The following is a 1153433-nucleotide window of genomic DNA, read 5'->3' on the forward strand; positions in this document are numbered from 1 at the left end:
ATGTGACTTGACAGGCATTTACTGAGGTAGATTCTTGAGCCCGAATGTGCAAGGGGTTCCTCATATCAGAATGACAGCAAGCTAGGTAAAGATGGTGAGTTAAGGATAACATTCATTCAGTCCTGGGAAATGATCTTAATTTGAAAGATTGAGATGTAGGCTCAGTTGGTTAGGATCAAGAATCTTGGGGGTAGAAATAATGTTGTTAGGGCTAAAGGGGTCAATGGGTATGAGGCAGGAGTGAGAACAATGTACTGAATGATCAGCCATGATCATAGTGAAAGGTGGAGCAGGTTCAAAGTAGTGATTGGTCTAGTCCTATTCTTATTTTCTATTAAGCTGTCAACAGCTTCATCCCCCCAGGACAGTGTCAAGAGTCTCCACCTCATTGGAGGCCTCATCAATTGATTCCTGTGTTCTGCCTGACCAAACTTATTTTTCCTTGAACAATTTCTCCTTTATCAGACCTCACTCACTCCAAGTCAAAGTTGTTCCTTTAGAGGATTTCTAAAATCTCTCTCTGCCAGTCTTTTTTCACGGGATATATAGAATGTTCTTTTCTCCAGTGCCTAGTTCCTAATTCGTCCCCAGTTTCATCTCTGTCTCTTCACTTCCCTTCCTTGAATTCTCTAGCTTCATTTCTAGAGACACCAAATTACTGGTTTGCAGAAGAAATCACGTTGTGAACAAAGAGTGTGTGAGATTATTTTGGAAGAATCACATGTAAAATGCTGCTTCACATCGAAGGAGTGTTTGAGGTCAAAATCATTCTGGAATCTCGGACTACTTCCTTTACTGAACATGGCAGAGGATGGAATGGATATGGCCCAGACATGTTGAAAGCAAAAACCAGCATTTGCATCCAGTCTGGCATAGGTGAAAGAGTCAGACAGCCTGAGTTGCAGTAAAAGGCCCCTTTGTCCCTCCTCTCTGTTGCCTGTGAGCTAACCATCCTTTATCCATAGTAATATGTGAACCCCTACACCAGTTGCAACAACCTTTGATGTAGTACCTTTCAAATAGCTCTTTAAATCCAAATACACCAAATCCCTTCTGTCATCTTGCATATTACTCATTAAAAGCAAGTGCTCATAGAATACTTAGACTTGATTTCCCTTTCACAAAGCCTGGTGACTCTGCCTTTTCTAGGTATCCTGTTGTATCCTCCTTAATAATGGATTCCAGCTCCATCCCTATAATAGGTTTTGGACGAAATGTCTTTAGTTCCTACTGTTCACATTCTTCTTTTCATTAATAGCGGTGTCACATTTGCTATTTTATAGCATGGTGGGACCGTTCCATAATCTTAAATACTTTGGAAGATTTTTTCTAATGGCTCTGCTGTCACTTTATTTAAGGATTTAAGGATCTTGGCCTTAGAATTGAAAGTCTTTAGTCCAACAGTTTTCTGAGCATTTTTTCCCTGGTTTTGGTGACTGTTTTAAATCTATCTCTCTGTATGACCTCTTTCTTTTCAATCATCTTTGGAAACCTTTTTAAGGCTTCTACCATGAAGACAGACACAAAACATCTGTTCAAAGCTTTCAGATTAAGATCATCTCTCAGTACTGACATAATACTGTCCTTAATTCACAAAGCTACCCCATCACCTTTTCCTTCCTCAGACACACAATTTTAAAGACTGCCACTTGCTTTACTTACTTTTTCTTCCCCATTTACAGTGGTTTAGTGGTTAGCACTGTTGCCTTATAGTGCCAGAAACCTGGGTTTGATTCTATCCTCTGTCTGTGTGGCAGTTTGCACATTCTCCCTGCATCTGTGTGGGTTTCTTCCAGGTGCTCTGGTTTCTCTCCATGGTCCAAAGGTGTGTAGGTTGGTGGATTGGCCAGGGTAAATTGCCCATAGTGTTCAGAGACGTGCAGGCTAAGTGGATAGGATATAGGATAGGAGGGATGGGTCTGCATGGGATGCTCTTTGGGGGGTTGGTATGGACTCGATGGGATGAATGGCCAGTTTCCACATTGTAGGAATTCTATGAAATTTTTAGGAAATCTCACTGAGCCAGCCTGTCCTGGTCACCTTGCAGCCTCTGAACATCCTTCTCACAGCACACACTGACACTCAGCTTAGAATCGCCTGCAAATTTGGAGATATTACATTCAATTCCTTCATCCAAATCATGAATATATATTGTAAACAGCTGGGGGTCCCAGCATTAAGCCCTGTTGTATCCCATTTGTCACCGTTTGCCATGTTTATTCCAACTCTCTGCTTCCCATCTGCCAATCAGTTCTCTATCATATCAATGCATTACCTCCAACACATTGCCTCCAAGGGCAACACAGTGAAAGGGCAGCATGGTGGCTCAGTGGTTAGCACTGCTATCTCACAGCACCAGGGTCCCAAGTTCAATTCTGGCCTCAGGCAACTGTCTGTGGGGAGTTTGCACATTCTCCCCGTGTCTGTGTGGGTTTCCTCCCACAGTCACAAAGATGTGCAAGTTAGATGAATTGGCCATGCTAAATTGCCCATAATGTTAGGTGCTTTAGTCAGAGGGAAATGGGACTGGGTGGATTACTCTTCAGTGGACTGGTTGGGCCAAAGGGCCTGTTTCCACACTATAGGGGAACTAATCAATATCATGAGATTAAATTTTGCTTACTAATCTTATGTGTGGAACCTTGTCAAAAGCCTTTTTAAAGACCACTCAACTGCACTCAGGTGGATTGAGTGAAGAAACTTTTAATGGATGGTTTATCCCTGTGTAACCAAGAGAAAAGAGTTTATTGAAATTACAGGAAGGATGATGTCTTAGATAATTCAGGGCTTTATAAACAAGATTACTTTGCACTTAGAGTGCAGCATGATGTATAAATGTGGCTCAGCATTATTGATTATCTTAAGAAACAAATAAGGAATATATTTTCTGTATTTCAGTGTATTATTTGCCAGCAAAGTAACGGTTGATTCACTGCTGATGATTGTTACAGTAAATGTCTTACAACATGAAACCTTGTGCCATTCCTTTAAGTTGATCACTGGGAATTCAATTCTCCTTGTAAACATGATCAGTCTGTACAAGGAATGTTAAACAACAAACTCACTAGGTATTTTACATGTAGATTAATTTAAATCATTTATTTAACTTTCATGATCTATATTTCTAATATTTTAATTTACTTTTAAAAAGAACCATTTAGTGTCACAAATGCTTATTAATTTTTAACTGGAGTCCCCAGAGCTCAGTTAATCTAATTATCATGTGTTTTTTAATATTGGACACAATCTTTCTCTTGAGTTCCACATAAAGTTCAGCAAAAATGCCAGGATATCACAAGCCAGGAGCGATATGCTGCTCCCATCGAAACCTAGAGACGGATTCCTTTATTCTCCACCTAGGAATTATATGACTTTGGGTCGAGTCCAAGGTAATCTCCAACATTAACCCTTTCAGAAGCATCACTTTATGCAACAGTGTGTTCACTGTGCCATCCATTGTCCTTACCTTACTCTCAAGTCTCATCCTCTGAGCTCATCCTGGTCCCAGATCTCACCCTCAACCTCTCTCCCAGTTTCCTTCCCATTTCTTCTCCATTCCAAAAATTACACTCCTTTACTCTACTCCCATTCCCCAAAATCCTTCTCCCATTCCTCATTCCTAGTCCTCTTCAATCTTCTCTATCCTGCCTTGCTCCCTGATTCCCTGTTCCTGTTTTTCTTTCCTATTCTCCACCTCTAATCAAACCCAACCTCACCCTTAAAGCTCTATCACAGTGGCATGTCATTCCAACCTCAGCATTCGGGTTTATGCGGAATTGTCCTTATGGGCATCCTATTCATGGGATTCAATCTCATTCAGTGATAGCTGGAGAAATTGGAGAAGTTAAGGGCTGAACTGCTCAGCTGAGGGAAGGGGTAAAGGTGTTCCAGTTACTCTTGCAGTAAGAGTCAATAGACTTGAAAGAAGTGTACACCGAACTATGGGGTAACCAGTGGGAAATATAGGTCCACTAGCTTGGTTACAGGCTCAACTGTCTGTTGCCAACATCTGTCCACCTACTGTCCTTTCTGAACTAGGTCAGGGAGGGTCTTGTATTTGACATGAAAATGCTCAAGACACACCCAACAGGGAGCTAGAAAATCCAGCCCTAGCTGCTTCAAAACCTTGTCTGCTTCAGATAATGTTGAAACAAGTCAGGAAAGCTGCCAATTTAAAAGCTTTCTATTACATTGAATATACCACACAGTAACAGGCCATTTGGCCCATCCAGTCTATGTTGTCTTTGATAATTCATGCACATGAACATCTCTGAGGAAGTGAGGACTGCAGATGCTGGAGATCGGAGCTGAAAAATATGTTGCTGGAAAAGCGCAGCAGGTCAGGCAGCATCCAAGGAGCAGGAGAATCGACGTTTCGGGCATAAGCCCTTCTTCAGGAATCTGATTCCTGAAGAAGGGCTTATGCCCGAAACGTCGATTCTCCTGCTCCTTGGATGCTGCCTGACCTGCTGCACTTTTCCAGCAACATATTTTTCAGACATGAACATCTCTGTCAACTGAATTACAAATGAAAAAAAATAACATTTCTGGATGTTGTGTTATGTACAATCACAGGAGGCTTCAATAACGTCAGTCTGTTTTATTCTCCAGATGCAGAGCACAGTCCAGTACCTTTGTTGCACAATTCCAATTACATCTCAAACAGAATCAAGATTGCTTCAAAAACTGATTTGAATAAACTGCCAGCATTTGAAGCTTGGCAGTTATCCAGATTTTCAATAAGGACTGGACACAACCTTCCTTTATTGGAAATGAAATTATAATTTTGTTCTCCATCTGCTGCTGCAGACTTGAGCTATTTAAAGAAAGAAACCTTGAAGCATTACAAACGCTGTCCCAGAAACTGACTCAACATTCCTTCACAGTCTGCAGCCTCTGGTACATTTGCACATTTCTGGTGAATTAAAAAGACAGTTAAAAGAAAGCAAGTCTCTTTTGTGTCGATCCGCACCTGGTCAACCAGAGATACAAGCTCCACCTGACTGCGGACAATGCAAGATAATAACTCTGAGAATAACTCAAGGTAAAAACTCAGTGTGGTTGGGGTCAATCAAGATACAAAGTGCAACAGTCCAGGTCAAATCGAGACCCAAACTCTACTGTTTAACATCAGCTGGAAGAAAAACCAGTAAAACTGGTGAAGATAATACACTCGTCCGACTTATAAACTTCAAAATGGAGGTCCAGTATGACTGGTCTGATCTTTTTCAAATTTTACTCTATTTTCTCTCTGGGTGAGACCAGAACTTCCATTGTGGGGTCATTAGACTTATATAAACATAGAAACCAGGAGCAGGAGTAGGCAATATGGCTACTCAAGCCTGCTTTGCCATTCAGTCTGATCATGGCAGATCCTCCAACTCAATGCTATAGTCCTGCTTTCTCACCTTACCCCCGAAGTCTTTAAATTTTAAAATATATTAATTTCTTTGCCAGTGAGGGAGGTGATTTTAGGTGGTGGATGGGAAGGCAGCTAGATCTTTCATACAGAACATTTGGAGAGTGTTGGGCAAGACAGGTTGGAGCGGGAGGAAGTGGGGTTTCACCAGCTGTCTTGCAGGGGCACTCACCGAAGCGGAGGAGTTTGTATCCTCAGTCAGCAAGCCTCATGAAGAATGGCCACTCGCAAAAAACCTCAATCACAGTGGTACCATGGTAACTATTTAAAATTTCTGAAAACGTATTGCTTCAGGAATCCTGAAGAAGGGCTCATGCCCGAAACGTCGATTCTCCTGCTCCTTGGATGCTGCCTGACCTGCTACGCTTTTCCAGCAACACATTTTCAGCTCTGATCTCCAGCATCTGCAGTTCTCACTTTCTCCTAAACTATTTAAAATAGTCTGACCAGCACAGCCGGACTGGAAGCTCTGTGGAGCATCTTTGGAGTGAAGCTGACTCCTAATGTTGGAAAACAGAGACACATGAGAGGTGAACACATAGTTGCTATAAGAATCCACTCGGAAGGGGAGGAAATGGAAATTGGATTTCAACTGATCAGTCAGTCCCAGAGGGTCAGGAAAGTGTGGAGCCTGGACAGGGGCATGAAGCTTTCTCACTTGTCTTGTTTTTCTCCTTGATATCCAAATCCGGCACTAAAGCATGGACAGGCATGAGGAAGTGATGAACATTACTCTCATCCTTCCACAGTGACAACAACTGATGGTTTGCTGCCAAGGGCATTGAAACCCCCTGAGAACTGAGAGGAGTCACCACCTGAGGATGTAGTGTCATATCAGACCACAACAATCCACCCGCGGTGTCACTCTCATTTCAGTTGGCATTGACATAAGGGTTGAAGAGGGTGGCACAAACATCTGGTGATTGATGAGCCAGACACCTCAGGGATAGTATATGAGCACACTATTTTTCCCATCTTGTACGTGCTCACTGTACCATTGCTCACTGTAAGGTAGATCTGTAGCCACCTTCCTCTCCCTGATCAGCATTTACATTTGATCTATGCCCTCAATATCACTGTGGATGAACTGGTCAGGCAGGGCCAGGTTCAGCATTGTTTCTTTCTGGGAGAAGGCACCCATCCTCAGAGTAAAATTAAGACCAAAGTATATGGGATCAGCTCCAGTGCAATTGCTAAGCAGACAGGAACAACCATCACCAACACAATCATTCGGCTGGCCTTTTAAGACCACAGTGTTTAGCTTTGAGGGTGGGGGTCCTGTTGTTTTGGACATGTTTGACTTGTACTGTGTAATAAGAAACCCCATCATTCCATCGTCAATTGAAGACATTTTTGTAAACAGATCTGAAAGCGTTAAAACTTGATGGAGTGCAGTACCATCCACCATGGTATATCACATGGACCAAGCCAGGGTAAAGGAGCGTGGAGGATTTGGACCTGGGGATACTGTTCTGAACACTCTCTGTATCGATGTAAGTCACATTCTCATAATCTGTAAATAGTTACAATAACCTAAATTAAACAAAAACAAAACAGGAGATAAACATTTTGCTAATCCCAGGGGACTGCAAGAGATTATCTGACAAACTTAAAAACCTCAAATCTGTATTTAAGATAAATACAGAACAAGGGGGTAAGAATTTCAGAGCTGAGAGAAGATACACAGGGACAGAAGAAAGCTGCAGCACCAAAGCAGAGATACAGGTCGGATTGTGAGACAGTGACCTGTTGGAGTGATCCAGAGTCTGAACTGAGCTGGTACACCGACTACACATTGAGGATTGCATGAGTCAAAACTGAAAATCCTGAGAACAAAAGGGGAAATCTGAAAAAATATAGAAATTCTGAAAAAAAAGAAACAAGTTATGATCAGGTGTCACCACCATTATATGTGGATAAACAAGACAGGTCTGAGAAAATCAAAATTAAGATAACCATGAGACAGAACTTGTATATTCCAGGAGCAGAAATGTTTGGCTACCAATCCCCTTAAAGCAAACAAGCGTGGACAATTTTAAGAAATATACAATTCTGGTTTAACACAGAATACTTTCTGGAGACAGTGAGAGTCATAGAGAGACTCAGAAAATGTGGAAGGTTCATTATAGCATCAATGTGTGGGAAAATCATCCAGAACAACAGCAAAACGTTGGAGAACTGTCATCACTGCTTGGGATCTGAAATAGTATTGTAAGGAAAATTTAGTTTCAGAAATGGTCCAACTGAAACATTAAACTGGACAACCTGAAGAAAACAATTCCTGAGGTTTGACTAACTTCTAAACGGAATACTATGGGAGAAGCTGAACTACCTCCAAAAAGATAAATGGGATGAACAGTCTCTCGTAAAAGATAAATGGGAAAATTTTCCTCAGGGATATCAGTGACTCAGATAAAACATAGTGGTACACGAACAATTATGTCACTGGGCACCTCACGAACGACAAAATGGACACTGGAGCCTGTGTCACAATATTACCAGATAGCAAGCCTCAGTTGACAAAGCAATACTCTGGGCGGCACGGTAGCACAGTGGTTAGCACTGTTGCCTCACAGCGCCAGGTTCAATTCCCGCCTCAGGCGACTAACTGTGTGGAGTTTGCACATTCTCCCCGTGTCCGCATGGATTTCTTCCGGGTGCTCCAGTTTCCTCCCACAGTCCAAAAATGTGCAGGTTAAGTGAATTGGCCATGCTAAATTGCCTGTAGTTTTAGGTGCAGGGGTCAATGTCGGGGAATGGGTCTGGGTGGGTGTGCTTCGGCAGGTCGGTGTGGACTTGTTGGGCCGAAGGGCTTGTTTCCACACAGTAAGTAAGCTAATCTACTCACAGCTGACAAAAGTTCACTATGTGTTCCAGGTTTTAACATAGAGATAAGCTACAAGCAGCTTTCCAACTTGGGGGCCTCAAAATGCTTGAAACCATTTTTGTATTTCATGTCAAGACTTTTCAGTGCTCCATATAAGGGCATGTATTGAACTCAATCTCATTCAAAAGGTAGAAGCGATTAAGGAACAGAAAACTTAAAAGTTCTTTTGGTAAAGAATATCCTAATTTGATCAGAAGGTTGAGAAGGTTATAAACTGAATACTGCATTACACTGAAGACAGATGCTAAACCCTTACACCTTAATATGTCCAGCAAGGTAACACTCTGCTTAATGAAACAAGCAGTCCCTTCACCAATAAAGCCTAACACACTGTGTGCCTTCTTCACAACCCTATCAACCTGGGTGGCAACTTTCAAGGATCTATGTGCCTGGACACTGATATCTCTCTGCTCATCTACACTACTAAGAATGTTACCATTAGCCCAGTACTCTGCATTCCTATTACTCCTTCCAAAGTGAATCACCTCACTTTTCCACATTATGCTCCATTTGCCACCTCTCAGCCCAACTCCGCAGCTTATCTATGTCCCTCTGTAACCTACAGCATCCTTCCACACTATCCACAGCTCTATCAACCTTAGTGTCACTAGCACATTTACTAACCCATCCTTCTATGCCCTCATCCAAGTCATTTATAAAAATGACAAACAATAGTGGACTGAAAACAGATCCTTGCGGTGCCCCACTAGTAACTGAACTCCAGGATGAATATTTCCCATCAACCACCACCCTCTGACTTCTTTCAGCTAGCCAATTTCTGATCCAAACCGCTAAAGCACCCTCAATCCCATGTCTCTGTATTTTGTGCAAAGCCATCCATGAAGAACCTTATCAAATGCTTTACTGAAATCCATATACACACATCAACTGCTTTACCTTCATCCACCTGTTTGGTCACCTTCTCAAAGAACTCAATGAGGTTTGTGAGGCACAGCCTACCTTTTATAAAACCACGTTGACTACCCGTACCCCGAATTATTCCTTTCTGGATGATTATAAATCCTATCTGTTATAATCCTTTCCAACACTTTGCTCACAATAGAAGTAAGGCTCACTGGTCTATAATTACCAGGGTTGTCTCTACTCCTCTTCTTGAACAAGGGAACAACATTTGCTAGCCTTCTGGCACTATTCCTATAGACAATAATGGCATAAGATCAAAGCGAAAGGCTCGGCAATCTCCGCCGGGGTTTTCTGGAGAATCCGAGGATAAATCTCATCCAGCCCAGGGGACTTATCTATTTTTACACCTTCCAGACTTGCTAGCACCTCTTCCTTATGCACCTCAATCCCATCTAGTCTAATAGCTTCTATCTCAGTATTCTCCTCAACCACATTGTCTTTTTTTAAGTTAAAAATCACACAACACGAGGTTACAGTCCAGCAGGTTTATTTAGAAGCACTAGCTTTCGGAGCACTGCTCTTTCATTAGGTGGTTGTGGAATATAAGATTGTAAAACATAGAATTTATAGCAAAAGTTTACAGTGTGATGTAACTGAAATTACAAATTGAAAAATACCTGGATTGTTTGTTAAGTCTCTCATCTTTTGGAATGACCATGCTGGTTTAGTTCTTTCATATGTAAATTCAAGAATTTTCTTAAAGTTACATTCTCAAGTGAACTTTAACAATAGGTGCCATGTTGGTCCAGATAATGCATTGATGGTGTGAGGTGCCCTGAGTGGGACTGTCTGTGCCCCAATGTTCAGACTGATTCTAATCTAAGAAAGGGAATTCTGTACGTACAAATTAACCTCATAAACTTGTGTGTCCGTGTTTGTGTGTGCATGCCTGTGGTATGTGTGCGCGGGGGGCATGAATGTCTGTGAGAGAGAGTGTATATGTGTGTGAGTGTGAGTGTAAAGGGTTATAGGTCTGTGAGAGGTTGCATGTGGGAGTGCATGTGTGAGCATATGAGAGAGATTGTGCATGAGAGAGGTCTGCGTGAGTGGACTGGTCTGTAAAGTGTGTGAGTGTGTGTATCTGCCTATTGGAGTGTCTGCGTGTGTCTGTGTGTGTGTATGTATATAGTGTACTGGGGTCACCTGTAGTGTGACATGAACCCAAGGTCCCGGTTGAGGCCATCCCCATGGGGCCAAACTTGGCCATCAGCCTCTGCTCGGCCACTTTGCGTTGATGCCTGTCCCGAAGTCTGCCTTGGAGGACAGTCACCCAAAGGTCCAAGGTCAAATGTCCCAGACCTCTGAAGTGTTCTCTAACTGGGAGGGAACACTCTTGCCTGGTGATTGTTGTGTAGTGTTCATTCATCCATTGCCAGAGCCTCTGCTTGGTCTCACCAATGTACTATGCCTCAGGGCATCCTTGCCTGTAGCATATGAGATGGACAACGTATATGGTGGGAGGTTTCCCCATGTGTAATGGTGATATCCATGTCAACAATCTGACAGGTCTTTCAGTGACTACCATGGTGTTGTCCTGAAGGCCGCGCAGTTTGTTGCGAACAATGATCTGTTTAAGGTTTGGTGGTTGTTTAAAGGTGAGAAGTGGAGGTGTGGGGAAGGTCTTGGTGAGGTGCTCATCCTCACTGATAATGTGTTGCCGACTGTGAAGAACATGGTGTAGTGTTTTGGCTCCCGGGAGGTACTGGACAATGAAGGGTATCTTGTCAGTTGACGCTTGTGTTTGTCTCCTGAGGAGGTCGTTACAGTTTCTCGCTGTGACATGTTGGAACTGGCAATCGATGAATTGAGCATTGTACCCCATCTTACGAGAGCAGCATTGAGTACTTCCAGGTGCCCTTCAGATCTGGACTCATCGGTACGGATCCTGTGTATGCATAGGATTTGTCCGGAGGGGATGGCCGTTTTAATATGAATAGGGTGGAAGCTGGAGAAGTGTAGCATTGTGAGATTATCCATGGGTTTGCGGAAGCTTGAGGTGCCCATCCTTGATGTAGATGCATGTGTCCAAGAATAAGACAGATACTAGAGAGTAGTCCATGGTGAGTTTGATGGTGGGATGAAACTCGTTGATATCACTGTAATGTAAAGTCATGTCATGTTATGAACAGACGTGGAATTTGTTCTACATTCTGAGTCAAAATAAAGCCCAGAAATGTCATTGATCAGACTAAACACATACAATATTCAATGTTATTGAAAAAATGTTTTCATGTGTTGGGGTGAGCTGGCAAAATGGAACTATTACATTTGGATTGATTTTGGTATGAGATTCACCTGGAGAGATCAAAGGTATCACAACAGAGTTCAGAAAGCTCTGTTTATTTATAAGAAGATTCAAGGAAATGTCAATTAATGAGCCTGGCTACTGTTACACATTGCAGTTTCAGATTGACAGTTATATTGTTTGATTATGACCCCATTGTGTTAAATTGGTAAATTGCAGCGTTAAATCTTTGGACTAAAGTGTTAGATTGAGAGGCTACAGCATTAAATTGGTAACCAGCAATGTGAGGTTAGTATGCTGTGATATTGTTTGAGTGGCTTGTGGAGTTAAATTGATATTCTCCAGGGATCGAGTAGGAACCATGGTGGAAGTGTTGAGGGTTATTTTGACAGAAAGAGAAGTAAAGAAGTTGAAAGTTTAGGGAGAGAATTTGAGAGATCAGGACCGAGATAGCACTGGTGAGATGAGGGATGTGGTGGGCGAATATAGGATTCTCAGGGAGTTATAGGAGTGGAAGAGTTAAGCTCAAGCCAGAATCCAAGGTGTTTCTTCCAGCAGTATATTGTCATATGGTATACAGTACAACCATATAACAGAGATCTTTATCCTCAGCTACATTAGCTCCAACCTTCCAGCAGAGTCTTGCCCATATAACTCTGATGGTTCTGTGATGACAGTATCTTCCTCATAGGCTCTTCTGAATACTCCTTAAAGGCTGCCTCTACAGAGGTAGTAGCAGGAGAGGTTATAGAGAGAGATGGAGGTAACAGAGAGAGGGAAGTTACAGAGAGAGAGAGATGTTACAGAGACAGGTTAAAGAGAGAGAAGGAGGTTACAGAGAGAAAGGTTACACAGAGAGTAGGAGGTTACACAGAGAGAAGGAGATCACAGAGAAAGAGAGGGAGGTTATAGAGAGACAGAGAGGGAGGTTAAAGGATAGAGGTCACAGAAAGAGATGGAGGTTATAGAGAGAGAGGTTACAGAATAATAGGGAGGTTACAGCATAAGAGATTAGAAAAACAGAGGTTACATTGACAGAGACATTACAGAGAGATAAAAGGAGGTTATAGAGACAGAGATTACAGAGACAGAGGAAGGTCACAGCCACAGAGAGATATAGATTATGGAGAGAGGGTGAGGTTACAGAGACAGCGAGAGAGATGACAGAGAGCGCTGGAGATTATAGAGAGAGAGGAGGTGGTTAAATGAATAAGGTTACATAGAGAGAGAGAGAGAGAGAGATCACAGAGAGAGAAAGGGAGGTTACAGAGACAGAAATTACAATGAGAGAGGGAGGTTACAGAGAGAGGAAGATTATAGAGAGTGAGAGGTTAAGAGAGAGGGAGGTTAGAGTGAGAGAAGGAGATTACGGAGTGAGAGAGGTTTCAGAGACAGATTGCAGAGAGAGATTACACAGAGAGGAAGGTTACAGAGTGGGAAATTAGAGAGAGTGGGAGTTTACAAAGAGAGAGGTTACAGAGAGAGGAAGATTACAGAGTGAGGAGGTTACAGAGATTACAGACAGAGGGAAGTTACAGAGGGAGGGCGGTTAAGGGGGTTACTGAGAAATGAATGTTATGGGATGCGGTAAGTGATGCCATGATATTTAAAATTGAGATGATCACTGATGATCAAGTCTGTTCTTGATCATCAGTGAAGTGATACCAGGATATGTGAATCACACTTAGTAATAACCTGCTCAGTGACACCCAGTTTGGGATCCCCCAGGGCCACTCAGCTCCTGACCTCCTTACAGCCTCGGTTTAAACATGAACAAAAGAACTGAATTCTAGAAGGGAGGGAGAGTGACTGGCCTTGAATCGAAGGCAGCATCTGACCATGTGGTTTCAAGCAGCCTGAGCAAAACTGGAATCAATGGATATTGGGAGCAAACTTTCTACTTGTTGAAGTCATGCCTGGCACATAGGAAAATGGTTGTTGAAGAACAATCATCTCAGCTCCAGAATATCTCTGCAAGAGTTCCTCAAGATAGTTTCCTAAATCCAAACATCTTCAGCTTCTCCATCAATAACCTTCACTCCATCATAAGATCAGAAGTGGGGATCTTCATTGATGATTGCACAATGTTCAGCACCATTCACAATTCCTCAGACACTGAAGCAGTCCATATCCATATGATGAAAGACCTCAGCAAAACTCAGGCTTGGGCTGATAAATGACAAGTTATATTCAAGCCACACAAGTCACAGACAATGCTCATTTCCAACAAGAATCAACCACCCCTTGACAATTCAAGGGCATTACCATCATTGAATCCCCCACTATCAACAGCCTGGAGATTACCATTGACAAGAAACTGAACTGGATTATCCATGTAATACTATGCCTACAAGAATAGGTCAGAGTCTGAGAGTCCTGCTGCAAATAGCACAATCACCACCTGACTCCCCAGTGTTAGGCTGCCATCTATAAAGAGTGTGATGGAATATTTCCAAATTGCTTGGATGAATGTAACTCCAACAGCACTCATGAAGCTCAACACTATCCAAGACAAAGCTAGTGATTAGTGGGCACCCCATCAACGATCTTCAATGTTCACTCCTTTCAATACCAATGCACAGTAGCAGAAATGTGTATTATCTCTCTGATACTCACCAAAGCTCTTTCTGTAAAACCCTTGACCATCTGGAAGGACAATGGAAGTAGATATTATGGAACAGCACCACTTGCAAGCTTCCTTCCAAGCGACACACCACCCTGACTTGGAAATGTATCGCCGGTCCTTCAGTGTCACTGAGTCAATATCCTAGAATTTTTTTTCTAAGTCTTTATCCTGACACTACCAAGATGCTAGCAGTTCAAGAAGGCAGTTCATCACCAATGTCTCCAGAACAATTAGGAATGGGTAATAAATGAGAACAAAGTCAGAAAAACCCACATTCTATGAACGAATCTTTAAAAAGTGACCAATGAGCTGTCCATTCTTCCTGCAAGACCATAATGGATTTATTCATTTCAAAACAGTTACAAATCCAGCTAATTGAGATGATTTCATGTTTTATGCTTCAGATTACTTCTTATTTTACACAAAAATAAAACTCTCAGGACTCTTCATAAAATCATAAATTCAAGGCAATCACAAAATCACAAACCCAAAGCAGGTAAACATTAACAAGTGAGAGTTGAGACCATCCACCTGCAGAAGGCTCGTCTCCCCAGAATCTAGCAAACAAGCACAATATTTTGCGCAGCAATTAGGACTCTGCATTCACTCGACAAAGTAAAATTCATTTTAGAATTGTGCCTTTCTCTCTTTCCTATCTCTGATAGAGACACAAGAACTAATCACTCAGGATCCAGCTGTTCCATTCAATTGTTACAAGAGTAGTTAGCCACACAACATCTTTGTGGGAGGTGAGAGCAGCTCTTAATTGCACAGAAAACAAAAACTTGATTGCTCTTAGCTTTGCTAATTGGGATGTAGGTTTTGCAAGTTTTTTGGAGAGCTGCTTTGTTTTCAGCACAACAAGAAGCCACAGGAGGGTAGTTAGTGAGTGAACTGCCTTTCTTTGCTAATTTCAGGGAATATTTGACATCAAGAGAATGCCTGTATTTTCCACAGTTTGCTCCTTTACATGCAAAATTAATTTGGTTGAAGTTGAGTCATCTTGTACATAACAAAGAGACCACTGTGATTAGACATTGATAAATTAGCCTGTTTTATGGGGATGAACATTGTCCAAGGCTCTGTAATAATTCCAGATTATTTCCAAACCACTGCTGGCTGTTCAAAAATCAGCTCAACAAGCAGATAGGACCTTAGTTCAGTAATAATCAGAAGAACAGCACTATTAACTTAATCATCTCTTATTTTCTCCTGTTCTGAAGCAAAGATTAATCTCCTTTAAGAGTAAGCTGCCAATCTCTTCAAAGAGTAGTTTACAGATCGTGTTGAAGTTTGTGGCTCTGTGTATGGGGTATATGACAGCAACAAGGTTAAATGTGCTATTGACTAGTTATCACGTATTTTACATTACTGTATCACATCTATGGACTCTTAGGGACAATTTCAGATGCCTAAGGCCTTTCTCCTTTCAATACTTTTATAGAAATATTGAGGGTAGGAGCAGAAGTAGGTCAGTCAGCTCCTTCAGCCTGCTCTGTCTTCAATATAATAAGGGCTGATCACTTAAATCAGTGTCCTGTTCATATTTTCTCTCCACAGACTTTGATTGCTTCAGACATAAGAACTGTCATAGAATTCTGATAGTGTGGAAGCAGGCCATTTAGCCTAACAAGTCCACACCAACTCTCTGAAAACCATTCCATCCAGACTCACCTCACCCCTGTAACCCTGCACATCCCTTGACTAATCCACCTAACCTACACATCTGTGGACACTACAGGGATATTTACCATGGCCAAGCTACCTAACCTGCACATCCCTGGACATTATGGGGATATTTATCATGGCCAATCCACCTAAAGTACACATTTTTGGATCATGGGAGGAAACCAGAACACCCGGAAAAAACCCACAGAGACATAGGGAGAATGTGCGAACCCTACATAGGTAGTTGCCTGAGGCTGGAATTGAACTGAGGTTACTGCGCTGTGAGACAACAGTGCTAACCATGGAGCCACTGAGCCACCCTGCCCACCATTATTGAACTCCTTCTTGTATACATTCAATGGTGTGGCCTTGATTACTTTCTTTGGTGAATTTCAACCATGCATCTTGTTGTTAGTGTACACTACTGCTACTGAGTGTCAGTAGTCACAAACAATATTCCTGATGAAGGGCATATGCCCAAAACATTAATTTTCCTGGTCCTCGGATGTTGCCTGACCTGCTGTGCTTTTTCAGTTCCACACTTTGATCTCCAGCATCTGCATTCCTCATGTTCTCCTACTAACATCAGTTTGCAGAAACTACAAGATGTAATGCAGAAATTCACCAAATATCCTGTAATTTTTGGCAGAATGCAGGAAACTTGTGGGAAACACAACAGCCAATTTATGCTCAGCAAGCTCTTACAATACAGCAATATGATAATATCTTTCTGTATTCAAGGAATAAATATTTGCCCCTGCAAGATAGAGGCTGTTTTTCAAAACAGAGACAAACGGCATACTAGGCTCATCCAAAAGATGACAGTTCTGACAGTGCAGCTCTCAGCAACGTGTTTGAAATGATCTCAAGAATGAAGGATATGAACGGATTCACAGATCTACTGAGCTATCCAGAAATGTCAAAGAGCAGCTGCAGATGCTTAAAATCTGCCTCCAGTTTTAGGTGAATTTAATATTGGAAAGATTTGCAATTTTTTCCTATGCTCAGAGCCAACCGTATCTAATTATCAACCGCTGTCAGCTCTCGAAACTAGGACAGCGCAGACCTTGGCAGCTGACCTTTACAGAAGACCTGCTTATAATAATGGTGCACTGTCCTGGAAGGCAAACCCTGCCCAGTTTGTACCTGTCACTCAAATGGACTGAAGCCCAGAAAGTGATGCCTGTGGCAACCTTGTTAGTTCATAATCTGTGGAAAACAGCTTGGAGTATGATACCGGTTTTTAGTTGTAACTCTCTGTAATCACTGTGGCTTGGACTTTCAAACTTAACGATCCAATGAGGAGAAATGTGAAAGAGCACTGGAGGAGAGATTGAACGTATGATAGTCTTTAATGTTCCCATTTCTCTCCAGGATTTGTAAAGGCTCTGGGGTGCAGGCAGACAGAGTTAAATCGCTGTCAGCTTCTCAAATATATCCTAAACTTGTATCCATGAGAATTAATGGAAATGAATATTGGGCAGCTGTAAAATGTCAAAGCAATGAGGTATCCCGCGTTTAACATACTTCTTGTGCCTAATTTCACCATCAATATGTCTATCAAAACATTACAATCAAAACCATTATTTGTTCAAAAGCTTCCACAGTTACTTTGGGAAGCCTGTCATTTAATTTTATGATTGATCTTTCAGTTTCAACCTGTTAAGGAGGCAAGCAGACAATCTGAAAGCTGAATGAATACAATTCAAGGGACAGAACAGTCCAGTTGATTGGGTCACACTAATGTGCTAATGACAATAACTCACTCTGCAAGGACTCCAATCCATCCCAACAGCAGGAAGAGAGAGATGCTGGAGAGCTAGAACAATGAAGCAGAGAGCAGGGAAGAGAGACAAGGTGATGCAGATGTTTATTTTCTTTTGAAACAGTTTAACTAAGACAAACAGAGCTTCACAGACCACAGAAACGTGTTGAATGGAGCAGATTCTCAGTGGATTGACAGGCTAGATGCTGCAAGGTCGTTTCCTCTCATGAAGTGGAGGCACTACCTCAGAGGAAAAGGTTGCTTATTTCAGACAGAGATGAGAGGAAATCTCTTCTTTCAGAGGGGAATGGATCTATGGAATTCATTATAACAGAGGGCTCTCAAGGCTGGCTGATGAACCACGTTGAAATCTGAGATAGAGAGACTTCTAATCAGTAAGGAAATCAAGGGTAATGGAGAAAAGGCAGGAAAGTGGAGTTGAGGATTATCAGATAACAGCCACAATCGCATCTCAACTAGCCTATTCTTATATGAGTGGTGGTAAGTTATTAAATATATCCAAGGCAAAGTTTAGACTGATTTTGATCCTCAAAGACACAATCAAGTCAACCATAATTAATTGAATGGTCGAGCATGCTTGATGGGCTGAATGAACTGCTTTACTCCTATTTTGATCTGTGCCTCAGAAACCTGATGCTACATATGGTTCAGTTTCTAGTGTTCAGACAATTCTGTCTCTGTTAGTACCTCTATGTTAAGGCTGTCACTGGGTTGTCACTGGACTATCTGACTGGCTGTTCAACATGAAGCCTGGATCTGAGCTCCCACGGTTTTCGTTTGCACATTCACAAGACTGCCAGAATTGAGTTGTTCACACAAAACCCTGTCCACTGTTTGATTGTTCTGGTTTGACTTTCACTGTATACAGTTAAAAATCATGACATACATGAGATTTGCAGCATTATTTAAATCAATATTTCCATGCATCCCACACGTAATGGGATGAAATTTACAAAATTTACCCTTTTCCTATTCCTCCATTACCTCTTATGCAAAACACCCACACTCCAAGCATGCTTCCACTCTACATATAATGATAGGCTACAGCAATGCGTGGTAAAATGCAGATTAATGAATATTTCTTTGATATTTCATCATCTTGTATAGCAAACTTAACTTCTCAATGTCCTTTGGAGTTTCACACAGTCCTCCTCACAGTTTAGCATCATCTGTAAACTTGGATATTGTCCACTACACACCAAGATGTGTGTTGAAGTTGCAGAAGATTGTATTATTTCAATGTTAAGAGCTGAAAATGTGTTGCTGGAAAAGCACAGCTGGTCAGGCAGCATCCAAGGAGCAGGAGAATCAACATTTTGGGCATGAGCCCCTCTTCAGGAATGAGGAAGGGCTTATGCCCGAAACGTCGATTCTCCTGCTTCTTAGATGCTGCCTGAACTACTGCGCTTTTCCAGCAACACATTTTCACCTCTGAACTCCAGCATCTGCAGTCCTCACTTTCTCCTCATTTCAATGTTAATCATGGCTAAGTTGGTAGGGTTGTTAACCCTCATTCAGGATGAGTCCAAATTGTAAATCTGAGCAAATAATCAAGTCCTGATGAAGGGCTCATACCCGAAACGTCGATTCTCCTGCTCCTTGGACGCTGCCTGACCTGCTGCGCTTTTCCAGCAACACATTTTCAGCAAATAATCAAGGCCAACATTTGACTGCAGTACTGAGGTATCCTCTGACCGAGGTCCTGCCTGCCCTAACAAGTGGATACAAAGCATCCCGTGGTGTTATTGGAAGTTTGGCTCTAATTGATAGGAGTTTGGAGTTTAAAAAGGAAGACTTATGTGACCAATCTAACATCCAGTAATACACATACCTCATGAAGAAATAAGTCAACAAGAAGCATTGATATTGATATAATGTGTAATTTCACTATCAGTATATCATTCACACACTTGATCATACTTTCCAATTATACCCAAGTATAAGCAGTGCATCAATAGTAAAATATTTTACACCCATCCAAGAGAGCAGGCAAAATGTGAGTTTAATCCTTTATCATAAATACAACAACTACAACACTGCTGCACTCTCTCAGTACTGTTTTTAACTGTCAGTTTAAGTTTGGAGTGACTGGAGTGGGATCCAAACACAGATGGTGCTGACTAATAAGTGAGAGTGCTGTATCTGAAACAAGACTGAGTGTGTGTAGAGGGTACTCTTCCTTTCCATTTAGGAACCAGCAATACTTGCTGTACTTTGGACAAAAGTTGAAATTGCAGGTATTTCCTGAGGGAATAAAATCAAACACTTCCAAAAAAATACTTTATTTTATAAGAGTAAACAAGGCAAACAATCATTAATGTAATATCAAGCACTAACATGGAATACACATGAATTCAGGGAGATGATGGTAAAATGGAAATATCACTAGACTGGTAATTTAGAGCTCCTAACTATTGTTCTAGGGACATGAACTCAAATCCTACAATGGCAGCTGGTGAGATTTAAATTCAGTTTTAAATGCAGAATTAAAATCTAATCTAATTATAAACATGTAATTACTGTTGGTTACCACAAACCCCATCTGGTTCATATGTCCTTTAGGGAAAGCAATCCACCATCATGATCTGATCTGATTTGGTCTGCGGTGACTCCAGACCCACAGCAAGATGGTAGACTCTTACCTGCCCTCTGAAATAACCTTGCAAGTTTGGTTCAAAAGTAATTGGGGTGGACAATAAGTACTGGAGCAATCAGTCATGCCCAAATGAGAAGGAGATTTTGGTCAAACACATTACAAGCTGTAGATTAAATGGGAGATATAACTGAAACAGGTCCCACACATTTTCTCAGGGCACTCAGCCACTAGTGATTCGTGAAAGTTGAAAAGTCTTTTACCTCTATCTTCTTCCTGAGTGATTTCAACTCCGTTTTTTTGGAGGATTTAACTTCTGAATTCCCTCCAACCACAACTCAAACTAAGTTCTCTTGCTTCTTCTGCCTGCAATGAATTCTCAGGCAGTAGGATTCAAGCTCACATTGTGTCACTTCACAGTTGCTCAATCTCTTCTTCTGAGATTGCATTCAATTGGGTTTACAAGGCTGGACACCAGAATCCAATCATCAGAATGATTCCAGTTAACCTGAGCAAATAACAACTGCTCACGGGCTTTTCTTGCCCCAACCCACAGCTTCCTGAGCAGTCAGTCACTATAGTTTAATGGAGAAAACAACTCCTTAATTATACTTCATTGTCCTTGGGCTCCACGTCTGCATAAGGTTAATGAGTGCCACTGCTTTCTCATGGGTTAACTTAAATGGACAAGAACTTAGAGTATCAAACAATTTTCACACCAACTGTACAGGTCCTGTTGTCACTTTCCTTGCACCATCTCCAAGCAACACTCAAAGACGATCCAGGGTTGAGCAGGCACAGCACCTTCACCCCGGCACACTATACATTTATGCTTATTGTTGTGATCCTTGGCTACTTCCCCAAAAATACACAGAACCAATTAGGAAATATACATTCCCTCACAATGGTTATCTGGTTCCATTCTCTAAGAAGCACTACAGCAGTATCCTGAGGTTACCTGAATAAAAGACAATGTGAGCTGAAAATGTTTTGCTGGAAAAGCGCAGCAGGTCAGGCAGCATCCAAAGAGCAGGAGAATCGATGTTTCGGGCTTAAGCCCTTCTTCAGGAATGAGGAAAGTGTGTCCAGCACACATTTTCCTCATTCCTGAAGAAGGGCTTATCCCTGAAACGTCGATTCTCCTGCTCTTTGGATGCTGCCTGACCTACTGCACTTTTCCAGCAACACATTTTCAGCTCTGATCTCCAGCATCTGCAGTCGTCACTTTCTCCTAAAAGACAATGTGACTTCACTCTGAAAATTGGGCAACACTGAACTGAGAAAAGTACACAAATTTGTAATCACCCTCGAACCTTGATCTGTGCAGCAGTTCTTTTTCTTTAGTCCAACAAAAAAGATATATGCCTTGAATGTTAAACTGTTTTCAATATTGTCACTCTTGAGTCCCTCTGCAGCCGCATCACTGCTCCACTATCTGCTCTGTTCACTCATTATCTCACACTCTGTTTCTTTCCTTGGAGGAAGGTGTAGGTTGCCTCATTAGCAAGTTTACAGATGACACTAAGATTGGTGGAGTAGCAGACAGTGAAGGGGACTGTCAGACAATGCAGCAGAATACAGATAGATTGGAGAGTTGGGCATAGCAATGACAGATGGAGTTCAATCCAGATAAATGTGAGGTGATGCATTTTGGAATTCAAGAGTGAACTATAGAGTTAATAGAAAAGTCCTGGGAAAATTGATGTCCAAAGATACCTGGGTGTTCAGGTCCATTGTTCCCTGAAAGTGGCAAAGCAGATCAGTAGAGTGGTCAAGAAGGCAAACAGCTTTCCTTCATTGGACGGGGTTTTGAGTACAAGAGTTGGCAGGTCATGTTACAGTTGTGTAAGACTTTGGCTTGGACATATTCTGAATACTGCATACAGTTCTGGTCGCCACAATGCCAAAAAGATGTGGATGCTTTGGAAAGGGTGCAGAGGAGGTTCACCAGGATGTTGCCTGATATGGAGGGTGCTCATTATGAGGAGAGGTTGAGTAGAGTAGGATTATTTTCATTTGAAAGAAGGAGGTTGAGGGGAGATCTGATTGAGGCCTACAAAATCATGAGAGATGTCGACAGGGTGGCTAGTAAGAAACTTTCTTCCCAAAGTGGAGGATTCAATTACTAGGTTCAAAGTGAAAGGGGAAAAGTCTACAGGAGATATACGTGGAAAGTTCTTCACGCAGAGGGTTGTGGCTGCCTAGAATGTGTTGCCAGTGGAGGTGGTAGGCACAGGAATATTAGCGTCGCTTAAGATGTGTCTAGGCAGATACATGTATGGGCAGGGAGCAAAGGGATAGCAGATCCTTAGAAAATAAGTGACACGTTTATATTGAGGATTTGGATCAGTGCAGGCTTGGATGGCCGAAGGGCCTGTTCCTATGTTATAATTTTCTTTGTTCTTTGTTTTCACTTTGCTGCATTTTCTCAAATGTCCAAGAGAATCTTCAATCCACTGTCTCCAGGAAACCCAGACTGGGGAGGCAAGAGACTTGCTAAGGTTTGTGGAGTGACTTGCTGGAGATCCAAGAAGAATTTCCTGAGGATCCTAACTCCAATTGATCTATTCATTCCTCTGGGAAAATCTGACTCATGTAACGTTGCTTCATACAAAATTGTACTGAAAATTAATGCAACGTGGATATTGAGTGAGGAATAGTTGCCATGTATATACAGCTATAGATATGTCCCACTGCTTTTTAAGAGTTCACACTACTGGCTGTCTGATTGAAATGGGCATCATTACATCTTGGAAAGACCCCCTTCCTCCCATCTCATGTAAGATTTTTTTAATGCCCAGAAATGCTCTTACACACAACCGAATGGCTTTCTCCTCTGTCACCAAATCACCACGGTAATTTTTCCACCTATTAACCACCACCAGTTAATCGCCTGTGTTTCCAATTGAATAATTTATGTTAAAGCCGGTTAAGGCCAGTACAAACCATCAAAAGGTGAGGAGAGAGGGAGGGAGCTAAATCAAAACGGAGTTGGAACTGGAAACAGAACTAGCAGGTTGGACTCCCTTGGAATTCTCTCCAGGTGTAGGAATAATTAATGTTACCTCAGTAATAGTGATTCTTTTGCTTATTCCTTAATGAGATGTGTGTGTCACCGAGAAGGACATTTATTAGCCATTCCTAATAGCCCTTGAACTGAGTGGTTTGTTATGGCCATTTCAGGGGGCAGTTCCCAATTAGTCACATTGTTGTGGATCTGTGGTGCTGTATAGGCCAGACTGGATAATGTTGGACTTAGGCTCAATCTACCAACTTATTTTCTTCTATGTCTGTGCCCAGTCCGGCGTGCTCTTTAAATAAAGCAATAGGAGAAAATATTCTATCTTACACTTTTAGTTTTATTCTAGCAATAAGTGGATAAAGTATACAGAGCTCTGGGTCTAAACCTTTCTGTCCCTGACAAACTACTAAGTAAATCAGTTCACAAGGAAAAAAGACGTATTCCTGCCCCTGACCCAGTCTTTCATATAATACAAAACGTCATGCAATCACTCAGGTGGGATTGTCTTCTAATTGGCTGTTGATCTGACTCCAATCCCCGCCTCCTCGCATTCCCGGATGTCCGATCCCACGTGACCTTCCTTTGTCCCTGAAAAGGAGCACCACGCAGCCTCCTTTCGGGAGCGAAACGGCAGACTCGCACACTTCCGGGGCACAAAACGGCAGACCACGTGATCTCCCCGCACTCTTCCGGGATGCGAAATGGCAGACCACGTGACCTCCCGCCCACGCAACAGAGCATAACGTGATCCCCTTCTGCGCACGCAATGGAGCATCACGTGATCTCCGAACGCCGAGGAGATCCAGACTCGCAGCTAGCCATCTATTTAATAGTAAGCCATATATTTACAATAAGGACAGTAGAAAGTCCTTCCATTAGATGAACAAAATGGGTTTTTACATCAAATGATGATATTATCACTAATACTGAGGCTAGCTTTCGAGTCCTGATTTTATTAATTGAATGTTTACATTCCACCAGCTGCTGTAGTGGGATTTGAATTTGGGTCCTCAGAGAGTTTTTATTTGGTAAAGGCATTCAGAGATCTGAAACCAAGATTAAATATAACAAAGCTAGGCTACACATCATGATCCCTAGAATCTCTAAAGTGTGGAAACAAGCCATTTGGCTCACTGATCCACATTGGCCCTCCGAAGAGTATCCCACCCATACCCGGTTTACCAGAATGCTGCCTGGACTGGAGGGTTTGCCTTATGAAGAAAGGTTGAATAAACTTGGACTTTTGTCTCTGGAGAGGAGGAAGAGAGGAGACCTGATCAAGGTATACAAGATAATGAGTGTAATAGATAAAAATCAATAGCCAGAGACTTTTCCCCAAGGCAGGATTGGCTGGTACGAGGAGTCATAGTTTGAAGATGTTAAGAGGAAGGTATAAAGGAGACATCAGAGGTAGGTTCTTTACGCAGAGAGTTGTGAATGCATGGAAAGTGTGGCCAGCTGTGGTGGTGCAAGCAGAGTCATTGGGGACATTTAAGTGATTGCTGGATGTGCACATGGATAACAGTGAGTTGAGAGTGCATAGGTTAAGTTATTATATTCTACATTAGGATTAGACTTGGGCACAACGTCATGGGCCAAAAGGCCTGTTCTGTGCTGTACTTTTCTATGTTCTATATTCTATACCCCTACCCTATATTAGCTAACCCACCTAACCTGCACATCCCTGAACATTATGGGGCAATTTACAATGGCCAATCCAGATAACCTGCACATCTTTAGGAGGAAACTGGAGTACCAGGCAGAAACACAGTGAGAATGTGCAAAGTCTACACTGACTGTTGCCCAAGGGTGAAATCAAACCGCGGTCTCTGGCACTGTGAGGCAACAGTTCTAATCACTGGGCCACCGTACCACCCATAATTGAAGGGGCTAGCTGAGTCAGACAATTGAATGACTGCCTATTCTTCATTTGATCGTATTTGCCTTTCTTTTTACTCATCTATCGATTCCTATCTGCCTAAATCCAGGAGAATCACTTTGACTTTTTATACTCATTAGTCACATTCAGAGAAAAGAAATATCCCACAGATGCCGAGTCAGGGAAAGCACCAGAGAGAGATGCTGTTTGCGAGAATACCTACTGGACATAAAGCAGCTGGCTCTCACTGTGAATAACTCAATAAGTCAATCATTTCTCCTGCTCTTTCTTCCTCACCATGTGCTTACAGCCAGCAGGTGAGAGCACATTTCATTAAAATGTCTTTTTATATTCGAATGAGATTTGAGAAATGCATCCAATGAATTACTTGCTGGTTTAATCCTATCAGCTCTAAAGGTCTCACAATTCATTTAAAACTCACCTTCTGCTTTAGGTGAATCCTCTTGCTGAGCCCTGGTATCTGTGCTGTTTATAGATTTGTTAATCTCAGTCCTTTCAGTGCATAATTATTTTGTTGTCACAGCTCCTGGGAATATCACAGAGAATCTTCAAGGTTACAAAGCAGGGAAATGATTAATGTCTGAACCGAAACAGTTGCAGATCCTGGAATACTTATTTCTGTTTGCCTCTCCCACACCTCTGACCCTTTTCTGATTCTTATGGTCCACCTTTGAAGCTTTTCTATGTAAGCTGAGAAACAGCATTTGAACACAAACATCCCCCATCACACTCATTAAGAATCCCCACTCCCAATAAATCATGGATCATCAATATGAAGAAACAATTTCATAAAACTGCAACTCACTGCCAACTCTAATGAATTTTAAAAGCTCATTCTATAGACATGGGGATTGCTTGCATTTACTCCCCATCTCTAGTCGCTCTAGCAAATTGGGGATGGCCCTTCATCTTCAACCACTGTGTAATTTCTTAGACAATGTGGACGGAGGTTTTAGTGACAAAGTTACATTGGAAAGGCTGGAGTTGTTCTCCCTGGAGAAAGGAGATTCAGGGAGATTTGATAGAGGTGTGCAGGATTCAGATATACTGTCAGAGATGTACAGCATGAAAACAGACCCTTCGGTCCAACTCGTCCATGCTGACAAGATATCCTAAATTAACCTAGTCCCATTTGCCAGCACTTGGCCCATATCCTTCTAAAGCCTTCCTATTCATATAACCATCCAGATACCTTTAAAATGTTGTAATTGTTCCAGTCTCCACCACTTTGTCTGGCAGCTCATTCTACCCTCTGTATGAAAACTTTCCCCTTTAGGTCTGTTTTAAATCTTTCCCCTCTCACCCTAAACTTATGCCCTCTAGTTCTGGACTCCCCAAACCCAGGAAAAAAACATTATCTATTTATCCTATCCATGCCCCTCATGATTCTATAAACCTCTATAAGGTCACCCCTTAGCCTCCCATGCTCCAGGAAAAACAGCCCCAGCCTGTCCAGCCTTTCCCTGTTGCTCAAACTCTCCAACACTGACAACAAACTTGTAAATCTTTCTGAACTGTTGCAAGTTTCACACCATCCTTCGTATAGGAGGAAGACCAAAGTTGCACACAATATTCCAAAAGTAGCCTAGCCAATGTCCTGTACAGCTCCAACTGATCTCCGAATTCCTATGCTCAATGCTCTGACCAATGAATGAAAGCATACCAAACACCTTCTTTACTATCCTATCCATCTAGGGCTCTACTTTCAAGGAACTATGAACCTGCAGTCCAAGGTCGCTTTGTTCAGCAACACTCCGCAGGACCTTACCATTGGGTGTGTAAGTCCTGTCCTGATTTGCCTTTCTAAAATACAGCACCTCACATTTATCCTCATTAAATTCCATCTGCCACTCCTCTGCCCATTGGCTCATATGTTTGGATAAGGTAGATATGGAGAACCCACTCCATTAACTGACAGTACAGGGACTAAGATACAAATTTAACTATTGGGATCCAGATGCAGGGGAAATATGAAGAACATTTTTACACAGAGACTGCTAAGGATCTGGAATTCATGACCCATGAGGATGATAGAAGTGGAAACAATCAATGATTACAAAAATAACTTTGAGGGAAATCGGCAGGAAATAAAACAATAAGGTTACTAGGATTGAGAAAGGAGTGGGGCAGCCTGGACTGGTCTGCATGGAGCTGACATAAACTCAGGGCTAAATGGGGTCCTTCTGTGTCATAAGTGACTCTAAGGCTCCAGAAGGCCAGCCAGAAGGCAGACACATTCAGTGCCTGCTGTCTACCCTGTTGTACGCTCAGGCTGAAGAGTCAGGATCTCTCAGGTCTGTGTGTCGAGAATGGTGGAGGGAAGCCACTTACTGCTGAAACAAAAGAGGGTCGTGCACCGAGCAATAAGCAACTACTTATGGGGTACATTTAAATGTTCAACTTTCTTCTCAAGACCATGTGAAGGATCTGGATGTTAAACTTTATTCCTTCAAGATTGTGAGCAGTTGTCCTCACAAGTCCACATGACATCATCACTGTGCCATCCCTTCATCTAATCCTACTCCTTGCTGTGTATTTACCAGACTTTCTGACCTTGCCATCACCGATGCTCAGCAAAGGCTCTTATTGCCCCTACCTCAATAAATTTCAGACATGACATGACACTGAACTCTTTTTCCATCATCTTTGCTTCCATGCTCACCTCTCTGGGTAAGATTCTTCTCTGTGCTGTATAGACCATTTCACCTGTCTTCAATACTCCCCCAACAACTGGCCCCCTCTCTCTGGCCTTTTCCGTGTACTCAGTTTCTTCATTAAGAACTGCCAATGTAACATGGTCGCCTTAATTTCTTCGTTTCCTTCCCCCACTTCAATATCTCGCCCTCTGGATTTGCTGCATTCTGTTTCCTTCAGATTCACCCTGATCTTGTTATTAACCCTGCTGATAAAGGCTGTCATTCTGTCCTCTATCTGACAGAGGCTGGGCATCAATTCTCAGATGCTTGTACCTATCTTCCCCTGGATCATGACCCCACTACTAAACATCTAGCTGTAGTTCCCAGGACTGACACTGACATCATCTCCTCTGGAGAACTCCCCTTCCTTCACAGCTTCCCACCTCATAGTCCCCCAACCACACACACAGCTCACTAATACCTCCTTCCCAAAATCCACAAACAGCACTGCCTAGGCAGACCCAACATTTCAGCCTGTTCCTGCCCCACGGAACGTCTTCCTTTCTTCCTAATTTGAATCAGCTATTCTCCCCTTGCTCAGTATTTTTCCACGTGCATGAATGATTCTTCTGACACTTTGTGACTCAGGAATCTCCGCTTCTTCCTTGTAAAGGGGCCTGAAGGGTTTCCATCCACCACAACCGCATTGTTCACCTCCTGGGCTCGTCCTCACTTTGAACAACTCCTTTAACTCCTCTCTTTTTCTCCAAGTCCAAGATGTGGCCATGGGTACCCACATGGGTCCCAGTTATACCTTTCTATTTGTGGAACATTCTTCACTACAGTCCTACTCCTGACCCACCCACAATTCTTTCTCTGATACATCCACGATGTCTTTGATGCTGCATCCTGCTCTTGTCTGGAATTGGACAAATTAATCTGTTTTGTGTCAAGTTTCTATCCTTCTCTCACCTTTATCTGATCCATCTCTGACTCTTCTCTTCCCTTTCTAGACTTCGTTATTTCCATTTCTGAGGATAACCTACCCATTAATATCCATTGCACGTCCACTGACTCCAACAGTTACCTCAATTACATATCCTCACATCCTGTTCCCTGTCAGGATTCCATTCCATTTCATTCCATTCTCCCAGTTTCTCCATCTCCATTGTATCTGTTCTGATGATGTCAACTTCCACTTGACTGCCTCTGGCATGACCTCCTTTCCCCTCAATTAAGGACTCTGCTTCACTGTGGTTAATAGGGCCCTCTATTATGTCCAACTCATCTCCTGCTCTTCTGCCCTCATCCCTTCCCTCCTTATCACAACAAAGGTAGGCTTCCCTTGGCCTCAATTTCCACCCCACTATTGTCCACATTCAAAAGATCATCTTCTGCCAATTTCCCCACCACCAGCAGCACACCACCATCAAACAGATCTTCCCCTCCCTTCCACTCTCAGAATTCCACAGGGATTAGTTCTTCCGTGACACCCTTGTCCACTGCTCCATCACTCCCAACATCTCACCATTCCTCTGTGGCACCTTCCCATACAATGACCGAAGGTGGAACACTTGCCCATTCACCTCCACCCTCCTCACTGTCCAACATCTCAAACACACCTTTTGGCTCAAGCACTTATATTCTTTCAGTCTAGTCTCCTGTATTCACTGTTCACAATGCAGTTCCCTGTATAATGATGAGGCCACGCCAAACATGGACTGGATAACCACTTTCTTGAACCTCTCTGCTCTGCCTGTAGGAATGACCCTGACCTCCCAGTTATTTGCCATTTCTATAATCTACCTTGCCCTCGTGTTGACATTTCTGGCCTGCTACAGTATTCCATTGAAACACCTCACAAGCTCAAGGAACAGCACTTGGTTTTCTGGTTGAGCACTTTACAGTCTCCGAGATCAGACATTAAATTGTGCAACTTCAGAGACTGGCCACACGATGATTGTTCTCCACTTTTCTTACATTTCCTATTCACCATCCACCTCCCACGCACACCTTGTCCTGTTTGTGTCTTGTCACTTTTCTCTCCCACACTTTAACTTACACCGCAATTAACAATCCCTTTGCCTTTCACACTGGGCCTCTACACCATCTGTTCCCTTCATCCCTCCCCAGCCTCTCTCAAAAGTATGTTAAAAACATTCCAGTCTGTTTTAGCTCTGAAGAAGAGTGATACCAGTTGAATGTTAACTCTGTTTATGTCTCTACAGATGCTGTCAGACCTGCTGAGTTTCTCCAGCATTTTCCACAGTATTCTTCTTTGATCAGCATAGATGGTGGTGCTTAGGCACTTTTCAGAATTAACCCTTTAAGACCATTACCTTGATACTACAGTAAGGATGAAGGTTCCCTTCTAAAGGCTATTGATAGAACCAGATGGATGTTAATGATAAGCAAACAGCTTTGTTTTCCTCATCTCAGCTTTATTCATTCCAGATTTGTATTTAATCTGAATTGTTTTAATTTGAATTCAAATTCTCAACTTTTCAATATTTAAATTCAAATTCTCTATATTGTTAGTCTGAGGTTTTGAATTCCCAATTAAGGTAGATAGCCATTACACTAACATGCATCATGTTAGTGAATGGGTACAGGAAATTATTTTAAGAATGGGGATAGTAAACATCATTAAGCAGTAACTGGTATCTCCCTGTTACACTGGAGAACCGTTGTCCACTGAATCATTCTCACAGCTACTTCAGAATGGCTGTATCGTTGGTTGGGGATGGTGGGGGAGGTGTAGCAAGGGGTGTAATATGGATCATTCCTCTGCCTGTAGTGGTGTTGCACGAAAAAAAAATACTTAGGGAGGGTGTTTTTTTTAAAATTCAGTCAGAGTCTGTGGCACATCTCTCACTTGGCCAGTATTGCCCATCCCTAACTGTCTAGGTAAAGGGGATAGTGAACTGCCTCCTTAAATCGATGCAGTCCATCCACAGTGCTGCTAAGGAGGGAATTCCAAGATTTGGATCCAGTGATACTGAAGGAACAGTGGTTTGGTTCTGAATCAGGATGCGGAGTGGCTCCGACCTGCAGGTGGTGGTGTTGCCATGCAACTGCTTGTAAAAAGTCAAACCATTTCCCCAGTTTCTCCACTTTCTCTCTCCAGTGTGGAGTTTTACTGATAGTTCTATGGATATAGATAGTATGCCAATGTTGGCTCTCTCTCACTATTGGCAACATTGGCTCTGAGTAGCTGCTGAAGTTTGAAATCCCAATCCAGCATATTGTGAGGAAGTGTAACAATCTCAGATGTAAGACTTGGTCAGACCAGCTCTCGGGATGTTAGATCCCAGGACATTTTCAGTCTTCCAGGATCATCCTAGAATGCCAAGAGAATGCCTGTTCATATGTTCATCATATCCATCCTCATGAAGTCTTCACTCTTGATTTCTCTAACCTGCCCTCAGAAAAGAAAGACAAAGAATTAATTAACACTTTGTCAACGAGATCAATACCACCAGTCTCCACTAGCCAACAGGCCAGACTTCCATAAAGCTCCCTCCTGTCCTACCTTCTGAGATTCCATCCATCTCCAGTTTCTCTGTGGGCTGCTCTTGTTTCCTCTCTGAGATCAGCCTGTCTCTGAAATCCACTTCCTGCTCCCTTGACCTGCTTGTGCTGAATTACCAATCACCCACCTTCTCTTTCAAATACCCACATTAACCCAAATAGTTAATATCCCTTCTCTTTGGGTACTCAACTTTCCCCTCATTCAAACCTATCGACATCATTCCCTTCTTCAAATAAATAACACTTAACCAGCTTTCCAAATTTCTGTCCTTTTGCAACCTCTCTCTATTAAATTCTAGAATGCTTTGTCATTTCCCAAATTCATGTCCATCTTTCTCAGAATTCCACCTCTGCCAGGGTAAAAAGATCCCAAATGATATATTCTGTGATGACACAGAGGTAATCTTTCTCTCCTTGAGCTCCTTATCAACCTCTCTGCTCTGTTACAATTAGACACAGCATTCCCCAATGCTGTCAGTCGCCCTCAGCACTTCCCCATTCCCAGTCTCAGTTGGAATCAGAGAACTATCAAAAGTGGCCTCTGTTACTGCTCTTACTTCATGATTTTGGGTGTCCGCCAAGGTTTCATCCTTGACCCCCTTGAACCTCTCATCTACCGACTGACCCTCAGTGACAGCACCCAAAAACACAACACAATATCAACTTTTACCCGACACCAATTCTCTCAATCCATCCCTTCTCTTAACTTCTCCAATATGACTAAAAACTTTCCTCCAAATAGATATTGGGAAAGTCATTGGCTTCAACCTCTGTCACTAAGATAGCCTGCTGACATCTCCCTAATCATACCCCCTGCCTTAGTTTATCTACCACTGAATGCCTATCCCTTTGTTATGTCTGGAGTTGACCAATCCATTGCATCTCTGGCTAATTTCACACATTCCATCTTCATGCTTTCCTGAATTCTGCTGATTATAAATCACGTCCTGCTCATTCCTTCCCACTGTGCTCACCGAGAGAGCCTCTCAACTTTAAAATTCTCGTTCATGCTTTCAGGTTTCCCCATAGCCAATACATACTTCTTATCTCTGTCATCTCCTCCAGGTCCAAACCATCTGGGTATCTGCACTCATTTTGAACACCAGCTATTTTAATCAGTCATATTGGTGACTATTAATACAGTAGCCTCGGCCTTAAGCTGTGTAAATTGCTCCCGAAGCCTCCTAACCTTCCTGCCTCTCATTTCAACTTTAAGACAGTCCTTAAAGCCGACCTGTTGGCTATTGGTCTTTTTGTCAACATATGTGGCTCAGTGTCAAATAGTATTTGATTATGCCCATGTGAAACACATTAGAATGATCATCTTCAATTGCTTCATCACCTTCCCTCCTTAAAAAAGTCAGAAATGGGGATGTTTGCTGATGAGTGCACAATGTTTAATTCTACTCACAATTCTGCAAGGGCTGATTCAATCATTGCTTGCCAGCAGCAAGAGGGAAGACAATGGCCTTGTGTTATTATTGCTGGACTGTTACTCCAGAGACCCAGGTAATGTTCTGGTGACCCTGGTTCAAATCCTTCCCCTTCCCTGACCACAGAAGGTGGTAGAATTTGAATGCTAATAAAAATCTGGAATTAAAAGTCTAATGACGACCATGTCAGGGAAAATCCTTCTGATTCACGAATGCCCTTTAGGGAAGGAAACTGCCATCCTTACCTCGTCTGGCCTTATGCTCTGCTCTGCTCTGTCACATATGACTTTAGACCCACAGCAATGTGGTTGACTCAATTGCCCAGTTAGGGATGGGTAATAAATAACAAATAGCCAGTGATACTACCCTCGATCTCTTTATTTCCAACTTCCGTTGGGACATTAACTGCCTCAACCTGTCTACCATCCCCCCCACCCCACTCCAATCTCTCACCCTCACAATGCATAGTCCTCCAATCCCTCTGCTCCAATCCGATCTCTGCTCGCCATCAAACCAGCTGATAAAGGGGGTGCAGTGGTAGTTTGGCGCACTGACCTCTATACTACTGAAGCCAGGCGCCAACTCGAAGACATCTCCTCCTACTGCCCCCTCAACTATGACTTCACGCCCCATCACCAAACCATCATCTCCCAGACCATACACAACTTCATCACCGCAGGAGATCTCCCACCCACAGCTTCCAACCTCATAGTTTGGGAACCCTGCACTGCCCGGTTCTACCTCCTTCCCAAGATCCACAAGCCTGACCACCCTGGCCGACCCATTGTCTCAATGTGCTCCTGCCCCACTGAACTCATCTAAACCTACCTCAAAACTGTCCTATTTCCCCCTAGTCCAGGAACTCCCCACATACATTCGGGACACTACCCACGCTTTCTACCTCCAGCAAGACTTCCGTTTCCCCAGCCCCAATGCTTCAGCTTCACCATGGATATCCAGTCCGTCTACACCTCCATCTGCCATGACCAGAGCCTCCAAGCCCAACAAGAAGAGATACTTGTTAGGAAGGAAGATGTATTGGACATTTTGAACAACTTGAGGATAGACAAGTCCCCCGGGCCTGACGGGATATATCCTACGATTATGTGGGAAGCAAGAGAGGAAATTGCAGTACCGTTGGCAATGATCTTTTCGTCTTCACTGTCAACGGGGGTGGTACCAGGGGACTGGAGAGTAGCGAATGTTGTGCCCCTGTTCAAAAAAGGGAATAGGGATAACCCCGGGAATTACAGGCCAGTTAGTCTTACTTCTGTGGTAGGCAAAGTAATGGAAAGGGTACTGAGGGATAGGATTTATGAGTATCTGGAAAGACACTGCTTAATTAGGGACAGCCAGCACGGATTTGTGAGGGGTATGTCTTGCCTTACAAGTCTTATTGAATTCTTTGAGGAGGTGACCAAGCATGTGGATGAGGGTAGAGCAGTGGATGTAGTGTACATGGATTTTAGTAAGGCATTTGATAAGGTTCCCCATGGTAGGCTTATGCGGAAAGTCAGGAGGCATGGGATAGAGGGAAATTTGGCCAACTGGATAGAAAACCGGCTAACCGGTCGAAGTCAGAGAGTGGTGGTAGATGGTAAATATTCAGCCTGGAGCCCAGTTACAAGTGGAGTTCCGCAGGGATCAGTTCTGGGTCCTCTGCTGTTTGTAATTTTTATTAATGACTTGGATGAGGGAGTCGAAGGGTGGGTCAGTAAATTTGCAGATGGTACGAAGATTGGTGGAGTTGTGGACAGTGAGGAGGGCTGTTGTCGGCTGCAAAGGGACTTAGACATGATGCAGAGCTGGGCTGAGGAGTGGCAGATGGAGTTCAACCCTGCCAAGTGTGAGGTTGTCCATTTTGGAAGAACAAATAAGAATGCGGCATACAGGGTTAACGGTAGGGTTCTTAGTCAGGTGGAGGAACAGAGGGATCTTGGGGTCTATGTACATAGATCTTTGAAAGTTGCCACTCAGGTGGATAGAGCTTGTAAGAAGGCCTATGGTGTATTAGCGTTCATTAGCAGAGGGATTGAATTCAAGAGTCGTGAAGTGATGTTGCAGCTGTACAGGACTTTAGTTAGGCCACATTTGGAGTACTGTGTGCAGTTCTGGTCGCCTCACTTTAGGAAAGATGTGGAAGCTTTGGAGAGGGTGCAGAGAAGATTTACCAGGATGTTGCCTGGAATGGAGAATAGGTCATACGAGGATAGGTTGAGAGTTCTCGGCCTTTTCTCGTTGGAACAGCGAAGGATGAGGGGTAACTTGATAAAGGTTTATAAGATGATCAGAGGAATATATAGAGTAGACAGTCAGAAACTTTTTCCCCGGGTACAACAGAGTGTTACAAGGGGACATAAATTTAAGGTGAAGGGTGGAAGGTATAGGGGAGATGTCAGGGGTGGGTCCTTTACCCAGAGAGTGGTGGGGGCATGGAATGCGCTGCCCATGGGAGTGGTAGAGCCAGAATCATTGGCGACCTTTAAGCGGCAATTGGATAGGTACATGGATAGGTGCTTAATCTAGGATAGATGTTCGGCACAACATCGTGGGCCGAAGGGCCTGTTCTGTGCTGTATTGTTCTATGTTCTATGTTCTATGTTCTAAGCCCTCCGTTTCATCATCTCCCGACATCCTCACCAGTACCCTTCCACAGACACTCTCATTCGTTTGGCTGAACTGGTCCTCAGCCTCAACAATTTCTCCTTCAAATCCTCCCATTTTCTACAGACAAAAGGGGTAGCTATGGACACTGGCATGTCTCTTTGTCAGCTACGTAGAACAGTCCATCTTCCGTAGTTACACCGGCACCACTCTCCACCTTTTCCTCCACTACATTGATGACTGCATTGGCGCCACCTCGTGCTCCCGCGAGGAAGGTGAACTGTTCATCAATTTTACCAACACATTCCACCCCGATATTAAATTCACATGGACCATCTCTGACACCTCCCTTCTCTTCCTAGACCTCTCCATCTCCATCAACAACAACCAACTCAACACAGACACTTTTTAGAAACCAACCGACTCCGACAGCTATCTGGATTACACCTCCTCCCACCCTACCTCTTGCAAAAATACTATCCTGTATTCCCAAATCCTCCACCTCTGTCGTATCTGCTCCCAGGAGGACCAGTTCCACCACAGAACACACCAGATTGCCTCCTTTTTTAAAGACCATAATTTCCCCTCCCACATGGTTGAAGATGCCCTCCATTGCATCATATCCACGTCCCATACCTCTGCCCTCAAAACTCACCCCTCCAACTGCAACAAGGACAGAACCCCCCCCCCTTGTCTTCACCTTCCACCCCACTAATCTCCGCATCATCTGCCGACATTTCCGCCACCTACAAACAGACCCCACCACCAGAGATATATTTCCCTCCCCACCCCTATCCGCTTTCCACAAAGACCGTTCTCTTCATGACTACCTGGTCAGGTCCATGCCCCCCTAACCAACAACCCACCCTCCCCTCCCGGCACCTTTCCCTGCCACCGTAGAACTGTAAAACCTGCGTCCATAGCTCTCCCCTCACCTCCATCCAAGGCCCTAAAGGAGTCTTCCATATCCATCAAAGTTTCACCTGCACTTCCACAGATGTCATTTATTGTATCCATTGCTCCTGAAGTGGTCTCCTTTACATTGGGGAGACTGGATGCCTTCTCACAGAGCGCTTCAGGGAATATCTCCGGAACATCAGCACCAATCATCCCCAGTGCCCTGTGGCCCAACATTTCAACTCCCTCTCCCACTCTGCTGAGGACATGCAGGTCTTGGGCCTCCTCCACTGCCACTCCCTCACCAGCCGATGCCTGGAGGAAGAACGCTTCATCTTCCGCCTCGGAACACTTCAACCCCAGGGCAACAATGTGAACTTCACCAGTTTTCTCATTTCCCCTCCCCCCACCTTACCCCAGTTCCAACCTTCCAGCTCAGCACCATCCTCATGACCTGTCCCACCTGTCAATCTTCCTTCCCACCTACCCGCTCCACCCTCCTCTCTGACCTATCACCTTTACCCTTTCCTCCATCAACCTGTTGCACTCCCAGCTTCCTTCTCCCCAGCCCCACCCCCTCCCATTTGTCTCTCCACCCCCAAGGCTTCCATCCTCATTCCTGACGAAGGGCTCCTGCCGAAATGTTGATTTTCCTGCTTCTTGGATGCTGCCTGACTTGCTTTGTATTTCCAGCACCACTCTAATCTTGACTCTAATCTCCAGTATCTGCAGTCCTCACTCTCGCCTAGCCAGTGATACTCTTATCCAATAAATGAATAAATAGAAAAGAAAATGACCTGGCAGGACAACATTCAGGATTGGACGTTAAACTGCAAATAAGCGATGCACTGTGGCGACCTCCAGTAAAATAGTATCTTGTTTTGCACTTTGACATTTAACGGAATTACTGAATTGCCCAACATCAACATCCTGGGAATATTTCTTCCGAAACTAAACTGGATTAGCCATTTTAATACAAGAGCAGATTAGAGGTTGGGAGTAACTAGCTCACCTCCTGTATCTCTCAAGGCCTGCCCACCATCTACAAAGCATGAATCATGTTTGTGATGGAATACTCTTTTATTTATTTGGATAGTGCAGATCCAACACTCAAGAGGCTTCACACGATCCAGGACCAGGAATACTTTAGCCCGGGATGGTTTAAATGGTGACAAAGTAGAGAGTTGGCAGTTCAGTCACTGGCTAATAATCCCGAGCCTCAGAAGAACACCCTATGATGATTGGGTTACATCCTACATCAGGAAAAGAATTGTCTTCAGCAAGAGGAAGGTTTCAGCAGGCTCTGAGTAACCAAAAGGGTTACAGTCACCTTTCATTTCACTGTTCTTTTTGCACATTCCCTTCAATTTATTCACTTTTTAATTAAATGTTTTTTAGACTTTGCTGGCTTTGAGCATACTGTTGACCCCAGGACTCCCATGGACTCTCCACACAATACTTCAAATCAGTTTCTGTCTATGCTGCAATTAATTCATCTGGGCCAGAGCACATTTCATACATCATTGTCATTCACTTAAATATATCATCCTAAAAAGGCTAAATTGCTTTGCGCAACTCTCATTTTATAAATACTTACTGCATTCCGCAATCTTGCAGCTAAGGATGGAAACTTCTGCAAATGTTCCAAACGCTGTTGGTGAAAGCAGGGTGGTGTGAGAAAACAAAGGGAACACAACATTCCCGCCCATTTTTTCAGGCTCTGGAGTTGCTCAGTAGTTGCTTATCTCCAACATTCTGATGAAATGGTCATCTCACTGCAATGTTACCACACACACTCATACACAGGTATATAAATGCACTCAATTACACACGCGCGCACACACACAGACACATACACAGACATAAAAACGCACACATACACACACACAATCTCACTTCACACACATATACATGTCCACACTCACTCACAGACACTCTCCTCTCTCACATATACTCACTCACAGATACACTCATATACTCACTCTGACTCACACTTTCTCTCACAAGCACACAGGCACTCACTCACACACTCTCACTCACACACGCATAAACACTCATACACTCACTCACACCCTCACGCAGATACACACATACTCTCACACACAAAACATAGCCATATATAAACGCTCACAAACAAAAATACACATATACACACACTTTCACATCCACACACAACACTCCCACACCCTCACATACTCATACACTCAATCTTACTCACACTCTCTTACACATTCCAAAGCACACACAAACACACACTCTTAGGTTCATAAACTCGCTAACACACATTTATACATTCACTCTTGTACTCATACACGTTTATGTTCTCACTTTCACACACATACTCACTCTTACTCAAACACACATGCACACTCATGCACTCACTTTCATTCACACACACATACACAAACTCTCATACATACACATATCACATACAGACAATAATGCATATTTCGGGGAGGTGACAGCCTGGAAGTATTATTGATGAACTGTTAATCCAGAGACCCAGTTCTGGGGACTTGGGTTTGAAACCTTCAAAGTGGGGTGGTGGAATTTGAATGTAATAATAACCTACAATTAAAACTCTAACAATAATCATGAAACCAAGTGTTGATTGTTGGAAAAAGCCATCTGGTTAATTAATGGGAAAGAAATCTGTGACTCCAGACCTATCGCGATGTGGTTGACTCTTAACTGGGAGTAAATGGTGGATTAGCCAGTGGCACCCTCATCTCATGAATGAATAAAAAACACTTTCTCTCACTTCAAACACACACCCCTGAACACACACACACACACACACACACACACACACACACACACACACACACACACACACACACACACACACACCAGAACTCTCCCAACCCAATCTCCAAACTCTTCTCCAATTCTATTTTTGGGATCATATCCGTCCCTTGTCCCACCTCATGGTCTCACCCACAATTAAATTTTCTCATCCTGCCCGAAACCTTCATCTACCTAACTGTCCACTAGCCCCCCCACATCCCCCCCCCCACCCACCCCCCCACCTCCATCCCCCCCCCCCCCCACCCCGCACCCTCCTCACTTACCAACCTGCCATCCTGATCAAATTAGGGTCAGCCCAGTGACTCAGTGGTTAGCACTGCTGCCTTACAGTGCGGGGGAAGGGTTCAATTACACCCTTGGGTGACTGTCCATGTGAAGTTCACGCATTTTCTCCCAGGGTGCATGTGTTTTGCCCAGGTGCTCCAGTTTCCTCCCACAGTCCAAAGATGTGCAGGCTGAGTGGTTACCATGCTAAATAAGACCATAAGACATAGCAGCAGAAATTAGACCATTCAGCCCATTAAGTCTGTTCTGCCATTCAACCACGGCTGATAAGTTTCTCAATCCTATGCTCCCACTTTCTCTCCATAACCCTAGATCCCTTTGATGCTCAAGAACTTAAATACAATCAATGACCTGGCCTCCACAGCCTATTGTGGCAATGAATTCCATAGATCACCACTCTCTGGCAGAAGACGTTCATCCTTATCTCTGTTCTAAAAGGTGACATGGTGGTTCAGTGGTTCACACTGCTCCTCCCAGCGCCAAGGACATTCTCCCAGTGTCTGCATGGGTTTTCTCCGGGTACTCCAGTTTCCTCCCACAGTCCAAAGATATGCAAGTTAGGTGGATTGATCGTGCTAAATTGCCCATAGTGTTCAGGGATGTGTAGGTTAGGTGCATTAGTCAGAGGTAAAGGTAGAGTAATGCATTTGGGTGGGGTCGGTGTGAATGTTTTGGGCCAAATGGCCTGTTTCCATACAGTAGGGATTCAATGATAATTCTGTGATAAAAGGTTTTCCCTTTACTCTAAGGCTATGCCCTCGGGTCCTAGTCTCTCCCACCAATGGAAACATCTTCCCAAAATCTACACTGTCCAGGTCATTCAGTATAAACTCAGAGTCCTCAAACGTTCCTCATATGTTGAACGTTTCCTTCCTGGGAGTATTCTCGTGAGCCTCTTCTGAACACACTCCACGGCCAGTACATCCTTCCTGAGATATGGAGCACAAATCTGTGCACCATACTCCAAATGTGGTCTGACCAGAGCCTTATAGACCCTCAGAAGTATATCCCTGCTTTTATATTCAAGTCCTCTCAAAATAAATGTCATCACAATGATCACAATTCGGTCATGTTTAAAATAGCAATGGGCAGGGATAAGTATATCCCACAGGGAAAGAGGTATAACTGGGGGAAAGGCAATCATGATGCGATTAGGCAAGATTTACAATGCAGAGGGTGGGGAAGGAAACTGCAGGGGATGGACACAGTTGAAATTGTGGGTCCTTGATAAGTATGTACCTATCAGGCAGAGAGATAGTTGTCAAGAGGGGGAGCCATGGTTTACTAAAGCAGTTGAAGCTCTTGTTAAGAGAAAGAAGAAGGCTATGTGAGGATGAGGTGTGAAAACTCAGTTAGTGTCCTTGAAAGTTATAAGTTAGCTAGAAAAGATCTAAAGAGAGTGCTAAGAAGAGCCAGGAGGGGACATGAGAAGTTGTTGGCGGATAGGTTCAAGGAAAATCCTAACACCTTCTATAGGTATATCAGGGATAAAAGAATCAAGAGTGTGTTTCTGGAAAAGCACAGCAGGTCAGGCAGCATCCGAGGAGCAGGAAAAACAACATTTTAGGCCAGAGCTCTTCATTAGAAATAAAAGAATGACTAGAGTAAGATTAGGGCCAATCAAAGACAATAGTGGGAAGTTGTGTGTGGAATCTGAGGACATTAATGAATACTTTTCGTCAGTATTTACATTGGAAAGGGGAAATGTTAGTGAGAATACGGAGATACAGGCTACTAGATTAGATGGGATTGCTGTTGACAAAGAGGAGGTCTTAGCAATTTTGGAAGATCGGAAAATAGATAAGACCCCTAGGTTGGATGGGATTTATCTTCGGATTCTCTGGGAAGCCAGGGAGGAGATTGCAGAGCCTTTAGCTTAGATCTTTATGTCATCATTGTCAACAGGAGTAGTGCCAGAAGACTGGAGGATAGCAAATGTTGTTCCCTTGTTTAAAAAGGGGAGTCGGGGTAACCCTGGTAATTATAGGCCTGTGAGCCTTGGTTTGGTTGTGGGTAAGGTTTTGGAAAAGGTTCTAAGAGATAGGATTTATAATCATCTGGAAAGGAAAAATTTGATTAGGGATAGTCGACATGGTTTTGTGCAGGGTAGGTTGTGCCTAACTAACCTTATTAAGTCCTTTGAGAAGGTGACAAAACAGGTGGATGAGGATAAAGTGATTGATGTGGTGTATATGGATTTCAGTAAGGCATTTGATAAGGTTCCACACAGTAGGCTACTGCATAAATATGGGGTTTCGGGATTGAAGGTGATTTAACGGTTTGGATCAGAAATTGGCTAGGTAAAAGAAGACAGAGGGTGGTGGTTGATGGGAAATGTTCATCCTGGAGCTCAGTCATTTTGGGACCACTGCTGTTTGTCATTTTTATAAATGATCTGGATGTGGGTTAGTAAATTTGCGGATGATACTAAGGTAGGCAGAGTTGTGGATCATGCTGAAGGATGTTATGGGTTACAAAGGGACATAGATAAGAAGCAGAGCTGGGCTGAGAAGTGGCAAATGGAGTTTAATGCAGAAAAGTGTGAAGTTGCTCTCTTCAGAAGAAGTAACAGGAATGCAGAGTACTGGGCTAATGGTAAAATTCTTGGTAGTGTAGATGAACAGAGAGATCTCCGTGTCCAGGTGCATAAATCCCTGAACATTGTCACCAAGTTGATAGGTTTGTTAAGAAGGTATGTGGTGTGTTGGCACTTATTGGTAGGAGGATTGAGTTTTGGAGCCACAAGGTCATGCTTCAGCTGTACAGACCTGGAGTATTGTGTACATTATAGGAAGCATATGGAAGCTTTGGAAAGGGTTCAGAGAGCTTAATTAGGATGTTGTCTGGTATAGAAGGAAAATCTTATGAAGAAAGGCTGAGGGAACTGAGGCTGTTTTCATTGGAGAGAAGAAGGTTGAGAGGTGATTTAATTGAGACATATAAGATAATCAGAGGGTTAGATAAGGTGGACAGTGAGAGCCTTTTTCCTGGGATGGTGAAGGCTAACACGAGGGGACATAGCTTTAAATTGAGGGATGATAGATATAGGACAGAAATCAGAGAGTAGTAGGGGTGTGGAACGGGCCGCCTGCAACAGTAGTAGACTCGCCAATGTTAAGGGCATTTAAATGGGTATTAGACGTATATATGGATAATAATGGAACGGTTAGGTGAACATCAGATTAATTCACAGGTTGGCTCAACATCGAGGGTCGAAGGACCTGTACTGCCCTGTAACTATGTTCTACATTCTATATTCCATGTTCTATGTTCTATCATTGCATTCGCCTTTCTAACTACTGACTCAGCCTGCAAGTTTACCTTCAGAAAATCCTGGACTAGAACTCCCAAGTCTTTTTGCACTTCACATTTCTGAATGTTCCCTCAATTAGAAAATAGCCCATGCCCTTATTCTTCCACCCAAGGTGCATGACCTCACACTTTCTGACATTGTACTCATCTTGCACTTCTTTGCTTACTGTCCCAACCCATCCAAATCCTTCTGCAGCCTTCCCACCTCCTCAAAGCCCATAGTGCCCAGGGATGTGCAGGCTAGGTGTAGGGTATATTTGAGTGGGATGCTATTCAGACTATCAGAGTGAGCTCAATGGGCTGAATAGCCTGCTTCATCATTGTAGGGATTCTACAGTTCTATGATCTACTTCTCTACCCATTGCCTCACTCACCCACACTCATTGTCTAGATTGGAGTGGTGCTGGAAAAGCACAGCAGGTCAGGCAGCAGGTCAGGAATAGAGCTCTATTCCTGATGAAGGGCTTTTGCCCGAAATGTCGATTTTCCTGCTCCTCGGATGCTGCTTGACCTGCTGTGCTTTTCCAGCACCACTCTAAGCTAGACTCTGGTTTCCAGCATCTGTAGGCCTTGTTTTTACCTAGTTGATTTTCACCCACACTTATTCCCTACATATTGTTATATAACTTTGAATATTAAATTAAAATCACATTACTCTTAGAATTATCACTAAATGCTAAACATATGAAATCCTTTTTAAAAATTTGAAAATCATTACATCCATAGCTAATCAATAAAAATAACATTAAAAACATTTTAAAAAGCAATAAATCACTATGCAGTAACTGCAGCCTTTTCATGACACTGAGATAGCAATATTAATCTCAATGCTGTTTACTGCAGCCTTTAATGGCATGTTCCCCAGCCATCCCTACCTGATCAGCAATGCTTTCTTTGTTCAGTAAAAGCAGAGTATTGCAGATGACAGAGATCTGAAATCAAACCAGAGATTGCTGGAGAAATTCGGCAGATCTGGCAGCATCTGTGGAGACCGAAGTGAAGTTAACATTTCAAGTCCAATATGACACTTATCAGCCTTGAACTATTAACTTTTTAAAAATCTAGCCATAGAGCTGCTGAGTTTCCCCAGCACTTTTGGTTTTTATTATTGCTTCCCTTGCTTGTTTGTCATGTTCCGATGATACCTCTGTAAACAAAACTATGTCCTTTACATCCATTCTGGGGTAGCTGGAAGCAGATTGAGGAAGATGCTTTGAAACTATTTGTGGTTGGGCTCCACTGTCACTTTACCTCTCCCTAACAGTCACTGACCAAGGTCCTCACATGTAAAGACAATAGTGTAGGCTGGGTGACCGCTTCGCAGAACACCTATATTCTGCCCACAGAAAAGACCCTGAGCTTCTAATTGCCTGCTGCTTTAACACAGCATCCTGTTCCCTGGCCAACATCTCTGTCTCAGGCCTGCTGTAGTGCTCCAGTGAAGCTCAGTGCAACCTGGAAGAACAACACTTCATTTTCCACTTGGGGACCCTGCAGCCCTCCAGACTCAATATTGAGTTCAATAATTTTAGGGCCTGAATTCTCCATTGCTCTATCCCTCTACCCTACACGCCAGGCCTTGTTATCACATAGTCTGCCAATACACACACAACCTATTGTTAGCCACTAACAGTCTCCATTAACAGCTATTCACCCTGCACTGAATCTGCATTCTCTGAAGTCCTGTGGCTCCATGAGACAAATATGCTTTCTGCCAATTACCACTTACCATTTTCCCTTGGCTGACAAATCAGTACTCTTTGTTCAACATCAGTTGGAGGAAATACAGAGAGTGCAAAGGGTGCAGAATGTACTCTGGGTGGAGATATCAATGTCCACCAGAAGTGAGGCTGGGCAGCAGCATTACTAATTGAGCTGGTTGGGTCCTAAAGGACGTAGCTGCTTGACTGGATCTGCCGCAGGTGGTGAGGGAACCAACAAGAGGGGAAAGCGTAATTGATCTTATCCTTAGCAATCTGCTGGCTGAAGACGCATCTGTCCAGACTTGGCAAGAGTCACCACTGCATGGTCCTTATTGAGGCAATGTGACCATGCTAAATGGCATAGATTTCAAACAGATCAAACAACTCAAGACTGGGCATCCATGAGGCACCATGGAGCACCAACAGCAGCAGAATTGCAGTCCAGCACAATCCGTAACCTCATGGGCTGGCATGTCTCCAATTCGATCATTACCGTCAAGGCAGGGGAGAGTGCAGGAGGGCATGCAGGAGCAGCACCAGGCATACCTGAAAAAGAGGTACCAACCTGGTGGAGCCATCAAATAGGACTATTTGCATGCCAAACTCCCACATAAGCAGCAAGTGATTGACAGAGATGAGTGATCCCATTAACCAATGGATCAGATCTAAGCTCTGTCGTCCTGCCAGCTCTTTGCAGTCAGAGTAATGCTCTTCCCACCCTGAATGTGCTTCCTTTTCTTTACAATGTCCTCTACAATAATTATATCCTGACTTTGGCCTTGATCTTTTTGTCGACTCCACTGTGAATATTTCTTTCTTTCTCTAATTATACAATATCTGAATATTATAGAATGTCTGACTTATTGAAGTATCCAGCAAAGGTTAGAGGAATTAAACTCTGCTCTACCTTACCATTTATGATGACACCCTGCCTTCCCCACTGAGGCCCCACTCACTCCTCAATCTGACACTGAGAATTCACAGGACCTTCTCCCAACACCCAACTTTACTACAAATACCTGGCATCCCCAAAGAACACCTGTACACTTACTCCACTGCAAATAACCTCCCACCTCAGAACTCACATCCACTCAACACCCCACTGTCCTCCCCAATACCTGACCCCCTATGAACCAAATAAATCCCCACTCCCAAACCCTCCCCATACACCAGGCCCTATCACTGACACCCACTGCTCCCCCTATACTGGGACACACCCTACGCCCTCACCCAGCTTTCCATTACCTATCCCTCACCCAGGTACACATTACCTACCCTCTCACCCATTTACTTGTTACTTGCCCATTCACTGACCTTACACTGCGTTCCTTTGCTCAGTCATTGTTACAATCACCTTGAAGCCTTTACACATTTGACTATTTTGGAACACAACAGCTTTGGCATAAAAATGAGGTGTGGATATTGTGAGGATTCGCTTTGATGTTGTCCATGGTGTTTTGCTGGACTGTGTCTGTTTGAATGGATCCTGCATCAAAAGGTAGGAAAGATAAATCAGTAACTATTCTCATGATCTGGATTGTAAATAGAGATTTCTGCCTGATGGGAAGATTTAAGTCCAGGTATGGTTCACCTTGAACTGCTGCCACCATCCTTGTCCTTGGTGACCCACCAGGGTTCAATACTCGATGATACCCACTTTCCTGCTTCTCATGATCGACTTAGCGAGGCATCAGAGGCTGTATTCCATTATGAATTACTTGCCTACTTGCTTATGTAGTGGTTATGTTACTCACTATCACTCCAGAGAATTTGAGTTCATACCTCACCATGGCAACTTGAATCCAATGTTGGAAATGCAAAAGTGACCATAAAGCTGTCACATTGTAATAAAAATCCCACCAACATCACTAATGTAAATGGGGAAAGGAAACCTGAAGTCCTCACTCCATGTGCTGACCTCAATATCATACCAGTTTGCTACGGACTATCCAAATGCTGCTAGGTGCTTGAAAAGGTAGCTCATCACTTCCTGAATCAGTAAAGGATGGTAAAAAAATGTTGGTCCTTGGGTATGCATTGTGGTGATGCCATTAAATGTCAAAGGACAATGGCTAGATTCTCTCCTTTTGGAGATGGATATTGCTGGGCATTTGTGTAGTGTGAAAGTAACTTGCCACTTGTCAGCCCAAGCTGGATTTTGTCCAGGTCTTGCTGTATTTGAACTTGGAGTGCTTCAGTGTTTGAGGAGTTGTGGATGGCGCTGATCATTGTGCAATCATCAGCGGACATCTCTGACTTCTGACCTTCTGATGGAGGGAAGATCATTGATAAAGTATTGGAGGATGGCGATATTTGTGGAGTCTCCTCCTCCAGTGAGTTGTTTAATTATCCACTACCAAATATGACTAGATGTGGCAGGACTGCAGAACCTAGATCTAGGTGGGATTGCTTAGCTCTGTCTATCACTTGCCGTCTACGTTATTTTTCATGCAAGTTTAGAGGAACCTTGATTATTCAAACGGATGGGGAGCATTTTGTTCAGATACTTGAATGTTCGGATAATCGAATACCGGATAATACAGTTTAGCCAAGCATTGGGACCTTGCGATCTTGTCCTGATAATCCGAAATTCTGATAATCGAATGCTGGATAATCGATGTTCCTCTGTAGTCCTGTTTGGTAGCTTCTCCATGTTGATGCCTCATTTTTAGGTATGCCTGGTACTGTTCCTGGTATGCCCTCCATTGAACCAAGATTGATCTCTTCACTTGGTGGTAGTGGTAGACCGAGGGATATGCCAGGCCATAAGGTTGCACATTGTGTTTAGCTGCTGCTGCTGATGGCCATCATGCCTCTTGGATACCCTGTCTTGCGATGCTAAGTCTGTTCCAATGTTCTTCATCTCCACAAGGTCACTCTAACTGATACTATCAAGGACAGATGCACGTACAACAAATCTGTTGGTGAAGATGAAGTCAAATATGATTTTCCCTCTTATTGGTTCCCTCACCTGCTGCTGCAGACCCAGTTTAGCAGCTATGTCTTTTAGGACTCAATGGACTCAGTCATTTCTGTTGCTACCAAACCACTCTTGGTGTCAGACATTGCAATCTATGCCCAGAGTATACTCTTCACTCTTGCTACCTGCAATGCATCCTCCAAGTGGTGTCCAACACAGAGCAGTACTAATTCACCTGTTGAGGGGATGCAGGGGCCTTTATTCCTGCCCCCATCCCCTCACTCATCTGGCACTAGATCACCTCACCTACCCTGTATGCATCACACACCTGCTGCCCTTTTTCCTCACCCATCTTTCCCCTGTACCCTTCACCCTGATAACACACTAATCCTTCATCTGCTTGACATCTGACCCTGTCACCTACCCATGACCTTGCCCCTTCGTTTACTGTAAATGTACCTTCCCTCAATCATTGTCAAAGAGGCTTGTAGCTTCTGAAACACAGAACAGAGCAGCCACTGCTGCTGAGACAGCTTGGTTACTGCACTCATCGTTTTGCCGTGGTTTGTGAGGTTTCCTGGATTTATCTGCATCGCTTTGGCTGGGAAGGCTCCTGCCTCTGAACTTCTTAGAAAAAGCTGCTCCAAAGGTAAATGGGAAAATTACAGTCTGATCTGCGTTGAAAGAGGTTGGAAATAACGATTCCAACCCCGACAAACAGTTTCAGATCAATATCTCCTTTTCTGGCAAAATGCCATCAGTTCTTTTACAATCCTCATCCAAAGCATCTTGAGAGACTTAAAGGTGCTCTGTAAGTAAGTGGTTGTTATAGTACCAGGTAATAATGGCCAATCATCACAATATTGTTCACTTTCCACTTTTCCCTTTACTGCATAGGATATGTTTTAGTTTTCACAGCAGTACATGCTTTAATCAATTTTGCTGTGTGTGGATGTTAAAAAGTATTGTTAAATTCCTCTTGAGTTGAATTCAACTTGACCGTTGTATTTAAAGTAAGAATGAAGATGGAAGCTGTGACATTAGAGAATGCAATGTTAAACTTGTTACAACCTTTTATGCCTAGCTATTGCATTCTTCACAGTCACTCCCCTATCCCCAGCAGTACTATGTCATCTTTATTACCAGATAGAAAAGCTACTGTTGCCTGTGAGTATTTTATTCCAGGCTCTCCCTGTTCATCACTTCCACCCCAGAAAACAAAACAACTGCCAAACAACATTGCAAATTCCAACAACAGCAGTGATTCCTGACCAACAAACTGTCTTGGATCAGGGAAAAAGTTAGGAAAATATTGTGTGCAATTCTGGTCTCCTTCCTATTGGAAAGATGTTGTGAAACTTGAAAGGGTTCAGAAACGATTTACAAGGATGTTGCCAGGGTTGGAGGATTTGAGCTACGGGGAGAGGCTGAATAGCCTGGGGTTGTTTGCCCTGGAGCGTCAGAGGTTGAGGGGTAACTTTATAGAAGTTTACAAAAGTATGAAGGGATAGGATAAGTAGACAAAGTCTTTTCCCTGGGGTCAAGGAGTCCAGAACTAGAGGACATAGGTTTAGGGTGAGAGGGGAAAGATATAAAAGAGACCTGCGGGCAACGTTTTCACACAGAGGGTGGTACGTGTATGGAATGAGCTGCCAGAGGAAGTGGTGGAGGCTGGTACAATTGCAACATTTAAGATGCATTTGGATGGGTATATGAATAGGAAGGGTTTGGAGGGATATGGGCCAGTTGCTGGCAGGTGGGACTAGATTGGGTTGGGATATCTGGTCGGCATGGATGGGTTGGACTGAAGGGTCTGTTTCCATGCTGTACATCTCTATGACTATGACCCTATGACTGTGAGAGAACGTGAGACATAAAAATATCGACAAGTAAGCTTTTCCAAATTCTCTGAGTGAGCTCTCAGTGATGTGCCTGCTCCCAACAGCATCACCTATATAAATAAAGGGATTGCATTTACATAGCATCTTTCCCAAGGTAACGGCAGATGGTGAATTCAGTTAAAAATCTGTTATGAAAAAATAGCCTGACAGTGACCATGTAACAATTATCAATGGTGGTAAAAACTCTACCTAGTTCAATAATACCCTTAAGGGAAGGAAACTGCTGTCTTTACCTGGTCTGGCCTACATGTGACTCCAGACCCACAGCAATTTGTTTGACTCTTAACTGCCCTCTGGGCAATTAGGGATAGGCAATAAATGCCCACATTCCACAAATTGGCTGTTGTGTTTCCTAGGCTACAACTATAACCAAAGTTTGTAAACAATTCAGTAGCTGTGAAGCATGTTGAGATGTCTTTGAGAAGCACATTGATTTTAGGAAAAGAACTATAATTAGAAATACAAATTGATTTTTTCTCTTCTGGCCTTTTGATTAGTCACTGGAATGGAACTGAGCCCACGATAGGGAAATGAAGACTATTTCCTGCTCTGTCAGAATGGGCAGAGATTATCAACAGTACTCACCTCAGCTGCAGTGTCAGTCAGAGTAGGTTTGGGCACATTGAGATGACAGTAGCAGTACGTTTGATTTGCTAACAATAATTACATTTCTGTCAAGCACTCAGATTGTGCCTATTACTGGAGAGATTGAAAGCCCAGAGCAATAAAACAGAGAAAGCAGTAAAAGCCACTGATATCAAATGATCTGAAAGAATAGAACTCCTGACTACAGGGAGAGCACAGCGCAGAGCATGAAATGTTAAGGAAGTATGAAGGAGCAAAGGAGGTAAACAGTTGTAAAAAGGGTGGGGGGGGATGTTTAAACAATGAGAAGAGAGAATGGAAGACAACCTGTCACTTGCAACGTAACTCTAAAATATAGCCAAGTCTACATCCTCCTGCAACGTCTAAAACCTAGATGAAGCAGTTTTCATAGTGTTGTGCATGTTTCTCTAGTTACACCTGTTTGAAATTGCTTCAGGATATAAACTTGTTCAGCTATATTTAGAGATGAAAATTTTCATTTCACCTCCTCCTGGTTGCTCAATGCTTCAGAGTCTGGGTCATTTCCCATGCTGTTGTTCTGGGGCACTTTTAAGGATGTTACTCTGGCACAACAAGACAGAAGTAACCCTTGCAAAGCTATTTGGTATCTCCCAAGGATTGATTCTGCCAATCTCCTCCAAATCATCTTTGTGTTGCTCCATGATGATATCATCTGAAAACATTTCTACACATATACTGACATCTTGGTCAATCTCCCATCCTCTTCACTACTTATTCATTGAACAGGACAAGACTGGATAGGACAGAGCCAGTATGGAATTACAAAAGGGAAATCATATTTGAAAGACCTACTGGAAATTGTTGAGGCTGTAACTAGTAGAGTGAATAAGGGGGAGCCAATGAATGTAGTTTACCTGGAGTTACAGGAGCATTTCCATAAGATCCCAAATAAGAGATTAGTATGTCAACTTATAGCACATGGGACTGAGGGGGGTAGTGTACTAATGTTAATAGAAAGCTAGTTGGCAGACAAGAAACAAAGAGTAGGAATTAATGGCTCTTTTTCTGGGTGGGAGCCAGTGACTAGTGGGGTACTGCAGAAATCAGTGCTTGGACCCAGCTAATCACAAATATATTAATGATTTAGATGAGGGAACTCCGTTTGCAGATGACGCAAAGCTGGGAGGGAGGGTGAGCTGTGAAGAGGATGCAGAGATGCTTCAGTGTGATTTGGACAAACTGAGTGAGTGGGCAAATGCATGATACATTGGTAGTAAAACTAGGAAGGCAGATTTGAATAGTGATAGATTAGGAAAGGAGACAATGCAATGAGACCAGTTGGTGAAAGTAAGTATTGCAGCAGGCAATGGACGGTAAATGGTCCATTGGCTTTTGGAGTAAGAGTGTTCGAATACAGGAACGGGGATGTCTTGCTGCAATTATATAGGACCTTAGTGAGCCCACACCTGGAGTAATATTTGAAGTTTTTCTCTCCTTATCGGAAGAAGGATGTTCTAGCTATAGGGGGAATGCAGCAAAGATTTATCAGAATGATTCCTGGGATGACGCATTAAGAGAGTCTGAATCAGTTAGGATTATGTTCATTGGAGTTTAGAAGAATTGTGGGATCTCATTGAAAGCATAAAATTCTAAACGGAGAAAACCAAAGAGCTGCAGATACTGGAAATCAGAAACAAAATCAGAATTTTCTGGAGAAGCACAGCAGGTCTGGCAGCATCAGTGGAGAGAAAGCAGCGTTATTTTTTTAGGCCCAGTGACCCTTCCTCAATTCTGCCAAGCTTGCTACCAGACCTGCTGAGATTTTCCAGCAGTTTCTGTTTGTGCTTAATTTCTAAAAGGATTTTTTTTATATTCACCCACGGGACGAGGGCCTTGCTGGCTGGCCAATATTTACTGCCTAGCCCTGGTTGTCCTTGAGAAGGTGGTGGTAAGCTGCCTTTTTGAAGAACTTTAGTCCACCTGCTGTAGATTCACCCATAATGCCCCAAGGGAATTGCAGAATTTTGACTCAGCAACAGTGAAGGTATGGCAATTTATTTCCACGTCAGGATGGTGAGAGGCTTGGAAGGAAATCTACAAGTGGTGGTGTTCCCATGTATCTGCTGCTCTTGTCCTTCAAGACAGGATAAATGCAAGAAGGATGTGCCCGATGAGCAGGGAACCCAGAACCAGGGGTCACAGTCTAAGGATATTGAGGTAGGCCATTTAGGACTGAAATTAGGAGAAATTTCTTCACCCAAAGAGTGTTGGAATTCATTGTCACAATAAGCAGTTGAGGCCAAAATATTGAATATTTTCAAGAAGCAGTAAATATTGTTCTTAGGGTTAAAAGGCTCAAAGCTATGGGAGAAAGTGAGAGAGGATACTGAGTAGGATGATCAGTTATGATTATCTTGAATGGGAGAGCAGGATCAAAGGGCCGAATGATCTACGCCTCCTCCTATTTTCTATGTTTCTCAGATTGTTTGTCTGATACCCAGACATAGATGATACAAAACATGTTCCATTTCACAATCAGAAGAATGAACTTTTTTCTGGCCCCATACAGAGTATCCTATTATCTACCTACCAGCCTCTCTACCCTTCACTACCTTACACAGTTACATATCCTCAGTCATTATTAAAATGGGTCTTTGGGATCTTTAACTCCTAAAGTATGTAAGGTGTTATAGAAAATGTGTCTTTGCCTTTAACACTGCTTTTGCATTGCGGATGACTCCCTGATTATCTTTGAGTACACACTGGGTTAAAGCCAGAAGTGGCATTGGAAAAAAGTGCTGAAAGCTAAGTGAGTAGTTTTAAAGAGAGCTATGATGGCTGCAATTTGGGTCACTGTAGAATCAGAGTAAGTTATTGATTGGAAAACCAACTACACTAGGATAAGAACAGGTCTGATCCAGATCAATTACAATCAATGATTAGTGGGAAAACTAAACAGTGGGCTACTTTTAAAGAAGAGATTGCTCAGGCATTTTCCCATGAAGTGGAAAGGTAGGGTAAATGAATGCAGATCATGAATTTGATAAAGATTAAAAGAAGCAAGAAAGGGGTGCTTGTGACAGATGACAGGAGGATAACATAATTGAAAACTAACCTAGTACATAAACTTTCAGAGGGGAAGTGAAAATGCAAATAACTGAAGCAAAGAGTGTGTATGGGAAGAGATCGATAGTTAAAACAAAAGGGGCCACTCACTAGGAATTCACTGCAGAGAGTACAGCAGGGTTTTACAAGAATAGTTCCAGGGATGAGAATTGAGGCTCGGAGAAGTTGGGACTGTCTTCCTTGAAGAAATCTGATAAATGTTTTTCAGATAATGCGGGGCCTGGACAAAATAATAAGGGAGAAATGGTTCATGCTCCTTAAAGGATCAAGAAACAAAGCAACAAACAGGAGGCTGGAAGAACACAGCAAGCCAGGCGGCACCAGGAGGTAGAGAAGTCAAGATTTTGGGTATTAACCCTTCTTCAGGACTACATGTGGCGGAAGGGGGGAGCTACAGATAAAGGGGGGAGGGTGGGGTGGGGATTGAGTTGTGGGATGGTGAGATAGTGTTAGGTGGACACAGATAGTATACACGACCTAGTTGGTTGATACGTAGGATGAATCCGATTGGTAGCTGGAAGGAAGGGTTGGTAAGTGGAATGGAAGGGAAGAGGCAGGGCTGAAAAGGGAGCTGGGGATGGGTGGGAATGTTAAAGTTAAACTCAAAGAACTAGAGGATACAAATTTAAAGCAATTTAGAAAAGAAATGAATGTAAGGTGAAATTAATTCTTTCGCACAGCAGGTAGTTAGCTTCTGGACTACATTGCCTGGGGATATAGTGGAGGTGTATTCAGTCTCAGGGTGTTGGTGCACTGGTAATGTTGCTAGATCAGCAATCCAGAGCTTCCCAGGTTAAGCTTCTGGGGACATGGGTTCAAGTGCCACCATAGCAGATGATTAAGCTTTAGATTGAATTAAAAAAACCTAGGACCTCTTCAAATAGTGACGATCTAACCCTTGTCAATTATCATAAAAATTCATTGTGTTCATGAAAACCCTTTTGGGAAGGAAATCTTTGTAGCTGGTCCAGCCTACAAGTGACACTTAAGTGTCTTCTGAAATGGCCTTGAAAGCCAATTGGTTCGAGGGAAATTAAGGTTGGGAAACAAATGCCATCTTCCAACTAACAATAAAGAAGAAAAATCTTAGTTGAAAACGTTCAGAGGACATTGGATGATTATTCAAATAGAAACAATGAGCAGGCTTATAGGGAGTATGTAGAAGATTGGCACTAAATCAAAATTATAAGGAGACCCATTACAGACAGATGAGCTGAATAACCTTCTGCTACAGTATAACAATTCTGTGATTCTGATTCCAAAATCATCCAGAGACACAAATAATAAGAGGGTTGTAAAAGAGAAGTTGGGACAATTAGTGGCCAAAGTGGAGATTTATAAACAGAGGCAGTATCGTTGCTAGGATAGTAAATAAATGCATTGCATCGGTTTTTATGTAGGAATCATGGTGAAGAATTAGGAGGGATTAGAATTTTAGGGAGGAGGTATTGGAGGAGTTGATGAGGCACCGGATTGGATGAGACATCGTAGCATCATACAGCATGGGAGCAGACTCTTTGGTCCCATGCCGATCATAATCCCAAACTAACCGAGTCCCACCTGCCAGCTCCTGGCCCATTCCCCTCCAAACCTTTCCTATTCATGTACTTATCAAAATATCTTTCAAATGTAACTGAAGGCACATCCATCACTTCCTCTAGCGGATCATTCCACACACAAACTACTCTCTATGTAAACAAATTGCATCTCATGTCTTTTTAAAATATTTCTCCTCTCAGCTTAAAAATATATCCTCTAGTCTTAAAATTCCCCATCCTAGGGAAAAGGCACCCGTCGTTCACCTTATCTGTACCCTTCACTATTTTATAAACTTCTCAACTTCCTATGTTCCAGTGAAAAAACGTCCCAGCCTTCCCATATAGCTCAAAACCTCCATTCCTGGCAAGATCCTGGTAAATCTCTGCTGAACCCTCTCAAGGTTAATAATATCCTCTGTACTACGGGGTGACCAGGACTAGACATAGTACTCCAGAAGAGAGCTCACCAACATCTTGTACTTCCTCTACATAACATCCCAACTAAAAGGTCTGATTATTAAAGGCAAGCATGCTAAATGCCTTTATAATCACCTTGTCTATTAGTGATGCAGATTTCAAAAAATTACATCACTGAACCCCTATGTCTAACTGTTCTACAACCTCACATTTATCCAAATTAAACTCCATTTACTACTCTTTAGATTAGATTAGATTACTTACAGTGTGGAAACAGGCCCTTCGGCCCAACAAGTCCACACCGACCCGCCGAAGCGCAACCCACCCATACCCCTACATTTACCCCTTACCTAACACTACGGGCAATTTAGCATGGCCAATTCACCTGACTGTGGGAGGAAACCGGAGCACCCGGAGGAAACCCACACAGACACGGGGAGAATGTGCAAACTCCACACAGTCAGTCGCCTGAGTCGGGAATTGGACCCGGGTCTCAGGCGCTGTGAGGCAGCAGTGCTAACCACTGTGCCACCGTGCCGCCTCTTCAGCCCATTGACCCAATTGATCAAGATCTCTTTGTAATCTTAGATAACCTTCTTCACTATTCACAATAAACACCAATCTTGGTGTCATCTGCAAACTTACTAACCATGCTTTTTATATTCTCATTTAAATCATTTATATAAATGACAAACAAAAAGTATTGAAGGAAACTGAGGGAAGTGAGAGTGGGAATTGGGCAGGTATTGGCCACCATTTTCCAATCTTCCTTAGACTCAAGGGCATTGCAAAGGATTGAGGAATTGCAAATGTTACGTCCTTGTTCAAAAGGGAACTTAAAGGTAAATCCAGCAATGACAGGCTAGTCATAATGTGGCAATGGAGAAGCTTCTGGAAAACAAATATTGGTACAGCACAGATTTCCTCAAAGCAAATCATACTTAACTAATTTGCTGTGATGTAGTAATGAGGCAGCAGACTGTGTTGATGAGGGCAATGCTGTTGATGTGGCACACACGGATTTCCAAATATCATTTGATAGAATGCATCGACAATAGATGGAAAACCCAGTTGGAGATGTTGAAGTAAGATGGATACAAAATTGGTTGCGTGGCAGGAAACAGGTCATGCTTAACAGAAGTTATTTGGACTGGAGGAAGGTTTACAGTGGAGTTACGCAGAGGTCAGTGTTATGACTTCTGCTCCTCTGAACCTAGACCTTGCTAATACAGGACACAATTTCCAAATTTTGTAATGAAATGAAACTTGGAATTGTGGTGAAATATGAAGAGACTGGTGCTGATCTTCAAAAGGACAGAGAAGGTTGGTGGAATTGGAAGACAGGTGGCAGATGAACTTTAATACAAAAAAGAATCCATTTTAGTAGAAACAGTGGAGTGAGATTACAGAAAGGTTATAATACTAAACGTTGGTGCAAGAATACAGGGAGCTGAGTATAAATATATAAAATTTGTCTGTGTGGAGTTTGCACATTCTCCCCATGTCTGCCTGGATTTCGTCTGGGTGCTCTGGTGTTTTCATACAATCAAAAAATGTGTAGGTTAAATGAATTTCCCATAGAGTCCAGGGATTGCAGGCTCGGTAGGGGTTAACCATGGAAAATGCAGGGTTGCCGGAATAGGATAGGGGGATGGGTTTGATGGGATGCTCTCCAGAGGGTCAGTGCAGACTCGATGGGCTGAATGGCCAGTTTCCATACTATAGGAGTTCTATTATTCTAGAAAAATCAGTGAAGGTGGCAGAACAAGTTGAGAGATTACTGAATAAAATTTACAGCAGCCTGAACTTTATAATAGGGATATAGAGTACAACAAGGTAAAAAAAAAATGACTGCAGATGCTGGAAACCAGATTCTGGATCAGTGGTGCTGGAAGAGCACAGCAGTTCAGGCAGCATCCAATGTGGAATGCTGCCTGAACCGCTGTGCTCTTCCAGCACCACTGATCCAGAATATAGAGTACAACAGCAAGATGCAATGTTAAATCTATATAAAATATAGGCTTAGCTTAAACTGAAGAATTGTGTTCAGTTCTGAGCATTGCACTTTAGGAAGAATGTAAAGGAATTAGAAGTGTGCAGAAAAGGTTCATAAGAAAACATCTGAAGGATGAAGAAGGTATGAGGGTAGATTAGAAAGGTGGGGCTGTTCCCTATTAGAGAAGAGGGGGATTTGGAGCAGATTTGGTGGAGGTGGCCAAAACCAATCCCAATCTCCAGATTTGATGAGAAATGTTGGGGTCTTGAAGAGTGTGTGGAGGAGGTTTGATCGAATAGAGGGAAAGGATGAGGGACACCAATAACATGAAAAGGTTGGAAAAAATGTTTTTCTCTTTTCTAGAGCAGAGAATATTGAGGGGAGATCTGGTACATTAAATAAATAGACACTATTGTCACTAGTAGGTGGATTAGAGGCCAGTGGCCAGAGATTTAAAATAATTGGCAAAAACAATTAATGGGCATTTTTTAAAAATGTAGTGAATTGTGATCTGGAATGCACTGTCACAAAGATTGGAGGAAATAAATTCAGCATTGCATTATGAAAAGGAATGGGATAAACTCTCAAAATAGTCAAATTCTACAGGGCTTTGAGGAAAGAAAGATTTGGAACTAATTAGAGATCCTTCAGAGCATAAAGAATGGAATGACCTCCTTCCGTCCAGAAGTTATTAACCTGATGTGGTAACCTGACTGAGTTCATTAGTGAATCAAATGCCTGTGGAATACCCCCTACTAACATTCCAGTGTGATACTAACTTTCCACCACATTGTAGAAAGATATCCACATGCTGAGAAAAAGCCAACCTCTCCAATCAATTCGATGCAGTCAATGAGAAACTGCCTAACAACACACAATCTCTCTGCACAACTCTCCCCCCCCCCCCACTCTGCTGGGGACCATGCTGGGCAGTTTGTAATAAGGGACTGATTGGTTATGAAGTCCTATTGCAGCTTTGTGTATCCTACACTGAAAGAGGTTCTCAGAAAGGCACTCAGTCAGACTGCTATTAAGCTGAAAGCACTCTGCGACTCTAATTCAGCTTGCAGCTAAAGCTCTTTCACTTCCAATGGGAAAAATATAGTGAAAGGGTAATGGTATTCTTGCAAGCAGAATGGAAGAATTCATTCAGATTGATTCTATTTTGTTTCTCTGCATGATGTGCTCAGTATAACATCTTAACAAACATCTGTGTGATGGCCGGGAGCATGGAGACCGGTCGAGTGGAATGTGCACTCTCTCCACTGAAGGAGATCAACATACAAAATTTCATGCTTCTCCAGTCCTCTTTCCTGCTCCTTGCTCCTATTTAATTCAGAATCCATTTGTTGTGCTTGGCTGGTCACATTTAACCCAGTGTCATATTCTATCTCTTATGTTCTTCACTCTTGCAATCTAAACACTGAAAAGGATAAATTTATAACCTTAGGAACACATTGATCTGCTCACACCATGACAGCTCTTACCTAATGAATCTTTGGGAGAGACAGAAGACTCTCAGCTACTGAAAACAAAATGCAAAAGACCTGTTGCATCTGTCCCTGATTTCCAGTCAGTGTGTCCACACTATGGACATTCTGCTGACTGAGCACTAATTCTCCTTCCATCTGTATGCCATCCTCTTAAAACCAGGCTTCTGTTTACACAGTAGTGATTAAAAGCACAATACTCTGTCAGTGGAGTGCATTTTGACTTCCCTTGGCTGTGTTATCTGGCCAATAATGATCTAGTCATCCACTAACACACTGGGCGTTAATAAGCCCAATGTCATTTTCATTGAGGTCTCCCCAAGATATCATATTGATCTCAGAGGAGTTTCAGGTGTGGAGGGGTTGTCAAGTGTTCCCTCCCATTAATTCCCTCAACCCTCCATGCTGTCTGACCGTCTACCTGATGATGTCGTAGACATGTCACATCTCCCGGCTCATGATCGGAAAAACTATGTTTAAATTCCAGTAAGAAGTAGATCTATCTATCACTGACTACCTCGTTGTAATGTTTCACGGTCAGAGTACACTTGGGAGACATCCGCATGATATTGTCACTGTACCGTAGAATAAGACTAAAGATCTCATGCATTCTTGTGTTACAGTGGTAGTGATCCTACCTCTATACCAGGAGGCTTACGTTCAAGTCTCAATGTAAACGAGGCATGGAATAATATCTCTGAACAGGTTGGTCAAAAATATCTGTAAAATTTGAATTCTCCATCTAACCATACAGTCACGTGAAGTATGACATACTGCTGGAAGCATGCTGCTCAGTTGTAATGCAATAAGACCATAAGAAATGGAACAGGCATAGGTTGCTGTGCCGTTCAATTGGATCATGGCTGATCTGACATTCCTCATGTCCATTTTCCTGGTTTTTTTCCCATAACTATCGGTTTACTACTGATCAAAAATTTATCTATCTGAGCTTTAATTATACGCAAGGACTCCATTCCCCCCAACCGCTCTCTGAAGCAAACAGACTTACAACCCACTGAGTGAAGAAATTCTTCCTCATCTCAATCTCACATTGGTGTCCCTTTATTCTGAGACTGTGCCCTCTGCTCTTAGACTCTCCCATGAGAAGAAACATCATCTCAGCATTTACCCTGTCAAGCCTTTTAACAATCTTCTATGTTTTGATGAGATCACCTTTCATTCTTCTTAACTCCAGGGGGTAGAGTTCCAAACCTTTGTTCATATGACAATCCTCTACACTGGGGATCATTCTAGCAAACAGTTTCTGAACTTACTTCAATTAAATGATATCTTTTGTTAAATAATAGAAGCATAACTGCTCACGTACTCCAGATACGGTCTCAATAGCACCTTGTACAGTTGCAAGAGTATTGTGCTGGAAAAGCACAGCTGGTCAGGCAGCATCTGAGGAGCAGGAGAGTCAATGTTTCGTAGGACAAGTCAAGAAATGCAGTGCTGAGTTGGGAGTTTGGGACAGGGATAAGGTCGGGGAGGGGAAGTGAGGATACAGTACACTATTTTCCTTCTTCCAAGTCATTAATATATATTGTCAACTGATCCAGCACGATCCCTGTGGAACCCTGCTGGTCACAGGCTGCCAACCTGAGAAAGAACCCCTTATCCCCACTCTCTATATCCTGCCCATGAGTCAGTTCTCTATCCATGCCAATATGTTACCTCCAGTAGTGGTATGTTACCCAGACACTGATGTGCCTGTGAATTAAATGCTTGTATATAACCTGAAGCTGTAAGAAATGTGTGTTAGATTCCTCAATACCATGATATCTACATTCATTAAAATTGCCATATCAGATAAAATACCCTGGAGGCAAACTCACACCCTGCTTAAGCCACCCTTTCTGACTAAACCAAACCACTCTTCACCCAGATAAGACCTTTCATCCATATACTTTCCACCACCAAAGCCCTTGTTTTTCACCTCTGCAATATTGCTCATTGCCATTCTTACCAAAGATTCTCTCCTCCTGAGACTCTTACACACATTTTTGTCACTTCCTGACCTTACTAATTCAGATAGGGCTGACTGGGAGAGGAATGGCCTATTTCTGTTTTATTTCTGATGTTCTTAATTCTCAGCTCACTAGATGTTGAAACTCCCACCTTCTCTAACAAGCATCTTTTATCTCTCATTATAATTTGGTATAACCCTGGAGAATAGTGTAAGCAACAAATTAAATCGTTTCACTGGGATTTCTGTCAAACGTGCATTGAAGTTGTATTGAAGTATTGGGGAAATGGGATTGGTGGTACAGTGGTGAGCACTGCTGCCTCATAGCTCCAGAGACCCGGGTTCAATTCCTGCCTCAGGCAACTGTCTGTGGGGAGTTTGCACATTCTCCCCGTGTCTGCGTGGGTTTCCTCCAGGTGCTCCGGTTTCCTCCCACAATCCAAAAATGTGCAGGTTAGGTGAATTGGCCATGCTAAATTGCCTGCAGTGTTAGGTGTAGGGGAATGGGTCTGGGTGGGTTGCTCTCCGGCGGGTCGGTGTTGACTTTTTGGGCCGAAGGGCCTGTTTCCACACTGTAAGTAATCTAATCTAAAAATAATTGGAGTAGGAAGGAGGAGGACTTGGATTCAACCACTAGCATATAAATCAGAGGGAGAGAGAGAGCGAGAGGATCCAGAACCAATCACTGGCAGCTAAAAGTGTCAATGGCAGCCATGATGTGGAGGTGCTGGTGTTGGACAGTTGTGAACAAAGTCGAGAGCGTGTTGCTGGAAAAGGATGATGAAGGACTCTTGCCCGAAATGTTGATTCTCCTGCTCCTCGGATGCTGCCCGACCTACTGTTCTTTTCCAGCACGAAGCTCCCCACTCTGATCTCCAGCATCTGCAGTCCTCACTTTCTCCTAGTTATGGACAGAGTCAGAAGTCACATAACACCACCTGATGAAGGAGTGATGCTCTGAAAGCTTGTGAGTTCAAATAAACCTGTTGGACTATAACCTGGTGTTAAGTGCCTTCTGACTTTAGCTAAAAGTGTGAGTGAATGAGAGAGGGGGAATAGACATCACATTAAAAAAAGACTTGAGAACTGGAGAAACATATCAAAGAGTGATAGTCCAGGAAAATCCGAGAGGAGACGGTCTGAGTACAATCAAGGTATACTCCCTCAAAAGGGTAAGGTAGGACAAGTAAACCCAGAGCATTTCTGGATGATAAAGGAGATAGAAATTAAGTTAAAATGCGTACTTATGACAGGTAAACATTACAGAACATGGAAGATTCAGAAAGCAGGTGAAAAGACAAAAAAGAGGGATTGGGAAAGACTGGCAACCAACGTAAGAGGAAATTCCGAAGCCTTCTATCAGCACATTAACAGTAAAAAGGGTAGTGAGGGGAAGAGTAGGGTTGATTAAGGACCAAAAAAAGAAATTTACACTTACGCATGTCTGAGGTGTTTAATGAAACTTTGCAAAAAGATGTTGCCCAGGCCATGGTGACACTAGAAGGTTCAAAATTGGTAAGGAGGAAGGGTTGAGTAATTTAAAGCTGATAAGACACTTGGTTTGGATGAAATGGATCCAAGAAACTAAAGAAGGAGAGAGTGGAACTCTCAGAGGTATTGAAAAATATCTTTCATTCTTCCCTAGATTTTGGAATGGGCCAGAGGGTTGGAGAACTATAAACATTGAGACATAAGAGAGAAGATAGCTTGACAAGAAATGAAACAAGCATAAATATACACTAAACGGGGAAGCAGAGCATTTGAAAGATTGTACTAAACTAAGGGAAACATTAATCACCAGGAGATCATTAGGGTTATAGAACAGAAGATTAAAATGATGGTTAAAAATAAAGTGACAGAATCTGCTATGAACAATAATCTAAATTATCTGTACAGCAGATAGAAACTATCTGTAGTAAAACAGAGGAACTGGAGGCAATTATATGTTGTAAGAACGATATAGCCGGGATATTAAGACAACAGAAAAATCACAACTGGGAATTAAACATTGCAGTACTTTGAGCAAAGATAGAGAGAGAAAAATCTAAAGTAGGACATCTGTACTTAGTAACAAAGCCATGAAGAAAGAATCACTGAATCCTTCAGTATCAACATCCTTGGGGTTACCATTGATCAGAAACGCAACTAAACCTGCCACGTAAACATAGTGATGACAAGAGCAGCTCAGAGACTAAGAATATTAATGTATCTCCTGACTCCCTGAAGCCCAACCACCATCAATAAAGCAGAAGTCAGGAATGTGATGGAACACTCTCCATTGCCTGGATGGGTGCAGTTGCAACAACACTCAAGAAGCTTGACACCATCCAGGACAAAGCAGCCCGCTTAATTAACACCACATCCGCAAGAATCCATTTCGTCCTCCATTGACACTCAGCAGCAGTATCTAAAAGATGCACTGCAGAAATTTATTCAAAGATTCTCAGACAACACCTTACAAACCCATAACCGTTTCCATCTAGAAGGAAAGGGCAACAGATACATGGGACCATCACCTGAAAATTTCCTTGCAGGCCACTCATATTCTCGATTCGGAAATATATCACCATTCTTTCCCTGCTGCTGAGTTAAAATCCTGGAATTCCCTCTCTAAGGGTATTGTGGGTTTATCCAAAGCATATGGACTGCAGTAGTTCAAGAAGGAAGGTCACCACCATCTTCTCAAGGGCAACTAAGGATGGACAATAAATACTGGTCAGCCAGCAGCTCCCAGGTCAAAGGACTGATTGAGCAAAAAAGGGGGATCTATGTGCATGGAAATGTACAATAAAAAAGGTCTAATTACACTATCAAGGCTTGACCAACTATAATAGGACCAGACAACCAGCATGTTATAATGGTATGATTGATGAGCATTGGATAGATTAACTGCCATTATTCAACAATATTGATATCATGTGGGGAAAGATACCAAATGAAGTCTTCAACAGAGAGTAAGCTCAATCTTGACAAATTGGCAAGGTTTTTGCATTCTACTTACTAGCTAGTTATGTTATATCTATGATACATACATGATTGTCTCCTGTGAGATCTCCAGCTGTGCATATCAGTAAATACAAACAATTGCGACAGAAACCTTTCAGTAAAGACAGTGCATGACAAAGCATTCACAGGTAGAGTAATTGAAAGCCCAAACAGAACTTGAAAATATATGAAGAGCAAGAAAATCACTGGGAAAGTACAAGGCCTCTTCAAAGACCATGGAGGTATTGTGTATGTGGACCCAGAAAACATAGTTATTATCCTCAATTAATGCAATAATGTAAATAATCTGTATAGCAGATAGAAACTGTCTGTAATAAAACAGAGGAACTGTTTGTCTGTAACAATGGAAAAGGATGACACAGGTATGGATGGAGAACAGTGAAATATTAAAATAAATTAACACAGGAAGGGGGAAGGTACCAGCAACCCCAGTGGCCTTAAAAGCTGAGATGTATCCCAAGCTTTTGAGGGAGGCAAGGGAGGAGATCTCAGGGGCTCTGGCAGTCATTTTCAAACCCCCCCGGACACAGGTGAGGTGCCAGACAACTGGAGGACTAGTCGAAGAGTATGATGCTGGAAAAGCGCAGCCGGTCAGGCAGCATCTGAGGAGTGGGAGAATCAACATTCCGAGGAAACGTCCTTTGTCAGGAATGAGGCTTGTGGCCCAAAGGGGCTGAGAGATAAATGGGAGAGGAGTGGGGCCGGGGGTAGCTGGGAATACGATAGGTAGATGAAGATGGGGGTGAAGGTGATAGGTCGGAGAGGAGGGTAGAGCAGCTAGGTGGGAAGGAAGATGGACAGGTAGAACAGTCATGAGGGCAGTGCCACGTTGGAAGGTTGGATCTGGGATAAGGTGGGGGGAGGGGAAATGAGGAAACCGGTGAAATCCAAATTGATCCTGTGTGGTTGGAAGGTCCCAAGGTGGACAGCTAGCCTATAAGCCTGCATTTCCCTTGGCCAATCCACTTAGTCTACACATGATAGGCAATGGCACGGTGGCACAGTGGTTAGCACTGCTGCCTCACAGCACCAGGGACCTGGGTTCAATTCCCGCCTCAGGCGACTGACTGTGTGGAGTTTGCAAATTCTCCCCGTGTCTGCGTGGGTTTCCTCCGGGTGCTCCGGTTTCCTCCCACAGTCCAAAGGTGTGCGGGTCAGGTGAATTGGCCATGCTAAATTGCCCGTAGTGTTAGGTAAGGGGGTATATGTAGGGGTATGGGTGGGTTGCGATTCGGTGGGTCAGTGTGGACTTGTTGGGCCGAAGGGCCTGTTTCCACACTGTAAGTAATCTAAAGTAATCTAATCTAAAACCAATCCACCTAATTTGCAAATCTTTGGACTGTGAGAGGAAACCAGAGCACACCCATTGAGACATGAGGAGAATGTGTAAAAAGTCCACACAAACAGTTACCTGACAATGGAATCAAACCTGAGTCCCTGGTACCGTGAGGCGGCAGTGCTGACCACTGAGTCACTCCACTTGATGTGGCCTATGTGGACCTTAGCAAGGTTTTTCATAAGGTCCCTTTTGACAGACTTGCCAAGAAAGTAAGACCTCATGGGGATCCAAGGAAACGTGGTACATTGGATCCAGAATTGGCTGAGAGGCAGGAAGCAGAGGGTAGTGGTAGAGAGATATTTCTGTATTTAGAAATCTGTTTCCTCTAGGCTACTGCAGGGTCAGTGCTCAAGCCCTTGCTGTTTTTAGTACACATTAATGTAGTGGCTTTAAATGTTAGGCATTTAAAGAACAGTTCAGATTAAATCAGAGAAGGAGAAAGTAAAATTACAAGACTGTTATATAATGATTTTGCCTCAGTATTAAATAGGGTGGTAAATCAAGTGGGCATGATACTGGGAAGGTGTGTTGGGAAGTAATATTATTTAATTTAAAATAAAAGGGTGTATTTCTAAATAACTCAAAACAAACACAAAATGGACAAGACCCTAGCCCGGATGGGCTGAACCCACGTGTTCTGGAAGAATCAGTGACGAGATAACAGAAAGATTGCTCAAATATTTAATAACTAATTAAGTGAAATAGGAGGAGAGGCCTTGGTGGAAATTTAGTAGAGATAGAACACATCCTAGAAACTGCAGACATAACATCAGCTGTACAAAAAAAGTAATGGGATCTCTACCAAAGGGAATTAGAGAGGAGACAAGAATAAAAAGGTGTTAATAATAATATTCAAATTGGATTTCAAAGTTGAAAAATAATTTTTCGAACTCGCTGTGTTGGTAGCAGTTGCCAGCGATGTCATTGGCGTATTGAATATGTTATGGTTGATTGGTTTCTGTGTTACTGACTTGCTGACAAACCTGTATCTGTTGGTGAGGTAGGAAACTAGCAAAAAACAGCATCAGGCTTTAATCCGAATGTGTGCTCCTGCATTCATAAAACTCCCATGAAAGCAGGAGATCTGACATTTCTAATCACACCTTTCAGTATCATGCCCACTTGATTTACTGCCCTGTTAGATGGCCATTCTTTCTAGTTTTAACTCAGGACTCTGCCTTAAACTGAGTGCACACCAGTTTCTTAAACTTCTTGGAACTTTTGAGGTCAAACACAATAGAGGACAATTGCATTGCCAGTGACAATTAGTCCTGAATTGCTTCACTGCTCATTCTTCCAGGGTTGTGCTGGTGATTGCTAGTGAATCTCAGCTAATGGGCACAAGTGCATCTCAGAGGTGATGACTGACAGGCTTGAATCTCATTATCGATGAGACTAGTCAGAAAAAGAGAGCCCTTGAAATTTCTGTTCTGGCTGGATTTCCACAGGTCAAGGACTCATTGATAGTGCAATCAAGCCACTAAGTATATTTAACAACCAAAACTATTCCCACTCCAGCAACATTCAAAGTTCAGCTGTTCATCCCTGAGTGTGCAAGATACCCAATAAGCTGCCAAAGTGCATTCATCCTGCACCAGTCGTGTCTTCTACGAAGAGGCACAACTTGAAGCAGGTCAGCAGATCCTGACATGATCATGGAATTTTCTTGATTTTGGAACAACCATTTTTCCTCTTCCTCCCAGCCTCCTAGCATTACCAGCAATGGTCATCAATTATGGTGTGGCGCACAGCTACTAGTCCTAACCCTAAACCTGTCCCACAATTGAAATCGCAAACACTTGGTTCTAATTTAAAAGGCAGGTGATTTAAATGACTCGACAACCCAACAATACCACAGACCTTATCCATCTTTTACACACTTTATGTCTAGTTTAAACAATTTCAAAGGACACAAGATTCTTCCAAAGAATTCAAACAGGTTTAGATCATTCCTTCCATTTCAAAAATTGCATCAGTCATTTATTTGAGAAGTTCAGGTGACTATTTCTGATTGAAGGCAGTTAGAATTTCAAATGTTCTGCCACAAATGTTGAAAATACTCCTGTTCCCATTCTTCTTCTAGAAAAAATGGTGAGTATATTTCTACATGCAGCACATCCAGACTTAGGGTGATGGAACCATTTTGGCTAAGTGGCAGAGCCCCTGTGTCTCAGCAAAAATATGGGGCGGATCCATTTGCTGCTCTTGTGTCCAAGGTTACTGAGATAAATGCCAAAGCTTCTTTTAAAGTCTGCCTAGATTCAGCTAATTCAGGATGGAACAGGAACCAATCTTTATAAATGAATCTGTAATTATGTAATAACATTCATGATCTTAGATACCCCAAAACAGTTTACAGCCGATGAAATGCTTTTGATGTCTCGTCACTACTAACTTTCCCTTTAAGCATGCTAATTAACATTGGTGCATCAATCATGGTATTGGCTGCTGGTTTTAGAAGGCACTGCTGCCTATTGGCCTCGGAGCCCATACGGCCAGGAAGGTAAGTAGAGGGATTGCTGGTCATGGTGATACAATGGTTGGTGCTGCTGTTTCACAGCACCAGGGACTCCGGTGTGATTCCACCCTCAGGTGACTGTCTGTGTGAAGCTTGCACATTATCCCCCCCGTGTCTGTGTGGGCTTCCACCGGGTTTCTTTCCACAGACCAAAGATGTGCAGGTCAGGTGGATTGGCCATGGTAAAATTGCCCATAGTGTTCAGGGATGTGCAGACTGGGTGGAAGAGCTGTGGTAAATTTAGGTTTATGGGGATAGGATGGCAGCTGGGTCTGGAGGTAATGTTCTTTGGAGGATAGATCTAGACTTGATTCGCCAAATGGCCTCTTTCTGCACTGTAGGGATTCTATCATCCTCAATGTAGATGAGCAATAATCAGCTTGCACGCAGCATATTTGCAGAAGGAGCAACCATATAAATGACCATGGGGATCTAGTTGAGATATAATTATTAGCCAGGACACTGGGGGTAATTTGCATGTTCTTCTTCAAATCCTGCTTTGGAATTCCTTCTATTGCCTGAGAAGAGATCGGCTCTGAGTTTAATGTCTCATTCTCCACAGTGCAGCATTGCCCCATGTGATGTAATATTTGGTCAATTTAGATGATGCTCTTGTCTTTGGAATTGTACCCAAACACACCATCTTCTGACTCAGAGCAGGAGCATTGCCATTGAGTCACAGCTGATACCATGAAGCCTTTAGCACTTTCTAGTTCATACACTCAGGAGCATTTCTGAGCTGAGCTAAAGCTCCTTAAAGGATTTTGTGGGAGGTGACAGCTGCTGATTGCAACTTTCAGATTCCGACTCAAACTAAACCAACAACATCCACATGAATATATAACTCGCATAAATGACTCCTATACGGCACCATCATCCTGATCGTGATAAAACTAGACATCCTCCAAAATTGCACAAGTGACAATTTCATCACTTAGAAAACAGGGGATGAGCTGAATATGTTAAATATCCTGGAGAAGGAGAAAGAGGAATGTCTGTCAGTGACCTTTGAGTTGGTTCCTACTTTAATTGATGAGTCCCACTTTCTCAGGCTCTCTTTGCAGCATTGCTATGGCAACCGTCCCTTATCCCCAAGCATGTTGGTGATGAGTTCACTAACTCTCTTTCTCCACAGGAGCTCAAACAAAAACCCAGGCTTCTCTCGAAAGGCAACAATTACAATTTTTCTTCTACATTTAACCAATTGTTTCCAATGCTGCTCACAGCATTGGGAGTAGACTAGGGATAACCACAGCCTGCAACCTGCATTTAAAAAGCTTTTTCCTCCTCCCACCAATCACAGAATAAAACATGAAAGGGGACGGGAAGTAAGAGGGGATTTGATAGAGACGTACAAATGATCAGAAGATTAGATAAGGTAGACTGTGAAAGTCTTTTTCCTAGGATGATGAAGTTAGCTTGTACGGGGGTGTGGGGGGGTGGGGCATAACTACAAATTGAGGGGTGATAGATTTAAGACAGATGTCAGAGGCAGGTTCTTTACTCAGAGATTAGTAAGGGCATGGAATGAGCTGAGAATAGGTCACACGTCGGTGCAACATCAAGGGCCGAAGGGCTTGTTCTGCGCTGTATTGTTCTATATTCTATGAAACCTAACACGCATCTTGGGTACATCACCCTGTTCTGTATCGTGCTCACATACCCCTGTCATATCAAAAGAGTAATTAAGAAACAATGACAAATCAGGCCTTGTGTCAATCAGCTGTTGCGAACTATACAAAAACTGACTAATTTCTATTCACAATAAAAATAATTAAAACAAATATCAACATAATTCTGTTCTTCATCAATGGCCCATCCCTAATTACCCTTGAGCAGCCTTGCTTGGGAGGGAACTCCAGGAACATTCCAGTGACTGCAATATATTTCCATGTCAGAATCCCAAACATTTCAGAAGGGGACTTGGAGGTGATGGTGTTCCCATATACCTAATGTCCTTGTGCTAATACAGACAAGTGTCTGACTCACTGCTAAATTTATCTGGGCCATTTTCTGATGTTCTGCATGATTGCTTAACACAACAGCATGTCCTTTGGATATTGTAATGAGGACTCTAACCCCTTGGGTGAAGAACCCTTGTGCCAAATTCAGCTACCCTCCATATTACCAAAAAAGCATCCTCCCCCGGTCTGTCCATCCCTGGTGCACAATATCAATCAATTTCAGTCTCCTGTTTGATGTTCTGTCCTGGGAATTAACGGAGAATTATCTCAGGCAGATGACCTGATCGTGTTTACTTGGCAAACAGCCTATAGGGATGGGTGGACACAGCCTGAGAATTAGAGGGGGTCAATTCAGAACAGAAATGCGGAGACATTTCTTCAGCCAGAGAGTGGTGGGCCTGTGGAATTCATTGCCGCAGAGTGCAGTGGAGGCCGGGACGCTAAATGTCTTCAAGGCAGAGATTGATAGATTCTTGTTGTCTCGAGGAATTAAGGACTATGGGGAGAACGCTGGTAAGTGGAGTTGAAATGCCCATCAGCCATGATTGAATGGCGGAGTGGACTCGATGGGCTGAATGGCCTTACTTCCACTCCTATGTCTTATGGTCTTATGGTCAGTTCACCCCAAATGTGAAGGATTAAGATCAAGCCGTGTAAATCCTTGCGCCTTTGTGTTTGGGCTCAAATATTATTCCCTGCACGAGGGTGTCACTTTAAAAGCTGACCTGAAGAATGTTCTATGTTAACATGTCACTGATGCCTTGCTCACGTTATAATAGAATGGTAGGAATTCTGCCCCATCTCCCTACAGAGATCAGGTAGGAGTCTACTCTGTTAACATTCATTTCTTTGTGACAATGCCAAAATTGAGAAATTGCATTGATATAGCTCCTTTAAATTAGTAAAACAACCCAGCACATTTCACAGGAAGGACACTGAGCCACAAATGAATTATCAGGAGACGTGATGTTCGAGTCATAAAGATCTACAGAAAAAGGCAGTTCAGCCCATCGCATCAGCTCCAATCAAAAGCAAGCACCTCATTATTCTCATCCCATTTTGCAGTACTTGGCATCGCAAGTGAACATCTAAATACTCCTTCAATGTTATAAGGGTTTCTGCATCTGCTGCCCTTGCAGGCAGTAAGTTCCAGATTCCCACCACCCTCTGGGTAAAAAGGATTTCCCTCACATTCCTTTTAAATGTCCTGCCCCTTGCCTTCAATCAATGCCATTGGTTATTGATCCCTCTATCAGGGGAAAGTTTCTCCTTGTCTCCCCTATCTATGACCCTCATAATTTTATACATATCAATTATGTCCCCCCTCCATCTCTGTTCTAAGGAAAACAATCCCAGTCTGTCCAATCTCTCTTCCTGACTGAAACTCTCCAGCCCAGGCAACGCCTCCTCTGCAACCTTTCCATTGTTGCTATCACATTCCTCCTGTAATCTTAAAGTTCGGTCAAAGAGGTTGTTTGAAGGTGAGTGTTTATAAGGAGAGAGGGGGAGTGAGATGGAGACCCAGGCCCCACAGCCAATGGAGGAATATTTAAAATGAGCACTAAACACCATGTCTTCAGGTCAATACCATAAGCTGTCTTTAATCACACCAGGGGAAGAAAACTTTATATTGGTCATGCCAGCTAGCTTTCATAGCATGACAGGATTTGTATAGATATTCTAGTTGTGTTACAGTCACAATACCATCCTTATTAGAACTGATACTATCGAGAAGAACTGGAATGTTAGACCACGAAACAGAGATACGGGTAATCACCATGACGTAATCTGACTAAGAAGGAGGCCATGTCACAGCCATGATTTGGAGAAGCCGGTGTTGGACTAGGGTGGACAAAGTTAAAAATCGCACAGCACCAGGTTATCGTCCAACAGGTTTAATTGGAAGCACTAGCTTTCGGAGCATCGCTCCTTCATCAGGTGGTTGTGGAGGACACAATTGTAAGGCACAGAATTTATAGCAAAAGTTTACAGTGTGATGTAACTGAAATTATATGTTGAAAAATACCTCGATTGTTTGTTGAGTCTCTCATCTGTTCGAATACCATGATAGTTTCACTTCTTTCATGTGTAAATCACATAACTTTTTTTTAAAAGTTACATTCTCAGGTTAACTGTAACAATTGGTGTTAGCCAGATAAGGTGTTGAAGGTGTTAGCCCCCTGTGTTCTCTGTCTGTGCCATAACGTTTAGACTGATTCTAGTCTAAAAAGTGAGTTAACGGAGTCTTACATGAATTCATGCAATTTTTGAGCAAAGTACAATGTAACTCTGCAAGTACAAATTCACCCCACAAACGTATATGTATGTGTGTGTGTGTGTGTGTGTGTGTGTGTGTGTGTGTGTGTGTGTGTGTGTGTGTGTGTGTGTGTGAAATAAGTGAAACTATCATGGTATTTGAACAAATGAAAGATGTAACAAACAATCGAGGTATTTTTCAATGTATAATTTCAGTTACATCACAGTGTAAACTTTTGCTATAAATTCTGTGTCTTACAGTTGTGTACTCCACAACCACCTGATAAAGGAGCAGTGCTCTGAAAGCTAGTGCTTCCAATTAAACTTGTTGGACTATAACCTGGTGCTGTGTGATTTTTAATCATATCACAACCAAATAGACATCTCCAATATAGTTGCTTTGTTGTCTTTGTACTTTATAAACTTACCACCTCAGAATCATTTTAACATCATAACAGCAGTACAGCTGAGAAGGCCCATTTCTTGCAATTAAAATTAACAATATACAACAGGCCAGAATTGGAGGAGCACAGCAGGTTTGGAAGGTTGAAGGGCTGGGGGAGGGAGGACACAGAGGGATTTTAAAACAAGGATCCGAAGTTTTAATGTCAGCTTTCCCTAAATCAGTAACCAATGGAGGTCAGTCAGTCAGTCAGCCCAGAGGGAATTGCTAAAGGGGACTGGTGTGAGCCTCAGTGAAGAAGGCAGCGGCAGAAGGTTTGAAAGATTTCTGAAGGAAACAGTTTGGTCGTGACTACAGCCAATCAGCTCTCACAAAGATGTGGCTGCAATGAAACTCCTGTACAGTTTTACAGCTTATTTCAATACAGCAGCTACAGAATGTGAGGTGGCACGCTAGCTCAGTGATTAGCACTGCTACCTCGGTGCTAGGGACCTGGATTCCAATCCAGCCTCGGGCGACTGGCTGTGTGGACTTTGTACATTCTCTGTGTGGGTCTTTGAGTGCTCTGGTTTCTTCCCACAGTCATAAGATGTGCAGGTCAGGTGAATTGGCCCACCTCACCCTAGTTCCAAACTTCCAGCTCAGCACTGTCCCCATGACTTGTCCTACCTGCCTATCTTCTTTTCCACCTATCCACTCCACCCTTCTCCCTGACCTATCACCTTTATCCCCTCCCCCACTCACCCATTGTACTCTATGCTACTTTCTCCCCACCCCCACCCTCCTCTAGCTTATCTCTCCACGCTTCAGGCTCTCTGCCTTTATTCCTGATGAAGGGCTTTTGCCCGAAATGTCGATTTCGCTGCTCCTCGGATGCTGCTTCAACTGCTGTGCTCTTCTAGCACCACTAATCCAAAATCTGGTTTCCAACATCTGCAGCCATTGTTTTTACCATGCTAAATTACCCAGAGTGTTAGATGCATTAGTCAGGGGTAAATATAGGGTAATGGAATGGGTCTGGGTGGTTCCTCTTTGGAGGGTCAGTGTGGCCTTGTTCGGCCAAAGAGCCTGTTTTCACACTGGAGAGAATCTAATCTAATCCAAATGTGTAGGTTAGGTGCATTAGTCAGGGGAAATATAGATACAGGGCAGGGTAATGGGTTTGGGTGTGTTACTCTTCAGAAGATCAGTGTGGACTTGTGGGCCAGAGGGCCTGTTTCTACACTGTAGGGATTCTAAAAACAAAAATATTAGACACCAAAATGGAAATTTGAGAGTTACTATTATTTTATTTGCAAGCTTCCAGAACGTCAGTGTGGTATTACAGTGAGAGACCAGGAAAACACACAGCTGAATCTTCAGGACTATATTTCAAGTCAGGTTATAGGAAGAATATTATTAACTAGAAAGTGTGCACTAAAGGTTTACCATAATGTTACTGGGACTGGAGGGTTTGAGTTATAAAGAGAGGCTGGATAGGCTGGTACTTTTTCCCATGGAGTGCCTGAGGCTGAGGGATGACCTTATAGAGTTTTAGAAAATCATGAGGGGCATGGTAAAGGGTGAATAGCCAAAGTCTTTTTCCCAGGGTAGGAAATACTGAAAGTAGAGGGCGTAGATTTAAAGTGAGAGGGAAAAATTTCTCATGCACAGAGTGGTGTGTATATGGAAGGAGCTGCCAGAGGAAGTGGTAGAAACGGATACAATTACAACACGTAAAAGACATTTGGACGGGTTTGTGGATAGGATATGTTTAGAGGGATATGTATTAAAAGCAGGTAAATTTGACTCGATCTGCTTGGGAAGCCTAGTTGGCACTAGGGTGGGGGAGGGGATGAAGGTGATAGGTCAGGGAGGAGGGTGGAGTGGATAGTGGAAAAGAAGATAGGCAGGTAGGACAAGTCATGGGGACAGTGCTGAGCTGGAAGTTTGGAACTAGGGTGAGGTGGGCCAATTCACCTAACCTGCACATCTTTGGACTGTGGAAAGAAACCAGAGCACCCAAAGGAAACCCACACAAAGAATATACAAAGTCCACACAGCCAGTCGCCCGAGGCTGGATTCGAACCCAGGTCCCTAGCACTGTGAGGTAGCAAGTTTGATGTATCTTGCAAGGAAAAGGCTTGGGGAAAGTAAGGAATTGGGCCCATTTTCATACTGTATGACTCTATGATGCTATATGTTTGAGAATATAATTTGTAGTTTTAGGACAAAAAGTGGTGCTGCAGAAACTCAGCGGATCTGTCAGCATCTGTGGAGAGAAAAACAGAATTAACATTTCAAGTCCAATGACCTTTTGACATTTCTGAAGAAAACATGTTCATGATGATTCCTTGTTCTGACATGCTGAGTTCCTGAAGCAATTTCTGTTTTTATTTCAGCTCCAACGTTTTTGTTTTGTGTTATCGTAGTTTTAAAAATTAGAGTTAGTCTGCAAAGAAAGACAGAATTTTGAAAATAAAATGTGTGAAGTAAATGCAGCTCAAACAAAGCCAAATTAATTAAAATTCAAGCAACGGGTCATATTTGCTTGGGATCTGCCAACTTAGAAAGTCATAGTAGAAGGTTGGGAATCATAAAGCAGCAAAACAGCAATTCATTGCAGTCCAGAGGGAGGTTTGTGTTTGGGAAGTCAGACCGACATTACTTTTAAAAACACCTGAAGGTTTTTAAAATTCATCTTAAAAATAATGGAATCCAAAGCCAGGGTTTGGAGTAAGTAAGAAGCAAGAGCAAAAAGGAAAAGGTACAAATCAAACAATACCTCACTGTCTCAGGCTGAAGAGGGGAAAGCAATCCCAATCTAAGTTTACTCACATGCCCCCTTTGTCTGTGGCTTTCTCCATTTCCTTTTCTCTGGGTGTTTGCTGAGGTGTTTGATTTTGTTCACTGACAGAAGGTTGCCAAAATAAACCCACTTTATTTTAGCCTGCAGAGTGAGCAAAACGAATGCTAACTTCATAATTACCCACACTGACTGTGGGTGAGGCTTAATCATAATTTGGGTTTCCTGGGGAATCAGAAACTTGAAGATTGATTCCAGATTGAAGCTCAGAGAAATTGTACCGTGGCCCTGACAGACTTTTGGCAAAAGGAAACAATTAGCTGATTACCCTGAAGTATTAAAAATGCAACCAATATAAAGCTTGAAGCATTCATGGTGTAGAGGTAGTGAATTGAAGTCTTCCACACTTTTGGATGATCTCAATCTAAGTCAATAACTTTTAGTTTGATGTATCTTGGAAGGAAAAGGCTTGGGGAAAATAAGGAATAAAATTGAAGTTATCACATATGTTATATGCCAAGACTGTTCAGTGTAATTCTTTTTAAATACGATAAAGTTTATTTTTCTTTTTGAAAAATGTGCAATCTCATTGCATGTTGGTGAAATCACTGAGGTTCAGATTCCTCTTGAAAAGTTAATAGTCCCTAACCGGATCATAACACTGTTGTGTGAAAATTGAGCAGTTCTTTTGGAAACATTATGGAGAGTTAGACTCCTTAGATAGTCTGCAATAATATATCACATGAAGGTTTATGTTTAGGATCTTTCTATTTGATCCAGTTTACATTGAAATTTATTGTTGTACATATTAAAGTTTTAGTTTATTCTTCACTAAATTCCCAGAAAATAGTTGGCTTTGCAACTTCTGTAAATCTACAGTATTCTATTAGGAATTTTCATTTACCACTTTACTAACTAATAAATCATTGGTCAAAGCCACACTCCTGTGAATGGCTTATTTTTTGTTGACTTCTGCATTACCACTGGCATAAGGCCGTGGTCAGAGTTGAGAGTGTAATGCTGGAAAAGCACAGCAAGTCAGACAGCCTCAAAGGAGCAGAAGAATCAATGTTTAGGGCATAGGCCCTTCATTAAGTCATGGTCACACTGTCTGCTGTTTGGCTCTGCCTTTTAACCTCATCCAGTGCTTCCAGTTGACTTCTCCCCAGTGCCATCAGGACTGAACACCCTCTCCCTGCTCTACATTTAGACTACTACCAGTGGTTTGCATTGCTGTCTCACAGCATTGGAGAACCGGGTTTGATTCAATCCTCAGGGAGCTGCCTGCGTGGAGTTTGCACATTCTCCCCGTATCTGCGTGGGTGTCCTCCAGGCACTCTGCTTCCCTCCCACAATCCAAAGATATGCAGGTTAGGTGGATTGGTCGTGCTAAATTGCGCATAGTGTCCAGTGAAATGCAAGTTGGGCAGGTTAGCCATGGGAAATGCAGGATTACAGGGCTAAGGTGGAGGACGGGTCTGGGTGGGATGCTTTTCAGAAGGTCAGGCTCGATGGGTCAAATGGCCTGTTACCACACTGTAGGGATTTTATGATTTTAAGCACTCGACAACTCTGTCTTCACTATATGCATTTGAAAGGGGTAGCTGGCAAAATGAGATGCACTCCACTCATCTGGATGTAAAGGACTGTTCACCAAACAGTGTTCAAGTTGTCTCATATCTCCATGTTGGCACACTTACTTGTAAGATGATCCTAATTTTCACAAGAGGCTATCATGTATCACAAGATGAAATGTAACTAACTATTAAATAATATGTACTAAACCTGACAACAAAACAGAAATGAGAGAATCCCTACAGTGTGGAAACAGGCCCTTCGGCCTAACAAATCCTCACCAACCTTCCAAAGAGTAACCCACCCAAACCCATTCCCCTGACTAATGCACCTACCCTACACATCCCTGAATGCAATTTAGTATGGCCAATGGGCTGAGAAGGGGCAGATGGGGTTTAATTCAGATAAATGTGAGGTGCTGATTTTGGGACAGCAAATCTTAGTGGACTTATACACTTAATGGTAAGGCCCTAGGGACTGTTGCTGAACAAAGAGACCTTGGAGTGCAGGTTCATAGCTCCTTGAAAGTGGTAGATAGGATAGTGAATAAGGTATTTGGTATGCTTTCCTTTATTGGTCAGAGTATTGAGTACAGGAGTTGGGAAGTCATGTTGTAGCTGTACAGGACATTGGTTAGGCCACTGTTGGAATATTGCGTGCAATTCTGGTCTCCTTCCTACTGGAAAAATGTTGTGAAACTTGAAAGGGTTCAGAAAAGATTTACAAGGATTTTGGATGGAGGTTTGCTCGCTGAGCTGAAAGGTTCATTTCCAGACATTTCATTACCTTACTAGGTAACATCTTCAGTGGACCGCATGCAAAGGAATGCTGAAACTTCCTGCTTTCTATGTATATGTTTAGATTTCTTTGGGTTGGTGATGTCATTTCCTTTGGTGATGTTATTTCCTGTGGTGAAGTCACTTCCTGTTCCTTTTCTCAGGGTGTGGTAGATGGGGTCTAACTCAAAGTGTTTATTGATAGAGTTCTGGTTGGAATGCCATGCTTCTAGGAATTCTTGTGCATGTCTTTGTTTGGCTTGTTCTAAGATGGATGTATTTTCCCAGTCGAAGTGGTGTCCTTCCTCATCCATATGTGAGGATACTAGAGAGAGAGGGTCATGCCTTTTTGTGGCTAGTTGGTGTACATAAATACCAACTAGCCACAAAAAGACATGACCCCCCCCCCACTAGTATCCTCTCAGGAAATGTTAGAATATTAAATATTATGAACTCCGTACTTAGCTCACAAACCTCCAACTACACCTCCTCCAATTTCCGACTCTGTTGGAACATACCCCTGGAGCTCCAACACACATCTCCAAACTGCCCCTTTGGACTGGACCATATCCATCTGCCACTTCTATCCATCCTCACAACCCCCGAATACGCTGCACCTGACCTGATTCATCTCCCCCCACTCCGAGGCCCTGTCACTGGAGCTAACCCTACAAACACATCATCCTGCTGGACCTGACTCAAACCCTCTTGCTTTCCCATTAGCACCCTTCCCCAACAGCAGTCCCGAAACCCATAGATGTGACACCCACTCCAACTCCCAACAGACCCAACCTCTCCTACTGATCCTAAACTTTACCCTAAACACTGCATCACTGCACTTACCATCTTTACTTTTCTCCCAGTTGTTATCTTACCCATCTGGATGCTTACTTCCCACTTAGCTGGCACCTGAATACCCTGGCACCCTACTCTCTACCCATCTGGGTTGCTACCCTCGCACCCAACTCACTCCTCATCTGACACCCGAATTCCCTGGCACCCTATTCAGTAGGACCCCTACTACCCTGGCATCCTACACACTAGTCACCTGACACATTACCTCTGGAGCCTTGCATTTTTTCTCGGTTGGTATCTTACATACCTGGAACCCTGATACCTTCCTCACTTGACACCCTTATTATCGGGTTCCTTATCCCACCTATCCATCTGATACTTTACCCTCCCAGCATCTAATATCTAACTGACCCCATGTACTTGTGGTTTGACAGTCAGGACCTTTAAATGTCACAGTACAGAATTGTCAGAATGGAAGTACAGCTCTGCATTTCCGAAGGAGTCCTGAGTAGAAACTCTTCTCAAAGATGCAGACCTCCTTTCTTTCATGAAGAGAATTAGCAATCTGCTTGAGATTACCATTCCTTGGAAAACTCAGCACATTTTCTTTAGCAAAAACATAATTTTTACTGTCCAATAAAAAATATTCTTAAAGCCGTGATACTGGCACATTTTTCAACCCAGAATGACATGTATATCATGTAGAAAAAGCAGAATGGACATGAATTGTATGTATTGTTACAATAGGTCAAAGAAATGCACAGAAAAGGAAAAACAGTACAAAAATCTTTGCCATCTTGAGAAAATGAAAAATGTGGTGTTTGTTTTATTGTAAAGGATTTCAATGATATTTCTAACACTTGGAAGTAATCTTTTCAGCAGAAATATGATGTTTATAGTGAAACATCTAGTAGGTTTTCAACTTTAATTTACAGGAAATAAGGAGCATTTTGTGAAGGACCATAAGATGGAAGTGAAAAAAATTAATTGAAACAGAAATGCTTCATAATGATAAAACTTTATAAGCATAAATAAATGCAAAATTCTGGAGATGCTGGAAAACTGAAACAAGCTTAGAGAATACTAGAAACAGTCAATAGGTCTGGCAGCATCTGCAGAGATAGAAACAGAGTTAATGTTTTAAGACTGATATGACTCTTCTTGAGAATTCAATTTCACTCTCCACAGATGCTGTCAGATAAACATAGATGGGCAGCACGGTGGCTCAGTGGTTAGCACTGCTGCCTCAAAGCACCAGGGTCCCAGGTTTCCCCAGCCTTGGGTAACTGTCTGTCTGGAGTTTGCACTTTCTCCCTGTGGTTTCCTCCCATGGTCCAAAGATGTGTAGATCAGGTAAATTGGCCACTCTAAATTGTCCATAGTGCCCAACTAGTACTAGGTGCATTAGTCATAGGGAAATGGGTCTGGGTGGGTTACTCTTCGGAGGGTCGGTGTGGACTTGTTGGGCCAAAGGGCCTGTTTCTGCACTGTGGGAAATCTAATCTAAACTTAATTAGCAATTCATCTTACAAATAAAGAATGTAACTGTAATATTTTAAGCAGTCTCAAAGCCTGCTGAAGAACATATGACATTTACTAACCAAATAATTTTAAAAAGTGAACAGCAAATCAGCTATCTGTCTAAAATAATCCTGCAACAGCTTTCAAGTAAATGATTGCCAACGGGATCAAGGGTCACGGGGAAGAAGTGGGAAAATGGGATTGAAAAACTTATCAGCTGTGATTGAATAGTGGAGCAGACTCGATGGGCTGACTGGCCTAATTTCTGATCCTATGTCTTATGGTCATTCTTTCAGTTTCGCTGTCTCAAATTATTGGATTTCCCTGTCTGACAGCGCTATAGACGTATTTGCACATTTAGCTGCGCTCGTAAATGAACAGATTAACCTGTATTTGTGAAAATTCCAAAAACCCAATTGCATTCAAATGTGTGATGATGTGGAAATGCCAGTGTAGGAACTGGGATGGACAAAATCAAAAGTCAAATGACACCAGTTTATAGCCTAACAGATTTATTTACAATCACAAGCTTTCAGAGCGCTGTTCTTTCATCAGGTTAAGTCATGATTTCAAATAAACCTGTTGGACTATAACCTGGTGTCATGTGACTTTTAACTTAATATATGTGGACATTACTGTTTATACTTTACATTTCCTTACAGTACAACATTGACTACATGCAAGTAATAAACATATTCTTCAGTAAAAAAACAGAACTTCATTTGCAAATATCATCCGTCATTATTAACAGACTCTCATCATGAAGGCAATTGCACTTTAATAAAATACAAAGAGTTGAGTGAACTCCTTGAAAACCTGACAATAGCTGAAATAGGCTTTTCAACTGATAACTCCTTCCTGAAATGCCTGACTTAATCAGCACTTAATATCATGAACACCTTTGTAACCACACCTCATAGTAAAGGAAATTGTTAGTGCCATTGGGGCCTGTACTGAGCATGGATGGTACGATTTTAATGCAAATTGGAGGATCTTGAGCTTCTAAAAGGCACTAAAAGAAGGACTGGAGTTGTAATGAATAGTTATACAAGAACACTTGCTGTGTCCTTAAACAACAGATCAAGCAAACTCAGTGAAAATGTCCCCTCTCCCTCTTCATGCACTTTTCACTGCAAAGCATTTTGTCTATACAAGGGCTAAACAATGCAATGCAAATGTAATTTAGCACTATACTTCATAAACACTTTCTCTGTGAGTCCAGCAATTTCAACACAACACTTTTTGTTTGACTGTTACTCCCTTCATGAGCTTCTCTTTGTGATACAGTATCTTAAGGTTTCATTCTCTTCTCCTCAGAATAAACCAAGGTGTCTTACAGCTCTCAAACCTTAATGATGATTCTTCAATGTGTTCTCTCTATTCTCCATAAAATAGAATGTCTTTAGGCCCATCCACTAACATCCACCTTAGAGCATCTCATGGCTGTGAAAGGCGAGCTCAAGATTGGAAGAAAAGCTTTCTTGTTTAGTAACTGCAAAGTCAAAAGTCAGCCTTTGTTTACTGTTTGTCCATTTTGCTTCTGCTCTCAGTTGCTCCCAAACACCAGCTAGTACCATCTTTCTCTTTCTGAATGTTTCAAAGCTGTTTCAGCTCCAGAGTGAGACCTCCATCTGAAAAATTGCACAGAAAACACAAACCAAAAATAGAACTCCCAATAACCTAACCCCTTAGTGACAAAGATTAATTAGAATGCCCCAGATAACGATTTAAACTAATTAATCTCAATTCCTAAAACTGTTACTTGATCTGAAAAGTATGTGGATACTTTAACAACTTGCTCTGTTTACCAGTTGCTTTCTAACATTTCTTTGATCTGGAGAAAATGCAAGAATACCCTATACCCTTAATGACAATGAGTACAATCTTATCAGAATCATTGCCTTCCAAATCTAATAAAGAATGCAGTCATTGTTTCATGCCTAAATTCTAAATCCGTTTGTGAGTCTTATTTTGAACTTAAAGGATATATCCCAACTTCTCAAACCCAGGTAATTCTCATATTCCACTATCCCCAGAAAAAAACTTTAATTAATCTCAACTTTCTTCAGTGATCTTTCAACGATCTTCAGTGAAGAAAAGAAAGAATCTGCAATGTCTTCATTCCTCACCACTATTCACTAACCTCTGCTGTATTCAGACATTGTGGAAGGGCAGGATTTAACTCAGCAATGATGCCCACTATAATCGGAATTGGCGGAACTCTACAGTTAGTTGAATACGAGTAGGATTTCTTGTCAGCTTAGCTCAATGAGAAGCATGCTTGCTTTTATGCTGCCTGCAATATCCAATACAGAATATTGAACATAAAAGTCTGGACTGAAAATTTAGAGAATTGCTGAACACTGTTGACTTTTAACTATTTAACTATAACCCAACTTCCTGTAAAAGATCCCATGGCATTATTCAAAAGAGATCAGGAGAGTTCTTCTGCCCAGCATTGATCTCTTAAAAGTTTTAGCATCAGGCAAGGCTGAGTTCCATTATGATACCAGTTGATGTTCCGACTGGATAAGTCAGACCCCAAAGCAAAATTTAACTTGATGGACCATTGTAAAAAAAAATGTAGTTAATGTGGTGGGCAATCCCTGATATATATTCATAAAAGGCTGAAGATTTTCATGAACAACAGAATAGAAAATTATATTACAAAAGAAGAAATAAATAAAAACAACTTATTGAGATGTAGAACTCATTTAGAAGAAACTAAGATTTCAAGCTATTTCAAGATACTGCATCAATTTACAGAAATTCGAGTCTGAAGAAATTATACACCTGTATCAAACCTTTAGGTTCTACTTAACTGACCCACCTCAGTTTCCTTTTTGAGAACTGAACTTCTGAACACCTGAAGAAGGTCACTGGACCTGAAACATTACCTCGGTTTTCTCTCCACAGATTCTGGCAGACCTGCTGAGGTCTTCTAGCAATTTCTGTTATTGTTTCGAACCTCCAGCGTGGAAAGTTCTTTGACTTATTTGATCATGCTGTCCTGCAGTAGTCATTTTGGATTGAAATGAGGAGCAGAGTCTTCACTCAGAGGATGGTGAACCTGTAGAATTCTCCACTACAGCAATTCATGGAGGCCAAGTCACTAAATATGTTTATGAAAGAAATAGATTTGTAAAGTCTAATGGCGTTAAGAGTATGGGGAGGTAGCGACAGTATGCCATTAAGATAGAGATGATGTGGGGGTGCCGGTGTTGGACTGAGGTGTATAAAGTTAAAAACCACAAACACAAGGTCATCGTCCAACAGGTTTATTTGGAAGTACTAGCTTTTGGAGCACTGTTCCTTCATCAGGTAGCTATGGAGCAGGATAATAGGACACAGAATGTATTGCAAAAGATCATAGTATCATGCAACTGAAATGATATATTGAACAAACCTAGATTGCTGTTAAGTCTTTCACATTTTAGAATTATCTCTCCACCCCTGAAGCTCCCAGCCTCATTCCTAATGAAGGACTTTTGCCAGAAACGTTGATTTTCCTGCTCCATAGATGCTGCCTGACCTGCTGTGCTTTTCCAGCCCCACTCTAATCTTGACTTAGAATAGATTATCTTAAGAAGGTGACTTGAGAAATGTTCTAGGATTTACACTTTAGTGAATCGAAAACTACAACTATTCTAAAAGTTGAAAGACTTAACAACAATTCAGGTTTGTTCAACATATTGCATCAGATGCTTCACACTCTGACCTTTTGCTATAAATTTTGTGTCTTATGATCCTGCTCCACAGCTACCTGATGAAGGAGAAGGGCTCTGAAAGCTAGTGCTTCCAAATAGACCTGTTGGACTATGACCTGGTGTTGTGTGATTTTTAATTAAGATAGAAGATCAACATAATCATGTTGACTGGGTTCATTGAGCCATTGGTCTATTCCTGTTCTTATTTTGTATGTTTCTACCAGCTGCAGCTGCATACCAGCTGCAGTATGGCCTTTTCCAGACACCATATTCCCCAAGCCTGAAACTACAATTCAAAACTCCTTCTTTGTTTAGAAGCTCAACAGTGAACTCAACAAACGCTGGGAGACATGCAAGTTTTAGAATTCCCCTTGGAAAATTGTGTTCCACAGTAGACTCCAGTGCTGCCCTCTGGGAGATGGTTTTCAAACCACACCCATATTCTTGCTGACCCGACTGGAATGAAAATCCAGTCCCATTCTTCCAAATTATTTCACTGGATGTGATGAAGTTTTGACAGTTCTGAGAATAATAAAGCTACAGTAAAACTTCTTCTTATTTTTCTTCCTGTAACAATTTCCATCAATTATCCACATTCAGGTTTCAGATATAACTCCCACAGCAACAATTGTGAATTTGCTGCTGACGAGAGCGGTTTGTTGAATTTGAGTCCTTTCATATCTGGAGAAGAAACAGCAGCTAAAGCTATGTCCTTGAGCAATCAGGAGCTGTCAGTATGTTTAACTGCCACCTATTATTAATGGGTGAGGGACCAAGTTGAAACACAGATCCCTTTTTATCACTACATGAAAGAAAATATCAAATGCGAGCAGCTGAATAAAGTCAGGGCAACTGTGTCAAAGGGAGTCACCTGGCTCAAACAGCACTTTGTGCATTATGGAACCAAGAACTGAGGCAGCATGTGATGTGATTATTTTGTTTTCCCTTTCTCCATTGCTTTGGAGGTGTGAAGAAGCCTTATACCTAGCGTACTTCCCTCAAGGATACATTACTGAAAAATAAACATCGAGGACAGGCATGGACCACTGAAGGTTATTCAATGAGTACATAACAAGCATTCACTGATATATGAACATCTAACTTACAAATGCTCATACTTGTGAATGCAATCCCATATCAGGATGTAATTTAAAGCCCTGACATCCGAAAATTTTCTGCATTGTATTCTGAATTGCATACAAATTGACTTGTAAAAGACATTCACAATCTGGAGATGCCTGTACACGAAAATCCTCGGCTCAGTCCTGACTCCTGCTAGTCTCTGTCTGGCTCACAGTGGGTACCAAGGTTAGGGAGAGAATTTGTGGGAATCTCAGCTCGGGATCAGTTTGGGTATCAGGATCTGCTGAGAGAAAACCTGTCACACTCAGGCAAATAACTAGTAAGTGAGGCCAAGCATAGATGATGTATTTTGGTAGATTTGGTCAGAAGCAGTGGGGAGATCACTTGCTATTTAGAAACTATGAGCCAAGATGGGGGTAGGGGAATAAAGGAATATTGGATAATACCCCATTTGTTAGAAGTTGCATCACCAGTAAATAAGATCATTAAATAAAAACAAGCCAAGCACACAATTTTATTTCTAAAGGAATAGAATTGAAAAGTAGTGGAGGGAACTGGATCATTGCCCACAAAGGAAATATTTTCAGGGCTACAAACTAAATATAGGTGAGAGGCATCAGGCGAATTCTTCTTGTAATGTGTCAGCATGGATATAGTGGGCTGAATGACTTACTTCATACTGTAAAGGTTGGATGATTTCATTGTCTCTGTAATGCAAGATCTGTTTGAAACCCAGATAGGCTACACTTAGAGCAGTGAGGGAAATTCTAGTAGCTCTGTTACAAAAAGCAGATAGACTAACTAGGGAGAAGAATTACGAGTAAGTTATCAGAAATGTGTGGGAAGGAAAGTTAGAACAAGCCAGACCTCTTTTCTCTTGAAGAAAGAACCTGTGAGGTGATGCAATGGAAATCTTTAAAATTCTGACAGGTTTCAAGAGATTAAGTACAGAGTGAATGTTTACATTTCTGAGGAAGAGTGTAACTAAACACTGTCAATGTAAGACAGTCTGCATGAAATTTAAGTGAATTGAGAAGAATTTTTTTTCCCAAACTTTGATGAGCATGTAGAACTTGTTACCAATGGAGTGGTTGAAGTTAATAGCATCAATACATTTATGTGGAAGTTAGACAAATATTTGAGGGAGAAGGAAATACTGTCTATAGTTATGATAGTAGATACAGATGAGGAAATTTAGGAAGAGGCCCAAGTAGACCATTAACACACAAAAAGACTTATTGAACCAAATGGTTTGATTCTATACAGCATCTCTGATGTAATCAATGATTGTCAAGGCTGAGGGAAAGTGTCAGTCATGTTCACTGAGTTAGACACTGAGTTCCAAGGTCATGAGTTTCTGTCTCAATTCTGGACACAGGCTCCAGTGAGACAGATGTCAGGTAGGCTGATTTTTGGATGAGACATTACATTTAATCACTGTTGCTAATTAGCAGAAAGGCCACATTAGGGAGAAGAAAGAGTTTAGGGTGTAGGTTTGCTCGCTGAGCTGTAGGCTTGATATCCAGACGTTTCATTACCTGGCTAGGTAATATCATCAGTGGCGACCTCCAAGTGAAGCGAAGCTGTTGTCTCCTGCTTTCTATTTATATGTTTGTCCTGGATGGAGTTCTTGGAGTTTGTAGTGATGTCATTTCCTGTTCATTTTCTGAGGGGTTGATAGATGGTATCTAGATCTATGTGTTTGTTTATGGCATTGTGGTTGGAGTGCCAGGCCTCTATGACTTCTCTGGCATGTCTTTGCTTAGCCTGTCCCAGGAGACATCTATCCTGTGACAGGCTAAGCAAAGACATGCCAGAGAATTCCTAGAGGCCTGGCACTCCAAACACAACGCCATAAACAAACACATCGATCTAGATACCAACTATCAACCCCTCAGAAAACAAACAGGAAATGACATCACCACAAACCCCAGGAACCCCATCCAGGACAAACATATAAATAGAAAGCAGGAGACAACAGCTTCGCATCACTTGGAGGTCACCACTGATGATGTTACCTAGCCAGGTGATGGAACGTCTGGATATCAAACCTACAGCTCAGCGAGCAAACCTACACCCTAAACCTCAACCTGAGCTACAAACCTTCACAAGCCTTGCAGAAGAAAGAGTGTATAGCAGCCAGGAAATAACAATGAATGGCTGGTGAACTGGGAGATTAGTGTGGGCCTGGACATAGATTCTTCTTTCTCTCATCAGGCAAAACCATTGGCAGCCATGGGCCTCCATGTACAGGTCCATGGCCACAACTGATAAAGTGCTCCGTTGTTCTCAACAGGTTCTGACTGATCTGGAGTGTCTCCCCCTCTTACCACCTTTCATGGATACATTGAAATGATTTCCAATCTTTGGCCAAACCATGAATGAACATTAGATTAGATTAGATTACTTAGTGTGGAAACAGGCCCTTCGGCCCAACAAGTCCACACCGACCCGCCGAAGCGCAACCCACCCATACCCCAACATATACCCCTTACCTAACACTATGGGCAATTTAGCTTGGCCAATTCACCTGACCCGCACATCTTTGGACTGTGGGAGGAAACCGGAGCACCCGGAGGAAACCCACGCAGACACGGAAAGAACGTGCAAACTCCACACAGTCAGTCGCCTGAACCCAGGTCCCTGGCGCTGTGAGGCAGCAGTGCTAACCACTGTGCCACCGTGCCATCACATTCTGTGGCCATCAAACCTTAATGGAGGATGAAACCCCAAACCTCTGGTTGAAAGAAATGGATATTACCTTCTATGCCACAAGACTGCCTCAATAGATTCTGACTGCTTCCAAAACTCCAATGTCCTACTTCCAGAGCAGGTAAATCATGAGGGGGGCAGATAATGTTAATGGTCAGTGTATTTTCCTTAAGAAGGGAGATTTCAAGACTTAGGGGACATATTTTAAAGGTGAGAGGAGAGAGATTTAAAGACCTGACTGCAATGAAGCTTCTTTACACAGAGGGTAGTTCACGTATGGAATGAACTTCTTGAGGAAGTTACGGATGTGGGTACAATTACAATGTTTAAAAGACATTTGGACAAGTACATGAATAGGAAAAGTTTGGCAAGATATGGGCCAGGAGCAGGCAGGTGGGGCTAGTTTAGCTTTGGATTATATTTGGCATAGACTGATTGGACCAAAGTCTGTTTCCGTGGTGAATGACGGTATAACTCTGACTATGGCTAAGACTGGACGTTATATCTTCTACACTTGGAGAAATTGACACATGCAGGTTTCATTTTTCAATCAGCTGCTTAAACTTTGAGAAGTCTGAATGAAAATTACAGTTAAGGTTCTACTAATGGCATAGAACAACAATTAGCTTATTTAACAGAATCTGGGCAGAAGCATAAACCTCCTTATTGAATGTAGTGTCGAAGCTCATCCCCAGATATTACTCTGTCTGTTTTGCAGGATAGGTGTGTTTGGGCACCCATTGAAGATTGCCTCTAATGAGTCAGAACTGAAGGTGCAACAATAGAGTCAAGCAAGCCAGACCATTACAGACTGAGATGAGAAAACAGACCAAGAGATAAACATAGAAGGGAAGTCCAAGAGGAAAGAGAACAAGATATTTGGAGACTAAAAATGACTGCTGTTTTGAAAAAAAAAGTTCAGAATTGGCAATACTAAAATCTGCCGTTTGAAGTGAACTTTGATCTTCCCAGTTCAAGCAGAATTGTTGCTGTGTTCAGAGCTAAACTAGGAATCTGTTTGTATGTGTTCCTGCTGGTAAACTTATACTCTTTGTGCTCAAGACCTTTCTGTACAACAATAACTCTGATCGATCAAACCTTCCCTATTTATTTCCATTATAAAGAATTCCTGCTCAAACTATCAAATGATTGGCAACACTTTGTGTTATTTTTTTCCGAGCTCAGCAGTGATTTCCGTGAGTGCAGAACAACTCACTCAATGTGACACGAGCAGCTCTTTTCTCTTTGTAAAAGATCCTCTGTTGTTTGACTTTAGATTGAGTGGCAGCTTTAGTGATTAAATAGACTCATCCAGAGACAAATACAAACAGGTCATTTTTCTTTCTTTTTCAAAATAATCTGTGTAAAATGCTGAACCAAGCACAACACTACAAACAATTTAATGGGAAGTGTTCAGCATTGAGTAATAACTTTGAGTAAGAATGCTGTCTCAGTATTGCTGAAAGCTAAATCTTGTGACAACATAGAGATAGGATTAGGCCATTTGGCCCCCAAGTCCAGTCAGCCATAAGATCAATGAGATAGACGCATAGAGTCATAGAGATGTACAGCACGGAAACAGACCCTGCGGTCCAACCTGTCCATGCCGACCAAATATCCCAACCCAATCTAGTCCCACCTGCCAGCACCTGGCCCATATCTCTCCAAACCCCTTCTACTCATATACCCATCCAGATGCCTGTTAAATGTCGCAATTGTACAACCTCCACCACTTCCTCTGGCAGCTCATTCCAGACACGTACCACCCTCTGCATGAAAAAGTTGCCCCTTAGGTCTCTTATATCTTTCCCCTCTCACCTTAAACCTATGCCCTCCAATTCAGGACTCCCCGACCCCAGGGAAAATACTTTGTCCATTTATCCTATCCATACACCTCATGTTGTAAACCTCTATAAAGTCAATCCTCAGCCTCTGATGCTCCAGGGAAAACAGTCCTAGGCTATTCAACCTCTCCCTATAGCTCAACCCATCCAACCCAAGCAAAAGTTTTGTAGATCTTTTCTGAACCCTTTCAAGCTTCACAGCATCTTTCCAACAGGAATGAGACCAGAATTGCACGCAATATTCCAACAGTGGCCTAACCAATGTCCTGTACAGCCGCAACACGACTTCCCAATTCCTGTACTCAATACTCTGACCAATAAAGGAAAGCATACAAACACCTTCTTCACTAGCCTATTTACTACGATTCCACTTTCAAGGAGCTATGAACCTGCACTCCAAGGTCTCTTTGTTCAGCAACACTCCCTAGGACCTTACCATTAAGTGTATAAGTCTTGCTATGATTTGTTTTCCCAAAATGCAGCACCTCACATTCATCTGAATTAAACTCCATCTGCCACTTCTCAGCCCATTGGCCCATCTGGTCAAGATCCCATTGTAATCTGAGGTAACCTTCTTAGCTCTCCACTACACCTCTAATTTTGGTGTCATCAGCAAACTTACTAACTGAAATGTTATGCTCACATCCAAATCATTCATATAAATGATGAAAAGTAGTGGACCCAGCACTGATCCTTGTGGCACACCACTGGGCACAGGCCTCCAGTCTGAAAAACAACCCTTCACCACCACCCTCTTCTGTCTTCTACCTTTGAACCAGTTCTGTATCCAAATGGCTAGTTCTCCCTGTATTCCATGAGATCTAATCTTGCTCGCCATTCTCTCATGGGGTACCTTGTTGAACACCTTACTGAAATGCATATAGATCACATCTACCACTCTGACCTCATTAATCTTCTTTGTTACTTCTTCAAAAAACTCAATCAAGTTTGTGAGACATAATTTCCCATGCACAAAGCCATGTTGACTATCTTTAATCAGTCCTACCATTACCACCCTATTATTCTTACAGATGGCTGAGATCTCCTTACAAGTTTGTTTCTCAATTTCCCTCTGACTATTAGGGGGTCTATAATACAATCCCAATAAGGTTATCATCCCTTTCTTATTTCTCAGTTCTACCCAGATAATTTCTTGGGATGTATTTCCAGGAATATCCTCCCTCAGCACAGCTGTAATGCTATCCCTTATCAAAAATGCCACTCCCCCTCCTCTCTTTTCTCCCTTTCTGTCGTTCCTGGAGCATTTTTATCCTGGAACATGAAGCTGCCTGTCCTGCCCATCCCTGAGCCATGTTTCTGTATTGCTGTGATATCCCAGTCCCATGTTCCTAACCATGCCCTGAGTTCATCTGCCTTCCCTGTTAGACCTCTTGCATTGAAATAAATGCAGTTTAATTTGTCAGTCCTACCTTGTTCTCTGCTTTGTCCCTGCCTGCCCTGACTGTTTGACTCGCCTTTGTTCTCAACTGTACCAGTCTCAGATTGAAATCTCTCCTATCTTCCTGGGTCCCACCAACCTCTCCCCACCCACCACAACCACCGTCCCCCCTCCCACCCCCCCCCAAGACACACACACACACACACCTTACTAGTTTAAATCCTGAGCAGCTCTAGCAAATCTCCTTGCCAGTATGTTAGTCCCCTTCCAATTTAGGTGCAGCCCGTCCTTCTTGTACAGGTCACTTCTATCCCAAAACAGCTTCCAATGATCCAAAAATGTCAATCCTTCTCCCATACACCCTGGGTAATTTAGCATGGCCAATCCACCAAGAGGGATTTTTGTAAAGCACCAGGAGGGATTTGAACTCACCTACAGACAACATAATGGATTAGTAATCTATCAGGTTAGCCATCCTGTCACTCCATCCCCATAATTTAACTCTTTGAGTCCTGTTGATTTCAAACCTAACACAGGCAACTGACAATTTTTGTGTAGTTTTCTGATAGTTTATTGAATTTGTTAAGAAACAATAGTTTAGAGATGATACTTTAGTTAGATAAAGAAATTCTACAACCCTGACCATTTGAGCTGGTTCACTGATCACAGAGGACCAACAGCATGGAATGCTTCCACCCCATTCAACAGAAACAGATCATTTCACCCAAATAGCCCATGCTGCTGTTTATACACAAACATCCTCCTGCTCTCCTTAATTTAACTTGATTATCACATCCTTCCATTCCCCTCTCCATGTATTAATGCAGTTTCTCTTTAAAAGCATCTATTTGATGCTTTTCATTAACTTGGCAGGTTTTCACCGATGCTAATATTTTATTGTTGCTCTCTGGACTCTGGAAAGATGAGGTGAAGAACATTAAGTATGCTAAATATACAGTTGTATTCAGTTTACTCCTTTATATCACCTACAGACTGCAGCCACTTTTAGAATGATTATCAACCGTGTGAATATCTGTGCTCCCCTTCCTTCACCTCTGTTTAAATTGAATGGTTGGGCAATGGTTAAGTGAGCTGTGGGGTATAGATTTACAAAGTGGCTGCTTTTAACTGCAGTGTTTAGCATTTCTGGTACAAGTATGGAAAACTGATTAGTACCAGTAAAGCATTAATTAGAACAGAGTTGCTCCAATTTGAGACTTCATCCACTCAGTAAATGGAAGGGTGTCTAATATTATATTGTCAATTGCTATTTAGTCATGACCTATGTATAATCTCCATCACTCAGCTCTCGGTCTCCTCTCTCTCTTTCTTTGAGCTAGATGAGAGTGTAACCTAGCCTCCATAAATAGGCAATTTAACAGAGTACAACTTCATTAGTGAGATCAGCAGAAAAACAGGGAAGTGATTTGAAACCATCACAGTTGTCCTTATGCTAGCTCATCAGGTTGGAGCTCCTACCTTTATTAAAATCTCAAGATGTCAATGACATTCAATCATACCCAGTTTTCACATTGTACCCATTTACCTGCTACTGATTCTCCTCCTACTGGCTCGATTCTAATTTTGAAGATGACCCCCTGTTATTTTTGATTCCTCTGTATCCCCAGGTTTATCCTTTAATCATCTTTAAAAGCTCAACCAGATTGCTGCTCAATCTCTCAATTCAAAGATTAATTCTCAAATTATGTAATCTCTCCTTTCAATCTACATCAACAAAATAATAGTGGGATTGTTCCCAACTTGTGTTTGGTGCAGAATTCGCAAAGGATGCATTTTCCTAATTGTCATTTTAAACTCCATGATGTGTGGCTCATTACTGCTCATAATGTCACAGAAGAACACAGCCGTGCTCTGTAATGATTGTAACCAGGTCAGCCAGATGGAGATCACAGAATATGAGTTCCCTGATTGGGGCTATTAATCTGGTCTAATCAGGGAGCCCTGGCTGATAAATAAAAACAAGGGGTGTCAGAGGTTCTGCTCAATCTGAGAGCTGTCTCTGAGGGAGCTGGATCAGTGTCAAGGATTCTCCACGTAAATAAATGGTGATTTGGTGAGGGGATACTGGCCTCGATTTCTTTCAGTTATTTCAGGCAGAAGTTTTCAATTGCAGCATTTCTGTGTTTAAAATAATCAACCCCCTGGATGAAATGTGATAAAACCTCTGAAGACTTGTGCTGTGCCTGTCTGTGAAAGTTCAGTTAGAACTAATTGGTGCATCATCAGAAACTGTTTCTCAATGTTATTTCCAGTTGAGATGCAGACTTGGGAGCAATGGCTATCAGGCACTGACTACAACATGAACACTTCGCTGAATTTGTGTAGCTTTTTATAATCCCTACACACGGAGAAAGGTTATGTGTTCATGTGTAGCGGTTCAGAGTAAAGGTGAATGCAAGAGCATAGTTTAAACAGAGCTACAAAGATGTAGGTTTGAAAGAAAAAATTGAAAGACTTACATTTATATAGTGCCTTTTGTGATTGCAGGATATCCCAATGTCCTTTACAGCCCATGACGTATGATTATTATGCAAATGTTAGAAATGTGACTGCCAGTTAGGCAGACTCACTCACCTTATAGATATTGATTGAGGGATAGATATTGGGCAGAGAAAAGGATAACCTCACTGTTCCCCTTTCACTTGTGCTGAGCTTAGCTTCACTTTCGCCATTGCTACTCACCACCCGACCTGATCACAGCTTCGGTGCAAACATGGACTGAAGATAAAAGGTGACACCGGGTTCTGCGCTATCAGCCTGGAATTTTACTTCCGAGGCAAATGACCCAAGCCAGGAATTTCCCAACTCAGTGCACCCATAGCAGGAAGACATGCCCTGAGTAGCAGAAGCTGCAGGCAAGGAGAGGGTACAGGATGGAATCAGATTGGCTGCCTGCAAATCAAGGGAAGCCACAGGGTGGTCAAGGATCCTGGCAGGCTGTTGAAAGACTCGCTGTGGCCCAGTTTCTTTTTTAACCATTAGGTCCTCTCACCCTCTCTCTCCTTATTCAGCTTCTAATGGGAAGATTCTTGATGGTGTGGATGAAGAGAGAGACCTAGGTACCTAGATCCCTGAAAGTTGCCACCCAGGTTGACTGGGTTGTGAAGCAGGCGTATGATGTATTGGCTTTTATTGGTAGAGGGATAGTGTTTCAGAGTCATGAGGTCATGTTGCAGCTGTACAAAACTCTGGTGCAGCTGCAGTTGGAGTATTGCGTACAGATTTGGTCGCTGCATTATAGGAAGGATGTGGAAACATTGGAAAGGGTGCAGAGGAGATTTACCAGGATGTTGCCTAGTTTGGAGGGAACATCTTATGAGGAAAGGCTGAGAGACCTGAGGCTGTTTTTGCTAGAGAGAAGAAGGTTGAGAGGTGACTTAATAGACACATACAAGCTGATCAGAGGATTAGATAGGGTGGACAATGAAAGCTTTTTTCCTTGGATGATGATGGCTAGCATGAGGGGACATAGCTTTAAATCGAGGGATGAAAGATGTAGAACAGATGTCACAGATAGTTTCTTTACTCAGAGAATAGTAAGGGCGTGGAATGCACTGCCTTCAACAGTAGATTCTCCAACTTTAAGGGCATTTAAATGGTCATTGGATAGACGTATGAATAATAATAGAACTGTGTTGGTTAGATGGGCTTCAGATTGGTTTCACAGGCAGGCGCAATATCGAGGGCCGAAGGGCCTGTACTGCGCTGTACTGTTCTATGTTCTATGTTCCCTTGACTAGTTCCCATGTACATGCATGCAAACTCATGTCAACCCATAAGTTTATAAGACTTAAGAGCAGAAATAGGCCATTCAGCCCAATGAGTCTACACCACCATTCAAACATATCGTGGCTGATGTGATAATCCTCAACTCTCCCTTCCTGTCTTTTTGCTAGAACCCTTGACTCCCTCTCTGATTTCCTTAATTTTCATGCCCTCCAACACTTCCCCAATGGCTCCCTCTCCATGCCAACCTGTGGCCTCCATTCATCCCTGTACCCACTGTGTGCGAACTCTTGTAAACCCACGCTGCTCCTTATTATCCTAAGTCCTTGCAGCAAACAAATTGGTCAGATAGGCAGAATAGTGGCAGATGGAATGTATGATGGTGAATGTGAGGTGATGCACTTTGGAGGAAGTAATAAGATAAGGGAGTACTCGATGAATGGCAGGACACTGGGAAGCTCAGAGAAACAGAGGGATGTTGGGGTGCTTATCCATCACTTCCTGAAGGCAGGCGGACAGGTTAATTGGGTAGTTATGAAGGCACACAAGACAATTTCCTTTATCAGTCGAGGCATAGATTAAAAGATCAGGGAGATTAGCTGTACAGAACTTTGGTTAGGCCACAGCTTGATTTCTGGTCACAGCACTGTAGGAAGGGTGTGATTGTAGTAGAGGAGGTGCAGAGGGGATTCACCAGAATGTTGCCTGGGATGGAGCAGTTGATGAAGAGAGGCTGGATAAGTTACGGTTGTTTCCCTTGGAGGCAGATAAGACTGAAAGGGAATCTGATAGATAAGGATACAGTGGGCTTGGACAGAATGAATGGCTTCCTTAGTTGAAAGGATATAATCCAAGGGATATAATTTTAAAATGAAAGGCCAAGAGGATTTGAGGAAAAGCTTTTTCAATCAGTGGGTCATGGGGGTCTGGAATGCACTGCCTGGGAAAGTAGTTGAGAGACGGGAAACCTCACACCTTTAAAAAGTACTTGAGTGAGTATTGAACTGTCATAACATTCAAGGCCTTGGGCCTAATATAGGAAAGTAGGGCTAGTGCAGGGAGTAGTATATTTTAAATGGAATAAAATTAATGGGCCAAACTCATTGCACCCACATCAGGAAGAGATGCACTGAGTACTGTTTGATTCCGTGACCTTCACCCTCTGTGCCAATTTATCAGCTATCTGTGATGAGAAGACCTCAGGAGACTTACTGAGATTAGATAAAATAACATAAAAATGCAGATTTCACTATGTTGAAAAGATCCTGAAACAGTTTTCAATACATTTGTGACAAAAATAGAAATTGCTAAAAAAGCTCAACAGGTCTGGCAGAATCTGTGGGGAGAAATCAGAGTTAACGTTTCAGGTTGAGTGACCCTTTCTCAGAACGAGGAATACATTTGTATTCCTGCAAGTACCTAATCTTCAACAAAAATTGTATTCATTAGCCAACCTTACAGATACATAATTTTAATAATTTCTTTGAGCCAGCAAGCTAAGTGATAGCATCATGGTCATTCTGTGGGTCTAGCGAGCTAGATATGCTCTGGTCATTTTGATTCTAATCCCATGACGGCAGAATTCAAATTTTAAAAATCTGGAATTAAAAGTCTAATGATGACCGCAAATCCACCTTGATTGTCATAAAAACAAATCTGAATCATTAATGTGCTTTAGGGAAGGAAATCAGCCATTCTTGCTTTGTCTGGCCTATATGTGACTCCAGACTCACAGCAATATGGTTATCTCGTAAATTCCTCTGAAATGGCCCAACAAGTAACTTAGCTGTACCAAAATGTATCAAATAAAGGAATGGAACAGGACTGACCGAGTGGCGTCGAAGTTGGCACCAGAAACGGTTAACTCAACCCTGCCAACTCTCAACTGCTTTCCTTTCCAGCCTCCTTACCTGGAGGCTAACACTGAAATGGGGAGAGCTGCCTCACAAGCTAGTCAATCAATAGCCTGACACAGTCATACTCACGGAATCATACCTGACAGACAAAGTCCCAGATGCCACCATTGCCATCATTAGATCCTGTTCCACCAGCAGCCTAGACCCAGCAGAGATGGTGGGACCGTCTGGAGAAAGTTGGGAATCCTCAATATTGACTCTGGACCCCATGAAGTTTCATGGCAACAGGTCAAAAATGAAACTTTTGGCTGGTTACCATGAATTATAGTCTGCCTGCCATATCAGTAGTCCTCCATGTTGAACATTGTTTGGAGGATGACAAAAGCAATATCCATCAGTAAGAATGCTTTGGCAGCACTCATATATGGGAGCAAGCTAAGTCTTCAAGGATAATGCTGCCAGACTGGGTCTGCTGCAGTTGGTGAAAGAACCAACAAAAGGGAAAACATACTTGACGTCATCACCACCAATCAGCCAGCTGCAGATACATCTGTCCATGAGACTGATGGAAGGAATCAGTGCTGCACAACCTTTATGCACATGAATTTTTACCTTCATATTAAGAATACTCTCTATTGTTCTGTGTTCATTGCACTAAATGCAATGTGGGACAGACTTTGAGCAGATCTAGATATATATGAGACACTGTGAGGGCCATCAGCAGCAGCAGTACCATACTCCAGCACAATCTGCAACCTCATGGCTCACCATATCACCCAAACTACCATTCCCACCACGCCAGGGCATCAAACCTGATTCAATAGAGAGTGCAGGAGGGCATGCCAGGAGCAACACCAGGCATATCTGAAAATCAGGCATCAACTTGGTGAAGATACCAAATGGGGTTAACTGAATACCAAACAACATAAGCAGCAAGTGATAGACAGAGCAAAGTAATCCCTCAACCAACAGATCAGATCTAAACTCTGCAGTCCTGCTACATCTAGACATGAATTATGGTGGACAATTCAACAACTTATGGAAGAGGAGGCTCCACAATTATCTGCATCCTCAATGATCCAGGAGCCCAGCACATCAGAGCATAAGATAAGACTGAAGCTTTCGCAACAATCTTCAGCCAGTAAAGCTGAGAGGGTGATCCATCCTGCTTCCTCCAGTGGTGCCCAACATCACAGATACTAGTCTTCAGCCAATTCAGTTCAGTCCATATGGAGGCACTGGATACTGCAAAGGTTATGAGCTCTGAAAAAACTCCGCAATAGGATTGAAGACTTCTGCTCCAGAGTTTGCTGCATCCTTACCCACGCTATTTCAGTGTAGTTAGTGGGCAGCACGGTGGCACAATGGTTAGCACTGCTGCCTCACAGTGCTAGAGACCCGGGTTCAATTCCCGACTCAGGCGACTGACTGTGTGGAGTTTGCACGTTCTCCCCGTGTCTGCGTGGGTTTCCTCCCTCAGTCCAAAGATGTGCAGGTCAGGTGGATTGGCCATGCTAAATTGTCCTAGTGTTAGGTAAAGGGGTAAATGTAGGGGTATGGGTGGGTTGCGCTTCGGCGGGTCGGTGTGGACTTGTTGGGCCGAAGGGCTTGTTTCCACACTGTAAGTAATCTAAAAAAAAAGACTGGCATTAACCCAAAAATGTGGAAAATTACCCAGTTGTGTCCAGTACACAAAAGGCAGGATGAACCCAACCTGGTTAATTTACACCCTCAGTTTGCTTTCAATCACCTTGGAAGGTGTCACTCACAGTGCTATCAAGCATTACGTGTTTTGCAATAACCTGGTCAATATGTTTGCCACCAGTCTTCATCTCCTAACGTCATCACAGCTATAGTTCACACAAGGACAAATGAGATGGCCCACCACAACTGAAATGTTAACTCTGTTTTCTCTTCACCAATGCTGCCAAACCTGCCGAATTTCTCCAGCAATGGCTGTGTTTGTTTCAGATTTCCAACATCTACATTTCTTTATGTTATGTCAAAAGGGAAGTTAGGAAACACTTTTACTCATAAGAAGTTTAGAACTTTCTTTTGCAAATTGCAAATGATGTTACATCAATTGCTAATTTTAAATCTGAAAAAGATAGACTTTTTAAAAAAAAATAAATGTGTAAAGAAATATAAGCCAAAGCAAGATTTATGGAATTAAGTTGTATTGGGAAGAGTGATGTAACTGAATGTCAGGACAGACTTATAGGGATGAATAGCTTTCTTCTGTCCCTGGGTTCATTTAAATTCATTGGCTGTGAAATAAATTGGGAACACATTGTACCCGTGAAAAATACTGGGAATGCACACATTTTCTCTTTCTTCTTTTGAATATATAAATAATTTCAAACCAGTCTGTCCTTGACTGATGGGATTTGCCTCAATTCCATTATAACCTGAACTGAAGCCAAGTCTTTGAAACTGTGGCATTAAAGACAACTTTGATGGCACATGACATTCCTGTCATATCTTTCTGAAGAAAACATTTAACATCTGAACAAAGAATGTGTGATGGAAACTAGATTATATTGAAGCACCAACAATTTTGTAAGCAGGGTTTCAATCGGAATTATGTTGAGTTTTGTGCTTTCATATTTCAGCAGCAGACCTATTTCTGCTTCCAGAATTTCCAAAGATGCTTTCCTTTCTGGGCTTATGCCACTACTTCAGAATTCCAGGTTTACTGGAGGCTGGATCTGGGCTGTTACTAATATAATTATCATTACAACCATTGAATGTGAATCAGATATTGATAAATCCAAAGCTAAAAATCAAAAGTAAAAACAGCAGACAAGTATTTTATTAAGAAATATGATAATGTTGAATATAGCAATTAAATATTCATGGATTATGCAATATTTCAGGATTAATGTTCTGTAATATTCAAATGGTGTTTATTCTTTCTTGGGCCATGGGTGTGGCTGGTATTCATTGTCTATCCCTAATTGCCCCTTGAGAAGATGGTGGTTGTTATTTATGACAGTTAATACCTGAACGGGTTAATTAATGTACTTTTTGAGAAGATTTGTAGCTCAGGTTGAAGTTCAGGTTGGAAGTTTGCTCACTGAGCTGGAAGGTTCGTTTTCAGACGTTTTGTCACTATACTAGGTAACATCATCAGCGAGCCTCCAGTGAAGTGTCGGTGTTATGTCCTGCTATCTATTTGTGTGTCTTGGTCTCTTAAGGTGGGTGATATTATTTCTGGTCCTTTTTCCCAGAGGTTGGTAAATGGTGCCCACATTGATGTGTTTATTGATAGAGTTGTGGTCTGAATGCCAGGCCTCGAGGGATTCCTGTGCATATCTCTGATTAGCCTGTCCTAGGATGGATGTGTTGTCCCAGTCAAAGGGATGTTCTTCTTCTTCTATATGTAAGGATACTAGTGATAGCTGTTCATGTCTTTTGGTGGCTAGTTGGTATTCGTGTATCCTGGTGGCTAGCTCCCTCACTGTCTGTCCAATGTAGTGTTTGTTACAGTCCTTTTTTAATTGACATTCGTTTTGCTGGTTGTAATTTCAGAGATGCCTTTGACATAGTAATGCGGCTAGAGTTTCTGGGTGCATTGTGTCTTCTTGTTTGGGTTTGTTGTTTAGGAATCGGCGGACTGTGTTTATTGGCTACCCGTTCTTTTTGAATATGGTGTATAGATATTTTTCTTCTGCTGCTTATTGTTCCTGGGTGCTGCAGTGTTTTGTGGCCCATTTAAATAATGTCCTGATGCAGCTGCGTTTGTGGGTGTTGGGATGATTGCCCCTGTAGTTGAGTATCTGCTCAGTGTGTGCTGCTTTCCTGTAGACACTGGTCTGCAGCTCTCCATTGACTGTTCATTCCCCTGTGACATCTAGGAAGGGGACTCTGCTGTTGTTCTCCTCCTCTTTTGGGAATTTTATACCGGTAAGGAAATTGTTGATGATGTTGTAGGTTTCCTTTAATTTGATCCATTTTGTGATGACAAAGGTGTCATCCATGTGATGGGCCCAAAGGTTGACCCAAAACAGATTTGAACAGGCCACAACACACTGTAACACCCAGGAACAACGAGCAGCAGAAAAAAAATACAGATACAGCATATTCAAGACCAACGTGTACCCAATAAACACTGATTCCTAAACAACAAACCCAAACTAGCCGACACAACCCACCCAGAGACTCTAGCCACACTACCATACATCAAAGACATCTTGGAGATGACTACCAATGATGACTACTCCAACCCCTTGGCATCATGGTAACCCACAAACCTGCTAACACACTGAAATAGCTACTGATGAAACTAAAGGACCCTGTACCAGCAAAACAAATGTCAATTACAAATACTCTACGAGGACTGGAACAAACACTACATCGGACAGACAGGGAGGAAACAAGCCACCAGGATACACAAACACCAACTAGCCACCAAAAGACATGACGCACTATCACTAGCATCCTTACACATAGACGAAGAAGGACAACACTTTGACTGGGATAGCACATCCATCCTAGGGCAGGTTAAACAGAGACATGCATGGGAATTCCTCAAGGCCTGGTATTCAAACCAAAACTTCATCAACAAACCTATCGATTTGGACTCTATTTACCAAACTCTGAGACAAAGAACCAGAAATGATATCACCTACCTTAACAGAACAAGACACAGAAGTAGAAAGTGGGACATAGCACCAGCGCTCACTGATGATGTTATCTAGCATGGTGATGAAACGTCTGAAAACAAACCTTTCAGCTCAGCAATCAAATGTACAACCTGGATGAATTAATATCACAATACAAGCTGCACGCATCAGGTTATAAAAGATTGTTATTTGGAAGAACTAACTTGAATTGTCTATATATCCCAGCAAGTTGTCTATATGTTCACCAGCATCCCAACCAGGGCTTCAGTAATTGTTCTTGATGTTAAGAATGTAGTGTAAGAATTGAAATGTATTTACTCTTAGGTTCAGCCTAATTTCTCACAAGAGAAAATAATTTGTTTTCAGTGTAATGTACCTGGCTAACAAATATTATACAATAAACCTTTACTGTTTAATCAAGACTGAGCTTATCTTCTAGGTGTTGCTGGGTATGGAAGATTTAAGTTATAAAGAAAGGCTAGATAGGTTGGGACAGGTTGAGACATGACCTTATAAAAGTTTATAAAATCATGAGGGGCATGGATAGAATTAATGGTAGTTGTCTTTTCCCCCAACTGGGGGATTTCAAGATTAGGGGGCATGTTTTTAAGGTGAAAGGCAAAAGATTTTAAAAAGGCATGAAGGCCATCTTTTTTAATTCAGTAGGTGGTTCACGTGTGGGATGAATGCCCTGACGAAGTGGTGAATGTGGACACATTAAAATGTTTAAAAGACATTTGGATGCATACATGAATAGGAAAGGTTTGGAGGAATATGGACCAGGAGCAGACAAGTGAGACTAGCTTAGTTTGGGATATTGTTCAGCATGGACTGGTTGGACCGAAGGGTCTGTTTCTGTGCTGTGTGACTCCATGACTCTCTGGCTTGAACATCCTTCCCCATTTGCTCCCTGGAGTTTGTTTGATACCAGTCAGAAGAATTTGTAGCAGTGAATCCTCTCAGAAAATGTTGGCTGCAGTGGCACCAAACATTTGAAGAGTGCAAGCTATTTTCTTGAACTGGTGCAGTCCATATGAATATGGGAGACACACAGAGTAGATTTGCTGAGGAATGATGATCAGACACAGATGACTACTCAACTTCTTGTTTATGTATTTCAACACCAAGGCCATGCTAACAGATTAAGGATTATTCTAATTACTGTAAACATCCTGAGCTAGAAATTAGACAATGCACAAGATTGGGTGCAGGGGGGGAGTTGGCATTGGGAAGAGGTCAGAGAGAAGTTTGGGTGAGGTGACTCCAAGGAAGGCTGCTTCAACCAAGACTGTGAAATTCTAATTGACAAAAAAACAATATTTTGTAATTTTTCCTCAATATGTAGTGGAATATTTGAAATGATTGCACCTGTAAGGAATTTCTTTGCTTTTAAAACCAATCTTCAACTCCACATTTATGCCATCCCATTTATTTCAATGGTGCTGAAAAAAATGCAACGGCTGTTTTTCACTGGTCCTTTTGGTCCTGGTGAGGAAGCGCCGATGGATAATTGGATTCTAGACTGTAACTTTGAGAAAGGATTTTGTCAGTTGGAAGTGATTATTTGCATACAGTAATTGTCAAATACTTGGTGTTATGATCCCAGCTGCTGCTGTTACCAGACAAATCAGATCCCTGACTCTTATCAGGCTTGATAGATCATATTTTCAATCCTTTTTTTATTTTAACAAGGTGATCTTTCACTGAAACACAAACACGCAATACCGCACATTCAGGTTTAACAATAAAACAGAACTTGATCATACCAAAGAAGCAAAGATAAAATAGAAGATAGCTAACTACTTACATAGAACATAACTCAAAACATTTTGAAACACATGGTAAAAAAGCAGCCTCAGTTACCCCAGCAGCATCCATTATTGTACTCTGGATAGAATGCCCTTCTCTATCCTACATCAAGTAGGCCTTAGCTGTGGCTTCAGTTGTTGAACCTGGCCGTCTCTTGCTTGATTTGTCACATAACTGAGCTGAAACTTCCTTCATTTTAAATAACCCTTTTAGAGTTTTAATCAGATCCAGAAATGTTACTAGAATGGAACTAGAATGTTGCACCGAGGTAAGCTTTTTATGAGCAATTTTGAACAACCTATTTCTGCGTTATACATCCAGTTTCTGATGTAATCTGCAGAATTGACAAAACTGAAACCCAAAAAGCCATCCTTTTCAAGCTATGGGTGTTCCTCCAAAGCAAAAAATAATTCCAGAATCTTCTATTGGAAAGCTTAAGCCACGAAGCTGCTTTCTTTGTTTATTAGTAGTCTCTCTCAAAACTACCATCAACATCAAAAACTGTCTCTCTCACATTGCTTTTTCAAAGATATCACCACAGCTACAGAAATATTTACAAGTTAATCATTAACCCTTCAGACGCATAGAAAACCTTTATACCAATCATTTAAAATCCAAGCCTCAAAATAAATTATATTAAACATATATAAATCACACATCTTGCTTGACAGTCCTTTATGCAGAGAGTTAGACCCCAGCCTGCGTTCTAGGCAGCTTGAAATCAAAATAAAATGGGATTGAAGTATTGCTGTCATGGATTTTGTCAGCTCCTGTGTGAACCTGGTTCTCTCACTCTAGTTTCTCAATCCTATGTCTAAAAAGAGAAATATTAAATTCACTGTCTGTGATAAAAACCACGGCTGCCCTTTTGGAAAATATATTAAAGCAGAATGGTGTCCTCATCAGAGACTGGGGTTGAGCCAATATGGAGGGAACTTTGTTCTGTATCTAACCTGTGCTGTACCTGTCTTGGGAGAATTTAAAAGTTGAATGAAATTGTGTGCCTCAAATGGCGTGTGTTTCATTTTCCAATTATAGAAGCTTTCACATTGATGAGCATAAAATTCACAGAGGGAAAAGTGTCTTTGTTCAGTACCACACACTGATTTTTATCTTACACCCTGTGGAGAAAGATGACGCCCTTTAGACCATGGTAGATTATTCATCAGATTCTTTATTACTAGAGATATCAGGCACAGGGTCAGCTTCGAATTCCCAGTGGCAGGGGGAATGTATTACAGTGAAATTGATATTGGCAGCTCAAGGAAAAACAAAGACTGGTTTAGACAGGAAAATCCTTGATGTACTTATTCAATTGCTGCCATTTTATCTGGCTGACCATTAACAAATCATTCAAAGGTTACTTAATTAAACTTTAGTTTTCCACCTTTTATATTGTCCCCATTACCTTCAACAGCCTATCCCAGACAAGTGATAAATGTATCCCACTGCTATTGGCATTAATGACAAAGTTGTCATTGAATTTTTTTTAACCTTTTCTTAATCAACCTGTCTCAGAGATGTTATTACGCACCTCTGGAACAGGTGGGACTTGAACCCAGCCCTCCTGGTTCAGAGGTAAGGAAACAAATTAAGTCTCAAATTAAGTCACTAAATCACAAGAGCTGCACTAATAGATTCAAACCAGTTGGAAACAATAGACAAGCCTGGTCAAAATCTTGGAGTTGCCTCCCCAACAACATTGCAGACCTACATACACTAAATGGACTGCAATGGTTCAAGAAGGCAGCTCATGAACACCATCTCAAGGGCAACGAGGGACAGGCAATAAATACTGACCCAGTCAGTGATGCCCACGTTCCATGAGTGAACAAAAATAAGTAACATTGAAAATAAGAGCAGGAATGAGCCATTTGGCCCTTCGAGACTGTTCCATCACTCAGTATGACCATGGATAATCATCCAATTCAGTCCCCTATTCCTACTTTCTCCCCATACCCTTTGATCCCTCTAGGTCTAAAAGCTATACCTAACTCCAGATGTTTTAATCACTGTGAAGCTGGGGAAGCTAGGAGAGCAGTTGGGGTAAGAGGTGATCTTACTGTGTCATAGTACATAGGACATAGTGTATAGGCAAAGTAAATGTTTGCATTCTTATAATTTACCGGTAAAATTTGCCCCTCAAATTAGTGGAATCTGCTACATTGGATGGCATATATTAACACAATTTGTTAAGAATACAGGATATCCAACATACTGAACAACAGCAAACTTGTAAACCTAGCTTTAAAGATCAGGGAGGGAGTAACTCTTCAGTGCCAGATATGTACTTGGCAGGAGCAATGGTCACTGCTGGAACTGTAACATGCGAGACAGGTAAGAAGGATTGGGGAACACAGGGGCCAGTCAGGCTGGTCTCAGAGAAGGCTGGGCCAGCAGGGGGTCTAGACCTTCTATTTGGGGTATCTCTTACTACAGAGGAAGGGTAACCTCACGCCTGAATAGGAGTGATCACCTTTCCTCCACCCACAGCAAAGTTACCAGGGTGTATTCAACAGGGAGTAAGTGAGCACTGCAGATGCTGGAGATCAGAGTCGGGAGTGTAGTGCTGGAAACACACAGCCGATAAGGCAGCAGTAGAGGGGCAGGAGAATCGACAGTTTGAGCATAAGTTCTTCATCAGGAATCAGGTGTATTAAACAGTCTTGTCGAACGCTGTGAAACCTGCTCCTCATTAATCAGATCTGCAAGACCTTTCAGTGTTGCAGTATAGCTCAGTGTTGCAGTATAGCTCAGTGTTGCAGTACAGCTCAGTGCTGCAGTATAGAGCAGTGCTGCAGTATAGCACAGTGTTAGAGTATAGCTCAGTGTTGCAATGTAGCTCAGTGCTGCAGTAAAGCTCAGTATCCCGTATAGTTCAGTGCTGCAGTATAGCTCAGTGCTGCAGTAAAGTTCTGTGATGCAATATGGTTCAGTGCTGCAGTATAGATCAATGTTGCAGTATAGCTCAGTGTTGCAGTATAGCTCAGTGTTGCAGTATAGCTCAGTGTTGCAGTATAGCTCTGTGTTGCAGTATAGCTCAGTGCTACAGTATAGCTCAGCGCTGCAGTATTTTTTCAGTGCTGCAGTACAGCTCAGTGCTGCAGTATAGCTCAGTGCTGCAGTATAGCGCAGTGTTGCAGTATTTTTTCAGTGCTGCAGTATAGCTCAGTGCTGCAGTATAGGTCAGTGCTGCAGTATAGCACTATGTTGCAATATAGCTCATTGTTGGCGTATCGTTCAGTGTGGCAGTATAGCTCAGTGTTGCAGTATCGTTCTGTGTTGCAGTATAGCTCAGTGTTGCAGTGTCGTTAAGTCCTGCAGTATTGCTCAATGCTGCAGCATAGGTCAGTGCTGCAGTATCGCATAGTGTTGCAGTAAAGCTCTGTGATGCCGTATGGTTCAGTGTTGCAGTATAGATCAATGTTGCAGTACAGTTCAGTGCTGCAGTATAGTTCAATGTTACAGTATATCACAGTTCTGCAGTATGGTTCGGTGCTGCACTATAATTCAGTGCTGCAGTATAGCTCAGTGATACAGTATAGCTCAGTGCTGCAGTATAGCTCAGTGCTGCAGTATTTTTTCAGTGCTGCAGAATAGTTCAGTTTTGCAGTATACATCAGTGTAACAGCATAGCTCAGTGTTGCAGTATAGCTCAGTGTTGCAGTATAGCTCAGTGATACAGTATAGCTCAGTGCTGCAGTATAGCTCAGTGCTGCGGTATAGCTCAGTGATACAGTATAGCTCAGTGCTGCAGTATAGCTCAGTGCTGCAGTATAGCTCAGTGATACAGTATAGCTCAGTGCTGCAGTATAGCTCAGTGCTGCGGTATAGCTCAGTGATACAGTATAGCTCAGTGCTGCAGTATAGCTCAGTGATACAGTATAGCTCAGTGCTGCAGTATAGCTCAGTGCTGCAGTATTTTTTCAGTGCTGCAGAATAGTTCAGTTTTGCAGTATACATCAGTGTAACAGCATAGCTCAGTGTTGCAGGACAGCTCAATGTTGCAGTATAGCTCAGTGTTGCAGTATAGCTCAGTGTTGCAGTATTAAATTAAATTAGATTAGATTAGATTACTTACAGTGTGGAAACAAGTCATTCAGCCCAACAGGTCCACACCGACCCTCCGAAGAGCAACCCACCCAGACCCATTCCCCTACATGTTCAGTGTTGCAGTGGAGCAGTGTTGCTCAGCGCTGCAGTATAGCTCAGTGTTGCAGCATAGTTCAAAGTTGCAGTGTAGCTCAGTGCTTCGGTATAGTTCAGTGTTTCAGTACAGTTCAGTGTTGCAGCATATTTTAGTGTCGCAGTATAGCTCTGTGCTGCAGTATTTTTTCAGTGCTGCAGTATAGTTCAGTGTTGCATTATTGTTCTGTATTGCAGTATCATTCAGTGTGGCAGTATCGCTCAGTGTTGCAGCATAGGTCAGTGCTGCAGTATCGCACTGTGTTGCAGTAAAGCTCTGTGATGCAGTATGATTCCATGTTGCAGTATAGCTCAGTGTTTCAGTGTAACCCTGTGTTGCAGTATAGTTCAATGCTGCATATATTTCAGTGTTGCAGTATAGTTCAGTGTTGCAGTATAGATCAGTGTTGCAGTATAGTTCAGTGCTGTAGTATAACTCAGTGCTGCAGTACAGCTCAGGGTTGCAGTATAGCTCAGTGTTACAGTATAGTTCAGTGCTGTGGTATAGTTCAGTGATACCATATAGCTCAGTGTTACAGCATAGCTCAGTGTTGCAGCGTGGATCATTGCTGCAGCGTGGATCATTGCTGCAGTAGAGCTCAGTGTTACAGTATAGCTCAGTGTTACAGTATAGCTCAGCACGGCAACATAGTTCAGAGCTGCAGTATAGCACAGTGTTACAGCATAGGTCAGTGCTGCAGCATAGGTCAGTGCTGCAGTGTAGCACAGTGTTGCAGTATAGCTCTGTGTTGCAGTATGGTTCAGTGTTTCAGTATAGTTCAGTGTTGCAGAATAGCTCAGTGCTGCAGTACAGCTCAGTGCTGCAGTATAGCTCAGCGCTGCAGTATTTTCTCAGTGCTGCAGTATAGCTCAGTGCTACAGTATAGCTCAGTGCTGCAGTATAGCTCAGTGCTACAGTATAGGTCAGTGCTGCAGTATAGCACTATGTTGCAATATAGCTCATTGTTGGCGTATCGTTCAGTGTGGTAGTATAGCTCAGTGTTGCAGTATCGTTCTGTGTTGCAGTATAGCTCAGTGTTGCAGTGTCGTTCAGTCCTGCAGTATTGCTCAATGCTGCAGCATAGGTCAGTGCTGCAGTATCGCATAGTGTTGCAGTAAAGCTCTGTGATGCCGTATGGTTCAGTGTTGCAGTATAGATCAATGTTGCAGTACAGTTCAGTGCTGCAGTATAGTTCAACGTTACAGTATATCACAGTTCTGCAGTATGGTTCGGTGCTGCACTATAATTCAGTGCTGCAGTATAGCTCAGTGATACAGTATAGCTCAGTGCTGCAGTACAGCTCAGTGCTGCGGTATAGCTCAGTGATACAGTATAGCTCAGTGCTGCAGTATAGCTCAGTGATACAGTATAGCTCAGTGCTGCAGTATAGCTCAGTGCTGCAGTATTTTTTCAGTGCTGCAGAATAGTTCAGTTTTGCAGTATACATCAGTGTAACAGCATAGCTCAGTGTTGCAGTATAGCTCAGTGTTGCAGTATAGCTCAGTGTTGCAGTATAGCTCAGTGTTGCAGTATTAAATTAGATTAGATTAGATTAGATTACTTACAGTGTGGAAACAAGTCATTCGGCCCAACAGGTCCACACCGACCCTCCGAAGAGCAACCCACCCAGACCCATTCCCCTACATGTTCAGTGTTGCAGTGGAGCAGTGTAGCTCAGCGCTGCAGTATAGCTCAGTGTTGCAGTATAGTTCAAAGTTGCAGTGTAGCTCAGTGCTTCGGTATAGTTCAGTGTTTCAGTACAGTTCAGTGTTGCAGCATATTTTAGTGTCGCAGTATAGCTCTGTGCTGCAGTATTTTTTCAGTGCTGCAGTATAGTTCAGTGTTGCATTATTGTTCTGTATTGCAGTATCATTCAGTGTGGCAGTATCGCTCAGTGTTGCAGCATAGGTCAGTGCTGCAGTATCGCACTGTGTTGCAGTAAAGCTCTGTGATGCAGTATGATTCCATGTTGCAGTATAGCTCAGTGTTTCAGTGTAACCCTGTGTTGCAGTATAGTTCAATGCTGCATATATTTCAGTGTTGCAGTATAGTTCAGTGTTGCAGTATAGATCAGTGTTGCAGTATAGTTCAGTGCTGCAGTATAACTCAGTGCTGCAGTACAGCTCAGGGTTGCAGTATAGCTCAGTGTTACAGTATAGTTCAGTGCTGTGGTATAGTTCAGTGATACCATATAGCTCAGTGTTACAGCATAGCTCAGTGTTGCAGTATAACTCATTGCTGCAGCGTGGATCATTGCTGCAGTAGAGCTCAGTGTTACAGATTAGCTCAGAGTTACAGTATAGCTCAGGACGGCAACATAGTTCAGAGCTGCAGTATAGCACAGCGTTACAGTATAGCTCAGTGCTGCAGTATAGTTCAGTATTGCAGTATAGCTCAGTGTTACAGTCTGGCCCAGTGCTGCAGTATCATTCAGTGTGGCAGTATAGCTCAGTGCTGCAGCATAGGTCAGTGCTGCAGCATCGCACAGTGCTGCAATAAAGCTCTGTAATGCAGTATGGTTCAGTGTTGCGGTATAGAACAATGTTGCAGCATAGCTCAGTGCTGTAGTATAATTCAGTGTTGCAGTATAGCTCAGGGTTGCAGTGTAACCCTGTGTTGCAGTATAGCTCAGTGTTGCAGTATAGTTCAGAGTTGTTGTATTGTTCGGTGTTGCAGTGTAGTTCAATGGTGCAATAAAGCTCAGTATCCCGTATAGTTCAGTGCTGCAGTATAGCTCAGCGCTGCAGTATAATTCAGTGTTACAGTATGCCTCAGTGCTGCAGTATAGTTCAGTGTTGCAGTGTAGCTCAGTGCTGCAGTATTGCTCAGTGTTACAGTATAGTTCAGTATTGGAGTATAGTTCAGCGCTGCAGTGTAGCTCAGTGTTACAGTATAGCTCAGTGTTACAGTATAGTTCAGTGTTGGAGTATAGTTCAGTGTTGCAGTATAACCCAGTGCTACAGTATAGCTCAGTGCTGCAGCATTGCTCAACATTGCAGTATAGCTCAATGCTGCAGTATAGCTCAGTGTTACAATACAGTTCAGTGCTGGAGTATAGTTCAGTGCTGCAGTATAGCTCAGTGTTGCAGCATAGTTAAGTGTTGCAATATGGCTCAGTTCTGCAGTACAGCTCAGTGCTGCAGTATTCTTTCAGTGCTGCAGTATCGCTCAGTGTTGCAGTAGAGCTCAGTGCTGCAGTATAGCACAGTGTTACAGTGTAGCTCAGTGTTGCAGTATTGTTCAATGTCACAATATAGCTCAGTGCTGCAGTATTGCTCAGAGTTGCAGTGTAGTTTAGTATTGCGGTATAGCTCAGTGATTCAGTGTAGCTCATTGTTACAATATAGTTTAGTGTTACAGTATAGTTCAGTGCTGCAGTACACTTCAGTCCTGCAGTATTGTTCAGTGCTGCAGCATAGGTCAGTGCTGCAGTATAGCACTGCGTTGCAGTATAGCTCAGTGTTGCATTATTGTTCTGTGTTGCAGTATAGCTCAGTGTTGCAGTGTAGTTCAGTGTTACAGTATAGCTCAGTCCTGCAGTACACTTCAGTCCTGCAGTATTGCTCAGTGCTGCAGCATAGGTCAGTGCTACAGTATAGCACTGCGTTGCAGTATAGCTCAGTGTTGCAGTGTAGTTCAGTGTTACAATATAGTTCAGTGCTGCAGTATAGCTCAGTGTTGCTGTATAGTTCAGTGTTACAGTATAGTTCAGTTCTGCAGTGTAGTTCAGTATTACAGTATAGCTCAGTGCTGCAGTATAACTCTGTGCTGCAATATAGCTCAGTGTTACAGTATAGTTCAGTGCTGCAGTATAGTTCAGTGTTACGGTATAGCTCAGTGCTGCAGTACACTTCAGTTCTGCAGTATTGCTCAGTGCTGCAGCATAGGTCAGTGCTACAGTATAGCACTGTGTTGCAGTATAGCTCAGTGTTGCATTATTGTTCTGTGTTGCAGTATAGCTCAGTGTTGCAGTAAAGCTCTGTGATTCAGTATGGTTCAGTGTTGCAGTATAGATCAGTGTTACAGTATAGTTCAGTGTTACAGTATATCTCAGTGCTGCAGTATAGTTCAGAGTTGCAGTATAGTTCAGTGTTGCAGTGTAGCTCAGTCCTGCAGTATATCTCAGTGTTACAGTATAATTCTGTGTTGCAGTATAGATCAGTATGGCAGTATAGTTTTGTGTTGCAGTATAGCTCAGTGTTGCATTATTGTTCTGTGTTGCAGTATAGCTCAGTGTTGCAGTGTAGTTCAGTGTTACAATATAGTTCAGTGCTGCAGTATAGCTCAGTGTTACAGTATAGTTCAGTGTTACAGTATAGTTCAGTGTTACAGTATAGTTCAGTGTTACAGTATGGCTCAGTGCTGCAGTACACTTCAGTCCTGCAGTATTGCTCAGTGCTGCAGAATAGGTCAGTGCTACAGTATAGCACCGTGTTGCAGTATAGCTCAGTGTTGCATTATTGTTCTGTGTTGCAATATAGCTCAGTGTTGCAGTAAAGCTCTGTGATTCAGTATGGTTCAGTGTTGCAGTATAGATCAGTGTTGCAGTATAGTTCAGTGTTACAGTATATCTCAGTGCTGCAGTATAGTTCAGAGTTGCAGTATAGTTCAGTGTTGCAGTGTAGCTCAGTCCTGCAGTATATCTCAGTGTTACAGTATAATTCTGTGTTGCAGTATAGATCAGTATGGCAGTATAGTTTTGTGTTGCAGTATAGCTCAGTGTTGCATTATTGTTCTGTGTTGCAGTATAGCTCAGTGTTGCAGTGTAGTTCAGTGTTACAATATAGTTCAGTGCTGCAGTATAGCTCAGTGTTACAGTATAGTTCAGTGTTACAGTATAGTTCAGTGTTACAGTATAGTTCAGTGTTACAGTATGGCTCAGTGCTGCAGTACACTTCAGTCCTGCAGTATTGCTCAGTGCTGCAGAATAGGTCAGTGCTACAGTATAGCACCGTGTTGCAGTATAGCTCAGTGTTGCATTATTGTTCTGTGTTGCAATATAGCTCAGTGTTGCAGTAAAGCTCTGTGATTCAGTATGGTTCAGTGTTGCAGTATAGATCAGTGTTGCAGTATAGTTCAGTGTTACAATATATCTCAGTGCTGCCATACAGTTCAGAGTTGCAGTATAGTTCAGTGTTGCAGTGTAGCTCAGTCCTGCAGTATATCTCAGTGTTACAGTATAATTCTGTGTTGCAGTATAGATCAGTATGGCAGTATAGTTTCGTGTTGCAGTATAGTTCTGCTGCAGCGTAGTTCAATGTTGCAGTAGAGCTCGGTATTACAGTTTAACTGACCATTACAGTATAGCTCAGTGTGGCAGTATAGTTCAGTCCTGCAGTTTAGCTCAGTACTGCAGCATAGGTCAGTGCTGCAGTATAGCTCAGTTTTGCAGTATTGTTCAGTGTGGCAGTATAGATCAGTACTGCACTATAGCTTAGTGCTGCAGTATAGCACAGTGTTGCAGTATAGCTCAGTGTTGCAGTATGGTTCTGTTTGGTAGTATAGCTCAGTGTGGCAGTATAGATCAGTACTGCACTATAGCTCAGTGCTGCAGTATAGCACAGTGTTGCAGTATAGCTCAATGCTGCAGTATAGCAGAGTGTTGCAGTATAGCTCTATGTTGCAGTATGGTTCAGTGTTTCAGTATAAATCAGTGTTGCAGTATAACTCAGTGTTACAGTATAGTTCTGTGTTGCAGTATAGTTCAGTGTTGCAGTATAGCTCAGTGTTACAGTTTCGCTGAGCATTATAGTATAGTTCAGTGTTGCAGTATAGCTCATTGTTGTAGCATAGGTCAGTGCTGCAGTATAGCATAGCGTTGCAGTATACTGCAGCTATAGCTGTGTGGCAACATAGATCAGTGCTGCACTATAGCTCAGTGCTGTAGTATGGCACAGTGTTGCAGTATAGCTCAGTATTGCAGTATGGTTCTGTTTGGTAGTATAGCTCAGTGTTGCAGTATAGTTCAATGTTGCTGTACAGTTCAGTGTGGCAGTATAAATAGGTGCTGCAGTATAGCTCAATGCTGCAGTATAGCACAGTATTGCAGCGTAGCTCGGTGTTGCAGTATGGTTTAGTGTTTCAGTATAAATCAGTGTTACAGTATAGCACAGTGCTGCAGTATAGTTCAATGTTACAGTATATTTCAGTGCTGCAGTATAGTTCAGAGTTGCAGTCTAGATCGGTTCTGCAGTACAGCTCAGTTCTGCAGTATAGTTCAATACTGCAGTATTTTTTCAGTGCTGCAGTATAGCTCAGTGTTGCAATATAGTTCACTGTTGCAGCATAGCTCAGAGTTACAGTATAGTTCCGTGTGGCAGTATAGTTCAGTGTTGTCTTATAATTTAGTGTTGCAGTATACCTCAATGCTGCCGGATAGCTCAGTGCTGCAGTTTTGCTCAGTGTTACAGTGCAGTTCAGTGTTACTGTATAGCTCAGTGCTGCAGTATAACTCAGTGTTACAGTGCAGTTCAGTGTTACAGTATAGTTCAGTGCTGCAGTATAACTCAGTGTTACAGTGCAGTTCAGTGTTACTGTATAGCTCAGTGCTGCAGTATAACTCAGTGTTACAGTGCAGTTCAGTGTTACTGTATAGCTCAGTGCTGCAGTATAACTCAGTGTTACAGTGCAGTTCAGTGTTACTGTATAGCTCAGTGCTGCAGTATAACTCAATGTTACAGTGCAGTTCAGTGTTACAGTATAGCTCAGTGCTGCAGTATAACTCAGTGTTACAGTGCAGTTCAGTGTTACAGTATAGTTCAGTGCTGCAGTATAACTCAGTGTTACAGTGCAGTTCAGTGTTACAGTATAGCTCAGTGCTGCAGTATAACTCAGTGTTACAGTGCAGTTCAGTGTTACTGTATAGTTCAGTGTTGCATTATAGTTCAGTGTTACAGTATAACTCAATGTTACATCATAGTTCTGTGTTGCAGTATAGCTCAGTGTTGCAGTATAGTTCGGAGTTTTGGTACCATTCAGTGTTTCAGTATAGCTTGGTGTTGCAGTATATTTCAGTGCTGCAGAATAGTTCAGTGTTACAGTATAGTTCAGTGATACAGTATAGCTCAGTGTTGCAGTTTATTTTAGTGTGGCAGTACAGTTCAGTGTTACAGTATAGTTCAGTGTTACAGTATAGTTCAGTGTTGCAGTATAGATCAGTGTTGCAGTATAGCACAGTGTTACAGTACAGTTCAGTGTTACAGTATAGTTGAGTACTGCAGTATAGCTCGGTGTTACAGTACAGTTCAGTGTTGCAGTATAACTCAGTGTTACAGCATAGTTCACTGTTACTGTACAGCTCAGTACTGCAGTATAGCTCAGTGTTACAGTCCAGCTCAGTGCTGCAGTATAGTTCAGTGTTACATTACAGCTCAGTATTGCAGAATAGCTCAGTGTTACAGTATAGCAGAGTTTTACAGCATAATTCAGTGTTGCAGTATAGTTCAGTGTTGCAGTATAGCTCAGTGTTGCAGTATTGTTTTTTGTTGCATTATAGCTCAATGCTGCTGTATACCTCATGTTGCAGTATAGTTGAGTGCTGCAGAATAGCTCAGTGTTACAATATAGCAGAGTTTTACAGTATAATTCAGTATTACAGTATAGTTCAGTGTTGCAGTATTGTTCTTTGTTGCAGTATAACTCAATGCTGCAGAATAGTTCAGTGCTCCAGTACAGCTCAGTGCTGCAGTATAATTCAGTGTTACAGTATAGTTCAGTGTTATATTATAGCTCAGTGATGCAGTATAGCTCAGTGTTGCAGTATAGTTTAGTGTGGCAGTATAGCGCAGTGTTGCAGTATTCTTCAGTACTGCAGGATAGTTCAGTGCTGCAAGTTTGCTCAGTGTTGCAGTATAGGTCAGTGTTGCAGTATAGCACAGTGTTGCAGTATGGTATAGTGCTTAGTGTAGCTCAGTGTTGCAGTATAACTCAGTGCTGCAGTATAACTCAGTGTTGCAATACAGCTCAGTGCTGCAGTATAGTTCACTGTTGCAGTACAGTTCAGTATTACAGTATAGTTCAGTACTACAGTATAGTGCTGTTACAGTTTGATTCAGTATTTCAGTATAAATCAATGTTGCAGAATAGCTCAGTGCTGCAGTATCGTTCAGTGCTGCAGTATAGTTCAGAGTTGTAGTATAGATCAGTTCTGCAGTACAGCTCAGTGCTGCAGTATAGCTCAGTACTGCAGCATTTTTTCAGTGCTGCAGTACAGCTCAGTGTTGCAGTATAGTTCAGTGTTGCAGTATAGTTCAGTGTTGAGTATACTTCAGTGTTACAGTATAGCTCAGTGTTGCAGTATAGTTCAGTGTTGCAGTATGATATAGTGCTTACAGTATAGCTCAGTGTTGCAACATAGTTCAGTGTTGCAGTATAGTTCGGTGTTGCAATATACTTCAGTATTACAGTATAGCTCAGTGTTGCCATATAGTTCAGTGTTGCAGTATAGTTCAGTGTTGCAGTATACTTCAGTGTTGCAGTATAGCTCAATGTTGCAGTATAGTTCAGTGTTGCAACATAGCTCAATGTTGCAGTATAGTTCAGTGTTGCAGTATAGTTCAGTCTTGCAGTATACTTCAGTGTTACAGTATAGCTCAATGATGCAGTATACTTCAGTGTTACAGTATAGCTCAGTGTTACAGTGCAGTTCAGTGTTACCATATAGTTTAGTGCTGCAGTACAGCTCAGTGTTGCCACATCGCTCAATGTTGCAGTATAGTTCAGTGTTGCAGTATTTTTCAGTGTTCCAGTGTACTTCAGTGTTACAGTATAGCTCAGTGTTACAGTGCAGTTCAGTGTTACCATATTGTTCAGTGTTGCAGTATAACTCTTTGTTGCAGTATAGTTCAGTGTTACTGTATAGCTCAGTGTTTCAATATAGTTCAGTGATGCAGTATAGCTCAGTTCTGCACCCTATCTCAGTGTTGCAGCATAGCTCAGTGTTACAGTATAGCTCAGTGTTACAGTATAGTTCAGTGTTGCAGAATAATTCAGTGTTACAGTATAGCTCAGTGCTGCAGTATATGTCACTGTTACAGAGTAGTTCAGTGTTATAGTATAGTTTATTGTTGCAGTATACTTCAGTGCTGCAGTATAGCTCAGTGTTACAGTATAGTTCAGTATTACATTATAGCTCAAGTGTTCCAATGTAGCTCAATGTTGCAGTATAGCTCAGTGTTACAGTGCGGTTCAGTGTTACCGTATAGTTCAGTGCTGCAGTATAGTTCGGTGTTCCAGTATAGTTCAGTGTTGCAGTGTAGTTTAGTGTTGCAGTACACCTCAGTGTTGCAGGAAAAGTTCAGTGTGCAGTATAGCTCAGTGCTGCAGTGTAGTTCCGTGTTGCAGCATAGCTCAGTGTTACAGTACCGTTCAGTGTTACAGTTTAGCTCAGTGTTGCAGTATAGTTCAGTGTTGCAGTACAGCTCAGTGTTGCAGTGTAGCTCAGCGTTACAGTACAGTTCAGTGTTACAGTACAGTCCAGTGCTGCAGCATAGCTCAGTGTTACAGTATAGCTCAGTGTTGCAGTATAGTTCAGTGTTGCAGTACAGTTCAGTGTTGCAGTGTAGCTCAGCGTTACAGTACAGTTCAGTGTTACAGTACAGTTCAATGCTGCAGCATAGCTCAGTGTTGCATCACAGTTCAGCGTTGCAGTGTAGCTCAGTGTTCCAGTATAGCTCAGTGTTCCAATATAGCTCAGTGTGGCAGTATAGCTCAGTGTAGGAGTGTAGTTCAGTGCTGATGTATAGCTTTAAGAACTGTGTGCCTGTATATTTTCTTCTAAACAAACCTGCAAGAAGAATAACTGATTTCTCAACTAGGGATTTGTCAGAATCACTGCATTTTTTCACAACAAGGAATACAACACCTGTCGTGTACTCTGCTTTGGTTGCTACGTGTTCCTGCAATGGGCAGATGACCTGGAGCTGAGCTTGTCTATAAGTGAAGTTGATTGGTTCTCAGTTATCTGTGCAAGTTGAAGCTGGAATCAAGTTACAGAGATACAGACATGATGAGCGAGACATACATGGAAATGTGTGCTATTGTTCACCCCCGCAGAAGCTGTCTACTCATTGCAGTAAAAATCAGTTACCGTGCAGCAGTGGCTGTCAATTTTAACTGTTGAATTGCCAAATCCAAGATATATTCAAAGTGAATCAGTTACTCTGTCCCTCTTGAAAACTCGTGGAAACTTCCAGAGAAAGGCGACTGACCACAAAGGGGCTGCCTAGCCAAAAAAGATCACCTCAATATCAGAACTGGAAATCAAAGACTGCTGAATAGACTACCTCCACCATTGATCTATTTTGCCTGTTTCTTCGTCTCTGGGTGTGATAGGTGGAGTTTGTACTGTTAGTATTAGCTTTAATTAGTCGTGTCATATGCCAATGGTTTTTATCTGTTTAATTCTTGCTATTGTCTAAATACTTATAATAAATAAATTAGTACAGATATCTGGCCTTTGCATTCTATAAAACTTATTCATCAGACAGGTAAACTGGGATACCTTCAAAATACCTTTAAATTTGGTACATCTCCAGGAATAGTAGGGTTTGGTTTAGGGAGCACAACCCAAATGGGTTGTAACACTGCAGTAGAGCTCACTACTGTAGTATACCTCTGGGATGTGGTAAAGCCCTGTGCTGTAGTGTAACTATGTGCTGTACAGCTCTGTGCTTCTGTATAATTGTGAGCTGCAGTACAACTCTGTGCTGTCACATAACTGTGCAAGAGCATCATTTGTGGCAATAGCATAGTTTTGTGCAGCATTATAGCTCTGTGTTGTAGACCAGCTATGTGCTATAGACTAGGTCTTGTGCAAAACTCTGTGCTGTCATAGAGTTCTTTGCTGTAGGAGGGTTGAGAGCTTTGACTTAGATCTGGGCTGTATGCTTCAGTACTGCAGTATAGGATGTAATAACTGAGCATTTGGAAAGTGCCCAAGTCAACATGGATTCATGCTTGACAAACCTTCTGAAATTTTTTGAGGAAGTGACCAGTGGAGTAGATAATGGTGAATCAGTAGGTGGTGTGTATCCGGACCTTCAAAAGGCTTTTAGCAAGAGATTAATAAGCAAAATTAAAGCTCATGGTATCGGAGGTAATGCATTGATAGAGAACTGGTGGCAGACAGGTGAGGATACGGGCATCTGGGAGGTAGGACAAAATGGCTGAAGGAGCTGCACAAAATGGCTTCTGCATTGCTAAACTAGATTGTGCAGAACCAGACAGAAACAAGAAACCACAGGCTGATGTAGATCCAATTAAATACTGTAAATGTAGAAGTAACTGTATAACCGTAACCATTAAATGCAGAAGTAATGGTTTAACCCTAACCACAGAGTAAGACAAACAGGATTCTGGGAACAGGTTGTTTACAAGAAATGGTGATAGGCTAAGGCAAAAATGCTCGTGGAGTCTGATTGATTGTTACTATGCAATCATGGTCCATGACTGACTATGAACAATACACATAAACCCTATTCAAATTCTGTCAGTCATTGAATTTAGATTAGATTCCCTACAGTGTGGAAACAGGCCCTTCAGCCCAACAACTCCACACCAACCCTCCGAGGAGTAACCCACCCAGACCCATTTCCCTCTGACTAATGTATCTAACACTATGGGCAAGTTAACATTGCCAATTCACCTGAACTGCACATCTTTGGACTGGGGGAGGAAACCAGAGCACCCGGAGGAAACCCACACAGACACAGGGAAAATGTGCAAACTCCACACAGACAGTCATCCGAGGCTGGAATTGAACCTGGGACCCTGGTCACCCATAATTCTTTTGGTGGTCTAGGAGTACTCATACTTCTGGGCTGATCAGAGTTTACCGACTTGGTCATATTAAGGAATAAATGATTGCATCTGTGATTGACAAAGAGGCGTTTACAGATGTGCTCATTGACCGATCCCATGAATCTGAAGACTTGGACAGCAGTTTGGATCATCACAGGAAACAGAGAGTTGGAATAAATGGGTCCTTTTCAGAGTGGCAGGCAGTGACGAGTGGGGTCCCACAGGGTTCAATGCTGGGTCCCCAGTTGTTCACAATGCATATTAACAATTTGGATGAAGGAATTGAATGCAATATCTCCAAATTTGCCGACGACACTTAGCTGCTTGGCAGTGTGTGCTGTGCGGAGGATGCTAAGAGGCTGCAGGGTGACAGAGTGGGCAAATACTTGGCAAAAGCCATATAATGTGGATTAATGTGAGGTTATCCACTTTGGTGGTGAAAACAGGAAGGACTGGATAAAGACTCCAGACAGGAAGAAATCTCACAGAGTGTCATGTGAATATACTCAAAAGATATTTTGATGGGGAAGGAAAGCAAGAGGAGAAGGTGTTAATGATGACAGCACAGAAGGAAGAACACGTTCAAAGGATTCTGAATTGGACATTCCTCAAATCAAATTGAACAATAAGCAAGTTGTCAAAAATTGGGATAAATTATTGAGGTATCTTCCGCAGCAAATTGAAATGATCTGAAAGGGTTATTACTATCACATGGGGAGATATGCAGAAATAAATTGGGAAGTACTAACCTAATTGTGCACGATGTAGACATTGGAGATGCTGTTCTGATTAAACAACATTCTTATAGGCATAACCCTCTAAAGATGGCTCAGGTTCAGGAGATATAGTACACGTTCCAAAATGGCATAATTGAAGTGAGTTACAGTGACTGGAGCTCACTCATAGTCATGGAGCCAGATGGTACCCGATGGTTAGGTGGGGACTATCGCAAAGTCAACGCCGTTACAAAGACTGATGCATATCCAATTCCACTGTTGGAAGACTGTGTTGAAAAATTGGGACAAACAACTCACATTTCTAAGTTGGACTTGCTCAGAGGCTACTTGCAAGTACCTCTGTCAGAGTGAGCAAAGGCAATTGCAGCTTTCGCAATGTCAAATAGACTATATCAGTTCAAAATCATACCATTTGGCTTGAAAAACACTCCAGCCCACATTTCAGAGAATAACTAATAAAGTCATTGCCAGATTACCCAACTGTATGGTGGATATAGATGACATGATGATTTTTAGTTACTCACGGAAGGAACATTTACAGCATTTATTGGATTTATTCGATCGACTTCGGAAGGCAGTCTTGGTGATAAACCAGGCTAAAAGTGAATTTGGCAAAGCCCAAGGCATCTTCCTGGGACATGGTTTTGGACACAAATGGCCCCATGAGATGCAAAAACAAAAGTAATTGGGGAATTTGCCACATTGTCGATGAAAAAAGCAATACTATGGTTTCTGGGGATGAGTGGATTTTACCGAAAGTTTGTGCTGAAATTTAGCGATGTGGCTGCTCCACTCACAGAATTGTTATAGAAAGGCAAGAAGTTTCAGTGGACAGTGGACTGTCAAAAGGCATTTGACAGCCTAAACACTGTGTTACCCACTGCCCCAGTATTAGCCACACCAGATTACACGAAGCCTTTCAAGTTGACTATCGATGCCAGTGCTGTGGGTGTCAGTGCGGTGCTCCTGCAGGTGGATGACGAGGAGATAGAAAGACCCATTGGGTATTTTTTCCAGGAAATTGAACATTCATCAACAGAAATATTTAACGGTGGGGAAAGAGACTTTAAGCTTGGCGTTGGCATTATAACATTTCAGTGTTTATATTACCAGCAATGCATCTGAGACAATCGTATACACGGATCATGACCCATTGACATTTGTGGAAAACTTTAAGGATTAAAATGTCAGACTGTTTAGATGGAGCTTGTTGTTGCAGCCATTCAGTTTGACAACTGTGCAGGTGACAGGTCATGAAAACATGATTGCTGAGGTGTTATCGAGACTTGAATGAGATACGGAGATGGTCAGTGGTGGGTGTATTGCGGCCTCAATTTGCATGTAGTTGTGCATGTTTGCATGTTTATAGTTAGTATGGTGTGAAATGTGTGTTTAGACCGGTTTTGAAGGGTGAAAGGTGAAGCCATCTTTTCATATTGATGGTTTTTCTTTTAAAGGTTTGGGGGGTGGGGGGGGGGCGGGGTGGAGGGGAGGAGGATGGGTGGTGTCACAAAGCTAGTCCCTTTTTCTTCTAAAAGCTGTTCCTTGGCTCAAGGAGATTCTGTCCTTGATTTTCTTCAGAGGGACAATAAACCGGACTGGTCTCCGATCAGTCTGGTTTGGTACAGAGATGAAAAGGATTTTGAGAGGCCTTTTGATTCAGTCTTGAACTGGTTGGAAGTTCAACAGGGAGCTGTGTGGAAACTCTCTCTTTTCTGCCCTTCAACTTTAACCTGTAAGCATGTGTTCCATTTATACTGGTTTTTAAAGGGAATTTGCTTATTGGGACTGTTGTGTATATTTGCGACAGCATAATTAAGTCTAGTTAGATAGGTTGAGTTCTGTAGGGATTCTAAACTCTGTTTTTTGTGTTTCATTGTGTAATTTTGTGAATAAATTTTTGTCTGTTTTGAAATCTAGTAGTCAACCTATCTATCTTACTCCAGGTAATTTTCACTGCACACTTACCAAATCAAATTGCAAAGTTATGGTCTGGGGCTGCCTGCTTAAGAATATTTTGAGTGGTCTGGTCTAGTCCATAACACCAGAACAACATTTTCTGGAGAGTGTGAAATCATTACAGGTCTGTGGTTTGATCAAAATTCAGATGATATATTGAACTGTTAATGGAGTTGATCCTGATTAATGAGATCTGCAAGGGAGACATACGCTGCAGGAGATAGACACTTAGCCCCTGTCTTCACCATATCTTGAAGAAAACATCAAGACTTCATTTGATATCTTCCCAAAGGAAAGTATAAACAAAATCAGAACACTAACATTACTTAAAGCTGACTTGTACCAAGTTACAAAAATAGAAGTTGTTGGAAAAGCTCAGCAGGTCTGGCAGCATCTGTGAAGAGAAATCAGAGTTAACATTTTGGATCTGTTGATCCTTCCCCAGAACTGGACTAAGTTAACTCCCTGATTTGTAGATGGACAGTTGTACCTGAGCAAGAACATGGCTCTGGTTTTGCATCTGATCTTTATTACTGATAAACAATAAAAAAGTAGAGTTTGAAATGAATAAGTAGACAAAGGTTTATTGGTATCACCCATCATCGTCAATGCTTCAAACGCATTGATGTCCGAGAGTTAAATTTATACATTCACATCAGAATAAAGTATCTGTAGAAATGTAAATGGATGATATTTTTTCTGTGGAGCAGCTAACCTAATTACAGCCATCGGTTCACTGGGGTTGGGCTTTTCTTAAAGAAACACACTGCAGATTCTGGAGATCAGAAATAAAACAAGAAGTGCCAGAGAAACTCAACAGGTCTGACGGCATCTGTGGAAATAGAAATAGAGGAAATGTTTTTAAAGTTCTGTGACTCTTGTTTGGAACCTTTATAACATGCATCCAGTCTACAAACAAAAGATGCTTCAATGTAGTGCATGCTGGCTACTGTGAAATGTGCTGCTTGTATTAACCTTGAATGTGATGTATGGAGGAAGAAATTTGTCTCATTATTTCTTCAGCTCTTCTCCCACTCACCATCAACGGTTAATGCCTTTGTGTTCAGGTTAATGGGCCTTGCTTCTTGCAATGCGTTACCAGTTATACCGAAATGTTGTAGAAATGACTGCATCCATCTCTTTCACTGTTTCATTTGGAACAGGTGAGATTTAAGCAGATACCATGAAAAAAAAGAGTTAGTGCTCGAGAATCTCAGCAGGTCTGGCAGTATCTGGAGAGAGAAAACAGAGTTAATGTTTGAGTCTGATATGGGCTCTTTTTCAGAACTGTGATTGGAGACATGAGTTGAGACATAGAACTGGATATGAATCATGACTCTCAATGCTGCTGTGCCAAGACCCCCCTCAATCATGTGTAATGTTGTAAAATGTGTGATAACAAATTCACTGGGATACTTACTGCCTGATATTCCCTTCTCACAACTTCAAAAGAAATAATAATTCAAAGAGTTGTGAAATGACTGCCAGCTCACTCTCATCTGCCCATTGCTCTTGTACAATGTTATTTTGAACCTTACATTATACTCACACACAGCCTGGGTTTAACGTGAGTGGTCACTGGACCTGTTTACGCTGCTCCCATTTTCTGGTAAATTTAAGCTGAGTTTGGAGAAATGTACTTTCTATGTTTGGAACATTCAACATCCAGCATCATCTTCACACTGACCCCATGCAACTAGAAAGGCTGAAGCAGCAGTGAATATAGGCAAAGGGACTTTCAATAACTGAGCAAGTACAGCACTGACTTGACCAAGGTCATTTTTGAATGGAGAAATACATGAAAGTATGGAAAGAGGTTTAACTCAAAGGCAGCCCATACGGCAACTTAGGACTTGTAGATCAGTTATCACTGTGATCCAATGTTGTGAATACCAACGATCAGAGATATCGCTGCAAACACAAAGATCAATAGGAATGCTCTGTCACCACATTAGATCAGGAAGAGGTGATCTTACAAATTGCACAAAATAAAGAAGGGCCATTAGTTCCAGAATTCTAATGTACCTCAGTAACAGAAATATCTCGGCAATAACAGTTACCATGCACTCGCTGCAGGTTAGCCATTCCTTGTTTTGTAATCATGACGTGGAGGTGCCGGTGTGGCACTGGGGTGGTTAAAGTCAGAAGTCACACAACACTAGGTTATAGTCCAACAGGTTTATTTGAAATCACAAGCTTTCAGAGCGCTGCTCTTTTATCAGGTGACCTCCTTCAGTTCGGCCTCTGATGGCTCACATCTTTCATGGATACCTTGTTTTGAGTTGTTAGATGTACTCAAAATCTGTTCCATTTAGCCACACAACATGATGCAGGTATTCTCAATTTGAAGACAGGATTTTGGCTCCACAAGGACAGTGCAGTGTTCACTCGTACTTTTACTGTCATGGATTGATACATTTACCACAGGTAGATTGGTTAAGTATGTTTCTTCCTTTTGTGAGTTCCCTCACCTCCTGCTGCAGACCCACTCCAGCAGCTACTTCCTTTCGGGCCTGGCCTGTTCAGTCAGTAGTACTGTTGCCAAGCCACTCTTGATATCCCCTACCTTGGGTACATTGTGTGCCCTTGCTATCCTCAGTACTTCCTCCAAATATTATTCAACACAAAGGAATGTTGATTCATCAGCTGAGGGAGGAAAGTACACGGCAATCAGCAGGAAGCTTCCTTGCCAATGTTTAATCTGAAACCATGAGACTTCATGGGGTCTGAAGTGAATGTTGAGGATTCCCTACTGTGTACTACTCTGTCCCCAGCTCTGCTGGGTCTGTCCTGCTGGTGCTTGGGGTGTCTGCGACTTTGTCTGTCAGGTATGATTCCGTGAGGATGACTACGTCAAACTATTGCTTGACTAGTCTGTGAGACAGCTTTCCCAATGTTGGTACTAACCGCCAGACTTTACAGGGTTGACAGGGCTGTTTCTGCCATTGTCAGTTCTGGTGTCAAAGATGATGCTGAGTGGTTGTGTGGTTGCATTTCTTTGGTTGGACCTGTAGCAGTTTACGTAACTGAATGACTCAGCATTTCAGAGGGCAGGGTTAAAAACAATGACTGCAGATGCTGGAAACCAGATTTTGGATTATTTGATTAGATTACAGTGTGGAAACAGGCCCTTCGGCCCAACAAGTCCACACCGACCCGCTGAAGCGCAACCCACCCATACCCCTACATTTACCCCTTACCTAACACTACGGGCAATTTAGCTTGGCCAATTCACCTGACCCGCACATCTTTGTGACTGTGGGAGGAAACCGGAGCACCCGGAGGAAACCCACGCAGACACGGGGAGAACGTGCAAACTCCACACAGTCAGTCGCCTGAGTCGGGAATTGAACCCGGGTCTACAGGCGCTGTGAGGCAGCAGTGCTAACCACTGTGCCACCGTGCCGCCCACAATTAGTGGTGCTGGAAGAGCACAGCAGTTCAGGCAGCATCTGAGGAGCAGCAAAATTGACGTTTTGGGCAAAAGTCCTTCATCAGGAATAAAGGGCAGTTAAGAGACAACCAAATTGCACTGGGTCTGGAGTCACATGGAGTCCAGACCTGGTAAGAATGGCAGAAATGTGTTTTTATGGCAGATAATGGTTAAATGATCACCATTAGACCAGATTTTTTAAAATTTAATTCCAGATATTTATTGTATTGAAATGTTGCTATGATACAATTCAAACCCCTGTCCCCAGAACATTGACCTATGGTTGTGAATTAATCCAGCTACATCATCATTGCTGCTCTCTGCAATGGTGAAAATCTGCTCTTTTTGAGAAGGTTCCAATTCTGCAGCATTATGCAGAGCCCTCAAAAGGCAAAGGGCAGTCTGATTACAGTTATCACGTTGCAGGGAGAAAGCCTTGCTGGGCTGTTGGTGCTGGGAACCAGAGCTCTTAATTCTTTTACCACCAGATCTGTCATTAATCTTCCCCTGCTTTTCCATCATAGGTCAATAGTTGTGGCACCTGCTGTCATATTCTGGCAGATTCCAGATCAGATACGCCTGTGCCTTTCAGACAGTTACATGATATCAAGGCAAGTGAAATTTCATAATAAAGGAGCCCGCATTGCCTTCAGTCACCTATGGCTGAGTCGTGTACAGAACCCTCTGTAAGAACAGAACCCAGATTGTGTGTAATCTGAACTATCAACATCCTTTCTCCCCCAGCACACCAACAGCCCTCTCAAAATTGCATGAATGCTGCCCCCTCCACACTTCACTTCAGCTCTGATGAAGAATTGTCCAGACTGGAAACGTTAGCTTGCTCTCTCTCTGTGGATGCTGCCTGACTCAATGTGATCTCCAGTGTCTTTTGTTATCAGTAGAGATTCCAGCATCTACGGTACTTTGCCCCTCTCTTGGTTGACGTTATGCTGACTAACGCATTGCAAACCACGTCAACTGCTACACTGTACTCATGTCCTCCAGCTTCCATCCAACAAATAATCATTGGGTCCTCTGAGAGCTCACTGCTTTCAGCAGGATTGTTTTGGGAAAATGAAAGAAAAACTTGTGCATGTTCATATTCACATAATGTTTATTTAGTGAAAACTCATTCATAACATTGGCCGCAGCTAGAAGCCCACTCAGGCACTTCAAGCTCATTAATCCTGTGCTGAGCTGCAGCGACAAATGAACAGTCTTGTCTTGATCTGATCCGTACAGTTAAATCACAGGAACAAGAGAAGTTCACATTAAAACAACGCCTACCATTTTCTAGTCCCTTTGAACTCTGAGAGGGGTTAATTTGATTTTTTTTCTATTTTGAATACATATGGAAATAAAAATGGGTTGCAGTGATTGAAAAGTAGGAGAAAGTATACACTAGAAGTTCTTAAACAAATAGATACCAGTGTATAAGATTAAAGGCAGTGAGCACGAGCAGTGGTCCCAGCCTCCCAATATTTACCTCCTGAGCTATCTCACATTGTATACCAAACTAGGGATCATGTTCCATGCATTGAATACACTTTCAGATTCCCCACAGTTACATGGGAGGCGGTTCAGAGAAGGTTACTAAGATGCTCCCTGCTATGGAGGGATAATAAGTCAAGGCTAACCTGGTTGGGACTCTACTCACTGGAGTTTAGAAGAACGAGAGGTGATCTCATTGAAACATATCGGACTCTTAAGGGGTTTGACAGGGTAAATGCTGAGAGGATGTTTCTCCTGTGGGAGAGTCTAGGACCAGAGGGCTCAGTCTCAGAATAAAGGGGCAAGTGAGGACTGCAGATGCTGGAGATCAAAGCTGAAAATGTTTTGCTGGAAAAGCGCAGCAGATCAGGCAGCATCCAAAGAGCAGGAGAATCGACATTTCAGGCACGAGCCCTTCCTGAAGAAGGGCTCATGCCTGAAACATCGATTCTCCTGCTCGAAACATCGATTCTCCTGCTCTTTGGATGCTGCCTGACCTGCTGTGCTTTTCCAGCAACACATTTTCAGCTCAGAATAAAGGGGCACCAATTTAAGATGAGGATGAAGAGGAATTTCTTCTCTCAGACGGTTGTGAGCCTGTGGAACTCCTTGCCACTGAGAGGTGCAGGACAGAGTCCTTGTGTGTATTTAAGGTTAAGATGGATAGATTCTTGATCAGTTGGGAACTGAGGGTTATGGGGAAAATATAGGAAAATGGATGTGAAGAATACCAGATCAACCATTATTCTATTGAATCATGCAGTAGGCTCGAGGGGCTGAATGGCTTACTCATATTTCCCTTATGGTCTGACTATGTCTCTACTACAAACAGATTCAATTAAATTTCAGTGACTGGCTAAATGCAGTCCCATGGATATAAGGAGTACTTTACATATTTAAGGTAGAACAGAAAATATTGGCTTTATTGCACGTTGCAGTCATAGATTTAATACTAAAGGAAACATTTCTCCAGAAGTCAACATTATACACTGTTATCATATCCATTGTTCAAACCATGTGCTATATCTGGTCGAAACATACTATATCACCCGACCATACATATTATACAGTAATACCATACATACTGTTCCGTATTAAGCAACCTGTGGGCTAAATGGTTGAGAGTTTGGAAGACAATATTCATTCAGTCTTGACCAACTGTTGTTGTAATTCTGCTTAATGACATTGATCAGAATTGACTGATATGCAGGAATGAAACCAAGGGCACAACTGTTTGTTTTTTTTTACATAGTGACCATAAGATGTGTTTTGTTAGCGATGTTATGGGAGAGAATAATTTCATGAGTTCACATGAAAACTTGACGATTGGATTGTGCACGTCGCTCAAGCTTTGCGTTGATTTCTTTTCCCTGGATACAGTCACATCAGTTGGGTGAAAGTACTCTGATGAGTGAGGCGATAAGGGGACCCAAAGGGCAGGAGAGCCAGCCTCTGCAATTGTCCTATGGCCTGGATGTTCTCTTTTGGCCTACATGGCTGAGAGCAGGGAAGAAGGATGGCTGAGTGAATTGACCATGGTACGTTGGTACAGGAAGACATTCAGTGGGAGTAGCAACAAGGAATACAGGAATAGTAGTGGGTGATAGAATAAAGAAGGTGTTAGACACTGTTCTCTGCAGCATAGAGTGAGAGTCCAATCGACTGTGTTGCCTGCCCAGGGTCAGAAGTTGGGAGATCTGCTCAGGAATGAAAAGCAACTTGCATTTGTGGGGAGAGGTCATAGTCCTTGTAGATACCTTGTAGACATAGCTGTGTCTAGGAACAGGATCTGAGAAGTTAGGCACAAAACTATAAGAATTAAGGATTATAATCTCTGGACTATTACCTGATCAGCATGCTGATTGGAATAGGGTACATAAAATTTAGAAGATAAATGTGACTCCAAAACTGATGTGGGAGAAGTGAGGTCTACTTTGGGGAACAGTGGCACCATTAATGAGGAAAACGGAAACTGTACCATTGAGACAGTCTACACTTGAACTGTCCTGGGGGCAGTATTTTTACAAACCGCAGAACTACAGAGGTGTTAAACTAAACAGTGGGACAGGGGATTAAGTGTGGAAAGGTGAGTTATATTAAAGAGAAGAGACAAGGTAAGAGACAAAAACAGTAATGGGGAAATTAGGGTCAGAGAATTGTAAGAAGGGACAGAGAGAAAAAGAAAGTGAAAGTGAGGACTGCAGATGCTGGAGATCAGAATCTAGATTAGAGTGGTGCCGAAAAAGCACAGCAGGTCAGGCAGCATCCGAGGAGCAGGAAAATTGACGTTTTGGGCAAAAGCCTTTCAACAAAGGCCTTTTGCCTGAAACGTCGATTTCCTGCTCCTTGGATGCTGCCTGACCTGCTGTGCTTTTCCAGCACCACTCTAATCTAGAGAGAAGAACAAACTGGTTGACAGCTATAATTAAGCCTAGATCTTGCAAAGATAACCAAAAGGAAAATTAAAGGTTTTGTAACTGAATGCATGTGGAATTTGTAACAAAGTAAATGAATTGATAGCGCATTTTGAAGTAAATAAATATAATCTAAAGCCAATCTCGAGAAAAGGCTTCAGGATGAGAGGGGAGTAGGTCCTGAATAGTGAGGATGATGTGAAATTGAAGAAAAATAGGAAGTTAGGTGATGGTGGAGGGTTAGTTTTGTGAATCAAAGGCTGCATGGGTGCAACAATTAAAGAGGACCTTATTTCAGTAGATTATGATGTAGAATCAGTTTAGATGGAGGTGAGAAATGTAGGTGAAAGACGTCATCAGTGGGGATCCCTAACAGTATCTGTACTTAGGTCCCCAAACGAGACCTCACTTCTCCCACATCAGTTTTGAGTCACATTCATCTTTTTAATTTTATGTACCCTATACCAATCAGCATACTGATCAGGTAATAGTCCAGAGATTATAATCCTTAAGGTTCTTCTAAAGTATACAAGAATAAATGTTGGGCGCTTATGATAAAGGGATGACAATAGTCACAGGTCACTCCAATCTACGTATAAACTGCAAAAATCAGATTAGCAATAGTAACCTGATGAGAAATTTAAAGGATATTTTTGAGATGTTTCTTGGAGCAGCACATTTTGGAACCGAATAAAGAGGTTATATTACATTTGCAATGTGACAGTCTTTAGTGATGGCTCAGTTAAGGCAACCACAGTATTACGTCCAATTTGAATGGGAGAAGATTAACTCTAAGCCTAATATTTTAAACCTAAATAAGGGCAACAATGTGGGCATGAAAGCTGAACTAGCTAAAGTGAACTGAGATATTAGGCTAGAGGATAGATCGATAGAAACACAGTGACAGATATTTAAGGACATATTTTAGTAAACTCAGAATGAGATCATCCTTACTATGTAATTTAAAAGGAGGACCCGCTATCCATGATTATCTGGAAAGTTAGGGAAAGCATCAAAATGAAGGGACAAGCAAGTAACTGCACAAAGGCAAGTAGCGACACCAAATGTTTGGTCAGAATGTAAAAAAACAAGAAAATGATTAAAACTTTAATCAGGAAGAAGAAATTAGTGAGAATGGGCCGTTAATTGGAGACAATAAGGAAATGGTAGATGAAATTAAATATTTCGTGACTGTCTTCATGACAAATCTCCAGTAAATCAAGAGGGGGAAAGGGTAGGAGGAGTTTGGTGAAATTACAATCACAAGGAAGAGATGCCAAGAAAACTGCTGGAACTGTGGGCTGGCAAGTCTCTGACTCCAGGTGGATGTTATCCCAAGCTCTTAAAAAGAGGTTGCTAAAGAATTAAAAGATGCATTGGTGCCAATGTTCCAAAATTCTCTAGATTCAGGAAGATTCCATTGGGGACTGGACTGGAAAGTAACAAACATGATCCCTCTCTTCAGGAAGGCAGGACAGAAAACAAATTAGCTTGGCGTGTCATAGAGAAGGGGTAAAAGATGATCATAAATATTATAGCTACATACTTAGACAAGTTTGGAAAGTGTCAGCATGGTTTTATCTAAAGGATTCATGCTTAACCAATTTATTGGAATTCTTTGAAGGAGTAACAAATATTGTGGATAGAGGGGACCCTATAAATGTGTTGTACCTGGATTTCTGGAAAATATTTGAGAAGGCGTCACATCAAAATTTATTGTGGAAAATAAATGCTCATGGTATAAGGCTAACATATTGGTATGGCTAGAAAATTAGTTATCTGGAACTTTGATTGGCAGGATGCAATGAATGTATGCCATGGTGGTTGGTGCTGGGTCCTGGAGATTTTACTTTTTATTTCAGTAATTTAGTTGCGGGGAACAAAGGCATAGTGGCTAAATTGGCAGATAACACAAAGCTAAGTTAGGAGGGATATGTAACGAGCTTACAAAAGGACTCTTGTGAGTGGGCAAAAATCTGGTAGATAGAGTATAATGTAGGAAAATGAAAAGTTATTCACTTTGGTAGAAGGAATAAAAAGAAACAAAAAACAAATGGAGAATGACTGTAGAACTCCAGAGCACAGTGGGATGGCCTGTGCATGAGACACAAAATGCAAACTTGGAATACAGATACAGCACATAATCAAAAAGCCAATGGGATGCTTTCCTCCAGTACAAAAACAATTGAGCAGAAATGTAAGGTTAAAAGCCAAAAGAACTGTGGATTCTTCCCCATGTCCTAGTCCCCACCACACACAGTAAGCCTTGTTTTCAAATAGCCTGCTATTACACAGTACCCATTGTTAACCACTAACAGTCTCCATTAACAGCTATTCACCCTCCCAACCAGATCATTATCCACTCCTTTGTCTGTCCAGTGGTTTTCTCTCTCTTTGGGCTCCATCCCCACCTGTTGTTTACTTCTCCCTCCCTCCCCCACTCTATCCTTTGCATTAAAAAAACACATTTTCCTAGCTACCATCAGTTCTGAGGAAGGTCACTGGACTCTTCATTGATGCTGTCAGACCTGCTGAGCTTTGCAGGGCAACACAGTGGTTAGCACTGCTGCCTCACAGTGCCAGGGTTCGATTCCAGCCTCGGGCGACCGTCTGTGTGGAGTTTGCAATTATCACCGTGTCTGTGTGGGTTTCCTCCAGATGCTCCAGTTTCTATCCACAATCAAAGATGTGCAGGTTAGGTGATTTAGCCATGTTAAATTGTCTACAGTGTTCAGGGGTGTGTAGGTTAAGTGCATTAGTCAAGAGTAAATGTGGAGTAATAGGGTAGGGTCTGGGTGGGTTACTCTTCAAGGAGCCAGTGCAGACTTGTTGGGTCAAATGGCCTGTTTCCACACTGTAGGAATTCTATGATATTTTCCAGCAAATGCTGAGAAATGTAAGGATACTGTGCTTTAGTTATTGGGGGCACCTCAAATATTGTGTGTAGATTTTTTTTGAATCTCTATTTAAGGAAGGATATAAATGCCTTACATACAGGTGCTTCACAGGAGGTTTACTGGACTAATACTTGGAATGAAGATGGGTTGGATAGGCTGGGCTTGTCTCCACTTGAGTTTAGAAGGGGTGAGGTGACTTGTATATTTATATGAGACTGCAGAGTTTAGATTCATTCCATTGATTGTGAGATCAAGTTGCTCAGGTGTTTAGCATGTACATAATCCTGAGTTGTAACTTCACCAGATTTTGTTTTATTCATTTAGCGGATGTTGGTCTCACTGGCTGGGCTAATGTATATTGTCTGTGTGTAGTTACCCTTGAGAAAGTGGTGGTGAGCTGCCTTCTGAACCACTGCAGTCCATGTGCACTTTATCTCTAGGTATGCTTTACGCTGCTCTTGGCGATTTTTCCAAAATCCTGGTTGCTCCCATGGCTCATGAGTAAAGGAAATGCTGGAGCATGAGGTTACGGATTCTAGTGAAATACAGTCCAGCTGCTGCTAATCACAATATCAATTCATGGATACCCAGTTTGGAGCAGCTGGATCAATTTTGAACATATCCCATTTTGCAGGGTGGGAGGAAGGCAAAACACAATACAGGGAGAAAGTGACGACTGCAGATGCTGGAGATCAGAGCTGAAAATGTGTTGCTGGAAAAGCACAGCAGGTCAGGCAGCATCCAAAGAGCAGGAGAATCGACGTTTCGGGAATGAGCCCTTCTTCCTGAAGAAGGGCTCATGCCCGAAACGTCGATTCTCCTGCTCTTTGGATGCTGCCTGACCTGCTACGCTTTTCCAGCAACACATTTACAACACAATACAAGCTGTCCTCAGCAAAAAGATGGGACCTTGTTTCTAAAAGGACATTTTCCTGCTCACACCTACCATTACTGTCATAGACATATAGATCTGTAACAAGTAGATTGGTGCAGATGAGATCAGATGGGTGTTCTTTCACTCTTGTTGCTTCATTCTTCACTTGTTTCAGGGTCAACCTAATATATAAGGTCCTTCATGACTCAGTCAAATTGGTCATTAGGTAGGTATTGAGTAAATCATGGTGGTGAACATTGAAGCCCCAATGCCTCCCCCACTGACACTACAGTCTGTGCTCATCACCTTCAATCCGTCTGACAATCGGTGCTGAATATGTCTGACAGTGTAGCAATCAGCAGGAGATTTCCTTGCTCATGTTTGACCTGATACCTAATGTTGAAACTGCCAGACCATCTCCCTGCCTCTCTTTAGTATGGCACAGTGTCACGGATTTCAGGATTGTGATCAGCTAGTCTGCTAAGTTGGAGAAAAGATATGAATCTGGGTATATGATTACCTCATGTCATAGCTTCACATATCCGTGGGACAGGTCTTCCCAGACGATTGTCTTGTCTGCAGGGTCAACCAGGTTGGATGTGTCTAGATCCTCCTCTAGTCATTGCCAGATACATTGCTTGGTTTCATCCTTGTCTGCCCCTTAACCCTTTGTTCCAGCTGGCCAAAAACATTGGAGAGGTGTGAGCTGGTTAATCCCTCGCACACTGTCGTAGGATGTTTAGAAATCTCTTACCATTTAAATATTATTCTGATTTTCTCTTAGCGTACTCCATCTGCCATTCTGATGCCCAATAACTTTATTCTTCCATATCCTGTGCCCCCACCCCCCCACCTCACAGTTCACTGGCTGACTTAGCATTGCAACATCAGCAAAACTGGATACATTACTCTTGATATCATCACTTAAATGATTAATATAGATTCTCCTACCTCATGCATTATTGTTGGAAAGAGAAGTTCAGAAACGCGACAAAAAGACAGATGAGGTTCTTTGTGATTCGTTGAAAGTTGTACTCAACAAATAAGTATGCCTCTAGGGTCCTCTAGTACATTTAAATTCATAAAGAGATTTTAAATGTTGCAACTTTTAAATAAAACCACAATTCTGGACAAGCTCATTAAGTCTGTCAGTGTCATTATCAGTACACAATTTTATTAGATGTGGTAAACACTATAGCAGCTTATCTGTCTACAGCAGTCATTGAAATCATTCTGGGCCACTTTAAGATAAATAAAAATTGGCAGATTTGCAAATCATGTTTATTGGCTGATTATTACCTGGTTTATACCAAGACATGGTCCATTCAGGGCAAAGAAGCCTCACAGAGGCAATAGAATTAGAATTAAAATATTCTTTATTGTTATGTGTACTCAAGTACAGAAGTACAGGAGTACAGTGAAACATTTTAAGTGTTGCCCCTTATGGTGCCATCTTAGATACAACGTACCTAGGTATAGATCTTAGATACAAAATACAGAAATAAATGGAAAAAAGGAACGAAAACATGTTGGTGATTGGAGGGGAAAAAAAAGGGTTAACAGTGGAAAAGCACAAAAGCAGGAAGTAACCTTCTAGGCATTTTTAATTAAGACATAGTTAAAATGGTGATGTTAATGAGGGAGTTAGAGAAGATTTTTTTTAGATTAGATTCCCGACAGTGTGGAAACAGGCCCTTCAGCCCGACAAGTCCACACTGACCCTCTGGAGAGTAACACACCCAGACCCATTTCCCTCTGACTAATGTACCCAATGCTATAGGCAATTTAGCATGGCCAATTCACCTGGCCTGCACATCTTCAGACTTTGAGGAAACCCACACAGACACAGGGAGAATGTGCAAACTCCACACAGACAGTCGCCCAAGGCTGGAATTGAACCCAGGACCCTGACACTGTGAGGGTAGTGCAAACCACTGAGCCAGGGGGCTGAGAGGTCCAGCAGAAAGATAACAAATGTCAGTGTTAAGCTTTTAGTGTAGGAGGGTAAATGTTTAAGAAGGAAGCAAATCATTTTGCAGATAAAGAAGAGTGACGGATAGAACTGGTGAAAGGGAAATCAGGCTGGGTGTCTTATAGCTATTACCTTTAAGAGCTAATCATTCAGTAGAATTGTTAAATAGCTTGAATTTCATTCTCAGCTTCAAGTTTGTCTTGGACCAGTTCCAATTTTGTTTTGATACCTCTAAGAGGCAGAGATCTGGTTACCTGGTCTGCACCATGTTAGTTTTCTGGGAAAATTATTCTTAAGATTTTGCTAATGCATTGCTGATAGAGACTCCATCAAATTGCATCTCTTTGATGTAACTGGATAGAAATGCAAGTGGAAAATATGTTCCAAATCCCTTGTTACTTCCAAATGACGAGTAAGAATATGGAAGTTAAGTAAGCAGAAATAATTAAGATGAAAGTGGAGAGTCAAAGGGACAATAAGCAGCAGTGGGTGCATAGCCTACTCCCCATTGGGAGGCCTGATACTGGCCTGAAATTGGTCCACAGGTCTCATTTATGTTTTTTTTGTGTGAGCTGGAGGGGGACTGGTATACCTCCACAGGGTACCTGCCAAGTTTAAGAAGCTGTGTCTTGTTTTGCTTATCCTGCTAGCAATACCTTCAAGACAAGTCCCGGGGGGAGCCACTATTGGGTGAGAATAATGATGCTGTGCAAGGGGAAGGGAGAATCTGTTTCACCACAAAGATATCTCAGTTTTATTTTTAAAGATAATCTTACAATTTATTGGTTACTGCAAGGATAATTGAAGAATAAGACCAAATTCTGTTTAACTGTTGCTACAAACAGTGACAAAGTGCATTCAGTTCCTCATTTACATACACATTTGTGAATGCTAGGGCTCCCTAATAAATTTAGCTGCAGTCCGAATCCATGTGAAAGATTGACCGTTCCACCTTTAAATCTGACCCTATTCCACCCCCAAGAAAGAGTTGCACTTTCTTTGTCAAAGTCTTCAGGGAGAAAATTAACCATTAACCAGGGTGATATTGGGTTAAGTAATCCATCAAGCAATCTGATTAATGCATTGATCAAACTAACAACCTCAGAGGATCCAGTGGCATAGCAGTATCCGTGGGTCAGAGAATCAAGGTTCATATTCCACTGGACACCGAGGTTTGTCATGACATGCCTGTTGATTAAAAGTAATTTCAACTTTCAACCTTAACACTGGCATCTCAGGGAAATATCATGGAAAGAGCCTGGTTTAATTTCACATGGATAGAAAAATCAATGGTTGGCCTAACACCTGACAAATACAATATGGTTAGAGGTATGAGCATTTTTGCAGATGTCTATTAGCCAACTTATTTTTGTTACATTTAAAAATATTTTAAACAGCAATAGCAGGGGGTCAAAGAGTACAGATACACACAAGTAGTCAAGAGAGGCTCCACCAGGCATCCAGCAGAAAAAATCCTAATGGTAAGTGACCCCGAACCACATAGAACAGTGTGCAATATGCCAGTTTTTCAAGAAAACTATGGAATGTAGGTATACTGACAACGTCACGTTAAATAGTTGGTTTCCCTTGAGTAGGGATTAATATACCATCAGCTTGAATATAACTGTGAGGCTTGCTACACCACTTCTGAGTGCAATTAAAAGTCAGTCCAATGTTGTTATCTAGGGCCAAGTCTGCAGTAGAACATATTTTTCCTTCTGCAGAATATTAATGAACAAGGTGGCTTTTATGACAATCTATAATTTTTTTTAAGTATGGAGCTTTTCATAAACAGAGGGGTTAGAGTGCTAGAGTTGGGAATTTGATATGTTGGTGGGGGGGGGGGGGTGGGGGGGGGGGAGGAGGAGGTGGAGAAGAGGAGCAGGAAAAGAAATAATTTTACTTCCTCTTTTAGTTTTTAGTTTTCCCTGCAGTAGCCAGTGAATTTGTTTTCTTTTGTTCCAAATTGTGGCTTGCTATAAATTTAGAATCATAAAGTCAGAGTATTTTAGCTCAGAAGGGGTCTATTTGATCCATCCTGTCTATACTGGTCATCAAGTAATTACCTGGAACTAATTTACAGTACTTAGCGCATAGCCTTGTTTACTGTGGAACTTAAAAAAATATTTAGATGGTCACTTTAAGTGTCATGAGGGTTTTTACCTGACTTTTAGGCAGTCAGTTCCAGTTGCCAGGTTACATAGAACATAGAAAAGTGCAGCACAGAACATGCCCTTCGGTCTACGATGTTGTGCTGAGGATTATTCCTAAGCTAAAATAAAATAAGCTAACCTACACACCCCTCAATTCACTGCTGTCCATGTGCATGTCCAACAGTCACTTAAATTTCCCTAATTATATCTATATCGATATAGAGCCATCGAGTCATACAGCACGGAAACAGACTCTTCAGTTCAACCAGTTCATGCTGAACATAATCTTGATTAGAGTGATGCTGGAAAAGCACAGCAGGTCAGGCAGCATCCGAGGAGCAGGAAAATCGACGTTTTGGGCAAAAACCCTTAAATCAGGTCTGAAAGGCAGGGAGCCTCCAGGGTAGAGAGATAAATGGGAGGGAGGTGGGGTGGGGTGGGGAGAAGGTAGCAAAGAGTACAATAGGTGGATGGGGGTGGGGATGAAGGTGATACGTCAGAGAGGAGGGTGGATTTTGGCCCAACAGATTGTAAGAAATCTAACACTAACATTCAGGAAGGAGAGAGGAAACAGAACTATAGATTTGATAGCCTCATACAAATTGCTGGAAAATTCTGCAATCTATTATTGAGGAAGTCTTAATTATGTACTAGAAATCAGCACATGACTAAAGTCAACATGATATCACAAAAGATTTTTAACTAGCTGGGAAGATAAAGGAGAGTTACTAATACTTGCATTTTGAAAAGACATTCAATACAAATCACACAAAGGGTACTATATTAGCATTCTGAAGATGGTGTCATGGACTGGAATGTGAGTAGGATAAATAGGGCCTTTCAAGTTGATAGATTATGAGCAATGGAGTGCCACAAGAATCAGAGCTGGGGCCTCAGCAATTTACAATATGTACAAATGACAGACAAAAAGACACATTGCTGATGAAACAAAACTAGGTGAAACTGTAAACTGAGAGAAGAACACCGTGGCTGCAAAGAGACAGGACAAATGGTAACATCACAAAATGCTAATAATAAAGGAAAATATTTTCATAAATGGGTAACTCTAAAACATTGATACTCAGACAGATTTGAGTGTACCCATCAAAGCAACAGTATGCAGTGTTATGAAGAGATAGCACACAGTGTGGAAACAGATTCTTTAGTCCAAATAGTCCATATTGACCATGTTCTCAAACTTAGCTAGCCCCACCTGCCAATGTTTAGCCCAGTTTCCTCTAAACCATTCTTAGTCATGTACTTATCCAAATACCTTTAAAAGCTTGTGTTTTACTTAGTTTTTGTCTAAAGATATGGATATCACTGGTAAGGCCATGTTGCCCATCCTGAACATGTCTTTGAACTGAATGGTATATCTTGAACTTCTAAACAAAGGACACTTTTGATCAAGAAAAGATATTTAGTACAACAGCAATAGAACAAAGAACAAAGAAAATTTACAGCCCAGGAACAGGCCCTTCGGCCCTCCAAACCAGAGCCAATCCAAATGTACTGTCTAAACCTGTCTGTCAATTCCTAAGCATCTGTATCCCTCTGCTCCCTACCTACTCATGCAACTGTCCAGACGGATCTTAAATAAATCTACCGTGCCTGCTTCTACCACCTCTGCTGGCAACGCGTTCTAAATGCCCACCACCCTCTGTGTGAAGTACTTGCCGCATGTATCCCCCATAAACTTTCCATCTCTCACCTTGAAAGCGTGACCTCTCATTATTGAATCCTTTACCCTGGAAAAAAAGCATGTCTCTATCCACCCTGTCTACACCCTTCATGATTTGGAGATGCCGGTGTTGGACTGGGGTGTACAAAGTTAAAAATCACACAACACCAGGTTATAGACCAACAGGTTTAATTGGAAGCACACGAGCTTTCGGAGCAACACTCCTTCATCAGGTGATAGTGGAGGGCTCAATCCTAACCAGAATTTATAGCAAAAATTGACAGTGTGATGTAACTGAAATTGTTCATTGAATAATTGATTGTCTATTAAGCCTTTCACCTGTTAGAATACAGTGATATTTTCACTTCTTTCATGTGTAAATCACAAAACCTTTTTTTAAAACAAGTTGCATTCACGGGTTAGCTCTTAACAATGGTGATAGCTAGACAATATGTTGAAGGTGTTGGCCCCCTGTGTTCTCTGTCTATGCCATGATCTTTAGATTGGGAATTCTAAACTCTGAGCTCAAAAACTGCATGAATTTATGTAAAACTCCGTTATCTCACTTTTTAGATTAGAATTTGGAAGATGCGGTGGAAGGAGCCTTGGTGAATTTCAGAGTGCATCTTATGAATGGTGTACATCACTGTGATGAAACATTGATGGTGTCAGAAGATAATGTTTGATGCCATCCCAATCAAATAGGTTGTTTTATCATGCTGGATGGTGTGCATGTATGTGTAATAATATTTTTAAAAGGTAGATATATGTACATGTATGTATCTATACGGAACACAGGAAATAAAGCCAGTCATGCTTACATCCCATAAATTAATTTTTCATTAAAAAAATCTGTTGTGACCAGGGGAGGTGAGGGATAGAAAAAGAAACAGTGTCCCCTCCAACCTTGATCATAGTAACAATTAATAAGCAATTTCTAAAGGCAAATGGCATGTTGGCCCATTATTGTAAGGGTCTTACAGTACAAAGGCAACAAATTTTACAACTGTATGGTGCTTCAATGACATTGTAACTGGAGCCTGTGCAGAGTTTTGGTTTGCATTCCTGAGTAATGATATACTTTTGTGGAAGGCCATATGGTAGACATTAACTAGATTGTTGCTGGGAAGCTGAGTAAATTTTACCTAGGAGAGGTTCTAGAGCCATAATATTAGTGTCCCTATCTCTGAGCCAGGAGGCTTGGATTCAAGTCCCACCTGCTCCACAGGTGTGTAATAATATCTCTGAACAAATATATCTGAGTTGTGTCTATGCTTGGAAGTTAGAAGGATGAAAGGTGAGCTGATTAAAGCATAGAAGACCAAAAGGCTTAACATGGTAGTCACTGAAAGTCTGCTTCCCTAGAGGGATGATGGACTACATGGTGACATCACTTTAGTTTGGTTTTGGTAATACAAGTTATTTGTTGCTAACTACAGAAACCTGTTTATAGCATTTAGGATTGTGATAAGAGAAAAATTATTCATGCTGAGATGCGAATCTTTGGAATTCTTAACCAAGATGCTTTTGGATAGTCAATCAATCAATCATTAAATATATTTAAGCTGAGTTGATTCGTTTTTCACTCTCAGTGAATCAAAAGCTATGAGAATTGGATGGGAGAGTACAATTTAGACAAGGAGGTCATTCGTACCCAGAATAATAGGATAGGTTCGAGGACATGTCCTTTCCTGTTGTCATTTCTTATGGTTCATATTTCAATTTTATTTAATTACATTTAAATTCCCCAGCTGTCTTGGACAGATTATTACGTTAAATTTCTGGAAGTTTAGTCATAGCCTGTGGTGCAGTAATATAAACACAGTGCCATTACATCCTCGATGTGTGCAAATGTCAAGTGTATGTAGATTTGACTATTAGAAGGGAGACCAGCATCTGTTTAATCCATATAGGAAGATGCTTTGTTGGTACAAATAGCTTTCTCAAGGGCCTTCACCTTACCTTTTCTTTTTAAAGCAGTCGACACTATTCCTGTAGTGATCCAACTTACTTTATTGCATTAGGAAATCTAAAATACCACACAGTCAATATCCTAATATTTTCCAGTCTTCAAACAATATGTCTGGAGCAATCTAGTTTACTATTTCTTCAAAATTATCAGAAACATACCATAAAAAGTCATTCATTCAACATCAATGTGTTCTTGACATCAAATCTATCTCTTTCTATATGCATATATGAAGTCTTGCATGTTAAAAATAATTTCTCTGTTACACTTTGGGTGTCATGTGTCAGGCGTGTCATCAGCATTTATATAAGTTGTACTTATACCTGATGGGACCAAATTTCAGCTTCATGAAATAACAAAGCGTAACTGAATGGGTAGGAACTGTACTAAACTAATGTAGACAAATCAGTCACAGCATAGACCTCTGTAAAAATTACTCCGAAAACAACCAATTGTGGGCACTCAAGTTATCAAGGATAAAGGAATATTAATGAGTACATCAGAATAATGTTTGATTTTATAAAAATTATATTTTTTGAAATTACTGTCCACCCCTAATTGCCCTTGAGGAAATGAGTTCTCTTGAACTGCCGAGGTCTGTGGTGAATGTCGTTCCACAGTATTGGATGGCAAGGAGTTCCAGGATTGTTACCTGGCATTGTTGAAGGAATGGTGGCATTTTTCCCCAAGTTGTCATGGTGTGACTTAAAGGGGAACTTATAACGTGCTCCAATGCATCTGTTCTCCTGCTACTTTAGATAATAGTGATGGCAGTTTTGTAATCTGTTGCTGAAGAATCATATTCAATTTTCTGAAAGGTATTCCGAGGATAATACATATTGCAGCTGCTGTGTATCAGTGGAGGAAGAACTTGTTTTTTAAGGAGGTTGATAGGCTGTCAATAGATGGGGGTGCTTCAACCTGTCAAGTTGTTGCAGGTGCAGATATCCAGGCAAACAGAGAATTCTGTCACATTGTGACTTGTATTTTGTAGATGTGAAAGGGCTTGAGCATCAGCAGATGACCTACTCGCCACAGAAAATCTACCTTTTGGATATTATCATGGTTTCTGACTAAGTTGAGAAACTTAGCTCTGTGAATAACATTTGTGACATTAAAAAAAGGCAAAAAACATTACCAAATTTACAAGATGACTGTATTTACCTCATTCATTCCAACCTAGAAAACAAGCAAAAAGTGATCAGCTAATAAACAATGATGTGATAACACTTAACAAGATTGACAGCTCAAAAAACAGCATTGAAATAGGCCATTTGACAATATGAAGGCAAAGAATTAGAGAGAATGTGAATCAGGATTGTACCCTGTATACCTTTAGCTGCCTAGGTATATCCAATTATGTGATAAAGTGGAGAGAAGCATGGTGCATAGAGTTCAATGCAAAGAATTTTGAAGGACTAATGTGAAAAGACATGAATCTACAAATGGCAACATTTTGAAAGTTGCAGATGAGCAGAGATCTTAGATGGCAGGTCAAGTTAAAGAGGCTTACTTGAGTTCATAAACTGAAGAATGGAATATAACAGCAAAGCACTAGCATGATATAAATCAATGTCTCATACAGAGCATGTGGACAATTCTGGTGCCACACTTTGAGATGTAAGGTACTTAGTAAAAGTTGAAAGGAGGTTTTCCAAGATATAACCAGGGATGGCAAACTTCACTTCAAAGGGAAGTTGGAAAGCAAAAGGTTAAGAAATTTCAAGATTGAGAATTTTGAGAGAGGAAATTCTCTCTAGCAATTTAGCTAGTACTGGAGGTCATAGATTCAAAATCATTGACAGAAGATCTAGAGGGGTGAATTGTTTACACTGGGAGAATTGGAAAGATCTGCAAAGGCGCTACCTGGAAGGGTGGTAGAAGTTGATTCTATATCTGATTTCCAAAGGGAGTTAACTAGATAGATGAGGGTTGGAAACTGACAGCTAAAAACAAAAAGTGGGGAAGTGGAATCAGATGAGATTGCCCTATAAAAGAGGAATTACTGTCAGTGGAATTACTATCACTGGAATTACTGTTAACTTCATGAATATCAGACTGAGAAAAAACACATCATAGAACAGGCAGCGACCGGAACTGTGCCAATTTGCTTTAGATTTGACGGGTTGGGGGGGGCAACACTGTCTCCACTGTTTTGGGGTGCTCAACTAGAATTTATGCAAATTAAGCAGCTAGTAAGCTGCCATCAGATATTTAAATGATGACAGCCCATCCTATGTGCTTCATTAGGAGGGCTCTTCCTCCAAGATCATAGGATGACATTCTCACTATGTAGTGGATGATATACCAGTCACTAGTAAATTACCCGTGCTAGGGGCAAGAGATCCTTAATGGGCTATGTTTGATACAATTCACCTATGGGCAAAAATATTTTGCCATACTCCCTGCTTCTGGCAAATTGCCATAGTGACTCTTCCTCCAAATTATCAACTAACCCCTCCCTTGCAACCCTGCCTTTTATTTCTCATCAGCAAAGTCTTTGAAATCCCAGCTGGTGAATGTAAAGCTCACCGAAGGGATATTGATATTGAAAGCATTAGATTAATTTTTGGCTGGAAAGGAAGCATTACACTAAACTTCATGATATGGGAAATGTACTGAAAAAAAAACATTCTTTGATTCTGATACGACATATCACAGTTTTCTCATTTGCAGCCTGCACAGTTATGTAATTTGTTTACAAAACAAGTTGATTTTTAAAAATCTGTTGTAATTAATATACTCATAATTTCTCTTAGAAAGGTTAGATATCTTTTAAGTTTGGAAACTAAAATAGGAAACTTAATTGAGGCTCACAGGGTCTAGTTCAATCAATGGCAAATTAGATTGAATTCCCTACACTATGGAAACCAGGCCCTTCAGCCCAACAAGTCCACACCAACCCTCCGAAGAGTAACCCATCCAGACCCATTCCCCTACCCTATATTTACCCTGACTAATGCACCTAATACTATGGGCAATTTAGCATGGCCAATTCACCTGGCCTACACATCTTTGGATTGTGGGAGGAAACCAGAGCACTCAGAGGAAACCTACACAGACATGGGGAGAACGTGCAAACTCCACACAGACAGTCGCCCGAGGTGAGACTTGAACCTGCATCGCTGGCACTGTGAGGCAGCAGTGCTAACCACTGAGCCACTGTGCTACCCACGAAAAATCTGCTCCTTCAGGAATGTAAGGAATGAAAGCTTCTGCTTTGACAAAACCAAATTTGGCTTGCTACAACTACTCAATATTCCAGCCATTCTGAAAACCCCAAAACAGATGTGTTGATGGTTTGCTGATTTAACAAATTTAAATAGATACCTTTTATTTTCATATAGGTTCATGAGGGATAGAATGACAATAGTAAAGGAACAAAAATTTATTGACAAGCTCTGATGAAAGAGATCAAATAGTTATTGATCCTGCTTCCTGTTTATTTGTTGGTATGTTTGCAGCTTGTTCGGTGATGATTTGCCAAAGTCTCATGAAAATTGTGTTTCAATTAATCAGGTACATGTTTGATATTCGTTTTTGGGCCTGACACTTGGAAGTGTGACAGACAAATGTTAGATGCAAGACCTATATAGATATTTATTTATAATATGAACATGTGATGCATTCCTTGTGTGTTAAACATATCTATGAAATGTCTGCACAGAACAAAAATCTAATTGGATCAAGTTTTCTAGGAACAATAATAAAAAAATTACTTCAGCATCTCTGAGCACAACTCTCACAAACTTCATTACAAATCTGTACCCTAGTCTTATGCTTCACACACCCCCATATCCAAACCTTTACAAGTGTCTCCCAATGTTTTCCACTCGGACCCTATTTTGAGGTTTGAAAGATTGTTGTGATCCTTCAATGAGAACAAAAAGAGATCAGAGGTCTGCTAGAGAGGGAGTATATATCAATTATATCTGGAGATCAAGTCTATGGTGGCCATTGCTGCCTCAGAACCTGTGACCCTAGAATGTCAGTTCCACTTGGGGAACTGAACTCCACTTTGGGAAGCCCTGCTCAATTCTTGCTCTTCCACAAACTGAATCTCCCATAAGCTGTGGAGGATTCACCTGCACTTTTAAAAGTGAAGGACTTGTAGAGAAAACAAAAAATGCATTTGCTTTAAGAAAAAAGTGAGAGATTTCTGATGTGAAGCGATATATCAGTTTTTAAGAAAAGGATTTGGTGATTATTACTGAGTTTGTTCCCCAGACAGCTACTTTGACTGGGAATCCTTATAATCTAACCAGCAGGCAGTAAAAGTAAAAGATCAGGTGGAATTCTGACTTTACAGCTGAGTGTTGAAACCAGCAGAGAGCAGCATTAAGCGAGACTGCAACTGATTGTGTTAACTCACTGAGGGCAGGCTAGGTAAAGAACTCATCGATTTTTAGTGATTCTGCACCTACTATCTCAACATAATTGTAGGCAGGAGTAATTATGTGAGACTTCCTTCTCAATTTGAAAACTTCAGGAGTCACGAATATGATCAAAAACTGGCACTCTATCATTAATACTCTCATTGTGGCCTGTGCTTACTTTTAATAAAGCTTCATACTGAGCACAGGGCCTTACACAATCACTCCCTTGGCTCTTTTTCAGAGAATCTTGGACAGAAAAGTATTATTGGATGGGGGAAACAGCAAAAAAAACAAATGAAAGGTTTACAGAAAAGCAGCCATTGCAAAATTCAGGACCAAAAGAGAACAATAAAGTAAATACAAGAGTATTTTGAAATAACTGTTGCCTGATTGTCTTTTCTCAATTAGATGTTGAGACAAAAAAGTAATGAAGTCTTACTGAAAACTAATTTAATCTAAAACTTAGTTGTGTCAACGACAGATGGTGCCTGAATCCTTTTAGTCTTGGTTGTGGGTCCATAGAGCACAGCAAAAGAAAATTGTATAGGAAATAGGGTCTTCAGCACGCAGATCTGGAACTTAGTTTTTCACAGACTCAGTCTTGGTGTCTCACCTATCAGTTGTAGTGAGAACGTTGAAAATAATAACTCCACTTTTCTTCAGGAATATTTGAGAATTCAACACACGAAAATTCTTCTCAAAGTATCAGTGTGAAAATATATATTTCAAGTTTGTTGTTTTGTCAGTTTGTTTTTACCTCTGAACCTTCTTCAAACTTCAGTTTGAAAGTCTCCTTCAGATGTATCCAAAGGGATTGTGGCAGATGTGTCCCACTCTGATGAATGAAGTTCTAAGTTTTCCTGGCTGTCTAAATGAAGTGTGTTGGCAGGTGGGTTTGTGAAGGTGTCCCATGACTGCTCCAAAGGTATAGTTTGTTCCTGAGAATAGAAAAGTTACAAGTCAATCTCTCTATTGGTGCATTCAGTACCCTGTCAACACAGGTATTGCTCAACGTTATCCATTTTCATCTAAAAGTGATCATGCACACTGAAATTCCTGGTCAAAAGTAGCAGATCTGACTGAAGTCTTCCCTCCCTAACCCTTGCTTTAGAGGTACCAAAGTCATTGTATCATTTTCTAATATGTTGCTTTGACCAAACAATTCGCACAGAATGGGGCTGGAGACATGATTCAGAATTACTTTCATAGCAAATGGTGCCATTTTTCCTCGGCCTTGAGTACAACTAGCTTGGTATTTTTCTAGTTTGAAACTTAGAGTCGGCTTGTTTTAATTTGCGAGGATGATTTAGCTGACAAAAATTGGAAGAAGTGTCAACAACTTCTAAAAATAAACCAGTAACCTGACCAGTTTTGTCAATAAAAGACAGCTTTTATACTTGTTCACAAAGGTAAAAAAAAAAGTGCAAAATTAAACTGCATAATCTGTCATTACAGATACTTGGTGTTGTGATTTAGCTGCTAATTTGCGATCTGACAATATTACTCATTGATACCATCATTGATGGAAAATTAGATGTCATGATTCATCTGCATCTGAAAGGCTTGGGGTGACTCAATTAGCTGACTGATATTAGTAAATAGGGTGAAAGATAATTCTGATGGCTGTGCTGTAGTAATTTAATAATGGAAGCAAGACTGATTGTTTTAAGGTGAGACGCCTGCTTATGAAAGCTGTTGGCTATGTGGGTCGGTAGTTGTCGCCGAGATGACAGGCAGTTCCACTATCTGAAGAGCCACAGGCAGATTGGAGGGACAGGGTTTCATCAACAGGGATAAGGTCGATGAGAGAGGTGAACTCATGAAGCCAGGGTAGGGTTCAGGGATGGGGGAAGGCCTTGAGAGGAAGCTGTCCACCTTGCCCAACACCCAACCATTCAGCTATTGCTGGGCTTTCTGCACAGAATGGATCTGCTCCTGCCACAGTTAAAATACCAGTGAGCCTGGGATTAGGCCTTTAAGTTTCCTAATTTTCCCAAGACCAGTTTCATAAAACATTGCTTTTCATGAAGAACTGTTCCTCTAAAATACTTCACAAGCTTCATTTCAAGTCTAATGAAGTCCACAGATCATCCTCCTTTCCCTATTATCCCCCTCAATCATTTATTTTCATTTCTCGACTTTATTGTCCCTTTAATAGCTTATTTTTAATCGCGATTTTTCATTTCTATCAGTGGTTTCTGTAATATTATAGTTTGTAAAAGGTTATGCTTGGGACTGTTTAAATTGCACCTTCTATAGTGATGATATAAGAGAACACAAACTTGAGAGAGAATGATCATAGCTTCAGTGTTGTAAGATCTAGTTGTGTACTGTATATAGTTCTATAATATATAATTAATTAATTGCTGTTTGAGCGTAACAATAACTCAGTTGTCTCTGCAGAGTTAGATTATTTAACATAGATAATGGTGGCAGCTGTGATGGGTCCCCAAACACTGGAAATTTAACTTTAAAAGAACACCAGTCAGATCTGGAGAAGTGGTGCCAAAATTGCAGAAATTGGCAAGAAGAATTCCAAGACCATTCCATAGAACAATTGGAGGGAGGGAAGGTCAGAAATTTCAAAGCAAAGTCATCCAAGGTGGTAAACAGCAACATACTGGACTGTGAAGAAGATTCCAATCTAGCAATCATAAGCTTTGAACCAGAGACCTAGTCAAAATGGTGGATCTGATAAACAACTATTAGAAATTGTCAAAATTGATTATAAATACACACTAGCCAGGGAGCACTGGAAAAACCAGATTCCTTGCAAAGGTGTCAAATAAAAACCCTTCAGTCTGGGTTTCAGATTGATACTATTACATGAGGGAGCAAATAAATAGCAAAATCAAACCTGAAAATACCCAATATACCATAGGAAGGAAGTGGCAAGATTATTGAACTGAGCTAAAGCAAAGTAAGTTTCAATATTTTTGCACCATTTACAAAATGGGATTTGCAAGAGCGAGACAGTAGGAGTTAGTGAGAGGCTGAACGATGTGGGAAAGGTTTGATCCAGGAAGATAAAAAAATAAAATTCCATTAAACTGCTTAAAAGCTTAAAATTCTATTGATCCTAAAATTATACTATCTAGATATTTAGACAGGTGGAAAGACCAAATTAACCCCAAAAATGAAGGCTTCATAGAAAAATAGATTCTCAAGGTAACAAATTGTTACCTCACTTCTTTGAAAAACAACATTATTGTAAGGCATTGATTAGACCACACAGAGAGGTGAAGCAGTGTTAAGCCAATAGCAAGTTTTTTTTAAAAAATCACTCATGGGACATGGGTAGGGCTGGCTGGGCAGCATTTATTGCCTGTCCCTAGCTGCCCCTGAGAAAGGATGGTGAGGTACCTGCTCGAATTGCTGCAGTCCACCTGCTGTATATTGACCCACAAGGCCCTGAAAGAGTATTTCAGGACTTTGACCCCACAACGTGGAAGGAATGATGATTTGTTTCCAAGTCAGGATGATGAATGGTTTGGATGGGAACTTACAGACAGTGGTGTCGCCATGTATCTGCTGCCCTCGTCCTTCTATGTGGAAGTGGTCATGGGTTTGGAAAGTTCTATCTAAAGGATTTTTGGGAACTTCCTACTCCTCCGGAAGAACAACAAGATTCTGGGAAGGACTAAATTCAACAAGAGTCCAGAAGTCAAGCAAACCAAATTTGATGAATGACTTTTACAGGCTGGTTGAAAAATGCAAGTATAGAAACCTAAAAGCAAAACTAAGATAAGACCACATTATAGTGCAATCTAAAGAAGACCACACATTAGAAAATTCACAATGGCCAGTGAGGCAGAAAAAAGTCAGTAAAAAGGGCAGGGCAATAGTGAGAGGTGGAGAAAAGTCTTGGCTCCAGAATCCTTCAGTGACCAGTTCTTTAAGCACATCATTACAAAAGGTGATATTTGAACAGTCCCAAGCATAATCTTTTACAAACTATAATATTACAGAAACCGCTGATAGAAATGAAAAATCATGATTGAAAATAAGCTATTAAAGGGACAATAAAGTTGAGAAATGAAAACAAATAATTGAGGGGGATAATAGGGAAGGAGGATCATCTGTAGACTTGAAATGAAGCTTGTGAAGTGTTTTAGTGGAACAGTTCTTCATGAAGAGCAATGTTTTACTGAAACTGGTCTTGGGAAAATTAGGAAACTTAAAGGCTTAATCCCAGGCTCACTGGTATTTTAACTGTGGCAGGAGCAGATCCATTCTGTGCAGAAAGCCCAGCAAGAAAGAAGCACCAAAGATGTTATTATTGCTTGGAAAAAATGCAAGATATCATAAAACCCTGATTGCACTGTGATGCCAAAAAAAAAATCATGGGCAGTATCCTACAAACATGGCAGAATATTATCACTGCAGAACAACTGTTCATTTAAGCAAAATGTGCTGAAGCAAAATCCCTACTTTTACACATTTCAAAATAAAAGTTTTCACACATATAGCATTAGAACGGATATATATTCAAGTGAATATAGTTTCAAGTTCAAACTAGATACTGGAATGAGTATAATGGTTTTATCCACCAATGAACTATTAGTATCAAGACATGGTCTGATCCAGTGAAAACTCAGTGACATAATCATGGAGGGATTGAATAAAATGTCATGGAATAGTTACAAACAATCCAGTATAATGGAAAACACATGTTAGAAACATTGCATGTTGTACAGAATCAGGAATTCTCTTTTAAAGTAGAAGAACTGCACAATCCTTAATTTGACCTCAAAAATGGATGTTAATCAGCAAAGGATGTATAGAGACATTCACCCAATATATTATTAAGGAAGAAGAAAGATTTTCTGGCTGCATTCTTAAATTACAGGACAATAATGTGGGTTGACACCATCAAAATTGTTGATAGGCAGAAAACTCTAAACATAGCTTCCTAGCTTACCTAAAAACTCACTTTCAGAGCTAGCAGTCTAGGATTATCAAAGAATTCAAGACTGGGAACAATTTTATTGAAAATAACCAGAGGTACCATACAAGGACCCTACCCCTGTTAATGCAAGAAGTGGTATAGATAGGAGGCAAGGGGATAGAAGTAATGATCAGCGAAATGATAATCAGAAATCTTATTTAGTACATACTTCAGAAGATAATAAACATAGAATCAGTAGGTATCTGTGATGTTTTCAGTCATAAATTTGGAAGAACTAGATGTTGAGTTAGAAATTAACATAACCAAATATTACAAATCTCAATGAAGCCCATCCAAGTCAAGAAACAGAAGTTCATTCAGTCATTAGGAATCTTCCAATTCCATCACGGGTGCAATCAGGGTGAGTTGTGAAGCCTCCTGAAAGATTAAATCAATAATTCCAGAGATGGTGGTTACTGGGTGCAGTTGTAGAATGTGTCTATGAATATAAAAAAAAGGTATGGGCAAAAACTTGGGAGAGATGTAGTTTTACAGTTTAAAGGTTTATGTTTGAGACTGTGTAAATAGCCCATCCCATGATGATAGAAGAGAATATGTTCGAGACACCTGAGTGAGAATCACAGTTATCCATATGATTCATTAATGTATAAGAACAGTTGTTGTTTGAACATATAACTCAGCAGTCTTTCTGAAGCTAGACCACTTAACATTAATAGTTTCTATATCCTCCTGAATGTTTGCATTTTATTTCTGTTCACAGAAATGTTCTGCAAAGAGCTTGGAATACCCAATATGATTCTTTTAAAAATCACCAGGTGCCTAATATCCCCACACTGTAGTTGGAATAGGTATAATGTTATACTTACAGCTGGTGTGCTTTTTTCAGCTCCTGCTGGGGAAATGCTACATTTCTTCTCTTGCTGCATAACAAAAAGAAAAATATTGATATCTAGAATCATACTGCAGTTTGAATGCTACATGCCAATTGGAATTGATTATCACACTTACATGTTTCTTTTTTAATTTTTCCCTCTTTGTTCTCAACATGCATTTAGATGTTTATAATCTATGGGATACAATAGACAATAAGTGCAGGAGTAGGCCATTCTGCCCTTCGAGCCTGCACCACCATTCATTATGATCATGGCTGATCATCCTCAATCAGATCCTGTTCCTGCCTTATCTCCATAACCCTTGATTCCACTATCCTTGAAAGCTCTATCCAACTCTTTCTTAAATGAATCCAGAGACTGGGCCTCCACTGCCTTCTGGGGCAGAGCATTCCACACACCCATCACTCTCTGGGTGAAGAAGTTTCTCCTCATCTCTGTCCTAAATGGCCTACCCCTTATTTTTAAACTGTGTCCTCTGGTTTGGGACTCACCCATCAGCGGAAACATGTTTCCTGCTGCCAGAGTGTCCAATCCTTTAATAATCGTATACGTCTCAATCAGATCCCCTCTCAGTCTTCTAAACTCAAGGGTATACAAGCCCAGTCGCTCCAGTCTTTCAACATAAGATAGTCCCGCCATTCCAGGAATTGACCTCTTGAACCTACGCTGCATTCCCTCAATAGACAGAATGTCTTTCCTCAAATTTGGAGACCAGAACTGCACACAATATTCCAGGTGCAGTCTCACCAGGGCCCTGTACAGCTGCAGAAGAACCTCTTTGCTTCTATACTCAATCCCTCTTGTTATGAAGGCCAGCATGCTATTAGCTTTCTTCACTACCTGCTGTACCTGCATGCTTGCCTTCATTGACTGGTGTACAAGAACACCCAGATCTCTCTGTACTGCCCCTTTACCTAATGACTCCATTTAGGTAGTAATCTGTCTTCCTGTTCTTGCCACCAAAGTGGATAACTATACGTTTATCACATTAAACTGCATCTGCCAGGCATCTGTCCACTCACCTAACCTGTCCAGGTCACCCAGTAATCTCCTAACATCCTCCTCACATTTCATCCTGCCACCCAGCTTAGTATCATCAGCAAATTTGCTAATGTTATTATTAATACCATCTTCTATATCATTAATATATATTGTAAAAAGTTGCGGTCCCAGCACTGATCCCTGCGGTACCCCACTGATCACCGCCTGCCATTCTGAAAGGGAGCTGTTTATCACTACTCTTTGTTTCCTATCAGCCAACCAATTTTCAATCCAAGTCAGTACTTTGCCCCCAATACCATGCACCCTAATTTTGCTCACTAACCTCCTATGTGGGACTTTACCAAAGGCTTTCTTAAAGTCCAGGTACACTACATCCACTTGATCTCCCTTGTCTATCTTCAGAGTTACATCCTCAAAAAATTCCAGAAGATTAGTCAAGCATGATTTCCCCTTCATAAATCCATGCTGACTCTGACCTATCCTGTTACTACTATCCAGATGTGTCATAATTTCATCCTTTATAATTGACTCCAGCATCTTTCCCACCACTGAGGTCAGACTAACTGGTCTATAATTTCCTGCTTTCTCTCTCGCTTCTTTCTTTAAAAGTGGTACAACATTAGCCACCCTCCAATCTGCAGAAACTGATCCTCAATCTATCGAACTCTGGAAAATAATCACCAACGTGTCCACAATTTCTAGAGTTACCTCCTTCAGTCCCCTGGGATGTAGACCATCAGGCCCCAGGGACTTATCAGCCTTCAGACCTAACAGTCTCTCCAACACCAATTCCTGGCAAAAATAAATTCCCTTCAGTTCAGGTCCTTCAGCCACTGTTACCTCTGGGAGATTGCTTCTGTCTTTCCCAGTGAACACAGATCTGAAGTACCAATTTAACTTTTCTGCCATTTTTTTGTTCCCTGTAATTTGTTCAATTTTTCATTTTTTCTCTGCGTATTTCCTTCTTAGTAATCCTCTGTTGTTTGTTAAAAGCTTCCCAGTCCTCCGTTTTCCCACTCATCTTTGCTATATTATACTTTTTCTCTTTTGACTTTATATGTTTCTTAACTTCCCTTGTCAGCCACGGCCACCCATGCCTCCTCCTAGGATCCTTCTTCTTTTTGGAATGAAATGATCCTGCATCTTCTGCATTATACCCAGAAATATCTGCCATTGTTCCTCCACTGTCATCCCTGCTAAGGTATTGCACCACTGAACTTTGGCCAGCTCCTCCCTCATAGCTCCATAGTTCCCTTTATTCAACTGAAATATTGTCACTACCAATTGTACCCTCTCCTTTTCAAATTGCAGATTGAAGCTTATTGTATTATAGTCACTACTTCCTCATGGCTCCTTCACTTCAAGGTCCCTGATCAATTCTGGTTCGTTGAACAATACCAGATCCAGAATTGACTTATCCCTAGTAGGCTCCAGCACCAGCTGTTCAAAGAATCCATCTTGGAGGCACTCCACAAAGTCTCTTTCTTGAGGTCAATACCATCCTGATTCTCCCAGTCTACCTGCATGTTGAAATCCCCCATAACAACTGTAGTATCATCTTTGCGACAGGCCAATTTCAGCTCCTTATTCAACTTACATCCGACATCCAGACTACTGTTTGGAGGTCTGTAGATAACTCCTAAGAGGGTCTTTCTACCCTTAGAATTTCTCAGCTCTATCCATACTGACTCTACATTCCCTGATTCTAGGTATCCCCGCGCAAGGGACTGAATATCATCCCTTATCAACAGGATGATGGATATCCAAGTACAATGGATATCACACCCAACATCCGCACATGTGGTCTGCAGCAGTGGTTGCAAAATGATGAATGAGAAGACAAAGCTTGTAGTATTTTAGAGTCATCAAGATGCACAAAAAAAGACCCTTTGGTCCAACTCATTCATGCTGACCAGATATCCTAAATTAATCTAATTTGCTGCAACTGGCCTATATCCCTCTAAACCCTTCCTATTCGTATACCCATCCAGATGCCTTTTAAATGCTGTAATTGTACCAGCCTCCACTACTTCCTCTGGCAACTCATTCTATTCATGCACAACCCTCTGCGTGAAAATGTTGCCCCTCAGGCACCTTTTAAATGTTTCCCCTCTCACGCTAAAACTATGTCCTGTGTTTCTGGACTCCCTCACCCCAGTGAAAAAGACCTTGTCTATTTATCCTGTCCATGCTCCTCATGATTTTATAAACTCCATAAGTTCATCCCTCAGCCTCCCATGCTCCAGGGAAAACAGCTCCAGCCTATTAAGCCTCTCCCTCTAGCTCAAACCCTCCAACTTTGGCAACATCCTTTCTGAACCCTTTCAAATTTCACAACTTCCACTATGGCTGGGAGACCAGAATTGCACATAGTATTCCAAAAGTGGTCTACCAATGTCCTGTACAGCGACAACATGATTTCTACAAAGGACAACAGCAATCCACACCAGATTTCTTCAGAAACATAACAAATTTATTGCAACACACTGAACTAGAACAAGAACTGTAAAAAGGATTTCTAATTTATACAACTTAAATTTCGATACTCCTAAATCTAATTAATTAGAAAGAGCAATAGATTCCTGGCTTTTGTACTATTTTTGGAATATAAACAGTAGATGCAGTAAAACCTCTTCTCTTGGAAGAGCATCAACATACTGGGACAACATCTGGAAAATTGAGACTGTCAACATTTGGAGAGAAATCATAATGCACTTTTGCATGAAGAAGGAATTTAGAACTTTTCCTGCAAAGAGGCTGTAGGAAGTGCATTGATCATAGGGCATGATAGAAAATAACTTTCCTTTGTGAACTAATTTTAACTTAATATAATCCCATTGCAGCAGAAAAAAAATCAGAAATGCGAGAATGAGAGCATATCCATTAGCCAGCTAACATGATTGTATGAGAATGAACTGGGGATTATCCAAAGTTAAATATAATTTCAAAGCATTACAAGTACTCTTACTACTCCATTTTGAAATTGGACTATGTTAAAGTTAAGATTAATTCACAAAGGGTCAAATTCAGAGAATAGAATTGCTGGAAAATATACAAGAATTAACTTCACTTTTTGAACAGTGAAAGGCATTTGGAGCGTCTTGTGGATCATCCAAACTCATGGAGGAGGTTTTCCCTTTTGTGCTGGAGTTCCAGCAGGCTGGACCACTCTATTTATCCTACTGCTCAATGGTTAGGCTTCATTATATATGCATGATGGGCTCCTGCCAGTAAAACAGAACTTAGCAATGCAGACTCTGAATGGTTATGCACTGGTGATTGGCTGGCTATACTTGCTCTGAATCTTTTTTTTTCTGTGCCTTATGAGTATTGTTTATTTTTAAACGCTGGTTCACTACATGTGATATTGTTCACAGGGAAAGACAAAGAGCCTTTCTTCCTGTGAAGCAAACATTAGACCAGGGCATACAGATGTAACTTACTCCCAATTCTAAATGCCATAAATTTGTCCTTGTCTTCATATAATGCTTGATTTTACATTGTTATTTATGTTAAACAGCAAAACCTATATAGATTTGGGAAATGGATAGCTGCAATTGGTCAAAGCAGATAATTTTCTCTGCAATATAAATTGCACTTCAAAGAGACATAAAACTGATTCCAGTTACCACTTGAGAGATGGTTTAATTATATTGTGACAGATTTTTATAGATCACATCTATTATAAATGTAGAGAAAAGACATTTGAAATGGAAAAGGTATGAACAGATTTAAGATCTTTAATATATTGTAGATTTTCACCCTTGCTTTAAAAGAGCACAGAAATTAATTTGTATGAGCAACTGAAGCACTTGTTGAAGAACAGAACTTACTGTAATGTTTAGCCTTACTAAGACTGAAAAGGTTTTGTCATAATTAGCAGTCCAGATAGAAATCACAATGATCACAGTTCATAACCAGAAAATACCATTTTCGAAAACATTGTTGAGTAAAACTTACAAGTAAAGAACAAGAGTACATTGACTTCTAAGGCACATTAATTTAATTCAGAAAAAACAATTAAACTTCACCTTAAATCCTGAGGGTTCGGAATCTCGGAACCTGTCTAAGGTGTGGAATTTCTGGTTTAGTTCATGATAGAGTTCTGAATGACGTTTTCTTGTGTGCATGACTTTCTGTAAACAGAATGTTAGAGAGGAATCAAAATGATAGCTGTAAATCAATGAAACATGGACAGGAACTAAGTTCTTATCTTTGAGTACAGTTTGATTATGATGGATAAATGGCAGCATGAGATCATTTTATCTGAACTCACTGCATAGAGAACCGATAGAATTAGTTGGAATGCTGTTTTATAAACCTTCCAATAGTACTCTCTAATAGCACCCAGAGAGAGTAAACCAAGTATGGTGCAAAATGAGCACTGCACTCAATCTAACTGGTTTCAAAGAGCAGGTTATGTTAAAATTGCAGCCCATAAGTCTGGAGTGAGATCTGATTTACAGGGCTGAGTGAATTACGCAAAATGTACTTATCTCTCACAGCCATCTCTCATTATTGGATATTACTGCTGTGAAGATATTGTTTGTATCCGATATGTAAGGACAATGCTTTAACAAAGTAGTTACAATTTTGTTACAGATATTGCATAGAGTAATACAATTCCATCACATCATTGAACATTTCAATGATCCAGAAATCCACTGATTCTTCAGCAAATGCATGATCTGAAGTGGAGCATTTTTCTATTGCTTTGCCGAGGCAGGTATTCCACTTGTACCTTCAGAACAATGAAATGGGTATTAATCGGAAACCCTTCGTAGACTTTTCTTAAGGCCTTGAATTTAATTCATATCTATGGCTGCCCATGATATTTCATACAGTGCTGCCAGTTGCAATGCTGCAGCTTTACCATCAGACTGGTGTCACAATGCAGTTGTGCCTCAAGATGTCAAAATGACAAAAATGCATTCCTGTACAAAACTGGAAATTTGATACAGCCATATTCCAGAACCTTAACATTTTGTTTCTCAGTTTGTGAGAAGATTTGTAGCTCGGGTGCTCGTTGTTGTGGTTCTGTTCGCCGAGCTGGGAGTTTTTCTTGCAAACGTTTCGTCCCCTTTCTAGGTGACATCCTCAGTGCTTGGGAGCCTCCTGTGAAGCGCTTCTGTGCTGATTCCTCCGGCATTTATACTGGTTTGAATCTGCCACTTCCGGTTGTCAGTAGCTGTCCGCTGCAGTGGCACTCATCCACGAATACGATCAACAGACACATCGACCTAGACCCTATATACCGGCCACTGCAGCGGACAGCTACTGACAACTGTAAGCGGCAGATTCAAACCAGTATAAATGCTGGAGGAATCAGCACAGAAGCGCTTCACAGGAGGCTCCCAAGCACTGAAGATGTCACCTAGAAAGGGGACGAAACGTTTGCAAGAAAAACTCCCAGCTCAGCGAACAGAACCACAACATTTTGTTTCTCAATTATTATTTAAAGAAAATTCAAGGTCTCATTTCACATAATCATGATATGTCTTGACTTAGCTTTCAGATGAAATAAAACAAATTCTGATTCTTGCTGGCCCACTCAGATATACCTCATTTTGTAACCTCTCCCTTTCCCGTCAAGGCATCGCTTTTTTCCAAAACATACACGTCTCTAACTCAAGGAATGGGGAATAGAGACAACAAATATACTGCAAGTCAAAAAAGCAGAAATGCTGGAGAAACTCTGCAGGTTTGATGCACCAATGATCTTTCTTTAGAACTTCAGACTCAAAATATTAACTCTGCTTTTTTAACAGATGCTGACAAACTTAATGAGTTCCTCCAGTAATTTCTGTTTTTATTTGTTTCAGATTGCCAACATCCACCATTCTTTAGTTTATTAAACTTTGGGAAATGAGTCAAGCTGACAGCAGCCTGGGAAGGGATGGTAATAAAAACTTACCAGATGGATTTGGGGCCTACACTTTGGGAGAGGAGCCAAACAGAGCAGCCAAACAGAGCAGCCTGGGAAAGTAAGGTAATACAAACTTACCATGTAGATTTGGGGCCTGCACTGTGAGACCAGAGCTGAGTAGGAGCAAGCAGAGAGCAGCCTGGAAAGGTCGGGGATTCTGATTCTGGGTAGGAACTGAGAGGTGATGTCACAGGAGGGCAGTGATTTGACTGGCTAAATTTGAATCTGTGTTAAATTGAATCGTGTTAAATTATTGGATACAACTTATTTATTGGTTATATCTTCCATAACCAGAGACATAAAATCAGTTAAAATGAAATAAAAAAGTTCAAAACTAATTAAAGAAAATAAGGATGGAGGGTCAGGTGATGTGTTGTTTCTGCATGATGTGGAAGCTGATGGACCCATTGTGGTTTCCAGTGACTTTGTCTGTAGTAAATGTTGGGGGTTGCTGGAAGAACTCCAGCTCAGAGTCAAGTCTGAGCTTCAAACATTGTAACATATCACAGAGGGAAAGAGTTATCTGAACGCTGTGTTTCAGGAGACAGTCACACCCCTTAGACTAATTAACTCTAATTTGGCCAGTGGTCAGGGACAGCAGGGTGCGGCCGTGAGTGAGACAGGTAAAGGGTTCCAGGAGTTAGAATTGCAGGAGCCTCAGCCACTGTCCTTGTTCATCAGGTTCAAGAGTTTTGCTCCCTTTGTGGACGGGAATGGGGACTTTGGAGAGGATGAGCCGAGTGATCACAGGACAGTGGTGCAGGGAGCCATTCAAGTGGGGGGAGAAAAGAGAAATGTTGTTGTAATTGGGGTCAGTATAGTTAGAGGTATAGACACTGTTCTCTGTGACCAGGATTGAGAGTCCTGAAGGTCGTGTTGCCTGCCAGGTGCTTGGTTTAGGATATCTCATCTGGGCTGCAGAGGAACTTGGAGTGGGAGGGTAAAGATCCATTGGTTGTGGTCCACGTAGGTACCAATGACATAGATAAAACTAGGGCAGAGGTTCTGCTGAGGGAATATGGATAGCTAGGAGCTAAATTAAAAAGCTGAATGAAAAAGGTAATAATCTCTGATTGACTGAACCACTAGCTAATTGCCACAAGGCCAATAAGATTAAGCAGGTAAATGAGTGGCTCAAAGATTGGTGTGGGAGAAATGGGTTTGAATTTGTGGGACATTGGCACCAGTACTGGGCAAGAAGGGACCTGTTCCAATGGGAAAGTCTTCGTTTGAACTGTATTGGGACCAGAATACAAACGAATCATAGGCTTTTTGTTATGTTTAAAGCGTGTGGACAAGAAAACTGAAACTAAAAAACCCGAATTAAAAAGGAGGTAAGAACTCAGGAGAGGTTATTAAAACTCCAGCACAGACACAAATAGGACAGTATGTTTGGAAAGGCTTAGCAATAAAACGTCAAGCACACTGGACAAACGGATGACAATGAGAAGAGGACAGTTAATACAGGACCGAAGGTATTACATCTGAATGCACACAGTATAAGGAATACATTAAATATTTAATTAGATCGAAATTGGCAGATATGACGTAGTGCGCATTACAGAGACATGACTGCAAGGGGATCAGGACCGGGAGCTGAAAATTCAAGGATATACAGCCTATCAAAAAGATAGGCAGGTGGGCAGAGGGGTGGGTTGCTTTATAAGTAAGAAATGAAATTAAATCAATACTAAGAGATAGTAGGATTGGGTGTGGTAGAATCTGTTCGGGTAAATTGAGGAACTGAAAAGGTGAAAAAGACATAGTTGGAGTTATTTATAGGCCTCCAAATAGTAGTCAGGAGCTGGGGCACAAGATACACCAGGAGTTAGAAAGGATGTGTAGGAAAGGCCAAGTTATGGTGCTCATTGAGGGATTTCTATATGCAGTTGGACTCGGAAATTCAGGTTGGTAAGGAATTGTAAGAAAAGGATGGCTTTTTGGAGCAGCTTGTGGTAAAGCCTGCTAGGGACTAGGCAATACTGGATTTAGCGATGTACAATGAGGCAAAACTTAATAAGGGAGCTTAAGGTGAAATAATCCTTAGGAGGTAGTGACCATAATGTGATTGAATTTACTCTGCAATTTGAGAGGGAAACATTAGAATCAGAGATAATGGTAGTACAGCTGAATAAAAGCAACTACAGAGGCATGAGGCAGGAGCTGGGTAGAATTGACTGGGAGAGGAGCCTAGCAGGAAAGACAGTGGAACAGCAATGGCATGAGTTTCTGAGAGTAATTCAGGAGACACAGCAGAGATTCATTCTGAGGAAAAAGAAGCATGATAGGGAGGATGAGGCAACCGTGGCTATCCAGGGAATTCAGGGATAGGATAAAAGCAAAATAAAAAGCATATAATATGGTGAAGGTCAGTGGGAAACCAGAGGATTAGGAAGCTTATAAAACAGAGGACAACAGAAAGAGAAATAAGGAGGAAGAAGATTAAATATGAGAGTAAGATAGACAGTAATGTAAAGGAAGACTGTAAGAGTTTCATTAGATACATAAAGGGCAAAAGAGGGACAAAAGTGGACATTGGGCTGCTGAAAAATGACGTTGGAAAGATAGTAGTGGGGGAAAATGAAATGGCTGAGGAGCTGAATAATTACTCCGCGTCAGTTGTCACAGTGGAAGACGAGTAAAATCCCAAAAATTCAAGAGAGTGAGGGGGCACAACTAAGTACGGTGGCCATCGCCAAGGAGAAGATGCTAGAAAAACTGAATGGCCTAAAAGTGGATAAATAACCTGGATCAGATGGACTACACCCCAGAGTTCTAAAGGAGATAGCTGAAGGTATAGTGGAGGCATTAGTGGTGATCTTTCAGGAATCAATAGAAACGAGGAGGGTCCCAGAGCACTGGAAAATCACCAATGTGACACCTTTCATTAAAAAGGGAGTAAGGCAAGAGATGGAAAATTAAGTCCAATTAACCTAACCTCGGTTATGGGTAAGATTCTGGAATCCATTGTGAAAGATGAGATTTCTCAATATTTGGAAGAGTATGGTAAAATAGGGCAAAGTCAGCATGGTTTCATCAAGTGGAGGGCATGCCTGACAGATCTCCTGAAATTTTTTGAAGAAATCAATGAGCAGGTTAGACCAAGGTGAGCCAATGGATGTTATATACCTAGACTTCAAGAAGGCCTTTGAAAAGGTGCTGCACATGACGCTACTGAGTAAGATAAGGGCCCATGGTGTCAGAGGCAAGGTGCTAGCATGTATAGAAGCTTGGCTGTCTGCTCTCTGGCAGGAAGCAGAGAGTGGGGATAAAAGCGTCCTTCTTAGGATGACAGCTGGTGTTCTGCAAGGCTTAGTGTTGGGATCACAAATTTTCACTCTATACGTTAATAATCTAGATGAGGGAACTGAGGGTTTTCTGGCTATGTTTGCAGATGATCCAAAGATAGTAGAGGGACAGCAATGAGGAGGCAAAGAGGTTGCAGAAGGATTTGGACAGGTTAGGAGAGTAGGCAAAAAAGTGGCAGATAGGAAAGTGTAAAGCCATGCACTTTGGGAGGAAGAAGAGAGGCATGGACTATTTTCTAAATGGGGAGAAAATTGAGAAGTCTGAAGTGCAAAGAAACTAGGGAGTTCGAGTTCAGGATTCTCTGAAGGTAAACCTGCAGGTTGAGTCTGTAGTTAGGAAAGCAAATGCAATGATGGCGTTTATTTTGAGAGGACTTGAACATAAAAGTCAGGATGTACATCTGAGGCTTTATCAGGCTCTGGTCAGGCCACATTTGAAATACTGTACGTAGGTTTGGAGCCCATATCACAGGAAGGATGTACTGGCTCTGGAGCGCGTTCAGAGGAGGTTCACAAGAATGGTCCCAGAAATGAAAATCTTAACATATGAGGAAGGTTTGAGTTCTCTGGATCTATACTTGATGGAGTTTAGAAGGATGAGGGGAGGGGGGGATGTAATTGAAACACACAATACTAAATGGCCTGGACAGTGTGGATGTTGGGAAGATGTTTCCATTGGTAGGAGAGACTAGGACCTGAGGGTCTTAGAGTACAGGGAAGACCTTTTAGAATGGAGATAAGGAGAAACCTCTTCAATCAGAGAGTAGTGAATCTATGGAATTCACTGCCACAGAACACTGTGGAGGCCAGGTCATTGAGTGTATTTAAGACTGAGATAGATAGGTTCTTGATTGTCAAAGGGATTAAGGGTTATAGGGAGAAAAGAGGAGAATGGGGATGAGAAACGTATCAGCCATGATTGAATGATTGAGCAGACTCGATGGGCAGAATAGCCTAATTTCTGCTCCTATATCTTCTGGCCTCATAGTCTAAACTGTCAGTATTTGGTGAGATTTTGTTTACTTTTTTCTACGCTCTCTCCAGTTGATATGCCAAGGCAATGAATACTGTTGGGAAGAAGAACATCGGAAATGATTTGAAAAGCTTTTGCAAAGATTAATGTCATCAGAGATATGACTTGGAATTACTTATAATATTAGCAGCAGTCACAGATTTTACAGAATTGGGAGATATTGTTTCAATTATAACGTGATAGAAATTCAGACCTATCTATTACGCATGATGGTCATTAACACACACAGTAACTGAAAAGAAAGCATTAGCTGCTGCATGTGCATTGTAAGAAATTTGCTGACCAGTGTAGTGATTGTAACTAGGTAGACCTCATAGAATATGAGTTTGATGATTGGGACTGTTAACCTGGTCTTATCAGGTAGCCCTGACGGAAAGATAAGAACAGGAGTGTCATAAATCCCATCCACTTTTCAAGCTGGCTCTGAGGGAGTTGGGTAAGTGTCAAGGATTCTCCATCTGTAAATAAAGGGTGACTTGGTGATGGGATACCATCCTCTGTGGAGTTATTTCAGTGGCGATGAAAGAAAAGCATGTTCCTGGAGTAAATCATTCGTGGAAAGTATGTGTAGATTTTTTTTGGGCAGATGAAATTGGGCCAGATGAAAAGCAACAAGTACCTCTTCTGACAGCATGTGGACCCGCAGCTTTTTTGGAGCCTAGCTTTTCCTGAGGCACCAGCTACTAAAACCTTTCAAGAGTTAACAGATTTAGTTAAGGAATATCACAATCTCAAACCTCCTCTAATTCTGAGACACCATCAGTTTTACTTGACAATTCAAGAACCAGGGGAATCTGTACTGGGATTTTTGACTAGGTTAAGATGACTGACAGAGGCATGTGACTTTGGTTAATAAGATGCTGACAGTCCATTTGGTATGTAGGATTAATGGTGTAACCATGTAAAAGCCTCTTCCAGCTGGAGCCCAACTAGATTTCAAACAGGCACTACAACTGGCTTTAACATTGGTAATTGTGGCAAATGGAGCACACCATTTGTGGACACCCTCACCAATCTGACTGAGCTTGGGGAATACCACTTGAGTGAAGGTAACTGCATAGCCCACCTCAGGACATATCCTGATTAGACGGACTCTAGGTCAGACAAAGCAAAACCACAAAACAAAACCAAGCAACAGCCAAATGGTTAAAATTCTCTTCAGGATCTGTGCTAGCAAGCCATTGTAGATATTGTCAATATGCAGACTCAAGACAGCAAAAGAGTCCCATTGGATCAAAATTGAGTAAGATAGGCTGGTATCCAGGAGAGTGCATAACCTGGAAAGTCCACCTACATCTGGTTTGGAATAGTTAAATTGCTTAGCAACATCCAAATCAGTACCAATCAAAATAAATGTCTGGTTAAATGATCACCCAGCTCTAATGGAGGTCAACGCTGGCATGGCTGTTTCAGTGATCACAGAACCACTCTTTAACAAAATTCACTCTGGACTCCAGCCCTCAAGTTTGTGCAAGACCTCAGCTAGACTGAGAACCTATGAGGAAACCTTTACAGATTAAGGATAAAACTTCGGTTCTGGTCTCTTATGAGAAGCAGCTGGTCCAGTTACCACTTATTGTAGTAAAAAGCTCAGGCCCAGGTGTGATGGGGTGCAACTGAATGAGAAAGATCCACCTAGATTGTCTCAACATTTTTCATCCAAGTGAAGGCCTGAGTGAAGTTCTAATTAAATATCCAGAAGTCTTCGAGGAAGGTCTAAGGGCTATCAAAGGAGCCAAGGTCACATTGCATTATTGACTAGAAAGCAATTCCATGATTCTGCTAGGCCCACCTATTATCATTTGCCTTACGGGAAAAAGCAGAGGCAGAAATCAGAAGGCTGGAAAGTGAAGGAATCAGCACACCAGTCCAGTTTACAGAATGGGCAGCACTGGTCATATTGATTGTGAAGCCTAACATGTCAGTTTGCCTTTGTGGGATTTTAAACAAATGGTAAGCCACTTTTGTGCTGGATAAATACCCAAATCCTTGCATAGAGGCTTTATATGTGAAGCTGGCCGGGGGCTGTCCTTCATGAAGCCATGTGCACTTATAATTGTGGTTACATGAAGATTCCCAGAAGTATGCTCCAATTAATACCCACAAGAGTTTGTGCAAATATACAAGATTGCCATTTGGGGTATCATCAGACTGCAATTTTTCAGTGGACAATGGAGAACATTTAACAAGGTCTACACCTGGTTGCCGTTTATCTAGATGACATGCTAATAACAGGGAAGACCAGGAGAAGCCTCCTGTTCCCCATCCAGTACTCTTGCAGAGGCTGCTACTAATCCACTGTCCAGCCTTTTCACCAATGCTTCTGCTCCTTCAGATGTCTATGCCTAGCTATGGACCTGGAGCCTTGGCCCAGCCTGCGAGTCAGTGCAGGACCTGTCTCTTGCTCAACAGGAGATCCCGGACTGGGATGGAGCCACATCTGGCTTATCCTAGCATTGCTGCCACCGCTGCCAGAAGCCTCCTCCTTCACCTGGCGTTAAAGAAAGGAAAACGAATAAAGGTAAAAAAGAAGAGAAAAAAGTAAAAAGAAGTAAAAAAAGACGAAGTGGATAAGCCCTGGCTCAGATCCCCTACACCGCCACCAGCTTAAAAACATATTTAAGGAAAGGTATCATTACACTGGAGAGAGTTCAGAGAAGGTTCACTGGGGTGAACCCTGATATGGAAGGATTGTCTTATGAGCAAAGGCTAAACTGGTTGGAACTCTACTCAAGAGAGTTTAGTAAAATGAGAGGCGATCCCATCGAAAACACAGAGGATTCTTAAGGGTCTTGACAGGGTACATACTGAGAGGACGTTTCAGTCACGGAGAGTCTATACATTTTCTGAATAAAGCGGTACCAATTTCCGACTGAAATGAGCAGGAATTTCTTCTCTAAGGGTGGTGAATCTTTGAAACTCCTTGCCACAGAAGGATGGTGGGGCAGAGACCTTGTGTACATTTAAGGCTGAGGTAGATGGTTTGTTGATCAGACAATGACTCTTCCCAATTTTTATAGGTGCACCATAGAAAGCATCCTATCTGTATGCATCACAGATTAATTTGGGAATTGGTCTGCCCAAGACCACAAGACGTTAGAGAGAGCTGTGAATGCAGCCCAGTCCATCACAAAAACCAGTCTTCTTTTCATTGAATCTGTCTATACTTCCTGCAGACTCGGGAATACAGCCGAAAACAGTGTACAATTAAGGACTCCTCCCACCCTGGTTATACATTCTTCCACGCTCTTCTGTTCGGCAGAAGATACAAAAGTTTGAAAACACGTACCAACAGCTTTAAGAGCAGCCTTTTTCTTGTTGTTATCAGACTTATAAATAGACCTCTCGTATGAACAGTGAAGAAGGTTACCTCAGAGTACACCAGGATCTTGAACAGATGGGCCAATCAGCTGAAGAGTAACAGATAATATTTAATTTAGATAAATGTGAGCTGTTGCATTTTGGAAAGGCAAATCAGGGCAGGACTTATACACTTAATGGCAAGGTCCTGGGGAGTGCCACTGAATAAAGAGACCTTGGAGTGCAGGTTCATAGTTCTTTGAAAGTAGAGTCTCATGTAGATAGGATAGTGAAGAAAGAATTTGGCATGCTTGCCTTTATTGGTCAGTGTATTGGGTATAGGAACTGGAAGGTCATGTTGAGCTGTACAGGACATTGGTTAGGCCAATTTTGGAAAACAGTGTGCAATTCTGGTCTCCCTGTATAGGGAGGATGTTGTGAAATTTGAAAGGGTTCAGAAAAGACTCAAGAATGTTGCCAGGGTTGGAGGGTCTGAGCTATAGAGAGAGGCTGAATAGGCTGGGGCTGTTTTCCCTGGAGCATCGGAGGCTGAGGGGTGACCTTATTGGTTTATAAAATCGTGTGGGGCATGGATAGGATAAATAGGCAAGGTCTTTTCCCCGGGTGAGGGAGTTCAGAACTACAGAGCATAGGTTCAGCGTGAGAGGGAACGATTTAAAAGGAACCTAAAGAGGAACCTTTTCTCGCAGAGCTTGGTGCGTGTATGGAATAAGCTGCCAGAGGAAATGGTGGAAGCGAAGTGCTGGCAAATGAGACTAGATTAATTTAGGATATCTGGTCAGCATGCAAGAGCTGGACCGAACGGTCTGTTTCAGTGCTGTACATCTCTATGACTCTATATTAGAGTTGATCTTTCTCTATAGGTGTAACATTATATTCTGCATTCTGTTCTATAACCCTGATATATTTATGTAAGGTATAATTTTGCTGGTTAGTATGCAAAATGATACTTTTCAATATCCTGGTACACGTGACAATAATAAATAAATGAAATCAAGTTAAATCAAAGATCAATCAAGATTTGGAGAAACAGACAAAAAATTGCCACAAGTGATCTCTTACATTGTCCATAGGAACAGGGCAGAATAAAAATAAACAAAAGTATTTTGATTGCAACTGAGTAACAGAATGATTTAATCAGAGACCAGTGAGGTTGTAATCAAAAGAAACAAAAGAAAACAGTAAAGCAAGTGATTATAAACCACCTACTAGTTTGAATTCTATTCAGCAGTCTCTTGACCACCAATAGCAGAATTATTTCTAAGAAATGAGAAGAGAATTAGCAATAGACTGATAAAGATTCCCAATGTTGATTGATTAGATTAGATTCCCTACAGTGTGGAAACAGGCCCTTCGACCCAACTAGTCCACACCGCCCCTCCGAAGAGTAAGCCACCCAGACCCATTTCCCTCTGACTAATACACCTAACACTATGGGCAATTTAACATGACCAATTTACCTAACCTGCACATCTTTGGACTGTGGGAGGAAACCGGAGCACCTGGAGGAAACCCACGCAGACACGGGGAGAATGTGCAAATGCCACATAGTCGCCCGAGGCTGGAATCGAACCTGGGTCCCTGGTGCTGTGAGGCAGCAGTGCTGACCACTGAGCCACCGTGCCACCGTGGCATAAGGGAAGTGAGAATTACCAAAAAAAAACAGAAAGGAGAGCAAAATAAGGCTGCATTTCCTACAAGGCTTCAAATCATTGAAAGCATTTTGAATGAATAAAATGCTGTGGTGTTGGGATTCCAGGAATGTTAGAGAATACGGATCTCTGAATTGAGACTTGACAGTGGAGTCAGTGTTGGAGAACAAGGGTGGACATGTATTTTAATGCAATACTTTAGACTAAATTTCATAAAGGATTAACTGTTATAATCTGTGATATCACACAAGGAAGTGTCATACGTATAAATGGGCAATCTAAGAATATTCTCATAAATATAAATATGTACTAACATATTAGGGCGGCACGGTGGCACAGTGGTTAGCACTGCTGCCTCACAGCGCCAGAGAACCCCTGGGTTCAATTCCCGCCTCAGGCGACTGACTGTGTGGAGTTTGCACATTCTCCCCGTGTCTGCGTGGGTTTCCTCCGGGTGCTCCGGTTTCCTCCCACAGTCCAAAGATGTGCGGGTCAGGTGAATTGGCCATGCTAAATTGCCTGTAGTGTTAGGTAAGGGGTAAATGTAGGGGTATGGGTGGGTTGCACTTCGGCGGGTCGGTGTGGACTTGTTGGGCCTAAGGGCCTGTTTCCACACTGTAAGTAATCTAATAACAGTAATTTGCATTACTATTGGTCACTCTGCTTCCTTAAGGCAGAAATTTAACTGATGACATTGCCTTTAATAGCGATAAATGGCACATCAATGTTCTTTTTAGCAGCTCAGCACAAATCATATTTCATTTCTAGTTCAATGATTACCTGCATATTTTAAAAAAAACTTGCTATCAGACTTTCCCCTGAAACTTCAACCAAAGGTTATAAAAGACCATGCAAAGAACCAAGTTATTGAACATATGTCCTGACACATGAGGTGTGGGGTCAGGTGGAACATGAATCAGATATTATAAAATATACTGTAGAAACCTATTGTACATGGCTTGAACTGTGAGTATAGAACTAGAGACTTCAGCTATGAAAGAAAACCACAAATGAGGAGATACATTTTGTTCTACCACAGAGAGCAATCAACATAAGACACACATTTCCAATAAAAGCAAATTCAAACAGCTGCTTACAAATGCTTGTCATGTATCATCTAAGAACCCAGAGGAGTGAAATTGAAGACTTTATGGAGATAAATACACATACCAGTAACTAAATTCTTCAAGGGAGGTAATAGGTCTTGTGCCTCTGGAACTATCATTTGTGAAGAGTAACTAGCTGAAGTTAAATGGACAAATGGTGAAATACCTTTGAGGGGTTAGGAGAAAATTTTGTCAAACTTGACTTTAAGCATTTTAGTTGGATGGCAATGGGTAGATTGACTTGTTGTCTGTGTAAAGATAGGGTCTTAATGACTTGAACATAACCTTTTCTTCCTTGTTTTCTTAAGTCCTGACACTTCATGTCATGAAGTGGGCCGGTATATTATTATGTGGTGTTAGAGTCTTTATGTTGTTCAATTCACTAGACAGTATTAGTAAAGATAAAATGGCATCTCAGGACTAGAGTTCAACAAGACTTAACCTCCCTGGATTGCAGTTATTATTCTGATATTGCTTTCAAGCTAATAAAATATTTAGAAATAAACTGTGCAAAAGCATGTAGTATTCATCTATATTTTAAACTGTGATCCAGAATATCATGTAATAAAAATAAAATGTATATTAATTCAGCAATTTTAGTTCAATCATCTAAAAATAGACTTTATTGAATGAATCAAGTTACCAAATGTGTTGAATATATTAATCGTCATTCCCCATATTTGTCCCTTTTTACGGGGCTTTTTGTGCTGAATATATTTCAGGACCACAATCTTTATTATGGTAACTGGGGTGGCACGATGACTCAGTGGTCAGCACTGCTGCCAGACAATGCCAAGGACCACGGTTCAATTCCCACCCTGGGTGACTGCGTGGAGTTTGCACATTCTCCCTTTTTCACACAGGTTTCCTTTGGGTGCTCCGGTTTCCTCCCACAATCCAAAAGATGTGCAGGTTAGGTGAATTGGCCATGCTAAATTGCCTATAGTGTTAGGTGCATTTGTCTAGGGTAAATATAGGGTTGGGGAATGAGTCTCACTGGGTTGGCCTTCATAGGATCAGTGTGAACTTGTTGGGCCGAAAGGCCTGTTTCCATACTGTAGGGAATCTAATCTACATTACTGAATGTACACTGAGAAGCACTAATAGGACCTGGGTGGAATTGAACAATATTTAGATGTTTTTTAGAAAAAAAAACGTTTCCACTTGAAAGCTTGGAAAGGATATGTTTTCTTCATGGTGTACTTTATCACTTTCTCCAAAATTAGTGAGTTTTGAGATTTGTAGCTCAGGTTGAGGTTCTGGATGTGGGTTTGCTCGCTGAGCTGGAAGGTTTGTTTTCAGATGTTTCGTCACCATATGAGGTAACATCTTCAGTGAGCCTCCAAATGAAGCTCCGAAATGTCTGAAAACGAACTTTCCAGCTCAGTGAGCAAACTTACATCCTTCTCCAAAATGTTTCAAATGCCTTGCAGGTCATGTATTCTTCTGAATGCTGACACTTATATAGCATGGTAAAAACAATGACTGCAGATGCTGGAAACCAGATTCTGGATTAGTGGTGCTGGAAGAGCACAGCATTCATAGTGTACATAGTAATATCCACAAATTGGATAAATTTCATGCTACTCTGTTCTTGGGATTACGAAAGAACGACAGTTCAAGACATTGGATTGCACACTGTTCTGTAAGTAGTGTCATAGCATTCTTAACATTCAACCACCAGAATAGCGAGAAGGCATTTACTTTACCAAGCATTGAAAAGGACGACACCTGTGAAAGTACACCAGCACCTTCATACTGCAATAGAGTGTAAATGCTCGAGTGCTGGAATATATAGCCTTTTTTATAGACTACTTTACAAACAATTCAGTACTTTTTAGGTGGATACATACCAGACACTTTAAATACAGTAAACTCTCACAAACGGCACTGCCTTAAAGAACAGATAATCTGCTTTCTGATGCTAATTCAAGAAAGCAGCAGAGGAATCTGAGACACCACCCACCTGGTGTTGCTTCAGAGTTTGGTCTACAAATTACTGGTGTAGCTGTCATTTCCACAGTAGAAAGGATGGCCTCCAATTTATGCTCAATTTACTGTGCTACGTTGGAACTGGATTTCTCCACAGTCTTCAACAGTGGCAAGAGGTTCTACAGCAGCTATGCTGAAAACACTTAACATTTTGGTGCATATATTCGTCAGTCTTCTCCAGGATGCTCCCCTGCCCCACCTTGGAAATCCTCATCTAGATCTTCTACAGTAGAACTCGATTATGATCTTGTCCTCTGGTGATCTGTGACATGATTCACCCCACCTCCCTATGGGGCTGGCTGCTACCCACTTACTCCCAGAAACTCACATATGCAAATGCAAATTCCACACTAGCCTGTAAACTGTACAAAGTTTTCAATTCAACCATCAGCATTTTGGCAATGGTTGTGAGTGTCAGAAACAGTTTTTCATCATAAAGGGGGTGGCTTTTCTTCCTTCTCTTCCTCCTGGAATACTGTGTCTAACCTGGTGAAATTATTTAAGGATTTAAAGTATAAAAGCCGAAATGGAAGTTGGAAGGAAACCGGTAGTTGCACAAATACAAAGTCTGCGCCTCCATATCATGGCAGAACTCAGGATGAGTGTATTGACAGAGTTCGGAAGGTGCTGTCACAAATAATTATATTTACTCCTCTCGGTAATGCTGAATGCCACCAGTTTTGTTGCAACTAGCCCCAAACCTCTTGATTCAGAGTAAAATCTTCTCGAGAGGAGGGACTCAGGAAATCATTCCCCCAATCACCATGCCTTTACTGGTCCCTCTTATGGGAAGCTTGGAAGATAAAGCACAGAATAGCAATGATTGTGTGGTACTGCTTGTCGTGGAATAGCTGGGGACAGTGGGAAGTGGATATCTGAGGGAGGTGGATATCTGAGGCTGGCATCAATATGTGAATATTAGAGGTGATTGCTGTATTGGTCAACACAACGAGCTGGTAGTATGATGGGTAGACACTTTCACGGATCTTGAGCAGAATTGTGAGGTCATTAACCCTTTGCACTGTAGCTGTCAGAACTTCAAAGCTAGACTTGAGGGATTTACCTTGCTTGTCAACTCCTCCAATGCTCTTTGGTGCTCTTCTGGCCTGTCTGTGGAAACCTGGTTTCTCTTCTTGAATTCATGTCCAAAGCCAGTGTCTTCAGCAAGACATCCATGAATTATGAAGCTCTCTCTCTGACCCAGTGTTCATGTTCTCCTACTTTGTCAGTATGAGTTATTTTCACCTGATGAAGGGCTTTTGCCCGAAATGTCGATTTTACTGCTCCTCGGATGCTGCCTGAACTGCTGTGCTCTTCCAGTACCACTAATCCAGAATCAGGTTTTCAGCATCTGCAGTCATTGTTTTCACCTATGAGTTATTGTCAGCCTTTTGTTATTCAGCACAGCTGTCTTTTAAAAGGGACACAATGACTTTAAGAGCTGGAGACTAGTTAGAACTTGTTCCAGCCTCACATATCATTAAGCTCCAGTTGTTCCTACAGCTGACCAGCAGTGTGTGTCATGCTGGGCTGAGAGTGACAATTATTTAAGCGTTTATAGCAAGACAAAAAATCAAAGGGTTTGCTCAATGTTACAAGTTTCCTTTGTCTCCCTCTTGCTATGCTGTTTTTGATGTTGCCAGTCACTAACATATGTTCTTTTTTCTCTCCACAGTTGGTTCCCCTAGAAATTTAGTTACTTTTTAATGATCATTTGTAAAGTTCTTCTTGTGTTCCTTCTTTCCTTAAAATATTCCTTTTAGTTGAGTATTGTGCATAATTGTACATATCAGAAGCTACGGTTTTCTTCAAGTCGGGAGCAACTTGTTGCATTTTCAAGTAGAGTTTGAGGTGTCAAGATAAGATTCACACTTGGAAGTGGCAGGATGCCTTCTAACAAGGATTATGGCTTAATAGCATTGTTAACAAAAAGTCCTACCTATTAATATAATCGTTCCTATACTAGTGCCATCTGCGAGCAAACTGGATATCAATTTCCAACATGAAAGTTGAAGCAGAAATACTGGTAACAACAGCTCAGGGCATGTTCCATGGGCACTGGCTGCATATACTCCATGTCTGTTGGGCTTGGCACTTGACAAATTCCAGCCTCCCAGAATCTCATGGCACCTCTCTGATCCACATGCAGATCACTTTGTGTCATGGACTGGATCAGGTTGCACCTCAAGGCTGCTTGCTCAGTTTATGAATGAATGTTCGTTTCGCACCTTCTGGGATGCCCACGTTTATATGACAAATTTTATTTGACAAAGAAACAGCATGTACTATATGTATATGGCCACATCTCAAGTCTAAGCAGCGTTGTCTTCAATAAAGTCCATGGAAGCACCCATCAGCCAGGGGTTCCCAGCACAAGTTAAGGGCAATCTCTGATACCACAGCAGAGGCTGGGTGAGGTCAAGTGTCAGTCGGTGTGCTGTCAGTCAGGGCGTTCATGTCTCAGCATCCTGGGTAGTGGCTCCTTAGCACCCAGTCTGGAATGTTGGAGGGATGTATGTGTATCAGTCAGGGTTATGGGCATTTCTTGTTCGAAGCTGTCCAGTTAGATCGCTGAGGGAGGTGGGCCAGAAAGTCTATAAGGTTTCAACAATGGCAAGGGATAAGAAGGTTGGGGTAAACAGATATACTGCAGAAAGTAGACTGGGCAACATAATCGTGGGAACTGGGTACTACAGGCTGGGAGACAGGGGAGAATTACAATTGTGAAAGGGGCAACTGTATATATTAGGGAGGGTATGGTAAACCTGGATGAGAAATAAGTCATGTGAGTGGGGAGTTTGTCCACTGTAAGGGTCACTTCAACTTCCAGGGATCATACCTGACATGGTCACCTTATATGCCAGGGAGTGAGAGGAAGGAAGTACATGTGTAGGTTCATATAGACATTCAGAGATGGAAGGACTTTCAACCCTCTGAAATTACCTGAGAGAAGATTTGTGACAAGCTGTGCATAACTCCACTCCAGCTGAGTGCCTACTGTCACCATCCTGTTTCCTTGTGAGGAAGGGGCACCTGGTATAAGGTCAAGGTGGTCCATGAACCCCTCCACCATATATACACACACACAATTGCCATTTCAGCTAAGGACCAATGACTGGAGTGGCAGTGTGTAGGTTCATGTACATATCTAACAGGCCCTGAGACTGCTCAATGTGGCAGCCACCATCTTGAATTTGAAGGCAGCCATGTTTGAAACAGCTGGGGTTCCCACAGAACAGCTACAATCCTGCAAGCTCTGGATTATGAAGGCCATCGCCTCCCACATACTTGCCTGGTGTTTCCCAGTTGATGTGCATGACATCCCTGATTGCAGACATCACAGGATCTTGTTCCTGCTTGAGGCTCAGCAGGTGCCTACTCCCTGGCAGTGCTCCAAGTGCCAGCAGCCTGGGAAGTTTCTACCTTAGCCAGGTGAGGGACTTGACAATGATGTGCTTAACAGCTTCCATGCCTAACTACTTTAGCAACTTACCCCTAGAGTTGACAGCATCTGAGTGGTGGGGGTACCAGTAGATAGCAATGCCAACGCTTCCTCTGAAGCTTTAGAACATTTCTCCTTTCATTGTACAAAAGCATTTCTTGTGGGCGTGCCCTCTTGACTGGCAAGACAGTGGAAATCACACTTGTCCTTTACGAGATGCAAAACAGAGAAGATGACATGGCTAAGGGTTGGAAGTGGTACACAATGAATGACACTGACAGTAGGGTTACTATGAGAGTGAAGAGTTGTATTTACTTGGCTGATGTGACATGGATGTTTTGGCATTCCCAGAGGTCTTCTGTTTTTCTCCTTTGAGGGTTCCTAAGTTCATAAGGTATAGGAGCAGAAATATGCTATTCGGCCCATTGAGTCTGCTCCATCATTTGATCCTGGATGATATGTTCCTCACCCCCATTTTCCTGCCTTCTCCCCATATCCCTTCAACCCATTACCAATTAAAAATCTGTCTAACTCCTCTTTAAATTTACTCACTGTCCCAGCATCCACAGCACTTTGGGGTACTGAATTCCACATATTCACAACCCTTTGGGAGAAGCAGTTTTTCCTCAACTCTGTATTAAATTTGCTACCCTTTATCCGAAGACTATGAGCTCTCACCCTGGAATGCCTCACAAGAGGAACTATTTGCTCCACGTCTATTTTATCTTTACTTTTTATCATCTTGAAAACTTCAATTTGATGTCCCTTCATTCTTCTATATTCCAGAGAGTACAGGCCTAAACTGTTCAATCTCTCCTCATAAACAAACATGTCATCTCTGGGATCAATCTACTGAACCTACTCTGAACTACCTCCAATGCCACTACATCTTTCTGCAAATAATGGGACGAAAACGGTGCACAATACTCCAGATGTGGTCTCACCAAATACTCATGAGGAGGGTGGGGAACGCGATGTCATGTATCCCAACACCATCCATCAAGGCAATTTTTGCTCTACTAAGACCTGTTTTCTTCTGGAATGAGAGAAAAGAAAGGATTAAGTGAGATACTGTGGCTGACATAGCTGTTCGTGCTAGTGCGGCTGGGGCAGGAATAACTAGAGAGAGAATACGGTCTTGAAGAGCTTATGCCTGAAATGTTGCTCCTCGGATGCCGTCTGACTGGTTGTGCTTTTCAAGCACCACACTCTCGACTCTGACCTCTGACATCTGCAGTCCTCACTTGCACCTAGAGAATAGGGCCCCTCAAGGACCATAGTGGATATGTATGTGTAGAACTGCAAGAAATGCACAAAGCTCTCAATGAATATATCTCCTGTGTTTACCATGGAGAAAGACATGACTACTTGGGAATTTGGGGAAGTTTAATGGTAATATCTTGGGGACAGTCCATATCACAGTACAGGAGGTATTGGATGTATTAGAGTGTATGAAAATGGATAAATCTCCTGATCCTGACCAGATATATCGAAGAACACTGCAAGAGGCTAGAGAAGAAATTGTCGGGGTCCCAGGCTGACATTTTTGCATCATTATTAGCCACGGGTGAGGTCCTGGAAGTTGGAGGATAACAAATGTTGTCCCATTATTCAAGAAGAGTTGCACAGAAAAGTTTGGGAACTATAGACCAGTAAGCTTAACATCTGTGGTGGGTAAATTACTTGAGAAGATTTTGAAGGATAAGATATACATGCATTTGGAAAGATAGGGTTTGATTAGGAGCAGTCAGCATACCTTTGTGAGTGGGAAATCATGCCTCACAAATTTGATGAAGTGACTAGGAAGGCTGACGAGAGCAGGGCGGTAGACGTACTCTGTATGGATTTCAGTCAGGGCTTTGATAAGGTTCCACATGGTAGGCTGCTCTGGAAGGTTAGATCGCATGGAATCCAGGGCGAGCTAGCAAACTGGATACAAAATTGACTTGATGGTATGAAGCAGAGCATAATAGTGGAAGGATGCTTGTCAGACTGGAGGCCAGTGATTAATGGAGTGCCTCAGGGATTGGTGCTGCACCCATTACTGTTTGTTATCTATATCAATGATTTGGATGATAATGTACAAGGCCTGATAAGTAAATTTGCTGATAACACTAAAATAGGCAGTATTGTGGACAGTGAGAAAGAATATCAGAATTTGCCACAGGACCTTGGTCAGCTGGAGATGTGGGATGAGAAACGACAAATGGAGTTTAAACAGATAAGTAAAGAGTCTTGCATTTTGGAAAGTCGAATCAAGGTAGGAGTTGCATGGTGAATGATAAGGCCTTAAGGAGTGTAGTGGAACAGAGGGGTCTTGGAGTTCAGGTACATGGTTCTCTGAAAGTGGAGTCACAGGTAGACAGGGCAGTGAAGGAGGCTTTTGGCACACTGGCCTTCATCAGTCAGGGCATTGAGTATAGAAGTTGGGAAGTTATGTTGTAGTTGTACAGGATGTTGGCGGGACCACACTTGGAGAATTGTGTTCAGTTTTGGTCACCTTGTTATAGGAAGGATGTTATTAACTTGGAAAGAGTGCAGAAGTATATTTACAAGAATGGTCTGAGTTATAGGTAGAGCTTAGATTTTTTTTTGTTGGAGTGTAGACGACTGAGGAGGAATCTTATAAAAGTGTAGAAGATCAAGACAGGCATCATCTGAGAGTTTCATCTCCAAGTCACTTTCTTGGAACTATGTTCCTTCACTGTTAATGGGTCAAAATCCTGAAACTTCCACCCTAATAGCACTGGAGTGTACGTACGTCACTTGGACTGTAGTACTACAAGGTAGCTCAACCCATCAAGGATAATTAGGAATGGCCAATATTAAAAATAATTAGCATGAACTGAGGCTTGATCAACTGACAGAAAACAGGAAATAGACAATTTTTTAAAAAAAAGGTATAAACTTTGGCAGGAAAGAACGCTTTAAGGATGCAAAGCAGCTGCAAAACAATATAAACAGGTTAAATAAGTGGTCAAAAACATGGCGAGTAGAATATAATTTGGTGAAATGTGAATTTATCTATTACTGTTGGCTCCCATATTATCCGTGCCAACCCATGTATCCAGCCACTTCGAATGGCCCTTCATAATCACCATACCAAACTTATGACCTTTTTCATTTATGTCAATTGAATGCCAATTCATTGGCAACCTACCGAGACACGCTTTGTCTTAACATCATCCTAGCATCTCACCAAATATCCACCACTGGCAGACCTCAGGAATCATATTCAAAATAATTAATGGAACAAAATTACTTTTGGTTTGAACAGGAAACCGGGAGTGTTGACAAGGGTGAAAACAACAAATGCTGGAAATCACAATGGGTCAGACAGCATCCAAGGAGACACAGCAAGCTAATAGTGAGTTTGAGAGATTTGTAGCTCTGGTTGAGGTTCTGGATGTAGGTTTGTTCGCTGAGCTGGAAGGTTTGTTTTCAGATGTTCATCAATGTTCATCAAGACCATCAATGATACCCTTCCTGGCATAAATTTCAGTGAAGAGGAGGAAAACAACCACGAACTGCCATTCCTAGATGTCGCAGTAGAGCGAACAGTCAATGGGAAACTTCAAACCAGCGTCTACAGGAAAACAACCCATATGGACCAGATATTAAACTACAGAAGCAATCATCCCAACACCCACAAATGAAGCTGCATTTGAACATTTGAATTAGCCACCACACAGCAGCGCAGAGGAAAATCATCTATATAGTGTATTCAAAAAGAACGGGTATCCAATGAACACAGTCCACCGATTTCTCAGCAACAAACCCAAACAAGCAGTGAAAACACATGCAGAAACCCTAGCCACTCTCCCCTACATCAAAGACACCTCAGAAATGACTGCCAGACTACTCAGACCCCTTGGTATCATAGTAGCCCACAAACCCACCAACACACTGAAACAGCATCTAATGAACATGAAAGGCCCTATACAGACAAGAAGCAAAACTAATGTCATTTACAAAATACCTTGCAAGGACTGTAACAAACACTACATTGAACAAACAAGCAGAAAACTAGCCACCAGGATACATGAACATCAAGTAGCCACAAAAAGACAAAACCTATTCTCACTCGTATCCTTAGATATGGATGATGAAGGATACCACTTTGGCTGGGACAACACATCCATCCTAGGACAAGCCAAACAGAGACATGCACGAGAAATCCGAGAAGCATGACATTCCAACCGGAACCCTATCAACAAAGACATTGACTTGAATTCCATTTACCATCCCCTGAGAAAAAGAACAGGAAATTACATCACCACAGGAAATGACATCATCAACCCTAGGAAACCCAAACATATAAATAGAAAGCGGGCTACACCACCAGTGTTTCACCCAGAGGCTCACTGAAGATGTTACCTACTATGGTGATGAAATGTCTGAAAATGAACCTTCCAGCTCAGTGAACAAACCTCCATCCAGCAAGCTAATGTTTTGGGTCTAGATCACCCTTACAAAATTTAATGTGGCCTAAGTGGATTTTGGAAGGCTTAAAGGTTTGGAAGGTTTGTCATAGCTGTGAAAGTAAGAGCCTGCAGGATCCAAGGCAAAGCAGCACATTGGATCCAAAATTGGTTCAGGTGCGGAAAACAGAGGGTCATGAGAGAGGGATGTTTCTGTTACTGGAAATCTATTTCCAGTGGGGCTCCAATGGGCTTGGTGTTGGGTCCCTTAATTACTAATTTAAACTTAAATGTAGGGGGCATGATCAAGATGCTCGTGGATGACATAAACATTGCTCGAACAGTAAGTATTGAGGACGATAGCTATGAACTGCAGAAGGATGCCAACAGACTGAGCAGCTCGGAAGAAACAGTTGACAAATGGAATTTAACCGGGAAAAGTGTGATGCAATGCATCTGCAGAGGCTAACAAGGCAAGGGATTACGATTGGTAGGACTATGCAAAGTACTATAGATTAGAATGCCCTTGGTCTGCATATCTGCAGATTCTTGTAGTTTGCAGAACAAACAAATAAGGTGGATAAGAAGGCTTATGGAATACTTGACTTTCTGAGCTGAGGCATAGAATCAAAGAGAATGGAGATTATCCTAGAACTGTAAAAAGGATTTGTTAGGCCATTATTGGAGTACCACATGCAGTTCTGGGCACCACATTATAGGAACAATATGGCTGCACTGGAGGGGTGAAGAAGGACCAGAATGCTGCCTGGGCCAGGGGTGTGAGGAAATGTTGGAAGGCTAGGATTGTTTTTCTTGTGGTTGAGAGAGGATAAAACACAAACTACTCGGGAAACTCAGCAGAACTGGCAGCTGCTGTGGAGAGAGAAAAACAGAGTCATGTTTCAAATCCAGAATGACTCCTCTTCAGAACTTTCCTAGATGCTGTCAGATCTGTTAAGCTTCGACAGGACATTCTGTTCATATTTTAGATTCTAGCATCCGCAGTATTTTGCTTTTATTTTATTTGAAGATGGAAAGGGGGCATGATAGAGGAGTGTGAGATAATGAGGGCAATATATTGGATGGATAGGAAAGTGCTTTATCCATCAATGAAAGGCTCATAACAGGGGGCATAGATTTAACATAACTGGTAGAAACTGAGGGAGGATTTGAGGTGGGATTTTTCACTGAGAAGGTCTGAAACTTATTTCTTGAAATGCTGGCTGAAGAAAGAACAAAGAAAATTACAGCTCAGGAACAGGCCTTTCGGCCCTCCAAGCCTGCATTGATCCAGATCCTCTATCTAAACCTGCCAACTATTTTCTAAGAAGTGGTATCCCTCTGCTCCCTGCCCATTCATGTGTCTGTCTAGATACATCATAAATGACGATATAGTTCCTGCCTCGACCACTCCACTGGCAACGTGTTCCAGGCATCCACCACCCTCTGCATGAAGAACTTTCCAAGTGTATCTCCCCTAAACTTTTCCCCTCTCACCTTGAACTCATGACCACTAATATTTGAGTCCTCCACTCTGGGAAAAAGTTTGTTGCTATCCACCCTGTCTACACCTCTCATGATTTTATAGGCCTCAATCAGGTCCTCCCTCAACTTTCTCCTTTCCAATGAAAATAATCCTAATCTATTCAACCTCTCCTCATCGCTAGCACACTCCATACCAGGCAACATCCTGGTGAACCTCCTCTGCACTATCTCCAAAATATCTACATCCTTTTGGTAAAGTGATGACCAGAACTGTACGCAGTATTCCAGATATGGCCAAACCAAAGTCTTTTACAACTGTAACATGACCTGCTAAATCTCGTACTCAATACCCCGTCCAATACCATATGCCTTCTTGACTACTCTATCAATCTGCATTGCATCCTTCAGGGAACAATGGACCTGAACACCCATATCTCTCTGTACATAAATTGTCCCCAGGACTTTTCCATTTATTGTATAGTTCGTTCTTGAATTGAATCTTCCAAAATGCATCACCTCGCACTTGTCCGGATTGAACTCCATCTGCCATTGCTCTGCCCAACTCTCTAATCTATCTATATTCTGTTGTATTCTCTGACAGTCCCCTTCATTATCTGCTACTCCACCAATCTTAGTGTCATCTCCAAACTTGCTAATGAGGCAACCTACATCTTCCTCCAAATCATTTATGTATATCACAAGCAATAGTGGTCCAGCATGGATCCCTGTGAAACACCACTGGTCACAGGTCTCCAGTTTGAGGAGCTCCCTTCCACCAGTATTCTGTCTCTTGTTGCGCAACCGGTTCTCTATCCATTGAGCTACAACATCCCGGACCCCATGCAAATTCACCTTCTTCATCAGCCTACCTGGGGAATCTTATCAAACACCTTACTAAAGTCCATGTATATGACATCTACATCTCTTCCCACAATCAACTTTGTTAACTCTTCAAAGAATTCTAATTGGTTTGCTGAATGCTGAATCAGATGCTCTCGTAACATTTAAAATATTTAGATAATTACTTGCATTGCCACAAGCCTCCAGGACCATGGGCCAAGAGCTGAAAAATGGCATTAATGTAGTCAGATCATTGACTGTTGTAGTCACAATGACCTTATTCCCTGTTGTAAATGTCTGTGAGTCACATCTACCCCATCAAAAGACATCAGAATTCTAAAGCTCTCATTAGGTAACCCCTCAGGCTTTTTCTTATCCAAGAAATATATCATAACTTTTACATTATCCTTTGTCTATTCTGGTACCTTTGCAAAAATTCCAACAAGATTGAAATGCAGAATGTATTCTTTTGATCTATTTCATGAACAGTGTGTTGTATCTTGTCTGTACACTGTAGGACATAAAATCACAGTTAGCTTGAGCTAAAAACTGCTATTAAGTAATGTAAATCGAACAGAGGCTCATAACACTGAACTATCCCTGCTGCTACATGAGATCATCTGTGAGTCTCGATATGATCATACATGATACTAAATTAGAGTTCCTAATTCTGTACAGTTTCAGAATAACTCATGCTATTATTGCCAAAAGAGCAGGAACAAGTTACTTTACTAATTACAGAAAATATATGATGATTCATACCTCAAAATCAAGATCGGAGTACCTCAATCTTTTCCTCTGTAAAAACAACAAACAGATGTGATTAGTTAAAATGGAAGTTTTTGGGAAGGAATTTATTGAGTTTATTAATGCCATTCCCCTCCTTTTTTATTAGCTTTCTTTGTGCAATACATCAAATCCATGGCAGCAGAAGGACAAGTTATGATATCTGAGATGTGAATAAATGCAACTCATGGAAGCACTTCATCACCTGCTCCTGATGGTTCAGGTCAGACAAGAAGCTGATTATGTAGCCAATTGCCTCATTTTGGAACACGAATGCGCACCTCCAGATTTTAAAGTATTGGCATGTTGCCTTCATTCTCCTTGTCACACAACTTCACGAAAGGGCCACCCTCACAGGATTTGTTTGCAAAAGCATTTGGAATGAATGTAGCTCCAAATGAGTTCACTAGTCTGTCAGAAAACATCACTTCATCAATGCCTCCATGATAAAACCTGGTGATGTTCTGAACTGTATGACTTACAGCATAGCAGAAACTGTCTGAAAAGGGCTAGAATATAAAGAGGTGGAAACTACGTCAGAGCTGTATAAAGTTCTGGTGACAGCCAATGTGAAGAAACTTTGTTCAAACAGAACATATTACAAAGGTTGGAAGAGACTCACTCCATGGTTACATAGACGACACATGTATTTCCTTGAATATTGAAGGTTAAGAAATGGACAACTCACAGTATTTAATTTGGTAGATGGATTGATAAGTTAAAGAAAACATCCTTATAAATCTTTTCTGAACCCTTTCAAGTTTAACAACATCTTTCCTATAGCATACCCATAAAATAAGTGCCATGCCCGTTAGGAAAAAGTTGATTCAATTCTGGTCTCCGTGCTATAGGAAAGTTGTTGTTAAACTTGAAAGCGTTCAGAAAAGATTTACAAGGATGTTGCCAGGACTGGAGGGTTTGAGCTATAGGGACAAGCCGAGACCTTTTTCAGTGCAGCATCAGAGGCTGAGGGATAACCGTATAGAGGTTTTTAAAATTATGGCGGGCATGGATAAGGTGAATAGCCAACGTCTTTCTCCCTGGGTAGGGGAGTCTCAAACTAGAGGACATAGATTTAAGATGAGAACGTCAAGATTTCAAACGGACCTGAGGAGCAACCTTTTCATGCAAAGGGTGATGTGTGCGCGGAATGAGCTGCCAGAGAAGGTGGTGGAGACTGGTACAAGTACAATTTTTAAAAGGCATCTGGATGGGTACAAGAATAGGAATGGTATCGGGGGATAGGGGCTAAATGCTAGCAAATGGGACTACGTCAGATTGGGATTGTTGGTCGGCATGGATACGTAGGACTGAAGGATATGTTCTGGTGCCGTATAACCTTATGACTCTATACATCTGAACTTCCTCCTGCAAAAATCGTTGAGGCTAGGATTATTTAAAAACTTCAAAGTAGAGATTGTCATAGTGTACACAGGTACAAAGAATTGAATCCTTCTGTGCTAGATTATTCTAGAAACCTAATATTTTTGTAAGGTAAGGTTAATAAAGGTTACAGAATCAAGGCAGTTTGAAGTCCACTCCAGATCTCAAGTTCCAGGATCAAATGACAGAGGATGATACTTCAACTTACCAGAGTTATAGTATTTTACAATCTCATGTGAACTTGAATCAAAGCCTGCAAAACCCCATTGGCTCAATAACCACTACAGCACTCAGTTATAAAGAAATATAAGCCCTTGAGATGACAGTTGCACAGTGGTTAACACTGCTGCCTCACAGCTTCAGGGGTCCAGGTTCAATTCCAGCCTCAGGTCAGTGTTTGTGTGGAGTTTGCATGCTCTTCCCATGTCTAGGTGCTCTGGGTTCCTCCCACAGACCAAAGATGAGCAGATTAGGTGGCTTGACCATGCTAAATTGCCCATTGTGTCCAGGATTTGTAGGCTTGATGAATTAGCCATGGGAAATGTAGAGTTACGGGGATGGGGTAGGGGTTTCAGAGTGGGATGCTGTTCAGATGGTCAGCATGGACTTGATGGGCCAATTGGCATCTTTCCACACAGTAGGGATTCTATGAATATGTAGAGGAGTGTGTGATTTAGGTAAAAACAAGGACTGCAGATGCTGGAAACCAGATTCTAGTTTAGAGTGGTGCTGAAAAAGCACAGCAGATCAGGCAGCATCCGAGGAGTAGGAAAATTGACGTTTCGGGCAAAAGCCCTTCATCAGGAATAGAGGGCTCTATTCCTGATGAAGGGCTTTTGTCTGAAACATTGATTTTCCTACTCCTCGGATGCTGCCTGAACTACTGTGCTTTTCCAGCACCACTCTAAACTAGAGTGTATGATATACATGCTCAAGCCAAGAGCACAATAAACTAAGCCAATAAGGAAGCAAAGAGGAACAGAGAGAAAATAAGGACTTCTAAAGATAGCAATTCACTGAAAGTGAAAACTAGATGCAGAGGAGGAAAGAAGAGCACCTTATAATAAATACTTCAAATTACAGTCCAGGAAGGGATAATGTGTTTAATTTCTGCAGAGTGTGAATTTCCAACATGCAGTATTGAATTAAACAATCACTGTTCAGGTACCATTACTAACTTCATATTGAAGTTCAAAATTTCACACTTAAAATGGACATAGAAAATCTCACACATCAAGTGGAGACCAGTTTCCTAAGAGGAGATGGATGGAAATTATGGAGCAGGTGATGAAGGAGGAATGAAGGGTGAACTATCCAGTGGAAATGCTGGATATAAAAGATTAAAACAACAATAAGCAGAACAATCACTCCTAAAGAGAATTAACATGACTACTTCGTCTACTACTGCCTCTGGGGCAACCTTAAAATTTTCTAGTGCAAAGGTAAGTGACAGACTCAGGGAAGAACAGTAAAACATTGTTTGATTATGTTTTTCCCTGTTGATCGGTGATGCAGCATTGTTCCAAGCAGATTACGAGTTCCACATTATGGAGCCATTTTCCATTTGCATTGCTATGTGTGCTGAAAGTTTATACAGCGATGCTTTGTGAGTGGGAAATCATGTCTCACCAACTTGATTGAGTTTTTTGAAGAAGTAACAACGAAGATTGATGAGGGCAGAGCAGTAGATGTGATCTATATGGACTTCAGTAAGGCATTTGACAAGGTTCCCCATGGGAGACTGATTAGCAAGGTTAGATCTCATGGAATACAGGGAGAAGTAGCCATTTGGATACAGAACTGGCTCAAAGCTAGAAGCAAGAGGGTGGTGGTGGAGGGCTGTTTTTCAGACTGGAGGCCTGTGACCAGTGGAGTGATCGGTGCTGGGTCCTTTACTTTTTGTCATTTACATAAATGATTTGGATGAGAGCACAAGAGGAACAGTTAGTAGTGGACAGCGAAGAGGGTTACCTAGATTACAACAGGATCTGGACCAGATGGACCAATGGGCTGAGAAGTGGCAGATGGAGTTGAATTCAGATAAATACGAGGTGCTGCATTTTGGGAGAGCAAATCTTAGCAGGAACTTATACACTTAATGGTAAGGTCCTAGGGAGTGTTGCTGAACAAAGAGACCTTGGAGTGCAGGTTCATAGCTCCTTGAAAGTGGAGTCGCAGGTAGATAGGATAGTGAAGAAGGCATTTGGTATGCTTTCCTTTTTTGGTCAGAGTACTGAGTACAGGAGTTGGGAGGTCATGTTGCGGCTATACAGGGCATTGGTTAGTCCACTGATGAAATATTGCATGCAATTCTGGTCTCCTTCCTATCAGAAAGATGTTGTGAAACTTGAAAGGGTTCAGAAAAGATTTACAAGGATGTTGCCAGGGTTTGAGGATCTGAGCTACAGGGAGAGGCTGAACAGGCTGGGGCTGTTTTCCCTGGAGCATCGGAGGCTGAGGGGTGACCTTATAAAGGTTTACAAAATTATGAGGGGAATGGATAGGATAAATAGACAAAGTCTTTTCCCTGGAGTCGGGGAGTCCAGAACTAGAGGGCATAGGTTTAGGGTGAGAGGGGGAAGATATAAAAGAGACCTAAGGGGCAACTTTTTCACGCAGAGGGTGGTACGTATATGAAATGAGCTGCCAAAGGATGTGGTGGAGGCTGGTACAATTGTAACATTTAAGAGGCATTTGGATGTGTATATGAATAGGAATGGTTTGGAGGGATATGGGCTGGGTGCTGGCAGGTGGGACTAGTTTGGGTTGGGATATCTGGTCGGCATGGACGGGTTGGACTGAAGGGTATGTTTCCATGCTGTACATCTCTATGACAGTAACAGATATTACAAGACAGCCTGATAACAGGCATTGACCTAAGTTAATTTTCCAGTCTGGATCTTTGAATAATGAACAATACTGCCAACCATGACTAATTTTGTTCCCACTTCACATCACTAACGCTGAGGCTAATTGCAGAATCTTCACTGATATCAAGATTAGCTATTTCAGCATGCATCAGCAATTAAATTTGAGCTTTCACTGATCTGCATAAATTGACATTACATGACAATGTTCATGTCTCTGGACAGCTTCTTAATTACATAGAGGGGTCAATTGTCGAGAATGTTATCTGATAATAACAGCTTGCATTAACAAAGCCTCCAAAATGACTTTACAGGAGTGTAATCTGAGAAAAAAAATGATAACTAGGAAAGGTGACAAAACGATGGGTATTGTACAGGAAGACAGCTGCAGAAACAAACAAGTCTGAAAAGAGAATTCTTGATTTAGGACCCAGACAGCTGAAAGTGCTGCCACCTACTGTGAAGCAAAAAAACGGAGTCTAATCGAGGCAGAAGTTAAAGGAGGGTTTAGATTCATAGGGCTGTGGAACCAGTGGCGAAGAAATCTTAAAGTTGAGATGATTGAGGAATTAAACACCACCTTTAGAATTGCAGTAGTTCAATGATAATGGCCATTAACATCTTCTTAGAGTAACCGCCAATGGATAACACACAGGACTTTATCATTATTACCCAAATCTCAAAAGCAAAAGAAAAGGCCAAGATATATGTGAACTCCTGAAGTTGAGAATGGGAACAATAAAGTTTGGGAGAAGGTCATAATCCTTCACTACAGCAAGATGCAAATTCAGTTTTGATGTAACACAAAACAATGATTCAACAGTATTACAAAAAGTGGAAAAGAGGTGGGTGTATAGTAGCTGCCTATTTTCATTGAAGTTTCAATTTTAATATTTGCAGCAGAAAGGACGATTATTATAAAGAAAATAAACTTTACCTTTTCATGTAAAATTTTCTGCATGACTAAATTTAATGAGTCTGACAAGAACAAAAATCAGTACAGGGTGCAAAATTCAATTCTTCCAATGGCTTTACTCTCAGTTTAAATGAATTATATACAAAATAATTCCTTGGATAATGAGCCACTTAACAGATCTCAGCACAGTATTCTAAAAAGTTTACTCCATCATCTCCTACTCAAACTCATTGGACACAAACTCTCATGTGATTACAATCTTCATCTAAAATCCCAGGGAAGGTGTCATGTGTTTGGTAGAACTGTGAGGGAGGGTGGCCAACCTGTGCAGAGACAGGATCCAGTCGAACCATAGCAAAGTTGTGGCACAGAAAGAGGCCATTTGACCATTGCAGCTGCACTAATGGAGAAAAAGAAGAAAATGAACTAGTTCCTCATTTTATTACCATCATCATGCACCTAGTCCACAGCCTTGAAGATTACAGCCCTTCATGTGCAGACTCGGATACATTTTAAATGAATTGAAGATTTATGTCTTAACCATTAATCCTTGTGGTGAATTATAGACACCCACCACTCTCTGGGTGAAAAGTACCCTCTGATCCTTCTACCAATTATCTTAAATCAGTATCGCCTGGTAACTGATCTTTCAGATAGAGAAAATGGGTCTTTCCTATCGCTGCCACTGAAACTTTCGTAATCTCCATTATGTCAACACTCAGTCTCCTCTGTTCTAAATAAAACACGCCTAGTCTATCCAGGTTTCCCTCATAGCTACAATGATTGAGCCTTAACAACATTCTTAAAAATCTCTTCTGTACTCTATCCAGAGTAATTATGCCTTTTCTAAAGTTGTGACCAGAACTGTACACAAATTCTAGCGGCAGTCTAATCAGCATTTTATATAGTTCAAACACTGCAGTCCTGTTTTCGTATTCTACACCTGGTCCAGTAAAGAAAAGCATTTAATATGCTTTCTTTACAAACATAACCAAATGTCTTGCCACCCCAAGGTACCTGTGGACATGCACTCTGAGATCTCTCACTCCCTTTATTTTGTCCTCCCTAGGTTTGCCTGTCTTCTCTAAATGTATTACCTCATGTTTCTCCAGACTGAATTACTTTTGCCACTTTTCCACCTGTTCAATCAAGCCATTTTGTCATTGTGGAGTTGAAAGCTATCATTTTCACTGTCAACTACACGGCCAATTTTTGTGACATCTGCACATTTTCCAATCATGCCTCCCACATTTAAGTCCAAACCATTAGTGTACACAGATATAAAGGGCACCAACAATGAGCTCAGTAGAATGCACCTGTCAAAACATTTTCCTTTGCAAAAATTTCCATCAACCCAATAACCTTTGTTTCCTGCAAGGGATCTGATTTGCAACATCCTCCTATATCCCTTTTCACTTTTCTGACCAATTTGCCAAGTGGGACCTTGTGAAAGTTGATGTTGATACCATCCACAGCATCCTCCACAATATTTCTAAATCCAATGGAGCTCCAGTACATAACTCACACTGCAAACAACCAATAGTCTGGGCGGCACGGTGGCACAGTGGTTAGCACTGCTGCCTCACAGCGCCTGAGACCCGGGTTCAATTCCCGACTCAGGCGACTGACTATGTGGAGTTTGCACATTCTCCCCGTGTCTGCGTGGGTTTGCTCCGGTTTCCTCCCACAGTCCAAAGATGTGCGGGTTAGGTGAATTAGCCATGCTAAATTGCCCGTAGTGTTAGGTAAGGGGTAAATATAGGGGTATGGGTAGGTTGCGCTTCGGCGAGTCGGTGCGGACTTGTTGGGCCGAAGGGCCTGTTTCCACACTGTAAGTAATCTAATAATCTGCTTTTATCTAAAAAAGTCACTCCAAAATTAACTCAACCTGGAGACTAAAGCAGGGTCATCTAGACTGATTACAACCTCACTCAAAATCGAGGGAAAATCTAAAGTTCAAAGTCAGAAAAACTGTGTCAAGAGAGGTAGGGAAAATTTTCTGTCTGGAGTTATGGAGCACAATTGATTGAGGTAGAGCCTCACAGTTATCCTGAATCACCAGCAGCCTAACTGGGACTATTTCGGGTAAACTAGAAAACTATGTCAGCAGCAATTCAGGCAACCACTTTGCCTTACGATGAGCACGGCATCTCAATTTCTGAAGATTTAAGCTTAATTTTCCATCAAAAATTGCCTATCTGGCTTGTACAGGTCACATCTTAAAATATAGAAAATACTTTGTGTTTCATAAGTTAGGAAATGTGAAAAAGTAATGGAATTCTAGTAAAATAGTGATACTGACCATCAAGGACGAAAGGTCATGCACTCAAATTAATTGGACACATTTATGTCATTCTGAATTAGATCTCAGAGTTGCAAAAGCACAAGAGAGAAACTGTAGCAGAATGGAGAATTTCAGATCAACTCGCATTTATTTAACTCCTGTAATGTAGAAAAAAGCCCTGAGGCACTTCAAGGAAGGGTCATGATACACAAAGAAAAGTTAGGATTGATGATCAAAGTACATTCTTATGTAGGTCTTAAGGAACAGCTTGGAAGAGGAAAGAAACACGAAATATGGAGACGTTTTCAGAAGGGATTCCAGAGTTTAAGGACTTGGGAGACATGGTGCTGGATTAAGTAAGTGGGCGGCACGATGGCACAGTGGTTAGCACTGCTGCCTCACAGCGCCTGAGACCCGGGTTCAGTTCCCACCTCAGGAGTGGAGTTTGCACCTTCTCCCTATGTCTGTGTGGGTTTCCTCCGGGTGCTCCGGTTTCCTCCCACAGTCTAAAAATGTGCAGGTTAGGTGAATTGGCCATGCTAAATTGTCCGAAGTGTTAGGTGAAGGGGTAAATGTAGGTTTGGTTGGGTTGCACTTCGGTGGGTCGGTGTGAACTTGTTGGGCCTGTTTCCACACTGTAAGTAATCTAATCTAATCTTCTGGGTATGTTTCTGTCAGACAAGTAACCTACAGCCTAGGAGAAAGTGAGGACTGCAGATGCTGGAGATCAGAGCTGAAAATGTGTTGCTGGAAAAGCACAGCAAGTCGACGTTTTGGGCTTCCTGGATGCTGCCTGACCTGCTGCGCTTTTCCAGCAACACATTTTCAGCTCTAACCTACAGTCTACCCATGATTTCCTGACCTGGTCCTTATAATACAGGAGGGATTAAGGTGTACAACCTGTCCAGTAGTTCACCTGCTCACACATCAACTGAAGGCCTTAACTGGCCTTCAATTATGGCCCTTAATCTACCTTTAGTGTTATAATACTCTGGACAATGGAGGCAGTTGAGAAAAAGAATGCTGATTTTTTAAAGACATTTGGCGAAAAGGCTGGAAAGAGAGGGATGTATTATTTGGGGGAATACCTTATAAGTCTCACATTTTGGGCCTCCCTGCCTGGTCTTCAAAGCACGTCCCTCCTACCGTTCCCTGGAGTGCCCAATTCTTCGCAAACCCAAAAGCCCAGGATTATCTGGGTCTATTCCCAATCTCTGTGAGTCTATTTGCAGTTCCGGTTATACTACTAATGAGTTCTGGTGTTGTGGAACTGTTAGAGCTGTTGGCGAATCAGATTGGCTGGTCACGCCTTCCTCCCACAACAGTGAAGCTTACTTCGGCTGTCCAGAATGTTTGATCGGTGAAGAGTGGACATATTTAAAGGCCAGTTTGAAACAACAGCATGTTCCTGTACAGCCTAGCCCATACAAACAAACTGAAGCTGCCATGAGGCTAGAATTGAAGGTACGTAGAGATCACAGCAGGTTTTAGGACTGCAGCACATTACAGAGATAGGGAGGGCTGAGGGAATGGAATGAACAAGAATGAGGATTTTAAAATGGAGCTACTGCAAGTCAGGAGCCACAGTAAAGGAGAAAACCTGAATATGGGAATTGATTTAAAAAATGCAAACACATCAGTGTACAGATTGGTTTCTTACAGTCTAAAAATGTAAAGTTAAGGCAGCAAGTTAGGAGTCAGTAAATAAAAGCTCCATAGTAGGAAAGGTAGTAAGAGTTTTCAAAGAAACATTTGGGTTGCACGGTGGCTCAGTGGTTACCACTGCTGCCTCACAGCGTTAAGGGACCTGGGTTGGATTCAGGCCTCAGGTGACTGTCTGTGTGGAGTTTGCACATTCTCTCCGTGTCTGCTTGGATTTCCTCCGGGTGCTCCGGTTTGCTCCCACATTCCAAAAGATGTGCAGGTCAGGTGAATTGGCCAAGCTAGGTTTGGTGCATTAGCTAGTGGTAAATGTAGGGAATTGAGTCTGGGTGAATTACTCTTCAGAGGGTTTGTGTGGACTAGTTGGGCCGAAGGGCTTGTTTCCATGCTGTAGGGAATCTAATCTAATCTAAAATTAGGGAGTTGCTGGACATGACTGAAGGGCAAAGAACTTCAAAGCAAACTTCATTCTGGGTTTTATATAGGGCATAGGCAGGAGATTACCTGGTTCCTGAGAGAAGGAGTGTCTTAAAAGCTTTGGCACACATTGGTTGTCCCCTCATTAATGACAGAAAACTGATTGAATGAATGGAGAAACATCATTAAGTATGGCAAGGGGAGACAGTGGTTAGCACTGTTGCCTCACAGTGCCAGGAACCTGGGTTAAATTCCATCCTTGGGTAACTGTTACCATCGGGTGTTCCAGTTTCCCCCCACAGTCCAAAGATGTGCAGTTTAGGTGTATTGGCCATGCTGCATTGCCTCAGACCACATTTTAAAAATTCATTCATGCGATGAGGGCATCACTGGCTAGGCCAGCATTTAATGCCCATCCCTAATTGCTCAGAGGGCAGTTAAGAGTCAACCACATTACTGCAGATCTACAGTCACATGTAGGCCAGACCAGGTAAGGATGGCAGTTTCCCTCCCTAAAGGAGGTAAGTGAACCATATGGGTTTTTCTGACAAGTGAATTATGGTCATAACATTCTGAGTTCCAGATTTTTAGGAAATATTAAATTCAAATTCTACCATTGCTATGTGGACATTTGAACCTTGGTCTCCAAAACATTACTTTGTTCTCTGGATTAATCCAACGATATTACCACAAGGCCATTGCCTTCCTCTAGTATCCAAGAATGTGTAGGCTAGGTGAATTAGTCATGGTAAATACAGCACAGAGATGGGGGGTTGGGGGGGTTCTGGGTGGATGCTTTTCGGAGCAGATCTGTTGTGCAGAATTGGCTCTATCTGCAACTGTAGGGATTCTATTATAACAGATGAGTTCAGCCTCAGACTCCTACAGAGCTATATGTGTGAATCTGAAGGCATTGGCAAATACCATTCTTTTACTCCAATTAAATATGAAAATTACAGAAGAATTATGTTTTGTGCGTGGCTGATACCATGGAGGGCTCAACTAAGTCTCAATGTGATTATAGCCTCACTGTCAATGTGAGATGGATATGATGCCTCTATCAGTGCTTCCTTCCTCTGTACTATCCCAACAGCAAATACGACCAGCTCAATATCATCGCTTCAACTTACTTCTAAGGAACCTGTGGAGTTTGTTGTACTTGGTTTGCTGCGTGGCATGGTTCTGCTCCTGTCAGCAAGTTCAGATGCTAGAATGTGCCTCACTGAAGGGTGCTGTTTGATGGGTACATTCCGTGGGTGATTAAGCGTACCATAAGGTTGATTTAAGTTAATATTGATTTGATCAAGTGAGGCAAAGTTGGGATAAATCTCTGATTCGACTGGTTGGTTCCCGCCAATACTGTGCCTGTTGTCATCCACATTGATGTTTAACTTGCTGTCCTCTTTAATGAAAGGCTTTAAGCTGACTGTGCGTCTTGGGAGTACCATGTAGTCACCTTCTAGTGGCTGCTCTTGTGCCCGCCTCCATTTCACATCCACTGGTTTCATGGTATTCTCTGTGCACAGATACAGTGTTCCCCTCAATTCATTGTTGGTTTCTTTTTCGGCTGGTTGATCATTCAGTTCATTCATACCAGACATTATATTGCGCAACTGGTGCATGGGAGGCAACTGAACCAAGACATTTCCTGGTGGAATATTTCCAGGAAGGGTTGTGAAGTTCATCCCTTCACTGTTTATGTTCAGCTTTTCATCTTCCTCATCATCCAACGAGATACGAGACAGTGTTCCAGTAATAGTCGCAGGATTGCAAGTGTTAACCTCCTTGAAGAGCACTAAGGATGCAAAGACAATGAAAAACATGTGAGATACTAACAACTGCTACAGTATAACCTGCCTCTACTCTCTCAGCTGTATGAAATCAATGAAAGAGATAATCCCTGTTTTTTGGCCAACATGGACCCCTCAACTAACATCTCTAAATCAGAATATTGAATTATTATCACATTGCTGTTTGTGGGATATGTGTAAACATCATGCTGCAGTTCCTGGTAATCAACTGGCTGTAAAACACTTTGAGACATCCTAATATCATGAAAGGTTCTTAAATTTATTAAGGTCTTTCACTCTTGTGTTATATTGTTGGATTGCCTATACATTCCAATACTAGCAGTGACTGATGCATAATGCAAGCTTTTGATGTATGGATCTTTCAACCTCCACACAATCAGAGACTGGATATCCCTTACAGATGGCCACTCAGAAATCCTGATGCTGTGACTATTTGGTCATTACCGCGAAGCTGAAACTTCCAAAGGGAATTTAACCTATCCTTGTAATCCTCAAAATAAGTCCAAAACTTGGAATTACAGTAAAGAACTTTGTAAGTTTCTGATTTATTTCCTCTAATAGTTAGCCAACAGACGTTATGCAGAAGCAGAAATTAAAACACACACTAACTCCTAATCCTGATCCCACACTCACACTGACTCCCCACCCACTCACTGTGACTCACTCACACCCCAATATGTGACTGCATCTCCCCGATACTTGACCATAATCCCCTGATCTTAATTCCCTGTCACCTGACTGCCCCCAATGACACAGGACTGTCCTAACCCCAGACACCTGAACCAACTGCTACAGACATGTTCTGAAGAAGGGTCATTGGACCCAAAACTTTAATTCTGCTTTCTCTCCACAGATACTGCTAGACCTACAGAGTTTTTCCAGAAAATTCTGATTTTGTTACGACAGATATGCCTTTCTGAACACAGCATAGGGAAAGGAGCAAGCAGGTTTGAAGACAGTGCAGAGAGCAATGAGTGACATCATTCTGAACACAGCACAGACAGAAGAGGCAACAAGTTTTTTGAGAGAATGGAGAGTAGGGAAAGGTTGAGTTGGAAAAACAGAATCCAAAATTGCTGCCACAGGAAATCTGTAAATGTATGGCTTAGTGAGGAGCTGCTGGTAGGGTATCATCTAAATAACTTGAAACTAAAAAAAAAATTATGAAGAAGGAGCAACTCTTTGGTTTTATGGAAGGGAAACTAGCAAAAACGAGGTAAAATTAAATCAAGTCAAAATGAAATAAATTAGAACTAAAGGAAGGTAAAGTTTATAATATAAATGAAGTACACATCAATTTGTACACATTCCTGATGAAGAGCTTATGCCAGAAATCTCGACTCTCCTGCTCCTCAGATGCTGCCTGACAGGCTGTGCTTTTCCAGCACCACACTTTTTGACTTCGTTATGGGGTAGTTGAGAAAATTGTGAGTAGCTAAAAGATCAAAGAATTGAGAGTTTTGGTGAAGGGAGATCAGTTAAGAGACAGAAATGACACATATGGAGTTCTGTGGGTTGTGAATATTTGACAGAATTAGGGTACTTAGAATTGATGTGGAGTTTGTGGCATTATGTGGGCACCAACTGTCCATTGAAGAACCTCAATTAGTGGTGGGACTGGGACTCCTGATTCTTCTGATGAATAGTATCAATTCGAATGAGAGTAGGACAATATATAAATGATTACTGATGACGACAGAATTCACCATTCATGACATTGTAAAGCACTCACCTGACTGGCAGGCCAGGTCCACGTCCTTTTCAAAATCTGTCTATAAAAAGGCAGCAAGAAACAAGGAATAAAAACCAGTAAATTAGAAACAAAAGTTTTCTGCCGAAGGAAATTAGGTTGTTCTTCAATATTCATTTAAAGTTCCCATATAGTAAGAGGGGACACCAAGGTCCTGAATGATTAGCTAGTAATAATCTGTCCACTCATATTTGAAAGATTTGGAAGTGTATCTCCAATCTCTGTCTATGAAATTCACAAACCATCATCTGATTGTGGAATACAGCCCACCTAGCCTTGTGTTGCGCTACTGGTGCTCTGACTCACTGGGCAATTGGTGCTTATAATTCTTATTCTGTGTAGTGTCCATGAATTCTAATATGTCAAACGTGGAATACGTTTTCTAGATAAAAGCAGTAGCATGCTTAAAATGCAATATAGCAGCAATTCTAGTATCTAACCGAAGGATGCCAATTTAAAAGTGCATAGTCTTGTTATATTTCTTTTCATTCATTTTTAGGAAGCAAACGTTGTTTTTATTGGCATTTATTGCAAACTCTGTTTGTTTTGATAAGCTATACCTTTTTGAAATAACAGTCAGTACAATGAAGGTACTCCCACTATACCACCAGGTTGGAGATTCCAGAATTTCCTGTTATCATATCATTCTTTATAGTGGCTACAACTGATTCATTGCTAAGTCACAACTGACCAAAGCTCAGAGTCACAGGTTTGGGACTGGAATCATGCTCTATAGGTCAGAGCAGGTATTCACATTAATGGACAATGTGAGCTTTTACAACAGCCTCTCAGACAGCTTCATATTCACTTTGATTGCTATAACAGTCTTGATATTCTACTCGCCTCCATGCACATTAACAGGTGGAGAAGTTGAGAGTGTAAAGTGAATTGTGTGATTCTTACTCCAACTGGTGGCTTATGCTGCCATATAATATGTCTGCAGATATTGGGGTGCCCTAGTTACCTGCTGTTTCAAGGTCTCAGTCTAAATTTGGGCTTGCAAAGTGCAATGGAAAGTTTTATGCAAAAGTGACAGTTGCTCTGTGGGTTTCCCAGGGTTGGCAGTGACATGAAAGCTGGCTCCAGAAGGTAAGTACCTTTTTAAACACTCCCCTATCCAGGAGTAGCAGAAGAGCAGTAATCTGACCACAAGCAAGCCTTTGATTATCCCTATCCCCAATACTCATCCTCACCATTCTCCCAGCTCCTGGTCACCAAAGCTCTGTCTCTCCAAAGCTGTGATTACCAACACTGACCCCTACCACGAACCTTGTTTGGATTGTGTGAATGTCTCATTTTGTAGCTGATGTTACCTATTTCGTGTTGACCAGGTAGTGTGATTGGCCAGTTGGGAAGTAACAGACAGAGCTACAAGATACAATTGAGTTCATTTGGATTAGATTAGATTACTTACAGTGTGGAAACAGGCCCTTCGGCTCAACAAGTCCACACCGACCCGCCGAAGTGTAACCCACCCAGACCCATTCCCCTACATTTACCCCTTCACCTAACACTATGGGGCAATTTAGCATGGCCAATTCACCTAACCTGCACATTTTTTTGGATTGTGGGAGGAAACCAGAGTACCTGGAGGAAACCCACGCAGACACTGGGAGAATGTGCAAACTCCACACAGAGAGTCGCCTGAGGCGGGAAGTGAACCCGGGTCTCTGGCGCTGTGAGGCAGCAGTGCTAACCACTGTGCACCATCACTTTGTCTGTGGAGAGAGGAGTAGCAGAAATTGTTCTCCATGCCCCGCAAGACAAGGTTATTGGGCTTTACCCAGGCTGGGTATCTCCCTTGCCCTCCTGTGGTACCTCCACAGAATATCTTACTCTTTTACTGACAGCCGCCTGATATTTAAACTGCACTTTGGAATGTGAGCCAGCTGCTGGATCCTGATTATTTCAAACTAAAGTCGCATTATACCAACAGTGTCAGCCATGTTTGCTGTTGACTCAATGATGCATTTCAATGTACAGGTGAAAATCCTCTTGTGTATTATGAAGCTAACAGTTATTCCCCTCTTAATAAGTTATATGAATGCAAATATGATTATATCTGGTCAAAAAACATTCGTAATTTGTTCCTGATTTAAGCAACTGATACAGAAACCATTCTAGTATAACCTTCAACTCTAATAATTACCTCCCTGACCTTAAAAGCTGAAACTGCTGGACATATCTCACAACAGTCAATATATAGATAGAGATTACCCAGTTTCTCTTGAAGCGAAAGCACATTGAGGAATATGACACCTGAAAGCCCCTTGTGTCTATTCTGTTTGTTTAATACAATAATCCCAAAACTATTCTCGGTCTATCCTTCTAACCCAGTATCTTTTTCTGTTTAAATATTTATTTAAGTTTCCTTTGAGAAACAAAATGTTTTTTGTCTCAATCAGTCCTTGTGGAAAAACAATTTGTGCTCCAACAAATCTTTGAATAATGTTAGGTATGACTCAGTTTTCAACCTTTTGCTCTGCAATTGGTCCTTTACTCACCATAATCTGGACTTGACCATTTTTGTAAGAATCAGGTGAGTTTTCATTCTCTTCAGTTTTGCAGCTTCCTGTTCGACATTTTACAACATCCTGAATCTGTAAATAATTTCAGAAAACAGATTTAGAGAAATGTTGATATAAAACAGTGATAAGATAAAGAAAGTGCAGTTGTAAGAACCAACAATACTAGATGCTGATCCTACGTTTCCTGTTGCTCTTCTCTGGCTTTCCTCCAGCATTGTTTTTGTCTCCTTCTCTTGTTAATTTTCCCAGTGTCTGCAATGCTCTTTTCTATTCCCTTTAAATTGTAATAAGGTTTTCTTCTTGAGGTGGGCTGCTATACAAATGCAAATTGTATGTGACTGTCTTATTTATTTTTCTCAAAGTGGCTGTGTCTCTTGTTTCCTGAAAGCCTCCCAATGTCGATCTGATTTTGAGTCTGAAGTATGTGCTCCAGACAGTCAGCACTAACTGGTTATATTTGCTACTGTTCATCTAGATTTGACCAGAAAATGATTGGACCATTTACATTCATAATGTGGTTGCTACAGCAGATCAGAAACCAAGAATTCTCCAGACAGTAACTCACCTCCTGTCTCCCCAAGCCTGTCCACTATCTTCAAGACGCAAGCCCAGAGTAGGCTGGTATACTATTCAATTGCCTGGATAAACATTTCTCCAGCAATAATCAAGAAAATCAGCACTATCCAGAACAAAAGTCTGTTTGATCAGTACCTCATTCACTAAAACCAATATTCAATCTCTACCACTGGGATACAGAATCAGCCGAGTACACCAACTACAAGATGCCCTGCAATAACTCACCAAGGGACCTTCAACAATACCATCCAAACCCACGATCTAGAAGAACATGGGAAGCAATCTCCTCTCCAAGTCACACATTATGATTATTCATTTGCTATCACTGAGTCAAAATCATGAAACTTCTTAAAGTACTGAAGATATCCACATGATAGAGCAGCAGTGGTTCAATGTTCACTGTCATTTACTCAAGAGCAGTAAGGAATGAACAATAAATGCCAGCTTTGCCATTGATGCTCACATCTCAGAAATTAATTGCTTAAAATGTCACCAAATTGAACATTTCTGTACTGGTCCAGCAAAACTCTGGTGGCAATGTTGCCCTCTTAGGCAAACACAATTCAATATTACTTCAATACTCCCAATGTAATTCAACATGGCTACAACAGTCCAAGGGTCTAACAGGGCAATTATCAAATTCTCTATAGAATTACTGTATATGGAATGTCAATGTTTATCAGATACTCCTGAAAGACTGATACAGGACAGCACAGATTAACCAAAATTAAAGCTGACAGTTCAGCAACATTATTATTTAGTGTGCGTGTATATGGAGTGGAGTCATCCAAGAAAGGAGGAAAGATTTAAGAGAGGGATGAATCAACCATGGCGAACCTAAGAGATTAAAGAGAATATTAAGTTGAAAGAAAAGGTATTTAAGGTGGTAAAAGTCAGTGATAGTCCTGAATACTGGGATAAATTCAGAATCGAGTTAACGAGGACTAAAAAGATAATAAAGAGAGAAAAAACAAAATGCAAGGGCAGGCTAGCAAAGAATATAAAAAACTGACAATACTGTTTAGGAAATGGCAGAGGGGTTCTGCATCAGTCTTTATGGTGGAAGATACTTCAAACACCCCATTAATAATAAGGAATATAGGGGTGGAATTAAGTACCATTACAATCACTGGAGGGGTAGTATTAGACAAACTAATGGGGTTAAAGGTAGGCAAGACTTAGGGTGTAGGTTTGCTTGCTGAGCTGTAGGTATGATATCCAGACGTTTCATTACCTGGCTAGGTAACATCATCAGTGGCGACCTCCAAGTGAAGCGAAGCTGTTGTCTCCTGCTTTCTATTTATATCTTTCTCCTGGATGGGGTTCCTGTGGTTTGTGGTGGTCATTTCCTGTTCGTTTTCTGAGGGGTTGATAGATCTATGTGTTTGTTTATGGCGTTGTGGTTGAAGTGCCAGGCCTCTAGGAATTCTCTGGCATGTCTTTGCTTAGCTTGTCCCAGGATAGATGTGTTGTCCCAGTCGAAATGGTGTTTTTTTTCATCCATGTGTAGGGCTACGAGGGAGAGAGGGTCGTGTCTTTTTGTGGCTAGCTGGTGTTCGTGTATCCTGGTGGCTAACTTTCTTCCTGTTTGTCCTGGAAGAAAGTTAGCCACCAGGATACACAAACACCAGCTAGCCACAAAAAGACATGACCCTCTCTCCCTCGTAGCCCTACACATGGATGAAAAAAACCACCATTTCGACTGGGACAACACATCTATCCTGGGACAAGCTAAGCAAAGACATGCCAGAGAATTCCTAGAGGCCTGGCACTTCAACCACAACACAGTTGTGATCTCTTTTCCATAAGGCATATTTTCCTTGAATGCAGACCAAAAAGTTTGACTTGATTGTCCTATAAAGTTAGATTGAGTAGAATAGGTACACATTCATCATGATTTAGAAGAATCAGAGGTTATCTAATTGAAATGCATTAAAGATTTTAAGGGCATGACATTATAGATGTTGAGAAAATGTGGTTGCAGAGTGTGGAACTATGGGTCATTAACATAGGACAAGGGATTGATTCCTTTAGGGCTGAGATGTCGAAAAAATTACTTAGCTCTGAGGATTGCACAATTTTAGAACTGTCTGCCCGCAGGATAATGGATGGTCACTCAATGACAATGGTCATGAAAGGGATAAATACAAATTAGACACCAAGAGCTTCAAGAGATGTGGAAAGTCAGATGGGAAAATGGAACTTGGGAAAATCAGCTATGCTCTAACTAAATAGTGGAAAAGGCTTGAAGGTTTTTATGATCTTTCCCAGCTCCCATTTCTTATGAGCTTATTGTAATGTGATTTTATGTACAGTACAACCTCGATTATCCGAACATCAATTTTCTGAACTTCGGATTATCTGAACAAGATCTCAAGGTCCCGTAAAAATAGCATTAGGCAACTCAGCACTTAGTTATCAGTAAAATGGCATGTTGGCGTGCACTGCTGATAATGGAGAAATATTTGATAACTGGCACTCAAATGACCACTTGTTTATAAGCAGATCAGTATCAGTTAAATGGCATTGTGGCATGTCCTGCTGGATAACTGAGGCAAGCTCGGATAACCAGCATTCATTAATTACTACTTGTTTACAATTAGATCAGTTATCTGAACGATCAGCTATCTGAACAAAATACTCCTTGCCCCTCTTGTTCGGATAATTGAGGTTGTACTATAATACAATTGCAGCGAACCCCAAAGCCTTTATGGAAACCTGACTAAGGTGCGATTACACCATTTGTTCTTAATGGAGCCTCATTGTCTGGCTAAACATTGTACCATTTACCCAATACAAACCACTGGACCAACTCATCTTTTCTATCCCACTCTTCTCTCATTTAAACTTTTGTTCCCTTTCACCCAGCAATGTAGTATATCAAATTACTCTTTGAGATATGTTCACTGTTGACTGCAACTTCCATTTCAATGATCAAGCTCTTATAACTCCGAGTCCTGATTTCCGATCTTAATCTCTCTGTCCAAATAAATCATTCTAGTCAAATTCATGGCTACCCATTCTTCTCACATGTCTATATTTATTGTATTAATTAGAGATAAGGGCACTTATCTTTGATCATTTTGTTAAATCCTTTTTCAATCATATCCCACTTTCTCATTTGACTTGCTTTGTTCCATACTCTGGGGGGAAAAAAAACTTTTCCCCCAAGTTTCTTGCAAAGCATTGTCAAATTCACAACTGTCTCGCTTTTGGTCCTCCATTCACAATATTTCTGCAGCTACAGATTTACCCAGCTATACCCTTACCTTCCTCTTTGTTGTTCCAATCTCCATGAAACAATTATACAATTAATATTCCTCACCTGGCCATTCCCAATGAAACAGATTTAATCTAAGTTTATGGTGGCCAACACATATCGCCATCTACTGCTAGATCATTATGAACAATCAAAAGCATTGTGAAGTCCTAGTCTCTGACCAAACTATTCACTATCCCAGAATCATGCTGGAAGGAAAAGATAACCTTGGATTTCTCTTCTCCAAAACAAACCATCTCTTACTCGATTCTCCTTTGCATTCTCTACCTTCAGATCTGTAGTGTGAGGAGATTGTGGATATCTGTGCCACTAACATTGTGGCCATCCATTCAATTGTTCTGATGCACCAAGGCAAACTGACTCTTAGGTATTCCTTGATCTGAACTCACTGCTCTCTCTATTTTCTGCCGATATTTTATCATACTCTATCTGTGCTCATCCTAATCAAGAATCTCACCCTTTGCTCCCTGGAGGCTTGATCGTTCCAAAGATTTCCTGACCAACGTCTCTCATTTACCACTCGTCATTGGCTTGAGTTTGTATCGTTACTTGCACAGTTCCCATTCTTCATCCCTGTCTTTACTAGTCTAGTTTCATTCTTTAACCAACACTGTCTCAATTTTGACATTCTCATCCTTGTTTGGAAATTGTCAAAGGCCTCACCCATTCCTATCCTGGCAATCTGTACCATCTGTAAAACTTTCTGAGATCTCTGTACTCTTCTAATTCTGATATCTTGTAGATTTCCAAATGCCATCACTCCAGCATTGGTGGCTGTGCCTTCAACTGTAAAGCCTGCCACTTTAGAGTTTCCCCCATAAACTTTGCAATCTTTCTCTCCTTCTAAGACACTTTTTGAAGCCTACCTCTCTGATCAAGCTGTTAATCCTCAGTCCTAATATTCCTTTGTGTAGTTAGACTTTGGCACATTTTACTATGTTAAAGCACTATTTTAATACAAATCATCATTGTTAGTGCTAGTTCCTGGATCTCTTGTTTTTGCCAGACTTCAACCTTTTGTTACAGATATTTCTATTTGCTAATGGCTTACTTTAACTATTGCACAGCTTTATTTATCCTTTTATTGGTTGGGGCTTCATGAGGCAACGTCATGAAGATCCAAGGCATTGCATAAGGATGTTGGAGGAAACAGATCCATATCATCACACAGTGGCCAAAAGTTAACTATGGGGTGCCATTTGCAAATTACATGTCACTTCTGCTCTCTTGTTCTTTTCCATTTGTCACCAATTCTAACCAAAAAACTAAATGCCAATGGCATGCAAGGAAATGTTGAGGACATTTTTTTCATTAGTGAAATCCACCATCAGCTGACAATTCTGCGATTCTTGGTAAGCTATAACAAAGTCAGGAGCTTTGTGGCCCTGGCGAAATCCAAACTGGGTATCAGTGAGCAGAGTGTTGCTAAGTAGATGCTGCTTGATAGCACAGAAAGGTAAAAGGTCACAAGTTCAAACTGGTGTAAAGTGAATTCAAGATGGATGTCAGGGATTTCTTCACAGGTGAATGATCAACACATGAACCCTTGGGTGAGGTAGTGGAGATGTAAATTGTTGAATACTTTAAGAAGGTGTTAATTGCAGTACTGGAATTCTTTCTACTTTTCCTTCATGACTAAACTGGTAAGCAACACAACTATTCTTTGCATATCCATCTTGTGATGGATGGGACTTCAGGATGATATGAATTTTACATCAGTATATATTGAGTTGGTAAAAAGGATTGTTGTAAAATTATGAACATCACAATAGTTTTGACTTCAATCCATCATCACTGTCACTCCCACTGACATCAGACTATAAGATTCACTCACATTTGTTAAGTTATAAATTTTAAATCAGCTTTAGGGGTTAAAAAACAGTTAAAAAATCACACAACACCAGGTTAGAGTCCAACAGGAGTATTTGGAAGCACTAGCTTTTGGAGCGTTGCTCCTTCATCAGATTGTGACAACCACCTGATGAAGAAGCAGCGCTCTGAAAGCTAGTGCTTCCAAATACTACTGTTGGACTATAACCTGGTGTTGTGTGATTTTTAACTTTGTCCACCCCAGTCCAACACCGGCATCTCCAAATAAAGAAACATTAAACTTTTTCATTTATTTCAAAGCCAATTACATGTTCCATTTTTGCAAAATGCAATCCACATCTTTGAAGATAGTTCACTAAGTCTAAAATCAGCTCTGAGGAGACATAGCTTAGAGACAGCTGTTTCCTGATTACTATTTTCCAAAAAGAAATGACAAAAAGCTGCAAATAGATACTGAGAGGAGGGGTTGGGAGTGGTGGTAGTGGGATTTGAGAGGCCTGCAACAGCAGAAAGTGAGATGACTGAATTTGGTGGCAGCCAAAATTTTGATTTTCTCACATCTTGTTCAGTTGTCAAAACGTAGTCAATGTCATGCTCGTGGCATATCGAGCCTCGTGCTGGTTTGTGGTGCGTGCATTTCAAAAATATTTATGTAAAAGTGTTCAGAATTATAACACACTTCTAAGATAAAATCAGTTACACATGAACATTTTAGGATTTGGTTCACACTCATTTAAAGGTGGAATGCATCAGTCACTTTTGCAGTTGTCTCTGAGATCGGTGATTTGCTTTGTTGAACTCTGTGGCGGGGGAGAGCAGGAGAATAGCAATTGCACAGAGCCTTAGGACAAAAGGAGAAAGTCAGGGATGGGGAAGACTATTGTCTGGAGTGGGGTCAGAGGCACTGAGTGGAAAAGTGATGTGCAGTCGGGGTGGTGGTTGGACCAGTGTGAGGATGACAGGAGGAGGATGGACAGATACAAGTTCTATCACAGATTTCATAATGACCATATTTTGCAATCTGTCCAGGAACTGTGCCAGAATTAGAGTTTCAAGTGGGAGAAACCCTGTATGTGGTGAGCATAGACAATGGAAAGTGTGGAAAGATCACTACTTACCAGTTCTGTGATTGAAATCCATGAACACTCATGTTCACATAACACCATCTGCCATGTCTACACAGTTCAACTCTGGAAAATCTGTTCATCTCATATACCCAATGTCATTGGGAGTAGGAGCGGATGTGATAAAGGAGGTCTTTTCTCAGTCAACAATGGCAGTTACAATGCCAATAGCAGGTAGTACCACAAGAGGACCTTCATCAAGATGCAGCCATCTGGGGAAGATATTGTAAGGGACAGGCACCAGGGCTTGGTAGCAAAATTGATGCTACAATGAACAGCTTCCCTTTTAGTCCAGGAGATTCTTTCATAGTCCTTTGACATTCAATCGTATTACCATCTATGGTTCAGTATTGTCCTTCAGAGAAGGAAATCTGCCATTCTTGTCTGGTCTGGCCTACATGTGTGACTCCAGACCCACTGAAATGTGTTGTCTCTCATATCCCCTTTGAAATGGCCTAGCAAGCCATTCAGTTTTATCAATTGCCATAGTCTCAAAGAAATGAAACTGGACAGATCACCTGGCATCAATCTAGGCACTGGAAAAGACAATGGAAGAAACAGCCCTGAAGATCCTGCAAAGTTCTCCTCACTAACATCTTGGGGTTAGTGCCAAAGTTGGGACAACAGTCATACGGACTAGTCAAGCAACACCCTGGCACAGTCATACTCATGAATCATACCTGATAGACAATGTCCCAGACATGACCAACACCATCCCTGGATATGTGCTGTCCCACTGGCAGGACAGACCCCGTCAGAGGTGATGGCAGAGTAGTACACAGTAGGGAGGGAGTTCCCCATGAGTCCTCAAAATTGACTCCAGACCCCATGAAGTTTCATGGTTGCAGATCAAACATAGGCAAGGAAATCTCCTGCACATTATCACTTACTATCATCCCTCCGCTGATGAATTGATACTCCCGTGTTGAACAACACTTGGAGGAAGCACTGAGGGTGGCAAGGACACGAAATGGACTCTGGGTGAGGGTTTTCAATGTCCATCACCAAGAGTGTCTCTGCAAGAGTATGAACTGGTCAGGTCCTAAAGGACACAACTGCCAGACTGGGTCTGCGGCAGGGGTGAGGGAACCAACAAGAGGGAAAAAACATACTTGGTCTCATTCTTACCAGTCTGCCGGCTGCAGATGGATCTGTCTTTGACCGTATTGATAAGAGTGAGCACCACACAGTCCTTGTGGAGATGAAGTCCTGCATTCACATTGAGAATAACTTCCATTGTGCAGTGTGATATTATCACATGGTAATTGGGATAGACTTAGAACAGATGTAGCATCTCAGATTGAGCATTCATAAGGTGCTGTGGGCTATCAGTAGAAGACTTGGACTCCTCATGGTCTGGCATATCCCCACTCAAACATTATCACCAAGCCAGGAGTTCATCCCTGGTTCAATAGAGAGTGCAAGAGGGAATGCTAGGTGCAGCACCAGGTATACCTGAAAATGAGGTGTCAACTTGGTGAAGCTACCAAATGGGACTTGCATGACAAACAGCATAAACAGCAAGTGACAGACAGAGCTTAGTGATCCCACAGCCAATGGATCAGATCTAAGCTCTGTAGTCCTGCCACATCCAGTCAAGAATGGTGGTGGACAATTAAACAAATCACTGAAGGAGGTGACTCCACAAATATCCCCATCCTCAACAATGGAAGAGCCTAGCACATCAACGCAAAAGATAAGGCTGAAGCATTTACAGCAATCTTCAGGCGGAAGTGCTGATTGGATGATCTATTTCAGCCTCCTTCTGTGGTCCCCAGCATGACAGAAACCAGTTTTCAGTAAGTTCGATTCACTCTTAGTGGTATCAAGAAAAGGTTGGAGACACTTGATATTGTAAAAGCTGCAGGCCCTAACAACATTCCAGCAATAGTACTGAAGACTTGTGCCCTATAACTTGCTGCTCTTCTAGCAAAGCTCTCCCAGTACAGTTACAACACCGCCTTCTATTTGATAATATGGAAAATTGCCCAAATATGTCCTGTATGTAAAAAGCAGGACAAATTCAACACCGCCAATTATTGCTCCATCAATCTATTCTTGATCATCAGTAAAGTGATGGAAAGTGTCATCAACAGTGCTTTCAAGCAGCACCAGACCTCATTATACCCTTAGTTCAAACATGGACTAAAGAGCTGAATTCTGCAGTGGGGAGGGGGGTGGTGAGATTGACAGCCCATGACATCAAGGATGCTTTCAACTGATTATGGCATCAAGGAGCCCGAGCAAAACTGGAATCAATAGTATCAGGGGGCAAACTCTCTGCGGGTTGGAGTCATACCTTGCACATAGCGAGACAGTTGTGGTTGTTGAAGATAATTAATCTCAGCTCCAGGACATCTTTGCAGGAGTTCCTCAGGGTAGTGTCGCAGGCCCAATGGTCTCCAGCTGCTTCATCAATGACCATCCCTCCATAATAAGGCCAGAAGTGGGGATGTTCGCCAATGATTCACAATGTTTAGCATCATTCCTGACTTCTCAGAAACTGAAGCAGTCCATGTGCAAATGCAACAAGATTTTGACAATATCTAGGTTTGGGCTGACAAATGGCAAGTAACATTCATGCCACACAAATGTCAGGCTATGACCATCACCAACATGAGACCATCTAACCACTGCCCTTGATATTCAATGGTATTACCATCACAGAGTCCTCCACTATCAATATCCACGACAATTTGGACCTGAACAGGACAACAAAACCTACAACAAATCCAAAGCCTCCAGAAATGGAAAATTCATTCCTGATGAAGGGCTTATGCCTGAAATTTTGATTCTCTGCTCCCTGGATGCTGCCTGACCGGTTGTGCTTTTCTAGCACCACACTCTTCGACTCTGATCTCCAGCATCTGCAGTCCTCACTTTCTCCATAGTGCAGAAAGAGTCAAGATGAGTGGTATGCTACCTGTTATCAAGCTCCAGATCCCTTATGAAGAGAGGATTCTGACTGTGACTGACCCAAGCAGAGCCTGGACTGTAATCAGAGAATATCCTTGATTTATTGTGCTGGGAACCTCTGAGTGAAGGTCTGCTGACAATTATATCAAGCTTTGTGGTTTTGTGTCTGCACTAAATGGCAAGGCATTATGAGGGTGGTGTCTCTGAGGGGCAAAACACAATATGGCAAGACAGTGCAAGGCAGGCATGCTGTTAGCATCTAGGTAGAGTCAAAGTGAGTGAACTTTATGTCAGCAAGCAAAGAGCCCAAAGATGTATCCTGATCCATGAGCTGGGCGCATGTCCTGAGTGCAGTGTCCTTGCTGCAGCATTACAATTATAGTTGCTGATACAGCATTGAAGTGCAGAAGAGTCACTGGACTGGAGATGTGCCATGAGGGTTCTTAAATGCTGGTGCATGTCAGATGACAATGTTTGGGGTACATGTGGCTAGTGTCCTTTAAGCATGCCCTACTTTACTAACACCTTTCACCCCAACCTCAAATTTACCTGGACCGTCTCAGACTCCTCCCTCCCCTTCCTAGACCTCTCCATTTCTATCTCGGACGACTGATTCAACACGGACGTTTATTATAAACCTAGATTATACCTTCTCCCACCCTGCCCCCTGTAAAAACGCCATTCCATATTCCCAATTCCTTTGCCTCCGCCGCATCTGCTCCCAGGAGGACCAATTCCAATACCGAAACAACCCAGATGGCCTCCTTCTTCAAAGACCGCAATTTCCCCCCAAACGTGGTTGACGATCTCCTCCACTTCCTGCTCCTCTGCCCTTGAACCCCGCCCCTCCAATCGCCACCAGGACAGAACCCCACTGGTCCTCACCTACCACCCCACCAACCTCCAGATACATCGTATCATGCTTCGTCATTTCCGCCACCTCCAAACAGACTCCACTACCAAAGATATATTTACCTCCCCTCCCCTATCAGCTTTCCGGAAAGACCATTCCCTCCGCGACTCCCTCGTCAGGTCCACACCCCCCACCAACCTAACCTCCACTCCCAGCACCTTCCCCTGCAACCGCAAGAAATGCAAAACCTGTGCCCACACCTCCCCCCTCACTTCCCTCCAAGGCCGCAAAGGATCCTTCCATATCCGTCACAAATTCACCTGCACCTCCATACGCATCATTTACTGCATCCGCTGCACCCGATATGGCCTCCTCTACATTGGGGAGACAGGCCACCTACTTGCGGAATGTTTCAGAGAACACCTCTGGGACACCCGCACCAACCAACCCAACCGTCCTGTGGCTGAACACTTCAACTCCCCCTCTCACTCCCACTCCGCCAAGGACATGCAGGTCCTTGCCACCTCCATCACCAGACCATGGCAACACAACGTCTGGCGGAAGAGCGCCTCATCTTCCGCCTAGGAACCCTCCAACCACAAGGGATGAATGCAAATTTCTCCACCTTCCTCATTTCCCCTCCCCCCCACCTTTTCTCAGTCCCAACCCTTGGACTCAGCACCACCTTCTTGACCTGCAATCTTCTTCCTGATCTCTCCGCCTCCAACCCCTCTCCGGCCTATCACCCTCACCTTAACCTCCTTCCACCTATCACATTCCCAACGCCCCTCCCATAGTCCCTCCTCCCTACCTTTTATCTTAACCTGCTTGGCACACCCTCCTCATTCCTGAAGAAGGGCTTATGCCCAAAACGTTGATTCTCCTGCTCCTTTGATGCTGCCTGACCTGCTGCGCTTTCCCAGCAATACATTTTTCAGCTCTGATCTCCAGCATCTGCAGCCCTCACTTTCTCCTGAGATGTTGGTGCCTAGTTTTCAATCTGGAAGTCATTTGGAACAAGCGGCGAGCTGCATCTGCCAGGTATTGCTCTGGTTTCTGTATTGAATTTTCTGTTGCCTGTATTGCTTGCTGACTTTGGTAAAATGGGTATACTAATGTTAATTTGGTGGGTAGTGGCATTCACAATATACTCAACAAGCAATAATGACAGTCAATTGGCATCTTGTTGCTGCCTAGTGAGAATCTCGTCATGCTGTTAGTGAAATGCATAAAAGATGGAGCAAGATGATCTTGACGGCAAGATGATCTTGACGGCAAGATGAGCCTGGTCTCGCTTTCAATTCAGCCACATATCTTGTCACAGGCCATGTCACTCAGACCCCTGTGAGATTCTGTCCATAAACTTTTTATTAATATACCATCTTTAGAGGTAGACTTGATATTAGATTAGATTCCCTACAGTGTGAAACAGGCCCTTCGGCCCAATAAGTCCACACCGACCCTCCGAAGAGCAACCCTTCCGACCAATTTCCCTCTGATTGATGCACCTAACACTATGGACAATTTAGCATGGCCAATTCACCTGACCTGCACATCTCTGGACTGCGGGAGGAAACCAGAGCACCCGGAGGAAACCCACGCATTCACAGGGAGAGTGTGCAAACTCCACACAGACAGTCACCCAAGGCTGGAATTGAACCTGGGACCCTGGTGCTGTGAGGCACCAGTGCTAACCACTGAGTCACCGTTACACAGAGAGTCACAGACCCAGGGTCCTACAGTGGGATTTTTAATTTCTAATTGTTGTTAATATACCAACCTCAACCACTTTTGCCAGCAGTTCATTTCATATACATACCACCCTCTGTGTAAAAAGACTCCCTTTTATTCTTTCCTCTCTAATCTTAATCTGATACCCTCTAGTCCTCGATTCCCCAACCTTGGGAAAAAGACTGAGTACATTCACCTTATCCATGTCTCTCATGATCTTATACGCTTCTGATGAAGGCCAGTGTGCCAAGAGCCTTCTTCACTGGCTTGTCTTTCTGTGACTCCATTTTCAGAGAACTGTGCACCTGAACTCCAAGGTCCCTGTGTTCCACTACACTCTTTAAGGCCCTCCCATTCACCATGAAACTCCTATCTTGATTTGACTTTCCAAATGCAAGACCTCACACTTATCTATATTAAATTCCATTTACAATTTCTTGGCCCACATCCCCAGTTGATCTAGGTCCTGCTGCAATTTCTGATAACCTTCCTCACTGTCCTAGATAGTGCCAATTTTATTGTCATCTGCAAGCTTACTAATCATGCTTGTACATTTTCATTCGAATCATTGATATAGATAACAAAAAAGCAATGGACCTCACGCTGACCCGAGGCACCCCACTAGTCACAGGCCTCCAGTCTGACAAGCATCCTTCCATGATTACCCTCTGCTTCGTACCATCAAGCCAACTGTGTATCCAATTTTCCAGCTCACTCTGGATTCTATGCGATCTAACCTTCCAGAGCAGCCTACCACGTGGAGCCTTCTCAAAGGCTTAGCTGAAATCCATCTAGAATACGTCTATCACTGTTCCCTCATCAAAGCTCTTCGTCACTTCATCAAATAACCCGAATAGATTTGTGAGGCATGATCTCCCACAATGCAATGCTGACTGCTCCTGATCAAACCCTGTCTTTCCAAATACATGCATATCTTATCTCTCAGAATCTTCTCAAGAAACGTACCTATCACAGATGTTGAGCTTACTGGTCTACAGATCCCAGATGTTTATTTGCATAAAAATCTTGAATAAGGACACAGCATTCGCTACTCTCCAGTCTTTCAGGACCTCACCCATAGCTAACAATGATGTAAAAATATCAGTCAGAACCCCTACAACTTCTTGCAGTGTTCTTGGATATATCTGGTCAGGACCAGAAGAATTATTCATCTTCATACATTTTAATACATCAAACACCGCCTCTACTGTGACATTGACTGGCCCCAAGATACCATCACTAATTTCCCCAAGTTCCAAAGTCTTCATGTCTTTCTCCACAGTAAACACAGGAGAAATATTCATTGAGAACCTTGCCCATCTCTTGCAGTTCCACATATACATGTCCACTTTGGTCCTTGAGGGGTCCTATTTTCTCTCTAGTTTTTTTAATTTCCTTTAATATACTTAAAGAACCTCTTTGGTTTCACCCTAACCTTCCCTGCCAAGGCTATCTTGTGCCCCCCTTACACCCTCCTGAATTCTTTCTGCAGTAAACTCCTGTATTCTCTGTATACCTCCATGAAATCCCTCCATCCCAGCTGCCTGTACATGAGCCACACCTTTTTTCTGGTCAAAGCTCAATTATCTCTTGTCATCCAGGGTTCCTATTCCTGCCAATCTTGCCTTTCACCTTCACAGGAACACATAGACCTTGAACTTTAGCTACCTCAGTTTTAAAGGCCTCTCATTTGCTGGAAGTCCCTTTCCCTGCAAACAAACGACTCCAATCAACCTCTGCAAGCTCCTGTCTAATTCCATCAAAATTCGTCTTGCCCCAGTGTAGAACTTGAACCTGTGGACCAGTTTTGCCCCTAAATTAATAAAATTATGGTCACTGGTCCCAAAGTGGTCATCCAACATCATCTCCATCACTTGTCCTGCCCTATGTCCCAAGTGTAGGTTGAGTTTTGCCCCTTACTGAGTAGACCTTCTACATACTGCTTGAGAAAACTTTCCTGAAAGCACTTAACAAATTCCACCCTGTCTAAGTCCTTAACGCTCTGTAAGTCCCAGTCTACATCTTTCTTTTGCCAAGTTTTATTTCTGGCTTCTACTTCAGGTTTCAATAGTTTTCATATGTTTCTATTATGGTCTGTGCACTGTACACTCCATCCTGATTTTCCTCCTCTTCTCTTCAGTTTGGACCAAATTGTTGAGGGCTTCACTAAAGTGATCCACAGAGTGTCTAGTAAATGGCTTTGTGAATCTGTTTCTTCAGTCCATCAATATTATACAGACTTTTAAAAGTTGTTATGTAACCATCTCCAATGACTAAAATTTGGCTGTTTTTGGGCAGCTCATGTTTGTTTTTTGTAAATGTTTTTACGGAGAAAAAGATTTTGCAATCTTTAGAAATTAGAAAATTACTACAAAAGCGTTATAAGCTTATAATATAACAATAATAACAGTAAACAAACTGCTACTGTACTCCACAAACAATTCAGAAGTAAAAATAGAATAAAGAGAAAAAAAACCGAAGCAAACTACAAGTCAATAAATAACTAAATCACAATAAAACTAAATTAAACCCAATTGAACCAAGGCAAATTAAACTAAGTTGTGACACTTAGTGCAATCCCACCAAAGCTCCCCATCACCGGGAGCATCAGTTGGCAAACCCATATTTGTTTGGAATTCTTCCTCCCAGGGGCCCCTGGCTCACCAGACACAGCCCTTGCCGCTACCCCAAGGCCCTGACCAACATAGCCAATAAGCCTGCATCTCTCTCACTTAGAGAGAGCCGCCACATCCTATAAAAGAATTCCATTTGCTGGTACACCATAACCGTGAGGAAGTCCGGGGGAATGTGCTCCATAACTGACCTACGCCACCCCAAGAGTCCCAGGGGATTCTCCAACACCCAGCTTATCAGGATGTTCTTCCTCCCACAAAATGAAAGAATATTAAACAGTTTCTTCACATGCACGTCCAAAGAGGGGAGATTTGGCAAACCCAAGAGGAGGGGACACTGGATCTACCTTGACCTCGGTTCCCAAGACCCATTCCAAAACACTCGCTATAGCGCCCCAATACCTACAAAGCTTGTAACATGACCATAAGCAATAAATAAGAATACCAATATCTGTTTTACATTTGGGGCACACACATGGGGATGCTCCTGTCTTCAATTTCACAAGCCACTCCGGTACCAAATGAGCCCTGTGGAGTACCTTCAGTTGCATAGCCTGCGTCCTATTGCAAACTGAAATCTTCCTTATGTTCTCCCAAATATCCTCCCATGCCTCTGACGAGATCTCCACCCCCAATTCCTGAGTCCAGATTCCGCACAGCAGCTCAATGTCCTTCCAAACAATACCTCCTAATAAATGATAGAGGGCGCTGACCGAGAGAGTACCCATGGACCAAAGTACTCTCCTCTCCACTTTCGAATTATAAGGACTAACCGTCAATGTAGTCTTTACCTGTATAAAGTCCCTAATCTAAAATTAACAAGAGTCCCTCCTAGATAGTTCATATTTCTGGCTCAGCTGCTCGAAAGTTGCTGCTCAACTGCTCAACTCCTTCCCCTCAAATAAATCTCTTCGACAGGAAACTCCTCTAGACTCCCAGAACCTGAATCCAGAATCCATCAATCCTGGCCGGAATCCTAACATTCCTACTATGGGAGTAAAAGGGGAAGTTTTTTGTAAATTGCCCTCACTTTCTTCCATCATTCTCCATGCTTTTAACCATGTTAAGGACAATCGGATTTCTGCAATATTCCACAGCAGTCCTCAACTTGTCCATAACCAACAAATTAATGAGGAGGCATTTCGCCGGGGAGGCCTCAATGTCCAGCCAAACTGACCGTGGGTCCTAGCAAGCCCAATCACTTGATATTTCTTAAAATCTGGAAAATCTACACCCCCATCCTCTGCGGAAACCGCAATTTGGCAAGCCTAATATGAGGCTGCCTATGACGCCAGATAAAAGAACTGAGCCAAGTATGAAGCCTCCATAGCACCTGCTTGGGCAGCATCAAAGGGAGTATTTGCATGGGGAATAATAAACAAGGAAGAACATTCATTTTGACCAGAGCTATTCTCCCCAACCAGGATATCGGAAGATTCTTCCATCACTGAGTGTCCTGTCTTATCTTCTCTACCAACTGCACAAAATCAGTTTTATATAACTGATCGAAGGCCAGGCTGATAAAAATGCCTAAATATGGGAAACCTCCCTGTGACCACTGAAAGGGAATCAGATTCCACCCCCATAGACATGGCCTCCAAATTCATAAAATGGATTTTATACCCCAGGGAAAAAACAAACCAAACTTGTATAAATGGGTTAGTTAGAAAGAGAAGAACGTCATCTGCATAAAGGGTGATCTTATGCCCTCCAGATCTTACCTCTGGGGCAGTTATATTGGGGTCCTTCTGGATGGCCTCTGCCAACAGCTCAATCACCAATATAAATAGTAACTGTGAAACGGGGCACCCTTGCCGGCTGTTTCTGCCAAAACTGTCAGACCTCATAGCATTAGTGAAAACTGCTGCTTGAGGATCACTGTATAACACTGCCACCCACTGGGTAAAGACCCCCTCCAAGACCAAACCACTCCAAGACGTAAAGGTACGGCCACTCCATCCTGTCAAACACTTTCTCTATTACCAAACCCGGAACCGACCCTTGCTGCCATACCTGAACCACATTTAGTACTCTTCTAATATTATCAGAAGACCTGCGACTCCAAATAAAACCTGTCTGGCCCTCCTTTACAATGAAGGGCAAAACCCACTCCAACCTCAATGCCAGCATTTTTGACAAAATTTTAAAGTCCATGTTTAATAACGATGTGTACCTGTACGAAGTACAATCCACTGGGGCTTTCCCTCTCTTGAGAATAACAGAAATATTTGCTTCTCTCAGAGAGGATGGGAGGCAGTCCTGACTGTACGAATAATTGTACATATCCAACATTGGCCCGGCCATCATGTTTATAAATTCATTATAAAACTTGCTCTGAAATCCATCTGGACCTGGCGCTTTACCACTCTGGAGCTGCCTCAGAGTAGAACTTCCTGAATGCTGCGTTAATCTTTTTGGAATTGCAAATGAGAGTACCAGCATACTCTCTAATGGGTGTGGTAGATTGGAGGGCATTCCTCTTTCCAGCCAGGTACGCCAGATATCTACCCTGTTTATCATTATACTCGAATAACCTCTACTTTACAAAGGAAATCTCCTTCTTTGTTGTCTGAGTGAATGTAGCATTCAGAGCATCCCTGAGGGCTGTAATCCGTTACAACTTGCTCACAGACGGTCTGTCAAAGTATGCTGTCTCGGCTGCTTTCAGCTGGCCTCGAGCACACACTGTTGCTGTCCCCTCTGCTGCTTCCGAGTCGCCGAGTAAGAAATAATCAAACCCTTGCATAGGCCTTGGCAGTCTCCCACAGCACTGACAGATTACTGGCCGTACCCGAATTAATGTCCCAAAAGATTTTATTTCCTGTGAAAAATACTCAGTAAACTGGGTAGGAAAGGATCCATGCGCCAATGCCCTGACCCTGTCCCATCACCACTGGTCTTGACCTCCATGTCCATTGCCGCATGATCGGAAATGGCTATGTTGCCAATTCTGCAAGACAGCACTGAATTCAAAACAGCCAATGGGACAAAAAAAGTGTCAACCATAGTGTAGCACTTATGTGGGTGAGAGAAAAAGGTAAAGTCCTTACTCTCAGAGTGAAGACATCTCCACACATCCACCAATCCCAGCTCCCTGTTCAGGTCCACCAGCTGCCTGGATTGCGGGAATATACCCGCGAGACCCCTAGGGCATCCTGTCCACCTCGAGGTCCATAACTCAATTAAAGTCTCCCCCTACAATTGTATGATGCGCCTCAAGGACCATCAACCTGGAAAGGGCATCTGTTAAAAATTTGCCTGAATATGCCAGGGGGCAAAATACATTCAAGATTCCATATTCCTTGCCCTGTATTAAAGCTTTACGAATCATAAACTGCCCATATTCATCCTTAATTTGGTCTAACAGGTGAAATGGGAGATTCTTCTGGATGGGTATAGCAATTCCTCTATTTTTCGAATTAAAGGATAAGAAAAGCACCTGTCTGAACCCTCCCTGCTGTAACTTCATGTGCTCCTTATTGGTTAGATGTGTTCTTGCAGCAAGGCTACATCGACCCTCTGTTTTCTAAGGCTTGAGAGGATATTTTTTCTCTTAATTGGTGAATGACTCCCCTTAACATTCCAGGTGTATCATTTAAATGAATGGCTAGCCATAGCTGTCCAAAACATCCCATGACCCATCTGGGAGGAAGAACCCTACTCATAGTACACCAAGTGAAAACAGTAAATAGTTTGCTTAAACTTGAAAATACAACTACAAAAATTACCAAATTACTGAACTAACATATAACACAAAGAAGAGCAGACTTTCCCTCTTGCCCACAGGGAGCACTCATAATACCCATTAATCCCTCCATGGCTCCTTTTAGCTGAAGCCATGCCCCAAACCCAAGCAAAACAAAGTTTAAAAAAAGTTACAAGAAAATTAAAAATGGGCACTCAACGCTAGTCCATACTTTTACCCTAGGCAATCCTGGTAAAATAAAAAAAACCTGCCTCCCCAAACCACCCCCTCCCCTGCACTAAGAGGGAGAAACGAAAAGAGAATGATAACTAATGATAATGGAAGGGGTGAAAGAAGGAAGAAGAGAGAGGAAGAGAAAACAAGGGACCTCCCACATATTAAAAAAATACAAAACCAGGTAAACCAGGCAAACTACAGAAAAAACAAAGTGAACATGATTGTCCATATTATTCCAGCCAGCCAGTCTATTTTAAGTCCAGGAAGTCCTTTGTCTTCTCTGGTGAGTCAAAATTAAACACGGACCCTCCTTGGCTGAAACTTAATATTGCCGGATATTTTACAGAGTACTGAATATCCAAGTCTCTCAGCCTCCTTTTTACCTCATCAAAGGCCTTTCCCTTGTGGATCACAGCCACAGGAAAGTCTTGGAGAAACATAAATCTTGATCCTTTGTATGTCAGACGCTGTAAATCCTTCCCCAGTGCTCTAGACGTTTTCAGAACCATTTGCTTATCTCTGTAATGCTGGAGTCACACTTGGACGGGGTGGAGGCGCTGGTCCAATCCGGGCCTGTGCACTGAGACCCGGTGGGCCCACTCAACCCGCCCCGACTTCCAGCTTCAGAAACTGCCGGAGCCATTGCTCCAAGAAGCTGACCAGCTGGCCTCTTCTTCCAGTTTCGGTAGCCCGACCAGGTGGATATTCTTGATTTTTGTGGTCATTGACCTTCTCTACTAAAGCCCGTACCTGCTGTTCCATGGCCTGGAACCGACCCGCCGAGGATTCCACCGCGGTTTCGGAGGACATGGTCTGCTCCATGACGTGCTGCCCAAGATGCTGGATCTCCTGGTCATACTGCTGCAGCACAGCTAAGATCGGTTCCAACCTGGTCCGGGTCTTCTCCATCACTAAAACGATCTTCTCTCGGAGTTTCATGAGCTCCGAGACCAGGCTGTGCTCCACAGGGAAGTCCCGTGGGGCTTTTGCGGAGGCGTGTCCGTTGCTGCAGGAGAGTGCCCTGCTTGGTGTAATCCTCGCTGTCCTTTTCCTTTAATCACTTTTCGTAACTAATTGAACTGACATCTGGCAATTCTGGGGATCCAAAACTACTGATTTTTACCACAATGGGTGAGAAAGGGAGGGTGAATGTACCACTTTATCTGGGTTCTGGTGCAGAGCTCAGCAGGGCAGACCTACTGAATTGCCGCCATCTTGGATCTCCTCATGTTATTTTTGATCTCAAAGAGGAATGTGCAATGTGCATGCACATCTCCAGCATGAGTTATGTTGAATGCATCGAGGTGAGTTATGATTGACACTTGTGCTATTACTTCTGACTTTGCTGCTTCAGCTCAGGTTTCCCTTAAACTTCTATAACTGCGCAAACATACAGCAACAAGATAGGCCAACTAACCAGAGCTATTGTAAACTAAATATGTTAGGTGCTGATTTCCATGGTTTCCAGCTAAGTTTGCAGAGTTGCTGTGAGTCTTCCACTGATGCAGCTGGCAGAATCAATCTGGGGTGCTGAAGACTTTGATTCTGGCTTCAAAGATTCTTGTCAGATCACTTACCCCAAGATTCCCCCTTGGCCAATAGCATTAAAAGAAGGTCTTTTCTACCTGGGACTTTGAGGAGCATTTCTTTTCTTTCAACGTAAGAAGGAGCTTCTTATTGAAATCTGGCATCTCTTGCAAATCTTCAGGTAGGACCAATACTGTACTACTGGTAACAGGGAAGGTAATTGTGGCTGTGGAAACCTTGTAGTTTACAATAGCTCTGGTTAGTTGGCCCATCTTGTTGCTGAATGTTTGTTCAGGCATAGAAGTTTAAGATAATCTTGACCTGATGACACCACAAGGAGAAAGTGAGGACTGCAAATGCTGGAGATCAGAGCTGAATCACTCACATTGTCCAGGGCACTGGTAGAAGTAAAGTTGCCATAGTCTTATTGGGCTGCTCCCTCATTAGAGAGAGAGAGAAAGAGAGAGAGAGGACAGGTGGTGGTTTCACCTGAGAGTCACCACAGTTCAGGCGAGGGGACAGGGTGACAAACAAGGTCCTTCATTGTCACCTCTGCTGGTATGGGAATTAAATCCACTCTGTTGGCATCATTTTGCATTGCAAACCAACCATTCAGCCAACTAACCAAAGCCAAGAGCATTACACAAATGAGGTGTCGATGTTCTTTATACCAGGAGAGGTGAGTACATTATCTTCCCTCTGACAAGATAGGTGCAGGTGAAATGTGGAAGATGGCCGATTTTCTCATTGTGCATGACCATTTGCTGCACAATCATGGTGCTACATCTAAATACAGAGATTAGATTAGATTCCATACAGTGTGGAAACAGCCCATTTGGTCCAACAAGTCCACATTGACCCTCTGAAGAGTAACCCATCCAGACCCATTCCCCCACATTTACTCCTGACTAATGTACCTAACACCATGGACAATTCACCGAACCTGCACATCTTTGGATTGTGGAAGGAAACCGGACACCCGGAGGAAACCTACACAGACACAGGGAGAATGTGCAAACTCCACACAGACAATTACCTGAGGCGGGAATCGAACCCAGGTCCCTAGCGCTGTGAGGCAGCAGTGCTAACCAGAGCCACCGCGCCACCCTCAATGTACCACAGCTTCTATAGCAGTGTTCCTAAATTTTATCTGTAACTCCATATTGAGCTTTGAAAATTTGTTCAACCTCCCATTGAGGGCTGTGAGAGTGAGACCCTCTTAGAAAGGGAGCATAGCTTTTGTAACTTGGTTCAAGCTCCACTGCAGCCGTTACTTCTTCAGATTTCCCAATCCCAAAGTTATAGATCATAACTCATATCAGGACTCATTTCTGTCCCAGCAACAGTGAAGGAACAGCGATATAATTCCAAGTCAGGATGATGTGTGACTTGGAGGGAAACTTGCTGGTAGCAATGTTCACATGCATCGTCAGATCTTGTTATTCCAGATAGGAGAGATTGTGGGTTTGGAAAGTGCTGTTTCAGGAATTTTTGACCAGCGTTGCAGTGGGTCTCTTTTGTGCTACATGCTAAGGCCACTCTGCAATACTGGTGGAGAAAGTGAATGTTTAAGTTGGTGAATAGTGTCCTGATCCAGCAGGATGCTTTGATCTGCCACAACCTTGTCATGGACAGGCTGGATAATAGACAGACAGTAGCAAGAACATAGTTGTTGTGGCAGTGGTGAAAGAACAAATAATTCCTGATGAAGGGCTTTTGCCCAAAACATCGATTTTGCTGCTCCTTGGATGCTGCTTGAACTGCTGTGCTCTTCCAGCACCACTAATCCAAAGAACAAATAATGTTCTGTAAGTTCAAAGTAGGAACATGTCCTTTTCTTTATTCAGTCATGGGATGTGGGTGCCAATGATTGGACCAGCATTTATTGCCTACCCTCATTGACAGGGCAATTAAGAGTCAACCACATTGCTGTGGGCTTTAGAGTCACATGTAGGCCATATCAATCAGGACAGATGTTTCCTCCCTTAAAGGACATTATGAATTGGATCAGTTTTTCCGATGGTGGTTTCATGGTCATTATTCTAGGATTTTATTGAATGGAACTTTCACCATCTGTTGTGTAGCAAGATTCAAACCTGGGTCCCCAGAACATTATTTGCATACCTGGATTAATAGTCCAGTGATAATATCACTAGGCCATTGCCTTCTCTCTATCAAGTCACTGCACCTTCCTCCAGGCAACACCTTAGCAATCCTGACAATCTGTCACTGCTATAAAATTCTACTTGATCATTTTGGGCAGTGACATCCAAAGCAATACAGAAACAAACACTGATGCCAAACTCTCAGCCTGAACCTCCATTACACACTCAGATTTTGGGTAAATGCTGTTTGTATGACACTGAAAGCTAAAACATCAGGTGCTGCATCATATTTGGACTTGTAAGTCTTCTCATGGAATTGGGCATCACTCATGAGTTAGAAAGTATGGGCTCAGAGTACAAATCTGTAGCTAAGTTAATGCTGGAGTTCTTCATACTCTTTGATAGTAACGGAAGGCTATCTGGAAGGCTTGTTAATTTATCATATCTCTCTGAATCGGTGTCAGTCAGCCCTTTTCTGTGTGCTTTCTCATTTAAGTCTTCTTTTGAGTCCTCTGCAACAGACCTCATATGTAGGGAATTGGCAGTTATGACTCTTTTCCTTCTACTTTGTCTGCTAGTCATTCATATGTTGTGTCTCTTCCTGATGCCACAGACAAATTTTATATGTTCCCTTTTATGTGACCATTGTGTGGGTGGGTGTATTTTCTTATCCTTGAAATGATTAACTCAATGCAAATAATCCAGGAGCAAGCGTTTGGTTGTTTTAAATGAGCAAGATTATATGCTTTCATACCATTTATCCTGCAGGTTAACGAAAATTCATTCAATGTACCCACACTTTCATAATTTTCACAGAAGCATGTCAGTATTGCTACAAATAAGGTATTGAGGGGCCTCATCTACTTCCAGGCCTGGTCCAAAGTAAGCCATGTCCAACGGAGAGTCCTTTTGTCCACTCTGGCAGTAAGATATATTTTTAATCTCAAAAAGATGTCTGATGATCCTTGGAATCTTCACTTTCCGTCTTTGAAAAATGTAGCTTTTAGAAAATGTATGTTTAAAGATTTATGATATTATTGTGTGGGGGCTGATGAGACATCAATCTCTATAGTGTGCATAATGCCTGTATTTGAAAGGCTGAGAGGATGAGATTGAGTCTTAGTGATTTATCATCATCAGTTTCCTAGGATTTTGGCCCCTGCAGCAGTACCTCAGGAGGGGGTGTTTTTAGGTATTTAAAAGGAGAAAATCCATGCGTGGAATTGCAGTGAGAGAAGGTGGAAGGGAAAGCAAGAAGTGTATGTTTACACATAGTACAGATTTAGAATCAGACATGATTGTGGGATAAGGGAAAAAGTGGAATGCAAAACTGTCGCAGTGTCAGCTCCAATATTTTAATCTTGCCACTCACCATGATTGCAGTCATAGCTGGTTCAATAGTGGTCAGTGCTATCCCCTCTATTGGGGCAAGGACACGTGAGTGTGCCTATCTTTGCTATTCAGGCATTGCTAGCTGCAATTATGCAAAACCTCACTGTGTAAAACTTAGAGAACTATGTCATTGGGTATAGTGTATAGAGGAACCTCGATTATCCGAATGACATGGGCGGGTCGTATTTTGTTTAGATAAATGCTCAGATAATCGAATGCTGGATAACACTGTTTGGCCAAGCATCGAGGCCTTGTGATCTTGCTCGGATAATCAAATACCGGATAATCTAGGTTCCTCTGTAATTTGTATGGCTGCCATAGCTGGGCACTTGATAATGTGTGCAAACTGAGAACTACAGTGAGGAGTCTTACAACAGTGGGTGGGTGAGGTCAGGCTGTGAATAGGAAATGTAAAAGGTAAAGGTAAAGTTGCCACAGGGTTGCTCTCTCATTGGACAGAAATGACTGGTGATGGTTTAACCTGAGGGTTACCATACCTCAGGCAAGGAGAGAGACCTTCATGGTAACCTCAGCTATGTGAGAATTAAGTTGACCCTCTGAGTAAGATGATGAAATCAGGCTTGATTGGTCATCTTCATACTGGAGTTAAGGGGGATGTTAAATTGAGCAGTGTATGGAGTTGCTGGTTCATTTCTAAAGAAACAACCCTGGGAAATGCATTCACTGATCATGACCACTCATGTTAAACCTTATCTTGCACTGCCACATGCCTTCAGGCTATATGCCTGTCATTGGCTATTGCGGTTATCTGTTCCCACTGCCTCCACTGTCCTGGTGGGTGGAAAATATCCTCTGCTGAGGCCTCTAGTTTTACAGTATGGAACATTGCATCATGTTCATTCTTCTTGTAGGTTAGTCTTCTCCAGCCATTTCTAGTACCTTAACAGGAAAGAAGATTTCCAGCCTCCTTTTTGTCTGCTTTGGAATCCAGCATCTGCAGTCACTTGTCTCTAATCTATTTCTAGTAGCTTCCCTGGAGAGGAAGTAGGCTGGCTTTAGGTGATGCAGTTAAACTTTAGGTGGTGCTAGCTTCACATACACTTTATCCCTTGCTGAACTAGGCAGGCATTTTGCAACACCTTTTTGGGTTTGTGTTTTTACTGATCACGTCAGGTTACAATGAGAAAAATTCTGCAATCATTCAAAGCAGAAAACCTATATTTCAGTTGTGTTGTTACCTGAACAGAAGGAGGACCTCAAATGACCTTTAACCTGTTTTCTTTGGGTTAAAGAGAGTAAATTCAGATTGGGTTTTTACACCTGATTACTGCTAAATTATGCCTCTGAGCAAAGCATGTGTAAAAATGCCAGATAGGGAAGCGATACCGAGATATTCCAATGTGGTTGAGAAGTATTTTCATAAATATTGATCTCCTTCAGGTTTAAATGTTTGGACAGGATAATGGATGATTCAGAAACTCTCCAACACTGTGCCCAATTGATCTGAGACCAGGTACTCACATGAGACAAACAATCCCAACTCCAATACATATTGACCCACTTTAAGTAGGTGTGTCACAGCAACTTCATGACAGCCAGCTTCAACACAGGTACTTTTCAAGGATATTGCTTGCATTGTTACACTGAAGCACAGACACCCCTGATGAGACAGGGGGTTCAACCTTCAGTGATGTTGATTTGATTTGACTGCACATACCTCTCGTCTCAGGAAGCAGTGGACCGTGATAATAACAAAGCCTTGAACGGAGTCAAAAACTGCAAACAGTATTTGAAACAAAATCGATCGTCTGTCAGTCATCGCCAGAACAGCTGACATCCAGGTCAGTGCCAGCAACGGGAGAACAACGCACGAGCTCCACAGGGACGCCCTGGAGGAACAGAGAAGAATGGCAGTCTTAATTAAAATGATAAGTGTAATCAATTATATTCAGTTACAATCTCATAATTTAGAAGGGTATTTTTCGAATTCTGTGCCTCAATTTGTTTTTTGACATGTAATACTTAATTTTTAGTTCTAACCACAAATCAAACTGGACATTCAAATGGGGGTTCTCAGAGGATAGGGTTCTGCAAGACGATTTAAGAGGCCCAGATTGTTATATTTTTTGACTTCCTAGTTCATTATTTCTGTTGCAGTCTATGTTTTTGAAGAATATTGTCTGCAAAAACATGATTTCCCGTTGTGTAGCTGTTGCAGTATTCAAGAAATTGGTAAAGCTCCCATGCCTACCTCAACAACATGTTGCATTTTTATAGGTTTCCTAAGAGTTTATCAATACAAGTAAGAATCCCTTGAGGAAGCACCATTATTTTCAAGGGCTGCTTCCAGTTTTGTCAATGTTAGCAGAGTGCTTGTAGTGTGACAACATGAACTTGGATCTCTGACAATGTGTGAATAATAGCGGATGATTCCTGCTATTATGTCACAATTAGCATGCAGTTCTGATAATGCTGTTACCAGCAGAGAACTTGAGAGTGATTGCTGAACAACTGTTACAAATTAATGTTGTACATCTTGGAGGGACTGCACTTACCTATTCACTCATGATACTTCCACAAAAAAGCCCACCTCTACTCCTGCTTCACGTCTTATGTTGTTGAAATCCTTTATTATCTCTAGACTTAACAGTTCTAACACAATCCTGGCTGGCCTCCTAGATTTAATTTTCCATTAAGGTGAGGCTATCCAAAATTGTGCTGTTCTGGTCACAATTTATACCAAATACCATTTTCCCTGTGCTCGTTGACCTGTATTAACTCAAGACTAGCCAACAGCTTGACTTTAAAATTCTCATCCATGCTTTCAAATCCTTCCCTCTTCTAGGTTTGCCTATCTCTGAAATCTTCTCCAGCTCCACAACCTAGATTTCTGTTTATCTCTAATTCTGGTCTCTTCTGAAGAAGTTTGATTTAATTGCTCCAACACTGGATGCCATGTTTCCAACTTCATTGGCCCTAAGCCCTGTTATTCCCTTCCTAAACCACTCCACCTCTTTGTCTTGATTTCTTCCTTCAAGATACTTCTTACATCTTTGGGTCATCTCTGTGATATCTCCTTCTTGTGACTTAAAGTTATATCTTTTTTGATGATGTCTATGTGAAGCACTTGGGACCTTTTATGTTAAAGACACAATATAAATCCAATTGTTTTTTGTTTCTAAAGCCTCATGAAGTCAAGACACGAGTCTTACACAGATCAGCTGTCTTAAAATCTGTACTTCAATAATATACCTGCTTCAAACTGTTGAGGAGATCCTGCAGTAATTCTAATGGCTGTGTAACGGGCTCAGGTAAGTTGCCAATATGACAGGCTTCTCTGTGATTTCTTCTGATTAAGTTTCAGAAATCTGTTTTGCTTTTACACTTCTCAAATGCAGGAAATGCACCTTAATTTTTCTGTGATTTCGCTGCTAAACAGCACAGTCTCAAATCAGCAGGAACAGTGTAAATGTGCCAAGTTTCATGGATGAAGGTGTTGTCGAGACTATTGTGGACACTGGGCTAACTTAGGCAAATGCATAATTGTGGGAAGTATCAGCTCAATTCAATAGGTAGAACTCTTGGAGCGAGTTTAGGTGAATAATTAGGCTGGTTCCTCAATCCAATATGATGAGACTGCTGCATTATTGGAGGCACTGTCTTTCAAATGAGCTGTTATTTGAGGACTCCAGACTGTTCCGTGGCAGTAAAGAGAAGGGAGTTATCCCAGTATTTTGGTCAACATCCCTTCCTCAGCCAGTATCACCAAAGTAAATTTAACTAGCAATTTATCTCATTTGTTTTAATCTGACTTAGCTGTGTAGAAATGGCTGGCATGATTACCATATAGTAAAGCTTACAATTCAGAAACAATACATTGGCTGTGGAGTGCATTGGAATACTTTGTGCATGTGTTTTACTGGTATTTGCATTGTGTAACACTGCATGCACAGTGCTGCAAATAGACATTTCAGCAAAACTGTATACACAGTTTCTGCATGTACACATAACTCTTTGAAAATGATAATTCTAAGAATTATGGTAGAATTGCTAGAAATCAAAGTTTGAGGAGAAAGGTGGAAGCTTTGGTGTCTTAATAATAAATTTCTCTCTCTCTATGACCCAACGGAAGACACTTCATATGGGAAATAACAAAAAAACCTGTGTCGATTAGCTGAGGGATATTATTTATGTTACATAGCTCCTTCAGACTGGTTTCCTTCTTGAAGGTGGCATTACAAGCATTTAGCTGAAAATGTGTTGCTGGTTAAAGCACAGCAGGTTAGGCAGCATCTCAGGAATAGGGAATTTGAAGTTTCGGGCTTGATGAAGGGCTTATGCTCGAAACGTCGAATTCCCTATTCCTGAGATGCTGCCTAACCTGCTGTGCTTTAACCAGCAACACATTTTCAGCTGTGATCTCCAGCATCTGCAGACCTCATTTTTTACTCGAAGACTATTACAAGCATTTAGGTCAACCACTGTGTCCAGATTACTTATGTAAGTCTCCCTTTTAGATTTTGATTTCTCAAAAACAAAATGACCTATATTCCAGGGAGGACAAAGAAAATGCTACAAAGACACTCCAAAGTTTTCCTTGAAGCACAGTAGCAGTGACATTGGTGACTTTGGAAGAGCATGCCACAAATAGTTGAAAACGATGACAACTTGACCATCAAGCTGCATATGCTTATACTCCAAAAACCTTCACAATGAAACAGAGAGATGGCAGAGAACAAAAGCAGAAGCAGCAAACTCTGTACTTCAGACATCGCTATCTTGCTCCATTTGCCAGAATTATGGGGAATTTGTCTGTTTGGTCACTAGAAGACCCAAAGCAAAAATTCACAACTCTGAGGAGACTTCATTCTCCAACTGAGAGATAAACAATAACAAGCTCCTTTGGATACAGACCTTCACATATATATTCTTGTGCCTGATAAGACGAAGGTTGTTGTCAGTTTAATGAACCAAGTGTCCTTATCGGAGTTAAGAAATAAAATGATCTCAGGTTTAGAGGAAACTGGATCAAGGGTAGACTTTGGACATTAATCTTCATTGTGGGACATTTGAATAGGAAGATGTGATTAAACGAGTGTTTGGCATGAGAGATTCACCAGTTCCCTCAAAATAAAATACATTTATGGGCAGTCAAGAAGGAAAGATCACTTTAGACAGAGAGGTGTTTCCTGAAATTGAGCTATTCTGGCTGCAGTCTCAAACTTTGGTTTGCTCAAGAAGATGAAAACAGAAGGGATTGACACCATGAACCTGCTTCATTAATCTTTTCATATAACATGAAAGTTGCAAATTGTCTTAGCTGCCACTAGTCTTATTCCTTGTCTGTCCACTTAAAACAGTTGCTTCATAATAAACTACTTTAAAACAGGATGTGTGATTTCAACCTCTTTTAGGTAATCATGACTCCTAGACAAAATCCTACCTGGTTATTTATGTGTGTGCACAAAGCATATAACTGAACAATAGTACACAATGGGTCTCTGCAATGGCCAATAATCTACATAATAAAGTATTGCAGATGAATTGCATTTGATAGCTGGTCAAAAAAATGACCTTCAGAACTCCATTATAATCACCGAGTCTTTGAATAAAACTTTGAGAAATGTATATTTTCTGATTTCGTTTGATAGAGAGGTAACTTTCTTTCTTCACAGAAATAAAATTGCCTAACCCAATCCAGAGAGATGAGGAACAGATTTGCAGAGCCAGGGCGTTGTGAGTGGGCATTGAGTTATCGCTGCATGTTGTTGTAATTCCGATAGCTACAACTGCACAGCACTTTCAATAAAAGGGCATGGTCAAGCTCCTCGGTCTTTGTTCATGTGGGACTATCCTAATTAACAAGCACCTGGTTTTCAGAGTGACTTTATGGCAAATCAATTCTATCCAGACACAACAATGATACAACTAGCTCAGGGCTTCCTAAAGTTGAGTACTAGGTGACATCTTGGGGTCCCAAACTTTGAGGCACCAATGGCTAACATCCCACCCCTGTTCTGATAGGTCACCAGTTCTAATGTTCACCAAGGAACTGAACAACTTCCAAACCACACAATGGATTCACAATGGGAAAGAGTTTAGAAAACATGAAATGAGTTGATCAATAGTTTACAGCACCACGGAAAGGTCCCCTGACCTGCTATCATGGTTATCATATTATCATGTTAATCACAAAGAGTCATTTTGGTTCCAAACTTGCATCAACAAATTAATAATTTTGACACCATGGATACCAAGAGACCCTTTCTTCACCTCCTACTGAATAGGAGTCACTAGTTAATGTTGCAAGATAATGACTGGATTGTAGATTGAAGACAGTCCACACTCTTATCAATGAACACTGATAATCCTCATGAAGTTACTACAGACCAGTGAGCCTGACATCGATGGTGGGGAAGTTGCTGGAGAGGGTACTGAGAGATAGGATATATTTATATTTGGAAAGGAATGAGCTTATCGGTTAAGGGCAACATGGTTTTGTGCGGGGGAGATCGTGCCTTACCAACTTGATAGAGGTCTTCGAGGAAGTGTCCAAGTTGTTAGATGAAGGAGCGGCTGTTGATGTCATATACTTGGACTTTAGTAAAGCGTTTGATAAGGTTCCCCATTGTAGACTAATGGAGAAAGTGAAGTCACACGGTGTGCAGGGTGTTCCAGCTAGGTGGGTAAAGAACTGGTTGCACAACAAGAGACAGCGAGTAGTAGTTGAAGGGAGTTTCTTGAAATTTTTTTTTTAGATTAGACTTACAGTGTGGAAACAGGCCCTTCGGCCCAACAAGTCCACACCGACCCGCCGAAGCGCAACCCACACATACCCCTACATTTACCCCTTTACCTAACACTATGGGCAATTTAGCATAGCCAATTCACCTGACCCGCACATCTTTGTGACTGTGGGAGGAAACCGGAGCACCCGGAGGAAACCCACGCAGACACGGGGAGAACGTGCAAACTCCACACAGTCAGTCGCCTGAGTCGGGAATTGAACCCGGGTCTACAGGCGCTGTGAGGCAGCAGTGCTAACCACTGTGCCACCGTGCCGCCCACAAATGGAGAAAGGTGACCAGTGATATTCCACAGGGGTCAGTATTGGGGCCACTGTTGTTTGTAATATACTTTAATGATCTAGAAGAGGGCATTGTTGGTATGATCAGCAAGTTTGCAGATGACACAAGATTGGTGGAGTAGCAGAAAGCATAAGGGACTGTCAAAGAACACAAGAGAATATAGATAGACTGGAGAGTTGGGCGGAAAAGTGGCAGATGGCTTTCAATCCAGACAAATGTGAGGTGATGCATTTAGGCAAGTCTAATTCTACAGCGAATTATACAATGAAATGGAAGAGCCTTGGGAAAGGTTGATGGGCAGAGAGATCTGGGAGTGTAGGTCTATTGTACCCTGAAGGTTGCTGCACAGGTGGATAGAGTGGTCAAGAAGGCATATAGTATGCTTGCCTTCATTGGCCGGGATATTGAGTATAAGAGTTGGCAAGTCATGTTAAAATTGTACAAGACATTGGTTCGGCCGCATTTAGAATACTGGTACAGTTCTGGTCGCCACATTACCAAAAAGATGTGGATGCTTTGGAGAGGGTGCAGAGAAGGTTTACAAGGCTGTTGCCTGGTATGGAAGATGCTAGCTATGAAGAGAGGTTGAGTTGAGTTGGTTAGGTTTATTTTCACTAGAATAAAGGAGATTGAGGGGAGACCTGATTGAGGTCTACAAAATCTTGAAAGGTATAGACAGGGTAGATAGAGACAAGCTTTTTCCCAGGGTGAAGGATTCAATAACGAGAGGTCATGCTTTCAAAGTGAGAGGTGGAAAGTTTAAGGCGGATACACGCGGCAAGTACTTCACGCAGAGGGTGGTGGGCATTTGGAATGCGTTGCCAGCAGAGGTGGTAGAGGTAGGCACGGTAGATTTATTGAAGATGCGTCTGGACAGATGCATGAGTAGGTGGGGAGCAGAGGGATACAAATGCTTAGGAATTGACCGATAGGTTTAGACAGTACATTTGGATTGGTTCAGGCTTGGCGGGCCGAAGGGCCTGTTCCTGGGCTATAAATTTTCTTTGTTCTTTGTAAGTATACATATGGGACAGAGTAAGAGAAAACATCTTTGGAATCGAACAAACTCCCAATTCCATATGTAATATTCGGCTCCTCATGCAAATGCTTAGAATGAATAATTAGAGTAAAGCTCCAGGTAACCCTTTATTCCATCACTTTCCATTAAGCAACAGCCAAATGTAGATTTGGGCCCTTTATAAGTGGTTTGCAGGTGCCAGAATCTCAGCAGAGCCAACATAAGCAGACAAACCCACTGCTAAATGTAAATCCAATGAAATCATTGACATCAAAATGGAGAATGCACCATTTAATTTGTTATGTGATGGAGAGGTTTGAGGATAGAGAATCAACACAGGCTAACTTTCATTATTCTAGATATAATGGGTTGAGAAGTCTCCTTTTGTGACAAATGATTCTCTTCCCAAATTTATTGATGCTTGCTCTATCCTTATGCCAAGTGAGCCACTGGGGAAAGCCAAAGTTTTTATTCCTGAGGCTTTTGTCAAAGATTTATCACATAGCAGATCTGAACTTTGAAAACAGCCCAGAGGTCCTGTGCAGTTCTGAACTATGACGGAACACTGTCACAAGTTGAATCTGTAAAGAGACTCTGCTATCAGTGAATAAAGACAAGACTGAATTGTCATTGGCTCCTTTTAGTGTGGTCCTGCAAGGTTGTATTTGAATTGCAATTTGAAATCCAGTAAACTCCAAAGGTACAGAAATAAATTAGTAAACAGAACAGATACCTTTTCAGGGCATTTAAAAGCAGTAATGCCACATAATGGACCCTCAACCAGATTCCATGGTTTGGCCAAATATTCCAAAACGTGGGAAGAGTGCATAAAACTCCAACGACATATTCACCTGCACAAAGTGCTTGAAGTCTCAGAAGTATATATATAATAGATGTTCCAAATCAATGTGGCACTGGAAAAGCAAAACAGGTCAGACAGCATCCGAGGAGCAGGAGAGTCGATGTTTTGGGCATAAGCTTTTCATCAGAGGCTTATGCTTGAAATGTCAACTCTTCTATTCCTTGGATGCCAGGATTCCAATGCATTGCTAATGAGGACATTAACATAGGCAAACTTAACTCATATCATTTTAGGATAGGTTTTGTATGAATCCCCTACACCTTCACATAAACATTGGAGTTAGTGCATATTTCCTGAATAAAATCAACAATTTTGCACTGCACATCTAGAGTTTCTAGTTTCTTCAATATGACTGAACATAGTACTATATTAAAAGCCTTGTGAAAATCCATGAAAGCAATGTTTGCCTTCTGCTGCACAATCTTGAAAAAAGCCACAGGAGATGTTACTGAAGGCAAAGGTTTCACACTTATGTTTCAGCAATCTTCAGCTTCTGCATGGCATATAATATTGAAACATTGCAGTCAGTAGCCCTCAGAGTTAGTAAGTGATGTGATGAACCTCTTCCAGCCAGTACTGGAGACATTTTTGTGATCATTGGCCATTCCTGAGAGGAGTTATTATGATCATTGGCTGCAGTATTTCACATTCATGAGGAGTGCTAAGCTTGATGTTATCCACGAGAAATATTGCATGGCATCAAACAGCAACATCATGCTAGCTGAAACAGCCAACACTGGCACATTCACGACAGAAGGTCATTACCTTGCACTTAATTTGAGTATTGTGCTTAGCGTTTAGCAGAAACCCAGATATTAATGGGTACTATTTAAACAACTGTACAAACTATCATTTGACAGGAAATATTCCAGTTGTTGCATTGCTTATCGTCTGAACTTCGTATCTGAGTCACTAATCCTTTCCTGTGTTACAGCTGATTCCTCATTGAGGTTTTCATGCTTTGCTTTTACTGTTTTACTTTAAGTCTGCCCTTCTTAGTTTGGATATACAAAGTTTTCATTTAGAATACTAGCGGTGTGTTAGAGTATGATTTGGCTGAATGACCTTAAACTATGCACCTATTGAATTCAAAGGACAGCAAAATCCAGAGAGCAACAAAAACAGTTTTCTGGTCTGATCCCATCAGTTTTCCACTGAACTAGTTAGATAAAAAAAAACCCTTGAACCGACTTATTGGTACCTACTGTGTGGTTCATGGTTGATACACTGGTATCATGAGTTGTAGCTGCTGAAGGTTGCTCCCTCAGTGTCACACCTCATCATTGGCTGGCTGCTGAGATTTTCCCTAGCTTTGTTTCTCCATACAAGCCAGCCATATCCAGAACTGTAAACTGAAGTAGGCAGTGCCCTACTTTGAAATCTATTTCCTGAAAATTTAGATGTGTAAAAGCATCAGTTCTGTAACTTATCTCAGTGAAGTCTCAGAAGGCTTGCAATTTTCCGGCCTGTAAAGCTGTCTTTCCTTAATTAATAATACACAACTTTGCATCAATTTTAAAAGGAAAGAGAAGGTTTGCATTTCTATACCTTTCACAACCTTATGATATCCCAAAGTGCTTTAGAGCCAGTCAAATACTTTTAAAGTGTAATCACTGTTGTAATATAGGTATTTTGACTGTTTCCTCTTGACAATTTGCAGATCATTCAGAAGATTGAATTTGCTCTAGTTTCAAAGACAAGCTTGGTGTGATAGATGGCTCATATTTAGACTGAACAAACCAGCAGGACCAAACTCTCTCAAAAATAGAGTTTAGTAAACCACAAATAGTATGCCAATAGAAATTTCTAAGTGGCAAAATGGTGCATTATTTTTTGTGAAGGTTGGTGTAGAAATGCTATATATTAGGGTAAATTATTTTAAGATTCAGTTGAGGTTTATTTTGAAAGAATGTGACTTAGTTCTCAAGATTGTTTCCTGGACTGAGACGATTTTCCGATGATGAGAGACTGAGAAAACTGGGCCTATACTCTCTGGAGTACAGTATATTGAAGAATAGGAAGTGGTTGGATCGAAACCCACAGGATTTTGAAGCGGCTTGACAAAGTTGATACTGAAGGGTTTTCCCCCTTGCAGTGGAATCTACAACATGGGACACAGCCTCAGGATAAGGGGTTGATAAGCTAATGCTGAGACGATGAATAATTTTGTGACTTAAAGAATTGAGAGCCTTTGGAATCCTCTTCCACAGAAAGCTGAGACTTTTCAGTCGCTGAGTATGTTTAAGACAGACAGATAGATTGTTATTCTCTCAGATAATCGGGAAAATGGAGAGTGGGTAGAAAGTGCGACTGAGGAAGATTATCAAGCATGTTTGTAATAAATAGTAGAGCAGGCATGAGGGGCCACATTTGCTTGTTATGTTCTGATAATGAGACAGAAGATAGTGGTTCAGATTTGCAGCGATTCTTGTTTTCCAAGCCAGTAGTTAACCTACACACACAGAGATCGCCTGAAGTTCAACGTCTAATTCTGTTTTACTGTTAAAAATATGAACAGAAAATGGTGTGCAACTTATCACCCACATTTTATAGAGTACATAAAAACTGCAACAGAAAGCTCCACAGAACACATTTCATTGCAGCTGAAAATATACAATGATAAATCTTATATTGTTCATATAACTTCACATAGACCTATAAAGATCCAGTATCCCTTTGAAATGGGCCTGCACCAGTCTTTGCATTAGGTAAACTGAGAATTTTGAAATAATACTTATTAAAAAGCCTTAAGCAACCCATTTGCCTGCTTCTCCAAGCAACAGGTTAATTACAGGTACCTTTTCAAGTTAGGTGTATTTGACTTCAAAATTAAAACAAAATAAGAAAAGAAAACATGATTCAAAAGATTTTGAGAATTTTGTCAGAAAAGTTTTACACTAGTGAAAGAGAAATAACTAATTGCATGATAAGATACAAAAATATGGCTAACATAATAACAAGAGAAAGGGATATGATATTCAGGAAAAGTGACTAATTCTTACTGGGAAGAAGGAAAAATAAATGATACATAAATTAGAGAAGGAAGAAAAGGAATGATTCAAAACTGGGAACAAGGAACATGGAAAATCTTTTGCTTAAAAAACCATCTCTGTACAATCATCAACGAACATCTCCGATCATACCTTGGAGGGAAGGACATTGATGAGTCGATGAGAATGTGTGGATGCTGCTCCGAAGGGATCTCTGAAACAATATCTTAAGACAAAGATGATTGATCTACAACAACCACAACCTTCCTTTGTGCCGATTGCCAGTGACTTCACTTTTCCTAGGGACTGTTGATGGTGAACTCAGTCAATTTTTTCCCGTTATGTTCGGCATAGACTGGATGGACTGAAGAGTCTGTTTCCATGCTTTATGTCTCCATAACTGAACTATGACTTTCCTTCTGCTGGGAGTGGTGGCACATAAGCAGTCTGCCTCTCTCCCGGCACTGTCTGTAAACTCCTGACCGGGGTTTTGGCTGATAAGCAGCAAGAAATATTTATGTTACAGTATTGCCGGACAAGGACAATCTGCAACAAGAAAGAATCTGACCAGCTCCCCATTGACATTCAATGGCACGATCATCGCTGAATCAATAAATTCCTGGAGATTACCAGAAATTTAACAAAAACAACCAAATAATATGAGCTGAGAAGCAACTAATTCAATGCCTCAGACAAAGACTATCAACTCTGCTAGGCAAAGGAAACTGGCCAATTCAAGTTAGAATAGATGTTACCAGTCAGTGAACATCATTGTCAACGATGATTGATTCATCATCCAAAGTTCAGGGTAATGATTTATTCAACAACTATAGCAAACAGAAGTAATACAGTTCCTCAGCAAATGGAAATGTATTGATTTGATGCTGAATAAAAAGGAAACTGCTAATCAGTAAGTCACAAAACTTGAATAATTTATGATTTTATATTTTCAAATGTGCTGCAATCCCAAGATATACACCCAAAGCAAAGAAACCTGAAGAAGTAACTTGCCTCTTTAATGGACAGTACCATTGCACACAATAATTTCAACCCTTGCTGCCTGTTGCCACTGAAACAACATCATTATTAATGATGATGTTCCTAGCTAAACCCGATATTTCTTCAACAAAAGTTAAATTACTCTCAGGTGAATAAACACCATAGGTGGATTTTCCACATTTTGGCTAAATGTAATTTTCATTGAATTTCATGGAGGATTTCTCTGTACGAGACCTAATATGTTTCTTATTGGGATCATCCCAAACTCACCTACCACACACCAATGGAGCCTTTCTCCAGATTCTCTCACTCATTGTAGATGGATGTACTCACTGTGGCTGAGACACTCCAGGATTACAGGTACCGGCACCATCTTTTGGAAGGTTGTTGTACTCCTGGTTAAGTGCTGGCAGTCTACAGCTTCTCTGCACGGTTCCTAACATGTTCCCTCAACATGAGGAAATTTGTGACAGGCACCTGGAGGTCCTGGTAGGTGGGATGAGCAGAAGAAGGTTGTCCTCTTCCTGCAGGATCAACAGAAGATGCCATGGCACAAGGTTGCCAGCTGGATCAACACACTTTCAACTGTCTGGAGAATATGCAGCAATGCTGAAGGAAGGTCACTGACTTTCTCTGTTTCACCAAGGTAAGTGCTACCATCTTGTCTCTGCTTCCTCACACTCAATCTCGATTCCTGTTACTGCACAGACCTCCCACCAAGGCTGATGCTCTCCACTCTCACTACTGCCTGCAACATCATCCTCACACACTCTCACCCACACCGTTCCCTCAGACCACTAATTGTATATTTCCTCTGTGCCACTTGCTCACTCACTCTGGACACCTCACCACTTTTCCTCCATCTAAACCAGCACCAGTATCAGCTATGTAAGTCACTTACATCTCATTCAATCTTGACCTTTGTCTAAATTTCAGGAGGAAACAACTCACTGGAGTGCAAAAAGAGCCAAAACAGGTATTGGGGTACCCAAAAATGAGTTACTAATTCTCTGTAATCCTGACTATGATTACTCCGAGTGGCCAACTGACCGTCCCCACCTCCTTGACTGACTATATGGGTCTTCCTGACAGATGTCATCCCCTTGGACTTAACATGGGACTACTCTCCTTAGACCTTAAGACTTAAATAATTTGGTTAATGCACATGCGGTGTGTTTGCTGTGATATTAAGAGTGATTAGTGCTGTATTTCTCACCATCTTGACTGATAACTGCTAACATCCATGACAAGCTGCGTAGCTTTCTGTCAGTGTTGAACAAGACAAGATAGAGACACCTTTAAGCTCTGGCTGAGGGGGCAAAGTGCAAAAAGGTAAGCAAAGGAAATGTTGTCACCATTCAGGTAAGTGTGAAGTGAGTGTGAGCTGAGAGAGTGAGTGAGCAGTCCTGAGATGCTCCCTGATCGAGTCCATGAGCTGGCTGCCTTTCCTGCGTCCAGTGTGTTCTTGCAGCAGCATTGCAAAGGACTCCAAAGTGCAGCATTAAAGTCGAGAAAAAGGTCTTGTCTGACATCTCATTTCATTGTCCCAGGGAGGTATAGCCCTTCTTATTCAAGGCATGGGAAGTTTCCATCCTATGAAATACATATATAGAGAATGAAATGAATCACATGTGTGGAGAGTGAAATGAATGATTAACACAGCTCTGCTTCCAGATAGTGGTAACATCTTGGTTTTATTCCAGTTTTTTTCTCCTTTCCCGAAGATGCTGAATCTTGCTGAATCTACATTTTATACAAATATAGTCAATCACCTGGCTATTCAAACTGCCCTTCTTCATGTGAACAAGTGGGTTTTGACAAGCTACTTGATATTGGGTGGCATCATATGCAAATCTAATGTTGTCATCATCAGATGATCACACATACATACTTTTCAATGAGAGTCACTGAATAGTGATCAGGAACAGGAATGGTGTTTGATTTAAACAAAGAACATTACTTCCTTTGAGTACTCCAAGCAATAGCTGTAAGTGAAAATCAAATCTAGCACCTTGTAACTTGTGTGGCTACAATGCTGTGCTATTGAATACACAACTACGTTAAGAAATAGCCACTAATTTCAACAAGAATCAACAGTGGCTGAAGGATGAAGTGGAGTAAATGTGATGAAGCAGGAATATTTTCCTGACTCCCTTAGACAAATTGTATATTTGAATAAGACTGGGAGGAGACATTACTTAAAAAATGCACATATAGACGCATAGGCAAAGAAGAGGGGATGGGATTAGGACTAACTTAATGACTCTTTCAAAGAACTGACACAGGCACAATGGGCTGTAAGGCTTCCACTGACCTTTAAAATTCTAAACCGTACATCATTACTTTTATATGTACAACATTTAATGTTATTTTAAAAGTCTTGTTTAGGCTGAGAAGAAAGGGATACTTTCTCTTTCAAAGTTACCCATGATGCAAGAGTTAGAGATCAAATGGATGAGACTAACATGGCGTTACTGGTGATGGTGGCAGATAATGCTGTAGTTGAAACAACTCCACACTTGGAACATTTGAGCATCAAACCGCTACGGGCTTCACTTGCCTGACTTGAAACAAATGCAAAGCAAAAATGAGGACAAATAACGACTACAAGTTTAAATGCAGAGAAAAAACAAACAGTTGAGAAAAGCAGCACAGATGTAATTAGCTTGCAATATTGGAATGCAAGACATTGGAGTACAGTGATTAATCGATTTACAATTATAGAAACAGTGAGAAATTTTAGTTCACAGATTCAGACTTTCTTTTGCAAGGTGGAATTTTTGCAGCTTGTCTTTTTGATGATATGCTAATAAATTTAATATATCAAAATCCCTTGAACCTATATTGTATGAGTCCCACCTCTGACCCACATTGCTTTCAATTGCAACTCTGTAGTTTCCTCCTTTGTGTCCTCAGTCTCATGGATGCAAGGTACACTCAACTACTGTTATTACCCACCACTCCTAAGGGTTCGCATTGGGTGAGATTCATTTTGAAATGTCCTCTGCCTCAACTGATTGATAAGTCAACGGGCATAATATGGAAATTCTTTTAATTATAGAACAGATGTTTAATTTTCTAAACATCATTTGGCACAGCACCAGCTAATATTGTGGTAAGCTACACAGCAATCCACTCTATTCTAGTCTTCTCCCTGCAGTCCAAAAGTCACTGTCCCAAACTAAGCCATAATTGACCCATATTTTCAAAGTATTAGATTAGATTAGATTACTTACAGTGTGGAAACAGGCCCTTCGGCCCAACAAGTCCACACCGACCCGCCGAAGCGCAACCCACCCATACCCTTACATTTACCCCTTACCGAACACTACGGGCAATTTAGCATGGCCAATTCACCTGACCCGCACATCTTTGGACTGTGGGAGGAAACCGGAGCACCCGGAGGAAACCCACGCAGACACGGAGAGAACGTGCAAACTCCACACAGTCAGTCGCCTGAGTCGGGAATTGAACTCGGGTCTCAGGCGCTGTGAGGCAGCAATGCTAACCACTGTTAAAATGCACTTGATCTTAGAAAGTGCAAAGGATCAGGAGCAAGGCTGTGGATGGTTGGAAATCTTATCCTATCATAATTCTGATGGAATAAGAGAAAGCCTGGGTGGTCTCAGTGTAACAGTCATGATCAATTGTGAATTACAGCATAAATGTGCCTGATCTTTATCACATGCCCTCCATTTAATTCTTCAATCAGGCGCTAACTGTGAAAGTGAGGATTGCAGATGCTGGAGATCAGAGTCAAGATTAGAGCGGTGCTGGAAAAGCACAGCAGGTAAGGCAGCATCCTAGGAGCAGGAAAATCAACGTTTTGGGCAGAAGCCCTTAATCAGGAATGAGGCAGGGAGCCTCTGGGGTGCATAGATAAATGGGATGAGGCTTGGGCTGGGGAAAAGGTAGCTAAGAGTGCAATAAGTGGATGGAGGTGAGGATGAAGATGATAGGTTGGAGAGGAGGGTGGAATGGATAGGTGGGAAGCAACATTAGCAGGTAGGACAGGTCATGAGGATGGTGCTGAACTGGCAGGTTGGAACTGGAGTAAGGCAGGGGGAGGGTAAACAAGGAAACTGGTGAAGTCCACTCTAACTGGAGGCCACTTATACTAGACAGGCAATGGGAGACACTTGTAGTCTGTGAGAAGATGTCTTTATGAACTTTGTAGTTCTTCGACAGGCATGGGGCAAGAATTGTTGCATGTTACATTCTTTCATAGATTGATGTTTGCTCTATCACCAGATTGAGAAGGGTAATCAGATGAACAATTATTCTAGTGTAGAAGTATCTGCCCACATTGGCATTATATGGCATAAGAGAATCAGTAAATGTTTATATATTCCTCAGTTCATGAGGAATTACAAACCTGTCGAATACAGAGAAAAGTCAAAGGGATTGTAAGGGTAAATTTTTAAAAATAGCTGTACTGAATATTGTTTAATCAAATAAGGACAATATTTCCTTATTCTAAGACAGCATTTACAGATAATTCAGAAATAAAATAGCAAGTTTAGAGACTGCTAGTTTTATTTATTCCATTAATGAGGGGTGAATAAAGCAGTCATAATCAAATTTTCATCTGCTCATCAGTAAAATGACCCAGGTCTCATCCTTCATCTCTGCATACCAGTTTATGTAAAATAATTTAATTTAAATGAGCAATGTTTCTTTTTAAGTTAGATGTTCTTTTAAATTTATATGACAAGAATATACATGGTTCCACATGGGAGACTGATTAAGAAGGTTAGCATGGAATATAGGGAGAACTAGCCATTTGGATACAGAACTAGCTCAAAGGTAGAAGAAAGAGGGTGGTGAAGGAGGGTAGTTTTTCAGACTGGAGGCCTGTGACCAGTGGAGTGCCACAGGGATTGGTGCTGGGTCCTCTACTTCTTGTCATTTACATAAATGATTTGGATGAGAGCATAAGAGGAACAGTTAGTAAGTTTGCAGATGACACCAAAATTGGAGATGTAGTGGACAGCGAAGAAAGTTACCTCAGACTACAACAGGATCTTGATCAGATGGGTCAATGGGCTGAGAAGTGGCAGATGGAGTTTAATTTAGATAAATGCGAGGTGCTGCATTTTGGGAAAGCAAATCTTAGCAGGACTTATATACTTAATGGTAAGGTCCAAGGGAGTGTTGCTGAACAAAGAGACCTTCGAGTGCAGGTTCATAGCTCCTTTAAAGTGGAGTCGCAGGTAGATAGGATAGTGAAGAAGGTGTTTGGTATGCAATCCTTTATTGGTCAGAGTATTGAGTACAGGAGTTGGGAGGTCATGTTGTGGCTGTACAGGACATTGGTCAGGCCACTGTTAGAATATTGTGTGCAATTCTGGTCTCCTTTCGATCGGAAAGATGTTGTAAAACTTGAAAGTGTTCAGAAAAGATTTATAAGGATGTTGCCAGGGTTGGAGGATCTGAGCTGCAGGGAGAGGCTGAACAGGTTGGGGCTGTTTTCCCTGGAGCGTCAGATGCTGAGGGGTGACCTTATAGAGGTTTACAAAATTATGAGGGGCATGGATAGTATAAATAGACCAAGTCTTTTCCCTGGGGTTGGGGAGTCTAGAACTAGAGGGCATAGGTTTAGGGTGAGAGGGGAAAGATATAAAAGAGACGTAAGGGGCAACTTTTTCATGCAGAGGGTGGTACGTGTATGGAATGAGCTGCCAGAGGATGTGGTGGAGGATGGTACAATTGCAACATTTAAGAGGCATTTGGATGGGTATATGAATAGAAAGGGTTTGGAGGGATATGGGCCGGGTGCTAGCAGGTGGGACTAAATTGGGTTGGAATATCTGGTCGGCATGGAAGGGTTGGACTGAAGGGTCTGTTTCCATGCTGTACATCTCTATGACTCTAAGTTGGGTAAGCACTCCACCACAGTATTTTCTGTTCATTGAAATTAACCATGCTGGAATTCCATGAATTAGCACATTCAAATCTCAGAAACACAGAAGAGTTATAGTGTACAAGGAGACAGCTTAGCACATCATGTCTGCACTGGCTCTCCTAATGAGCTTCATGACCTACAGCCAATCTCCTGCCTTTTCCCCATGCCCGAGAATGTTAATTCTATTTAAATAATCATCCAATGCCCTCAAGAATGCCTCAACTGAACCCACCCCTGTCACTCTTCCAGAGAGTGCATTCCAGACCCACCCAACTTGTTGTATGAAACTGTTTTTCTCACATCATATTTATTTCTTGAACAATCACTTTAAATCTGTTCTGACACCTTCTTGATTCTTCTACAAACAGAAGTTGTTTCTCTCAATCTTTTATATCCAGCATCAACCCACCCCCACCCCACCGCCTCATGATTTTGAAAACTTCTACAGATCCCCTCTTAAAGGTCTTTTCTTCAAGGAGAACAGTCCCAATCTATCTTCATAACTGAAGATTCTCATCTCTGGAATCCCCAATCTTGTAAATCTCTTCTTCACTCTCTGTATTTGTTCACATTTTTCCTATAATGGGGAGACCAGAACTGTACACAATATTCTGAGGTCCAACAAGTGTATTCCAGAAATTCAGCATCACTTCCTTGTTCTTGCACTTTATCCCCTGTTAAAGTTAACACTGTAAAGCCCACAAGACTGCATACTTTAGTAAATTACTCTTTCCACTTGTCTTACCACCTTCAATGATCTGCGCACATGTACACCTAAGTGCCTCTGCCCTGCACCCTGGCTTTATACTTGTACCTCTTACTTTATATTGACTGTCCATGTTCTTTGGAGCAAAACGCATCACCTCACACTTCACTGCATCAAACTTCTTCTGCCATCAATCATTCACCAACTTTTGAAATTTTCAAGACTTCAGCCAGTCTCAGCCAAGCTCTTTGATGTAATGTAGTTGCCTCTCTTTAATACAGAGGACTCCAACCCAGCAAGTCACTCTGAAATGTATCACATTCCTTCTTATCCAATCCCCACTGACGTGCTACATTTCTCATGGGGCTACGTATCTTTTACTTGTAATATTCTGTATCAATTAAATCCTGTTGATATTTCAAACAGATACATGGTAATCACTTACACTTGCTTGTGACTGTTATTTCATATGTACTACCATGTATTAGTCACAGAATCACCTTGGTAATCGTTGTTTTTTAACTGGATTTATTGGGCTCTCTGATATCGTAGCTCTTAATTCAGTTTTTAGGCTACGTTGGCTGTAGTTACTAGAATGATCCCTAGTTTGATCCCTGCAGTGATTTGAGTTACAGCCTTACATTAGGCTTCAGTGATTCCCAAGGCAGTAAAGATAAATCTTTAGTCAAAGTTGTTTTGTTTCTTAACACCATTCAGTCAGTCTTAATGGAGGTGCATGTTTGTGTCAAGTCTACAATTTAAAAACGTTTAGTTTCTATGTTGGGACAGAACAATGTTCACTTCAGTGATCAATGAGAATGTGTCCAGTATGCCCAGCATATCTTTATCATGGCAAAAGTACTATCATGACACAAAAGGTGAATATCAGGTGCATACAATGAAAATAACAAAAGGGCAACTTCTGCCTGTAACTGTGTTTGTAATGTGGCAGAGAGGTTAGTTTATTTTGATATGTCAGACTATATTCAGAAATCACAACTTGTCTAAGATGTTGATAGTCACTAGCTTTATGGGTATTACTTTATCAGGATAATCAGTACCTGCTAAGTTCTTGTCCAACAGTTTATCCAATTTTCATAATTTATCCTTTAAAAAAGCCACAGAAGATCTTTCCCACAATTATATGATTACTTACATTCAAACATCTGACAAAGGGAGAGTCAATTAATTAACAGAGCTCTCTGTTTGAAAAATGCATAGTCATTTTAACTGTCAGAGTAGGTCTGAATTGTGAATTTTGCAGATGCGAGGAACACTTTGTATTCAATTAATCACTGCAACTGTTAATAATAATTTAACTAAAAACCAGCTGCCAAAAGCAAAGAACAGCAATCAGACCCTTGCACTTAAACTATCCACATCCCTGATATCCATTTTAAATTTGCTTTCTTTGATTCACAAGGAAATTAAAGTGAAAGGATTTTTAAATTCATTTTACACTTGATGATTACTTCCCAAGCTCAAATAAGTCTGATTCTGCTCCATACTCCGATATTCCAATTGCTGTAAAATATTTTTGTCGTGTTAGTGACCAAATTTAATATCATTTTGAAGAACAGTCATAACAGACTCAGACATTAACTCTGTTTCTCTCTCCACAGATGCTGACAGACTTATTGAGTCTCTCCAGCTTCCTCTGCGTTTGTTCCATATTTCAAGCATCTGCAGCATTTTACTTTTATTAATACTATTATGATGACAGAGATGTGCTAATTCAGCATGTAGCCTTAGTTGGTTTTATGAGATCAGATCAAGGATTTACTCATTCAGAATAAAATACAGTGACTTTGGAGTACTGAAAACCAATAATGGATTAGATATAGTTTTCACATGCCACAAAACAGTCAGAGCTCACTTATTATAGAGACGGTGGCATAGTGATAACGTCACTCCATTAGTAATCAAGAGGCGCAAGCTAATACTGTTACAGTACCAGTTCAAATTCACCACAACAGTTAGTGAAATTTGAATTCAATTAATACAGTGTGGAATTGAAAGTTAGTCTATAATTATCGATATCATATCACATCAACAACCTTTGTAAAAACCCATCTGGTTCACATATGTTCTTTAGGGATTTAAGTCTTCCTCATTATCCAGTCTGGCCTATTTGTGACTCCAGATCCATGGCAGTGTGGTTATCTTTTAACTGACGTCTGGAATGACCTAGCAAGCAACTCAATTCAAGAGCAAATGTGTATGGGCAACTGATGTTGGCCTTGACCATCTAACCCACATCCCAAGAAAAGAATTCCTTTTAAAAACAGAAGCCCAAGGATAAAACATCAGCAATATAAGATCCTATTTGAAAAGTGGTCAATATATTTAGACAATAGACCAGTAATTCTATGCTGGCAAAATGACTACAGTATAAAGTTTTCCCTGTAGCCCTTGCAGCCCCTGCCTACTCCCAAACATCCATTCTGGCTGGCATGGCCCACAGTCATTTAAAGGCAGTGAGGTCAGGGCAGTGGGCGCTATGGTAGACAGAGCAGGGTGGAAGGGAAATGCAAGCATACTTAGGACAAGTCCTCCAATGGACACTGGAGACTTGACAAAAAGGTGCCAACCCCCATCCAGTTATCAAGAAGCCTGGGCATTAGTTGTCGACCTCCCCACTGTGGGTAAAATTCCAGATGCAGAGGAAGGAAACTCGTAAGTGACCATTAGTTTGGAATTTAAAGGCCTGAAGTGGACCACAAATGAGTGGACCAACTATCACCACCCTGACACGATGCACAAACTACAACCCACCATCTCTCCACCCGCAGACTAGTAGGGTCTGTAAAAATTAGGGCATCCTTTCTGAATGAAAAGAGACATAAAACACTGGATAGTTTATAGTACAGAAAGTGGCCTTTTGCCCACTGTACCTGTGCTCACAAATACCAATCTATCCCTAATGCAACAGATGTTTCAAATATCATCCACATAAAACTTCAAGGCTACTTTCATAGTTACTGGAAATGACTGTCTCACTATGCTCTGAAGCTGTAGCTGTGGTTGCAGAATGTGGCATTTTTACATAAGGATATCTGAAAAGAAGCAGAAATGTCTGGCACACTGCTTCTTGTTGAGGTTCAGGTATGAAAAACATTTCCTGAACACCCTGATGAGATGTGACCAACTTCTCAGAGAGTTTTCAAATTCTTCCTCCATCTACTTCTTCCAACAGATTGTCCTGTGCTCACTTTCTCTGACATGCTATAGTCCATTCAGGATGTACTGTTACCAGGTACAAGCACTTTGCACAGGATCCTTGAAGTCAGCATGAAGTCTTTTAGCACTTGCTTTACTAATCCCTGCGGACTTCAGCAACTTTAATTAACCATACAAACCAATGACTTTGACAAATTCAGCAATGGCAAACTGAAATCAATCAACAATAAAGGTGAAAGTAGTTAATAGCTCCTTTCAATGACAGGGTAGTGGGGATCTTCTTGCTACTGAACTTGTTCAGTTCATTTAAGGCAATGTGTAAGCTGCAGTATTGAGTTGCAGTTGGTAGCACTGGCATGAAAGGAACATTGGGCCTGACTGACACAACAGTATGCCGATTGCATATTCCACTGCATGCCTCCTGTGCCCATGCATACATCCTATTCAGAATGTCATCTGTCCTGGCCCACATTATTCAAGAAACAAAATGCCACCTGTAATGCCCAAATTATCGGCAACACAATATGAAATTTTGACATCTTGCTCGAGACTCCAGAGATATGAGGTCATGAAGTTTTTTTTATACCCTGATGCTCTAGTGCTGGGGGGCATGAATTTAAGGGAAGAGGGAGAAAGTTCAAAGGAGTTTGAGGGCGGAACAGTGGTTAGCACTGCTGCCTCACAGCATCAGGGACCTGGGTTCGATTCCTGCCTTGGGTAATTGTCTGTGGAGTTTGCACATTCTCCCTGTGTCTGCATGGGTTTCCTCCAGGTGCTCTGGTTTCCTCCCACAATTCAAAGATGTGCAGGTCAGGTGAATTGGCCGTGGTAAATTTTCCATGGTGTTAGGTGCATTAGTCAGGGGTAAATGTTGGGGTAATGGGTCTGAGTGGGTTACTCTTCGGAGGGTCAGTGCAGACTTATTGGGCCAAATGGCCTGTCTCCACACTGTAGGAATTTAATGAGATGTGAGAGGCAAATATTTTACACAGACAGTGGAAGGAATCTAGAACGCACTGCCGGAGTGATAGTTGAGTCAGATACAATAAAGGCATTTAAGGGACTTCTAGTTCAGCACATGAATATGCAAGGAATGGAGGGATATGGACCAAGGGCAGGCAGGTAGGATTAGTTTCATTTGGCATCGTGTTCAGCACAACCTCATGGGTCAAAGGGCCCATTCCTGTGCTGTACTGTTCCATGTTCTATTTATGGAACAAATATTTGCTGGGACAAAGATCCCTTTGATCACTGTTAGGAGATGTAACCTCAAACTACGCTTATCCAGATCAGTTAGAAGAATGATAGAAAAGAGTCTTGTCGACAAATGTGTAAGTAATGTGAAAGGATTTTTTTGTTCTTTGAAGAGGCACAAAACTGTGCAAGACTGAAATGAACTGGAGAAGGATGGTCAAGAAGAGGTTGTGAAAAATTTACAGGGTATGGTGGAAATATAAACGGGTTTTTGCATCAGTATACACAGTTGAAGATAATGTTCAACCATTAACCATTAATGATGATATTAAGAATAAAACTGGTAATATTACCATAGAAGAGTTATATTTTTTCAACAGAATTAAGAATTTGCAAATTGATTGAACAACTGGGCAATCGATAGTCCAATCTTCAGGAGGATAGGAGGTGCTGAAGAAGATGTTTTGAATAGTTATTGCATTCTGGGTCATTTCCTTAAATTGGAATTAATTTAATGCAGTCATTGTCTTTGAAAAAGTCAAGACAGATTCAGGCTCATTATTTTGATATTATCAGAAGGAAAATGCTTGAGGAAATCACTTGGAATGCACACGGTGTTGGTGTAGGTAGGTGAACATTTTAGGGACATTCAACATCGCTTCAGAAAAATGACATTTAAACCATCATTAAATTCCTCATCATCAACATCATGAAGGTGGTGGGGAGGTTGTCCATGTAAAATCTGGGGCAAAGGATCATGTCAGAATCTGGATATACATCCTGACTCCACTAAATCTTTCCACTATGTACAAAACACAAGTCAGGAGCTGTTGCATATTCCACCTTTCTGGATGGTCACAGCTGCAAAACACTCAAATTATTTAACACTACGGACAAAGCAGGCTGCTGATTACTAACTTATTTATCTTTCTGTAAGTGGTAGCAGTGTGTACCATCTCAGGATGCATTACAGAAACCCACTTTGGTTCTTCAACAGTATCTTCAAAACCTGTGACGTCTACCGTCTATACAAAGAAGAGGAGCAGACAAACATGCAAACTTCTCTCCACATGCCATTCCATCTTGGAACTACATTGCCTTGTTGCTGGGTCAAAAGTTATAAATTCCCTTCCGAATAGCACTGTGGGTGCTAAACCACACCAATTGCAGCAGTTCAAGAAAACGTTCACCTCTTCTAAAATGTAATTAGGGATGGACAAAAAAATGCTATTCCTGCCAATGAAGCACACAATAAATGCATGTATTTTTTAAAAAAGAAGTTGGTAATTTTGAAAGGATGTATTGCAGAGTTAATTCAATTTAAACTGTGAAGAGGTTATGGTTTACCTCTCTACTTCCTCTCAAGCAAGAAAATATTTCTACCAGTATCATTTCAAAAGTTTAAAAAAATTACTAACAGTGAACATATATTTCTTCTATTTTATTTTGTTGCTAAAATATCACTGCCAGATGCCTTCTGCATGAATAATCTACCTGGAGAGTTTAGCTTGCCTGATACTTCCAGTCTCCATAACATGTTCTAAGTCAGTAACATGCATCATTCACAGGGGGTCATATTTTACCATGTCAGTACTCTGCATAGCAGTCTGCATATTAGTCTTGGTTGCAACATTTATCTGCATTATTCTCTGCTGGGTGAAGGTGAGTGGTAACTTCCAGTTACCTTGAGAGTGCAGCCCATTTTTTCTACCATAAAGTTTCAAATGCGAACTCAATTGAGATTGTCATCCTGAAAATGCAGGCCTCCCGAAACAAGTGAACCTTAGAAATGTCAAGCCATTATGAATTATTCTGGAGGACAGTAATAGAAATCTCTTCTAAAATGAATCAGATGTTGCAATTGAATGCTGAGGAATTTTCAACCAGTGTAATTAGAAAGGAGAAAATAAACATTTCAGATATAAAAGGATAACCAACCAATGAAGTAGACATATCAGATATGATATCCAATTAATTGCAGGCTAAACAAAACAAAGTCTGTTTCATTACAGAAGAAGCAAAACGTCGATACCTACCCAGCTCTCTGCTTTTTGGACTTATCTGAAATTCCATCTCGGGACATGAGTTTGTTGAATACTATGATCCCAATGAGCATATTTACCTTGTGCAGGAAAACAGAGAGTTAGCAAGGACTCAATTAATTTTGTAGTCAGTTCTAATTAATCAGCAAACTTTACATCTGTTTCATGAAAGCTACATTTTCTCTGAGGAACCAAACATGCACATTCACGTAGACTATATATATATATATATATATTTAAAAAGCCCTGGTTTGGACTGTTCATAAATTAGAGAAATATTTTAGTGTGTGTCTGAGAATTCTCAGTGTGTAACACATTGTGGAAATTAAGGCTGAGCTTGATAAGTGGCCGTTTGAGAGTTCTCAAAGATGGTGTTTATATGACATTGATGGCTATTGATCAACTACCTATAATTGAATTGACTAGACCAGAATATTTGTCCTCAGATCAATTCTAAAAATCAGCCACTTTTAAAAGATCCTAATGAAAATACAAAGATTTTCTTTGGTTGTTTTACACAGAAACATCCTAAGTAACTGCTAGTCAGTCATTTGCAATTTGTAACCTCTTCTTCTTGAACATGATAATGGTTTTTCTTGGAAATTTGGAGCACAAAAAATATTTTGGCATTTGTTTAAAATTAGCTAGAAATTGTGTTTGAAGTAAAATATAATCAATGATGTATAAATTACAAACAAATTCAGAAAAGCTAACAGCCAATAAAGATAAGGAGATGGAATTGCAAAATTGCCATGGCTTCCAAAATATGGTCGGCATAAATGCAAGTTTCTTTGTCTGATTCCTATGATTTCCTGAATGCATCAAGGTAAAGCTATCAATATACAGTTAGCATTTGTTCTGATTGTACAGTTCATGTTACGTGCTGCATTAAAAAGTAAAATTTACCAATACAATAATTGCTGCAGGTCCAACAAATGCATAAAGGAGGCCTCCTTCCAAAGACAACCAACAGCTGTAAGTGAATGAAAAACAGTTGTTTTCAGAGAGATGTACTTGTCATTGGTAAATAAATACATGGTGTTTCGTTCAACTACCGAGAGAGATACGGCAGATGTGGTATGACTCCAGCTTTCTTTTTTCCCCTCTCTGTTAGACAGTATTGTTTTCTACTTTGTGCATCCGCTCTTCTCCGATCCCCTTGAAATAAAGGCTAACTTGTAATGTACCTACCTCATCTCTTGCTGTAACATCATGATAATTTTCTTGAGTTCCTGACTAAGAACACCCAGATCTCTCTGAACATTCATATTCTGCTTTTCTATTCTCACTATTAAAGGGAATGACCTGACACTTCTCCACTTATCAACTTGCTGTTCACTTCTGTGTGTATATAAGCATTGTTCTTGATATGTCTATATCTCTTTACAGTTCTTTGGATTCTAGATTTGCATAATCAACAGTTTTAGGTACATCACTTTTGGTCTTTTTCTCATTAATATGAAGGTGGTAACTTGGAGCGAATATAGCTGATGCCTCCCATCCCCCTTGCATTGATCCCTGTTTCACTGCAATAGTTGCATCCTGCCAACTTGGAAATGCTTAATTATGTCCCAACTCTCTGTTTTATGTCGATTAAACAATCTTCCAGCCAATTAATGTATTACTCCCATCTCTGTAAGCTTTTATGTTGTATACTAATCTTTTATATGGCACTTATCCAATACCATTTGCAAATCAAAGTGCATTTACAGATACTATTTATCCATCCTACAAGTAACGTTCCCAAGATATTCTAATCAATTAATGAAACATGATTTCCCTTTGGTTAAATCATATTGATTTTGTCTGATTATACATCGATTTTCTAAGTGCATTGTTAACGTTTGCTTAACAATAGCATTATATTGCAGCATTTTATGAACATTTGTTGTCAGGCTCTGAGTGAGCCTTGAAAGTTCTGTCCACAATGTTTGTTCTGAGGGAAGTAACCTTTCTTCAGTCGTGAAGAAGGGTTACACCCGAAGTGTTGACTTCTCTGCCTCCTGATGCTGCCTGGCTTGCTGTGTTCTATTTTGGATTCCAGAATCTGCAAGGTTTTTTTTTTGTCTCTGTTCTGAGGGAAGGCCATTGATCTGGAACTTTAATGGTGTTTCACCTTCGACAGACGTTGCCTGTTCTGATCAGTTTTTTCTAGCATTTTTTGTATTTATTTAAGGTTTTCAGCAACTGCAGCATTTGCTTTTGTATTCCCTATCTTTGTAGATATCTCTTTTAGAACATTAGGCTGCAGAATACTGGACTTCAGTTTCTTTTGTTTCCCAAATACTTTTTCTCTTCTGATGTTAGTTATTTTAAGTTGTTCACTAAAACAACATAGCTGTTCATAGTCTATTTCTTCATTCCTTATGATAACTTATCTTGCCTCAAAGGGATCAATACTGATTTAGCTACTCACTTTTATAAATCTGTAATAGCTCTTACAATCTGTTTTGCATATTCCTGATTACTTTATTTGCATATTATTTTGATCACTTTTGAGCAATGTTTTGGTCACCCTTTCTTCTAAAACTCTGACAAATCTCAGGTTTATGATTATACTTTGCAACATTATATGGCTTAATCTAATTACTATCTTTAATTTCTCTAGTAAGCCACAGATAGACCTTTCTCGTTGAGTTTTTAATTATTTAATTGAGCATTTGGAACTGTTTCTTTAAATGCTCCTCCTGTTAATTTGCTACAATATCCTTTAGTCTACTTTCCAATCAACCCTGGTCAGCCCTACTCTGATACTTAGATAAACTGGCTTAAGTTTTTGATTCACGTGTACAACTGAACAATGTTGCTTTCAAACTCCAATCTTAAATGATATTACACTGTTTTCCTGGAGGATATTTTACTACAAAATTAAGCATGAAGATCTGAAGTAAGTAGTTCCACAACATATTGTGTCAAGAAATGTCACAAAAGCATTCTACAAACTCATCTTTGAGACTGCCTTGCTAATTTGCTTTATCTAGTCTGAATAAGATCAGATTAGATTACTTACAGTGTGGAAACAGGTCCTTCAGCCCAACAAGTCCATAGTGACTCGCTGAAGCGCAACCCACCCATACCCCTACATTTAACCCTTACCTAACACTACAGGCAATTTAGCATGGCCAATTCACCTGACCCGCACATCTTTGGACAGTGGGACGAAACTGGAGCACCCAGAGGAAACCCACGGGGAGAATGTGCAAACTCCACACAGTCAGTCGTCTGAGGCGGGAATTGAACCCGGGTCTCTGGCGCTGTGAGGCAGCAGTGCTAACCACTGTGCCACCGTGCCGCCCACTAAATAAATCATAAAGACAGCCACAGATATCATGCTGTGACTGTTGCAAAAATTATTCACATGATATGGGTGTCACTGACTGAGCCAACATCTATTGAACAAAGCAGTGGTGAGCCATTTCTTAAGCTGCTGCAATCTGCTTAAACTGTAGGTACATCCAAGCGCTGTCTGAGAGCTCCAGGATTTAGTTTCAGTGACGATAAAGGAACAGTGATAAGGTTCCGAGTCAGGATAATATGTGGCTTGGAGAGTAACTTGTAAGTGGTGGTGGTCCGATGCATTTACTGCTTTTATGTTTTTAGTTGGTAGAGGTCGCAGATTTGGAGGTTGCAGTTGAAGAAGCCTGAATATGCTGCTCAGTGCATCTTGCAGATAGTCCACATTGCTATGGCTGTGGCTGTGTAATGTTGGTGAAGGAGTGAATAGTGAAGGTAGTGAACGTAGTTTTGGAAGGCATCCATCAATGAACCATTGCAGTCCTTGGGGTGGAGGGGCATCCTCTGTTAAGAATGGAGTTTGAGGATTTTGACTCAGCAACAATGAAATAATGGTATTGTAGATCTAAGTCAGGATGTGGAGTGGCTTGGAGGGGAACTTGTCAGTGGTAATGTTCCCATGTATCTGCTGCCCTTATTCTACTAGGTGTTGGAGGGCAGAGTTTGGAAAGTGAAGTCAGAATACCCTTAATGAAATACTATGTGCTTCATGTAGATGGTGGACACTGCTCCTGCTATATATCAGAGATGACAGGAGTAAAGACTGAAATTGTGGATGAGGTACCAGTCAAACGGACTGCTTTGTCCTGGATGGTATCAAACCTCTTGAATATGTTGGAGTTGTACTCATCCAAGCAAGTGGAGAGAATCCCATCATGTTCTTGATGCTACTGACTTAAACATTACAGATGGAGAACAGGCAATGGGGAAAAGGAGGTGAATTAGTCTAGCAAAGTTTCGAGCCTCTGATCTACTCTTTTAGCCATTGTATTTATACTACGAGTCCAGTTCAGTTTCTGGTCAATGGTAATACACATCTATAGTGGAGAAGTCAGCAATGGTAATGCCATTGAATGACAAAGGTTCTTTATCAGATTCACTCTTGTTGGAGATGGACATGGTTTAGTGGTATGAATGTTATTTGTTTATTATCCCAAGCATGGATGCCATAAGGTTTTGCTACATTGATCATGGACTATTTTAGTTTCTGAGGTATCACAAAAGGTGCTGAACATTATGCTGTCATCAGCGAACATCCTCACTCTTGATTTTACGATGGAAGATGTTCGCTGATTTCAGCATAATGTTCAGCATTGATGAAGCAGTTGAAAATGTATGCCCAAGGATGTTTCCCTGAGGAACTCATGTTGAGGTGTCCTTGAGGTAATTTGGTGTCCCCCTCCCCCCAGCCATCTTTGCATGTTGGGATATTTGTGGAGTAGCACCATTAGTTAGTAGCTGCCCTGCCAATTGCCTTGGAAATGGCAGACAAGGGAAAATTGTGGGCAGGGACTTGGAGGTCTGGCTGGCCGGACTGATGCAGATGTGAATGTTATCTTTCCTCTGAACCAGCAGAGAAGGTCATTAACCAAACTATCCCAGTCTGGTCTAAGGACTTGTCCAAGCCAATACAATCTTAGCTGTATATGCAAATGCATATTAGATTGCCTTCTCCACTCTGCCAATATAAGTACAACCATTTCTCTCTAGTACCACACACTCACTCTATCTTTGGTACTGTACCTGCCCAGTATGCCCTTGACATATTGGGCTGGCAACCCACAATCTAAAGTTATCCTGTTTGACTAAGGATTCCTGAAAATAATAACAAACTTGCTGGCTTTGTGCCTGTTATAGAACACAGGGCAAGACAGCAGTACTGTGAGCCTGGTATCTCTGGCTGAAGGGGCAGGTATAAAATGATAAGTCCAAGAAGGGGATGCTATGAGCATCTGGATAGGTTCAGATTGAGTGAGTGCTATGACAGCAAGCCAATGAGCTGGAGATGCAGTCTGGTCCACTATTTGAACTGTGTGCATGTCCCTGAACTTTTGGGGCTTCCTTCCTGCAGAATTAAAATGATAGGTACCATTGTGCCCTGAAGTGCAGCACTGAAGTATAGAAGTGCCCTGTAAGTGGATCGAATGTGTACCATGGTGAGTCTTACAGGTTGCTACATGTTGAATGTAAATGTCCATGGATGTGGTGTCTATGTGGTGGTCTGTACTGAAGATGTTGGTGCCTGTATTCAACATGGGGGTCCTTTGAAACAAGTGGTGAGTAGAATACACCAGATACCGACATCGAGAACTATCGACATCTGGTTTGCTTGTGACGGGTGGTAGGATTGGAAGCTGACATTAATAAGATGAGATTTGCAGTTCATTAAGTCCTTTAGTTCATTAAAAAACAATTAATCCCTTTAATTGACAATTTGCCACTGCGTTCTGAGTATCTTGTTTTGACGCATGAAACTTAGTTAAAAGTTACAGTAAGTTGCTCTAAATATTGAGATTGACTTTACCTTCATGTGCAATTCTGTCAAATTCCCTACTGTAGACCACATTGTTCAGACCCCAGTAAGATTCGTTTATGTCAGGTTGCTGCTTGACCAGTCTGTTTACTAATAAGGGGTTGATAAGAAGGATTTAAAGTTTGACAGTTATTTTTTGCTGTTGTTGTTTCTGGTGTCCAGATCAATGCCAGTTGGGAAAGGTGGTAGCATAGCATAATGCCCCTGGAGTAGTAATTCAAACGCCCAGACTAAACTTCTGGGGTCGTGGGTTTGAATCCCACCATGGTAAGTGGCAAAATGTGAATTCAACAAAGTTTAGGAGTAAAAAAGCTAGTCTAAAGGTGACAGTGTAACAAATTGTTAATTGTTGTAAAACCCATCTGGTTCACCAATGTCCTTTAGGAAAAGAAATCTGCTACTTTTACACGATCTGGCCTACACATAGCTCCACATCGACAGCAAGGTGATTGACAACTAACTAACGATACATAGACAATAAATGCTGGCCTAGCCAGCAAAGCCCACATCCCATGAGAAATTTTTAAAAAGTCCTTTCTTTAGATTTTGTAGCAGTTTGATACAACTTGCTAGTTAAGAGTCAACCATATTTCTGTAGTCTGGAGTCCCATGTAGACGAGCCCTGGTATGGATAGCAAGTTGTTTTCTCTGTAACACATTCATTAACCAGATGAGTTGGGGCATTTTTAGGGTGGCAACCTATAAAGACGGTTAAACCACAGTGCTGGGCCACATTATCTTCAATGTAAGTTAATGCCTTGGATAAAGTAAGTGAATATACAATAGTCAAGTTTGTGGATGACTTAAATATAGGTGAGAGGGCAAGCATTGAGGATGACACAAAAGTCTGCAGAACAATATGGACAAGATAAATAAGTGAGCCAAAATTTGGCTGATGGAATGTCATTTGGGGACATTTGAGGTTATACACTTTGGCAGGAAGAGTAGAGGAGCTGAACATTGTTTAAATGATGAAACAAAGCTACAGAACTGAGGGATTTGAGAGTTCTCATCATATTCACAAAAAGCTAGCACCCAATATCGAGACAGAGAAGCAAATCATATAGTGATTTCAATAGGAGTGGAGTGTAAAGTAGTGAGGTATGCTGAAATAGTCAGACCACAACAGTTTTTGAATATTTTGAATAGTTTTTTCCCCCCTTATCTAATGAATGATATGTTCACATTAAAGACAGTCCACAGAAGGTTCATTAGGATGATACCAAATATGGAGGGACTGTCTGATTAGGATAGATTGAGTAGGTTTGGCTTGTACTCTTGGAATATAGACAAATGAGACGCTGCCTTATTGAAATGTTCAAGGTCCAGGACTGGAGGACATAATCGCAGACTAAGGTTTTGCTCATTCTTTAAATGTAAATTTGTGGATTTCTTTTACCTCAGAGGCTGTTGAGGCTGGGTCATTAAGTATATTTTAACTTGAGGTACACAGATTTTTGATTAGTAAGTGAATCAAAGGTAATGGGAAAAAGACAGGAAAATGAGGTTTAGGATTAACAGATCAGCCATGATTCCATTGAGTGTTGGTGCAGACCTGATGGGCTGCTCCTATGTCTTACATTCTTATGGTTTACAACAATTGACAATGGTTACATGGTCACCATTAGGTTGAATTTTTAATTCCAGATTTTTATTTAATTCAAATTCCACTGTTTGTCATGGTGGGATTCATGCGTGCCCATATTTAGAGATTCGCAGGTGTTTACAACAAAGATACCATTCTGACAATCTCATTTTCCAGCGTTTGGCCCATAACCCTGGAGACTATAGCAACACAAGTGAATATCTAAATACTGCTTAAATATTGAGCTTCTGACCCAATCACACTTCCATGCAGTGAGCACCAGACTCCCAGCAGCCTCTGAGTGAAAAGAAATGTTTCCCTCAACTCTCCTCTTAGCCTTCAAAATACTTTTAATTAATTTGTTCAGGCATGCTATGACACATCTCTGGAGCAGATGAGATTTGAATCTGGGCCTCTTGGCTCAGAGGTACACTGCACAACTACAGCCGTTCTTCTTAGATTTCTATCACTTACCGGTAATCTACAGCACCTAGTCACTACTGGAGAAAGTGTCTTTCTATCAATCGATCAATATCCCTCAATCTTTCAAGCACCTTTGGTGAATGGTTCAGAGTCAAATTCCCATTCACCACCAAAAAAAATGATAAAGAAGTATCTTAAAATAGAGCATCTTCCTCAATCTCTTTTCAATCATTTTTCTTGTTCATTGGTTGATCTTAGTGAACAATAGGTTATTCAGCAGTGAAGGTGTCTAAAATTATCAATAATAATAAAGGTTGTTCTTTAAAATGAACCTTTGAAACTACACATAATTAAGTGCTTTTTTTTGTGAACATTGATAAAGTCTCTCTTTGTAATTAAGTCGGAGAATTTTAACAAGATTTGGGAATGATAAATGACCAGCAAGGATATCTGATTGGAGTTCAGCAAAAGTAAGTGAGTGTTTTTATTTCCTAAAATGCACATTTCCTTGTTAAAAAAGGTAATTTGCCACTATTGATCTTTCTTTAAAAAAACTGTAAAGAAATATATCAACTTGTTAGTATCTCTTTGATTTCTTTCTACCCCTGATAATCAGCAACAATGAACATGCTATCATTAACCCAGAGAGCTTCAATGATTTTTCATTTCAGGGCTGTGTGTTAATTGAGGCCCTCGCGCTGTTATACCCAGTAATCACTAAATCAGGTCTTTTTGCCTTGAGAAGACAATACTTCGTTGGAATGCTTCTTTCACAGTGAGTGCAATGAATTGACAGCACATATTTCTAAACCTCAGGAAGGAATAAAATAACTTTAAATGTCTCCAGCTGAAGGTATTTTGTTAAGAGATGCATTGTGCCAAACAATAATGTTGTAAAGTAGATTGGTCACAAATAAATAAGTGCTCTTTCTACAATGGCAACTGATTATTGGAGTAAATGACAATAATTCTTTACAATTAGGATATCTTAATGAAATCCAGGAAAGGCTTCCAAGTAAGCTTCACCTTGAAGCAAAATCTCTCACTGAGCATTTTCTCAGTTTTCCTAAAAAAGATGCCAATGAGAAAACAACCCCCATGAAACATACAACAGAAGGCTGTGTCTCTGGGGGCTTCAACTGGTAAACACTGAACTAAGGAGTTCTACTGGGGAGAAAAGTCACTTTCAAAATGGATGAGTGAGGCACTCGCATTTTCAAAGTGGTAGCAGATGAGGGAACATCACTACAGGTATTCTAAATTACTCAAATCATCAGACACACTGGAGACTTCAATTTTAAAAGGAGTCCCAGTAAGGTTAAACTTTATTCCTGTATTCTATTTTTCACTCTAATTAGTGTGATACTCTATAAACTGCAATGATTGCTCTTCATGCTCATACACTGTTACCTCTGGTGACCCCAAAAGTAAATCCATGGCCCACATCTGTTTCTCATCTTTGTGCTGCCCCTCAGACACATCACTTGAAGGCATAACATTGGTTTTTACACCACCTAGGAAAGTTTCCTTCAACCCCTGCATTGTTGCTAAATTATCAATATGCTTTTCCGACATCCAGTATTGGGAGAGCAGAGACTTTTTTCAATTAAAAATTTGAAAAAGATTGGAAGCCCATTATTTGTGGACCCCACTCCAAATTTCTTTTTCCCAGCTACCTGCTTTGTCTCTCTACCTAGTAATGTTTTGAGATTAAGCCAGTCTGTCTGCAATCTTTTTGTCGTACTTTATTCTGAAATGTCCGTCCAACTTCACACCCACACCATCACGAAAGTCATTTTGATCCAGCTCCACTGCAATCACTTGATTTTGCCAATCTCAGCTAAACTGCTGCTGAATTTTCATTTATCCCTTCAGTACCTATAGACTCAATTATTCTGATACAGTTCTGGATAACTTCTCATTTTCTATCCTGTATAAATTCGAGATCATCCAAAACTCTGCTGCCCACAACTTAATTCAATGTTTTCTTCTTTACCACTCTGTACACCATGACCTGCACTGGCTCTCAGTCAAACAACTTCATAATTAATTCTAAACGTCTCATCATTGATTTCAAATCCCTCTGAGATCCTTCCCATCATTGTAAACTCCTCCACCACACATCACTCTGAGATATCTAGACTTCTCCAAATCTAGTATCTTGTGAAACTCTTTGCTAATTGTTGCACTATTAGTGTGAATGCCTTCAAACAATTAGGTTTAAAAATCTTGAATAGCCTCCCTGCTCTCTGCCACTCTATTTTGCTTTCTTCCTTTAAGACTCTCCTTGAAACATTCCTCTTTGATCAGGGTTTTGGCCATTTAGTCATAATTTCATTTTGTAGTAAGTGTCATATTTACCACAACTTATATCTCTTCCGGGGTAGAAGTGACCTGTACAAGAAGGACGGATTGCACCTAAATTGGAAGGGGACTAATATACTGGCAGGGACATTTGCTAGAGCTGCCCAGGAGGATTTAAACTAGGAAGGTGGGGAGGTGGGACAAAGGGAGATAGTGAGGAAAGAAATCAATCTGAGACTGGCACAGTTGAGAACAAAAGCGTGTTAAACAGTCAGGGCAGGCAGGGACAAAGGAGGACCAATAAATTAAACTGCATTTATTTCAATGCAAGGGGCCTAACAAGGAAGGCAGATGAACTCAGGACATGGTTAGGAATATGGGACTGGGATATCATAGCAATTACAGAAACATGGCTCAGGGATGGGCAGGACTGGCAACTTAATGTTCCAGGGTACAAATGCTAAAGGAAGGATAGAAAGGGAGGCAAGAGAGGAGGAGGAGTGGCATTTTTGATAAGGGATAGCATTGCTGCTGTGCTGAGGGTGGATATTCCCGGAAATACGTCCAGGGAAGTTGTTTGGGTGGAACTGAGAAATAAGAAAGGGATGATCACCTTATTGGGATTGTATTATAGACCCCCTAATAGTCAGAGGAAAATTGAGAAACAAACTTGTAAGGAGATCTCAGCTATCTGTAAGAATAATAGGGTGGTTATGGTAGGGGATTTTAATTTTCCAAACATAGACTGGGACTGCCATAGCATTAAGGGTTTAGATGGAGAGGAATTTGTTAAGTGTGTACAAGACAATTTTCTGTTTCAGTATGTGGATGTACCCACCAGAGAAGGTGCAAAACTTGACCTATTCTTGGGAAATAAGGCAGGGCAGGTGACTGAGGTGTCAGTGGGGGAGCACTTTGGGGCCAGCGACCATAACTCTACTAGACTTTAAATAATGATGGAAAAGGATAGACCAGATCTAAAAGTTGAAGTTCTAAATTGGAGAAAGGCCAATTTTGAAGTCATTAGGCAAGAATGTTCATTGGGGGCAGATGTTTGTAGATAAAAGGACGGCTGGAAAATGGGAAGTCTTCAGAAATGAGATAACAAGAATCCAGAGAAAGTATATTCCTGTCAGGGTGAAAGGGAAGGCTGGTAGGTATAGGGAATGTTGGATGACTAAAGAAATTGAGGGTTTGGTTAAGAAAAAGAAGGAAGCATATGTCAGGTACAGACAGGATAGATCGAGTGAATCCTTAGAAGAGTATAAAGGAAGTAGGAATATACTTAAGAGGGAAATCAGGAGGTCAAAACGGGGACATGACATAGCTTATGAAAATAGAATTAAGGAGAGTCCAAAGAGTTTTTACAAATACATTAAGGCCAAAAGGGTAACTAGGGAGAGAATAGGGCCCCTCAAAGATTAGCAAGGCGGTCTTTCTGTGGAGCCGCAGAAAATGGGGGAGATACTAAATGAGTATTTTGCATCAGTATTTACCATGGAAAAGGATATGGAAGATATAGAATGTAAGGAAATAGATGGTGACATCTTGAAAAATGTGCACATTACTGAGGAATAAGTGCTGGATGTTTTGAAACGGGTAAAGATGGATAAATCCCCAGGACCTGATCAGGTGTACCCTAGAACCCTGTGGGAAGCGGAGAAGTGATTGCTGGGCCTCTTGCTGAGATATTTGTATTATTGATAGTCACAGGTGAGGTGCCGGAAGACTGGAGGTTGCTTAATGTGGTGCCACAGTTTAAGAAGGGTGGTAAGGACAATCCAGGGAACTATAGACCGGTGTGCCTGACGTCGGTGGTGGGGAAGTTATTGGAGGGAATCCTGAAGGACAGGACGTATATGTATTTGGAAAGGCAAGGACTGATTAGGGATAGTCAACATAGCTTTGGGCATGGGAAATCATGTCTCACCAACTTGACTGAGTTTTTTTGAGGAAGTAACAAAGAGGATTGATGAGGGCAGAGTGGTAGATGTAATCTACATGGACTTCAGTAAAGCGTTCGACAAGGTTCCCCATGGGAGGCTGATTGGCAAGGTTAGATCTCATGGAATACAGGGAGAACTCACCATTTGGATACAGAACTGGCTCAAAGGTAGAAGACAGATGGTGGTGGTGGTGGAGGGTTGTTTTTCAGACTGGAGGCCTGTGACCAGTGGAGTACCACAAGGATCAGTCCTCTACTTTTTGTCATTTACACGAATGATTTGGATGCGAGCATAAGAGGTACAGTTAGTAAGTTTGCAGATGACACCAAAATTGGAGGTGTAGTGGACAGCGAAAAGGGTTACCTCAGATTATAACAGGATCTTGACCAGATGGGCCAATGGGCTGAGAAGTGGCAGATGAAGTTTAATTCAGATAAATGCGAGGTGCTGTATTTTGGGAAAGCAAATCTTAGCAGGACTTATACACTGAATGATAAGGTCCTAGGGAGTGTTGCTGAACAAAGAAACCTTGGAGAGCAGGTTCATAGCTTTTTGAAAGTGGAATCGCAGGTAGATAGGATAGTGAAGAAGGTGTTTGATATGCTTTCTTTTATTGGTCAGAGTATTGAGTACAGGAGTTGGGAGGTCATGTTGCAGCCGTATAGGACATTGGTTAGGCCATTGTTGGAATATGACATGTAATTCTGGTCTCTTTCCTATCAGATAGATGTGAAACTTGAAAGGGTTTAGAAAATATTTACAAGATGTTGCCAGGGTTGGAAGACTTGAGCTATGGGGAGAGGCTGAATAGGCTGGGGCTGTTTTCCCTGGAGTGTTGGACGCTGAGGGGTGACCTTACAAATTTATGAGGGGCATGGATAGGGTAAATAGGCAAAGTCTTTTCCCTGGGGTCAGAGAGTCCAGAACTAGAGGGCATAGGCTTAGAGTGAGAGGGGAAAAATATAAAAAAAGACCCACGGGGCAACGTTTTCACACAGAGGGTGGTACGTGTATGGAATGAGCTGCCAGAGGAAGAGGTGGAGACTGGTACAATTGCAACATTTAAGATGCATTTGGATGGGTATATGAATAGGAAGGTTTCGGAGGGATTTGGGCCAGGTGCTGGCAGGTGGGACGAGATTGGGTTGGGATATTTGGTCGGCCTGGGCGGGTTGGACTGAAGGGTCTGTTTCCATGCTGTACATCTCGATGACTCTACTTTGTTTTTTCATACTCCTCTGAAGAGCCTTGAGGTTATTCATTACACAAATGCAAGATGTTGTTGTATATTGGGAACTGAAACATTTTTCTATCTTGCTATGTTTCTTTATTAGTTATTTTGTGCATATTATCATTAAAAAGCATTTTTGAGAAGATCAGGTTAGTCTCTTAGTTGAAACTGTGATCTTGATCACTACAGAATGTGGTAGAAAATCCCTGAAATTAACAAAGGATTTGGTCTGTTGTCCTAAATAGATCTCTTGCATAGTTTAATCCATGACATACTTATGAAGATGTATTTTTTATTTTTGTTTAAAGGATGGTGAATGGTGGTTTATTTGGAGATCTGAACAGAATCCTGGATTTTTTTACACTAAAAGGAATATTTGAAAACAATACTTCTTGGAAATCACATGATTTAAGCTAACTGCTTGGCCTTCTATCAGGAAGTTACACATCTGGGCTTGTGGATTTCTTTAGATATTGTTTGGAATTCAATTGAGTTAGAGAAGCTTCCCAGCTCATCCTTCAATTTTGAGAGAAAACACTTTCAGAGAGTCCATTGTACCACCTCCAAAACTGATGCAGTTGTTCTGAAAAGTCTTTAAAATCTTGACATCTCCTCAATGAACTAAACCGGGAATGACCACCACGCCTCCGTCGCCGCAACCATTTCCGACCCTCCGGTTGCCGTTGGCGCAGCCACTTCCGCCCCCACTGAAAACAGTAAGTACCAAAAACTTTCATGTACTTACCCCCACACTCGTGGCCCCTCAACTATTCCAGAATCTTCCACAGGCCTGTCGGACGCCATTACACATGTGGCCTCCGCGGCACCAAAGGCCGCCGCCGACCGTGACGTCACTTCCGCCCCCACCGACCTCGGAGCCCCCGCGATCGCCGCCCCAACCACTGCCCCGGTGACCACCACACACACAACCGCTTCCACGATCGCCGACGGACCCGTGACCCACGCGGCCACCGGGAATGACCACCACGCCTCCGTCGCCGCAACCATTTCCGCCCCTCCGGTTGCCGTCGGCGCAGCCACTTCCGCCCCCACTGACATCACTAACCTGCAGGAACACAAATCCTCAGGTTTCCCCGCCCCCACGCCGCCTTACGTGACTACGCGTAACCCCGCCCCCACGCAAACCTTCGTCACCACACATAACCCCGCCCCCACAACGTCTTTCGTCACTTCACGTAACCCCGCCCCCGCGCTTATTTCCGTCACGACGCATGACCCCGCCCCCACGTCGAGCAACGTCACCACGTCTAACTCCGCCCCTACTTCGATCTCTGTCCCCGCCCCTAACCCCGCCCCCAGCCCCAGCTCCAGCTCCAGTCCTACACCAGGTCCTAGCTCCCAGCCTTGCCGGATTTTCACCATCCCTCCAGACCTCCCCCTCTCTGAGGATGAAAGATCAGTCCTCAGCAGGGCCTCACCTTCATTCCCCTACGCCCTCGGATTAATGAGTTCAACACGCGCCGAGATATTGAGCAATTCTTCCGCCGCCTTCGCCTCCGTGCCCACTTTCACAACCAAGACTCCCGCCCACCCTCTGACGACCCCTTCTCCCGCCTCCGACACACCCCATCCACCTGGACACCCCGTGCTGGCCTCCTACCCGCCCTCGACCTCTTTATAGCCAACTGCCGCCGTGACATTAACCGACTCAACCTGTCCACCCCTCTTACCCACTCCAACCTCTCACCCTCAGAACGTGCAGCCCTCCACTCCCTCCGCTCCAATCCCAACCTCACCATCAAACCCGCAGACAAGGGAGGCGCGGTGGTAGTTTGGCGCACTGACCTGTATACCGCTGAAGCCAAACGCCAGCTCGCGGACGCCTCCTCTTATCGCCCCCTTGACCACGACCCCACCTCCCACCACCAAACCATCATCTCCCAGACCATCCAGGACCTCATCACCTCGGGGGATCTCCCATCCACCGCCTCCAACCTCATAGTCCCACAACCCCGCACCGCCCATTTCTACCTCCTGCCCAAAATCCACAAACCTGCCTGCCCCGGCCGACCCATTGTCTCAGCCTGCTCCTGCCCCACCGAACTCATCTCCCAATACCTCGACACGGTCCTGTCCCCTTTAGTCCAAGAACTCCCCACCTACGTTCGGGACACCACCCACGCCCTCCACCTCCTCCAGGATTTTCGCTTCCCCGGTCCCCAACGCCTTATTTTCACTATGGACATCCAGTCCCTGTACACCTCCATCCCCCATCACGAAGGACTCAAAGCCCTCCGCTTCTTCCTTTCCTGCCGCACCAACCAGTACCCTTCCACTGACACCCTCCTTCCACTGACTGAACTGGTCCTCACCCTGAATAACTTCTCTTTTCAATCCTCCCACTTCCTCCAAACTAAAGGAGTTGCCATGGGCACCCGCATGGGCCCCAGCTATGCCTGCCTCTTCGTAGGATATGTGGAACAGTCCATCTTCCGCAACTACACTGGCACCACCCCCCACCTTTTCCTCCGCTACATCGATGACTGTATCGGCGCTGCCTCGTGATCCCACGAGGAGGTTGAACAGTTCATCAACTTTACTAACACCTTCCATCCCGACCTGAAATTCACCTGGACCATCTCAGACTCCTCCCTCCCCTTCCTAGACCTCTCCATTTCTATCTCGGGCGACCGACTCAACACAGACATCTATTATAAACCGACTGACTCCCACAGCTACCTGGACTACACCTCCTCCCACCCTGCCCCCTGTAAAAATGCCATCCCATATTCCCAATTCCTTCGTCTCCGCCGCATCTGCTCCCAGGAGGACCAATTCCAACACCGCACAGCCCAGATGGCCTCCTTCTTCAAGGACCGCAGATTACCCCCAGACGTGATCGATGATGCCCTCCACCGCATCTCCTCCACTTCCCGCTCCTCCGCCCTTGAGCCCCGCTCCTCCAACCGCCACCAAGACAGAACCCCACTGGTTCTCACCTACCACCCCACCAACCTCCGCATACAACGTATCATCCGCCGCCATTTCCGCCACCTCCAAACGGACCCCACCACCAAGGATATATTTCCCTCCCCTCCCCTATCAGCGTTCCGCAAGGACCACTCCCTTCGTGACTCCCTCGTCAGATCCACACCCCCCACCAACCCAACCTCCACCCCCGGCACCTTCCCCTGCAACCGCAGGAAATGTAAAACTTGCGCCCACACCTCCACACTCACTTCCCTCCAAGGCCCCAAGGGATCCTTCCATATCCGCCACAAGTTCACCTGTACCTCCACACACATCATCTATTGCATCCGCTGCACCCGATGTGGCCTCCTCTATATTGGTGAAACAGGCCGCTTACTTGCGGAACGCTTCAGAGAACACCTCCGGGCCGCCTGAACCAACTAACCCAATCACCCCGTGGCTCAACACTTTAACTCTCCCTCCCACTCCACCGAGGACATGCAGGTCCTTGGACTCCTCCACCGGCAGAACACAACAACACGACGGCTGGAGGAGGAGCGCCTCATCTTCCGCCTGGGAACCCTCCAACCACAAGGTATGAATTCAGATTTCTCCAGTTTCCTCATTTCCCCTCCCCCCACCTTGTCTCAGTCGGTTCCCTCAACTCAGCACCGCCCTCCTAACCTGCAATCCTCTTCCTGACCTCTCCGCCCCCACCCCACTCCGGCCTATCACCCTCACCTTGACCTCCTTCCACCTATCCCACCTCCATCGCCCCTCCCCCCAGTCCCTCCTCCCTACCCTTTATCTTAGCCTGCTTGGCTCTCTCTCTCTCTTATTCCTGATGAAGGGCTTATGCTCGAAACGTCGAATTCTCTATTCCTGAGATGCTGCCTGGCCTGCTGTGCTTTGACCAGCAACACATTTGCAGCTGTGATCTCCAGCATCTGCAGACCTCACTTTTTACTCGAACTAAAGTTAAAGGCCATATAAGTTACAACTGCATGTTTAATGATACCTATCTACATGTGCCAAGATGCTGACTGAAAACCAGCTTTCATAACTTATGCTTTAGCACATCAAGATCTAACACTTATTGGCCAATTGTGGTTTTCAAAATTAATCCTTGCATAGGAAGTTCTTTTTTTCATTTATGTGTGAATGTGTGTTGAATTAATCAAAAGGGTAACATTTATGCATTCAATTTGTGTCAATCAGTTTTATATCTTGACTAAATAAATTTGGTTTTCACACAAATGGGGTGGAACGGTAGCTCGGTGGTTAGCACTGCTGCCTCACAGCACCAGGGTCCCAGGTTCGATTCCAGCCTCGAGTGACTGTGTGTGTAGTTTGCACATTCTCCCCGTGTCTGCGTGGGTTTCCTCCGGGTGTTCCAGTTTTCTCCCACAGTCCAAAGATGTGCAGGTTAGATGAATTGGCCATGCTTAATAGCCCATAGTGTTAGGTACATTGGTCAGAGGGAAATGGGTCTGGGTGGGTTGCTCTTCGGAGGGTCGGTGTGGACTTGTTGGGCCGAAGGGCCTGTTTAAACACTGTAGGGAATCTAATCTTATAAATTAGTAATTTTCATTATTAACGAGATACGGTTGATGGATTTTCACTCCAAATCTAATAAAGTATGTAACTGTCATTTCAGTAACTGGGTAAAACATTTAAGTTCACATTGCAAGTCGTGACAATACAGGGAGTAAAGAGACAATTCAATTTTTCAACCTCAGTTCTAACAACACATTGCTTCCTTTCACAGAGGGATGTCATTTGCATGTCTGACATTATCATTTTGATGTTATCAGATAACAAACTGGAGTATCTGGTGAGAAAGCTCTCATATCACCACAATCCTGTTAACTAGTAAGTTAGTAAGACCTAAAGAAAGAAAGAATTAAGAAGAGTCAGGAAGAGACATGAGAAATCCTTGGTGGATTTCCACCGTTATATGAGAAATAAAACAATGACGAGAATAAGATTAGGGCCAATCAAAGAAAGTAGTGAGAAGTTGTGTGTGGAGTCAGAGGAGATCAGGGAAGGGCTAAATGAATAATTTTCATCAGTATTAACACTAGAAAAAGACAATGTTGTTGAGGAGAATACTGAGATACAGGCTACTAGACTAGATAGGATTGAGGTTCAGAAGGAGGAGAACACAAGGAATTGTTAGCAATTCTGGAAAGCGTAAAAACAGATAAGTCCCCCGGGCTGGATGGGACTTATCCTAGGATTCTTTGGGAAGGCAGGGACGAAACTGCCAAGCCTTTGGCTTTGATCTTTATGTGGTTATTGTCTACAGGAACAGTGCCAGAAGACTGAAGGATAGCAAATGTTCAAGAAGGGGAGTAGAGACAACCATGGTAATTATAGACCAGTGAGTCTTACTTTGGTGGTGGGTAACGTGTTGGATAAGGTTATAAGAGATAGGATTTATAATCATCTGGAGAGGAATAATTTGATTAGGGATAGTCAACACGGGTTTTGTGAAGCGTAGGTCATGCCTCACAAACCTAATTGAGAAGGTAACTAAAGAGATGGATGATGGTAAAGCGGTTGATGTGGTGTACATAGATTTCAATAAGGTTTTTGATATGGTTCCCCATGGTAGGCTATTGCCCAAAATACAGAAGCATGGGATTGAAGGTGATTTGACAGTTTGGATCTGAAATTGGCTAGCTGACAGAAGATAAGGGGTGGTGGTTGATGGGAAATGTTCATACTGGAGTTCAGTTACTAATGGTGTACTGCAAGGATCTGATTTGGGTCCACTGCTGTTTGCCATTTTTATAAATGACCTGGAGGAGGGCAAAGAAAGATGGGTTAGTAAATTTGTGGATGACACTAAGGTCGAGAGAGTTTTGGATTTTGCAGAAGAATGTTTTGGTTACAGAGGGATATAGATAAGCTGCAGAGCTGGGCTGAGAGGTGGCAAATGGAGTTTAATGTGGGAAAGTGTGAGGCGATTCACTTTGGAAGGAGTAACAGGAATGCAGAGTACTGAGCTAATGGTAAGATTCTTGGTAGTGTAGATGAGCAGAGAGATCTCGGTGTCCATGTACATAGATCCTTGAAAGTTACCACCCAGGTTGATAGGGGTGTTAATAGGCTTACGGTGTGTTAGGTTTTATTGGTAGAGGGATTGAGTTTCAGAAACATGAGGTCATGCTGCAACTGTACAAAACTCTGGTGTGGCTGCAATTGGAGTATTGTGTACAGTTCTGGTCACCACATTACAGGAAGGATGTGGAAGCTTCGGAAGGGGTTCAGAGGAGATTTATTAGGACATTGCCTAGTATGGAGGGAAGGTCTTACAAGGAAAGATTCAGGGACTTGAGGTTGCTTTTGTTGGAGAGAAGAAGGTTGAGAGGTGCCTTAACTGAGACGAATAAGATAATCAGATAAGATAAAGTGGACAGTGAGAGCCTTTTTTCTCGGACGGTGATGGCTAACATGAGGGGGCATATCTTTAAATTGAGGGGTGATAGATATTGGACAGATGTCAGATGTAATTTCTTTACTCAGAGTAGATAAGGTTCCCAAAAATGTGGAAACAGGCCCTTCGGCCCAACAAGTCCACACCGACCCTCCGAAGAGCAACCCACCCAGACCCATTCCCCTAACTAATGCACCTAACACTACGGGCAATTTAGCATGGTCAATTCACCTAAACTGCACATCTTTGAACTGTGGGAGAAAACTGGAGCACCTGGAGGAAACCCACGCAGACACGGGGAGTATGTGTAACTCCACACAGACAGCTGAAAGTAGTAAGGGTGTGGAATGCATTGCCTAACAGTAGTCGACTCACCAACTTTAAGGGCATTTAAATGGTCATTGGCTGGTTATATGGATGAAAATGGAATTGCTAGGTAGATGGGCTTCAGATTGGTTTCATAATGTTCGATGTAATGTTGCATGTTCTATATTCTATGCAGTAAGGACACTAAAGTTAGAGGGAGGGAACACAGACTAATTAAAAGTTGAAGACCACTGGCTTCTTATGCTGCAAATGCTGTTTTTTAAATAGCTTAACTCTCAGCTTCTCGTAACTATGGGAATAACTGGCACAAGTAAGCAAGGTAAAACAACTCCAGTTGAAATAATTACAAAATCAACATTTGAATAGACCCTGTGATAGTAGACTGACAATATTATGTACAGTAGTCATTGCATTGCATCGTTTGTAATTTCAATCATTTTCTTAATAAAACAAATCACTATCGGATTTTGAGATTGTAGCTGGTGTCTCTGAGCTGACTGACCACATTTAGTGGCTTAGAAGACCTAAGCTGTGTGTTATATTTCACTTAACTTGTTCGGAAGAAGTGACCTCAGTGATATGTTGGAATAAATAGTGTAATGGGAAGTCTTGGATTGTGTAGCTGTATCAAAGCAACTTTGCAAGGAGCACTTTTTTCTGCATACTCACTAATTAGCTGTTCCGTATCCTTTAGCTTTTGTAAACCCAACGGAAATGGCCACAATCAGTGCGGGTAAACCTGAGGAGTAATAAAGCAAACATTTTTGAAGGACAGGTCTTCTAGTCCATTTGATTGCATTGTGTTTAAATACCACTGATATCTGAATAACTTGTGCACAATTTTACAGCACCGTTCCAGAACAGAAAAAAAGGATGTTTACTTTTTATTCTGACAAAATGAATTTTAATTCTCCCAAGTGAAAACTAATGAAATTCCTCACAATGACCTGCCATATCCTTGATCAGATATTTTATATACTGTCACATTATTACACGATTAGCAATAAGAAAGCAAGTTAATACAAAAGATCTCATCTTGCAGATCTCATTCATCATCTGAATTCCTTGAGTTAGTAAATCACATTCAATCTCACTGGGCCAATCCGATATATCTGATCCTACTATTTGAAGCAGCTGTATGTAATTCAATTAATGTGTGATTCATCTCCAATTTGATTGGGTGATGGAGTCATATTAGTCCTTTGTAAAAATGGAATGATATACAATAGTAAAGTAAGACAATCATAACATTAGACACCTCACCTATCAACACAGTTAATATTCATTGATTAAAGTAACCCAGAACGTTACATTTGGCATTGTTCAACAAAATAACTGCTGCACAAATATGTCAGCAAGGACAATTTGAAACTAGACAAAGAATAATTATCCAGAACAAGATATGACCCATTCCAAGATAAAGGTCAGTTGCTCAGGCACGATAGTAAAACAAAAACAGCATTAAATAGTTAAAATTAAATAAAGTTTATCAGTAACTTCATTAAACTTGCAGGTATGCTGTTGTACAGATATACAATTAAAACACTGCCAAAAAGACAGAAGTTGAAGCCTTTTTTATCTTGCACTCATCATGAGTAGGTGTCAGGACACAGATTTGAACAAATGGACACAATTTTACACAGCATGAAGGTCAGAGTTAGGGTTTGAGCTGAGATTAGGTTCTGCGGAAGCATCCCTGGAGCTGAAATGTTAACACTGTTTTTTCTCAACGGATGCTGAATTTTTCCGGCAGTTTCTTTCTTTGTTTCAGATTTCCAACATCTACAGTTGTCTGTTTTATTTAAATGAGAAAAATTTGCCAGATGATTGGGGTATCAGTGACTTGGAGATGTAGAAAGAATAGTTACCTATCAATCTTAAGACCAGATAAGTAAACTTTGATTGGTCAGGGTGCTCTCATGGGGATACAGCAGTGGTTGACTGTCTCAACACCCTTTTTTAAATAAAAGGTGCAAAACTTTGGCTCTTTTCTTTTGCCCACAGGGTCCTGCACTATAGTATCTAGCACGCACAAAAGCATCACACTGTGAGCCTGACTATTGATCTTAAATTGGTTTCCAGTGTAACTCTTCGTGCACTCCCACATCAAATGGGGATATATTTTTCTGAGCTTACAGGTACCTGCTGATTGAGCATAATTGGCATTCTGGATGCTGCCACTAGTCAAAGGGAGGTGTTGTTTGATATGGTCCACCAGTCATTGGGACATATGGCCTACATACCTGGCATTACACCAGCACTGAAACTCATACAATGCATTTCTCATTTGTGCGATAGACAAAACGCCTTTGTTGCTTGATGACAGCATCTGTTAGTGGAGAAATCTATTTGAGGATTTACTGCACAGTCATGGCATGAAATAGTTAGCTTCATCTGTTGTCAAAATTCTTGAGATTCCTTCTCATTCTGGGCTAATCTTAGAGAGACTTTGAGTGAAGGATAGTAGGAGAAGTGCTTTCTGGAGTTTTTGTGATTTAAAATAAATTATTATTTGATCTGGATATATGTTATCATGTAAGATTGTTTTGATATGCTGCATCTCAGTTTCAAGTTTGCACAATAGACAAGCAGGAAGCCTCCAAATCAAGGAGGTGGCCATGGGCACCCAGATGAGTCCGAGCTACACCTGCCTCTTTAGTGGCCATATTAAACAGTCCCACTTCAGTACCTATGCAGTTTCTGTGCCCCAACTCTTCCGCTGTTACATCGATGACTGCATTGGTGCAGCATCCTGCAGCCAGGCTGAACTGGAGCAGTTCATTGACTTCATCCACAACTTCCAGCCTGCCCTCAAATTCACTTAGGGTGACAATCTTTGGCCTCCTCCATTGCCACAATGAACCACACTGTAAATTGGAGGAACAACACCTCATCTCGGACACCTCCATCCCCTTCCTTGACCTCACCATTTCCATTTCCGGTGACAGTCCCAGACGAACATTTACGACAAACCTACAGATTCCCATAACTACCTGACTACATCTCCCACCCACTATCCTGCAAAAACTCCATCCCACTCTCCCAATTCTTCCGCCTCCGTCACATCTGCTCAGACGAGGAGATATTCCACTCGTGAGAATCCCAGATATCCACCTTTTTCAAACAATGTGCTTTTCCTCTCTCTGTCATCCAGATAACCCTCTGCTGCACCACCTCCATTCCCCATTCCACTGCTCTAAACCCCCCTCCCAACACAATAAAAACAGAGTCCCCCTCGTCCTCATCTACCACCTCACCAATCCCGCATCCAAAGCCTCATCCTTAATCATTTTCGTCAATTCCAAGTAGACCCCACCACCAAGATCATCTTCCCCTCTCCACCCCCCCTCTGCCTTCTGCAAGGACTGTTCCCTTTGACAGTCTTCGGTTTTCGCTACTCTCCCCACCAACCCCCCGAACCCTCAGTTCACCTTCCCCTGCAACCAGAAAAGATGCAAAACCTGCCAGCACATCACCCCACTCACTTCCATCCAGGGCCCCAAACAGCCCTTCTACATGAGAGAGAGGTTCACCTGCTCTCTTCCAACCTAGTTTACAGCATCAGGTGCTCCCAATGTGGTCTTCTCTACATTGGGAAGATTGAATGCAAACTGAGGGAACAATTCACCAAGCAACTCAACCAGGCCCACAAGGGCCAAATGGACCTTCCAGTCACCACCCATTTTAATTCCCCTTCCCATTCCCTTTCTGAGGACAATCCTTGTCCTCCTCCATTGCCACAATGAACCACACTGCAAATTGGAGGAGCAATACCTCATCTTCCGCCTGGGCACCCTATAGCCGAAGGACTCAACATTGTGTTCTCCAATTTTAAATAACCTCCCTTCCCATCCCCGACTCCCTTCCCAGCCCCTCCTCCTGCCTTTCACCCCTCCCTACCACCAACTGGATTCATTCCTCCCATTGACCAAATGGGTCACACCCTCTAACTGTCTTCACCTATCCTCACTTCATCACCCTGCCCCTACCACCCCCTTTATCTGCAGCTCCCCAACACCCACCCCGAGTCCTGAAGAAGGGTTACACCTGAAACATCGACTTACTGTGTTCTTCCAGGTTCCTGCCTACCTGCTTTGGATTCCAGAATTTGCAGTTTTTGTCTGTAATCAAGTTTGCACAGTGAGCAGACAACTTGGGCTTTATTCACAAGGCTGATAATAAAATTGATCTTGTAGCACATGGGACTGTAGTTATCACAATGCATATATTGACCAGCGAATGTTTTAGTAGATGGTAGTTACGATCTTAGTGTCAGTCTTCTCAGTTAATACATCAAGGATAGAAAGTTTATTTGACTGGTCCATTCCATGGTAAAATTGAGCATAGGCTGGAGTTTATTTTCTGATGCAAAGAAATATACTCAGTCCAAATAACCAAATAGAATAAGAATAGGAAATTCTGAAAGTTCAGTGTCCTCAGAGTGGTCAATGGAATATTTTAAAAGTTTAGAGTGTTCTCAGAATGGTTATAAACCATATGCAAATGACCTAAGTCTGTAGCTGATCTCTCCTGGCCTGGAATTTGAAATGTGTTGACGTTGAGGGATTTGGAGCATTCACACAAGCTAAACTCAAAGACAGGCTAACAGCCTGGACAGCTGAAAGTGATTTCTCTGAGTATGAGACCCAGCTTGGATTATTTACCATGTAATTTGTTAATTTAATAAAATACTGTTGAACAGTCATATACCACCATAAATAAACCATGCTTAAATATCATTTGGGCTAGAATTTGAGAGGAGAAAGTGAGGTCTGCAGATGCTGGAGATCAGAGCTGAAAATGTGTTGCTGGAAAAGCGCAGCAGGTTAGGCAGCATCCAAGGAGCAGGAGAGTCGACGTTAATTCCTGAAGAAGGGCTCATGCCTGAAATGTTCCTTGGATGCTGCCTGACCTGCTGCGCTTTTCCAGCAACACATTTTCAACTAGAATTTGAGAGCACTAACAACTGCTTATGGGACAGTTAGCATGGAAAAATCCACTACCACTGGATCCCCTTATAGTTTCAAGTGAAAGATTTTAAAATTTTAGCTGGATTACAACAATTATATCAAACATAACTGAAAACAAAAAAGTGCTGGAGGCGGCACGGTGGCTCAGTGGTTAACACTGCTGCCTCACAGCACCAGGGTCCCAGGTTCGATTCCAGCCTTGAGTGACTGACTGTGTGGAGTTTGCGCATTCTCCCTGCGTCTGTGTGGGTTTCCTCCGGGTGCTCTGGTTTCCTCCCACAGTCTAAAGATGTGCAGGTCAGGTGAATTGGCCACGCTAAATTGCCCGTAATGTTAGGTGCATTAGTCAGGGGTAAATATAGGAGAATAGTTCTGGGTAGGTTGCTCTTCGGATGGTCGGTGTGGACTTGTTGGGCCGAATGGTCTGTTTTCACACTGTAGGGAATCTTATCTAATCACAGTAGACCAGGCAGCATGCGTGGAGAGAAAGCGAGCTAATGTTTCGAGTCTAGATCAGAGCTCTGATGAAGAGTCATCTCGACTTGAAACGTTAGCTCTCTTTTTCTTCACGTATGCTGCCTGATCTACTGTGATCTCCAGCACTTTTTGTTTTCCGTACAGATTCCAGCATCTGTAGTAATTTGCTCCTATATAAAACATACTACTGGTCAGAAATTAACAATATCAGGCTTGTTGCATGTGAAGCAGCATCACTGAACACCTCACACCAAAGGCTTGTGAGTAAGAATAGATGATAATTCCGTACTGTATCTAGGTAGTAATGCAGGGAGAAACTGAGAATTAAAAGAAATAATAAACAGTTGCATGAAGAAATAGTATGTTTCCAAACCTTTAGTTTTAACAACAGAAGGCTATCATATTTGTGTCAGCTCACAATACTGATCCTCATGATCTACTTGTGTTCTTCAGTATCCAAGATAATTTAAAATGACAGTAATTTTCATAGCAATTAACTCACACATGACAGTAAATATTTTATAGAAACAGCACAGATCAGAAGATTTTGGGCTGTGAATTTCTATCTACTATGTAATAGGTTGTCACAAAATGTCACATTAATATTATCCCAGCCTGATATCTATGAAAGCTCAAAGAATTCAGACAGCAGTGTCAACAATGTTCAAATTAGCACAATGATAATGTCACGTAATATGATTGAGGGTGTTATCAAGATGAAAATGGAATTTCATCTCCACAAGAACTTGGTAATAGTCACTCGTATTAACATTAACATGGACAGACCAGTGAATGAGGCCAAAGAATGCAGACTGGGACAACTGACAGAAAGGATTGTCAGCTTAGTTCAAGACACAAATAGGTTTATGTGGGTAATGGGTAATAATTCAAAGTAGCAGAAGGATATGTGCTGGCATCACTATTATTTGCAATTTACATAATGATATGGATCTTGGGGGTGGAGAGAAACATCAAATTACAGGAAAAAGTTAATAAATTGCAGAATGTGCAAATAATTGGTAAATGAAGTTAAACACAGACTAGTGTCTGCTACTACATTTGGTCAAAAGAAATAGGAGTTCATTACTATTTAGAAGTGCGATGGTGTAGAAGAGTAAGGGAATCTTGGACAACAAGTACACCTTTAATTAAAAATCACAGGTTAATAAGACCATTAAATAAATATTTTATTTCTGGAGGGATAGAATCGAAAAGTAGTGAATAAAACTGGATCATTACCCATAAAGGAAATTTTTTCAGGGCCAAAGGAAAAATACAGGTGAGTAGCATTAAGTAAATTGCTTTTGTAAAGTGCCAGCATGGATATGATGGGCTGAATTACTTACTGTAACAATTGTATGATTCCATTGCCTGTGCAAACCTGGATAACCTGCATTTAAAGCAGTGAGTGCAGTTCTAGTGGCTCTATTATATAAAGTGAATACAGGAACTAGAGAGAAAAATTACAAGGAAGATACCAAAGAATGTGTGCGAAGGAAAGGGTGAACAAGCCTGATCTCTATTCTGTTGAACAAAGAACCTGTGGGGGTGACACTACAGAGATATTTAAAATTCTTTAAGGTTTCAAGAGACTATTTTTAAATTTCTGGTAAAGAGTACAACTAGACACCATGAATGTAAGACAGTAACCAAGAAATCCTACAGTGAATTGAGAAGAATTGTTTCTCACCCAAAAAAGTAAGAAAATGAAATTTTCAAACACATGAAATGGTTGAAGCAAAAATTACCAATGCTTGTAAGGAAGGATATACAGGCATATGACAAAGAAGGAAATAAAGGGTTATCATCATATGTTTAGATGAGGAAAAGTGGATGAAGGCTCATGTGAAGCATAAATGCCAACATGAACTGGACAAATTGAATCATCTGATTTTGTGAACTATATTCTATAACTAGTTTGTGGGACAGTTTACCAATTTTGCCACAAGTTCACAATATTAGTGGATTCAATTTTGATGGTGCTGCCTTTACCATGAATGGTGCTCAAGGTGATACCAGTATTAACCATAAATTAAGGCTAAGTGCATACAACTGTGGATACAGACGGATTATTACTTAATTATATAAAAGAGGACATTGATGGTGTATTATAGAGTGAGAAGCATTTAACGCACTTAAATATGAATATTATTTACAACAGTATTTGTGTTCTCAATATTATTTATAACTTTTAATGTTGTGAATAAATCTTAAACCTGAGTGAAAATTGACTGGTCTCCTTCACCAGCTGGTTGCCAGAAGTTTAACAATCAAGTTGTCTGTCCATGTGTATCTGTAGACAATTTTGTACTGATCTGATACTACTGGCTGGCTCGCTGGGCTATATCATACAGTTGTTCTGAGCCCAACATATTGTTATGGAAATAGAGTCATGTATGAGGCAGGCCAGGTGAGGAAAGCAATTGTTCTTTTCTGAAGGGAATTAGTAACTCAGATCACTTTTAACAACAATCTGGTTATTTCATGGTCTGCATTTTATTCCAAATCTATTTAATTAATTTTTAAAATCCTTTGCCACAGGGAGTGACAAGTGAATTTAAACACAAACAGGGCTATGGACATAGAGTGAGTCAATGGTTTAGGTTTTGCTTGTTTTAAAAAAAACCTGATAGAGACATGTTCGGTTCAATGATCTTATTCTGTTCTGCAAATTTTAATGCTTTTTATTTGCATATGAATGTAATTGGATGAAAGACAGAATGATCACAAATCAATGACAAAAGCATTTGCAATGTTAAATCTCATATTGATGCCAGCATTAATGGCTCTTATTGAAGCATGAGTTCCATTACGGAGTATACTAGAGCATCCCCTTGGGCCAAGAGAAAAATAATGCCGTACTGAGTGATTTTGATGCTTTGGTTACTAACAAGAAACACCCATGCATTTGATCAGAATAAAACCATTTGCTGTAAGTTTAGAATGTTAAAATTCCTGTGAAAATCGAACATGATAAGCATTTTAATAATAAAGACAGTCACATACCCCAGCCAAGGCAGAGAAAGCGTTTCCTTATAAGCCTGGTCCTAATTTTTCCCAGAACAGCAAGATAGGATTGCCAGGCTTCTGTCAACACCCAACAGAAGGATGAGAGGAAAAAGAAATGCAGAAAAGCTGCTGTCATCATGCACACTCCCTGGAGAAAATCAGGAAAAAAAATTTAAGGAACATATTAAGGAGAGTGTGAAATGTCTAACAAAACCAACAAGAGTCTGGTGAATTCTGAACAAAACAGATGGAAATAATCAACATTAATCTTTATCATACTTCACTGTAATACTAACATAAACTAATTTTGTTGGCTGATCACTTTAATCTGCATATTTAGGTCAGTGCTCTGCAAGGTGAATTAGGGTTACTCCCCTTCTAAAATACTTTGTTGTTTTCTTGAACCAGATTGAACTAAATAAAATAGGAATTACTTTGAATGTTATATATTGCACTTAAACAAATTAATGGGGGAAAACCTTCTCTGGTCCATATTATTAATGGAATCTTGACTTCATTTTTCAACGACTTTGTGATTTCAGAAGCAATGTCGAACAAAGCAATTTTCAACACAATTAAGAAATTGCTCGATGTAGTGACCAGACAAATTGCTCTTCTGCGGTTTTTTGGATTAAATTAAAATTTTAAGATAGGTGGATTACATTGTCAATATTGCAAACACAAATTTCTGCAGTAAAAAAAACATGAAAGAAAGCCAAAATTTCTCAAATTCAAAGAAACTGTGCTGCCAAATGAAGCCAAGTTTTATTTTAGGTTCAGCAGTATTTTGCTTTTGCTCTGCCCTCTATTTTGCCTGATAACCTGCCCAAAAACAAATGTAAAGGAACATAGAAACAGGAATAGACTATTTAGATCCTTGAGCCTGACCCAAGCTTCTTGCAAGAGGCTGACCACGAACGTCTTGAACCCGAGCCCCAGCTATATTGATGGAGTTCAGACAGAGGAGCTGTAGATAAAACAATCTATGTGTATGAAGGTTTAATTTGCTTCAAGTACCTTGCAGTTTCAGGCATTGAATCACTAAAGGGATTGGATGACTAACACAATAGTCATACAGTCATAGAGATATACAGCATGGAAACAGACCCTTTGGTCCAACTCGTCCATGCTGACTCGATGTCCTAACCTAATCTAGTCACATTTGCCAGCACTTGGCCCATATCCCTCTAAATCCTTCCTATTCATATGCCCATCCAGATGCCTTTTAAATGTTGCAATCGTACTAGCCTCCACCACTTCCTCTGGCAGCTCATTCCATAGACGCACCACGTTCTGCGTGAAAATGCTGTCCCTTAGGCCCCCTTTATCTCTTTCCCTTCTCACCCTAAACCTATGCCTTCTCGTTCTGGATTCCACCACACAGGGGAACATATCTTGTCTATTTACCCTATCCATACCCCTCATGATGTAATAAACATCAATGAGGTAACCCCTCAGCCTTTGACAGTCCAGGGAAAACAGTCCCAGCCTATTCAGAATCTCCCTATAGCTCAAATCCTCCAACCCTGGCAACATCCTTGTAAATCTTTTCTGAACCCTTTCAAGTTTCACAACATCCTTCCAATAGGAAGGAGACTAGAATTGTACCAATGTCCTGTACAGCCACAGCATGACCTCCCAACCCCTGTATCAATACTCTGACCAATAAAGGAAAGCATACCAAACGCCTTCTTCACTATCCTATCTACCTGCGACTCTACTTTCAAGGAGCTATGAATCTGTACTCCAAAGTCTCTTTGTTCAGCAACACTCCCTAGGACCTGACCATTAGATTAGATAAGATTCCCCACAGCATGGAAACAGGCCTTTCAGCCCAACCTTTCAGCCGACCCTCTGAAGAGCAACCTACCCAGACCCATTTTCCCTCTGACTAATGCACCTAACACTATGGGCAATTTAGCACGGCCAATTCACCTGACCTGCACATCTTTTGCGCTGTGGGAGGAAACCGGAGCACCTGGAGGAAACCCACGCAGACACGGTGAGAATGTACAAACTCCACACAGTCGCCCAAGGCTAGAATTGAATCTGGGACCCTGGTGCTGTGAGGCAGCAGTGTTAAGCACTGAGCCACCGTGCCACCCTTAAGTGTATAGGTCCTGCTAAGATTTACTTTCCCAAAATGCAGCACCTCGCATTTATCTAAATTAAACTCCATCTGCCATTTCTCAGCCGGTTGGCTCATCTGATCAAGATCCTGTTGTAATCTGAGGTAACCTTCTTCGCTGTCCACTACAACTCCAATTTTGGTGTCATCTGCAAACTTACTAACTATACCTTTTAGGCGGCACGGTGGCACAGTGGTTAGCACTGCTGCCTCACAGCGCCAGAGACCTGGGTTCAATTCCCGCCTCAGGCGACTGACTGTGTGGAGTTTGCACATTCTCCCCGTGTCTGCGTGGGTTTCCTCCGGGTGCTCCGGTTTCCTCCCACAGTCCAAAGATGTGCAGGTCAGGTGAATTGGCCATGCTAAATTGCCCGTAGTGTCAGGTTAGGGGTATGGGTGGGTTGCTCTTCGGAGGGTCGGTGTGGACTTGTTGGGCCGAAGGGCCTGTTTCCACACTGTAAGTAATCTAATCTAGACCTCTTATGCTCACATTCAAATCATTTATATAAATGATAAAAAGTAGTGGACCCAGCAGCGATCCTTGTGGCACTCCACTGGTCACAGGCCTCCAGTCTGAAACACAACCCTCCACCACCACCCTGTCTTCTACCTTTGAGCCAGTTTTGTATCCAAATAGCTAGTTCTCCCTGTATTTCATGAGATCTAACCTTGCTAACCAGTCTCCCATGGGGAATCTTGTCGAACGCCTTACTGAAGTCCATATAGATCATGTCCACTGCTCTGGCCTCATCAATCCTCTTTGTTACTTTTTCAAAATACTCAATCAAGTTCGTGAGATTTCCTATGCACAAAGCCATGTTGACTATCCCTGATCAGTCCTTGTCTTTCCAAATATGTGCAAATCCTGTCCGTCAGGATTCCCTTCAACAACTTGCCCACCCACCACGGATGCCAGGCTCACCGGTCTCTTGTTCCTTGGCTTGTCTTTACCATCTATCTTAAATAATGGTACTGTGTTTGTCAGCCTCCTGTCTTCTGACACCTCAACTGTGACTATCGATGCCAATTTGCAGTGAATTAATTTTTTGTTAAACAGTGGTTTGAACATAATCAAAAGTAAGAAATCAATTCTTTTATTAAAAGCTTTCATTTAAATACATCCATCTGTCACAGCAGGGTTCATTGTGTTACGAACTGAGGGCCGACACCCCTCTGATAAGTAAAAGTGAAACATCCAGAGAAGCTCACCTCACCTCGTAATCTGATAAAAACAGTGTGAAAGGTAGTGTAGCCTACTTCTTGTCCCAGGTCTGTTATAAAGGGGTGGGTAATGAAATGGAATCCCTTTACCAACTCGATAATTAACAAGTAACAATTTATTTATCTAACTCCAGCAGTGAACAACTTAGCAGAGTTACTAACAAACCCTCTCTAACTCCCTATTCCCGAGTAAAACAAGATTCTAATAATATGTTGTTCCAATAACACAGATCTCACTGATACACTTCGAAGTAATAAGAAATCAATAATTAAAACTTAGTCTCTCAAAGTTCACACAGAAAGTGTCTTCCTGAACTTTCCGTCATCTTCCTCTGTCGGAAATGCCTTCTCAATCGTCAAGGCCGTGGAGATTTCTTGTGAGACCTCCATATTTATTTCTTAGATAACAGGTTTGCTCTCTTTTGAGAATGACATTAGGCTCGCGCCCCTCTGTTCAATTGCCCCTGTCTTTATATCTATGCTGACTCATTAATTTCTTAACAACCAGGTCGGTTCATGGTGGTCAACATTATCAGATTTAAATTTAATTGGCTTTCAATCTCTAAGTGATTACTTTAAATTAATTCGCTAAATTTGAAAAGACTTGTTGTCATGGTAAAAATGCTGCTGGCTGTTTGATGCAAAATGTTTCAGTCTGTGGACCTGCACTTTGAATACTGCTCAGACATCCTTTTAACTCCAAGAATCCAAAAAATCATCATCTTTAAAAGGGACCACACATTTCTCCCATTTTACAATTTTACCATTTTTACACATTAACTTTGTAACAATTATAATAGGTAAGTGGACATATAAGTGTCATATGTTGGCATGAAGAGGCATAATATGAGAACTTATTTAATACAGAATTCAACAGGCAGACTACGGTTCGTGAAATCTCTGAGGTGGCATGAACATAGTTGTTCAAAAATCTGCCATGATTCTGTGAAAATCACGAAGGAGTTGGCCAAGCCTATCTCTGCAATGGAACCAGCTACGTCGGGAGTGCTGGATGCAGGCTTATGACCCTAACTAGGCTGTAACCGTGCCACCCAAACATGTTTATGAACTTCTTGTAGAACTCACTTGGAAACATGTCTGGGCCAGGTGCTTTGCCACTTTGGAGCTGTCTTACCACCTCTTGCACCTCCTGTATTGTTATAGGGGCGCATTTAAAAGGGAGGCTTTTATGTCTGGAAGAGACTAGAACCCATGGACACAGGGGGTCACAGGGAATTAGTGGGGGTAAATTCAGAACAGAAATGTGGAAACATTTCTTCAGCCAGAGGGCGGTGGGCCTGTGGAATTCATTGCCGCAGAGTGCAGTGGAGACCGGGACGCTAAATGTCTTCAAGGCAAAAATTGATAAATTCTTGATGACACAAGGAATTAAGGGCTACGGGGAGAACGCAGGTAAGTGGAGTTGAAATGCCCATCAGCCATGATTGAATGGCGGAGTGGACTCGATGGGCCGAATGGCCTTACTTCCACTCCTATGTCTTATGGTCTTAATCTTAAAGGGTCCAGTGAAAACCAGAAACTCCAGAAGTGAGGTGATTAATCTGGGAATTGGGTCTCAGCAGTTTTTTTTAAAGGGCTCCCAGGTCAATATAACACTATGAAATTCTGATTCATAATGTCACCATTACACAAACTCTGTTTCCATTTAAATATGTACTGTGCAATTTTATATTTTAAAAAAAACTTGAAATAATTGGCTATTGGTTGAAGAATTTGTGGCAATTGTTTTGAACACGGTAGCTTGTGATGATATGTCTTTAGTACACAGCAAAATTGGAATTAGATACAATGAGGTCACCCAGTGCTTAGTGTTCATTAATAGGAAACACTGGGCTGGATACCCAAAGTGGGATAAGTAACCAACATACTGATGAATCTTGTGCCTGAAAACCTTTGCTCTGGTGTGACTATTTTAAGTGTAACTTATCTAATTGGGTATTAGGTAACATCGGCAGTCAAGCATTGGCATTAGCATGGTGCTAAAGCAGGTGGCAACCTGCTAGCAGTTACTGATGCCTTGCTGAGGACAGCACGCAGCATAAATGGGCAGAGGATAAAGATGGTGCGAATTAGCCATGGAAACTAACTGAAGTACAGCACTCGATGCCGTGCATGTTACCTCTCAAACTACACAACCCACATGGAAATAAACGTCAATTCGAATATCGTTCCTTAATATGTGCCAGACTGTTTGCCTTTGTCTATAAAAAACACTGAAAATCCCATGCTGTTCCAGATATGGAGCTTAGAGAGCCATTAATCTGTGACAAGGGGAATCTCCCTTTTTTTTCTTTACAGCGAGCCCTTTGAAAACTGCCAACTGTTGTTGTGGGTCAATGGGATTCAATATTGTCCTCCAGAAAAGTCATTTTAAAATCAAACCTGAGTCTGTTACATTGCCAATAGCAAGTGAAAATCCAGCCTCATTTGATTAAACACTCAGCATATGAAGCAAGAAATAACAATAATTTAGAACATTAGCTTTCACTGCTTCAGAAAACAAGCACTTTCGAAGCTGCACTTATACATTATAAAAAAGGATACAAGCAATCTGAACCTGAGCAGCTTGTCAATTTAAGAAGATTATGCTATTGTCTATTTTCTAGAGTACTCAGTAACCACAATGTCACATCACATTTATACACCATACTCCAAACATTTTGCAGCAAAACAAACTCATTACTTCCTCACTTTGGCTCTTTAAAGCTTATGGTGAAGAGGGCTATCCGAATGGAATAATTAATTTCAGGTGGCAGTAAAAAGCAGTAATGGAATTACATGAGTTGCGCATGGCACCATGAGCAATACCCACTTACATACAGTTCAAGAGTATTTAGAAATACTGGGCTTCTAGTTTATGATCCAAAACAAAAACAGAAGTTTCTGGAAAAGCTCAGCAGGTCTGGCAGCATCTGTGAAGAGAAATCAGAGTTCACGTTTCAGGTTTGATGACCTTTTCTCAGAACTGTTGAACTTTTCCAGCAACTTCTGTTTTTTGTTTCTGATTTACAGCATCCACAGTTTTATTGTTTTTTTCCAGTTACTGCTATTGGCTGAATGAGTAGAAAGTCTGTTTTAGTCCCAATTCCCAGGAGTTTCCTTAGATTGGAAACAGACTATGTTCTACATTGTATGTCAGCTGCATCTTTATTAGGTTGCAAAAGTAAAGCTGCAGGACCAGCTGCTTGTTTTTAAATGTGAGAAATGAGCCACAGTGTGTAAAAAAGGACTGATATTTGTGGTCTAGTTCTTTAATATTTGAGGTTAAACTCTCTTTTTCTGTAGGTTGAACATGACAAGCCTTTACCAGCAAGTTTATTCTTCAAGGAGGGATGTGAGAGCTACCGACAATAACTCTCCAACCAGTTTTTACTTATTCATGTAGAGAAGCAACTAATCTCCACTTACTGTCACCAAGCAGGTTTGAGTGTGAGGAATTGATGCTGTGCCATTTTACTGCTGTTCTAACATGCTGTGCTAATTCTAGCTCCCAAAGCAAGGCCAAAAAACAATAACTGCAAAAGGTAAGAAAAGGTCATTCCAGACTCTGGTCAAATTATTTTATCTGCAAACTAACAGATAACATTAGTTCTGTGCTTGTCCAGTTGAGTACGACTGCTCTTGCCTAATTTGATTCCTATTTATCCAATCAAAACTGGAGAACCTTCTGCAATAGCTTTTCTTTCTCCTTCTGCACCATCATCTCTGCAGCTTCACAGAAATTTCCATGCCTTCTTCGTTTTTCTCAACTACATGCTGCCATTCAGTTACATCAACTGAACCTCAACTTCAGACTCCATATTTACACTGACAACACCCATCTATGCCTCACGTTATAATTCTGAATAAGACTCTCAAATTTATGTTATGATCATTTTAGGGCCCAAAGAACCCAAGACCAGTGACATGGAATTTCCTATATGGACAATCATACTCATGAGTGAGGGATTGCTGATGACTTTAAATACTATAAAATGACATTTAAGTGTAGTATTTTAACTTCTATGTTTGTTTCTAAACTGAAACATTGCTTCAATTTTTTGGTTTTGTATCGTATTGGCAATACGTAGCTCACGGCTTAATTGGTCTGGAAATTTAAATAGAAAGTGGGCACATCTGTCTGCTGGCTATTAACTTGTTTCTGTTGGTTTTCCAAACTGTTTGAATTCCAGGGCTGTGTAATTTTCAGTGGGGATTCCAAGGGTCTGCAAATAAGATCTTGGAGTCTTTTCTATGCAGGTATCACTGTTTATCTGTAGGCTTCCGCCATGGTGTGATATCTGTGAGTCACTTCTTTGTAAACAGTCACTCCTATTAACTCAGATTTGTTCTGGTCTGTCACAGGTGCAAAGATGGACTTTTTACTGTTAGAAGGGTTCTTATGATATTTAGCTCCCTTAACATAAGAGTGAGACGTGGGTAATGTAGAAGGATTCAGCAGAAATTTATACAGATCTCAGTATCTGCATACATTATAATCACAGGCTTGGGTAGGTCTCAGCTAAAGATAAACAATTTAAAGTAATCTGCAGCTTGTTTTGTTCATGTGCACTATGTTGCAAGTGGACTCAGCATGAAGAAGACTGAATCTTTAAACCATCAGATTACGTGCCATGATACGGTGATGCCACCTTGAGCACATCCCTCAAATGTACACTGTGTACTAACTGTGAGACATAACACAACACATGCAATGAGTATAATTAAACTGCAGAGAATTATGAACCTACTTTTTCTTATGTACCTTTCCTTTAAATGCTGGACAATATATCAACAAAAACATTTTTTTCATAATCTTTTCATAAACTTGAATTAATCAAGTTACGTCAAAGTTTTCTTTAAAAAACATCCTGACAAACTTGTATTTGTTTCTTGTACCGTACGTTTTAAACTTTTCTGGTGCAATTGCAAAATGATTTTTTGAAGGCTTATTCTTAGCTGTTCTTAGATATTCCTAGTAATTCTTAGATGTACTTGGATAGTGATAAATAATACTGAACTCAATTCTATTAGATTCAGTATTATATATTAGGTTTGAGCATAGCTGCACACTCATTCACTTAGAGTACTGCTTGTTAATTTATATTAATAAAATGGTAAAATTAATAAACTGTCTCTTTAAATTTTACTGTTAGAACTGGAATGAATCTTAATATCTTATGTAGTCAAATGGGACAGTGTATTTTCTTAAGGGAAAAATCCCAGGCCCTTAAAATATCTGGAACATTTAAAGCATAGTTAGTGTTCATTAAAATTAAACAAGTCTTTTAGGAGGATGGAAACTTTCTTCTGCTGTGAGCTGTTTATCTCAACCTTGTAAACCCAGAACTAGGTGTTATGGAACTGGCTAACTTGAACTCAGCAGACACAAGTTATCAAGGAAATACTTATTCAGAGCTAACTTAGATCAGAAGAGTTAAAAGCTACAGATCATTTCATTCCTACCCATTTTTATATTTGAAAGACTGCATTGTTAGTATTGGCAGTGCTAGATTGCTTACCAACTACCATATAAACTCATTAGAAGTTTTTCTAGCTATTCTGATTTTGTATGAAAAGTAATACTGGCAGGTTCCTTAAGACTGCAAAGAGCTATGGTCATACTATATAGTCTTTTCTAATGCCAAGTGATCTCATTCATAATGAAAAGTTGTCCCACCAACTTTCAAGAGACTAATGAACCAAGTGAGAACAAGTATTACTAATTGTGTGGTTTACCTTAATGATATGCTGTTACAGTGACACTTGGAAGGATCACTTAGAATAACTAGAAGCCCTGTTTAGAAAATTATAGTTGTCTCAAAGTAAAAAATGACATCAATGCAACAGTGAGAAAGGATAATGGCACAGGAAATCTAGATGTAAAATTAGTCTGGGTGGAGGTAAGAAGCAACAAATTGCAGAAAATATTTTGTGAGGAGTTGTTTATAGGCATGCAAAGAGTAGTGTAAGGTAGCAGATGCCATTAAACAGGAAAAAAGGAATGTATGCAACAAGGGTGCAACAGTAATCATGGCTTATTTAAACAACGTGTGGACAGTGCAAGCTACATTAGCAATGACACTGTCGTAGACGAATTCCTGGAGCTTATGATGGAGTTTTAGACCAGTAACTTGAGGAAACAACTTGGACACAGGCTATCCTAAATTTGTTTTTGTGTAATAAAAAAGTTAAATACTAATATTGTCATGAGAGGTCCTTTGACAATAATATGATAGAATTCACCTTTCGGACAGAAAGTGAAGGAGTCCAATTGAAAACTAGTGACCTAAGACTGAAACAACAAACTGAAGAGTGAATTGGTTGTGTTAGACTGAATAAGTCCAGCATCAGAGTGCATAGTGATGTTTAATATTTATTATGCATTCCTTTGGGTGAAGGAACACAACAGGAAAAGTGGCTCAATCACTGATAATAAAAGAAAATTAGGATAATATTAGATCCAAAAAAAGTCATGTAAAGTTTCCAGAAAGAGGAGCAAGTCTGGGGTCTTGGAGTGGTTTAGAATTCATTAAAGGATCCAAAGGGATAAAATAGAATATGCGAGGAAAATTGCAACGTACACAAAAGCAGACTGGAAGAGCTTCTAGATGAATATAAAAAGTAAAAGATTAATGAAGACAAATTAGGTCCTTACAGTCTGAAATTGATATTGGTGATTAAGGAAATAGTAGAACAATTAAACAACTGTGTATTTTCTGTATTCATAGATGAAGACACAACACATTCTTGAAGTGTGAGGAAAGCAAGGGTATTTTATGAAGGAGGAATTGAAGAAAATTAATGTTAGTAAAACAAAGTGCTATCGAAATTAATAGGACTGAAATCTTATAGATACCCCGGGCCTGATGATATCCATCTCAGGTTTCTAAAGGAGGTGATGATGGAAATAATGATTGCATTCATTGCTATCTTCCAAAACCCAACTGATTGTGGAATACTCCCAACAAATTTGAGGGTGGAAAATGTAACCCCACTGTTTTAAAAAGGAGGGAGGGAGAATGTTGTGAATTACAGATTAGCTAACTTACCATCAGTGGTAGTGAAAATGCTGGACTCTATTATAGAGGGTGTGACAAACACCTAAAGAATTGCCAACAGTATGATAAAAGTCAACATGGATTTATGAAAAGGAAATCATGCTTCATAAACCTCCTGGAGTTTTTTGAAAACCCTAACAAGTGGAATGGATGAAGTGGATGTGGTGTATATCAATACTTTGAAAACTTTTGTAAAGGGTCCCATATAAGAAGTTATTGTGTAATATCGAAACACATGGGATTGGGGTGATGAACTGGTATGGACTGAGAATTGGTCAGTTGACAGGAATCATAAATGAAGGAATAAAAAGTCATTTTCAGCATGGAAGGAAGTGACAAGTGGGGTACTGCAGATATTTATGCATGGGCATCAGATTATCACAATATGTGTCAATCAATCAGAAGGGGGATTGCATGTAACGTTTCCAAGTTTGTTGATGACACAAAATTAGTGAGGAATGTAATTGATAGGGAAGATATAAAGAGGCTGCAGGGTGATTTAGATAAGTTGACTGAATGAGTAAATGCAGTGTAATGTGAATAAATGTGTAGTTCTCCGCTTCAGTGGAAATAAAAGGAGGGCAGAGAACTACTTAAATGGTGATAGGCTGGGAAAGGAACTTGGACATTAGACATTGAAAACAAGCATGCAAATGCTCCAAACAGTTTAGAAGGCAAAAGATATGTTGGTCTTCATTACGAAATAGTTGGAGTACAGGAACAGGGAGGCCTAACCACAGTTTCTATAGGGTCTTGGTAAGACCCTACCTGGTATATTGTGTGAAGTTTTGATCTCTTACTTAAAGAAAACATCTATGTCACAGAGGAAATGCAGCAAATATTCAACAGAATTATTCCCAGGATGGCAGGTTTGCATGAGGAGTGGTTGACTTGACTGGGCCTATATCTGTTAGCGTTCAGAAGCATGACAAGTTCTCTAACTGAAATATATAACATTCTGACAGGCTAGATGGAAGGATGATATTTTCCTTGCCGGGGGTCTAGTATAAGGAATCACAGACTGAGGGTTTTTCCTTAGGCCATTTTCAGACTGAGTTAAGGAGAATGCTTTTTACTGAGGGTGGTGAGTGTGGAATTCTCCACCACAGAGTGCTGTCAAGACAAAGTCATTGAAATTCTTCACATTTAAGAAAGAAATTGATTTCGAGAAGCTAAAGTTGTCATGATATAATGCTGCAGATAATATAAAGATAAAGAACTGCAAATGTTGAAAATATGAAGAAAATAAATTAAGAGCGCTGGAGAAATACAGAATTGTACAGTGAAAGAGTGGAGTTAATGTTTCGACAAAGGATCAAATGACTTTAAATTTTAACTCTGTTTTCTCTCTTTACATGCTGCCAAATCTACTATTTCTCCAGTGCTCCCTCTGCTTTTGTTTCTTATGGCCTTAGTCTTTGCAAACTACTGCCTCATCTTCACTTCCCTTTTCTCTCCAAAGTGCTTGAATGTGTTACAGCATCCCAAATCTATGTCCATTTTTCTTTGAGCTTCGTGTAGTCATCTTTCCAGTCAGACTTACGACTCTGCCATAGTACCAAAATGATTCTCATCAAGGTCACAAATGCCATCCTGTGCGGCTGTGACAATGGAATCTATCTTTCCTTAACTGTATGATATCAGATCAATTTGAATTTACCAATGACCTTGGATCATTATTTTCAATAGGTTTGCTTCATCACAGTTAATTTATTTGTGCTATAAACACTCTCTTTTGCTATTACCTTGCTGTGTATCTGAGTTTGACCAACCAAAATGAGGATGTTTGATGCCATTATAGACAGGCAAAAGTTGAGTAGAATAATGGATCGCTCTGATTTTATGAATCTGTGGAAACATAATTAAAAACAAATCATAAAAATTAGATAATATGTGCAGCATAATTTGATTAGAAACTTTTATGCAATTGAACATTTAATGGAATTACATAGAACTTACAGCAGAGAAAATCAGTCTGCCTAATGGATTCATGCTAGTCCTTATAATCCACATAAGCTTCTTTACATCCTAATTCATTTAACCTCATCAACATATTATTTTCCTCACTTCTCCATTTACTTTGCTAGCTTCACCTGAAATGTATTTCTTTTTCTCAATGACTCCATGTTCTACATATTGGGGATAGAAGGATGATCTATATTGGAGGCACAGCGGCAGGCTAAAGTATTTAATAAGTATTTTGTATCAGTGTTTCCCAAGAAAGCAGACACTGACAAAGTATTGGCTGAAATGGAAATTGAGAGGTAATGGAGGGGACAAAACTAGAGAGAAGATGGTACTGGAATGTTTAATTATGCCTGAAGTGGATATATTGCTTGCATCAGGTTATTTAAAAAAGTGGAAGTGAAGACATCAGAACGGTTTAGCATAATCCTCCAAACTTCCTTTGATATAGGGGATGTGCCAGAGGTTTGTAGAGTAAATGTGACACCCTTATTCAAGAATCAATTGTTACTTTAAGAATTCTTCAGGAGAGCTGTCAGGTGTTACATTTCAGGCAGTGTACTCTGATCATTGTCTACCAGAATGGCTGGAGCAAGTGAAAGAGGTAGTTGCTCATAATGGAGGATGGGAAGATGGGTGGGACTTATTTCGACTGGTCAGGCTATTATATTTATAATATATACATTCTTGCAGCTGGGGAAAGTTTCATTTTAGTGGTTACTGGACAAACATGAAAGTAAACAGAAATAAAATTTGCATAAGGTAACTTCCTGCCACATGCTTCAATAAGCTGCAGAATGGATCATTTTCATTACAATTTCATATGATGGACAGGACTGAATATTTTTCATATTTATAAAATGGATACTTGTACAACAAAAATTAAGATCCCAAATTCAATTCTTTGTCATGTTCCCATGGGATGTGTTATTTTGATATCAATGAACAGTGAATTTCATACTCATTTGATAAGATTGGGTAATCAGCAGATGAGTCCAACTGCTTAATGCCAGTAGCATAAACCTTAATTAGCATAAATAGAGAGAAGGCTGTTAATCCAAATCTCCACCAATCATTTTATTCTCTCTCTGCGTATTATTTCAGTTCTCTCGGCCTGATAAATATGGTCATGCTCATCAGTTGGTTGACTCTGATATTGTAATCTCAGTCACAATTCTGCTCAAAAAAAAACGTTTCAACTAAAAAAAACTGTTAAGATCACTTCATTTCTGACTGTCTAAATGGAATCCTGAATAGTGAACTGCAATACTGCTGATAGCAGTAACCACTCTTTAAATGAGACTGATGGAAAACTTTTAAGTCAAATCCTGATTGTGATGGATGTTAAGAGTTTGGATTTTTAATATCAAAGACCATTATCACAAGTGGACTTTGTGTGCCTTATTAACTAACGCACCCATATCTGTTCATTTTTGATGAACATTATTGTTATTCATAAGAATTTTTGGTTCAACATGACAGAGCAATGAACAACTTTAAGTTTGATTTGTATTTCTATATCATGAGAGATTTAAAAAGGGGAGAGGTAGTTTCAGGTTTAATTCTAAGAATGGTACAAGGTTGGCTGGAAATTTCATAGAATCATACTGAAAAGAAGAGTCCCTTTGGCCAATCAAGTGCATACGATCAAAACTCAAATCTTGGAACAGATAGAGCAAAAGTGTTCTGCAGACTGGGTGACTGCCTTGCAGAACACCTTCACTCTGTCCATAGGAAATAACCCTGACTTTCCAGTTACTTAACATTTCAAATAAATGCTTTTGTTCTTATGCTAACATTTCTGTCCTGGGCATGATGCGTTGTTCCAGCAAAGCACAAGGGACAGCAACTAATTTTCCACTAAGGCACTTTATGGCCTTGTGATCTCAATATTTAATTCCATAACTTTGGAAGCTGACTGCATTATTAGATTACAGTGTGGAAGCAGGCCCTTCAGCCCAACAAGTCTACACCGACCCTGCAAAGAGTAACCCACCTCTATATTTACCCCTGACAAACGCACCTAACACTATGGGCAATTTAGCATGGGAGGAAACCAGAGTACCCAGAGGAAACCCACACAGACACGGGGAGAATGTGTAAACTCCACACAGACAGTCGCCCGAGGCAAGAATCGAACCCGGGTCCCTGGCGCTGTGAGCCACCATGTCTGTTCTCCAAGTCTCTTTTACTTTGTGCCACTGCCACACTCCCAATTTCCCCACAGTTGTCTTTTCTGTTTTGCTCTTGGTAGTGAGGACTCATTTTCTCCCTTTTATGACTTAAATTAAATCTTTTCTCAGGCGACTCAGGCGACTGACTGTGTGGAGTTTGCATGTTCTCCCCGTGTCTGCGTGGGTTTCCTCCGGGTGCTCCGGTTTCGTCCCACAGTCCAAAGATGTGCGGGTCAGGTGAATTGGCCATGCTAAATTGCCCGTAGTGTTAGGTAGGGGTAAAATGTAGGGGTATGGGTGGGTTCCGCTTCGGCGGGTCGGTGTGGACTTGTTGGGCCGAAGGGCCTGTTTCCACACTGTAAGTCTAATCTAATCTTTTTCTCTCTGGCTCCACGGTTAACAATCATTTTGTCTTATGTACTGGCCTTCTGCCTCTGTCAAATGCATATATAAAAACATTTTCCAATATTTTTCAGTCCTGAAGAAGTGATAATAGACTCAAAACATCAACTCTCTTTCACTCTCCATAGATATTACCAGACCCATTGAGATTCTCCAGCATTTGCCAAGATATTTTTCAGATTTCCAGTCTCTGCCGTATTTTGCTTTCATCCGAGTGAATACCAGAGATGGAAGATAGAATCCAGACCTCATATTGTTTTATTGTATTACATTTCTGACTTCAGATGAATAAATTTTCTGTCAAACAGAGGGACAGACTCTAAAGCCACTGACAAATTTGTTTAATGTGCAGATAAGTAACCAGCATCCAGTACAAACAAACAGTCTACCCACTCTAATTATGAATTTAATTATTCTCTTGTAATACCACCGAGTATAGTATTAATTCTTGAAACTTGATCACTCAGTTAAGTGGTTAGAAACTACTATAGTTAGATATAGTTCAATATTTCTGTTGGCTTTAAATTCCCTCAGTGACAGAGATTAGGTCACAATATATAAATATATGTACATAAAGTGGAAAAGTATGAAACAAGAAACTATCTTTCATGAATTACTTAGTCATAATTCATTGCTTGTCAATTGTCTAACATGCTTGTCTCCTTTCACTTTGCAAAATCTATGATGGCTGCAAATTGAGGCAACAACTATCAAAAAATACTATTCAGCAGAATAAAACTAGTGTGTCAGCAGTATGCATCAACATTAGTTACAAAGGAGCCAGACCAGCCTGCCTATGTTGTTTATTCTTGTGGTTTGAAGGAAGTAAACATTTGAATGATGAAATATCAAAGATGCAAATAGTTAACTGTAGTCACAAGCGCTTAAAATGTGTCTTGTTGATAACTAAATCACTATAATCTTTGATAAAAGGGTTAAGTAATACTCCAGCATAAAGTTATAACAAGAACATGGTGAACAGGATCAATCACAAAAAAAATTACTATTGTGCAGTTTTAACATTTGGCATTTTGTATGCCATTACCAGGTTGATAATACAGTACCTCCAAAAAGCAGCATATACAGCAAGCAATGTTAAGAGAGCCATACAGGCAATTCCACATCCGATCATCAGTGGGACAGATGGTACTCCTGTAAATTCCATGGTCTGAAAAGTAAATCAATAAGGGAAATCAGATTTTCTTTGAATGTAATAGGCTTTGCTAAGAGTTGCACAGCTATTAATACAGAATAATATAGATATTAACATTCAGGCCGAAACCTATTACACTACAATATTACTTATTTTTCACACTCCTCAGATTCTCATGTAGGAATATTGGTACAATAAATCTCCAGCAGCAGTAAGATGAAGAAGTAGTTAATCTATTTTTGATTATGTTGATTGAGAGATTAACAATATCAAATCAAACAAAGGAATTCTCTAATTTTCAACTGGGATGAACACCTCACTTAGGAGATAGCATCTCCAATAGCACATACTTTGTTTTTCAAATTGGTGTATGAGCTCAAACATTAAAAAAACAAATACTATAAATGTTAGAAACCTGAAATAAAACTAGAAAATGCTGCAAATACTCAGAAGGTCAAGCAGCATCGGCTTCCATAGCAGTGCTTTTGTTATGTTTTTCTTTCTCTGAACTGAGATTCTCCCCGCTGTCATTGACAGAGTCCTTGACAGTGTCTGTCCCATTTTCTATACTTCTGTTCAAATCAATGCTTTGAGTCTGTTTTCATAAAGAAAGACACAAGATGTCTCTCTGAAGTAATTAAGGTCCAGTAAGATTATGGATATGAAATAAATTAGTAAAAATACAGCATTGAAAAAATTAATGGGAAAGTAAATAAAACGCCAGTAACCCTAGATGATTGACAGAAATATCTCTACAGCGATAGTGGATGCTTTGGTGATCATCATTCAAAATTCTATTAATTCTGCAACAGTGCAGATTGTGAAGATTATGAATGTGCCATTATTTAAGAAAGGAAGAGAGAAAACTTAAAATTACAGACCTATTAGCTTAATGTCAGTGGTGGGGAAAATATTATAATCTATTATACATACTGGGAATTTATAAAATAATTCTCTGACTGGACAGCATAGATTTATGAAGAAGAAATTATTTTTGGTAAATCTGATGTTTTTTCAGGATATTACCAATAGAGTTAATAAGGGGGAAACCAGCAGTTGAGGTCTATTTGGACTTTCAGAAGAGTTTTGATAAAATTCCACACAGGAGGTTGGTAAACAAATTTAACACTTGGTGGGGTTGGGACTATATTGCTGTCATAAACTGACGATTGGTTAACAGCCAAAAAACAGACGATAGGGATAAACGGGCAGGCTGTGACCAGTTGGATATTGCAAGAATCAATGCTTCCTCCCTAGATATTCATAATCTGTATGAATAATTTGGATGCACAGCTAATTGTCATATTTCCAAATTTTCAGATGATACAAAATATGACAGGAATGAGAGTTATGAGGAAGATGCAAAGAGACTGTGAGGGGGTAAGAGATTAACAGATAGAATACAATGAATAAGTCTGAGATTATCCACTTACATAGGAAGAATGAAGATGTAGGGTATTTCTTAAACTGAGAAAGTTTGGAAAGTGTTGATGTTCAAAGGGACCTAGGTGTCCTTGTTCATAAGTCATTAAAAACTGATATACAGCTACAGCAAACAATTTAGAAAGCAACCTGTATATTGTTCATTACAGGAGTATTTAAGTACAGCAGCAAATAAGTCTGACTTCAATTCCAAAGAATATTGGTGAGGCTACATTTTCTGCAGTTCTGGACTGACTTGCCTAAGAGAGGATATACTTGACACAGAAGAGGTACAGCAGAAATTCACCAGACTGACTGCTGGGATGGTGGGACTGCTCTGTGAAGTGGGATTGAAGAAACCAGGCTTGTTCTCTTTGGAGTTTAAAGAATGAGAGGCAATCTCATTGAAATGTATAAAATTCTTATAGGGTTAAACAGAGTTGACACAGAAAGAATGCTCACTCTGGTTGCTGGGTCTAAAACCAGATGTGACACTCTCAAAATAGAAGGTAAGCCACTCAGTAAGGAGGAACCTTCTCACCCAGAGTGGTGAATCTTTGGAATTCTCTATTCCAGAAGTCTGTGGAACCTCAGTCAACGTGTGAGTTCAAGATGGAAATTGATAGATTTCCAGTTGTTAATTATGTCAAGGGATACAGGGATAGTATTGGAACACAACATTGAGAAAGATAATCAGCCAAGATCCAGAAACGTGGGGCAGACTAGAGAAGATAAAGAGCCTATTCTTGATCTGATATTCCTAAACTACCCGCATATATATTCCCCTGTTTACCAACTTAGATAGCTCCTTGAAAACTTCAATCAGTTTTGCTTGAGATGCAAGATCTTTAGAAGTCCATGTTCATTTTCTCTTGTGTTATGACATGGGGTAAAATCTCCTGTTTAATTTAAAACCAGCAACACAGAGAAGATGTATCCCATGCAGTAATCTATAAAAATTCAAGTGGCCACAAACTATGTAAAGTAAAAATTCGTGACTTTATTTCTTAAAGTATAACAGAGAATAATTAACTAACCACTATTTACAATTTCTTTCTTTAACCTATATTTTACCTTCCCTTCTATAATATTAGTCCGGTAAAACTCCCAATCAAGATTTATAAAACATTTCTTATCCCAAAACCAGGCAGCTTTCATTCTTCTATTTGGATCTTCCTGTGTCTTCTTTTTTTTCTTAGGAATTTCTTCATCAAAGGTTACTGATCGAAAAGAGAGCTACTATTCAGGTAATCTGCTTATATGTTGGGCTTGTCAGTTCTCCTCTCAACTGTTCGATTTCCCCCCGATCTTATACCCCAAAGCATCCGATTGTGTCATTGGCTTTTAAGATTGTCAATATACTCAACTTAAACTTGAATGGAAATTGGTATTTTTTATCAGGATATAATTTAAACTGATGGGCCGAATTCAAATTTGTTTGTGTCTCCAGGCAACAAACCAATCGAGTTGTTCAACCTAATACGTTGTTGCCTTATTGAGAACACTTGGTGCTGAGTCCAGTAGTTCTGCTGTTTTAAACTCTATTAAAGGTACACCCACATCTTCATAACACTCGGCAGCTCACGTCTCTAAGGGATCAGTCAGTTTGTCCTTAATTAAAGCATTCAAAGATTTTTCCAAAACAGATAATATGTTAACAATCTACAATCTCCTGCACTTTATCCCTTTTACTTTTAAATAATGGAGTTATATTTGCAATTTTGCAATTTAAAGAGGTATTCCTAAATAGGGACAAGTTTTGAAAACTCTAGCTGAAGCTGCTATTAATCATCTGCTATTTTTAAAATGATAAGATCCAAGGAATTTTAGAGCTTTTAATGCATTACTTTTAAAATATCACTCTCATGCTTAAATTAACTTTACCGAATTCCATTCCTTGATATATTATTAGGTTTGCTTGAACGTCATGTATATGATCCTCTTAGTCCACTGTTAAGACTGAGGGCAAGTAATAATTCAGCAGCTTTGCCATTTGGTTATTTTCAATTGCTATCGTATCCTATCTGCTGCCACCACTGTTGGGTCTATCCTGCCAGACCAACATTACAAACCTAGGGACTGTGATGGTAACACCTCTCGGTATAATTCAGTGAATATGACTATGTAAGGCTGTTGCTCAAATGGGCTGTTCTGGTACAAGAGCCCACATATTACTAGACAGGACTTCACAGTATCAGCAGGGCTGGGTTTGCTGATGGCATTTCCAGCTCCTAGGTTGATACTGTGCTATCTGTCCTTATCTTCTCCTGTCAAGAATATGTCATAATAATGTTATATATTTTGTCAGAAAGCTAATCTGTCTTCCAAATGCATATAAAACATCTTGCAAAATGATTCCCAGAAATCTACTCTTTTGGATTCAGCTGGTACCAGGACCAGGCTGCACTTATCCCAAGAAAAAAACCACAAGAGACCTTTTAAAATTCAATTAACATTTAAAGTATAAATGGAAAAGCCTTGACCATGGTTTCCCTAAAGGTGTAAGTAGCACTTCCAATCTCACTAAAAACCTGACAGGATGAGAACCATCCAAGCTAATGGCTGTGAAAGTTCAAAATTAATTACTGCAATTAAAAGACAATGCCCAGACCTAGGTTAACCCAATACTTAATATGCAAACATGATGCAACAGTTTTGGGAGAGTTTAATTTTTGATCTATATAAAAACCTGGCTGTGAATAACTGTGATCTGCAGAGACCATGAGAAAAACACCCTGAAGCAATCACTCAAGCATTGCAACAGGGAATGGTGTCCAGGACTGCAGTACTGAACTAAGCTAATGAACAGCACATGGATGGCCCTGACAAAAAACGTGGAGGGAAGTTTGAAGTGAATGTAAATATCAGTTTACCTAACCTTTCATGTGGTGTAGTCGGATTAGACGTACAAGATAAAATGGGAAAACATGAAGTTGGCCACATTGAAACCTCCATGAAACAGCCTCTAAATAATGGCGGAGGCTGTAGGTTTAAGGGACAGTTCAATATTAATGTAGTTCCAGGCAATTTCCGCACACAATGCCATCGCCCAATCAGATAATCCAGACATGATTCATGTTATTGTGAAATGATAGAGGCTAGAAATATTCAAAAGTACTTTTAATGCCTTAGCTGGAACGGATAAACTGAGTTGCAATATTTTAGCATCACATACTGAAGATAGTTCTCATGATGTGTGAAGAAAAACAACACTTTTCCTCACAATACACAGCACTGCAAAAAAAAAGTGACACATGCATAGGGCATATTACTTCCCCCATCCAGTTCCACTCTGACCTCAGCCCAATCACTGCCAAATATTTTGAATGGCAACAGCCATTATGTAGGTTTATTACAACAATCTATGCAATAATTGGAGGAACATTTCCAGTTGCTGGATCTTTCACAACATCTGAAGGCTGTAAGAAGATTCTGCTGGGAAAAATACACCAACAATAATTTGACTGAAACAACGCTTGTAAAGGAGATCAAAAATTAACCAAGACTCACAAACTGCTCTGCTGTAAAACCGAATCTAAGTAGACTTCATTCACTCCCAGACCAATTCTGCTTAGACCACCTGTGGGATCTCATTTTCATTTTCACTTATCCTTTCTTACTTCAGATCTTTGTATTAATATCTTAGCTACAAAATTGATCACTTCATACAGATACCATTTTCTGAGCACTCTTGTGGTGCGGTACGAGTGTCCTGATATCTGTACCTGATGGCCTGTGTTGTAGATGCGTACAACAACATCTCTTTAGTAGATTTATTTTCTGCAATAATGGTAACAAACTTTTATCTTGTATAAAGCATGAAGTTTTGCTGCTGATTCTTTTGAAATTGAAATCCTTAAAAACTAAACAGACATGACGCACTGGGTAAGGTGGTACAGTCCAAACTTATGTTTTCTAGACAGTTGGGAATGCATGTTTATATTTAAGGACTATGTGGAAGAAGTGAAAGACATGGAACAGTTGCCAGGAAAAAAACAGCCTGCTTGACTGGGACTACATCCACAAATATTCATTCCCTCCACCACCGACGCTCAGTAGCAACAGTGTGTACTATCTACAAGATGCACTGCAGAATTCACTAAAGATCTTTAGACAGCACCTCCCAAACCCATGACCACTTCCATTTAGAAGGACAAGGGCAGCAGATACATGGGAATGCCACTAACTTCAAGTTCCTCTCCAAGCCACTCACTATCCTGACTTGGAAATATATTGCCTGTTCCTTCAGTGTAACTGGGTCAAAATCTGGAATTTCCTCCATGAGGGATTATGATTCAACCGACAGCACATGGACTGCAGCTGTTGAAGAAGGCAGCTCAACTCCACCTTTTCAAGGACAACTAGGGATAGAGCATAGAACATTGGCTGTACAGGACATTGGTTAGGCCACTGTTGGAATATTGCATGCAATTCTAGTCTCCTTCCTATCGGAAGGATGTTGTGAAACTTGAAGGGGTTCAGAAAAGATTTGCAAGGAAGTTTCCAAGATTGAGCTATAGGGAGAGGCTGAATAGGCTGGGGCTGTTTTCCCTGGAACGTCAGAGGCTGAGGGATGACCTTATAGGGGCTTATAAAATCATGAGGAGCATGGAAATGATAAGTAGACAAAGTTTCTTCCCTGGGTTGGGGGAGTACAGAACTAGAGGACATAGGTTTAGGGTAAGAGGGGAAAGATATAAAAGAGACCTAAGGGGCAACTTTTTCACTCAGAGGGTGGTACGTGTATGGAATGAGTGGCTAGAGGAAGTAGTGGAGGCTGGTACAATTTCAATTTTTAAAAGGCATCTGGATGGGTATATGAATAGGAAGGGTTTGGAGGATATGGGCCAGGTGCTAGTAGGTGGGACTAGATTGGGTTGGGATATCTGGTTAGCGTGAACGGGTTGGACCAAAGGGTCTGTTTCCATGCTGTACATATCAATGACTCTATTACAGCGCAATACAGGCAGTTTGTCCCTCGATGCTGCGCTGACCTGTGAAACCAATCTGTAGCCCATTTAACCTGCACTGTTCCATTAGCATCCATATGTTTATCCAATGACCATTTAAATGCCCCTAAAGTTGGCGAGTATACTATTGCTGCAGGCAGGGCATTCCACGCCCTTACTGCTCTCTGAGTAAAGAACCTACCTCTAACATCGATCTAATATCTATCGCCCCTCATTTTAAAGCTATGTCCTCTCATGCTAGCCACCACCATCAGAGGAAAAAAACACTCTATCTAATCTTTGATCATCTTGAATGCCTCTAATACGTCACCTCTCAATCTTTTTCTCTCTAAACAAAACAGCCTCAAGTCCCTCAGCCTTTCCTCATAAGATCTTCCCTCCATATCAGGCAACATCCTGGTAATTCTCCTCTGTACCCTTTCTGGTGCTTCCATGTCCTTCCTATAATATGGCGACCAGAACGGTACACAATATTACAAATGCGGCTGCACCAGAGTTTTGTACAGCTGCAGCATGACCTCATGGTTCCGAAACTCAATCCCTCCATAAATAAAAGCTAACACACCACACTCCTTCTCAACCACCCTATGAACCTAGGTGGCAACTTTCAGGGATCAATGCACATGGACACAGAGATCTCTCTGCTCATCGACACTACCAAGCATCATACCATCAGTCCAGTACTCTGTATTCCTGTTACTCCTTCCAAAGTGAATCCCCTCACACTTTTCTGTATTAAACTTCATTTGCTACCTCTGGGATAGACAATAAGTGCTGGCCAGCCAGCAATGCCCACATCCCATGAGTGAATAAATAAAAAGCTTGGACACTTGCTGCATTTTGGAAAAGCAAATCAGAGCAGGACTTATACACTTAACGGTAAGGTCCAGGGGAGTGTTGTTGAGCAAAGATTTCGAGGAGTGCAAGTTCGTGATTCCTTGAAAGTAGGGTCACAGGTAGATAGGATAGTGAAGGATAAGATTGTGAAAACAGGATAAGCGTTTGGAATCCTATCTGTGGAAGAATTGACCAAAATTGACACAAAATAGATAAAAGCCATTTTGTCACAAAGCAATTTTCCACCAAGACTTTTAGCCTGCTAGTGTTGTATGAGAACACTTCTGCTCTGATAAGACTGATCTTGCAGCTGCAGGATATCTCGTCCTCCCCAGTGCCATTAGCTCTGTCCTAAAGAATGATGAATTGTTTCTCTTTGTCCCTTATCAGTGACTCTAGCCTAGCTAAACTTGGGAGTATAAGATATCATTCAGTTTTGTAGACATTAAGAAACGTAGGTCTGGAAAATGTATGGGGTAGGTCTGGAAAATGTATGGGAGTTTTATGACTGCCCCTAGGTTGTATAACTAATGGGCAGCAAGCTTGTATCTTCTATCTAATTCGTAACATTCTGTACTTCTTTGGAATACGTTGGACTTTGTTCTGAATGAAGATGTGTTCCCATGGCCATGATAAAGCAAGCTAATTGCTCAAGGTTTTGTCTCCTGACTATTTTATTTTAAACGATTCGGCATAAAGACTTAATTTCCAGATTTAATTAACAGTTGGGCGTAGTTCGGCAGAACCTCTATTTTACGAAGTTTTTTGAATTTCTTGCTGCTATTTTACGAGGTCTTCTCCAATTCTGCTTTAATAAGGCTCCCCATGGGCCTGCTTGGTTCGATTGGCATTAGTTTGATTGGCATTTTGATTTTATTTTCTCAAAAAAGAGAAGAGAGGGGAACTGTGGATTTAAAATTTTGGCAGTCTGCGTGATCTGGTCCTGAGTTAACAAGCTGCTCCCTTTTTGAAGGCGAAAGGGAAGATGATAACAGGAAAGACTGCACTCCTGAGGATTACGGGTGGCATTCGAGACCGACCTGAGTTAACAGGGTGAGCTACGGAAAGACGCTTTGGCAGGAAGGGAATTGCCAAGAAATAATTTCGAAATTTAGGTGGCCTTGAGGTATTGACAGCTATGCCCACACCTGTTTGTGTTTGTGTGGTTTTGTTTGTTCTCTTTAATAGGTTATGGTCTCGCGCCACAGACCGGTGAGGTTCTGATGGGGTCAGTTAATTCCAAATGTCAGGTAGAAGGGCTGCCCTAGGGCAAATTAACCTTGTCCTGCTGTGAAGGGCAGCCCAGGGCCTCTGGCTCTGTCCAGAAAGACCCTGAAGCACCACGGTAAATGCATATTGGTCACCGTCTGACATGTTTTTCCGTTTACTTCTGACATATATGGTTGATCTCATGGGAATTGGCCATACGGTGGCTCCTTTAAATTGGAAAACATTGCCTATTGGAAGACGAACATCAATGGTGTGTATGGGAATCCTAAATGGGACTGGACTTACATGGTATAGTGTCTTGACAAATTTAAGGAGATTGCAAAAAGCCACTAGCCCCCTACAGTTAAGGGACCCAGCCCCACTTCTGCACTTGCCCTCCCAATACCCTAAACTTCCTGATCCTCTCTCTCTCCTGACCTCTGACCCATTATTTGACAAGGTTGCTGCCTATGTCGCTACCCATCCACGCTCAGCTGCGGTCCCACAAACTGAAGGCACTGCAGGCGAGACTATACAGTCCAGTTCACTACATATTCAGGAGGGTGGGGACGTGGTGGGGTGCAATGTGCCTGAGCAAAAAGGAACCTCAAGGGATTCCTCCAGCGTACTTCACCCTGAAGGACACCCCGATACATCTCATGAAATTGTCTCTTCAACAACCCCCACGACATGGCGTTATACATCTCATGCTGTTAACTCCCCTGCTGCTGTTGCCCCTGCTGAGCAACACACCACCCACAGTGTGACTGTTCAGCTCACCTCTCAGCTTGCCTGTGTGATGATAGGAAACCCTCTTCATAAAACCTTGAACTCACGTGGAGGTCCGCGGTATGCTCCAAGATGCTCTGGATCCCCTTAAGCAGTCAGCTCAGTTTTATGAATGGCTCCTTCAATTTTGTGATAGTTACGATTGCCTTCCTCAAGACATTAGCGTTCTGCTGCATCTCGCTTTCAGCTCCCACTGGTCTGCTGTTAAATCTTCCTTTACTTTTCTCCATTACCCATGGGATGCCTTTGAGACCCGTGCCGTGTTTCTTACCAAAACGATCCAGCCTTTTATTTTGAAGACCGCCTGCCAACACTCAGATTTTAGCGTGGTTACTAACTGCCTTCAGCAACCTGATGAGACACTGCCTGATTTCCTGGCTCGATTCAGGGAAGCAAAGGACTCTCATGCTGGGATCCCCCCTTGAGGAAAATGGAAAATTTGCAGTCCAAATTCTCCTTAATTGCCTGCAGCCCCGACGCATCCTGGCTTTTAAATCTCACCACCTCGAATGGCCTACCAAAACTTGAGAGGAGATTGTCTCCTTCCTCTCTAATATGGACCAACTGGGATTGTTTTATTACAAAAAGCCAAAGGAGGTTGGCACAGGGTTGGGATCGAAATCACTGAGGTCACTATACAAAACAAAGAGACAAGAGTAGGGCATACGGGAAGTTAGGACATTGGGTCTGTGACTGTCGGTCTGAACACTCCGGCCCCCTATCGCAATACCAGCCTTGTCCACAGTACTGACTTCAATCTTTGCCACCTCTACCTTCACGACAGCCTCAACAGCCTCCATGCACTGTTCAGGACCCTTTTCCTTTTAATCCTTCTGCCTAGGGTTGCTGTATGAGGCAGGTGCTGCAAGCCACATCGATACGACTCTCCCACTGCCCATCTGAGAACTCTATGTTAAATGTTGAGATGGTTTTGGTGGACTCTGGAGCCACCCGTCCTCTGTAACTCCCTCAGTGGATCTTTCTCTCAGCTTCACTATTGTCGATACTGTGGGTATCTCTGGAGTACCCATGGTTGAATCACTATCCGTCCCTGTGCCCATCCGAGTGGGTTCTTCACGGTCCCAGACAATGCTGTTATTTCCCCTTCCTGTCCAGTGGCCCTTCTTGGTTGTCAAACTCTTTGCAAACTCAATACCTCCATCCATCCCCGATTGGCCTCACCTTGAACTCCCGCACTCCCGTTGCCCACTTTTACAAGCCCTTTTGACCATGAACACTCCTTCCCCTTCCTTCTGCATCTAGTCCATCTCCAACGTCTCCACTCACGATTCGCTTCTCTCCTCCCTCTCCCATTTCTTTCTGGACTGTTCTTCGCCACCCCCTCCCTCCCCCCCCCCACCACCGCCCCGCTCCCCACCTCCACCTTTCTACAATGAACCATTCAGACTGGCCGACCCTCGCACACCCTTCATTGCGCTGCTGCCTTCCTCAACCACCCTGACCCGTCGTGCTCAACACTGATGGATCCCCACCTTAACATGCCCTCTACGCTAACGCTCACGGGGCTCTACTTTGTTGGGGAAGAAGGGCTGGTCATGGAGGTCCACTGGACTCCACTCAGCGCATATTTCTCCGGCCCAACCCCAGTTCTCCACCTCATGTTGCTGTCATCATAAAGGCCCCTTGGAACTTAGAAGACTTAAGTCCCACGGTGCACACGCTTCAGGGTCTGCCAACAGACTTTACACCCCTAGATCCCGCAAATCCTGACTCTATCCATGTCATTTACTTGAATGGGGAGGGTTTTGCCTTAGGCACTACCCTTTGTCTGTGAGTGTCATCTTCACCCTACACACTCTTCCCCCATCTCCCTCCTATGACACCCCTTTTCTGCTTTGGATGCTCCTGATGTTACTATGGGCCCAACATTCCAACCATACAGGCCTAGTGCTCTCTGCACCGCCTCATATGGTCACTCTTAAAACCAGTAGCGTCTTGCAGTGCATTCAATACAATTTGTCATCTACTGCCCGGGAAGGTATTAAACCTGCCTTTGACTCTCTTCTCCAACAAGGCATTCTGGTGCCTACTACCAGCCCTTGTAACACCCCTTTCCTCCCCATTCCCGAACTGTGCAAGCCAGGTCGCTGCCGCTTTGTGCAGGACCTAAGGGCCGTTAATGCCATGGTTATCGCCTGCCCCCCAGTGGTACCCGATATGAACGCTCTCCTTACTAGCCTCCCTTCCTTGGCAAATTGTTTCACCATTGTTAATCTCTGTTCAGCCTTTTTCTCCCTCAAATTGGCCCCCGAAAGCCAGTACCTTTTTGCCTTTACTTATGGCTGTCGCCAATATACATAGAATCGGCTTCCCCAAGGGTACAAGGAGAGCCCCACTGGACACTCAAGGATCTCCTCCTCCCATCTAACAATACCTTGGTCCAATATGCTGATGATTTATTAATGACCTCTGACTCGCCTGCTGCTTGTATGCAAAATACGATTGCCTTGCTCCATTGCCTGACCCCGGATGGCCAGAAGGTTTCTGTTGAAAAGATGCAGCTCTGCCAACAGTCAGTGCAATACTTAGGCTTCAAACTCTCGCCCGGCTTTCGCTCCCTGTCTCTCAACTGTATCGCCACTATTGTCAGTCTCCCTCCCCTACTATGCGGACTGAACTTTTGTCGTTTTTGGGCATGGTTAACTATTGTAGATACTGGATACCCAACTACCATGTTATTGATGCTCCTCTGCACGAAGCCTCCTTGCCTAAACAGCCAACCCAGGTGACTTGGACACCTGAAATGCTATCGGCCTTTAATGAACTGAAGTAGATTTTGGCCTCGGCCCCAGTCCTCAGCATCCCTGATTTCAAGCAGCCGTTCTAGCTATATGTGGAATTTTAACACAGCAGCAAGGTGATCTCCGATGCCCCGTAGCTTTTTACTTTGTACAACAGCCAACTGTTGTAGGGGAAATGCTGACCTATTTGTGAACTGTGGCGGCTGCCGCGATAATGGTAGAAAAGTCCACCGCCATTGTGCCTGAATATCTGTGCACTGTTTTTGTTCCTCACTTTTTGGTCTCCCTGTTGCTAAATTCAGCAGCAACTCAACATTTTACAGCTTCAAGGAGAACTGGCTATGAGATCACTCTGCTGTCCCGTGCGAACCTGACCTCCAGGGTGCCCCCACTTTAAATCCAACTGCCCTTCTCCCTGTCCTACAGAACTCCTCCTTGAACAACCGTGGTTGTGTATGCACGGTTCAAGATGTTGTGACTCCAAAGCCAGACCTTTCTGAAATGCCTTTGACAATCTGGATCTTGTTCCTTTCACAGGTGGCTCCTCCTTCTGCCCCTCAGATCACCACTTGCTAGTGGGCTACCCGATCTGCACCCCTTTTGAGACTCCAGCGGCCGTTGCATTATCAGATGGGACTTCGGCTCAGGAGGCCAAATTCTTCGCCCTCACCAGAGCATGGTATTCTCACCAATAACAGTCTACTAACATTTACACTGACTACCCATATGCGTTTGGTGTTGTCCATGATTTCAGCACCCTTTGGCAACATAGATTTCATTACTTCCTCCGGCAAACCCACCTCGTTCATAGTCTTTTACAGGCTATCCTGCTCCCTTCTGCTTTCACCGTCATCAAATGCACTGCCCACACCACTGGTGATGACCCAAATTCGTAGGGTAACACTAGAGCTGATCACGCCGCTAGGCAAGCTGCAGTGGCCCCCACAATATATGTCCCTCAAGCCCTAAAAATAGTCAAGGAATATAACAGCTTACATTTGGTTGAAGGTACTCGAGACGCACAACAGCATGCTTCACCAGCTGGAAAGGACAGCTGGTCACGCATAGGCGCACGGGAGAGTTGCGTTTTGGGACTCCTGTTGCACCCAGATGGGTGGATCATCTGCGCCAAATCCTTCCTGCATGTCCACACCCTAGCTGCTCATGGCATTGGACATGCAGGAAAAAGAGGGATAATACATGCAGTACAACAACAGTGGTTCACCCCAGGGTTTGCTGCAACAGCTCAGGCCTTTATATCAAAATGTCTAATATGTCTCAAAAATAACAATACCAGGTCAGTGGCCAAGTTCGATCACCTGCTAGCTCCTAATGGCCCGTTTAAACTCGTTCAGATTGATTTCATCCATATGCCACCTAGACAAGGTTTTAAATATGCGTTGGTGCTGATTGACGTGTTTTCCAAATGGATCCAGGCTTTCCTCAAAAGAAAAGTCGATGCTAGAACTGTAATTAATGTCTCATGAAAAATGTGATCCCTAGATTTAGCGTCCCAGACAGAATCAACAGCGATAGGTGTACACTTTTTACCACAGAAGTTACAAAAGGCGTTAGCAAAGTGCTGGGTATTGCCTGGAAATATCACATTCCATATCAACCCCAAACCTCAGGCATCATGGAATGAATGAATGGAACCCTTAAGAACACTCTCACAAAGATCACACAGGACACGGGTCTACTGTGGCCTGAGGCCCTATCCCTAACTTTGTACACTGTGCGGAGCCAGGTCAGCCAAACAACAGGACTGACCCCCGTTTAAGATCCTAATGGGGCAGCCAATGTCAAATGGGATTCCACCTCCTAAATTCCCAGTGGATGTGGCACTCCTTTTGATGCATGAGACCCTGCTAGATTATGTCAAAGCCCGAAGCAGTATGATTGCCCATAACCATGCTCTGGTCAAGGAGGCCATCCCAATCCCAGTAATGACCCGATACAACCCTTTCACCCTGGGACTATGTTACGATCAAATTGTCTGATAAGGCCTCGCTTTCTCCTCAGTGGAAGGACCCATTCCTTGTATTACTAGTGACCCGGACTGTAGTCAAGGTTGAAGGAAGGCCTGAGTGGACACATGCCATATGCTGCAAGAAGGCCTGTCACCAGAGGAACCTGAAGAGACAGCCATGGAAATATCTGCCCGCCTGCTTGCTACAACATGCCAGGAATAGCCACCTGCCATTTCCCTGTGCTCCTTGTCATCCTGCTCACATTAATAGAGAACCAGGGATTTACTTACTTACAGTGTGGAAACAGGCCCTTCGGCCCAACAAGTCCACACCGACCCGCTGAAGCGCAACCCACCCATACCCCTACATTTACCCCTTACCTAACACTACGGGCAATTTAGCATGGCCAATTCACCTGACCTGCACATCTTTGGACTGTGGGAGGAAACCGGAGCACCCGGAGGAAACCCAAGCAGACACAGGGAGAATGTGCAAACTCCACACAGTCAGTCGCCTGAGGCGGGAATTGAACCCAGGTAACAGCCAGGAAACACAGCATTATGTCAACCGGGAGCTGCATACTTACACTTTTCTGCACATAACTCAAGTCTACCCACAGGCCAGATATTCCTGCTGCTGAGTGTGTGCCCGTATTCCTGTCCACTCTAATGGAGGCATTCCCCTGATGACCATCCCACTTAACATCTCAGAGACAGTTGAATGGTGGCTAGCCTGCCGGTCTGATGGTTCAGACTCCCTAAATCCCTCGCCACAACAAAACTGTAAGACATACCTGGGAGTCCACAGGGTACCGTCTACACACATTTAAGGGTTGTTTTCAAGCCACAGGCAATCTTTCACATAAATCCCCTGCCCTGTTCCTTACCAACACCAAGGTCAAAGATCCTCCACAGGGTACTATTTGTCTCAAAAGCAACTTGCGGAGGGGTTGGGAGGTGGGATCCAGCATGTGTTCCTACTCTCTGCGCCTCACCCATTTTGGCAGATATCCCAGCCTTGAGAACATCAAAATGGCCACGGCCACTTGGGATAAATTGCATTGAATTGAATTGAATGCATTGTCACGTGTACTGAGGCACAGTGGAAAGGTTTGTCTTGTGAGCAATACAGGCAAATCATACAGTAAAGTAGCATAGATAATGAATAATATGAAAACAGCGACAAAAACAAAAACACAGGTACAGGTGAATGTTAAGAGTTTGCCAGTCCATTCAGTAGGGTAGATACTGTTACAAAATTGGGTGGGACTGCCCATCAGAGCCCTACTTTCACCTTTTTCTGGACTGGCACTCAAGCTGCTCCATTGAGAGCTTACAATAGTACATACAAAGCCTAGGAGAAAGTGAGGACTGCAGATGCTGGAAATCAGAGCTGAAAATGTGTTGCTGGAAAAGCGCAGCAGGTCAGGCAGCATCTAAGAAGCAGGAGAGTTGATGTTTCGGGCATGAGCTCTTCTTCAGGAATGAGGAAAGTGTGTCCAGCAGGCTAAGATAAAAGGTAGGGAGGAGGGACTTGGGGGGCGTTGGAAATGCGATAGGTGGAAGGAGGTCAAGGTGAGGATGATAGGCCGGAGTGGGGGTGGGGGCAGAGAGTCAGGAAGAAGATTGCAGGTTAGGAAGGCGGTGCTGAGTTCGAGGGATTTGACTGAGACAAGGTGGGGGTTTAGCGTGATTTCGGAGGCCGTTGGAAGATTCCATGACTGCTGAAATTCTGGACAGGCAGCTGCTTTTTGGAGTATGCGATTTCTTTCCTCTATCACTTCCATTCCTCCCCATTTGAACAGTACCAATCTCAGCACGAGATCCATTACCATTTTGAACAGCTTTTAGGATTTTTCTTTTTGAAGTGCTCGATTGGATATTGAAGTAAGGCGCCTGGCCTCACTTCTTGAGGCAGCGGCAAACGACACTGCCACAGCCCTTGCTTAGATAAATGCAGAAATGGTTGCCATTCGCATTGTGGCCCTGCAGAACAGGCTGGCCTTGGACTACCTGTTAGCTGAGAAAGGGGCACATGTACCCTCATTGTCTTCACCTGCTGTACCTACATCACCGATGCCAGTGAGAACATCACCAATCTTGCGAATGACATCCGCAAAATGGACACGGTACTCCATGAAATTACTTCCCAGTGGGATCAGTGGAGCTGGAAGGGCCGATGGTTCGGGTCCTGGGGAAGGCCCTTATACAAGACCTCATAGTCCTCGTCGTGGCCCTTGATATCCTCTCTATGATTATGGTCTGTGTCAAACAGGCCTGTGTACAATTCAGTTCCATGCTGTGGCCCTGCTTCCCAGCAATTTTCCAGATGCCTTAATTCCCCCTTCCTGATGAAACCCCCGATGCTGATTCTCTGCCCCTTTTCTTGCTATACACAAGGACTATCTGTCCAATCTCCAACCACCACCACCCCTCCACACCTCCCCCCCCCCCCCGGCACTGGTTATATTCTCCCTTTTGCTGACATTTCCAATCTGTTTTTTTTTAAAAAGGGCTATGGAAGAATTAACCTAAATTGACACATTACAGGTAGAAGACATTTTGTCACAGTTAGAACCATTTTGTCCCAAAGCAATTTTGCAGTATGATTTTTAGCCTGCTAGTATTGTGTGAGAACACTTCTGCTCTGATAAGACTGATCTTGCAGCTGCAGGATGCCTCATCTCCTCAGTGCTGTTAGCTCTGTCCTAAAGAATGATGAATTGTCCCTTATTGATAATTCTAGCCTAGCTAAACTTGGGAGTATATGATAACATTCAACTTTGAAGACATTAAGAAACGTATGTCTGGAAAATGTATGGGAGCTTTATGACTGCCCCTAGATTGCATAACTAATGGGCAGCGAGCTTGTATTTTCTATATAACTCATAACATTCTGTATTTCTTTAGAATACGTTGGAGTTTGTTCTGAACGAAGATGTGTTCCCTAGGGCCATTATAAAGTGAATTAATTGTTCAAGGTTTCATCTCATGACTATTTTGTTTTAAACGATTCAGCATAAAAATTTAATTTCCCCAACACTTTCCTTTATTGGTCAGAGTATTGAGTTGTCAGAGTATTGGGAGCTGTAGCAGCTCCCAACTCATGTTGCAGCTGTACAGGACACTGGTTAAGCCACTTTTGGAATATTGCATGCAATTCTCGTCTCCCTCCTATTGGAAGGATGTTGTTAAACTTGAAAGGGTTCAGAAAAGATTTACAAGGATGTTGCCAGATTTGGAGGATTTGAGCTACAGGGAGAGGCTGAATAGACTGGGGCTGTTATCCCTGGAGCTTCGGAGGCTGAGGGATACCTTATCAAGGTTTATAAAATCAAGGGAGCATGGAGAGGATAAATAGACAATGTCTTTCCCTGGAATGAGGGAGTCCAGAAGTAGAGGTCATAGGTTCAGGTTGAGAGGAGAAAGATATAAAAGAGACCTAAGGGGTAACTTTTTCACGCAGACGGTCATGCAGGTATAGAATGAGCTGTCAGAGGAAGTGGTGGAAGCTGCTGCAATTACGGCATTTAAAAGGCATCTGGATGGGTATATGAATAGGAAGGGTTTAGAGGGAAAATGGCCAAGTGCTGGCAAACGGGACTAGATTAGGTCAGGATATTTGGTCAGTATGGATGAGTTGGAATGACAGGTCTGTTTCTGTGCTGTGCATCTCTATGATCTAAACAGGGTTTTGGCAAGGAGTGAGACCAACACTGTGTCCTGCCAGCCTGCTGTTTATGGAAAGGTCAAGTGACTTTGGAGAAAACAGCAGACCAAAGCTTTCATAGAAATAAGAAATGCAGTTTAATTACTCAAAGACCTGACTTTGAAAAGACAAAGGGGCCTCTACCTTAGTGGGTGCCTAACAGTGCTTTCTCGATTTAGAATCTGTTTTTCGTAACCAGGAGTAGGTGAAGAAGACTCTCCAGAAGCTGCAAATCTCCCTCCTGAAATTCCGTTCTTGGTAAATTGCCTAGGAATCTAATAGAGTTTTCAAATACTAGTATCTGAAACTGTTGTTGAACACCTGAGAAGCTGGACTGCGATGAAAAGTTCCATTCCAAAACTGGCCATCTATTATCCATTTATGACTCCATTGACAAGAAATTCAGGGCATATGAGAAGTCACCACATTCGATCCTTTATTTTCAGACCATTGCCTTGAGAAGCTGGAAAAGAGTACTACTTCTGTGCCAAACAGTCAGTCATAGATAGAGGTGAGTAACTTCACAACCAGTGCATCAGATAGAAGTTCTGCAGAGCTGTCACATTCAGTTGTGAATAGTGGTGGTATGAATGCTGTATTTTAACATTGTGGTTTCTAAAACTGGGGGAAGAAATGGGAAGGGGCTGTTTTTATTTAAAATTGAAAAAGTTGACGTAGTTTTGCAAAATAAGTAACCTGGCATCCACTTCAGGTTTGAATACTTCGTAATTCTGATGATTGCAGATGATTTGGAACCAAAGGGGTTTTCTGATGTAGGTTTTGCTGACAACAAAAAGTTGATTAGTCAATGAACAATTATCAATGACTGAGACCTTTTTAAAAATCATACAACACCGTTACAGTTATAGTCTAACAGGTTTACTTGGAAGCACTAGCTTTCAGAGCGCTGCTCCTTCATCAGGTGATTGTGGAGAATAAGATTGTAAGACACAGAATTTATAGCAAAAGTTTACAGTGTGATGTAACTGAAATTATATATTGAAAAAGATCTGGATTGTTTGTTATGTCTCTCATCTTTTAGAATGACCATGTTGGTTTCAGTTTTTCATATGAAAATCGCAAAACTTCTTTTTTAAAAGTTACATTCTCAAGTGTACTTTCACAATTGGTGTCATGTTGGCCCAGATAAGCTCCATGTGAGGATGTCTGCGCCATAATGGTCAGACTGAATTTAATCCAAAAAGCAGATTTACAGAATCTTACATGGATTCATGCAGTTTTTGGGCAAAGTAACATATAAATGTGCAAGTACAAATTCACCCCACAAACACGTGTATGTGTCTGTGTGTGTGTATACGTGTGCGCACGGACGCATGCGGTGGTTAAGAGTGTCTGTGAGAGGGTGTGAGTGTGAGTGTGAGTGCAAAGGGGTTTAAGTCTGTGAGGGGTGTGTGTGTGTGTGTGTGTGTGTGTGTGTGTGTGTGTGTGTGTGTGTGTGTGTGTGTGTGTGTGTGTGTGTATGAATGAATGAGAGAGTGTGTTGATGATATCCAGCTCCAACATCTTTCAGCCATTCACTTTTCTAGTTTGTTAGCCTGATTGTCTGATATCCACTTATGGATAAGTAATGCTTTTTCCAGTCAAACACTCAGAAATCCCAGTGATTAATATTTAACATACCACGTTCAATAACTAAATGTGAGTCTTGTTTTGATTAAATAATTAAATCACTCATGTTTATTGACAGATAAACTCCAGCATAGGTCGCCTTACTCTTTTCAGTTAAACTCCATTTAAAGATATATCTTAAATCATGATAATCTTTGTAACCAAAAGAAACCTCCTGAATCATAATTATATACTTCAAATTTGAAGTAGCTCTTGGACTCTTCACTTCCCACCCCCACAATGAATACCAATCCATTCATAACTGCACTGTCGATATCCAGATTTGCATCCATAACTCTTTTACATGTGGAGCTACAGCCATTTCAGATTCCAATAAAAAATTAACATTCTCTGTTGAATCCTTTACTGAGCTCTGCTCCATATCTCTCTGTCTGCCTCAAGTCCTATAACTCAGCATGACAACTCCTGCCTATTGGGCAAATACCAATCTCTTTGTCTCCTTGGCAACTCTAACTTGTACCATCTAGCCCTTAGGCTCTGGAATTCCAAAAACCTCTCTCTTTCTTCACCTCTTTCTCCTCATAACCTATAACTTTGACTAAATCATCATGCATCTAAATAATGTATTTATCTTAGGCTCAGTGTAAAGTTTTGTCTGATTATACTTTTGTGAAGCACCTGTGGATTTTTAAAATGATAAATGCACTATACAAATGCAGTACAATGATGCAGTACCAACCAAAGTGGTATTCTCCACAAGCAGGATGTTTCCATCATGCCAAGAATAAGTTCTGTCTTTCATACGTGTATATCCAGTATGTAGATTGTGCATTTCAATGATCATATCAAACAGAGCTTCCCCTGGCAGTTCCCAACAGGTACAGTACCAACTGAACTTAACCAGCTCATGCTTGTAAAACTCAGAACCGTGGTCCATTTGGACCGGATGTGCCCTGGAAGATACCTGTTTGGATTACATGCATTTCCTGATGCATTAACTATGGTAATTGCAGGAATTTGAAACAGACATTTGAAACCCCCCAAAAAGACCTCCAGTTATGAGTTAGAGTTGGAGACTTCAAAATGTTCTGACGTATTTTTCTGAATAGTTAGCCAGGAAAGGTCAGAGGAATTAAAATGTTCTCTAACGTCTCAGTACCCTTAAACAGATTTCATCATTCCTCCCATCCCCGACCACACCACAGAATTCAACCTTCCTGATCAGGTGCAGACCAACCCCAGAATTTTAGAAGGTGACAAATCTCTGGTGTATTTCCCATGGCAAGGTTTTGATCTATCAATATTCACTTGCCAATCAATCAGCACAACATTTATCTCACAGTATAAACTGTTGTTCTCTTTGTAATTTGGTATTCTTGTATCTATCCTGATAATTACAAGTCAAAAAGCTTTGACAGCAAGTTCCAGCAAATTCAAATTCTGAAACACCAAGTGACTATTCAATATAAAATTCTAGTTATTCTCACTGAACAAAAATCTTTTTATGAGGAAAGACTTGCACAACATACCCTAAGCTACTAACTCTGCCATTCAGCTGATGGAATGCAGAATGCACTGAGCTGCATTAACAATTGTGAAACAATGTGCAGAATATGATTTACATATCTTGGGGTGAAGTGCTTACCAGCCACTAAACCCCTTTTCAGCGTAGCAAGAAAATAACATCATTTTCCAGAATAAAAAGCATTTATTAACTAGATTTTATCCTGAGAAATCCGACTGCTATTTTTCCTGCAGTAATAATTCCAAAATGGCTTTGTCTAAAATTGTTTTCCTTGAATAGACAGAATACACTGCAGTACCTCATCATCACAGCATCCTAATAATGATATCCAGTAGCAGTTAATGAGAAAGAATTAACCTTTGATCTAGCCACTGTGCATGTAATAAGATGTCAGGAGCTAGACTTCCACACACGCACAGTGAACCAATTAGTCAGTTTCTTTTTCGGACTGTTGCTAATATTCACAGATGGAAATCACAAAAAATGAATGCAACAGTTTTGATGAATTTTTGCAAAGTTGTAAATAGCACTGTGGTAAAAAGACAACTTGTTAACTTTAGTGATATTATTCCAATGTATACATTAGTTTGTGACGGTTAATAGATTGACAGGGAAATTTGCTAGAGCTGCTCGGGAGGATTTATACTAGTAGGTGGGTGGGAAACAGGGAGATAGTGAGGAGAGATTAATCTGAGACTGGTAAAGTTGAGAACAGACGTGAGTCAAACAGTTAGGGCAGGCAGGGACAAGGTAGGACTAATAAACGAAACTGCATTTACTTCAATGCAAGGGGCCTAACAGGGCAGACGAACTCAGGGCATGGTTAGGAACATGGGATTGGGATATCATAGCAATTACAGAAACATGGTTCAGGGGTGGACAGGACTGGTGACTTAATGTTCCAAGATATAAATGCTACAGGAAGGATAGAAAGGGAGGCATGAGAGGAGGGGGAGTGGCATTTTTGATTAGGGATAGCATTACAGCTGTGCTGAGAGAGGATATTTCCAGAAATACATGCACGGAAATTATTTGGGTGGAACTGAGAAATAAAAAAAGGATGATCACCTTATTGGGATTGTATTACAGACGCCCTAACAGTCAGAGGGAAATTGAGAAACAAACTTGTAAGGAGATCTCAGCTATCTGTAAGAATAATAAGGTAGTTATGGTCAGGGATTTTAACTTTCCAAACATAGATTGGGACTGCCATCGTGTTAAGGGTTTAGATGGAGAGGAATTTGTTAAGTGGGTATAAGGCAATTTTCTGATTCAGTATGTGGATGTACCTACTAGAGAAGGTGCAAAACTTGACCTACTCTTAGGACATAAGGCAGGGCAGGTGACTGAGGTGTCAGTGTGGGAGCATTTTGAGGTCAGCAACCTTAATTCTATTAGATTTTAAATAATGATGGAAAAGGATGGACCAGATCTAAAAGTTGAAGTTCTACATGGAGAAAGGCCAACTTTGACAGTATTAGGCAAGGTGGCACAGTGGTTAGCACTGCTGCCTCACACCTCCAGAGACCCGGATTCAATTCCCGCCTCAGGTGACTCTGTGTGTGGAGTTTGCACATTCTCCCCGTGTCTGCGTGGGTTTCCTCCGGGTGCTCCGGTTTCCTCCCACAGTCCAAAAATGTGCAGGTCAGGTGAATTGGCCAAGCTAAATTGCCCATAGTGTTAGGTGAAGGAGTAAATATAGGGTAATGGGTCTGGGTGGTTTACGCTTCGGCAGGTCAGTGTGGATTTGTCGGGCTGAAGGGCCTGTTTCCACACTGTAAGTAATCTAAAAAAAACTTTCAAAAATGGGGGCAGATGCTTGCAGGTAAATGGACGGCTGGAAATGGGAAGCCTACAGAAGGGAGATAATGAGAATCCAGAGGAAGTATGTTCCTTTTAGGGTGAAAGGAAAGGCTGGTAGGTTAGGGAATGCTGGACGATGAAAGAAATTGAGGATTTGGTTAAGAAAAAGAAGGAAGCGTGTGTAAGGTATAGACAGGATAGATCGAGAGAATCCTTAGAAGAGGATAAAGGAAGTAGGAGTATACTTAAGAGGGAAATCAGGAGGGTAAAAGGGAAATGAGATAAAAAGAAGTAAAATGAGATAACTTTGGCAAATAGACTTAAAGAGTTTTTACAAATACATTAAAGACAAAAGGGTAACTAGGGAAAGAATAGGGCCCATCAAAGATCAGCAAGACGACTTTTGTGTGGAGCTGCAGAAAATGGGGGGGATACTAAATGAGTATTTTGCATCAGTATTTACTGTGGAAAAGGATATGGAAGATATAGACTGTAGGGAAACAGATGGTGACATCTTGAAAAATGTCCACGTTACTGAGGAATAAGTGCTGGATGTCTTGAAACGGGTAAAGATGGATAAATCCCCAGGACCTGATCAGGTGTACCCTAGAACTCTGTGGGAAGCTAGAGAAGTGATTGCTCGGCCTCTTGCTGAGATATTTGTATCATCGATAGTCACAGGTGAGGTGCCAGAAGACTGGAGGTTGCCTAACATGGTGCCACTGGTTAAGAAGGACAAGCCAGGGAACTATAGACTAGTGAATCTGATGTCGGTGGTGGGCAGGTTGTTGGAGGGAATCCTCAAGGACAGAATGTACTTATTTGGAAAGGCAAGGACTGATTAGGGATAGTCAACATGGCTTTGTGCGTGGGAAATGATGTCTCACAAACTTGATTGAGTTTTTTTGAGGAAGTAACAAAGAGAATTGATGAGGGCAGAGCGGTAGATGTAATCTACATGGACTTCAGTAAAGCATTCGACAAGATTCCCCATGGGAGACTGATAAGCAAGGTTAGATCTCACGGAATACAGGGAGAACTCACCATTTGGATACAGAACTGGCTCAAAGGTAGAAGACAGAGGGTGGTGGTAGAGGGTTGTTTTTCAGACTGGAGGCCTGTGACCAGTGGAGTGCCACAAGGATCGGTGCTGGGTCTTCTACTTTTTGTCATTTACATAAATGATTTGGATGAAAGCATAAGAGGTACAGTTAGTAAGTTTGCAGGTAGACACCAAAATTGGAGGTGTAGTGGACAGCTAAGAAGGTTACCTCAGATTACAACAGGATCTTGACCACATGGGCCAATGGGCTGAGAAGTGGCAGATGGAGTTTAATTCAGATAAATGCGAGGTGCTGCATTTTGGGAAAGCAAATCTTAGCAGGCTTATGCACTTAATGGTAAGGTCCTAGGGAGTGTTGCTGAACAAAGAGACCTTGGAGTGTAGGTTCATAGCTCCTTGAAAGTGGAGTTGCAGGTAGATAGGATAGTGAAGAAGGTGTTTGGTATGCTTTCCTTTATTGGTCAGAGTATTGAGTACAGGAAATGGGAGATCATGTTGCAGCTGTACAGGACATTGGTTAGGCCATTGTTGGAATACTGTGTGCAATTCTGGTCGCCTTCCTATTGGAAAGATGTTGTGAAACTTGAAAGGGTTCAGAAAAGATTTACAAGGATGTTGGAGTGTTGGAGGATTTGAGCTATGGGGAAAAGCTGAACAGGCTAGGCTGAGGGTGAGGGATAACCTTACAGAGGTTTACAAAATTATGACGGGCATGGATAGGGTAAATCAATAGGCAAAGTCTTTTCCCTGGGGTCGGGGAGTCCAGAACTAGAGGGCATAGGTTTAGGGTGAGAGTGGAAAGATATAAAAGAGACCTAAGGGGCAACATTTTCATGCAGAGTGTGGTATGTGTATGGAATGAGCTGCCAGAGGAAGTGGTAGAGGCTGGTATAATTGCAACATTTAAGAGGCATTTGGATGGGTATATGAATAGGAAGTGTTTGAAGGGATATGGGCAGAGTGCTGGCAGGTGGGACTAGATTGGGTTGGGATATGTGGTCGGCATGGACAGGTTGGACTGAAGGGTCTGTTTCCAAGCTGTACATCTCTATGACACTACGAATTGGAAAAAACAACAGCAGAAATTCTGCAAGCATTCCTGATACCCATGAAACCTTGGAACTAATCCAGGAGATACCATTCATTATTAAGTTCTATTTCAGCCTGTTCTTCCTCAAGAAAGTGATTTCTTCCTTTTATTTCCTTGTGTTCAGTCTCTTTCCACCTATATCTGAGATTATTTGTGGCAGTTTTCTTCATCTTAGCAATCTCTAGTTTTTGATCCTAGCCATATCTTTTTTCTTATAGATGTAACCTATAATAATGATAATATGAGGGTTTTCAGCTTTCTCAGAATGGTCCAATCAGTTTCCATGCACCATCATTCTTGTTGGCTTGGTTGAATCCGTTCTTGTATTGACAGCTTTGCTATTTGTTTTGCTCATTTCCTCCACCTAAAATATGCTGCTATTAAGGTGTGTGGCTCCAATATATGCTTGCCCTTCTGTGGGCAATGTGGAGTTCTCTTTACTAGTCCTACACAGGCCGTCTTCCCTCACCACTTTTCTAGATTCATTGATTATTGTAGTTTCTCCTTTTTTCTCAATGCAACGAGATAGCTTCATCAAACTTGCTTCCAATTTCTACCCTTCCCTCATCTTCACATGGTCCATCTCTAACTTATTTTATTCATTCATAGAACATAGAACATTACAGCGCAGTACAGGCCCTTTGGCCCTCGATGTTACGCTGACCTGTAGAACCAATCTGAAGCTCATCTAACCTTCACTATTCCATTATCATCCATATGTTTATCCATTTCCAATTTAAATGCCCTTAACATTGGTGAGTCTACCACTGATGCAGGCAGGGCATTCCGTGCCGCTACCACTCTCCAAGGAAGGATTCATGGGATGAAGGCACCCTGTTTGGCCCAGCATTTATTGACTGGCCCTAGTTGCCCTTGGGAAGGTGGTTGTGCGTTGTCTTCTTGAACTCCTACAGTCCACGTGTCATAGGTAGATCCACAATACTGCTCAGAAGGGAGTTCCAGGATTCTACCTCAACAACACTGAAGGAACAGTCAGGATGGTGGGGTGCTTGAAAGGAGACTTGCAGAGGGTGCTGTTTGATAATACCTGCATTCATTGTCCTTCAAGAGGGTAAGGAGCCTAGATATAGAAGATGCTATGTAAACTTTGGTGGATTTCTGTAAAGCATCTTGAATTTGCCAGTGGTGGTGGGAGTGGAGGCGGTGCCAGTCAAGGGGATATTTTGTCCTGGATAATATCTTTGATTGTTTTGACTTTGCCCTTCTGCAACTTCTCAATCTCCAATCAACTAATCATTCTCCGCCATTTTTGGCAGCTTCAGCACAACGCTACCTTCACAAGCATTCTTTCCTCCATTCTGATTCAACACTGCAAAGGGGCTATCATTATCACTGCCTAGTGATTCAACTTATCTGAGGTTATTTAGTTTAGAATTAGCAAACTCTCCCATGACTACTGTTTTCCCAGGTAACTATGTATGTAAATCTGCTGCATCATTCCACACTTTTCTTTCTCACTATGCTCGTTCTAACCTTCACAGGCTTCAGCATCAAAGTGGAAACAGACCCACTGTTGCTATTGATAACAAAATTAAACCAGAGTTAAGAGGCTCACTTTATGCTTTCCTTATGTTACCTTTGATGGAGTGAAATAATTATCTGTTTCCTTTGATCTAATCTTGCATTACTTCACCCTACAATGCACTAGACTGAAAAGGCATTAATGTTTGGGCATCATTAATTCAGGCATTATTCTTTAGCTAAGATCCACTTCATTTGTGAAAGTTTCTATTTTGGTTATTTATTTTTCCTTGATGTACCCATGGAGAGTTCTCATGTCTCATGACAATCACCCACTGTCATTTGAATAACAGGATAAGAAAAAGGTGGCTTTTAAAGAATTTTTGATGTGTATAACTCATTAACAGACGAAACAAATGATCAATCCCAACTTACAGCTGATGTCAGTAATGCTGAAATAATTCAAGCAATTGAAAAATGATTTTATATGACAATGGTCAACAAAATTAATGGGGGGAATAATTTATAATCCACAAGAGTAGAAAAAATGGTGTATGAAGTGACTTAATAAAAATGGATGTGAAATTTCCTTTGCTCAATGTGGGTTGAAATGCAGTGATAAAGTCAGGGATATGTCTGTAGTGTGTCAAAAATTACAACTGGCTGTGGTGAGTTTATGTTTCTCACATAATTGCATTCCACGAATATTCATGAATGTAAAATAGTTTTCAATAAAATTCTATCTTCAAGATAAAGTCAGTGGTGCATAAACAAATCCTTTCAAAGCTTTGCATTCACCTAAGACTGATTCAGGTCTGAGTGTGTGCAATTGTTGAGTTAAAATAAAGTTTACATTTTTATTTTGTACAAATACAATATAGTTTTTAGTTAGCATTAAACTGAAATATGCCATTTAAATTCTGTAGCTGTCCACATTGAGCAGGGTTTTTTTTCAAGCATTTCAGTGGAAAAACAGCTTAAACAAGAACTACCTGAAACTGGATCCTCATTAAATAATTAGATAAACTTTTACGTCATAGTATATAAAACTAGCCAACTTAATGTAATTGAACACTTTAGTGTGACTCATATAAGAATGCTGGAGTTAAATAATTCAGAGAATCAAGCACAGGAAGGGTAAGAGACGTTCTGATACTTTTGCTTTTGCACAAGTTTTTTCAAACTCCAGGAACGGAATGACTCTGCTCGAGGAAAAGGAATTGTTCAATTGGTGAATATCTTGTGATTCACTTTTATTCCATTCCTAAAATTCAAAATCATATACACAAACACAGTGATAGTCCCTTTGAATATGCTAAGAATGGCTGGGCAGCTGATGTGTCACAGTTGCTGCCTGTGGGAGTCCCTGGATATCAGTGTGGTTCACAGCAAATACATCTGTGGCAAATGACTAAGTATGTGAAAATTAGCAAGTTTGGCTCAGACTTCATGAGCTGGAGGTGAACTGTTGCACATCAAGGATGGCGAAAGTTACCTGGATGTTTCTTCACTGGGAGGCAATCATTCCTCTTAGTGTTACATCATTGATTTGATCAGTGTTTAGGGATAGCAGACAGTGATTATAAATGAGAGAGGTATGGGTACATAGTGGTGGGAAGCATGGGAGTTTCAACTTTTGCAACTCCAATAAATGAGAGACTTTATTCAGCTTGTCTGGATGAATTTGAGCACACCAGGAAGAACAAATTAATTTAACATTGCATCTTGGTACAATAACTTACTTGAGTTGGGTGATTAAGAAAGAATATACTGGCAATAGCGGTATGATAGTGATGGGGATTGACATTGTACTTTGCAACAAAGAGTGTGAATCTAGATACCTATGTTGCCCGCTTATTGCCAGAGTTCAGGGTATCTCTCAGTGACGGAAATAAACTTACAAGTTGAGGGGGAAGATCCAGTCACCATTGTCTATGTAGATATTAACATGGTGCCAGACTCACTTTGTACAGCCTATCAGTATTAGGAGCTGAGAGCTAAACTAGGAACAGAATCTCAAAGGTCATAAACTGTGCATTATTACCTGGACCATGTGCAAGGCGTTTGAAAAGGTTCCCCATGAAAGACTCATTCAGAAAGTAAGGAGGCATGGGATACAGGGAAATCTGGCTGCCTGGAGACAGAATTGGCTGGACCATGGAAGACAGAGGGTGGTGACAAATAGAAAGTATCTGGAGCTCGGTGAATAGTGGTGTTCCGCAGGGATTGGTTCTTGGATAAGGAAGTCGAAGCATGGGTTAGTAAGTTTGCCGATGACACGAAAGTTGTACATAGTGTGGAGGGCTGTTGAAGGTTACAACAAGACATTGAAAGGACATAGAACTGGACTGATAATTGGCAGATGGAGTTCAACCTGGAAAAGTGTGAAGTCATTCACTTTTGAAGGGCAAATTTGAATGCAGAATACAGGGTTGAAGGTAGGATTCTTGGCAGTGTGGAAGAACATAGGGATCTTGAGGTCAATGTCCATGGATCCCTCAAAGTTGCCACCTAAGCTGATAGGGTTGTTAAGAAGGCATATGGGGTGTTGGCTTTCACTCGCAGGGGGACTGAGTTTAAGACGGCAAGATTATGCAGCAGCTCTGTACAGCCCTGGTTAGACCACACTTGTGTTCTGTTCTGGTTACCTCATTATAGGAAGGATGTGGAAGCTTTAGAGAGGGTGCAGAGGAGATTTGCCAGGATGTTAATTCGGCTGGAGGGCCTGTCTTATGAAGAAAGGTTGAGGGAGCTAGGACTTTTTTCATTGGGGTGAAGGAGGAAGAGAGGTGACTTGATAAAGGTGTACAAGATGATGAGATGCATAGATAGAGTGGATAGTCAGAGACCTTTTCCCTTGACGAAAATGTCTAAAACAAAGGGGCATAACTTTAAGGTGACTGGAGGAAGGTTTTGGGGAAATGCCAGATGTAGGTTCTTTACACAGAGTGGTGGGTGCTTGGAATGCATTGCCAGCAGTGGTAGTAGAGTCAGATACATTAGGGACATTTAGGCAACTCTTGGATAGGCGTATAGAAGATAGTACAATAAGTGTGTAAGTTTGCTCATTGAGCTTGAAGGTTTGTTTCCATACATTTTATACAAAGAAGGGTATGGTAGGTTAGTCTGATCTTAGAGTAGGATAAAAGGTCAGCACAAATCAAAGGCTGTACCGTTCTATGTTCTAATATGTGAAATGATAAACTGACCATGACAGAAAAAGATAGAGCATGAATCTAAGAATCAACCAACAGATAAGACTAAAATTGACAAAGTAACAGAATAATTGTAAAGGTTGTGTATCTGAATACATGTTGTAGTGTTATGAAGGTGTAGAGATGTAACAGTATTCAAAACAAAACTGATGAAATGAGAATTCAAGTAGCAGTTAATAAATACGATCTGGTATCCATTGCAGAGTAAAAACTGTTGGATTATACGCAATTGGGACCTGAATCTTGAAGGGTATGGGACATTTACGATTGACATGCACATGTAAAAAGCAGAGGGGTAGCTCAGAAAGCTAATGTTAGAATTAGCAGAAACTGAGATATAGAAACAGCTTGGGCAGAAATAGGTGTAACCGGCTGGCACACCACCCCATTCACCTCCATCCAGGGCCCTAAATAGTCCTTCCAGGTGAAACAGATGTTCACCTGCCTCTTTTTCAACTTCATCATTCCTGATGAAGGGCTTATGCCCGAAACGTCGAATTTCCTATTCCTTGGATGCTGCCTAACCTGCTGTGCTTTAACCAGCAACACATTTTCAGCTCTCTTTCAACTTAGCTTACTATATCTGGTGCTCCCGATGTGGTCTTTTCTACACTGGAGAGACCAAATGTAAACTCAGGGCACATTTCACCGAGTATCTCAGCCAGGCCTACAGAGGTCGACCTGACCTCCCAGTCACCATTCAGTTTAATTCCCCTCCCCACTCCCTTTTTGAGATGACTACCCTCAGCCTCTTTCACTGCCACAGCGAATCAGACTGCAAATTGGAGGACACCTCATCTTTTGCCTGGACAGCCGACAGTCCAGAGGAGTCAACATTAAATTCTTCAATTTCAAATAATCTCCCTTCCTATCGCCCGACTCCATTCCTAGCCCCTCCTCCTCCCTTCCATTCCTCTGATTGACTTTTCGTTCCAGCCAACAACCACATTCAATCCTCCCATCGACCAGCCAGCTCGTACCCTCTACCTTTGTACATCTATCCTTACCTCACCATCCTGCTCTTAATACATACTGGGGTTGTGCAAAAGAGTTCCTATTTCTTTAGAGAATCTCAAGAGAACACTATGGGCAATTGAGCATGGCCAATTCACCTGAACTGCACATCTTTGCGATTGTGGGAGGAAACCGGAGCAACAGAGGAAACCCACGCAGACATGGGGAGAATGTGCAAACTCCATACAGTCAGTCGCCCAAGGCAGGAATTGAACGTGGGTTCCTGGTGCTGTGAGGCTGCAGTGCTAACCACTGAGCCACCGTGCCACCCACTGTATCTGCACAAGAAGCTGGAGAAACCGACACCAACCTCTGAAGGAACAGAAATTGACATGACTTGATTAATCTACTGATATCATGTAAACTCAATTTGTTGCTTTGCCGATTGTGTAAAGATTAGCTGATCTTCATGGGAACATCCATGCCAACACAAATTGTGATCTATTTTAATGCTTGTTTAACAAACAACATAAGTAAACCTTTCACAAAGAGGTACTGGATTATGGATTGCTTTGCCAGAGGTTATGATCAATGCTAAACAAATTGCAGCATTGAATAAACTGATTTATTACTTAAATTCAGAATATAAAATGGCATGCTGAAAATGAGATATGTGAAATCTGCATAATGAATTAAGCACTCACTATGGATGAGGGTGAAAAGCTTCCCATGCTGAGGTATTTGTTTCTTACTATCCTACTTGCACTCAAAATTAATGCAATCTCTTTACTTAGAAAAGTTAACATCTCTCTTTGTAATTTCCCTAAGAACAAACATTTGCAAAGCCTTTGAAGACTTAAACAGTACTGTATCTAAAATAAACCCAAAAAAAACTGCAGCTGCTGGAGATCTGAAAAACACAAAAACAGAAATTGCTGGAGAAATTCAGCAGTTCTGGCAGCATCTGGGAAGAGAAAACAGTGTTAACACACTAGACTTGTTCACAATTCAAGTCCAGTGTGTTAACTCTGTTTTCTCTTTACGGATGCCACCAGAATTGCGGAGTTTCTTCAGCAATTTCTGTTCTTTTTCTGTGTGTGTGTGTGTCTACTACGTTCAAGAAGGTGGCTCACCTTCACTTTTTCAAAAGAAAGTAGGGATGGGAACTAAGTCAATGCTCACACCCCATGAATTGATAAAATGTAAGGGGAAACAAAGTGTTGTGATATTATCGCTGGACTTTTAATCTAAAGACCCAGGTAATGAATCTAGGGACTCAGGTTGAAATCCTGCCAAATCAGATGACTGAATTTAAATTCAATAAAACGCTGGAATTAAGGACCTAATGTTGACCATGAAACCATTACTGATTGTCGGGTAAAACCCATCTGGTTCACTAATGTCCTTTAGGGAAGGAAACTGCCATCCTTACCTGGCCTGGCCCACATGTAACTCCAGAGCCACAGCAATGTGGTTGACTTTTAATTGCTCTCTGAGCAATTAGGGATTTGCAATAAATTAGCTGCTGACATCCTCATTCCATGAATGATTAAAAATAATTACGGCTGACAGGTCCAGTGCTGTTTCTCAGATATTAAATTAAACCGCAAATTTCATTTTCAGGTGGACATAAAATATCTTTTGCCCATTTTGAAAAAGAATAGAGTAATATTGTCTCGTTCCTGGCCTTTAAATATAGAATCACAGAATGGCCATGGCACAGAAAGAGTTCATTCAGCCCACTGTCTCTGGGTAAGCTCTGTGCAATGACAACTCAGCTAGGCACATTCCCCTGTAGCCCTGCAGATGGTGACTGTTCAGGTGCATGGACAATTTCCTTTAGTAAGTCACAATTGAATCTGTTTTCAGAACATTCTAAAGAGAGAATTCCACATCAAATGTATTTGTTACCACAAAACATTTTCCTTACATTGCCTATGGTTCTTTTCCACCCTGACCTCAAATTTACCTGGACCATCCCAGACTCCTCCCTCCCCTTCCTAGACCTCTTCATTTCTATCTCAGGCGACCGAATCAAACGGACATTTACTATAAACCGACCGACTCCCACAGCTACCTCGACTACACCTCCTCCCACCCTGCCCCCTGTAAAAACACCATCCCATATTCCCAATTCCTTCGTCTCTGTCACATCTGCTCCCAGGAGGACCAGCTCCAATACCGTACATCCCAGATGGCCTCCTTCTTCAAGGACCGCAGTTTCCTCCCAGACGTGATTGACGATGCTATCCACTGCATCTCCTCCACTTCCCGCTTCTCTGCCCTTGAGCCCCACCTCTCCAATCGCCACCAGGACAGAACCCCACTGGTCCTCACCTACCACCCCACCAACCTCCATACGCATTGTATCATCCATCATCATTTCCGCCACCTCCAAACAGACCCCACCACCAGGGATATATTTCCCTCCCCTCCCCTATCAGCGTTCTGAAAAGACCACTCCCTCTGTGACTCCCTCGTCAGGTCCACACCCCTCACCAACCCAATTTCCACTCTCGGCACCTTCCCCTGCAACCGCAAGAAATGCAAAACTTGCGCCCACACCTCCCCCCTTACCTCCCTCCAAGGCCCCAAGGGATCCTTCCATATCTGCCACAAATTCATCTGCACCTCCGCACACATCATTTATTGCATCCGCTGCACCCAATGTGGCTTCCTCTATATTGGGGAGACAGGCCGCCTACTGCGGAATGTTTCAGAGAACACCTCTGAGACACCCGGACCAACCAACCCAACCACCCCATGGCTCAACACTTCAGCTCCCCCTCCCACTCCACCAAGGACATGCAGGTCCTTGGACTCCTCCATCGCCAGACCATAGCAACATGATGGCTGGATGAAGAGTGCCTCATCTTCCACCTAGGAACCCTCTCACCACAAGGGATGAACTAATTTCTCCAGTTTTCTTATTTCCCCTCCCCCCACCTTGTCTCAGTCCCAACCCTCGAACTCAGCACCACCTTCCTAACCTGCAATCTTCTTTCTGACCTCTCTGCCCCCATCCCCACTCTGGCCTATCACCCTCACCTTGACCTCCTTCCACCTATCGCATTTCCAATTCTCCTCCCCAAGTCCCTCCTCCCTACCTTTTATCTTAGCCTGCTTGGCACACTCTCCTCATTCCTGAAGAAGGGCTCATGCCCGAAACGTCGATTCTCCTGCTCCTTGAATGCTGCCTGACCTGCTGTGCTTTTCCAGCAACACATTTTCAGCTCTGATCTCCAGCATCTGCAGTCCTCACTTTCTCCTATGGTTCTTTTGCCAATCATCTTGCTAAGAATCTCTAGTTTCCAAATCTTCTGCCAATGGGAATAGTTTCTCTCTGTTAAACCTCATTTCAAACTTCTCTACTTTAAGGAGGATCAGACTCCATTTCTTGGATCTATTCATGTCACTGAAGTCCCTCAGTCTTGGAACTATTGTCACAAATCCTTTTTCCACTCTTTCTAAATGCTTCATAATCTTCCTAAAGTTTGTTATCCAGATATTAGTATTCCAGATAAGATGAATTAATGGTTTATGAAAGCTTTCTTCCTTTTGTACTTAAAGCCTTGATTTATAAGTCCAAGGTTCTCCATACTTTATTCCCACATTTTCAACCTGCTTAGCCATCCTCATTGTTTTAGAAATGTACGTCCAGATGTCTCTGTTTCTTCATCCAATTCAGAATTGTGCTCTTTATTTTGTACTGCCTTTTCTCATTATTCCTACCAAAATGTATTGCTTGACACTTCTGTGCATTAAATTCCATCTGCAATATGTCCATCCGCTGATCCGCAGGAGAAAGTAAACGAAAGGTGGAGATAAAGCCTGAAGAGGGAGAAAAACAGTTGGAAAGACAAAAGAATGAGTAAAGGTCAATCTAGGGGAATGAATAGCTGCTAATGGGCGCTATTACGAGCTGACAATGGATTGTGCGTGGTACCAACTCACATGATGATAAGCCTGGTGTGTGGGTAAGTGTAATGACATGGGAGAAGGTGCCTCAACCTTAAAATTGTTGAACCCGATATTAAGTCCAGAAGGCTCCAGAGTTCCCAAGCGGAAAATGAGGTGCTGTTCTTCCAGCTTGTGCTGAGCTTCTTAGAGCACTGAAGCAAACCTGAGACAGGGATGTTGGCTAGAATACAAAGTGATGTGTTGAAGTGGTAGGTAACTGGAAGCTCAGGGTCCTTTTTGCAGACAGAACACAAGTGTTCTACAAAGCGGACAAAACATTTCCTCAAAGTGGAGGAGACCACACTGGGAGCAGTGAATACAGCAGACTAGATTGTGTGAAATGCAGGTGAAGTGCAGCATCACCTGGAAGATTTGTTTGGTGCTTTGGATGGTGAGCAGGGATGAAGTAACTGGGCAGGTGTTACACCTTCAGCAATTGTAAGGGAAAGTGTATGGGGCTGAAGGGACATGTTGGGAGTGAAGGAGGAGTGGACGATTGTTTCCCTGAGGGAGTGGCCCCTACAGAAGGCTGACAAGGGAGGGCAGGGGAATGTGCGTCTGGTGGTAATGTCCTGCTAGAGATGACAGAAATGGTATCTAATGGTCCCATTAGTATGGATACTAGTGGGATGGTAGATGAGGACAAGAGGACTGTATCGATGTGGGAAGGAAGAAAGGAGGTGAGGGTCAAAGTGCGGGAGATGAGTCGCAACTGGCTGAGGCCCTGTCAACTACAGTGCTGGGAAAGAACTTGGACATTTCAGAGATCCTCTTAGTGAAGTTGGCATCATCAGAACATATGCAACAGAGATGGAGGAACTTGTCAGCCTTTCTAACAGCTCTCTTTCTCAATGTTTATCCCTCAATTGACACTTCTAAAACAGATCATCTGGTGATTATTACATTCTTGTTTGTAGGACCTTGTAGTTAGTAAAGTGTTATTGTTATCAGTGTTTTGAGATGTCCTGAGGTCATGAAGGAATTATACAAAAACAAATTTTTTTTTCTTCAAGGATTATAATACCAAAATTGGTTAAATAAAGTAGTAGTCTTAAAGGTTTGTGTAAAAATTCACAGCTCAGGTGCCAGTCGTTGTAGTTGTGGGTATGTTCGCTGAGCTGGGATGTTGGTTGGAAGATGTTTTGTCTCCATCTAGGTGACATCTTCAGTGTTTTGGAGCCTCCAGTGAAGTAGTGCCCTACTGCGTCTTCTGGAATTTATGTGACTCCATTCCTGCTGTTTCTGGTTATTCATTGTAGTGGCAGGTATATTGGGTCTAGGTCTATGTGCTTGTTCATGGAATACAGACTCACCCCTCTGTGACACAGACGCAGCCCTCTGTGATAGATTCTCATCGCTCTGTGATACAGACAGCCCTCTCTGTAATATTGTCTCACTCTTCTGTGATACAGACTCAACCCTCTCTGTAATACAGTCTCACTCATCTGTGATGCAGTCTCACCCGTCTGTGATACAGTCTCACCCCTCTGTGGTACAGTCTCACCCCTCTGTGGTACAGTCTCACCCCTCTGTGGTACAGTCTCACCCCTCTGTGGTACAGACTCAGCCCTCTGTGGTATAGTCTTACCCCTCTGTAATACAGACTCAGCCCTCTTCGATACAGTCTCACTCCTCTGTGATACAGTCTCACCCCTTTGTGATACGGACTCACCCCTCTGTGACACAGACGCAGCCCTCTGTGATAGATTCTCATCGCTCTGTGATACAGACTCAGTCCTCTCTGTAATATTGTCTCACTCTTCTGTGATACAGACTCAACCCTCTCTGTAATACAGTCTCACTCCTCTGTGATACAGTCTCACCCGTCTGTGGTACAGACTCAGCCCTCTGTGGTACAGTCTCACCCCCTCTGTGGTACAGTCTCACTCCTCTGTAGTACAGTCTCACTCCTCTGTGGTACAGACTCAGCCCTCTGTGGTACAGTCTTACCCCTCTGTAATACAGACTCAGCCCTCTTTGACACAGTCTCACCCCTTTGTGATACGGACTCACCCCTCTGTGATACAGACTCACCCCTCTGTGATACAGACTCACCCCTCTGTGATACAGACTCAGCCCTCTATGATATAGTCTCACTCCTCTATGATACCGACTCACTCCTACGTGATACAGTCTCACCCCTCTGTGATACAGATTCAGTTGTTGTGACGATGCACAAATTTGTTCCTCTGAGACAGATAAGAAGGGGTAAGATTAAGGATCCTTGGATGATGAGAACAGAGGAGCTGCTCATCAAAAGGAAGAAGGCAGCTTACGTAAGGTAGAGGAAGCAAGATCTAGCAGAGCTTTAGAGGATTACAGGCTTGCGAGAAAGGAGCTCAGAAATGGACTGAGGAGAGCCAGGAGGGGGGCACGAAAATTGCTTGGCAGGAAGGATTAGGGAGAATCCAAAGACATTTTACTCATACTTAAGGAATAAGAGAATGATCAGGGAGAAGGTCGGGCCGATCAGGGATAGCGTACGGAACTTGTGCGTGGAGTCTGAGCAGATAGAGGAAGCCCTAAATGAGTTCTTTGCTTCGGTTTTCATTAAGGAAAGGACCTTGTTGTTAATGAAAACTTTGAGGAGCTGCGATGCAGGCTTGAACAGATCAAGATTGATGAAGTTGAGTACTGGCAATTTTGGCAAACATTAAGATTGATAAGTCCCTTAGGCTGCTCCGAGAAGCGAGAAAGGAGGTTGCTAAGCCGCTGGCGAAGATCTTTGCTTCCTAACTCTCCTCAGGAGTCACACCAGAGGATTGGAAGGAGGCGAATGTTGTTCCTCTTTTCAGGAAAGGTAATAGGGAAACCTCTGGCAATTACAGACCAGTCAGTCTTACACCTCTGGTCAGCAGAATTTTGGAAAGAATTCTGAGGGATAGGATTTATGACTATTTGGAAAAGCATAGTGTGACTAAAGGCAGTCAGCATGGCTTTGTGAGGGGCAGGTCACATCTCACAAATCTTATTGAGTTCTTTGAGGAGGTGACAAGACAGGTTGACGAAGGTTGAGCAGTGAATGTGGTGTATGTGGACTTCAGCTAGGCACTTGGTAAGGCTCGTCATGGTAGGCTCATTCATAAAGTCAGGAAGTATGGGATACAGGGAGATTTAGCTATTTGGATTCAGAATTGGTTGGCTCACAGAAGACAGAAAGTAGTTTTAGATGGAAAGTATTCTGCCTGTAGGTCAGTGTTAACTGGGGTCCCGCAGAGGTCTGTTCATGGGCCCTGCTCTTTGTAGTTTTTATAAATGACTTGGATGAGGAGGTTGAGGGGTGGGTTAATATATTTGCAGATAACACAAAGGTTGGAGGTGCCATTGATAGTATTGCAGGCTGTACAGCGACATTGACAGGATGCAGAGCTGGGCTGAGAAATGGCAGATGGAGTTCAACCTGGATAAGTACGAAGTGATGCATTTTGGAAAGTCAAACTCGAGTGCTGAATATAGGATTAAAGACAGGATTCTTGGCAGTGTGGAGGAACAGAAGGATCTTGGTCTTCAAATACACGTTGGCAGAGTGGGCGGCACGTTGGCAGAGTTGGGCGGCACGTTGGCAGAGTGGTTAGCACTGCTGCCTCACAGCGCCAGGGACCTGGGTTCAATTCCCGACTCAGGCGACTGACTGTGTGGAGTTTGCACGTTCTCCCCGTGTCTGCGTGGGTTTCCTCCGGGTGCTCCAGTTTCCTCCCACAGTCCAAAGATGTGCGGGTCAGGTGAATTGGCCATGCTAAATTGCCCGTAGTGTTAGGTAAGGGGTATATGTAGGGGTAGGGGTATGGGTGGGTTGTGCTTCGGCGGGTCGGTGTGGACTTGTTGGGCCGAAGGGCCTGTTTCCACACTGTAAGTAATCTAATCTACATAGATCTCTCAAAGTTGCCACCCAAGTGGATAGGGTTGTTAAGAAAGCACATGGTGTTTTGGCTTTCATTAACCGGGGGATTGAGTTTAAGAGCCGCGAGGTTTTGCTACAGCTCTACAAGTTCCTGGTGAGACCACGCTTGGAATATTGTGTCCAGTTCTGGTCGCCCTACCAAAGGAAAGATACAGAGGCTTTGGAGAGGGTGTAAAGAAGGTTTACTAGGATGCTGCCTGGACTGGAGGGCTTGCCTTATGAAGAGAGGTTGACTAAGCTCGGACTTTTCTCTCTGGAGAGAAGGAGGAAGAGAGGTGACCTGATTGAGGTTTACAAGGAAATGAGAGGCATGGATAGAGTCAAAAGCTGGAGACTTTTCCCCAGGATTGACTGGCATGAAGGGTCATAGTTTTAAGATATTAGGAGAAAGGTATAGAGGGGACGTCAGATGAAGGTTCTTTACGCAGAGAGTTGTGAATGCATGGAATGTGTTGCCAGCTATGGTGGTGAAAGCAGAGTCATTAGGGACATTTAAGTGACTGCTGGACAAGCACATGGATAGCAGTGAATTGAGGGGTGCATAGGTTAAGTTATTTTATTTTACATTAGGATTAATCCTCGGCACAACGTCGTGGGCCAAAGGGCCGGTTCTGTGCTCTATGTTAACAAAATTCACTCTGGACTCCAACCCTTAATTGTGCACAAGACCTTGGCTAGACTGAGAACATATACTGGGGAATCTTTACAGATTAAAGGTACAACTTTGGGTCTGGTTTGCATGAGAAGTAGCTGGCTCAGTTATCACTAATTATGGTAAAAGATTCTGGCCAAGCCTGATGCAGTGGAATTGGTTGAGAAAGGTTCACGTATATTGGCTCAACATGTTTCATTTAGAAAATGGTTGCCTAAGTGAAATACTAATTAAATATCTGGAAAATTCTCAGGAAGGTCTAGGGACTATCAAAGGAGTCAAGGCCACCTTGTGTGTTCACCAGGAAGCAATTCCATGATTCTGCAAGGCCTACCCAATGCCATTTGCCTTATGGGAAAAAGTAAAGGCAGAAATCAAAAAGCTGAAAAGTGAAGGAATCATCAAACCAGTCCAGTTTTCAGAATGGGCAGCACCAGTTGTACCGATTATGAATCCCAATGGGTAGGTTTGACTTTGTGGGGCATTCAAACAAACAATAAACTGCTTGACGCAGTTGGATAAGTAGCTAATCCCTCACTGAGAGGATTTATACGCAAAGCTGGCAGAGGGGCTACCCTTCACAAATCTGGAGATTAGCCAAGCATACTTGCACTTGTGATTAAATGAGGATTCCCAGAAGTATACTACATTTAATACCCAGAAGGGATTGCATCAATATATGAAAATGCCATTTGGGGTATCACCAGCCTGTACAATTTTTCAGAGAACAATGGAGAATATTTTACAAGGCCTACCCCAGGTTGCCATTTATCCAGATGACATGCTAATAACCGGGAAGACTAATAAAGAGAATTGGCGAACTTGGAATAGTCCTCAGATGTTTCCCTCAGGCAGGCTGCATAAGACTGTTTAAAATTGATGATGATATTTGACAACTGCATGACCTTGAATAAGTCCTATGATAGGTGACTCGCATTCCATTACACACCGAGGATGGCACACTCAACTTGTTTTGCTGTACTTGCGTGTTGTTACGCTGTACAAGAGAGAGAGTTTTGTTCTGAATTGTTGGACTTCCTCTTGGACCAGGATCTCAAACTGTGCGACGAATGAATCTAAGCCTCCAGACCAGCTGTCGATCGAGAGGTTAGGGCTTCATGGTAACTCAGTGGTTAGCACTGCCACCTCACAGCGCCAGAGTCCCAGCTTCCATTCCAGCCTCAGGTGACTGTGACTGTGTGGACTGTGCATATTCTCCCTGTGTCTGCGTGGGTTTCCCCCAGGTGCTCCGGATTCCTTCCACAGTCCACAAACATGCGGATTAGGTGGAGTGGTCATGTTAATTTGCCCATGATGTGCAGGGTGGTGAGCTAACCTTGGGAAGTGCAAGGTTACAGGGAGGGGGGGGAAGTAAGTCTGAATGGAATGCTGTTCGGAGTGCCAATGTGGACCTGATGGGCCGAATGGCATGCTTTCACGCTATAGGGATTCCGTGCGAGTCCCAGAGGGACATGAGAATTATTGTCTTTTTCATTTTTTATTTACTTAATAAACATTCATATTTAAGTAAATTTATGCTGCCTAGTCTTCTCCTAACTACGCTTAACTGAGTCTGAAGAACCATTTGGATACACTTTGTGATCCAAGACATTTCTGGCATAGACAGCAGGATTCTAGAAAATGTTTAAGAGAAGGGAAAAGCAACGTGATGTTCTGGAGACATTCTGTATTCCAGGATGGAATATAGCAAACTCTGGATTCGGGTCTGTAGCTAATATGTTGACACAAGTAGGACCCTGAAAAGAATGGCGCATGGTTAAAACCTTAAGAAGAGAGAACAGAGGGTTATTCATTTAGGTTGCTGGATATGAGTGCTTGCAGGAAGCAGACTTCCCCAGAATCAAGGACAGTGTACCATATATGGAATGAATTTTGTTAAAAGCTTTGAATTCTACAGATAGAGAATTAGAAGAATGCCAGGCTAAAAAGAGGCAGCTTGATGCTGCATTGATGTCGGTAGAACAGCGTAACATCACCCTAACTGAAGCAGTAAGACAGTGCAGGAGAGAGCCGAGAAGACGGAGGAGAAACAGAATCAAATAGTATGACCTCTGGCAAAGAAGAAAAAGAAATGAAAACTGCTCAATTGGAAAGTTGACCCAGTTAAAGTGCGCACTTATTAACTCACAATGGGACCCCAACAATTGGGATGGAGACATTTAGCATTCGTCAGATTCAGAGTATGCACGGATGGATGAGAAAGGGGATGATCCACCTCCAGAGCCATCCTCAGAAAAGGAACTAACAGCATGACTCCTAAATATAAGGCAAAACAAATAGGAGGACAAAATGCACAAAATTCAAGGATACTGAGAGATTACTCTATATCTAGATTGCAGGACTTGAAGTTGCGCTTTAAGCACAAATTGGGTCAACTCTTCGCTGACGTGGTCATGGGGTAATTATCATGTTGAGTGCCATGGAGAGAGGGAATCTAGGATCATTAAGTGTTGATCCATATGTGAATAGTGCTTTTAGAAACATAGGGCCAACAGAATCATTGTGGAATGCACTGATACTAGCATTAGGAAACTAGGGAGGAGTGAGACAGTGACCCAGTGATTAGCACTGCTGCCTCATAGCACCAAGGACCCAGGTTCAATTCCAGCCTTGGGTGACTGTCTGTCTGTGTGGAGTTTGTACATTGTTCTTATGTCTGCATGGGTTTCCTCCGGGTACTCTGGTATCCTGCCACAGTTCAAAGATATATGGGTTAGGTGGATTGGCCATATTAAATAGCCTGTAGTGTCCATGGATGTATAAGTTACGTAGATTAGCCAGGGAAATGCAGGGTTACAGGGATGGGGTGTGGGGAGGGGTGAATCTGGGTGGGATACTCTTCAGAGAGTCGGTGTGGAGTTGTTGGGCCGAATGGCTGTTTCCACACTGTAGGGATTCTATGATTGGGTGTGATGTTGAAAAATGGGAAAGCATACCAGAAGGTATAAAAAGTTTGAGGAATTTGGCTACACATGCAGGTATGTATTCTCAACAGTTTCAGGATCCAGACCAGAAAACTTTCACAGGCAAAATGAGGAGCCCACTCATGCAAAGTAGTCCGGGCTGGATGAAAGCTGCTCTACTAGGGACAGGCAATAGGACAGGTATGTTTGCTGTTCGGGCACTTAGAGGATGTGGAGGATGGTAAGCAAAGAAGGAGGAACATCTGAGCAAATGACAAACAGGGACAAGATGGAAATGGGATGGGTCTGAAGGTGAAACAAAAGATAACCAGAAGAGAAATGTTTTCAGCATTATTAAAAGCAAGAATAGGGAAGAGTAAGATAGATGGAACAACTACAAGTACCAAGTATGGTGACGATGCACCACTCTCCAAACAGAGACTAAATCAGGTGTGGAAGAAGAAAAGGAAACGACACTTACTGCATCCACCACAAGGTCACTAGACCCTCGCCTGGAGGAAGTCGGGTGGTTGTGGCAAGCTAGTTAGCTAATTGATTGGGGTGGGGCCAGTCAGCCAATTGATTTTGGGGGGGGGACTAGACTCCCGGGACTTTGTAAGGGCATTTAGTGGGATGACCAGAGACCTGAGACCTCATGTCCCAATCACTGTTTATTGGAGGAAAGGCAATATACAACGAGATATCACATTATTAGGCACTGGTGCAGAAGTGCCATTTCCATATAGACACATAGGGCTCAAAATGACTATGAATGAACTTGGTGGGGTGGTAACACTGGCAATCGGAAGAACTATTGGAATAGCTTGGGGAACGGACCAATACAAGTAATCCCGGTATTGATATCCAAAATACCAAAAAATATTATTGGTATGGACTTGTTAAAAAGCACCACCTTGCAAACCCCACTGAGCAAGTTTTCTTTTGATATACAAGGTGTGACAGTTACTGTTTGCAAGGCAAAATGGGAACCCCTCATTATTCCTCTGCCCACACGAGTGGTTTCAATGAAATAGTTTCATACACTAGGAGGACACAAAAGAATTTGGGAATACCATGCAGGGCCAGTTTGTTGCAGGAATTACGACACTATCTGTATACAATAGCAGTGTATAGCCTGTAAGAAATCTGAAGATGGTGAATGACAGTTGATTATGGCCAACTCAATAAATATGCTCCCTCATTGTCAGCGGCTGTGCACAATGTGGTCACTATTATAGAAAGCTTGTCATGGGCCAGATACCTTGTATGCCGTTACTGATCTAGCAAATACCTTTTTCTCGATATTGATAGCTCCGGAATCACAAGCTTAGCTTGCTTTTGCTTGGGAAGGTCACTAACGTGCCTTCTGTCGGCTACCACAAGGTTTCTACCCAGCCTAACCTATGCCATGGGCTAGTAGCAAGGGACTTCGATATAGCACATTATACTGATGACATCTTGATCTGTGGACCAACGGAAACCTCAGTGGTGGAAGCTCCAGACACACTGGTGCAACATATGTGGGACAGAATCTGGGAAATAAACCCAAAGAAGATACAGGGACCAGCACAAGCTGTGCAGTTTGTAGACATTAAGTGGACAATAGGGGATAGATACATCCCTGAAAACATAAATATACAAGAAATGGCTGCTTCAACTAGAAAGATTGAGGCACTGAAATTTATTGGTACGCTCTGATACTGGTGCAGACATTTACCTTATTTGACCATGTTACTCAGACCTTTATATGCCATTACCTGAAAGAAAGCTCAGTTCAAATGAGGCAATGAAAAGTAGAATGCATTTCTGGCTATCACAGAGGCCATAGCACTAGCCCTTCACTTGGCTCCTTGGATACCTGGCTTACCCATTGAATTCCAAATATCAGTAGTACAAGATATAGCCATCTGGAGTTTGTGGCAGAGGCAAAAGGAGAAACCAAATCTTTGGGTTTCTGGTCCAGAAAAGTGACTGAAGCAGCTACGTGTTACACACATTAAAAAAAAAATCTGGCCTGCTACTAGGCCTTAACAGAGACTGAGGGGCGGATGGGCAAGGACAAAGTGCTCCTCAGACCAGAATTATAAATTCTAATGTAGGTGTTATCTGATATTGTGACCCACGTGGGTGGTTGAGCCCAAAAAAGCTTCAGCTGTTCGAGCCAAGAAGGGAAAGGGAAAGAAAGAGAAAAAAAGTTGCCAAACACCATGAACAAATAGCTGAATACCAACCAGGTGAACAAACTCCAAGCTCTGACCTGGCCATACCTGCACCTACCACTCAATGGGGCGTTCCATTTGAACAACTGCCAAAAGATACTCGACACTGTGCTTGGCTCACTGATGGATCCGTTACCTGGAAGAATGGTCAAAGACAGTGGCGAGCAGTTACATTTAATCCCTCCATGCAGACTATTATCCATTGTGAAGGAGATGGAGGATCAAGACAGTATGCCAAATTAGCAGCTATGGTTGTCGCACTGGAGGAGAAGAGTCAGTATCTGCACACATATTGATTCGAGGGCAGTTACCAATGGGATGGTTGGATAGATGCCAACCTGGCAATCACATGACTGGAAGATTGCTGGAAAGCCCCTGTGGGGAACACAGCTATGGAAACAAATTAAGGGCAAAGGCATGGCACATAACAATTACTGTGTACCATGTGATGACCAAATGAAGGATGGTTCAGAATTTGTTGATCACAGCAATACCGCAGATGGAACAGTAAAAGCCAAAACAGTTGAAGGCGCATCCGAAGAGTATCGTACTGGAAAATGGGTTCATGAAAATTCAGGACACTTAGGGTATCACAGCACTGTGCAATAGACAATACATCAAGGTTTGCACTTATCTGCTAATCTGGTGAAAAAAGTCATTGGCAGGTGTAAAATATGACAATAGGTGAAATATGTTTCACAGCCAAAAAGCCAACAGCACAAGTCAAATGAGGAGATTGGCCTGCTCAAATCTGGCAGATTGACTATGTTGGCTCATTACCATTAAAACACCGATATCAATATCAATTAATTAAGCGGAGGCAATTAATCATGGTGGACACTTACTCTGGGCGAATGCTAGTTTCACTGACAACCAAAGCAAATCAGAGTAGCACTCTTAAGGGCCTAGAGCTATTGATATCCTACTATGGTGAAGCATCAGAAATATAATCAGATAATGGTTCACACTTTACAGGTTAACAGGTGCAGCAATGAGCTGCAGACAATGGGATACATTGGATGTTCCACATTCCTCTGCTGCTGGTCTTATAGAATGAATGAATGGGTTATTAAAACAACAAATGAAATTATTGACCCCAATCATACACTAGATGGATGGCTCAAAGTGTTGCCATAGGCATTGCATAATTTGAATCATCGGCCTCTGAAAGGAGGGATATCCATGAGTAGAATGTTCAAAGAAGGTGGCCATTTACATCCTCCTAGTAAACCTACAACGTCTGACAACCTTTGTACAGGGGGAATGTGTGGGTACACTACCTGTAACACCCCCCTAAACCTGGTGAGATATTTGCCCATAGACAAGATGATACCTATCATATAATGATAATGGGGCAAGAAGTACCAGAATATTAATGAAATTAATGAAAAGGGACTGAGTTGTCAAAGATTGTAAACTGATAAGATATGATTTCTTCACAGAACCATTCAAATTTATTTTGGATGCACATTGCTGTGGATGATTCATCAGTTGACATGGGCAATGATTTACATAGCTGGTGTGCAGATTTGGCATGGACACTGCAAAAGACTGAAAATGTGCAGGGCAACTTTACTTATCAATCAGGAAACCGATGTGTCATTGGACACTACACAGCTATATGTACAGCATATGGAATATGGGTATATTTACCATATCTAAAGGACACGTAGTACAACTGTAAACTGCATTGCAAACAGAAAAGGCTTGTAAGATCTAAAATTCAGTTAAAAAGTTAATGAATAGAACCTGATTGTTGCACTGGGTATAGAACAATGCATATATATTGCAAGAAGTAAGTGAGATGGTAAAAACCACACAATTTACGATCAATGGTATGGTTGTGTGAATGCATCTGACATAGTGGATAGGACATGAATGGTAACCATATGGTCAGTCCGGAAAACCTGTCAAGAACGATTAGGGATGACTCATTTTCAATGCCTCCATTTAACATGCACCTAAGTAGTTGTATCTCCCAATGTACTTAATTTCATGACATGGGTACAATAAGAGTCAAAACCCCTAGGGTGTAAAATCAAATGCTTAGTTATGCAACTGCAAAAGACCAGGCTAAGACAGGGGCTTAGTACGATAACAGGAGGAAACAGGCATTGGATCATTAAATGTCATGGATGTTGAGACCTTGCAAAACAAGATACAAAAGGTGGGTAGACTGACTGGGGATACCATGAGGTTACGAAATGCTTAGAACAGAGGGATAACTGAGAATATATTATAAGACCACAAGATATAGGAGTGGAAGTAAGGCCATTCAGCCGATTGAATTCACTCCGCTATTTAATCATGGCTGATGGGCATTTCAATGCCACTTACCCGCACTCTCCCCGTAGCCCTTAATTCCTTGCGAGATCAAGAATTTATCAATCTCTGTTTGAAGATATTTAACATCCTGGCATCCACTGCGCACCGTGGCAATGAATTCCACAGGCCCACCACTCTCTGGCTGAAGAAATGCTTCCTCATTTCCATTTTAAATTGACCCCCTCTAATTCTAAGGCTGTGCCTACGGGTCCTAGTATCCCAGCCTAACAGAAACAGCTTCCCAGCATCCACCCTTTCTAAGCCATGCATTATCTTGTAAGTTTCTATTAGTTCTCCCCTCAACCTTCTAAACTCTAATGAACACAATCCCAGGATCCTCAGACGTTCATCGTATGTCAGGCCCATCATTTCAGGGATCATCCGTGTGAATGTCCACTGGACACGTTCCAGTACCAGTATGTCCTTCCTGAGCTGTGAGGCCCAGAATTGGACACAGTATTCCAAATGGGGCCTAATTTATAAAATCTCAGTAGCACATTGCTGCTTTTACATTTGAGATAAATGACAACATTACATTTGCTTTCTTAACCACAGACTCAACCTGCAAGTCAGCCTTAAGAGAATCCTTGACTAGCACTCCCAGATCCCTTAGTATACTTTGGCTTGATGAATTTTCTCACCGTCCATGCCTGTATTCTTTTTTCCCAAGTGGAAGACCTCGCGTTTGCTCACATTGAACTTCATCAGCCATTTCCTGGGCCACTCTCCTAAACTGTCTAAACCTTTCCGCAGCCTCCCAACTTCCTCAGAACTACATGCCTGTCTGCCTAACTTCGTACCAAGGGTGATCTTCGCCAGAATGTCCCCAGTCCCGACTCAGGTGACTGACTGCGTGGGGTTTGCACATTCTCCCCGTGTCTGCGTGGGTTTCCTCCGGGTGCTCCGGTTTCCTCCCACAGTCCAAAGATGTGCAGGTCAGGTGAATTGGCCATGCTAAATTGCCCGTAGTGTTAGGTAAAAGGATTAAATGTAGGGGAATGGGTGGGTTTCGCTTCGGTGGGTTGGTGTGGACTTGTTGGGCTGAAGGGCCTGTTTCCACACTGTAAGTAATCTAATCTAATACAGTCCCCTCATCCAGATCACTAACATATAAATTGAAGAAAATATAAAGTAGTTTTAATTTGCTGGTTATGGTCATATACTTTTATTATATGTTCTTGTGCGGCTATTGCTGATTTGCATCTGCATTTGGAATTGCAACAAAAGCTGTCAAATATCACCGGGGTGGATTATAAATGATGGACTAAAATTGATGATGATATTTGACAGCTGCATGACCTTAAATAAATCCTTTGATGAGTGACTCACATTCCTGTACTTGCCAAAGACGGAACAATGAACTTGTTTTCTGTATTTGCGGCTCATTACACTGTACAAGAGAGAGTTTTGTTCTGAATTGTTGGACTTCCCTTTGGACCGAGATCGCAAACAGTGCCAGGAACGAACCTAAGCCTCCAGACCAACCATTGATTGAGAAGTCCCTGACAGGCAGAAGGATGGAGATTTATTGTCTTTTTCCTTATTTTTTCATTTTTTATTTACTTAATAAATATTCATATTTACGTAAATTTATGTTTGTTGATCCTTCTCTTAACTACATTTAATTGAATCCGAAGTACCAAATCCAAGACACAGGCATACACCTTAAGAGGGAAAAATGCATGTTCCAGGTACTCTAAAAAACCTACTTGGGCTACAGAGTCGACAAGACCGGGTTATATCTGTTGGAAGATAAAGTGAGGGTGATCAAAGGTGCCCCGGCTCCCACACATCTGTACCGAAATTTAGGTTTTTCCTTGGGCTGGTGAACTACTACAGAAAGTTCATACATAACCTGGCCTCCATCCTGGAAACTTTGCATCAACTCTTAAGAATGGGTCAGCCTTGGAAATGGTCACCTGCCAAGCCATAGCTTTCAGGCAAGTGAAGAAACAGCTATCATCCTCTAAGGTGTTGGTACACTATGATCCCAAGTGAGATCTGGTACTGACATGCGATGCCTCCCCGTGTGGCTCATAAGTGGCCCAACGAAGATGAACACCCGATTGCATATGCACCTAAGACTTTGGCTATTACAGAGTGAATATATGCCCAGATAGAGGAGGAAGGTGTGGAATCAGGAAGATCCACCAATTCATTTATTGATGCAAATTTGAAATAATAATGAACCACAAACCCCTGCTAGATCTATTTTAAGAGGGCAAGAAAATGCCACCCATAACTTCAGACCGAATTCAGTGTTCGGCTCTAATAGTAATTCATATAATTACAAGTTGGAACATCCTCCAAGAAGCAAGTAGCAAAGGAGGATGCATTGAGCCTCCCTCTCTCTGTCAAATACACTGCCGAGAGTACTACCATTGGAAAAGTAATGGTTTTAGATTTTCTGGACACATTTCCAGTCATAGCTGACAACATCAGACTTTGGACATGGAAAGGTCTGATCCTGGCAAAACTGAAACAGCTTTTTGGAATTGGAGGGGCATCACAATCAGAATTGAAACGTTTTTGGATCCAGAGAGACCAGATCACAGGAGAGGACCATATATGATTATAGGGAGCAAGTATGACTGTCCAGAGCAAAGGTTGCTGCCAAATACTGGCTGAACTCTACCAAGGTTTTCCAGGGGTTTCCAAAATAAAGTAGTTAGGCGTGGTGTCCAGGATTGGATGCAGATACAGCCACAGTGATGGGGCAGCATCCAGAGTACCAAAAGGGACAAAAATTAACACCAGCAGCTCTGCCATATCCGTGAGAAAGACCAGCAAAACCGTGGACTTGGTTACACATTGACTATACAGGTTCTTTCATGGGCTCAAAGATCTTTGACATTGTGGACACCCACTCAGAGTGGCTGGACATTCATGAAGTTCATTCCTCAAATATGGGACTGATGATAGAAAAATTGTGTGTATCTTTTGCAATACGTGGATTCTGGAAGTGGTATTCACAGAAAACTGATCATCATTTACTATAAGGGAATTTGAGTATTTTCAAAGTTGAATGATATTCGTCATGTAAGGATAGCTCCATACCATCCATCATCCAATAGTCTGGCAGAAAGAGCAGTCCAAACTTTGATGGCAGACTTGAAGAAACAGCCTACAGCTTCACTAGGTACCATACTATACTGCATCCTATTTTGTTGAAGGACTATCGCTTATGCAACCACAGGAATAGCACCAGCAGAGTTGCTAATGGGGAGAAGATTCCACACCAGGTTAAATCTGATCTTCCTGGACTGGGGTGAGGAAGGAGTGAAACAGCATCAGGAATATCAATGCTAGATACAACACTCTGCTAAGCGAGAAAGACAATTCACTTCAGGGACGAAGTTTGGCTTAGGAACCACTGGAGGGTAAAAGGCATGGTTGTTGAAAGGTGATGTACAAAGTGTGGGTAGGTGCAACGGTCCTGAACAAGTACCTGGACCATATGAAAGCTTGCTGATGGTCCAGCTGCAAAACTTGCCCAGCTCCTCAACTGCCTATCTGACTGCTGCAGAAATAGTGGGCGCACCCTCTCTGTCAAGCATTGAAGATAGCTCAGACTTTGAGATGCACGCAGCGGATATTGCCGCTTCAAGGGTTTTTCCAATATATTATCACTTCCTTGACATAAATATTATTTTTCTATTGGAATCTGTGTTGTAAAACTCCTGGTATTTTCAACTGAATGGAATTTAATATTATCATTCTGGAGGGGGTAGGAAAGGGAAATTGATCAGATAGGATTTGTTTATGAAAACATAATGTCCAGAAATGCCCAGAATTCCTCCATTTTAATGTTGTATGAACGTGGTTCTTTATACATTCTCGACAGCAAAAGATAATCTCACCAACAGCTTCTTGTGATTAATTCAGAACTTTTCTAATAGCTGAATGGGCAGGAAAAGTTCCCACCCACACTGAGCATTTTGATTAAAAAAAGGGTTGTTTCAAACTCCATAAGTATGAGGAGAAATATTCTGGTCAACAATGGAAATAAAAAAAGAAAAAGAACATAAACGTGTATGCTGAGTAATCTGATTGGTCAGTGAGTGTGTTCTGACCCAAAAATGCTTAATACATCATGGAACTACATGAAGAAAACATCTTATGTGCAGTTTTTATAACTTACTTCAAACACACACCATGGATGGAATTTTACAGAGCTGTTCCCTACCACCCCAAGCCATGCCCATATCCAAAATAATTGTTATGCTGAGCCGAGTTCCACTCGCTTTTGTCATCCAGCCATTCAACAAAAGGCAGGCTATTTGGCTTGAGCCATGATTTCTGCCACCACCTCGTCTACTTCTTTCAGCTGACCAGCAGCTCGCTGATCCCAGCAATGCTACCAGGAGTGGTGACCACAGCTATTTCATCTGAGCCCTGGCAGTGTTTGTCAGGAAGGATGTGTTGTGTGTGCATGGGTGAGTACAGTAAACAGGGTGGATGCTACATGGGAAGGCAAGTAAGAAGAGATACCTCCACTGGGTCTGGGGTCTGATAAAGAAGGTACTACTACTCCCTTGAAAGACACTGACCCAAACTGTGAAAGCTCCAGGCTTCCCACTTCCATCCAATGTAGGAAAAATCACACCTATGGTATTCAACCCCATGAATTATAGTAGGCTTACAGCAAAACACATCTAGTCACACCACTCACAAAAAAATGGCATTTGGCCAAACTAATACATGCAGCATTTCCATTGTACATGCGCCTTCTCCAATGCAGCTTCATCAAATCCTATCAGCAATAATCTTCTATTTCCTTCTCCCCATATACTGAGTTTCCTACCCTTTAAATATATTTATACTATACATGTGAACTATTATAGGTGGCCGAGTGAGTTTGATAATCTTACCAATCCCTCTCAGTGTATAAGTTTCTTGTGGATTCTTTACTGGATTTATCAATATATTATAAATATGAACTGTAGTTTCGAAGTTTTCTACAACTGGAAACTTTATTCCTAACTTCTACTCTATCTAACCCCTTTATTGTTTTAAGTGACATCTTCCTTTTTTTCACCCACCTGCTTTCTGGAGAAAATAAGATTAGCCTATTGTATAAAGAGAGCTACTATGTACAGGTATTACAGAGGAACCTCGATTATCCGAACGAGATGGGTGGGCATTATTTCATTTGGATAATTGATTATTTGGTTAATTGATATCCTCTGGGGCTCAAAGTTTTCTGTTAAGTCTGCTCTCCGTTCAGGAAACTTGGCAGCAGCACACTATGCACGAGCCCCCGCTTCCCTGCCCCCCACTCCCAACCCTGTCCACCCTCCAATCCTGCCCACCCCCACCCTGCCCCCAAATCCTGTCCACCCATGCCACCCCTAAACTGGTCTGCATCCACACCGCCAAAAAACCTGCCTGTCCCCCCGCCCACCCCATAACCCTGTCCAACACCCCTGCCCATCCCCATTCCACCTGCCAAACTCATCTGCTCCCCCCAATGCTGCCCGCCCACCCGCCAGCCCCCAAACCCCATCCGCGCCCCCTATACTGTCCGCCACACCACCCCGCTCCCCAACACCGTCCGCCCCCACCCTGCCCCCCGAGAACATCTCAATCCCGTCTACCCCTACCCCTCTCGCCCGCCCCCAATCCCATCTGACCCCACTTCCTCAGAGAGATTATCTGAGGAAGGTGGTTTTAGGGTACACCCCTATGTAGAACTCCAGGAAAAGTGTGGAGGGGGAGAGACAGCGCGCGGGCAGGTGGTCAGTCATTTGATGACGGTGCCTGGGCTCCCATTGATGTCCAGGACTGTTCTCGACAGCATTTCAATGAGCTGAGTTTGTTTTTACTCATTGTCCCTGTAACAAAAGACGTGATCAGGGTTGAAACTGCACTTTGATGTAATGTTTCTATCGGGACCTTGAGATCTCCATCGGATATTCCGAAATTTGGATAATTGATATTGGGATAATTGAGGTTCTTCTGTATATCTGAACCTTTCACACTTTCTTCAGAATCATTATATCACTTTAATAATATGGAAACCTGAATATGTTTAGTACTCTGAATATAGTTTAAACATCTGGCCAATCACCTGAGTCAGAAAAGCATTGAAACTATGAACTATGTGTTTAGAGCTAAGCACTCAAATGCCCTGCAAACCTCAGACTTAGTCCTGCTGGTTCAAGGAGTTCCATCAGCAGAATACATTTGGCTATCACTAAATGACAGTAATTATCTTTCAGCATGAATTAATTTAAAATTAGATTTGGATTATAAAATATTTTCATGAAGTGGGCTGTACAGCTCCTACCATTCTAGCAACCCCCAATTTAAATTATATACTAGTTTTTACAGCTTGAGTTTCACACACAAATGGAGGCACAATTGTTTGTAGGTGGCAAAGAATTATTTTTGCCTGTGACATTTACGTTTCCCAGTGGATGACAATTTGATATTAGTCAGCAAAAGTGAAACCAATTGATTGCTGCAGAGCAGGTCACAGTATTTATGCCATACAAATAATCAGAGCTAAAAGAAATGGCTGCACTCACAAGAATAATTGGCTATATTTTTGTCCTAAATAGAACTACTGCATACTATATCAGCAAATTCTACGGTTATACACTGAATACCAGAAAGTGGAAAATACATTGTTCCTGCAGTGTATGATGCATCTGAATCTATGAATGAAACATTGTTTTCTAATAGGCTGCAAATCCATTAAGCATCTGTTATTCTCTACGTTATCTTATATGTTTCCACCAATGATTTTTCATGCATAATATGATTTATAACATTTCTGTTCACATTGGATTTAATTATACTACTCCGTGCCCTGCATGATACTGCCGTAGTGGCTATCATATGGTGTCCTACGTATTAGACAGACCGTTATTTATATATTTTTATTACACTACACTAGGGTTCCTCAAAAAAATTTCAAATGCCACAAATGTTAAATATGATTTTTGCTCCTACTGAAAAAAAATCACAACAATGCATTGCTTTACTTTTTTTAAAAAAAAAGTACTAGAAACAGTAGAAAGTTTTAGATTGGTAAATAACTTGGGAGAAATAAATGTTCTTCTGGTCATATTTTTTAGGATCTTAGTGAAATGCAGATGAATCACCTAAAGATATGGCCTTTCTAAATGCCAACTACTATGAATGCCATTTGATTAATGACAGTGAGAGGTATCAGCCAATCATTTTGAATGACAGACACATTTTTCATGGTGACATCAGCTTCCCCACATGTGACCAAGGAATAAACCGTGGCAATATATCACAAGAGGTGTCAGCATAACATAAGATCTAGGACATGAAATAGCAAGTAAAGTTTTCAGTTGAAAATAACATAGTTAGGAAAATTATATCTTTCCTGGAATTCACTACAGTAAGACGAAGCTGTATTTTCTGTCAGTTGAATAAACAATGTCCATATATTCAATAGACAATAGGTGCAGGAGTAGGCCATTCTGCCTTTCGAGCCTGCACCACCATTCAATATGATCATGGCTGATCATCCTTAATCAGTATCCTGTTCCTGCCTTATCTCCATAACCCTTGATTCCACAATCCTTGAGAGCTCTATCCAACTCTGGAGACTGGGCCTCCACTGCCCTCTGGGGCAGAGCATTTCACACAGCCACCACTCTCACAAATATGGTTGAAACCTTACTTCCAACCCTAATTGAAAATTAAATATTACCCTTACCACTGAGATTTTAATGTTTTCAACATTAGAGATTACTCGATGGGAGGGGTTCCTGTTATGAACCTGCCCGGGAGTTCCAAGAGAAAAGAAGACCTTTGTAGAAACCATATCTCTAATGCATAGTCAGTGTCATATTTCTGTCATTGAAATGTTTAGCAGAACAGGCAACCACTTGCTCCTGTGGAAGATTAGTTATATAAGGTAAGTGTGAAGGCTCTTGTAGAGCAGCTTGATTAAAATATATCTGCAAGTATGGGGTTAGGGTGAGTGTTGTTTGAGGTGTTAGACTGCTAGGTAGGCAGTGTGTCAAGTGAATGGGGTGCCAGTTGAATGAGCTGGATATTGCACCAGGTGTGTGAATGAATACTTTAGGTAGATCAAAGGTTAAAGTGCCATGGGTGAATGTAAGTTCAGATCAGGGATTGTCATGTATGACTGTGGTGGTGGGAGAAATATTGGGGTTTAGTTGGGGTGAGGGGATTGGGAGAATAGAGTGTGCAAAACCATAGTCAGGCTGATAATGTAGACGATGTAGAAGTTGGGTCTGGTGGGAGTAAATCCAGCAGCCTGGAGGGGGGGAGGTATATCAGGCTGTGGTGCACAGATGAGGCAGTAAGCTTCCCATCTGCCACATCTAGGGGAACTGTGAGAGTCAGCTCTGGACTGACAGTGCTTGCCTGAGTACATAATGGACTTTTAAAGATTGTGCAGGTGTAAGGCATGCAAGTGAATTCTGGAAAATTAACTGAGTGGTGAGTTGATCTGGGAATGCCAAGTGGGAGGTGAGGGATGCCATAGGAGTGGGATAATTAACAAGGCTAGAGAATGGCAAGAGATTTAAGGGCGGCACGGTGGCACAGTGGTTAGCACTGCTGCCTCACAGCGCCTGTAGACCCGGGTTCAATTCCCGACTCAGGCGACTGACTGTGTGGAGTTTGCACGTTCTCCCCGTGTCTGCGTGGGTTTCCTCCGGGTGCTCCGGTTTCCTCCCACAGTCCAAAGATGTGCGGTCAGGTGAATTGGCCATGCTAAATTGCCCGTAGTGTTAGGTAAGGGGTAAATGTAGGGGTATGGGTGGGTTGCGCTTCGGCGGGTCGGTGTGGACTTGTTGGGCCGAAGGGCCTGTTTCCACACTGTAAGTCTAATCTAATCTAAAAAGATGGCAAGGTAAGATATGACAAGAGAACTTGCTGGTCCTTGTGGCAACAAACACTCCAGAATTCTTGAACTTAGTCAAAAAGCCTTATGAATCAGTGTAAGACCATAAAACCATAAGATATAGGAGCAGAATTAGACCATTCATCCCCCATCAAGTGTACTCTGCCATTCAATCATGGCTGATATGTTTCTCAAAACCTGGCTCCTGCCTTCTCCCCATAACCCATGATACTCTTACCAATCAAAAGCCTATCTATTTCTGTCTTAATCAATGACTTGGCATCCATAGCCTTCTGTGGTAATGAGTTCTACAGATTAACCATTCTCTGAAGAAATTCCTCGTCTCAGTTCTAAAGGGTCGTTCCCTTCATTCTGAGGCTGTGTCCTCAGATCTTAGTCTCTCCTACTAGCGGAAACATCCATTCTATCCAGCCATTTCAGTATTCGGTAAGTTTCAATGAGATTCCCCTTTATCCTTCTAAACTCTATTGCGGATAGGCACAGTGTCCTCAAGCATCCCTCATATGGCAAGCCCTTTGTCCCTGGGATCAAATTTGTGAATGTCCAAGGACTGCCCCCAACTCCAGCACATTTTTCCTTAGACACAGGGCCCAATACTGCTCACAATGTTTCAAATGCGATCTGACCAGAACTTTATACAACCTCAGCATCTCTGCTCTTGTAATCTAGCACTTTTGAAATGAATGTTAATGTTGCATTTGCCTTCTCAACTGTCAAATAAACTGCATGTTAACCTTAAGAAAATCCTAAACTAGGACTTCTAAGTCCCTTTGTGCTTCAAATTTTCAAAGTCATTTATTCTTCCTACCAAAGTGCATTACCTCACACTTTTCCCACATTGTGTTCCATCTGCCACTTCTTTGCCCAATCTTTATCCTGTCCAAGGCCTCTGCAGACTCTCCACTTCATCAACACTACCTGCTCATCTTTGTGCCATCAGCAAACTTAGCAACAATTTCTTCAGTTCCTTTGTCCAAATTGTTAATATATAATGCGAATAGTTGTGATCTTTGCAGAAATCCGCTAGCCCCTCAAACAGAAAAGATACTTAGAGTGAAAGTAAACTCAGTCTGTAAGATTAACACAGGCTTGTCATTCGTGTGACGATTCTCTTTTCAAAATGAGGAAGTTTAGAATTTAGGTTAGAATTCTGCAGCTGCAATTGCCTCTTGTAGTTCTGAGAGCACTATGTGTTTTCTTATGCAGTAAGGAAATCAGCAATTCAAGAAGGCAGCTCACCACCATCATCTTCAGGGTGATTCAGGGGGGCAATAAAAGTTGGCTTAGCCAGTTACTTCCACATCTCACAAATGAATAAAAGTCAGTCAAGTAACAGGAGGTTGCACCCACACATGGACTGCGAAGAACATGTCCTGCGAGTGAGTGAAGTTCTTTAGTTTCACATTAATGGCACTCCAGGTTGTGACATTTCATACCCTTGTTCAGTACAGTTTCCTGGAATCCTTCCTCTACTTTACGGTTGAGAAGCAGTGTCTATTTGAAGATGTCTTTCCCATGGTCTCCATGCAAAATGGTTGATCACAACCAGACTTTTATACAAGCAAAACATAAAATGGCTGCTATCCCAAATCTGTTACATCATGCTTCCATATCATGAGGTACCCAGATGTCTAGGCCACAGTTTCTAGAATGGAACTTTTAACCGTCTTAACCATTAGATGGGATAGTTGTCACCTTTTTAGGCTGTTGGTGAGATAGGAACAGAAATTCACACTTCTACGTGTATTATTTTATCCATGAAAATGTTCATTTAATTTTAAAAGCTTGCTTTTACTTCCTTCATGAAAATAACAGCTAGTACCAGTTGAATTCATGAGAGTAGTTGTGTGACTTCTGGGAGTCATTCTGTAAGATTCCACATTCATTTTAAAGACAGATTAGCTTCTCTTTTAAAAAAAAACAGGTACAAGCTAAGGTACAGAGCATTAGCAGTTAAATGTTACAAATTTGTCTAACTATTATTAAACTAAGCTGAAACAATTGTGCAGTTCAAACAGTATGGAAAATGTGCAATATTCAGAAGCAAAGGAAATCCATCCAGATAGGAAATTATGCCACGTCTAGGTCAACACAAACCAAACTTTGCTAGTAGTAATAATCTCACCAGTAAGAAACCTAGCTCTGTGGAAGAGCATCACTGCTTTGGAACAGAATAATAGAGATATTTACAGATAATATTGCTGACTTCATTGTAATGTACACACCAACTCACTGAAAATTAAGAGTGCAGCAACTGGAGGTATTTATAGTTACTACATCCTCAAGAGGGCTTGATCACAAATGTCTTAAAGTTTTATTTGTACTGAGCTTATAATACCTTTGTTCAGGTCAAACAGTATGGAAAATGTGCAATATTCAGAAGCATATATTACATATTATGTTATAATTTCCAGACATTTCCAAACATTCCAGCTATAATTTTTCTTCTTTATCACGGTTAGTCTTGTAGCATTTTGGAATTCAAGTGTTGCAATATTGGGAATAGAATGAGTTTAGAATTGTGTGGCAGGGTAACTGAATGAGGATTTAAAATTGTGATTTTTATTTTGTTCTAACTCCAAAGCTGCATTGTAGAAGTTGTAAGATGGTTAAAATACCAGGAAGGAAAAAGTTTCATAGATGGCAAATTAGAGAAGACTACACTTGAGGTCAGAGTCAGGAGATCAAACCTAGAGAAAGAGCGGATCTCAAACAAGTTGTTGCTGGGTAAAGAGACTGGAACAATCCTGATGCTCTCAAATAGTTCTTCCTTGTGGAAAGAGATGGTGTGGTTGATTATAGAATGTAAATTGCTGTACAATGTGAATATGGATATTCAAACACCCAGCATGAAGGGGAACTACAAAGAATTATAGACAAATTTTGATACTAGGGGTTTTCAGGTAAATGGTTTGCTGCTGGCAAGTTGAGGATCTATTGCCCTGGGTTGGCAAAATGTAGGGGGACATAGGTGATGAGGCAATTGTTATCATTCACGTAGGGATCATTAATAGAGGTAGAAGTAGATGAGGTACATCATGCTAAATTTATAATAACAGGAAGGAGGCTAATATTGAACTAACATAGCTCTAGTTAGACTTCATTTAGAAAATATGACCAAAAGATGTAGAAGCATTGGAGAAATGTAAACACCCCCCCCCCGCCCCCCCACATACATCAACCTTTTTCTCGCTATAACCAGCTCTGAAGAAGGGTCACTGCAGCCGAAACATTAACTCTCTACAGATGCTGTCATCCTCTTGTGTTTTTCTAGCAGTCTTTGTCATATTTACTGAAGACAGTGGCTGAAAAAAAAAGGCCTTTGGTCCCTGGGCTTGCTTGTTAGCAATGTGAGCCTTCAATATTTCCTCTCCTCTTCCAATGCTTGCTAAACAGTCTGCCTCCAGAGGTCCCAGCAATGGGGGGAACACTGGCTTCACGTTGTTTGGTGCTTTCATATTACACTTGCATGTTACAGAGGTACACACCCCCAACAGGTCATGACCCAGCGGTCATTTCACCAAATAGAAGGTGTTTGGATATACTGCCACCTTACATCCTGTGAACGTGGCCAAGAAAGCCAAGCAATCATTGACTTAGCTGTGAGTGTATGTTGACAGAATTGGCACAGGAAATGTTGTGAATACATGTGAGACAACATGGGTGGAGAAGATTCAGCCATTTCTCCTATCTAGCATACGTTCTCCAAACCTCAGGACTTTCAAATTGTACATTGAGAACACAGGCTTTGTTGAATTGCAGACCACTGTTGTTCCATACTCTATTATTCAACTTCTTACTGCACTATACTGAGAAGAACTGTAACATTGAACTTTTAACTTATTTTCTTTTCTATTTTTTGACTACATTTTTGTATATAAGTGGGTGCTGTGAATTATAACATTGTAAACTTTTCACTGAACTCTTGTATTCCTGTATTTGAGAACACTTGACAATAAAACCTAAATCCAATTCTAACTTGGAAATTTATGAGTCAGTATTTGTCATATGTTTGTTGATTTCAGCATCAAGGGACAGACTGCTGGTGATTGTGGAGTCCAGACACACAAAGTTATCAATTCCTCAGCATCACATTATCAGACTATCATCAATCAGTACTGACAAAATCCTGGACCATGATATTTGTCTTTCTGATCTTGATAGTTAAATGAAATTCTTTGTAGGGATGAGTGGACTGTCCATCCATCCCTATAGTGTAGAAACAGGACGTCTGGCCCAACTATTCCACATCGACCTTCCGAAGATTATTCCATTCCCCTAGCTTATCTCTTTACATGTCCCTTGATTAATGCACCTACACATCTCTGAACATGATGGGCAATTTCTCTAGAAAGGTAACCTGATTGAGATCTTTATGATTGTCTAACAATTTGCTAAACTAGATATAGAGAAGACATTTATATCAAAACTATGACTACATTTTAAAAGGTAATTTGCTGTAAAGCTTTAAGATGTCTTTACGTTGCGAAAGACAAGTATTTCTCTTTTGCATAAGGGAAAGACAGGAATTACAGATTGTCAATAAATCCAATAGTGAATTCAGGAGACCTTTATTTACCCTCCTGAGATTACTTAGAGCATGAAATTTACTAGCAAAAACAATTAGGAATCATATAGTGGTACAGCATAGAAGGTTCATTCAATCTGCATTGGTTCTTTGAATGTCAATCTATCCTCCCTGCTGTTTCTTTATATTACTGTAATTTTGCTTTTTAAAGCATTCATCCAATTCCGTTTTGAAGTTACTATTGAATTTTTATCCATCCAGTCTATTAACCAGCACATTCCAAATCCTAACTAATTGCACAAAAACATATTTCCTGATGAAAAGTCATCATTGAATCAGAAAATCCCCATTAGTGTGGAAACAGGCCATTTGGCCCAACAAGTCCACACTGATCCTCCAAAGTGTATCCCATCCAGACCCATTTCCCTACCCTATCTCTTCACATGTCCCCTGACTAATGCACCTAACCTACACATCTCTGAGCACTATAGGCAATTTAGCAGGGCCAATTCACCTAACCTGCACATCTTTGGACTGTTTGTTTCTGAAGATGTGCCTTGCTATGGAAATGTAACACAGCATCATCAGCATGGAGCAAACTCTCTGATGAGGACTTGTCAAGCTTTTATATTGTATCTCAGTTGGACAAGGTTGGATGGTTTTCTGTTAAGTTTTGTATCTAAGCAGATTGCACCTAATGATGAACTGAACAGACATGATTACACCAAAGATAATACGGGTGTCAGCAGTAGAATGCAATAATGGTTGACCTTACTGGGGATGTCATAAGATACCAGTGTTGTCCCACCATAATTGGTCTTACCCATCCTATTGTCATAGAAAGAGTTGATCACACGGAGCAGAAAGAATGCCACATGGCTGTGCATGTTTCGTATCTCACTGTCCTCCACAATATTAGACATCAGTCAAATTAAACCACAAATAGGAAAGTCCTAGCGAGAAGAATTTCTGAAAAATCCTTCTCATCCAAGCTATTTTTGATTACTTATGATTTACAGACGCTTCTCATGGATTGTTCATTCATCATTATTTTTCGCACTTTACTCAACAGAATTTAAGTTTGTCTTGCTGCAACTGCTACAAGTGACTGGTAAGTGTGATCACAACATTCTTTTGACAGTTTAGCACAGTTCTATACCTGCATGAAGGCATAGGACATTAAGATCTATATGGAAAGCTGTTCCACAATAAAATTTGATACATTAAATAGCTTCCATTCTTCAATTCATAACATTAACTGATGATTTACATTAAACCTCAGCCTGCATATCACTTCCAGGAATCCCTCACTCGAGAGTGAAACTTTCTTTATCCTAGCTGTTTGTCTTGACAGATATTGTACTTTAGACTATCTTTATTAACTCACTCACCAGCTCACTATATTCATTAATATTAGGTTCCCGTTCATTCATTCATTCATAACCCTTAATTAACCCATTATTTACTATAACACAGTTTCATCCATTCATTCAAAAAACCACAGATCTGTAGTATCTAAATTTAAACCATTACTGCATTCAGCATACAGAACAATACCATCCCCATCAAGTCTCCACAAAACATTATATTAATCAGAAATACTTGTTAAATACCTTTTATCTGGGCCATTATCCCTTTAAGAAACTATTAAAACAGCATTTGCTTGAAATAGCAACAATAAATGAAACTCATACTGGTAAATAGAAAATAAATCTCACCACGTAGCTGCAGTAATCAGTTTAATATCCTCAATTCTTTTATTAAGATTTCTAACTTATTTAGAGAAAAAGGCATAGTATTTTTACAAACATTTACTAATTTAAAACACAAAATAACCAACACCTTTAATTATGCAAGCAGACTGGACAGAAATCCCATCAGAAGTAGCAGTCAGCAGTTAGCACATTTTTAACCAATCTCCTGTCTCTCAAGACAGAGCCCTTCAAACCTTTGTGTACCATGCTTGAAAAATGTAATGCTATGATAGAACTGTGTATAAAGGTGTTCTTGTAAGAACTGCATTTCGGAATTCTATTGCCACTTCAAACTTGTGCTGTGGTTGCTGAATAAAGAGGCTATTTTCGCCATTTGCCGATTTCAGTCATTATTTGAACACGATCCCACAATCTGTATGAAGAATAAATCAGCAGAGTGACAGAGCAGGGTGTACTGAGCTCCCAACCCAGAATTAATATATAAAAACCATGCTCTGCTATTTGCATTTCATTATCATCTACTGCTACCCATCATCACATCTGATTGGATAATGATGTTCATTTAACAGGCTGGTGTCGACATGATGGGTAAATGGCCTCTATGGCTCTTTGAAGCAGTTGAAACTTTAAGGCAAATGTTATGCCCTCTTTCATGCTGCGGTTTGATGCTGAGAGGGCATTTAATCAGGTGTTGAGGTGGTGTGTGACCATGTTGTTGCCATCTCACCTTTATCAGAATTAAGTGCAGAACACAAAGGCTCATGGTCAGATTTGCTGCTCAATCGCCAACTGAGGCCTTTAAATGGCCGATGCACAATCATCTAAGATCTCAATTCCAGTATAAACACACCACTGCCCTGCCTTTCCCCATAATTCCCCAACTAGTAAAACTCTTCCTGCCATGATTTACCTCTGCTGAAAATGTGTTGCTGGAAAAGGGCAGCAGGTCAGGCAGCATCCAAGGAACAGGAGATTCGACGTTTCGGGCATAAGCCCTTCTTCAGGAATGATTTACTACTGGCCTGGAAGGGCTTATGCCCGAAACGTCGAATCTCTTGTTCCTTGGATGCTGCCTGACCTGCTGCACTTTTCCAGCAACACATTTTCAGCTTTGCTCTCTGATCCCAAGGCTCTGGTAATTGTTGCTCTGACAGCAACTACAACCTCCCTGGTGATTCTGGTCTCGGAGTTCCATCCCTGGGGAATGATCCCAGAAATGGCTCACCAGAGTCTAAGAGAATTAATAACTGCGGCCCTTTCCAATAGTCTCTCATCGGGTTTTCAGCTGGCGTAACATTCGTGCCATGCAAAGGTCAACTCCAAAAAGAGAAAATTTGACCACTACCATTATCATCACTGAATCCTCTACTACCAACATTCTGGAGGTTACCATTGAGCAGTGGTTACAAGAGAAGGACAGATGCTAGGAATACTATAGCGAACACACTTCCAGACTCTCTTTGTCCATCATCTACAAGGCACAAGTCAGACGTATGATGGAATACTCACCGCTTGCCCAGATGTGCAAGTTGGTGGTTCAGTGGTTAGCAGTACTGCCTCACAGCACCAGGGACCCGGGTTCGATTCCAGCCTCAGATGACCGTGTAAACTCCACACAGACATTATCCCCGTGTTTGCATGAGTTTTCTCTGGGTGCTCCGGTTTCCTCCGACAGTTCAAAGATGTGCAGGTTATGTGAAATGGCTATGCTAAATTGCCCATAGAGTCCAGGAATGTGTAGGTTAGGTACTTTAGTCAGGAGTAAATATAGGGTAGGGGGAATGAGTCTGAGTGGGTTACTCTTCGGATGGTCGGTGTGGACTTGTTGGGCCGAGAGGCCTGTTTCCATGCTGTAGAGATTCTAATTCTTAAAAAAGCTTGACACCATCCAAGACAAGCCTGTTTGATTGGCACTACATCCACTCCCTCCACCACCAATGTACAGCAGCAGCAGTTTGAACAGATCATAAATATCTGTACGGAAGCCACAAAAGTTGACAAGAAAATCCAATGAGTTTTTTTTCAGATTCCGTTGTCATTAGCCAAATTGAGAAACTTGACCTGGTATTACTTTAAAGTTTATTAATTCATATTTTATGCTAATTAAATGTTTTTACTTTGCAAGATAGTCAAATTCTAGCAATTAATTTAGTTACCTCATATAAATTGCTCCGCAATCTGGTGATCATGATGTGTACCTGACTCAAAATAATTAAACATTTAAACTTTAAATGAAAAGATGGTGAATTAGTCACTAAATTTTGATGGTTAGCTGAAGTAGTTCAGTGCGATCTCATTATTTCTGTAAATCTTGGGTTAGAAATGTAAAATCTGTAAGGACTGCCGGAGCCCCTCTGGAATCTGGTAACCTTCAGAGGGCAAGTGATAATAAGATGAGGCAGACTATTGGATGGCTAACGTGGTGCCACTATTTAAGAAAGGTGGGAAGGAAAAGACAAGTGACTAGAGACTGGTGAGACTGACATTGGTAGTGGGCAAGTTATTGGAGGGAATCCTGAGGGACAGAATGTACATGTATTGGAAAGGCAAGGACTGATTAGTAATAGTCAACATGGTTTTGTGCGTGGGAAATCATGTGTCACAAAATTGATAAGTTTTCTTTGAAGAAGTAACAAAGAGGATTGATAAGGGCAGAATGGTGGATGTGATTTATACGGACTTCAGTAAGGCATTCAATAAGGTTCCTCATGGTTTCCAAATGCAAGTTCAGATCTCATAGAATACCGGGAGAATGAGCCATCTGGATACAGAACTGCCTTGAGGGTAGAAGACAGAGGGTGATGATGGAGGGTCGCTTTTGAGACTGGAGGCCTGAGTCCACTACTTTTCATCATTATTTAAATGATTTGGATGCGAACATAGGAGGTTATAGTTAGTATGTTTGCAGATAACACCAAAATTGGAGGCATAGTGGACAGCAAAGAAGGTTGTACCTCAGAGTATAACAAAATCTTGATGAGATGGTCCAATGGGCAGAGGAGTGGCAGATGGAGTTTAATTTAGATAAACACGAGGTGCTGCATTTTCAAAAGGCAAATCAGGACATGACTTATACACTTAATGGTAAGGTCCTGGGGAGAGTTGCTTAACAAGACACCTTGGAGTGCAGGTTCATAGTTCCTTGAAAGTGGAGTTGCAGGTAGATAGGATAGTGAAGGCGGCATTTGGTATGCTTTCCTTTATTGGTCAGAGTATTGAGTACAGGAATTGGGAGGTCATGTTGCAATTGTACATGACATTGGTTAGGCCACTGTTGGAATATTGTGTACAATTCTGGTCTCCTTCCGATCAGAAAGATGTTGTGAAATGCGAAATGGCTCAGAAAAGATTTAAAACATTGTTGCCAGGGTTGGAGGACTTAAGCACCAGGGAAAGGTCGAGTAGTCTGGGCTGTTTTCCCTGCAGTGCTGGAGGCTAAGGTGTGACCTCACAGAGGTTTATAAAATCATGAGGGGCATGGATAGGATAAATAGACAAGGTGTGTTCCCTGAGGTGGAGGAGTCCAGAACTAGAGGGCATAGGTTTAGGCTGAGAGGGGTAAGATTTAAAAGTGGCCTAAGAGGCAATTTTTCATGCAGAGTGTGGTACGTGTATGAAAAGGCATCTGGATGGATATATGAATAGGAAGGGTTTGGAGGGATATAGGCGAAGTGCTGGCAAATGGGACTAGATTAGGTTAGGATATCTGGTCGGCATGGACAGGTTGGACCAAAGAGTCTGTTTCCGTGCTGTAAATTTCTATGACTCTGTTGCTTTGGGCAACTTAAAATCTCAACAATGTCTTGTTTGTCTCCATTTTGGGAAGGATGCTACCCATAATGACATTGTAGTAAATCAGTGAGACCCACCATAATACAATTATAACATTAAAGCTTGGGAACAGTAAGGATGTCATCCAAGATGTGGCTCAAAGGAAAACTGAAAACTTGCCTGAAGCTTATAAAAAATAAAGTGGCTGCACAAAATTTATTAGTAGGATGTCTTACCAAGGGCAAGCGTTTACCATTTCCATGAATAGTACTGTTTATCCTGCACATGGATAGATCAGGAAACATTAAAGGTTCAAAGTTTGTGAGAAGTTTTTTAGCTTGGGTGCTCGTTTTTGTGGTTCTGTTTGCCAAGCTGGGAATTTGTGTTGCAGATGTTTCGTCCCCTGTCTAGGTGACATCCTCAGTGCTTGGGAGCCTCCTGTGAAGCACTTCTATGTTGTTTCCTCCGACATTTATAGTGGTTTGTCTCTGCCGCTTCCGGTTGTCAGTTCTAGCTGTCCGCTGCAGTGGCCGGTATATTGGGTCCAGGTCGATGTGTTTGTTAATAGAATCTGTGGATGAATGCCATGCATCTAGGAATTCCCTGGCTGTTCTCTGTTTGGCTTGTCCTATAATAGTAGTGTTGTCCCAGTCGAACTCATGTTGCTTGTCATCTGTGTGTGTGGCTACTAAGGATAGCTGGTCATGTTGTTTCGTGGCTAGTTGGTGTTCATGGATACGGATCATTAGCTGTCTTCCTGTTTGTCCTATGTAGTGTTTTGTGCAGTCCTTTCATGCAAACAGGAAGACAGCTAACGATCCATATCCATGAACACCAACTAGCTACAAAATGACACGACCAGCTATCCTTAGTAGCCATACACACAAATGACAAGCAACATGAGTTCGACTGGGACACCATTAGATTAGACTTACAGTGTGGAAACAGGCCCTTCGGCCCAACAAGTCCACACCGACCCGCCGAAGCGCAACCCACCCATACCCCTACATTTACCCCTTACCTAACACTACGGGCAATTTAGCATGGCCAATTCACCTGACCCGCACATCTTTAGACTGTGGGAGGAAACCGGAGCACCCGGAGGAAACCTACGCAGACACGGGGAGAACGTGCAAACTCCACACAGTCTGTCGCCTGAGTCGGGAATTGAATCCGGGTCTCAGGCACTGTGAGGCAGCAGTGCTAACCACTGTGCCACCGTGCCGCCCATGTTATTATAGGACAAGCCAAGCAGAGAACAGCCAGGGAATTCCTCGAGGCATGGCACTCATCCACAGATTCTATCAACAAACACATCGCCCTGGACCCAATATACCAGCCACTGCAGCGGACAGCTGGAACTGGCAACTGGAAGCGGTAGAGACAAACCACTATAAATGCCGGAGGAAACATCACAGAAGCGCTTCACAGGAGGCTCCCAAGCACTGAGGATGTCACCTAGACAGGGGACAAAATGTCTGCAACACAAATTCCCAGCTCGGCAAACAGAACCACAACAACAGTAAAGGTTGACAAGTTAATTAACCTTTTAGCTTAAGGGAAGGACTTATGCCTGAAAGTGCCAAAGTGTTAATTAAGTAGAAAGGAAAGAGGTTAAGGACCTTAAAATACAGAGATCAAGTCCAGGAATTACAAATTGAAGTTCAGTTAGCACGTCTAAACAGCCCCTGTTTGACACAGCAGTAGTTTTGATGGTGATTTATATGATCTAACTAAGTATATCAGCACTAACAGCCAGTGGATATGGTGATGGGCAGGATCAGGAGCAGTTTAATACCACGTTGCAGGCCCAATTACAGCCTGCAGCTAGGGTAGTTTTGGGTATCTTAAGCCAATCTATGGATTGCAGGGCACAGTGGGAGACCAATATATGTGAGGAATTGGAGATAGCAAAGGAGTGTAGAAGGTCCTGCATCAAAAAATTAAGCAGCCATCCTGAAATACTCTCAATAAGCAAATCAAATGCCCCACATTTCTGACATAATTGTAGGAATGTATATAACGAAGCAAGGGGAAACTGGCTGAAGAAAAGAAATAAGCTAAAATAGACTCAGAGTCACAGAGACGTTCAGCATGGAAACAGACTCTTCAGTCCAAGTCATCCATGCCGACTAGATATCTTAAATTAATATAGTTCCATTTGCCAGCATTTGGCCCATATCCCTCTAAACCCTAAACCTAAGCCCTCTAGTTCTGGACTCCCCCAACCCAGGAAAAAGACTCGTCTATGTACCCTATCCATGTCCCTCGTGATTTTATAAACATCTATAAGGTCACCCCTCAGTATCCATTGCTCCAGAGAAAACTGCCCCAGCCTATTCAGCTTCTCCCTGTCGCTCAAACCCTGCACCCTGGCAACATCTTGTAAATCTTTTCTGAATTCTTTCATGTTTTACAACATCCTACCTATAGGAGGGAGGCCAGAACACACACAATATTCCATAAGTGGCCCAATCAATGTCCTATACAGCCACAACATGACCTCTCAACATTCAACGCTGTGTTTCTGTGCTGAAGTTGGATTCCTGCCGGACGTCTTCAAGCTAGCTCCTTATCTTAGCCCACTGAGCTTGAAGGTTTGTTTTCAGACGTTTCACTACCATATTAGGTAACATCATCACTGAGAGTCTCTGGTGAAGCGCTGGCGGTATGTCCCGCCTCTCTATTCATCGGTCTTAGTTTCTTAAAGTGGGTGACGTTATTTCTGGTTCTTTTTTTTCAAGGAAAGGTAGGTAAGATCTAAGTCGATGCGTTTATTGATGGAGTTCTGGTTAGAATGCCATGCCTCTAAGATTTGGAGATGCTGGCATTGGACTGGGGTATACGACGTTAAAAATCACACAACACCAGGTTATAGTCCAACAGGTTTATTTGGAAGCACTAGCTTTTGGAGTGCTGCTCCTTCATCAGGTGGTTGTCGAGTGTAAGATTGTAAGACAAATAAACCTGTTGGACTATAACCTGGTGTTGTTAATTGATTTTTAACTTTATGCCTCTAAGAATTCTCGTGAGTGTCTTTGTTTTGCCTGTCCTAGGAGGTGTGTGAGAGACAGGCGAAACAAAGACACGCATGAGAATCCTTACAGGTATGGCATTCTAACCAGAACTCCATCAATAAACACATCTACTTAGATCCTATCTACCTTCCCTTGAAAGAAAGAACCAGAAATGGCATCACCCACTTAAAAAACAAAGACCCATGAAGAGAGAGGCGGGACATACCACCAGCGCTTCACCAGAGGCTCTCACTGATGTTACCTAGCATGGTGACGAAACGTCTGAAAAAAACTTTCAAACTCAGCGAGCTAACTTACAGACTTATCAACCTGAGCTACAAATCTTCTAAAAAATTGCAGACTTCTTCAAGGTTCAGCAATGAAGCTTATCTCAAGACATGCTGGTGCTTTGCAACAATGACGTCTTTGAAAGGCACCACTCATATTTTGACTTACAACAATATCCTTTAGTTTTTTGTTAATTTTTTACTGGTTCAACAATTGAATTCAGTTTCCCACAGATTTATATTTGCGTAGATCCATAGATAGGGCCAGTAACAAATCCACGCTTTAAAAATTAAGAACCAGACATAGGGTAAATAATTTAAAGATTTGAAACCACAAGCACAGGCATACAGAAATACAGACAGATTTCCTCATGGCAATTTTATAGTATTGCTGCCGACATACAGAACTGGCTCAAAGGTAGAAGACAAAGGATGTCTTGAGATAATGTTCAGCACTGAACCTTGAAGAAGTCTGGCAGAAATCCAACTTGAGCTTTTCAAATCATATGTATTCAGGATTAAACAAACTGCTAAAATCAAATTAAGGACATACTTTATTGATTGTTCCATTCAAATGACATTAAACAGCAAAGAATCAGAAATTGAAAGTTGATTTAGATAAAAAGAGATAAGAATATTCCATCTCCTTTTTAACAATTTAAATACTGTGAAGTTGTAATGTTCAATGTCTTTATTCTACTCAAATCAAAATATGTTGGAAAGTGGGACTCCTGCAGTCAAGTTGGCATAGACCAGATGGATTGATGGACCTCTTCTGTGCTATATGACTCTGTATGTATTTTGTATTTTTTTCTCTGACCTCAGAGTTCACACAAGCCATGACAAGCTCTGTTGTTTTAATTTGTTCTGCTGTAAAATGTTGAAGGCTTTGTTTAAGTGTGAAGAATAACTTCCACTTCAGTTTTATTTTCTTTAGCTTGATTGCAGTCATTTGAGAAGTTGCCAGAAGAAACAATGCAAATGATGTAATTTATCTTTTCTTCTTTGATTAAGTGTTTAATATGTTCTGTGTTTAGCTAATAAATTGTTTTTAATTAAATTGAAAGTAGTGTGAAATTAGAATCTCATTGGTTGCCATGGTGACATTCTAGTTATTATATTAAGGTCTTTGATGATGTAATTTAATATGATTTTAAATTATAATATTTGCTCCAGACTCTCTTAGTTAGTCAGAGTTCTTTCTGTGTGAATTTAAACACTACCTAATAATGTAGTTTTGCTCAGAAAGCTAATTTCCTGTTAATTTTAGTAAAGCTCTGATTAGGGGCAGCATGGTGGCTCAGTGGTTAGCACTGCTGCCTCACAGCACCAGAGTCCTAGGTTCGATTCCAGCCTTGGGTGACAGTCTGTGTGGAGTTTGCACATTCTGCCAGTGTCTGGGTGGGTTTCCTGCAGGTGCTCTGGTTTCCTCCCACAGTCCAAAGATGTGCAGGTCAGATGCACAAGCTAAATTGCCCATAGGTTAGTCTGAGGGAAATGGGTCTCGGTGGGTTACTCTTCGGAGGGTTGGTGTGGACACTGTAGGGAATCAAATCTAATTTAATCTTGTTGACCTTTTGCTGGTAGCCAAATAGTAAAAGGCACAGAATCTTAGTTGTTTTCGAGGCTAAATTGCTGCCTGATTTACCAAGAAGTCAAGCAGTTGCAAGGTTCTCAGGTTCAATTCCTGTTTTGATTTAACAAGTCTCAACAGTGTAGTAATTGACTATTATATGTGACACTATTCATTGGACTAAGAAAGAGAAAAATATGTTAGCTCTGGTTCTGAGTCTTTGTAATAGTTAGTTGCTGAATTGTGAAGGTGTTTGTGCATGGTAGATGAGATCAGGATCTGCCTGAGCTGTGATGACCTCCATGGTAAAAGAAATCATTACAAACAGGCTGGCACAATGGTTAGCACTGCTGCCTCACAGTGCCAGGGATCCAGGTTTGATTCCAGCTTTGGGTCACTGTGTAGAGTGTGTGTGCTTTGCCCATGTCTGCATGGGTATCCCCTGGGTATTCCGGTTTCCTCCCAAAGTCCAAAAATGTGCAGATTAGGTGAATTAGCCGTGGGAAATGCAGGGTTATGGAATCTGTTTGGGATGCTCTTCGAAGAGTTAGTGCAGGCTTAATGTAGGAATTCTGCATTGGAGGGACTTCAGTTAATTTCTTTAAGGAGCCCTATTCTCTCTCTAGTTACAGTTTTACACTTAGTGCATTTAGATTAGATTCCCTATAGTGTGGAACCAGGCCATTTGACCTAACAAGTCCACACCCACCCATTTCCCTCTGATTAATGCACCTAACATTATGGCCAATTGAGCAAGGCCAATCCACCTGACCTGCACATCTTTGGATTGTGGGAGGAAACCGGAGCACTCAGAGGAAACCCACACAGACACGGGGAGGACATGCAAACTCCACAGAGTTACCAGAGGCTCGAATCAAACCAGGGTCCCTGGCAATGTGAGGCTGTAGTGCTAACCACTGAGCCACTGTGCCGCTGTTAAACCCAAAATGTAGAATTTATAGAATTCCTTTAAATTCTCCTTAACCCTATCTGACAAAGCTATCTCATGTCTCCTTTTTGCCCTCCTGATTTCCTTCTTAAGTATAATCGTACAGCCCTTATACACTTTTAGGGATTCACTCGATCCCTGCTGTCTATATCTGACATATGTTTCCTTCTTTTTCTTGACCAAAGCCTCAATTTCTTTTGTCATCCAGCATTCCCTACACCTCCAGCCTTGCCCTTTACACCAATAGGAACATATTGTCTCTGGACTCTTTCATTTCATTTTTGAAGGTTTCCACTTTCCAGCCATCCCTTTACCTGCAAATGTCCACCCCAATCAACTTTTGAACGTTCTTGCCTTCTTCCAATTTAGATCAGGTCTATTCTTTTCCATAACTATTTTAAAACTAACAGAATTATGATCATTGGCCCGAAAGTGCTTCCTTGTTGACACCTCAGTCACTTGCTCTGCCTTATTTCCCAAGATAAGGTCAGGTTTTGCTCCTTCTCTAGCAGGTACACATTGAGTAAGAAAGTTTTCTTGTACACACTTCACAAATTCCACTCTGCGCAAGCCCTTAACACTATGGCAATTACAGTCTATGTTTGGTAAGTTAAAATCCCCTACCATTATCTTCTTGCAGAGAATTGAGATCCCCGAACAAATTATTTCTCAGTTTCACCCAAATAACTTCACTGGACATACTCTGCCACACAGGAGGGCAGAAAAAGTGTGCCAGAGCCAAAGGGAAAGAGGATTCAGTTGTAAGTAAAATAGATAAGCATTTCTGCAGCTGCAGAGAGTCCAAGCTGGTACGTTGTCTCCCTGGTGCAAGGGTCAAGGATATCTCAAAGCAGCTAGAGGGTGAGGGTTAAACACAGCCATCGTGGAGAAAATGGGATAAGATTCTACAAACTGAATTTAGGGAATTAAGAGTTAAACTAAAAAGAAGGACCTCAAAGGTAGTAATCTTGGGATTGCTACCAGTGCCAAGTGCTAATCAGAGTGGAATGGCAGGACAGCTAGGATGAATAATTGGCTTGAGGGATGGTGCAAGAGGGAGAGATTCAAAAATCCTGGATCATTGAAATTGGTTCTAGGGGAGGTGGGACCAATACAAATCGGATGGTCTGCACCTGGTCAGGACTGGGACCAATGTCCTGGGAGGACTGTTTGCTTGTGCTGTTTGGAAAGGTTGAAACTAATATGGCAGAGGAGTGGGAACCAATGCAGGAAGTGGGAAAGAACTAAAAAGGGGACGGAAACAAAAGGCAGTCAGGAGAAAAGTGGAAATGGTAAACAGAGAAACCAAAGACAAAAATCAAAAAAGGCCACCTTACATCATAATTCTAAAAAGGCAATAAGTGTCTAAAAAACAAACCTGAAGGGTCAATGTCTCAGTATGAGGAACATTTGTAACGAGGTGGATGAATTAATTGCGCAGACAGTTATTAATATATATGATGTAATTGGGATCACAGACACCTGGCTCCAGAGTGATCAAAGATGGGAATTCACCATTAAGAGTTATTCGATTGTCAGGTAAGATAGAAGGAAGCAAAGGAGGTGGGTTGGCTTTACTGGTTAAGGGGGATATTAACACAATAGAAAGGAAAGACCTTAGCCTGGATGATGTGGAATCTGCATCTGCAGAGCTGCAGAACACAAAGGGATTTTTAAATGAAAAACAAAATTATTTTAAAACGCTTTTTAAACATTCATGGGAGTTGTGTACAGACAATCAAACAGTAGTTTTGAGTTTGGGGCTGGTACCAGAAAAGAACATAGAACATAGAACATAGAAGGATACAGCGCAGTACAGGCCCTTCGGCCCTCGATGTTGCGCCGACCGAATCCTACCTAACCTATACTAGCCCAATAACTTCCAAATGCCTATCCAATGCCTGCTTAAATGACCATAAAGAAGGAGAGTTCACCACTGATACGGGCAGGGCATTCCATGAACTCACAACCCGCTGTGTGAAGAATCTACCCCTAACATCTGTCCTATACCTACCACCCCTTAATTTAAAGCTATGTCCCCTAGTAACACCTGACTCCATTAGCGGTAAAAGGTTCTTAGTATCTACCCTATCTAAACCCCTAATCATCTTATACACTTCTATCAGATCTCCCCTAAACCTTCTCTTCTCCAATGAGAACAGCCCCAAGTGCCTCAGCCTTTCCTCATAAGATTTTCCTACCATTCCAGGCAACATCCTGGTAAACCTCCTCTGCACTCGTTCTAAAGCTTCCACATCCTTCCTATAGTATGGCGACCAAAACTGCACACAATACTCCAGATGAGGCCGCACCAGAGTCTTATACAACTGCAACATGACCTCAGGACTCCGGAACTCAATTCCTCTGCCAATAAAGCCCAGTACACCATATGCCTTCCTCACAGCACTATTTACCTGGGTGGCAACTTTCAGAGATCTGTGTACATGGACACCAAGATCCCTCTGCTCATCCACACTACCAAGTAGCCTACCATTAGCCCAGTAATCCATCATCTTGTTATTCCTACCAAAGTGAACGACTTCGCACTTAGCTACATTGAATTCCATTTGCCACATTTCCGCCCAGCTCTGCAACTTATCTATATCCCGCTGTAACCTACCACTTCCTTCCTCACTATCCACAACTCCACCGACTTTTGTGTCATCCGCAAACTTGCTTACCCAGCTTTCAAGTCCTTCCTCTAGATCATTTATAAAGATAACAAAAAGCAATGGTCCCAAAACAGATCCTTGTGGTACACCGCTAGTAACTGCGCTCCAAGATGAACATAATCCATCAACTACTACCCTCTGTCTCCTTCCAGCCAGCCAATTCCTAATCCAAACCTCTAATGTATCCTCAATGCCATACCTCCGAAGTTTTAGCATTAGCCTACCATGGGGAACCTTATCGAACGCCTTACTAAAATCCATATACACAACATCTACTGCTTTACCCTCATCCACTTCCTTGGTCACCTTCTCAAAGAACTCAATAAGGTTTGTGAGGCACGACCTGCCCTTCACAAAACCATGCTGGCTATCCCTGATCACGTTATTCCTACCCAGATGTTCATAAATCTTATCCCTTACCATTCTCTCTAAGACTTTGCCCACCACTGAAGTCAGACTCACTGGCCTATAGTTGCTAGGGCTATCCCTACTCCCTTTCTTGAACAATGGGACCACATTCGCTATCCTCCAGTCCTCTGGTACTATTCCTGTTGACAACGACGACATAAAAATCCAGGCCAATGGCTCTGCTATCTCCTCCCTAGCTTCCCATAGGATCCTGGGGTAAATGCCATCAGGCCCAGGAGACTTATCTATATTCATCCTTTCCAATATTCCCAAAACCTCTTCCCTGCATATTTCCAGGGCATCCATTCTAATTATTTGTGATTCCATATTCACATCAGCAACAGTGTCCTGTTCCTGAGTGAATACTGATGAAAAGTACTGATTTAATGTCTCTCCAATCTCCTCCGCCTCCACACACAACTTCCCACTACTATCCTTGACTGGACCGATACCTACCCTAGTCATCCTTTTATTCTTGACATACCTATAGAAAGCCTTTGGGTTTTCCCTAATCCTACCAGCTAAAGACTTTTCATGTCCCCTTCTCGCTTCTCTTAGCTCCCTCTTTAGCTCCTTCCTGGCTACCTTATAACACTCAATCGCCCCTACTGAACCTTCACGCCTCATCTTTACATATGCCGCCTTCTTCCCTTTCACAAGGGACTCCAATTCCTTACTAAACCACGGCTGCCTCACAAGGCCCTTTACACCATGCCTGACTGGTACATACCTATCGAGGACACGCAGTAGCTGCTCCTTGAACACTCCCCACATCTCATTAGTGTTCTTCTCTTGAAGCCTGTTTTTCCAATCCACACATCCTAAGTCATGCCTCACTGCATCATAATTTCCCTGCCCCCAGCTATAGCTCTTGCCCTGCGGCACACGATTATCCCTCTCCATCACTAAAGTAAAAGTCACCGAGTTGTGGTCACTGTCCCCGAAGTGCTCACCTACCTCCAAGTCTAACACCTGTTCTGGTTCATTACCTAGAACCAAATCCAATATAGCCTCCCCTCTTGTTGGCCTGTCGACATATTGTGTCAGGAAACCCTCCTGCACACATTGTACAAACACCGACCCATCTAATGAACTCGAGCTATAGCTCTCCCAGTCAATATCTGGGAAGTTAAAGTCCCCCATAACAACCACCCTGCTACCTTCACTCTTTTCCTGAATCATCCTCGCAATATTATCCTCTACTTCTCTAGGACTATTAGGAGGCCTGTAGAAAACACCTAACAGGGTGACCTCACCTTTCCTATTTCTAACCTCAGCCCAAACTACCTCAGATGGCAAGTCCTCTTCCATCGTCCATTCCACTGCTGTGATACTGTCTTTGACAAGTAATGCCACGCCTCCCCCTTTTTTACCCCCATGTCTGATCCTACTAAAACATTTGAACCCTGGAACGTGCAACAGCCATTCTTGTCCCTGTTCTACCCACGTCTCTGTAATGGCCACAACATCGAAGTCCCAGGTACCAACCCACGCTGCAAGTTCACCTACCTTATTCCTTATACTTCTGGCATTGAAGTATACACACTTCAATCCACCTTTCTGGTTACAGGCACCCTCCTTAGAGATCGCTGCATTATTCCTAACCTCCCTACACTCAAGGTCCTGTACCCTAAAGCTACAGTCCTGGTTCCCATGCCCCCGCGGAGTTAGTTTAAACCCTCCCAAAGAGCACTAGCAAACCTCCCCCCAAGGATACTGGTGCCCCTCAGGTTCAAGTGTAGACCATCCTTTTTATAGAGGTCCCACCTTCCCCAGAAAGGACCCCAGTTATCCAGAAACCGGAATCCCTCCCTCCTGCACCATCCCTGTAGCCACGCATTTAACTGCTCTCTCTCCCTGTTCCTCGACTCTTTATCACGTGGCACGGGTAACAAACCAGAGACTACAACTCTGTTTGTTCTAACTCTGAGCTTCCAACCTAGCTCCCTGAAAGCCTGCCTTACATCCTCACCCTTCTTCCTACCTATATCGTTGGTGCCAACGTGGACCACGATCTGGGGCTGCTCCCCCTCCCCCTTAAGGACCCGGAAAACACGATCAGCGACATCACGTACCCTTGCACCTGGGAGGCAACATACCAAACGTGAGTCCCTGTCGCCCCCACAAAACCGTCTGTCTGTACCCCTCACTATCGAGTCCCCAAGAACAATTGCTCTACCTTTCTCCACCCTACCCTTCTGAGCAACGGGGCCAGGCTCCGTGCCAGAGGCCTGAACCTCGTTGCTTACCCCTGGTAAGTCATCCCCCCCACAAGTATCCAAAACGGTATACTTGTTCTTGAGGGGAATGACCGCAGGGGGTCCCTGCACTGGCTTCCTCCTCCCACTCCCCCTCACTGTCACCCATCTATCTTGAACTTTCGGAGTAACTACTTGCCTATAGCTCCGATCTATGACCTCCTCTGCCTCCCGAATGATCCGCAGTTCATCCAACTCCAGCTCCAGTTCCCTAACACGGGTTTGGAGGAGCTGGAGATGGGTGCACTTCTTGCAAGTGTACTCAGCAGGGACGCTGATGGCTTCCCTCACCTCATACATGTTGCAAGAGGAACATTGCCCTCTCTGCACTGCCATCCCTCTAAAAGTAAGCTTTCCTTAAAAAAAAAACAAAAACCAACTAAATCTAAAGAAACAAACAAGGAAAATGCAGCACTTACCCGCTAGTCACAATTGGTCTTATTATTAGGTTAGAGGAGGTGGAAGGGTGGGAGGCACTACTCGTGTAGTGCCTCGGGTGACTCGCCTACGCCTTTAAATAAGGGGAGAGAAAAAAAAAACCTTACCCAGGTAACCTAGCGCGCCTTCCGGGTCTGCTACCGCTTTTTTGAAGGAAAACTTTAAATTTTTAACTATTAAATAAACGACCAAACTTACCCACCAGCCGTCGCGAAGAAATTAGAGATGCAGGCAGTAAGGTCCAGCAGTTATTGTGGTGACTTCAATCTTCCTATTGATTGGACTAGCCAAACTTGTAGCAATGCGATGGAGGAGGATTTCTTAGAACATACGAGGGATTGTTCCCTCCACCAATATATCGAGTAAAACAGGGAAGATGGCTCAACCATGGCGTACAAGGGAAAGCAGGGGTAGTGCTAAAGTTGAAGACGAGGCATATAAATTACCCAGAAAAAGCAGCAAACCTGAGCATTGAGAGAAACATAAAATTCAGCAGAGGACAGAGGATTTAATTCAGAAAGGTGAAAATAGAATATGAAAGTAAGCTTGCATTAAACATAAAAAAAAACTGACTGCAAAAGCTTCTACAGATACAAGAAGAGAAAAAAAGACTGGTGAAGACAAATGTAGCTTCCTTACAGTTAGAATCAGGTGAATTTGTAATGGACAAAGAGACGGCAGATCAGTTAAACAAAGGCTTTGGATCTGTCTTCACTAAGGATACAAATAACCTTCTGCAAACACTGGGGAACAGAGCACAGTGGCTCAGTAGTTAGCACTGCTATGTCACAGTGCCAGGGATTCGGGTTCAATTCCAGCCATGGGTGACTGTCTTTGTGGAGTTTGCACATTCTATCCGCATCTGCATGGGTTTCCTTAGAGTGCTCCAATTTCCTCCCACAGTCCAATGATATTCAAGTGAAGGTGGATTGGCCATGCTAAATTGCCCATAATGTCTAAGGATTTGCAGATTAGGTGGAGTAGCCATGTGAAATGCAGAGTGATTGGAGGTGGGGGGGGGGTGGGGGATTGGGAGGGATGCTCTTCCAAGAGTCTGTATGGACTTGTTGGGCTGAATGGTCTGTTTCCACACTGTACTGATTCTATGATGATTCAGAAGGTCAAGCACGGAGGAGGAACTGAAGGAAATCTTTATTAGTCAAGAAATGATATTGGGGAAATCGATGGGATTAAAACCGGATAAGACCTCACAGCCTGATGCTCTGCAACCCAGAGTACTTTAGGAAGTGGCTCTAGAAACAGTGGATGCATTAATGATTATTTTTCAGCATTCTTTAAACTTTAGAAGAGTGCCAGTGGATTGGCGGGTAGCTACTTTTTTAACACCACTTTTTTAAAAAGGCAGGAGAGAGAAAATGGGGAATTACAGGTGGTTAGTCCGACAGTGGTGGTAGAGAAAATGCTGGATTCAATTATTAAGAATGTAATAACTAAGCATTTGGCAAGTGGTCACAGAATTGCTCCAAGTCAGCATGGATTCTGCAGGATCGAGCAAAAATTCCCATCATCTTGATATTGGACAAGACACGTTTCCAATATCTAAAATACTGGGCAATGCCCTGGACTAAGGAGGCTGCAGCAAACACACAACAGAGGCATCAGAATGGGGATTTCTGTATGGGACTACTGTTCAGCCTGGAATTCTAATTTACACCTCCTCTCTAAAAGAACAATTAACCAAACGTAACAGACTCTAATCCCAGACAATTTTTACACCTAGCGCTACCCAGCAGAGACTGTAAGGAGCCTATAGAGGGACTAGACATTCAACTTCAATCAAAGTTAAAAATCACACACCAGGTTATAGTCCAACAGGTTTAATTGGAAGCACACTAGCTTTCGGAGCGACGCTGCTCACAACCACCTGATGAAGGAGCAGCACTCCAAAAGCTAGTGCTTCTAGTTAAACCTCTTGGACTATAACCTGGTGTTGTGCGATTTTTAACATTGTATTCCCCAGTCCAACACCAGCATCTCCAAATCATGACTACTAACTTCAATCAAAGCCCATTCACACATACTCATAACAATTGGGAAAATAAGTTGACTTCAGAAGGAACAACAGAAACATAAGGGACAACACAGACTTAGGACCCACAATCAGTATAATTGTAGGCCTCAGTCTGACCCGAGACAGCAAATTCCAGCAGCTTTATCCAAGAGCCTATTTCCTGGGAGTGATTCCAAACAGCAATTCTTAGAACAATCCAAGAACGCTCCGAGAGCTTCCGAGCAAGAACTACCAGGAAAACCAACTGCAACTGATCACAACTAGCAGATCCAAGAACCGAAAAACACGGCAAACCCACCAATGTGACTGACACGAGACCTCAGACATATCCTGAATTGAAAACCGGAGCTGCAAAACCAGCAGAAAGTAAAGAAAACCAAGTACTTGCCTGATGGATGCAATACACACCTTACTGCACCTGCGGATTCAACCCAAACTGGAAAGCTGCGCAGTCTGAAGTCTTCAAACAGCCTCCAGATACAGCAAGCTGGAACAGCCAGGCTTATTTCAAAACCACGTTTCCTCAGTGGTGAGCTGAAACTCCTGAGACCTCGAAGTTCTGACGTAGCTAGGCAGGGAGGGGATGTTGACAGTGCATTGGGATGCCAAGTGTAGGAAGCTTGATTAAAAATTCTGTGATTAAAACTGTTTATTTGGGGGGGGTTCTAATAATGTTTAATCTATCTAATAGTGTATTTTATAGTATTTCTATCCTCTGTATAGTTGATTGTGTCAATTTCCCTATTTATTGGCATTTACCTATATTTCTTGTATTATACTTACCATTTGTATTTAAATAAATGTAGAGATAGTTTGCCCTGATACACCTCTCTACTGCCTTCTTTACTTCACATTCCCTGGATCTAGGGCTGATTTGAACCACTTAAAATCAGAAAATAGCTGATTGCAAAGCAGAACCCTACAATTCATTCAAGGGAAATCATGCTTGACAAATCTTCTGAATTTTTTTGAGGATGTGATCAGTAGAGTGAAAAAGATGAATCAATAAATACTGTGTACCTGGACTTGCTAAAGGCTATTGACAAGATTTCACATAAGAGATTAGTAAGCAAAATTAAAGCTCATGGTATTGGAGATAATGCATTGATAAATTATTCTAATTCTTGTATCTTTGTACACTTAATAAGTATACCATAAATGAATTTATGTAAGCTGCAATAATTTTTTTTTCAAAGACTTAATTTTTGAAAACCAGAGGGTACAGATTTAAAGTAATCGGCAAATCAACCAGATTTGAGGTGGCACAGTGGCTAGCGTTGTGGCCTCACAGCGCCACACACCTGGGTTTCATTCCATTCCAGCCTCGTGCGACTGTCTATGTACGTTCTCCCTGTGTCTGCGTGGGTTTCCTCTGGGTGTTCCGGTTTCCTCCCATAACCCAAAGATGTACAGGTTATGTGGATTGGTCAAACTAAATTGCCCATAGTGCTCAGGGATGTGTAGGTTAGGTGCATCAGCCAGGGGAAATATAGAGCAATAGGGAAGGGGAATGGGTCTGGGTGGGATACACTTGGTGTGGATTTGTTGGGCCTGTTTCCACGATTTTATGATGATTTTTCATCAGCAAATAAGTTTGTATGCAATGAGTAGTTAGGATTTGGAATGTGCTGTTTAATAGACTGGGTGGATAAAGATTCAATAGTAACTTCAATATGGAATTGAATGAATGCTTTAAAAAGAAAAATTGCATCAATAAAGAGAAACAGCAGAGAGGATAGATTGACATTCATAAAACCAATGCAGATTCAACGAACCTTCTATGCTGTACCACTGTATGGTTCCTAATTTTTCTTGCTAGTGAACTTCATACTCTAAATAACCTCAGGGGGTAAAGAAGGGTCTCCTGAATGCACTTATGGATTTAATGACAATCTGTAATTCCTGTCTTTCCCGTATGGAAAAGAGAAAAACTTGTCTTCTCTCTTGTCTTTCACAACGTAAAGACATCTCAAAACTTTACAGCAAATGAAAATATTTTGAAATGTAGTTATTGTTATAACATAAATGTTTTCTCTATATCTAGCTTATCAACTTGTTAGATAATCGTAAAGTTTTCAATCAGGTTCCCTTTCAAGAGAAAGTAAAAGATCCTTAGCATGTTCAATCTTTCATGAAAGATTCAGCCTCTTAGTTCTAATATAATTCTGTGATTTTTTTTAGCACTATCTCCTCTCTAAAATGGGGGTGTGGTGGGGATGGGTGAATATTATGGATTTCCATTGGTTTATTTGCATAAGGTAAACTATTGAGGGTGACCAACCCATACCTTTCTTCCTACTCCTGAGATATTATTATTACAGTGAGCAGGTAATCTATCAGGCAGCCTGCCTACCTTTAGGTCAGATGAAGCTCTTAAGTTGCCAGCTGATGGCCACTTCAGACCTCAGTCTATCTCTGTCACAATAATGTGTGTTAATGTAGAAGGTGGAAAGAAGATGTCCAGACGGCTTTAACAGCTTGGGCTATAAAGCGGGCAGGAAAGAGTGAGCACTCTGTTTGATGAGGCTCCCTTTGTTTATCAGGGTCACATTCCCAAGCTGATATCATCTACTTTGTGACTTCTTCTCTGCCTAGAAAAGTGTAAGTATGCAGCTCCCGGTTGACATAATGCTGTGTTTCCTGGCTGTTACCTGGGTTCAATTCCCGCCTCAGGCGACTGACTGTGTGGAGTTTGCACATTCTCCCTGTGTCTGCTTGGGTTTCCTCCGGGTGCTCCGGTTTCCTCCCACAGTCCAAAGATGTGCGGGTCAGGTGAATTGGCCATGCTAAATTGCCCGTAGTGTTAGGTAAGGGTAAATGTAGGGGTATGGGTGGGTTGCGCTTTGGCGGGTCGGTGTGGACTTGTTGGGCTGAAGGGCCTGTTTCCACACTGTAAGTCTAATCTAATCTAATCAAAAACATGCTTCCCATGGTAACCAAGAAAATGTTAGTAAAGGTTGGACCTCGAAGGGGTCCCATGGCCACACATTTAGGTTTATGTGATGTCATTAGAACTGAATTCAACTGCACGAATTGCTCAATTCATTGGTTCTATGAAAACAAAATTGGATACTGATAGCACATTGGTGCAACAATATAGTAACATAGGGCAAATATCAACCGTTTCCTTGAGTAGGATGTTGGTGAAGAGGCTAGCAATGTCAAAACATACTCTTAAATGATCTATGTGAAAGAGAATAAATCTTTTACAGCGTATGCTCAAAATTTAAAACATTTCAATTGATTATCAGTTCTGGCTATAGCTCACAGTGACTCCAAGCACTGAACTGCAGCAATTGTTATCAAACACCATTTTTATATTTTTATCTTAACCTTTACAAAAACAAAGATGAAATTTGATTTGCAATACCAATGGTCTAAATGCATCGCAATAACTTTACTTCTATGTTGAGATTCAATTACAAGGCCTTTGGCTGTGGAAACACACCTTATGATGCAGTATACTCAGACAGAAAACAACTGCATAATCACAGCCCAACTTGTATCTAAATGCATGCCTAATAGTTTCAACAACAGAAGTTATTAAAGTCACTGTCACAAGAATATCAGAGAAACCAAACTGAAATATGAAACCATTACTTAGAAAGTGGCCTCAGGAGCCATAGAGCAAGTCCTTGTGACATCATTTTGTGATAGAATAATTTTAATCGTTGTGGCATGTACCAAATAAGTCTGTTTCAATACTGCTGCTATAACTTCTCAGCATTCAACTTTTGGATGAAAAGTACCTCATAAAAAATGCAATGTTCAAATAAATTTCAATGAACAAAATAATGTTAAAAACCTAAAGCATCACAGTAATCCAATGCCATTTATTTATTTCCTAGTAATGTTTTTATACATCATAGAAAACCCCTAAGGCCACAAACCTGTTTGAAATGCATTATCAGTTCAGGCATTTCCTATTGACTTAATATTCTTTACGGTAAATTTATGTACCTCTTTTAGATTGTTCGAAGTACCTTTGCTTATTTAATTAAGGAACAGGCCCATTGAAAGTCTGCTGAACATTGTAGGGCCCTAGCTTAAATGTGGGACTTTGAAACTAGTTCTAACCAAAAACAAATTATCCGTGAATTCTTCACTACAAAACTACGTTAAGTCATAACACAACAGCATTTATTTTTCAGAACATCACCTTTCAAAAACTAGTTTGAATACTGTTTTCTAATTCTTCACTGAATCGTCGATTTGTTTTAACATTGGAGTAATGACGGATATATCACCCCCGAGCGCGGCAGTTCACGTCACGCCCCCAATGCCACCCCAAAAGTGTGAAAGTTCATGGTCAACAGGGGTGAGTATGTATGATACTACTAGCACAGCGTGTTAACGCTTTTAATTTTCACAACAATCTTTATGATACATGTTGAAATGAAAACCTTCATTTAGTGCAACATTTTGTATAAAAATACCTTGAGCCGTGATTTATTTTTTACGGCAATGTACATAACAAAGACATCCACAGAGTATGCGGTTTGTATAACATAACCTTAGTGATACAATACTGGCCTCTTTTCCAGGAATGCTCAACAGACACATAAGCTAATCTCTGAAATATACGAGAAAATATGAATTCCAAAACAGCTTGGAGGTGTGATATGCAATCAGGCGTTTTATGTTTTGTACAATACTCACCGAATCTCTCGGTTTCTGGGCTAAGATGGCGATAGTGGCCAGTTGATTACAAAGACATTTCGTGTGAGATGCTTGTGTTTGCACGGTTTCACATCCCTGAGGGTCCCAGCTCCCTGGACCAGAATCCCTGTGATAAAACAGACAGGGATGGAGAGATAGATACGAGAGATCAGACTGCAGCCTCCTTTCATTCTGCGTAAATGAGCGACCATCTAAACACTGTTCAGTGATAAAGAGGAAACACTGATATCAAGTGTTAGATCAATCATAACAGACATGACCCTAACATTCGCGCATCACCATAGGGCTCCCACACTCACTACTATTAAAAAACGCTCGTTAGTGAAACTATCCTTTCAGACCATGTTTAGTCTGATGACCGATGTCTTTTTCTCTTCATTTTTCCCAGCCCTTTCACTTCTCGGAACAACTTCTTTCCCAGATTGCCCTTAGTGCGTGTGAACGCACCGCTCGCAATGAGGACATTTTCGCCGGCACTCGCTCAGTGCTCAACCGAGAGCTGCTCAAGCCAGGATCGCTCCCAACTATCATCTGTACCGGCTACGGATCGCGCAGCTCCATCGACCCCCCTTCCCGGCAGCAAATGTTTTTACAAATGGCCTAGATAAGGCACCGTTCATTCTGCTTTCAACCAAGTACTTACGGACTGAAATATCAGCAACAGCGGACAGTTTGGCGATTCAATCGAGCAGGGACTATAATGCAATCTATCACTCGCTTTAATGACGAGTGTCTTCCAGCATCAAACCGGAGTATCTGGCAACTGTTCTCAACTCGACACGGTTTGATTCCGTGGCAATAAAATCTATTTGTTTTTAATGTAGCTCTTTTGGAAAACATAGGACTGCCAAAGATTGAACAATCTCAATTAGTCCTGACAGCTGGAGCAGTATGTGTCAAGAGAAAGACCGACATGAACTTCCAGGTCATAATTTTCTCTGACTTTTTGACAAAAGGAATAAACCTCCCCAAAAGTTAGGAAGGCCAAATATTTAGGGATTGTGCAAACAATGGCTACAATGGTTTCACAGCTCTGCATGTTGAGTATAAAGGAACAAACCAAAATAAACCATATTGGGATGGCAGGGCTGATGAAAGCTACCTTCACATCCTTCCTAATGGTGATACTCATAAGCCAACACAACATTCCAGCTGAGCCACACCAATGTACTATACAAGTTCAATACAACTTCTTTACTTTTGAACTTTATGTATCCAGTAATTATGTTATGATTCTAGACTAGTCAATTAACTTTGTAATATGATCTGGTTTGAGATCAACAATCCATTCCCTTTAAAATGGGCAAAATGTGATATCCAAACAATATACCACCGGTATGAAGCAACTAGATTCCACACAAATGACCATACTTTATCATATATGGTGAAAGTCACTGATAGTCACAGGTGACTATAGAAGCTGGCTCATTACACAGACAAGTGGTGAGTTTAACCTGAGAGTCACCACGCTTCAGAGGAATGGGACAGGTTGAGAAGGTGGGGCCTTGATGGTGACCTAGCACTGTAATACAATCTATATTACACATGCAACTTATTTCTAACACATTAAATTAGCATGCGGTAAATAAAGGTAATATATTGTGACCAAATACCTCTGGATTTCCAAGCAACTTCCCCCAAAACATTAAGAACATATTAACAGTCGGTGTGGACTGGTTGGGCTGAAGGGTCTGTTTCCACATTGTCGGGAATCTAATCTATAAAAATCTAATCTCCAAGAACATTGAGCAGGAGTAGGCAATTCAGCCCCTTAAACTTGTTCCATCATTTAATACAATCACGGCTGATCTCAAAGACTCAGAGACATACAGCACACTCTTTGTTCCAACTTGTCCATGTTGAACCAGACTTCTCAAATCAAACAACTTCCATGTGTCTGTGTTTGGCCCATATCCCTCTAAACGTTTCATCTCAATCTCAATTCCACTTCTGCCCTTTAATAAGTTATCAAATTTCATTAAACCCCAGATGATTGTAAGGTTTAATTTTGCAGAACTGGCCTTGAAATTCCTTCTCAAGAGCTGGACTGTCATGAACTATCTAGATGACTGCTCCTGTTATGCTTGATCGTCTACCTTTCTGGATCCACACTCCCCTAGACTTCAAGTGCACTTGAACACCTATTCACATGTTAAAAAAAAATCCAGCTCTTCATCAAATGGCGTCCTTTACCATCTAAAGATTGCCCTGGCTTTTCTAATTTTGCACAATTGCAACAAGTAAGGCTCAAAGGTAGAAGACAGTGGGTGGTGGTGGAGGGTTGTTTTTCAGACTGGAAGCCTGTGACTAGTGGAGAGCCACAAGGATCGGTGCTGGGTCCTCTATTTTTTGTCATTTACATTAATAATTTGGATGTGAGCATAAGAGGTACTGTTAGTAAGTTTGCAGATGACACCAAAATTGGAGGTGTAGTGGACAGTGAAAAAGGTTACCTCAGATTACAACAGGATCTTGACCAGATGGGCCGAGAAGTGGCAGATGGAGTTTAATTCAGATAAATGCGAGGTGCTGCATTTTGGGAAAGCAAATCTTAGCAGGACTTATACACTTAATGGTAAGGTCCTAGGGAGTGTTGCTGAACAAAGAGACCTTGGAGTGCAGGTTCATAGCTCCTTGAAAGTGGAGTTGCAGGTAGATCGGATAGTGAAGAAAGCACTTGGTTTACTTTCTTTTATTGGTTAGAGTATTGATTAGAGGAGTTGGGACATCATGTTGCAGCTGTACAGGACATTGGTTAGGCCACTGTTGGAATATTGTGTGCAATTCTGGTCTCTTTCCTATCGAAAAGATGTGAAACTTGCAAGGGTTTAGAAAAGATTTACAAGGATGATGCCAGGGTTGGAGGATTTGAGTTATGGAGAAAGGCTTGGGGCTGTTTTCCCTGGAGCATTGGAGGCTGAGGGGTGACCTTATAGAGATTTACAAAATTATGAGGGGCATGGATAGGATAAATAGACAAAGTCTTTTCCCTGGGGCCGGGGAGTCCAGAACTAGAGGGCATAAATTTAGGGTGAGAGGGGAAAGATATAAAAGGGGCAACTTTTTCATGCAGAGGGTGGTACGTGTATGGAATGAGCTGCCAAAAGAAATGGTGGAGGCTGGTACATTTAAGAGGCATTTGGATGGGTATATGAATAGGAAGGGTTTGGAGGGTTATGGGCCGGGTGCTGGCAGGTCGGAGTAGATCGGGTTGGGATATCTGGCTGGCATGGACGGGTTGGAGACGGAAGGGTCTGTTTCCATGCTGTACATCTCTATGACTCTAAGTGCTGCTTATGGCCTTTCAACTCCACTGTCTCAGTTTTATTGCTGATTTCATGCTCTGAGGTTTCTGAGCCACTCATGAGCTAGCTCCACCAAAATAAATCTTTCCATATGCTTTTTCCTGAGCCCCAAGTACACTTAGCTATTTAACTAATCTTGATGTCTCCCAGGGACTGCAGACTCATAGAATAATAAAATCCCAGTGTTGACTCAGTATAACTCGACACAGTGTTACGAAAATCAGCACTTAACATGGAATCTGCACCCGTCCCCTCTTCCAATTATTTGTGATCCTAGTTGCTTTTTAGTGACCTCTGAACTGCCCTGAGTGCCCAGCTAAAATGTCAACAAACTTTGGTTGTATTTGTCCTATTGCAGGGCAAAATTGAATGTTACCACCTAACTACTCTTGACCCTCTCTGTACCTGAATGTTACAACATTGCCACTTTCACAAAGTGTTGGCTTTCAACACATAAAATACTCACAATAAGAAGTAACTATCACAATAAAGCCTAGTTGGATTCTGTATGCTGTATTAACGATTCACTCTGCCTGTCCTATCACCTTCAACATAAACCGGGTGCCTCTGTTCTTGCATCCTCTGTAAGTTCCTTTCAATTTGTATTGTTTCTGCATTCTATCTCCCAAAACGAATAATTTCAAATTTCTATGCATTAAATCTCATCTGCCACTTGTTTGCCCATTCCATCATCGTATCTATACTATTTTGAAATTCCATACTACCATGTCATAACTCAAAACACTTTGATCCACGAGTGTTGAAATTATGCCCTCTACACCAAGGTCTTGGATTTTAGTATATACTTAAAAGGAAGAGTAGAGTACTGACACCAACTCCTGGGAAAATCCATTATAAGCCTTACTTCAGTCTCAAACATAACTCTTGGTTCTCTCACTAAAACAATTTTGAATCCATGTCAGCACTCCTTTTTATTGCACTTTTCTCATAAGCCTGATGTCATCAAATTCCTTTTTAAAGGTGAGATACTGCACATCAACAGGATTATCCTCATCAAAACCTCAAAAGCTCAACATGATTTTCCCAGAAATCTGTCCTGGGTTTCCTTAATTAACACAAATTTATCCAACTGACAATTAGCTTTGCCCCAAGTTACCATTTGTGGAAGTTTCCCACTGCCAAGGTTTACCTGACTGGGTCTGTAGCTGCCAGGCTGAACGTTATGCCCTTTCTTGAGCATAGTTTGCAAGGTCTAGTCCTTTGACATCACTCCGAGTCTAAGGAAGACTGGAAAATTACGGCCACTCTCACTACCCTTTTATGCATCTTATTTGATTCCAGTACAGTACAAACTTTCAGTACAGGATGCCTATCCAATACCTTGTCCTTATCAATTTAAAATCCTTTGAATGTCTTAATTACTTCAACTTTTACAACAACCTTCTTTAAGGATGCAAATTATACATTCGATCCTTGGCCATGCACCAGCCTCCATGTATAAGTCCCCTTTTGAGTACCTAATCAGCCCTCTCCTCCTTTTATCATAATGAGCAAAGTAACAGAAAAAGTTATGAAACTGTGCTTGTATGTACACTTACTCAGCAATAGCTTGTCACTAATGCTCAGGTTGGGTTCCGCCAGTCTCTAAATTTCATTATAACTTTAGTCCAAATGTGGGCAGGAAGGCTGAATGTTAGAAATTAAGGGATGAATGATTGCCCTTGATATTAATGCAGCATTTGACTGAGAGCCCAAATAAGATGGAAATCAATCGGAATTACAGGAAATTCCTATACTGTCTAGAGTCATTGCTAATACAAATAAGACGGTTGTGGTTATTAAAGACCAATCCCCTCATTCCCTGGACACAGTGCTGGAGTTCCTTAGGCAGTGTCCTAGATTCAACCCTCTTCAGCTGCTTTATTAAATACCTTTGCTCCATCACCATGTCAGAAAGTGGCACACTTGCCAGTGTTCAATCCCATTTGTAACTCCTCAGATATTTATGTAGTCCTGATCAGTTTACAGAAAAACAAAGACAATATTGAATTTTGACTGTGATGCGGCAAGTAATATTCATGCCAGTCATGTGCCAGGAAGTGTAGTATCATCTCTCACAAAAAAGATGTAACCATCCATCTGCATTACAATAGTTGGATTCGCCCCTCTGGGGACTGCCACTAACCAGAGGCATAAATGCTGTGGCTACAATAGCAGGTGAGAGCTAGGAATCTTGGGCTAGCAACTATTCCACAAATTTCCCAAAGTTTATACATCAACCAGAGTTAAATATCTGTTATGGAATAACCCACACTTGCCTGGTATGAAAGCTACTCCAACAACATAGAAGGCACCCAACGCATTCAGAATAAAATAGCTTTCTTCAATAACACTCTATTCACCATTTAAATATACCATTCCCTCCACCAATAATGCAAAAATGTAACAGCATATACTATCTGAATGGATCTCTCAAATTTCAAATTTAATGTTGATCTCGCTGTTTGCGCACCTTCTCTGCAGCAATAACTTTGTATTCTTCTCTCTGTTCTGTATCCTAATGCACTTTGTATGGTACCATCTGCTTGTACAGCATGCAAAACTATACTTTTCACAGTATTTAGCTACATGCAACAATAACAAATCTAATCAAATGAAATCTACCAGATGCACTGCAGTGATTCTCCAAAGTACCTTGAATAGTATGCTCCAAACTGTGATCACTACTAGATAGAAACACAAGAATAGGAAGAGATTGGGATCAGAAACTTTTGTGACTCACAGAGAATTCTGTCTTAAAATCATGTCTGTTCCTATACTGTCAACAGGTCAAAGTCCTGGAACTGCCTCCTCAATAACTCCGTGGTTACACCCACAACACAAAGACTGCAGTAGTTCAGGAATCTTCCCATACCAATATTGCCTAATGTTACATTGGCACAGGGTGAAATTTTGTGACATTGTTCTGAATTTTGACGTTACATGGTGCGAAACACATCAGAAAGAACTTAGACATACTAAATGCGAAAACTGGAACGATGCCAATTGGCAGTCTTTTATATATTACATTTTTAAATTTTCCATTGATTGGAAAAACATTATGAAGGTGTTTAATTTCAAATCATGTAAAATGATACAGTGAGGATTAGGAAATAAGACCCTTTAAAAGAGGGTGAACAATCAAACTAAACATCAGTGGGAAAAAGATATGAAAAATTAACCATCAATTTCCTTGGAGTGAATTTCACTCCCCAGGTGTGTCATACATGTTATCAAGCACACCCTGTGAAACCTAAGCATTAAAATGACCACTTGGGAATACTAAATGTTAATTCTGTTACTTATATCTACATGAATCCTCAGTTGTCTCTATGATATTCTGGCATTTGTGGGGTGTGCAATATCAAAACAAGAGTCATAACTTCATACTGTAGTCACAATTCCATCTTTCACAAAAGTTTACTTTATTTATATGTATTTTTAAAAAGAAACAAGACACAATTAACTACCTAAGATTGAAGGAGCAATATGTTATTTTACAGTTTTGACTATTTACCATTGGGACAATATTCATGCACTGTAAAATGATCTTTAATGATATTACACTGAAAATGGCTCAATATTTTGACATTGTTCTGATCAGAATAGCTGTGCTTAGTTGCTATGCCCATGACTGAGCATCCAAAATGCAATAAATTGCAGCTAACTGCCATATAGATTCAGAGTTTCCATTGATTGTAGCCATCTTCATTACTATCGTGCAGTGTCAGTGAATCATAAAATATTGCACCTCACAAGATATGAACATGTCAACACAGATTATGGCATCTAAACAATTCAGCTAGTAGTCTGAGAATGCAGACTACTTTTTCCGTTTAGTTACTAATCACATGAAATGTTTTATGTACAGTGTGCACATTTATCAGGGATTTCCTTACAAGCTAACTTGCAATTAATTCAAAATCTAAAAAACAATCAGTATTATGTTAAAAACTGTAAGGGGCTTTGTATTTTTCTTTTTGGATTATAAACAAAAATGGAAGTTTCCTACACTGGTTGAGAGCTGAAATACCAGGATAGTATTACAACTTTGAAAAAAAAGTCAAATGGTTCACAGTTTTAGCTGTGCAAAACAAAGTTGGTTTTCAAACCAGTGATGGAATACTTTGAAAGAAAGTGGCACCAAGAACCTTTTAGTTAGGCCGTTTGAGTCTGCCAGTTTGGTTGAGCTGCATTTTGTTACAAATCTGTAGATGCAGAGCAGCCAGAGTCATCCAGAACTTCAAACTGAAAACAATGACAATTGCTTTACAGACAACAGCATGTCATCAGTGCAAATTCTGTTCAACAAGGGATTTCGTCATGGGAATTAAAATAAAAATCATCAAGAATGGATACTGAATTTCAGTCCTCTGTTATCTTCAGCGAAAAAGCAATAGGGGAATGGACTGGGATTTTATAAATTTCTGTAAATGATTGCCAATAAGTATTTGAGCAATTATCAGACACAGGCAGAACAGGTTTTAAAAGAGTAAAATGACAATGAAATATCTTGCTAATTTCACTTTCTTACCAGCAAGGTCCATTTGACAGAAAATTAGTTTTAGTTTTAATTCTTGTTGCAATGATTGATTCATCACCATGAAAACAAAAAAAAAAATCTGTCATATACACATATAGTGCAGCTGCAGAAGAATCGCTCATTTTCTGATTCTAGACAATTGGGAAAAATGTGAGTGGAACTGGAAGAGAGAGAGATGGGTCAACCCTACAAGACTTAACTTATCAGCACCTGAAACATATGCCAATACATTTCCTACATTCAACACTAGAATCACATATTTAGTTAAGAAAGGGGTTAGTCAAAGTGATATTAACTTTTAATTGCAATTAAATGGATGCAGATTATTTAAATTCTATTTCATTTGAAACTGCTCATGAATAATTTTGTTTGCAAATCAATTCATTGAAGGAAGCTGATAGTAGCAATGTTTTTCATTTGTTACCCCTTGTCCCATCATTACACAAGCAAGGAAGTAGTGGATCTTCTCTTTAATCTGCTATGGTGGTCTGTCAAAGATGCTACAGCAACCCCTCAGCCAATTTGACTCATTGCATGTGATATAAAGAAATGACTGAAGGCATTAGGTCTGCAAAGGCTATGGGTGAATCAAGATTTACTGATAGAATGGATACATTTTAGAAAGAACACATCAGAAGCCAGCCTGTCATACAACTAGAAGGCACAAGTTAGAAGTGTAATCAAAACCTCTCCACTTGCCTGGATGAGTGCAGCTCCAAAAACACTAAAGTGATTGACAACATTCAAGAGGAAGTAGCCCATGTGATTGGTACCCCACTTATCACCTTCAACATTCATTCTCCCACCACCATTGCACTGTGGCAGCAACGCCTAACATGTCCATGATGCACTACAGTAACCAACACTCTTCTGGCAGCTTTTTCCAAACTCACAACATAGGAAAACCATCACCGGCACATTCTGATCCAGGCACACATCATCATCCTGACTGGAACTACATAACTGACTCCTTCATCATTGCTAGGTCAAAATCCTGGAATTTCCTTCCTAAAACTAATGTGGTGATCTCCTGGTATGGCATGGCCTGGTGATCTTGCTGCTAGGCATGGCGGTATCAGCCTAGCGTGGTGTCATCTCAGATTGGCCTGGTGGTCTCTCAGCTGCTCAGCACGATGGTCTCTCAGCCCAATGTGGCAGTCGTCTGGCCTGACTTGGCCTCATTGTGGACTTCTGGTCTCAAGGTGATTCCAGAGCCGTCACCCAGCCATGACAAACTCGAGATGAAGCCTGGGGTAGTTTAGAGTCAAGACCCAGCATTGACTGGAGGCTAGGTGCCAGTGTGGGTTAGATTGGTAGGAATGTCGAATTGAACTTTTTATTTCTCTATTTTCTAATTTATTCCTATAAGCTGCAATATTGGACTTTTTATTTCTTTATGTTTTCTTTTCCTCAGAACCTATACTGAATAATACTTGGGTACCTTTGTGCCTAAAATGTTGTAAGTGGTGACTTGTAAACTTTTCACTATATTTATTTGAGTACATGCAACAACAATGCTAAATCAAATTCAAAATGTCCATTGACACATCTGCACAAACACCAAATTAGGGAGGGACACAGCATCACTGGGGAATAGTGGAAGTGCCAATGCACAAACCTCTACTGGGGAGAAGAAGATGCTGTTGGTGGAAACCAGAACTAGATGCTTTCATTGTAGAGATGGTAGATATTCACTTCATAGGGCCAGTCTATAGAAAGAAATGTTTTAAAATCCTTTGAGTCTATTTACAAGCTCTTGGAACCACTGACTGACAATGTTGAAGGATATCAGCAATTTGGTGAAGGCTGGTTTAATAGATCCGTAAAGCTAAAACAGTCAAAGTCAGGTACAGAAAGAGATTCCATGGAAAGATATCCTAAGTCTAATGGTACTTGCTGTCATGAAAGCTATTACTGATTCTTTAGTGACAACATATAAGAGACTCAAAGGTAAAAGAGATTGAGTTGGGAAAAGTATGTTGACAGTTATTACACCCCTCACAGTGCTAAGGATCCTCCATATTATTCATCATGTTTTAGTGGCTGCCTCAAGAGAGGAGGGGAGGATTTTGAACACAAAGAAGTGTGTTTGAACTAGGAATGAAAGTAAATTAGGAAGTAAGGGGACAATAGGTTAACAGGACAATGTATAAGTTTTAGAAGCAGAACTAATAGGGCTTCAGATTGGTTCCACAGGCCGGCATCACACTGAGGGCTGAAGGGCATGTACTGCACTGTAATGTTCTATGTTCTAACTTCACAAAAGCTGAATTTTATAGAAGCTGTACATTGGTACACCAACAAGGAGAGTATTTGGAGGTAACAAAAGTATGGATGCGATTTTCTGTCAAAGATATGATTAAGATTGGCTAAATAACAAAAATGGATGTAGACAATCTTGTTGATAAGAGGGAGACAATTTGGTGAGTGTCTGTAAGAGCAACTCAGCTGGTCTCAATTCCCTGAGTTTTCCACACAGCCTTACAAATTTTTACCTTCAGCTGTTTATCAAGTTTTCTTTTAAAAGCCATGAAAGAATCAGCTTCCTCCACACTCAGAGACAGTGCATTTCAGACTCTAACCACTCACTGTATAAAAACAAATTCCTTGCTTCCATGCTTTTTTTTAATCAATTACCTTAAATTTATACCCCTTTGTACTCAATCCTACCACAAATGGGAACAGATTCTTCACATGTGCTCTATCCAAATTCTTCATGATTTTGAATACCTCTGCCAAATCTCTTCTCAACCATTACTACTCAAAAGAAGTTAAAAATCACACAATACCAGGTTACAGGTTTATTCGGAAGCATAAGCTTTCGGAGCACTGCTTCTTCATCAGATGGTTGTGGAGTATAAGATTGTAGGAAACAGAATTTATACCAAAAGTTTACAGTGTGATGTAACTCAAATTATATTTTGAAAAAGACCTGGATTGTATGTTAAGCCTCTCATCTTTTAGAATGGGCATGTTGGTTTCAGTTCTTTCATATGTAAATTCTAGAACTTTCTTAAAGTTACATTCTCAAGTGAACTTTAACAATAGGCCCAGATAATGCATTGAAAGTGTAAGGTGCACTGTGTGAGGGTGCCTGTGCCCCAAATGTTCAAACTGATTCTAATCTAAAAAAAGAGATTTACAGAATCTTACGTGGATTTAAGCAGTTTTTGAGCAAAATGCAATTCTGCAAGTACACATTCATTCCACACACTTGTGTGTGCGTGTGTATATGTGTGCGTGCACATGTGGGGGAGTGTGCGTGTGTGTGTGCATGTGCGTATGCGTGTGTGCGCGCGCGTGCGCATGTGGGGGAGTGTGTGTGTGTGCATGCGGCGGGGGTATGAGTGTCTGTGAGAAAGTGTGTGTATGTGTATGTATGAGAGTGTGAGTGTAAAGGAGTATAAGCCTGTGAGAGGGTTCTTGTGAGAATGTGAGAGTTTATGTGTGAGCGTATGAGAGGGTCTGCTTGAATGTATGGGCCTGTAGGAATGTGTGTGTGCACGCACATGTGTGTCCATGTTTGTGAGAGTGTGTGTGTGTGTGTGTGTGTGTGTGTGTGTGTGTCTGTGTGTCGCAGTGGGGTGACTTTTAACTTTGTACACCCCAATCCAACACTGGCACCTCCAAATCATTACTCTAAGGAAAACAACCTTAGCTATCCACATAATTGAAATCTCCAATCTTGGAAACATTCAAATAGCTAGCATACTTCCAGGAATGTTGCCAAGGAATTTAGAACTATCCCCCGCCAAGTCTCGAGCACCCTTAAGAATCAGCAGTCTTACACCATAATTGTCCCTTTAACTGGCACAATATTTGCAGCAAGTACACTTGCTTGTGATTGGAACTTCTGATCTACTAACTGCATGAAAACTCAATTTTGATTGGATTAGTTTAGAATACAGCTATTATCTCTGAGATCCTGACAGGGTCATAAAAAAATTCCCCAAATAATGGAGTATGTCTGAGCCAATGATATGTTCAACCAACACTCTAAGGAAGGCATGAATATCATTGTGGTATGTGGTGAGATAGTAAAGACATAAAAAGTTGTTCCCATTCATTCAGGCCATATGATCAGTGGTAAGGGTTGATATGGCTGCATGTGACTTGTCTATGATAAATAAAGATTTCACACTAGAAAGGTATGGAGAATAGAAGGGATCCACAGGAGCCCATGCTCAGATTGCCCTTAATTGTTATAGTAATAAACACAATCTTGACTTGAGAATTTAAGAGAAAGAAATCAAGTGATTCCAACTTGTGTTGAAGGGACAGAGTTGGAATTGTAGTGCAGTGACAGATACAGAAGAATATTTACCGGAAGATGGAATTGAAGATAAGAGCGAGGTGAAGTAATACATTGAGTGGATAAGAAAATAAATTACACCTGAAATGGTAAGATCCTAATCAGATGAGAGCATAGGCCACATAGACACAAACAATTTAAGCCACGTTAAGTTGCATAAGATCTTAGAATACTTTGGTCAATTTTGAAAAGAAAAAGCATGTGACTTGTCTATGAAATCATCCATTTTTGGCTTTTTTGTTTTGAGGTAAAATACTATTTCTTTGGTAATCTATTTCCCATTGGTGAAAATGTTATCCCACTAGATACTTCAATGAATTTGATGACACAGAAATTTGATTCCATGGTTATTATGAAGCAGAAGTGGTTCAGATAGAAATGCTCTCATGTGTTCAAGTAGGACTCTTTGGACCCCCTATAAAAAGCTTTGTGCCTAAATTGTATCTACACTGCCTTTCTTGACCCCAAATTAATTTACCATTATTTTTCAAATCCAAGCATTAAGGGAGACCCAGAAGTGATTCTAATTTTGTGCAAGTTATCTGCTTCAATAATAGCATAGTAGCTACTTGAATAGTAGCTAGTAGCAAAACTGTTGTGGGAAAAGGAGCGATACACAAAATACATACAATCCAAAAGATATGGCAATGCAACAGGAACAAAAATAATATTGCAAATACACAGTAAAATTTGGGAGTAATAAAAAATGAAATTTTATAATCAACAGAGTTAACAAGCTTTAACAAACCATGTCAAATAATCACGTCAATGTTTGGGCAGTGAGCTGTGTTATGACAAAAAGAGTCATCTTTAAAATTGTGATACATGAAATAGAGCCATTTATTTTGAATTTCAAGGTGAAAAACCAAGAACAAACCCTGAAAAATGCAAAGCCACAAATTAGTCATGCAAATTTATGCAGATAATTCTGTGACCCAAAGTCTGATTAATGGTACAGTAGCCATGACAATTCTTTAAAATTCATCAAAAGAAGGTTGAAATGAGGTAAGATCAGTTGCAGTTCTATTCAACAATTGCTCATTCGAAGTAAAATTTGGTTTGAGCAGACTGACCCATGTTCTTTCCAATCAGTATAAATAGGGTTTATGCACATTTATCTGGGATTATAGAAAAATGTGTTAAATTAATACATTACCATTCTTTCTGTTATGCAAATCAAGTTTATTATGATTATGTTAAGAGTTTCCTTAAAAAAAGACTGACACATTGACAGCAGCAAGTCTAGTTGTCTGTGTTGCACATGAGCTGAAAATAAAAATCACAGAGCATTTTTCAAAGTATTTTCCAAATAGTTGTCAATCAAGAATGTTAGAATATACAGACTGAATTCACACAGGAATTTCCTTGACTGTCCATTATAACTTTGATGGATGACACATTGAAACATTGGAAAAAAGAATACATGCTGGATCAGATTTTCCAGGGAGTGGCAATCTCACACAAAGATTGCTTTTTTATGAAAGAAGAGAGTTTTACTTTTTTTGAGAGGAAATTCTGACAAGAGCTCGCTAAGAAATGTGGACCCATATGTTCATTCTAACAGTTCTTTCTTAGTGTAGAACTGTCAGAAGGGGGCAAACGATGCCCCATTATCACAGCAGCCAGTTGCTGTTATCGGACATTTAAATGTCCTGAAAGCCACTTTGACGGCGCTGTAAAAGGGTATGTAGAGAAACAATTAGTTTGTTGGTCTAGGGGTATAATTTTTGCTTTAGGATGAGTTGTAGAAAAATACACAAGAGGTTCCTGAATCCGTTGGCAGGTTTGTGGGGGTTAGGTAGCAGGTGTGGTTCAGAGTTACTATTGGGTTCTGGGGTAAGGGTAGGCATTTTCCTACATCATTCCTTTGTTTGGGAAGTTTGACTTGTTTGATCCTGCTGTTGAAGACTGGGCCCAGTACGTAGAAAGAATGTGTTATTTCTTACCAGGCAGATTACATTGTGGTCAATGAAAAACAATGAGTATTTCTTCTGACAGCTTGTGGTGATGCAGTGTTTTCTGTCAGCAGGAGCTAAATTTTCCCTGAGGCACCTGATATTAAAATCTTTCAAGAATTGACTAATATATATATATATATATGTATGTATGTAAAGAATACTACAATCCAAAAGTCTTCTGTAATTTTGAGATGCTATAGCTTTTATTTAGCAATTTGAGAATCTGGGGAATCTGTACTGGGGTTTTTGACTAGGTAAAGATGACTGGCAGAAGCCTGAGAATTTGGTTTAACTCTTCATGAGATGCTTATAGAGGACAGGGCAGTGCCAAATTCAGTGCTGGGCACTAATACGAAATGCTTATAATTTCAAGTTAGAACACTGCTTTGGAGGCCAAAGAGCAAATGTGGATGCATTGAGCTACCTCTCATTAGCAGATACATCACTGGTGGTGATATTAAACTTTGGGAAATGCTGACAATATCAGACTTTGGACATAAAGATCCAGTTCTTTCAAAATTGTACAATTGATATTGATGGGAAAAACCAAAGGATTTTCACAGATTTAAAACCTTTTTGGCCTCGAGAGACCATAGAGGACGGCATATTGTTAAGGGTAGAGAGAATGATTGTCCCAAGCAAAATCTCCATTAAATCCTGGCGAACTCCACTGTAGCAATTTAGCAGTCTCCAAAATGAAGATATTGGCAAGAGTGATATCTAGTGGCCAGGCTTGGATGTAGACATAGCTGTATTGTTGGGAAAAGGCCCAGAGTTTCATCAAGGTCAAAATAGCCACCAGAAATTCCTCCTCATCTGTGGGAATGCCTACATAAACCTTGGACTCTGTTGCATATTGACTATTCATGGGTTTGGTGTTCTTCATCATTGGAGACACCCACTCAACGTTGTTGGATTTTCATAAACATGGGACAATGGAAAAACTTTGCACATCTTTTGCAAAAGAGTCCTGGAGTTGGTTACAGATAAAGGGTCATCGTTTACCAGCATGGAATTTGTTTTTTTAAGAAGTTGAATGGAATTTGACATAAAAGGACAGCTCCATACCACTCATCATCCAATGGCCTGGTAGAAAGAGTGGTTCAAACATTGAAGTCTGGATTGAAGAAAGAGCCTATAGCTTCACTAGTTATGTAACTGTCATGGTTCTCAGCGTTGATAAAGTGTGACGCTGGAAGAAGCACAGCAGGTCAGGCAGCATCTGAAAAGCAAGTTTTGGACATAACCCTTCATCAGGGCATGATACTCCACCAAGTGAGAGAGACAATTTGAAATAGGGCACAAAGATTGGTCTAAGGATCATGGAAATGGCCCGATATGGGTAAGAGTTATGGTCGATGTGCATTAGAACCAGAGACATTTAAAGATCAGATAGGTGCAATGATCCTGAATAAGCCTGTAGACTATTTGAAAGCTGCAAATTTGCAAAAGCGTGAGAGCAAAACATGCCCTGCCCTTCGGAATGTCCAGAAATGCTGCTGGAGCACGTGATTCAGCTCTCTGTCAAGTATTGGTGAGTCCTCTGAATCAGAGATGGACATGACAGTAGCTGTCTCCAGAAGAAGGGAGTGAAACTCTACTGAAATGCTCCTGGTGCAAGAGGTGACCTCCCTTGCAATGCATGCTACCCATGTTGGGTATCTAGGCGGAGGAACCTGAGCTGGTACCAATAATTCCCAGGGGCTCTCAAAGAAAATGGACTGGTCTATGTCTGTGGAATGAGAGGGGGAAGGATGTAGTTACTGTAATGAGGCTAGCCAGCTGGACCTCATAGAATGAATTCCCTGATTGGACCAGATCAACAGCCCCAATCAGGGAGCTCTAGCTGACATAAAAGGGTTGAGTGTCAGGCCTGACTGTGTGCGTGAGGTAGTACTATAGTCAAGGTCTGTTCATGAGTAAGTGAAGGGCAACTTGGTGATGGGATGTTGTCCTGTAGAGTTATTTTATTTTGTAGTGTGCAAATTGGTTGTTGCTTACGCATAAGCAGTGATATGCCTCAAAACTAACTCAGTGGCTGTGAACCACTTTGAAGTATGCTATATTTCTTAGAGCAACTACAAGAACTATAATGTTCTATATTTTTCTAAACCTTGACAAATAAATTATATAATTGTGGACCATGTTCATCTTTTGTGAATTGCTTTAATTTATTCTGGCCTAGAAATTACAACTGGTTTTCTGAATGTATGCTGCCAATGAAGGGTCTTATCAAGCTGCTGTTAAGGTAAATTATAGTAAACTTAGATGAGGAGAAACTTCTTTACCCAGAAAATGAAGAGTCTGTGGACTTTACTACCACAGACATAAGTCGAGGCTGAAACACTGAATGATTGGCGGCACGGTGGCACAGTGGTTAGCACTGCTGCCTCACAGCGCCAGGGACCTGGGTTCAATTCCCACCTCAGGTGACTGACTGTGTGGAGTTTGCACATTCTCCCCGTGTCTGCGTGGGTTTCCTCCGGGTGCTCCGGTTTCCTCCCACAGTCCAAAGATGTGCGGGTCAGGTGAATTGGCCATGCTAAATTGCCCGTAGTGTTAGGTAAGGGGTATATGTAGGGGTATGGGTGGGTTGCGCTTCGGCGGGTCGGTGTGGACTTGTTGGGCCGAAGGGCCTGTTTCCACACTGTAAGTAATCTAATCTAAAAATTTCAAGAAGGAGTTAGTTATTGCACTTAGAGCTAAAGGAATCAAAGGATATGGGAAGAAAAGCAGGTATAAGCTATTGAGGTGGCTGATCTGAATTAATGGTTTCAATCACTTCTTGTTCATCTTGCCTTTGTTTTAAATTATTAATCAAAGCCAGTGAGTAGACTGTGTTCTGAATTTATAACATCATTGACAAAGGGATTTTGAACAAATGTCTTCTCCTCAGTTGTTTTTGACCAATCGACTTAAGCATGCAGCAGAGGTAGAAGAGAGGACTTTGAGAAATGTTTATCTCAATTTATAGCAGCTAAGACAATGTGCTAATAATTCAACAGATTGTAATTTTTTACTCCAAACTTGCTTTCTGCTCTCAAACAGGAAAGATTTATCACTTATTTATGATCCAAGTTGTCTCTCAGAGATACAATTTTGAAAGCTAACAGCTTCCAGTGCTGAAGAATTGAAATTTTAAGCCTGCACTGAACAATTATCAAAGCAATACTGCTTCCTGCTTTTTGATGTGCTTCTTCAATGAAAGCTTTTCATTGCCATGTTGAGAAAAATATGGCTCTAAATTAACACAAAATCATGAGATGAGAAGCATTAAAAATGTAGTAACACAATCAGTAGCAAATACTCACTATAAATCTACCGACTTCTACAGTGACTTGGACTATACATCCTGACACCCTGTTTTCTGTAAAGATTCTATACCTCACTCCCAGTTCCTTCATCTCTGTCACTGACACAGGCTCTGAAAATGTCCATCTTCTTCCTCAACCAAGGATTCCCCAGTTCTGTTGTTGACAGGGCCCATCTTCCGCACTTCTGCTCACCCTCTCTTCCCTTCCACAACAACGATAGGATTCCCCTTGTCCTTACCTACCATCACACCAGCATCCACATCTAGAAGATCATTAGCCACCATTTCTTTTACCTCCAGCTAGATGCCACCACCAGACACGTATTTCCCCCCGCCCCCGTCTGCCTTCCACAAGAAACGTTCCTTCTGGGGCATCCTGGCCCACTCTTACTTCAATCCCAACACAGCCCCATGGCACCTTCCCCTGCAATCGTTGAATGTGTAATACTTGCCCATTTACCTTCACCCTCCTCAGTATCCAAGTCCCCAAAACATCCATTCCAGGTGAAACAGCACCTTATCTGCACTTCACACAATCTAGACTACTGCATTCATTGCTCACAATGTGGTTTCCTCTACACTGGGGAAAGGAAGTGTAGACTGGGTGATTGCTACACAGAACACCAAAATTCTGACCACAAAATGATCTGATCTTCCAGTTGCCTGCCGCTTCAACGCATCACCCTGTTTTCTTGCCAATATTTCTGTCTCAGGCTTGTTGCGTGTGCCAGCGAAGCTCAGCGTAAGTTGAAAAAACAACAGCATATTTTCTGCTTGGAGACCCCGCAATCCTCTGGACTCCATAGCAAGTTCAATAATTTTAGGGCCTGAACTCTCCTATGTCCTAGCTCCCAATGCCACATACTAGGCCTTGTTATCACACAGTCAAAAAGTGTGGTGCTGGAAAAGCACAGCCGGTCAGGCAGCATCCAAGGAGGAGAGTTGATGTTTTGAGCATATACTCTTAATCAGGTATCTGCAATCCTCACTGTCTCCTTGTTATCACACAGTCTGCTATTACATTGCCAGTGGCTAACAGTCTCCGTTAACAGCTATTCGCCCTCCTAGCCAGATTGTTATCCACTCCTTTATAGGCGAGTATTGAGTACAAGAACATGTTGAGGTGAGCAGCATATGATTTGTGTAATTGAACTGTTTTAACTTTCTCACCACTGAACAAACAAAAATGCCATCTCTTATCAAGAAGTGATTTCAACAGCAATTGTTTGCCCTAATAACTATAGATACTGAACAATGAACATATTAAGTTCATATTTTCACATTTAACCTCAAGATTGCTGCTAGTACCACAAGTGGAAGGAACTTGTGCCTGGAGTCAGAGGAAGTCGGGGTAATCCTTAATGAATACTTTGTTTCAGTATTCAGCGCTGAGAGGGACCTTGTCAACTGTGAGGACAGTGTGAAACAGACTGATATGCTTAAATAGGTTGATGTTAAGAAGGTTGATGTTAAGAAGGGAGGATGTGCTGGAAATTTTGAAAAACATGAGGATAAATAAGTCCTCTGGGCCAGATGGGACATACCCAAGGTTTCTATGAGAATTATGGAAGAGATAGGGTTGTTAAGATATATAGTGTGCTGGCTTTCATTAGCAGGAGGATTGGGTTTAAGAACTGTGAGGTTTTGCTGCAGCTCTATAAATTCTGGTTTGACCACATTTGGAATATTGTGTCCAGTTCTGTTCGAAAGGATGTAGATGCTTTAGAGAAGGTGCAGAGGAGATTTACCAGGATGCTGCCTGGACTGTAGGGCATGTCTTATGAAGAAAGGTGGAGGAAGCTAGGGCTTCTCTCATTGGAGCATAGAAGGATGAGAAGTGACTTGTCAGAGGTGTACAAAATAATGAGAGGCATAGATAGTGGATAGCCAGAATTTTTTTCCCAGGGCAGAAATGGCTATCATAAGGGTCATAATTTTAAGGTGATTGGAAGAAGGTTTAGGGGAGATATCAGAGGTAGGCTCTTTACACAGAAATTGGTGGGTGCATGGAATGTACTGGAAGCAGTTGTAGTACCATCAGACACATTTTAGACATTTAAGCGACTCTTGGATAGGCACATGAATGATAGTAAAATGAAAGGTATGTAAGTTAGTTTGATATTAGAGTAAGATAAAAGGTCGACACAACATCGAGGGCCAAAGGGCCTGTACTGTGCTGGACTGTTCTATGTTCTAATATTTAGTACCCAGTCCAGCCCTATTAAACCAGCCATTCCCCAATATATTCCCATGTGGCTACTTGCCAATGAACTCACTACCCTTATTTAACCCCCTTCATACTTCTATGAACATGGAAGGTATGGTTAGTAAGTTTGCAGATGTCATCAAAATTGATAGTATAGTGGGCAGTGAAGAAGTTTACCTTAGAACAACGGGACCTTGATCAGATGGGCCAATGGGCTGAGGAGTGGCAGATGGAATTTAGTTTACATAAAAATGAGGTACTGCATTTTGGAATGGCAAATCAGGACAGGACTTAAACTTGATGGTAAGTCCTGGGGAGTCTGGCTGAACAAAAAGACCTTGGGGTGCAGGTTCATAGTTTCTTGAAAGTGGAGTCGCAGGTAGACAGGATAGTGAAGAAGGCGTTTGGTCTGCTTTTCTTTATTGGTCAGACCATTTAGTATAGGAGTTGGGAGTTGGGAGGTCGTGTTGCAGCTGTACAGGACATTGGTTAGGCCATTTGGAATACTGCATTCAATTCTGGTCTCCCTGCTATAGGAATGATGTTGTGAAACTTGAAAGGGTTCAGAAAAATTCAACAATGATTTACAAGGGTTGGAGGTGTTGAGCTATAGGGAGAGGCTGAATAGGCTGGGGCTTTTTTCCCTGGAGCGTTGAAGGCTGAGGGATGACCTTACAGAGGTTTATAAAATCATGACAGGCATGGATAGGGTGAACAGACAAGGTCTACTCCCCAGGGTGGTGGAGTCTAGAACTAGAGGGCATAAGTTTAAGGGGCAAGGGGAAAGACCTAAAAGGAGCCTAAGGGGCAAGCATGGTGCGTGTATGGAATGAGCTGCCAGAGGAAGTGGTGGAGGCTGGTACAATTACTGTATTTAAAGGCATCTTGATGGGTATATAAATAGGAAGTTTTACAGGGATATGGGCCAAATGCTGGTAAATGGGACTAGATTAATTTAGGACATCTGGTCAGCAAGGACACATTGGACCAAAGGGTCTGCTTCCATCCAGTACAGCTCTGATTCTATATGCAAATACTGTAAAGCTGAATTCCACTTTGCTGTATTCATTATTAGTCTGACCTATTAATTGCCTTGATTGGGCAAAATCCTAAGAATTACAATTTACATAGATGATCTGGAGTTGGGAACGAAGTGCAGTGTGTCAAAGTTTGCAGATGACACTAGGATGAGTAGTAGAGCAAAGTGTCCATAGGGTTTTGAAAGTCTGCAGAGGGATATAGATAGGTTATGTGAGTAGGCAAGGGTCTTGGCAGATGGAGTACCACGTTGGTAAATGTGGGGTCATCCATTTTTGTAGGAATAACAGCAAAATGGACTAGTTAAATGGTGAAAACACGAAGCAAGTTGCTGAGCAGAGGGACCTGGGTGAACTTGTGTATGAATCACAAAAGGTTGGCTTGCAAGTGCAATATGTAATTAAGAAGGCAAATGGAATATTTTCCTTTACTGCTAGAGGATGGAGTTTAAAAACAGGGAGGTTATGCTGCCAGCTGTATAGAGTGCTGGCTGGGCCAGCATTTATTGCCCATTCCCAGTTGCCCTTGAACGTGTGGTGAGCTACCTTTTGGAACCATTGCAATCCATGTGCTGTAAGTAGTCCCAAAATGCTCTGAGGAAGGGAACATCATGATTTTTGACTCAGCGACTGAAGAAATGGTGATAGATTTCCAAGTCCGGATGGTGAGTGGCTTAGAGCGGAAGTTGCAGGTGCTGGTGTTCCCATGTATCTGCTGTCTTCGTTGTTTTAAATGAAAGTGATCATGGTTTGGAAGATACTGTCTAAAGAATTTTGGTGAATTTCTGCAATGCATCTTAGATGGTACACACTACTACTTCTGGGAATTGGTGGTGGAGGGCATGAATGCTTGTGGATATGGTAATAATTCCATCACATTCCTGACTTGTGCTTTGCGGACAGACCTGGGGGAGTCAGAAGAGTATTCCAAAACTCTGACCTGCTTTTGTAGCCACTATATTTCTATGACAAATCTAGTTGAAGCCAATGATATCCCTCAAGATGTTAGTGGGAAGATTCACCAGTGAGTTCCCGGTGTTGTGATGAGTTGTCTAGTGAGGTGGATTATTAGGTTTATCAACCTTATTAACAGCACATCTTGACTCATATGTTATTAATATGTAGCTTCTTTTCTGAATCCCTCCCTCCATCCGAGCAAACTAGATGCCATGAATTCTCAATATGGAAGTTCGAGCTTGCTGCTTACTCCAAGAAGTCCATGTTGGACATTGTGCACTTCAGGCCATCATCCATCTTGATTTTTCCGCTCTACTATGGGCTATTTGTTCTTGGAGTGAGAGGCAGAAGGGAAATGGAAGTGGATGGCACAGCTGTCATTTTTGGCACAAATAGAGAAATTTACCGAGTGAGTAGGCAGTGCAGAGGATTAGCAGAGTTACTGGTGTTGAGTTTGGGGTGGGTAACGGCAAATGAGGTAAAATGTTGTAGGCAACAGTGAGAGTCGGACAGCATTAGGAGATGGGTGCAGTAATGGAACTAGAGCATGTGTAAGCATTGGAGAGATGATAGTAGCACTTACACTGGTCATTGACCTTTTTCCTACATTGCTGCTTGAAACACACACTTGAAAAAACACCCATCTGTCAGAATTCCTTCACACTATTGTTTCCCCAAACGTCCACCTCCCCCCCACTAAGCAATACACAACTGTACGGTATAATTGGTTTGGTTTGTCTGAATTCCACAGAACTAAGTATTTATTGAAGAGTGAGATTATTAAAGGGGCTTCTGCATAACTGACCAGTTCTTCACCCTTATAGTCTATTTCCACAGCCTAAAGCTGCAGTGTAACCACCTCCAGGAACATTGTGTCCATTTATATATCAACCTCAGGGACTGGATTGCAATTCTGATTCCGAGTCAAATAATATGCTGAGATGGCAAACGGCCTGATCCAATTTCAGACAGTGGCCAAGCAGGGGTATATAATTGATGGTTGAAACCAGTAGGCCTCTAGTCCCTTTCTAATATTCAAAGTAAAGTCCTTTTGCTTTTTCATTTGATACTGAGATAAATGTTGAACTATTCCGGCATTTATCATAATTAATAATTTCTGAATGATTTAAAAATGACCTATAAAACAATATATTAATTGTACTTTTGATCAAACCTTTGTAGTGTCTAATCCTTTGTAGTGGTACATTTTGTACTCTCATGTGATTTTCTTTCCTTCTTCATTATTAATTTGTATTTAAATTACATTGTGAAATGTGATTTTTATTTCCATAATTTTATCAGGTTTAATATAATAACAAAGAGTAACAACGAAGCAATTAAAAATGTTTTCTTTATGGGCCAAAAATAAAACAAGATGTAAATTTAAATGAATGTGTTATTTCGACTATGAAACTTTAGCTCATTTTGGAACTTCTTTCTTTCAATATGCTGATCATGTGACTCGATGATTGTAGATTTCAGCTGAACAGAACAAAATTGTTCAGAATTAGCTCTACTAGTCATATTGACAGGCACTCTACAACAATCAAAGAGTGAATTTAACAACACCGTGGTGGTGGGTTGGCACATGGGCAGCGTACCAAATTGATTGCAATGCCTTGGTGCTTTTACCAAAGCTTTTCTATCCACTTCATGACAAATTTTCTGCAATGGAGGAGGCGCTGGAAATTCTCCCCCTCTGCAGGTCTATCGAGACCTTTAAATGACCAATTACAGAATCACAAAAGTGTTATGGTGCAGAAGAAAGCTAGTTAGCCCACTGTGCTTGCACCCAAATTATAACACTTAAGGGCCTCCTTCCCACCTTTGTGCATTTTCCCAAGCGTGGGCAGATGCTGATATCAAGAGGTAGCTTTCACCTGTTAAGCTAGTAATAGGAGAAGGGAAATACGTTTTTTTTATATATCATCTAGGTTCAGCACAGGCCCTTTTTTAAGGTCTCCTCCCACTCCTGATCCCAGCATGTTTTTCACATATCCCCAGTTTACAATTTATGTTAGTGATTTTGGGTAGAGGAACAGACTATTTTGTAGGCAAAACTGTTGATAATTGAAAGATAAATATCTAAACAAGTTATGAGGAGATACAAAGGCCCTGACTTTGTTTCCACAATTGATGTATATGGGTGGGAAAAAAGATCCAGGATCTGACTTTTAAAAATGGTTACCCCCATTGTCCATTCTCAGTCTTGGAGTTGGGGGGCTTAAGAAGAAGAGGGTGAGTGCTGGGATGGATTGGAGGTTGGGTTGGGTGATTTGTGAAGAGCTGAGAAAGCTTCTCGTCATCAAGGAGGACAGCGCAAAGAATCTGCCTCAGGATTCCAGTACTCTGCCAAAAATTAGAAAGTAAAAATATTACTCCAGCCCTCATCTCTTCATAACTCCCTCATCACCACACACTCCACTTATGACCTTAGACCCTACACGCAAGCCCCTTGGGACCCCATAACAACTTGGTGCCAACTCATAGTTCCACTCTTTCTTCCTTCAGCTATCATACTAACATATCTTGTTTCCACTTATATCCAAGCAGGCAGGAGGAAAAATAAAATTCTGTTGCTTAAAATTCTATATTATAGATGATGCTCTTTTAAGAAAACCACTCTCATTCATAAAAAAGAAAATATTTTTGCAGTTTTTGATAGAGTTGACACTTCTTGACATTTCTAGACATGTTTGACAGTTCTTGCCAGGTTTGTTTCTTCTTTGTGGTAACTTTACAGTTCTGAGAGATTAATACATCTTTCAGGTACATTCTTCTCCAGTTTTATACATTCCAAAGCTTATCTCAACAATGTTAAGCAATGTTTTTATCAACCAAGAGCACCTGGGCATCATTCCTCCTCTACTCTCTCAGCTGATTTTAAATGGCCAACTGCTTCAATAAAATGCATATGCACAAAACCTGGCCTGACCTTACTTGTGCCCATGTGAAAATCTTCAAGTGCCATGATCAGGGAGGGACTGCAATTATGGGTCACTTTTCCCAACAGAGTCTTCATCATTGCAAAAATATGAGCCAAGGATTCAACAAAGGGATATATATAGGGTAAAGAGTAGGCCAAAATATTTGGAAGACTGAGTATAGCATTGCAAAATAAGAGGTTGTCCATTTTGATAGGATAATAGAAATGACTGCACAATACTACAGGCTAGATGACTTCTGGTCCCTTAGATATGAATCCTAAATTTGTTAGAAGGTCAGTCAAGTAAATAATTAAGAAGTTAAATTAAAGTGGTCGCCTTTACAGCAATGGTAATACAGTGCATAAGTATTGATACAGCTGAACAGGGTATTGGTGAGACTGCGCCTGGACAACACATATAGTTTGCTCTACTTACTTGATGAGGGATATACATGCAATGAAAGCAGTTCAGACAAAGTTCACTTGATTGATTCTGGGAAAAAGGAGTTCTCAAGATGAGAGGTTGAGCTTTTAGGTCTATACTCAGCAACTCGGGAATAACTTTAATATTAATTTTTATTCTCAATCTTTGTGAACCACAGTTACTCAGCAGCAACATCAAAAATAATCCAGAAGACAATCAGTCACAACAAGTAGTTTTTGATGAACATTTTATACAGAATCTCATTCTTAATAATGCTCAGTAAATAAAATAAACATTTGAATGAAAATTGGTAAAAATTATTGTTCTTGGCACTTACATTTTGGAGTCATCCCAAACAACACAGTGTGCATCAGATGTTCCCTGTAATAATCAGAATTAAAACATATACATTATAAATACATACCATTCTGTAGCATAGTAACATATGTAAAAAAAATGGATGTGGCACAAAACTAAATGCCTGTAATAAAAGTGAGTGATTCTGTTAGATTCATAAGCTGAAACAACACAGTTAGAATAGTTCATAATTATCCGCACAACTGAATATTTAAATGCAATAGTTAACCATTTGTTGTCTCTTTAGCTAATTTAAATGATACTTTTTTTTCTTTTAAGAAAATGTCACTGCTCACAATTGAAATATCTTTCAACATTAGATCTAGCATTGACATCAATTATTCCCATGTTGGATAGAACACAAACTGTGGATGGAGGCCAAACCCATTTAAGAGGGTCTTGACAATGTGGTCCAAATCAACATGCTCAGTGACATAATAGGGTATTTGCACACAGCAATCATCCTTTTTGCCCTCTTGATTGAGATTTAATGCCAAAGTAGGAAAATAGAAACAGGATTAGCCAGTCAGCCCGTCAAGATCCTCTGTCACTAAAATTAGACCATGGCAGATTTGTAACTGTTTTAAATTTGTATTCTGATTCATTAGCCTCATTTAACTTCAGATCCTTGCAACTGTCAGAGAAAGAGGGCTTTGATATCTTAAAAAAAAACAACAAACTGTGGATGCTGGAATTCAAACAAAATCAGAAATTACTGGAAAAGCTCAGCAGGTCTGGCAGCATCTGTGGAGAGAAACAGAATTAATGTTTCGAATCCAGTGCCCTTTCTTTAGAACAGTTCTGAAAAAGGATCAGTGGACCCGAAACATTAACTCTGCTTTCTCTCATCAGATGCTGCTGGACCAAATGAGTTTTTCCAGTAAGTCTGATTTTCTTTCTCTCCTCTAGGGTGGGCTGCATTCAAATCCAGCCCCTGGAGATGAAAGGGAAGAATTTCTACTTGAGATGCATGCATACTGTGATGATGCTGCTCCTTTAACAAGGTTATGCTGTCCTTGGCTTTTTTCCCCCAGAGTGGTCGTAAAAGCAGAGATTTTGAAAAGTCCAGGTTTGAAGGGTTTTAGGGCCTGTTTGGTCATAGCTAACGTATACTGTATCAGGAAAAGGCTTTCAAGTTAAAAAAAAAAAGCAATTGTATGATGAAAGGGGAGTGGCCAGTTCTCCCAGCTTAGCTTTCCTTTGGTTTGGTTTGGGTTGGGTTTCAGCAGTCTGGCTGTTCGCTGAAAACAGTCAGTCAGTCAGTTTTGAAGCTGCTGGTCCAAGAAACAGCTACAGGTAAGGTGTTCCATGCTGAATCCCTCTGTCATCTCCCTCTCCATGTGTGTGCATTTTCCTTTTTTGCCAAGGACTATTTATGATGTTTGTTGCAAATCTGGATGCAGGTTTGCTCATTGAACTGGAAGGTTTGTTTTCATGAAAGTGAACCTTCCAGCTCAATGAGCAAGCCTACATCCAGAACCTCAACTTGAGCTACAAATCTTCTCAAAATTGTTGCAGATATTTGGAACAATCATTTAGTTGAGATAATCTGTTGGGCTTTTGGACAGGTTAGGTTATTCTATATTCTGTTCTCTTTTGTTTGTATTCCATTTGGTAATCTTGTAAATAAATTCTGTTTTGTTTAAAACTAAATGGTTAGACCAGCTACATCACTCATGGGATATCTGCTTTATACCTGCTTAAAGCAACTAGCAAAATTAAAGTCTGGGCAACTTTCTTGAAATGCTGTGAGGGGGGTCTGGCCTGGTCCATAAGAATACTCAAAGGCTGTGGGTTACATCCCAATGTGCAGTATTTGTGTGTGCAAGGAGTGAGAAGTGGAGAATCCTTTCTCGTAGACTCCAATCCATGTCATATTCCAACTAAGCACACAGCGCAAAAGAAACATAAGTATCAAAGAAAATCATTAACTTGAAAATAACCCTGAATCTATCTATGACTGTAGGACTGGATTTTTAGGTCACCCTGTAATCAGAGCAGGACAGGCGGTACAACTAGTCATTGGCCAGAGTGTCAATGCCCTGATTAATGAGACTTCTTTATTCCACAAGGAATTTAATGTAAATATAAGGATTTGATTAGACTTACAGTGTGGAAACAGGCCCTTCGGCCCAACAAGTCCACACCGACCCGCCGAAGCGCAACCCACTCATACCCCTACATTTACCCCTTACCTAACACTACGGGCAATTTAGCTTGGCCAATTCACCTGACCCGCACATCTTTGGACTGTGGGAGGAAACTGGAGCACCCGGAGGAAACCCACGCAGACACGAGGAGAACGTGCAAACTCCACACAGTCAGTTGCCCGAGTCGGGAATTGAACCCGGGTCTACAGGCGCTGTGAGGCAGCAGTGCTAACTACTGTGCCACCGTGCCGCCCTAAGGAAATTAGTGACCCAGATGAGTTTTTCTGACAATTGACAATGGATTCATGGTGTCATTTAGATTCTTAATTCCAGATTTTTACTGAAATCAAATTCCACCAACTGCCATGGCAGGATTTGAACCCAGGTCCCCAGGATGTTCTCTGGATCCGTGGATTAACAGTCCAGCGATAATACCACTAGGACGTTGCCTCCCTCATGTTATGCTTCATAATATAGAGCACTGATGAGACCACATCTAGAATACCATGTATAGTTTTAGTCCCCTTACTTAACAATGTAAATGTGTTAAAGGCAGTTCAGAGGTGCTTTACTGGATTGATACCTGAAATAACTGGTTTGTATTATGAGGATAGGTTGGACAGCCTTGTTTCCAAACAGTTCAGAAGAGTTTGGGGTGTTTTGATTGAAGTGTGTAAGATCTTGAACTGTCTCCAGAAAGTGGATTTGAGATGAATGGGTGAAATCTTGTTTTTTTTAAAATTATGTATCAATTTTGAAGAGTTTCATGGAGTCTTTCTCTCAGTGAGGCCCAGCACGTTTTCTCAGCATATCACTATGGTGCTCTCTTGGAATATTCTTGCCCCATTCTACCACTCACCATTCCCAGAATAATTTGCCACTGTCAGGTTATCACTGGAATCTTCTGCACCAGCGCCATCTACATAAGACCATTGAGCACCTGGACATGCACTATTAGTTTAGAGTTGACTGCAGGGTTCCTAACATCTAGTCACGACACAGAGGGGAAAATTGGTGTCCCACTGTGTGGACAGTGTCATAAAGCTGGTTCTTTTTTCTGAAAGCTGTTCCTTTTATCAAGCTGTTCCTTTTAACCCTTTGTTTTTTTCAGAAGAGTCGTAAAACAGTCCGTGCTCCGACTTGACTGGTTTGGTACAGAGATGAAAAGCCTATTGGGAGACCTTTTTTGTTTATTTGTAAACAGATGAGACTTTAGGCCAAAGCTTTCTTGTTTTAGAAGTAACCTGTGTAATGAATGAGAGTGGTCAGTCCTGAAGGCTGATTTCTTGGTTTTTAGTTCAGTTCAGCAGTGGGCTGTGTATGTACAGGCTGCTAAACTTTCTCTCCTTCTGCCCTTCTAACTTCGACCTGTAAGTCACTGTTTCATTTTTACTGTGTTTAAGGGGTTTGTTTCTTGGGACTGTTGTGTATATTTGGAACAGGATCATTAAGTCTAGTCTGGATAGAGTGAGTTCTGTAGGTATTTTATATTATGTTCTTTGTGTGTTCATCCTATAATTTTGTGAATAAATTTTTGTCTATTTTAAAACCTGGTAGTCAAACTAGCTAACTTACCCCAGGTAATTTTCACTGTACGCTTACCAAAACAAATTGCAAAGTTACAGTCTGGGCTGCCTGTTTAGGAATGTTTTGAGTAGTCTGGCCTAGTCCATAACAACAGTGACCTAGAGATCCTGATGGATGGGTGTCGACACAGGACTTCACTGGTCATCAAGAATAACAGAGGAGGTCACAACATCAGTGAATGCTGATGTGGTTAGAGGACACCACTGGGTCAGCCAAGTTTCAGCTGTTTGCAGGAATGCCCAGCAATTTAGGAAGAGTGTCAATCACCTTTTCCACTCTGCCAGCATAAATGCCATCACCATCTGTCTGGAATCTCACACTCATCCTACCTCTGCTGCTGTAGCCACCTCCCATCATGACTCAAGCTCTACCATTCTCACTACTGCCTGCAACATCTTCATTCACTTGCTATCATCCACCCTCCAACAACACCCTCTGTATGTCCTTTGCATTGTCTACTCATTTGTTTGGCAAATTTCCTCACCTGGAAAAAATGTAACAGCTGTGTCCCCCCTTTTAATGGGCTGGCTTTCTCTCACTCCAAGAGAAAAGCAGCCCATAACAGACAGAAAGAGTGAAGAGAAGGTAGCTGCCTGATATTCAGTTTCTAACTCCTTGTGGAGAGAGGATCATGACTCTGAATGCCCGAATGATGCAAAGCTCCACCTCAGCTGGTTGGCACTCTGAGGCTCTGTGCAGGGAGACTAGCATGATAACACTTTTTGCTGCATTGATGTCCAGTCCCAGAGATTGCGATTCTGAAGGTCCCTCTGAGGTCCCACAGAAGGAAAAAGAGCCGAATGCTGCACTAACAATGTCTAAGGCTCTGCACTGGTATCAGAGGTTGTCCTTGAATTACTGTGCCAAGACCTCTTGACTGAAAGCTAACTTCCTTGGCTTAACACAGACTGCTGACAACTATGACAAGTTTCCTGGCATTGTGTCTGCACTAAACAGCAAGGCAAGACAACAGTACTCTGAACCTGGTATCTCTTGGCTGAATGGTAAGGTGCAAAAAAAGTCAAATCAAGGTAAGGCAGGAATATTGTGAGCATTCAGGTAGACTCAAAGTGAGTGAACACTAAGAGCAAACAAACAGTCTGAGATACAGCCTTTCCAGTCCATAAGGTGTAAACCTTGTACCTACTGTACTTTTGCAATGATGAAGGCCCTGAGTTGCAGCTTTGAAGTACACAAGTTTGCTGTAAGTTGTTTGCAGATGTGCTATGAGGGTTCATATAGGCTAGTACATGTTAGATACCGATATTTATGGACATAGGCAGTGAGCAGCTGTTGCCCATTGAGTGTGCCCTGAGATCCAACATGGAGGCTCTTTGCAGCAAGTGATGAGCTGAAATTGTCAGGTACCTGCTCTGATTTCCATGTCGAGAATTCTCAGTGTCTAGTTTATTTGGTGCATTTGGTAAGATGGAACGCTGCAAATTAATGAGGCGAGATGTGCAAGATAGAGTTATAGAGATGTACAGCATGGAAACAGACTCCTTGGTCCAACCCGTCCATGTCGACCAGATATCCCAACCCAATCTAGTCCCATCTGCCAGCACCCGTCCATATCCCTCCAAACCCTTCCTATTCATATACCCATACAAATGCCTCCACCACTTCCTCTGGCAGCTCATTCCACACACATACCACCCTCTGCGTGAAAACGTTGCCCCTTAGGTCCCTTTCATATCTTTTCCCTCTCACCCTAAACCTATGCCCTCTAGTTCTGGACTCCCCGATCCCAGGGAAAAGACTTTGCATATTTATCCTATCCATGCCCCTCATAATTTTGTAAACCTCTATAAGGTCATCACTCAGCCTCCAACGCTCCAGGGAAAACAGCCCCAGCCTGTTCAGCCTCTCTCTGTAGGTTAGATCCTCCAACCCTGGCAACATCCTTGTAAATCTTTTCTGAACCCTTTCAAGTTTCACAACATCTTTCTGATAGGAAGGAGACCAGAATTGCACACAATATTCCAACAGTGGCCTAACCAATGTCCTGTACAGCCGCAACATGACTTCCCGTCTCCTGTACTCGATACTCTGACCAATAAAGGAAAGCATACCAAATGCCTTCTTCACTATCCTATCTACCTGTGACTCCACTTTCAAGGAGCTAGGAACTTGCACTCCCAGGTCTTTTTGTTCAGCAACACTCCCTAGGACCTTACCATTAAGTGTATAAGTCCTGCAAAGATTTGCTTTCCCAAAATGCAGCACCTCGCATTTATGTGAATTAAACTCCAACTGCCACTTCTTGGCCTATTGGCCCACCTAATCAAGATCCTGTTGTAATCTGAGGTAACCTTCTTCATTTCCACTACACCTCCAATTTTGGTGTCATCTGCAAACTTACTAACTGTACCTCTTATGCTTACATCCAAATCATTTATGTAAAAGGACAACATAGAGGACCCAGCACCGATCTTTGTGGCACTCCACTGGTCACAGGCCTCCAGTCTGAAAAACAACCCTCCACCACCACCCTCTGTCTTCTACCTTTGAGCCAGTTCTGTATCCAAATGGCTAGTTCTCCCTGTATTCCATGAGATCTAACCTTGCTAATCAGTCTCCCATGGGGAACCTTGTCGAACACCTTACTGAAATCCATATAGATCACATCTTCTGCTCTACCCTCATCAATCCTCTTTGTTATTTCTTCAAAAAACTCAAGTCAAATTTGTGAGACATGATTTCCCATGTTGACTATCTCGAATCAGTCCTTGCCTTTCCAAATACTTGTATATCCTATCTTTTTTTTTAAGATTAGATTACTTACAGTGTGGAAACAGGCCCTTCGGCCCAACAAGTCCACATCGACCCGCTGAAGCGCAACCCACCCATACCCCTACATTTACCCCTTACCTAACACTACGGGCAATTTAGCATGGCCAATTCACCTGATCCGCACATCTTTGGACTGTGCGAGGAAACCGGAGCACCCGGAGGAAACCCACGCAGACACAGGGAGAACGTGCAAACTCCACACAGTCAGTCGCCTGAGGCGGGAATTGAACCCAGGTCCCTGGCGCTGTGAGGCAGCAGTGCTAACCACTGTGCCACCGTGCCGCCCACGGGCGCCCTCAGGATTCCCTTCAACAACTTGTCCACCACCAAGGTCAGGCTCACCGGTCTATAGTTCCCTGGCTTGTCCTTACCGCCCTTCTTAAACAGTGCCACCACGTTTGCCAACCTCCAGTCTTCCGGCACCTCACCTGTGACTATCGATGATACAAATATCTCAGCAGAAGGTATTAAGGTAGTCGTTAACAGGTAACTCACCCTTACCTAGCAGGAATGAAACAACTTGATGCTGACAGTTGCATAAAGGCACAGCAAGTTGCTCCTGACAACTTGAGAGAGGCCTTGTTGGACCTCTTGCATGATTTATGTCATGGCTTACATCATTCAGATGTTTATAAGATTCCACTCAATATTTCTTCCTGTTAGTGAGTGTGGAGTAGGAGGCACCGTTCTTATTTTAAAAAAAAGGTGTTATCTTTTAAGGGCAGAAATGAAGAGTTTTTTTTCTCTCGGAAGGTTGTATGACTTTGGAGCTCTCTGCCTCACGTGGTGACAGAAATGGGTTCATTGAGTATTTACAAAGTAGAGATAGATTCTTGTTAGGCAAGGGAATCAAACGTTGTTGGGGGGTGGATGTGTAGGTGGGATCTGCCATATTACTGAATGGTAAGCACACATAGGCTGAATGGCCTACTTCTTTTCCTATTTCTTAATGTTCACGTATGTGTATGTATGTCAGTCCTTTCCTCACCCAACATCTACACAAGTATTTCCTTACAAAGGCAAAAGGATAAAGCTTGGGGTATTTTTCCCCGCTGATGAATGCTTAAGGTGATTATAGCCCTAATTCCTGCTTGCAAAATGTTACTGTAAAGCCTAGTACTTTCTGCTTGAAATGCTAAGACTCCACCAGAATTAGAAACACTTCTCTGCTACTGATGTTTTACAATGGTGCTAGCACAATTATAAATTCATGAAACCATTCAATGTAGAAATAAATTAAGCCTGTCCTGCCTACTAAAGCTAGCTAATAAACAGTTGTATTTATTTATTGAACAATGTTTCTGTGCTTACAATTCACCTTTAGGTCCATAACATTTCATTTGTATATTTTAATAATAGAACTTTTTCAACATACAGTATAATTAAAATAAGCTTACTAATATTACTTTTCTTAATATTTGAAAAGGTTCTTATAAATCACATTTTTTTAATAGGGGCCAAACAGTCTTTGGTTTCATAGGTCAATAATAACGTACACACAAATGTGACTGAATGTAATAATAAAATTACGTACATTAATAAGATGCGATAGCTCTACAACAATTGATTCGGAAGCCTTAGGCTGCGGCCTCACTGTTACTGTCAGTACTTTGGAATTTATTGCCATCGACTTTCTGGAAAAGAGACAGAGATTGACATATATAAATTAACAAGAAGTGGGAAGCAAGCTTGTTGAAATACTGTCAGAATTATGCACAATGCCTGAAATATAACTGTGTGTAGACCATGTTGCAGATCTGCAAGAGTCATGAAATCTAATTCATTCATGATCCAAGCCAAGGGGTAATGATGTATATTTCTTATAGCCATTGAATTTCATTATCTTGCTCATCTTTTACATGGAACAATATTATAACATTATTTAAGGTACATATTTATAAAAACATATGTGGACAAGGTAATAATTTCATTCTGTGGGATTTGCCAATAGAAGCCTGTTGTACATGCTGTCTTCTTTGAGATTTTAAGTGTAAAACAGGATACAAAGGTTATCTAAGCTTCTTTTGGTGTCTATTGGATAGCATGTTCATTCATGCCATAGAAGCCCTTCAGCAGATTCACCACTTCACACAGACACATTCAATTCACTTGCATGCAACCAATTAATGAATACAGTCATGATTACTTAATCTGAATTTATTTAATTCAACCACCAAAGAAATGTTATCTGTAAATTGTTCTTTACAGATAATTGATGTTAGAAGTGCCTGCACAAGAAGGCATGATGCTGGTCACAGACAGGTTCCTGACACAGCAAAAAGATGCATCTTTAACATTAGTCTCAAGAAAATGGAAGCTACATATCACTTAACACAGGGGAAACCTTTTACTTCACCCTTAGGGCTCACTAATAGTACAAGCACAGCAATTCAATTAACTTTTCTTGGAAATGTGCACTTTCGTCCTATACTCATTGATCAGACACTACAAATATATAACAAGAAAATAATCCAATTGTACTGTGATTTACATGAATGTGAAACCTATCATCCAGCATGTGGCAGCATCAGTTTTAACTGTAAAGAAGATATTAATATGCCACAGATAATGCCCCCAGTGTTGTTGGCTAACATTTTAGGATCCAAACTCACACTGAGCTTCAGCTCACTGGGAGAATCATTTCCAATTAGGCAGTGATTGAGAAAACTCAGATATCTGGTGCTAACTGATCTCTATAATACCAGCGAACCTTGTAGGGAGCTGTATTTCAAATGTGATTGACATTGCAGGATCATGCATCAAACAGCTATTTATTGAACTGACAACAGATATCATAAAGTGAGATTTTATTTTGTATTTTCATTTGATGACTGAAAACTGGAATGTAATTATGAAATACCAGGAATGTCTTTCACAACCATTGTTCCAGTATTGTTGAGGAAGTTTTTTGTTTGAATTACTATTTATTTTAATTACACATACGATGATGGAGGATGGATTCATTTTATTTTCAGTTAAAGGGATTTGTCAAGAAGGACTAACTGAAATCCAAATTATTAAAAGTAGTCATTCAGGAAAATGCAGCAGAGTACTGCAAGTTATTGAAGTTGTTCAATTACAGAGGTGACATTTTTTGGCCAGCTGCAGAAGAAAGTCTCCTCTATACTCTTCCAATAATAAGGCTTAGCCAAAAACATTACCCCTGACATTTCCTTTTTTTGAGATTGGCAAACTCCATCAACATAAAATAATACAATAGAGTCAATTCTGTACATCCAGTAAAAGCTGCATTCAGCCTGCTTAAAACCAGTTTTTATTTGAGAAACACTGAAGAATCTATCTTGAATGAGATGAGGTAAAAGGACAGTATCTTGAACAATGTGACTGCCATGCCACCTTATTAATGTGATTAATAAAATAAATACATAATTAATAATTGAGACTAATTGAACCAGAGCCTCATTTATTATTTAAAACTCATTCTGGTGGGTCTTCTACTGTCTCCCTCACCCAAATTATTCATTACCCAAATTAAAATTTGAAAATATTAACATGACCATTGTCCTTTCTGTATGATTTATTTTTCTGATTTGACATTTTATATAAATGTTCTGCCTTCCTCTCTTCCTTTAAACTTTGATTAATTGAAGGACCTAGATCCAGACATACAGAATTTACCTTCTCTTATTGTTCACTTTGTGCAAACAAGAAAATAGTTATCTTGATCTTTGCATATGCATTGTGGTAGTTGACTGAGGAAAAGATCCAGCTAACTATTGATATACCACATACTGAAAGCAGGAGCCTGAACTCTAATTAATTCCTCTCAGTGAGGTAGTTGTAATATCTGTGCTCCAATTGGTCTGAAGGAGCACAGATTGCTAATCAAACCTGTCAGTACTGAACAGTGAGTACCTTAACTAGCTGAATTGGCTGGGAAACCTTGCTTGATTTTTGAATGTTTTGGTAATGAAAAGGCTTTTTTGATATAATTGAGATTTGATTGAACATGTATAACAATAGATTGCAGATGTATTTGCCATTTCTCATGATGTCAGCTATACTGGAAGTTAAATTGGATGAACATCTTGAATTGTCTTTCCATTTTGTTCAGCTCTTGTAATATTCAGAGTCATACAGCACGGAAACAGACCGTTCAGTCCCCTCTTCCACGCTGACCAGTTATCCTAAATTAATCTGGTTCCTTCAGCCAGCATTTGGCTCATATCCCTCTCAGCCCTTCCTATTCATATACCCATCCAGATGCCTTTTAAATGGTCAAATTGTACGTGCTTCCACCACTTCCACAGGCACCATGCTGTGTGGAAAGTCGCCCCTTAGGTCCCTTTTAAATCTTTCCCTTCTCACCTTAAATCTATTTAGTCAAGGTTAAATCTAGATTTGGTACTGGGTAGAGAAACCAGCCAGGTGTTAAATTTGGAGGTAGGTGAGCACTTCGGTGATAGTGACCACAATTCGCTTATGTTTAATTTAGTGATGGAAAGAGAAAGGTATGTACTGCAGGGCAAGAGTTATAGCTGGGGAAAAGGCAATTACGATACGATTGGGCAAGATTTAGGATGCATAGGATGGGAAAGGAAACTGCAAGGGATGGGCACAATTAAAATGTGGAGCTTATTCAAGGAACCAGTTACAGTGGGTCTTTTATAAGTGTGTACCAGTCAGGCAGGGAAGAGGTTGTCCAGTCTGGGAGTCGTGGTTTACTAAGGAAGTTGAATCTCTTGTCAAGAGGAAGAAGGTGGCTTATGTTAGAATGAGATGTGATGGCTCAGTTAGGTCGTTTGAGAGTTCCAAGTTAACCAATAAAGATTTAAAGAGAGAGCTAAGAACAGCCAGGAGGGGACATGAGAAGTCATGGGCAGATAGAATCAAGGAAAACCTTAAAGCTTTCTACAGGTATATCAGGAATAAAAGAATGACAGAGTAAGATTAGGGCCAATCAAGGACAGTAGTGGGAAGTTGTGCGTGGAGTCAAAGGATATAGGGGAAGCGCTAAATGAATACTTTTCATCAGTATTCACACCACAAAAAGACAATGTTGTCGAGGAAAATACTGAGATACAGGCTACTAGACCAGATGGGATTGAGGTGCATAAGGAGCAATTCTGGAAAGTGTAAAAACAGATAAGTTCCCTGGCCCTGATGGGATTTATCCTATGGTTCTTGGGAAGCCAAGGAAGAGATTGCTGAGCCTTTGATTTTGATCTTTATGTCGTCATTGTCTACAGAAATAGTGCCAGAAGACCAGAGGACAGCAGATCTTTCCCTTGTTCGAGAGGGGGAATAGAGACAACCCTGGAAATTATAGACTTGTGAGCCTTACTTTGTTTATGGGTAAAGTGTTAGAAAAGGTTATAAGAAATAGGGTTTATAATCATCCAGAAAGGAGTAAGATGATTTGGGTAGGTCGTGCCTTACAAACCTTATTGAGTTCTTTGAGCAGGTGACCAAATAGATGGATGAGGGTAAACTGGTTCGTGTGGTATATAGGGATTTCAGTAAGGTGTTTGATAAGGTTTCCCCAAGGTAGGCTATTGCACAAAATGTGGAGGCATGGGATTGAGGGTGATTAAGCAGTTTGGATCAGAAATTGGTGAAACTGAAAAAAGACAGGGGGTGGTGGTTGATGTAAAATATTCATCCTGGAGTTCAGTTACCAGTGGTGTACTGTAAGAATTTATTTTGGGTCCACTTTTGTTTGTCATTTTTATATATGACTTGGATGAGGGCATAGAAGGATAGGTTAGTAAGTTTGCGGATGATACTAAGGTCAGTAGAGTTGTGAACAGTGATGAAGGATGTTGTAAGTTACAGAGACAGAGATAAGCTACATAGCTAGACTGAGAGGTGGCAAATTGAGTTTAATGCGGAAAGGTGTGAGGTGATTCACTTTGGAAGGAGTAACAGGAATAAACAGCACTGGACTAAATGGTAACATTCTTGGTAGTGTAGATGAGCAAAGAGATCTCGGTGTCCAGGTACATAGATCCTTGAAAGTTTCCACTCAGGTTGCAAGGGTTGTTAAAGAAGGCGTACAGTATGTTAGTTTTTATTGGTAGAGGGATTGAGTTTCGGAGCCATGGGGACATGTTGCAGCTGTACAAAACTCTGGTGCGGCCACATTTGGAGTATTGTATATAGTTCTGGTCACTGCATTATAGGAAGGATGTGGGGGCTTTGGAAAGGGATCAGAGGAGATTTACCAGGATGTTGCCCAGTATGGAGGAAAGGTTTTAAAAGGACTTGCTGAGAGACTTGAGGCTTTCGTTAGAAAGAAGAAGGTTGAGAGGTGACATAATTGAGACATATTAGATAATCAGAGGGTTAGATAGGCTGGACAGTGAGAGTCTTTTTCCTTGGATGGCGATGGCTTGCAGGAGGTGACATAGCTTTAAATTGAGGGGTGATCGATATGACAGATGTCAGAGGTAGTTTGTTTACTCAGAGAGTAGTAGGGGTGTGGAACACATTGCCTCAACAGTAGTAGACTCACCAACTTTAAGGGCATTTAAATGGTTATTGGATCGGCATATGGACGATAATGGAATAGTGTAGGTTAGATGGGCTTCAGATTGGTTCCACAGGTTGGCGCAGGCCTGGGCCGAAGGGTCTGTACTGCGCTGTAATGTTCTATGTTCTATGCCCTTTAGTTTTGGACTCTCCTACCCTGAGAAAATGAGCTTGCCTATTTACCCTATCTATACCGCTTATGATTTTGTAAACTTCGATAAGGTCACACCTTAGCCTCCGATGTTCCAGTGAAAATAGCCGATTCAGCCTCTCCTTCTACTTCAAAACCTCCAACCCTGACAACATCTTTGTAAATATTTCATGAACCTTTTCAAGTTTAACAACACTTTTCCTATATCAGAGGACTGGAATTGAACGCACTATTCCAAAAGTGGCCTAACCAATGTCCTGGACAGCGCAGCATTACAAGCCAACTCATATATTCACTCACCAATAAAAGCAAAGTGTACTAAATGCCATCTTAACTACTCTGTCTATCTGCAACTCCACTTTCAAGGACCTATGAACCTGCACACCAAAGTCTCTTTGTTTGGCAACACTTCTCAGCACCCTACCATTAAGACAATAGAAACAAGTGCAGGAGTAGGCCATTCTGCCTTTCGAGCCTGCACCACCATTCAATATGATCATGGCTGATCATCCTTAATCAGTATCCTGTTCCTGCCTTAACTCCATAACCCTTGATTCCACAATCCGTGAGAGGCCTATCCAAGTCTTTCTTAAATGAATCCAGAGACTGGGCCTCCACTGCCCTCTGGGGCAGAGCATTCCACACAGCCACCACGCTCTGGGTGAAGAAGTTTCTCCTCATCTCTGTCCCAAATGGTCTACCCCATACTTTAAAGCTGTGTCCTCTGGTTCGGCACTCACCCATCAGCGGAAACATGTTTCCTGCCTCCAGAGTGTCCAATCCTTTAATAATCTTATATGTCTCAATCAGATCCCTTCTCAGTCTTCTAAACTCAAGGGTATACAAGCCCAGTCACTTCAGTCTTTCAGTGTAAGGTAATCCTGCCATTCCAGGAATTGATCTCGTGAACCTACGCTGCACTCCCTCAATAGCCAGAATGTCTTTCCTCAAATTTGGAGACCAGAACTGCACACAGTACTCCAGGTGTGGTCTCACCAGGGCCCTGTACAGCTGCAGAAGAACCTCTTTGCTTCTATACTCAATCCCTCTTGTTGTGAAGGCCAGCATGCTATTAGCCTTCTTCACGACCTGCTGTACCTGCATGCTTACCTTCATTGACTGGTGTTCAAGAACACCCAGATCTCTTTGTACTGCCCCTTTACCTAAATTGATTCCATTTAGGTAGTCATCTGCCTTCCTGTTCTTGCCACCAAAGTGGATAACCATACATTTATCCACATTAAACTGCATCTGCCATGCATCTGACCACTCACCTAACCTGTCCAGGTCACCCTGTAATCTCCTAACATCCTCATCACATTCCACCCTGCCACCTAGGTTAGTATCATCAGCAAATTTGCTAACGTTATTACTAATACCATATCATTAACACTTTTGTTGTAAAAAGCTGCGGTCCCAGTACTGATCCCTGCGGTACCCCACTGGTCACTGCCTGCCATTCCGAAATTGAGCCGTTTATCACTACTTTTTGTTTCCTATCAGCCAACCAACTTTCAATCCAAGTTAGTACTTTGTCTCCAATACCATGCACACTGATTTTGCTCACTAACCTCCTATGTGGGACTTTATCAAAAGCTTTCTGAAAGTCCAGGTACACTACATCTACTGGATCTCCTTCGTCCATTTTCAGAGTTACATCCTCAAAAAATTCCAGAAGATTAGTCAAGCATGATTTCCCCTTCATAAATCCATGCTGACTCTGACCTATCCTGTTACTACTATCCAGATGTGTCGTAATTTCATCCTCTATAATAGAGTCTAGCATCTTTCCCACCACTGAGGTCAGACTAAATGGTCTATAATTTCCTGCTGTCTCTATCCCACTTTTTTTTTTAAAAAGTGGTACAACATTAGCCACCCTCCAATCCACAGGAACTGATCCCGAATCTATCGAACTCTGGAAAATAATCACCAATACATCCACGATTTCTCGAGTCACCTCCTTCAGTACCCTGGGATGTAGACCATAGGCCCCGGGATTTATCAACCTTCAGACCTAACAGTCTCTCCAACACCAATTCCTGCCAAATATAAATTCCCTTAAGTTCAGGCCCTTCAGCCACTGTTACCTCAGGGAGATTGTTTGTGTCTCCGCCAGTGAACTCAGATTTGAAGTACCAATTCAATTCTTCTGCTATTTCTTTGTTCCCTGTAATATATTCCCCTGTTTCTGTCTTCAAGGGCCCAATTTTAGTCTTAACCATTTTTTTGTCTTTCACATACCTAAAAAGGCTTTTACTATCCTCCTTTATATTTTTGGCCAGTTTACCTTCGTACCTTATTTTTTCTCTGCGTATTATCTTCTTAGAAATCCTCTGTTGTTCTTTAAAAGCTTCCCAGCCCTCCGTTTTCCCACTTATCTTTGCTATGTTATACTTTTTCTCTTTTAACTTTATGTGTTTCTTAACTTCCCTCATCAGCCACAGCCGCCCATGCCTCCTCCTGGGATCTTTCTTCCTTTTTGGAATGAACTGATCCTGCAACTTCTGCATTATACACAGAAATATCTGCCATTGTTCCTCCACTGTCATTCCTGCTAAGGTATTGTACCATTGAACTTTGGCCAGCTCCTCCCTCATAGCTCCATAGTTCCCTTTATTCAACAGAAATATTGTCACTTCCGATTGTACCCTCTCCCTCTCAAATTGCAGATTGAAGCTTATTGTAATATGGTCACTACTTCCCAATGGCTCCTTCACTTCGAGGTCTCTGACCAATTCTGGTTCGTTGCACAATACTAGATCCAGAATTGCCTTCTCCCTGGTAGGTTCCAGCACCAGGTGTTCTAATAATCCATCTCGGAGGCACTCCACAAAGTCTCTTTCTTGAGGTCCAATACCATCCTGATTCTCCCAGTCTGTTATGTTGAAATCTCCCACAGGTCCCCACAGGCCAATTTCAGCTCCTGATTCAACTTACATCCTGATTCAACTTACATCCAACATCCAGACTACTGTTTGGGGGCCTGTAGATAACTCACAAGAGTGTCTTTTTACCCTTAGAATTTCTAAGCTCTATCCATACTGACTCTACATCCTCTGATTCTAGGTTCCCCCGCGCAAGGGACTGAATATCGTTCCTTACCAACATGGCCACCCCACCCCCTCTGCCTATCAGTCTGTCCTTACGATAGCACATGTAGCCTTGAATATTCATTTCCCAGACCCTGTCCACTTGAAGCCATGTCTCAGTTATCCCCACAATATCGTATTCAGTGTCTAACTCCTGCTTAATTTGCCTTACCAAAATTCAACACCTCACATTTCTTTAAATTAAACTCCATTTGCCACTCCTTTGTTCATCAACCCATCTGATCAAGGTCTTGTTGTACTCTGAGATAACCTTGTTTATTGTCAGCTACACCACCAATTTTGGTGTCATCTGCAAACTCACTAACAGATCTTTCTGTATTCACATCAACACTTTATATAAATGACAAAGCAATGTACACAGCATTGATCCTTGCAGCACACTGCTGGTCACACATCTCCAGTCTGAAAAAAGACCCTCTATCACTCTCTGTCTTCTCCTTTCAAGGCAATTTTGTATCCAAATGTCTAGCTCTCCCAGTACTCTATGTGATCTAACTTTGCTAACCGTTGTACCATGTGGAACCTTGAGAAATGCCTTGCTGAAAGCTTTATATAGAAAACACTCTGCATTCCTCAAAGTTCTTTGTCACTCATGCCATACATGCTAAATAAGGAGCTTCATTTATAATGATACATGAAACGGAATCCATAAACTTGACTTGCATCCATTGTAATAAATTAAAATATAATTTTCTGATTTTTAAGTCTTTATTTGTATATGAATAGGTCAAGGTAAGATTGAATCAATAATATTTGAGATAAAAAAGTTGAAAAGTTTAGACAGTGATTTCAAAAGTGTTGGTGTTTCTATGTATAGCTGCAAAGCATGTAAAGATAATTAGCTGTAGCTAATTTGTATACAGCAAGTTCCTGAAAATAGCATGATAATGATTATCTAATGTGTTTTACTGGTGCTGTATGAGAGCTACATACATAAATATAAATAGATTTAGAAGGGTGACTAGATTGAGTGCATGGACCCTGAACAGACTTAGTAAGGTGGACACGAAAAGGATGTTTCCTCTCGTAGATGAGTCCAGAACCAGGGGCCAATTTTTAATTATGGGTCACCGTTTTAGGTTAGAGATGATTTTCTTTTCTCGCTCAGAGAATTGTGAGACTTTGAAATCTGGGCCTTAGAATGAGCCTTAGATGATATTGGAAGAAGGGTCATCGGATTTAAAAAAAAGTCAGAGGAAGAAGGATTTGCTTATTTATCAATGTGGTCATTATAACAAGGTCAGCCAGGTAGATTTCTTAGAATGAGTTCCTTGATTGGGGCTAATAATCTGGTCCAATCAGCGATTCGAGTACCAGGGGAATCTGTACTGTGATTTTTGATTAGGTTAAGATGACTGGTAGATGCAACTGTCTTCGGATTAATCCTTAATGAGATGCTGAGAGAGAGTTTGATATATGGAATTAATGATGTAACCATGCAAAAGTGCCTTCAAACAGGCACTACAACTGGCTTTGTCATTGGAAAATGCAGCCAGTGAAGCATATGAGTTACAGGAGATTCAATGAAAGTGGACACCCTCTTCAGTCCGACTGAACTTGGGACCACCACTTGAGTGAAGGAAATTGCATTGCCTCACTCAGGGCCTCTAGGTCAGCCCACTGCAAAATCCCAAAACAAAGCCAAGCTCAGCCAAATGGTTTGACAAATGAGCTGTACCAGTCACACTGATTGTGAGCCCGTTGGGTCAATTTACCTTTGTAGATTTAAACAAATAGTAAACTGCTTTTCCCAGCTGGCAAAGTACCCAATCCCTCACAGAGAGGATTTATACACAAAGCTGGTAGGGGGACAGTCCTTCTTGAAGGTCAGACATGAGCCATATGTATTTAGATGAAGATTCTCAGAGGTATGCTACAGTTAATACCCACAAGGGTTTGTACCAATATACAAGACTGCCATTTGGGGTATCATTAACCTGTGCAATTTTTCAGTGAACAATGGAGGACATTTTCCAAGGACTACCCCAGGATGTGTTAACAAGAGGGAAGACCAATAAGGAGAACTTAAGAACTTGGACATAGCCCTTAAACATTTCTCACAGGCAGAGGGTACACCTTAGAAGGGGATACCTTAGAATGTGTGATCTAGGCACCCCAAGTGATCTACTTGGGCTACAGAGTTGACAAGACCGGGTTACATTGGAAGATAAAGTGAGGGTGATCAAAGATGCTCTGGCTCCCAGGTCAGCACCGGAGCTTAGATCTTTCTTTGGGTTAGTGAACTATTAAGGAACGTTCACACATCCTGGTACCTTTGCATCAACTCCTAAAAAAGGGTCAGCCTTGGAAATGATCACTTAGGCAAGCTGTTATAAGTGAAGTAACTGCAATTGTCCTCTAAGGTGTTCCTTCCTATGATCCCAAGCGAGGTCTAGTATTGACATGTGATGTCTCCCTGCATGGCATTGGGGTAATATTAACTCATGGGTGGATCAATGGTGAGGAACACCCAATAGTTAATGCATTCAGGACTTTGATTAATGCAAAATGTAAATATGCCCAGATAGAGAAGGAAGGTATCGTGGTCATATTTGAAGTCAGAAAATTGCACCAATATAACAACTTACCTCAAACCCCTGCCAGACCTACTTAAAGAGAAGTGCTGTCCATGGCTTCAGGCCGAATTCAGCGGTGGACTTCAATACTGATTGCATATAGTTACAAAGGAGGCCAAGTAGTGAAAGCGGATGCTTTGAGCTGCCTTCCACTGGCAGATACACCACCGGTGGTACCACCACTGGAAAAGTCTGTCATGGTTTTAAATTTTCTGGACATGCTTCGAATCATAGCTGACAATATCAAACATTGGATGCAGTAAGATCCGGTCCTGGCAAAATTGAAACAGCGGGTGGTGATGGGGGAAGCCAAAAGGTCCTCACAACCAGAATTGAATCCGGCGAGACCAGCTCACAGTATAGGCAAATTATTAGAGGCGTGATTCATTGGGTGAAATGCTTTGACATATTTCAATAATGATTCTTATTGAAAGGTTCTGAACATAAATGGTATTTTTCATACTCTCCTTTGTTGTCAACTCATTACATTGCATAACTATTGCTCCTTGAACATTGTTTGTCAAACTTTAAAAATGATCATTTTTAAATGCCTCCTTGGCGACACCTGTCCCAATCTCTACAATCTCTTCTAATCCTCCAATCTTCTGTGCTCTTCTCATTCTGGCTGTTTGACCATTAACTCTAAACTAAATTGCTCTAACACTGCTCCAAATCGGCCTCTACCAATGGTAGACATAATGGTACTAAACTCTGAAATTCTCTCCCTAAACATCACCACTTATCTATCATTCTTCCTTCCTTCATAACAATTTTTAAACAAACTATCTCTTTGACCACATATTTGACCATCCGACTAATGTTGCTTTTGGTGGTACAACATCTAATTTTACTTTGCAAAGCCCCTGAGAAGCAATTTACGTCATGACAATCAGTTAAGACATAAATTCTTGTTGAAAATTAAATTAACAACAAAACATCACACCCTTTCAACCATGATTAAATGAAGTTGGATGACTCTCTGTATTGCCAGGAACAATAATGAAATCAAATAATGTGGTCTTATGTAAGAGTACTTCATTTTTATTTATTGGCTGTAAGTGACATATAGTGCCACTCTCTAGTCTCAGTCACAGTCAACCAACTGCTGTGTGCCTGGAGTCCCATGTAGACTCAGACCAGGTAAGACTGGCAGATTTCCTTTCTTAAAGGACATTGCATGAAGTGAGTATTTTATTACAGATTTTTATTGAATTCAAATTTCACTATCTGTCATCATGGGATTCAAACCTATGTCCTCAGAAAAATTAGCTAGGATTCTTGGTTACTAGTGTCAAGAAGTGTAGTGCTGTAAATCATCTCCTGTTCCTAGGATGCTGTCTGACCTGTTGTGCTTTTCCAGCACCACACTTTTTGACTCTGATCTCCAGCATCTGCAGTCTTCATGTTCTTCTTGGCTACTAGCCTAGTAATAGAAGTGACTTTGTCACTATACTATCTGGATGCAGTTATCTTTGCACCTTTCCACAAATTCAAATATACGACAGATTTTTGAGCTTTGCACTTAGTTCTAAAACAGGCAGCTCTCAATCTTATTTGAGGTGGTGAAACTCTATACTCTCACAGTCACCATTCTTATATTTACACACCAGGGGATCAATGAATGTGCCAGATTTATTGAGGAGTGACAACTGAGGGATTCCTGTTTTTCCCTGTAAGGCACCACACTACATTTCTGGTAGGAGATTCTGATCATGACTCCTTCAGAAATGTGGACTGTACCTTTTAAATCTAACAGGTCTCTTTCGCTGCGGGAGAGCTGGTGGTTGGGAGTCAAACCATAATGCCTTTTTCAGTGGCGATAGTTTCCATGTTCAGTGATTCAAATGAGCAGCAGCACAGATAGGCAGCTTCTGTGAAAGGATAAGTAAGTAAGGCAACTATGGGGATAGGGTGCCAAAGATCTTAGCAGATAGAGTGATGTTACTCTTAGCTAGCACTATCCAATGGCTCATGGAATGTGAACAGCGCCGACCTACTTTGTAACAGGTAAGATGAGACCCAGCGTCCGATATAGCACAGCTCCGATCACATAATAGGTCGAGTCATCTGTTTCTAAAATGCATGGAAAAACAACATTGTGAGGCTCGTTCTATTAAATTTCAAATCGAGGCATTAGGATGTTAAAACAGTCACTTCTATAACAATATTAGAACAAAGGAATAATGTAGAATCACACAATTCAATAAGGATCATCTATATCTATCAAAATATTTTAAATGAGTGTTATTATCATTAGTAAAAGAAGCAAATTAAGATATATGATTAAATATTTCAATTAAAACTAAGGAAACCATAAGATTCCATCCATGAGGTTTATAGCTTGAGGCTGATAGATTCTTGAGCACTTTGTTCAGGAAGGAAGTTTGAGATTTTCAATCTTTGTAAACCTGTACAAACTTTCTTTAGGAGCCTAAACATATTCAGAAAAGCCCAAAATACTAAGTGCAATGTGCTGGAAGTTCAAAATGTATGCACCACCTTAGTCTAAATCCCATTAACATTTAAAATGGCTTCATGAAATTTGGGTTGATTCAAGATTCATTATTAAAGAAATAAAGTAATTTTCAATTTTAATGACCCAAAGGCAGTAGTGAGCACCACAACTGCAGGTACAGATTAGTTGCAGTCCAGTACTCTCTACAGTGACCTAAAACATACCAATAGAAAAAACAACAGCTGGTTGAGCCTGTTTCACAATTGCACGCAGAACCAAAGCAATTCACAGCAATAGCATTCTATTGACGAGACGTTCACTAATGTAATGTTTATAAACATGGCCACCAAATTTAACAAGCAAATACCATGCAAAATGCCATAAAATGAATGGTCATTCATCTGTTTTGACATATTCGATGAGAAGTGAATGTTAAGAAATCACTTGAAGTGGGTTTTTCCTTCCAGAAAGATATTTCACCCGGAGTAGCAACTTTTAATGTTATTTGTCATGACATAATAAAGCATAGCTACCTTTTAAAACTAAATCCAACAAATGCTTATTATCGGTGGCTATTGTATACAAACATTAATGGTAGTGTCTGGGCTAGCATTTAGTTAATACATTACAACTAATAAGTCTACTCTCAGTAACATACAGATGTACAGCACAGAAACAGACCTTTCAGTTTCACATGGTAGGCTGCTCTGGAAGGTTAGATTGCATGAAATCCAGGGGGACCATGCAAATTGGATACAAAATTGGCTTGATAGTAGGAAGAGCTGAAAATGTGTTGCTGGTTAAAGCACAGCAGGTCAGGCAGCATCCAAGGAGCAGGAGAATCGACGTTTCGGGCAAAAGCCCTTACAGGAATGAGGAAAGTGTGTCCAGCAGGCCTGCTGGACACACTTTCCTCATTCCTGATGAAGGGCTTTTGCCCGAAATGTCGATTCTCCTGCTCCTTGGCTGCTGCCTGACCTGCTGCTCTTTAAGCAGCAACACATTTTCAGCTCTGATCTCCAGCATCTGCAGACCTCACTTTTCACTTGATAGTAGGAAGCAAAGAGTATTAGTAGAAGGATGCTTGTCGGACTGGAGGCATGTGACTAGTGGAGTGCCTCAGGGGTCGGTGCTGGACCCATTGCTGTCTGTTATCTATATCAATGATTTGCAAGAGAATGTACGAGTCATAATTAGTAAGTTTGCAGATGACACTAAAATAGGAGGTAACGTGGACAATGAGGAAGGTTATCAGAAATTGTAGCAGGACCTTGATCAGCTGGGGAAATAGGCTGAGAAAGTTTAATGTTGATAAGTGTGAGGTGTTGCATTTTGGAAAGTGAAATCAAGGTAGGAGTTTCATGTTGAATGATAGGGCCTTAAGACCATAAGGAACAGAGGGACCTTGGAGTTCAGGTGCACGATTCTCTAAAAGTGGAATCACAGGTAGACAGGGCAGTGAAGGCGGCCTTTGGCACACTGGCCTTCATCAGTCAAGGCATTGAGTATAGAAGTTAGGAAGTTATGTTGCAGTTGTACGGGATGTTGGTGAGGTGACAGTTGGAGTATTGTGTTTAGTTTTGGTCACCTTGTTATTGGAAAGATGTTATTAAACTGGAAAGAGTGCAGAAGAAATTTCCAAGTATGTTGTCCAGGACTCAAGGGTCTGAGTTATAGGGAGAGGTTGGACAAACTATAACATTTTCTTTTAGAACACAGGAGACTGAGGGGTATCTTACAGAAGTGTATATGATCATGACAAGCATTAGAGGACAAATGTACTCAGTCTTTTTCCCAGAGTTGAGGAATCGAGGACTATAGGGCATCAGTTTATGGTTAGTGGGAAAAGAATAAAAGGGAACCTGAGGGGCAATGTTTTTTTTACAAAGAGGGTAATACAGACATGGAATGAGCTGCTAGCGGAAATGGTTGAAATGGGTACATTAACAATATTTGAATGCAATTGAATAAAACATGGATAGGAAATGATTAGAAAGATATGGGCCAAATGCAGGGAAATGGGGTTAGCGTGGATGGATCTTTTGGTGGGCAATTTGGGTCAAAGGATCTGTCTCCATGTTGTAGGACTCTGTCTCACCTTGGTTTCTTCTTGTTCAGCATGCTATCAGTCTCACAATCCCACTTTTGAATGTACTACTCTTTATGAGGTATGACTGCACAGGATTTACTGAATTTAAATTGAATCACTGAATCTAGCTACCTAGCCTGCACCCCATTGACATTACGGGCAATTTAGCAAGGCCAAACCAGTTAACCTGCACATCTTTAGATTGTGGGGAGATAATAGAGTACCCAGAGGAAACCCATGCAGATACGGGGAAAATATGCAAACTTCATCCAGGCAGTCATCAGAGGGTGGAAACGAACCATTGAACCTGGCACTGCAAAGTTGCAGTGCTAATTAGTGCTAAGTAAATTGGCCTGGTCCTCACCTTCCAGCCCACTAATCGCCAGATACAGCGCATTATCCTCTGCCATACTCACCACTTTGACGCTACTGTTCCTCAGATACTGCCTGATCTGCTGTGCTTTTCCAGCCCACCCTTTTTGACACTAACTAAATTGACTGTCAGCTCTCTAAGGCAGGACGTCCTCCCCAGATTAAACAATTACTGTTGTTTCAAACATAAAATGTCAGGCAGCCAGGTTTTGTGTGGACAAAGTCCTGTCAACTTTTCAGTGTAAGACCCAGGGCATACGGCACTTTGTAAATTACTGCTTAAAGAATTATTCTTCCACAGGAAATTGACAAGTTGATTGGAACATTGTTGTTTTATGCTGAGACTGAAATGTTGAAAGTCTTTCTCTGCAATACCTGCGAGCTAGCTCACGATCCAAAAGTTAGTACTGGTTAAATTCATAGCCTGATTCTTAGTGAATATGAAGTAAAATAATAAAACAATATGAATCCAGACACTACACATGCATATGTAACAGTTACTGGAAAAGTGATCAGCAAGAGGATGATATTAGCTTTGGGTGATAATTTAAAGCTGGCAATAATATTTACTCGCTCATTAAAAACTATATTTAATTATCTTTCCAATTGGAATCATGAGAACAAAAAAAAAGAGCTGGTGGGGGGATGGGGTGGGGGCAAGGTGTCAAATAGATGGTCAATTTGACATCGTAATGCTTATACCACTGCCCTCAGGAGAGAAATTCTAACTGAGTTTCCTCAATACTATCCAGGAAACCAAAGCCAACAATAGTACCCCTAAGATTGCCCTATAAGAGTGACAGTACTGAGTTCGCACATCTAATCTTTAGATTAGATTAGATTACTTACAGTGTGGAAACAGGCCCTTCGGCCCAACAAGACCACACCGACCTGCCGAAGCGCAACCAACCCATTCCCCTACATTTACCCCTTTACCTAAAACTACGGGCAATTTAGCACATCTAGCAAGGGGAGAATGTGCAAACTCCACACAGTCAGTCGCTTGAGTTGGGAAATGAACCTGGGTCTCTGGAACTGTGAGGCAGCAGTGCTAACCACTGTGCCACCGTGCCACCCACAATCTAGTAGAAGAAAGTGAGAACTGCTGATGCTGGAGATCACAGCTGAAAAATGTGTTGCTGGAAAAGCGCAGCAGGTCAGGCAGCATCCAAGGAGAAGGAGAATCGACGTTTCAGGCATGAGCCCTTCTTCAGGAATGAGGAGGGTGTACCAACCAGGCTAAGATAAAAGGTAGGGAGGAGGAACTTGGGGAAGGGGCGTTGGGAATGCGAAAGGTGGAAGGAGGTTAAGGTGAGGGTGATAGGCCGGAGAGAGGGTGGGGGGCGGAGAGGTCGGGAAGAAGATTGCAGGTCAAGAAGGCGGTGCTGAGTCCGATGTTTGGGACTGAGATAATGTGGGGGGAGGGAAAATGACAAAGCTGGAGAAATCTGCATTCATCCCTTGTGGTTGGAGAGTTTCTAGAAGGAAGATGAGGCGCTCTTCCTCCAGGCGTCATGTTGCCATGATCTGGCGATGGAGGAGGCCAAGGACCTGCATGTCCTTGGCGGAGTGGGAGGGGGAGTTAAAGTGTTCAGCCACGGGGCGGTTGGGTTGGTTGGTGCAGGTGTCCCAGAGGTGTTCTCTGAAACGTTTCACAAGTGGAGGAACCACCACCTCCAAATAAACCCCACCACCAAGGATATATTTCCCTCCCCACCCCTATCAGCTTCCGTAAAGACCACTCCTTCAGCAACTCCCTCGTCAGGTCCACAGCCCCCACCAACCTAACCTCCACTCCCGGCACCTTCCCCTGCAACCGCAAGAAATGCAAAACTTGCGCCTACACCTCCCCCCTCACTTCCCTCCAAGGCCCCAAGGGATCCTTCCATATCCGCCACAAATTCACCTGCACCTCCACACACATCATTTACTGCAGCCGCTGCACCCAATGTAGCCTCCTCTATATTGGGGAGACAGGCTGCCTAGTTGCAAAACATTTCAGAGAACACCTCTGGGACACCCGCACCAACCAAACCAACCGCCCCATGGCTGAACAATAGACAATAGACAATAGGTGCAGGAGTAGGGCATTCTGCCCTTCGAGCCTGCAGCACCATTCAATATGATCATGGCTGATCATCCTAAATCAGTATCCTCTTCCTGCCTTATCTCCATAACCCTTGATTCCACAATCCGTGAGAGGCCAATCCAACTCTTTCTTAAATGAATCCAGAGACTGGACCTCCACTGCCCTCTGGGGCAGAGCATTCCACACAGCCACCACGCTCTGGGTGAAGAAGTTTCTCCTCATCTCTGTCCTAAATGGTCTACCCCGTACTTTAAAGCTGTGTCCTCTGGTTCGGCACTCACCCATCAGCAGAAACATGTTTCCTGCCTCCAGAGTGTCCAATCCTTTAATAATCTTATATGTCTCAATCAGATCCCCTCTCAGTCTTCTAAACTCAAGGGTATACAAGCCCAGTCGCTTCAGTCTTTCAGTGTAAGGTAATCCCGCCATTCCAGGAATTGACATCGTGAACCTACGCTGCGATCCCTCTATAGCCAGAATGTCTTTCCTCAAATTTGGAGACCAGAACTGCACACAGTACTCCAGGTGTGGTCTCACCAGGGCCCTGTACAGCTGCAGAAGAACCTCTTTGCTTCTATACTCAATCCCTCTTGTTGTTAGCCTTCTTCACGACCTGCTGTACCTGCATGCTTACCTTCACTGACTGGTGTACAAGAACACCCAGATCTCTCTGTACTGTCCCTTTACCTAAATTGATTCCATTTAGGTAGTAATCTGCCTTTCTGTTCTTGCCACCAAAGTGGATAACCATACATTTATCCACATTAAACTGCATCTGCCATGTATCTGACCACTCACTTAACCTGTCCAGGTCACCCTGTAATCTCCTAACATCCTCATCACATTCCACCCTGCCACCCAGCTTAGTATCATTAGCAAATTTGCTAATGTTATTACTAATACCATCTTCTATATTATTAATATATATTGTAAAAAGCTGCGGTCCCAGCACTGATCCCTGTGGTACCTCACTGGTCACTGCCTGCCATTCTGAAATGGAGCCGTTTATCACTATTCTTTGTTTCCTATCAGCCAACCAACTTGCAATCCAAGTTAGTACTTTGCCCCCAATACCATGCGCCATAGTTTTGCTCACTAACCTCCTTTGTGGGACTTTGTCAAAAGCTTTCTGAAAGCCCAGGTACACTAAATCTACTGGATCTCCCTCGTCCATTTTCAGAGTTACATCCTCAAAAAATTCCAGAAGATTAGTCAAGCATGATTTCCCCTTCATAAATCCAAGCTGACTCTGACCTATTCTGTTACTACTATCCAGATGTATCGTAATTTCATCCTTTATAGTAGACTCCAGCATCTTTTCCAGCACTGTGGTCAGACTAACTGGTCTATAATTTCCTGCTTTCTCTCTCCCACCTTTCTTAACAAGTGGTATAACATTAGCCACCCTCCAATCTGCAGGAACTGATCCCGAATCTATCGAACTCTGGAAAATAATCTCCAACGCATCTACAATTTCTCGAGCCACCTCATTCAGTACCCTGGGATGTAGACCATCAGATCCTGGGGACTTATCAACCTTCAGATCTAACAGTCTCTCCAACACCAATTCCTGGCAAATATAAATTCCCTTAAGTTCAGGTCCTTCAGCCACTGTTACCTCAGGGAGATTGCTTGTGTCTTCCCCAGTGAATACAGATCTGAAGTACCAATTCAATTCTTCTGCTATTTCTTTGTTCCCTGTAATATATTCCCCTGTTTCTGTCTTCAAGGGCCCAATTTTAGTCTTAACCATTTTTTTGCCTTTCACATACCTAAAAAAAAACTTTTCCTATCCTCCTTTATATTATTGTCCGGTTTACCTTCGTACCTCATTTTTTCTCTGCGTATTACCTTCTTAGTAATCCTCTGTTGTTCTTTAAAAGCTTCCCAGTCTTACATTTTCCTATTTATCTTCGCTATGTTATACTTTTTCTCTTGTAACTTCATATGTTTCTTACTTTCCCTCATCAGCCATGGCCACCCATGCCTCCTTCTAGGATCTTTCTTCCTTTTTGGAATGAACTGATCCTGCAACTTCTGCATAATACATAGAAATATCCGCCATTGTTCCTCCACTGTCAACCCTGCACCATTGAACTTTGGCCAGCTCCTCCCTCATAGCTCCATAGTTCCCTTTATTCAACAGAAATATTGTCACTTCCGATTGTACCCTCTCCCTCTCAAATTGCAGATTGAAGCTTATTGTATTATGGTCACTACTTCCCAATGGCTCCTTCACTTCGAGGTCCCTGACCAATTCTGGTTCATTGCACAATACCAGATTCAGAATTGCCTTCTCCCTGGTCGGCTCCAGCACCAGCTGCTCTAAGAATCCATCTCGGAGGCACTCCACAAAGTCTCTTTCTTGAGGTCCAATACCATCCTGATTCTCCCAGTCTACCTGCATGTTGAAATCCCCCATAACAACTGTAGTAACATCTTTGCAACAGGCCAATTTCATATCCTGATTTAACTTACATCTGACATCCAGACTACTGTTTGGGGGCCTGTAGATAACTCCCAAGAGTGTCTTTTTACCCTTTGAATTTCTCAGCTCTATTCACACTGATTCTAGGTCCCCCCGCGCAAGGGACTAAATATCATTCCTTACCAACATGGCCACCCCACCCCCCTCTGCCTTTCAGTCTGTCCTTATGATAGCACGTTTAGCCTTGAATATTCATTTCCCAGGCCCTGTCCACTTGAAGCCACATCTGTTATCCCCACAATATCGTATCTGCTGATTTCCAAAAAAGCCTCAAGCTCATCCATCTTATTTTTAATGCTTCGTGCATTTATGTATAGTATTTTTAATTTGTTACTGCCCTCACCCTTCCCATCAACTCCTATTTCACTCAACCTTACAGCATGAACACTTTAACGCCCCCTCCCACTCCGCCAAGGACATGCAGGTCCTTGGCCTCCTCCATCGCTAGACCATGGCAACATGACACCTGGAGGAAGAGCGCCTCATCTTCCGTTTAGGAACCCTCCAACCACAAGGGATGAATGCAGATTTCTCCAGCTTTCTCATTTCCCCTCCCCCCACATTATCTCAGTCCCAACCCTCAGACTCAGCACCGCCTTCTTGACCTGCAATCTTCTTCCCGACCTCTCCGCCCCCACCCTCTCTCTGGTCTATCACTGTCACCTTAACCTCCTTCTACCTATTGCATTCCCAACGCCCCTCCCCCAAGTCCCTCCTCTCTACCTTTTATCTTAGCCTGCTTGGCACACCCTCCTCATTCCTGAAGAAGGGCTTATGCCCGAAACGTCGATTCTCCTGCTCCTTGGATGCTGCCTGACCTGCTGTGCTTTTCCAGCAACACATTTTTCATCTAATCTGTTGTGCACTTGATTTTACAGAAACCAACAGTCATGCTAACAGGCAGTGGTGTTCTTTCTGCTGACATACTTCAACACGATGTAATCAAATGGCAAGCGCTATTTTAAAATAAATTGATTTATAATCATTTTGAATGGCTGGACTTTGGTGGGCCATAAAATAATTCACCAGCTCCACACAATTAGAATAGGTAATGAGCTACACTCTCCTGAAATATTGGGCAACTGAGTCAGCAGTGAAAAGCTGACTCTGATAGGCCCTTTTAAATCAGGGTGATTAAGTCAATAATTTTCAAAGTATATTTCCAGTATTGGGATCAGTTTTTCTTCTGTCATCATGCGCTTAAACTTTCATCATATTTCTGCATTTTTCCGTACCTGTTCACTCAGCAATATATTTTTCCAGATGACTTGTATTGATTACAAAACATTTTTTGCAATCGCAGTAAAAACATTCCATTACAAATAACCAATGACAGAGCCTTTTGACTTTAGAATTAAGTAATCCAATCAATGTCTGGAATGGATTTTCAAGAAAGCATTTATATGGGGATGAGCCTCCCAGCCACACATTAAACTGGCATAAGGTGACCCAGCAATGATGTAGTCTGATCTGGGGGCAGTTTAAGAATACTGTTTACAGGTACGGGTATGGTACATAAACTACCCTTTCATTTCAAATTTTAAAGTCAGACTGGCAATTAAAATTTTCTGCATATATTTACGCATGCAAAGCAGTTTCTCATATTATCAGTTCAGAAAATAGATTTGTACTGCAATTTTCTGTAGTACCATTGCTGCTTAATCCTGTAAGTTTTCTTCAAGGTCAATTCTGATCACATTATTTCTTAATACATATAATTATTTTCAAAAAAGCTCTCCGACTCTGTGAAAAACTCATATTGAAGGTTTTTAAAATAATTATTATTAAAAGCCTTTCTGAATTCCATCTGTTTTAGTCGTAAAGTGTCTTGTATAAAGATAAAACTTAGTGTTTGAATTAAAAAGAAAACGAAAACTTGCCGTCTAAACCAATCCAAACTGTTTATTTTCATTTTACTATCAACTCAAATGTAATACTCATTATACTTTGTATTATCCAGTCTCCATCACTAATTTCTTTGTCTATCATTGCATTGTTCAGCTTCTTTTGGGTGATGGCCTGCACACGATGAAAAAGGCCTCAAACACAAATGTTTAATGAAAACATTTTCAGAATTGACTCCTACCCATTTGGGAACTGTGCTCTTATTGAGCCCTAGGCTAATGGATTAGTAATTTTCTCTGTCTGCCAATGTGGACAATGAATGCTGAGCCAGCCAGCGATGCCCCCATCCTATGACTGTTTTTTTTAAAAAAATCACTTTGTGTTAACATGGGCACAGGCATCTATGAGTTTTAGTTTGGTTTTAGCTGACACTGACTTGAAGGCATCTAGCCTCTGTGTGGACCATTTCTTTTTGAATGCCCACTGATGTTAGTGCTTACTTGCAAGTCTATGGGCTCTGTGGGTATCTCTTTGGATTCCATCCTGGGACATGTTTGAAAGAGATGAGGTGGTCTTTGAAATTGTTAATAACAGAGATGAATGTGTATAAAAAAGAGTATGCAAAATCATTAGAACTACCAAAGTTGTAAAATAACTGTTAAGATATCAAAGAACTGCCCAAATTTATTTCAAATGCTAGACATATAGTAGAATTTAGGTATGCTTTAAAACTACAGAGGGATTTAGATCTGCTGAGCCTTACATTTAAAAAATAGTGATGATTTTAGAAAACAAAATGGAATTATCTTTCATTCTTTTGACATAAATCTGAGGGTAATTATCAGAGGACTTTTGCTGTATATCTGATTTTACAACCTAACCTTGTTACAGTGGGTTGCTAGATAAATTAATATATTCTTGACAGATCCAAGTGTTTATAGAATAAAAGTGAAAGCAAAATAGATGTAGGTTTGCTCGCTGAGCTTATTTCCAGACGTTTCATCACCCTACTAGGTAACATCTTCAGTGGGCCTCCAGGCAAACCCCTGCTGCTGATTCCTGCTTTCTACTTATACGTTTGGGTTTCTTTGGGTTGGTAATGTCATTTCATCATGCCTTGACATTACCAGCCTAAAGAAACCCAAATATATAAATAGAAAGCAGGAATCAGCAGCAGTGCTTTGCCTGGAGGCCCACTGAAGATGTTACCTAGCATGGTGACAAAATGTCTGGAAATGAACCTTCCAGCTCAGCGAGCAAACCTACATCCAAAACCTCAACCTGAGCTACCAATCTTCTCAAAACTCGTGAAAGCAAAATATTGCAGATGCTGGAAATCTGAAACAAAATGTAGGGAACCTCATCAAAAACAGAAAATGCTGGAGAAACTCAGCAGCTCTAGCAGCATTTGGGAATAAAGAAACAAAGTTACCATTTTGATGTGTGACTCTTTGATAGTGCATACATTTTTGTTTTAATAAGAAATTAAATATTTAAGTGAAATGTCTGAAACCTTGAGAATTTAATGCAAATTAATTAAATGTTCTGTCTTTCATCAAATACTGTGTTTTAAAAATAATTTTGCAAGGGACACATGCTTGTTTCATTTCAGCATGACTATGAAAATGAGTAGAGTGGGCAGGTGGTTGCCTTTATTGGCATGGAGGGGATATTGGAAGTGTGAGGGGGGGGGTGAAGGATGACGAAAGGAGGACACGAGGACTGTTCAATGTTTTAATTAAATAAAAACTTGAACATAATGCCAGACCACTAAGGTGGGCCTTCCATGCAGTCCATCTCCACATCTGGAAGCCTGCATTCTCTTTGTAGAGTTGGCGGAGTCAGATCCATGAGAATCTCATCATTCTAGAATTAAAATGAGCACTGTCTCCCAGGAACGTAGCTAGGAAATGTAACAATTTGCATTCTAAGAATATCAAGTTTTATAAATAATTATACTTTAAGCAGTATATTTAATTCCAAGATACAATGGAATTGGGGATCCAGGGGATAGCTAATTAGCGTTCCTACTTGGATAAAAGGCCTAAACATCTTTAGTTATGGAATGCTTCCACCACCTTCAACAATTACTCCTTTTGTGACCAGTGTATTATAGTAGCAATATGTACCATCTACAGGATGCACTGCTGAAATTTGCTAAGCCTCCTTCAACAATAACTTCTGAACTTACGACCCTACTACCAATAAAACAAAGGCAGAAAATGCAAAGGAAAATCATTATCTGCAAGTTCCACTATAAACCACTCCCCATTCTGATCTGGGACTATATCATTATCCATTTGTTCCACTGGATCAAAATCCTGGACTTTCCTTCCGAACTGTATTCTGGTTGCATCGACACTGTAGGAATGTAATGGTTCAAGAAGGCAGTTTATCACCAGCTGCTCATGATCAATTACCTCTGGATAATAAAAACTGGTCTAGTAAGTAAGGCCCACTTTCTGTGACAAACTTAAAAATAAGTGTCTCCTAAAAGGGCAGAGAGAATTAGAATATGAGGGGGATTTTTGGTCGTGTTAAATGAGAGATTTTTTTCTGTTTTTTTTAGTTTCCTACTCAATGTTGTGTAAAGTGTTGCTTTTCATTAACTTATGACAAAAAAAGTTTTAAAATTTAAAATCAATCAACCAGTGATTGATTCAACCAATCACTGGAAATTCAAATACATTTTAGAAGCTGTCAGACTTCATCAGGATAACATCTATATTTCTTTATTTACACCTTTTTTCAGGCATCTTTCCAACATCCGCAGTTGTTACACAGAAGATGGATTTGCAGATAGCAAATCTCACAAATGCAAATAAATTAATGATGTGATAATCTATTCCGACTGAGAGTTGATTTGAAATAATTTATGTCAGGAACTATATTCTGCTTACATCCACAAGCTATAACAGAGGTATGTGCCATACAAGGAACTTTGCAAAAAAAAGTACACATAGGAGATACATTTCACCAAATTCTAAAATAAGATATATCATTGGCACATGCCTCTGAAGGCTTCTCTACAGGTTAATGGAGAAGAACTTTAATCAAATAGCCAAAAGGATAAAATGTTTCAGAAGATTCAGGTTCTTATGAAGTTCTGAGAAACAGGGATAAGGATAAACTTATCAAATGTGGCAATACAGTTATAGTTGTCCATAAAATGTTAATTGCAGGTACCTGAGGAAGAACGTGTGAACACCTCTTTTGGAATATAAAGTTTGTCTTCTGAATTTTTTGCCCAATCTTTCATTCCTCTTCTGCCTTTCATTGGGAAGCTGATATCAGTTGACACAGCAGATACAGGCTCTCGTTGTATACTAGTCACTGAAAAGATGAGGATAAAGTTATTGCTTTAATCACACTTGGTCTAATCATATTATTTTCCACTGTCGTACAATCTTACCAATCAATAAGTGCCTGGCAAACCTTCTAGTGGCTTAGACTGTAACCATAACAAAACAATGAAGCCCAAGTTTGATTCCTGATTCGTGCCACATTTGCTTATCTCATTAGACTATAAGAAACAGAAGCAGAATTAGGTCATATGACCCATCAAATCTGCTTTACAAGTTGATCATGGCTGATACGTTTCTCAACTCCATTCTCCCGCCTTCTCCTCACAACCCTTGAACCCCCTACAGATCAAAGAACAAGGAACAAGGAACAAAGAAAATTTACAGCTCAGGAACAGGCTCTTCAGCCCTCAAAGCCTGAGCTGATCTAAATCCACTGTCTAAACCTATCACCCAAATTCCTCAGCATCTGTATCCCTCTGCTCCCCACCTACACATGCATCTATCCAGACACGCCTTAAGTGAATCTACTGTGCCTGCCTTTACTACATCTGCTGGCAACGCATTCCAGGCACCTATCACCCTCTGTGCAAAGTACTTGCTGCGTTTATCCCACTTAAAGTTTTCACCTCTCATCTTGAATGCATGACCTCTTGTGATTGAATCCCTCACCCTGGGAAAAAGCACTATCTATCCTGTCTATACCTTTCAAGATTTTGTAGACCTCAAACAAGTTCCCCCCCAACCCCATCTCCTTTTTCCTAATGAAAACAAACCTAACCTACTTAACCTCTCTTCACAACTAGCACCTTCCATATCAGGCAACATTCTCGTTGCCTTCTCTGCACCCTCTCCAAAGCATCTACATCCTTTTGGTAATGTGGCGACCAGAACTGAACACAGTATTCTAAATGCTGCCAAACCAATGTCTTGTACAATTTTAACATGACCTACCAGCTCTTATACTCAATACCCTTTCCGATGAAGTCAAGCATACCATATGTCTTATTGACCACTCAGATATATCTACCTGTGCAGCCACCTTCAGAGTACAGGAGCCTATCTATCTCTGTCCTAAAAACATTCAATGACTTGACCACCACGGCCTTCTGCAACAATTAGTTTGACATGTTCATCACCCTCTGGCTGAAGAAATTCCTACTCATCCCAGTTCTAACTGTCATCCCTTCACTCTGAAACTGTGCCCTTGAATTCTAGTCTCTTCTACTACTGGAGACATCTTCTCCTCATCCACTCTTCCCAGGCCCCTTGGTAAACTTCAATCAGATTTCCCCCTTCTAAGTATCAGCATGGACAAACCCAGTGTCCTCAACTGATCCTTATATGACAAGTCCTTATTTCCCAGGATCATGCTTGTGAACCTCCTGTGGGCACCCCAGCACATCCTTTCTAAGATGGGGCTCAAAACTGCTCACAATATTTCAAATGCAGTCTGACCAGAGCCTTATACAGGAGAAAGTGAGGACTGCAGATGCTGGAGCATCAGAGTCGAAAATTGACGTTGGAGAAAGCACAGCAGGTCAGGCAGCGCCTGAGGAGCAGGAGAGTTGATATTTCAGCATAAGTCCTTTTTCAGCGACTGACAAATTGAGGATATTATTTCTAAATTGCAACCTTTTAAAATGTGTATTGGCTGTAATGTGATTACATCGCCAACAGTTTAAGCGCTGTATTTAAAAGTACTATTTTTCTGTAACACAGGTTTGCACAACATAACCACTACGTTAAAGAACTACCTGTATTTAGACTTCTAAAAGCATTTGATAAAATGACATATACAAGGTTAGTATGCATGCTAAGAGGTAATGGTGTGGGAAGTATTAAGCTGCTTATTGTGAATGCCACCTAACAAGGAACATAATACGGCGGATGTTCCCTGACACAAATGGCAATGCAATGATATTTGGAAAGGGTCAGGCAATGGTTGGTGAGGGCAGACACTCCAACTCCTGACTTCCCTCACCCCTTCCTTACCTGTTCTCCGTTTCATTCCTGTCCATTTCCAGGTATAGACCACTCCATCTCCTATTCCTGGCCTTCGTCCCACTCCCATGCAGGCCCCCGCCTCCACCTCATTGCCACAGTAACATCATTGGCATGTGCATTGTCATTTTCTACGACCTGTTCAGTAATGGTCACTGGCCATGTCTGAGAATGCAGGGTGGCCATGTTGCATTTTAGGCAATCAATCCAAATATATTTGTGTGGAAAGGGGACCAGTTGACTATCAGGATATGTGGACTATTTTTCCCGGTGCTAGAAAATATAACTAGAGGATTCATAGGAAGTGGAATTCACTTGCTGGCCATTTATTATTCTACTTACACCTGAGAAATGGTGGTAAGGTTCCTTCTTCAACTGCTGCAGTCCAATTGGTGCAGTGCACATAGTACTGTTAGAGAGGGAGTTCCAAGATTTTAACTCAGTTAAGGTGGAAGAACAGCATTATATTTCCGAGTCAGGATGGCAAGTGACTTGGAAAGGAACACATAGGTGGTCATGATCCCATGAATCTGTTGCTTTTTTCTTTCTAGATTATAGTTGTCATATGCTTGGAAGATGCCATCTAAAGAAGTCTTAGTAAGTTTCTGCACTGCACCTTGTAGATAGTACTATGCATTGGTGATGGAGGGTTTGTGGATGTGGTGCCAATCAAGTGGCTATTTTTGTCTGGGTGATGTCAAGCCTCTCAAGTATTCTTGGAGTTGCACTCATTCAAGTGAGGTATATTCCATCACAGTCTTGAATTGTGCCTTGTAGATGTTGGACAGGCTATAGAGAATGAGGAGAAGAGTTACTCATCACAGAATTTCTAACCTCTAAACTGGTCTTGCAGCCAGAGTATTTATATGGCTCACCGAGTTCAGTTTCTGGTCAAAATGCTGATACTGGCTGATGCAATGCCAATGAATTTAAGAGGCAATGGACAGACTCTCTCTTGTTGCAAATGGTCATTGCTTGGCACTTGTGTGACATTAGTGTTAGTTGCCACTGTCAGGCCAAGCCTAGATAGTGTCCAGGTCTTGCTGCATTTGGACAAAGTTTATTTTGTTATCCAAGGAACTAAGATGGTTCTGAACATTGTACAAATATCAGAGATCATCCCACTTATGACCATATAACAGAGCAAAGGTCAATGAATAAGATGATTGGGCCTCAGACCCTACCCTGAGAAATTATGGTATAGAATTGTGATGATTGATCTCCAACATCCTGTCATCTTTGTTTGTGTTCAGTAAAAATTCCACCAGCAATGTTTTTCTCTTATTCCAATTGACTAGTTTTGCAAGGGCATTCTGATACTACTTTTGATGTGAAAGGCAGTCACCTTCACCAGCTTTCTGGAGTTCAGTTCTTTTGCCCATGTTTGAACCAAGGCTATGATGAGATCAGAAGCTAAGTGGCCTTGGAGGGTCACAACTGAGAGGTAGTGAAAACATTATTGCGAAGGAAGTGCTGCTTGATAGCACTGCTTATGGCTTCACTGTTGATTATGGGTGAACTAATAAAGCACTAATTGGTTGGTTGCATTCATCCTTTTTTTGTGTACAGCACAAAAGTTCTTCATTGTGTACAAATTCTTCATTCCTGGTTATATGCCAATCTTGTATTGAGATTGATTGGTGAGTAAAGACTTGACAAGTCATTACTATTGGTGGAATATTGTCAGGAACCCTTTAACTTTGCAGTATCCAGTACTTTCAACCATTTCTTGATATCATGTGGAATGAATTGAATTGGTTTAAGACTGGATTTGGATCCTCAGAGGAGGCTAAGATGGATCAATCACTCAGCACTTCTGGATGAAGGTTGCTGGAAATGCCACAATGTTATTTGGGAAGAAGTTCTGGGATTTTGACCCACTGACACTTAAGGATGGGTGAAACATTTTCCAGTCAGGATGGTTAGTGGCTCGGAGGGAATCTTGCAGGTGGCACTGTTCACGTGAATCTGCTGCCCTTCTGGATAGAAGTGGTCATCAATTTGGAAAGTGCTATCTTAAGGAGGCCTGGTGAATTTCTGCAGTGCATTTTGTAGTGGATGGACACTTGTGGATATGGTGCCATTAGGAGACTATATGATCCATCAGTCAAAGTAGGGGCAGTAAATGGTAATCAGGAGTGGTTTTGTTACCTATTTTTGACGTAATGCAATGAAACTTCAATCAGGATGTAATCAATGTTAAGGAAACAACGTGCTCCTGACAGTATATCATGGTCTTACCACCTCTGTTCTGCCTATCCTGTCATTGGGTAATCAAAGTTGACCTGATCTGTAAAGTATAATTCTGTGAGTATGACTATCAGAATCCTTACAGTGTGGAAGCAGGCCATTCATCCCATCGGGTCCACATCGACACTCCAAGGATCATCCCACCCAGATCCACTTTCCCACCCCTCTAACCCTGCATTTGCCATGGTTAACTCCCCTGACCTTCACATCCCTGGACACTATGGGGTATTTTAGCATGGCCAGTCCACCTAACCTGCATACCTTTGGACCGTGGGAGGAAACTGGAGCAGACAAGCAGACACGGGGAGAATGTGCAAACTCCACAAAGACAGTGGCCTGAGGATGGAATGAGGAGAAAGTGAGGACTGCAGATGCTGGAGATCAGAGCTGAAAATGTGTTACTGGAAAAGCGCAGCAGGTCAGGCAGCATCCAAGGAGCAGGAGAATCGACGTTTCGGGCATGAGCCCTTCTTCAGGAATTCCTGCTCCTTGGATGCTGCCTGACCTGCTCCGTTTTTCCAGCAACACATTTTCAGCTGAGGATTGAACGAACCTGGGTCCATGGAACTGCGAGGCAGTAGTGCTAACCACTAAGATATTGTGCCGCCTCTCACTATGTCAGGTTGTTACTTGATTAATCTATGAGACATCCCTCCCAATTTTGGCACAATCCCCTGGATGTTGGCAAGGAAAACATTTCAGCATCAACAGGGCTTGATTTGCTTTGTTGTTTCCTATGTTTAGATCAATGCTGGTGCTTCATCTGGTTTTGTTCCTTTAAGATTTTTTAGCACTGAGAAGTGTTTGAAGCTAGCTAATCAGTGGCTGAGATGGAGTGTGTGCAGTGGTACTATGAAAATGGAGTGGCAGAGAGAAAACTGCAGCACGAACTATTGCAGAGTGCAGAGGTAATTAACCTTCTTCCAGGATTGCAGAATATTTTCACCTTGGAGACAGCCTTGACCCAGGTATCTATTTTCATCCAGGCTCTGATGGCATGGCCTCCTTTGCCAGTCTGGACGAAAGATCACTCCTCTTCCACCAGGAACTCCAAGTACTTGTCAGGAAACAGGGTGCCAGCATCTCTTTTTGAACCATTTTCTCAATTACAGTGTGGAACAGCAGATTGTGATGGTACGTTCCTGGTTTGCAGCATCTTAAGTGTTGCAGAAGTGCTGTTTAAGAATAGCATCAGAGGCCATGACCACAACAAAGCCCCGGCAGTAGCAAGCACTTCCACCTGGCTTGTCATATGATTGCATGATTTGATGCTGTAGAAGTTGATTGTATAATTAATTAATAAGCTGAAGAGCAGGTAGTCATGTGAGAAAAGTTGACATGACATGGGCAATGGGAATGAAAAATTCAGCTCCATGATGTATCGTCTCCGTGTTTAACCAGAGGTCTCTTTTATAGCCTAAGCATTATCAGTTGACTGCACGTGTCATTAGTGAAATGCTGCCCCAATCACTTAATCAAATGGGTTTTGTATGCTCATGGCTATCACTTGAAATTTTAATTTTAATTGTGTGGGAAAGGGCAAAGACAGAGAGCAGAAGTGGTGCTGGTTTGGACATGGAATAATTAGATTACTTAGATTAGATTACTTACAGTGTGGAAACAGGCCCTTCGGCCCAACAAGTCCACACCGACCTGCCGAAGCGCAACCCACCCATACCCCTACATTTACCTCTTACCTAACACTACGGGCAATTTAGCATGGCCAATTCACCCGCACATCTTTGGACTTCGGAATTGAACCCGGGTCTCTGGCGCTGTGAGGCAGCAGTGCTACCCACTGTGCCGCCCACTAATAATGTTGACATAACTTCAGTGCAATCTCAATTCAAGATCAGTATTAGTGGGTGAACTGATTAGAATGTGGATTGGTCCAATCTCATTCCAAGACAATTATTGGTTTGTAAATTGATCAGTATGTGGAGTGTCACAACTTCAGCCAAGAGTTATTGGAGAATACCCATTTTCTCCTAGAAAATCACATTAGCCCAAAAGTTACATTGATGTTCCACTTAATTTCAATACCTCAGAACAAACAAATCACTTGTATTTTCTGAACTTACCAAGGTTATCTGTCACAATAAGGGCACTCTGAAACACCTTTAACCCATGACCCACAATGTGGATAAAATCTTCAACTACCCGCATCAAGTAGATCGATCCAGGTGCAACCTTTGTGAAATGAATCAACATGACTGTATTAACAGTAATACCATGATTAAACTCTGAGAAAATCTTATTATTTCAATTACAACAGTCACTCTAGCATAATTGATTATTCATGGAGTTTGGAAGTATAAGCACTTGTAATCCTGGACTAGAACTTGATTTGAAATGCAAAATTTAGATCAAATATTTAAGTAAATTAATTACTGTTAGTGCATTATGTATTTCATTAAGAACATAAAATTTATGTAAGTGTTGCTTCCCATTCTGGAATTGGATACAACTCCATGGGAATTCAGAAGTTTTATGCCGAAGCTACTGGTTTCATAAATACTAAAATTTAAATTTCTCACCTTATGTTCAAATCACTCCATAATCTTCCCTCTCCTTATCTCTGTCAACTCTTCCAGGCCTATGGACCTCACAGAACTCTGTATTCCTCTAGTTATGACTTCTTGATAATCTAGATTTTCTGTATCCCATTATTAGCAGCCATGGCCTCAGCAGTCTACGCCCATGATCTTCCTCAATACCTTCATCTACACGTCCAGTTTAGAATGTCAAAAGGACAATGACAAGTTGGTGGAGTGGGCAGTTCGGTGGCAGGTAAATACGGAGAAGTGTGAGGTGATACATTTTGGTACAAAGAATGTGAAGAGAATGTACAAAATAAAGAATACTGTGCTAAAGGATGCACAGAAGCAGAAAGATCTTGGTGCATATGTACCTAAGTTATTATAACTGAGGACAGGTACAGAGATTTGTTAAAAACATACACTATTCTAGACTTCACTATTAGGGGCATAGAATTCTGAACTCAAAAATGACACTGGTTAGACTACAGCTAAGTATTTTGTACATTTAAGGATGCCACACTCTAGGAAATATGAGAATGCACTGGAAAGAATATAGAAGAAGTTTAAAAGAGTGTTTTTGAGAGGTAAAATGTTAGTTTTGAGAACAGAATGGAGAAGGAGGACTGCTTTCCTTGGAGAGGAGAAGGCTGAGGAGGGATTTGATACCAGTTTTCAAAATCATGAGACGTCTGGACTGAGTAGATAGGGAGAAATTTTTCTTGCTCATAAGAGGATCACAAAACAGAGGGTAGTTTTAAAGTGTTGCAAAAGAAGGAAATGTGGGATTAGAAAAAAAAACTTTTGCTCTCCCTACAGTGAGCGGCTCAAGTATGGAATTCATTGCCTTGAAATGCAGTGGAAACAGATTCAATTGAGTTATTTGTGAGAATATTGAATAATTATTTAAATAGAAACATTGTATAGATTTGAGTGGAAAAGGTACAAGTTGGCTCAGTGTGCCACTGCAGACATGATGGGCTGAATGGCCTCCTCTTGATATCAAATGGTATATAGATTATAGATCCTATCCTATTCTGGGACTATTTGTTTCAGGACTAAGTTGAAATAAATAGTGGGCAGCACGGTGGCACAGTGGTTAGCACTGCTGCCTCACAGCACAGAGACCCGGGTTCGATTCCAGCCTCGGGTGACTGTGTGGAGTTCGCACATTCTCCCCGTGTCTGCGTGGGTTTCCTCCGGGCGCTCTGGTTTCCTCCCACACTCCAAAAATGTGCAGGTTAGGTGAATTGCCCATGCTAAATTGCCCGTAGTGTTAGGTTAAGGGATAAATGCAGGGCAATGGGTCTGGGTGGGTTACGCTTCCGAGGGTTGGTGTGGACTTGTTGGGCCGAAGGGCCTGTTTCCACACTGTATGTAATCTAATCTAATCTAAATTTAATGTCACCTGGAATTGGATGCAGCTGTACTTCATTAAAAATTAACTTTAATTACTCCAATCAACTTTATTTAATTTTACTACCCAGTGGACTAGTGGAGTGCCTCAGGGTTTGGTGCTGGGTCCATTGCTGTTTGTTATCTATATCATTGATTTGGATGAGAATGTACAAGGCATAATTAGTATGTTTGCAGATGACACTAAAATAGGCAGTATTATGGACAGTGAGGAAGGTTACCAGAAATTGAAGCAGGACCTTGATCAGCTGGGGAAGTGGGCTGAGAAATGGCAAAAGAAGTTTAATATAGATAAGTATGAGGTCTTGCATTTTGGAAAGTCAAATCAAGGTAGGTGTTTCATGGCAAATGGTAGGGCCCAAAGGAATATAGTGGAACGGAGGGACCTTGGAGTTCAGGCACGTGGTTCTCTGAAAATGAAGTGACAGGTGGGCAGGGCAATGAAGGCTGATTTTGGCCTTCATCAATCAGCCATGATGTGGAGATGCTGCTGTTGGACTGGGGTGGACACCAGCAGCACTTCAAAAGATTGTACTTCCAAATAAACATGTTGGACTATAACCTGGTGTTGTGTGATTTTTAACTTTGTCAGTCAGGGCATTGAATATAGAAATTGGGAAGTTATGTTGCAGATGTACAGGACATTAGTAAGGCCTCACTTGGAGTACTGTGTTCAGTTTTGGTCAATTTGCTATATGAAGGATGTTATTAACCTGGAAAGAGTGCAGAAGAAATTTACAAGGATGTTGCCAGGACTCAATGGTCTGAGTTATAGGGAGAGGTTAGACAAGCTAGGACGTTTTACTTTGGAGCATGGGAGACTGAGCATGGATCTTTAGAAGTGTATAAGATCATATGAGGCGTGGATAGGGTGAATGCACTCAGTCTTTTTCCCAGAGTTGGAGAACAGGGGACTTTAGTGTATCAGTTTAAGGTTAGAGGGGAAATAATAAAAGGGAACCTGAGGGACACATTTTTAACACAGACGGTGGTACGCACATGTGATGAGTTGCCAGCAGAAGTGGTTAAAATGGACACATTTCATAGTAATAGAAGCAGGAGTAGGTCATTTGGCCTGTCGATTTTGCACTACCCTTCTTTAAGATCATGACTGATCTATCCATTGTTGCAGCTCCTCCTACCTGCATTATCCACATAATCCTTAAATCCTCCACCATGCAAAAACCCATCCAACCGTGTCTTAAATATATTTAATGAAGATGCTGCTTCCTTGGGCAGAGAATTCCATAGATTCACTACTCTCTGGGAAACGCAGTTCCTCCTCCTCTCTATCCTAAATCTACTCTCCCTATTCTTGAGGCCATGTCCCCTCATCCTGGTCTCACCCACCAGCAGAAACAACTTGCCTGCCGGTACCTTATCCATCCATTTCATAATTTATGTTTCTGTAAGATTCCTTCACACTCCTCTAAATTCCAGTGAGTACAGTCCCTGGTGGCTCAACCTCTCCTCATAAAGTAACCCCCTCAACTCCACAATCAACCTGGTGAACCTCTTCTGCACTGCCTCCAAAGTCTGTATATCCTTCATTATGTAAGGAGATCAGATCTGCGCGCAACACTCCATGTGCAGCCTCACCAACACCTTGTACAATTGCAATAGAAAGTCCCTGCTCTTAAATATAATCCCTTTAGTAGTGGTCAATATTCAATTTGCCTTCCTGGTTACCTATTGCACCTGCAACTCAACTTTCAGCGATTCATGTACAAGCAGTCTTAAGTCCCTCTGCACAACAGCAAGCTGCAATCTTTCACCATTTAAATAATACGCTGACCTACTATTTTTACTTCCAAAATGGATAACCTCACATTTACCAACATTGTACTCCATTTATCAGACCCTTGACCACTCACTTCACCTATCAACATCTGTCTGCAGACCCTCCACATCCTCTGAACAGGTTGCCTTTCCACTAAATTTGTCATTACCTCAAATAACAAATTAATAACTACAGTTAGATGGAATCCTCCTCTCATAAAGTAATATTGTGAGTCGGTTTGATTATGCTCTGAGTCAAAGAATAGGAATTCAGGCTCCACGCTAACAATAACATAATTTAAAAGGCATTTGGACAGACACATGGATAAGAAAGGTTGAGACAGATATGGGTCAAATGCAGGGAAATGGGGTTAGAGTGGATGGACATTTTGGTTGGCACAGACATGTTTCAGCCAAAGGGCCTGTCTCTGTGCTAAAGGATTTGATGACTTTAACTGACCACAACTTGGTTTTGTTTGCTAAAACATTCCTTAGTATCTCTGGTAATACTGCTTCAGTATTGCAGTGAAGTGTAAAGACTTCAGTATGGGCTCAAATACATGGCACATTTATAAATATCATAAGCAGGTTTTGGGAGCCTTAGGCAGATAGAGTCAGAGAGTCATAGAGATGTACAGAATGGAAACAGACCCTTTGGTCCAACTTGTCCATGTCTATTCAACCTCTCCCTATAGTGTACAAGTCCTGCTAAGATTTGCTTTCCCAAAATGCAGCACATCGTATTTATCTGAATTAAACTCCATCTGCCACTTCTCAGCCCATTGGCCCATCTGATCAAGATCCCATTGTCATCTGAGGTAACCTTCTTCGCTGTCCACTACACCCCCAATTTTGATCATCTGCAAACTTACTGACTATACATCTCATGCTCACATCCAAATCATTTATATAAATGATGAAAAGTAGAGGGCCCAGCACCGATCCTTGTGGCACTCCACTGGGCACAGGCCTCCAGTCTGAAAAACAACCCTCCACCGTCACCCTCTGTCTTCTATCTTTGAGCCAGTTCTGGATCCAAATGGCTAGTTCTCCCTATATTCCATGAGATCTAACTTTGCAAACCAGTCTCCCATGAGGAACCTTGTCGAACACGTGACTGAAGTCCATATAGATTAAGTCCACTGCTCTGCCCTCATCAATCCTCCTAGTTACTTCTTCAAAAAACACAAACACGTTTGTGAGAAATGATTTCCCATGCACAAAGCCATGTTGACTATCCCTAATCAGTCCTTGCCTTTCCAAATACATGTACATCCTGTCCATGAGGAGTCCCTCCAACAACTTGCCCACCATCGGCGTCAGGCTCACTGGCTTGTCCTTACCACCCTTCTTAAACAGTGGCACCACGTTAGCCAACCTCCAGTCTTCCAGCATCTCACCTGTGACTATCAATGTTACAAATATCTCAGCAAGGGGCCCAGCAATTACCTCTCTAGCTTCCCACAGAGTTCTCGGGTACACCTGATCAGGTCCTGGGGATTTATCCACTTTTGTGTGTTTCAAGACATCTAGCACTTTCTCCTCTGTAATTTGGACATTTTTCAAGATGTCACCATCTATTTCCCCACATTCTATATCTTCTTTGTCCTTTTCCACAGTAACTGGAATTCATACTAGTCCAAAATGATGAATATTTATTCACAATACACACTTTATACCAATGCAAGTTTAAGCTGGATTTCAGTAGGACCTGCTTACAACAGGCTCATGTGATCTGACATCATCTTCTGTCACTGATAATGCACTTCAGCTATAGTCATTGAATGGAGGTTGTCCAGATGGATCTTATTGGGGCTGTCAACTTAAGCCAATCAGGGAGTCCTGGCTGACAGATATAAACAGAAGTCTTGTCCCTGCCCTCCCCTTCACTGTTTTGATCACACAGCATTGCCCTTTGATGTGAAGGGCACTGCTTGTCACAGGCCACTCGGGTATTTTCCTATTTTCCAGGTGGTGGAAATTGAATAAAGATTCGTAGACTTTGTGTCTTTAACTGTGTCTCACACCTGCACAAACACACACCATGGGTGCTGGGGGAAAAATAAGTACTACCGCAGTTAGGCAGCAGTGTGGGGAAAAGGAAATAAATAAATAAATAAACAGGAGTGTCTCTCACACCTAAGAAAAAAAATTTTAAAAATAAACCAGAGAGAAAAAAAAACAGAAGTCTTTTTCCCCCTCCAACTCTATTTTGATTTAAACCCTGCCCTGCCCTTCAATGTTTGATCACACAGCATTGCCTTTTGTGAAGGGCACTGCTTGTCACTGGCCATTCGGATGTTTCCTTTCTTCCTGGTGGTGGAAATTGAATAAAGATTCGTACACCTTGTGTCTCTCACTGTGTCTCACACCTGCACACACACAACATGGGTACTGGGGAAAAAAATAAGCACTACTGCAGTTAGGCGGTCATACAGGTAAATAGAAATAAAAAAAGGAAAAAAATAAAACAGGAAGCTCAGATATCCTGTTGACTCTGAGAGCTGGCTCTGCGGGAACTGGATCAGTGAATGAAGGACTCTCTACATTTCTGTGTTAAGGGGGAGAGGAGGCTGACCTCTGAACAGCCTGGAAACGCAGTCAGTGTGTCTTATTCACTGCTGTTGGCATCTTCCTACTGAGGAGGAGTTTATTTTAAATTTTTCTTTCTCTTTATTGTTTATTGTGATTGCTTGTTTTCTGGCTTTTCATTCTGCTTAAAAAAAGATATAAAAAATAGAAGTCTCAGGGATTCTCCTCATTCTAGGGCCAGGCTCTAAGCTAGCTGGTCAGAGTCCAAGTACTGTGCATGTGTAAATAACAGGTAACAGGATAGTGCTCTCCATGGAGTTATTTCACTAGTCATTAACATATAGCTATTAACTAGGAGAAAGTGAGGACTGCAGATACTGGAGATCAGAGCTGAAAAATGTGTTGCTGGAAAAGCGCAGCAGGTCAGGCAGCATCCGAGGAGAAGGAGAATCGACGTTTCAGGCATGAGCCCTTCTTCAGGAATGAGGAGGGTGTGCCAAGCACGCTAAGTTAAAAGGTAGGGAGGAGGGACTTGGGGGAGGGGCGTTGGAAATGCAATAGGTGGAAGGAGGTCAAGGTGAGGGTGATAGGCCGGAGAAGGGGTGCGGGCGAAGAGGTTGGGAAGAAGATTGCAGGTCAAGAAGGCGGTGCTGAGTCCCAGGGTTGGGACTGAGATAAGGTGGGGGGAGGGAAAATGAGAAAGCTGGAGAAATCTGCATGCATCCCTTGTGGTTGGAGTGTTCCTAAGCGGAAGATGAGGCGCTCTTCCTCCAGGCGTCGTGTTGCCATGGTCTGGGGATGGAGGAGGCCAAGGATCTGCATGTCCTTGGCAGAGTGGGAGGGGGAGTTGAAGTGTTCAGCCACAGGGCGGTTGGGTTGGTTGGTGCGGGTGTCCCAGACGTGTTCCCAATTCCTTTGCCTCTGCTGCATCTGCTCCCAGGAGGACCAATTCCAATACCAAACAACTCAGATGGCCTCTTTCTTCAAAGACCGCAATTTCCCCATAGACATGGTTGACTACGCTCTCCACTGCATCTCCTCCACTTCCGCTCCTCCGCCCTTGAACCCCGCCCCTCCAATTACCACGAGGACAGAACCCCACTGGTCCTCACCTACCTCCACACCAACCTCCATATACATCATATCATCCTTCGTCATTTCCACCACCAAGGATATATTTCCCTTCTCTCCCCTCCCCTATCAGCGTGCCGAAAAGACCATTCCCTCCGCGACTCCCTTGTCAGGTCCACATCCCCCACCAATCCAACCTCCACTCCTGGCACCTTCACCTGCAACCGCAAGAAGAGCAAAACTTGCGCCCACACCTCCCCCCTCTCTTCTCTCCAAGGCCCCAAGGGATCCTTCCATATCTGTCACAAATTCACCTGCACCTCCACACACATCATTTACTGCATCCGCTGCACCCGATGTGGCCTCCTCTACATTGGGGAGACAGGCCGCCTACTTGCGGAACGTTTCAGAAAACACCTCTGGGACACCCGGACCAACCAACCCAACCGCCCCGTGGCTGAACACTTCAACTCCCCCTCCCACTCCGCCAAGGACATGCAGGTCCTTGGCCTGCTCCATCACCAGACCATGGCAACACAATGCCTGAAGGAAGAGCGCCTCATCTTCCGCCTAGGAACCCTCCAACCACAAGGGATGAATGCAGATTTCTCCAGCTTCCTCATTTCACCTCCCCCCACCTTTTCTCTGTTCCAACCCTCGGACTCAGCACCGCCTTCTTGACCTGACCTCTCTGCCCCCACCCCCTCTCCCGCCTAACACCCTCACCTTAACCTCCTTCCACGTGTCGCATTCCCAACGCCCCTCCCCCAAGTCCCTCCTCTCTACCTTTTATCTTAGCCTGGTTGGCACACCTGCCTCATTCCTGAAGAAAGGCTTATGCCCGAAGCGTCAATTTTCCTGCTCCTTGGATGCTGCCTGACCTGCTGCGCTTTTCCAGCAATACATTTTTCAGCATATAGCTATTAACCCCACATACTACAGCATGGAGACTGAATTCCCATTCTTCTGACTCAGAGCATAATCAAACCGAGTTGCAATAGTACTTTATGAAAGGAAGATTCTATCAAACCGTTCTTACTAATTTTTTTATTTGAGGTATTGACAAACTGAGTTAACTTTAATATAATAATGAGGTGGTGGTGTAGTTATATTGTCACTGGACTAGTAATGCAGAGATCAATGCTAATGTTCTGGGTACATGGATTTGAATTTCACCTTAGCAGGACTTCAATAAAATACGGATTAAAGGCTACCCTAATACAACCACTGATAACTTCCTTTAAAAAAATGTGGCTCAGTAACGTCTTTTTAGAGGAGGAAATCTGCCATTCTTAGCTGGTCTGGACTACATGTGACTCCAGAACATAGCTATCTGGCTCACTTATAATTGCCCTTTGAAATGGGCGAAAGAGTCAGTCGGTTCACGGGTATCTAGGGATGAGCAATAAATGCTGGTCTTGCCAGTGATGCTCCACATACCATTCAAGAATTTTCTAATCTCATGGTTGTACTCTCATTTCGAAGTATAAGGCCATTGCAATCAATGTTCACTTCCAGACTTCAGCTCATAACCCAGCACACAATGCTTAAGTGCAAAATCTAGGAATTGAGAAATACTTAAGATGCTGTTTTAGTTGTTACGTTGGAGTGAAATCCTATCTGCTCCCTTGGATAGATGTAAAGGATCCCAATGTCTTATTTGAACAAGAACAGACATGGTTTCCTGGCCTACATTTATCCAATTTAATTTCTTAAAACAACTGCACTTCTAAATATTTCTTTGGCTGAAGTTTTTTGTGATAGCATGAAAGGGCTATATAATTTCAAGTTCCATCTTTTTACAACGTTGAGAATCTCAATTTTCAAATGACATTTGACAAGTTTTCAGATTAATACGTTGAGAATTGGCTCACATTTAATGAAGCTGTAGCAAAACAAAATCAACATAGATTTTTCATAATTAGTGTGATAATAGCTGAGGAAGTGGAAAGAGACTTAGGAACTATAGTAAACTTGATCCTCAGCATCTCCATTGTTTGCAGAATAATGATAATGAAGTTAACAGCACAAAGCCAACTCAAGTTAGAGTGTGTCTGATTCATTTTGGTCAGACCTACCGTATCATCAAAAAACAAAGCTGAAGGAAATGGAGAGCAGATTCACACCTGCCTAATATTATAAAGGAGGCTAGAAAACCTTGATTTCAATCACCAGACAGTGTCAGAATGTGGCCTCAGATCTTTTGAACTCATGGACCCCACTACCCAATGGAAACACCTAAGAAGCCAACAGGAGGGAGTCTGATCTTACATACAAGGAAGTTGATGTTGAAGATTCAAAGAAACGGTCATTGGTTGTCGATAAGTTGTTGAAGGGGTTCTAATAGATATTTCAGCAAAAACTTGGACAGCTCACAGATACATGATACAAACATATGATTTGATATAGAGGTTTCCAGTATTGTTGAGCTGATCTTGACAATGTTTGACCTCCATTTCACTGTAAACAATAGCAAGTTGATTGTAGTCAGCAGGAAGTTATGAACAAACCTCAAGCACTTACTGTTACATTGAAGGGAGTCACTTACCTGAAGTGCATCATCCCATTTTGCCCTGTTCTCTGCTTCAAGCATGTAGCTGACAATCTGAAAGAACTTCTGGGTAAACAAAAACAAGTAAAAATGATGTAATTCCTTTCTTTCTTCCCATCCAATTTCATAAATTACTTATTTTATCACTTGGTGTTCAAGAATTCAGGTTTTAGAATATGATCCAAAGTAAAGAAGAACTATAATTTCTTTGAAACCTAAAAGGTTTTTCACTATTTAATGTCTAATATCCAGGGTGATAGCTGGTTGTGAGCCACGTGGTGATACATTCAATGTGCAGCTCAACTAGTTTCATAAACTGTGAATGAAGATGTAAGAATGGACTGAATAATTAAATATTGGTGTCAGTTTTAACACACCCAACACCAGAAATTTGCCCAGCAAGAATAGTGTTTTGGAGAAGTAAAGATGAAACTGATTTGGCTAACTGGCTAAAAGTTATTTTCTCATTATTACCTTTTCAAATGCCATTCTACATTTGTTGATCTTCCAATCAGCCAAGGATCCCACTACAGGCAGACAGGAGCCTGTTTTACACACAAAAGTGAGATTCCTAGTGAATCAAGGGGAGATCAGTACTATGAGACCTTGACAGATGAGCCATAGCAGGAGATACTGACTGACTAGAAAATGCCATTGTAAATACAGAGTCCTTGCTTCCTTTGGGCAGCATGGTGACTGAATGATTAGCACTGCTGGCTCTGTGCTGGGGACCCCAGTTTGATTCTAGCCTTGGGCAATTGTGTGGAGTTTGCACATTTTCCCCACGACTGCGTGGGTTTCCTCTGGGTGCTCTGGTTTCCTCCCAAAGTCCAAAGATATGCAATTTAGGTGGATTGGCCATGCTAAATTGTTCAGGGATGTACAGGCTAGGTGGGTTGACCATGACAAATACAGGGTTATAGGCATAGGAGAAGTTGGTCTAGGTGAGCTGCTCTTTGGAGGGTTGGTGTGAACCTGATAGGCTGAATGGCCTGCTTCCACATTGTAGAAATTCTATGATTCCCTCTTCACAATCCCCAAACTTGCCTCTCTTTGAACTGCCAAAGTGTTTTTTCACCCAACGGTGAGGCTTCATATCAATTTCTTGTATCTGCTCATCAGCCCTGCCTGTTTTCTTTGTGAATCAATGCAATGCAAAACCTGAATGTGGCCTGGGATCTAAAAAGACTGAAAAAGATAGCAGCCAGGATACCTTGGACATTCACTTGGTTTACTGATCGACATCTGGAGATCCTGGTGGATACAGTAAATACAATAACAGAGCCCACTTCCTGTCTGATTAGAATGTGTCCCCATTATAACCAGGAGGATGTAGTTGGAGAACATGATGGTGGTTAACAACTTAGAGAGCACACATAAACCTGGATTCGATGCCACAAGTGTTTCAGTGACCTGCCATATTTAGGCAAGTTGAGTAAGCCTTTCATTTACTCAATGTCTTTCCTTGCAACACAAGATGAAACATGCAAAGTATCCGATTGCTGCAATGCACTTGTTACTCATCTGTCTTGGAGGAAGATACATCCAAGTAGCTCATGTAGCAAACTTGCTAATATGTGAGGCTGCCAAAGAGGAGACGCTGTTCCAAACCAAGAGGAGAGATTTCCACCTCTATATCATTTCACTACCTTTGCTTTCTTTTTCATTCTAAAGAAATGGAAAAAATGCCTGAGAAAGGAAGAGGACAGAGCCAGAATCCCAGTATTACATTCCATAACGACACTGGAGGACGGAGTAATGGAAATTTTCAGTTTGCCAACAAGGGAACTAGAGGGTGATGGCAAATTCACTCGTTCAGGTGCACAGGACAGTGGAGAAGCCATCTTCTGGAATAACATGTATTGATGATGGATGTAGAGAAATATTAAAGTTTGGGAAAGTGGCATTTTTCATTGGATGGTGAATGCATGGCACTCAGCATGAAGAAAATCTATTCTGCTGACATGAGTGGTCCATTCAGAAATATGAATGAGAAATAATGAAGATCTCTAAGAATTTCTAAACTAAAATACCTTGCTACTCCCTCAGGTCTCAACAGTGTGGTCATTCCCTTGGACAAAAGAAGGAAGAAAATTCGTCTGAGAAGGATCGTAACATTAGAATAGCGAGGCTTTAGATTTGAGAGTCGAGAATGTGGTGCTGGAAAAGGGCTTATGCCCGAAACATCAATTCTCCTGCTTCTCGGATGCTGCCTGGCCTGCTGTGCTTTTCCACACCACATTCTTGACTCTGATCTCCAGCATCTGCAGTCCTTACTTTCTCCTTTAGATTAACAACACAAGATGTCAAATGGAACATTGAGGAGTGTGTAGGAGGTAGTGGCTGAGGCAGAGGGTTCAGAGGAATGTCCACCTATGAGAGGAGAGGATAATCACAATGATGCTCTATAGGGCAGTGAGTGAAAGCCACAGGAGTCAGTGTTTTTGGACCTACTACTTTTTGTCATTTATACAAATGATTTGGATTGAGCAGAAGAGGTATAATTAGTAAGTTTGCAGATGACACCAAAATTTAGGTTTAGTGGACAGCGAAGAAGGTTACCTCAGATTACAACAGGATCTTGATTAGATAAGAAGTGGCAGATGGAGTTTAATTCAGATAAATGCAAAGTGCTGCATTTTGGGAAAACAAATCTTAGCAGGACTTAGACACTTCATGGTAAGGCCCTAGGGAGTGTTGCTGAACAAAGAGACCTTGGAGTGCAGGTTCATAGCTCCTTGAAAGTGGAGTCGCAGGTAAATAGGATAGTGAAGAAGGCGTTTGGTATGCTTTCCTTTATTGGTCAGAGTATTGGGTACAGGAGTTGGGAGGTATGTTGCGGCTGTACAGGACATTGGTTAGGCCACTGTTGGAATATTGTGTGTAATTCTGGTCTCTTTCCTATCGGAAAGATGTTGTGAAACTTGAAAGGGTTCAGAAACGATTTACAAGGATGTTGCCAGGGTTGGAGGATTTGAGCTAAAGGGAGAGGCTGAACAGGCTGGGGTGTTTTCCCTGATGCGTTCGAGGCTGAGGCGTGACCTTATAGAGGTTTATAAAATCATGAGGGGCATGGATAGGATAAATAGACAAAGTCTTTTCCCTGGGGTCGGGGAGTCCAGAACTAGAGGGCATAGGTTTACGGTGAGAGCGGAGAGATATAAAAGAGACCTAAGGGGCAACTTTTTCATGCTGAGGGTGGTACGGGTATGGAATGAGCTGCCAGAGGAAGTCTTGGAGGCTAGTACAATAGCAACATTTAAGAGACGTTTGGATAGGTATATGAATAGGAAGGGTTTGGAGGGATATTGGCCAGGTGCTGGCATCTGGTTTGGATATCTGGTCGGCATGGACGAGTTGGACCGAAAGATCTGTTTCCATGCTGTCCATCTCCATAATGTGGTGAGTTTTGAGAAGATTTGTAGCTTAGGTTGAGGTTTTGGATGTAGATTTGCTCACTGATCTTGGAGGGTCATTTCCAGGCGTTTCATTACCTTACTAGGTAACAGCTTCAGTGGGCCTCATGTGAAGCAATGCTGAAAATTACTGCTTTCTATTCATATGTTTGGGTTTCTTCGAGTTGGTGATGTTATTTCCTGTGGTGAAGTCATTTCCTGTTCCTTTTCTCAGGGGGTGGTAGATGGGGTCTAATTCAATGTGTTTGTTGATAGAGTTCTGGTTCCAACTGAGCAGTAGGCCTCTTCAAGCTAGCAGACAGTACATCAAAGGGTTGAGGGTGATCCAGAGGGAAATAAGGGTTCAAAGCAGATGTAGGGAATCTCATCATTCTTGGTTTTCTTTGTCAGGGGTCTGTGAATTGTGACCAATGAAGTACTACTGTCCAATGGCACTGATCTCCATAGTTATGAAGTGCTTTGAGAGGTTAGTCATGGCTTAGCATACCAAACTGCCTTGATCCTTTGCTATTCACCTACCAACACAATAGGTCCACAGCAGATCCATCTTCCTGGCCCTACAATCATCCCTGGAACATCTGGATGACAAGGATACCTATGTCAGGCTCCTAATTACCTATGGGTGGCACTGCTGCCTCACAGCATCAGGGTCCTAGGTTCGACTCTAGCCTCGCGCAACTCTCTGTGTGGAGTTTGCACATTCTCCCAGTGTCGGTGTGGGTTTCCTCCCACCGTCCAAAGATGTGCAGGTCAGGTGAAATGGCCATGTTAAATTGCCCACAGCGTTAGTTGCATTAGTCAGAGGGAAATGGGTCTGGGTGGGTTACTCTTCGGAGGGTCAGTGTGAACTGGTTGGGCCGAAGGGCCTGTTTCCACACTGCAGGGAATCTAATCTAATCTAATTTTAACTCTGCCTTCAAATATGATAATTCCAAACAAAATCATCTCTAAACTCTGAGACCTAGACTTGGCTCCCGCCTCTATAACTGGATCCTTGACTTCCTGACCCATAGACTACAATCAAGAAGAAGAAGTGACAACACTTTCTTCACCATAATCCTCAATACAAGTGCCCCTCAAGGCTCTATACTCAGCCCCTACTGTACTCCTTATACACTCAAGACTGTCGTGGCAAGTTTTGCTCCAACTCCATTTATAAGTTTGCTGATAATACCACTGTTGTAGTTGAATCTCAAATAACAATGAGACAGAATACAGGAAAGAGACTGAATGCTTAGCAGCATTGTTTAAAGACAACAACCTCTCCATCAACATCAGAAAAACAAAGGAGCTGGTCATTGACTTCAGGAAGCGAAGTGGAGGTCATGGCCTTGGCTGCAACAATGGCACAGAGTGGAGATGGTCGAAAGCATCAAGTTCCTAGGAGTGATGATCACCAACAATCTGTCCTGGTTCATCCATGTTAATGCGACAGTCAAGAAAGCCAAACAATGTCACTAATTCCTCAGGAGGCTCACGTCATTTGGCATGTCAACAAGGCCTTTTACCAATTTTTATAGAAGCACCATAGAAAGCAGCCTATCTGGATGCATCAGTGTGGAATAGCAACTGCTCTTCCCAAGACTGAAAGAAACTACAGAGTTATGAATACAGCCCAGTCCATCACACAAACCAACTTCCATCCATTGATCCCATCTCTACTTCCCACTGCCCTAGAAAGCAATCAACATAATCAAAGACCCCTCCTACTCTGGTTGTATTCTCTTCCGTTCGGCAGAAAATATACATGTTTGAATACATGTATGAACAGATTCAAGAACAGCTTCTTCCCAGCTGTTATTAGACTCTTGAATGGACCTCTCAAATGTTACTTCCAATCTCACTCTCTGCACCTTCGCTGTGGCTGGAACACTGTATTCTGCACTCTGTCCTGCTACCCTGATACACTTTGTCTGGTATGATCTGCCTGTATAGCTCACAAAACAACATTTTTCAATTCATCTTGATACAGGTAACAAAAATCTATCAATCTACTATGGCTGCTCTAACAAACAATCATTCATACAGTTGGAGGAAAGACCCTAACAATTGTCCACAGAAAACGTTTGACTGCCACAATCTTCACAACTTTATACTCTTAAGACATTAGCTGGCTGCCTTCATTTCTTCCAAACCAACACAGCAATACTTCATGGGAGTGTCCAAGTGCAAATACCCTGCATTGGGTATAGCACTGAGGGGTATGTAGAATATGCAGACATTTTTTAAAAAAATTGTCTGACATAATTCTGTATAAAATAATTAGTTTTTGCAATGATGGCATGCATTTAAATTAATGATTGTCTAAAAGGTACAGAGGTCATCAAGTTCTGCAACAGTACAATTTCAATAAGCAATGAAAAACATGTTAGCTTGGCTGCCATCTATGTATAGACTCCGACTTTGTTCAGTGTTGGCATGTGGTCCGTCACTATGTCCTCACAATGTTTTCAGATGACATGTTGTTTGATTAGTGGGTTCCTTGCAACAATTGCATCCTGCAGAACTCCTCAGCATGTCTCTGGGCACAACTCAACATTTCACACCATTAGCTCAGCATCTCTGGCCTTGGAATCTCCTGACTCTTCTTGAAGCACTTTTCTCTTCTCTCCTCTGAGGGTATGGGACCATGTTTACTCTCTATCTGAGGCCATACTGCCCTACTGCATTATATTTGACTAGAGACTTAAAAAAACCTGCAGATGTCGGATTCCAAAGTAGACAGCTAGGAGGCTGGAAGAACACAGCAAGCCAGGCAGCATCAGGTGGTGGAGAAGTCGACATTTCAGGTGTGACTTGTCTTCAGGACTGGGGGTGTAGGGGGGAGTTGCAGGTAAAGGTGGTGGGGTGGGGCAGGGGAGTGCAGAATGATGAAGTGGGTATAGGTAAAGACTAGTAGAGGGTACGACCTGGTTGGTCACTGGGAGGAATGAATCCAGTTGGTGGCAGGGTGGAATGGAAGGAAGGGGGAGGGGGAGGGGCTGGGAAGGGAGTCGATGGAGGGGAAGGGAGGCATGCAGTGCAAGACAATCATCCCAGATATCTTGACAGGTACTCCGTCAGACTGATAAGGAATTAGGAACTCAATTTTAGTGGTTCTATGGTCTATTCAATCTTTGTCCTGATATGGATGTGGCTCTTGTTATATCTGCATTAAGGTTTTGTCTAAGGAAATCTCAAATTGATTAGAAGCCATAATTTTCAAAGGGCATAAAAACAGGATTTCCTGGAAATACTCGGCACATCTGGCAGCATCTGCAGAGCAGGAAACAGTCAATATTTCAAGTTGAATATGACTCTTCTGAAAATGAGTCTTAGTTGATTCAAAGTCCTGTGAATTCATTTCTAAATATTATGTGTTGTTACATTTTTTTTCTCCTTCTGCCAGACCTGCTGTATCTCTAAGCATGTTCTGCTTTATTTCAGACAGTACTTTAGTTTCCTCAGTGCATTCCTTTTCATCTGGAATTGATCCACATTGCAGAGAGGAGGGTTGAAAAGTTAAGCTAAAAAAGTGTATGCACATTGTAGCAGCTCCAAAGATAGCATGAATATACAAGTTCATCTGTTTTTTGTACTCCAGCTACACATTTTTTGAATGTGGCCTCCTTGTTGATAGTAACCACAGAGATCCAATCCAATACACCACTGATCTGTGGAACAAAATCGGGTATAAATTGAGGCTACAATAGCTGAGCGGCTGATAAAGTAAAGTCATACTTGTAAACACAGCATCTGTGATGGTGTGGATGATCATAGAGTAGCGAACTGGGAAGATCTACATGGATCAGCAACAGAACACTGAAAGGAACATGAGATGAAAACTCAGAGGGTCATGGTGAATATCTGTGCTACCTGCAGCATGTGTGCATGATTAAGTCCAGGGACTAGGTCATCATATGAAACACAGATATTGGTCACTACCTCCCTGGAAAGGTGAAGTCTTCTCCTAAAATGACATTTGACATCTTCAGGAAGATATAACTATTGTATGGCACGGATTGTTCTTGGTAGTCCCTATCTCCTTCTCCTCTTCAGCGATGCCTACTGAGGCTATGCCCCTTCTTTCTTGGAATTCAAGACTGCTGATTGTTGGTGAGGCTGCACTTGGAGTATTGTGTTCAGTACTGGTCACCTTGTTATAGGAAGGATGTTACTACACTGGGAAGAGTACAGAATAAATTTACTAGGATGTTGCCATGTCTCAATGGTCTGAGTTATAGGGAGAGGTTAGACAAGCTAGGACTTTCTTCCTTTAGAGAGTAGGAGACTGCAGGGGTAGCCTTATAGAGGTGGATAAGATCATGACAGGCAGGGATGGGGGTGAATGCACTAAGTCTTTTTCACAGAGTAGGGAATCGAGGACTAGAGGGCATCAGTCTAAGATTAGAGGGCAAAGAATAAAAAGGAACCTGAGGGGCAACTTGTTTTACACAGAGGGTAGTATGCACATGGAATGAGCTGCAGTGGGAGTGATTGAGGCGGGTACATTAAAAACTTGTAAAAGGCATTTGGACAAATACTGCCATTCCTTCACAGCCGTTGGGTCAAAATCCTGGAATTCCCTCCCAACCAGCATTGTGGGTCAACCCACAGCAAATGGACTGCAGAGATTCAAGAAAGCAGCTCACCACCACCTTCTCAAGGGCAAATAGGAATGGGCCAGCAATGCTGGTCAGTCAGTGATGACCAAGTCCCACAAAGAAACGAAAAACAAAACATGGATAGGAAAGGGTTAGAAGAGTATGGGCCAAGTGGAGAGAAATGGGGTTAACATGGGTGGGCATTTTTGGTCGGCATCAACTAGTTTATCCAAACGGCCTGTCTCTGTGCTATAAGACTCTATGACTGCTGCCATGGCTGTTGCTGTGCCTGATTGGACTGCATATGTGAGAGAACTGCATACTAGTCTAGTGTTGGACTTCTTCTTTAAAGAACACCACTTCTAATCTTGTGCCATTCTGAAAAACTAATCTTCACCCTATTATCTTATTTAATTCTTGAATCAAGTTAGCTAACCATTCTGCTTGGTTATCCCATGATGCTACATCCATTGAATATCATCTTAGCACTAATCTCTCACTAATATCTTCATCACAAAGGCTGCAGCAAATAAAAGCAACCCACAATCATTTTTCTCAGGTAAACAAGTAATAAGCATACCAATGGCAGTTATATACCAGACACAGTATTTTTTATGAAGAGAAAATATTTGTAAATGTGATTGATGTATGACTTTGCAAGTTCTACAGGGCATCCTGACAGAGTCATAGAGATGTACAGCATGGGAATAGACCATTCAATCCAACTCATCCAGGCCGACCAGATATCCTAAATTAATCTACTCCCATTTGCCGACCCTTGGCCCATATCCATCTAAACCATTCCTATTCTTATACCCACTCAGATGCCTTTTAAATGTTGTAATTGTACCACCTTCCACTTCTTCCTCTGGCAGCCTGCCTTTGCCGCACCATCCTTTGTGTGAAAATGTTGCCCCTTAGGTCTCCTTTATATCTTTCCCCTCCCATCCTCTGCCCTCTAGTTCAGCACTTCCCCAACCCAGGCTATTTACTCAATTTACTCAATCCATGCCCTTCATGATTTTATAAACCTTTACAAGGTCATCACTCAGCTTCCAATGCTGTAGGGAAAACAACCCCTGCCTATTCAGCCTCTTCCTATAGTTCACGTGCACACAGCCTTAAAATTAGAGGGGGTCAATTCAGAACAGAAATGCGGAGACATTTCTTCAGCCAGAGAGTGGTGGGCCTGTGGAATTCATTGCCGCAGAGTGCAGGGGAGGCCGGGACGCTAAATGTCTTCAAGGCAGAGATTGATAGATTCTTGATGTCATGAGGAATTAAGGGCTACGGAGAGAATGTGGGTATGTGGAGTTGAAATGCCCATCAGCCATGATTGAATGGCGGAGTGGACTCGATGGGCCGAATGGCCTTACTTCCACTCCTATGTCTAATGGTCAAACCCTCCAATCTTTGCAACATCCTTGTAAACCTTTTATGAATCCTTTCAAGTTTCACAACATCTTTCATATAGAAGGGAGAACAGAATTGCACGCAATATTTCAAAAGTGGCTCAACCAATGTCCTGTACAGCCACAATGCCTATTCTCAATGCTCTGATCAATAAAGGAAAGCACATTAAACACCTTCTTCACTATCCTGTCTACCTGAAACTCTATTTTCAAGGAACTACGAACCTGCACTCCAAAGTCTCTTTGTTCAGCAACACTCCAAAGGACCTTACCATTAAGTGTATCATTGCAATCCTGATTTGCCTTCCCAAAATGCAGCTTCTCACATTTATCTAAATTAAACTCCATCTACCACTCCTCGGCCCATTGGCTCATCTGATCAAGATCCCGTTATACTCTGAGGTAACGTTCTTTGTTGTCCACTACACCTCCTATTTTAGTATCATCTGCAAACACCTCCTATGTTCACATCCAAATTATATACATAAATGATGAAAAGCAGTGGAACCAATATTGATCCTTGTGGCACACCACTGGTCACAGGCCTCCAGTTTCAAAAGCAACTCTCCATCTCCACTGTCTGTCTTCTTCCTTCGAGGCAGTTCTGTATCCAAATGGCTAGTTGTCCCTGTAATCCATGTAATCCAGCCTTGCTAACCAGGTTACCATGAAGAACCTAATCGAACACCTTACTGAAGTCAACACAGATCAGGTCCACCCCTCTGCCTTCATCAATCTCTTTATTACTTCTCCAAAAACCTCAATCAAGTTAGTGAGACATGATTTCCCATACACAAAGCCACATAGCTGGAGAAAGAAACTGCAAAACAAAAGCAAAATATCAGTCATTAAATACAATCCTCACTTGTATATCACCAGAAGGAGGAATATAGCTGGCTCTTTTGAATGTATCTGTCACATTCCGTAGTATGTCTGCAGAGAATAAGAGATCTCCACTGTAGAAATTCTTTCTCGCTATTAAACCCAGCATAGTTCTTATGACTTGTATCATGCCCTCTCCTGCCAAGGTCCTTTGTCCTTTAGCGAGGTGCTCTCGGATCTAAATAAAGCAAATAAACACAGATTCACCATATTGTCACTCAGAACAATCAGATTATTCGAACATTTAGATTAGATTAGATTAGATTCCCTACAGTGTGAAAACAAGCCCTTTGGGCCAACCAGTCCACACCGACCCTCCGAAGAGTAACCCACCCAAACCAATTTCACCTCTGACTAATGCACCTAACAATACAGGCAATTTACCATGGCCAAATCACCTGACTTGCACATTTTTGGACTGTGGGAGGAAACCGCAGCACCTGGAGGAAACCCACACAGACATGGGGAGAGTGTGCAAACTCCAGAGAGAGAGCCGCCCAAGGCTGGAATCGAACCTGGGACCCTGGTGCTATAAGGCAGCAGTGCTAATCAGTGAGCCACTATATCGCCTTTTTGCTGAGACAAAATTTACTGTTACTTATTTTAATGATTACTAATCATTGCCTCATTTGTAAATGATCTGCTCCAACACTGTGAGAAAATATCCATATTAATGTATTTGTACGCTGATGAGCGGAGTATTTATCTTTTGTTATTTCATTAATTTAACCCACAACAATTCTCAGGGACTCACATTCAGGCCTGCAGATTCACCACCTACAATATTACATTGTATTGCTATATACAATGCTCAAAATATACTATTCTTCCTAATTCACAAAATAAGTAATCAAATGACCTAAAGAGCCAAATATAATCATTTGGTTACTGTATGCAACCTAAAGAGGAAAATATAATCATTTGGTTACTGTACGCAAAAAATAAATGGAATATTCTGAACATTGCATTCAGGTCAGAGATAATACCTTGAATTCTATGTGCACACCCCTGAGGAATCCACACTGTAGCAGGAAATTCCTGCACACTTGGAATAGTCTGAAAGTCTCCATGACCAGGAGATTTCAACTGGTTCCAGCAAAACTAAGTAAAACAGCTAAGCAGGGAAAGTTAGATTATTAAATAGTGGGTGATATCAAATATATAGTTTAACCCATGAAAAACTATTAAACACACCCCACTCTTATCTCAAAGACCCCCAACACTACCATCTCCAGACTGTGACCTGACACTCCCAGATCTCAAACTGTCTGGGACATGACCCTGGATAAAGTTAGCTAGCGTGAACTTTACTAGGTGAACAGGAAAAAAACGGAAAGTAATCAGTGGCCGTCATTTAAGGAGGAAATTCATGATTCTGAGCAAAAAATATTCCAGTAAAGAGGAAAGATTCTAAGAGAGGAATAAACCAACCATTACCAACCAAGAAAATTAAAGAGTAAAAAGTGAGGTCTGCAGATGCTGGAGATCAGAGCTGAAAATGTGTTGCTGGTTAAAGTGCAGCAGGTCAGGCAGCATCCAAGGAACAGGAAATTTGACGTTTCGGGCATAAGCCCTTCATCAGGAATGGGCTTATGCCCGAAATGTCGAATTTCCTGTTCCTTGGATGCTGCCTGACCTGCTGCGCTTTAACCAGCAACACAAGAAAATTAAAGAGACTAGAAAGAAAAATCATCTAAGGAGACAAAAATTAGTGATAGCCCTGAAAACTGGGATAAATTCAGAATCTAGCAAAGGAGAGCTAAAATGATATTAGATACTGAATTACAAGGGCAAACTAGTATGAAATTTAACAGCTGACAATAAGAGTTTGTTTAAATATATAAAAAGGAAGAGAGGGGTGAAAGTGGTCATAGACCTTTTGGAAAATTATTCTGATGAAATCGAATGTGAAGAAAGATGAGAAGAAGAAAGAGCAGAAGTAGTCTCTATAGTTCCGAGAGATTGCTCCACCATTCAGTGTTAATTTTGTTGCCTCAACTTCACTTTCCTGCTTGCCACCAATACCTGCCCACAGCACTTGATTTTCTGAGAGTTCAAAATTCTATTTCCGCCTTAACTGTACTCAATAATGGAGCATCCATATCTCCAATATAGAATTCCAAACATTAGCAGAACATTGAGTGAAGAAGTTTTTCCCCAACTTAAAAGCTAAATGATTAATCTTTTATTCTCGAATTGTGCCCTGTATTTTAGATTCCCAAATAGGGGAAACAACTTTTCAGTGTCATTTCAGTCAGATCACTCATCTTTCATTACTGTAAACTACAGGGAATTTAGGCCAAGCCACTCAGCCTCTTATCATAGCAATTCACAAGTGCTATGAAGAAGAAAATAATGTAGTCATTATGTTTGATTACAAATGTAAGATAAAGTGATGTACATTCTAGAACCAAGACACTTGTATGATGGGATGTTTGGTTATCAATTCAATTACCTACAGAATTCCTGAGTGGAGATTATGAGGTGCTTCCTGCAACATATATTAGTGAGAGTGTCAATAGGATGTGTTCAGGACAATAGCCTAGATCTCAATATCTACAATCACTCTTCAGGTTATTTCTCCTTTTTCACTTGATTCATTGCTGTCAATGTCTCCAAGAAAGTCAAATGCCAGGGAATTCTTTCATTTAATTTGTAACAAGGTCTTGTTTATTTTTGCTGCATATATCCCACAATTTGTCCTTTTGATTAATGGGTTGATACAAGATGGATGACATTAATTGAGATCCTATAAAGAAAAGAGAGATCCTATAAAATGGCCAAGAGCAATGGGAAATCAGAAGATTGGGAAGGTTACAAAAACAAACAGAGGATAACAAGAGAGAGAAATAAGGAAGGAGAGGATCAAATATGAAGGTAGGCTAGCCAATAATATTAGAAATGATAGTAAAAGTTTCTTTCAATACATAAGAAACAAACGACAGGCAAAAATAGACATTGGGCTACTTCAAACTGATGCTGGAAACCTAGTGATGGGAGATAAGGAAATTGCAGGATAACTTAACAAGTACTTTGCGTCAGTCTTCACAGTGGAAGACATAAGTAATATCCCAACAAGTAAAGGGAGTCAGCGGGCTGAGTTGTGTATGGTTGCCATTACAAAAGAGAAAGTGCTAGAAAAGCTAAAAGGTCTTAAAATTGATAAATCTCCTGGCCCTGATGGGATACACCCTCGAGTTCTGAGAGAGGTGGCTGAGGAAATAGCGGAGGCATTGGTCGAGACCTTTCAAAAGTCACTGGAGTCAGGGAAAGTCCTGGATGATTGGAAGATCGCTGTTGTAGCCCCCTTGTTCAAGAAAGGATCAAGACAAAAGACGGAAAATTATAGGCCAATTAGCCTAACCTCGGTTGTTGGTAAAATTCTAGAATCCATCATTAAGGATGAGGTTTCTAAATTCTTGGAAGAGCAGAGTCTGATTAGAACAAGTCAACATGGATTTAGCAAGGGGAGGTCATGTCTGACAAACCTGTTGGAATTCTTTGAAGAGGTGACAAGTAGGTTAGACCAGGGAAACCCAGTGGATGTGGTCTATCTAGACTTCCAAAAGGCCTTTGATAAGGTGCCACACGGAAGGCTGCTGAGCAAGGTGAGGGCCCATGGTGTTCGAGGTGATCTACTGGCATGAATTGAGGATTGGCTGTTTGACAGAAGGCAGAGAGTTGGGATAAAAGGTTCTTTTTCGGAATGGCAGCCGGTGACAAGTGGTGTCCCGCAGGGTTCAGTGTTGGGGCCGCAGCTGTTCACATTATATATTAATGATCTGGATGAAGGGATTGGGGCATTCTAGCGAAGTTTGCCGATGATACGAAGTTAGATGGACAGGCAGGTAGTACTGAGGAAGTGGGGAGGCTGCAGATGGATCGTGACAATTTGGGAGAGTGGTCCAGGAAATGGCTGATGGAATTCAACGTGAGCAAATGCGAGGTCTTGCACTTTGGAAAAAAGAATAAAAGAATAGACTACTTTCTAAATGCTGAGAAAATTCATAAAGCCAAAGTACAAAGGGATCTGGGAGTGCTAGTCGAGGATTCTCTAAAGGTAAACATGCAGGTTGAGTCCATGATTAAGAAAGCGAATGCAATGTTGTCATTTATCTCAAGAGGGTTGGAATATAAAAGCACCGTTGTGCTACTGAGACTTTATAAAGCTCTGGTTAGGCTTCATTTGGAGTACTGTGTCCAGATTTGGTCCCCACACCTCAGGAAGGACATACTGGCACTGGAACGTGTCCAGCAGAGATTCACATGGATGATCCCTGGAATGATTGGTCTAACATACAAGGAACGGCTGAGGGTCCCGGGATTGTATTCATTGGAGTTCAGAAGATTGAGGGGAGACTTAATAGAAACTTACAAGATAATACATGGCTTGGAAAGGGGACGCTAGGAAATTGTTTCCGTTAGGCAAAGAGACTAGGACCCGTGGACATAGCCTTAGAATTAGAGGGGGTCAATTCAGAACAGAAATGCGGAGACATTTCTTCAGCCAGAGAGTGGTGGGCCTGTGGAATTCATTGCCACAGAGTGCAGTGGAGGCCGGACGCTAAATGTCTTCAAGGCAGAGATTGATAGATTCTTGATGTCACGAGGAATTAAGGGCTACGGGGAGAATGCGGGTAACTGGAGTTGAAATGCCCATCAGCCATGATTGAATGGCAGAGTGAACTCGATGGGCTGAATGGTCTTACTTCCACTCCTATGTCTTATGGTCTTAATTGCAGTTTCTCAAAATCATGGGTACGATTATAAAGGATTTTCCCTTCTTGTCCATGAAATTGAGAAAGTTTTAAAAGCCAAATACAGATGACTAAAAGTAAAAATAAAGAGGGAGAAAATAAAAAAATGAGCAAAAACCAGCACATAATTTTAAAATAGACAGTATGAGTTTATTTAAATATTTTTAAAAAACGAAAAGAGAGACCAAGGTGAACATAGGCCCCTTAGAGAACAAGGTTGGGGAAACAATAATGAGGAAGCAAGAAATGACAGGGAATTTAATAAATACTTGTATTAATCTTCATGATGTAGGACAGTAATATTTGTTGGCCATAATTAATGGGAAAGAGTACTGCCAAAAAAAATGACACATCTTGTCAAATTTTTTTGTTTTGTATTCCTCGCGACAGTTTCTAAAACAGAAACACCATAATGATGGGAAAAGGATGCCGTGGCCTTGGAGGAGGTCCACAGGACATTCATAAGAATGTTCCCAGGAATTAAGGTTTTGTCATATGAGAAGCGGTTGAGGATTCTGGGTCTGTATTCAATGATGTCTAGATGGATGAAGGGATATCTCATTAAAACTAACAGAATACTGAGAAGCCTGGATAGAGTGGATGTAGAGAAGATGTTTCCATTAGTAGGAGAGACCAGGAAACAAGGGCACACCCTCAGAGTGAAGGGACAACAATATAGAACTGAGTTGAGGAGGAATTTCTTTACCCAGAGAGTGGTGAATCTGAGGAAGTCATTGCCGCAGAGGGCTGTGAAGACCTCAATGTGTGTCTTTAAGACAGAGATAAATAGGTTTTATTAAGTAAGGAGATCAAAGATTATTGGAAAAAGGCAGGAGAGTGGGTTGAGAAACATAAGAGCCATGATCGAATGGTGGAGCACTTTCTCTGGGTTGAATGGCCTAATTCTGCTCCTCTTTCTTATGGTTATATGGAAAGCAATATTTTTATGCTGTTAAAATAAGTACCAACTTGTAGTCAAATGGACTCTGATTGGTAAAAGTGCACCAGTTAAATGATTTCTGACATGGAACAGCCAAGTTTTGTTGAAATTTAAACTGGGCAGTTTCACTGATTTTTCAAGACATAGCTTGAGAAATGAATCAGAGAATGGCTGTCACCTGTTTTGTTTTGAAACAAGTGCGACGTGTGCACATTTCCTCTCTGTCTGCAAACAGGGCTGTAAGTATCAATACATGTAGCTTTTAGCACATGCAAATATGACACACTGCAGCTCTGACTAACAATCTTAAATTGGTTGTCAGACTAATTCTTCACACATTGAAGCAGTATTCCCTCTACCTCCAAGGACTGTACAGCGATCACCGCGAGGGAACTCTGCAATGAGGATAATTTAATTAATCTTGAATAATCATTGGATCACATATAATGTCACACAGAAGTGTTTTTGAGTTTCACAAGCACAGACTGGTTAGTTAGGATCATACTTTGATTTTTGTGAACAACTGAAGGGCTGTGTGACTTGACATAATCCACCCATCTTTTGCACCCACATACCTGGCACCCATTGACACTAAATTCATCCACCACATTATTACTTTGTGTGTTAGTTAGGTCATCTTTATGACTTGATGACAGCATCATGTTAGTGGTGAACACCACTTTTGTTGATAATGTATAGTAGAAGCATGAAATCTTATGTTAGGACATCTATCAATTGTAGACAGAGATAATGCGCTAATTTAAGTACAATGGCTCATTTAGCTGTTGTTTGGGTTAAACTGAAAAATCTCACGAGGAGATTATCTGCCACAAAAAGAATAAGAGTTTTAATAAATGCAGCCACCTCTCAGTAGCATTTGAATTTACTTTAAATTATTTGCTGAGCATTATGATGTTCTAATGTAATAGTTTGAGAGCTTGAATTGTATAGTATTCTTCTCCTGGTGGAAGAATTAGATAATATAAGATAACCTATTAAGAATTGTTTCAATATGTATAATAGCTGAACATAGAAATCTACCAAATGGGAATGGCAGTGCAATCGCGTGCAACAGAAAAGATGGAAAAAAATGACTCATTGGAATTATATTGTCTGAGATTGATGACTCATAAAAAGAAGTTGATTTTTTCTGTAGCTTCAAAAAATTAAGCAAAATACAATCTACCTGGCTACAATTATTGAACCAAAATGTAGCAACATTGCAAACTGTTAATCAATGAAATTTGTAAGACTGGAACTGAATTAGCTGTTGTGGTAGCACCTGATCAGATTGGCATAAATAAGGCTGCAGTATTGCCTGACATTGGCATAAATATGGCTTCAGATCAGAATTAGCTTGCCTGCTCCAGCAAGTAAGTGAAGTCATAAGTTAGAACAATGGTAGCATTGAGGAAGGGAGTAATTCAAAGTAACAGGGTCTATTTTGAACAAAGAATCATACAAATCAACATACAGGGAGCTCTGCACAAACAGCAGCTGCAGAGGTCTGTAGGAGACCATTTGATAAGAAATGTCGAAGAACAGACAGCCTAAAATTTGTAGCAAGCATCAAAGAGAGAAGTAGGATCCCACAATAACAGAGACAGTTGATAAGGGTGGGATTATGGCTCGTAAAAGTCTAGGAGATCAGACAAGTTAATTGAACTGTTAAAGTGATTGAGTTTTAGTCTTATCAATCAAAAATTTGGTCAAAACAGTTCGTCAGAGTAGGGACAGGAAATTTCATCACAGAATACAGTATGTGACGATAATGAGTTGTAGCGCAGCTGCAAGATAGAGGGGCAGTGTCTAATTGAACCTCCAAAGTCAGGTGGGACTGAAATTGCTCACAGTTCATTAGCGAAAGAATGTGAACTGGAGATGTAAACATAAGACAACATTAGTACTGTGACTCACTGGAGACATTCTGCTGGATATTACAATTCTATCGAAGGGTCACCAATTAGAAATATTAATTCTGTTTCTCGTCGCATCCACAGATTGCTGTTTCATTGATAATGAATAATATTGAATGATCTGCTGAGTACATCCAGCATTTTTGCTTTTTAAATATCAGCTTCAGTATGATACTGTTTTGTGATAGCGACCATGTGGACGTAGAGTCATAGAGATGGAAACAGACCCTTCGGTCCAACGCGTCCATGCCGACCAGATATCCCAACCCAATTTAGTCCCACCTGCTAGCACTGGGTCCACATCCCTCCAAACCAGCTTCCACCACTTCCTCTGGCAGCTCATTCCATACACGTACCACCTTCTGCGTGAAAAAGTTGCCTCTTAGGTCTCTTTTATATCTTTCCCCTCTCACCCTAAACCTATGCCCTCTAGTTCTGGACTCCCCCATCCCAGGGAAACACTTTGCCTATTTATCCTATCCATGCCCCAGGATGCCATCGCTCTCAGAATTTATCCTATCCATGCCCCTCATAATTTTGTAAACCTCTATAAGGTCACCCCTCAGCCTCCGATGCTCCAGGGGAAACAGACCCAGCCTGTTCAGCCTCTCCCGATAGCTCAATTCCTCCAATCCTGGCAAAATCCTTGTAAATCTTTTCTGAACTCTTTCAGGTTTCACAACAGCATTCTGATAGGCAGGAGACTAGAATTGCACACAATATTCCAAAAATTGCCTAACCAATGTCTAGTAAATCCGCAACATTACCTCCCAACTCCTGTACTCAATATTTTGACCAATAAAGGAAAGCATACCAAACGCCTTCTTCACTATCCTATTTACCTGCTAGTCTACTTTTAAGGAGCTATGAACGTGCACTCCAAGGTCTCTTTGTTCAGCAACACTTCCTAGACCTTACCACTAAATGTGTAAGTCCTGCTAAGATTTGTTTTCCCAAAATGCCGCACCTCGCATTTATCTGAATTAAACTCCATCTGCCACTTCTTAGCCCATTGCCTCAATAGATCAATATCCTGTTGTAATCTGAGGTAACCCTCTTTGCTGTACACCACACCTCCAATTTTGGTGTCATCTGCAAACTTACTAACTAAGCCTCTTATACATCCAAATCATTTATATGAATGACAAAAAATAGGGTATCCAACAATGAACCTTGTGGCACTCCACTGGTCACGGGCCTCCAGTCTGAAAAACAACCTTCCACCACCACCGTCTGACTTCTATCTTTGAGCCAGTTCTGTATCCAAATGGCTAGTTCTCTCTGCATTCCGTGACATCTAACCTTGCTAACCCGTTTCCCATGGGGAACCTTGTCGAACGCCTCTACCGCTCTGCTCTCATCAGTCCTCTTTGTTACTTCTTCAAAAAATTCAATCAATGCGTGTTAGGAAATTTTAACTTATTCTTGTGAAAACTGTTGAAATTGGATTGGCTGCTGTTTTACATCCTACCATTTCTGTGGATTTCTCTGGTGGAGAGGCTTCAGTGTTTTGTTAATCCTGAGAGCGATGGCATCGGGAGTTCTCAACTCATAGCAGGGCTCCCTATATTGGTAAGATCAGTAGGGAGGAACCAGACACAGCATGAATCCAACAAAGTCCTCAATGGCAGTTCAGGCAGAAAATAATAGTGTGCTATCAATGCCCGCAATGGCAGATGAACGCTGTAGCAGTTGGGAAATCCCTAGTCATCAAGGTTTCTTTGCCATTGGAACTGAATCTGTCTTCATTGAGGGAATGTAGATATGTTGATGTGCAATAGCATTCCCATATGAAAATATGTCCCACATAAGACATCTACCTCGAGGTATCCAGCACTCCCACACACAACATAAGCCCTTGCAGAGATCAGCGAGAGGTGATATGGGCAAGATTGAGAGATCTGGAATTTTCTAGCTTCAGAACTGCATGTAGACAGCAGAATTGTGACTCAGTAATTTCATTCCTGGAATAGGAACACAAGAGCATTTTGACAGCTTTCTTCACAACCGAGCAGTCCTCTTCATTATCTACTCTGCTCACCTACATGGTGAAGGGCTAGACAAGGTGCTTTAAAAATAGCCTGTATCGTCACTAATCTGGCTGGAAAACCACATCTGACAGATTAATTACCTGTGGTCTGGAAGTCCAAAATCCAAAGACACCAAATTCAAACTTAATCCCAGAACCTGAAATGTATGAACCCAATTTGGGAGGAACCTCCTGTATGAAAGGGCATAATTGTTTGAGAATACACATTGGCAAGATGAAGCAGAGAAAAGAAACCAAAGAAAGGAATGCCAGTGATCTCAAGGCTCAGGATCAACTAAACCTCCCAGGAGTATCTGCTGAATATGTGGTCAGGGATGCAGCTCGAAGATCAGGCTCATCAGCTACACAAGGACCCATAGACATGCAACATGGAATTTCATAGGTGGCCAATCATACGTGCTGGCAAATGATTGCTGATGATGACACAACACCCAACCCTATTTTAATTTGCATTTGTTCCATTCATAGTGCAAGAACAGAACCAATTTCATCAGATTAGGCTGAAACCATTCTGCTCATATGTATGTCTAAGAGAGGGAGTAGAAAACAGAGACAGAAGGAGATAAAGAGAGACATAAAGTGAAAGGCTAAATGAGGAAGATAGAGAAATTAACATTTAAAAGTAGTGAAACAAAAAAGTATCTTTGGAAAACAATATATTGGATTCCTGCTGGGTGTGAGTGACTTTGTGAAAAGTGGATAGTAGTCTCTGCCCCAAGCAAATTTACACAAATATTAATTGATTCCTGCCCTATTACTCATTAAACTTAAACTCCTGGTATGGCATTCCTTAATCCTGGGTAGCTCAATTACAGTATTGTGGTATTCAGTGTTGTAGAAAACATTTTTATATACTTGTATATATGAATAGAACCATCAGTATTATCTATCATCAATAAAACAATACTCTTCATTTACCTTCCACTTTCAAGTATGATTTACAAGGCTGTTACTGAGACTGAGGTGGGGGGTTGGAGCAATTGGGGGTTGAATTATTAAGGACAGGCTGATACCCTGGAAGTTGTTTCCCTCGGAAGCTTGAGGGGCGATCTTATCGAGTCACAGATGCATTCAGTCATACAACAAGGAAACAGATCCTTTGGTCAAAATGTTTATACCATCATGAGAGACATAGATAAGGTTTTTTCAGCGTACAAGAGTCCAGAACAAGAGGGGATAGGTTTAAGGTGAGAGGGGAAAGATCTAAAAGGGTTTGGGGGAACAACTTTTTCACTTAGTGGATGGTGCTGAAAATGTGTTGCTGGTTAAAGCGCAGCAGGTCAGGCAGCATCCAAGGAACAGGAAATTCGACGTTTCAGGCACAAGCCCTTCATCAGGAAGGGCTTGTGCCCGAAACGTTGAATTTCCTGTTCCTTGGATGCTGCCTGACCTGCTGCGCTTTAACCAGCCACACATTTTCAGCTCTGATCTCCAGCATCTGCAGACCTCACTTTTTACACTTAGTGGATGGCACATACATGGAACAAGCTAGCAGAGTAATTGATAGAGGTGATATAATTACAACATTTAAAAGACATTTGGACAGGTACATGTATAGGCAAGGCCTAGAGGGATATGGGCCATGTGCAGACAAATGGGACTAACTCAGTTCAGGAAATCTGGTTGGCATGAACAAGTTGGACTGAAGGGTCTGTTTCCGTGCTGTATGACTCTATGACTATAGTTAGGATGTACAGCAGAAAATACATTAGAGATAGAAAAAGCACATAAGAAGGGCACGATAAGGACTTCAATATATAGGTGAACTGGGAAAATCAGGTTGGCAGCACATTCCAAGAAACGGAATTTGTGGATTGTCTACAAAATAGGTTTTTTGGAGCAGTTTGTGGTAAAGCCCATGAGTGAAGAGACAATTCTTGATCTGATGATGTGTAATAAAGCAGACTTGATTAGGGAGCTTAATGTGAAGGAACCCAGAGTGAGCAGTGACCATAGTTTGATAGAATTCATCCTGCAGTTTGAGAGGGATGTAACAGTATTATAACTGAGTAAAGGCAACTGCAAAGACACAGGGAAGGAAGTGGCCAGAACTGATTGGAAGGGGAGCTTAGCATGAAGACAGGAGAGTAGCAATGGCAGGGGTTTCTGGGGTAATGCTGGAAGCACAGCAGAAATTCATCCCAAGGATGAAGAAACATATTAAAAGGAGGATGAGGCAATTATGGCTGACAAGGAAAATCAGGGACAGATAAAAACAAATGAAAAAACATATAATGTGGTGAGAGTTAGTGGGAAGCCATACGACTGGCAAACCTTTCAAAACCAGCAGGGGATAACTCCAAAAGCAATAACGTGAAAGAAAGAAAATATAATGGTAAGCTAGCTAGTAAAATAAAAGAAGATTGTAAAAGTTTTTAAAATGTAGAAATAAGTAAGAGAGAGCTGAGAGTGGACATTGGACCACTAGAAAATGAGGCTGAGAAGTAGTAATGGGGAACAAAGAAATAGTGTCAGAATTGAACAGATACTTTGCATTGGTCTTCACCATAAAAGATGCCAGCAGCATTTCAGAACATTAAGAGAGTCAGGAGGCAAGGGTGAGTGTAGTAGCCAACATAAAGGAAAAGGTGCTGAGGAAATTGAAAGATCTGACAGTGGGTAGATCACTTGGATAGATGGACTACAACCCAGAGTTCAGAAGGAGATGGCTAAGGAGATTGTAGAGGCATTAGTGATGATCTTTCAGGAATCACTGGAGTCAGTGTCGGGGGGGGGGGACTGGCTAATGATACATCTCTGATTAAGAAGAGAGAGAGGCAGAAGACAGGCAATGATACGCCAGTGAGCCTGACCTCAGTTGTTGGTCAGATTTGAGTGTCCATTGTTAAGGATGAAATTGTGGCGTACTTGGAAGTAGATGGTAAAATAGTATTGGGTCAGCACAACTTTGTCTCGAGGTTGTCATGCCTGACCAATCGGTTAGAATTCTTTGAGTAGATAATGAGCAAGTTACACAAGGTAAGGCAGTGGACATGATTTATTTGCATTTCCAGAAGGCCTTTGACAAGGTGCTGCTCAGGAGGCTGCTAAATAAGGTAAATGCTCATGGTGTTAGGTACTGGCATGAAAAAAGGATTTACTGACTGGCAGGAAGCAGACTATGGGAATAAAGAGGTCTCTTTCAGGATGGCAGCCTGTGACTAGTGGAGTTCATCAGGTGTCACTGTTGGAAGAAGGAACTGAGTGTATTGTTGTTGAGTTTGCAGATGGCACAATGGTAGGTGGAAGGACAGGTAATGTTGAGGAATTGGAAAGTTGTAGTTAGACTTCAACAGAGTAGGGGAGTAGGCAAAGAATTGATGTAGCAAAGTCTCAGGTTATATACACTTTGGTAGGAAGAATAGAGACATAGATTATTTTCTAAACAGGGAAAGCTTTGCAAATCTGAAGGATAAAGGGACTTTGGAGTCCTATTCAGGATTTTCTTAAAGTGGTGAAAGTGTGTTGCACAATTGGAACAGTCACCAGCTGTATTATGACCTGTACTCTGCCCGTATGATAAAGGCAGCAGAGAAGAATATGAACTAAGTAGTGGGGCAAGCAATTATGAGAGAGATGTGTAAATTCAAGGGAAACAGAGAAATGTTGCAATTTGGGTAATGATAACATCACCATAGCAGGAAGAAACAGTGCAGAAACATACAGATACACCAGAGATAACGCCATAGTTTGCGCAAGCAGAAAAAAACCTCAATATTTAAATGTCTGCAGCATTCAAATTAAATGGATGAATGTAATTTTAAATAGAAATATATGTACAAAACAAAAACAGAAGCTGCTGGAAAAGCTTAGCAGGTCTGGCAGTATCAGTGAATAGACATCAGGGTCAATAATCCGGAGCTAGATCTTGCATTATCTTTTGACAGAGAGCAAGTTATCACAAGGGATTCTCGCCATGAAGTCCAGTGAGATTTCTTGCTGTATCTTGCCAAACATGCCTCATTAATTACATACCCTGCACCTTTGACATCCCTCACATCAATACTAGCCCCATCTCACGCCGCTCTGTTCCCAGAAAATTGGGCTTCTCTCACATCTGTGCCAAATTTGAAAGCCCAATTTTGCCCTATGACCAACATTGTCAGTTTGGAGCTGCCTGCACTATTCCGAACATTTACTCCAGACATGAAGTACAGGGGGAAATTTTTGCCCCACTTTCCAAGTAGGCATTTCAAGGCCCTGCTGGACAGGGTGGTGCAGATGTGGACATGCATTTTCCTCAGGACCAGCAGTGAAGGCCGCAACCAAACCATGTCAGTCTGGTGCGAGGTTGCCATCAGGGTCAGTGCAGACTTACTGTCTGGATTGTCAATGATCTTCTCCACTTCAGCAGCATGAATGCCACAGTCATCTCCGTTACTTACCCACCATCCAGCATGGCTCATCCTCACTGATGCCTGTGACATCTTCCCTTCTCATTGTTACTTAGCTCAACCTTGATAGCATGAACCCTAGATGCCACCTGTGCTTACTTACTCGCTCAGGAATCTCCCCTCATGCAACAAATGTAACAGCTTTGCCATCCCCTTTCATCTATTGTAATACCTGCTTCTTGCTCATTCCAGAGAAAAACAGTAGGGTAGAAAGTTCAAGGCCATTGGTGGATTGCCCTACATTTGGCTCCTCAACCCATAAATGAAGGACATCTTGTCTTTAATCATCCCAAGTGGCAGAATGACCATCTCCCAGCCTTTCAACTGGCATTGGAGGCTACCTTTGATTTATGCTGCAGGGACTTTCATCTGAATGTCACTCCCTTTGACTTGACTGAGGACCAGTGACAACCATGACAAGATTCCTGGTTTTGAGCCTGCGCTTAATGGCAAGGCAAGTCAAGGAAATGCAAGACAGGATACTGTTAGCATAAGGTAGTGAGTGAGTACAATGAGAGCAAGAGATATATTTTAGGCAAGTCCATAATTTGGATATGTGTCCCTGGGCATGCAATGTCCTATTTACAGCATGACTGTGCTAGTTGCCAGTGCAGCCAGAGATGCATTATTGAAGTGCATAGCATATTGTAAGTGGATCGGATATGTGTCATGAGGGTTCTCAGAGACTGGCATGTCAGAGCCAATGTCCAATGGTGTTGGTCAGTGCACATAAAGTTTGCTCTGAGATGTTGGCGCTCAGTGTCAAACACAAGGCCCTTTGGAGTAAACAAAGAGTTGAGGTCAATAGTATGCACTCTAACTTCCAAGTCAAGAATTCTTGTCACCAAGTTTGGTTGTCTCATTTGGTAAAACAGGAAGCTGAATATTAATGAGATGAGTCATACTGTTAATAAGGCATTTAACAGGTTATAATCCTGCTTGAAGAGTTGTTGGAGGAAGATGGGAATATCAAATTCAAAACACAACCAGATTACTTATGCTCTTAAAGAATAACCAAGCATGCTCAAGAGGTTGAATGGTCTACTGGTGAAGAATGATGACCTAGAAAAACTAAGCAGAAGGACAATCAATAATGCAGATTCACAGCCTAAGTAGACCCTGGAACTAGGCCAGCATGCCATTTCAAAAATGTCCATTTTAAAATTATTACTGATTATTTATCTGCTTAGTACTTTTTCCTGTCTTGGTCCTTAATGTAGTGTTTAGATTGCCTTTGTCAGAAGGAGAGACTTCAGTTTTATTCATGTTGTGGAGGAGAAATGTGGTCTCAACCTTCCAAGAGAATCCTCTCCAAGTTTAAGTCATGCTGATCGAAGGTAATGCACACCTTTGGTGGATGGAAGCAGAAGGTTGCTCAGGGACATTGATTGTTTAAAGAAAGTGACATAAACTAGCAGATGGATTTCAATATGAGGAAATGTCAGTGATGAAAAATGTTTGTCATTTATATCAATATCATTTCTTGGAAATTGGATTTCAAAATAGAGGCAGATGAGTGGTTGGTTTCTTCTTTGAAGGGCTTGTTTAAAAAAAAACAAACTAAGATAGTTCTTCCAGAACAGTAACCTAAGTCCAGTGTACATCTCTATGACTATAAATGGGAAGCCTTAAAAACCAGCAGAGGACAAGTAAAAAAAATCAACAAGGGATAGAAGATGAAGCATGAGGGTAAGCTAGCTAGTAATATAAAACAAAATTACAAGAATATTTTTAAAAATATAAACAGTATGAGAGAGGCAAGAGTGTACATTAGATCATCGAAAATCAGATTGAAGAAATTGTAATGGGGGGAGATGAAATGGCTGAGGAACTGAAAAGGTACTTTGCATCAGTCTGCAAGTGGAAGACACCAGTAGTATACCAGAACTTCATGAGTCAGGGGTCGGAAATTTGTGTACTAGCTATCACCAAGGAGAAGATGCTGAAGAAGATCAAAAGGTGGATAATTCATTTACACTGAATGGACTATGCCCCAAGATTCTGAAGGAAATAGCTGAGGAGATCGTGAAGGTATTGGTGATCTTTCAAGAATCACTGGAGTCAAGGGCAGGTCCCAGAGGACTGGAATATGGTTAATGTAACACTCCTGTTTGAGAAGGGAAGAGGCAGAAAGTGGGAAATTAATCACTGGTTTGCCTGACCTCTGTCTTTATTAAGGTTTAGAGTTTATTATTCAGGATGAGCTTGCAGACTACTTTTAAGTCCATAGTAAAATCGGGCTGAGTCAGCATTGTTTTGCCCAGGGAGGTCATGCTTTACAAATCTTAGAATTCTTTGAGGAGGTTGTGAGAAAGTTAAACAAAGGGGAAGCCAGTGCTCATGATCTACTTGGATTTCCAGAAGGCCTGTGACAATGTGCCACACAGGAGGCTGCTCAATAAGATTAGAACCCATGGTGTTCGTGACAAGGTACTGGCACAGATGTTGGATTGGGAGAAAGCAAGGACTGCAGATGCTAGAGATCAGAGTCAAAAGGTGTGGCGCTGGAAAATCACAGCTGGTCAGTCAGCATCCAAGTAGCAGGAGAGTCGACATTTCGAGCATACGCTCTTCATCGGAAATGTGTGAGTGTGAGGTGAGATGGAGTGAGGGGCTGAAATATAAATGTGAGGGGGGTGGGAAGGTAGCTAGGAATGCAATAAGTAGACAAAGGTAATGGGTGGTGTTGATAGGTCAGAGTGGATAGGTGGGAAGGAAGATGGACAGGTACGGCAGTTCAAAAGGGTAGTGCTGAGTTGGAGGGTTTGATCTGGGAGAAGGTGGGGGGAGGGGAGATAAGGAAATTGTTAAATCGACATTGTTACCACATGGGAGGGGAAATTGCAGTCCTTGAAGTAGGAAGCTATCTGAGATGTTCTGGAGTGAAATTGATCCTCCTCGAAGCAGATGTGGCAGAGGTGGGGGAATTGGGGGATGGCACTTTTTACAGTAGGGACAGTGGGAAGAGATGTAGTCCAGGTAGCTGTGGGAGTTGATGGGCTTGAAGTAGATGTCCGTGTTGATTCGGTCACCAGAAATGGAGATGGAGAGATCCAGGAAAGGGAGGGAGGTATCTGAGACAGGTCAGGTGAGCTTGACGTCAAGGTGGAAGGTGTTCATAAGTTCAACCTCCTCATGGGAGCATGAGGTGGTTTTGATACAGTCATCAATGTAGTGGAGGAAAAGGTGGAGAATGGTGCCGGTGTAACTGCAGAGATGGACTGTTTTACGTATCCGCCAAAGAAGCGGGCAAAGCTGAGGTCCATGCGGGTGCCCGTGGCTATCCCTTTGGTCTGAAGGAAGTGGGAGGATTTGAAGAAGAAATTGTTGAGGGTGAGTATCAGTCAGCCAATCAAATGAGTGTGTCGGAGGAAGGGTACTGATTGGGTCAGCGGGACAGGAAGAAATGGAGGATTTGGAGGCCATCATCATGGTGAATGTACATGTACAGGGACTGGATGTCCATGGTGAAGATGACACAATGGAGGAGGTGGAGGGTGTGCGTAGTGCCCCAATGTATGTGGGGAGACTTTGGACCAAAGGGGACAGGACGGTATCAAGGTATGTGGAGACAAGTTCCGTGAGGCAGGAGTGAGCAGAGACAATGGGTAGACAGGGGAAAGTCAGGTTTGTGAACTTTGGGTAAGAGGTAGAACCAGGCAGTGCGGGGTTCCCGGACTATGAGGTTGGATGCTGTGGATGGGCGATCCCCTGAGATGATGAGATTGTGGATAGTCTGGGAGCTAATCATTTGTTAATGGAAGGTGGGGTCGTGGTTGAGGTGGTAATAGGAGGAGGTGTCTGTGAGTTGGCGTCTGGCTTCAGCAATGTACAGCTTGGTGCACCAAACTACCACTGCGCCCAACTCCCCCCTTGTCCAGTGATTTGATGGTAAGGTTGAGGTTGGAGCGGAGGAAGTGGAGGGCTGTGCATTGCGAGGGGGAGAGGTTGGAGTGGGTGAGAGGGGTGGACAGGTTGAGGAGGTCAATGTCGCAGCAGCAGTTGGAGTTGAAGAGATTGAAGACAAGTAACAGATTAGCACGTGGTGTACAAGTGGATAGGGTATGTTGAAGGCGGGTGAAGGGTTGGTGGGAGCCCAGGAGCCACGATGGAAAACGTTAGCATGGAGGTGAAGTCAGCCATAGAAAAAAAATCAATGTTTCAACATGTGTTGAATTCATTGATCTGGGACTGTATTGGGATGAAGGTGACACTTTTACTGAGGACTGATCGTTCATCCTCAGTGAGGGAGAGGTCTGGGGTGATGGTAAAAACATTGCAGGGCTGGAGGCTAGGACATGGTGTATGGCCCGAGTTGGGAATGGGTGCAGAGACCGTGTCTGGAGTCGGTGAGGTTATGGTATCATGGGTGAAATCACCAAATGACATGACATACGTTGTGGGCTTCAGGGGGGACGGATTTGGTGCATGCAGTGACATCCGTGGGAGCGGAAGTGACATTCCATGTGACGTTCGCAATGTCTTCGGCGGTGGCTGTGTGTTTGTCAGTGGTGGTGTTGGCGGCGGAAATTCTCCTCATTGGAATCGTGACCAGCTATCAAACCATCTCCTCAACTGAATTTCCGCTCAGGACGCAAAGGAGGTACAGGAGGCCTGGGGTCTATCACTTTGAATGCAATTTCCTCACAATGAGGGAAGCACATTGCCATCGCAGATGGAGGCTGTTCATGGACACTGTCATCAGCTGGAGTGGGATTTGTCACCTGAAGGGGTGAGTTGCAATCCTATGCTGCAGGTATTCAAAGCAACGGCTGCATTAAATATATATGCAACTGACTGTTGCAGGATCAACAGGGGACATGTGTGAGATCTCTCAATCCTCACCCCACAAATGTATCAAGGCTGTAACCAAGACAATTTATGTCAGATTACATCTCAACTTATTTCTGCATGACAATGCCAGTGGTGCAGCTTGGGTAGTAAGTGTTTGTGACTGCAGATGCTGGAAACCAGAGTCTAGATTAGAGTGGCGCAGGAAAAGCACAGCAGTTCAGGCAGCATCCAAGGAGCAGTAAAATCGACGTTTCGGGCAAAAGCCCTTCATCAGGAATAAACCTGTTGGACTATAACCTGGTGTTGTGTAATTTTTAACTTTGTACACCCATTCCAACACATCACCTCCAAATCATCACTGGACACAAAATGTTAACTGCTTTCATTCGTCAGACACCATCCTGCTGAGTATCTCCAGTACTTTCTGTTCTTGTTTCAGGTTTCCAGCAAGAACAGTTCTTTGTTTTGTTCAATAGATCGGAGTTGGGTGCAGTGATCATTCACACATTATAACTTTGTGGTTGCTCAAAAGCGACACTATTTATGCACAGAGGCAAATGCAGCTTTTTTTGTTTATTTTTATTTGCTTTTCTTGTTCAATAGAAGCTAATGTTTTCAACAGTGTGAATGATTTTCAACATGTGATGCTTTCACACTGAACAATAAAAAGGTACAGTACTATGCTAGCTATTACGGAAACAGTAACATTCTTCAGACAGGGTGAAATGGAAAGGTAGGTTGTGCAACTTCACCCTTGTAGCTGCAGTTAAATGCCAGTTGATTAAACAGGTGATGATGTAAAATAGCAAAATGTTTATGAATATGAAATTCTATTTTCACCCATAACCTCAGAAGCTTTTCCGTTACATATGCATTGAAGTTGGAGTTTGTAGTTGACAGTGATTGATCTAATGCAGAGTTGATGAGCACGTGGTGCTGCAGAGGTGTAATGATTTTCTGGTAGGTGACAGTCTACAGTATAATAAGCCTGCTTACATGCGGTCTATAAATATATTATTGGTTGTATTTGAATTGAGGACCATAAATTAATAGAGGGGGCATTCAGATACTTTACACATGGAATAATATGAAGTTTGGACAATTTAAATTCAAACTTTTTATTCATGTACCAACAGAAAAATTTGCACAATTTGGAATTAATTATTGCAATTTCAATATTCATAATTACAGAGGAGGAATCCAGAATTGTTTTAAGTTCAAATCACAAGCAATTTTTTTCTGCAGTACTCCCAACAGCATCAAAGTTGAAAATTTTCCCTCATACTGATATACTGTGATAGTTTATTATGCAATTTCCTTTGCATGTGATGTTTGATTGTAGTTTGTATCAATTTGTATGATATTAAACATTATACTAACTAATCTTATTTAATGTAGAATATTTACTAAAAATGGCTTATTTCCTGCAATCTGGACAAGATATGGATCAGAATCCTTAGTTAACACTGTTTTGATGCACAACAGCACCCAAAATGCCTGATAGTATCAATATGAAGCCATTATTGACTTGATATATAAGCAAATTTGACTTACCGATACATGTAAGTGTCTATACTCATGAGAGACACATCTGGCAAAACTTGGTGGCCCCCAAAATGCAATTCCATGAGAATTTAATAAACATTTGCGGCTGGCTGAACCTACACATCATGGAAACAAAAAAAAACCTGAAAGTTAATTTGATAAATGTTCTCCCTCTACTGCATATAGTTCTGTCAATCTCAACAGCAATCACAGTGCATAGGAATAGCACCCAGTTCAAGCTACTAATTAAAATCATGGGGGAGCCAGCTTTTTAAACTTGAACACAGAACATTACAGTGCAGATTAGGCTCTTTGGCTCTTGATGTTGCGCTGACTTGTGAAAATAATCTGATGCCCATCTAACCTAAACCGTTCCATTATTATCCATATGTATGTCCAATGCTCATTTAAATGCCCTTAACGTATGCAGTCTATGACTGTTGACTACCAATAAGAAGTTGCAATCAATAGCTAAAGATCCATCTATACTGCTTTTCTGTTAACTCTTAGGACTGTGTCAAGTGATTTAAACAAAAACATGTGAAATACTTGTTAAAATATTGCAGCATATTTAAGTTAACCATTGGATTATTTTCAATTTATTTAAGATGGATTTGCTACAAGCACTCTTTTTGTTCATGTATATAATATAGCTTTGTTTTAATTTGAGGCATGTGGGTATCACAAACTAGACCAAATTTATTGTAAACCCCTCATTTTCCTGAAAAGGTGTTGGTGAACTGCCTTCTTGAACCAGTGCAGTTCACGTGATGTAGGTACATCTATTGTACGATTAGAAAGGCAGCTAGGAGATTTTGATCCAGTTTCAGTGAAGGAATAGCAATGTTGTTCCAAGTCAGAAGGTTGTCTGACTTGAAAGGGGCCCTATCAAGTGTTGGTGTTTCCATGCATCTGTTATCCGTGTACTTCAAGGCTGTAGAGATCACAGACTTGGGAGGTGCTGTTGAAGGGGCCTAGGTGATTTGTTGCAGTGCATCTTATAGATGTACACACTGCTGCCATTGAGTATTGGTGATAGAAGATCTGAGTGTTTAATATGGTAAATAGGATGCTAATCAAGTGGGCCACCTTTTCTGGATGGTGACTCTTAAGTGATGTTTGAACGCATTCATCCAGGTGAGTATTCCGTCACGTTCATGACCATTTAGATGGTGGTCAGGCTTTGTGGAATCAAATGAGTAAATTCATTACAAAAATGTTCAGCTGTTGATCTGTCTTTGTAGCCACAGTATTTCTGTGTTGGTCCTGTTCAGTTTCTGGTCAATTATAATATCTTGGATGTTACACTGGAGGATTCAGCAAAGGGAAGATTCGCCACTGAATTTCATGGGGCGATACCTAAATTATCTCTTCTTAGAGATGCTCATGCTTGGCATTTGTGTGGTGTGAATATCACTTCCCACTTATCAGCCAAACTCTGAATGTTGCCATCACAAATAGTACTGAATGTGGTGCTAACAGCAATGAACATCCCACTCACGAGTTTGTGATAGAGGGAAGGCCCTGATGAAACAGCTGGAAAATAGTTGGGCTGGGGATGCGACCACAAGGATTTCTGGCAGCAATATCCTGCGACTAAGGTGGAGGAACTTCAACAACAACACCCAGATTCTTTTGTGATATATGTGTGGCACCAACAACTGGAGGAGCCCCCCCCTTCCTTCATTTTGCGAAGGATCTTTGATGTCACATTTTAATGCTAGCTTGAAGTCAAGTGCAGTCACTCTCACCGTCACTCTTGTGTTCAGCAAGGTTAGGAGTTAAGTGACAATAGTTGAACTAAAACTGAAATTAGTGAGCATGTTACTTGCAGGCGAGCGAATGTCACTTGACAGAGCTTTTGATGATGCCTTCCATTGCTTTAATTATAATTCTGAGTGGATTTGTGGAGCAGTGACTGGCTGATTTGTCCTGTTTTCTGAAAGTGGCGAGAGCAATTTTGTTATTTGTTTGCTTTTAGTCAAAAGAGTATTATATATGTGTTCCTACATTTCGAAGAAGGCAGTGGAAGCATGGTGAATAAATATGTTTAGAACAAAGAACAAAGAAAATTACAGCATTGGAACAGACCCTTCGGCCCTCCAAGTCTGCACTGATCTAGATCCTCTATCTAAACCTTTACCTATTTTCTAAGGAGCTGTATCCCTCTGCTACCTGCCCAATCATGTATCTGTCTAGATACAACTTAAATGATGCTGTCGTGCCTGACTCTACCACCTCCGCGGCAAGGTGTTCCAGGTACTCACCACCCTTGGCATGCATATTTCACTTAAACCTTTCCTCTCTCACCCTGAACTTGTGACCCCTAAAAGTTGAGACCCCACTCTGGGGAAAAAGCTTCTTGCTATCTATCCTATACCTCTCATGATTTTGTAGACCTCAGTCAGGATCCCCTCAACCTCCTTCTTTCTAATGAAAATAATCTTAACTTACCCAACCTCTTTTCATAGCTAGCACCCTCCATACCAGGCAACATCCTGGTGAACCTCCTCTGCACCCTCTCCAAAGCATCCATATCCTTTTGGTAATGTGGCGACCAGAACAGTACGCAATATTCCAAATGTGGTCAAACCAAAGTCCTATACAACTGTAATATCACCTGCCAACTCTTGTATTCCATACGCCAACCAATGAAGGAAAGTATGCCATATGCCTTCCTGATCACTCAATCGACCTGCATTGCCACGTCAGAGTACAATGGACCTGAACGCCTAGACCTCTCTGTATATCAATCTTCTCCAAGGCTTTTCCATTTACCGTATAGTTCGGTCTTGAATTGGATCTTCCAAAATGCATCACCTTGCATTTGCCCAAATTGAACTCAATCTCCCATTTCTCTTTCCAACTCTCCAATCTATCTATATTCTGCCTGCATTCTCAAACAATCCCTTCACTATCTGCAACTCCACCACTCTTGCTAATCAGACCACTTATAATTTCCTCCAGATCATTTAGGTATATGTTTAAATTAGAGGTAATTAAACTAAATTAGATTCCTGTTAGGCAATACAATCAAAGGTCATGGATATGGGAATGTGCAATTCAAAACACAAACAGATCAGCCATGATCATATTGAATGTTGGAGCAGGTCTAAGGGGCTGAATGGTCTACTTCTATTCCAATATTGTATTTTCTTTCAGTAAGATGACAGCTAATCTAATCATGGCCCTAACTCCACTTTGCTGCCTGACTCACTAAACACTTAACACCCATGTCAATCAAAAAAACTTAACATCTTCGCACATTCTATTCCATTTGTAAACCATTTTCCAATGAAGCTAATCTATCTATACCTCTGTACATTGCTAATAGTGGTTTTTGAGTCTTTTCCAGGGAGGCTTTCTTTCTCCCAACTTGCTTTGGGAAATAAGAATGCTTTAAGATTTTGATGAACAAACTTAGATATTGATCCAATTCTCTGGATTGCTTACTTGAATGTAATTCCTCCTGCCTCAGAGAGGAGAATACTACCACGATGTCAAAACTGACATAAAAATCTCTAGATTTTGATTTGTATTTAATATTATAGAATATACAATGAGAAAAGTTCTCTCCAGTTTAGGAACATTGGCCACCATCGTCTAGAATGTTCAAATTTAATGCATGTAATTAGTATTCAATATTTCACTTCTCAATGCAATTAGAGATCATTTGGTCATTATAATAATCACTTTTCCCAGCATATGACGGACTCTCTGTCAATGTCGAAATGACTGCTTTGTAGCAGAAAGGGGCATCAGATCATTTGTGGAATCAAGTTATGAAGGCCAAATCAATGTTGCAAACAACTTTTTCTAATGGATTAACTAATATTTGCTAAATATTTTCAAGTGAGGTGATGTGGTATGCAACATCAGTTCTGGTGTTCTTCAAATGATGATTAGGAATCAAAAAAGACAAAAGGGCCAAAAAACAAAGCAAGAAACATGGCTGAGTTGTTAAATGAATACTTTTCAGGTGTCCTTAACTACAAAGCAGATGATGCCAGATCATGGTGACAGAGATGAAACTCAATTACAAGAAGAGTTAAAAATTTATAAGATAGCTGTCAATATTCAAAATTAATAACACACCGAGGATCAATGAAGCGTATCTGAGCATACTAAAAGAAAGTGGAAGCTGCAGTGGCACAGACAATTATCTTTCAACTTTCGATGGATTTTGGGTGATGCTAGAGAATTAGGGAATGGCAAATATTGCACTTGTTCAGAAAAAAGCTCAGCAATTACAGATCAATTACAGCATTGTGGCTCAGTGGTTAGCACTGCCACCTCATAGCGCCAGGGACGTGGGTTTGATCCGAGCCTTGGGCAACTATCTGTGTGGAGTTTGTATATTCTCTCCATGTCTGCGTGGGTTTCCTCTGGGTGCTCTGGTTTCTTCCCACAGTCCAAACATATACAGCTTAGGTGAATTGACAATGCTAAATTGCCCGTAGTGTTCAGGGATGTGTAGGCTAGGTGCATTAGTCACGGGAAATGTAGGGCAATAGAGTAGGGAAATGGATCTGTGTGGGATACTCTTCGGAGGGTCGGTGTGGACTTGTTGGGCCAAATGGCCTGTTTCCTCACTGTAGGGATTCTAAGTGATTCTAAGATTGATCAGGTTAAATCTCGTCTAGGGCAAACATCTAGAGACAAGTATTTGGGATAGAATTAACTGTCGCTAGGGAAAATTAATAATGTTTGTCAACTGGGTTTTAAGAGAAAATGATGCCCAACTAACTTGATGGAGTTTTCGCACAATTAAGACGAAATATACTTAAAATGGAAGCAATTTAGAAAGGGTTTTATATGCTGAATCCTAGGATTAATGCGTTGTCTTGGGTGGAAAGATTGAGCAGATGGGAACCATATTCTATGGTGTTTTCACTGGTGGGAGACAATCTAAGTGAAATATATGAATTGAGAAGATTAGATACTGAAAGGAAGTTCTCTTAAGTAGTGTAATCAAGACTGGCATCTATCGGTCAAAACTAAGGGCTCGCCCATTTAAGATGGAAATGAAGAGCAAGTCCTTTTCTCAAAGGGTTGTTAGTTTGTGGAATTCTCTTCTCCAGCAAGCAGGGAGGTGGATTGCTGATGAAATTCAATGCCAATTTAAGTTTTTTTTTATTGACAAGGGAGGCAGGGATTATCACATTCCTGATGAAGGGCTTATGCCCGAAATGTCAACTCTCCTGCTTCTCAGATGCTGCCTGATCTGCTGTGTTTTTCCAGCGCCATCCTTGTTGGCTCTGACTTTTCAGCATCTGCAGTCCTCACTTTTTCAGAATCAGGGGTTATGGGGAGCAAATAAGAAAGTGGAGTTAATAATACAAAGACCCAGCTCTTTGGGCTGAATGTAAACCCTGCCACTATTTCTTCTGATCTGTCAGCTACCAGTGCCTGCATTTGACTCCTGTACTTTGTTTGGATTCTTTCTCTGACTGTTCATTTCATTGCTTAAACAATTGAGAAAAAAGCAATTTGTTCAACAATTAATTACACAAAATTGTTAATTTTGTATGCTACTTCAATTTGTTCCAGCAAATATTTCATAGTATGTGAATACATTTTCCTGCTTTTTATGAATTAGAGTTTTGTGAATGCACATTTCTAGCTTAAAAATCATCCACGATGATTGTATAAAATGGGGAATTGAGAATTTGCTACTGGTGAGGAAAGCTTCAAAATTTACCTGTTGGATGTCGGATTTAAATAATAAAAAAAGTCATAGCTGAGAAATGTTGGGAACAATGGCAAGGAACTGAATGAGGGAGTAATTAATGGTTAAAGATGAATGCATGAGCAAATGTTCATTTGTTACTGAAACTTACAACTTTGTGACTTCCTTGCAAAACAATGTGCATAAAACATATCCCAAAATGATAGTTTTTAAAAAATGCAAAGCTTTACTAAAAATGCATATTCACTGTATGTAACAACTCAAAAATTGCACATTATGATATGTGCTTCAAAGGTTCATCTGAAGTAACATTCCAAACAGCAGAAAACTATTTTAATTTGAATTCGTCACCAATTAAGTTAAGTGATGAAATATGAACATTGAATAATGTAAAAATGTTGTAATTTCAGGTGGAACAATATAGATCCAGTAATTAAATACATTATATCTAACTCACATTCAAAGTATGTACATTTACTCATCTCTATTTTATAATACTATGACAAATTAAATACTATAATTCACAAATACAAGCTCTGATGAATTGAAATTTGTGGATGTAATGTTAAAAATTCTTTGTTATTGCCTTTTGGTGTCTCCATTCTGACATTATCTTCTATTAAGGAAGGATGCAAGCAATATTTTCTGAAATCACTAACTCTGGATGCTTGAAACTTGTTAACAAATAATGAAAATAATAGACATGTAAAACTAATTTATTTCCGTCATCTAAACCCCTATGAAAAAATCATGATAACCTGCTAACCATCTCTAGCATAATGTAAAAATAAAACAAAGAACTGCAGATATTGGAAATCTGAAACATACAAAAATATAAATTGTTGGAGAAACTCATCACGTGTGGCAGCACCTGTTGAGAGAAAACAATGACTGGACTCAAAACATTAACTCTTTTTTTTGATGCTGTCAGACCTGCTGAGTTTCTCCAGAAATTTGTTTTTATGAGTCTCCAACCTACCTCTACTATTCTCACTGTCCAACGGTGGCAGTTGAATGTTCCTCCTGCATGACGTGGGAGGTAAGGGTAACCCACTAGTGTCCCTACTGAATGCATCTGCGGGAAGTGCACCCAACACTAGCTCCTCGAAAACTGCGTGAGGGAACTGGAGCTGGAGCTAAATAAACTTCGGACCATTCGGGAGGCAGAGGGAGTTATTGAGAGGAGTTACAGGGAGGTAGTCACAACTCAGGTACAAGAAGGAGGTCAGTAGGCTGCTGTTAGGGAACAGAAAGGGAACCGGCAGGCAGCGCAGGGATCCCAGTGGCTGTTCCCCCCAACAACAAGTATATTGTTTTGGATACTGTTGAGGGGGTGGGGAGACTTGACAGGGATAAGCAATGGGGTACAGGTCTCTGGCACAGAATCTGTTCCCCTGTTGCTCAGAAGGGAAGAGGGGAGAAGAGCAGAGCATTAGTCATTGGGGACTCCATAGTTAGAGAGACAGACATGAGGTTCTGTGGGAACAAGAGAGTCTCACAGTTGGTGTGTTGCCTCCCACGTGCCAGCGTTCATGATGTCTCTGATCATGTTTTCAGGATCCTTGCGGTGGAGGTGCAGCAGCCCCAAATTGTGGTCCACATAGGCACTAACAACATAGTGAGTGGGGATTTAAGGCAGAAATTCAGGGGTCAAAAGGTGGAAGCTTAGAGCTAGGACAAACAGTTGTTATCTCTGGTTTGTTGCCCATGCAATGTGCTAGTGAGGTGAGAAATAGGGAGACAGATAAGTTGAACGCATGGCTACAGGGATGATGCAGGAGGGAAGGTTTTAAATTCTTGGATAATTGGGGCTTTTTCTGGAATAGCTGGGACCTCTACTAACAGGATGGTCTTGACTTGAACCAGAGAGGTACCAATTTCTTGGGGGAGAAAATTTGCAAATGCTCTTTGGGTGGGTTTAAACTAAATTCAGCAGAGGGATGGGAACCTAAATTGCAATTCAAGCATATATGCGGTTGAGAGTAGGGACATCTGAATAAAGGTTTCAGGGTCGCAAGAGGGCACTGGCAAGCAAAATGTCGGTTTGAAGTGTGTCTATTTCAATGTCAGGAGCATCCAGAATAAGGTTGGTGAATTTGCTGCATGGGTCGGTACCTGGGATGTCGATGTTGTGGCCATTCAGAATCGGATTGAGCAGGGACAGGAATGATTGTTGCATGTTCTGGGATTTAGATATTTTAGTAAGAACAGAGAAGATGGTAAAAGAGGTGGGAGTGTGGCATTGATAGTCAATGGCAGTACTATACTGCAGACAGGATGTTTGAGTACTTGTCTACTGAGGTAGTATGGGCTGAGAGTAGAAACAGAAAAGGAGAGGTCACCCTGTTTGGAGTTTTCTGTAGGCCTCTGAATAGTTCCAAAGATTTAGAGGAAAGGATAACAAAGGTGATTCTCAATAGGAGCGAGTGGCAGGGTAGTTGTTATGGGGGACTTCACCTTCCCAAATATTGACTGGGAATACTACAGTTCAAGTACTTTATGGGTCAATTTTTGTCCATTGTGTGCAGGAGGGTTCTACCACTGTACGTAGACAGGCCAACTCAGGACGAGGCCACATTAGATTTGGTACGGGGTAATGAACCCGGCCAGGAGTTAGATTTGGAGGGAGGTGAACACTTTGGTGATAGTGACCACAATTCAGGGATAGGTATACACCGAAGGGCAAGAGCTACAGCTGGGGGAAAGGTAATTACAAATGTGATTAGATAAGTTTTAGGATGCATAGGATAGAGAAGGAAACTGCAGGGGATGGGCACAATAGAAATGTGAAGCTTATTCAAGGAACAGCTGCTGTTTGTCCTTAATAAGTATGCACCTATCAAGCAGGGAGGAAGTGGGTAAGCAAAGGAGCCGTGATTTACTAAAGAAGTTGAATCTCTTGTCAAGAGGAAGGCGGTGGTTTATGTTAGGATGAGATGCAAAGGTTCAGTTAGGGCAATTGAGAGTTACAAGGTAGCCAAGAAAGACCTAAAGAGAGAGCTAAGACGAGTGAGGAGGGGACATGAGAAGCTGTTGGCGGATAGGATCAGGGAAAACCCTAAGACTTTCCAGAGGTATATAAGGGATAAAAGACTAACCAGAAAAAGATGAGGGCCAATCAAGGGCAGTAGTGGGGAGCTGTGCATGGAGTCAGAGAAGATAGGGGAAGCAGTAAATGAATTTTTTTAAAAATCTGCATTCACACTGGAAAAGGACAATGTTGTCAAGGAGAATACTGAGAAACAGACAACAAACTAGATGGGATTGAGGTTCACAAGGAGACATTAGAAATTCTGGAAAGTGTGAAAATAGATAAATCCCTTGGACTGGATGGGATTGATCCTAGGACTCTTTGCAAAGCTAGTGAGGACATTGCTGAGCCTTTGGCTTTGATCTTTATGTCATCATTGTCTCCAACAATAGTGTCAGAAGACTAGAAGATTGTTCAAAATGGGAGTAGAGACAACCCTGGTAATTATAGTCCTGTGAGTTTTACTTTGGTTACGGGTAAAGTGTTGGAAATAGTTGTAAGAGATAGAATTTATAATCATCTCGATTGGAATAAGTTGATTAGGGATAGTCAGCACGGTTTTGTGAAGGGTAGGTCATGCCTCACAAACCTTATTAAGTTCTTTGAGAAGGTCACCAAACAGGTGGAGGAGGGTAAAGCTGTTGATGTAGTATATACGGATTTCGGTAAGGTATTTAATAAGGTTCCCCACGGTAGGCTACTGCACAAAATACAGAGGCATGGGATTGAGGGTGATTTAGCTGTTTGGATCAGAAATTGGCTAGCTGGAAGAAGACAGAGGGTGGTGGTTGATGGGAAATGTTCATTCTGGAGTTCAGTTACTAACGGTGTACTGCAAGGATCTATATTGTCATTTTTGTAAATGACCTGAATGAGGGCGTAGAAGGATGGGTTAGTAAATTTGCGGATGAGGTCAGTAGAGTTGTGGATAGTGTGGAAGGATGCTGTAGGTTACAGAGGGAGATAGATAAACTGCAGAGCTGGGCTAAAAGGTGGAAGTTGGAGTTTAATGTGGAAAAGTGCGAGGTGATTCACTTTGAAAGGAGCAACAGGAATGCAGAGTACTGGGCAAATGTTAAGATTCTTGGAAGCGTTGATGAGCAGAGAGGTGTCCATGTACATAGATCCCTCAAAGTTGCCACCCAGGTTGATAGTGCTGTTAAGAAGGCATATGGTGTGTTAGCTTTTATTAGTAGAGGGATTGAGTTTCAGAACCATGAATCATGTTGCAGCTGTACAAAATTCTGGTTTGGCGCACTTGGGAGTGTTACGTGCAGTTTTGGTCACCACAGTAGAGGAAGGATTTGAAAGTTTTGAAAAGGGTTCAGAAGAGATTTACTAGGATGTTGTCTGGTATGGAGGGAAAGTCTTATAAGGAAAGGTTGAGGGACTTGAGGCTGTTTTCGTTAGAGAGAAGGAGGTTGAAAGGTGACTTAATTGAGACGTACAAGATAATCAGAGGGTTAGATCGGGTGGACAGTGAGAGCCATTTTCCTTGGATGGTGATGGCTAGCATGAGGGGGCAAAGCTTCAAATTGAGGGGTAATAGATACAGGACAGACTCAGAATTAGTTTCTTTACTCACAGTAGTAAGGGCGTGGAACACACTGCCTGCAATGGTTTTAGGCTTCCAACTTTATGAGCATTTAAGTGGTCATTGGTGAGGGATATGGATGAGAATGGAACAGTGTAGGTTAGACGGGCTTTGGATTGGTTTCACAGAGCAACATAGAGGGCTGAAGGGCCTATACTGGGCTGAAAAGTTCTGTGTTCTAATGTTCCAAATATGGAATTTAAATCGATCAGCTGGGCAAGTCTGGTGCTTGACCGTAATGTTGATGTGCTGTTTCATTGTGATGTTGGATATAGTGCTTAACAATTACAAAAGGCCAGAAAGTTCAAAAATATCATAACGGTTTCTTCACTAAGCAATTGGAGACATACCATTGCCCAGTAATTAAAGGTTTTGTTCACTGAACCTTGGAGAATAAGGACAAACTATGGATTAGTGTCTTTATAATACAAACAATTGGAGAATAAGAATGCATCAATGCCTTTCCCATCTCTACATTCTGCGCAGGCTGAGGAAAACCACTTCACACCATCAATCCTCAGCACAGTCTACAGAGGGTTCATTGAGAGTACCCTGAGCTGTGGCATCACTGGCTGGTTTGGGAATTGCACCGTCTCAGATCCTAAGACCCTATAATGGATAGTGAGGACAGCTGAGAAAATCATCAGGGTTTCTCTTCCCTCCATTAGACATTTGCTCCACACACTGATTCCGAAAGGCTAAGAGCATTGTGGAAGACGACACACACCCCTTACTCAAACGTTTCTCTCTCCTGCCATCTGGCAGAAGATACTCTATCAAATAATAAAGTCAAATTTAGGCCTTTACCAGGTCAACTATTGAAGAATGCATATAATTACCGTCTCTAGCCCTGCAAAAGCTGATCCTGCGTAACAGTGGACCTCGCGATATTTGCTCTAAGTAATTTTTGCATAAACTTTGTGTAAAGATTGTCTGTCATTCTTAAGTAAACAGTGCCCTGATCATTGATTATGAGTCCACAGAGGCATTTGGATGGGTATATGAATAGGAACAGTTCGGAGGGATATGGGCTGGGTGCTGGCAGGTGAGACTAGTTTGGGTTGGGATATACGGTCAGCATGGACAGGTTGGACCGAAGGGTCTGTTTCCATGCTGTACATCTCTATGACTACGACTCTCTCTGCTCCAGCAGCAATTTCAAAACCAATCAACAAGGTTAATGTACATCAAATACACTTTTAAAATACCTTCAAAAAGAAGAACAACAGGTATACAGTTTAGAGTCATACAGCATGTAAACAGACCCTTCGGTCCAACTCGCCCATGCTGATCAGGTTTCCCAAACTGAAGTAGTCCCATCTGCCGGCATTTGGTTCATATTTCACTAAATCTTTCCTATTCATGTACATGTCAAAAATGTCTTTTAAATGTTGTAATTGTTCTAGCTCCACTACTTCCTCTGGCAGTTTGTTCTATATACCCACCACTGTGTGAAAAGGTTCCCTCGCAGGTCCCTTTTAAATCTTTCCCCTCTCACCTTAAACCTATGCCCTCTAGTTTTAGATTCCCCTACCCTGAGGAAAAGACCTTGGATATTCACCCTACTCATGCCTCTCATAATTTTATAAATTTCAATAAGGTCATTCCTCAGTCTCCTCTGTTCCAGGGAAGAAAGTCCCAACCCATCCAGCCTTTCCTTATAACTCAAACTCTCCAGCCTCAGCAGCATCTTTGCAAATGTTTCTAGCACGCTCTCCAGTTTAATAACATACTTCCTATAACAAGGTGAGCAGAGTTGTACACAGTACTCCAAAAGTGGCCTCACCAATGTATTAGGTAAAAACAAGGACTGCAGATGCTAGAAACCAGAGTCTAGATTAGAGTGGTGCTGGAAAAACACAGCAGTGCAGGCAGCATCCAAGGAGCAGGAAAATGGACGTTTCGGGCAAAAACTCTTCATCAGGAATACAGGCATGGTGCCTGCCTCCACTCTGCAGGCACCTTGCCTCTTTTCTTGATGAAGGGCTTTTGCCTGAAACGCCAATTTTCCTGCTCCTCGGATGCTGGCTCACCAATGTATTGGACAGCTGCAACATAGTGTTCCAACTCTTATACTCAGTGCTCTGATCAATGAAGGCAAGGATGCCAAATGCATTTTTCACAGCCCTGTCTAACTGTGACACACTGCCAAGGAATTACGTATCCACACTACTACGTCTCTGTTTGATAATAGTCCGCAAGGTCCTACATGTAAATTCTGCCCTGGTTTGCCTTATCAAAATGTAACACCTCACATTTATCTAAATTAAACTCCATCTGCCACTCCTCGGCCCATTGGCTCAGGTGATCAAGATCCTGCAGTACTCTTAGGTAACATCCTTCATTGTCCTGTATACCACCAATTTTGGGGTCATCTACAAACTTACTAACCATGCCTCCTATATTCTCATCCAAATTGTTCATATAAATGACAAACATTGGATTCAGCAATGCTCCTTGTGACACACGCTGGTCACAGGTCTCCAATCCGAACACAACTCTCTAAAACCAACTTCTGTCTCTCTTACGATCTAGCCAATTTTATATCCAATTGGCCAGTGCGCTCAGCATCCCATGTGATCTAAATTTACTAACCAGCCTACCACGTGGAACTCTGTCGAAGGTCATAGAGAATCATAGAGTCCCACAGCATAGAGACTTGTCCTTTGACCCAAACTGGTCCATGCCGACCAATCTGCATGCACTTAGCCCATATCCTTCTAATACTTTCCTATCCATGTATTTGTCCAAATACCTGTTAAATGTTGTTAATCTACCTGCCTCAACCACATGTAAAAACATAGTCCCTCAGGTTCCCTTTTATTCTTTCCCCCTAACTTTAAATTGACACCCTGTAGTCCTCGATTCCCCAAACTTAGGAGAACAATGGAATGCATTCACCCTATCCATGCCTCCCATGTTCTTATACACCTCTATAACTGCGTCTCCCCCCTTCCTATTCTCTAAAGAGAAAAGTCCTAACTTGCCCATGCTCTCCCTATAACTCAAACCATTGAGTCCAGGCAACATCCTTGTAAATTTCTTCTGCAGTCTTTCTAGTTTAATAACATCCTTTCAAAACTGAACACAATACTTCTGCAATATAACTTCCCCTCTCTATTCTCAGTGCCCTGCCTGATGAAGGCCAGTGTGCCAAAAGCCGCCTTCACTACCCTGTCTACCTGTGACTCCACTTTCAGAGAACTGTGCACCTGAACTCCAAGGTCCTTCTGTTCCACTACACTCCTTAAGACCCTATCATTCACCATGAAACTCTTACCTTGATTGGCCTTTCCAAAATGCAGGAGCTCACACTTATATATAATAAACTCCATTTGCCATTTCTCAGCCCACTTCCCCAGCTGATCAAGGTCCTGCTACAATTTCTGATAACCTTCCTCACGGATCACAATACTGCCTATTTTAGTATCCTGTCACCTAGTCACCCTTTATTTACTAGTGCACAGTACACTGGCTGTGGCTAGCTAGCTCAGAGTCAGTCCTCAACTGAGGAGATTCTAATCTCCTGGTTATATTTTCTTTCCCCCTGAACAGAGGAGATTCAAAATCCCCTGTTTGTTTGTAATTTGTATTGGTTAATAAAACAAACAGTTTACAATGAATAGCAGTTTACAAGAACAGCAATTTACAGGGGAAAGGAGTGGCGTAGCCAGACTCCCAAACCCTACCTTACAATCATTTCACAGGGAAAAAGAGGACGATCCTCAAATCCCACCTGATCATATCAAAAAGGAAAGAGTACGTGCAATCATATACAAACAGTCCGATAAACTGAATAATAAAACAGTGCATATGTCACAGACACCCCAAGAAACCCATCTGCCCCTCCCACCTTCTGACCAAAGGCAGACTGCCCTATGCCACTTCCAGCTCTCGGTCCACTCCATGCCCCTTGCAGCTCTTAGTCCACCCTGACACACCTTCTGATACCTCAAGGACAGCCCATTCTGTTTTCCCAACCCCCAGGATGATAGCGATCAGGACAGCCTACCCACCTTTCAGCTTCTCTAACTATCCGTCCACACTTTCTGGTCACCTTTAGGATAGCCCACCTTGGTACCTGCCTGGGGTGACAGTGCTGAGGACCCTCTACCGACCTTCTGGCTCTCGGTCAACCCGTACATACCGTCTGGCTCTCGCCCAACCTGGCACACCATCCAGTCCATGGACTAAACCTTCCAGCCAAGTCTAGGATAGCCCGATTCTGCCTCTCTGGAACGACAAGCCTTCCAGATCTTGACCTGCCCTTTACATCTTCTGGCTCTCGGCCGCTCCGACACACTTTCTGGCCAAATCTAGGACAACCCAACCAGATTACCCCTTCTCAGATCGACAGAGCTCAGAACAGCCAACCAGCATCAGGGTGACCTACCCACATTCTGGTTCTCAGGACTGCCTACCCACCGTCTGGCATTTGGGGTGACAGCTTTTGAGACGCGCATTTCACAGTAAGGCCTGACAGAACCAGGGACACGCAAGTCGGTGCAGGTGATAAACCCAACGAGAGAGTCAACTAGCAATAAAAACAAAGTCAATTACCAACAAACAGAGTCCCTTCTGGTACACAGAGTCCATTTCCAAAAACAGTTCTCTTCAGAATGCAGAATCCATGCCCAGGAACACAGTCCACTCCAGTATGCAAAGTCCACTCCTGAAGGCAGCAAGCACACACCCCACAGCACATACACACACACACTGTTCAGTCTCCATAGAGGCCTAGTCTATCCACAGAGAACCAGGCCCACTCACCGGACAACAGTTCACTCACAGGGGATGGCCCACTCCAATAGGCAGAATCTACTCCAGGATGCAGCAAATGCTCACCTCCCAGCATACACACAAACACACACCTGATCAGTCTTTACAGAGGCCTAGTCTGCCCACAAAAGGACCAGGCCTACCCACAGAGGAACAGTTCATTTGGAAAGATGCATTATCTCACAGGGCATCAGTCCAAACATCAAAAAGTGAAAATACATACAAAAAGAAGGAACAGAGTGCAAGGGCTAAGCCCTGCCACAAAATTACCATAGTCCTTTTTCTCAAGAAAAAAAAAGCACTGTAACCAGCCAGTGAAATAACAGTTCCCTAATGAGAACTGAAATGCACCTGATACACATTGACTGATCTCCACAGCCAATTTAGAAATCAGTCCTCAAAACAAAGGAATATCAGTTAACAAACTGGCTTTTTAAATCAGCCAGTTCAGGAATCAGGTCTCCCCCAAAAACACAGAAACCAAAAACAGCAGTAAACACTGGCTCAGTTGTCAACTGAGGAAAGTCTCATCTCTTGTTTCTCTTTAAATTTTAATAATCAATACAGTTTACAAAAAATAAACATTAACAGCTGTACACAGGGAAACAGAAATTTATAAGGGAGAGGAGTGGCAAAGCCAGGCCCCAAACCCTACCGTTCAACCAGTTTTGAAGGAAATGAGGACAAACCTCAAATCCCATTTTCAATCATCACAAAAGAAGCAGTAACAAATACATACAAGACAGTCCAATTAGATAAGAAACAGTGCATAGAATACAGACCACCCCAGCAAGTCACCTGACCCTCCCACATTCCGGCCACTCTGAGGTAGCCCACACCTACACCCTTTCTGGCTTTCAGTCCGTCTCATGCCTCTTCTTTTGGTTATATTGGTCAGCCAAGGCTTTCATGATTTCATAACAATCCCAATCTCATAGTCAACGAACATCTTACTGAAGTCCATGTGAAATGCATCTACTGCTCTGTCTTTATCTATATTCTTGGTCGCTGTAGTCGTTGGGACCAGGTGGATCTTGTTGACTATGGTTCTTGATTGGGGATTGTTACCTGAGCCAATCATGAAAGCTTTAGCTGACTAGTTGACAACTGACTCTGAGCTAGATGGCCATAGCCAGTGTGCTGCGCATTAGTAAAGGATGAATTGGTGATGGAATACCGGCCTCTGTGCAAAGAAAAATTATAACTGAAGAGATTCTAATCATCTGGTTGAGGTCAGACTGCAAGCTGTCTGGCCAGAGGTTAGTGTATTGCCTACTAGGAAATAAAGGGTGATCTGATGACAGGACCCAGCCTCTGTGCAGTTATCTTAGTGGCAATGGGAGAAAATGGGATACTTCTAAAGAACACTTGCTTGCAACTATCATCTTGGAGTTGGAGGTAAGCATTTCTGGCATCATGTCTCTATTTGGGAAGCTTGATTCATTTGACCCTGCTATTGAAGACTGGACCCAGTATGTGGAAAGAAACTGGTGTGGTTTCCAAGCAAGTGACATAGTGGCAGATGAAACGTAATGATTAATCCTCTGACTGCATGTGGACCCGCAGCATTTTTAGTTATAAGGGGCTTAACTTTCCCAGAGGCATCCTAAAACTTTCAAAAGTTGACAGAGTTGGTTAAGCATTATTATGAACCAAAACCTCCTCTATTGGTTTTATTTGGCATTTAAAGAACCTGGGAGTCTGTAATGGGATTTTTGATGGGGTTACAATTACTTGCAAAAGCACATGATTTTGGGTTATCCCTGAATGAGGTGCTGAGAAAACATTTGGTATACGGGATCAATGACATAACGGTGCAGAAGTACCTAATAGTGGAAATCCAACTGGACTTCAAACAAGCACTGTAGCTGACTTTGTCATAAGAAAATGCAGCGAGTGGAGCATGGAAACTACAGAGCATCCCAGTGGAAGTGAACACCCTTACCTATCCGGGCTTGAGGCACATCACTTGCGTGTAGGCAATTGCAAAGCCTCACACAAGGTATGTCCTGAGCAAAGGGACCCAAGACAGAACCCCACAACAAAGCCGGGCATTGGCCAAGTGGCTAAAGATTTCTTCAGGATCTGTGCTGGTGAGCCATTGGAGTGGTTGTTGGTATGAGGAGTCGAGACAGCAAAAGAGACCTGCAAGGCTTTATTTGAGCAGGAAAACTCATAGGCCAATAACCAGGAGAGTGTACATCATGGAAACTTCCCCTAAATGTGGGTTGGAACAATTAAATTGGTTAGTGACACCCAAAGCAGAGCCAATTAAAATCAAGGGTTGTTTAAATAGTTACCCAATTCCCATTGAGGTCGGTACTAGCGCTGCTATATCTGTTGTTGCAGAATCTGTCTTTAACAAGATTCACTCGGAACTCCAACCTTGAGGTTTGTGCAAAACCTCAGCCAGACTGAGGAACCGTTTCAAATTAAGGGTACGACTTTGTTTCCGGTCTCGTAAGAGAAGCAGTTGGTGCAGTTACCACTGATGATAGTAAAAGGCCCAGGTCCAAGTGTTTGGCCAGAACTGGTTAAGAAAGATTCACCTAGATTAGCCCAACATTTTTCATTTTGAAAATGGCTGCCTCACTGAAGTCCTAGTGAAATACCCAGGAGTTTTTCAAGAAGGACTTGGGACTATCAAAAGGGCCAAATCCTCTTTAATGTAGACCAGGGCACAATTCCAAGATTTTGTGTGGTCTGCCCAATGCCATTTGCCTTGTGGGCAAAAGTAGAGGTGGAAATAAGTGCGTAGTTTTTAAGTGTAGCCTTGCTGTAAATCTACAATAATGAGTAGAGTGGATTCTTTCTTGATTATATGTTTTATTGAGACCCGTATTTTGATTAAATTTTAAAAATATAAGCCATAAGTATTAAGTTAGCCTGGAGTAGTGTTTATTTAGAGCAATATGACGTGTTATATTCTGGGTCAGTAGATTGTGAAGGAACAAAGACGGCTTTTAATAGAGTGACGTGCTCTTCCTGTCAGTTGTGGGAGTTTAGGGAGAGTTTCCATGTTACTGAGGCAACACACCATTCAGATATTTCACTGCTGGTGGCAGACACATCTGTCTGTGCCTGGACAGTCCCCTATCACAATCAATCACTTGGAACCTGATGTACTCCATGTTACATTAGAGCCATTCTCGGTACCAAAAACTTGGCTGTTCGTGCTTCATTCCTCTGAGAATCCATCACCCCCTACCTTTTCAAAACAGCATACTTGCTTGAGATGGGGATAGTCACAGGATATTCCTGCACTACCTGCCTACCCCTCCTACCTTTCCTAGAGTTAACCCTTTTACGTGACTGTACCTGCTGCTTTTCGCCATTCCTACAACTGCCATCTATCACATCCCCAGCTCCTGTAAATTACTTATTGCCTCTCACTGCCATTCTAACCGATCTATGCAATCTGATCTGATTCGCAACCAAAGACACTTCCTGCACACATAGTGTCATAGAGATGTATAGCATGAAAACAGACCCTTTGGTCCAACTCGTCCAAGCCGACCAGGTATCCTAATCTAATCTTGTCCCATGTGCCAGCACTTCGCGCAAAACCTTCTAAACCCTTCCTATTCATATACCCATCCAGATGCCTTTTAAAGCTACAATTGTACCAGCCCCTATCACTTCCTATGGCAGCTCATTCCATACGCGCACCACCCTCTGCGTGAAAAAGTTATCCCGCTGGTCCCTTTTACATTTCGCAATTCCCACTCTAAATAGTTTTGGAGTCCCCTACCCGAGGGAAAAGACTTTGCCTATTTATTCTAACCTTGCCCCTCATGATTTTATAAACCTCTATAAAAGTCATCTCTCAGCCTCCGATGCTCCAGGGAAAGCAGCTCCAGCGTATTCAGTATCTCCCTAAAGCTCCAATCCTCCAACTCTGGCAACATCCTTGTTAATCTTTTCTGAACCCTTTCAAATTTCACAACATCTTTCCAATAGGAAGGAGACCAGAACTGCATGCAGTATTCCAAAAGTGGCCTAACCAATGTCCTGTACAGCTGCAACATGATCTCCCATTTCCTGTACTCAATACTCTGACCAATAAAGGAGAGCATACCAAACGCCACCTTCAGTATCCTATCTACCTGCAAGTCTACTTCCAAGGAGCTATGAACTTGCACTCCAAGATCTCTTTGTTCAGCAACACTCCCTAGGATCTTACCATTAAGTGTATAAGTCCTGCTCTGATTTGCTTTTCTGAACAAAGAACAAGTTTCTGGTACAGAGAATGGCTCTCTGTAATGAAGGATACATCGGGTTCAAAGCTATTAATTGTGATAGGGGACTCTCCAGTCACAGGCACAGACAGACATTTCTGCAGCTGGCAGCGAAATATCAGAATGGTGTGTTGCCTCCCTGATGCCAGGGTCAAGGATGTCTCTGAGAGCGTGTAGAATGTTCTCAAAGGGGAGAGGAACCAGCAGGAGGTCATTGTACACATTGGACTTACTAACATAAGAAGGGAAAAGGATGAGATTCTGAAGGGAGAATATAGAAAGATCAGCTGGAATTTAAAAAGGAGTTCCTCGTGGGTAGTAACATCTAGATTACTTCCAGTGCTACGAGCTAGTGCAGGTAGGAATAAGAGGATAGAGCAGATGAATACGTGGCTGAGGAGCTGGTGCGGGGGAGAAGGATTCACATTTTTTAGATCATTGGAATGTCTTCTGTGGTAGAATTGACCTGTACAAGGAGTACAGATTGCACCTGAATTGGAGGGATGGCAGGGAGATTTGCTCGAAAGGACTTAAACTACTAAGATGGGGGCTCGGACACAGGGAAATAGGGAGGAAAGAGATCAATCTGAAACTGGTACAGTTGGGAAAAGGAGCAAGTCAAACAGTCAGAGCAGATAAGAACAAAGCAGAAAACAAGCTTGGACTGATAAATTAAACAGCATTTATTTCAAACGCAAGAGGCCGAACAGAGAACGCAGATGAACTCAGGGCATGGTTATGAACATGGGGCTGGGATATCACAGCAATTCCAGAGATGCGGCTTAGGGGTGGACAGGACTGGCAGCTTAGTGCTCCAGGATACAAATGCATTTGGGGAAGATAGAAAGCGGGGGGGTCAAACGAGGAGGGGGAGTAATGTTTTTAATAAGGGATTGCATTACAGCTGTACTCATTCCTGGAAATACATTCAGGGAAGTTATTTGGGTGGAACTGAGAAATAGGAAAGGGATGATCACCTTATTGGGATTGAATTATAGATCCCCCAGTGGTCAGAGGAAAATTGATTAACTAAACTTGTAAGATCTGTTATCTGTAAGAATAATAGAGTGGTTATGGTAGGAGACTTTAACTTAACAAACATAGACTGGGACTGCCAGAGTGTTAAGGGTTCAGATGGAAAGGAATTTGTTAAGTGCTGTTCAAGAACATTTTCTGTTTCAGTATGTGGATGTACCTACTAGAGAAGCTGCAAAACTTGACCAACTCATAGGAAATAAGGCAGGGCAGGTGACTGAGGTGTTAGTGGGGGAGCACTTTGAGGCCAGCAATCAGAGTTCTGTTTTAAAATAGTGATAGAAAAGGATAGACCAGATCTAAAACTTGAAGTTTTATATTGGAGGAAGGCCAATTTTGCCAGTATTAGGCAAGAACATTCAAAAGCTGACTGCGGGCAAATGTTCGCAGGTAAATGGACAGCTGATAAATGGAAAACCTTCAAATATGAGATAACGAGACTCCAGAGACAGTATATTCCTGTTAGAGTGAAAGACAAGGCTGGTATGTGTAGGGAATGCTGGATGAGTAGAGAAATTGAGGTTTTGGTCAAGAAAAAGAATGAAGCATACGTCAGATATAGACAGCAGAGTGTGAGTCAATCCTTAGAGTATAAGGGCAGTAGGAGTACTTTTAAGAGGGAAATCAGGAGGGCAAAAAGTAGATATGAGATGGCTTTGGTAAATAGGGTTAAGGAGAATCCAAAGAGATTGTATAAATATATTAAGGACAAAAAGGTAACGAGGGAGAAAATTGACCCCTACAGAGATCAGCAAGACAGCCTATGTGTGGAACCACAGAAGATGTGTCAGGGGAGATACTAAACGAGTATTTTGCATCAGTGTTTACTGTGGAGAAGGACATGGAAAATGCAAAACGTGGGGAAATAGATAGTGACAAATAGAGGTGGTGCTGGATGTCTTAAAACATATAAAAGTGGATAAATCCCCAGGACTTGATCAAATGTACTGTAGAACTCTGTGGGAAACTAGGCAAGTGATTGCTGGACCCCTTGTCGAGATATTTGTATCATCGATAGTCACAGGTGAGGTGCCGGAAGACTGGACATCGCCCAATGTGGTGTCACTATTTAAGGAAGGTGGTAAGAAAGTGTCAGGGAACTATAAACCAGTGAGCCTGACATTGGTGGTGGGCAAATTGTTGGAGGGAATCCTGAGGGACAGGATTTACATGTAATTGGAAAGGCAAGGACTAATTTGGGATAGTCAACAGGGCTTTGTGTGTGGGAAATCATGTCTTACTTCTTCAAAAAACCCAATCAAGTTTCTAACGAAGATGATTGATGAGGCAAGAGTGGTGGACGGGTTTTATATGGACTTCAATAAGGCGTTCAACAAGGTTCCTCACGATAGACTGGTTAGCAATGTGAGATCTCATGGAATACAGGAAGAACTAGCTATTTGGATACAGAACTGGCTCAAAGGTAGAAGACGGAGCGTGGTGTTGGAGGGTTGTTTTTCAGATTAGAGGCCTGTGACGGGTGGAGTGCCACAAGGATCGGTATTGGGTCTACTCCTTTTTATCATTTATATAAATGATATGGATATGAGTTATGGTTAGTAAGTTTGCACATGACACCAAAATTAGAGGTATAGTAGACAGCAAAGAGGTTCCTCAGAATACAATGGGATCTTGATCAGATGGGCCAATGGGCTGAGGAGTGGCAGATGGAGTTTAAGTTATATAAATGCGAAGTGCTGCATTTTGGAAAAGCAAATTAGATCAGGACTTATACACTTAATGTAAGGTCCTCGGGAGTGTTGCTGAACAAAGAGACCTTGGAGTGCAGGTTCATAGTTCCTTGAAAGTAGACTGCAGGTAGATAGGATAATGAAGAAGGCATTTGGTATGCTTTCACTTATTGGCCAGAGTATCGAGTACAGGAGTTGGGAGGTCATGTTGCAGTTGTACAGGACATCGGTTAGGCCACTTTTGGAATACTGTGTGCAATTCTGGTCTCCGTCATATCAGAAGGATGTTGTGAAACTTGAGAAAGTTCAGAAAAGATTTACAAGGATATTGCCAGGGTTGGAGTATTTGAGCTATAGGGAGACGCTGAATAGGCTGGGGCTGTTTACCCTGGAACGATAGAGGCTGAGGGGTGTCCTTATGGAGGTTTGTAAAATCATGAGTGGCAAGGATAGAATAATTAGACAAGGTATTTTCCCTGCGGTGGGTGAGTCCAGAACTAGAGGGCATTTATTTAGGGTGAGAGGTGAAAGGAACACGGGGCAACTTTTTCACACAGAGGGTGGTGCATGAATGGAATGAGCTGCCAGAGTAAGTGGTGGAGACTGGTACAATTACAGCATTTAAAAGGTATCTGGACGGGTATATGAATAAGAAGGGTTGAGAGGGATATGTGTCAAGTGCTGACAAATAGGGCTCGATTGCGTTAGGATACGTGGTCGGCGTGGACGGGTTAGACAGAAGGGTCTGTTTCCATGCTGTACTACTCTGACTTTATTAGAGGACTGTACAATGAAAACGATTTGTTTGTTTTGACATGTTCAAATCTCATTTTTTTGATAATGTAAATTGTGATGTGTGATCAATCAACATTAACATGTTAGTTATTCCAGGTGGTCTTTCTAGTCTTGTTTAGCTATTGGATAATTCAAGATCATATTGTTTTAACTTTCAGTATTTTTGATTATGGGCTCAAATGGGAAGGGAACAATTTTTTATAAATGAAGGATAGCCAAAACATTACGAGCCCTCCCATTTTTGACCTCCACCCCCAATGCCAACATCCCTTGCCAGTAAAACTTTCCTCTAGTAGCCCTTCATTTCCAAGGTCCTTGTTTTTCAATTCATCACCTTTTATCCCAAAGCTTCCAGTTTTGATTTCTGCCCTGGTAATACCATGAAAAAGATAGCAATCACAGAATGTAATTTATGAGTATAACAGTGTGTCTGTTTTTCTTTCTCAACCTCTCTGCAACTTTCCCATATTGATCCATTGAACCTCCTATGACTCACCTTTGTTGTTAAATTCAGTGAATTACTCTCAGTTAAGTGTCTGTTGCCAGAGTAGTTTCAGCATTAGTTTATGTGGCTGCTCCCACATTGTTACCTCCAGAATACCCCTCATGGTCTGACTCAGCTCTCTCAAATTTCTCATCTAGATTGTGGGGATAATTCTCCATGACGTAGATTAATCCTAACCCAGGGGAGAGTTCTGAGTAGTGGGAAATTGCAATTTTAAAGATCCGTGGAATGTCTACCTTGAAGACAGACAGAACCTCATTGTATGAACTGCATTATTTGCACCTCCAACATACATGAATGAATCTGATGCAGACCAGTGTGAAGTAATTTTATCTTAACTGTTCAAAGTATGAATGGAAAGTGGAACTGAAATAAGTTGGGAACATGTTAATGAAGAGAAAGAGATACCACTGATGGAGGTAGAATAATGAAAAGCTGTGACTCAATTCAATGAATCATCGCTTTATGTACTGTTGGATGAAGATCAGGAAGAGGTGCAGTTTCTAAAAAATAACAAACGAACTGTTGTGACTAATTAGATCTCGCTGAGGTGGTCAGTAACAGTGTAAAGCTGCTCTTTCCTGAATCCAAAACACGAAGCAGTTTAGTTATTTGACGAGGAAAGGAAAAGTGAACGTAATTACAGAGTCATTTGCTTCTAGCTTGGTCTTGTCAAGTGTTCTCCATTATGACATTTCACAATATACAAATCTTCAGCAGCATCATTCATTCTCTTTTCCACTTTATATCACTGCTCACCCAATTGTCATGCAATATTGTTTCACCTAAGTCAGCTCAATCAATTCTCAGCAATATCCACAAATCCATGAAAATGCTTCACTGAGTGTACTGCATCAATCTGATACCTAGATGTATCACAGGCACTCATAGGTCTATCATACAACTTTTCAGGAGGAAAGAATCCAAAATACATATGAAGGGAGAAAACTGGGGTAGTCTATTTGAAAAAAAAACTGAAGTAGGCCATTCAGCCTATTAAGCCTGCCCTATCATTTGATACGATCATAGCTGACAGTACGTTTCAACGTCTATTACTCATCATGCTCCCTTTGCAATATTACTGTTCAGAAATCTATCCACCCCCACCATACTCTACTAACTCTGAGGAGACGAAAGTTGCAAACAGTACTCCAGGTGTGAACTGTACAACTGAGAAAAATCTCACTACTCAAATCTTACTGGAATAAATGCTAACATTCAAATAACTTTCCTTGTAGATAGCTACTACTACTTATTAACCTTCAGTGACTTACTCACAATGACAACCAGGACACATTGTAAATCTGCACTCTAACCGTTTTGATTTAGGAAATACTCTGCAGACCTATTTCTCATACCAAATTAGATAAGGTCCTTTTTTTCCACATCATATTCTATCTGCTATATTCTTGCCCAATCACTAAACCTATCCAAATTTTCTTCATTACCCAAAATTCCAGCTTAAATTTATAACATCTCCAAATTTGGAAGTTCTACATTTGTTCCCCGCATCCACATTATTGATAATATGAACAGACTTATTCCTATTGTCTGTTTTCTGTTAGCCAACCATTAATCCATGCTAATACTTTCTATTCCAAATGCATTGATTATTCCAGCAAGCCTTAGGGTGGTTCCAATCAGGATTTAGTAAAGATTTTTTAAAAACTCCAAAATATTCATCAAACACAATTTCCCATTCGCCAACCCATGCTGACTGCTCATTGAGGTTATTATTATTAGAATGTCTGTATATCACATGCTTTGAAATAGATTCTAGCATTTTCCTTACTACTGATGTAAGACTAACAGATTTGTAGTTCCTTGTTTTAACTCCATTTCCTCTGTAAATAGATGGGTGACAATTACCTCCTTCTAATCTGTAGGTCACAGTGTAAGAACTCGGATTATGAATTTTGGAAGATAATCATCAATGTATCAACTTTCCGCAAGGTAAAGGATGAAGTTGCCATAGGGTTGCACTCTCATGAGAGAGAAAGAGACAACTGGTGGTGGTTTAACCTGAGAGTCATTACACTTCAGTGAAGGGAGTGGTTGAGAAGGAGGCTGAGAATATAACCTCTGCTGATGTGGGAATTGAATACATGGTGTTAGCATTACATTGTATCACAACCCAGCTGTCCAGCCAACTGAGCTAACCAGCTCCAGTGTAGATACTTCCACTATAATATGTGCTAACGTTAGTTGGGATCTGATCTGGTGAATGTCACAAGTTCACATAGCCAGAAGGTGTGAATAAGGACAGTAATGAATAGTCTGTGTTGGTGATTATAGACCTCTCTCGTCCTGCTCAGCTGAAGAAATGCTGAACATATGAAAATGTTGTGAGGTACTGCCAGTCAAAGTCTGTAATCCACTACTGTGGATAATAGGGATCAACTTAAGTATTTATGGTTTCATGAAGTAAATCCTTCATAGAACTGGAGTCAAGACACTGAAATCAGTGCAGCTACTGACAGTAGCCCTGCAAATACTGGCACTGACATTTTAACATTTTCAAGAGCAGCTCTGGACTTCAGGTTGCTCTGCACAATCAGGCAGGAATAATGTGCTGCTGGTCTATAAGGCTCAACAGGGTTGTCGCAGGACTGATGTCTCCTTTGGCTCAAGCATCTAGAAGATACCCCCAACTGGGAAATCATCATAATCTATTGAAATAGCGGACAGGATTGAAGGGCTGGCTGGCCTACTTATGCTCTTTTTTCCTACATTCCTGAGAAGGATGATGGTTAAAGTGGATATGAGAATGTTGACTTGATTTAAAATATTCCCAAGTGTCACACATTGCCCCCATCCTCTCTATTAATGCATGATATCTTGCCTCACACTGCAATAATACAGCCTGCTCCTGTATAGCTGGATGTGGAGCACTTTTTGGTGGGATTCTTACAACCTCTAATTCCCAAAGGTCCTTAGTTGCGAGAATCTTAGAAGGCAGAATAGGGATCAAAGTAACTTTGCTTTACCTTTGTTGAAGCAGTAAAGGTTTTACTGCACAGGATCAATAGGGATAGGGAAAGCAAATCTTTGCAGTTAAAATGTGAGGACATGAACTTCCATTAAAATATATTATTTAGTCCCATTCTTTCTTGTGTTACCAGAAAATGCATTACAATTTGTATCCCATTCCAATTTCTTAATTTCATACTTAGCAGGCAAAGATTAAGTTGTCAATTGCTAGTTGATGAATTTTCAGGAATAATATGATAGGACGAACAGATGGAGGTGCAATGCTTGGATAGAGGATGGTTTTCTGTCAGTGGTGATGGGATGTGATGGAGAAAATGTCATTGGTGATAGAAAATGTGATGACTACTTTGGACCAGTGTGAGTGACTAAATGAACCTTCAAACTATTAGCCTCTGGCATTCTGAGCAGCAAAATAGATAATGTGTCTGGTGCTGTCATCTTCATCTTAGTTCTAGCTCCTTTCCTTGCAAAATTTTATCATGTTAAAAAAGTGTTCACTGCAGTTTTTAAGACCATAATTTAAACTCAATCGTTTGTCCAAGCTTTTAGTTATCTCCATCAAATATCACATTTTTTGACTCACCATTCATTTTTCGTATACTTCTGTCAAGTACCATGGGATTTTATTTTTTGATTTAATGGTGCTACATAAATGAAAACTATTGCTGTAGCTATATGTTGTTTTACACAGCAAATTCATCCTAATGCTCCATTGTATTTCATTCAAGGATGTTAACTAATTGACTATGAAACTGGAATCCATTTAATTTTTAAAATTCCACATAACAATATAATGGTTATATCTCAGAAAAAGGTTTTAAAGCACAAGAGGAGATCATTCAGGCTGTTAAGTTATCAGTTTGTACAGTCAAACCAGAGATTTCTGGTTTTAGATCTTACCCCAAATTATCAACAAACAGATCTTCATTGTTATGCATAGTTTTGTGAATGACAATTAACCTGAATTTGCAGCAGCCTATCTCTCACCTTATTAAAATACTAACATGCACTAACTGAATTACTGTCATTGGAAACAGATTGTTGTGCAATAACGTAATTAAAATTGTTGAACGATTTCTTTGTGAGGTATGTAATATCATTGCTGACATATTACCTGTTGCATTTGGAGGACACTTATTATAAACCAGCTCCCCCGCTACAGTCCTCTTCCAGGTCATTGCCATGATGTAGTCATCCCTACACATTTCATGGGGAGCTACACAAAAAGCAAAATTAGTAACATCAGTTAGTATTAGTGAAAGGATAAGGTATTGCAAAGGATATTAGAGTAAAGTCTCACCTGTTTAACCTCAATCCTTAAAGTGATAAGCATGCATTAATTTCAGAATACCTTGCTTGACTTTAATAATCTAAATTTAGTAATGAAACTGTTACGGACAAGACTAAATCCCCTTAAAATATATGAAGACAGCAGCCTAGAACCTAACCTTTTCATTTTTAGGTAAGTATCAGACTTTACATTCCAGAAGCAATTCGAAAGGTCAAACTACCAGTCTTGAAACAAAACACACTTTATTCATACACTATAATTAAAATAAAACAAAAAGAATTGGAATAACTGAACTCTACTGGAAAACTTAACAGAATAATAGATTATTTAACTACTAAACAGCAGTTGTTCCAATAATGACAACATTCCATATAACACAGCCTTGGTAAAGGCAAATTCAGTAAAACAGATTGCCTTACACTGCAATTCTAGCAGCAGGAAGAGAATCCCTAGCTCTTAGCTGCCACAGAGAGAGCTTCTATAATCAGCTTCAAGACCCCAGCAACAATTGCTACTGAAGGGTAAAACTAAAAAAAACTCCTAGTTCTGTGGGATCTTAACCCCATCCATTCAGACTGCTTCTACTGTTTCAAAGAAAAACAACTGGTTTAAAAAAAGGGCTTCACAAGCTATTTTCCTTGTTAGATTTTGAGCAGACTACTTGCCACTTCTGTCTCAAACTTTCTTCACAGAGAAAAACCTCAAATACAACACTTAAAGCCATAATATTGTCACAAATGAGAGTCGAAGTTCACATCATTATTTTCCTATTCATTCTGTAAACTAATTAACTGTCTGTCTAATGACAACAGTCATGTTTAACACAGTGCTTAATTATTGTGAAAAAGCCTAATGTGCCCTTACACTGGTTAAAAATAAAGGTCTATATATTACAGATGTCAAAATAAGTAGGAATGCACCTAACACATTGGTTAAATACTCCCCTGTTAATTTAGTCAAGAATTAATTTATTTAAATTAACTTGTTTAACACTGACTTTTCAAATGACTGATTCATTTAAATGACCGTTAATTCCAAAAGGTTTTGCCATCAGCAAGGTTAAACTGACTGACTTGTAGTTGTTGAATATATCCTTGCACCATTTTTTTCAAACAGGAGTATGATATTGAACAATGATGCAACATTACATTGCACAGTTTTAAGCCACTCCAAGCAAACAAGATGCTTGACGTCGCTGAAATAACTCATCTTGTACAAACCAAGAGTTTACACTAGCTGGTATGTGATTAAAGGAAAAAAGCCAGTTGCTATCCAGTGAATACTTCTTGACAATGTGCTTGTTAGAAAACCAGATAAGAACAGGATCAAGCTTCACCACATCCATGATTAATCAATTTGCAATCCAGGACATTTTAGGGAAGACATAAAACATAGAAAATAGGAGGAATAGGCCATTTAGCCCTTTAAGCCTGCTCCACCATTCATTATGGTCACTGATAATCAGACAACTCGATAGCTTGTTCTTGCGTTTGCTTGTTATCCTTTGATTCCTCTATCCCCAAGTGCAATATCCAATTCCTTCTCGAAATCGTGCAATGTTTTGGAATCAACTGCTTTTGTAGTAGCGAATTCCACAGGTTGTCCATTCTCTGGGTAAAGAAATTTCTCCTAGACTCAGTCTTGGAACATGGAACACAAACAGTACAGGCCCTCTGGCCCACGGTGTTGTGCCAAGCATTTATCTTGATCTAAGATCAGGAGAAAGTGAGGACTGCAGATGCTGGAGTTCAGAGTCAAATAGTGTGGTGCTGGAAAAGCACAGCCAGCCAGGCAGCATCTGAGGAACAGGAGAGATCCATGCACCCACCACTCTGTGTAAAAAACCTACCTCTGACATCTCCCCTAAACCTTCTTCCAATCACCTTAAAATTATGACCGCTCGTGACAGCTATTTCTGCTTTGGGGACAAGTCTCTGATTACCTACTCTATCTATGCTTCTCATTACCTTGTACACCTGTATCCAGTCACCTCACTTCCGTCTCTCCAGTGTGAAAAGCCCTAACTCACTCAACCTCTCTTCATAAGATAAGCCCTCCAATCCAGGCAGCATTCTGGTACATCTCGTCTGCACCTTCTCGAAAGCATCTACATGCTTCCGAACAGAACTGGACACAATATTCCAAATGTGGTCTAACCAGAATTTATAGAGCTGCAGCAAAACCTCGCGGCTCTTAAATTCAATCCCCCAGAACACCATATGCCTCCTTAACAACCCTATCAACTTTGGCAACTTGGAGTGATCTATGTACGTGGACAGCAAGGTTCTGCTGTTCCTCCACAATGCCAAGAATCATGTACTCAGCATTCAAATTCAACCTTCTAAAATGAATCCAGATTGAACTCCAACTGCCATTTTTCAGCCCAGCTCTGCATCCTGTCAATGTTTTGTTGTAGGCTGCAACAGACCTCAACACTATCTACAACACCAACAACCTTTGTGTCATTGGCAAACTTACCAACCCACCCTTCCACTTCTTCATCCAAGTTATTTATAGAAACTACAAAGAGCACAGGCCCAAGAACAGATCCCGGCAGGACACCACTGGTTACTGACCTCTATGCAGAATAATTCCCATCCACTACCACTCGCTGTCTTCTTTCAGCCAGCCAATTCTGTAACCAGACAGCCAAATTTCTCTGTATACCATATCTCCTAACTTTCTGAATGAGCCTACCACAGGGAACCTTATCAGATACCTTACTGAAATCCATATACACCACACCCATTGCTTGACCTTTGTCAAATTGTTTTGTTACATCCTCAAAGAACTCAAGGCTTGTGAGGCATGACCTACAAAGCCATGCTGACTCTCTTTAATCAAACTATGTTTTTCCAAATAGTCATAAATCCTATCTCTCAGAATCATTTCCAATACCTTGCTCACAAAACGTCTATTCTCCTGCTCTTCTGACTCCCAAAACGTCGATTCTTCTGCTCCTGGGATGCTGCCTGACCTGTTGTGCTTTTCCAGCATCATACTCTCAACTCTGACCTCCAGCATCAGTAGTCCTCACTTTGTCCTAATACCTTGCTTACCACTGATTAAGACTGACTGGTCTGTAATTCCCAGGGATTTCCCTATTCCCTTTCTTGAACAGAGGAATAACATTTGCCTCCCTCCAAGCCCTAAGTTCGAAATTATTAATTCTGTAACCTTAGATAGTGATTGCCGGTTCTGGGATCAACTTAAGGAAAATTTTCCTGCATCCATCTTGTCTAGTCCTGTTAGAATTTTGTAGATTTCTATGTGGGCACGTGGCCAGTAGCTGAAATGGCTGTAAGACTGATTAAGAGCTACAGTCAAGCATACTGAGACTTTGTTAAACTAGTTTAAACTCTGACCTAGATTAAAACTGTAGCCAAAACATGTAGCGACTTGACCTTTAAGCTGTGACACGAGTGTGGTGGTGGAAAAGCACAGCCAGTTAGGTAGCATCTGAGGAGCAGGAGAAACAATGTTTCGGGCATAAGCCCTTCGTCAGGATGAGGATTCCTAACAAAGGGCTTATGCCTGAAACATCAATTCTCCTGCTCTTCGGATGCTGCCTGACCGGCTGAGCTTTTCCAGCACCACACTCTTGACTCTGATCTCCAGCATCTGCAGTCCTCACTTTCTCCTACTTTCTTTAGTCTGTGACCCACTGTTTCCTGTGTTGACCAAATAAGGGAACTGTCATCGTGGTCTGCTGGGCACACTGGCATCAATATTACCTTAAATGGAATGTGTTATATGAATGCTTACAATTTGATTTTTACATGTGAGAGTAAACCAGTAAACTCCATTGGCTGGGATCAAACATTGTGATCAGGTTTGGTCAGTTCTCTGGCTAAATGCCAGAGAAGCTTCTGGAAATTGAGAGCACATTGGAATAAAAGTTACCAGCACAAAGGATTTTGCAGGATTGACCACTCCAGACAAACATTTGCGAAGTACATGCCCTAAAGTTCTATTCAGAGAGACAAAGAACCACAAGGCAAGATCTATACTGAGAGGAAACATTAGTCACTTCACTTGAAACGGACTGATATTTGTTTCAAGCAAAACTTATAAAGTTTCAATTAAATGTGAATTAAAATGAAGTAAGGAATAAATATTGCAACAAATATGTTTTATATTGATACCTAAAGAATTAAATAAAGAAGGGTATGTTTAATTATTCACAATTGACTGCCTGCCACATAAGGGAAGAATACCTGGGAGAAAGTTGAGTATTCCTTTCAGCTAACATATCAACCATCCTGAGTAGTCTTCGATAAGAAATGACTTTGAGTAGCTCCAAGTTGAACTCACTAGCCTTGCATTCTCAAAAATCCAACCGCAGCCTCGTTTAAGATGACACCTGTCCGACATGATGGCCAGGATTCAAGTGAATCTTGCCTTCATAAAACCATGCTTACTATTCCTATTAAGTCCATTCTTTTCCAAATGCAAGTAAACCTTGTCTCCAAGAATCTTCTGCAATAATTTTCCTACCACTACTATAAGGCTCACCCAGCTGCTCTTCTTAAACATAGGAACAACACTGGCTATTCTCCAGTCTTCTAGGACCTCACTTGTGGTCAAAGAGGATACAAAGATCTCTGTTAAGGCCCCAGCAATCTCCTCCCTTGTATGCTTCAGTTTCCTGGGATGGATCCCATCAGGCAGTGCGAACTTATCCACCTTAATGTTTTTCAAGATGTCCAACATGCCCCTCCCTAACATTACCATCACTCATGTCCTCCTCAGTAAATACCGATGTGTAGTACTTATTAAGAACCTCACCCACTTCCTCTGGCTCCATGCATAAATTCCTTCCTTTGACACTGAGTGGACTTATTCTTTCCCTACTTACCCCTTACTCCTAAAATATGTATAAAATGTTTTGGGATTTGCCTTAGTAGTATTTACGAAGACCGTTTCTTGTTTAAGATATTTTTACCTTCTGCACATTCTTCAAAGGCCTTGTTTCATTTCAGTCTCCTAAATCTTACATGCTCTTTCTCTTTTATTTTTAATTTTTTAAAAAGAAATTATTAATACATTTAGTTCACTTAATAAATACAGTTTCTACAGTTCCTCGAATGCACATTTGTGAATTCTGGAAAGCTTACTGTATCCAAGAAAACCACACATGCCAGAAGTATCACCAGCTGGATGAGTTGAAGATCCTTATCCTTGCTGGCAGCTGGCGTCACTATGATACATCTGCTGAGAGCTACATGGTTAGCATACCTTGACAACATAGTTAACTTGCAGTTAAAGGTATGCAGATGGCAAGAAAATGGGTGACTGCCAATTCGTCATAAATGCTTAAGCAAGTAGTGCAAAACTAAAAAATAATAAGGATTGTGGAAATCTGAAATAAAGAAAATGCTAGAAATACATAGTATGTTCAGCGGTACCTGTGGATAGAGAAACAAAGACAATGGCCCAGTCTTTCCAATAAAAAGACAGCGATTGCTGAAGAGTAGTCTAAATTTCTGGGTCAGGACCAGTGGTTAGCACTGCTACCTTATAGTGCCAGGGACCCAGGTTCAATACCAGCCTCAGATGACTTTGCACGTCTGCATGGACCTTGCACATTCTCCGAGTGGCTACGTGGGTTTCCTCCAGGTAGTCTGGTTTCCTCCCAGAGTCCAAGATGTACAGGTTAGGTGAATTGGCCATGGGAAATGCAGAGCTATAGGACTAGGGTAGATGGTTGGGTCTCGATGGGATGCTCATTGGACAGTCAATGTAGACTCAATGGGCCAAACGGTCTGCTTCCATACTGTAGGGATTCTATGATTCTATGCCATGTGTTGGACTCAGTTGACTGTGTGGGAATTGATGGGAAGATGGATCCCATGATGGACAATTATTCAATGCTTGGAACGCTCTCGAAGTGTACACTTCTTTAACAGGCCTCACACCACTTCCGTCTCCCACTCTCAACCCCCCCAAACAAATTATGCCATACCCTGATCATTTACATCCATTAGGTCTTGAAATGACACTCAACTCCCCTTCCCCGGAACCCAACACTCTCACTGGGAACATGACATTCCTCCCACTTTCACAATCTCATCTTCCCTGCATGCTGACACCCACTGTCAAGGGACCTGACACCAAACACCCTCGCCCTGAGGATCATAACTGCCTTTTGCCAACATGCTCTGAGACCAGACATGCTCCAGCCCTGTAACTGATAATCCCTAGCTACCCCAATACCTGTTTCTAGAGACCTGACATCTCCCTGAACTGATACCCACTTTCTGGAGACTTACACCCTCTTCCCTGGACATGCCCCTTGGGACCCAACACTGAGTGTTGGTCTTACGCCATCTTTCCTGCTCCCAGACCAAAACCCCAATGCCCTCTGCCTTTGTTGAAACCAGCATGCCTGGAATACAACCTCCAACTAGCTCCCACCCAAACCAAACCAACACTGAAACCCTCTGAGTCCACTGCCAATGAATTGAATACCCATTCTTTGCGCACTCTCTGCCAATCGTGATTTCTCTCACCACCCCAACCTACCCCGCATGAACACTGCATAACTTACCTGGCCCCCCCTTCCTATCAACTACTTCCCACTTGGCATTGAACCTACCTGACACTATATCCGATACCCATCTGTCACACAACTCCCACCCTGCTCCTATCTACCTGGCATCCTGCCATTCTATTAACATACCCATTTGGGACCTTACATATCTAACATTACATTTATCTCATTTACTTATCTTTTAACAGTAGCTGTCAAAAAGGTTGCCTGAACCTTTTAAATTTCAGAAGACGGTAGCTATTTGCTGTGAGAAGGAGGTATGATTTTGTTGCAAAGTTGGACAGAGTACTGGTAGATTGGGAGACAAGAATTTGGGGAGGGGGAAAGCATTGCATTGTCCCTTTAAAGGACTGTCTGCTTTTTCTATGTTTAGAGATTTAAAATGGATGTCTGTCAGCAGCTTGAAAGTTTGCAAGTACACCGAGCACCTGAATTGAAAGATTTGTATTGAAAGATCATACACATAGCAGGCCAAACAGCAGTTTTTACCAAGATGATTGGCTCAGTTCAAGAGCCTATCAATTTGAGTCAGATACATAGATACATAGTATTAAACTTAAGTCTGATGGTTTTGACAACATAGGACCAATCCTATTGTAAGGAATATTGATTTATGTCATCAAGGGTATAAAAGGAAAGGGGCAGTTGGACAAAGACCCTAGAGGTGACTGCTATCTGATAGAGCTAATAGCCCTCAACACTGGAGAGAGAATTCCTGGCTCTCGCAGTCTCCTCTATGCCTTATAGAAAGCACCGTCTAAATAGTAATGGTACCAAGAACACAACTAGTTAATATTTCTGACAGAAGAAGCGACAGAAAAGGCACAGAACATTCCAGAAGACACATAGCCTGGCTGTAATCCTGAGAGACTAAATTCTACTTTTTTTAATACATGAGTGGGATTTGTATTTATTGGGACAGCATACCATTAGAATCTTGCTTTATTCGGGAATATTTAGTAGTTAGAAGGGATTTATTCAGTTTGTTAATAGTTTAGATAAATTGTTCACTGTTCGGGTTAGATACAAATTGTTATTTGTTGATTTTAAAGTGCGTGCCAGAGATTTATTTTATTTAACCAGGAGAAGTTGCTGAAAAGCAGATTACACCACTTTTCACATTCTTTTTACAGATTATGGCACGAGGTTCTTCCTCTTTAGGTGTTTTGGTTTTAGATCTCAGAGGGTCAACCTATGCTTGATGATAATTTGCTTTGACCCAATAATCCTGCATTATGAAAGCTCTGTCAGAACTGAAGCATGGCTCTATGTTCCTGAGCAGAATCTCGTCTCGGAAATGTGAAGGTCCCCTCTTTCTATAGAAAACGAGGGGAGCAGTGAAATTGCCTCTCCTCAGAAAACATAGCCCATAGCCTATTTTCGACTATTAGAAATGTATTATAGAATTACATGATGCAGAAGAGGCCTTTTGACCTACTGAGTCTGTATCACCAAAAATACACCACTAGAATAGAATAGAATAGCCTTCACTGTCACATATACTTAATGAGTATAGTGAAACATTTATACATTGTCAATTAACAGCAGACTTAGGTAGAAAAGTACCTAGACATAGCTTCTTTTGTTACTCCCCTACACTAGTCCCACTTTCCCACACTAGACCCATAGCCTTGAATGTTCTGACACTTCAAGTGTTCATGCAAGTCTTTTATAAAGATCATGAGGTTACCAGCCTCAATCAACCTTCCAGGCAATGCATTTCAGATCGTCCTCACTCTCTGGTGAAAAAGGTATTTCTCAAATCCTGTTTCGTAGGAAGGGATACTTTTTGAGTTAAGCTTGTTGCAGCCCGCCAAGAAGGAGGTTGAATAAGAAGGGGTTATAACTCATCCCTCCCTACCCAGTTTGGTATGTCTTGAACAAACTGGGGAAGTTTGCCAGATACTTGGTTATAACATGAGGTATAGGTGCACTGTTGTGTGGAATACAAATATAATGATCAAAGTAGAAATGTGGCTCAAACAAGGGCAGTATTGTCTGAATAGCAGAAGGGATAGAATAAAGTAAAGCAGAATAAATGTGCACATGTTGGATAACAGGTTGATAATATAGTGTAAACCAGGCTGTATATAGAAAATTCAGAGTGGAAGTAAAAATAACAACAACCTGAGAGTATGAGTGGAGACTGATGTATGACAGCTCCTGACATTGTGGACAGATGCCAAGGATCAGGTATTTCTTCACAAGGACAAATTAAACAATTCAAAGGGTGAAAAAAATCACGATGTTGCTATAAACATTTAGTCCCATAGGGATACTAACATAGACATAGAGAAAGATTTTCAGCTCTACATATAATCTCTATTTCTTGTAATTAATAATGTCATCTTAAATCGTACAGCACGAGTGCAAGCTGTGCATATGCACAATTTGAATTATGGTGTCCCCAGAGATTGGAGAATGCATGCTATTTACCTATTATGGCATTAACAGAGGTATACTCTTTAATCTGATTATTATGAATTACCATCAGATAGAATGTAAAGTGATATCCTGAACCAAAATGGTTTATGTCGTAAAAAGGAATAAGCAAAGAAATTTAAGTATGCATTTAAATAAGTGATAATAAGGATAATTCTTATACCTGGGCATCTTTTATGATTGCATGTTCTGACCTCTTCCCCTGATCCTTCACATGGGTAGCCTTTGACACTTGTCCCTTTGCACATACGAAGACGTCGTTGCCAGCCACTGTCGCATGTTTTGGAACACAAACTCCAGTGGTTCCATGGACCCCATTTTCCATCACCTTAAAAAGAGTTGAAATCAATTCTACTAGAGCAAGAGAGCATATGATAATTAGTTGGTTTAGTCATACAGAGCTTGAGTATTCTTGCAAAAGGGACAAGCTGTTTGAAACTTTGCCTTGCACTCATCTGGACAGACAGAAAAAAATATATTTCAAAGAGGACAACAATTTATACTGCATGAGAAGAAAGGGGTACCATTTGGTTACAATGTGGACATATGATTGAGATTGTCATGGAGATTATTAGGATCTGGCTATTAGGTTCCCACAACTGAACACAGAACAATACCCAGAAAAGGATTTTTTTGGCACAGAGAACAGAGCCCAATGGATGAAAATGTGTAGCTTCTTGAAAGGCTAATTTCACAGGTTGCTTACACATTGGGATTCCTACAGCTCCATGTGCGATAGGATTAGCCTAATAGGCAAACATGTAAACAGGGCCAGAACCATTAGCTCACCATGTAAGCTTGATGCTGAAATAGGCTGTGGAGTAATGGTTATCTTGATCAGATCAATGTTTGCTACACATTTTGTGAACGCATGAATAGGATTAAGACGTCCTTTGGTTCTTACATGTGCATACTCTACAACTCTACAAGTTACCCAGGAAGGTACAAATCTTCAAGAATTTGAGCAACAGGTGAATCTAGCCATTTTATGATGTGATGAAGTAATTAAGTAAGACACTCATGTTATTAACAGGATAAGTGCTGTAAAGCCAAAAGACATTCTATTTGCCATCAAATGTGTAATATGATAAGCTGACAATCCTTCGTGCATTCAACCTGATTCTTTCACTCCAGTTGTTTTTAACCACCAGAAAACACAGACTAGTTACCTACATTCTGTCATTTCTCTATTGCCAATGCCCACTGTAAACTTGCATCTTGCCATAGTTGAATAGGGCAACATCACATACAGGTAAGCAATCACACAATTCCAAACATGAGCTTTTATTTACAGTCAGCAAAAGGGAACACAAACAAAACAAATAGAAGTTGCAGTTCACCCCCATCATGCAATTGAAATGGGAACATGGAGACTACTGATTACTTTGCATTCCACAATTGCTTGCTGTGACGAGCCCTCATCTTGTGGAAACTAGGTGCCATTCAGGTCCTGTCTGGCTTGAAGCACCTGATGTTGTTGAGTTAGTGCTGCTTGTGGGACTTTGACATTGTTCCAAGCCAAGATGGTATTTGACTTGGAGTAAAATAACTTGCAAGGTGTACATTTCCTGTGCATCTCCTGTTCCTGTTCTTCTTGGTGACAGAGGTTGCATATTTAGAAAATACTATCACAGAAATGTTGATGAGTTGATACAGCACAGCTTTTAAATGGTACACATTGCTGTCACTGAATTGGTGATGGACTGTGTGAATGTAGAAGATGTCATATGGGGTGTCAATCAAGCAAGCTAATTTGCCCAGATGGGTATTGTTGGAGCTGCATACATCTAGGGAAGTGAGTATTCTGTCACACTCCTGACTTGTACCTTGTTAATGATGCCAGACATTGAGGAGTCAGGTGTTGAGCTGCTTGCTGCAGAATTCCCAGCTTCTCATCTGCCCTTGTAACCACAGTATTTGTATGACTGGACTGATTCAGTTTCTCATCTATGGTAATGGCCAAGATGTTAATAATGGAGGATTCAGTGATGCTGATGCTATTGAATGTCACTAGGCAAAAGTTGAATTCTCTTTTGTTGGATGACATTGCCGGGCACTTGTAGGCAGTTATTATGGTAGGGCCCTGGCTCATTGGTATTAATCCAAAGACTCAGGTAATGTTCTGGGGACCTATGTTTGGATCCCACCTTGAAGATGGTAGCATTTAAATGCAACAATAATCTGGCAAGTAAGAAACAAGGCAAGTAGGGTAAGAATCCCCTGACTATTCCATACCACTTTGGAAACTGTGTGGTAATGGCTTCACAGCGGAAAACAGCAACAGCCAAGTTCATGGTACCACAGTTGGCTCTGCTGCATAGAGGTGGAGCATCAAGTGTGGACATGCAATACAACTGGGGGTTCAATTGTAAGGGGAATAAATAGGTGTTTCTCAGACCACAAATGAGGTTCTAGGATGGAATGTTGCATTCCGGATGCTAGGGTCAAGGATGTCTCAGAGCAACTACAGGACATCCTGAACAGGGACCGTGATCATGGTACACAGTGGTACAAAAGACATAGGTGGAAAAAAAGAGATGAGGTCCTAAAGAAGAATATATGAAGTTAGGAAGCAAGCTGAAAAGTATGACCTCAAAGCTATTGATCTCAGGAATACTATCAGTGCCATGCACTTGTCATAGTAGAAATAGCACGATATATCAATAAACAGCCCCAACAAAAGACTATCTAACTATTGCCCTTTGACATTACCATTGCTGAATCTCTCACTAAAAACATCCAGGGCTTAACATAAACAAGAAGCTACACTTGACATATAAATAGTGAACCCACAAGAGCTGGTCAAATTCAAAAAATTCTGTAGTGTATTATTCACCTCTTGCATCCCACTGTCCATCCACAACTGAAAAGCACCAGTCATGAGTGTGATGAATACATTCCAATTGCCTTATGCGTACTGCTCCAATTACATTCAAGAAGTTTGATACCATCCATGACAAAGCAGCCCAATTGAGTAGCCTGTCACCAACTACCTTCAGCACTCACCCCCTTCACCACCCACGCACAGTGGACAGAAGTGTTTGCCAGCTATAAGATGTACTGTGGTAAGTCATCAAGGCTCCTTCAAATGCATCTTCCAAATTTTCAGTCCCTATCGGCTAGAACAGCAAATACAGCAGATGTTTGGGAATATCACCACTGGCAAAGTGCCCTACCAAACCACAAACAATCTTGACTTGGAACTACATTGCTGTCCCTTCACTGTCACTGCCAAGATCCTGGAACTTCTCTTCCAATAGCACTGTGGTTCTCCTTAAATTCCAAAAACTGCAGTTGTTCAAGAAACCAGCTGACAACCACTTTCTCAAGGCCCTTTAGGGATGAGCAGTAAATGCTGGCCTAGCTAGTGATAGTCCATCTTATTGACTAAAGGTTAAAAAAAAGAGCTCGCTGATCTCCAGCTTAACAGCTTGTAGTTTTATTTTCTAATCATTGTACTGTCATAACATGCCTTATTATATATACTACATTTAATGATCAATTATAAAAGATACGAAACGATTTCAGATAACTTTGAAATTCTTCCTGTCTCCAACCCATGGTTTTGTACAGCTGTGTAAAATCCAATGTTATTGATCAAGGCTGGTTTCCAAACCGGAATTAGACAGGAAACATTTTTTTTTTTAAGATGAGATGATCAAGTTTTATTAGATAATGAAGCCATAACTGGTATAAAAGTATACAAATGAATCAGTCCTGATTCAGGAGCTGCATATTGCAAAGTTTGGCTGATTTCTTGTTTATTAGATCCAGTGAATTTACATATGTCCTCACTGTTACAATGGTGGCTTTTAGTCAGAACTGGCTGGAAAGTGATGGGACAATTTTCCAATGGTTCTGGGTCCCAATAGAAGATCTAACTATCGTCCTTTCACATTACCATTGCTGAATCCCTCACTATCAACATAGCTTCCATAGCTGGGTCCACAGAGGCAGAACTAGAGGTTGAGAAACAAGCCAAAACAAGCAGAGGATACATTCAATTCATGAAATGCACAAAGGCTCAATAGTCACAATGTGAAATTGAAAAGGAATACATTAGTTTTTTGCAATCCAAGGGTCTTGGAATGAAAATGCAATAATAAAAGTTTATGCCTGGGCCTGGGCCAGGAAAGGTAGCAATTATTGCCAATGTTTGGAAAAAAAATGTACACAGATTTTCTTTCTGCATGGTTTGATATCACTTAAGTATTTGCCTGAGTTTGCAATGTTCTTTGCTCTACTATAGAAGCTGTTGATGAAAAATGTTAAATGGAAATGCTCTAAAAACAGTAAGATGCTCTCAATGCATTTAAGAGATTCTTGACCAGTGATGAACTACTCATTCATTGAGATAAATCATGACAAGAAGCTAGCGGGTGGCATTTTAAAATATGGAGAGATAACATTAATCAATTAGGTTATGGATTATGCTTAAGAGAAGCATCTATACTGTATATCCTGATAAACAGTAAATATAATCATACACCGAGAGAAACAGAATGCGAAGGATAATTTTTAAAATAGAAAAATTTTGTCAGTTTTTCTTGGGTGGAAATATCATATTAGTTACATAGAATTGACATAGAATGAACTTGTGGTAGTTATTCTGAGCCCAAAATCTGCAACATTTTCATTATCAATGTCAAGTTACATCAGGAGGCTGCACGTCCTTCACAAAGTAATTATAAAATTAAGCATCTCAACATAAAGGAAAAGGCTTTTGATCCATATTGTTGTGACTAGAACAAGGTCAGCCAAGTGGATCTCATAGAATATGAGTTCCCTGATTGGGGCTGTTAAACAGGAGTATCTGCTCACTCTAGGAGCAGCGCTGAGCTATCTGGGTTCATGTCATGTACAATGCATATGTCAATAAAAGGTATACTGGCCTTCATGGAGTTAATGGATGTTGATAGTGAGAGATTCAGCAATGGTAATGTCAAAGGGCAATAGTCAGATCTTCTCTTGTAGTCAATATTCACAATACTAGCTTGACATGAGGACTTTTCAATCACTGAAACCAATACTTTCAAAAACAATCTATGAACAGACTTTGTGTGGTTGGGCTAGTGGATTAATGAGAAACTCAAACAATTTCACAATTGATATGATGAGCTATCGTGAACTGCATTGTGCAATAACATCTCTGAATAAAAAAATGTTAATAAATAAAAATAAACAAATAATGAAAGTATCTAGTTGTTTAAAAACCACATTCAGGGAGGATTTGGTGTGGAATTCATAGCTAACAATGTTGCTCATTGACGTCATCTAAACAGTGATCTCGAATCATTTGTTAAAACTGCAGTCAAGTAAACCACTAAAAATTCTTTATACTCATGACCATGACTAAATGTTGCATTTTAAAATTTGTACATAAACTCCTGTATGAAGGAATACATTTGGACCAAGAGAGGTGGAATAGGTTAAAGAAAACATGAATGTTAAGCATTAAAAGATAAAATGGACATAATATGAGAATATCATATTCTACCAAGGAACTATAAAAGTGAAAGGAAATTCGATAATAGAGCAAACTTAAAAAGCTTTTTACCTTAATGCACAAAACATTTTGAATAAGGTAGATGACCTTATGAGGTCAAAGTATGATCTCATAGCCATTAAGGAAACATGGTTACAAGGAGATCAAAACTGGGAACTTAACATTCAGGGATATTTAACCCTTTGGGGGGAGAAGCTGCATGGGAGAGGAGGTGGGGTAGCACTATTAATAAGAAATGAAATGATGACAATCATCAGGATGATCTGGGCCCAGATGATGTAAAGTCCATTTAGGTGAAGTTTAAAAAAACAGCAAGGAAATTGGTCAAAGTAGTATACAGACACACATGACTCACACTGTGGAAAGTCTGTAAATCAACAAATAATAGTAGCATGTGAAAATAAAGCAATAATTACGGGTAACTTTAATCTTTGTTGATTAGGTTAATTAAATTGGAAAGGTAGCTACAACAATGAATTCATAGAGTGCATGAAGAATAGTTTCCGAGATCAATACATGATAAACCAGCCAGGGAGCAGGCTATCTTGTATCTGGGGATGGGTTATGAGGCAGCTTTTAAAAATGACTTCAGAGTAAAAGACCCTTGAGAAAGTAGTGAATATAACATGATTGATTTTGATAATTAGTCTGAGAGTAAGAAACATGGGTTGTAAACAACTGTGTTTAATAAACAGAAATACAATGAAATGAGAATAGAGTTAGCTAAAGTGAACTGGGCAGTTATATTTGCAGAAATAACAGTAAGCAAGCAGAGGCACAAACTCTTCTCCTTCCTGTCATCTGGCAGAAGATACTGGAATATATTGTCTCTCATGGTCAGACTTTGGAATAGTTTCTTCCCCCAAGCCATCAGGCTCTTTAACACAGTATAACTGAACTCTTTCCCATCTGAAATTCTTTCGTTTGCTAGAAAAATGTCTATCATTCATCATTCTTCTGTTACACTGTAACTTGCGTGTTTTGCACCTCTTACGCACTTTACGCTGTGTATGACTGTGTAGTTTGTGCTCTCAATGTAGCACCCTCAGTGCTGGAGGAATGCTGTCTCATTTTTACTGTATCAGTTGTATATGGTAGAAATGACAAATAAGAGCTATTCTACTCTACACCTAAGAATACAATTCATGACTCTCTGCAAAAACCTGGAATGATTCTAAACCAACCATACCTAACCAAGGAAGTAAAGGTGAATATTAAGTTGAAGGAAAGAATGCGTATTGGAGGTTAGAAGAATAATCTCCGTGAAACCATTAGGATTCTTAAGGCTTGACAGCGTAAATATTAAAAAGATGTTTCCCAATCATGGGAGAGTCGAGGACCAGAGGACATAGTCTTAGAATAAAAGGGGTGCCAATTTAAGCCTAGATGAGGAGGAATTTATCTCAGAGAATTGAGTGTCATTGGAACGCCTTGCCACAGAAAGTTGTGTGTGTGTCGGGTGGGGGAGTCCTTGACTATATTTAAGGTTGAGATACACAGATCCTTAATCAATAGGGGAATCAAGGGTTACAGGGAAAATGCAGGAGTGTGGATGTAAGGAATGTTGGATCAGCCACAAACTTATTAAACAGCTTATTTCTGTTCCTATTTCTTATAGTCTTATTTCCTGTTCATTTGGAGGTGGTGCAATGGCAGGTTGATATGGGGGAATTCCTTGGACAATCTTCCGATTATGCTTCTGGCTGCCCCAAACTCTCCACAACTTTAGATATTTTTATCAACCTGTTTGATTAGTTCATGACACACATCAGTTGGATTTAAACCCAGAACTTACGGCCAAGCGTTACAGACAAAATCATTGCGACACAGGACTTTTAATGGTCCTGGAGGATGAATTCAGTCCACCAGACCAGAGTCATCTTACCATGGTGTTGTAGCAAAATAGTACTTGTTGCGCAGCCCAAACAGTTGTTTCCATGTGTTTCCAAAAATATCTATTTGCATGGTTTAGATATTTTTAAATTCCTGTTTGACACAGAGTCATAGAGTCATAGAGATGTACAACATGGAAAAAGACCCTTCGGTCCAACCCGTCCATGCCGACCAGATATCCCAACCCAATCTAGTCCCACCTGCCAGCACCCGGCCCATATCCTTCCAAACCCTTCCTATTCATATATCCATCTAGATGCCTTTTAAATGTTGCAATTGTACCAGCCTCCACCATTTCCTCTGGCAGCTCGTTCCATACACGTACACCCTCTAAGTGAACAATTTCCCTCTTGGGTCTATTTTATATCTTTCCTCTCTCACCCTAAACCTATGCCCTCTAGTTCTGGACTCCCCATTCTAGGGAAAAGACCTTGTCTAATTATCCTATCCATGCTGCTTATGATTTTATAAACCTCTATAAGGTTAACCCTCAGCCTCCAATTCTCCAGGAAAAACAGTCCTAGCCCATTCAACCTCTCCCAACCCTGGCAACATCCTTGTAAATCTTTTCTGAACTTTTTCAAGTTTCACAACATCTTTCCGGTAGGAAGGAGACCAGAATTGCACACAATACTCCAACAGTGGCCTAACCAATGTCCTGTACAGCCGCAACATGGCCTCCCAACTCCTGTACTCAATACTCTGACCAAGAAAGGAAAGCATACCAAACACCTTCTTCACTATCCTATCTACATGTGATTCCACTTTCGAGGAGCTTTGAACCTGCACCCCAAGGTCTCTTAGTTCAGCAATACTCCCTAGGACCTTACCATTAAGTGGATAATTTGCTTTCGCAAAATGCAGCATCTCTCACTTATCTAGATTAAACTCCATTTGCCACTTCTCAGACCATTGGCTCATCTGGCCAAGATCACGTTGTAATCTAAGGAGACTTTCTTCACTGTCCACTACACCTCCAATTTTGGTATCATCTGCAAACTTACTAACTATACCTCTTATGCTCACATCCAAATCATTTATATAAATGATGAAAAGTAGTGGACCCAGCATTGATCCTTGTGGCACTCCACTGATCACAGGCCTCCAGTCTGAAAAACAACCCTCCACCATCTTGTCTTCTACCTTTGAACCAGTTCTGTATCCAAATGACTAGTTCTCCCTGTATTCCATGAGATCTAACCTTGCTAATCAGTCTCCCTTGGGGAACCTTGTCAAATGCCTTACTGAAGTCCATATAGATCACATCTACCGCTCTGCCCCCATCAATCTTCTTTGTTACTTCTTCAAAAAACTCAATCAAGTTTGTGAGATATGATTTCCCACGCACAAAGTCATGTTGACTGTCCCTAACCAGTCCTTGCCTTTCCAACAACCTGCCTACCACCAACATCAGGCTCACTGGTTTATCGTTCCCTGGCTTGTCCTTACCACTCTTCTTAAACAGTGGCACCATGTTTGCCAACCTCCAGTTTTCCAGCACCTCACCTGTGACTATCGATGATCCAAATATCTCAGGAAGAGGCCCAACAATCACTTCCCTAGCTTCCCACAGCGTTCTGGGGTACACCTGATCAGGTCCTGGGGATTTATGCACTTGTATGCGTTTCAATACATCCAGCACTTCCTCCTCTGTAATATGGACATTTTTTCAAGATGTCACCATATATTTCCCTACATTCAATATCTTCAATGTCCCTTTCCACAGTAAATACCAATGCAAAATACTTGTTTAATATCTGCCCCATCTCCTGCAGCTACACACAAAGGCCACCTTGCTGATCTTTGAGGGGCCCTATTCTCTCCCTAATTATCCTTTTGTCTTTAATGTATTTGTAAAAGCCCTTTGGATTCTCCTTAATTCCATTTGCCAAAGTTATCTCATGTCCCCTTTTTGCCCTCCTGATTTCTCTCTAAAGTGTACTCCTAATGTCTTTATACTGTTCTAAAGTTTCACTCGATCTATCCTGTCTATACCTGACATATGCTTCCTTCTTTTTCTTAACCAAACCCTCAATTTCTTTAGTCATCCAGCATTCCCTATAACTACCAATCTTTCCTTTCACCCTAACAGGAATATACTTTCTCTGGACTCTTGTAATGACATATTTCTGGAGGAGGTGGAACTTGAACTTGTCTCAATTATGGCTGACAGGTGGCATTCTAGGGAAAGTGGATGACCTGAAAGTGTTCAAGACTAGATGTCAGCTGGGAAATGTCTATGTGTACGTGTACATGTTTGTTTGTGGTGGAAAGTGACGGAGTTTGTGATACCTCTACATATACCCTCTTTTCAATATTAACATTCATCTTCCCACAAGTTCTAACCACCTTGGATGTGCCCTCTACATCTCTGAATTCTCTGAGGCCCAATTCTCATCCCAATCAATGGACTCTCATTAGACCCATCCAGTATCAGCTACAATGCATTCATTGCTGAATCTGTGAATAACAAAGAGGAGAAAATGGCTATCATGAATACCTTGCCCACAGTTTAAAGGGAGAGAAAAAAAATTAGTTATAATTTTAGCATATACACTTATTCAAAAGTGAAAAGTCATCTTTCTTGGTGAGAGACATCATATTCATTCTCAATGGGAATGAATATCTAGGAGGTGTACATTTTTTTAAAGAAATGTAATTTCTAAGAAAATTATTGTCAACTAAATGTTTCTTAAACTGCTTTGGTTACTAGGCAAAAGTGAAGACTCCAAATGCTGGAGATTAGAGTCAAGGTTACAGTGGTGTTGGAAAAGCACAGCAGGTCAGGCAGCATCTAAGGAGCAGGAATATCGATGTTTTGGACAGGAGACCTTCATCAGGAATGAGGCTCGAAGCCTCGGGGGTGAAGAGATAAATGGGAGGGGTGGGGCTGGGGAGAAGGTAGCTGGGACTGCAATAGGTGGATGGAGGAAAGGGTAAAGGTGATAGGTTGGAGAGGAAGGTGTAGCGGATAGGTAGGAAGGTAGATTGACAGGTGGGACAGGTCATGAAGATGATGTTGAGCTGGAAGTTTGGAACTGGGAAGCAAATGTGGCTGTGGTAGCGAGTTTGTTTCAGGACATAGTTGAAGAGCTTCAGGGCAGAGGAGATGACCTGGGGGTTGCAGTGAGAGAGAGACAGAGAGACACTCACAGAGATCCTTGTCGAGAAATAAGAACTTCTTCAAGGTAGGCATTCTTGCAAGAGGATTTGCCTAGTTGATTTTAACCTTACTGTGAATCCAGCTATCTGCTCCACCCTCCTCTCCGACCTATCATCTTTACCCCTTTTCCAGCACCACTCTAATCTTGTTTCGGTTACTGCTAGTCTGAAGACTTTTCCTGTTTCAGACTACTGTTTTAAGTATCATCAGTTGTATAGTGTGTCCTGACCTGGATCCATTGTAAACAGTTGAATTCATTTGAAGCAGGTTTGTCCCAATAAATCAGTCCAGGAAATTGAGGTCGAAATTGCACAATGCAGTACCCATTTTTAATATTACACCACCTTAATGAATCAAAAAGGATTTTGAACATTTATGCATACCCCTAATGGAAAGTGTGCCAGTCACAATCTCGATAAAGGGATTGTTGAGTGTCACCTAATAAGAGAGGAAGTAGGTTATCATACTTCTGAATGTTTATTGGATGTGAATGCTGATATTATTAAACCATATTCCAACCAATGCACCGTCTTAACCTTGCTCAACTGGAAATAAAATGGCATGAAGAATTTATCACCAGCGTTACGCTAGCTGATCCATTTTTCATCCCAAATGGCATGACTTTAAATTGGTACAGTCCATTCAGTATTTTGAAAGCTGAACTTATCTTTGCTCTGTCAGATAAAGGGTACCTGCCAATATGTGCTGAATAAGTCCAATTTAGAAATATAAGTTGCTTGTCCCACCTTCTCAATATAGTCTTCCAAACATGGAGTCGAATAACTGCTTCGACTTTGTGATAGTCTATACATAACCATTGGGTACCATCTGGTTTTGGTACTTGAACTTCTGTTTTCACATCATTTTTCCAAAGATAAATGGAGTACCAGCATGGTAACACTATTTTGCTACCAGTCTCGACCACTTTCTTATTATCTTTATTAATGGATTGAAATAATTTTTATTATGTATTAATCGTGCTTCTAAAGTAGAAGTAAACGGGCTTTAGTTTTCAGTTCTGTGAAGATGACTTTTTAAGAATCAGAAACTCATCAGTTTTAAAGCGTTGGATCTAAACAGCATTTCCAAGTGTTTGAACACTCACTCATGTTTCTGTTATTTTTATGTTATTCTTTTATCAATGTCAGATTGGAGCTATGAACTAGGAACTGTGAGCTAAATTTAACTTTTGGGTTGTAGGTAACCGTTTGTGTCCACATCCAATCTATCCAGGTCTCTCAGTATTCTGTAAGTTTCAATGAGATCTCCCTTCATCCTTATACAACTTCAACAGTATATCTCTGCTTTTGTATTTTAGCCCTCTTGAAATAAATGCTAGCATTGCAACTGAAACTGCCAACTGAAACTATACCTTAACCTTAAGAGAATCCTGAACAAGAATTCAGAAGTCCCTTTGTGCTTCAAATTATCAAAGCCTTTCCCCATTTAGAAAATAGATAATTCAAAACCTCACACTTTGCTACATTGTATTCCATCTGCCACATCTTTGCCCACTCTCCTAGCCTGTCCATGTCCTTCTGCAGCCTCACCACTTCCTCAACTCACCTTTGTGTCATCTGCAAACTTAGTAATCATGTCCTTAGTTCCTTCATCTAGATCATTAACGTGTTACATGAATAGTTATGGTCCTGACACTGAGCCCTGCAAATCTCAACTAGTCACGGGCTGCCATACTAAGAAAGACTCCCTTATCCCCAATTCTTGGCCCTCTGCCAGTCAGCCAATCATCAGTCAATGCCAGTACTGATCCCCTAACACAATTGACTTTTCTCTTATGCAGCAGCCTCTGGTGCAGTACCTTGCCAAAGATGTTCTGGAAATCCAAATAGGTCATGTCTACTGGTTCTCCTTTTTCCGACTCCTTGTTACCTTCTCAACATATTACAACAGATCTGTCGTGCATAATTTCCTCTTAATGAAGCTGGGCTGACTCTATTTTACTATACACTTTCAAGAACTCCATTATCTCATTGTTAGCAATGGACTCTAAAATATGAGCAATGACTGAGGTTAGGCTCACCAGCCGATAGGCTCCTATATTCTGCCTCCCTCCCTTCTTAAACAGGAGTGTTACATTAGCCAATTTTCAGTCTTGAGACTCTCCCTGACTCCAGTGATACACATCCTGATTACTGCTGGGGTCATATATACAACTACCATTAGGATATTTTATCCTTTCCAGACTTGAACTTTATTCACACAGATTCCATGTCTTCTGACTGTATCACTTCTTGCTTTCAACTTATTACTAACAAGGCAATCCCATCCACTCTGCCTGTCCTTTTAATAGGACACGTATCCTTGGATATTTAGGTCCCGGCCCTGATCTGCTTAGATCTGCATCTCTAAGATCTCCCAAGAGCAGCTCTTGTGAGAGCGAAGAACAGAAAAATAAATTATAAGAATAACTGTCTTTTTCTAAGTGAGTTTCAAATGTGCCCTTGATTGATATCTTCAGAAAATCAACCAAGAAACCATTATTCATGCATGTGGAACAATGCATCATAATCTGTCTGTCTTATGTGTAATTGTGGCTGAAAATAAAGATTTTTGAGTTTGTATCAGAGACCAGTTAGATTCTTTGTTGTTTAATTTTACTTTACTGAACTAATTGTACTGTTAATAAATTGCTAAGTCTTTTGTGTAAGATACAAAGTGGTGCCTGGAATGAAGTATTCAGAGAGTCTGAGAATTCTTAAGAAGTCTCATCTTGCGGCTAGGGACCCTCCAACCACATGGCATCAAAGTCAATTTCACCAATTTCCTCATCCTGCCTCCCCCACCTTATCCCAGACCAAACCCTCCAACTCACCACCACCTTCTTGAACTTCTCCCACTTGTCCTTCCTATCCACCCACCCCACCACTCCGGCCTCACCATCACCCCCGAACTGCATCCACCTAATGCCTTCCTCGCAACATTCCCCCGCCCCCCCCCGCCCCCCCATCCCCAGCCCCACCCCATCCCCATCCCCAGCCCCACCCCACTCCTAATTATCTCTGTCCCCTTAGGGGATCTCCAAGTTCCTGATGAAGGGCTTACGCCCGAAACGTCAACTCTCCTGCTCCTCTCCTGACCTGCTATGCATTTCCAGCGCCAGACTTATTGACCAGGAATCACTGGAGTTACTTTTGAGAGTCTATGAAGATTTTAATTGTACTGTGCTGCAAATACAGCAGTAGAAAAGCTAAGTTGGCTTGTCTGTCTGTCTGTGTCATAACACAATAAATCTTATGAGTTAAGCTAAATTACTTGACAAGACAGCTCATGCGATAATTGCTTAACTGTTTACTAAGTTGAGCTTTTGAGACTTACAGAAAGAAAGAATAAAGCCACAGCAGATTCAGTTCAGAAGAAAAGATACTTAGTAGCAGTTATGCTATTTAAAAGCCTCAAAGTAGTCAAAGTCAGAGAGAAGTCACTGGATTAGTCAGTCTGCATTGCTCCGAGGTAGATGGAGGGAATCCTATCTGGTGAAAGCGCAGAAATGTGTCCATAGAAAATGTAATTTCACAAGTTGAGTAGGAAATTAGAGTGTAAGGAGTTATTCAAAAAAAGGTAATGTCACCATTGTCCTACTGAACCAGAGGTCTGCTGTCTCATTAAAGAGAGATGACTGGTGATGGTTTAACTTGAGTCACCATACCTCCAGGAAGGGGAGTTGTTGGGAAGGAGAATCCTAACTGATAACCTCAACCAGAGTGGGAACTAATCCACACTGTTGTAATCATTCTACATTGCAAACCAGCTATCCAGTTAACTGAGCTAACTGACCACTAAAAGAAGTGTTACCTTACTGGATTAAGTATCTTCAAAACATATATTGCTGGAGAAAAAGTATCACATTCTTTATTTGTTATGTATCTCATCAAATTTTCAGATAAAATAAACAAAGCTCTCTCATATTGTGAGTGGAACTCAAATCACAAAGTAATCTGTCTTATTTGAAGCTGTTGGGTAACTGTATCTGAAAGACATAAGAAAAGAAAGGTATCTGTTGAAGCCATTTATATGTTTAGCAAAGTAACTTGAAATTTGCCGGCAGAATTTGTCTTTCCTAAGCTAAATGACATCTGTCAAATAAAAAAAGATAAACATTTTAGACTCAACTTTAAAAGAAATGTATAAATCTTGTGAAAGAAAAACTTAGCCTTCCCCAAAAAATGGTTTCTGTTACTGCACCTTCTGCAAACACTGATTTATGACAGCTGGGCAGGTGCGTCACAGATCAGAAATACCACATAATGTGAAGAGGAATGTAGTCGGCATCTGAGACTTTAAATTAATTTAGACATTGTTATTTGTACTGTTGCATGTGTATACTGCACCTGAACCCAGACAAATGCAGCCGTTGAGTGAAAAATAGATTAATCCATTCTACTTCACTATCAACCCCCTTAAACATAAATGCATAATTACACAAAGAAAAAGAAAAGAATAGTCTGAGCTGGCTATGTTACGGTGATGATTCTTCATCCGAGTATTCAGTCATGAACAATATTAGGCTGAGTATTTCATAGTTAGCAGTAAGAGACTGAGTATTTCATAGTAAACATTCTCAGGCAAAACATATCAAGCTGATCAGGTCTAAGTTGAATATATGTCAGAGGATGACTATTTCATAACAAGACAGTCATAAGCTGACTACATGAAAATAGATGCAAGAAGTAATGTTTATTCTTCCAATATCAAAATTTACAAATTTTTCAAATCTGTAGAAGGGTGCACTTTGGGTTTTATTGCATCAATTGAGTAGGCACTGCAGTAGCCAGAGATTATTTGTGTGGGGTGCAAAACTGATTTGACACAATGTGCAAGGTGGGTTCTTTCAACCCCTTTTACTAATCACTCACAAGAAACACTTAAGCAATGCAGTAGGTACCCACTAGTATTATTTAAAGGGCCACTCACCTGACTTGGAAACAAGATGATCTAAACTAAATTATGCTATTGCAAAGTTTGTGGAAGTGCTCAGGAGTATTTTTGGTAGTGTTGTGGTGACATGCTTTTGTGGAAGGAATGTTGTTGCATTGCCACAGAAAATTGGTGACTTGTTCTCAAAACGGTTCAAACAGGTTTGCGTTACAGTTGAAGTTGCTTTGGATCTGCAGTTTGAAAAAAAGATGAAGCTGTAGGTACAGAGAAGATCCTTGCAAAGCCTTTTGCCGATCTTACGACAGATTCATTCATATTCCTTCATACCCTAGCATGTGGAATTGTCTGGTCAGCTAACATTGCAGCATTCTCCTGCATTGTACACCACGGTGGTCCTTATTTGAGTCCCATACAGCAAAAGTCATCGACAACCAGATTTTCCAGTGAAGTAGCACACCATAGTCTGGGCATGGTACATTTGTATCTAGTGACTCAATCTTTGCAACTTAAATGCCCTCTATTTGCCTTTAACTTAAGTGCAGTGTGACTATATGAACTCATGGTTGCATGTGTTCTATTAGATGATCAAGTTTGTTTGTCGGATTATGGAGTTGTTCTTAGTCATTCACCCGGGAGTACTGAGACTGGCCAAGCGGCAGCTCTTGGGTATGTGGAAGTAAAACATCAAGAAGGATAACGTTGAAAAGGCAGTGTATTTGTCTTATAGAAAGCACAAGATGTGTGGTCATAACATCAGCAGCTTGTATTTCAGATATAAGAATGCAAATGAACTAGGAATTAAGATGAAACATAAAGCAGGAACATACTGTTATCATCAATGTTTTCAGTGTTGCTGGATGCCATGGGTTTTGGCACAGCCAGTCTCCATTGTGTGGATACATATATTTTCTGTAGCACACAGAAGAAGCCGACATCCCTGGCGCCTCTTAGTTCTCCCTCACACCAGCTCAGACTCCTGCTATAACTACTGAACTGACAAGATAGCATCAAATTTTGCCTGTACAACAATGGGTGCAGGCAAGATGTAAATCACAACCTTTACATTTAAACAGACAACTTTTTTTTGTGTTAATAGCTATAAAAAGACTTTCAAATTTGACTTGACTTTGTATCAATGGTCGAAAACAAATTTCCATAATTCTTTTCTGCTCAATGAGCTTTACTTATCTAAGTTGACTTGCATGAAAGTTAAGTTATTCTGTGACAACTGAAAATAGATCTGTTCCAGTTACTGATTGCCCCTAGCCCATCCCAAATTTTAAGATAAATTGCTTTCTTTATATAATATCAAGCCAATGAGGAAGTATTACATTTGACATCTATAAATGTCATCAACACATAGTAAGAATATTAAGAAGTACCAGGGTAACAACAAAATGTCGAGCAATGAATACTGCATTCATAATCCTGCCCAAGTCACTGGTAGACAAAAACTGTTAACATCAAAGGCAAGCTGAAAGAGCACATGTTGCCACAGGAGTACTTGAATAAGACTTGGGGGTCCTAACACATTATTTGCTCTGTATGTTCTTGTGCTCTCACATTCTGATGAGTTGGTTACATGTTCATATTTCATTAATCACTGCAAAATGCCAATTATTCAAACCAATTCCAGGAAATGCTTTCCATAAACAGCTTAAAATATAGGAAAATGGAGAGAATAAAATGCTTCTCCAAGGGTTAATATAGTGATGTGTAGCCGTAAGCTAACATACCATTTGGTCATATCTGTAGTATCTATTCTATAGTGTCATTGTCATATGGCTGGCTTGTGGGTAATATGTTTGCAGCATTTAGCTGCTAAACTATCTTTTGCTTTGAAGTCACTCCTCAAAAGAGAAATGACCTGAATGGGCAATCCCTTGTAAGCAGTTAGGACAACACTAACCATACTTGAATTTATTTTTAAAACTATTTTGCATCTGGAACAAAGTTTGACATGCTGCAACATGACAGCTGAGTTCATTGTCTGAAATGTTATGAATTTAAACTATATGAAAAGTTTTCATCTGTATTTAACCAGAGTATTGTTTACGGATATTCTGGCATCTGAAAGTAATGTCTCTAAAAAGCCACTGATCAAGTACATCTGTGGGAATCCACATAGTCCAATTGTGTGTGTTTGTAATTGTAGTTAATCTCAATTATGGGTGAGAACATAGCTTTTGTCCAAAGCCAACATTTATAAGCAATCTTTTAATTGTTTTCAGATTACAGTGTTAAAACAACAGCTAGAAAGAAAGTCCTGCAGTCAGCATTTGTGGTGAAACAGACTGGGAAGAGTGTCCTCCAAACAGCATTGCTGTGCAGCAGTCTAGGAAGAGGAATGTGTGGTGGTTGGGAGGGAGGGGTTAAAGATAAATAGGAGAGAAGGTAGGGCTGGGGAAAGGTAGCCAGGAAGGTGATAGGTGAATGCAGTTGGGGGGTGATGGTGATAAGTCAGAGCAGAGGATGGAGCAGAACGGTGGGAAGGAAGATGGATAGGTGGGAGATGTTCAAGAGGGCGGTGCCTAGTCAGAAGGTTGGATGTGGGATAAGTGGGGGAAGGAGAGTTGAGGAAACAGATGAAATCAACAGTGATGCTGTGTAGTTGGAGGGTCCCTAGGCAGAAGATGAGGCGTTCTTAAGAATGCTCAGATTCTGTGAATACTGAATTCCAGGCACCAGTTTGTATTTTACAAAAAAGACTTAGCAATTTATTGGGAGAAAGTGAGGACTGTAAAGGTGAGGGTGGGACCAACAGGTCTACAGAACCCTGTTAGGAGAAAGGGAGGATTGCAGATGCTGGAGATCAAAGTGGAAAAGTGTGTTGTTGGAAAAGCACAGCAGGTTAGACAGCATTCAAGGAGCAGGAGATTTGATGTTTCGAACATAAGCCCTTTATCTGGAATGGCATGGCGAGGTGGGGTGGGTAGGTAGCTGGGAAGGTAATAGTGGATGCAGGTTGGGAATGATTGTAATTGGCCGTGGGGATGGTGCAGCAGATAGGTGGGACAGGTCAAGAAGGCAGTGCCGAGTTGGAGGATTAGATCTAGGGTAAGTGGAGAGAGGAGATTTGGAAACTAGTAAAGTTGACATTGATGCCGTGTGGTTGAAGGGTCCCAAGGCAGAAGATGAGATCTTCTTCCTCTAGTCGTCCGGTGGCTTGGATTTGGGTTTGGAGAAAGCCTAGGACTTACTTGTCCTTGGAGGAGTGTGAGGGGGAGTTGAAGTGGTTTGCCACAGGGCAGTGGGGATTGTTAGGTGCACGTGTACAAGAGATGTTCCCCTGCAATGCTATGAGAGTTGGCATTCTGTGTCCTCTCCTTGCTTGAGAGTAACAGACATAGTAAATGAGGTGGATGGATGTGCAGAACAATCTCTGCTGGATGTGAAAAGACCCGTTGGGGCCTTGGACGGAGAGGACGGGGTAGGTTTGGATGCAGGTTTTACACTTCTGGCCGCTAGGAAAGATGCCGGGTTTCAAGGGTAGGCGGGTGGGGGCATGGACTTAATGATAGAGTCATGGAGAGAATGGTGTCTGTGGAACGCAAATAGGGTGAGGAGGGAAATATGTCTCTGGAGTCTAATTGTAGGTAGCAGAAATAGTGAAGGATAATGTGCTGTAGCCGGATAATAGTGGGGTGAAAGGTGAGAACCGGGGGGTTCTATCCTTGTTATGGTTGGAGGGGTGGGGTTCAAGGACAGAGGTGTGGGAAGGGGAAGAGATTCGCTGAATAGCATTGTTGATCATGTGAGAGGTGAAACTGAAGTCCTGGAAATAGGAGGCTATCTGGGATGTCGAGGAGTGGAATTGCTCATCGGGGGAGCAGATATGGGAGTAAGGGATCAAATATTTACAGGAGGAGGTTGGGAGAAGGTGTAGTCCAGGTTACTGTGGGAGTTGATAGGTTTGAACAAGATGTTCGTGTTGAGTTAGTCACCAGAAATGGCGACGGAGAGGTCCCGGAAGGGAAGGGAGGTGTCGAGATGGTCCAGATAAACTTAAGGTCAGGGTGGAAGGTGTTAATGAAGTTGATGAACTGTTCAACATCTTTATGGGAACATAATGTGGCACCGATACAGTCATCAATGTGGCGGAGGAACTGGTGGAGGATGGTGCCAGTGTAACTGTGGAAGACTGACTGTTCCACGTATCCTACAAAGAGGCAGCCATAGCTGGGGCACATGCAGGTGCCCATGGATACTCCTTTTGGTCTGAAGGAAGTGGGAGGATTCGAAGGAGAAGTTGTTGAGGGTGAGGACCAGTTCTGCCAAACAAATGGAGTGTTGATGGAGGGAGAGTGGTTGGATCAGCGGGAGATAAAGAAACAGAGGGAATGGAAGGCGTTCGCCATGGTGGATGGACTGTAAAGGGACAGGATGCCAATGGTGAAGATGAGGCATTGGGGACCAGGGAAACAAAACTCATGGAGGAGGTGGAAGACGTGGGTGTTGTCCCGAGTGCATGTAGGGAGTTTCTGAATGAAGGGGGACAGGACAGTGTCAAGATATGAGGAGTTACGTTTGGTGAGCCAGGAGCAGACTGAGACAATAGGTCAACCAGGGCAGTCAAGTTTGTGGATTTTGGTTAAAAGTTACAACCAGGCAGTGTGGGGTTGCAGAACTGTGAGGTTCAAGGCTGTGGATGGTAGATCCCCTGAAGAGATGAGGTTGTGGATGGTCTGGGAGATGATGGTTTGGTGATGGGAGGTGAGGTCATGGTCAAGAGGGCAATAGGAGGAGGTGTCCATGAGCTAGCGCCTGGCTTTAGCGATGTAGAGGTTGGTGAACCAAACTACCACTGCGCATTCGCCACCCCCCCCATCCTCTTTTCCACTGATGTAATAGTGAATTTGAGGTTGGAGCAGTGCGAATGGAGGGCTGAGGTTTGCGAGGGTGAGAGGTTGCAGTGGATGAGAGGGGTGGACGGATTGAGAGGGTCAATGTCATGATGGCAGTTGGAGATGAAGAGGTAGAGGATGGGTAAGAGACCAGGACAGGGTGTCCAAGAGGATGGAGTATAATTGAGATGGGAGAAGGGAGTCCTGATTGAAAAAGTAAGCACAGAGGCAGAGGCGGTGGAAGAAAAGTTTGATGTCGCAATGCGTATGGAATTCGTTGACCTGGCAGCGCAGTGGAATGAGGACTGATCGTTTATCCTCAGAGAGGGGGGAGGTCTGGGGGATGGTAAAAACCCGGCAGGGCTGAGGGTTGGGGCCAGGTGTAGAGCTGGAGTTGGGAGTGGGGATGGAGACTGTCTTTGGTCATGTGATCATAACGTAAGTGCCGATGGTCGGGGGGGATGCAGAAGTGGTGCGTCCAATGGCACCCATGGGGGCAGAAGTGATGTTCTGGGTGGCATTCATGGAAGCGATGTCTTCGGCGGCGATGTTCTTGGTGGCCTCTCTGGAGGTGACATGGTCAGACGTGCTTCGATGAGTTATGTCAGCTGATGTGGCACGTTTGGCAGCAACCGCGGGGGCAGAAGTGGTATCTACAGCAGCAGAAACAGTGCTTTTGGCAGTATGTGCTGGGGCAGCATAATGGTTGGCGGTGTTCTGGTTATGCGACATAATAGAGAACCATGTCGTCAAAGAATGTACAGGTTTGGATAAGGGAAAGAAAGGAAGATTGTCTTAGAGTATAGTAGTTCAAGGGTTGCTTAAAAAGATTAGGAAAACAGAGTGGGGTTATAAAAAATCTGAGAGAGAAACTACTGGAAAAAATTCTGAGTGACAGAATTAAACTGCACTTGGAGAGGCATGGATGAATCAAGGATAGCAAGCATGACTTTATAAGAGAAGATCATGTCTAACAAATTTGGATTTTTCAAGGAGATGACAAGATATGTAGCTAGTGCTGTTGAGGACACGTCACCACTGTGATGTGCAGCTCCAATGAATAGGAATGTATTACAATAGACACAAAATGACAGCCTTGCCACTTTTTTTACATTGTTGCAAAAGAAATAGTTTGTTTTGCAGATGTTTTGTCTTCTTTCTAGGTAATATCCTCAATGTTGTGGAACCTCCTTTGAGGCATTGCTGTAATGTGTCAATTGGAATTTATTCCTGCTGCTTCCAATTGCTGGTTGCAGTTGTTTATGACAACACATAAACCGACAGCCACATTCAGACAATGGCTCAGCAGAACAAAACACCTAAAACCCATCGTGCAGGACAAATGTGGTGTGTAAAATTCCATGCAGAGACTGCATGAAACACAATATAGGACAAACAGGCAATCAACTAGCAAACTACATTCATGAACATCAACTTATCATTTAATGCTCGACCAGCTATCCTTCGTATCGATACACACAGACAACAAGGATCACAAATTCGACTGGGATAACACGACAATAATAGGACAATACAAACAGGACAGCCAGAGCATTCCTTGAAGCTTGGCACTCATCCACAGACTCCATCAATAAGCTGAGGACCAATATACCAACCACTGCAATGAACAACCGGAACCGGCCACTGGAAGCAGCGGGAACAAAACCAAATCAATTCTAACTGATGCAGTACAGCGGCACTTCACAGGAAGCTCCACAGCACTGAAGATGACACCTAGAAAGGGGACAAATGTACAGAAACCAAATTCCCAGCTCAGCAAAACACACCCACAGCAATTGCAACAGGTATCCAAGCTACAAATCCTTACACAAACCTTGAGGCACATAATACCCACTACAGTGCCATTTTTTTTCACCACATTATCCACTGGGAAGAGACAGCCATGGAGGTAGCTAGGATAATAAATGAGAAGAAAGAAGGCCCTTTGAAAGAAACTGGATTTATGATACAGCTTGTGATATACAGAAGAGGAACTGCACCCAATTTTGGACCCAATTAAAGAGAGGGGGAGAATGGCAGATTTCTTGCATCTGAACACAAAGAAACCTGAATAATTCAAGCCCTTAAATGTAAAGCAACCTGTGAGGCCCAGCCAACACACCTCATCATACACCTGTTCCCTCAGCCATTGCTGCAGACATCAAATTGGCTTTTTTGATAGAAGACCCATGGATAGCAACTGGCCTGGATAAAGTCCCCGATCTTGCACACACATCCTCCTTGTACTAACCGGTGAGAGTATTTGCTGATGTCTTAACCTCTCCTCCTTAAAATTTGAAGACCCCCACCTGCTTCAAGAAGACCTCTATCATTTCATGCAACATGCCTCAATAAGCCTGGTGGCTCTGACCTCCGAAATTATGGAGTGTTGCAAAAGCTTAGTCTTGGCTCACATCAACTCTAGTCTCCCAGCCTTCTTTGTTCTTTTGCAATTCACCTACTATCACAACAGCTCCACAGCAGACACCATCTCTCTGGCCTTATACTCATCCCTGAAACAACAGGATACCAATATATCTATGTCAAGTTCCTACTTATTGACTACAGCTCCATCTTCAACACCATAATGCCAACTAAACTAACTCTCAAGACCCAGGTCTCTGCTCCACACTCTGGTATTGGATCCTTGACTTCCTGACCCACAGTCCGCAATCAGTGAGAATAGGCAACAACACTCCTCACAATAATCCTCAAAACTGGCACCCCACAAGACTCTGTACTCAACCACTTACTATACTCCTTATATACTCATGACTATGTGGCCAAATTTCATCCTAACTCAATCTATAAATTCGCAGATGATACCACCGTTGTCAGCCAGATCTCAAACAATGATATGACTGAAAACAGGAAAGCAACAGAGTGCATGGTGTAAAGGTAAGAATCTCTCTTTCAACAGGAGTAAAAGGAAAGGGCTGGTCATTACTTTCAAGAAGCAAGATGGAGGGCATGTCAATGTCTATGCCATTAGTGCTCAGGCAGAGATGGTCAAGAGTGGCAAGTTCCTAGGAGTGATAGTCACCAACAATCTATCCTGGTCCAACATGCTAAGGTCAGGAAAGCACAATGTCTCCACTACCTAAAGAGGGTAAGGACATTTTGGCATGTCCAGAAAGAACATAGCCCAGACCATCACGCAAGCCAAATTTCCATCCATTGTCTCCATCTATACTCCTTGTTGTCATGGTAAGGCAGCCAACATAATCAAATACTCCTTCCACCCCGGTTACAATCTCTTCCAACCACTTCCTTCAGGCACAAGATACAAAGCTCAAGATACAACTTATCAAAAATTGCAAGGACATCATCTTCCCGGCTGTTTTAATGGACCTCTCAAATTTTAAATTTAATGTTCATCTTGCTCTTTGTGCACCTTCTCTGCAGCTATAAAATTGTTTTCTTTGGTCTGTCCTATGACCTTAATGCACTGCACTGCCTGTATTACTTGCAAAACAGAACTTTTCACTGTACCTAGGTGCATGTGACAATAACCAATCAAATCAAATCAAGTGAGAGATCTCGAGCATGAAGTCAAGGAAAGGAAAAGGAATCCCCTATTCGAATTAGAAATGAAAAAGCTGTTGTAATTCATCTTAGAGGGCAAACTTAATACCATAATATCAAATTTAAGAAGGTTTTGAATGTAAAACCTGGTTGTGCAATTTTTTTTTAAAATGGCGGGCCAATGTAGCACCCTCAGAACCTTTGAAGGAGGAACAGAAGGCTGGTGAGCCGACATTGAAAGACTCAGTTGTTATAATATGGCAAATAGAACGATGGTTGAATTTGTAATACCTATGTTCCTCAACACTACGGCAGTAAAGCCTTTATTGAACTACAAAATCTTGTCCAGCCAGACAAACTGGGAAGCAAAACAAATAGCTAGTTGATATTTAGAGGACTATTATATCCCAAATCGCCTACTAATTGCCCAGGGGTTCAGATTTCACTGGGGGAATCAACTGGAAAAGGATCACAGAATTATTATGGTATAGAAGGAGGCCATTTAGTCCAACTGCCTACACAAGTTTTGATTCTGAGTGCCAATCTCCAAAGTTTTCCCCATTTCCATGAACACAATTTCTATCCAAATGATCATCTGATGGCCTCTTGAATGCCTCAATTGAACCTTCTTCCACCACATTTCCAGACAGTCCATTCCACACCCTAATTATTTGCCATTTGAAAAAAATTTCCTTACATCACCCTTGGTCGCTCAATTCACCATAATTCCTCACTGAGCACTGACTTTGGGAATGTTTTAGGTGAAGCTTAATGGACAAATTTGTGTGTAGCCAATGTATTGAACACTACTGAAGAAAAATCTAAATTTTAAAACCATTCTGGACATTGTGGTGTCTATAGGGGCTCAGGCCTCAGTACATAAAACTGCAGCCAGACAAAAGATATTGATTGGAGTAGCAAAAGTGCCAAACGTATGACAGATCTGGACACTGGTAAAAACAATGACTGCAGATGCTGGAAACCAGATTATGGATTAGTGGTGCTGGAAGAGCACAACAATTCAGGCAGCATCCAAGGAGCAGCGAAATTGACGTTTCGGGCAAAAGCCCTTCATCAGGAAGGGCTTTTACCCGAAACGTCGATTTCGCTGCTCCTTGGATGCTGCCTGAACTGTTGTGCTCTTCCAGCACCACCAATCCAGATCTGGACACTGACTGACTATTGGAGCAGGAAGGTCCAGTGCAAGAACTGTAAGCAGGTATACCTGCTGGAGGAAACAGAGCACACTGAAAAAAACCCTGCCAAAGAAGAGTCAGTTAAATTCAAAGAAGATCCATGCTGTGGGCAATAAGACATGGATGCTGCTAGTGAATGAAAAATCTCTGATGAGCAATTTAAGTTAAACATCCTAACATTCCAGGGTGAGAGACATAAATTTTGAGTTTTTTTTAGTAATTGATTGCCACCTATATTTATGGAAATACAGTGAGATGTGTATAAGTCACCATAATCCAGCGTCATTATAATTACAGAAATTATAAAAATAAATAATTAAGACAAAGTTAATCTTTTATTCCATCCACGGCTCCTGGACTTCTGAAGTGGCTATGGGACACCGCTGCCGAGGCCAACAATGGAGCCACTGCATTGCTGGCGTAGCCAGGAGGAACAGACCGAATCCACCAATCGCCAGCACTGAAGCTGTAGCTCAAGCCATTGCGCTATAGTTGCTGAAACTGCCACATTGCTGCCATAGCCACAACGAATGACTGGAACCACCATGCCGCTACTGCTGTACTGGCTGCTGAAACCACCGCACTTCTGTCAAGAGGAATGGACCAGACGCACCACGTCACTGATGATGAAGCCTTTGATCAAGTTGCTGCCAACATGTCCATGAGGAACAGATATCTGGATCATCAGGGCTCGTTTTGATTTAAAAGGTTCCTATTAGGATCACATTGGTCTCTTATTTCAAAGGTCTATTGTCCAAAACCCACGTGGATGAAAGGGGCAAAATATTACCTCAATGATATCTAGATCACCAGCTCTTCAGAGGAAATGTACCTGAGGAATCTGGAGGAGACACTAAAACGACTGCAAGCACATGAGTTTGAGCAAAACAGAAAAAGTATGACTTCTTCCAGGACCTGACTGAATGCTTAGGGAACATCATTGACATTGTCCGCAAAAAAATCCCGAGCATCCAGTTACATGCCACCTCAATACACGTACCGTGGCCAACATCTATCTCAGGCTTGCTGCAAAGCTCAGCGCAAGCTGGAAGAACAGCATTTGTTTTCTGCTTAGGAACTCTACAGCCTTCTTAATATCGATTTCAACAACTTTAGGGCTTTGGCATCTATCCCCCTGCTTTCTACCACCCCCAAACACTGGTCTTGTCATTACATGGGCTCCTACACACACAATCCATTGTCAGCTACTATAGCTCCCATTAGTAGCTATTTATTCCCTTAAACTAACCTTTAACCACTCCTTTGTCTGTCCAATTGTTTTTCTCTCTTTCTTTTTGTTCAGTGCAATACAATATCCTTTTAATGTCACATGTACTCCATCTTATGGTGATATCTTAGGTACAAGTACCTAGGTACAATTCTTGGATATAGCAGACAAATAAAAATAGTTGCAATACCTACAGAGTTGAAAAATAAGTTAAACTAGGACATCATTAAAGGGTTGACATTACTGTAAAGTAGGAAATTTCATAGCCATTACGGTGTAACAGCTCAGCATAAGGCCCCCACATGTGGTGTGACTGCCTGCGTCTGACCCCAGTCCACCAGCCATCCCCGTTTGTTCTGTACTGGCACTCAGCTACTCCAAGGTTAAGTGCCAGGACTTGTTGCCTGCGCAATGCTCCAGGGCTGCTTCCCTATGGGGTGGGTGCGTGTGTGTGTATCTGTCTGTCTGTCTTTTACAGGGTACTGTTCTACACCCAACCACCTATAGATATTCCATTATAAGGATAACGGTAGGGATGTTCTGGTAACTGCAATGTTCAGGACCATTTGCAACTCCACAGATGTAGAAGCAGTCTGTCTTCAAATGCAGCAAGACCAGGACAATATCCAGCCAGGGGCTAATAAATGCCAATAAATGACCATCTCCTACAAGTGACAATCTAATTATGGCCCCTGACAATCAATTACATTTACCATTTTTGAGTCCTTCAATATTAACATCCTGTGAGATCTCAATGACCAAAAACATAATCAGTCTGATCATATAAAGGGAGAGGCATTAAGAGATGGCCATAGTCTAGGAATGTTGCAGTGAGTAACTCACCTTTGTAACTCACCTGAGTAACTCACAGTGAGTAATCCCAAAAGGCTGTCCACCAGCTGCAAGGCGCAAGTCAGAAGTGTGTTAGAATAATTCCCACGTTTTTTTTAAGATGAGTGCAACTCCCACCACAAGCAGGAAGCTTGACACCATCAGGACAAAGAACCCTATTTGGTTGGCATTACATCCTCAAATGTTCGTGTTCTCTATCAATGATCATAGAATTTCTATGGTGTGGAAAGAGGTTATCCAGCTATCGAAGAGCATCTCACTCATCCTCAGTCCCCTACCCTATTCCAGAACCCTACATTTTACCACAGCTAATCCACCTAGCCTACACACCCTGGACACTATGGGGAAATTTTGCATGGCCAATCCACCTTACCTGCACATCTTTGGACTGTGAGAGGAAACTACAGCACACGGTGGAAATTCATGCAGACACAGAGAATGTGCAAACTCTACATAGACAGTCACCCAAGCCTGGAATCGAACTTGGGTCCGTGGTGCTGTGGGGCAGCACTGCTAACCACTGAGTCACCATGCTGCCCTACTGATGCACAGCAGTGGCAGTGTGTACCATCTACGAAATACACTGAAGAAATTTACCAAGGCTCCTTACATGCACTTTTCAAACATTCAATCACTACCATCTAAAAGGACAAGGATAGCAGATACACAGGAATAATACCGACAGCAATTTCCCTCTCAGGCACTCACTATCCTGACTTGGAAATATATCACCATTTCCATAGTATAGCTGTGTCAAAGCCTGAAACTCCCATCATATAAGCTGTGGGAGCACCTACACTAAATGTACTGCGCCACTTCAAGAAGGCAGCTCATCACCACCTTCTCAACAGCAACTAGGGATTGACAATAAATGCTGGCTAGCCAGTGACATCTACATCCTATGAATGAATTTTTAAAAATCTTATTATCATGTAGAGAACTGCATTGGTTTATGATCAGTATTTGTGATGGTGGGAGATCTCAGGAGCTGAGAAAGGTTGGTAGGTGTTCAAAGTCTGGGAGAAGATTTGTAGCTCGGGTGCTCGTTGTTGTGGTCCTGTTCGCCGAGCTGGGAATTTGTGTTGCAGACGTTTCGTCCCCTATCTAGATGGCATCTTCAGTGCTTGGGAGCCTGCTGTGAAGCGCTTCTGTGATGTTTCCTCCGGCATTTATGGTGATTTGTATCTGCCGCTTCTGGTTGTCAGTTCCAGCTGTCCACTGCAGTGGCCGGTATATTGGGTCCAAGTCAATGTGTTTGTTGATTTGAATCTGTGGCTGAGTGCCATGCCTCTAGGAATTCCCTGGCTGTTCTCTGTTTGGCTTGTCCTGTAATAGTAGTGTTGTCCCAGTCGAACTCATGTTGCTTGTCATCTGAGTGTGTGGCGACTAAGGATAGCTGGTCATGTCATTTCGCGGCTAGTTGGTGTTCATGGATGCGGATCATTAGCTGTCTTCCTGTTTGTCCTATGTAGTGTTTTGTGCAGTCCTTGCATGGGATTTTGTACACTACATTGGTTTTGCTCATGCTGGGTATCGGGTCCTTCATCCTGGTGAGTTGTTGTCTGAGCTATCCTTAGCTGTTGTACTAGCTATCCTTAGTAGCCACACACTCAGATGACAAGCAACATGAGTTTGACTGGGACAACACTTCTATTATAGGACAAGCCAAACAAAGAACAGCCAGGGAATTCCTAGAGGCATAGTACTCCTCCACAGATTCAATCAACAAACACATCGACCTGGACCCAATATACTGGCCACTGCAGCGGACAGCTGGAACTGACAACAGAAGCGCAGATACAAATCACTATAAATGCCGGAGGAAACATCACAGAAGCGCTTCACAGGAGGCTCCCAATCACTGAGGACGTCACCTAGACAGGGGATGAAACGTCTGCAACACAAATTCCCAGCTCGGCGAACAGAACCACAACAGGGTTGGTAGGTGACAACCAGTCAGAAACGTCTTAGTCTATAGTATGACCTGGTGCCATGAGACTTCATAAGATCCAGAGTCAATTTGAGGACTCCCAAGGCAAACTGCTTCTTGACATATAAGTTGATCTTCTCTTTGTTACTTCTGACTGAAGATGGTCACAAATGCTTTCTCTTTGTTTTATGTAAGCAAAAACTGATGCCCCAACATTGACACTGGGGATGTCTATGGAACATTGTCCACCAGTCAGTTCTTGATTTATCCAATTCATGACTGGACGTTATGGTTTTTACATACGTCAATGAATTATTTTTAAATTAGATTAGATTCACCACAGTGTGGAAACAGGCCCTTATCTACATTATCTGCTAGACTACTGACTGTTTATACATCTCTAAGGTACTCCCAATAGTACCCCAACAATAAGATACACCCCTTTTCAATCTCCTAAACTCGGTTCATAAAGCCTCATTTGTAGATCCTTTAAAGATACCTTCCCGTTTCACTTCAGTAACCGACTTTCCAACTAATAACGCAACACAACTTCCTCTTTTACACCTTATTTGTCTTGCCTGAAGATTCTTTACCCAGGAGTGTTGTCAGTCCTGCCCCTCCTCAATAATGTCTCCACTGTTGTTAATTTGTTAACTGAGCTTGTAAAAGCTCAATTTACCCAATATTACCTTCCCCATGTCATAATGCAGTTGGTGGAGCATGTGGGTGGGAATTGGCAGTCTGATTCCTTTTTCAAAGTTTATGAAATAGCAGGAAGGAAAGGGGGCTACTAACTTTGCAGGATGCCCTTTGACAATAGGGCCACCTACTAAGAAGGCAACAATTCCCCCTTTTCTTCCTTCTTGTCAATACTTCGAAACCCACCAACCCCAACCTCCAAAGAACCTTTTCCCTCATGTTTGCAAACCCTTTCTTCCAAATACTCCTAACCCGACTCACTGATTGCCAAGGATCAATGGCTGTCATCCTCCTGGGGCTGCTTGTTGTATTGGTTGCACTCACGATCGATCCTTGGCATTGTATAATGTAACAGGGAAACAATGTTTACAATATGTTTACAAATTGCTAATAAAACATAGTGAAGAAATTAATATATTGAGCCACATTTAAGATGTTAAAAGCATGCAAGACTGGAAAGCATTCCCTCTATTTGTTATACAATCTTTAAATTGTGCATAGAGAACACCTTCTCTGTTGATAATATTAACATTGTACGTTATTCAGATATTTGACATTATACTTTGATTAATACCAGTTTAGTTGAAAAGTCTACTTCATATTTCATTCTTTGGCTCAATGTAACCAATGCAGGTTTTTACAAACCATAAAACCCACATTAAGAAATCACTATGGTTCTAGGATAACTTCAGCTGGTTCCATCAACTACGATGAGAGCAGCTCAAAATGAAAGCATTTTCAGGCTTTAAGTGTCACGCTATAGTAACTAATAGAAGTGAGTTATGGGGTTTTATGACACTTAAAAATAGAACAGTACAGCCCATGATGTTGTACCAAACATGACACCAAATTAAACTAATCCTTTCTGCCTGCCCTTTATCCATAACGCCCCATTCCTTGCTTATTCAAGTGCTTATCTAAAAGCCCCTTAAATACCTCTATTGCATCTGCATCCACCACCACTCGAGACACCTGCCACTCTCATTGTAAAAACAACTTGCTGCAACATCTCCTTTGAACCTTCCTCTCACCTTAAATGCATGCCCTCTAGTATTTTAACTCTTGAAAAAGTTTCTGACTGTCAACCCTATACACGCATCTCATAATTTTATTGATTTATATCAAGTCTTCCCTCCATCTCCACTGCTCTAGAGAAAACAACCCGAGTTTTTCTAATCTCTTCTTATAGCTCTTACTCTCTATTCCAGGCAGCATACTGGTAAACCTCTTTTGTACTCTCTCCAAGGCCTCCACATCCTTCCTAATATGTGGCAACCAGAATTGAACACTAAGTGTGGGATAACCAAAGTCTTATAAAAACTGCAACATGACATCTTGACTGTTGCACTTTGTGATGAAGGGCTTATCTCGGATGCTGCCTGACATTCTGTGCTTTTTCAGCAACATACTCTCGACTCTGATCTCCAGCATCTGCAGTCCTCACTTTTTCCCTCTTTTACTCAATATCTCAACCAATAAAGGCAAACGTGTCATATGCCTTCATTACACATAGATTGCCATAAATTGTCAGAACAAAATTGGATTGGTTGCCGAATGTTGCTTGGTCTTAGTGTTCTCCTATTGTAATGATATTTTTGGTTATATTGTTGTTTTATTCATGGTTCTAATTCATTTTGCTGCTTACAGTTCTAATGATTTGGAGATGCCGGTGTTGGACTGGAGTGTACAAAGTTAAAAATCACACAACACCAGATTATTGTCCAACAGATTTATTTGTAAGCGCTAGCTTTTGGAGCGTTGCTCCTTCATTAGGTGGTTTGGAGTATTAGATCGTAAGACACAAAATTTCGAGCAAAATTTTATAGTGTGATATAACTGAAATTCTATATTGAAAAAGATCTGGATTGTTTGTTAAGTCTCTCATGTTTTAGAATAACATGTTGGTTTCAGTTCTTTCATGTGTAAATCGCAGAGCATTTTTAAAAGTTACATTCTCAAGTGAACTTTAATAATTGGTGTCATGTCGGCTCAGATAATGCATTTAAGGTGTGAGCTGTCCTGTGTGAGACTGTCTGTCTGTGCCACAATGGTCAGACTAATCCTAATCTAAAAAAACAAATTTACAGAATCTCCCAGATAATGCATTTAAGGTGCGAGCCAGCTGTGTGAGTCTATCTGTGCCACGATGATCAGACTGATTCTAATCTAAAAAACAGATTCACACAGGGCAGCTCGCACCTTAAATGCATTATCTGGGAGATTCTGTAAATTTGTTTTTTTGCATTTAGGGTGCGAGCTGCCCTGTGTGAATCTGTTTTTTAGATTAGAATCAGTCTGATCATTGTGGCACAGATAGACTCACACAGCTGGCTCACACCTTAAATGCATTATCTGGGGAATTCAATACATTTGGTTTTTAGATTAGAATCAGTCTGACCATCATGGCACAGACAGTCTCATACAGGACAGCTCATATCTTAAGTGTATTATCTGGGCCAGCATGACACCAATTGTTAAAATTCACTTAAGAACGTAACTTTTAAAGATGTTCTGCGATTTAAATATGAAAGAACTGAAACCAACATGTTAATTCTAAAAGATGCAAGACTTACAAACAATCCAGGTAATTTTTAATATATAATTTCAGTTATATCACACGAAACTTTTACTATAAACTTTGCGTCTTATGATCTTCTACTCCAAACCACCTGAGGAAGGAGCAGTGCTCCGAAAGCTAGTGGTTCCAAATAAACCTGTTGGACTATAACCTGTTGTGTGATTTTTAACTTTGTACAGTTCTAATGTGATGAATGCTACATCCAACAATATTATTCATAAATTGTATTATTGCTTAATTAAATGAAATATCTGAGACATATGTTATTAAAATCAGAGCCCATTGTGAATCACGCAGCTTCAGAGCAAGACATTTCTCACTTGGACGGGACCCATAAGCAACTGTACTGTAAAACAAAAATTGTCCAAGTCATAGAACCTTACAGTAAAAGACAGCACTATAGTGTACACATGCAGAGACCCTCACAGTATATAAGTTGTTGTTAATCACTAAGAATTGGAGAGACTATTTTATACAGTTTAAGTAGTTGTATTATAGTCAGTGACTGCTATCAAGTATCAAATTTAGTGTGATAATTTAATTGACTTAAGAATGAAGGAAATTACTTGAGCATTCTTGGTTGAAGCAATCCCGGGCCTCAGCCTGGTGACCTTTACACTCTGTCCAACCATGGGTCGAGATGCACTTGCGAGTTCTCTGCTGTGTTCCATTTGAACATGTTACTGAACATCTGTTCCATGGACCCCAGTGCAGCCACTGTCCTTCAACTGTCAACAGATAAGAGGAAGATAAATTCCATGTTATTGCTTTTCTCGTCACTATCAGCAGGCCTGGTGTCCAATCTTACCACTGTATCCTTTCATGGAAGAGAGTGGATCTTATGAAATGACTAATACTGTAAAGTTTTCACATGTATAAAACAATAAATAAACTGTCCTTTCTCCACTACCCCCGCCCCCACCCCCCACTTCTCCATTTTCAAATTCCCTCATCTCCAAATAAAACAGGATTCAAGGACTAAGATGAGTGAAGATCGTCTGCAATAACTTGTCCTCTCAGTTCGATTTTAACTTTCCTTGGTAGCACTGCCTGGGACACTTTGCTAAGGCCAAGAGATCATGTCTTGGACATAGTTATAAGTGTGAATGAGTTTGCAATCACTCTTCTGTTTTGTTAAACCAAGCCAACCTGTTTCAGCAGTTCTGCTGCTATTTGGAAGTTGTGTCTTAACCTAAAAAATACAAAGTCCATCCTGCTTGAAAAGTGAAAACTGGACAGAAGACCGGTTGATTCCCAGACCTGATGATATGAGCTTCCTGATGAAGGACTTTTGCCTAAAACGTTGATTCTACTGCTCCTTGGATGCTACCTGACCTGTTGTGCTTTTTCAGCACCACACTCGGGACACTGACAATATGAGTATCAATTCAAGAACAACAAAGCAAACATCCTTTACTTATAAACTCTCTTTTAATTTCCATTCAATACAAAAAACTAATGTGCACGCATATTGAGTTCTCACATAAAATCCAAAGTGCTAGACAGGGAATTACAGGTACATTTACCAGATCTTCCATATATTGGATCTCTCATTTGATCAAAGTTTGCTCCTGATGAAGGGCTTATGCCCGAAACGTCGAATTTCCTGTTCCTTGGATGCTGCCTGACCTGCTGTGCTTTAACCAGCAGCACATTTTCAGCTCTGATCTCCAGCATCTGCAGACCTCACATTTTACTCTATATTCTAAAACAGCTAATCAGTCCTGCATGCTTTTGAAGCAAAATAACAGAATAACCTAACAATGCAACTACACAAAAGGCCATGCTATACAAAATGTTTGAGAAATTTTATGTCGGACATGCTTCTATGATGGAGCAGGAGAATTGACATTACGATTTCTGATGAAGCCATTATTGATGAAGGGCTTATGCCCGAAACATCAGTTCTCCTGTTTCTCGGATGCTGCCTAACCTGCTGTGCTTTTCCAGCACCACATTCTCGACCCTGATTTCCAGCATCTGCAGTCCTCACTTTCTCCTTTGCTTCCGTGATTGTACAGCTGAAAATGTGTTGCTGGTTAAAGCACAGCAGGTTAGGCAGCATCTCAGGAATAGGGAATTCGACGTTTCGAGCATAAGCCCTTCATCAGCTTATGCTCGAAACGTCGAATTCCCTATTCCTGAGATGCTGCCTAACCTGCTGTGCTTTAACCAGCAACACATTTTCAGCTGTGATCTCCAGCATCTGCAGATCTCATTTTTTACTCCGTGATTGTACAGTCAGGAACCTCCATGATATGATCGGCAGAATATGAAGCAGATTTGTTTTCAGGGTACTTGATTTCATTGTCAGTTTTAAAGTACTTCATTTAAATATGGAATAGTCTGGACTAATTCACTATTCAGCAGGGTACTCTTTGGATAAATCCAACCATATTTTTAAAAAAATAGAAATTCAACTGATGCCAGTTATATAGTTATAACTGTTCAATTTAATAACCCCAAAATTTGACCAGTTAAAACAAATAAAGAAATAAACTAAATATTTGATAGCTGTGGAACATTTGACATAAAAGGAAAGAAAGAGAAGTGGGTAGACAGTTGCCTTGGTCAGTTGTGCAAAATGGGTTGCATCACTTACAGCTGCCAGTTTCATATTTGACATAAAGTTGGCTTGTGGCCATGGAATCAAATATCAAGTGCTGTACGTGATCAGCTATCATCTGTGTTGTACCAGAGGTGAATTTTTTACACCAAGGTTTGCTTTTATTTCGTGGCAGGCAAATTATGATTGTTTATTTAGTGAATGCAGCAAAATCATTAGATCATGCAGCAGGTGTAATACAGCAATATTTATTACTTTTGTAAAAAAAAATACAAAATCAGTTCCTGGAATCTCAGCCGGGAAATGTATTGCGTTTAATGACTTTTATTCAGTATTATTCAGGTACCAAATTCAACTAATGGTGCTCACTGGAGTGTTCTCTAACAAACAAAATCATATTTTTAAAAACTTAAAGGGAAATTAAAAGTATAATTCTGCACACAACAGCACATGAACTCATATATTCAGGGTCCATATATTGTCACTGTAGACTGGTGAAAACCCAACATTCTCACAGAGTGTGCATGGGACCCATGACAATCTCACAATTGACCTACTAATCCACGAGGTTATGAAATACAGCAAATGGACTCTGGAGAGACAGGTTCTGCAAGGCGTTTTGCTCTTGAAAAATATTGACAGTTAATTTAAACCCATGAACATAGGCCTGAATAATCATTAACATTTCTTATGTTGTTTGTGAGAAAATGACTGAGTATGGATAAATATATTTGACCACAGAGTCGGAGACAAAATGAATAAACAGAACAGATGATATACTGAAGCAGATTCATGCTTGTTTATGGTAAGCTATGCTGGAAATCAAATTAAAAAATGCTTCCTGTAAATTATTCCTGTAAATGCTCATTAGAAAAGAGAACTTATTTTTCTTTATATGTGGTAAGTTGACTGTGAATGACTATCAGGGTTTTGAGATAACATTCACCAGATTAAAATTGATCGGAGTTGTTTATTATAAGCTAAAAATGAAAAACAGTACTTAGGGCAGTAGAGGCAGAGACCATTGTAGATTGAAACTAGTCATGGACATAAAATAATGATCTTGTCCAGCAGAAATCACTGATTCATCACACATCTGGCTAAAATGCTGGGCTTGAGCCTTTTATATGGATCCTGTTAGAAAATGCTTTGCGATACAGATAAAGATAAATTATATGTGTATATCATAATAAATACCTACCACCAAAAAAAGGAAATAAAGTACTGGTCACAATCAAAACACAATTCTCATCTTGTAGTTTTACCCATAAACATTTAAGTAAGTGTGCATTGTCACTAATAAAGTAGCGAAACCATATGTAAACTGTGCACTGTATATTATTCAATTTTTATACAGCAATCAGTAATACAACCTGTATGCCAGAATTTTCCAATTTGTTACATGTAACTCGTAGCTAAACTACTGGACAACTTAATTTGAGTGGTTGGGTAAATGAGCTCCATAGATAACCTATTCCTGGCTCATCTTTTCATTGCTTACGAAAGATACAGAGGTTAAAAAAAATACTAGATCTCAGGGATACAAACACCATTGATCATTTTCTTCCCTTCATTTCTGATTTGTAATATCCATGTCTTTTTTATTCTTTTCAGGGTAGATTTTCTCACATAATGATATTTTTTGCTGCAGATGAAGTCAGTGTCGTATGTTGTTTGAAAGGATTTGGGAGGATTAATACTTTTCTGAGAGCCGCGATTATGTCATGGGGACTTGCTCAGAGTCTAACCAAGCCAAAACTGGAATAAGAGGGATCTGAAGCTAGAGACTGGGGAGATACTAAACAGGTATTTTGCATTAGTATTTACTGTGGAAAAGGACACGGAAGATATCGGAAGTAGGGAAATAGATGATGACATCTTGAAAAATATTCATATTAATGAGGAGAAAGTGCTGGATGTCTTGAAACGCATAAAAGTGGACAAATCCTCAGGACCTAATCAGGTGTACCCAAGAACTCTTTGGGAAGCTAGAGAAGTGATTACTGGGCCTCTTGCTAAGATATTTGGATCATCGATAGTCACAGGTGAGGTGCTGGAAGACTGGAGATTGGCTAACGTGGTGCCATTGTTTAAAAAAGGTGGTAAGGACAAGCCAGAGTACTATAGATCAGTAAGCCTGACATCAGTGGTGGGCAAGTTGTTGGAGGGAATCCTGACGGACAGAATGTACATTTATTTGGAAAGGCAAGGATTAATTAGGGATAGTCAACATGGCTTTGTGCGTGGGAAGTCATGTCTCACAAACTTGATGAGTTGTTCGAAGACGTAACAAAGAAGATTGATGAAGGCAGAGCAGTAGATGTGATCTATATGGACTTCAGTCAGGTGTTCAACAAGGTTCCCCATGGGAGACTGCTTTGCAAGGTTAGATCTCATGGAATAGTGAGAACTAGCCATTTGGATACAGAACAGGCTCAAAAGGTAGAAGATCTTTGGTGGTGGAGGGTTTTTTTTCAGACTGGAGGCCTGTGACCAGTGGAGTGCCACAAGGATCTGTGCTGGGTCCACTGCATTTCGTCATTTATACAAATGATTTGGATGTGAGCATAAGAGATACAGTTAGTAAGTTTTGTTAATGACACCAAAATTGGAGGTGTAGTACCAGCAAAGAAGGTTACCTCAAATTACAAGATCTTGATCAGATGAGCCAATGGGGTGAGAAGTGGCAGATGGAGTTTAATTTAAATAAATGAGAGGTGCTGCATTTTGGGAAACAAATTTTAGCAGGACCTGTACACTTAATGGTAAGGGCTGAGGGAGCATTGCTGAACAAAGAGACCTTGGAGTGCAGATTCATAGCTCATTGAAAATGGAACTGCAGGAAGATAGGATAGAGAAGAAGATATTTGGTATGCTTTCCTTTATTGGTCAGAGTATGGAGCGTAGGAGTTGGGAGGTCATGTTGCGGCTGTAACATTGGTTAGGCCACTGTTGGAATATTGCATGCAAGTCTGGTCTCCTTCCTATCGGAAAGATGTTGTGAAACTTGAAAGTGTTCAGAAAAGATTTACAAGAATGTTACCAGGGTTGGAGGATTTGAGCTATAGAGAGAGGCTGACTAGGCTAGGGTTGTTTTCCCTGGAGTGTTGGAGGCTGAGGTTTATAAAATCATGAGGGGCATGGATAGGATAAATAGACAATGTCTTTTGGCTGGGGTGGGGGCGTCCAGAACTAGAGGGCATAGGTTTAGGGTGAGAGGGGAAAGATATAAAAGAGACCTAAGGGACAGCTTTTTCATGCAGATGGTGGTACATGTATGGAATGAGCTGCGATAGCGGTGGAGACTAGTACATTTAAAAGGCATCTGGGTGGGTATATGAATAGGAAGGGTTTGGAGGGATATGGGACAGGTGTTGGCAATGGGACTAGCTTGGATTGGAATATTTGGTCAGCATGGACAAGTTGGACTGAAGGATCTGTTTCCGTGCTGTATATCTCTATGACTCTATAGCAGTTTCTGTGGTAATTAGGCCATATTCATGTAACCTGTAAATAGTTTCAGTAATGCAATAACTTCCACCTTATCAGTGAACAAGACACTTTCGTTACACCAGAAAGGTTGCTATCCTCATCCATTTTGGGTTTGATCAGACATAAAAGTTAACTCTGTTTCTCTCCCTACAGATCAGCCAGAACTGCTGAGTTTCTTCATCACTTTCTGCTGTTATTCAAGATAAACAGTTACTGTTGATTGCTGATTACAGCAAATTCCACAGACAATGTAGCAACACTGAATACAAAAGAGCACTTCAGATAACGTCACAGAAAGGAGTTTAGACCTGATAAAAGCCGTATAGGGACAAAAGAATTGTGTAAACTCCAAGTGAGAGAAAAAAAAGTGTATTACAAAATAGTCAATGGTCTGTGGGAGCAGTCTGTGTTCAGCCAGCATGCTGATAAAGCATTGAGGATTGCACAAGTCAAAATCAATAAAATCAACCCTTGTACAAAAGGGTAAAATCTTGAATGGCACAGTAATTCAGATTGAAAATGAACACATTACACCTCCAATTGCAAATACAATGAAGCAAGGCTGAGAAAATTAAACTCAGAGTTACAAGAGGCAACCTAATATTCCAGAAACAGAGAGACAAGAAAATCACTCTCAGAGCCATTTAAAGCAAATAAGCATTGGCAATTTAAGGTAATACTTGATTTTGGTCTAACACGGATATATTTGGGAGGCAAGGAGAATGCAGCAGGAGTCTTAGTGAATCTCCAAAGCACAGAAAAATCTTCATTTTGGCTGGGTCCATTGGAGAAAACATTATAGCCATAATGCAAAAAAAGATTCTCTAATGCAGCAGTTAAACATACTAAAACCTTGATTACTGCAGCATAAAAACCTTCAAAGACGATAAAATAACTGATCACATTTGGAACCTATGACATTAGGAATAGTATTGGCAGAAGTCTTAATATTAGAAACAAATCTTGAGGCATATCATATACCTGGACAGTAAGGCAGAAGCTGAACCTTTCTGTACCAAATTGGAAGTAGAGGAGCTGATGATATTGCTTATCAGCGGATAAATAAAACATTAGGAAAGTTCAATGAGATGCTGCAAGCTTGTGACAATAATTTCAAGCTCAGAACAATAAAAATTCTTTGAAGGGCAAGATTCAAAACAAGAGTGCAATATGAATTTATAGATATTTCATTCATAATCTCTACAGGATTGTGAAGAGTTATGATTACAGTGACTTAAAATCAGAGTCCATAAAAGATTGGACTGTTATTGTTTACCTGATAGAATCATAGAATCCCTACAGTGTGGAAACAGGCCATTCAGCCCAACAGGGTCCACACCGACCCTCCGAAGAGTCACCTACCCAAGCACCTAACCTACATAACCCTGGATGCTATGGGCAATTTAGCATGGCCAATTCACCTAACATGCACATCTTTAGGTCGTGGGAGGAAACCGGAGCACCCAGAGAAAACTCGCATGGACATAGGGCAAATGTGCAAACTCCACACAGACAGTCGCCCAAGGATGGAATTATGCTCGTATCACTGGCGCTGTGAGGCAGTAGTAGTAACCATTGAGCCACTGGGTCACCCCATGATGATTGTGTTAGATTTGTTACAGAAGACCTTACTCTAAACAAAACTATTCAGATGGTGAGTGAAGCAGAGTTTCAGAAGCAAATCCTAAGAAGCAATTCTAAGAGGAAAAGATAAAATTTGGCACAGGCAATGAATAAAATCACAAAGGCAATGCAGTGGATTGGCAGACATTGGAAACTATAATTCTTGCTAACTCTGTGGAACAAAGACCCCTCACAGATGCGAACAATGTCCAGGTTTAAAAACTAAATGCTTTTACTGAAGGACACTTTTAGAAAAATGCCAAAGCAGGAGACAGCCAAAGCAAAGTTCCAAAGAACTACACACAATGAAATAAATGAAATTGAATAGTCTCCAACAGAAGATGAACTTAAAGGCATGCAGACATTTATGTCACTGGGAATATTACAAACATCACGTTAGACAAGGGATCAAATTTCATAGTATTATCAGATACTGAGCTTTAGTTGACAAAGTACTGCTGCAGCCAGCAGACGTTAAACGACAGGATCTGAGGTAATTACACAATGTTAAGTCACTCTCCAACATAGGGACAGGAAATATTGAAATACATTAAAAAAACTTTACAGACAAGAAATTTCTTTCCTGAATAGAAGGGTGGGTGTTGACTTCAATCTTTATCCCAATTTGTTCAAAAGGTTAGAAAAGTTAAAAAGCAAAGAGAATATTACCTGAGGAAAAAATGTTCACCCTTTTGTGCACATAGGAAGCTATTGCATCCCTTAATGAAACATGTTGTAAACCAACTTATACAGGGAACATGAATGGAGTCCAGTTCAGGTCACGAAACCAACAGTGTAATTTTCAGCCATGGTCTACATACCAAAGACGAACAATATTATTCCAATTTGCATTGACCTTGCACATGTCTCGAATGCGGTCGTGACGGAAATGTATCCAATGTCTCATTATACTGCTCAAGAATAGTTTTCCTTAAACTAACTGGTTTCACAATTAGTGCAATTGGTGATTGATGAACATTTACTACTTAATTTTGTTTCTTTTTTATTCATTTATAGGATTATGGGCATCACTGACTGGGCCAGCATTCAATGGCTGTCCCTAATTGCCCAGAGAGCAGTTGAGAGTCAACCACATCACTGTAGGTCTGGAGTCGCATGTAGACCAGACCCAGTAAGAACAGCAATTTCCTTTCCTACAGGACATTAGTGAACAAGAAAGTCTTTTCTCCAATAATTGGCAATAATTTTGTGGTCATCAGTAGACCCTTAATTCCAGACTTTTTTTGTTGGTTCCAAATTCCATCATCTGCCTGATGTGATTTGAACTTGGGTGCCCAAAATATCAGGAGGAAGTGAGGACTTCAGATGCTGGAGATCAGAGTCGAGAGTGCAATGCTGGAAAAGCACAGCAGGTCAGGCAACATCTGAGGAACAGGAGAATCAACATTCCTGAAGAAAGTCTTACGCCTGAAATGTCAATTCTCCTGCTCCTCGGATGCTGCCTGACTTGCTGTGCCCAGAATATTATCTAGGCCATCGTTTCCCTGTTCTTCCCCAACTGTTTTAGTAAATTACTATTTGAAATTGCATCTGCCTCAGAAATGTTTCAGAGAAAGTTACCCAACCTAATTGCATCATGGCGGAACCATCACTAAATTCCCAAACTCCAAAGTTAATCTAGGTTCTTCAAAGATTATTGCACATGATGAATTGGCTGGCAGTTTTTTTTGCCGAGCCTAAGAACTTAAAGGATGCGCTCTAAGTTTAAACTGCATAAGTTAAGACATCTTGAAGCTTTATGTATGTCTTTTGCTATGCTGTAACTGATGTGTAAATTGCAATGAAGGTCACCTGACGACTGAGTCCTCACCCGACTCTCACTGAAAATATGAGATCTACAGTGTTCCATGAGCTTTCCTAATTATGAGCTGTACCTGCATAGTAACTTTTTTTTTTATTCAGGGACTGGAACATCTCGATACTTCTGCAGATTAGTCTTTGCCATCATTCTCCATTTAAGTAATACTCTGAACAGGTAGATGGGTAGATTGCTTGGACTTCCACGCACACCCTCCATGATATCCCCCTCGGACCTCCACCCATGCATGTCAGCTTCAGAGAAACTTAATCAGGGATGCCTCAGCAAAATCTTTTGATTTCAAGGGCAAGGTAAAATTCCAATATCAGTGTCCTCCAACAGTTCAACATCTGCAGCATTGAGACACTGGTTACTGTCAATTAATTTCACTGAGTGCATCACATTATCAATAAGGTTGACACAAGACTTTCAAATCAAGTTCTCAATTTCAAAATTCATCATGATCAGAATACACTTCAAAGACATTCCCAAAGCCTTTCTGAGAAAAATGCAATATCCCACCTATTTACAGGAATATATGGCAAAAGAATTCCCAAACTGGGTAAGAGGAATCTGTGAGAGTGCCAGCAAACTTGAGATTCTTTTAAGCAATATGTTTCCAGGAGTAGTCAGGTGAGTGTTGCAAACCAGTCTATTATGTATCATGAGCATTACTTGATGCAGAAACACCTTTTGTTGAGATTGAGAAGAGACCTCTCTTTGCTCTCTCTCTCACACAAGGCCTAATGAGAGATTTTCATGTCTTTGGTCTGAAACTGGTAGTTATCACAGACTTTTAATTTCTCTACTGCATGAGAAGTAAATTGCAAGAATGCTTCGAAGAGTACTAAGATTTCAACTTCACTTCATCATTCACATGCAAATGAGTCTCTATGCAGAAGAAACCATAGATATATTCTCCAGAGTGATGGCTGATAGCCTGAACAGTTGCAGTGTAGACTTCATTGAAGACATAAAGTCATACCCCAGTCCACTGTGCACACTGGCCAGAAAAATAGGCTTAGTCACATTCAATATGTATGTTTTGCAATCTGCCAATAATGTACCAAGAGTATGCCACATCAAAAGTCCAGTAGGTATGGCTATGAAACATTTTCAAACACAAGAATCATGTAACCATTGTTGATATGATGAATGATGAATCATCAGGATTTTCAGCAGACATTATGGGAAGCTGCACTAAAGATACTTGGGAATTACCAAGTGCAGGACCGGCGATCAATCATCAATGATGGCCTGGGGTCTCTAAGGACACTGTCAGAAATGTGCCATCCAAAATCCAGAACAAAGAGAATCTCGAACTCCATCAAATTCTATCCCAGAACATGGATATAGATTTTTATAGATTAGATTCCCTACAGTGTGGAAACAGGCCCTTCGGCCCAATCAGTCCTCACCGACCCTCCGGAGAGTAACCCACCCAGACCCATTTCTCTCTGACTACAGGCAATTTAGCATGGCCAATTCACCTGACCTGCACATCTTGGACAGTGGGAGGAAACCGGAGCGCCCGGAGGAAACCCATGCAGACACAGGGAGAATGTGCAAACTCCACACAGACAGTCACCCAAAGCTGGAATCGAACCTGGGACCCTGGTGCTGTGAGGCAGCAGTGCTAACCATTGAGCCACCGTTTGCTCTTTGTTTGTTTGCTCTTGATGGAAGGCTGACATCACCATCATCAATTAAGTTTCTTAATGGACTAAGGTTATGAAGTAGCACTTGATAATTAATGATCAGTTATTTGAGTCTTTCACAATAGGATTTTCACAATTCAGGACATTCTGCTCTGGTCATTTCGAACATGCCACAATTTGTCACTCAAATCAAGTTCTAGACTGAAGAATGCCACAAGCTCACTGTAATACCCACAAGTTAGTGGAAAGGTCAAATGTGGTATCAGAACAGTTAAATCACACACAGAATAATTATAAAATTTAAATTATATATTTTATATTTAAATTTACACTGGACCACTTTAAATTTGGTCTAATATCATCAGATCTACTGATAGGCAGGAAGCTGAGGTGTCAGAGTGAGCCCAACTATTAAAGATGATGGCACTGGCACAGGAGGCCCATCTGCTCTAGGCTGGTCACTTTCTTTGTTTACTCTCTCCATTTCATCTTTTTTTGTCTCCTTCTTTTCTTAATCTTCCTGACATCGTGGGGAGGTTGAAGCAGTGTGAGAGTGACCAGAACGGGGACTCCTGGAATCGTAGGCCTGATACGTGAACTCCTGGAGTTGGTGATGAGAAGTCAGCTTCAACGGATCAGGAATTCCTGGCTGCACTAAGCCGGGAGCAGGAATCTTGCAGAGACCTTGCATTTAACGCTAGAGTTGTGTTTTGGACCCTAGCTGATGAAGATGAACTCTATTTAAGTACTTTTTATTAATTTGGTCCTCAAAATGGTACTGGATTGTGGTAATAGAACATGTGTCACTGTATCTTCCTAGGTATATGTGATAATAGCTTATACCCTCTCAGTTCCATATCCTGGTGAAGATGTTATTTCCGCACTTCATGATCAACATAGAAACATGGGAAACATAGAACAGTACAGCACAGGAACAGACACTTTGGCCCACAATGTTGTGCCAAACATGATGCCAGATTAAGGTCTTCTTTCTGCCTACTCATTGTCCATATCCCTCCATTTCTCGCTTATTCATGTGCCTATCTAAATGCCCCGTAAATGCACCTATTGTATCTGTCTACACTACTACCACTGGCAGCAAGTTCTATGCACCTACCATTCTCTGTAAAAAACATGTCCTGCACATCTCCTTTGAACTTTCCCCCTCTGACCTTACATGCATGCCCTCTAGCAATTAGACATTTCAAATCTGGGAAAAAGATTCTGATTGTCAATCCTACCCATGCATTTCATAATTTTATAAACTCAGCGTCCATCACTCCAGAGAAAACAACTCTAATTTGTTCAGCCTCTCCTTATACCTCATACCCTCTATTCCAGGCATCAAACTGGTATACTTCCTCTGTACCATCTCCAAAGCCTCCACATCCTTCCTATCATGTGGCAACCAGAATTGAACATACTAGTCTAAGTGTAGCATAACCATTTTGCAGCAGCAGCAGTGAGATCAAGGGTCAGGGGATTGCCAGGAAGGCAAACTTCCCTCTAAAAAGACTTACCTTGAGAGCCAGCTGCCTCCATTTTTAGCAGCAGTGGAAGTACGAGAGCAAAGACCTGGAAGCTGCATCTGGAAGGTACGTCAATCCTTTTAAAAACTTAACTTGTGTATAAGTGGAGCGTTCGCTGAGCAGCATGAGACATGGGACGGCTGAGTAAGTGAGGTAATATGTCTGGGCGGTTGCTTCATCCGAGCCACTACTTAGTCAGCGTGTCCCACCCATCCTCCTCGTCTAACCAAAAGGTTCTGTGAGCAGGATTGGTAAGGTTACTAGTTTTTTTTCAATAGTCTCTTTGGGAATTCAGAACAGTGAGAATGGATGGAAGGGCAGCTGAATACTACTCCTGTAGAATGTGGGAGGTAAGGGTCACCACTAGTGTCCCCACTGACTTCATCTGCGGGAAGTGCACCCAACTCAGCTCCTCCAAAACTGCGTTAGGGAACTGGAGCTGGAGCAGGATGAACTTTGGATTGCGTTGAAGGCTGAGGGGATAATTAAAAGGAGTTACAGGGAAGTAGTCACACCTCAGGTACAGGAAAAAGGCAGATGGAAAGGGAACAAACAGACAGTGCAGGGATCCCCTGTGGCCGTTCCCTTCAATAACAAGTATGCTGTTTTGGATACTGTTGGGGGTCACTTACCGGGGTACGCTATGGGATACAGATCTCTGGCACAGAGTTTGTCATTGTTGCTCAGAAGGGAAGGGGGAAGAGGAGTAGACCAATTGTCATTGGGGTGTCCATAGTGAGAGGGACAGACAGGAGATTCTGTGGGAACAAGAGAGTTGGTGTTGATGTGTTTACTCCCAGGTGCGAGGGTCCATGAGGTCTCACATCATGTTTTCAGGATCCTAAAGTGGGAGGGGAGCAGACCCAAATCGTGATCCACATAGGCGATAGATATAAGACAGACGTTAGTGGTTGGTCATTACTCAGAGAGTAGTAAGGGTGGAGATACACTGCATGCAACAGCAGTAGACCTGGCAACGTTTAGAGCATTTAAATGGTCACTGGATAAACATATAGATAATAACGGAATAGTGTAAGTTAGATGGGCTTCAGATTAGTAACACCGGTCGGCGCAACATCAAGAGCCAAAGTGCTGTAATGTTCTATGTTCTTTAACCAAAGATTTTAAAGCTGCAACATCACTTCCTGACTCTTGTACTCAATGCTCTGATCAATAAAGGCAAGCATGCCACGGCTCCATCACTCGACCACTGCCTCCTTGCCTGACAGGTGTGTACCTATCAAGGACACGTAGTAGCTGTTCCTTGAACAAGCTCCACATTTCAGCTGTGCCCAAACTCTGCAGCTTTCCTCCCCACCCTATGCATCCTAAATCTTGTCTAATCACATCATAATTGCTTTTTCCCCAGCTATAACACTTGCCTTGTAGTACATACCTATCTCTTTCCATTGCTAAAGTAAACGGAACCGAATTGTGATCACTATCACCAAAGTGCTCACCTACCTCCAAATCTAACACCTGGCCTGGTTCATTACCTAGTTACCAAATCCAATGTGGCCTCACCTCTTGTTGGCCTATCTAAATACTGTGTGCTTCTGCACACATTGGACAAAAACTGACCCATCTAAAATACTCGAACTACAGCATTTCCAGCCAATATTTGGAAAGTTAAAGTCACTCAAAACAACTACCCTGTTGCTTTCGCTCCTATCCAAAATCACCTTTGCAACCTTTTCCTCTACATCACTGTAACTATTCAGAGGCCTGTAGCAAATCCCCAACAGGGTGATCTCTCCTTTCCTATTTCTAACCTCAACCCACACTACTTCAGTAGACGTGTCGTCATCAAATGTCCTCTCTGCCACCATAATACTGTCCTTAACTAACTTTGCTACGCCTCTCCTTCTTTTACCATCTACCCTGTTCTTACTGAAACATCTAAACTCCAGTACCTGTAATAACCATTCCTGTCCCTGGTTTGTCAATGTCTCCGAAATGGCTAAAAATCGAAGTCCCAGGTACGAATCATGCTGCAAGTTCACTCACCTTATTCCGGATGCTCCTGGCCTTTCAAATAGACACACTTTCAAACCATTTTGCTGCCTGCTGGTACACTCTTGAGTCCTTTAATCTTTATTTATGTCCTCACTACTCTCGACCTCCTGTACACTGGAACTGCAATTTAGGTTCCCATCCCCCTGATGAATTAGTTTAAGTCTGCCCAAAGAGCATTAGCAAAGTCCTCCCCATGCCCCCCACAGGAGATTGGTACCCTACTGGTTCAGGTGTAGACCACCATGTTTGTAGATGTCCATATACTTTCCCTTAACACATTATCTCTCAAAGTGCAACGCTACACATTTGCCCTAATTAAATTCCATCTGCCATTTCTCCACCCATATCTGCAACAGATCTACATCCTGTTCTATCCTTTAACAACCCTCTACACTATCCACAAGTTCCCCGATCTTTGTGTTGTCCACAAACTTACTAACTCACCCATTTACATTTACATCCAAGTCATTTATAAGTCAGTCACAAACAACAATGAGCCCAGTATAGATCCCTGCGAAACACCACTAATTATGCACTTGCAGCCAAAAAAAAATCACCTTTCCACCATTGCCCTCTGTGGGCAAGCCAATTTTGAATTCAAAAGGTCAAGTCACCAAGGACCCATTACACCTTAATCTTCTCAATGAGCCTACAATGACGGAACTCATCGAAAGCCTGACTAAAATCCATGTAAGCAACATCCTCTTCTCTAATTTCATTGATCACCCTCATCATCTCTACAAAAAAAACTATCAAGTTAGTAAGACATGACCTGCCCTGCACAAAGCGATGTGACTGTCTGTAATGAGGTCATGTTTTTCCAAAAGTGCATAAATCGTAAAACCTAAGAATAGTCTACAAATGCTTCCCAACCACCGATGTGAGACACACTGGTTTATAATTTCCCTTCTTGATCAGATCAACAACATTAACTATTCACCAGCTCTCAGGGACCTCTCCAGTGGCTACAGAGAACACAAAAATCTTGGTCAGGGCCTCAGCATTCTTCTCTTTCATTTCTCTCATCAACCTGGGCAGATCCCATCCGATATTCCACCTTAATGCTCTTCAAGAGACCCAACACCATTTCTTTCTTGACTTCAAATTGCCCCAGCACATAAGTATTTCCAACACTAATCTCACTATCCTCCATGTCCTTCTCCTTGCTGAATACCAATCCAAAGTACTCAATTATGATCTCACCCATATCCTGTGCATCCAAGCACTAATTTCCTCCTCCATCCTTGGGTGATCCTATCCTCGCCCTAGTTATTCCTTTGCTTTTAAATAAAAAAATGCCTTGGGATTCTCTTTAACCCAACTTGCCAGAGACATTTCATGGTCCTTCCTTGCTCTCCTAATTTCCTACTATTTTTATATTCTTCAAGAACCCCGTCTGATTTTAGCTTTCTTTACTTCACATTTCTTCCTTTTTCTTTGATTAAATTCACAACCTGCCTCGTTATCCAACGGTCCCACACCTTGCCATCCATATCCTTCCTCCGTACTGGAACATAGAGTCATAGAGATGTACAGCTTGGAAACAGACCCTTCGGTCCAACCTGTCCGTGCCAATCAGATATCCCAACCCAATCTAATCCCACCTGCCAGCACTCAGCCCATATCCTTCCAAACCCTTCCTATTCATATACTTATCCAGATGCCTTTTAAATGTTGCAATTCTACCAGTCTCTACCACTTCCTCGGGCAGCTCATTCCATTCACGTACCACCCTCTTTGTGAAAAAGACGCCCCATAGGTCTCTTTTACATCTTTCCCTTCTCACCCTAAACCTATGCCTTCCAGTTCTGGACTCCCCATTCTAGGGAGAAGACCTTGTCTATTTATCCTATCCATGCCGCTCATGATTTTATAAACCTCTATAAGGTTAACCCTCAGCCTCCGATTCTCCAGGAAAAACAGCCCTAGCCCATTCAACCTCTCCCATAGCTCAAATACTCCAACCCTGGCAAAATCCTTGTAAATCGTTTCTGAACCCTTTCAAGTTTCACAGCATCTTTCCGATAGAAAGGAGACCAGAATTGCATGCAATATTCCAACAGTGGCCGAACCAATGTCCTGTACAGCTGCAACATTACCTCCCAACAACTGTACTCAATATCTGACCAATAAAAGAAAGTATACCAATGTTTTTTTCACTATCCTATCTACCTGCGACTCCACTTTCAAGGAGCTATGAACCTGCACTCCAAGGTCTCTTTGTTCAGCAACACTCCCGAGGAACTTACCATTAAGTGTAAAAGTCCTGCTAAGATTTGCTTTTGCAAAATGCAGCACCTCGCATTTATCTGAATTAAACTCCATCTGCCACTTCTCAGCCCATTGGCCCATCTGGTCCAGATCCTGTTGTAATCTGAGGTAACCCTCTTCGCTGTCCACTACACCTCCAATTTTGGTGTCATCTGCAAACTTACTAACTGTACCTCATATGCTCACATCCAAATCATTTATATAAATAACAAAAAGTAGAGGACCCAGCACTGATCCTTGTGGCACTCCACTGGTCACAGGCCTCCAGTCTGAAAAACAACCCTCCACCACCACCCTCGGTCTTCTACCTTTGAGCCAGTTCTGTATCCAAATGGCTAGTTCTCCCTGTATTCCATGAGCTCTAACCTTGCTAATCAGTCTCCCATGGAGAACCTTATTGAATGCCTTACTGAAGTCCATATAAATCACATCTACCACTCTGCCCTCATCAACCCACTTTGTTACTTCTTCAAAAAACTCAATCAAGTTTGTGAGACATGATTTCCCAGGCACAAAGCCATGTTGACTATCCCTAATCAGTCCTTGCCTTTCCAAATACATGTACATCCTGTCCCTCAGGATTCCCTCCAACAACTTGCCCACCACCGACGTCAGGCTCACTTGTCTATAATTCCCTGGCTTGTCTTTACCACCCTTCTTAAACAGTGGCACCAGTTACCCTTTTGTCCTTAATGTATTTGTAAAAACCCTTTGGATTCTCCTTAATTGTATTTGCCAAAGCCATCTCATGTCCACGTTTTGCCCTCCTGATTTCCCTCTTAAGTATACTCCTAATTCCTTTATACTCTTCTAAGGATTCACTCGATCTATCCTGTCTATACCTTACATACGCTTCCTTCTTTTTCTTAACCAAACCCTCAATTTCTTTCGTCATCCAACATTCGCTATACCTACCAGCCTTTCCATTCATCCTGCCAGGAATATACTTTCTCTGGATTCTCGTATCTCATTTCTGAAGGCTTCGCACTTTCCAGCCGTCCATTTACCTATCAACATCTGCCCCCAAATCAGCTTTCAAAAGTTCTTGCCTAATACTGTCAAAATTGGCCTTTCTCCAATTTAGAACTTCAACTTTTAGATCTGGTCTATCCTTTTCCATCACTATTTTAAATCTAATGGAATTATGGTCGCTGGCCCCAAAGTGCTCCCCCACTGACATCTCAGTCACCTGCCCTGCCTTATTTCCCAAGAGTAGGTCAAGTTTTGCACCTTCTCTAGTAGGTACCTCAACATACTAAAATTGTCTGGTAGACACTTAACAAATTCCTCTCCATCTAAATCCTTAAAACTATGGCAGTCTCAGTCGATGTTTGGAAAGTTAAAATCCCCTACCATAACCACCCCTATTATTCTTACAGATAGCTGAGATCTCCTTACAAGTTTGTTTCTCAATTTCCCTCTGATGATTAGGGGGTTTATAGTACAATCCAAATAAGGTGATCATCCCTTTCTTATTTCTCAGTTCCACCCAAATAACTTCCCTGGATGTATTTCCGGGAATATCCTCCCTCAGCACAGCTGTAATGCTATCCCTTATCAAAAATGCTGCTCCCCCTCCTGTCTTGCCTCCCTTTCTATCCTTCCTGTAGCATTTATATCCTGGAACATTAAGCTGGCAGTCCTGCCCATCCCTGAGCCATGTTTCTGTAATTGCTATGATATCTCAGTCCCATGTTCCTAACTATGCCCTGAGTTCATCTGCCTTTCCTGTTAGGCCCCTTGCATTGAAATAAAAACAGTTTAATTTATTAGTCCTACCCTGTCCCTGCTTGCCCTTGTGCAAGAAGGACAGAGACTAATATCCTGGCAGGGAAATTTGATAGTGCTGCGCAGGAGGTGTGTGTGTGTGTGTGTGTGTGTGTGTGTGTGTGGTGGGGGAGGGGAGAGCGTGGGACCAAGGGAGATGATGAGGAAAGAGATCAATCTGAGACTGGTATGGTTGAGAACAGAAGTGAGTCAAACAGTCAGGGCAGGCAGGGACAAGGTAGGACTAATAAATTAAACTGTTTTTATTTCAATGCAAGGGGCCTAACAGGAAAGGCAGATGAACTCAGAGCATGGTTAGGAACATGGGACTGGGATATCATAGCAATTACAGAAACATGGCTCAGGGATGGGCAGGACTGGTAGCTTAATGTTCCAGGATACAAATGCGATAGGAAGGGTAGAGAGGGAGGCAAGAGAGGAGGGGAAGTGGCATTTTTGATAAGGGATAGCATTACAGCTGTGCTGAGGGAGGATATTCCTGGAAATAACATCCAGGGAAGTTATTTGGGTGGAACTGAGAAATAAGAAAGGGATGATCACCTTATTGAGATTGTACTATAGAACCCCTAATCATCAGAGGGAAATTGAGAAACAAACTTGTAAGGAGATCTCAGCTATCTGTAAGAATAATAGGGTGGTTATGGTAGGGGATTTTAACTTTCCAAACATAGACTGGAACTGCCATAGTGCTAAAGGTGTAGATGGAGAGGAATTTGTTAAGTGTGTACAAGACAATTTTCTGATTCAGTATGTGTATGTACCTACTAGAGAAGATGCAAAACTTGACCTACTAACATGCCGGTTACAAACTCTGATCAGCAGGCCTTTAAACAACTCCCAAATGCGGACTTGACCAATAACAGCTGCTTCCACTTAACTTTCCTTAGCTCCTGCCTAATACTGACATAATTTGCCTTCCCCCAGTTTAGTACCTTCCTGCAAAGTCCTGAATTATCTTTATTCATAGCTACCTTAAAAGTTTAGGAACTGTGATCACCGTTTCCAAAATGCTTTCCTGTAAGTTCAGTCATCTGGCCAGGCTCATCAACCAGTACAAGGTCCAGTGTAGCCCCTTCTCTCTTTGGACTATCTGCATACTTTTTCAAGAAACCTTCTTGGTTACACCTCACAAATTTTGCCCCATCTAAGCTTCTTGTTCTAAGGAAGTCCCAGTCAACACTGGGGAAGTTAAAATCACCCACTATGTTTTTTTTGCATCTTTCAATAATCTGCTTGCATTATAGGTGGCACAGTGGTTAGCACTGCTGCCTCACAGTGTTGGAGACCCAGGTTCAATTCCCACCTCAGGCAGACTGACTGTGTGGAGTTTGCACATTCTCCCTGTGTCTGTGGGGGTTTCCTCCAGGTGCTCCGGTTTCCTCCCACAGTCCAAAAACGTGCAGGTTAGGTGAATTGGCTATGCTAAATTGTCCATAGGGTTAGGTGAAGGGGTAAATGTAGGGAAATGGTTCTGGGTGGGTTGCGCTTCGATGAGTCGGTGTGGACTTGTTGGGCCAAAGGACCTGTTTCTATATTGTAAGTATTCTAATCTAATCTAATCTAATTTCTGTTCCTCAATGTCTCCGTAGTGGTTGGTGAGGGTGGGCGGGGCTACAGTATAGTCCCATCAGAGTGATTGCACCTTTCTTATTTTGAACTCTACATATTGTCTCAGCAGATGCACCCTTGAGTATGCCTTCTCTGAACGCAGCTGTAACATTCTCCCTGTTTAGTAATGCAAATCCTCCACCTCTTTTACCTTCCTCTCTATTTCACCTAAAACATTAAAACTCTGGAGTATTGAGCAACCAATCCTGTCTCTCCCTCAACCACGTCTCTGCAATGGCGACCACATCATAGTTTATGTACTGATCCAGGTTCTACGCTCATGTGCCTTACCCATAATTCTCCTTGCATTGAAATAAACACAATTCAGCCCAACAGCCCCATCGTGTTCAGTAACCTGTCACTTCGTTTCAGATGTACTGGTCATAACATCTACTTTCCCCTCAATCCATCCACTTTCTGATATGCTGCTCAGGATTTCAGCCCCCTGCCACCCTAGTATAAACTCTCCCAAGTAGTACTAACGAACTTCCCTGAAAAGATATTGGTTCTCCTCCTGTTTAGGTGGAGCCTGTCCCTCCTGTACAAGTCATCCCTGCCCCAGAAGAGGTCACAATAATCCAAGAACCTTAAATCCAGCTACCTGCACCTGCTCCTGAACCAAGCAGACATCTGTCCTATCTTCCATTTCTACACTCGCTACACATGGCACCTGGAGTAATTCAGATATTTACAATCTTTAAGCTCTTGCTCTTTAACCTACTGCTCAGGTTCCTTAAATTCCTGATGCAAGATCTCATTCCTCACTTTGTCGATATCATTGGTTCGAACCTGTAACCTCTAACGCATCATCCTTTGAGTTGCATCCCTGACCTCAGCACCAGGAAGGGAACACACTACCCTGAAGTCACATTTTAAGCTTCAGAAATGCCTGGCTGCTCCCCTGACTAAGGAATCCCTATCACTGTTGCTCTTCCCTTCCTCTGATCCCCACCCGCCTGTAGTCAAGTCACTTGTAGTGCCCGAAGCTTGGCTCTGATTGTACTCCTCTGAGGTCATATTATCCTTACCAGCTTCTAAAATGTAATACCATTTAGTGAGTAGGACTCCACTCCTGGTAACTTACACCTGGTAAGTTTGAGTTTATGCACTTCAGTTGGAAGAAGAGATATAGACTATTTCTAAATGGGGAAAGACTTTGAAAATCTGAAGCACAAGGAGACTTGAGAGTCCAAATTCAGGATTCTCTTAAGGTTAATATGCAGATTCAGTTGGCAGTTAGAAAGGCAAATGCAGTGTCAGCATTTATTTCAAGAGAGCTAGAATACAAGAGCAGAGGTGCACTGCTGAGGCTGTACAAGAATCTGGTCAGACCACATTTGGAACATTGTGAGCACCTTTGGCCCCATGTTTAAGGAAAGATGCACTGGCATTGGAGGAGGTGTACAAAAATGATACTAGGGTTGAAGGGTTTGTTATGTGAACTGAGGACTCTGCGGCAACACTAAATGGAGTTTACAAGGATGAGAGAGGATCTCGTCAAAGCTTACAAAATATCACAAGGCCTGGATAGAGTGGAAGTAGAGAAGATGTTTCCACGAGGAGAGACTAGGACCTGAGGGCACAGACTCAGAATAAAGGGTTGATCCTTTGGAACTGAGATAAGGGGGATTCTCTTTAGCCAGGATAGTGAATCTGTGGAACTCATTGCTGTTGAAGGCTATAGAAGCCAAGTCACAGAGATAGATTCTTGATTAGTAAGAGAATGAAGGGCTGTTGGGAGTGTTATGAAGTTGAAGGCTGTGAATTGGATACCTGTATTGGATACCATTTTGACAACAAGTTGAATTTAACTGATCAGTTTAAATCATGCCCCAGGATACTAAAACTCAATCAAATTTGAAATTATTGTTTTGCCAACATCGAACCAACGAGACGATCTGATGTTGGGGATATAAAAAAAGCAGATAATTTGAAAATTGGAGACACAGCAACTGCTATCAACACAGATCCAAGAAATTAAGAAACAATCTCAATCAAAGATACCTTTTCATATGAAACATAATCGCAGTGAAAAGAAAGAAGATGATCCAGGGAAATCTTCAGCCGGAAGAAGACAGATATGGAAGATAAGCTGCTGTGTGATTTTGAAATTTATTGGAACAGGGAAAAAGTGAGGATTGCAGATGCTGGAGATCAGAATCGAGAGTGTGGTGCTGGAAATGTACAGCAGGCCAGACAGCATCCGAAGAGCAGAAGAATTGATGTTTCGGGCATAAGCCCTTCACCAGGAATATTGGAACAGTATATTGTTATGAACTTGGAAGAAAATAATAAGGCATTAAGAGAAAGGGGAGCTAAGAGTTGTGAATAGTTGTTGTTTAATGTTCATTTTCAGAGTTAAAGAATAAATTGATATTATTTTCTTTAAGTAATAGAATTTGGGAGTTCTCTGTCACACTATATATATATTAATACATATGAGACTAGATGTTTGATTTAATCAACAGAGTGGTTCACTGCCATGTCGTAACAGGAGAAGGTAGAAGAATGGGGTTGAGAAACATATCAGTATGATCGAATGGTGCAGCAGCCTAATTTTGCTCCAATATCAAGTCATAGAGATATACAGCACAGACACAGACCCTTCAATCTAAATCATCCTTGCCAACCAGACACACTAATTAAATCGAGCCCCATTTGTCAGCATTTAGACCATATTTTTGTAAGCCTTTCCTATTCATATACCCATCCAGATGCCTTCTGAATGGTGGAATTGTACCAGCCTTCACCACTTCTTCTGGCAGCTCATTCCACACACACCACCCTCTGCATGAAAACGTAGCCCGTTAAGTGCCTTTTAAATCTTTCCCTTTTCACCTTAAACCTATATCCTCTAGTTTTGGACTCTCTCACCCTGGAGAAAAGATTTTGGCTATTTATCTCCCTCATGATTTTATAAACCTTATAAGGTCACTCCTCAGCCTCCAATGCTCCAGGGAAAATAGCCTGAGTATGTTCACACTCTCCCTATAGCTCAAACCCTCCAATCCTGGCAACATCTTTGTAAATCCTTTCTGAACCCTTTCAAGTTTCATAACATTGTTCCTATTGCAGGGAGATCAGAACTAAATGCAGTATTGCAGAAGTGGCCTAACCAATGTCCTGTACAGCAGCAGTATGACCTCTCAACGCCTATACTCAATGCAGTGACCAATAAAGGAATGCATACCAAACACCTTCTTCACTATGTTATCTACCAGTGACTCCATTTTCAAGGAACTAGGAACTTGCATTCATCAGGACCTGACCATTGTGTGTCTAAGTCCTGCCCTGATTTGCCTTTCCAAAATGCAGACCTCACATTTATCTAAATTAACCTCCATGTGCCACTCCTTGACCCATTAGCCCACCTAATTAAGATCCCATTGTACTCTGAGATAACCTTCTTCACTATCCACTACACCATCAATTTTGGTGTCATCTGCAAACTTACTAATCATATCTTCTACGTTCACATCCAAATGATTTATATAAATGACAAAAAGCAGTGGGCCCAGCACTGGTCCTGTGGCACACAGCTGGTCACAGGTCTCCAGTCTGAAAGGCAACCCTCCACCAGCACCCTCTGTCTTCTACCTTTGAGCCAGTTCTATATCCAAATAGCTAACGCTCCCTCTATTATGGGTGATCCAACCTTGCTAACCATGAGGAACTTTGTTGAATGCCTTACAGAAGTCTATATAGATCACGTCCACCACTCTGCCCTCATCAATCCTCTTCATTACTTCTTCAAAATACTAAATCTAGTCAGTAAGACACACTTTCCCATGCAGAAAGGTATGCTGACTATCCCTAATCAGTACTTGCCTTTCCAAGTATATGTAAATCCTAACCTGAGGATTCATTCCAAAAACTTGACCAACACCAATGTCAGACTCATCGGTCTTTAGTTGCCTGGCTTTTTGTTACCACCTTTCTTTAATAGTGGCATCACATTAGGCAATCTCCAATCTCCTGGCACCTTACCTGTGGCTATCAATGAAACAAATATCTCAGCAAGGGCTCAGCAATTACTTCCCCAGCTTCCCGCAGAGTTCTAGGGCACTTGTGATCATGTCTTGGGGATTTATCTAACTTTTTGCATTTTAAGCCGTCCTCCTCTGTAATACGGATATTTTTCAAGATGCCGCTATTTATTTCCCCACACACACTATCTTTCATACCTTTATCCACAGTAAACATTAATGCTAAATTTTTTATTAGTATCTCCCCCACCTCCTGCTGTACGACACACAGGCAGCCTTGCTGACCCTTTAGGGGCCCTATACTCTCCCTAGTTACCCTTTTGTCCTTAACGTATTTGTAGAATCCCTTTGGATGATCCTTAACGATTTGCCAAAGCTATCTCATGTCCCTTTGGCCCTCCTGATTTCCCTCTTAAGTATACTCCAACTGCCTTTATACCCTTCTTGGGATTTATTCAATCTCTGCTACCTATACTTGACAGATGCTTCCCTCTTAATCTGAACCAAAATCTCAATTTCTCTAGTCATCCAGCATTCCCTACACCCCAGCCTTGCCCTTCACACTAACAGGAACATACTGTCTCTGGGTTCTCGTTATCTCATTTTTGCAGGCTTCCCGTTTTCCAATCATCCCTTTAACTTGAGCATCCACCCCCAATCAACTTTTGATTGTTTGTGCTTAAAACAGTCAAAAATGTCCTTACCCCAAATTTACAACTTTAACTTTTAGATCTGGTCTATCCTCTTCCATCAGTATTTTAAAACTAATAGAATTATGGTCACTGGCTCCAAAGTGCTCTCCCACTGACACTTCAGTCACCTGCCTTGCCTTATTTCCCAAGACTGGGAAATTTTCCACCTTCTCTAGTAGGTATATCCATATACTGAATCAGAAATGTTTCTTGTGCACACTTAACAAATTCCTCTCCATCCAAGCCCTTAACGCTATGGCAAATCTCAGTCTATGTTTGGAAAGTTAAAATCCCCTACCGTAAGTGCTCTATTATTCTCAAAGATAACAGAGATCTCTTCACAAATCTGTTTCTCAATTTCCCATTGGCTTTGTGGAGGGGTCTATAGTACAATCCCAATAAGGTGATCATCCCTTTTCTTTTCAGTTCGACCCAAATAACTTCCGAGGAATATCCTCCCTAAGTAGAGCTGTAATGTTATCTCTATTCAACAATGCCACTCCCCCTCTTACTGGTTCCCCGTCTATCCTTCTTATAGCAGCTATATGCTGGAACATTAAGCAGCCAGTCATGTGCATCCCTGAGCCATGTCTCTGTAATTGCTATGATATCCCAATTCTAACCATGTCCTGAGTTCATCTGCCTTACCTGCTGGGTCTCTTGCATGTTCAGTTTATCAATTCTATTTCATTCTCTGTTTTATTCCTGCCCACCCTGACTGATGACTTAGTCCTTTTCCCAACTGTGCCAATCTCAGATTGATCTCTTTCCTCACTGTCTTTCTGAATTCCTTCCTCCAGCCCCCCTTAATGGCTTAAATCCTCCCAAGCAGCGTAGTCCCCTTCTAATTCAGGTGCATTCTGTCCTTATTATACAGGTCACTTCTACCCCAGAAGACATTCTAATAATCCAAAAATGAGAACCCTTCTTTCCCTGCACCTGCTTGTCATCCACACATTCATCTGCTTTATCCTCTTATTCCTACACTCACCAGTTCATGGCACGGTGAGTAATCTTGTTACACTCGAGGATCTCCTTTGTAAATTTCTGCCTAACTTCGTATGTTCTCTGTTCACAACTTCGTCCTTTTCTCTTTCTATGTCATTAGTTCCAATGTGTACAATGACCCTCCTGTTGGTCCTTCTCCTTTTTGAGAATATTCTGCACCCTTTCCAAGATATCCTTGATCCTGGCTCCAGGGAGGCAACACACCATTCTGAGATCTGGCTGTCAGCTGCAGAAATGTCTGGCTGTCCATCTGACTAGAGAATCCCCTATCTTAATCAATTACCTTGGAATACTCCTCATTATAGCTGTCTTGGTACCAGAAACCTGGCTGTTTGTGCTACACAGGCTATGGACACTGCACCGAGTGCATCACATCCTACATTTTCCAAAACAGCATACTTGTTTGAGACGGGGATAGCCACAGAAGACTATCTGCCTCCCTCTCCTACCTTTCCTAGAGGTCACCTATCCACCTGACCGTACCTTCAGTTTATCTCACTCTCTGCAAATGCCACCAATCACATCCCCTAGCTCCTGTAAATTCCTCATTGTCGCACCGATCAATCCATATAAACCGATAGGATTCACAAACAATCACACTTGCTGCAGACATAATCGTCAGGAATATAGAAACTCTCCTTAATCTCCCAAATTCAAGAGGAAAAACACATTATTCCACTAAAGACTATCTTTGTACCTTAACAATAGACAAACCCTGAAAACAGCACAGTCTTACTGCTCCAGGCTAGTTTAGTACTTATGCCTTTTATATTTTTAAAGTTTAATCAAGAGACAGATCTCAATAAAAAACATATAATCAAAAGAGAACCCACTCTACTCACAACTGTAGATTTAAAAAACACAGAAGGTTATACTTTAAAACTAACCACTTAACTGTTCTCCTGTTTTGAGCTTCTCCAAGGTGGCCTATGAATTTGACTGTTTGCTTATTTTAGAACAAACTTGAAACCAAATAGCAAAGGCAGTTAGCTATGCAGGTAACTGGGTCAGACAGCTGTGCAGGTTTATTGCTCCATTTGAATCACTTCCCATGTGGTCACTGCCTTTGTCTCTCTTTTTAAAGTGTTGTTGCTTTTGATCATTTTTTTTTTCCTCTCTGAAGTTCCAAAACAAAGCACCAGCTTATAATACAGTAATTACTCCACCTGGAATTCAAGGAAATCAGCTCCAACACTGAAAATACCACAAAAAGGGAGCAGCTCTTACAGCCACAATTATTTTCTGTCCTCCATCTTGGATGACCTAGAATCCTATCTTATGGTTCTACTATAAAATTAGGGGGGGGGAATTGATTTGAGGAAACTTAGACTTCATTTGTGCAATCTAAAAACAGTTGCAATAATGGAATCAACTTCAGCTTGTTCTCAAACACAACCTTTCCAGTTGCACCAGAAACGTGGCTATCTTCACACATGCTATGCCACTTCAAGCTTGAAGAAACAATAGTGTGTGTGGGAGTTCCATCAAGCCTGAACAGCCAGAGGTGATGACACCACTGCAGCCAACATTTAGAAAGAAAAACGAATAGCCTACAGCTTTCCGTAAACATAGGCACTTGACTCAAAATCAGAATTCAAAAGAAGGCCACTGTATTTGTGTGTAAAAATAACAGATGGTGAATACTATTTTTAAAAATAAGGATCAAAACCTCATGTTAACTACTTCCATGTGGGCCATTTATAGAAAATATATCCAAGGATTTATAATAAGTTTTAAAACTTCATTCCTTTCATAATATCAATATAAAAGAGTGTTCTGAGTTTTATGATTATTTCACAATACTAGCCCTGATCTTGGTCAAAATGCTATCACAATTCTTCGAAACACAATTTTAAAAAAGATGAATCCCTAATAAAAAGACCCACAAATCATATTTGCAAATACAGTGCCATTCCTTCATCATCATGGGTTTAAACAACTAGAACTATCTACTTAAAAGCATGGGAGGTGAACCATATTGACTGAATTCCACATTCCCAAAGTGGATTTATCACTCACTACGCTTACATTCCAGAAGTGAAAAAGAAAAAGTTTCATTCATGTTTCATAGTATCTGCACTTTTTATACCTGGTAAATTTCTATCGTTAAGGAGAAAGTGAGGACTGCAAATGCTGGAGATCAGAGCTGAAAATGTGTTGCTGGCAAAGCGCAGCAGGTCAGGCAGCATCCAAGGAGCAGGAGAATCGACGTTTCGGGCATGAGCCCTTCTTCAGGAATTCCTGAAGAAGGGCTCATGCCCGAAACGTCGATTCTCCTGCTCTTTGGTTGCTGCTTGACCTGCTGCGCTTTGCCAGCAACACATTTTCAGCTCAAATTTCTATCGTTAAGCAACTTGGAAGGCTCTTCAGCAAATTTGTAAAGAACTGTGAAACAATGTTATTAGTAAAGCATTCAGATCGTCCAATAAATTGTATTTGTAGAGATTATTGAGATTTCAGTAGTAATGTTCCCTTGAAATCCTCAATACATCAATGAAAAAGTCATGCAAATTACTTGGATAATGGTAGACATCAAGTTTCAGTTCTACAGCAGGCTATTTCATGTAATGAAGTCATACAAAAATAAACAGACAACTGGCCAAAACTGTCTGGACTAAACTGACACCTTAAAATAGATGATAAAACATAGGCGTAGAAGGCCATTCAGCTCATCGACTTTGCATCACCATTCAATTACATCATGAATGATTCAATCCCACTTCTCTGCCTTATCCCCATAATGCTTGATTTCGTTACTGATTAGAAACCTGTTCATCACGTCCATAAATATACAATTGTCACAGCCTCAAAGCTTCTGTGGTAACAAATTTCACAAAATCACTACCCTCTGAGAGAAGAAAATCTCATCTCTGTCTTGGTAACAAAAGGAACACTTTTGACGAAATTTGAACTTAATAAAAACAAATCTGTAATTAAGAAAAAAGCTACCCCAAGAGGGCCAATGTAAAAGTTGTTGATAGTCAGTAAAAAAAAATTAGGTTCAAGAATGTCCTTTCGGGAAGAAATTGACCATCCTTACCTGGTCGGGCCTACATGAAACTCCAGTCCTGCAATGTGGTTGACTCGTAATTAGGAATGGGTAATAAATACTGGCCTAACCAGCAATGCTCACATCCCATGAATGAATAAAAATGAACCCTAACTTTGAGATTACGCCCTCTGGACCTATACACTCTCACAAGGGAAAACATTCTCACAGCATCTACTCTTTAAGTCTCCTAAAATTTTTATATATTTCAATATGATTTCCTCTTATTCTTCTAAATTGAAATGAGTACAAGCTCAATCTTTAGATTAGACTTACAGTGTGGAAACAGGCCCTTCGGCCCAACAAGCCCACACCGACCCGCCGAAGCGCAACCCACCCATACCCCTACATTTACCCCTTATCTAACACTACGGGCAATTTAGCTTGACCAATTCACCTGACCCACACATCTTTGTGACTGTGGGAGGAAACCGGAGCACCCGGAGGAAACCCACGCAGACATGGGGAGAACGTGCAAACTCCACACAGTCAGTCGCCTGAGTTGGGAATTGAACCCGGGTCTACAGGCACTACGAGGCAGCAGTGCTAACCACTGTGCCACCGTGCCGCCCGACTAAATCTACTAAACCTCTCTTTATAAGAAAATCCCTTCATACCTTGGATCAACCTAGTGAGTCCTTGCTCGACCACCTTCAGTGGCTGTCTATCTTTCCTTAGATAAGGGATTCAAAACTGTTCACAGTATTTTCGTGTGTTGTGATGAGTACCTTGTACAGTTTTATAAAGTTCTCCCTATTTTTATACCCTATTCCCTTTGAAACAAAGGCAAATAGTCCATTTGCCTTCCTTATTGCCCATCAAATCTTGATGCTGGCTGTTTGTGATTCTTGCATGAGAATTCTCAAATCCTCCTCTGCTACAGCTTTCTCTAGTCTTGGCGTATTAAAAAAAAATTCAGCTCTTCCATACTTCCTGCCAAAATGCATAACCTTGCATTTTCCCACATTGATTCCATCTGCCAAACTTTTGCCCACTCACTCAGCCTTTCTACATCCCTTTGTAGACTTTCCCACCTTCCCCCCGCTCCCCCCCACCCACCCAATCTATTTTTGTGTCAGCCACATGCTTGGCAAAAGTAGATTAACTTCCTTCATCTGTTGTAACCAATTGTGGCTACAGCACCTGTGTCACTCCAGCAGTTACAGGAAATGCCCCATTATCTCAGCGCTCAATTAATTACACAATCCTCTATCCAGGTACTGCCCTCAACACATGGAATCTTAACTTATTAAATAGCTTTAACACATGGTACCTTCGTCAATGCCTTTTGGAAATCCAAAGATTGCCACCCTGCTACTTCAACTTTTAACAAAAAAAAAGGAGCTCCACATTTCTGACAGAAGATTCTGATCAGATCTCCTTCAGAAACATAGAGCTGTAATTCCCTTCTGACAGTCACTGGAGTGAAGACCTTTTAGGGAAGGCAATGCACATCCTCTTTCTTACAGTAGTAAGTTGCCTTATTCCAAAATTTCTGAAATGTCCAGCATTACAGACAGCCAGTTTGACATCAGCTGTGAAAAGTTAAGTACAAGAAATATGTATGAGGTTAGAATGCTGGGGGAGGTGGGATTGGGTACCAAATCAGCAGTGGGTTATAGAGAAAAATTAGTAGAATACCAACTGGCTAGTGTGCCAAATGAGTAGGGAGTAGGGTGTCAAGTAAGTAAGTTCCCAGTATGCAAGATGGGGAGTGGGGTGGAGCTGCACGGTGGAATTGTACTGGTTCAGTGCAGGGGAAAGGTGGGTGATATAAAATCAGTTCCAGATGCTGAGAGCAGGGTTTGGATCTGAAATGAGGGAGGGAGATTAAGTCCAGCAATGGAGAGGTCTGGTTGGATTTGACACCAGGCCAGGGGATGTTCTGTGAGGTTGGGTGGGGCAGAGAAGAAGTGTGGGTCGGGACCAGTGGCAAGGGATGTGTGTGTTGGGCTGGGTGGGGGTGGGGGGTGAAAATATGTGGGGGCAGAAGAGGAGTTTGGGGAAGGTTCAAGTTGAATAAAAGTAAGTAATGATCCAGGGGCAGAGGAGCATATCTTGTCCGGTAGCCAGGAAAGTGTGTCAGAGAAGATTTGATGTCTGCTCAGCATCTGGTAAATGTAAGAGGTGTGAGGGTAGTGTAAATGAAGGTGTTTTGGGGGTGGGAGGGGAGCAGGATCGATTGAATAGTTGCTCCAGAATTACGCTCTGTATCTAACAGTCTAACCTTTCCTCAGTAATGTCTAATCAACTCCATCAAAGCTCTCTTAATTCTCCAATACTTACAGAAGGTTTCGGGCACAGGGAATTGCCAAGTTGAATATTCAATTTCATATAACTGTAGAACCTTTACAGTGCAGAAAGAAACAGTTTGGCTCATCAAATCTGGGATAATGTCCCATCTAAATCCAGACTCCTACCCATTCCCGTCAACCCTATATTTATCATGGCTAATCCACCTAGCTTGCAGATCCCTGGACACTATGGACAATTTAACATGGTCAATCCACCTAATCTGCACCTTTTTGGAATGTAAGAGGAAGCTAGAGCATCCGGCAGAAACCCACACAGACATGGGAACTATGTGCAAACTCCACACATTGAACCCAGGTCCCTAGCACTATGATGCAGCGATGCTAACTACTGTGCCACCATGCCACCCTATTTCCTGGGCAATCCTCTCAGGATTTCACAGGAGCCCCGTGCATAACTCCCAACTTTGTTCCAGAACCAATTATCCGGCTAGCAGAAAGTCTAACTATCGCTTTTACTATTGAATTGAGCGATCAAAGATCAGACAAATTACTTGGAATTGACAGCATAGAAATAGCCATCAGACCCAACTGGTCTATGCCATTGTTAGTGTTCAATGAGTCTCCTCTCATCCAAACCCATCAGGACATTCTTTTCTATCTCATGTACGCTATTCATCTAAAGTATTCCTTGTGTCAGCAAGTACCACTTTCTAACCACTTTCTGGATTAAAATGTTTCTCCTGAATTTCTCACTGCTTTAATGAGCGCCTGTACTGCATTTAATAATCATTAGTTTTGTCTTGTCCAAATGTGAAAACCCTGAAGAAGGGCTCATGCCCGAAATGTCGATTCTCCTGTTCCTTGGATGCTGCCTGACCTGCTGCGCTTTTCCAGCAACACATTTTTCAACTATGAAAACACCTTCTTTATATATGCCCTATAAACTGCTTCATTATTGTAAATAGCTCTAATAGGTCACCCTCAGTGTCATTATTCCACTGAAAATGACCCAGCCTGTTCAGTCTCTCAGTTCTGGCATTTTTCAGCTCCATATGCTTTTTGTATTATGGAGAGCAGAACGGTATACAATAATTTTGGTGTGGCTAGACAAAGACTCTACATGGCATCAATATAACTTCTTGTCTTTTTAATTCTCTTGTGATAGAAATTATCTCGGTAATTTAGATCTTTTTTGTCCTTGACTCATTGATATTCTCCAATTCAAAAATGACCCTGAGTAGGCATCGTTGTCAACTCATGGGAGATCCACCAATGTACCCTGGATCCCTTTTCTGCTTTGCCCCATTTAGATTCCTATTGTCCAAGAAGCTATGACAATGATGTGCTGTTTTATACTATTACATAGACCACTATTATATCAGACCATTCACCAGGAACTGCAGATTACTTTGATCCTATCCTTTGACGGCATTCACGTAAGTGCTGTTGTAATTAGATGTGGAGGTGCTAGTGTTGGACTGGGGTGATTTTTGACATTGGAATTACAAGTTACTAGACACATAATTTAAACATTTTTTGACTAGCATGTCTGGCAGGGATTAAAGCAATATTTATTACTTTATCTAAGACTGATAACTAGCATTGACCATGGGCTGAAACAATTTTTGTCTGATATGTTTCATTCAACAGTGCAACAGACAGTACAATTATCCAACAGTGGAGCTTAGGTCACCATTGACTGGAATCCGAATGAATCACATCAACACTGTGTGACAAGACCAGCAAAGAGACTTAATACTCTACATGAATGACTCATGTGCTGATCCTCTAAAGTTTCGTAATCTACAAGGTTCAATTCAGGATTGCAATACTCACTACTCACCTGGACACAGGCAGACACAAGACTCAAGAAGATCAATACTTATTCAGGTTAGAACTGTCTTCTTCATTGGCACCCTGTCAATGACCTTAACATTCATTTATTCCCTCCAGCACTGTCTGTGTACCATATAACAGGATTAAAGTATCAACTCACCAAACTCAACCTCAGAAACTCAGAAACAGGAGCATAACAGGATCACATTTCTTTCCTTGGAATTATATTGATGCCCGTTCATCATCACTGGCAAAAAAAATGTTGAATTCACTTAACACCATCATGAATGCACAACTAGGCTGCAGTGGGTCAAAAAGACACCCACCACCACGTTCTTCAGACCTAACAATAAGGTAATTAATGTAGCATTGCTACTGTTATATATATGAAATAAACACTCACAAAAAAAAAGCAATAAGGTTGAACCTTGATTGTCCAGTGTAATTGAGAGGAGTGCCTGTGAGTAGAGGAAAACGCCAGATTGTTCAAGCCCCACCCCACCAATGTTAAATTACTAATATCAAAATGTATGCTTCTCTTGGATTCACTCAATTCAGCTGTCTCCAGTAAGATTCCCCTGTTGTTTTCCTGGCAAAGCCAACTTGTACAGTAATAGAACAATGGACATGAATGAAGGAAAAAGTAATGGTAATGTCCTGTTATTCACAAATAATCTCATTTTTAACTAAGAGAAGGTAAAATGGAGCAGAAATTATTGATGTTTGCTATAAACCAAACATGCAGAAAAGGTCACAAATATTCTGTTTACCTTTGATAAAACCAGTTTAAAAAGCAATAAGGCAACAAGAAAATTTATAGCCCTGTTGCCCTGATGTATAGTGTATAATTAGATACCAAATACTGAATTCATACTTCATTTATCATCTTATTCATATATAAAATTATCATTTTTTTATTTTACAAATTATAGACATTTTCTGAGGTCACAATCAATGAAACTTTTCTATTCAAGTATGTTTGTGGCATAAATAAAAATGAATTGCTCAGCTTTAAGTAACAATAATTTACAAAGAAAGAAATCACGAAGTCAAAAAGCACTGAAATACACTACACTTCTAAACAGACACATAGCATCACTTCAATTACAAACAGAATAAATACAATAGAAGTTGCTGTTAATGAGTGGTAGAATGGATTGAAACCAGCTCTCAGGTAAAACATTGTTCAAATAAATCAAAAGTGAAACCTTTCAAATATTGGTGATCAGAAATTAGAACAGTGAATACTGAAAATGCACAACTGACCAGGCAGAACTGAGGTCAGAGGAAGAGATGTTGACATCAGAACTGGAAGAATTTAGAGATGTAACCGTTTTTAAGCAGCTATAGAGGCAAGGAAAGGAATGAGGAGAATGAAGGAAAGAACAAAAGGGAAGCATTGTGATAAAGTGAAAAGAGGAATTATTTAATAACAAGAGGGATAATTGTGCAATTGAAAGGGGATGATAATGAAACAAGCATAGAAGCAAAAAATGGATCTGGAGAAGCAGTAAGCCCTACTAGCAGAAGATTATCAGCATCCTCATTCTCCCCACCTTTGATCACTAGCTCTGCACTTGTTTTAAGGCCTGATGCATCCTTGCTAATTTCATTTCTGATGAAATGTCTCAACGTGAAATGTTAGCATTTTTTATCTTTCCAGGAATGCTGCACAGTCTGTATGCTATTTCTAACAGTCTCTGTATTTTGCTTCCCTTTAATACAAAGAACAAAGAAAATTACAGCACAGGAAAAGGCTCTCCAGCCCTTCAAGCTTGCGCTGATCCAGATCCTTTATCTAAACCTGCCGCCTATTTTCTAAGGGTCTGTATCTCCTTGCTCCTTCCCATTAACGTATCTGTCCAATGATGCTATCGTGCCCGCCTCTACCACCTCTACTGGCAATGCGCGCCAGGCACCCACCACCTTGAGTAAAGAACTTTCCATGTATATCTCCCCTAAACTTTTCCCCTCATTTTGAACTTCTGACCCCCTAGTAATTGAGTCTCCCACTCATGGAAAAGGCTTTGTGCTATCTATCCCATCTATACCTCTCATGATTTTGTAGACCTCAATCAGGTTCCTCGAAAACCTCTGTCTTTCTAATGAAAATAATCCTAATCTACTCAACCTCTCTTCATAGCTAGCGCCCTCCATACCAGGCAACATCCTGGTGAACCTCCTCTGCACCCTCCCCAAAGCATCCACAATCTATTGGTAATGCGGTGGCCAGAACTGTATGCAGTATTCCAAATGTGGCTGAACCAAAGTCTTATACAACTGTAACATAACCTGCCAACTCTTGTATGCAATAGCCCATCCAATGAAAGAAAGCATGCCTTATGCCTTCTTGACCATTCTATCGAAATGCCTTGACACCTTCCTGGTACAATGGACCTGAACACCCAGATCTCTCTGTATATCAATTTTCCCAGGACTTCTCCATTTACTGTATAGTTCACTCTTGAATTGGATCTTACAAAATGCATCACTCGTATTTGCCCAGTTTGAACTCCATCTGCCAATTCTCTGCCCAACTCCTCAAACTATCTAAATTCTGCTGTATTCTATGACAGTCCCCTTTCACTACTCCACCAACCTTAGTGTCATCCGCAAACTTGCTAATCAGACCACCTATACCTTCTTCCAGATCATTTATGTATATCACAAGGGACAGTGGTCCCAGCATAATCCCTGTGAAACACCACTATTCATAGTTCTCCATTTTGAGAAATTCCCTTCCACTGCTACTTTTTGTCTCCTGTTGTCCAGCCAGTTCTTTACCCATCTAATATATTAAGGAGATCCAATATACTAAGTGGAAGAGCTCAAAATTATCTCGCCCATTCAAGATCAGAATTAAGAATGAATAACAATTTTAAAATATTTTAAATGGTTAGGCAAATTTGCCCCTAAAAATGTATTGAAAAAATATTACATCAGACACGTTAATAAAATTGACAAACAATTTGCAGTTCAGAGTTCAAGTCTCTTTTCAAAAGAGATTATAAAGGAAACCACTGTCTAAGGGATGTCAAATGCATTCAATAGTGTCAACTTTGTTCAGATAACAGAAAGTGTTTTTGCAGTTCAACTCGCTATTAGCATAAATTAAGGTTAATGAAACACATCTGAATAAAGTTAAAAATCTCACAACACCAGGTTATAGTCCATCAGATCTAATTGGAAGGACTAGCTTTCGAAACGCTGGTCCTTCATCAGGACAACCACGTGATGAAGGAGCGTCGCTCCGAAAGCTAGCGCTTCCAATTAAACCTGTTGGACTATAACCTGGTGTTATGAGATTTTTAACTTTGTACACCCCAGTCCAACACCAGCTTCTCCAAATCACATCTGAATAAGGTAGGGGATTTAAACTTTCCAAACATAGACTGGGACTGTCATATGTTAAGGGCTTTGTTAAAGTGTGTACAAGAACACATTTTTTAATTCAATATGTGGATATACCTAATATAGAAGAATTAATACTTGATCTTTTAGGAAATAAAACAGGACAAGTGATAATGGGAAGCACTTTGGGTCAAGTAATCATAATTCTATTACTTTTAAAATAGTTATGGAAAAGGGTAGAATTGATCAAAAAGTTAAAGTTCTAAGTTGGAGTAAGGCCAATTTTGACAAGAACTTTCAAAAGTTGGTTGGGAAGGTCATTGGCAGGTAAATGGATAGTTGGGAAATGGAAAGCCTTTAAGGATGAGATCATGAGAGTTCAGAGACAGAATATTCCTGTTAGTGTGAAGGGCAAGGCTGGAAGGTGTAGAATGCTGGATAATTAGAGAAATTGGGGCACTGATCAAGAAAAAAGGAGGTAGATAGACAGCTGGAATCGAGTGAATACCGAGACAAGTATAAGGGCAGTAGAAGTACACTCAAGAGGGAAATTTGTGGGGCAAAAAGGGGACATAAGATAGCTTTGGCAAATCATTTTAAGGATAATCCAAAGAGATTCTATAAATACAGTAAGGGCAAACAGTAATTAGGGAGAGAATAGGGCCCTTAAAGTTCAATGTGGCTGACTATGTGTGGAAACACAGGAGATGAGTGAGATTCTGAACAAATATTTCACATCAGTAAATACTGTGGAGAATGCCATGGAAGCTAGGGAATTTCGGGAAGTAAATAGTGATGTCTTGAAAAGAGTTCATATTACTGAGGAGGAATGTGATGGAGGTCTTAAAACATGGATAAATCACCGGGACCTGATCAGGTGTGCAGTAGAACTCTGGGGGAAGTTAAGGAAGAGATTGCTGGGACCCTTGCTGAGATATTAGTATTATCGACAGCTACAGGTGAGGTGCCAGAAGACTGGAGGTTAGCTAATGTGATGCCATTATTTAAGAAAGGTGATAAGGAAAAGTGAGGGAGCTATAGACTGGTGAGCCTTATGTCAGTGGTGCGTACATTGTTGGAGGGGATTCTGAGGGACAGGATTTACATGCACTTGGAAAGACAAGGACTGATGAGAGATACTTAGCATGTTTTGTGCATGGGAATTCATGTCTCACTAACTTGATTGAGTTTTTTTGAAGAGGTGACAAAGAAGATTAATGAAGGCAAACCAGCTGACTTTGTATATACGGACTTCAGGAAATCAACAAGGTTCTGAATAGCAGGGTCATAAGGTGAGATCACATGAGATCCATGGTGAGATAGCCAGTTGGGTACAAAATTGGCTTGAAAAGAGGAGATAAAGGATAGTGTTGGAGAGTTGCTTTTCAGACTGGAGGCCCATGACCAATGGTGTGCCACAAGGATCAGTGCTGGGACTGCTTTTTGTCATTTATATGAATTATTTGGATTTGAATACAGGACATATGCTTAGCACATTTGCAGATGACCAAAGTAGATGTAGAGGACAGTGAAGAAGTTTATCTCTGGGTCCAATGGAAACTTGATCATATGGGTCAAAGAGCCAAGGAGCCAAGATTGAGTTTATATTAGATAAATGTGATGTGTTGCATTTTGGTACAGTAAATCACAGTAGGACTTACACAGTTAATGTTACGGCTCTGGCGAGTGTTGCTGAACAAAGAGACTTAGGGGTGCAGGTGCATAGTTTCTTGAAAGTGGAGTCGCAGGTAGACAGGGTAGTGAAGAAGAGATTTGGCACACTTCCTCATTGGTTAGAACACCAAGTTATAGGAGCTAGGATGCCATGTTGTGGCTATACTGGACATTGGTGAGGCCACTTTCAGAATACTGTACAATTCTGGTCACCCTTCTATAGGAAGTATGTAGTTAAACTTAAGAGGGTGCAATAAAGATTTACAAGGATGTTGCTGGGACTAGAGGTTTGAGCTATAGAGAGAGGCTGAATAGGCTGGGTTTTTTTTTCCCTGGAGCATCGGAGACTAAGGGGTGACCTTATAGAGGTTTATAAAGTCATGAGGGGCATGGATTGTTTTTTTTTCCCAGGTAGGGGTGTCCTAAACTAGAGGACATAGGTTTAAGGTGAGAGGGGAAAGTTTTTAAAAGGACTTGAGAAGTAATTTTTTCATTAGAGGGTAGGGCATGTAGAGAATGAACTGCCAGAGAAAGTGGTGGAGGTGAGTACAATCATAACATTTAAAAGACATTTGATAGGTACATGAATAGGAAATGATTTGGAGGTGCCGGTGTTGGTCTGGGTGGACAAAGCTAAAAATCACATGACACCAGGTTGTAGTCGAACAGGTTTATTGGCATCACTAGCTTTTGAGGTGCTGCTTCTCAAAAGCTAGTGATTAAAAATAAACCTGTTGGACCGTAGCTTGGTGTTATGTGATTTTTTAACAAATAGGAAAGGTTTAGAAGGATATGGGCCAAATCTGGCAAATGGAACTAGGTCAGATTGGGATGTCTAGTCAGAGTGGCTGAGTCTCTTTGTGCTGTGTAACTCTATGACTCTACATTTTTTTTCGAAATACATAATAAATCAAAATTCTTTCAGGCTTCTTCAATGAAATAGCTTGTTGTAATAATTCAACCTGCATGAAGACTGACTTTAATTTCTTTGTGCTGTCAACCCTGTCCCTAAAAATGCAAGAAATGGTCCTACCCTCAAAAAAAACATTCTGACGAGACACACAATTGAAGTAAATATTTATACCAACCAGGGCAGAGTGCAATGTTGCAGAGCTTGGTTTGGAGCTCTGGACCCTGACACGCTTTCCCTCCATGTTGTGGAGCAACGCACATCCGAGATCTGGTTCTCGATCCTCTCCCACAGGTAACTGAGCACAAACTCCAAGGCGACCATTCCTCCCAAAGACCATGTACTACAACACAGTGTAAATTACATGAGGGATCTGACACTGCAGAATGCTAAAATAACAAGTATAACTCTTTCATCTTGTTGACAAACCCAATATAGTATAAACATGCCTCTTTGGTGATGTTTTACAAAATAGATCATTATTGTCTCAACTGAGCAAAATGTTTTTGGACATTCTTGTTAGTTTAATAATACAAAATTAAAATTCAATATTCCTTACTGATAACTTGCCTGGAACTTTCTCAACTAAAATTTCATTTTTTATGCAATTTCAATTCCCACAGAGGGAAGTCATGCTCCATCAGAATACTAATTCTCCATCCTGCATTCCTTTCAAGCATACCACAGTCATCGAATGGAAGTGCAGGAATACTAAATTTAATTGACTAAATTCATTTTTCAAGACTATCAGAACAAATCCATTATCTTTGAAACTATAATTACCAAACTAAGTTCTTAATGCAATACAATAACTCTGAGACAAATCTAAAAAGATGACAAAGTTTTAAAATCTCAGTGACAACTTTAATACATCTTTAATGATCAATCTTAAAAAATTAGAGTGAAATAGACATTGTTGTCATTCCTACACCATACAATGTTAGCACAGGATTCCAATAATCTATGACCAACATTTAAATCATGCCATTAACTGCAGACAACAAAGCCATGTGTGTCCACAGGGAGCGATAAAACATATAATAGAATATAAACCATTTTCTTTCTCAAGGGATTATCATGGCGCACTTCCTGATTAAGTTACAGAGGCAAAAATGAGCTTCAACTAGTATTTTCTCTATCCCTGATTCAACACAGACAATAAGCTGGGAAAACCTGAAGAAAGGGAAAGAAAGAAAATGAGGACAAGATTTGAAAACGTAGGCTCCAGGGGTGTGCTGAGTATGCTTTCGTCATGTTTGTGAGCTGCTGAGATAAAGCAGCTTTTTGTCAAAATCAGAATGAGTAACTCCTTCCCCAAAAATAACCAGCAAGGTTCTTTTGGGACAATGTATCACTGGGAACTTATGCCTTATTTGCTCTTTTTATTATATTTACCCATATTTCTGATGTACAATGGATTGCAAATAGATTTTAAATTCTGGTGCATAAACAATATTATCATACTCTTTATCGGAATTCCTGATGAACAGATTTGTGCTCAGTGTAACATATGGAGGAGACTGTTCTGTATATTACAAAAAGTGTTAATTTCTTCAGTGATAAAGGGCCAGGAACAACCAATGGGAAATCTTAGAAAAACCTCAGAGCAAAAGCAAGTTTCAAAGAAAAACAAAGAATATATGTGCACAAACCCAAGTTTAGGAATTGGTATCTGTACTGCTTTAGACATTTGAAGTGGTTATACTGCATTATGGAGCTTCAGCAAAATAAGCTGGTAGGGTGGTAAGATCCTAACATGTTGGTTACTGGTTGCAGATTCACAAGTGTGAGATGAAGATATCAGAAAACTAAACAAGTTAGATCACTCAAACTGTGAACAGTTAACAGATTAGAACAGTTGAAAAGCGAAACAAGTTGTGGAGACACATGAATAAAATAAAACAGTGAAAAGTTTTGCAAATGTTTTGCATGAGACTCAACTTTTATGCTAATTCGAACTTCATACAATCTTGAATGTGTGTGATGCAAAGTGTCCATCTTAGCTAAGGGAAATATAATACAAGTAACATCTGAGTAAGAAAGGATGCATCATTCAGCCTGCCCTAAAGCTATGCACAAAGATGACTGTGCACTACACACAAACATTATATCTAAAACCTACCGATCTTCACATTTTTGTTGTTATCTGGAAAGTACCTTTTGGTACATCATTATTTACATTCTGGTTATTTTGGACTTGCATTTTCCTTTTGGTTTCAGCAATTATTTACCTTATTTAACTTGCAGCCACAAAGTATTTGAAGGCAATTTTTATTTAATAAATTGATGATACACACTGAAAGTTGTGGCATACACATTGTACGGTATGGTAAAAATATACATTGTCTTGTAGATGTTTTTACGCTTACATGACAGGAAACTTCCATACATTATTAGAATTTAGCCAAACCTTATTTGTTCTCTGAAATCAAGTACTATGCATGCTATATAATTTAGATTGAGGTCTCATGAGAGATGAGGTTCTCCTTATTAAAAACTGAACCAATAAAAATATTATCAATTAATTTTGACTTGAAGCTGACATAAACAAAAACAAAATAAATCCCTATGCAAACCAAAAATAAATCCAACAGGATTAAAACAAAATCCAACATAATCGGAGCTATAATCCAAGAGGACAAAGGTCCTGGGAAGTTCCTGACTATACATTAATTTCATTGAAACTGCAACTGCCAAATTCAGCTGTAAGATTAGTATTTCCTGTAGCTTTGCAAATATTGATAACTAGGATTTAAGAGATGCTCAAAGAATTAGTTGATGAATTAAATGAATGTCTCTGGTTCTATTTCCAGCTGGTTGTTAGCAGCAAAGAATGTAATTTCAAGCAAGGATCTTAAGTTTAGCAAAGCCTATTACTTTGGTAGGAAGGGAGAGCTGGCGAAGATTGATGGGATAAATGATGTGACGATACTATGGCTTTGAGAGGTGTATTTTGTTTTAGTCTTTTTTGAAGGAAGGCTTTGAGACAGAGGTGCCAAATTATCCCTTCCACGCCAATAAAGTAAACATCTTGTGAGGCTTTAAGTGAGAACAATAGAAGCAGCGTGAATGGATGGAGTCAGGCTCCCAGAGAAACAGAGTTTTAGTTAGGCTTTCAGTAGTTGTTGGAGTTTTGAAGTTGGCTGTGGAAGCCGTTAAACATCTATCTCAGCCACGACAAAAATGTGGATCTCTCTCTCTCTCTGCCACAATTTTCTCTTGGTGTTCATTTCTCCTGGATTGGAGAAACACTGCATGTGAGACAATCTATTTTACTGAACTTATCCTTACCAGGGTTATATTTATGGGATGTCACTATATTGGAACAGTTGCTGTTTAATAGTTAAGGAATCTATTACCCTGTTATTTTTTCCAATAGAGTTAAAGTTATACCAATTCTTCTTTCTTTTGTTTGCATTTTCTTACTGGGTGTAAGAATACAGTGTGTTTTGTATAAAACTGGGTAACATTACCAATCAAATTACATGTGGAACACAGTACCTTACACTTACCTTTAAATAAGATAAAAGCTAAGTCCTAGGCTATCTTCTTGACATATCTGAAGGGGGGGGTGTGGTTTGGTCTGGTAACAGTGGTAAAGAATTAAAAGAAAGCATCAAAAATATATTTTATTAATTAAACTAAAACTCAACAAGAAAAATCCTAAGGATTTAATAGTAAGAATGTTAAGGGTAGTGTTATATTAAATGTGAGGGTCTTTTTTTATTGCAAAGAATATTTGAAAGTCTGTGGATTAAAGCTATTTCATAAATCAGCAAAGGGTCTGCAATAGTTGGCAAATAGTGAATAACTAAAATACAGGAGTAAACTGGCCAGAAATATAAAACCAGAGCATTTGTAAATCCATGAAAAAGAGGACAATAACTTAAGTAAATGTTGGTCCCATACAGGCATAGGCCAGAGAAATTATCATGGAATTATGAAAATAACAAAGATGGTGTTGTTGAGTCTAACTTTATCACTGAAAACAGGAATTACACACAAGAAATGAACAGAAACATAAGGGCTCAAAAGACCAAGGTAATTTAGTACTTAGTCTTGTCATAGAAAAAAAGTGCTGGAGGAGCTCAAGGGACTAAAATTCAACAAATTCGCAGATTGATGATCTACATACTATAGTTGTAAAAGATATAGTTGTGGTGATCATGGTTGTGTGATTATTATTTTCTAAGCTGACTTAATTTCTACAATGATTCCAGAAGATCTATTCAAAATAGGAAGGAGAGGGAAATGGAGAATTTATATGCCAATAAATTTAATATGTCAGTTATCAGAATAATGGTGGAATCTATTATGAAGGAAGTTTTTAACATGTGCATAGAAAATCATCGCATGATTGGACAAAGTCACTATGGTTTCTACAAAATGGAAACTGGGTTTACAAATTAGAGGGTTTTTTTGGGGTGTGGGACATATAAACTGCAACCCGATAATGTAATGTACTTGGAAATCCAAAGGACATTCAATAAATTTCCTCACGAAAGGTTAATATATAAAGTAAAGGCCCATGGAATTGGGAATAAATATTAGCATACTAGAAAAGTGACTATTGGACAAGAACCAAACAGGACACAAATTGGGCATTTTCAAATTTGTAAGCTGTAATGAATGGAGTGCTGCTTGGATCAAGGCTTCAGCAATTTTCGATCTATATAAATGATATATACTAAAGGACTGAGATTGATGTATCCACGTTTGCTGACAGTACTAAGCTAGGTGGAAATGCAAGCAATGAGCATAATAGGAAAAGGTTGCAATGAGACTAACAGGTTAAGTGACTGGGTAAGAAGGTGGCATATGGATTTTCACAGAGAAACACAGAAGATAGGAACAGGATTGGGCCATTTGACACCAACAGGCTGCTTTGCTATTCAATATGATCATGACTGATCATCAAGCTCAATGCCTAACTCCATCCTCCCCCATATCCATTGATCCATTTAGCCACAACAGCTATGTCTAATGCCGTCTTGAAAACATACGTTCAACTTGAATCATTTTCTGTCTTTTGAATTCTACAAGCTTACCACTTTCTGGGTTAATAAATTTCTCCTCATCTCATTATATTACTTACAGTGTAGAAACAGGCCCATCGGCCCAACAAGTCCACACCGACCCGCCGAAGCACAACCCACCCATACCCCTACATTTAGCCATTACCTAACACTACGGGCAATTTAGCATGGCCAATTCACCTGACCCGCACATCTTTGGACTGTGGGAGGAAACCGGAGCACCCGGAGGAAACCCACGCAGACATGTGGAGAACCCGGGTCTCAGGCGCTGTGAGACAGCAGTGCTAACCACTATGCCACCAGATTTACCCCTTATCCATAGACTATAACCCCCAGTTCTGGAGTTCTCACCATCAGGTATATCTTTCCTACATCTAACCTGTCTAGCCCTGTGAGATCCCTCTCGCTTGTCTAAACTCTAATTAATACAATCCTCACCAAATCAACCTCTCCTCATAAGTAAGTCCTGAAATCTCAGGAATCAATTTAGTAAACCTTCACTGCACTCCCTCCATAGCAAGACCATCATTCCTCAACGAAAATAATATGGAGAAGTGTACAGTTCATGACATTGATGAAAAGAATAGAAAAACAGTATGTTTTTGAAGGAGTTAAACTTGAAAATGTTGACATTCAGAACGTATATCCAAAAAAGGATTGTAGATAAAGAGCATGCAAATACAGCAAAGAAATAGGAAACTAAATGGCATACTGACATTTCTTGCAAGGTAATTGAATTACAAGAATTATGGAGTCTTATATAGGGTTATACAGGGCTTTGGTGAGACTACATCTGAACTACTGTCACAGTTTTGTCTCCATTTTTAACAGGATATATACTTGCATTGAAAACAGTTCATAAAGTTTCACTAGATTAGTCATTGGGATTAGAGATGCAAAATAAATTGTGTCTATACAGTGATGAGGAACTCCACCATAAATATGATGGAAAAACTAATAATATTACTTGTTGCAACAGCAACAGAAGTAGACTCGCCAACTTTAAGGGCATTTAAATGGTCATTGGATAAATAAATGGAAGAGTGTAGATTAGATGGGCTTCAGATTGGTTTCACAGGTCGGCGCACCATTGAGAGTCAAAGGGCCTGTACTGCACTGTAATGTAGTATGTTCTATGATCCAAGACCAGGCAGAAATTATGGAAGGATTGGGAATCAGGGGACACAATTTACTGTGATTGGCAACACAGCAAAAGTAACAGGAAGCATCTTTTAAATACAAAGCGTGACTAATGAAATAACTCCACAGATACTGGTTTCCCAGGTCATCCTTTACTTACGCATGAAGGGTCCTTCACACTGATCTAGCTCCCTCAGACTCAGCTCTCAAAGTGAACAGGATGTCTGGCACTCCTGTTCTTATGTATCCACCAGGGCTCTCAGACTGGAACAGAATAATAGCTCCAATCAGAGAACTCATATTCTCTGAGGTCCACCTAGCAGACTTCAGTACAGTCACTAAATCCCTCCCCCTCCGAGTCTGAGGACATAGGCCAGTTCATTTTTTTTGTAACACCAGGTCAGGCTCCTCCAACTCTGTCTCTGATATGGGCAGTGTGTAATGCACATTAACTCACCTCTTGTGTCTGAAGCACCTTAGAAGAAATTCATTTTCTTCTTCAGACTGCAATGGCATCACATCCACTGTGTCCACCTCAGGTACCGAGGTATCTTCAACGCTCGACAGAGATGGAGAACCAGATGTCAGACACCAGATGTCAGAAATGCTATCAAGGAGCTCCCACACTGTTTGCTAGTTTGCAGCTTTCAGTGCTTGTTTAGAACTGTAATTTCTATTCAAATTTTATACCTCATCGGACTTGACCTTGAATCGATCGTGCCTCTTATCCATGCAGGACTATTCCTGTGGTTTCTACACCAAATTTTGGCCCCTGAAGTAAACTGCCTTTCTCGCTGAGCATAGTGTTGTGTCCAGCATTGGCATTCCTGATGCCATTTCACCCCACCCTGTCCCCAGTCCGGGAAAATCAGATTTAACCTAGTGCAGAGTCCCCATTAGCAATTCAGCTATACCTGTACGATGGGTGGTCCTATAAACAAACAGGAATGGGAAGAGTTTGGTATCTACGGAAGCGCTGAGGTTGTTTCTTCGTGATTGTCTTCAAACTTTGGACTGCTCTTTCTGCCAGACCATTGGATGGTGGATAGCATAGAACTGTCCTAATTTGTTGAACAACGCACGTCATCTGTGAACAACACTTCTGGGAGACATGTGTTGCAAAAGAGGTGCATGGTTTTGTATCATCATCCCCATGTTTGTCAAATGGAGTCTATGCACATCCAGACACCTTGATTGGGTGTCCACAATGACTAAGAACCATGAAAGGACCTGCATTGTTGACTTGTAACTGAGCCTATGGTTTAACTAGTTATTTGTATGAATGTAGGTGAGTTGCTGCCAGTAAATTTTGTCCTTGTTGGCCCAACCAATGTGTCAATGCCTCTTCATTTCTCTCATCACCACCAGCTGTTTCACTTTTGCCAAGATCAGATCTTTCTGTGTCCAATGTGTGATATTGTCAGCTATGACTGGATGTGTGTCCAGAAAATGTAAAACCATATGGACTCAGTGAGGGTACCACCAGTGGTATATCCACCAGCAGGAGGTGGCTCAATGCATCTACATTCACTACTTTGCCTCCCGTATAGTGTTCCAACTTGTAACTATATGCACTTAATATTAGAGACTATCACTGAGTTCGGCCTGAAGCCCTGGGCAGTACTGCGTTGTCCTCCTTAAATTGACCTAACAGGGATTTGTGTTCCGTTACTATTACAAATTTACATCCGTAAATGTATTGGTGGAACTTCAAATATGACCACAAAAGCTTGCTTCTCTATCTGGGTACATTTACACTCCACATTAGCCAAAGTCCAGAATACATACTCTATTGGGCCACCCATAAGCTAATACAACCCTGACATTGTCGGGGGGGTCACATTTCAATGCCAGATCTCACTTGGGATCATGGTGTGCTAACACCTTAGAGGATGATAGCTGTTTCTTCACTTCTCTGAAAGTTATGGCTTGGCTATGTAACCATTTCCAAAGCTGTATCTTTTTTTAAAGAGTTGATGCAAAGGTGACAGATGGATGACAGGCTATATATGACCTTTCCGTAATAATGTACCAGCCCAAGAAAAGACATTAAGCTATAGATGTGGGAGCCAGTGCAACTTTGATGGCCCTCATTTTATTGTCCAATGGGTGTAACATGGTCTTGTTGACTCTGTAGCCCAAGTCAGTCACTGGGGTTGCTTGGACACACATTTTTTCCTGGCAGAAACATCTAAGGACTATGTCCAAGTTCTGTAAGTGCTCCTTCTTGGTTTTCCCTGTCATTAGTATGTCATCTGGATAAAGGCAAGTGGGGTAGGCCTTCAAAAATGTTCTCCATTGACTGCTGAAAAATTGCACAGGCTGTTGATGCCTCAAATGGTGGTCTTGTATATTGGTACAAATCCTTATGGGTATTAATTGTAAGATATTTCAGGATATCCTCATCTAACTGCAATTGCAAGTTACATTTCTCATGTCCATCTTTGTGAGGGATAGCCATCTTACTAGCTTGACATAAAAATCTGCTATTGAGGGATTTAGCGGCTATTTATCCAGCTGCAAAAATGATTTACCCTTTGCTTAAAATCTCCACAAATGTTAACTGATCCATTAAACTTCACAATCGGTAAGTCTAGTATTGTTCATTCTGCAAACTGGACCGGTTTGATGATATCTTTGTTTTTAAGCCTTCTAATTTTGTCTCTACGTTTGCCCATGTCACAAATCGCACAGGGCAGAATCATGGAATTGCTTCTGGATTAACATGCAAGGTGGCTTTGGTTCTTTTGATAGTCCTAAGACTTTCCAGAAAACTTTCTGGGTTTTAATTAAACCTTCACTCAGGCAGCCATTTTCCTAGCAAAATGTTGAGCCAATCTAGATAGATCTTTCTCAACCAATTTCACGGTAACAAACTTGGGCCTGAGCCTTTTACTGCAAACAGTGATAACTGAACCAGCTGCTTCTCCTAAGAGATTGGAACAGAAGTTGCACCCTTAATCTATAAAGATCCTGGACATAGGTTCTCAGTCTAGCCAAGGTCTTGTGCAAACTTAGTAGTTGGTGCTGTCTCGAGTCCGTATACCGGCAGCAACTTGCCAGCCCAGATCCTTGAAAAAAAGTTAACTGTTTGACCAAAGCTTGGCTTTCTTTTGGGATTTTGCTGTTGGCCAACCCAAAATCCCTCTGATCAGGGTTATGTCCTGGGTGGGGCTATGCAATTGCCATCAATCAAGTGGTGTTCCCCAATCTCAGTCGGACTGATGAGGGCATCTAATTCTGGAAACTCATATGCTCCACTTGTCACATTTTCAAGTGATAAAGTCAGTTGTCATAACTGTTTGAAGTCTAGTTAAGTTTCAGCTAGTAAACACTTTGGCATGGTTACATAATTAATCCCACATACCAAATGGTTCTCAGCATCTCATTAAGGATTAAACCATGTCACATGTATCTGCCAATCATCTTAACCTAGTCAAACATCCCAACATGGATTCCCCGATTCACAAATTGTCAAGTAAAATCAATAGCACCTCAGAATTAGAGGAGGTTTGGGTTTGCAATATTCCTTAACTAAATCTGTCAACTGTTGAAAGGGTTTAGTACCTGGTGCCTCAGGGAAAGTTAGGCTCCTAATAACCGAAAAAGCTAAGGGTCCACACAAGCTGGGAGAAGATTTGCTCATTGTTTTTCAACTACCTCAATGTCACTTCCTGGAAAAAATAATGCATTCTTTCCAAATACTGGATCCAGTGTTTGACAGCAGGAATGAATGAGTCAAGTTCCTTAAATAACAACAGGATGCCAGAAATGCTTACCCAACTCAGGTCAGTGCAACATCATTGAGGGCCATATCACAGTAGAGCAGGTATTTGAAGTATAGAATGTATGAAGGTGGATAAATCTCCTGCTCCTGACCAGATATATCAAAGAACACTGCAATAGGCGAAAGAAGAAATTGCAGGGGCCCTGGCTGATATTTTTGCATCATCATTAGCCACGGGTGAGGTCCCAGAAGACTGGAGGATTGCGAATGTTATGCCCTTATTCAAGACAGGCTGCAAAGAAAAACCTAGGAACGATAGATAAGTAAGTCTAACATTTTTGGTACGGAGGTTACCTGAGAAGATTCTGAGAGATTACGTATACATGCATTTGCAAAGACAAGGTTTGATTAGGAATAGGAGATCATGCTTCACAAATTTATTAGAGTTCTTTGATGAAGTGACCAGGAAGGTTGACGAGGGCACAGTGGTAGATGGATTTCAGTAAGGCCTTTGATACGATTCCACATGCTAGGCTGCTCTGGAAGGTTAGATCACATGGAAACCGGGGGAACTGGCAAATTAGATACATAATTGGCTTGATGGTAGGAAGCAGAGGGAAATAATGAAAGCATTTTTGTTGGACTGGAGGCCTGTGACTAGTAGAGTGCCTCAGAAGTCAGTGCTGGGCCCATTCCTGTTTGTTATCTATATCAATGCTTTGGATGAGAATGTCCAAGGCATGTTAAGTAAGCTTTCAAGTAAGAATAAAATAGGAGGGATTGTAAACGGTAAGGAAGGTTATCAGAAATTGCTGCAGGAACTTGATCAGAAAGAGGGAGGTTAAGGGGGAACCTGACTGAGGTCTATAAAATCATGAGAGGTAAAGACAGGGTGGATAGCAAGAAGTGTCTTCCTACAGTGGGGGTCTCAATTACTAGGGGTCATGAGTTCAAGGTGAGGGGGGAAAAGTTTAAGGGATATATGCGTGGAGTTACGCAGAGGGTGGTGTGTGCCTGAAATGCGTTGCCAGCGGAGGTGGTAGAGGTGCACACAATAGTGTCATTTAAGATATATCTAGACAGATAAATGAATGGGCAGGGAGCAGAGGGATACCAATCCTTAGAAAATAGGCAACAGGTTTAGATTGAGGATCTGGATCGGTGCAGGCTTGGAGGGCCAGAGGGACCGTTCCTGTGCTGCAATTTTCTTTGATCTTTGTTGGAGCTGGAGAAGTGAGTTAAGAAATGGCAAATGGAGTTTAATACAGATAAGTGTGAAGTCTTGAATTTTGGAAAGTCAAATCAAGGTAGGAGTTTCATGGTGAATGGTAAGGCCTTAACGAGTGTAGGGAAACGCAGGGACCTCGAAGTTCAGATGCACAGTTCTCTGAAAGCTGAGTCCCAGGTAGACAGGGCAGTGAAGAAGGTTTTTAGCACACTGGCCTTCATCAGTCAGGACACAGAGTATAAGGATTGGGAAGTTATGTTGCAGTTGTATAGAGTGTTGGTGATGCCACACTTGGAGTATTATGTTTAGTTTTGGTCACTTTGCTATAGAAAGAATGTTATTAAACTACAAAGAATGTAGAAGAAATTTACAAGGATTTTGCCAGCACTCAACCTTCTGAGATAGGGGGACGAGGTTGGACAAGCTAGGATTTTTCTTTAGAGCAGTCTGAGGGGGGTATCTTAAAGAAGTGTATAAGATCATGAGAGGCATGGATAGGGGTGAATGCACTCAATCTTTTTCCCAGAGTTGGGAATCAAGGATCAGAGGGCATCATAGAGTCATTGAGATGTTTAGCACGTAAGCAGGCCCGTCGGTCCAACACATCCATGCCGACCAGATATTCTAATCTAATATAGTTCCATTTGCCAGCACTTGACCATATCCCTTCCTGTTCATATATCCATCCAGATGCCTTTTAAATAATGCAATTGTACCACCCGCCACCACTTTCTCTGACCTAAAACTATGCCCTCTCGATCTGGACTCCCCCACCCAGGGAAAAGACTTTGTCTATTTATCCTGTCCATGCCCCTCCTGATTTTATAAACCTTGATGAGATCACCCCTCAGCTTTCGACGCTCCAGGGAAAACAGCCCCAGCTTATTCAGCCTGTCCTCCAACGCTGGCAATATCCTTGTAAATCTTTGCTGAACCCTTTCAGATTTCACAACATCTTTCCAATAGGAAGGAGACCAGAATTGCATGAAATATTCCAAAGGTGGCCTAACCATTGTCCTGTACAGCCGCAACATGACCTCCAACTCTTGTACTCAATACTATGACCAATAAAGGAAAGCATACCAAATACCTTCTTCAATATCCTCTCTACCTGTGATTCTACTTTCAAGGAGCTATGAACCTGCACTCCAAGATCTCTTTGTTCAGCACCACTCCCTAGGACCTTACCATTAAATGTATAAGTCCTGCTAAGATTTGCTTTCCCAAAATGCAGCATCTCACATTATCTGAATTCAACTCCAATTGCCACTTCTCAGCACATTGTCCCATCTGGTCAAGGTAATCTGAAATATCATTCTTCACTGTCCACTACACCTCCAATTTTGGTGTCATCAGCAAACTTACTAACTATATCTCTTATGCTCACATCCACAAAATCATTTATATAAATGAAGAAAATTAGTGGATCCAGCACAGATCTTGGTGGCACTCCACTGGTCACAGGCCTCCAGTCTGAAAAATAACCCTCTGTCTTCCATCTTTGAGCCAGTTCAAATGGCTAGTTCTCCCTGTATTCCATGAAATCTAACCTTGCTAACCAGTCTGCCATGGGGAACCTTGTTGTACACCTTAGTGAAGTCCACATGGATCACCACCACCACTCTGCCCTCATCAATCCTCTTTGTTACCTTTTCAAAAAAATTCAATCAAGTTAGTGAGACATGATTTCCCACGCACAAAGCCATGTTAACTATCCCTAATCAGTCCTTTCCTTTCCAAATACATGTAAATTCTATCCCTCAGGATTCCCTCCAACAACTTGCCCACCACTGAGGTCAGGCCCACCGATCTATAGCTCCCTGGCTTGTCCTTACCATCTTTCTCAAATAATGGTTTAAGATTAGAGAGGAAAGAATAAAAAGGAACCTGAGGGGAAACATTTTTACACAGAGGGTGGTACGCATATGAAATCAGCTGCCAGTGAAAGTGATTGAGGTGGTATATTATCAATGTTTGAAAGGTATTTGGACAGATACATGGATATGAAAAGTTTAGAAGGATATGGGCCTAATGCAGGGAAATGGGGTTAGCGTGGATGGACATTTTGGTTGGCATAGACCAGTTTGGGCCAAAGGCCCTGACAACATGCTGTTGAACTCTAAGAATTCAAAGACGACTATTGTGAGCAAATATCTGTGCTTTTCTTGTGTTGCCATGGAGATACCTCCATGGTGACTGGTACCCCGTCACCAAGTTACTCTTTATTTTCATGTGGAAAGTCCATGACACTGAACCAACTCTCTCAGAGACAAATGTCAGAGTGACCAGGAGGCTGACATGCCTGTTCTTATCTGTCAGCCAGGACTCCCTGATTGCAACAGATTAACAGCCCCTATCAGGGAACTCATAGTCTATGAGGACTATCTGGCTGACCTCATTATAATCACTGGAGTTATGACCTGGAATGTTTGATTTGACAGAGTAATGGAGATTCTATGAATATGGAAAAAATGGCTTTGGGAATAGGGCAACGGATTAGGACTATCTGTTCTGTGAGGAGTCAGATACAAGACTGCCAAATGTTGAATGACAAAAAGCTACTCAGTGAAGTTAGCATGTGGCTAGCGTTTAACTGTTAGTCATCCTTGAAAATGTGGTGGGGTGCAGCCTTTGTGAATGACTTTAGTTTGTGAAGTGCAATACACCAAAACTGCTGTCAGAAGGAGAATTTCAAGAACATGATCCATTGATGAATGAAGGCAATTGTAAGGAGGTGTGTGACTTGGAGGTGAACTTTAAGCTGGTGTTACTTCCACATATCTGCTGCCCTTGTTTTCTAGTGATGGAAGAACCAAATGTATGGTTGTAAAATTTACTGATGACAAAGCTAAGTAGGAAAGTACGTTGGGATGACAACATAATCTACCCAGAGTTACAGATAGGTTAGGTTAGTGGCAGATAGAGTAAAATGAGTGGTGGTGGGGGGGGGGGGGGGGTGGTGGTATTGTGAACTTTCTAACTTCAGCAGGAAGCATCGAAAAGCAGTATGTTATTCTAATGAGAGGGTATTGCAGAACTCTGAGGTAGAGACAGATCTGGGTGTCCTGGTGCATGAATCACAAATTCTATTACACAGCTATGAGTGATGAGGAATTCAAATGGAAAAGTGTTCTGTATTACAAGAGGAATGGCATTAATTGTACAGGGTATTGTTGAGACACATGTATAAAGTACTGGACAGAGTCTTTGTTTCCTTTTGAGAAAATGATATCACCGCAATAAAAGCAGTTAATAGAAGGTTCACTTGGCCTATCCCTAAAATGAGAGGGCTACCTATAAGGAAAGGTGGGACACTGTAGTTTAGAGAATGAAAGGTAAACTTACGAAACATAAGATTTTTAGTGGACTTAATGGGGTGGATGCTGAAAGGATGTCTCCCTTTGTGGGAGGCAGTAGAGAGGAGAGATGCTGTTTAAAAAAAAAGGACATCCCATTTAAAACAGAGACGAGGTTGTTTGTTTTTTCTCTGATAATCATGAGTGCAAAGAAATAGAAGCAAATTCATTGATTTATTTAAGGTTGAAAAAAGATTATTGATTGACTGGGAATCAACGTGATTTTGAAGTTGAAGGAACAATTAAATCAGCCATGACCTTATCAAATGGCAGCTTATAGGGGCCTTATGGCCTATTTCTGCTCATGGTCTACGTATGAACATACAAACTATTAGATCTTCTTATTTGTCACTTTATTTTTAGATCGAATTTTCACCCTATGTTGTCTCAATGATATTTCTTGCTGTAATTTTACATCTTTTTTGCTACTCATTGATACGGCGATGGGGAAAAAATGAGGCATTATGTAAAATTAGTTGGCGTTTTGGCACAACTTTGGTCAGTTTAAAACTATCTGCTTAAATTTATGATGTGCTGTCCAGTCAATGAAACTCTCCAGTCAATCAAGTGAAACTGCACATTTGCTTTTGCTCAACTTACTGAGACAAAATGATCCAGAGCAGAAAACTAATTATGGAATCAACAAACAAAGAACAGAAGTAGGTCATGTGGCTCTTTGAGTCTTCCCTGCCATTCAATAAAATCATGGCTGATCTGATTTTAACCTCAATGCTTTTTAAATGGGTAACTCGTTATTTTTAAATTACGTTCCCTGTTGTCCTTAAAAAAGTGGAAGTGAGCTGCCTTCTTGAATCATTGCAGTCCACGTGCTGCAGGAAGATCACAATGTTCTCAGGGAGGGAATTCCAAGATTTTCAGTTGGCAATAATGAAATTACACCAGAGATCCCATTACCAAGTCAGCTTTTATTTACATGAGGAAAGTCCTTGACACTGATCCAGCTCCCTCAAACCTGTTTCTCAGAGAGAACTAGATGTCACTCCTGTTTTAAATCATTTGGTCCAAACTAACAGCTCCAATCAGGGAACTCATATTCTATGAAGTCCACCTGGCTGACCTCGTTACAATTATTACAGAAGGATGAAATATTTCCAAGTCAGATGGTGGGGAGGGGAACTTGCATATGATGGCATTCCATGTTTCTGCTACCCCTCTCCTTCTCGATGGAAGTGGTCATGGGTTTGAAAAATGTTATCTAAGGATCTTTGGTGAAGTTCTGTAGTGCATCTTGTAAATACTGCATACAGCTGCTCATGATCATTGAAGATGGAGTGACTGAATATTTATGGATGTGGTGCTGATCAAACAGACTGCTTTGTCCTGGATGGTGTCAAGCTTCTTGAGTGTTGTTGAAGCTGCACTCATCTAGACAAGTGGGGAGTGTTTCACCACACTTCTGACTTGAGCCTTGTAAATTGTGCACAGGCTTTGGAGAGACAGGAGGTGAGTTATTTTGCTGCAGTATTCCTAATTTCTGACCTGTTCTTGTACCTGTTCCCTGTATTTATTTGGTATGTCCAGTTCAATTTCTGGTCAATGATAACCATTAGGATGTTAACCGAACTTAGAACAGTTCAGCACAGGAACAGGTGCTTTGGCCCACTACATCTGCACCAACCATGATGCTATTCTAAGCAAATCTCATCCACCTGCAAATGGCCTGTATCCCTCTATTCCTTGCCTGTTCATGTGTTTGTCTACATAGAACACAGAACATAAAACAGTCTAGCAAAGTACAGGCCTTTTGACCCTCACTGTTGTGCCGACCTTTTATCCTACTCTAAGATCAAATTAACCTATGCACCCTTTATTTTACTATCATCCAAGTCCCTAACCAAGAATTGCTTAAATGGCACTAATGTATCTGACACCACTACCACTCCCAGTAGTGTATTCCACACACTGACCACTCTCTGTGTAAAGAACCTACCTCTGACATCTCCCCTATTCCTTCCTCCAATCACCTTAAATAATGCCCCTTGTGTTAGCCATTTCTACCCTGGGAAAAAGTCTGACTATTCCCTCTACCTATGCCTCTCATCATCCTGTATACCTTCATCAAGTCACCTCTCATCCTTCTTCACTCCAATGAGAAAAGCTCTACCTACCTTAACCTTTCTTCATAAGGCATGCTGTTCAGTCCAGGCAGCATTCTAGTAAACCTCCACTGCACCCTCTTTCAAGCTTCCACGCCCTTCCAATAATGAGGCAACCAGAACTGCATACACTATTCCAAGTTTGGTCTAACCAGGGCTTTATACAGCTGCAGCATAACCTCTTAAATTCAATTCCCCCTGCTAATGAAAGCCATCACACATTCGCCTTATTAAAAAACCCTATCAACTTGGGTGGCAACTTTGAGGAATCTATGGACGAGGACCCCAAGATCCCTCTGTTTCTCCACACTGCCAAGAATCCTGCCTTTAATCCTGTATTCTGTATTCAAGTCTGACCTTCCAAACTGAATCACTTCATATTTTTCCAGGTTGAACTCCATCTGCCACTTATCAGCCGAGTTCTGCATCCTGTTAATGTCCTGCTGCAACCTGCTCTCCACACTATCCACCACTCCCAAACTTCATGTCATCAGCAAACTTACTAACCTGCCCTTCCACTTTCTCATCCAAATCATTTGTAAAAATCATAAAGGGCAAAGGTCCCAGAACAGAAATGCATTTTAATTGCTGCTATCATTTCTGCTTCCAGGTACCACTGCCTCTGTGTAACAAACTTTGCCTTGCACAGCTCCTTTACACACTTCCTCTCTCACCTTAAACCAATGCCTCCTAACATTTGACATGTCCACCCTGAGAAGAAGATTCCGACTTTCCACTCTGTCTATGCCTCTCATAATTTTACCTCCTTCGATTAGGTTGCACCTCAGTTTCTGATGCTACGGCATAAACAATTCAGGTATGTCCAACCTCTCCTTATAGCAAAGACCTTACATAGGGCAAGCCAGACAGAGGACAGCCAGGGAATTCCTAGAGGCATGGCATTCATCCACAAACTCCATCAACAAACACATCGACCTGGACCCAATATACCAACCACTACAGTGGACAGCTGAAGCGGCAAGGACAGACCACTATAAATACCGGAAGAAACATCAAAGAAGCGCTTCGCAAGAGGCTCCAAAGCACTGATGATGTCGCCTAGCCAGGGGACGAAACATTTGCAGCAAAAACTTCCAGCTCGGCGAACAGAACCACAACAACGAGCACCCGAGCTACAAATCTTCGCACAAACCTTGAAAGACATTACAATCAGGCAACATCCTGGTAAACGTCTTTTGCAACATATCCAAAGTCTCCGCTTTCTTCCTGTTGTGTGGTGACCAGAAGTGACGCAATATTTCAAATGTGGTCTGAATTAAAGATTTGTGCAGATGCAATGTAACTCAATGGCCCAACCAATAAAGCCAAGCTTGCTGTATGCCTTCTTCACCACCTTATCCACTTGTGTTTTCAATTTCATGGAGGTATAGACTTACACTCGAAGGTCCTTATGAATATCAGTGTTCCTAAGGGTCCTGTTATTTACTATATACTTCCTTCTTACATTTGACCTCCCAAAATGCATTACATAACATTACCCAGATTTCACTCTATCTGCCATTTCTTTATCCAACCTGTACACTGAGCTATATCCTGCAACCTTTCCTGCTCTACAACCTTCGTCTCTATCCACAACTCCTCCAAATTTCATGCAGTCTGCAAACTTACTAATCAGACCACCTACATTTCCATCCAAACCATTCATATGTATTAGAAACAACAGAGGTCACTGCACTGACCCTTGGAGAACACCACTGGTCACAGACCTATAGTCAGAAACAACATTTTTTGCCAAAATGGACAAATTCACGCTTTCCCAAATTGTAGATCTTTGTGGATTCACTTTATCTCTCTATATCCTTTGTTTTTCTCTTTATATATGGCTCCACTTCCCTAACTAACTTCCTGTCATGAGCAAATTTTGTTCCAATACCTTTGACCTCTTCATTGAAATTATTTAAATGGTCCTTTCATTCCTCCTAATTCCTTGTTAATATTGGTCCTGCTTCCTTTATATTATAGAGTTACATAGAACATTACAGCGCAGTACAGGCCCTTCAGCCCTCGATGTTGCGCCGACCTGTCATACCAATCTGAAGCTCATCTAACCTACATGTGCCTTGTCTGATTTCATTTTCCTAAACCTTACATATGTTTTATTTATCTTTTTGACTAAATTTTCAATCCCTCTTATCATTCAGAATTCCTGAATCTTTCTATTCTTACCTTTCATCCTCACAGAACATGCTAGTCATGAACTCTGATCAACTGGTCTTTAAAGACTCCGACATGCCAAAATTGGATTTATCCGGAAATAGCCACACTCTATCTAATTTCTCTTATTCTTGCCTAATAGGATTGTAATTATTCATCCCCCAACTTAGCACTTTCACTCAAGGATCAGCTTTATGATTATCAAAAACAACTTTAAAGCATGATAGCTGTTCCCAAAATGCTCCCCCACTGAAACTTTGATCACCTGCCCAAGCTCATTCCCCAATACTAGGTCTACTATGGCCCTTACCCTAGCTGGACTATTTACATTTTGTATCAAGAATCCTTCAGGATGCACCAACAAAATGTGCCCATAAGCCCCTGGCAGTAAGGGAGTCCCAGTCAATATTGGGAAGTTAAAATCACTCACTGCAACAATGCTGTTGCTTTTACATCTTTCCATGATCTGTGTAGATATGTGTAGACATATCTGTTTCTCTAACTCCTGCTGGCTATAGGAAGGCCTATAGTAAAACCCCATCACAGTGCATGCAACTTCTTTATTCCTGTGTTACAGCCAAAGTAGCATTGCTGAATGAGTCCTCTAAGTTTGGATGGAAATGTAGGTGGTCTAATTAGTAAGTTTCCAGACGACATGAAAATTGGAGGAGTTGTGGATATGTTAATGCAGCTGTGGCATCTCCTTAATCATTAATGCAACAGCCAACCCACCCTTTTACATCCCTCTGTACCACCCCTGAAACATCAAAACCCTGGAATGCTGAGTTGTCAGACCTGCTCTTCTCTCAATTTCTGTAATGGCTTCAACATTATAGTTCCATGTACTAATCCATGTTCTAAGCTTACCTGCCTCACCTGTTAAATTCATTAAAATAAATATACTTAAGACCTGTTCATTAACCTGCCCTTGCTGTTCTTCCTAGGAGGCTTACTTGACTTAACCTCTACCTTTTCCTCAATCACTCCACAAGCCAACCTATTAGTTTAAACCTTCCTGAGTGGTACGAGTAAACTTCCTCTGATAGTGGAAAAGTCAGTGATGGTAACCCCACTGAATGTTAAAGAGTGGTAGTTATATTTTCTCATTGCCTGGCATTTGTGTGGTGTGAATGTTAATTGCCACTTTGCATATTTTAATTAAGTTACTACTCACTATTCTAAAATCCAAAGGATACAGGCCTAGCCTATTTAATCATTCCTCAATCTCCTTATGCCAGGTATTAGGCTAGTAAGTTTTCTTTGAATTGCTTCCACATATTAATATCCTTCCGTAAGTATGGTGACCATTATTGGATACAGTACTCCAGACGTAATCTCACCAATGCCCTGTATAACTGAAGCCTACGCATGCAATAGCACATAACATTTCATTAGCCTTCCTGATTCCTTGCTGTTCCTACATACTAACCTTGTGCAAATCATGCACTAGGACACCCAATCCAATTTGCATATCAGAGCTTCACAACCTCTCACCATTTAGACAATATGCTTTATTTTATTCTTTTTGCCAAGATGTACAACTTCACACTTTGCCACATTGTACACCTTTTGTCTGATCTTTGCACACTCACTTAATCTATCTATATCCTTTTTACATCTCTTTAAATAGTGCTCTTTATGTCCACTTCTTGCCATGAGCAAATTGTGTTACAATACCTTTGATCACTTCATCAAAATTATTTAAATAAATTGCAAACGGCTGAGCAAGCCATCTATGACATCTTGCCAGACAGAAACTCTTTGCTTCCTGTGAGTCAGCTAATCTTCTATTCATATTAATATTATCCTAACATTTGATGTGGCATGTTGTTAAATGCCTCTTGGAAATCCATGTGGATAAGGGTAAATTGTTAGAGTGGCAGAACTGAACTTTAGTAATCAAATGAGCATCATCGTGGAAGCTATAACAGTTGTGGACCCTAAGAAATATAACCGAAGAACTGTAACTGAAACTTCAAAAACATCTCTATCAAATAAGTCCTCAATTTTTGAGAGTAGTCTATTTATAATTTAGATATTTTTATAATAATTTTCATATTAATAATACACATTTTAATTACTTAAAATAAGTAGAAACCACAAACAGAATATATAGAGACCATACAAATAAAAAAGACCAATCAAAAATACATTTAAACTACATAAGTAACTGATATAATCACACAGATATGGTTTCTACCATTGCAAATAAACTAACGACACAACATTTGAATTGAACCAGTCCATAATGATTATAATTTCATTGAACATTCACAAACGTAATCCAAGATTTTACATTCCTAACTATCAAATTTCACTGAGACATAAAGTAATGTTAACCATTATAACAGGTATAATGTTAATACCTGTGTATTTAAAAAAAATCAATAAAATCATTGTGTACTATTTATATTTTTAGAATGGCTCTTTATAAAATTATGCTAATCAGACAATTTGTGATACAAAAAAGATGTTACACTGATAGATTTCTTTTTGAGAAATGACTGAATGCAAAATTAAGCAGAAAAAAGTAAAATACTGCAGTAGCTAAAAGACATAAATCTAAAAGATAAACAAAAAAAAAAGTCAACCTGGAGCATTGGTGGAGAAGAAAAAAAGTATCATGTTTCAGGTCAGAACTCCTTCATCAACATTGAAAAATATTACAGCACAAACAGGTTTCAACCCAGTACAGGATCAGGAAAAAAAAGGTGCAGGATTGGGAAGTCAACACAAAAATGGAAGTGAGTTAAATGACCCCTAAAGAGTACCATAACAAATCAAATACAGAAACAAAAGATGGTCAAGAAACAAGGTTAAAAATGGCAACAGCAGAATAGGGAGCAACAGATGGTGTTCAAAATCAACTGGGAACAATCATTACAATCTCAACAGGTTGAACTCAGTGTTGAGTGCAAATAGCTATAAAATGGTCAGTTGAGATGAGGTGCTTCCATTGAACTTCACTGGAATAGTGTCAGAGGCTAAGGATAGAGAAGCCAGAGTAAATTGGATTACAGAAATAAAACTGGAAGCTTGGAGTCACATGTAAAATTAAACTTAGGGATCAACGAGACGATCACCTAAACCGTTTGCTCTCTGCAGCGGACAGCAGACTACATTTTAGAACTACATATAATGGCTCGGGTAGGAAGCACAATCTTCTTGAGCAGAGCTGTGAGACATAAGATTAATACATTCAAGGACACTGTCAGCCAAAATGAAGAGAAATCTTTCAATTGAGAAAAAAGGAAGACATGCTGGATTTGCTCATGTGAAAGGTGACACTGTCAGTATTGATGTCACAGAACCTGAGAAATGGAATGATGGATGTAGTTGGAAGGTTCATTTTCAGGTATTTTGTCACTATACTAGGTAACATCTTCAGTGATCCTCTGAATGAAGTTTCATGGAGCAAATCGATATCCAGAACCTCAACCTGAGCTAGTAATCATCTCAAAACTCGCGAAAATGGAATAATGAAATGGAATCCTGACAAAATGAGGCCCAGAACAACAGCTCATACCATGAAATGCAGATAGAGAATGCAAGAAAAGGTAAGGGAAGAGATGGGGATATATCGTTTATGATGAAAATTTAAAGCAAATTTGATAGTGTTAACAGTTTGGGCTGAGAACAGAAACTGGGACTGATAGAACTGTATCAGCAAAGAAGAGGTGAGAGAGAGGACCTGATGAGGACTGGACAAAGGACAACCCTTCTATCCGAGAAAGAATCCCAGAAGAAAGTCAGACATGGTTAGAAAAGTGAAAGGGATCAAAGAAGATATTGCATAATGCAAGAGCAAGTTCAGCTAGGAAGAGGAAATAGACGAGGGGTGGAGCCACCTGGCCTTGCAAAGAAAATTATGGACCTGCAGAAGATCCTGGCAATTGATAGAGATTATGATGGATTAGTCATCCAGTTTTTGAAACCAATTATAACTAGGAAGCTGACTTGGTATGCATATATCAGAAGAGACAAGACAAAGGGAAAAACAAATCATCAAAACAGTTAGAAATATGTTTCATGCAAGTAAGAACAATAGCAACTATGAGTCTACCATTGCAATTCATGAGAATTCATCACTATACTTGCATGACTTAAGATGCAGCAACGTTCCCTACGTTGTACACACCCTTGGAAATCCCACAAATGACAGGGTGCTTTTCGTCATGATTTGCCTGCTTTTATATTATTGTCTCCAAGATAACAATATTAGTTTGGCTGGTATTAGTAGCACAGTGAAATCCACCTTTGACCAACCTTTGACCCATAAGCTGCTAACTCTACATAGTTCTCCAATAACTTGTGTCTATTAAATTCAATTTGTCTGGGAAGTGATTTGTGAATTGCCAAGCATTTTTTTAATAAAGCAAACTCCTGTTTGCTGTTACGGAATTCTCATCCCTGGCACTAGATGTCACGGAGAACTGCATTCCATGTCGGCATCAGGTGATCAGTCAGCTCATTCATTTTCTCATGAAGAGCTTCGTGAAAGTACTGTGAAGTTATTGTGCTACCTGGAGTTTGAAAATCTATGCTTCATGTATTTACCCCTCAATGTGCCAACATCGTTCATCATCAAAGTGACAGTGCAGAGAGCGGACAGAATCATTGTTCAAGGCACTTTCCAATTGCATTGCGCAAGTAGAGAATGGAAAAGGATAACAAGGATCACAGTTTGTATGGACAGCATCAGCATTGAGCTTTGTCTGGTCATCAGATTTCCCCAAACGTCCTCCTAGAACCTCCATGACCCCTTTACATCCGACAACCACAACTTACAGTTTTCATTCATCACCACAATGTGGACGCCCACCACACTGAATATAGAAAGTTAGAAAGTAGGAGCAAGTAGGTCTTTTAGCCCTTCAAGCCCGCTCTACCATTCAATATGATTAAGGCTGATCATCTATTTCAGAGCCATATTTCCACTTTATCCCCACACTCCTTGACGCCTTTAAAATCTGAAAAAAAACTCTTATTCTTCAATATATTCAGTTACTTAGTGACCACAGTCTGCTGTCGTGGAGTATTTCAGAGGTTCATTTTGAGTGAAAAAATTGGCGATGTTCACTGATGATTGGACAATGCATCTGCAATTCCTCAGATACTCAAGCACTCCATGCACAATGCAGCTAAAAATGGATTATATCTAGGTTTTAGCTGACAAGTACAGGTAACACAAGTGTCAGGCGATGACCATCTCCTAGAGAAGAAGATCTAATCAATTTCCCTTGGCATTCAATGACATTACCATCACTGAATCCCCCACTATCAACATCTTAGGGGTTATCATTGAGCATAAACTAAACCAGAACAGCCATATAAGTACTGTGGCTACAAGACCAGGTCAGAGGCTAGGAATTATGCAGGGTCCTAAATCACCTCCTGACTTCTCAAAGCCCATCCACAATATACACAGCACGTGGAGAACAAGAGTACAATTACCCACTGACCTGCATGATTACAGCTCCAACTACACTCAAGAAACTCAAGACCAGCCAGGTCAAAACAGCACACTTGATTGGCACCACAACTGCAAAAACATCCTCCATCACTGATGCTCAGTAGCAGAAGCGTGTACCATCTACAAAATGCACTTCAGAAATTCACCGATTCCTTAGACAGTACCTTCTAGAAGGACGATGTAGCATGTATACAAAAACATCATCACCTGGAAATTCTCCTTCAAGCCACTTACTACCCTGATTTGGAAATATATCACCATTACCACAATATTGTTAAGCCAAACTTCTGAAACACTCTTAACCACATGTAGATCTACCTAAAACAAAGGACCTGCTTGGGCTCAAGGAGGAAGCTCACCACCACCATTTCAGATGTGTAATAAATGCTGATTGAGCCAGCAATGCCCATATCCATGAATGAATATTAAAAAAAACCTGATATAGCACATAACCATAGTAAGACAGTATATAAAGAAGGATTTGGAAAAGGAGTTTATCTCTCTACAGGGTAGGGTTGTATGGTCAGTCACTGTAAAGATGCACCCAAAGGTCTGTCCACTTGACAAATCCTGACACTGACAGTAGCTCACAGGGCTGCAAAGCAACCAGTTAAATTGAGTATAGGGGTTGGGACGTTATGTTACAGTTGTATAAGTCATTGGTGAGGCTGCACTTGGGAGTATTATGTACAGTTCTGGTCACCCTGTTATGGAGAAGATATCGTTAAACAGGAAAGAGTGCAAAGAAGATTTACGAGCATGTTGCCCGGACTAATAGGCCTGATTTTTAATGGCCAGGGCAGGAATTTATTCCTTGGAATGTTGGAGAATCAGAGGTGTCCTCATTGAAGTGTATAAAATCATGAGGGGCATAGACAGGATGAATGCATATAGTTTTTTCCCCAGGGATGGGGAATTGAAAACTAAAGTGGACAGGTTTAAGGTGAGGGTGAAAGATTTAAGGGCCTGAGGGACAACTTCTTCATGCAGAGAGTGGTGTATATATGGAATAGGCTGACAGAGGAAGTGGTTGAGGCAGGCTGCTTGATTGACATCACATCCACAAAGCAACTTCCCAGCTCAGCGAACATTCTCACAACTATAACGGGCACCTGAGCTACACAAATCTTTACGCAAACCTTGCATATGGTAAGTGAAACTAGCCGAGTGGGCACCTTGATCAGCATGGAGAGTTTGAGCTGAAGAACTTGTTTTCATGCTGTATTACTCTATGACTCTAAGTGTGAGTATGCACTATTGCTAAGTGCTTTACTGAAAAGATACCACAGTTATTGGAATGTTGTGTATGCTGTTGTGTGATATCAATATCAAGGGGCCAACTGGTCTACCCATGCTCATACTCCTTATGCTCCCATGAAGAAATCTGACTATAAGATTAGGTTTGGAAAAACTGGAGCTATTTGCCATATGATCTGTGTAAGGGGAAAATATCTGGTCAAAGTAATGAATATGAAGGCAAAGGCTGCAAAAGAAGAATTCAGCATTGCAATATTCTTGAAATTTAATAAACCAGGACATAAGGGATTGAAGTGCAGGCATTTGCTGAAGACTATGAGGGTCAGAGAGGGGAATATCAAAGGGAGTAGTGAATTATGGCTAGGGTGAGATTAGAAGGAATGATTGTGTCAAAAGAAAGTGAACAGGAAGAGAAATCCAAAGAGGCCTTGGTATCTGAGTTGTTGAAGCTCTTTGAAGTTTGAGTCCCTTAAAACCGGAAAAGAAGAGTAAAGTTTGTTAAACTGCTGCATGATGCAAAGGATGAAACAGATCTACAGCCCAGGATACTGTTGAAAGAGATTGAGTTATAGTGCTGAAGAGAGAAATAGAGAGCTAAATTAAATAGGTTGCAGACATCAGAATGTCTACTAGTCTTATGGTCCAGGTTTAATACGCCATCAAGTATCCTGCTGCAATGAGAAATAAGTAGAAAAAAATCCATCTTGATCCACTTTCCAAATAATAATCATTCATGCAGCAAGTAACAGGATGAACAAGATGAATACTCCCCACTTGCCTGAATAAGTGCAGCTCCAACAAAATGCAAGAAGCTTGACATCATCCAGGACAAAGCAACCTGCTTGATTGACACCACATCCACAAACATTCAAACCCTGCACCATCGATGCACAGTAACAACAGTGCATACTATCTATAAGATGCAGAGCAGAAATTCACCATCTTTATACAGCACCTTCCAAACCCATGACCACTTCCATCTGGAAGGACAATGGTGGCAGATACATGGGAACATCACCACTGCAGGTTCCCTCAAAGCCATTCACCAGACTTGGAATTATATCACCATTCCTTCACTGTACCTGGATCAAAATCCTAGAATATCCTCCTTAATATCATTGTAGATCTATCTAGAGTACATGGATTGCAGCTGTTCACGCAGCTTTTTCTCAAGGGCAACTAGGAATAGAAAATGAATGCTGGCTAGCCTGCCACATCCACGTTCCATTAGGAAATTAAATAAAAGGAGAAGCTTTGGGGAAAAACTGTGTCCTGAAAATTTGTACTTTTATGTAGAATTTGCCATTACAGTAAACATTGGCTTCCCAATCATTTATTTCAAAAATAGAAAGATGCGAAGGCTATTCCATAAATGTTATCCATAGAATCCCTGAAGTGTGGAAACAGGCCATTCTGCCTAACAAGGACACCAACCCTCCAAAAAGCACCTCACACAGACTCATTCTTCTTTCCTATCCCTGTAACCCTGCATTCCCCATATCTATTGCACCTAACCTACACATCCCTGAACACGATGGGTAATGTAGCATGGCCAATCTACCTAATTTGCACATCTTTGGACTGTGGGAGGAAATCAGAGCACCCAGCGGAAACATACACACACAGGGAAGAATGTGCAAACCACACAGACAGTTGCCTGAGAGTGGAACTGAACCCGGGTCCCTGGTGCTGAGAGGCAGCAGTGATAACTTGGTGAACCACAGTGCTACACTTTTTTGGTACATATTTCAATCAGCATTCAGCCTCTCGAACCTGCTTACCATTCTAGATCAAGGATGATCATCTACCTCAGCACCATATTTCTGTGCTATTCCCATATCCATTGATGGCATTAGAAACTACATAATTATATAATCTAGGTATGGCAATGCCTTGATCTAGGATGCCTCCAAACTTTCCATTTGAATTACCAGCAGAAGATGTTTTATTCATGAGTACACATCACACACAGATTTTCAGCTGGAGGACATCATCGCATTGATTTCCCCACCCCTTTTCTCATAAAAGTTCCACTCCAGTTATGAGAATCACAGTCATCCCAGGCATAAAAGCTCCCCAGAAGAATGTTTTCTTTTCAATTAGGAATGGCAGTGAGAATTTAATCAATGTTGGAACTGAACTTTTCCTTAATGATTTCATTGAAGTCAAGGGTCAAAGTACAAGTATTGATGATGACAGCATACTGAACTTGTAAGTGAAATTTGAGACAACTAGAGACTTCTGATAGCAGGATCAAAAATTGTTTTGGATAATCATACAGCTAATACCGTGACTGCTGCTCATACTGGCATTATCACATCTCCACTTATGCTCTCCTTCACTTGCATTCCTTTTAGTTTCACTTCAGATGAAGTCATGCCTGTTGGCTAACCTTGCAACAGTGTGCACTCAATTCATTTCCCATCACCCCAGTTCATTCACTATCCCCAACTGGACAGTGGTCCTGGAGGCAGTATCCTAATAGTCATCTCCTAGAAAATTGACCTGAAAGATACACTGTTTTCATGGCACAATGTCCAGAAACATTCTACTTTGGAAAATTCAGCCCCTGCTTCTCTCTCTCCATTGGTGCTGCCTGCGCTGGTGAAAATTTCCAGCATTTTCAGTTTTTAATTCAGATTTTCATCATTCACAGCATTTCACTTTTATATTGTATTGTATTCAGGCACACAGGTTTAAATGTGATCATAGTTCAAGTAAAATTCTTGTTATGACATTCTAACTTGCGTTTTCTTCTATCCTAACGTATTCAATGCTGGTGATGGCCATCACTGTGTGCAACATGTCAAATTGATAAAAAGAAAATATAAAAATTGTTACCATCAAATTTTTAAAAAGTCTTTTTCTGAGGAATTGGCTGGGATCCAAGATAGAGATGTCTTGTTAGGATCGCGTTTGCTGGGCTCTGTGCTGCAATACCGACCCGACAGAGTCAGAACCCATCCCAAACACTTTGCTGAGAGTAAAAACACAGTAAAAGGAGATAGAAACCTGAAAGAATTTATTTACCTGTGTCCTTGCAGCTGGAAAGTGCCAAAGAAAGGAGAATGCTCGCCTGGGGCCGGGGCCGGTACATCCCTCTGAAGCAGCTGGCTTGCTTACTCACCAGACCCTGGTTGAGGAACCGGTCAAATCTCGTGAGGTCTTGGGAAGCAGATCAGGGAAAAATTGAAGAGAAGTTGGCTTCTGCAAGAGTTGGGAAAAAGGACCGATGAGCTTGAGCGCCGCGATGCAGGGGTAGAGGCAGAGACTGAGTCCTCCAAGAACCAGACTGAAGCCCCGGAAAGACAAGTCCGTCGTCTGTTGGAGCTGTAGCCAATCTTGAAAACGGGGCAGAAGAAAGAACTTGCACATTGCTGGCATACTAGAGGGGAGGGAAGGTAGAGTTCTTCGAGAAGTGATTCCTGGAGTTCCTTGGTTTAGAGGTTAAGAAGGAAAAGATAACAATTGAAAGAGTCCACCGGATTGTGGCATGAAAGCCAGATGGAGATCAGCGCCCATGCCCTGTCTTGGTAAGGTTCCATTATCATAAAGACGAGCAGAAAGTCATGGAAGCCACTAAAGTCCAGGGGAGGGACCCGAGGGTGTTAGTATGTGGCAGTTCCAGAGTCATATTTTTTCAAGACTTCTAGACGGCAGTGGTCTGGAAAAGGAAATCCTATGGTGGCGTCAGGAGGAGATTGAGAGAGCTTGAGATGCAGTATTCTTTAAGATATCCAGCGGTGCTTCAGATCAATCATAATGGATCCATACATTTGTTCAACTTGCCAGAGAAAGCGAAGAACTTTATGGACATGTTGACTTACATCAAATGGCCGAATAAGTGCAGAGGACAGAGCTGTTCTGGTTTGCTTTTCTTTAAAAAGGGCTTGGTGGAATTTCCTTTCTGGTAATAAGTTACATGAAATGATGTCTGGGATGGATAGAGTAGTTATCTTTAATTTCCAAGTTGTGTTAAGGGATGGGTGACATATTTATTTTTAGTTTACTCGTCTATAGTACTAACCTTACTCTTGGGTGTTTTTTTTTTCTCTACCGGGTGGTCAGTGTATGTGGCATGACACTAGCTGATAGGAGTTCAGAAGGTGATTGGGACGGTTAGTAGGATTGTAGGATGTGTAGGTATCCCTTTGAATGGGGGTGGTAAATTCCTCCAATCAGTGCCTTTGGCAATTTTTTTGTTTGATGTGCATAGTTTTTGTAAGTTTTGTAGATTTGTTGACTGTAGTTATTTTAGTCTGAGTAGTTTTTGGGTTTTGTGGATCCTTTTGCAGTGATCTGTAGTTTGGGTTCTTCCTGTTTGGAGGCTGGATGGTGCTATAGAAGGTTATGGCAAAGGATGTGTTTAAGTGGTGTACCTGGAATATTAAGGGGAGTCATTCACTTATCAAGTGGAAGAAGGTACTTTCCGGCCTCAAAAGGGAAAGGGAAAATGTTGTGTTACTATAAGAAACACACTTGGATGATGCAGAGCATTTGGAGCTGCAACAGAATGGGTATGACCGGGTTTATTTTTCATCTTTCATTTCGAGGAGTAAATGGGTGGCCATTTTAGTGAGGAAGAATCTCCCATTTAAGTTATTAGAGTGCATTAAAGACACACAGAAGATTGGTAATCGTAAAAGCTTTGATACATGGGGAGGAATATGGGATCTTAAATGTTTACTGTCTCAACGCACTTTCTAGACTGGTTCACCTTACATCTCAACATATCATCGTAGGAGGGGGTTTCAATTGTCTCGTAGACTCTGCAGTAGACAGACTGCCCAAGGGCCAGCTGATATCTTCTTTGTGATATAAACAATTAAGGGATTTTTGTGCTGAATTGGGATTGGTAGATATTTGGTGGCACCTTCACCCTAGTGGCAGGGACTTCACATTCCTTTCAAATCCACATAAATGCCAAACCAGGATTTATCTTTTTGTGACCCACGCAGTACATCTGGGCTCAGTGGCATCATGTACAACTGTCAATATCATTACTTCCAATCATACTCCAGTGTATGTAATGGTTAAGAGTAAGGATTCGGTGCTAGGCTCAAGGCATGGGCGACTGCACCTCAAGAATAGCAGGTTTCTTGAATTCTTTCCTATTGAGTTCAGGGCTTTTTTTAGATATTAATTCAGGCTTGGCCAGTAGTCCATCCATTCTTTTGGAAACAACTAAAGTCTATGCTAGGGGTTGGTTATTTCCTATTCAGCCAGTAAGAAGCAACAGATGGGTGAGCAGCAACACTTACTCAAGACGCTTCTGAAAGTAGCTGAAAAGGCATATTTTGACAGGCCCTTGCTGGTTAAACTGCACAGCAGCACGGCGCTTCAGTCTACGCTGAACTTCATGCTCACACAGACAGCCAAGAGGGAGCATACATTCGCAAGTCAAAGGCAGTTTGAGCATGGGGCTAAGCCGGACAAGTACCTAGCGTACCTTGCTAGGAAAAGGAGTGCCCCCCCCAGGCCATTACCTCAGAGAGGACACTGGAAATTTGACCTACGATTCTAAAAGGATTAATGCAGCATCCAGAAATTTTACTCTGAATTATACCAATCTGAAAGCTGTGACGGGTTAGGATGGAGTTAGGATTCTTAAAAATCCTTTTTAAGAATTTGGACTTTCCAGTAGTGACCCCTTAACAAGAGTCTGTCCTCAATGCCCCATTGTCAGAGCAAGAGGTGCAGGAGGCTGTAAAGCAGCTCCATAATGGGAAGACGCAAGGTCCTGATGGGCTACCCAGTGAGTTCTTTAAGGAATTTATAAGTATATGGTCAGAGCCGATGCTTAGTATGTTTAATGATTCACAGAGTTGAGACCATCTCCCACCATCTCTAAAAGAGGCGAACATGTGTCTCATCCTTAAAAAAAAAAGGAAAGCCCCAGAGAACTGTGCATCCTATAGACCCACTTTGCTCCTGAATGTCAACTTCAAATTCCTGCCCAAGACTCTGGCATTAAGGCTAGAAACTATACTGCCCTCCATCATTAAGGAGGACAAGACGGGGTTCATAAAAGGTCACAGATCGATGGATAATGTCAGGAGATTACTTAACATGATCCAGGTATGTTAACAGTGATTGGTACAGGGATTGGTGATCTCCTTAGATGTGGAAAAGGCACTTAACAGGGTCAAGCGGCTATATCATTTTCATACTTTGAAGCAGTTTGGCCTGGGACAGACCTTTATCAGGTGCGTGGAGGTTTTGTATATTGATCCACTTGCTGAGGTCCTCACCGATGGTGGACGGTCAAGCAATTTTAATATTTGTAGGGGCAGTTGACAGGGCTGTCCCTTATCACCATTGCTTTTTATATTAGTGATCAAACCACTGGTGGAAGCAATACGCAGGGATCGCAATATAGCCGCTCCACAAGTGGGGACGAAGTCATATAATATCGTACTGTATGCGGATGATAATCTTGTCTTCTTATCAAACCCAACAGTCTCAGTGCCACACAAGATGCAATGCATCAATTTATTTGGTGGTTTCTTGGGTTACAGGATCAATTTTACGAAGTCAGAGGCCATGCACATGGGTGGTCTCCCGAGAGTGCCTGATCCTGAGGGAGGATCTTGGTTCCCCTCTAGATGGTTGCAGGAGGGCTTTCTCTACTTAGATATATTTATTACTCCCATTTTTGATCAGCTATTTAAAGCCAACTTTGCCCATTTATTCGACAGAATCAAGTAGGACCTTCATAGTTGGGAGGTGCTTCCTCCAATCTCTTGGTTAGGTTGGATAGCCCTCATTAAAATGAACATTCTGTCCCGCCTGTTGTATCCTGTGCAAATGCTTCCTCTGCTTTTTACTAAGCAAATATTCAGAAGACTGAACGGCTGGTTTAGTTCTTTTGTCTGGTATCACACACGGCCCCTAATTACATTGACTAAATTGCCTTGCAGACTGAGAGGAGTGGGCCTCCAAGATATCAAAAACTATCAGTTAAGCTCAGTGTTATCTTACGTAAATGATTGGGGCGGGGGGGGGGGGGGGGGGGGGAATCCCTCACTCACTTTGGTTGGACATCGAAGCATCTCAGGCAAGATGCCCCCTTAGTAGCCTTCTGTTCTTAGACAAAGAGAGGACAATTAAGGAGTTTGGTCACAGCCCCAAGCCATCAATACTGTCAATACTGCATGGAGGACAATTCATCAGGGTGAGGGCAATATTGCTAAAGCATCATTTTTGACAACCATAAATGGTATACCAGGCTTTCAGCCAGGGATAATGGAGTCTGGGTTTAAACTATGGGCAGCAGGGGACACATCGTGCTTATTCAAAGGAGACATACTGATGCCTTTTGACCAGTTGGCTCGGAAATATAAATTGCCCACTGGCGACCTCTTTCATTTCTTACAAATTAGAAATTTCATACAAAAAGAGACCGCACTTTTAACTGATCCTTATAGGTCCGACAAGGAGAAGAGGATGTTGAGTGCTAATGATACATTATCAGTTAGCAATGATTATCATCTATTGAGAGAGGGTCCCTCAGATGAGACCAAATGCTCTCTAAGATATGGAGAGGGAGGTGGACATTGAGATCACTTCTGAAATATGGGAGGATACCTGGGAGGTTGCGAGAAGAATCTTGATTTGCAACAGGATCACGACTTGCACCCTTGGACTTCCTTACGAGTATGGTGCACTATAAAACTGAAAATTTCTAAAAGGCATGGTGGCCCTTTTTTGACTATCTGGGTACAGATTTGTCTGTCATACTAATAAAGCCTTTATATAGCCATGGCAATTCTATGTAATAGATTTAGTATCCAGAGGGGAGGGACTATGAACATATGAATGTGTGTAAACTTACCTGCTCGATGATTGAGCGCTATTGCTTTGTTTTGCTGAGCTGTGTTAAGGGTATTATCATTATTATTATTGTTATGATTTTCTTATTTAGTTTAGTTATGAGTTATTATTTATTTATGTAATTAGTGGGTATGTTTTTTAATATTGGTTTGAATTATTTGGTTTTATATTTGTTGTAATATTCAAAAGAAAAAAATTCTTTTTTTAATAAAAATATATTCTTTTTCTGTACCTATTGTACTTTACTATCTATCATAATTTGAGTGTTGCATTTTGCTAAAGTATAAGCTGAAAATGTGTTGCTGGTTAAAGCACAGCAGGTTAGGCAGCATCCAAGGAACAGGAAATTCGACGTTTTGGGCCAGAGCCCTTCGGAAGAGAGCTTCTTCAAGGAAGGCATCCTTGCAAGAGGATTCGCAGTAGGTTAAAATCTTCGAGTAAAAAGTGAGGTCTGCAGATGCTGGAGATCAGAGCTGAAAATGTGTTGCTGGTTAAAGCAACAGAAGGGCTCTGGCCCGAAACATCGAATTTCCTGTTCCTTGGATGCTGCTTAACCTGCTGTGCTTTAACCAGCAACACATTTTCAGCTCTGATCTCCAGCATCTGCAGACCTCACTTTTTACTGCTAAAGTATAAGGTCAGCCTTGAATTGTTAGATGGCTTAAGCATTCAAGTGCCCTGTTCCAACTCCTATTTCTTATGTTTTTTATGTTTTATGAAGTAAGTTGGTTGCATTGCTTTTAAGCCAACTTTTTTATGTCAGCATCATGTCTGCAAGTAATTTTATGCAACAAGCTGTCGACATTTAATCAAAATGCATGACACATAAGACAAAATCGCATGTAAATGGTGATGAAGAACTGTACCCCTAGAAAATCCGTGTTTCTTCAAACAACTACTGTGATGAAAGTAGTATTATATACCTATATTCTTAATTGGACTTTGAAATAGAGGTAGAAGGATTTTCATCACTTCTGTGAAGTTTGATACTAAGAAGTCAGAAAGACAGTCTGGAAAAGTGACCAGTATACTTCATTGTTAGGAAAGTACATGAGAAATCCTGTTGTGTTAATAAAATAGATATTTATAGTGGTGAATTTATGATAGGCAAAGTAATTAGACAAAGTTAGTAATTTTGTTTTGACTTCAAAGCAGGATAATATATATCCTTTTTTAAACTTAATTCAGAAGAATGAGAGTATAGGTCAGTACAAAGGAACCAATCACCTCAGTACATGTTTTCTAATCTGTGAAGTTCCTAAGTCAGGAGAGCTTGTGTAGAAGCCTTCAAGTTATTAGAACTGGAAAAAGGTTAGGTCTCAGAACTGTGAAAGGTTCATGCCCACAGAAATCATAACATTGCCTCTACAGTCCATGCCATGGAAAAGAAGTTCGAAGGAGTCACTTAATTAGAATCTTAAAGAGTTGAGATGCGAGATAACTTCTCTGGATTTGAGAGTCTGCAACAGATAGTATTGGGCAACAAATGGGAATTTTATTTTGATTTTTATGTGAAAATCTTTCTAATTTTTCTTTCTATTATAGATAGTAATCTGGCACGGGCTGGCAGAGGAGTGATAGTTTGGATCCCAGGGAAAGGATAATCATGTCAGGTTGAGGTGGGGGACATGGGACATAGTCATGGGTCCTACCCATATAAGGAGGCATGGCAGGTGTAGTTGAGATGTGTTTAGCAAGTTGGGGGTGCCAGCTTAATAGTCATTTAAGAGTTAGTCTAAGTTTTTAATTATCTAAATTCTAGGGTAACTGTTAACAAAAGCCAAATCCTCTGAATGTGTTATTAAGAATATTTATCAGAGGGTTCCGCTTTTGTTAACAGTTACCATAGAATTAATATTCTTTATTAAGAGTATTTATCAGAGGGTTCCGGATGCAGGGAAATCACCCATCAACATTTTCATTGCCTGGGCAATTCCAATAGTCTGTTACATCTGGTACTCAGCAGAGTCCCAGCACACTACTCAAGATAAATGACTCCATGGCTATCAGAATATCCAGGCCAAAGGTTTATTGAAAGAGCATCTGCAGTTTCAGTGATCAATTACCACAATAACCATATGCATATTAAATATTTGATATTTCAAGTCAGGATTCATTTTAGTATTTGTTCTGTAGTACAATCAGCTAGAATCAGAACACTAAATTTAATTAACCATGCTTATCCATTAACAGAGCTCTCCTTTAGTGACTATAGATTCGAAAAAACTCTTCGCAATGACAAGAAAGAATATTTAATGAAGAGACACTCATTGCATTGCACTACTTCTGGTAATGCTAGGCAGGAAATACCTTGATTCCCCAGGTAAAGACAGGTATATCGGTCTCAGCCTGCACTGTCTATGCTGCATTTTCTGTAATAAAACTGAAAAACACCCTGAGGACACAGGCAGCAAACCCATCGATGCTGACTGTCCTGGGAGGGGTTAATATGAGCACTGCAAGAATTGTGATTTGTGTGCAGATTTCTTCGCCCTCTGTACTTTTGACAATTCTCAGTTCACAAATTTATCTACAATAGTAACAAACATTTACTTCAAGTGAGGTAAGTTTGAAATAATTTTACCATTCATCTGTGCTAAATTAACAGAGGAATGATAATTCAACATATTAAGCTTTCCTTTGCTATTATTTCTAACAGCAGTTACAAGCAAAATCTAATCTTGGTGGTCAGTTAAATTAGCTTCAAAGACTGCATACAATGCTATGAATCAAAATTGTGTTATGTACTAAAGATACCTGGACATGTAGCTGAATTATTACAAACTCGTGTTTCTCTTAGAGGACCGCTGCACAGAGTTCCATAGGGGGATGCTACACAGGATCTTGTTCGAACCTGCGAACCCATACCACATGTGAGTGAGCACACACTCCATTGAGACCACTCTTCAGCAGCAGGATCTCCTGATAAAAGAAAAAGAAATCAAAGTTAGTATTCTAGTAACAGTACCAATCTAGTAAAATAATTCAGAGAGATTATTGTTGATCATCACTCAACAAAACATTCCACCATGTTTATTATTTTTCTTTGTGTGAATTCACTTCCACTAAAAAAAAGTGAAATACAAGGTTACTGTTCCAATCAGGAAACAGAAAAAAATATGAATTTTTTATAATTATTCTCAAAATTTAATATATAAAGGCTTTGAAATTATGCTGAAGCCAGGAACATGTGATATCTTTTTAATGTAGTTGTTTAACATTTTCAATCTTTTACTCTTTCCTGGTGTTGAACCGATTACTGCAGTTCTCAACCACACTATTCAACTGGCTTTCTCAACTCTATAGAACACTGGAGTCAGTTTTGAAGAAGGGTCACTGGACTTCTGCTCCACTTCATAGATGCTGCCAGTCCTGCTAAGTTTCTCCAGCAAGTTCTGCTTTTGTTTCGAGTTTTATCAGGAATAGTTAACATGGCTTTGTGAGGGGGGAGTTATGTGGATTCTTTTTGAGGAGATAACCAAGTGTATAGATGAGTGTAATATGGTTGATGTAGTCTATATGGATTTCTGTAAAGTCTTTGACAGGGTCCCACGTGGGAACCTGATAAATGAACATAAGGGAACAGATAACTTGGCAAGTTGGATCCAAAATTAGCTTAGACAGAGAGGAGTGGTAGAAGGTCATTTGTGAGATTGGAGGCTAGTGTCTAGTGGCATGCCACAAGGATGGATGCTGGGTCCCTAATTGTCGTTGATATAAACAATGTATATGAGAATGTAGGCGGGGTGGGGGAATAGCCGACAGAATTAATGGATGATCTAATAAGTTTTGGTCAGATGGGTGGATCAGTGGCAGATGGAATTGAACCCTGCTAAGCGTGAGGTGATGCACTTTGGAAGAAGTAACAAGACAAGGGAATGCGTAATGAATGGCAGTACATGAAAAGCTCAGAGGTACAGAGGGTACCCCATACTCATCTGGCACCCTACCTATCTGGTGCTCTGCCCCTTACTCATCTTGTATCTTAGCTGTGGCACCCTATTACCTCCCCAGCTGGCACTCTACCTTCTTTCCATCAGGTGTCCAATCCTTGGCACCTTTTCCTCTCCTCAAATAGGACCCTTTAAAATTGGCATCAAATTTAACTGGTACCCTACTTGCCTAGCACCCTTTGATATCACTCCCCATTAGAATGATAAGGACAGTAGATACATGGGAACACCACTACCTGCAAAGCCCCTCTAAGCCACTCACCATCCTGACTAGAAAATACATCACCATTGGTTCAATGTCACTGAGACAGAATTTCCTCCCGAACAGCATTATGGGTCTAACTACATCATATGGACTGCAATAGTTCAAGGTGACAACTCACCATTTCCTCCTTGGGTGCAACTAGAAATGGGCAATACAATATGGCCCAGCTACCAACAAATATGTTCCATGAATGAATAAAAATAAAAACATCCCCCCACCCACCCATCACCCTACCCTGTGAAAAAAGGAGTATTGTTTGCCTTCCTATGATACTTGCATGCTCTGAAAAGAAATCAACAGACTTGTTAAAAAAAACAGAAAGCTAGAATTACAATCCCCATGAGATTGCTGCTACTCAGAAAATCTGATCCATGATCTCCAATCTCTAAGCACATTAACCTTTTTATTGTACTCTACTTAAAATCTTTTGGAAAGACAAAAATACTTTGTTTAATTACTATTCTATCAATTACATCAATGTCTCAAACACAATTTCCTTTTTGTAAAACCCCACATTGACTGTATGACTTTATTGCATTTTTTTAAACTGTTCTCAGATTTACTTAATATATTCCAGCATTTTTCAAATGATTGATATCATGTTATCTAGCTTACGGTTCCCTGTTCTCTCTCTCCCCCTCCATATAAAGACAAAGAAAATATTTGTTCAGCATCTTTGCAATTTCCGTATTCTCCATGATAATTTCTCCTGTATCTGTCTCTAAGGCACTGAGTCTTAAAGTGTGCTGATGAGATTTATTGTGTTGGCAAGTGAAAATAGGTGGGGTGAGACCAGTAGGTAGTCCATGGGATATCTGCTCTACTTACATAGTGCATGCTCTGAAACATTTGAGAAATGTTGCTTTAAGAGACCAGCCTTTAAGTTAGCTAATATCCTCCTTTTATTAATATACATGTAAATCGCCTTAAAGACTGTCTTTACATTCCTGGCTACTTTAATTTCTCATTCTGTTTCTTTTCCTTGGTCACTTTGTAGCCACATCTCTGTAATAATGATTAGATCTAAACAATTTACCTCTTCTTGAGATACTAGTTCATCTATTTCTTTATGATACCCACCCCATTTAGATAAAGAGCCATTAATTTTATTTTTTCCATTTTTATTTCATGGACTATTAACTACTAATGCCTTTTAAGGAAAGAAATCTGTCTACTTGGCCTGATCTAACATACATCTGACTCCAGATCTATACTGTGGTTGACTTGTAAAATAAACTCCAAAATAGCCTGGTAAACTTGCCTTTCTTTAAAATATCATTTTTACTGATTCCCTTTTCCTGGTATGCAAAGTTCTGCCAATCGTAAAGACTTACTATTTGATCAGCTCAGTTCACTGGATGGCTGGTTTGCAATACACAGCAACACCAACAGCATGGGTTCAATTCCTGCACCAGCTGAGGTTATCATGAAGGATACTCCTTCTCAATCTCTCCCCTTGCCTCAGGCATGGTGACCCTCAGGTTGCCTTTTCTCTAATGAGAGAGCAGCCCTATGATCCAGTAGGACTAAGTCAACTTCATGTTTTACCTTTATTCTGGGCAATATTCAGCAAGAAACTTCTTTTAATCTTTATCAATCCTAAACTTCCCTTGTAAGCCATGGATATAAGTTCAAATTGCTCTCAAACTTAATATTGATTTCAATTGTGTTATTATTACTTTTTCCAACAGGATCGCTTACTATGATGTAACTAGTTAAACCTGCCTCACTGAGCCATACTAAAACTAAAACAGCTTCATCTCCAGATGGTCCCAGGAAGCTATCACAAAAGTGTTCAAAAGTTAATCTTGCAGGTTTCTGTAGCCAATTTGACTCATCTAATCTTGATGTAAATTAAGATCTTCCACCATAATTTTATTGCCTTTGTTACAGATATCAATTATTTATTGCTCAGTGCTATGATTAGAGGTAAATTAATTACTTCCACCAGCATTTAAGGCCTTTAATATTCCTTCATATTGTTTTTTACTTCCTGACCTTCTTGATGAGGTTCTTTCTTAATATTATGTGTAATGAAGCTGCTCCTTTAATGAGGTTAGGCTGTCTTGGTTTCTTTTTTAGACTGGGTGTAAAAGACACAGATTCCGAAAAGTTTAAGTTGAAAGGTTTTAGGGCCAATTTGATTATAGCTTACAGGTACTGCCTCAGGCAACATACTTTCTAGTTCTTGAAGAAAAAAAACACCTATACAATGAAAGAGAAGTGGCCAGTCCTCCTAACTCAGCCCTTCTCTGGATTGGTTTTTTAGCAATAGTGTTGGTAAAAGCTGCTGGAACCAAAGAAGCAGCTGATCCTCTCTTTGACTTCTTCTCTGTTAGACCCCGTGTTTGATTTTACCTTTTAAGCCAAAGTGTGTTTATGGAAATTGTTGCAAGTATTGAGAACAGCATCATTAAGTTGGAATAATCTGTTGGGTTTTCCGATAGATTGTTATTTGGTATTTTGTTCTCTTTTGTTTGTGTTTTATTTGGTAATAGAGTCACACCACCCCCCACCTTTTCCTCCGCTCCGCAACTACACTGGCACCACCCCCCACCTTTTCCTCCGCTACATCGATGACTGTATCGGCGCTGCCTCGTGCTCCCACGAGGAGGTTGAACAGTTCATCAACTTTACTAACACCTTCCATCCCGACCTGAAATTCACCTGGACTGTCTCAGACTCCTCCCTCCCCTTCCTAGACCTTTCCATTTCTATCTCGGGCGACCGACTCAACACAGACATCTATTATAAACCGACTGACTCCCACAGCTACCTGGACTACACCTCCTCCCACCCTGCCCCCTGTAAAAACGCCATCCCATATTCCCAATTCCTTCGTCTCCACTGCATCTGCTCCCAGGAGGACCAATTCCAACACCGCACAGCCCAGATGGCCTCCTTCTTCAAGGACCGCAGATTCCCCCCAGACGTGATCGACGATGCCCTCCACCGCATCTCCTCCACTTCCCGCTCCTCCGCCCTTGAGCCCTGCTCCTCCAACCGCCACCAAGACAGAACCCCACTGGTTCTCACCTACCACCCCACCAACCTGTGCATACAACGTATCATCCGCCGCCATTTCCGCCACCTCCAAACGGACCCCACCACCAAGGATATATTTCCCTCCCCTCCCCTATCAGCGTTCCGCAAGGACCACTCCCTTCGTGACTCCCTTGTCAGATCCACACCCCCCACCAACCCAACCTCCACCCCCGGCACCTTCCCCTGCAACCGCAGGAAATGTAAAACTTGCGCCCACACCTCCACACTCACTTCCCTCCAAGGCCCCAAGGGATCCTTCCATATCCGCCACAAGTTCACCTGTACCTCCACACACATCATCTATTGCATCCGCTGCACCCGATGTGGCCTCCTCTATATTGGTGAGACAGGCCGCTTACTTGCGGAACGCTTCAGAGAACACCTCCGGGCCGCCCGAACCAACCAACCCAATCACCCCGTGGCTCAACACTTTAACTCCCCCTCCCACTCCACCGAGGACATGCAGGTCCTTGGACTCCTCCACCAGCAGAACACAACTACACGACGGCTGGAGGAGGAGCGCCTCATCTTCCGCCTGGGAACCCTCCAACCACAAGGTATGAATTCAGATTTCTCCAGCTTCCTCATTTCCCCTCCCCCCACCTTGTCTCAGTCGGTTCCCTCAACTCAGCACCGCCCTCCTAACCTGCAATCCTCTTCCTGACCTCTCCACCCCCACCCCACTCCGGCCTATCACCCTCACCGTGACCTCCTTCCACCTATCCCACCTCCATCGCCCCTCCCCCTAGTCCCTCCTCCCTACCTTTTATCTTAGCCTGCTTGGCTCTCTCTCTCTTATTCCTGATGAAGGGCTTATGCTCGAAACGTCGAATTCTCTATTCCTGAGATGCTGCCTGGCCTGCTGTGCTTTGACCAGCAACACATTTGCAGCTGTGATCTCCAGCATCTGCAGACCTCATTTTTTACTCATACTCTTATAGATAAATTCTAGTTTGTTTAAAACTAAGTGGTTTGACCAGCTGCATCTCTCCTGGAATATCCACTGTACACCTGATTGAAACAACTACTTAGGGTCTGGGCTACTTGAAATATTTTGAGGGGGTCTAGCCTGGTCCATAACACATCCTTATTCCACTGTTTACTATTTGGACTATTCCATCTCATATTTCATTCTACATGTCTTTTTGAAGTGTTGTCTACCCTGGAATCTATATTTTCCATCTTTGGTCACTTTGTAGCCATATCTCTGTAACAATGATTAGATCTAAACAATTTACCTCTTCTTGAGATACTAATTCATCTATTTCTTTATGATACCCATCCCATTTAGATAAAGAGCTATTAACTTTATTTTTCCACTTTTTTTTCATGAACTATTAACTACTGATGCCTTTTAAGGAAAGAAATCTGTCTTCTTGGCCTGATCTAACATACATCTGACTCCAGATCTACAGTATATGGTTGTCTCTTAAAGTAAACTCCAAAATAGCCTGGTAAACTTCCCTGATTAAAGACAACTAGCTTGGATGAGCAACTAGCTTTGTTGGTTACAAAACAATATTCAATGAAAGAAAGGGAAATTAGCTTTTCTCGCACCTCCGCCCTTGAACCCCATCCTTCCAATCACAACAAGGATAGAACCCACAATCCTCACCAAGCTCCTCTGGTCCTCACCTTCCACACCATTAATATCCAGATACAGTGCATTATCCTCCACCATTTCTGCCACCTGCAATCAGACTCCACCACCAGGCACATATTTCCCTCCCCGACCCCTATTTGCGTTCCGCAGAGACCATTCCCTCCGTGACTCCCTTGATAGGCCCACACCAACCCATCCTCCACATCCAGCACCCTCTCATACCCCCGCAAGATGTATAAAACCTGTGCCCACACCTCCCTCCTCACCTCCTTCCAAGGCCCCAAAGGAACTTCTCACATCCAATAGAAATGTTTCTGCACATCTACCCATTTCATTTATTGTATCCTTTGCTTTTGATATGGTCTCCTCTAAATTGGGGACACAGAACACCAACTCACAGAACATTTCAGGGAACATCACTGGCATACATCCACCCAACAACCTCACTGCCCTGTGGCTGGCCATTTCAAAACCCCCTCCCACTTCACCAAGGACATGCAAGTCCTGGGTCTCCTCTGCCCCAAATTCAAGCCATCCAACATCTGGATTAAGAATACCACATCTTCTGCCTTGAGACTCTTCAACTACATAGCATCAATGATGACTTCACTAGTTTCCATATCTCCCCTGCCCCACTTCATCCCAGATCCAACCCTCCATCTCGGCACCACCTTCTTGATCTGAAACACCTGTCCATCTTACTTCCTACCTATCTCCTCCACCCTTCCCACTGAGCCATCACAATCACCCCCCACCTATTGCTTTCCCAGCTACCTTCTCTCCCAGCCCCAGCCCCACCCACACCCCCATTCCTCCTATTTATCTGTCAACCCCTTTCCCTTCCACAATCCTCATGATGGGCTTATGCCAAAAATGTTGACTCTACTGCCTGACTAGTAAACCAGTATGACACTCGTTGACTTTTATTTTACTATTGACTTGGAGATCCTGGATATGCCTGTCGGAGCCCTGGAAGGATCCAGAGAGGTTCATGACATGGAAGTAAATGGTCACTAGGTTTATCAGGCTGATTATCTTCTTATGGAAAACTACCACAATCAGATGTGACAACATGATAGTTCTGAAGGACTACTCTTCAGAATATCATAAACTTAACCATTGCCCACACAAACTATGGCTGTAGAGGTGACATTACACTAATTTCAGTAGGGAAGAGTTCAGGAGCGAGGACACATAGCTTTACTAAGAAAGATGATATGGAGGTATTGCAGTGCACCTACTTGATAATGATACCCACCAGAGCAGAATAGGAAGGGACAGAGTGTAAAAGCACAAAACAACAGCAGCAAATAAGGTCAAATGGGGAATAGTAGTAAAAAGTTAAAAATAGAAGTCTTTTACTTAAATGCTCATAATGTTCTGAACACAATAAATGAGCTAACAGCACAAATATTGGTTAATTGGTATGATCGCATAGCCACTATAGAGATTAAGTTACAAGAGATCAAAAATGGGAACTAGATATTCAAGGAATGTGTATTTTTGAAAGAGCAAGCAAGAGGAGAAGTGTGATGGGGTAGCTTTCAAAGTTGTGGACCAGACCAAACCCCCTTTGAATATATCAAGGAGATAGCCCTGGACCCTAACTTTTCTCATTTAAACACAACTGCAAGATGCTGTGTTCCAGGTTAAAAATCACACAACACCAGGTTATAGTCCAACAGGTTTAATTGGAAGCACACTAGCTTTTGGAGCAAGGAGCGATGCTCCGAAAGCTAGTGTGCTCCCAATTAAACCTATTGGACTATAAACTGGTGTTGTGTGATTTTTACCTTTGTACACCCCAGTCCAACACCGGCATCTCCAAATCGTGTTCCAGGTGGAATTCAACACATTACACTACTCGGCTTTAAGCAAAACACACTTTGTTCTTACCTTATACTTAAAATACAAACAAAAGAAAGATGAAAAAGATACAATTTTAACTCTATTGGAAGACTTAATAGAATATTAGATTACTTAACTAATAAAAAGCAACTGTTTCAACGCCAGAAACATTGCATAACAATCCTTGGCAAGGCAAATTCAGTAAAATAGATTGTCTCACAGGCAAGGTTTCTCCAATCCAGGATGACAGAATATCGGTGAAAAATTCTGGTAGAGGGAGACAACTAAAGCACTGTGCTGTAGAAGGGAGAAATGTACAGCTACTTCAAAACTTCAAGTACTGAAAGCTGAACTAAGACCCTGGTTCTGTGGGAGTCTGGCTCCACCCATTCATGCTGCTCCTATTGTTCCAACTTTAAAAAAAAACCAAGACCTCAAAAACTGTGTACTTTGTTGACTTAGAAGAGACTGCTCACCATCTCCGTCTTAACTTTTCTTTATTAAAAGAACAAAATGCATCCCATAGTATCGTCACAAAGTATAAGGTAGAATAAGTACAATAAGAAGAAATTATTTGGGTTCAAATGATGCATAATTCATTTGGGTGGAGTTATTTAATAACAAGGGAAAGATGACACTGGTGATGTAGTCTATAGATCCCCTACTAATAGCTAATAGTCATAGGACAGAAAATAGACCTTGAGATAATGAGGGCATGTAAAAAAGGCAGTACATTAATCACAGGTGACTTTAATATTCATGTAAAATAGAAAAGTCAAAGCATATTTGAGATAGTTTTCTGGATCAAAACAGGCATCAGGCTATTCTATATCAGGTAATGTATAATGTGACAGATAAAATAAATGATCTCAGAGTAAAAGAACCCTGAGGGAACAGTGGCTATAACATGGTTGAATTTAGGACTCAGTTTGAGTGAAATAAACACATTTACTATTAGCATGGAAAAAGTACAAGGAACATAAATGGAGGTGAAGGGTGATAACTCCCCTGGATCCGATGTGATTTGTCCTGGGATGTTAAAGGAAGTAGTTATGGAGACAGTCAAGATGCAGTCGGTTCTGCAATAACGCGTGTTTATCAATGTGAATTGGCTTTAACACCATTGAAGAATTTAGACTGTTACTTGCAGAACATGAACTTTCTTTATCTGTTTTGGCTATAACCTGATTCCAGTCTCATTAGTTTAAATGGCGCAGCTATTGTGTGATTTTCTTGTTACCATACGATTGCACAAGAACTGAACTATTGTGTTATGTTAGAACCAACTGTACTGATCATAAAGTTTTAAGAATCCTGAGATGCTGGAAAAGACCCAGAGGTTCAATAAAACTGCTAACTTATTTAAAAGTGAAAGGATGCAAAGAGAAAGCTAACTATAGGCTGGTAAGCTTAACATCCGTCATGAGTAAGAATATAGAGTTGACCTTTAAGGATGTAATAGCACAGCATTTAGATATACATCATACAATCACACAGAGTTAACAGGGTTTCATGAAGTGGAAATCGCGCCTGACAAATTTATTAGAAATCTTTGAGGAGGTCATAGGGAGGATAAAGGGGATTCAGTAGGTCTATTATGTTTTAATTTCCAAAAGATATTTGATAAAATATAATATATTAGGCTACTTAATAAGGGCTCATGATGATGGGTTAGTAGATTAACATGAATAGAGGACTGGTTAACTAATTGACAACAGAGAGTTGAAAAGAATGGTGCATCTGGCATTCTGTAACTAATAGAATCACACAGGGGTCGATACTAATGGCACAACTATTCACAATGTGTTTATGGACCTGGATGAGGGAAGGGAGTGTAATCCAGGTTTGCGGATAACACAAGAAAGGTGGGAAGGCAAGAGGTGAAGATGATACAAGGAGATGAATTTTTTGCATTCAGAAGATTGTGTGACTTTAGAACCCTCTGCCTCAGAAGGTGGTGAAGGTAGGCTTATTGTGTATGTTTAAAGCAGGAGTACATAGATTCTTTATAGGGAAGGAATCAAGGTTACTTGGGAAGTGCAGAATTTGAAACACAAACAGATCATCCTTGTCCTTGTTGAATGGCAAAGCAGAACTGAGAGGCAGAATAATCTATTTCCATTCTTAATTTTTATGTTCATTCTTCTGAAAATTCAATGATCTACCAACTCTCATGTTCAGGATCTACAGTGCCTGCTTAAGAAACAACCTGATCTTGAAATTCTCACGCTTGTTTTCAAATCCCTCCATGATCTTGTTCCTTTTTCTCTCCAATCCCACATTCTTAGAGACTACACTCATCTGAGTCTAGCCTTTTATTCATGCTCAATTTTAATGCCGTACCATTGTAGGTTACAACTTCTGTTGCATAGAATGAAAACTCCGGAATTCGCTCCTTCCACTTCTCTATGATATTTCTTTTATTTAAAAGTGAAGCATTTGATATTGGTTTATTATGAGCAGCAGCCTACATTGCTCTATTCAATTCTTTGGCAAGCTTCCTGCCCATTGTGCCAACAAAATCAATAAGTTCAATATCCTTGTCCAACTTGCCCGTCTCACTGCTGACATTATGGATTCTGTCAGCAAATTAGCTCAAACTATCACTCTGCACATCTCCCTCCAACATTCTAGTTCAATTGTGGACAAAAACCAGTTATCCATGAACTTCTTGTGATTGATTACATTATCATGACCTTACAGGAAAACTGGCTGAGAGCCAATGACACTTTCATGTTCACTAATATATCTATGTCTGGCTACATCTTCCACCAAATGCCACATCAAAAGCGTTGCAGAGGCAGCAGGGAATTTATCATCAGATCACACCTTGGACTGAACTCTTCTTGTACTTTCTCCATTTTTAGAACATCTCATCTTATTACTTATCTCTTTTAAAATTATTTTGTCTCTATTGCTATCCCAATTATGATGGAAATTTGAACACCCACATATCATCATTTATTAAATAGCCTCTGTACTGAATGATTTCCATACTTAGTGATTTTAACCACTATATTTGACCAAACCACAAACACCAACAGATATTGCTTTCATCTGCTAAATCTGTATTCTCCATTACATCATGAGACCAAAACTGCATACAGTCCATTCTGCTGTTTCGTCAACACGAATTGGCTGTAATGCAATTGAGGAATAGGTGAATACTAATTGTAAAACACAAACTTTCACATACATTTGTTGGCTATTACGCGATTCCATCCCCAAGTGTCACGGTGTATGGAGGAATACAATATTTACACCAAGGGTCTCTGCATTAACATCACATGTTCAGTTGACTCGCGTGATTTGTCCTGAAGTGCATTTTGAGAAGTACCCGATAATTTTCTTTTTATTTTGCAAATTTTGCTGAGTTACCCATAAATATGGGAGGACAAAGTAACAGGAATGTTTACAAGAGGCATTCTGGTGATAAAATTGCAGGTGGTAAACATAAAAGAAAGGCTAAAACATTTGAAGAGAAGCGAGATGCTATAAAGGGCTTTGTAAGTAACGAAAGAACATGTGATATTGTTCATGCAACAGAAATAAATGAGTCTATGTTATGCACCATTACAGACAATGCAGGAAAAAATTAAAGCAAGCTGCATTGCTGGAACAAGCCTGAGTGATAGCAAATCTGAGAGATCATGGCCAAGGGAACTTGAGGAGATGGAGCAGCTTCTAAGTATGTGGATAGAAGATCAAATGTAAAAGTGATCTGGGACCACTTTCTCACCATAAAAGAGAGAAATTTATGAAGACCTACAGAAAAGAGCTGAAAACTCTGCTGATGTGCCTGCCTTTGCTGCTATTAGCGGCTGTTTGCTGGTTTTAAGGACCGTTACGCTTTTATTTAAACTGTGCTATCATTTGTGCTCGGCTCACACTATATTTGATTCTTTTTTAAGTGATATTTTTGGTGGTCTGTCCCAACTGTATTTTTTCCATAAGCCCTGTTATTTTTATTGTGCTATTTTCTATAACTTGAGGTTGCATAAAAATGTAACTATTGTGTTATAGTGGAAAGGACTGTATGGCACTCCAAGTAAAACTTAATGAAGGTGCATGCAGGAACAAAATTGTATGCTTTATTTTACATTTAGTTATTGACTGAACTGCAATAACGCTATGGCTTTCAAAGGTTTGATTTGTTGTGGGATTTTTAAGTTCAGGTACCAAACTGCCTATTCAAGGACAATAAAGTAAATAGCTTGTGAGGGCTTGGTCTTTTGTTAAAAGTTGGAACAATAGAAGCAGCATGAATGGATGGAGTCAGACTCCCACAGAACTAGGGTTTTAATTTAGCTTTCAGTGATTGTTGGGGCTTTGAAGTTGGATGGGGAAGCTGTCTCTTTCTCTCTCTGTTACAGCTAAAAACCTGGATCTATTTCTGCAGTCAGAATTGCACGTGAGGCAATCTGTTTTACTGACTTTGTCTTTAGCAAGGTTGTGTTTATGGGATGTCACTACAATATTTTGGTAGTTAAATAAACTTTTACTCGCTCCATTTTCCAATTAGATTAAAATTATACAAACATTTCTTTCTTTTGCTTGCGTTTTAACTGTATGGGCAAGAACAAAGTGCGTTTGCTTAAAGTGTGACCAATCTAATTATACCTGAAACAAGGCACATTCCACTTGCCTCAGTATAAAAATTAAGGTCTTGGCCTTTCTTTCATCACTTTTCATAAAGTTGTTTTTTGATGGGGAGATTGGGTTTAGTATTGGCCTTGCCCATAAGCTTAACACGGTATGTTACCATGTTAAAATTAATTTGACACTCATGAACCTGATTTCATATGTAGATCTGCCTAAAACAGCAATGCATCAGTTATGGTCCAAACATTCAAGCAGATCTCATCAGCTGCAGTCTTGTATTTTCTGAGGATTTTCACAAATTGCTACTCCATTTCTTTTTATTTTATGAAAGGAGTGTGCTCCACATTTGAGAAGAGATTACACTCAGGGCTCCTCAGGATTCTCTTGTAGTGGGATTTGGAGCAAGAGAAGGGGAGTTGAGATCGAAGCAGAGAAAGAATGGTCAGAACTAGAAAGTTTGAAGAAGATGCCCCTCAGGGGATGAAGGTCGGTCAGATTCAGAACAGGAGAAAGTGAGGACTGCAGATGCTGGAGATCAGAGCTTAAAAACATGTTGCTGGAAAAGCGCAGCAGGTCAGGCAGCATCAAAGGAGAAGGAGAATAGACGTTTCGGGCATAAGCACTTCTTCAGGAATGAGGAAGGTGTGCCAAGCAGGCTAAGATAAAAGGTAGGGAAGAGGGACTTGGGGGAGGGGCGTTGGGAATGCAATAGGTGGAAGGAGGTTAAGGTGAGGGTGATAGGCAGGAGAGGGGATGGGGGCAGAGACATTGGGAAGAAGATTGCAGGTCAAGAAGGCGGTGCTGAGTCCGAGGGTTGGGACAGAGAAAAGGTGGGGGGAGGGGAAATGAGGAAGCTGGAGAAACCTGCATTCATCTCTTGTGGTTGGAGGGTTCCTAGGCAGAAGATGAGTCACTCTTCTTCCATGCGTCGTGTTGCCATGGTCTGGCGATGGAGGAGGCCAAGGACCTGCATGTCCTTGGCAGAGTGGGAGGGGGAGTTCAAGTGTTCAGACACAGGGCAGTTGGGTTGGTTGGTGCGGGTGTCTCAGAGGTGTTCTCTGAAACGTTCCGCAAGTAGGCGGCCTGTCTCCCCAATGTATAAGAGGCCACATCGGGTGCAGCGGGTGCAGTAAATGATGTGTGTGGAGGTGCAGGTGAATTTCTGATGGATATTGAAGGATCCCTTGGGGCCTTGGAGGGAAGTGAGGGGGGAGGTGTGGATACAAGTTTTGCATTTTTGCGGTTGCAGGGGAAGGTGCCAGGAGTGGAGGTTGGGTTGGTGGGGGAATGTGAACCTGGCGAGGGAGTGACGGAGGGAGTGGTCTTTCCGGAATGCTGATAGGGGTGGGGAGGGAAATATATCCTTGGTGGTGGGGTCCGTTTGGAGATGGCGGAAATAATGAAGGATGATCCGATGTATCTGGAGGTTGGTGGGTGGTATGTGAGGACTAGTGGGGTTCTGTCCTGGTGATGATTGGAGGGGCAGGGCTCAAGGGCGGAGGAGCGGGAAGTGGAGGAAATGCGGTGGAGAGCATCGTCAACCACTTCTGAGGGGAAATTGCGGTCTTTGAAGAACCCAGATGTCCTCCAATCGCACCAGGACAGAACCCCACTAGTCCTCACCTACCACCCCACCAACCTCCAGAAAGACCACTCCCTCCGTGACTCCCTTGTCAGATCCACACCCCCCATCAACCTAACCTCCACTCCCGGCACCTTCCCCTGCAACCGCAAAAAATGCAAAACTTGCACCCACACCTCCCCCCTCACTTCCCTCCAAGGTCCCAAGGGATTCTTCCATATCCATCAGAATTTCACCTGCACCTCCACACACATCATTTACTGCATTCGCTGCACCCGATGTGGCCTCCTATACATTGGGGAGACAGGTTGCCTACTTGCGGAACATTTCAAAGAACACCTCTGGGACACCCGCACCAACCAACCCAACTGCCCTGTGTCTGAACACTTTAATTTCTCCCTCCCACTCCGCCAAGGACAAGCAGATCCTTGGCCTCCTCCATCGCCAGACCATGGCAACATGACGCCTGGAGGAAGAGCGACTCATCTTCCGCCTAGGAACCCTCCAACCACAAGGGACGAATACAGATTTCTCCAGCTTCCTCATTTCCCCTCCCCCCACCTTTTCTCTGTCCCAACCCTCAGACTCAGCACCGCCTTCTTGACCTGCAATCTCTCTCTCGACCTCTCTGCCCCCACTCCCTCTCCTGCTTATCACCCTCAGCTTAACCTCCTTCCACCTATTGCATTCCCAACGCCCCTCCCCCAAGTCCCTCCTCCCTACTTTTTATCATAGCCTGCTTGGCACACCCTCCTCATTCCTGAAGAAGGGTTTATGCCCGAAACATCGATTTTCCTTCTCCTTGGAGGCTGCCTGATCAGATTCAGAACAGATATAGGAATTTGAGGTGTTATGTGGGGGTTGATTCTAGAGTCAGTGAAAAAGGACCAGCTCCCAGAGACTGAAGGGTGCTTTGGTTTCAGAGTGGGGTAAATGGGGTTGGTCTGGAGGCAGAGAAGGATATTTGGGTCTAGAACTAAGGATGGGGTTTCAGGTCTGGTGGGCAGGGTATCCGGGTCAGGTTGAGACAGGGGTGTCAGGCCCAGAATGGGTGAAATGGGGGCTGAGTCTGCATCGGAGAAGCAAGGGCTGAATCTAGCAGCAGGGAAGGATTGGTCAACTCCAGTGCCAGAAAAAGTGTGATTGGGTTTGGAGTGGGAGTGGGGGGGAGCTCGTGGGGTTATATTCCTGGAGGTGAAGAAGGTCAGCTTTCAGTGGGTAAGGAGCAATCAGGTGTGGACTGGGTGAAGTGGCATCAGCTATCAGGGATTAAATGGTGATCAGCTCTCAAGATTGAAGGATGTTGTGTCTATATTGGGTGATGAAGTGGTAGGATCGTCTAGAGCAGGGGAAGGGATTTGGGACCAGAATGAATGAAGCCTGGCTAGGTCCAAAACAATGTCAAAACAAGGACTGCAGATGCTGGAAACCAGCATCAAGTCCAGAACAAACAAAAGGTATTCTAGAATGTCTGGAACAAGGGTGAAATTAGAAATAGAACTAGAACTAGGGACTTACCCTCAAAATAAGGGAGAGATTCAGGACTGACTTGAGGAAGAGCTTCTTCTCCCAAAGGGTTGTGAGTCTGTGCAATTCCCTGCCTATTGAAGCAGTTGAGGCTAACCTGTTATTTGTTTTAAAGGCAAAGACAAGTAGATTTTTGAACAGCAAAGGAATTAAGGGTCATGGTGAGCAGACAGGTCAGTGGAGCTGAGTCCACAAAAAGATTACCCATGATCTTATTTAATGGTGGAGCAGGCTGGAGGGGCCAGGTTTCCTATTCCTGCTCCTATTTATGTTCTTATGTCGTATACCTGAACGGGAGCAGGTCCAGAAAAGTCAGGTTCCTGGGATGTCAGGTCAGAATGTAAGTGGTCTGCAGGGAGGTGTGGTTGAGGTTGTGAGAGCTTAGTCTGGAGTTAATTGAGTACTTACTTAGGAGTTAAACAACACATTTAATCATCAGATTTTTCCTGTGTATCTATTTACTTTATTTAATTGAAAACCTCCAAATTCTACAACTTAAATTGAGACTTTCAGAGAGTTTCATGTGTAGAGGAATACGCTAGTGAAATCTTCAATTCTTTTGAAGTTTGCTGCAATAGCAATTTCATCAGGTCCCCATAAAGAATATGTTGCAATAACGACCATCCAGCCATTGGAAAATCAACAGGAGAAAACTAGAGTTTTAATGTTCACTGGTGATCATCCCCCAAAACAGAGCTCAATCCATTTCTAATGATTTTTTTTTCTCAACCCTGTCAGACTATTCTTAATCTAGATTGACATATTACCACCAAACCAAAGCTTTAATGTCAAGCAGGTAATGTCTACAAGCTTTCCTCCAACACCAACTTCATAACATCTTTTCAAAAACTATAATTAGATTTGTAATAAATTAGTTTTTTTGTTGACTATGTTAGGTGCCCCTTGTTAATAAACTAATCACATAGTGCACTCCTGATAATTCCCTCAAGCATCTTTCCCATGACTGATATCAACCAGCAGGTCTATCATAATTTGAGATCATCTCAATAAGTTTTAATAGATGGGGACTATATTTGCCTACTTTCAGTCAACAGGAACTATCCCAGAAGGAGTGAGTTGTTAAACGTATTGGCTAGATAGGGACTTGCAGAACGATTTTCCCATCTCCCAGATGATCCTCTCATTCAATCATGCTACTTTTAAGTAAGTAATTAATTTTAAAATAACATATATACCTATTTTAATGCTAGTACTGAGATCACTAAACTCACTAAATTCTAACAGAATAATGTTATGTTAATTTGAATTTATGCAGATATTTTCTAATCAACCTGTTCATAGGTAATATGATACAGTTCTGGTGCTGGTGGGACATGAACCCGATTAGATAGGAAAACTGCTTCTCATTATACAATTAACATTGTCATATCTGGATTGAGTTGCTGTATATATTATGTATCTGTTTATCTCAGTGCAGTAGAGACTCTCTCTCTAAACTCAAACAGTTTATTCACAGAACGCGAACAATCTTATAACTTAAATTTGGTTAACGTGTGCATCTTTGCAGACTTTCCGGTTGTCCAGAACATCCTGTGGATTTTGACACATAGGCTTAGGAAATGGAGCACAATTTCCAGAACAGACCAACCTATTCAAATACAGATCAATTACTATACATCATTACAAATGTCACTTTTAATAATTGGTAGTAAAAAAAAGCACAGTTGATTTGGTGATGGGAGGAAAGAAAAAAATTCAGTAGTGTGAAGTGCACTTCTGGATTAAAAGAAAAAAAATAAACAAACATTATATTTTTGAACTCACACAAGGGTTAGCACTTCAAGGCAGATGACAGAATTTTAATGAGTTGTAAGCAAGTGCCCAAAATAGGCATTATTTAAACTGGTTACTTATGTAATGGAAATCCAAGATCATGGAAAATTATCAGCATTGTACAAGATAATGGTTGCAAAACAATTCATGTAGAATACTGTATTAAGCACAACCCAATATGATAGCACACAGACTTAGCTGGAGAAGGTCTAGCTCTAGATTCTGATATAAATAGATGCACAATCATTGTCTTCTGATTGACTAGTTAGATATAGTAACGAAGACAATGTAAATTATACTTATTGCTATCGTGCAGTAAACTACATTTTTAAGGTAGCCATGATGTAGAGGTACCGGTGTTGGACTGGGGTGGACAAAGTCAAAAATCACACAACACCAGGCTATAGTCCAACAGGTTTATTTGGAAGTACTAGCCTTCAGAGCGCTGCTCCTAGAGCAGTGTTATGAAAGCAAGTACTTCCAAATAAACTTGTTAGACTACATCCTGGGGTTGTGTGATATTTAACTACAATTTTAAGATAAGTGCCTTTTCTTTACCTTAAAATTCATTAATGGTTCTTTCTCTGTTAAATCAACCAAATAGAATCTCAGCAGAATTAAGGGCAAGTGAAGTTTTGGCACAAGGTTGGTGCCTGCAAAACCATGATAAAGAGGGTAGAAATATTTTAGGAGGATATTTGGCTCTCCAGGACTAAAAGAAGTCAGCCAGTTATCTCTTGGTATTTTGGGATCTTTAGTATACAGCACATCACATTTGCACCACACAGGTACCAGACAATGAATAATACCAATAGAAGAGAATCTAACCATCGTTTTTTTCACATTCAAATATATTACTATCAATGAATTTGTCTCCATTAACATCCTGGAGTTACCATTCACCAGAAACTGAATTGGACTAGCAATACAAATACTATAGTACAAGTGTAGTTCAGAGGCTAGGAAACCTTAAGTGAGTAACTCATCTCCTGATTCTCTAAATCCTGTTCACTACCTATAAGGCACAAGTCAGGATTGAGGTAGAATATTTCCCACTTGCCTGGACAAGATGCTTATCACTACTCACTGGGATAATGTCCTGGAAATCAAGCATCATTATTCTTGCAGTCATTACAACATGAAAATTTGATTGAACCACTGCATTGTACAATTATTATTTACTGTCTAATTTGAGTTAAAAGAATATGCACACCGGAATTGTTCCACTAAGAAGTAAATATCTATTTATTACAAACAGACTACAGCTATGTACTGAATGCAGAATGGCTTTGTGCTGCTTTATCACTATGTTGCCATTGATAGACAATGCCAAATTGCCCATGCTTGCTTTGTGGCCTTTTAAAGATTATGTGGACGTGGTAAGATGAGGTTAGAATTGATGGGAAAGACACAGTGGCTCAGTGGTTAGCATTAATGCCTCACAGCACCAGGAACCAAGGTTCAAATCCAGCTTCAGGAGACTGTCTGTGTAGAGCTTGCACATTCTCCCTGTGTCTGCGTGGGTTTCCTCTGGGTGCTCCAGTGTCTTCCCACAATCCAAAGATGTACAAGTTAGGTGATCACCCACAGTGTTCAGGAATGTGTAGGTTAGGTGGATTAGCCATGGGAAATGCAGGGTTACAGGGTGGGGTAGGGGAGTGAGTCTGGTTGGGATGCTTTTCAGAGAGTTGGTGTGGAATTGTTATGCTAAATGTTACAGTTGGAAAATAAATGTCAGAAGCTTAGTTCTGGCACCAGCCTTCATCATGGAAGTCAATGAATTCTTTTTAGTTCCTTTTGCCTTTTCATTCCTTTCAGCTCTTTGCTGATGACACAAGGTTGTGGGGACACCAATTCTCAGCCTTTCATTCAATGGGGATGCAGTGGCCTAGTGATATTGTTGCTCAACTACTAATCCAGAAACCCAGAATAATGTTCTGGGGACCTCAGTTTGAATCCTGCCATGGCACACAGGGGAATTTGAGTTCAATAAAAATAAATTTTATAAAGATATCTAGAATCAAGAGTTGACTGGTAACCATGAAACCATTATCAATTGTTGGAAAAATTCATCTGGTTCACTAATGTCCTTTCGGGAAGGAAATTTGCCATCCTTACCTGGTCTGGCCTACATGTGACTCCAGTGCCACAGCAATGTGGTTGACTCTAAACTGCCCTCTGAAATGGCCGAGCAAGCCACTCAGTTGTATCAATCGCTAGAAAGTCACAATAAAGAACTGAAACCGGACAGACCACATGGCACCTTGGGACCAGCCTTCACAGTCGTTGGTTCAAAATCCTGGAATTCCCTCCCTACCAGCATTGTGGGTCAACCCTCAGCAAGTGGACTGCAGAGATTCAAGAAGGCAGCTCACCCCCACATTCTCAAGGGCAAATAGGGATGGACTATCAACGTTGGCTGGCTAGCGACGCCCAAGTCCCAGAAATGAATTTTTAAAAATTCAATGGTTGAGGATTTGACCTTTCATTAACAATGAAGACAGCTTTCTCCCCCCTTTCAACAGAAGTTTGACAGAAGTGAGACAGTAGCTCACAGACAAAAGATGATGGAGAACAGCTAGTTTCATGAGACTTCCAATTTCTCCAGATAAAGAAGAGAGAGGAAAAAAAAAGAGAATGAACGTTTTCTTTTTTTGCAGGCTAGATATTTGTCTGGCATTTCCACACAGAAAGCCAATAGCCCTGCAATCAACCACAAGATTGTAACTCTGCCCTCCTGATCCCACAGCAATAATTGCAGATTTGTCTGGAATTCTCTCTCACTGCTCTCAAAGGCAGCATTGCATATACAACTCACAATATGTTCCATAGCTTGTTTTTACAGCTTGATACCATCCAGGACAAAGCAACCTGCATGATTGGCACCACACCCACAAGCATTCATTTCCTCCACCACTGTCTGTACCATCTAAAAACTGTGTTGCAAAGATTCGCCAAGGCTCCTTCCACATCACCTTGCAAGTCCTTGATCAATATCATCTAGAAGTACAGGTTAACCAGTGGGTTAAAGTAATATTACTCAAGTGTGAAAATCTACAAATTATGCTGCTTTACCTTTCAATAGATCTCATTTATCGGCTGTTTCTGCAAGTCCACCTCCAAGTCATTCAGCATCTTGACTTGGAAATATATCATCATTCCTTCACTGTGATCAGGGCAAAATCTTGTAACTTTATCCTTCAGAGCAGTATTGGTAATATGTACACTAAATGGACTGCAGTAGATCAAGAAGGTAGCTCATCCTACCTCCTCAAGGGCACCTAGAGATGGACAAAAATTCTGGCCTAGACAGAAAAAACCAGTTATTTTGAATTTTTGTTCCAAAAATCACAACACAACATCTTCTGAGCCAGGACATTTCACAGGGAGGATTGTGAACACCAAATAATGATTGGGTTCTGTGCCCGAAATAATGCAAAGATAATGAGCCCCATGGTTTTGCGAGGCCAACTATGTTTTATTAAAACCATCAAAGAAAGAAAAACTTATGTCCAAAAAAACTTAACCTTGTTTGAGAAGATGTAACTTAAGAACCTGAAAGGAGCGTTGATATCCTAAAGATTCAGTAATTTGAGGATCTGTTTCTTGTCTCCAATTCCCTTCTTGAATAAAAGATGAATCCTTGCAAATGCAGGAGCGTTTGATCCATGAAGGGTAAAGTGGATTCACCAACATTTAAAGTACTTCCTCAACCTCAATTATTAGCAGGAAATCAACAACCTGTGAGCTCTATATTAAAGTAATATTACTAAGATGTGAAAATCTGCAGTTTTATTACCAAAATATTGTTGCCTTGCCTCCATCAACAGATGTCATTCATAGCCACTCATCTCAAAATATTTTATTTCAAATAGCACCTACATAGACAAAAGAGTTAAGAGACACAATTTTGTGAATAAAGCATAAGGGTCAAGTTACAATTTTGGAGCTTATAACATCTTTATACAGTAAACTCAGTAAAATTACCAATTTGTGCCATAAATGTTCCAGAGTCATCAGCTGATCTTGGATGCTGCCTTCTAATTTTCCGTTGTTTCTTAATTTCACTTCCTGAAAAAAGAAGATAAACCCATTTAACCCTGTGAACTATGCTGACTTAAAGTCCAAAAATAAGAGATTTAATCTATTTTTAGTCAAATACAGAGTATGTGCAGGACAATTCATGTTAAAACTGAGCATACAATTTTATCTTCATATAAGACCTTATTTAGATCTTAGAATACTTTTTAAAATGTTGTTTCATTATAGGTGGTTGAATTAAGATTTTTGAAAGAACATGGATCAGGGCTGCAAGATTAAATTGCAATTTAAATCATCTCATCCTTACGCACATAAACATTTGGACATATGTTTTAGAAAAACACACTTTAGATTTATTGTTACATGTATACAGAAGAGTGAAAAGTGTTTTTTCACGTGTTATATGCAAAGTGTGGCCCTGCTCCGACACCATCTTGAAACACTAAATATAGAGCAAAACATTACTGCAATAGAGCTAGTTTTTCTCTCTTCTTCTTGTTCCTCTTCCACTGCTCCTCCAGTCACTGCTTAACATTGTCCGGAGTCTCTGAAACTGGCTCTGGGGTCTCAGTAACAGGGCACCACCACTGCACAATTGCAAGTAAAACATTCAAGCTGGAGCAATGGGCCTTGGGATGTGCAGGTTCAATCCTTCCTGTTCCCCATCCAATGCTTCTTCAGAAGCTGCCACCAGTTATCAGTTGTTGGGGTTCTCCACCGTATCTTTCACCAATGCTAACGCTCTTTCAGGTGCCTGAACTTAGCTGCGGACGTGGCGCCTCAGCTTAGCTTGCGAGTCTGGGGCAGGCGAGTCAGCCCGGGACCTGCTCTCACTCGCCGGGACAAACTAGGGTGAAGTGAAGTTGTGTCCGTCTTATCTTGGCATTGCTGCTGCCAGAGGCTTCCTCCTGCACCCACCACTCTCTAAGCTGAATAGCTGGGGTTTTTGTCTGTTCTCACAACAAGGATATTCATCTATGAAATCCAATGCAAGAGACAGGACGGATCACAGTATGCAGCTTTTGGTCAAGTGGTCAAGGCGATGGATTAAAAATCAGTTGGGATTGCCTTTGCGCTGGTTCAATCCTGCTGATTATGATCCTCCCTAATTGAAGCAAGTGCCTACCCAGTTGCTGGCTGAAACAAACATACCCACATTTTATTGTGTCTTTTTCAAGAAAATTTGCAACATTCAAAGACATAGGGAAATGGAAAGCTGCAATGTCATTAAAGTTAATTGGAAAATGAGGGGAATAAGATTGCGTTCATTTAGTGTGATGAAGATTTATCACATATTGTTTTATAATACACCACATATTTTCATTTTTGGGACTAAAAGCTGAAATGGAAGTAGGATTGCTAACTAGCTGAAATTCCAGGAGAACTTTGCAACTTGGCAAAAGTCAAGCACTACATATGTTTAGTTATGCAAGACAATGTTGCTTTGAGAAGCAATACAGAGATAAATTGAGACCGATGGCATTAAGAGTCTTTGAGTTAAGGAAATTCTATCTGATGACAACCTTCTGATTGGTTCAGCTATAAATTGCTATAAAGCTATTAAAAAGTTGTAAATGCAATTGCATCAGAGGTCACCTACAAGCTAAAAACATCCATCTCTTCTTCTCCCTTGCTCTCTATGTATGGATAAATTATAGAAAAAACAAGAAATCTGAAAAGAAGGAATTTTAACAAGAAAAAATTCAAGTCTGTCTGATCAATTGTCAAATTGAAGAAAACTTTTTCAGGCAGAATAAGGGTCATCTTTAAAAAAATTGTTTTAACTATGTGGGACAATTTACTCATGGCTTGAAATCTGAACTGTTGATCTTCAAAATTATATTTTTTTCCACTCAAAACATCTGCATCAAACTGTCTTTTGTCTGTCTTATGAATTAATTCAAGGGCTATTGCAGACTATAGCAAGACATTGACAGGACGCAGAGCTGAGCTGAGAAGTGGCAGATGGAGTTCAATTTCGATAAATGCGAAGAGATTCATTTTGGAAGGTTGAGTTTGAATGCTGAATGCAGGGTTAAAGACACAATTCTTGACAGTGTAGAGGAATAGTGGGATTTTGGGGTCCATGTACAAAAATCCCATGCCACCCAAGCTGAGAGTGTTGTTAAAATGCATGGTGTGTTGGCTTTCATTAACGGGGGAATTGAGTTAAGAGCCGTGAGGTTTTGCTGCACTTCTCAAAACCCTGGTTAGACCACACTTGCAATATTGTGTCCAGTCCTGGTTGCCTCATCATAGAAAGGATGTAGATGCTTTAGAGAGGGTGCAGAAGAGATTTAGCAGGATGCTGGCTGGATTGGAGGGCTGGTCTTATGAAGAGAGGTTGAGTGCGCTTGGGCTTTTCACACTGGAGAGAAGATGGAAGAAAGGTGGCTTGATAGAGGTGTACAAAGTAATGAGAGGCATAGATAGAGTAGATAGTCAGAGACTTTTCCCCAGGGCAGAAATGGCTGTCACAAGGGGTCATAATTTTAAAGTGATTGGAGGAAAGTACAGGTGCGATGTTGGAGGCAGGTTCTTTCCACAGAGAGTGGTGGGTGCATGGAATGTACTGCCAGTGGTGGTAGTAGAGTCAGAGACACTAGGGACATTTAAATGACTGCTGGACAAGCATATGGACAGCCGTAAATTGAGGGGTGTGTCGGTTAGGATGATCCTAGATTGAGATAAATGCTCGATACAACATCATGAGCCAGAGGGCCTGTACTGTTCTATGTTCTATATATGTAGTTACCTATGGTTTTTTTTCAACCATTTGTTAAACTGAGTGTGTTACAATGAATAGCTATTTCCTCTTGCATCAGGTAAATTGATGTGAATTGTTTTTGTCTTAAATGGCAGCCAGTCAGACAAAGTACTTTGATTTGCTTTGATTTATTATTGCCACATTTACCAAGACACAGGAAAAAGCATTGTTTTGTGCACTAACCAACAAATCGTACCTTACAGAAATATGTCAGAGTAATAGAACAGAATGTGTTATGTAGTGTTACAGTAACAGAAAAGTTGCAGAAAAAGATCACCTCTTAAATATGAGGGCTCCGTTCATAAGTCAGTTAACAGCGGGAAGAATATGTTCTTAAATCTGTTGGTGTGCACGAAAACAGAATCTTCGGTCCATTCCGACCATAATCTCAACTAAACTAATTCTACCTGCCTTTTCTTGGCACATATCCCTCCAAACATTTCTTATTCATGTGTTTATCTAAATGTCTTTTAAATATATCCACATTCATTATTTCCTTGGAAGTTCACTCCACACACGAACCATTGTCCAAATTGCCCATATTGTCTTTCTTAAATCTTTCTCCTTTGACTTTAAAAATGTGGGCTCTCATCTTGAAACCTCCCACCCGAGGAAAAAGACACTTGCCACTCATCTTATCTATACCTATCACGATTTTATAAACCTCTATAAGATCACCTTTCAACCTCTTACACTCCAAAGAAAAAAGGCCCCAGCCTTTCCATACAACTTCTATTCCCACAACATCCTAGTAAATCTTTTCTCAACTCTCTCAAGCATAATAACATTCTTTCTACAATAGGGAGACCAGAACTGGACACAGTAATCCAGGAGGCCTCACCAACATCATGTACACCTTCAACATAAAGTCCCAACTCCTATACTCAACTGAACTATAAAGACAAGCATGATAAATACCTTCTTAACCACCCTACCTGTACGCAATGCAATCTTCCAAGAATTACGTACCTGAACCCCCAAGTCTCTCTGTTCTACAACACTACCCAAGGCCCTACTTTTAATTGTTTAAGTCTTGTGTTTGTTTGTTTTACCAATAACTCACATTTATCCAATGGAACTCCATCTGCCACACTTCAGCCCAATGACCTAAATAATCACCATCTCTTTGTATTCTTAGATAGCCTTCTTCACTATCCACTATATTACTAATCTTGACATCATCCACAAACTTACTAACTATGCCTTTATATTCTCATCTAAATCACTTATATAAATGACAAACAAAAGTGGACCCAGCACCGATCCCCGCGGAACACCGCTGGTCACAGGCCTCCAGCCCAAATAAAAACCTTCCGCCATCATTCTCTGCCTCCTGCCATTAAGCTTATTTTGTATCAAACCAGCAAACTCACCCTGAACCACGTGTGATCTAACTTTACTAATTAATCTATTATGTGGAACCTTGTCAAAGGATTTACTAAAGTCCAAGTAAATAATATCTACTGCTCTGCCTCCATCAATTTTCTTCATTACCTCAGAAAATTCAATCAAGTTTGTGAGATATGATTTCTCTCACACAAAACCATGTTGACTATTCCTACTCATTCCTTGCCTTTCTAAATGCACATAAATCTTATCTTTCAGAATCACTTCCAACAACTTAACCACTACCAAAGTCAGTCTATAGTTCCCAGACATCTCTTCCTAAACAAAGGCACATCATCAGCTACGCTCCACTATTTTGGCACCTCGCCTGTATTTATAGATGATACAAATATTTTTGCCACAGATTCTAGAATTTCCTCTCTAACTTTCCAAAACGTCCTAGGATACGCTAGATCAGATCCCAGAGATTTATCCACCTTTTTTTTTTCAACCTCCAGCACTTCCTCTTCCATAATGTGAACTGGTTTCAAAACAATTATTTCTCTGAGTTCTCTAGCCTCCATTTGTAAAAATTGTAATATCTCTCCCAACTCCTAAGGTTCAGCAGAAAGACAATCTCTTTGATCTTTAAGGGAATGTGAATGTTCAGGATGTAAGGAACTTAATTTTACTTTTGTTTTACATTAGTTCAGTTGGTAATGCCACTGAGTTTAAATGCATTCAAGTGAACATTACGAAAATGTTTAAAATCCTTTAATGCTTATTTCTCTCCAAAGTTTGTCTTTCTACACAACTGGCTCTCTTAGAGTATTGGAAGACCTTTAAAAACCAGCTTAATCTAACTAAAAAAGAGAAAAGGGGTGGGAAGATTAAATATGAGAATAAGATGGCTAGTAAAATAAAAGAAGATTGCAAAAATGTATATATATATGTAAGAGAGATGCAAGAATGGATGTTGGACTGCTGGAAAATGAGGCTGGAGAAGGAGCAATGGGGAACAAAGAACTAGCAGAGGGACTAAATAGGTACTTGCTAACAGTTTTCTTGATAGAGTATACCAGCAACATGTCAGAACTTCAAAAGAATCAGGGGCAGAGGTGAGTTTAGCAGCCATTACTAAGGGGAAGGTGCTGGGGAAGCTGAAAATTTGGAAGGTGGATAAATCACTAGGATTGGATGGACTACACTCCAGAGTTCTGAATGAGACAGCTGAGGAGACTTTAGAGGTGCTGATGCTTAAATTTTAGGAATCACAGGAGTCAGGGAAGATCCTGGAAAATAGCTTATGCTACACCTCTATTTAAGAAGGCAGGGAGGCAGAAGACATGAAACTTATAGGGTGGTTAGCCTGACCTTAGTCACTGGTGAGATTTAAAGTCCACTATTAAGAATGAGATTGTAGAGTACTTGGAAATGCATGGTTAAATAGGGCAGAGTCAAAGTTTTGTCAAGAGGAGGTCATGCTTGACAAATCTGTTAAAATTATTTGGGAAATTAATAAACAAGTTAAACATAGAAGTGATATCGTTGGATTTCCAGAAAGCCTTGACAAGGTGCCACACAGGAGATTGCCAAATAAAGTGACAGCCCATGGTGTTAAAGGCAAGGTAGAGGCATGGAAAGAGGATTAGCTGACTGGCAGAAGGCAGAGAGTGGGGATAAAGGGGCCTTTTTCAGGACAGCAGCCAGTGACTAGTGGAGTTTTGCAAAGGTCAGTGTTGGGACCACAACTATTTACATTACACATCAACAATCTGGATAAAGGAACTAGGCGCATTGCCACTATGTTTGAGGAGCGGGGAGGCTGCAGAGTGACTCGGACATGCTGGGCAACTGGCAAAGTGGTAGATGGAATATAATGTGGGAAAGTGTGACGTTATACATTTTGGTGCAAAGGATAGAGTAAGGTAAGAGTTGTAGACTATTTTCTAAACAAGGAAAAGCTTTAGAAACCTGAAGTAAGTCCTAGTTCAGGATTCTTTTAAGGTTAATATGTAGGTTCAGTTAGCAGTGGGGGGGGGGGGGGCAATTGCAATGGTGGCATTCATTTAAACAGGGCAGAAAATCAAGAGCAGAGATGGACTTCTGAAGTTGTAAAAGGCTCTGGTCATACTCCTTTTGGAATATTGTGAGTGGTTCTGGGTTCCATATCATTGGAAGGATGTGCTAGTGTTGGAGGGGGTTCAGAGAGAAAGATTTTGTGGATTAAGGGCCTGTCATATGAGGAGCAGTTCAGGATCTGGGTCTGTACTTGATGAAGTTTAAAAAATGATGCAGAGATCTGATCAAAACTTACATGATACTGAGATGCCTAGATAGAGTGGACAGGGAGATGTTTCTTCTCGGAGGAGAGACCAGAACTGGGATCACAGCCTCTGTAGAACTAGTTGCAGCACAGGGCTGTGGAGGCAAAATCATTAAGTGTATTTAAGACAGAAATATGCCCTTGATTCAGAAATAGATCAAGGGTTAAAGGGACAAGGCAGGAGAATAAAGTTGAGACACTTTTCAGCCATGATCCCATTGCGGAGCAGATTCAATTGGCTGAATGGCCTAATTCTGTTTCCATATCTCATGAGATTTTGTTTTTAACACAGTTTTGAGGATATTTGATCATTAACACAATCTAATCTTGTCTGGAAGTGCAAAAACAGACACCAGTAGGTTTAGCACTCAAGCTTTGATTAGGAGCAATTCTTGTGGAGCAGTACAAGTAGTTTCCAAGCACCTACCTCCTCTTAAGGTAAGGAATGCAGTTGGTGGCACACACCAAAATGTTCCAGAATTCAGGGACTCAAAGGGTGCATAATCTTGGACAAAACATTGGATGTCCTGAATCCACAGTGGAGGAAGAAGTTATTTATCTCCTGAAAAATACAGTGCTGCTCTGCTTGACAATTATATTCCTCCAGCCTAAGGGGAACTCCAAAAATGATGCCCATGAACAATCACTCCTTTCTTCCAGCGTCTCCCATAAGATTTCCAATAAACAACACGCAGAATGAGTGGCATAGATAAAGGTCATCTGCCCATCAAGAATAAATCCATGACAATTTACTCTTTGTTTTCGATGAAGTCAGAGAATTTTGAGAATAAATGGCAATAGAGTATTGGTGAAGTCATGGCAAATTGTCTGAGAGAGTCTACCAAAGTTTCTCAAACATCAACAAATGTATATCAGCAAGTAAAAAGTGCAAGCTGACATATTGAGCACTCAATCCTCAAAAAAGACTTTCTTACTCTTGTACAGCTGGTCACTACGAGGAAAGGTCATTACTTGAAATGCAGTCTCTTGAATGCTAACAGGCAACTTAATTGTCAATCAGACCCATAATATTCTCCAGGAGTTGCTCTGAAGCAGAGCTTCAACCTTTTTTTTAAATAACCAAGATGGGCCTTTTTGAAAATGTTGTTGCAGTTCAAAAACTAACCTTGCCCACCTCAAACATTCATTAGCAAAACACCTTGACAAAACCAGGACACGAGTCTGTTGTATCTTCTAGATGACTTACTGACAGAGCTGAAAATATGTTATCAGTCTTGCAGTGATTTTCACATTTTCCCTTTGCTTGCTGATGACATAATTCTCCATGGTCATCTATTTTGCAAGCAGCACAGATTCTTTTCAATGACCTGTTCAGACATACTGTGGCACATGTCTGGGGCAAGTGGAACTTGAACCTGGACGTTCTGGCCCAAAGGAAGGGACTCTTTCACTGCACCATAAAAGCCTTCTATATTGATTTTTACAACAATCTATTCAGGTTTGTTATGGCACCTCTCTGGAGCATGTGAGATTCAACATACACACAACAGCCCCCTATAGCATGGCAGATGTAGATATGTGTATTGATTGTAATGAGGTCAGTCAGGTGGACCTCATAGAATATAAGTTCCTTGAATGGGGTTGTTAATCTGGTGCATCAGGGAACACTGGCTGACTGATAACGACAGGACTGTCCCTTAAACGAGAAGACCACTGCTTGTCACTGGCCACTTGGGTGTTTCCTTTCTTCCTGGTGGTGGAACATGAATAAAGGTTTCTGCACTCGTTTTTCACTGTGTTCTACACCTGCACAGACACGACATGGGTACGAGGGAAAAATGAGCACTACTGCTGTTTAGTGGTAATGTAAGGGTTAAGGTAGAAAGTGGAAAAAAGAAAAAAATAAGTTGGGATTCAGAATTTCCAAAAAAAGAAAAAAACAACTAGAGTGCCAGACATCCTAGTCACTCTGAGAGCTGGCTCTGAGGGAGCTGGATCAGTGTCAGGGACTCTCCCCAAGTAAATCAAAGATCACTTGATGGCAAACTGGCCTCTGTGGAGTTATTTCACTGGCAACGAGAATGGAATCTGGGCCGGTATGCAGACTCAAGACAGCACAAGAGCCTCCCTATACCTAAACTGAGTAAGAGAACACATAGTTCAGTATCCAGGAGATGCAGCCACACCATGAACAGTTAAATTGCTCAGCATCATCCAAATCAGAAACAATCAAAATAAACATTTGGTTAAATGATCACCCGGTTCTAATGGAGGTCGATGTTGGTGAGGCCATTTCATTGATTGCAGAACCAATCTTGAACAAAATTCGCTCTGGAATCCAACCCTTAAGTTTGCACAAGAACTTGGCTAGACTGAAAACCTATGCCGGGAAATTTTACAGATTAAGGGTATAAAGTCAGTTCCAGTCTCATACAAGAAGCAGCTGGTTGAGATACCACTTCTTTTAGTTAAAGGTTCAGACTCAAGCTCGATGGTGTGAAATTGGTTTAAAAACTGTCACCTAGACTGGCTCAACATTTTTGGATTAAAAAGTGGCTGCCTGAATGAAGTCCTAATTAAATACCCAGAGCTTTATTAGGAAGATCTAGAGACTATCAAAGGAATCAAGGCCACCTTGTATGTTGACCAAGAAGCAATTCCACAATTCTGCAAAGTGTACCTAGTACCATTTGCCTTAAGGGTTGAAATCAGAAGGGTGGAAAGTGAAGGAATCATCAAACCAGTACAGTTTGCAGACAAGGCAACACCAGTAGTACTGATTGCAAAACTAGAATGGTCAGTTCATCTTTGTGGAGAGCTTAAACAACTGGTAAATCGCTTTTCGCAGACTACCCCAATCTCTTGCACAGAGTATGTACACACTAAGCGGGGAGGTGGGGGGGGGGGGGGTGGCCTTCATGCAGCTGGAAATGAGCTATGCATACTTACAATTGTGATTAGATGAAGATTCCCAGAAGCGTTCTGCAATTAATACCCATAAGGGTTTTACCAACATATGAGCCTATTCAATTTTCAGCAGATGATGGAGAACATTTTACAAGGTCTACGTTAGGTTGACATGCTGATAATAGGGAAGACCAATAGAAGCATTCAGAGAATTTGAACATATTCCTTAGATGTTTCTCTCAGATAGGCGTTCACCTTAGAAGGGAAAAACGTGGGTTCTCGTCACCTCAATTGATCTACTTGTGCTACAAAGTCAACAAGATTGGGTTACACCCATTGGAAGATTAAGTAAGGGCAATCAAAGGTGCCCTGACTCCTATGTCTGTACTGGACATTAGATCTTTCCTTGGCCTGGCGAATTATAACGTAACCTGGCCTCCATCCAGGCACCTTTGCATCAACTCTTAAAAAAAGTGTCAGCCTTGGAAATGGTCACGTAGCCAAGACATAGAGAAGTAACGAAACAGCTATTGTCATAGAGTCATAGAACATGGAAACAAACCCTTCAGTCCAATCAGGCCACGCCAAACATAATTTCAAACTAAACTAATCCCACCTGGCTGCTCCTGGCCCATATCCCTCCAAACCTTTCCTATTTATATACTTATCCAAATGATTTTTAACATTGTAATTGCGCCCACATCCACCATTTCCTCAGGAAGTTCATTTCACACATGAACCACCACCTGTGTATAAACTTTTGCTCTCATGCCTTTTTAAATCTTTCTCCTCTCAACTTAAAAAGAGAAAGGAGGAGGAGGGTAAAACAACATCAGGAATGCAACTGCTGGGCCCAAGACTCCACTAAGCAAGAGAGACAGTGTTCTCCAGACAACAAAGTTTGGTGTAGAAGCCACGGGACTGGCCCTACATGGTAACAGGCAAGATTGACACAAGTGACATTTAAAATTCATGTAGGTGCAACAGTCTTGAACAAGCACTGGGATGATACGTAAGCTGCAAACACGCAAAACATGTCTGGCTCATCGACAGTCTTTCTGACTATTCTGGAACCTGTGGTTAACCCTCTCCATCAAGCATTGAAGACACCTTGGAATCTAAGACTAACACGGTAGATGTCGCTACTTCAATGCTTTAGCCACTTGAAGACAACTAATTGCTTCTGAGACATTCTAGGCACAAGAGGTGAGCTACTGTGTGTTACACACTGCCCCTATCAGAGGCAGATGCTAAAACATCCAAGATGAACTACAAAAAGGACTGGCCTATGTCTTCAGAGTCATGAGGGAGAGCTCCGTAGTGGTTGCAACCAGGTGAGCCAAGTAACCTCATTGAATAAGAGTTCCCTGACTGGGGCTGTTAATCTGGTCCAATCAGGGAGCCCTGACTAACAGATATAAACCAGAGTGTCATACATCCTGTTCACTCGGAGGCTGGCTCAGAGGGAGCTGGATCATGTCAAGGACTCACCACATGTAAATAAAGGGTGACTTGGTGACAGGCTACCAGCCTCTGTAGAGTTATTTCAACACGGATAATAACTCTAATGTAAAAATCAATTGAACGTGAAATATATTTTAGTATATTATTTTCGGTACCAATATTCAAATACTGTATCATGTTGATTTTTACTTAAATATAGCATGGTCATGAGGATAAATGATTTGATGCATATTTTTGTTCTACAAATTTATTCCAATCTACTAACAATGCTGAAAATGCCATTAAAGGTGCATAAATAAGGATCTGATACAAGCACAGGTGTCAAAGGGTTGACAATGTAGCAAATATTAAGGCTACCTTCAGTTACCAAAGCATTTCTTATGCTTTCACAAAACATGCACAGTCAAGCGGCATCTTGAAAAAAAAACAATATTGGTAGATTTAAAATACTAGTCAACATTGGCCATATATACATGCACAGTAATGGAAGCATGTCACAACAAGAGTCAAGGCATCAAGCAATTATTTTGAATAAAAACCAAAAGAATTGTGGATACTGTAAATCAGAAACAAAAACAGAAATTGCTGAAATGCTCAGCAAGTCTGAAAGTATCTGTGGAGAGAAATCATAGTTAACTTTTCAGGTTGAGTGACTCTTCCTCAGATTTTCTCCACAAATATTACTAGACGTGATGAGCTTTTGCAGCAATTTCTGGTTTTTGTAAGTAATTATTTTGTTTTTGGTTGGCAGATTATTTTAGGCTTGGCAGTGTAATAGTTATGGCCTGAATTTAACCAACCCTCCAGAGACATACTTGGAGGCTAGACAGGTAGTATAATAGTGGCATGAAGTGCTTCCAAATAAACCTGTTGGACTATAACCTGGTAGTGAGTGATTTCTTTTAACTATGAAGAGGGGAACCCAACTTGTTCTTGCCATAGGATAGTATCTAAACCAGGAATAATACCAACTTGGCCATCTACCAAGTTGAAGCAGGCAGCCAATTAAAGCAATGAATTGACATACTGATAACATATTAAGAAGGGTGTGGGGTGTGCTTGGGTTCCATTCTGAAGGCTCTACGGCCCATAGAGGTGCCCACTGACACCGATATGCACATCTCCGTCCTAAAGCCTGTCAGGGCATGCCTGCCTAACCCTGAAACAGCATTATAGCTTAATGATGCCCATCCTGTTCCTCCAAACTTTGCTACACTCACTTGTCAAGGACTTGGTGTTGGTCACTGCCACGAACACTCCTTCCCATTATCCACCAAGCCTTCCAATGCTGTTCTACACACTCCCCCATATCTTAAGCGTTCCACCTCCCCCCCCCCCACTATATATTTCTGATATGTAATTTTAAACATGACATGTTGATAATGCAAAGAATGACTTGCACATGGTTAGAAGATATAATCTGTATTAATGTATGACAGTGATTCCCATGCATTTTCATATATATGTGTTTTTACAAAACATTTTCCCATTGTGACCCCAGTATGGTGCCATGACTACAGGCCTAAAACAGGAAGAGGGTGGGAGAAGGGTTGAGACACCTATAAGAGCAGAGTTAGATGGAGTGGAAGTTGCTTAATCCACAGAGATTTACATTAAAAATACACCTTTCTTTCGACTGGGCCACAGAAAGGAAAGTCACTAGATTTAAAATTATGACTAAATTGTTAAGCACCCAATCTGATATTGTTGCAAATGTTCTGTTCACAGTTTTTCAGTTATTAAAGTACATGTTCCACTTTTTTCGTGTATTTGAATGCAAGGAGATAAAGTTTCTTCAAGATTGAGGCCTTGAATAAAATTCAGCAAGGTGTCAATGAGGCTTTGCGTAAGAACATTTTATTTTTAAAAAATTCATTTATGGGCTGTGGACATTGTTGGCGAGGTATCATTTATTACGCATGACCAACTTGTCCAAAGTGGGTGAGGGTGCGCTGCTTTTTGGAACCACTACAATCAAAATTGTGCTGCAACATTCAGAGTGATTATGGAAGAAATCCCAGGATTTTTACCCAGCGACAGTGAAAACAAGCCTTGAGATTGCCATCTGAGACATAGTTTAAGTCAGGAGATTTGGTGATAGGGCTGTTGTAAATGGAGACACACTAGCAAGGCAAAAAGGTCATAATGGCAAGACTATACTTGTCAAGCATGACATTTAAACTGTCAAAGTTCATTCATCATATTTAATCAGAGGGAAGATTTTTTTTGTAGATATTTTTATTGAAATTTAACATTTTTGCAAATTTACAAAAATAAACAAAACTCTCAAATACAAACATTGATGTACAATTAAATCATATATACAATAGTCATAATTTAACAAAGAAAAGAGAAAGAAAACAAAAAAAAGAACGAAAAAAGAAAGAAAAAAAAACTCAACTTTCTACTAATCTAACCTATAACTAACCAGAGTGTATACCTAAGTCTCTGACATGCTCGGAATGTATAAACATCAAATATAATAAAACCCGTATTCGCGCAGGATTCCTCTCCCAAGGGGCCCCGGAGCAGCCCGGTCTGAAATCTTCACTAAATAAAAGCCCTTGTTAGGATAGCCGAAATATCTGCATTTATATAATTCAAAAAGGGCTGCCATATTTTATAAAATAATTCAGTCTTTCGGTGCACCATATTTGTGAGGAAGTCAAGGGGGATATATTCCATAATTAATCTGTGCCAATTTGAAAGTCCAGGGGGGCCCTCAGCCACCCAGTTCACCAAAATATTTTTCCTTGCACAGAAAGAGAGAATAGAAAATAGTCTCTTCCCATGCATATCCAGAGATGAGAGGTTCGAAAAGCCCAAAAGGAGAGATACAGGGTCCACCCTAATTTCTGTGGATCAGATGAAATCCAATCAGCTATGTAACTTAGTAGGGAGCTTAACTGATATTTCCTAAAGTCTGGGAAGTCCAGTCCTCCCCTTGCCTGTGGAAGCTGTAGCTTCTTCAGCTTAATAAGGGGCCGTCTATGGTTCCAAATAAAGGAGCCCAACCAGCCATATAATTTACGAAGGGCTAGCCTTGGCAGCATCAGCGGGAGCATTCTCATAGGATATAAGAGACGGGGCAGAACATTCATTTTAATTAATGCTATTCTCCCTAGCCAGGAAATCGGAAGGTCTCTCCATCGCTGGAGGTCCTGCCTTATCCTTTCCATTAATTGTACAAAATTAGCCCTATACAGCTGATCAAATACTGGCGTGATAAAAATACCTAAATATAAGAAGCCCTCCAGGGACCAACGGAAGGGAAAAGGGGATCCATCCATTAAGTGGGGTATCATAGCCAGACCACCCATTGGCATGGCTTCCGATTTTGAAAAATTAATTTTATAGCCTGAGAATGCACTAAATGTATTAATAACTTGAATTAGACGAGGCACTGACATTAAAGGATTACTGAGGAATAAGAGAACGTCATCTGCATAGAGGGTAATTTTGTGTTTACCTGTACCAATCCTCGGGGCCGTTATATTAGGATCAGTCCGGATGGCTTCTGCTAATGGTTCGATTATCAGTGTAAACAACAATGGTGAGAGAGGACATCCTTGACGGCAGCCCCTACCCACACTGAAGCCATCCGATCTTAACCCATTAGTAATAACAGCTGCTTTGGGGTCATTATACAATGTTGAAACCCATTTGGTAAACACCTGTCCAACGCCAAACCTTTCCAATGTGTAAAATAAATATGACCATTCAACCCTATCAAATGCCTTTTCCGCATCCAATGAAATTACTACTCCTGGTATCTTTCCCTGATGACAGGCTTGGATCATATTCAAGACCCTTCTGATATTATTGGATGATCTGCGGCCCTTAATAAATCCTGTCTGGTCCTCCTTTATAATATATGGCAGTACCCTTTCTAGTCTTAGTGCTAACATTTTTGAGAGAATTTTAAACTCTACATTTAGTAAGGATATTGGTCTGTAAGATGCACAATCTTCTGGGTCTTTTCCTTTTTTGAGGATAAGAGAAATATTTGCTTCTTTCAGCGTGGGCGGGAGACAGACCTGACTATGCGCAAAATTATACATATCCATAAGTGGGTCAACCAATATTCCTGTAAATTCTTTATAGAATTCAGCTTGAAAACCATCCGGGCCCGGTGCTTTTCCGCTCTGAAGTTGCCTAATTGCCTCAAGTATTTCTTGGACTGTTAAAGGGGTATTTAGGGCCGACACCTGTTCCGGAGTCAGGCCCGGGAAGGTCAAATTTTTAAAAAATGACTGCATCCTCCTAATCCTATCTTCACAATCCTGCGATCTATATAGTTCAGAATAAAATTCTTTAAAGATCGCATTGATCTTTTTATGATCATGAGTCAGGGTACCTGTACTTTCCTTGATGGTCGGAATAGTTTGAGGGGCTTTCTTTTTCTTTGCAAGAAATGCTAAGTATCTACCCGGTTTGTCGCCATATTCATATAATCTTTGTTTCGCAAATAATATTTCCCTTTTAGCCGTTTGAGTAAGCGCGGTGTTTAAAGCTGTCCTAAGAGCTGTAATCCTCTGCAATTTTGTGATAGAAGGTCTATCAGCGTATGCTGTTTCGGCTGCTTTTAGGCGAGCTTCGAGCAGACGCTGTTGCTCTCCCTTCATTTTCCTCTGGGTCGCTGAATAGGAGGTGATCAAACCTCGTGCACAAGCTTTGATGGTCTCCCACATCATTGACGGATTGCTAGCCGTACCAGTATTAATTTCTAAAAAAGTTTTAAGTTCTTGGGAGAAGTACTTTAAAAATTTGCTATCTTTTATCAGGAAGGGGTCCATACGCCAATGCCGAGCAGATGTCCCATTGTTCTTTACCTTAGTTTCCATGTATACAGCGGCATGGTCAGAGATTACTATAGTACCTATTTTACAGGTTGCTATAGAGTTTAGAAAAATCGATGGGGCAAAAAACATATCAATTCTTGTGTGACATTTATGTGGATTAGAGTAGAAAGAAAAATCTCTACCCTGTGGATGGAGACATCTCCATACATCTACCAATCCTAATTCTATATTCAGGTCCGCCAGTTGTCTAGATCTGGGAGATACTCCAGCGGCACTCTTGGGAATCCTGTCTATTTCCGGATCCATAATACAATTAAAGTCTCCCCCTATAATTGTATGACGGGCACCAAAGGCCATCAGTTTTGAAAAAGCTTCCGTTATGAATTTAAAGGGGTGTGCCGGGGGGCAGTATACATTTAAGATCCCATATTCCTCTCCATTTATGAGGGCTTTAATCAAAATATATCGTCCAGATTCGTCTTTTATCTGATTTAGAATTTTCAAAGGGAAGTTCTTCCGGACAAGGATAACGACTCCCCTGCTTTTTGAACTAAAAGAGGAAAAAAAGGCCTGATCAAATCCGCCCTGTCGTAATTTTAAGTGTTCTTTATCCGACAGGTGTGTCTCCTGTAGGAGAGCTATATCAACTCTCTCCTTCTTAAGATTTGATAATCTTTTCTTCCTTTTAACTGGCGAATTACTCCCCCTGACATTCCAGGTGCACCACTTAACCGACTGTTCAGCCATAATCATCTGGACAGATCCGAGACCCCTCGGGAGGGGAAACCCTATCTAGAACATCCCGAGCATGGAGCATACAAGATTTACAAAAATAAAGATTCTCTGATACACTCAAAACAATATAACAAAAAACTCTTTCTAAGTATAAAAAATATAAAACATTCCGAATTGGAGATTTTCTCCCTTGTTCCCAGGGAGCGTCACTTCCTCTCCCACAGTCCATCTTACCCTCTTCCAACCAGTGCCCCACCCTTGACCCAGGTGTTCCTCAATAAAATGAGGAGAATTCAAATATAATATAAAGCTAGAGTTAACAGTGAACACCCCACCCCCACCCACACCCACATCTAAATATATTTGGGAATATTAATACCATATATAACTATAAGATTACAATCTCAACATGTAATACTTAAATATAATACCACAAAATAACAGGGGAAAGAAAAACAACCCCGCTCCTAAAAACAGAAGTAAAATAGAATAAGGTAACCACCTATCCCCATCAACATTAACCAAACGCCCCAACATATATATATATACATACACACATAGGGGGAAAGATAAGAAAAGATGAAGGGATGTAAACCAAAATAATGGGAAAGGCAGACCAGCGTCCACAATCTCTTACAGTTTATTTAAGAGAGTCCAAGAATTCCTTAGCCTTCTCCGGTGATCCGAAGTTATATATGGATCCTTCGTGGCTAAGGCGTAGCGTCGCTGGATATCGTAAGGAGTACTGGATATTTAAGTCCCTTAAACGCTTCTTCGCCTCATCGAATGCCTTCCTCTTTCGGACCAAAGCTGGGGAGAAGTCCTGGAACAGCATGATCCTGGATCCTTTGTGGGTCATAGCTTGGGGATCTTTTCCCAGATTTCTTGAGGCTTCCAGGAGCATCTGCCTCTCCCTATAGCTCTGCAGCTGGAACAGGACCGGGCGTGGGCGCTGGGTTAAGCCGGGCCCACGTACTGTGACCCGGTAGGCCCATTCCACCCTTACCTGGCCTGATCCATTATGCAGATTTAAAAGTTGTGGCAGCCAATGCTCTAAGAATGCTGTCAGCTGACCTCCCTCTTCCTGTTCGGGCAGGCCCAACAACCGAATATTTTTTCTACGACATCGATTTTCGAGGTCATCAATGTGGTTTTCTAGGTTCTGGACTCAATTCTCGAGAAAACGGATGTGGTTGGCTGTTGATATTATCCCAGTCTCTGAGGCTGCGGCCTTCGACTCCACCTCTCTGACTCGGCACTCCAATTCCTGAATGTCTCTGCCCTGCTTCTGCAGCTCGGCTGATAGTGCTTCTCTGCTCTGCCGAGACTCATCGATAAAAGCATCAATCTTCGCCTCCCACCTGGCAAACATCTCCTCAAAGCTCATCTTCATTGGTAAATCTCCTGAAGTAGCTGAAGACACCTTTGTTGCAGATGAAGAGGGAGAGGGTGGGGGAGGGGTCCCTGCTTTCTTAGAGCCGCCTGTTCCCTTCCCTTTACTCATTTTCCAGCTAGTATTAGACTATTTAAATGTACTAATAGGTAATTTTTTAAGGTTAACAACTATTATAAATGGTTTAGTGAGTGTGGTGGGGGTGGATAGCCCACTTTTCCCAAGTTTTGGGTAGAGCACTGTGGACTCAGTCTTGCTGGGTCGCCGCCATCTTGGATCCCCCCTCGGGAAGATATTTTTTAATCAACATGTTCAGAAATGTATTACACACCTCTGGAGCAGGTGTGGACTTGAACCTGGACCTCCAGGCTTAGAGGTAGGACACTACTATTGTCAGAAGAGGTCCTTAATCAGAGTGAAGATTTTTTTAATGTGCTGAGTCACATTGTGATTTGGCTGGAGCAGATGGGACTTGAGTCCGGATCCTCTGGTCTAGAAGTAGGGACACTACCACTGTACCACTTTAGATTAGACTTACAGTGTGGAAACAGGCCCTTCGGCCCAACAAGTCCACACCGACCCGCCGAAGCGCAACCCACCCATACCCCTAGATTTTACCCCTACCTAACACTATGGGCAATTTAGCATGGCCAATTCACCTAACTTGCACATTTTTGGACTGTGGGAGGAAACCGGAGCACCCGGAGGAAACCCACGCAGACACGGGGAGAACGTGCAAACTCCACACAGTCAGTCGCCTGAGTCGGGAATTGAACCCGGGTCTCAGGCGCTGTGAGGCAGCAGTGCTAACCACTGTGCCACCGTGCCGCCCAAATTTTTTAAATTTTTTTTTCCCAAGGCCTTCTTAATCAGAGTGAACAATAAGATATCAGACTCAGGGTAGCTGATAGGAGTAAACAAAGCACTTTGCATCTTGTGTTGATTTGAGGGTTCCGAGTCATAAGATATGGTGGATCAAGGACTAAGTGATAATAATAATAGGTGGCATGGTGGCCCAGTGGTTAGCACTGCTACCTCACAGCACCAGGGACCCGGGTTCAATTCTACCCTCAGGTGACTGTGTGGAGCTTGCATGTCCTTCCCGTGCCTGCTCCCAGGTGCTTCGGTTTGCTCCCACAGTCAAAAGATGTGCAGGTCAGATGGGTTAGCTATGGGAAATGTAGAGTTACAGGAAGAGGGTGGTTCTGGGTGGGAAGCTCTTTGGTGTGGAATCGATGGACTGAATGGCCTGCTTCCACACTGTAGGGAATCTGTGACAATAATGAGATTACGACCCATACAAGTAACACATTCAAAGACTAATTGCCTCGATCTTATACTCATATGACATATTCCAGAGAGGATTAAATGATTGGAAGGATGTGGCAATTAGGGATATACAGGAAAAGGTATAACAAAATTCAAATATTGCTCAGATGTTCACAATGATGGATAAGATGTTCACAATGTTGTGAAAGAGTAGAAAGTAAAGCAGTACAGTGCAAATAGTGATAACTGACAAATTCTTAGAATTTTCTTGGCTAAGCATCAGTTTTATTGAGTTTCATACAGTGTTTCTCTGCACAAAGTCTTGTGAATTTCCCCTTAGCATTTTACAAACACACCTCATTAACTAAATATCTTGCAATTATTGTGCTCTCCTTTATCAATTCTACCACTTGCTGCACCCAAAATAACTCGCCACTCCTAGATATCCCCAAATTGATTGGCATCTCTAACTAGTGCCATCCTTAAAAAGCCATTTTGCTCCCAGACAAGTACTGTCATTGGCCAGCAGGGTTCCACATATTTGCCCCAGACATGACAGAGAAAGTAGAACTGTCATTCTATTTTGTGAACAGAGAATTGGAGGTCCTAATGGATGGGATGATGCCATGGTGGGCATTTTCTTCCCCCTAAGACCAGAAGAAGAGGCCACAACACTTAGCTGTAGCAGACTGGTCAGAGGTTACCACATGGGGTAGTACAGTCTCATCCACTTGGAAAAATGCACAGCGTTGTAGGAAGGTCAATTTCCTTCTCCTTTCTGCCAGTATAAATGCGAAGAACAGTACAGCACTCTAACACGTCCTTTGACCCACTAAGGCTGCATGAACTAAACTCATAAGATTAATGAATTAGACATTAGTGATGGGTCCAGATCACAATGATACAGTACTCAGTGCAATTGTCCACGATTTCATAGAAGTAATCATGGAATTCCTAAGTATGAAAACAGGCCATTCAGTCTCAAGTCCACACTGACTCTCCAAACAGCATCTCACCAGACTCAATCCCTGCATGTTCCAGGTTAATTCACCTAACCTACACATCCCTGGTCACTTGGGGCAATTCAGCATGGCCAAGCCACGCAACCTGCACATCACTGGAGTGAGGGGAGACCGGAGCACCAGGAGGAAACCCAAGCAGGCACAGGGAGAATGTGTAAACTCCACACACAATCAATCACCCAAAGCTTGGATTGAACCCGGTTCCCTAGCATTGTGAGGCAGCAGTGCTAACGACAGAGTTTCCATGAGTGGTTCATTTCTGAATAGCAATGTCAAATGAGCACATAATCTGTGCTGCAATCAATATGCAATTCCCGTACAGTTTTTGCAAATAGTAGAACGCCCTTTGCTGCTGAAAAGTGATTGTAACAATTCATTCAACAATTTGATTGATTTATGTTGTATAAGACTGATCACATAGAAAGGTCGTAAAGGGACAGCACTTTGTGGCTTGGGCAGCTCATACATAAGTAGACAGAGAGAGGGTGATTTTGCTATATCTATCACCCAGCAGTGATTGCTCTTACATAAGTTCAACCACCAGCATTGTTTTAAGCTTGCTTTTGTAGAAGGTTGTCCAATCACACTAAGCAACAGGTCTAATGGATAAAAATTTGGACTCATCACTAAGAATGGTGTGCATTTGAGGTCTCATTGTATTCACATTGTGTGTTAAAATTGGATATGTCTTTTGGAATTGCATGATATCCATGCATTAGGTCTGCTTAGCATGTTTTCAAGGATACACTGTCTTTATTGGACATCAGTTTGTGGATATATAGATAGATAGGTCACCGGGCATAGAGGAGTTCAAATTTAGCAAATACCTCTTCCTAGTGGATGTAGGATATTGGGGCAACAAAATTGAAACCATGTGCAAGAACAACCTCCTCACTTTCAGAGAACACATAGCTAGAGATTCATTAAATATTTATTGGCATTTTTTATTAATTTGCAAAACTACTTGCATGAGTTTATGGTGAAGGTGTGTCTTAAATAGGTACTGCTTATGGCACAGTCATCTACTGAAGCAACATCGTAGCATAAACAGATTAAATTGAAAAATGAAAGAAATCAATGCATTTCAAAACAAGCACAAAGCATAATTAACCACCCTATTGCAAACCTGTTCAATCTCACCTTGCAGTTAATATCCCTGCAATCATGAGACTAAACCTTTGCGTCAATCAATGTTTGAAATTAAAACTGACACAACCTTGTGTTTAATGCACCTTGAAGAAAATAAATAGACGGCTTACCTACAAGTCAAACTACGTTGTTACTCATCTTTATTGCACCTTTGTCTCAGGTATACAAATAGCCATTTGACAACACAGTACAAAATGTTTCTTTTTCAACAATACTCAAGTCTTATTCCCTGCTGCTAAAAACTTAGTTCTATATGCATGGATTTCCTGTTTTTAAAAAGAGGCTCATTGTTTGACTCATTTCATTCTGAATTCTGAACATGACATTACAATGAATGTAAATTATAGATTTCAGTTGAAACTAACTGTCTCAGTGACAATTTTTCAACTGATTGGTTGAATAGTAACACAGAAACCCATGCAACTCTCAGAGTGCCTTTAGAGGGTGCTACACTACAGAAGATCTCCAGTAATTGTAAGTTGATGCTTATCATCTGCATGCATATGTCATGTTACATGCATACCAAATAGCAGGCGATAAACAAAACCAGAAACTTAAGAATGAGATATAAGCTCTGAAGTCTTGCCAGATGTCGTCATGATTAGTGGTAAGTAATTAAACAACCAATAGGAGAGGGATGTTCAACAATCATCCCCACCCTGGCCGAGATCAGGGAAAGACAAATAATAGAAGACCTCCATGATGCCCTGAGTTGAAGGATAAGCAGCTCTGCATCTAAGTCAAGACTCAGTCAGAGGCTATGGTTGCAGACAGCAATCCTTTTCTCTCATTTATTATCCTGATCTGGTATCCTTTCCTTGAATATAGGCATTATGGCAGCTGCCGAGTACCTGGCCCATGCTACAAAGTGGTATTGATGCTCACAAGTACCTTCTATATCTATAGATGAATCTTCTTTTGGTTATGAAATCAGCTACGTTATGATATGGTGCTTTGAATGTGACATGTGCACAGTCTCTGATGTCATGGCATCTGGGAGCACCAACTATGTTGACAGAGCCTATTACACAGGCTGCAGCATTGACCACATCATGAGGAACTGAGCTGAAGCAGTGCACTCTGGTACAAAATGCTTCAGTAACAACATTGGTACATTGTGAGTTGAAGGTTAAGAGATCCCATGCAGGTCCCCAGTGGATCTCTGGAAGCCTCTAGTTGCGTGAAGGTGTAGCTGTCATCTTGATGACCCAGGAAAGGATGGTCACCCACTCCTTCAGTTTGCAGGTCTCACACAGCAGTTAACGTCATTCTGTGAGAGTTTTCAGAATATCCTTGATCTGCAGTAATATTGCACTCCAATCATCTGTAGGAGAGGGGTTTAGGACAATAGACTGAGTCTCCTGCACTTCTTGCACATCCTGAGGACATCTTCAACTTTGGAGGATGCTGTCCTAAGCTTGTTGGTGCATCTCATCCTCCTCAACTTCTCTGCGCCTTTGTTGCACAATAGCAATGATAACTCATGCTGTAGCTAGACCTGTTGATCATGCTATCAGTGAACCGCAGTGGGTATTATAACAACAGGTCCTTAGTAATGTGTGTTGTCAACATTTGCATTGCTCACATATGACAATTTAGCATACTCCTCCACGCAATAGGAGATGGAGTGCCATGATATGCCTCTCCAAAAAGGTCCTCTGACATAAAAACCTTATTCTGATGAACACACCACAAGCTCTGTTGCACAAATGCAGTAGAAGATTCTAAGTACTCTGATTATTGATACCTTGTTTCCAACAATGCCCCTACATCAGTCAAGAAAATCAACATTACATATAAAAGCATGTTTGCAAATTCATATAGTTCAAGGATTTTGTTAGCTCAGCTGGTTGGATGCCAACAGTGCTGGTTCAATTCCTGCTCTGACTCAAGTTACCATGAAAGTCCTGTCTTCTCAACCTCACCCCTTATCTGAGTGTGGTGTTCTTCTAACGAAAAAACAGTCCTATTGTCTTTTTATAGTTCAACATTAGACAAAAATTAGCTTTGCAGTTTACAAGATCTGGGAATCGTGAATTATCACTCACTGGTTCCACTTTTAGGTACATCTGTGATTACTTCTGCTTCACAAAGCCGATGATGTTCAGTCTGCAACAACATGGTCAAGACAGCTTGGTGACGAAGATTTGTTCCCCACACAGTTGAGCATGTGTGTGTTTCACACAAGGGGGAGTATGATTGCTGATGGCTTCAGCTTTTATCATTATTATGAGCAATTAATACAACTGCCCTTTGAAGGGCTTTACATTGCTTACAAGTAGACCTCACAAGCTCAGGCAGAAAAAAAAACTCACTCGGCCCACTCTGGATGTGGTCACAGTCATTTTCCATTGTTCATTTATGATTCATACACGAATGGAAGGCAATGCAGGTACTAAATTAGCACAGTGAATCACAAACTCAGCCTTAAAACTCCATGTCCCCTTCTTCCTTGCCCTCTGTCAAACCCATCAATACTTAGCTTTCACATATTTGGACATACCTCTTTGAATTATGACTGTGGCCTTTACTCAAGCAACTGATGAATGACTGTATCTTTGTCTGATCCCTATTCAGCTCCCCAACTGACTTACTATGGTTGCACTGGACCTGCAGAACTGATTGTGGCCTTTTCCCTGGACTGCGGTGATATGGATCTCCTGACCTTGAATGTCCCAAATGGCTGACTGACAATGCTCAAGCCCCTGAACTGATAGGTGATAATAGCCTTGACCTCTTATGCCAAGACCTCTGACTGAAGACAGATTATCTTGACCTGACTGAGAAGTACTTCCCTTAGATTTTGAGGTATGCTCACAGCTTTGATTGAAGCACATATCTGTGTTTTTTTTTGTCAGCTGCAGATACATGCAAGTTTAAATTGCTGTAGCATGGCATCATATCACAACATATTCACACATTTAACTGACCATTGCTCACAATCACTACAAACTGAGTGCCTTCGTGTTTGGGCTAAAAGATAAGGCAAGATGGAAATAGTGTAAGCTTTAAAACTCAGACTGAGGGTCAAATATAAATAAAAAGGCAATGGAGAACAGGCATGCTACAAGCATCCAAGCCAGTGTTAAAAAAAAGTGTGCTCAAGGAGAGCAAGCAAGAAATCCTAAAATGGATCCTGGTCAAACCATAAGATGAGTGCCTGCCCATGAGGCTAAACTTTCCTGGCAACAGCACTACAATGAAAAGTGCCAGCATGCTCAAAGAAGCAACATTGAAGTGGACAGCTGGATTCTAAGTAGATCAGAGATGTGCCATGAAGATGTGGTAAGGTGGCATATGTCCAATACCAACTTCCTTGAATGGGATGTATGGGTGGGTGAGACCATGGAGCACAATGTAAGATGTAAGGGACTGTTGTCCATAATGGAGGCCTGGGGGAGTAAGTGGTAAGATGGAGTCATTGAATTGTTGCTGTGAGTTTCTCTCAGGAACAAGGGAAAATAGGAAAATGTTTACCAATGAGGCAAGACTAGGTAATGGTATCATGCAAATTAAGTCTCTTGCCACTCACTAGCAAGATTATTGTTTCACTATTCAAAACCTGGCTGTAAGATCAGACCTGTTTCTCCTACCCCCACCATTGAGATTCTTATTTCTTTCTCACCACATTTTCACAATTGACTCACCATTATTCCACGTCATTCAGGGCTGGGAAGATCCTGCCCAGTCTAATCACCAAAGTAGTGACAGTATCATTGTGAGACTAAGTGGTAACCTACTCAGCAAAAAAACTCAAAAATCAGTTTGGGACCTCAGAGACACTTGCCTCCAAAGTTCAATGCAACTTTGTTCAAACATGAACAGAACAGCTTCATCACAGATGTGAGATGAGATTGACTATCCCTGACATTACAAAAATACTTGAATGAGAGGCATCAAGCTTGAAAAATTTAAACCAAAGGGAAACTTTAGGAAGGCGGGGGAGAAAGCATCTCTCCTGGTTGGTGTCTCATGATACTGCTGCATGAGTTCCCCAGGGTAGTGTCCCGGTATCAACCACTTTCAGCATCTTCATCAAATACTTTACTGCCAGCTCAAGATCAGAGCGGGGAAATGTTCACTGATGATTAATATAGCTCGCAACTCCTCAAATAATGAACCACACATCAAGATTAGGACATCATTCAGACTTGAGCAGAAATGGTATTTAATGAAAAGGTAAAGCCTTTAAACCAACAGGTGAAAGATGGTTTTACAAGAAAGATGAGCAGCTAAAATCTAAACAAAACAGGAAGGAATGTGTAGGGAAGAACACACTAATTTGTGGACCGGTAAATTGAAATCATTATTCCCCTCTTCTGACCATAAGCAGAGGTGTTTTTTTTAATTTAATCTCTTTTCCCCAATGAAATAGGCCCCGGTCTATTTGTCCTCTGTTTGTAAAGTTCCGTTTTAAAATGACAAACAAACAAACACTTTAACGTTCAAAACAAAGTATCATTTATTTATGCTTTCAAATCCAGGGGATGATTGTCTCAACAAATACAGACAGGAGTGAAAGGAAGCAAACAGAGTAGAAGTAGAAAGTTTATAATCAATTACAATGCAAAACTTAATTAACATGAACATTAACTTGTGAGTTTTGACTGAGTCTAGAAAGTCAGTGGCCAGTGAAGGCTCCTTTTGAAGGATCTGGGGTTCAGGTGATTGCAGATGGCTGAACATTTGTGAATTCCTTTTGTAGATTATGAAGGTGCAACACGATGATGTTTGCATGCTGACTAGGTCCACTTTCTCAGCAAGTATGCAATTGTTTTTGGAATTAAGGGTTTGAAAAGGTTGAGAGCCAAAGGAGACTTAGCTCAGGCTGGAGAATATTTCGCTATCAAGAGTTAACTTCAGGGAAACTAGGTTTTAAGAGCAAATAGGAATTTAGCACTTCTTAGATTCTTAGCACACCAATGTTAACAGGGAGTAAATCCTTAAGATTGAAATATGGCTTTTTTTAGAATATTAAATCTTCTTTTCCCCAAAGATCGAATGCTTTGGTCATATAACTGAGTTCCTGATTGAATCAGTTTCAACTTAATGAGATGTTTTCAATGGACTACGTTTTCTAATATTTTATGGAGTTTTGTGCAAGGTTTACTACCATGATGCCTGGTGACTGTTCTCATACATTTCTACATTGTATCCTCCCTTCACAGCATTGCTCGCTTTATCTTGTACTCAAAAGATTCAGAAGTGCTCACTTGTTCAAGCCATGAGTCCAATAAATAAACCTCAGTTGTACACTATTTCAAACACTGTATGCCAGGGACTTCCCACTGTTTGTTGTTGCGCAGTTCCAAATAACGTGGCTGTGATGGGCAAACTTGAAACCCGCTTCACTGTCCAAGATCTGGAATTCCAGAGTGAAAGGACAGCACTGTCCTTTCCCAACACCTTTTAAAATTATTTTTTGGGGAAGGGACATTGCTGGCTAGCCAGCATTTATTGCTCATCTCTAGTTACCCTTGAGGTGATAGTAAATTGCCTTCTTGAATCACTGTAGTTCACGTGCTGTGAGTTGACCCACAATGTCAGTAGGGTGGGAATTCCAGGATTTTGATCCAGTGAAGGAACAGTGAGTGGTAAGGAGGGGAACTTGAAGGTAGTGGTGTTCTCATGTTATCTGCTGTTCTTGCCCTTGGAGATGGAAGTAGATTCATAGAGATATACAGCATGGAAACAGACCCTTCGATCCAACCCGTCCATTCCGACGAGATATCCAAACCCAATCTAGTCCTACCTGCCAACACCTGGCCCATATCCCTCCAAACCCTTCCTATTCATATACCCATCCAAATGTCTTTTAAATGTTACAATTTGGAAGATGCTATCTGAAGATCTTTGCTGAATTTCTGCTGAGGATCTTGCAGATAAGGTCAGAAGTCACATGACATCAGGTTTAGTCCACAAGATTTATCTGAAATCACAAGCTTTCGAAGCGCTGCTTCTTCGTCAGGGGTGAAGTTGCTGTCGTGTGACTTCTGACCTTGTCCAGACCAGCCCAACACTGGCAGCATCACATCATGGCTGATATCTTGCAGAAAGTACACACTGCTGCTACTGAGCATCAATGGTGGAGGGCGTGGAAGCTTGTAGATGTGGTACTAATCAAATGGGCTGCTTTGTTCTGGATGGTGTCAAGTTTCTTAAGTGTTGGAGTTGAAGCTGCACTCTTCCACAAAAGCAAGGACTATCACCCCAGTATTCCTAGCCTCTGACCTGTTTTTGTAGCTACAATGTTTATGTGACAGGTCCAGTTGAGTTTCTGGTAAATGATTACTCCAGGATGTTGATAGTGGAGTATTCAGTAATCGTAATATTGTTGAATGTCAAGAGGCAATGGATAGATTGTCTCTTATTGGTCAGAGCATGGCATTTGTGTGGGACGAATGTTAGTTGCCAGTTGTCAGCCCAAGCCTGTATATTGTCCAGATATTGTTACATTTGAATGTTGACTGCTTCTGTATCTGAAGAGTCATGAATGGTGCCAAACATTGTGCAATCTTTGATGAACATCCCTGTTTCTCTCCTTAAAATAGAGAGGCGCCCATTGATAAAGCAGCTGAAGATGGTCAGGCCTAGGACACAACCCTGAGGAACCCCTGCAGAGGTATGGGTGCATTTGTACGTTTAAACCCTAAATTCACAAGTCATACCATACAGGAACAGGCCCTTTGGCCCACCATGTCAGTGCCAGGCTGTGGGCACCAGACTGCACGAGTTTATTTGCTGTTCTGCTTGGCTATGGTTGTCCGTGGCCTGCCAGACCCTTGGCGTTTTCAGTGTCCATCCCGATGCATCTTTGGTGTTGTGGGAGTGCCTGCCTTCGCCACCCTCTCGGGCAGTACATTCCTGCATCTGCTGGCCTCTGGGTGAAAAAACTTCTTTCTCAGATCTCTGCTAAACCAGAAACATCAATCTAATCAATACATTCTTTTAAGACTCAAGTTTGCTGCTGAAGAGTGAACTGGGTTCGTGAGTTTTGAGAAGATTTATAGCTTAGGTTGAGGTTCTGGATTTAATTCTGCTCGCTGAGCTGGAAGGTTCATTTTCAGATATTTCATCATCATTCAGGGTGGCACGGTGGCTCAGTGGTTAGCACTCCCAGCACCAGGGACCTGGGCTCAATTCCAATCTCAGGTGACTGTGTGTGGAGTTTGCACATTCTCCCTGTATCTGCGTAGGTTTCCTCCGGTTTCCTCCCACAATCTAAAGATGTGCATATTAGGTGAATTGGCCATTCTAAATTGTCCATAGTGTTCAGGAATGTGTAGGTTGGGTGCATTAATCAGGGGTAAATACAGGTTAGGGGAATGGGTCGGATGGGTTACTCTTCGGAGGGTTGGTGTGGACATGTTGGGCCGAAGGACTTGTATCCACATTATAGGAACTCCTTCTAATATCCTGGAGCTCAGATGACTGACTTTTAACAACCATGACCGTCTTACTATGTGGCAGGCGTGACTTCAAACAGCTGACAGCTTGCCCCGATGCTCATTGATTCCAGTTTTGTTCGGATTTGTTGATGAAATACTTGGTTGTAAGTCAAGAGCAGTCACTTTCAACTCACCTCCATTCAGCTCTTTTGTTTCTTTTTGAACCAAAACTGCAGCTGAGTGGTCCTAGTGGAACACAAACAGGGTGTCATTGAGCAGGTTATTGTGCGGCAGAAACCTCTTAATAGCATTGTTGATGCCACCTTGCATCACTTTACTGATGATCGAGAGTGGACTGATAGGGCAGGAATTGGCTGGGTTAGATTGGTCCTGATTTTTTATGTACAGGACATACCTGGGCAATTTTCCACATTGTCACATAGATGCCAGAGATGTAACTGTACTAGAAAAGCTGGGCTAGGGGATTGGCATGTTCTGGAGCACAAGTCTTCAGTACTATTGCCAGATGTTATGAGGGACCATAGCCTTTACAGTATCCAGTATCTCCAACCTTTCAGCGTATCACGTGGAGTGAGTCGAATTGGCTGAAGACTGGTATTTGTAATGCTGGGGACAAATGGAGGAGGCCAGAGGAGACCACTGCAACTGAAGCTGCCAGCTTGGTCTGATGTAGCCATACTGGCCAATGTGTTTTCCACAGTTTGGAGGAATGCTTAACAATAAAATTATTGACCTTGTATGCTTTGTCTGTGTAAGTGCCATCATCTTCTCTCTGTAATCACACCCACCCACCCACACACTGTCACTGTGCCCACATCCCATCCCGGGTCATGGTCTAGCATACTCACTGCTGCATGCAACATCTTCCCTCAATAGATCTCACTCACCCACAATCCCCAAACTAGTAATCTTTTCTACTACCTGTGTTTCTTACTCACTCACTTAGGATATCTCATTATCTTTCTTGACTGAGGATGCAGCAACCCCTCAACTGACTTCTGTATGACTTCCTGTCTGATTTACTAGTAATTCTTGGACTGGTTGTACTCAAACTGTGTGACTTACCATGGTTGAATCCGAAAACTGTAAGGACACAGATCCTCATAACCTGATTGCACTAAGCACTTGGATGACCATGGACTATCCCCATGGACTGAGATCGGACAATGCCCTTTACAAAATGTAGCAGCACCCTCCGACTGACTGACAGCCTTCTTAACCAGACTAAGGACTAATCGTCTTAAATTTCATACATGGCCATTTGATTGAAATGCAAAAAGTACATTTGCCATACAAGCTGATAGTAACAGTGTCATAAAGCAATATGTCAGCCTCTATGACTGGTCAGTGCTGGTAAGCATGACAAACTGCCTCTCTTCCTGTCACAGCAGAGGATCCAGAGTTGCAGCTGCCAAGTTCTGACTTTCAAGTAGGGAACTGGCACCAGCTTGTTTCTCACTAATACCTTAGGGTATGGCAACCTGTATATAATTGAGGTGACATTCGGTAATAATGATATTCATGCTTGCCACTCCCTAATAAGACTACCATTTAGCCTTAATGCCGACAAACTCTTTTCTTCATCTTCGCCAAATTCTCTGCTTTCTTACTGTTGTTCACATGCTGGGAAAACTCCATGCTACACAACTGTTTGGCAGGCACCATTGTTCATTTGTAAGTGATCAATAGTCAGCCGTTAGCTCCACATCAAGCATAATGTGTTTTAATAGCTCTTCCTTGTTAAGAACTGGGTGAGACAGTCATCTCATCTACTGATCTGTTTCCTCTTGTTGACACTGTATGCGGTCAACACAATACAAGGGTGTGGCTTTATAAGATGATGATGTCTGAGTGCTAGAAATTGTAACCAATTTACAACATGATCAGCTTTTTTGTTTACATTTTAAAATCCATGCGCTAAACTAATTATAACTTTTAGGATTGAAGGAGCATAGGAACTGCAGCAGACCATTCAGTCCATTGAAACTGACCTGCCATTAAGTATGATTGTACTTTCCCAATAGTAGAACACCATTGAATCACAGAATCCCTATAGTGTGGAGGCAGGCGATTTAATCCATCAAGTCCACACCGAACTTCTGAAGGCCATCCCATCCAGACCCACCCATCTACCCTATAACTCTGCATTTACCATGGTTCATCCACCAACCTACACACCCCTGGAGACTATGGGCAATTTAGCATGGCCAATCCACCTAACCTGCACCTGAAATGACAGCACCAAGAGAAAACCCACGCAGATACGGGGTGAACGTGCAAACTCTACACAGTCGCTCAAGGTTGGAATCAAACCCGGGACCCTGGTGCTGTGAGGCAGCAGTGCTGACCACTGAGCCACCATAGTAATCATTATTTTCAACCTTAAACATACTCAGTGACAGAGTTTCCGTTTCACTCACTGATACAGAATTCAAAAGGGCTTGCAACCTTTGGGGGAGAAGAAATTCTCTTAATTTCAGACCCAAAAGGCACTCCCCCTGACTTAAAATGGTGCCTGTTAAGTCTGGACTCCCCGCACAAGGCAAATATTCTGCCTCTATTTAACCTGACTATCCATTCAATTATTTTCTTGATTTCAATGAGATCACCTCTCATTTATTGAAACTCAAGAGAAACAGGTTCAGTTTGCCCCATCTTACTTCAAGGACAGTCCTGCCATCCTGGGAATAAAGCTGGTGAACCTTCATTGCATTCCCCCATGTCAAAAGCATCTTTTGAGGTAAAGGAGATCAAAAATCTGCACCCACTACTTTAGGTGTGCTTAAACCATGATCCTATTTGAAACAAAGGTTCGTGACTCCTATGCTCACATCCTCTTGTAATAAAAATGCTAACATTCCATTAGCCTTCCAATTAGCTTGGTGCACCTGCATGCTAGCCTTCAGTTATCTGCAAGGGCACCCAAGTTTCTTTTTACATTTACACTCCCCAATCTTTAAACATTCAAGAAATGTTCTGCAGATCTGATTTTCCAACTAAAGTAGACAACCCCACATTGTTCTACATTGTATTCCAACTAAACTGGTCTTGCCCATTCAGTAGACCTCTCCAATTGTTTTAAAATCATTTATGACCTATCTTCATGTCTTGTGAACATGTCATACTATTGATATTGATGAGTCCAAAAATGGTTAAACAAAAGTGATAGAAAATCCTATTAAAAATGAACTAATATGACTAGAAAGTAATGCACTCTGTGTATAATTAAACAGGAAAGCTGGAGGTAATCATGCATTGAGGGAAAATAAACATAATAGGGATTATTGAGACTTTCTATAGAAAAATTAGGACCGAAAATTAAACATTGTAGGGCATAACAAAGATAGAGATGAAAAACAAGAAATGTGGAACAGCTGTACTTATTTCAAATAAAATGGTAATTTAATAAAACAAAATCCCTACCAACGGGACAGAAATAGAACCATATGGACATACAGATAGTTCTACAACATGATGGTTGGTTCTCATGCAACCCTGCATTATAGAAAAATTGTGCTTTAGAAACAGCATTACAGCCAACGCAGTTTTAGAAGTTTGCACTTTAGAAACAGTATCCCCAATTCATCAATCATGCTACAGCACATTCGTATTAATGAAATGCACGTTAGAGCAGAACAACCTGTGTAAAAAATCTGTTACACTAACAGATAGTGTCTACAAACCAGCAGGTAGTGGAAGGGAGATTTAAGTTATCTTTTTATGGGATGAGCATGTCACTGGGAAAGTTACCATTTATTCTCCATCCCTAACTGATCGAGAAAGCCACCTTCTTGAAAAGCTGTAATTCATCTTGATGTATGAGGGAAGTTCCAGGATTTTGACCCAGCAACAGTAAAAGAATGACGATGGAGTTCAAAGTCAGGATGATATGTGGTTTATAGGAGAAATATAAAAGTAATGGTTTTTTTCATGCTTCTGTGGCCCTATGTCTTCAAATTTATAGAACGTCATGAATATAGAAGATACTGTCAAACAATGATCATTTACAACAATGCACCCCTTATATGGTGGATAATGCCATCACCGTCCATCAGTGTTTTCTCTTTCGTCATTTATGGATAGCAGGACCAGCATTTAGAACAATCCCTAGGTGCCCTTGAGAATGTATGTGTTGGTGTCTTTTTTGTCCTAGTATGGTTCATTTGGTGTCTACACACCCAAAATGCTGTTAGGGAAGAAATTCCAGGATTTTAAACAAGCGACACTGAAAGTGGAGCAAATGAATGTTTAACGTGGTGAATGGGTTGACAATCAAATTGGCTGTTTTCCCCTAGTTTGTGTTCAGCTTTTTGGAGGTGAACTCATCTGAAAAAGTGAATAGTGTTCCACCATAATTGAATCTCAGATAAGTTTTGTATTCCCACACTTTTTACTCCTTCCCTGTGCAGCTGAGCATGATGCATCAAATTTTGCTTTACCCTGAAAGGCTACTTCACTCAAAAATATCCAAACAGGTATCGAAACCAAAAGAACTGCAGATGCTGCAAATCAGAAACAAAAACAAAAATTGCTGGAAAAGCTCAGCAGGTGTGGCAGCATCTATGGAGATAAATCAGAGTTAACGTTTGGGTCCAGTGCTTGCTTGATTTTAATGAGCCTTTGTCCTTTCCAAATAGGAGTGACAGCCATGCCTCAAAAGTACAAACACGAAACTCTGGAATTTCTTCCCTATATCTCTTGGACTTTCTATCTCTTATTCACCTCTCATAGGTGACTCTTTAAAACTTATTTTCCAACAAACTTATAATAGTCACCTATTCAAATAACTTCTTCTATAGTTCTGTCAATATTTGTCTGATTATGTTCTTGTGGATCACCTCAAGATGTTTTACAAAGATAAGAGCACAAATATAAACAAATGCTGTTGCTTTTAAACAATATTCATAGACAGAGTGCAATGATTTGTAGACAATCACTGACGAACATTATTCTAGAAAGTAAAAGACAAATTGAGCCATACAGATTTCCAGAATACTACCCTTGTAGATGACTAACACAGGGGAATGTACCCCTGAAGGAAACAGACAGGCCTGAAGTAAAGTATTGGGCAAGAATGGATGTGGGAAGGAAAAAAAAGGTGTAAAATGACTACTAATTTGTCAGTTTTTATTAACTGAAAGCCCCAGGAAATTTTCTCTTTCATACACTGGATTATCCTGTTCCATGTTCTCTTCTTCTGTCCATCCTTCACATGTCAAAGCATAAGAGGTTCTTCCTGTTTCATCCACCAAATCTTTACTTTCAGTAAGCAATAATTCATAGCATGCAGGAGCCAATGATTCTGGATACACTTGTTGGCCACCAATTCACACATCTTAGAGTAACGTGGCTCTTAATACAACAGTTCTCCTATTCTATCGACGGAAGCCTTACTGAAAACTACACCAGAAAGCCCTAATTACCAATCAGTCACACTGCTGCATGGGGATAACGGAAATGCATGTAACAAGAGAAATTAGGTCAGTTCTCCCTTAGCAAACTACAAATTCTGTATTTCTGATAACCATGAAAAGAGAACATACTTCCACAGCTCAGATTTGAAGATATGTTCCTCAAGAACCTTTCTAGAAATATTTTGATTAGGAGCAGGTGGACATTTGAGCCCATGTCTCCTATTTCATCCTACACTATGCCACAAGAACCCTTGGATAAGATTTCAATTTTGTTATTTTTAAAAAATTAACCTATTTATCTAATCCACCTGTCCAGAAATGCTATGACACACCTTTGGAGCAGGTGGGGCTTGAAGCCGAGCCTCTCTGGTCCAGGGGTAGGAACACTACCACTGGGGCCACAAGAGCCCTGTTAAGATTTGAAATAGCTTGGAGGTGAATGGAAACAGCTGTGCTGCATTATACTTCCAGTTCTGCGAAGAAAATATCAGCAAATCAATCCCCATTAAGTGTGTCCCTGCAACAAAAGCAGGTCTTTTTTTTCTGACACATAAACAATGGAACTAACAGACAAAAGCATCGTGGGTGCAGTGACCATAAGACCATTAGACCATAAGACATCGGACATTTGGCCCATCAAGTTCATTCAGACATTTAATTATGGCTGATGGGCATTTCAACGCCACTTACCCGCACTCTCCCCGTATCAATCTCTGCCTTGAAGACATTTAACGTCCTGGTCTCCACTGCGCTGTGGCAATGAATTCCACAGGCCTACCTCTCTCTGGCTGAAGAAATGTCTCCTCATTTCCATTCTAAATTGCCCCCCTCTAATTCTAAGGCAGTGCCCATGGGTCCTAGTCTCCCCTCCTAACGGAAACAACTTTCCAGCGTCCACTTTTTCTAAGCCATGCATTATCTTGTAAGTTTCTGTTAGATCTCCCCTCAACCTTCTAAACTCTAATGAATACAATCCCAGGATCCTGACCCATTCATCGTATGTCAGGCCTTCAATCCCAGGGATCATCCATGTGAATCTCCGCTGAACATGCTCCAGTGCCAGTATGTCCTTCCTGAGGTGTGGGGCCCAAAATTGGACACGGTATTCTAAATATGGTAGTGTTCTTGCCCCTGTGCCAAGAGGCCCAGGTTCAAGTACCACCCTGAACAGGATGGTATGGAATATATCTGGAACTACTAGAGAACAAATATATAAATTATCAGCACTTGAAACAAAAACAAGTCAGACTTATTAGATTGTTTCTTAAATTAAAATCACAAACAATTGAGAATCAGCAAGTAACCTTTGATTGAAATACTCAGAATTTTTCCAATAAATGATAAAACGGAAGATAATAAATAGAAAATCAACTCTTTCTTTCCAACTCCAAAACCATCATGTTTTTATATGAGAAGAATTACTATTTTCATGAAAAATTCAACTCATACTTTCATCTGTTTGATTATCCTTAACTGATGGAATATAAAAAAATTAGCATATATATTATTGCCACAATCATCAGGCTGTCCATCCAAGAATACATTGCTACTAAGTCCTAAATGTGACACAATGGCCTAGATGATACAAATCATCTTCATACAAACATGAAAATTAAGAGTTTAAGGCAGCCATTTAGGTCCTCATTTCAGTTCTGCCCCTAAGAATATCATGGCTGATTGGTTTGTGAAACAAATTCCATATTCCCAACAATTCTTGACAAGTGCTCATTAGGCATAAGAATCAAAGATTTGATTATTTCCGCATGAAAAACATTTTAATCTTCCTGTATCCACTGTCTTCTGAGGTGCAGAGTTCTAAATTTGAATAAAACCAAAAGAACTGAGGCTGCTGAAAATCAGAAACAAAAACAAAAATTCTGGCAGTATCTGTGCCTGAAGGGTCATTGGACCCAAAACATTAATTCTGATTTCTCTCCATTGATGCTGCCAGACCTGCTGAATTTTCCCAAATTTGCATAATCTTATGTGACAGAAAAAAAAAGTTCTCTTCAATTCTGTCGTTAAAAAACTCCTAATTTTTAAACACTGATTCTGCATTCTAGACACACATTAGAGTAAACATCCTTTCCTTATCCTTCCTGACAAGTCCATTCAGAACCTAATACCTCAAGCAAATCATTTCTCACTCTAAGTTTCAGTCAGAATAAGTCCAATCTGTCCTCAGATGATTGCCTACTTATTTTAAGTATCAGTCTAGTAAACAACCTCTAGACTACCTCCAATGCATTGACATTCTCATCTGGTTTGAAGGTAGAAGACAGAGGGTGGTTGTGGAGGGTTGTTTTTTTAGACTGGAGGCCTGTGACCAATGGAGTGCCACAAGGTTCGGTGCTGAGTCCACTACTTTTCGTCATTCATATAAATGATTTGGATGTGAAAGTCGGAGGTATAGTTAGTAAGTTTGCAGACGATACCAAAACTAGAGGTGTAGAGGACAGCGAAGAAGGTTACCTCAGATTACAACAGAATCTTGATCAGATGGACCAATGGGCTGAGGAGTGGCAGATAGAGTTTAATTTAGATAAATGTGAGGAGTTGCATTTTGGAAAAGCAATCTTAGCAGGACTTATACACTTAATGGTAAGGTCCTAGGAGTGTTGCTGAACAAAGAGACCTTGGAGTGCAGGTTAATACCTCCTTGAAAGTAGAGTCACAGGTGGATAGGATAATGAAGATGGTGTTTGGTATGCTTTCATTTATTGGTCAGAGTATTGACCAAAGGTTGGGAGATCATGCTGCGGCTGTACAGGACATTGGTTAGGCCATTTTTCAAATATTGCATGCAAGTGTGGTCTCCTTCCTATCAGAAGGATGTTGTGAAACTTGAAAGGATTCAGAAAAGATTTACAAGGATGTTGCCAGGATTGGAGGATTTGAGCTATAGGGAGATGATGAATAGGCTGGGGCTATTTCCCCTGGAGCATCAGAGACTGAGGGGTGACCTTAAAGACGTTTATAAAATCATGAGGGGCACGGATAGAGTAAGTCGACAAGTTATTTTCCCTGGGGTGGGGAAGTCCAGAACTAGAGATCATAGGTTTAGGGTGAGAGGAGAAAGATATAAAAGAAACCTAAGGCTCAACTTTTTCACACAGAGGATGGTGCGTGGAATGAGCTGCCAGAGGAAGTGGTGGAGGCTAATACAATTGCAACATTTAAAAGGCATCTGAATGGGTATATGAATAGGAAGGGTTTGGAGGGATATGGGCTGGGTGCTAGCAAGTGGGACTACATTAGGGTTGAGATATCTGGTCGGCATGGACGAGTTGGGCCATAAATCTGTCACCATGCTGTACATCTCTATGATTCTATGACACTGAAACTGTACATAGTACACAAATGTGGTCACACCAATGCCTTATGTAACTAAAGGATAACATTCTTATTTTCACATTCAAATCCTCTTGCAATAATTTCTAGTTTACTCATTCAGGGTTCAGGCTTCTCTAGCTTTGCCAGCATTCAGCAGTCCTTGCATGAGAAGGGGGTAATGAGCTGCTTTCCTGAACCATTACAGCTTATTTGGTGCAGCTGGACCCACAATGCTATTAAAGGAAGAGTTCCATGATTTTGAACTAGAAGTGAAGGAATAGCAACTTATTTACAAGTCAAGATACATAGCTAGAAGGGTTACTTGTAGGTTGTGCTTGAAAGTATTTGCTACTAAGGTGCTTGTTAACACTGATGGTCACAGGTGTGCTGCTGAAGAAGCCTAAATGAATATCTGCAATGCATCCTGTAAGTTGTCCACACTGACTCTGCTGAACATCATTGGTGTCGGGAGTGAAATGCTTGTAGTGCTAATTAAAAGGCTGCTTCATCCTAGGTGCTGTGACATGTTTGGAATGTTGCTACAGCAGCATTCTTCTTGGCAAATGAGGAATATTCCATCCCATGTGTGACTTGTATCTTGTAAATGGTGGTTAGGTCTTGGGTAGTCAGGAAGTGAATTACTAATTGCAGGATTCCTGGTCACTACTGTGTTATTTTAGCCAATGTATTGATATAGCTTACCCCTTCAGTCTCTAGTGGGGTGTTCAACAGTCATAATGCTTTGAATATTAAGGGATGATGGTTAGATTCTTTGTTGAAGATGGTCATCGCCTGGTGCAAAAATTATTTGCCACTGCTCAGCTCAGTCTGGATAATATCTAGGTCTTGGTGCATTTCAAAATGGACTGCTTTAGTTTGAGCAGCTACGAATGTGTAATGTGAAATTCAAATCAATGAATTTCCCTCGTTCTGATCTTATGATGGGGGGAGGAGGGGTAAAAAAGCTCATTGATGAAGCAGCTGAAAATGTTTGAGCCTAGGACACTAAAATACAAGAAGAATCCTCTTGTGGCACAATACTAATGCCCCTACCCAGACCAGGAGGCCTAGGTTCAAGTCCTAACTGCTCTAGAGGTCTGTAATAATATCTGAACATGTTGATTAGAAAAATGGATGAAATATTAAAAAAGACTTGATCACTATATCCTGAAGCATTGATTACTTAACTCCAACAACCACTGTCCATCTGCGTCTGAGCCCGGTCTAACTCCAACCAGGCGTGGAGAAACCAGAGTTTCTCTATTACCCACCCTGCCCCAACTCCCAATAAAAACTAATTCTGCTAGAGCTCCTTTATGCCATGCTTGGACAAATGCAGCCTTATGGTCACAGGCAGTCATTCTCACCTCACCTTTCAAGTTTAGTTATTTTGTCTATGTTTTTGATGAGGTCAGGAGGCGCGTTGTCCTGTGGGAATTACAACTTAGCATCAATGAGCCCGTTATTGTGAAGCAAATACTGCTTGTTACGATTGTCGATGATCCTTTTGTTGCCTGTTTCTGAGAGACAACAGTATATACATAGGCAAAGATACAGCAGAAGCACTTGGAACTCCATTTTCTGAAGTACTTAAGTAAATGACACACACCTGTAACTACAATTGACAGCTACCTGAATTTTGTACCTAGCCCTGAATGTTATTACCCAGGAGAATTGGCATTTGGCCAGGCTGCAACTTTTTCTCAATATTTTCATCATGCATCCTAAAGGTAGGGTACCTCTTTGCAGTAGTGAATCTCTGGAATTTCTCCGCTGCTTTTCATACAGGTCAGACTTGTCAAGTTGGCATTCCAATTTCCTTATTAGGAATTGCAGGTGAAAATTGTCCAATTCCAAATTGTTTTACATGCATAGCTACCAATTGTTGAATTCCTTTAGTTTCTGCATATCTTTCTCCTTTTTATGTTCTTTTAGTAACTTAGCCCCCGATTAGTTTTCACGGCAGCTGAAATGTCAGTCTGTTCATTCTTCCTAATTAGAGCTTGAACTTGGAAGTGGTAATGTATTTACCTTACAGAACCACTTTTCTACAATGTCTTCTGTCAAACTTGCAGTTAACTTGTTCTTGTTCACTGTAAGATCTCATATTGATTCTCATATCTTTGGCCTTATCTAACGCTTCCCATTAATTCACAGTTGACTGAGAGTCAATTGTTGGGGTGGTAATTGGCTGTGCTAGGTTGATCCTCCTTTTATTACAGGGCATACCTGGGCATTTTTCTACATTGTCAGGTAGATGCAAGTGTTGCAGCTGAACTGGAAAGTTTGATTAGGGCTGCAACAACAAATGGGGAACAAATCTTCAGCACCATTGCCAGAATATTGACAGAGCCCACAGCCTTCACAGTAGCCAGCATTTTCAAATGTTTCTGAATGTCAGATACAGTGGATTAAACTTGCTGAAAATTTGCTGGGGACATCCGGAGGAGGCCAAGACAGATTATCTACTCAGCATTTCGGGCTGAAGATTTTTGCGAATGCTTGAGCATTACCTTTTGCACTGATGTGCTGGGCTCCACCATCATTAAGGGTGGGGTATTTGTTCAGTCTCCTCTTCTAGTAAATTGTTTAATTGTCCTCAATTATTCACAATACGTAGGGTAGGATTGCAAAGTTTAGATCTGATCTATTTGTTGTAGAATTGCTTTGATCAGTCTACAAGTTGTTTCTTAATTGCTGTTTAGTATGCAAGTAGTTCAGTTTCGTAGTTTCACCAGGTCAGCAACTCGGTTTAACATATGCCTCATGCTGCTCCTAGCACTACCTCCCGCAGGCTTCACTGAACCAGGTTGATCCGGCAGCTTGACGGTAATGATAGTGGGAATGTGCTGGAGCAAACAGTTGTAATTTATTCTCAGAAAAATTCTGCTGTAGTTTATGGTCCACAGGGCAGCACGGTGGCTCAGTGGTTCGCACTGCTGCCTGACAGCACCCGGGTCCCTGGTTCAATTCCAGCCTCCACTGTGTGCAGAGTTTGCACATTCACCCCGTATCTGCGTGGATTTCTTCCGGGTGCTCCGGTTTCCTCCCACAGTCCAAAGATGTGCAGGTCAGGTGAATTGGCCATTCTAAATTGCCTGTACTGTTAGGTGCATTAGTCAGAGGGAAATGGATCTGGGTAGGTTACTCTCCAGAGGGTCGGTATGGACTTGTTGGGTCAAAGCGCCTGTAGGGAATATAATCTAATCTAATCTCACGAAAGCCCAGACTAAAATCTGTTCAAAAGTCTATCTTATTCAGCACAGCGGTAGTGCCACACAATATGATGCAGCCTATCCTCAGTGTAAAGATGTAACTTTATTTCCACAATTACAATGTGCTGTTACTCCCACTGATACTTTTACAGACAGATGCATCTGCATCTGCATCAGATAGATTTGAGAATATGAGGTAAATTGTGCTGTTGCAACCTTAACTATTCTTTCTAACTTTTGCTTCTATAATTAACTTCAGACATTAAATTTTAAAATTTATCAGAAAAGGCTGGGACTCTATATCAGGTTCACAATTTATATTAGCTCCCACTCCCCTTCCACCCACACAATCACTGGGGAATTGAACGTGGGGACAATAGACAATAAGTGCAGGAGTAGGCCATTCTGCCCTTCGAGCCTGTACCACCATTCAATATGATCATGGCTGACCATCCTTAATCTGTATCCTGTTCCTGCCTTATCTCCATAACCCTTGATTCCACTATCCTTGAGAGCTCTATCTAACTCTTTCTTAAATGAATCCAGAGACTGGGCCTCCACTGCCCTCTGGAGCAGAGCATTCCACACAGCCACCACTCTCTGGGTGAAGAAGTTTTTCCTCATCTCTGTCCTAAATGGTCTACCCCGTATTTTTAAGCTGTGTCCTCTGGTTCGGCACTCAACCATCAGCGGAAACATGTTTCCTGCCTCCAGAGTGTCCAATCCTTTAATAATCTTACATGTCTCAATCAGATCCCCCCTCAGTCTTCTAAACTCAAGGGTATACAAGCCCAGTCGCTCCAGTCTTTCAGTCCTGCCATTCCAGGAATTGACCTCGTGAACCTATGCTGCACTCCCTCAATAGCCAGAATGTCTTTCCTCAAATTTGGAGACCGGAACTGCACACAGTACTCCAGGTGTGGTCTCACCAGGGCCCTGTACAGCTGCAGGAGAACCTCTTTGCTTCTATACTCAATCCCTCTTGTTATGAAGGCCAGCATACTATAGCCTTCTTCACTACCTGCTGTACCTGCATGCTTACCTTCATTGACTGGTGTACAAGAACACCCAGATCTCTTTGTACTGCCCCTTTACCTAAATTGATTACATTTAGGTAGTAATCTGCCTTCCTGTTCTTGCCACCAAAGTGGATAACCATGCATTTATCCACATTAAACTGCATCTGCCATGCATCTGACCACTCACCTAACCTGTCCAGGTCACCCTGTAATCTCTTAACATCCTCATCACATTTCACCCTGCCACCCAGCTAAGTATCATCAGCAAATTTGCTAACGTTATTACTAATACCATCTTCTATATCATTAACACTTTTGTTGTAAAAAACTGCGGTTCCAGCACTGATCCCTGCGGTACCCCACTGGCCACTGCCTGCCATTCCGAAATGGAGCTGTTTATCACTACTCTTTGTTTCCTATCAGCCAACCAATTTTCAATCCAAGTTAGTACTTTGCCCCAATACCATGCACCCTAATTTTGCACACTAACCTCCTATGTGGGACTTTATCAAAAGCTTTCTGAAAGTCCAGGTACACTACATCTACTGGATCTCCTTCGTCCATCTTCAGAGTTACATCCTCAAAAAAATCCAGAAGATTAGTCAAGCATGATTTCCCCTTCATAAATCCATGCTGACTCTGACCTATCCTGTTACTACTATCCAGATGTATCATAATTTTCATCCTTTATAATAGACTCCAGCATCTTTCCCACCACTGAGGTCAGACTAACTGGTCTAAGATCTTTTGCCTGTCACATTTAAATGCTGGCTTGAGGAAAATGGGTAATTTTAGGATGATTGTCTGGGTAGTCAGTTAAGAATTTATACCATTGTTATTCCTAGAATTTTGTAAAGTAATTTTCATTAGCAATAAAAAGTTATTTCCGTTTTACGTGAAACAAATAGTACCAGAAGTCTTTGTGATGAGTATAGCTTGGGAGCAGTAAATTGAGGGACAGGTCATTTGTGAGAAGTTATTGCGGTAACTTTACAAAACTTTCATTAAACGTTATAGAACTACCATTCCCCACTTTGTGTTTAGCAGTATGTTAATTCAAAGCCCATGACATAATTAAGGGCTCATTTCCGGGATATGGAACAGTTAAACATCAAGGGTAGTACAGGAATTACGAAAAGTTAAAACTTCTGGCACAGCATTTTTTGAAGTATAAAACAGCAGCAGAAATGGCAATTGGTCAAGCTACCTTGGACTAACAAGTGTCTGTAGATGTTATGAGGGACAAAACAAAAAAAACACGTCCAAAGCTGCAGGAGTCCTAATACTAACAACCCACCAAAAATAAGTAAGGCACAGCTGGCAGTGCAGGTAGCGTTACAGTTAAACCTTTTCCAGGAACAGACTGAGTCACAGGTAAGCTAACAGTAATGGAACTGAAGTTGGTAGTGTAGGGAACAATAAAGAAATGAGGATGCTAGAATGAGAAACTCAGGAAAGATGAGAAGAAAGAGTGCAACAGTTAGCACGATAAAAAACAGAGCTGGAGGCCAAATCAGAGAGAATGAGAAAGATGGACAGCTGACATAAAAGCTAGCAGAGTTGGGAGAGATTAGCCCAGAAGCCGTGGGAAGTACAGATGTAGAGAATCCTGGCAGAAATATGATGTTGAGTCAGAAAATGTTTGAGGCAGTACAGGTACTGCTGAGGTTCAAGGGTAAAGAAATGGCAATGTTCTTCCTATCTTTTGAGGACGTAGCAATCCAGATGGAATGACCTCCAGTCCTCTGGACATTTTCAGTACCTTTGCTTTGCAGAGGCAAAGTGTAGGATGCATTTGCATATCTTTCAGGGAAGGGCTCAAGGGTTTACTGACCAAGATAACGGCAATTTTCAATACTTTGAAATAGTCCCGGAAGCCAACAGGCAAGGTTTAGGAATCTAAGATAACAGCCAGGGCAGACATAGAGTTCGACGGGACAGGAAGCAGAGCTGTTTTCACAGATTGATCAGGGCATTCAGAATTAAAACAACCTATGAGGAGTTAAGAGAGGAGTTTAAAAACTCTTTACCACCCACAATGGAATCACACAGAGAGTAACAGAAAGCTGCACAATGTCTGATTACTATGAGCTAATCCATAAGCTCTCATTCCATCAACTCCAAAGGTTTGAGAAAAACAGAAAGTGAGAGAGTAAGGGGAAGGCAGTTAGCCAGGGTAAGGAAGGGACACCTTAGAGTGTTCAGAAATTACAACCTCAGGTCAGAAAGGTAATGGTTGAAAGAGAAGGAGAATGCAGGAAACAAAGATGTTTTCACTGCAATAAGGTAGGGCACATTATGGCGATTTGTTGGAAGTAGGGGAAACCAGTTGGGATCGCATGCATCCAAAGGCCCTTTGGACCCTGCAGGCACTGAGTTCCTGATTCACACCACCCACTGGGTGAAAAAAAAAACTCACATGCCTCCTAAACCTCCTGCGCCCTATCTTAAATCTATGTTCCCTGGTCATTAATCCCTACACAAACAAGAAAAGTTCCTTCCTGTATAACCTAGCTATGCCCTCAATTTTATACATGTAAATCACATCACCCTTCAATCTCCTCTGCTCCAAGGAAAACAACCCAAGTTCCAACGATTCATATTGAGGGGAGAGTGTTAGGCCATGAAATCAAGGCTGCATCTGACTGAGTGTGCCATCAAGAGGCCTAAGCAAAACTGGAGCCAATACGCATCAGGGATAGGACTCTCTACTGGATGGAGTCATATCTGACAGATAGGACGATGGCATTGATTATTGGACATGTGTCCTGGAGAGAGAGAGAGAGCGAGCGAGCGAGCGAGCGTGCGTGCATGTGTCTCTCTCTCTCTCTCCTCGGTCACTTTGCATTGTCGCCTGTCCCGAAGCCCACCTAGTAGGATGGATACCCGAAGGTCCGAGGTCAAATGTCCCAGACTGCTGAAGTGTTCTCTGACTGTGAGGGAACACTCCTGTCTGCTGATTGTTGTGCAGTGCTCATTCATCCATTGCTGTAGCCTATGCTCGGTCTTGCCAATATACCATGCCTCAGGGCATCCTTGCCTGCAGCATATGAGTTAAAGTCTGGTTGAAGATTTGTAGCTCGGGTGTCCGTTGTTGTGGTTCTGTTCGCCGAGCTGGAAGTTTTTGCTGCAAACGTTTCGTTCCCTGGCTGGGGAACATCATCAAGTGCTATTGGAGCCTCCTGTGAAGCGCTGCTTTGATGTTTCTTCCGGTATTTATAGTGGTTTGTTCTTGCCGCTTCCGGGTGTCAGTTTCAGCTGTAGTAGTTTGTATGTGGGGTCCAGGTCGATGTGTCTGTTGATGGATGTTCTTGCCGTTTCCGGGTGTCAGTTTCAGCTGTAGTGGTTTGTATATGGGGTCCAGGTCTATGTGTCTGTTAATGGAGTTTGTGGATGAATGCCATGCCTCTAGGACTTCCCTGGCTGTTCTCTGTCTGGCTTGTCCTATGATGGTAGTGTTTTCCCAGTCAAATTCATGTTCCTGGTTGTCTGAGTGTATGGCTACTAGGGATAGCTGGTCGTGTCGTTTTGTGGCTAGCTGATGTTCATGGATGCGGATTGTTAGCTGTCTTCCTGTTTGTCCTATATAGTGTTTTGTGCATGGTATTTTGTAAACTACGTTAGTTTGGCTCGTGCTGGCTATTGGGTCCTTTGTTCTAGTGAGTTGTTGTCTGAGTGTGGAAGTTGGCTTGTGTGCTGTTATGAGTCCTAAGGGTCGCAGTAGTCTGGCTGTCAGTTCTGAGACGCTCCTGATGTATGGTAGTGTGGCTAGTCCTTTTGGTTGTGGCATGTCCTCGTTCCGTGGTCTATCTCTTAGGTATCTGGTGATAAAGTTGCGTGGGTATCCGTTTTTGGCACCACACTCACAGGAATACGATTCACGAGAGAAGAAGAAAAGGATAGCCAACTCCCATTCCTAGACGTGTTAGTAGAGAGAACACCCAACGGAGAATTCACCACAAGGGTACACAGGAAACCAACACACACAGACCAAGTCCTAAACTATGAAAGTAACCACCCCAACACACACAAACGAAGCTGCATCAGGACACTATTCAAAAGAGCCACAACACACTGCAGTACACCAGAACTGCGAAAAGAGGAAGAGGAACACCTATACAAGGTATTCGCCAAAAACGGATACCCACGCAACTTTATCACCAGATGCCTAAGAGATAGACCACGGAACGAGGACATACCACAACCAAAAGGACTAGCCACACTACCATATGTCAGGAGCGTCTCAGAACTGACAGCCAGACCACTGCGACCCTTAGGACTCATAACAGCACACAAGCCAACTTCCACACTCAGACAACAACTCACTAGAACAAAGGACCCAATAGCCAGCACGAGCCAAACTAACGTTGTTTACAAAATACCATGCAAGGACTGCACAAAACACTATATAGGACAAACAGGAAGACAGCTAACAATCCGCATCCATGAACATCAGCTAGCCACAAAACGACACGACCAGCTATCCCTAGTAGCCATACACTCAGACAACCAGGAACATGAATTTGACTGGGAAAACACTACCATCATAGGACAAGCCAGACAGAGAACAGCCAGGGAAGTCCTAGAGACATGGCATTCATCCACAAACTCCATTAACAGACACATAGACCTGGACCCCATATACAAACCACTACAGCTGAAACTGACACCCGGAAACGGCAAGAACATCCATCAACAGACACATCGACCTGGACCCCACATACAAACTACTACAGCTGAAACTGACACCCGGAAGCGGCAAGAACAAACCACTATAAATACCGGAAGAAACATCAAAGCAGCACTTCACAGGAGGCTCCAATAGCACTGATGATGTTCCCTAGCCAGGGAACGAAACGTTTGCAGCAAAAACTTCCAGCTCGGCGAACAGAACCACAACAGCATATGAGTTAGACAACGCTGGCTGAGTCACATGAGTATCTGCTACAAACATGGTCAGACCATCCTCCAAAGCGGGTTTCAGGACAGGCAACAACAAAAAGTGAGGTCAAACTTCCAGCTCAGCACTGTCCCCATGACTTGTCCGGACTTGTCCGACCTGCCTAGCTCCTTTTCACCTATTCACTCCACCCTCTCCTCCCTGACCTATCACCTTCATCTCCTCCCCCACTCACCCATTGTACTCTATGCTGCTCTCTCCCCACCCCCACCCTCCCCTAGTTTATCTCTCCATGCTTCCAGCTCACTGCCTTTATTCCTGATGAAGGGCTTTTGGCCGAAACGTCGATTTCGCTGCTCGTTGGATGCTGCCTGAACTGCTGTGCTCTTCCAGCACCACTGATCCAGAACAACAAAAAGTGACAGAGCAGAGGCTGATAGTCAAGTTTGATACCCATGGCGGTGGCCTCAACCAGAACCTTGGGTTCATGTCACACTACAGGTGACCCCACTGCACTACACAGAGACACAGACACACCTACACACACATACACCTAAAGACCCATACACTCATGCAGACCCTCTCTAAACACAGGCTCTCCTTCACACATACACTGCCACACTTGCACGCAAACACACACACTCTCACAGACTTAAAATCCCTGTATGCTCACACAGATACACACACACTCTCACAGACACTCATAACCCCCCCCCCCACCCACAAATACACACATACACACACACACACACGTTTGTGGGATGAATTAGTACTTGCAGAATTACATTTTACTTTGCTCAAAAACTGCGAGAATCCATGTAAGATTCTGTAAATCCATTTTTTAGATTAGTGAGGCACCAGCAGTCTCACACAGGGCAGCTCACACCTTAAATGCAACATCTGGGCCAACATGACACCAATTGTTCAAGTTCACTTGAGAATGTAATTTTGAGAAAGTTCTGTGACTTACATATGAAAGAACTGGAACCAACATGTTCATTCTAAAAGATGAGAGACTTAACAATCAATCCAGGTCTTTTCAATATATAATTTCAGTTGCATCACACTGTAAACTTTTACTATAAATTCTGTACGATCTTATATTGCACAACTACCTGATGAAGGAGCATTGCTCTGAAAGCTAGTGCTTGCAAATAAACCTGTTGGACTATAACCTGGTGTTGTGTGATTTTTAACTTTGTGCACCCCAGTCCAACACCAGCATCTCCAAATCGTAAAAATCGAGTGGTTACAAGAGCATGTCAGACGCTAGGAATACTGCAGCAAGTAACTTGCCTCCTAACTCCCCAAAGCCTGACCACCAGCTACAAGGTCAGAGAGTGCAGCTCCAATAATACTCAAGAACCTTGACACAATTCAGGACAAAACTTATGTGTAAGATGACGTTGCTGTCACTGAGACATGGTTCAGAGCATTTCAATTAGCAATTCAACCTTCCAAATTACAGGACCTTCAGTGAAACAGGGAAGAAGGGAAAAAGGAGATGTCGTAATTTTGATAAGGGAATCTACTACAGGAGTAAGGAGTGATGTAATCTTAAAAGACTCCTTAAATGAAGCCGTATGGGTAGAGCTTAAAAACCAAAAAGGAGCAATCGAATTGCTGGAAGTGTACGAGGCCCCTTAACAGTGTGAGATAAATAGAAAAGCAGATATGTAGGCAAATTTCAGACAAGTGTAAAAGTATTAGATAATTATAGTGCGCTTCAACCTCATACTTTTCCACATTAAACTCCAATTCCAACCTCTCAGCCCAGCTGTGCAACATATCTATGTCCATCTGTAACCCGCAACATCATTCTACACTGTCCACAACTCCACCGACTTTAGGGTTATCCGCAAATTTACTAACCCATCCTTCTGCACCTCATCGAGGCAATTTATAAAAATTACAAGCAGCAGTGGCCCCAAAACAGATCCTTGCAGTACACCGCTAGTAACTGAACTCCAGGACGAACATTTCCTATCAACCACTACCCTCTATCTTCTTTCAGTTAGCCAATTTCAGATCCAAACCGCTAAATTACCCTCAATCCCATGTCTACATATTTTCTGCAATAGCCTACCATGAGGAATCTTATCAAATGCTTGACTGAAATCCATATACACCACATCAAATGCTTTACCCTCATCCAACTGTCTGGTAATCGTCTGGTAATCAATTTTGTGAGACATGACCTACCCTTCAAAAAACCATGTTGACTATCCCTAATCAAATTATTCCTTTCTAGAAGATTATAGATCCTATCTCTTACAATCCTCTCTAACACTTCAGCCACAACCAAAGTAAGGCTCACTAGTCTATAATTTCCAGAGGTGTCTCTATTCCCCTTCTTGAACAAAGGAACAACATTTGCTAAACTCCAGTGTTCTGGCACTATTCCTGTAGACAATGACGACATAAAAATCAAAGACATAGGCTGTACAATTCTCCTCCCTATCTTCCCAGAGAATCCTTGAATAAATCCCGTCCTTCCAGGGAGATTTACCTATTTTCACACTTTCCAGAATTGCTAATACCTCCTCCTTATGGACCTCAATCCCATCTAGTCTAATAGCCTGTATTTCAGTATTCCCCTCTATAACACTGTCTTTTTCTGGCAATGCTGACAAAAAATATTCACTTAGCTTCTCTCCTATCTCTTCAGACTCCACACACAACTTCCCACTACTGTCCTTGACTGGCCCTAATCTTACTACTTTTATTCCTGACATACTTACAGAAAGCTTTAGGGCTTTCCTTGATCCTTCCTGCCAAAGACTTCTCATGTCCCCTCTTGGTTCTTCTTAGCTCTCTCTTTCGGTCCTTCCTGGCTAATGTGTGACACTCAAGTGCCCTAACTGAGTCTTCAACTTTCATCTTTACATAAGCCTCCTTCTTCCTCTTGACAAGAAATTCAACTTCTTTAGTAAAGCACACTTCCCTTGCTCGACCATTTCCTCCCTGTTTGACAGGTACATACTTATCAAGGACCCACAGTAGCTGTTCCTTGAACAAGTTCCACATTTCAATTGTGCTCATCCCTTGCAGTTTTCTTTCCCATCCTGAGAAAGTTTATAGCCTTAAATGTTGTCCTTAAACATTTAGACTAAATGCAATTTTGAATTATAGAATACGTTTGCTGCATACTAGAAAATGGTATGGCAGGAAAGAACATAGAACATAGAAAAATACAGCGCAGTACAGGCCCTTCGGCCCTCGATGTTGCGCCGACCAAAGTCTACCTAACCTACACTAGCCCAATAACCTCCATATGCTTATCCAATGCCCGCTTAAATGACCATAAAGAGGGAGAGTTCACCACTGCTACTGGCAGGGCATTCCATGAACTCACAACCCGCTGAGTAAAGAATCTACCCCTAACATCTGCCCTATACCTACCACCCCTTAATTTAAAGCTGTGTCCCCTAGTAACAGCTGACTCCATTAACAGAAAAAGGTTCTTAGTATCTACCCTATCTAAACCTCTAATCATCTTGTACACCTCTATCAAATCTCCCCTAAACCTTCTTTTCTCCAATGAGAACAGCCCCAAGTGCCTCAGCCTTTCCTCATACGATCTTCAAAAGATAAAGATAAAAGAGAAAGATAAAATAAATAAGAATATTTGCCTTAACATCAGTGAATCTGTATCAACAAGACACCGAGTGATAACATTCACGGCTGTTCCTTTGTGAAATTAATAAACAATGTTTAATTCTGACCGTGGAACAAAACTCTGTATCAATTAACTTCCCTCCCGAATTATTGTCCTTCACTATTATCTGTCTAGTTCAAAACATGCAGTGCTTTTGCTAACTTTTTGCGTTTGTGACAAGACAGCCTTTGTAAAGTGGTATATAAAGCTAGTTTGTTTGTGATTGTACAACAGAGTAGCTGGCCAGGGCTCTTGAAAGAAGAGCAATTTCTACTCTTCTGGGTTAATAGAATCCAGTTAGCTTGACTCATAGGTATCAATGTTATGTTGTAACAATAATGCTATTAGTAAGTGAAGGGGATGATTAAAATTAACTAAACTGTCTTTAAGAAATTTTTTATTCCAAACCACTAAAGAGCACAATCTCCGGGACGAACCCTAAGAAAGGCTTACAGGTTGAGTTCATAGGGAACTCCCTGGGCCGTCTCAGATCTGTACTTTAAACAATTTGGCACTACGAGCAGGGTTCCAACAAAGGATATGTTTGAGTGAAACTGGAAAAGAGGAGCCTCACTTAAGGGTCGGACTTGAGACAAATGGGCCTACAAGGTACCTTGATTGCTCTCGGTCTGCATCTTTATGTGGCTTCCCCCATTTCACTCTCTCAGTACCCTGATGGAACCTTAAATGAGATTGTTTAAATAGGTATTAAAAACAGAATCTGTCAGGGTTTTAGAATGCCGAGAATGCTTTGCAGAAATAATTAGTCTTGTTGTTCATTGTTAGGTTGTTATCTTCTAAAATGTTTATGTGTGAGTGAGTGAGTGAGTGAGTGAGTGAGAGAGAGAGAGAGAGAGAGAGAGAGAGATTATTCTCATACAGCTTGCAAAACGTTTAACCCTTTCAGATTCAGCTTGAATGCACTTTGTTCATTGGTGACTAAATGTTGTGTTTTATGTCGGTGCTGTGTGTTTAATTTTGGAGTTGGAGCCGCTGTAAATCAGTAGTTTTGTGACAGTCTAAAGTAGGTAGGATATATATGGGTGTAATTCTACATACGGCAAGGCGAAAATACTAAAAACAAAAATTTGCCTGAACTCCCTTCCCTACTCTGATGACGAACATGACAAGGCCCATGCCCTTCCTCCAAGTGTTCAGCTAAATAAGGATTCAGCTTACCACGAACCCGTAGCGCACCTCACTAGGAGCCAATTAAAATTAAAACATAGAGGGAACACTGAAGGGACTCCATTGATTTCCACTGCCCATATACTAATAAATCCCAAAGACATTGAAGAATTGCAATCAAAGTTTCGGGACATAATCTCAGTCCCTGCACTCACCCTGATGTGGGAGGGCCAAAGAGAAATTTCCCGAAAAGAAGAGTTCCTAACCACAGGCCCTGAATCTGGGACAAGCCCAATTTGTGGATCTTTATCAACCATGGAAACCTCATGAACTCTCAAGCATTATCAATAAGGCTCCAGATTATGGAAAGAAATCTGAGGGATTTGTTAATTACATTAAGAGGACTAGGACCATTTATAATGCAGCCTCCCAAGACCTACCTCACCTCATAAAATACACCCTTTTGCCTGAAAATCGGGCTGAGGTTCTTAGAAATTTGTCAATGTAATAAGCATACCCAGCTTGTAGTCTGGCACCAGGCTGAACCTAACAGATCAAATTGGATTATTACTTGTCTCCATCAAGCAATGCGTCATGCAGTTGATACGGATGAATTCTTAACATGTAAACCCAGCTTGGGTGAAGGAGCTGAAGCGTTCCTTACCCATTTTAAGGAATGCTGTGGCACCAACTGTAGTAATGATAACTACCCACTAAGGCGATCACCCCAATTTAATGCCCTTTGTATGACTGCCTTACCTGATCATGTACAGAAAGCTATTAAAACTCTCACCATCACTGGCAAGATGCCAAGGTTGCACAATTCAGCCGAGAGATTTGTTACTTATAGGAATTAAAGGATCACACCAGTTAGGCTACCATCGGCAAGGTTAAGACAGAACTTGCCCAAACTGCAGGGGCTAAACCTAAATCCAGGATTCAAAACAGACCTTTCCATCTGCAAGGTCAGCCAGGCTATCAAATGGCACCCTCATACTATCATCCAGTATTGCAGGACAGTAGGACTGGTACTGTGTATTCACAACATCCCAATGAACCTTGGGGGGTCCTCCTATATATATTCCCCAACAGTCCATGATGCCCCTTACTCCCTGTACATCTTCTCACTACTCTTCATCGCCTCCTCCACCCTCGAGCATCCCACAAAAACCACGTTTGTTTCAATTGTAATCAACCAGGACATTGATCAAAGAACTGCCCTTTCCCAAAGCAGCCCCTGGTTGATTGCCAGAGAGGAAGCAACTGGCAGCCTCTTGGTCGCCCTCTCCACAGATCTCAGCAGGTTGCCCCTTTTACAGCACAAAATCCTTTCTCATCCTTGACACCTGTGCTGTAGCTGTTCTCGCCCAGCAATATGATTACTCTTGATACCCTGTTGCATTTTATTCAACTAAGCTTGACCCGTTGCTCAGAGTATGCTTTCCTGCACCCATATTCTCTCAGCCATCCATACTGTGGTAGTGGCTGCCTCTAATATAACTTGACATCAAAATGTAGAAGTCTGTAACTCCTATCCTGCAACATCCTTGATTATCTCTAAACGTACTCAACACCTCAGTAGGGCTTGTCTCAATCGTTATGAGATTTCATTACTTCAGAATCGGCTTCTCTCTTATAAATACTGCTCCAACATTAATCTTGCCATATCTCTGCAGGGAGAACCTCGTGATTTGCCTGATCCTCCCCATGATTGTGTTCTGAAAAATGAGCTTGTTACAAAACCACGTCCTGATCTTACGGATTGGGCTCGTTAACCCTGACCTTACACTTTATGTCGATAGTTCTTCTATTTCTCCAGAGGACAAATGCATGTCAGGATATGCAATTATCACTTTGCCCATACAATAGAATCTTATTCTGTCGACCCTCCCTGTTCCGCCCAGCAAGCTCCTTGCTCTTACCTGTGCTTGTATACTTGCTAAAGGTAAGTCAGCAAATATCTATACTGATTCTCACTACACTTTTGGATGTGCCCATGATTTTGGTCAACTCTGACAGCAGGGCAGCTTCCTTACCTTATCAGGATCCCTTCTCCTCAATGCTGCCTATGTTGTTAATCTCCTCAGTGCTATTCAACTTCTCTCTCAATTGGCAATTATCAAATGTTCTGCTCACTGCTCTGATGCTTTCGATGTCACTAAAGGCAACAACGCCACTGATGCGGCTGCTAAGAAAGCAGCTTTTGAGCAAAAAGACATTGTTTCTCAAATGACAAATACAAAATGAAACGGAGACTCTCTTATTTCTTCTTCTGACAACCCAACAATGCCTGACCAAGAGCAAATACGGACCAATCGGTGGGACGCCTCTGATGAGGAAAAACAAAAATGGATGAACCATGGTTGTTATGTAAATAGTTACAATAAGCTTTGAGTTATGCCAGTAGGACAGACATGTCTACCCAACTCACTTTGCCTATTCTAGTTGATTATGTTCATACCCACACGCATGTAGGTAAGGAGGGAATGGTGGACAGAATTCTCCAAACTTGGTGGAATCCCCACCTGCAAGAAAGAGCAAAACAAACAGTTGCAAATTGCCTAATTTGTCAAATGCATAATCCTGGGAAAGGAGTAAAGTGTCCACCGGGTGAAACTCTCTTGTCAAGTGCATCTTTTGACACTGTCCAGTTAGATTTTATAGAGTTACGTCAATGTCATTATTACAAGTATTGCTTAGTGATAATCGAAGTATTTAGAAAATGAATTGAAGCTTATTCCTGTACTGACTGCACATCAACAACTACTTGTAAAATTCTACTAAGGGAAATCATACCCATATTTGGAATACCAGTAATGGTCTCTTCTGATAATGGCCCCCACTTCTGCGCGGAACTAAACAAGGCACTATGTAAGAGTTTGGATATGAATCAAAAATTCCATTGTGCCAACCATCCCTGAACAGGAGGAAATGTAGAAAGTGCCAATGTGCCTTAAAAGATTAACTAAGCAAGTTGGTAGAAGATACAGGCCTTAATTGGCTGCAAGGATTTCCAACTGCCATTTTTAATATGAGAACCATGACACAGAAAAAGACGGCATTCTTGGTGGCTGAACTGATCTATGGAAAGCCCCTGAGGACTCCCTGGTCTGCACCATGAACTGCCCAACACCCTGTTGACCTGTATGTCATGGCAGAAGAAATACACAGATATCTGGTTAAGCTAACCAAAGCATTGCAGTCTTATCATCAACAGGTCAACCCTGGTGACTACGTACTATTGAAGACTTTAACCATGAAAAATTGGGCACCTGCTGGAAAAGTCCTTATCAAGTTCTTTTGACAACTGAAGCTGCAGTAAAGGTAGGATGTTCAACATGGTCTACAAAGGACATTGCAAGCTTGTATCCCCCTCACAGTCTTAGTGTTAGTACTGATACAGGCATCCGATGAAAACCCAACCAAAGTACATGCTCCCAGATGTAACCAACTCATCTGAGATATCTCAGACCGGCAAAAATTCCAATGTGACTGTATAACTGAAACTTGTACTAATGCCATTGGAAGTCATGAGTGCAGCTGCCCAGCTGAAACTCATTCAAACTACTCACATTGTGTCAGCACTTCTATGCCAGTCACAATTCTATAACTTCATCTGCTCCCCTCTGAAAATGAACCATACAGATTGCAGTATTGAGCACATAATACCAAAATCACCAAACCCTGTCACCTATTATCATGAGACTGACCACCTATACTTTCTCAAAGGAATCCTCTCCTATCCAAACTATCTCCACTGATAGAAATACCTTCACACGTTTCCTGTATTCAGTTGCTACTATAATCAACAAGACAAGCTGGAAAAATGAAGAAAGACCAAAAATACTTTACACTCCCAATCCTCCTTCTGTCATTAATGGTTTATTTATTCAAACTAAACCCCCGATTCATGTCGTTATCTGCTCACTCTTCCGTCATTCTGATGTACAGTGTGTAAATAGGACACACCCACTTATGCAATCCCTCATTCGTGATGGAAAAACCCATTTGGTAGAAGAAGCTCGTTGCTGTATGAAGTGGACTAACAAACCTAAAGGATTCAACGTTAACGTTGTTCCACTGTTAGAATGATATGTTGAAAGACTTTCCAGTACCCACGATGTGAGGCAAGTAAAACAAAAACTATGTAAAAATATTACCAAAGACACTGCTTGTACTCCTACTCTCCATCCGTTAATACAATTGGACAACCGAATGTTTGATAGCACACACTGTTTACAAGATTCAGCTCTTGCTCTGAGTGGACTAATCATTCACTCACAGAAGTGCACTCTTGAAACTCCTTTTAACCTTCATTGGCTATGCGAAAACAAAGCCTACCCATACAGTGGTAGGGACGTCGTGCCCTAGTACACACCTTACCACTTTTTACCCTCCACCATGAAATAGCTGAAGTAGATGATGAATGGAGCGCCCACCAACATGTGAATCAATATGGAACTAAAAAAAGAGAAAAAATAAAACGGAACTTACATAACTTCTTCCATCAACAAACCTGGAGTTCCAGGTTGCTGGGAAATCGTATTCCTGGCTGTGGTGTTAAGATGGCCCTAAATCAGATAAGTGACCTTGCACTTGACATTGAAAAATTTGCCAACTGAACTGCCCACACTGAGGCTAGTGAACAAAGTGTTACAGGAGACCCAGATGATGACGCTTCAAAATCGGCTAGTGCTAGATTTCTCCCTTGCTAAAGAAGGAGGCACTTGCTCAGTATTTGGCCCACAATATTGCACCTACAACTATGATTTCTCAAAGGACATTTTGGATGACATAGATGTTAGCAACAAAGTAGGTCAAGATGCAGGAAAGATACCTGCCCCACCGTCGTCTGATTCATGTGGATGGAATGTTATTTGCTGGCTATGGTCACTGTACGGATGGATCGGGGGACTTACTGATAGTCCTTGGTCTCATTCTACGAAAATACATTGTTGTCCGTTTATGCATAAAATGGACTGTGCATTGCATTTTGCTTAAGCCAAAAAGAAATCTGGTTAATCGACCCTTGTTTACTCCTGTACCTCCATGCCCGAATGCCCATGCTGAAATCCAGTATCTTTCAGACTCTGCTCCTTTGGATAATGACTCACGAGAGGAGGCACTTGACTCGACTAAATGGACTAATTATACTTGTATAAGCTATGTAGTTGTCATGAAATGACAAAAGGAGGGAATGAGAAAGTTTACAGCATTAAATGTTGTCCTTAAACATTTAGACTAAAATATGATTTTGAATTATAGAACACGTTTGCTGCATACTAGAAAATGGTATGGCAGGAAAGATAAGATAGATAAGATCATTTGCCTTAACATCAGTGAATCTGTATGAACAAGGCAACGAGTGATAACATTCACGGCTGTTACTTGGTGAAATTAATAAAGGATATTTAATTCTGACCGCGGAATAAAACGCAGTATCAATTAACTTCTCTCCTGAATTATTGTCCTTCGCAATTATCTGTATAGTTCAGAACATGCAGTGCTTTCGTTAACTTTTTGTGTTTGTGACAACACAGCCTTTGTAAAGTGGTATATGAAGATAGTTTGTTTGTGATAGTATAACAGAGTAGCTGGCCAGGGCTCTTGAAAGAACAGCAATTTCTACGCTCCTGGATTAATAGAATCCAGATAGCTTTACTTATAGGTGTCAATGTTATGTTGTAAAAATGATGCTATTAGTAAATGAAGGGGATGATTAAAGTTAAACTAAACTGTAAGAGTTTTTTTAATTCCACACCACTAAAGACTGCGATCTCGGGATGAACCGGCTTACAGGTTGAGTTCATAAGGAATTAGCTGGGCCATCTCAATCTGTACTTTAGCAATTCTATGCATGTTAAATCTTGCCTCATCGCATCATAATTGCCTTTATCCCAGCTATAACTGTTGGCCTACAGTATATGGGGAAATATGTGGAGAACTTACAAACTACACACAGACAGTCGCCCGAAGATGGAATTGAACCCAGGTCCTTGGTACTGTGAAGCAGCATTTCTAACCACTGAAACACCATGCCAAATGAATTTTTCGTAAAAGGAAGATGAGAAAGCCAGAAACACTGAGCATAATTAATTATTTGCATTCAGAAGCAAGTATTTACTATCCAGAACAATTTTGAGTAGTAAAGCTAAGGTTCACTGGCAGTGAAAGACTACTCATTTAAGTAAAACAAATGATCAGCCAAGCTAGCTACATTGTTCCAATGTATCAAATAGTCATACTTTCAATTATACAGAATTGCAAGGAATATGGAAACACCCCAGGGTCAGAATGTGTTTTAGAATTGATAGGGCCATTTTTATCACCATGACAGATGAACTTCACACACTAAAACCTTCTCTTAGGAAGCATGAAAGACTATTGCTGCTAAGAGTGAGTTGGAAAGAACTGTTAAAAGGGTCAATCAATGAATTTCTTTGGTAATTGATGTTATGAAGTTCAAGGCGTGAACTGTACGTTTAAGAGTGTGTGAATGCTGTTCTGAACTGGGAGATTACAAACAACTATGTAAATGACAAGATGGCAGTCCCAGAGAGTACAGGAAAATTGAAAATATGTAACATTTGGCTGTGAAATGGATACCTGAGTTTTGGTTAAATTTGATTTGTTGTCAAAACAACCAGTTTAAATTATGCCCCAGAATACTGAAACCCAGTTGAGTTTGGATTTATTGCTTTGCCAACATTGAATCAATGAGGCAATCTGATGTTGGGAGGAGTATAAAATGCTGACGTTTTTGACAATTGATTAGAAAGCAACTACCATCAAGACAGAAACACATGGGGGGCTAACATCTTGCTCTCCAAGAAATTAGAAAATTCTGTCAAAAGTGCCTTTTCATATGAAACTTACTCGCAATAAAAAGAAAGATCACCGCCCAGGGAGATCTTCAGCCGAAAGAAAAAAGACGTAGAAGATGAAACCGGCTATTTTGTTATGAAATTAAGTTTATGTGATTTTAGTAATTATCTTACTGGAACAGCATATTGTTATAGAATTGCAGGCAGGAAATAAGCAGTTAAGAGAAAGGAGTAGGGGCTCAGAATTGTGAATAGTTGGTTAACGTTCACCATTACAGTTAAAACAAATTGCCATTATCTTAAGTAGTGCAATTTTGGAATTCTCTGTCATTCATATTTTAATAGATTATGAAGCAAGGTGAGCTTTTCTGTATGTTTAATTTAATTAACAGAGGGGTTTACCTCCGGCTTGTAACAGTTTGGGTGGTGGGGGGGCTCATCCAAGATTTGCACAGATTTGAATTGATTTGGGGTGTGAAAGAGGTAAGCAGATTTAAACACTTGCTGATTAGTGTCCTAAATTTTTAAATAAAACTTAGATGAGAAGATTTGTTTAATTTTGGTTACCTGCGGTTAATTAAATTAAAAGTGAGAGAAATGGCTCTTAAGATTGCTAAAGAGGTTCTGGAGTTTGAAGATGCTACCCAAATTTGCCAAGAAAGTTTACAAAGAGGTTAGAACTGGGTTTAATCAGGGACAAAAGGAAAGCTGAAATTGTACCAGAGTTGGTCAAACACTTTGGTGTATTAGAGAAACAGGCAAATGCAGTAGAGTTAGAAAAATGCAAATTGCAAATGAGGCAACTGGAGTTAGAAGATAAAGAACGAGGGAAAAGATTCTTAGCTGAGCAAAAAGAGAGAGAAAGAGAAAAAGGAAAAAGAAAGGGGGAGAAGGTTCTCAGCTGAGCAAAGACAGAAAGAGCGAAGAGAAAGAGAACGAGAAAGAGAAAGGGAGAGAGAATTTGAACTTCAGAAGTTGTGAATTAATCGGTAAAGTCAAGTTAACAGGATGTAGTGTTTACAAATGTTAAAATATTGCCACAGTTTGATGAGAAAGATGTCGAAGCCCTCTTTATTTCATTTGAAATATTGGCTAAGCAGATGGAGTAGCCAGAGAACTTGTGGGTAATGTTAGTTCAGACTAAGCTGGTAGGCAGAGCTCGTGAGGTATTTACAGCACTGTCAGATGAGGGATCATGAGATTATGCAGATGTAAAAAAAGATTAATTTTGAGTGCTTATGAATTGGTACCAGAAGCGCATAGACAGCGGTCAGTCTTATGTTGAGCTTGAAAGAATTAAACATAGAAATTCTGATAGATGGGTGCAGGTCTTAAAAATACTAAGGACATATGAGGCTGTAAGAGATTATTCTGTTGGAGGAGTTTAAAACTCACTTCCACAGATGATAAGATGGATGAACAGAACATTCAAGAAGTGAGAGGAACGGCAGAGATGACAGATGAATATGCATCAGTTGGTAAGGTAAAAGTTAGCTTCCAGCAGGAATTTCATCCTGAGAGGGATAGAAATTTGGAGAAGGAGAGATCCTTCATTACAAAACAAAGAATAGAGCACACTGGAAATAGTTTAGCACAGGTGAAAAAAGAAACTCGAGTGGGTGAAAAGCCTCAGGTGGGACACAAAAGATTACTGTGCAGGTGGTTTAAGAAGGGCACTGGGAAAAGGTGTTTTCACTGCCACTAGGTGGGACACATAGGATCACAGTGCTGGTTGTTGAAGAAAGGTACAAGGGGAAAACTTGTGGTAAAAGAGGCTAAGCCAGTGGGGATTTGTGGAAGTACAGGTACACGATCTTTTATCCAAAATCGTCGGGGACCAGCTGCTTTTCGGAATTTGGAATTTTTTGGTTTTCAGAACTAATGTAGCGCCCCCTGTAGGGTGCAGGGCAGCACCCCATAATCAAATATGAATACCCTATTGCAGCAAAAACATATTTGAGTACTCACACTAAGCTGGATAAATAAAGGCTGGAAATACTACTACACTTTATTTATAGAGTAAGGTACTGATAAATTGATTGACCACATCATTGACCATAAATATTCAATAATATTTTGTTTCCAGAACAAACATTCCAACAAAAACATTTGATAAAACTTAGAATTGCACAGCTTCAGCACTATGGCAGCAATGTTTTTAAAGACTTCTTCAAGTGTCATCTGTCTCATTAACATCGGTTTCTGTCTTAGCAAACTCTTTCGAGTTGAGTAAATTTCCATAATCTCTTGCTCACTGATAAATGAATGTTGTTCAAGACCAGCAATTAACTGATCACACATTTTCACCATATCATCAATGGGGACTTTTTCAACTGTATTCACTAACTCATCATCATCATACTACTATTCTCAGACTTATCTGTACCTGTATTTAAAACCATTTCAGCAATGTTCCCATCGCTCAAGGAATGCACGACTGGCACATCATTGCTAATGTTCAGCATTTCTTCAATGTCAGCTTGATGTAATTTATTTACACTTTTGTCCAATAAACTTTGTGCATAAGTAACATTCAATGACATTAAATCCTTCAAACTCTTCATGTAGAGGTTCATTTACAAGAAACATCGTTGTAGGCCAGAGTCTGTGCCAAGCATTTGTTAATGTTGCTTTATCAACATCATTTCAAGCATTGGCAACAGCGTAAATGGCATCCTTAACACTTAACTCCTTCAGGAAGTCTTGAATTCCTACTTCTCTTTTGACTGCAGCAAGCATACAGTTTAAAAAATAGTCTTTATACTTGCTCTTCAAGGAGCACAAAATTCCTTGGTCACAAGGCTGTAATACAGATGTCACATTAGGGGGCAAGTAAATGCCAAAAACATTACTTTTCCCAAGATGTTTGGCAGGGGGATATGCAGAGCAGTTGTTCAGGAACAATAAAATTTTACACTTTTCTTCCAGTCCAACTTGCCTGCAATGAGCTCATGCCACTAGTCTGAAGTGTTTACTGAACCAGTCGGATTACCCATGCTTTCTTGTTTGCACAATAATGCACAGGCAAATTGTGTACACCTTTAAATCATCTCGGTTGTTTGCTTTTCCTAATCACTGCCAATTTCACCTTGTGTGTGCCTGCAGCATTGGCACACCCAAGAATAGTTCATCTGTCCTTAAAACCTGTTGGTGCTCTCTCATCAGCCGTTGCTAATTTTTTTTTCTCAGGACAGAGCGCTAGTGGAGAGCTGTTTCATCAGCACTGTAAATTTCTTCAGGCCTGAAGGTGCTGGGTATTTGGTTCAGGGGGGGCTGGGGCATGCGCCAACTCTTGGGGGGAGCGTATCAGTAAAGTGAGGCAGAAACTGGGCAGATGAAAGCTACGGTCGCTCTCCATCGCAGGAAAAAACCTGGTCATCAGGTGTGAGGCACTGTCATTGCTGTTATACATGGCACAGGTCTGGCCTATTCCCAGAACCTGTGCCACTGCAGTCACACGGGCCATCTTCCAATTTATATGGAGATCAAAGAAGGACCGGGTCCAAAGGGACCCGATGTATAAAGATCTGGGCAACGGAGGAAAGAATACACCCAATGCCACCCTCACCCTGATTCCCACCTTTGTGTGTGGCTGCATCAAGCTGTGCGTGGATCGCAAATACCAAGTGTCACTACGTACTGAGGTTCTACCTGTCCCCGGTGTTGCGAAGGATGGGCCTGGCCTCGCTGCCGCGGAACGCTCCAAGTAGTTGGACCATTCCGTATCACTTGTCCTTCGTGGAGAAGTTTATGAAGAAAAACACCTTTGACCACAAGTCCATCAGGAAGTGGTCAGCACATAGTGTCCTTGAGACCCTTCGGGAAAAGGAGAGGGCGGATCCTATCGAGCGGTTCCCTGTGCAGACTGTCAAAGTCATTTGGCAGAATACCTCATCGTCAGAACTTTCCAACAAGCACCAAGACATGGCTTGGCTGGTGATGAGAAGGGCTCTGCCTGTGAGATCCTTTATGCATGCCTGGACTCTCAGCTGCACCGCACGCTGCCCTCAAAGCAGCTGCGGGGGGGACGAGGCTGTCACACACTGCCTTCTGGAATCTGCCTACACAGAAGTAGTCTAGGGAGGAATGCAGTGGTGTTTGTCAAGGTTCGTCCTGAGTAGCGCCGTGGCGTGAAACTCCGTGCTCTATAGTCTGTTCCCCGGGACGCACATCAAGATGAAAATCAACTGTGCCTGGAGGATCATTAACTCGGTGAAAGACGCTCTCTGGGATGTCCGAAGCCTGTTGATCTTCCAGCTGAAAGAGTTGACCCCAACTGAGTGTTGCAGTATGGCACATTCCAAGGCCCAGGACTACATGTTGAGGGACGCGCTGAAGCTTGGGGCAGCTGCCGCCAAGGCTGGGTGGGGAAAGACCACGTGTGACATCTGCCTGCCTAAGAACAGGGGGCCCACGCAATCATTTGGGCTCTGCTGATGCCTCAGCTAAATATATGGATATATGATTGATAAACGTACAGAACTGTATATGACAAATGATAAATTCTGATCTCTGTATGCAAATGTTTACGTATGTATGGCATGACCAACTGTACAGACCATCAAATTATTTTATGAATAAAGTATATTTTTGAAATAAAAAAAAGTAAATTTGTGCAGGATTAAGGCTTTCATCAGATATCAGCTTGGCAAATTCATCATTAAAATTTTCAATTGCTTCACGGTTAGCAAAAGCCTTTTCACCAAAGATTTTCAGGTATTTCACACCATTACACTTCTTGAATTTCTGCAGCCAACCTTCTGAGCATTGATATTCACCTTTAATGTTCAGTTCTTTATGATATTTTCGAGCTTGTTTCATGACTATCAAATCAGTCAGTGGCATAGGTTTACTTCTTCATTGTCAAATACATTCCATCAACACACGGTTAAGATCTTCATTTTTGGAGAAAGTGAGGACTGCAGATGCTGGAAATCAGAGTCAAGATTAGAGTGGTGCTGGAAAAGCCCAGCAGGTCAGGCAGCATCCGAGGAGCAAGAAAATCGACGTTTCGGGCAAAGGTCCTTCATCATTCCTGAAACACCGATTTTCCTGCTCATCGGATGCTGCCTGACCGACTGTGTTTTTCCAGCACCATTCTAATCTTCACTTTTTGCCCTATGCAGTATTTTCCTATTTTTCATTAGCTTATCGTCATCACTGGTATCACAAGACTTCAGTAACTTGTCTTTCTGCTTCTTCAAATCATAGAGTGGTAGTTCCGACCTATATTCTTCAGTAAAACGTCGCACAGCCACACCACATTCAAGCTTCTGTAATAACTCTACTTTTTGCATTATTGATATCAGATGCTTCCCTTTCTTCATATTTTTGTTTGCCATAAGTGTACCTGCACCTCCTTTTGACTTTTTCACTCTAAAATTAAACAATTAGACAGAGTGAAAACAATACACAACTGCTACCTGCGAGTGCAGGGCCATGCCGCCACATGGGTTGAGTCGGTGTGGCCTTCACACACCAAGAAAACCGTGTTGTGTTATGCAGACAAGACTGATGCTCCATGCTCCATGAAAACCTTCGGTTTTCAGAGCTTTTCAGCTTTTGGATGTGTGGATAAAGGATCTTCTACCTGTAGTAAAGGAAACCCTAAGCAAAGTCAAGGAGCTGCTGGAGAGTGCAAAGCCTAGGCAGGAGCTGGGTATTGAGTTAGTGCCCAATCTATATAAAGGCTTCGCCTCTGTTGGTAAAGTTTAGATTAGTTTAGATTCCCTACAGTATGAAAACAGGCCCTTCAGCCCAACAAGTCCACACCCACCCTCTGAATGATAAACCACACAGACCCATTCCCCAACCCTATATTTACCTCTGACTAATGCATCCAACACTATGAGCAATTCACCTGACCCACACATTTTTGGATTGTGGGAGGAAACCAGAGCACCCGGAAGAAACCCATGCAGACACAGGGAGAATATGCAAACTCCACACAGACATTTGCCCGAGGCCGGAATCGAACCCGGTTCCTGGCACTGTGAGGCAGCAGTGTTAATCACTGAGCCACCATGCTGCCCTTTACTCAGGAAGAACAGGGGAAGAATGGAAAGAAGTCACAATTTTGAGAGATACGGGAGCTAGTCAGTCTCCAATAGTAAGAGATGAACATATTTGCACTCTTTCTGACATGTAACCTGAGATAGTGGTAATTTGCAGAATAGGCAGACAGATGTTCCCCTGTGTAAGATCAGGTTGGGGAGCCAAATCAAGACTGAGGAAGTAACAGTGGGAATGATTGACAGTGTCAGTTCCAGGAATACACTTTGTTCTTGGGAACAATTTAGCAGGATCCAATATGGGAGTGACACTCCTTATTGTGGAGAAGTCAAAGGAAAACCAGGGAACTGAGGAGTTAATAGAAAAAAACCCTGGAATTTTTCCAGATTGTGTAGTAATAAGATCCCACAATCATAAGTCACAGTAAGAATCACAATTTAAAGAGAAAGGAGTTGAGTTTCAGTAAGCAGACATCTTGTTTTGATATAATGGTGCATGAAAAACCTGAACAGATAAAGGTTCAGGCAGAACTGTTTAGTCCTGAAAGGCGAATGGACTTACAACAGAAAGACGAGATACCTACTCACAAAAGGAATCAGAATGCATTCCTGTGGGTTATTATTTTAAAGATAGAATCTTAAGACAATGGAGACCTTGGCAAATTAGTACAGAGGAGAAGTGGGAGGAAGTGCACCAGATTGTGTTGCCAGTAGCATACAATCAGGAAGTATTATGGGTAGAACATGAATTACCAGGAGGTCATCACCTAGGTGTGAGGAAGACTCAGGCTAAGGTACAAAAGCCCTTTTGCTGGCCTGGACAACACAAGGATGTGGTTAAATTTTGCCATATATATGTCATACGTGCCAGGTGGAGGCAAGTCACTGGCAGTAATAAAACCAGCACCTTTGTTGCCAATTTCCACATTCTAAGAATGTTTCAAGCAGGTTATGATTGACTGTGTAGGTCCTCTCCCAAAAATTAAAGGTGGGAACCCAGTACTTGCTAACCATAATGGATGTGTCTACCAGATTTCCGGAGTCAATTCCGTTATGGAGCATTAAGGCAAAAAGGTGGGTGGAGGAATTGATAGCTTTCTTTACCTGGTATGGGCTACCCAGGGAGATTGAGTCAGACCAAGGGTCTAATTTTATTGCTAAGCTGTTCAAGGAAGTCATGGAAAGCTTAGGTATACAGCACTTTAAACGAAGTGCATACCATCCTGAAACCCAGGGAGCTTTGGAAAGATGGCATCAGACCCTGAAGACACTGTTAATAGTGTACTGTCGGGATTACCCGAATTATTGTGATAAACGTGTCCCATTTGTATTGTTTGCTATTTGTATTGTTAGAGATGCCCCAAATGAATCTACTCAGTTTACTCCCTTTGAGTTAATATTCGGACATGAAGTGAGAGGGCCTTTGAAATTAATTAAAGAAAAATGGTAGAACTGAAGCCAGATATCTCACACTTGGATTATGCATTTGAGGTGAGGGAGAGATTAAATTGGGTAGATGAGTTAGCTAAACAGCTTCTGAAGAGGGCATAGAATAAAGAAGGTGGCAGATTAAAAACTCTAAATTTCACACGTTTTCCCATGGGGATGACATATTAGTATTGTGACAAAGTGATGCCCTTTGGAATGAAGAATGTACCAGCCACATTCCAAAGTCTCAAACAGAGCTGTGGCAAGATTAACAAATTGCGCAGTTTATCTGAATGATGTAGTGATCTTTAGCAAGTCATGGAAAAATCGCATGGTACAATTGGCAGTTCTTTGAACAATTACAAGAAGCAAAACTGGTAATAAGCTCAAAGAAAACAGAATTCACAAAGGCAGGTAGACCCCAAAGAATGCAAAGACAAAGGCCAGCAAGGAATTTCCATGACCAACCTCGAAGAGGTGCTTTGAACTTTGGGACTAAGGAGATTCTACCTAAAGTTTGTTCCAACCTTCAGCATTATGGTGGCACTGCCAAGAGAGATACAAAAGATGGACACAAAATATTGATGGATAGAACAATGCCAGGAGGCATTTGAGAATTTACAAGCAGTATTAACCACAGCTCCACCAAATTTTTTGAAACCCTTAAAGTTGCAATTGATGCTAGCGAGAGTGGAATTGGAGCTGACTGCTACAGGAAGATGATGATGAAATTGAATGGCAAACTGGCTACTTTTCAAAAAAAAACTTAATACCCCCCAGAGAAAATACTCTACCATCGAAACTGAATTATTGAGCTTGGTCCTGGCCTGAGAACATTTTAATGTTTATGTGACGAACAACATGATGAAGACAGTTGTGTTCAGGGACCACAATCCTCTTACATTCTTAGAAAGATTTAAAAACAGAAAATAAAACTATTTCATTGCTGTCTTATGTTACAGACTTTTAATTTACAAATTGCATATGTTGCGGGTCGTAAAAATGAAATAGCATTTGTATTATCGCGGATTCAAAGTAAAAAGCATAGATAAGATTTGATAGATTCCAATGTGTGCAGAAATTAATATCGAAAGTATAAGTTAGATTGATGACCTTTGTATTTCATCGCAATGGGATTAAGAATTTTAAAAAAGGAAGCCATCCTTTCATTTTGATGGTGGGGGGGTTGGTATTATGAAGTTGAATGTGTGTACAGTACCTTTAAGAGAGAGTGAATGCTGTTCTGAACTGAGAGATTACAAATACCTGTATATATGACCAGATGACAGTCCCAAATTATACTGAAAAATTGAAAACATGTAGCATTTGGCTGTGAAATGGATACCTGAGTTTTGATAACCATTCAAATTTAACCAATCACTTTAAATTATACCCCAGGATATTGAAACCCAATTGAGTTTGAATTTATTGTTTTGTCAACATCAAACCAGTGAGACTATCCAATGTTGGGGGGTACATAAACTACAGACCCTTTGAAAATAGGTCAGACAGTAACTGCCGTTGAGACAGAAATGTAAGAGGGGCTAACATCTCGCTCTCCAAGAAATTTGGAAACACTCTCTATCAACGTACTCACAGCAAAAAGAAAGAAGACAAACCCAGGAATTCAGCAGCTGGAAGAGTAAAGTCACAGAAGGCAAAAATGACTGTGGTTTTGAAATTAAGTTGATGTAATTTTAATAAGCATCTTATTGGAAGCGCATATTGTTATAGAGTTGGAGGCAGATAATAAGCAGTTAAGAGAAAGGGGGACTTAAGAGTTGTAAATTGTTGCTGTTCAATGTTCACTTTTAGAGTTAAAGAATAAACTGATATTATTTTCTTTAAATAGTGCAATTTTGGAGTTCTCGGTCACTCCTATTTTAACAGGTTATGAGGCGAATAAGCTTTTATTGGGTGTTTGGTTTAATTAACAGAGGAGCTCACCCCCATGTCATAACAGCAGAAAACATGATTTTTTTTTGTTTAATATCTCAAAAGAGCAATAATTTCAGAACGTTCCAAAATGTGATCATTTATGATACCTTACCATCAATTTTACAGTTGACATTATTAACATGGTTATCATGAAAGTCTCACTCTGCTTTAAAAAACATGGCTAGAGGAAATGTAAAAACAATTGATATGCTGGGGAGAAGATATGAACACAGGAACAGGAGTAGACCATGTCACTTATGAAGGATGCACTGCTATTTAATATAATCATTCTTGCCTCAACATCACTTTGATATCCCTTGATTTTCTGAGATTAAATATTTGTTTAGCCCTGTCTTAAATATACATAACAATAGAGCTTGTTTCTTAGAACAAGGAGGCACAGCTTCCTGATAAGGGATCAATCCACAAGAACTGAAGTGAGGAGGCATTTCTTGTCTCAGAGGACTGTAAGTCTGGAAAAATGTGGATGCTCCACTATTCAATTCTACTTAAGACATAACTGAAGAACAAATGCAGAACTTTGAAAGACTGTATGAGCAAAAGTAATCGCATAGTTTTCGTACATGAAACAGTACCATATCAGTTAGGTGAAATAGCATACAGAAACCATTTTATATCGGGATATTGTTCTATGTTCAATGCATTTCTGTTGATTTAACTTCTTGCTTGTAGTTTGGACTCAAAATAACAGTCTGCAAATCTCTAAAGTTTGTATGAAATTAGAACTTTCTTTCTAAAAAGATCTGATCTAAACTGAAAGAACAGATGCTGCAAGTTTTCAGCCAGTTTAAATAAAACAATCCTTGGTTTGTAGGAGTACAGATAGATGTACAGGAGGAATATATTCATTCACTCTCAAGAGCACCTTAGAGAAGTATCAGATGGCAGATCATTGTCTTGCTCCAGAGCAGAAGACCCAGCCTCATATGTGGATAAGAGTGAAAAATTTGAGGAAAAATACCAATCTGTAGAAGATATTCCTTTTGTGGATGTTGGTTCGCTCGCTGAGCTGGAAGGCTCATTTCAAGATGTTTTGTCACTCTACCAGGTAACATCTTCAGTTGCCCTCCAGGTGAAGCACTGTTGATAATTCCTGCTTTCTATTTATACTTTTTTTGATGTAATTTCCTGTGATGATGTCATTACCTCTTTTTTTCTCAGGGGGTGGTTGATGGGGTCTACTCAATGAGTTAGACATTGAGATATTAACTCAACACATTTGTCTGGAGGCCCACTGAAGATGTTACCTAGTTGGGTGACGAAATGTCTGGAAATGAACCTTCCAGCTCAGCGAGCAAACCTACATCGAGCCTCAACCTGAGCTACAAATCTTCTCAAAACTTGCTAAGTTCCTTTTGTAACATCTGCTCCAAAGCATGCCAAATAAATCCACAGAATACTGCGTTCTTTTAAATTTCAGTTAGAAACCAGTCATGCAAGTTTAACACATTTCAACAACTTAGCAGATCATGCCAGCCCAGCTGAAAAGCATACAGAGGCTAAAAACATTCAGTAATGTTGTGCTACAGAAATACCATCTAATGCCAATGCAGCAAACCTGTTCAACACACATTATGCAGTTAATTAATAACACAAACCAGCTTCAGACTAGCTACATGGATGACACAGTGATTCTGCACTTTGGCTGTGCACTCTAAATACCATGTTATTAAAAAAAATCTGTTTAACTTCCTTCTTTACTTATTACAATAATGGCTGGTCTTGGGCTTCTACTCTAGTTTCATGCTTGCTCTACAACTCTTTATTTCTCCAAGAAACAAATAAATTACCTATTTTAGCCTTAAACATGTCCAGTTATGAAGCATCTATGATCCTCTGATCTACAACTCCAAAGGTTCACAACTCTGTGAGTGACACAGTTTTCCTCCGTCCGAAATGAGCAACCCCTTTCTGTGGGACTGCACAATTTTTCTAGAGTCCCCAGTCCGGGGAAAGAACCTTTCAGTAACTATCCCATCAAGCCCTTTATAATTTATTTTTGCTTAGTAGGTCATGAGTCTATGACTTCGTTTTAACCAACACTCTATGAATCGGCAAAAATTATATACCTCAAATACCAGAGATTTACAGTATTATCATGACCTCTGTGTTGTCCGAGTAGTCAGTTGAGGGTACTGATGAGAAGATTCACTGCCAATAAGTTTTATTTAAGGAAAAGTGGTATTCGTATTTAAGCGATTTACGTTGTAAATACAATCTAACAGTGATGCGTTTACCCCCTGCATTATGTTTCTATTGCTTAGCATGTGTTAGTAATCAAACAGGAAGAAAGTTAGCCACCAGGATACACGAACACCAGCTGGCCACAAAAAGGCACGACCCTCTCTCCCTCATAGCCCTACAAACGGACGAAAAAAAGACCAATTCCACCGGGACAACACATCAATCCTGGGACAGACTAAGCAAAGACATGCCAGAGAATTCCTAGAGGCCTGGCACTCCAACCACAACACCATAAACAAGCACATAGATCTAGATACCATCTATCAACCCCACAGAAAATGAACAGGAAATGACATCACCACAAACCCCAGGAACCCTATCCAGGACAAACATATAAATAGAAAGCAGGAGACAACAGCTTCGCCACTGATGATGTTACCTAGCCAGGAAATTAAACGTCTGGATATCAAACCTACTGCTCAGCGAGCAAACCTACACCCTAAAGAGTTATCAGTTTTGATTAAAGACTTTTCAGCAAATGAAGGTCATTGGTCTAAAATATAAGTTATAAAGAAATTCCTGGAATCTTGAGCAACAGTGTATGCCGTTGAAGCTGTTCAGTGTCTGCTATCTTCTACCAGCTATTCCTCCATGCCATCATTATCCTTTTTCCTCCTTGGATTTAACTTCAGATAGTGTGTTGAACATCTTATTTCCCTGCTGTTCCAGTCAATTATATTGCATGATGTTATGCAGAGCTGAGCTCATTGCAGTTATTATGGAATTCCTCGTACAGAAGAGTACCTTCACATATGTCTTGACACCTGAAGCACATCTTCAGCATGTAGATTGCTTGTTCAATGACACGTCTGGTTGTTGTATAGCTTTCATTATACTAATCTTAAGCTTTATGTTTTGTGTTGCTCCTGGCCTTCATCAGCCGACCTTGAAGGATATATTCTTTGTCTCCTAATAGCCACATGTTTAGTTTGCTTGCAGGTCCAAAGAAGGTTGCAGAGCTTGGACTGCTGCAGAATGAAAACATCATGGAAACTTCTTGATATTCTTTTTTGCATTATTTTGTTCTGTGGTTGCACAAGCAGCAATATGTACCAACTGAACATCAATGGTGTGGAATATTTTGTGAGCTGCTAATTTTTCTGGTTGGTCTATAGATGTATGGATTTCTAGACATGTGCTTGATGGTGCCCTGCTTCTGTACAAAGTCAGCCAACTACACTTAATGCTCACTTATTTTAACCAGCATCTTTACAGAAAGATTTTGTGTAACTATCAGTCCTGGAAAACATTTGATGATTGACCTGCATTATGAATTTACATGCAGCCAGCAGGAGGATGCTAGAGATGTATCCTACAATGGGCTTGAAGGGGAAAAAAAACTTCTGAGGTTACTTTCACAGTTAATGGTAATGTCTAGGCTATCCGTTCAAAATGACTTGTCCTGGGAGACTGCAGATGTCTACCAACCCTTGAGGTGACATATTCCAGAATCTCTACATTTTCATTAAGTCAGAAATTCTGAGGCTATGCCTGCTCATGTTTTCACCTGAGTGAATGTCCTCTAAACTTGATTAATATGCAGTTCCTTTTCTTTGCGGACCACTGACACACTACTTTCCAGTGCAGTCTGTTATATAGCCAGTTTTGCTATACACAAATACTTAAGCATGCACAAATCAACACAAACGCTCAAACATGCGCACACTCACACACACACACTCCAAACACACACACACACATACATACACACACACACACACACACACAACTGCTTGTGCACACAAACGCTCATGGTCTTGCACTCCCTCACTCTCACTCTCCTATTTTCCTCTGATCTTGCTTCATTGACTAAATTAAGAAAGTCAGTGGAGACTGTAGATGCATCCTCATATCTATATACTAGTTCAAAGTTCTCTATAATGCATGATTTGCACATTCAAATTGCTAACACGCCATTCCAGAGGCGGTAGGCACCTGCAGCAACAGATAGTTAGCATGTTGGAGAATACTTCCAGTTCAATCACATATTAATCCACTTTTACTTTCCACCCACACCTAAACATCTGTGCTCTTCAACGTTAACGTTTCTCCATTGGGTCACTTTCCCGATGCAAGGTCATCTACTTTTACCTCTCCAGCACCTCTTTCCATTGCATGTATTTTGTCATTTAGCTTGCTTGATATCTTGCCCTGGAGATGCCACAGTTTCCTCTCTAGCTGATCGTTGGTAAGACTGAAGATATCATCTTCTGACTCCATCTCAAGTTTTCTACACATGCTACTAATTCCAAACCCTTCTCTGGTCTCTGACTCATGCTGAGTGTTGAAGGGGACTGCTGGAAACCAGATCTGCTAATTACTTTGAGTGGATTCTCAGGAGCCGTTACTTTGCCATTATAAATAAATTTATTTATAGAGCTAAATTTCTGTATTGGTTCATGAACCAATTTTCAGCTTACGTTTTTAATGCAATATATTTTCCTTGACTCCTTCTCACTACACATTTTGCTCTGGTGGTCACCAAAGGTCTGGAATGGCTTTTGCCACTGCCTAGCCCTCTGTATCGGGACCAACCCTCCAGGTTCACCCGCCCTGCCTTTCCCTAAATCTCCCCCTCAGTGTCGATGCTCTGGGTTCACATTCTCCATTCTCTAACCCTCTCTTTTGCCAATCCTTTGACAACTATCTTGCTCTGAGACTCTCAATTTGTCCCTTCTCTTTTCTGAGAGCTGTGAGAGTCAGGAGGGCAAACTTCAACCTACAGGAGGTAAATCATAAACCAGAGGGTCGATAGACCATAAGGTTAGCAATGATGGGAAAGAGCTAGAAGCCACAGAACCCACGAGCTGGAGGGCCAACAGTGAGAGGGAGAATCAGGGCATAGTGGAGGCTAATGATGAGAGGATTGGGATAGTTTGCTCCAAAATGGTCACATGCCCTACTCCAGTCCTGGCACAAAACAACTTTAAAAAACAGACCTGTACAACTACTCAAGAATATATTTCTGTTCACAACAAATTCAAGCAAGCACATTAAAATGAACGATTTAAATTGAAGACTTATTGTATAGTGCAGTTATCCCTCGCTATATATGTTATCTCCTACCGAACTGGAACACTTCAGTATGTTGTCTGAAGTCCAGGCCGCACTGGCTGGAATTCCTTCCTGAACCCTCCTATCTCTCCATCACTTTCTTCTATCAGACCTTCTTGGAACCTGGTCTTGGACCAAGCTTTTGTTTTCCTCTGTTAGATGAGACAGTTTGTCATAAAGGGTTAACTTAGAGAGGAAACTGTTCTGGGAGGAGCTTTGCAAATTTGAATTAGCCATGATTTCGGTCTAGCCTAATATATACTAGGAGATAACACTGAAAGAATCTGGAGAGAAAAGTGAAAATGTTTCACTTCAAATTTGAGCGCATCTTTAAGAAATCACTAGCTTTTAAGTAAACTCAGTCAGCTGTTGCAGTAGCAGCTAAACCAACACTCAAGTCAGTCTAACTAAAAACCAAAACAACTGCAGATGCTGGAAATCCAAAACAGAAACAGAAAATGCTGAAAAGCTCAACAGATCTGGCAGTATCTATGGAGAGAAATCAGTGTTTACGTTTTGTGTCCAGTGACACCTCCTCAGTTCTGGAACCCAAAACATTGACTCTGATTTCTCTCCACAGATGCTGCCAAACCTGCTGAACTTTTCCAGCAATTTCTGATTGTGTGTTGACTCAGTCAGTCTAGACTGGAAGAACTGGATCAGCCAGCAGCTAGGACCAAGGGAAGAATCAAGTATGAAAAAGCTTGTGATGACCAGAAAGAGTCTCACTAAAGCTGGAAGCAAGAAGAGTCTGATTTGTGACTCGGGGTGGGGGGAGAAAAAGAGGGCTCGATTGGTTTTGAGAAATAAGAGCAACCCGTAAAGGTGGAGTGAAAATATTTACGTACATGGCAAAAGTCTGGATTGGAAAGCTGAAAGAAAGCTTAAATGATTATATTTAACAAACAAACATTTGTTTTCTTTGCTAAACTTTGCAATTATATGCTACAAAAATACTTAATATATAGGTTCATTCTTTAAACTAAACCTCAAAGTAGCAACGTACTTTGAGATTTGAGAATCTAAAAATTGAAGGCAGAAGAAGCTTTGAGTAAAAGTAATAATTTTGAAGCTGAAATGAATGTTAGACAACCTAAACATTTTAAATGTATAAAAATGCTTCAATGCTGTTTTTCAGTCAGAACAGGTATGAATGAATTTAGGAAGAAACAGAACTAATGCAAATCATTTATGTGGTTGCAAAAGATGGTTAACCAACCAAAAAGAAGGACGCTAAAAACAAAATCGCTGAAAATCACAGCAGATCAGGCAGCACCCATGGAGAAACAGCAAGCTAATGTTTCAGTCTAGATGACTCTTCATTAGAGCTGACTTGCTGTGATTTCCAGCATTTTCTGTGTTCAGTACAGATTCCAGCATCTGCAGTAATTTCTCCTACAAGAAGGAGAACAAATTGGTACAAACCTCCACTTGTATTCTTCTGGTTAAAAATGTGCATTTTTAGGTATGAAAAATCTGCTGGCAAAACTCTTGCCACATTTGGCAGGCATGGCTGAACCCTTGAAACAGTTACTAAAAAGTCACAAGGAAAGTGATGAGATACCACTTAAGAAGGTTTTGATACAGATATCCTTGATCACTACAGTTCATTCCTAGCTATTTTTTGCTATTGCTGCTTCAGCCATGGGCATAGGCACAGTTCTCCTGCAGGAACAACCAGAGAAATACAAGCAGGAAACCAGTATATTGCACCTCCAGAGCACTATCTGACAATAAAGCATGTTACAAAGTTAGTGATGAAGAGGCAATTAATTACATGGAGGCTGAAAGAGATTTTTAGGTTACGTATTTGGCCTCAAAGATCTCACAGATACCAATCTGAAACCATTTGGCTGCTTGGATGAGCAATAGTTAGTAAAGATGCCTGCATCTATGCAGTGATTTCATCTTTGCCTTATGAGGTTTACCTATGATACCAAATACTTAGTAGGCAAGCTGCAAAAAGCAGTAAAGGCCTTTTCCAAAGCAACTGTAGACATCCTTACAATAGTTGATGAAACTTTGCTGATAAGTGTAATTTACATACTCAACCTACAGTAGCCAGCAACACAACACAGATCAATCAGAGAGGAGTAAAGCAACTGAGCCAGAATAAATCACCATCCATTGATATTATGTTAATAGTTGTCATATTAGAAAAAATAATGACTGGACTGTGAAGAGTTACTTAAAATGTTGGCAACATTTTAAGTATTACAGGTAACTGGCATTCAATGACAGACTGATCATTCCAAATGCAGAACTTGTTATTTATGATGCCACTGGGGATCTCAAACCAAATAAAAGATCTCATAACTGATTGTGAAACATGTGCTGTACCCAGAACTGATCACATTAACAGATAAACATTAATTCCAACCACCTTCCTGAATAAATCATATGAATGAGTTCTATTTATGTTTAACTGATAGCCTTATCTTATTATTGTTGATTGTTTCTTATGATAGATTGATTTTAAAATAAATCACAAATCACCACTACTAATGCTGTTGTCTGAGTCCTATACAAATTATTCTCCATTATGTCTAGTACTGGACCGGTTTGCAGCCAGTTCTGGATTTCAACACACAATTCAGCAAGATACTTATAGCATGATGAATTAAACAATGAACAAAAAAAGAAGCTGTTGATGTTTTAGCGTGGATTCCAGTGCTGCTAGGTAGTCCTTTTTGCTCGCGTCCATGTGGTTGTCATTCATCCCTCATGCTAGCTTGGCTTTTTCAGTATCGGTGAATGTTCTTTATCCAGGTCTTTGGTCTATCTGTGTCATTACTGTGTGAGAGTTTGGTTGGTTTTTCTTGTAGGGCCACTCGTTTTTGTCCAGGTCTGTGCAATTGTTTAATGCTGATGCCTCGTTCTAGCATAGTTGTCCATTCATGGTCGATCACGTGAGTGTATACAACTTTTTGGCACAAAATTCCTCGTTCGTATTCATGAAGTTGGTTGTGCATGCCATCAGATAGATGATAGCACCATCACTAAGCAGAAGGAAAGAAGGGAACACCCTCAACACACTTGAAAGGAAATCTCTCGAAGGAGTTAGAAAAGATAGAAATATTACAATCCTCCCTGTGTACAATGGGGGCATGACTGTCATCCTGAACAGAACACAGTATATTGAAAATGTGAGCACACGACTAACCGAGACCGACGCCTACCAATAGGGGGTGATAGACCTGATTCCACAGCTAGAAAACTGCATCACGGGGGATCCAAGATGGTGCGATCTAAGAAGATCGCATTACAGAGCTCTGCATCGCAGCACTAACGGGACGAACCTTCAATCTGCCCAATCCAGACCATCACGATATCATGGGACTCCGGAAAGATAGTGGAGTCCCAAGAAACTTCTAAAAGTTAACTTACCTGCATTTCCAGCCATTCTGAAATGCCGAAAAACGGAAGAGGAGTATCCGAAGCCGGGCCTGTGGTCCAGTCTGCAGGTTCCTCGGAGCAGTTACTTTCCAAGCCCTTGTGAACAAGCTCACGAGATGCTGGGGAAACAAATTGAGGAGAAGCTGGCTCCAATCGCTCTCATACTGCAGAAGCATGAGCAGTAGCTGGGAGATCTGGAGAAGAGGACAGATGAGGTGGAGCACAGGGTCACAGTGGTAGGAGCTGATGCCAGTTCATCCAAGGATAGGATCCAAGCCCTGTAGACACAGGTGTATACTTTGCGCAACTAAGTAGATGATCTTGAGAACAAGGGCAGGAGAAAAAACATTCAGATCCATCAGTCTGCCTGACAGTAAGGAAGGTTAACGGCCTGCGGAATTTGTTGAGGATTGGCTGCCGAAATTCGTTGACTTGGAGGCTGGCATGAGAAGATTAAAGATAGAGAGGGCTCACTAGGTTGCAGAGCAGAGATCAATTCTGGGTTAACATCCTCTTCCTCTTCTGGTGCGGTTCTATCATTACCAGGATAAGGAGGGAGTCATGGATGCTTCCAGAGACCATGGGATAGATCTGAAGGCCCTAATTTACGAGGGCTCTAAGATCGTGTTCTTTCAGGACTTCTCAGTGGCAGTGATCCAGAAATGAAAATCTTATGACGGTGTCAAGAGAAGACTGTGAGAATTTGGGATTCAGTACTCCCTGAGATATCCGGCAGTGCTCCAGTTCACCTTAAATGAAACCATACATCTCTCTGACACATCAGAGAAGGCAAGAGACTTTGTGGACAAATTAACCTAATTTGAACAATTTTAGTATGTAAAAATAGTGTTGTTTGGGTATGTCTTTATCGTTTTGTAAAAGAAATGGAGGAAGGCCAGCAGAGCTTTATTTTTCTATTTTTGTCACTTGATAATAATTTGATTCAAACTATGTTTGGCGGCAGTTGAGATGTACATTTTCAATTTCTAAGTTAGGATATACCGAAGGATGGGTGGGGTATTCATTCCTTTTTTTTGAAAAGGTTTTTTCTATTCATATTGGTATTCAATGGTGTGTTTACTTTTTTCTGCTTGTGTTTGCAGTGCCTCTCTAGCTGGGAGAAGTGAAGGTGGCTGGGAAGGTTAGATGCCTACTTCTGAGCAGTTTGGGGTGGTTAGTTGCCGCCTCTTGGCAGGGAGAGAGTTCCCCTACTCGGCACTGTTGGCACTTTAAATGTTGGTTTGTTTTTTGGTTTTCGTTGTTTTTAATTTTTAATAGTTTTGTAGATTTGTTAAATGTAGTGGTTTTAGTTTATGTATGATTTGGAGACATCGGTGTTGGACTGGGGTGTACAAAGTTAAAAATCACACAACACCAGACTATAGTCCAACAGGTTTATTTAGAAGCACTAGCTTTCGAAGCACTGCTCCTTCAACAGGCAATTGTGGAGAATAAGATTGTAAGAATCAGAATTTATAGCAAAAGTTTACAGTGTGATGTTAATGAAATTATATATTGAAAAAGACCTGGATTATTTGTTAAGTCTCTCGTCTTTTAGAATGACCATGTTGGTTTCAGTTCTTTCATATGTAAATCACAAAACATTTTTTAAAAGTTACATTCTCAAGTGCACTTTAACAATTGGTGTCAGGTCGGCCCAGATAAGGTATTGAACGTGTTACCTCCCTATGAGGCTGTCTGTGCCATAATGGTCAGACTGATTCTAATCTAAAAAATGGATTTACAGAATCTTACATGGATTCATGTAGTTTTTGAGCAAAGTAAAATGTAATTCTGCAAGTACAAATTCACCCCACAAACATGTGTGTGCATGGGGGTGTGTGGGTCTGTGTCTGTGTGTCTGTCTGTCTGTGTGTGTATCGTGCATTGAGGTCACTTGTAGTATGACATGAACCCAAGGTCCCGGTTGAGGCCATCCCCAAGGGTACCAAACTTGGCTCTCGGTCTCTGCTCGGCCACTTTTCATTGTTGCCTGTCCTGAAGTCCACCTTGAAGGTTGGTAACCAGAAGGTCCAAGGTTGAATGTCCTGGACTTAACAAATAATCTGGGTCTTTTTCAATATATAATTTCAGTTACATCACACTGTAAACTTTTGCTATAAATTCTGTGTCTTACAATCTTATTCTCTACAATCACCTGATGAAGGAGCAGCGCTCTGAAAGCTAGTGCTCCCAAATAAATATGTTGGACTATAGCCTGGTGTTGTGTGATTTTTTAACATAGTTTATGTAGTTTTATATTTGGTGGATAATGTGACACTAAGGCCCAGCAATTTGCGGTTCGGGTTTCTCCTCTCTGGAATTTAAATGTTATTGCAGAAGGTTATGGCTAATGACTTGATTAAATGGTGTATCTGCAATATCAAGGGAAGTCACTCACCAATTAAGAGGAAGAAGGTACTCTTGAATCTTAGAAAGGAGAAGCTGAATATTGTTTTGTTACAGGAGATACACTTGGATGACAAGAAACATCTGAAATTACAGCAGACTGGCTTTGACCGAGTTTATTTTTTATCATTTACTATCAGAAATAGGGGTTATATTGGTTAGGAAGAATCTCCCAAATAAGTTGTTAGAGTGTGTTAAAGACACACATGGGAGGTTTATAATTCTTAAAGCCTTGATAAATGGGGAAAAATATGGTGTTTTAAATGTTTATTGCCCTCCAGATCATCCCCTTAAATTTTTCGTAGATGCTTTTTCTAAACTGATAAGTCTCGACTCCCGGCACATTATAGAGGGAGATTTTAACTGTCTCACAGATCTCACAGTAGACAAGTTGCCCAAAGGTCCCTCGATACCCTTTGTACAAACTAAACAGTTAGTGGGTCTGTGTGGGGAGTTAGGGTTGGTGGACGTCTGGAGACTTCTTCATCCTACAGGCAGGGATTTTACGTTTTTCTTCAATCCACACAGATGTCACACTACAATTGAATTTTTTTTTCTGACCTCTGTAGTAACCCTGGACTTGGTGGTATACTGCACGATTGGTAATATTGCCATCTCTGATCATGCTGCAGTGTACCTTATGATTAAGATTAAGGACGTTACAGTGGGTTCGAGGCACTGGCGAATGGATCCCTTTATCCTCAAGGATAATAAGTTTGTGGAGTATTTCTCTTGGGGATTTTGGGAGTTCCTAGACATCAACTTAGGCTCAATTGGTAGTTCATCTATCCTCGGGGAAACTGCCAAAACTTATGTTCAGGAGTTAGTTATTTCCTACTCCGCCAGTAGGAAGAGGCAGAAGGGTGAGCAACAGCGTCTCCTTGAAGCGCGGTTGAAGGCAGCCAAGACCTATTTTAACAGACCCTTGTTGGTCAAACTATAGAGGATTGTGGCGCTGCGGTCTGCATTAAATTCATGCAGACAGCAAGAAGGAGCTGGCTTTTGCAAAGGAAAGGTCATATGAGCATGGTGACAGGTCAGGCAAATACTTAGCATACCTTGCCAGAAAGAGGAGTGCCCCAAAAGCCATTACAGCGATTAGGGAAGGGTCTGCGAACCTAACATGTGATTCTAAGAAGAATAATGTGGCATTCCAGGATTTTACTCTAAGTTATACCAATCCGAGGATTGTGAGGAGGGTCAGGCCAAAATGGAATTTTTTTTTACTGATTTGAAGCTCCCAGACATGACTCCCGAACAAGAGTCCTTTCTCAATGTCCCCTTATCAGAGTAAGAAGTGCAGGAAGCTGTGGGGCAGCTTCAGAATGGAAAGGCGCCTGATCCTGACGGACTTCCCAGTGAATTCTATAAGGAATTTATAAGTATACTGTCAGGCCCGATGCTCAATATATTTAATGTTTCATACGGTCATGATTGTCTCCCAATATCTCTGAGAGAGGCCAATATTTCACTTATTCTTAAAAAAGGGGAGGACCCGGAAGACTGTGCTTCATACAGGCCCATCTCATTCCTAAACGTGGACTTTAAAATCCTCTCTAAGACTCTCGTGTTAAGGTTGGAGACTGTGTTACCTTTATTATTAAAGAGGATCAGACTGGCTTTATAAAAGGTTGCAGATCCTCCAATAATATTAGGAGGCTACTTGATGTAATTCAAGCATGTCAGCAACAGTCAATACAGGGATTGGTGATTTATCTAGCTGCAGAGAAGGCATTTAAACAAGTTGAGTGGCCGTACCTTTTCTATACTCTGGAGTGGTTTTGTTTGGGTGAAGTCTTTATAAGATGGGTAAAGGTTCTCTAAGGTGGCCCTCACACATTAGTCATCACCAACAGGGTACAATCAAGTAATTTTAATATATTTAGGGGCAGCCAGCAGGGCTGTCTCCTTTCACTATTGCTTTTTACATTGGTGATTGAACCATTGGCTGAAACCATTTGTGGGGATCCCAAAATATCAGCTCCAGGAGTGGGGTCAAAATTACATAAGATTTTATGGTCTGCAGACAATGTCCTAATTTTTTGACAAATCCAGCAGTTCCAGTGCCTCGCCTGATACAATGCATTTGCATGTTTGATACCTTTTTGGGGGGTATAATATTAATTTTGCGAAATCAGAGGCTATGCCTACGGGTGGTCTTATGAAGGAGCTCGGTCTTGAGGGCAACTATAGATTCCCATTTTGATGGTCACAGAGAGGTTTTGTGCATTTGGGCGTATTCATTACTCCAGTTTTGGATCGGCTGTTCAAAGCCAATTTTATCCAATTATTTGATAAAATTAAACAAGACCTTCAATGATGGGAGGCTCTTCCAGCCTTGTGGTTGGGTCGGATAGCGCTTTTTAAGATGAATATTCTCCCCCGTTTGATATACCGTATATGGATGCTCCCTCAATTTTCCATAAGCAAACATTCAGGAGGCTGAACAACTGGTTCAGCTCCTTTATTTATCACTGTAGGCGGCTCTCATTAAATTAGCTAAACTGCAACTGCCTCACAGATTGGGGGATGCGGGCCTTCTGGATATTAAAAATTTGCCAACTAAGCTTACTTTTGTCCTATGTGAATAATTGGGCTTGTGGGGATCTTCTTTCAATATGGCTAAATATCGAAGCCTCCCAGTCAAGGTGGCCCCTTACCAGTTTGCTGTTTTTGGACAGAATGAAGACAGTTAGGGAATATTGCCATAACCCAAGAGTCATCAATACTGTTAAAGCATGGAGGGCAATTCAGCAGAGGGAAGGCAATATTGGCATAACATCTTCGTTTACACCTTTAGTGGGTATGCCGTGCTTTCAACCAGGAATGATAGATTTAGGATTTAAACGTTGTGCAGCTGGGGTGCATCTTGCATGGGTGATTTATTTGAGGGAGACGTTCTGATGCCCTTCGATCAGTTAGTATGGAAGTATGGGTTATCCAATAGAGACCTCTTTCATTTTTTTTCATGTTAGGGATTTTATTCAAAAAAAGACTACACTTTTGACTGATCCTTACAAATCCGACATCTAGAGGGGGGTGCTAAGTGCTAAGAGTACACTTTCTGTCAGTGCTTTATATCACCAATTGGGGCTGCCCCCTCAGATGAATTTGATCTGCAGGGTCTGGGAGACAGAGCTGGGTGTTGAAGTTTCCTCAGAGGCATGGGAGGATATTTGGGAGAAAGCAAGGAAGATATCAATTTGCAATAGGACCCATGTTTTACAGTTGAAGATTCTCCACAGGGTCAACTTAAATCCAGATCGTTTGTCAAAATTAAAACCAGAGGTATCTTCAGCATGTCCCAAGTGCAAGGTCTGTACGGGTACTCTTACCCATTGTCTCTGGTCTTGCAATAGGCTTCAAACATATTGGAGTGCTGTGGCAGGTGCAATGGAGAAGATTTTGGGTGTAGGGGTGGAGAAGGACCCTATCTGTCTCCTTCTGGACCTGCCCACTGTGTTCCCTTCAGACACGCATAACAAAAAAACTTTTTAATATTCTCACATTCTGTGCAAGAAAGAATATCTTGCAAGGTTGGATATCCGAACCCCCCCCCCCCCCCCCACACCGCCGCATCTGTTGGTCTGGCGGAAGATTGTTATGGAGCATATTCCCTTGGATTTTCTCACAAATATGGTACACCACAAACCTGAGAATTTTTATAAGACATGACAGCCTTTTTTGAAATACTGGGACACAGATTTATCTGCCACACTAACAAGGTCTTTTAGATAGTCGTAACAATTGTCTTTTACGAGTCTAATGTACAGGGAGGAGGAACTGTGAACGTATGAGCTTTTTGTTTGGCTGGGCTAAGTTATTACTATTTATTAATTTGTTATTAGTTATTATTTATTTAGTTAAATAGCCAGTTTGGGGTTTTTTTTTATTCTAACAGGGCGGTGGCACAGTGATCAGCACTGCTGCCTCACGGCGCCAGAAACCTGGGTTCAATTCCTGCCTCAGGCGACTGACTGTGTGGAGTTCGCACATTCGCCCCGTGTCTGCGTGGGTTTCCTCTGGGTGCTCCAGTTTCCTCCCACAATCCAAAAATGTGCAGGTTAGGTGAATTGGCCATGCTAAAATTGCCCGTAGTGTTAGGTGAAGGGGTAAATGTAGGGGAATGGGTCTGGATGGGTTGGTTTCCACACTGTAAGTAATCTAAGTAATATATACTTTTCTGTATATATTTATACATTTGTACATGAGGGGGAGTTGGAGTTTTTTTTTACTTATGTTGTTTTGAATTGTATTGTTTTGTACTTGTTAAAATATTTTAAAATCTATTTTCCCAATAAAAATACATTTTAAAAAACTGCATTACAGCATCACTGAGGAAACTACGTAAGAGAGGTGAGATTAACAAGACAGATTTCCAGACAATGAAACCAGAAAGATCCAACATAACCCCGTTTCTAAGGATTACCAAAGGTACACAAACAAAAGGCTTCCCTCACACCCATAATCTCACTTTCTGGCATACCGATATACAGGCTAGCAAGGGAACTGCAACAAAACTAAAATAGCTCATAGAAGACTCCATCCACTCCATCGATTCCACCCACGAATTTCTTAACATCATCAAAGATATCAAGATAGAGAACGATGAGGTCATGGTTTCCTTCGACATGATGGCCCAATTCACAACAATTAACATTACCCTAGCCAGGAAACACTGACCTCACTGCTACACAAACCAGGGATACAAACACCGAACAATTCCAACTCCAAGGAAAGCATCCTCAAACTACTGGACCTGTGCCTCACAACCCACTTCACAATCGACGATAAGATATATAAGCGAATCAACAGGACATCTGTTGGATCACCTATAACAGGGCTTATATTACAGTTATGTGGAGGTTAGAATGAACGACCCTTCCCATGATCCATCCTAAGTTTTGGGTCCACTGTGCTGATGACACTTTTATCATCACGAGAGGCGATAAACTAGAAGAAACCCACAAACATACGGACAATATCCTTACTGGTATAAAGTTCACTGAAGAGGAAGAGAACAATAACCGACTCCCCTTCTTGGACACCATGGTAGAATGAAAAACCAATGGAGAACTGCGGACCAGTGTTTACAGCAAAGTCACAAACACTGACCATATACTCAACTATAGAAACAACCATCCCAACACCCACAAACAGAGCTGCATCAGGACACTATTCAAACAAGCCGCAACACCCTGCAGCACCCTGGAACTACGAGAAGTCGAGGAGAAACATCTAGACAACGTATTCAGGAATGACAGTTACCTGATAAGCGTAGTCCGCTGACTCCTGCACAACAGACCTAAACAGGAAGATACAATACACCCAGAGATTCTCATCACACTACTATACATGAAAGACATTTCAAAGATGACCACCAGACTACCCCAGACACTAGGCATCATGGTAGCCCACAAACCCACTACCTCACTGAAACAACTACTGATAATTTAAAGGACCCCGTTACCCCAGCCAGCAGAACAAACGTAATACACAAAATACCCTGCAAGGACTACAACAAACATTATATTGGACAAACCAGCAGGAAACTAGCCACCAGGCTACATGAGCACCAACTAGCTACTGAAAGACATGACCAACTATCACTGGTATCCATAGACACAGATAAAGAGGGACACCAGTTCGACTGGGGCAATGCATCCATCCTGGGACAGGCCTACCAAAGACACGATGGGAATTCCTAGAAATCTGGCATTTAAACCAGATCTGGCATTAACAAATATATAGATTTGGACCCCATTTACCAACCTCTCAGAAACAGAGCCAGAAATGGTATCACACACCACAACAAACCAAGACACAAATAGAAAACAGGACAGAACACCAATACTTCACTGAAGCCACTCTAATGATGTTATCTAGCATGGTGACAAAACATCTGAAAACAAACCCAGCTTAGCAAGCAAACTGACAACCTGATAATACAGCCATTTGTGTCTATTTGCACAACTGATTCATCCAATGAGTATAGGCCCAACCTGGTCAATCTCTCCCTGCATGACAATCCTTCATACCCAATATCAGCCCAATGAATTTATCTGGATTGCCTGTGTCAGTGTATGTTTTGTAAGTGGCCTAAAAGAACTCTACAGAGGCCAGTATCATGTCATGAAGTCACCTTTAATTTATATGAGCCCTTGACACTGATCCAGTTTCCATAGAGCTCTCAGAGTGACAGGATGTCTGACATTCTGTTTTTAATCTGTTGGACCAGATTAACAGCTCCACTCAGGGAACTTATTCTCTGATGTCCACCTGGTTGACCTCATTATAATCACTACAGGGGCCAAAACTGTTAACTGTATTTGAGCTGTGACTGACGAGAGCTTGTTATAGTTTTAGCAAATTGTCCATACTTTTATACTTCATTCCATTTTGAAATAAAGTCCGATATTTTATTTGCTTTGTCTATTTCATGTTGAATTTGGATACTAATGTTCAGTGACTTATCACACCATGAACCTCCCGCATCCCTCTGTTCTGTAAATATCTGCAGTTTTTCTTGATGTAAGTAATACTCAGCTCCTCTGTGCTTCCTACCAAAATGCATAATCATATTTTCCCACATTATATTCCATCTATGTTTTTGTCCACTAGCCTAACCTGTCCATATTTCTGTAGGCTCCTTGTCATCCTCACCACTTGCCTTTCCACCTAATTTTGTGTTGTATGCAAACCTGACTACATTAGATTCACTTTACTCATTCAAGTCATTAATATGTATTGCATAATGAGTGCCTCAACATTAATCCCTGTAACACACCACTAGCCACAAATTGCCATCCTGAAAATGCTCCCTTATCCCAAATCCTTATCTTCTATTAATTAGTCCTCTATCGATGCTAGTTTTCTACCTTCCACCCCTTGGGCTGTTAAATAGTCGAACATGTGGCACCTTATCAATTGCCTTCTGAAAATCCAAAGATATTACTTCACTGATTCTTCTTTATCTATTTTGTTTGTTATTTCCTCAAAGAATTACAGCAAATTTGTCAGGTATAATTTCCCCTTCATGCAGCCACGCTGACTGGGACTATATTATGTATTTCTAAATGCATATCCTTTATAATAGATTTTTACATGGTCTCAATGCCAGATGTTAAGCTAACCAGCCTATAGTTACCTATTTTTCATCTTTCCTTTATGAATAAAGGTAATACATTGGCTGCTTTCCAAACCTCTGGGACTTGTCCAGAATCTAAGGATTCTTGTAAAATTATTAATGCATCCACTAACTCTGTAGCTATTTTCTTTTTTTATCCTAGGATGCATCCTCTCACATCTAGAGGAACTAATGTCCTTTTGCTCGATTAGTATACTTTGCAAATTTCTTTATCAATAGTTATTACATTTACTACTCCTCTTTTCATCCCTTAATTATTTAATAATTTTGGAACTTGTTAGTGTCTTCTACTGTGCAGGCTGATGCAAAGTATTTATGCAGCTTCTCCGCCATTTCCTGGATCCCCATACCCATGTAGGTTTAAAATCTCTCCTTGCTACCTTCTTATTCAAACCTCTATTATACTTAGCAAGCTGTTGTACCTGTCCTATCGCACACATACACGTACACATCCTCACAACTCCCACACAAAATCTCACGTACACATCTTCAAAACCTTAAAAGAATTTCTGAACCCTCATGTATCAGTTTATAATGTTCTTGTCCCTGAGCTAGTTGCTTCATGCTGCCTCTGTGAGCTTCTCCTATACCTCCATCTTTTTCAATCCTGTTTAACTTCTTACTTGCACTTTACTTCTTTGCCATGATGCTGGCACCATGTGAAATGGTTTCTCAATGTCTTCAACTTTGACATTGCCCCTCTGACGCCAAATACTTCTGTAATCTTATGTTTGTCCTTATTTACATGCAGAGATTGTTTCTCCTTGTGGCAGAGTCTGGGACTATAGGCCATAATCTCTGAATAAGCAACAGCCCATTCAAGACAGTTGAGTAGAATTGTTTTCTGAGGGTGGTGAATCTTTGGAATTATTTACTGCATATACCTGTCAAGACTGCATCATTAAGCATATTCAAGACTGGACAAATACATTTCTTATTATGAAGGCAATAAAGGGTTATGAGGATAAGGATTATCAAATCAGCTGTGACCTCATTAAATGAACGAATGGACTTGATGGGCCAAATGCCCTATTTTGGCTCCTATACCTTATGTCTTACATTGTTTCTCTGTCTTTGCTGCTCTTTTTTGTGTCCATTATTTATGCAATGATCTCTAAGGCAAACTTAATGTGAACGGTCTGGAATTGTTTTCTTCATTTGGACCAGTTTATTGGTTTTAGGTTATGTATCTGGTAGCCATTTGCTAATTTATAAAAGATCGGTGTTATGGTTGCAGATATTGCATTTTCTGTGTTGTGGTCATAAAAATCCACATAACTTTATGACTTGTGCATTGAATGTTACAGCATTCTGTCATTTTTATTTTACTATTAGTTTGTACAATGTGAGATCACTCATGCCGAGTGGAGTTTCATTAGAATTTTGATTTCAGAATGCTTTTCTTGTCAGCTTCTTCCTGCCAACTTAATTGAATACTGTCCAAACTAATTTCTTGCTTCAGTTGACAAAATCAACGATTGAAAGACACTAGCCAATTGAAAGTGAAAATCATCTTTAGAATATCTTTACAGAGCAGTTTTAAATATCTCTCCTGAGGATATTGAAAACTCAAAAATTAGAGAACAAGCACAAAACTGACATAAACATGTTGCCTTTGCAATGCCAATATTTCTATGCATTTAGAACTCTGTACATTTTCAGGGTTATACTTCATTGGCTGATCTGTTATTAAATGCCATTTTCTGCCCTTTGGAGTTAAGCATTTGTGATTTTCAGATTGAACCAATGTATCAGGCAATTGAAACATTTAGCTACAGTATTTTGGTTTGTGAAATAATGAAATTTTTGAATAGGTTAGTTTTAGTAATGAAAATTGAAAAGTACACTGCAAGTTTGAGGAACATTTTTAAAACTAGAGGTGAGTATTGAACAAATGAACTGAAAAGTTGACATAGAACTGAATCGCACATAAAGTTTCAGTAAGAATTCAGTTCATATATTTGGGCTTTAAGAACTAAAACAGTTCTTGTCTATCAGAGGGTCACCCATCAGTCTATGATATCATATCTGTTGTGGTTCTGTTCGCCAAGCTGGGAATTTGTGCTGCAGATGTTTCGTCTCCTGTCTAGGTGACATCCTCACGTGCTTGGGAGCCTCCTGTGAAGCGCTTCTGTGATGTTTCCTCCGGCATTTATAGTGATTTGTATCTGCCGCTTCCAGTTGTCAGTTCCAGCCGTCCGCTACAGTGGCCGGTATATTGGGTCTAGGTTGATGTGTTTGTTGATGCAAAGGTATACAGGAAAGCCACACACACAGACCAAGTCCTGAACTACGAAAGCAACCACCCCAACATACACAAAAGTTGCATCAAGACACTGTTCAAAAGGGCCACAACACACTGCAGCACACCAGAACTGCAAAAAGAGGAAGAACACCTTTACAATGTATTTGCCAAAAATGGATACCCCCACAATTTCATCAACAGATGTCTATGGGAAAGACATGCCACAACCCAAAGGACTAGCCACACTACCATAAATGAAGAACATTTCTGAACTGACAGCCAGACTACTACGACCACTAGGACTCATAACAGCACACAAACCAACAGCCACTCTCAGACAACAACTCACCAGGTCAAAGGACCCGATACCCAGCATGAGCAAAACTAACGTAATGTACAAAATCCATGCAACGACTACACAAAACACTACATAGGACAAACAGGAAGATAGCTTAACGATCCGTATCCATGAACACCAACTAGCCGCAAAATGACATGACCAGCTATCCTTAGTAGCCACACACTCAGATGACAAGTAACATGAATTCGACTGGGACAACACTACTATTACAGGACAAGCCAAACAGAGAACAACCAGGGAATTCCTAGAGGCGTGGCACTCATCCACAGATTCTATCAACAAACACATCGACCTGGACCCAATATACCGGCCACTGCAGCAGACAGCTGGAACTGACAACCGGAAGTGGCAGATACAAACCACTATAAATGCCGGAGAAAACATCACAGAAGCGCTTCACAGGAGGCTCCTAAGCACTGAGGATGTCACCTCGACAGGGGACGAAATGTCTGCAACACAAATTCCCGGCTCGGCGAACAGAACCACAACAACGAGCACCCGAGCTACAAATCTTCTCACAAACTTTGATATCATATCTGTGACGGTTTGATTTTATTAATGAATACTATGGCTCTGATCAATTTAACACATGTAAAGTATTTTTCTTTCTTCCTTCCTTCCTACCTACATTCAGTTTTAGTAATTGACACACAAAAAAACAATTTTGAAGAATAATGTTTTTCAGATAGGATAGCAGCAAAAGACACTGCAATTGGCTATTGAGGTTGTGGCTTGATGTTTGGATTTGGGGAAATTCGAAACTCACTGTGGATGTTTGTCATAAACATTATCATAACTGATGATGTAGGGTTTGTCAATAATAATTTTGAAGTGAAATTTTCTGGGTTGTGGTCATTGATCATTTTTCAACGAATATGGGATATTATTGCAGATATCTTGCTGAAACATGAGGAATAAAAGCTAAGTTCATAATTAGGTTCGACTATTTTTGCAGTATGCTAAAAACAAAAATTCATAAATTTCTGGTTAATCTGGACAAATGTTACCTCTTTTTGTGACACATTCAAACCTGCCGAATATGTAGTTTTAGAGCAACAGCAAGCGATGTACAGACTTCAGTTGACACAAAAATCTACTAATAACCAGTAAAAGTTTTTTTTAAAACCTGGTACTGTACTTTGTACACAGGATGCTTATTTCTCAGTACTTATAGTTCAATGGTGATGTCTAGATATTAATTACAAAATTTGCTTATTTTCTGATACTGACAATACTGCATTGTTATTTCCTGATACAGAAAAAAACTCACTTCTGTTGTACACATGAAATTATTTTAAGATTGGTAACATAAGACAGTTCCTCTGTTCATATGAATATCCTTCCATAATGTGCATCAAACTAGTGCACTGTCTGGGCTCTCTGGACTGCCTTTCATCCTGGTATTTCTTCCCTTCGTGAATTCCAGGCTCCTTTGTCGCCATGCCATCAGTCACGAGGAACAGTAGTTCGGGTGATGAATGCAGGTCAGTGCATGTATCCAACAGACCCTGAGAGTGCTGGACTTGGTTTTCAATGGCAGTTGTCAACCATTGTGTAGTTACAAACCAGCCTTTGGGCTGTAAAGTTCATTGCCTTGCAGATTCATGTTTGCTCTTCCTGTGCTGCTTCGGATATTCAGACAAAGTCCTAACTGGCAACAGCATAATGTCCTCTCCTGCCTGGACTTGTGCAATGCCTAGCTTATAAAAGCTCTCCGAATATTGATACTTCCTCCGGTGATTCAGAACTTTCTTCTTCTGCAGTTGTGAAGGTGCCTTCTGGCAGAGCACAATTTCTGCCCTGGGGCCATTGCCAACCCACTTAGAAGACATGGGGGAGATATAGTGAGGTTAATATGAGAGTTGCAGGGCAGAACACACTCTGTTTTTGGGGTGTTTTGCAAGAGCTGTCATGGTTTGATCCTGCAAAGGACAGGATTTTTTTCCTTGTAGTGGATGAGTTTGATATTGGGCAACCCTCCACCCATCCTCGCACTTATCACTGTTGTGGGCAGTTTTCTCCTATAATTGAAAGATGGAGGGATTGAGAGAGATGAAAGTGGCTGGCACAGCTGTCCACGCTGATGCAGGTGGGTGAAAGGTGATGAGAATTTCCAACCCAGTGAGTATGCAGTACAGGTGCCATGTAGGTTTAATAGGCTTAGTGTAGAGAGGTAGGCAATAATTAAAGTGAGTGAGAGAGAATGCAGAAGACAGAAGAAAAATTGAGCTTTCTCACCAAAAGACCTTTAATACTGTGGCAGTTGGTAATTTTGAAGTTGAGAAGATAGATTTTTATTAGATAAAGATAGCAAAATTTAAGAGAACAGATGGTTAAGTGGAAGTGGATATATTTATGTGCAGACAGGAATATATTACATTATTTTAGTTATCTGTCAGTACTTCAAATTGTGGCTCTCCTTTCCCAGTTTCTCTCTTTTCCCCATGCTGTGGTAATGTTAAAGCGCAGTCTTCTTAGTATATGGACGAGAGAAAAAGAAACGTCTTGATATAGCATTTTTCACGATCAATAAACATCTCAAAGAATTTCAAATGTCATTACTGTTATCATCATCAAGCAAATGCCACATTTAATAAACAACACATGCAAATTTCAATGTAATAATAGCCAGATAATCTCTTTAATTGGTGATTTCGATTCAGGGATTGAAAGATAGTGGATGCATTGGTAATAATCTTCAGAATCCTTAGGTCCTGGAAAAGTCATCAAGGATTGGAGAATTTCAAATGTTAAAATTTTTTTAAAAAGGAAGACAAAAGACAGAAACCTGTAGTACACTTAGCTTAACAGCTTTCTGCAGAATCATAGAGTCATGAGGAAAATATTAGAATGTAAAGAATGTAAGAGTAACACATTCAGAAAAACATGATGTAAGCATGCAGAATTCACATAACTTCAGGAAGGGCAAATCATGTCTGACGACTTTATTAGATTTCTTTAAGAAGGTAACAAGTAGGATAGATAAAAGGGAACCAGTCCATGTGACCAATTTGGATTTCCAAAAGGCTGTTGATAAGGTTCCACATACAAGGCTACTTAATAAGAGAAGAGCTCATGGCACTAAGGGTAGTATATTAGCATAGATAGAGTATCGGCTAATTTATGTGACAAAGAGTTGGCACAACAGGGGCATTTTCAGGATAGCAACTTGTAACTCATGAAATATGGCCGTGATCAATGAACGTACTAATACCAAGTTTGCAAAAATTGCAAAACTAAGTAGGAGGGCAAGTGGTGATGATAACGAAGAGTCTACAGAACAATATAGACAGCCTAAGTGAGTGAGCGAAAACTCGACAGATGAAATGCGTTCTGGGAAAATGTGAAATGAGGCATATTGACAGGAAGGTTAGAGGAGCTAAATATTGTTTAAATGGGTAAATATTTCAGACAACTGCAAAGAGAGAAATTTGGGTGCTCTCGTGCATGAATCAGAAGAAGCTATCATCCAAGTTCATTGAGTAATGTGGAAGTCAAATGAAATATCAGCCTTTATTTCAAAGAGCATTGAGTATTAAAACTGGTTAATCTTGTTAAAACTAAGCAAGATACTAACATCTCAGGTCACGCTGGAATACGGTTAAGTGTTTGGTCCCCTTATCTAAGGAAAGATGTACTAGAACTGAAACAGCCCCGAGAAGGCTCATTCAGTTGATTCTGGTATATGGAAGGATTTTCATTTGAAGAGAGGTTAAGTAGGTTGAGCTTGTACTCACTGGAGTCAAGAAGAATGAGAGGCAACCTTATTGAAACCTAAGATTTTTGAGAGTGTAAGGGCTTAGTAGATGTAATGGGGTTGTTTCACCTTTGAGACAGTTTAAAGCCAGAGAGATAGTCTCAGAGTAGTGACTGCCATTTAAAAGAGAGATGAAAAGGAATTTCTTACCACCGAAGGCAGTGGAATCTGTGTAATTCTTTACCACAAAGGGTAGCACTGTCCCTAGCTTTGAGAATAGTCAAAACTGAGTTTTTTTGGCAAATGTTTTGTCAGTAAGGGAATCCATGATTATGGGGAAATAGCAGGAATGGCTATTCGGGGATTATATCAACCACCACCTAATTGAATGGTGAAGAAAACTCAACAGGGCAAATGGGCTACATCGGCTCCTACATTGTTTAGTCTTATGGATAAATATTGACTAGACACTTAGCTAACTGGCTTGCCATTCTTTTAAGTAAAAAGTGAAGTCTGCAGATGCTAGAGATCAGAGCTGAAAATGTGTTGCTGGTTAAAGCACAGCAGGTCAGGTAGCATCCAAGGAACAGGAAATTCGACGTTTCGGGCCAGAGCCCTTCATCACTCTCCTCATTCCTGATGAATGTCGAATTTCCTGTTCCTTGGATGCTGCCTGACCTGCTGTGCTTTAACCAGCAACACATTTTCAGCTGCCATTCTTTTAAATCTATTGATGTGGGGTATTTCGCATCTATCCAAGCAAACACATCGAGCCTTAATTTATAGTTTTGTCAGAAAGATGGCATTTCCAATTGTGCACTGCTGAATCAATATCTAGTATTTTTGTGCTCAAGACTTGCCTTGAGTCTTGAATACAGACCTGGTGATTCAGAGATTAAAGTGAGGCAAACTTACCCATAGCTGACACAATAAGGTAGACTTTCATAGAGTTGGACTCAAAAATGGTGAGCAAGACCCAACTCCTGCCCCACTCCTGTTACCAGCAATTTTTACTGGTGATGGATAATAATGCATTGAGCCAGTCTGTATGCACCTCCCACATTTCCAGCTCCAATGTTGGGAGTGGGCATTTCAAAGCCTCTGTCCACCTACAAATGATGTTGAAATTGGGCTTGCTTTGTTACCATTTGCGATTCATGATTCTTTAGAGGAAGAACCCTAGTCCTGAGTCAGGAACTGAAAAGTAACTGCAAATCAATATATTGCTCTTGTTACTGTCTCAGAAAGCTGTCAATCAGTCACAATGACATTCCCATTGATGAAACCTTCAATCCACTTCACACCCCTGAATCTTGAATAAGCAACGGATTGACAGTGAAAACTACAAGTTAATGAAGATGTCAGTTAAAACCAGTTAGCTTGCCAGCTATGCCAACAGCATCTGAAGGACTGAGTTTGTTTGCTATTGTTGATTCTCAGCCAGTCAACCAGATCATCTGTCTACCATAACAAGACTAGATTGAAAAAAATGAGCTTCTAGATTTGTCAGGTTTTAGTCCCAAAGTTTCTCTTATAAATATTCACAGCTGATATAAATTACCTTAAGTTGTTCACACTTATTTAATCCTTCAGTATCCCCATTTAAGTATGTAATTTGTTTGTTAAATACAGACAAAATATTTGGTCCTATTTGGCGACCCTGCCATTTCCTTAAGTCCATCTCATAAATTTTGCGATGACCTTGAAGATCTTATAAACACCTCCAGGTTTTTTAAGTGGCACCTAACGTTGACACCACAAATGTACCATTAGGCTAAGAGAGACATGAAGCACGACCTCCAAATTTTAAGAGGATTAGCATTAATGAATCCTGCATCATCAACAACTGAAGTGGTTACCTCTGGCAAAATTTAGCTGGCTTAGCTGCAAAGTGCTGTGGCTTCAAGAGACTAGGAATTCCACACTGAACAAGTCACCTCCTTGTTCACCAAAACTTTTCCCAATTTGCAAGCACAAGCCAGGAGTGTGATGGAGTACTTTCCACTTGTCTGGATGAGTGCCTTGCCAATAACAGTCGAGAAAGCTTCCATGATACAGAACAAATCGGCCCCCATGTCTACCAACACAGACATTCTCTCCCTGCATCACTATCTCACTGTGGGTGCAGTATGTACCATTGACAAGATGCATTTCAGCAGCTCGCCAAGATATAGTGTATGATCATAGAAATTGAAGCTACGGCAGTCATATAGCCTCTTGAACCTGCTCTGCCATTATAGATTATAGCTGATTATCGATCTCAATCCCATTTTCCTATTTTTCTCAATGTCATTATCCAACACTATCCTCGTTTCCAATGATGTCACAAGTGCTTAGAAATGTATTAATCTCTGTCTTGAAGATACTCAGTGATTTAGTTTTCACAGCCCTCCAGAGTAAAGAATTCCAAAGATTTTGAGCCTTGTGAGTGAAAACATTTCTCCACATCTCCATTCTAAATAGGTTGCCCCTTATTTTGAGACTGTGTTGCCTGATTGTAGACACACCAATAATGACTTTGATATATCAATGGGGCTTGTTATTGTGTGCTGCCAGCAATACTGAATCTTACAGATTCCATTAATAACTTGTATAGCCTTGATCACCAAGGTACTACAAAAAGACTTCCTTTTCTTTTAAAGAATGCTGGAAAGGTTACCTGTTTTAGGCACAGTTATAGAGGTATACATTTCAGTAAAATGCCCTCTGGCTCATCCAGTCTGTGTCAATCAAAAACAGCCTCCTATCTATTACACTCCCATTTTACAACACTTGGGCCATAGTCACAAATGCACATATAAATGCTCTGAAATGTAACAAGGGTTTCTGCCTCTGCCACCCTTACTCACAGTAAGTTCCAGATTCCTCATCAATTTCTAGGTGAAACAAAATTTCCTCATATTGCCCTAAACCTCCTGCCCCTCACCTTAAATCTCTAACCCCCTGGTCATTGATTCCTCCAAAAGGGTGAAAAGTTGCTTCAGGTCTACCCTGTCAATTCCCTCATAAGTTGCAACATCTCAAATATGTCCCCCACTTAATCTCTCCTGCTCAAAACAAAACAACCTTAGTCTTTTCGATTTCTCTTCACAAATACAACTCTCCAGGCCAGGTAACATTCTTTGCACCATCTCCGATGCAATGACAAACCTCTTATAATGTGGACTCCAGGACTGCATACAATATTCTAGCTGTGTTTCTAAAATAAATACATTGGACCAAAATGTAAGGGAGTATTTTATTTCCAAAAAAATCACTAACTTTCCAATTTCAAATTTAATGTTAGTGACCATTCTGTTGTTAGACGATAGTTTATTTTCATACTTTTTAAAGCTTGTCTATTTTTAATTTCAGCACAGTCTTCTTGACCTTAGGAAAACACTCATGTAAATGTAGGCATGAGGGATTGGAGTCACAAGCTAAGTGTATTTACAGTACTGTTTGAGGGCAAGAGGAACAGGAGTGTTTGCTCCTAGTCTTTTAAAGGAAGGTATCCATGATCTTTGACCCTCCAACCTCTAACCATTACTAATCTGAAGAGAACAATTTCATTTCCAATCTTCATAATCCCTACCCAATTTCCCTTCCAAAGCAATCCCATGCTCACCATCTAATCTCACCCTTCCATTCACTGGACAAAAACATTCCAAAACCTTAGCCTTGACAATGTATCATCGATAGTCACAGGTGAGGCGTCAGAGGACTGGAGGTTGGCTGACGTGGTGCCCCTGTTTAAGAAGAGTGGTAAGGACAAGCCAGGGAATTATAGACCAGTGAGCCTGATGTCTGTGGTGGGCAAGTTGTTGGAGGGAATCCTGAGGGATAGGATGTACATGTATTTGGAAAGCCAAGGACTGATTAGGGATAGTCAATATGGCTTAATGCGTGGGAACTCATGTCTCACAAACTTGATTGAGTTTTTTGAAGAAGTAACAAAGAGGATTGATGAGGGCAGAGCAGTAGATGCGATCAATATGGACTTCAGTAAGCATTTGATAAGGTTTCCCATGGAGACTGCTGAGCAAGTTAAATCTCACGGAATACAGGGAGAACTAGCCAATTGGATACACAACTGACTCAAAGATACAAGACAGAGGGTGGAGGTTGAGGGTTGTTTTTCAGACTGGAGGCCTGTGACCAGTGGAGTGCCACAAGGATCGGTGCTGTGTCCTCTACTTTTCGTCATTTATATAAATGATTTGGATGCGAGCATTAGAGGTATCATTAATAAGTTTGAAGATGACACCAAAATTGGAGGTGTAGTGGACAGTGAAGGAGGTTACCTCAGATTGCAACAGGATCTTGACCAGATGGGCCAATGGGCTGAAAAGTGGCAGATGGAGTTTAATTCAGATAAATGTGAGGTGCTGCATTTTAGGAAAGTAAATCTTAGCAGGACTTACACACTTAATGGTAAGGTCCTAGGGAGTGTTGCTGAACAAAGAAACCTTGGAATGCAGGTTCATAGCTCCTTGAAAGTGGAGTCGCAGGTAGATAGGATAGTGAAGATGGCGTTTGATATGCTTTCCTTTATTGGTCAGAGTATTGAGTACAGGAGTTGGGAGGTCATGTTGTGGCTGTATAGGATATTGATTCGGCCATTGTTGGAATATTGCGTGCAATTCTGGTCTCCTTCCTATTGGAAAGATGTTGTGAAACTTGAAAGGATCCACAAAAGATTTACAAGGATGTAGCCAGAATTGGAGGATTTGAGCTATAGGGAGAGGCTGAACAGGCTGGGGCTGTTTCCCCTAGAGCATCAGAGGCTGAGGAGTGACCTTACAGAGGTTTACAAAATTATGAGGGGCATGGATAAGTTAAATAGACAAAGTCCTTTCCCTGGGTTGGGGGTAGTCCAGAACTAGAGGGCATAGGTTTAGGGTGAGAGGGGAAAGATATAAAAGGGACCTAAGAGGCAACATTTTCATGCAGAGGGTGGCACGTGTATGGAATGAGCTGCCAGAGGAAGAGGTGGAGTCTGGTACAATTGCAACATTTAAAAGGCATTTGGAGGGTATATAGTAGGAAGGGTTTAGAGGGATATGGGCCAGGTGCTGGAAGATGGGACTAGATTGGGTTGGGATAACTGATCGGCATATACAGGTTGGACTGAAGGGTCTGTTTCCGTGCTGTACATCTCTATGATTCTTTGACTCTAATTCAGATTGACAGAGAAAAAACGAAAATTCTGGTTTCCCAACTGGTATGACATGTCAGTGTATTACCTTACACAGTGGCCAAACTAAATTACCCATAGTGTTAGGTGTAGGGGAATGGGTACTGGTGGGTTGCTCTTCGGAGGGTCGGTGTGGACTTGGCCGAAGGGCCTGTTTCCACACTGTAATTAATCTAATCTAATTATGTGATGAAAGGTTTGTGATTTATATATGGATTGCAGATCAGTGGCATCTGGGTCAAAAGCAGAAATTGCTGGAGTAAGTTAGCAGGTCTGGCAGCATCTGTGGGAAGAAAGCAGAGTTAACGTGTTGAGTCTAGTGATACTTCATCAGAACAGTTTGCAGCTAAGAAGAGGTAGCGTTTATGCCAATGCTGATGGTGAAGTCAAAATGGGTGAGGTGGGAATAGGTGGAACTGGAGCCTACAAAGAGAGAGAGAGAGAGAGAGAGAGAGAGGAAAGAGTTAGGTAAATGAAATTATGGATGGCAGAAAATGACCGAAAAACAGCTGAATAAGTGAAAAAAAGAGCTACGTGTAGAAAATAGATGAGCTGTACTGAATGCAACTGGTATAATGTGAGAATGGACCTAGGAGTATGTGGGAATGTGTGACGATGCTAAAAAGCAATCCATGTCATAACAGGACTAGATGTAGAGTGGGTAAAAAAGAATAGAAGGATGGAATCAGGCTGTAAGGTTATTGAATTCAATGCTGAGTCCTACAGGCTGCAAAGTCTCCAAGTGCAAAATGAGATGTTGTTCTTTGAGCTTGCACGGAGGCTCGTGGAAACAGTGCAGCATGCCTGTGATAGAAATGTTGGCCAAGAACGTGATGATTTGTTGAAGTGGCAGGCAGCTCAAAGTTTGGGCTCATTTTTGTAGACAGAATATCGTATCTCCCCCAGTGTAGAGGAGACTACAGTGTGATTAGCAAATACAATAGACTAGACTGAATGAAGTACAAGTAAATTGCTGCTTCACTAAAAAGGTATGTCCGTGGTGAGAAGGGAGGAGGTAACCCGGCAGGTATTACACCTCAGCAGTTCCTTGGAATGTACCATGCGGGTATGAGATGTTGGAAAGGAGAAGTGGACCAGTGTGTCCCAGAGAGAATGGTCCTTGTGGAATGCTGACAAGAGAGGAGAGGGGACTATGTATCTGGTCATGACATCCTGCTACAGGTGATGGAAATACTGGCCTACAATCCTTTATGTGTGTTAAAGGTAGCAAGGAACTCGCCGCTAAGGAAAAAGGTGGACATTTCTGAGGACCCCCCCAAAAACAAAAGATGTATATTCAGAAAAGCTGCAGTGGAGACAGAGAAAATGGGACAAAGTCCTTATAGGAAACTGAATGTGGGGATGTATAGTGAAGATAACTGTGGGAGTTGATGGATTTGTATTGTATTTTGGTAACCAGCCTAACCTCAGAAATGGAAACAGAGATGTAGAGGAAGGGAAAGGAAGAGTCAGAGATAGACCAGATGAAAATGAGGGCTGGTTTGAAACTGGAAGCAAATTTGATACCTTTTTCCAGTTCAGAACCAGAGAAGGAAGCAGCATCAATGTTGTTATTGACGTAGTGGAGAAAGATTTGTGGTAAGGGAACTGAATAGGACTGGAGCAAGGAATGTTTCATATATCCCACAAAGAGATAAGCATAACTAGGGCACAAGTGGGTACTCATGGCCACACCTTTGATCTAAAGAAAATAAGAAGTGTTAAAGGAGAAGTTGTTCAGTGATGACAATTTTGGAGGACGGTAGTGGTGAATGGAAATAGTTTAGGTCTACTTCCCAGGAAGAAGTGGAGGACCCAAAGACTGTCTTAATGGGGGATGGATGAGCAAAGAGATCGCACGTCCATGGGGGACAGGAGATGGCTGCTGTCTGTGAACTTTAAGAATGCAACTCACCATATTAATGCCTGCGCAGAAATATTATGGTGTGGAGGTTAGTTTAGCATGTGATTAGAATGTGGCCCTGATGCACATCATGGACCAGACAAACTCCCTTAAAAAATATCAAGGACATGGCCTAGACCCTAACTGTTATCTTATTTAAAGAATACTGTAAGGTATCATGTTCCAAGTATAATTTGATTGGTCACACTTTATTTTTACATCTAGTTGAAACACAAACAAAAGAAAGAAGAACTGGTCTAAATATGGAAATATTCCATAGGCACCAGTGGCAAAGGCAGCATCAGTAAAACAGATAGTCTCACATGTGATTCTGGCAGCAAAAAGAGGAAATTCTGGTAGGGAGGGAGGGAGGGAGGGAGGGGGGGGGGGGGGGGGGGGGAGAGAGAGAGAGAGAGAGAGAGAGAGAGAGAGAGAAAACAAGTTTGTTGCTGTAGCATAGATGTATGACAGCTTCAAAACTCCAACATACACTGAAAGATAAACTAAAACCCTGGGTCTCTGGCGGCCTGACTCGACCCATTTGTGCTACTTGTGTTGTTCCAACGCTTTTAAAAGAAAATTCCCAAGTCCTCACAAGCTGTTTACTTTATTGGTTTCAAATAGCCAGCTTGGTGCCTTTGTCTTAAAACATCTTTTCAAAATAAACACATACACCTCTTAAAACCATAGTACTGGCGCATGTAGCCTCACCAATGTTTTGTCTTTTCATCACTTCCCCTCTTATTTCAAGAATTAAAAATGGAGTACCATTGGCCATACTGTTGTTGTCTGAAAAGGAAGCTCAGCATTTACACGCTACCTCTTTGGAAATTGAAGGAGTTTCTATCCTTTCTGGATCACTGCAAATTTACTCATAACTGCTCTCTGACCTTGCACACAGAGTCATAGAGATGTACAGCATGGAAACAGACCCTTCGGTCCAACCCATCCACGCCGACCAGATATCCCAAACCAATCTAGTCCCACCTGCCAGCACCCGGCCCATATCCCTCCAAACCCTTCCTATTCATATACCCATCCAAATGCCTCTTAAATGTTGCAATTGTACCAGCCTCCACCACATCCTCTGGTAGCTCATTCCATACACATACCACCCTCTGCGTGAAAAAATTGCTCCTTCGGTCTCTTTTATATCTTTCCCCTCTCACCCTCAACCTATGCCCTCTAGTTCTGGACTCCCCCACCCCAGGGAAAAGACTTTGTCTATTTATCCTATCCATGCACCTCTTAATTTTGTAAAACTCTATAAGGTCACCCCTACTCATTAACAAAATACTTACACAGTAATGGACTAATTAAGGTTGAAAGTAGACATCTTCTGGCTGAGAGAACTCCTTGAGTATTTTGCTTCACTACCTTAATTTGAGAAGATATTATTGTCCATATAGCAATGGAAGAAGATTGCAGTAGAGATTTTGGAAAGAGTAAAAATAAATTATTAATAGATAGTTACAAGATTGGGACTAGTCAAAGGAGACATGGCACCTGGTTAGGATTGGATGCCTTAGGTTACTGAGTAAAATAAGGACTAAAGTTGAAGACCCCCAGTTTTTAAATCTAGGTGGTGCCAGAAGATTGGAGAATTAGAACTGTTACATTCATGTTCAAGAACGGGAAGAAATCTAGTAATTGCAAATGAATGCATGTGGCAGAAAACTTCAAGTGATAATAATCTGAGACAAAATTAATTGGTACCTTAAAATGTGGTCTAGTAAAGGCACATTGGGTTGAATCTTCATTTATGTTTTGGCTAAGTCAACTTGAAATAAATTTTTTGAATGGATTCTCACCACAAGACTCAAATAGATTTCTTGCTGTTATCTTATGAAAGAAGACTCATAAGTACCAACTGCTTCTCACTCCATGTGATTCCCTCACATCCATTTCTAGCCCTATCTTATCACAAATCAATTGGTATAACTTGCACTTGCCAGATATCTGCTGAAAGACCGGTTTTCCTTGAGTTTGTTCCATTTATAAAAACTTGTTCAGTAGCTGAACAAGTGCTGTTTCTCAGATGCTACGCTGCATGATCCCTGAAATTTGTCCCCTACATGGCAGGTAGGAAGAAATCTTTGCCCCATTTTGTAGGCAGGGACCGGGAGGTTATCCTGGATGGTGTGGGGTAGATGTGGATGTGCCACATTCCTCAGGATCAGCAGCAGAGGCTGCAACACCAGACTCTGCCAGCCTGGTCTATGGTTGCCACCTCAGTTAAAGCAATCTCAGCCGTCTGGAGAAATGTCAGGCACTGTAGGAAGATGATGAATGTCTTTCCACTCCACCAGCATATTTCTTTCTGATACCTCACACTCATTCTGTCTCTGCTACTAAACCCACCTCTCATGTTATACTACTCTCATTATTGTCTGTAACATCCTCCCCCACACTCTCTCACCCACTCAACCCCCAACAGCACTAACCTTTGCATGCCAGCTGCGTTGCTTATGCATTTGCGCGTGACACCTCCCACCTGCACCAAAGTAACTGCTGTGCCACTGTCTTTCATTGTCCTAATACCTGACTCTTTCTCATTGCGGGGGTAAAGTAGCTCTATTAGGATAGAAAGAGCCAAGACAGGTAATGGGCTGCCCAACATTTGGCTTCTCACCTCTTGTGTGGAGAGGATCCTGCCTGAGCCATCTCTGTTTGTGCCCCTGAACTGGAATTGGAGGCTGCCTTTGATTTTCTGCTCTGGAACTCTTTGAGTGAATGCTACCCTTGATATGTCTGAGGCCTGCTGACAACCATGTTAAGCTTTTTGCCTTTGTGTATGTCATAAATAGCAAGGCAAGACATCACTAATATGTGCTGATGTCCCTGGTTGAGGGGAAAAGCACAGAAAGGCAAGGAGTTACATAAGAACATAAGATCTAGGAGCAGGCTGTCCGGCCCTTCGGGTCTGCACCAGCATTCAAAGAAGATCATGACTGATCTTTTCCTGAACTCAGATTAATTTACCTGCATTCTCACCATAACCCTTACTTCCTTTATTGTTTAAAAAAAATCTACCTTAGCTATAAAAACGTTTACTGAAGTAATGTTAAATACTTCACTGGTCAGCGAATTCCATAGATTAACAATCCTCTGGGTGAAGAAGTTCCTTCTCAACTGAGTACTAAATTAGCTCCTTGTAATCTTGAGGCTATGATATCTTGTCTTAGCTTTACCTGCCAGTGGAAACATCCTCACTACTTCTATCTTATCTATTCACTTCATAATTTTGCATGTCTCTATAAGTACCCCCCCACCCCCCCAACCCATTTTTCTGAATTCCAATGAATATAATCCCAATCCAGTCCAAAGATGTGCAGGTCAAGTGAATTGGCCATACTAATTGCCCATAGTGTGCATTAGTCAGAGGGAAATGGTTCTGGTTGGGTTGCTGTTCGGAGGGTTGGTCTGGACTTGTTGGGCCGAAGGGCCTGTTTCCATACTGTAGGGGAATCTAATCTAAAAAATCTAAAATCTAATCTACTCAGTCTCTCCTCATAAGCCATTCTCCTCAATTTTGGAATTAACCTAGTGAACCTCCTTTGCACCCCCTCCAGTGCCAGCACATCCCTTCTCAAGTAAGTAGACCAAAACTGCACACAGTATTCCAGAGTGGCCCCACCAGCACCCTGTACAGGTGCAACACAACCTCTCTGCTTTTAAACTCAATCCTATTAGCAATGAAGGAAAAAATTCTATTTGCCTTCCTAATTACCTGTTGTACCTACAGAGCAACCTTCTGTGATTCATGTACAAGGACACCTAAATCCTTCTACACAACAACATGCTGCAATATTTTACCATTTACTGTTACTCCTGCCAAAATATATGACTTCACATTTATTAACATTGTATTCCATCTGCCAGATGGACTTACTCAATGTATCTATGTTCCTCTGCAAAGTTTCACAGTCCTCTACACACTTTGCTCTGCCGCTCACCTCAGTGTCATCTGCAAATGTTGACAAATCATAGATTCTGTGTGCATCCAAGTAGGCTCAGAATGAGCACTATAAGTCTATAAGAATGAGTCTACAAAGAATCCAGAGATGCATTCTTGTTCAGTCGTGAGCTGGGTGTGTGTCCATGTGACCACAGAATCCTTACACAACGATTGCAATGATAGTTGTCACTGAAGCCTGAGGTATAGCTTTGAAATGCAAACACATCCTATTAGTAGATTGGAAATGTGAAATGTGGGTTCTTAAAGTTCGGCGCATGTCAAGTGCTAATATCTGTCAGCATGTGGTGTGCGTGGTTGATATCCATAGGAGTGCGCCCCGTAATGTTAGTGCCTCCTGCCCAACATAGAGGCCCTTTGGAGCAAAGAGTGACCTGACATTTCCAGGCATCTTCTCTGATTTCCACATCAAGATTTCTCAGCCTTGCTTATTTGTTATTAATAAGATAGCTGAATATTAATGAGTCAAGTTGTGCTGTTCATAAGATATTTAATGACCTGTAATTCCTCCTTGATTGACAAGTCAACACTTGTCCTCTTACCTTTCATTTATCGAAAAAAAACTCCTGCAATCTTCTTTTATGTTGCTAGCTATCTTACCCTCATTTTCTATCTTCTTCCTCCTTATTGCTTTTTCTGGTTGCCTTCTGCCAACTTCTAAAATCTTCCCAATCCTCTGGCTTCCCACTAATCTTCACTATCATTGTTTGCCTTTTGTTTTGCTTTTATGCTTCCCTGTCTTCCCTTTTCAGTCATGATTGTCTCATTTTCACCTTAGTTTATTTGTTCTTCATCCTTGGGAAGAATTTCTGCTGTGCCTCCTGAATTACCCCTAGAAATTCCTGCTAATGTTGTCCACTGTATTCCCAGCCAGGTTCCCCTTCTAATCAACTCTAGCCAACCTCTCTCTCCTTTGGAGCAGGTTGGCCAACCCCTGCTCCTATTTCTTATGTTCTTATATTCGTGTCTTTGTAGTTACCTGAACACCAACTATAATACAGTTGTATCTGATTTCAGCTTCTCCTTCTCAAACTGTTGGGTGAATTTGACCATATTATGGTCATTGTCCCCCATTAGATATCTTCACCTTACCCTCCTTCTCCTATTTATTATTTACCATATTTTTGTGATTGAACAGTAGCTCTTCAAGGAATTGTAAACCACAACTCTAGGCCTGAGGACTGTAAAAACACATTGTAATGGGTACAGTTAGAAGAGATGGACTCACCCCTGACTTTCTGGCCAGTGGATGAACCACTACTTTCATGTTAAATCTTAGCCTTTGGGTACACAGACCTTTAAAGGTGGCAGACCAAGTTGAAAAGACTTCCTGGGTTTCTTTATTTTATTATAAGAGGAATAGAGTACAAAGGTAAGAAAGTTATGATAATTCCCTGCATTTTTGCATAATGCTTGCAGTCTGCTGAAATACCACGTTCAAATCTGAGCATCTCAGAGGAATTTGTATAATAATGTATGGGATTATGTGAGAATTTGCAGAGGAATGACACTAATTGCATAGGTCGATCAAAGTAGTGGTCCAGGTGTGATGGGTCAAGGAGCCTCCTTCTGGACTACTTCATTCTATTATTCAGTGATTTTCCCACTACTTTAGTTGAATTTGGAAAATAAAATTTTGCAAATGAGAGCAAAACATAGATAATACATTCATTGTAATATACTGAGTAAGTACCACCTTAGTCATAGTGAACTTAATTAATTTTTAAATTTTCCTTTGTGTATAGCGGCAGGATGCAGCATGCTATTCCTGTTTTTGTTATTTAAGAAAAAGAAATAAATTAACTTTGGATTTCAGTAATGTTCCAGAATTCCACCTTATGTTTGCCAAAAATGTATTCGCTTTCACTGAAGTTGAACATGAAAACTTCTTGTACTGTTCCATAAATAATATAGCCTGCAGTCTAGGCATTGATCCAACAGTCAGCTTTTACTGCTAATGCATTCTATTGCTTAAAGGTTTGGTCACTGCATATTCGTCTACTTTCAACCAGCAGCCAAATTGCTAGCTTTCTGGTACAGTAAAGTGAAAGTAGGAAGGAATCAGAAAGAATCTGAAACTATCAGTGAGTTGAGAGACCAGTAAGACAATTCTGGTCTGGCCTGATGAACAACACCACCACCTGAATGTATTCAGTGCCTACACCAAGACCAGAGCATGTGAAGCAAAATTTAAAGGAGGTTAAACAAGAGTCTCACCCATCAGTTGTAGAGGGGACTGGAGAGTCCTTTGTTGCCACCTTTTGGAAAAGACCACCAAATTAAGTGCCTCTGTCCCTTCGTGCCACCCCCTCTTCCTGATGAAAGATTGTTTCATTATTTCATTGTGAGTGCTTTGAAGGGAGAAATTGTTCCCAGCTCCGGGAGTCCACAAGCAAACTCAGGAGGGTTTGCTTGTCAGACTTCTGCATGGTGAGCTCTCTGCCAGCTCCAGGTGAATTACCATCATTCTTTAAAAAGTGATATTAGACTTGAAACATTAACTCTGTTTCTTTATCCACAGATGTTAATAGACCTGCTGAATTTCTCCAGCACACTGCATTTATTTTAGATTTCCACTATCCATTTTGCTGTTATTTGAGGTCTGAGGTTGTCCCTTCAAGTAACTCTCAGCTACTTTTCTTCAAGCTCAGTGTGAACCTCAGGTCTGTGTTTACTTAAAATGGAGTGTTAACTCAAAATGGAAATCTCAGTCAGTGTTGTGTTAACACTACCAAAGATCTAGTTTTCTTACTTCCTCTTCCCAAGCAATGCTTTTTTTTTGCTCATTAATTTTTCTGCAAGAAAAAAAGCTCTAAAGGATGTAGCAAGAAGAAAAATGTCCTTACTCAATACTAACTCTGTCTTGGTAATCATTGTGTGTTGTTCAAAGCCTTAAAACTAAATTAAAATGATGGTCATTGCAACAGTTGCTCAATGCTTATGTCTCAAATATTCTGTCTTTTTTTTGGAAGTTATTTTTCATTTAATATGAAGTTTTCTTTTAAGCTATCTAAACAATTATTAGTGCTTGAAATGAGAGATCAAAGATGTCGTGGAGATCAGCTAGCACAAAAAAAAGTATGTCTGTAGCTATATCTGCAGGCCCTAACACATCTATTTAGAATCAATCAAAAGGAACTGCTGCTGTATGCAGTGGATGAGCATAGAGGTAATTGAAGAATTGTGTAAGACCACTTGTAATTGAATTCTGACAATGGATTAATATGCTTGCCACCAATCAAGATCACCATTTTCTTGAATTGTACCTCCTTGAGATAGGTTTATCTCTAATCTTGCATTGTCAATTCACTTGTATCAGGTTAATTACTAATTAATTGTTCTGAGTGGCCATATTTATGTCAGGTTAATTCTGGAGATTAGAATGGAAGTTGTGTATGTTATAAATTACCATAATACTTTAATTTTGTCTTGTAAAGATTATTTTTATTTGTTCAAAACAGTGGAATATTGTGGCACTATTATCTCAGCAAGTATTGGACATTGTCTACTTTTTAAACAAGTTTAGATTAGATTAGATTAGATTACTTACAGTATGGAAACAGGCCCTTCGGCCCAACAAGTCCACACCAACCCGCTGAAGCGCAACCCGCCCATACATATACCCCTTACCTAACACTACGGGCAATTTAGCATGGCCAATTCACCTGACCTGCACATCTTTGGACTGTGGGAGGAAACCGGAGCACCCGGAGGAAACCCACGCAGTTACTAATCCCTATCTTACCATAAATTCACTGGTATGGTCCAAGTTTATAAGCATAGGGTACATAAAATCAGAGTTGAATGTATGGTTCCAATGTTTGCGTGAGATAAATTAGTTTTGATTCATTAGTATCAATACTGGAAAAAGTGGGAGCTATTTTGTTCAGATGGTCCTCACTTGAACCATGCTGGTACCACAGTCCCAGTAAATCCAAAAGCTTGGGTTGAAGAAAGAATTTTTGTGTAAAAAGAGATTCAGAACATTAAAGGGAAATGGCAAGGGAGTAACAGCGGGTAGCAATTTGAGTCATAGTGAGCAAATTATGACAGTAGGGGACAGAGCATATAATAATTGGTTCAGAGTAGGGAAAAATGGCGTTAAGCCAGCAGAAGAGATGCAGGCTTTGGCTGAAAGGAGATTTAGAAATCTGAGGATAAAAAGTAAGCAAAGTATTGTTAAAAACAAGCAGAGTGGGCAGGAATGGTCAGGTAATTTAGTAGTAATAGAGTAACCATGAGATCATTGTAGTAGAAAGAAAATTGGAATCATCTGAATGTTCAAAGCTATGCAATATGACTTGCCTAAAAAAAATCCTTCATGGGATGTAGGTATCACTGACCAGGCCAAAATTTATTGCCCATCCCTAGTTGCCCAGGGAGCAGTTAAAAGTCAACTACATCGCTGTGGACTGCAGTCACATGTCAGCCAGACCAGGTAAGGACAGCAGTTTCTTTCTCTAAAGGGCATGTGTGAACCAGATTTTTTTTTTCTCTGACAATCGGCAATGTTTTGAGGTCTCTTAGACTTTTAATTTCCAGATTTTTGAAAAAATTCAAATTCTACTTTTGGCCATGCAGAATACAAACCCAGATGCCCAGAATAATATCCGGGTCTCTGAATTAATAATCTAGTGATGAAACCACTTGGCGACTGCCTCCCCTACAATATGATAGAGGATATGGTGGTACAAATAGAGATAGACGTTTTTGATTGTATTACTGAGACGTGAGTACAAGTTGACCAAATTTGGGAAATAAATATCTTAGGATACACAATATTTCAAACAGATGGACCAAATGAAAAAGAAGGTGTCATTATCCTGATAACAGTGTAACATAAGGAAGTTACATTCGTAAGTACAGATCTTGGATCAGAAAATTTGGAATCAAAATTAGTATGGGTGGAGATTAGAAATAATAAAGAACAGAAAATGTTGGTAAGCATGATGCTATGACTCCAGCTAATTGTAATAATTGACAATTAAGATATCAAAGTGAAACATAGCTTGCTAGACCATTGCAAATTGCATTTTTTTCGCAGTTTGTCACTGGGATGGCATCACTGCCCCATTCAAAATAAGCTGCCAAGTGACAATTTGACTCAGTCTAATCAGGGCATTACCCTGAATAATAAAATAACCTATTTTGCTGCGTTGAAATAGATGTAGCCTCTATTATCCAAATATCAATTATCCGAATTTCGGATTATCCAAAGAAGATCTCAAAGTCCTGATAGAAACATTACACCAAAGACGTGTTTTGAACACTGATCGTGTCTTTTGATTACAATGATTAAACTGAAATGCTGCCGAGAACAGTCCTGGACATCGATGGGAGCACAGGCACCGTCACCAAATGACTGGGCACCCGCCCTTTCTTTCCCCCCACAATTTCCCTGGAGTTCTACACAGGAGTGTACCCTAAACCCCACTTCCCCAGATAATCTCCCCAACATTGTCCTGTACAGGGCAAAGGTGGAACATGTCAAAACATTGCAGTAAAATGTTGTGTCCACGTGTGCGTGTCCGCGAGTGTGTCCGCGAGTGTGTGGAGACACACCCCCAAAGGCAGCAGCAGTTTTACTGTTGGTGTCCAGCCCGGTTGCCCAAAGACGTGGGGGGAGAGGTGTGCGGATGGGGGCAGAGGCAGGGATGGGGATTAGATGGTGGGTGGGGGTGGACGTGGGTGGTGCGATGTTGGACGGGGTTGGAGGAATGGGCGAGGGGAAGAAGGGGGTTAGTGTTGGATGAAGTTTGGGGGGGTAGATGGGAGTGCGGTGTTATATGGGGTTGGGGCAAATGGGGTGGATGGGCAACAGTGTTGGACTGGGTTGGGAGTGAGGCGGATGAGTTTGGGGCAGGGGTGAGGTGGCCAAGGGTGCGGATGGGGGCACGGTGTTGGACAGGGTTGGGGGGTCAGGCAGAGGTGGACCAGCAGTGGTGTTGGGTTGGGTTGGGTTGGGGGAAGGCGGATGGGGTTGGAGGTCGGGTGGGGGATCAATGTTGGAAGTGGTTGGAGGGTGGGTGGGGTCAGACAGGGTTGCGGGGTGGTTGAAGGGGGCAGGTAGAGGGCGGGGTTAGGGGGGCTCGCATGCAGTGAACTGCTGCCTCATTTCCTGAATGGGGAGCAGATTTAACAGAAAACCCCGAGCCCCAGAGGAAAGACATTGAATCAATTAACCAAATAGTCAATTATCCAAACAAAATGGTGCCCGCCCATCTCGTTTTGATAATCGAGGTTCCTCTCATGTTCTTCTATCGGCAAATAATAAGACCATGGGTATTAATGTATGTAGTTTCTAGTATACACTAGCACACTGGCAGACATGACTATCTAGCATTTGTTGTCAATGTAATTCTTCATGCACTCAGGATTATTTAGTAAATGTCCACTTGCAGGAAAGCTTTTAATATTGGATGCTGTTTTGAGAGTTTTACGAATGCTGCTATGCCCAGTACGTTGCTTTTTGTGAGCAGCTGAAACATTATGCTGTTTGATATAATCTGCCTGTCTTTGGGATATATGACCTACATAACTGGCATTGCATTTGCACTGAAATTCGTAAAAATCATTGATTTATGTAAAAGATAGAACTGCTTTTGGCTAGATTTTATGAGTTCCAGACAGGACATTAATATCTACGTGTGTTCTTTTTCTCAGTAGTACTCGTTCTGTGCTATTAAGTGACTCATTATGTAAGAATACTGTAAGAACTGGAGTCACAGAGCTTGGACACAGGCCCTTCAGCCCAATTCGTTCATGTTGTCCAGGTTTCGTAAATTGAACTAGACCCATTTGCCTGTGTTTGGCTCATCTCTCTCGAAAACTTTCCTATCCATGTACCTGTTTAAATGTCTTTTAAATGTTGCAATTGTACACACCTCTACACATCTTCTGGAAGTTTTATCATAGGGGTAACACCTTCTGCATGAAAACGTTGCCCATTAGGTCCCGTATAAATCTTTGCCCTGTCACCTTAAACCTATACCTTCCAGTTTTGGATATCCCTACCCTGGGAAAAGACCTTGACATTTCTCCTTATCTATACCCTCCATGATTTTACAAACATCTAAAAGGTCACCCCCTCCGCCTCCTACATTCAAAGGAAAAAAAGTCCCAACCCATCCAGCCTCTCCATATAACCCAAACCCTCCAGTCTCAGTAACATCTTTGTAAGTCTTTTTTTGCACCCTTTCCAGTTTAATAACATCCTTCCTATAACAGGATGACCAGAATTGTATACAGTACTCCAAATGTGGCCTCACCAATGTCTTGTACAGCTGTAATGTGACTTCCTAACTCCTGTACTCAATACTCAGAGATGAAGAGAAGCATGCAAAACGCAGCCCTCACCACCCTGTATACCTGTGATGCCACTTTCAAGGGACTGTGTATCTGTACCCCTGATCAACAACACTTCCCAGGGCCCTACCATTAACTTTGCAAATCCTGTCCTAGTTTGCCTTTCCAAAATGCAACACCTTCCTGGTTTATTAAAGGTTAGATCATATGGGATCTAGGGAGAGCTAGCAAATTGGGTATAAAGTTGATTCAATGATAGGAGACAGAGGGTGGTGGAAGAGGTTTGTTGTTCAGACTGAAGACCTGTGACCAACAGTGTGCTGCAAGAATCAGTGCTGGGTCTACTGTTATTTGTCTTTCATATAAACAATTTCGATGAGAATATAGGAGGAATGGTTACTAAGTTTGTGAATGGAATCTAATGTGGGAGTGTAGTGGACAGTGAACAGGATTTTGATTAACTGGGCCAGTGGGCGGAGGAGCGACAGATGAAGGTTAATTTCAAAAATCAGAAATAAAGGTACCCTTAACGACCATCTTCCAAATACTCAAACGACAGCAAAATATGTATATATACCTTATTATATACCTTATATATGTACCTTAAGTTGGCTTGATACTTCCTTTCATTCTGCAAACTCTTTCATTCTCTCAATGCTATCTTTTTTAGTTAGTCTCTTCATGAGCACTTAAATTTCAACGTCTTTTCTTGCGTTCTGTAAAGTCATGCATTCAATAGCTTTGTGAGATGTTTCCCTCTCAAAACCTGTTGCTTGAGCTTTTCTCTGACTAAATTGTAACGCACTCAAAACTTGTTTTCTTCTACCTTGAATATTTTTAGGACTTTTAAACTGGACTGCTTATGATGCAGGCCTTTTCTCTCTGAATGACATGCTTTTCTCTGAAAAAGTAAAACTTGCCCACTTACTGACTTTCTGCACTATGTTTTCTAAAAGAAACTACATTTTTCTCACTGTTTCGATGTTCCATCAGATGGATAGGCAACAGATCAATTTTCCTTCCTGTCTTCTACTCCATGTTTTATAAAGCATTGACCTATTCACCTCTTCTAATTTAGCAGTATGGAGATGCTGTGTTAATCTTCTGCTGAAAAGATTTGATCATTATATACTGCTCAGTGATGTCCAGTTTGAGTTTCGCCAGGGTCACTCAGTTCCTGATCTCAGTACAACCTTGGTTCAAACATGGACAAAAGAGTTGAATTCCAGAGGTGAGGTGAGAGTGACAGACCTTGACATCAAGGCCACATTTGACTGAGCAATTCAAGTAGGCAGCACAGTGGCTGGGGACTGTGCCAGGAACCCGGGTTCGATTCCAGCCTCAGGCGATTGTCTGTGTGGAGTTTACATATTCTCCCTCTGTCTGTGTGGGTTTCCCCCGGTGTTCTGCTTTCCTTCCATAGTCCAAAGATGTGCAGGTCAGGGAAATTGGCTATGTTAAATTGTCCATAGTGTTAGGCGCATTAGTCAGACGGAAATAGGTCTGGGTGGGCTACTCTTCGGAGGGTTGGTGTAGACTTGTTGGGCCAAAGGGCTGGTTCCACACTGCAGGGAATCTAATCTAATCAAATCATCACCACCGTCTGTTGAACAAAGAGGGATGGGCTATCAATGCTGGTCAGCCAGCAATGCCCAAATTACAGAAATGAATTAAAATTAAAAAAAACTGTTGTGCTGCTGTCTTCTTGCCCTTGTTATTAAATAAATGCATACTATATTAATTAGGACTTGCAGCAGATGACATTATAAATCATGAAAATGTAAAAGAAGGGACAGATATTTTGATGAAAATAAACAAAACTGATTTAACAGAAGAGATCAGCATCCGGGGTAGTTGATTTCACTTAGGATTATTGTAGCTCAGTAGAAAACCATGACTAGGCAAGTATACAAATTCAAAGTAGGTTACTTAGCCCTTCCAGTGCCTTTTTATTCAATAATAATCTGATTATTCCATATTCCTGATTTAATATTTAAATATTAAATATTTTTAAGTATTTAAATACAGCAAACCTTTTATTAGCTGGCACCTATGGGACCAGGAGTATGTTGGTTGATCAAGAAATCCACATAATCAATAAAATTCTTCCAATTTTGTAGATGACGTTGGCTTTGTCCATGGGTTGTACTGGGTCTTTTAAGTTTGTTAGCTTTTATTTGAGAGTGTTGGTGGGTTTGTGTGCTACTAGGATTCTGAGGGGTGTTAGTAGTCTGGCTGTCATTTCTGAAACTACTTTGATGTATGGTAAGGTGGTTAGGGTTTCTGGCTGTGTTTGGTCTGCTTGTCGTGGTTTGTTCTTGAGGAATCTGCGGACTGTATTTTTTGAAAATCTGTTCTTCTTGAATACGTTGTATAGGTGGTTCTCCTCTGTTTTCCGAAGTTCATCTGTGCTGCAGTGTGTGGTGGCCCGTTGGAATAGTGTTCTGATACAGCTTCGTTTGTGTGTGTTGGGATGGTTGCTGGTGTAATTAAGTATTTGGTCAGTGTTTGTTGGTTTTCCGTAAACGCAGGTTTGTAGTTCTCCGTTGTCCTTTCTTTCAACTGTGACGTCCAGGAATGCGAGTGTGTCATCGGTTTCTTGGTGAACATTATGCCTGTGAGGGTGTTTTTGATGATGTTAAATGTCTCTTCTATCTTGTTTCGTTTTGTGATGACAAAGGTGTTATCTACGTAGCGGACCCAGATTTTTGGTTTGATGGTTGGTAGGGCTGTTTGTTCTAGTCATTGCATTCTGCTATGAATTCTGATAGCGGAGATCCCATGGGTGTGCCGTTGGTTTGTTTTTAGATTATGTTGTTGAAGGTGAAGTGGGTGGTGAGGCATAGGTCCACTAGCTTCATGATGTTTTCGTTGGTAATGTGATTGATGGTGGTTGGGGTGTCTCTTCTAAAAGTGTGGTAAGTGTTTCCTTACTTGATAACGCTTATTTGAGTCTACACAGAAGCTACCAGATCTGCTAAGCATTTCTAGCATTTTCTGTTTTTATTCCAGATTTTCAGTATCTGCAGTACTTCGCTTTTGTATCTTCTCATTGTTATGAAGTTCAGCAAATTATTGTTATATTTTCAGATATCAACATGCAATTTGTGTAGATTTACCCATCAGAACCATCTGGGATGACTTTGGTAGATTACCTATAATAAATCCTTTTTCTTGGTATTAGTCTACGTTACTGATAGTAAATGGAGAGGATGAACACACAAAGTCTTCACAGAAGATTTAGTTTTGATAAACAGAATACCTTTATTACAGAGTACTTAATAGCTAATATATTACGGCTGAGATACTTGACAGTCTTCAATAGGACCTCATTTATACTTGAATAAGCATATATTACTGCTACCAAAAGAATTCTGGGACAGAACTTAGAGGTATGAACAATTTGAATGCACATTCCTGAATAGTGCTTCCCTCCTCCAGGAACAAGTCTTTATGTCCTGATGCACAGAACTCATTTTGTATTGTCAACCAATCCTTTCAGATACCAATTGCCTTACATGATTGTTATGTTGGTCCTGTAGTAAAAACTATCACATCCAGTGTCCATTCTACTGCTCACCTCCTTTGGAACAGAAACATGCTATTTGGCAAAAGTTGTCTATGCTAGGGTTCTCACTTGATATGAACATCTTCCCATTCAAACCTTTGTATGCTCCTCCTCTTAACCCATTCCTTTGGTCATTCCTCCCAGAACTTTTTGTTGATTAGCAATTGCTGTATCCAAGGCTTCTAAGGATCTCATGTCTTAAATTTTGTTTATTTTGAGTAAGTAATACAAATGTGACTGGCTTGTTTTTCTGCTGTTTAGTATGCATGAGGTGTGAGAGGCGAGAAATTAAATACAAAGTCCAAGCAATTTTATGAAAATTTAGCAAAAGTTGTTCCTTTGAGTATTTAATTCATGAAAGCCTGCAAATGACTGAACAAAAGCAGGTATAAGCTAGACCCACAATTCTTCATCCTACTGATAGCTATCCTTTTTACATGCCACTATGGTGGGTCCAAAGTACACAAAATTGTGTTGAACTATTTTTTTCTAGAAGTTTTAGAAAGAAAGTCATACTAAACCAATAGTGACTATTCTATTCTGTCCATATGTATCGCTCTAATATGACAGAGTATGATTTCTATTGTTTTTTCCGTTATCTTTAAAATTCTGCATAACCATAACGTGGATATAATGCACTGTCATTCCAGTTCTTGTGATGTGAAAGTCACAAATTCCTTTAACATCCACTCCTCATTCCTCAGCTTTTCCACGGTAAACGTTGGATCTTTACTTGATTATTTACTGTGTTTTTCAAATGTCTGAATGTCAGAACTCAAAGGAAAATAGCATAAATTTTGGTGCTAAGCTCGGCAAGTTTTGCTTTCATTTTTTGCTTATATAATGCAAAATATCTCTGACAATTCATCCATAGTTTTTAAAATTACACTCCATACTAATATTGTACTAGCGTTGAATGCATAAAAGTCAAGGTTACTTGATATCAAATGCAAGAGAGCCTACAATGTAGCCAGTTAGCCCATGATAAGCACAACTCATTACTTTGGTAAAGAAGTTGAAACTTGTGCTACAAATACATGGCAAAGATGGTTGTGCTTAAATTTCCTGCTATCACTCATACAAACATAAGAACTAGGAGCAGGAATAGGCAATTTAACCCCTTGAGCCTGTTCCGTCATTTGATATCATCACGGTTGACCTCATCTCATCCTCAACTTGACTTTGCTGCCTGCTCTGCATAATCATCATCTCACATTGCCAATGAAAAATCTGTCCATCTCCACCTTAAATTTACTCAATGTACCAGTATCCATCACACCCTGGGGTAATGAATTCCACAGATTCATGACCCTTTGAGAAAACTAATTTCTCTTCATCTCTTCTTTAAATCTGCTAGCCCTTATTCCAAAACTTTCATTTGGAAGGCATTTTGATTGCTGGAACTTGACCAAAAATGCAATCCTATAAACTGCTAGTTGACTGGGAATAAACAAACTGCTCCAAGAAAAGTTGCATTTACTTAAAGGTACATTACATTCTACTGTTCACGTGTACAGGATTTTTGAAACACATCTGAAGACTCTCTGTGAAGGGAGACAGTTTATCGAGACTCCATCAATGTTCTTCTGCAAATACCTGAGTTCATCAACATTATCTGCCTCTTCCCCCATTTGGGCATCTTACAGAATTCACCAAGATAACTTCAGTGCTTGAACGTTGCTATACGGGGATTTCTGTTCTGTCAGAAAGAACGAGAAGCTGCTCCAGAAGACAGGGGTAGAAGAGCAAGTCAGGCTACTCATCTGTTCTGGTTACAAGGTATTATTTCTCCTATGTACCACTTTCACTAGGATTTCCAGTCCTCTAATCAAAAGCTTCTGCACTCTCTAACTTAGTCCCCTAAGTCATCAAGAAACATACCATAGTATCTTAGTCAATACACTTCATATCTTCAATGGGACTGCATGTAGACTACATGCTGTCAACTGACCCACAAAAACTGCATCCAGATATTGTCACTTTAGACCTTGCAAGCACATTTAAATGCAAATATGATAATCAAAAATAGCTGCTAAATCTACTTTCAAATGTATTTATTATTAATGTAGCATGCATTTAGTGCATGTTTTAATCTTTTGGCTAAAATACTTTTATATATTTCACAATGTAAACATTTTTAAGTCTTCGAAATATTGCTCCTTTGAAAGAATTTGTCCACAAAACACTTGTTCTAAGACATGTTTACGCCATATTAGTGATTCGTATAACAACATTCTCTGTAACTAGAAACATTGTCTGTTTTCAGTTTATAATGTTAGAAGAGCCACAAGAGGGAGGTTTACAACTGTCAGACACTTGCTTCTTACCTGAAAAACAGGTGCCCACCAATTGAAAATCAGGGAAGCAGATTAGCTGTTCCATTAAGCCCCAAGAGCCACCAGCCTGTAAATGGGTGAGCAGCACAACTGCCTGGAATAGACAGAAAGCTGCATAAATATACAAATTGGGCTCATACCTATTCTACAATGTTGATTGCAGTTCATTAGTATAAATGGGCAAGAGTATGAACTACCAGTATAGCAATCCACCTGACTGTACTAGCCTAATTAGCATTCATTATGGATGGAGGCCATTCATAACAGACTTAGAGAAATTCACAAATTATTTTAATTGATCTCAAAACATCTCATTTTAGTTTTATCCTATCAATTTTTTAATAATTCATTCATAGGATGAGGATGTCACTAACTATGCCAGCAATTTATTGGGCATCCCTAACTACTCTATAGGAAGAGGTGATATGCTGCCTTTTTGAACTGCTGCAGCCTTTGAGGTGTAAGGACACCCACAGTGCTTTTAGGTATGGTGTACCAGGATTTTGACACAGCAGCAATGACATAACAGAAATAAAGGTCCAAGTAAGGATGATGTGCTCCTTGCCAAAGAGAATTTGCAAATGAAAATGCTTCCATACCTCTATGGTCTCTATCATTCTAGATGTTATAGATGATGAAGGAGTTTATGAGAGTTACTGAAGTGTATCTTGTAAATGATAAATATTGCTGCTGCTATGCATGGTAGGCGAAGGGAGTGAATGAGGATAATGTGCCAATCAAAATGGAGTGCCGAACTTTTTGGCTTCTTTAAATTTAAAAAAAATGACAGGAGATGTTAAAGGGAACATAGGCCATTTAGAAAATGAACCTGGGGAGATAATTATGGGGAACAAGGAAGTGGCAGAGGAGTTAAGCAGATATTTACATCAGTCTTTACAATGGAAGATATTTTGAACATCCCATTAATACTATAGAATACAAGGTGGGAATTAAAGTAACATCATCACTAGAGAAGTAGTATTAAAAAAAACTAATGGGATAAAGATAGATAAGTCCTCCGGTTTTGATGGCTTGTATATTAGGATCCTAAAAGAGGCAGTGATAGAGATCGTGGATGCATTGGTGGCAATCTTCCAAAAATTCCAGGATTTTGCAGAACTACCAGTTGATTGGAAGACTGCCAAAGTGACCACCACCCTATTCAAAACGGGAGGAAGGCAAAAAGAGGTAAATATATGACTATGATTCTATATGTCAATTAGCCTAACATCTATTGTTGGAAAAATGTTGGAATCAATTATTAAGGAAGTAATATCATAAACTAATCACAGAATCAACAGGGCTTCAGGAAAGGAAAATCATGTCTGATTAATTTATTAGAGATTTTCAAGGAAATCTCAACCAGAGAGGATATGGGGGATCAGTTGATGTGATGGATTTGGACTTCCAGAAGACATTCAACCAGGAACCTCATAAGAAGTTATTTCATACAGTAAGAGCCCAGTGTTGGACCTAGGTTATTGGCATTGATAGGGAATCAGCTAATGGACAGCAAACAGCAAATGGGAATAAAGGACACTTTTTCAAGATGACAACCTATAATCAGTGGGGTTCCACAGGGATCAGTGCTGGGACCATAAATGTTACAAGATCTATGAATGACTTGGAGAAATAATGTAAATGCATTATAGCCAAATGTGTAGATGACACAAGAGTAGGTGGAAAGGAAAGGTGTGAGAGGGATACAAACAGTTTACAAAGGAATACCGATAGGTTAAGTATTAAGTCTTAGTCATAAGTCATACAATACAGAAACAGACCCTTCATGTCAACTCATCCATGCCAATCAGGTTTCCTAAACTGAATTCACCAATACCTACACCTCTGGGTCTTTCTGGACAGTTGTCAAACAGAGATCTCGTCGAATTTCCTGTTCCTTGGATGCTGCCTGACCTGCTGTGCTTTAACCAGCAACACATTTTCAGCTCAAACAGAGACCCGGGGCTACTTGTACATAATTCCTTGAAACTGGTGTCACAGGAAGACAGAGTGGCAAAAAAGGTGTTTGGCTTACTTACCTACACTGGTCAGAGCATTAAGCATAGGAGTTGGGCTATCATGTTGTACAAGTACAAGACACTGGTGAGACCACAAGTAGGTAAAAAGTCGGCAATTGGAGCACAATGTCAGAAAGTATGAAGTTGTTCATTTTGGAAGGCAGAATTTTTAAGAAAAGTATAATTTACATGGAGAAAAATTGCAGAAAGCTGCTAAACAAAATGACCTGGATGTACTTATGCTTGAAACAAAAAGATGCAGCAGGTAAACAGGAAGGCTAATGGAATGTTGTGGTTCTGTTCGCCGAGCTGGGAATTTGAGTTGCAGACGTTTCGTCCCCTGTCTGGGTGACATCCTCAGTGCTTGGGACCCTCCTGTGAAGTGCTTCTGTGATGTTTCCTCTGGCATTTATAGTGGTTTGTCTCTGTCATTTCCGGTTGTCAGTTCCAGTTGTCCGCTGCAATGGACAGGCTAATGGAATGTTGGTCCTTATTTCAAGGAGGTTAGAATGTAAGAGTAGGGAAGTCTTATTGCAACTGTACTCATGCTGGTGAAACCACACCTGGAATACTGAGAGTAGTTTTGGTCCCCTTATTTAAAAAAAGATGTAATTTAATTGGAAGCAGTTTAGAGATGGCTCACTGGGCTGATCCCAGCATTGAGGGATTGTCTTGTTAACAAAAGTTAAAGTGGTTTGGACACTGAAGTTTATAAAAAAGAGAGGTGATCCCACGGAGACATACATGATTCTTAAGAGGCTTGATAGGGTAAATGCCGAGAGGATACTCCCCATCATGATAGAGTCTAGGACAAGAGGACATAGTCTCAGAATAAAGGGACACCAATTTATGACTGAAGTGAGGAGGAATTTCTTCTCTCAGAGGAGTATGAATGTTTTTGGAACTTCTTGCCACAGAAGGGTGTCCTTGTGTATATTTAGGGCTTAGGTAGATAGATCCTTGATCAGTGGAAGAGTCAAGGGTGACAGAAAAAGGGCAAAAAGTGGATCAGAGGCATGTCACATCAGCCAAGATCCTATTGAATGGCAAAGCAGGCTCAAGGAATCAAATATCATAATCGCATTATTTCTTGTGTCTTATGGTCAAGCTTTTGGCTGTTATTGGAGCTGCAACAATCAAAGCCACTATAGACCATGCTATCACCCTCCTGACTTGTAACTTGTAGATATTAGGGAGGTATTGGGGAGTCAGGAAGGGAGCCACACGCTTTAGAATTCCAACATTGTGTATGCTTTTGTAGTCACAGTATTTATACAGCTAGTCAATAGTAACCCTCAGAAAGTTGACAATGAGGATTCAGCAATAGTAATGTCATTGAACATCAAGCAGCAATGGTTATATATTGCATTGTCAAAAATAGTCACTGCCTGGCACATATGGTGCAGAGACCAAAATGATCATGAAATTGGCACATTCAGCGACCATCCTCACTTCTGACCTGAAGCAGCTGGAGATGGCTGGAGATTGAGAAACTCCTACAGTGATGTCCTGGGATTGGGATGATTGCACTAAGATTGCACTTGAACCAGCTGAAGGTTTTCCACTACATTTCCCGTAATTCATCCTGATGACAAATCTGAAATAATTGTCACCCTCAATTCACCTCTGCAATTCAGCTCTTTGTCCATGTTTGGCCCAAGACTACCCGAGCTCAGGAGTCAATATATTACAACAAAGAAAAGAGGTAGGACCATCAAATTCTCTGGATGTTGGATAATGAAGGGATATACAGAATTAGAGTAACAGAAAAAGGGAAGCTTATGGCAGATTCCAAGGAATTAAAAAAGAATGAAGGGCATAGAATGTGCAAGAAGAAATTTGAAGATGAGATTCAAGAGTTAACAGGAGACATTAACGGATACTAGCAGGTAAAATAATCTTTGGCTGTTTTACAGGTACATTGCAGGACAACAAAGTAAAGTTTAGAGCCCTCTAAGGACCACAGGAGTAATTTGTGCATTGATCCAGAGGAAGTAGGGAGAGTTCTAAGTGAAACTTTGGTGGCGTTCACTAGTGAAAGGGACAGTACGGGCCTAGAAACCAAAGAGAAGGTCTGTGATACAATTAAACAAATTAACATTGACTGAAAAGAGGTCCACCAGGTTTAAAAGTTGATAAATCTCCAAGGCTGGATGAGGTGTATCCCAGCTTGTTGACTGAGTCAAGGAAGGAAATGGCAAGGACGCATGCAATAATGTTCAGTTCCTCTGTGGCCACAGGAGAGGTGCTGGAGGACTGGATGACTGCCAATGTGTACCATTATTCAAGAACGGAGCAAAGGATAAACCAGGAAACTACAGGTCAGTCAGTTTACCTTCAGTGGTGGGGTAACTATTTGAAGCAATTCTGAGGTACAAATTAAATCTGCATTTGGAATGGCAGAGTTTAACCAAGAACAGTCAGCATGCTTTGCAGGGGTGATCATGTCTGACCAACTTGATTGATTATTTCAAAGAAGTGATAGGTGTGTAGATAACGGCAATGCTTTTGATGTGGTATAAAAGGTTGAATCATTTCATTGATACAATCAATAACTTGCATTTGTTGAAATAATAAGACACTCCAATTCACAACAATGTTATCCAACAAAATTTGACATCAAGTAATGCAGACTGAATGAGGACAGATGGCTAGGTCAAAAAGGTAGGTCTTAAGGAGTACCTTAAGGAGAACAAGGAAGTACTGAAGACAAGATTTTCAGGGAGAGAATTTGAGATTAGGATCTCAGCAGCTGAATGCGCAGCTACAAATGGTGAAACAATTAAAATCTGATCTGTTGGCCTGCAGGAAGTTAGAGTTGTGAATGCTGACTAGGAAAAATTAAGTCTGGAAGTAACAAAAGAAGTCGGTAATGACTTAATCACAAAAACTGAAATTGGTGAAGTTGGACGAAGTTACAGATATGGTCCGCATGATGACCGCGATGTGATCTTCACTCATTTTAAAATCAAGTATGACCCCAAAATCTCAATAAATCAGATTCAGCCTGTTGCTCGGGAAAGAGATAGTATTAGTAGTTAGGAATGCAAGTTGTGGTTGGAACCAAAAAGGTCTGGGAGATGGTGGAATCTAATAAATAACATATGGAAGACTGGGGTTGACAAGTTAAGAGTCCTTCTTTGCCTCTGAAAGGCATTTATCAGTGGTGAAGAGTTGAATTTTCCACATGGGAATATCACTAAGTAAGCACTGTTATCATTCTAAAAGAACCCAATAAAGGAGCAGCTAGGGGAGAAATCTCCTTTACCAGTGCTCTTTGTCCCAACGAGGCAGATATGCAACAGTATTGGCCATCCCTGCCCATAATGGTACTGTTGCCCTCATTAACATCACACCATTAACATCCTTCAAAAGAGCCTACCTGGCCTTGGTACCCAAGCCTCAACTACTGACTGAGGGAGAGTATACCCACCTTCAAGGTGAAGTTACAGCAATGGCTACTAATCTGGTGACAATGATCTCTCTGTGATTGACCAGAAGCATGTCAGGGAAGCAGCCATCGTTCATAGGGATAGCAACACTCTACCAGCCAACTTATAACAGGATATAGCACTACTTCCCACTTCCTGCAAAAATGGGGTCATCCCCCAATTTCAGGTCTGTCCACCGACAAAATTTCTGGCCAGTGTGGTGGTCTTTCTAATAATTATTTTGAGAAAATTCTGCTGATAGAGCAATGATTTGTGAATAAACAATCTGTGAAATAAGAGGAGATTAGAGGCTGAGAGGAACTGTGTATGTATTTGTACCCTGTTATGTTTTAAGATATGATTTTTACCACTTTCAATTGGCTGGAACTGTTGCCCAATTAACTGAGATAAATCCCAAAGGTGGAGGTGTAAGAATGAAATAAACCACCCTTTCGTGGTTGGGGGAAAGGTGGTGCAAGTGAGTGGGGTTGTGGGTGAAACAATCTATACCATCCAAACCCTTCAAAGCATAATACATTCTCAGGAAGACATCAACAAATGCTTAGTCCTGGACATTGACATTAGGGATGTCAATCCACAAATATATTCAAAGATTGAATTCAGACGGGAAAATCTCATTTGAAGTGTCTTTGTACTGGATGATCACATTTCACTTTGTACATTAATAATCTGGATGAAGGAACTGAGGACATTCTGGCTAAGTTTGCAGATGATACGATGATAGGTGGAGGGGCAGATAGTATTATGGAGATGGGAAGGCTGCAGAAAGATTTAGACAGTTCAGGAAAGTAGGCAAAGAAGTGGCAGATAAAACACAATGAGGGAAAGTGTGAGGTCATGCATTTTGGTACAAGTAATAGAGGCATGGACAATTTTATAAGTGGGAAGAAACGTCAGAAATCTGAAGTGCAAAGGGACTTGGGATTCTCTTAAGGTAAACTTGCAGATTGAGTGGATAGTTAGGAAGGCAAATACAATATTGTCATTCATCTACTTCTGAGGCTTCAGACCATATTTAAAGTATTGTGAGCAATTTTGGGCCCCCCCTCAGGAAAGCAATAGTGGTCCTGAAGCAGGTCCAGAGGAAGTTCACGAGAATGATCCCAGGAATGGAAGGCTTAATGTATGAGAAATGTTTGAGGACTCTGGGACTATACTTGATGGAGTTTAGAAGGATGAGGGAGGATCTGATTGAAACTTTCAGAATGCTGAATGGCCTGAACAAAGTGGACATTGGGAAGATGTTTCCACTAGCCGGAGAGATGAGGACCCAAGGGCACAGCCTTACAGTAAAGAGAATATATTTTCGAATGAGATGGGAGAAATGTCTTTAGCCAGAGAGTGGTGAACCTGTGAAATTCATTGCCACAGAAAAGCTGTGGAGGCCAGGTTATTGAGTATATTTAAAACATAGATAAATAAGTTCTTGATTGCCAAAGGGATCAAAGATTATAGGGAGAAAGTGGAAAATTAAGTTGAAAAACCTACAAGCCATGATTGAATGGCAAAGCAGACTCGATGGACCAAGTGGCCTAATTTCTGTCCTATGTCTTATGGTCTTATATTCGAAGGAAGGAATCATCAACAATTAAGGTATTCTGTAAACACTCTCAACTAAACCAATGTTTGCAATTGCTGATCCACTGCACATTTGAAATCCCAAATGTCACCTATTGAAGAAAATATATGATTCAGACCAGCAAGGAAGATACAGTCAGGGCTGATAGTAACATGCAGTTTTCACTTAGTCATGTTGGATTTGCTAGAAAATGGCCCAGGGGAATTGTGTCATGCCCTTATGCCATGCCATCTGCAGCATCACAATAGTGTAAGACAATATGACAATGAAAGTAACAGGTGGCAGCTACTTCCACCAGATTTGTGTGTTCAAAAGACTTTTCTCAAGTTTGCTCATGCTTCAGTAGCCCTCCCAGGATCCACCTGACAAATTATCATCAACTTCATTTGCAAACATCAAAATTTCAACACAGAACGGAAGAGCGTTGATTTGTTATACCTGACTAAACAGGAGCTTGAATTGACAATATCTAGCTGCATTTTGCTACAATGTATCAACTCCTGTTAGGGGGCCATCTAGTGTTCAGTTAACAATATCCACATGAACTACTGCTACAATCATGCATGATTGAGTTCTATGAAATGCAACAACTGCCCAAGTCAACAAAAACAAAGTAGTAAAGGGTTCTGGTCTAACAACTGGCATGGAGATCGTGAAAGCACATTTCTGAAAGCAGGAAATTATTTTCCTTAGTCAAGGCACAGCCTTCTTTATATTTTTTATTGATGGGACAATTGGTAATACATCAAGTAGTACAGATGGAGGCATAAAAATTACAAAAAAAATGGATTAAATGAATTGGAAAACTGTGGAAAGAGGATTTCATCACAGTTAAAGAGAAAGTCATCCACTTTTACACAAAGGAAAGTTAGATGTGGGTAGTACTTAAATGGTAAAAAGCCTGAAATAATGAAAGCCAGAGATTTAGAGGTAAATTTACACAGATCAACAAAAATAAAAATGCAAGAGCTAGAGTTAATCTCTAAACAGACCATTAAATTTATATTAAAATCTGCTTAAGGAGTAGTAACTTTTATTTTTCTTAAAGTAAACAAAGTAAGAGACTTGTGTTTCTATATTGTATGAGTGAAGTTGGGAGTGACTTAGAGCTCAAAAATGAAACTAAGAGTGGTATTGGTGTGACTGGAAATGTGTTTACATGTATTTAAATTGTGTTTCAAGAAAATGTTTGAGGGAATACTCAGCGCTTTAAAAAATAGAGTATAGAGAGAGGAAAAAAGGACTGTTGTCTAGGACCAGACAGTGCCATGTCAAAAGAGATAGGAAGAGAATTTTTTTTTGACAAGGTCATACAGAAGGTCTGCAACAATCCATACAAAGTAGGTTTCTATAAGGACTCAATAGTTAGCGCTCCTACCTCACAGCACTATGTTCAATTGCAGCCTCAGGCGACTGATTATGTGGAGTTTGCACATTCTCTCAGTGTCTGCATGAGTTTCCTCTCTGTGCTCTGGTTTCCTCCCACAATCCACAGATGTGCAGGTCAAGTGGGTTGGCTATGCTAAATTGCCTATGGTGTGCAAGGATGTGCAGCTTAAATAGATTAGTCATGGGAAATGCAGGGTTACAGGTAATTGGGTAGGGACTTACACCTGGGTGGGATACTCTTCAAGTCAGTGTACACACCAATGGGCCGAATGGCTTGCTTCCACACTGTAGGAATGCTATTATTATTATAGTGTGCACCATTAGCTTTTTTTTCCCAAAACGGTCAGGAGAATAGAAGCCCTAAGTGGTTCCAGAACAAGAGAAGTTTAAAGAATCCATGTTAACTAATAAATCAGCTGTATCAGTAATTTGTTTAATGAAGACAAAATAACTAAAGTAGCAGAATCGAGTAAATGTGTAGGTTTGCCAGAAATTTAACAAATACAGCTGTGCTTACTGAGCAAGGAACTTAAAGATTGGAAACAAGATGACCTTTGAGTATCTACAAGCTTTTTGTTGATTATAAAAGGTAAAAATTCAGGTTAAGTTCTGATATTTGTAATAAGACCATTTCCACTAGTTCTTGTATAATATAAAATAATGTGTTGTACTTTTGAGTGCAAATTTGATGTTTCTTTGTTAACTGTAAATGGGCAGCTTCTTGTGAATATGTGTAGTGACAGGCCACCAGAATAACCAAACTTAGTCTATCAGGACAGGTTTCACTCTGTGATCTGACTTCTCCAATTTCCTGAAGAAGGGCTCATGCCCGAAACGTCGATTCTCCTGCTCCTTGGATGCTGCCTGACCTACTGCGCTTTTCCAGCAACACATTTTCAGCTCTGATCTCCAGCATCTGCAGTCCTCACTTTCTTCATCTCCAATGTACCATCAGCCAGGATCATGACAATTAGAACAATAATAAAATTACAGTACATAGAGTCATAGAATCATAGAAATGTACATGTTCAACTTATTTCTAATACCCATAATTAACATGTATGAAATCATATGGTGAACAACGAGAACCGCTATAAAGCATCATTGGAAAAGAAACCACCCTCACTAAATACCAGTCTGCTGTGAAAAAAAGTAGTAGAACCAGACTGTGTCAGTCAATCTTTGTGGATGCAAAGGTGGCTAAATTAAGGACTAATTAGAGTACAATGAAGCAGATGTGTCTAAATTACATGATTCTTGGATGGATGATCTCAGAATCATAAGGATCTTGTGCAGGGGTACATCATCAAACATTCTGGAAGATCATCATGAAAGGAAAACTGAGTTTGGAACACAGAGAAGCATGTGACCCAAAAGAATGAGCCTAGCTAATTCACCTTGCAGAATAATATCTAAGTCCAAGCCATGAGTCTTGAGATTAACTGTGATAAGTGACAAGCAAGAATAATGATCTAAATGCAAAGTTATCAAGAATTAATTTAACGCCTGTATATTTTAAATACTAGCAAGTACCAAGTTGTGCTAACCTTAAGTATGAGTGTTTGTTTGCCAAGTCAGTTGACATTCTTTGGAGGTAAGGGGGTCAACATTTTGGCATCATTGGGTAGCAAGGTTGTCTGGATGTGCTGAACAAAGCCACATATATAGAGTAAGCAGGCAAGGGAAAACTCGAGAAATCAGCCTTGAAGGATGTTAAGCATATCTTCTATGTATTGACACAGAGGGATCTAACGCAAATTTAGTGAGGAGAGACTATTGTGGAGGGTTTAAAGAGGTTTTAACAATACATCTCCATGCTGCAAATTGGAACCACCAGACCACAGTCCCAGTCACCTTCTGACTAAATTTAAAATAGTAGCTGCAAATATTGAAAACTGAGTGTCCAGAGTGGGAGAAGGTACACCGGGAGTACTTAAATCATATATGGCCCAAGTGAGTCAAATATACTGATAAAGTATTCAACGATCTGGGACCAATTGGATAAATGTATTGGGAGAAGGCTAGAAAAGAATAGGTGAAATGCACTTCTGAACTCAATAAAGCCAAGGCAATTCGAAGGAATTTAGAGAGAAGGAAAAAGAAAATGCAAGATTAAAACATGAGCTCGAAGTTGCTAAAGAGTAAGTAACTAAGTTACGTAGACAAACATCAGATGAGGAACAAAATAAATGAATCTGTTGCACATTAATCAGTTTCAAGCACAGATTGAACAGGCCCGTCAAGAATATGAAAAGACTATCACGAGTGCGAACATAGAACACAGAACATTATGGCGCAATGCAGGCCCTTCGGTCCCTGGTGTTCTGTCGACTTGTGACACCAATCTGAAGCTTATCTAACCTACATTATTCTATTATCATTCATACGTTTATCCAATGACCATTTAAATGCTCTTAAAGTTGGCGAGTCTACTACTGTTGCAGGCAAAGCGTTCCACGCCCTTACTACTCTGAGTGAAGAATACACACCTCTGATATCTGTCCTGTATCTATCACCCCAAAACTTAAAGCTATCGCCTCATGCTAACCGTCACCATCACAGGAAAAAGGCTCTCACTGTCCACCCTATCTAACCTTCTGATTATCCTGTATGTCTCTATTAAGTAAACTCTCAACCATCTTCTCCCTAACAAAAACTGCCTCAAGTCCCTCAGCCTTTCCTCATAAGACCTGCCCTCCATACCAGGTGACATCCTGATAAATCTCGTCTGCCCTCTTTCCAATATTTCCACATCTTTAATATAATGCTGCAATCAGAACTGTGCACAAGATTCCAAGTGCAGCCAAACCAGAGTTTTGCACAGCTGCAACATGGCCTCCTGGCTCTGAAACTCAATCCCTCTATCAATAAAAGCTAACACACTGTACGCCTTCTTAACAAACCTATCAACCTGTGTGGCAACTTTCAGGGATGCACATGGACACCCGAGACCTCTCTGCTCCTCCACACTACCAATAATTTTACCATTAGCCCAATGCTCTGTTGTTCCTGTTACCCCTTCCAAAGTGAATTACCTCACACTTTTCCACATTAAACTCTGCTTGCCACCCCTCAGCCCCACTCCGCAGCTTATCTACGTTCCTTTGTAATCTGCAACATCCTTCCACACTGTCCACAACTCCACCAACCTTAGGGTCATCCGCAAATTTACTAACCCATCCTTCTACGCCCTCATCCAGATCATTTATAAAAATGACAAAGAGCAGTGGTCCCAAGACAGCTCCTTGCGGTACACCATTAGTAACTGAACTTCAGGATGAACATTTCCCATCCCCTTTGTCTTCTTTCAGCTAGCCAATTTCTGATCCAAAGCACTACAGTCCCATGCCTCTGTATTTTCTGAAATGACCTACCATAGGGAACCTTATCAAATGCTTTACTGAAATCCACATACACCACATCAACCCACTTTACCCTCATCCACCTGTTTGGTCACCTTCTCAAAGAACTCAATAAGGTTTGTGAGGCACAACCTACCCTTCCCAAAATATGTTGACTATCCCTAATCAACTTATTCCTTTCTGGATGATTATAAATTCTATCTCTTGTAGCACTTTCCAAAACCTTGCCCACTAGTCTAAAATTACCAGGGTTTTCTCTATTCCCCTTGTTGAACAAGGGGACAACATTTGCTATCTTCCAATCTTCTGGCACTATTCCTGAACACAATGACAACATAAATACTCAAAGCCAAAGGCTGTGCAATTTCCTCCCTAGCTTCCCAGAGAATCCTAGGATAAATCCCATTTGGCCCAGGAGACTAATCTATTTTCACACTTCCCAGCAATTAAGAAATTGCAGCAGTAACAATGAATATGCTAATTTACAAGCAGCAGTAAAGAGTCTCCACAATGTAGGCAAAGAAGACTGATCACACAAAGCACGAGCATGAAATAGACAAATTTAAATTGCACTATCAACCTGGAATGGTACGATATGCACATTCGGAACTATAGAAACAGACAACAATAAGGTGAGTGGGGTGGTGATGATTTTGATAGCAGAGATTTGGATGAGGCAAATCGGGGACCCCCACCCCCAGAATGAGATTTGAGTGCTTTTGGCATCTCCAGAATCTGCCCGTCTGAAACCAGTCACCATGGAGCGAAGGAATCCCATGGCATAGGCAGGGCAAGGACCAGTAATATATAGCACACCATTCAAGGTGACACAGTTATTCAAGATATGCAAAAAATTGATTAGATTAGACTTAGTGTGGAAACAGGCCCTTCGGCCCAACAAGTCCACACCGACCCGCCGAAGCGCAACCCACCCATACCCCTACATTTACCCCTACCTAACACTACAGGCAATTTAGCATGGCCAATTCACCTGCCCCACACATCTTTGGACTGTGGGAGGAAACCGGAGCACCCGGAGAAAACCCACGCAGACACGGGGAGAACGTGCAAACTCCACACAGTCAGCCGCCTGAGTCGGGAATTGAACCCGGGTCTCAGGCGCTGTGAGGCAGCATGCTAACCACTGTGCCACTGTGCCGCCCTAAATATCCCAATCTTCAAAACCGCAGTGATCCCCATGATCTCTTTGAATGCACGTGGTAATAAAGGGTCTTGGCTGTGCTCAATGACAAAGAGGAGAACCTTCTGTTAATGAGTCTGAGTCTTCGCTATTCATTCAGCTCCACCTGATCCTCAGAATACTGGGGAGGGAATGTATGAGAAATGACAGATGCTATATTGACTGTGGTAATAAGTAACAAATGGAACTCAGTGGATAGTATGAGCAAGCATGGGCGAAAGCAAGTGGAGCACCCAATGGTCTTCGCTAGTTGCTTATGGATACAGTTCAACAGCATGTACAGGCCAAATTAGATTGACATATCTTACAGGCATCTAACACTACTCAATCAACTAAGACTTTAATATTACAATTGACTGACAGTAATAAGTGAGGGTGAGGCTTTTGATCCAAATGATTGCACACATATAGAAGACCAGGTACTGAGGTGTATGGTGTGGGCCTGGAGAAAGAGTTCCAAGAGATTGAGATGTTAAAAGTAAAAAAAAAGCGCAAATTCAAAACGAAGGTCTGGAATAGAGAAGTAAAGCATGGGTCAGGGAATGAGAAACCAATTAAGTTTGGGAGACCCTCCTTCATAAATGTCCACTGTAGTAGAGCGCGGAATCAAATTCAAGATGCTGGTGGAAATGGAAACATCGGACAGCAAGGCCAGTGTTACACTGCAGCAATCTGTGCCATCAAGCCACAGAATTTTGAGCACCTCCCAGCATTTGAAGAACAGGAGCCAGGCTTGATGTATAGACCTTTATTACTGCAAGGAATTTGAGAATAAGGACAAACATATATTCCTAAGGCTCCAGACATAGAGATGGACAATCTCAACTTTCTATACTCCCAGTTCCCAGACCCAGGTCCAAGTGCATGATAATGTCAGGCCTTTCTGATATGGGAAGTTAGCACTAAGTGGGATGGTGTGAAATTACCTCTGTGGAAGATGAGGTAGGAGGCTGCCCTGTCAAATTTTTATAGAATACCAGAGGTTCCTAAACCACCCTTAACACATCCAAAGGGATATAGGTTTATCATGGCATATTAGAAACAGGCTATCATTTTGAATGGTTTCACAGACCACTACGAGAGGATTCAAGCTTACCCCTTAGAATTTAGATTGGGTGATTTGGTTTGTTATCACTCAGCTATATATTTGTATATTTAAACAAGAGCACATTCTTGGCTCTGGCATGATGATTCACAGTAATCTGATCAAATGAATTGCTGTATTTGGCAAATGGATGAAGTAGCAGATTCACTGATTAAAGTCTCCATTGTGGCATACACCAAATGAATCTAGGGAAATGTGTGTTAAGCCAATGGAAATGTCTGATGACCCAGGGTACAAGAAATTATTAGCAAGCATATATCTGCCTTTGCCACAAATAAGAACAACTGTGATAGGTGAAATGGTCACAAATAGCCCTGATCCAAAGCCAAAGGAATTATACAGGTTTGCCAAACAAGCAGAAAGTGAAATTTGGAAGGTAATAACAAGCTTGTCATAACAGGAAGCATTGTGCTTGATGATATCAATAAGTAACTCACTAATTTGGCCAGTTAGGAAACTCAATGGCTCCTGCAACTGACAATCAAATACCAGGAGTTATAGGAGACCACGTCATTTATCACTCCTGCGCTAGCAATTACCCCTGAAACCATGATTAAACTAGCTCCACAGACCCAATAGACCAAACCATCTTGTTATCAGTAATAGGTTTTCATCAATTTCTTTAAAACAGCAATGTCAACACAAATTTGCTGTTACATTTCAAGGCCAATAAGATTGGACCCATTTCCTCAACGGTTTCACAACTTTTTTATTAAACTTTCCTCCAGAGATTAGTGCAGGGGCTTGACGGTTTTTCATGACGCGAGTTGATAATTTTCTCTTTCAAACAAACGCTTGGGAGGTGAACATCTCTAGCGCCTCAGTGAATTGTTAGGCTTCCTCACTTCAATAGGACTCAAAGTTAACCAAAAGAATGACCAGATCATGAAACTGCAACTTACCTATTTAGGAACTATAGTAACTTACAGGAGTGAATAGAGGAAAAAAGAACATACTGAAGCAATATTTCAATGACCCTCCCAAAGTGATACAAAAACCCTTCAATCCTGTTTAAGGATAAGTGGGATGTTGATGGAATCATTTTGGTATTTTTACTACTAAAGTCTCCCCACTGTCAGGCCTTCTGAAGAAAGATGCCCAAGGCTGTAGACTGAGCAACACACACAGACCATTTTGGAACTAAAGTAAGCCTTGGCCAAGACTCCAACTTTGCAGGTATCAGATCCAGCACTCCCCTTTGCTCTGGAAGTTGCTACAATGGATTCGACCATCTCAGCATTCCTCATATAGGAGCGCCAAGGAAGAATCTGACCAGTTATATATGCATTGTGGCTCCACATATGTAGCTGCCTGGAAGGAGCATCCAATAAATCAGGCTTCAAGCATTCAGTGAATTGGGTTAAGTTCTCATTGCCACATCCTCAAAGTCCAAATTCAGCTTGAAGCCACAATCAGCAGCTCGATGGCTGGCACTACTTTGTCATCATTTCTATACTTTACCCTGATCCTGTAAATTTGAATTGAGTAGGGCCATCTGCACATGCACAGTCAGAGTAATGTATTAATATACAAAAAATTTAATGGTATCATCTGTATAAAAGAACAAAGAAAATTGCAGCACAGCAACAGGCCTTTAAGCCCTCCAAGCCTGCACTGATCCAGATCCTGTATCTAAACATGTCATCTATTTTCTAAGGGTCTGTAACTCTCTGCACCCTGCCCATTCATGTATCTTAAATTACGCTATTGTGCTCGCCTCTACCACATCCAGTGGCAACTCATTCCAGGCACTCAGCACCCTCTGTGTAAAGAACTTTTCATGCATATCTCCCCAAAACAGTTTCTCTCTCACTTTGAATTCGTGAGCCTCAGTAATTGAGTTCCCCCATTCTGGGAAAAAGCTTCTTGCTATCTATCATGTCTACACGTCCCATGATTTTGTAGACCTCAATCAGGTCGCCCCTCAACTTCTGCCTTTCTAATGAAAATAATCCTAATCTACTCAACCTCTCTTTATAGCTAGCACCATCCAAACCAGGCAACATCCTGGTGAACCTCCTCTGCAACTCTCTCCAAAGCATCCACATTCTTTTGGTAATGTGGGGACCAGAACTGTGTGCAGTATTCCAAATGTGGCCGAACCAAAGCCTTACACAATTCTTGTACTCAATACCCGGTCCGATGAAGGAAAGCATGCCTTATGCCTTCTTAACCACTCTATTGACCTGCGTTGTCAGCTTCAAAACGAAGGGAACAATGGACCTGAACACTCCAATCTCTGTCCATCAATTTTCACCAGGACATTTCCAATTACTGTACAGTTCATTCTTGAATTGGATCATCAAAATGCACCACCTCGCATTTGCCCAGATTGAACTCCATCTGCCATTTCTCTGCCCAACTCTCCAATCTATAATCTGCTGTATTCTATGACAGTTTCCTTTCACTATCTGCTACTCTACCAATTTTAGTGTCATCTGCAAACTTGCTAATCAGACCACCTATACCTTCTTCCAAGTCATTTATGTATATCACAAACAACAGTGGTCCCAGCACAGATCCCTGTGGAACACCACTGGTCAGAGTTCTCCATTTTGAGAAACTCCCTTCCACTGCTACTCTCTGTCTCCTGTTGCCTAGCCACCTAGCTAGAACACCCAGGACCCCATGTAACTTCACTTTTTCCATTAGCCTACCACGGGGAACCTTATTAACACCTTACTAAAGTCCATGCCCGTCCCTCATCAAGCAACTTTGTCACCTGTTCAAAGAATTCTATTAGGTTTGTAAGACATGACCTTTTCTGCACAAAAACATGTTGCCTATCACTGATAAGTCCACTTTCTTCCAAATGGGAATAGATCCTATGCCTCAGTATCTTCTCCAACAGTTCCCTACCACTGATGTCAGGCTCACCGGTCTATAATTATCTGGATTATCTCTGCTACCTATCTTAAAGAAGGGGACAACATTAGCAATTCTCCAGTCCTTTGTGCCCTCACCCATGTTCAAGGATGCTGCAAAGATATTGTTAAGTCCCCAGCTATTTCCTCTCGCTTCTCTCAGTAATCCGGACTTTTCAACCTTAATGCCTTTCAGAATACACAGCACTTGCTCCCTCCTTATGCCAATTTGACCTAGAGTAATCAATATCTATCCCTCACCTCAACATGCATCATGTCCCTCTCCTCAGTGAATACCAATGCAAAGTATTCGTTAAGAATCTCACCCATTTTCTCTGACTCTGGGCCAACCGTACCTCTAGTTACCCTCTTGATCCTTATATATAAATAAAAGGTATCCTTAACCCTGTTTGGTAAAGATATCTCATGACCCCTTTTAGCCCTCTTAATTCCTCATTTCAGAGTGGTCCTACATTCCCAATATTCTTCCAAAACTTTGTGTGTCTTCAGTCACCTAAACCTTATAATGCTTCCTTTTTCCTCTTAGCTAATCTCACAATTTCATCTGTCATTCATGGTTTCCTAATCTTGCCATTTCTATCCCTCATTTTCACAGGAATATGTCCCTCCTGCATTCTAATTAACCTCTCTTTAAAAACTTCCCACATATCAAATATGGATTTACCTTCAAATGGCTGCACCCAATCTACATTCCCCAGCTCCTGCCGAATTTTGCTATAGTTGGCCTTCCTCCAGTTCAGTACTCTTCCTTTAGGACCACTCTCGTCTTCATCCATGAATATAAAAATTACAGAAGCCTGATCACTATTCTCAAAGTAATCCCTGACTGAAACTTCAACCACCTCAGCAGGCTCATTCCCCAACACCAGGTCCAGTATGGCTCCCTCCAAAGTTGGACTATTCACATATTGCTCTAGAAAATCCTCCTGGATGCTCCTTACAAATTCTGCCCCATCGAGATCTCCAACACTAAGTGAATCCCAGTCAATGTTAGGAAAATTAAAATTTTCTATCATCACTATCCTGTTGCTCCTACATCTTTCCATAATCTGTTTACATATTTGTACTTCTAGCTCACGCTCACTGTTGGGATGCCTGTAGTACAGCCCCAACATTGTTACCGCACCCTTCCTATTTCGGAGCTCTGTCCATATTGCCTCACTGCTCGAGTCCTCCATAGTGCCCTCCTTCAGCACAGCTGTGCTATCCTCTCTAGCCAGTAATGCAACTCCTCCACCCCTTTTACCTCCTTCTCCATTTCGCCTGAAGCATCAATATCCTGGGATATTTAGTTGCTAATCATGCCCTTCCCTCAACCAAGTCTCAGTAATAGCAATAACATCATAATCCCAGGTACTAATCCAAGCCCTAGGTTCATCGGCCTTACCTACTACACTTCTTGCATCGAAACAAATGCACTTCAGACCACCAGTCCCTTTGCATTCATCATCTGCTCCCTTCCTACTCTTCTCCTTAGTCACGCTAACTTTACTATCTAGCTCGTTACAGGCTTTAGTTACTACCTCCTTACTGCCCACTAATCTTCTCATTTGGTTCCCATCCCTCTGCCACATTACTTTAAACCCTCCCTAACAGTGTTAGCAAAAGCACCCCAAGGACATTGGTTCCAGTCGACCCAGATGCAGACCGTCCAAAAAGTAATAGCCCCATCTCCCCCAAAACCAGTCCCAATATCCCAGAAGTCTGAAACTCTCCCTCCTGCACCATCTTTTAAGCCATGCATTCATCCTGCTTATTCTTTCATTTCTACTCTGACTCGTATGTGACAATGGTAGCAATCCTGAGGTCCTACTTTTTAACTTGGCTCCTAACTCCCTAAATACTTCTTGTAGGACCTCATCCCGTTTTTTTGCCTACATTATTGGTCTATATGCACCGCGACAACTGGCTGTTCACCCTCCCCCTTCAGAATGTTCTGCAACTGATCTGAGACATCCCCGACCCGCGTACCTGGAAGGCAACATACCATATGATTAATTGGTAAAATTAATTCTGGCTTATCTGTCAGTAAGTGATGTTAGTGGGCAGATTTGCACACATGCAGGTTGCCATTTTGACGGCCATCTTCACATTCATGCTAATTACTCTGTTGCCCGAAACTGAGAATAGAATGATGTCCCAAATCCATTTAATAGTGATGGAGAATCAAACTACAAACAGAAAGAGGAGGCTCCACAAATGTCCTCATCCTCAATAATGGGTTCATCACATTAGTGCAAGGGACAAAACTGAAGCATTTGGTAGCATCTACAGCCAGAAGTGCTAAGTGCATGAAACATTGAAGCAGCTGAAGATGGTTGGGCCAAGGTTATTACTCAGGAGGACCTTCTGCAGAAATATCCTTGAACTGAGATGACTGACTTCCGGCAACCACAGGTATAATTCCACCCAGTGAAGAGCTTTCCCATATTCCCACTGACTCCAGTTTTTGCAAAGGTTTCTGGATGCCATACTATCAAATGTAGCCTTGTTGTTCAGGGCTCACCTGTGGAACTCAGCTCTTTTGTCCATGTTTGAACCAAGGCTGTAATGAGGTAATGAACTGACTGACCCTAGCAGAATAGTGAGCAGGTTATTGGTAAGCAACTGCTGTTTGATAGCACTGTTGATAACACCTTCCATCACTCCATTAAAGATAGGAGGGTCAACTGATCGGATAGAAACCGACCAGTTGGATTTGTCCTCCTATTTCCCATTTTTATGCAGTCCTAAATATTAGAAAGAATAAAACCATTACCTTTGCTCCTGAACATATAATTCATTTCCAAGTTATTGATTTAATCTCTCAGATTGGCAACCATCAAAGTCTGAACTAGAATGTTCCAACCATAGTCTCATATTTGACAAGCAAAATCAGGTTTCAAGAATATATTCATGCCATCACTAAGAATGTCTGTTTTCACAAATATAACATTGTCCAAATTCACCCCTAACTCTATTCAACAGCTAAAATCCTCACCTTCCACCTCTAAACTTGGCTGGCCTGTTCAATTAAGACCATAAGAAATAGGTACAGGAGTAGGCTGTTTGGCCCCTCGAGCCTGCTAAACCATTCAAAGAAATCATGATTGATTTGACACTCCTCAAGCCACTCTCCTGCCCTTTCTCCTGTAAACATGGATTTCCCTACTGACCAAGAATCTAACTCAGCCTTCAATATGCCCAAGGATTCTGCCCTCACAGCTCTCTGTAACAAGGAGTTCCAAAAATTCGCAAACATCAGAGAAGAAACCCTTCTGCATCTCAGTCTTAAATTGGTGTCCCTTTGATCTAAGACTATGGTCTCTGGTCCTGGACCCATGGTGCCATGAAGGGAAACATCTTCTCAGTATTAATGCATTTACTTTGCATCAGTGTTCACTTAGGAGAGGCACATGATGAATGTTGAGATTAGAGATAGAAGTTTGATAACTCTGAATCACATTGACATAAATATGGAAGATGTGTTGGGTAAGCTAGAGGTTACTAAGGTAGACAAATCCCCAGGACCGGATGGGATCTATCCCGGGTTGCTGAGGGAGGAGAGCGCGGAAATAGCTGTGGCCCCGGACAGATATCTTTGTCACATGCTGGAACACAGGCGAGGTGCTGGAGGACTGGAGGGTTGCACATGTTGTCCCCTTGTACAAGAAGAGTAGTAGGGATATTCTGGGTAACGACAGACCAATGAGCCTGATGTCAGTGGTGGGAAAGTTGCTGAGGGATAAAATCAATTTATATTTTAAAAAAAGAATGGGCTTATCAGTGATAGGCAACATGGTTTTGTGTGGGGGAGGTTGTGCCTTACCAAATTAATAGAGTTTTTTAAGGAAGTGGCCAAGTTGATAGATGAAGGAAAGGCTGTAGATGTCATGTACATGGACTTTAGTAAGGCTTTTGATAAGGTTCCCCATTGGTAAACTAATAGAGAAAGTGAAGTCACATGGTATGCAGGGTGTTCTAGCTAGGTGGATAAAGAACTGGTTGAGCAACAGGAGACAGAGTGTAGTAGTTGAAGGGAGTTTCTCGAAATGGAGAAAGGTGACCAGGGGCCACTGTTGTTTGTGATATACGTAAATGATCTGGAAGAGGGCACTGTTGGTATGTTCCCTTCATGAACTCTCCCTTTACTATAACTGCATTATCCAGTCCCACAAAATTCATTGTGTTTCTCTAATAGTATCCCTTTGAGGATCTGCTCTTAATTGCTTCACCAGTGGGACTGTACCTTCAGCTGATTCGCTCCCAAGCTCGGGGATTTTGTTCCCATACCTTTTGGTTCCCTACATCTCTTACTTCCTTTAAAAGATTTTTCTTCTAACCTACCTTTTGCCAAGCTGTTTGTTATCTATTCTAATATTGCCTTATGTACCTTAGTGTCAAATACTGCCTCATGATGCTCCTGTAAAAAATCTTGGGATATTTTCTTATGTTGAAGGCTATTTAAATTCAAATTATTATTGTTATTGTTTATAATATACACAATCCAGTGTTGTAGCTTCATCACTCTCATTTTTAGATATGCCTGGGGCTACTTCTGACATGCTCTCCTTTTTTCTTTATTGCACCAATTTTGGACCCCGGCTTGATGGTAATGCTAGAGCAAAGGATAATCTGGGCTTAAGGGTTATCAATTGTAGTAAACAACATTCCCCTTCTGGGTAGTAATTTCCAAAAATGAAAGACAATGTATTGATACACAAAATGCCACACAGAGAACCTCAGCCAAGCAGCTTCGAGGGAACATTACGACGGAAGTACAATTCTGCTGCCAATGATGGCCATTGTGCCCCATTTGAGCTGTTGGGTCTGTGTTGAATCTATTCCATTGATTGCCTTAAAGCACAATGGAATTGCCCTCATTGTTAAACCAAGACTCTGTCTCCACAAAAAAGTATGAAATAAATGCTCCTACTAATAGTGTCATGGATATGTACATCAGCAGCAAGTAGATTGGCCAAGGCTGATTCTGTTTCTTTTTGATATGTTAGTTGTCTCACCACCTGCCATAGGCCCATTTGTGCAGATTTAACCTTCAGAATTCAGCTACTTCAGTCAGTAACAATATTACCAAATTACTCTTGACAACCCAGGGTGTTTCTTCCAAGGGATGTTTAATATGGAGAGGCATTGATTCATTCATTGATGACAACCATCAGTATACAGAGCCTTATTCATCCTTTAGGATGAGCATGTCGTGGGACAAGACTACTCTTTGCTGCCCATCCCCAATTATAAACTCGCAATGGGGTGAACTAATCCTACAGCAGGTTAACTACCTTCTTGAGCAACCGCAGTCCATCTAGTGTATGCACAGCACTGTTGGGTGACAAAGTTACAGGTTTCTGAACCATAGCGATATAACAACAAAGGTATAGTTCAAAGTCAGGATGGTGCAAGGGAATTTGAAAATGATGGCATTCTCTTACATCTGCAGTGTTTGTCTTTTGTATCGAAAGAAGTTGAAAAAACTCCAAGTTATCAAGTTATTTAAATAGTCATCCTTTAAATATTGGAAGAAACTGTCAGATTGAGTTTATAAGAATGGAACAAAAGTCAGGGGTAAATGTAGAGTAATAGGTTAGGAGAATTGGTCTGGCTGGATTAATCTTTGGAGGGTCAGTGTGGACTCGAATAGCCTCATGGCCTGATTCCACACTGTTGGGATTCTATGAATTCTAACATTTTTTTTAAAAAAAACAGGACCTAGGTACTTGAGGAGATTTAAAAGTGTTGAATGGTTCTTCATGAATGGAGAATATCTTTTAATATAGTGAAGTCTGTAACAGATATTTACAACCTTATTTAATCTCAAAACAAGACATGAAGTATGTCCAAGGCAGACACTGGGCGAATTGGCATGGAGGGTTTAAGGGCAAAGGTTAGTTGATGGGGTTGGTGAATTGGTACTAAGTTCCCATAGGTGCAATGAAAGGCCATGGAGGGTGCAAAATGCCATCGGAGAGGGGAAATCGTTAGAATAAGTTGACATGTGGAGTGGTTAGGAACTGAGAGTTGCAGAGTATACTTTAAGAAAACACTGGAACAAAGTCTGGGTATGTTGAACTGCTTCCTGGTCAACATGCAAAGTTGTCTTGGGTCCGATGATAGTCGCTAGATCTTCCTGGAATACTTTTAGTTATTTAATTAAAACTTCACTCAAGCAGCCATTTTCTGATTGAAAAACATTGAGCCAATGAGGGTGAATCTCTCACAACCAATTTTGCCCCACTCAGCCTGGGTCTGTGCATTTTACTGCAATCACTGGTAACTGAAACAACTGCCTTTCACCAGAGATCTGAACCAAAGTTGTATCCTCAGTCTGTGAAGGTTCCCTGGTATAGGTTCTCAGCCTAGCTGAAGTCTTATACAAATTTAAGGAATGGAGCCCAGAGTGAACTTTATTAAAACTTTTTCAGCAATCGCTGATGCAGCCAAGCTGGTGCTGACCTCCATTAGAACTGTATGACAATTTCACCAGATGTTTATCTTGATTGGTTCTGATTTAGATGTTGCTAAGCAACTTAACTGTTTCAAATCAGATGTAGATAGATTTTCCAGAATATGGACTCTCCTGGATACTGGTCTATGAGTTATCATACTAAATTTAGGTCTAATAGGATTATTTTGCTGTCTTGAGTTTGCATACCAGCAACATCTACAATGCTTTGCTGGACAGGATCTCAAAGAAGGTTTTAACTCTTCTGGTGAGGCTTGGCTTTATTTAGGGGTTTTGCTTTGGACTGAAGTCGAGTTACTCTGATCATAATATGTCCTGAGGTGAAGCTATGTAATTGCCTGCTCTCTGGTAATATTGAGGGTGTCCACTCACGATGGAAAACCTTACAACTTGTGTGCACCACTTGCTGCTTTTCCCAATGATAAAGCCAGTTGCAGTGCCTGTTTGTTCAAAGTCCAGTTGATCTTCAACTTTGCATAGTTACATCATTAACTCCCCCCCACTGCCCCCCGTTGGTACTGAAATAACTCTTCAGAGGTTGATATCCTGCCACCAAGTCACACTTTATTGAGAACATGAACAGTCATTAACTATAACACTGCCTCATACAGCATCCCTGACACTGAACCTTTTTATGTTAGCCAGGGTTCCCTGATTAGGCCAGATTATAGCCCAAATTAGGGAACTCGTTCTTTGAGGTCCAGGTGACTGATCTTGTTACAATCACTTTAAATAACCATAAGCATCAAAGATGAAAATCCAAAGTTTTGAATTCCTCTTTCAAAAAATAGATGTCAGGCATGGATTTTTTTTTAACTGCCTAGTCAGGTAGCTGGAGACAGGAATTTTTCCAGCTTATTAACTCCACTGCAAGTAAAAAAAAAATCCCCTGAATGACAGAATTTTCTTTATGGGGAGGAATGGTGATTGCAGTGATTCTGCAAGGCCCGCGCAGTACCATTTGTCTTATGGCTAAAAGTAGAAGCAGAAATCACAAGGCTGGAAAGTGAAGGAATCATCAGACCAGTGGAAGAACATTTTGCAAGGTCTACCTCAGGTTGCCATTTACCTAGACAACACCCTGAATACTAACAAGGAACACTTCAAGAAATTGGATATAGTCCTAAAGTGTTTTTTCAAAGCAGGCTATGCCTTTAAAGTGAAACACTTGTTCCAGACTTGCCAAGTGACCTACTTGGGTTACAAAGTTGACAAGACCAGATTATTTTAATTGGAAGATAAAGTGACAGCAGTCAAAGGTGCACCAGCTCCCACATCTGTCCAGGAGCTTAGTTCATTTCTTGGGCAGGTAAATTATTATGGAAAGTTCATACATAATTGGGCATCCATCCTGGCATTTTGCATCAGTTCCAAAAGAAAAGGTCAGACTTGGAAATGGTCTCATAGATAAGCCCTCGCTTTCTGTGAAGTAAAGTAACAGATATTATCCTCTGAGGTATTGGCACTCTATGATATCGAGAAAGATCTGGTATTGACATGCAGTGCCTCCTCGCATGGCATCAGGGTGGTATTAGCTCATAGATGGCCCAAAGAGAGGAAAGTCCAGGACTTTGGCAAATGCAAAACATAGATGTGCACACATAGAAAAAAGTTGGATTGGCAGTCATACTTGGAATTAGAAAGAGCCATCAATACCTTTATGGACGAAAATTTGAGACAACTATGGACTACAAATACCTACTTGGTCTGTTTACAGTACAAGGCAATGCCGCCCATAGCATTGAGCCACATTCAGCAGTGGGCTCTAATGCTAAGTGCTGATATTATATGTTAGAACACTATCCAGCAGGCTGATTAGCAAATGTGGATAATCAAGTCACCTCCCATTAACTGGTAACTACTGAGCCACTGTGCCAGGTTGTGATGTAAGGGTGGCTCAGTGGTTTGTATGACTGCCTCAGTGCCAGGGACCCAGGTTCAACTCTATCCTTGGGCAACTGTCTGTGTGGAGTTTGCACATTCCCTTTGTGTTTAAGTGGGTTTCCTCCATGTGCTCCTGTTTGCTCCCACAGTCCAAACATGTGAAGGTTAGGTGGATTGGCCATGCTAAATAGCCCATAGTATCCAAGGATGTGCAAACTAGGTTGGTTAACCATGGGAAATGAACGGTTATGGAGAAAAGGCAAGGGGAAGTGGATCTAGGTGGAATGCTGTTCAGATGTTCGGTGTGGACTTGGATGAGCCAAATGGCCTGCTTCCACACTATATGGATTCTATGATTCTATGACCAGTGGTATCCCCAGGAGTGTCTTCAATGATATTAAACTTTCTGGAAGCACTCCCAGCCACAGTTATCAATATCAGACTTGGACACAAAGATCGAATCCTTTCCAAACTAAACATTGTGTATTAAATGGGGTAACCAAAGGGTCATCACAACTAGAATTCAAACCATTTTTTGGACCCAGGGAGACCAGCTCACTGGAGAGGATGACATACTGTTATGGGGAGCAAGAGTGATTGTCCTGACCAAAGGTCGCTGTCAGATGCTCGCTGAACTGCACCAGGGCCATCTAGTGGTCTCCAAACTGAAGAAGTTGGTGAGAACTTATGGCTATTGGTCAGGCTTGGATGCGGACATAGTCTTATTGGTGGGGCAGTGCCCAGTTTGCCAACAAGGATAAAAATTACAGCCAGCAGCTGCCCCACATCCATGGGAACGGCCAGGTAAACCTTGGACTAAGTTGCATATCAACTGTGCAGGTCCCTTCCTCGGTTCAATGTTCTTAGTCATTGTAATTGCCCACTCAAAATTATTGGACATGTATAGTGTCCATTTGTCAAAATGGGGACAATGATGGAAAAAAATGCATGCGTTATTTGCAACACACAGAGTCCCGGAAGTGTTGGTCACAGATAATGAATCTTTATTTACCACCAGAGAATTTGGTTATTTCTTAAAGTTTAATGAGATTCAATATATAAGGATAGCTCCATACCATCCATCATCCAATGGCCTGGCAGAAAGAGTGGTCCAAACTTTGAAGACTGGACTGAAGAAGCAGCTACAGCCTTGCTAGATACCAAGTTGTCACAGTTCTTGTTTGATGGAACTGCAGGGAAAGCACCAGAGTTGCTAATGGGTAGAAGACTCTGCACCAGGTTAAGTCTGATCTTCCCAGACTTGGGAAGAACAGGGTGAAATGGCATCAGCAACTCCAATGCCAGAAGAGAGAAAAGTTAAGTACAAAGGCAAAGTTTATTGTAAGAATCACTGAAATAGCCCAGCATGCATAAGAGGCATGGTTGATGCAAGGCCAGGTCCATTGACATATAAATATCGGGTAGATGTGACAGTCCTGAATAAGCATCTGAACCATGAAAACTGAAAATTCACAAACGGTACAGGACCAAACACACCCTGCCCCTCGGATCCTTGAGTTACTTGCCAACTGTGTTGGAGACCATGTCAGAGGAAACTGACCCAGTGCTAAAACACCTCAGGACACCCTCAAGGGAGAAGGACCAGCTTATGTCAGAGCACTCAAAGGAGGGGGTGGGCAGATGTAGTGATTGTCATGAGGTCAGCCAGCTAGACCTCATGGAATGAGTTCCCTGATTGGACCAGATTAACAGCCCCAATCATGGAGCCTTGGCTGACATAAACATGTTCAATGTCAGGGATAATGATACTCTGGTATCTAACTCTGAATGAGGCAGTTCTATAATACAACATAGAACATTACAGCGCAGTACAGGCCCTTCGGCCCTCGATGTTGCATCAACCAGTCATACCAACCTGAAGCCCATCTAACCTACACTATTCCATAAATGTCCATATGTTTGTCCAATGACGACTTAAATGCACTTAAAGTCGGCGAATCTACTACCGTTGCAGGCAAAGCATTCCATACCCTTACTACTGAGTAAAGAAACTGCCTCTGACATCTGTACTATATCTATCACCCCTCAATTTAAAGCTATGCCCCCTCATGCTCGCCATCAACATATTTGGAAAAAGGCTCTCCCTATCTAACCCTCTGGTTATCTTATATGTCTCTATTAAGTCACCTCGTAACCTTCTTCTCTCCAACGAAAACAGCCTCAAGTCCCTCAGCCTTTCCTCGTACGACCTTCTTTCCATACCAGGCAACATCCTAGTAAATCTCCTCTGAACCCTTTCCAAAGCTTCCACATCCTTCTTATAATGTGGTGACCAGAACTGTACACAATACTCCAAGTGCGGCCGCACCAGGGTTTTGTACAGCTGTAGCATAACCTCATGGTTCTGGAACTCGATCCCTCTATGAATAAAAGCTAAAACACTGTATGCCTTCTTAACAACTCTGTCAACCTGGGTGGCAACTTTCAAGGATCTGTGTACCTGGACACCGAGATCTCTACGCTCATCAACACTACCAAGAATCTTACCATAAGCCCAGTACTTTGCATTCCAGTTACTCCAACCAAACTGAATCACCTCACACTTGACCGCATTAAACTCCATTTGCCACCTCTCAACCCAGCTCTGTTTATGTGTAAACAAAGGATGATTTGATGACAGGATACAGGGCTCTGTAGAGTTATTTCATTATTAATTTAGTATGTAAACATAACCGTTAAAGGCCAGCATTTACTGCTGATTTGCAGCATCTCCAGGCTAAATCTACCACACATCAGAACAATGCTGCAGTGTAAACTTGTAAATTTACTGCAATTTTCTGGCCCGGTGACATATTATTATTGTCGATTATTCAGGAGACATTAGAATTTTTTGAAATTGATTGCCTATCAATTTTAGCAGAATATTTAATTGTCTTGCCCTGATCTAATGAAGTGCTTTTGAGTCTAATGGAATTTCCTCAGGAATTTTCAGAGAGATCAGCAGAACCCTGAAGGAAACCTCAATAAACAGCTAAGTCATTGACTTGATTTCTCAATCAAGAAAACATCTCAAGAAAAGATGCCGTGAGGAAGTGGGGTTGCATTAAGAGTGGAGCAGAAGTGGACCAACATGTGCCAGAGGGAATAGTCTCTGCAGAAGGCTGACAAGGGAGAGTGAGGATTGTGTTTCTGATGGTGGCATCCTGCAAGAGATGGTGGAAATGGCAGCTAATGATCCTTTGGACGTGGATACTATTGGAGTGATAATTGAGGACCAAGGGGACCCTATCGCTGCTGTAGGAGGGAAGAGAAGGGATGAGAACTTGTTCCAGTCCGACTTGGGCCCCCACCCACAACTCTTTCTCCAGTGCAATGATGACATCACTAGTGCTGTATCCTCCCTCATCCGGAATTGGAAAAATTTATCAATTTTGTTTCAGATTTCCACCCTGCTCTCAACTTCACTTGATCCACTTCTAACTCCTCCCTTCCCTCCCCTTCCTCACTGTGTTTCCATTTCTGGAGATAAGCTGACCACCAATATCCACTTCAAACCCACTGTCTCTCGTAGTTAACTTGCTTATACATCCTCACATCCTGCTTCCTGTAAATACTCCATTCTCCCAGTTCCTCAGTCTTTGCTTAATCTGTTCCAGTGATGCCACCTTCTAAAAAGGGGCTTCCAAAATGTTCACCTTCTTCCTCAACTGAGGATTCCCAGTCACCATAGTTGACATGTCCTTCCCATCTCCCACATTTCTGCCATCATCCTTTCTCTGTAACCATTTTCGAGACATAAAACACGTATAACAGGCTATAACTGCCCTATCTAGTACACACAATGGTGTAAAGGTGTTTATCTTTCCCACAAAGCAGTTCTTCCGTCCACTTAGCTGCCAGGTTTCCTTCCAGATTAAATGTGGAAGATAGATTAAGTCAAAATTCCATGGCTCTTAGCAACACTTAAAAAATAAACTTGCTTTCTGGGATCAGATTGGTTGCCCATTCCTGTTCCAATCTGATGAAAACTAAAAGCTGGCAGGTTAGCAACAAGTTTAAAAATCCCAGCTTTACAGTTCATCTATACTAAATCAGTTTGAGATAAAATTCCCATTGAGTTAAGAGCTTCACAACTCAACTACAGATTTATAAAGTAATTTCTTTGTTGTATTGTCTCAGTATCAAAACATATTCAACAAACAATATAATAATGCTGAAATCACTATTAATTGTGTTAAGATTGAAATTAACTAAAAGAACCTGAGGCCAAACAACTCAAAGGTAATTCATTCACTTAATTCTAAGCAACTGGGCAAAACAAATTTGAGGCAAGCTAGTTCAAAAAACAGTCAAATTAATTTAAGATCAATATGTTGAAGAACCAACTTGTGAACATATTAGTTTGTCTCTGCCATTCTAGAATGAGAAAGGGTTGATTGATAATCTCATAGAAAAACTGCCTCGGGTAAGTGATCATATTGTGATGGAATTTTACTTTGTGTTTAACTGTTGGTATGGACCAGGCCAGACCCCTTAAAACATTTCAAGAAGGTAGCCCAGACATTAACTTTGTAAGTTGTAAGTAGAGTGGATGTTCCAGGACAGATGCTGCTGGCCAAACCACTTAGTTTTAAACAAAACAGAATTTATTTACAACATTACCGAATGAGACACAAACAAAAGAGAACAGAGAGCAGAAAAACTTAACCTATCTGGAAACCCAACAAATTATCCCAACTTAATGATGCTGCTCCCAATATTTGCAACAATCCTCATAAGCACCCCTTGACACAAAAGGCAAAATCAAACATAGGTTCTTACAGGAGAGACGTCAAAGAGAGATCAGCATGGACCTGCTTCTTTGGGTCCAGCAGGTATTTTTTCAACTCTACTCTGCTAAAACCAAACCAAACCAAACCCGAGAAAAGCTGAACTGGGGGAACTGGCCATTCCCCTTTCATTATATAGGTGTTTCTTTTTTAAACAAAAAGCATATTTTCTCAGCAATACCTGTTAGCTATAATCAAATTGCCCTAAATCCTTTCAACTTAAGACTATTTGGAGTCTGTGTCTTTTATAACCTCTCTGAAAAGAAACAAGGACAACATAACCTTGTTAAAGGAACAATATCGTCAGACAACTACCTAGGATTAGGGCAAATCGCCCCAGGTAGATTGGGGACTAAATAAGATGATGAGATATATAAATAAAACTAAAAACAATTTGCCTCAATTACTAATTCCCCTAAAAAGAAACCACAGGCAAAAAAGGGAGGGAGGCATAAATGGTAACTATAAATCAATTAGTCTGACATCAATTATTGGAAATTATGGAAATCAATTATTAAAAAAGTATTTTAGCAGGACATTTGGAAAATCAAAATCTAATAAAACAGTCAGCATGGCTTAATGTAAGGAAAAAAGCATCTAACTAATTTATTATAGTTTTAAGGAAGTCTCAACCAGAGTGGATAGAGGGGAAATCAGTTGATGTCTTGCATTTAGACTTTCAGAATGCAGTTGACGAGATACCTCAAGTCATAAGTTAAGAGCCCGTGGTGTTGGAGGTACTACATTTGCATGGATAGAGAATTGGGTATTACGCAGGAAACAGCAAGGGAGGAATAAGGGATTCTTTTTCAGGTTGGTGACATGTGATCAGTAGGGTTCCACAAGGATCAGTGCCGGGACTGCAACCGTTTACGGTATATATTAATGATTGAGAGGAAGGAAATAAATTCCTATTACAGATTGGTTGATAACATAAAAATAGATGGAAAGACAATTGTGAAAGGGATACATAAAATTTAGTGAGAAATATTGATAGGTTAAGTAAGTGGACTTTTGTTTTAAGTTGATAAATGAAGTACAACGTGGGAAAATGTGAAGTTGTTCATTTTGGAAGAGAAAAACTAAGGAACAGATTTTTTTAAATGGAGAAAAACTGTAGAAAGCTGCAACACAGAAAGACTTGAGGGTACAGTGATTTCTTTTATAGCGCAATAGTCATGTTCCTGTGCAACCATACGTTACACAAGAATCACTCAACACAAACAGCAATTAAATTGTTGGCTATGTGATCACGGTATAGCCAACACATTTTAAAAGTTCGCACTTTATAAATAGCGTCACCTATTCGCCAATCACATTAAAGCGAATTCATTTGCCAAAACACATGTTGTAGCATAACAATCTGTACTTGTGCATGAAGCACAAGGCTAGCATACTGGTGCAGGAGGTAGTCAGGAAGGCTAAAGGAATGTTGGCCTTTATTTCAAAAGGGTTAGAGTACAAGAGTAAGGAAGTCTTACTGCAATTGTACAAGGTGCTGGTGAGAGCACATCTGAAATACTGACAGTAATTTTGGTCTCTTTTATTTAAGGAAAGATATTGTCTCATTGGAGATAGCTTAGGGAAGGTTCACTAGGATGATCCCTGGTATGGGAGGAATTGTCTTATGAGCAAACGTTAAACTGGTTGGAATTCTACTCAATGGAGTTTAGACAAATGACAGATGATCTTATTGAAACATAGGATTTTTAAGGGGATTGACAAGTCAAATGATGAGGGGATATCTTTCCTCATTAGACAGTTTAGGACTAGAGGGCATGGACTCAGAATAAAGGGGTGCCGATTTAAGGCTGAAATGAGGAGACATTTCTTCTCTGAGGGTTGAGTGTCTTTGGAAATCATTGCAACAGAGCTGTGGAGACAGAGTCCTTATATAAATTTAAGGTTAAGGTAGATCGAATCTTAATTAGTTGGCGGGGGGGGGGGGGGGGGAAATCAAGGATATCAGGGGACAGGCGGACAAGTGGACATGAGGAATGTAAGGTCAGGCATGATCCTTTTGAATGGCAGGGCAGACTCAAAGGGCTGAATGGCCTACACCTGTCTGTATTTCTTACCGTCTTATGAAAAAGTGGCTCAACCGTGAGAGTTCAGAGCTTGCGTTCTACACATATTAGATCAAGGATTGCAACTTAAAAGGGATAGTGAAAATTGTGACAGTTTTATAATTTTGAAGGATAATGAAAGAAAATTAATCATTGGATAAATTATCAAAATATATAAAACATTCCAGATGCTTCAGTACATATATAAAAAGAGAGAGAGATAAGAGAAAGTAAACATGGCTTTTATTAATCATGGTCACTAATTCAAATTCAAAAATCCAAATTTAAATATGATATTAAAATATAATACTTAAAAAATCTCATACCCTTTTTCCCATACATTCTATGACTTTAAAAGAGGTGGTGAAACAGAAAATGCACTGATCTTAATTTTCCATAATTCCCTAGATTCTGTTATAGTGACCTATGGATTAGAAGCCAAAACATGTAACCTTACTGTAAGAAAACAGAGGGAGGGAGACAAAATGGGGAAGGGGTGGGGGGAGTGAGTTCGGGACATTGACTCTGACGTTAGTGGCATGGAAAATGTTAGAACCTGCTGTTACTGACATAACAACATGGCACTTAGAAAATGGTTTCTCTTTTGGACAGAATCAAAACAGATTATATGTGGCACCAAGGAGACTAGCATAACTGGAGGTAACGAGAATTAGGGTAGGCCAGGAGAAGAACTTCTGCAATAGTTGGGAGCCACATCTAATACAAAGGCTGTGGCTGTTGGAGGTCAATTATCTCAGTCACTAGATATCACTGAAGGAATTCCTCAGTGTACTGTCCAAGACACAACCATCTCCAACTGCTTCATCAATTACCGTGTCTCCATCTTAGGGGGCAGTGGTGGGGATGTTCCCTAATGATTGCACAATGTTCAAAATAATTCGCCACTCATCAGATATTGAAACAGCCTGTGTAAATGCAGCAAGACTTGGCAAATTCAAGCTTGGATGAATAAATGGCAAGTACATTCATGTCACACAGGTAGTAGGTGATGACCATCTCCAACAAGTGAATCCAGCCGCTTTAACATTCAATGGCATTACCATCGATATCAACATCAATATCAATATTCTAGGGGCTCCACTGATCTGAACCCGAACTATTCATTTAAATACTATAGCTACAAGATTAAGTGAAAGGCAAAGAACTCTACAGTAAATAACTCTTCACCGATTCCTAAAGCCTGTCCACCATCTGCAAGACATAAGTCAGAAGTGTGATAGAATACTTTTCACTGCTAGAACAAGTACACCTCCAACAACAATCAAGCAACTCAAAACCACCAAGGACAAAGCAGACTGCTTGATTAGAACTCTAACAGCAGTAACATTAACTACCGATGCAGACTGATAGTAGCATGAACCATCTACAAGATGCACTCCAACAACTCATCAAGATTCCTTAAAATTCACACTATAAAACCATAGCCTGTATCTCTTAGAAGGAGAAGGCAGCAGATATACCACCTGCAAGTTCTCCTTCATACTATGTACCATCATGACTTGACAGTTTCTTCACAGTCACTTGTCAAAAGTATGAAGCTCCTTTCTCAACTACTATGATTCAAAGTAATAGCTTACCACTAGCTTCTGAAGACCAATTAGGAATGAGCAATAAATTCTGGCCGAGCCAGCAATGCACATATCCCTTGAATGAATGAGGAAGGATATTGTGTTTGACACATCTGCTAATTTTTAAGTAATGATCAACAAGGGTAGCTAGAGAGAAATCACTGGATGCAGGGCATCTGGATTTTCAAAAAGGATTTGATGAGGTGTCATACAAGAGATAAATACACTGAATTTGGACTCATGATATTGCATTTTCAGATCCTCTAGGGTTATGTCTCAAAAGCTGGAAAATGGATAAGTGTAGTCAGATCTTTGTTTACAGGTGCAGACTCAATAGGTAAAATGGCCTCCTTCCGTCAATATTGGCAGTAACATAGAACATAGAACATAGAAAAGTAGAGCACTGCACAGGCTCTTTGGCCCATGATGTTGTGCCGAGGTTTAATCCTAATGTAAAATATAGTAACTTAACCTACGCACCTTTCAATTCACTGCTATTTATGTGCATGTCTAGCAGTCACTTAAAGGTCCCCAATGACACTGTTTCCACCACACTAGCAACGAATTCCATGCATTCACTACTCTTTGCGTAAAGAACCTACCTCTGATTTCTCCTTTATACCTTCCACCTAATATTTTCAAACTATGACTCCTCGTACCAGTCAATCCTGCCCTGGGAAAAGTCTCTAGCTATTGACTCTATCTATTCCACTCATTACCTTGTATACCTCGATCAGGTCTCTCTTCCTCCTTCTCTCTAGAGAGAAAACTCCGAGCTTATTCAACCTTTCTTCATAAGGCAAGCCCTTCGATCCAGGCAGCATCCTGGTAAACCTTCTTTGCACCCTCTCCAAAGCCTCTGTATCTTTCCTATAGTGGGGTGACCAGAACTGGACACAATATTCCAAGTGCGGTCTCACCAGGGACTTGTTGAGCTGTAGCAAAACTTTGTGGCTCTTAAATTCGATCCCTGTTAATGAAAGCCAAAACACCATATGCTTTCTTAACAACCCTATCCACTTGGGTGGCAACTTTAAGGGACCTATGTACTTGCAAACCCAGACCCCTCTGTTCCTCCACACTGCCAAGAACCCTGTCTTTAATCCTATATTCAGCATTCAAGTTCAACCTTCCAAAATGCATCATTTCAGATTTATCCAGGTTGAACTCCATTTGCCATTTCTCAGTCCAGTTCTGCATCCTGTCTATGCCCCACTGCAGCCTGCAACAGCTTTCGATGCTATCAACGACACCTCCAACCTTTGTGTCATCTGCAAATTTACGAACCCAACCCTCAACCTTCTCATCCAAGTCATTTATAAAAACTACAAAGAGCAGAAGCCCAAGAACAGAGCCCTGCAGGACCCCACTCAACACTGCTCTCCAGGCAGAATATTTTCTATCTACAGCCATTCTCTACCTTAGCATAGATTGAGAATTGTTTGGCAGAGAGATAAGTAGTAGTAAACAGGCAATTTTTGGTTGATAAGCCATAACTAGTGAGCTACCTCAAGAATGAGTGCTTGGACTCAATTCTTTTACAATCAATATCAACAACTTAAATGACTGAGTGTTATGCATCCAAGTTTACTGATTACACAAATAAAGTTGGAGACAGATGCAAATAAATTACAAAGGGATGAAGAAAGGTTAAATGAGTCATCAATGGTAACGAATATTTCAGAAAAGTACAGTATTACCCACTGTAGTAGTAAAAAGATTTTTTTTAAATCATAAGACTTGGAAATAGCCTGGGTATACTTGTACGTAAGCCACAAATTTAAAATGCAAATACAACAAGTTAGAAAAGCAATGGTATATTAGCCTTTGTCACAAAGATATTGGAGTTAAGAGCAAGGAGTACTGTGATTCTTTTTTCATTTATTCTTTTACAGTCCCTCAGGGTTAGGATCACTTAATTCTACTCCAAAGGATAGGTTCTGTGGTGGTTAAATATCCCAATCCTGGAGCCACAGACTCTGCCACAGGAGAGGCAGGTAAAGTTTGATGGTATGGGTGGATGTCATGCTCTGGATTCTGCATGTTCTTTCTGCTACATCCTGGTAAATCTCCTCTGTATGCTTTCCAGTTATACTGTATCCTTCCTATAATATGGGTTCTATCACTGTGCACAATACGCTGTTTGTGGCCTAACCAACATTTTATACAGTTCCAACATAACCTCCCTACTGTTAAACTCTATGTCGCAGCTAATAAAGGTAAATATCCCATATAAGAGAAAATCGCCACAACAGAAGTACTTCAGTCTGGAACAGTTAAAAAGACAACACTTAATACAAGAAGAAAAGGGTTCCAGATTTTTGTAAATTTGTTAGAGAAGCCAGATAAGGATAATCTATTTTTTCTAATTTAAGAAAGTATAGCACATCTCTAACCCAGTGTGTATGAGTAGACGGAATTAGGGATTTCCATTTTAACAATAGCAATATTCTGACCAATAGGAGAGAGAATACTATCATGACTTTTTTGGAGGAGGAAAGATTAGGTAAAGAGGGTGATGCCTCAAACAAATCAGTAATAACATTAGGAGTGAGATTTTCATCAGATACCTTAGATACGCTGTCAAAGATATCAGTCCAATATCTACTTAAAGAAGAGAAAAGCCAGGACATGTGCACATAATTTGCTGGGGTCTGTTCACACCAATCACAGGATGGAGACACCTCCTCAAATATGTTTGCAAGTTAGGCTTTGTACAGTGGGCACAGTGCAGAATCTTGCATTGAATAAAACAATGTTTTGCACAGATAGACGATCTATGTACCCTTTGTAAAATCTCATCCTACGTATCACCCAGAATTACCTCTTCCAGATCTTCCTCCCAGATAGCTTTAATAGAATCACGAGAATCTCAACATACTTTATGCATGTTTGAATAAATAGCTGAAGTAGCCCCCTTTAATAAAGAAAGCAGTTCTACAAAGATGTCAAAATCAGAATCATTAGGAAGGCTGGGGAAAACCTGAAATGAAGTAAGAACAAAACTGCAAACTTGGAGGTATCTAACGAAGTGGCTTTTAGGAAGTGAAAACCTATCAACTAATTATTGAAAAGATGCAAAAATGCCATCAACATATAAATCTTCACAGTTTTTTATTCCTGATTTACCCCAACCAGAAAAGGCACTGTCCACTAAAGATGGACGAAAAACATGATTTGCCACTAATGGTGCCTTAGTAGAAAACGATTGAAAACCAAAGTGGTGTCTAAATTGAAACCAAATTTTAAGACAGAGTAAAACAATTACATTGTTCGTACAAATAGAGGTTGAAGAAAGGAGGTGAATGCAATAAAGCCTTCAATGCTACTGGATGGGTGGAATTTGCCTCAATAGTCAACCAAATTGGGAGAGCATCAAAGTTCTCATATTGGAGGCAATAGTTAAAATTTCTAATTTTTGCTGCCCAAAAATCAAACAAAATATTCAGCAGCACCATTCCACCTGGATTCTTAGGACTCTGTAACACCTGTTTTTGTAACCTTGGAGTTTTTTTTATTCCAAATAAATTCAAGGATGAGATTATCCACTTTACAGAAAAAGAGGGAGAAAAATTGGTATGCATTGAAATAAATAAGAAAATCTTGCAAAATTATTAATGTTAATGGAATTAATTCTAGCAGTAACAGACAAATGAAGGAGAGACGATCGTTCAAAGTCTTGTACCAGTTACGGTTAAAAAGTTTTCTTGTACAAATTGCCTCATGTACACCAAAATAATCAAAACCAGAGTTGACAATTTGAAATAATAAATTATCTAATGGGTATTCCCTGGCAAGCTTATTGATAGCAAATATCTCATTTTTGCTAAAATTCAATTTATACCCAGAAATCTTACTGATAGAGTCTAAAACTGGAAGTGCAGTGGGAATGAAGAGAGATAAGTTTGAGACAAATAGCAAAAGGTCATTTGTAAAGTGGGCAGCCTTCAACTCAACACCATTTATAAAAATGCCAGAGAAATCAGGATGATAAGTCCGTGGAGCAATGGACAAAGGTTCAATTACAATGGCAAACAACACTGGACTCAAAGGACAACCTTATCTAGTGAACGATAAAAGGTAGAAATAATCAGAATTCATGTCATTGGTCCGAAGAGTCCTGTGGTGATGCATAGAGTAGTTTGATCCAAGAAATAATTTTTTTCCCCAAAGCTAAATTTCTCCAAAGTAAATAAAAGATAAATCCATTCCACTCTATCAAAAGCTTTTTCAACAGTTAAAGATATGAAAGTCTCAGGGAGTGTGGATGGGGAAGAATTGTAAACAACATTAAATACCTAAGATTAAAAAAAGGAGTGCCTGCTGCAAATAAATCCAGTTTGATCCAAGGATATGAAACTAGGTAGTTTTCAAACGTCGGACCAATAGCTTTGACAATAATTTAAAGTCAACACTTAGCAGACTTATAGAACGATATGAAGCACACAGTAAGGGATCTTTGCTTTTCTTTAAAAGTAAAGACATCAATGCTTGAGGAAGTAGGCAGAATTAAACACTTCAACAAGCAGGTCTACCAAAAGCTTTTTCCAAAATGTGTTATAAAACTTGGCCAGAAAATCATCAGGTCCGGGACTTTTACCATTTTGTAATGATCTAGCCGCAGCTTCAAGTTATTTTGCTGTGATTGGTTGTTCCAATTCTTTTGCCACATTTTGATCAATAGTAGGAATGTTAATCTGATCAAAAAAATCTCAAAATCTGCTGTAGCAGAAGAACATCCAAATGAATAAAATTCCTTAAAAGTCTTGTTGATTTCTAATGGGTCTGATGTGACACCTAAATTAGCCTTAATTGAAATGAGGACATTTGGCGCAACTGATGTGCCAACAATTTACTAGTTCTAACACCTTGTTCAAAAAATTTAAACATAGACTGAAATTAAAGCTCAGTGGTATATATTTGGTCTGTTGGGATATGCGTTCTTTATATACTTCTGAAGACTTCAAGATTGCATAAAGAGAGTCTAATTGAGACAGACATTATGTTAATCATTTCAACGTCTTTTTCCTAAGTCTATTCTTATGTGCTGCACAAGAAATTATTTCACCCCTAATGAATGCCTTCAGGGCTTCCCACAGCAAGGAAGCTGTAATGTCTTGGGTTTTGTTAAATTTTTAAAATTTAAAATTAACAAAATCTTCCTCTAAGGCTAAGCATGTCGTGAGTCACTAATGTGGGCGTGTATTAAGAAACTTCTGAAAGCAAACATTCATAGAGACCGATGCATGGTCTGATGTGAGAAGTGGATGTGAGCAGTCTGTTATCCACCAAACAGGGATCACTGCGTGCAAAAGTATGGTGGACATGCAAAAAAAAAATCCTTTTTAGTGGGAATTAAAAACCGCCAGTGATCAACAACATTAAACTCCTCTATAAAAGTCTTAATTATTTTAGCAGATTTGGACTGGGCACTTGGAACAGAGAAAAAACAGTTGAGGTGAGGATTCAAACTACATTTAAAATCTCCTCCCAAGATTAATTGGTATGACGATAAATCCGGTAATATTGAAAGGAACCATTTGAAAAAAGTCTCACCATCCCAGTTGGGAGCATAAATACTAGCCAAAATTACATCAATATCAAAAATTTGTCCAGTAATAATTATAAATCTGCCAGTAGAGTCAGAAATAGATTTAGCATGGACAAAAGGAATAGAGTCATAGAGATGTACAGCATGGAAACAGACCCTTCGGTCCAACCCATCCATGCCGACCAGATATCCCAACCCAATCTAGTCCCACCTGCCAGCAGTAAAAGAAAGCAACTTTTCCAGATCTGCTAGAAAAGGAGGAAAAATACACTTGTCCAATCCAACCTTGTTTCAACTTAGGACTGTCTATATTTTTTCAAATGTGTTTCTTGTAAATAAATTATATGGGCTAACAATTTTTGAGAAGCTTTGTAGCTTAGGTTGATAATAAGTCTGTAAGTTAGCTCGCTGAGCTTGAGGGTTTGTTTTCAAACATCTCAACACCATACTAAGTACCATCATCAGTGAGACCCGTTTTTCTTGAAAACATTGTATAGATATTTTTCTTCTGATTTTTGTAGTTCTTTGGTGCTACAGTGTGATGTAGCTCATTGAAACAGTGTCTTAATGCAGCTCCGTTTGTGGGTGTTAAGATGGCATAAATAATGTAAAATTTTACTGTGTTTAATTGGGTTTTGCAGGCCTTTGCAATTCAGACTAACAAATTTAATGTCCCCACTTACCAAAGGTGGTGAAGCAGTAAGCTGTGTCATATGTAATAAACACATGCAATATCCCAAAGATGCAATAATAGGAAAACAAATGTAAACCTTGAAGTGAGGTATGTGCCGCCACCAAAAGCCACCCATCCCCATCAGAACAATAAACTCCACCATCCCCATAGCAGTATCCCCCCCAAATGAAATACCTCCCCCTCCCAACAGAAGCACCCCCTAGATGAGTGTGTACTCTCTTCTCCCATAATAAAAAAAACCTGTTGCCTTTTGTAGCTCAAGTAAATTACACGGTGACCTCGGAAATGTAAAAGTTAACTGTACAAAAACTACGAAGCAAAAATGAGTAAAAATATAAATGTAATTAAAATATACACTATATATAGTCAAACAATTAAACTTCACATTCTTTGGTACCAACAGAGCAACCTTTCGACAAAATAGAGTTTTGAATAAGAAAACATATACTTCTTGGCGAATGAAGTCAAATATAAGAATACAAAATCTGAATCCGTAAATGCAGCATTCCGTCCATCTTCATCTCCACAGAGGGAAATGTAGTCTTTGTCCATGGTAGCATAAAGCTAACGTCTAATCAGCCTAGTTAGGCCCAATCATCAATCCAGCTCTGGAACCACTATCTTCTTAAAATGTTTGTTCACAAGGTCCAGAGCCTGACCTGGGTAATCAAATGCATGAATTAGGCTGCTTGACAAGATGATATGTAATATCGCTGGATAACAAAGGCCAAATTTAACGTTAGGACACGAGTACAGCTCATTCTTTACCTTGGCAAAAGCCGCTGCTGCTTACGCACAGTCGGGGTGAAATCCAGAAAAATGTATACTCTCTTTCTATTCTATACAAGGGGAGAAGCAATTCCAGTATGGCTTAGAATGTGATTTCTCACTTGCAACTGGTTCATCCTGACGACAGTCGGGCGAGATGACTCACCTTCTTTTGGTTTAGCACGCAGTGTACAATCAGCCCTATCCAACATGGGTTTAGCCTCATGTCTGAGCAAGTCCTATAAAAGTTGGGTCATAAATTCTGTGAAGTGAGGATTCTCCAATCCCTTGCGTAAACCCACAAGTCGAATATTATTCCACCTGGAGCAGGGCTCCAAGTCTTCACATTTCTTCGTCAGAGTCTCAACTATAGCAGGTCACACACTAACATTAACTTGGAGGTTATCATGTCTATCTGGTTATCATGCTCATTAGCCGAACGTTCCAGGTCCAAAACAGTCCTGCATTGCGAGAAAACGTTTTCCTCCAATGGCTTCAGAGCAGTTGGTACCTCCTTTTTAACCACCTCTGAAATTATAGATTCAATCTTGGTAATGATTTCAGCCCGCATATCGCCCATCATGTCCTTAATGCTATGTAGCATGGCTTCACTAGTATCCAGCTTCTCCAGAGACTCGGGCTTAAGCCACGGCCTAGCATGACTGGACTTGGCTGACTCAAGTTTTGTTCAAGAAGTCGCCATTTGAAAGGGAACAGGTGAAAATGGGTTGCATTTTGAAAAAATAGCCAAACGGAGTTTAGAGGGCATGTAACGATCAAATTTAAGAAACCAAAATATGTAAATTTCCTACATTCCCAAGAAGCAATCCCAAACTATGATCTACATCTTCCGTGCTGCCAGTTACAAGGTCTTGATGGAAATCCCATCTCCTACAATTTCCGGTTTCTGAATGGAGCTTGGAGGAATTTCTCCCTCTCCCAAATATGTCCACTGATCTACCTAGAGATATTTTTTCCTGCTATTTCTCCTCAGTCTCTCTGGGCCTTCCCTTCATCTCTCCAACCCCGCCCCTGGCTCCACGAGGCAAATTGAGTGGACCACGCCCACGGTACTTTTTCACCCTCAGCCTAAGGGGGCTGCAGCCTCGACAGAGGCAAGCGCTGTGCCGCTCCTCTCACCGAATGATGCGAAAGGCAGACATTTACCTGGAGGCAGTGCCAAGCCACAGCCTCGTGTCCTCAGGTTTGGTCCAGAACCCTGACCTGGAAACACAGCAACCACTTCTGCCATTTCTGCCCTGGGAAAATTAAGAAGGCATATGGGACGGGGTGGCAGAAGTGGTTGCTGGAATTCCAGGTCAAGGTTCTGGACCGATCCTTAACAATTTTATCCACCTGACCTGATAACTGGGCCCAGCACTGAGTTTGAGTCCAGTTTGGGACCCAGTGGCTTCAGTTTCATGGCAGCAATGAGGTTGATGGAGGCATGATGGTGCTGAAGAATGATGACACGGTTCCAGCAGTGGTGGCGTGCCTGGGTATAGATACATCACAGTGAAGATGGTGGCATTGTGGCTACTGTGGCATTTGGGAACTCAGAGCACCTGAGTGTTCGGAGTGAGAGATGGACTTTGTGGCTTTATTTTTCTGGCAACGAGGGCTCATGGCAGAGGCAAGGGAGTGACCCGGATGTTTTCCGTTCTTTTGCCACTTCCTTGAATTTCTGCCTCGGTGTTTAATCCTTAATTTTGGAAATAGGATGGCACTGGAGAACTTTGCACACTTTTCACTTTACTCCTGCATTCTTGTACTCGAGTATACGAGACAATAAAATCTAAATTTAATGATACAGTAACAGACCACTTACATGCGCAGCAAGGTCCCTCTGATCTTTGGCGCTTTCCTACTATTCATCATGTGTTTCCTTACCTTGCGTATCCCTGCCATGTATATCGGCTCACATTTATCTGGACTGAATTTCATTTGCCAGTGATCAGATCATCTGTTTCCTCCTGTTATCAAGAGCTATCCTCACTGTTCACTGTGCCACCATTTTTTGTACCATAGAACACAGAACAGTACAGCACAATATAGGCCCTCGATGTTGTGCCGACCTTTCATCCTACTCTAAGCTCAAACTAACCTGCGTATACTACAATCATCCAATGTGCCGATCCAAGAGTCACTTAAATGTCTAAAACATATCTAACTCTACTACAACTGCTGATAGTGCATTCCACACACCCACTACTCTTTGTATAAAGAACCTACCCCTGACATCTCCCCTAAACCTTCCTCCACTCACCTTAAAATTATGTTCCCTTGTGACAGCCATTTCCACCCTAGGAAAGTCTCTGACTATCCACTCAATGTCTCTCATGACATTGTATACCTCTATCAAATCATCTCTCATGCTTCTTCACTCCAATGAGAAAAGCCCTAGCTCCTCAAACTTTCTTCATAGGACATGTCTTCCACTCCAGGCAGCATCCTGGTAAATCTCCTCTGCACCCTCTCTAAAGCTTCCACATCCTTTCTATAACGAGGTGACCAGAGCTGAACACAATATTCCAAGTGTGGTCTAACCAGGACACTATAGAGCTGAAGCATAACCTCGTGGTTCTTAAACTCAATTGCCCTGCTAATAGAATCCAACACACTACATGTCTCCTTAACAACTTGGGTGGCAACTTCACGGGATCTATGGATGTGGACCCCAAGATCACTCCATTCCTCCACGCTGACAAGAATCCTGCCTTTAACCCTGTATTTTGAATTCAGATTTGACCTCCCAAAGTGAACGACTTTACACTTTTCCAGGTTTCCATCTGCCACGTGTCACCCCAGCTCTGCATCCTGTCAACGTCCCTTTGCAACCTAAAACAGACCTTCACACTATCCACAACTCCAACAACCTTCAGCAAACTTCCTAATCTACCTTTCCACTTCCTTATCCAAGTCATTTATGAAAATCACAAAAAACAGAGGTGCCAGAACAGATCCCTGCAGAACACCACTAGTCACCAAACTACGGGCTGAATATTTTCCATCTACTAACACACTCTGCCTTCTAAGGACCACCCAATTCTGTATCCATCCAGCCAAAGTTCCCTATATCCCATGCCTCCTTACTTTCTGAATCAACCCACCCACGGGGAACCTTATCAAATGCCTTGCTGAAATCCATATTACCATATCCATTGCTCTACCTTCAATGTGTTTTGTCACATGCTCAAACAATTCAATAAGGCTAGTGAAGCATGACCTGCCCCTCACAAAGCATTGCTGACTGTCTCTAATCAAACTATTCTTTTTCAAATAATCATAAAACCTGTGTCTCAGAATCCTCTCCAATAATTTGCCTACTACCGACGTAAGACTGGCTGGTCTGTATTTCCCAGGGTTATCCCTATTCCCTTTCTTGAACAAAGGAATACCATTTGCCACACTCCAATCATTTGGTACTATTCTAGTGGACAGTGAGGACGCAAAGATCATCGCCAAAGGCACAGCAATCTCTTCCCTCACTTCCCGTCGCAACCTTGGGAATGTCCGCTCTGGCTTGTGGAACTTATTATCTGAACTTTTTTCAAAATCTCCAGCAATTCATGTTCCTAACACCAGCCTGTTCAAACCCATCAGGCTGTTTCAAACTGTCCTCACAAATAACAAGATCCCTCTCACCAGCGAATACTGAAGCATTTATTAAGGACCTCCCCTACCTCCTCCGACTCCAGGCACAAGGTCCCTTCACTATCCCTGATCGGCCCTCCTCTCACTTTGGCCATTCTTTTGTTCCTCACATAAGCGTAAAATGCCTTAGGGTTTTCCTTAATCCTACCACCAATATATTTTCATGCCCCTTTCTAGCTCTCTTCAGTCCATTCTTCAGTTCCTTCCTGGCTACTTTGTAACCATCTAGAGGCCTATCTGATCCTTGCTTCCTCAAGTAGGCTTCCTTCCTCCTCTTGACTAGATGTTCTCCATCTCTTGTCATCCAAGGTTCCTTCACTCTACCATGCTGTTCTTGTCTCACTGGGACAAATCTATCCAGCACTCGCAGCAAGTGCTTCCACAGTTCTGTTGTGCATTTCCATGAGGATATCTTTTCACAATTTATGCTTCACAGTTCCTGCCTAATAGCATTGCAATTCCTCCTCCCCAAGTAAATACTTTCCAATACCGTCTGCTCCTATTCCTCTCTATGACTATATCAAAGGTCAGGGAGTGTGACCACTATCACCAAAATGTTCTCCCGCTGAGAGATCTGACACCTGACCTGGTTGGTTCCCAAGCATCAAATCCAGTATGGCCTCCCCTGTAGCCAGCCTACCTACATACTGAGTCAGGAATCCTTCATGGACACATCTACAAATTCTGCTCCATCCAAACTATTTGCACTAAGGAGGTTCTAATCAATATTAGGGAAGTTGAAGTCACCCATTACAACAACCCTGTTACTTCTGCACCTTTCCAAAACTGCCTCCCAATCTGCTCCTCCATGTCTCTGTTGCTACTGGAGGTCTTTAGAAAACTCCCAATAAGGTGACTGCTCCTTTCCTGTTTCTAACTTCCACCTATACTGATTCAGTAGACCAACCCTTCTTGACGACCTCCCTTTCTGCAGCTGTGATACTATCCCTGATAAACAATGTCACACTCCCACCTCTTTTTCCTCCCTCTCTATTCCTTTTGGAACATCAAAACCCCAAACCTGCCCCTGTGATATCCAATTCTCTGTAATGACCAAAACATTGTAGCTCCAAGTACTGATAAATACTCTCAGTTCATCACCTTTATTCCTGACACATTTTGCATTAAAACAGACACACGCCAATCCATCACACTGACTGTAACTTTGCCCTAAAAACTGTTTATTCTTCCTCTGTATGCTGCATCTGTCTGTTCACCAGCTACCCCACCCTCCGATCCGTAGCTCCAGTTCCCATCCCCCTGCCAAACTAGTTTAAACACTGCAAACTTACTTTCAACATTTCTTCACACCAATCTAGATAATTTACATAAACCACAAATAGCAAGAGGCCCAACACTGACTCCTGTGAGACACCACTACTCACATTGTGCTGGTGATGATGGCATTCTGTGGTATTAATTCTTTCACCTCCATATACATCAGTCACTGTTTTAAACTTTCAATAGTAAGCTCTTCCCTTTAGAAACATGCAATTTATTTTGGAGAATTTGAGTTAGGGCTAGGATTAAGACCACTTTACAAATATTTAGACTGCAGCCAGGTATTTGTCAACAATATTTAACCAGAATTATACATCACTTGATTTTACAAAAAATTCCATTTTGCATATGGAGTAACTGGAACGAGGTCAGACAGCTAGACATCATAGAATGAGTTCGCTGATTGGACCAAATTAACAGCCATAATCACTGAGCCCGAGCTGACAGTCTGACACTCTTAGTGCTGACTCTGATGAGGCTGCACCAGAGTTAAGGAGTTTCTATGTATAAATAAGGGTGACTCAGTGACAGGATATGGGTGGCGATGTAAGTAAAGCACGTTCCTGAAGAAACTCACTCCGAACAGTTTGCTTTGAATTGGGGTAAACATCTCTTGCATTATGCCATTGATTTGGAGGCTTGACTCGTTCAATCTTACCAAACTGTGCCCAGTACATGGAAAGAATGCAATATTTTTACCAGGCAAAAGACACTGTTTTTCATCTGCCCCAACAAGTAAATTTTCTGACAGCTTATGGACACATGGATTTTTCTGTTCTTAGAGCCAACTTTGCCTGAGGCATCAAACACTGAAATCTTTCAAGGTTTGACAGATTTGGTTAAGGAATATTACAACTCCAAGTCTACTTTAATTCTGACATGGAATCATTCTGACTATGCAATTGGAGAACCAAGGAAATCCATGTCGGGATTTTTGACTCTATCAAGACGATTGGCAGAGGCAAATGCCTTTGGTTTAGCCCCTCACAAGATGCTTAGATCTAGACCAGTTGGTATGTGATATTAATGATGCAACTGTGCAAAAACATTTACTCGCTGAAGCCCAACTGGACTTAAAACAGGCACTACAACTGGCCTTATCATTTGAAAATGCGGCAAATGGAGCCCATGAGTTGCAGAGTATTCTGATAGAAGTGGACACCCTCACCTGTCCAACTGAGCTTGGGGAACATCACTTGAGTGAAGTTAATTGCACAGCTTCATGACATATCCTGATTGCAGGGACTCTATGACGGCCCACAGTAAAACACCAAAACGAAGCCACGCCTCAGCCAAATGGTTAAAAGTTTCTTCAGGATCCGAGCAGACAAACCATTGTAGTTGCTACCAGTATGTGGATTTGAGACCGCAGATGAGTCCTACTGGACCTAAACCGAGTAAGGCAACTCATAAGCCAGTATCCAGCAGAGTGCATGCCCAGAAAATCCACCTACATTTAGGTCGGAACAGTTAAATTGCTTAGCAACATCCAAATCAGAACTAATCAAGATAAACGTCTGGTTGAACGGTCATCCGGTTCTAATGGAGGTTGATACCGGCACAAACCAGTGATTGCAGAACCAGTTTTTAACAACATTTGGTCTGGACCCCAATCCTCAAATTCAAGCAAGACTATGGCTAGACTGAGAAGCTACGCTGAAGAACCTTTACAGATTAAGGGTACAACTTCAGTTCCATCTCTTATAAAAACAGCTGGTTCAGTTATCAGTGATTGTCACAAAAGGCTTCGGCCCAAGCTTGATGGGCCAAAATTGATTGAGCAACATTGAATAATGTTGAGTCAATTAGAAAATGTCTGTTTGAGTGAAGTCCTAATTAAATACCTAGAAGTCTTACAAGAAGATCTAGGGACTAGCAGAGGAGCCAAAGCCACCTTGCATGTTGATCAGGAAGCAATTCTGCAAGGCCCACCCGATGCCATTTACCCTACAGACGAATGTAGAGGTAGAAATCAGAAGGCTAGAAAGTAAAGGGATTATCAAACCAGTCCAATTTGCAAAATGGGCAGCACTGGCCATACCAATTTTTAAGCCTGACAGATCAGTTTGCCTTTGTGTGAATTTTAAACAAACGAGAAGCTGCTTTTCACAGCTGGAAAAATATCCAATCCCTCAGATAGTAGATTTATATGCAAAACTGACAGGGGGTTCTATCTTTCATGAACCTGCATTATAGCTTACTTGCAAATGTATTTAGATGAAGATTTCCAGAAATAAGCTATAATTCAATACCCACAAGGGCTTGTACCAATATACAAAACTGCCATCGGAAGCATAACCTGATCAATTTTTCTGAGGATGTCCAGATAGAAAAAGATGCATTGGAAGTTGTATCTGGAGTCAGGAAGTTCCAGCAGTATCTTTATGGATGAAAAGTTGTGATAATAATGGACCATAAACCCCCTACTAGGTCTGCTTGAGGAGGATAAAGCACTGGATTCTGGATCAGTGGTGCTGGAAGAGCACAGCAGTTCAGGCAGCATCCAACGAGCTCTTTGGATGCTGCCTGAACTACTGTACTCTTCCAGCGCCACAATCTGGTTTCCAGCATCTGCAGTCATTGTTTTTACCTCGAGGATAAAGCCTCCTAACATCAGACCAAATTCAATGATGGGCTCTAATACTGAATTCCTATCATTACATCCAGGTGGCCAAGAGGCAAATGCGGATGCATTTAGCCAGCTTCAGCTGGCAAATACATAGTCAGTGGTTGAACCAATAGAAAAGTCTGTAATGATTTCAAATTTTCTGGATACATTTGCAATTACAGACTTTGAGCACAGAAAGATTGATCCTGGCAAACTGAAGTAGCTGGTGATGAAGGAGAAATTAAAGGGCAGTCAGAACCAGAATTGAAAACTTTTCGGACCCAGAGAGACCAGATTACAGTACAGGATGTCATATTGTTATGAGGAGCAAGAGTGATTGTCCTAAGCAAAGGCTGTTCAGATTCTGGCTGAACTCCACCAGGATCATCCTGAGGTCTCCAAAATTGAAGATGGTGGTAAGAAATTATATCTGATGGCCAGCCTTGGATGCAGACATAGCCACATTGGTGGGGCAATGCCCAGAGTGCCAACAAAGATAAAAATTACCACCAGCAGCTCCCTCACTTTGGAAATGGCTGGGTCAACCTTGGACTTGATTACATGTCGACTATGCAAGTCCATTCCTTGGTTCAATGTTCTTAGCCATTGTAGACACCCACTCAAACTGGTTGGACATGCACAGAAGCCAAACACAAGGAGACCAATAGAAAAACTGTACATATCTTTTTCAATACACTGACTCCCAGAAGTGTTAGTCACAGATATAGGCCATTATTTTTCAGCAGGAAATTTGGGTATTTCCAAAAGTTGAATGGGATTCGACATACAAGGATATATCATTCAATGGCCTGGCAGAAAGAGCAGTCTAAACTTTGAAGGCAGGCTTGAAGAAACAGCATAAAGCCTCACTAAATACTAAGCTATCACAGTTTCTGTTTGAATATAGACAACTACAGAGATAGCAACAGCAAAGTTGCTAACAGGTAGAAAACTCCACTCCAGGATAAATCTGATCTTCCTGGAACTGAGGCTGAGGGGGAGGAAACAGCATCAGGAACACCAGTGTAACTCTCAAGATTCTGCAAAGTGAGAGAGTTAGTTTACTATAGGGGATGAAGTTTAGTATAAAATCTACAGAATTGGCTCTGCAGGGAAAGAGGCATGATCGACATGAAAGTCAGGGCCAGCAGTGTATAAAATTTGGGCCAATGCAACCCTCCTGAACAAGTGAACAACAACCCTCCTCATGTGGACCGCATGAAAGCCACAAACGGTGCAGCAGCAAAACATGCCATGCACTTCCAAACTGTCAGAAAGGCTCCCAGAACCTGTGGGTTCACCTGCTCCATCAAGTGTCAACAAGACTTCTGAATCTGAGATGGATATGACAGATTCAACCACCTTTGCTGCCAGAAGAAGTGATTTTCCACCAAGGCTCTCCTTGTGCAAGAGGTAAGCTCCAGTGCATTATACGCTGTCAGTATCGCACGTCGAGTCAGAGAAACCCTATCTGGTGCTAAAATGCCCCAGGAAGCTCTTCAAGAAAGTGGACCAGCCTATGTCCTTGGACTCAGAGGAAGAGGGATGAAATGATTGTAATGACGTCAGCCAGCTGGACACCATAGAATGAGTTCCCTGATGTTGTTATGATCCAATCAGGGAGATGTGGATGACCAATAAGAGTAGGAGTGCTGAAGACCTGCTTGTGGGTCTGCTCCTGGGCCTGGCCAAAGTGGCCATAAACAGGTCCAGGCAGCGGTTGTTCGGGTCAACTGCCTGCCCTCTTCCGCGGTTATGTTAGAGCCCGGGTGTCTGTGGAGAAGCTTAGCCAATCTGGGCTTTTCCAGCAATTACTGTCAGTCCATAGTAGCCCTGCATGGTTCCTGACATTTGCCCTGTTAGTGGAAGACAGGGGAAAATTAGTGAGTGCCCCACTTTATGGGCGTGATCTTGGAACTCCTACCAGATAATGCGCTGCACAAACCTGATTTTCTCTTTCTTCCAGGACCAGTGCAGATGGCCATAACATCAAACCACAAGAGGAAAATGAGGACTGGAGATATTGGAGATCAGAGTTGAAAAGTGTTGCACTGGAAAAGCACAGGTCAGCATCCAAACAGCAGGAGAGCCAACGTTTCAGGCATAAGGCCTTCATCAGGAATGTTGAGGGAGGTAAAAGTTGAGAGGGGGAGGGGGGGGGGGGTGAGACTATGGGGGTGACAGTACTGAGAAGAATGTAGCTTGGAAGCCCCCCACGCATCACCCCCCACCTGCAATCACCTATCATCTACCAAACTACCTTCCCCGCTCACCCAGGTTGGAATAGTCTTAACCATCTAGAGCAATGAGAAAAAAAACAACCATGCCCTTTGCCTCTCTTCACCAGTGTAAAGTCCACCATCTTCTGGACACCTCATACTTCTTAAGAATTTTTAAAATTAGAATTAGTATTATTATCACATGTACTCAAGTACAGGGATACAAGAGTACAGTGAAAAGTGCACAAAGTCGTCATTCGTGGCGCCAAGTTAGGTACAAAAAAAAGAAATAAGTTAAAAGTTCAACATTATAGTCCTTCATTGGCCATGGGCCTGCAGACGCTCCATGCTGGATTTTCCCCACTGAGTTCACATTCTCCACCAAGGCTAGAACTCTGAGAGGTTAAGGGGTGACCATACAGAGGTTTAGAAAATCCTGAGGGGCATAGACAAGGGTCTTATTCCTGGAGTGGGTGAGTTCAAAACTAGAGGAGACATTTTTAAGATGAGACGAGAAGAGAAAAGGAATTCGGGACAATGTTTTTACACACAGAGTGGTTCATATCTGGAATGAGCTGCCAGAGAAAGTAGTGGATGCAGGTACAGTTACATTTAAAAGACACTTGGACAGGTACATGAATAGGAAAGGTTTAGAAGGATTTGAGCCAGGCAAGTGGGACTAGTTTGGTTGGGGAACATGGTCGGCGTGGACTATTTGGACTGAAGGGTCTGTTTCCATGCTGAAGGAGTCTATAACTCTTCTCTGCACTGGGCTCCATCTCTTCACAACCACCAGAGTCCCACCTCGCCACCAACCACTATCTGGGCTCACCAACCACCTCGCTGTAGAGAGCCAGAGTCCCTTTCTGGTACTACTGCAGACCCACAGCTACTTCAATAGTCCAAGACCTCAAAGAAGCCACGATGCCACTGACTTCTAGAGTCCTACTCAGGCTCACTAGTTACCTCTTGGCCAGCTGCCAAATCCCGCTCTGGGCACCTCGCCACTGCCTCAAGGTCCAAGCTCCCTCCCGAAGGTAAATAGAAAAGAAATGGGAAAAACAATGCGAAAAGAAGTTCAAAAAATGAAAAGCAGTTGGAGGAGACGGGTTCCAGCTCAGAAGCCCTCTTCTGCCGACTCTCAGAATCACAGACTCATTCTCTGTGTGATACTGCAGCTAACTCCAACCAAGGCTCATGTTCTCCCGCTCTCCCAATGCATGAAATATCTTCCACATTTACACTCACCCACCTGATACCATTAACCCGAAATGTCCTTCTCACTTGCTCAGGACACCTTCCCAGCCACAGCACGAGTAATAGCTGTGCCACCTACTTTCATCTTCCATAACAGGTACCTCCATTTCAGAACAAAACTGTCACAATTGGACAGCAAGAGTTAAGATGGGTGGTGTGCTGTCCATCATTAGGTTGCTTATCCCTTATGAGTCGAGAACCCTGACTCTTGACTACTCTGAGCAGGGTCTGGATTCAGAGGCTGCCATCAACTCACTCTGCAGGATTCCCTGAGCAAATCCATAGCAAGTTTTGAGGTCTGTTTTGTACTAAATGGCATGGCAAGACAGTAATGATATGAGCATAGTATCATTGCTACAGGAATAATGGTGCAAAAAGGAAAGGCAAAGCAATGCAAGATAGGGTATTACAGGCATTCAGGTCAACTCAGATTGAGTGAAAGTTGTGACATATGTACCTAAATACAGCGAAAAGATGTGTGTTATGAGCAGCGCAGGCAGATCATAGCAATCAATGATGTACAGATCATAGGATGCTTAGATAGCAAGGTGTACAAGTTTACAATTGCACAGGGGTCTGAAGTTAGACCATTCAGCAGTCTAATGATTCCAGAGAAGCAGCTGTTCTTGAACCTGCTGAAGCATGTGTTAAGAGCCCAGAGATGCATTCTGGCCTGCTCCATGAGCTGAATGCAAAATGTCCTTGCTGGTGGGTTGGGCTGTTGACCAGGTGTTTATTGTGTTTAACTGAGTATCTATCAATTACAGACTCACTGCTGCCAAACAAGAATCTCACCATGCCTCTCGAGGAAAGTGGACATGATGTAAAGACACGCTCGCACGATCAAGATGGGCCTTGGTAAACATTTCTCCTGATTCTGCCATAAATCTTGCCATAATTCACATCATTCAGTGTCTAATAAGACTCTACCCGTGGAAATAAAAGTCTAATAATGACCAGGAAACCATTGTCAATTGTTGTAAAGACCAGTTTGGTTTCCAAGTGTCCTTTAGGGAAAGGAATTGTCATTCTTACGAGGTCTGGCCTACATGAGACTCCAGCCTTCTGGAACTCTTAATTGCCTTTTGAAAGACGCAATAAGCCATCCCGTTGTATCAACCATTAAGAAGGAATAAAACTGTATGGACCATCTAACACAAACTAAAAGGTACCAGAAACAACAACATTAAACATGCGCAGTTCAACCTAAATATTCCTCACTAAATTTTAATGCTCATCACAGCCTAATCAAGGAACAGCCAGACATAGTCATACTCCCAAAATCTCTCACACAATTCCCTGGTTATATCTTGTTCCACCATTAGGGCAAACTCAGCAGAGGTAGTGGCAAAGTGGTATACAGTAGGGAGGGAGTTACCCGAGCGGTCCTCAACATGAAAGCCATGGATGCTCATGACATTAAGTAAAATTGATGACCAATTATCACTGCCCCTTGGCAGATGAATCAGTACCCACCCCGAGTCTGAACACCATTTGGAGGAAGTATTGAGGGTAGCAACAACACAATGTACTCTAGGTTAGAAATTCCAATTACACCATCAAGTGTGGTTCAGCAGCCTCATTATGGACCAAAATGGTTGAGTTTAAAATGAAATTGCTGTTAGACTGGGTTGCAGCAAGTGATGAGGAAACCACCAAGATGAAACAGTGTATTTGTTCTTATCCTCACAATCTGCCTGTCACAGATGCATCTGTCCATGACAGTATTGGTAAGAACAGCCACCACACAGTCCTTGTGGAGAAGGAGGCCCAGGTAGATGCATTAGTCAGCGTAAATGTAGAGTAATAGGGTAGGGGAATGGGTTGGTATGGACTTGTTGAGCCGAAGGGCCTGTTTCCACATCATAGGGATTCTATGATTCGGTGATCTTCCCACCAAGTGTGGTGTGGAGTACTATCAATGTATTAAATGGGACGGACTTTGAACAAATATAGGAAATCAAGACTGGGTATTCATGAGACACTGTGGGTCATCAGCAGCAGCAGAATCACTTTCCAACAGAATCTTCAAACTCATGACCTGGCATTTCCCCACTTACCATGACCATCAAGCGAGGGATCAATGCTGGTTCAATAAAGTATGCAGACGTATGTCAAAAGCAGCACAAAGGCATACCTAAGAATGAGATATCAACTTGTTAAGAACTAAGTGATGGACAGAACTAGGCAATTCTAAAACCAACAGATCAGATCTAAGCTTTGCAACCCTGCCATATTTAGTCATAACTGATGGTGAACAATTAACAGCTTATTGGAGGAAGATGGTACTCCAAGATCTCCTGACTCAATAATGGGGGAACCAAACATATTGGTGCAAAAGCGAACATAGAACATGGAACATACAACAATACAGCGCAGAACAGGCCCTTCGGCCCTCAATGTTGCACCGACCTGTGAACTATTCTCAGCTCGTCCCCCTACACTATCCCAAAATCTATGTGCTTATCTAAGGATTGTTTAAATCTCCCTTATGTGGCTGAGTTGACTACATTAGCAGGTAGGGCATTCCACGACCTTACCACTCTCTGAGTAAAGAACCTGCCTCTGACATCTGTCTTAAATCTATCTCCCCTCAATTTGTAGTTATGCCCTCTCGTACAAGCTGACGTCATCATCCTAATGTCTCAAGCTTTTGCAAAAATCTTAGCCATAAGTACCAAGTGAATGATCCAATTGGTCTTCATCAGAGATCAGAAACAAATGTCAGTCTTCAGCCAACACATTCAGTCCATGTAATATCAAGAAACAGCTGAGGAACTGGATACTGCAATGGCACGGGCCCTTGACAACATTCCAGCAACAGAATGGAGGCACGTGCACTGAACTTGCTGCGCTTCGAACCAACCTGATCCAGTATAGCTACAACACTAATATCTACTCAACATAGCCCAGTTTTCTCTTGTATTGTAATAAGCAGAACAAATCCTACCTAACCATTTACCAACCCAGCCATCTATTCTTGATCAACAAAGTGACGGAAGGTGTCATCAACACTGCTATCAAGCAGCACTGCTTAGCAATAGCCTGCTCACTCAGTTTGTGTTCCACCAGGGCCATTCAGCTCAGGTTCCACCAGGGCCATTCAGCTCCTGGCCACATTACAGCTTTGGCTCAAGCCTAGACAAAAGGATTGAATGCTTTAAAGGAGGCAATCTCCTGGTGATATTATAGCTAGAATATTAATCGAGAGACCCAGGAGATATTCTGGGGACCTGGGTTCAAAAGCCTGCCATAGCAGGTTGCGAAATTTGCATTCAGTGAACATATCTGGATTTAAGAGTTCAACGATGACCATGAGTCCACTGTTGCTGCAAGAAAAACTCATCTGGTTCACTAATTTCCTTTAGGGAAGGTAATTGCCACCCTTATCTGGTCTGGCCTGCATGTGATTCTAGACCCATAGCAATGTGGTTAACTCAAAACTGCTGACTTGCACAATGTTCAGCAGTGTTATAATAAGAGAGATAGATAATGTTTGCGCAGTCAAGAGCAGGAATCCTGCAGGTTGTTTTGCTTCCTCGGTGCTCAGGCTAAGAACCCCTCCTCAGGACTGGAGATGATGTTGTGGAGAGAGGGAAGGATCCACCCGTTGTCATCCATCTTGGTACCAAAGACACTGATGGGTCTAGAAAGAAAACCTTGCTGAAAGATTTTGAACAGTTAGGAGCTAAATTAGAAAAGAGAACTTCCAAGGTAATAATAACTCCCTAAGCCATGAGCAAACTGGCAGATGATAAGTAAAAGCAAGGAGCTAAATGCACGGCTCAAAGATTGCTACGGGTGAAATGGGTTTAGTTCATGGGTCACTGGCATCAGTTCTGGGATAGAAGGGAACTGTTCTGGTGGAATGGGCTTCATTTGGTAGATATTGGGACCAGTATCCTGGCAAATCAAATAACCAGGAACGTAGAGAGGGCTTTAAATTAATGGAGAATTAGGAGAGGTTTGGGAGAGATTTATTTGCATATTTCGAACCTCATTTACTGCCATGTGTTGCTCTCAATGTAGTCTCCTCTACATCAGAGACTGAGCACAAACTCGAGGAAAAGTTCAGGGAACGTCTCTGGTCCGTATGCATTAATCAACCCCAACTTCCTACAATCATCCATTTCAACTCCTCTCCCACTCTATTCTGAGCCTCCTCCACTGCCTAAACAAGACCAATTGCAAACCAGAGGAGAAACACCTTCTCTTCATTTTGGATGGGGTGATATGTAATAAGGCAGATTTAATAAATTATGTCAGAGTAAGAGATCCCCAAGGAAAAAGTGACCACAACACGGTAGAATTTCATATTCAGTTCAAGTGGGAAAAAGGAGATCAGAAACAACTGTGCTTTTCTTTTAATCCACACAGCTTTTTTAATCCATCACTGGCATTTATTGCCTGGCCCCAGTTGTCCTTGAATAGGTGATGGTGAACTGTCTCCTTGAGCTACTACAGCCATATGCTGTAAGAAGACCCACAATGCCATTAGGGAGGTATTTCTTTGACCCAGTATTTCCAAGTTGAGATGACAAATGACTTGGAAGGGAATTTGCAAGGAATGAGGGTAGAATTCGTTGGAATATGGCAGACATTTAAGAAAATAGTTCATGGCTCACAGCAAAGATATATTCCAGTGAGGAAGAAGGATTCTAGGAATGGGATAGGCCAACTACAGTTAATAAGGGAAATTAAGGATAACATCAAATTGAAGGGAAAAAAAAACTATGTGGCAAACATTACTGGTAAGCCAGATGGTTTGGATAGTTTTAAAAACCAACAACAAAAAAAGCCAAAGGAAGAAAACAAACTTTGAGGATAAACATCTAAGTTATATCAATACAGACACCAAAAATTTCTTTAAATATACAAAAAGACAGAAGACAAAAAGTGAACATTGGCCCCTTTGAGATTGATGCAGGGAAAAATAATGGGGAAGCAGAAATGGAGAGGAGTTAAATAAATACTTTGCATATCCTTCACAGAAGGCAGTAGCACAGCATAGCTTTCCAAAATTACTAAATAATCAAATAGGTAAAAGTAGAAGAAATAAATATGAGAAAAACTGCCAGGGAACTGACCCATTCCCCTACCCTATTACTCTACATTTACCCTGACTAATGCACCTAACCTACACATCCCTGAACACTATGGGCAATTTAGCTTGGCCAATTCATCTACCTGCACATCTTTGGACTGTGGGAGGAAACCAGAGCACCTGATGGAAACCTACGCAGACACAGAAGAATGTGCAAACACATAGTCACCCAAGGCTCTTTGGGCTACACTTTCCAAACCCACTACCAATACCAGCTAGAATGATAAGGGCAGTAGGTACAAGGAAATGCACCATCAGCAAGAATTCCACCAAGCCATTAACCATGGTGAATTCGAAATATATTGTTGTTTCTGCAGAGTTGCTGGGTCAAAATCCTAGAACTCCCTCACTACCACATGAAGTACTGCTCCTCCTATTTGACTGGCCACTTGTACCATAGTGCCACAGTCAGTTAGCTTGTCCACCTTACAGCCCTCATTCTTCTGCAAACAAGATCAAAGCACACAAATTGGAAAACTGCCAAGGCAGAGTCTCCTGCTGTCACCCTCTGGGCCCTCTTACCTATCTCACAAAGTGTTAAACCTTCTTCCCCTGATCAGTGATCAAATCAGAAGACCTAATCCAAGAAGATATAACTGCTGTCAGGAATAAAGTGTCCAGGTAATTTTCCTCTGCCTGATACAGTGGCGGAGCAGGGTCCTTGGCCAGGGCTCATCAGTTCTTCTTTATCTTTTTGTTTTTACTTTTTATTTACCTCTTGTCCCGAGCTCGGATGGCATCAGCAACAGGAAAGAATCCCAGCACAGACCTCGAGGTAGCGGCGAAGGAGCGTAGCATGGACCTTTAGGCAGTGAGCGGACCCAGCACAGACCTTGAGGTGAGAGGCCCAGCGAACACCAGAAGCTGGTGGTGAGGGTGCCCAGCGTGGACTTCAAGGCTGAAGCGGGTGAGCCCAGCATGGACTCAAATTAGCCCTCACAGAACCTTCCCTCGGTTGAGCATGGGACCTAGCGTTGGAATTGGCAGCTACTCATCAGCAGAGGCGTGGTAAGCCCAGTGGTGAAAGATGGCACCTAAGGATTGGTAACATTATCATTGGTTCGGTGCAGCACTGATGGCAGCAGGGCATCACATCGACATTGATGAAGTGGGTCTAACAGTGAGAGATGCGACTGGGTCCAGGCAGGTGGCAGTGAGTCAAAGAGGAGAATCTGCCCAACAGTGAAAGATGACACCTAAAGAGGGGTAAACTTCAATGTCGGTTGAGTCCGGTGTAGATGATGGAGGAGGGATGTTGACAAAGGCGTCATTGATGAGCTGGAACAGGAATGATGGGCTTTCAAAGCTATATCTTTTTTATTCTTAAAGCTATTCAAAATGGCGCCAGATTGTGGTGACAGTGGAAAAACTGTTCACTGTATTTTACTATTTTTCCTCACTGCAAAATACATGTGACGATAAAATCATTCATTCATATCTCAAAGGGGCAGTGATTTGGCTCACAGCTCATAATATCTGAGCTGAAGCTGCTTGAACTGCGAACACTTAATATATATGTATTTGCCCTGGATCAAACTTATGTCAACATTCCACAATCCTAGCGCATCACCTGCACTGCCATCTGTCCTGTGTACTAATTAATTATATGGTTAATTAATTATTCAATAAACGAATGTCTCTTTTCACTATGATATATTTTACAATACTTAAATCTTAACTTAAACGATGCAATCCAATAACCTTGACTACATAAGAGCAAGAATGCATAACTTATTTTCCTTGTAATTTATAATTAAGTTAACACTTACTCTCAATGCTTTAAAATTGCTCCTAAACCTTATTTTATATTCCAACCACTAACAACTTGCAAGAATTTTATAGATCAAGAAAAATATCCACTAGCCAACCATTTTGTTTATTTCAAAATATACTTTATTCATAAATTATCTGTCAGTAAACACAGATACAGTACAAGTCCATACAGACTTTGCAACAGTACAGCAGAATTTTGGTGTTCCTCATGCCTTTAAACCAATTGCAACAAAAAGGCATTTTCTAATTATGGAATGAAACTATTTACATTCCCATTAAGGTTGTGTGTTTCTCAAAGAGGAACAGTTCTTCATTATGCTCTACCAGAAGCACAATGCTCTTTCCAGATAGCACCATGGTGATAGCTGCCCCAAGCTTCAGTGCATTGCTCAGCATCCTGGACCTTGGAACGTGCTAACCTGCAACTGACTACTTCTCTGCAGTGTCACATTTCGATTTCTCTCAAAAGACAATTGCTTTGTACAGGGAGACACAAACACAAAAGGTCTGCTAACTGATACTGACTGTCTCTGGGCCTTCCTTCTATTCATTGTTCCAACAATGTCAACTGCCTCCTTTAATTCACTCTACTAACCAATGCTGACAGTATGAGAGTCTTCCTTTCATCTCTCATGCCACAGATTTAAGCAAAGAAAACAGCTGACCTTTCAGCAATTGAATTTCACCAATTTGAATTTCTACACTTGACTTTCTACCAAAATCTTACATTTTGGTTTTGTCTTTTTTATTGTCTCTGATGTGACAGTCAGAGAATAAGGCTATAAGTTCTAGATATCTATCACCAACTATTACTTCCATCTAGCAAAGTTGCTTTGGGATTTAGCCTAAGTATTTGGTTTTTCATATGCAACTTTCCAGAAATTTTTCAATTATTCAGAATGCACTGGCATGAGTCAAAGAAAAATGTTACAACAACTCTTGCTTTCCAAGGTATACATTGAAATAAAATAAAAAATAAACTGGAATAACCATAAGATATCGACAGAGGCTAAAAATCCATTCAACTCTTCAACTCTGGTCAAATGCGTTACCATGACCTCTGGATTATAGGTCTTGCTCTTTACCCACTATGTTACATGAATCAACCTCTAATATTATTACAATTCTGCTTTATCATTTTCAAAAATAAATAAATAAATATCATAGCTTCTAGTATACCACCAGAAAAATATGTACCTTATCATAAACTTAAGTTTAAATGGTGATTACAGGTTGGTCCTTAACTGTCATTAAAGTATATTAGATTATCTTAATTTTCATTTCAGTGAAGTCATAATGTAGATTGTAGGAAAAAGTAACAAATAGTAGAAAATTATTTTGGAATGTTGACAAACATACAGCACTCAATTGATATTGTTCATCTTCATTCAATGTATTGATCAACCATCAGTGATTCATATCACATATAGCACAACCGAACCATACGATAAAGCTGCACAAAACAGCGATCCACACTTACCAGCTTTTGCTGCAACCTTTTCAACATTAAAATCATTTACATTTCTGGAATGTAATTTTGATGCCACAAACTCATTCTCGATGAAAGGCAGTGTCGTGGATGAGTCAGACTCATTTTCATGTATGTCCGGGCATGGACACCCTGAGTAATTAATTCCACATGGTTCATAACGATTTCTCTTGCTCAGGCAGCTTTCAAACCAATGGCACAATATTCCACAGCCAAACTGGCTAGAATTCTCATTATTGAGTAAAATAACCTCCAAGATTTGAAATTCCATTGCATTTTTGCCAAGATGTTCAGTCAAAACTGATTCAGAAGTTAGACAAAATTGTACAAAATCTTTATCAAACTGTAAAAACGTAAACAAATTCCTTGTTTCACACAAGTTAACAGCATCATAATCGATGTAGTCCAACGTGCTACAGGTCTGGTTCGGAATGTAGTGATCCAACTGCAGTACCATCAGAGATGTATAGGAGCAAATCTGTTTCTCTTTATGAAATTTTAAGTAAAGTGAATATTTTGTGGGATCTGGGTTTTCAATAGTCCAAGAGCAGCCAGAAAAGACTTTAGGAAATATGTCCCGTAGTGAGAATGACCTGTGCAGAACTCCAGAAACCAATGTGGAACATATGTTCTCACTGACATCAAACCCAAAAGTAAGCAGAACAAGGGACAACAACACAGGTGATATCAGGTGATGAGCAGTGTTCATCCTATGTCATATGTCCTGAAATGAGAGGAAATGAAAATTATGATACAATAACAAAAATAATTCAATTACCTTCATTGCACATCAAAAAATACATAAATGAGGGCAACCACGTGATAAAACAGCTGACCTCAATGCAGTTTCTGAAAAAAGACAAATCTGATAACTCCAACACATCTGACAGCAATACTACTCCTTAGTATCAGGTACTTTACCTACCTTGTTCCAGCGGCACAGGAGACACCCTGAGATAAGCTGATTGCAGACTTCAAATGTGAAAATAGCAAGTAAACCAAAATCATATGAAATTCAAGACAGAGTGGGATGAAGAGAAACTGTATCAGAGGACTTTCATACAAGGTGCTTGACAAAAGAACTAATTGCTACAGAAGGGAAAATGTTTTATTTCGAAAGTAGTTAGGATTTGGAATACACTACCTGACAGTATGATGGAGGCAAATAAAATTGGAGTTTGATAAACACAAAAAATATTGCAAGGCCATGGGGAAAGAATGGGGAATTAGGAATAGCTGAGTTTCCACTTGCAGAATATTGCGAGAAACATTGTGGGCTGAATAGCATCTATTCAGTGCTGTTATTGTTGTGATTCTACATATTATAAGAACATAACATCTACATCATTCAGCAAGGCAAAATGTAAAAGCATCTTAAAGAGTCTGGAAGTTTAGCTTAAATGGACCGAAAGTGTTTTCTTTCTCTGACCATATCACTTTTCATGCTGACATCTGCTATTGTGTTCCTGATGAAGGGTTTATGCCCAAAACGTCGACTCTCCTGCTCCTCGGATGCTGCCTGAGCTGTTGTGCCTTTTCCAGCACCACACTTTGACTCTGATTCTTCACCTTCTTCCTACTTATGAGCATACGTATCTCCATATCACGTGGCAGAAATTGAAAGCAGGAGGATGAAAAGAAAGGCTGTAACAAAGGTCATTACTACTAATTCATATCTACACAGCAAGATATATCAATACAGAAATAGAACATTCACCCCAACCAGTCAATACAAGACTTTATACTTCAAGTGAGTTTCTACCTATTTACCACATGTAAATCTATCATAAGCTTTTGTTGCCAAATGCTCACTTTAGCTGTCTCTTAAATGTATCTATACTGTTTGCTTCAATCACAGCTAAAGCAGCAGTTCCATTTCTTTCCAACAATGATTGGGCAAAGAAGTTCCTTTGAATTTGTTTTGAATGTGAGGTTTGATAATATTGTTTTTAAACTACTTTGTACGATTCAAGATAAAATTGAGTTTGAGATTTCCTGATAATTCTGTCTAGTTTACACTAGTTTCCATTGAAACTAAGGGTCCAAGTCAAGTATTAGTGAAATGCAATTCTACAGAAGCAGAAACAGCTGTCTGACTTAATGCAGACTCTCAGATCTACTGACTCAGAAATCTTAGACAAAAAATAACTGAAACCGCTGTGGATAGTAATGGAAAAGGCTGTTTGCTGTTCACTATCACAAAATGCTGGTGGAAAATTCATCCTTTGGTCATAAAGATGTACAGCATGGAAAGGGACTCTTCAGTCCATGCCAACCATATATCCTAAATTAATCTAGTCCCATTTGCCAGCATTTGGCCCATATCCCTCTCAACCGTTACTATTCAAATACTCATCCGCATGCCTTTAAGTGGTATAATACCAGCCTCTGGCAGCTCATTCCATAAATTCACTCCTCTCTATTATCCCCTCTCATCTTCAGCCTTTACCGTCTAGTTTTGGACTCCCCTAATCTGGGAAAAAGACCTTAACTAATCGCACTATCATGTCTCTCATGATTTTAAAAAGGTCTATTGGAATTTGCAAAGGTTTAAAATTTGCCCTGACATGGCCAAATGAAGTAATGGATCTTGGCCTGGGAGTCAATTTGAACACAAGACATAGGAAAATGAATAGACTGTTCCGCACCTTGACCCTGCTCTGCCATTCAATAGAATCATAGCTGATCCAATACTCTTCATATTCACTTTCCTGCATTTTCTCTACTGATCACAGCTCTATCTCAATCTTAAATATACACAAGGACTCTGCCCTCAAAGCGCTCTGTGGCAAGGAATTCCTCAACCCTTACCTCACAGAAGTGGTAGCTGAGCTCTGTCTATGCTCCGCAAATAAACTGTTTTCCAATCCATAGAAACTGTTTTGAGTGCAATACACTCTGGAGCTTTCCAGACTACCTGTCCGCCTCCCTTCTTCAGACTGGTCGTCACCCAACCCCTCCCCCCTTTCACTGACTTCACTTACTTAAGCTGGGGGGGTGACCCCATCTAAAAACATGCCATGCACATAACATTCAGCATCATGGAAGCATTTCTGTGCCTCTAGTTAATGTCTATGCTCCAAATACGGCGCACTTCCTGTAGATGTGGTCATCCAGACTTCCAGGAGCACCTACAACTTCCCACATACTGCAGATTGTGCAAGGTCAACACTGAGCTCCCCTACCATACCTTCAGTTAAAATACTGTTATCCTAAATTTAAGTCATGTAGAAAATTATTTAAGTCCTTAAAAAGAGACTGATCTCATCTTTTCTTTATGCAACTTTAAAATGGGGGGGCAGCCTGGTGGCGCAGTGGCGAGCACTGCTGCCTCACAACGCCAGAGACTCGTGGTCAATTCCAACCTCAGGCAACTGTCTGTGTGGAGTTTGTACAAACTCCCTGTATCTGCATGGGTTTCCTCCGGGTATTCGGGTTTCCTCCCACAATCAAAAAGATGTGCAGGTTAGGTGAATTAGCCAGAGGTAAATATAGGATAACAGGGGAGGAGAATGGGTCTGGGTGGGTTACTCTTCGTAGGGTCAGTGTGGACTTGTTGGGCCAAAGGGCCTGTTTCCACACTGTTAGGATTCTAGAATTCTATAAAATTTACCAATTACCTACCAATCAGCATTCTGCTTTCCACGGAGGGCAGTTTTGTCAGCCTTTTGAAATAATGGCAGGGTTCCTCTGTTGGAGTTAGCTCTAACTCTGACTCCTACTGGTTTTATGGTCCTGAACGCCTCCAAAATTTCACTCTTCCGCATGCTCATTTTATGGTCACAAACTCCAAATGAATACAATTCTGACAACACTCAAGAAGCTTGACACCATCCAAGACACAGGAGCCTGCTTGACCAATCTGTTTCTCCACATCTTTGCTGCTATGGGGGGGCCTATAGTAAACACCCAACAAGGTGACTGCTCCTTTTCTATTTCTGACTTCAGCCCATACTACCTCCAAAGGCAGATCCCCCTCAAACTGCCTTTCTGCAGCCATTATACCATTTCTAATGAGCAACGCCACCCCCCCCCTCCTTTTTTACCACCCCCCTCCCAATCTTACTGAAACATCTGGAACCAGGAATCTCCAACAACCATTCCTGTCCTTCTTCTATGCACGTTTCTGTGATGGCCACAATATCGTAGTCTCAAGTACTGATCCACGCCTTAAGTTCACCCACCTTATTTCTGATACTCCTTGCATTGAAGTATACACACTTGAGCCCATCTCTGTGTCCGCAAGTATTCCCTGTCAGTGCTACCTTCTCCACAGCCTCCCTACATTCTTGGACATCCTGAAAAACAGCTAACCTACTTGCTGGACTACAAGTCCGGATCCCATTCCCCTGCTGGTGTAGGAGGGAGGGCTTCAGTCATGTGGGTCATTGAGGGAGATAGGACCTGTACAAGAAGGACAGGTTGCACCTGAACTGGAGGGGAGTCAATATCCTGGGTGGGAGGTTTGCTAGAGCTCTTCAGGAGGGTTTAAACTAGATTGGCAGGGTGTGGGAACCTGAGCTATGGATCAGATGATGGAGTAGGTTGTAAAAATCCAGATACACTGTGCAGAGTGTGTGTGAGGAGGGAAAAGGTGCTGTACGAGGGACGGGTTGAAGTGTGTCTATTTTATTGCAAGATGTATCAGGAATGAGAGTGACAGACTCAGACCATGGATCAGCATTTGGAACTATGATATTGTGGCTATTATGGAGATTTGGATATTACAGGGGTAGGAATGCTTGTTGGATGTTCCAGGGTTTAGATCTTTTAAAAGGAATGGGGTGGGGGGGGGGGGGGGGGGGGGGAGGGGGAGGGGGAGAAGGTAAAAGAGGTGGAAGATTGGCATTGCTAATCAGGGATAATATCACAGCTGAAGAAAGGGAGATCGTTGAGGAGGGTTTACCTACAGAGTCAGTATGGGGGCGGGGGGACGTCAGAAACAGGAAAGGAGCAGTCACTTTACTCGGAGTTTTCTACAGGCCCCCCCCCAATAGCAACAGAGACACAGAAGTGCAGATTGGGAGGCAGATTAACAGGGTTGTTGCCAGGGGTGACTTTAACTTCCCTAATATTCATTTGAACCTCCTTAGTTCAAATAGTTTGGGTGTGTCCAGGAAGGGTTCCTGATGCAATATGTGGATAGGCCAACTAGCGGGAAAGCCATATTGATTTGATGCTTGACAATGAATTATGCCACGTGTCAGATCTCTTGGTGGGAAAGCATTTCAGTGGTACTGATCACAATTTCATGTCACGTTTGTCCCACTGAGGCAAGGAAGGGATGGTAGATTGAAATAACCATGGGTGACATGGGATGTGAAACATCCAGTCAAGAGGACGAAGGAAGCTTATGGTGTGTTGAGGAGGCATGGATGAGACAGAGCTTTAGAGGGTTTGAAGGTAGTCAGGAAGGAACTGAAGAATGGGTTTAGGAGAGATCGGGGGATGAAAACGCTTTGGTGGGTCGGATTAAGGAAAACCCCAAGGCGTTCTACACTTCTGTGAGGAACAAAAGGATGACCAGAGTAAGGATTGGGCTGATCAAGGAAGAAGTAGAGGAGACATTCACTTCTGAGAGGAATCCTGACACTTCTGAAGAAAGTATGAAACAGACTGATATGCTAAAACAGGTTAGTGTTAGGAAGGAGACAGTGCTGAAAATTTTGAAAACATAAGGATAGGAAAATCCCCTGGGCCGAGATAGAATATCCCCTTGGTTACTACAGGAAGCAAGGGAAGAGATTTAGTGATGATCTTTGCATCCTCATAGCCACTGGAATACTACCAAATGATTGGAAAGTGGCAAATGTTATTCCCTTGTTTAAGAAAGGGAATAAGGAGAACCCTGGGAATTACAGATTAGTCAGTCTTATGTCAGTGGTGAGCAAAATATTGGAGAGGATTCTGAGAGACAAGATTTATGTTTACTTGGAAACCCATAGTTTGATTAGAAGTAGTCAGCTTAGCTTTGTGAGGGGTAGGTCATGCCTCACAAGCCTTATTGAATTATTTGAGGATCTGAAAAACACATTGATAAAGGTAGAGCAGTGGATAGTGTACAGAGAAACCTTGATTATCCAAAGGATACAGGCGGACAGTATTTCATTCGGTTAATCAAATGCTGGATAATCGAATGCCGGATAACATAGTTTACCCATGCATACGGACCTTGCGATCTTCAATAATCCGAAATTTACATAATCAAATGCTAGATAATCGAGGTTCCACTGTACATGGATTTTAGCAAGGCATTTGATAAGGTTCCCCATGGTAGGCTTATTCAGAAAGTCAGAAAGCATGGGATACAAGGAAATCTGTCTGACTGGATGCAGAGTTGGCTGGCCCGTAAAAGACAGAGGATGGTATAGATGAAAAGTATTCAGCCTGGAGCTCGGTGACCAGTTGTGTTCCGCAGGGATCAGCTCTGGGACCTCTGCTCTTTGTGATTTTTATAGATGACTTGGGTGAGAAGGTGGAAGGGCGGGTTAGTAAGTTTGCCAATGACATGAAGGTTTGTGGAGTTATGAATGGTGTGAAGGGCTGTTGTTGGTTGCAACAAGATGTTGACAGAATGCAGAACCAGGGTGATAAGTGGCAAATGGAGTTCAACGTGGAAAAGTGTGAAGTTATTCACTTTTAAAAATCACACAATACCAGGTTATAATCCAACTGGTTTATTAGGAAGCATTAGCATTCGAAATGCTGCTCTTTCATCAAATAGCTGTGGAGCAGGGCCATAAGACACAGAATTTAGTTCAAAAGGTTACAGTGTCTTGCCACTGAAATAATGTATTGAACAAACCTAGATTGCTGTTAAGTCTTTCATCTTTTAGAATAAGTTGCAGGTTTCGGTTCAGTAAGAAATTCGACCACTTCTTTTAAGGGGCGGCACAGTGGTTAGCACTGCTGCCTGACAGCACTAGGGACCCGGGTTCAATTCCAGCCTTGGGCGAGTGTTGGAGTGGAGTTTTCACGTTCTCCCTGTGTCTGCGTGGGTTTCCTCCGGGTGCTCTGGTTTCTAACCACAGTCCAAAGATGTGCTGGTCAGGTGAATTGGCCATGCTAAATTGCCCATAGTGATTGGTGCATTAGTAGGGAGCAGGTGAATGGGTCTGGGTGGGCTACTCTTCGGAGTGTCGGTGTGGACTTGTTGGGCCGAAGGGCCTATTTTCACACCGTAGTGAATCTAATCTAATCTAAATCACATTGCAAAGTAAGATTAGATCTAATGGACCTTGGAATGTGATTTAGATTAGATTAGATTAGATTCCCTACAGTATGGAAACAGGCCCTTCGGCCCAATAAGTCCACACTGACCCTCTGAAAGTAACCCACTTCCCTCTGACTAATGCACCTAACACTATGAGTAATTTAGCATGGCCATCCACCTGACCTGCACACATTTGAACTGTGGGAGGAAACCCACACAGACACGAGGAGAATGTGCAAACTCCACACAGTCACCCAAGGCTGGAATTGAATCCGAGTCCAATTTAAGGTTTTATAAAAATAGGTGTTATCTCAGTTCAGACAATACATTGGAGGAGTGAGGTAAGAGTCTGTCTGTATCTCAGTCTTGAGTCAGCTGGTTCTATTTCCAATGAGGAATTTATAAAATATTATATAGATTGACTGCATCAACTGCCCGCAGATTGTGTGTTTTTTGAGCAAAATAGAATGTATCTGCAAATATAATTCTGCAAATACAAATTCACCCCAGAAACCTGAAGTTATCTCTAGAATGTGACTTAAAGCAGTTCTGGGATTTACAAATGAATGAACCAAAACCTGCAATCCATTCTAAAAAATGAATGGCTTAACAGCAATCTAGGTTTGTTCAATATGTCTTTTCAGTCACATGACTGAATCGTGCTATAATCTTTTGCTATAAATTCTGTGTCTCATGGTCCTGCTCCACAACTCCCTGATGAAGGAGCAGTGCTCTGAAAGCTAGTGCTTCCAAATAAACCTGTTGGAGTATAACCTGGTGTTGTGTGGTGTTAAACTTTGTCCACCTCAGTCCAACACTGGCTCCTTCACATCATGCCATTCACTTTGGAAGATTGAATTTAAATGCAGAATACAAGGTTAAAGACAGGATTCTTGGCAGTGAGGAGAAACAGAGGAATCTTGAGGGTTATGTCCATCGATCCATCAAAGTTACCACCCAAGTTAATAGGGTTGTGAAGAAGACATATGGTGTGTTGGCTTACTTTAGCAGGGGATTGTGTTTAAGAGCCATGAGGTTATGTTGCAATTCTACAGAGTTCGACCACACTTGGAATATTGTGTTCAGTTCTAGTTGCCTCATTATAGGAAAGATGTGGAAGCTTTAGAGATGCAGAGGAGATTTACTAGGATGCTGCCTGGACTGGAGGGTGTGTCCTATGAAGGAAGGTTGAGGGAGCTAGGGCTTTTCTCATTGGAGTGAAGAAAGATGAGAGGTGACTAGATAAAAGTGTACAAGATGTTGAAAAGCATAGATAGAGTGGATAGACAGAGATATTTTCTCATTGTGGAAAGGACTATCACGATAGGGCATAATTTTAAGGTGACTGGAGGAACGTTTAAGGGAGATGTCAGAGATAGGTTCGTGACACAGAGTGATGGGTGCGTGGAATACACTGCCAGCAGTAGTAGTGGTATCAGATACATTAGGGACATTGAAGGGATCTTGGATAGGCACATGGAAGTTAGTACAATGAAGGGTATGTAGGTTCGTCTGATCTTAAAGTAGGATAGAAGGCTGACACAACATAAAGGGATGAAAAGTCCGTACTGTGCTTTATTGTTCTATGTTCTATCTTCTATGACTGTTGCTGAGCTCATACAAGTGCTTGGAGCTTAGCATACATATTTAAAATGAACAGGGAGTGATGAAGGATTTATTTCTCATTTCAAGGAGTCAATTTCTTTGTTTCCAGTCTAGTTTCCATGCCTTTGGCATCAGATTCTAGGTAGCATGACAGTAGAATGAGTAGAAACTACACAAAGGATAAGCTGCTCAAACAGAGAAAGGTAGACAGTCAGGAGGCTAGAAGAACGCAGCAAGCCAGGCACATCAGGAGGTGGAGAAGCCGAGTCCTGAAAAAGGTTTACACCTGAAATGTCGACTTTTCCACCTCCTGATGTGCCTGGCTTGCTGTGTACTTCCAGCCTCCTGCCTGTCTACTTTGATTCCAGTATCTGCAGTTTTTTTTTGTCTGTAACAAAGAGAGAAAGTAACAGGGGGTGAAAAGTTTTCCATACAAGACCAAATCCATCTAAGTTATTCAGGAAGCTGTTATCTCACTTGGTGTAATTTAGAATGTGTAACATTTTTGTTTTACTGACATATTTCACTGGTTGCAGATGGATCTGAAACTTCAGAGCAGGACAAGTATGACATTTTCAGTGGTTGCAGGCATCTTTCCCCACATGGTATCATTAGCCTTGACTGATGGCAAGAAGAATTGGTGGCAGCAAATCTAACGAAGATATCTCGGACAATTCTGACAGAAACCAACATATAAAGGTATTGAATGTTGCTTTGTGGACTGTACAAGTAAATTGAGAGATGTACAGCAAAGCATTCCACACCTTCAAAGTCCAGTTGGTCTGCAACCACACTCAATGTCCCATGCCTGTCAATGCCACATGTCTTGGTGCCAGTAATGATGCATTTATTCTGTGCCAGTCATTTGTACCACCTAGATTTGAGTTTCCAGAGAATGGGTACTGAGTGAATGTCTTATTTTATATATCCAGAAGTGTGCTTACACACAACTAACATTTGCTTCCCATCATCAAATCACCTGTGGTATTTTATTTCACCTTTTCCTCCATCACCAGCAAATCACCTGTGTTTCCAAATGATTGTCTGATTTAGGTGCAAGCCAGATCCTTGCGGTACACCACTAGCAACTGAATTCCAGGATGAACATTTCCCATCAACCACCACCCTCTGTCTTCTTTCAGCTAGCCAATTTCTGATCCAAATTGTTAAATCACGCTCAATCCCATGCCCTGTATTTTGTGCAATAACCTACCATGGGAAACCTTATCAAATGCCTTACTGAAATCCATACACACCACATCAACTGCTTTACCCTCATCTACCTGTTTGGTCACCATCTCCAAGAACTCAATAAGGTTAGTGAGGCACGACTTACCCTTCACAAAACTAGAGAAACTTGGCATTCTCACCAGTAATAGCAAAGCCCACCCTGGCACCACAGTAGATAACATTATCACTACAGAGAAATCTATTATCTACTTATCGGACCACACCTTTTGACCGGAAGAGATTGAAGTCCTGAGCAGGGGTCTCAACTTCTGCCCCACTACCAAAATGAACCCGTTGGTTCTTGCAGCAGACATGGAGGCGTTCATCAGACGAACGAGACTCCGGTATTTCTTTCAAGGTGCCAGCAGTGATCCCAATGAGCCCATTAATGAACTGGAACAGTCATCACAGAGATCTGTCGAGGAGCGACCAAAGAAGGTGTCAACTTGGACCCCATCAGAGGGCCGCTGCCCTGGGCTTTACATATATGCTCATACCGTCAGGAAATATATAAATGCCAGATTCGTCAGCCGTACCCACAAGGTAGAGCAAAACATCATCCATTCACGATGCAATGCCATCCATGTTCTCAAAACCAATCACAACATTGTCATCAAACCAGCAGATGAAGGAGGAGCCATTGTCATTCAGTATAGAACAGACTACTGCAAGAAAGTGTACCGACAACTGAACAACCAGGAACACTAGAGGTAACTACCAGCTGATCTGACCAAAGAACTCATGTATAAATTAAACACATTAATCAGGACTTTGGGTCCAGTCCTTCAGAGTTCCCTACGCACCCTTATCCCATGTACTTCTCGTGTAGGCGACTTCTTCTGCCTTCCAAAGGAACACAAAGCCAACACACCAGGAGGCCCCATCATATCAGGCAATGGAACCCTGTGTGAGAATCTCTACATTCACATACACACACATATACACTCTCTCTCACATGTTGAAGGCCTTTTGAAACCTATTGTCCAGGGGAAGAAGGGCTTATGCCCGAAACGTCGAATCTCCTGTTCCTTGGATGCTGCCTGACCTGCTGCACTTTTCCAGCAACACATTTTCAGCTCCATGTATACCACGTCAACTGCCCTACCCTCATCAACAAGCTTGGGCACCTTCTCAAAAAACTCAATGAGATTTGTGAGACATGACCTGCCCTTGACGAAACCATGTTGACTATCTAAAATCAAATTGTTGCTTGCTAGATGATTATAAATCTTATCTCTTATAAGCCTTTCCAAAGCCTTTCCTACAACAGAAATAAGAAGCAATACGCATTGTGAAAATTCACTAAGGTTCCTTAGACAGCATCTTTCAAATCCATAATCTCTAGAAAGACGAAGGGGGCAAATATGTGGGAGCACCACCACCTGCAAGTTTCAGTCCAAGCTATCTACATCCTGACTTGGAAATATATTATTCCATTAGTGCCGCTGGGTCAAACTCTTCGAACTCTATTCCTAACGCTAGTGTGGGGATACCTGCCCCACATGGATTGCAGCTGTTCTAGAGGACAGCTCAACATCAAATTCTCAAGAGCAACTAGGGGAGGAAAATAAATGATGCTCCATGCAGTGATGCCTGCATTCCATTAATGGAGAAAAGTATCACGCAAATGGGTGATAAGCTGGGTAACAAGAAACAAAATCTTTAGATACGATTCATGAATGCTGACAAGAGCCTGGGCACAGCTGCAGCATTGACCTACAACAGGATCCATGTTGCTGCAGGAGGAGACAATTGCCATAATGAAGGAATATATCTATAATTACCAGCAAATTTTGCAGTATTGCCCTTCGGGAGATCCAAATTTAAGGCCATCAGCTACAAGCCCAACAATTTTGTCATCAGGATGCATCAGCCTTAACAACATGTTTCAAATGTATACATGGGACGTGGATGTCACTGACAAAGAAAGCAAATATTTTCCCTAATTAGGGGAGAAAGTGAGGTCTGCAGATGCTGGAGATCAGAGCTGAAAATGTGTTGCTGGAAAAGCGCAGCAGGTCAGGCAGCATCCAAGGAACAGGAAATTCGACGTTTCGGGCATAAGCCCTTCATCAGGAATGAGGAAAGTGTGTCCAGCAGGATAAGATAAAAGGTAGGGAGGAAGGACTTGGGGGAGGGGCGATGGAGATGTGATAGGTGGAAGGAGGTCAAGGTGAGGGTGATAGGCCAGAGTGGGGTGGGGGCGGAGAGGTCAGGAAGAAGATTGCAGGTTAGGAAGGAGGTAATTACCCTGAATTATAGTGACCAGCCTCCTCCTTGAGCCACCACAGGACCACGAGGGAGAGAGTTCTAGAACTTTATCACAATGACAGTAATGAACAATGAAAAAGTTTCAAATTAGGATGACTGTAGCTTGGAGAACTCAAAGGTAATGGTGTTTCCATGTGCCCTTGATCTTCTAGGTGATAGAAGTTCCACATTTCAAAAGATATGCTCAAGGTGCTTTGGAAAATTGTTACTGAAAATCTTGAAAATGGTGCACACTAAAACCATAGTGCAGTTGTGGTAGTGAATAAGCTGCCAATCAAACATGCTGTTTTGTTTTGGATGGTGTCAAGCTTCTTAAGGATTGTTGGAGCTTCATATACTCATGCAAGTGGGAAGGCGATGGCCTAGTGCTATAATTACTGGACTGTAGTCTAGAAACCCAGGTAATATTCTGGGAACCCAGGTTCAAATCCCACCATGATAGATGGTGAAATCTGAATTCACTTAAAAGAAAATCTGCAAATAAGGTCTGATGATGACTATGGTTCCATTGTCGATTGTTAGAAAAAATGATTTGGTTCACTAATACCCTTTAGACAAGGAAACTGCCATCCTTACTTGGTCTTGCCTACGTGTAACTCCAGACCTACAGTATTGTGGTTGACTCTCGATTGCCCTCTAGGCAAATACAAATGGGTAATAAATGCTGGCCTAGCCGGTGTTGCCCTCAACCCATGAATTACTTTTTAAAAAGTGGGAGTATTTTATCATACTCCCATGGCTTGCTCATGGTGGACAGATTTTGGAAGTTGTTTGGCAAGTTACTCACAACTAAATTCCCCGGTTCTGACGGACTCTTGTACACAATATAACCAATCACTTAAGTATTGTATGTTCTGGTCAACTGAAACCCCTAGGATAATAACAGGGCTTCAGTAATGATAATGCCACTGAATATCAAAGAGAGATGCTCATTGCCTGAGCATGGCATGAAAGTCAAAGTCTGAATGCTGACCAGATCATGCTATATGCAATACTGGAGCTGTTGTGAAAGGTTATGTATGACTATGCAATAATCAGCAAACACTTCCATTTCAGGCCAGTCATTCTCAGTCCACCTAACATATATAGGTCTTTTTACCCATAGAGTCACAGAATGGTTACAACAGTACAGAAGCATGTTACTTCTATGCCAGATTTCTGGAAGGACATTGATGCTAATAGAAACACCTTTCCCCACAGTCGTGTTTTTTTAATTACAATGCCATGCTCTCTGTCACTCCATTCGAGGCATATTCAGACTAAGGATTGAGTGATCTCTGAATAGTGGTCCTAGCAGAACCAAACTGAGCTTCAGTGAGTAGGTTCCTGGTGAACAAATGCTATTTGCAGAGAGATTAAAGTCCATTTCAAGACTGTTAATCTGAAGTAATCTACTAAAGCATTTAGTAGCCTATGATGACTTTTGAGCAAGAAGCATTGGCCAATTTTCAATCCACGCCATTTTACTACCCCCAACACATGGGCTCTTATTTAATGACGTAATCTTTTCTGAGGAATTTTAAATGTCTTCTGGAAGTCCAAATACAATGCATCGACTATGTCTCCTCAATTTGCTCTAGTCAAGTCTGCTTCAAAACTCTGATGATTTAGGAAGATTTTTTTTTCATGAAGCCATGCAGACTCTGTGACGAGGGTATGACTTTTCAAAGGTGCTGCTACTACTTCCTCACTAATTATTTTCAGCTTTTTGCCAACAATAAATGTTAAGCTAATTAGCCACTTTTGCCTCCATCCATTTTTGGACAAGAGTATCACATTGGCTAAAGGATAGTGAAAGGAAGTCTTTAGATTTTTAGATCATTGGGACAACTTCCAATATAAATAGACCTGTAAAAGCTGGCAGGGATGCCTCTGAACCAGAATGACCATAAGAAATAGGAATGGAGTAGGCCAATCAGCACCTCGGCCATTGAAATTTCTCTGCCATTCAAGAGGATCATGTCTGATCCAACATTCCTCATGTCCACCTCTCTGCCCTTTGCCCGTAACACTTGATTCCCTTATTGATCTGTAAGAGTCTTAAATTTACATACAAACTCTGCTCCAACAGCTCTCTATGGCAAGACATTCCAAAGATAATCAGTCCAACATCCTTGCTGGGAGCTTTGCTCATGCTGTTGGGGAGATTTTAAACCAATCTAACAAAGGAATAGGGCACAGAGTAGATGTAAATTTAGAAGCAAGGTCCAATCAAATATAGAAGAAATACAATGCACATGGGAGGTCCAAAATGCCAAACTGTGTATTCACTTTAATGCAAAGAGCTTGACTGGTAAGGTGGATGAACTTACAGAGGTAATAAACATGTGGGAATATGATATTGCTGCAATCACGGAGACATCATTGAAGGAACAACAGGACTGATAGCTGAATGAAGTTGGAGGTGTCAAAACGTGGCGCTGGAAAGCACAGAAGGTCAGGCAGCTACATTTCAGGCATAAGCCTTTCATCAGGAATGTTGGCGGGGGGATGCCATGGGGCTGAGAGATAAATAGGAGGGTTGTGTAGATGATTGAGCCTGGGTGGGTGGGGGCTGGTGGCTGGTGGTAGAAGCAGCTAGAAGGGATAGGTAGATGAAGGTGGAGGTGATAGGTCGGAGCAGGGGGTGAAGCATATATATGTGGGAAGGAAGATGAACAGGAGGACAGTTCAAGAAGGCGGTGTTGAGTTGGAGGGTTGGATCTAGGATAAGGTAGGCGGAGAGAAGATGAGGAAACGGATGAAATCGACATTGATTCTATGTGGTTGAAGGGGCCAAGGCAGAAGATGTGGTATTCTTCCTCCAGGCATCAGATGGCTAGGTTTTGGCAGTGGAGGAGGCTTGTGAGAGTGGAAGGGCGAGTTGAAATGGTCAGCCACAGGGTGGTGGGGTTGTTTAGTGCATGGGTCCCATATATGTTCTCCATAACGTTCCATCAGTTGGCATCCTGTCTCCCCAGTGTAGAGGAGACCATATCGAGAGCAACAGACACAGTAGATGAGGTAGTGATAATGTAAGAAAGTGGGGGCAAAGCATTATTGATGAAGGAAATCATCAATGCAGTAACAAGGGAGGGTGTCATAGAAGGCTCTTCAAATGCGACAGAGCTTAGAAATGAAAAAAAAAGAGCTGAGTGACTTGACTACCAGCCTTCCAGCAGTCAGATGATGATAGCTGGGCAGATATGTAGGCGTTCAAGTAATAGGGTTGTACTTGAAGGGGATTTCAACTTTGTTAACATTAACTGGAGTTGCCTGCCTGTGAAAGGAATAAATGGCAAAAGTGTATTCAGGAGACCTTTTAGTGACAGTACATAGGTAGTCCTACTAGAAATGGAGTAGTAGTGTGCCTAATTCTCAGGAATGAAGCCAGTCAAGTAGCCAAAGTATCAATGGGCAAACATTTTGAAGATACTGACCAGACTGCTAAAGTTTCAAAGTCATTATCAAAAGGGTGCAAAACTGAAGTGTCTAAATTGGGTTAAAGCCAATTTCAATATCATTAGACAGGATCTGTCAAAGATAGATTGAGAGCTGCTGCTTACAGTTAAATCTACATTTGGAAAGTGGGAATCTTTTAAAAGTAGTGCAGTCCATTCCGATATTCTGATATAATGCAATAGTTCCATTCTCATGCGCTCTTGCATCACGCAATAGCCACACCATTTAAACTGAAATAGCTGGAATCACGTTATAGCCAATACAGGTAAAGAAAATATTCTACAAATAATGGGCTAAATTCTTCAAACGCAATAAAGTCAATTCTCATTGAAGAAGCACGTGTTATAGCAGAACTGATTTGAGAATTCATGGTCAGCATTCACTGCAAGAGCTTGATTAAAAAAAACAGAAGCATAAAAAGGTGGTATAGAGCATTAAAAACAGAGGAGATTCTTCAGGAGTATAGCATGCATATGGGGGTGCTTAAAAAGGAAATTAGGATGGCAAAGAGCGGTTTGGGCAGGTAGCATTGAGGAAAACTCCCAAGCATTTTATGACTAAAGAGCAAAAGGATTACCAGGGAAAGCCAGGGGCTTATTAGTACCAGAAAAAGACAACCTGTGCATTGAACCAGAGGACATGGGTGAGGTATTAAATGAATATTTCTAATCTTATTTTACAAAAGAGAAAGATATTGTAGCCAGGGATTTCAGTTGGGATGGTGTATGATGATACTACGGCTTTCAGAGGTGTATTTTGTCCTGCGTTTTTTAAACTGAAGGGAGGTTGAGACAGTGCAGAGCAGTCTGTCCCAAGCCAATAAAGTAAGCAGCTGGAAAGCCCTTGGGGTTTTATTTAAAAAGTTGGAGCAACAGAAACAGCAGAAACAGAAACTCCCTTTGACTCAGGGTTTTAATTTAGCTTTCAGTAGTTGTTGAGGCTTTGAAGCTTCTGTACTTCTCTCCCTGCTATAGGAAAAAGTTGGAGTTCTTTCACTCTGCCAGAATTTGCTCTTGATGTTCTTTCCTCCTGGACTGGAGAAACATGGCATGTGAGACAATTTATTTTACTTGCTTTTACCAAAGGTGTGTTTACGGAATGTTACTGTGTTGGAAATTAGTAGTTAATCTATTATTGCTGTAGTTGTGGGTATGTTTGCTGAGCTGGGAAGGTGATTTGCAGACATTTTGTCACCTATCCAGGTGACATCTTCAGTGCTTTGGAGCCTCCTGTGAAGTGCTGCTGTACTGTCTCTTGAGATTTATTTGGTTCCTTTCCTGCTGCTTCCGATTGCTCATTATAGTGGCCGGTATATTGGATCTAGGTTTGTGTGTTTGTTGAGTCTCTGGATGCTTGCCATCCTTCTAGAAATTCTCTGGCTGCCCTCTGTTTAGCTTGTCCTATGATTGTTGTGTTGTCCCAGTCACATTTGTGGTACTTGTCATCTATGAATGTGGGCGTGGCACTTCGTGGCTGTGTGGGGATTCGGTTTGCTAATTGTCTGCCTTTTGTCATATAGTGTTTCGTGCAGTCCTTGCATGGAATCTTGTAAATTTTGTTCGTCTTGCACATGATGGGTATAGGGTCTTTTATTCTGGTGAGTTGCTGTCTGAGCATGGCTGTCAGTTAATGGGCAGTCATGAATCTGAGTGGTCGGAGAAGTCTGGCTGTTAGTTCTGAGATGAGAGAATGGTGCCGGAAAAACACAGGTCAGGCAGCATCAGAGAATCAACGTTTTGGACAGAAGCCCTTCATCATATGCCCAAAATGTTGATTGTTCTGCTCCTCAGATGCTGCCTGACCTGCTGTGCTTTTCCAGCACCACACTCTCGACTCTGATCTCCAGCATCTGCAGTCCTCACTTTCTTCCTGCTCGTTCTGAGATGTTTATTATACAAGATAGTATAGCTATTGTGTTGGATCGTGGTATGTCCTCATTGCATTTTCTGCTAGGCATCTGCAGATGAAGTTGCAGGGATATCTATTCTTGGTGAAGACTCTGTAGAGGTGTTCTTCCTCTCTTCACAGGTCAGGAGTGCTGCAATGAGTTGTAGCCCATTTGAACAGGGTCGTAATGCAGCTTCTCGTGTGTTCAGGTGGTTGCTATTGTAGTTCAAGATCTGGTCCACGTGTGTGGCCTTTCTTGAGTGCATTCACCATTCTACGTTCTTTTTACCATCACATCCAAGAATAGAAGTTGTTAGTTGGTTTTCTCCTATCTCATAAATTTGATCCCTGTTCTCTTAATAATTCCAAAAGTATCGTCCACATATCTGATCCAGAGTTTGGATCGGATTTGTGGGAGGGCTGTTTGTTCCAGTCTTTGCATCACTGCATCTGCTCTGAACCAGGAAATAGGTGTGCCCATAGGTATCCCATTGATCTGTTCATACATTCGATTGTTGATTGTGAAGTGTGTCGTCAAGCACAGGTCTAGTAGTTCGAGTATGCAGTCCTTTTGGATAGGCTTCCCCCATCGTGTTGTCTATTCTGTTCGTCTAGGAGGTTGGCTATTGTGTCTCTGGCCAGAGTTTTGTCAATTGAAGTGAACAGTGCTGTTACATCGAATGCTTCATCCTTGTCTATGTTCTTGTTATTGATGTTGTCTCGGAATTCCTGTGATGATTGTATGGCATGTTTGGATCCGCTGATATGATGTTTCAGTTTTTGTTGGAGTTCTTTTGCCAGTTTATGTGATGGAGATCCTGGAAGTGCCACAATGGGTCTGGTTTGTGTACCTTGGTTAAGCCATAAAATCTTGGGGTATAGTAGCCTTCTGATTTCATCCTTTGAAGGTCAATCCTGGCTATCAGGATTTTTTTTGTAGGTTCAGTAGTGTGCTGTTCATTCTATTGGTTAGCTGTGGCGTGGGGTCATACTCCCTCTGTGGGTAGGTATCGGAATCTACAAGTTGTTTCTTGTTGTCCGTAATAACCATCATTCTACCTTTAACTGCTGGTACAATGATTATGTTCTTGTCCTTTTTGAGTGTTTTTCGGGCTTCTCTCTCTTGGTGATGAGGTTGTTAATTTGCCTTTTCTTTGTTAGTAAGGGTACAATGGTTTGCCTGACTGCTGCTGTGTCTCTTTGGTTAGCACATTAGTTCTGTGCATACATTCTAGTGCAGGTGGGAAGTCTGTTGGTTTTGCGCCCTATGGTTGTAGTTCAGTCCCTTGGCTAGTATGGTTTTTTCTGTGTCTGGGATCTGTCTGTTGGATCTACTATTCTGTTAATAAGCTCTTCTTCTCTCGTTTTATTTTTAAGTGTGTTTTTTCCTTTAAAGCCAAGAAGCATAACCTATCAAATTACACCTGGAACACGGCTGTCAATAAAATAAAAGTATAGGCTTAGGCTATCTTCTTGATATATTTGAAGGAGGTTTAGTCTCTTCCATAATACGTGAGATTCTGAAATATTAAGGTTAATATGGAGGAAGTATTAGATATTCTAGCAGGCATAAAGGTGCATAAATCCCCAGGGCCTAACGCAATGTACTCCAAGTACATTGGAGGTAAGGGAGGAGATTGCTGGGGCTCTGGCAGGGATATTTAAGTCTTCACTGGCCAGAAATGACTTGCCAGATGATTGGCGGACAGCGAATGTGGTTCCTTTGTTCAGGAAGGGCAGCAGAGATGAGCCAGATAATTACAGGCAAGTTAAGCGATAGGGAAATCATAGGAAAATGTCTAAGGGAAAGGATTAACCAATTCTTGGAACGTCAGGGATTGATCTTTCTCTATAAAATCTAAAAATACAGATTTTCTAGAGAAAGATCCCATCTGACTAAATTAATTGTTTTTTTTAAGAAAAGGTTACTAAATATATTGAGGGTATTGCAATTGATGTGGTTTCATGGACTTCACGAAGGTCTTTGACAAGAGACAAAGAGTGATGGTAAAGGTTTGTTTTTGTGACTGGAAGCATGTGACCAGCTGTGTACCGTAAGTATTAGTGCAGGGACCCTTGTTGTTTGTTATATACATCACAAACCTGGATGCGAATACAAAAAAAGGTCTAATTTGTAAGTCTGCAGAAAACACAAAAATTGGGGCGTTGCTGATGTGAAGAAGAATGGTCTTCGATTACAGTCTGGTATCAATCAGCTGATATATAGGGTAAAACAATAGGAGATGAAATTTAATCTTGACAGGTATGAGGTGATGCATTTTGGGAGGTCTAATTACGGAAAGATATACATAAAGAATGGTGGCATCATACGAAACACTTAGGATCAAAAGGATCTCAGTGTATAAGCTCACAGAATCCTCAAAGATAGAGTGGTGAAGGTGGTATATGGATGCTTGCCTTCATTAGGCAGCGTGTAGAATATAGGAGCGAGAAAGGTTTGTTAAAATGTTATTGATGAGGCAACAGGTAGAATACTATGTGCAGCTCTGGTTGCCACACAATTAGAGGAACATGATTGCACTGGAGAGGGTGCAGAGGAGAAACAGGATGTTGCATGGAATGGAAAGTCTCAGTTGTGTGGAGAGACTAGGTATGAGGGTCCTAAATAGGGTAGAAAGTGAGCATTATTCCCCTATGGCAGACATGTGTAAGACAAAAGGACATAAGTTTAAGGGGAGGAGTAAGCTGTTTAGGGAAGATTGGAGGATTTCCCCCCACCCCCCACAGAGGGTGGAAGAAGCATACAACACATTTAAATGCCAGAACATAGCAGGCTATGGAACAAGTGTAGGTAAGTGCGATTTGTGTAGTTTGGTGTTTATTGTTCAGCAGAGTCACGGTGGACTGAAAGGCCTGATTCTGTGCTGTATGACTACGGTAGTTTTCCAATTCTCCAAAATCCAAGGATTTTTGAACAACAAATGCATCTATTATATTTCAGAAGGAAAGTATGAATTAGTTTGTCAGCCATTTCTTTGTTTCCATTATAAATTCCCCCATTTCTGATTGTCAGGGATATACATTACTTTTCACCAATCATTACTTCCTCTTTATAGAAATGACTCAAAGTTTCTGTAGCTCTCAGCTCCCCACAAGCTCACTCTCATTTTCTACTTTCTACTTCTTCCTGCGCATTTGCTAACTTCTAAACTGTTACCAACCATCAGGTCTATTGTTTCTTCTTGTCAATTTGTATTTTTTTTTGCATCTAATAATATTTCCAACTTCACTTGCAAGCCACGGTTTAACTACTGTTCTCTTTGCACTCTTGCGCCACACAGGAGTAAGCAATTTTTGTAGTCAAGAATGCAATGCCGGAAAAGCAGAGCAGGTCAGGCAGCATCCAAGGAGCTGGAGAATCGATGTTTCAGGCATAAGCCCTTCATCAGGAAGTTTCCTGAAACATCAATTCTTCTGCTCCTTGGATGCTGCCTGACCTGCTGTCCTTTTCCAGGACTACACTCTCGACTCTAATCTCCAGCATCTGCAGTCCTCATTTTTTCTAAACAATTTTTGTAGTTCATCCATTTGTACATGTTTGCCATTGGCTATCCACTGTCATTTCCTTCAGTAACATTTCCCAATCTATTACAGCCAACTCATGCCATCGTACCTTGCTTCATTAAGATTCAGGATCATAATCTCACAATCAACTACCTCACTTAAAAGTCCTTTTAACTTTCCACATTAGTCTTACAGCAGTTGAGATGGCAGTTAGGGCAGTCACATGTTCCTCCTTCAGGATGTGGGAACTTAGGGACACTTCCATCAACCCTGATAACTATACCTGGGGGAAGTGCACCTAGCTGCAGCTCCTGGGAGACCATGTTAGGGAGCTGGAGCTGGATACACTCAGGATCACCTGAGATGCAAAGCACTCCATAGATAAGACTTTTAGTGAGGTGGTCACACCTAAGGTGCAGGTAGAGCGTAGCTTGGTGACCACCAGGAAAGACAAAGCAAATAGGCACAGAGTGCAGGAATCCTCTGTGGCCATTCCCCCCAATTTTGGGAGGGGATGACTGTTCAGGGGAAAGAAGCAGTAGCTAGGTCAGTGGCATTATGACTGGCTCTGGGGCACAGCAGGAAAGAGTAAAGCTAAACAGGACTTAGTGTTAGGAGACTTGATCGTTAGAGGGACAGAGAGGAGATTCAGTGGCAGCAAATGGAAATCCAGGATGATGTGTTGCCTCCCAGACACCTGGGTCCAGGATATCTCAGAGCATTGCAGAACGATCTCAAGGTAGGGAACAGCCAGAAGTCATTGTGCACATTAGCACAAATGACATAGATAGAAATAGAGATGAGGTCCTGCTGAGTAATTATAGAGAGTGAGGAAAAAATTTAAAAACCAGGACGACGTCAGTGGTAATCTGCAGATTACTCCAGTGCCACATGCTAGTGAGGGGAAGAACAAGAGGATACAACACACAAATATGTGGCTACACAATTGGTGCAAATGGCAGGGATTCAGATTTTTAGATCATTGGGATCTTTTCTGGGGCTGAGGTGACCTGTTAAAGAGGGAAGGATTGCATGTGAACTGGAAGAAACCAATATCTTGGTGGCCAAGTGCTACAAGGGAGGGTTTAAACTGGATTGGTGGGGGGTGGGATCCTCAACAGCAAAGAGGGAAATGCGAGGCTGGAAAGAGGTACAGTAATCAGAAATAGTAAAGTGAAGAGACAGGTCAGGCTGGAACTCAACAGGGAGCAAGGAATGCCTGTTGGATTAAATTCCATCTATTTCAATGCCAAAGGGCTGGAGTCAGGACATGGATAGGTATGTGAGACTGGGATATTATAGCCACTACAGAAACATGGCTAAGGGAGACACAGCTTAATATAACCAGGGTACAGGTGCTTCAGGAGGGACAGAGCCAGTGGAAAGAAAGGACAGGAAGTTGCATTTTTGATGAATGCAAGTATCACAACAGTAATCAGAGAGATGAAATAACTGAAAAATCATCCAATGAGGCTTTGTGGGTGGAGCTAAGAAATAAGGAGGGAATGGTAACATTATTGGGCTTGTGCTATAAGGCCTCCAAATAGTCAACAGGAATTAGAGGAACAAATATGTAGGAGATTGAGGAGACTTGAAGGAGCAATTGAGTTGTCATAGTAGGGGATTTTAATTTTACTCACACAAGCTTGGAGTGCCAGAGGGTTGAGGACTCAGATGGGGTGGAATTTGTTAAGTGTATTCAGGCAAATTTCCTCAAGCAGCATATACAGAGTCCTACTCAGGAAGGGGCAAAGCTCGATCTACTCTTGGGAAATAGGACAGGACAGATGACTGAGAGGACAGTGGGGAAGCACTTTGGGACCAGTGACCATAGTTCTATTAATTTTAAAACAGTTATGGAGAGGGACAAAACTGGTCCACAGATTCAAGTTCTAAACTGGGGCAAGGCAAATTTTGATGGGATGAGACAAGAGTTTGCAGGGGTTGATTGGAATAGTTTGTTTGCAGGCAAAGTGACCTCTGGCAAGTGGGAGGCCTTTAGAAGTTAGATAACTAGAGATCTTTATGTTTCTGAGAGGGTGAAAGGCAAGGTTGACACTGGATGACAAGAGATATTGAGGCTTTGACCACAAAAAAAAGAGATATAACTCAGCTACAGGCAGTTGGAATGAAGTGAATCCCTGGTGGTCTAGAGGGGAAATAGGAGTTTACTGAAGAATGAAATCAGGAAGGCAAAAAGGGGGCACAAGATTGCCTTAGCTGAGCAGATTAGGGTAAATTCAAAGAGGTTTTTCAAGTATATTGAAGGAAAAAGAATAATTAGAGAGAAAATAGGACCCCTCAGAGTCCAAAGTGGACATGTAGAACTGCAGGAGATCGGCGAGGTCCTCAATATTTATTCGGTGTTCACTGTGGAGAAAGACATGAATACTTGAGAACTTGGGAAAGTTAGTGATCGTATCTTGGGGACAGTCCATATCACAGTACAAGTGGTGTTGGATGTATTTAAGTGTTTGAAGGTGGATAAATCTCCTGGTCCTGACCAGATATATCGAAGAACACTGCAAGAGGCTACAGAAGAAATTTTGAGGGTCCTGGCTGATATTTGTGCATCATAGTTAGCAGTGAGTGAGGTCCCAGAAGATTGCAGGGTAGCAATTATTGTGCCCTTATTCAAGAAGGCCAGTAAGCTTAGCATCTATGGTATATAAGTTGCTTGAGAAGATTGAGAGATAAGATATTACATGAATTTGGAAAGACATGGTTTGGTTAGGAATAATCAGCATGGCTATGTGCATGGGGGGTCATGCCTTACAAGTATATTTTAGTTCTTTGATGAAGTGACACTAAGTATAGCCATGGATAAGGTTCCACGGGGTAAGCAGCTCTGGAAGATTAGATCATATGGAATCCAGGAGGAACTGGCAAATTGCATACGATTGGTTTGATGGCAAGCAGAGAGTAATAGTGGAAGGATACTTTTCGGATTGGAGGCCTGTGACTCGTGAAGTGCCTCAGGGGTCAGTGCTGGGCCCAGTGTTGTTTGTTATTTCCATCAATGAATTGGATGAGAATGTACGAGGAATGATTAGTAAGTTTGCAGAAGACACTAAAATAGGAGGTATCGTGAACAGTGAGCAAAGTTATCAGAAATTGCAGCAGAAACTTGATCAGCTGGAGAAGTGGGCCGAGATATGGCAAAAGGAGGCTAATATAGATAAGTGTGAGATCTTGCATTTTGAAAAATCAAATCAAGGTTCATGGTGAAAGGTAGGGCATTAAGGAACGGAGGGAACTTGGAGTTCAGGTGCATGTTTTTTTCTGAAAGTGAAGTCACAGATGGACCAATGAAAGCGACTTTTGGCACAATGGCCTTCATTAATCAGAGCATGGAGTATAGAAGTTGGGAAGTTATGTTGCAGTTGTAAAGAACATTGGTGAGGCTGCACTTGGACTACAGTGTTCAGTTTTGGTTGCCTTGCGACAGAAAGGATGTTACTAAACTGGAAATAGTGCAGAAGAAACTTACAAGGATGTTGCCAGGACTCAAGAGTTAGAGGGAGAGACAATAAGACACAGAAGCAGAAATAAAGTGATCCATCCCACCAATTCTGCTCCACCATTCAATAATGGCTGATAAGTTTCTCAACCCATTCTCTCCATAACCATTGATCCCCTTTACAATCTACCTCCATCTTAAATACACAATGACCTGGTCGCCACAGTCTTTGGTGGCAGTGAATTCCATAGATTCACCACTCGCTGGCTGAAGATGTTTCTCCTAATCTCTGTTCTAAAAGGTTTTCCCTTTACTCAGTGAAGTGCACATTAGCTCAGTGGTTAGCACTGCTGCCTCAGTACCAAGGACCCAGGTTCTATTCCAGCCTCGGGCAACTGTCTGTGTGCAGTTTGCACATTCTCCCAGTGTCTGTATGGGTTTCCTCCGGGTGCTCCAGTTTCCTCCCGCAGTCCAAAGATGTGCAGGTCAGGTGAATTGGCCATTCTAAATTGCCCATATAGTGTTAGGCGCATTAGTCAAGGGTATAGTGTAGGGGAATGGTTCTGGGTGGGTTACTCTTCGGAGGGTTAGTGTGGACTTGTTGAGCCACAAGGCCTATTTCCACACTGTAGGGAATCTAATCTAATCTTCTCTAAGATTGTCCCCTCAAGGCCTAGTCTCTCGTACCAATGAAAACATCTTCCCAACATCCACTCTGTCCAGGCCATTCAATATTCTGTAAGTTTGGCCCTCTCATCCTTCTAAACTCCATCCAGTATAGACCCAGAGTCCTCATATGTTAAGCTGTTCATTTCTGGGACCATTCTCATGAATCTCCTCTGAACATGCTCCAGGGCCAGTACATTCTCCCTGAGATATGGGCCCCAAAACACTGTGCACAATACTCAAAATGTGACCTGACTAGAGGCACATGGCTACATCCCTGCTTTTATCTTCAAGTCTTCTCAAAATAAATGCCATCATTGCATTTGCCTTCCTAACTACTGACTCAACCTGCAAGTTTACTGAGAGAGAATTCTGGACCAAAACTCTTAAGTCTCTTTGCACTTCAGACTTCTGAATTTTCTCCTAATTTAGAAAGTAGTCCATGCCTCTTCTTTCTACCAAAGTGCATGACCTCACATTTTCCCGTGTTGTACTCCATCTGCTGCTACTTTGCTTATTCTCCTAACCTTCTGCAGCCTCCCCACTTCCTCAATGCTACCTGTCTCTCTACCTATCTTTGCACCATCTGCAAACTTAGCAAGAATGCCCTCAGTTCCTCCGTCTAGATCAATGTATAAAGTGAAAGCTTCTGGTCCCAACACTGAACCTTGCAGAACACCACTTGTCACTGTCTACTGCCTGAGAAGGACCCTTTTATCCCCACTCCCTGTTTTCTGCCAGACAACTAAACTTCTATCCATCCTAGCACCTTGCCTCTAACACCATAGGCCCTTATCTTACTCTGTAGCCTTGTGTGTGGCACCTTGTCAAAGGCCTTCTCGAAGTCTAGATAGATAACATCCATTGGCTCTCCTTGGTCTAATTTGCTTGTTACTTCCTCAAAAGAATTCTAGTAGATTTGTCAGGCATGACCTATCCTTGATGAAACCATTTGACTCTGCCCTATTTTACCATATACTTCTAAGTGTTCAGAAATCTCATCCCTCACAATGGATTCTAGGATCTTACCCATGACTGAGGTTTGATCAATTGGTCTGTAATTTTCCGTCTTCTGAAAATGTGTTGCTGGTCAAAGCACAGCAGGCCAGGCAGCATCTCGAGATGCTGCCTGGCCTGCTGTGCTTTGACCAGCAACACATTTTCAGCTGTGATCTCCAGCATCTGCAGAGAATTCCCTATTCCTGAGATGCTGCCTGGCCTGCTGTGCTTTGACCAGCAACACATTTTCAGCTGTGATCTCCAGCATCTGCAGAGAATTCCCTATTCCTGAGATGCTGCCTGGCCTGCTGTGCTTTGACCAGCAACACATTTTCAGCTGTGATCTCCAGCATCTGCAGGGAATTCCCTATTCCTGAGATGCTGCCTGGCCTGCTGTGCTTTGACCAGCAACACATTTTCAGCTGTGATCTCCAGCATCTGCAGAGAATTCCCTATTCCTGAGATGCTGCCTGGCCTGCTGTGCTTTGACCAGCAACACATTTTCAGCTGTGATCTCCAGCATCTGCAGGGAATTCCCTATTCCTGAGATGCTGCCTGGCCTGCTGTGCTTTGACCAGCAACACATTTTCAGCTGTGATCTCCAGCATCTGCAGACCTCATTTTTTACTCGAAGATTTTCCGTCTTCTGCCTTATTCCTGTTTTAAACAAGAATGTTACATTCGTGATTTTCCAGTCCCCTAGGACCTTCCCTGATTCTAGTGATTCCTCAAAGATTACCACTAATGCCTCCACTATCTCTTCAGCTATCTCCCTTAGAATTCTAGATGTAGTCCATCTGGTCCAGGTGCTTTATCCACCTTCAGGCCATTCAGTTTTTCTAGCTAGGTTGGACAAGCTTCTTTCTTTAGAGCATAAGAGATTGAAGGGGGATCTTATAGAAGTGTGAGAGATCTTGAGAGGCGTAGATAGAATGAATGTAGGGTTGGGGAATTAAGGACGAGAGCGCATCAGTTTAAAGTTAGAGGAGAAAGAATAAAAGAGAACCAGAGGAGCAACTTTTTTTTATGCATATGGAATGAGCTGCCAGCGGATGTGGTTGAGGCAGGTACGTTTGCAACATTTAAGAGGCATCTAGACAAATATATGGATAGGAAAGGTTTAGAAGGATATGGGCTAAGTGCAGCGAAATGGGATTAGCATTGATGGACATTTTGGGCCAAAGACCTGTTTCCATCGGTAGGACTCGATGACCCTATGATTCTTTAGAACCATCCCAAATATACTCCAGGAATACTTCCTTTAATGTATTGACTACTTTGATTTGGCCAATTTCAATTCAGAAAATCACCCATAATTACAGATGCTCCTTTACTGTATGCATCCCTAATTTCCTGTTTGATGCCATTCCCAACATCACCAATGCCATTTGGTGGTCAATAAAACATCTGCACAAATTATTTTGCCCTTTGGTATTTCTCAACTTTACCCACACAAATTCTACATTGTTTGAGCTAATATCTTTCCTCAATATTATGTTTATATTCTTTTTAACCAGTAATGCAACTCAACTACCTTTTGCTTTTGCCTGTCCTTCATAAATACTGAATACCCCTATATATTCCACTCCCATCCTGGTCACATTACAGCCATGCCTTTGTAATCCAAACTATATCATATCCATTTATATCGATTGCATTAGTTCATTCACTTTATTTTGAATGCGTAGTGCATTCAGGCATAAAGCTTTAAGCCTTGGTTTTCCTTGTTCTATTTCCTTAGACTTTATTGGCCTTCTTCAATTCTGGCCCTTAATCCTCTATTAGTTATCTTATTCCCTTTTCTGCCTTTTGTTCTTTTCCTTAATCACTTTCTTCTAACTCCTCCAGAGGTTCCCATCCCGTTGTCAATTTAGTTTAAACCCCCTCCAACCAGTCTAGCAAATACTTTCCCAGGCATCAGTGCCAGGTGTAACACAGTTTGTACTGATCACCAGCAATCTGTCCTGGACCACCCACATTGATGCCACAGATGAGGCAACACAACAATGCCTCTTCATCCTCAGGAGGCCAAGGAATTTTGGCATGTCCATAAGGATCCTCACCAACTTTTATAGATGCACCATAGAAAGCATTCTATTTGGATGCATCATGGCTTTGTACAGCAACTGCTCTGCCCAGAACTGTTAGAAAGAGGACAAGATAGACAGTGCAAGAATCCCAGTGGATTGTTAACACAGCCCAGACCATCATGCAAGCCAACTTCTATCCATTGACTCCATCTATACTTCTCATTGCCACAGAAAGGCAACCAAAGATCCCTCTTATCTCGGTAATAATCTCTTCCAACCTCTTCAATCAGGCAAAAATACAAAAGCTTACACACATGCACCAGTAGGTTCAAGAACAGCTTCTTCCCAGCTGTTGAGATATCTGAATGGATCAATTTCAAATCTCATGTTGATTTTCCTTTTTGTACACCTTTGCTGCCATAACTTTGAACAGAGTGAAGAGTACAATCACCCTATGATCTTTGCATGTTATGATCTGCTGTACTGCATGCAAGACAAAATTTTCACTGTACTTAGGTACACGTGACAATAATAAATCAAATTACCTCTCCAGAACCAGTATCAGTGTCCCAGGAATCTGAAACTCTCCCTCACACCATCCGTTTTGCCATGTGTTCATCCAATCTCTCCTACTATTTCTACAGACTAGCATGTGGGACCTGTAGTAATCCTGAGATCACCACCTTTGAGGTCCTACTTTTCAGGTCACTTTCCAATTCCTTATTTGGCTTTTAATAGTTACAGGACATTTTGAAATGGCATGGTGAACAGTCAGTTATTGTGCTATGCATTGGTATCAATGACACAGTTTTTTAAAAATAAGGGGCTGAGACATTTTTGATCCTAGCATCAGAGAAGCAACATACCATCCTATGGTCACATTGCAGCAATAGAAACACGAATCTAATTCCCTTATAAATGAATCCCCTGTGACTATCACACGTCCACATTTCTTTGCTCCTCTCCTATACAGCAGCGCCAACTACGGTGACACTATTCCCCTCAATAGGATCTAAAGTGGTGAATCTGTTTACAGATGAATAGCCACTGTTTATCTTGTCCTCTTCCTTACATTCTGGTGGTCACCACTGCTTTTCTTCCTGTAGAATCTTAACCTCTCTAAATGTGCTCTCAGCTGCATGGATGCCACCCCACAGTGTCCCAGATGCTGCTCCAGCTCCAAAACACACGTGTCCAGGAGCTACAACTGAAGAGATTTTCTGCACATATACTGGTCATGGGGACTGGGAATATGCCTAGCATCCCACATAGGTCAAGAAGAGCACACCATAGCTTTGAACTCTCCAGCCATGACTTACCTCTTTAAATTGAATCTTTTCAAAGATGCTTAATGTTGGCCTTTTTACAAGGTTACTATACCCTTGAGTTATTTCCCCCAGAGAAGGGGTAATTGGCTAGGCTCCAACTAGGCTGGGTTTGAAAGGTTTATTGGGGCCATTTTTGTTTACCCCAACAGACAATGCTTCGAGCCTAAGACTTTCATGTCTTTTTTTTTAAAAACTGGTTTAATCAAAGGGATATGGCAGCTAGTTGTGTAGCTAGCTTTCTTTTAGATTTGATGTGAGTTTTGATTCAGTTCAGCATCAATGTGTCTGAAGAAAGGCTGCTGGGGCAGATCCGGCCAGGTAACAAGTAACTCTCTCTAACTTAAAGCCTGTAAGCCCTGGTTTGTTTCATTTTTACTCTTTGTGCTAAGGGATTGCTAACAGTTCATTGGGACAGTTGTAAGTATGTTCAGAACAGCATCATTATATCAGGATAGTCTCTCAGGGTTTTGACTAGGATAAGTTATCCAATATTCTATTTTCTGTTCTTTGTGTTTCATTCCATAATTTTGTAAATAAATTGTTTGTTTAAAACCTGGCAGTCAAATCAGCTAGTTCATTCCAGGAATATCCACTATATGTTTACCTAAACAAATAGCAGGCCTGGGCCACCTGCTTTAAAATGTTTTGAGGTGTCAGGCCTGGTTCATAACATTAATATCAGACAATATCAATTTTTCTCTGGTCTTTTCCTGTTCTTGGTTAGAATACAGCCCTTAGAAACTAAAAGCCACAAAAGACCTTGCAAATTAAATGACAAAGTTGTAGATATTTGCCTGACTTTACCTACTATTTACAATCAGCTCTTTCCCTTGGAGCCTCTACTTCTGCAGTCTTATAAGATCACTTCAGTTTTCCTGTAATGTTACACTTTTTTTTTTAAATTTCAAAAATATACTTTATTCATAAAATTATTTGGATCTCTATAGGGTTGGTCATGCCATTCTTGTGCACACATTACATTGTTTTACATACAGAATCGAAATTTATTTTTCCTATATACAAGTCTGTACATTTACTATCCAACTCTTTTGCTGAGGTGTCAGTGGAGCCCAAATGACTGGGTGGGCCCCCTGTTCTTCTTAGGCAGGCAGATGTTACACGGTGGTCTTTCCCCACTGCGCCTTGACGGCAGCTGCCCCAGGTTTCAGCGCATCCCTCAACATGTAATCCTGGACTTTGGAATGTGCCAGTCTGCAACACTCAGTCAGGGTCAACTCCTTCAGCTGGAAGATCAACAGGTTTCGGGCCATCAAAAGAGCGTCCTTCACCGCGTTGATAATCCTCCAGGCACAGTTGATGTTCGTCTCGGTGTGTGTCCCGGCGAACAGACCATAGAGTACGGAGTCCCAAGTCACGGCGCTGCTTGGGATGAACCGTGACAAACACCACTACATCCCTCTCCAGACTTCTTCTGCATAGGCACATTCCAGAAGGAGGTGTGAGACAGTCTCGTCCCCCCCGCAGCCGCTTCGAGGGCAGCGTGCGGTGCGGCAGAGAGTCTGGGCTTGCAGAAAGGATCTCATAGGCAGAGCCCTTCTCACCACCAGCCAAGCCATGTCTTGGTGCTTGTTGGAAAGTTCTGACAATGAGGCATTCTGCCAAATGACTTTGACAGTCTGCTCAGGAAACCACTCGATAGGATCCGCCCTCTCCTTTTCCCGAAGGGTCTCGAGGACACTACGTGCTGATCACTTCCTGATGGACTTGTGGTCAAAGGTGTTTTTCTTCATAAACTTCTCCACGAAGAACAGGTGATACGGAACGGTCCAACTACTTGGAACGTTCTGCGGCAGCGAGGCCAGGCCCATCCTTCGCAACACCGGGGAAGGTAGAACCTCAGTACGTTGTGACACTTAGGGATCCACGTACAGCTTGATGCAGCCACACACAAAGGTGGGAATCAGGGTGAGGGTGGCATTGGGTGTGTTGTTTCCCCTGTTGCCCCGACCTTTATACATCGAGTCCTTTCGGACCCGATCCATCTTTGATCTCCATATGAAATGGAAGATGGCCCGGGTGACTGCAGCAGCACAGGTTCTGGGAATAGGTCGGACCTGTGCCACATATAACAGCAATGACAGTGCCTCACACTCGATGATCAGGTTTTTTCCTGCGATGGAGAGCAGCCGTAGCTTTCATCTGCCCAGTTTCGGCCTCACTTTGCTGATGTGCTCCTCCCAAGACTTGGCGCACACCCCAGCGCACCCCCCCATCCCCGAATGTTACACTTAATTTCTTCCAATAAGTAGGACCCCCTTCCCAGACTACTTCAAAGCAATACTAACTAAATGGACCCTTTTCCCAGGCTGCTTCACTGTGACGCCAACAAAGAGGACAGACTTCACAGTCTGCTTGAAGACAATACTGACAACGAGAAAACCCTTCCCAAACACTAAAATTACTGGTTGCAAGTTGAACACATTAGAATTCAAATTTCTCACAGCAGACACTTACCATTGAGGAGAAAATATGTAGGATATTACAGATAACAATAAGAATAATAGGGCTGAAATAATAAGAGATTTTTTAACTTTCCAGACATAGACTGGAACTGCCATAGTGTTAAGGGTTTGAATGGAGAGAAACTTAAGCATGTTAAAGAAAAAATTCTGAATTATTACGTAAATGGCTTGACTAGAGAAGGGGCAAAACTCTACCTCTTCTTGGAAAATAAGGCGTTAGTGGGGAAGCATTTTGGGACCAGTGGCTATATATTAGTTTCAAAATAGTTATAGAAAAGAATAGGCCTGGTACACAAGTTAAAGTTCTAAATTGGCACAAGGCCAACTTTGCTAATATTCGAAAGTTCCTGTCCAAGAAAGTTGTTCGCTAAAGGAATGTCTGGCAAATGGGAGGCTTTCAAAAGCAAGACAACAAGAGTTCAGAGCCAGCATGTTCTGTGAAGGGCAAGGCTAACAAGAGTAGGATACACTAGATGAAGAGAGATACTGAGGGTCTACACAAGAGAAAGAAAGAAGGCAACATATGTCAAATATAGACAGCTGGGATCAAATGAATCCTAGAAGAGCATAAAGGGCAGTACACTTAGGAAGGAAATCAGGAAGGCAAAAAAAGGGACATGAAATAGCTTTGGCAGTTAAGGTTAAAGGAGAATCTGAAATGATTCTACAAGTATAGTAAGAGTAAAAGAGTAACTAGGGTGAGAACAGGGCTGCTGAAGTCAGTGAAGGCACCTATGTGTGGAACCACAGGAAATGGGTGAAATCATAAACAATTATTTAATGTCAGTGTTTACTGTAGAGAAAGCCATGGAGGCTAGGAAAACTCTGGAAAATAATGAGTGATGGCTTGAAAAAGAGTCGACATTACAGGAGAGATGGTGCTGGAAGTCCTAAAACACATAAAGGTAGATAAATCCCGAGGGCCTGATGTGGGCGGCACGGTGGCACAGTGGTTAGCACTGCTGCCTCACAGCGCCTGTAGACCTGGGTTCAATTCCCGACTCAGGCGACTGACTGTGTGGAGTTTGCACGTTCTCCCCGTGTCTGCGTGGGTTTCCTCCGGGTGCTCCGGTTTCCTCCCACAGTCACAAAGATGTGCGGGTCAGGTGAATTGGCCATGCTAAATTGCCCGTAGTGTTAGGTAAGGGGTAAATGTAGGGGTATGGGTGGGTTTCGCTTCGGCGGGTCGGTGTGGACTTGTTGGGCCGAAGGGCCTGTTTCCACACTGTAAGTCTAATCTAATCTAATCAAGTGTATTCCAGGATATGAAAATAGGGAAGGAATTGCAGGACCCACAAGCAGATTTATTTAGATTATAGATATTGGATTATGAGTGAGGTGCCATAAGACTGGAGAGTGACTAATATTGTGCTATGATTTAAGAAAGGCTGCAAGGAAAAGTCAGGGAACAAAATCAGTGAGCCTGACGTCAGTGATGGGAAGTTGTTGGAGGGGAGTCTGACAGACAGGCTCTACTTGCATTTGTAAAGGCAAGGAGTGATTAAAGATAGTCAGCATAGCTTCGTGCATGGGAAATCATCTCTCTCAAACTGGATTGAGTTTTGCAAAGAGGTGACCAAGACAACAGATGAAAGCAGAATGATAGACATTGTCTAGAATTAGACTCTCTAAAGTGTGGAAATTGGCGTTTTGGAGGAGAAAGTGAGACTGCAGATGCTGGAGATCAGAGCTGAAAATGTGTGGACCTGCTGCGCTTTTCCAGCAACACAAACTGGCCTTTTGGCCCAACAAGTTCATAGTGACCCTCCAAAGGGTAACCCACCCAGACCCATTCCCTTACATTTACCCCTGACTAATAACCCACACTATGGGCAATTTAGCATGGCCAATTAACCTAACCTGCACATCTTTTGATTGTGGGAGGAAACCAGAGAACTGGGAGGAAACCCACAGAGACACATGGAGAATGTGCAAACTTTACACAGACAGTCACCAGAGGCTGGAATCAAACTGTGAGGCAGCAGTGCTAACCACTGAGCCACCATGCCACCCCATGGGCTTCGACAAGGTTCTGTATGGTAAACTGGTTAGTAAGATTACATCACACTGGATCCAGGAAGAGGTAGCAAATTGGATACAAAATTAGCGACACTAGGAGACAAAGGGCGGTAGTAGAGGATTGTTGTTTAGACTGGAGGCCTATGACAAGTGGTGTGCTATAAGGATCAGTGCTGGATCTGCTATGGTTAGCCATTTATATAAATAATTTGGATTAGAATATAGTGGATAGTAAATTTGTGGATGACATCAAAACTGATGATCTAGTGGACAGTGAAGAAGGCTCAGAGTACAACAGGATGTTGATCAACTGGACTGAAAATGTGTTGCTGGAAAAGCGCAGAAGGCCAAGAGCATCCAAGGAGCAGGAGAATCAACGTTTCGGGCATGAGCCTTTCTTACTGGACCAATGAGTCATGGAATGACAGATGGAGTTCGATTTAGAAAAATGTGAGGTGTTGCATTTTGTAAGACAAACCAGGGCTGGAATTATACAGTTAATAGTAGGCGTCTAGGGAGTGTTGTCAAACACATATGTAGGGTTGCAAATATCCCAGGTAGACAGGATGACAAACGCAGCATTTGGCATGCATGACTTCATCAGTCAGAGCACTAAGAAAGAAGTTGGGACATCATGTTACTGCTGTACAAGACATTGGTGAGGCCATATTTGGAGTGTAGCGCACAATTCTGGTTGTCCTGCTATATAAAGGAATTTATAAAACTGGAAAGGGTACAAAAAAAAAGATTGACAATGATGATACCAAAACTGGAATGCTTGAGAGTTATAAGAGGAGGCTGGATAGGCTGAACCGGGAGCACAGAAGGGCAACCTGACTGAATCTTTATAAAATCATGAGGGGAATAGATAAGCCAGCGTCTTTTCCACTGCTAATCACTATGCTGCCAAAATGGCCCAGCCTACTCATAACTTGAAGACTTATATGCAAAAAAGGTTGAAAGTTCAGTTTGGGAGAAAAGTGTTAAACAGAATTAATTTAGGTGAAGTGTAAGGTAATGTTTTCGAAAGGACAAAAAAAGTTAATGGAATATGTGCTAAATGAAAGGAATGGAGAGTAATGTAGTGGAGCAGTGACCTTGGAGTCCACGTTCACAGTTTCCTGAGGTAGTATGACAGGTACCGTAGGTAATTAAAGAAAGACAGAAATTCCATGACTCAGCAGTAAAGGAAAATAAGAGTTGGGGCAAAAATAAAGATAAAACACTATGAATGCTAGAAAATCAGAAAAGCAGCAAATCAGGGAGCATCTGTGGTGAAAAGCTGTTTTACGATGAACATGATTATTTTTCAATCACAGATTAGGAAGGTGATTCTAGGACTCTATAAAGCCCTCTGGTCACCAATTGTATACGCACATACATCCTGCAACAAGTGAACTTTGTAAGCATTTACAAAGAACATTAGTTTAAAACAATTTCTTTCTGGTAGAGTGGCAGGGGCTGGGAGCCAGAGCAACAGATCAGAAAGTGGAGGGATTGAGGGAAAGGTAGATGTTAGCACTAGTAAGTCTGAAATGAAGGACAGGCAGAGACAAGTAAATGAACACAATTGGACTGATAGGCTGAAACATGTTTATTTCAATGCAAGTAGTATTACGGGTAAGGCAGGTGAGTCTAGTGTCTAGATCAGTACATGGCACCTTGATGTTGTGGCCATTACAGACACTCGATTGAGAGAAGAACCGGATTGGCTGTTCAACATTCCAAGGTTTTGTTGTTTTAAATGAGATAGAGAGGGAGGTAAAAGAGATGGAAGAGTTGCATTACTAATCAGGGAGAATGTCATACCTGACATACTGAAGGGCTCATCCACTGAGGCATAATAAGAAAGGTGTAAGCATACTGATCAGATTATACTCTAGGCCACCCCAACAGCCACCAAGATACTGAGGAACAAATATATAGGCAGATTACGAAAAAGTGCAATAACAGCAGGATTGCCACAAAGGGTCATTTTCACTTTCCACTCTCCTGACTGGGATTTACTTCGAGCAAGAGCTTAGACGGGGCAGAATTTATTAGGTGCTTCCAGGAGGGTTTCTTGAAACATTATGTGGATAATCCAACTGGGGGGGGGGGGGGGGTGGAGAGAGAGAGAGCATTCTGGATCTTATATTGGCTAATGAGTCTGGCCAGGTAATTGACCTTACAGTGGGAGAACATTTTTGAAACAGTTATCTTAAGGAGTTGTGATCACTATGAATAAGGATAAGTGAGGACATTATGGGAAGGTACTAAATTGGGGAATGGCAAATTACGTCAGTATTTGGCAGGAGCTGGGGAGAGTTAGTTGGCACCAGCTGTTATTGGGCAAATCTGCATTTATTATGTTGGAGTTATTTAAAGATTTGCTGATAAGAGTTCAGGAACAGCATGTTCCAGTAAAGAGGAAGGAGAAGGATGGCAAGGAAGGTAAAATCAGACAGGGCCCGTGAGGAGTAAAAAGCAAGCATGAAAGAACTCAAGCAGGAAATTAGGAAAGCAAGGAGGGACCATGAAATTACCTTGGCAAGTAGGATTAAAGAGAATCCCAATGTATTCTATACATACATTAAAAGCAAGAGAATAACTAGGGACAGGTAGGATCACTCAAGGATAAAGAAGGGAACTTGTGCTTGGAGGCAACATTGGCATTCACCCAGGAGTGGGATATGGAGGATAGTGAGATTAGTTTGGTGCATGCTAACATGATCGGGCCTTTTAAAATCAAGAAAGAAGTAGTGTCAGGTCTCTTGAAGAGCATGAAGGTGGACAAGTGACCAGGGCACGATGGTATCTAACCCAGGCTATTGAGAGGCAAGACAGGAGATTGCTGGGGCCTTGAACAAGATCTTTGCTTCCTCGCTAGCCACTGAAAAGGTCTCAGAACTGGCAAGTAGCTAAGGTTGTTCCTCAGTTCAAGAAGGGAAATAGGGATAATCCAGAAAGCTACAGACTACTGAGTCTCACAGCAGTGGTTCAGAAGCTACTGGAGACTATTCATAGGGATAGAATTTACTCACATTTAGAAAAGCATGGCTTAATTAGGGACAGTCTTTGTGCTTTGGGTGAGGCAGATCATGTTTTACTAACTTGATTGAACTTCTCAAGGAGTTGACAAAGGTGATCAATGAGAGTAGTGCAGAAGATGTTCTACATGGATTTTAGTAAGGCTTGCAACAAAGTTCTCATGGTAGGCTCATCCAAAAGATTAAGATGCATGGAATCCACGCGGACTTGGCCACTTAGATTCAGAATTGGCTTGCCCATAGAAGACAGAGCAGTGCTGGAAGGGTGTTTTCCTGGCTAGAGGTCCGTGACTAGAGGTGTTCAATGGGGATCCGTACTTGGACTTCTGCTGTTTGTAAAATATATAAATGACTTGGAAAAAAAAGTAGGTGGGAGGGTTAGTAAGTTTGCAGGTAACAGAAAGATTGGTGAAGTTTGAATTATGTCGATGGCTGTCAAATATACAGTATGATATTGATCATTTGCAGACGTGTGTGGAGAAATGGCAGATGGAGCATAATCCTGGCAAGTGTGAGGTGCTGCACTTTGGGAGACCAAATGTTAAGGTAACAAAATTGGTCTTTACAGTGGGAAATAGAGGATGATGGTAGATGGTTGTTTTTTTTTTCAAACTGAAGGGCTGTGACCAGCTGTGTTCTACAGGTATCAGTTCTGGGTCCAATTTTGTCATTATATAAATGATCTGGATGTGAATTTAGTGGTTATAAAGTTTGCAGATGACACCAAAATTAGTGATAGACTTATCTAATATTACAAGGAGTTCTTGATCAATTGGGTCAATTTGCAACGTGGCAAATGGAGATTAATTTGGATAAATATGAAGTTTTGCATTTTGGTAAAACATAAAAGAGCAGGACTCATACGATTAATGGCAGGGTCCTGGGAAGTATTATAGCACAGAGAGACCTATGGGTTAAGGTATACATATCCTTGAAGTTTGAGTCACCAAGAGATAGGGTAGTTAAGGTGTTTAGCACGCTTGTCTTCGTTGTTCAGATCTTTGAATATAGGAGTTGGGACACAGTGTGGAGGTTTTACAGAAAGTTGATGAGGCCTCTTCTGCTATGTGCAATTCTAGTCATCCTATTATAGGATGGATATTGTTAAACTGGAGGGCTCAGAAAAGATTTAGCAGATGGGAATGGAGGGCTTGAGTTATAAAAATAGACTGAATAAGCTGGGACCTATTTCCCTGGAGTGTAGGAGGTTAAGGGATGACATTATAGAGGTTTAGAACATCATGAGGGGCATAGATAGAATGAATAGAAAGGGTGAGGGAATTCAAAACCCAGGGAGCATATTTTTAATGCAAGAGGAGAAAGATTTAAAGGACATGAGAGGCAATAGTTTGTATAGAGAGTGGTTCGAGTGTGGAACGAACTGTCAGAGGAAGTGATGGATGCAGGTAGTTTCAATGTTTAGAAGACATTTGAAGAAGCACATGAACAGAAAAGGTTTGGAAGAATATGGGCCAAATGCAGTCAGGTGGGGCTCGTTCAGTTTGGGAACTGAGTTGGCATTAACCAGTTGGACCGAAGGGTCTATCTCCATGCTCCATGTCTGTGACCCCATGAGAATATACAGTAAATGACAGTACCATGAACAGCACTGATGTACAGAGGGATCTTGGAGTCCTGGTCCATAGCTCCCTCAAAGTAGCCAAAGTAGATAGGATGATAAAGAGACAAAAACTGCAGATGCTGAAATCAAAGATAGACAAGCAGGAGCCTGGAAGAACGCATATAGACAACAAGCAAAACTAATGTCATTTACAAAATACCATGCATGGACTATAACAAACACTACATTGGACAAACAGGCAGAAAACCAGTCACCAGGATACATCAACACCAACTAGCCACAAAAAGACATGGCCCTCTCTCACTAGTATCCTCACATACTGATGAGGAAGGACACTACTTCGACTGGGACAACACATTCATCCTAGAACAAGCTAAACAAAGGCATGCACGAGAATTCATAGAAGCATGACATTCCAACCAAAACACTAACAACAAACACATCGAGTTAGACCCCATCTACCACCCCCTGAGAAAAGGAACAGGAAGTGACTTCACCACAGATAATGACATCACCACATGAAATGACATCACCAACCCAAAGAAACCCAAACATATAAATAGAAAGCAGGAATTTTCAGCATTGCTTTGCCCGAGGCCCACTGAAGATGTTACTTAGTAGGGTAATGAAATGCCTGGAAATGAACCTTCCAGCTCAGCAAGCAAACCTACATCCAAAACCTCAACCCGAGCTACAAATCTTCTCAAAACTTACTTAATGATAAAGTCCTGGAGAGCATGGCTGAACAAAGAGACCTTGGAGTGCGGGTTCATTGAAAGTGGAGTCAGAGGTATATAGGATAGTGAAGAAAGTGTTTGCCTTTATTGATCAGTGTATTGAGTGGAAGAGTTGGGAGGTCATCTTGGAACTGTAGAGGACATTGGTCCTCTACACTTTTGGTGTATTGCGTGTAAGTCTGGTCTCCCTACTATAGAAATGATGTTGTGAAACATTAAAGGATTCAGAAAAGATTTACAAGGATGTTGCCAGGGTTGGAGAGTTTGAGCTGTAGTGAGAAGCAGAATAGGCTTGAGCTGTTTTTTCTGGAGTGTCGAAGGCTGCGGGGTGATCTTATAGAGGTTTATAAAATCATGAGGGGTATGGATAGGCAAGGTCTTTTCCCTAAGGTGGGAGTGTCAAAACTAAAGGACATAGGTTTAAGGTGAGAGGAAAAGACACTTGAGGGGCAATTTCTTCATGCAGAGGGTGGTGCATATGAGGGAATGAGCTGCTGGAGGAAGAGGAGGCGGCTGGTACGATTACAATATGAAAAAGGTATCTGGATGGATGTGTGATTAGGAAGGGTTTACAGAGATATAGGCCAAATGCTGGAAAATGGGACTAGATTTATAGAGGCTATCTGGTCAGCATGAATGAGTTGAACCGAAGGGTATGTTTCTGTGCTATATATCTCTATGACTCTAATTTTGGTACCATGTTACAGGAAGGATATGGAGGCCTGAATTAAAGGATGAGCTTGAAGGAAAGGCTTGTAAAACTAGGCTTGATCTCTCTGAAACTGCGATGCTGAGAGGAAGCCTGATAGAAGTTATTAAAATTTTGAGATGCATGTTTGGGTTGTAAGTTTGCTCACTGAGCTGGTAGGTTTGTTTTCAGAAGCTTCATCACCATGCTAGGTAACATCATCACTGAGCTTCCGTTGAAGCGCTGGTGTTCTGTCCTGCTCTCTATTTGTGTGTCTTGGTCTATTAAGGTGGGTGATATCATTTCTGACTCTTCTTCTCAGAGGTTTGTAAATGGGGTCCAAATCGATGCGTTTATTGATGGTGTTCCGGTTTGAATGCCAGGCCTCTAGGAATTCCTGTGTGTGTCTCTGTTTAGGGTAAAAAAATGAGGTCTGCAGATGCTGGAGATCACAGTTGAAAATGCGTTGCTGGTTAAAGCACAGCAGGTCAGGCAGATGCTGCATTTTCAACTGTGTCTCTGTTTAGCCTGTCCTAGGTTGGATGTGTTATCCCAGTCGAAGTGGTGTCCTTCTTCGTCAGTGTGTAAGGATTCAAGTGATAACTGGGCATGTCTTCTGGTCGCTAGTTGGAGTTAGTGTATCCTGGTGGCTAGTTTTTGTTGCAGTCTTGCAGGGTATTTTGTAATTGACATTAGTTTTGCTGGTTGTTTATACAGGGTCCTTGGAGGTTCATCAGTGCTATTTCAATGTGTTGGCATGTTTGTGGGCTACTATGATGCCAAGGGTTCAGAATAGTCTCAGATGTCTGTGTGTGGTAATGTGGCTAGATTTTCTGGGAGCGTTGTCTTCTTGTTTGGTTTTGTTGTTTCAGAATCAGCAGTGTGTGTTAGGTACCCGTTGTTCTTGAATACAGTGTATAGGTATTTTTCTTCTGCTGCTCGTAGCTCCTGGGTGCTGCAGTGTGCTGTGGCCTGTTTAAATAATGTCCTGATGCAGCTCAGTTTGTGGGTGTTGGGATGATTGCTCCTGTAGTTGACTATCTGCTCTGTGCACGCTGCTTTCCTGTGGACACAGGTCTGCAGTTCTCCATTCATTCCACTGTGATATCTAGAAAGAAGAGTCTGTTGTTGCTGTTCTCTTATGGGATGCACAGATAGGGTTGACAATCAGAATCTCCCCCCACTGAGTTAAAACATCTAATTCATTTAAGGTGAGAGAGGGAAAGCTCAAAGGAAATGGGAGGGGCAAATCTTTTTTTCTTTACACGAAGTGGTAGGCGTCTGATTGCGCTGCCAGTGGTAGTAGTGGAGGCAGATAAAATAGGGGCATTCAAGAGGCTTTTAGACAAGTACATGAATATACAAGGGATGGAGGGATATGGAGAAAAGGCAGGCAGAAGGAATTGGTTTAATTTGGTGTCATGTTTGATTAGATTACTTACAGTGTGGAAACAGTCCCTTCGGCCCAACAAGTCTACACCGACAGTCAGATACTCGCCTTAATCCAAAAATGCAACTGAATGTAAACATTTCTCATCATCTCTGATCTAAACAGCATTCTACTTAGTTTTATATTGTGACACCTTGGTCCCAAACTCACCAACACCTTAACTGCATCTACCCTGTCTAAACATAACTAACATATAAATTTCAATGAGACTAGCAACCTCCGAAGAGCAACCCACCCACACCCATTCCCCTACATGTACCCCTTCACCTAACACTACGGGCAATTTAGCATGGCCAATTCACCTAACCTGCACATTTTTGGACTGTAGAGGGAAACCGGAGTACCCGGAGGAAGCCCACGCAGACACTGGGAGAATAAGAATCGAGCCCTAGTGTAGACCACACTTGGAGTATTGTGTTGAGTTCTGATTGCCTCATTACAGGAAGGATGTGGAAGCTTAAGAGAGGGTGCAGAAGAGATTTACCAGGATGCTGCTGGATGGGAGGGCACAAAGAAAGGTTTAAAGGGCTAAGGCTTTTCTCATTGGAGAGAAGAACAGTGAGAAGTGGCTTGATAGAGGTGTACCAGATGTGAGGTATAGATAGAATGAAGAGCTAGATGTGATTGGAGGAAGGTTTAAGAGAGAGTCAGATGTACAGCATGGAAACAAATCCTTCGGTCCAACCCATCCATGCCGACCAGATATCCCAACCCAATCTAGTCCCACCTGCCAGCACCTGGCCCATATCCCTCCAAACCTTTCCTGCCAGAGGAACCTCCACCACTTCCTCTGGCAGCTCATTCCATACATGTACCACCCTCTGCGTGAAAAAGTTGCCCCATAGGTCTCTTCTATATCTTTCCCTTCTCACCCTAAACCTATGCCCTCTAGTTCCGCACTCCCCCACCCCAGGGAAAAGACTTTGCCTATTTATCCTATCCATGCCCCTCATAATTTTGTAAACCTCTATAAAGGTCACCCCTCAGCCTCTGACGCTCCAGGGAAAACTGCCCCAGCCTGGTCAACCTCTCCCCATAGCTCACATCGTCCAAACCTGGCAACATCCTTGTAAATCTTTACTGAACCCTTTCGAGTTTCACAACATCTTTCCGATAGGAAGGAGACTAGAATTGCACACAATATTCCAACAATGGCCTAACCAATGTCCTGTACAGCCGCAACATGACCTCCCAACTCCTGTACTCAATATTCTGACCAATAAAGGAAAGCATACCAAACGCCTTCTTCACTATCCTATCTACCTGCGACTCCACTTTCAAGAAGCTATGAACCTGCACTCCAAAGTCCCTCTGTTCAGCAACACTCCCTAGGACTTTATCACCAATGTTGTGGTTCTGTTCGCCGAGCTGGGAATTTGTGTTGCAGTCGTTTCATCCCCTGTCTAGGTGACATCCTCAGAGCTTGGGAGCTTCCTGTGAAACGCTTCTGTGATCTTTCCTCCGGCATTTGGAGTGGTTTGAATCTGCCGCTTCCGGTTGTCAATTCCAGCTGCCCGTTACAGTGGTCGGTGTATTGGGTCCAGGTCGATGTGCTTATTGATTGAATCTGTGGATGAGTGCCATGCCTCTAGGAATTCCCTGGCTGTTCTCTGTTTGGCTTGTCCTATAATAGTTGTGTTGTCCCAGTCAAATTAATGTTGCTTGTCATAAATCTTCTCCCAAACTTTGAACCTTACCATTAAGGTGTATAAGTCCTGCTAAGATTTGGTCAGAGATCATTTCTTTTCGGAGAGCAGTGGTAGTGGAGTCAGGGATATTTAAGCGACTCTTAGATAGGCACATCCTACTCTAAGATCAAATTAATCTACATACCCTATATTTTACTAATCATCCATGTGCCTATTCAAGAGTCACTTAAATATCCCTAACGTATCTGACTCTACTACCATTGTTGGCAATGCATTCTATGCACCCACCACTCTCTGTATAAAGAACTTACCTCTGACATCTCCCTTAAACCTTCTTCCAATCACCTTAAAATTATGCCCCCTCGTGAAAGCCATTTCCGCCCTGGAAAAAGTCTCTGGCTATCAACTTTATCTCTGTCTCTCATTATCCACACATCTATCAAGCCACCTCTTAGGGCTTTCTAATTGGAGCAAAGAAGACTAACTCCCTCAACCTGTCTTCATAAGACGCCTGCCAGTCCAGGCAGCATCCTGGTAAATCTTCTGTGCACCTTCTCTAAAGCTTCCAAATCCTTCTTATAATGATGTGACCAGAACTGAACACTGTTTCAAGTGTGGTCTAACCAGGACTCTACCGAGCTGCAGCTCTTAACCTCAATCCCCTACTAATAAAAGGCAACACACCATACAGCCTTCTTAACAACCCTATCAACTTGGGTGGGAACTTTGAAGGATCTATGGACATGGAACCCACTCCTGGCAAGATCCCGCTATTCCTCCACACTGACAAGAATACTATCTTTAACCGTGTATTCTGCGATCAAATTCAACCTTCAAAAATGAATCACTTCACATTTTTCCAGGTTGAACTCCATCTGCCACTTCTCAGCCCAGCTCTGCATCCTGTCAATGTGCCTTCGCAACTTACAATAGCCCTCCACACTATCCACCACTCTATCAACCTTTGTGTCGTCAGCAAACTTAATAAACCACCTTTCCATTTCCTCATCCAAGTTGTTTATAAAAATCACAAAGTGCAGAGGTCTCAAAACAGATTCCTGCAGAACATCACTGATTACAGCTCCAGACTGAATACTCTCCATCTACTGCCACTCGGTCTTCTATGGACCAGCCAATTCTGTATCCAGACATACAAAGTTCCCTATATCCCACGCTTCCTTACTTTCTGAATCAGCCTACCATGGGGAACCTTATCAAATGCTTTTCTAAAATCCATATACACCACATCCATTGTTCCACCTTAATCAATATGGTCTGTCACATCCTCAAAGAATTCAATAAGGTTTGTGAGGCATGACCTGCGCCTCATGCTGACTATCTGTAAGCATAAATCCTGTCTCTCAGAATCCTTGCCAATAATTTGCCCACCCCCAATATAAGACTGTAATTCCTAGGATTATCACAATTCCCTTTCTTGGACAAGGAAATAACATTTGCCACCCTCCAATCATCTGGTACTATGCCAGAGGACAGCAATAGCACAAAGATCATCGCCAAAGGCACAGGAAACTCTTCCCTCACTTCGCCTAGTAACCTTGGGTATTTCCCATCTGGCTCAGAGGAATAATCTGGCCTCACATCTTTCAAAATTTCCAGCACACCCTCCTTCTTAACATCGACCAGTTCAAGCACATCAACCTTTTTTTTATTCTTTCCTCAAAAAAAATGACAAGGTGCCTCTCACTCGTGAATACTGAGGCAAAGTGTTCAAAGACCTCCCCTACCTCCTCCGACTCCAGGCACAGGTTCCCACCATTATCTCTGATCAACTCTACCCTCACTCTGACCATCCTCTTGTTCCTCACAGTGTAGAACACCTTTGGGTTTTCTTAATCCTACCTGCCAACGCTTTACAATGCACCCTTGTAGCTCTCCTAAGTCCATTCTGCAGTTCCTTCCTGGCTACCTTGTAACCCTCTGGAGCCCTGTCTGATCCTTACCTCCTCAACCTTAAGTAAGCTTCCTTCTTCCTCTTGACTAGGTGTTCCACATCTTTTGTCATCTAATATTCCTTCATTCTATCATCTCTGCCTCGCCTCAGTGCGAAAAACCTATCCAGTACTCGCAGCAAGTTCTCGCTAAACAACCTCCACATTATCTGCTCCCAATTTATGCTCCACAGTTACTGCCTAATAACATTGTAATTCCACCCATTAAATACTTTCCCACACCGTCTACTCCTAACCCTCTCCAAAAGACCTCTACATAGCTGGATTGAATTGCATTTGCCAATCCTCAGCCCACATCCCCATCTGATTAAGATCCTATGTAATTTTTGATAACCTTCCTCACTATGAATTATACCTCCTAATTGTGTATCATCTGCTAACTTATTAATAATGCCTTTTATATTCACATCAAAATTGTTTTGAAGTTGGAAGTGTGTACTGTACCTATAAAAGAGTGAGTGCTGTTCTGCATTGAGCGCTTACAGGAGCAGAGTGTATTGGAGAATTGAAAATATTTAACTGTGGACTTGTTGGGCCAAATGGCCTGTTTCCACACTGTAGGGATTCTATGATTTGGCTGTAAAATAGATACACAAGTTGTTTGCTGTTTTGATAACAATTTGAATTTAACCAGTTTAAATTATGCCCCAGGATATTAAAACCCAATTGAGTTTGAATTTATTGTTTTGCCAACATCAGACCAGCGAGACAATCCGATGTTGGGGGATATAAAAATGGCAGGCATTTTGAAAATCAGACAGAGTAACTGCCATCACGACAGACCCAAAAAATTAGGAACACGTTCTATCAAAGGTCGCTTTTCATATGAAACATCTTCACAGTAAAAGAAAAGATGACAACCCAGGGAGATCTTCAGCCGGAAGACAGATACTGAAGACGACAGCCACTGTATAGTTTTAAAATTAAGTTAATGAAACGTTATGAAGTTTTTTATTGGAACAGCGTACTGTTATAGAGTTGGAGGCAGGTAATAAGCAGTTAAGAAATGGGGGACTTTGAGTTGTGAAATGTTGTTTCTAAATGTTCACTTTTAGAGTTAAAGAATTATATTAATATTATTTTTTTTAGGTAGTGGTATTTGGGAGTTCTCTGTCAACCATATTTTTAAGATTACTCGGTGATGTGAGCTTTTCTGGCTGTTTGGTTTAACTAACTGAAGTTTCACTGCTATGTCGTAACAAGATCATTTATGCAAATAACAAATAACAAAGGTCCCAGCACCAACTCCTGCAGCACACCTCTGGTCACAGGCCTCCAGTCCAAGAAACAACCTTCAACCATCACTCTTTGCTTCTGACCATCAAGCCAATTTTGAATCCAATTAGCTAGCTCTCCCTGGATCCCATACGACCTAATCTTCATGACTATCCAGCCATGCGGGACCTTGTCAAAGAACATAATAAAGTCCATATAGACAACATTCACTGTCCTACCATCATTTATCCTCTTGGTTATCTTTTCAAAAAACTGTAAAAGATTTGTCAGATATGATTTCCAGTGCACAAATCCATACTGACTATCCTGAATCAGATCTTTACTATCCAAATGTGGTTGATCCTGTCTCTCAGTATCGTCTTTAACAACATGCCTACCACTGACTTCAGGTTCACTGATCTGGAGTTCCTTGGCTGGTCTTTACTCCCTTTCTTAAACAATGGACCACACCAATCAGTCTTCTGGATCACCACCACTGAGTAAATTTGAAGCAAAAATCTCTGCAAGGGCTTCTGCAATTTCTTCCCTAGTCTCCCACAGAGGATGGACCTGACCAGGCTTGGGGGATTTATCCACCTTAATGTGCTTTAAGGATGCAAATACCTCCTCTCTGGCAACATGTATGCTGTCCAAAACATCCCCACTTATTTAGCCTTATTTTCTTAGCATCCAGGATTCTCTCCTTAGTAAACATGGAGCAGCAATATTCATTAAAAACCTCCCCATCTCCTATGGCTCCACATAGACAGCCATGCTGATCTTTTAGGGGACCCAATTCTCTCCCTTGCCACCCTTTTACTCTTAATATTGCTAAAGAACCTCTTGGGAATACCTTTAACCTTATCTGCCAGATTCACCTCATACCCTCTGTTTGTTCTTCTCACTTCCCTCTTAAGTTGTGCTCCTACACGTTTTATAGTCATCTAGGGATTCACTCGAGCCCAATAGCTTAACCCCGATGTAAGCCCCATTATTTTTCCTGAACTCGGCCTCAATATCCTAAGCCAGCCAGGCATCCCTAAACCCGTCAGCTTTTCCCTTTACCCTAATCGGAACATACTGTCCCTCAACTCTTCACACTTTTAAAAGTCTCATAGTTGCCTTCAAACAGATTCACCCAATCGACCTCTGCTATATCCTACCAGTTGCCCCAAAATTGGCGTTGCTCCAGTTTAGCACCTTAACCTGTGGTGCTGTCCTACCTTTATTCATAATGATGTTAAAACTAAGGAAGTTATGGTCACCAGACCTAAAGTGCTCTCTGACAGATACTTCAGTCACTTGCCTGACCTAATTTTCTCAGAGGAGGTCCAGTGTTGCACTCTCCCAAGTAGGGTCCTTTACATTTTGACTTAGGAAACTTTCTTCAGCACATTTGACAAATTCCACCCAACCTTGGGTTTTTAGATCAGAGTGGTGCTGAAAAAGCACAACGAGGCAGGAAAAACCGAAATTTCGGGCAAAAGCCCTTCATCAGGAATACAGGCAGGAAGCCTCCACGGTGGAGAGATAAATTTGGGGGGGGGGGGGGGGGGGGGGGGAGCGAGGAGAGAGAAGAGGCAGAAGGTGGCAAAAGAGTACAATAGGTGAATGGGAGTGGGGATGGAGGTGATAGGTCAGAGGAGAAGGTGAAGCAGATAGGTGGGAAGGAGATTGGCAGGTAGGATAGGTTATGAGGACAGTGCTGAGCTGGAAAGTTGGAACTGAGGTAAGGCCGGGGGGGGGGGGGTTGGTGAAATGAGGAAACTGGTGAAGTCCACATTGATGCTCTGGGATTGAAGTGTTCCAAAGTGGAAGAGGAGGTGTTCTTCCTACAGGCGTCGGATGGTGAGGGAGGGGAGGTGGAGGAGGCCCAGGACCTGCATGTCCTCGGCAGAGTGGGAGGGGGAGTTGAAATGTTGGGCCATGGGGCAGTGGGGTTGATTGGTGCGGGTGTCCTGGAGATGTTCCCTGAAGCGCTCTGCGAGGAGGCGTCCAGTCTCCCCAATGTAAAGGAGACCACATCAGGAGCAATGGATACAATAAATATATTGGTGGATGTGCAGCCCGATCAATATAGTGGAAATTAAAATATCCAAGCAATACTACTTTATTATTCATACAGGTACCTGTATCTCTCTACACATCTGCTCGTCTAGTACCCGCTAGCTGCTTGGGGTCTATAATACAGTCCCAACACAGTGACTATCCTCTTTTTGTTTCTAAGTTTAACCAAATGGCCTAATTTGATGACCCCTTAAGAATATCCTCTCAAAGTACTGTTGTTATGTCCTCCTTAGTCAAAAGGGCAGTTCCCCCTCCTCACTTACTTGTACTTCTGTCACACCTGTAGCTTCTGCATCCTGGAACACTGGGCTGTTACTCCTGCTCTTCAGCCATGCTTGTGCTATGACTACGATATCCCAGTACACAGAGCCAATCCATGCTCTGAGCTCATCTGCCTTACCAATTAGGCCTCATGTGTTAAAATAAATGCACTTTAAACCAGAAGTCTTTTCCCTCCCTTTACTGTGCTCCCGGCTATCCTGAAGAGTTAACTTGCTTTCGATGGCTGATGTATATTCCCCAACTTCTTTATGGCCCCCCACTGATTCAACGTCCCAACCCCCCCCTCTCCTCCCCCCCCGGTCAAAACAATTTAAACCCTCTTGGGTAACACAGTAGCAAATCTCCCTGCAAGGATATTGGTTCCCCACCAGTTTAAGTGCAACTTGTCCCTTATCTGCAGGTCATCTCTATCCCAAAAGGGAAACCAATGATCCAAGGACGGAAAACCCTAAGCCCTGCACCAACACCTCAGCCAAGCATTCATCTGGCCTATCTTTCTATTTATTTCTTCACTGGTGCATGGCTCTGGGAGTAATCCAGACATCACTAGCCTGAAGGTCCTGCTTTTTTTTATATAGATATTTTTATTGGGAATTTAACATTTTGACAAATTTACAAAAATAAGCAGAATTTTCAAGCACAAACATTAATATAAAAATAGATCTTAAATATATAATCATCAAAATTCAACTAATCCACAATCATCCAGAGTGTATAGTTGAGTCGCTTACATCCTTCAAATAAAAGAAAATGTTCTCTAATACACTCATAACAGTATGATAAAAAGGAAGTTATTTCCAAACAATAAGAACAAAAAAAAAATTAAACATGTTTGAATGGAGATCTTCCCCCTTGTTCTCAGGGGGCCTTACTACCTTTCCAACGTTCCACCATATCCTCTCCCAAACAGTGTCCCACCCTCAACCCGGGCGCTCCTTAATAGGATTTAGATATAATACCGAGCTAGAGTTAACAGTGAGCGCCGCACACCCACCCCTCCCCACCCATACCTGAGTATATCTGCTAGCATCAATGCCACGTACAAACACACATAACTATAAAATTACAACTCCAACAATTTACAGTTAAGTATAATAACATAGCAAGGAAGACAACCCCGCTCCCAGAGGCAAAAGTAAAGTAGAACAAAATATCCATTTCTCCCCACGGAGTGTGGGAGAGGCAAGCCAACATAAATTGTCTCTTACGATTTATTTAACCGAGTCTAAAAGTTTCTTGGCCTCTTCCGATGATCTAAAATTATACTCGGATCCTTTGTGGGTAAAGCATAACGTCGCTGGGTAGCGTAAGGTGTATTGAATATCTAAGTCCCTTAAACATTTCTTCACCTCATCAAACGCCTTCCTTCTTCGTGCCAAAGCCGGGGAGAAGTCCTGAAATAACATAATCTTGGATCCTTCATGGATCATGGCTTTAGGATCCTTTCCAAGCTTTCTGGAGGCATCCAGGAGTATCTGCCTCTCCCTATAACTCTGCAGCTGGAACAGGACCGGGCGTGGGTGCTGGTTTGGGCCAGATCCGCGTACTGCGACCCGGTAGGCCCACTCCACCCTTACCCGGTCAGTTTCAGCCCCCAGGTTTAAAAGCTGGGGCAGCCATCGCTCCAGAAATGCTGCTAACTGTCCTTTCCCTTCTTGTTCTTGAAGGCCCAGCAACCGAATATTCTTTCTCCGATTTCTGTTGTCAATATCATCCATGTAGATTTCAAAGGCCCTGATTCTCTGCTCCAGAGCTCGCACCTGTTCTGCAGCTGTTTGAGCTGCAGCCTCGGAGGTCGTGGCCTTTAGTTCCGCCCCCTCCACTCGGCCCTGCAATTCTCCGATAGAGTGATTCTGTTTCTGCAGCTTTTCTTCGAATGCATTCCATCTCTGTCGGGATTCTGCGATGAAATTGATGAGTGTCGATTCCAATCTAGCAATCATCTCTATAAGGCCTGTTTTTACATCAGCTGCAGCCGGAGGAGAGGAGGGTGGGGGAGGGGTCTTTGTTTTCTGAGAGCTGCGGGGTCCCTTTGATTTACTCATTATCCACTCAGTATTAGACTGTTTAAATATAATATTCAGCAGCTAATTAAGATTAAAGAAATTTTTTGGGTGGTTTGGCAAGTGTGGTGGGGGCAGGAAACCCACTTTTCCCAGGTTTTGGGAAGGGCTCTGTAGACTCAGACTTGCTGAGTCGCCGCCATCTTGGATCTCCCAGGTCCTGCTTTTTAAACTTATCTAACTCCCTATACACATTTTGCAGGACTTTGTGCACATCAGTACAAATGACATCGGTAGACAATGTCCTCTGGCTGTTCGCCTTCCCCCTTCAGAATGTTCTGCAACTACTCAGACATCCTTGAACCTGGCACCCGGGAGGCAAGGCACAATCTTAGTGTTTCTCCTGCAGCCACAGGTAAAATTTTAGATCGTGGACCAAAATAGAAAAATAATGGCTTTAAACACTTTTATACATGGAAGGCATTTTAAAGTTAGTTATTGGAAATCATAAGTTGTGATTACACTATTGTTTTGTTGAAGCAGTGTGGAAAGATATCTAATATGCCATCACACTATGGGCGTATGCAGAGAAAATTTTACCCAGACACATGCTGCTAATTGATTTATGTAATAAGGGCCAGTTATGGAGATGAGAAATCATCAGTATAGCAACAACTTTCTGACTATGTTGACCTGCCCAGAAATCAGTATGTAAACAATAGAGAGGTGGAAGCCTCCAAGACCACAACAGAGGAAGGGCCTCTCTCTGTGTCTGCAGTGAAGTAACCAAAACCTGGGGGAAAAAAAAAGCTATCTCCTCCCACCAATTGTTAAGATTGTACATAACCCGTTACTGAATGTTTGAACAATTTGTATGCCAATTGATCCATGGCTGTATTAAAGAAGTGAAAGAATTTGGAAATAAGAAGAAGCTTGGAGATCAGGGGGACTTGAGAAGCAATAAAGATGCCTCATCAAATTCTGTAGCTTGGTGCTGTCGACGTGTTTTTCCTTACCACCCATAAAATCTATTTTCTTTTCTCACTGTCTGTTTGTTTATGCATATTGGCATTTAAGGAATGATTTAGAGTCTGATCTAGTAAAAATACTGTATATGTTCATAACTCAGTTTTGTTTGATTGTGGTCACAATAACTTAATTGTAACAAATAGCTATTCCTGTTAAGGCAGAAAATGGTTAATATTTTCTATTAAACAGAGTTCATCACAGAAAAAATTGGGACTTTGAGGAATTTGATTAAATCTTTACCTTTTGTGACAACCACGACCAGTAGGGCTCAAATACCAGCACACTGCCCCAACTAGGTCATGACAGTTTTCACAGGGCATTACACTTTAAAAATTCAAACTGCGAGTCACACAAACGTTGCTTTCTGTTCAATGTTGGAATACAAGCTCAATTAATTGACTGAGTTTATCAGTGATTGGTGAGTTTAACAATAGGTATATTATCTACATAGTGCCAAGGTACAAGATACCTTATGGCCTCTCACGGCCAGGGTCTTGGGAAGGGAGGGGGTAAAGACAATTATCGTGATCAATGTTGCAACAAGCAAGGGAGGAGGTGCAAATGGAAGACAATCAGATTTTAGGTTCTGAAAGAAAAACCTTGATTTTAAGGATAATAATTCAGCCTTTGTCTGAGCCACATGTAAAATAGCATAGCAGCAGCAAATCAGGAGAAATAATGTGGCTAAATGACTAATGTGGAAAGAAGGGTTCCTTTTCAATGGGAAAGGAAGCAGCTGATGCTCTTGGGATGAGTTCCGCTTGATCTGATGAGACCAATAGCCTAGTGGAAAGAGGAATACTGAACTGACAACGGCTTTGAACTACTAAACAGGAGGGAGTAGCCTACAAATCACTTAGTAGCCTATAGGCAAACAAAGCAGGCAGATGAACATCAGAAGAATAAAGTACGGTTGATTATTGATGGTAAGAGAATAAATAGTTACAGAATTCTGCAGAGTCAGGAAAGATAAAATAGTGAAAGGAAATCTTATTTAAAAACATAGTTAAAATATCTATGGGTGGCACGGTGGCACAGTGGTTAGCCCTGCTGCCTCACAGCGCCTGAGACCCGGGTTCAATTCCCACCTCAGGCGACTGACTGTGTGACGTTTGCACGTTCTCCCTGTGTCTGCGTGGGTTTCCTCCGGGTGCTCTGGTTTCCTCCCAAAGTCCAAAGATGTGCGGGTCAGGTGAATTGGCCATGCTAAATTGCCCGTAGTGTTAGGTAAGAGGTAAATGTTGGGTTATGGGTGGGTTGCGCTTCGGCGGGTCGGTGTGGACTTGTTGGGTCGAAGGGCCCGTTTCCACACTGTAAGTAATCTAATCTAATCTACACAGCAGTGTATATAATAAAATAGACAAGTTAGAAGTGATCATGTGTTGGTCAGAACCATTCATGAAAGGGATTACAAAGACATGGCTACAGGAAAAAGAAGTTTGGGTGTTAAACATTGTAGGGCATAACACTAAAGAAAGCAGAGCAGGGTGGGGGCAGCTGGATTAGTTTTACCTATTTGGAATAGCATAATGGCAGAAGAAAAAAAAAGAGCGAGCGCCAAGACAAAATGGAATCTACTATGGACAGAGATTCGCATAACAAGATCGGTCACACCAACAGATACAGTCTACAGAAGGAAGAGGAAAGAAAAATTGGAGTATTGAGTGAAAAATAAAGACTTCAATGACCTCAAAATAATTAGACTATTTGGACAGGTAAAGGGAATCAGGGAATGTAAATCCCAGAAAGCCTACAGGATTCCCATCTAACCTATGTAAAAAGATGAACAAGGGAATACACACAGTATTGAATCTAGTAATACAGAATGACCGAAGTAGGTAAGAGATGAACAAGATAAGAACATTGAGTACAGGAGTTGAGACATTTGTAAGGCTACATTTGGAGTACTGCGTGCAGTTTGGTCACCCCACTATAAAACAAAATACTATTAAACTCAAAATAAAGTACAGAAAAGATTTACTAGGATGCTAACTGGACAGGAAGGTTTGAATTTTAGTGCAAAGCTGGATAGGTTAGGACATTTTTCCCTTGAGGGGTGACATTATAGAGGTCTATAGAATCATAAGAGGCATACATAAGGTACAAAGTTAGAAATCACACAACACCAGGTTATAGTCCAACAGGTTTAATTGGAAGCACACTAGCTTTCGGAGCGACGCTCCTTCATCAGCGTCGCTCCGAAAGCTAGTGTGCTTCCAATTAAACCTGTTGGGCTATAACCTGGTGTTGTGAGATTTTTAACTTTGTACACCTCAGTCCAACACCGGCATCTACAAATACATAAGGTAGATAGCCAATAACTTTTCCCCATGGCATGGGAGTCTAAAACTAAAAGGCATAGATTAAAGTAAGGCGGCAAAGATACAAAAGGGTCGAGAGTAGCAATTTTTCCACACAGAGGATGGTGAGTGTCTGGAAGAGGCTGCTAAAAAGATAAAGGTGGAAGCAACCACAATTTTACCATTTAAGAAACATTTAGACAAGTACATGGTTGGGATAGAAATGGAGGGATATGGACCAAACATAGGCAAACAGGATTAGATTAATTGTGAAAACTGGACAAGTTGGGCCAAAGGGCCTATTTCAATGTTGTAAACCTCTCTGAATTTATGTAGGAGAATATCTAGGCAAGAGTGAGCACAATTTAATATGTTACATGACAAAAACAGAGAAATATAACATAATAAAACCCAAGTTTAAACATTGCAGCCATTTCAGCATTTCCAAACCGTGTGAAAGAAGGCAGAACAATGTCCTTAAATGAAATAAGCAAAGGTGGTCTCGGGAAATTGAAACCTTAATCAAGAGTGGCCCACCATGGACACATATTTCCTGGTAATTGGACAATTGATTGAGTACTGTCGTGATTGCCCTAAGATGTTTAGCATCCTCCAAAACTGAAGTAAATAATCAACACCAAAGATGGGAAAAGCTACTCTGAAAAACAAAAGATTTTGTTTAAAAAAAAATTTCAAGGCATGTGAGGTCAGTTGCAAGGCCAACATTTTGTTGTCCATCCCAAACTACCATTGTGTAGAACTGCCTTCTTGATCCACTGCATTCCTTCTGGCATTGTAAGCGCTATTAGGAAGGGACTTTTTGGACTTTGACCAGTAGCATTAAAGTATCTGTAATATAGTTCCAAGGCAGGATAACTTGAGACCTGGAGGGTTATTGCACACACTGCTGTTGCTGTGCACTGGTCAAGTCAGCTGTTTCATCCTGGATCATGTTGAGTTTGATTGAATTTGCAGCCATGTTTCAGCCAAACACCTAGTTTAGCATAAAGGCATTCAAGAGTGTGTAATGGCAGACAACAGAGACCACATAGTTCCAGGTATCTCATCCAGAACCACTAAACATTCTCACCCATCATCAGCAATATTCTATTACGATTTTTATAATTATATATTGTCATTGCTTTAAAGCAGCTTATTGAGAAGTGACCAATGTGTGATTCTGTGACCCCAATCAAATATATAATTCTGTCAAAAGTGACATACACAGAAATAGTCATAGGGATCTTGATTTGTGGCAGCTGACGTTTAGCCACGTGTCTGCCACAGCCAAATGTTTGCCCACTCACTCAACGTATCTAAATCACCATGAAGTCTCTTTGCATCTGCCTCACAAATAATAATCCTACCCAGTCATCAGCAATCTTGTAAATGTCACAATTGATTCCCCATCCACGTCATGTTTTATATTTTACTACAAGTTACTAAAGTAAAGTTAGCAGAAATAGCATTGCCATCCTCAAAGTTACAAAGGAAACAGGAAGCAAATGACAGTGCACACGGTATATGAAAAAGAATTCAGCATATTTTGGAATAACATATTGAGCTGCAGGCCAAGAACACTTGAAGAGTTAGAAAATATAAGGGGCAACTTGATGAAGTTAATCTTGCATTAAACAATTGCCATTCCCTCATGAAATCCAACAGCATCAGACACAGGTCAGCCAAAATCAGAGTGAGATCCCAGTTCTTGCAGGAAAAGTGAGAACCTCAACCTCTCTCTTCTATACAATGACAGCAAACAGTTAGGAAAATACTGACATGTGATCACCTAGACAAAAACCTAAAAGCCACTCTCAGTCTAAGACTGGAGAGAATATGGGGAGTACCAAACCACCACCCACGTCCACAGATGCTGAGTGAGAGGCAGGGCACTGCACAACCATAAATAAATTTCTTGCTGTCATGGAGGTCAAAAGTTTAATGAGAAAAATAGGAATAGTGATATGAGCATCAGCTCTCAAGTTCATATAAAATTATAAAATAATAAAAACATTCCTTCAGATGAAGGAGAGAACAACGTTAAACAGATGCTCCTGATTGCAAAACCCTCAGAATTAAAATGGAAGATGGATCAGGACATTGTGGTCAATATCTTTAATCGGGCTGCTGAAGATTAAACAGAGGGATGTGGGTCAGAAGCAGACTCTCTCAAAAAGAATGCCGAAAGCCCAAGTATCTTCACAGATAGGATAAATGGTGCCTTCTAGTATAGTATGAATGGTAGGAGGGCAAGAACCTTAATACACCTGACTTCAAAACCCTCTTGCTGAAACGTTTCCAATAATTAGTCCATAATGACCTTATCTATCAGATTTCAAATAATTGCTCAACTCTAACACCAACGGCTCCTCTTAAGATTATTCAGGGTCTATATTTTGACTTTTGGGGGCTCCTTTTTTAGTGTCACTAACTCCTTCACCGTGTGGTCCTGCTTCATAGAATCACAGAATCCCTACAGTGTGGAAACAGGCCATTTGGCCCAACAAGTCCACACTGAGTAACCCTTCCCCTCACCCTATTACTTGACATTTACCCCTAACTAACCCACATATCCCTGGACATTCTGGGCAATTTAGCATGACCAATTCACCTAACCTGCACGTCTTTGGACTGTGGAAGGAAACCAGTGCATCCGGAGCAAACCCATGCAGACACAAGGAGAATGTGCAAACTCTACACAGTTACATGATGTTATCTTTCAATGATGCAGTCATTTACTAACAATACTTCCTGTAAATGAGAAGTTTATTTGCACACAGAAACAGGATTAGAAGAATTCATTAATATCTAAAAAATATGCAAGCCAAAACAAAATAGGAAAGCATTAATTTCCTGGTCGATCATCACAGTATTGAAACTTGCACAAGGCAACCAGCATGAGTTAGCAGTAAATGTTTTGCAAAAAAAAAAGACTTATGCACCAAAAGTATATAATTTTTGCACCGGCAGGATCCTGGAGGTCTTGCTGAGAAGGGTGGGGAAATGGCAGTGGCTTTCTCTTTCCCAAGACCAGCAGTGGATACCACCACACCAGATCTTGCAAAACTTGTCCAAGGTTGCCATTTGGATTAAAGCAGTCTCAGCCATCTGAAGGAATGTCCAACACGATAAAAAGTCAGTCCATGTCCTTCTCCACATTGTTAGAGTTGCCAAAGGGGTGGCCATGGGCACCAGTATGGGCCCCAGCTATGCCTGTCTCTTCGTTGGCTACGTAGAACAGTCTATCTTCCGTAATTACAATGGCACCACTCCCCACCTCTTCCTCCGCTACATTGTTGACTGCATTGGCACCACCTCATGTTCCCGTGAGGAGGTTGAGCAATTCGTTAACATCCACCCTGACCTTAAATTTACCTGGACCATCTCAGACACGTCCCTCCTCTTCCTGGACCTCTCCATCTCCACTAATGACTACCGACTTGACACCGACATTTTTTTACAAACCCACCAACTCCCACAGCTACCTGAATTACACCTCTTGCCATCTTACCTCCTGCAAAAATGCCATCCCTTATTCCCAATTCTGCCGCCTCCGCCGTATCTACTCCCAGGAGGACCAGTTCCATCACAGATGGCCTTCTTCTTTAGAGACCGCAATTTCCCTTCCCACATGGTTAAAGATGCCCTCCAACGCATCTCATCCACATCCCGCACCTCCGCCCTCAGACCCCACCCCTCCAGCTGTAGCAAGGACAGAACTCCCCTGGTGCTCACCTTCCACACTACCAACCTTCGCATAAACCAAATCACCCGCTGACATTTCCGCCACCTCCAAACAGACCCCACCACCAGGGATATATTTTCCCTCCCCACCCCTTTCCGCTTTCCACAAAGACCGTTCCCTCCGTGACTACCTGGTCAGGTCCACACCCCCCTACGACCCACCCTCCCATCCTGGCACCTTCCCTTGCCACCACAGGAATTGCAAAACCTGCGCCCACACCTCCTCCCTCACCTCCATCCAAGGCCCTAAAGGAACCTTCCACATCCAAAGTTTTACCTGCACATCCACCAATATCATTTATTGTATCCATTGCTTCCGATGCGGTCCCCTCTACATTGGGGAGATTGGACGCCTCCTGTCAGAGCGCTTTAGGGAACATCTCTGGGACACCCGCACCAATCAACCACACCACCCTGTGGCCCAATATTTCAACTCTCCCTCTCGCTCTGCCGAGGACATGGAAGTCTTGGGCCTCCTTCACCGCCCCTCCCTCACCTCCAGACGCCTGGAGGAAGAACACCTCATCTTCCGCCTCAGAACACTTCAACCCAGGGCATCAATGTGGACTTCAACAGTTTCCTCATTTCCCCTTCCCCCACCTCATCCCAGTTCCAAACTTCCAGCTCAGCACTGTCCCCATGACTTGTCCTACATGCCTATTCTTTTTCCATCTATCCACTCCACCCTCCCCTCCTAACATATCAACCTTCATCCCCTTCCCCACTCACCTATTATACTCTATGCTACTTTCTCCCCACCCACCTCTCATTTATCTCTCCACCCTTCAGGCACTCTGCCTGTATTCCTGATGAAGGGCTTTTGCCCGAAACGTCAATGTTTCTGTTCCTTGGATGCTGTCTGATGCTTTTCCAGCACCACTCTAATCTAAACTCTAGTGTTAGGTCTACCTTGGTCTACCCGATTCCTCATACTATGACTGCTACTGTACACTTCTCTCACTAAGTATTATATTCTACCACTCATCATATTGCCTGCAACATCCTCCTGATGTGCCTTCACCAACCCCACCCACGATACCATGAACCTTACAGGTCTTCTGCACGGCCGATTCTCTCAGTTAGGACACCTCCCTACTTGCACCAACAGTAATAGCTGTGCCCCACATTGTAATTTCTGCCTTTTTTCTCACTCCAAAGAAACAGCTAAAAATGTGGCATACTCAAAATGGGTAGTGTGCTACACGTCATTCATCTCCTTCTGAGAGAATCCTGACCATGATTGGCCTAAGTGTAGCCTACATATCTAGGCGGCTGTCCTTTACTTACATTGCCAGGCACTTCTATGCACAAACTATGCACTTGACATGACTGAGGCCTACTGATAACTTTGGCAAGCTTACTGGCTTTGAAACAAAAGCAGAAATTGCTGGAAAAATTCAGCAGGTCCAGATGCATCTAAAGACAGAAAGCAGAGTTAACATTTCGGATGCAGAGACTTTTCTTCAGAGGACATAACATGTTGTTACTGTCCCCAAAATGTTAAGTCTGCTTTCTCTCCACAAATGCTGCCAAACCTGATGACCATTCTCAGCAATTTTTGTTTCTGTTTGATTCTCAGCATTCATTGTTTTTTTTTAATTTCAGCAATAATTTGAGCTTGGTAAAGCTGACTGATTGGCAAGTGTTATGGTCCAGGCCAGACCCCCTCAACACATTTCAAGAAAGTAGCCCAGATCCTAACTTTGCTCACTGTTTTAAGCGGATGTAACACTGATATTCTAGGAGTGATGCAGTTGGTCAAACTACATTGTTTAAAACAAAATGGAATTTACTTACAAGATTACTGAATGAAACACAAACAAAAACAAAAAAGATAATAGAATTCTGAATAACTTAACCTATCCAAAAAAAACGGATCATCCCAACTTAATGATACTATTCCAAATATTTGCAGCAAACTCCATAAACACCCGTTGGCCTAAAAGGTAAAAATCAAACACAGGCTCTCACAGGAGAGAAATCAGGGAGTACCAGCATGGACCTGCTTCTTTGGGTTCAGCAGCTTCAGAAGACTATATTAAAATCAAACCAGAGAAAAGGGGAGCTAGGAGAACTGCCCACTCTCTTTTCATTGTACAAGTGTTTTTTTAAACTTGACAGCCTTTTTCCTGAGGCAGTATCTGTTAGCTATAATCAAACTAGCCCTAAAACCCTTCAACTTAGACTTTTCAGAGTCTGCGTTTTCTACGACCTCTCTGAGAAAAAAGGACAACTTAGCCTTCTGAAAAGAACATCATGACATAAAGCACTAAAAAAACAAGGTTAAGCATGGATTCTTTGAGCGTCCAGGTAGGCCAAAGTTATTGAGCATGACTGAAGAGCCTAGAGATGCAACCTGCCGCAGTCCATGAAATAGAAGCAAGCATGCCCAAGTGTGCAGCCTTATAGCAACAATACCATAATAGTTGCCAAAGCAGCCTGAAGAGTAGGAGTAAAGTGCAGAAGTGTCCTGTCAGATGCCATTGTCTGTGGATGTAGGAATCATGTTGCTAATGTCCATGGATCAGGCCCAAGATGTCGGTTCCCAGTTTCTACTATGGAGGTCAGACAATGCAAGTGATTGATTGATTGATACATGAAGTTAATGAAAAGCTTTGTTTACGAACAGTACAGGCAGATCACAGTAAGCAAGTATGCAGAGAACAAAAGATTTAGATATAGGCATACAGGTTACATAGCACAGAACATACAAGTGAGATCGGGTTAGCAAAACAAGCAATACTTGAGGAGAGACAGTCCATTCAATAGTCTAATAACAGCAGGAAGAAAATGTTTCTGAATTTGCTGGTGCATATGTTCGGGCTTCTGTATCTTCTGCCTGACAGAAGAGGTGTAGGAGATCATGACCAAGGCAATGATGTTGGCAGGCTTTCCACAGCAGCGAGCCATGTAAATATAGTCCGTGGATGGAAGTCTGGCTCCAATGATGGTCTGGGTTTTGTACACCACCTTCTGTAGTTTCTTACAGTCCTGGGCAGAGCAGTTGCTATACCAGGTAGTTATGCACCTGCACAGTATGCTCTCATTAAATTCTACAGATGCACCATTGAGAGTCTGTATGGACAATGCTAATTTCCTGAGCCACCTGACAAAGAAGAGGCATTGTTGTATGGGAAGTCCAGACAAATCATCCGTTATTGGCACTCTGAAGAACTGGACACTCTCCACCCTCTCAAACTCAGCTCTGTTGATGTAGCTGGGGGTAGGGTTCTCTCCTTTCTTTCTCAAGGGAATGATCAGTTCTTTAGTTTTACCAACATTAAAAGGCTGATATCATTGCACCACATCACCAGACCCTCTACCCTTCTATATTTTGACCAATTGGTGTTAGATATCCATCCTACTATAGTGGTGTCATCAGTGAACTTGTAGATGTTGTTCATTTGGAATTTGGCAACACAGTCGTGGATGTACAGAGAGTACAGGGAAGGCTGAGGACACATCCTTAAGAGTTGCCAGTGTTGAATGTTATCGTGGAGAGGGTGCAGTAACCTATTTTCACCGATTGTGGTCTGTGGGTCAGAAAGCTGAGGATCCAGATGCAGGGGTCACGGAGTTTTGAGATCAGTCTAATGAACTGAATCTGTCAAGTGCTCATTCCAAGAAAATTCAATAGTAAATCATTGTCAAACTTGTTTGGTGAATTCAGTAAACTGTGTGGCAGTGAATATTACTGAAATATTAGGTCATAAAACAAGGCATTTAATAAGCAATAATCCTCAGCAAGTGGCATTTTGCTGCTGCCCAGCTAGAATCACACCACACAGCTTATGACAAGCATAAATTATGACACGAAATACTCAACGACATTGACATGGGCCTCACAACACTTGTTACCCGTTTGTATCATACACCCACGTTGCTCAAACTTCTAAGATTTCACCCATTGATTTTGATAACAGACAGAACTTGCCTGTCCTCTCTTTCACTGTGACCCCTCTCACTGATTTGAAAGTTGAAAACCTGATGGGAAACCTCATCACTGCAAGTAGAGTGTTCTTAACCTAGATGAATTTGAAGCTAGACCACTGTTTACACAATAGGAGGATTCACCTTGCCATAAACGATACAGAAAGAAATCCCAGTGTCACCAGCTTACATGGAAAGTGACTTCACTTGCAAACCATCATTTGGACAAGCTGTGAATAATAATTTTTTTGTAAATTGAACTGTTACACAGTCAAAGCAAAATAATACTCTGCAGTATTTTAAAAGGTTTCTTTTCGAACTCTGGAAGAGGAACTACGCATGTTCTGTTTTACAAGCAGGGTAGTTGGACAAAGTTCCACACATTAAATCCTGTAAATTTTTGCATGTTAGCTCAAATAAATAGCATACTAAGAGTTTATTTGTTTAACTAATGAACTTAGTCAATTTTTTTCTGATATTAGGATTTATGAAGTCTAATTATAACTGGCAATGTCAGCTCCATTTTGAAGTTGCAGCCAGTGGACAATTGAAATGAGGAAGGAAATTAGTTCAAACTTCCTAACTTGGTCATAATGATGCAAATAAAATATTCAGATACATGTCAGTGAAAATTAGGATGGTCTGAATGAGACTAGAGAACTGATAAGCCTTCTCAGAGTTATTTATCTTTCCTTATTAACACTCCAGATAGGTTGAAGAAGGAGAAAGTGAGGACTGCAGATCAGAGTGTGTGGTGCTGGAAAAGCACAGCAGGTCAGGCAGCATCCGAGAAACAGGAGAATCGATGTTTTGGGCAAAAGCCATTCATCAGGAATGAGGCTTGTGGGCCATGGGGTGCTGAGAAATAAATGGGAGGGAGATGGGTAAGTAGCTGAGAATGCAATAGGTAGATGAAAGTGAGGGAGAAGGTGATACATTGGAGAGAAAGGTGCAGCGGATAGATGGGAAAGGTAATGTACAGGTCAGGAGGGCAGTGCTGAGTTGGAGCATTGCGACAGTGGTGATGTGGGGGGAGGAGAAGTGAGGAAACTGGTGAAATCCACATAGATCCTGTGTGATTGCAAGGTCCCAAGGAGGAACATGAGGTGTTCTTCCTCCAGGCATCAGGTAGTAAGGGTTTGGCGATGAAGGAAGCCCAGGGCCTGTATGTCCATGGCAGAGTGGGAGGGATAATTTAAGTGCTCAGCCACAGGGCAGTAGAGTTGGTTGGTGCGGGTGTCACAGAGATGTTCTCTGAAACGATCCACAAGTAGGTGTCTTCTCTCTCCATTGTCAAGGAGACCACATCAGCTGCAACAGATAAAGCAGATGACATTGGGTTGTAGTCTCTTCTACACCTTAGAGAGTGAGTACTAAACTGAGAGCTTACAAACATCTGTGTATATGACTACATGGCAGTGCCAGAGGGTACTGGAAAATTGAAACTATATAACATTTGGCTGTGAAATGGATACCTCAGTTTTGGTTGCTGTTTTAACAACAATTCAAATTTAACCAGTTTAAATTATGCCCCAAGATACTAAAACCCAATCGTGTTTGAATATATTGTTTTGCCAACATCGAACCAATGAGTCAATCCAATGTTGAGGGGGCATAGCATGCAGACATTTTGGAAGTTGGTCAGAGAGCAACTGCCATCAAAACAAACGCTTGGAGATTTAACATCTTGATCTTCAAGAAATTAGGGAACACATTCTATCAAAGATACCTTTTCAGTTGAAACGTCGTCACAGTAAAAAGAAAGACAACGACTCGGACTTCCTCAGCCGGAAAAAGTCACAGAAAGTGACAGCCGCTGTGTGGTTTTGTAATTAACTTCATGTAATTTTAATATGTGTCTTATTGAAACAGCACGTTGTTTTGGAGTTGGAGGCAGATTAAATTAAGAATAAAGGTGGCTTAGAGTTGCGAATATTTGTTGTTTAATGTTCACTTTTAAAGTTAAAAAATAAATCGATATTATTTTCTTTAAATAATGGAATTTGGGCGTTCTCAGTCACTGTGTTTTAACAGATTACAAAGTGAAGTAATCTTTTCTGGGGGTTTGTGTTTAAGTATCAGAGAGATTCACCTCTATATCATAGCAGTAGGCTCATTTAGAGAGTAAGGAGGCATGAGATGTAGGAAACATTGGCTGTCTGGATGCAGAATTGGCTGGCCCATAGTAGACAGAAGGTGGTTGGAAATGGAAAGTATTTAGCCTGGAGTTCTGTGATGAGTGGTATTCCGCAGGGATCTGTTCTGCGACCTCTGCTCTTTTGTGATTTTTATAAATGTCTTGGTTGAGGAAATGGAAGAGTGGGTTAGTAAGTTTGCCGATGACACAAAGGTTGATGGAGGGGTGTACAGTGTGGAGGGCTGTTGTAGGTTGCAACAGGACATGGACAGGATGCAGAGCTGGGCTAAGTGGCAGATGGAGTTCAACTTGGAAAACTGAAGAGATTCACTTTTGAAGGTCGAACTTTAATGCAGATTATAGGGTTGAAGGAAGGATTCTTGGCAGTGTGGAGGAGCAGAGAGATCTTGGGGCCCACATCCATAGATCCAAAGTTGCCACCCAAGTTGATAGAAGTGTTAGAAAGGCATATGATGTATTGGCTTTCATTAGCAGGGGGACTGAATTCAAGAACCGCGAGGTTATGCTGCAGCTCTGTAGAGCCCTGGTTAGACCACACTTGGAATAGTGTGTTCAGTTCTGGTCGCCTGGCAAAGGAGATTTACCAGGATGCTGACTGGACTGGACTGCATGTCTTATGAAGAAAGGTTGAGTGAGCTAGTGCTTTTCTCATTGGAGCAAAGAAGGATGAGAGGTGATTTGATCAAGGTATTTGAGAATGATGAGAGGCATAGATAGAGTGGATAGACAGACATTTTTCCCAGGGCAGAAATGGCTAAAACAAGGGTGTATACTTTTAAAGATGATTGGAGGAAGGTTATGGGGAGATGTCAGAGGTAGACTCTTTAGACAGAGATGGGGGAGGCATGGAATGCACTGCCAGCAGTGGTGGTAGAGCCAAATATACTCGGGACATTTAAGCGACTTTGGATAGGCACATGGATGATAGTAAAATGGAGGGGAAAGTAGGTTAGTTTGATCTTATAGTAGGATAAAAGACCAGTACAACTTTGAGGGCTGAAGGGCCTGTACCATGCTGTTCTGTTCTATGCTCTACGCTCCGACACACGTGTCTGCCTGACCATAACCCCTGGCATTGAAATCATGTGAGAAATTAGCAAAGAATGAAATAATTCAAGTGATATCAACATGCTACTGGGATAGCAGTGCAAATGTGTAGATATAATAAATTAAGTGTGAAGCAACCATCATGTAGAAATGCATGGAAAACATGCACTGAAGAATGGATTCCAACCAAGCTCATGACTTCACAACAGCACTGTTTGAATTGTTGACTATTGCCAGTAGAGTGAGATAACATCCTTTAAATCAAGGTCTTAGCACATACCCCTTAGAGAAACTAACAGAGGAATATTCACGTTTGAATTAAACACACTAATGTATAGGTAGCATATATGCGTGTGTGCTGCAGTTCATTTATGGAGTTCAAGTACCAATTGTAACATGCTTTTTTAAAATGCATGTTGTTGTCTCGAACTATGGATAGTTATGATTGAGTCTCAACATTTTTTCCATAGCATGGATAGCCAGAAGTCTCTCTGGATCAAGTTGCTTGCCACGGGCATATGTTGGAAGGATTTGCAGGCTGATACTCAGCTTGTTGGCTGCAGTATGAATACACTTTCTTTGGCCATCAAGTCCTGGGGTTCACCTCAAACTTGGAGCTTCTGGCTCTGGGATAGGTATGATGTCCATTGTACCTCAAGATCTCCTCAAGATATCTGTTAAGAGAGAGTAAAGTTGGGAAATGTAATCTAGATCAAGAAAATTGAAAACTGGGGAGAAGTAACCATTAGGAAGAGCAATCCTCCAGGCAGATACATATGAACAGCGACTCAGTGTTTTTTATACCCTCTATAGTATATACTAGTGAAAATAATTTAGAATATCAGCACTTACATAAAATCAAATTTTATGCATTTAGGTAAACTGCAGTGACTGCCAACTGAGGTAGATAGTGATAAGAAGTCACATTTTACTGGTGAAATTTTCTTTGAGCTACGAAGGACAACAGGTATTTTGTATGAACTTCAGAGATTTTCTCAAATGCCTTGGGGTAGTGAAAAGAATATTGTAAAACGATGCTGATGAAATTTGCCATATTGTCACCACCTACCTCCCACAGTAACACTGACATCTGTAGGATGATTAGGTTGAATTAAGTGAGACAAGGTATGAAGCATTAGAGGAGAATAGATTCAGTAATTTGGACAGGAGTAGGAGGCACAGTAGTTACAAACCAAAAGGGTAGTCATGGGCACCCATAAGAGCTTGAGCTATGCCTGCCTCTGTAGGATGTGTGAAACAGACCTTCTTCCACAACTGCACCAGTACCATCCCTCACCTCTCTGTCCACCATACTGGTGACTACATCAACGCTGCCTCGTGCTTCTACAAGGAGCTTGTGCAGTTCATCCATTTTGCCAACACCTTCCACCTGACTCGCTAATTCATCTGGACCATGTTCAACACCTCCATCTCCTTCCTGGACCTTTGTCTCCATCCCCAGAAACTGGGACACCACTGATATCCATTTCAAATCCACTGGCTCCCAAAACTACATCAACTACACCTCCTTTCACCCACCCTCCTGCAAAAATTCTATCCCATACTCCCAATTCCTTCGCTTCAGTCACATCTGCTCCCAGGATGAGGTGTTCCATTCCAGGACATCTCAGACATTCTTCTACTTTAGGGACCATAGTTCCTCCCCTCAGTAATTAAGAATGTCCTCGAACACATCACCTCTATCTCCTACATGTTTGCCCTCAAACCACCTCCGCCCAACAATAAAGATAGAATCCCCTCAGTCCTCACATATGACCCCACTAGCCTCCAAATCCAACACATCATCCTCTGACATTTCTGCTATCTACAATCAGAACCCACCACCAAAAAGATATTTCCTTCCCCACCCTTGTCTGCTTTTTGCAGGAACTGTTCACTCCATGACTCCCTCATCAACTCTACACCTTCAACTTCTCCACCACACCTGGTATTCTTCCTTGCAACCGCTAGAGGTGCAACATCTGTCCCCATACCTCACCTCTCACTTCCATCAAAGGCCCTAAACAATCCTTCCGGATCCAGCAGATTCACCTGCATGTCACCCAATCACATTCCTTCCATCAGTTTCTCCCAATGTGGTCTCTTCTATAAATCCAGGAGACCAAAAGCAGACTCCAAGATTGGTTCATGGAACATCTACGCTCAGCACACATCAACCAACCTGACCTTCCAATTGCCATCCACTTTAATTCCCCCTCTCACCCCCATTTACCTGCATTTGGCCCATATACCTCTAAACTTTTCTTATTCACGTACTTGTCCAAAATGCCTTTTAAATGTTGTAACCTGTACCTGCATCTATGACTTCCTCTTGCAGTTTGTACCATATAAACACTACCCTCTGAAAATGTTGCTCCTCCGCTCCCTTTTAAACTTTTCTCCTCTCACCTTAAACCTTTGCCATCTAATTTTGAACTCCCTTATGTTACAGAAAAGAGCTTGGCTATTTCACCTCATCCATGCCTCTCATGATTTTATAAACCTCTACAAAAGGTCACCTTTCAGCTTCTTATGCTCCAGGGAAAAAAAGTCCCAGCCTCTCTTTATAACACAAACTCTCCAGTCCTGATAACATCCTAGCAATTCTTTTCTGCACCCTTTCCAATTTACTAACATCCTTTTTATAACAAGGTGACCAGAATCGTACGTGGTATTCCGAAAGTGACCCCAATATCCTGTACAGCCTCCTGTACTAATGACGCCCACACTCTTCACAATGCTTTTATGGGCGGCATGGTGGCTCAGCGGTTAGCACTGCTGCCTCACAGCACCAGTGACCTGGATTCATTTTCCATGTTGGGCAACTGTCTGTGCGGAGTTTGCACATTCTCCCAGTGTCTGCGTGGTTTTCCTCTGGGTGCTCAGTTTTCCTCCCACAGTCCAAAAATGTGCAAGTTAGGTGAATTGACCATGCTAAATTGCCTGCAGTGTTGTGTGCATTAGTTAGGGGAATGGGTCTGGGTGGGTTGCTCTTTGGAGGGTCGGCGTAGACTTGTTGGGCCGAAGAGCCTGTTTCCACACTGTAGGGAATCTCGTCTAATCCAAAAAATATCAAGCGTGCCAAACAACTTCTCCACCACTGTCTGTGACACCAATTTTAAGGAACTACTACCTGAACCGCCAGGTCTCTGTTTAACAAGTCTCCAGGGTCTTACATTAACTGTACAAGTCTTGCTCTGGTTTGTCTTACCAAAATGCAACACCTCACATTTATCTAAAATTAAACTCGATCACTCCTCAATCCATTGTACTCTTAGATAACCTTCTCTGTCCCCTACACCACTAAATTTGAAGTTTGTGGGAAAAACACACAAACCATGCTTCCTGTAATCTCTTCCCTGGGAAACATCTTCTCTGGACTTCTGCAGAATGAAGTGGTTTGAGATTGGTAGAAGAAAACTAGACACCAATATTCATTATAAGCTATGTTAGGTCACAGATTGAACAAGTGGAATTCCATTAGATTACCGCACATTTCAGAGTTGGCATGAGATACTGGTAATGGAAGATATGAGTGAATGGCATCCAGGAACAGAAGAAAACCTAAATATTTGTAAAATTCCCATGCTGACTCTGCCTTCTCTTCAAGACAAGGAAAATGTATTCTGCTTTCTTAAATTGCAGTCTCAGTGCTCCCGCTTAAGTAACAGCAGTTAGAAAACAAAGTGTTGAAAATATCACTTGTTGCAGCCTGGAAGCAGCAAGACTCTTAAGCTCATAGCGACTGGCAATATCAACCTCATCCTACGAAGTTCAGGATATCCTCAAAGAAAATGAATATTTGACACATCATCCATTGCCAAGGTTCAGGTGGAGAATTGCTCCCTCAACATCTGGGCAATTCTGGCCGTTGAACAAGAAACACTCTCCCTTCCTTTTCCTCTCTCACTCAGAATTTCAGCCTGCTCAGTGCTCCCTTCCCTCATTCTACTGGTAACAGTATTTTACTGCATAGAAACAGGCCCTTTGGCCTACCAAGTGTCTGCTAACCAAAGACCAAATTACATTCATCCCACATACTGCACTTGGTCCAAAGCCTACTACACCTTCACGTTTTTTAAGTGCTCATCCAGATGCTTCTTCAATGTTGCAAGAATACAAGTCTCCACCACTCTCTCAGACGATGTGTTCCATATTTCCAAATCCTCTGGGAGAAAGCATTTTTCTTTAGATCTCTAAACTATTAACTCCTCACCTAATGCCCTCTGGTCTTAGGCACATTTGCCATGGGGAAAAGTTTATCACGATCCATCCTTTGTATGCCTCTCAATTTTATATACCTCAAATCAGTACCTCAGCCTCCTCTGTTCCAGGGAAAACAAATCCAACCAATCAGTTTCTCCTCTTGACTAAGACATTCCATCCAAGGCAGCATCCTGGTCAATCTCATCTGTTCCTTCTCCATCGCAATCATAGTGTGGCAATCAGAACTGCACAGTACTCCATCTGTGCCCTAACCAACATTTTTAAACTTGGAACAAGACTACCTTGCTCCTCTACTCTGCTTCCCAGCTACTGAAAGCAAGCATTCCACATACTTTATTCACCACCCTATCTACCTGTGCTGACACCTTCAAGGATCTATGGACTTGTACAACAAGGTTCCTCTGTTCTTCCCAGTCAGGACCTACCAGTCATTGTGTATATCCTTCCTTTATTATATTCTCCCAAAATGCATCACCTCACACTTATCAGAATTTGCCATTGCTCTGCCAAATGTACCTGTTGAACAATTTCAGATTGTAGCCCAAGAACATTCTTCTCACCATCAACAACATCCCCAACTTTCATGTCATCTGCAAACATACCATAGGTCCTTCTGTTATAACGCAATAGTTGCATTCCTCTGTGACATCACACTATAAAACACGCTATGAAAAACCGCTATAAAAAATCGTGAAGAAGATCACTATAAAAAAGTCTCGCTGAAGATCGCTACAGAAAAATCACTCTACCCATTCAATAGAAGGTTTGCATGGTCAGAACAGCACCCACAATTCGTCAATCGCGTTGTAGCCAATTTGAATTGATGAACATACATTATACCAGGATGACCAGTAATTGTAACATCTATATTCACAAAAAAGTCATTAAAGGTACATAATAAACAGCAAGGGTTCCAGCACCGATCCCACTGGTTTTAGTGATTGGAAGTCTGTGACAAATCCCCAACATCACCTTTTGTCTCCTATTTGCAAACTAATTCTGGATCCAGCTTGCCAACTTGTCTTAGATGCAATGGCTCCTACCTTATGTGGGACCTTATCAAAAGACCTTACTGAAGTCCATGTAAACCACATCAACTGCATTACCTTCATCAACATATTTAGTCACTTTTTCAAAAAACCCAATTGAAGTAGTCAGACAGGATTTCCTACCAACAAATCCATGCTATCATTGATCAATCACTGCCTTTCCAAGTGTTGATTAGTCCTGTTCCTTGGAAATTTTTCCAATCATTTCCTTCCCGTTGACATCAGACTAACTGGTTTGTAATCACCTTATTCCTGCTGCCTTTCGTGAACAAATAAACTACACTAGCTTTCCTCTAATTATGTGGCCTGTGAAGTATTAAACATCTCTGTCAGGTCCCATGTGTCTCATAGCATCCTGGGATATATCTCATTAGGTCCTGGGGATTTATACATCTAAAACATACAGCTAAAGCATCTAATGCTTCCTCCTTATTAATCTGTGTGTGTTTTGGAATCCCACTACCCCAACAGAAATCTCCAGTGATAATATCTTTCTCCTGTTTAAATCAGATGAGAAATGTTCATTTAAGACCTCACCCATGTCCTCTGGCTCCATGCACATAGCTTCCTTTCCTCAATAAGGAATAATTTTTGAAAGGCCTTATGTTTTTAATGCTCTGCACCTAATGTTTCTTCTTCTTTATCAAACTCACAATACCTCTGACATCTAGAATTCCATCTATTTACTGCCATGCCCTTCAATTTTAGATGTACATAGAGTCATAGAGACGTACAGCATGGGAACAGACCTTTGATCCAATCCGTACATGCCAACCAGATATCCCAACCCAATCTAGTCCCATCCGCCAACACCCGGTCCATATCCCTCCAAATCCTTCCTATTCATATACCCATCCAAATGCCTCTTAAAATGTTGCAATTGTACCAGCCTCCATCACTTCATTCCAAACACATACCACCCTGTGTGAAAAGGTTGCCCCTTAAGTCTCTTTTATATCTTTCCCCTCTCACCTTAAACCTATGCCCTCTAGTTTTGGACTCCCCCACCCCAGGGAAAAGACTTTGTCTATTTATCCTATCCATGTCCCTTATAATTTTGTAAACCTCTATAAGGTCACCTCTCAGCCTCCGATGCTCCAAGGAAAACAGCCCCAGCCTGTTCAGCTCAAATCCTCCAGTCTTGGCAACATCCTTGTAAATCTTTTCTGAACCCTTTCAAGTTTCACAACATCTTTCTGATAGGAAGGGGAACAGAATTGCACACAATATTCCAAGAGTGGTCTAACCAATGTCCTGTACAGCCATAACATGACCTCCCAACTCCTGAACTCTCAATGACACTTTTAAAAGTGTCACACTTTCCAAATTTAAGCTTACCTACAAATAGTTGTTTTTGGCCAAGGTGATGCTGACTCCTCCGTGCACACGTAGAAAGTTTGCACAGAATCTTATAGTATAGAAGGCTTATAGTATATCACACACCATCCCCTTTATACTTCAGCAATTATAAACAAAAGTACAGGAGAAGCCCTGCAGCCCATCAAGTCTATACCACCTGAAAATATACTACTACCTACACTAGTCCCATTTTCCTGCATTGGGCTCATACTCTTGAATATTGTGACAGCAATGACTAGCCAAAAGCATTTGATCATCCCTTTACATAGCTGTGATAGTTAAGGGAATACCTTACTGTTGCTGAGTGCATACTTAAGAGACAATGTTTGCGGCAGCAATGAGTTCCAAAATAAGAGTGCTGCCAACAAATGAATATTATTCATCAACTAACAGGAAATCTGTTCATTCTACATGTCTATCAAGACTTTCCCTGCATGCACTAATTCTTTACCAACATGTCACACAGCAGTAGCTGTGCAAGTGCCAAACATTACTTTCTAAGAGGCAAGATGGCACAGGTAATACCAACAAACAGGTAGTATGACACCAAATAAACTATGTAGTAGCTGAATCATAAGACTCTAAATATTGATATTTGTTTTCATAGCGACAGCAATATCAAAAGTCAAATCAATTATTGTTCGTATGACACTATTTATTATCCATTAAGACTCAAAACGTTTATTTTTAAGTTGCAAGTAAGTCCAGTTTATTTAGTCCTTCCATTGCATGACATTTTCTGGCTTAGCCCCAAGCATTGATAATTCTATACATAAAAGACCTGAAATTGAAAGCAGACTTACACGTGACCACTATTCTATATATAAGCCAACAGAACTGTACCACTGCAATACAACTTCTACTGTAATAAAATATCACAAAGTACTTCACAGAAGTATCCTAAACTAAGATTGGCGTGATGGGCGGCACGGTGGCACAGTGGTTAGCACTGCTACCTCACAGCGCCTGAGACCCGGGTTCAATTCCCGACTCAGGCGACTGACTGTGTGGAGTTTGCACGTTCTCCCAGTGTCTGCGTGGGTTTCCTCCGGGTGCTCCAGTTTCCTCCCACAGTCCAAAGATGTGCGGGTCAGGTGAATTGGCCATGCTAAACTGCCCGTAGTGTTAGGTAAGGGGTAAATGTAGGGTATGGGTGGGTTGCGCTTCGGTGGATCGGTGTGGACTTGTTGGGCCGAAGGGCCTGTTTCCACACTGTAAGTAATCTAATCTAATCCAAGATTTGCTGAGATCCAAAAAATGGAAAAATGACCAAAGGTTTGGCTCAAAGGGTAGATTTAAGGAGTACCTTATAGGAGGAAGGAATGGTAGATATCTGGAGGGGTTTAGGGAGAGCATTTCGGCCACAGAGTGAAGTCACAATCCTTTAGAACCAAGATGAGGAGGAATTTTGTCATTCAGAATCTTTGGACGGTTGTGGAGGCTAAGTCATTAAGTGTATTTAAGACAGAGATAGATAATGTTCTTAATAAGCAAGGGCACCAAGGGTTACAGGGAGAAGGCAGGAGAATGGATTGAGGAATAAAATAGCCATAATAAATGACAGAGCACACTTGATGGACCAAATGGCCTTTTACACCCACAACTTTTAGTTAAATCTGTTCCTGTACATATTGGAACACAGTGAATTACCCAGTTCATGCACACCACGTGAAAAATGGAACAAGTAAAAACATAGTTAACTCTCAGGTGTAGTCATAGTGTCCCTAGCTCTGAGCCAGAAGACCCAGGTTCAACTCCCACCTGCTCCAGCGGTATGTAATAACATTTCTGAACAGGTTGATGAGAAAATATAAAAGAATGTTATTTCTCTCCTTAATTTCTGCCTTTCACTAAGTGCACTTTTAGTCAAAGTATAATTTGATGGCAACCTTCAATCTTCAAGCTCTGCAGTGAAACCTTTACAATGAGCCTACTCCTGGAGAGGGCAGTCTAGTAATGTATTTTTCAACCAAATGCACGATTACCTCAACTATGACAAATAAACTCCTGTTTGTAGACGATGAGGGTCTGCAGGTATCCCTCAGAATTCTGCCTGTCTTCTACAAGGACCAGATCAATGACTGGAACATGGTTGACTCATGCTTGATCTTCCTACCTTCAGGTGTAGTGGCTATCAACAGAGAGGCCTTGTTCAGGAACCCACACCTTGACAATCGTGGATGCAAATCACTGGCAGAAAGGAGGGCCATGGCTGAGGACCAGAAATCAGGTAGTTCTGGGTGGTAGAGGCCAGAGTGGGACATTACAGAAATTGGCAACCATGGCAGCAGTGGATGTCCAGCATAACGCAGCTGCTATTCATCTCCTGAAAGCAGCAATGCTCAGACCTAATATCATGCATAAACTGATGGATGGTCAGGTGTACAGTAGGATCCCATCTGAACATATCCCTGCTCAGATTGAATTTTACATTGGGCCCAGGTTCCTGAACCTCCCTCAGGGAGACACACCCCACAACCTGAGCCCCCTCACAGGAATGTTCTACTTGTCCTTCTACTTGGTGAAAGTTTGTTTTCATGTGCAGACTGCTGCAGACACGTTGCAGCCTGATTTGGACAGGCTGACCAAGGGAGTAAATGCATAGCAGAGGCAGTATGATGCGGATAAATGTACGGTTGCAAGAATAAGACGGCAGATTATTATTTGAATGACTGACTGTAAATTGAGAGAAAGGAATGTTTAGTGATCCTGGGTGTCTTATGCTCGAAACATCGACCCTTCTGTTCCTCAGACGCTCCCTGACTGGCTGTGCTTGTCCAACATCACATTTTTTGCACATTAGTCACTGCAACTAAGCACACAGGTACAACCGGTAGTAAAGAAAGCCAAATATTTGTTGGCCTTCATAGCGAGAGAATGAGTACAGGAACAAGGATGTTTACTGCTATCATGCATGGCATTAGTAAGGCCACACCAGGAATAGTGTGTGCAGTTTTGATTTCCTTATCTGAAGAAGAATGTTCTTCTTCATGGCTGTGAAAGTCAATGCCTAATTCCCCCACATTCATTGTTTTCAAGGAGGTAAATATAACTCGTGCAACTAAAGGAATCAGTGTTTTGACCACAACCATTTTGTGAATGGATCGTACTGCCTGCAATGAGGAGTATGGTTCAAGTGAATCTGAGATGGGAAGTGGATGAGAGTGTAACAGACACTATCCTTGATGTAACATGCCAGCTCGATACTCTCACTAAGTTGATGCATATACTGTAGTCAGAGCTGTGGTGGATTAGTGATAGGGTCACTGGGGATGCAGGTTTATAACTTGATCCAGTCTAGTATAGACCGTACATGATAGCATACCAGAATTCTAAGGGACATGCTCCACAGTACCACTGCAGGCAAGAGGTGACTGACAGATGCTGAGAAACCAAGGAAACGGCAGCAGTTTTCCAAGGAGAGCGATGAGGTCTTTGAACTGGAGGATGACATAGCTTAGCTGATTTGGGTGCTACAGGCACCTGATTTGACACCTAGTTCCAGAAGCAGCAAGCTAGGTACAGAAAACTATCAAACTGTCATAGCTAATCTTGCCAACATTTGGCTTGCTTCATGAGAGTTAACTGCAGCATCTCATTTCATTTGTATTCACTTTTGCTGGTTGACAATTAAAGGTACTGTTTGTTTTTGTCTGATTGCTTGCCTCTATCTGATGCTTCCCAACTGAACAATAACATGTAGATAGAGTGGACAGTGGGGACAGAGTAGCATTGACTTAGAAGTTGTGTAGATGGGTGTGGCCAAGGACAGCTAAATTGTATGGACGGTGGTTAAATAATGGCTACAGTGGGAGTATGGTGGTGTGTGTACAAGAGAACATCAGCAATGGTGGCCATGTACTGTGAGCAATGTGGCTTTGTGGCTATTCTATTACATTGCTGATGAGAGACAACAATGGGTTTCCAATGCTTGTCTCGCCGTGTTTTGAAAGAAGCCTTTTAAAGATGGCACCAACACAAGGGCAAAGGATGCTCATCTTTCAGCAAATATCCAACGAGTATGAGTTATTCTAGGAGCAGGACATAGTAAGGTGAACATGAATCAGGTGCAATCACTATAGGAGTGGGGCTGGTAATTATGGTTTGGTAAGTTACAGCAAGAAATCACACCAAGTCTTGCAGTGAGAATTATTCCAAAATAACGCAACTCAGAACTAGCCAAAAATAAGCAAGATTCCGCCCACACAGTTGTTTATGTGGAGGTGGCTGCCTTGTCTGCATTAATGTCTAAACTTACTCTCCAAACTAATAATTCACCTGATGCCATTCCTTTGCCTTTTCTCCATAACACTTTACATTCTTCCTTTTCATCAACCATCTAGCATCCCTTCAAAAGTCTAATTGGAACCTTGATCATATCCTCAAGCACTACATTCCAGATCCTAACCACTCACTGTATGAAAAAGCAAATTGCATTATTTTCAGTACCAATTACTTCAAATTTATGCATTTTATTCACAATGCTTTTACAAGGGGAAACATTTTCTCCCTATCCAGTCTGTTCAGAAGCTTCAATTTTGAATACCTCTATTAAATCCAATACCTTAATCAAATCTGTTGTCTCTTGAACTGTATTTAAGACAAAAAAAGTTCTATTGGTTATCTTGAACTTAATTAGTCCAAAAATCCTCTAACTCTTTATAACTTATTAATTCCTAATGCTTTACAGCACTACTTCAAGGATAACGCAAGTGAAAACTTGAAATTATATAATCTAATCTGACAGTATTATCTAAAATGGAATGGAATGGAATAATTTTTGAAATTGTTGAGAATATGTTCTAAGCGATACAATGGATGTTCAAAATGTATTTGATGAGGTCCCAAATATTAGATTGTAAACAGCAAGACACATGGTGGTGACATGACAGGCTAGATAAGAGGGCAAAAATGAAAAATAAAAGAGTATGTTGATGTTTTCTTTGGATTATCAACGTGTAGTCCTTGGTATGTTCTATTGATCTAAATTGGGGTTTTTTTCTGGTTTTCCACACATGTAAATAAGCTGGATGTAGGTAGAGAGGGAATTGTATGAAAAGATGTGGATGTACAAAAAAGGATAGGTAATAAAGTGAACTGGGTATAGAAGCAAATACAATTCAGTCATCACAGGAGGTTTTTAGATTAGGTTGGATTAGATTACTTACAGTGTGGAAACAGACCCTTCGGTCCAACAAGTCCACACCGCCTCGCACCCACCCAGACCCATTCCCCTACATTTACCCCTTCACCTAACACTATGGGCAATTTAGCATGGCCAATTCACCTTACCCACATTTTTGGACTGTGGGAGGAAACCGGAGCACCCAGAGGGGCACAGACACGGGGAGAATGTGCAAACTCCACACAGTCAGTCGCCCGAGGCAGGAATTGAACCTGGGTCTCTGGCGCTGTGAGGCTGCAGTGCTAACCACTGTGCCACCGTGCTGCCCATCATTTATTAGATAAATGGAAGTTGGTTGGTAAATGGTAAAATTCTTGATGTATACAACATCCAATTGCACAGATATGTGGCTTGTTAAAAGCAATCCTGCAGATGGAAAAAAAGTTAAAGATTCTGTGTACGTGGAACTTTGAATACAAAAGAAGCAACAGTGGAGGAAACAATCTGCACTAACTTGAATGTCAGCAGGTTGATCAATAAGTTTGAAGACAATACAAAAATTGGTAATAGTGAGGACAGTAACCTTAGTTCACAGGAGGATATAGATGGGATGGTCAAATGAGCTGATCAGTGGTAAATGGAATTCAATCCAATAAAAGTGAGATAATGAGCTGAAGCAGAACTAACAAAGGATGATGAACTGTAGGACCCTAGCAAGCACTGAGAATCTGTGGTACCTTGGTGTGCATGTACACTGGTCCCTTAAGGTGTTAAGACATGCAGGTAGATAGTTAAATAGACATATGGGATACATGCCTTTATGAGCTGAGACAGAGTTCAAGAGCTGGGAAGTTATGCTAGAACTGCATAAAAACTTGGTTAGACCACAGCTACAATATTGTGCGCAGATCTGGAATCCATATTATAAAGGAATGTGTTAGCACTGGAGAGAGTGCAGAGGCGATTTATCAGAACTTTGCCTGGGCTGGAGAGTTTCAGTTACGAACTGTGATTGGACAGACTGGGGTTGTTTTCCTTGGAACAAAGGAGGTCGAGAAGGGACATGACTAAGATGTATAAAATTATGAGGGGCATGGAGAGGGCAGATAGGAAGAAACTCTTCTCTTTTATATAGTGAACAATTACCAGAAGGCATAAACATAAGTTCAGGGCCAGAAAGTTTAGAGAAGATTGGGTGAAAAACTTTTTCACCCAGAGAGCGGTTGGCTCTGGGTGATGGAGGCAGAAGCCCTCAACATTTCGTATGTGCACATCTAAACACTTGGATGCAAAGGCACACAAGTCCATAGGCCAGTGTTGGAAAAGTTAGCTGGTTGTTTAGGACACAATGATTGGAGGAGCATTTTCTGTGCCATTGTCATGTCACCAGTCTTTCCAGACATAGAGCTCTCTCTTGTTAAAGAAAGATGACTGGTGGTGATTAAGCCTGAGAGCCATCATTCCTCAGGCAAGGTGAAAGGTCAAGAAGAAGAGAGTGTTTCATAGTAACCTCAGCTGGTGATGAAGTTAAAAATCACACAACTTTGTACACCCCAGTCCAACACTGGCATCTCCAAATCACAGCAGGTAATGGGAATTGAACCTACACTGTTGGCATCACACTGCTTCACAAAACAACCATTAAGTCAATTGTCAACCCAACTGAGCTAAACCAATCCTCTGTGCTGTTGACCTCTAGGGCTCCATGACTATGATGAACAGTGGGTCCTTGGTGTGCATATCCACCAATGACTTAAATCAGTGGGCAGGTAGATAAAACGGTTAAGAAAGCAGTCGAGTACTAGCCAAGATGTAGAGTCAGCTAGAGTATTGTGTACAGTTCTGGAATCCAAACTTATGGGAGGGGTGTGATTGCACTGGAGTGTATGTAGTGGTGATTTACAAGGATGTTGCTTGGACTGGAAAATTTCAGTTATGAATAAAGATTGGATAGACTGAAGTTGTTTTATTTGAAGTAGAGGAGACTGAGGGGGACATGATTGAGATGTATAAAATTATGAGGGGCAAAGACAGGGTGCATGGGAAAAACCTATCCCCTTCGAGGAGGGATCAGTGACCGGTGCAAATTCAATTGGCAAAAGGGCTTTTTCTGTGCTGTAGATATCTAAGCTTACCTTTTGATCATCAATTCTCATCAGCAGCCTGCAACCTCTCCCACTCCGAGGACTACCCATCCCTTCCTCTCAGCTGTCCAACTGACATTCAGTCACTCCCTCTGTTCAACACACCCACTTACCACCTTTCTTATTTACAGCTTCCCTCCCTGATTGGCCCAGTTCGTGATTACCCCCTGCTTGCCACTTCTCTCTGCCTTGCTGCTTCTGCCCCTAAACACTAGCCGATGATCTGCAATTGGGAGCTGCGGAATGGAAGGATAGGTAAGATAGCGAGAAATGCCATCACCAATAAAGGGATAAAGTCAGGAGGGTTAGCTAGCTGGAGAGTAAGGAAAGAGACAGCAAAGTGGCAGTTTGCTTTTTTTTAAAAAGCAGCTGAGCATGCTCAGTAACCACACAAAGGAAAATGATGGCATCATCACTGAGGAATGTCCCTAACTTAGAAATGGCACGAAAATAATATAGTGCGCTCTAATAGTGTTGAGAAGGATAGATATATTACCAAAGAGCCCAGAATTACAGGCCAGCCAGTCAAACCTCAAAGATGCGAAAGGTTTTAAAAATGATAACACAGGACAACATTAAGCAATTTGTGTTGTATAAATATAGATTAATTAAGGAAATCCAGTTTGGATTTCTTAAAGGAAAATAGTTTTACTAACTTGATTGAGATTTTTAGTGAGGCAAGAGAGGGTTGAAGACAATTCAGTCAATGAGGCACATCAGGACTTTCAAAATGCTCTGATAAGCTGCCAAATAACATGCTTGTCAACAAAGTTAAAAAGTTAATGGGATAAAAAGGATGGTAGCATGGCTACAAAGTTGGCTAGGTAACTGGAAACAGAATAGTGGTGAGCAATTGCTTTTCAGACTGGATGATGCCATATAGAATCTGGACAGAATCATGCAGAGAAAGTTTCCATTGGCAGTGTATTCAAGAAACAAAAAGGGGGCAATTTTCAAGTGACAAAGGGACCTAGGATGGCGCAAGGAAAAATATTTTCACACTGAATGGTTAGGTTGTGGGCTGTGCTACCTGAGAATGTGGAAGTAGATTCAATTGTTGCATCCAAGAGGGAATTGGATGGCTGTTGGTTGCAGTATATATCCACAATACAGCAATTCGTCAAGGTTTCTTCAATAAAACCTGCCAAACATATTACTTTTACTATTCAGAAGAACAAGGTCGACAGGTGCATGGATACGCCAACACCTGTAAAGTCCCTCCAAGTCAAACAACATCCTGACCAGAAAAGTAATTTTTTTTTGTCTATCATTAAAAGAAAGTTCTAGAACTCCCTCCCTCCTTGACAGAATTGGGTTGCACCTATACCATACTGACTGCTGTAGTTCAACAGGCTCACCACTGTGTTCTAGAAGTGTGGCCAAAAGGGTGCCCTGATTTAGTGCACTTTAATTGCCTTAATATCAGTATTGCCAATAATGTCCACAACCAAGTACAAGCAATTTAAGAAAGGTATGCTGCATTTTCATTTCACTGGCTGACAAACCAAACCAGAGGCTCTTAGAATTTTTTGAAAAATATTAGTTTTCCATTTCAGTAATAAAACCATCCCACTTATGTCAACTTGTTAGATAGCACCTCTGATCTACTCTCTCCTTCTCCATCACCAATGAGATTCCTTTTCTTTCCTTAAGTCCCTCTAAGGACAGAAAACAGTAAACCCTTAAGCTTTGTATCCTCTATTATTTAGAGACTTTAAAAATGGCAGAAGACGGGGTTAATATTGCATATTCTTTTCTCAAAACAGAACAAATATAAAATAAATCCAAAAACGCATTAAGTAAAATTGGGAATACACTGGCTGCTGAAACGGCTAGCTTTATAATAAATCCATTCTTATTTTGTTGCAATTCCACAAAATAGCTTACATGTACATATGTAAAATTATCAGATAAAATTTGATACAACCATATATAGGGGTTAGGATAGGTTACCAAAACCTTGGCAAGGCTGAAAGGAGGGAAAAATAAAGTCCATATGACTAATAATAATATTTGAGTGATTCAAGAGTCATTAATTAATTTCTAGGAAAAAGGTCAGATTAGAATCTATTTAAAGGTTTTGCAGATCTATTGAAAAATGTACAAGAAAATGAATCTTTTTTAATATTTTAAATCTTTACTTGCGGTATATGATTGGCTCAGTTATTCCCAACTTTAATCCCAAACTTTTTAAACAGCTTCTGTAGCTTCAGCACTGGTGCTGTTTAATTTGCCTGATATTGTTCTGCAGCATAATTTGGTGTCACTCAGTCAACCGATCAACCTGACAAAAAGGTAAGATTACTTTATGATAATGTAGCACAATGTTTTTAGCTTAGTAAGTATACTGAATGCTTTAGAACAAGTGAAAGATAAATAGGTAAATAAATAACTAAATAGGCTGGTAATAAGTTAAACTTCATATTCTGTAATGCAAAAATACAAACAATGAAAAGGCAACAGATCCATTACCACCAGTGACAAGAAAAAAAGTTAACATTTGGCATATAATCCCACATCAGAACTAAAAATTGAAAAATAACCAAGAAATTTACTATGGTTATAACAATCTAACTATAGATTATAACATGAAAATGAGAGATTGACCAGCAACTTTGACTTACGGATATATTATGCAAGAATATCACATCTGTGTTGGATCAAAACCCTTCATTGATCATTTCCCCTACATTCACAATAACAGCTACAACTTTACAAATTGCTCAATATAATCATTATGGGTAGTTTTTTCCTGTTATGTTTTACCACATTTACAGATTGCTTACAGCATTGATTTCATAAAGCTACAGAAATGTATAAGTTCTCAGCGAAAGTTAAATAAACTACCTATACAGAAATTTTAGTGAAGACAAACTAAATGCGACCTCTAAATAATTCCATTTCATCTTTGAATGCATTGCAGTCATTTTACGCATCTGAACACAGATATTCACAGCATGTGAATATACAAAGGCAAGTTCAGCACTTACAGCACTGAGGGCTTTTCATTCCATTGCAACTCGAACTGTACTGAAGCTGCAAATAAATGATTTACTTTTGTGTTCCAAATTCGAGTTGTCAAACATCATTACTAGTGGTTAGAGATCTTCATGCTCATGATATTTATAGCACAAGCTGTTTATGTTTCCTATTGTTTATATCCAAACTGAAATCCTGGGATAAAATGAAAAAGGACTCACCTCTCTCTGTTCTCCACTATATACCACATTCGTAGCTGATAAACTGATCTGGCATTGGAAATGCAGAAATGTCACTGATAACCTTCAAGCAGTAAATCCGGTAGAATTAAGTACGGGGGAAGGAAGGAAGCAGATTCCGAAACAGCCCGGCAGTATTTGGCCGATTAGTCCAACCACCTCATTTGACAGATGGGGAAGGGAGAGGAAGAGGGGCACAGACACAGGGTGGAGACAGAGAGGGAAGATAGCTTGAAAGAAAACTGAGAAAGTAGGAAAGTGCAGAAGAGACAGAAAGGGGAAAGGAGACGGAGGGAGGAAGAAAACAGCGGAGGAAAGTAGTGGCGGAGGCAAAGAACGATGATATTCCCTGTCTCTTGCTGAGGCATTAGGTCAGTTGTTGAAAGTATACAAACACGAATGTCTGTTCATTTACAATTACACCACTCTGACAAGGAACGTTCTTCCTGATTAAGACAGGCAGCAGCTAGAAAGTATACCGAATAAGACATTCCTACACTTAACCTAGAAACATACCAAGCTGCTACTCGACCTCAACTTCGCCTGTGGATTTAATTCATTTTGTAGATGAAATACTAACAACGAGAGAGAAAAGAAACCTTTAAGGTGGCGGTGCCGTTCTTGAAAACAAATTCACGTGGACTGCGGACTTATCTGGGTAATAATCTGGTCGAATAATTCTATAGATGAAATATAAACGCTACCTGTTTCGCCTATTCCCACACCAACTAACAGAGCACTCCAATGCTACTACATTTACACAGAGGGGAGATCAGTTCAGAAGGACAACCTTGAAAAATTATAACTTTCAACAATATAGTTATTTAGAATTAAATACCAAAATGGTGGGTAATTTATTTTAGAGGTCGGGTGAACATTTCTGTTAGTGTTGGTGGTCAAGTTGACAGAGACCTAGAGGGATTAGACAGGTTTCAGTAAACACATTCTGCAGCAATCACCGTGTCCATCCGTGCCATGGTCAGCGTGTGCCGAAATAGGTTTTTTCCCCGGAGATGTTAGTAAAGGGACGAGATAATGTCCACCTCTGTACGGATCGGCCGGCAATCTCAGATATTCACCATAGTCGGCGCCAGAGACTGATTAAAAGCCGCCAGCACCAGGAACCTCTGACAGCCATTTCACAGCAGCCCCCTCACTCACGCACTTTACAACGCTCCTCCATCGAGGCGAACTGCATTCCGTGAAATTAGATGTTGGTGAAGCACCGGCGATTTCCCAGAAGCTGTGACCGTGGCATATACCCCTCCCTCTCCCGCCCCCCTTGCAGATTCGAGTGCAGGATTCCTGCCCGCCTTACCTTTGCGATGCTAGCAAGAGTTTGATGTTTCTGCCATTGACTTTGTCCGGGTGAAGTTTTCCATCCCTAAGTCTGCAGCTCTCCAGCCTCTTGCTTTTTCTTTATAAACACCCCCAAAAAAAAATGTTCCGGCAAAGTTCTGTCACTATTTCCCCTTTAGCCAGCGAGAAAGCAGTTTAAAGCGCCTGGCGCCAGTTGGGGTGGCCGAGTTGAGCTGCACTCCTTGCTACGGCAGCTGTCCGCTCTCCCCCGCTCTGTTTCTCGCACATACTGCTGTCACCGCCACGCCGCTGCTACTGAGAAGCGACCGGCTCAAACTCTGCAAACTCCCCACAGCGCGCACGCGCACGCCGGCCAATCGCCAATGGCTCGTGCCCGTCAACTGCCGAACGGCCCGCGAGCAGCCCCGGCCGCCAATCACATTGGAGTCTGCTGCTTTCCCGCCCTTTCCCAGCCAGCTTGAGGCAACGGGCTTTGCACCCTCGTTCTCCTGAAGTGACAAATCAATCACACCTCTATGTGGAGGTAACCGACTTATATTCCTATTCGAGCTGTTCGTATACAACCACAGCACTCTATCTAACCGTCAATTTGAAGAATTTCCTATGTATGTTCCTACATTATGCTCTCCATCGTCAGCGAACATGCACTGCAGTAAATCATCAAGGCTCCTCCAACAGCACTTTCAAAACACACCCAGAAAGGCAAGATCAGCAGGTGATTAGGAACACCGCCACGTGTAAGCTTCCTCCAAACCGCGCATCACTCTGGTTTGCATTATATTCCTTCAAATCTCCTGAAAATTCCTGAAACTCCCCAGCAGCAGTGTGCCCCTACAACCCAATGTCTGTAATAGTTCACAGCACCTTGCCTAGGGCATTTAGAGACGAGCAATTCAGTCCTGGCCTCCTCAATGACACCAATACCCCATAACAAATGAAAAAAAAACTTCAGTTAATAGGAACACAGAGCTTTTGTTTTCACTTCTCCTTTTTCTATTCTTTACCTTTTTTCTTTTCAGATCCCAAAAATTGCAAAGTAGTTGGGCAATGTCAGAAGAACTAAAAGTCAAAGGGAAAGAGCATATTGATGTTGAAGAAACACCTTTATCCTCATACTCAGTTTCAACTCAGTGACTTACTCTATACTAAGGATAACTTAGAGGTAGTCTCTGGAGTGATGTGCTGAACATAAGTGACTGCAGCTAGATGAGAGAAGACAGTCTAAGTGCTAGTTTGTCCAAGGATGAAATCACATGTGAGTTCTGTGCAGAGATGCCGATTTGGGACTTGCTGAGCTGATCCACAAAACAATATTGATGCAGATGCATACTAAAATGCCTGCTGCATTGCCACATCTATTTGAAACTCTTCATTTAATGCCACAGCACATGCAGAGGTATAGCACCATTGTGGAACAGGGATTGGAGCCAATCCTGTCCAGGATGGAAGTGGTAACCATCTCTATCCATCATGTAGCATCTGATGGCTGATGGCTCACCTTCCAAACTAAGACAAGCAGAAAACAATCAACAAAAGTCCAGTGCAGTGGAAACTGCAAGCTCAAACTGCTTCAAATGTGTGTGAAGCAGCTTTCAGAATGTTGCAACAGTCTATCCTCCAGTACATTACTAATATTGTTTTTGTGCCATCCATGACCGTGGCGCAGCACCTTGGAGCACAAATCTGTTGTCCTTTTCCATGCTGACAACATTTGCCCTTCTACATCTGCCATTTTGTCAGTGTCCTTACTGCTTCTGTCAGCCAGCCAGTCCAGATATCAATCATTCATTCTGAGACGATACAGTTTGAGGCCAAGCCGTCCAGATCAGAACTCATCATATTTATCGTGCAAAAGCATTTTCATTCTCACTGAAAGTCAGCAATATTCCATCAGTCATGCTTCAGCCACCTTATGTATGAACTATTAAATGACTTAATTTGTAAAATGGAACATTTACTTAATATCTACATATAACACTGTCACCACAAGAGTGTTGTAAGGGAAGGTAAGTTATGGGACTGTTGGTAAATGAGGATTTGGGATTGTGTTCACTGGTACTTTAGTCAGATGGGTTGATCAGTGACAGACTGGCCAAAAAGATACCTGTTGATTTCTTTTTCTCTTCCTCCTTCATTCTTATTCCTTTTACTCCTTCCTCTTTGTCTTCCTGTATCCTCTTCCCTGATCTTGTTGCCAACAGCTACAGATCCATGATGGCACGATTTTATACCATGCAGCAGATCTCACACATCTTGATCCATGTTCTAATGAATATGGAAGGGATTTTCGATAGTACTCTAAAATTTAGAAGTCTTAATTTGGTAATTTGATAGTTTACTCAATCACATTTGATTCATAGCATGGCACTTGTTACTTCTATATTGCCCACATATATATGAATTGTACACTGAATTCTTGAGATCCCTTATTGTCCATCAGGCATCTTATGACTTGCTCTGGTGGCTCAAATGCAAATGCCACGGCAGGCTTCAAGAATGCAGTCATTGTCACTGATCTTCCAATTACAAACATTGACCTGTCTGATACAGTGAATATTGCTACACTCCAGCTCAGGAGTTTGGGAGTGGAACTGCATATGGTTGCAGTACCTCAGATTAACTTGTGTTGTCTAGGCAGCAATCTATCCAGTCAGTGGCATCTGCACCAAGAAGAGCTGTGCTTGCCCTACTGCTGTTATGGCAATAGAGAATGAAATGCATTCATCTTTCTTTGCATACAGAGTATTATCTCTTATATAACAGGAAACAACAAATTAGGTGATGTTGGGGAAAAGACCCAGATGCACAAATGTTCAAGGTCACAGAAACCTTCACTACTTTTGGAAAATTCAACTGCACACTTAACTATGACTGCAAAAATAATCAGATTTCTTTGAGTATTTCCTTTGTGAACCGAAGACGCCTGATGCTATGTCCTTCGGTTAGATTGCAGTTAAGATAATTACTGTTTAAGCCCTGGCAGGATATTACCAGCTGCTGAGAACTCTTTTCCCTGACTTCCTCTCCTTTTCCAGAAGCTTGTCCTCCTCTGCACTGCCTATTCCCATTGTCTTCTTGTGATGTAGGTCAAGAAGGTTGCAAAGTATCACGGGAGATAGTGATCAATGCAGAAGTGAAGTTAGAATCAAGTCCTTCAGTACCTGTCATCCCACTTTCTGTAGACTTCAGAAACTTTAAATAATAGTACAAACCATCACTTATGCAGACTCAGCAACAACCTCTAGAAATCAATTAGCACTAACCTGAAAATGGTTGATGATCCCTATAAATAGCACTGGGGCAGCAGTCCTTCCTACTGCTGAACACATATTCAGTAATGTGAAGTTAAGAGAAGACATTACCTGGAGTGTTGAGCTTCAAAGTGACAATGTTGGGTTCAAATCAACGTTAACCTCTAATTGATATCATAACCTCTCTGTACTGGATGTGTCTAGTGTTCATTCCCTGCATCAAAGGTAACACCTGGAATGACTTACATCAGAAGTGTGCACAACAGGCACAGTTTTAGACTGAAAATACCACCCATGATGCTGAATGTACTGACTTTGCAGCCAAAATAATTGTCTAGTCTTTTTGAGGGAGAATTGTGGGCCATAATTTATGGAGAATCAAACATCTTCAGTTCATTAAGAAGATGCTCAGTTAAATCTTCACCAGCTGTTGCACCCACAGGGAAGGGTGAGGATAGATTTACCAGAGGCTGTAAAGCTGACTGTAACTTTGTTTTTATCTGACTAGGCTGACCAACCATTGGTATAACCCAATGTCTGTCAATGCAATTCATATATTAGACATGGATATGGCTTCAATTATATCAATTTAACCACGTGCACTAATTTTAGTTGACAACACTTGACATATAATGCAGATAAAAGTATTTCCTCTGTACATTTTGTTAACAGATGTCTAATGATATTTATAAATAAGCTAAAGAAATAAATCACTCCCAACAACCAAAACAATTCACAAGTTACAATCAATCATGCCATTTACAAATACGCAAAAATATTGAGTTCACATTCACAAAAAATTGTTGATTATTCACTTTATTTGTTGATCAGAAAAATGATTAAACATATTCGGATTCACAATTAGCCACATAATGAGTAAACATATAGCACAACACTATTTTAACATTTTAGCAGGTTGGCATTTCCCACAGTGCTGCACTCAATTGTCAGCCCAGATTGTGTGCTCAGCGTCCAGTTTGTAGCTTTGTGAATCAGCAGGGTGATGACTGAAACCTGAGAATGCTATCATTGCTGACAAATGTTCTATGGCTCTCCAATTTTCACAAAAACTCATCATAAACTACAGTGATATTGTTCCATGACACCAAAAATGAATAACATATGTAAAAATAATGTAAGCCACTGTTGTTGAATATATACCCTTTCAGATTTGTGTTTCCAAGTACGTGTAGACTTTACAATTTCTCTTCAGTATCAGCTCAATACATTAAAGTGACCACTGGCAGCCTGATTTCTGTCAATCAATATTGGACTAATTTTTTTTACATAATTATAAATACTGTATTTTCCTTTCAATATTATATCAATGTGCTGATATAACAATGGACAACAAAGTTTATTTTTTTATTAGTCCATTATGCTATAAATCATTGTAGACAATCCCATTTGATTTAATATCACATCCATTGTAGAAAGTTAATACTTACAATGTGCTTTTCTCTGAATTTTGGATCAGTGTTTAGATTAGCTTCGGTAGGAGTCTATTTATTAAACATCTTGTCTGATTGAATGCCAGAATATCAGTTGATGAGGGTATTGATACATGGCCCTTTAAGAAACATCAACTTTATGAGTCGTCATTTGTATAAGTGATTTGGATGAGAATTTAGGACATAGTAAGTTTGCAGATGACACTAAAATTGGTGATATAAACGACAGTGAAAAAGGTCATCTAAGATTACCAAGGGATCTTGATCAGTTAGGCCAATGGGCTGAAGAGCGGCAGATCAAGTTTAATTCAGATAAATATGAAATATTGCATTTTAGTAAAATGTAAAAGCGCAGACTTATACAATTAATGGTAGTGCCCTGGGCAATATTGTTGAGAGACCTTGGAGTTTATGTACAGAGTTCTTTGGAAGTTGTATCACAGGTAGACAGGGTAGTTAAGAAGGCGTTTAGCACACTTGCCTTTGTTGTTCAAACCATTGAGTACAGGAGTTAACTCAGTAACTCTGTTCAATTGTGTTCACATTTCATAACTACCCCACAGAAACCTAATCCTTCCAATCCAGTTTGTATTTTATCATTTTAATTACATGACAATTGACCTTTGTAAATGCTGACATACTCTAAACTATCTCCAGTTAAATTCACCCTATGAGTAAAACTTACAATTTCCCTAAAAAAACTGTTACACTCATTGGAGATTCCCTGTAAAAACTGACACACTAATTTGGGACATCCCTTAAATACTGGGCCATAACTTTAAGTTGAGAGGAAAAAGATTTAAAAGGGACCTGTGGAGTATTTTTTTCAGACAGCAGGTAGTTTGTATGTGCAATGAACTGTCAGATGAAATGGAAGATGCAGGTTCAGTTACATTTTTAAAAAAACATTTGGATGGATACATGAATAGGGAAAGGTTGATTGTGATATAGCTCAAAGGCAGTCAAGTGGGAGTAGTTTAGTTTGAGAAACTTGGTTGACATGGACGTGTTGAACCAGAGGATCTGTTTCCAGGCTGTATGAGTCAATGACTCAAAATAGGTGCTGTGAATCCAAAACACAGAAATTCTTCAAGAAACTCAGCAGGTCTGGCAGGGGCAATGTGTGGAATCAAGCCCTAAGTCTACATCATTTAGAAAAGGAATTGAAATCACACTGTTGCTGTTATTCTGAATCATAAATCAGCATCTAGCCAACTGAGCAAACCAGATCTCTCTGAAGAATCCATGACCTCTCACCTTACAAGGTAATTTAATAGAAGGAGAAGGTGTCTATTCCAGCCAGTTGAGTATAAAAGAGGTAAAGAAAGTGTCTAGTTTTTTTTTACAACTACTGCTTGTAAGACGGAGCACACTTCTTGATTGGAGAGAAGGGAAGGGAGGGGAATAATGGAAGCAATTGTGATGGAAGGGACTAGAAGAACAATTAAATAATGTATTCCATTACGTTTTGTCTTACAACATCATCCAATCTTTTTGTCACATGATCATTCCTCCTCCTACCTTATATATATGTTTCTCCCACTCCTTTCCTTACCTCGATATTCACTTTGAAAAATTAACATCTCTGACTAGAGTCATTAATCTGAAACACTAAGTCTGTTTATCCATAGGTGCTGCTTGACCTATGGTGCATTTTCTTTTACCATTTTCAACTTTAATGTCCGTGCTGCACCTGACCTTTCATTTCAGCTTGAATGCAATATGCGTTAATCACCATGGACAGCGTCCTTTGTCTACATGAAATCAACATCTTTATCTCCTGTTGTGAATGTTTTTCTCCATCGGTGTCTATCTATGTCAATCAGCTTGGACATAAATGGTTTGTTGAGTAAAAACTTAACATTGCACTGCAGACATTGGAACCTCTGGTATTGCTGCAATTTTTGTGTTGTTTTTTTCTAGGTTTGACTTGATTTTATGAGTTATAAGTAGTTCTCATTTAATACTACCCTGTTTAATGTTGTTATTTTAGGACCTGTTTGTTCCTTTCAGTTAGGTTGACTTTTTTTCCTCACTCTTGAGATATGAGTGTCGCTGGCTGGCTAGCCTTTATTTCCCATCCCTACACCCTCTTGAAATGGTGGTGGTGAACTGCCTTCATCAACCACTGCAGTCCACATTCTGTAGATTGATCTACAATGCCATTAGGGAGGGAACTGCAGGATTTTGATGCAGCAATTTTGTAGGAATGGTGATATATTTCCAAGTCTTTCCTTTCACCCTAACAGAAATATATTTTCTCTGGACTCTAATTATCTCATTTCTGAAGGCTTCACATTTTCCAGCCGTCCCTTTAGCTGTGAACATCTGTGCCCAATCAGCTTTTGAAAGTTCTTGCTTAATACCGTCAAAATTGGCCTTCCTCCAATTTAGAACCTCATCTTTTCAATGTGGTCTTCCTTTTGCATCACTACTTTAAAACTAATAGAATTGTGATCGCTGGCCCCAAAGTGCTCCCCCACTGACACTTCAGTCACCTGCCCTGCCTTATTTCCCAAGATTAGGTTAAGTTTTGCACCTTCTCTAGTAGGTACATTGACACATACAATTATCAGAAAATGTTCTTGTACACACCTAACAAATTTCTCTCCATCTCCCTTACACTATGGCAATCCCAATCTATGTTTGGAAAGTTAACATCCCCTCCATAACCACCCTATTATTCTTACAAATAACTGAGATCTCCTGACAAATTTGTTTCTCAATTGCCCTCTGACTCTTAGGGGGTCTATAATACAGTCCCAGTAAGGTGATATCCCTTTCTTATTTCCCAGTCCACCCAAATAACTTCCCTGAATGTATTTCCTGGAATATCCTCCCTCAATACAGCTGTATTGCTATCCCTTATCAAAAACGTCACTCCCCCTCCTCTCTTGTCTCCCTTTCAGTCCTTCCTGTAGCGTTTGTATCCTGGAACATTAAGCTGCCAGTCCTGTCCATCCCTGAGCCACATTTCTGTAATTGCACCTCTTGCATTGAAATAAATGCAGTTAAATTTATCAGTCTGACCTTGTTCCCTGTTTTGTCCCTGCCTGCCCTGACTGTTTGACTGACCTTTGTTCTCAACTGTACCAGTCTCAGATTGAAATCTTTCCTCACCATTTCTCTGGACTACCGCCCCCTCCCCAGAGAAGACGTTACAAACATGAGATCATCAAAAATAAATGCTTGCTTTAATGTTGAGTTGAAAGACTGTTGTCCATGGGTATTCTGGGAATTTGATTTAATTATGAATGGAAAGGATGTTGTCCATGGTCATTAAAGCATTGGATTCAAATTAAATGTGAAAGGTGTTCTCCTTGGACATAAGAATTCACACAGCAGATCAGCCAACATCTGTGAAGAAACATTGTTTCAAGTTGATGGTTATGTTGTTAATAAAATTTGGTTGAGAAACAGATTTAGCAACAAGTCAAAGCAAAGTTTAATAAACAAAAGCTTTTGGGAGTTACGAGGTCACCCTAAGCACAGGGTTTCAACCAAGCAGTCTTGCCAATTACAAAATTCAGCACCTTTTTATATCTTTAAGATACAGCAACGACACATTTTTGATGACATACACAGAATGGCCCATGACTGTCATCCAAGCTGTCCCATGACTAGCATCCAAGCACAGCAATCGGTTATTTTGGGTTTATAATTTTACCTGACTTCTGATTTCATCTGCTCCTGCACGCTTTAGCAGCCATCAGCACAGAAACACAACTAGCACAAAAGCTTTGGCAACTATTCGCACAAAATTTTAGTCAACAATCTTAGCATGCTCAGCTTCAGGCTTCTCATCAGAACTGGAAGAAATTTTAGTCTTAAAGTATAATGGCAAGAAAAGGGTTGGAAGAAAGAATAAAAATAAGAAGTGGAAACCAGTATTGATTATAAATTAAATTCTCAATTAAAAAGAAAATTCCTTCTAGGACAGAGGGTTTAGAGTTTCTATGGCCAGTTAATGTAATAGATGCAATTATGGAAATAAAGTTACACCAACATTATATATATTGAATAGCACTGAATCAGGACTGCACCCTTGATAACACATTGAGTATTACTGTGCAATATTTACACACTGGAATCTGGATTGAAACCACATATATATTGGTATCATCAATTATGCCTTGAACTTCTACAGAGAGATCTAACTGGAGAAGTGAAAGAAAAGCACCCTTGCATTTTCTTCAAGTAAATATGAATTAGTACAGTATTTATGTTATAGTTTGAAATTTATTTTGCAAGATATTTCAGCCAGGAGTGCCCAATACTGCATGCATAAGGTGTAGATTTTTAACTCAAACATTGTTTTTTCCAAGCTAGAAAATGTCTGAAGAAAACCAATTCCAAATTTTACATATATTTCTTTAGGAGCCCATGATTCAATTAAAGGCATTTCACTTCAGTAAGTGATTCTCAGGAATGGATCCGCAATGTTATTTCTAGGATCTGAACATGTCCTACGGTAACAAACTGTGTTCCTTGACTATGGTATTGGGATACCTATTCCAAATATTATCAATTCATGACTTCAACCTAGTCTCATCTATTCAGAAATTGTTATGGACATGCACAAATATCCTGCAAGGAATTTGATTTCCTGTATAATTTTATATCTGAAAAATACCACATCCTTTCAATTTTGTGCGCAGCAAGTTCCCACAATCAGCTATGTAGCCAAATTATCAGATAATTAGTTTTAGTTTTGCTAATGTACATCACCAAAGTGGCCTATCAATTGTGAGAATGGGTCAGTAGCATGGTGAGGGAACTAAAATGAGGGAAAGACCCACTTGACTTTTGCCTGTAATTGACCATCTGTCCAAAAAGTTATTGGTACAAGTAATGAGGTCCCATTTTCTGTTTGAGGAAATCCTGCACCGTGTGGTGTTGCACTACCAATATCCTGCATGAAATGAGAACAGATCTAATGGCTCAAAACTGGGAAACTACAAGTCTCAGCATTCAATCAGGAACAACATAAGATTCGGACACAATCTAACCTCAACTGGAATATCCCTCCTTTTAGCACTACCTTCATTTCAGAGCATTCACCCTGGTTAAATGAGTATAAAAGAGCATACCATGAGGAGTGTTTGATGCTATAAAATGGAATGTAAATACAGTGAAGCTATAACATAGAATTACGTGCTTACCAAACAGCAGAAGTCAAAGACTGGGCAAACCAATCTCAATCAATGGATTAGATCAGAGGTCTAAGGCCTTGTTATATCATCATAAATAATGGTGGATAACTAACAGTAAGTGCAAAAGACAAGGCCAAAATATTTAGAAATATATTAATCTGGAAGGATCAAATGCAATCCAACTCAGCTTTCTTCTGAGCCCTCAACATCACATAAGCAAGTCTTGAGTCATTTCAATTCACTCCACATTGAATTTTTTAAAAAATGGTTGGAACGCTCAAGATATTTTTAAAAATGGGTCCTATCAATATGTGGCTCTAGTGTACATGTGGATCCAGTGCTGAAGCCCCTGCATTCTCAAATTTGTTATGCTTTAACCAAGCTGTGCCTGTACATGTTTAATATTGGCATCTAAACAACAAAATGGAAAATTGGCTAGGTGTGACCTATAGAAAAAATAAAGCTAAATGCAATCCAACCAATTACTGCACCATCAACCATTAACATTAGAAGGAGTCCTTAACAATACAATCAAGTGAAATCTACTCAACAATCACTTATACTCAGTTTGGGTTCCACCAAAATCGTTTGAGTACCGACCTCATCATAGCTTTGTTCCAAATATGTCCGGGAGTGCTGCATGCCAGAGGTGAGGTGAGAGTGACTGGCTTTGATACCAAAGCAGCATTTGACTGAGCATGGCATCAAGGAACTTTGAACTTGCACTGTAAATAGCAAATAAATAGTAACTAATCTTCATACTATTCAAGTGACGAGCTTTCTCAACAAGAGAGAATTTAATACCTCCATATTACAATTAATTGAATTTTTATCACCAAATCCCTACCATTAAACATCCAAAAACATAACTGATCCAGTCTCAAAATTACAATAGTTATTCAATGGTTTCAAGCGCTTTTCAGAAGCTGATTATTCTGCAATGGATGTCTTTAGTGATATATTTTTGAAAGTGTATTCTACACATGCAAATGAGGAGTTTAGAAGTGGGAAAGAGCACCTTGTCTTTTCCAGAATGAATGCAGTTCCAACAAAACTGAAAAGTATCAGTCACCTTCTACCACAAAGCCCTGTCCACTGCTTTAAACATTCATGCCCTCCACCACTCAAGCAGTGTGGTAATAGTGTTCACCGTCTACAAAAGCACTGCAGCGACTCACAGAATCCTTGGCAATGCCTTCTAAATTTACAATTTCTACTGCCTAGAAAGAAAAAAGCAGCACATGCACGAGGTCACCATTTCTGAACATCACTGTGAGTGTAACTACACCACACAGACTGCATTAGCTTAAGAAGATAGGTTACCACTGTCTTCTCAAAGGCTGTTAGTTATATACAGTAAGTTCTGACCTTTCCAAGCAATGCCCTCATTTCATGAATGTATATAAGAAAATTTCCATGTAGTCTGTAAGCAATGTTATTTGCAACAGCAACTCAGCTTCACACCAAGCATGCCATTCCATGACTTCTTCTTATATACTCTGTCCCAGCAAGTTTTGAGAAAATTTGTAGCTCAGGTTGAGGTTCTGGATGTAGGTTTGCTGGCTGAGCTGGAAGGTTCATTTCCAGACGTTTCGTCACCCTACCCGATAACATCTCCAGTGGGCCTTCGGGCGTCTAGAAATGAACCTTCCAGCTCAGCGAGCAAACCTACATCCATACCCTGCCCCTTTTCACTGCTGAGCTGGTGTTTTCAGATTGTTTGCCCAATATCCATATTTAGTGTAATCGATAACTTCTTCCAGTTGAACACTGGAAAGGACAGAGTCATTGTCTTTCCATAACCCCCACCAGAAAACGCATATTTTTGCCATCAATGTCATATTGAGCAATGGAAACAACTGAAATAGATTAAAGAACTGATTGATGGCTCAATAAGAAATTGCTTTTTAATTCATGTGGCACTGGCGCTAGTACTGGTGAAAGAGGAAACACACCCAGTAGGCTGGGTTTAGTTTGAACAATGTATGCTTGGACCAGTATCTGATTGAAATGTATAACTAGAGAAATTGAAAGGAATAAGGAAATAATCTCTAATGGGACTACTTTATATGCTCCTAAAAGTTGCTGGACTGTAGGGTAGTCTTTAAATCAAGAAATAATGAAGGCCACAATGTTTATGGGTGATGTTAATCTATTAGATCGTTCAAGTTGCCAAAGCTAGAATACAGTAGAAAGTGAGGACTGGATGCTGGAGATCAGAGCTTTAAGGGCCTATGGCTTTAAGGGCTTATGCCCGAAACGTCGATTCTCCTGCTCCTGCTGCCTGACCTGCTGCACTTTTCCAGCAACACATTTTCAAAGCTAGAATACATTCAAGATAATATCTTAGTACAATACATTCCAGAGCCAACCAGCGAATGGGCTACTTTAGACCTGTTCATGTGTAATGAGGCAGATTTGAGTCGTAGAATCAGAGCTGTACAGCGTGGAAACAGACTCTTCGGTCCAACTCGTCCAGGCGGACAAGATATCCTAAATTAATCCAGTCCCATTTGCCAACGTTTGGCCAATATCCCTTAAACCCATGTTATTCATTAATGCATCCAGATGCCTTTTAACTCTTATAATTGTACCAGCCTCTATCACTTCCTCTGCAGCTCATTCCATATACGAACCACCCTCTGCATGAAGAAGTTGCCCCTTAGGTCGCTTTTAAATCTTTCACCCTCATCTTAAACCTATGCCCTTTAGTTTTGGACTCCCCTACCCTGGGGAAAAGACCTTGGCTATTCAAACTAAACATGCCTCTCACGGTTTTATCACCTCCTATCATGTCACCCCTCAGCCTCCAAAACTCCAGCGAAAATAGCCTCTTCCCACAGCTGAAAACCTCTAACCCTGGCAACATTCTTGTAAATCTTTACTAAACCATTTCAAGTTTCACAACATCTACCCTATAGCAGGGAGACCAGAATTGCACAAGGTGTGCCAAAAGTGGCCTACCCAATGCCCTTTACAGCCACAACATGACTCCCAACTCCTTTACTCAATGCACTGACCAATAAAGGAGAAAGTAAGGACTGCAGCTGCTGGGGATCAGAGTCAAAGAGTGTGGTGCTGCAAAAGCACAGCCGGTCAGGCAGCTTCCAAGGAGCAGCAGAGTCAATGTTTCGATCATAAGCATTCCTGATGAAGAGCTTATGCTCAAAACATCGACTCTCCTGCTCCTCAGATGCTGCCTGACCAGCTGTGCTTTTCCAGCACCACACCACACTGTTCGGCACTGACCAATAAAGGCAAGCATATCCAAATGCCTTTTTTACCACCCTGGTGACTTCACTTTTAAGGAACTGTGAACATACATTTCAAGGTTTCCTTGTTCAGCAACACCCCCCCCGAATTTACCATTAAATGTATAAGTTCTGCCTTGATTTGCTTTTCCAAAATGTAGCACCTCACATTTATTTACATTAAATCTATCTGTCACTCCTTGGCCCATCAGATTAATTAATTATCTTATAGTAAAAGATCTTCTATGCAGGAATGATCATAACCTGATTCACTTTGAGGGTGAGAACCATGCAGCTGAAATTAATATTTTAAATAGAAGCAATTACAAAAATATATCAACAGAGTTGGCGACAACATACTGGGAAAACAAAAGATTAAACTGCAAAATGGTGGATTAACAAGGGTAGGCATTTCAGAACATATTTAATATTGCTCAAAGATATTCCTTTAGAAAGATCCAGAGTGAAACTTACATCTTTAAAGCATTAAATGTTACAATAATCTTCTAGATGAAAAATTACTCTTCCAACTTTCCCTTCTGTCTTCCACTCCATATCATTAGATAGTTAGAGGGAGAAATATTTCAATATTTGTCTCTGAAGATTTTTCTCAATCATGAATTACCTATTGTATCTTCCTTCACATTACATACAAGACATAGATAGGCTGAGTTTCTGATAGTTTCAGCTAATATATAATGCCATCTGGATAAAACCAACAGCTAATTCAAAAGACCAAGGAATATGGATAAAATCAGCCAAACTAATCCAAAAGACCAAGGAATTTTAAATACAATTACTTCATGCTCCAGAATTTCCTACACTTATATTATTCCACAATCATAGAATCCCTAGTGTGAAGGCAAGCCATTCAGCCTATCCAGTCCACACTGACCCTTCAAACAGCAAACCACCTTAGGGTGGCACGGTGGCACAGTGGTTAGCACTGCTGCCTCACAGCGCCTGTAGACCCGGGTTCAATTCCCGACTCAGGCGACTGTGTGTGGAGTTTGCACGTTCTCCCCGTGTCTGCGTGGGTTTCCTCCGGGTGCTCCGGTTTCCTCCCACAGTCCAAAGATGTGTGGGTCAGGTGAATTGGCCAAGCTAAATTGCCCGTAGTGTTAGGTAAGGGGTAAATGTAGGGGTATGGGTGGGTTGCGCTTCGGCGGGTCGGTGTGGACTTGTTGGGCCGAAGGGTCTGTTTCCACACTGTAAATCTAATCTAATCCCTGTAACTCTGTATTTCCTATGGTTAATCCATTTAGCTTGCACACAATGGGCTATTTAGCACAATCAATCCAGCTAACCTGCACAACTTTGGACTGTGGAAGGAAGCCAGAGGAAATCCACGCAAACTCCACTCAGCCAATCACCTGAGGATGGAATCAAACCTGGGATCCTGGCACCATGAGGCCACAGTGCTCCTCACTGAACCACCATGCCACATCTTTTAGATGTTTCAGTGTTCAATCACCTGAATCAAATCCCATCCTTAAAGCTTGTCACATTTCTCTGGCCAAAATTATCAGATTTTGCAAAGTTTACAGTCTCAGGAAAACTCTAAATTGTACCAATTTTCATGGATATGCAAGTGTTCAAGAACGCACATTAAAAAAGGTTTGTGAATTTAAAAAGTGTACACTCTCATAGAAAACTGACTACTGTACACCATTGAACAATTATACTTTACTATATTTTCAGTAATACTGAATTGGGTAGAGGATAAATTAAAATGCTTATCTTGGGCTGTAAACCCAATTTCAGTTGAGGTGATAAAACTACACCAAATTATAATTTTTAAATACATTGGTAGACAATTTTGGAATGCAAAGAGAAGAAAGAAATGTTATGCTTTATTAGTGGAATTAAATTGGAAAATGGAACATTCTGCATTTGTGATTATACGCATTAATTTATTGGAAACCTGAAGTCTAATCTAAGAGGAGAAAGTGAGGTCTGCAGATGCTGGAGATCAGAGCTGAAAATGTGTTGCTGGAAAAGCGCAGCAGGTCAGGCCAAACGCCAGCTCGCGGACACCTCCTCCTACTGCCCCCTTGACCATGACCCCATCTCCCACCACCAAACCATCATCTCCTAGACCATCCATAACCTCATCACCTCAGGGGATCTCCCATCCACCACCTCCAACCTCATAGTCCCACAACCCCGCACCGCCCATTTCTACCTCCTGCCCAAAATCCACAAACCTGACTGCCCAGGCCGACCCATTGTCTCAGCCTGCTCCTGCCTCACCAAACTCATCTCTGCATACCTCGACACGGTCCTGTCCCCCTTAGTCCAAGAACTCCCCACCTACGTTCGGGACACCACCTACGCCCTCCACCTCCTCCATGATTTTCGCTTCCCCGGTCCCTAACACCTTGTCTTCACTATGGACATCCAGTCCCTATACACCTCCATCTCCCATCACGAAGGACTCAAAGCCCTCTGCTTCTTCCTTTCCCGCCGTACCAACCAGTACCCTTCCACTGACACACTCCTTCGACTGACTGAACTGGTCCTCACCCTGAACAACTTCTCTTTCTAATCCTCCCACTTCCTCCAAACTAAAGGAGTTGCCATGGGCACCCGCATGGGCCCCAGCTATGCCTGTCTCATTGTAGGATATGTGGAACAGTCCATCTTCCGCAACTATACTGGCACCACCCCCCACCTTTTCCTCCGCTACATCAATGACTGTATTGGCGCTGCCTCGTGCTCCCACGATGAGGTTGAACAGTTCATCCACTTTACCAATACCTTCCACCCAGACCTCAAATTCACCTGGACCGTCTCAGACTCCTCCCTCCCCTTCCTAGACCTTTCCATTTCTATCTCGGGCGACCGAATCAACACAGACATCTACTATAAAACGACTGACTCCCACAGCTACCTAGACTACACCTCCTCCCACCCTGCCCCCTGTAAAAACACCATCCCATATTCCCAATTCCTTTGTCTCTGCCGCATCTGCTCCCAGGTGGACCAGTTACAGTACCGTACAGTCCAGATGGCCTCCTTCTTCAAGGACCGCAGATTCCCCCCAGACGTGATCGACGATGCCCTCCACCGCATCTCCTCCACTTCCCGCTCCTCCGCCCTTGAGCTCCGCCCCTCCAACCGCCATCAGGACAGAACCCTACTGGTTCTCACCTACCACCCCACCAACCTCCATATACAGCATATCATCCGCCGTCATTTCCGCCACCTCCAAATGGACCCCACCACCAGGGATATATCTCCCTCCCCTTTCAGCGTTCCAAAAAGACCACTCCCTCAGTGACTCCCTCGTCAGGTCCACACCCCCCACCAACCCAACCTCCACTCCCGGCACCTTCCCCTGCAACCGCAAGAAATGCAAAACTTGCGCCCACACTTCCTCCCTTACCTCTCTCCAAGACCCCAAGGGATCCTTCCATATCCGCCACAAATTCACTTGCACCTCCACACACATCATCTATTGCATCCGCTGCACCCGATGTGTCCTCCTCTATATTGGGGAGACAGACCGTCTACTTGCGGAACGTTTCAGAGAACACCTCTGGGACACCCGGACCAACCAACCCAATCACCCCATGGCTCAACACTTTAACTCCCCCTCCCACTCCACCAAGGACATGCAGGTCCTTGGAGTCTTCCATCGCCAGACCATAACAACACGATGGTTGGAGGAAGAGTGCTTCATCTTCCGCCTGGAAACCCTCCAACCACAAGAGATGAACTTAGATTTTTCCAGTTTCCTCCTTTCCCCTCCCCCCCACCTTGTCTCAGTCGAATCCCTCGAACTCAGCACCGCCTTCCTAACCTGCAATCTTCATCCTGACCTCTCCGCCCCCACCCCACTCCGGCCTATCACCCTCACCTTGACCTCCTTCCACCTATCGCATCTCCATCGCCCCTCCCCCAAGTCCCTCCTCCCTACCTTTTATCTTAGCCTGCTGGACACACTTTCCTCATTCCTGAAGAAGGGCTTATGCCCGAAACGTCGAATTTCCTGCTCCTTGGATGCTGCCTGACCTGCTGCACTTTTCCAGCAACACATTTTCAGGTCTAATCTAACCCATGTAACTGCCTGCACAACTTGAACACAATTTCCCAACTGCATTCGAAGCAGAAACTCCACCCAAGATTTTATAAAAAAGATATTTTTACATCGACAGATAATAGAATTAAAAACATGTTAAAAACTGATTATATTTTGCTGAACATTTAATTATGCATATTGTATTAATTATAGAATCCTGATGATTTTAACTAATCCAAGGAAGAATTTATGTCTCATGCAAATTTCTGGTACAGACTGTGTCTACGCAGCAAGCAGTCTCAGAGAGCAAAATAGTCATAGTTTCACAGAGATAATCAGTAGCTCCAAGGAGATTAGCGGGGATGGTCTGTTGAAATATTGTGGAAGCAGCAACATGAGAATACCACTGTATTAGGAAATTCGTAAGAGCTGCTGTCCAGTCTTATTAGCAGCAGTGATATCCCTCATTATTAAATAGCCTTCAAACAATTGAATATGTTCTACTTTATAATCATAAATTGTAACATTCTGCCTGCATCTGCCATCTGGAATGGCTGTTGCATACAAGTAGGCAAGCTGGATTTGATGTTGAAGAAAAACAAAATGTATCATGCTCCAATGACACAGTCCATTAGAGTTGCTGGGAATAATGTTTATTATGCATTTGTATGCCCTGAGACTGAATTACACTGTACAATAATTTTAACTGTGTGATAGTGCAATGCAAAATTGTAATAATCAAGCTAGAGACTTCAACACTTACCATTGATTAACATTGCACTGAGTTTAGAATGACTTGTTCTTCTTCAAATAGGACATGAATAAGTAGTACAATGTGGAAGAATAGATTTACTTCTCTACATTTCATTGGTATTAAATTACTGATTGAAACAGGTTATCTTTCTATATATGGACCTTTTATCTTAAGTATCAATGAGCCGTCAGTGATAATGAGAACACTTCATAGAGGAGAATAGTTCGAAATGAGATCTTAACATCACTACCTGATAGATTTAGCTGTAATTTGAAAATGTTTACACTGATTACATAGATTTCAGCTCTTAGAAATATGATTTAAAAGCAATTTATTTTCATGAATTAGTCTTGACATTCAGAACAATAGTGGAAACAGAAATTACTGATATTAATGTGCTTATTTTGCCTGCCAAATAAGCAACTACTTCTCAAATATGAATGGCCAAACTCACCAAGTCTTACACATTTTGATCTAATACCTTTAATTCTTACGCTAAAGGAGAATGATTTGAGTTGCATAATGATCAGAAAATATTTGCAAGGTTTAATTTTACATTTAATGGCTAAGATAAGAAGTCACAGAAGTAAACTAAAATAATTGCGTTTCAAACACTGTCACCATTTCTGTGTAGGTTTCACTTTCAAATGAGTTTGTATTTTTGTGACAGTTGTTATATTTTAAAATATCTTGGATTGTAAATAATCTGAACAGAAGTTTACAGGTAATTGCCAGAAATTCAACCCAGAGCAGTATTGAAAACAAACATTGTAATGTTTTTAAAAAGTGTCTGTTGTACCTGCATTGTTCATAAAAGTTTTGAAAAGGACATTTAAAAATTTGCATCAGTTATAAAAGGATCAGCTGTAATTCCCTTGAATAATAAGAACTATTAATCCACGTAACAACTCCCTCACTGTCATTAAGTTAAGGTTAAGAAATATGTATCTGTCAGACACAACAGTGAACTGCAGACACAAGCAGAGAATAGGAGGGTGAAGACACAGATACAAAAAGAAAAAATGTAAATTCCTGTGTGGAGAAAAAGCAGGTCACTGTCGAGAAGTGGTCTATTTATCTGTTTAGTAGAAAAGGAGTTAGGACCTCATGGATATACTACAGTAGCTGACCAAAAAGGTCCAAAACCTGGACAGCTGTGTGAATAGTTAAGGGACACTTTCTGCCTCAAAAGGCAGTAGAAGTAGATCTCTGAATATTTTAAACATGGTTTTTGTTAGGCAAGGAATCCAAGATTACTGGGAGCAGATGGAAATTTGGAATTTGTAACAAAACAGATCAGCCATGAGCCTTATTGAATGCAGAGCTGACTCAAAGAGACAAAAGGTCTGCTTCTGCTCCTAATTTGTATGTTCATAAAGCTTAGGTGTTTACCCAGAAGTTGCCAGACCATGGTCAAACTGGTTTGCTGAAAATAAACTTTAGAAAGCTACACTATCAGAACTGACCTGGCCTAAGGAAGAGAGAATTCATAGCAGTGTACTTTGCTGATGATTATTGTATCCATGCTACTTGAATTTGAATATCTGATGTCAAAGCGAAGGTCTAACCTAGCCTGCGAGAATAAAGAACATGAAATTTATTTTGACATATTATTGCCTGTTAATTTATATTTCATTTCAGTGATTTTGATTTGTTTCAAAGTAAAAGTACAAATAGTGACATATTACTGATTGTTTCTGCATTTGGAAGTCATTTAGTGAATTGGTTAATTTGGTTTATAACTCTCACATAGGAACCTTAACAGTGATGCTCAGATAAAAGATTAACCGATAAATAGGGAATATTGTACCAGATTCAGGCAATTTGTATCTTATGCAAATTTAATTTATATCAGATGCCATTTCATGTAGAAAAGTCAAATTAATTATTAAGGAAGCAAATGACTAATACGAAAAATCACATTCCAAACAAAAAGCAAATTGGAAAAATATTTTTATTTATAATTTTAAGAAACTGAGCACAATACATATCATGGGCCAACTAAATTATTCATCAATAATAGAGGTTAAATAACAAATCAACTGCTGCTGTACAAGCCAAAGGGTAGACACCCACCTTCAGTACATTTACTTTTCTCTAGAATTATTTCCTGCTACTTTTCAACTAGTTGAAACAATCTCATCCTTATCACAATATCTTTATGTGCAATTGAAGAAAATATTTAACCATCACACAGCAGAAAATTAGTATTCATATTCAACTCAAAAGGCCAAACTAATAGTTCAAGCACCACAGACTAATTATTTACTTTATATTCATCATAAGCATCACTGGTAAAGCCCACTGCTAATTGTCTTTGTGAAAACAAAGATGTACTGTTTTCTTGAACCACTGGTCTGTCCATATTGTGTGTATGCTCCTTGGAAAAAAGTTCAAGGTTTGGGAGCCAACAATGAAGGCATAGCAATATCAAGTCCAAGCCAAGATGGTAATGATTGAAGAGAACTTTTGCTGGAGATGTCCCCACGCACACAGAATAGAATCAGAAAATTTTAGAATCAAAGAAAATGGCTATTCTACCCATTGTATCTGCACTGGCCCCTGAAACAACCACCCAGCTATTCCCATTTCTCTAGCCCTAGACCTGTAGCCCTGTAAATTTATCACTTTCAAATGTATGCTTAACTCTCCGTTGAAATCTCTAATGAAAACTGAAATACCAGCACAGCGACCGGGTCCTGTCATCAAGTCACCCTTTATTTACAAGTGCACAGTACACTGGCCAGCCAGATTGGAGTCAGTCCTCAAGGGGGAGTACCCGTGGTTTCTGCCAAGCCTTCTGACTTGGTATGGGCCAGGTATGTTTTACTCCTGCCCCGTATGTGAGATAACAGCTTTCAAGTGATCCACAAATTTGTTCAGGACTGTATTACCTACCCAAATTTTGTAAGTCATTTGACCTCACGCGATGGGTATACGTCACATCATACCCATACAGGGCCATTTCCATGGTTCCACAACCAGACTTCATTCATTGAATTAAATTGTCTATCTCACTTAGAGGAGGCATTTGGTCAGCATTGGCATTCCTGCTGCGATTTCACTCTCTTCAGAGCTCTGGAAATATCAAGTTTAACCTGGTGCAGAGTCTTCTCCGCATCAATAAGCCTGTATCAAGAACGATGTTCTCAGCTTCTAAATCGTCATCTATAATTTTGCTGAATTAACGTTATGCATGTCCAACTTCTTTGAATGGGTATCCACAATGACCAGGAATATTGAGCCCATGCAAGGACCAGCATTGTTGACATGCAACTGAGTCTAGGGTTTACCTGGCCATTCACACAATCATGGGGGTGCTGCTGGTAGCAATTTTCGTCCTTGTTGGCAGTCTGGGCGCTTTCCCACCAATGCAGCTATATCAGCAAACAACTCTGGCCACCAGACATAGCTTCTTGCCAGCATCTTCATCTTAGAAACCCCTGGCTGACCCTATTGGAGCTTGGCCAGTATCCGGTGGCAATCTTTACTCAAAACAATCACCCTCACTCCCCACAGTAATATGCTGCCCTTTACAGTGATCTGGACTCACCAGGTCCGAAAAGGTTTTAATCTGGGTCTTCTGTTTCCCCCATTACCACCAGCTGTTTCAGTTTTGCTAGGATAGGATCTTTTTGTGTTAACAGTTAGATGTTGTCCGTAGTGACTAGAAGGATGTCCAGAAAGTTCAAAACCAAAATTGACTTTTCTGAGGGAGGAACCAACAGTGGAAGATTTGCCAGTAGGAGGCGGCTCAAGGCATCCACATTAGCTACTTGGCTTCCTAAACGTTGTTCTAACTTGTGCATGCTGAGAATAAGGGCCCAGCATTGAATTTAACTGAAGCTATGGGTGGCACTGCCTTGTCTTTCTTCAATAATCCCAGCAGGGGTTTGTGATCTTTTACTATGACAAATTCTCATCTGTAAATGTACTAGTGGACCTTCCTCACACCAAAGACAACTGCTGAATCTTCCTTCTCTATCTCAGCATATCTGCATTTAGCATTAGCCAAAGTCCATGAAGCATATGCTATTGAGCGTTCTTCTCCATTGGCCCACTGATGAATTAACACCACCCCAATACCGTATGGAGAGGCATTACATGTCAGCACTACTTCTCACTTCGAATCATAGTGGGTCAACACCTTAGATGATAATAGCTGCTTTTTCACTTCCCTAAAGGCTGCTTCTTGGCCTTATGACAATTTTCAAGGCTGACCCTTTTTCAACAGCTGGTACAAGGGTGCCAAAAGGGTGCCTGATGAAGGGCTTTTGCCCGAAACGTCGAATTTCCTGTTCCTTGGATGCTGCCTGACCTGCTGCGCTTTAACCAGCAACACGTTTTCAGCTCTGATCTCCAGCATCTGCAGTCCTCACTTTTTACTGCCAAAGTGGAGGTCAGGTTACATATGAATCTTCCATAATAGTTCAGTAAGCCAAGGAAAGACCTAAGCTCTGCTACAGACATGGGAGCCGGGCTCCTTCGATTACACTCTCTTCCTCTGCCAAAGGGTATAACCGGGTTTTGTTGACTCTGCAACCCAAGTAGGTCACTTGGGGCATCTGGAATACACATTTTTCTCTTCTAAGGCCAAACCTGGGAGAAACATTTAAACATTATGGTCAAGTTCCCCAAGTGCTCTTTACTGGTCTTCCCTGTTATTACTATGTCCTCCAGATAAATGGCAACCTGGGATAACTCCTATAAAATGTTCTCCATGGTCCATTGGAAAAGAACACACGCTGATAATATTCCAAAAGGCAGACTTGCATATTAATATAAACCCTTATGGGTATTAATTGTAATATACTTCTGGGACTCCTCATCGAGTCACAATTGCACTTAAGTGTAGACCATGTCTAGCTTGTAAAGGCCAGCCACCCTGCCAACTCTATGTACAAGTCCTCAATGCGAGGGATTGGGTTTTAATCCAGTTCCGAGAAGCAGTTTGCCATTTGCTTAAAATCCCCAGAAAGGCAACTGAGCCATCAAGCTTCACGATCAATACGACTGATTCCATCCATTCTGCAAAGTGCAGTGATTTCATGATTTCTTCGCTTTCTACCTCCCGATTTCCACATCTACTTTTGCCTGAAAGACAAATGGCACTGGGCAGGCCTTAAAAAAATCTCAGAATTGTATCCTAGTGTACATGTAAAATAGCTTTGACCCATTTGACATTCCAAAGCCCTTCTTGAAAATCTCTGCAATTTCACTAGGACTTCATTGACGCAGCCATTTACCAACTGAAAAATGTTGAGCCAATCTTGGTGAAACTTTCTCAACCAACTCTGCCCAATAAACTTGGGCCCAAGCCTTTTACTACCATTAGTGGTAGCTGCTTCAATTGTATCTCATAAGAGACCAGCACCGAAGTTGTATCCTTTATTTACTATTGCACAGTACATTGGCTGTGGTCAGCCAGCTCATAGTCAGTCATCAGCTGAAGAGATTCTAATCTCCTGGTTATATTGGTCAGCCAGAGCTTTCCTGATTGGCCCCTTAACAACCCCAATCAAAAACTTCATAGTCAATGAGGTCTACCTGGTCCCAATCACTCCAAAAACTATCTCCACCACTCTTGCAGGCACAGCATTCCAAATCTAAAAACATTCTGAGTAATGAAGTTTCTCCTCATCTCACACCTTGTCTCTTGCTGACAATCTTGATATTGTGCTCCTTGGTTACTGACATATCAATGACTGGAAACAGTTTTTTTTAAAATCCTGTCAAAACTGTTCCTGATTTTGAACACTTCAGTAACATCACCTCTTAATCTTCTGTGCTCCAAGGATAATTAGCCCAATTTCTCTAACCTTTCCTGGTATCTAAAATCCCTAATTCCTGATTTGGGGAGGTGGTTGGTAATGGTTAAGCAATGGCAATCTAATTGAATGTCATGGAGCGATGTTAAATTCTGTGTGTTGGAAATGGTCATTGCTCGGAATGTATTGATCCAAACATTCAGCCACTAGCTACTTACACATCGGAGGAGTTATAGACAGTAGTAGATACTATTCCATCATCAGAGAACATGCTCACTACCCACCTTACATCAAAGAGAAAGTTACTGGAGTATCTGGAGATGGTTAGACCTAGAAGTGTATCTTGAGGACGTCATGCAACTCTGCCCTGGGGCTGAGATGATTAGCTTTCAACAATCACAGCCATTGTCATTTGTCCTAAATGGCACTCCAATCAATGGAGATTTTTCTCCTGATGTCAATTTGTGTTTGGAGTCCTTGGTACCAATAGTGCCAAAAGCAGTTCTTTTTGGAGTTGATTAAATGTACTTAAAAGACTCAGCAATAGCAATTTGCTTCAATATGAACATTTACTGAGTAATAATAAAATATGAAAAAAGAACAAATATAAACACTGAAATATGGCCATCTATTAAGTAATAAGAAAAAAATGAAAAAGGAAGGGAAAGAAAACAATGTGCCTCACACCCTTCTGCCTATTGGACACCCTCGATCAATGACTGGTCTGGAGGCTGAGGTGGTTCCTGGCACTGTTGGCGATCCAGGTTCAAGCTAAGTCCAAAAACCTGGAATGAGTGAAATGCTACAATCTTAAAGCAGTCATTGTGACAGCACCTTGTGAGTTCGTAGCTTTTGTCCATGTTTGTGTCAAGGTTGTAATAAACAGTTGTCATCACCACAGTCAAATACTGTAGTGAGACTCATATTGTGTATCAGTGACACATAGCAGTGATAGAGAAATTCCACCATCAATTCCTCTTCCAAATCCTCTGGATTAAATTGAAGGCAAAAACCAATGCTGTTGCCCTCCCCAAAACCCAGCTGTACAAGCATTCAGACAAAATTCCTGCAAAGTCACTTGTAATGGACTGAACAATATATCCAGATATCTGAAATCTATCTCCCTAGAAGGTCCTGTTTTCTCAACTCTCAAAGGCCAGTGTTACAGGGGAAGATAAATAAAATGATGCACTTTTTATCTCTCCTTGAAGCATGTTAGCATTGTCATTATTGACTGTGTTTATAAGATGGGCTGAAGGACTAAAATTATTGATAATATTCCACAGCTGCATGATCTTGAATTCTGCATGCTGCATGTACACGCTGTAGATGGCACAATCAAAACTTGTTTTCTGTATTTGCTTCTCTGTGCTGGCTGTTTGTTACACTGTATAAGAGAGAGTTTCATTCTGAGTTTTTGGACTTCACCTTGAACCTGGATTGCCAACAGTGCCAGGAACCACCTCAGCCTCCAGACCAGCCATTGTTTGAGAGTGTCTGATAGACAGAAGGGTGTGAGGCACATTGTTTTCTTTCCATTCCTTTTTCATCTTTTTCTTATTATTTAATAGATGGTCATATTTCAGTGTTTATTTTTTGTTCCTTTTTCATCTTTTATTATTACTCAGTAGATGCTTATATTGAAGCAAATTGCTTTTGTTGTCTTTTAACTACATTTAACCAAATCAAAAAAGAACCTTTTGTATACACCCTGTGATCCAAGACACTCTGTGTACCTTGCCATAAGCCATTAAAAACGATGACAACTTGTCTATCAAGCTACTTCAGGCTTTGAATCCAAATGCGTGAATAATGATACATTAACAGTGCAAGCAAATAAAGGAAGCAAGCCCTATGCTCCAGATCTCACTATTTCATGAGGCTTAAGATCTGGAGTTCAAGAAATGGCTTATCCAGTCACATGAAGACCCACAGAAAACAACTCACAACCTTGACTAGATGGTATCTCAGAAGTAGGGGCAGACAACAGTGATGACAAATGAGATTTCAAATCTAGTTTTTTAATGGAACTTACTAAGTATCATGAACAGGTTATTTTTGAGTAAATGTTGCTCAATAGTAATATCTATGACATCTTCCATAATTTTGCTTATGATTAAGAATAGACCAATGAATGGTAATTGGCCAGATTGTGTTGATCCTACATCTGTAGGCAGGACAACCTGGGTAACCTTCTACGTTATTGGGTAAGTATCAGTGTGCAGTTCCACTGGAACAGCTTTTCTAGGATCATGGCTCATGTTGTAGCATAAACCTTCAGGGCTAATAGGTTTTGTTCTATTCTGTGTCATCAGTCATTTCTTTGTATTTTCTATTGTGGAGCACATCTCTCATAGAATCCTGTGTATGCTTTACTTTATAAAGTCAAGATTGATAGACATTTGGACTGACTCCAAATGAGAGACTGCCATTAAAATGCATCAATTCCTGACTATTGATTAAAGTGAGGTTGTTTGATTTTAGAAACTTATTGTGAGTTGTCATTTCTTTGGGAGTCTTTATAATGGGTTTGTTAATTAAATACCACCAGAGTTAATTTTTAATATTCATATTGATTTGACATTTCCATCAATGCATGCTTGGTTTTGTGTCAACACAGATGTATATGTGTACCACACAACTCCAGGAAGCTGTGTTATGCTGAGTTGGATTTGGTTTATAATTGGTACAACTTCAGGCTTGTGATGAATCTGACTGCAGATAGGAACAAAGGATGAGAAGGAGACTTTGAACCTACACCATCATTCTAGATCATGGCTGATCATCTACTTCAGCATGATATTTCTAAGCTATTCCCCATATCCAGTAATGCCAAGTAAGTAGAAATGTATCAATCTCTGACCTGAATTTAGTTAGTGACTGTACTTTTACAGCCTTCCAGGATAGATAATTCCAAAGCTTGACCCTCTAAATAAAGAGGTTCCTCCTCATCTGACTCCTAAATGGTTTGCCCTGGTTCAAGATTCCACAGCCAGGGGAAAAATCTTTTCTACATTTATTCTGCCTATTTCTTTGGGACTTTTCATGTAACTGCCTCATATTCTCCTAAACTTCAGAGATCGCAGGCCAAATCTGCCTAGCTTTTCATCAAGGAAGAATCCCACTATCCCAGGAGTCAATGTGGTGATTCTCGTAACTACTCCCTTAATGGCAAGTATCTCCTTTCTCTGGCAAGGGGACGAGAACCACACACAGAACTGCAAATGCACTCTCCCTGTTTTACACAATTAAAACAATAATGTGTCACTCCTATACTAAATCCTTTTTCAATAAATGCTCACAAGAACAATGAGAGATGGTGGCATTGTGGCAATGTCATGAGACAAGTGATCCAAAGCCTTAGATCATGGGGACACAGATTCAGATTCCACCATGGTAGATGGCAAAAAATTGAATTCAATACAAATCTGGGAAAAAAGCTAGCCTAATGATAATCATATAACCACTGCCAATTGGTGTAAAAACAAATCTGGTTCACAAATGTATTTAAAGAAGGAAATTTGCCATTTCTTCATTCAGGGTCATGTGGAGCAGACAATAGTTCTGCCAATCAAGTGGTTCCAATGCTTGGCTCAGTCTTGGAAGCCTTGTAGTACACTTCATACATGTGACACATGAGTTACATGACAACCATATGTTACAAGTCTGATTGCATCAAAGCTTTCAGTTTTCATCATATGTGCTCTTGGTCAAGTGTCAGCTATAACATTATCTTTTCCAGGGACGTAAATGATTTTAAGCTCCAGCCAAAGAAACAAAATGTTTTGTCCAGAATGTTTCCTAAAGAAATCAAAGCATTGTCATTCATATAAGTTACTGTTTCATCCATGTTATTGGCAATGTGTATTTTACAATGATGTAGAGGTAACACAAGACTCAATATCTCCTTCCCCACCATCAATTTTTTTTTGACATGCAGCCAGCTATTCAATCTCCATTTCGTCATCTTGTAATAAATTTGCACTCATATCAATATCATTGGCAGCAACAACAAATTTGAATGGCTTCTCATAATTTGGAACTGCTAAAACTGGAATGTTTTTAGTGCAACTTTTAAGTAGTAAAATTAGCTATGATATCCTTGCGTAAAAAATGAGGTCTGCAGATGCTGGAGATCACAGCTGCAAATGTGTTGCTGGTCAAAGCACAGCAGGTTAGGCAGCATCTCAGGAATAGAGAATTCGACGTTTCGAGCATAAGCCCTTCATCAGGATTCTGATATCCTTGCATCCATTCTGCTTTTCTTTAACACATTTATTAAAAGAGTTAGAACCATGGTGATGCTCATAATGAACTTCCAATAAAGTCTGCTCAACCAAACGTATTGCAAAATTTCATGTTTAGTTCTAGGTATGGGAAAATATAAAATAGCTCGTACTTTCAATTCACTAAGTGTTAATTGGTCTTGTCCCACAGTGTAGCCTAAACAAGTTGCTTTTCCTTTGACAAATTTAATTTTAACCAGACTTATCAGCAATCTATGTTTTGATCAAATATTCTCCCCAGGTTTGGAGTAGACCAGACCAAGTAAGAATGGCAGAATTTCTTCCCTCAAAAGCAGACAGATTTTTACTGACAATTGATGATAGTTTCATGGTCACTATTCAGACTTTGTTCATTTGAAATTCATTTCCACCAGCTGCCATGGTAAGATTTGAGCATGTGTCCCCAGCAGGATCTCAATGACCTGTTATGCAGTAACATAATGCAAACTGTGAATTGTTGTTTAAATTTCCAGCAACAGCACAGAAGGACACAAACACAGAAATGTTAAAAGTCACAATCACCTAATGGCGAGAAGCAATTTCCTTGATCTGTTTCACAGTCTTAGTTTTGCTGCGCATTTGGCAAATTTCTAACACATTGGAACAAACTTCATATTTGCCAAACATAATCCTGTCTGTGGACTCTGAAGTCGTTGGATGTGCCATTTCAAGTGAAGTTGGCTGGTTGAATGTGCCCCACCATGTTAGATCAGTTAACAAGGTAGTAACAAGAGACCTGTACCTGCGAAGAATAAACAGGAAAGAGGAAATCCCAGCATTAGCTGATGGCAAGACAGGTGCTGTTGATTTTTTTTTAAGTGGCATTCGAACTTGCTTGAAGTGGTTCTAAGACCTCTGACTGTTTTCGTGTCTGCAGCTGAGAGAAGCAGCCATGAAACACCAACTCATAGCTCCAAGCCAGAAATGATTTCACTGAAAAATCTGGATCTATCTTTGGTCAAACAGCATGCTACATCTTCAAGATCTACAACATCAATGAAGGAAATGAGGCAAAAGATCAATGGAAGACAGATGCTATTGGACAAAACCCCACGATTCAGTGATGCTTCAGTGAATAGTGTTCTCCTGCTGGCCACACAATGATGAGAGGTTTTATTGCAAACCAATGGAAAGAAGGAACTATCTCGCCTGATCAAGCAAGGCTAGATGGAGGTAGTAGCGTTGGATAGCTACCATGAGGTGCCACAGTACAACTGGATCCAGTACTGGAAATAGGTCAATCTGAATCAGTCAGAATGTGTCAAGAGGAATGATGTATTTGTTTCACCTGTGTGGTGGGCAATGTGCAATGGATCTCAACATGGAGTCAGATTAGCCAGGCAGATCAGATCAGACCAGACAACATTTGGAGTATTGTATGCAGTTTTAGGCTCCATATCACAGGAAGGATGCATTGGCCTTGAAGTGTGTTCAGAGGAGGTTCACAAGAATGGTCCCAGGAATAAAAAGTTTAACTTGAGGAACGTTTGAGGACTCTGGATCTATACTTGATAGAGTGTAGAAGATTGAGGGGAGATCTAATTGAAACATACAAAATACTGAATGGCCTGGACAGAGTAGATTTTGGAAAGATATTTCCATTGGTAGGAGAGACTAGGACCGGAGGGCACAACGTTAGAGTAAAGGGAAGACATTTTAGGACGGAGATAAGGAAAATGTTCTTCAGCCGAAGAGTGGTGAATCTATGGAACTTATTTTCACAGAAGGCTGCAGAAGTCAGGTCATTAAGTATATTTAATGTTGAGATAGATAGGTTCTTGATTTTCAAAGGGATCAAGGGTTATGGCGAGAAAGCTAGAGAATGGGGTTTAGAAACTTATTGGCAATGATTAAATGGCAGAGCAGACTCAATGGTTGAATGCTCTAATTTCTGCTCCTATGTTTTATGGTCTTATGGTCAGACAGAATCGACTTAAGGACAGATAGCTCCAGGTGAATAACAAGCAACTGTCTTTTGGGATCAGTATCCTTAAAGCCCAATGGCAATGAACATACAAAAAAGATATTGGGAAGATCCAATGTAGACCTGAGAGATGCCAGGCAAAAAGGCGACATTGCCGAGAGGCTGACTTCGCCAATCTACCTGAGAGAACAAAACTGGCTAGTGAGAGGGAAAACATGGGAGAAGGCCCCAAGGTGACAATGGGCCTCTGATGTCAGTCTGTCTGGATCTGCTAGAGCTGCAAAATAGAGCAGTAAGCTGTCTCGTGGAGCTGGCAGAAACTATGCATTAACATTAATAGATTTTGAAAAGCAAATCGTCACTCTTTTGAAGAATTTATTGTGAACTTCAACAGATTCTATAAAAGATTGACAAAGTGCAAACAAGAAATCCCTCAATCAGTACCACTATTTTAGATTACTTACAATGTGGAAACAGGCCCTTCAGCCCAACAAGTCCACACCAACCCGCCACCCACCCATTTCCATACATTTACCCAACACTACAGGCAATTGAGCTTGGCCAATTCACCTGACCTGCACATCTTTGGACTGTGGGAGGAAACCGAAGCGCCCAGACACGGGGAGAATGTGCAAACTCCACACAGTCAATCGCCTGAGTCAGGAATTGAACCTGGGTCTCTGGCACTGTGAGGCAGCAGTGCTAACCACTGTGCCACCGTGCTTTGATGGAATCTGCTACAATGTCTCAAATAAATATGGACAATGGCTGCCTGGTAGACCAATAACACTTGGGGCACCAGAACAGTTTACAACTGACAGTGGACAGGATTTTGCCATTGATGAGTTCATGACATGCATCTCATTATGGTTATGAGTACTTCAGTTGAAAATTTTTTCAGCAGTGAACTTTATCATAGAAATCATGTAGTGATCAATGAAATGGTGTCAAAAAAAATGTCTCATCAGCCAAACTGCAAGTTGACAACTCCCTGACATTGGAGGTTCATTCAAAGAATTCCCTACAGGTGGTTAAAGATTATAATAAATTAGCCTACGGTGAAAATTTCAAATTGTTGTTGGTGCTGTTTGATAGTCTTGCAGCTCTAGCAGGTAGTGCAATTAGTGCCACATTTTCTGGATATTTGAATGCATTACACGCAGAGAAATGGCTTTTATAAAGGTTGAAGTGTCAGATTTTTTTACAAAAATCAGAGAACACAAGCATCCAGTAAGGCCATCTGAGACTGAATTCAGGAGATTTCTTGCATTTTAAAATAAAAGGTCAGAAGGAATAGAAAAGTAACAGATAAGGTAATAGATCAAGATGGTATTTATCAAACATGACAATCAGACCCTTAAGTTTCATTTCTCATGAGTAATCAATATGAATTATAAAACTATTGACTTTGCGCAGTTGATAGAACTAAACAATGCATCTTGCACCTCAAATGTTCATGTATTTTGTGCTGAATGCTGAAAGAAAGAGATAAGTTCAATGAAGGGCTCGATAGTGGGTTATATGAGTGATTATGACACACATGACGAAGTTATCACATCCAAAGGCAAAGTGTCCAGAATGGGTACTCAAGTAACTTACATTCTGGAAAGGTCTAGCAATTGAAGAGAAGTTTCAGTTATAGAGCCATAGAGTCATAGAGATGTACAGCACAGAAACAGACCCTTTGGTCCAACTCGTCCATGCAACCAGATATCCAAACCCAATCTAGTGCCACCTGCCAGCACCTGGCCATATCCCTCCAAACCATTCCTATTCATATACCCATCCAGATGCCTCTTAAAAGTTGCAATTGTACTAGCCTCCACCACTTCCTCTGGCAGCTCATTACATACACGCACCACCCTCTGAGTGAAAAGATTGCCCCTTAGGTCTTTTTTATATCTTTCCTCTCTCACCTTAAACCTATGCCCTCTAGTTCTGGAATCCCCCACCCCAGGAAAAAGACTTGGTCTATTTATCCGATCCATGCACCTCATGATTTTATGAACCTCTGTAAGGTCACCCCATAGCCTTTGATGCTCCAGGGAAAACAGATCCAGCCTGTTCAACCGCTCCCTATAACTCAAATCCTCCAACCCTGGCAACCTCCTTGTAACTCTTTTCTGAACCCTTTCAAGTTTCACAACATCTTTCCGATAGGAGGGAGACCAGAATTGCATGCAATATTCCAACAGTGGCCTAACCAATGTCCTGTACAACCACAACATGATCTCCCAACTCCTGCACTCAATAAGAAAACAAAATCAAATTTAGATAATGGTTCAGTGCTCAGATTGATGTCAGAATGGGGTGAAAGAGTAAAAAGCATGAAGATACATTGGAATTACATATAGGAATATAGGAACTAGGAGCAGGAGTAGACAATTCAGACCCTTGAGCCTGTTCTGTCATTTGATACAATCATAGCTGATCTCGCTTCGGCCTCAACTTCACTTTCTTGCCCACTTTCCATCAACCTTCAACCCACTTCTAATTAAAAATCTGTCTACCTCTTCCTTACATTTATTCAATTTCCCAACATCCACCACACTCTGGGATAGCGAATTCCACAGATTCATGACCCTTTGAGAGGAATAATTTCCCCTCATATCTGTTTTAAATCTGTTACCCCTTACCCAAAAATTATGATTTCTCATTCTAGCATGTCCCACATGAGGACACATCCTTTCCATGTCTACCTTATAAATCCTCTTTTGCATTTAAATCATCTCTCATTTTTCTGAACTCTAGAGAGTATAGGCCTAAACTGCTAAGTTTCTCTTCCTCAGACAAACCCTTCCCCTCTAGAATCAATTTAGCAAACCTCCTCTGAACTGCCACTAATGCAACTATATTCTTCCTCAAATAAGGAGACCAAAATTGTATGCAATATTCCAGGTGCAGTCTCACTAATGCCTCGTATAGTTGCACAACACTCACACACTTTTACACTCTATTCCTTTAGCAATAAATGCCAAAATTCCATTTTTCTTCCTTATTACATGCTGTATCCTGCATACTAGTTTTTTTGTAATTCATGCAGACCCCTTTGCAACAAAGCACTCTGAAGCTTTTCTCTATTTTGTTGAGTTACCTTTCTAATCCTCCAATTAAAATGAATAACCTCCCACTTATCCAGATTGAACTTCATCTGCCAAATTTTAACCCATTCACCTAACCTATCCGTAGCCATTTGTAGGTTTCTTATTTCTTACTTTCCCATCTATTTTAGTGTCATACACAAATTTGACTATAGTATCTTCTATCCCGACATCCAAGTCATTCACATAGATTGCAAATAGTTGGGCTGAACCGTATAGTTACATTTTGCCAAACAGAAAAAGACTTATTTATCGCAACATTATTTTTTCTGTTGGTTAGTCAATCCTCTGTCCAAGTTGATAAATTACCCCCAACCCCATGTTATCTTACCCTGTGTGGCACATTTGTCACATGGTATTAGAATTGATCATTAAAGATATTATTGCTGCATGCTTTGAAAAACATAAAGTAATAGGGAAGAGTCTGATACAGAAATATTGTTGAAGCAATTGGAATTCTTTGAAGATTGCTGCAGATAAAGGGTTATCCTTCATTTATAAAGGACATTGATAAGATTGCATCTCAAATGCTGTGTGCAGTTTTGGTCGTCTTGCAGAAGGTTGCAAGAATGTGAAAGTGTTGGAGGTGATTAAGAAGAGGCTTACCAGGTTGATACTCAGAATAATTGTGGTGACTTATGAGAACAAGTTGAATAAGTCATACTTGTTTCTGTTGGAGATTATAAGAATGTTTAAAAGGGATTTTTAAAGACTTTCTTGCAGTGTACAAGATATTGAATGGTTTTGACAAGGTGATGTTGAAACGATGTTTCCTTTATTGTCTTGGTCCAGAACCAGGAGACACTGCTTTAGAATAAAAAGTAACCCTTTCAGATCAGAAATTAGACTTCTTTCTCTCAGAGGGTTGTGAGATTTTGGAACTCTGTCCCAAAGATGGTGGAGTTGGGGTTATTTAATATTTTTAAGACAGAGGTAGATAAATTCTAGTTTGGCAAGGGAATCAAAGATCATTGAATGTAAATTTCAATGTAGAATTTGATATAAAAACAGATCAGCCATGATCTTATCAAATGGTAGAACAGGCTTGAGGGACAAAATAGCTTGTTTGGCTCTTATTGCGTATGTTTGCATGCAATGTCATTGAAAGTCAAGGGAAGATTGTTAGAATTAGGTTTTATTGCCAGGTTTACTCAAGTACAGGAATACAGGAGTAAAGTGAAAAGCGTACAAAGTTGCCATTCCCAGCTTATTCCATACTTATGTCCAAAAGTACCTAGGCACAAAATCTTAGGCACAAAGTTGAAAAAGCATGAAGTTACAAGTTCAACATTACAGTTCTTCTTAAGTGCTTAGCCATGTTGGCTTCATAATCTCCACAAGGGCTCAATCTTCTCCACTGCAATGACCTCACTCTCCTCGCACTTGATGTTGCCACAGATGCCGGGAGACATCAGGCTGTCTGCTCTTGCCGCCACCTCAGGCTGCTGGGAATCTCTCCTCTGCTCTACACAAACTTGCTCTCCACATAAGGTAAGTACACTAAAGAAAAACAAAATACAAGCAGACAGAGCGGATGAGCTCTGGGCAGGAGTCTGCACACTGCGCTGCTACTCCGCTGCAATATGGAATTTGTTAAATTCTTGTCTGACATTGTGTGGCATGGAAGCTCCTTGTGACTTATGATACCAAGATCGTGCTACATATGCATAAACCGCTTTAGTATCTGATTGCTGAACATTTCCACATCTGATCTTATGCAGGATGAAAGCCTTGATGAAGTAGCTTAGGTGTTTAGACTAGGAGCACTATCTTGAGGGACTCCTGCAGTGATGTCCCAAGAATGAGATGATTCTCCTCCATCAATCACAACCATTTTCCTTTGTGCTATGTATGACTTCAACCATGACTCCAGTTTTGCTAAGACTCCTCTTACTCACATGTTGCCTTGATGTCATAGGCAGTCACTCTTATCTCACACTTGGAGTTCAATTCTTTTGCCCACGTTTGGACCTGACTGCAAAGATGTCAGGAGTGAATGCCAGAACTCAATTTGAGCATCAGTGAGCAGTTAAACTCTCACTTGATGACACTGTCAATAACATATTTCATCACTTTGCAGATGATCAAGAGTAGACAGGTGGGAATATCTTTAGCTGGATTGGATTGGTTCTGCTATTTGTGCACCAGATGTACTTCGGTAATATTGGACTTTGCAGGGTGGTTGCTAGAGTTGTAGCTATACAGGAACAGTCTGGCTAGGGGTGTTTCTAATTGTGGTGCACAAATCTTCAATACTATTGTTGGAATGTTTTCAAGGCTGTAACTCTTCCAGTAATCAATACCTTCAGCCATTTCCTAATATTGCATGGAGTGAATTGAATTGGCTGAACACTGGCATCTGTAATGCCTGGAACCTCCAGAAGAGGAGAAATTGCATAAATTAGGCTAGTTTTCTCCAGAATTTAAAAGGTTAAGGGGTGATCTTATTGAAGACTTCACAGCATTAATAGGAAAAGACAGGGTCGATAAAGGTAAACTATGTTCATTGGTGGGTGTTCTAGAACCAGGAGCATTGTTGAGAAGTAGGGCTAGACCACTCAGGAGAGATCATACAATCATAGAATCCCTACAGTGTGGAAACAGGCATTTTGGCCCAACAAGTCTACACCAACCCTTTGAAGAGTATCCCACCCAGACCCATTCCCCTACCCTATTACTCGACATTTCCCCTGACTAATGCACCTAACCTACACATCCCTGAACCCTATGGGCAATTTAGCTTGGCCAATTCACCTAATCAGCATGCCTTTGGACTATGTGAGGAAACCAGTATACCCGAAGGAAACCCACACAGAGATGTTAGGAAAAGCTTCTATACACAAAGGGTGGTAGATGTTTTGAACTCTCCTCCACAACTGGCAGTGGATGCTGGTTCAGTTATTCTTTTTAAATCTGCGATAAATAATTAAGCAAAAGTATTAAGAGATATTGGTCGAGGCGTGTGCCATAATCTCATTGAATGGTGGAGTAGGCTTGATAGGCAAAATGGCCTACTCCTGATCCTATGTTACTAAGAAGCTGCGAGATCTCATAATAAAGTCCCAAAAGCCACAGCTTGAATAGATTGGGCAAAGAAGTGAAAGTTTTGGTCAGACTTGGAACACATTCAGAAACAGAAGTCCTCATGTTAGTGAGGTTTTTGTTGCTGTGAATAAATTTGACGATACTTTCATAAGATAATAAAACAAAGGGAATTAGATAGTTGAAGAAAGTTACCAGTTTATTTTCAGAATCTCGATGAGTGACACCTAGTTTTGTCGCATAAGTAAGAAAGAAATGCTTGCAGATGATATTGTAAAGCTAAGTCAAGGCTAGTTACAGGAAGTTTTGAAGAGTGACTATGTAATATGTATGTTAATGTGCAATCTCATGCAGATAGAAAGCTTATCTTGAAAATAGTTTTAGTGCTTTTAACCACATATCTATCAGAGTTGATCAACGATATGAAAGTTGTATTCCTGCATGGTAATATGTCTGACAAAGAAGTGTTCTGAGACTGCCCAAAGAAGCAGCAGATGCAAAATGAATTCTATTGAAACCAAACAAATACTTCCAAATACTGAGTAATGTTTTCAAGATAAACATTCTTTTAATGAGATTCATTTTGCTGGAAAAGGTCAAGTGCAACTGAATTAAAATCAGGAAATGCTGGAGAAACTCAGCTGTTCTGGCAACATCTGTGGAGAGAGAAACAGTTAATATTTCACGTCCAATATGATTCTTCTTTGACACTGAAGTTAAGAACTAAATATAAGTATCTTGGATTGTGTAAGTACGATGACCATAAGGCCGAGACTGAAACTGTCACACAAACATTTCACCTCCTGAGTCCCCAAAACCTTTCTAGTGTCTTCACATAACAAATCAGAAATTTAAGGGAGGGCTCCCCTTTGTCTGGATGACTACAGTTCTAACAACACACAAAATATCAACACCATTTGTGGTGGCATGGTGGCTCAGTGGTTAGCACTGCTGCCTCACAGTGCCAGGGACCCAGGTTTAATTCCATCTTCGATGACTGTTTGTGTGGAGTTTGCACATTCTCCCAGTGTCTGCGTGGGTTTCCTCCAGGTGCTCCGGTTTCCTCCCACAGTCCAAAGAGGGCAGGTCAGGTGAATTGGCCATTCTAAATTGCCAATAGTGTTAGGTGCATTAATCAGAGGGAAATGAGTCTGCCTGGATTACTCTTCAGAGGGTCGGTGGACTTGTTGGGCCTAAGGGCCTGTTTGCACACTGTAGGGAATCTAATTTAGGGCAAAAAAATCTTTAATTGATTAGGGTCCTATCCATCTCTGCAAATGTTTACCTCCTCTACCATCTGTGCAGAGTAGCAGTCTCATGTAGTGCAACAACTCAGGGTGGCATAGTAGTTAGTACTGCTGCATCACAGCATCAGGGACCATGATTTGATTCCAGCCTTGGCTGACTGTCTATGTGGAGTTTGTATGTTCCCTTAGCCTGCACTGGTTTCCAACAGATGCTTTGGTTTCCTCCCACAGTCCAAACGTGTACAGATTTGTTGGATTTGCCATGCTAAATTGCCCCATAGTGTCCGCGGATATACAGACTAGGTGGGTTATCATGGTAATACAGGGTTTCAGAAATAGGGTGGGATGTTCTTTGACTCTGACCTCTATTTGTACTGTACGGTTCCATGAACTTGCCAAGGACCCTTTAATTGAGATTTCAAAGAAGAGTCATGGTGAACTTGAAATGTTAACTCTACTTTTTGCCATGCTATCAGAGTGCCATTACCACTCAAAATATTAATTCCTGGAATTGGAAGTTGCGACCCATGAGGAACTGTTCAACTGAACCCTCAACCAACCACATGCATCCCCAACAACACCTCTCAAAAATGTCAAACTGCTCATAGATATAATACACTTTGCTCCCCCAGGACCTGAGCCAGCCCTGCCACCAGTTCTGACCACTCCCACCCTCTCAAGGCCTGACAATCCCTTACCCTGTTGTGGGACCTAACACCTACCCCAGGCCACCAGACTCAACCCCCACCCCCCATCCCCACTGCCCTTTACTGTCAATGGACTCAACTCCCACTTCTCATGTAACTGGACATGAACTGCCTCCCCTCCACTATAGATCTGACATTGCTCTGCACCCTCCAAGACCTGACTTCCTTCCCCGAATTTGGACCTGCCTCACTTCCACTACTCTAGACTTGACCCAATCCACCCAATACCCTGCCACCTGATCTGACTGCCCTGCTCTGGATCTGACCTTCTCACCCAAAAACCCTGCCCAGGACACAAGCTTCCCAGTCACACCAGGCCCCTCCCCACAGGAGCCAACACAACTCCACACCAATCCCTGCTGGAGTCAATATCAGTCATTCACCTGGCCTACCCTAAACAATCCATCACTTACCTGGCCACCTTGTCACCATGTGCCCTGGCATCCTACTTCCTTGCATCCGATATCCTAATGCAATGTGTGTGTGATTGCTGCTCCTCAGAAAATCTGGCCCATCAAGTTTTCTGACCCGGTAACTGCAAGCACTTCCTATTGTTGTTCCTGTCAACACTGAGGCTCCGGTTCATGACTTCTGCCATTCCCTGCTCCTTCGTCTTGCTACGGACCATCTGGCTCATGTCGTCTGGTGTTACATAATAGCCGCTACTGCTGTGCACCCTCTGATCCACAGCATCTGGCCCTCAACCCTCTTCACTGCAGCTGATATTTTCTCTCCTTGAATCTTTTGCCTCTCCTGTTCTATTCTTCCTTTCCCAAATCCTCATCCAAAGGGAGGACACTGGAGATGAATACTGAGAGTCAGGAAGAGTACTTTGCCTGCTAAGAGGTATGCCATAAATCACAGGTCAGCAGTGAGAGAAAGGAACAGTAATCTACAGAGGTTGCTCTAAATTGGCAGTCACAGGGTTATGCTACTATATGTCAGATCAAGCCAAAAATAACATTGAAACATATCTCGTGGTAATAAATGAGAATACAAACTATGTTAATTACTGTCATAAAGTGAAACAGCTTAAAATGGAGAGACTTAAAACCATAAGATGTAAGAACAGAATTAGGCCATTCATCTCATCTGCTCTGCCATTCAATCATGGGTAATATGTTTCTCAACCTCATTATCTTGCCTTTTCTCCATAACCTTTGATCCTCTTAATAATCAAGAACCAATCTATCTCTGTCTTAAATCACTCAATAACTTGGTCTCCATAACCAACTGTGGCATTGAGTTTCACAGAGTCACCACCTTCTGGCTGAAGAAATCCCTCCTCATCTGCATTCTGAAGGATTGTTCCCCTACTTTGAGGCTGTACCCTGTGTTCCCAGTCTCTCTCATGAGTGGAAACACCTTATCCATGTTCGTTTTATCCAGACCTCTTTGAATCTTCTAGGATGCTATCAGATTCCCCCTTCTTCTTCTAACTCCATTGAGTACAGATCGAGAGCCCTCAAATGCTCCTCAAATGAGAGGCCCTTCATCCCTGGTATCACTCTTGTACACCTTGTCTGAACTGCCTCCAAAGCCAGCACATTTTTCTTTAGATAAAGGATCCAAACCTGCTCACAATATTCCAAATGCGCTATGAGCAGAGCCTTATATAGCTTCAGCAGTACAACTCTGTTCTTTTTTTTAGCCCTCTTTAAAGAGGTCTGTAGATTGAAAGAAACAAAAATGGCCCTTAGTAAAGTGACATGCTCTTCTTGTTGAACATAGGAATTTCAGGAGAGTTTGCGAGTTACTGAGGATTATGTCTGCAATAAATGCCATTGGTTGCGAATCCTAGTAGATTGAATGGATCGGTTGGAGAGGCAGTTAGAGGCAATGAGGAATTTACAAGAGTGAGGGGATGTGATGGATGGCAGTTATAAGAAGGGGGAAAGTGTCAGATACAGTCACAGAGATGGGTTAGCTCCAGGAAAGCTAAGGGAGGTAGGCAGGTAGTGCAGGAGTCTTCTGTGGCTATCCCCATTTCAAACAAGTATGCTGTTTTGGAAAATATAGGGGGTGATCGATTTTCAGGGAATATAGCATTAACAACCAAGTTTCTGGCATTGAGACTGGCTCTAATGTAATTAGAGGTACGTCAGGTTCCAAGAGATCAATTGTGTTAGGGGACTGTCTAGTCCGAGGTACAGACAGACGTTTCTGTGGCCAGCAGCAAAAAATCAGAAAGGTGTGTTGTTTCCCTGGTGCCAAGATAAAGGATGTCTCAGAGAGGGTGCAGAATGTTCTCAAGAGGTAGAGGGGCCAATAGGAGGTCATTGTACACATTGGAACCAACAACATAGGGAGAGAACAAGTTGAGATTCTGAACTAGGGAGATTACAGAGTGTAGTAATATCTGGATTACTCCTGGTGCTACAAGCTAGTGAGGGCACGAATAGGAAGATAGAGCAGATGAATGCATGGCTGAGGAGCTGGTGTATGGAAGAAGGATTCACATTTTTGGATCTTTGAAAGCTGTTTTGGGGTAGAAGTGACCTGTACACGAAGGACGGGCTGCACCTAAATTGGAAGGGGACTAATATACTGGCAGGGAGATTTGCTAGAGCTGCCTGGGACGATTTAAACTAGTAAGGGTGCAGGGTGGGTGGGAGGTCCCAGGAAGATAGTGAGGAAAGATTTCAATCTGAGAATGGTACAGTTGAGAATAATGGTGAGTCAAACAGTCAGGGCAGGCAGGGACAAAGCAGAGAACAAGGTAGGACTGACAAAGTAAACTGCATTAATTTCAATGCAGGAGGCCTAACCGGGAAGGTAGATGAACTCAGGGCGTGGTTGGAAATGTGGGACTGAGATATCATAGCAATTACAGAAACATGGCTCAGGGATGGACAGGATTGGTGGCTTAATGTTCCAGGATACAAATGCTACAGGAAGGACAGAAAGGGAGGCAAGAGAGGAGGGGGAGTGGCATTTTTGATAAGGGATAGCATTACAGCTGTGCTGAAGGAGGATATTCCCAGAAATACATCCAGGGAAGTTATTTCCAGGGAAGAACTGAGAAATAAGAAAAGGATGATCACCTTATTGGGATTGTGTTATAGACTCCCTAATAGTCAAAGGGAAATTGAGAAACAAATTTGTAAGGAGATTTCAATTATCTGCAATAATAATAGGATAGTTATGGTAGGGGCTTTTAACTTTCCAAATATAGACTAGGACTGCCATAGTGTTAAGGGTTTAGATGGAGAGGAATTTGTTAAGTGTGTACAAGAACATTTTCTGATTCAGTATGTGGATGTACCTACTAGAGAAAGTGCAAAACTTGACCTACTCTTAGGAAATAAGGCAGGGCACGTGACTGAGGTGTCAGGGGGAGCACTTTAGGGCCAGTGGCCATAACTCTATTAGTTTTAAAACAGTGATGCAAAAGGATAGACCAGATCTAAAAGTTGAAGTTCTAAATTGAAGGAAGGCCAATTTTGATGGTATTAGACAAGAACTTTCAAAAGCTGGTTGGGAGGGCAGATGTTCGCAGGTAAAGGGACGGCTGAAAGATGGGAAGCCTTCAGAAATGAGATGATGATAGTCCAGAGATAGTTTATTCCTGTTAAGGTGAAAGGAAAGGCTGGTAGGTACTAGGAATGCTGGATGACTAAAGAAATTGAGGGTTTGGTTAAGGAAAAGAAAGAAGCCTATGTCAGGTATAGACAGGATAGATCAAGTGAATCCTGAAAGGAGTATAAAGGCAATAGGAGTATAGATTAGATTAGATTACTTACAGTGTGGAAACAGGCCCTTCAGCCCAACACGTCCACACCGACCAGCAACCCACCCAGACCCATTCCCCTACCCCTAACACTACAGGCAATTTAGCATGGCCAATTCACCTAACCTGCACATTTTTGGACTGTGGGAGTAAACCGGAACACCCGAAGGAAACCCACGCAGACACTGGGAGAATGTGCAAACTCCATACAGTCAATCACCTGAGGCAGGAATTGAACCCGGGTCTCTGGTGCTGTGATGCAGCAGTGCTAATCACTGTGCCACCATGCCGCCTATACTTAAGAGAGAAATCAGGAGGACAAAAAGGCTTTGGCAAATAGAGTTAAGGAGAATCCAAATGGTTTTTACAAATACATTAAGGGTAACTAGGGAGAGAATAGCAAAGATCAGCAAGGTGGCCTTTATGTGTAGCCGCAGGAGATGCAGATACTAAAAGAATATTTTGCATCGGTATTTACTGTGGAAAAGGAAATGGATGATATAGAATGTAGGAAAATAGATGGTCACATCTTGCAAAATGTCCATATTACAGAGGAGGAAGTGCTGGATGTCTTGAAACGCATAAAAGTGAATAAAAACCCAGGACCTGATCAGGTGTACCCCAGAACTCTGTGGGAAGATAGGGAAGTGATTGTGAGGCTCCTTGCTGATTCATCGTTAGTCACAGGTGAAGTGCCAGACGACTGGAAGTTGGCTAACGTTGTTTCAGAAAGTTGGTAGTGACAAGCCAGGAAACTATAGATCAATGAGCCTGACATCAGTGGTGGGCAAGTTGTTGGAGGGTATCCTAATGGACAGGATGTACATGTATTTGGAAAGGCAAGGACTGATTATGATAGTCATGGCTTTGTGCGTGGGAAATCATGTCTCTCAAACTTGATTGAGTTTTTTGAAGAAGTAACAAAAAGAATTGATGAGGGCAGAGTGGTAGATGTGATCTATGTGAACTTCAGTAAGACATTCAACAAGGTTCCCCATGGGAAATGGTGAGCAAGGTTAGATCTCATGTAATACAGGGAGAACTCGACATTTGGATACAGAACTGGCTCAAAGGTAGAAGACAGAGGGTGATGGTGGAGCCTGGTTTTTCAGACTGGAGGCCTGTGACCAGTGGAGTGCCACAAGGATTGGTGCTGGGTCCACTACTTTTCATCATTTATATAAATGATTTGGATGTGAGCATAAGAGGTATAGTTAGTAAGTTTGCAGATGACACCAAAATTGGAGGTGTAGTGGACAGTGAAGAAGGTTACCTCAGATTACAACAGGATCTGGACCAGATGGGCCAATGGGCTGAGAAGTGGCAAACGGAGTTTAATTCAAATAAATGCGAGGTGCTGCATTTTGGGAAAGCAAATCTTAGCAGGACTTATACGCTTAATGGTAAGGTCCCAGGGAGTGTTGCTGAACAAAGAGACCTGGGAGTGCAGGTTCATAGCTCCTTGAAAGTGGAATCACAAGAAGATAGGATAGTGAAGAAGGCGTTTGGTATGCTTTCCTTTATTGGTCAGAGTATTGAGTACAGGAGTTGGGTGGTCATTTTGCGGCTATACAGGACATTGGTTAGGCCACTGTTGGAATATTGCATGCAATTCTGGCCTCCTTCCTATTGGAAAGATGTTGTAAAACTTGAAAGGGTTTAGAAAAGATTTACAAGGATGTTGCCAGGGTTGGAGGATGTTGCCAGGGTTGGAGCTATTGGGAGAGGTTGAATAGGTTATGGCTGTTTTCCCTTGAGCATCGGAGGCTGAGGGGTGACCTTGTAGTGATTTATAAAGTCATGAGGGACATGGATAGGATAAATAGACAAAGTCTTTTCCCCGGGGTGGGGGAGTCCAGAACTAGAGGGCATAGGTTTAGGGTGAGAGGGGAAAGATATAAAAGAGACCTAAGGGGCAACTTTTTTCACTCAGAGAGTGGTACATGTATGGAATGAGTTGCCAGAGGAAATGGTGGAGGCTCAGACAATTGCAACATTTAAAAGGCATCTGGATGGGTATATGAATAGGAAGAGTTTGAAGGGATATGAGCCAGGTGCTGGCAGGTGGGACTAGATTGGGTTGGGATATCTGGTCAGCATGGATGGGTTGGTCCAAAGGGTCTGTTTCTGTGCTGTACATCTCTATGACTCTGTGATTATGGCTACCAACATTGCATTTGCCTTCCTAATCATCAACTGAACCTGCATGTTAACCTTAAAAGAATCTTGAACAAGACTTCCCAAGTCCCAGTGTGTTTCAGATTTCTGAAGCCTTTCCCCATTTAGGAAATAATCTTTGCCTCTACCCTTCCTACCGAAATATATAATCTTACACTTCGAATACATTGTGCCATCTGTCACTTCTCCTAGCCTCTCCAAGTCATTCTGCAGCCTCCCTGCTTTCTTGACACTACTTATCCCTCCACTATCTTTGTCCCAGCAGCAAACTTAGCAACAATGCCTTAAGTTGCTTCATCCAGCTTGCTGATGTATAACTTGAATAGTTGTAGTCCCAAAACTGATCCTTGTGTAATTCCACTGGTTATCAGCTGCCATCCTGACAAAGACCCCTTTGTCCTACTACCTGTCAGCCAATCCTATATCCTTGCCAATACCATGCCCCTAACACGATGGGTTCTTATCTTGTTTACCAGGCTCCTGTGTAGCACCTTGTCAAAGATCTTCTAAAAATCCAAACAGATTATGTCTACTGGTTCTCTTTTGTCTAATTTGTTCCCTTCTTCTGCCTCCCTCCCTTCTTCAATAGGGGTATTGCATTAGCTACTGTCCAGTACTCTGGGATGCTCCCTGATTCCAGGGATTGCTAAAAGATCACTATCAGTGTCTCCACAATGTCCTCAGCTGCTTTAATCTGAGACGTAGTCTATGTGGTCCAGGTGATTCATCTGCCTTCAGACTTTTCAACTTCCTCAGCATGTATTCCTTAGTCATGGCGAATACACTCACCTCTGCCCTCAATTCTCCTGAAGTTCTGCTATGTTGCTGTTGTTTTGCATTGTGAAAACTGATGCATATTACCTATTCATTCCTCCACCATTTCTTTTTCACCCATTATTATTTCTCCAGCCTCATTTTTCAGCGTAGACAAACAGAGGGCTGGAAGAACACAGCAAGCCAGGCAGCATCAGGAGGTGGTGAAGTTGATGTTTCAGGTGAAATCATTCTTCAGGACTCGGGTTGGGTGTAAATGGAGCTGTAGTTAAAGGGGGTGATGGGGCAGGGTGGTTAGGAGGGATAGGTGGAGACAGAAGGTATGACTTGGTTGGTTGATGAGAGGGATGAATCCGTTAGGTGGCTGAGAGTAATGGATGGGAGGTGGATGAACTGGGAAGGGAGTCGGGGGATGGGAAGGGAGATTATTTGAAATTGGATAACTCAATGTTGAGTTGTCCGGGCTGCAGGCTGCCCAAGCAAAAGGTGAGGTGTTGTTCCTCCAATTTGCACTTTGTTTCATTGTGGCATTGGAGGAGGCCAAGGATGGTCATATTGGAAAGGGAGTAGGAAAGGGAATTAACATGGACGGTGACTGGGAGGTTTGGGCGGCCCGGCTAAGATGCTCAATGAAACATTCCCTTAGTTTACGTTTGGTCTCCCCGATGTACAGAAGGCCACATCGGGAGCACTGGATAAGTTAACCAAAGTGGAGGAGAGGAAGGTGAACCTCTGTCTCACCTGGAAGGACTGTTTGGGGCCCTGGATGTTGGTGAGGGGGGTGGTGTGCCGGCAGGTTTTGCATCTTTTCAGGTTGCAGGGGAACCTGGAACCTGGTGATTTGGGGAGATTGGTGGGGAGAGTGACACAAACCAAGGATTGGCGAAGGGTACAGTCCTTGTGGAATGCAAAGAGGGGTGGGAAAGGGAAGATGTCCTTGATGGTGGGGTCTAGTTGGAGTTGGGGAAAGTGTTTAAGGATGATGCATCGGATGTGGAGACTGGTGGGGTGGTACGTGAGAACATAGAACATAGAACATAGAAGGATACAGCGCAGTACAGGCCCTTCGGCCCTCGATGTTGCGCCGACCGAATCCTACCTAACCTATACTAGCCCAATAACTTCCAAATGCCTATCCAATGCCCGCTTAAATGACCATAAAGAAGGAGAGTTCACCACTGATACGGGCAGGGCATTCCATGAACTCACAACCCGCTGTGTGAAGAATCTACCCCTAACATCTGTCCTATACCTACCACCCCTAATTTAAAGCTATGTCCCCTAGTAACACCTGACTCCATTAGCGGTAAAAGGTTCTTAGTATCTACCCTATCTAAACCCCTAATCATCTTATACACTTCTATCAGATCTCCCCTAAACCTTCTCTTCTCCAATGAGAACAGCCCCAAGTGCCTCAGCCTTTCCTCATAAGATTTTCCTACCATTCCAGGCAACATCCTGGTAAACCTCCTCTGCACTCGTTCTAAAGCTTCCACATCCTTCCTATAGTATGGCGACCAAAACTGCACACAATACTCCAGATGAGGCCTCACCAGAGTCTTATACAACTGCAACATGACCTCAGGACTCCGGAACTCAATTCCTCTGCCAATAAAGCCCAGTACACCATATGCCTTCCTCACAGCACTATTTACCTGGGTGGCAACTTTCAGAGATCTGTGTACATGGACACCAAGATCCCTTTGCTCATCAAAGGGACTCATCAAAGGAACAAGAGGGACTCTGTCTTTCTTGCTTTTGTGGGGGTGGGGTTTAGAGCAGTGAAATGGGGAATGAAGGTGGTGCAGTAGATAGCTATCTGGATGGCCGAAAGGGAAAACATGTGGTTCGAAATAGGTGGACATTTGAGATGCTTGGGAATGGACTGTCTCCTCATCTGAGTAGATGTTGTGGAGGTGGAGGAATTGGGAGAACATGATAGAGTTCTTGCAGGATACTGGGTGGGAGAAGGCGTAGTCCAGGTAATTGTGAGAGTCTGTGGGTTTACCGTTAATGTCCATCTGGAGACTGTCTGGAGAGATCAAGGAAGGGAAGAGAGATGTCCAAGGTGGACCAAGTGAATTTGAGGGTGGAGTGGAAGTTGTGGGTGAAGTCGATGAACTGTTCCAGTTCAGCCTGGGTGCAGGACGCTGCACCAATGCAGTCATCGATGTAATGTCAGAACAGTTGGGGCACAGTACCTGTGTAGGTACTGAGGAGGGACTATTTGATGTGGCCGACAAAGAGGCAGGCATAGCTGGGACCCATCTTAGTGCCCATGGCCACCTCCTGGATTGGAGGAGATGGGAGGAGTTAAAGGAAAAATTATTAAAGGTGAGATTAGTTTGGTGAGGTGGAGGAAGGTATTGGTGGAGGGGGACTGAATGGGTCTGTAACTCTTGCAATTTTTTAATATCACAAGCTAACTTCCTCTCATATCCCATCTTTTCTCCTATTAATACTTTTTGTAATTATCTTCTGCTGGTTATAGAAGGCTTCCAAATCCCAGTCTCAAAAAACAGAGACTGTGTTATAACACGTCTTAAACCCAAAAAATTAAAGCTGAAGAAAGTCACACTTAAAGTATCCATCGTTGAGTGATTCAGAGAATACTCTAGTGCAGTGATTTCAGAATATTTCATTTGTATGAAAATGGAAATATTGTTGCTTATCTTAGAAAGCTAAGAAAATCAAAAGGACTTTTAAGAGTACTTTGACTACTAAAGCATTAACTGTTATGATTGCGGTAATTGTGGGAATCTATTTGTTGAATATTTGTATTTAAAATTAATACAAGGGGCATATTGAACATATTCAGTGATTATTATCTGCAAAAATGCATATGAGAAAAGAATATAGACCAACCCTGATATTTTTAAAAGAAGTGCTCGCAATAAAGTAAATCGGCACGGTGGCACAGTGGTTAGCACTGCTGCCTCACAGCGCCTGTAGACCCGGGTTCAATTCCCGACTCAGGCGACTGACTGTGTGGAGTTTGCACGTTCTCCCCGTGTCTGCGTGGGTTTCCTCCGGGTGCTCCGGTTTCCTCCCACAGTCCAAAGATGTGCGGGTTAGGTGAATTGGCCAAGCTAAATTGCCCGTAGTGTTAGGTAAGGGGTAAATGTAGGGGTATGAGTGGGTTGCGCTTCGGCGGGTCGGTGTGGACTTGTTGGGCCGAAGGGCCTGTTTCCACACTGTAAGTCTAATCTAAAAAGTCTAATCTAATCTAAAATGGTTGGAAGTGATCAACTGTCACATTGTACAAACATTTATTTTGCTGAAACAAAGAAATTATTTGGAATGCTAAGAAGAATATCTCACAATGTGATGCTTATACAGAATGTGGACAGTGTGGATTTAATTTGTTTTGATGTTTTTTGTTTAAAGACAATCTATTTAATTGTAGGCATTGTAGGCAGGTGGTTGGTATCAATGGCAGGTTCATTTGTGTCCCTAAAAATAGACACTGCCTCAAATTGTGTTTTTTAAGGTATGTAGAATTGATTTTTTTAATCACTCTGTTCAGATATGCTATTACACACTTGTGGAGCAGGTGTGATTTAGACCCAAGCCTTCCAGCTCAGATGTAAGAACATACCATTGCATCACAGGAATTCTAAATTAGGTATCTGTACTTCTAATGTGTAACTCTAAATGACTGTAAAACTGAGCATAGGAAATGCCTGGCACCATCCTTTACTACCTTGCATTTTTATCTTGAATGCTCATTGCAGGATGATGAAGACATGTGTTAATGCGCCTGCTGCCTGGAGCATAGAAAAGTCAGTGAGTGAAGGAGCCTGGAAAGGAGGAACTTTTCAAGTTGCTTTGCTGATGGTTCTCCATATTTCACAGAATTTTTAGATTAGATTACTTAAAGTGTGGAAACAGGCCCTTCGGCCCAACAAGTCCACACCGACCCGCCGAAGCGCAACCCACCCATTCCCCTACATTTACCCCTTTTATCTAACACTACGGGCAATTTAGCATGGCCAATTCACCTGACCAGCACATCTTTGGACTGTGGGAGGAAACCGGAGCACCCGGAGGAAACCCACGCAGACACGGGGAGAATGTGCAAACTCCACGCAGTCAGTCACCTGAGTCGAGAATTGAACCCGGGTCTCTGGCGCTGTGAGGCAGCAGTGCTAACCACTGTGCCACCGTGCCGCCCTCCTTTTGCAATGCAGAAGGAGCCATTCGGCCTATTGTACCTGCACTGGATCTAATATTCAGTCAAATGAACACCAGCTGTATTATTATCTATTATCTAAGGTCTATTATCTTGTGCCAATCTCCTGCCTTTTCCACATATCCATGCAGACTATTACTATCTAAAAACCATTCAATTCCCTTTGAATGCATCATTGAAATGCCTCAATTTGGGAGGAAGCAGGAAAAGACCCAATAGCTAGTATTATCAGTATCTGCTTTAGAGGGGAGGGAGGAAAAGAGAAAGGGAGATGAAATATTACAACAAGATGTAATATGTTTGTGCACTTTTTCCAGTTAAAGGCTTCTGCTTGTTGGAGGGTGGAGGAATAAAGATGGAGCATGGAAGATCATGTGCTTGTGTGGTCCTAAAAATTAGGAGAAAGTGAGGACTGCAGATGCTGGAGATCAGAGCTGAAAAATGTATTGCTGGAAAAGCACAGCAGGTCAGGCAGTATCCAAGGAGCAGGAGAATTGATGTTTCGGGCATAAGCCCTTCTTCAGGAAGCCCTTCCTGAAGAAGGGCTTACGCCCGAAACATCGATTCTCCTGCTTCTTGGATGCTGCCTGACCTGCTGTGCTTTTCCAGCAACACATTTTTCAGCTCTGGTCCTAAACATTGTCCAGGTAGAACCCTTAATAACCTTCTCTCACCCTCCTAAACATTGCCAAACTCAAGAAGCCCAAGCTGCCTATTAATCGGACTTGGTGGAGGATTACATGTGCGTAATTCCAGCTGTCCCAGCTAGGTGAAGCAATCTATTCCATTGCAAGGAAGATCACGAGCAGAGATAATCCTTGGAAAGTGCGTCATTTCAGCATCCACCCATCAAGCCTGATTGTGAGTGACATCCTTCGCCCCACATTACCTTCCTTCTTCCCTCTTTCTTAATTTACTTAATCTGCTGTTTCTACATTATTATTACATTCTAAACTGCATAAAAGGGAGGAGCCACTGTTCCATCCTTATCAAAGAGAGTGCATTTTTCTCCATTTTGTAATGCCCTTCTGTGCAGGTGAAAGCTGTTATTTGGACTGAGTCTTGGGAAGAGTGTGGGTCAAGAAACTTCAAGTGTGACTCTCTCTTGGCTGGTAGATAGTTCTGAGAGGACAGGAATAGCTGCCAATGCTGCTCCCAATCCTCCTGCATTCCTATCACCATTCTCTTTAATTACCAAAAGAAGAGTTCACCCTGACGTGGCAATCTAGGTATGCAAGCAATGCTTGGATTATCGAAGCTCAAGTTACTTAAACGCCTCAAATCAAGAGAAAGACAGTTTTGTTTTGAAGATTTAGTGGGCAGTATACCTGGCTTTAGACAGGATGTTTTGATAGACAGGACCTTCCTACTGGTGGATGCTTATAAGTCCACCATGAAGCAAGCAATCAGCTCAAATACCACACTGTTCCCTAGCTGAACTAATCAGGAGAAGTGCCACTCTTGATCAACTTCAGTAAGACTAGGCATAGGAGTATACAGCGATTGTGTTGTTAATTCAGAACCATGAGCTGGCTACTTGTCTCTTGAATATTGCTGTTGCTGTGCCTGTGATGTCCTGCATAATGGGCTGCCAGAACAAATCAGATAGTCAAGGCTGATGTCATCATCCCTCCCCACATGGGCCAAATCTGAATCCATAGCCGTGGTGTCAACATCAATGGTCAATATTTTAAATTTTCTTCTCAAATCACTCAGACTCTCTGCTTCTTCCCTGATGACACTCCTTAAAACTTTCCTACCTGAACAAGCATTTAACCACTGGTCCTAAAGTCTCCTTTCACTTAGTGTCAATTTCTGTCTGATGAAATTCTTGTGAAACACATTGGGATATCTTACTGTATTAAAGATGATACATATATATCAGTTATTCTTATATTTATTTTTGACTTGCCCTGTTATTTCTATACTTCATGTCCAACAGCCGTAGTTAAGCACAGTATTTCATTAAACAATGAACCCCTATGAATTGGAGATGTGCAGAGGAGCAATACAGGCTACAGAAGTGAAAGCCAAGCTGGCATTCATGGCAGTTTTATTAGAATATTCTTCTGACTTCTGTGTGGTAAGTGATAGAATTTGCAGTGAGGTTAATAAGTGGGAGGATAGGTTAGAGGGACTAAGTTCCATCAAGGGACTCATGAGAATGATCTCCATCACTCACAAGGGACTGACATTTCCAGCCTCGTGTTTGGAGAAAATGTTTGAGGCCGCAATAGTGGACACTTTCAATAAACATGGGCTGTGAAATGACATAGTTCTCTTTCAAGCCTTGTAACATACTGACTTGAAATTATATGGGTATTCCTTCACTGTTGCTGGATTAAACCCTGGAATCACTCCCTAGCAGCACCTTGATAAGGGCAATTAGAGATTAGCAATAAATGCTGCCTCAGCCAACGATCCCCTATAGCCAGTGAAAAATCTTTTCTCTAAAAAACACTCACCTTGGATTTTGTAAATGTCAAATGCCATGACTACAAGAGGTGAGAACTCTTACATAATTGTCTCACCTTCTGACTGTGAAGTTTTTTCATTATCTATGAGGCTCACATCAGGAGTTTAATGGAATATTCCACCTTTGCTTGGATAAGTGCAGTTTCAACTACATTCAAGAATCTGAACACTATCTAGGACAAATCAGCCACTTTTTATTAGCACCCTATCCATCAGTGTAAGGCTTTACTCACTCCATCCTGCATGCACAATGTCAGTATCTTGTATAACTTTATAAGGTGTACCACAACTTGCCAATGGTCTTTCCCTTCAGCAGCACTTTCCAAACCCCATGATTTCAACTATTTAGAAGCATTAGAACAGCAGGCATTTGGGAATTCCACTTCTGGCAAGTTCCCCTCCAAGCATTCACTTGTTGTTGGAACTCCCATCCTATCAGCACTATAGGTTCACCTATATCATATGGACTGCAGCAGTTCAAGAAGACAGTTCACTGCCTCCTTCTGAAAGACATGTCAAAAATACAAATTTTGTCATCAACATTCATATTCCACAAACAACTGAAAGAAAAGCACAGATTATGAGCTCAACTCTCTGGAGAGAACATGAAACTTTGACTCACTAAAAAGATTTGCACTTGCATTGAGATATTCTGAGATCATAAAAGATGCAGAATGCAGATGCAATACTGCCGATGAAGTGCGTTTGCAGTGTAACACTGAAAGCTTGCAAAAACAACAATGTGATCATAACTGAACAATCTAGATTTTTGATATTTATTCAGAAATAAATATTAGCCAGGTTACTGTGTTAATTCTGCATGCATTTCTCAAAATAGTATCTTGGGCAGTTTACATCTAAGGGAAAAAGCAGGTCCTCAGTTTAATGTCTCAATTAAATGATGACACCACCAAATATCCATCACTCTCACTGCTCTGCAGCGCCTGCCTAGATATTTGTTTTCATAGTAAATAATGCAGATGGAATCAGCAAGTGACATAGATTATTTAAGCAGACAAACAATGACAAGCGGAGTTTAATATGAAATATATATTTATGTCCAAATTTGATGATATCTATGGAATAATGAGCTTTATTTACACCTATTTGATAAAAGAAACATCAAAATAATTCCATTTTTACTCACATATAATGAAACTGGCTTGTTATTATAAAATTCTATAGCTAAAGAATAAGTCAGAGGCTAGGACTCTTGCAGCGACTAATTCACCTCCTAACTCCCCAAAGCCTGTCCATCATTAACATGGTATGCATCAGGAATGTGATGGAATACTTTGCACTTGCCTGGATGAGTGCAGCTCCAAAAACACTTACTTCCAAATCCACATTACTATTTGAAAAGATGGATGCATTGAAAAATCACCACATGCATTTTCTCCTCCAAGCCACTTACCATGGTGGCTCAGTGATTAGCACTGCTGCCTCACAATGCCAGGGACCCAGATTCGATTCCAGCCTTGGGCGACTGTCTGTGTGGAGTTTGCACGTTCTCCCTGTGTCTGTGTGGGTTTCTTCTGGGTGCTCCGGTTTCCTCCAGCAGGCCAGGTGAATTGGCTGTTCTAAATTGCCCATAGTGTTTGGCGCATTAGTCAGAGGGAAATGGGTCTGGGTGGATTATTCTTCAGAGGGTTGGTGTGGATTTGATGGGCTGAAAGGTCTGTTTCCACACTGTAGGGAATCAAATCTAATCTTACAGTTTGTTCAGTGTCACTGGGTCAGATTCCTGGAACATCACCCCTTCCCCCTCATGTCATTGTAGGTCGCCTTACTGCAAATAGACTACAGTGTGTTTCAAGAAGACAGCTCACTAACACCTTCTCAAGTGCAACTAGGGTTAGACAATAAATGCTGACCGAGCCAATAAACCAGGCAAGATTATTTTTTTAAAAATACACTCGTATTTGAGGGGAAATAAACGATGCTTTAGTGACAGATTTGAATCAATTTGGTAAGTATTTAATATTCTAAGCAGAAGAATAAGGAACAACTGAAAAGCAGTTTGCATATTTTGATGATGAAAAAAATGTGTCAAGAAGTTTGTGTTCTTTTCTATTTCCTTTCACATTAATAAATCACAGTCTTTTTAGTTTCCATAATGTTGTCTTTGTGTGTAAATGGTAAGGAAACATTTCTTGTAGTTTTATGAAGGAAATAAAAAACACAAAAATTCTAGCAGGAATGAAAGCTATTAAGTCTGAGAGTATAAATTCTTGGCTTTCTAACTTATGATATATTTCCTCTTTTGCATATCACTATAGTTTTGGATTTGTATATATAATCAATAAGCTGATTTACAACTTTCTATCATTTCCTCAAGTTCAAAAAAATATAGAAGACTGGAAGAAATATTTTTAGGATACAAAATGTTATTTGATAGTGCAGAACTTAAGTATTGTTGAAAAAAGACATTATATTAAAGCTTTTCATCTGTCACTCAAAACAATTCAGAAGAATACCAATTTAAGGGGAAACCAACATCTATATTATTTCAAAAGAGTGTGGCATTTGGTTGGCAAGTAGACTCTCGTAGAGATGTTGGCATGGTGAATACACCAGTTAATTAATAGTGAACAGCTAGGCCTTCTTTAACTTTTAAACTAGGTAAATTGACTATGACTGGTCAAGTTATTTCCCTGAGAAATAAACCAGAATATGGCTGTCAGCTATTGTGTTGGGTTAAAACAAGTGCGGTACATGTATCTGTTCAAACAGGACCCTAAGTATTAATATATGTGTTTTCCGGTACATGGAAGTGAGCCAAGCTGTGACCCCGCTGACAATCTTAAATAATTGTTAGTGTAATTCTTTGCACATTCAGGATTATTGAGCAAATGCTGTCGAGTTCCAGAATCACATCTAATATTGGACACTTAATCAAAAACTGCTGAAAAAACATAGCAAACTTGGCAGCATCAGTGGACAGAAGGCAGTGTCAACATTTGGGTCTGGTGATCCTTCTTCAATATTGGTTCTGAAGCCACTGAAAGCTCCTGCTTCCTCCACAATGCATCCATCTTGGACAGGAGTCATCCACATCTCAGATTAGTCTTCATGGGCAATGACAGCATGCAACCTTCATTCATGGGTTTTTGGATATTGATGTCAGGGATATCACAGCCTCACTGCATCATCATTGCATATTACTGACCTACTAACAGTACAGTGCTGCACTTTGGAGTAAACTGGCACCTTTCATTGTCATACTGCTGCCAGGGCACTCCTTTTAAAATCGTTCACTGAATGTAAACGTCACTGGCTCGGCCAGCATTTATTGCTCATCTTTGGTTGCCCTTGAGCAGGCAGTGTTGATCTGCCTTCTTGAACTGCAGTCCATTTGATGTAGGTAGACCCACAATACTGTTAGAAAGGGAGTTACATGGTTTTGACCCAATGACACTAAAGTAACAAATATTTTCAAATTAAGATGTTGAATGGCTTGGAGAGGAGGTTGCAGGAGGTGCAGCATGTATTTGCTCTCCTTATATTTCTAGCTGATTTCTAGCTCTTGGATTTTGAAGGTGCAGCCTAAAGAACCTTGGTGAGTTTTTGCAATTCATCTTGTAGATAGTGCACACTGTGTCAATAGTAGAGAATGAGTACTTGTTCATGGGTGGAGCCAATAAAATGGCCTGTTTTGTCTTGGAGAATGTCAAGCCTCCTGAGTATTGTTGAAACTGTACCCAAACAGGCACATGAGAGTAGTCTATATATGTGAGGGAGGGGGGAAGTGGGAGGGAGTACTCAATAAGTGAAGATGCAGCCCAGAAGGAGAGAAAGTCAAGTTGACAAAGAGATAAATAATGGTAAGTCATAAACAAGAAAAAGCTGATAACAGGGATCAATAAAGGAGAAAATGGGTTATCTATGCTATGGGGCTTTGGGGAATCATGAGGTGAGTTAGCTGCTCTTGTAGCCAAATATCTATATGCATAGTCCAGTTCAATTTCTGGTCAATGGTACCTCACCTCCAGGATGTTGATGGTGGAGTATTCAGTAATGGTAATGCTATTGAATGTCAAGAGGCATTAGTTAGATTCTTTCTTGTGGAGATGGTCATTGTTTGGTACTTGTATGGCAGGAATTTCGCTTGCCAGTTTTCAACCTTGAAATTATCCAGGACTTGCTGCATTTGGACCTGAAGTGCTTAAGTATCTAAGGAATTGTGAATGAGGCTGAACACTGTGTGATCATCAGCGAACATCCCACTTCTGAGTTATGAAGCAGTGAAGGTCATTGATGAAGCAGTTTAAGATGGTTGAGCCTCGAACACTACACTGATGAGCTTTTACAATGATGGAGCTGAGATGGCTGACCTGCAATAACTACAACATATGCCTGGTCTAACTCCAACCAGTGAACAATTTCCTCAAATTCTCATTGACTCCAATTTTGCTAAGGGTCTTAGATGCCACTTTCGGTCAATGTAGCCTTGATGTCAAAAGCAGTCACTCTCACCACAGCTTTGGAATTCAGTTGTTTGATGACAATGCTGATGACATTTTCTATTGGTGTATTAATGATTGAGAGTAGATTAATGGGACAGTAATTGACTAGGTCAGATTTTGTCTTGCTTATTGTGTATAGGACATGGCTGAGCAATTTTTTCACATTGTTAGGTTGATACCAGTGTTGTAGTTGCATTGGAACAGGTTAACTAAAGATTGTGAAAGATTCTGGAGCAAAGTGTCTACCATTCCATTGGTAGGGCCACAGTGTCTCCAGCTATTACTTAACATCACTTGGAATGAACTGAATTTGCTCAAAATTGACATCTGTGAAACTGATACTGTCTGGAGTCGGCATGCAGAAACAAGTGATTAGATTAGATTAGACTTACAGTGTGGAAACAGGCCCTTCGGCCCAACAAGTCCACACCGACCCGCCGAAGCGCAACCCACCCATACCCCTACATTTATCCCTTACCTAACACTACGGGCAATTTAGCATGGCCAATTCACCTGACCCGCACATCTTTGTGACTGTGGGAGGAAACCGGAGCACCCGGAGGAAACCCACGCAGACACGGGGAGAACGTGCAAACTCCACACAGTCAGTCGCCTGAGTCGGGAATTGAACCCGGGTCTACAGGCGCTGTGAGGCAGCAGTGGTGATGACTGGATTAAATCAGGGTGCATCTCAGGAGTCCTCACTTGGTCTTTTTGAGGTAAACCACCTTGTGCATATTTGGATGCTTATAGCAACTCTGCCTTGTGTTCCACTTGCCACCTCATCAGAATTTAAAGACTCACAGCACTGCTGTCATGACTTTCTTTTTAGAGCAGACACAAAGCCAGGCAACATGCCATGATGATCAGCAGTGAACAGTCAAGGTCATATGTGATATCAATATATCACTTTCACCATATGCCAGCAGCTTACACAGCAAACACACAACAAATACACCAAATGGCTATGTGTCAAGGTCAAATCCTCAGGGAGGTCAATGGAGAGTGCCTTCTGTCAAGGGTTACCAGCAGCAAGTCCAGACAGTGTATATCAGCCCAGGGCCCTGGATTGATTGCTTGAAGTGGTCAGTATCAGGGGTTCCATATGACAGTAGGGCCATGCTGCCTGACCTGCTTTGCTTTTCCAGCACCACACTCTCAATTCCGTCTTCTACCCTGCAAGTCCAGGGCAATCAGTCCAGGAATTTGTAGTAAGTGAGTCAGGGAACTATACAGAGATGAGACATGGGATGGGTCATTCCGTAGTCATAGCTGTCTATGCAATACAGTCAGCAGGGTGGCCATGGTCAATTCTGATGGTCAACTCAATGAAAGCCAAGAGAGGTGATCAGGGACGACTGCTGTGGCTGGGTATTTGGGGAAGTCAATTGTGGAAATTAGAGGCAACATGCTGACATGTGAAAGTGACAATGATTGTGAAGGTAAGTTGGGTCATTGATGGTCACAACCAATGTGGCTTTGAGGGAGGGAGCAGTACAGCATGATGGTTCACACAACAAAGCTATAGAGCTATTGTTCAGGGATAACATTGGGAGACAAAGATGTAAGAAAATGTGGTATGTGGGAATGTGTGGAAGTTCAGTACTGATGTGGTTGATGAGGACTGCAAGGAGAAAAGGAGCATGGAGATTCGGGGATTTCATTGATTTTCAGGCTGAGTCTGCGATTTGCTGTGCCAAGCACAACCTACGTTATCTGTCACCATCAGATGATTCATAAATGTGCACTGGCATTGGAAAATGGCTGGCAAATTGGATACGCAATTGGCTGATGGTAGGAAGCAAAGGGTAATAGTGGAAGGATGCTTGTCGGACTAAATGCCTGTGACTAGCGGAGTACATAAGGGGTCTGGGCTGGGCCCATTGCTGGTTGTTATCTACAGAACAACCTAGATTATCCAAATGAGATGGGCAGGAAGTATTTTGTTCGGATAACTGATCTGATCGTAAACCAAGGAAGCCATACTAATCTAATGCTGTACTCCACTGGAGAGTTTGTTTAAATCTATAATTTTGATGAGTTTGCGATTTAAACAATCTAATCTTTGCATTTTGCAAATTGCAGGTTAAACTGAGAAGGACTAAGATTAGAGTGGTGCTGGAAAAGCACAGCAGGTCAGGCAGCATCCGAGGAGCAGGGAAATCGATGTTTCGGGCAAAAGCCCCAGGCCTCATTCCTGATGAAGAGCTTTTGCCCAAAACGTCGATTTTCCTGTTCCTCGGAAGCTGCCTGATCTGTTCTGCTTTTCCAGCACCACTCCAATCTTGACTCTGATCTCCAGCATCTGCAGTCCTCACCTTTCACCCTTACCATCACATAAATATGGAAATCCCAGCATTAAGCAAGGTCCCAAACAGCTTCCACAAGCACAAGAGCATTTGTCAGTTTCCGCTGAACTCAGTGTTGTGATAGAAAGACAGAAGCACAGCCTCGCACATGTGTTTTCTTTCTCTGCCATTTATTTTCATGAACGGCCTGGTAAAGTGAACGGGAATAAAGCACTTGCTTTTGCAACTGGCTGTGTAGCTAACCCTTACTTAAAAAATATCCAATTGTTGTTGCTTGAGGAGCTTGTGTTTCTTTGTTTTTGCCAGCGTATTCACATGTTCTTCAGTATAGGTAAATCGTACACACTTACCTTTTTATGTAACATTTTTTACGGGACGTTGAGATCTCATTTGGATAATCTGAAATTCAGATAATTGAGGTTTGGATAACTGAGGTTGTTCTGTATATCGATGATTTGGATGAGAATGTATAATGCATGATTAATAAGTCTGAAGATGAGACTAAAATAGGCAGTATTGTGGACAGTGAGAAAGCTAATCAGAAATTGCAGCAGGACCTTGTTTAGCTAGGCAAGTGGGTCGAGAAATGGCAAATGGAGTTTAATATAGATAAGTGTGAGGTCTTGGAAAGTCAAATCAATGTAGGAGTCTCATGGTGAGTGGTAGGGTCTTAACCTCTCACTGTAACTCAAACCTTGGAGTCCTGGCAACATCCTTGTAAATTTCTTTCCAGTTTAATAATATCCTCTCTATAGCAAAGTGACCAAAATTGAACACAACACTGCAAGTGTGACCTAACCAATTTCCTGTACAACTGCAACATAAATTCCCAACGTTTATACTCAAACTCCTGATGTAATTAGTGAGTGAATAGGGCACCTCAAAGATCAGCAAGGTGGCTTTTGTGTGGAACCGCAGAAAATGGGGGAGATACTAAATGAGTATTTTGCATCAGTATTTACTGTGGAAAAGGATATGGAAGATATAGAATGTAGGGAAATAGATGGTGACATCTTGTAAAATGTCCAGATTACAGAGGAGGAAACGCTGGATGTCATGAAACAGGTAAAGGTGGATAAATTCCCAGGACCTGATCAGGTGAACCCAGACCTCTGTGGGAAGCTAGAGAAGTGATTGCTGGGCCTCTTGCTGAGATATTTGTATCATCGATAGTCACAGATGAGGTGCCAGAAGATTGGAGGTTGGCTAACGTGGTGCCACTGTTTAAGAAAGGTGGTAAGGACAAGCCAGGGAACTGTAGACCAATGAGTCTGCCATCGGTGGTGGGCAATTTGTTGGAGGGAATCCTGAGGGACAGGATGTACACGTATTTGGAAAGGCAAGGACTGATTAGGGATAGTCATTATGGCTTTGTGCATGGGAAATGGTGTCCCACAAACTTGATTGAGTTTTTTGAGGAAGTAACAAAGAGGATTGATGAGGGCAGAGCAGAAGATGTGATCGATATGGACATCAGTAAGGCGTTTGACAAGGTTTCCCATGGGAGACTGATTAGCAAGGTTAGATCTCATGGAATACAGGGAGAACTAGCCATTTGGATACAAAACTGGCTCAAAGGTATAAGACAGAGGGTGGTGGTGGAGAGTTATTTGTCGGACTGGAGGCCTGTGATCAGTGGAGTGCCACAAGGATCGGTGCTGGGTCCTCTAATTTTTGTTATTTACATAAATGATTTGGATGCGAGTATAAGAGGTACAGTTAGTAAGTTTGCAGATGACACCAAAATTGAAGGTGTAGTGGACAGTGAAGAGGGTTACCTGAGATTACAACAGGATCTGGACCAGATGGGCCAATGGGCTGAGAAGTGGCAGATGAAGTTTAATTTGGATAAATGGGAGATGCTGCATCTTGGGAAAGCAAATCTCAGCAGGACTCATACATCTTAATGGTAAGGTCCTAGGGAGTGTTGCTGAACAAAGAGACCTTGGAGTGCAGGTTCCTAGCTCCTTGAAAGTGGAGTCGCAGGTAGATAGGATAGTGAAGAAGGATTTGGTATGCTTTCCTTTATTGGTCAGAGTATTCAGTACAGGAGTTGGGAGGTCATGTTGTGGCTGTACAGGACTTTACTTTAGCCACTGTTGGAGTATTGCATGCAATTCTGGTCTCCTTCCTATCAGAAAGATGTTGTGAAACTTGAAAGGGTTCTTAAAAAATTTACAAGGATGTTGCCAGTTTTGGAGGATTTGAGCTATAGGTAGAGGCTGAACAGGCTGGGGTTGTTTTCCCTGGAGCATTGGAGGCTGAGGGGTGACCTTATAGAGGTTTACAAACTTATGAGGGGCATGGATAGGGTAAATAGGCAGAACCCTGGGGTCGGGGAGTCCAGAACTAGAGGGCATAGGTTTAAGGTGAGAGGGGAAAGATGGGTTTCGAGGGATATGGGTCGGGTGCTGGCAGGTGGGACTAGATTGGGTCGGGATAGCTGGTCGGCATGTATTGGTTGGACCGAAAGGTCTATTTCTATGCTGTTCATCTTTATGATTCTATGATGAAGGCAAGTGTGCCAAAAACCCTCTTCACTACACTGTCTACCTGTGACTCCACTTTCAGAGAACTGTGCACTTGAACTCCAAGGTCCCTCTGTTCCACTACACTCCTTAAGGCCCTACCATTCATGGTGAAACTCCTAGCCTGATTTGATATCCCAAAATGCAAGACCTCATACTTACTTATATTAAACTCCATTTGTCATATCTCGTCCCACTTCTCATATGATCAAGGTCTTGCTACAATTTCTGATAATCTTTCTCACTGTCCACGATACCACATATTTTAGTGTTATCATTGATATAGATGATAATCTGTAATGGCCCAGCACAGAACCTTAAGGTACACTATTCACAAGCCTCCAGTCTAATATGTATCCTTCCAATATTACCCAATGCTTCCTATCATTAACTGTGTATTGACTTTTGCCAGCTCTCTCTGGATTTCATGTGATCTAACCTTCCAGAGCAGCCTACCATGTGGAACCTTATCAAAGATCTTTCAAAGGCCTTTCTGAAATCCAGATTGACCATGTCTACTGCCCTGCCCTCATCAACACTCCTGGTCACTTCATCAAAGAACAAATTTGTGAAACATAATCTCCCACACACAAAGCCATGCTAACTCCTGTTAATCAAACCCTGTCTTTTCAAATGCGCATATGTCTTATCCCTTAGAATCTTCTCAAGTAACCTACCTACCAGAGATGTTAAGCTTACTAGCCTATAGTTCCATTTTTTTTGCAGCCCTGCTTAAATAAAGGCACAACCCTTGCTACCCTCCAGTCTTCCGGGACCTCACCTGTGGCTTATGATAACGCAAAAATATCAACCAGGGCCTGCGTAGTGTCTTCTCTAGCCACTTGCAGAGTTCTTACATTTATCTGATCAGGGCCATTTCCTTCCTTTAAAGCAAACTTCTTTTTATAGTCCATCTTTAAAAAAAGAGTGGGCTTTGCAGCCTGTGCTTGAGAATGTTGTAGCAGAGCTTCTAGAAATGGAGGATATGATCAAACAGAGTCAACATGGCTTCATGAAGGAGAAATCATGCCTGACAGATTTGACAGGTTTCTTTGGGTATGTAATATGCATGATAGATAAAGAGGAACCAGTAGAAATAACATGTTTGGATTTCTAAAAGATGTTCAGTTCAGAACCAGATTAAAGATTACTTAGTAAGAAAAGAGCCCATGATGTTTTGGGGTAGTATATTCACTTAAATACAAGATTGTTTAACTAATGGAAGACAGAATTGTGATAAAAGGGCATTTTTAGGATGGTAACATCTAACTAATGGAGTACTGTAGGGATCAGTACTGGGGCCATGATTATTCACAGTACATATTAATGATTTGGATGATGGAAGTGAATGTACTATTGCCAAGTTTGCAGCTGACACATATGTTATTGGGAAGACACATAGTGAGGATGACACCAAGAGTCCACAGATAGATATTGGCCACTTAAATGAGTAGGCAAAATCTTAGATAGAATATAATGTGAGAAAATGTGAGGTTATATGCTTTGGCAGGAAGAGGAGTGGAATATTATTTAAAAGGTGAAAGATTGCAGAAAGACACAACACAGGGATTTGACTTCCTATTGTATATATCACAAAACCACATTCATGCTCAGTGGCTAATCAGGAAGGCAAATGGAATGTTGGGCTTTATTTCAAAAGGAATGGAATACAAAACTAACAAAGTCTTGCAAAGGCTATGCAGAGCACCAGCCAGAACAAACCGAGAATAATATGAACAGTTTTGGTTCCCGTACCTAAGGAAAGATATACTGGCTTTGGAGGCAATCCAGAGAAGGTTCATTAAGTTCATTTGAATGGAAGGATTTTTTTAACATGAGAGGTTGAGGAGATTGAGCCAGTACTCATTTGAGTTTGAGTATGAGAGGTGACTTTATTGAAATATAAGATTCTTAAGTAGCTTGACAGGATAATTTTGGAGATGTTGTTTCCTTTGATGGGAGGGCGAAGATCATGGGATATATTCTCAAAGTAAGTGATCGCCCAATAAAGTCACAGATGAGGATGAATTTCCCTTTTCAGAGTGAATCTGTGAAATTCTTACCACAGAGAGCTGTCAAGGCTGAGTTATTAAGCATATTTAAGGCTGAGATAGACTGTTAATCAGTGAGGGAATCAAGTGAAATAGGATAATACAAGAAAGTGGAATTGAGTATTACCAGATCAGCCATGATCTTATTGAATGGATCAGTGGACACAATTTGCTGAATGGTCTACTTCTGCTTTTACATCTCAGGGTCTTATATCATAATGCAGCTGTCTTCATACACATAAGATGATTCTATTCAATTAATGTACAACTCATGTGCATTTACAGGACCACATCTTAAAGATCTGCAGCAGATACCCTGAGGGCTGCCATATTGTATATTCTCTCTTTTCCTGTTTTGCTTTCATGGCTATATGCCTCACAAGCATTGTTATTAAGAGATAAGGGGCTGTCTTCTGCAACCATTGCTGATGTCACTCATGTAAACTCCTGACTAAGGCTAAGTGATAATACAATGCAGCCTATTCTTTGACATTGGGGATCATGCAAAGTTTGATGAAGGAAATGTTCCAATGTTTGGATAGGTCTGAGGCCGCCGTGCAGTACAGTCCAGGCAGAGTATGCAGCATAATCATAGCATGCTGTGGGGTGTATGTCCCAAAGACCAGTGGCTCATATTAAACCCCAAGCTGCTGGCAATAAGCAAGTTGCTGATCATACCCCACCAATCCATCCTTGCAGCACTTGCAACACACTGTTGAACATAAATCCTAGTCTGCAATTAAACAACATTTGCTGGATAACCTTAAGAATGCTAAGAATTATGGTGGCAACCAATTTAGAATTGTCAATTAAGCCTGCAGTGTAACATATATTATGTACTAAAAATTGCATATGTTCGTACATAAATCCTTGTTCTTCACAATAGAAGAAAAACCTTGTACACACACTGTGACTATTCTAGTATAATACAATAGATGTTAAATTTCTCAGGGCAATGCTTTGACCAATCAGAGTCAACCTGCTTAAAATTTAAACGAAGTCTTGTCAATCATCACTGACTGGTGCATCCTCCATGGTACCCCTCTACCAATCGGAATTCACTAGTCAATCAAACAGCACTCTCCATTTAGAGGGTATAAGTGTTAGAAACAAATTCACTAAAATTTTAGACAAGACCAACAAATCTGGAAACAAGACAATTTATTACAGACTTGCAAGTACGGGCTGCAACTGCACAAAGCAATTGAGCGAATTAGACTTGGGTTAGTGTACAGTTATACCCTTTGAGCTGAGTGAGGTCATCTCTCCAGACTCCTAATTACCCAATCTCTCTTACTGTACCAGACCACTGTCCAGCTGCGCTCCACCCTTATTACTTCCCCCTTCCCCAGGTTGGCAACCTTCCTTTCTGTAAATGCTGACACACACATTTATTTTGTCAAGATCTGGTTTAACATTTTGTATCAATTCTGCTGGTACATTCCATCCTCGGACATCTCATTAACTTGTATCATTTTGTATAGCTCAAGCATTTCGGTTATCTCAACTTTTTGCTGAAAGCATAATTTTACAAAAAGAACTTTTAGTGATAGTAATTACACACCAAAGTTAGTATGTAATTAACCATAATTATACACTGAAAAGTCCCTAAATACCTGCAGGGTTAATAGTTCTCTTGCTGTACCCCTTTTCTGTATGATTTTTCTATATCTGCAAAAAAACACTTTACCCCATTTCTAATGTAAGCATTGATTTTCCACTTAAATTATTATTCTTTTGAACTGCCCTAATGAGTGCAAGATGAAAAGCTTCCAACACTTTTTTTTATTCAACCATAATGTACATATACGTTTTCAATAAATTGGACTCGCTTCTGAAGTAAAAATCTTATTTAACTTCCTCTCCTCTTCATTGTGCTCATCTTCTTCACTTGTGTTTCTAATGGAACAAGCATGGCATTCTTAAATTTAGTTCTAATTTCAAGTTGCATACGTTTATTTTCTTAGAATGCATCATCATTGTTGTTACCAAAAAGATTAACTGACTTGGATTGTTTTATGGACAATTGTAATTGTATTAATCACAATGCTTAAGAATGACACCTCATTAAGCAAGTGTGACATTATCATGTGCACTGACTGAGGTACCAAAAGCAATTAGTGATCCATCCTTGCATCTCATTGAATAAGCTGTCAAGTTCTAGAAAGGAAAACAACTTCATTAAATGCCATTGCATTGAAAAACATAAATTATCTGTGAATTTATAGGCCACTCAAGGTAGTACAAAGCTGTCAACACTCATTTATTAACTGCTGCAAACTCTCACATCCTCTTAGAAGTAAGCTATTCTGATCTGTTCATTAAAGTTTCCTGGAATCAGTTTTTACTAGATGTGAGAGTACTATTGTTCCAGATCACGGAGATGCCTCGAAATGTCAAACACTGAAAGGCAATGTTCGAGGAATATGATTAGATTCCCTACAATGTGGAAACAGGCCCTTCGGCCCAACAAGTCCACACCAACCTTCCGAAGAGCAACCCATTCAGACCCATTCTCCTACATTTACCCCTGCACCTAACACTACAGTCAATTCACCTAACCTGCATTTCTTTGGACTGTGGGAGGAAACCGGAGTACCCGGAGGAAACCCACGCAGACACGGGGAGAATGTGCAAACACCACACAGACAGTTGCCCAAGGCAGGAATTGAACCCAAGTCCTGGCGCTGTGAGGCAGCAGTGCCAACCACTGAGCCACCATCCCACTTGTTGTTTTATGAACTGGATAAACTAACAAAAAGATTGGATGAAATTGCATGACCAATTGGCATGTATGGTCAGGTAGAAATATGTCAGAAACAGAATGTATGCAAAGTTATCTGCAACTATCAGCTGTTAAATGAACATGTATGAGATTCTCAAGTTAACTGATTCCATGCTATTTAAACTATATTATGTAATGATTTATTGAAATACGACAGGAATCATGGATTAGAATCATAAGAAAATAAGAAGTATCTGCCAACCTTTTCTGTTGGTAGCAGAAGATATTATCTGCTCAACGCTAGTCGTCTTCATTATAAAACTCTTTAAATGAATATAATCTGAAGATGGTTCTTGATAATTTAACGTGATGGAGCTGTGACTGTTTCTTTTGGCATCTTGTTCCATTGTAGGATTCCTCCTGGAAAGAAAGACTGATTCACTATCTTGGAAACAAATAGTCTTTGTAACTTATGTGGATGATTGCCGTGTACACTGATACTATTTGTATCCAAGAACTTTGTCAAAGAGGGAGCCATGTCTCTGATAGGATATGATATTGCCTTGCCTCATTGTCCTTTTATAGATGGTCAGTCCTTTGGGACCAAGCCAGCTCTCTTGCATTACCGCTGTATGCTTAAAAGGGAAAATAAATTTCTAAGAAGATTTTAAATTGCATTTTAAATGTGTGATGCATTAAACTAATTGTTCTGTAATTTCTGTGGTTTGGACCATGCCATTAGTTTTTAACCTATATTGTAAATACTGTTGTATAGATTGAGAATACATTTATTTATATCAACTTCATGTAAAGCTGAGTATCCTTTAATGATATGTTTTTATGTTATACTTTTAATGAAGTAACCAAAAAGATTGATGAGGGCAGGGCGCCAGCTGTTGTTTACAACTATTACTACTTCTGCTTTTTGCCATGATACATTTGACCTCTAATCTCTCCTCTTCATTGTGCTCATCTTCTTAACTTATGTTTCTAATGGAACAAGCATGGCATTCTTGTTTACTTGGATTTTGGTAAAGCCTTTGACAAGGTTCCACACAGTAGACTAATTAGTAAAGTTGGGTTGCATCGGATTCAGAGTGAGTTTGCCAATTAGATACAAAGTTGGCTTTATGGTTGGAGACAGAGGAAGTGGAGGGTTGTCTTTCAGACTGAAAGTTTTTGACCAGCTATGTTCTGCAGGGATCGGTATAGGGTCCAATTTTGTTTGGCATTTATATATATGATTTAGATGAGAATATAGGAGGCACGGTTAGTAAGTTTGTAGATGATACCAACATTGGTGGTATAATGGACAGTGAAGGAGGTTAACTAAGATTATAAAGAGATCTTGATCAACTGGGTCAATGGGCTGAAGAGTGACAGATGAAGTTTAATTTGTATAAATGTAAGGGTTTGCATTTTGGTAAAGCAAACTTATACAATTAATGGTTGGATCTTGGGTAGCATTGTCGAACAGAGAGTCCTCGGGTTCAGGTACATAATTCTTTGAAATTTGTATCACATGTAGACAGGGTGGTCAAGAAGGCATTAGACTGGTTAGCCTTCTTTGCTCAGACATTTGAGTGGAGGAGTTGAGATGTCATGTTGAAGTTGTACAAGACATTGGTGAGGCCTATTCTAGAATATTGGATGCAGTTCTGGTCACCCTGTTACAGCAAGTATATTATTAAACTGGAGAGGGTTCAGAAAAGATTTACCAGAGTTTGAGATATAAAAAAGGATGGGACTTTTTTTAGTGGAGAGTTGGAGATTGAGGGGTGACCTTATTGAGGTTTATAAAATCATGAGGGGCATTTTAAAATTAGGGCGCATAATCTTAAGGTGAGCGGAGAAAGATTTAGGAAGGACATCAGGAGCAACTTTGTTTTTAGCATAGAGGGTGGTTTTGTGTGTGAGGTGGTGGATGCACTTACAGTTACAACATTTAAAGGATATGTTCATGAATAGGAATGCTGTGGAGGGATTTGGGCCAAGCACTGGCAGGTGGGACTCGTTTAGTTTGGGAACATTGTCAGGATGGACTAATTGGACTGGAAGATTTATTTCCGAGCTGTATGACTATGACTTTAATTGCAGCTAATAAGTTTGCTTTGAGTTTTCTTATGGTTTTTCCTTTCTATCATAAATGCATATCTATCTGAATTATTAATTTCAGATGATTCCCCTTTGTTTTCATGATGTAATTCATTTAAATATTTTTCCTAACCTGTAGTAATTTCTCTTTCATCAAGTGGTATATTCTTATTTTTTTGTCTCCAATGCATTCACTTCTTCCTTGTTGAGCCATTGAACTTATTTTATCATACATCTTTTTCATCCAGTGTTCAGCATTCATCTGGCCTACTACATCAAATTTTCCATTCCACCATTCTCCCTTTGCTATTTTACATTTCACTTCAACATCATCATCAATTTGGTTTCATTTCATTTTTTGTGTTGTTTTCAAATTTTGTTCTTTCTTTGACTCATGATGCCAAAGGTTTCATGAAATATCCATGATTGTTTTGTATGGTTTTACTTTCAGCATACCTTGCAGCTTTAGTCTGCTCTCTTTCAATGTGTTATATTCATTCTCTACTTTAAATTTGTCTTTATTCCTTTATTGCAGATTAGTTCATGCTTAGCAAATGTACTGTACATTTTAATTCTAATGTTTTCCTTAGAATATAGAACATAGAACAGTACAGCGCAGTACAGGCCCTTTGGCCCTCGATGTCGTGCCGGCCTTTTATCCTACTCTAAGATCAGATTAACCTACATACACACTATTGTACTAACTTCGATGTGCCTAACCAAGAGTCGCTTAAATGTTCATAATGTATCTGACATAGACCACTCTCTGCATAAAGAACCTACACCTGATATCTCCCCTAAACCTTCCTCAAATTACCTTAAAATTGTGCCCATCGTGATAGACATTTCTGCTCTGGGAAAAAGTTTCTGGCTATCCACTCTATCTATGTCTTCCAACAGCTTGTACAGTTCTATCAAGTCATCTCTCCTCCTTCTTTGCTCCAATGAGAAAAGCACTAGTTCCCTCAATGTTTCTTCATAAGACATGTCCTCCAATCCAGTCATCCTGATAAATCTCTTAGGCACCATCTCTAAAGCTTCCCCATCTTTCCTATAATGAGGCTACCAGATCTGAACACAATATTCTAAGTGTGGTCTAGCCAGAACTCTGTAGAGCTGTAGCATAGCCACACTGCTCTTAAATTCAACACACTGCGAATGAAAGCCAACACATCATATGCCTTCTTAACAATTCTATCAACCTGGGTGGTAACTTTGAGCGATCTATGGACATGGACCCCAAGATACCTCTGTACTTTCACACTGCTAAGAATCCTGCTTTTAACCCTGTATTCTGCATTCAAGTTCAACCTTCCAAAATGAATCACTTCACACTTTTCCAGGTTGAAATCCATTTGCCACTTAGCCCAGTTCTGCATCCTGACAATGTCCCTGTTGCAACCTAGCACACTATCACAACTCCACCAACTTTCATGTCATCAGCAAAATTATTAACTCACCCTTCCCCTTCCTCACCCGAGTCATTTATAAAAATCATGAAAGGCAGAGGTCCCAGAACAGATCCCTGCGAAACACCACTGGTCACCGAGCTCCAAGCTGAATACTTTCCATCCACCACCATCCTCATCCAGACAAACAGGTTTCCCTGTATCCCATATCTCATTAACTTCTGAATTAGCCTACTATGGGGAATCTTATCAAATGCCTTGCGAAAATCCATGTACACCATATCCATTGCTCTACCTTTTTCAATGTGTTTTGTCACATCCTCAAAGAATTCAGTAAGGCTTGTGAGGCATGACCTGCCCCCAACAAAGTCATGCTGACTATCTCTAATCAAACTATGGTTTTCTGAGTAAACGTAAATCCTATCTCTCAGAATCCTCTCTAATACTTTGCCCGTCACTGATGTAGGACTGACTACTCTGTAATTCCCAGGATTATCCTTATTTCCTTTCTTGAGCAAGGGAATATCATTGCCAACCTTTAATCATCTGGCAGAACTTCTGCAGACAGAGAGGATGCAAAGATCATCGCCAAAGGTATAGCAATCTCTTCAATCGCTTCCTGTAGAAACCTACGGAGTGTCCCATCTGGCCCAGGGGATTTATTCATCCTTATGTTTTTCAAAATTTTCAGCACATCCTCCTTCCTAACATCAACCTATATGAGCATACCAGTCTGTTTCATGGTGTCTTCTCAAACATCAAGGTCCCTCTTTGTGGTGAATACTGAAGTAAAGTATTAGTAAGGACTCCCCTACCTCCTCTGACTCCTGCCGCATGTTCCCTCCACTATCCCTGATCAGCCTTGCCCTCACTCTGGCCATCCTCTTGTTCCTCACTTAAGTGTAGAATGCCTTAGGGTTTTCCTTAATCCTACACATCAACGCTTTCTCGTGCCCCCTTCTAGTTCTCCTAAGTTCATTCTTCAGTTCCTTCCTGGCTACCTTGAAACCCTCTAAAGCCATGTCTGATCCTTGCCTCATCAAACTTGAGTAATTAATTAACAGACTATAACTCTATTTATTGTAACACTCAACTTTAATAAATGACAGGGAAAAGAAAGGATTCATAATTTATGTAACTAAACCCCTTTAAAACCCCATGTACACATGCACTCAATCATGACTAAGATAGATAATCATTAGCAAATCAGCTACCATATCTTCAGACCCTTCATTCAAGTCATTTGTATAATTTGCAAACAGTTGAGGCCACAACACCAACCCCAGGGGCAAACCACTTGTGACATCCTACCAGCCTGAAAAAGACCCATTTAATCCTTGTCTGTTTCCTATTAGCCAGCCAACCTCAAACACTTTTCTCTGTATCTTCATAGACATATGTGATAATAAAATTATTCATTCATCATTTATGGGCGGCACGGTGGCACAGTGGTTAGCACTGTTGCCTCACAGCGCCAGAGACCCGGGTTCAATTCCCGACTCAGGCGACTGACTGTGTGGAGTTTGCACGTTCTCTCCGTGTCTGCGTGGGTTTCCTCCGGGTGCTCCGGTTTCCTCCCACAGTCCAAAGGTGTGCGGGTCAGGTGAATTGGCCATGCTAAATTGCCTGTAGTGTTAGGTAAGGGGTAATGTAGGGGTATGGGTGGGTTTCGCTTCGGCGGGTCGGTGTGGACTTGTTGGGCCGAAGGGCCTGTTTCCACACTGTAAGTCTAATCTAATCACACTATGTTAACCCCTACACATGAGCTTTTATTTTCTGCAATAACCATTGACTGAAAATTGAAGTACAATCCATACATTAGTTCGCTATTTATAAGTTATTTCCTTGAAAAACTTCAATAAATTAAACACGATTTCCTTTAGACAAAACCGTGTTGGCTCTGCCTGATTACCTGAAACTTATCCAAGGGCCCTATTATAACATATTTAATCATAGCTTCTAACATTTTCACCATTACAGATAGTAAGCAAACTGATCTGTAGTTTTCTGCTTTTTGCCTCCCTCCTTTTGAATAAGGGAGTTAACTATTTCCCAATTTAAAGGGACTATCCCCAAAACTAATAAATTCTGGAATCCACTACCTCTCCAGCTATGCCTTTCAATGCCATTGGATGAAATCGATCTGGAACCAGGAACTTGCCAACTTGCAGTTTCAACAAGTTTCTTCCCTGGTAATTAATTCTTTCCAAGTTCCTCTCTCCCTTGCAATTCCTGACTTACAGCTATTTTGAGGGTATTACTTACATACTTTGCAATGCAAAATATCTAGGTAAAAACAATGACTGCAGACGCTGGAAACCAGATTCTGGATTAGTGGTGCTGAAAGAGCACAGCAGTTCAGGCAGCATCCGAGGAGCAGGAAAATTGATGTTTCGGGCAAAAGCCCTTCATCAGGAATAAAGGCAGAGAGCCTGAAGTGTGGAGAGATAAGCTAGAGGAGGGTGGGGGTGGGGAGAAAGTAGCATAGAGTACAATAGGTGAGTGGGGGAAGGGATGAAGGTGATAGGTCGGGGGGAGGGTGGAGTGGATAGGTGGAAAAGAAGATAGGTAGGTAGGACAAGTCATGGGGACAGTGCTGAGCTGGAAGTTTGGAACTAGCGTGAAGTGGGGAAGGGAAAATGAGGAAACTGGCCAAGTCCACATTGATGCCCTGGGGTTGAAGTGTTCCGAGGGGGAAGATGAGGCGTTCTTTCTCCAGGCGTCTGGAGGTGAGGAAGCGGCGGTGAAGGAGGCCCAGGACCTCCATGTCCTTGGCAGAGTGGGAGGGTGAGTTGAAATGTTGGGCCACAGAGCGGTGTGATTGATTGGTGCGGGTGTCCTGGAGGTGTTCCCTAAAGCGCTCTGCTAGGAGGCGTCCAGTCTCCCCAATGTAGAGGAGACCGCATCGGGAGCATCTGTTATAATCATCTGACATCTATTTCTCTGCTTTATAATGTCTTTATGATATGGCTCTTTCATTACAACATGTGTACAATCTATGATGCTAATCACCTAGGGGCTAGTTAATTATCGCTGGCAAAGCCTGCTGCATCGGCCGCAGCACTGACCACTTTATAGGGAAACACATTAAAATAGTGTGATCTGACACAAATTGCATTGATAACTTTGATAGTCTTGGTACATTTACAAGTTGAGGAAATACAGATCCCATATAGGTCCCTGTAGATTCTTGGAAACAGTTGTCACCTTGTTGGCCACCAAGATGGGATGGTCACTTACCCTTTCTTACTGTAGACACCACTCCAGCAGTTGGCATCATTATACGATGGTGCCGTGGGGCATCCACATTCTGCAGCAGTAATTTCCTTGTTCATCTGGAGGAAATGGCATTGAGCATGATAGATTCTGGGCTTCCTGTAGTCTTTCTTCATCCTGAGGGGAACTTCAGCTGTGCCCCCTTCATGTTCAGACTGCTTGGTATTTGCTGGAGGTTGCAGCCAGTCCTGGGTTTGCTGATCCACCTGCTCCATTCCTCTGTGCATGCGTGGTATTGTGGCCTAACAACGATTATCCCTGCAGTAGCAGATATGAAGCTTCACCAAGATAATGTGCTGAAAATCAAGCTCCATTATTCTCTGAGTCATTTCAAAAATTAAAAATTCTGAAACATATGCGAAATTCTCTAATTTATCTGTCTTTTAGACACAGGCTGACAGAAAACATAGATCAAGTTATTGTAATTGACAAAATAATGGTAAAGGCAAAGTTGCCAGTCTTACCAGACCTTACCGCTGCTCTATCATTTGAGAGTGAGAACTGGTGGTGATTTAACCTGAGGGTCACCACATCTCAGCCAAGGGGAGAGATTGAGAAGAAAAGCCCTCATGGTAACTTCAACTGGCGCAGGAATTGCACCCACGTTGTTGACCTCACTATATCACAAACCAGCCGCTCAGCCAACTAAGTTGACCGACCCTCAGTTAATAAGAATTTCTGTTTATTACAAATAACTGTACTCTAGCGACAGGTAAACAAGCATGTCCCATGAACATATAATTCTTTGAATTAAAACTATAACCCCTCCTTTTACGCGCATATATACAGATAGACATGGACAAGAAATAAAAACATTTTATGGGCAGAGCAAAAGTCTAGAAAAGCAATTCAGTGGTTCATGTCCACAGAGTTTATTGAGATTACTTTTACGCTGATCATAATCCCAAAGTAAACTAGTCTCCCCTGCCTGCAATTGGCCCATATCCCTCCAAACATTTCTTGATCATGTACTTAGCTAAATGTCTTTAAATGTTATAACTGAACCCGCATCCATCATTTCTTCTGGAAGTTCATTCAATAAACAGACCACTCTGTGTAAAAAAATTGTCCTCCATGTCTTTTTAAAATATTTCTTCGCTCACATTAAAAATATGCCCCCTAGTCTTGAAATCTCTTTTGAACTATCCTCATTGTTACGTGGAGTTTAAATAGAGCTACTCACAGTGTTATAGTTACCTCTGGGAAAGCACAGCTGTCAGATAGCATCCAAGGAATGAGAGTCAATGTTTCCAGTGTAAGCTGTTCATCAGAAATGAGAGGTGGCCCAAAAGGGGGCTGAGAGACAAATGGGAGGTGGCTTTGCAGCAGTTGGAAGTGGAGAGATCGAGGGTGGATAATAGACCAGCATGAGATATCCAGGTAAATGGGGTGTGCTGGAGATGGGAAAAGGGGTCCTCAAAGGATGGGTGGGAGCTCTGTGTGAAAAAGTAAGCATGAAGATGAAGTGGAAGAAAAGTTTGATGTTGCAATGTGTGTTGAATTTATTGATCTGGAGCATAGGGGGATGAAAGTGAGGCCTTTACTAGCACCTCCCATTTATGTTTCAGTCACCTTGGGCCACCCCCTCACTCCTGATGAAAAACTTATGCTCAAAACATTTACTCTCCTGCTCCTTGCATGCTGCCTGACCAGCTGTGTTTTTCCAGCACCACACTCTTCAACTCTGATCTCCAGCATCTGCAGTCCTCACTTTCTTCTCCCAGTAATTTTGAGAGACTACATTCTACTTTTTGTATACAGGTGGGACTTGCATTTATCAGAACAGCATTCAATTAAAATTTTTCTTTAGTCGGCAATATTTAGTTGTTAGAAGAAGTTTATTTGTATAATTAAGAGTTTAGATAATTTGTTCACCGTTAGAGTTAGATATATAAATTATTACTTGTTTATTTTAAGTGAGTGTGAGGGATTTGTTTTATTTAACCACTAAAAGTTTCGGAAAGGCAGGTTATACCAGTTTTGACACTCCTTTTTATAGATTATGAGGTGAAGTGTTTCTCTTTGGGTTTTGGTTTTAGTTCTCAGAGAGGGGTCAATCTCTGCTTTATAACAAAAGGGATAGCAAATGAGAGTGCTTTGCAAGAAAAAGGAAATGAAAATGAGGAAAAAAAGTCACATGGTTAGTAGTTGGGATCTGGAATGCATGTCTGAAAGTGTGGTGAATGTAGGTTTGGTTGAGATTTTCAAGAGACACAAGATGATTAAATGGACACAATTGCAGAATTACATGGAAAGGAGATTGGTGTTAAGCTAAAATGTTCAGAGTACTTGTAGAGCTATGAGGGCTGGATGACCTCCATTCTACCATAACAGTCCTGTGATTGTATAAAGACCATAAGACATAGGAGCAGAGGTTAGGTCATTCAGCCCATCGAGTCTGCTCCATTCAATCATGGCTAATAAGTGTCTCATCCCAGTTGTCCCACCTTCTCCCTATAACCCTTGATCCCCTTGACAATCAAAAACCTATCTATCTCAGTCTTAAATACACTTCATGACCTGGCCTCCACAGACTTCTTCGGCAGTGAATTCCATAGATTCACCACTCTCTGGCTGAAGGAATTTCTCCTGATTTCTATAGTAAAGGTCTTCCCTCCTATCGAATGGAAACATTTCTCTAACATCAACACTGTCCAAGGCATTCAATATTTTGTAAGTTTTAATTAGATCTCTCCATATCCTTCTAGACTCCATCGAGGATGGACCCAGAGTCCTCAAACATTCCTCATATGTTAAGTTTTTCATTCATGGGACCATTCTCGTGAACCTCCTCTGAATACACTCTAGGACCAATGGATTTTTCCTGAGATATGGGGTCCAAAACTGTACATAATTCTCCAAATATGGCCTAATCAGATCCTTATAGGGAAACAAATGGAACTAATCAAATTATTTTCAAAAGGCACTTGAGAAAATGCTTACAAAAGGTTACTATGAAAAATTATGGAATTGGGTTTAATATGGTGGAATAGATAGAGAAATCATGAATATTCAGGCAGATAGAGGATAAATGGGGCATTTTCAAAATAGCAAGTTATGATTAATATACTGCTTCTCAGACCAATGCTATGGCCTCAGCTTTTTACAATCAATATTAATGAATTTGTTTAAGAAAAAGAGAGTAATGCATCTAAGTTTGTTAATGAAACAAAGTTAGGCAAGCAAGCTGTGAGGATGGGTCACCAGACCTGAAATATTAACTCTGATTTCTCTCCACAGATTCTGACAGACCTGCTGTTTTTATTTTTAATTTGCAGCATCCAAAATTATTTTAATATTTATTTTGTTGAAGCTGTGAGGAAGACACAGAGAGACTGTAAATGAATGGGTGTCAGTATGACAAATGAAGTATAATATTAAAGTACAATGAAAAGGAAAAGCTAAACACTTTGGTCAAAAGAATAGAAAAGTAGATTTTATTTTAAAAATATGAAACTTGTAATGGGTGATGTTCATCGAGTTGGCTATACTCATACAAGGAACATTTAAAATAGCAGCTAGGTACAGCAACTAATTATCAAAGCATATAACATTTTGACCTTTGTTGCAAGGGGATTGAGCACAAGAATACAGAGTCTTCAAACAATTTCAGTGTTTTGATGAGACCACACCTTGACCTCCTTTTTAGGAACTTAAATCTTCAGGGAGTATTTTGTCAACTGGCAGTATATTACGCTGGTGGAATAAAATCATTCAGTTAATGAAGATCTATTCAATAGGCTTCAAGCACTCTGAAAATTCTTAATAGTTACACAGTGTACTTTAATATAGTTGTGTGTCACACTCAGATGAGACATTAATGAGTTCTAGCTACACCAGAATTAATTGAAGTTGTGTTTTCAACATTTAGTATCTTTTTACCAAGTGATGCCTGAAATGACTGATATGTGGGAACACTAATAATGGGGAGTTTAATGAAATTGGGTGTGTGATACAAATGTGAAGAACTAAATGCCCATGTCAGCCTTGGAAGCAAATGCTGCGTGTACATAGATTTACGCTGATTTTGTTAGAGAGGAACCAAATCAAGGCAGTTTCTACATTAAAATATTAATGTATATGGGTCTCAGAATGAAACATTTGACTGTCTATTGAAAATGATTATGCATGTACACCCAACAGCATGAACAAACAATATATTTTTGAATTCCAATCTATTTTTAAACAGTCAAGGTGAAATTATTGATGAGGAGTGGAAAGAAATCATAGGAGACAAAAGTATAAAGACATAGTAATGGTTCTCAACTGGAGAGACAATTTAAGATAATACAAATATAATGGTGTATGTGTACTATTTTATATACACACACACACACACACACACACACACACACACACACACACACACACACACACACACACACACACACACACATATAGATTGTCAAAGCCGAAGGGTTCAGGCAAGACTCATTCTGTGCACATTTTGTCTTCTTTGGAAGGGATATTGAGTATTAGGATAGGCAAGTTATGCTGCACTTTATGGAACTTTAGTTAGGCCACACTTGGCATTTTACATATAATTCTGGTCACCATGCGACCTGAAGGATATGGATGCTTTGGAGATGGTAAAGAAAACAAAATGACCGGGATGTTGCTTGGTATGGGGGATTTTATCTATGAATAAAGGTTGGATAGACTTGGTTTGTTTTCACTGGAACACAGAAGGTTGAGGGGTAAACCTTTATTGTGAATGGCAATACATAGAGTAGACAGTATGAGGCTTTCTCTCTGGTTGGAGGGGTCAATTGCTAGCGAACGCAGGTTCAAGGTGTGTGTGTGTGGAGGGTGGTGGGGGTTTGGGGGAGGCGGACTTTGGGGTGGGGAGTTTAAAAGAGGTGTGCAAGGCAAGTTTTTCCACACAAAGGGTGGTGATGCCTGGAACACATTGCCAGAGGAGATGGTGGAAGCAGACACAATAACAGCATTCAAGAAGCACTTGGAAGAATACATGAATAGGAAGAGAATAGAGGGATACAGATCCTGTAAGTAAAGCCAGTTTTAGAATGGAAGGGCAAAATACGTTGATGTGGGCTGAGAGGGTCGAAGGGCCTATTCCTTGTTGTATTTTTCTTTGTTCAAATCACTGAAATGATGAAAAGACGTTCAAGATTATTGCGAGTATGACAACTGTACGAGGTGAATAGGTTTCATAGAAACTTCGGGCGGTTTTTATTGGAGGTGAATAGGGATTCATTAATTGACTGGATAGCCAGCAAGGCCCTCTGCATCTAAAGCTGCTCAGGCTCTTGATAGGATAGTGGTGGTCCTTCCCCAGGATCAAGGATCCTGAGGGCAAAAGTTCTGTCTGCTATGATCTATCAGTCAATGAGCAGCAGCCTTGGAAGGCATAGTTTCTTCCAGTATGACACCCACATGAGACCTATGATTAGGGATAGGATGCAAGACATAGTTGAGTGATGATAGGTGGGGGTTCACTGGTTGGGGTCATTGGGTACATGCATATCAGGAGAAGGAGATGTTCATGGGTCTTGGCCCTCAAATCAGACACCTAAGATCCGCAAATAGAAGTAGAATATTCTGCATGTTGGAAATCTGAAATAAACAGAAACATGGTGGAGAAACTCAACAGGTTTGGTAGCATCTGTGGAGACAGGAACAAAGTTAACACCAAGTCTGATACGTCACTTCAGAACTGGGTTATTTTACATTTTTATACTATTATCTCTTGCTGCTCCTCTGCATCTGCAAAAAATTTAAAAAAACATCTTTTTCAATCACGTTTCAGTCCTGATGAAAAGTCACACCAGACTCAAAACAATAGCTCCGTTTCTCTCCCCATTGATGCTGCCAAACCAATTGAGTTTCTCTAGGATTCTGTATGTTTGTTTCAGATTACTACTGTCTGTTTTCAAGATGGCAATAGCATTGCAATTAGTAATTGAGATGGACCATCAGCATCTCTTCACCTCACAACAGCCATTTTAATTGGTGTAATTGAAGTAATTAACTTGCCTAAATGACTTAACAGAGACCATGCTGTCACATAAACCAAGCCTAAATGTATGAATTGTTTAAGCAGATAGCTTTGTCTTCAGTTACAGTTTTAACATTATAAGACAAACAAATCCAGGCCTTAACCTCACAAAGGCCTACTCTCCATGTCTCGTTTTCTCTATAATCGCATCTCAAGAAAGAACATCAGACTTTGCCTGCCATACTGGGCTAATTCTCCAAGTACACAAAATACTGCTGCACCTTCAACTATAATCCATCTGCATTAAAATCCCAGACAAAAAAAGTTGCTGCCAGATCAGCCGATGGACAGGCTCCCAATTGAACAGAGACCTACTGAACTATAAAATATTTGATTTTTAAGAAATTCATCATTTACAAGTTTCTTCTTTCTCTTTATACATTGCATGCTTGTGTGAGTGAATAAAGTATTGAAGCAATTCAACCACATCTTAAGTGTTTTTTAAAAATCCTATCTTTAACGTCATCTTCAATTATTTTACTGTTAATTTATTTCCAAGATTGAAACTCAGAAAATCAAATTTTGGAAAACACCCTTTCACCTACTTCAGTAAGATATGGAAATAAAAAGAGGAAAGAGTTAATTGGACAATAGCTCATTGTCTCAGTCTTAAGAGGGTAAAAGCAATCATAAGTTAAATTCACCTGCATTCCCTTTTATTCCAATACTTTACAGCATAGTAGAAAACTGTACAGTTTTACAAAAGTGTATTTACTTTGCAGAAGACCTGATTAAGTACCTTCAAGGCTATTTCTTATGTGTTCTTACAACATCATTGGAGCAGGTGCTATTCCGAACAGGAACCCATTAATACCTTGATACTGCAGGCTGAACGTCATATCACATCATTTCTGACTTCAGTGCCAATCAGCAATTTAATTGAATCAGGCCCCTCTCTCCAAGGATTCTAGCTGTTACATCCCTCTTGCTGTACTTCAATTTCCCAATTCCCATTCCATTGTTACTGCCAGAGCTTAACCACTTCCAAAAGCCTGGCAGGTTCTGTAACACATTTATATTGAGTGTTCTGAGGCTTAAACAATCCAAAAATAAATTTGTTTGGCTGCAGAATTTGGTTACATAGCACTGTATTGTTGAGCGACTTGTGATATTTCAGGTCCAAGATGATGTTTGTGAGACACACAAATGTATGATGTTTTAGATAGGTTCTTAGCGTTGATATAGATAGAACATAGAACAATACAGCACAGAACAGGCTCTTCGGCCCACGATGTTTTGCCGAACGTTTGTCCTAGCTTAAGCACCCATCCATGTACCCATCCAATTGCCGCTTAAAGGTCACCAATGATTCTGACTCTGCCACTCCCACAGGCAGCACATTCCATGCCCCCACCATTCTCTGGGTAAAGAACCTAACCCGACATCCCCCCTATACCTTCCACCCTTCATCTTAAATTTATGTCCCCTTGTAACACTCTGTTGTACCCGGGGAAAAAGTCTCTGACTGTCTACTCTATCTATTCCTCTGAACATCTTATAAACCTCTATCAAGTCACCCCTCATCCTTTGCTGTTCCAATGAGAAAGGCCTAGCACTCTCAACCTATCCTCGTATGACCTATTCTCCATTCCAGGCAACATCCTGGTAAATCTCCTCTGCACCCTCTCCAAAGCTTCCACATCTTTCCTAAAATGAGGCGACCAGAACTGCACACAGTACTCCAAATGTGGCCTTACCAAGGTCCTATACAGCTGCAACATCACCTCACGACTCTTGAATTCAATCCCTCTGCTAATGAACGCTAATACATCATAGGCCTTCTTACAAGCTCTATCTGCCTGAGTGGCAGCTTGAAAGGACTATCACGTTAGGGCATAATTTTAAGGTGACTGGAGGAATGTTTAAGGGAGATGTCAGAGATAGGTTCATGACACAGAGAGTGATGGGTGCATGGAATATATGCCAGCAGTACTAGTGGTATCAGATACATTAGGGACATTGAAGGGATCTTGGATAGGCACATGGAAGTTAGTACAATGAAGGGTATGTAGGTTCGTCTGATCTTAAAGTAGGATAGAAGGCTGACACAGCATAAAGGGATGAAAAATCCATACTGTGCTTTACTGTTCTATGTTCTATCTTCTATGACTGTTGCTGAGCTTGGAGCTTAGCATACATATTTAAAATGAACAGGGAGTGATGAAGGATTTATTTCTCATTTCAAGGAGTCAATTTCTTTGTTTCCAGTCTAGTTTCCATGCCTTTGGCATCAGATTCTAGGTAGCATGACAGTAGAATGAGTAGAAACTACACAAAGGATAAGCTGCTCAAACAGAGAAAGGTAGACAGTCAGGAGGCTAGAAGAACGCAGCAAGCCAGGCACATCAGGAGGTGGAGAAGCCGAGTCCTGAAAAAGGTTTACACCTGAAATGTCGACTTTTCCACCTCCTGATGTGCCTGGCTTGCTGTGTACTTCCAGCCTCCTGCCTGTCTACTTTGATTCCAGTATCTGCAGTTTTTTTTGTCTGTAACAAAGAGAGAAAGTAACAGGGGGTGAAAAGTTTTCCATACAAGACCATATCCATCTAAGTTATTCAGGAAGCTGTTATCTCACTTGGTGTAATTTAGAATGTGTAACATTTTTGTTTTACTGACATATTTCACTGGTTGCAGATGGATCTGAAACTTCAGAGCAGGACAAGTATGACATTTTCAGTGGTTGCAGGCATCTTTCCCCACATGGTATCATTAGCCTTGACTGATGGCAAGAAGAATTGGTGGCAGCAAATCTAACGAAGATATCTCGGACAATTCTGACAGAAACCAACATATAAAGGTATTGAATGTTGCTTTGTGGACTGTACAAGTAAATTGAGAGATGTACAGCAAAGCATTCCACACCTTCAAAGTCCAGTTGGTCTGCAACCACACTCAATGTCCCATGCCTGTCAATGCCACATGTCTTGGTGCCAGTAATGATGCATTTATTCTGTGCCAGTCATTTGTACCACCTAGATTTGAGTTTCCAGAGAATGGGTACTGAGTGAATGTCTTATTTTATATATCCAGAAGTGTGCTTACACACAACTAACATTTGCTTCCCATCATCAAATCACCTGTGGTATTTTATTTCACCTTTTCCTCCATCACCAGCAAATCACCTGTGTTTCCAAATGATTGTCTGATTTAGGTGCAAGCCAGATCCTTGCGGTACACCACTAGCAACTGAATTCCAGGATGAACATTTCCCATCAACCACCACCCTCTGTCTTCTTTCAGCTAGCCAATTTCTGATCCAAATTGTTAAATCACGCTCAATCCCATGCCCTGTATTTTGTGCAATAACCTACCATGGGAAACCTTATCAAATGCCTTACTGAAATCCATACACACCACATCAACTGCTTTACCCTCATCTACCTGTTTGGTCACCATCTCCAAGAACTCAATAAGGTTAGTGAGGCACGACTTACCCTTCACAAAACTAGAGAAACTTGGCATTCTCACCAGTAAAGCCCACCCTGGCACCACAGTAGATAACATTATCACTGCAGAGAAATCTATTATCAACTTATCAGACCACACCTTTTGACCGGAAGAGATTGAAGTCCTGAGCAGGGGTCTCAATTTCTGCCCCACTACCAAAATGGACCCGTTGGTTCTTGCAGCAGACATGGAGGCGTTCATCAGATGAATGAGACTCCGGTATTTCTTTCAAGGTGCCAGCAGTGATCCCAATGAGCCCATTAATGAACTGGAACAGTCATCACAGAGATCTGTCGAGGAGCGACCAAAGAAGGTGTCGACTTGGACCCCATCAGAGGACCGCTGCCCTGGGCTTTACATATATGCTCATACCGTCAGGAAATATATAAATGCCAGATTCATCAGCCGTACCCACAAGGTAGAGCAAAACATCATCCATTCACGATGCAATGCCATCCATGTTCTCAAAACCAATCACAACATTGTCATCAAACCAGCAGATGAAGGAGGAGCCATTGTCATTCAGAATAGAACAGACTACTGCAAGGAAGTGTACCGACAACTGAACAACCAGGAACACTAGAGCAACTACCAGCTGATCCGACCAAAGAACTCATGTATAAATTAAACACATTGATCAGGACTTTGGATCCAGTCCTTCAGAGTTCCCTACGCACCCTCATCCCATGTACTTCTCGTGTAGGCGACTTCTTCTGCCTTCCAAAGGAACACAAAGCCAACACATCAGGACGTCCCATCGTATCAGGCAATGGAAGCCTGTGTGAAAATCTCTACATTCACGTACACACACATATACACTCTCTCTCACATGTTGAAAGCCTTTTGAAACTTATTGTCCAGGGGACCCCCAGCTTCTGTTATGACACTACGGATTTCTTACAGAAACTCAGCACCCACGGACCAGCGAACCAGGAACATTCCTCGTCACAATGGATGTTTCAGCACTCTGCACCAGCATCCCCCACAATGATGGCTTTGTGGCAGCAGCCTCAGTACTCAACCCCAACAACTGCCAATCTCCAAACACCACCCTACAACTCATTCGCTTTATCTTCGATCATAGCGTCTTCACCTTTGACAACCAGTTCTACATCCAAACATATGGAACAGCCATGGGGACCAAATTTGCACCCCAATATGCCAACATCTTCATGCACAGGTTCGAACAAGACTTCTTCTCTACACAGGATCTCCAACCAACATTATGCACCAGGTACATTGACGACATTTTCTTCCTCTGGACCCATGGCGAGGAGTCACTGATAAAACTACACAGTGACATCAACAAGTTTCATCCCACCATCAAACTCACCATGGATTACTCTCAACTATCTGTCTCATTCTTGGACACATGCATCTCCATTAAGGATGGACACCTTAGCACCACACTCTACTGCAAACTCTACAGACAACCTCACAATGCTACACTTCTCCAGCTTCTACCCAAAACATATTAAAACAGCCATCCCCTGTGGTCAAGCCCTACATGTACACCAGATCTGTTCAGATGAGAAGGAACGTGACGGGCACCTAGAAGTACTCAGGGATGCCCTGATAAAAACGGGGTACAATGCTCAACTCCTCGACCGCCAGTTCCGACTTGCCACAGCAAGGAACTGGAATGACCTCCTCAGGAGACAGACATGTGCTGCAACCGACAGAGTTCCCTTCATTGTTCAGTACTTCCCAGGAGCTGAAAAACTATGCCATGGTCTTTGTGACCTGCAACACATTATCAATAAGGATGAGCACCTTGCCAAGACCTTCCCCACACCTCCACTGCTTGCCTTTAATCAACCGCCAAACCTCAAACAGATCATTGTTCGTAGCAAGCTGCCCGGCTTTCAGGACAACTCCATACAATCCTGTCACAGTAGGCGCTGTAAGACGTGTCAGAGTGTGGGAGTGGATACCACCATTACACATGGGGACACCTCCCACCATGTATGTGGAAAGTACTCATGTGACTCAGCCAACGTTGTCTATCTTATATGGCAAGGATGCCCTGAGCCTGGTACATTGGGAAAACCAAGCAAAGCTATGGCAACGGGTGAATGGGCACCGCAGAACAATCAACAGACAGGAGGGTTCTCTCCCAGTTGGGGAACACCTGCAGCGGTCCTGAACATTCGACCTCGGAACTTCGAGTGACCATCCTCCAAGTCGGACTTTGGGACAAGCAGCAGCGAAAAGTGGCCGAGCAGAGGCTGATAGCTAAGTTCCATACCCATAGGGAGGGCCTCAACCAGGACCTTGGGTTCATGTCACACTACAGGTGACCACCATTGCACTATACACACACACAGACACTCCTAAACACACACACACACACACCTATACACACGGGCACACATATACACATACACTCACACATGTATCCTGTAAGAGAATTAAACCACTCTACACTCATGCACACACATATACATTCTCTCATAGACACTCACAACCCCCCATGCCAGACACACACATACACTCCCACACTCACACATGCACCCCCTCACAGACTTAAGATACTCTACGTTCACATACACACACGTACACTTTCTCTCACACTCACAACCCCACAAGCCAGACACACACACACACACACACACACACACATACACACACGCACACATATACAGGTAGGTTTGTGGGATGACTTTGTACTTGCAGAGTTACATTGTACTTTTCTCAAAAACTGCATGAATTCAGGAAAACTCCGTTACCTCACTTTTTAGATTAGAATCAATCTAAACATCATGGCACAGACGGAGAACACATGGGGCTAACACCTTCAACATATTGTCTAGCTGATACCAATTGTTACAGTTAACCTGAGAATGTAACTTTAAAAAAATGTTTTATGATTTACACATGAAAGAAGTGAAACTAAAATGGTTCATTTGTTTCATTTTGAACAAATGAAAGACTCAACAGACAATCAAGGTATTTTTCAATGTATAATTTCAGTTACATCACACTGTAAACTTTTGCTATAAATTTTGTGCCTTACAATTGTATCCTTCACAACTACCTGATGAAGGAGCAGTGTTCTGAAAGCTCGTGCTTCCAATTAAACCTGTTGTACTATAACCTGGTGTTGTGTGATTTTTAACTTCTCAAAACCGTGTTGACTATCCCTAATCAACTTATTCCCCTAGATGGTTATAAATTCTATCTCTTATAACCCTTCCCAACACTTTACCCACAACCAAAGTAAAGCTCACTGGTCTATAATTACCAGGGTTGTCTCTACTCCCCTTCTTGAACAAGGAAACAATATTTGCTATCCACCAGTCTTCTGGCACTATTCCTGTAGACAATGATGACATAAAGATCAAAGCCAAGGCCTCTGCAAACTCCTCCCTAGCTTCCCAGAGAATCCTAGGATAAATCCCATCTGGCCCAGGGAATTTATCTATTTTCACACTTTCCAGAATTGCTAACACCTCCTCCTTGTGAACCGCAATCCTGTCTAGTCCAGTAGTCTATATCTAAGTATTTTCGTTGACAACATTGTCTTTTTCCATTGTAAATACCAACAAAAAAAATTCATTGAGCACTTCCTCTATCTCCTCAGACTCCATGCACAATTTCCCACTACTATCCTTGATTGGCCCTAATCTTTCTCCAGTTATTCTTTTATTCCTGACATACCTATAAAAAGCTTTCGGGTTTTCTTTGATCCTATCTACCAATGACTTCTCATGTCCCCTCCTGGCTCTTCTTAGTGGTCTCTTTCAGTCCTTCTTGGCTAACTTGTCACTGAGCCTTCATGTCTCATCCAAATATAAGCCTTTGTGTTTCTCTTGACAAGCAATTCAACTTCTTTCATGAACCACGGCTGCCTTGTTCAGTCACTTCTTCTCTGCATGAGAGGTGCATACTTATCAAGCTCATGCAGTAGCTGTTCCTTGAATAGGTCCACATTTCAATTGTGCCCTGAAGTTTCCTTCCCCATCTTATGCATCCTAAATCTTGCCTAATCACATCATAATTGCCTTTCCCCCTGCAATAACTCTTGCTCTGCATTATATACCTATCCCTTTCCATCACTAAAGTAAACATAAATGAATTGTGGTCATTATCACCAAAGTGCTCACCTACATCCAAATCTAACACCTGGCCAGCTTTATTACCCAGTATTAAATCCAATGTGGCCTCACTCCTTGTTGGCTTATCTACATACAGTGTCAGGAAGCCATTCTGTACAAATTGGACAAAAACTGATGCATCTAAAGTACTTGAACTATTGTGTTTCCAGTTAGTATTTGGAAAGTTAACATCCCCCATAACAACTATCCTGTTACTCTTGCTCTTATCTAGAATTACGTTTGCTATCCTTTCTTCTACATCTCTGAAGCTATTTAGAGGCCTATCGAAATCTCCCAACTGGATGACCTTTCCTTTTCTGTTTCTAACCTCAGCCCATACTACCTCACTAGACGAGTCTTCAAACATCCTTTCTGCCACCGTAATACTGTCCTTGACTAACAATGACACACCTCCCCCTCTTTTACCATCTTCTCTGTTCTTACCGAAACATCTAAATCTGGGAAGCTGCGACAACCATTCCTACCCCTGCTCTATCCATTTCACAGAAATGGCCACAACATTGAACTCCCAGGTACCATCTCATGCTGCAAGTTCACAGACCTTATTCTGGATGCTCCTGGTGTTGACGTAGCCACACTTCAAACCACTCTCCTGCTCACTGGTGAACTCTTGCGACCTTGAAACCTCATTTCTGACCTCACTACTCTCAACCTCCTGGACACTGCAGCTACAATTTAGTTTCCCATCCCTCTGCTGAATTAGTTTAAACCCTCCTGAAGAGCATTAGCAAATTTCCCCATGAATAATATGTGTAGTACAATCATTTTCAGATTGACTATGATAATGATAAAGTAACCTGGATATAGGACCATGTGACAAGCAGCAAATGCACAGTCTAACTTGCAACATATACTGAACTGCAACCAAAACAAAACAGGAAGGAAGAAAAATCAGCACCAGTATTATTAAATCTTTCCACTGAGTAGCAAGGCTACAAATTCTCTACATATCAGAAATGTTTACAAAAGGCATCAGGAAGATGACCAAATTCCCTCGCATGAATTGGAAGGGCATAGGTGTCTCTCTGAATTTATACTTAAATATTGATGGCTGTGGAGTAGTGCTCCCGAGATGGGTCTTGTCCACTCTGATCACCTTTTTCTTTCTTCTCCTTTCCTTTACTTAACTCTTATCCTCACCTCATTGTCGATGGCAGAAGGACATCACAGTGACATCAAGGTGGATCCAGAGTTGAGACATGTGACTCTGACATTGATGGATCCAATACAGGTGGGAGCAAGGCTGTGGCAGTGGAGAAATTCAATGTCTCAAGATTAAACATGCAACTTTTTCTGTAAACAATTCATGATAGAAACAGACCACAATTTTTTTTGGAAATGACTGGGTACAAGCTACTGATGAGTGTGGACTAGCACTTGGTTAAAAATATAATGTTTGTTACAAAATTGTATTTTTAGACACATTGAGCTGGGTACCAGATTTTAAATAGAGTAGATATTTTGTGAGACTTATGAGTGTATGTTACCATAGTGAGGGAGAAAATGTGCTTCCATACACTTAATTGATCTTTATAGAAGTTTATTAAATCATGAGGGGCATGAACATGGTGAATTTAAAGCCTTTTCCCCAGGGTAGGGGAGTCCAAAACTAGAAGTTTAAAGTGAGACAGGAGTGTTGTCAGACAAAGAGACCTTGGAGTGCAGGTTCATACTTCTTTAAAACTACAGTTGCAAGGTAGACATGGTAGTGAAGAAGGCTGACCTTTATCGGTCAGTGCATTGAGTATAGGAGTTGGGAGTTCATGTTGTGGCTTTACAAGACATTGGTTAGGCTACTTTTGGAATACTGCATTCAGTTCTGGTCTTGCTGTTATAGGAAAGATGTTGTGAATCTTGAAAGAGTTCAATAAAGATTTATAAGCATGTTGCCAGAGTTGGAGGGTTTGAGCTATAGGGAGAGGTTGAATAGGCTGGGGACATTTTCCTGGAGCATCAGAGGCTGAGGGTTGATCTTTAAAGAGGTTTATAAAATCATGAGGGGCATGAATAGGGTGAATAGTCAAGCTCTTGGGGAGTCCAAAACTAGAAGGCATAGGTTTAAGGTGAGAGGGGAAATGTTTAAAAGGGACCTAAGGGGCAGCTTTTTTCAAGCAGAGGGTGGTGCATGTATGGAATGAGCTTCCAAAGGAAGTGGTGGATGTTGGTTCAATTCCAAAATTTAAAAGAAATCTGGATGGATATATGAATAGAAAAGGTTTAGAGAGATATGGACCAAATGCCAGCAAATGTGACTAGATTAATTTAGGATATCTGGTTGTCATGGATGAGGTAGACCGAAGGGTCTGTTTCCATGTTGTATATCTCTATGTACTCAAAATTGATCTGAATTTCGTTCTGCACAAATGCAATGAAATTCAGGAATAAACGACAAACGATCCAGAACTGAAGACATTATGGAAAGTTTATTGTAGAAGACCGGTCGGATGTGATAAGAGGTGCTAGACACATTTGAATGTTTTGGATGTATAAAGACCAACCACATATTTCAAGAGGTGTAATCTTCAAAGGAAAACATTGTTTGTACATGAAGTTCTTTGTCAGGACATAGTGTCACTTACTCCAGGACATGGTGTCAGTTACTCCAGGGGCATATGGACATAGCGGGGAAAAGACAACTGGTGAGATAAACTATTTACAGTATGAGCTAAGAATCAATAATGAGGATATGTAAGACATACCAGAGTCATTGGTCTCATCATTGCAGAGAACATTTACATTCTCATGAGATTTCATTGTACCTTTGATCTAAAATTTCAACAGCACTGTTCATTAACCATGAAGATGATTACTTGCCCAAATTTCTAATCATCAGACATCTGGAGGTTTACCTGCATTGTGCCTATGGCAGATGTAATGAGCATAGTATTCAGTAAACCAGAAGAGATCATATCTGATAATGGGCCACAATATTTTGGAAGATGTTTTCAGATCATGTGTTCTAAGTTGAACGTAATATGGATGTCAGACTTACCAGATTATCCGAGGTCTAAAGGCCTTGCTGAGTGAATGGTTTGCACTGTTAAGGTATTAACTGGGGAGACAAATCTCTTTTTGAAAGTGTTTTAGGAATACAGCACAAATCTTTTGAAAGATAAGTTGTCTTACTGCTGTGATGCTGCTGTGACGTTGATTAACATTTTGTCTTCTGTGCAGATTAGAGTCTTACCTCCTACTCAAGAAGCACTAAATGTGCCCAGTGATCTTAAATTAAGTCTTAGTCTAATGGGGTATTATTAAAGGTGAAACAGAAACCAAATCATTGAACTGTACAACTTTATAACACCCAGAATCCGAATTATGCCTGTAACATGTAAAATGAAAGTGAAATTAAGGCAAGCCGTCATTAAAACAATGATCCCCGACATGTGATTGTAATCAAATAACTGGGAGGACTCTGCAGTTTTAGTGGATGACACGTTTATGCGTTGTATTTCTAACAGGCAGAGTAAATACACTAAGGCAATTTTAGTTTGGCATTGACTTCAGAACAAAAGCTTCAAATTCTTGATTGAGAAGAATCTAAAATTAAACTCCAGAAGGTAGAATGGTTTTCAGAGTTCAGGAAGCAGTTAACCTCACTGAAACAAGATCACATTCCATTTGGCCGTGTGAGTCTGTGTTACTATTCAATGAGATCATGGCTGATATGATAATCCTTAACTTCACCTTCTTGCCTCTTTCCCCAGAAGCTTTGATTCCCTTACTGCTTAAAAATCTGCTTATCTCAGATCTGAATATTCTTAAAATTTGCGACTGAACAATTTTGTGGGAAACCATTTGCACAGATTCACTTAACAGAAGAAATTCATACTATCTCTGTTTTAAATGGGTGACCCATCTGAGGTTATGCCCTTTGGTTCTAGACCCTCCCACAAGAATAAAACAATGTTTCTGCATTTGTCTCATCAAGTCTCATCTAAAATGTTTTAATAGGGTAGTGTGGTCAAGTGAATATGGGGCCAAAATTGGACTTCCTAAATTGACCTGCAGCCACAGAAATTTGGCCTGACAAAAAATTGGCCAAACTGAACTAAACAACAGCCAACAGCCATCGGCTACAGAGAACAAAGGAAACCAAGGCCAAAGAGGTCACAAGGTACAGCTAGGGTTGTGTACTGAAGAAGTTTCAATCAGATTTACAGGCACCTTGACTTCGAGCCATGGAGTCATTGTTGCTATCCTGAAAATACCCACTTTGTTCCAACTTTCTGGCTTCTATTACTTAGCTAATCCTCTCCTCATGCCCAAACATTATCAGGTCCAAGGGATGTATATTGGTCCTTAATCTCATTAGTTTCTCAAGTACTTTTACTTCAGTGATAGATATTGTAATTATTTCCTCCCTGTGTCCCCCAACACACTGTATTGCTGTTTAAATTAATATTTTTGAAAATATCAGTAATGTGTTTTTAGTGTGGGTTTTGTCAGCCAGAGGATTATGGATCAAACTTTTCTAGGTTTTTAATCCAGGAAAATTTAGGCCATCAAAATTGTGAAAGCTTCATGCCAGCAGATCTGGGAAAGAATCGTAAAGGGAAACCGTTTCAACAGTTCAAGAGAATTAGACTGGAAAGCATGAGATAGGAATAATGTTTCTTTGGGAATGAGACTCAGTAATATAATGTTGGAAACAGGTTTATGTGTGTATATGTTATAGCTTTGTTTATTTCTACTTTTGTGGGATAAACTTATTCTGTTTTAAATAACATCAGTAGCCTTGTCTCATGTTAACAGTTGTGAAAATTGAATATATCTTCTAACAAGTAATATTTCATTTTGGGATTTGACTTGTCTGATATGTCAATCATTACAATAGTATTATCAAATTTGACATGTTTCCACTTGATTTTGGTTCATAACCTGGTACTGACGGGTAGGTTTCTCCTCAATGCTGCTCCTTTTCTGATTATGACAGTGGTCTTTTTAACCCTTGCAAAAGGGTGACCAGGAAGAAGAGCCGAAGGAGCTAAGTTAAAATATCAAAATTCTGGAAGCCAATCCCTGAGACATGCACTGCACAAAGGTTCTAACATGTGGTTTCTTTATTCCAGTGGCATCAGATCTTTATAAACTTTGAAGGAAAAACTTAACTTAGGGGAACAAATTTGTTTGTAGAGGCCATTCATGGCCAATGCTCTAAATTCATCAGGAGACTATCAGCGAGGTAAAAGAGTTCAGCAATTGTTGGTGTTCTAATGTTACTGTCTCATGACCGTGTGAAGCAGATTACTATCTTTCTTCTGCATGAGTCAGTAAGTTCCTCTCCTTGGAATTTCTAACACATGTGATGCCTTGACAGTCTTATCCAGTGCACAGCAGCAGAAAACCTTACCCACTTCAAACTCCCAGCTCTGTAGAGAGTATTAGAGGCTTCCAGCCACTCTATCCTTGGCCTTCGCACTTACAACACTGCAACTGAAGTCCTATATTTCCGCTATTTTATTCTCTCGCCTCATGACATCAGGCATCACCCCTCAAATGTCCCAGTGCAAATGATCACACAGAGGCTGACCAATTCCCATGCTCAGTGCTTTCTTTAACCAGTGTTGCTGGAACTCCACTGCACCAAGTTTCTTAACACTGAAGTGAGACAAGAAACACAGGAACTGTCAAGTATGTGTCTTTTCAGCAATTCAGAAGATGTACTTCCCTTGCAATCCCTGAGGTTGCCTGACCCATGCACAAACGACATCCTACAACCCACATTCTTCCTCCAACTTTTAGTGTGTTCTATACCCTGGCTCATAGCATCCCTCCTAGACCACAAATCTTTCCTTCTGATGCATGTTCTTTTCCATTGACTCATGATTTTGTTAAATATGTTAATAAATGTGAGCATTACAGGCAAAGCCAGCATTTTACACCCATGCAAACTGCTCTTGAGAAACTGGTGGAGAAACTTAGCAGCCCATGTAATTAATGTACCTGAGATACTGTTAGAGAAGAAATTCCAACATTTTGATGCAGAGCTGAAGCCAAACCCCATTTACCTATACTTTTATAATCATAGTTCTCAAATATAAACCTTCATCATAACCTGTTCTGCAGATCTCACTGTTTCTGGATTTTGGAATTCTGCGATTAAGTCTGTATTTCATCTTTCCACAGTTTCTACCGGAATGCACAAATTCACACTTTCCTGTTCAAATTCCGTCTGCCATTTGTCTGCCCATTCTATGAGCCTATTTATATCGTGTAAGTCAATCTAAAATATCATTTGTTTCATATATCCTCCAAATTTGGTACCATTGGCAAAATTTGAAATTTTACTTTGTATTCCAATATGTAAGTCATACATGTATATCATGGAAAGCATTGGTCCTAACACTGACCCCTGCGAAATACCACTGTATACAATCCTCCAGTCTGAAATATATCCATTCACAAAACTCACTATTTTCTATCCTTCATGTTTTCTTTGCAAAGCCAGCGCTGAGTCTCCTATTCTTTGAATCATAATTTTGTTATACATTGTTAAATGTTTTGTTTAAATCCATATACACAATATACATGTAAAAACTATTGCATTGCATTCATCAATCTTCTCTGGTGGACATCAACAACATTGAATTCAATTTGGTCAAACACAAACTGCCTTTTACAAATCCTTGGCCCTCTTTAATTGACTCAAACTTCTCTAATTGTTTATTGGCCTGTGTTTTTCCTCATTATATTTCTTAAACATCATAATATTTAACTGGTCTATGGTTACTGGAACAGTCCTTGTACCTTTTGTTGAACATGTTTATCATATTTGCTTCTGTAATCTTTTGATACCTATCCCCATACCAAGGAAAGATTTCAAGATTCTGCCAATCCTTCTGCTATCTCCACCTTCATGTCTTTTCACAAGGACTGCAGATGCTGGAATCCTCTGGTCTAGATTAGAGTGGTGCTGGAAAAGCACAGCAGGTCAGGCAGCATCCGAAGAGCAGGAAAATTGACGTTTCGGGCAAAAACCTTTTATCAGGAGCCTATGGCATCAATGTGGATTTCACCAGTTTCCTCATTTCTCCTTCCCCCACCTCACCCCAGCTCCAGCCTTCCAGCTCAGCACCGCCCTCATGACCTATCCTACCTACCTATCTTCCTTTCCATCTATCCACTCCACCGACCTCTCTGACCATTCACCTCCATCCCCACCCCCATTCACCTAATGTACTCATTGCCACTTTCTCCCCACCCCAACCCCCCTCTCATTTACCTCTCCACTCTGCAGGCACGCTGCCTCTATTCCTGATGAAGGGCTTTTGCCCGAAGCATCAATTTTCCTGTTCCTCGGATGCTGCCTGACCTGCTGTGCTTTTCCAGCACCACTCTAATCTAGACCAGAGGATTTATCCACTCAAAGCATAGTCATCCATTCCAGTATCTCCTACATCCCAATTCTTCCCCATACATTACAATCTATTTATTGAAAAGTAAAAACCACAATATCACCACAACATAATTCCTCCACATTTCTGTGTTTTCCCTGCAGATTTGCTCTTCTATCTTTGTCTCATCATTTGGAGCTCTTTGGAAAATCCCTGCAGCATGATCATGCCCATTTTAGCATGGGGAAAGGATTGATGAACAGACAGGAAATAAATTTAAACGGAAAGTTTCAAGTTAGCAGTTTGTAACTATTTAAGTGTGGCAATGATCAATGCTGGCACCTCAGTTTGTAACTTTATTAACTACCCAGACAAAGAGATAGAGAATGGAATATCTATTTGCAGCTGATACAAAATTAGGTGTGAATATGAGCTGGAAGGGAGACACAAAGAGGTTGCAGAGATACAGGCAAGCAACTGAATGCTCATTAAGGTGGCATATGGAGTATAATGTGGTGAAGTATGAGGTTATACCTGTTGATAGAAAAGCAGGATATTTTTAAAGGCATAACACTTGTAAATGTTGTTGTTCAGAGGCATCTAGGTGGACTTATGCAAGCAACATATAAAATGGTGTAGATATATAGCAAATAGCACATTACCCTTTATTCTTAGGGTTTGGTGTGCAAGAATAAGGAAATCTTGAAACAAATGTATTGGTTTTGGTGAGTCCAGCCCTGGAATACTGTGAACAGTTTTTGTCTCCATATTTGAGGAAATATAGTTTTGAATTTGAAGGCAGTACTACAAAGACTTCCTCAATCGGTTCCTGGCATGAGGGGATTGTTCTATGATGGGGTGCTGGGTATGTTGGGTCTATAATCTGAGGAGTTTAGAAGATGAAAGATAGTTTCATTGTCTTCCCTTCTGAATCTTGAATGTTTCAATGAGATTGTTAACCCCAAATGGGGAAGCATAGAATACAAAGCCACTGTTGAGTATTTAGGATTGATGTGCTGTGAATATCAGAAATTATTTACTCAAGAGGATTGTGGATGCTCCATCCTTGAATATGTTTAAGGCTGAAATAAAGAGAATTCTGTCTGTCAGGGAGTTGATGAAAGTAGTGGTATTGTGGTACTATTACTGAATTTGTAACCTAGAAATCCAGGCTAACATTCTTAGGCTGAAAATGATTCCTGAAGAAGGGCTTATGCCCGAAACGTCGAATCTCCTGTTCCTTGGATGCTGCCTGACCTGCTGCGTTTTCCAGCAACACATTTTCAGCTCTGATCTCCAGCATCTGCAGTCCTCACTTTCTCCTCTAACATTCTTAGGCAAATAATAATCTTGGAGGGCTCATCCAGCAAGGCAATTTGGTAGAATTCAGGAATAAGAGAGTGCAATTACTATGATGGAATTATACTATAGGCCTTCTTTCTAATAACCGTTGGGAATTAGAGGAACAGATATTTAACCAACCATGGAAAGATGAAAAAAACAGAAGGGTTATGGTTGTGGGTGATTTTAATTTTCCCAATATACGGGATACCCTGAGTGCCAGAAGCTTAGATGGGGCAACATTTGGTAGGTGTATCTGTATCATTGAAGCAGATGGATGATCCGGGGGGGGGAGCGAGGAGACAGTAAACTAGACGCCACGTCCAGAGCCCTGATGAACACGGTAAAAGATGCCAAGCTGCACGACGCCTTCAAGCACCCCTGCAAACGGAGCGCAATGTAGATACACCTGGTCACGGGCAGACGGGTCTATCCGCTCAAGGATAGATTACCCGTTTGTGTCCCGAACGCTCTCGGCCAGATCCACTGACGTCAAGCCGGTGTTCTTCTCTGACCACTGCCTCCTGCTGGCCAACTATCACCTACAGGACGAGCAGCGGGCAGGTAAGGGAACGTGGAAACTGAACACAAAGCTGTTGACCCCGGGAAACATTGAGGAGCTCAAGAGGGACTATGCAGGTTGGAGAACTGTGAAGCCCCTCTTTGAGGCCCCAGCGGACTGGTGGGAAACAGTAAAAGGGAACATCAAGAGGTTCTTCATCCTCAACGGTATTCAGGAGGCAAGAGAGAGGCAGGGAAAACTGTCCCAACTCCAAGAAAGTATGCAGAACCTGCTCCTGCAGAAGACGATGGGGGTCGATGTCACGGAGGACCTCAAGGAGGTGAAGGGCCAGCAAGCCTCGCTCTTTGCCTCGAAGGCCTCCAAGATAATCTTCCGGTCCAGGGTCCACTGGGTGGAGCAGGACGAGACGTGCTCACGTTTCTTCTTCCAGAAGGTGCACAAAGAGAGCTCTGTGCTCAGCAGCCTGAAGGAAGAAGACGGCTCGACAACGTCATCTCAGGCTGACGTCATGAGGATCAACAAATCCTTCTATGCCAGTCTGTATGACGTGAAGCCGACCGACAGCACGGCCTCTCAGTCGTTCCTGTCCTCTATCACGGAGGTCTTAGATGACAGAACATGTGAGAGGCTGGACCAGCCGCTATCTCTGGACGAGCTGACCAAGGCCCTCGAGTCCTTCGAAAAGAATAAAACTCCCAGAAGCGACGGCTTACCGGTCGAGCTCTATTCCGCTCTGTGGGACTTGATTGGCCAGGACCTGCTGGACGTGTATGTCAGTATGCTTCGGGCAGGTATTATGAGTGAATCCATGAGGAAAGGCATCATCACTCTCATCTACAAGCAGAAGGGGGAGAGGGAGGAACTCAAAAATTGAAGACCAATCTCACTGTTGAATGCGGATTACAAAATTCTGTCAAAGGTAATCGCCAACCGGGTCAGGTCTGCTCTGGGGTCGGTGATTCACACTGACCAAACTTGTGCTGTGCCAGGCAGGAAGATCACTGAGAGTCTCGCACTCCTCATGGATACGATCGTCTACGTACGGGACACGGGGGTGGACACCTGCCTGATCTGCCTGGATCAGGAGAAAGCCTTTGACAGGATATCACACAGGTATATGAGAGATGTTCTCTTCAAAATGGGCTTTGGGGAGGGAATCTGCAATTGGATCAGACTGCTCTACACCAACATTGTCAGTGCAGTCTCAATCAATGGGTGGGAATCAGATAGCTTCCCAGTCAGATCTGGAATCAGGCAGGGCTGCCCTCTCTCTCCTGCCTTGTTTGTGTGCTGCATAGAGCCATTTGTCGAGTCCATCAGGAAGGATGCGAGCCTGAGAGGGGTGACTATTCCTGGCAGTGGGGGCATGCAAGTTAAAGCCTCCCTGTACATGGATGACGTTGCCGTTTTCTGCTCGGATCCACTGTCCGTGCGCAGACTTATGTGCATATGTGACCAGTTCGAACAGGCCTCGGGGGCCAAGGTAAACCGAGGCAAGAGCGAGGTCATGCTCTTCGGGAACTGGGCTGACCAAACCTCAATCCCCTTCACTGTCAGGACTGACCACCTGAAGGTGCTGGGTATTTGGGTCGGGGTGGGGGGGGACCTGAGACGTGCACCAAGTCTTGAGAGGAGCGTATCAGCAAAGTGAGGCAGAAACTGGGCAGATGTAAGCTACGGTCGCTCTCCATCGCAGGAAAAAACCTGGTCATCAGATGTGAGGCACTGTCATTGCTATTATATGTGGCACAGATCTGGCCTATTCCCAGAACCTGTGCCGCTGCAGTCACCCAGGCCATCTTCCAGTTTATAAGGAGATCAAAGATGGACCGGGTCCGAAGGGACTTGCTGTACAAAGATCTGGGCAACGGGGGAAATAATACACCCAATGCCACCCTCACCCTGATGGCCACCTTTGTGTGTGGCTGCATCAAACTGTGCGTGGGTGCCCGGTACGCAAACACCAAGTATCACTACGTACTGAGGTTCTACCTGTCCCCGGTGTTGCGAAGGATGGGGCTGGCCTCGCTGCCGCGGAACTCCCCAAGTAGTTGGACAGTTCCGTATCACCTGTCCTTCGTGGAGAAGTTTATGAAGAAAAACACCTTTGACCACAAGCCCATCAGGAAATGGTCAGCACGTAGTGTCCTTGAGACCCTTCGGGAAAAGGAGAAGGCAGATCCTATCAATCAGTTCCCTGAGCAGACTGTCAAAGCCATTTGGCAAAATGCCTCATCACCAGAACTTTCCAACAAGCACCAAGACATGGCTTGGCTAGTGGTGAGAAGAGCTCTGCCTGTGTGATCCTTTATGCACGCCCTGACTCTCAGCCACTGCCCTCGAAGCGGCTGCAGGGGGGATGAGACTGTCACACACCCCCTTCTGGAATGTGCCTACGCAGAGGAAGTCTGGAGAGGAATGTAGTGGCGTTTGTCGAGGTTCGTCCTGAGCAGTGCCGTGACGCGGGACTCCGTGCTCTACAGTCTGTTCCCTGGGAAGCACACCGAGACGAACATCAACTGTGCCTGGAGGATCATCAACTCGGTGAAGGACGCTCTCTATGTGGTCCGAAACCTGTTGATCTTCCAGCTGGAGGAGTTGACCCCGACTGAGTGATGCAGACTGGCACATTCCAAGGTCCAGGACTACGTGATGAGGGACGCACTGAAGCTTGGGGCAACTGTTGCCAAGGCACGGTGGGGAAAGACCACCGTGTAACATCTGCCTGCCTAAAGAAGAACAGGGGGCCCATGCAGTCATTTGGGCTCTGCTGGGGCCTCAGCTAGAAAATGTAATTGTACAGACCTGTAAATAGGAATGCTTACTCTGTTTCGGTAGGCAAAGAAATGGAATGTTTACATGTGTATAGCATGTCCATTGTATAGATCATTAAAGTATTTTATGAATAAAGTATATTTTTGAAATAAAAAATAAAATAAAGTATCTATGAGGGATTCTTAAAACAATAGCTCTGGCCAGATGATCAAAATTTCAGTGAGGGCTTTACGTTGGGAACAGGTGATTATAATTTCATTGGTTTTAAGACAGTTATGGATAAGGATAAGATTGTTCTTCAGATGAAAGTGCTAAATTGGAGAAAGGCTAATTACAATGGTATTAGACAGGAATTGGAAAAATTGGTTTGGGGCAACTGTGGGAGTCCTTTCAAAATTCAGTTGAGCAGATTTCAGGACTAGCATGTTCCTTTGAGGATGAAAGAGGATGGTAAGATTCAGGAACCTTGCATATTTTTTGTAAAGGTTTGTTCATAAACTTACTTGAGGGGATTCTGAAAGACAAGATATACATGCATTTGGAAAGACAGGGTTTGATTAGGAGCAGTCAGCATTGCTTTGTGCGTGGGAGATCATGCATCACAAATTTGTTAAGAGTTCTTTGATGAAGAGACAAGAAAGGCTTATGGGGGCAGGGTGGTAACCGTAGTCTACATGATTTCAGTAAAATGTAGGATTATTTTCTTCAGAGCATTGGTGACTGAGTGAGGGGATTCTTATAGACGAGTATAATATCATGAGAGGCATGGATAGGGTGAATGCACTCAGTCTATTTCACAGGGTTGGTGAATTGAGGACTATAGAGAGTATCAGTTTGAGGTTGGGGGCAAGCGCAGGGAAATGGGGTTAGCATTGATGGACATTTTGGTCAGCATGGACTAGTTCGGGCCAAAGGGTCAGTCTCCATGCTGTATGATTCTATGTTTAAATGTTAATTGTTTATTGCAAACATTTAGTTTGTTTTTTTTTCTTTTTTTTTTCTTTTTCAAGCAGTGTCCTTCTGTTTTTTTTTTCTTTTTAAAGGCCTTTTTATATTTTTTTCTTTTTCCCCCTAACCCCACACTATCGCCTAACTGCGGTAGTGCTTATTATTTTTAACCCCAGCACCCATGGTGTGTGTGCGCAGGTGTGAGACACAGTGAGAGACAATGTGTACAAATCTTTATTCAATTTCCACCACCAGGAAAAGTAGGAAAACACCTGAGTGGCCAGTGACAAGCAGTGCCCTTCACATCAAAGGGCAATGCTGTGTGAACAAACAGTGAAGGGGAGGGCAGGGACTAAATCAAAATAGAGTTGGAGGGGGAAATGATGCACTCCACGCCCTGCGGCACCCACCTCTCCCTGAACAACTCCAGGGTGTTGGTGGACACCACGTGCTCCTTCTCCAAGGACACCCGGGCCCTAACGTAACCGCGGAAGAGAGGCAGGCAGTCGGCCCTAACGACCCCCTCCACGGCCCGCTGCCTGGACCTGTTTCTGGCCAGTTTGAACATTTAGTTTGTTCACTGTGAAACTTAATTGAAGGTGAAGGATCATCAGTGCATTTTACTTCCTGTTTATTGAGAATAGTTCAATATGATTGGTTGATTACTCAACTTGATTACATTACTGTTGTTAAAGTTCCCCTTGATTTGACACAAAATTCTAACAAGCATTTAAGAATGCGGAAATCCATCACAAGTAAGTTTGCCTCCAAGCCACTCCACTATCCTGATTCATAACTGCTGTTCCTCACTACTCCTGAATCAAAATACTAAAGTTATTTTGCTTACAGCAGTGGTACTATATCTGCAAAAGATGTAATGCAGTGTTTCAAGAAGGGAATTCACCACTCACTTCTTAATGGTAATTAAGAATGGGGAACAAATACTGGTCTTGTCTACAACTCTCACATCCCATAAAAGAATTAAAATCTCTTGTTTCTGTTTTCTCATAATCCTGTCCCTTATCTCTGAGCTACTTTTGGGGAGTCCTGTTTGAGTCTCCTTACCAATATAGTGTGGGAGAAATCTCAGGAGGCAGTCTCCAAGTAAAGAGCTCTGAACAAAGATCATTATGTGCTGCTGTACATGGGACTGAAGATATAGATGAATTGGAAGGGTTCAGAGGAGTATAGACCAAATGCAGGCAAATAGGACTAGTTTAGTTGAGGAAATCTGGCCAGCATGGATGAATTGGACTGAAGAGGCTTTTCTCTGTGCTGTGTGACTCCATGATTTCTCTTTGACAAGTTTCCCTAGCAGTCACATATGCTCAAACATTGTTGCTGAGTCGACTTCTCTTTTTTAAGTTGGCTGCCTGATGCCAGGTCAAACCCCCAATGCCATGATCTCATAATAGATAGGACAAGGAGGCACTTCCTGAATGTACCCCAACCAGAACTGAGATTGAACCTTGTTAGCACCAATCTGATACTCACCAGCTATCCAGCCAATTGAAACAAAATCTCTGAAGGTTAGTTAATTTTTTTCTACTCTCCTGATTGAACAGAGGATTTTTTCACAGAAACTCTACAGTGTGTCAACAGGCTATTAGGCCCAACAAGTCCACACCACCCCTCCAAAAGTAACCCACCCAGGCCCATTACATCACAATTCTGTTATATTACGTTAGTGTTAGAAAGGGATAGGTGTTATACCACTGGGCAAGAGTTACAGCTGGGGGAAAGGCAATTATGATGTGATTAGGCAAGATTTAGGAAGCATAAGATGGGGAAGGAAACTGCAGGGGATGGGCATGTTAGACGTGTGGAGCTTATTCAAGGAAAAGCCCTGGGTGTCCTAGATAAGTATGTCAGGCAGGTAGGAAGTGGAATCTCTGGTCAAAAGGAAGAAGGAGGCTTATGTTCGGATGAGATGTGAAGGCTCAGTTAGGGCGCTTGAGGGTTACAAGGTAGCCAGGAATGACCTAAAGAGAGAGCTCAGAAGAGCCATGAGACATTTGTAGTCAGATAGGATCAGGGTAAACCCTAAGATATTCTCTAGGTATTTAAGGAATAAAAGAATAATGAGAGTAAGATTAGGGCCAATCAAGGAGTGTAGTGGTAAATTGTGTGTGGAGTCAGAGGAGATAGGGGAAGCACTTAATGAATATTTTTTGACAGTATTCACTCTAGAAAACGCCAATGTTGTTGAGGAGAATACTGAGATACAGGCTACTAGATCAGGTGTGATTGAGGTTCACATGGAAGAGATATTAGAAATCCTGCAGAGTATGAAAATAGATAAGTCCTCTGGGCAGGATGGGATTTATTCTAGGATCCTCTGGGAAGCTAAGGAGAAGATTGCCAAGCCTTTGGCATTGATCTTTAAATCGTCATTGTCTACAAGGATAGTGCCTGAAGACTGGAGGATAGCAAATGTGGTTCCCCTGTTCAAGAAGGGGAATAGAGACAACCCAAGTAATTATAGACCAGTGAGCCTTACTTCAGTTGTTGGTAAAGTGTTGGAAAAGGTTATAAGAGATAGGATTTATAATCATCTAGAAAAGAATAATTTGATTAGGGATAGTCAGCACTGTTTTGTGAAGGGTAGGTCGTGCCTCACAAACCTTATTGAGTTCTTTGAGAAAATAGATGAGAGTAAACCGGTTGATGTGGTGTATATGGATTTGAGCAAGGCATTCGATAAGGTTCCCCACAGTAGGCTATTGTACAAAATGCGGAAGAATGGGATTGTGGGAGATATAGCAGATTGGAGCAGTAATTGGCTTGCTGAAAGAAGACAGAGGGTGGTGGTTGATGGGAAATGTTCATCCTGGAGTCCAGTTACCAGTGGTGTACGGCAAGGGTTGGTATTGGGTCCACCGCTGTTCGTCATTTTTATAAACGACGTGGATGAGGGCGTAGAAGGGTGAGTTAGTAAATTTGCAGACGACACTAAGGTCGATAGAGTTGTGCATAGTGATGAAGGATGTTGCAAGTTACAGAGAGACATAGATAAGCTGCAGAGCTGGGCTGAGAGGTGCAAATGGAGTTTAATGCAGACAAGTGTGAAGTGATTCACTTTGGTTGGAGTAACCAGAATGCAAAGTACTGGGCTAATGGTAAGATTCTTGGTAGTGTAGATGAGCAGAGAGATCTCGGTGTCCAAATACACAGATCCTTGAAAGTTGCCACCCAGGTTGACAAGGTTGTTAAGAAGGCATACAGTGTTTTAGCTTTTATGAATAGAGGGATTGAGTTCCAGAACCATGAGGTTATGCTACAGTTGTACAGATTCTGGTGTGGCCGCACTTGGAGTATTGTGTACAGTTCTGGTCACCACATTATAAGAAGGATGTGGAAGCTTTGGAAAGGGTGCAGAGGAGATTTACTAGGATGTTGCCTGGTATGGAAGGAAAGTCTTACAAGGAAAGGCTGAGGGACATGAGGCTGTTTTCATTGGAGAGAAGAAAGTTGAGAGTTGACTTAATAGAGACATATAAGATAATCAGAGGGTTAGATAAGGTGGATAGGGAGAGCCTTTTCCAAGTATGGTGATGGCGAGCGCGAGGGGACATAGCTTTAAATTGAGGGGTGATAGATATGGGACAGATGTCAGAGGTAGTTTCTTTACTCAGAGAGCAGTAAGGGTATGGAATGCGTTGCCTGCAATGGTAGTAGATTCGCCAACTTTAAGTGCATTTAAGTCGTCATTGGACAGGCATATGGACGTACATTGAAATAGTGTAGGTTAGATGGGCTTCAGATTGGTATGACAGGGCGGTGCAACATTGAGGGCTGAAGGGCCTGTACTGCGCTGTAATGTTCTATGTTCTATGTACTCTATGTTCACCCCTGACTAATGTACCGAACCTACGTATCTCTGAACACAATGGGCAATTTCACATGATCAATTCACCTAACCTGCACACCTTTGGATTGTGGCCGGAAACCAGAGCACCTAGAGGAAACCCACACAGACATGGAGAGAATGTGCAAACTCCACACAGACAGTCGCCTGAAGTGGGAACAAATCCAGATCCCTGGCACTGAGCCACTGTGCCACCCAATATGTGTACATGTACTATTCTCACTTGAATTTTATATGTGTATTTATATGCATTTTATATGTGTATTTGTATGGGTACCTCTGTTCATTTGCTGTCTTTTTTCCGGTCTTCGTTGACTATGTATGGATGTGATCTGTCCAAATGAAAGACTTTATCCTCACCAAGTGCATTTACTTTATCAATTATCTCCCTTTTTCTTTCTCATATGATTTGATATTTATTGATTTTTTTTCTTTATTAGACAAATCATTAATCAAGAAGTAAGAGGAACTTGTCATAAATGTCACACAATAATTGGGGAAATTTTTAAATGATCATATTGACTGGATAAATTGAATTGACAAGAGTTTGGAGAATGAATTTATGGAATATATTCAAGGTAGTTTCCTGAAAAATTTCATCATGAAACCAAACATGTGAGAAGCTCCTTCAGATATTGTTTTGTCAAATGAGACAGAGATAATTACTAACCTCACAGTTCGGAATCCTCTGAGAATATGTTAGAATTTCACATTGAATTTAACAATTACACAATTGAGTTTTGAGAAGATTTGTAGCTTAAATTCAGGTTCTCGGTGTAGGTTTGCTTGTTTCATCATCCTACTAGGTTAAATCTTCAGTGGGCCTCCAGGCGAAGCAGTGTTGAAATCTGCGGACTGTGGAACTACGCGGAGCAGAGGAAAATCACCTATACAGTGTATTCAAAAAGAACGGGTACCCAATGAACACAGTCTGCAGATTTCTCAACAACAAACTCAACAAGCAGACAAAACGCATCCAAAACCCCTAGCCACTCTCCCCTGCATCAAAGACATCTCGGAAATGACTCCCAAACTACTCAGACCCCTTGGCATCATCATAGCCCACAAACGCACCAACACACTAAAAAGCAGCTAATGAACTTGAAAGACCCTATACAGCCGACAAGCAAAACTAATGTTATTTACAAAATATCGTGCAAGGACTGTAACAAACACTACATTGGATAAACAGGCAGAAACTTGCCACCAGGATACATCAACATCAACTAGCCACAAAACGACATGACCCTCTCTCATTAGTATCCTTACATACAGATGAGGAAGGACATCACTTCAACTGGATCAACACATCCATTCTAGGACAAGCCAAACAGAGACACACACGAGAATTCCTAGAAGCATGGCATTCCAACCAGAACTTTATCAACAAACACATTGAGTTAGACCCCATCTACCACCCCCTGAAAAAAAAGGAAATGACATTGCCACAGGAAATGGCATCACCACAGGAAATGACATCGCCAACCTAAGGAAATCCAAACATATAAACAGAAAGCAGGAATTATCAACAGTGCTTCACCTGGAGGCCCACTGAAGATGTTACCTAGTAGGGTAATGAAACGACTGGAGATGACCCTTGCAGTTCTGCGAACAAACCTACATCTAGAATCGGGTTATAATATTGCCAGGATGCACCTGCCACACTGTGTGTTTTAACTCTTATATCTAGCAAAAAAACTAAGTCGGCTCTTAATCGTAATAAATGAAAACATTTATTTATTTAACAATTAATACTATAGTAATAAAATAGACTATAAACTAACAATCTACACAATAAATCTAATCAACTATCTTGTGCTTTATCTTAACTCTGGAGGATCATTTCTCACCACACTAGATCTTGGTCTTGATCCATGTGGCGATGATCGCCTGGTCTTCTCCTGCTGATTCCAGAAGTGTCGTCTCTTCATGGTGGTTGGTCTTGAGTTACCTCTCTGGTGTTGTGGCATTTATTATGCTTAGAGCTCTTTGCGCCATTTTGGGAGGGTCATCAACGTTCACCAATAGATCAATAGGGCTCAATCACTCTGATCGATTGGACCCAACCAGGCGTTGACATGTTGATGGCAGGGTGGTTCTTGGGCATCCATTTCTGGAGGTGTTGCGTACACGCAGGTCAGTAGCCCTCTCCAAATAAGGGTGTGAGGCATCCCTGTGTCTAGTAAACAAATTGATGTTTCCAATTGTCCAGGGGATGGCATTCAGATCAATTTCATTTAGTTCCAAGTCAAGTTTTTATCATATTTCTGCAGCTATTGAGTCAATTGTATATTGTCTATCTGTAGCTGCAGTCTGTCTGGATTGTGCAGCATGTTTGTTCTAGTGTCTTTGAGTACAGTCACTTTTGATCAAGGATTATCTCAATTTCCCAGTAAACCTCATTTATTGTCCATTTTTCATAAATCCATCATTTTGATTGGCCCTACTAGCCACAGATCTCTCTTGTGGATCATATGATCACAGACCAATTTCCATGTGGTGACAACGCGACCATCCAGGCTCAAGCAAAACACTCCGGATACTTAAACAGCTAAACTCTTCCAGGTAGCATATGGGAAAATCACATTTAATTAAAGCAAACATCATTAAACTATATCTAAATGGAATATCAAAATTCTGACTTAATGGCTAATCATGCAAACATGACAGATTATAATAAATAAGACATTGGAGTTTGTCCACTGAGTCAGTATAGGTGGAAGTCAACTAGGAGAAAGTGAGGACTGCAGATGCTGGAGTACCAGAGTTGAAGAATGTGGTGCTGGAAAAACACAGCAGGCCAGGCAGCATCCGAGCAGCAGGAGAATGGGTGGAAGTCAGTAATAGGAAAGGAGCAGTTAATCAGTTGGAGTGTTTGCTATAGATCCCCCAATAGCAGCAGAGAGATGGAAGAACATATTGGACAGCAGATTAGATTAGATTTCCTACAGTGTGGAAACAGGCCCTTCAGCCCAGCAAGTCCACACCGACCCTTCGAAGAGTAACCCACCCAGACCTGACTAACACACCTAACACCATGGGCAATTTAGCATGGTCAATCCACCTGACCTGCACATCTTTGGATTGTGGGAAGAAACCAGCCCACCCAGTGGAAACGCACGCAGACACAGGAAGAATGTGCAAACTCCACAAAGACAGTCGCCCGAGGCTGGAATCGAACCTGGGACCCTGGTGCTGTTTAGGCAGTAGTGCTAACCACTGAGCCACCGTGCCGCCCTCTTGGAAAGGTGCAGATGCAACAGAATTGTTGTTATGGGTGACTTCAACTTCCCCAATATTGACTAGAACGTCCTTAGTGCAGATGGTCTGGATGGAGCTGATTTGGTCAGATGTGTCAAGGAAGGATTCCTGACTCAATATGTAGGTAGGCCAAATAGGGGGTGGCCATATTGGATTTGGTGCTAGGGAACAAGCCAGGGCTGGTGTCCAATATCTTGGTGGGAGAGCATTTCAGTGACAGTCACCACACCATTCCCTTTGAGAGGGATAGGAACAGTCAGTATGAGAAGATATTTAATTGAGGGAGGGGAATTATATTACTATTAGAAAGGAGCTGTGGAGTATAAATTGGGAACAATAGCTCTACGGGAAATGTACAACAGAAATGTGGAGGCTGTTTAAGGAGCATTTGTTGTGAGTGTTGGATAACTTTGTACCACTGAGACAGGCAAGGAATGGTAAGGTGAAGGAGCCTTGGATAATAAGATAAAAGCAGTTCCTCATCAAGAGGAAGAAGGAAGCTTACTTAAGGTTGAGGGAAGAAGTTTGAGGATTACAGGGTAGCTAGGAAAGAACTCAAAAATGGACTGAGGAGAGCTGGGGTTGCGCGAAAAAGTCTTGATGGGAAAGATTAGGGAAAACTTAAAGGTATTCAACACTTACATGAAGAATAAGAGAATGAATAGAGGGAGGGTGGGGCCAATCAGAGAGAGTGGAGGGAACTTGTGCCCAGAGTTTGAAGAGGTAGGGGAGGCCCTAAATGAGTTTTTTGCTTCAGTATTCACTAGAGAGAGGGACTTGCTAATACTGAGAACACCGTGGACCAGGTTAATAGGCTTGAACAGATTGATTTTAAGAAAGTTGGTGTGCTGGAAATTCTGGGAAGCATCAAGATAGATAATTCCCCAGGGCCAGATCAGATATATCCATGGTTACTATGGGAAGCCAGGAATGAGATTGCTGCACCTCTGGCGATGATTTTTGTATCCTCACTATACACGGGAGTAGTACCGGATAAGTGGAGGGAAGCGAATGTTGTTCCTCTGTTCAAGAAAGGGAATAGGGAAATCCCTGGGAATTACAGACCAGTCAGTCTTATGTCTGTGGAAAGCTAGGTACTGGAAAGAATTCTGAGAGATAGGATTTCTCATAGTTTAATTAAATTAGCATGGTTTTGTGAGGGGCAGGTCATGCCTCACAAGCCGTATTGGGTTCTTTGAGGATGTGACAACGGTCGAACAGTGGATGTGGTGTATATGGATTTCAATAAGACATTTGATAAGGTTCCCCATGGTAGGCTCATTCAGAAAATTAAGAGGTAGGGGATACAGGGAAATTTGGCTGTCTGGGTACAGAACTGGCTGGCCAAAAGAAGACAGTGAGTGTTTAGGATGAAAAGTTGCAGGGATCTGATCTTGGGCCTCTGCTCTTTGTAATTTTTATAAGTGACTTAGAGAAGTGGAAGGGTGGGTTAGTAAGTTGGCTGATGACACAAAGGTTGGTGGTGTTGTAGATAGTGTGGAGGGCTGTTGAAGGCTACAACAAGACATTGACAGAATGCAGAGCTGGGCTGAGAAGTGGCACATGGAGTTCAACCTGGATAAATATGAAGTGATTCACTTTGTAAGGTCAAATTTGAATGCTGAATACAGGTTTCTTGGCAGTGTGGAGGAATAGCAGGATCTTGGGGTTCACATACATAGATCCCTCCAAGTTGCCACCCAAGTTGAGAGGGTTGTTAAGAAGGTTTTTATTAACAGGGGGATTGAGTTTGAGAGCCATGAGGTTTGGCTGCAGCTCCATAAAACCCTGGTTTGACCACACTTGCAATATTGTGTCCAGTTCCGGTCGCCTCATTATAGGAAAGATGTAGATGCTTCAGAGAAATCACAGAAGAGATTTACCAGGATCCTGCCTGGATTGGAGGGCTGGTCTTATGAAGAGAGGCTGAGTGAGCTCGGGCTTTTCACACTGGAGAGAAGAAGGAAGAGAGGTGACTTGATAGAGGTGTACAAGGTAATGAGAGGCATAGATAGAGTAGATAGTCAGATACCTTTTCCTGAGGCAGAAATGGCTGTCACAAGGGGTCATAATTTTAAAGTGATTGGAGTAAGGAATGGAGAGATGTTGGAGGTAGGTTCTTTACATAGAGAGTGGCGGGTGCGTGGAATGCACTGTCAGCAGTGGTCGTAAAGTCAGAGACAATAAGGTCATTTAAGGGACTGCTGGACGAGCACATGAATGGCAGGTTAGGTCGATCTTAGATTAAGATAAATGTTCGGCACAACATCGTGGGCTGAAGGGCCTGTATTGTGCTGTACTGTTCTATGTTCTATTCCTAATGAAAAATCAAACATGTTATAAGTACAAATCAACCAATAATCCGAGAACATTGATGCAACCATAGGATGGAAAATTTTATACAAATAACATAATAAACTAATATTTACCAAGCTTAACACACAATTAATAAGCTCATGAAGACCGTGAATTGAGTGAGGCCTCCAGGTTCAGTCTTTGTGATAGTTCACTTTTCCACTGAGCAAGTTTGACAGTGAGCATGGTGATAAATGTGTTGTTGGAAAAGCGCAGCAGGTCAGGCAGCATCCAAGGAGCAGGAGAATCAACGTTTCAGGCATAAGCCCTTCTTCAGAAAGCCCTTCCTGAAGAAGGGCTCATGCCCGAAACGTCGATTCTCCTGTTCCTTGGATGCTGCCTGACCTGCTGCGCTTTTCCAGCAACACATTTTTCAGCTCTGATCTCCAGCATCTGCAGTCCTCACTTTCTCCTAGTGAGCATGGTGACGTATACTAGAGTAACCAGAATTAACAACACAGACAGATGTGACATAAGGCAGTCCCAGGGATGAATTTGTATGTTGGAGCCCCAGTCCCGGAAATTCTCCCATTAAGTTGTAACTATAATTTCTTTTATTTGTTCTTTGACCTCGTTGGCCTGCAGTACTACCTTGGTTAAAGTTCTATGGGCTGTGGTCAATCGAGCCAGAATGAACCTCCCCTCTATGAGTTTCATTCTGAGTTCCATCTGAGTTCCAATCTCTTTTCTGGGGCGTTTGCCAAGTATCCTATCTTGGGACACTGATTGTTTGAGAATCCCCATTAATCACCTATGATTTCTATGGTCAGGTAGCAACCATCTGAGCTCCCTTTGTTGCATCCGAACATTATACTTTTATGAGGGTGTACCCATAACACACCATCCTCACATTTGCCTTCGTTCGGTGGGCCATGCTATAAGTACCCTGGATAACTTCATCCTAGTATGCTCAGTGTTTTTTTGATGATGATGATCCTGATGAAGTAGATCTTCATTATGCTCTGTGCTGTCATGGTTGGTCTGGGGAGAGAGCAAGGTTGTTTCTGTTGTTATCCGTATCCAATATCTGAATAATTTCAAACATGTGTAACACATCCACCCTAACCCTCCCTCTTTTTTTTATTGTTGTTAAGGAATAGGAGCCCCATATGGAATGTTAATTCAGGTTTAGAAGCTTGGTAATTTCCAATCTTGATTTCTACTGACCATGGCCTTGGTCTCTGGTGGCAGGAGTTTGTGGTTTTAAATGGCTTCACTGTGGAGTGATCAGAAAAGACTGAAATGAGGTGATCATCATGACCAATGAATGAACTGTGAAAACAAAATGGTCATTGTGACCTACGAATGAAAAATGATGACAAAGATGAGACAGTTGTTGTGACTATGGGGCAAAATCTGATGTGGAGATTATATCCAAGGAACTAGGGAAACTGAACAATTGTAACCTGGTTAATTCCATCAGCTCATCCAGGAATGAGAGTTGGTCCCACTGAGATGACAGAGACGTGTGAAATGCTTGTGAGTTTGGACCATCAGAAACAGTTGAACTTCACTGTGTGGCTGTCAGGAGCTGGAATAATGAAGTAGTACATTTATTAATAGACACCCAACGGAGACTCATCAGTCTGTCATGAATCCTCACTCTCTGAGGGTGTGGCAATATTGTATCCTCCCAGTTCCCATGTCCGTGTCCTGTCATTTTCTTTTGATGATGCCCTGAAAGTTGGACATTACCATTTAATGGTCCAGCTCAGTCTGATTTTCACTGGTCAATGCTAGCCTCTTACTATTGTCATGCATCCATATTACAGATTCACTGTCTGTGATCTGAGATATAATGAGTTCGAGTCTTTCGATGTCCTCGTCTATCAGAGAGTTATTGGGGAGTTCTGTTGTGCCTAGACTGCGAATGTATAACACATTGTGCTGTCAGTCACTAGCGAGTTGTTCCAATCTGTGAGAGACTCCTCCATTCAGTCAATTAGATCGTCTGGGAGTTCCTTGGGCATTAAAGCTGCAGTCGGTGGTAGTGATGGGAGAGTATAAATTTTATCAGGGGTGCGGTCTGACTGAGAGGGTGTGGTGGGGGTTGTCCTTGGTATCTGGGCTAACCTTGGTCTTGCCATTTGTTCTAGGGCAGCATCTTTCCACCATACGTATATCAAGGTGGTGAAAGTGATTGTGCTGAGTGCCACAGACTTTTAATATGTGTTGGCTAGTGGACTGGAGCCTGCCGAATTGGGTCTTCTAGCTGTAATTGGTGACTCCCTCTCCTACCCCTTGGTCCCGCTGCGGTTGGTGGTCCCTGTGGCTGCGTGTGCGGCCACGCTTGGTCTGAACATTCTCGTGCAGTGTCTTGTGTGCCTGCAGTGGTAGAACCACACTGGCTGCCACTTGTTCTCCTGTTGTGCCCCTCTACTTCTCCCTGTGGCTGTGTACGGTGGAACTGGGTCCCTTTGGTAAGAGCTACTCCTTTTTCCTGCATTCCTCCACACCGGACCCTGGTTGGAGGTTTGGAAAGAAAACATTTTCCCTCCTTTCTCTGTTTTATTCTTGTTTATTTCTCCCATACCTGAGCCATTCTCCTCAGAATCTATGACTCATTGTGGGCTTCACTCTGTGGGATCAAATTTCACACATGTCTTCCTGCTCTCTTCAGTGGGGAACTAGGGTCTGATCCCACTTAGCTGGGTCAGCCTCCGATAACTGACCCATGTTTAAGCCTCTGTAGACTCCAGAAAAGTGCATCCATAAGTGACTGGTAAAGGCACTTGGGTATTCCCCCTTCTTCTCCCTACACTTGTTTAACCCATCTATGGGGTCTCCTTTATTGAACCCAATTGTAGTTGAGATCGCCTTTTGTATATTGGCTAGGATTCCTTCCCCTACATTTAGTGGGGTTGGGGATTGCAGACTACATAGACTGGCTCGATAAGTTTTACCTCGTGCATCTCATCTAACCCATGTAATGCCTTTTGTTAGGCGGAGGTGGGTACTGCGGATGCTGGAAGTTAGAGTCAGATTAGAGTGGTACTGGAAACACACAACAGGTTAGGCAGCATCCTGATAAGGGCAATTGCCTGAAACGTTGATCTTCCTGCTCCTCGGATGCTGTCTGACCTGTTGTGAGTTTCCAGCACCACTCTAATCTTGACTCTAAAACCTTTTGTTTGTCTGACTGTTTCAAAGAATACAAATGGATCGGCCATTGGCTCAAAGTCTGGAACTTCTGTTGCGATTTCCATTAATTGTGCCACTGTAAATGGGGTGGCGTATGTTATCATTGGGGCATTGTTATCCCAATCCATCTTTTGGTGGTAATCAGGTTCATTGTGACAGGGGATGACCCAGGGGCACTGAAGGACTTGATTCCTCTGGGAAGAGTGAGGGCGGACCACAATCCTCCGTGCATATTGAGCTCATCCCAGTCTATCTCCTGTCCCTCTCCTTCCTCTTTAACTTTCTCATATGCACACATTATTCCGTTGCAGATTGAGAATTAGGCTTTTAACTTCTCAATCTCCTGCAGGCAATTAATGTTGTTTGCAGCTGCCTATTTCTTCTCCCTGTCTGCCTGGTGCATTACCTTGACTGCTGTTTGTGGATCTGAATATTTACTTTTTAACTGACTCACTTCCTTCTCAGCGGCCTCTTTACCTGTTACTGCTGGTTCTCCTGGTATGCTCTTTCACACTGGGTTTGCAATTGTCTCATGTGTAATAGGTTTGCCTGATATCTTTGGTCCTGAAGTGCATTTTTCAGCTGAAACTTTGTTATTTCTTTCTTTGTGTCCTCTAATTCATTACAGACCATTTTAAATTCCTGCTCTATCCCTAACAATTGTCCCGGACAGCACATTATTGCTGTGACCTTTTCAAGATTGGAAGCCCACTTCCCTTGAATTTTCCTGAAAACCTTCCAATATTTTTGTCCTAGGGATCTGTCATGGAAATTAAATTGACTCGACTCAACTATTAGCATGAGCAAAAAAAATAACTTTATTATTTTTTAACCTCTGCATGCAGAGGGACCAATACACTTGGCAAAAATGCCTTGTGTAAAGCTACTTGAGCATAATTCAGGTACTCTTCTCATACTATTCTTATCACACTCTCAAGACAAAGACTGGGAAGGCTTGAGTTGTTATTTTTTTCATTCCCTTGTTGTAGACATACTGTTCTTATGTTTTCCCTTAGCTTGAATGTTTACAAAGATCAAACAAAGACAAGCTGTCTCCTCAACTGCAAAGTTTTTGCAAAGTTCAGCACAGTATTAAGATTAGAAAAGCATTCCAGATTTCACAGTAAATGTTAAATTAGTTAGTTTTCCGTTATAGGATCCTTTCCCATTTCATCATTACGGCAAAATTCTGCCTGTATGGGTCACTTTGTCTTACTAATGTATTGCCTTAGCTTCTTTTCCCATATCAGGCAATCTCCTATTCTAGCGCCTTTCTCTGCCATTCTCGATTAACAAAAGAGTACAGGGAGTGGATCTGACTGAGGGTACGGCTTTCGCTATGTTCCAGTTGTAATCCCACTGGGTCTCTACTGACTTTCGGTGTCTTACCTTACCTATCCACATACACACAAAGGAAAAGTCATTTACTTGATCCAGAGTAAGCATCTGTTGACTTTATTCTTTAAAAAAACAGTGCAATTAGACCTTTCTATTCCCTTTGATTTATTTGAAGTCCTGGCCTTCACGCGGGACAGCTATCCTCTTAACAACCGGCTCAGGCAAAATCTCAAGAAATATGACATTCCACTGCATTCAATTTAAGAGCGATAGAGTCAATTTCTTATTGAGGTCCCATCTTGGGTGTCAATTTTTTGCACCTGCCACACAATGTGTTTTAACTCTTATATCCAGCAAAGAAACTGTGAGTTGACTCTTAATAGTAATAAACTATAACATTTATTTATTTAGCACAATTAATATTATAATAACAAAATACACTACAAATTAACAATTTATAGTGTAAGTCTAATCAACTATCCTGTGCTTTGACTTTAATGTTGGATGATCACATCCCACCACATGAAATCTTGACCTTGACCCACATGGCGATGATCATCTGGTCATCTCCATGTGGTCCCGGGGATTTTGTCTCTTCTTGGTGGTTGGTCTTCAGTTACAGTTCCTGAGGGTGGTGTTGCAGTGATTCTTATACTTAGAAGTCTTCTTTTGAGTGGGTCTTCAATGTCCATCAATAGATCAGTCAGGGCTCAATCACCCTGACTGATCGGACCCGACTAGACGTTGACATGTCTTTGGGCATCCTTCCCTGGAGGTGTTGGGAGCATGGAGATTGGGTAGCCCTTTCCAAGTAAGGGTATGAAGCACCCCTCCATCTGGTAAACTAATCAATGCTTCTGAATATCCTGGGGATGGCATTCAGGTCAATTCCATTCAAGTCCAATTCAAGTGTGTATTGTATTGTCTGCCGCTGCTGGTCAGTTCTGTATTATCTGTCTGTAACTGCAGCCTGTATGAACTCTGCTGCATGTTCATTCCAGAATCTTTGAGCATAGTCACTTTTGGTCAAGGCTTATCTCAATTTCCCAGCGTACCTCATTTTTTGTCCATTTCTCATTAGTCCATCATTTTGAGCAGCCCATCCAACCATACCAGGAAGAGTTGTAAACCTGAAGATCAAGAGAATATTATATATCAGCAAAGAATGACCAAAACACTGATATGAAGGCAGAGAACAGAATATGTAAGTCACCTAGTCAAAATATTTAAAGAAAATGTAAATTTGCAAAAAAGAAAGGCAAGCTAATTTCAGGCTCTTAGAGGTTAAGTACAAGCGAAATTAAATGGAAGGTGGCAGGGATTTTTAAGGAAATGCTAAATATCTTCACAATTGGAGATAAAATATGGGGAACCAAGGATTTAGAATCATAGTGTTGCATAGCATGGAAACAGACCCTTCGGTCCAACTCGTCCATGCCAACCAGATATCCTAAATAAATCTAGCCCTATTTGCCAGCATTTGGTCAATATTCTTCTAAACCCTTCCTATTCATGTACTCATCCAGATGTCTTTTAAATCTTGTATTTGTACCAGCCTCCACCACTTCCTGTGGCAGCTCATTCTGCTTGAAAAAGTTGTTCGTTAGGCCACTTTAAAATCTTTCCTCATCTTAAAACTCTGCCTTCTAGTTTTTGACATGCCCAACCCATGGAAAAGACTTTGTCCATTTGCCCTCATGATTATATAAACCTCTATAAGATCACCCCTCAACCTCTGATGCTCCAAGGAAAATAATCCCAACCTAGCTCTTAGAACATAGAACATAGAACATAGAAGGATACAGCGCAGTACAGGCCCTTTGGCCCTCGATGTTGCGCCGACCGAATCCTACCTAACCTATACTAGCCCAATAACTTCCAAATGCCTATCCAATGCCCGCTTAAATGACCATAAAGAAGGAGAGTTCACCACTGATACGGGCAGGGCATTCCATGAACTCACAACCCGCTGTGTGAAGAATCTACCCCTAACATCTGTCCTATACCTACCACCCCTTAATTTAAAGCTATGTCCCCTAGTAACACCTGACTCCATTAGCGGTAAAAGGTTCTTAGTATCTACCCTATCTAAACCCCTAATCATCTTATACACTTCTATCAGATCTCCCCTAAACCTTCTCTTCTCCAATGAGAACAGCCCCAAGTGCCTCAGCCTTTCCTCATAAGATTTTCCTACCATTCCAGGCAACATCCTGGTAAACCTCCTCTGCACTCGTTCTAAAGCTTCCACATCCTTCCTATAGTATGGCGACCAAAACTGCACACAATACTCCAGATGAGGCCTCACCAGAGTCTTATACAACTGCAACATGACCTCAGGACTCCGGAACTCAATTCCTCTGCCAATAAAGCCCAGTACACCATATGCCTTCCTCACAGCACTATTTACCTGGGTGGCAACTTTCAGAGATCTGTGTACATGGACACCAAGATCCCTCTGCTCATCCACACTACCAAGTAGCCTACCATTAGCCCAGTAATCCATCATCTTGTTATTCCTACCAAAGTGAACGACTTCGCACTTAGCTACATTGAATTCCATTTGCCACATTTCCGCCCAGCTCTGCAACTTATCTATATCCTGCTGTAACCTACCACTTCCTTCCTCACTATCCACAACTCCACCGACTTTTGTGTCATCCGCAAACTTGCTTACCCAGCTTTCAAGTCCTTCCTCTAGATCATTTATAAAGATAACAAAAAGCAATGGTCCCAAAACAGATCCTTGTGGTACACCGCTAGTAACTGCGCTCCAAGATGAACATAATCCATCAACTACTACCCTCTGTCTCCTTCCAGCCAGCCAATTCCTGATCCAAACGTCTAATGTATCCTCAATGCCATACCTGCGTAGTTTTAGCATTAGCCTACCATGGGGAACCTTATCGAACGCCTTACTAAAATCCATATACACAACATCTACTGCTTTACCCTCGTCCACTTCCTTAGTCACCTTCTCAAAGAACTCAATAAGGTTTGTGAGGCACGACCTGCCCTTCACAAAACCATGCTGGCTATCCCTGATCACGTTATTCCTACCCAGATGTTCATAAATCTTATCCCTTACCATTCTCTCTAAGACTTTGCCCACCACTGAAGTCAGACACACTGGCCTATAGTTACTAGGGCTATCCCTACTCCCTTTCTTGAACAATGGGACCACATTCGCTATCCTCCAGTCCTCTGGTACTATTCCCGTTGACAATGACGACATAAAAATCCAGGCCAATGGCTCTGCTATCTCCTCCCTAGCTTCCCATAGGATCCTGGGGTAAATGCCATCAGGCCCAGGAGACTTATCTATATTCATCCTTTCCAATATTCCCAAAACCTCTTCCCTGCATATTTCCAGGGCATCCATTCTAATTATTTGTGATTCCATATTCACATCAGCAACAGTGTCCTGTTCCTGAGTGAATACTGATGAAAAGTACTGATTTAATGTCTCTCCAATCTCCTCCGCCTCCACACACAACTTCCCACTACTATCCTTGACTGGACCGATACCTACCCTAGTCATCCTTTTATTCTTGACATACCTATAGAAAGCCTTTGGGTTTTCCCTAATCCTACCAGCTAAAGACTTTTCATGTCCCCTTCTCGCTTCTCTTAGCTCCCTCTTTAGCTCCTTCCTGGCTACCTTATAACTCTCAATTGCCCCTACTGAACCTTCACGCCTCATCTTTACATATGCCGCCTTCTTCCCTTTCACAAGGGACTCCAATTCCTTACTAAACCACGGCTGCCTCACAAGGCCCTTTACGCCATGCCTGACTGGTACATACCTATCGAGGACACGCAGTAGCTGCTCCTTGAACAATCCCCACATCTCATTAGTGTTCTTCTCCTACAGCTTAAACCCTCCAACCTTGGCAACATCCTCCTAGATGTTTTCTGAACCTTTTCTTCCTATAGCAGGGAGACCAGAACTGCACACAATATTCGACAAATGGCCTGACCAATGCTCTGTATTGCCGCAACAGAACCTCCCAACTCCTATACTTAGTGCACTGACCAAGCATACTAAATGCCTTCTTCACTATCCTATCTACTGCGACTCCACTTTCAAGGAACTATGAACCTGCACTCTGAGGTCTCTTTGTTCAGCAACACTCCTCAGAATCTTACCAATAAGTGTATAAGTCCTGCCCTAATTTGCCTTTCCAAAATGCAGCATCTCACATTTATCTAAATTAAACTCCATCTGCACTTCATGTGGAAGTTATTAGGCAGTCATGTAGTTAACTTGGTGTTGCAATGTATGCCTGGCATCATGTTACAGGGCTCCAGTAACAGATAGGTAGTGCATTTTGATAGGTTAGTTAAATCACTAGGAGATGAGCTTATGCTGAAGATGTTGGTGTTGTAATGTGATAGGTTAAGTGTGATGGAGGGAACCAATGTGGCAGACACTGATTAATTTAGAAAGATAAAGCAAGCCAGCATGATTAGCTATGCTAGTGTTATCCGATATGCTCAGGACCAACAAATTTTAAAAACTAGAGGAGAATGAAGAAATTATGCAGGCCAGGAAAGACATTTTGCTGGCTTTCACAGCTTTGATTTTGCAAGATTAAAGTTTAATTTCATGAAGGATTTTCCGTGTCTTCCAGTAATTTTTGAAAGAACGTTGGGTGATTCTTCCACAAAATTCTCAGAGGGCTACTCCTCAGCCCATTGGCCCATCTGATCAAGATCACATCGTTCTCTAAGGTAACCTTCTTCGCTGTCGACTACTCCTCAAATTTTAGTGTCATCTGCAAACTTACGAACCATGTTCACATCCAAACCATTTATATAAATGATGAAAAGTTGTGGACCCAGTACCAATCCTTGTGGCATACCAGAACTTAGAGAGTTTGGGGGCAGAGGTGAGCGTTGTGGCCATCACTGATGAGAAAGTGCTGGGGAAGCTGAGAGCAGTTACCGTAGAATTATTAATATTTGTGAATGAACTGTTAGGGCTTCCCATGACTGTGCAGCATAAAATGGCAGACAGTAGTAAGAAAATTTAATGTAGTTCTGTACTAGTTCTGTAGACTCAAGGTAACAGAATTGAGATAGAATGTGCAGCTGCAGTTAGTTTTGCAAAATATAAAAATACAAACATCTCACACTACATTTAATGAGTCAATCTCTCTTCAATTATTTAAACAATCTGTTACAATACTAATAGTGGGTTTTAGTTAAGATCATTCAAACAATCATACATATGGAGTCTGAAGTAGTTGTAGATTCACCTTTATATGAAAAACAATCATTAAAAGCATTAAAGGAAAAGGTTAAATTAAAACTATGAGAACAAACTCATCTCAAACAGTAAAAGCCATCCATATCATTACAGGGAGAGCTGAATGACAAATACAGAAGCTAGCAGATACTGGAATGTGGTGTGAATGAACATGTTGTAAGACACCCAAAGATAAAAATAGGGGTGTCTAGCAAATACAGTAAGAAAGAAACTGCTCATACTTGTTAGCTAAAGAATTCTAATATTAGATGTAACCATATAAATTTGTTGGAACTGACATCATAACAATTAATAAAAATCAATATTCTTTTGCATTTCACATAATGAAGTTAATAAGGAATTTAAGAAGTCCTTAAGTGAAAGGCAAGTATTCAATTAATTAGCAGATAACACAATGCAACTGGCAATTGTCTGGAAAGGAATACAGTGTCCATTGTGAAAAGCCCCTTGAACAGAAATTAGAGAGTGCGGTAAGCATCATGAGACCATGGAGGACCAGGAGTTGACCACAAGCCTGTTTATCTCTAGCTGTGTAGTCACACAATTAGCTTAATTGCAAGTTAATATAATTAATTAATAATATGATTTGTTTGTAATTGTTAAGGTCAGGATGAAGCAAATGTACAAAATATATGTTTTTGTTTGTTCACAGAAGATCTATTTGGATTTTCAGAGGGTTTCTTCCCACTGATGTCATTACAATAAACTCTTTGATGCTGACGTGAATTCTTGATTGTCAAGTGAATCATTTCGTCATTCCACCTCAACAGAGCAACCCTGGAAAAATGTAATAGTATTGAAAGCTGACATTCCCCAAAACCTAATTTCCAATGACATTGGATCTAAAATATTAATGTGCAGAAATGATTAGATTCCCTACAGTGTGGAAACAGGCCCTTCGGTCCAACAAGCCCATATCGATCCTCCAAAAAGTAATCCACCCAGGCCCATTTCCCTCTGACAAATGCACCTAACACTATGGGCAATTTAGCATTGACCTGCACACCTTTGGACTGTGGGAGGAAACTGGAGCACCCGGAGAAAACCCACGCAGACATGGGGAGAATGTGCAAACTCCACACAGACAGTCACCTGAGGCTAGAATTGAACCTGGGCCCCTGGCGCTGTGAGGCAGCAGTGCTAACCACTGATCCACCGTGCTGTCCAATAATAAAAAATAATGGATACATTTATTGCGATCCTCAAAGATTCTTCAGATTCAATAATGATCAAACTCGTTTGAAAGCTAAAAGATCTTGCAATATGATACAAAATGATTCAATATGTTGCTAGCTGACATTGTTGTTACTGGGTAAGTCAGATCCCAAACTAAACCCTGGCTTGATAGATCATATTTTGCATTTTGGTTTTAACAAAGTGGACTCTCACTGAAACACAACCAGGCAATGTGGCAGGTTTTTTTTTTAACAATAGGACAGTTGTTTATTAACTAAAAGAAATGAAGACATGTTCAAATATGTTTAAACACAGTAAAACTATAAGCTCATTCATTCCAAAATATTTAAAAAATCTCTTGTATACAGCACCCAAAAATACCCCTTATACAGTACTCAAACCAACAGTTTCCTAATATCTTGCGAGGCTTAAGCTAACTGTGACTTTAAATCCTAGATTGGAAACACTGGCAACTTCTACCTGGAACTAATGTACACTTGATCCAAATGTAGTTAGCCTCAAGTAATGTCTTCAAGTTCTATCACAACACTGCTGATTTGGAACTGTCACTAACTTCTTACTCTAAGGTAATCTAGTTTTGCCAAATTCTTCCCCTGACAGAAATGCTGTTGTATAAAATAAAACTTAAAAAAAGACTGTCCCTCTAAGCTCTGGTGTTTCCTCTAAGTTTACAAAAGCCCTAAGTCTCAACATTTCCAACAATTAAAGCATAATGATTGATTGATTGATTGATTTGTTGTCGCTTATACTGAAGTACAATGAAGAGTTTAGTTTATGAGCAGTGCAGGCAGATCATGGTAGGCAAGGATATACAGATTATAGGGTGTAAAAACAACTTAGACAAAGGCATACAAGCTACATTGCCTAGGGCATATGCTAGGCAGGATTAATGTTCGTAAGATTAGCATTATTTGAGGTTAGACAGTCAATTCATCGATTTAGTAATGGCCAGGAAGAAGCTGTTCCTGAAACTGCTGGTGCATGTGTTCAAGCTCCTGTATCTTCTGCCTGATGGAAAAGATTGTAAGAGATCTTTACCGGGGTGTGATGAGTCTTTGATGATGTTAATAGCCTTTCTGCGGCAACGAACTATGTAAATGGAGTCTATGGATGGAAGGCTGGCTTCCATATGGTCTGAGCTGTGCACACCACTTTCTGCAGTTTCTTGATGTCCTGGCCAGAGCAGTTGCCATACCAGGCTGTTGTGCACCTGGACAGTAAGCTTTCAATGGTGCATCTGTAGAGGATTGTGAGGGTTACTTTGCTAATACATAAGACATCCTAAGGTAAACAAAAATCCATTAGATCTGTCAAAATAATGGTTACAATCCATTTAACATAAATCATCTACAGAAATGATTGCAAGTTAATTATTAACTTCAGATACAGAGAAAACCCATATGTCATTAACTCAAACTAAAATAAATAGTATTATAAATGTATATGAATTGCATATCTTGTATAAAAAAGGGAGGGAGTGAAACATGGCGAACTATTAGTTAATCAAACAGGAAAGTGTTGGAATCATTATGAAGGAAATAATAACAAGAACATTTAAAGAATCAAAACAAAACTGGGCAATGTCACCATGGTATTGGAAAAGGTTCATGGTGTATGATAAGTCTATCTGAATTTTTAGATGTAGATATTAAGACTGATAAAGGGGATATGTTATATTTGGATTTTCAAAAAGCATGAGATACATTTACGGTAGTTGTCATAATAAGTTATGGCTATTGGGTTTAGGGGTAATATATTGACATCGATTGAGGAATAATCAATGGATAGTGAGTTGGGTAAACAAGTCATTTTCAGGCTGGCAGGTTGCTATGAGTGGAGTGCTGCATGGATTTAGATGAAGGAACCAAATGCAAATTCAAGTTTGCTGACAACAAAAATTTGGAAGGAAAATTAAGTTGTGAGGAAGCAAATGGGGAAAATTTCCTCTTCAATGTTGGAATATTCTATTACATCCAGGATTGGAAATTCCCAGAAATTAGCCTCATATTAGGAGGACAATGCAATCATGCTTTGTTTTTGCTTCTCCTGGTTTTGTAAAGGGGTGGGGTGGTGAGGGATTGTCCAAGTCCAGCAGGGAACACTTGTGGGTTTGTGGAAATGCAAATGAGATGATTTTAAAAAAGAGCAGCTAAGAGCCTTTTAGGCTCTTCAAATTTTCATCCTGTCATGCACTGTGTCTGCACATCTCCAGAGTCTTAGAGTGAAACAAGCTTCTTCAGCGAAACTGACAAGTTGGCAAGGCTCCATCCACAGACGTGAGGAGACTGTTGTTCAAAGTACTTTTTCTTTCACAGCATCCTTCCAATGAAGGATCTTGATGACGGGTGATTGTCAACTACTTGGAAGTAATTTCTCCAGTTTAGGACTTTTTACCTGGAGCTCCATTCCTCTGTTTATATGGCATCTTATGCATCTTCCCCTTCCAGTTCAGTCGTGGGATAAAAGGAGATTCTACACCACTGCCACCAAGCCCAGCAATTGCGTGAACACCAGTAGCTTTCTCCACATTAGCACGGTCACGTAAAAGACACCAAGAGCCAGCTAGAAAAAATTGAGAATGCCCCCACACCCCAACACTGGATCTACAAAGAGAGGATTGATAAGTCAGAGCACCGGTGCTTCAGGAGGCACAGGCTATCATACAGGTCATCACTGAAAAATGCAACATGGCCACATTTCCATTAGAGCTGGTGGACATGAATCACAACTGGTTGTCAGGTATTTGTCATTGGAGGGCAACCTCAACCTCTCCTAGGTCACAGCTTCTAGCCAAATTGTGTGATATTGTTTTGCTGCAGGGGGAAAGCACTGAGAGTTGTGACTGATGTAGTGGCCTGTGTAGAAAGCAGGTGGACTTTATTTGTCGAAGTGGCTGTGAAGCAAGGAAGTGACTTGGGCATAAGCGGAGGGTGAGTGTGAGTATTGGCAACTTACATAAGGATATCATGGTAAGTCCAGGACAACATAAATGCTTGTTAACATTAATACGTTATATTAAATGTACCAATATACCAAGGGATTTGAAAAAGGACATTTTCTAGAATGCAGATCACAATGGTTTAACTTATATACACATGCTCAGTAGCTATTCCAAAGCATACTCCGGACTAGTGGTGCTGGAAGAGCACAGCAGTTCAGGCAATTTCTGGAACTTCATCAAGAAGTAGAAGTGCATTATCTTTAAGGATTTAGACTTCTAGAACAGGATCTATGAGAGGTTCTTGCATGGTATTGTTATCTGATGCCAGTTCTGAAGAAGGGTCACTGGACCCAAAATGTTAAATTTAATTTTTCTCCGTGGATGCTGCCAGACATGCTGTGCTTTTCCAGCGATTTCTGATTTTGTTGTCTGTGGTTTGGATAACAAATTGATTTACTTCCTGGGTGTTTCTAAGCCTTTATTTTCCAAAAGGTCATCCTCATTCTGCAGGTTTTCTCAATAATTAGGATGGGCTTGCTTCCCTTATGATTGTCTTTTGCAAACTTAAACCCACAGTTTTGTTCTTTTCATGAAGAGTTTCTTTGTAAGATACAAGAGCGTCATTCATTAATTTCAGCAGGAAGCTTTATCATGTTAATTGTTTCATGATCTTGGAGTTCTAAGTATTTTGGTTCAGGAGAGATTAACTTTTATATCATGTCTCTCTTTGTTGCATGTATTGAATAAAAACATTGTTTAATCAGAGTGGTGCTGGAAAAGCACAGCAGGTCAGGCAGCTTCCAAGGAGCAGGAAAATCGACATTTCGGGCAAAAGCCCTTCATCAGGAATGAAGGCAGGGTGCCTCCAGAGTGGAGAGATAAATGGGGAGGGGGGGGGAGTGGGTGGGTGTGGGTGGGGCTGGGGAGAAGGTAGCAAAGAGAATAATAGGTGAATGGGGGTGGGGATGGGGGTGATAGGTCAAAGGGGAGGGTGGAGCGGATAGGTTGGCAGTTAGGACAGGTCATGAGGGCTGTGCTGAGCTGGAAGCTTGGAGCTGAGGCAAGGTGGAAGGAGGGGAAATGAGGAAACTGGTGAAGTCCACATTGATGCCCTGGGGTTGAAGTGTCCGAGGCGGAGATGAGGCGTTCTTCCTCCAGGCGTCAGGTGGTGAGGGAGCAGCGGTGGAGGAGGCCCAGGACCTGCATGTCCTTGGCAGAGTTGGAGGTGGGGGGGGGAGAGTTGAAATATTGGGTCATGGGGCGGTGGGGTTGATTGGTGCGGGTGTCCTGGAGATGTTCCCTGAAGTGCTCTGCGAGGAGGCGCCCTCCTCCCCAATTAGAGGAGACCGCATTGAGAGCAACAGATACAATAACTGACATGGGGTTTTACCCAAAATGTCGATTTTCCTACTCCTCAGATGCTGCCTGACGTGCTGTACTTTTCCAGCACCACTCTGATCTAAACTCTGGTTTCCAGCATCTGCAATCCTCACTTTTGCCTGCCTGAATGAAATGATTACCTGTCTTTATACTGGATTTTTGGAAATGTTTGTAAGCTTTCGTTTATTGGTCCCTGAGGCTTGCTTATGTTGTGTAACTGTTAAAAGCTGGAGTTCAAGATCAGCAATAGCTTGAGGATAGCTGGTGAATATCTGTTTGATCCAGACGTCTTCCATCTGATGAGCAGCATGGATGAGTCCAGGAGTCCATGAAAACAGGAATTGGAAGGATCAGCATGGAAACCATGCTTGCCTTTTCAACAGGAAATGCCATTCTCTGAGATTTATACACATGAGCTTATCCATTTTGATCTGAAGAATAAAAAGGCAAATTATTATCTAAATGGATAGAAACTGCTGCTTTGGTGCAGAGGTTTCTGGGTATCCTCATTCTCCCGTAAAGTGTGGAATCTATGAGGCCATTTGATATCTTACCAATGCTGGATATTTTTGTACCAAATTCCTGCCATTCTGAATTCAAGTCATTTACATGTTAATTTTGTACACATTCATTAAACATTGCAATGAAAATAATGCGAATTAGATTTTTGCCCTTAGTGTTATAATTCATCTTACTGTTGTTATGTAGCCTGTGGACACCAATAAACCAAAAAAAACCAAATTAATCGACCACCAATGGATAGAATTTTACTTTTTACAACTAGTTATTTTGATAATCAAACCAAACGAAATATGAAACCAAAAGAGAAAATGCTGGAAAATCTCAGCAGGTCTGGCAGCATCTGTAAGGAGAGAAAAGAGCTGACGTTTCGAGTCTAACTGACCCTTTGTCAAAATAAATACAGCAGGTAATAAAGTGGACAAAAGAAATTTTGGCATATATTGCAAGATGGAGTGGAAAAGTGGGGATGTGTTATTGCAAATATGCAAGGCTTTCATGAGACCACACCTGAAGTACCACTCGAGAAAGGATGCAATTGCATTGGAGGCAGTTCAGAGAAGGTTCACAAGATTAATTCCAGGGATGAAAGACTTTCTTATGAGGAGAGATTGAGCAGATTAGGCTTTTGACTGGCTGGGGGACTGCAATGGGATGAATAAATTGTTACACCCGAAAATACTTTGATGCAGCATATATGTTGCAGGTCTGCATAGTGTCTTGTTTTTAGAGGTCAATCAATCAACATCAAGGTAGTTTCTGAAGAGTTATGTTGTATGGACTGGGAAGATATCATGATCATTTTGAGAAAAGGAAAGCAACAGCTCGATTACAGCAATAATTTGAACTTTGCATATGTGGAATTTAATTTTGTTTTGTCCTGAAATATCATTTACGGGAGACAGTATGTCTGGGATCCTGATCTATGTATTATCTAGGAACCTCAATGACAAACAAGCAGGTGCTTTGCCAGTTCAACTTTAATCCCTGTAAAAATGATTGCAAGAAGAATTGTTATTCATGGACAGTACCTTTATCAACACCTTTTTGAGCTTGCTAACACCCATTAGCAACAGACGCAGGCAAGTTAATTATATATCAGCTTTTCTTAATATAAAAATACAAGATACTCAAGTAAAGTATTGCAATGCTTTTTTTTCTGAGAGGTAAAAATTTGTCTTTTAAGCTTTAGCCTTTCCCCTAACCAATACACTCTTAAATCTTCTTCTCATAATTCATTTTCTCCAGTGTCTGCTATGCATTTATATTAAGGTCTTTTCAGCTCCTCAGTTTACCATTCTTAGGATCCCTTTGAGTATCAGGATGAAACTGGTTTTCTCTTTATGAACCATAAATCTTGGAATTTATTTCAAAATGTATATTTTGTTGTATTATATTTTTGTAACTGAAGAGCACAGATCGCATGGGAACAAGAACTATAAACACAAAATGGTGTTTAAAATGTGCTTGTAAGTTACTCTCAATGCCATGGGTTTGCCTATGAACTGCCAATGAAATAGCATTTTCAAGACTCTGTTGGGATTTTAAAATTTATTCTCTTATTGATGACTTTTTGTTTGAAAGTTTTTTTTATTTTCTTTCTCCCTTAAAGTGTGGAATCTATGAGGCCATTTGATATCTTACCAATGCTGGATATTTTTGTACCAAATTCCTGCCATTCTGAATTCAAGTTATTTACATGTTAATTTTGTACATATTCATTAAACATTGCAATGAAAATAATGCGAATCAGATTTTTTGCCCTTAGTGTTATAATTCATCTTACTGTTGTTATGTAGCCTGTGGACACCAATAAACCAAATTAACCAACCACCAGTGGATAGAATTTTACTTTTTGCAACTAGTTATTTTGATAATCAAACCAAACGAAATATGAAACCAAAGAGAAAATGCTGGGAAAATCTCAGCAGGTCTGGCAGCATCTGTAAGGAGAGAAAAGAGCTGACGTTTCGAGTCCAACGGACCCTTTGTCAAAATAAATATGAATTAAACGTGAGTTAGCAGGCAAATTGTGGCCAAGATAAGCCATAAAGTTCACTTTAAATTGCAGGTACAACAAGGAGAGATCTCACAAATTTGCCGTGCTATCCACTTCACACACATGGCATCAATTCCAGTCACAAACTCCTTCAATGTTCTAAACTTCCTTGAAGATTTCAGTATCCTTATTTTTCAGCCACCAGTTTTTATCTGACAGCAGGTTTTCAGGTGCAATTTTCATCAAAAGGCACAATTTTCCAGATTGTTCTTAGCTCCAGTTCCAGATCCAAAGGTCTCATTCTTCTCTACCAAAGGCACCAAGACTTTCTTCTCCAGAATTTGGTCACATGAATCTGATTTTTGCCCTATATACAATGTCACACGAGAGGTTTTGATTTCATTTAACTATACCAGAAGGAGCCCCAGCAAATCTTGTGATTTTATTCTCTTTTCCTGTAAAGGTTTTCCAGGTCAGACCTTCACACTGAAAACCTGATATAGAGTTTTTGGACTCTGATGGCAAAGTTAAAAATCACACAACATCAGGTTATAGTCCAACAGGTTTATTTGAAAGTGCAAGATTTTGGAACACTGCTCCTTCATCAGGTAATTAGTGGGGCAGGATTATAGGAGACAGAATTTACAGGAAAAGATTAAAGTGTCATACAACTGATGCCAGTCGGGAACATTTCAGCGGTCAAGGACACTCGGCCTCAGATCTTTGGGTGACCATCCTCCAAGGCGGACTTTGGGATATGTAACAACACAGAGTCATTGAGCAGAGGCTGATAGCCAAGTTCGGTACCCAGGAGGATGAACTCAACCGGGATCGTGGGTTCATGTCACACTACAGGTGACCCCATGACTCTATACACTCACACACAAACTCACACATGTATACACACACTCTCTCACACAAACATGCTCATACAGACCCTCTCTCATGCATACTCTCTCTCTCATACATACACACACATTCACACTCACACGCACACCCACTCACAGTCATATACTCTGCCATACTCATGCACATACTCTATCAAGCACACACACACACACACACACACACACACACACACGTCTATGGAGTGAATTTGCATTTGCAGATTTGTATTTGTAGATGCATTCTATTTTGTTCAAAAAGCACATAATTTGTGGCAGTCGGTCAGTGTGACATTTTATAAATTCCTACTTTGGAAGTAGAACCAGTCCAACTCAAGGTTGGGATACAGACAGTTTCTAACCTCACAGCTTCATGCATTGTCTAAGCTGAGATGTTACATTTTCTTAAACCGATAGAAGCTGGAGTATCTTGGGGCAATGACTTGAAAGAAATTTTGGGATGTACATATTAATCAATCAAAACCTACATCCCCATTCTAGGTGACTAAAGACTTAACAGCAATCTAGGTTTGTTCAATACATCACATCAGTTTTATGACACTTTGATCTTTTACTATAAATGCAATGTCCGATGACCCTGCCCCACTGGCTACATGATGAAGGAGCAGCGCTCCAAAAGCTTGCACTTTCAAATAAACCCATTGGACTATAACCTGGTGTTGTGTGATTTTTAACTCAGAATCTGACGGAGGTAGGTGTCAAAACCATCTAAAAATCACATCCTAAATGAACATGGTTACCACACTGAGGTCTCTCATGAAAACTTGACCATTGCTAACTGCATATGTGCTCCAGCTCTTCTTCCCAAGTCCATACTGAAGTACATTGGTTCCAATCTACCAGGCACTAACATTTTACTTACTGGATGCTATCATACCACTAGACAATTATTTAGGGCTGCATTTTGACTATTTGCTAGTGTTAGCCTGTATTTTTCTCTTCCTTTGGGGTTCCCATTAAAGGTTACTCGACATGATAAAAGTGAAAATATTATTATGGGTAGAGTATTGGTTTAAAGAAAACAAAGAATCAGAATAAGTGAATTACTTGTGTGCCTGAACTGCAGCCATGATCTTCTTGGATAGTGGAGCTGCTTTGAGGGACTGAATGATCTACCGCTTCCTATTTGTTTGCAATTGTATGATTATTTTTCTCTTACAAAGAAACACACAGTTCTGTATGGCTGTAAAGCATGTGTGAATGCGTTGGATATGAGTATTTATCAGGTAGATTGGGCACCCAAGTGTCATTGGAATGTACTTAAAAACAAGCTGAGAGTTAGAGTGTGCTGACTGGAGCATATCACAAAGCATGACGATTGGGATGAGTAGCACCGCTCACTAAAGGAAAAGGAATGGAAGAAGTCCACTGAAATTCAACAGTGGTTGTGATTATGAGTAGTTTTGTGAATGGACTATGCTTTTAATAATTGTTAACATGCAATAGACTGTTTAAGACAATAACTTCATTTTATTAGAATAGCAAGTGGCTTCCTCTGCAACATCAGATCAAACAGGTCCTGTTGATCCCATAATCTAAAAGTAGACAGTGGCAGCAAACCTATTATGTAGTGAGCACCAATGCAGGCAGCCTCATATAACATTGTAGTCATTGATGAAGATTGCTGAGACAATATTCTGCCAATGGTTGAAGTCTGAAGATTTCTTCAGACATACCTTTAGGAATCATGGTCATGTGGCCAGTCAGCAACAAGAAGAGCTGCATGTTCAAGAACACTACAGAAGGATATCTTGTGGCACGATTCAACAAGACAGAAACTTTAGTCTATGCTCAAGGTATTTCAGATCTCACAAGAGACTCGTTGCAGCAGAAAGGCATTCAGAACTCGATGAAGCTGGAATATTAGTCAATCTGAGAATTGTATTCAGATCCTGAGGGAGCAGTCTGAAGTGGAGATACAAACAGAGAAGTTTGACATCAGAGGCTGCACATGTAAAATTAAATGTCTGATGGGCAAGGAAAAGCTCTGTAGTTGTAATGCAGAATTACAGGTTGGGAAAGCAGTAGTGAAGAAAAGTATTTGCAGCTCAAACAAAGCGTTGTTGGAAGTGTAAAAAGGAAAAGTGAGGCACAGTTTCAGGGGAAATCAAGTCCACTGAAGCAATTTAAATTTGTTTTGCAGACCTGAACTGTTGAGAAGTTAGAATTAAGGTGAAAAAACATGGCACATTCAAAAGCTAAGCAGGCAAGGTCTAATGAAAGAAGAGAGCTAGAAATTTAGTTCAGATTACAGAAAAGGCAAAAGAGAAAGTGGGTGAGATCCTAAGTGCGTACTTTGGTATTCACCAGGAGAATGATATGGAGGATAGTGAGATTAGTGTGGAGCATGTTAATATGACAGGGCATTTTGAGATCAAGAAAGAAGTGGTGTTGCGTCTCTTAAAGAGCATGAAGGATGGTATCTACCCCAGGTTATTGAGAGAAGCAAGAGAGTTGATTGATGGGGCCTTGACCAAGACTTTTATACCCTCACTAACCACTGGAAAGGTCCTGGAGGATTGGCGAGTAGCTAATGTTGCTCCTCTGTTCAAGAAGGGAAATAGGGACAATCCAGGAAACTATAGACCAGTGAGTCTCACATCAGTTGTTGGGAAGCTATTGGAGAGAATTCTTAGGATTTATGTGAATTTGGAAAAGCTTGGTCTGATTAGGAACAATCAGCATGGCTTTGTGCAGAGTCATGTCTTACAAACTCGATTGACTTTTTCAAGGAGGTGACAAGGTGATCAATGAGAATAGAACAAGAGATGCTGTCTACTTAGATTTTATTAAGGCTTTCGACAAGGTCCCTCATCTTAGGTTCATCCAGAAGTTACTTGGGATCCATGCTGACTTGTTCATGTAGATTCAGAATTGGCTTGCCCATAGAAGGCAGAGGGTAATGGTGGGAGAGTGGTTTTCAGGCCGAAGATCCATGACTAGTGGTGTTTTGCAGGGATCCGCACTGGGACCTCTGCTGTTTGTGATATATATGAATGACTTGGATGAAAATGGAGATGGGTGGGTTAATAATTTGCAAATGATACAAAGATTGATGGAGTTGTGGATAGTGAAGAAGGTTGTCAAAGGGTGCAGTGGGATATAGATCAGTTGCAGATATGGTTGGTGAAATGGCAGATGGGTTTTAACATGGATAAGTGTGAGGTACTACACACACTTAAGGGAAAGTATACAGTTAATGGCAGGACCCTAGACAGCACTGATGTACAGAGGGATCTTGGGGTTTAATTCTACAGTCAGCCCTGCCTCAGCTGAGGGCCACACTCTCTCAGAATTGCAAAGGACCCACTCTGTACTACATACTCAGGAGAATTCATACTCTCAACAAACAGTATTTCAACTCCATCTCAAACATCAAAACTTGTGAGTACAACAAACTTTTATCTTCCCACCTCCATAACCAGTGCTCCTCAAACATTCCAGAAGATTCCCCCGGCCTCTGGAACTGCTCGGACGCCATTAGCCATGCGGCTGGTGCAGCTGCCACGCCTACGCTGATTGATTATGTCACTTCCGCCCCCATTATGGCCACTTCCGCCCCTCACAATTCCTCATGCATCACATGTGACATCACTTCCGCCCCTCACACCATTGCTGATGTCACACGCTCAGTGACTTCCGCCACCCCAACTGCTGTGTCTGCCACCACTTCCGTGCCCACCAACGCCACTCACCTGTATTCTGCTGACATGCTCCCCACAGATCCCACTGCCACCATTCCTGGCCCCCAGAACCCTGAGGGGAACACCACCCCTGCTCATGACTCCACCCCTATTCCCCCCACTATCACACCCACTCCAGTTACCAGCTCCGCCCCCACTCCCAGCTCCACACCCACACCAGATCCTAGCCCCCTTCCCTGTCGGGTTTTCACCATCCCTCCAGACCTTCCCCTCACTGAGGACGAACGATCAGTCCTCAGCAAAGGATTCACCTTCATCCTCCTCCATCCACACATCAATGAATTTAATACACGCCATGACGTCGAACACTTCTTCCACTGCCTCCGCCTCTGAGCTTACTTTCATAATCAGGACTCCCGCCCACCTTCCGAGGACCCCTTCACCCACCTCCAACACACTGCATCCACCTGGACACCCCGCGCTGGCCTATTGCCTGCCCTCGACTTCTTCATTTCCAACTGCCGCCGGGACATTAACTGCCTCAACCTGTCTACCCCTCTCCCCACTCCAACTTCTCATCCTCACAATGTGCAGCCCTCCAATCCCTCTGCTCCAATCCCGACCTAACCATCAAGACAGCAGATAAAGGGGGCGCAGAGGTAGTCTAGCGCACTGACCTCTACACCGCTGAAGCCAAATGCCAACTCGAGGACACCTCTTCCTACCGTCCCCTCGACCATAACCCCAACCCCCCATCACCAAACCATCATCTCCCAGACCATACAGAACCTCATCACCTCAGGAGATCTCCCATCCACAGCTTCCAACCTCATAGTCCGGGAACCCCGCACTGCCCAGTTCTACCTCTTTCTCGAGATCCACAAACCTGACCACTCTGGCCGACCCATTGTCTCACATGCTCCTGCCCCAATGAACTCATTTCTGCCTACCTCAACACTGTCCTATCCCCCCTAGTCCAGGAACTCCCCACATACGTTCGAGACACCACCCACGTCCTCCACCTCTTCCAAGACTTCCGTTTTCCCGGCCCCCAACGCCTCATCTTCACCATGGATATCCAATCCCTCTACACCTCCATCCGCCGCCTCCAAGCCCTCCATTTTTACCTCTCCCGACGTCCCCAACAGTACCCTTCCATTGACACTCTCATTTGTTTGGCCGAACTGGTCCTCACCTTGAACAATTTCTCCTTCGAATCCTCCCACTTCCTCCAGACCAAAGGGGTAGCCATGGACACATGTATGGGCCCCAGCTATGCCTGTCTCTTTGTTGGCTACATAGAACAGTTGATCTTCCGTAATTACACTGGCACCACTCCCCACCTCTTCCTCCACTACATTGATGACTGCATTGGCGCCACCTCGTGCACCCGTGAGGAGGTTGAGCAATTCATCAACTTCACCAACACATTCCACCCTGACCTTAAATTTACCTGGACCATCTCTGACACCTACCTCCCCTTCCTGGACCTCTCCATCTCCATTAATGACGACAGACTTGACACTGACATTTTTGACAAACCCACCGACTCCCACAGCTATCTAGATTACACCTCTTCCCACCCTATCTCTTGCAAAAATGCCATCCCGTGTTCCCAATTCCTCCGCCTCTGCCTTATCTGCTCCCAGGAGGACCACTTCCACCACAGAACACACCAGATGGCCTCCTTCTTTAGAGACCGCAATTTCCCTTCCCACATGGTTAAAGATGCCCTCCAACGCATCTCGTTCACATCCCTCACCTGTGCACTCAGACCTCACCCCTCCAACCATAACAAGGACAGAATGCCCCTGTTACTCACCTTCCACCCTAGGAACCTTCGCATAAACCAAATCATCTGCTGACATTTCCATCACCTCCAAAAAGACCCCACTACCAGGGATACATTTCCCTCTCTACCCTTTTCCGCCTTCCGCAAAGACCGTTCCCTCCGTGACTACCTGATCAGGTCCATGCCCCCCTACAACCCACCCTCCCATCCTGGCACCTTTCCCTGCCATCGCAGGAATTGCAAAACCTGTGTCCATACCTCCTCCCTCACCTCCATCCAAGGCCCGAAAGGAGTCTTCAACATCCCTCAAAGCTTTACCTGCACATCACCAATATAATTTACTGTGTCCGTTACTCCCGATGTGGTCTCCTCTACATTGGGGAGACTGGGTGCCTCCTAGCAGAGCGCTTTAGGGAACATCTCTGGGATACCCGCACCAATCAACCACAACACCCTGTGGCCCAACATTCCAACTCCCCCTCCCACTCTGCTGAGGACATGGAGGTCCTGGGCCTCCTTCACCGTTGCTCCCTCACCACCAGACGCCTGGAGGAAGAACGCCTCATCTTCCGTCTTGGAACACTTCAGCCCCATGGCATCAATGTGGACTTCAACAGTTTCCTCATTTCCCCTTCCCCCACGTCACCCTTGTTCCAAACATCCAGCTCAGCACTGTCCCCATGACTTGTCCTACCTGCCTATCTTCTTTTCCACCTATCCACTCCACCCTCCTCCCTGACCTATCACCTTCATCCCCTCCCCCACTCACCTATTGTACTCTATGCTACTTTCTCCCCACCCCCACCCTCCTCTAACTTATCTCTCCACCCTTCAGGCTCTCTGCCTTTATTCCTGATGAAGGGCTTTTGCCCGAAACGTCGATTTTACTACACCTCCAATGCTGCCTGAACTGCTGTGCTCTTCCAGCACCACTAATCCAGAATCTGGTTTCCAGCAGCTGCAGTCATTGTTTTGACCTATCTTAGGGTTTAAGTACATATCTCTTTGAAAGTGGCCACAAAAACACATAGGGTGGTAAAGAAGACATATGGCATGCTTGCTGTTTTGGTCAGGGAATTGAGTACAAGAGTCAGGATGTCATGTTGCAGCTTTATAAGACTTAGGTAGGCCACGCTTGTGTTGAGTATTGAGCTCAATTCTGGTCACCACATTACAGGAAGGATTTGGAGGCTTTGGAGAGGGTGCAGAAGAGGTTTACCAAAAGGCTGCCTGGATTAGAGAGTATGAGCTATGAGGAGAGGCTATAAAACCTCTGATTGTATTCTCTGGAGCAGTGGAGGCTGAGTGGGGATTTAATAGAAGTCTATAAAATTATGAGGTGCATAGAAAGGGTTGCTGGTCAGAATCTTTTTCCCAGGGTTGAAGTGTCTACAACTAGGGGCATGCATTTAAGGTGAGAGGGGAAGAACTCAAAGGAGATGGATACAGAGAGTGGTAGGAGCCTGGACTGCACTGCCAGGGATGTTTTTTGAGGCAGATACGATGGGGGCATTTAAGGGACTTTTAGATAAGCACACAAATATGCAAGAAATGGAGGGATATGGACCAAAGGCAGGCAGAAGGGATTGTTTAATTTGGAGTCATGTTCAGCACAGCATCATGGGCCGAAGGGCCCGTTCCTGTGCTGTCCTGTTTTATGTTCTATGTTTTATCCATTTGTAAAACCACAGTAAAGGCAGGAAGCATTTATTGAGGCTGCAGTCAATGGGAACCATTTAGAAAAAGTTGTGAAAGGAACTGGGACTATTATTATAGCCACAGACAATGGGGATCAGCCAGAGAAAACCATGATTAAAGGGGGCATTGTTATTAAAGTCATAGGGAATGGAAATGCCGTGAAGGAAACAGGAGCAATTTGTTTCGGCCATAATAATGAGACTTGCCTGGAAAATCCACCATTTTACTCCAAAAACAGGGATCCAATGTTTTACCTGGGGAAGGCAGAATCTTCCATTTTGACCCCAAGAACATGGGACTAGCCTTCAGTTTATCACAGAGCAGCAGCATTACTGCGCCATAAAACTAAAAGCTTTTGTGCAAGAAAAGTAAATTACGATATTAGAAAGGCATGACATCAGAATTAATATTGATTGGAAGATTTAGTTGCAGGGAATGGCCAAATGGAACATAGAATTGGAGACATATTGGAGAAAGCAATTCTTAAGTTACAGAACAACTTACAAATCAGGTACTAAATCAGGAAAAGTTTCACATGGATGTAATCTTTTAATGTCTAAATGACATGGTAAACAGTGAGATTTGTTGCAGAATTGGATGAACACTCTGATCAGATCTTTCGTAATATCAGGAGCATCCTGCTGCATCTTCTGTCCTTTGAGAGTCACAGAGAGAGTCATAGAGATGTACAATATGGAAACAGACCCTTCAGTCTAACTCATCCATGCTGACCAGATATCCTGAATTAATCTAGCCCCATTTGCCAGTATTCAGCCCATATCCCTCTAAACCCTTTCCACTTCATATACCTATCCAGATGACTTTTAAATGTTGTAATTGTATCAGCTCTATCACTTCCTCTGGCAGCTCATTCCATACACGCACCACCCTCTGCATGAAAAGGTTACCCCTTTGGTCCCTTTTAAATCTTTCCCCTCTCACTTTAAACCTGTGCCCTCCAGTTTTGGACTCCCCTACCCTGGGAACAAGACTTTGACTATTCACCATAGCCATGCCCCTGATGATTTTATTAACTTCCATATGGTCACCCCTTAGCCTCTGATGCTCCAGCAAATATAGTCCAAGCCTATTCAGCCTCTTTCTATAGTGCAACCCTTCAACTGTGCCAAATGTTTTCTGAGTCCTTTCAAGTTTCACAACATTCTTCCTGTTGCTGGACAGCATGTCCAATTTATTGCTAGGTACTGACGAATGGGAATTAAAAGCGATTAAAGATTATTAAACACCTTTATGAAAGCCACAGCTCACCTCATAAGTGTTCAGCTTTCCATCTTGGCAAACAATAATTCTTGACATGGAAGTCATGGTGGGTAACTGGTGATGTGGGCTCACCACTGGCTGTGAACAGCCTCCATGTTAGACATCATGGACCATCATTGTCATCGAAAAGTATGGTGCTGGAAAAGTACAGCAAGTCAGTCAACATCCAAGGAAGAGGAGAATCAACATTTTAGGCATAAGCCCTTCATCAAGATCTGATCTTCAGTATCTGCAGTCCTCACTTTCTCCATCATGACGAGCATTGCTAAGCATACTCCATGTGCACATGCCATATTTCACATCTACAAACATTGGTATCCAACATCTCCCAGCCTCTGTGACACCCCGTGGCACATCTCTGGTGCACTTACAGTATATTTCTGCACATTGGGCTGTATCAACACCTATTATTGTAATGCTGCAGCAAGGACACTGTGCAGTCAAGAACAGACTGCATCTCTGGGCATTACGCTCTCACTGAGTCTAACAAACAGAATCTCTGCCTTATCTTGCCTTGCTGATTAGCACAAACACAAAACCGGAAATTTTTATGGCTGTGTGCAGTCCTCAGTAAAATCAACAGAAATGACCTTTGATTAGAAGGTCATGGTATTGTACATTAAGGGCAGCCTTCAACACAGGTCTAGTCTTATTTAGCCATTGGAGGTGGTCAACTTCAGGATCCTCTCCTCAAAAGACTGAATAGCAGGCATTCCACCATCCATTTTGACTCTCTCTGTCCTATTGTGGGCTGTTTTCCTCATGGGATGAGAGAGGCAGATATCCAGGGAGATGAAAGTGGATGACATAGCTGTTAGAATTGGTAGAGATGGGGAGTCGTCCTGAGCGAGTGAGTAGGCAGCACAGATGTAGTGCAGGGTTCATAGTGTGGGATGTTCAGAGGGTGGGATGGATAATAGTGCCACAAAGCTAGTCCCTTTTTTTTTCTACAAGTTGTTCCTTGGCGCAAGATACTCTGTCCTTGATTTTTTTCAAAGGGATAATAAACCAGGCTGTGCTCTGATCAGTCTGGTTTGGTACAGAGATGAAAAGGATTTTGAGAGGCCTTTTGTTTATATGTAAACAAATGATTAAGGCCAAAGTGGTCACATTTTAGAAGTGACCTGTATAAAGAAAGGGGAATGGTCAGCTCTCTAGCTGAGCTGAGCAGTTTAGTTCAGTCTTGAACTGGCGAGGAGTTTAACAGGGAACTGTGTGGAAACTCTCTCCCTCTCTTTCTGCCCTTCAACTTCAACCTGTAAGTATGTGTTCCATTTATACTGGGCTTTAAAGGGAGTTTGCTTATTGGGACTGCTGTATATATTTGGAACAGCATAATTAAGTCTAGTTTGGATAGACTGAGTTCTGTAGGGTTATTTATTCTGTTCTTTGTGTTTCATTGTGTAATTTTGTGAATAAAGTTTTGTCTGTTTTAAAATCTGGCAGTCAACCTAGCTAACTTACACTCGGTAATTTTCACTCTACACTTTCCGAAACAAATTGCAAAGTTATGGTCTGGGGCTGCCTGTTTAAGAATGTTTTGTGTGGTCTGGCCTAATCCATAACAATAGTGTGTCGGGAGTAGATTGCAGGGTATAGTGACGATTGTCAAGCAAAATCCTCAGTGAGAGGTCAATGTAGTAATGGAGATCATGTGAGGTATCAGAAAGAAGATTGTGGAAATTATCCTGACAGAGTTGAGAAGGTCATTGACCTTCTTCCTATTCTACTAGTCTTTCCTCTAGATCATGAGACTGTACGAACCCAGGTGGCAACCTAAGGCCAGGTTTGCAGGGTGTGGTATCATGACCTCCAATGCTGATCCTTGCGGAAAGAGGAGATCCCATGTCTGCACTATTCCAGCCAGCAAGATCTCTGTTCCCTGCCCATGAAGTGGGATACCTATTTCCCCTTCCCATAAAGCAGGACACTGACATTCCTCTTGTCGACCAAGTTTGCAGCAAAAGTCTTGAACCACATTGAGCATCTCCACACTGACCGTGATTGTTCAGGTGAACAATGGCTTTTTAAAGATGGTGTGGATACAAGGGATAACAGTCTTCTGGAAGGGAATAACCAATTTGTTCCAGGAACAGTGTGCTCTAAGATGGGGATAGAATCAGATATGAGGGGCACTGTAAGGGCTGAGTAGGTGATTAATGAAGCATGGTTGTTAAGTCATGGTGAGAGGTCTTGCTGAAATGTGTTTTGCTTGATGCGTATAGGTTATTATTGCCCATGATACTTTTGAAGTACAGAAAGTCTTTGATAGTTTCTTCAACTGCAACACAAATGAAATTCTTGAAAGAACAAGATCTAATAGAAAGGTTCAGTATCCAGGGAAATCCATAGATAATTAATGATCTCTACAGATTTGTGCAGAAATGTGACTATGGTGATTTAAAAAGGCTTCATGAGAAACAGAATTGTTGTTAGAATTACTCATGAGTCTTTGTCAGAGTTATTACAGTAAAACAAACTGTCATGAAAGCCTACAGATGGCGAGCAAAGCTGGGTATCGGAAACAGCGCTAATTAATCCCAAGAGTAGATCTACTTTCAGACTCTGAAGTCAGACTCTGTCAATGAAAAGCAAGTGGTCTAACCCAGACAAAGAGGTTAATATGGTAGTGCAATCTACAATAGAAGAAAGGCCTAAATGAGACTTAGATTATGTAGAGTTAGGATTTTGGCAAGAAGATACTTTTGTCAGTGGGTATTCCATTAATTTCGAATTTCATACTGGAAAGTATGTCACTATACCATCAAGTAGTGAAACTTGATTGAAAATACACTGTCCACAGCTAACAACAGTGCAACATGGTTGGGGCAATATCTCAGCAGTCTCTTGGCTTGTGAGTGGGTCCTGCCTCAGCATGTTCTGGAGATACCAGGGGAAGATGAGGGAGGCAACAGCAATGGCATTACAGTCCAACATGGGAAGCGATGTCCCTGGCATCTGTGGTGGCATCAAGAACAGGCAGTTGAGGTCTTCTGGACAGAGAGCAAAACAGACGATCCATTAAAGATTGCCAAACTTTTAACTTAATTCCTTTACTTATCTCGTTCAAATTAACAAGGACTTTAATGTTACCTTATTTCTTTATTTTTCTACATATTCTATGAAAGTAATGCTTAAAACTTTAACATTGTTTCTCTTATACTTTGTACCCAAGATTTTCATACCTTGGATACCTCAGGTGACACCATGTGAGGCGACATTATACACTTTTCACTGTACTCCTTACGCCTGCACTTGACTACACATGATAATAAAATCAAAACCTAAATCCAGATTTGCATCATATCTGTTCAGCAGCAGCAAAACATAACCCGGAAATAAAATTAAAAAGAGACATCTTTGCTGAAATCAGGCATTTCTGAATGTCTCCCGATCTTTTGCATTGTTGGTGCTGTACATCTCCAAGTACTAGTCTGGCTCTGATCCTGCCTCAAAATGAATAAGAAATCTACAATGTTTCATCTCCTAATATTGCAAAATGTAATTCCTGGAATAATATCAAAACAGAGTTTGTTGATAAAGTCTGTAAATGCATTAGGATGTTGACCATAAACATATGAACTCCACCTGTGACTGTGTGCAGTTTGCACATTCTCCCCATACCTTGCAAGGGTTTCCTCTGGGTGCTCCAGTTTCCTCCCACAGTCCACAGATGTGCAGGTTAGATAGATTGACCATGGTAAATTGCAAATAGTGCCCAGGGATGTGAAGACTAGGTGGGCTAGCCATGGGAAGTGCAATTTTACAGGGATAGGATAGAGCAGAAGGTCTGGGTGGGATGCTCTTCAAAAGGTCAGGGCGGTCTCAATGGGCAAATGGCCTGGTTCCACACTGTAGGGACTCAATGATTCTATGATCTTAGTTCAAAGGGTCATCCCTTCACTCTGAGGCTGGTCCCCAGGTCCGAATCTCTCGTACCAGTGAAAACATTTTCTCCATTCCCATTCTATCTAGGCCTCTCAATCAAAAGCCTGCACATCCTTCGAAACTTCATCAAGCACATTGCCAACGATCCTCCAACACTTCGTAGACGACAAGTCCTTCTCCCAGAATCATTTGTGTCTGGATTCTCTTCAATGCTAGCACATTCTTCCTTAAATACAGAGCCCAAAACTGCTCACAATATTCCAAATGCAGTCTAAACGGAGCCCTGTACAGCCTAAGTAGTACATCCCTGTTCTTGTATTTTTGTCCTCTTGAAATAATGCTAACATTGCTTTTGCCTTCCTAACTGGCAACTGAACCTGCATGTTAACCTGAAGAAAATTCGGAACCAGCACTGCCAAGTCCCTTTGTGTTTCAGATTTCCAAAGCCTTTCCCTGTTTAGAAAACATTCTCTGCCTCCAATCTTCCTATCTAAGTGCATACCTTTCACTTTCCCACATTGCATCCCATCTGCCACTTATTTGCCCACTCTCCTGGCCTGTCCAAATCCATCTGCAGCCTCCCAGCTTCCCTAACATTACTTGCCCTCCACCTATCTTTGTGTCATCTTCAAACTTAGCAACAATGCCTTCAGTTCCTTCATCCAGATTGTTAATGTGTAACATGAACAGTTGTGATCCCAACACTAACATCTGTGGAACTTGACCAGTCACTGGTTGCCACCCTTCTATTCCAACTCTCTGCTTTGTACCATTCAGCCAATCCTTTAATTATGCCAGTACCTTGCCCTTAACACCAAGGGTTCTATCACATTTATTCGGCATGGCCTCTCCTTGACTTAAAATTAACCAGGAGACAGGGAGGACTGCAGATGCTGGAGATTAGAGTCAAGAGTAGGGTGCTGGAAAAGCACAGCAGGTCAGGCAGCATCTGAGAAGCAGGAGAATCGACGTTTCGGGCAATAGCACTTCACCAGGAAGGAGGCTTGTGAGCCGAGGGAGTGCAGACATAAATAGGAGAGGGTGGGGCTGGGGGGAAAGTAGCTGAGAGTATGATAGGTAGAGAAGGTGGGGTAATGATGATAGGTTGGAGAGTAGGGTGGAGTGAATAGATGGGAAGGAAGATGGACAGGTAGAACAGTTCATAAGGGTGTCTCCAACCACACGGCAACAACGTGGATTTCTCCAGTTTCCTCATTACCCCTCCCCCCCCCACCTTATCCCAGTTTCAACACTCCAACTTGGCATCACCCTCATGAACTGTCCTACCTGTCCATCTTCCTTCCCAGCTATCCGCTCCACTCTTCTCTCTTTGACTTAACTCTATTTCACCATGCACTTCCAAGAACTCTGCAATCTCATCCTTCACAATGCACTGTAAAATCTTACCAACAGCCAGGTCAGGCTAACTGACCTCTACTTTCCTGTCCTTTGTCTCTTTCTCTCTCTCTCTGTCTCTCCCCCACCCCCCCACCCCCCACTGTCTTCTTGAACAGAGGTGTTCAATTAGCCATTTTGAAGGCCTCTGAGACCTTGCCTAACTCTAGGATTCCTGAAAAATCACTGCCAATGCCTCTATAACTTCCTGAGCTATCTCCTTCAGAATCCTAGGGCCCTAGGGTGTACTCCATCTGGTCTGGGTGATTTATCTACCTTCAGACCTTTTAACTTCCCCAACACCTTCTTCTCAGTGATGGTCACTACACTCGCCTCTGTCCTCTGACATTCTTGAAGTTCTGGTATGTTGCTGGCGTCTTGCACTATGAAAATTAATGTGAAGTATCTATTCAGTTCCTTTGCCATTTATTTGTTCTCCATTACTATTACTCCAGCCTCATTTTCCAGTGATCCAATATCCACACTTGCCTTTCTTTTATTTTTTTACATATCTTTGAAAACTTTATCGCATACCTGTTTCATATTGCTTACTAGCTTATCCTCATTTTTCATCTTCTCTGCCATCACTGTTATTAAATTATCTCTACTCATTTTTAAAAGCTTCCTAATCCTCTGGCTTCCCACAAATCTTCACCACATTGTATGCTTTTTCTTTTGCTTTGTGCTGTTTCTGACTCCCCTCATCAGCTATGATTTCTACATCCTCCCCTGTGTATGCTTTCTCTTAAGGATGAACTTCTGCTGTGCCTCCCAAATTAACCGGAGAGACTCCTGTCATTGCTGCTCTACTGCCTTCCCTTCTAGGTTCCCCTTCCAATCAACTCTGGCCATCTCCTCCCTCATGTCTTTGTAGTTACCTTTATTCAATTGTGATACTGTTGCATCTGATTCCAGCTCCTCCCTCTCAAGCTGCAGGGTGAATTCTACCATATTACGGTCACTGTCCTAGAGGAGTTCTTCTGCCTTCAGCTCCCTATCATGTTCTCCTGTTCATCACCAAGTCCAGAATTGCCGGTTCCTGAGTGGTCTGTACCATAAGCTGCTCCAGCAAAACCATCTCAAAGACATTTCACAAACACATTCGCTTGATATCTGCTACTTACCTGATTTTCCCAGTCCACCGCATATTGAAGGCCCCAAGATTATTGTAATAGTGCCTTTCTTGCATGCCTTTTTTTATCTTCTGATATATTTTCTTTCCCACATCCTGTCTACTACTGAGGGCCCTTTACCCAACCCCCATTAGCGTCTCTTCTTTTTCCATTGCAGTTCCTCAACTCTACCCATACCGATTCTACAGCTTTCAATCTTATATCACTTCTTGCTATTGATTTAATTTAATTTCTTTCAAACAAGACAACCCTACCCCTTCTTCCCCTTTGCCTGTCCTTTTGCTAGGACAAATATCCTTGGATGTTTAGTCTCCGGCTCTGATCTCTTTGCAGCTATGTACTCTGCTTTCTGTCTGACTCCTTTCTTAAATAAAGTGTTCAATTTGCAGGTTTCAAATCCATTGGGAACCCTTCAGAATCTAAAGGTTTTTAGAAGATTGTAACTAATGCACCTACATTCTGAGCTGGCACTTCTTTTAAGTCTCTATAACGTAGGCCATTTGGTCCTATGGATTTGTTCACCTTTCGGTTCAATAGTTCTCCCAGCACCTTTTTCCTGTGAATGTTGATTGTTTTAAATTCATCCCTCCCAATCACCTCTCTATTTTCAATTATTTTAAGGAAGCTTTCTTAGTCGTTCACCATAAAGACGGATACAAATGCTCTCTTCAAAGCCTTCTCCATTTCTTTATTTTCCACTATCATGTTTCCAGCACTCACTGGAACCAACACTAACCTTAATTATTCTTTTCCTATTCAAATGCTAGCAGAAACCATTTTTATCTGGTCTTGTATTTCTTTATATCCTACTTGCTGCCTCTTTATTTGTGTTTTATCCATGTTTTTCTGATTTTTAATGCCCAAAGCTATATTTGCAGATTTGTGCCATGTGTTTCTTTCAATTTAGTACAATCCTTAACTTCTTTATTTAGCCATCGATGAGGCTGTTTTTTTCAGAGATTTCTTTCTCAATGGGATAAATCTTTACTAAGTGTTATTCAATATCTCCTTAAAAAGCTACCACTGTGACTCCACTACCCTGCATTTAACTCAGCTCCAGTTTACCGTTACCAATTCTGCTTTCCTAATCTCGGTTTATTTAGGTCTAAAGCACCAATTACAGCCTTACACTCTTCCCTCTGAAACTGAAAGCTGTCAGAGTTTTTCGTAGACAAGGGCATCAAGGTTTGTGGGTGGTAGACAGGAAATTGGAGTCACAACCAGATCAGTCATAACCTTATTGAGTGATGGAGCTGGATTGATATTTTCCTCACTGCTGAAACGATTGGCTGTCCAAGCACAAGAGGGGATTGCTGTTGAAATAGTTAAGGAGACAGGAGGATGATTCATTCTTCATCACTGCTCAGAAATCGGGGAATTAAAAAAGGGCAAAAAATATTTTCACCATCAGACAGATGATGGAAACCATCCCTTCACTAATTGGTATTGTTGTCACCATTATTAACATAGAGGCTTCCCATTAAATGAAGCCTCTGGCTCTGTTGGCTACCTGACCTGCTACTGGGTGCTCATGAACATTTCATAAATAGCTTTTGGGTTCAACAAGTATCCCATATGCTAGCTGCAATTGAGGTGGTGTTGGGAGAGTACCCTTAAATTAAAACTCAGGAGGCTTAATTAACTAACCACTGCAACAGGACAGGTAACCAGACCCATTATTGCTCCAGCTCCTGCAAAATCTCTTGGAAGTGGGAATGTACCCATCTGAAAGAATTTCTATCTTATTTCCACTCTCCAATTTGAATCCAACATGAGGTCTTGAGAGTTCTACCCAATGTGCTCTACTCACAATTTGATTGCTCTTTGTATCATCAGTAATTTGGCCATAGTACACTTGGTCTTTCACTCAAGTCATTAATATAGATTGTAAATAATTGAGATCCCAAAGCTGAGACCAGTGGTACTCTACCACTTAGATTTTGCTAACTTGAAAACTATCCATTTATTTTTACTCTGTTATCTGTTAGTTAGTCAATATTCTATTCATACTTAAGTACTACACTCAACTACATGAGGTCTTATCTTGTACAATGATCATTTACAATGTAACGCATGAAATTCCTTAATAGACAAATTCCCTACAGCGTGGAAACAGGCCCTTCGGCCCAACAAGTCCACATCGACCCTCCGGAGAGCAACCCACACAAACCTATCTCCCTCTGACTAGTGCACCTAACACTATCCTCAGTTTAGCATGGCCAATTCACCTAACCTGCACATCTTTGGATTGTAGGAGGAAACCGACGCAGACACGGGAAGAATGTGCAAACTCCACACAGACAGTTGCCCGAAGCTGGAATTGAGCCCAGATCCCTGGTGCTGCGAGGCAGCAGTGCTAACCACTGAGCCACCGTGCCTCCCATATTGCACCAATGCATTCTCAGCTTTGAAACCAATACTGTCTTGAAAAGTAGAGAAGCCTGAATATGACCCTAGTTTCAGAATCTAACCAATCGTAACAATTTTAGTCACTAATGTGGAGGATGTGATTAATTCAAGCCACAAAGGTTCAATTGTCTGTTCGCCACAAACAAATGAGGGATTAATACTTGAACAGGAGATAAACAAACTGTTTTAATATATCTGGTGGTCTGAAAGGAACAGATGCTGTTTATTCAGAGCAGGAGGCTATCACATTGAGTTGATTTTTCTATTCATGAAATGCGAGCTTATTTCTTCCTTGGACAGTTGAAGAAGAGTCTTCCTGTAATCATCTTAAAGGCTGAAATCTGGATCATTCTTGTTCAATAGCTATGTCTTTGGTAATTTCTTTTAGCATTTTATTTAGTTTGCCTGCCTTCAGATTTTATCTGAAAAGAGGGAAATGAATACTCTTTCCATAGCTGCTTTTAATCCACTGTGGAGGGATGTTGTTTGATTGTGACTGTGAAATTTTATATATTTTCATATGAGGTGAAGTGATTAGTTACAAAAACTGAGAAAAAGACCTCAGCGTATGAGGAATTATAACTATATCTTACTGCCATCCATGGCAAAACACTTTGGAGTTTGAGAGGGGAGCCTGTGGACGTGGTGTACCTGTATTTCCAGAAGACATCTGACAAGTTAATATGCCCCATATTCATGGGGGCAATATCTTAGCATGAAGAGAGGGATGGTTAGTTAAGGTGAAGCAAAGAATTATCGTGAATGGATCTTTTGGAGTTCACAAGAGATAATGAGTGGAGTATCACAAGAATAACGGTTGGGGTCTCAATATTTACAATATCCACGACTTGGATAAAGGGATCAGATGAATGATTGCTAAGTGTGTTGATGACACAAAGATAGGTAGAAAACAAAGTTATGAAGAAAACACATGGAGTGAGCAAAGGGATATGAAGTAGAACTCTTTTTACTTAAAGTGTTGTTATTCTTCAGAATTGTCTACACCAGAAGGTTATGCAAACCCTATCACTGAATATGTTGAAAGTAATGATTGACAGATTTCTAAATACAATGATGTAATGACATAGATCCCTCAAAGTTGCCACCCAAGTTGAGAGGGTTGTTAAGAAAATGAATGGTGTGTTGGCTTTCATTAGCAGGGGGATTGAGTTTAAGAGCCACGACGTTATGCTGCAGCTCTATAAAATCCTGATTATGCCACGCATGGAATAATGTATTCAGATCCACTTAATGGTAAGGTCCTAGGGAGTGTTGCTGAACAAAGAGACCTTGGAGTGCAAGTTCATAGCTCCTTGAAAGTGGAGTCACAGGTAGATAGGATAGTGAAGAAGGCGTTTGGTATGCTTTCCTTTATTGGTCAGAATATTGAGTACAGGAATTGGGAGGTCATGTTGCGCCTGTACAGGACCTTGGTTAAGCTACTGTTGGAATATTGCGTGCAATTCTGGTCTCCTTCCTATCAGAAAGATGTTGTGAAACTTGAAAGGTTCAGAAAAGATTTACAAGGATGTTGCCAGGGTTGGAGGATCTGACCTACAGGGAGAGGCTGAACAGACTGGGGCTGTTTTCCCTGGAGCGTCGGAGGCTGAAGGGTGGATTTATAGAGGTTTACAAAATTATGAGGGGCATGGATAGGGTAAATAGGCAAAGTCTTTTCCCGGGGATCGGGGAGTCCAGAACTAGAGGGCATAGGTTTAGGGTGAGAGGGGAAAGATATAAGAGAGAACTACGGGGCAACTTTTTCACACAGAGTAGTACATGTATGGAATGAGCTGCCACAGGAAGTGGTGAAGGCTGGTACAATTGCAACATTTAAGAGGCATTTGGATGGGTATATGAATAAGAAGGGTTTGGAGGGATATGGGCCGGGGACTGGCAGGTGGGACTAGATTGGGTTGGGATATCTGGTTGGCATGTACAAGTTGGACCGAAGGGTCTGTTTCCGTGCTGTACATCTCTATGACTGTATGACTCTATCTGGTCACCTCACTATAGGAAGGATGGGGAAGCTTTAGAGAGGGTGCAGAGGAGATTTACTAGGATGCTGTCTGGACTGGAGGGCATGTCTTATGAAGAAAGGTTGAGAGAGCTAGGGATTTTCTCATTGGAGCAAAGAAGAATAAGAGGTGACTTGATAGAGGTGTACAGGATGATGAGAGGCATAGGTAGTGGATAGCCAGAAACCTTTTCCCAGGGCAGAAATGGCTCTCACGATGGGGCATAATTTTAAGGGTAATTGGAGGAAGGTTTAGGGGAGATGTCAGAGCTTGGTTCTTTACACAGAGTGGGGTGCGTGGAAAGCACTGCCAACAGTGGTAGTAGAGTCAGATATCTTAGGGACATTTAAGCATCTTTGAAGAGGCACATGGATGATAGAAAAATGTAGGGTAAATAGGTTAGTTTGGTTTTAGAGTAGGATCAAAGGTCAGCACAACATTGAGGGCTGAAGGGCCTGCACACTGCTGTACTATTCTATATTCTATGTTTTATGTTCTATGTTCTAAAGGAACATGGGGCCACTGTGGGAAATGGCATTGATGGTCAACTTTCATCTTATTGAATGATGGAACAGGCTTGTAGGATGAATGGCTGACTCCCATTCCTCTGCTGTGGATTAATAAAAGCAGAATGTAATAGAAAAATGGAGCGGCTTTATTGTGGCAGCACAGTGGTTCAGTGGTTAACACTGCAGCCTTGCAGTACCAGAGACCCAGGTTTTTGATTCCATCCTTGGGCTACTGTGTGGACAGTTCTCCCCATGTCTGTGTGGGTTCCTCTAGGTGGTCCAGTTTCCTCTCATAGTCCAAAGGTGTACAGATTAGGTGGATTGGCCATACTAAATTGCCCAAAGTGTCCAGGGATATGCAGGATAGGTGGATTCTGGGAAATGTGGGGTTATAGGCATAGGGTGGGGATTTGGTTTGGATTGGATGCTGTTTGGAAGGTCAGTGTCGACTCAATGGGCTGAGTGACTTGCTTCCACATCCAGCAGGAATATCTGAGTTGTGAGTAGACTGTGGGCCATTCTTCCCCAGAGAAAAGAGGAAGCAGGGGCCTTGAATATATTTAGTATTAGAGAGATTATTGATCAACAGGACATCAAAGTGTATAATTTTTCTTTATTCTTCCATAAGATGAGAACATTTCTGGCTGTGCCATCATTTATTGCAGATGCTTAATTGTTTTGCAGAAGGTAGTGATAAGCAGCCATCTTGAACTGCGGCAATCCTTGGGGTGTAGATACACACAGAATGTTGATAGGAAGGGATTTCTGGGTGTTTGATCCAGTGACAGTAAGGAACAACAATATAATTCCAACTTAGGATAACAGGTGAATGTGCAAATGGTAGTTTCCCTATGCATCTGCTGCTCTCATCCTTCCAGTGGGACAGGTTATGGATTTGGAAGGAGATGTTGAATGAGCTTTCGTGAGTTACTGCAGTTCATCTTATAGATGGCATGCACAGCTCCCACTGTGCATTGGTCATGAAGGTAGTGAATCAGATGCTAATCAATCAGGCTTCTCCGTCCTGGATGGAGGCAAGCTTCCTATGTCCTGTTGGAACTGCAAGTTTGAGAGTATTTCATTGCACAGGACGCTCCTTCACAACCACCTGATGAAGGAGCAGTGCTCTGAAAGCTAGAGCTTCCAATTAAACCTGTTGAACTATAACCTGGTGTTGTGTGATTTTTAAGTTTGTCCATCCTAGTCCAACACCGACGTCTCCAAATCATGATTGTCATAATCGGTGAGGTTGGATCTGTCCTAATCTTTGCTGAAAATGTGTTGCTGGAAAAGTGCAGCAGGTCAGGTAGCATCCAAGGAACAGGAGATTCAACGTTTCGGGAATAAGCCCTTCTTCAGGAATTCCTGTTCCTTGGATGCTGCCTGACCTGCTGCACTTTTCCATCAGCACATTTTCAGCACTGATCTCCAGCATCTGCAGACCTCACTTTCTTCTCTGTCCTAATCTTTGTCAACATGACATATCGAGGTAATCTTTCACCTAATCAGGTAAATTACAGTGTTGTAACAGAACTAGCACAGCTTGGCTAGGTGCATAAACAGTTCTGGAGTGCAGGTATTCAGTTCTTTTGGCAGAGTATTGTTAGGGACCATCACCTTTGCAGTGTCCAGTGCCTTCAGCTAGAATTCCAGATTATTAATGCACAGAGTTCTAGAACAGCAATTAAGGTCGTGCCACCTATATTTGTAATACCTTGAAAATTTCTTTCTCTTTAGATAAAGATCCAAGTGAAATGTGAGGAGCAATGTGGAGGAGGAGTCCAGAGGGAGCGAGAGACATATACAAAAGGGTTTCCACACTGTAAGTAATCTAATCTGAAAAAAGAGGCGATTATTTATAGAGGGCCAGGACAGAAGAGAAGCTGACAAGGGAGGGGAGGGGAGTAATTGTCTGGTTGTGGCATCTCATTGGAGATGGCAGAAATGGCAGCTTTCAATCCTTTATGTGGAGACTAATTAAATGGTAAATGAGGACTGAGGGACCCTATCATTATCGAGGAAGGGGAGGGAGTGGGTAAGGACAGAAGTGTGGGAAATGGGTTAAACATGGAGAAAGCCCAGTTAACCACTGTAGTAGAGAATCCTTGGTTGAGAACAAAGATGGACTTTTCTGATATCCCCCAGTGAAAGGTGCCATCAAATCAGATGTGACAGAGACAGAGAAACTGGGAAAGTGGGTTGGAGTCTTTCCAGGAAGCAGGGTGTGAAGTTGTATAGTTAAGATAACTGTGGGAGTCGGTATGTTTGTAGTGAATATTGTTGGTCAGCATATTCCCAGAAATGGAAACAGTAAAGTCAAGGAAAGGAAGGTAGGAGTCAGAGATGGATCAGGTGAAGCTGAGGACAGGGTGGAGATTGGAAGAGAAATTGATAGTTTTTTTCCAATTCTAAATGAGAGAGGGACTCATTTGCAGCACTGATGTCATTGATGTTCTGGAGAAGGAGTTGATGGTGTGGGCAAGAATAGGGCTCGAACAAAGAATGTTCCACATACTCCACAAAGAGACAGACATCACTGGAGCCCAAGTAAGTACCCACAGCCACACATTTGATCTGAAGAAAATGGGAGGAGTTAAAGGAGAGGTTGTTTGTTCAAAGCGAGGACGAGCTCTGGTGGGCGGTGTGAGGGTAGTGGTGTATAGGGACAGTTCAGGCCTTATTACCAGGAAGAAGCAGAGAACAACTGGTTTGCTGATGCTGATGTCACTTTATTTTATCAGGCATTTAACCAAAATATTTTACTTACCTTTTATTATGAAGATTTTAATTTTCTGAAAAAATGATTAACTCTCAAGCGTTACTATCTCTTCTCATTTAATTATAACTTTATTCTCCAAAGTTGATTAATTGAGTGTGCACTGATTATAATTATATGATAAAGTGTAAAATTGGCTTCACTTCATAGGTTCTGCACTAATTAATCAATCATTTGTGCATTAATTTATATTTAATTAATTTCAGTGAGATTAAAACTTACATGATATCTCACCCTACTTGACTCCTTGTCCTGTCATGTTACTTTGTGTCTTGGACAGTCCAATCTCACACCGCTCTGGCTCTCAAATCCCTCACTTTTAAAAATTTCATTCTGACTTTCAAATGCAGATCAAACATGTGAATGTATGACCTCTCATTTAACTCAATGTCTAGATAACACATAGGAAAGAAGAAATGCCAACGAAGTGATTACTGGTTTTCCTCTGATGTCAGACCATAATTGAAATTGCTCCACAGAGGCTCGTGTCTCCTCACCAAGTCAACCTTTGCTTATACACTCAGAGCCAGTTTTCAGAGTGATGGGATGTCTGACACTCCTGTTCTTGATTTAGAGATGTCGATGTTGGACTGGGATGTACAAAGTTAAAAATCACATAACACCAGTTTATAAACAGGTTTATTTGGAAGCACTAGCTTTCGGAGGAGCAGCGCTCCGAAACCCCTGGATGACCCTGGTTGGGTCCAGCCAGTACCTGATGGTGACCTTTGCTTGGGACTTTCGTTCTTACTCCCCATAATAATATGCCATCCTCCGTCTTGATCTGCTTTCTCTGGGTCCAAAAAGGTTTCAGTTCTGGTTGTGATGGCCCTTTGCTTCCCCATCACCACCAGCTATTTCAGTTTTGCCAGGCCAGATCTTTCTGCATCCAAAGTCTGATTATTTCTGCTGTGACTGTGTCCAGAAAATTTAAAACCATTACGGACTCTTCCAGTGGTGGTACCACTGGTGGGGTATCTGCCGGTGGGAGATGGCTCAATGCATCCGCATTCACTACTTGGTCTCCTGGACAGTGTTGCAACTTGTAACTATATGCAATCGGGTATTAGAGCTCACCGCTGAATTTAGCCTGTAGCTATGGCAGCACTGCCTTCTCCTCTTTAAGTAGACCTAGCAAGGGTTTGTGGTCCATTATAATTACAAATTTATGCCTGTAAAGGTATTGGTGGAACTCCTGACTGCAAATATACCTGCCAAATCTTCCTTCTCTATCTGAGCCAATTTATGCTCTGCATTAGCCAAATTTCTGGTTGCATACAGAAATACTACCCCAATGATGTAAGGGAATGCATCCAATGTCAATATCATATCCTGCTTGGGACCATATGACACCTTAGAGGATGACAGCTGTTTTCTCACTTCCCTGAAAGCTATGACTTGGTTATGTGACCATTTCAAAGGCTGCCCCTTTTGTAAGAGTTAATGCAAAGGTGCTACAAAGCCAGGTTATGCATGAACTTTCCATAACAATACACCAGAGTGGAGAGTGTGGTGCTGGAAAAACACAGCAGGTCAGGCAGCATCTGAGGAGCAGAAGAATCAATGTTTCAGGCATAAACCCTTCATCAGGAATGGGCATTATCCAAAACCTAGGTAATTTCCCATCAGAAATTTCAACTTTCCAGATAAGTGCCAGGGAGTCAGACTTCCACATCGGCCGAACTTGCAACTTCTGTTTACACTGCTGCTGCAACTATCTTCCTGATGGAATATCATGGCTGATGTATTTCCAATACTATTCTCTCCTAGGTTCATTATTCGTTATTACTTGACTGAGAGAACATCAGAGAGGTTGATGGTTTTATTAATGGCACTGGGAGTCTTAAAGCTACCCTGACTCATCACCAATTAAAGTCCTTTCTCGATTTCACGACTGAACAGTTTCAACCATGGCCTTTCCATAATTAAACTGAATAAACCGGGTATACATATAGCGAACTTTCTTACAGTCTGTCAGCACTTGGGTGTACCCATAGTATTCCCAAGATGGCTTCCTCCCAGTTTTAGACCTGCTGTTGATTCCACAGGTGGCTGGTGAAACCTAGGGGTAGCCCATGCTCTTGTCCACACTGGGGCAGTTAAAGTTCATTTTCCTTCAATTTCGAGGCTGTCAGGAGATGCTCTGTGGAAGAGGAAGAAGCTCTGCCCATCACTGTCTGGATCCATTGGGACTTGGAGCAGGAGAGGTATTGGTGCTTTCATATTGGGTTCCCATCCTCAAGGTCTTCTCTTTGCCATATGTTGTCATACCATTACTGGTCGCTCATGACTGGGATAAAGTGCTGCCATGATCGTCTTTCCAATATTATGTCTAGGGTTAAACTCAGATGGTGATGATAGAGAATAAATGCCTAATGACTCTTAGTAAGAAGCAATTGTCTTGTCGACAAGGCGTAATTTGTTGCATGATAGCAACAGGTACAAGTTCATTTGGTATAATCGCTGAGGCTAAAAGGAACCAGAAAGGATACCTCTGATCGCACTGGGATCTAGAGCTGGACTTCTTGATTCTGCACCAAAACTGTGGCAACAGCATATTAGGTGGAGCCAAACACCATTTCCAACATGAATCCTTGAAAAACCATTGCTTCATACAATGGCCTCATGTTACTTTCTCTCTGTCAAGACCTCACCTCTCACTGCCACTCTCTCGGGCCTCCCCTCCAATCTCACTGTGATACCACTGTACTTACATGGTCCTAGATTTAGAATCTGTAGATCCTTTGTCATCCTAGTCCTGGTCACTGCTGCCTCTGGCACTCTCAGTGCTACAATTTGATTGGCTGCTGGATGAGTGCAAGTAATCTTCTGAGGATGAAGTTTACACTGAGGATCAGGAGAAAGTCTAGGATGGCTATTTATGAGAGAATGACAGATAAATCTTTCAGGGAGCCTGAGAAGCAATCCACTTCCAGTATGACTGTGCTGGGTTCAGACCTTTTTTTGATTGTTTACATATCTAAGTTGATTATCTGACAAGCAGCCCCCGTTTAGCATAAAGTTAGAGCTTCATCCTCAGTTGGGAAGATGTTGCTGAGGGCCCCAGGCTGTGGCTTCTTCCTTATGGAGGTTTTCTGGGAGTTACTAATGCCTGCATAACAGAAGTGAGAGTACTAGTTGAGAAGTTAGATCCAAGTTTGTACAGAACAAGAATGCTGGTGATAATTGAGGAGTAACACAGGGTAATGACTCTTAGTGGGCTCATTATCCATTGTTGTCTCCCTGGCCATGTTGATAAGCTTCTCCTCAAAGAGGATGGGAACATAATGTCTGACCTCCCCTCCTATGCCATGGCCAGATTTGGACCAGTAAGCCTGGTTATGGCTAGGTTTTTCCTACGATGAGAGAATGAGAATCACTGAACATGATGGAACAAGATTGAAGAGCACACAGTCATCATGAAAAAGAGGTAGTGAGGCTTCCCCAACAAGTAAGTAGGATGCGCAGGAGATAGAATGTTTGCAGATGTAGAGAGTGAGGTGAGTGAGTTGTTTGGTGGACATGATGCTGAGGGTCATGGTACATCACCCTTAATGCAGTGCATTAGTCAGCATGGACAAATGGGGCTGAAGGGCCTGTTTCCATGCTATATGATTCAATGACCCTATGACTCAACATATAGAGGCGGAATTAGATTTAGTGATGACCCTCTGACTGTAGCAGAAAGAAGATGATGCCACTTCCCATTATGGAGTAAGAGATGATCATGGACATTTTTACTGTGAGTTCCTTTTCATAGTGGAGACAGAACTGATCTGTGCTGCTATCATTCCCCAGATGCTTGGGTGGCTTGGAAAAGGACTGACCTCTTAACTCTTACTTTATCCACTAAAATCTCAAGATCTTTATCGGTAAAGCGGGGAGATCGGTTTTCTTCTGCATCATGCTTCAGGGGCAAACGGCATCACGTGAGGATACTCCCTGGCTTGCAGCATCCAAAGACAATACAAAATAGGCTGTACAATTTGAAAGACAGTGCAGGAACAGAAGCATTTGGATGTATATGTACACAAATCATTGAAAGTGGCAGAACAGGTGGAGAGGGCAGTAACTAAAACAAACAATATCCTCTGCCTTACTAACAGGAGCATAAGGTCCAAGAGCAAGAAGGTGATGTTCATTTTGGATAAGGCACTTGTTAGACCTGAGCTGGAGTATGATGTGCGTTGCTAGAAAAACACAGCAGGTCAGGCAGCAGCTGATAAGCAGGAGAATCGACATTTTAGGCCGGAGCCCTTCATCATTCCTCAGATGCTGCCTGACCTGCTGCGCTTTTCCAGCAACACACTCTCGACTCTTTGATCTCCAGCATCTGCAGACCTCACTTTCTCCTGGAGTATGATGTACAGGAATGGGTGCCACATTGTAGGAAAGACACTTTGGAGAAAGTGCAGAAGTGATTTACAAGAATGATTCCAGGAGTGAGGAATTTCAATTGTTAGGATAGATTGAAGAGGGTTGGACTGTTGCCTTGGAGAGAGACAGGTTTTGATAAATGTTTTCAAATCATAAATGGATAGGATAGAATTATTTAAGAAGAAGTTGTTCCCACTTTTAAAAGGAATAGAATGAGAGGGCATGGATTTAAAGTGATCTGCAAACAAAGCAAGAATGAAATGAGGAAAAACATTTTCACCCAGCGAATAGTTAGGGTCTGGAATGCACTGCTTTGAAGTGTGATGGAGGCAGGTTCAATTGAAGCATTCAAGAGGAGTATTTGGATAAAAACAATGTACAGGCATATGAGAACAAAGCAGGAGACTGGCAGTAAGTAATGATGCTCGTTTAACAAGCTGATGTAGGTATGATGGGCTGAATGGACTCTTTCTATGTTGTAAGAGTTCTGTGATTGTAAAGCAGTATTTAGCTGGTCTTTAAGTATGGTGCCAGAGTCTTGGAAGCTGGACGTTTCCAGTTGGCTCACTGTGATTCACTGCGCAATGTGCCCAGTATTGTATTCGCTTAGGTAATGAGCTGAGAAACACATGATTATGAAAGATAACTCACACAGGGCCCATAGTGAAAATGGTGCATGAAATTCGCTCGCTGTCACATTTTAATTTCAAATAGTTAAATGCAACCTCATGATTTAAACTGAGATTTTGTCAAGTTGCTGATAGTGATTCCTGCAAGACAGTGGTGCTTCCTAAGTTTCTATTTCCATCTCACAGTCAAAAGGAGATAGCAACAAGCTTGCAAATAGGTAAAGCTGACACCATTGCATCTTTCAAGGGATGAAATTTAGTGAAATGGTTGTTCAGAAAAAGTTCACCTATTAAGTACATTGTCTAACTCCTGAGTAACCGTTAAAAGTGACCCCCATATTTATCTCCCACACCCCAAGTGCAGCTCCTCCAGACCAATATAACACCCAGACCCCGAGGTGACACTCCTAGGAGCTGGTATTACCCGTTGACATTCTCCTTCACTGCTGCCATTGAACAGTCACCAGCCCTCACCACTTCCAACATCCACCCAAATTGTCCCTGCTCCCAGTGGAACTGATCCCCTGCCAGCATTCTCTGACTTGACCCCTCTCCGAACCTGATGGGGCCCCAAAACCCTACCCTGCAGTTCCCATCCATCCAACCCCCACCACCTCCCCCTATCAGAGCACAACCAAATCCTCCCCCTACCTGTCAATATACCCAACCCAAAACCTCTGTTGCTGGACCCTATCACCCATTCCTCCCCCACCCCATCAATAAACCAATTTCAACCTGAAATCCGCCCCTGAAGACCTAACCACCCCTTTTCCACACCTCCTCCCCAATCCCCCACTAGACCAGTCAGCATCATCCTCACTCCCATTGGGCTCAATGTCCCCAGCCCACCAAGAGCTACCCTAAACAATTATCTTCCTGACCTTGCCAGCTTGCATCCTGGCACCCACCTTTGTTGGCACCTTACCAGGCTGACACACAACCCTGCTCCAGCTAGTACTCTCACCATATACTAGCTGCCTCCCCACTCAACTTGAATCCTATCACCTGGCATCTTACCCCTCCATATCTGGCGCTCTGATTATTTGGCAACCTGACACCATACTCACCTGGCACCCTACTACCTGATACCCTATCCTCCTATCCACTTGGCATCCTACACTCCATGTACCTTAACAATACACTTACCTTATATTCTTAACCTTTGGCAGCAGCTGTCAAAGTGACTGTCAGAACAATTGCAGTTCAGAATGTGGCAGCTGAATGCTATGAAAAGGAGGGTATTGTTTGATTTCTTCTGAGCTGTCAGCATGAAAGTCTGGCTCTGCATTTCTGAGGAAGCCCTGAGCGAACTTCCCTGTCGGAAATGTGAAGATCACGTCTTTCATAAAGAAAGAAGAGGTGGACTGGCATGAGGTTGGCAGTCCCTGAAAGCTTTTGCTCAGTATAAATCTCTGTAGTGTCTTGGAGTGTATTATAGGTGGCACGGTGGCTCAGTAGTTAGCACTGCCGACTCACAGAGCCAGGAACTGGGTTTGATTCTTGCCTTGCGTCTCTGTCTATGTGGAGTTTGCATGTTCTCCCCATGTCTGGTTTCTATCAGGTACTCCGAATTCCTTTCATAGTCCAAAGCTGTACAGGCTGAGTGGATTAGCCATAGGAAATGTAAGGTTACAGGAATGGGGTGAGATTGGGGTTTGGCTGGGAGCTTTTTGGAGTGTTGGTGTAGATTCAATGGGCTGAATGACCTCCTTCTGCTCTGTAGTGATTATATGATCTTTCCTCCAGTGATATATACTACTTCATAGACAAGAATTTATTAGCATCTTGCTTCTAAGTTGTGAGTTTGATTGTGTCCTATTTGATTAGTAAGTCAAATACTGTACTAACCATGTGCCGAAGAGCGATGAACACTATAACTCAGACTGATTGATTTGCGCAATAGACTGAACTATTCAATATCATGAAATGCCAACAGTTATTTGCCCCTGCATAATTTAAGGTGACCAGTTCTCCACTCCATTTCTGAGGGGGTGATGTCCTACTGGATTGTGCAACTGAGCTCCCATTTGCTTTCTCAGACAGATGTATAAGATTATCTAACATCTTTTTCTTTGGATCATGACTAATATTTTTCCTTCAGGCAACAATACTAAAGCAAAGTCTCTGGTTATTACGATATCTCAATTTATGGGCCCCTGCTATGAGCTGAGTGGATGCCACATTTATTACATTGCAACAGTGACTCAATTTGAGACTACCTCATTGCCTTAAAGAGCCTAGGGTTGGCCTGAAATTATAAAAAATGATTTATAAATTCAGTCCATTGAGTCCACAGCAACCCTCTTTCTTAATCTTTCTTAATAGTCTCCACTTTAATGTAGTCTATTTGATTACAGTTTCCGTCACCTGCCTCACCATTTGGTTATTTGAGTGGGAGCAGTGGCTGAGTAAAAGCGAACCTGGAAGACTACAGCTAAGGTAGGACAGTTTGTTTTAAAATTACTTACCGGTAGCAAGCAGCGGTGATTTTCTTTTCTCTCTCTTCACAGAAAGAGCAGGAGCAGCAGGGGAAGTGACGGCTACCAGAGGGGCAGCCGGGAAGTGAGTATATAACTCAGGAAGGCGAGGAGACTAGGACCCGTGGTGTGGGAAAGAGGGATTCCACTTCATGGGGCATTGGCATCAGTTTTGGAACAGGGGGGATCTGTACTGTTGGGATGGTCTCCACCTGAACCGATCAGGTACCAATGTTCTAGCGAAGAGGATAAATAGGGTGGTCAGTAGGACTTTAAACTTCTGAGTTGGGGGGGAGGGAAAGTGAAAGTGACAGGGAGTATGGCGCTAAATGGAAAGATAAGCAGCAGGAGAGCATGTGTCCAGGTGGATTTAAAATTGAGGCAGACCAGGAATGCAGAAAAAAGCAAGGATAACTTAGGACATCATATGACTTCCAATATCTCTACTGATAAGAAAGTTAGCATTAAGGCACTTTACTTGAATGCTCGTAGCATTCATAACAAAGCAGATGAACTAATGGCACAGATCATAGTGAACGATTATGATGTGGTAGGCATCACAGAGACTTGGTTACAGGGGGGTCAGGACTGGCAGTTTAACCTCCAAGGATTTTCAACTTATCGAAAAGACAGGGAGGTGGGCAGAGGGGTTGGGGCTGCCTTGTTAGTTAAGAACAAAATTAAATCTATGGCACTGAATGACATAGCGTTAGATGATGATGTGGAGTCTGTGGGGGTGGAATTGGGGAACCACAAAGGCAAAAAAAAAACATAATTGGAGTTGTGTACAGACCTCCTAACAGTGGTCAGGACCAGGGACGCAACATGTACCGGGAAATAGAGAAGGCATGTCAGAAAGGCAAGGTCACAGTGATCATGGGAGACTTCAATATGCAGGTGGACTAGGTAAACAATGTTGCCAGTGGATCCAAAGAAAGGGAATTCGTGGAATGCTTACAGGATGGCTTTTTGGAACAGCTTATCATGGAGCCCATAAGGGAGCAGGCTATTCTGGACCTAGTGCTGTGTAATGAACCAGACTTTATAAAAGATCTTAAAGTAAGGGAACCCTTAGGAAGCAGCGATCATAATATGGTAGAGTTCAGTCTGGAGTTTGAAAGAGAGAAGGCAAAATCGGATGTAATGGTGTTGCAGTTAAATAAAGGTAATTATGAGGGAATGAGAGAGGAACTGACAAAAATAGACTGGAAGCAGAGCCTAGCGGGGAAGACAGTAGAGCAAAAATGGCAGGAATTTGTGGGTATAATTGAGGACACTGTACAGAGGTTCAGCCCCAAGAAAAGAAAGATAATCTGGGGAGGGATTAGACAACCATGGCTGACAAAGGAAGTCAGGAAATGTATTAAAGAAAAAGAGAGATCCTATAAAGTGGCCTAGAGCACTGGGAAATCAGAAGATTGGGAAGGCTACAAAAACAAACAGAGGATAACAAAGAGAGTAATAAGAAAGGAGAGGATCAAATATGAAGGTAGGCTAGCCAGTAATATTAGAAATGATAGTAAAAGTTTCTTTCAATACATAAGAAACAAACGACAGGCAAAAGTAGACATTGGGCCACTTCAAACTGATGCAGGAAGCCTGGTGATGGGAGGTAAGGAAATAGCAGGAGAACTTAACAAGTACTTTGCGTCAGTCTTCACAGTGGAAGACATGAGTAATAAGCCAACAATTAAAGGGAGGCAGGGGGCTGAGTTGAGTATGGTTGCCATTACAAAAGAGATAGTGCTAGAAAAGCTAAAAAGTCTTAAAATTGATAAATGTCCTGGCCCCGATGGGATACATCCTAGAGTTCTGAGAGAGGTGGGGCTGAGGAAATAGCGGAGGCATTGGTTGAGATCTTTCAAGAGTCACTGGAGTCAGGGAAAGTCCCGGATGATTGGAAGATCGCTGTAGTAACCCCCTTCTTCAAGAAAGGATCAAGACAAAAGATGGAAAATTATAGGCCAATTAGCCTAACCTCGGTTGTTGGTAAAATTCTAGAATCCATCATTAAGGATGAGGTTTCTAAATTCTTAGAAGAGCAGAGTCTGATTAGAACAAGTCAACATGGATTTAGTAAGGGGAGGTCATGCCTGACAAACCTGTTGGAATTCTTTGAAGAGGTGACAAGTAGGTTATACCAGGGAAACCCAGTGGATGTGGTCTATCTAGACTTCCAAAAGACCTTTGATAAGGTGCCACACGGGAGTCTGCTGAGCAAGATGAGGGCCCATGGTGTTCGAGGTGAACTACTGGTATGGATTAAGGATTGGCTGTCTGACAGAAGGCAGAGAGTTGGGATAAAAGGTTCTTTTTCAGAATGGCAGCCGGTGGCGAGCGGTGTCCCGCAGGATTCAGTGTTGGGGCCACAGCTGTTCGCATTATGTATTAATGATCTGAATGAAGGGACTGGGGGCATTCGAGCGAAGTTTGCCGATGATACGAAGTTAGGTGGACAGGCAGGTAGTACTGAGGAAGTGGGGAGGCTGTAGAGGATCTAGACAATTTGGGAGAGTGGTCCAGGAAATGGCTGATGGAATTCAACTTGAGCAAATGTGAGGTCTTGCACTTTGGAAAAAAGAATAAAAGCATAGACTACTTTCTAAACAGTGAGAAAATTCGTAAAGCCAAAGTACTAAGGGATCTGGGAGTGCTAGTCAAGGATTCTCTAAAGGTAAACATGCAGGTTGAGTCCGTGATTAAGAAAGCGAATGCAATGTTGTCATTTATCTCAAGAGGGTTGGAATATAAAAGCACCGTTGTGCTACTGAGACTTTACAAAGCTCTGGTTAGGCCCCACTTGGAGTACTGTGTCCAGTTTTGGTCCCCACACCTCAGGAAGGTCATACTGGCACTGGAACGTGTCCAGCGGAGAGTCACACGGATGATCCCTGGAATGGTTGGTCTAACATACGAGGAACGGCTGAGGATCCTGGGATTGTATTCATTGGAGTTTAGAAGATTAAGGGGAGACTTAATAGAGACGTACAAGATAATACATGGCTTGGAAAGGGTGGGTAAATTCAGAACAGAAATGCAGAGACATTTCTTTAGCCAGAGAGTGGTGGGCCTGTGGAATTCATTGCCGCAGAGTGCAGTGGAGGCCGGGACGCTAAATGTCTTCAAGGCAGAGATCGATAGATTCTTGTTGTCTTGAGGAATTAAGGGCTACGGGGAGAATGCGGGTAAGTGGAGTTGAAATGCCCATCAGCCATGATTGAATGGCGGAGTGGACTCGATGGGCCGAATGGCCTTACTTCCACTCCTATGTCTTATGGTCTTATTCTTATTCAATTTTCTTCTCTTTTAGTTTCTCACATTTTATTCAGATGACATCACTGCTTGATCATTCTTCCCTATTTCCTTCTGGCAGTCTGCATTCCAATACCTGTGTCTCTCACAAAGAATCCACCTCACTCCTCCAAACAGTAACATAATTTTGTGAAATTAATATTTACACCACACAGTTCCACTTGGCCTTCAAGTTGCAAAAAATCTTCTGGCATTTTTAACTATATAGCAGTATCCAACTTTCATTTCCCAGTTTATAGTCCAAAAAGACAAAATAAATGTGGTTGCTTGCACATGATCAGATTGAACCATCTGAGAAAATGATCATGCTTTATAAATAATAATCATTACCATTATTATTGGGATTGAACTTGATTAAGAAAACATTATTGAATCCCTACAATGTGGAAGCAGACCGTTTGGCCATTGGAGTCTACACTGACCCTCTGAAAAGCATCCCACCCAGACCCATTCCTCCATTTCCCATGGCTAATCCACTCCTCCATTTCCCATGGCTAATCCATTTAATCTATACATCCCTGAACACTATGGGCAATTTAGCATGGTCAATCCACCTAACCTGTACATCTTTGGACTGTGGGAGGAAACCAGAGCACTCAGAGGAAATCCAGGCAAACACAGGTAGAATGTGCAAACTCCACACAGACAATTGCCTGAGGCTGGAATTGAACCTGGGTCCTTGGTACTGTGAGGCAGCAGTACTAATCACTGAGGTACTGATCCATAGTGATCATTCTTTGAAAATCTCAAATTATTTCTACTGTAGTCCGCATTAAGAGAGGAAAAAGGATTACAACTAAATTCTTCAGCTGTTGACCTCTTTATTAAGCTACAGTATTCAGAAGTAATTAATAATCTATAATTTAAATACATTTTTAAAACCCACAGCACTATGTCTTTTCAAAAACAATTTCATTAAGTGCTGTGATGTGCATTATTGAAAGACACGAGTGTCATACAGAAATATCTTGATGTCTACAAGCAAGTAATTTCACTGATAGCTATCATACCTTATAAATACTTGCACGTGAAACTGGTTTAGCTGAATACAGAATAATTTCATGCCTTTTATAATCCAATTTTGTGCTGCCAATAGTTCCGAGAACATTCAAATACCTTGCCATGATTATCATATTAATATTCCACATGTGAACCACTTAGTTTGTAAAATCAGTGATCCTTGCAGAAAAGACCAGTCCAAATGTTGAGGCATTCCTTTAATGGGCTCTGGAACCAATGCTGCACTACAAAGATAGCTGGGTTCAGACACACAAGCTTCTGTCACAGATCTAATCCACTCCTGAGCATCAGTGTCTGTCAAACAGAGAAAAATACAGGCTCCATATGAACATAAGTAATTCTGTGAAATTAAATACAAAGAAAACAAGGAAATGGAAATCTATCAGACTTAATCATCGTATTGATTTATAGAATGAAATAGGAGAAAGTGAGGACTGCAGATGCTGGAGATCAGAGCTGAAAATGTGTTGCTGGAAAAGCGCAGCAGGTCAGGCAGCATCCAAGGAGCAGGAGAATCGACGTTTCGGGCATGAGCCTTTCTTCAGGAATGAGGAAAGTGTGCCAAGCAGGCTAAGATAAAAGGTAGGGAGGAGGGACTTGGGGAAGGGACGTTGGAAATGCGATAGGTGGAAGGAGGTTAAGGTGAGGGTGATAGGCCGGAGTGGGGTGGGGGCGGAGAGGACAGGAAGAAGATTGCAGGTTGGGAAGGTGGTGCTGAGTTCGAGGGTTGGAACGGAGACAAGGTGGGGGGAGGAGAAATGAGAAACTGGAGAAATCTGAGTTCATCCCTTGTGGTTGGAGGGTTCCTATGCAGAAGATGAGGCGCTCTTTCTCCGACCGTCGTGTTGTTATGGTCTGGCGGTGGAGGAGTCCAAGGACCTGCATGTCTTTGATGGGGTGGGAGGGGGAGTTGAAGTGTTGAGCCACGGGGTGGTTGGTTGGTTGGTCCGGGTGTCCCAGAGGTGTTCTCTGAAACATTCTGCAAGTAGGCGGCCTGTCTCCCCAATATAGAGGATGCCACATCAGGTGCAGCAGATGCAGTAAATAGTGTGTGTGGAGATGCAGGTGAATTTGTGGTGGATATGAAAGCCTTCCTTGGGGCCTTGGAGGGAAATAAGGCGGGAGGTGTGAGCGCAAGTTTTGCATTTTTTGCGGTTGCAGGGGAAGGTACCGGGAGTGGAGGTTGGGTTGGTGGGGGGTGTGGACCTGATAAGGGAGTCACGGAGGGAGTGGTCTTTTCAGAATGCTGATAGGGAAGGGGAGGGAAATATATCCCAGGTGGTGGGGTCCGTTTGGAGGTGGCGGAAATGACGACGGATGATACGCTGTATATGGAGGTTGGTGGGGTGGTAGGTGAGGACCACTGGGGTTCTGTCTTGGTGGCGATTGGAGGGGCAGGGCTCAAGGGCGGAGGAGCGGGAAGTGGAGGAGATGCGGTGGAGAGCATGGTCGATCACGTCTGGGGGGAAATTGCGGTCTTTGAAGAAGGAGGCCATCTGGGTTGTTCGGTATTGGAACTGTTCCTCCTGGGAGCAGATGCAGTGGAGATGAAGGAATTGGGAATATGGGATGGCGTTTTTACAGGGGGCAAGGTGGGAGGAGCTGCAGTCTAGGTAGCTGTGGGAGTCAGTAGGTTTATAGTAGATGTCTGTGTTGATTCGGTCGCCCGAGATAGAAATGGGAGGGTCTAGGAAGGGGAGGGAGGAGTCTGAGACAGTCCAGGTAAATTTGAGGTCAGGGCGGAAGGTGTTGGTAAAGTGGATGAACTGTTCAGCACCGATACAGTTATCGATGTAACAGAGGAAAAGGTGGAGGGTGGTGCCAGTGTAGCTGCGGAAGATGGACTGTTCCACATATCCTATGAAGAGGTTTGGTGCACCCACCTTTACACGGCTGAAGGTAAATGCCAGCTCGCGGACACCTCCTCCAACTGCCCCCTTGACCATGACCCCACCTCCCACCACTAAACAATCATCTCCCAAACCATCTATAAGTTCATCACCTCAGGGGATCTCCCATCCACCACCTCCAACCTCATAGTCCCACAACCCTGCACCGCCCATTTCTACCTCCTGCCCAAAATCCACAAACCTGACTGCCCCGGCTGACCCATTGTCCCAGCCTGCTCCTGCCCCACCGAACTCATCTCTGCATACCTCGACACGGTCATGTCCCCCTTAGTCCAAGAACTCCCCACCTACGTTCTGGACACCACCCATGCCCTCCACCTCCTCCATGATTTTCGCTTCCCCGGTCCCCAACGCCTTATCTTCACGATGGACAACCAGTCCCTATACACCTCCATCCTCCATCACGAAGGACTCAAAGTCCTCCGCTTCTTCCTTTCCTGCCGTACCAACCAGTACCCTTCCACTGACACCCTCCTTCAACTGACTGAACTGGTCCTCACTCTGAACAACTTCTCTTTCCAATCCTCCCACTTCCTCCAAACCAAAGGAGTAGCCATGGGCACCCGCATGGGCCCCAGCTATGCCTACCTCTTTGTAGGATATGTGGAAAAGTCCATCTTCCGCAGCTACACTGGCACCACCCCCCACCTTTTCCTCCGCTACATCGATGACTGTATCGGTGCTGCCTCGTGCTCCCATGAGGAGGTTGAACAGTTCATCCACTTTGCCAACACCTTCCACTCCGATCTCAAATTTACCTGGACCGTCTCAGACTCCTCCCTCCCCTTCCTAGACCTCCCTATTTCTATCTCAGGTGAACAATTCAACACGGACATTTACTATAAACTGACCAACTCCCACAGCTACCTAGACTACACCTCCTCCCACCCTGCCCCCTGTAAAGACGCCATCCCATATTCCCAATTCCTTCATCTCCACCACATCTGCTCCCAGGAGGACCAGTTCCAATACCGAACAACCCAGATGGCATCCTTCTTCAAAGACTGCAATTTCCCCCCAGACATGATTGACCATGCTCTCCACCGCATCTCCCCCACTTCCCGCTCTTCCGCCCTTGAGCCCCGTCCCTCCAATCACCACCAGGACAGAACCCCACTGGTCCTCACCTACCACCCCACCAACCTCCATATACATCGTATCATCCATCGTCATTTCGCCACCTCCAAACAGACCCCACCACCAGGGATATATTTCCCTCCCCTTCCCTATCAGTGTTCCAAAAAGACCACTCCCTCCTTGACTCCCTCATCAGGTCCACACTCCCCACCAACCCAACCTCCACTCCCGGCACCTTCCCCTACAAGCACAAGAAATGCAAGACTTGCGCCCACACCTCCCTCCTTACTTCCCTCCAAGGCCCCAAGGGATCCTTCCATATCCACCACAAATTCACCTGCACCACCACTCACATCATTTACTGCATCCGCGGCACCCGATGTGGCCTTCTCTATATTGGGGAGACAGGCCGCCTACTTGCAGAATGTTTCAGAGAACACCTCTGGGACACCCGGACCAACCAACCCAACCACCCCGTGGCTCAACACTTCAACTCCCCCTCCCACTCTGCCAAGGACATGCAGGTCCTTGGACTCCTCCATCGCCAGACCATAGCAACATGACGGCTGGAGGAAAAGCACCTCATCTTCTGCCTAGGAATCCTCCAACAAGGGATGAACTCAGATTTCTCCAGTTTCCTCGTTTCCCCTCCCCCCACCTTGTCTTAGTCCCAACCTTCGAACTCAGCACCACCTTCCTAACCTGCAATATTCTTCCTGACTCTCCGCCCCCACCCCCACTCCGGCCTATCACCCTCACCTTAACCTCCTTCCACCTATCGCATTTCCAACGCCCCTCCCCCAAGTCCCTCCTCCCTATCTGTTATAGAATGAAATAGCCAAAGGAGGCTGTTTGGCCCATTATACTGTGCTGGGTCTATGAAAGAGTTATCCAATTTGATATTAGATCCTTTTGGGTCACAAAGAATCCCTACAGTGTGAAAGGAATCCATTCAGCCCACACCAATCCTCTGAAGATTTTCCCACCCCTGACTCACCCCATAACTCTACAAATCCATCTTACCTGCACATCTTTGGACTGTGGGAAGAAACCTGCACATATACAGGAAAAACTCCACAGAGCCAGTCACCTGAGGGTGGAATTGAACCCAGCTCCCTGATACTATAAGGCAGCAGTGCTAACCACTGAGTCACCATGCCACCCTTGCTTAGCAGTAACCTGCCCACTCATTCTCACTTGAGTTCCATTAGTTTCACTTCACTCCAAGCCTCTTTTTAGCTTTTAGTTGGACAAAAGAGTTGAAGATATAAACAGAGTGTAAATGCCCTTCGCATCGAGACAGCATTTGGCTGGGCACAGCATCCCACAATCCTGGTAAAACTGAAACCACTTTGTGCTGTCTGGTGTCATACTTCGCACAAAGAGGATTGTTCCAATTTATATTGTTCTGGTTTATATTGTTCTGGTTTATATTGTTGTTGCAAGGTTTGTGAAGGTTTGTAGCTCAGATTGAGGTTTAGGATGTAGGTTTGCTCGCTGAGCTATAGGTTTGATATCCAGACGTTTCATTACCTGTCTAGGTAACATCATCAGTGGCGATCTCCACTGATCATCAAAAACACCAAAATAGAGGAAGACGAAGCAATGATCTCATTCGACGTAACAGCACTGTTCACCTCCATCAACATCGACCTGGCAAAGGAAACACTCACCACAGTTTTAGAACAGACCATCACACACACACCAACCACCATCAATCACATTACCAACGAAAACATTATGAAGCTAGTGGACCTGTGCCTCACCACCCACTTCACTTTCAACAACATAATCTACAACAAACCAATGGCACACCCATGGGATCTCCGCTATCAGGATTCATAGCAGAAGCGGTAATGCAAAGGCTAGAACAAACAGCCCTACCAATCACCAAACCAAAAATCTGGGTTCACTACGTAGATTACACCTTTGTCATCACATAACGAAACAAGATAGAAGAGACCTTTAACATCATCAACAACACCCTCACAGGCATAAAGTTCACCAAGGAGGAAGAAACTGACAACAAACTCGCATTCCTGGATGTCACAGTAAAAAGAAAGGACAAGGGAGAACTACAAACCTGCTTATACAGAATACCGACAAACACTGACCAAATACTCAACTACACCAGCAACCATCCCAACGCACACAAACGAAACTGTATCAGAACACTATTCCAATGAGCCACCTCACACTGCAGCACAGACGAACTTCGAAAAACAGAGGAGAACCACCTATATGACGTATTCAAGAAGAACGGATACTCAAAAAACATAGTGCACAGATTCCTCAAGAACAAACCACGACAAGCAGACAAAACACAGCCAGAAACCCGAACCACCTTACCATATATCAAAGAAGTTTCAGAAATGACAGCCAGACTACTGAGACCCCTCGGAATCCTAGTAGCACACAAACCCACCAACACTCTCAAACAAAAGCCAACAAACTTAAAAGACCTGGTACAACCCATGGACAAAACCAACATCATCTATAAAATTCCAGGGAAGGACTGCCACAAACACTACGTAGTACAAACAGGAAGAAAGTTAGCCATCAGGATACATGAATACCAGCGAGCCACTAAAAGACACGACCCTCTCTCCCTCATAGCCCTACACATGGAAGAAAAAAAGACACCATTTTGACTGGGACAACACATCTATCCTGGGACAGGCTAAGCAAAGACATGCCAGAGAATTCCTAGAGGTCTGGCCCTCCAACCACAACTCCATAAACAAACACATAGATCTAGATGCCATCTATCAACCCCTCAGAAAATGAACAGGAAATGACATCACCTTTCCTGATGAAGGGCTTTTGCCTGCAGTTTGGATGCTGCCTGAACTGCTGTGCTCTTCCAGCCACTAATCCACAAACCCCAGGAACCCCATCCAGGAGAAAGATATAAATAGAAAGCAGGAGACAACAGCTTCGCTTCACTTGGAGGTCGCCACTGATGATGTTACCTAGCCAGGTAATGAAACGTCTGGATATCAAACCTACAGCTCAGCGAGCAAACCTACATCCTTATATTGTTGTTTTATATTGTTCTGTTTTACATTGTTCTGCTTTATATTGTTGTGTTTTATATTGTTCTGTTATATATTGTTCTGGTTTATATTGTTGTGTTTTATATTGCTGTGTTTTATATTGTTCTGTTTTATATTGTTCTGGCTCATATTGTTGTGTTTTATTGTTCTGTTTTATATTGTTCTGTTTTATATTGTTCTGTTTATATTGTTCAGTTTTATATTGTTGTGTTTTATATTGTTCTGGCTTATATTGTTGTGTTTTATTGTTTTGTTTCATATTGTTCTGTTTTACATTGTTGTGTTTTATATTGTTGTGTTTTATATTGTTGTGTTTTATATTGTTGTGTTTTATATTGTTCTGTTTTATATTGTTGTGATTTATATTGTTGTGTTTAATATTGTTCTGTTTTATATTGTTCTGTTTTATATTGTGGTGTTTTATATTGTTCTGTTTTATATCGTGTTTATATTGTTCTGTTTTACATTGTTATGTTTTATATTGTTGTGTTTTATATTGTTGTGTTTAATATTGTTCTGTTTTATATTGTTCTGTTTTATATTGTTCTGTTTTATATCGTGTTTATATTGTTTTGTTTTATATTGTTGTGTTTTATATTGTTGTGTTTAATATTGTTCTGTTTTATATTGTTGTGTTTTATAGTGTTGTGTTTTATATTGTTCTGTTTTATATTGTTCTGTTTTATATTGTTCTGTTTTATATCGTGTTTATATTGTTCTGTTTTATATTGTTGTGTTTTATATTGTTGTGTTTAATATTGTTCTGTTTTATATTGTTGTGTTTTATATTGTTGTGTTTTATATTGTTCTGTTTTATATTGTTGTGTTTTATAGTGTTCTGTTTTATATCGTGTTTATATTGTTCTGTTTTATATTGTTGTGTTTTATATTGTTCTGTTTTATATTGTTGTGTTTTATATTGTTCTGTTTTATATCGTGTTTATATTGTTCTGTTTTATATTGTTGTGCTTTATATTGTTCTGTTTTATATTGTTGTGTTTTATAGTGTTCTGTTTTATATCGTGTTTATATTGTTCTGTTTTATATTGTTGTGTTTTATATTGTTCTGTTTTATATTGTTGTGTTTTATATTGTTCTGTTTTATATCGTGTTTATATTGTTCTGTTTTATATTGTTGTGCTTTATATTGTTCTGTTTTATATTGTTGTGTTTTATAGTGTTCTGTTTTATATCGTGTTTATATTGTTCTGTTTTATATTGTTCTGTTTTATATTGTTGTGTTTAATATTGTTCTGTTTTATATTGTTGTGTTTTATATTGTTCTGTTTTATATCGTGTTTATATTGTTCTGTTTTATATTGTTCTGTTTTATATTGTTGTGTTTAATATTGTTCTGTTTTATATTGTTCTGTTTTATATTGTTGTGTTTTATATTGTTCTGTTTTATATCGTGTTTATATTGTTCTGTTTTATATTGTTCTGTTTTATATTGTTGTGTTTAATATTGTTCTGTTTTATATTGTTCTGTTTTATATTGTTGTGTTTTATATTGTTCTGTTTTATATCGTGTTTATATTGTTCTGTTTAAATATTGTTCTGTTTTATATTGTTGTGTTTTATATTGTTCTGTTTTATATTGTTGTGTTTAATATTGTTCTGTTTTATATCGTGTTTATATTGTTCTGTTTTATTTTGTTGTGTTTTATATTGTTGTGTTTTATATCGTGTTTATATTGTTCTGTTTTATTTTGTTCTGGTTTATATTGTTGTGTTTTGTATTGTCGTGTTTTGTATTGTTCTGTTTTATATTGTTCTGTTTTGTATTGTTCTGTTTTGTATTGTTCTGTTTTATATTGTTCTGTTTTATTTTGTTCTGTTTTATTTTGTTCTGTTTTATTTTGTTCTGTTTTATTTTGTTCTGTTTTATTTTGTTCTGGTTTATTTTGTTCTGGTTTATTTTGTTCTGGTTTATTTTGTTCTGGTTTATTTTGTTGTGTTTTGTATTGTCGTGTTTTGTATTGTTCTGTTTTATATTGTTCTGTTTTATATTGTTGTGTTTTGTATTGTTCTGTTTTGTATTGTTCTGGTTTACATTGTTCTGGTTTATTTTGATCTGTTTTATATTGTTCTGGTTTATGGAGATCAACGTCTCAGTCCCAAAACAGTGGTGCAGCAAATTCTCCACAGACTGTCAAAAACCTATCCATTTCCAGCTGCTTCATAAATGACATTTCCTCCATTATAAGATCAGAAGCAGGGATGTTCACTAATGATTACAGGATGTTCAGTTTCATTTACCACTCCTGAGGTACTGAAGCAGTCCAAGTCCAATTAGGCTTGGGCTGATAAGTAATAAGTAACATTGAGGTGGCACAAGTTCCAGGCAATGACAGTTTTCATCAAAAATAAACTTTTACCATTTCCCCTTGACAGTTGATGGCATTATCATAGCTGAATGGCCCCCCCCCCTCCCCCCCGACTCCCGACACACACACACCACTGTCCTCGAGGTCACTATTCACCAGAGGTTTAATAGTACTAGCCAAGTAAATACTGCAACAGCAGACTTTGAAATCTACAGTGAGGAAGCCACCTCTTGACTCCCAAAGCCTGTCCACTAACTAAAAAGACAATGCAGGGAATTGATGGAATATTACACTGGGGTGATGATGACTACAGCTCCAATATTCAAGACACGCTTTGCCATCTAGTACAAAGGCAACTTACTAACTTGACACCCACCAATCTTAAAGAGCATGGCACTGGTGCACCATAGCAGTAGTGCATACGATCCAAGGTACACAGAAGCACGAGGCTCTTTCCAAAGCATCCCCTGGCTTGTGACTCCTGCCTTGCTAACTAAGAAGGACTGAAGTTGTTGGGAACCATGATCTGCAGGTTATGCTTCAAATCATATGCATCATTACATTTGGAGCGATGGGCTGAATCTAATGTCATTTTGGCTTAGTGTAGGTGTGTCCAGTTTTTAGGAAGAATTCTCACTGTGATTTTCTTTCTACATCTGATCAAATGTTCTTCAATAACTACCTACCCCACCCCAATGCCATCCATCATGTCTGATTCTAGCCCAATCTTATCATGCACCACCCTCAGAAAGATTTATCACTCACCAATATCTGCCAAAAGACTGGCATTCCTTGCACCCGCATCATCTTGAAAACCCATTGTGCACCTGTAAGATCCAGTTAGTCTGAAGCCGCCCTGCGTGGTTCCTGACATTTGCCCTGGACATGTCAGACAGGGGCAAATGGTCACCATGCCTCATGGGCATGGACTTGGAGCGCCTGTTGGATAGGGTGGTGCAGATGCATGGTGTCTTCTTCCCCCATGAGACCATAACATCAGACTGAGGTTACCATCTGGCTCTGTGCAGTCTTCGCCATCTGGAGGAATGCACAGCAATGTAGGAAGAAGATCAATGACTTTATCTACTCCGTCAGTGTAATTGGTTATGATCTTGCCATCTTCTCTCGATACCCGTGTTCATTCGCTCTGCTACTGTACCGACCTTTCACCAAGGCTCATGCTCTACTGTTCTCGTTATTGCATGCAGCATTTTTTCCCAGTTGTTCTCAGCAGCCCCAGCTGCCTAGTCCTCACAGCACTAACTCTGCATGCCCTTTGTACTCCCTTGAGAGACCTTCTTACCTGCGCAAAAGTAACAGGTTTCCACCCACTGTCACTACAACCAATACCTGCTACTCTCTCATTGCAGAAAGGAAACATTCCAAATAGGGCAGAAGGAGTCAAGATGGTTTGAGTATACTGCCTGATGTTCAGCTCCTCACCTCTAATGAGGAGAGTATCCTGACTCTGGTAATCCCAAGCCTAGACTATTATCAGAAGCTGCCCTTGACTTACTCTGACAGGACCCTCTGTTTGAAGACTTGACAGAGGACTACTGGCAACCATGACAAACTTCCTGGCTTTTTGTCTGCATGACATAGCAAGGCAAGACAGATGTATATCAGCCGAGCATCTGTGGCTAAGGAGCAAAGTCCAAAACGACAAGGTAAGAGTTCTGTAAGTATTGTGGTCAAGTGACCACAGGCCTAAATTTGGACATTCCAAATTGACCCACAGCTAGAGAAATCAGGCCTGATAGAAAATTGACCAAACTAAAATTAAACAGCACCAAACCACAATCAACAAAAGAGAACAGGCAAAACCAAGGCCAAAGAGGTCACAAAGGTCTTGGAGGAGTCAGTTACAACCAGCTTGAGAGTTATGTTTGGAGGAGTATCAATCGGAATTTCTAGCAACTTGACTGCCTGAGTCTGTACATGTTACATCTCTCAGAGTGGCAACAGTGGAAGGTTTTGACATGACCCTAATGGATGATTAGAACTCAATTCATGTCTCCATTGGGCAAAATTCTGGAAGGTCCAGTGCAAGGGGGAGAATCAAAGCACCACACCTTGAAGCCGGCCCCTCAGTGAAGACTTAGTGAAGACTCAAAGTGGCTAAGCAGCAGAACTCCAACCATCTGGAGAGAGAGAGAGAAGATCTGACATAAGGGCTCTTAGTGCTGTCTGATGCGAATGACTGTGGATGCTGGGTGTGTGTGACCTGTGCCCATGGAACATGCCGTGCGATATTGGTGCCTAGTGTCCAATAGGGAGGCTTCTCATAGCCAGTGGTGAGCTGAAGTCACCACATACTCACTGTAACATTCATGCTGAGAAAAATCCACACCTAACTCATTCAACATGTTTGGAAGACCATAAGACAGAAGAGTGGATGTATGGCCATTCGGCCCATCGAGTTCACTCTGCCATTTAATCATGGCTGATGGTCATTTCAACTCCACTTGCCCACACTCTCCCCATAGCCGTTAATTCCTTGTGAGATCAAGAATTTATCAATCTCTGGCTCGAAGACATTCAATGTCCGGACTCACTGCGCTCCATGGCAATGAATTTCACAGGCCCACCTGTGAATGTCTCCTCATTTCCATTCTAAATTGATCCTCTGGAATTTTAAGGCTGTGCTTGGGGATCTGAAATCTGAATACAGGCCGAAGTAACTAGTTTTTGTCAGGAACTACCATTTAATGTATGCTCTTACTAACATAGGCAGCAACAAAATGGCTTCTTAATGCAAGTAACATGACAAAATGGCTTGTTGGCTACAAATTGACAATTCTGCTTAAAAGCTGCATAAATGACTTTAACCCTGGTAAACGCTGCATGCTTCCTTGACAGCATAGAAATAACTAGACTAGATAAGACATTACTAGCCATCCTAACTGACCTTGCAGGTGAAGGTGGAGAAAATTGTTTCAGGAGATAAAATTGCTTGGATGTGTGAAGCAAGATTGGTTCCCAGGAAATATCATTGGGCTAAGCTGCTGTCAGTAATGTCATTTTATTAAATTTGATTGGTAATTGTTTGAATCTGCTCTGTATCCATGGCTGTACTTCTTTTCAAAAAAGATATAAAAGTGTTTTTTTTCTTAAGCCATGTGCAGCAGTTTCTCCTAGGGACAGAGAGTGTTTAACCTCTGTGTTACTGGATGACTTGTGCCTGGCCATGATAATTAAAGCGTGAAATCTTACAGAACTAGACCGAATTGCTCATGTTTATTGATGGATTTGATATTTTGATAGAAATATATAGCCAATAAACTTTAAACGTATTTTATAAAGCCAATAAAACAATGATAATTCTCATGCAATGTCAGAATCATTCTCAGAATATATGTGGCATCACACATAGTTCCTTAAGGCCCACCTTCTGTACATGGAAACTTTCGGTTTTCCTACTCGCTAGTTTGGAGTTGCTTTTCAATGAAACCATATTCCAACTGTGTTTCTCGGATACAATTAATATCTTCAAGATATGTTTCTGTTCAGACACCTTAACTTGTTCACGGTAGCATCAATACAACGGAAATGTCTTTAGAATCATTGAATTCTACAGTAAAGAAGAAGCCTTTTGGCGAATCGAGTCTGCATGAACAAAAGTCTACTTTAAATCAACCCTTGTCCCATATTACAGCACTTAGCCTGTACCTCTGGCTGCTATGTGATAATGCAGTTACTTTTTAAAAGTTATGAGTTTCTTAGAATTACAAAACCAGAGTCATAGAATTCCTACAATGCAGATAGAGGCCATTCTGCCCAGCGAGTCTGCACCCACCTACCAAAGAACATTCCACCTGGAACCACCCTCCCATCTTATCCATGTTACCTGCCACAACTACCCTCCTCGGCAATGCATTCCAGATTCCCATCACCCTGTATGTGAAAAACAGTTCCTGAAATCTCCTCTGAATCTTCTATCTTTCAACATGAATTATTATTCTTGAACCAAGGGGAACAGTTAATTCCTATCCTCGTTAAAGGGAGTCAGGGGGCTGAGTTGAGTATGGTTGCCGTTACAAAAGAGAAAGTGCTAGAAAAGCTAAAAGGTCTTAAAATTGATAAATCTCCTGGCCCTGATGGGATACATCCTAGAGTTCTGAGAGAGGTGGCTGAGGAAATAGCGGAGGCATTGGTCGAGATCTTTCAAAAGTCACTGGAGTCAGGGAAAGTCCCGGATGATTGGAAGATCGTTGTTGTAACCCCCTTGTTCAAGAAAGGATCAAGACAAAAGATGGAAAATTATAGGCCAATTAGCCTAACCTCGGTTGTTGGTAAAATTCTAGAATCCATCATGAAGGATGAGGTTTCTAAATTCTTGGAAGAGCAGAGTCTGATTAGAACAAGTCAACATGGATTTAGTAAGGGGAGGTCATGTCTGACAAACCTGTTGGAATTCTTTGAAGAGGTGACGAGTAGGTTAGACCAGGGAAACCCAGTGGATGTGGTATATCTGGACTTCCAAAAGGCCTTTGATAAGGTGCCACACGGGAGTCTGCTGAGCAAGGTGAGGGCACATGGTGTTCGGGGTGAGCTACTGGTATGGATTGAGGATTGGCTGTCTGACAGAAGGCAGAGAGTTGGGATAAAAGGTTCTTTTTCGGAATGGCAGCCGGTGACGAGCGGTGTCCCGCAGGGCTCAGTGTTGGGGCCGCAGCTGTTCACATTATATATTAATGATCTGGATGAAGGGACTGGGGGCATTCTAGCGAAGTTTGCCGATGATATGAAGTTAGGTGGACAGGCAGGTATTACTGAGGAAGTGGGGAGGCTACAGAAGAATATAGACAGGTTGGGAGAGTGGTCCAGGAAATGGCTGATGGAATTCAACGTGAGCAAATGCGAGGTCTTGCACTTTGGAAAAAAGAATAAAAAGACTACTTTCTAAACGGTGAGAAAATTCATAAAGCCAAAGTACTAAGGGATCTGGGAGTGCTAGTCGAGGATTCTCTAAAGGTAAACATGCAGGTTGAGTCCGTGATTAAGAAAGCGAATGCAATGTTGTAATTTATCTCAAGAGGGTTAGAATATAAAAGCATCGTTGTGCTACTGAGACTTTATAAAGCTCTGGTTAGGCCCCACTTGGAGTAGTGTGTCCAGTTTTGGTCCCCACACCTCAGGAAGGACAGACTGGCACTGGTGCATGTCCAGCGGAGATTCACACGGATGATCCCTGGAATGGTAGGTCTAACATACGAGGAACGGCTGAGGATCCTGGGATTGTATTCATTGGAGTTTAGAAGATTAAGGGGAGACTTAATAGAAACTTACAAGATAATACAAGGCTTGGAAAGGGTGGACGCTAGGAAATTGTTTCTGTTAGGTGAGGAGACTAGGACCCGTGGACACAGCCTTAGAATTAGAGGGGGTCAATTCAGAACAGAAATGCGGAGACATTTCTTCAGCCAGAGAGTGGTGGGCCTGTGGAATTCATTGCCGCAGAGTGCAGTGGAGGCCGGGATGCTAAATGTCTTCAAGGCAGAGATTGATAGATTCTTGATGTCACGAGGAATTAAGAGCTATGGGGAGAATGCTGGTAAGTGGAGTTGAAATGCCCATCAGCCATGATTGAATGGCGGAGTGGACTTGATGGGCCGAATGGCTTTACTTCCACTCCTAGGTCTTATGGTCTCTCTGTCCATGCCCCTCATAATCTTATATATCTCTATCAAAACCCCTTCAACCATCTCTGTTCAAAGCAAAACAACTTGAACTTAGCCAGCCTCTCTTCTTAGCTGAAGAATTCCATCCCAGACAACATCCTGGTAAATCTCCTCATTACCCCCTTCAATGCAATCACATCCTTCCTATGGTGTGGTGACCAAAACTACGCACAATATTCCAGCTGTGGTCTAACCTAAGTCCTGTTCCTCTTCTCCTAACGTCCTGCTATTTGTTGAGTACTCCCTTGTCTTGTTATTTGTACCAAAGTGCATCACCTCACACTAGACAGTGTTAAATTCCATCTGCCACTGATCTGACCAAACTGTCTACATCTCCCTGTAACCTTACACTTTCTTCCTAACTATGAACCACCTAATCTATATGTGTCAGAGAATTGAGCCTAATTGATCAGAGAACCCAAACAAGGCTCCTTGTGTAATTGACAAGCAGTTTATTAAACAAAGTGATATTGCAGAAGAGAAATTAACCAGGCTGATTCTCTGCACAGATGGCCAAATGCTTTCTTCCTAGAACAGAAAATGCAGGCATATTTATAGAGGTGCACCATAGGGGTGATAATTGTAACGCAGTTACAGTACAATGGTGAAAATTGTAAAGAGATTAAAACAAGAATAAACAGAATGGAAATTAATCAAAAGTCCGGCAATAGCAATTCATTTATAATTGACACAGGAGATTCCAGCCATCTCCGTGAGTGAGTGAGAATGTCTTCTGGAGGATTCTTCATTGTATTTCCCATCCACGTGAATATGTGTAAATGTCCCTTCTCCTGGTGCCCAGGTATGTCCATTGTGTTCCTCCTGGGAGTGAAGTCTTCTGGGGCCTCCTGGTCTGCCTCTTTGTTTATGCAGTATCAGCTTCAATGGGAAAGGAGCCTGCCCTGAGGCTGATGGGACTGCTGTGCTAATCTGGGCTGGGAGCTGATTGTGAAAATCAGGGAGTGTATTCTCTGGTCTGGCAGGGGCATGACCAGGTATGGATTCTATGTTAGCCTGTTTGGCCAAGACTGGGGCACTCTGGGTAGTTTCTGTATGTGTTGTTAGGCTTGATTTCTGTGTTTTGCAGGCCACCTTCTGTGTTTTTAATGTGGCCATGCTGTGGGTGAGCAGGATGGCAGATATTTTTCCCACAATATGTGATTTGCAAACTTACTTTTCAAGATTTATTTCTATATCATCTATGTATATTTTGCAAACAAGTAACGACCCATCACTGATCCCCTGTGTTAAACCACTGCACACTGATCTACAGTCACATAAACAAACTTCTACCACCACACGTCGTCTCCTGTCACTGAGTCAATTTTGGATCCAACTTGCCTCGTCACCCTGGATTTCATGTGCTTTCACTTCTTTATCAGTTGCTCAGGTAACACCTTGTCAAAGGCTTTGCAGAAATCTATATATCATCTACACACCTCGTCACCTTGTCAAAAAAATGTCATTGAATTTATTTGGCATTATCGAACAAAGCCATGCTGACTATCCATGTTCAAACCTCTCATAAAATCATTGGGGGGTGTGGATAAGGGAAATAGAAAAGGTCATTTCTTTGAGGTGGGGGAGTCCAGAGCTAGAGGGCATAGGTTTAGAGTAAGAGGGGAAAGATATAAAAGGGACCTAAGGGGCAATGTTTTTGTGCAGAGGATGGTCTGTGTATGGAATGAGCTGCCAGACGAAGTGGCGGGAGGCTGGTACAATTGCAACATTTAAAAGGCATCTGGATGAATAAGATGGGTTTTGCAGAATAAGGGTCAAGAGCTAGCAAATGGGACTAGATTAATTTAGAATATCTGGTTGGCACGGAGGAGTTGGACCGAAGGGTCTGTTTCCATACTGTATGTCTCTATGACTCTAAGTAGACATTAATTCTCTACTTCAGAATTTTCTCAGTTTCTCTACCACTAATGTGAGACTCACTTGTCTATAACTCCCTGGTTTATCTTGACCACTCTTCTTAAAAAGTAGAACCACACTGGTTGTTCTCCAGTCCTCTAGCACCTCCTCCATGGCCATAGAGGAATTAAAAGTTTAGTCATAGAGTCATAGAGATGTACAGCACGGAAACAGACCTTTCAGTCAACCAGACATCCCAACCCAATCTAGTCCCACCTGCCAACACCCAGCCCATATCCCTCCAAACCATTCCTATTCATATACCCATCCAGATGCCTTTTAAATGTTGCAATTGTACCAGCCTCCAGCACTTCCTCTGGCAGCTCATTCCATACATGTACCACCCTTCGAGTGAAACAGTTGACCCTTAGGTCTCTTTTATATCTTTCCCCTCTCACCCTAAACCTATGCCCTCTAGTTCTTCATGCCCACACCCAAAGGAAAAGACTTTGCCTATTTATCCTATCCATGTCCCTCATGATCTTATAAACCTATATAAGGTCACCCCTCAGCCTCCGATGCTCCAGGGCAAACAGCCCTAGCCTATTCAACCTCTCTCTAATAGCTCAAATTCTCCAAACCTGGCAACATCCTTGTAAATCTTTTCTGAACCCTTTCAAGTTTCACAACATCTTTTCAATAGGAAGGAGACCAGAATTGCATGCAAAATTCCAACAGTGGCCTAACCAATATCCTGTATAGCCACAACATAACCTCATAACTCCAGTACTCAATACTCTGACCAATAAAGGAAAGCATACCAAACGCTTTCTTCACTATCCTATCTATCTGCAACTCCACTTTCAAGGAGCTATGAACCTGCACTCCAAGGTCTCTTTGTTCAGCAACACTCATTCGAATCTTACCATTAAGTGTATAAGTCCTGCTAAGACTTGCTTTCTCAAAACGCAGCACCTCACATTTATCTAAATTAAACTCCATTTGCCACTTCTCAACCCATGGCCCAACTGATCAAGATCCCGTTGTAATATGAGGTAACCTTCTTTGCTGTCCACTACACCTCCATTTTTAGTGTCATCTGCAAACTTACTAACTATACTTCTTATGCTCACATCCAAACCATTTATATAAATGATGAAAAGTAGAGGACCCAGCACCGATCCTTGTGGCACTCCACTGGTCACAGACCTCCAGTCTGAAAAACAACCCTCCACTGTCACCCTCTGTCTTCTACCTTTGAGCCAGTTGTGCATCCAAATGGCTAGTTCTCCCTGTATTCCATGAGATTGAACCTTGCTAACCAATCTTTTAAGGGAACCTTGTCAAATGCCTTACTGATAGATAGATCACATCTACTGCACTGCCCTCATCAATCCTCTCTGTTACTTCTTCAAAAAAGTCAATCAAGTTTGTGAGACATGATTTCCCGTGCACAAAGACATGTTGACTATCCCTAATCAGTCCATGCCTTGCCAAATATGTCCTGTCCCTCAAGATTCCCTCTAACAACTTGCCCACTATCGACATCAGGCTCACTGGTCTATAGTTCCCTGGCTTGTCCTTACCACCTTTCTTTAACAATATGTCAGGTATAGACAGGATAGATTGAGTGAATCCTTAGAAGAGTATAAAGGCTGTACAAGTATACTTAGAGGAATCAGGAGGGTAAAAAGGGGACATGGTAAATAGAGTTAAGGAGAACACAAAGGGTTTTTACAAATACATTAAGGACAAAAGGGTAACTAGGGATAGAATAGGGCCCCTCAACGATCAGCAAGACAGTTTTTGTGTGGAGTTGCAAGAGATGGGCCAGATATTAAATGAGTATTTTGCATCAGTATTTACTGTGGAAAAGGACAAGGAAGATATAGAATGTAGGGAAATAGATGGTGACTCTTGAAAAATGCCCATATTACAGAAGAGGAAGTGCTGGATGTCTTGGAACACATAAAAGTGGATAAATCCCCAGGACCTGATCAGGTGTACCCAAGAACTCTGTGGGACGCTAGGAAAGTGATTGCTGGGCCTCTTACTGAGATATTTATATCATCGATAGTCACAGGTGAGGTGCTGGCAGATCGGAGGTTGGCTTGAGTCAGAGCCCTTGTAATTTCCTCGATCGTCTCACAATACAACCTGGGATACAACTTATTCGGACACAAGGTTTTTTCCACTTTTGAGCCCACCAAGATCTCCTCACTTCCAAAGTCAAACTGGTCAAGAACCCTCACAGTTCTTCTTCCCTACTTTCTCCTTCTCCAAAGTGAAGACAAATGTGAAGTACTCATATAAACACCTTGCCATTATCCTTTAGGTGCTTGTACAAATTTAAACCGTACGGTGGTGCAGTCACTAACAATAAAATGTTTTCCTACTGCCCCCTTGAGCACCAGTTCAGCTTCATGCCCCAGAATCAGAGCCAGCACTGAACTGTTCCTTTTTGGACCATCTACACATTGATAGAAAAAGATCTCCTGAATACATTTCAAGAAATCTACCCTTTCTAAACCCATTACTCCATGACTACCCAATTAATGTTGTGGGAGTTGAAATCTCCTAATATAATTACCCGATTATTGATTTTGCTAACCCAATGAATTGTCTACATATCTGCTCCTCTATTGTTCACTCTCTGCTTTAGGACCTGTAATGCCTTCCCAACAGTGCGATTGTTCATTTTTTATTTTAAGTTCTACTCAGAAAGCCTCATTTGAAGACTCTTCCAAGATATTATCCCTTCTTACAGCACCAACTGTAATGTTACACCAACTCCTCCTGTCCTGCCTGAAGATCCTATACTCCGGAATGTTGAATTGCCAGTCCTGTCCTTCCCTTAAACACGTCTCCATGATGTCAATAACATCACAATTCCATGTGTCAATCCTCACCCTCATTCATCTGCCTTCCCTATAATACTCCTAGCATTAAAGTAGAGTCCATCCACCCTCAACTTCGCCCCTTGAAACTCAACATGACGAGCTCCTTCTGCCTTAATTCCTTTATTAAAGTATAGAACATAGAACGTAGAACAGTACAGCACAGTATAGGCCCTTCAACCTTCCATGTTGTGCTGACCTTTTATCCGACTCTAAGATCAGACTAACCTATATACCCTTCATTGTACTAACTTCCATGTCCCTATTCAAAAGTTGCTTAAATATCCCTAATGTATCTGACTCTACTACCACTACTGGCAGGGCATTCCACGCACCCATCACTCTCTGTGTAAAGAACCTACCTCTGACATCTCCCCTTATCCTTCCTCCAATCGCCTTAAAATTATGCAACCTCATCACAGATCTTTCTGCCCTGCGAAAAGATCTCTGTCTATCCACTCTATCTGTGCCTCTCAACAGCTTGTACATCTCTATCAACTCATCTCTCATCCTTCTTCACTCCAATGAGAAAAGCCCTATCTCCCTCAATCTTTCTTCATAAGACATGCCCTCCAGTCCAGGCAACATCCTAGTAAATCTCCTCTGTACCCTCTCTAAAGCTTCCACCTCCTTAGTATAATGAGGCGACCAGAACTGAACACAATACTCCAAGTATGGTCTAACCAGGACTCTATAAAGTTGCAGCATAACCTCATGGCTCTTAACTGAATCCCCTGCTAATTAAAGCCAGCAAACCATCTGCCTTCTTAACAACCTTATCAACTCAGGTGGCAACTTTGAGGGATCTACGAACATGGATTCCAAGATCCCTCTGTTCCTCCACACTGTCAAAAATCCTGCCTTCAACCCTGTATTCTGCATTCAAATTTGACCTTCCAAAGTGAATTATTCCACACTTTTCCAGGTTGAATTCCATCTGCCACTTATCAGCCCAGTTCTGCATCCTGTCAATGTCCCATTGGTCCCATTGCAACCTACAACAGGCCTTCATGCTATTCACAACTCCACCAGCCTTTGTGTCATCAGCAAACTTACCAACCCACCCTTCCACTTTCTCATCCAAAACATTTATAAAAATCGCAAAGAGCAGAACTGATCCCTGGAGAACACCACTGGTCACCGAGCTCCAGGCTGAATACTTCCCATCAACCACCACCCTCTGTCTTGTATGGGCCAGCCAATTCTGTATCCAGACAGTCAGATTTCCCTGCATCCCATGCCTCCTTATTTTCTGAATGAGCCCACTATGGGGAACCTTATCAAACGCCATGTACACCACACCCACTGCTCTACCCTCATCAATGTGTTTGTCACATCCTCAAATAATTCAGTAAGGTTTGTGAGGCATGATTTGCCACTCACAAAGCCATGCTTACTATCTCTAATCAAAGTATGATTTTCCAAGTAATCATAAATCCTGAGCCTCAGAATGCTCTCCAATACTTTACCTTCCACTGATTTGAGACTGACTGGTCTGTAATTCCCAGGATTATTCCTATTCCCTTTCCTGAACAAGGGAATAACATTTGCCACCCTCCAATCATCTGGCACTATTCCAGTGGACAGTGAGGATGCAAAGATCACCGCCAAAGGCACAGTGATCTCTTCCCTCACTTCCTATAGTAACCTTGGGTATAATCCCGTCTGACCCAGGGGAGTTATCTATCCTTATGTTTTTCAAAATTTTCAGTACAAACTCCTTCCCAACAACAACCTGTTCTAGCATATCAATCTGTTTCACGCTGTCCTTGTAAACATCAAAGTCCCTCTCAGTTGTGAATACTGCAGTAAAGTATTCATTAAGGATTTACCCTACTTCCTCCAGCTCCCGGCACATGTTCCCTCCACTATCCCTGATTGGAGCTACCCTCACTCTTGCTATTCTCTTACTCCTCACAAAAGTGTAGAATACCTTAGGATTTTCCTTAATTCTACCTGCTAAAGCTTTTTCATGATCCCTTCTAGCTCTCTTTAGTCAATTCTTCAGTTCTTTCCTCGCAACTTTGTAACCCTCTAAAGCCCTGTCTGATCCTTGCTTCGTCCACCTTAAGTAAGCTTCCTTTTTCCTGTTGACTGGATGTTTCATATCCCTTGTCATCCAAGGTTCTTTCAATCTACCAATCCTTCCTTGCCTCAGTGGGACAAACCTACCCAGCACTATCAGCAGGTGCTTCTAAAACAACCTCCACATTTCTGTTGTTCATTTCCCTGAGAACATCTGTTCCCAATTTAGGCTAACCCAGTACCTGTCTAATAGCATTGTAATTCCCCCCTCCCTCAATTAAATAATTTCCCATACTATCTGCTCCGATCCCTCTCCATGAGTATAGTAAAGGTCATGGTGTGTGATCACTCTCTCCAAAATGTCCTCCCACTGAGAGATCTGATACCTGGCATGGTTTGTTGCCAAGCACCAAATCCAATATGGCCTCCCCTCTAATCGGCCTATCTCCATATTGTATCAGGAACCCTTCCTGGACACACCGGACAAAAACTCACCTGCACCCCTATTGCACTAACACTTTTCATTTAACTCCTTTAATAAATCTTGACCATATGAACATCCAAATAATGAATAGGATTATGCCTTCAATCATTGAGCCTTCTTATCATTCAATAAAATCATGTCAGCTCTCATTACAACACATCCTTGCTGATAACCTTTCATCCCTTTGATTATCTAGAATGTAGCCATCTCTCCCTTAAACATTTTCAAAAATCCTTTCTTAATGCCATTTTAGGAAGAGGATTCTGGAGAGTCACAATCTTCTGTGAGAAAATAATTCTCCTTATCTCCATTTTAAATGGGCGACGCTGATTTTTAAACAGTGACCTTCTAGTCCTAGATTCTCCCATAAGAGGAAACATCCTCTCTACACCCACCTGGTCAAGCTTTGCCCACTCACTAAACCTATACTTCTCAGTTTCTCTATATCCTCTTTATGATTTGCTTTCCTCCCAATTTTTGTGCACTCTGTTTAGCAGTCACATTTTGATCCCTTGATTCAAGTGAATTCTATAAAGTATGAAAACAGTAATTTGGTCATGCAGATCTTGAATATTGCTGAAAAGGGAAACACCTTTATCATACGGTTATCATACGGACTCTGATTGGTTGAGGCATTGTTATGGAGAATGCATTGGTTAATGATGACTGACAGTTAACTACCAAGCTTTGTTTAAACTCTAAATCAACAGGTTGACTCTGATTTTTCAAGATATTACCATCAGTCAATCAGTACCCTGCTCCCAAACAATATAAAATGTTGTTTTCACTGCCATTTGTATTTCTTGTGAATGTCCTGATGAAAATCTTCAATAAAATGAATCTTTTTTCTTTCTGCATGCAAATTGTAAAGTATTAAGGGTTCTGCATTGAACCCGATAGTATTGAACATCTTCTTCCACCCTGCCAAACAGAAAATGATCCATTTATACCTATTCTCTATTTCATGTTAGCTAACCAGTTTTCTATCCTTGCCATAAATTGATCTCTGTACAATAAGACTTTATTTTCCACAATAAATCTTGATGGGTCTAATTAATTGCCTTTTTAAAATCTAAGTACATCCATCAACTAGATCCCCTTTACCAGCAGCACATATTTTTTCAAAGAACTCAAATAAAAACATTATTTAGCTTTCAAAAAGACATATTGACTCTGACAGATTACCTTGATATTTGTTTCTAAGGTTTCTGCTGGTATGTTTTTAAAAAATAACTTTTAATATCTTCCCAATGATGACAAGTTAGTTGGTCTTTTGTTTTCTACTTACTGTCTCTCCCCTTTTTTGAACAAAGGTGTTACCTTTACTTTGTACAATTGAATGGAGACTTTGACAAATTTAGTGAACTTTGAGATCTCATAACAAATGTCCTAATTATTCCATCAGCCCATTCTTTTAAGACTCTAAGATGAAATACAAAGGGACTCAGGGACTTTTCAATTTGCAGCTTCAATCAGGGTATTTCTTCCCTGGCGACTATCATTTTTTTGAAACCTCCCTCTCCTCAATTTCTTGATTTATATCTATTTGTGGGATGATAATTACATTGCCTGTAATGTAGACTGATGCAAAATACCATTTCAGTTTATCACTGCCTTCTTATTTTCCGCTATCATATCCCCAGACACACCTTCTATTGACCATTGACTATTTTGTTTGCTTTTTTCTATTTTAAATATCTAGAGGAAGTTATCCTATTTGCTTTTATATTTCTAGCTAACTTTCTCTCATTTTTAATCTTCAAATTTTACCTTATTCTGCCCTAGCCATTTTTTGGGGGTTTGTAAACATTTGTACAATCTTCTGACCTGCTGCTTATCTTTGTAAAAGTATATGCCTTTTTCTTAAAGTTTCTGATAATCTTTAACTTTTTTAGTGAAACTAATTTATTGTTCTGGTTGGATCTGACTAGACAAAATCAGTGCCATTAGAATTTGCAAAACCATGATTTCTGGTTTAGCCTTCTCTTCAGGTCTCTGTCCTTTTTATATGTATTACATCTCTCATTCCTTGTAAACGTCCCTTTTCTCATCTCCTCCATGCTAAAGAACCCTACACATCAGGAGTGCTCAGTGCTCTCCCCAGCAAAAATACTGAAATATTACATTCTCAATTAGATTCTATTTGTCTTTTTTGGTCATCAAGCTTTCACATGCATAGCAACCTTAAGGCATTGAGTCATTTTTCAGAAATAAACTCACAGACAAAACATCCAATTATACACACACTTTCCATAATTATCTTCTTCTTGGTCAGGAGATTTGGAGAGGAACACAGAAAACTGTTGCGATCATTACAATGAAGAAATGAATTGGGGTCAAAGAAATGATCCTTGACATATTTTATTAGGTATACTTTGCCATCCCGAAAATGACCTATTTATTTTTAATGTCTGATACCTATTAATTTTTAAACAAAGCAATAATAAAGATTGGCATTTATACAATACTTGTCATGACCACTGGCCACCTCAAAGTGCTTTACGATCAATGAATTCATTTAACCATTGTTGCAATTAAAAATTGTGACAGCTAGTTTTCAACTGCAAAATCGTAGAAACAGCAATGTGATAATTACCTGATTATCCAAGTTTATGACATTGTTTGCATGATAAATATTGGGTTTAATAGCATGTGTTTAATTGAAAGCTGAGACTTCCCTCCAGCTGACAGGCATGAAGGTCCTATAGTATGGAATATATCTCCATGCAAGCTGGCCAATAAAAGTGCCTCATATTTTGGCCTAGCTTTTCTTTATTCCCAGGGAACCTGCTATAGATCTTGTGGACCAGTCCTAAGGTTTCGTGGCGATTCCCAGGAGGGATGATAATTTGATGGGTTATTGCACAATCCATCCTCCGGTCTCTGAGGTAGTCTCACTTTCTCTTAAGAGAGTAACACTAAAAGACTCTTAGCAGAGTCTTCCTCATTATATACTGACTAAGATAAGCCCCTGTTGGATGTCGGGCTAAATAATTCAGCCTAACCCTGATCTCAGTCATTATCCTCACCCATTTTCCTGGGAAATGGAAAACACTTAAACCTATCAATTAATTCTCCTTCCTCCTGTTTTGCCTTTAGGGATTTGGGATCTTGGTGCCACAGACGTAGAAAGCGATCAAAGACCTGATAGCCCAAGTCTTAATATAAACTTTGAGATCTGGTCTGAAAACATATGATACCTTGGTACTTAGCAAGAGAATAAAGCTACAAAGTTGCATGGTTTTGAACAAATGGATACAAAATGAAATTAATTATTCTCAAATTCTCTTCTGAAGCTTCTGCACTCAGGCTGTTATCAATATGACATGTATCATAGAAGCATAACTTTACTATCTTCATCTTAATGTCTATTTCTTTCATCATCCAGGGAACTATGAATTTTACCTGAGTTTTTTCCTTTGATGGAATATACCTTGGCTATGCCTGAGGTTTTTTTCTGGACTTTTTTTAACAAAATAATGAATTGTTCAGGAACTGTTTCTTCTGACACCCTTCAACTCCAATTCATAAGGTCCAAATCCATTCAAAATCAATTGTAATTGTCTCTCAATGAGTTAATAATTCTTAGTCTGGATTATTCTTTGTCCTACATCAATCTTAAACCTTAAACTTTCCGTTTCTTCGGGTTGAATTGATTTTTAATGGTGGCTTGACCACAAGTGATTCAATTTTAATGTGTAATAGTTATAAATAAGATAATGGAAATACAGAAACATTACAGTATTTATAAAATGTCTAGCTGGATATAGTATACATTGAAGAGGATATTATCTCCATGTACAGGAAAAGTTGGCAGTGAGGATCAATTCACAAAATAGTAAATTAAAAAGCTATAAGATAGGTTATGGAATAGTTATCTGTGTAAAAATGAGCCAAGTGAGACTGGAAGGGGCAGAGAGCTTAAGAAATGTGATGGGTCATTAATGGCTAGGGTGACATTAGGGAGAAATGGATTAAAAATATAATGATTAATACATTAAATCTAAATGTGCAAAGCATTTGTAACAAATAGATCCGTTAATAGCACAATTAGAAATAAATGGATTTGATATAATAATGATTTCAGAGTAACCAAAGGTTGGGAATTCAATATTGCAGAACATTTGACTCTTAGGAGAGATAGGTGAAATGGAAAAGGAGGAAGAACTGCCTGTTAAGAAAGGATAAGATGAAGACACCAGAAAGAAAGATTTTTAGCCCCGGATACAGAAGGAAATTGAATGGAGCTGACAAGTAAGAGAAATAAAACATTGAGTGGAATTTATTCCTTGTAACAACTATCATATTATCTGCTAGAGGATGGGTCAGGAAATTTGTAGTGCATACAAAAATACAGTAAGCATGGGGGAGGAGGGGCAGGGGGAGGAAATTCAGCTTCATACAGAATGGGGAAGCTATTGCAGCATTAATGTGATGGATAAGTTCCTGGGTTTATTTCAGTTTTCTATATCAGTACATCAGGAAACCAACAAGGGAATCCTTTATTGCAGATCAAGTGCTGTGCAATAAGGAAAGATTAATGAATAACTTTGTCAAAGATGCACCTCTGTGGAGGAATAATTAGAATATGATTACAGTTATCGAGTTTGACAATGCTGCCGTTAAGTCCAATCTGTAGTATTAACCCAAACTATGTGGCTAAGAGGGCTAAGCTAACTGAAGTAGATTGAAAAATTACTTTTCTAGACTAATGATGGATACACAATAACGATCATTTCAAAGTTAAATCATAACTTGCAATAAATACACACTCCATTAAGTAATAAAAACCTCAAGGGAAAAGAGAGAAATGGCATGAAGTTAGTGAACAACATTTGTCATATTAATCAAAAGGAATAGTCAACCTGATGAATGAGAGATCTCTATCATTATCACCATCATTGGCTGTCCTTCACAGAGGAAGATGACTCTCTTCCACTCTCAGGGTGAGCCCATAGGTGCTGCACAGATTGATGCAGCTACCGCAGGCTCTGTTACTAGGGCAGGTGGTGGTTATGGCATGGGGTAGTTGGGACATTGGTGTGGCGGCATGCTCCTTTCACTGGTTTCTCCTGGCTTCTGCTTTTTCCTGACGGCAAGTCTGGAGAGGCTCAACCCCTTCCCTGATGATCCTCCTCCATTTTGGACGGTCTTGGGCCAGTGATTCCCAGGTGTCTGTGGGAATGTCGCACTTCCACAGTGAAGCCTTGACGGTATCCTTGAAGCACTTCTGCTGTCCACTTCTGGGGCTCGCCTGCCATTTTGAAGGGAGTGGAGCACCTGCTCGGGGAGTCTTACGTCGATCATGTGGGTGACCAGCCATTTGAAGATGGTCAGTGCCTCAGTGCTGGGAATGCTGGCCTGGTCGAGGATGCAAGTGTTGGTGAGTCTTTCTTCCCAACAGATTTGCAGGATCTTGTGCAGGTGATGTTGTTGGCACTGCTCTAGCACCTTGAGGTGTCTGCCATGGACAGTCCATGTCTCAGATGTACTTGGAGGGTGGGAACTGCTCTCCTTATAATGCAGTAAGGGATGGCCAATAAATTGCCAAGGAAAGAGAAACTAGGGGAGCAGAGCAAAACTGATAATATATGAACAGTTTGTGAAAGTATCTGTACATATATAAAAAGAAAGAGATGACTATGTAAAGGTATGACCCTTAGGTTTGGACAGAAGCAAAGTTTTAATGTTGAATAAAGAACAATGGAGGAGGCAAATATCTGCCTTCACAGTTGCAGACATAAGGGTGGCACGGTGGCTCAGTGGTTAGCACAGCTGCCTCACACCGCCAGGGATCCGGTTTGATTCCAGCTTCAATTCTATTCAATATGATTGTGGATGGTCACGCAATTTCATTATCCCATTCCTACTTTTTCTCCATTCCCCTTGATCCTTTAGCCACAAGGGCTATGTCCAGCTCTCTGTTGAATATAAATAGTGAACAGGTCCCAACAGCTTGCTGCGATAGAGAATTCCACAAAATCACAATTCTCTGAGTGAAGAAATTCTTCCTCATCTCAGTCCTGTATAGCTCAGATTGTGACCTCTTATGTGCAGTCCCATCAGGATTTTATACATTTCTATGAGACTCCCCCTTATTCTTCTAAATTCTAGCAAGAACAAGCCCAGACGATCCAGTCTTTCCTCTTATGTCTATCCTACCATCCTAGCAATCAGTCTGGTAAGCCTTCGCTGGACTGTCTCAATAACAAGAATGTCCTTCTTCAAACTAGGAGACTAAAATTGCACACAATACTGAAGGTGTGGCCTCACTAAGGCCCTATATAACTGCAGCAAGACACCCCTACGCCTATACTCACTATGAAGGCCAGCACGCCATTAGCTTTCCTCACCGCCTGCTGCACCTGCATACTGACCTTCAGCGACTGTTCCACCAGGTCACGTTACACCTCACCTTTTCCTAAACTGCCACCATTCAGATAATAATCTGTCTTCCTGGTTTTGTCACCAAATGTATAACCTCACATTTATCCACATTTTAATGCATTTGCCAAGTATTTGCCCACTCAGGCAGCCTAAACACCTTGTAGCCTCTTCGTATCATCCTCACGCACACACTGCCACCCAGCTTAGTATCATCTGCAAATTTAGAGATATTGCATTCAATTCCTTTGTCCAAATCATTAATATATATTGTGAACAGCACTGAATTCTGTCGTACCCCTCTGCGATTCTGAAAAGGCCCCGTTTATTCCAGCTCTTCCCTTCCTGTCTGCCAACTCGTTCTCAATTCACATCAATACATTATTTCTGATACCATGAGCTTTAATTTTCCGTACTAGTATTTTTCGTGGAACCTTGTCAAAAGCCTTTTGAAAGTTCAGATACACCTCATCTACTGATTCATCCTTGTCCACTGTACTGGTCACATTCTCAAAAATTTCCAAAAGATGTATCAAGCATGATTGCTCTTTAGTGAATCCATGCTGACTAGGACCGATTATGCCATCTTTTTCCAAATGCTCAGTTATTATGTGCTCAATAATTGACTCCAGCATTTTCCACACCACTGGTGTCTGGCTAACCACACATAATTCCCCATTTTTTTCCTCTCCCTCCTTTTTTTTAAGAAGTGGGGTTGCATTAGCTACTCTCCAGTCCATTAGAATTCTTCCAGAGTCCATAGAATGCTAGAAAATGATCATTAATGCATTTGCTATGTTTAGGGCTACTTCCTTCTGTACTCTGGGATGCAGAGTATCAGGCCCTGTGGACTTACTGGATCTTAATCCCATCAATTTCCCCAATATTTTTTCCTGCCCAATAGGATTTTCTTCACTTCCTCCTTCATGCTTGACCCTCTGTTCCTTACCATTCCCTTAGCATTGTGTCCTCCTCAGTGAAGACAGATCCAAAGTCTTTGTTAAACCTGTATGCCATCTCTTTGTCCATAATGAATTCATCTGATTCAAACTTTAAGGGACCTCCATTTGTTTTCACCAGTCTTTTTCTCTTTTGCAGGCTGTTTTCATGTTTTCTGTAAGTTTTCATATTCTATTTTCCCTTTCTGAATTAAACCCTTTGTCCTCTGCTGAATTTTAAATTTCTCTCAGTTGTCAGGTTTGCTGCTTTTTCTGGCCAATGTAATTGCCTCCTCTTTGGCTTTAACACTATCCCTGATTTTCCTTGTAAGCCATGGTTGAGCCACCTTGTCTGTTTTACTCTTATGTCAGACAGGGATGTACAATTGTTAAAGTTCATCGATATATTCTTTAAATATCTGCCATTGCTTTTCTACCGTCAACCCCTAGACCAGCTTATCTGAGCCAATACATGCATCATGCCATCAAAGTTAGCTTTCTTTAAGTTCAGGACCCTAGCCTCAGATTTCACTGTGTCACTCTTCCTCAAAGGATCTCTCAGCATGGGGTTGTTAATCAATCCTCTCTCATTACACAATACCCAGTCTAGGATGGCTTGTTCTCTTGTTAGTTCCATAACATATTAGTTGAGGAAACTATCCCTCATTTATTCTGGAAATCCTGCTCCATTGCATTACTACCAGTTTGTTTAGTCCAATCAATATTTAGATTGAAGTTATCCATAATAACTGCTATACCATTACTGCATGCATGTCTAATTTTCAGTTTGATACCACTCCTAAGCTCACATTACTGTTTAGTGGTCTGTACACTACTCCCACTAATGTTTTATTCCCTTTGGTGTTCCGAAGCTCCACCCATGCAGATTCCACATCATCCAGGCTAATATCCTCCATTATTAGTGTACAGGTGATGTTAATCTCCTCCATAACAAGCAACGCTACCTCACCTCCCTTTCCTTTCTGTCTACCTTTCCTGAAAACTGAATAACTCTGGACATTGAGTTCCCATTCTTGATGACCCCGGAACCAGGTCTTTGTGATTTCAAATACATCATATTCACATGATGATGATGTCTGGGACTTCGTCAGGGGTCTTTCCATGTGAATGTATATGTCAGGGTATGTCTTAACTAGCCAGGATCAGCTGTGAGTATTTTGGTGTCTTAGATGTTGGTTGAGAGGACTTTGCAAAGTTGACAGGACTGTGTGTCTTTGTCAGTGCCCATTAGTCCTTCCAGTTTCATTTCTTTTATCAGATTTTATATTGATTAGATAATTATACCGTCCAGACAGTAAGGTACATCAGGGTCCAGTAACCAGAACCAGGCCTCTAGGGGGCCTAATCTGCTCAGGCAGGGAGAAGTGCAGCTTTACTTGGGTCAGAGGTTTGGAATGCGGCTAGGTATCTGAGTCTTGTGCCATGTACAGCACTAGACTCTATGACCTATGTTGTTTTCCCTGCAGTTGGTTACAACTGATTGGTTTGCCAGGCTACTTCAGACACTATTTAGTAAACAACCACATTGGTAGCGATTTGGCGTCACTTAAACCAGGTGATGGTGTTATATACCACCTTTACCCACAGCCACAATCAATCCTGAAGAATGGTCACTGGATCTGAAATGCTAACTCTGCTAACAGACCTGCTGAGTTTCTCCAGAAATGTCTGTTTCAGTTTCAGGTGCCTAGTATCTGCAGCTCTTTGTTTCATGTTGTGGTGCTGGTAGATTTTGCTTTCCAAAAGATATTAGTGGGAGAAAGACTCTGGTATGAGAGAGATGATAATAGGGCACTTACAAAATCATCACCTGATTGGACCATGTTAATAAATATTTATGAAAGAGAAATAGTATTTGACAAACCTGTTAAGGTTTTTTTTTGAGTAAGTGATATGTTTATGGAATGAGCTGCCAGAGGAAGTGGTGGAAGCTGGTACAATTATGACATTTAAAAGGCATCTGGATGGGTACATGAATAGGAAGGGTTTTGAAGGATATAGGCCAAGTGCTTGCAAGTGGGATTAGATTAGTTCAGGATATTTGGTCGGCAAGGATGTGTTCGACCAAAGAGTCTGTTTCTGTGCTGTACTTCTCTATGACTCTAGACTGTAGACAGGTTGGAACCTAAATAGGTGATGTATTTAAATTTTTAAAGAACATTCAATAATGCAGTTTAAAAAAAGATAGGAATCTGTAGGAGGTGATGTTCCCATGTTGCCTTTGTTCTTCTAGATGGTAATGGTCATGGGTTTGAAAGGGGCTATTGAAGAATCTTGCTGTGTTATTGTAAGTGTGTCTCATAGATTGTATGTATTTATGCCTCTACATTGTGGAGGTGGTGAGTTGGGTATTAATCAAGTGTTCTCCCTTTTCTTTGATGATGTCAGACATTTTGAGTTTTGTGGGGCTTTCACCCATCTAAGTAAGTGGAAAGTATGCTATTACACTCCTGGCTTGTGCCAGACAGGAGTTGAGTTATCCACCATGGAATCCCTTGCCTCTGACCACCTCTATTAGCTACAATATTTATACGATTGATCCAGTTCAGTTTCTCATTTATTGTAATTCTTAGGATGTTTGTTGGGATGTTTCAGCGATGGTAATGCCATTGAATTTCAAGAGTAAAATGGTTCGATTAGAATCCCTACAGTGTGGAAACAGACCCTTCGGCCCAACAAGTCCACACTGACCCTCCAAAGAGAAACCCACCCAGATCCATTTCCCTCTGACTAATGCACCTAATATTATGGGCAACTTAGCATGACCAATTCACCAAAGCTGCACATCTTTGGATTGTGGGAGGAAACCAGAGCACCCGGAGGAAACCCATGCAGATACGGAAAGAATGTACAAACTCCACACAGTCAGTCGCCCGAGGCTGGAATCGAACTCGGGTCCCTGGTGCTGTGAAGCAGCAGTGCTAACCACTGAGCCACCGTGCCGCCCCACGAGATTCTGTCTTGTTTGAGATTCTCATTGCTTGTCAATTGTATGACATGTATATTACTTTATACTTTTAAAAATTCATTCATGGGATAAGAGCATCACTGGCCAAGCCATCCCTGATTCCCCAGGAGGCAATTGGGAGTGAACTACATTGTTATGGGTATGGAGTCATGTGTAGGCCAAACCGGGTAAGGATGGCAGTTTCCTTACCTAATGGACATTAGTGAACCATGGTTTCATGGTCATAATTAGACTCCTAATGTCAGACATTTATTGAATTCAAATTCCACCAACAGTATCTGGATTAATAGTCCAACAATAATGCCACTAGACCCTTATCTCTCAAACCTGGATGTTGACCAGGCATTGCTGCATTTGGACATGAACTCCTTCAGTATCTCAGGAGTTGCAAATGGTGTTGAATATTTCTGACCTCAGGATGGAGGAAAAGTCATTGATGATGGAGCTGAAGGTGACTGGGCCGAGGCCACTAATTTGAGGAGCTCCTAGAACTGGGATAATTGACTTCCAACAACCAGAACTATTTTCCTTGGTGCTAGGCATGCCTCCAAAAATAAAGAACTTTATTTCTGATTACATTTCATACAAGATTAGATTAGATTACTTACAATGTGGAAACAGGGCCTTAGGCCCAACAAGTCCACACTGACCCGCTGAAGCGCAACCCACCCAGACACATTCCCCTACATTTACACCTGCCCCTAACACTACAGGCAATTTAGCATGGCCAATTCACCTAACCTGCACATTTTTGGACTGTGGGAGGAAACCAGAGCACCCGGAGGAAACCCACGCAGACATGGGGAGAATGTGCAAACACCACACAGTCAGTCTGCCTGAGGCAGGAATTGAACCCGGGTCTCTGGCGCTGTGAGGCAGCAATGCTAACCACTAGTGTTGCTTGAATCTCTGGTTTTTCCCAGCATGATACTGTACTCAGTCAAATGTTCTTGATGTCAACGACAATTATTCTCACTTCATCTCTTGGGTTCAATACCCCCATCTATGTTTGGATCAAGTCTGTAATGAGGTTAGGAACCAAGTGGGCCTGCTGAATACCAAAATGAATGTCAGACAGCAGGATATTTTCAGCAAGTGCCTCTTGATAACACTGTCAACCAACCCTTCCATTACTTTGTTGATGATCAAAAGTAACTCATAAAGACAAGGTAGCTGTGTTGCATTTGTCTGCCCTTAGCAGACAAGACATACCTAGGCCATTCTTACAATGTCAGATGTTGTCAATATTGCAGCAGTGCTGGCACAGCTTGTCTAAAGATGCTCCTAATTCTAGAGCACTAGTCTTCAGCACTATCACTGGGATCTTGTCAGGGTTCATAGCCTTTGCAGTATCAATTGCCTTCAGCCACTGCTTAATATAATGTGGAGTGAATCAAACTGACATCATTTAAAGTTTATGAGCATATGACATCAATTTCCATCCATGGTGTGGACATTGCATCACTAGCTTTCATTTCTGGTGGATAATATTGTAGCTCTCCCATTTCAATCCAGCGTCTGAAGTGTAAGGGGTCATTTATTATTAAACAATTAATTATACTGAGGACCCTGGTGACACTCGGTTCATCAATAAAAGGTAATTCATAAGATCCAATGTTGGATGTGATAGGAATGACTTACCTGAAATAAAGAGACAATAAAGTTCATGTACAAATTAGTTTTAGAAAAAAACTAATGGGAAAGCAAGCGATAGAAATTTTCTCTTGAGAAAACAAAAAGGAAAGAAACCAGAAAGAGGAGGCTGACAAAGCTCAAATTGTTATTATAGTGAAGTAGATTAGATTAGATTACTTACAGTGCGGAAACAGGCCCTTCGGCCCAACAAGTCCACACCGACCCGTCGAAGTACAACCCACCCATACCCCTACATTTACCCCTTACCTAACAGTACGGGCAATTTAGTATGGCCAATTCACCTGACCTGCACATCTTTGGACTGTGGGAGGAAACCGGAGCACCCGGAGGAAACCCACGCAGACACGGGGAGAACATGCAAACTCCACACAGTCAGTCACCTGAGTCGGGAAATGAACCCGGGTCTCAGGCGCTGTGAGGCAGCAGTGCTAACCACTGTGCCACCGTGCCGCCCACAAATAATTTTTAAAAATCTCTTGCGCCCATATAAAATGACATTGATCAAATGATTGTTACAATCCTCAGAACCTTTTACACAGTACTGTTATAAATTCAATTCTAAGAATCAACGCTGAATAGAGTTGACACACGGCTGTATTTTCAATGAATTTTTACATACATTTCAGCATTCCAAAATGTTTACCTAATAAGGAAATCTATTATTGCAGTGCAGTGTTTAGGAGCTAATATTCTATATAGAGACTATATAATTGCAATGACTGAACTATTAAACAAGAAATATTAAATCACTTTAGAGTTATTGTGGTAACACAAGAAGAAAATGACAGCAAAGGCAAATAAAATATTTAATGAGGAGGAAAATATTGCTTGGCTCAAAAAATGTCTATTTTTCACACCCACATTCCGCCAGCGAATAAATAAAGCAAAATGATTTCAGCTGCATCTGATCACATTCTTGATGAATTGTCCAGTCTCCACAAATACCCCTAATCATTTCTCAAACCAATTTATATGCATTTCTCTCAAGAATCTTACAGCACTTTTGCTGTTAATTTTAAAAGTATATGGGGTTCATGTAATATTTTAGAATGGAAGCCACTGAAATATTGATACAATTACAAATAAAAATCCCTCATTGCACTTTATTATACTCATTAATGTTTCAAATTCTATTTGTCAGTACTTTTAGAATCCTGATCCCAAGGGGGAATATCTAATTTCTTGTCCCATCAACACTTCATCTCAGTCATCCTTGTGAATTCTCCCCCTTTGGGATTTCCATTAGCAACCAATTTAACTCTCACGCTACATCAATTACTCTTAGTTAATCAATAGTAGATTCGTCATTTGAATAATTACAGTGGACAAACAAGTGGTGTCAAGCAGATGCTTGGAGGTACAGTATTAAATAGACATAGATTACAGGAATAACACCTTTTTAAATACATCTCAACTCTCTTTTGTCACTTTCCAAATCTTTGGCTTTCAACAGCAATTCTGATTCAGAAAAACAGATGCATCAGTCAGTAAAACTGGCTTTAAAGGAGAATGGGGCTCTCAGGCAATTAGAAACCTGCCTTATGCTTGTGGCCAACGAATCTGAATGAATGGAATTGTTAGCAGATTAATCAGCATCCCTGGACAATCTATATTCTTTTGCTGCTTTAATTGAACATAAACTGTCTCTGGGAGAAAGTGAGGACTGCAAATGCTGAGATCAGAGCCAAAAAATGTGGCACTGGAAAAGCACAGCAGGTCAGGCAGCATCTGAGAAGCAAGAGGGTTCGTGTTTTGGACATAAGCCCTTCATCAGAATTTAATTGTCCCTGGAATACCAATTCAGCATTTGAAAGCTATTCTGAATCAGTGAAATCTGAATTCATGTAATCCTCTTTTTTTTACATTTCAATGAGTGAAAACAGGCAATCTCCATCATTAATTTGTTCATTGCTCATAATTGTAACATACTGCCCATGTTACGATTCAAGATAATACTATGCCCAAAGAAACTGCTTTGTTGGTCCAGTACATTGCCAGTCATACAACAAGACACCATGTTTGTTTATGGATAGCTATTGCTGATTGTATTTCAGATCTGTTTTCTCTCTGCCCTATATTTTTTGCCTCCTTCTGCCACTCCCCCCTCCCACAATTGTGTCTATGTTCCATTCCATGTCGTGTTTTAACAGTACAATAGAACCTGATAAAAAAACCGAAAGGGAGAGAAATCAAAGTTAACGTTTCAGGTCAAGTGACCCTTCCTCAGAACTTGAGGAATAGAATCTGAAGAGGAAGAGTCTTTACCTCTACATACATAAGATGCATTATCAGTCAAGGTTGAGTTTAATCCACACTTTAGATTAGAGTTATCTCCATGATGTATACAGTTGGCCTATGAGACATCTATTTCAATCTCCCACTCTTCAGTGTCAACAATCTATTTTTGAAACCTTAAGTTACATTAATTTTGATCATATTAATTGTCTTCAATTCATGTGCTTAGTGATTAGTAATACATCACTAATAATGATTAATTTGTACAAATCAGTGTGCCTGTCTTTGTTCATAAGATGAATGTTTTTGCACTGCATGCAGTATAACTGTAGTACAGATGAGGCTCTGAACATATACACATACTCATAAACTTGCAGATTAGTAATAAAGAACTGTTTGGTGCACTGTGCACAATTATGAGAAAGCATTTCATACAGTGCTATGCTAAAGACAATAAAATCTCATGATGTAAGGGCTAGCATATTAATACAGGAAGATGATTGGCTGGCGTAAAGACTAGGTTTTTTTTTGAAAATGTAATTTGAGGGGAAAATGGAAGATTGAACTGCTGTGTTTCAGAGACTTAGCTGGTTGTTTCTTTTCATTTTGAAGATTTAAAAGTGGAACTGTGTTGTCATTGATTTGTTACACTGGTTCAAGAAACCTTTGGACAAGCTGGATTTGAAATTTTCATGAGACTAGCTGATGACAAATGCCTTTGGATTGAAAAAGAGAACTACTTCACCAAAAACTTTTGTTTGAAATTGCAGTTTGACAGAAAACTGAGAAAAAGGAGCATTTGCACTCAAACCTGAATGCCAACACAGATATGTCTCTCTCTCTCTCTCTCTTTGTGTGGACTAAAATCGGGATTAAAAGACTCTGGAAAGAAGAACTTCCAATGAACAAAATACTACCTCAGTGTAACTGACCAGATATCACATTGAGGATTGCCATAGTTGACAGCAATATACTAGCATCACCAGAACTCAAAAGAAATGTGGGATAGGAATCATTTTTCTATCCTGATAGTTGAAACTCTTGTTCCACATAATTTGTTCCTTTTCTATGTATTTGTATTCAGGACAGAAACCTGGTCTCTGCTTTCTGGTAACCGAAGCCTGAGAGACAGATCAATTGGAGAATTCTGTGTTTTTATAAAATCTGTATGCTTCCTTCTGATTTGATGAACACTGAGGCAAGATTTCTAATGCGTTACCCCAGGGAAGTGTAACACGAGTTTTTTCTTAAGTTTGTGGATGTCTTCAAGCTGTAAGAGCTGGAAAGAATTATTATTGCAGTCCATGTAGACAGGGCTGAAAGAAAAACCCACTGATCCGCTTGTGGTTGCAAACACCATGAATGCAGAAAGATCTTCACCCATTCCTGTAGACTCTTGAGGCACGGGCAGCTCTAGATTTGATGGATGATGGACACTAGGAACATTCCATTGTTCCAGGTTGTGGGGGCGAATGGGTGACACGCTGGTGCTCGATCTTCTCTGCAGACTGAGCAAGTCTACTCCATGTCCAGTTCTCATGTTAACTGCACAGACAGATAGTTCACAATCAGTATTGAATAGTCCAAGGATAGGCTCAATGGGCTGAATGATCTACTCCCTATCCTATCTTTCACAAGAGGAAGACAGGAGGTCAGTGTGACTTAAACACTGAGCTTGTGGGTTCACTAGGAGCTGAGGGTCAGTCAGGGGTTATTTGAGGAGGGAGTTTTGATCTTTTTAGTTCTGTTTTACCAACTTGTAGGTGGAGAAAGTAACACGATTTTTGAGACATTGACAAAGGAGTTAAAGGTCAAATTATCTGCAAAAGCTATAAAAGGAGAGATAATTAAAATATAAGCATTACATTTGGGATGGTGAAAATACGAAAGAGCCCTGGTATCCCAAGCAACAGGAAGTTTATGATGGATAAAATTAAGTAACAATTAAAACAGCCCAAACATTAAAAAACATCAGAATTGAAAAAATAGAGATAAAATTGAAATGACCAAAACTTAAGGAAGACAAAACTGAAAGAGTATCTAAAAGTCTGAAATTAGAGATTCAGGACAGAATGAAGGGACAACATGAGGGAATTAAGAAAACAATAATGGCTTTAAAACAAAAACTACAGGTTTAAAGAAGTCACAGATAGTGAAGAGCATTTTGTTAAGAAATATGCTACAATAATCCAAAATCCAGTGTGGAACGTTGAATGAGAAAAACATCGGCAGGCATGATTAGGGAGAATTCCACGATATTCAAGATATTCAATGATACAAGTATATCAAGGAGAATAGAATAACCTGGGAAGGAATGGAGCCTATTAGGGATGAAAGGAGGAAATCTGTGTGTGAAACCGGAAGACAACGGCACCGTGTTAAACAAATACTTTACATCTGTCTTTATTGAGGAGAAGGAGGGTGTGGGTACAGAATCTAAGAAGATAATAGACTGAGATGTCCTTAAGCAGCTTGACTAAGGGAATGAGGAGGTATTGGAGGTTATGGAGGTCTTAAAAGTGAACAGACCCCCAGGTCCAGATGAGTTGTATCCAAGGCTGCTGTGGAAATGAGGGAGAAAATAATAGGAGCTCTTATCCAAATTTTCCATTCCACTCTGACAATGGGGAAATGCCAGAGGACTGGAGAATAGCTAATATGGTTCCACATTTCAAGAAAGGCAGTAGAGATAGACTAAGGAAGTACAGAACAGTGAGTGTAACATCAAGGCAGGGATACCTTTGAAGAAATTTCCAAAGGAGAAAGTTAATCACTATTTAGAGAGGCAAGATTTGATCAGTATAGTCAGCAAGGAATTGTCAGAAGGAGGTCTAACAAATCTGGCTGAATTTGTCAAAAAGGTGACCAAGCACTGTCGATAAAGCTAATGCTTTTCATGTATTTTATATGGATTTCTGTAAGGGCTTCAACAAGTCTCATATGGGAGATTAATAAAGAAGATAAGAGCACATAGGATACATGGTAACTTGGCAAGTTGGATAGAAAAATTGGCATGGTGCCAGGGTGTGTTGGCAGAAGGCTGTTTTTGTGACTGTAGGTTGGTGTCCAATGCAATACCACAGGGATTAGTGTTGGGTGCACTTTTTGCTTATGATATTTGTAAATGATGTAGATGAGAATGTGAAGGAATAAGTAAGTTTGCAGATGCCACAAAGATTGGCTGGGTTGTTGACAATGACGAAGAAGGTCATAAGTTACAGGATATAGACATATGGTCAGATCAGCGGCAAGAACAAGGAGGTGATATTGAACCTGTTATATCTTGTTAATATTGTATACAGCTACATTATTGGAAGGATGTGAATGCATTGGACAGAATGCAGAAGCAGTTTATAAGAATGGTTCCAGGGATGAGGAACTTCACCATGAGGATGGATTGAAGAGGTTGGGTCTGGTCTCCTTGAAGATAAGAAGTCTAAGAGGAGATCGCTTAATGGTAAGGTCCTGGGGAGTATTGGTGAACAAAGAGACCTTGGAGTGCAGGTTCATAGTTCCTTGAAAGTAAAGTTGCAGGTAGATAGGATAGTGAAGAAGACATTTGATAATCTTTCCTTTATTGGTCAGAGCATTGACTATAGGAGTTGAGAGGTCATGTTGCAGCTGTACAAGATATTGGTTAGGCCACTTTTGGAATATTGCATGCAATTCTGGTCTCCTTCCTATAGGAAGGTTGATGTGAAACCTGAAAGGGTTCAGAAAAAATTTACAAGGATGTTTCCAGGATTGGAGGACTTGAGGAGATGCAGAATATGTTGGGGTTGTTATTCCTGGAGCATCAGAATCTGAGGGGTGACCTCATAGAAGTTTATAAAATCATGAGGGGCATAGATAAGGTAAATAGACAAGGTCTTTACCCTGGGATAGGGGAGTCCAGAACTCGACACCATAGGTTTAAATTTGTCCTAAGGGGCAACCTTTTCACACAGCGGTGGTGTGAGTATGGAATGAGTTGCCAGAGGAAATGGTGGAGACTGGTACAATTGTAGCATTTAAAAGACAACTGGATGAGTGTATGAGTAGGAAGGGTTTAGAAGGATATGGGCCAAGAGCTGGCAAATGGGACTAGATTAAGCTAAGATATCTGGTTGGCATGGACGAGTTGGACCGAAGGGTCTGTTTCCGTGCTGTACATCTCTATGACTCTATCTGTAAGAGATTTTCAAAATGATGAGCTGGCTGAATGGAGTAGATAGGGAGAAACTGATTCCACTCATAAAAGGAACAAGACAAGAGGGTTTAGATTTAAAATGATTTGCAAAGAAGTGAGTAAAATATTTTCACTCAATAGTATGGAATGTATTGCTTGGAAATGTGTTGGATGCAGGTTCAATTGAGGCATTCAAAAGGGGCATTGGCCGATTATCTGGATAGAAATAATGTGCAGTGGTTTGGGAAAAAAGTGGGATGTTGGCCTGAGATACTGATGGTCACTTAACTAGCTGGTGCAGCCACAATGGGCTGAATAGCTTCCTTCTGCAACTTAATACTTGGTGATTCTGTGAAAGGATTTTTGTCTAAAGGAAATGTAACCCTCTTTTTGGTAAATGCTACAGCTCAATGCCTAACTATACAGGAGCTACTCAAATTCTTGCGAGAAAAGAACATTGCATTTTTTGGAGGAAAAGATTTGAAAGCCAAAGTTTTAGTCAAAAGGATAAGTGGAGTGCTTAGACCTGTCTTGCTGTGCATTGATTTGGAGGAGTTGGTGTTGGACTAGAGTGGACAAAATTAAAAATCACGCAACACCAGGTTATAGTCCAACTGGTTTATTTGGAAGCACTAGCTTTCAAACCGCTGCTTCTTAATCAGGTGGTTGTGCAAAGCACACTTAGAATGTAATTTGGTCTGGAACAATGAGAGTAGAAGTTGTTCATAAATTATCTGTCGATGAATTTGATTTACCTAATGATTTGGATGGAGTGAAATGTGTTGCTTCCCCTATAATCACAGAAAATCTGAATTAGGTTGAAGAGACATAACAATAAATTCCAGGTATTTTTTAAAATCAGGTTTGGTGACATGAGAATTGAATAAACAAAATCAATTATTAAAGCTCAACAATCAGCACCATTTAGAACAGCTGAAACTTTTATTCACAGCATGATGAATCTGCAGATTTCTCTACCACAGAAAGCTGTGGAGGCCAATTTACTGAATATAGTCAACAGACCAGGAGGACTATCTTTAAAAAGGAAGAGAGAGATTTAAAAAAGACATGAGGTAATTTTTTTTTCACAGAGGGTGGTTTGCCTGTGGAAAGAACATCCTGAGAAGTGGTAAACACAATTACAACGTTTAAAAGACATTTGGGTGAGATCTATGAATAGGACAGGTTTGGAGGAATGTAGGGCAGGAGTAGGCCGCCGGGACTAGTTTAATTTGGGATTGTGTTCATCATGGGCTGATTGGACTGAAGGGTCTGTTTCCATGCTGTATAACTCCATGACTCTAAATAAATCCGTATATTTCTCAAGGTTAAAGCTGTCAAGAGGCTGAGGAGAGAGCATGAGATAGAGGATCTGTCATGATTGTGTTAAATTGTACAGAGGCCTCGATAGCCTGAATGGCCTATTCCTGTTCTTATTTTTAAATTTTTTTTTCAGGATGAGGATAATTAAAAACAAGTGTTTAATGTAAGGAAGTTAACACAGTCACCTTTCACAAAAGGAGTTCTGTAGTGTTATTAGAATAAAAACAAAGTTCTGTTGAGGAAACGGAGACAGGTTTCAGACCTGCAGATGGTTAATATTTATCAGATAATGTTACTGCCTGGCTATCATAAGCAGATATTGTGAGTATCACTTAACCTTGCAATAACAGGTCATGTTGGAATAGGGAAAACTCACGAATTGATAAGCATACTTTATCAATGCTTCATAAGGCTGTAAGGTAGTTCTGCAAAACATGTCATACATGTCAGGTAATGGGAGATCTCCAACATGTAATCAAACCAGCACCATAAGAATAAATGCCAATATTGGAAGGACAATTCAGTAGACTTTAATTATATTAGATTAACTACAGTGTGGAAACAGGCCATTTGGCCCAATCAGTCCACACCAACTCTCCAAAGAGTAAGCCACCCAGACCCATTCCCCTACCCCATATTTACCCCGGCTAATGCACCTAACACTATGGGCAATTTAGGATAACCAATTCACCTGACCTGCATATCTTTGGATTGTGGGAGGAAACTGGAGCATCCGGAGGAAACCCAGTGCAAACATGGGGAGAATGTGCAAACTCCACACAGACAGTCGCTTGAGGTGGGAATCCAACCCAGGTCCCTGGCGCTGTGAGGCAGCAGTGCTAACCACTGAGCCACAGTGCCAACTTGTAGAAACCAAAAAAAAACCTGCAGATGCTGTAAATCAGAAACAAAAAACAGAAATGGCTGGAAAAGCTCAGCAGGTCTGGCAGCATCTGTGGAAAGAAATCAGAATTCTGAGGAAGGGTCAGTTGATGCGAACAGCATCTCCAACACCATCACACTGAGCACACCCCTCCCCACCCCAGGGGTGTGTGCTCAGTCCACTGCTGTCCACCCTGCTGACACATGACTGTGCAGTGATGCACAGATCGAATCACATCATCAAGTTCACTTAAGAAATGACTGTAGCGCGTCTCATTAGCAGGAACGATGAGTCAGCATACAGAGAGGAGGTGCTGTGGTTAACAGACTGGTGCAGAGCCAGCAACCTTTCTCTGAATGTAGACAAAATGAAAGAGATGGTTGTTGACTTAAGGAGGGCATGGAGCAATCACTCTCCGCCAGACATCGACAGCTCCCCTTGTGAAGAGCACTGAATTTCTTGGCATCCACCCAATAGAGAATCTCACCTGGTCCCTCAACACCAGCTTTATAGCCAAGGAGTGTCTCTACTCTGTGCTTAGGTTGAGGAAAGCCCACCTCCCACTGCCCTCACCCCCCACACCCCATCCTCACCACATTCTACAGAGGGTTCATTGAGAGTACCCTGAGTTGTGCATCACTGCCTGGTTCAGCAATTCTACCATCTTGGATTGTAAGACCCTACAATGGATTGTGAGGACAGCGGGGAGGATCATTGGGCTCTGTCTTCCCTCCATTACAGACATTTACACCACGCGCTGCATCTGAAAGGTTAACAGCATTGTGGACGACCTTCCTTCAAATCTTTCAAACTCTTTTTCCTCCTGCCATCTGACAGAACATACCAGAGCATTCGGTCTCTCACAGCCAGGCTGTGCAACAGCTTCTTCCCTCGGGCCATCAGACTCCTTCAAACAGTATAGCACTCCTTAACACTCTAGTCTATTTGCAATTTTAGGATGAATTGGATTGCTGCTAAAACAATTCATTGTTACAGTGTAATTTGTCCAACACTGTGCCCATTGTCTTGTTATGTCAGGAATTACTGTGCTGTCTTGTGTGTTTTGCACTTCTCTATGCAGTTTATGCTGCCCAGTGTATGGCTGTACTCTTGTGTATAGCTGTGTGTTCATGTAGCACCTTGTTCCTGGAGGAACACTGTCTTGTTTTTATTGTACCAGCTGTATATGATAGAAACAACAAATAAAATTACTCTACTCTAACTCTGATTTCTCTCCATTGATGCTGTCAGACTTGTTGAGCTTTTCCAGCATTTTCTGTTTTGGTTGCAATGGACTTGTAGATTGTCCAGAAGTGAAACACCAGTTTACATTTAAAGTTTTGTATATGACAATCTGACTTCCAGAATCTAATTATTTGAGGTGAATTGCTGTTAAATTAGTGGTGGAAAAATCAACTCAGCTTTTTACTTGATGTGAAATACCAATAAAAACACATTTGTTTGTATTTTATATCTCATTTTTTCGGGATATAATCACAATTTGGATGTAAAATAGTTGAAGTACATAACATATCATCCACAAACACAGAAAACTTTGGAGAGATGTATCCTTCTCTTAGATCAATGATTAAGACATATTGCCACACTGAGCCACAGGAGTGGGACAAAGATTGGAATTTTGTTTGTTTTGCTGCTATAGATTCCTCAAATGAATCTTCAGAGTTAAGCTCATTTAAATGTATCTATAGTAATGAGATAAGAGGTCCATTAAAATTCATCAAGGGGATGTTTATAAGACAAAAAGGTGAATTCTCAGTATTGAATTACATGTCTATGTTTCTAAGTAGACTCATAGGAAATAAGCACAAGAACATTTACAAAATTCACTGACAGAGGTGAAAGAATAAGAAGGGTAACTCGCTACAAATAGAACATTTTGAACCGGCAATGATGGCTTGATGTTATTACATCAGAGTACAACAGGACCTTGATCAGATGGACAAATGGGCTGAGGAGTGGCAAATTGAGATTAATTTAGATAAATGTGAGGTGCTGCATTTTGGTATACCAAATCAGGGCAGCAGTTATACACTTAATCATAATGACCTGGGGAGTGTTGCCGAACAGAGATCTTGGAACGTAAGTTCATAATTCCTTAAAAGTGGAATTGCAGCTAGACAGGATAGTGAAGAAAGCATTTGGTACACTTGCCTTGATTGGTCAGTACATCGAGTATAAGACTGGGGATGTTATGCTGAAGCTGTAAATGACATTGTTGAGGCCACTTTTGGAATACTGAGTTCAATTCTGGTCTCCCTGCTATTGGAAAGATGTTATGAAACTTGAAAGGGTTTAGAAAAGGTTTACAAAGACGTTGCTGGGGTTAGAGGGTTTGAGCTTTACAGAGAGGGTAAATAGGCTGGGGCTATTTTCTCTGGAGCATCAGACAATAAGAGATGACCATATAAAATCTTGATGGGCATAGATAGGATGAATAGTCATGGTATTTTCCCCAGGATGGGGGAGTCCAAAACTAGAGGGCATAGGTTTAAGGTGAGAGGGGAAAGATTTAAAAGAGACCTAAATGCTTTCTCACAGAGGGTGGTGTGTGTATGGAATGAGCTATTAGTGGAGGTGGTGGAGGCCAGTACAGTTACAACAATAAAAAGACATCTGGAGGGATATATGAATAGGAAGGGTTTAGGAGGGTATGGGCCAAATGCTGGCAAATAAGATTAGATTAATGTAGAATATCTAGTCAGCATTGATGAGTTGGATTGAAGTGTCTGTTTCCATGTTGTACTTCTCTATGACTCTATGATCTCTGCAATATGATTTTCTGAAAATGTGTTTCAGTGAGCCATACCAAGTTTGTGAAGAGAATTCTAGCATTGACCTTTTTGGTACATACTCTAGAAGAAGACTTGGTTATTTTGCATAAACATGTTAAAGTGATACAACTGTAGAGAGAAAGAAGGACTAAGTGAGTCAGGAGATAAGAGTAATGGAGGATGATAGTGTTAGGATGATGGGATGGAGTGGAAGTGAGGTAGAAGTGAGCACTTTATGATGCAATTAGCCAATAATGAAGTACTGACACAGTTAGACAACATATTCTTACAGTTACAGGAAGGACAACAGAAATACCTAGCAAACTTACTTAAGAAATGGAAGAAAATCTGCATTTATACATCAGGGTGTACTATGTTAGCCGGGTATGATGTGGATGTTGGGAAATCAGTGCCAATAAAACAACATTCTTACTGTTTAAAACTAAAGCAGAGATTGCTGGAAAAACTCAGAAGGTCTGGCAGCATCTGCGGAGAAAAAGCAGAGTTAACAGTTCTGAAAAGAAGAGTCACTGGACCTACAATATTAACTCTGCTTTGTCTCCACAGATGCTTCCCGATCTGTCGTGTTTTTCCAGTAGTATATGTTTTTGTTTCTGGTTTTTGGTTTCCAGCACCCACAGTTCTTTAATTTTTTTCCTCATAATTTAAAATTGGGAAACTGAGTTCAGATGGAAATGTAGATTCAATGTGTGCTGGCAAATTACCCGATTGAGCCTAGTCAGCTAACAGATATATTGTGAAAACAGCTCAGGGTAATATGGTCAAAAGGATGCCAAACAACATTTGAGAAGCTGGAGGCAGTCCTAATGAATGAATCAGTTTTGGCTGTTCTTGATTACACTAAGCCTTTAAAAATAGCATAGGATGTCATTTGAAAGGTTTTGATGCAAGATAAAGTTTGGGGATAATGTACTGGCATGAACTGAGGATTAGATAAAAGACAGAAAACAGCATGAATAAATGGACCAGCTTCATGTGGCAGACTGCTAGTAATTGTTTGCTGAGGTGATCATTGCTTAGGCCTCAGCTATTTACAATTCATACCTTTATTTATAATTTAGATTGGGAGACCAGGGGTAATTTATGTAACTTTGTCAAAAATGTAATGTTATCAGTGAGGCAGACAGAAAGTGAAAATATACTTAGTTCAAAGGAGATGGGTTTGGGAGTGTGAGGGATGGGAAAGTCCCAGAAAAAGATGACAGATTAAATTAGCAAATGATTTCACCCTTTTCCTGTATTCAGAATCCCAGAATGGTTATGCTGCAGAAAGAGGTAATTCAGCCTATTCTGTCAGGAGCTGATTTGCTCAGCATTTTCCATATTGAACTTTATCTATCACATAAGTCCATTCTCCACCAATCTGTCTGTGAAATACCAAGAATTTTTCTTCTTGTTTGTTTGAGACCTCAAGTATCCATAGTTCTTTGTTTTATTACTACATACTTTTGAGTTCTACAGTTTACTGTGTCCCAAGCTTTATTTTGTTCACAAAATTTGAAACTGTCCCCTGCACATTTAAATCTAGATCATTTACATATATTAGAAAAAGCACAGGTTCTGGTATGGAGCTCCACTCCAAACTTTTCTCAAGCCAAATAGCCTCCATTAACCATTACTCACTGCTTCCTATCCCTCAGCCTGTTTTGCATCCACAGTACTACTGTCCCTCTTATTCCATAAACTATAACTTTACTCACAAGTCTGTTGTGTAGCACTATATCAAATGCCTTTCGGACATCCATGTACACCACATCAACAGTGCTATTCTTATTTAGCCCCTCTGTGACCTAATCAAAATACTCTGACAAAATAGCCAAACATGGGTTTTCCTGAACAAATCCAAGCTGGCTGTCCTTAACTAAAACACATTTTTCAATGTGACATTAATCTTATCCTGAACAATAGCTTCTAGAATGTTTCCCCACTACTGAAGTTAACCTGGCTATTCTGTAATTGCTGAGATTATCTTGTCAATGTCTTTTGAACAAGGACATTATGATTGCAATCCTCCAGATCTTTGGCATCAACCCTGAATCCAGGAAGAGTGAGTGATTATTGTCAGTGCCTCTGCAATTTCCACTCTCCATTCAATATCCTTGGATGTATTATGCCTGATGCCAATGTCTTCTCAACTTTATGCATCAACAGTTTGTCCAACATCCAATCCTTATCAACTTAAACCCTTCTAGTGACTGAGTTTCCTCATCTGTCACCATGGCAAGGCAGCAGCTTTCTTGTAGATAAAGGCAGTTGCAAAATGTTCATATAATGCTTCTAACATACCTCCAAACTGATGTGTAAATCCCCATTTTGGTCCCTAATCAGCCAATCTCCTCCTTTTAGCTCCCCATTGTTATTAATGTACCGAACAAAGACTTTGGGATTTCCTTTTATGTTACCTGTTAGTCTTTTATCATAATCCCTCTTCATTTCTTTTACCTACTTTTTCACCTCCTATCTGAACCTTATGTATTCAGGTTGGTTCTCAATTGTATAATCTACTTGCCACCTATCATAAGGTCTGGATTTGTTTCCCCTACCAGTCCCTTTTGACAGAATATATTTTGACTGTACCTGATCCATCTTCTCTTTGAAAGTAGCCCATTGCTCAACTACACATTTTCTCACCAAACTTCTCACCAGCTTATTGTGTCCATCTCTGTTCCTGCTCCACTGAAGTTGACTTTCCATCAATTGACTGTTCTTCCTCTGGATTGTTCATTGTCATTTCCTGCTATCATTCCAAACACTATGATATGCTATCTCCTAAATGTTCTGTCATTGTCATTGACCTATTTGTCCTACTTCATTCCCAAGAATCAGGTTCAGCAGTGCTTCCTTTCATATTGGTCTGGACCCATAGTGATGCAGGAAGCTCTCCTGAACACAATGTCAGTATGTTTACATTTCCCAGTCTTTCATACTATCCCGATCACATACCAAAGATGAGGTGAAATTTTTTACACAAAGAGTGTTAAATCTATGGAAGTCTGCACAGAGAAGGGTTGAGGCCAAAAGGACTTAGATATATTTCTTATGTCTAAAGGGATCAAAAGATATGGGGAGAGAGTGGGAACAGGATACTGAGGTGGATGGTCAGCCATGATCATACTGAATGGAGGAACGGGCTGAAAGGGCTGAATGGTCTACTCCTCTCCTATTTTCTATGTTTCTGTCCTGATAAAGTAATTAGAGTCTCACGATATGACTGTTCTATGGTGTTTGCATCTATCTTTAATTTCCTTGCAGATTTGTTCCTCAAATCCTTCCCAATATTGGGTTGTTTAAAGATTACTCTGAATAATGTAATCATACTCCTTTTGTTCCTGAGCTGTAACTAAATCAGTTCTGTTGTCGATGCTGGGGAGTCATCTTGTTTCTTCAGCACTGCTGTACTCTTAACCGTTGCGTCACTCCCCTCCGATTTCTTTTACCTAATTGGGAATATTTAAGATTTGTGTTCATTGGGTGGTTTTTGAGTCCTGTCAGAATCCTTGTCTACTGCATGGATCTGGCTGAAAACTAATTAAAAAGTTCATTAAGAGCCATTTTAAGGATGGAGTCTCTCTCCCTCTGAGCAGTTCATATGTTTCTCACTGTGTTCGCAACTTACATAGCAAGAGAAGGCAAGATCACAAACAGCAACTGATCCTGAGCAGGGTAAGTGGTGAAACTGGCAAGCCCCTTGTCACCCATTGTGAAATGTTAATGCTGAAAGGAAGGTTTCTTTGGCCAAACCTTTTTATGAACTGGCACCATCAATTTTGTGCATCTGATATCAATTGCCTGGGGTACCAATGATCTCATGTTTTGCTGAGACAGATTTGAATGGGCGCTTCATATTCCGAAGTTGGTAGAAACTCCAGTGGAAACAGAACAGTGCTTTCTCCACAGCAGTATGCAGTTACATGAAACTGAGCGGAGGGGACACAATGCAACACGGAGATAAAGATGATGCTCTCAGCACAGGGGGTAGAGACCAGGGGTCTGTTTCCTCTAATATATTGCATTCAGAGCTTCAGGTTATTGTGGAAGGCTTTTGTAACCTCTGACAAAGCTTCCACCAAGAGGTCCCATTGCCCACGGCTGTCAACGGGACTTCAGACTTCAATGTTTTCAAATCTAGCTTTTTTTGAGCTCAACTGCTGACAGATGCAGAATCTCAATGAATTGCTACAGCCAAGTGACTGTTGGCTTGTTTACAATGACCTTCCACTGCATCACGTATGAGATGGATATAACTAATCAAACCCAGAAAGAAAGCTTTCCTTCCTTTATAGGGTTTCATCAAGTTCCAGGGAGTTGCGGGAATGACAGTGCCTGTACATCAATAAAGGTGCAACTAATAGAGCCAGGTACATTTGTTAATGCACTGAATGCACAGAGGCTATGTGAGCACTGTGACAAAAAGTATATATCAAGTATCCAAGAATTTGCCATGACTTGTTAGATCTTCCATCATCTCAGGTTTCACGGCTCATATTCTAATCACACAGGTTAGCTCCTGTGGGAAAAAGAATTCTCACTCAAGGCCTGGCAGATGATCCCAGTGAGAAGGCTAACCACAGAAATGCATGAGAGGGAACAACAGGAGCTACATTAACAATTGGACCACAATATGCTAAGCCATTGTCTTCCTCAAAATGAGTTTGTTTTACCTTGACTAATTCAGAGGAGACCTTGAATTTGGTCAAGATAATCCTGACTTGTAAATTGCATGTGAGGCACATCAAATATATTAAAACCAGCAGTGGAGGTAGCCTCTTCATCCTTTACTGACTTATTCACAATGTCAAGGGAAGGTCACATTCTTGTGATGATTTGTATTTCCAAATTTCCCCTTGCTTGACAATTTAGCAACACCGCGCATTTGATCGTCAATGACACAACACATTATTTTTGATTTATTCTGTGTTCTGATCTGATGGAAATTTGTTGGCAAACCATTTCAGGACATACACTACATGGAGTGGTCCATATTGAACACAGATCATCGAACATTACAGCACAGTACAGGCCCTTTGGCCCTCGATGTTGCACCGACCTGTGAAAACAATCTGAAGCCCATCTAACCTACACTATTTTCATCCATATGTCTATCCAATGACCATTTAAATGCCCTTAAAGTTGGCAAGTCTACTACTGTTGCAGGCATTGCATTCTGCACCCTTACTACTCTCTGAGTAAAGAAAATACCTCTGACATCTGTTCTATATCTATCACCCCTCAATTTAAAGCTATGTCTCCTCATGCTAGCTATCATGAAAAAGACTCTCACTGTCCACCCTATCTAACCTTCTGATTGTCTTAGTTGTCTCAATTACATCACCTCTCAACCTTCTTATCTCCAACGAAAACAGCTTCATGTCCCTCAGCCTTTCCTCATAAGACCTTCCCTCCATACTAGGCAAAATCCCACTAAACCTCTTCTGAACCCTTTCCAAAGCTTCTTCCTCCTTCTTTATAATGCGATAGCCAGAAACGTACACAATGCTCCAACTGTGGCCACACCAGTGTTTTGTACAGCTGGTTCTGAAACTCAATCTCCCTACTAATAAAAGATAACACACCCTTTGCCTTCTTAACAACCCTATCAACCTGGGTGGAAACTTTTAGGGATCTATGTACATGAACACCGAGATCCCTCTGCTCATCTACACTACCAAGAATCTTATCAAGGTGAAAATCACACAACAGCAGGTTATACTCTAACAGGTTTAATTGGAAGCACTAGCTTTCGGAGTGACGCTCCTTCAGGCACCTGATGAAGAAGCAGCACTCCGAAAGCGAGTGTGCTTCCAATTAAACCTGTTGGACTATAACCTGGTGTTGTGTGATTTTTAACTTTGTACACTCCAGTCCAACACCGGCATCTCCAAATCAAGAATCTTACCATTAGCCCAGTACTTTGCATTCCTGTTGCTCCTTTCAAAATGAATCACCTCAGAATTTTCTGCATTAAACTACATTTGCCACCTCTCAGATGAGCTCTGCAGCTTATCCATGTCCCTCTGTAACCTGCAACATCCTTTTGCACTATCCACAACTCTACCGACTTTAGCGTCATCCGCAAATTTACTAACCCATCCTTCTGCACCCTCATCCATGTTGTTTATAAAATTACAAACAGCAGTGGACACAAAACAGATCCTTGCGTACACCATTAGTAACTGAACTCCAGGATGAACATTTCCTATCAACCACTACTCTCTGTCTTCTTTCAGCTAGCTAATCTTTGAACCAAACTGCTAAATCACCCTCAATCCCATGCCTCCATATTTTGTGCAATAGACTACCATGGGGAACCTTATCAAATACCTTACTCAAATCCATATATACCTCATCAACCACTTTACCCTCATTCAAGGCTTTGTGCGTGGGAAATCATGTCTCACAAACTTGATTGAGTTTTTTGAGGAAGAAACAAAGAGGATTGTCGAGGGCAGAGCAGTAAATGTGATCTATATGGACTTCAGTAAGGCGTTTGACAAGGTTCCCCATGGGAGACTGATTAGCAAGGTTAGAGCTCATGGAATACAGGGAGAACTAGCCATTTGGATACAGAACTGGCTTTTTCAGAGGGTGTTGGTGGAGAATTGTTTTTCAGACTGGGGGCCTGTGACCAGTGAAGTGCCGCAAGGATCAGTGCAGGGCCCTCTACTTTTTGTCATTTACATAAATGATTTGGATGCGAGCATAAGAGGTACAGTTAGTAAGTTTGCAGATGAAACCAAAATTGGAGGGTAGTGGACAGTGAAGAGGGTTACCTCAGAATACAACAGGATCTGGACCAGATGGGCCAATGGGCTGAGAAGTGGCAGATGGAGTTTAATTCAGATAAATGCGAGATGCTGCATTTTGAGAAAGCAAATCTTAGCAGGACTTATACACTTAATGGTAAGGTCCAAGTGAGTGTTGCTGAACAAAGAGACCTTGGAGTGCAGGTTCATAGTTCCTTGAAAGTGGAGTCGCAGATAGATAGGATAGTGAAGAAGGCTTTTGGTATGCTTTCATTTATTGGTCAGAATATTGAGTCCAGAAGTCGGGAGGTCATGTTGCGGCTGTACGGGATATTGGTTAGGCCATTGTTGGAATATTGCGTGCAATTCTGGTCTCCTTCCTACCGGAAAAATGTTGTGAAACTTGAAAGGGTTCAGAAAAGATTTACAAGGATGTTGCCAAGGTTAGATTATTTAAGCGATAGTGAGAGGTTGAACAGGCTGGGGCTGTTTTCCCTGGACAGTCGGAGGATGAGGGGTGACCTTACAGAGGTTTACAAAACCATGAGGGGCATGGATAGGATAAATAGACAAAGTCTTTTCCCTGTGACCAGGGAGTGCAGAACTAGAGGGTATAGGTTTAGTGTGAGAGGGGAAAGATATAAAGGAGACCTAAGGCGCAACATTTTCACACAGAGGGTGGTACGTGTGTGGAATGAGCCGCCAGAGGAAGTGATGGAGGCTGGTACAATTGCAATATTTAAGAGGCATTTGGCTAGGTATATGAATAGGAAGGGTTTGGAGTGGGACTAGATTGGGTTGAGATATCTGGTCGGCATGGACGTGTTGCACCGAAGGGTCTGTTTCCATGCTGTACATCTCTATGACTCTATGACTGTTTGGTTACCTTCTCAAAGAACTCAATAGCCTTCAAAAAACTATGCTGATTATTCCTCATCAACTTATTCCTTTCCATATGATTATAAATCCTATCTCTTATAATCTTTTCCAACACTTTACTCACAACCATAGTAAGGCTCACTGGTCTATATTATTAGGATTGTCTCTACTCCCCTTCTTGAACCAGGGAACAACATTTGCTATCCTCCAGTCTTCTGAAATATTTCCTGTTGACAATGATGACATAAAGTTCAAAGCCAAAGGTTCTGCAATCTCCACCATGACTTCCCAGAGAACCCTAGGATAAATCCCATTCAGCCCAGGGGACTTATCTATTTCTACACTTTCCAGAATTGCTAACACCTCTTTGTTGTGAACTTCAATCCTGTCTCGTCTAGTAGGCTGTGTCTCAGTATTCTTCTCAGTACCATTGTCTTTTTCTAATGTGAATACGGACAAAAAGCATTCATTTAGCGCTTCCCCTATCTCTTCTGACACCACATACAACTTCCCACTACTATCCTTGATTGGCTGTGTTCTTACTTTAGTCATTCTTTTATTCCTGATACCCAAAGAAAAGCCTCAGGGTTTTCCTCAATCCTATCCACCAACGACTGCTCATGTCCCCTCCTGGTTCTTTTTAACTCTTTCTTTAGGAGTTTCCTGGCTAACCTGTAACTCTCAAGCGCCCTAACCTAGCCTTCACATCTCATTCTAACATAAGCTTTCTTCTTCCTCTTGACAAGAAATTCAACTTCCTTCGTAAACTGTAGCTCCTGTGCTCAACAATTTCCTCCCTGCTTATCAAGGACCTGCAGTAACTATTTCTTGAACAAGCTCCACATTTCAATTGTGCCCATCCCCTCTAGTTTCTTTCCCCATCCGATGCATCCTACATCTTGCCAAATTGCATCATAATTGCCTTTCCCTGAGCTATAACTCTTGCCCTGCGGTATATACCTATCCCTTTATATCGTTAGAGTAAACATAACCAAATTGTGATTACGATCACCAAAGTGCTCACCTACCTCCAAATCTAAGGCCTCGTCATTACCCAGTACCAAATCTAATGTGACCTCACCCTTTGTTGGCCTGTCTACATATTGTTTCAGGAAACCCTCCTGCACACATCGTAGAAAAACTGACCCATCTGAAGTACTTGAACTATTGTATTCCCAGTCAATATTTGGAAAGTTAAAGCCCCCATAACAACTACCCTGTCACTCTTACTTCTATTGAGAATCATCTTTGCAATCCTTTCCTCTACATCTCTGGAACTATTTGGAAGCTTTATAGAAAGCTGCCAACAAGGTGACCTCTCCTTTCCTATTTCTTACTTCAGCCCATACAACCTCAGTAGACAAATCCTCAAACGTTCTTTCTGCAACTATAATACTGTCCTTGACTAACAATGCCACCACCACCCCCAACTTTTACCATTTTTTCTGTTCTTACTGAAGCGTCTAAATCCTGAAACCTACAACAACCATTCCTGTCCCTGCTCTACCCATGTCTCCAAAATGGCCACAACATCGAAGTCCCTGGTGCCAACCCATGCTGCACCTTATTCTGGATGCTCCTGGCATTGAAGTAGACATACTTGTCGCTGCCCTCTTGTGATGTCAAAACCTTATTCTATACCTCACTACTCTCAACCTCCTGTCTGCTTGAACTACAATTTGGATTCCCACCCCCCTGCTGAATTAATTTAAACCTACCCAGACAGCATTAGCAACAGTGTCCCACTATCCATGCTCAAACAGTCTAGCAGAATGCACCATTAAATTAATGATCATTATGACCATCATTGAGCAGCAAAAGCAGGATTTTCACATTGTTCAGCAATCAATTATCAAACCATTTGGAGACACATGACACTCTACTTCAAAGACAAAAAAAAAGTACACAATGAATGAGCATGTTGAGAACTACCAAAATTGCACATTGTGAGCTAGAAATCTAAATATAATTTCTTGGATAACAGGAAAGCTTTTTGCATATGCAACCAATGCAGATTATATGCATTCACTAATGAATTTGGTGCTACATTTTGAAGTTACAGAAGCCAGTTCTAACAAAACATATCACACACCAAGCATGCAAGGATAGAGTGAGGAAGAAAACTCCAACACTGATTGTACATTCTGCTGAACAACCGCAAGTCGTGAGAAAACTGCATCTTCATCATAGAATCCCTACAGTGTGGAACAGGCCCTTCAGCTCAACAAATCCACGTCGACCTTCCAAAGAGCAACCCATCCAGATTCACTTCCCCAACCTATTGTTCTACATTTACCCATGACAAATGCACCTAACCTATACATCCCTGAACACTACGGGCAATTTAGCACAGCCTTGACCTGCACATCTTTGGATTCTGGGAGGAAACTGGAGCACATGGAGGAAACCGACGCAGACACAGGGAGAATGTGCAAACTCTATATAGACAGTAGCCTGAGGCTGGAATTGAACCCGGGTCCCTGGTACTGAGCGGCAGCAGTGCTAACTACTGAGTCACCGTGCCACTACAAGCCTGTCAAGGATAAGTAAAGACATCATATACTTCTCCAGTTGGGTATATAGTCACCAGATCAGGGCAAGTTGTCAAACCTCCAAAACATTATTTTGAAGTTTGAATTATTAATCCTGTTAACTCTGTTTTTATCTGTCTGTGGGATGATTAAGTTGACACATCCATGACTACCTGGTCAGGTCCATGTCCCCCAACAACCCACCCTCCCATCCTGGCACCCTCCCTGCCACCGCAGGAATTGCAAAACCTGCGCCCACACCTCCTCCCTCACCTCCATCCAGGGCCCCAAAGGAGCCTTCCACATCCATCAAAGTTACACTTGCACTTCCACACATGTCATTTATTATATCTGTTCCTCCCGATGCGGTCTCCTGTACTTTGGGGAGACTGGATGCCTCCTCGCAGAGTGCTTTAGGGAACATCTCCGGGACACCCGCACCAATCAACCCCACCGACCTGTGGCCCAACGTTTCAACTCCCCCTCCCACTCTGCCAAGGACATGCAGGTCTTGGGCCTCCTCCACCACTTCAACCCCAGGATATCAATGTGGACTTCACCAGTTTCCTCATTTCCCCTCCCCCACCTAACCTCAGTTCCAACCTTCCAGCTCAGCACTGTCCTCATGACCTGTCCTACCTGCCAATCTCCCATCCCACCCATCCTCTCCACCCTCCCCTCTCACCTATCACCTCCATTGCCACCCCCATTCAACTATTGTACTCTTTGCTACCTTCTCCCCAGCCCCAACCCCCCATTTATCTCTCCACCCTGGAATCTTCCTGCCTCTATTCCTGATGAAGAGATTTTGCCCAAAACGTAGATTTTCCTGTTCCTCGGATGCTGCCTGACCTGCTGTACTTTTCCAGCACCACTCTGATTTCCAGCATCTGCAGTCCTCACTTCTGCCTACCATGTTTCTACATACAGTTATGGTATTTATTTAAATCATTCACAGGAAAGGCTGAGGCACTTGGGGCTGTTCTCATTGGAGAAAAGAAGGTTTAGGGGAGATTTGTTAGAGGTGTACAAGGTGATTAGGGGTTTAGTTCGGGTTGACAGTGAGAACCTTTTTCCACTAATGGAGTCAGCTGTTACTAGGGGACACAGCTTTAAATTAAGAGGTGGTAGGTATAGGACAGATGTTAGGGGTAGATTCTTTACTCAGCGGGTTGTGAGTTCATGGAATGCCCTGCCAGCAGCAGTGGTGGACTCTCCCTCTTTATGGTCATTTAAGCGGGCATTGGATAAGCATATGGAGGTTATTGGGCTAGTGTAGGTTAGGTAGGCTTTGGTCGGCGCAACATCGAGGGCTGAAGGGCCTGTGCTGCGCTGTATTTTTCTATGTTCTATGTTCTAGGATGTGGGTGTCACTGGCTGAGCCAACATTTTATTACCCATTCCAATTGTTGCATGTTTGGAGTCACATGTAGACCAGACAAGGTGAGGATAGCAGTTACCTTTCCTAAAAGATAATAGTGAACCAGACAGATTTCTCTCACAATTGACAATGGGTTCATCATCATTAATAGAATTTTATTCCAGATTTTTACTGAATTCAAATTTGACTATCTGCTGTGGCAGGATTTGAATCCATGTCCCCAGAATATTACCTGGGTCTCTGGATTAGTGATAATATCACTAAGCATCACATCCCCTTAAACCTGTTGGGATTTCTTTTCTTTGAAGAAAAGGGAGGTGTTGTGTCCAGTCTTACAGCAGATTTGTGATATACCTTGAAGAGACATGCACACGGTGTAATCAGTATCATGACATGAGACCCAATGATACAGAGGTCATCAATACTAAGCTCTATTCTCTTGCAGGTTGACATGCTTTACATTAGCTGGAGACAAGACATTGAATTGCCTGTGATTGATGATCTGATTGATGATTGATAAATGTCTGAAATGTACATATGTAGATAACAGTTGCTGTAATAAAATTTAATTGAATTCTTTGCAACAATGTGACCAATGTCTCATTTGTATATTGTAGGAGTTAACATGTACATAAATCATGTAAGTTGATGAACATCAGCTGTCACATCAGATCATCCAATTCAGTGACTGACCCTTGTCACTTAGTAGCAAACCTGTGGGCTGCCTTGTACTAAGCACCTTCTTAAAAAAGTATACAGTACAGCATGTCACAGAGGCTGGTACAGACTATCATTTTAGGTGCAAAACACAAAGAGACCAAAAATAGGACATTTATTGGCTCAGCTGTTAAAACAGTTCCCAGAAATGATATGCTGAATGTAACACCTTACTGTATCAGTGTCACTCACCATCACTCCACACACTAGTTACTTTGTTTTAATTTAGTACTTTGGAATAATGCCCTTATTTGTTAATCAGAATGAAGCTGACAAGACTATGGTTGTTATTAAGCTGTTTCTCGGTATATTTTACACTCTAATTTTAACCTTCTTTCTATCTCTGGATATGGACCCCCTGAGGCATGGATAATTTACCTGCTCGGAAGTTTAGATTGTTTTCAAGGCAGTTACTCCAGTTGTATAGAGTCATAGTGTCATAGAGATGTACAGCATGGAAACAGACCCTTCGGTCCAGCCCTTTGATGCCGACCAGATATCCCAACCCAATCTAGACCCACGTGACAGCACCCGGCCCATATCCCTCCAAACCATTCCTATTCATATGCTCATCCAAATGTCTCTTAAATGTTGCAATTGTACCAGCCTCCACCACATCCTCTGGCAGCTCATTCCATACACGTTCCACCCTCTGTGTGAAAACTTTGCCCTGTAGGTCTCTTTTATATCTGTCCCCTCTCACCCTAAACCTATACCCTCTATTTCTGGACTCCCCGACCCCAGGGAAAAAACTTTGCCAATTGCATATCCATGCACCACATAATTTTGTAAACCCCTATAAAGGTCACCCCTCAGCCTCCGACGCTCCAGGGAAAACAGCCCCAACCTGTTCAGCCTCTCCCTGTAGGTCAGATCCTCCAACCCTGGCAACATCCCTGTAAATCTTTTCTGAACCTTTCAAGTTTCACAACATCTTTCCGATAAGAAGGAGACCAGAATTGCACGCAATATTCCAACAGTGGCCTAACCAATATCCTGTACAGTCGTAACATGACCTCCCAATTCCTGTACTCAATACTCTGACCAATAAAGGAAAGCATACCAAACGCCTTGTTCACTATCCTATCTATCTGCGACTCCACTTTCAAGGAGCTATGAACCTGCACTCCAAGGTCTCTTTGTTTAGCAATACTCCCTAGGATCTTACCATTAAGTGTATAAGTCCTGCTAAGATTTGCTTTCTCAAAATGCAGCACCTCGCATTAATCTGAATTAAACTCCATCTGCCACTTCTCAGCTCATTGGCCCCTCTGGTCCAGATCCTGTTGTAATCTGAGGTATATCTCTTCGCTGTCCACTACACTCTAATTTTGGTGTCATCTGCAAACTTACTAACTGTACCTCTTATGCTCGCATCCAAATCATTTATGTAAATGACAAAAAGTAGAGGACCCAGCACCGATCCTTGTGACACTCCACTGGGCACAGGCCTCCAGTCTGAAAAACTACCCTCCACTGACACCCTTTGTCATCTACCTTTGAGCCAATTCTCTATCCAAATGGCTAGTTCTCCCTGTATTCCATGAGATCTAACCTTGCTTATCAGCCTCCCATGGGGAACCTTGTCGAACGCCTTACTGAAGTCCATATAGATCACATCTACTGCTCTGCCCTCATCAATCTTCTTTGTTACTTCTTCAAAAAATTCAATCAAGTTTGTGAGACATGATTTCCCACACACAAAGCCATATTGACTATCTTTATTCCTGATAAAGGGCTTTTGTTGATTTCGCTGCATAAGAGCACCTTGGATGCTGCCTAAACTGCTGTGCTCTTCCAGCACCACTAATCCAGTATCCCAAATCAATCCTTGCCTTTCCAAATACATGTACATCCTGTCCCTAAGGATTCCCTCCAACAACAACTATCAACTCACTGGTCTATAGTTCCCTGGCTTGTCTTTACTGCCCTTCTTAAACAGTGACACCTAGTTTGCCAACCTCCAGTCTTCTGGCACCTCACCTGTGACTATCAATGATACAAATATCTCAGCAAAAGGCCCAGCAATCACATCTCTAGCTTCCCACAGAGTTCTTGGGTACACCTGATCAGTCCTGGGGATTTATCCACTTTTAACCATTTCAAGACATCCAGCACTTCCTCTTCTGTAATCTGGACACTTTGCAAGATGTCACCATCTATTTCCCTACAGTCTATATCTTCCATATCCTTTTCCACAGTAAATACTGATGCAAAATATTCATTTAGTTTCTCCCCCATTTTCTATGGCTCCACACAAAGGCCGCCTTGCTGATCTTTGAGGGGCCCTATTCTCCCTCTATTTACCCTTTTGTCTTTAATATATTTGTAAAAACGCTTTGGATTCTCCTTAATTCTATTTGCCAAAGCTATCTCATGTCCCCGTTTTGCCCTCCTGATTTTCCTCTTAAGTATACTCCTACTTTCTTTATACTCTTCTAAGGATTCACTCGATCTATCCTGTCTATACCTGACATATGCTTCCTTCTTTTTCTTAACCAAACCCTCAATTTCTTTAGTCATCCAGCATTCCCTAAACCTACCAACCTTCTCTTTCACCCTGACAGGAATATACTTTCTCTGGATTCTCGTTATCTCATTTCTGAAGACTTCCCATTTTCCAGCCGTCCCTTTACATGCAAACATTTGCCTTCAATCAGCTTTCGAAAGTTCTTGCCTAATGCCATCAAAATTGGCCTTTCTCCAATTTAGAACTTCAACTTTTAGATCTGGTCTATCCTTTTCCATCACTATTTTAAAACAAATAGAATTATGGTCGCTGGCCCCAAAGTGCTCCCCCACTGACACCTCAGTCACCTGCCCTGCCTTATTTCCCAAGAGTAGATAAGTTTTGCACCTTCTCTAGAAGGTACATCCACATACTGAATCAGAAAATTGTCTTGTACACACTTAAGAAATTCCTTTCCATCTAAACCTTTAACACTATGGCGGTCCCAGTCGATGTTTGGAAAGTTAAAATCCCCTACCATAACTACCCTATTATTCTTACAGATAGCTGAGATCTCCTTACAAGTTTGTTTCTCAATTTCCTTTGACTATTAGGGGGTCTATAATACAATCCCAATAAGGTGATCATCCTTTTCTTATTTCTCAGTTCCACCCAAATAACTTCCCTGGATGTATTCCGGGAATATCCTCCCTCAGCACAGCTGTAATGCTATCCCTTATCAAAAATGCCACTCCCCTCCTCTCTTGCTTTCCTTTCTATCCTTCCTGTAGCATTTGTACCCTGGAATATTAAGGTGCCTGACCTGCTCATCCCTGAGGAGAAAGTGAGGACTGCAGATACTGGAGATCAGAGCTGAAAATGTGTTGCTGGAAAAGCACAGCAGGTCAGTCAGCATCTAAAGAACAGGAGATTCGACGTTTCAGGCATAAGCCCTTCTTCAGGCTTATCTCCTGTTCCTTGGATGCTGCCTGACCTGCTGCGCTTTTCCAGCAACACATTTTCAGCTCTGCTCATCCCTGAGCCATGTTTCTGTAATTTCTATGATATCCCAGTCCCATGTTCCAAACCATGCCCTGAGTTCATCTGCCTTCCCTGTTAGGCCCCTTGCATTGACATAAATGCAGTTTAATTTATTAGTCCTACCTTGTCCCTGCCTGCCCTGACTGTTTGACTGACTTCTGTTCTCAGCTGTACCCATCTCAGATCGATCTCTTTCCTCACTATCTCCCTGGGTCCCAACCCCCCACCTCCCCCCCGCCCCCCCAACCTTGCTAGTTTAAATCCTCCCAAGCAGCTCTAGCCAATTTCCCTGCCAGCATATTAGTTCCCTTCCAATTTAGGTGCAATCTGTCCTTCTTGTACAGGTCACTTCTACCCCCAAAAGAGATTCCTATGATCCAAAAATGTGATGAAATAGACTTCTTTGATGATTTTGCTCAAAGATGTCACTAAATATAACAACATAGTAAATGCATGGTCAGAATGGTCAGATATATATTTACTATTTAGATATATTTTTTGCACATAAACCAGCACTTCCCTTCCTTGAAGTGTTACAGACAGCATCAATACTGCCCGGCTTTTCAGCACTCAGAGCAGTTTTTGATGAGAATGAACTGCAAGCATATCAGCAACCTAGGCTACAATATTGTGACTACCTGACACAAGAAAGATTAGTTAAGAGTAATGGTCAATTCCTACTTTCATAAACATACTAATACACAAGTTGTTTTGTTAGTTACCCTCTCCTACCTTCCCCAGAAAGTCCTCTTTGTTCTATCTCAACAATTCTCATTTCCCTGCCTCTGTTGTTGCATTAAGTGCCTCATATCTCTAGTACATAGGCTGATTGCATATTTTAGAAACATTTGCTGGCATTTGAGAGTGGATTTATGAATTGCAGTTACTGTCTGGTGAATAATTACAGTAGTTCTCTACCTGCTCTTTGGGTGGTATATCTGTTTCATTCTCCTCTGTCACTGAGTAGCAAGGTCCTTTGGCACTTTCATCTCCTGACCATGTGTATGGTTTGAATCTTATGAATGATCACAATGCTAAAATCTGTGTGTGCTGGGAATCCAGAGATAGTTCTCCAGGCTGATATTGAATATGGAAGGTTTTTCTTATGAAGAAAGGTTGAATAAGTTGGGCCTGTACTCATTGGAGTTTAAAGAAATGAGATGCAACCTTATTGATGCATACAACATTCATACAGGACTTGACAGGGGAGATGGGGAAAGGTCGTTCTCCGTTGTGGGAGAGTCCAGAACCAGGCGGCATAATCTCAGAGGAAGATTTTTCTCAATTAAGAAAGAAGTGAGAGGATCTTTCCTCTCTCATAGGGTAATGGATCTATGGAATCCATAATCGCAGAGAGTTATCCAGGTTGGATTGACAAATATATTCAGATCTGAAATAGCCGGGTTTCTAATCAGTAAGGGAATGAAGGATTCTGGAATGTCCTTTGATGCCACATGCTTTTCAAATGTCAGGAAACCATGGGCAACTTGTGGGAAAGTGTGACAAACTGCACTTATGACAGATCTTGCTGCTAAGGCAACCCACCAATGCACAGAACTAAGAATTTTTTTAGTTAACTTATTGACAGTGACTATAGTGCTGCATGCACCCAAAGTATGTAATTGCTGTTGATTTGTCTTAATGGTTTCATCCTGATGCAAGATGTCAATGGTATGATCCTTTTTCATGCCCAGAAGATCCTTCGTGAATGCTTGGACCAGAGTGGAAATGATTAACACTTCAATTAGTCACTGTGCGATTTCTTCTTCAGAGAAATTATACTCACACTTTTTATTAGGGAATCTGTTGACAAAGTCTTGGGGTTTTTGTCTGCACAACATGAGTTGGAGTCTGTTAATCTGGAATTAAAATAATCCTTTTAACTAGTCCTCAAGAATGCTCTAAAATTTCCCTGAATCTGTTTTTATCATCCTCAGAAAGACAGGATGTATTCTGTAAGGCTCCTCCTTATCAACAGCAGGTAAGATTTTCTGAGATGTCTTCTCAACATCATTTATAGCTTGATTCATGAAATTGTACATATTATTTAAATAGTTTTTAGTGAAAAAAAGAGATCTTTTGCTATCCAATCCATTGTTAAATGTTTGCAATCCTTTTTTGTTGATATTATACAGCTTTTTGTTTTATTGGTGCAGGACAAAGGACTAGTTTTTTTTAACTTGATTCACTGTTCTGAACTTTCAGTTTTATTTAGTTTACTTATCAAGACTGCAGCCTCTTTAAGACATCTTGATGATTGTGGGTCTGTTTAAGATATAAATGCCTGTAGTAGCATATTTCAATCATGTGGTAGAGTTTTCATCAAATAGGAAGCGGTGCCATCTTACCACTTTTGGCATCGAATGGAAGAAAACAAAATGGGAGAACCAACTAACCATTACATAGAGGTAAGCTTTAATAGGTCAACCAGATACTGAGGATCCACTACAGCCAAATTTCTCGAAGAATATAAAAAGTGCAGCATGGTACTGAGAAAGTTAACTAAGAAAGCTAAGAGTGCATGAGAAAGCATTGACATGTTTTCAATATATAATAAGTAAGAGAATAATGAGAGAAAGAGAAAAGCCCATTAGGGATCATAGAGATAATGCATATTTCGACCCAAAATATATTGGGTAGAGTCCTCAATGAATACTTTGCATCAGTCTTCATCAGTCTGAAGAAGAACTCATGCCCGAAACGTCGATTCCCCTGCTCCTTGGATGCTGCCTGACCTGCTGCGCTTTTCCAGCAACACATTTTCAGCTCTGATCTCCAGCATCTGCAGTCCTCACTTTCTCCTAGAGAGGGTGCAGACTAGGCTGGGAGGTCTGAGTCAGGTTAGAGTCAGGCTGCTTCCCTTGGAAGAGTGAAGGCTGGGAGTGGGGGGAAACCAAATAAAGGTGTATAAGATTATGAGGGGTGTTGATATGATGGCTAGGAAGACACCTTTTCATTGTTCAATAACTAAAGGGGCATAGATTTAAGTTCAGGCAGAAGGTTAGGAATAGAGTGACAGAGAGCTTTCTTTTTCACTTGGAGAGTGATGGTACTCTGAAACTCACTGCTTGGAATGGTGGGCACAGTAAGAAAGCCTGATAACATTGAAATAGTATTTCGACATTCACACTTGTGCTTCCACAGCCTCCGAGCCAATGGGCCATGAGCTGGAAAATGAGATTCATGTAGTCAGATCTTTGTTGACCAGCATAGACACGATGGACTAAATGACCTCCTTCTGCCCTCTAAAGATGGCGTTCATGTGTCTAAATCACCTCCAAGTGCTAAACCTGCACTTTTTTTTATCAGTCATATTCTATAGTTGCTTACCATATTGTTTTCCTGCCAGTTTTAGTTTCAAGCTTAAGTGAAATCTTCTGCCTACCAATTTTAGTTTGAAGCTTATAAAAGTCTTTTAACTGTTTTACCTTAACGTTTATAGAAATGCAGAAAATAGGAGCAGCTGTAGGTCACTTGACCCATCAAGCCCTCTATGCCACTTCAATATGATCATTCAGCTCAGTACAGTACACCGTTCCTGCTTTCTCCCCATACACCGTTGTCTCTTTATCCCTTGGAACTATATCTAAGTACTTCTAGAAAGCATTCAATATTTTGGCCTTCACTATTTCCTGTAACAGAGAATTCCACAGGTGCACCACTTTCTGGGTGAAGAAATTTCACCTCATTTCTGTCTTAAATAGCCTATCCCTTACCTTACAACTATTACCCTGGTTCTTTCCTCCCTGATCATTGGAAACATCCATCCTCCATTTACCCTGTTAGTCCTGTGAAATTTTCATTGGCTTCTATGAAATCTCTGTTCTCTTTCTTTTGAACTCCAGTGAATATAGTCCTAACTACTTCAGTATTTTCATACGTCAGTTCTGCCACCCCAGGAATCAGTCTGGTAAACCATTGTTGCACTTCCTCCATAGCCAGATCATCCACCTTTAGATTAGATTAGATTAGACTTACAGTGTGGAAACAGGCCCTTCGGCCCAACAAGTCCACACCGACCCGCCAAAGCACAACCCACCCATACCCCTACATTTACCCCTTACCTAACACTACGGGCAATTTAGCATGGCCAATTCACCTGACCCGCACATCTTTGGACTGTGGGAGGAAACCGGAGCACCCGGAGGAAACCCACGCAGACACGGGGAGAACGTGCAAACTCCACACAGTCAGTCGCCTGAGTCGGGAATATCTTTACATATCTTTGAGTTTTTGCCAAATGGTTGTTCCAGAAATTGGCATTTTTTCCAAAATTATAGGAGAAACAAGCCGGAAGGGAGGGGGATTTTGCTTTGTTAGAAGCTCATTTTTCCTTCTCTCTGTTCAAAAGAAACTGTGGAAATATATTCTAGAGTTCAGTTCCATTGGTTTTCCCAGCTGGCTATCTGGCAGTTGAGTCTTTCATCTCCCTCTTTATGAAATTATCATTCTCAAACAACAAAGAACAACACAGCACAGGAATAGGCCCTTTGGCCCTCCAACTCTGTGGTGACACAGTTTGTCCTTCCATATAAAAACTGCCTTCACTTACAGGATCCATATCCTTCTATACCCTTCCTATTCATATATTCATCAAGGTGCTTCTTGAATGCTGCTATTGTGTCTGCTTCCACCGCCTCCTCTGGCAGCACTGTCAGGCACTCACCACCCTGTGTGTGCCTCACATATCTCATTTAAATGTTCTACACTGCACCTTGAACCTGTGTCCCAAAGTATTTAACCCTTCCACCCTGGGAAAAAAAGCCTCATACTTTCCATTCTATCCATGCCATTCACAACCTTATAAATTTCTTTCAGGTCATCCATCAACCTGCTGCATTCCAGTGAAAACAAACCCATTCTATCCAACCTTTCTTCATAGCTAAAATCCCCCATACCAGACAACAGCCTGGTAAACCTTTTCTGTGCCCTCTCCAAAGCATCCACATCCTTCTGTTAGTGTGGTGACCACAACTGTACACAATATTCCTCCTGATGAAAGGTTAAGCCCAAAATGTCTTTTCTCTTGCTCTCCAGATGCTGCCTGACCTGTTGTGCTTTTTCCATTGTTACACTTTATCAACTCTGACTTCTCCAGCATCTGCAGTCCTCATTATCTCCTAACTAAAGTTGTATAAAGCTGTAGCATAACTAGTCTATCCTTATACTCAATTCTCTTTCCGTGAAGGCAAGCATGCCATAGGCCTTTTTTACTACCATATCTATCTGTGCTGCCATCTTCAGTGATCTGTGGATCTGCATACCCAGGTTTCTCTGCATGCAAGTACTCTGAAAAATTCTGCCATTCATTGTATCATTTCCACTTGTACTTGATCTACCAAAATACATCATATCACATGTGTCCAGATTAAACTCCATTTGCCATTTTTCTACTTGTGCCTCCAACTAAATTATATCTTGCTGTGTCCCCTGACAATCCTCCTCACTATCTGCATCTCTATCAATCTTCTGCAAACTTATTGATTAGACCAGCTATATTTTCCTCCAAATAATTTTTGTAGATCACAAATAGCAGAGCTCTATACACTGATCCCTGTGGAACACCACTAGTCATAACCCTCCATTCTGAAAAGCATCCTTCCACCAGTACTTTCTGTCACCTATGACTAAGCTAGTTCTGTATCCACCTTGCTAGCTCACCCCAATACAATATGACTTCCCTTTTTGTACCAGTCTGCCATGAGTGACCTTGTCAAAGGCTTTACTGAGGTTCATGTAGACAACATCAACCACTTTTCCCTCATCAATCATCTTTGTCACTACCTCAAAAAAGCTAGTGAATGAATGTCTTGTATGAATTTAAACAGCAGATGTGAATTTCTTGATGGTAACTCAACTACCTTTTTTATAATGTTTTCAGAAAAATTAAAAACTCAGTGGAAATGACATTATTCATTCCAAATGGAACTCCCAAACAATGCCCTCAATCAGTGGTCAGGTGACCATTGTAAGAATTTTAGAGCCATGTTTCTCCTTTTTAAAAACCATTTAAGCTCATGAATGGTCTCAGGTATAAAAATCAGATGATGGAACTTAAAGTTTGATAGTTCATATTTGCCAATAATGAAAAATGAAGCGAGCAACATTTTATTTTTTTTAATTTCTGTTGAGCAGTCCATTGTCTAGTCATTATGAAATTAAAGGACACACACACACACACACACACACACACACACACACACACACACACACACACACACACACACACACACACACACACACACACACAACTCATTCCATCTTTCTGTCCTATCCTTGGTTCAAAACCTGTTCTGAAACTGAGCTGAACCAACCCTAAGTTTTAACACTTCAATTCCTAGTTCTACAATTAGTGTACCAGGTATTTTTATACATTTGATTGGCTGTTATAGGGTGTCTGGAATTGTATCTTGCACCTTGCCCTCATTTAACTTTACATCAACTTGTTTTGCCTGGTTGAAATTTGAGTCTTGGTTCTGTTCCTTTGTTCATTCACGAGATGAGGGCATCATCAGCTAAGCCAGCATTTATCGCCCGTCTCTAATTGCCCAGGAAGTAGTTAAGAGTCAACTTCATTGCTCTGAATTTGGAATCATGTGTATGCCAGACCAGGTAAGGATAGCAATTTCCTTTCTTAAAAAAAATAGTGAACCAGATGGGTTTTTCCCAACAATCAACAATAGATTCATTGTCACCATAAGGCTCTTAATTCCAGATTTTTATTGAATTTAAATTCTACCATTTGCTTTGACAGGATTGGAACCTGGGTCCCCAGAACTTTACCTAAGTCTTTAGGATTAACAGCCCTGCAATATTACCACTTGCTATTGCCTTCCCTTACCCAATGGGTAATTCTGTATTTATCTCACTAGTAAAGTCAAAGTTGCCATAGTCTTGCTCTCCCTTAGAAAGCGAGAGGCGACTGGAGGTGAGTTGAATCTGAGAGTCACTATGCCTCAGGTGAGGTTGAGAAAGGGCACCTTCATGGTTAGCTCAGCCACTGCGGGAATCGAACCCATGTGGTTGATATCATATCTGCATTTTAAATCAGACATCCAGCCAAGACAGCTCATGGTAACTGTGCTTTGGAAGCACTAGGGGCAGTGTCCCATCTGCCTCCCATTTGGATCTTTCCTTTCTTCTGTTAAAAACAATTTTATTTTTCATGCCTAGCTTATCTTTCTTCTCCAAATTGTATCAGGGATATTTACCTCAGCCTAATCCCTCTCTGTGACAGCTCCCAGACCTCAGCTTCCCAGAGTTTATGGATCTGTGTGTTAAATCATCATCTTCTCGGCATCGTTATTTAAACTTAAATTGGGAGACATGATTGAGAAATTTGTAGAAGACACAAAGATTGACCAGGTAGTTGACAGTGAAGAGGATGGTTTGGTGATTAAATGATACTTTCAAGCTCCTTGAAAATTACCTGTTGAGCATTTTTGTGGCTGGACTGCTAATGTAACTCAAATTCAAAGTATGTCTGGTCAAGCTGTTTCTTCAAAGAATGCAACTTTAGCATGAACTCCCAGGGAAAGTAATGGATGCAGGTGCAGTTCCAATGTTGAAAAGACATTTGGATAAGTACACGAATAAGGAATGTTTGGAAGGATATGGGCCAAGCCCATGCAAGTGGGACTAGTTCAGTTTGGGAACATGATTGGCTTGGTCTGGTTGGATCGAAGGATCTGTTTCCATGCTGTATGACTATAAATGTGAAGACATTATGTTTAATTTTTCACATTGCAGACAAGCTCACTGCTATAGTTACTTGGGAGGTTCACTAATGCTACATAGAAACATAGAAACATAGGAAGATACAGCGCAGTACAGGCCCTTCGGCCCTCGATGTTGCGCCGACCGAATCCTACCTAATCTACACTAGCCCAATAACTTCCAAATGCCTATCCAATGCCCGCTTAAATGACCATAAAGAAGGAGAGTTCACCACTGCTACTGGCAGGGCATTCCATGAACTCACAACCCGCTGTGTAAAGAATCTACCCCTAACATCTGTCCTATACCTACCACCCCTTAATTTAAAGCTGTGTCCCCTAGTAACACCTGACTCCATTAGCGGTAAAAGGTTCTCAGTGTCGACCCTATCTAAATCCCTAATCATCTTATACATCTCTATCAAATCTCCCCTAAACCTTCTCTTCTCCAATGAGAACAGCCCCAAGTGCCTCAGCCTTTCCTCATAAGATTTTCCTACCATTCCAGGCAACATCCTGGTAAACCTCCTCTGCACTCGTTCCAATGCCTCCACATCCTTCCTATAGTATGGCGACCAAAACTGCACACAATACTCCAGATGAGGCCGCACCAGAGTCTTATACAGTTGCAACATGACCTCAGGACTCCGGAACTCAATTCCTCTACCAATAAAGCCCAGTACACCATATGCCTTCCTCACAGCACTATTTACCTGGGTGGCAACTTTCAGAGATCTGTGTACATGGACACCAAGATCCCTCTGCTCATCCACACTACCAAGTAGCCTACCATTAGCCCAGTAATCCATCTTCTTGTTGCTCCTACCAAAGTGAATGACTTCACACTTAGCTACATTGAATTCCATTTGCCACATTTCTGCCCAGCTCTGCAACTTATCTATATCCCGCTGTAACCTACCACTTCCTTCCTCACTATTCACAACTCCACCGACTTTTGTGTCATCCGCAAACTTGCTTACCCAGCTTTCAAGCCCTTCCTCTAGATCATTTATAAAGATAACAAAAAGCAATGGTCCCAAAACAGATCCTTGTGGTACACCGCTAGTAACTGCACTCCAAGATGAACATAGTCCATCAACTACTACCCTCTGTCTCCTTCCAGCCAGCCAATTCCTAATCCAAACCTCTAATGTATCCTCAATGCCATACCTCCGTAGTTTTAGCATTAGCCTACCATGGGGAACCTTATCGAACGCCTTACTAAAATCCATATACACAACATCTACTGCTTTACCCTCGTCCACTTCCTTAGTCACCTTCTCAAAGAACTCAATAAGGTTTGTGAGGCACGACCTGCCCTTCACAAAACCATGCTGGCTATCCTTGATCACGTTATTCCTATCCAGATGTTCATAAATCTTATCCCTTACCATTCTCTCTAAGACTTTGCCCACCACTGAAGTCAGACTCACTGGCCTATAGTTACTAGGGCTATCCCTACTCCCTTTCTTGAACAAGGGGACCACATTCGCTATCCTCCAGTCCTCTGGTACTGTTCCCGTTGACAATGACGACATAAAAATCCAGGCCAATGGCTCTGCTATCTCCTCCCTAGCTTCCCATAGGATCCTAGGGTAAATGCCATCAGGCCCAGGAGACTTATCTATTTTCATCCTCTCCAATATTCCCAGAACCTCTTCCCTGCATATTTCCAGGCCATCCATTCTAATCATTTGTGACTCCATATTCACATCAGCAACAGTGTCCTGTTCCTGAGTGAATACTGATGAAAAGTATTGATTTAGTGTCTCTCCAATCTCCTCCGCCTCCACACACAACTTCCCACTACTATCCTTGACTGGACCGATACCTACCCTAGTCATCCTTTTATTCCTGACATACCTATAGAAAGCCTTTGGGTTTTCCCTAATCCTACCAGCTAAAGACTTTTCATGTCCCCTTCTCGCTTCTCTTAGCTCTCTCTTTAGATCCTTCCTGGCTACCTTATAACTCTCTATCGCCCCAACTGAACCTTCACGCCTCATCTTTACATATGCCGCCTTCTTCCCTTTCACAAGGGATTCCAATTCCTTACTAAACCACGGCTGCCTCACAAGGCCCTTTACACCATGCCTGACTGGTACATACTTATCGAGGACACGTAGTAGCTGCTCCTTGAACAATCCCCACATCTCATTAGTGTTCTTCTCTTGAAGCCTGTTTTTCCAATCCACACATCCTAAGTCATGCCTCACTGCATCATAATTTCCCTGCCCCCAGCTATAACTCTTGCCCTGCGGCGCACACTTATCCCTCTCCATCACTAAAGTAAAAGTCACCGAGTTGTGGTCACTGTCCCCGAAGTGCTCACCTACCTCCAAGTCTAACACCTGGCCTGGTTCATTACCTAGAACCAAATCCAGTATAGCCTCACCTCTTGTTGGCCTGTCTACATATTGTGTCAGGAAACCCTCCTGCACACATTGGACAAACACCGACCCATCTAATGAACTCGAGCTATAGCTCTCCCAGTCAATATCTGGGAAGTTAAAGTCCCCCATAACAACCACCCTGCTACCTTCACTCTTTTCCTGAATCATCCTCGCAATATTATCCTCTACTTCTCTAGGACTATTAGGAGGCCTGTAGAAAACACCTAACAGGGTGACCTCACCTTTCCTATTTCTAACCTCAGCCCAAACTACCTCAGATGGCAAGTCCTCTTCCATCGTCCATTCCACTGCTGTAATACTATCTTTGACAAGTAATGCCACACCTCCCCCTTTTTTCCCCCCATGTCTGATCCTACTAAAACATTTAAACCCTGGAACCTGCAACAGCCATTCTTGTCCCTGTTCTACCCACCTCTCTGTAATGGCCACAACATCGAAGTCCCAGGTACCAACCCACGCTGCAAGTTCACCTACCTTATTTCTTATACTTCTGGCATTGAAGTATACACACTTCAATCCACCCTTCTGTTTACAGGCACCCTCCTTCGAGATCGCTGCATTATTCATAACCTCCCTACACTCAAGGTCCTGTACCCTAAAGCTACAGTCCAGGTTCCCATGCCCCGGCGGAGTTAGTTTAAACCCTCCCAAAGAGCACTAGCAAACCTCCCCCCAAGGATACTGGTGCCCCTCAGGTTCAGGTGTAGACCATCCTTTTTATAGAGGTCCCACCTTCCCCAGAAAGAACCCCAGTTGTCCAGAAACCGGAATCCCTCCCTCCTGCACCATCCCTGTAGCCACGCATTTAACTGCTCTCTCTCCCTATTCCTCGACTCTCTATCACGTGGCACGGGTAACAAACCAGAGACTACAACTCTGTTTGTTCTAACTCTGAGCTTCCAACCTAGCTCCCTGAAAGCCTGTCTGACATCCTCACCCCTCTTCCTACCTATATCGTTGGTGCCAACGTGGACCACGATCTGGGGCTACTCCCCCTCCCCCTTAAGGACCCGGAAAACACGATCAGCGACATCATGTACCCTTGCACCTGGGAGGCAACATACCAAACGTGAGTCACTGTCGCCCCCACAAAACCGTCTGTCTGTACCCCTCACTATCGAGTCCCCAAGAACTATCGCTCTACCTTTCTCCACCCTTCCCTTCTGAGCAACGGGGCCAGGCTCCGTGCCAGAGGCCTGAACCTCGTTGCTTGCCCCTGGTAAGTCATCCCCCCCACAAGTATCCAAAACGGTATACTTGTTCTTGAGGGGAATGACCGCAGGGGGTCCCTGCACTGGCTTCCTCCTCCCACTCCCCCTCACTGTCACCCATCTATCTTGAACTTTCGGAGTAACTATTTCCCTAAAGCTCTGATCTATGACCCTCTCTGCCTCCCGAATGATCCGCAGTTCATCCAACTCCAGCTCCAATTCCCTAACACGGGCTTGGAGGAGCTGGAGATGGGTGCACTTCTTGCAAGTGTACTCAGCAGGGACGCTAATGGCTTCCCTCACCTCATACAATTCCAGTTTTTCCAATTCTCTATGGTTTTGTCCAGAATAATCTGTTTGTTCTTGCTAATTATTTTTATAGAAAATCTAAATCTAGTTGCCAGTACCACAAAACTTAGCAAGAAAATATTTGTGGTTTTGTTCCATTTCTTTAGATTCATGACATCTACCTTGCTAAAGTCACTTCCTAACGGAAGGTTTGCAATAAGACAAGGTGGGCTACTCTGATACATCATACAAATTTCTTACTCCTTGCTCATTACTTCTATTTGCCTCTAATGTTCTTCATCAACCATACCATACCTTATCTTGTAGCATGACTTAAAAAGTTTGATAAATAGCGTGAGCAAATTGTGAATGTAACTTTATAATTTATTTTGTTCTCCCTGATCTTATCGCTTATTGCATTAATACTTGGGTAACACTTTGATGAGAAGCACCATGTTTTGTTCAGGGATATAATAATATTCTGACTGGATAAATTACAGATCTACTGCCTTTCCAAATTAATTGCCTCCCTCATGCACCATGAATTACTTCATTTATGTTTTCCCATGGAAGGTTCACTTGAGAGCACAGGTATCTACTGAAGACTGCATTGATATTTATAAAATGTTTTACTCCAAGATTTTCTATATGAATGGCTTCTCAACAAAATACATTTATATTCATTAACTTTGCTTGAATACTTAGTGACTCCATATCTTAACAATAGATTCTCTTATTTTGCATATATTTGAAGCGTAAGCACTGTCTAAAACAACACAGTCCACCTGTAACACATTCATCAGAGAATAAAGATTCCTTGTGATCAGTATGTTTGGTTCATATTCAACATTAAAATCATGCCCTTAGTCATTCTGATGGCCTTTCCTCTCTCCTTTGGGTACTTTGCCACACAATAGTACTTCAAGTCACTCTGAAACACCTATTAAGCTTTCTTATGTTTTTCTATGATTCATTCTCTTGTTATTACTTTTGCAATTTTGTCTCCAGCTATGATAGTCAGATCTACTAACAATGATTTGATATGATGTGGAGGAGCTAGTGATGGATTAAGGTGGACAAGTTAAAAATCACACAACACCAAGTTATAGTCCAACAGGTTTATTTGGAATCACTAGCTTTTGGAGTGCCGCTCCTTCATCAGGTGGTTGCCACCTGATGAAGGAGCATTGCTCAGAAAGCTAATGGCTTACAAATAAACCTGTTGGACTATAACCTGGTGTTGTGTGATAATTAATGATGATTTGTTACTCATTCTTCCCATTTTTAATCCTTCCATTGCATCGAGTATCAGAACTGTTTTGGATCTGTCAATTGCTGAATCTTCCTTTTTATATGTCATCATTGATTATTTTAGTTTTTTCCACAAAGGCTGAAGGAATTGTTCCCCGGGTTTTTTTTTAAAGTAGAAGACCATCTGATCCAACTGTATATCCCTGTCTGAGAACTTCACACCAGAGATACCTAATGAGACAACACAGTGATTTAGCACGAGCAGAGGTCCAGGGATCTGCAGATTGGATTTTGTCAGCATCACTAGAATTTTTTGAGGAGGTAAAAAGAAAACAGGATAGATACGGGGGAGCAGTGGATGTAATATATTTGGATTTTCAGAAAGCATTTTACAAGGTACAAAACATGACACTACTTAAGATAAGAGCCCATATTGGAGATAGCATATTGGCATAGATAGAGGATTGTTTAACTACAAGAAAACAGACAGACAGGATAAGGGATATTCAGGAGAGCAATCTTTAACTAGTGATATGCCTCAAAGGTGAGCGCTGGGACTGTAACTATTTACAATATACAATAATGACTAGTTGAAGAAAGTAAATGTACTATAGCCAAGCTAGCAAATGACACAAAAATAGTGGGAAAGCATATGGTGAGGATGACAAAAAGAGTTTGCCAAGTGGTGGATGGTTAAGTGAGTGGGCAAATTCTAGGCAGATGGAGTATAATGTGGGGTAATTTGGCAAGAAGATAGAGGAAATTAATATAGCCGGTTTTGATATAAGGCAATAGTTCCATACCTGTGCAATCTTACATTATAAGAAAATTGCGCAGTAGCCACGTCGGTTAAACTAACACGCCAGAATCACATTATAGCCAATGTAGGTAAGGAAAGTTCACCTTCTACAAATAACTGTCTAAATTCTTCAATCGCGTTAAAGCCAATTTGTGTTGAAGAAACATGCGTTATAGCAGAACCAAATATATTATTTAAATGGAAGAAGACAGCAGAAAGCTGCAGGACAGACGGATTTGGAAATCTTTGTCTAGAAATCACAAAAAGCTGGAATCAAAGTTCAGTGGGTAATAGAAAAGGTAAATGTAATGTTGGCCTTTATTTCAATAAGAATAGAGTATACAATTAAGGAGATTTTGTTAAAACTATACAACATACTGATAGACTATAGTTGAAATCCCATGAAAAGTTCTGGGCTCCCTATTCAGGAAACGATATACTGATATTCGAGGCAGTCCAGAGAAGTTTCACTTGGCTGATCCCAGGTATGGAGAGACTGTCGTATGATGGGATGTTGAGTAGATTGGGTCTGTACTCATTGGAGTTCAGAAGAAAGAGAGGTGATCTAACTGAAAAATTCAAGATTCTTAGTGGACTTGACAGGTTAAATACAGGAAGGCTGTTTCCTTTTTTGCGAGAGTCCAGAATCTGAGAGTCTACTATCGGAATAAGGTCCTTTAAACTTAAGTTCTTTTTAGATCTTAGTGAATTTAGAACTACAGAGTCATAGAGATATACAGCATGAAATAGACTTTCTAGTCCAACTCATCCGTGCCGACCAGATATCCTAAATGAATTTATTCTCATTTGCCAATATTTGGCTCATTTCCCTCTAAATGCTTCTTATTCATATAAGCATCTAGATGCCTTTTAAATGTTGTAATTGCACCAGCCTCCCCCACCTCCTCTGGCAGCTCATTTCATACATGCACCACCCTCTGTGTGAAAATATTGTCTCTTAGGTCCTTTTTAAATCTTTCCCTTCTCACCTTAAACCTATGCCCTCTAGTTTTGGACTCCTCACCCTGTCTATTTACCCAATCCATGCCCCTTGTGATTTTATAAATCTCTACAAGATCACCCCTCAGCCTCTGATGCCTCAATGAAAATAGCTCCAGCTCATTTGGCCTCTCCCTATCCTCAAACACTCCAATCCTGGCATATCCTTGTAAATCTTTTCTGAACTCTTTCAAGTTTCTCAACATCCTTCCCAAGGCAGAGAGACCAGATTTCATCAGAAGTCAAAAGTGATCTAATCAATATCTTGTACAGCTGCCCTGGGTTATTAAGGATAGTTGAGACAGACAGAGTTTTAACCAGTAAACGTATGAAAGATTATTGGGAAAACGCAGGAAAGTGGAGTTGAGGATGATCATATCTGCCATGATCTCATTGAATGGCAGAGTGGACTGATGTTCTGAATCATTTACCTCAGGTCTTGTAGGCAAGTATTTATACAATCTGTTAAAATCCATAATATATTCTTCAATGAAATCTATAGCTGTTTTCTGAAATCTGTCTATGGCAGATCATGCCTCATAGGCATTTAACACATGGTCTTTTTTGTAAGTTTCATCCAGGAACTCTATTAATTAATCCACCCTTCAACTAATGGTTGTTCAACTGAAATTTACTTTATTCTGCAATTGTTTATGCTATTCAAAAATATTAAAGAGTAATCATATCCTGACAATTTCGCCTTGCTGTCTGTTTTTTGTTTTCTGTCAGAATCTTTCTGTCAGTTTCTAACCTTCCATGATAGGCAACTGTCCACTGCCAACACGTTATATTCCAGAAAGCCAACTGATCAAGGTTAAAAGCAACTTGGAATTAGTGAGAACTGCAGATGCCGGAAAGTCAGAGTCAATAAAATATGGAACTGGAAAAAGCACAGCGGGTCCAGCAGTATCAGTAGAGCAGGAGAGTTGACATCTTGGGCAGGACCCAAGATGTCAAGGTTAGAACTTGAGGTAATATTACACATTTTTAGGACCATTTATTTATACGGCATTACCTTACAAGCAAGTGTCTCCTCACTTAACAACAGTATAGAATTTATATAATACAACAGGAGGACATTTGGCTTGTGATGTGGTTTCTGATCCTCTGCCAATTCCTTTCAGCTAATCCTTGCCTTTTTCCCATATCTCTGCAATTGGTTTCTCCTCACATCATTATCAAATCAGTGATTGCATAGGCCTGTTCATCAGTCTCTTTGAATGTAAACATCATGTAAACCATTTCCAAATTATTGATATCTCCAGGGTGCCCATTGGTTTCCAACTACAATCACTTCTTCTTTTACAAATCTCATTAGCTTTTCTCAACACTGTGATATACAGTCATATAACCCTGAAGGCTTGCTAGTTTTAAGCCCTTTCAGTTTGTCTAGGACTTAGATAGCATCCAAATCAAAACCTGAATAATGATATAATTCTTGCTTTTAACAAGATCATCTTGTTTATCTTTTCACTTGTGAGTACTTTGAAGAAATAATCAATCCATTGTATGCTAGCTGGTGCTTATTGCCTGCATTATCCTGTTTGCATCTTCTAATGCTGTCTTCCCTTGCCTAACAGTTTTCTTTTGGTATAGCTATGATGGAAGATGCGATTACCCATTATAGTTTGTCTCTTTTGGCAATCTCTACATGTCTTCAAAGCATTTGATCATTTCCTTAACTTGTTTCAACATGGTCTTATATTACTCACTCTTCTTTTATTGTGTAGAATTTATTGACATCATTTTGTTTATTGTTTCACTTTTAAATTGTTTGTTAGCCCATTTAGTCTGAAGTTGCAGATCTTCCATATCTAGTCTCTGAGTCTCTTCTATTGTTCTTTGAAACTGTTACATTGGTTTCCTATTGAAATGTTGATAAACAATTTCTGACCATCTATTTGACTTAGTTCTTCCCTAATCTCTTTGAACTTCACCATTATAATGTTACATAATCAGATCATTAGATAATTATATTATAGATCTTGATCAATCCCTCGTCATTAGTCCTCAGGAACATGTCAACGGATATTTTATTCTGCACATTATCAGATTAATTATGAATACCAATTTAAAATGGGGACTACTCCTCATGCCTTCATGCTGTTTCAGAAAAGGGAATGTACCTTTAAAATGTACAATGTGCCAGAATCTAATGCTTGTGTTCTTTTGAGTGTATTTTTCTGTGAATAGAATTCAATGTGTTTGAATCTTTTTATGAATTCTTCTAAGTCTGTCCATCTTTCACTGCTTAGTGTTTGTCATTGCCTCCTGGGTCATTCTCTCTTTGAATGCAGCAAAATATATATTTTTTTCCTGTGAGCACATTATGATGTGATTAACTGAAAAAATGTTGCTACTCTGTTTAGCCTGTCCCATCTAGCTATGCTGCAGCTCCCTTTCCCTCCACAAATCTCTCCACTTCTCAATGGCCTAGTGACATTGAAAGAGCGGCACAGTGGTTAGCACTGCTACACCACAGCACCAGGGTGCCAGGTTCGATTCCAGGTGACTGTCTGTGAGGAGTTTGCACATGCCCCCTGCTTATGTGTGGGTTTCCTCTGGGTGCTCCGGTTTCCTCCCACAGTCCAAAAATGTTCAGGTCTGTTGAATTGGCCATTCTAAATTGCCCATAGTGCTAGGTGCATTAGTCAGAAGGAAATGGGCCTGGGTAGGTTACTCTTCGGAGGGTTGGTGTGGACTGGTCGGGCTGAAGGGTGTGTTTCCACACTGTAGGTAATCTAATCTAATTAACCCTATCTCTCAACTGTGCATTCTCCTGAAAAAGGCAAAACAAAAAAGACTGAGTCAATGGTAGTTGACTTTTCCCTCGGATGTGGGATTTCAAGACAAGGGGTTATATTTTTAAGTTGAGAGGAGGGAGGTTTAAAAAAGACAAGAGGGGTAAATGTTTTGCACAGTGGGTGGGTCATGTGTAGAATGGCCTTGCTAAGGAAGTGGTGGGATCAGTTACAATGTTTAAAAGACATTTGGATAAGTACATGAATAGGAAAGGTTTGAATGGATATGGACCAGGTACAGTGAGGTAGGACTAGTTTAGTTTGGGATTATGTTCAGCATGGACTGGTTGGACCAAAGGGTCTGTTTCTGTGCTGTATGATTCTATGACTCTAAAAGAATTGTCAGCCAATTCAGGAGAAATCTCCTAGAAGTTATTCCCTGACCTCCAAAGGCAATAACTGAACTTGCAGTAACTGGTTCTTTAATTACAGCTCACTGTTGCTAACTTCTATAATTCAACAGCTTTCAAAAGCTTGTTCAGCTTTCTTTTCATATTTATGGTAGATTCTGGCAATCTATTCAAGAGACAGTCAAACAAACTACTTTCTCACATTTAAATGAATGTGACATTTTTAGCTTCACTGCTGCTGCTGTTTGTGTCTTGTCCTCCCAATATAACTTCAATGCATTACATAAACATCATCTTCCCAGTTCACATTATGATAAACCAAAGCATGTTAACAATGTTTACACCTCCCAGTAAAAAATAGCTTAAAATCTGAAGATAGGTATAATTCTGGTGATCTATCACTAAACCTTCTCCGTGGGTAGATTTGTGGCAAAACACTGTGATACATAAGATTTTTCCTTGGCTACTGGGAAGCTTTGCTTAACATGAATTTGTGGACAGGACCTCTGTGATTGGACATATCACAATTTTATTGTATTTCTTTTTTTATATTGTTAGTTTATATTTTTATATTATATTTTATTTTATATTTTTATACAAACAATATGTTTGCCAGCACTGGGTTCACAGGGATAGGAGTGAAATCAGATAATCTGAAACTTGAGTTGTGTTGAGGCTGTCAGTCATTCCTGCCTCATGTGCCGTTCTTCCATTCAACAAGATCATGACTGATCTCTATGCTCATTCAATTTTGGCACCATATTTTTTAAACACCAGATTTGCATAAATATGTTGATCTCACATTTAAAATTATTAATTGAGCAAGCGTCTGTTGTTTTTGTAGAAGCAGCTTTCACAATTCTATCACACTCTAAATGCAGGAATGTTTCCAAACTTCTCCTAGTGTCTCTGCTTTTAAAGATACCCTTCTTCTTGGCTCCATCACCAGCAGAAAAAAATTCTCTTCAAAGAATGTCCCTTTCAATTCCTTTCCAAATCTTAAAACACCACATTCAAATCACTCTCAACTTGATCATTTCAAGGAATGCAAATCTATGTGTGCTCTTAATCTAGCTATCTGCATTGCTGGTAAAATAATAATAAAGGATGATGTACTCCATTCAAAGCCAATATCAGTTTTAAGGGTGATATCCAGAACTGTACACTATATTGCTGATGTAGTCCAGCCAGCATTTTGTGTATTTATAATGAATGTTCCTCCCATATATATTTTATAAATAGCTGCTAAAGCTCCAATTCCATTAGGCTTTTTGATAATTTTAAGTTGGTTACTGTGATCTGTGTAAATGGATCCTTAAATCTCTTTTGATTGCTAAAGTTCCCATCTTTTCATTACTTAAATAATATTGAGATCCAGCCATTTTTTGCTCCAAAATGGATGAAATTACACTGTAGACCAAGAGGAGGCCATTCAGCCTATTGAGTCCATGTTGGTTTTCTTGAAGTCCAATTTAGCTCGTGCTACTCACTCTTTGTCTGTTGCTACACACTTATTCTACCTTTGAGGTTTTTACTTAATTCCCCTGTTGAAAATCATAGCCATTATTTCCTCCAACACCTTAGCAACGCTTTCTGATTCAACCCACTTGCTGTATGAAAAGCTACTCCTCATGTTACTTTGAATATTTTGTTATTCACTCTGAATTTGTTGCCTCTGGTTCTTGAACCTTCCACAAAGGGGAACAATTTCTTTCCATCTACTCTTTCTAGACCCCATTTCGATAACTTCTATCAAATCCAAGGTTGCATTTAGTGGATGGGGTGAACAAAACCCTAACTATACAAAAATTCAGAAACTAACAGAAAATAGTCTGTCCCACAGAAGAAATATGTACTGCTGTGTTCTCCGTGCAACACCTTTAACAATTACAGTACACAGTATAAATGTTGGTTTTCCCCATTATTGTGATTCTGATGAGTGTATAATGAAAAGTTTCATCAAAATGTGCCATTTTTCATGCTACCAAATGATGAGACGAATATATAATGGAATTTCACAGACTATACGCAGGATTGCAGAAGTTCTACTTGGGTTTTGTAATTCACGGCTTAAGTTGTTGGTCTGTGCTAAGGAGTCAAACATGGATAGACTCTGAGAATGAAATGATGTTAAATTTTCAGAAAGCATTTTAGCAAATTTTAGCAACATATGTCTTAAAAATGTTCTTGGTAAAGTGTCCATTCCCAGAGGCCTTCATGGTTCATATGAAACATTCTGTAATAGTATGTGGATATAACAGCAGTGGCAGCGCAAGACTGCCTGGATGTAGACTAAAGGCATTGGTATGAAAGGAGAATCATAATTAAAAGGAATGATGAGTGAGATATCCCTGGCAATTATAATGGATAATAGAAATTGGGGAAATCTATCAAAAGAATGAATGCCATGAATGTCTGAGGTATGGTCAACTGGTATTTTAGATGCAATTTAAAGTACCATTATTCATGGAATTCTCCTCAATAGAACACCAAGTCATTTGAAATAACATGTGGTATGGAAGATTTGGAATGAGATGGTGATGCTAATCAGACACAAGAAATGTTGCTTGTCACAAAAAGTTTCAGAATGACATGACTGGGGCATGCAATATCCAGACCTTCCTCTTAACCTTCTCTTCTTCAGGGAAAACATTTCCTCCTCCTCCATCTATTATTATCACTGAATTTCTTGATTTGTGGAACCATTCACTTGAATCTTTTCTGCTGCCCCCGTAAAGGTTTCACAGCTTTCCTAAAGTATACTACCCAGAATCAGACACCATAAAGGTGAAGCTGAATGTCAATGATTTTGTACTCTGTGCCTTGATTTAGAGAATCCAGAACCCCAAATTCCTCTTTGATCCCTTTATCAATCTTTCATTCCATTTTTAATAAATTATGCAAACATTTCTGAAGATGTTCCTTGTAATCTACTAATGTTCTACGCCCAGCTTACATTGTGTGATGGGCAAATTTTGATCTGTGATTCATTATCTCAACATCTAGTCATTGATAAATGTAATGAATAGTGCAGGATCCAAATCAGATCCCTGTTTGACCCTAGTTGTCACATCTTGCCATTAGAATAATTTCAGGCTGTTTAAGCTGGATTCTCATTCCCAGATCGGAAGCAAAGATTTGGGATATTTTCTGACCCAGGAGAAAATGGTCTGGGATTTGTAATTTTCCTTCTGGGTTGGAAAACCAAGGAACAAGTGTGGAATCTAGATTACTTACAGTGTGGAAACAGGCCCTTCGGCCCAACAAGTCCACACCGAACCGCCGAAGCGCAACCCACCCATACATTTACCCCTTTACCTAACCACTACGGGCAATTTAGCATGGCCAATTCACCTGACCTGCACATCTTTGGACTGTGGGAAGAAACCGGAGCACCCGGAGGAAACCCACGCAGACACAGGGAGAATGTGCAAACTCCACACAGTCAGTCACCTGAGTCTGTTGGTGAATGGGCTGGTAAGTGGAAGATTTGCTTGAAATTTCAAGCAAAAGAACATTAAAAGTGTAAAATATCCTGCTAACCCTCACCTTGATGGGCAAAGACAGGTAGTAGGTCAAAAGATTGGACAGGATATAAAAACAAGTACTTTCTAAAAGATGAATAAAGAGGGAAAAAAAGAGCACAAGAGAAAGTTGGTTGAAAATATTAAAACAAGAAAAACTTCAGATATTTAAAAAGAAAAGAGTTAACAAAGTAAGTCTTGGTTCTATAGAAAATTAGTCTGGGCAAGTAGTAATGGGGATAAAGAGACAGCAGGTGAACTGAATATATTTTGTATCAGACTTCACTAGAAAAGATGTAAATAACATCCCTGAAACAGCTGTAAGTCAGTAATTAAAAGGAAAGCAGAAGCTCAAGAAAACTGCAATTACCAGGAAAGTAGTGCTGAGTAAATTGTTGGAACTGTGAGATAGTTGATGAATGGTTTTAATTTTTAAAAACTCATTAGATTCAGGGAATGTTTCTTTAGGTAGGAAAATAGCTCATGTACTTCCTTTATTCCAAAAAGGAGGAAGCAGAAATCAGGAAATACAAGGCAATTAACTTAAAATCTGTCATAGTGAAAGATACAAGCTGTTACTAAAAGTGTTATAACAGGGCACTTGGATACGTTCAAGGTAATCAGGCAGCACTAATGTGATTTTGTCAAAGGGTAATCATAGTTAATTAATTTATTGGAGTGCTTTGAAGTATGACGATACTATGGCTTTAAGACATGCATTTTGTCCTGGCTTTTTTATTGAAGAGATTTTAAGTCAGTGGTGACAAGCTAACTATTCAAAGCCCATTAAGTAAACAGTTCGTGAAGCCTTGCGAGTTTTATTTTTAAGTTGGAGCATTAGAAGCAGCCTGAATGGAGGGGGTCAAGCTCCCACACAGAGCCAGAATTGTTAGTTTTAATTTTTCAGTAGTTGCTGCTGGGATCATGAAGCTGGATGTGGAAGCTATTTTTTTTCCATCTCTTGGTTACAGCTAAAAACTGGGGCTCTCTTCATGCCAGAATTGCACGTGAGACAATCTTTTTTTTCTGAATTTGCTTTTGTCAAGGGTGTGTTTATGGGATGTTATTATATTGAAAGGTTAATTAGTGTTCATTAATAATTCATTATTCCAAGAGAGTTAAGTTATTCCAATTTTTCCTTTCTTTTGTTGTATTGTAACTGTTGTGTATGAATAAAGTATGTTTTACTTCAAATCTGGTAGTTTGACAAATCAAATTGAGTCTGAAATGCAACATCTGGCACTTGCCTTTAAAACAAGAAAACGTTAGGGTCTATACTAACTTCTGAATATATTTTGGGAGGGTTTGGTCTGGTCGATAATGGAAGAAATATCAAATCCTGTGGATACAAGGGAATCTGTGGATGCAGTATACTTAAATATCCAGAAAGCATTTGATAACGTGCCACATCAAAGATCATTGCAAAAATAAAAGCTCATGGTATTGGGGTTAACATATTGGCATGGATAAAACATTCTGGATCAGTGGTGCTGCAAGAGCACAGCAGTTCAGGCAGCATCCAAAGTGCAGTTTTTACCTATGGATAAAACATTGGCTGGTTAACAAGAAGCAGACAGTAGGAATTAATGAGTCATTTTCTGCCTGGCAGAATGTCATGAGTGGTGTGTCACAGGGTTTAATACTGGAGCAATAACTCTTCATAATTTAGATAAATGGTTTAGGTTTGGATTGAAGGTTTAGTGGCTCATTTGCTGATGTCACAAGGATAGATAGGAAAATCAGTTGTGAAGAGGACATAAGGAGTACAAAAAGGTCACATGGGTAGGTTGATTGAATGGGCAAAGATCTGGTAAATGGAGTATAATGTGTGAAATTGTTCATTTTGGCAGAAAAATAAAAATAAGCATATTATCTAAGAGATTGGTAAGAGGTTGCAGAGCTCTGAGATGCAAGTAGATCTGGGTGTCCTTGTGTATGAATTGCATAAGATTAGCAGGCAGGTACAACAAGTAATCAGGAAAGCTAATAGAATTTAATGTCTTACTGTGAGAGGAATTGAATGCAAGGTTAGGGAGTTTATGCTTCAGTTATATAGGGAATTGGTGAAACCACATCCAGAGTGGCCACCATACTAACAGAAAGATACTTCAATTCAGTGAAACAGTTCAGAGAAGTTGACTAGACTAATATCTGGAACAAATCGATTACATTGCAATGAAAGGCTAGAAAGGCTTAGCCCTGAATCCTCTGGAGTTTAGAAGAGTCAGAGGTGATTTAACTGAAACATAAAAGATCCTGAGAGGTCTTGATCAGGTGGAAGTAGAAAGGATGCTCCCTGTTATGGGAGAATCTAGAGCTAAGGGTGATCATTTAAAAAGCAGAGGTAACCCATTTAAGACAGAGATGAGGAATAAACATTTTTCTCAGAGTTGTGAGGCTTTGGAATTATCTTTGTCAAAAAGTAGTGAATGCAGAATCTTTAACTATGTTTAAGGCAGTGGGGGTTAGATTTTGGATTATCAAGGAGTTGGAAGATTTTCAGGGGTATGCAGGAATGTAGTTGAGTTGAAAATCAAGTCAGCCACAATCTTATTGAATAATGGAGCAGGCTCAAAGAGTCAAGTAATATACTCTTGTTCCTTGTTTGCATGTACCACTCACACTTCTCATGTCACAAGTATTCCAACCCATAATACCTCTTGCTATCCACCTCCACAAATATATGCCCTTTTATCCAACCTCATCATCTTTTGTTGCCCCAATGCCAACTTATTGCCAACTAATGGTAACCTATTACATCTCACCCAACAAATTTTATCCTTACATCTACCCTACCAGCTCACCCAGTAAAGAGGATACATACTGAAATGGTGCACATAAACCTGAGGCTTATCATAGTAATGACAACCCTCAGGTTTATGCCAACAGGTAGAACGAAAGAAGGTAACACTGACATAAAAAAAATCTTTATTTTCAAGGACATTAAGGACAGAGGTTCTACATGTCTTGACACTTCCCAGGGTTTCTGTTCATTGCTTCTCTTGACGTTTTGTCAGTTCCAGCTTCACAGTTTCAAAAAATTTACTAATATTTTATACACAATCTTGCCTACTTTTAACATCCCAAAGGGGCCCCCTTACCTTTCCTAAAGGGCATCTGATGACGCTATAAGTTTCCAGAGTTCACATACTGTGTGAAATTCTGGTCTCCCTGCTATGAGAAGGATGTTGTGAAACTTAAAATGGTTCAGAAAGGATTTATAAAGAAGTTGCCAGGGTTGGAGGGTTTGAGCTGTAGGGAAAGGTTGAATAAGCTGGGACTATTTTCCCTGGAGCATCAGAGGCTGAGGTATGACCTTATAGAGGTTTATAAAATCGTGAGGGGCGTTGATAGGGGTAATAGACAAGGTCTATTCCCTGGGGTGAGCGAGTCCAAAACTAGAGGGCATAAGTTTCAAGTGAGAAAGGAAGGATTTAAAAGGAACCAAAGGGGCATTGTTTTCATGGAGATGGTAGTGCATGTACAGAATGAGCTGGCAGGAGAAGTGATGGAGGCTGGTACAATTACAATACTTCAAAGTTATCTGGGTAGGTACATGAATAGGAAGGGTTCCGAGGAATACAGGCCAAATGCTGGCAAAAAGGACTAAATTAACTTAGGATATCTGGTTGGTATGGACGAGTTGGACTGAAGTCTCTGTTTCTGTGCTATGTACCTCTATGACTCTATGTGCTATGGTATAACCTACACCTTCAAAAGGGCAGCCTTCCTACCTGAACAAATCCACAAAGTTCTTTGCTGTTCCTAGCGGGTCTGATCTGAGAATGTCATGTATCAGATACTTTGGTTTATGAATATTACACATAGGTAGAGGTAGCTGCTGATCTATATGAGCAGGGGCAGCTGCAGAAGTATCTTGAAAGAAACACCACCCACCCACATTCCTGCTCTCACAAAAGTGGTAGGTATACTCTTCAAAGGCTGGGATTTCCGATTTTCTGCTATAGCTGTCAAGACCAAGATTCTATTTGTTCTTGTCACAGTCCAAGTCTGTACTTTTTTCTGCTACTTAAACAAACTCTTAAATGAAGTCAGAATTAAGGTTTTGCATCCAGAGAAGAGTCTTTGGATTTGAAGTATTGAATCTGGTTTCCCACCACAGACGCTCCCGGATCAGCTGAGTTTCTCCTGCATTATTTCAGATTTCCAGCAACTGCACTATTTTGCTTTTATTTCTTATATCAGGACCTTGCTGTCCAAGCATTTTACTTTTAAGTAACTATCACGTATGTGAAGCTTACTGGAAGTCTTATATAAATGTTTGTAAATTTCTCCCATAAACATTTCCCTGCTAACTACTTCCGCAAAACATTTCCACCAAATAGATCAACTTTTACAAAGCATTTGGTGAGTCTACCTGCAGCATATACTCAAACAATGTTCTCCCAGCTGGTTACAAGTCACACGACACCAGGTTATCGTCCAACAGGTTTAATTGGAAGCACTAGCTTTCAGAGCGCTGCTCTTTCATCAGGTGATTGTCCTGATGAAGGAGTGGTGCTCTGAAAGCTAGTGTGCTTCCAATTAAACCTGTTGGACTATAACCTGGTGTTGTGTGAGTTTTAACTTTGTACACCCCAGTCTAACATCGGCATCTCCAAATCATGACTCCCAGCTAACAGAGGAGAAAGTGAGGACTACCAATGCTGGAGATCAGAGTTGAAAAGTATGGCACTGGAGAAGCACAGCAGGTCAGGCAGCATCCGAAGAACAGGAGAGTTGATGTTTTGAGCATAAGACCTTCATCAGTAATGTTGATTCCAAATGAAAGGCCTGTGCTCGAAATGTTGATTTTCATGCTCCTCAGATGCTGACTGACCTGCTGTGTTTTCCAGCGCCACACTTTTTCAATTTAGATTTACAGACCCAGGGTTTCCCTGCTTCATTCATCTTTTTTTCACTGCAACCTCACAACATTGAGGGACTTCAGTGTGCCTTTTGCCTTGTGATGTTTTTACCAGTATCTTTATGAGCTCAGATCTTAGTGGTGGCTGATGATGGTGTTCTTACCTCTTACCTGGAAGTTATGGGTTCAATTCTATTCTGAAGATTTAATCACAAAGCTGCAGACTGGTTCTTGGTAGTAAAAACGGAAAGAACTGTGGATGCTGTAAATCAGAAACCGAAAATAGAAGTTGCTGGAAAAGCTCAGCAGATCTGCATTCCCAGTTCGGAGGAAGGGTCACCAGATACATCACATTAATCCTGGTTTCTCTTCACAGATGCTGCTAGACCTGCTGAGCTTTTCCAGCAACTTCTGATACTAGGTAGTGATGATACTGTACTAAACTGTTTAAAAATGGCTGTTTTTGGAGCGAGCTATTAAACTGCAATGCACTCTATCTTTTTAAAAAAATCTCACAACAGCATTTTGGAGCAGAGCATTGGGTAGTAGTGGGACAGGGGGATTTGATGAGTGAGTGTCCCAGGTCTCCTCAGCAGAATTTAACATTTATTAAAACAGATTATCTGACTGTTAAAAGGTTGGTGAGACATTGGTGTTTGATTTCCTATATTACAACATTGACTTGAGAAATGTGCAATGATTTGAGCCTTTTTTGGCTGCGTCAAAGGTGCTATGTAAATGC

The 1153433-nt window shown here is 41.5% G+C and overlaps 1 protein-coding gene across 1 annotated transcript; it reads right to left on the minus strand.

Annotated features, from left to right (window-relative positions):
- Positions 1-144611: 144611 nt before the first annotated feature.
- LOC132830132 (adhesion G protein-coupled receptor B2-like) lies at positions 144612-644902 on the minus strand. Its single transcript, XM_060847634.1, has 31 exons — positions 644874-644902; positions 623425-623589; positions 587504-587668; positions 548761-548922; positions 516048-516212; positions 506713-506814; positions 479260-479366; positions 458838-459032; positions 448559-448627; positions 438757-438865; positions 432318-432452; positions 430164-430178; positions 419779-419854; positions 406984-407083; positions 398900-398943; positions 373561-373687; positions 289920-290023; positions 286060-286162; positions 273902-274052; positions 266118-266187; positions 246339-246405; positions 245427-245512; positions 234871-234969; positions 221166-221337; positions 195575-195670; positions 193053-193092; positions 190640-191304; positions 179957-179992; positions 154700-154804; positions 149640-149693; positions 144612-144802 (listed from the first exon to the last, which is right to left on the minus strand). Exons 1-31 carry the CDS (start codon positions 644884-644886, stop codon positions 144635-144637), a joined length of 3765 nt encoding a protein of 1254 aa, XP_060703617.1. The 5' UTR covers positions 644887-644902; the 3' UTR covers positions 144612-144634.
- Positions 644903-1153433: the final 508531 nt, after the last annotated feature.

The sequence above is a fragment of the Hemiscyllium ocellatum genome, chromosome 30 (genome assembly GCF_020745735.1).
Source record: "Hemiscyllium ocellatum isolate sHemOce1 chromosome 30, sHemOce1.pat.X.cur, whole genome shotgun sequence".
Taxonomy (NCBI): Eukaryota; Metazoa; Chordata; class Chondrichthyes; order Orectolobiformes; family Hemiscylliidae; genus Hemiscyllium; species Hemiscyllium ocellatum.

Bases quoted from the DNA above. Each gene is read 5' to 3' on its own strand.
- LOC132830132 (XM_060847634.1), bottom strand. The intron at 506,815-516,047 runs GTATAAGAATTA...CTTTTTGTGTAG, and splicing joins CAATCATAAAAGATGCCCAG to CTCCCCATGAAATGTGTAGG. The intron at 407,084-419,778 runs GTAGGTCGGCGC...TCTCTTTTCCAG, and splicing joins CTCATCTTACCTGTTACAAA to AAAGTCGATGGCAATAAATT.